At 40.3% G+C, this 1,153,433-nt stretch overlaps 2 protein-coding genes and 2 long non-coding RNA genes across 7 annotated transcripts; 2 read left to right on the top strand and 2 right to left on the bottom strand.

Moving 5' to 3' along the window:
• Positions 1-174,310: 174,310 nt before the first annotated feature.
• LOC135983627 (uncharacterized) lies at positions 174,311-217,285 on the bottom strand. Of its 3 annotated transcripts, none has more exons than XR_010601349.1 (3): positions 216,553-217,285; positions 216,060-216,246; positions 174,311-175,413 (listed from the first exon to the last, which is right to left on the bottom strand). It is a non-coding gene; the product is annotated as an uncharacterized LOC135983627 (long non-coding RNA). The 3 variants fall into 3 exon arrangements; XR_010601348.1 differs by lacking the exon at positions 174,311-175,413 and adding an exon at positions 209,009-210,970 and having other exon boundaries at positions 216,056-216,246; XR_010601347.1 differs by lacking the exon at positions 174,311-175,413 and adding an exon at positions 209,009-210,970 and having other exon boundaries at positions 216,553-217,283.
• A 382,250-nt stretch (positions 217,286-599,535) lies between these two features.
• On the bottom strand, positions 599,536-1,138,778 carry LOC122174670 (uncharacterized). 2 transcript variants are annotated; one of them, XR_010601346.1, is made up of 7 exons: positions 1,138,684-1,138,778; positions 849,864-850,178; positions 825,347-825,611; positions 637,983-638,114; positions 609,222-609,306; positions 606,557-606,631; positions 599,536-604,855 (listed from the first exon to the last, which is right to left on the bottom strand). It is a non-coding gene; the product is annotated as an uncharacterized LOC122174670 (long non-coding RNA). The 2 variants fall into 2 exon arrangements; XR_010601344.1 differs by lacking the exons at positions 825,347-825,611; positions 849,864-850,178; positions 1,138,684-1,138,778 and adding an exon at positions 655,318-655,393.
• LOC135983626 (uncharacterized) lies at positions 884,483-887,025 on the top strand. The gene is made up of 2 exons (XM_065596378.1): positions 884,483-885,461; positions 886,456-887,025. The coding sequence occupies exons 1-2, from the start codon at positions 884,885-884,887 to the stop codon at positions 886,929-886,931; spliced, it is 1,053 nt and encodes a 350-aa protein (XP_065452450.1). The 5' UTR covers positions 884,483-884,884; the 3' UTR covers positions 886,932-887,025.
• Positions 1,111,922-1,113,923, top strand: LOC135983625 (uncharacterized). Its single transcript, XM_065596377.1, has 2 exons — positions 1,111,922-1,112,820; positions 1,113,421-1,113,923. Exons 1-2 carry the CDS (start codon positions 1,112,280-1,112,282, stop codon positions 1,113,921-1,113,923), a joined length of 1,044 nt encoding a protein of 347 aa, XP_065452449.1. The 5' UTR covers positions 1,111,922-1,112,279.
• Positions 1,138,779-1,153,433: the final 14,655 nt, after the last annotated feature.

The raw sequence follows: 1,153,433 nt of genomic DNA, 5'->3' as shown, positions 1-1,153,433 counted from the left end.
CATGATGGAAGAAATACTGAAAGTGAGTTTGCCTGCCATTTAGAAAGCTTTATTAAAATTTTGCAAAAAGGAACACCACAAAGATCACCTATTGCTAGTTGCTGAAAGAGGATTTGAGTCTCCAAGGTAGCATATGTATGAAGAGGGGCTGCTGCTATTCTGGTAAATGCTGTTTTATAATTGAACTGCAAAGTAAATAGTCAAATAAAAGTCAGAATAGAAAACAGCTTCTGCCCCTGAACAATTTTAACTGAAACTTATTTGGAAATATTTGGATGTTTATTCTAAATCATTAACCAGTTTCAAACACTGTAGTTGCTGTGCTTTTCAGCGTCAGTAAAGCTTCTTTTTCATATTCCCTCCCCCTCAAAAACAAACAAACAAACAAACCTGTAAAGAGTGGGTATACATACTAGTAATTTAAGGATAAAAATAATTTTACCCTTATCACTTTACCTATTTATAATTAACCTAAAACTAGCATTAGAAACCCAAGAAATTCAAAATTAAGGTTACACTTCAAAGAACTCCAAACTCATTAAGGTATGGAAATGCACAATTGATACATCCTAACAATTTTAACTCTTCCCTGTAGTAACACCATGCAACAAGCATGCAATAATGATTAAGGCACCTGAGTGTTTGTGGCTCCAGATATGCTCTTTTATTTCAGTTTTTCACCTTCATGATGTCACTACAGTTTGGGTGTTTTGGGAGTCTAACTGTTCATTTCCATACCTTAGCATGTCTGAATTTGTTCTAAAGTGTATTTCTTTGGAGTCAATTTTCATTGACGTCAATTAGGATTGGATTGGACCATGAGTGCATAAAAGAAAAGTCACACTTTGCACACATTAGTAAAGCTTGTCTATGGATTACAAACTCAAACAAACTTATCCAGAAAACTATGAGCCAAATACTCCAATAAGCTATGGAAATAATTTACTAACCAAAATGAGAATAACAGTCCTTAGAAAACCTAGGTTTATTTTCATTTTCCCAAGTCTTCACTGCTTGTTACTTGCAGATGGTCTAATAGTAACAGTTAACTGGAAATTATACACCACTCTAAAACGAGTTACTTATTGAAAATCTTGTATATGTAATTGCTATGCAGAAAATAAATTTTCATAAAAGAATAGACTCGCTATATCATGAAATGTGGCAAATATAACAACAAATTTTTGTTCTTTTTTTCCAAGTTCCATAAATTTTTAGGCAAAATTCCATTAAAAGATTTCAGATTTTCAAAATTTTCCAGTTTACAGTTGAAACTGAAATTTTTGAAATTTGTTCTTCTCCTTTCCTCTTTCTTTTAATTTTTTTGCCACTGAATACACTACAATCAAGAATATCTTCAATTTATTTTTATATTTATTTTTCTCTTTTTTCCTATTTCCCAGTCAGTTACTATTCAAATCTGCAGCAACTTTGGAAAAGTTATAGAGTGGCTAATGGAAAAAAAATGAAACTTTGCAATTGTGTCATCCTGCAACTTAGCAAAAGGGGAAAATAAGTGTAACAATCAATTTAATTCATTTTATTGCACTCAGTGGCAAAATGGGAAAGTAGGGAGAAATATAGGGAGAATGAAATATTTAAATTACAAATATTCTAATTTCTTTGAAGTATTTCATGAAAAAAATACAATGAATGGAAAAAACTGTTCCATTTCAAACACTGCAAAACAGAAACAACTTTGAATTTTTTTTAAAATGTTGTGATTCTTCCCACTCTCCTTTCCCCTTCCTCATTTTTTTTTTAATTAGCTCTAATGGCAACTGTGAGGAGGTATGCTTCCCCACACTAACCCTGCAAGAGCTGAGTTAAGCTAGGTGGGCCCAATCAGCTACTTATGCTGCAAACAGGGGAGCTTTAGACTAAAGGCAGCTAACAAGAGAGAAGCACACCTGCCAGGGTCAAGGGGATTTCTACAAAAGACAGGAAACTGGAAGCAGCCAGGGGCTGCTGGTAAAGGCTAAAGTCCATCTCTGGGAAGAAGGAAGAGTGTTTGAGAGGCTGCAGAGAAGTTGCCTAAAGTCCCTCCCTGGGCAGATGGAGTGAAGAGACTGCCAAATCTATAGGAATAGGGAAGCCCAGGAGGTATGGAAGTGACTCAGGGAAAGGCACCAAGGTGCAAGGACTGGACCTTAGCTGCTGTGTAGAGGGTCTCTGAACCAGCACCTGGAGTAGAGGGTGGACCCAGGATCCCATGCCAGCTACTGCCCGAGTGGCACAGAGAGGCAATGAAATGGGGGACTGCTGGAACCTTGATGCACTTCCCCCTGAATGAGGAAGCCACAATAGTGACCTGGCCAGAGGGTGGAGTCACAGAGAGCACAGCTGCAGCTCCTGAGAGCAAGAGGAAAAACTGATGACCCTCTTGAGCGGTGAGTAGAGCAACCTCATCTCAGCAACCCATTTTGGAATATGCTAAGAGACCCTGAAGAGTTTAAAAAAACAAACAAACAGCCTAGCTTGTCTCATTTGCACTATGTAAAACTCCCTCTTTCTAATGTTCACTTTTGCCTTTCATGCTAACAATGTATTTTATATCTCTTATATTTCATTTTGTCTTGATAGCAAATGAGTGTATTGCAATGAAGGCATTTCTTATTTATCTATTTCAGTTAGAAATATAGATGTACTTAAACTGTTAATGGTAGATGTTTGCTGCACTCTTTATAGTGTTTTTTCTTTTGGGCTTGTTTTATTTGTGCCAAAGAGAGAATGATATTTTGTATGATTCAATTACTTATTTTATCATCTCTGATAGATACATATTTATAAGAACCTGACTACCATTGCTGTATTGGCCTGAAATAATTTCCTTGATTTCAATAGGCTTTGGGTCTGGGGCTGTTTGTGCTGTCCTTGGTTTCTGTTTTCCCTTAGCATAACCTGATGGCCAAATTCCACCACTCTTGCTCACATGTAGTTCCATTGATCTCCATTAGGCTTCTTGCAGAGTAACTTAGAACTCAGTGTGAACAAGGGTGGTAGAATCTGGCTCTAAACAACACACAGTTTGTTTGTTTTTTATAGACTAAACACAGTGCTTTCCTGCTTCCAAATTGTCCTGCCTGTGCATAAAAAGCTGAAAAGATGTAAGCTTTTGAAGGCAGGCATCTATATTATAATGATGCTCTCTGCGTTTTGTGGTTCAAAACATCTATGTAAATACTATTCAAATACCTGGTTAGCTTGAGGTGTGTTTCTGCTTCTCACTCAAGTGTGTGAAAGGGGAGCAGTCTTGGTGTTTCAGTCTAGGGATCATGTTGGAATGGTAGCATTGCTCCTTTACTGGAAAGCATTACCAGATTCACAGAGGTGTTCCTGTGCTAGCATGGTATTAACAATATCTGTGCAGATCTGTGTATGAGTTCAGCACTTGGCTAGAAAAACACGTTGCAAACTCAATATTGTCAAACATGGTGCTGCATGTCCCTCTCTCCCGTTTTTTAGGGTTTGTATGCACAGAGCAAGCTTTGAGCATAACACACCCACTTCTACACTGGCATTGTCCTGTTCCTTGACTACATGTGATGACTCATGAAGAAAAAACTCACCTTAATTTTGGCATATTTGGGATGGAGCATATCTCATCATAGATTCATTTTTAGCAAGTGTGTGGCACTAAAGCCAAAACTTGGCCTAGCACCTTCTGCGTCTATTTACCAAAGTAAACTGCAAGTCAAGACTGCAGAGAGTGATTAAATTATCCCTGAATCTGATACAGGAAATGATGTAATTGTCTAATTGCTATGGACACTTTCAAAAAGTCACCTGTTTCTTTCAAGATATTTGAAATGCTTTTTTGGTAATAAGGATGTTTAAAGAAAATATATATAAAGGTAACAGCACACACAGGTTTTGTATAGTGGGGATGCTGAGCCATTAAACCCTGTATATGATGGAAACAACTTCAAGCTAAGGGGTGAAGCAGCACCTGTAGTTCAAGCACTTATAACATCACATCCTGTGTTTAGGAAAAATGATGGTCAAAACAATCAGGTAGTCACTTGGTATTTTGAAAACAAATAATTTTGGACTTGGTTGTGACATTCTATGTGGTCCTGCAGGGTATTATTGAGTCATAAGCTCCCTAATACATGCACATTAGGTATCAGAGCTGATCTGGGTACAAGGAAAGGCAGTATACTATATCTGGCAATACAGAATCTTAGAATTATGTTTTGAGCCACAATTCCTCCTGGGATGGTGTAGCTAAATGCTGTCTCATATCCTGGGCTACAAGTAAAAACTTTATGTAGCCCTTTTTATTTTTAAAGCTGGTGTAGATTACTGCTGTAGAAAAATAAAGGTTTTAAAATACTTTTGAAAAGGGTAATTCTACTTTTGTAGAACAAAAGTAAGTATAAATATTACAAGAGAGCTTGAACAAAGGCAATAGAGGCTGAGAAAACATCACTTTGTATTTGCTCTGAATATCTTCACATTGTAATAAAGAACACTGGGCACAATTCTAATATAACTTTGTTTAAAGATAACCTCTGGCATTCCTTGTCTATCTTCTTTGTGACTTCAGTCTGGTGGTTGGAAATGCATCCACTTTTACCTCTAAGCACTGACTAATTTGGATACAGAAAGAATGTACATTTTATAATTACCCTCTTTATAACAATTATACCCTGGATAGCATCCACAGTGAAATGGAGGGTCATGACAAAATCTTCTGTGCTTCAAAGTAATCTTTGTTCAAAATAACAGGGTGGTGAATAAGGGCAATTTGGGATAAGTAGCTCTGGTAACAGAAAGCCAAGTCAAGGTAACTTACTTTAGACTCTTTATGTAAAACAATGCAAATCATGCACTCAGCTGTTTTGGCAAAACAGCAGCTAAAGCAGTGATCGCTCCAGAATTCACATTTCAATACAATGGTAAATGTAAACTTAATATTGACCAACTGGTAAGATGTTGCAGACTTCTTTGTTCAGCTCAATAACCAAAGGAAATGAAAAATCAGTGACTACATTCTATAAGTAAGCAACACACAAAGGAAATGCACATAATATATAAATATTAAATACATATTTTACTCATAAGTACAATATCTGTATAATTATGGTTATATGTTCAACCAACCAGAGCATGCAGTGTAATCCAAGGGGGCACAGTATGATGGACCTTGATTTGGTCTATTGTGTTTCATACAAATTGCACTCCAAAATGCTTTATATAATAATAATTTAATGATAGAGGAAGAGACAAATTAGAGGACAATGGAGAAAGGATATGGATATGTTTTCAGATGAGATTTGAAAAGAAATGGAGAGTTGATGAGGCAGAGATACAGGAAAGCTGTTCCAGATGGCAGAAGCAGCAGAGGAGAAAACTCTTACCCCAACAGCAGCCAGACAGTGCAGAGTGACAGCTATGCAACAGAATGTGGTCAAACAAAGTTTAAAATAAATCACAAACATTAATAAAGGCAATGGAAACCATGTGTACTCAATACATGTACTACACCTCAGATAACAGTGGTCTAGTATGTATATTACTTTTTATAAGAATTGGCAATTTGTTACTACAGATTTTTGAACAATAAGCATAGAAAAGCTTATTTTCCCAGCACAGAAAGAGTATATATTAAGCACACCATTGTGCATAATGAGTGGGAGACCAGTGCAAAACCATTTCTGTTTTACACTGAGGATTACTTTAGGCCTTATACCTCTAACAATTTTCAGTTCTAGGTAGTGCAATTTGTAGTTGTTGATCTCTTCCTTGGCATAGCTCAAGTAGGACTAGAGAGATTATTTTACATGTGTAGTTCATGAGACCACCGCTGGAATACCGTATCCAGTTCTGGTGTCAACAATTCAAGAAGGATGTTAATAAACTGCAGAAAGAGCCACAAAACGATTAACATGTCTTATAATGATAGACTCAAGGACCTCAATCTCTTTAGTTCAATAAAGAGAAGGTTACTGGGTAAGTTGATTAGTCTAAGTATCTGCATGGAAAACAAATATTAATGGCCTCTTCAATCGAGCAGAGAAAGGTATAACATGACTGAATAGCTGAAAGTGTAAGTGGGAACTGAATGAGCTCTCCCCAGACACCTAGTGATGAGCTGAGGGGAAAGGACTTCATGAGAAGACTGTAGTTGCATAAACACACCTACTCTGCCTAGGTGCTCAGCATGATGGAGATGCTTAACCAAAGTGATCAACTTTTGGCTGATGTTGGGTTACCAATCATTTTTAGCATTGAATGCAGGGGTAATGAAATGTTATCCTTATTATCTGAGTAAAGGGTAGCAGAAGAGTACTTAAACTGCCCTTAAACTGAACCTCACTTGTTAAGCAGGCAGGTGGTAGGGATGTCAAATCCCAGTGAAGGGAAGAGAAGGCAGAGACAGGTTTTCCTATCCCATGGTGTGGGCTCTGCCTAAGGAGTCCTAGATACCCCTCCCTTCTCCATTGTTTAAAGATAGAGCTGATTAGACTCAACTGAGTCCTTGTTTTGTTCAATGATCACTAGAATTGAAATCACTGATAACCAGGTACTGAACCTTAGACCTGGTGTGGGACTTCGTTGCAGTGAAAGAGACTGCACAGCCTGCACTACTAGTTAGATTCCCCCTGAAATCACTGAGAGCTGGGTTCAGTGGTGGATCCTGAGCCTGTGACATTGCAGCAGTGATGGTGGCCAGCAGCAGCAGAGGACCCGCAGAAGTGGCAGAGTGAATGGCAGCAACTGTGAGCCAGCAGTGCAGCCACAACAGCTGAGGTGTTGCTTGATGACTCCCACTTCACCCCTCAGGGTAGGAGGTGAACTTACATTAATGCACCTCTGAACTCTGGGACTCTGCTGACCTAAGGCAGCAAACTGTGAGTGGGGTGCAGTGGAGGGAGAGATGACTGGGTGGTTAAAGGAACATTTGTTTGAATTTTGCTTCTTTGTGGTGGGAAAGGACACTGCCTGACATACTCTGGGATGGGTTTTTGCTCAGGGTTATATGCTTTTGAATTGTGGCTGTGGTGTTTTCCCAGACAAATGCTGGATTTCTTTTTCCGTTTATTAAGAGTTGTTGTTTTTTTGTTTGGTTTTTTTTGCTATACACAAACTCCGTGCTTGTAAGAGGGGATTTCCTCTTTGAAGTGCCATGGGGTTGTTTAATTTCCCCAGATTAATGGGTACAGTCTTGAGCTAGTTCTGTTTTTTATTGTTGAGAGGAACCCCTAGCTATTGAACCAGATCCTTCTTGCTGCCAACTCCACCTGCAGAAGGGGTACAGAAGCTGAAGATAGACAAATTCAAACTGAAAACAAGGGGTATATATATATATATATATATATTTTTACTGAGTAATTAACCATTGAAATACTTTACTAAGGATTGTGGTGGAGTCTGAACATTTTAAAATCAAGATTGAACATTTTTTTTCTAAAATAAGCTTCAGGAATTGTTTTGGGGAAGTTCTATGGCCTGTATTATGCAAGAGGTCAGATTAGATTATCACAATGGTCCCTTCTGGCCTTGGAATCTATGATCACTCCAATCTGCACATTAAATTGAGCCCAGAAACCCACTTGTGGGTGTATTTCCCAATAGCTATGTCTACCTCAGGCAAGGGTTTATTCAGTAGGGAAGAGGGCAAACATTTTCCTTAGATATTATAGATATTCTGATAAGAAATGTTTTAGAAGATGATAATGTCCTTTTGAAGAAATAAGCAAAAGAATCAATGCTTGTTTAAAAAAAAATTCTAGAGTCCACATGTAAGAGAGGATTTTTGATAACCCAGAGTCCAGTAACATGCTCAGACCACTGCTCACAACTGGATTACCAATTGTTATGCTTGTAGCTGAAAGCATCTAAAATGAGGCCTTTCTGAAACTTTAGCACAACTAACAGAGCAGGCGGGGAGGGTGAAATGAGTGACCACAGAGTAAAGGTGACCCTCTGCCCTCCTGCTTAGAGTTGTTTTTTTCTGAAGCATGCAGGTTTGCAAGATGGAAAGTCTGGCTATAGTTAACTATTGCTATACAGGTGGTTAACTGATGGAAAATTCTGCACCTGACAAGCTGGAAATCTCCACACTTAACTTAGCTTCTGCTCAGCAGTTTTTTTATGAGCAAGATATGTAATGCTCACAAATGGGGTATAAAAAGAGGAAGACCTCTAAGCTCAATGGACGCTTGAACACCAAGTTCCCCTACAGATGGAAAGCTGGCCCCTGGAAGTCTAGTCTCAACCGCCTCAACGCCCTGGGTAAATATGAATCTGGGTGCTCTACTAACCTGTTGTGGATGCGTACAAGTGCTGAAGACTAAAGTAGAAGCTTTGAGTGAAAGCACTTTTGTTTGACTGCTTGCATCACCTATCTATTGGCCGGATGGCTGTGTCCCCATTGATTTATTTCCTGCCACCGCCTTGTAAAGAGTAAAGTTTACCAAGAGGTTTGGGTTCAGCAAAACCGCAGGTAACACATGCTCCCCCAACACCACCAGGAGGGAAAAAAGCCATTGGATGTCATTACTGTACTGTAATTGAAATCTTGAAAAACTAGGGTGGCTGTAAATGCCAAACAAAATAAAAACTGGCATCCGAACTTCAAGATGGCAAAGGCCAACTCCATAGGCCAGTAATGGTGCTCAGCTGCCACTACAGGATGCTCACATTACTTAGACCATAAATCCAGAGCTCCTGTCTCTTCTGTTCCATAGCGGATTCTGATCAGGATATTATTGCACGGGGTAGACAATCCTCCGGTAAATTCACAGATATTCCTATTACCATCACATTAAGGAGTTTGTCCTTTCTCTGCTTGGCTTGAGAAACAACACTACTACATATTCAAGCCTGTGTAAAGCTATTTGCCCTAATCTAACACTTAACTTTACTTAGTTCTTCCATATGTGTCTGAATAACAGCTCCCTTTGAATTCCTAAGTAGTCCCTGTCTGTATGTTGTCCAATATATGTGGAAGTTTTCAGTTCTCAGGTAGGTGTGTATGTGTAAAACACTTTAGAGCAGGGACCATTATTTTGTTCTGTTTTACAATGTTTTTAACTGCCTGATTTAATACTTATTTTGTTCTATTTCAACATCTGCCTCTTTTTTTTTTCTTTTTTAATGAATTGCAATCCTACTGAAGAGAGATCTTTTGGGTAAAAGGATAAAAACAGGCAAGGAAACTGTTCTAGACGTCTCGGTAATGCATTTGTTTTTCAAGCTAGTCTCAGCATGTTCCTTTTACACAAGAGAAAACCTTTTTTAATTATAAGATTAATCATTTTCCTTATGAAATTTCCTGAGTAAATTAATAATTACTTTGAGTAATCAGTTTTACAGATAATCATGGTTCTTTATTTAAACCATAAAAGCAGAGGATCTTAGGAGTAAAACAGGCAAAACCCCCTTTTGGTTTAAATAAATATAAAGTCAATGTGTCATGGGGTAGTTACACCCTATCACAGGGTGTCAGGTCATGTGTGGTCAATGAAAGGGCAAAGCAGTACCGCAGCTGGTTAGGTCACATACTGATGATGCTTACTATAAAATATGGTCCTACTGCCTAGTGACTGGAGTCAATAAAGTTGCCCTTCCACACAGGGCTGCATGGCCCAATGGCTAGAGACAATAGAGTGGCCCTTCTGTTCAGTGCAGCGTGGACTAATGGCTCATTGGGGGCGTGGGGTGCCACACAGGGATATGTGGTGCATAGGCTAGGGGGAGTCAGGCTCTCCCTGCTCCTCAGAGTCTCAGCCCAGGGCCCTGGCGGTGGTGGGGGCTCTTATCACAGAGTCAGCAGGGATCCTCCCAAAACACGCTGACTGGTTCAATCACCAGAGAAAGGTCTAAGTCCCCTGGCCTGCTTCCTACCCTTTCTCCCTCAGCAATGCTCCATGGTTCCTAGGGTTACCATACGTCCTCTTTTTCCCGGACATGTCCGGCTTTTCGGCAGTCAAACCCCCGTCCGGGGGGAATTGCCAAAAAGCCGAACATGTCCGGGAAAATGGCGGCTCTGCTCCTCCCCGACTCTTCGGCTCTGTTTAAGAGCCGGGCTGCCCGAGCGCTACTGGCTTCGGGCAGCCCCCCGTGCCTCCGGACCCTGTGCCGCCGGAGCCCGGGAGGGGAAGTGCCCGGCTGGGGGCGCAGGGTCCGGAGGCATAGGGGCTGCCCAAAGCCCGAGTGCTACCGGCTTCACGGTTTGCCGGACAGCCTCCAGACCCTGCGCCCCCGGCTGGGCGCTTCCCCTCCCGGGCTCCAGCTGCGCTGGGGAAGTGCCGGCCGGGGGCGCAGGGTCTGGGGGCTGCCTGGCAAACCGTGAAGCCGGTAGCGCTGGCGCAGCTCTTTCCCAGTGGCTGGGAGTGGGAGGGAGGAGGGGGCGGGGTTGGGGCGAGGAAGTGGCAGAGTTGGGGCGGGGCTAGGGGTGGGGAAATGGGCGGGGCCAGGGCCCATGGAGGGTCCTCTTTTTTTATTTATTAGATATGGTAACCCTAATGGTTCCCCCCTCTGGAGTCCTCAAGTGGCATAGCTCCTGCCAGTGCAGTCTCTTCTCTGGGCTCGTCAGGCAGCCTAGAGTCTGTCTCGAGCTCTGTAGTCAGGGCCTGTAGCTGCTCCCTGAAGAAAGTCTGCTGTCTGCATCCTCCCCCTTCAGCAGCCTGACCAGACTGAGTTGAGCTGGTTCCTTTTATACAGTCTCCAGCAGAGTCAGAGGGGCAGGGCTTCCTCAGCCTCCAAAGCACAGTTATGCTTTTGGGGCTGGTGCGTGGTAGGTACACCATGTCATACAATGTCAAACTATTTCTTCAAGCAGACAAGTCTAGTTAAAATCTTACATCTTCTCTTAGTAAATAATAATTTATGCAATTATTCTGTTTCTCATGGTCAATGTATGACACAACACAAGGTAAATAGCCCAATCCTGCAAATTGCAGAACACTCTCTTTGAGTATGAAACACCCTGAATCCAATGGAAAATGCCAAACAGAAGTGACTCAGCACCTTGGGGTGACAGGCCTCGAGTAAATGGCAGAAGATCCATTAGTGTTTGGGAGGCACTTGTATACTATGATCATGGCGAACTATATGAACACTTAGGTAGATGAGAAGATGGGATAAATGTTGGAAAGTCATGGGGCAATGTTGGGACCTTCCCAGCTACATAGTGTAAGATCCGTAACTGAACTGTCCCAAATCCTAAACAAGAGATGGATTTGGCTTGGAGTAGGAGTGCAGGATATTTTAACAGAACTACTGTGCACATAAGGTGGCTTGTTCAAAGTCTCTCTGAAACAATGGCAGAATTGAATCCAGATCTCCAGAGTCCCATTTAATTCACTTACCCTTTCCCTTCTAGATCATTAATGCTTTTCTATGGAGTCAGGTGGTGATCTTCATGTGAAGGAACAGTAGCAGAACATGAGAAAAACTGAACACTTTAAAAAATCTGTTTTAATGATTTAAAAAGTATAAACATTGAGGCTGTGGTATCTGGCAGAAAGGCTTTTAGTTGCATCTAACACCCCAAATTTCCTGTCCATCAAGTTAATTAGGAAACAATTCCATCTGAGGACAGCAGATCTTGTTGAGAAGCAGCAAAGAGAATTATTAGTCTTTGAAGTGTATGAAAATAGGAGAGGGAACATACAGAAAACGATGGGAGAGAAGCATAAGGAAATAATCAGGCGAAGGACTGAAGGACTTATCAAATTCCACTGAAACAAATGCTTTAATGGGTGTTTTATTCTGCCCCTAATGTAAGGAATGAGAGAGTCTACTAGGATTAAAAGTTATAAAAATGTTGTGTATACTATTTGCTACAACATGGGTCAAATTTAGCCATTGTATAAGCAGGCACATTTCTCCATTTCCTTGTATTCACTTATTCCACAGCTGAATTTGACTCTGTATATTTTCTTTGTATATGCTGTGTTTGTCCCTCAGCTACAACATTGTCAAAGATAATAAAAGCAGCATTACAAATTTATATCTATAAATAAACTTGGTTGATCAGGAAAGCTTGTTGTTAGCAGAGCATTATTGACTGAAACTAAATAGTCAGCTACATAAATCCTCTCCTTCTGACCCACTCGAATGCATTAGGGGTGCATAAGCTACTGATGATTCAGACCTATAATATTGCCTATGGAGCAGCATTATAGTTATTTCATAGTCAAAAGGATGGGCTCCAGTATATAACAAAGTATGTTGTCTGTATTCAGGAGGATTTGAGCCTCCAAACAATATCAGAAGCAAGACCATCTCCAAAGTTGTCATGTCAGGGTTAGCCAAAGCAGACAAGATAAGAACTGATTTAAAATCTTTGTTCCAAACACTCCAGTTTTCGTGAGATTGCATTTTTAAAAAAAAGTTTGTTTATCCTTTTTTTTTCCTCGCACCCGCTGCGCTTCCTGGGCCAGGACAATATGCAGAAGTACAAAAACACTGAAATACCATGAAGCCCCCTGCACTGCAGCACTGAATTCAATACTCATTCTAGTGTCCCACCATCTCTCAGGGCCTGCCTTCACTATGTTGCTAATTCTAGCTATAACTTGTTTTTTGCTCTGAACTTGACCACGTATAAAAATATCTAACTCACTTAAAGTAGTGCTTTAAGTTTGAGCTAGCTGCCCTGTCAGGATTGCAGTTTGAGAGATGATGTTCAAGCTAGGAAACAGTGGGGATGCTACAGCTCCAATTACAACAGCTCATCAGCTGCTAATCCAATCTGTGCTGCTCAGCTAACCTGTGTAGCTCAAGTGATGTTTTGCAGTATGGTCACTCAGTCCATGCTCACTCGAGCTAGGCTTTCAATTGGAGTTTGATGCCGAGGCACTTTTGAAAATTCCACTAGATGCTAGCTGTATCTTTAGATACCTAAATACCTTTGAAAACCTGGCTCTGACACTCTGGCTTCATTTCCACATGTGTAAAATGGGGATAATGCTTCCCTAGTTTACAAGAGTGTTGTACAGATAAATATATTAAAAATTGGAAGGTGCTCAGCTACTAAGGTACCATGGATTTTTTTGCCTGTATTATAGGGGAAGATCCCACTTGTTTTTCTTTTGCAGCAAAGGTACATAGAGGTGAGAATGTTATCAATAATTGTAGAAATGCCTAATTCTGGAATAGGCAGAAAATTGACCATTAATGAAATAACACTTTGAAACGTACTATAAGTCAATATTTCTTGACAGTTGTTATTCAGAATGGAATACTGATTACTGTTAAGAGCAATGGATCTATCAGATATTTAAACTTTAAATTCAGGAGAGGAAATGACAGTCCAATTTTAATGTTCTCCCAGCAAACAGACATGTTTTTTGTTCAACCCAGTGCTTCTGCAATACATTTTCATGTTTCTATAATATAGATCCAATAATTTAAATGGAGAAATAAATGAACAAAACAAGCAATTATTGTTTTGTATGCAGTTTTACATTTATTTGAAATCTACCTTAATTCCTAGTGAGTAAAATAATTCCAGATCATTAACATCAAAAGAAATTTGAGTGGGCACTATTTTATAAAGTTAGATGCCAAAACTTGTCAGATGTCAACAGTTGGGGGGTTTTTTTTTGTTTTGTGTTTTTTTTTTTTTCTACACACTTATAATTAATTATATCTTCAGAATAGCTTGGGGCCTTATTCATATCCATTTTATAAAGTATTATTAGGAAATTATGCTTTGTGCTTCCGTTTATTTAAAGAATATCACTGCTGAATTCACAATAAGCAAACTAGTTAAAGGAGAGCCTTTGGGGAAATGTAGTGCATTAAAACAAAAATGAATGGAATATGGAATTTACAACCAGAAAATCTCATGAAGGATTGTGCATTTCCACATTGATATAAATCATAAGTTCTGTAAATATGTATAGCATCATGAATAAATGATTGCTAAATGCAAAGCTAAGTAAGCCGTGTTACTATAGCTTGCACAGCTACTCTTTCTTGGTTATAGGAGATGCTCCTGCATAATAAGTGAGGGTTTTGGTAATTACTGCAATGAAATAAGTAGATTGTGAAAGGAATTAAGCATTACTTTTCTTTGTTGTCCAAGGGCCTGATCCAAAGCCATCAAAGTCAACGGCAGTCTTTTCATGAACTTCCATGGCCTTTGGATCAGATCCATATGCAAATTATGCACGATTGTTGACTAAATTCAGCCTTGCTATAAGTGTACACAATCGTATTGACTTAAATGAAGTTGCCCCCACTTCTGCTTGGGATAAATATGGTTCCAGAGTGAGTACTACAGGGTGAAAACCTGTATATTAAAAGCTGGACCAAACTGAAGCCAATGGGGTCATATCAGGGATCAGATCCAGTACCTCCTTTTTGAGCTCTGCATGGTCACCTGTGCTGATCAGTGCGCCACGTTGGCCAAAAGGGAAATGAAATTCAAAAGTTCGTGGGGCTTTTCCTGTCTACCTGGCCAGTGCAACGGAGTTGAGAATGCTGTCCAGAGTGGTCACAATGGCGTACTCTGGGATAGCTCCCGGAGGCCAATACCGTCTAATTGTATCCACACTACCCCAAATTCGACCCAGCATGGTCGATTTCAGTGCTAATCCCCTCGTTGGGGAGGAGTACTGAAATCGATTTTAAGAGCCCTTTAAGTCAACAAAAATGGCTTTGTTGTGTGGATGGGTGCAGGGTTACATCGAACTAACGCTGCTAAATTCGACCTAAACTCATAGTATAGACCAGGGCTCAGTGTTTAGAGGGGAACAAGGAGGAAAAGCTCACACAGATGGCGTTGAGAGAGACCAACATTCAGGGTACTATGACTGGCATTTGATGCACCATTTATAGATTTTATAATTTATAAATCCCTGTTTGTGCTGCATACATTGATAAATATGTTGTCTTATTCCCTTGAAGTTCTCTGCCTGAGATTTTCCCTTCCTGCCTTTTTTCTTGTGACTTCCCCTGACCGGGATCACAAAGTATTTCCTGTGCTGTTCCTGTGCTGCAGCCTTTGAGAAGTAGTATGAGAAAAATTCCTCCAGAATGAGAACAGTGCAAAGGATGAGTGGTCACAAGACCACCTGAACTTTCTAGTCAGATCCTGGATTGTACACGGAGGGGTCTCTCTGAGGTTTACTGCCCAGGATGGAGTAAGAGTCGGCAAGGAGCTGACTAAACTATGCACACCTTGTGGGCATAAGGAACTCTGTGGGAGACAGTGTGGAATGTTGGAGTGCAAGAGTATGGAAGCATGTCACAAAGAAACACCCCTTAAAATAAATGGAGGGGCTGTATGATAACTTATAACAGGACAATTACATCTCTTCATAGTCTGAGGAAAAAGCAAAGCATAACTGCAGGCATGCTTAGCCAGTCTGACTTGGTAGGGAAATCACAGTGTAGGCAGGGAACTGTGTACCCTGGAAAAAAGTCAGGTGGGAGATAGATACAACCTCCACCCAAGAGAGATGTTGGCTCAGGAGCAGGGAGCCTAGAGTGAGTGTCCTTAGTGGCCCACTGAGGGGAAATTCAAGTATAGCTACCCTGAACTGTGACAGTTGTTCCAGTTTTCAAGCAGCCTGAGATCCGAAAGGCACAGTAACACCAAAGCCACAACTTATTTCCCTAGTTTTATCTTCTTTACCAATGCCAGGGAGGTTGGCATGTGAGCCATTTAAGATGGCTCAATGCCACAAACAAATTCCCCTTCAGAGAGGCACAAAGCAGGACTCCCCATTACAGCAAGTCACTAAGAAGAATTTCTATTCTAGGGCGGTTTAAGACAGCCTTAACAAACCAAAGGATCTGGCCCATCAAGCATAATGCAACCTGAATGTGAAACTTGCTTTCCTTACTAAATGGAGTTAAAAATTCAGTATTTGCTGAATGGTGCTAAAGATTAACCCACAGGACATTTTAAGTGAGGGTTTTTTTGTTTTAAGAGTCAGACTAACTTTGTTTGGTAGTTGCAGCCAGTTCTGCACTGGTGACTATAAAACTCAGATCTTCATGTGTTCTGTATGCAAAATCATATTTTGTTTCCCAGAGCATCTATTTGGAGTGGGAGATATATTCCAGGATTCAGGTTGTTCCTTTCCCTGAGATATTCTTGACCCACACTTTGAGGATACTGACCATTCCTGAGACTGTGTTCCTTGAAAAGGAAATATATATATATTTTGACAGTTGCTGACTGTAGGGCAACTTTGATGCTGACTTATGCCCTTTATTTTTCTCTTTTTTGGACACTCTTCCTTCAGGATTGTTTCCCCCCCCGCCCCTTACTGTTCATAGATTCCTCTGTGGCTGCACACACTTGACCTTAAAGTCACTCTGTGAGTGCTTGGTTAGCTTGCCACCAGGCAGTCAAAAATTGACCATCTCTGTGCTAGCTGACAAAAGCATATCTCAAAATAGTCCAGGATTTGAAATGTCTTTTTGGCCTTTTCATTGTCAGACCAGAACCCAAGACAGCTTAAAGTGATTTACACAATCTGTTCCTTCTTTTATACTGAGGCAACTCCTGTTGACTTCAGTAGGAGTTTCAGGGGTTTGTGACAAACCTCTCTACATTTGACCCTCTGGTAACAACGGGTCCCACCTGATCCACAGCTCATCCTGTGTCAAAGCCATGTGGCAAACTATCAAGAAGAGAAATAGTATTCTTTTTCCATATATAACCAAGTTATCTTAATGAATTTTAGCAGATTCTCTCACTCTTGGTCTATTCCACTCAGCCTGTATATTGGATGTCAAAATACACTGTAGGCCAACCATGTGTTACTAGAAATACTGAAAGAATTACTGGGTGAAGTCCTATGGTCTGTGCTACACAGGAGGTCAGATTAGATTATCACAATGGTCTTTACTAGTCTTAACATTTATGAATCTATCAATTTCCTCACACTTCAGTCATTCCTAGGATTGTAGTTTGGCAGAGGGAAGGTTTCCAGCCTTCTTCCCCAAAGATGAATTCCTTCACCAAACATTATGCAGGTTTTGTACACTCTATCACACATTCTTTTACTTCCCTCACTCACAAAAGACTCTAGAATAAATAGCCCTTGTCTAGTCCCTTGTGGGTACCCAATTCAGTGTAAAATTATCATTTGGAGCCTAATCCTTCCCTCCCCTCCCCCACCCCCCATTTTTCTCAAGTGAAGGAAGCACCTGAAATATTAGACTGTCCCCTCTTTATTAATTTCTCTAGTACTGATGATTGGGTTGCCTATCTAAATAAACAGTTAAGCAAGTAAAGTAAAAGACAAGAAAATCACCACCCGACTCTTAATTTGGCAGGTACTTCAAGAATTTGGATGTGCTTACACTTTTTATATACTTCATCTTAGTGTCTTACACATCAAAAAGTTAGTGTTCAATAGTTGCCTTATTCCTGAATTGTTACCTGTACTCCCATCTTACAATGATAACTTACAAGATTTCAGTAGAGACTTCACATGATATCCTTCATGGATAAATAGCATGAAAGCCACGTATTAGGTGTAGTAAGTTTTTCAGGTGTGAGACAGAAATTGCTTGTAAAGAACAGTGAATCCTTTGCTCAGTAACATCAATGGGCCCATGTGTCACAGCTTACATGAGGAATTTTACGCTTTCTGCCATCTGCAAAAGTAGTTTGGAGCGTAGAAAATGGCCTGAGAACCAGGAAAAGGGAGAGTACATAGAACACACCCCTCCAGTCACAACCTTCTTCTACATGCATCCGAAGAAATGGGTATTCACCCACGAAAGCTCATGCTCCTATACGTCTGTTAGTCTATAAGGTGCCATAGGACTCTTTGCTGCTTTTACAGATCCAGACTAACACGGCTACTCCTTTGTCTATAAAATCATGACTGGTGTGGAGAAACTAAATAAGGAAGTGTTATTTATTCCTTCTCATAAGAACGAGGGGTCACCAAATGAAATTAATAGGCAGCAGGTTTAAAAAAAGAGAAGTATGTCTACATATAATGCAATCAACCTGTGGAACTCTTTGCCAGGAAATGTTGTGAAGGTCAATACTATAACAGGATTCAAAAAAGAACTAGATAAGTTCATGAAGTCCATCAATGGCTATTAGCCAGGATAGGCAGAGATGCAAAACTATGCTCAGAAGTGTCCCTAGCCTCCATTTGGCAGAAGCTGTGAATGGGTGACAGAGGATGGATCACTTGATGATTACCTCTTCTGTTCATCCCCTCTGAATTGCCTGGCATTGACCACCATCAGAGGAGAGGATACTGGGCTAGATGGACCAGTGGTCTGACCCTGTATGGCTGTTCTTAGGTTCATGATACAACAGGCTGAGATTAAATATCACCACTAATTTAAATCACCAGGGGGCAGTTCAATAAATCAATTAAATATAGTTTAGAGTAGTAAAAAACTTGCATTTACACTGTCACCATTTATCCCACCCCCTATTATACACTCTTCTGGATTTCAGAGTTCTAAACACTTGCTTGTGTGGGCACGCTCTAAGATCTTAAAGCTGGAGACAGCACTCTGGTGAATCAGTCCAGCCCAGGCAACAAGATGTACACCCTCTGAAGACTTGAGTTGATTTAACCAAATGTCAGCAGCCCTGAGTTCTGGTTAAATGAGAAGACCATCCTGCCTCTTCTTGGACACAGATTACCCCTTAAAGTCTCTTTGCTGTCCCCCCTTCCCTTGCAAATACTTTCCCAAACAAGGGTAGTGGTTACTCACGCTGCTGTCACTTCAGGCCCACCTCAGTCAGCTCTAGGCATGGCAACGGTCTCTGCTCTGGTTCCAGTGAAGTCACCAACCACCTCTGAGGCTCCATGCTTGATCAAATCCCCTGCAGGCTCTCAACAGCAGTTTCTGGCTTCCTAAGAACAGTTTAGCAACAGCTCCTGGTATGGACAGAGCTCCACAAAAGCAATCTCTTCTCCTTTCCAAAGTGGAGCCCAGCACTTTCTCTGAAGTCTCTCCTCCCCAAGTCATCATGGGAGTTGTCTCCAAGGTAAGATTTCAGCACTCAGGATCTTCCTACTTGGAACACTCCCAATTAAGTTCAGAGGCCCCTCTAATAAAGGGTGCCTGTACATTTAAAAAACATTGACTTCCTTAATTTTTGTAGTCAACAAATTAAAAGTGACATAGTCTCATTTTTTCAGGCCTCAAAAGTGGTATTACTGTATCTTTTTCTCCCTCTTCCCCCTTCCCCCCCGCAAGAAGTTGTGGAGACAATGTAATTCTGTTGATTCTCAAGTATTGGAACTAATTGGCAAAAAAAAAAAATATATTGGGAGAAGACATGGTTTAAAGTCACAAAGTAAAAAGTCTTCACCACCACACTGTTATATGTATATTCCTTTTCTCTGATCCTACCAAGCATCTCCTAGTCAAACAAGGCCCTGATGCCTAGGAGGTGAGATCTTAGGGCTCAGTCCTGCAATGTACTCACAACTCTATCCCTGGTCCAGCAAAGTATGTCAGCATGTCTAGCTTTCTATAAAAAAGACCATAGGGGTCAGTGACAGGACATGGGACAGTAACCTCGAAAAAAGAGACTGAAAAGAATGTAGGGGTCATGGGTGGCAATTAACTGAACATGAACTTTCAGGCAATCTCTACATGTGAACTGGGAAGTGAGATTCCCAGATTATGTAGCTGTAAGCATGCTAGTTCTGCTCAAGCTAGCATGCTTGAAATAGCAGTGTAGCTGGGATAACACAGGTGGTGGCTCAGGCTAGCCATGAGAACATACCCACCAAGGCCCCCTGGGTACCTACTCTGAAGATTAAATCAAGCCGCCACCTGTGCTACCCCAGCTACACTGATATTTTTAGTACACTAGCTTGAGCAGAGCAGCACAGATAAATCTACATGAACTCGAAATCATACCTTCCAGCTCAAATGTAGATGTAGTCCCTGTGTCTATGCCAGGCACCAGAAAGATGCAAGCATTGTCTTAAAGTGGGGAGGGGAAATACATTAGATAAACAAGAATTTGATGTACTTTTGTGGATGGTGAAGTTTTAGGGGACAGAATGCAGCCAAAGAAGGAAGTTACTAGGACATTATTTTAAGAACTATACTTCCTGACAAATAAGGCAAGTAACAGCCTCGAGCTTTAATCGACTCTTAACTAAATGACTTAAATCAAAGAGAACAATTTCTCCCTCTAATCTTCCTGTAAAATGTTAAGAAATTGTTTTCCTTAATTTGTTCATTGTAATTTGATTTAATTACTGATTATAGTAATTGGCAAGCCAGATAAATTTAACTATTGACTTATTGACATATAAGTCAATTGTAAACTTAATTTTATCATTGCATTCCACCATGGTAAATTAGGTTAGAAAAATTAATTAATTTAGATAATATTTCCATTTAAATTTCTATTTGTTTTATCACTATTTGCTTAATCTTTCAATAAATATATAAAAATTACACTGGATTGGTTTATTTCTCAACTTCAACACAAAGTAACCTATATAGGAGAAAAAAATCATTCCTGAGACTGTTGCCTGATCTGTTGATTATAAATTGATATTAGCTATATTGATTTCTTAAGAATCCCCAATTAACAAATTAAGCTTCTGAGGGTTGACAGGTTCTAGTCCCTCAATCAGGTACAAGAATATTAGAATTACTATTTGATTGGGAAACCTGACATGCATGCTTGCAGTGCTCATGCTTAGAAAAAAGTTTTTGAGTTTGCAATAGTTTTATTAACAAAGGTAGTACAAACACAAAGGTTCTGATCCAAACAAGAATGTAGCACTAGTGCAATATTAATTTGAATTCTGACATATTATATATACATACAATTTTTGTGGAGACCTATTTCCCTTTTTGTGGGAAAGCAGGTGGCAGTTGATGGGTGTTCTGTCCTGTCTCTGGTGTGCTAAGCAAATCCAATGGTAGAGGTCTCATATGCCTACATTCGGGTTGGACCTTTTATAGAGTTTGATGGCTGCCATAAATATTCATATGTGTGTTCAGCCTTCTTCACACTTAACTAACATCCTCACCCTAATAATATGTGGGGTGTCCTTGTGCTATAGATTAATATATTAATTATCTCACACATATTGGTGTATGTCAATTATTTACTATGGCAATCTTGCAGTTATGTATCTGCTGATGTTCCTATCCCCAAATACCCAAACTGGCATCAACTGTCTTCTTGTGGTTACCTGTCAGCATTTTATGCAAGATATCAGCAAAATTATATTTTGTAAAATATCTTATGCCATCTTGATTCTTAGGATCATTGCTGGTTTGCTTATTTATGCTAAGGCTTATAGGTCTAACTTCCTTAAACTAACTGTTTAATCTTACAGGCTTGGGCCTTTAGGCTCCTTGCATTATTGCCATATTATGTCTTCTCTGTTCCTAGATTTTTAACTCATAGGCCACAAGACCATTCTATATTTTTATTACTTAAAATAACACCCTATTATTCCCACAAGAGCTACAAGAATGATTTGAAGACTGGAAATCATCCCTTACAGTGAGGGGCTTAAGACGCTCAAAATCTATTTAGTTTATCCAAGAGAAGGTTAAGAGGTGACTTGATTACACTCTAGAAATACCTACACGGGGAGAAAATTTATAATAATGCTGACAAAGGCATAATATGATTCAATGGCTGGGCGCTGAAGCTGGACAAATTCAGACTAGAAAGAAGATGCAAATTTTTGACAATGACATTAATTAACCATTCTAACCATTTACCAAGTGCTGTGGTAGATTAGATTATCTGTCACTTCAAGTCTTTCTAAAAGAAATGCTCTAGCTCTACCATAACTTATGAGTTTGATGGAAGAATCACTGGGTGAAATTTTATGACCTGTGTTATACAAGAGGTCAGACTACATGATCAGAATGGTCCTTTCTGGCCTTTAAAAGTCTATACATCTAGGAATCATCTAGCCAAATATAATGCTAACAAGACACAAATGTATAATGTTCCATGCCAGGATGTCTCTCTTCCTTGCATAAGAACATAAGAATGGCCATACTGGGTAAGACCAAAGATCCATCCAGCCCACTATCCTGTCTACCAACAGTGGCCAATGCCAGGTGCCCCAGAGGGAATGAACCTAACAGGTAATGATCAAGTGATCTCTCTCCTGCCATCCATCTCCACCCTCTGACAAACAGGTGCTAGGGACACCATTCCTTACCCATCCTGGTTAATAGCCATTAATTTATCTAGTTCTCTTTTAAACCCTGTTATAGTCCTAGCCTTCAAACCTTCTCAGGCAAGGAGTTCCACAGGTTGACTGTGTGCTGTGTGAAGAACTTCCTTTTATTTGTTTTAAATCTGCTGTCCATTAATTTCATTTGGTGGCCCCTAGTTCTTATATTATGGGATCAAGTAAATAACTTTTCCTTATTCACTTTCTCCACACCACACATGATTTTATATACCTCTATCAGATCCTTCGTCTCCTCTTTTCCAAGCTGAAAAGTCCTAGCCTCTTTAATCTCTCCTCATATGGGACCCGTTCCAAACCCCTAATCATTTTAGTTGCCCTTCTCTGAACCTTTTCTAATGCCAGTATATCTTTTTTAAGATGAGGAGACCACATCTGTACGCAGCATTCAAGATGTGGGCGTACCATGGATTTATATAAGGGCCAGCCATAAGATATTCTCCGTCTTATTCTCTATCCCTTTTTTAATGACTCCTAACATTCTGTTTATTTTTTTGACTGCTGCTGCACACTGCGTGGATGTCTTCGGAGAACTATCCATGATGACTCCAAGATCTCTTTCCTGATTAGTTGTAGCTAAATTAGCCCCCATCATATTGTATGTGTAGTTGGGGTTATTATTTTTCCAATGTTCATTACTTTACATTTATCCACATTAAATTTCATTTGCCAGTTTGTTGCCCTTAGTTTTGTGAGATCTTTTTGAAGTTCTTCACAGTCTGCTTTGGTCTTAACTATCTTGAGCAGTTTAGTTTCATCGACAAACTTTGCCACCTCACTATATACCCCTTTCTCCAGATGATTTATGAATAAGTTGAATAGGATTGTTCCTAGGACTGATCCTTGGGGAACACCACTAGTTACCCCTCTCCATTCTAAAAATTTACCATTTATTCCTACCCTTTGTTCCCTGTCTTTTAACCAGTTCTCAATCCATGAAAGGATCTTCCCTCTTATCCCATGACAACTTAATTTACATAAGAGCCTTTGGTGAGGGACCTTGTCAAAGGCTTTCTGGAAATCTAAGTACATTATGTCCACTGGATCCCCCTTGTCCACGTGTTTGTTTGACCCCTTCAAAGCACTCTAATAGATTAGTAAGACATGATTTCCCTTTACAGAAACCATGTTGACTTTTGCCCAACAATTTATGTTCTTCTATGTGTCTGACAATTTTATTCTTTACTATTGTTTCAACTAATTTGCCCAGTACTGATGTTAGACTTACTGGTCTGTAATTGCTGGGATCACCTCTAAAGCCCTTTTAACGTTGGCGTTACATTACCTATCTTCCAGTCACTGGGTTCAGAAGCCGATTTAAAGGACAGGTTACAAACCATAATTAATAGTTCCGCAATTTCATATTTGAGTTCTTTCAGAACTCTTGGGTGAATGCCATCTGGTCCCGGTGACTTGTTACTGTTAAGGTTTATCAATTAATTCCAAAACCTCCTCTAGTGACACCTCAATCTGTGACAATTCCTCAGATTCATTACCTACAAAGAACGGCTCAGGTTTGGGAATCTCTCTAACATCCTCAGCCATGAAGACTGAAGCAAAAAATTAATTTACTTTATCCACAATGACTTTATTGTCTTTAAGTGCTCCTTTTGTATCTCAATCGTCCAGGGGCCCCACTGGTTGTTTAGCAGGCTTCCTGCTTCTGATGTACTTAAACATTTTGTTATTATCTTTTGAGTTGTTTGGCTAGCTGTTCTTCAAACTCCTTTTTGGCTTTTCTTATTACATGTTTACACTTAATTTGGCAGTGTTTATGCTCTGTTTATCTCACTAGGATTTGACTTCCACTTTTTAAAAGATGCCTTTTTATTTCTCACTGCTTCTTTTACATGGTTGTTAAGCCACAGTGGCTCTTTTTCAGTTCTTTCACTGTTTTTTTTTTTTTTTTAATTTGGGGTCTACATTGAAGTTGGGCCTCCATTATGGTATCTTTGAAAATTGTCCATGCAGTTTGCAGGGATTTCACTCTAGTCACTGTACCTTTTAATTTCTGTTTAACTAACTTCCTCATTTTTGCATAGTTCCCCTTTCTGAAATTAAATGCCACAGTGTTGAGCTGTTGAGATGTTCTTCCCACCATAGAAATCTTAAATATTGTTATGTTATGGTCACTATTTTCAAGCAGTCCTGTTATAGTTAGCTCTTGGACCAGATCCTGCCTCTCCCCTTCTGTGTTCCTGTACCAGCTGCTCCAAGAAGCAGTCATTTAAAGTATCGAGAAATTTTGTCTCTGCATTTCATCCTGAGGTGACATGTACCCAGTCAATATAGGGATAATTGAAATTGCCCACTATTACTGAGTTATTTATTTTGATAGCCTCTCTAATTTCCCTTAGCATTTCATCGTCACTATCACTGTCTTGGTCAGGTGGTCAATAACAGATCCCTTTTGTTATATTCTTATTGGAGCATGGAATTACTATCCATAGAGATTCTATAGAACACGTGGATTCATTTAAGATTTTTACTTCATTTGATTCTACATTTTCTTTCTCATATAGTGCCACTTCCCCCTTCCCCCTCCCGCCCCGCACGACCTATTCTATCCTTCCGATATATTTTGTACCCCGGAATGATTGTGTCCCATTGATTGTCCTCACTCTACCAAGTTTCTGTGATGTCTATTATATCAATATCCTCCTTTAATACGAGGCACTCTAGTTCACCCATCTTATTATTTAGACTTCTAGTAAATGTAACTCCCATTAGTGTCAGTGGGAGGTAAGTGCACATAGGAGCATAAGGACAGTCCACAAATGATAGGTAGAAAATAAAAATGCAATTGCAATTAAGTATTTTCTTGTCTTATTTTAGACTGTGAAACCACATCTTCAAGGATGGCCACTTAAAATGTGCCTATAAAAATTGTGTAAGCACACAGTCACTATGTACAGTGTGGATATAGATAAACAAAAAAGGCATTTTCGTGCAAAAACTTGAGATGTGTGCTTACCATTGTCTGTCAACAATTATTAGTTATGCATGCACAGATTCCTGTTTCCACAAGCAAATGTAGAATTTTCATGCACAACTCACAATGTGCAAATGTATAAAGGGTGCAATTTAGACATACTATTTCAAAAATGTGTCCGAGATTGTTCACACTATGTAGTCTTTTTATTAACTGGTCTTTCATCTGGTTGTCAAAAAGATGCTGTCTACATTTGCTTTATAGTTTAGTAATTGTTGTGTCTAATGGTTTCTCTATAATTCCGTCTCTTAACTGAGGTCCTAATAGGATATTAATTTATATGCAATGAACTGCTGATCATTTCTTTATTGCATAAATATATTCTTTTATTTGGTACTTTTGTTTTTGTTCTTGTTTAATTCATTCCATGCATAGTTTTGTTTTTTTTCCCTATCATATTAGCCATAGCATTTGGGGCTAATTTATACTTTAAAAAAAATGAGCAACACCAAAAAAGATGACAGCTTGCTTGAGTGTTGTATCCGTTTTCCTCACCCTTTTCCGTGTTTTGAATTTGCAGATTTCAAATTCTTCAGAGCAGGAACTTTCTTTTATATCTGTACAACACCTAGTATATTGTGGATGCTACTAATCCATAATAATATTGCTCATTATAAAGCTTATAATAGTTATTCATGAAGAAGCAGATATTTTTTCTTGTTTTTGTAGGAGTGTGTGAGAGAATATTTGGGTATGTGTTGTGTGATGCTCAGTCTTTGCTGGTGCAAGGTGCAGAGCATTTCCAGCTGGTAAGTGAGAGTGGTGGTCTGTGACAGGAAGGCTACAGAGGGCTCCATGCACTGCTGCAGGAGAAATTCAGCACTGAGTGGCCTCCCACACAGTGTGTGTGTGTGTGGGGGGGGGGGGGGGGTCATCCTCCTCCAAGGGTCTCTGCTCTGCTCCACCTGGACTGCAGCCTTTCACAGCTATTTGTGCTTGGAGGGATCAGGTGTCACTGGCTCTGAAGCAGCACAAGGAGCCCTCTGCTGCTCAGCTGTCACAGACCCATTCACTCCAATGAAGGGCTGCAGGGTCAGTGACACCTGATCCCTCCAGGCATGCTGAAGATTACTGATTGATATTTTCAGTGTCAGCCGAAATCGATGTTTATGGACCATTATCAATTAAAATTGAATCCTGCCAAGCCTAGTTATACAGGAGGTTAGGTAATCACAATGGTCCCTTCTGGCCTTATTATGTACTAATCTATGTATTTTCCTATTGGGTTACAGAATGCAAGTGCATATATTGTTGTATGCCAGGAAAATATATTGCCACCTTTTGACAAGTTTTTGGGGGTTCTACATGTAAATGTAAGAATGAATGAGTTAATTAGAATAAAAAGTCCCAAACATGCATATACATAGACAGATCCTTCATGTGTCTCAATATTTTCTTCCCCTCATCTGGTCACCCTAGTTTTTTCCCCCTGTGTTTTTTAAAAAAAAAAAAAAACACCTCTAGGAACTAATTACATGATGTTAGACACTTAAGCAATAAATAAATATCTATTGAAATGATCTCAATTTCAACAATATTAATGTACAGAACAAGAGAAAAATGAGTATTATAGAATTGATGTTGTATTCTCTAATTGCTTATATTGAAAATTACTGTGGCTTTGGTTAGTTTACAACAACAATAATTTTAACCTCAATAACTTATTTTATTACAAATGTTACATCTTTTTAAAATCATGATGAATGATTATTTTGATTAACCAAATATTAACAACTGATTATCTGTGGAGGACTTTGGGATCCTGTGGGATGAAAAGCACAACGTAAATGTAAGGTCTTGATAACATGAATTATATAATACATCTAAATATGGTAGTGGTGTGCAATCAAGCGTAGCTATTTCTTTAAGCAGTGAAGGGTGGGGGCGTCTAATTCCTCAATGTAACTGCATTTTCCCCTTGGACAGATACTGCATACTGTTGATTACAGCTAGAAATCAATGACACTCTAATAAATGAACTTTAAATACAAAATGTCTTCTTCCTGCATATGTCATTTCTTCTTAAGTACACAAATACTTTATGATAAATCACTAGTCAAAAGAATGCAATATCTGAAGTATTGCTAACATATTCTAGTTTTATGAAACATCATCAAATCATGTTTTGAGTAAAACCCCAAATATAAAAATGATTGTTTACTTTATTTTGAAGTGAAGGTATCCATTTAGATGTTTGTTGGTTTATATGAAATACATGTTGCCAAAGACAAAGGATGGGAAATAAAGGAGAGAGAGAAACTGGCTATTTATGTTACTTGGGGGACCAATGTATAATTAAAGTTTATATAGCCTTGTCAAGAAGGCATTCCAACATTTCATAGAGCAGGATGAGCCATCTGATTTATCAGAAGCATTCATCGACAAATCAGCTCCTTAACTTTTTACTTCTAGATATAATTACTGACATTTGGCCAATGCCAACACTAATAAGATCTGAAACATGATTTATTATGGTCACTATAGAATTCAGAAAAGTATGTGAGATGCTAAATCATTTAAATTACAGAGCAAAAATAAGTATTTATCATACATCACTGAAGCATCCCAAAGTTTGCCATTAGCTCTAAAATTGTTTAAAGTCTGAACTCTGTTTTGATTTGTGAAAAACACATTTGCTTTTACTGAGACTCAAACTGTTATGCAAAATCCATATGTCTGAATGGATTTTCTGCTAAGGTTGGGAATTTTAAATGAGGCTGATTCCCAGAGCTGATTATTATATATTTATTTCACTGTTGCATACATGCCATTATGTGACAAAATCTAGAGGCTTTACACTCTCATGAGACTATATGGAAATATGATATACTGATCTAAATACTAACTGTGGTATGTAGAAATGTTTGTATAATGTCCAACACAGAAATTTTTGTATTAACCCACACAGAAATTTATTCCTAAGTTATTAAAGAACATACACTCATGGTGGTATAGTGGTTCCCAAACACTGGTGTACAAACCTACACTGGTACTTTCGGCTTTTGTGATCTGTAATCACCCCCACTCCGCATCTACCTTCAGGTGAGATTGTTGTTCACTCTTTGTGCCAGCCAACGATAGTATGGGGTATAAGGCACTCATCTACTATGTAGGCTACTCATTGCCCAAGTAGAGGAACAGTCCTTGTGGGGCTCTCTCGCATGCAGATGAAAGAAGGAATAGAGAGGAAAGAAGGATTAGAAAAGAAGGGTTGCTCAGTGGTTAGGGTGATAACCTGGGAGTTGGGAGAGCCAAAATCAAATCTGATTCCCCTCCCTCTGACTTCCTGTGTGGCTTTGGGAAATAACTTAGTCTCTGTGCCTCAACTGCCCATCTGTAAAATGAAGATAATAGTATTTTCTTACTGCATCTGGGGGTAGTAAGAACAAAAACATTAAGGATTGTGGATACTCAGATACTTTGTAATGGGAGTCATACAAATAGGTAAGATAGATAATTGGTAAGGGGCAGACTGTGGAGTGACTGGGGCCTTGACTTTGTCCCCTCTTCCCATGTGTCATTGAGGGAGGGTAAGCAGGTGCTGCAGTGGAAGTAATCTGAGCCACTATAGGGTCCTTCGTCCGCTTCTCGGGCAGCACAGTCATTAGAATCATAGAGTTTAAGGCCAGCAGGAACCACTAGATCATCTAGTCTGGTCTCCTGCATATCACAGGTCACCAGCATCACCCAGAACCTGCACAGTAAACCCAACAATGGAAATAAAACCCTCAAGAGACTAGACTATTATGTGCCACTGACCGAGAATAGGACAGACCAAGGTTTATGTATTCTCTGACCCTTACTTGGGCAGATTGTTGGCTGACAATCTTGCCTTTAATGATGAGCTTCTGTTCCAGGCCCCAGTGGGCTGCTCCTGCTCACGTCACTTGTGAGTGCTCCCAATAATTGAATTTTAGTTATTCTCAGATAGTAGCTATTTTGTAGTGATTTTCTACTTTCCATTATTAATTTGTGAACTCATTTTTTTGCTGATACCTGCAATACTCATGCAAAAGGTGGTTAATTGTTTTTAAACCAGCAGAAGGGCACCTTGTGCCAGTTTCACTGAATGCTTTCTACACTGTTACAAATGAGACTTAGGTGTTGCCATGCTGAGCAGAGCAATGCCTGTTCCCGAGTGTTTTGCTGAAGTGTAATTTTTGGCTTGACATGGGTGAGGCCTCATTTATTGGGACACAGGATTAGAAAGAGAAATGGATCAGCAGTCTGGAGACAGAATGTCTGTACTAGCTAAGTTAAGGAGGAACAACCAGAGAACCACTTACAGCAGACAAGATAACAATGGATAAGATAAGTTGGGAACATAAGGATGAGGTAAAGAGTAAGTTGTACATGGAGTGTGTGTGGACAGAGCATGCTGTAGGGACTGGTTCCTACAAAGTAACCATGCCAATCTGAAAATATGTAATTCAGTGTATAGTAAATTCAATGTAATTTGAAAATATATATATGAGATTTGCTGTGAAACTTTGGAAGTGTGATATGCCCTATACCCACCCCCTACACTTGAGTCTGATCAAGGCAGCATAGCTCTGCAATATGCCAAATAAAAAATCCTAAGTAACAAAATTGCAGTAGACTGAGTGTGACATTGTGCAGTCTATATGGATTTATAAAAACATAATAAGAAGTGAATATAATGTAACTGGAATAGTTTTATGAAAATATGATAAGTGAATATAATGTAACTGGAATATGCTTCATGCAAAAGGTCTCTTGTAAGATATCATTACAAAGCTTATAATCTACTGAGTGTGATCATACCATTTGTATAAATGTACCACTCTTGTATCTAAAACTAGAAATATGAAATATAACTCTGAGGGCCTATTGTAATTATGTAAAGTGTGGGCCATTAATGATGGTTTGGAATCTTGATGACTCCCATTAACAAGGACCATTGTCTGCAGATGGCTGTGTTTACCTGTTAGTCTTCCTGTATATGTGTGTGCTGGCAAGTGGGCAATGAAGTCTTGCAGTGACATGTGATCATGTCACCTGAACTGGAATCCATCTTTAACCTGGTGCTTTTCCAGTAGGGGGGGTGGAAACCCAGAGGGACAAAGGGTTCCCACCTTATGCAAAAGATATATAAAGGGATGGAAAAGAACAGAGAAGGAGAGAAGCCATCATGAAGAATCCCCTAGCTATCACCTAAGCTGGAACAAGAGCTGTACCAGGGGAAAGAATTGTGCCCAGGCCTGGAAGGTGTCCAGTCTGAGAAAAACTTAATGAAACATCTCTGAGGGTGAGATTATCTGTATTTAGTTTGATTAGACATAGATTTGCGCATTTTATTTTACTTGGTGACTTACTTTGTTCTGTCTGTTACTACTTGGAATCACTTAAATCCTATTTTCTGTATTTAATAAAATCACTTTTCATTTAGTAATTTACTCAGAGTATGTATTAATACCTGGGGAAGCAAACAACTGTGCATATCTCTCTCAGTGTTATAGAGGGTGAACAATTTATGAGTTTACTCTGCATAAATCCGTTTTACCCTGTATAAAGCTTATCTGGGTTTAGACCCCATTGGGAGTTGGGCATCTGAGTGCTAAAGACAAGCACACTTCTGTGAGCTGTTTTCAGGTAAACTTGCAGCTTTGGGGCCTGGGTCTGTGTTGGAGCAGACCCTGGGTCTGTGTTGGAGCAGACAGAAGTGTCTGGCTCAGCAAGACAGGGTGCTGGAGTCCTGAGCTGGCAGGGAAAACAGAAGTAGGGGTAGTCTTTGCACATCTGGTGGCAGCTCCCAAGGGGGTTTCTGTGATCCAACCCGTTACACTAAGTTCTTGTGGAAGAGGTCTTGGGGAAACCCCAAATCTAAGATCACACAGGAAGACTGGGGGCGGGGGGGGGGGGGGGAGACAGGGAATTATATGCTGGTGTACTTGTGATCAGCTAGAACCCTAACCACTGGACCATCCTACCATCCTTCCTCTCTCCAGTCCTTATCTTCATTGTTTTTTTTTATGCTATTATAACAAATGATCTGATTCTAACAGATATAATGAGAAATAAAAAAAAAATCCCCCAATATGTGTCCACATGATGAAAATAAAGATTAATATGTTCTCCCTGTAGGGTCTATTGCTATTTACTGTATAAGTTACCAACGATATTCTATTTAACTATGAAGTAAGAACTCCAAGGCCAAGAATAAGGATTGGACCTTTGGAGGTTAGGTTAAACATGCTCCTAATGCAAATAGAGTTTAATAAGCTCATTTTAATTAATATATTTCTCTTTAATTATTCCCTACAGTCATAGGACAGACAATTCCACCTCAAATTGTCACACATTGCTATTACAATGAAGTCTTCTAACTGCATATATTAATTAGTTGCAATGTAGGCTATAGCCTATCTGAAGTAAATGACACAGGGTATAATTAAGAGTAAACAAAGCTTGTCCCTAAATTCTATGAGGCCATGTACTCTCAGATTATAACAACTCTGTTGGGCACTAACCTATTTGCCTACTAATTGTGCCTCATAAAAGCAATATACCTACACTGATTAATTTTACTTGGAGAAAATACAGCAGCTTAATTAAATGATCCATTCTAAATAAAGACAGCCTTTTTAAAGTAACCCTGCAGGAATAGAACTGTTCAGTCTAAAAGCATCAGCCAAACACAATATAAGTGAGGTTAAACCACACAAAATCCCTGTTGACCACACATGGAACAATTACAAGCACTGAGATGTACATACTTTAAAGTAAATCGAAATGTTCTTTATTAACAGGGAGACTACCCCCCCCCCCCAGCCTTTTAAGTATCAGAGTATTGCCACATGATTAGTGGTATAACTTCTAATCTTTATTCTGAAATTTATTGCTGTATTATTGCAGGCTGGCTACTGGTAGAATTGGGTAAAACAAGCAGCATTTCCTTATTTGGATATTTGTTACTAATATGAAACTCAACCTGATTTCTCAAAATGTTTGCCATGAGTACCACAGTTACCAAAGAGGAAGACCACCTATTCTATAACCACTTCACAAGGTTCACAATATTTCAAGTGAATCCAGGTTCATTTTCACATGAACTCAAGCTACTATGTAGAACTAAAATGTTAGATGAACTGAGAGCAAACTCTCTCTCCCCCCCCTCCCCCCCCCCCCCCCCAAATGGACATGCTCTGGAAAAGAGGAGTGATAGTCTGAACATTATTAGAGGATGATAACAATGTGTTATGCCCATGGGAGTTAGGGGAAGGGGCCAATAATATTGACCGCGCGCCCCTCTCAATTCTATTGAAAGTCTTGTGGTATTTGGTGTTTTTCCTAAAATCCCTGCTCCTGGAATCAGGTGACTACTGGAGAAATCTCCGATTTGGGGGTGGGGGGGGGGGGAGTGCGTAAGCAAATTTCTTTGCCTCATAGTCATAGAAAACCTTGGAAAAGTGAACCATAAAGACTTAAAAACCAAAAGAAACATAAAAAGAGCCCACACTTCATTACTTTTCAAATCTTATGACTTTGTGGGGTCCTGACTCATGATTTTTAAATGCTTCCAGTTTGCCATACTAATACAATCAGAACCTAAAATATGTACTCAAGGCATGAGTTTGTGCCAAAGCTAGATTATTAATTAAGGAATTCTGAGTTCCCAGATCATTCTGAAATTTTGCTATAAACATAACAAGATTCTGTAGGAGTTTGTCTGGCACACTGGTTATGTGTGTTACAGGAAATGGTTGCAAACAATTAAGACAAGAAATGTTGGTAGTATTTATAACTCTATATTTAAATGGCAGAGCACTTCACAATTTCATCTAATCACCAGAGCATCATGTTCTGTTGAAAATAATAGTTATGTGCTTCATTTCTTGTGCTGAAGGGAAATTGTTGTTCAATTTCTGTTATAAAAAGCATTAGGTTTGCCCTATAAACTCTCCCACAGATTAAAATAAGTCAGATAAATCAATTGTTGCTATTTTTAATTTGAATCTTAACTTCTTAAAAGGACACAATACAGAACTAATGCTAATTACACATAATTAATATTTCAAGTAAAGCATTGTAAATGTAGCACAACAGAACAAAACTGTTGAATTGTCTTACATTTATAGTCCATTCATTTTCAGCTAACTTGATGTCCCCTTTGCACTGCAGCATGGCACAACAGGGGTGTTAAGCTGCCCCAAGAACCCTACAGTGTCTGTACTCTAACCCCTTCCCCATCCCTCCTAGAATAGAGGTTTATTAGAATCATGATCTGAGTTCCTTGTAGTCCAACCAATCTGCAACTGTGTAACAGCCCCCATCAGGGTGTAACTATCTGGTATAAGTTAGAGGAGCCCTGAGACTTCTCTGACTCATCCTGGAGGCTAGCACTAGGAGATTGCAAAGGTGACTTTAAGTCACATCCCAATCCTGCTCCTGCTTAATATTTCATCTGTAGATTGTAGTTGGCTTTTAAAAAGGGAGGTAAGTATAATCTCTTTGTGTAGTTTAATTTATATATTTGTGGGGGTGAGGCTCAGTGTGGGCATCTGGAGAGGGACTTTGGGTGGGAGTGCTCATGGGGGTGGGTGTCTCGATGTTTCTGGAGGGTCCAGATGCTTGAGGGTTGGGCAGGCGGGGGGGGGGGGGGGGAGGTGCAGCTCCCCATACAGTGACCCTTCCCCCTTCAGCTGAGGAGTGATGTGGGCGGGAAGGGGGGTGGAGCTTCCTGCAGCTGGGGGGAGGTTCCTGGGAATGGGTCTGACTCAGTCCCTGCTGCTCTGTGCTCCCTCCCTCCCACCCTCCCACCCCCCAGCCAGGATTAGCAGCTGATCCAGGCACAGGATTCCCCCAAGAATAATTCACTCTGTCCCTCACCTGGGCTTGACACAGTCAATGCTGTATGCTGCACAGATGCTTTGGAAGAAGCTCAGCTGCCTGGATCTCCTCATTGAATATGGACCCACGCTAGAGCCCTGCTGTGAGGGTTGATACTCTGCTGCCCTCCCCTTACAGAGTCCACATGGGGAAACTGATCCGCAGGCACAGAGCACCTGGTATCACCCCTTGACCCCCTCAAAAATTCCCCCATGCCCCTCTGAGGGTTGAGGGGAGGAAATGGCAATACCAGGTGCTCTGTGAATGGGGGTCAGTTTCCCCACGTGGGCTGTGCTGTGAGTTTTCAGGAGCTGCTCTCCTACCCTCCCCTAACACAGACAATATGGGAGAAACTGCTGTGCACGTGCAGAGTTCCTAGCATCACCCCTGGCCTGGGCCCACTGAACATTTCTCTGTAGCACGAAGCAGGGCTAACTATGAGAGAAATTTGGATGCTTCCCCATGTGTTGCCTCTGTGACATATCCTGTTTGGGGGTGGGGGGAATTCCCCCACATACACCCGTCAGTCTCCACCAATGTACTAAAGTCCCCATCCTCAAAGGTATTGAGATCCATTGAAATAAATAGGAGTTCAGTGACTACATACCTTTTTACGGATATGGGGCTAAGTTACTTTTTAAAATGGGACTCAAGCACTTTTGAAAACAAAGTGACCTGTCCATGATCATTCAGATAATTACTGGCAGAGCTCAGAAAATAAACCTAGTCTTAGCCCAATAACACTGCTCTACAGCCAAAATGCTTCTGAAATAAATGTAGTCAAACTTTACTAATTCTGGGTCACTGAGAACGAAAATGATGCTTAAAATTGTTGATTGGCTCTAGTTTTCAAGATATGCTATTGGGTCAGTATATACAACCCTTGACTTGGGAATGGTGGAGGATAAGTGAGTTATAAAGGGAAGGGATCTCAATTTAATTCAGAAATGGCTAACATACATCTTTGACTGGATCTATGAATAAATCTATGACTGGGTTTGGACAGTACTTTCTTTTTAGGCAAAACAATGAATGATGCAATCTGAAGCTGGTATTGCGTCATACATGATATGAATTGCATCATGTTATTCCTAGAAGTCATGGATGATGCAATCATAATGAAGCTTACATCACTCTGATGAACAAATTGCCCTATATCCGCTCTAGAAATCATACAGTGTCGTGCTCTCTTATTAGTCAGTGTTTGATTTTGCAAAGGGACACATTTCTGTTTAGTCAAAGTGAGCAGAGATGCCTCGTACTTGTGTGAACAGTGCAGATAACTTCTGCTATGTTCGTGGTGAAGTGACTTTTGCATCACAAAAGCGCAGTATAACCACTATGGTTAAGAAAGCCTATCACCTTTATTTTGGCTGCAAAATTGGATATCAGGACAAGAGGTGGGCCCCACATATATGCTGCAATACTTGTGCAACAAATCTTCGACAGTGGTTGAACAGGAAAAGGAAATCTATGCCTTTTGCAGTGCCAATGATTTGGAGAGAGCCAACAGGTCATACCAGCAATTGTTACTTCTGCATGGTGCCTCCTGTTGGGAAAGGTGTGTTAAAGAAGAAGAAGGGGACCGTGCATTATCCAAACATTCCATCAGCTATACGCCCAGTACCCCACGGAGAAGGACTGCCGGTTCCTAATGCACCAGAATCATTCTCACTTGAGTCAGATAAGGAAGAGGAAGAGGATGAAACTTCTGGTCCTGAACCATCAATGTCACAGGACCCACATTTTTTCCCATCCTCCTCCTCTGAACCACACCTCATAACACAAGGTGAACTGAATGACCTTGTCAGGGATTTGGAACTACCCTAGAGTAAAGCAGAGCTGTTGGGCTCCAGACTACAGCAGTGGAATCTCCTGGCAGGTGATGTTAGGGTTTCCATGTTCCATGACCGTCAAAATGATCTTGTCCCATTCTTCTTCATGGAAGGTGATCTTGTAGCCTGCAACAACATCGATGGTGTGATGGCAGCCCTCAGCAGCGTTCACGATCCAGATGAGTGGAGACTGTTCATTGATTTATCAAAGACGAGTCTTAAAGCTGTTTTACTGCATATTGATGTTTTGCCATCAATTCTAGTTGGTCATGCAGTCCATATGAAGGAAACCTATGACAACATGAAACAACCTTTGAGGTGCATAAACTATGACCAACATCTGTGGCAGCTTTGTGGCGATTTGAAGGTTGTTGCTCTCTTGCTTGGTCTGCAGACTGGATACACAAAGTACTGCTGTTTTCTCTGCGAATGGGATAGTCGTGCAAGAGATTACCACTACATCAAGTAAGATTGGCCACTTCGACAGTCATTGAAGCCTGGGAGGAAAAGTGTTCAGCATCCACCACTTGTTGAATCAAAGAAGATTTTGTTACCACCCTTACACATCAAGCTGGGTCTGATGAAGAACTTTGTCAAGGCTGATGACAAAACACAAGCAGCTTTCAAGTACCTCCGTGGAAAATTTCCAAGGTTAAGTGAAGCTAAGATAAAGGAAGGTGTCTTTGTCGGTCCTCAGATTCGTGAACTTCTTCGAGATGATGCATTTGACCATGCACTGCGTGGCAAGGAAAAGATGGCATGGAAAGCCTTACAGTTAGTGGCAATACATTTTCTCGGAAACAACAAGGCAGACAACTACAGGTTGTTGGTGGAAAACCTCCTCAAGGCATACAAAAGCCTTGGTTGCAACATGTCACTAAAGATACATTTTTTGCACTCTCCTCTAGATTTTTTTTCCACCGAACAGCGGAACAGTGAGCGACGAGCAAGGCGAGCGATTTCACCAGGACATTGCAACAATGGAGAAACGCTATCAGGGCAAATGGAGCCCATCAATGCTTGCAGACTATTGCTGGACAGTGACAAGAGATGCTCCATTTAATGAATACAAGAGAGAAGCCAAGAAGCGCCGAGTAGACACTGAATAGGACTAAACTATGTACATAATAGTTTTTTGCCTTTTTGTTTCATAATAAATTTTATTTATATAACCCTTTTGCTGATTTTTAAAGTGTTACATAAACAGGACAGGTGAAATATTATCATGTAAAGCAACCGTAAACACATGAAAAGATCTAGGTTTACAATTTATGATTAAAACTCTACTATCCACACAATATACATAGACATAAAATGTAAAAACTTAAATATCTTAGAAACAGTAGCCAATCAGTTGTTTTAATTGTCATATTTGAATTCTGCACATCAAAATACATAATAAATAGCACATTTTATCTCTGAAGCAGACGACTTCTCAAAAATTGTAGACCAGTGTAATCAGTCCACAGCTGGGCTCTCAGTCACGCAAGTGGTCCTGAATTTAAGATATTACGGGACTAGAGTTTCAAAAGACAGCATTATACCACTTTGTTTCTCTCTTCATAGGTATTTCATGTACTGTGTGTTGGCTAATATAATGAGAGGACTCCACGTTTCTAAAATTAAACTGTTTCTATATAAAGAGAACTATTTACAGAGATGCTACAAGGGCAACTAGCCTTCTAACCATGACCCAACAGACTGACTTTATAGTGCTTCCTCCAAGTTCTTCTTTCCTCCAATTTTTGCTCTTTTGTCCAGGTTCCACGAAGGATGGTACAATTGGAAGCTCCCTGAATTGTTCACAGATCAGGATACTTAGTATAAATGTCACTATTGTAACTTTGTCACAAACATAGCAGACAGTCTGAGAAGGAGACATGAGCGTTCATGCCTACAAACTGCAAGTCAGCTGCTTCTCTAATTTTAGGCCTACAACCCTTGATAGTGTCCATTTTGTAAACAAATATTCTCTTAATGAATTGAAATCACATGCAAATGACTTTTGCACATCAATGCTACTATAAAAAACACTGGAATGACTTACAATGGATTAATCAATAACATAATTGTTCCATTGTTATGGATAAGAATATACTCTGGTGAGCAGTTTAGGCACCAAGCTGTGAAGTGAAGCTGAGATGCTTTGGTCCCTGAACTTATACCAAAGAAAATATGCACTACCTCTAAGATAAATGGATAACTCCTTGGAGAGATAATAACACTATTTCACTAGGAGGGTGGTGAAGCACTGGAATGGGTTACCTAGGGAGGTGGTGGAATCGCCATCCTTAGAGGTTTTTAAGGCCCGGCTTGACAAAACATTGGCTGGGATGATTTAGTTGGTGTTGGTCCTGCTTTGAGCAGGGAATTGGACTAGATGACCTCCTGCGGTCTCTTCCAATACCATGATTCTATGAAAAGCCCCTGGAGGGCCCTCTGCACCATCTAAATCTCTTAGTGGGGCTGTTAGGACAAGGGTCATGTCTTCTTCAGTATCCCTCAAGCACTGTGGCTTCACCATTGAGATTAGCATGAGGAATGATGACGAAGCCAGACCAGCCTAGGGGCCATGACATCTATATTCCGGTGTATGAAGAGTCCTAGCACCTGGTGGACAAGTGGCACAGAGAGGTTGTAGCTACTCCTCTATTGCATAGCATGGAACAACTGTCATAAGGCATCTGGGCTTCAGCTTCCCATCTAGGACTAGATGGGGGAGGGTGAAGGAATGTATTTCAGCTCCTCATCCTACCCACATTTCACCCATGTATAGCCTGATTGTTGGGACTTATGCAGGCAGAATAAATTTCACCCTTATTCAATAAAATCAAATTTTATTCAACTTGAAAGTCTCATCTCTTTCAGCTTCTCAGTGACAGCTGTCAGAACCCATCAACATTCAGCACAAGATTATAAAGCTAATAGTCCTCTTGTAATATCAAAACTAAATGGACTGGTGAAACTCAAAATGAAATACTATTACTGAAAATATTTTTATCTGGTGCTTTGTGCAGTGGGGGAAAATGATTTAAATCTTGACTCTTTTAAATGTTGTGTTATAAATGAATGCTGACAAGATTAAACAAATGTACTTTTGACATGAACCCCCCACTGGCAAGGTTTTCTTCATTTCTTTTTGATGTCTCAAATTTATATTATTCAATATTCTGCACAAAGATTCCTTGAGTGTAGGTTCATGACCCAAGGCTGGGTTGGTGAGCAGGAGAGGGATATGGTACCAGTGGGGTAGTAGCTAGAGTTCTGAGTTCAACCCTTGCTAATGCTGCTGAGTTTTAGCCTGCCGTCCTTTATCAACTGATATGCTGCCTGTATGCAAGCATGCCTGACCATCTCAATAACAAAATTGTCACAGTCCTGGGAATCAATGCACCTCTGTTCCCTTCATGGACTTCTCAAGGTTCCTTTAGGACTCAGGACTCTAATGGTCACCTTTCCAGAGTGAGAACCCACTTCATCTCTCTCCAGATCAGAGTTGGGGGCTGCAGGACCCTTGCAACTCACTGTGCTTATCCCAGTAGGTCTGATTTTTGTCTCATATGCTCGCCGAACAACGTAAAACCATGCAATGTTACTTCCCCACAAGAGGCAAACCTCCAGAACCAGCACAGGGAATATGCATTATTTATTCCTAACTCCCACCCCTGTTGACCCTAGATTTCACAGGAAACACACACAGAGATCCAGGAACACAAAGATACATGTACCACTTATTGTTACAATATGAATATCCCAGTTGTGCATAGCATTTGGCACATCTCAATATCTAAATACAATAGTCTTTGAATCTCACAACTGCCACAAATACCTAGGTCTTGTCTTCAGTAGATCTCAAAGAGCTTTGCAAAGGAGGCCCTATGCATGTACTCACACACATACACGCTCACCTGTGGGTGTAGCCAATAAAAAAAAGTTACTTTTATGGACATTTGCAGCCAGCCTGTGTTGGGCCAGAGTGCTCACTTCCACAGTAATTGGATCAGCAGGGAGGGATAGGAACTAATTTGTTGCAGCTGTCTCTGGCACATCACTGAGACTGCTGACCACCTGTGATTCTGTGCAAGCTAAAGTTAGGGAGCAGGTGAGGCTCCTCAGTAGACTGTAGAAGCAATGTTAGCATTTTACGGTGATTCTGTTAAACAATTACTTTACTCCTGCAAAAAGTAAAAGACTCCATTCTATGCATAGTGATCACACCACTTAACAAAGCAACAACTTGAAGACAATGGGGAGGGCTAGCAAGGTGGTTCTTTGGAATATTGCCCAGCTGTAATTTATATTCATTATATAGAAAGAGCATGTGAGTAGTAGTATCCTTAGGTCCTCCAGCACCACCTTCCTGTACAAACTCATCTGGGATCTTCCTTAAAGTGCAGGAATGTGTAGCTATGATTTCACATATCCCAGATCTTGGGTGGCTGACTTATGAACAATGAAATTTATGTTCAGCAAAAGTTGGTTTCAATTGGCTGCTTAATTGTGGGTAGGAAACATGGGATGCCTACTCAATGGGCTCTGGATTAAAAACATTTACATTGTACCAAACTGGGAATAATATGACATTAACGCTTGTTGTCATATGATCAGCCCATGAAATTTTATTTCTAAAAAATTAGCTTAATAATTATTATCTTTGGATTCTGATTATTCAGAGCAGCTGAGAGAGGCTTTAAAAGTTCTGGTAGATTTTTGCTTTAATATACTGTTCTGAAATATGAGTTTTGGCTTTAGATTACTTGAAAAATGAATTCATCTCATTGGGGAAGATTAAATCTCTTTCTAAGCAGCATTATGGCACATATAGATACTTTGTTCATTAAAACACGTATAATCTTTACAGAGTATTTTATTAAATAAAATTGATTTATGCAACACATTGAAAATATTTAATACAGTATTGCATACTTCAATAGTACAATCACACGTGTCTTATCTATAATTGAATATTAGTAATATTTTGAAGTATGAGACTGATTTTGTTATACCAGACTTATATTGGTATAACTGTACTGATTTTGAGTAAGGTGAATAGGCTCTGTTGTCAATTAAATTTAAAACATTCCCTTTCCTCCAAAATGTAAATAGAGCTTCAATCTCAACTGTCCCAACCTCCCTTTTATCATTTTATTCTCTAATAAGCTTTTTGGCATGCTCACAAAATGCCTCCTTGTAACAACTGTCTTAGAAGAAATTTTTAACTTCCTTCTTCCAGATCCCATTCCCAACTTATTTGTTGCTGAGACATCCACAAAATATCATCCTTTATCACAGGACATAGTGCAGTTGTGACTGGATGGTATAACTGATGTGGAGGTTTTCAATGAATGGAAAGAAGTGTTGTTAATTAAATTGTGTTTTAGGAAGGAATTTTTAAATTTTAGCATAGCTGTGATTTGATATTAGAGAATTATCTGTTTGTAGGACTCGATAGAATCATGAACTTAGAATCAGCGTCTAAATGTGACTGATCGCTTTTTATTTCAACTCCTTATGTACATAGACTTTAAGGCCAGAAGAAACCATTGTGATCATCTAGTCTGACCTGTTATTTTAATATTCTTAGATGACAATTATCTGGGGGGGCCCAGTTTGGCCCCATTAAGCTGTTTTAGTTTTATTTCCACCTTGGATGTGGTAATTTCTCCTTTCATATCCTTATTTCCAGTAGTCATCCTGCCACTACCCCTAAGCTCCTCGCTACCCTTATTAAAAACTGAGGCAAAGGATTTGTTTAGGTTTTGGGCCATACCCAGATTATCTCTAATCTTCACCCCATTGTCAGTGTTTAGCAATCCCACTTCTTTCTTTTTACTTATATGGCTATAGAACGTTTTACACTTCAATTTCCTTTGCAAGGTCCAACTTTGCTTGGCTTTGACAGTCCTCAATTTTTCCCTACATTTTTCTGACCTCCAAGATCCTTGGTGATCTTTTCCATCTTCCATTCCTTATCGGCTTTATGCTTTTTCTTAACCTGTTTTGAGATGTTTGCTCATCCAGTTTGGTCTGCAACTCTTCTCTTTAATTTCCCCTCCTTGCTTGGGATGCAGGCTTCAGACCGCTTCTACAACTTTGACTTAAAATAACTCCAGACCTCTTCCATATTCAGATCCTTGTTCTTCAGTCCAATCCACTTTCCTAACTAATTCCCTTAATTTTTTTTTAAAGTTTGCCCTTTTTGAAATCTATAACCCTAATTGTAGACCTATTTTTGTTTCTTTCCATTTAGTTTAAACTGAAATAGCTCATGATCACTCAAACCCAGGCTTTCCTCTACAACCATTTCTTCTGACGTACTCGCTACTTACCAATATTAAATCTAATATGGCATCACCTCTTGTTGGTTCGGCGACTATTTGGTGAATAAATCTGTTACTATCACATCCAGGAATATTTGGAATCTACATTGTTAGTAGTACTTGTCCCCAATCTATATCTGGAAAATTAAAGTCTCCTATAATCACACAATTTCCAGTAATATTCCCAGTAATATTTATTTAATTTAAATTATGAAGGAAGTCTCTATCCCTATCCAGGATCCACCCTGGGGTCGGTAGCAGACCCCTAGCATCACAGTGAGTCTTCTGTTTCCTTCCTTCCCACAGTGATTTTGAGGTAACAGATAGATAGTTTTTAGGTTTTTTTTATCTATTCCATCATTTCTTATTTCTTTAGTCTATGTCATCATTAATATTCAATGTTCTTCCACCACCTTTTTCTCTTTCTTTCTTTCCTGAAGAGCACATACCTCTACTCTAGTCATGACCACTGTTCCACCATCTTTCATTTATCCCTATAATATCTGGTTTCACTTCCTGCCCGAGTTGTTCTAGATCCTCCATTTTGTTACCCAGGGTCTTTGCATTTCTGTACAAACATCGTAGTTGTTTTTGCTTGGATTTACCCAGATCTCTCACTGATTTGGTAGAGTCATTCTACTACCAGTGTCGCCTACCTGTCTGTTAGTGTCATTTGTATTGGCACTATCTTTCCTTTTGATGTCCCATTCTCCTACCCTCTGTTCCTTTCTCAACTGTTGTTGTATACTCTTACTTGATTTTCCTCCTGCTCAGTGTTAGAATGAGGTGTAGAGATTACATGAGTATCTCTCAACCATGTCCCCTGAATTGCTAGTTAAAGCTCTTTTAATTAGTTGTACCAATCTCCATCCCTGAATTCTATTTCCCTCCCTGCTCAGGTGGAGTCCATCCCATAAGAACAGTCCTCTGTCCATAGATGTCTCTCAGTGATTGAGCATCCCAAAGCCCTCCTTATAGCTCCACTGCCTAAGTCATGTGTTGATCATCATCATTATCATCATCTTGCATCACCTATAATCTTGTCCAGTAGGGACAGATAACATCCCACTGAAGATAATTTCTTTAAGCATCTTCCCCAGCCTGGTATAGTCTCCCATGATGCGTTCCAGCGATAATCTATCTGTATCATTTGTTCCCACATGAAAGACAATCAGTGGACTCTTTCCACTTCCCATTAGGATCCTCTTCAGCCTAAAGTCCACATTCTATATATTAGCTTCTAGCTGACAGCACGCTCTTCTATTCTCTGAAGTCCACATTCTATATATTAGCTTCTAGCTGACAGCACACTCTTCTATTCTCTGATTTGTTCTGGTGACAGGCCTGTCTGTTCTTAGTAGGGAGTCCCCAATCAAGTAGACCAACCTCTTCCTGGTGTTGGTGCAATTCTCCAGCCTTCCATATTCTGCACTGTTCTTTCTGGCTGCAAGTCCTTTTGTTCTCACTTGAGTGAGAGTCATCCTCTATCCTTCCTGGGCTCTGACCTCTAGCTATCTCCATCTCCTCTTTTTGTGGAGGAGATAATTGGCTGCATTCTGTAATCTCATGTGTAGTTGTTAAAAGTACACATCCTCCTCTCCCACTTCTCACTATACTAATGCATTTGAATTCCAATGCCCTTTGATATTTCAGAGAGGTAGTGTACAGTTGATGACTGTGACATTGGCAGAATAGGTGCCAGCTCATGCCAAGGTTCTCCATGTCTTCACTGAACATTGACAAATTCATAGCTGGAACCAGTTTGTCACCTGTGTGTTAATATTGTTAAGATAGGTATTAAGTGTGTTTAGACTTAATGGAATGTTTGTAAATTGCTGCAAGCATTAATCTCACTTACATCATCTGTATGCCATATTATAAGATAATATTTGAGCATTTACATTGTAAACCTCAGTAACTGTGTAAATCACCTGCCAAGACAGAGACATTAATTAATGTGGAATGCTGGTTTCCAGCAGATGGTGTTCAGTCCTGCCCATCAAGGAAGGCCAATCAACCCCAGACAGGGTGTATGAAACATTAAAGACTTTGTTTACTCATCTTCATGGGGTAGGAGTGGTGGGAAGAGTCATGCAAGCTCAGAGCAGGAGGAAAGGGAATCTTTTTTCATACAGCAATAGTAGAACAGTGAAAACAACAGCATGACTACAGTTGGACCTTAAGATCTTTTATATCTTATCCAATCCAGAATAAAAGTAGACATGTGAATGGCTATGCCGCTTCCAGTATGTACATAAATTGGATGAACCATCTGTGATGTATCTGACAGTTTGCACCGTGCCACGATCCCAGTTTGGCGATTCCCTCACTTTCCATCTATGGAATAAGTATGCACATCTTCCACGTTGGGTGTCGATATGGTTTAGACCTGTCCACTCACACCATGGGGAGGAGAAGCCTGGCACTTGGACAGTTGTATTGTCTATTAGATTATTGTTTTGGTACATCGGCAGCCGCCCAGGCTTGAGACCATATTCTGTGAATATCCTTATCTTCCAGAAGCAGGGCTGTGGCATGAGATCAGAAGGGTTTTCTTGATTTTTAGCCAGGGGCCAAGGGGGTGTTCTAGGTCATGGTGGAGTGATAGTGTGCTATTTGCCATGATCTTTGTGTTCCCTGTCACAGCGTCTTGTTAGATATTTGCTGGTGCAATGTTAGACAATACCAATAGCCCTGGAAGTAGAATTGATATGAGAACGGGGCTAATTATGCACAGAGCAATGTTAATTTCAGTGTCTGCTAAAATGATGTGTGGGCTTCCACTTCAAACTGGGGCACAATATTTCACTGTGGAATGGATCAGGACTAGTGTTGATGTTTGGAAAGAGTGAGAGTCACTTCCCCAAGATGTTCCTGCAAGTTTCTGTATGATGATGACCCTTGCATTCATTTTCCTCTTGTTTTGCTCAAGATAGCGACAGAAGCTGAGCATGCAGTCCAGGGTTATCCCCAGATACTGAGGCTTATGTTCGTGCATCAAAGGTGACCCACATAAATTGATGTTTAATTTCTTCTTGGCCTGGGTATTATTCAAATGGAAAGTGGAGACCACTGTTTGTGAGGCATTTGGCTTTAAATACCATCCCTTAAAATGGGTTTCTAGTGTGTTTAGGTCCTGTTCCAGAGTCTTTTCTGAGGTTTCAAATGAGGAAGCCTGTGTAGCCAGCTCGATGCCATCTGTGTACATGAACTTGTATGAGGATGTTGGTGGAATTCCACCGATATGTAGGCTGAAAAGTGCTAGAGCTAGAACGGACCCTGTTAGGAGTCCATTGTTCAGTCTTCATGGGTTGCTGACATCACCACCAAGATACACCGTGAATCTATGGTTGGTCAGCATTCCTGTGATGAACCTAATTGTATGGCAATAGAGCCTGGCTATTGCAAATTTTAGTAGAAGTCTTTTCCACCACACTATATCATATGTTGAACTAAGATCAATAATGCTGTTGCTCTTTATAGTTTGTGTCGGTAGCATCTTCTATATAGCTGGTCCATGGAACAGTTTCTGACTGTACTGAAGCCAGCTTATTCTTTGGAGACTAGTTCCTCTAGAAATGACTTACTTCTGTAAAGTAGAAGCCACGCCAATAGCTTATAGCAGTTACTGCTATAGGTCTATAACTTTTCACACTAGTTGCAGCTTTTCCTGGTTTGAGAACGGCAATAATTTTTGTTGCTTTCCATTCTTTCAGTATTCTCCCTAAAGAATGGATGTTGGTAAAGAGAGCCGTTAGCCATTTTCTTGCTCTTGGGCCTAAATGCTTTAGGAATTCAGGGAACATGCCATCAAGCCCTGCTGCTTTCTCAGGCTTAATTTGGGTGATGTCACTATCGACCACCTCCACTGAGTAGGACACAGAAAATTGGGCAAATGGTTGGCATCATTTGAGGGCATTACAGAGTTCTTTATGGACTTTGTACTTGGTGCTTTTGTCAATGGGGATTTTTGAGTTGGCAATTAGTTGCTCAGCTATGGCATCTGGGCTCACCTGCAGGTGTTTATAGACTGCAGGCACCACTCCACCAAGGGTGTGGATGGAAGGGAATAAAAACCCCTAACAAGAAGGAAATGTATCTTTATACTGCTGGGAATCCTGGGGGTAATGTTTACTAGGCATAAGAAAAAGATCCCCAGTGCTTAGCCAGGGTTAGCCCTAAAGGACACACAAAACTTGCTTATTATAGAAGCTTCTATTATTTATGGAAACAATATTATAACTCATTTTTATCTCTCTAAAAATGTTTACCTGCTTTATCCTTGTAAATATATTTCTCGTTTCCTTTCCCTATAGATAATGTATAGGTTTGACAAAAGCATTGCTTTTTGGTGTGAGAGCTAAAGTGTATTTGACCTGGAGTAAGTGACGGGGTCCTTTGGATGTTGCTGTGATCTTTGGTTTAAGGCAGTGGTTCTCAAAGCCTGTCCACCGCTTGTTCAGGGAAAGCCCCTGGCGGGTCGGGCTGGTTTGTCTACCTGCCGCGTCCGCAGGTTCGGCCGATCGTGGCTCCCACTGACCGCGGTTTGCCGCTCCAGGCCAATGGGGGCTGTGGGAAGCAGCGCGGACCGAGGGATGTGCTGGCCACTCTTCCTACAGCCCCATTGGCCTGGAGCGGCGAACCGCGGCCAGTGGGAGCCACGATCGGCTGAACCTGCAGACGCGGCAGGTAAACAAACCGGCCCGGCCTGCCAGGGGCTTTCCCTGAACAAGCAGAGGACCGGCTTTGAGAACCACTGGTGTAAGGAACCATCTCTCACAAAGGTAGGCTTACCTGGGTGGCAAGATATATCAGAGTACCCACGACAGTTATAGTGACTGAAGAGTTTACACTTGATCATTGGTTGGTGAAATCTAAGTTCAGAACTCACACAACTAATCTTGTGTTTTGTTCTCTAGTTCTTAACAGTCATGGTTTTGAGTCACTGAAGGACAGCTTGACAGTGACTCCTACTGTGAACCCTTATATGTGGTATAAACCACCTTGTCATATCATTTTCACTTGAGATAGGTGAGAGAGACAGGAGAAGTGATGAGAACGAGAAGTAGTATTTAAAGTGGCAGTTTGCTATTATTGCAATTGAAATTTTTAGGTGAGTAGAGAAAGAAATTACATAAAATGAAATCATCTAAGTATAATAGCCATAGACATTTGAAAATAAATGGATATTGAATTTTCCCCTTTCATTTACATAAATATATTAGAGATTGGAATAAATGAGCAGCTTTACTTGCCAGAGGTGGCTGTCACAAGTCTCTGTATTAAGTGAAGTGGGGTTAGCAGCCTCTTGCTGTAAAATTCCCCATGGCATGTGTTTCACACAGAGGCATCAGATTTGGTACAGCCCATATTCTTATCCTGTAGGAAGGAAGAGGATCAACCTCATAATGGACACTTAAGGCAGGAAAGGAAGTTGTACCAAGATAGAAATATTGGCCTCTGTTTAGCTACCACTGCAACTACTTTCCTCTCTGCCCATTCTTGAAATAGAATATACTTAAAACTTCATTTGAACTTCAGTGTCCGCATTCTATATCCTTCTGATTGTTTCTTTAACATGCCCCCATGAATGATATAGTAATGTGCTACACAGCTTCAACTTGAATAAAATGGGAGTTGAGAACACTGCATTTGGCAGAAGGCTTTGGTATCTCATAGGATCAGGTTCAAAGAACACTCATACCACTCCTAAATTCAATTACTACTGTGACTCAGGCCATGTCTACACTACGAGAGTAGTTCAATTTTACTTAAATCGAATTTTTGATATCGATATTGCAAAGTCGAACGTGTGTGTCCACACTAAGGACAGTAATTCGACTTTGTGAGTCCACACTAACGGGGAAAGCGTCGACATTCGAAGCGGTGCACTGTGGGCAGCTATCCCACAGTTCCCGCAGTCCCCGCTGCCCATTGGAATTCTGGGTGTAGCCGCAAAAGCCTTCTGGGTAAAAAAAATGTGTCCAGGGTGCTTTTGGGTAACTGTCGTCATCCGTCCATCACTCCCGCCCTCCCTCCCTGAAAGCGCCGGCGGGAAATCAGTTCGCGCACTTTTCTAGTCAGTGACAGCGCGGACGCCACAGCACTGCAAGCATGGAGCACGCTGCGACCATCGCTGCAGTTGTGGCCTCTCTCAACGCCTCGCAGCTTATCATACACCTTTCCCTGAGGCAGATGCAGATAAGTCAGGCGAGGAGGCTACGGCACCACGGTGAGGGCCTGAAGTCTGAGAGTAGCACAGACCTCTCAGAAAGCCTGGGACCCAGCGCTGAGGACATCACGGTGGCAATGGGTCATGTTGATGCCGTGGAACGGCGATTCTGGGCACGGGAAACAAGCACTGAGTGGTGGGACCGCATAGTGCTGCAGGTCTGGGATGAATCCCAGTGGCTGCGAAACTTTCGCATGCGGAAGGGAACTTGCCTGGAACTTTGTGAGTTGCTGTCCCCTGCCCTGAAGCGCAATGACACCCGGATGCGAGTGTCTGACTGTCCAGAAGCAAGTGGCGATAGCCCTCTGGAAGCTTGCAACGCCAGACAGCTACCGGTCAGTCGTGAACCAGTTTGGGGTGGGCAAATCTACCGTGGGGGTTGTTGTGATGCAAGTAGCCAAGGCAATCGTTGATGTACTGCTGCCAAAGACAGTGACCCTGGGAAACGTGGAGGCGATCATAGATGGCTTCGCAGCGATGGGATTCCCAAACTGCGGTGGGGCCATAGATGGAACTCATATCCCTATCCTGGCACCGGACCACCAGGCCAGCCAGTACATTAACAGAAAGGGCTACTTTTCCATGGTGCTGCAAGCACTGGTGGACCACAGGGGACGTTTTACCAACATCTACGTTGGATGGCCGGGCAAGGTTCATGACGCTCGTGTTTTCAGGAACTCTGGTCTGTTTAGACGGCTGCAGCAAGGTATTTACTTCCCGGACCACAAAATAACTGTTGGGGATGTGGAGATGCCTATAGTCATCCTCGGGGACCCAGCCTACCCGCTAATGCCCTGGCTCATGAAGCCCTATACTGGCGGCCTGGACAGTGAAAAAGAACTCTTCAACTACCGGCTGAGCAAGTGCAGAATGGTGGAGTGTGCTTTTGGCCGTCTCAAGGGGAGATGGAGAAGCTTACTGACTCGCTGTGATCTCAGCGAAACCAATATCCCCATTGTTATAGCAGCTTGCTGTGTGCTCCACAATCTCTGTGAGAGCAAGGGGGAAACCTTTATGGCAGGGTGGGAGGTTGAAGCAAATAGCCTGGCTTCTGATTACGCACAGCCAGACAGCCGGGCGATTAGAAGAGACCAGCGGGACGCGCTGTGCATCCGGGAGGCTTTGAAAGCTAGGTTCCTGAGTGAGCAGGGTAACCTGTGACTTTTAAGTTTGTGTACAGAGAAGCTGAACCTGCCCCCGTGTCTTTACCCAGTTAATGTTGACTATCCTCTCCAGTTACATACCCCCTTCACCCCCTTCCAACACACGTTTCGAAATAAAATCAGTTCTACTTTGTTAATGAAAACCGTTTTCTTTACTACTGTTTTCGCGGGAATGTTTTAAAACTGGGACGCAGACTGTGTTGGGGAGGGGGTGTAGTGTAGTGACGCTAATGAAGCTTCTAAACTCAAGGATTGACAGGCTCCGCTGTGGTGGGCTGCTTGTTTCAACGGAGCCTGTCACCCCTCCTGATCGGGACTGTGTCTATGGGGGGGCTATGTGACTTTGTGGCAGGGGGAGGACGGTTACAGATCTCCTGCTGCGTGGCTCTGTGATCCTGCATAAGGTCCGCCGCTTACGATCTGTAACTGCCCTCCCCCGCCACAAAGTCACAGAGCAACCCACCCCCCACCACATAACACGAAAACCACCTCCCAGACTGACCAGGGTAACTAGTCACTGCACTGTGTATGTGCCCTGCTGCTGTACCTGCCCCCGCCTATGTACCCTGCCAAAGGTGACTGTCCTGTCCAATTACCAACCCCCTTTCCCCTCCTCCTCCAAAAGAACATGATGGAAACAGTAGTTAACAAAAACGTATTTTTTATTATCAACTACACATGGAACTGGGAGGTCAAACTTGGACGGGGGCTTGTGTCAGGCGGGAAGGAAAAAACTTTTCAAATTTTGGGGAATGAGAGCCTTCTGCTACTAGTGCTCTCTGCAGGGGTGTAGTGAGAGTTACCACGGACTCTGCCGCCCCTCCTTCTTTGGACTTTGGGTGAGGTGGGTATGGGACTTGGTGGCGGGGGAGGGCGGTTAGAGATAGACTGCAGCGGGGCTCTGTCCTCCTGCCTCCGTTCCTGCAGAACATCCACAAGGCGCCGGAGCGTGTCCCTCAGTAGTCCAAGCAGCGTTTGAGTCGCCTGCTGGTCTTCCTGCCGCCACCTCTCCTCCCGATCCATGTTTGCTTGGTGCATTTGGGACAAGTTCTCCCGCCACTGGGTCTGCTGTGCTGCCTGGGCTCGGGAGCAGGCCATAAGCTCCGAGAACATGTCCTCCCGTGTCCTCTTCTTCCTACGCCTAATCTGCGCTAGCCTCTGGGAGTGTGATGCCAGGCTAAGTTGTGAGACAGTCGCAGATGGGGCTGTGGGAATGGGAAAAAGGGAGTGAATTCCTCAGAAAGATAAATGTAGTTAGATAACAGACTCCAACGAGAAACTGCTGAGCTCGAATTGATATGCAAACTAGACACAATCAACTCCGGTTTGAATAAGGACTGGGAATGGCTGAGCCATTACAAACATTGAATCTATCTCCCCTTGTAAGTATTCTCACACTTGTTATCTAACTGTCTGTACTGGGCTAGCTTGATTATCACTTCAAAAGTTTTTTTTCTCTTAATTAATTGGCCTCTCAGAGGTGGTAAGACAACTCCCACCTGTTTATGCTCTCTGTATGTGTGTATATATATCTCCTCAATATATGTTCCATTCTATATGCATCCGAAGAAGTGGGCTGTAGTCCACGAAAGCTTATGCTCTAATAAATTTGTTAGTCTCTAAGGTGCCACAAGTCCTCCTGTTCTTCTTTTTGCGGATACAGACTAACACGGCTGCTACTCTGAAACCTTTCATAGTCTTTCTCTGTGAACAAGACCATGCACAGCACCTATCACATGCGCACTCAGCACAAGGTCGAATTCTCGGCCTTCGCATTCAGTGCCTGGGGTCTTGCACAGCACATTTGAGAAGCGGGGCAGCACAACGGAATTTCTGTTGCAGGCAGACACGGTAAGCCGTAGACTTGTGGCAGCTTAAAACTTTTATATTAGCACTGGCCTCATTTCACATTGAAAGCAATGTCAGTCCCTGCTGCCAGCAATTCGGCAAGCGGGAACTCTGCCCCTGTCCCACCCCCTCGCGGCTGTCCCCGGGAACGATCCCTGTAGGCTGCCCCTCTCCCGCCTCCACCGCGTGGCTGCAAACCAGCGGTTACAGTTCTGTTAAGGAAGGGAAAGCAGTCCCAACACTAACATTCCCCTACCTAATTCAAAGCAGGTCACCATGAGCGACATCACCCTGATGAGGATCTCTGACAGCGAGAAAGAGAGAATGCTCCGGGAAAGCCTCCAAAGACCAGGGCCGTATGCCGCCCTGCTGTGCAGAGCAATGATTCCCGAGTACTTGATTGTCTCGTGGCGCGGCAACGTGTCGTACTACGGAGGACCCAATAAGGCCGCTCTCCCCAGGAACCTGATGCAACGGCTTTCCAATTACCTCCAGGAGAGCTTCATCGAGATGTCCCAGGAGGATTTCTGCTCTATCCCCGGACATATAGACCGCATTTTACTGTAGCTGCAGTAGCAGGGACTAAACAGTAGAGCGGCTTGGGCAGGACAATCACGCAAAACCGGACATTGCTAGATTTTTTTTCAAAACTTGCACTGCCCATGACTGAACCGTTAAGCGCCTAGGGCAAAGTAATCATGATCAACCCATTCTTTTAATTGTTAATATTCCTGTTCTGTTAAAAATAAATGTTTATATGTTTACAACACTTACTGGCTGATCCTTCCCCAGATTCTGTGTCCGGGGTAATGGCTGGGGACGATTGGTAGGGGATCTCTGTAAGGGTGATGAAGAAATCCTGGCTGTCGGGGAAATCAGCGTTGTGAGCGCTGCCGACTGCCTCGTCCTCCTCATCTCCTTCCTTATCTTCCCCGTCCCCTAACATGTCCGAGGAACCGGCCGTGGACACTATCCCATCCTCAGAGTCCATGGTCAGTGGTGGGGTAGTGGTGGCGGCCGCACCGAGGATGGAATGAAGTGCCTCGTAGAAACGGGATGTCTGGGGATGGGATCCGGAGCGTCCGTTTGCCTCTTTGGTCTTCTGGTAGCCTTGTCTCAGCTCCTTGATTTTCACGCGGCACTGCGTTGCATCCCGGCTGTATCCTCTCTCTGACATGTCTTTAGAGATCTTCTCATAGATCTTTGCATTCCGTTTCTTGGAGCGCAGCTCGGAAAGCACGGACTCATCGCCCCACACAGCGATGAGATCCAAGACTTCCCGATCAGTCCATGCTGGGGCCCTCTTTCTATTCTGAGATTGCACGGCCATCACTGCTGGAGAACTCTGCATCGTTGCCAGTGCTGCTGAGCTCGCCACGATGTCCAGACAGGAAATGATATTCAAACTGGCCAGACAGGAAAAGGAATTCAAATTCAAATTTTCCCAGGGCTTTTCCTGTGTGGCTGGTCAGAGCATCCGAGCTCGTACTGCTGTCCAGAGCGTCAACAGAGTGGTGCACTGTGGGATAGCTCCCGGAGCTATTAGCATCGATTTCCATCCACACCTAGCCTAATTCGACATGGCCATGTCGAATTTAGCGCTACTCCCCTCGTCGTGGAGGAGTACAGAAGTCGAATTAAAGAGACCTCTATGTCGAACTAAATAGCATCGCAGTGTGGACGGGTGCAGGGTTAATTCGATGTAACGGCGCTAACTTTGACATAAACGCCTAGTGTAGACCAGGCCTCAGATAATTCCTTTAATAGGCCACAACTGCTGAAGCTACATGACTCTCCACACAAAAACACTGGGCTTGATTCACTGGTTTTAAATCCATGTAACTGCACTGACTTTATATGAAGTTACTCTTAATCTACAACAGTTAGGTAAAATTAAAATCAGGCCTGCTAGTGTGGTGGGGGTTCTTTATTTTCTACAAGGCAGTCTTAGGCTTCTCCAGTTATGTGCTGCACTCTCTGTGACCCATTGATGTATTATGAAAGTTGCTGAAATGACATACAGAGGCATTTTCCACCTTTGGGTAAAAATGTTGAGACAATTTGAAAGTAACCACAAAATCAGAACCATCCCTAATGAAATATGACAGTCGATTGCCAGTAAATGGTTGGTGACCCCTGCTGGTGACCCCTGCCATAGGGGTGTACAGTTCTTCTTTAGCAAAGGAGTCAATTATAAAAGGACTAAAACAAAGTAAGGAGAAATTTCTGACATGCACAGAGAGAGAGAGAGAATAATTTCAAATGTGCATATGTGTTTGTGTGTTATCTGTGTATATAATCGGTAAAGTCGCTTTGCCTAATTTTAACCTCATTTGAATTTAATGAATTGAAAATGTAACATTCTCAAATGTTACTGAGTTCTTCCTTTGCTATGGAGAGACGTGGGAGGGAGGGGGACAGCAGAGATGGGGGAAGGAGAGAGAGAGAAAAAAAGCCATTGAAAATGTAGAGTGAACAAAAAAGGAAAGTGTGGGCCGAGTAAAAACTAAATAAACAGAAACTGAAAAAAACAGGAAGAAAATTAGGTGCATAAAAAGGGGAACATGCTAATGAAAAGGGCCCATATACACGTGCCCAGCTTGAGCCAGTTTAGATTTTGTGTGAATACTTCTATCCCAAAACCATAATATTCCTGTTAACTGTAATAATATTTTTTGGATGCAGACATGGGGGGGAGGGGGGAGGGAAATGAGACCCAAACATCAAAATATGCTTAAATGCAGATGATACCTTTTTGTTTGTTTTTGTTTTTTGTTTTTTGTTTTTGTTTTTGTTTTGTGTTTTGTTTTGTTTCGTTTTTTTAAATTATTTAGCTGGGGTAACCACCCAAACTACCCAGCAGGGAGGGTCTAGTGGGATTCTCAAGTTGTACCAAGAGCCCTGGTGGATTATAAACTTGAAGGTGAATGAAGGCCATGTTCCCTGCCCAGGGAAACCAGAGTCCTGACCCACTCCTCTTCTCCATGCCAAAGGTAGGTGAGGTAAGATGAGGAGAACCACAAGTTGTGTGAAACTTCCAGGCCAACTTCCTCACCGCAAAGTTGGTTAAGTTTTAGGATTTCTGTCAAAACAAGTTACAGTTTTCTTTTTCATTCATTTTTTTCTTTTCTATCTGAAAGATTTACATTTACCTTTTCTATGGAGAAGGTCACAATATGATGGATTAAGCAGTAAGAAGAGTCAGAAAGGATAGTTTAAAGACCAAAAAAAATACTGGAAATGAATCTTTTTTTTGAAGATGTCTGAAGATAGTGAGTTTCTTAAAGAGCAAAATCATCTCATTACATGCGAAAGATAACAGAAAAAGAAAACCTGTGGTGCTTGAGTTTGAGGTAATGTACTAAGTTTCCAGAATTCTAGCTAAAATACATTTTAAAATATAAAAATTTATGTGTTTGTTAGTCTTAGGGTTTATCTACAGTTTGGAACATGTGGGAGTGAATAGCAGTGTTCAGCAAAGTGCTGTGCTGCAATTCCCCCAGATGGACACAGAGTGTGAACTAAAAGATTCTTAGTTTGTCTTCAGGACTACATTAATGAGGAAAAAAGAGCCTTTTGGTTCACACCCAGAGTGTCCACATGAAGAAATTACACTGCAGAACTTTTGATATGCACTACTATTCACTCCCCCATAGTCAGAACTGTGGTACAGTGTACACATAACGTTAACCTACCATCTAGTGCAGTGACTCTAATATTCTGGGTTATTTCTGAAGCTCAAGAACTATCACCTCCCTGCTCCTATTTGGAATCCCATAATTTTCCATTGGAAATTAGGCTGCTCAGTTATATGAAAACAATATTAGGATAACGGTGCATACTTCATACACCTTGATATTGTCTTCCGTATTGTCCCTTAAGCATGGAATACTCTCCTTGGACTAGTCCAACAGGCTACTACTGTCTGCTTTAAACTCCTCCACAAGACCAACATGCCTGCAAGAAAGTAATTATTCACAGTTAAATAGATGCTATCTGGGTATAGTTAATATTTTTTAAAAGTGACTAGGAATTTTTGGTTATCCAACTTAAAGGGGTCTGCTTTTCAGAGGGTGGATGTTCAATGCATTCTGAAAACCAGGTGTCCTTAAGAGTCCAAAGTCCAAATTACTGAGGCTTTTATAATCTCTCTCTCTCTTGCATATTTCACCCCTGACCCAGCTCTACATTTCTTATCTTCTGGGAAACTAATCAAATGTCCATTGAAATGAATTCGATCAGGACATTGTATCATCATCTCTTTGAGGCAGGGACTTTTTGTGCATAGGATCACAATGGATCAGTTAATTTCATCTGATAATGAAACCTCACAACACTTTGGAGATGTAGATATGTTATATTGTACTCATTTATTATTTTATATATGTAAGCTAATTGAAATTCAAGAATGCTAAATAAATGGTTTCACAGAGTTACACACGAATATTGAATCAAACATAACTTTTGCCAGCTGATCAGATTGAAAATGAGGTAGGATCAAAGGCTAAACAAGGGAAAAAACAAGTTAAAAATTACTTAGATAAGTTAGATGTCTTCAAGTCACCAGGACCTGGTGAAATGCATCCTAGAATAATCATGGAGATATCTGAGCCATTAGCGATTATCTTTGAAAAGTCATGGAAGATAGGAGAGATTCCAGAAGACAGGAAAGGGGGCAAATATAATGCCAATCTATAAAAAGAGAAATAAAGACAACCCGTGGAATTACATGCCAGTCAGTTTAACTTCTGTACCCAGAAATATAGTGGAGCAAATAATTAAGCAATCAATTTGCAAACATCTAGAAGATAATGTGATAAGTAATAGTCAGCATGGATTTGTCAAGAACAAATCATGAAAAACCTATCTGATAGCTTTCTTTGACAGGGTAACAAGCCTTGTGGATGGGGGGAAGTGGTAGATATAATATATCTTGACTTTAGTAAAGCTTTTGATACTGTCTCACATGACCTTCTCATTAACAAATGAGGGAAATGCAGCCTAGATGGAGCTACTATAAAGTGGGTGCAAAACTGGTTGGAAAACCAATCCCAGAGAGTAGTAATCAGTGGCTCACAGTCATGCTGGAAGGGCATAAAGAGTGGGGTCCCTCAGGGATCAGTTCTGGGTCCGGTTCTGTTCAATATCTTCATCAATTATTTAGATAATGGTATAGAGTACACTTATTAAGTTTGCGGATGATACCAAGCTGGGAGGGGTTGCAAGTGCTTTGGAGGATAGGATTAAAATTCAAAATGATCTGGACAAACTGGAGAAATGGTCTGAAATAAATAGGATGAAATTCAATAAGGACAAATGCAAAGTACTCTGCTTTGGAAGGAACAATCAGTTGCACACATACAAAATGGGAAATGACTGCCTAGGAAGGAGTACTGTGGAAAGGGATCTGAGGGTCATAGTGGACCACAAGCTAAATGAGTCAACAGTGTAACACTGTGGCAAAAAAAGTGAACATAATTCTGGGATGTATTAGCAGGAGTGTTGTAAGTAAGACACAAGAAGTAGTTCTGCTCTACTCAGCATTGACTAGGCCTCAACTGGAGCATTGTGTCCAGTTCTGGGCGCCACATTTCAGGAAAGATGTGGAGAAATTGGAGAAAGTCCAGAGAAGAGCAACAAAAATGATTTAAAGATCTAAAAAACATGACCTATGAGGGAAGATTGGGAAAAAAAAGGGAGGGGGGTTATTTAGTCTGGGAAAGAGAAGAGCCAGAGGGGACATAACCGTTTTCAAGTACATACAAAGTTGTTACAAGGAGAAGGGAGAGAAAAATGTTGTTCTTAACCTCTGAGGATAGGACAAGAAGCAATGAGCTTAAATTGCAGCAAGGGAGGTTTAGGTTGAACATTAAGAAAAACTTCCTAATTGTCATGGTGGTTAAGGTATGGAATAAATTGCCTAGGGAGGTTGTGGAATCTCCATCCTTGGCAATTTTTAAGAGCAGGTTAGACAACACCTGTCAGGGATGGTCTAGATAATACCTAGTCCTGCCATGAGTGCAGGGGACTGGACTAGATGACCTCTTGAGGTCCCTTCTAGTTCTATGATTCCTGCATCACCGGTGTTATTTTAGTTGACAACATTCTTGTTTGTTTTAACTTAATCTTATTAATGTTTGTTAAAAACCTGATCCTGTATTAATATTTTACTTTCTCATTGGCCAAAACATAAAGGAAGTTTACTCTTCAGAGTGTTGTGCCAACTTGCAAAGAATAAAATGTATGTGCCCCAGAAAATCAAATATGCAATCAATTGATATAACAAAATACAGCTATTGCAACAGACTGTCACAGGATCAGTCTCTTCTAGTTTGACTTAGGCTTAACATTTAATTATGAGAAATGCCAAGGTAAGGCAGAACAATGCCATTGTCCTATGACAACATTCTAGTTCTGATGTTCTCTTATATAAAAGAACATTTTTATTTACTTATCAGCTTACACAGAATACCATTCATATTTGCGGTATTGCAGCAGTAATAGCTAGGTGTCATGGACCTCTATTATTGGAACGTATGAAAAATTATTATAAGGAAGAAACTAAGTACAGCATGCCAGACATGGCACCTTGTCCATGCCCTTGCAAGTTACCACAGAGATGATCCTAAGTTTACTCAAAGATGGTTCAAGCTTCAGTCAGGAGCTAGATAATATGCAGGATAACTTCATTTCTCTGATCTGTTTGAGTCTGATGTTTGCAACATTGGACGCTGATACACATATAATTTAATACCTTAAGCAACCACCTTTTTTCCTCAGAAGGTTCTATATTTAGTTAATGCCATAGAGGAAATTTGAAATTGCATTAAACTTTCCTGAGATATAATTCCTTGTCAAAGTTAAAAACTTTAAGGGATATGTTTTTTTAATGTATCTCTACATTTAAAGGTCTAATATTGTGTGTCCATGTGTTTACCCAGGAACTCTAACTACCTACTTTTATACATGCACATGACAGTTATGGGTGAATATGCATGAGTTTAGATGTCTAAAACTGTGTGTGCAAAATTTTGAGCATACAATTCTGGTCTCAGAAATGTACAACTCAAGTTGAGTCCACATGCAAGGATTGTCTTACACAAACATCCTGTGGAATTTAGTAGGCATGAAACCAATAGGATTCTGAATATATTATTCTAAAAAAAAAACAAAATAACTCACTAAAGAAGTCATACCCATCACAGTTTTATTAGAATCTACAGAATTCTATGTAGGGGCATATTTACCTGTTATATTCTATGGGATGGTTCAAAACTCTATAAAATTATATTTTTCTATTAAATTCTTCAGAACTTGGCCTTAAATTTTACATTACATAATCCTAAAAAGTCCTACAACTAGGCAAAGCATTTTTTTTTCTTTTTTTAAGAATGATTTTTATTTTGCTACAAATAGTCCAGAATATAATTTATGCAATTCAGTCATCAGGGCCAAATCCTGTAGTTCTAATTCAGTCAAAATTCCTTTTAATTTAAGTGGGATCTTTGCCTGGTCAATGACGGTCAAATCCAACTTCCCTACCACATACAAGGGCCATCTCTCATGCACAAATCCTACCCATATGCTTTCAAAGGATTTATGAGTTCTGGGCAGGTTTCAGAAGTTTAAGTGACCTAGACTTACAAACTCAGACCTAAAGCCATCCAGGTCTTCTGTGATGAGCTGAAGAGTATCTGTGGAACCAAGCTCCATGCCTTTCAGGGTCACCACACTACCATCCCATTAATCTAAATTTAGGGTGGGATTTTCAAAAGCATTGGCCTGGCTTTTCTTCTGTTTAAACTGATGGGGAAAGTATCATGGACTTCAGTAATACTTCAGTGACAGCAGAATTAGATGCCAAATGCTTTGAAAATCCAACTCTTTGTGTCTAAACTAACTTGAAAGGACCTGATTAATCTTGTCAAAGAAAGCTGGCTCGTGAGTAGGAAAGTATATTTCTGAATTTTCTTTAAAGTGTGTGAGGGTATTGAAATTAACCATTAGAAATGCATTTGCTGTCATAAGCCTTGAATCATACCACTATAGTGTCACTTAACAAAACTGTACTGCATGCATCTGTTTATTTCTATGTATGCTTGTTGGTGAAGTTTTGTGTGTATATTGTTTTGCTCATGCATCCTCCGAAATAGCAAATAACCCATAAAAAATTAGGCTGTTTTCTTCTTCATTATTTCAGGACTTTCCCCAGAAAACTGACAGTACACATGCAGAGAGTCTATTACATTTACAAGCAGCACAACCACTTGCTGAGGCCTCAAAACTCTTATTGCTATGGAAATCTTTTTTAATTCAAAAAGCAAAACTTGACTTCCATGTAATGAGACTACAATACCAAATGATGAAAAGATTTAAAAAAACAACAACCCCTATTTATTTGTACTGCTTTGAAATGATCGAATACTTGAGTAATATATCCCGGAAAACAAATAGCATTGATACACTCTTCACCAGTGACTATGTGCTGTCTTTCTTCTGTGTTAAATTGCTTTCCTGGTGTCCCTGTCTCAGTGATTTGAATGGAAGTGGAGGGTGTTCAGCACTTTGCAGGATTTGTCCCTGAGTATATAGCAATTCAGGAGATATCTACAATCAGTATGCTTTGCCTAACACTGAATCAGGGGGACCTTGAGAAGAGGGAGGTTGTTTTATCTGAAGTGATCATCATATATTAGACAGAGTCATGTGGTTATGTCCTACTCCTTGTATGATTTCAGTAACCTAGAAATGGCAGAGATTCTAAGCAAGTTCAGCAGCCCACAGCACTTCTTTTTCTGTGAGGATCACAACTGTCAGTGTAAGTCAAAGTAATGCCAATATCACTTTAAAAAAAATCTGTCATTATCTGCATCTCATTAGATGTTTGTCTTTTAAATGATAAATTCCTCAAAGGATAATAATAATAAATGGAGATATCCCATCTCCTAGAACTGGAAGGGACCTTGAAAGGTCATTGAGTCCAACCCCCCTGCCTTCACTAGCGGGACCAAGTACTGATTTTGCCCCAGATCCCCAAGTGGCCCCCTCAAGGATTGAACTCACAACCCTGGGTTTAGCAGGCCAATGCTCAAATCACTGAGCTATCCTTCCCCACTGCTTAACAAATAATCAGTGAATCCAGTTTTCCAAAGTGGGCACCTAAATGCTGCTCCAGTTGCTTAGTCAGGCACTTACCTGTTTAAATATGGATTTAGATGCCCATGCTTGAAAATTTATCGCAAGAATAACACATAGTTATTTGCTATCACTTTTCTGACCCTCAGTAATTTGTAACTGCAAGAATTTAATTGAAATTATACAATAAATGTATATTTCAAGTGTTTGTTTTAGAGAACTGTTTTTTCTTTTTCAATGTGTTGTAGTGTCAACAGGTCTGTAGCGCATGTGATGGATGATTTTTTTTTTTACCAAAGTGAAATGTGATATGTGTCAGAATGCCTTGCTTATAGACTTTTGTAAGCAGTGTTGTTTTTCTGATGTCGACACATGTCAAGAGGAGAAAAGGCCAAGGAGGATGAGTAAAAATATATACGGCTGACATTGAAATTCCTCTGTTAGTAGAAACTAACTGAGGCTAAGATTTAAAAAATGCCACTGTACCACATTTGCCATTGCATTTCCAGTATCTAATCATTAAACCTCTTAAATAGAGATAATTATCACTTATATTTGTGTGTATATGATTATTAAACTTTGAGCATAAACCACTTCTACAAAATGCTGCTATAAAGCATGAAATCTTAGTTTAGCACCTAGATACTGCTAATTACAGTAACAATAAAATGAAAATCTATGGTACAGTTGAGGATTTTCTCATTAATCATATGGAAATGTTTTTCAATTTGTATTTAATTTGAAGCTTCAATCTCAAATTGAATTTTCAATTTGAATTTTCATTAAAATATCAATAACAACTCTGCAAAAGCAATTCTGATATAGATAGAGGTGGTAAAATCTGTGTCAAAAATAAATGTGTAACGAGATCCATGACAGATTTTCAGGGCTGTTGGAAAATCATCAGCAAAATAATATTGTAGATTCCATAGTATTCAGCAGGCTCCATGATTTTCTGGTTTTTAGCATTTCAATTATTAAACCTGCCATTATTATAATAAACCTGCCATTGTGCTGCAGTGCAAGGTGTTGAACAATGGAATTAGAAGCTGCTGCCATCTTCATGAATATTAGTTCCGATTTCAGTTTCTAGGAAATGTTAGGCTTTCCCAGCCCTGCATGATCGAAAAGCCCAACATATGTCATTGTTAGTTTTAACAGTAGAACAAAAATAGAAATGAGAAAAAGAGAAGTGAAGAAATAATGCAAGTAAAATGAAAAAATATCATTTTAAAAAGATCAATGGGATTAGGCAGAGAAAGGAGAACTACATTAAAACACCAGAAGATCAAAAAAGAAAATTGTAGAAGCGATCATCTAACAAGCTTACTTTTTAAAATTAATATGTCAATCCTCCTGATTTATTTACACCACAATCTAAGGGTTTTCCAGTGGTGCAAAAAGAAGTTGTGGTAGATATAGCAAAAAATAACCCCTATATATTTATGGTAAAAAAAGGGGAAAATACACCTCTACCTCGATATAATGCTACTCAATATAACACGAATTCGGATATAACGTGGTAAAGCAGTGTTCTGGGTGGGCGGGGCTGCGCACTCTGGTGGATCAAAGCAAGTTCAATATAACACGGTTTCACCTATAACGCGGTAAGATTTTTTTGGCTCCCAAGGACAGCGTTATATCGAGGTAGAGGTGTAGTACCAATAATGATGTAAATTAGTGAGAGACACTCTGGCATTCATCAATCCTCCTTCAGTCAATTGAGCAACACATTGATTGGGTCTTCTTGGTGCAAGTTACTTCATTTTAAATTCTGAAAGCTAATCCATTCTTGTTCTGAGTTTAAAGCTGGAATCCCATATTCCTCCACAGATGCTGTGCATGGAAGCTGAACTGGGACATTCTAATGTCCCCCTCAAGCAACACAAACATTCAAATTGTCTCTTAGCAACTAGCTTTTGTGGAAAAGTCACATAGAATATATGATTAAATCAGAAAAGATCTTTATAAATGCAAGACTTAAAATAATCTACAAAGTGTAAAGGAGGAATATACCCTTCAGGCTTTTTTTCTGAAATATATTTTAGAATGATATAGTTGGGATATAACAAGCAGGGTTGAAAAGAAAAACCTATAGAAAGATTAACATTTTCTATTAAGGGACGCTAACTTTAAATCACATGTGGGTCTTAAAATGTTGTCTTACCACTGTTACAAATCACACATAAGATTACTATTACAAAAAAAAGACATCAATAGCTTTACTTTAAAAATGAGTAAAGTTTAAGTAGCAAAAATGGACTTGTTTACAAAGTTGGGAAAAAAAAAAAAAGAGATCTAGGAAGAAGATGGCTGAATGCTTTAATTACTAAAATTTGGGGACTGAAGTCAAGTCAAATAGTATCCCAAGATGATTCCTCAGGAGGATATTAAACCCATTTCGGAGCTAGGAGATCTAAACACTCTGTGAATGGGGAGTCTATGAATATACACATTTTGAAAGCATGTTTCTCTAAGAATTTTCACAAGTAAATATCAGGCTATATCCTGATTCCAGGATATTTGTTGTACCATCTAGCCCAGGGGTCGGCAACGGTTGGCATGCGGCTCGCCAGGGTAAGCACCCTAGCGGGCCGGGCCAGTTTATTTACCTGCTGACGTGGCAGGTTCGGCCGATCGTGACCCCCACTGGCCGCGGTTCGCCGTCCTGGGCCAATGGGGGCAGCGGGAAGCGGCGCAGGCCGAGGGATGTGCTGGCCGCGGCTTCCCGCCGCCCCCATTGGCCCGGGACAGTGAACCGCGGCCAGTGGGGGCCATAATTGGCCAAACCTGCCGCATCAGCAGGTAAATAAACTGGCCCGGCCTGCTAGGGTGCTTACCCTGGCGAGCCGCATGCCGAACGTTGCCGACCCCTGATCTAGTCAATTCTAACCCCCCAATGATTCCCTTGCCAATAGGACATCACTGCTCACTTTTGAAAATGGGTTATTCTGAATTACTCAATTTGTGGGTATCTCCTTAAAAGCATCAATGGGATCCTCTTTAAATATCAGCACGTTGCAAGATAGAACCATATAAACCAAATCAGCTTGAATATCAATTAGCCAATGTGAGGCGAGAAAGTGAAATTTATTTAGAAAATTAAGGGGTCAGGTTAAACAGTAGACACTATTTACATATACTGAAGCCAGTATATCTTTGCATTAATCTTTGTGCTGCTGTCATACTTCATAGGAAGACACATATGCACTGAAATAATGTTGTTTCACATACTTCAAATATAGAAGGAAAAATCTTAGTCTATGCTAAATTCCTTTTAGTCCATTCTGGACATAAGAAAAACATCTTAAATACTGTCCCCAAAGTAAAGGGATCCTCAGCTAGTTTTAAAGCTGGCATAGCTAGCTCTGGGCCACGCCTTCTTACTGCACTCTGGTGTAGGGGTTGAGAGGAGGCGTTTGGGAGACTGGATGGGTTGGTCAGTTGTGTCAAGATTGCAATGCTCCATTTCTCACCAAATAATGGCACTTAGTGATTGTGGATGTGTTCAAAAATGGCCTTTATATATCCCCATCCTCCTCATTTGCTCCAAGTTCTGCTATAGATATAGCCAAAAGATTTTAGTACAAAATAAGAAGGGAGGGAAGAGTAATGGAAGGGAGGCTATAAACTTATTTGAAATAAAGTGTTAGTAAATGTGAGTGTGAGGCTATAGTTAGTAAAAGTGAAATTTGGTCAACCAAGGATCTATTGTGGTAGTTAGTGTTTGTAAGTTTTGAGTACAAGTGAAGATAAAATAGATAAGAAGTGCAGCCTGCACTCACTTTTTTGTGAAGATTATTCTGGGTTTGTGAAGTTTCTCAAACTAACTTCTTCCTTCCTCTGTTTTTTATACTTCTTTTTAAATGGGCTACTGATGCATATTAGAATTTAATTACACCAATTAGTACTGCCACATGAGACATATGATGTGCCTTCAATTAGGAAGTACCTAATGGATATTAGTACAATTTAGCTTTGTAATTAAAGTTCTAAGAGCAGTGCAAATTAAACATTATGATTACAAAACATTAAAACAACATGGATGGCATTAAAATTGCATATTTTTAGTGACCTTATAAGCTAATGCTTTATAAAAGAAGAAAAAGAATGGGATGTGTATTGTGCTCTGTGCTGTTGCACGGAAAAGATGATGTTGCTGTTCCCATTGTCAGAGTCCAATTTGTAAGCCTGAAAGCTTTTTTAAAAAATGTCCTATATATCTCTAATGCTAGACTGTGCTTTTATGGCACGGTTCATGCTAAAATATGGTGTGGAGCTCTGCTACCACATACCAGAGGCATTTTGCAAATTCAATTTTCTTCTGTTCAGCTCTTGGACAAATGGGGCCAAGTTTCTTTTCCTGTGTGGGGGGAGGAGAAGGGGCACCTCTCAAAAAACTAGGGCCAGATTTTTTAAGGTATTTAGGCAGCTAAAGATGCAGATAGCATTTTTGAAAAACCCATTAGGTATCTATGTCACCTAACTCCCATTTTGGCAATTAGGTTCCAAATGTGCATCACACCAGAAGTGCATCTTTAGATGCCTAAATACCTTTAAAAATCTGGTCCTTCATGCTGGCAGTGGCATTATATCCATATATTCTTTGTGCTCTCTGAGTGAAAAGGTTGTGATTAAAAGCTTCTCTCCTCTGGTGCATAAAGGGAGAAAGAATCTTTCCCCCTCTTCCCATTCCCAACAAAGCCCAGTCACTATCTAGCCCACAATTTAGTAATATTCAATTATATCTTAGAAGTTAGTCTTGATTGTTACCTTTACTCCAGAAAGTGGAGAAGAACCTGATCTGTCAAAGCTCTCTGTGGTGAAGAGATGGTATGTCACCTTACTGATATTGTGATTGCCTATCCACACTCTATGTGGGAATCCCCATCACCAAGGCTCTATGGAGTAAGAGCATCATGGGGTTTTGACAGTATGGCTAGGCTGGTGGGGTGTGCATGAGGCAGCAGTAGGAAGACCAGGACACCAGCTGACAAGAAGCAACAATGAAAACTGTAATTGATAGAAAAATAGAGGAAAAGTTGAAAGAGCATGATTCATTGTTCATCATATTCCTGTAGAGTAATATAGTAGTAGGAGTTTTGCACCAGACACTCCGTTCCAAAATAAAACTCTGCCCAGTAACTTTATCATAGAAAGGATTTCACAAAAAATGTTTAGTGAAACAATTAAAATTTTATAGTGGCAATAAAAAGATAAACATCATCCCTTTATAAAAAAAAAAACAAAAAAAACCCTGAAGATCTTCCGTTCCAAATTTGCTTCTTGGTGCTGCCTCAAAAGAGGCAAAGCACTAGGTAAGCTACTCTGAAAGAGCAGGTGAGGATTTCTGATAATACAGGGGACTCCTTAGCTGCTATAGAACTGGCCTAGACTAGTCCACATGCTTTCACCCTTACCTCCTCCCCCCCACACACCTTCCCAATTTCTGCTGTGGACAGGTTGGGTCAAGCAGTGACATGCCAGGGAGAAGGAGGGCATGGGGACAAATGTTTGTTCCTTAATCAAATCATCAGACAATACTATCAGAATTATTCAGCCCTTGGGCTGCTCAGTGTTATGTTGGGGACTATTTTGGCTCCCATCTTGTCCAGGAACTGGGAAGTAGAAAACTGTAAACTTGATGAAGCAGAGTTGAGCTCAGAGTTCATGTTAAAAGGTTAGATGCACCAAAAGGTAGTCCTACAGCACCTAATTTTGTGAGTGGTCTTTACTCATAAGCATGGTCCCATTTTCACATAAGAATAGACAGGATTCACTAGTAGCTTTTTGTTGTTGCAACATTTCATGGTGACATGGAGCCAGGATTCTCAAATAGCAGCCTGTTGCTTGAGATTGAATTTAAAGTTGTGCTTTGTAATTATGATATAATTTATACTTTTTTCAGTTTGGATGTGACATAAGCATATTAAATTACCTTGATGTACTGCAATTTATCATGCTCATTAAAACTGAGAAATCCAAAGTGCTGTTGGTCATTAATCATGGCCAGTAGTAAAACAAATAAATTGAGTGTGGTATATCTTGGACATCCATGAAACAGGATTAGTTTAAATTTTCAATGAAATCATAAAATAGATGAATGCTAATATACAAAGATGGAGAGTAGGCAGGCACCTGACATGTATCCTGTTCCATAAAATGTTGAATTTTCTAGGAGTGATATTTTCTATGTCAGCAGTTGTTTGGGGGAGGGGGATGTTTTTCATTAGAACTTATATTGATACTATGATTCCATATATAATTGTTTGTACTATGTTAATCATATTGTATGCAATGGCTTGTGTGACATTAGAGAGGAAGTGTGAAATACTTATTACAATATTCTGCTGGGTGTCAGGTTCTATTCCTGATTTTGCAATGGATTCAGTATGTGATCTTTGTCTGAAATCACTTAACATATCTGTGCTCTGTTTCTTCATCTGTAAAACGGGGACAATTATATTTACCTATCTCAAATTAATATTTATCAAGCACTTTGCCACCTTTTTCCTGACCATCTCAATGACATGGACATGAAAATAATGAGACACAGACACAGAAGTGTAGTTAAATTCAAAGGCTGCAACTTTATTAACTTAAACTACACCTTAACTGGAGTGAACAGAACCCCATACCTAGCTGGCGTGGTCATTCCAGTGAGGATGGTAGGAGGCAATAATGATGGCAACAGGAATTATAATTTTTGACCACGTGGCCTAAACTTTATGAAACCTTTGATTTAAAAAGATATCTCTTTGAGGCATCCAGTCCTGGCAGCAGTGAAAAAGCGGGAGACTTCTGCTGCCCTAAGCCTCCATGGGTCTTCCCCTTGTCTGTTGCTTAAATCCCAAGAATCCTAACATTTCCTCGGTCTACCTAGTGCACATTATGCCAGTGAGTACTGAGGCCTGTAGCCATTTCAAGGCCTGACCACTGTATGAAGTGACCATAATGCTTCAAACAAGTGCCCATGTCTCCCTGTGAATCCAACCCTACTCTCAAGTTTGCGTGGTCCGTTGCCCAACTTGCAGAGAAGGGCATTATCCCAATTCTTGAGCTTTGAGACTGGGAGCACCAATCACCACCACTTATGTATCCCTGCTCAGGGGAATCCAACCCATGTGGCCAGCACCAACCACCTCAGTTGTGATCAAATGCAAATGAATTGTACCAAATAGACACAATTAATTACCAGTAGTTGGTGCCTGTTCTAGCTGATGCTGCTGAATCACTTCAGGGTTGTGATGTGTTTGTGCAATTCTGAACTATTCAGTCACTTCATAGTCCAGTTGTGTCCATGCAATCCCATTTGTCCATAATAGAAAAACACAACAATTTAGTCATACATTTTTTTTTCTGAATTACTGAGTTATTGTTCAAGAGACAGCTGCTCCTTACAGAAAAGAAATAATGCAGTGCTAAAATATCAACTGCAAACACCAAATTTAATACACAAGGACTTTAAGTACTAAAACATTTTTGTTTTGTTTTGTTCTAAACCAAAGATTCTCATCTCTGGCTACAAGCAAACAAAGTGGTAGATATTATATAGCACAAACATCCTTTGGGTATTTTTGCAATACTTGAAGTATTGCTATGGTCTGTATCCCACTGACCAATTTAAGTGAAGACAGCTTTTGTTAGGAGCTGAAGGCTTGGTTTAAAGGATAACATGACAGTGGCTGAAAGTACAAGTTTGTATAAAGGGGTTTTGTTGCATTGTCCTTTCCCTTGAGGGGAGAGATTGCTATGGATGAGACATAGCACTGAAGCATATTTTTGTGCAGGTATTGTATAAACACAAAGAAGAGGTTGTTTTCTAAATGGTGAGATGTCATCTTTTCAAAGCACATGAAGTCATTTGTCTTTTTGAATTGTACCCAATGCAAAACTATGTCATGTAGAAATAAACAGAAGTAGCATCAGCCACATTTCAGACATGAATACATGATGTTCTAAAGTAACAGCTGTTACTTGATGAAAAGTTGATGGGGAAAATGGCCAGCAATTGCAAAGGAAAAAAAGAAAATGTTATCACCCCTTCAAGAATTGTTGGGGACCAGATGTTGAAATCTAGTATAGTCTGTTTATTTCAGTTGAGAGTGCTGTAAAAAATGTTAATCAAGTATTTTTATGAGCATTATGTTATATTACACTATTTTATAGACTGGTGTTCTTGGTTTTAAATCATTTTACACTGTAACTAAAATCACTGCACAACAAGATCAATGTAAAAGTAACAGTTATTATAAAAAAAATAAAAATATATATATACACACACACTATAACAAGCTATAATTATTAAATAAAGGATAAATATAGTAAGAAGATTTTTAAATCATTTTGTAGTGTTGTAAATATAAAATATATAATTGGGAATAAATATTAAATTGTCCACCCACATATTGACAGTAATGATTCTTTGACCAAGTTGACTGAAGCTAACAGGGTGGGAGGGAAATATCCTTGTGTCCTAACCTCCATACATAACATCTTAACAAAGTGGAGAAAAAAAGGTACTGTACAGTACAGTACCCAAATTCAGATCACAAAGTTGTACCAGTGTAAAGCCTGAGTAACTCCATTGAAATCCGTAGCACTGCTCTGGATATATACAATGTAACTGTGAACAGACCTTAGCCCCTGATTCTGTGGAGGGAAACTGGAAAATATATGAAATATGAAAGGAATCCCTTCTGGGGAAAAAGCCTCTCAGACAATTAGCTTAGGAAGCCTTCTTTTAAAACTTACTGTTTGGCAGAGTAATGCACAGGAGCCATTGTCTTAGCTGCACAGGAAGAAAAACAAAATGCAAGGAATGTGGTTTAATTAGCTCACAGCTTTATTAGTTTAACTCATCTGGGAAAGATCCAGCACTATCTTCTACAGAGCAGGTTATGAGTCCTTCCTTAATCACTTCCACCTGGTGGAGAGCTGCTGTCAGCCCTCCACAGCTGGTCGCAGACCATTGCTGGGGCCCCATTGTTCTCCCCCACATATGCATGTTAAGAAGCTGGAAAAGTGAGGTTGTCTCCTTGCTGTATCAGGCATTAGGAACTCCAGCCTTATTCTCCAGCTTCTTTAGGAGATGCCTTCCACTAAGTACACTTCCAGTTCTGGGTGTTAGTGAAACAGACCCCTATGACGCTTCCCTACCCAGGAATGCATTCAGATAATGTTATTGATAGGCATAACCTGTTGGGCTCCTATTTTAAACTGTGCTGCACATTACCTCTCCAATCCCAAATGAATGGGATTTCACTTTTCCAGGCAACCTCAACAATACACAGTCTTTGACATCACCATTAATTGAAATTTCCTTTTCTGAGGTAACTCTCTTCCCCACCAACAAAGAATGTCCTGGCATCCACATCCTCCACACTAGGCAAGTCTATACTCAGGGCTGGATTTAGGGGCAGGTGATCACCTGAGGTACCAGGGTTGTGGGGCACCAGGCTAGGAGTGCTGGTTTTTGTTGTTAGTGACAAACAGGAAAATAGAATGTCTGAAATAAAATGTTTCAGTTATGTACATTCATTTTTCACTACCCTTCTAGAATGTTCTGGATCTTTGTACAATCTTGTGGAACCTTCTAGGCTTTGAGAGCTATATTTTCCTCTTCTTGAATGTTGTCAGCCAGGCCTTCACAGGTATATAAGAGGCAGTGTGTTGCCAGTCAGTCAGTGAGATATAAGAACAAACTGAAGTGAAGTGGGATCCCATCTGCGATATTGTGCAGCTTGTTTTATTGTGTAATTATGAAAATGTACTTGTGTTTTAAGACTTGAAGAGTGTAAGTAGCAACTAATAAAGGACATATTTAATGAGATGTGAGAGAGATCTATCGAACCCTTATCTATGCAACAATATAAAAGAAATACTGTTACTACTTTTCCCATGTTTGATGACTTACTAAGATTGTGGAACATAGATTTTTTTTTTTTGCGCTCTCTAATACTGTCTGCTTTTCCCCCATAGGAAATAAACTATGCCCCCAAAAGGAGCTCAATATAGGAAGCAAAAAGCTCAATTGCAATCTAGTTTGCAGCAAGGAGCAAATTTGATTGGAAAATATCTGAAACAGAACAACCAGGATAATAGACCAGGTTTATTATCTCTTATGACAGGGATAAAACATGCATGCAAATCATGCATCAAAGTCGTGAAACAGGCTACAAATGCAATAAAAAGGTATTCAAAAGTTTAACAAATGGGTGGGAGTGCCGAAGATGCTCCTCACCTAGGCACCATTTGGTCTAAGGCCACCTCTGTTGATACTGGGTGGGCAAATACCAGCTTCCCCACATTATTGTATACCATCACTCACCTTGTAGACTCTCAAATTCATGGTGTTAGATTTCTCTCCACCAATTGCTGTTTCCTAAACTCCACACCCCATCTGAATACTTCCTTGCTGCCAATAACCCGATGGAAACGTTCCCTCCAATAGCGTAAGGCCTGGTACCAGGATTCTGATAATGTGCTATCCTTTTGCAAAGTGTGCTGCTCAATAAATAACCCAAATTAGCCAATGTGACAGCCCACAGTAACTCATTCTCTGCTCAAGTGGAGCTGAGTATATTTCTTCACACTCCTAATATTCACCTGCATATGCAAGGTGGTGGTCACTTTATACCTAAGGCAGAATTGGTCAAGAGATAAGACTGTAGTGGTTTAGCTGTACACAGATGGCCTCCTCACTGTTCCTGGCATCAGCTCTCAAAATCCACCCACTTCATTGGCTGAGTGACTTGGAGAACTGGTCATTACCAATATGGACCACTGCCTGGTTTGTACTTCAGAATCACCTCTCTTGCTCCTCCCAGATCTAAGGAGGGCCACTTGACCTGTTGGATAACCCAGGCATGATGCTCTCCAGTGGAGATGATTAAGCTTCCAGGTCCAACTCTGGCATCCAATCCTCCCTTAAACAACAATCCTCTTGCTCTGATTCAGGAACTGTCCTTCACTCAATAAATCCTCCATCTCTTAATTTGCCCTTAATAAATTAGGTCTAGTGATGACTGAGTAGGCAGTTGACTGCCAAGAGCAAAATATCCATCACAATGATGCTTGCTAGGGTGTGAAACTGAAGATGGCCAAGCCTGTACTTCATGCAAAGTAATCCTCTTGGATGCCCCAACCCTCCTACCTAAAGGGAGCAGGGGGAGCTCTGTTTCTTTTTCTGGCAATACTCCTTGCCTACCAGCCAACTTGCAATGAAGTCAACAGACTTGTATCCTCTCTCAAACCCACCCTTGAAGCAAATAAGGGTATGCATCTGAGGGGTATAGGGATTTAAGTGTCTCAGGTCCAGGTCCTCAAAGTTATTTAGGTACCTATCTTTCATTGAAATCTAATGCTTCCAATGACTAAATATCTTTAAAACTCTGGCCCTTAGTGACTTGCCCAATGCCTCAGTAAAACAGTGATGTTGTAAGGATTAAAGACTGGAAATCTGATTTTCAGTCAATTGCTCTAATCCCTGAACTACCCTACATGTAAGCATAAACTGTACTAAAAGTTCAGGGTAATGTCCTAAAACAGGTTCCTTGATGTGGTAATTTGAAGAAGCATGCGGCACTGCATTCCAGTTTTACTTGTTCTGTGGAGAAACAGAGGATTTAATGGCTGTCAAGCCAGTGCTCTTATACCAACCAGAGACATTAACAATAAATAAAGTAAAAGAATGTGGCATCTTCAACCTTTTCATGATTGTTACTTTAACATTGTCCCCGTGCTTTAAGCAGAAAAGAACTACTTTTAGAGATTCTGCTGACAGTTTTCATATCTCTAAACTTCCATAGAAGCCTTTGTTAATATATGCCATGATTCATATTGAAACCACAAGCAGACGTTAAGTGTTACCACTGAAAAAGAGAGTCGATAATTCATATGACTGTTTGTTTGTTTGTTTGTTTGTTTTTTAGCAACATTCACCCCATTCACCTTCTCTTGCACTTTGAGAGCTCTAAGATGCCGTGTAGAAGTCCAGTAGCAATAGTCCTTCACCAGCTTTTCAATGGCCATCCTCATGAACCCCAGATTAGATAAAGGGCAGCAACTAGGGAGATAAAGGGCAGCTTTTTCTGCATCAATCAGACTATTACATGGTTTGAGGTGAATGGGGTGACAATCTCTGTCAGCATATGACCTAGTATCTCTTCACTGTATTTTACCAGCTCTGCTTGGCAAAGATCAGAGTTGTATGTGGTGGTTCAAACATCCTTTAATGCTTTGAGAACTTTGACTTTGAACCAGTAGAATGGTGGTGTCTGTATGGAACTGTTGGCCTTCTCCTTGAACTCATAAATTTGTCTGAAAACAGATTTTTCTCCTTACAAGTTTTTTGCTATTAACATTGTGAAAATATAATGTTGGGAAATGAACAAAAAAGTTTGCAGCAGAATTAAATTATTATTTGTAAGACATTCTGAGATATTGATCTGCTTCACTTATAAGTAATTCATGGAGTTTAGAGTTGAACAAAAGGTACAATATCAAAATTGCTGTGGGGCATAACTTGTAGAATAATTAAAAACTTAAAATTACTTCTTTTGACTTAACACCTTCACTTTCACTTCAAAATAACTTTACATGACAACAGTATAATGGCAAGAGGCTTATGGAGGAAAATTAGGAACTGATTCCTATATCAAGGTTAGATTTTCTCTATATAATCTGATCAATACTTTTCCTTCTCCCTTTGACTTTCTCAAACTGTAGATAATTTGAAATTAGAAATTTAGAAGAAAGTACCATGAAAAGACCAGGACTTATAAATATTCAAAGTTACCATGATTGTAAAGTTTTGGATCAAGTATTGCCTTCATACCAAGTGAGAAACTACCCGATACATGTTTCCACCCCCCAGATTTAAACAAGAAGGAGTCACTAAAACACTCTCTCCTTTTGCTTAAAATATAGTTAATCCAAATTGTTCTGTTTGATTTTTAAATGCACTTTTGTTTGGGATAAATATGAGGGGCATAAATAAAAGGGGTGATTATGAGGAAAATAGAAAGAAATTACCGCAGGAGTGTTTTTTTTTTCAAATTATCCACCCTAAAGGAAAATAAACTAAAAGGTCAAATAGCCAATACAAATTATACCTAATTTGTGCTTTAAACCTGCGATTGACATTTAACTTAGTCACACCAATCGCGTAATCTTTTTGGCCTTGGAGCCAAAAGATCTTTTAATGAAAAAGATATAAATGTGCCCCCTTGGCCATCCCTTAAATCTCCAGTCTTCTTACATATGCTTTTAAAAATATAATCCCCTTAGTTCCTTAGAGAAAAATTCTGGCTTTGGTACATCATGGCACAGAGCTCAGGCTTAGCTGAACTTGGCACTGAGGGCCCCTGTATTTAATTTAGGGAGGTTGGGAAGGAATGCCCATCTTTACATCTGCCCATAAGCAAAGTCAGGGACCCTGCCTCAGATGGGTACGCACGTATGACATAAAGTTGGTAGTACACAGTGATTCCTCTATGACTGAGTAATAGGTAGTTAAGGAGGCGCTTAAAGAGGCCACATGTTAATATTTTTGACCATAATCAGTGTGAATTAGATGTGAAATCTTGACTCTATTGAAGTCAATGTTAAATTTCCTAGTGATTTCAACAGGGGCCAACATTTCATCTACATTTCCATAAACTTGAACAAAATTAGAATGCATCAGAGTATTTGTATAGTTTAAGAAATTGCTATACCTTCCCCTCACCCCCAACTTTATACCTGAGTGCTTATTAAACATCAGTAGGTGGAGCTCTGTCTGATGGAGAAGATGCAAAGGTAGATTGTCAGTGTGTCAAACAGTGCATCCCTTACTTCCAGCACCACCTTTTAAAGCACCTATCACTCCTGCCTGGTCCTTGTAAGGAACCACATGATAAAATTTTGGAGGAACTGAATCATTAGATTTTTCATTTCTACTCAGTAATTTATAACATTAATATATAAATAAAAACAAATCTGACAGCCTAAAGTTAGAGTTTACAGAAACAAAACAGAGAAAGAAAAAACTGTTGAATAATCCAGGTTAATCTGGGATTTCCTGAAAGCACTTTTTTGTTCTATCTTTGAAAGAAAAACATTTGCACTTAATAGACAAAAACAAGTTTGAATTTACTATGCCAAATAATTGTTCTGTCTCACAATTAAAAATCAATATTAAAAGCCAACAGATTTTCTCAAATATATGTTCCATACACCATATGTTCAGAGAGATTCAATTAATTATCTGGAAGAAATATATGTTCTTTAAATTCCATGTTTTCACTGAAGCAGACACAGTATATTTTCGTGAGGTCCATCGAGTCACACTAGACTGATGCCTTGGGTTTAAATTTTGATATATCTAATATCATAAAGGTATTAATAGGAAATAAATGGCATCATCCAGAAGTTCTAGTGCTTGAGGAAAAACAAACCTATCTATGAAGAGCAGCTACATCAATCTCAGTCTGTGTAGAAACAGTGATCACTATACAGAGTTGGCTAGAAAACTTCTAGACTCTGACGAAAGACTTCGATTAAGTTCAATGGGCTTTGGTCAAGATTCACTTTCTACAGTGTGCCTCTCAATCAAGGCCATAATAATCTGATATTAGATTTAGACCTCTTTATCCAAGTGTTCAGCACCAGTTTAAACTACTGTAACTCACTTTCTTGGGTCAGAACTTTAGTTTAAGTCTGTCTATCCACAGACTAAGAGAGGCAACACCATTACATTGTATTTGTAACGTTTTTTTCTCAACCATGGGGTCTAGAAATTACTATTTATTATTATTCCAGGAAATTTACAGATCTACAGAAATTGATAGCCCCACGAAACAAGAAATAGGTCAGTTCCTTTTGGCCCATGTCACTTGTAAGAGCAGTAAGAAGCAGATTTAGAAGAAGGTTGTAGAGATAAACATAAGGATAAGTCAGAAGAGAAGGAAAAGAAGACACAGGATAGAAAGAGATTAAAACAGGAAAAAGACACAAGCAAAAAAGCTAAAAGGGAAAGGAAAAGGACTTAAAGGGACAGACACAGGCATGGGTGATGTAAAGAAACTGAAAAGAAAAAGAAACCTGTAAGAAATGTAAAATGTGTAGAGGAAATGAAAGACAGACACCATAAAATGTTACCGTCCGTAGAAGGAAGGAAGAATGAGGATTCCTGGTTAGTAGTAGTTATGTTGAGATGATGGCAGTCTGGGGTGCTGAGAGCCTGTGAATTATGTATGTGCTGAGGTAACATCAAAGGTCTTCTTTTTGAGGTGTAGGGACACCATTTTTTTTTACATGTTTCATCTTGACTCACTTTAGCATTCTCTTTCTATATATTTCCATGACATTTTTCTTATTCTTTTGCAATATAAGAATATATGCTGTGTAGATTTGCTTTATGTTAGTCATAGTTGGACAGCATTGTCTGCTAATAAAATAAATATATAAAAGAAACCTATTAACCATTCCATATATGTTTCATCTGAGCAAGTCAATATATTGAATTCAGACATGGGCCTATGTTGATATTTGCTGAGGGAACAGCCCTTATTTTAACTATGCAACTGCCAAAAGTTACACAATATTGTGCCTTTATCAGTTTGTGTTTATAAACAGATAAAAGCCTCTGATTATATTTTTCTATGGCTAAATGGAAATATTATCTAAATTCCAGAAAAAACTCCCTTTCCTCTTCTTTTGTTTTACATATTGAGGATTTTAAAACCACTAAAGATCATTAAAGCTTAATGGTTTCTCTCTAGATTTTTGTTTCTCTTTAACAGAAGATCTTAACAAGAAAGTTAAATTGCAGTTTCTACTTATGATTCATATTCATTATGAATATTATCTATCCATCCACCTATCTATCTACCAGCCTATTTAGTTATACATGCAGTGGTGTTGTAGCCCTGTTGGTCCCAGGATATTAGAGAGACAAGGTGGGTGAGGTAATATCTTTTATTGGACCAACTTCTGTGGGTGAGAAACACAACCTTTCAAGCCTAGGCAGAGCTCTTCTCCAGACCCAAAGAAGAGCTCTGTGTAAGCTTGAAAGCTTGTCTCTGTCACCCACAGAAGTTGGTTCAATAAAAGATATTCCCTCACCTGCCTTGTCTGTTTAGTTATAACATCTGACTTTCATTATATTTCATATTTCTAGAAATAAAATATTTTACTACCTTAAAAAACTGGGGTTTGGAATGTCCTCAACATCACATCATATAACATTTCTATAGGATAAAATCATATCTGGACCTTTTAAAGATCCAGATAAGCAGCTAGTCATTCTTAAAAGTAAAGTAGCATTTGAGCCAATCGTAGATCATGGAACTAAAATAGTAAGCGATAGCATCATAGTGATTTTGTAAAGAGGCATGCTGAGAACTGTACAACTATGAAAGTAGGACCAATCCGGCAGTAAAGGGGAAGATCATGTTGATCATATTAAATACCAGTTAAAAGTGCCTATGGGCTCCTGCTACCCATGACAAGCCCCCTTCTACTTTGTGGTATTTAACATTAGAACAAATAACTGGTCAATGCTGGTCATTTCTAAGATAAATTCAATCTGGTCAGAGATCATGTGGTTTTATATGTCTGTATATGGCCCTGCACAAAGGGGCCCCACTCCTGTTTGGGGTTTCTAGGCATTACTAGAATGCTCAGTTAAAAAAAGAGGAGGGTTGGTGTCAGGCTGGTAGCTGTGCCAAAGAAATGATCCTTGTATCTGAGATAGGAAGACACAGTGGAAGAGACGCAGTGTCCATGTCTGAGTACTACTGTAACAGCTGCTGCATCATTCTGGATGGATGCGCTCAAAGAATAGAGTCCAGAAAATAAGATATAATACCAATATAGTACCAATCTTGCACTTAAAATGATTAAATCAATCCATCCTCCCTTTAGAGGTTAAAGAATGGGACATGTCGAGTGGACTTTCTAGCCATCATGGGGAATTCTTCGGTATCCATAATCCTTTGAGATGCATAGCTACACATACCGATTTTCCTTAGCACTAATTATACTTTTTGATTTCTGCTGGCCACCCTCAAATTCTGCTTCTCCTCAGCTTTCACAGTTCTTATAAAGCTCATGGCAGTTTTAGTAGCTCCCCACTGGGAGCAGAAAGTTTCAGTAATTTCCTCTCTGAATAACTGACTTACAGATTGAGGTTATGAACTGGTTCTGAACTTAGTGTAGCTAAAATAAAAAATAACAGCTTAAAATTATGAAGTAGAAGATCTAAATGAACTTGTGAGGCCACTATCATGGGACAATAGATGTAGACTATAAACTTCAGAGTTTTTAATGTCTTTCCATCTGAACAATTTCCTTCTTTTTTACTACCTTAGTAAATCACTTATTAAAGCAGTATTAGTACAAAATTCACTAAAAGCCCTAAAATATATGATCACATAATAGTACATCCCTTCAAATCTTTTTGTGCACATACTTTACTGATTATAATGGAACTGATATGTCACAACAAATTTAGGATTTCACCTATTTCTCTCACCATTGTGCAAAAGTGTTGAATCAGATACTGGACTGATCTTAAAATTTCAAGACAATACATTTTTTTTAATCTCTGGAGCCCCAATACTGCATAAGGAGCCACTGATCTAGACCCATGACATTATACCGAGTCTCACTTATTTCCTTGGGAATCTACAAGGGTACAGGGATCAATGCTAGATGATCCTCATACAGGATCAGAGGCTTCTCTTGTAAGCTGTTGGGGCAGGGACCATGGCTTCTTTTATGTATGGAAAGATCCTAGCATTTTGTGGGTGCTATGGGAAACAAATAGAAATTACAATAAGTAATGGTCTCAGGCAAAAGGATAAAAATTCCTTTAGGCTGATTAGAAATGTCCAGGAGATGCATGGTTAGAGCTAAAACAGTGGCAGAGCACCTGAGACCTCTTCAGCTTCTATAAATGAAAACAAATTAATGTCCAAGGCTCTATGAAACTTACATGACTGGGGTTGTGGTGCATTGGATAAATGAAATGATACAAGGATTAGGTAGGAGATGACAGCAGAAGAGAAAGCAAGAGAACTTAATTTATACAGCTTGGAGGAAAAGAGATTAAGGGGATATAAAACTGTATGAGTAACTTCAAGGATTCAAGGAAATAATATCAAGGAAGGGGATTTTGTATGGTATCTGAAAGTGGTAAGAAAGTAGTAGTATCCTAAATTTAAAAGTTGAAAATGCTGGTTAGATGCTAGCATAAACTTTCTTTGGTCAGAGAGTAAATAGAGTAGTCTAGCAAGGAAGGAAGGTGAAGTACATGGAGGAGGTTCAAGAATACAATAACTAATATGCTACCGCTGATAATGTAGTGACGTGCTCAGTACAGTGCAGGGAAGCAATGTCTGCACCCAGCTCTGATTCTACTGAGGGCAGTAGGCTCAAGGGCTTCATAACCAAAGAGAGCTTTTCTGGCCTTCTCATCAAAGTCTCTGACTTCTCCCATAGCAGAAGTATGTTATATTATTTTGTGTTGTGTTTAGTTGCTTTTCCAGGAAGTAGGATATTCATGCGATATTTGGACAAACCCAGACTCTTGAGATTTTATTACAAGTTTTGCAATATTTGCTGTTTATCATAAAGAGAGAACTCCTGCATTCATATGAATCTCAGAATTTCAGTTTTCATTTTAAAAATAGCAGATTCCAATTTCTCATGGTTGTCAGGAAGAGCTTGAAACATGGCCCAAGTGCACCTTAAAAGGCTCAGAAACAGGAAGCCAAATAAAATTAATCTCAAATTTACCACCATTTAAAAATCTCATGATTTTTTTTTAGGCCTGTCTCATGATTTTTAAACATCTGGAGATGGCAATGCTGCCAGCCCAAATAGAATAACTTTACCTAACTCTAGACATACTTTTATGCACCTTTAAATTCATGAAAGCAATAATTGTTAATGGAAAATAATAGTGATCTTAAAAATATGTGAGGAAGGGGTAATACAGCTGAATTTATTTTCCCTTTCTCTATTGTAGCAATTTGATTATATTGAAAAGTAAGCTATTTTTCACTTAATTTGCCTATGTGGTGGACCTTTTAGATAAATGCTGAGCATAGATTCTTTACACTAAATCCATCAAACTTACCTTAAGTGAGGGAAGAGGGGGGAAGGACCTTCAGTATATTGATCTTTCTGTTTAATTCCATGTTTTGAATAATACATTACATAAGTGACAATATTTTTATGTGTTGGTGTCAAACATCATAACTAGTACCACTGCTCCAATGATGTATTACCTACACAGTGGAATGAACCAGAAAGATAAATGCTGGCATATGAGCATACATGTAGTATCCATCTAGAAATATTTTAATTTCTACACAGTCTAAAACTTTATAAAAAAAAATAAACAAGTGTGTATCTGGTATAGACTGTATATGTTGGGTGGTGTGAGAATACATTTCTTTAGAAAAAGAGAAACTGGAAAGCCCTACATTTGTTTTAAAGTCACATTCTTTGAGTAAAACTTGATTCTCTGAACCAAAGAAATTCACTGAGGCAGGTAGATTATGCATCTTTTCCAAACCACTAGCAGACCCTGAATCAGCATGAATAATCCCGTACTTTACTCAACAACTTTACTTTCTATACAAGATGACAGTAGGCTTTGCTGTTAAAAATTGTTTTCAGTATCAGTACATTGGTGTCCATGAATAAACCATCTTTCACAACTCTCTCACATTTTCTATCCGTGATATTTTTAGCTTCTCTGAAACATAGTACCTATCCTATGCTTATTTTTTTTCCTGTTTCTCCAGAAGCATTAATAGAATTATATCATTTTCTCATTCAGATTATGAAGGTTAAAAGCCATTTTGTGCCTGCAAATATATTGAGTTTTTAAGTAGCAGATCTTGTCAGTTGAAACCCTAACATACTCTCACAAATCATGGGTTTGGTATAAGCATAACAGGCTACTTTTTAAATGGTACCCATCAGTGCTACAGTGTATCTATTTTATCACTTTTCCCCTTATGATCTGGACAGCTATGAATTCTGAGACAAATGTTAGATCAATGTTATCAGTTTTGTGACTTCAATTTCTCCAAAATCAAACATAGACAAAAGAGAAGACGAGATTTCATCTTTGAAGCAATATGTTAGGTGTTTATATGATAATTTCTCAGTTGTGTAAAATAAATGCTGTATGTTTTCTTTGCTAAAACATAATAAACTTTTTTTAACTAACATTATGTATGGTTGATCAACATACCAGTTTCTAGAGTATATAGATTCCAATCGTATAACAGGTGGATTACAACTGGCTTTGTAATTTGAAGCTTTCCCTGCACTTTATGAAAATAAATAAATACTTTCTTTATGTAAATAAATAAATTTTAAGAACTAAGGATGAGATGCACTAGATAATATTTAATTAACCCATAAACCACAACACTTATTCCAGACTTCTTGGCCTGACTTTAATCTATATCCGTACCTTACTTTTCTGAGGTTCAAAAGTTTGTTTTTAATATTTTTCCAAGTGCACTTATTATTTTGGATTTGAATCAGGTCTGGCCATGGAAATACTGCAAGAAATCTCATTCTTGTACTATTTCTAACTTAGTCAAATCTAAAAGTACAGGTAATAGGAAAAAAAACATTGGTTCTTCTGAGATTTACAGTCTGATTTTTGCTGCATTTGTGCATCAATCTTCCAATTCCAAGAGGGAAAGAGAGAGTTGTACTCTTCATTTTTTAGATGATCATTCTATTTTATTATCTCCAGAGTTACGTAGGCAGCCAAAATGGAGACTAACAACAGAAAAAAAAAAACGTTAAATGAAACATGGTCTGTCTAGAGAACTTTTGACAATTTGGAAAATCAGTGAATGTTTGAGTAGCATCAGTGATGCCAGCTGATTCATCAATCATCAGTGCACAGTACTGGGCACTAACAAGCTGGTCTGCCAAGTGTCTTGCCAACATTCAGTCAATCAGATGATATGAATGATAATGGAATTTTTCAAATTCATTATACCTTTCAGATTTTGTCTTGCTTTGTAGCACAATACCATTTCAAATGATTAAATACAGTACATTCGTTATCGCAGAATCTGCGAAAGATTTCTTAACTTGTTTATCACTTGACAAATGAGAAGAGAGGATGGCTTGGAACATTTCTGATCAATAAAACACAGCAAGAAATAGCCATGTTGATCTTTAGTACCAGGACTCCATAGTTTGTGGTTTTAACAGCGTACTGGTGATTCTGCTGGGTATTTTGCAGAAAACAGTCAGCATGCAGAATTTATAAAATCATATTTTCATGCTTAATTACAGCACTTGTAGCATCAGCACAGGTTAAACACAGTGGCTCTTGAGTTTCCAGCATTAATCAGAAGAAAACAATGATGTTCGGACCATTAGGCTTTCAATTCCCTTTCCTCATATTATACCATCATTTGCTTTTTCTGTAAAGATTTTATTCTGCTTTTGGCTTTTTATATCAAGCCCTATGAATGATTTGAAATAAAGTATGTGTATGATAACTTGTAACAAAACTGAAACTCTGTGTACATTATAGGTTCTATTGGAAAATTATATTATAAACATGGTGATGGTGGTTGTTAGGTTTTTTGTTTGCTTTTATCTATCTAATCTATTTATCTAATTAATTAATTTCATATTTCAGTCCCCAGAGGATAATAAAATGTTTTAATTAGGGATGCCCATTTCTGCCTGCGAAACTGAGGGGGTAATTACATCATTTATATGCTAAATGGGTAATTTTCTCCTTGCTCTTGAGCACTCTATCCTTTCTATTCATTTTCCTGTGTCTCAACCCTTCAGTGTTCTGCTATTCAGTTTTATTTTGGATAATCTGGAATAATTCTGCCCCCTCTGTCATTTAGCTTCAGCCGCAAAAGAGAGTTTTAGTTCAAAAATCAAATTACTCAAGTTCCACCCTTCCATCATGTACCCCTCACTCTTTTATTTCATACTATAGGAGATTTAAGTTGGAAAAAAGAAAAAGGAAATGACATTTGCATTCTTGCAGTAATAGTTGAGTGCTTAAAAAAAAAACATTCTATTTAGTGCAAGAAAGAGAGAGTTGAATTACAGTGAAAATATATACTGCTCAGGTGAGGAAGAAAAAAGAAAACTAAAAATGAAAAGGAGCAAAGGAAAGATTAATTTAAGGATCCCATAAAAACTAACATTAAAAAACAGTGGCCCAGGCAGACACAGCAAGATTGGTAACAACTTTTCATTCTTCTGAAGGAAAGAAATATGTCTGTATACTTCAAGGTCAATAGTAATTAGGGCTGTATGAGCTAGTGAATTAGAATAAGAACTGGCCTCTCTCTGCTCATTGGCAAAGCATTGTAAGGAAGCTTGAACTGCTGCTGCCTGTGCTGTATCTGTCCTGTGGATAAATAGATTTCATTTTCTAGAGCTGTCAATTGAACGTATTTCATACACACATACATTTATACGATAATTATTTTGGAGAAATAATTGGACTGAACCATCATTTATGACTCTAGTCAAAATAAAGCAGATTTGTTTGGTATAGGTTTGAATTTAGTTCAGCCAAAAGTTCCTTCCCTTCCCTACTTGTGGGCTCAGTCTTGAAAGGAGCTGAGAACCTTCAACCTTATAGGTAGAGGCAGTGAAAGAAATGCTATATTTTAGTAGCTCTTACAGTATCAAAACTAGAACTTGCACTGTTTACCACACTGGCCTTGCAGGACCAGGTCCTTTTTTTTTACTGGCAGAAGATCTTTCTCTCCCTCATACATTTGCAGTCATCTATGGGATTTTCCTGATATTAGTATCCAAAAGTGCACTTGGCACCTGGAAATTTCCAAATGCTGCCTGTTCTGAGGCATCATTAAAGAGGAAGCCTCAGGCCACATGAAATTTTAAAAAGGCAGGAGAGGCAGCAGATACCACAACTTGCTTCAGTTTCTTCTGTTTTCTAAGCCTTCTTTCAGAAATATCTACTGTTGCTGAACTAGAGGATGCCAATACGTAAAGAATTGTCCTGTCTGGAGGAAGTCCATTATTACTGCTAACAGGAGCAGGTTCCATGAAATCATTAACTAAAATTTCAAATTTGAATGAAAACTATGGGGGGGGTGGAGTTTGCCCCAGTTTTTAAACAGCTTTGTTTCTTTGGTTTGAGGTCAGCACTTACTTTTGGCTAGCATCAGGAGCTGTTTTATTGCTCCTGTCTTCAGAGGCTATTTTCCATTTAGGGTGTTCTATTGCTTCCATTACAATGGTATCTGAGACTGGAACCATGTGTGTTTCAAACTGGTCAATTATTTGTGCAAGTAGTACATTGCAAGCACAATCCTTGATCATGCAAATCAGGGCTGTGATTCAGCAAAGCACTTCAGCATGTGCTGAAGTGCTTTGCTGAATCAGGGCTCAGGTGTGGATAGTTAGCACACATTTGTGCATTCAGTGTTCTGAAAATCTGGCTCATTATATCAAATCAGGTGTTGTGAACATTTTCAGTGCGACTGCACCTAAATAGGTGCAAGGCACGCCAACTCTAAACTGAAATACGTAAAAAAATAAAGGGACCAAATAAAAGTGGGAAATTCAAAAACACCTTCTAAGCTTATTTCTAACAACTCAAATATTCAGCATTTAGTCAAAATATTTCATTTCTCATTCTTTGGTTTTAATGTATAAAAGTCAACCTGCCATTAAGAAAACCATCTTATAATCCCTGCCCCCGCCCCCCCAACTCAAAAATGTTGGAGTCTAAGTAATATTGTTTTTTCTTGATTTTATATACTCAACAGATGCAGTGTTGATTGGTCTAGCATGAAGTTACTGTCTCTCCAGTTTTTAGACAGAAAAGCTTCTTTGTATGTTATATACAGTTTGATTTACCTGAAATGAAATAATGTTTTCCCCCTTATCATTACAGCTAAACTGAAATATGACAATTTCAGAATTAAGGTTTTTGACAAGTTCACTTCATTTCCCTCTTTAAATTTGTCCTTGCCTTTATAGTTGTAGGTTATATGGCTGGTATGTCTAACACCTTTACTCTGAATAATGAGAAACTGGCCCGCTACTCAGCTCAGATTCTAATTATCCAGTCTCCAAGGTTAACTTCAATGTGGAGCTGTACACAGATTAATACATTGTGTTCAAATAAAGAAAACATTTACCGAAAAATCACCATATGGACCCTATTTAGACAGATGATCTAATTAACATAATGCCCAATGAACTGCTACAGGAAAGGTTTTTTTTGAGGAGGATGCTACTTTCTGGACTTTGCCCTCCAGTTTTGTGCTGCTGCAAAGTCAATGTTGCTCTTTAAAATCCTGTGACCAAAATTTTCTCATTTTACATGATGAAAATTGCCATTTGTAATATTGGAGACCTCCTTTAATTGCAAATGAGTTTCAAGTTCCAAGGAAAGTTGCATTAAATAATGAGAAAAATAAGATTGCTAATTATGACGGAAGTTGTAATTCTGTGAAACAAGCTGTTTTAAGAGTGAAAGGAGAATGATTATAACATTACAAGTGTCAGCCAGATGTGTGTGAATAATCCTAAACTGTTTGTGAGCTGATCTCCTTAAAATCTGTGTCAAAATTGTGTTCTCAATGACTCCCCCCACCCCTCCATTTTCATGCGTTCACTCATGGCATCATGCACAGTTCCCCTAAATAGGCAACAGAACAGATACTGTAGGTTACTAGTTATTTTTAGTGTTCATCAACTTGCTCATCAACTTGCTAAATTATATAGCTCTGTGTGAAACATTATTGTTTGTAACATTTGATGAGTCAAAAACTGTTTTCATGACCACAATCTGCCTTTTTCCACTGCTTAAAACTAGCAAAAACACTCTGTCCCTCCAACCTCATAAACCTGATACACAATAAATTCATAATATAAACATATCTATGGTGCTTTTGTTCCTCTTTGATATTTTTAGCCAATCCAGAGTCAAAAAGTATTTAAATGTGCCAAGGGCTAGTGAGTTCCTATGATGTTCTAGCACAGCGGGCTAGCTGACTACTAACATGTTGTCTTCATAGCAAATATCCTACTATTTTCATACATCTAAGGGCTTGTCTACACTTAAAACATTGCAGCACCACAGCTGTGCTGCTGTAACGCTTCCAGGAAAATGCTACCTATGCTGATTGGAGGGGTTCTCCCATGGGTTCATCCACCTTCCCGACAGGTGGTAGCTAGGTTGACACGCGAACTATACACCAGGGTAGGTTGATTTAATTGCGTTGCTCAGGGGTATGGATTTTTCACACCCTCAATTGATGTAGTTATACTAACCTAATTTTGTAGTGTATACCAAGCCCATGTGCCAGCAGCAGTTGTGATTATTGTAGGCTGAGATAGTAGGTGTGTCTATAGTTAAAGTTGCCTAAGGGCTTGTTACATGTAAAGTTGTCTTTCTATAGTAAAATCAGTACCCCCCACCCTAGTTTGAACACAGTTATGACAGAATAAAGGTGCTCACACTGGTGCAGCTTATTTCCATAATGGAAGTGGAATAAGCTGTAATAGTATAAGGCACCTAAATATATCAGTGTAACTGAGTCCATACTAGTGGGCTATTTAACTATTTTAGTAAAAAGTTACACCTCTATTGAAATAATTTTAAAACTATGTTTAGACAGGCCTAATGCCTTCCATAATAAGTCCTTGTTTTTCATTGCTAATAATGTTGCCAAGCTTTAACCGTACAGGTTGAAATTTTCCATATTAAGTGTTTGTCTCAAGTTGATTTTTTTGAAGTGACTCCATACTTTGGAACAGAGACTTGAAATTTTGCTGAGGGTTCATCTGGGGAGCAAGAGAGCCCTTTTTGCTGTCCCCATGAAAATCTGCCCAAATTTGACTAAGTTCAAACCTCTGAAAAATCATAGTTCACCTGTGTTCAGTTGAGGTTTGTTAGCGTTTGACAGAGAAATTATTCAAAGATTCTGTCTGCTCTGAGCATGCTCCATCCTCACAAATCTCCTATATGCTGACAGTACTGAGCAGGTACCCACCATCCCCACAAAGCAACTGAGCATGTTTCATCCTAGGGGTGCAGAGGCTGAACCAATCTATTCCTGCAGTTGCTCTTCCCAGATGCTGGGGGCTGCTGTGGTGCCAAACACTAGAATTGAGAGTGGAGAGACAGTGTCTCTGCTCTCAGTGCTTCTCCTGCTGTTGCACAGGCAGCAAGGAGGAAAAGAAAGAAGCATGCTAACTTGGATGCAGAGGAGTGAGGAGCAGGGGAGGCAAGAGCAGAAGCTAGTAGAAATGGGGGAATATGGGCAGGAGCTAGTGGGACCAGAGGCTTAGGGACTGGGGACAGGAATGTCGGGGAGGATGGAACAGAAGTAGTGAGTGAACTTTGATTGAACTCATCAACAGTTTTGTCATCGACTGTCTTCAATGGGAGTGGCTTTGACTCCTAAATGAATGTGAAGGATGGAAGGATTCATCATTATCTGAACTAGCAACTGAATTAGACAAATGTAGTGCAGGGGCAGCTAAATGAAATAGAATAGGACTTTCACATGACCCTGAGGTACACATAGGAATAGATATTTTCTTGTCATTTTAGCCAAGTCTTGAAAGAAGGAAAACCTTGGGGTAATTATAATTATTATTATTACCACTGAAGCTAGTATCAGAGAATTTGAGACAATAGATTTATAAAAACTGTGAATTTAAGTGCTGCTGTCAAGAGTTTGAAAAATGGAAAACACAGAACAATATTAGATAAAAATATTTAGTGAAAACATCTGTGTGGTAAAGATCAGCTGTAAAAGTGAGACTATCCCAACTTCTCAAGGTAAATTCCACATATGACCAGGAACCTAAGGGCCCAAACCAGTTTCCCTTGTAGTCAATGTTAATCTTTCCATTGACTTCAATGGGGAGTGGGAAGAGTGGATTCAAGTCTGTAGCTCTGACCCAGCAAGGCCCTTCAGCTCACTGATAGTACATAAGAACATAAGAATGGCCCTACTGGGTCAGACCAAAAGTCCATCTAGCCTAGTATCTTGTCTTCTGACAGTGGCCAGTGCCAGGTGTCCCAGAGGGAATGAACCAAATATGTAATCAAGTGATCCATCCCCTGTCACTCATTCCCAGCTTCTGGCAAACAGAGGCTAGGGACACCATTCCTGCCCATCCTGGCAAATAGCCATTGATGGACCTATCCTCCATAGAATCATAGAATATTAGGGTTGGAAGATACCTCAGAAGATCATCTAGTCCAACCCCCTGCTCAAAGCAGGACCTAATCCCCAATTAAATCATCCCAGCCAGGGCTTTGTCAAGCCTGACCTTAAAAACCTCTAAAGAAGGAGATTCCACCACCTCCCTAGGTAACCCATTCCAGTGCTTCACCACCCTCCTAGTGAAAAAGTTTTTCCTAATATCCAACCTAAACCTCCCACGCTGCAACTTGAGACCATTACTCCTTGTTCTTTCATCAGCTGCCACTGAGAACAGTCTAGATCCATCGTCTTTGGAACCCCCTTTCAGGTAGTTGAAAGCAGCTATCAAATCACCCCTCATTCTTCTCTTCTGCAGACTAAATAATCCCAGTTCCCTCATCCTCTCCTCATAAATCATTTGCCCTAGCCCCCTAATCATTTTTGTTGCCCTCTGCTGGACTCTCTCCAATTTGTCCACAACCCTTCTGTAGTGGGGGAACCAAAACTGGACACAATACTCCAGGTGTGGCTTCACCAGTGCCGAATAGAGAGGAGTAATCATTTCCCTCTACCTGCTGGCAATGCTCCTACTAATACAGCCCAATATGCCATTGGCCTTCTTGGCAACAAGGGCACACTGTTGACTCTCATCCAGCTTCTCATCCACTGTAATCCCCAGGTCCAGAATTGCTGCTTAGCCAGTTGGCCCCCAGCCTCTAGTGGCGCATGGGATTCTTCCTTCCTACGTGCAGGACTCTGCACTTGTCCTTGTTGAACCTCATCAGATTTCTTTTGGCCCAATCTTCCAATTTGTCTAGGTCACTCTGGACCCTATCCCTATCCTCCAGTGTATCTACCTCTCCCCCTAGCTTAGCGTCACCTGTGAACTTCCTGAGGGTGCAATTCATCCCATCATCAATAAAGATGTTGAACAAAACTGGCCCCAGGACCGACTCCTGGGGCGCTCTGCTTGATACCAGCTGCCAACTAGACATCGAGCTGTTGATCATTACCCGTTGAGCCCGACAATATAGCCAGCTTTCCATCAACCTTGTAGTCCATTAATCCAATCCGTAGTTCTTTAACTTGCTGGCAAGAATACTGTGGGAGACCGTATCAAGAGCTTTGCTAAAGTCAAGGTATATCACATCCACCACTTTCCCCATATCCACAGAGCCAGTTATCTCATCATAGAGGGCAATCAGGTTGGTCAGGCATGGCTTGCCCTTGGTGAATCCATGTTGACTATTCCTGATCACCTTCCTCTCGTCCAAGTGCTTCAAAATGGATTCCTTGAGGATCTGCTCCATGATTTTGCCGTGGACTGAAGTAAAGCTGACCGGTCTGTAGTTCCCTGGGTTCTCTTTCTTCCTTTTTTTAAATATGGGCACTATATTTCCCTTTTTCCAATAATCTGGGACCTCCCCCAATAGCCACAAATTTTCAAAGGTAATGGCTAATGGCTCTGCAACCACATCAGCCAACTCCTCAGCACCCTTGGATGCATTAGATCTGGACCCATGGACTTGTGGATGTCCAGCTTTTCTAAATAGTCCTTAACCTGTTATTTCACCACTGAGGGCTGCTCACCTCCTCCCCATACTGTGTTGCCCAGTTCAGAAGTCTGGGAGCTGACCTTATCTGTGAAGACGGAGGTAAAAAAAAGCATTAAGTACATGAATTTATCTAGTTCTTTTTTGAACCCTGTTATGGTCTTGGACTTCACAACATCTGCTGGCAAGGAGTTCCACAGGTTGACTGTATCTTGTGTGAAGAAATACTACCTTTTGTTTGTTTTAAACCTGCTGCCTATTAATTTCATTTGGTGACCCCTAGTTCTTGTGTAAACAACACTTCCTTATCTACTTTCTCTACACCAGTCATGATTTTATAGACCTCAATCATATCTCCCCTTAGCCATCTCTTTTCCAAGCTGAAAAGTCCCAGTCTTATTAATCTCTCCTCATACGGAAGCAGGTCCATACCCCTAATCATATTTGTTGCCCTTTTCTGAACCTTTTCCAATTCCAATGTATCTCTTTTGAAATGGGGTGACCACATCTGCACAAGTGTTCAAGATATGGGCATACCATGGATTTATATAGCGACAACATGATATATATTTATATAGAGTTCAATGGCACAAGTTGTTTGCTTTAAGGTAAGCACATGGTTAAATGCTTTGCTGAATCTGTGCCTACAAAAGTGGTTCAGCATGAGCTATAATACATAATTATGAAAAAATGAGCAAAAAAAGTAAAACAAAACAAATGGTGGAAAAAGGATAGGTTTCTGCTCTTCTGCATGAAAACCATTCCTCACACCAAGGCGAGATTCTCCATTTACTGGACATTCTAAATAGGTGCTAGTTTTCTATCATAGCTCAAAGAGAAGTAGTTGTAGTATGATGAGGATTTTGTTACTGAAGAGTGCATTTATCACTTCTTGGGGGATTTTATGAGTGGCCTTATTTTCAAAGGGCATTTTTGAAGGACCATGGGGAAAGTGCTGTTTTCCCCCATCTAAACAACTATGTTTACTCCATTATTTAAAGTCTCTTTCTGGAGTACCTGAGTGTAGAGGAAACATGTAGCATCTCAAGACTTGATTTTTTTTTTTAATTTTATAGATGTTGCTATCTTTTATAACACAGGAAATATTAATACTATAGTAAGAATAGCTATAGAGATCAGATCCTTGTTTCTGAAAATATTATAGAAATCCTGTTATAGTAATGTTTATATACATGTTCAATATACTAACTTCATCAACTCTATTAAACTTATATACAAGTATCTGAGATATTTGCAGGAGAAATAATTTGTTGACTGGACTAGTCATTTGTTTTTAAACTAGCTTCATGGAGATGCTCAAAGATGCTCAAGTTTTAAATGATCACTAAAAAAAGAATGAAATAATGGAGAAAAGCACTAAATGACTTTCTGTTTCAACATTTGCCAGCTTGCAATGCCCTTTACAGAGCTCATTGTACTAAAATGCTATTTCACAAGATAAGATGATTCACAGTAGGGAAGCACTTTTGTATATTATTTTCATCAAAGAGAGCTTATATTTCTTTTTTGCCCATCTGAATATTGCCATTAGACTACTAATTTACACTTTGGTAAAAGGGTCAGGAGTACTCAATTTTTTCATGACTTCATATTAACTGGAAAGGGAATTTTTAATAACTGCTGTAATTTGCCAATGTAATTCCATCATCTAGTGCCTTTTGAATTATATATGTTGTATAAGAAAAACTGCCACTAAATTGAGGTGTTAAATTCTTCAGCTTCTGAAGCATTCTTTTTTACTTCCATCAAAACTGAGGGTTATGGGGTTTTTGGGGGGATGTTCTTCACTGTTTTACTATATGATATCTCAATGATCAAAAGATTTTGTCCTTGAAAAATCAGCAGTCTGTTCAAGTAAGAATGGGGGGAAACAATGTCCCTTGTAAGAAGTGCACTTACTTATAATAGTGTTAATTGTAAACAAATCTTATATATTTCAATTCATTCCTCCTCATGACCAATTTCCAAAAATAGTTTTTAATTTATTTGAAACTTTTAATGGTCTGGGGAACAACAGGAGACAAGGTAGTAGTGGTGTTCCAAAAGGACTGCAGAAGATAAGTGGCTTGTGAACTGTCTCATTAGGATCATGTCTCAGAAGGACTCTATCTGATAGGAAACTCTATAGTGATAAACTTGGACCAAGCCACACATGATCCAGATAATTTCTCCTGACCCCAGAGACACTTTATCTTAAGAATGCTGGATATCTTAATGATGAATATAATGATGATGATAATATTAATGAGAACAATTATGTAAATTTTCAGTTTTGTACAAATATTGTGTCAGATCCTTAGCTTGTGTAAATAGACATAGTTCAACTGATGACAGTGGACATATGCCAATTTACAACAGCTGTAGATCTGGACCATTCATTAGTTAATCCTAAAGAATGGTGAGAGATACACATCCATTACACTTCAAATAGAAGCAAGCTCAGAATTTAGAATTCATGTGCCTCTGTTTTGAGAATTTGTTTGGATTAGAGAATATCAGCAGCAGGGATGCAAATTTGCCCTGCTAGTCATTTACAGTGATGCTCTTTTACCATCCAGTGGTATACAGTGTATAGTAGTTTTAAAGTCAAGGTAAATGTAAGTTACATTCACTTTAATGTTCCTTTACTTTGCCAGAATGATATAAAGGGCTCTTACGATTAATGAAAGTTCAAGTCTCCAGGTTCAAAATTAGCATGTCATAAAAGCCATTTTTTCCTGTGAGAAATTTCAAATGAAAAATCTGGATTCAAATATTTTGGTTGACAACACTTTGTTTTTTTTCCATAGAAATTTTTTAAAAACAATTTGAAATAAAAAATTTCATTTTGTCTCATCTTAGCATTCTTTCATTTAGGTATTTTGGTTTTAAAAAATTGAAATGAAACAATACTTTAGATTGAAATTAAATTAATGTTTTTTTTTTCTGTTTCTAAATTTTGATGCACAATTTTGTTTTGTAATTTTTCTTTGGGAAAACTGACATTTCTCATTAGAATTGCCATTTTCCTGCCAGATTTTTTTTTTAAACAAAATCATATTTTCCAGCTGGAAACATTTCTGAGCAAAAAAATGTGGACCACCTTTACTAGCAAGGTTTCAGAGTAGCAGCCGTGTTAGTCTGTATCCGCAAAAAGAAGAACAGGAGGACTTGTGGCACCTTAGAGACTAACAAATTTATTAGAGCATAAGCTTTCGTGGACTACAGCCCACTTCTTCGGATGCATATAGAATGGAACATATATTGAGGAGATATATATACACACATACAGAGAGCATAAACAGGTGGGAGTTGTCTTACCACCTCTGAGAGGCCAATTAATTAAGAGAAAAAAAACTTTTGAAGTGATAATCAAGCTAGCCCAGTACAGACAGACAGTTAGATAACAAGTGTGAGAATACTTACAAGGGGAGATAGATTCAATGTTTGTAATGGCTCAACCATTCAAGGACTGGGAACACTTGTTATCTAACTGTCTGTCTGTACTGGGCTAGCTTGATTATCACTTCAAAAGTTTTTTTTCTCTTAATTAATTGGCCTCTCAGAGGTGGTAAGACAACTCCCACCTATTTATGCTCTCTGTATGTGTGTATATATATCTCCTCAATATATGTTCCATTCTATATGCATCCGAAGAAGTGGGCTGTAGTCCACGAAAGCTTATGCTCTAATAAATTTGTTAGTCTCTAAGGTGCCACAAGTCCTCCTGTTCTTCTTTTTACTAGCAAGGTTTGATATGTGGGATTTAAATTAGATAGGAAAGAGAGAGAAGGAGAACTTTCATTTAACTAAAATAATTTGGTGTGTACCTTCAACAAAATTAAAGTAGAAGATGGACTTCTTTTGAAACAAAGATGAACAATAGGAGGAATGACCACACCGCACCTAAAGTGGGGGGAAGTAGGTGGGTGGCATTGTTCAGGCTTGCTGGAGGAAGGCAGTAGTGCTTTATGGTGTATGTGTGGGGGGGAACAAGTCAGAAACTGCTGTAAAAAGGTGGGTTGTTCAGCTTTGCAGCACTGACTCACCCCCTTGGAATGTAAGGGCAGAAGGCTTTAAAGGTGCAAGTGATGAGATAAATGGCCTGGTAAAGGACTTTAAAAGGAGTTGCTGGTTAAAGGTATGGAACGGTGTGGAGTCTGGGGCTCCGATTGTTGGAACAACAAGGAGCCAACCCCCCTTTCTTATAGCCCACCTTACCCCTCCTACGAGGGGGGATGATGGTAAGGCCTCAGCAATGGATTTTCTGGAGGGACCTGAATGGAAAAAGAGAGGGAGCTGGTATCCCCCACCCCCCTGTTATGGTGAGGTCCCAGCAATAGATGTGCTGGAGGGACATGAATGGAAAAGAGGGGGAGCTGGTGGAAGCCCCCTGGATAATTGCAGAATAAACCGGGATTACATGCACTGTACACTTTTATCTGCCGGGTAGTCCCAGACATCTAATAATAGAGTTGCAGCCTGATTAAATCTATATAAAGTATCTCCTGTCCTTCTTTTGGTATAGCTGGACAATATTAAGGTTCTCAAATTTTTGTACAACAGCAAGAGCCTTAGAGGAAATAAGCAATCAGAAGCATAACTGTTATTGAGTGATGGAGAAGAAGATCTAGCAAGCAAAACTGATATCTTATGGCCTAATTCTCATACCTGGAATGTGTATACGTATGGATATAATTGATAAAGGAGAGATAGAAAAGGAATTGGAGGTTGGGGAATATCTCTATAAGATAAGATATTTATAATGACAGCAAGCTACAATACAACGAGGAGTGTCATGGTGAATTCTTTTGAATAAGGATACAAGTCACTACAGTTATTTTCTCTTACAACCTGGATCGGGGAAAGTGGGAATGAAGTTAAATTCTTGCAATATTGAGTTGAAACACAGGATGCTATATTCATGGGTGGCTTTTTATTAGCTGAAAAATACCTATAAGGTGACAGGTACAGCCACACGCGCATGGTGAAGAGGCTTCTTATGAACCAGAAAAGTTATGAAACAGAAATAGAGACTTCAATCTCAAGAGGAGACCTCTACCCTTAAAAATGTCTAACGTGAATTCTGCTTCCCACCCAGCTAGTTTCCTTAGGTGGTGTGAAATAGGTGGGAATTCTTGCCCTGTCTACTCTGAGGCATTATGCCCTGAGGCATTATGTATCCCCGCTTTGCACAAGTTAGCTCTGACTCCCTTGTGACATGAAAAACTCTCACTTTCATTTGAAAGGGAGACTACACATCATTTTGAATCTTGCATTGAGCTAACAAGGGCCTCGCAAAGCAGTGTTCCTGGGCAACATTTCAAGTTCTCAGTATGGTGCTATTCACATTTGAGATTATACAGGGAATTTTACAGGGCTACAGAAAGGAAATTTCTCCCCAAATCCTAAATGTTTTTAAAACTGGATCAATTAAAATGCTTTTTGGCCTTGTATTCATTTTAGTAGAAACCTATACAATATACATCCAATTGGTTTTAAAACTGATTCAAATTTCGGGGGAAGGGAGAGAACTTTTCCCTATGTACACATGTCTAATATGATCGTTATTGCAGTGTCTCTGGTTCTTCTTTGGTTCACTTGGATAACTCTTCAATTCCACCTCAGTGAATCATTTCTTTCAGTCAGTGCTTCCCTTCCCTGATCCATCTGTCAATATCTACAACTCTTCTTTCCTCAGCCTTTGACCGGCTTGCTCTCTTCTGATATCATGCTTCTTCCTTTACCACCCACTCACCCTGATACACAGATTAAGTTTATAGGTACCATTTGGCTCTTAGACAAATGATGACAAAATTGTGCATGAGTGAATCTGTAACTTGAAGGCTTTCTCTGTAACTTGAAGTCTTTAAATCATGATTTATGGACTTCAGAGGTTGTGGGTCTATTACAGGAGTAGGTGGGCAAGGTTCTGCGGCCTGCAATGTGCAGGAGGTCAGACTAGATGATCATGATGGTACCTTCTGGACTTGAAATCTTTGAGTCTCTTCTTTGAATCTTGATATAAAATCTTTCTATGCTCTTTTGATTACTGAAACCCTTTGTGAGTCTCTATGTTAAAGACATTATATCCAATTAAAAAGGACACTGTTTCTGGATTTGCTAGACACTGGATTGGAGGTAGCTTGGTTTCTTTTACTGGAAACCTACTGACCGCTATACTTACCTACATACCTCCAGCTTTCATCCAGACCACATCATATGATCCATTGTCTACAGCCAAGCCCTAAGATACAACCGCATTTGCTCCAAAACCTCAGACAGAGACAAACACCTACAGGATCTCTATCAAGCATTCTTAAAATTACAATGCCCACCTGGGAAGTGAAGAAACAGATTGACAGAGCTAGAAGGGTACCCAGAAGTCACCTACTACAGGACGGGTCCAACAAAGAAAGTAACAGAACGCCACTAGCTATCACCTACAGCCCCAAACTAAAACCTCTCCAGCGCATCATCAAGGTTCTACAACCTATCCTGAAGGACAACCCCTCACTCTCACAGACCTTGGGAGACTGGCCAGTCCTCACTTATAGACAGCCCCCCAACCTGAAGCAAATACTCACCAGAAACTACACACCACACAACAAAAACACTAACCCAGGTACCAGTCCCTGAAACCCCGTTGCCAACTCTGTCCTCATATCTATTCAAGGGACACCATCATAGGACCTTACCACATCATCCACACCATCAGGGGCCCATTCACCTGCACATCTACCAATGTGATATATGCCATCATGGGTCAGCAATGCCCCTTTGCCATGTACATTGACCAAACTGGACAGTCTCTATGCAAAAGAATAAATGGACACAAATCAGGCATCAAGAATTGTAACATTCAAAAACCAGTAGGAGAGCACTTCAATCTCCCTGGCCACACAATAACAGACTTAAAAGCGGACATTGTTCAACGAAAAAACTCCAAAACCAGACTTCAATGAGAAACTGCAGAACTGGAATTAATTTGCAAACTTGACACCATCAAATTAGGCCCGAATAAAGTCTGGGAGTGGCTGGATCACTACAAAAAATAATTTTCCCTCTATTGGTACCCACACCTTCTTGTCAACTGCTGGGAATGGGCCACATCCACCCTAATTGAACTGGCCTTGTTAGCCCTGACCCCTGACTTGGTAAGGCCACTCCCATCTTTTCATGTGCTGTATATGTAAACCTTCTTAATGTATTTTTCACTCCATGAATCTGATGAAGTGGGTTATAGCCCACAAAAGCTTATGCACAAATAAATTTGTTAGTCTCTGAGGTTCCACAAGGACTCTTCATTGTTTTTACTGATACAGATTAACACGGCGACATCTCTGAAATCTTTGTACTACTGATACTGAAAGCCCCAGTGGAAAAAATTAACCAAAGAAAAAGTGTTCTTAAGCAGCTGGCCCATCGATAACATCAGAGTTCAAGAAGAAATCTTATTGGTGGTGATGATGGTATTTGAAAAGGATAAAGACTTTTAGAAAGGAGGGCTAGATTGTACCTGGTGTAAATGTACTGGAGCGATGTGTACAGCAGCCTTCCTCCCTTCCTCTATGTTGCTGCATAAAGCAAGTCATATTTGCATTCTCTACACTCAGGTAGTTCCCTCCATGTAACCCTTGGGGCATAAGGGGAGATATCTCTCTCTCTCTCTCTCTGCAAGCCCTGGGATGCAAGGCATCCATCCCAAATGAGGTGGATCACCCTCCTTGCATTGGCCTCATACAGCAGGCCAGGAATAAGGCTAAGATTTTGTCACAGTTATTTTTAGTAAAATTTAGGGATTGATCACAGGCAATAACCAAAGAAGTCATGGAAGCCCGTGACCTGTCCTGACTTTTATTAAAAATAACTATGACAAAATGGGGAACAAGGAGGGTCCAGCATTGATTGCTGCTGGGGCTCCAGGGTTCCTGCGATCCATGGTGGCTGAGAGTGCAGGGTCCCCCTGCCATCTGCTGTGGGACTGGGAGTCCCTCCATTGCCAGCAGTGGCTGCTTGAGGCTTCAGAGGTCCACCCATGGTGGCAGCTTGGGCATGTGGGGGTCCCCCTCCCCCATCCATGGCAGTGGCTCAGACCTGCTGACAGCTCCAGCCATGCTGCCCTGGGACTGAGGCAAAAATGTCATGGAGGTCTCTGGAAGTCATGGATTCCATGACTTCCATGACCTCTGTGACAAAATCATACCAGTGAGCTCAGTGACAGAGCAGTTGGAAAGGAGCTTTGAATATTCCATTGCTGTGATATGTATCATCCACAGAGTAATTCTCTCAGTTTCCTCATTGGCCTTCATTTTGCATAGTCATTGATACCAGTGCAAAGGGGGTGTAAAATGTTACCAAATCAGAATAATAGCATTTTATACCCACTTTCCATTCAGTAATGGTGTAAATGATAAGGACCATGACGAATCAGGCCTTATATGTTTAAAAATGTTAACACATTGCTCTTGATACCACAGTCACCTATCCAACTGACCATGGCTTTAAAATGTGAGAGCAGTACAATAGGTTCCAACACCTATACAATTTGCACCACTGAGTCTGTTGCATATGAATTGTAACTCATATGCTGCCATCATCAACAGGATCCCACTTATAGATAGTGCACAGTATATATAGGGTTTCTGATTTTTGGTTTTAACCAATAAACACTGATAAAATACCCCCAATGCAATAAATAAAAAAAATCAGTATTTATCTAATAAACATTGGGAAAACACTGTAAATGATTACTTGTATCAGAGCTTGTCTACATGGAGCAGTAATGTATTCTTTTTGCAATAAAGGTGCCAGTTATCAGCCACTGAGTAAATGTTTCAAATAGTTTAATAAGAAGTAAAAATATATTAATTCCTCTTTGGTGGTAGACATGTCAAAGAGAGAGACCAAACCCTTACTTGTTGAAATAAAAACATAGTTATTGTCAACCGGCTGGGAGAATTCTAAGAATGAAGATAGGCACAGACTATGAAAAAGAAGTTTCCATTCTATAAAGATTTAAAAGTATCTATTAATTGTGTAATTTAATGGATAGGTATTGCTATTTTAATGTGCATGTTAAAAATTTGACTCTGTATTTATCCCACATGGCTTGATTAAATTGTACAAAATAATTGTGCCTAGATAAAGGTTAATCTTAACTACTGATTCTTCCTTGAAGCAAAGTAAACTCATCTTTGTTTGACATATTGCAATTTGTCCTACCTCTGTATCCTTGGACCTTGGCACATGACTGTTATGAATAAAAATTAGCATTGCCTTGATCCAAGATACAGTTCAAACCTCTATCATCCCCATTAGTTTCCCCAATTGTGTGTCATGATTGTCTTTTCAGTGCGCATTTAGCAGGGGATAATCTTGTTATCCTGTAGACAATCCTATTTACTGGATATGCTCTCTGCAGTACAATCTTATCAATAAACCCTGTTAAAAATCACCTCACACTCACCTTTGGTCCATTTTGTTAAGTGGATCATATAAAATTTCTGTCTGCAGCTCCCCTTTCCTGAGAGTGATTATGGCTGTACTATTCAGCAGTTGAAATACCTCATTAACAGTTTTCAGATTGTTGGATCTCATCCCCAAAGAAACCATTGCTATAAAAACTGATTAAGTAGCATCTTTTGGGGGGTGGTGTGACTGGGGTGTTAGCAGCACAGGCATTGCCATTCACCAATGGTCACCAGTCCTGTTTGTACTAGGAGAATACCAGATGGTCCACAAAAAGAAATTAAAACTCCTAATTGTAAAGTGGGTGGAAGTTGCCCACTGACACAGTGGAACCTTGGTCCACCAAAGTCCCAAGCCCCCTCCTCCTGATCCAATAAAGCACCTAAGCAGGCCTGTTTTAGACAATAGGACTGCACACATATTTTGGGGCCAGAGGGCTTGCATCTAGCAGGATCAAGCCATACATGACCCTCTTGTGCCTGCTATTCTTGGGCATCTCTTGAGTAGGTATCATTATTGGTGCAACAATTTATTATATTTGTCATTAAGGACACATTTCTTGGTGTATTCTTTATGGACTAGGGGTCCAGTGCTCATGGGATTTTATGTGAAATAGGGTTAACATAAGTGGTGTTAGTGTTTAAGTAAGTGTTTCAGAACATATGTTCCCTAAAATGTTCCAACAACATAGCTTTAAATCCCAGTAAAAGACAAAGCCTAGGAATTTTGTCACTGACTTCAATGGCTACATGATCAAGCTTTAACTTTGATGGTTTCTCTGGATTATATATTTAGATTTCTAAAATAAATCTGCCAGATTCTCTTTAAAATTATTATTTTCAATAAATAGTTAATAAATTTGGATTATTAAAAGCTATAATTTATTATTTCAAAACTTTTTAAAAGTAGGGAAAATATGCACCTTTCCCTTCCTTTCATCTGGCTCCTACACAAATGTTAAGCAGTAAGTGTCAGTACTATATAGGGCCTCAGTAAATCCTGAAACTTTTTTTTGCAACTGTAAATACAATTATTTGAATTTCTAGTATATTTAATTATATCACATTAGACCAATTATTAAAATGTTAAGAAGCTGAATAATTGATTGAAACCAAAGCCAAACATTGTCTTAAAGTTATGCAACAATCCCTATGCAACCTCTAAGCTTATCTAGAATCAAGCTAATTATGTCTCATTTTAAGAAACTTTAACATTTTGTTCCTTAAATTTGAAATATTCATTCCCTTCAAGATGTTAGGCCCCTTTTTTGCTGTGAATGTGAGGTGGATTACAGAAGGAAGTGTCTGCCTATTTCTGAGTTAAAAATGTTTATTTGGCTGTAAGAAACCAAAGCAAAATACTACAGATATGTACAGAGCCTAGTTCAGGAAGCTAAGGTATTTAGAGAAGAGAAACAGAAAAGTAGATATTCTCTGTGCATAATGAATAAGTGAATACTATAGAGTAAAACTAAGAGAGAGTTCAGGAAAAGGAGTAGTGGACTGTTAATGGTAAGGTGGATCATTGCTGATATTCGTGCAAGGTCTGTTTCCTCATCAGTACTGCAGCCTTGTAGGAGTAGTGAAATATATGACCACCTATAAACTATTCAGCTTTTGAAACCTTTTTTGAAAAAGGTGACTTTTTTTAAACTACTCCACAAGGGTCCATAATCCACCTGCAAATTGTCAGTGAGGAATTCCCTTGTTGTTGGGAGCTCTCTATTGACCCATTCAGGTTTCTGTGTGGGGATGTGTCAGGTGTTGCAGTGTGTGTGGCAAAGTGCTGCTCATCTTTACCAGTTGACTTAATGGATCCTAAGCCAGTGGTGAAATTAAGAGCTGCTTGGAAGCAGCTTTAAGTGGTCTCAGGGCCAGAGCTGTCTCCATTATGTCTCTCTGATAGTCCCACCAGTGAACCAAGCTTCTCTAGCATGTTTAAAAGGAACAAATAGTATATGTGTTTAAGCAGAGTGCCTATTTTTCATATTCTGACATTTAAGAAAGGTTACAAACTTTATGCATGCTAATAATGTAGTAGAAATCAAACAGAAGACCAAAAAATGGTTTTAGGTTATTATTTATATGGCAATGAACAAATTCTGCTTTCATTATTATTTATTAATCTGTATGTCCACGATATCTAGGAACCCCAGTCACACACCAGGACCTCATTGTGCTAGGCACTGTACAAACACTGAACAGGAAGACAGTCCCTGCCCCAGAGAGTAAATGGAACAAATCCTGCATTCATATCTCAGGCAAATCTTCCACTGAAGTTCACTGACTGCACATGCAATATACAAAATGTTTACATTACACAGAGCCCAATCTGCACTCCATACCCAGGCAAAATCCCATTAATTATGTATAATGAACAACACAATCCTCCAAAATCAACCAAGAGTCAGAATAAATGTCTAATGGTCTCAGGCTTAGCTCCTCACTGACCACACATGATATTAAAACTTCTATTTTTATTTACACAAACATGCAGGGAAAACATCACGTTACTTCATCTGTGTTTAACTCTGTGTTATATAATGGAAAATAATCCACACTGATGTCAACATTGTGTGCTATTTTCCATTGATTATTTGCAATAATGTTGGGAGATGGTAAATAAAATAGCCTGAAGGTCCAGATTTTGGCCAACCCCTATATGGGTAAATAAGGTGCTTCCTTACCCTTCTAGTGCCTCATGTAGGGACAATCTACAACATGGCTGTGGAACAATGGCCTTGAACACACTCCTGAAGGTCCCAGTTGCTTGAAAGCAGATAGAATGGATGGTGGTGGTAGTGGTGTATTTGTCTGAATCCACGAGAAAAAAGAGTAATGGCTCCTTTAAGAGTCCTCCCCCTGGATGGCTGTGAGTGGGAAGGAAAGGTACCACCTGAGCTATTGGCCATGCCATTGCGGGCTTATGAGGAGTCCACTTAATCAGGCCACAGGGTCATATCCAAGACCTTTCCCTAGGGATGACTGACTGAAACTGGTCTGAAATGCTGCAGCAGAGGGTATGGCTGTTTTACAAAAGGACTGTTCAGTGCACCAGGCAGTGCAGTGCAGGCTTAGAACATGCTACTTTTGTTCAACTACATAAAGTGGAGGAAAGCACCCACTAACTAAACAGGAAGTAAAGGAGAAGGGGAGCATGAATCCAACTCATAACGCTGAGTAACTCATTTAACCCCTTGTTGATCATTTTACAACAGGCAGATACCTGCCAGACCTCCACAGATGGGCAAGGCCAGAAGATGTGTGAATCATCCGAAACAGAGAGGATTGATAATTATACACCAAATGTATTTGATATGAGTTATTCAGGGAATATGGGTACCTCTTTGACTGGGGAGCAGATATATTTTTGGCTGATGTTAAGGAGGAATTGTTAACTATCTGGAAACCTGGATAAGGGGAAGGGGGAGGCCTCTGTTCATAAATATTAACCCGTTCAGTCCTTTTCTTTTTGTATATTTGATTAATTTATAAGGCTCTACTTGAATTGTAAATGATTGGGATGATTGTAAAAAAATTGTGGCTGACTTGTGGACTCAGCTGTGGAAAATTGCAGAAAAGTAATAACGGACTGTGTATATGTGTGTGTGTGTGTGTGTGTATGTCGGGGGGTATATATCTTACATAAGCGTATATAAAACAAAGAGATTCATGAGGGATGATTATTCCAGCAGATATTTCCTAATGAGGAAGAAAGATTATGGAGGAAGAAGGACCCTTTGAAAGATATTAGCGTGAAGAACTGTTGGTCCTCTCACCTGTAAACAATTATGCCTTCACACATCAGTCAGGTCAACTGAGAGTGTATGTATATTAAAAGTAATATCAGAATATATGGTTGTGGGAGAGTATTTTTGGCAAAGAGGGGTCTAAAAGCCCTGAATAATGACAGAAGTTATGGAACTTAGTTGGGGAAGTAAAGAAGAGACACAGAGCCAGTTCTTTACCGTACATCAAGGGTGGGAAATGTATCTATTCTTTCTGTATAGTGCTTTCCTAATCTGATTGATAATCTTTGATTACATAATTCCAATTGAGCCTGTTATTCAAAAAGCTCGAATCGTCCTTAACTTCAGAAAGGCAACAGAGCCAAGTTAATTGCTTGTGCCTACTTGTGGCAGATGTCCTATGCAGGCCAGTTGGAGTCTGGTTCACTGATAAAATGGATTTGGAAGTGGATTTAGGGGAAGGCATCCCTTAAAGAAGCTGGAAAACAGGATTGTGGCTTCTAATCTTTGGTACAGAGAGGAAGCTACCCTTTCCCCTAAATCTTAACCTTCATGTAAGGAGACGGTGGTGGGATCCCAATAGTGGGCTAAGGCAGCCCTACACCAGGTGGAAATAAATAAGGAAGAAATGACAGCCTGCACTATTTTGAGTTATTGGTGGACAGTTCCAAGATGAATTAATAAAGTTGCAGCTCAATTACACCACATCGCTTACATAGGATAAGAATAAGGGAAGGGGGTAATCTGCTCCAGTTATAACAAGGCTTCCTACCAGTTCCATGAAGATCTAAATTAGACACCTGTTGGACACTCAGCTTCCTTTATTTTAATTAAGTGAATAAACTAATTAAGAGTGAATCAAATTCAACCATTTGATTGACAGAAATATTCACATTATTTGAGAAAGTCTTTCAAGGGGGAGGTTGTTTAGTCTTTTTGTTGGCCATCCTTACTATAGCAATATATACTACTCGTCTCGTCTTGTCAGTACCAATTTTATCACTTTCCCTTGGGTCTCCTATGGCATTATAGCAAACATGGACAGTAGAAAGGAGATAATAGAAAACAGCAGTTTTGTTGCTGGCCAAAGCAAAGACAATTTGACATCACACTCCAGTTCAGCTTGAGGAACTGCTGAATTATGACTCAACAATTTTGAGTTTATATGTTCTGAACTTTTGCAATGTGAATGGCAGGGAGCAATTTACACACTCTGTGAGAGGAAGCAAGTTATGATTATATGTCACAGGAAGAAAGAAAGATGGATAACAAATATAAAAATTAGAGAGGTGGGAAATCAGGCTAATTTTGAGAATAAAGCAAATGCCTGTAAATCCTGATGTCAGTTTTGATCGGGAAAGTAATTACTAGTTTGTGCTGATAGATGAACATAAATGGAGAAATGCCACTATACTCAAGTCCTATGACACCACTATTTTACTATACTGCCTTGATTGCCTGGGATACGGGCTCTTTTGTTTTAGCTTCCTTGTACCTCACACATACAGAAAGGTGCTATCACCTACCTTATTGTTTATCTCTTGTGGGTGATGTTATTTATTATATAACCTCTGGCTAAAATATGTTTTCATACTAGAGATTGGCTGAGCTCCACAGATACCTAATGCATGTTAGTTTTTCTCCAGTATTTACAACACACTCTCCTTTCACTACTAAAGTACACATTGTGAATCTCATATTTAATAAATAGAAGATGCAATTCTAACAGCTCCACTGAAGATGTAATTCTCATTACAGAAAAGTGTTTTGATAGCTATGTGCTCTAGTATTTGCATGTTTTACTAATTCCAACTATTTGCTGTCATAAATGTTGTGATAATTTTTTTGATGCCAGATTTTTTTCAGCTTGAATGCATTTGGATAACCTCTCAAGAATCAGATTTAACTAACCTATCAAGTCTCATTAAAATCCTTGTTGTGCCCAGTTTATATGCCAATAATGTGTCTATGGATCATATTTGCAATGGTCCATTAACTAAGCTTCTGATTACTTATGTCATATGTGTTGCTGTTAATCTGCTTTTATTTCTTTTTCATCTACTGTTGTTTTAATGAGGGAAAAGAAGACACATTGAAACCTATCCAAACTTGGTGGTTTCAGATATTTCAAATGACAGTCCAGCTTTCATGGGCATCACACTACTGAAAGATACTAGTGGCAGACCCACTGAGAAGGAATTTGGAGTAGTCAAGGTCTTATATGGAAAGAGCACTGTAGTTTGAGGGCAATTTGGATCAGTTTCAGAAGGAGCATGGCTAACTTCCAAATTTAGTATGTAGAAAGGAGAGAAACTTTGAATTTCTGCCATTGTGTCCATCTGAACATTGCTATATCTCTGGAAGTAGCCATAACTGTATTGTGAACATTCTCAAGCCCCAAAGCACTATATCTGGTACTGGGAGATGGGAAGAAGATCCTCTAGTGGATATGGTGATAGAAACAGGAGTCAGTCTTTTATTGGACTCCATACTCCATTCTGAACACTTGACGCCTGCACAATAAACACTGATCAGAAGGGGACTGAAGACTTACAAGTTATTGTTCTCCAGTAAGCCTGGACATACCTCACTTGCTGGGTTGAGATGGAGCCCAAAGCTTCCTTTTGTAGCTCTCCTTTCAGAACCCCTGGGAAAGGCCTTCAGAACCTCAAAGGAACTCAAAGATATGCTGAAGTTTGGGGTAATTCAGTCTGTGGGCATCACCCTTTGTGCTGGTACCTAATAAGGATGGGACTATCAGGATCTGTGTGAATTGTAGAAAGTTTAATGTCATCACAATGTCTCACCTGTATCTCATTCATAGGATTGATTGAAATACAAGACAAGTGTGTGTGCGGGTGCTCAATATCTTACCATTATTGGCTTCACAAACAGATATATGCAGGTGCCTTTGGGTAGTGATGCCAGGCTTAAATCCATCAACATTGGGCTGCATCACTGTAAGCACTTTAGTGTAACTGCTCTAAGCCAACGGAGAGAGTTCTCCTGTCGGCTAAGCTACTCTAGCCCCTGGGAGTGGCAGTAGATAGGTCAGTGGGCGAAGGTGTCCACTGACATAGCAAAGTCCACATTGGCGCTTATGTCGGTGTAGCTTATGTTGCTTGGGGGAGATTTATTCACCCCTCCCCTCCCCCCCGTGATTGCAACAAAAATTATGCTGACATAAGCTGTAGTATAGACATAGCCTAAGATTTTGTCCTCTGAAATATAGCTGCAGTCCACTAAAGTCTGCTAGACTGGTTGTTATATGGGATGAAATTTTTTGCCCTGGCATATATAGAGGATATCTGTCTCTTTAGTCAGATCTGGGTGGACCATGATTCCCATGTTGAAGAGTGCTCAACTGAATTCAGACTGCAGAACTGACTGTAAAGGTGGAGAATTGTAAAGGGGCAGACATGATCTACCTGGGCCATAGAGTATGAACTATCTGTATCAAGCCAGAATACGCAAAGGTGGAGGTTATTAGGAGTTGGCCGTCCCCCAAGACCAGAAAACAGGCACCATCCTTTATTGGAATGCCAGGTTATTACAGGAGATTTGTCACTCATGTTAGCTCCATAGCTGCTCCCCTCACTTAACTGCATAAAAAGGTTAAGCCTAAAAGAGTGGATTGGATTGAATAGTGTTAAAGGGACTGTTAGTCTTAAAGGTGTCACAGGACCCTCTGTTGCTTTTTACAGATTCAGACGATAAAGGGACTTGTGTAAACTAAAGGAAACACCTGAGTAAACAGCTAATTGTATTAAACCCACACTTTGACAGACCCTTCAACATTCTCACAGATGCCTCAGACACTGGGCTAGGTGTTGTACTGATACAAACTTATGCAAAGGGTGAGAGGCATCCAATATTGAGCAAGAAATTGCTCACCCAAGAAAAAAAAATAGGCACCTATTGAAAAGTAGTGTTTTGTCATTGTGTGGGTCCTTAAGAAACTGAAGCCAAATCTATCTGGGCAACATTTTACTGTTGGCATTGACCACTCATGTCTCACCTGGTTACATCAAATAAAAGAGTCAGTAGCAAAATGCAGTTTGGTGTTCCAAGATTGACATGCTGGTGATTCATGTTAAAGGGTGTGCCAATATAATGGCATTTGCTTTATCTAAGAAGCAGATGTAAGAACTTCCCTTGGGTAGTTAATGGGTACCCTGGCTTTGTATCAAATTATGATTTCCACTTGTGTATCTTGTCTTTCAGTGTGCTGACCACCATTCTGTATTTTGTGTAACCTTGAAAAGTTCAGTCTTTTATGTTCATGCTAGCTGTTTGATCCAGGAAAGGTGGTTGACACCTACTTGAATGTGCTGTGATGGCTTCTTTGTCATAGTCAATCAAGGGCCATCAAATTTGTCCCTTGACTGCTGGCCCAGCTCCATGGATCACAGAAGACTAAGGCCAGGTTACACTACAAACTTACATTGGTATAACTACATTGCTCAAGGGTGTGAAAAATCCATACCCCTGTGTGACACAGTTATACAGATCTAGTCCTCAGTGGGCGAGCTTCTCCCATCAACATAGCTTTTGCCTCTCCTGGACGTGGATTAACAATGCTCTCCCATTGGCATAGTAGCGTCTTCACTGAAACATGACAGTGGCGCAGCGCTACAGTGTTTTAAATGTACATCTGCCTTGACTGGAGGAAGGAGTAGAGATTTATGCCTGGGCATATAGCAAAAATAGCGAAAGGCTATATTTATAGGAATGCGCTCTGTGGAGGAGAGGTAAGTCTATCATCACATGCCAAAAGAAAGGGCTTGAAGAAGGGAAACTCTGCCAAACCTGAATAATGGATTAGACCTTGGAGTCATGGAAGGGATATGATCAGACTAAGGAGAGGTGGGGCAGAATGTGACTCAGAATATTTATTGTTCTCAAAGATGTCTACCTGTTTTGTGCTTTTTAAAAGTAAAGTGAGTGAAGTTAAAAATTTCCTTTGCTAATCCTGTTTGTTTTCCTGCCATGTTGTCCCTCAAAGCTGTTAAACTAAAGGCACAGTACCCACAGCCAGGTGGAGTTCTGTGGGTTCACAAAGATAAGGGTGGCTAGTTTTGAAGCCCCGTGACCCAAGGAAGGGCTCAGACAAGAGCCCTGTAGTGCACAGGCAGTGCACTGTACAAACCTAGAGTCAGAAACAGTTACTGGACTATATCCAGCCCCAGCAGACTTAGAAGCATGTGGGACCCAGGATTGGTTCCACTTACAACAGACTGGTGCCTGTCTAGAAGAGAGGAGTAGGCCAGACTGAAACACACTTAACTTCTTCAACTGCATTTTAAAATATGATCAGTTTGCAGATTTTCTGTGTGCTGCTGCTTTTAAACCATTTAGCACATCTCAAGCTGGTATCAACAAATGGGCAACTACATTAAAAGCAATAAAATGGCATTAACCTTATACTTCTTTAGAGATAATGATAATAAATGAACTGCAGCACTGTACTAAACAATTGGCTACCACAAGATTCTAGTCTAACAGAGACAAGATTTTGTTTCTGTGAAAATTCAATGCTACAGCTAAAGTTAGATTTTTTTTTTAAAAAGCTGTAGTGCATTTTTTTTATATTTTTAAAACTATGGGATTCTAGAAACAGTAAATTATCATTATACAAGCAATTCAATTAAAGTAATCTTTTGAGATTTAATAACTATCTTTGGTAATGATCATAATAGTCAGAGAAGATATAAAGTGTTCAGTTTTATTACAATCTTTTACACTCTGTTTCACTCCACTGCCCCACTAATTTATAAGCTATATATTTGGGACTCAATAAGGAAGGAAAATCAATTATAAACTATGCAGCACAAGGGATATGCTATTTTACATTTATTCTGGTTTGTGACTATAGGAAATGATGCATTTATAAAAACCCAAGCTGGTTATTTAGGGCCAAACTACGCTGCCTGTGTAAAGACCTAGGCGAGACTTTGTGCATTATGGTAAATGAACCTACATGTGAGGTGCAGGGGTCTACCCCCATGGAACCACTTGTCTAGAGAGAAAATGATTCAACAGTTCAGTGGTTACAGCACCTCACTTTGGAGATGGGAGACTCATGTTCTAGTCCTCCTTTGCCAATAAATATTTCAGTTATTTATACACAGTGGAAGAGCTTCAACAAGAGAGACCGAGAGAGCCTAGTTGTGAGGCACTCTTCTGGGAGATGAGGAATAAAATTCAACTCCTTGATCCAGAGCAGGCAGAGTTGGGGGTTTAAACCCAGGTTTCCCATGGCCTGGGTGAGTGCTTCTCTGATAGTGTATTTTGTGTGGGTTTAGGTGTGCTCTGAGGACACCTATTGGATTGGGCCCTAAAGGCAAGAGAACACCTAATTTGTGAATAGGTTGCTGAACGGTGTCAGGATTTAGGCAGCTGTGTGCATACACAGCCACTGAAATTTAGGTACATTAGGGTCTTTAACAGTGGACACTTAGGCACCTAAGGACTCTAAGTGTCTACAGAATAAAGCGGCAACTGAGTGTTGATTTTGTGGATGCCAGTAGCACCAAATGTTGGAGTTAACAGCCACTTTAAGCATCTAAGTGCCCAAGTCCTCCTTATGAATCTAAACCCAGGTGACCTTAAAGAAGAGAAGACATTGGATTTGTTTTCTCAAAATAGTCCAGATCCAACCCGTAGTAAAGGGAGCTTATTTTCTTATTTCTTCAGAAATGCAAATCCAGCAATGCAAATATACACACACACTCATAACAGGTATGCACTGTACAATAACTACATATGCCTCATCAGGAATATTAAAAAGAAACAGAAAATAAAGAATTAAAAATGAACAGAAAATCAAAAACAAACAAAAGCTAAATCAAATAAATGTGCTATGCTATGCTATGCACCTTGCTCTAGTGTTCACCAAATGCTGGTTTCAACACACCAGCAAGGTAATTTCAAAGACATGGAGTGAAATCCTGATCCCATTGAAGGTAATGTAAGTTTTGCCATTGTCTTCAGTGCGGCCAAGATTTCACCCATGAAAAAATCCTTGAGAGATTCTGAGTATCCACAACCTCTGTTGAAGTCATTGGAAGTTCCAGCACTTCTCAGGATTGGGCCCTAAATAATTTTGGTTTTCTTTAATGATTCAACTAAATAATGCATTTGGTAGTTAATATTTCATTTACTTTTGTGACCAAGTTACATAATGCATATTCCAAGTTGCACAGCTTGCTTATTTTTCATTGACTTATGTACATATTTTTCTAGTCAAATTGTTATGCATGCTGCTGATCAATTTACATATTTTAATAATCAGGATGCATAATTTACTACTTTATTTTGCATATTTTATTAATGAAGATCCATGTTTTGTTGATCCCTTTCTTCTTTTAAAGATTCAGTTGCCTGCACTTTCTAGATTGAGCTACTGTATACACATTAACTGTTGAATTTTACAATGCTTTCTTTAACAAGCTGCATATTTCAGAAATTGCATTGTCACATATATGCTAATTAAGCTGCATACTTCACTAGGTGAGTGTGCTTTGCCAACAGAAATGCCTATTAGCGGTTGAGGTTTCATGTACTTTGTTGCCCAAGTGTACATTTCAAACTAATTTTCACATTTTTTGTGAAGATGCCTATTTTATGGATCTAGATTGAATTAAATATTGGAGAGATGTCATGTATTTATCTTATATCAGTTTCCTCATTACTGCTTGTATTGTTTTTTATAATAAATTGAATTGATTTTGTATTGCTTCAGACTGTACAACTACTATACTATTGATATTTTTTTTATTTATACCTGAGTATTTTTCTGTAAAAACTACAATTATAACTATATTTTTTCTCTTAGGTTAAAAATTTCAAAATCCTGCGTCCCATGTTCAAAAGTTACTTGGGATTCTAAATCTCACTGAAAGTCATGTAGACTTTCATAATTTCAAAAGATTATTAATGCAATAACAAATCAAAAGATGTGATAGCTAAAGAATCCAATCAATTATAAATTAAATCAGTTTTCCACAAGAAATCTATTTACATAGCACACAGTGTATAATTGTGCAAGAGACCATAAGACATAACAAAATTCTACTACTAAACAAACCAGAATTAAATCATACACACATACACCTATCTGATAGTAAATACATTTGCAGAAAAACACACTCTGTTTATGAACAATTTCCATTCAAGCTAAGACGCTTAATTCAGCTTATAAATTTATGACGTTTTCCCCCTTTCTAAATGTAATACATTTCAGATTCTCATCTTTGCCAAATTATTAGTAAGTGACAATATGCAGCCTAAGCTGCAGTCAGTTAGTTAAACATCAAAGGAGTCTCTACAATAAGAAATTAGATTGTAAAAGTATATAGCTTAAGTCAACCGTTAATGCATATGCATTTTAAACATTGGTATATTCATTAATTAGCAAGGTCCATCCTAGATCAGTAAAATTATACACAAATTCCACAATAAATGGATGTATACTGTAAATTAGTGGGGCAATAATGTGAACTGATGTATAAGAGTTTGTACACTTCATATCTTCTTCTGTTAATATTATAATGATTAAAGATGGCACATTAGTAATTACATCCCAGAATATTACTTTCATTAAACAGTTTTTTAAAACTGATGATATAATTTTTCTAGCATGCTGTGGTTTCAAAAATTCGTAGTACAGTAGCCATTATACTCAGTTTTCAAAAAAAGAAACATATTGACATACAGGTGAGGGAACAGTTTTAAAATACTATTTTTGTAATATTGTACTGTCTCTTTAAAGACCAAAGCAAGCTGCAATGAAAACAGGGAGTTGTGAGACAAATTATTGTAAAAAGAGTGTTCATTTAAACATATTGATGTGGCCTGAGTCTTTACATGATAATATGAACAAGAGCTGGTCAAACCATAGAAAAACAGTGTTTCAACATTCATGTTCTATCCAAGAAGAGCAGGGTGAGACTCACAGAGTGGTGGTCCTGATTGCCAATAATGCTTCTATGATTTATTTTGATATGAATGTGCCAAATTCTAGAAAGGAAGTGGTTGTGTTTCTTGACTCTCATTTCTGGTATACTATGAGGCCTGAGTGATCTTTTCTTTGAAATAAGATGATTGTTTCTTGCAGCAGAGGGTGCTGTATCTGAAGCTGAATTGAGGAATTCTAGGCTTATGAAGTGGTTTAAAGTCCAAAATTTCTTTGGTAACTCTTTAGCAGAGGAGAGGTAGGCCTCTTTCAAGGAAATGACATAGGTTTGTAGAAATTCTGAGTCAGTCTGTACCAGAACATATTTCAATACCAACACTCATATTTTTTTACTTCCTGTTGTTGTTTTTTTAGCAGGTCATCCAAGAATTATGTATCAGAGGGGTAGCCGTGTTAGTCTGAATCTGCTCCCAATACTTTTGTTAGTCTTAAGGATGCCACAGGACCCTCTCAAGAATTATGATAATCTGTATGGGAAGTAGGGTGGGAGAGGAGAATTTGGTGTGAGACAGCATTATTGGCAGTAGTCAGGGAGTGGTTGTAGTGCCTCACTAATTCTTCTACTCCTTGGTTTCTTAGGTAGAGTCTTCTATATGAACATTTTGGGATTTGGAAGGATTCAAGAGTTTTTTGGTGGAGGGATCATGATGATGGATTCCTTTTGTCTCTGAAGGGAGAGCATTGGTCTCCTCCTGGAGGAGAATTGTTCTGATAAAAAGAGGGTGGGTGTTTCTTATGTATGTTCTGTCCACATCCAGCTCAAGAATGGTGAGCTCTTAGGGTGAAAGGGTCCAGAGATTATCAGTCAGGAACCTAAAATAGAGAGTTTCACAAGGATGTTTTGACTCATCAGAAGCATCATCCACATGAAGGCAGAAAGTCTCCCAAGTCTCATGAACTTCATCACAATTTCAGGTAGTGTTCTCTTGGAAGCCCTTGTCATCTGATGGTTTCTAAAGTAATAATGCAACTCACTTGAAAATGAAGGTTAAAAACACATGAAAATTACAGCTGGAATATCATGTATCAAAAACTTGGCATGAACACGTAACAGTGCCTTTTATCTACCACCATTTTCTCTGTGTTTGAATTGAATTAAAAAAAACCTCATATAATGTATAGTGTCTATTCAAATTCTTATTCCATACTTACCACCACGTTATCTGAGTGATTAAGGGCACTTAATGAGCTACTAGTAGGACTGCTCTATAGAGGCTGTTTACCTGTCTATAACTCAAGACATTGGACACTCTACTTGGACATTGCAGCTAAACATAGATATAATTTTAGGCATGGGAGACAGAGCATTCTTGATGACAGGACATGGCTGTCGTATAGCTCACTACCAGAGATCAAGCTGACTTAGAGAGTGCCCAAGTTCAGATCATACTGCAAGACTCCCCCTGTGATAAGTTTTTCTCCAGGAAAGCCATGGCCTCCACTGGAGCTCTGGAAGGAAAAAGAAAAGAAAATATGGGGGGAAAAATGCCTGGAATGTGGAGAAAGAGTAAGCTGAGATGCCTTTGGGCAGGATTATACCAATGCCCAATGCTGAATGTAGTTTCATACTTACAGTGCCTCTGACTGTTGTATTATCAATATAATAGGTAAAAGATGATTAACAGACAAACTATCCAGAGTTTATTTTAGCTGTTTCCACTTACTTGGAATGACTGGCTTTCCAGTAATGTGGCTAAATGAATAGCGAATGTCTCAGACATCACACTGCTCCATTAATTTTTGGAGAGAAGTGACACAGTTTTTCAACAATACACCCCCATCATCACTACCACCCAGAAGTATTTATTTAGCATGACCTTTTTTAAAAAAAAAAAAAGATGCTGTTTATTATTGTATGTTTTAGTCATATTCATTTTGAATGCCTAAAATATGCAACTTAGAAATTGGCAGGCACAAAGAACTGTGTGATCTAGTTACAAATGATTGTAGGAATAAAGTCATAGCAAGCCTCTGCAGCTGGCTTGGATGTTTTGTAGGTGGATAAAGGTTCAGATCCTCTCTTCCAGAACAAGAGCTTTGGGGGAAAATGAATGTGTTTTGAGTCTCAGCTCAAGTACTTTTTTCAAAGACTTTTCATGATCAGTCTTTGTTTGTAAGTATGGTATTGGGCTCTGTTGTCATGCCAAAATTTTAATGTAAATTAGAATGAATGTACTGCTTTATTATAATCATCCTATTCTTCCAAGAATTGTTAAATTATTGCACACACAGTAAAACAATTGAAGAAGTGCCAATATACATGAAAATAAGTTTTGGACTTTCAGCCAGTTGATCTCTAAAACATCTGTTGAAAATAACAAACAAATATTCTGACAGGAGCAAAATAACAGCATTAAAAAAACACACACAAAAAACCCAACAACAACAAGGATTCACAGTACCAAACTTGATGAAATGCTTTTAATTTATGTCTAACTCCTTTCCATGAGCAAAACTGAACATTATACGTGATGAAATGAAAATTGAAAACACTTATCCTCTCCAGTTTCATAGTCACTCCTACAATCAATTATGTAATATTTTCACAGTATTAGTTTAGGAGACATCATAGTCTAGTAGACTGATCAAAAACTGCAGGTCACAATCTAATACCATCTCAGCTTGTGTGACTTTCAGCAAGCAATTTGACTGTGCTGTGTTTTTATGTTCACATCTGCAAAACAAATAAGGGTGATAATATTTATCTACCACAAAGTAGTATTGTGATGATTAATTCATCAATTAATGCTTGTATGGCAATTAGAAGAAGTATGGTAAAGTAGAGTATGCAAAAATTATTACATACATTTACTAAGAGCTTTCCTCATACCTGGGCTGAACTTCATAACACATACTGTGGTTGTTTTCCAATGCTGAGAAGGATCAGTCAAAAAAGAAAATAAACAAAGTAACCTTCACATAAAAATTATTGAAAACAGTCTAGAAGTCCTTACATTAAGGTGTATTAAAACATGAACTACCAACATGTTACTATGATAAAGGCAGAAGGGCAAATTCGGAGGTAAAACTAAGGACATGTGTGTTATGCATTATAATTATGGGGCATGACTGCAGCTTGTGTAGACAGTTGTGAACTAATTTTAATCTAGCTAGCTCAGGAACCAGAGCAGTAAAGCCATGTCTGAAACTGGTGCTGCTGTGGCTTCACTGCTCTGGTACCAAGCTAGCTAAAGTAAAGCTGTCTTGGCTATGTCTGCATGAGCTGCAATCACACATAATGATTGCAGTACAGACATAACTGAAGTAAAGATGGAAGGAATTTAGCGGATATACTATTCCTTAGGAAGTAATGAACCTGTGAATACTGTCCAGTGAAACACGGGTTGGATGATACAGGGAAACAGTTGGAGGATTCAGTGCTTTGAGTGTGCCTATTGCTAACCTATATAAAGAGAACAGGGCCTGCGTATGCCTAGAGGGGAATGTTTGTGTTGCCTGTGTCTGGTGTAGTGGGAAGCTGACTCCAGGCAGGCACAGACAAGACTTCTTCGCTCTAAGAGAAGGCCACAACAAGGTGCCTCAGAACCCTGGGAAGCGTCACACCAGCATTCTGCACTGTATGTCATGGTTGGCCTAATCATGATCTTATACACTTTTCTCTTTCGTTTAGTTAGCATGTTCTTATTGCAGAGAACTCCCTCAGTTTGCACCAAATGCTCTTCATGCTACTTCTCACATCCACATTCACATTCCGATCATAGCTGAACACTGAGCTGAGGTATTTGAATTGTTGGGTGAGAGGGATAGCTCGGTGGTTTGAGCATTGGCCTTCTAAACCCAGGGTTGTGAGTTCAATCCTTGAGTAGGCAATTTGGGAACTAGGGTAAAAATCTGTCTGGGGATTGGTCCTGCTTTGAGCAGGGGGTTGGACTAGATGACCTCCTGAAGTCCCTTCCAACCCTGATACTCTATGACATTAAATCTATACCACTTATGATATGACCTTATAATATCACATGTGTCTTACTGTAATCATAATTTATACTGCCTCAACTTTGTTCCTGTGTAACTGATTCACTTTCTGGAGGTACTGTAATAAAGCCCTTTTTAAGAAGATAAAGTCAGATCCAAATTATCAAACTTGTCTTGTGAAAAATGTAAGTGAAGAGAAAAGAGAGATCTGAAACCAAGGTAGTGATTCACTTTAAAATTGGCTTTGCAGAGTCATCCTGGAGCTGTTTGCAAATTCAGGACTGCTGAATCTTTCATACATGTGCCAAAAGACAGAATGATTAATCTAGATATGGTAAAATGAAAGGGCAGAAAGGATGTGTTGGGCTTTGATTGGTAACGTTCAAGGACAGGGCATAAAATTACCTATCTTTGGGTGAAATCACAAAAGTTAATAAGGAAAGTTTAATATAGACTGGTTTTATAAAGAATTATTGGTGATATATTTTTAATTAAAGGTACAAAGAATTGTAGTCAGTACAAAACAGAAAACTTCTCACTCTTTGTGGATAAAACATCTGACCTCTAAGTACTGTAGCTGCTATTAGTATATTAAAGATACTTAGTATGTTTCATATATACATAGCAACAATAAATATGGGTCACTTATGTGCTCACTGCATACTACTTTTATTGGGATTAATACATTTGCCCTAATACCAAAGATATGACAGTCACAACTTGTATCTAACCCATGCAGGAAATTCACTTAAAAGTACTTTCAAGACACACTATATAAAACATGCAATATAAATGCAAATACAATATAATGGAAAAAATATGTGCTACTAGCTGAGCCCTTTGCAGTGATACTGTAATAGCTATTATTACAGATGAGTATACTTTCCCTAGGTAGCTATTGAGGTCCTTGACCTTGTTTCCATTACTTCAATTTTATATGCTAAAATATGGCACTGTAGAAAGTCTTATTGGGAGCATCTATTTTAACTTTTTTTTAAAAAGGTTTATAATGCCTTTTTGTAGGCTAAGGAGATTTGTTCACTCGCTACACAGGTTGACACTATTATTCGGCCTTAGAGGTACAACTGATGCTGAATTATATGAAAAAGAGTTCCCGAATGACTAAAAATGATCAAAAATTAGAGGAAATGAAGCTCTTGCAGTTTTTACAATATTTAAAGACATTCTGAATAAATACAAGAAAGTATGATAATCACATTTAGCACATCTTGCATGTATTATTTAATGGAGAAAATATGGAAAACTATAGAACTGATGGAAACAAATGGAAAGAGGAAAAGACTAGCAGATAGAATCGTCTAACAATTGAGGGTTTGATTCAGCAAAGCAGTTACACTCACCTTGAGTTAACTTTACTGGGAATTTACTTCCACTGGATCACACATGATTAAAGTGAGACATCCTTAAGTTCCATTATAGTAAATGAGCTTGAAGTTTGCTGAATAGAAGCCATAGTTTATTACCTTTTTTTGGAGATATATCACCCCATGAAAATTAGGAAAGCAGGCAGATCTGTGGCAGACTGGGACAATTGTTCACAACAGTGAAGGCTGCTTTAAACTTTGTTTTTCAGTTCATTATTTTATACACATGATTTTCTCAACTCTTCCATCGAAAACTTCTAACAAGCATTTAAGGAATGCTTAACTCATGACTCATTATGTTTTGGAATTATATGTATTCTGAATTTGTGTCACCTCATCCCACGAGTTTAAATATATTTATCTTCAATCTCTATTCCTTTGCCACCTTTTAGTTTTCATTTCTGATGGCCTTTTTTTCCCATTCTTAGATTATTGTTTTGTTTGTTAGTTTATTCTCAATTTTATTATGGGCCTTCCTTGCATTTTTCTCTTCAATAGTTTGTCTCGTTCATAATTAAAGCATGATTGTGATGCTCATTTGAGAGAGTCTAATTTTTTAAACTTTGCTTTTGTTACAGAACCATTAAATGCCTTTTGAATAAGACATACACTTCAAGAATAGATCTAAAGCTGGAAAAATAGCACAGGAATGATCTCATTTTAAGAGAAAATAACTCCTTTGCATGCTGTCTATTTTTTATATTTTCTGTCAGCCATCTCTTTGTCATAAAACTCCCAGTCCTGGGTGCAGTTCCTTTTGTGCCTTCACAAAATAGTCATCTTATAAACCTCCACCCCCCCCCCCCCCCCATTTTTTTTTAATCTTTTAAAACCTATTTCTTTTGATGAGGGATTATATTGCACTGAGAGTCACCGGCCTGCACTTTAAGCAAGGTAGGGGGGTTGTCTGGCTAGTCAGGAGAAGAGGGCAATGCTTTCTGGCTTGGGGAGAGGAGGGGAAATGTAAAACTGCTGGAAAAGCAGTCAGCGTGGTGGCTGACTCACCACCTAGGAATGAGGAGTTTGAAAAGGTCAGGGTGGGCCTGGCCTCTCCCCTCATCACTCGGAGCAGGCTAGGCAGCACCCTCCCTACTTAGGTCAGAAATATGCCCGGTGACTAGTTATGTCTTCTGTGGGCATTATGCTAGCCACCCAGTTAAGGGGGTCTGGGAAGGAATTTTTCCCTTACCACAATATTGGCCAAGTGCAGTTGGGATTTTTTCACCTTCCTTGCAGCAGGTTCAGGTGGGCTCTGTTCATGCACAGCATGAAGGCGGTATGCCATATGTCACAACTCTTTATTTAAGTGTATAGCGAATGTTCAGTGCAGGTACTTCATAAATGAAGGCACAAAACAATGGATAAATGGCTTGGAAAAGGAATTAAGGAGAGGTGCTTGGTAATTGAGTGAGCTGGGGGCAGTTGGGGACACCTCTGATTGGTATGGCAGGGAGCCAACACCTCATCATTATAGTCCACCTTAACCCCCTCCTACGAGGGGGGATGGTCAGTAAGGACCCAGCAAGAGAATTGCTGCAAGTATCTGGATGAAAAGAGGGGGAGCCTCCCCTCCCCTGGAATTGGAGGTTCCCGGCAGTGGATCTGCTGGAGGGACATGAACGGAAAGGTGGGGGAAGAGAGCTGGAAAAAACATTCACATCACCTCCCCTCCCCTCTGGTGAATTGTGCGGGTTTTCACTTGCACTGCACATTTTATCCACCGGGTTAGTCCCAGACATCTAATAATAAAGTTGCGGCCTGATTAAATCCATACCTAATGTCTCTCATCATTCTTTCGGCATAGCGAGACAATCTAATTTAGGGGAGAGTTAGGTGTACCAGTTCCAACATCTGTATTTTGAATTTTCATTTTTTTCATTGTCCTGTTCTCAGAAGGAATGTCTGAAGTTCATTGTCTTGATGGTGCTGGAAAGTGCAGGTTTTGCAGTGTGTGTGTGTGTGTGTGTGTGGATACACACACACACAATCCCCAATTCGATGCATTGTTCACATGATTGAATTTTTAAAAACTGAAAAATGCTGGGCTTGATTTAACTGCAGTAAATTAGGAATAACCCTATTGAAGTCAATTGAGATAGACTAATGTAAAACCCATGTAAGAGAAAATCCAGCCCTAAGCCCTTTATCCTTTTAAAATATTGAATCTACAGCGGGGGTGTGCAAACTATGGCCCGCGGGACCGTCCTGTCTGGCCCCCGAGCTCCTGGCCTAGGAGGCTAGCTCCGGCCCCTCCTCTGCTATCTCCATCTCCCCCGCAGCCTCAGCTTGCTCCGCTGCCGGCACAATGCTCTGGGCGGTGGGGCTTTGAGTTCCTGGGGCAGCGCAGCTGCAAAGCCCTGCCTGACCCGGTGCTTTGTGCTGGGTGTTGGTGGCGGTGGCGGCAGTGGCAGTGTGGTCTGGCTCCGGCCAGGCTGTGCGGTTGTAGCGCCACCAGCCACCGGTGCTCCAGGCAGCGCGGTAAGGGGGCAAGGAGCAGGGGGGGTTGGATAGAGGTCAGGGGAGTTCGGGGTGGTGGTCAGGGGGCGGGGGTGTGGATAGGGGTCAGGGCGGTCAGAGGGGGAAACGGGGGTTGAATGGGGGCAGGGAGTGGGGGTGTGTGGATGGGGCAGGGGTCCCAGAGGGGCCATCAGAGAATGGGGGGGTTGGATGGGGCAGGAGTCCCGGGGGGGACAGATAGGAGGTGGGGGGTTGGGCCACGATCTCCTCCCCTAACCGACCCTCCATACAATTTACGAAACCTGATGTGGCCTTCAGGCCAAAAAGTTTGCCCACCCTAATCTACAGTAAATGCTATAGTAATCTGTGGTTATCGCTCATCATCATCTGAGTTCTTATAAGGCAGCATTCATTTTCATAATCAATCTTTTATAATACCAATGTAGTTATATTTCCTACAAACAGTTGACTGTCACAGGGCCAGATCGAACTGCAATTTAAGTCAACGGGTTTTGTATCCGTGCACAAACAGAAAAGAATTGTTGATATTGTGAGCTGTGTATGGCCCAGACATAGGCCATAGTTGGAGAAGGAATCCCTCTGATGAACTAAATAATAAAAGTACCATATATACTCGTTCATAATTTTTTTAGTAAAAAAGGGAAGCACCAGAGAAGGGGGGTCGGCTTATGAACGGGTGTAGAGAGGGAGAGGTGGGACACGGCCCCTCCCCCCAACAGAGGGAGCAAGGAGAGGTAGCACAGCCAGCAGAGCCAGAAGGGAAGAGGCGGGGTCAGAGTCTCTCTGCTTCTGGCCACGCTGCTCTCCCCCCAGCCTCCGAAGCAGCTGCAGCTCCAGGGCTGGCAGGCTGCAGCCATGCCGCTTGGCCCCACCCTCCAGAGCAGGCTGTGGTTGCACCGTCTGGCCCACCGGAGCACACTGCAGACGTGCCGCCTGACCCAGCATGCTGAACATGCTGCGGCTGCGCCGCCCGGTCTGACCCGCTGGAGCAGGCTGCGGCCATGCTGCCCAGCCTGCTGGAGCAGCTCCAGCCAGGCCAGAGACATCCTCCCCTGGCCCTCCCCAGGTGGGAAGGGATGGGATGGAGAGAGTGTGGGGGTCCTGGGCTAGGAGTGGAGTCATGTGGGGGGGTGGTCACAGGGGTTACTCCCCTGATTCCCAGCTTCTCCCTCCAAAAAAATTTCCCACCAGTTGCTTTCCTGGCCTGTCAGGGTAAGCAGCTGGCGCGCCGAGACACTTTGTTTACTTAGGTTTACCTCTGTGCCTGCGGACGCTTGAGGTAAACAAACCATCTTGGCCCGCCAGCGGCTTATCCTGATGGCCCAGGAGCCAAAGTTTGCTGACCCCTGAATTATAGGGTCAGCTTATGAACGGGTCATAAAATTTTTCCATTTTTACTTATCCATCTTGGGAGGGTCGGCTTATAAATTAACCGGCTTATGATTGAGTATATACGGTATGTTCCTATATTCTACCCTCAATTTCACCTATAGAGTCTGGTTAGCAGCAATCAGGTAAAAACTGGGGCAAAAGTTCACTTATCATCTTTAAAAATACATACTCATTTTGTAAACACATTAAGCCATTTCAGACCATGAAAAACATTAACACTGATAAATGCACACCTTTGCCTTGTATTTGTAGCACAAGTAGATTAATTAGCACTCAACACAGACTATTCTCTGCAATTTCTTAGGTAACAAAGGGATTTGTCGTTTTGTTCTCCTCATTACCCTGCTTTGAATGCTGGGTTGCATAGTTAAAATAAGTTCTTTTGTATTGTGGGGTTGTTGGGTTTTTTTGTGATCATGAAGGTTGTTTTTACGTTTTTCCTTTTATTCACATTTATGCTTTGTTTAACAAAAAAGTAGTGTTACAGGTACTCAATCTGCTTGCTGTTTGGTAAATGTATTGCTCTCCAAACAAATATTAGCCATTTCTCTATATCTGACAATATATGTAACAGGTAACTGAACAAGCCACATCTCCAGCTCTGACTTGTATTAAATATGCACTACAAACAAAATAATTACTTAGATTAATATTTACTAATGTTTTATGGACATTAGTTTTTTAATTAACTCAAAATATTGTGATCTAAGAACTCTTCCACACTACTAAGTAACTTATAAAAAATCATAAAATAGAAAATTAATGTAAAGGTCACTGAGATCTCAGAAGAATAGATGACCTTTGATGCTGGAAATCATGAGAGGTTTCTTCAGCTTGTGCATAATGTATTATGCATATCTTTCCTCAAGAAGTTTTCATGCTAAAATAAGATTTTTAAATAATAAGGCATGGATAGAAGTAGTACCATTATACCATTTACAAGATTATTACTATTAAAAGTATAGTAGATGAACGGTACTGCATGCATAAGAAGATATTTTTCCACAATAAAAATGCCTTTAAAGTAATCATAGATGTTTTATTTGTTTGAATAAACTTGAATTGCTGTGTAACAAGATGGACACAAAGCAATGGAAACTGAACTCCTCTCTTTAGCCACAGAAGATGTACTTGTAAATAGGCAGCATCTGTGCAAGATCCTCTATATGGCTTTACCTCTGTACCTCAACGATGACCAGAAAAGGGTGAAAGCAGGATTGTTGTGATTTTTTCCCAAACCCTGAAAAAAAAAATATTTTAAGGGTGAAAACACAGGAGGAAAACCATGAGGACTTTGTTAAATAAAACATAATCCCTATGCGAGATGGTTCACTCCATAAGTATGTATTTATAAAAATCCCTTATACTCTTACAAGATTATTACTAAAAGAGCACACTTGTGCAAAAGGAAAACTTGAAATTTTTAAAGTACAAGAACACAATAATCAAATCCCCAATCTACTATCTAATTTGGATTACTACTCTTTTGGACCTTAACAATCAATACTCTTTTACAAACTTCTCATTGATTAATCAATCAGGGAAACAGAAGAAATACTATGTACTTTTTACCTCTTGACAACTCCTGGCTCAAAACTCAAGATGCCTATGAAAAACTGCATTGAAATGTCCATGGATATGCAATAGCGGCAAATTGTTATTCCAATTTCAAAGATTTTTTTGCTAACAAGAACAAATTTTGCATTCAAACTTTCACATTTAGTAAAGAAGCTAACAATTATGCAAATTTCAAATATTATTAATTTATTGTTTGAATATTTTAACCAGCTATAATGACAATTGGCCTGGAAGGATTTTTTTTGGTTACATTTCCAATCTTATATCAATAACTAGAGCATATCAAAATATTTGGGTTTACTGTAGTGAAATTGACTAATTTCATAAATCAATGTATCTTGTTTGAAATCATAAGACTCCTCAAAACAATACTTTCTAGACTATTTACTTGCAAATGCAGGCCTGCTTTAAATTATCTCTGCATGTCTCCATAGAGGAGGACTTGAAAATAAGATTTTTGCCATTAACTTCAATGGAGCAGGAGCAGGCCCTTAGTTGCTTGCTTCCAGATTTATAATTTTTTTTTTATGAGGAAAGGCTAAAGAAGTCACTTATTCTCACATGAGGAGGGCAGCTTCTAAATGACTGAATAGAAATATTCATACTTATGAATGAATATACATACTCTCCATACACCCTAGTGAAAGTTTAGGAAAACTGAACACAATATATAAAAGAGAAAATTTAAATAACTAATGGAATTTAAGCTAACCTATTTCATTTAGCACTGTAAACACATGGGATAAATGTGTCAAGTTAAGTAAGCAAAGAAATTATGAATGAAAGTAGAGGACAGCTAACCATTTTTTTGGAGACAAAGAATGAGAGAGACAGACTATAAGTGTGCAGTGATGCAGATATGTTCAATTGAATTGATTTGAGGAAAATGCCCAAGCCCTTCCATTCTCTGTCTTTCTTGTTACTTTAAAAAGTATCAGAGACCTTGTGAAAGAAGATGGAGAATGAATGAAAATCGTACAAATGAGGGAGATGAAGAAGAGGTATTTCCAGAGGAGCACATACCATTTATAGGACAAAGGAAGTCCTTTCCTGTTCTTTAGATCTTTACCTAAGATGGACCTGATCTAAGTCCATTGATATGATTAATTCATACATTCTCAAAGTCTTTACCTGAAAGTTAATTTTTTGTTAGAAATCACTTTGGTTTGTACAATCAAGTGAACTCAGCTATAAGGTAATTGAATTCTTTCAAAACTGCAAGCAACTTTTACTTTCTTTTACCAACATATTAGGTCTGCCTGTTCCTGTCAGACCTATATCAGAAAAGCTATCATCTTAGTGCATTTCTAACCTCCATTTCTTGGCTGAACTTATGTTTAAGGTTCAAAACAAAACCCATTCAACCAAAGCTGTGACAACAGTAGTAAGCAGCCTCAGGGTCAGAGGAACTATCTGGAGTTCATTGCATGCTTTCACTAAATATTTTTGCCTCACTGTCTCACTGAGTCTATTTGAGGTTGGACATATCACAAGGTCTGTTTATTTTGCTTGAATACCTTCTCTCTTTCCAGCTTTGCTCAGGCCTCTGCCATCTGTTTAGGGATCTGTTTCCTTAGATTGTATTGCTTGGTGAATGTGCATGTTTGTATATATGCACAAGCAACTTATTTTGTCCTTGCTTGTTCAAACTTATTGTTTTATTCCTAAAATCAATAGGGTGAATTAAAATATTGATCTATCTGATGTGCTACCTCTTGTTCCTGGACTGTGTAGCAAGCTGGGTTTCTCACTTTTGCTCAGTGTTTCTTTAAACTTTGAGTCACTGAGGCGGCACCTCTCTCCTGATTTTTCCTGGTTTTGTTTCAGCTCTTGGAGGTGGGGAGGAAATCCTGGCCTTATTCAAGTGAATGGGAATTTTGCCATTAACTTCACTGGTGCTGGGATTTCACCCTTGAGCTATGGATCACTTTAAGAATTATTGTGGTGGTTGGGCTTTTTTAGCCTCTTGTTGCACAATAACAACATGTGGCTCCCTCCACAGCTAAGATTCCAATTCTGTTGTTCTGCCTGTGGAACACCAGTTGAAGTCAAAGGTACTATTGAGGGCAGACTGATGGCAGGATCAGGCCCACAGCAAAAGAACATTCAATTGTATTTGTCTTTTCGTGTGACAGGTAAAGGTTTTAAGTTATACTATGTTTTCATTAAAAACTCCATTATCTTTTTCTTCTAATTAGAATATCTATAGATTTGCTGTAGTAGCAGATCAGAATTACCATGCATTTGACTGAGGATAAAGCCAATGCTGGTGCAGAGTTTAATGGGGTGTTTAATAGGGAAGGGGTGAAAACAACTACAAAACATAGATAAGATGTGCTAAGGGTTTGATTGTAAATGAACAATGTAGATGCTTAGCTTGTTAGTATGATATAATCACAAGTTAAAGTCGACTTCTGGGGTGCTTTATTTTTTACCATTACAATTAATTGTGATCAAATGTTTTTCTGAAGAAAGCAAACTACACTAGAAATAGCATGTTACATTTTTTGGCGATATATGGACAAAAAACAAAATGACTAATATAAAAATATCACCGTTGGCCCAGTGACTTATTAATCAAAATCAGCACTGCCAGGAGCTGTTGGTAACCTACTTTCCATTCTCAGGTAACTTATGCCAGAGGCTGATGAAAACTGGGAGTGGCACATAATTAATATATTCTATCACTGCTGGACAATGATGGTCAAGGGGAATGCCTTTTGTTGCTCAAAAATGATCCATATGGATGGTTAAAGAAGTAGCATTGCCACTTGTCTGAAATAGGTTATAAGCACAACGTTACAGGAACAACTCATGCAGCTGGCAATTTGCCAAACTCTCATAATTTGCTGTAATTAGTATATTAATAATGCTTGACACTTTTCATTTTCAAAATGCTTTACACATATTAATTAATTAATTCTTACAATGCCCCGGTGAGGTAGGGAAGCACCATTATTCCCAGTTTATAAAAGGGAAAACTGAGACATACATATTTTATATGGGGAACAGAAGTACAGAGAGACTACTTGATTTGCCCAAGGTCATACAAGAAGTATGAGGCAAAACTTGGAATTAAACCCAACACTGGCAACAAATAAGAGTCAGAGAAGGTTTAGATCTCAGAAATTCTTTACTCCCAGTTCTTTTCTAAGGCCATGGTTCATTTTGATTATGTATTTAGTTATTTCAACATAGGTAACCGATATTATGTAAAAGAATTAGTCGCAATAATTGTAGAGTGATGGAAAGCCTAGAAAAAGCATAAAAGAATGACTTTAAAAATAATCTGGAAAAAAGAGAAGAAAACAAAATTAGAAAGCTGGAATTATTTCAAGAAACCTGTTGCCCCAAATTGCTCTACTAATTTTGCTCAAGAATATCCAAATGTTCAGAAACTTATTCAAAATGAACTTAAACTTAAGGCTTGGAGTTTATCTCATCGCTACACCATATCTTTTTGTTCCTCTCCCAGCAGTAGTCTCCAAACCTATGTTTATTACAAGCTGTTATATTTTTTCATGTTAAACATCCTCCTATTTTTAACTGACCATGGCTATGTATGCAGTGTTGTCGTAGTTATGTCAGTTCCAGACTATTAGAGAGACAAGATAGGTGAGGTAGGTGGGTTATTGGACCAACTTCTGTTGGTGAGAGAGACAAGATTTTGAGTTTACACAGAGATCTTCTTAAGGTCTGGGAAACTTCAGGCAAGTGTACACTTAAAATGTTCCATTGGTGCAGATGCACAGTTTTAATGATGACTCTTTAAGCCAACAGGGAATAACTTTTCCATCAGCAAAGTTAATCTACCTCCCTGAGAGGCAGTAGCTATGTCAGCAGGAGAAGCTTTCCCACTAACATAATGCTGTCTATACAGGGGGTTAGATCAGTATAACTGTCACTCAGGGGTGTGAATTTTTCACACCCCTGAACGATGTCGTTATGCTGATATAGGTCTGTAGCATAGACTACACCAGGGATCGGCAACCTTTGGCCCCCAGCCTGGCAGGGTAAGTGCCCTGGCGGGCAGGCCGGTTTGTTTACTTGCCGCGTCCGCAGGTTCAGCCAATCGCCGCTCCCACTGGCTGCGGTTCGCCGTCCCAGGCCAATGGGGGCTGCAGGAAACATCAGCCAGCACATCCCTTGGCCCACACCGCTTCCCGCAGCCCCCATTGGCCTGGGACGGCGAACCGCGGCCAGTGGGAGCCGCGATCGGTCAGACTTGCGGACCCAGCAAGTAAACAAACCGGCCCGGCCCGCCAGGGTGCTTATCCTGGTGGGCCGCATGCCAAAGGTTGCCAAGCCCTGGACTAGACCTAACTTAGGCTATGTTTACACCACAGCCTATGTTAGCAAAACTTATGTCACTGAGGGGTGTGAATATTACATGCCCCTGAGTTACACTGACATAAACATTCGTGTGCACGGTGCTATGTTGGCAAGAGAGCTTCTCCTGTTGACATAGCTTATGCCACTCAGGGAGGTGGGTTATTTATGCCAACAGGAGAGCACTGCTGTTGGCATAGAGCGTCTTCACCACGAGCTGCAGCGATACTGCTGTACGGGTACAGCTGCGCCACTGCAGCCCTGTACATATAGACATGACCTTAGAATGCCACAGCTAAATACAAGATTTAACAGATTGTTTAGCATAAGTAGGTGAAGTGGCCCATTAACAACTCTTCAGTCACAGGAAGGAAAGGAAGGGGGAGTGGTAAGCAGCTGTGTGTGTGTGTGTGGGGGGGCATTACTAGTCGGTTATAGATTAGTGTAAATAAATCCAATGTCTCTCTTCAGTCCATGATTTTTAGTGTCTAGCAAAGTTATGTTAATCTTTTGAAAGTGTTGTTCATGTTTCCTTTGAGGGTCAGGACTGATAGGTCAGATATAGAGCAATTGCTTTGTGAAAAGTATTCACCCACAGGTAATAGGGTGTTTGTCTTTTATCATTTTCCAGTGTGAGTTCATTTGAGTGTAGCGATTGTCTGCTTTCACCCACAAAGTTGCAATTGGGACATTTAGTGAACTGGATGAAGTACACCACATGTAATGATAGGTATGTGTAAGATCCATGGATCTTGAAAGGTGTGTTGTGGAGGGTGTTGATCATTGTAGCAGTGGAGATATGTCTGCAGGTTTTGCGACTGTTCTTCTGGCAGAGTCTGGTGCCGCTTTGAGTTGGTGTGTCCTGATCTGTGGGGAGCTTGTTTCTGATGATGAACTTGGAGACATTGGGAGGTTGTTAGACTACATCTTCTGGAATTCAATCTTAAAATGTTCCAGAAATTGCCTTAAACAGATTGAAAGGAACCGTAATTAGAAAGACATCTTAAATATTAGCATAAATATTGAGGCTAATGTTCTCATGTTTATATTTGTAGTTCTGTAATGATAATGTGGGATATTACTCACTTGGGAGATAATGGTCCTTTAAGAAGAATATACAAGATGCAGACATTACTGTTCAGGAATGATTGAGAGAGGCCAAGAACAAAAATAAAAGTAAGAATTAGAGCTGGTTATGTAGTGTTCAGTGATCATTTATTCATTGAATTTTGTTGGAGTTTTTTAATACCTTATGTTCATTCTTCACCCAGTATTTAGAGCTGATAAATAATTTGTGTGTGTGTGTGTTAATATATAAGAATGTCATGATTTTTCACATATTCACTTATTATTATTATTTATTTGTCTAGCTCAGGGGTTGGCAACATTTGGCACGCGGCTTGCCAGGGTAAGCACCCTGGCGGGCCGGGCCAGTTTATTTACCTGCTGACGCGGCAGGTTCGGCCGATCGCAGTTTGCCGTTCTGGGCCAATGGGGGCGGCGGGAAGCCGGGGCCAGCACATTGCTCGCCCGCACCGCTTCTCGCTGCCCCCATTGGCCCGGGACGGCAAACTGCCGCCAGTGAGGGCCGCAATCGGCCGAACCTGCCGCGTCAGCAGGTAAATAAACTGACCCGTCCCGCAAGGGTGCTTACCCTGGCGAGCCGCGTGCCAAATGTTGCCGACCCCTGGTCTAGCTTTTGCAGGCCATACAGACTGCTGAATTACTCCAGTTTGGAACTATTTTTGAAGTGGGAGAAATATGGAAACAGTTTCAATTTTGCTGTGAAACTGTATGAAATGATGTTATGGGGGAGGGGAGTTAGTAATATATCTAAGAGCAACTAGGCAAGTTGTAATTTACTGAATGTGAGGTATAATTGTGAGATCAAGCTTATAAAGGAGAGAGAGTGGAAGTGAAGCACAATGCTGGCAGACAGCTGAGAGTGACACTTTTGTCTGGGCTGACCCTGAATACCTGTGGAGAGTGCAGGATAGAAAGTGGCAAAAAAGTAAGTGTGAGAGATGTAACACAATGCTTAAGTCACTGCTGAAAATGGGATTTAGGTGCCTAATTGACTTAGGCACCTTTGAAAATTTTACCCTCAGATCCCAATATAGGAAAGCACTTTAAAATTAAGCATAATTTTAAACACATGAGTAATCCCATCACTAATCAGCAAGGAACTGAATAATGTGATTAATACCCAAAAGTTCGTGCTGAATTGCGGACTAGAATTCTAATGAAAAAAAAAAGCACTTTGGGTGAAATACTGGCCCCATTAATGTCAATGAAAAAAAATCACAGTGATTTCAATAGTGCCAGAATTCCAACTGTTCGTTTGTTGTAGACATAACTGTTACAGTGAAAAGATTTGGAATTTATAAAATAACTTGGTTTAGTACCCTTCAGCATTGTGTCTAAAATGTGTAATGCAGCCTAGAAAATGTCATATTTTAATGATTTATTATTATTGTTGCCGTGTCCATAATTTGTTAGGCAATTTCAAAGTACTTATCATATTGCTGGGTACTGTATGCCTGGCAACTCAGTTTATGGGCATATCACCAACATCTTGCCTATTTTATTGCCCTCAGTCACAGAACTGATTGTAAATGTGCATATATTTCAACATTCCTCTATATAAAAACTTTTAAGTATTAATATGTAGTGGGTTTGATATGTTAGAAATAATCCATGTGGAAATGCATTAATGGGCAAAATGGAAGCAAATCAATCAAAAGTACATAATTATTTATATTTTATATGTCTGTATAATATACCCAATGTGTGTGTGTGTGTGTGTCTACACTATCAACTGGACATATGTTCATGTGTGGGCATGTGCCCCCATTGTCCACACTGAACCCACTGAAACACGTGCTTGAGCAGTGTGGGTAAGTATATCATTAGCTGTGTCACAGTCACATACCCATGCCAATTTGCAGTGTTAGTGGGAGTAAGGGGCAGGTGCCAGGTGTCCAGTTTCATTAGTGCTCTACCCCCATTCCCACAATGCACTGAACTCTTTTCTTCCTGACCTTTATACGATCTATATAGGTCCTGTCCCTCATTTTCACTGACCACATCAGTATAGCTTTCTGTGGCATTCCTTACAGATGAATATAGGTGACAATGGATACAGCTCCAAGAGCAGCTGCCTGTCACATCAAGAATACTTGGGTGCTGATCAACATCTGGGTGGAGCATGTTGTCCTCCATGATTTCAGCTGAATCAGCAAGAAAATTCACATGTACCAGGAAATGTGATGGAGGCTGGATCAGATGGGCATTCAGCAGGCTCTGTCCCAGTGCCAGAAACAGATGAAGAGCCTGAGGCTCCTCTACAGGAAGACGAAAGACTCAGTCAGACCAGGAGGGCCCATCACACATGCCTCTTCTACTAGGAGCTTGACTGGATGCTATCAAGAGTCCCCAGTGCTGAGCCTGAAGTGTCTTACACTGTCCTGATAAACGGGAGCTGGCCTCATTGTCCAACAGGAAGCAGCAGGGACCATGAAGAATCTCCTAGAAAACACAGAGGATGAGGAGCAATTTATTCTGCACCTTTACCCAGAGGTCCACTTTGCAGAAACCCCTGACAACGAACTCCAGGAGGACCTGGTGCTACAGCAGGAACCAGAACCCCAGTCTGGTAAGTTAAAATGCCCTTCCCTCCAGTATCCCCTCCTGTTGTGATGCTAAATTCCCAATTTTAAAATCCCTGGCATTTGAAGTAATGTGTGTATTTTTCCTGCCTGGATTACATGCCTTGCATTGCTCTGTGCCTCTGTGTGTGAAGTGCAGTGCTGAAGTCACCCCATTGTCATATCCTATCCCCTTACCAAATTCCTTGAACTCCTCACCCCCGGCCCACTTCATCCAGCCACTGCCTTCCTCCCCAATTAGGTCCTCAAGAGACAATTATTTTATTGATTCCTGATGAACCACAATTACAGGGCCTATGCCTTGGCTTCTAAAGCTATTTTTTGATACCTTTGAAATAAAAATTAGGGTGCCCCTGTTCTGTGTATTTCTCAGAGCACTGTCAAGTAGTGAGGGTTCCAGGACATGTTGCCCGGGAGGGGGAATAGGAGAGGGGTCCTGCTTGAAGAAGGGAGAAAAGTTGTAGCAAACTTACAATTGGATGTCTATGGCACAGTTACTTACAGCACTGTTTTCTCCCTTGGAAGTTTAAATGTTTCTGTCCGAGCTCTATGACCTGTTTTCACAGACAACCAAGCTGCATAAATTGGAGGAGACAGCGGGGGAAACAGGTCCAGTATCACAGTCATAAAAAAAGCAGTGCAGTATTCCTTTCCAGTTACCTGAGGTAAAGGCTTATGGTGCTGAGCTGGATTTTCAGGCAACCTAATAAAATTATGGTGTGTGTGTGTGTGTGTGTGTGTGTGTGTGTGTGTGTGTGTGTGTGTGTGTGTGTGTGTGTGTGTGTGTGTGTGTGTGTGTGTGTGTGTGTGTGTGTGTGTGTGTGTGTGTGTGTGTCTCCTTCCAATTGTTAGGCAGGCACAGGAGCAGGAGTTTCTGGTAAAGCTGGGGGCAGGATAAGGGGGAGGGGTTTCATGGTTCAGATCACGTTTTGCATGAAATTGCCTCACCTAGGCCTTGGCTACACTTGCAGCTGTACAGCGCTGTGAGTTAAACCTGACTTCGTTCAGCTGAGTAGGGAAAGCGCTGCAGTCTGTCCACACTGACAGCTGCCCAGCGCTATTGGGAGTGGTGCATTATGGGCAGCTATCCCACAGAGCACTTTTTCTCTTACTGGCGCTGTGGGTTGTGGGAAGGGGGCATGGGTGCGGGGCATTCTGGGTCCTGTCCCAAAGCCCCGGGATGCATCGCTTCACATCCCAGAGATCCCTTTGTTTCCGTTCACCTTTGGCGCCATCTTTCAACGGTTTCTGTGTGCGGGAAATGGAGCCCGAACTGCTGAAGCATATGCTGACTTATCTCGCCAGCACGTCACATTTGGTTGTCGAACTATTCCTTAAGATCCAAAGTGACAGTGAGAGTGAGGAGTCTGACGATGCTATCGAGCCGCGTAATGCGTATGACATGAAATTGCTTGTGGCATTCATGGACATGCTCAGCACCGTGGAATGCCGTTTTTGGGCTCGGGAAACAAGTACCGAGTGGTGGGATCACATCGTCATGGAAGTCTGGGATGACAAGCAGTGGCTGCAGAACTTTCAGATGAGAAAAGCCACTTTCATGGGATTGTGTGAGGAGCTTGCCCCCACCCTGTGGCTCAAGGACACAAGATTGAGAGCTGCCCTGCGAGTGGAGAAGCAGGTGGCTATTGCAATCTGGAAGCTGGCAACTCAAGACAGCTACCGGTCGGTCTTAAACCAGTTTGGAGTGGAAAGTCGACTGTTGGAATCGTGTTGATGCAAGTTTGCAAGGCCATTAATCGCATCCTACTCAGAAGAACCGTGACTCTGGGTAATGTGCAGGAGCTTTGCACAAATGGGGTTCCCTAACTGTGGAGGGGCGATAGATGGGACGCACATTCCTATTCTGGCACCACCCCACCTAGGATCCGAGTACGTTAATCAGAAGGGGTATTTCTCTATGGTTCTCCAGGCGCTCGTGGATCACCGTGGGCGTTTCATTGACATTAACACAAGCTGGCCTGGAAAGGTGCATGACGCACGCATCTTTCTGAACACTTGGCTGTTCAGGAAGATGCAGGCCGGGACTTTTTTCCCAGAGCGGAAGATCACGGTAGGGAAAGTTGAAATGCCCATTGTGATCCTTGGAGATCCCGTTAATGCCATGACTCATGAAACCCTACACAGGGAGCCTTGACAGCAGCAAGGAATGGTTCAACTATAGGCTGAGCCGGTGCCGAATGACTGGAGTGTGCCTTTGGCCATTTAAAGGGGCGCTGGCAATCTCTGTATGGGAAGCTGGACTTGGCCAAAAACAGCATCCCCGCGATTATATCCGTGTGCTGTGCCCTCCATAATATTTGTGAAGGGAAGGGTGAAAGCTTCACTCAGTCATGGACCTCCGAGGTTCAACACCTGGAGGCTGAATTTGCACAGCCAGAGAGCAGGGCTATTACAGAGGCCCAGCGCGGGGCTGCAAGGATTAGGGATGCCTAAGGATTGAGGCTGAAAACCAGCAGTGATATCTGGTGCCCTGCACGGGAGTGAAGTGCAGTAGTTCCAATCTTTAGGAATCAGTGTCTGCTAAGCAGACAAGCAGACTTGCAGTGCCTGTTTATTTCCTGGGCTAAGGAGTCTTTTACTTTATGCAATAATAAAGAATATTTTCAAAGCCAAAGAATCCATTTATTGAAAAGAAAAAAAATATATTTATTGAAAAGAAACAAGGGGGTGGAGTGGGGAACAGTACAGTCACAGATTCACGTATGTCCTGTCTGGTGTGCTGTGCAGTGAGTGCTGTACTTTAGGATAGCTATACTGCATGGTGATGGGGGTTGAGTGCAGAGGGTAAGGGTCGTGGTTTTCAGGGCTGGGTGGTGAAGATACTGGTGTTGGAGGCAGCGGGTGGCATGAAGAACACGGAAGTTGGGGAAAGTGGGTTGGAGGTGACAGTGGGGCACAACGGAAAGAGTTTTGGGACAAGGGTTGTGGGAGGGGTGGCATTTGCAGTACTGCGCCTCTTTCTGCATGGCTACGAGCTCCTGGATAGCATCTGCTTGGCGCTCCAGGATGCTTATGAGCCGATCCGTGCTTTGCTGCTGGTGCTCTGTGCTTTGCCGCTGGTGCGCTGCGTTTTCCTGGCGGATCCTGCTTTCTCTCTCCCTCCAGTTCTGTGCTTTCTCATTCTCTCTTTAATAGATTGCCGCATCACTTCTTGCAGCATGTCTTCTTTGCTTTATCGTGGTCTCTTCCTGAGTCTTTGCAGTCTCTGAGCAGGCAATAAGAGGGATGGCTGAGGTCTCAAGGTTGATGCTGCTGTATAGGCAAAATGCAACATTTAACAGAGGCAGCATTGTTTATACCAGACAGAGTAACGATCCCTCCCTCCCCCCCCCCCCCGGCACTTAAGGAGTAGGAAACACACAGGGTCTACACAATAGCATAATTTCCCCGTCCGAAACAGAGCACACATATTCCACGGGAGCCTCAAAATGGTCAGTAAGGGGGACTGATTGTTTCAAGGCTGCAATGTCTTCTGGGTTTCTGTGCCTTGGGGAGAGCCAACAGCTTCAGGGGGCACCTACACTGAACACTGTCCCAACATTTTCCACAGGAGTTCGTCATGGACGATATCTCGCTGCTGAGGGTGACCTGGGAAGCAAGGGAGGGTCTTCTACTGCAATGCGGCTTCCGCCCTGGCCCATATGCAGCTTGCCTGTGTGCAGCAATGGTCCCCCTGCCCCTCGCGGCACAGTGGCACGGACACGTTAGCCTGGCTGGGACAAGGACCACGGTGGCTCTCCAGATAAACCTGCGCAAGCGCATTGCACACATTCTGGATGAGGCATTCGAGGAGATTACTGAGGCCGATTACCGCGATGTGATAAACCACATCAATGCACTATTCCGCATCTAGGCATGCATGCCTAACCCTCCTCTCCCAAAGAGCCCGCACTGAAAAAATTCCTTCCCAAAGAAAAAAACCGCTTACCGGGAACCTGCTCTTCTGTTTGTCCTCCACCAAGTACCAGCCGCTCTGACTGGCTACCTTCCTCCTGGCTCAAGAAGAGCTCCTAGCTGCATGGCTCCAGGGATTCTGGGGTGTCTCCATCCAGCCCACCACCATCACTCCCGTTTTCCTCCTCCTCCCACCCCCCCCCACCGGCTCTGAAGTGTCCATGGTGGTGCTCGGAGTGGAGGTGGGGTTAACCCCAAGTATCGCATCCAGCTCTTTGTAGAATCGGCAGGTCGCGGGGGGAGCACCCGAGTGGCCGTTTGCGTCACAGGCTTTGTGGTAGGCACTCCGCAGCTCCTTCACTTTAATCCTGCGCTGCAGGGCGTCCCGGTCATGGCCCCTTTCCATCATGTCCTTTGATACCTTCCCAAAGGTATCGTAATTCCTATGGCTGGAGCGCAGCTGGGACTGGACAGCTTCCTCCCCCCAAACACTGATGAGGTCCAGCAACTCGCCATTGCTCCATGCTGGGGCTCGCTTGGCACGTGGAGGCATGGTCACCTGGAAAGATTCGCTGACAGCACTCCACCCCACACCGGGCTGAGCAAACAGGAAGGGGATTTTTAAAATTCCCGGGGAATGTAAAGGGTGGGTCACGTGGTTGGTTACCTGAGGCCAGGGCAGTAGAGTTTGAACTGATGACCAGAGTGGCTAGAACAGGCATTGTGGGATACTGCCGAATAATTCTGGAGGCCATTCACAGCGCATTGGGCGGCCACTGGTGCTGCAGCAGCAGCACAATACTCGCTATTCCTCTCAGGGAGGTGGAGTACATGCAGCGCTGCAACCACAGAGATACAGTGCTGCAAATGCCTTGCCAGTGTGGACGGGGAGTGAGTTACAGTGCTGGGGGCGGTTTTACAGCGGTGTAACTCGCAAGTGTAGCCAAGGCCCTAGATCAGAATGCTAATTGTAATTGCCTCCCAATTACCCTTTCAAGACAGATAAACATTTTAAATTGTTAAAAAAAACACTGCTAAATTTGTCTTGCTATTATGTGCCTTTGCTCCTTCCTCAAGGGCTGCAATGGGTTTCTGAAAAATGAGGCTGTTCAAAGAGTTAAATCCCTGAAATGATCAAAAACATCAAAATTGTGCCCTTCAAAAGCAAAGTTATATTATGTGGGGGCATTTCTCAGCTTGTTACAAAGGCACAAAATATAAGGCTCTCCTTCTTTTTGAATTGGCATAAGCTTCAGCTTGTGAGAGTGAAACCATGCCACCAAGAGGACAGAATCAACACCCCAGAGAGGGAAGGAATAGGAGAAAAGGGGCCCTACAGGACCTGTTTATAGTATAGTATAGGAGAAACCAGGAGCAATTTGAGTTCATCAGGGAAAGAGATGAGGGGTCTCTCCTCAGCAGGAGGAGAATATTGGACCAGTTCCTCAACAGGACATTGAGAACCTGAACATTCCCTAATGAAATGCTAATTGGATTGGTGACAGACAGAGTGCAGTGTCTGCCTGCTTCTGAGGTCCCAGATCCAGCCCATCAACTGCTTCCTCTTCTTCCTCTGGCTGCTTCTTTAGAGCCTGCAAATCCTCATCAAGTACCTCTCCAACCAGCCAGAGGAGGAACATTGGATCTGCATGTACTGTCCTCCAGAAACCCCTTGCACAAAACATTCTTAAGTTTCATTGAGAGCTATTTTCCCCTATTGTTCATCTCTTTTGATGGAGATGGGGAAGGAGATGGGAGCAAAGACATTAAAACATACTCTAAAGAAAAAATTCCAAAGTCAAGTTAACAATTTATTTTGTATATATCTTGCCTCAATTGTTCTTTGATTAATTGGTCATGTATTTCTAGGAAATAAACCTACCTCACAATTTTAGTAAATGTTATAATTTGTTTACCATACTTAGGAAGAAGGATACACAAACAGTTAAACTGAAAGTGTTTTGGTGTGGAAATAAGCCCCAAGCTTTGCACCTCATGTAATTGAGTGGTGTGTGAAATTTTGGTGCCATGACAGTAGAAATATCTGAAGTTCCTGTGGATACACTGGATGGATGAGAAAAGCAGAGTATATGTTGTCTGTGCTGTGAAAATCACCACTGCTTTTTAATATATCAGATGTCTTACACATAGGCAGTAAAGGATGGATCACTGTCTTTCTAAATGCCTTTATGAAACATGACAAACCAAAATAACAATATAAAATATACAGGTAATCACACAGTGTCTGCCAGAACATTATAATGAACCCCCCCCCCCCCCAAAAAAAACAACCCAAAAATAAAAAACCCAAACCTTTAAGCACTTTCAAGCAGACCTGAGATTAGTGGTCTCTAACAGCTGTGAATTGATTGTTATAAATCACTAAATTAACACAATTACTTCATATCCCCTGCAGCAATGCCTCAAACACATTAAAAACATAAGTACTCTAAACAACAAGGATTTTAAAACAGGTGTGAATTGTGTCAGACACTTAAGGCACTGAAAAATTATGCAGGTACACTAATGACAGCATTTGTTGCCTTGATGGGATGGGGATGTGAGGGGGAACATACCTTAAACAGTTCTTGAAAGGCTGAAATTACAGGTTTCATTCAGCCTTGAATTGTGTTATTCAGGTAAGTACTTTGAAAGTCAGTATTTCACAAAAGAAGTGCAAATGCATCCTTCACCCATTCAAAGCAAAACCAAAAACAATTCTGTAAAGTGGAGTTCCCCACAGAGTTGTAAATGGGGTTAAGAAAATGCAAAACAAGAAACAAGTTATATATAAAAACAATGCCTGAAACTGTTACCATCATCAGATCCACCCCACTCTTTTTAAAATGAATCTCAATAGATGAACTGGCTTACATTTAGGTGTTAACAGTGAAAAAGACAAACACATTGAACAATGTGTGCATAACATGGTCCCCACCTGCCACAGCAGAAACCCAACCCCAATCTGTTACCATAGTGTAGACACCGAGAAATAATTGGCTTTAATGCATACCATGTGATACACAGGAATGGATAACGAACTTCTGGGGAAATCTCAGAAACAGTGCACTCTTTAAGAAAGGCACTCAGTCACTCACCGTTCACCACAGCAGCTCTGAGTCCTGATCCAGGCTGTCCCCCCTCTGCCCTACGGAGATGGGGTACAAGGGTAGGGGGGAGGGGGACCCCCTGACATCAGCACCCTCCTCCCCTCCCCCACTCTGCACAGCCAGCAGGAGGGTCCCGGGGAGGAGCAGCTGCAGGTCTGAGCAATGTGGGGGAAGGGAACTGAACACATGCTGCTGGCTGTGTGCACTCTGCTAATCAGCTGGGCAGTATCTGAATCTCTCCCTGGCAGCCCCCCAAGTGTGCAGCTTACAGGGAATACAGATTACATCATGTGCATTTAAAGCAGCTTCACAGAAAGTGTTCTTCAGCATAAGTACAGGGCCGACATCATCCCTTGCCTCCCTGCTGTGCCAGGATATATGCATATATGACATCCCTAATTCCCCTTGCCTGCTGGGATCCAGGATCGCTATGCTTGTGTGCAGGACTTGGTGGTCTGTACAGAGTTTGCCAACCAGATGTGTCCTGAACCCACTTGGGATGAAAATACTTGACCCTACCTCACAAATGTTGTTCAGAGTACAGCAGGCCCCAATCATACAAACCCATCTGATTGCCAATCTAATGTGCATTCCATGACCATTCTGCAGCTGCATAGCTTGAAATTGAATTCTCTTTTTCTAAGGCCAGTGATGTCAGGGGCTATGGTTCTATGAGCCAAAAACGGACCAGATTTGTGGGGGAGGGAGTCACCCAAAATAACATGTGACCCAGACATGCTATAGAGAACAATTTTGTTTCTTCACACTTCAAGTATAATCCTGATTTCATCCACATGCTGGCATAACAAAACTTTTCAGTGTTCCCCATTGTTGACTGTGACATGCTCTTGGAAGGTTTAGCTTTTGGATTAAAATGTAAGATATGTGCTAAGAAATGCTGAAATTGCATTAACAGAGGGGAATAGACATTGTTAAAGCTGTAATGCAAGTAGAAAAGCAAACATAATGTCTATATTAGGATTGCTAGAAGACAAAGACCACTGTTCACCTCATGTTAAGTTAGCACGTGTGTTTGTCCTAAGGTCATGAAATGTAGTAATATATGCTAGACCTACAGCTGGCAGGGTAGCCAGCTTTCATGGTGCAATACCAACCTGCTTCTGAACCAGTATGGTTTTCTTGAATCAAGTGTTCTTGGGTTGGAGGGTTGAAGCGAGCATCTCACCCAGCTCCCTGAAGATCTGTTTCCTCATTTGCAAGTTCTAAAGTCATCTTGTCAGTCCATGTTTCCAAGATGATGTGATCTCCCCACATCTTGCTGATTCTTCTGCACCCAAATGAATGGTGAATCAAAGGGCATAATATGGGAATAGTGGCATTCAATGTATCTGTCCACTACGACATACATGAATTCTTATTGTGCCTCTGGGGGACTGCCATTTTCAATGAGTCAGAAAATGCACCCACAATGCTATGTAGTGTCTTTCATAGCACCTATTGCAATGCATGAAGATTGGCAAATCTGCTAGTGTATTACAACCCAATTTTCCAGAACTGCACGTGCCTTCAGCACATGTCTGAAGGCAGGGAACAGTACCAACAACACATAAAGTGGTTCCTAGATCATCTCCCTGGGAAGAACCCTAGGAAACCACCCATGAAATGGTAGCTCTAACCTCACATACCTAGGGTGACTGCATAGACAGCGCATGACTCTTGCTTTTAGAGAGGCTTAGCATGAGCATCAGAAGCTCCCTAGAAGTGGGATGGGCCACCAGCGGCCAGAATACAGCCCTGCCCCCACTCAGCTCCTTTCCCAAGACCCTGCCCATGCACCACCCATGCTCTGGCCTGAGACCCATCTCCCATTTGGCCCCTTCCCACAAGGCTATTCTGGCAGGTAGGGGAGCCTTGGAGGAGGGGGTTGAGATGTATGAGTGGCAGGAAGGGTGAGCCTCGGGGGAAGTGGCACAGTGCAGGGAGGGCCACTGTGGAGGAGGTGGAGCGTAGGCTGGGCTATGGTCTTGGCACTGGTGGCCCCCCCCCCCACTTCTCGAGAGCTTGCAGCAGTGACGCCCCCAAAGGCAGTGTGCCACATCTGGCATTTCTTGCCCCATTTGGAGAGGCTAAGCTTCCCCAAGTCTCTTATACCTGCCACCCATGAGTGGCTGTATAGATGGGACTAGACGTGTGTACACAGCATTATATCTGTGTCCAGCACAGGTATGGGGAGCACACACAAGCATGAAGTGATCCAGTAGTTTGGTATGCACACCAGTGTAGACATAGCTGCCTTCCCCCCCCCCCCCCCCCGTAAATAGAGACACTCAAATAGTCATGAACTCAAACCCTGCTTTTAAAGTACCACAGTGGGCAAAAATAGGGTTTTGACTGAAGAGTAACACTTTTTTTTTTTTTTTTTACACTAAATATATTTGTGTGTCATAGGAGATCATACAGCATTTTTAAATGAGGCTCTGGGTTTATTTACTGAGGCCTAGAATGTCATCAGCTTCCAAGGCTGTAATTAATAAGACACTTTTAGGCACTCGTGAGTTCTTAGAAAGAGCACCAAAGCACCAATATGAAAACAGAGAAACCACCTGGCACTTCTTATAAAATCTCAGTACAACACTATGTGCTGTATTAGTGTTTCATAATTCATGAAGGAACACAATCCCCTGCTGAGCACTATAACCAGTTGAGGTAACAGCAAGAACAATTGGTAAATCTGTTAGTGTGATTTCCTTCTCCTCAAGGGTAAAGACACTAAAGTACGAAACTGCTGGAACATATATTCAATATGTGATTGATACAGTGTCATGATAAAAATGTCAGTTACGTTAATGGTAAAATGGAAGCTTTACTTCACTTCTTGTCTCAATTACAACAAGTTTGGGATATAGATGGGAATAGTGAAAAAGTGAAGATAAATTTATCTCTGCCTATATATTTAGGGTTTTATAGACACAGAAGAAGGAAGGAAGATCTTTTAGTTGAGGCATCAAGAAATCTGTGGTTTGACTCCTGACTCTGGCACAGATTTCTTGGGTAACCTTGAGCAAATCAATTTACCACTCTGTGCTTCAGTTCATCATATATAAAATGGTGATAAACCTAGCAGACAGTGTGAGAAGGAAATGTTATTTATTGTTTGTATCACAGTCGCAGCTAGGAAACCCAGTCATGGAATGAGGCCCATTGTGCTAGGCCTGGTACAAACACAGAACAAAAAGGTGATCCCTGTCCCTTGATGATGAGCTTACATTTTAGATTGTAAATTCATCAGGGAAAGAACTATCTGTTACTAGGTGTATGTACTGTGCCTAGTAGAGCTGGGACCAGAAAACATTATTGTAATACAAATAAAAAATAATAAAATACCCGAAGAAAGAAGAAAACCCTATAAATAGAAAAATCCACGGTTAAATAAAGAACTTGTGTTCTCACTTGTGTGTGTCATAGAAGTGAGAGTTTGAGTATATATTTCTTTGTACAGTGTAGGATGTATTGTCCATTACATGAGCTGCTCCTACATAGAGGGGAGGAAACTACATTTGCCCTCCCTGAGTTTCCAATATATTCTTCCATTGAGCACAGAGATACATTGGCCTCTGGTCCTCCTAGCCTCAAACTCATTACTTTCCATACCATAGCATCCATTAGCAACCATAAAGAGACTTCCAAGTTTTCACAGGGATTAATGTTATGGAAGTAACACTGCCTCTTTAATGCTTTTACCTTCCAGTTTTTGTTTACCCTAAGAAATATCAACCTGTATATCAAAAATGACTGACATTTGGGAAAATTACCATAGCAGCTTATCAGTACTTTAAAATAATATATATATATATATTAAAAGAGGACAACAGGAACAAAATTCTTTTTAGATGTCACTTGTACCATGTGGGCTGAACACAATGGTCCTTTTTTTTTTTTTTTTTTTTTAAACAATTGTTCTATGGTTTTAGATCCAAGAAAGCCACTGTTTATTTTGGGCTACCTGTGTAGAGGCATTATATCATGGGTCAGGCAGATTAATAGTTTCTGTATACGTAGCATTGGCAAAACTACACATTTCTGTGCATCTCAACAGTAGAAAAATGTTACGAAATTGTAGAGAGTTCAGGGAAGGCCATCAAAATTAATTAATAGCCTGGAGAGGCTGATTTATCAAGAGTGATTAAAAATAATTAAATATGTATAGCTTAGAACAAGATATAGCCAGTATTTAAGCTATAATTGTGTGGAAACAGTTTGGTGGAAAAAAAACCAACATTTTAATAATGATCAATATACATAGCAACTATTTAGATAATCCACCATAATATTTAAAACCAACCATGAATGTATTGTTCGAAAACTAGAGGGGGTGGGGGTGGGGGAATACAACAGCACCCCCACCCCCCAAACAAACAACAACAAAACCCACCAGGAGCTGTTTGAAAAACAGTCATTAATTTTTGCAGAAAATTTTGAAATATTTCCATACTTTTTTAAACTTTACAGTTAAGCATGTGCTTAAGTGCAGTCCTGAACAGAGCTGGTCAAAATAATCACCAAGGTACCTTTTTTCAGTGAAAAATGCCATTTTGTCAAAAACAAAATGTTTTACCAAAATTTATTGGTTTTGACAAAAAAAAAATCACTGGGAAGAATTCTTAGGCACAAGGAGAATGAGAGAGAGCCTGACCCCAGGATAATCAACAGCCCAGTGGTTAGGGCACTGACTCTGACTCAGGCACTGACTCGGACTCAGGCAGTGCAGGGATTTTAACCTTGGTCTCCCACATCCCAAACAAGTCCCTAAGCACCAGGATTGGTTATTTTGGGGAGTGGTAATTCTCAGGCATTTTTTTCTTTGGAAAAAAAATCAAATTTTTTTCTCATACAGAACAAAACCAAATTTTGAAACCTTGACATTTTTTGCAAAATGGACATCTTGTTTTCTGGCTAACCATAGTCCTGAATAGTCATGCTTGAATTGAGCCACATACACGACTAAGCTACTGAAATTCCATTTGTTACGATTCACTACCCATGAATCTTTTTATGGCTGTTGTATTTATGAATATCTTTGTGAAATTTGAAAGTTTAATAAAACTCATGTTAGAAGAACACTCTGTGCTATTTACTGTTTGCTGTTCACTTTCTTGAAGTGAAAAGTTTCAAACAGCTAGGTGGTGATTTGGAACAATACCACATAAACAAACACACTCCAGCGATAAAGAACAACACAAATCAAAGAGAACTTCTCATGAACAGCCTATCGTATGAATAACATTCATTTGAGTAATTTGCTGAATACATAAGAATTCTGAGTACATTCACAGTTACCAGGATTGATTTGTGAACAGGGCGGGAAAATCATATTTGATGAATGCTATTTTACCATCTCTACTGATTTCTGTGGTTCTATGGACCAGACTGTGACCCACTAACTCTCACCAGTCAATAGATAATGGCATAGAGAGTACACTTACACGGTTTGTGGATGATACCAAGCTGGGAGAGGTTGCAAGTGCTTTGGAGGATAGGATTAAAATTCAAAATGATCTGGACAAACTGGAGAAATGGTCTGAAATAAATAGGATGAAATACAATAAGGACAAATGCAAAGTACTCTGCTTAGGAAGGAACAATCAGTTGTACAAATACAAAATGGGAAATGACTGCCTATGTAGGAGTACAGAGGAAAGGGATCTGGGGGTCATAGTGGACCACAAGCTAAATATGAGTCAACAATGTAACGCTACTGCAAAAAAAGCAAACATCATTCTGGGATGTATTAGGACTCGGAGGAGTATTGTAAGCAAGACATGAGAAGTAATTCTTCTGCTCTACTCTGCGCTGATTAGGCCACAACTGGAATATTGTGTCCAGTTATGGGCACCACATTTCATGAAAGATGTGGAGAAATTGGAGAAAGTCCAGAGAAGAGCAACAAAAATGATTAAAGGTCTAGAAAACATGACCTATGAGGGAAGATTGAAAAAACTGGGTTTGTTTAGTCTGGAGAAGAGAAGACTGATAGGGGACTGTAGTAGGTTTGGGCCGAGGTTCGGCCCTCAGCGGGGCTGTGGGGTGTCCCACTGCCTCACTCTGGTCCGGCGGTAGTCCAGGACAACAGGCACACAGTTAGGGGCTCAGGCCCATAAGCAGGGGCTGAGCCAAGAGGTCCGAAACCCAGGCCCTTAAGCAAGGGCTGAGGCAAAGTCTATAGCAGCCCAGGCCCTAAGTCAGGGCGGGCAGCAAGCAAACAGTCTATCAGAGGCCCAGGCCCTTAAGCAGGGGCTGGGTCAGTTTGTGATAGCCCAGGCCCTAGGTCCGGGCGGGGCAACAAGCAATTAGTCTGTTCGGTACCCAGGCCTTTAAGCAGGGTCTGGATCAGTTTGTGGCAGCCTCCAGCCTCTCTAGGCCAGGGAAAAAGGGGGGAGTCTGCCACCCAAGGAGTGGGTGGCAGGGGAGACGCAGGCCCTCCCACTCCACTGCATCCCAGCCCGGGGCCCTAGCAGCGACGGAAACTCGCTGCTGTCAGTGGGGATCCTGGCCGCAACACACTGACATCGGCTCCGTCAGTGCAGCAGCCAGACTGGGGTCGGCTGCCCCCGGGCTACTTTCACACTCCCCCTCGTATGGTACCTGGGTCATCTTGGTGTCGTCGCTCCTCTGGGCAGGTAGCGAAGGGCAGGCTCGGCTCGGCCTTGGGGTAGCTGGCATGGGGCAGGCTGGGCTCCTCCTCAGGGTAGCTGGCACGGGGCAGGCTCGGCCAGTCCTCCTCAGGGTACCGGGTGAGAGGTAGGCTCGACCAGCCCGGTGACTCAGCAGGCCGGTCGCGGCCTGCGGCTGTTTCCCAAGCGGGAGCTCGGCCACGGACGTCTGCTCTCTCCGCCAGCCTGGGCTCCACTGAGCTCTGCAGGCGAGCTTTTATACTTCCGGGTCGGGGCTGTGACCTCGGAGGGGCGGGCGCCAGACCCAGTGGCTCCGCCCACGTTGGGATTAGGGGAGGTTCGGCCCTCAGCGGGCTGTGGGGTGTCCCACCGCCTTGCTACAGGGACATGATAACAGTTTTCGAGGACATAAAAAGTTGTTACAAGGAGAAGGGAGAAACATTGTTGTTCTTAACCTCTGAGGATAGGACAAGAAGCAATGGGTTTAAATTGCAGCAAGGGCAGTTTAGGTTGGACTTTAGGAAAAACTTCCTGTCAGAGTGGTTAAGCACTGCAATAAATTGTGTAGGGAGGTTGTGGAATCTCCATCACTGGGGATTTATAAGAGCAGGTTGGACAAACACCTCTCAGGGATGGTCTAGATAATACTTAGTCCTGCCTTGAGTGCAGGGGACTGGACCAGATGATCTCTCGATGTCCCTTCCGGTTCTATGATTCTATATCCACATAGACAATCTGACTGAAGTCGCGTGACTCCTGATGGTTCATAATCCGGCTCTAAGCCATCTCCTGGAACCCTAAATATATTTACTCCTTCTAACAACTATAGGAAACTCTTGTATCAAAACAAAGAAAGATTCAAAGTTCACCTGATTTGGCATTACACTATGAAAGCAAACCTTTTTCAAGTTCTCACAAATCTTTGACTCTTTAAAATGTTCAGACCCCTCCTCAGGCTACCACTTGCCCCAAAAGACACTGGCTTGCAATTGATCCTGCTGATTTTGGCTAACATTTTAATTGGTGCCAATAGGTTTTTGGTTTTTTTTCCTCCCACGGTTTCACTTTCAATTCACAAAATATCGTTTTATGTTTAGGAGAAAAATGATATCTCTCGTCATTAATTTGTGTTTTACCTCAAAAGTATATGCATACAAGACAATATATACTATAAAGAGTATTAGCAAATACATTGTTATCCAATGCATTCAAATATTAAAAACGTAGATTAATATTTTTAGCATAAAATGGGGAGTCTCTCTCTAATATTATTGCTAAGATTTGATATGGTTAGAGAAAAACAAATTTCAGCTGTTTTATTCTTATATTTGGCACATTATTTCTGGAAGATAGCTGAAGTTTTAAATAAAAGCATGCATCTTATGTTTAGGTTTTGGTATCGTCACTAGATTTGACTGACTAATTTTTTAGATGTACAAGATAAATTTCCACTTCCTTGAAAATTTAAAAAGGAATCAAATATATTAGACCTACCTGGAGTACAATACCTCTGACTCAAACTTTCAACATTCAGTCCCTTACCCTTATACTTAATTCCTGGTTTTGGTCCATAATAATAAAACGTGTGGCTTTTTGTCCCTGAAAGAACTTAATATTTCTAATAAGTAGTGTATGGCATGAATTTCCCTTCTGCACCAGTTGTTCACTAGAAATCAAAGAATATACTGTGGGGAAGGAAAGAATCCACCTTAGAGTATTTTTCCACCATCTGTTGTTTCTTAGAGATGGCTGTCAGATTAGTTTCAACAGACTCACAGCAAAAACGCCATTCAATTTTTCATCTTTACCCAAGATTAGGATGGGGACATCACAGCAGGTTTAACTGTAGAAAACTCACCCCATGGGGTTCCTTCTATATTTTAAAGAATAATTCCTGAAATTTTATTGATGCTATTAAAAAGATTTAATAATGTAGTTGTCACAAAGAAAATGATTGGAAACAAATGCTTTATCCTCTAACACTGTGAATTCTTGGATAAAAGGGGAAATTAACTCCATTAATGTAAACGGCATTACACAAGAGATTACATTATTTTTATTTTTAACTATTATTTCTTAAAACACTTACAACATGGCCTTTGCCAAAGCATTGAAAAGTTGGTCCATTAGCACACAAATTGGCTCATGGTATGTCATTCTGTTTTGTTTTCTTTTTCACAAATATGAAGTACTAGAATGTTAGTGACTCTTGTACTAATACTAAGCTCTACTACTTTTTCAGTGTTTTGCACTGTGATTGGCATTCCTAATCCCTTTTATACCTTTGGCATCCTGTGAGAAAAGGTCTGGCCAGGTAATCATAATGCATAATATTGAAATGACTCACTAGTACAGCCAATTACTGTTTCTCAAACTGTATATGTATTAAAATTCTACTCTTATTTCTGTGACAGCGATTGTAACAAGAATAGGAAATGATAAACCATGAATCTGTTATCATGATGATGATTATAATGAGAAAGGGAAAGAGTGCAATTTTCACCTATTCTTGTTACATTTTTAACACTATAAAGACTGTATTCAGGCAGGGCTCCTCAAGTGCGGTACAAGGGAATCAGTTATGTGGGGAAGAAGTAGAAAAGTTCTGTGATTTAGAATTTATAAAGTTAGCAGAGCCTTGAAAATATATGCACATATATAATAAAACCATGATTTTTAATTACAATAATATCAGAGTTCATATCTATTGAAAGAGTGAGCAACATTAGGTTTTGCCAGCAGAAATCCAAAGTAATCCATCATACGTGAAACTGTCGCATTGGAGCAGAAACATTTTTTTCCGTGCAATTTTCTGCTTTAATAGACAAGCTCACATTACATACTGGCTCATAGGTTTCCAAGCTTCATGGGAATATCATGAGATTTATTGAATATGATGTGGTGTTTCATAAGCTTTTTGTTTCAGTTTTAATAGAAATTATTTTCCAGCAAACCTGTAGTTGTAAATTATGTCTATCTACCGAATTTCACTTTTGCTGTCTTAATTAGGAACCATGTTTTAACTGAAAACAACTTTCCAGACAAACAAAGAAGTAAGAGTGATAGACTGTTGTTGTTACAAGTGAAACAGGTCATGTAGCAATACATGTTACTTCTGCTTAATGAACATCAAATGGGCATTTTTCATTGTGTATGTTTGGTTTGCTTAGCTTTATTGCTTTCTTTTTTCAGTTGATAAAACGTTATATGTTGTTGCTTCCACCTGAAATACAGCAATGAATCAAGTCAAGGGTAACTGGGGTAAGTGTCTTCTTAGTTCAGTGACCAGATCAGAAGCATTTGAATTATTAGTGAACTTCAATCATCTATAGTAAAGTTATAATCATCCATTTTCCATTGGTCAATTAGTAGTACAAGTATCAGAGAAGTACCAGCTTTTATAACATTTTAAAATGTATCTACTTTTACTTGCTTTTACTACAGGATGTAATTCTGCTGCAATGCAACAGTTACAGAAACACCAACGTGAATGAACACTTTTTCATCAAACAACTCAACTCTAAGCACTTTGTCGTGTTTCTTATTATGTCTATCATCCAATAACCATTCAATTCAGTAATAAACATGTTTCCCATGTTTTCCTGTGATATGACCAATCCAGTCTGAACTGACTTCAGTGGAACTACTTAGACACTTAAAATTAGGCACATGCTTAAGTACTTTGCTAAGTGAGGACCTTACATTTTTCATAATCTTCAAAAAATCCTTCAGTTTGGTTTGCTCTCTTGTCCATTGTTTACTGTCTTTTTTTCCCTAAAAGCTAGCATATACTTTTTCATGCTTTTCTGTCCTACTTTTGGCTCTTGTATGACTCCCTTAATAAATGTTATACTTCAGTTCTGTGTAATTTGTATTTGCATTTCAAGAACTATAAGGCCAAATTGATGAGTGGGTAGTCTCATATAGTTCATTTGGATATTCAGACTAGCTTTTAAGGATATCACTTTGCATAACATTATTGCAGCAACTCTTTACTTCATTTTGTACAATAAAACTTTATTGTTTTGTTTAACATAACACACACAGTGATATCATATGTACTGTAGCCAAATCTTTAAATAGTAGGGCCCGTATCCATAAAGGTATTTGGGATTTTAACTTCCATTGAAATCAATGGCAATTAGGAGCCTAAATATCTTTGTGGATCTGGGCATAGGTGACTAAAGTTAGATTCCAAAGCTCATAGTTAAGAAGCTAAATAAGTGGCTTGATTTTCAAAAGTACTGAGCACCTGGTAGCTTCCATTGAAGTCAAATAAATCTGCAAATATTTATTTGAAGTGTTACGTGAGTTCATTTCAGCAGTATGCACATTTCTCTTGTGTTCATTTTCTGCAAACATTCCTGTGATTTAGTTTTATTCTTAAAATGAACTTTTCATGCAATACTTTCAATGTCCTTGCAAACTTAATTTTATATGTCCTTCTCATGAGCATTTGGACTAGAAACTCAATGATAATAGTTACGTATATGGAACAGACTATCAGACTAATCACAACTAAACAAACACAGCTTGAATTTGGTTATTTTAGCATCCTGGTCAATAAGCTTGAAGATATATCTTAGGATGTTACAAATTCCTCTCCTGACACAAAGGCCTTGTGGGTACTAGAATTTAAAGACCGAAATACAAAAATGTAATACTACTTCTACAGACTACCCAGCCCCAAATTCCCTTCCCTAAAGCTGACTCAGTGGGAACTCATTATTATTTTTGTCACACCTCATATTAAGGTTCCATTTCTAAACAGTTCCTAAAATGATTAATATATGTTTTAATAAATAGTTAATATATTGTTATAACAATGGCTTATAAAGTTCTACTAATATCTTATATCCAATTATAACCCATACTGCTTATGTATGTAACATGTCTCTAGTGTTTTTTAACGCCTATAAATTATTTATAAGTGGAAGTTAATATAGAGCATGACCAAGATTATTATGATTTATTACTTTGCATTACAGCAGCACCTAGAGCTGTGCTAGGTACTGTATAGACTCACATGACAAAGTCCCTATAAATAAATATCAAAATAAAATGGAATCGAGTACTTTTTGACAGTTTTTAGGTGACAGAATATCTGTAGTCATCAGATAGACTGCTTACAAATATGGAGATGCACTTGTTAGGAATGCAACAAGGCTACAATTGGAGTTGATCTCTCATAGAAAGAACTAATGAACTTGGACTAGTACCAGCAGTCTCAAAAGTGCAAAAGCCACATAACTATCTACTCAAAAACTGAATAAATCCAATGGCAAACCAAGCCCTAGAAACTACAGAAGGTGGTAGTGATTGCTATTCTTATTTAAAATAGCAAAACCATTTGCAATAGTTTTCTTGTTCCTAAATGAGACAGATCCTATTCCACATCGTGATCCTTTCCACTGCTCCAGTGGCAAAAAAGGGGTTTAAAGGTGCCCTAAGAGCCACCAGTATGACACTCAGTTGTTGGAAAGCTGGCATAGCTGAAGCCCTACCCAACACTCTTGACTTCCCCCAGCATAGAAGTTTGTGCTAGTTAAGACCTGTTGTAACCAGTGCCTCAGTGGTCTTTGGACAACGCAATGGAATCTTGTGGGCTATTACAACCAGGTGTAATTTGAGCAGCCTTGAGGCTATTCTAAATTATTCTGGGGATTGGTGACAACACATTAAAGCCACCTTTGCCACTGCTTTTTTCTCAGCTGCCCTGAGCAGAGCTTCATCACATCTGAAGATTTAATCCAACTTGTCTAGGCTGACTGAATACAAAATTTCATTCTAATGAATATCACAAACGTTTATATTTTATTCTGAAATGATATGTTGTGGAATGTCTCAGAGTAAATCCTGATGTATGGTGCTAATGTTAAAGCCTTAAAAGATATATTTTACCTCCCCTTAATCAGTGGTAAGCTGGAGCCAGTTCGCTGTGGTTCACGTGAACCAGTTGTTACATTTTGAAGCCATTTTAGAACCGGTTGTTAACCCACTTCCCTGCGAGGAGGCACTGCGGCTTTGATGGGCTCCGGCCGGGAAGTGATGTAATTTCTCCTCCGGCCGCCAGGGGCGCTGCGCTGTGGGGGCCATGTGGGCTGCCGCCTGGCCTTGGACACGGGCCCTGTTGCTGCTGCTGCTCCCCCAACCCCTGGCCCTGGAGCTCCCGCTGCTCTGCTAGGCCTGGGCTGCGTCCTGCTGCTTGGGCTGCTCCGAGCCACTCTCCCCGTGAGTACCCGCCAACCTGCCCGCAGCCAGCCCACCTCCAGCCAGCCCCGTGCCTCCTACCCGCAGCTAGCCTCTGCTGCACCCCCTGCCCTGCCCTCACCAGCCCTGCACCCCTTGCCCTGCCTGCAGCCAGCCCCTGATGCACCCCCTTGCCCGAAGCCAGCCAGCCCCGCACTCCTCTGTCTCCAGCCAACCCCTGTTGCACCCCCCTGCGGCCGTGCCCGAAGCCAGCCAGCCCCACACCTCCCGTCTTCAGCCAGCTCCACACCCCCTGCCTCCAGCTAGCCCTGCCCCATGCCCCTGTCTGCAGCCGGCCCCACATCCATTGGTGCCCTGCAGTTCCCAGGGCAGTAACCCTGCACACCTGCTTCAACAAGGGGGGCAGGGAGCAGCTGGGACCCACACATGTGCACACCCTAGGGTGACCAGACAGCAAGTGTGAAAAATCGGGATGGGGGTGGGGAGTAATAGGAGCCTATATAAGAAAAAGACCCAGAAATCGGGACTGTCACTATAAAATCGGGACATCTGGTCACCCTAGCACACCCCCAGGGACTGGCAGGGACCCACACATGTGAAACAGAGCTCATTTCTAGTTCAGGCCGCCCATCTTTTTAAAAAAGAACTTTAGGTAGGGTTAACATATATCCGTATTTTTCTGGACATGTCAGGCTTTTTGTTTTTTAAAATTTAAAAATTCCTCCCGGGAAAATATGGATGTATTTTTTATTGTTAAGTATGACTCCCAATGACTCAATACATTGCCACTTCTTATGGAGAAAAGTACAAAAATAAATACTGTGGCACATCCCTTAAATCAGAACTTTTTATAGGGAACCGGTTTTTAAGATTTTGGCAGCTCATCACTACCCTTAATGTATGGTACTTCTGTCAACATTAGTAGGAGTTATATTCTGTAACTTGATGCATACATATACCTCTTTAGAAGCTCCTGTAATTAGAATATTACACTATTCTGAAAGCTCAGAGATCTTATGGTTAAGTACTGTACATCTTTGCAAGTTTTATTACTTTCTTGGTTGAAAATGAAAAACACGTTTTTCAGCACTTCAAATGTATGTGAAAATGTTTTAACATTTTAGATAGCTTTAAAGTTGTATCACATAGAATATTTCAAGAATTTCTGGGGTGAACTTACTATGTAAATAACACGATAAATTATATTTACCTATTACATTTCACTCTTTAGTATTTGGAATATTTCCTGTGGCAAACAATTAAAGATAAGTATGTATATTTGTGAGTCTCAATCCTGCAAGGATTTACACTAATACTTTAAGCAGATGAGTGATCTCTGAGGATATCAATGGGATTACTCAGATGCTTAAAGTTAAGCACATGCATAAATCTTCAAAGGGCCAAAGAAATAATTTTTAATTCCCTCTTATTCTTGGTGTGTGATATACTGATATCATTTTATTGTAATAAGATAAAATGATTTGATTGAAATATCTACTATTATATTCTATTTTGAATATTTTTATTTCTGTTAAAAGTTCTAATATGGGACACTATGGCATATTCACAAATGTTAATATGAAAGTGTTAGCCTTTGCCTTTCAAAAAATACTAAAAAAGATGAGTTGTAACTATAAGGAAAAATGACAAAAAAAAAGTCAAATGAATTTCTGAAAGGAGACTGTCCCCTCCTTCACAATCAGTCTTTACAATGACTAATATTAGCGAGACTTCACATTGAATAAAAGATATTATAGACTGATAAGAAGGCATCACTAAATATAACAACTTTTATATGTTAGCAGATTTGCTAGTCTACCACAGACAAGTTATGAGCTTTGAGATTATTTAAATCTATAAAAGATATATGATGGACATTCACTGCCCCACTGAACAGAGATAAATAATTAAAATACTTTAGAGACCTGGATAGCTGTAGAAGTACTAATGTAAGTAGTGCTTTGGAGCTTTGAAGAACTGAGGCAGCTTGTTCACACAAACTGACAGGGTAATGAAGAGGACAGAATAATATAATACATATATTATCATGAAAGCTTGTCTCCAGGACAAGATACACTAAACTGGAATTTATTATTTATGCTATTTGTGTGGATTATGGGTCAGCACTTTCTGATTAATTACAAATAACTCAGAGATATGCATGAGACACTCTGAAAAAGAAATAAAACTGTCAGACCAATTATTTCTAAGCGTTTTTTGACCAATATCAAATATCAAGATTGCAAACACTGCTCCTGTAAATATCATTCTTTTTTTTATTATGCAGTACAAACTAAGCCAATTCAGCCTTTGTTCTTCTCTTCTCAAGAGGGTTAGAAATTTAAATCAATTGTCTTTCAGGTATACGTTGACATTTTAATAATCACTTCTTTATATCTTTAATATGTTACCACTGAAGGGGAATATTTCTCATTGACTGAGTCATTCCCTCTCTTATACCTTATGCACCTAGCCCTCGGAAATTCATTTTACAGATATATGCAGATGTATTTAATCTAGCCTATTGCTTCACTATGCTACAATAGATTATTAGGCATTTCTAATTTTATTAGAAAGATATTCTGTTTATTTCCCCATGATTTTGCAAGTCTTCCTCTAACCAAAACTCAGGGGCTAATTTAAATATTTCGAGTGCGTTTGGGGTTGGAGCATGTTAAAATTCATTTCCATTTAGGTAATTTTCTTATCAATTATTTCATTAAAAACATTTATTTATATACAACTATTATATTATTCTCACTGAGAATTGAACTAGAGAGAGGTGCATTCTCCTGTTGATGCACTTACAAATCAATAGTCAGATATCTGGGACCCCCAGTCCAGACTGATGTCTCTGGTTACTCCTGTAGTATAAATATTAACTAATAGTAATAGAAAGTACTGGGTTTGGTTACTGGTTCCCTAAATGAAGCTTATAGTTTTGCATCCTGGCTGGAATGTGCATCCTGTGTTTTAAGTTTATGATAATATTCACATCTTGTGCCAAACAATAAATGCATTTTAAAATGTTACAAGTTCAGTCAGACAAATCAGCCCAGAAGGAGAAAAACTCCACACAGAAAACCTGAGTTCTTCCACTGAGGGAGAAAGTGCATTGATCCCCTTCCAGCCACCTGGTAGTTTGGCTCAATTAGCTCTGTGGTGCCAGATCTTCCCTGACTGCTGGATGCCTCAAGAACCTTCTGTCATAAGCTAGTCTGCCAACCCATGTCTCTTCTTTGATCCTTAGTCTCCTTTTATGTAGGTCTGACTGCAGCCTCCTATTAAACACCTATTGGGTTTAACTATCCCCTCTTGACCATGGTCCTATATGGAGAGTAAGGCTCTACAAATGAGATCTCTTTCATGGTTGAGGGCTTTTGTTCTTTTTTGGTACAGCTTGCAAGTAATTATACAAGCAACCACCTACAGCTCATTTTAATAAAAAAGATTAATTAAAAATAAAGGAAAAAATGGTAGAAAGCACATATGTATTTGGACATCTCATAAACTAAACCTGATAAGGCACACGTGCTTAATTACAGAATAAAAAAAGAAAAATACATTACACTTCTGGAAGTCAAGGCCCATTCTCTGACAGAAACAGGCTGTCGACAATTCCTCTTCCTTCCTTCTCTCCCAGACTCTCTCTCCGCAACCAAGTCCGTTGTCAGACAAATCCCTTAGAGTTCTTTGATAGAAGGGACTTTCAAAAGGACTCAGTGTTAGCCTTACTCTGCTTGCATTGAAGTCTTGACCAGTCTCAATAGGATTGGTTTATCAGCCTAGATACCAATCACTATGTTGTTCCTGATAATTTCTATATCAGAGAGCCCCGATCTGTATCTTGTATATAATATCTATGGTCTTTAAACTGGTTTGGAGCTAATCAATTTTTTTTCCTCATGGAAAATTTCAACTTTGTCAATATTATTTAACGTAAAGTTTAAAAGAAAAAAAATCTATGGAAAGCACTTTTCAGGGGAAAAAAAAAGTTTTGTGGAAAACCCAATTTTTAGCCAAAAACTGTTCTCAGGACATTTTTTGATTGGCCTTGATAATTAGGTATAGGTTTTAATTCTCAGGGGAGAACAGTGTTGAAAATATAGTTTGACATGTTTAGTCCAAGAAGTTTTTAGTTATGGATAGACAAAAAATGCTGGAATAATTTTTAAAGGGTGGAAAACTACCCATTATTTTGAAAAAAAAAATAGATGGCTTATTGTTTGATTGATCTTAAAATTTCAACAACAATACCCATCTATATTGTTCTGATCATACATATTTTAGGCAATATTAAACTGTGTTCCCTGCAGGAGGTCTAGAGCATTGACACACTCTACATGTGAATAATATTACAAAATGAGAAGATTTATTATTGTGGAAGTAATGGTCATACTCCATAGTTAGGTTTATGTTTCATTTTGCATGTAAAGCAGGAATTCAACCTAACTTTAGTGTCGAAAATAGTGTTTCTCCCCAAATTTACAGCAGTAAGTTTGTGTAGAAAATAAATTCTCAGACTTTACAAGTAAATCCATTACTTTATAAGTTTTAAATAATTAAAAACTAGATTCTTTAAAAAACACAGGAACAAATCTGTACAGACACATGCCTAGAACCCCGACCAGGGGTATTCTATTTGCTACCCAAGATCCATAAACCTGGATATCCTGGACGCCCCATCATCTCAGGCATTGGCACCCTAACATCAGGCTTGTCTGGTTATGTAGACTCTCTCCTCAGACCCTACGCTACCAGCACTCCCAGCTATCTTCGAGACACCACTGACTTCCTGAGGAAACTACAATCCATCGGTGATCTTCCAGAAAACACCATCCTGGCCACTATGGACGTAGAAGCCCTCTACACCAATATTCCACACAAAGATGGACTACAAGCTATCAGGAACAGTATCCCTGATAATGTCACAGCTAACCTGGTGGCTGAACTTTGTGATTTTGTCCTCACCCACAACTATTTCACATTTGGGGACAATATATACCTTCAAGTCAGCGGCACTGCTATGGGTACCCGCATGGCCCCACAATATGCCAACATTTTTATGGCTGACTTAGAACAACGCTTCCTTAGCTCTCGTCCCCTAACGCCCCTACTCTACTTGCGCTACATTGATGACATCTTCATCATCTGGACCCATGGAAAAGAAGCCCTTGAGGAATTTCACCATGATTTCAATAATTTCCATCCCACCATCAACCTCAGCCTAGATCAATCCACACAAGCGGTCCATTTCCTGGACACTACTGTGCTAATAAGCGATGGTCACATAAATACCACCCTATATCGGAAACCTACTGACCGCTACACTTACCTACATGCCTCCAGCTTCCATCCAGGACACACCACACGATCCATTGTCTACAGCCAAGCCCTAAGATATAACCGCCTTTGCTCCAATCCCTCGGATAGAGACAAGCACCTACAAGATCTCTATCAAGCATTCTTAAAACTACAATACCCACCTGCTGAAGTGAAAAAACAGATTGACAGAGCCAGACGAGTACCCAGAAGTCACCTCCCAGAAGACAGGCCCAACAAAGAAAATAACAGAACACCACTAGCTGTCACCTTCAGCCCCCAACTAAAACCTCTCCAGCGCATCATCAGAGATCTACAACCTATCCTGAAAGATGATCCTTTACTCTCACAGATCTTGGGAGACAGACCTGTCCTCGCTTACAGACAACCCCCGAACCTAAAGCAAATACTCACCAGCAACCACACATCACTGAACAAAACCACTAACCCAGGAACCTATCCTTGTAACAAACCCCGATGCCAACTCTGTCCACATATCTATTCCAGTGACATCATCATAGGACCTAATCACATCAGCCATACCATCAGGGGCTCGTTCACCTGCACATCTACCAATGTGATATATGCCATCATGTGCCAGCAATGCCCCTCTGCCATGTACATTGGCCAAACCGGACAGTCTCTACGCAAAAGAATTAATGGACACAAATCTGACATCAGGAATCAAAATACTCAAAAACCAGTGGGAGAACACTTTAACCTGTCTGGTCATTCAGTGACAGACCTGCGGGTGGCTATATTACAACAGAAAAACTTCAAAAACAGACTCCAACGAGAAACTGCTGAGCTAGAATTGATATGCAAACTAGACACAATCAACTCCGGTTTGAATAAAGACTGGGAATGGCTGAGCCATTACAAACATTGAATCTATCTCGCCTTGTAAGTATTCTCACACTTGTTATCTAACTGTCTGTACTGAGCTAGCTTGATTATCACTTCAAAAGTTTGTTTTCTCTTAATTAATTGGCCTCTCAGAGGTGGTAAGACAACTCCCACCTGTTTATGCTCTCTGTCTGTGTGTATATATATCTCCTCAATATATGTTCCATTCTATATGCATCCGAAGAAGTGGGCTGTAGTCCACGAAAGCTTATGCTCTAATAAATTTGTTAGTCTCTAAGGTGCCACAAGTCCTCCTGTTCTTCTTTTTGCGGATACAGACTAACACGGCTGCTACTCTGAAACTTTAGATTCTTTAAGAAATTTAGAATCTGGCAGCCTTTTCTTTGACCAGAATAAACTTAACAACAGAACAATATAGAGACTTCAAAGTTTCAGTTAAAATTAATCAAAATCTTGTGTGCAGCATTCTATATTTGAAGAAATTAAGTTGCAATTTTTTTCTAAATTATTAGCAACATGTCAAGCGTTCTCAAGGTAGATGGTCTGGTTGGACTGTCATTGCTCCTTTAAGATTCTATGGCTGCATACTAGTTTTGGACATCAGTGTTTGAAAGGATCACCATGGCACTGCTGCCTTAACTTCACTGTACATTGAGGCAGCACTGCTGTGGAAACAGAGTCAGGAGTACAGTAGGTACCCTTATACCACAGCTATATAGAAACTCAGAGACTGGGCTCTCTCTGCCTCCCAGTCACATAGTGCCAGTTTCATTAACAGAACTATCTAAGCCAATAAGGCAAATGTAAATGTATTCGCTGCAACCTCAAAAGGTTTATATGGGAGGTTGTCTGATCAGCAGGAAGTGTTGGGGGGGTCCTTTAAGGGTTCCCCCCCCCCGGGTTGGGATGGAGGAGGCGAAGCATCACCTGATCTGGGGTGTGGCTGGAGGGTCCCAGGGAAACCACTAGCTTCTGCACACCTGGAGGAGAGTGTTTTATATGCCCTGTCCCTCCAGATGGAGCACTCTCTCAATCCTGGATCAGCAGCCCTGACCATCCCAGAACTGGATTTTGTGGCCTTCTCTGTGACATGATTTAATTTAATCACATTTTTGAGACCTGTAAGGAATTATTCCCTCACCATCAGATTGGCCAGAGTGGGGCAAGTTTTTTCACCTACCCCTTGTCAGATAAACTACTCAAGCTGGATAATTCAGAGATATCAGTTATCCAATGCAGGCACACATTCCATGAGGGTCTGGTTACCTGATACCAGGAGCAGGAAGAGGATTTAGAAGAAGCATTTCCTGAAGAAGCTGGAGAACAGGTTGAGGCTCCAAATGTCTAGTATTTTGAGGAGACAACCCCCTTTTTCCAGCCCCTAACCACTAAGAAGGGTGGTGTATTCCAGCAATGGGCTGGGACCAGGTTGGGGGGCGGAGCTTGGGGGCTATGTGTGGTAAGTGGAAATGAGTGAGGAAGGAATGATGACCTGCATATATGCCTAATTACCAGATAGGTCCCAAGTGAGTTCATAAAGTTGCAGCCTAATTAAATCACATTCCTCATATCTTGTCTTTCTTCCTGTGTGGCCAGGACAAGTAAGAAACAGCTTCATCAGTATGCGTCTGCTGTTTTATGCTCCTCTGGTGATGCCTAGCAAGTGTAAACCCACCTTAACATAAGAACGGCCATACTGGGTAAGACCAAAGGGCCATCTAGTCCAGCATCCTGTCTTCTGACAGTGGCCAATGCCAGGTGCCTCAGAGGGAACGAACAGCACAGGTAATCAAGTGATCCATTCCCTGTCGCTCATTCCCAGCTTCTGGCAAACAGAGGCTAGGGCCACCATCCCTGCTCATCCTAGCTAATAGCCATTGATGGACCTATCCTCCATGAATTTATCTAGTTCTTTTTTTGAACCCTGTTATAGTCTTGGCCTTCACAACATTCTCTGGCAAGGAATTCCACAGGTTGACTGTGCATTGTGTGAAGAAATACTTCCTTTTTTTTTTGCTTTAAACCTGCTGCCTATTAATTTCATTTGGTGACCCTAGTTCTTGTGTTATGAGAAGGAGTAAATAACACTTCCTTATTTACTTTCTCTACACCAGTCATGATTTTATAGACCTATATCATAATCCCCCTTTCCAAGATGAAAAGTCCCAATCTTATTAATCTCTCCTCATATGGAAGCTGTTTCATACCCCTCATCATTTTTGTTGCCCTTTTCTGAACCTTTCCCAATTCCAATATATTGTTTTTGAGATGGGGCAACCACATCTGCATGTAGTATTCAAGATGTGGGCATACCATGGATTTATATAGAGGCTATTTTCTGTCCTATTATCTATCCCTTTCTTAATGATTCCCAACATTCTGTTCTCTTAACTGATCAATGTGCTCTAACTGGTGAGCACTGCTTTACTGTACCAGTGAACCTGTCCTTAAAAATTATAATTAATAAAATAATAATAATAGTGATATCTTCCATTCATTAAAAATGCATTATAGAATTCTCCTTGGATGTTTGTTAAGTGTGCATGTAGGAGATTTAAGATGCAAATTAAAATGAAGGAAATTCCTAGACAAAAATCAGACCAAAAACTTATGCGGCGTTTCCAAGAGACTTGGAAATAAGTGTAGAATATGGAGCTTATATCTGATCCAGCAAAGCACTTACATGTGTGCTTAACTTTAAGATGAAGTCAATGAGATTACACATGTGCTAAAAGTTATGTATGTGCTAAAGAGCTTTGATAGACTGGAACCTTAGCAAGAAACACAAGGATTTAATCAATATATTTCATTCAAAAGACATTTAACATAGCAAATTTCCATCAGCAATGGAACAGTAATAGGCACTTAGTGTGTTCAAACATATTTATCAAAAGTTATTTCACTGTTTCTTTTTGGTATAGGAATTCTTCATTTTTTCATTGCAAACATGGCAAATGCATAACTAATAGGTGGCGATGTACTCTTTTCTTGTACTCAAACAATTCAAATTCCTTGCTGATGTAAAATTGGCATGTACCCATTGAAGACAATTGAGCTACACCAATTTCAAAGATAGAACTGAATGGTCTATTATTTAAACACATTATTCACTGAATTTCACACATTAATTAAATACAATTCAATTAAGAGTATTTACCAACTATATGTTTGAATAATAGAAAACAGTATTTGGTGAATATATTACAATACCAAGAATTCTCTATCTTTATCAGTGAGTATGCTCTTATAATTGGCTTCCATTCCATGGTGAGCAGTGCTGCTCAAAGAGATTTGTGTGGAAAGAAGGGGAGACAGTTATTGGTGTTGAAATTATTAATTTAATCCCTACAGAGAGAGAACACAATGTAAATGGAGTTCTCTTTGTTACACATTTGCCATTCAAGTTCTGAGCAATACTGTAGATCTAAGACTATCCCTGTGGAAGAGATGGCCCACTAATAATGACATCAGCCCATTGACACTATGCTTTATTTCACAATGTCCAAGATTTTTTCCTTTGTTTTGCCACTGTACTTATTCTTTGATTATACTATATTATTCAAAGACAGCTAAATACTATGTAGTACGAGTGCTGTCAGTACACTCTTTCAAATAGAATATATTCTCAGATGTGGAATTTAACATAGTAATATATAATAACGATGAAGTCAGTTCAGTCAAACACTATTTTCTTCTAACAACATATTAAGTAAATATATACATTATTCAAAACATACAGATATGTGTTATAGCTAGAGATTTGAACTTGAAAAGTCACGAAGAACCTCAGAACTTCTGAAATAGTTATTGCTTTAGCCATTCTTTGAAGGATGTTGGTTTAGTAGAAAATTTACCTGCAAGGTATTTTTAATGAGCCACTCAAAATATTTTTGGAAAAAAGTATTTAATAGCAAAGACAATTTGTCTCACTAATTTACATCTGTTTTCTATAGACTCAAGTTGGATGCACTTAAATATTTATGCAGCCTTTATGTTTCCTTTTGGCTACAAATAAAGTAGGTTAGACTTTTCTAAAAACAACTTTACCAAAAAGATCTGTGTAAATTTCTCATTCTCCCAAATAACTGTGCACAAATAGTTCCTTAACTTGCAGTTAAACACTTCAGGGGAGCACAGAAAAAATGAAGCAGCAAAATCAACCTAGAAAAAACATTTCTAGCTCCCGGGATAATGTTGAGCTGATTCTCAAAGAAAATGTTTGAATTTTTAATATAAATGCAGATCCACAGATTAGTCCAGCTGGAGTAAAAGTAATATGTTTATCAGCCCCCAGTTCAACTGCTTTTCACCATATGCAGTATGAAAACAATTAAACAAATCTCTCAGTGTGAACAACATTGTGTTTCAGTTATTTCTGTTTTCAATATAATCTAGACCATGTTTCAAATTTCATAAATGTGGTATTATCCCAAACCTACAGTCCATATAGTCAAAGTTCTCAGTGAAGTCAAATGGAGTGTTGCTTACCTAATGACTAGAAAAGCAGTATATTTTTCACGAATTCTGCATTACTACTTAGGATGTTTTGCAACAGCGTTTTAATAATAATCTACTTCTTTTCTTATGCACTTGTGAAGTAAATTCCTTATACAGTAACAGGAAATCTATCTGCAAAATGTAAGGATATGGCATTATCCCATATATTTTAATAAAACAGTAAATACTGCATTGTATTAACTGTACTCCTTGCAAGTAAAAGGTAAAGCAAGGTAAACATATTCAAAATGTTATCATTCATTTCTTATACTATAGTAAGGCTAAATCTACTATGAGAGGCCTACATCAAGATGTGAAATCCATTGTGCTATTCACTGTACAAAGGGGAAAAAAAGTCTCTTCTCTGTACTGCAACTTTTGTTCTTCAAGATATGAGTACAGATGTGTATTCCACTCAGGTGTGTTCGCACCCAGCACATTAAAGCTGAAGAGCTGCCATAGGGTCTGAGTTCACATCCTGTGACCTTTACCCTCTCCCCAGGCTATTTAAGGAAAGTACTGCCTCCACCTCCCCTGTTCCTTTGCACCTAATGTTGTGAGTAGAAACTCCTATGCAGAGGGGATGGAGGGTGGGTCGTGAATACACATCTGCACCCACATCTCAAAGAACAACAGTTATTTATCTGTACTCTGTTTTTCCCCCCTTTTTTGAAAGGTTGCAGATGTGTATTCCACTGAGGTGTCTTACATTGATATAGCTGCAACTACACTTGGGGCTAGGTCGGCATAGCTACGTTGGCTAGAGGTGTGTTTTTTTCACATCCCTGACCACTGTAGCTCTATCGACCTAACTTTTTAAGTATAGATCAAACTTTCCTCTCTTTGTTCTTAGGTGTGGAATTATATTTCCTTTGCTACAATCCCTCATTAGCTGCCATTGCAATGAGAGAATTAGGGGCTGGATGAGAATAGAACCACTCAAAACCTTGCACAGGAATATAAGGCTGCATGTCAGTATGCTTGCTGTAGGAGTCAAGGAAAGCTAGGATATGCTAAAAAGTTTTAGCAGATTCTACAGTGCTTCATTTATAGGGAGAGCCACTCTTCCCGGGGCTGAGGACAGAAGAATTTCCAGCAACTTATACATATTTTCCTGCACAAAAACTCTGCCTAAAAACCCCAGGCTGAAGCCATTCACCTTAGGAGATCCTGATGTGACTTAAAATCCTTAGCCACTGCAGAGAAAGAGTCTTGTACCACACAGTCATCTGGTAATGAGGCAAATGTAAGAAGCAGAGCCATTGGAATGTCTTGAACAGCACAGATCCCTGTACAAGCAGCTCAGGCTCACCTGCTCCGAGGAAGAAGCTTCCACTTGAGTCTGCAGCACAGTGGCTGAAGTGAGGGATACCACAGGCTGGCTGAGCCTTGTAAGTGCTGCTGAGTCTGAGGAGTCATCCCTCAGCCTGATTACCTGAGGGCTCCACATCAATCAACCAGGGCTCAGCCAATCCACAAGCAGAGGTCTATCCAGGTGATCCCAAGGCCAGCAATATAGGCTCCCCATGAGAGCAGCCATTCTAGTCTGCTCAATGTTGCTACCTCACTGGGAGGAAGGAGAACACTGTTTCTTCTTCCTGGGGGGAGACATCAGAGTTTGGCCAAGGAATATTGGTTTGTTCCAGCTCCAAATTTGTCTGAGGGGCCGAATGATCCAAGGAGGTACCCAGTGCTGAACTGGGCCTCGTGGCCTGCTTCACAAGTTCCTAGCCACCTGTGTTCTTTTCTTGAGAGATTTGCAGCTAGAACACCTGTCTTTAATGTTCTTGTCTCCCAGGCATAAGCATCATGTGTGGGGTTACTGTTGGGCTAGCTAGCCTACATGACAGACAAACTCTGGTGATTGCATCCCACCAGGATAATTATCTACCCTAAATAACCCTAAACTAAACTAAAACTAAGGTACCACTAAGCTAACTAATTATATACAACAAAATCCCAGAAAGACTGAGATAGAAAAGTGTGAGGTAAATACCACACAGAATGTTCTGATTCTAGCGGTAAGTGATGAAAATGAATGGTGAGTTACGACAATGCTGCCATTAAATAGCTGGGGCGGAAAGAGGAGGGGGAAGAGTGGAAAGCTAAGGGCCACAGGTCACGAGCACTACCTCTACAGGTCCTGCTTGGCAAAGTTCTCTGGCTTTGGTGCACTGATCACACACACACACACACACCTGAGTGGAATACACATCTGGAAATTACTTAAAGATGAACAGATAGATATATCCTTGTCTCCAAGACCTTACAGTCTAAAGAGATGTCTGCACTACAGTCATGGACTGTGACTGCAGTTAATGTAGACATACCCAAACTAGCTTTAATCTAGCTAGCTCAGGTATTGGCACAATGAATCTACTGTAGCGTGACTTCATCGTGGGCTGTACAAGCCTACCCAGAACCATGGGTAATCACTTTTGTGGCAAGTCTACATTGAATCCTGTGCTGTTGTGCCGCCACTATATTTAAACTAGCTAGATCAAAGCTAGTTCAGGCATGTCTACACAAATTGCAACCACATTCTTGATTGCAGTCTAGACATACCTGAAGACCCTGATCCTTCAGTGAGCTTTGTGCCTACATGGTGACCAGAGTCATTGCTCACTGCAAAACCATTGTTTAAGAAATGCAATGGAAATCAATACAATTTACTTTTAAATTTGTTTTAATCACATTTTAACAATAAAAGACTAAGTGCAACAGGTAAAGGAATGCATTCTATCTTTGCTTGAATAGAGGTATTAACAGACAAAAAACTAATAGCTAGAATGGAAGCTTTTTGTGAATTCATTTGGGTTTTTTACTATACTCAGAACTCAACAGGCTTGTGAAAAAACAATTACAAAATACCAGACTCATCATAGTGTGTATATTAATATTCACTTAGAGTACAGTTCATCTAAAAATCATTTTATTTACACTCTGATTATGTATTTCTATATTATATCAATGAGATAGAAAATCTATTGAAACGTCTGTAGAAATTCTCAATATTGTTTCCTAGGTATTTGTGTAAAATGCAAAAGTTTACAAATAACTAAATATGAAGAAAACTTCAAATATTTTATAGCAAAAACTAGACATTCTGTTTTTAAAATTGTGTCTGTAAAGTTAGCCTTCTAAGGGTATGTCTACACTATGAAATTAGGTCAATTTTATAGAAGTTGATTTTTAGAAATCAATTTTATGCAGTCGATTGCATATGTCCCCACTAAGCACATTAAGTCGGCGGAGTGCATCCTCTCTACCATAGCTAGCATCGACTTATGGAGCAGTGTACTGTGGGTAGCTATCCCACAGTTCCCACAGTCTACACTGCCCATTGGAATTCTGGGTTAAGCTCCCAATGCCTGATGGGGCAAAAACATTGTTGTGGGTAGTTTTGGGTACATGTCGTCAGTCGTCCTTCCCTCTGTTAAAGCAATGGCAGACAATCATTTTGCGCCTTTTTTCTTGGGTTACCCATGCAGACACCATACCACGGCAAGCATGGAGCCCGCTCAGCTCACCGTCACTGCTGCTGTTGTGGGCAAGTCTACTGTGGGGGCGGCTGTGATCCAAATAGACAATGCAATCATTGACATTCTGTTATCAAGGGTAATGACTCTGGGAAATGTGCGGGCCTTTTCAGATTTTAGGTGCATTATATTCCTGTCCTTTGTCACTGGTGAAGAAGTCTTGCAGCCGTACATTCCAGTCTGGTCGGTGCCGTAACACCCCACAGCACTTCTGTGGTTGACACATGTAACAGCTCTAGAGCTCTTGCTCTTTTGCCTTGGCTGAGGTACCTTGCCCTACAAGGACCTCCAAGCATTCGACACAGAAGCACCTACAGCAGCTGGCATTGCTACGCACCAACAGCTCCTTGTCTTCACAGCAGACGGTGCAGTAGGACTGGTACCCGTCCTCGTTGGACATGTAGAAGAGTTCCAGGAATAGATCCCTGCAAGTCTGGCAAAGGCCCCCCCTCAAACAGCGGGTGGAATGTGGCTGGTTTTTTTTCTCATTTAAAAGCTCTCTGGTGCTGTTTGCTGACTAGGTCAGACCTCAGCACAACCAACATTCCCATTGTTATTGCTGCTTGCTGTGTGCTCCATAATACCTGTGAGAGTAAGGGGAAGACGTTTGTGGTGGGGTGGGAGGTAGGTTGAGGCAAATTGCCTGGCATCTTATTTTGAGCAGCCAGACACCAGGGCGATTAGAAGAACACAGCAAGGTGTGCTGCACACCAGAGAGGCTTTGAAAACCAGTTTCATAACGGGCCAGGCTTCGGTGTGACAGTTGTGTGTGTTTCTCCTTGATGCAAACCCATCGCCTTTGTTGATTTTAATTCCCTATAAGCCAACCACCCTGCCTCCCTTTGAAATAAAGTAACTATTGTTTTGAAACCATGCATTCTTTCTTTATTAATTTTTTTTTAAAAGATAGAGGTAATGGACAAGGTGGTCCAAGTGGGGTGGGAGAGGAGGAAAGGACAAGGCCACATTGCTTATTGTAGCCACATTAAAAATCAGAGTGTTTGAATGACAGCCTTCTGTTGCTTGGGCCATCCTCTACAGTGTAGTGGCTGGGTGCCCGGAGCCTCCCCCTCCCTCCCCCCCGCGTTCTTGGGTGTCTTGGTGAGGAGGCCATGGAACATGGGGAGGAGGGTAGGTGATTATACAATGGATGCAGTGTGGGTCTGTGCTCTTGTTGGCTTTCCTGCAGCTCCAACAGATGCTTCATCATGTCCGTTTGTTCCCCCACCAGAAGCTTCATCATGTCTGCTGGCTCCCCCATTAGCCTCAGCATCGCATCCTGCCTCCGCTCTTCACGCTCACTTAATTCTTTCCTGGCCTCTGCCACTGAATGCCTCCATGCATTAAGCTGTGCCCTATCAGTGTGGGAGGACTGCATGAGCTCGGAAAACACGTCATCACGAGTGCACTTTTTTCACCTTCTAATCTGTGATAACCTCAGGGACGGAGATGATAGGAGGGACTGCATGGTCACCTGTGCTGCTGAGTGCTGCTGAGTTTGCCACACTGACCAAACAGGAAATGAATTCAGAAGTTCCTGGAGCTTTTCCTATGCACCTGGCTAGTGCATTGGAGTTCAAAGTGCTGTCCAGAGCCATCAGAATGGAGCACTCTGGGATAGCTCCCGGAGGCCAATACCGTCGATTTGCGTCTGCACTACCTCAAATTCAACCCAGCAAGGTCAATTTTAGCGCTACTCCCCTCGTCGGGGAGGAGTACAGAAGTTGATTTTAAGAGCCCTTTAGGTCGACGGAATGGGGTTGGTTGTGTGGAAGCAGTCATTTTTAAATCGACCTAACGCGGCTAAATTCGACCTAACCCCATAGTGTAGACCAGGACTAAGACTATAGTTAAGTACCTAAATAAGATGATTACACTGGTCTACAATTTTTGAGAAGTCGTCTGCTTCAGAGATAAAATGTACTATTTATTATGCATTTTGATGTGCTGAATTCAAATATGACAATTAAAACAACTGATTGGCTACAGTTTCTAAGATATTTAAGATTTTACATTTTATGTCTATGTATATTGTGTGGATAGTAGAGTTTTAATCATAAATTGTAAACCTAGGTCTTTTCATGTGTTTATGGCTGCTTTACATAATATTTCACCTGTCCTGTTTATGTAACACTTTAAAAATCAGCAAAAGGGTTATATAAATAAAATTTATTATGAAACAAAAGGCAAAAAACTATTATGTACATAGTTTAGTCCTATTCAGTGTCTACTCGGTGCTTCTTGGCTTCCCTCTTGTATTCATTAAATGGAGCATCTCTTGTCACTGTCCAGCATTGATGGGCTCCATTTGCCCTGATATCATTTCTCCATTGTTGCAATGTCCTGGTGAAATCGCTCGCCGTGCTCGTAGCTCACTGCTCCACAGTTCGCTGGAAAAACATCTAGATGAGAGTGCAAAACATGTATCTTTAGTGACATGTTGCAACCAAGGCTTTTGTATGCCTTGAGGAGGTTTTCCACCAACAACCTGTAGTTGTCTGCCTTGTTGTTTATGAGAAAATTTACTGCCACTAACTGGAAGACTTTCCATGCTGTCTTTTCCTTGCCAAGCAGTGCATGGTCAAATGCATCATCTCGAAGAAGATCACGAATCTGAGGACCAACAAAGACACCTTCTTTTATCTTAGTTTCACTTAACCTTGGAAATTTTCCATGGAGCTACTTGAAAACTGCTTGTGTTTTGTCAATGGCCTTGACAAAGTTCTTCATCAGACCCAGCTTGATGTGTAAGGGTGGTAACAAAATCTTCCTTGATTCAACAAGTGGTGGATGCTGAACACTTTTCCTCCCAGGCTCCAATGACTGTCGGAGTGGCCAATCTTTCTTGATGTAGTGGGAATCTCTTGCACGACTATCCCATTCGCAGAGAAAACAGCAGTACTTTATGTATCCAGTCTGCAGACCAAGCAAGAGAGCAACAACCTTCAAATCGCCACAAAGCTGCCAGTGATGTTGGTCATAGTTTATGCACCTCAAAAGTTGTTTCATGTTGTCATAGGTTTCCTTCATAGGACTGCATGACCAACTGGAATTGATGGCTAAACATTGCCATTATGCAGTAAAACAGCTTTAAGACTCGTCTTCGATGAATCTGTCTGAGACCAATACAGGTTCGAATGAGGATCAAGTGGAAGGGGGGAAATTGAGACAGAGGTAGATTGCAATTCAAAAACAGGTGGCCGTTTATTGATGGGGAAAAAATCACAACTTGGGCTGGGAAGGAGCACTTTTACCAACCAACAATACAAATTCAAACAAGTAACCAACCAGAAATATCACCAGAGCAGTAATATAAAACAAGCTATATACATTTAACAACAAGGAATCAGATAATCTACAATCAACTATTTACCAAAAACCAGAACAAACATGCAAAACTGAATAAACTGTAACAATTCGCCCTCTATACACTATACAAGAGATTTGGTACCAAGTAATAAAGAAAAACAACAGGATATCTACAAAATTAATATACGCATACCACAGTCCAGGCGCAGCTGACCAGCAGTACAGACACCAGGAACATGACGAGATGTAACCAGAAATTACACGACACGAGCTAGCTAAATCCGGAGGAGATCCTGGCTGAAAGGGTGATCAGGCCTTTCAGCTAACATGCGGACACTTCTGCTGATTTAGACCAGAGACACAGTTTTGTTTGAAGACCCTTGCACGTGCTAGCATCTAATTGGTTCCCCGCTCCTACACCAACCAGGCTCTGAGCTGGTGCCCTCTACGTAACAGGCACTGCACATGGCACACTAGGCTTATGCACACGGCCCACTGGAATTGTAGCACACGGTACCAATGTGACCTACAATTCACCAAGCGGAAGGTTCGAGAATGGTCACATGGCCCCAATGTGTTGCACACGACACCAAGGCGCTGCACACGGCACCAAGGTGCTGCACACGGCACCGACGTGACCTTCTGACCGACAATTGGCCATCCAGACGCCATGACAGAGCATAGGGCTGTGACAGAATCAATGAACAGTCTCCACTCATCTGGATTGTGAACGATGTTGAGGGCTGCCATCACACCATCGATGTTGTTGCAGGCTACAAGATCACCTTCCATGAAGAAGAATGGGACAAGATCCTTTTGACGGTCACAGAACATGGAAACCCTAACATCACCTGCCAGGAGATTCCACTGCTGTATGAAAAAGGCATAGATTTTCTTTTCCTGTTCAACCACTGGCGAAGATTTGTTGCACAAGTGTTGCAGCATATGTGTGGGGCCCACCTCTTGTCCTGATCTCCAATTTTGCAGCCAAAATAAAGGTGATAGGCTTTCTTAACCATAGTGGTTATACTGCGCTTTTGTGATGCAAAAGTCACTTCACCACAAACATAGCAGAAGTTATCTGCACTGTTCACACAAGTACGAGGCATCTCTGCTCACTTTGGCTAAACAGAAATGTGTCCCTTTGCAAAATCAAACACTGACAAATAAGAGAGCACGACACTGTATGATTTCTAGAGGTGATATAGGGCAATTTGTTCAGCAGAGTGATGTAAGCTTCATTATGATTGCATCATCCATGACTTCTAGGAATAACATGATGCAATTCATATCATGTATGATGCAATACCAGCTTCAGATTGCATCATTCATTGTTTTGCCTAAAAAGCAAGTACTGTCCAAACCCAGTCATAGATTTATTCATAGATCCAGTCAAAGATGTATTATAGTCATTTCTGGTTTAAATTGAGATCCCTTCCCTTTATAACTCACTTATCCTCCGCCATTCCCAAGTCAAGGGTCGTATATACTGACCCAATAGCATATCTTGAAAACTAGAGCCAATCAACAATTTTAAGCATCATTTTCATTCTCAGTGACCCAGAATTAGTAAAGTTTGACTACGTTTATTTCAGACGCATTTTGGCTGTAGAGCAGTGTTATCTCCTAGTGATTGTCACTAAGCACTTTTGGAGTCAGGCATCTTATTTAAGTGCCCAAATATGGGCTTAGAAGGCTAACATTAAGTATCTATTTTTTTTTTAATCTTATTTTACACTTCTAGAAGATTAAGGATGCTTGATTCAGTGCTTTGTAAACCACTAGATAAATTCTAAGCATTGAGAGATTGGTAACAATAGTCATGAAATTCCAAAATTATGATTGCACACAAAGCTTTGGTATATGCATTGTGATCAAGTTATGGAGGTTAAAAGGAATCATTTAAAAAAAAGAGTATCTCTTTCCCTTGCTCAAAATAAAATAAAAGATTTAATTAATTGCAATGTAAACAAGTGAATTACTATAAAACATTTTCAGAACACAACACTCCAAAATGAAAATGACTATAAAGACCATTTGCCAGCATCTTAGCATGTATACCACATTTATGATTTAAGGTCCAGCTGCACACAGCTTAAGGTCTGCCTAAGCAAATTTCTTGAGATTACACAGATCATAGAGAAGATAAAAAAATGTCTATGCTTGCACACATTACCATATTTTGTGATATAAAGGTGTTGGCTTTGATTTAAACTTTATCTTGTGTTGTTACTTTTAACTTTTGACTTTTAAATTGAAAAAAAAAAAAACACCCAACAAGTAATTCAATGATCTATAAACTACAATGGCCCAGTGTTTGTCATAGTTAGGTGGAAGTAGTTTCCAGTTCCTTTTTTAATTCAGCCTATAATCGTATTCTATCAACAGGATTATATTTACATTCAGTATTATCTTAGCAAACTAATAAGAACAATTAGCCTGTTTAAAATTTGTTTGATAGAAATGATGTTATTACTCAGAATAGTAAAGATGGATGGCACAATAAAGATCCAACAATAAGTTTATTTCTGTCTGTTTTTTTATCAAAGTACTTTATTTTAATGATAACTCTTTCTAAATTTTCCAAGCTGAGACCATTTGGATGTCAGGAAAAGAGGAAATAAAAATCAATCTTTATATGCAATACTTATTCAATCCAATGACAACTCTCGGAGTGATATGATGAAGGAGGTTATAATTTTATCTTAAATTCATTTCTAATAAAGTCATCAATATTTCCTTAAAAAAGAGAGTGTGTATATGTGTGAGTCATGGTATGGCATATAGTAATCTAAAACCACCTGCATCATTCTAAACAATAATTAGTTGGACTGAATTTGACATACAAAATTTTACACTTTTTTTTTTTTTTTTTTAACTGAAAGGTGGTGATTAGCAAGTTAATCACATATGCCAGTTTGGAGAAAACTAGCGAGAGGGGAAGTACCATTTGCGGTAAATAGAGGAACAGTGTGATCCGCATACATAAATATATTAGATTTCTGTTATTTGCTCAGTAGCTCAGAAATACTAAGAATGAAATTAAGTGACCCAAGCACTTTGATCTTTGAGGTACTCCAAATACATGATGGAAACATTTCTGGGAAGAAGAAATGTAATGAAATCCTTTGGAAAATGATGTATGCAAGAGACATAATTAGAGCCAGCAAAAAGAAACCGTGTTTGACCATTTGTTTGATTTTTAGATAGCAAGGCTAAAGGTTCAAAGAGCCAGAAGGGTTGGAGGTGTTTTGTTTTAATATTACTGGAAGACGACAAAGTCCATTTTTCTGAACATGGGAACTTTAATAAGATGCTAAAATCCCATATTGGCGCTTTGGACTATAAATGCTTGTATTGTGAGCATACATTTTGATCTGAAATTTGGGCCACAGTATCTAATGCTAAACAAACTTGAACAATACATTCCAGACATGTTTACCGAGCTAAAGAAAAAATAAAATCATATACTAAATAATGACTGATTATCCTAATTTTAATCTCCGAAGAGGTTAATGGATTTTTAAAAAATATATAATTTTCATTGGAGTCCAGTCCTTATATCTCAGGCAGTCACAGAGTCCCAACTTGTCTCTCAGCCCAGTACATTTCCATTTCCAGAGCTGCTCACAAGGCCTCTTTCAGGGATTTAGGACTGTGACACTGTGTCAAGACTGTATCCCCACTTTGAACTTTAGGGTACAAATGTAGGGGCCTGCATGAAAACTTCTAAGCTTAACTACCAGCTTAGCTCTGGTCCCGCTGCCACCATTTCCCAATTGGATTCCCTCCCTGGGAAGCCTGGAGAAACCTTTCCCCAATTCCCTGGTGAATACAGATCCAAACCCCTTGGATCTTAAAACAAGGAGAAATTAACCATCTCCCCTCCTTCCTTCCACCAACTCCGGGTGAATACAGATCCAACCCCCTTGGATCTAAAACAAGGAAAAATCAATCAGGTTCTTAAAAAGAAGGCTTTTAATTAAAGAAAAAGGTAAAAATCATCTCTGCAAAATCAGTATGGAAATTAACCTTACAGGGTAATCAAACTTAAAGAGCTCAGAGGACTCCCCTCTAGTCTTGGGTTCAAAGTACAGCAAACAAAGATAAACATTCTAGTAAAAGGTACATTTACAAGTTGAGAAAACAAAGGAAAACTAACACGCCTTGCCTGGCTATTTACTTACAAGTTTGAAATAGGAGAGACTTGTTTAGAAAGATGTGGAGAACCTGGATTGATGTCTGGTCCCTCTCAGTCCCGAGAGCGAACACACTCCCAAACAAAGAACACAAACAAAAGCCTTCCCCCCCCCCCAAGATTTGAAAGTATCTTGTCCCCTTATTGGTCCTTTAGGTCAGATACCAGCCAGGTTACCTGAGCTTCTTAACCCTTTACAGGGAAAAGGATTTTGGAGTCTCTGGCCAGGAGGGATTTTATAGTACTGTACACAGGACAGCTGTTACCCTTCCCTTTATAGTTATGACACACTGCATCCCAAATTCTTTATAGTTTATGATTATGATATGATCATGACAATTATGATGTATTTTGTACAAGCTATGTCTAGAGAGCTGGTTGTGAAGAGCCTATTCAAGGTAATGGGCCATTCAGGGAAACAATAGGAGAAGCTTATTCTCCACCTGGTGAACCTTCATGAGAACACTCCAGACAGCCTTTGGATAATGGTTGCTATGACTCAGCAAGGCATGCAAGGGCACATGACCAGACTGCATGACTCTGAACTCCATTTTTGTACCTGTATTTTTCCCCAAACTGGACTGGGAACTGAGTTTGGAACAAAGGGTTTATGCCATATGGAAAAGCTATATAAGGTGGGGAGTGGTATCATATCGGGGTCTCACTCCCCACACAAGAGAACACCTAAGGAACAAATACTGACCGGGGGGAAGAGCTGTAGGGGAAGAGCTGGTCCCAGGCTAAAGGGATTTCTACCCTGTATATGGGTAATTCAAATCCTATCTATGCTGTATATTAGGCTTAGTTTGCGTTTTGTTTGTTTGTTTGTTTATTTGCTAGATAATCTAATTTCATCTGTTTGCTATCACTTATAATAACTTAAAATCTATCTTTCTGTAGTTAAGAAAGTTGTTTTATGTGTTATCATAACCCGTGTGTTTTGTGTGAAGTATCTGGGAAAATCTCAGCTCTGTACAAAGGCTGTTCCAGATCTTTTCCGCATTGAGGGGGAAGCAAATATATTAATGAGCTTGCATTGTACAGATCTCTGTGCAGTGCAAGATGGCATAATTCTGGGTTTATACTCCAGCAAGGGTGCAAGGCTGGGGAGCTGGGAATTTGTCTATCTTTGAGTGGCTTAGGAAAAGCACTCAGGTAGCTCAGTTGGGAGTGTGGCACCACCTGCTTTTATGTTGGCTGATAACAGGCCTGGAGAGCCTGGATGAATCACCAGCAAAGGAATGTGAGAGAGACCTGCCCCACTGGGAGATTAGGGGGTGCTGTGGTTCCCACAGCTCCCAGATTGTACCTCAGGTTGATAACCCATCACAAGGACCCCACAAGTTTCACCTGTATCCACAGATATGAGTCATCAAGCCCATCACAAACTGTTCCAGCAACCTCAGCTCAATCATTTCCCAGAAGTGTTTGGATAAGCCACCTATAGGTCTATTCAGGCCTAATTTTTAAGCCCAACCTGAATCAGACCTGAGACCGACCAACCCAACCCAAGAGAGTTGTGTCATTTTCCAACCTGCCCCGATCCTTCCCCTGATACTGAATCATCACTGGCACCACCTCCTACTGAGGAGGAGAAGAGTTGGCTCTCCTCCTCCTGCCTGTGGGGTCATTGTGGTAGCATCCGCATGCCCTGTTCCTACCAGCCGCTGCCCCCTGCTGTACTGTGGAGTGAGAAGTGCTATGAGTCCTTGCTACACTAACTCTTCAGCACGAACAGTACAGTGAGGTGGTGGTGGTCAGCATGAGCAGGGCACACTATCACCACCATACCAACACCATGGATAAGAGAAGGAAGAGATTGAGCCAACCTGATTTGACTCTACTTCATGTCCAGAACTGAATGCAAGCAACTTCTGTCTTCTTCTCCACCTGAAACCAATAGCACAGGCCTGACACACTGCCTGGAAACTGCAACACTTAGCCAGGCTGATAAGCACAAGAACTGGCAGGGCTCCCCTCATCAGGTTTGTGGCCAAATATGCCTCCTCTTCTCTGACCAGCAGTTCAACTTACACTTTGAAATAGCAAGTATCAGGTAAGTCTCCCAGCTCAACTTCGCATCGAATGTGTGTGGCTTCTGCCTCATCTGGGCCACTGCTGACCTCCATTGTTTTTACTGTCACTGGAGTGGACTGTATCCCTTCTCCATTTCCTCTCTGACCCTCTCAATTGCTGGGTGACCCCCCCGGCCTCCCGCTGTTTCTTTCCTAACCTTTCAGAAGGGCTCCTGTCTCTGCCTCCTCCTGTTCTCTTTATAGCCTGGCTGTGCCCTGGCCTAGTCCCTCTTGGATCTTCCCAGTTGCAGCTGAGGCAGCTGCTCAGTATACTCTGCTTTTCTTTGCCAATGTGGGCTTATTCCATGACCGCCCTGCAATTCTGACACCAGCATAACATCAGAGGTATCTGAAAGAATGAGGCAAGACCACATTGTGCAAAAATCCAACAAACTTTTAATTCAGCTAGAGCCCTAACACAGCACTGGCCTTTCTCCCTTCATACCCAAGACTGCACCACCCACAAAAAGAACACTTTCCCCCCCAGTCCTATTCCTCCCACCTCTCTCTCAAACCACATTCATCCACAATTGGGCGAGAAAGCCAATACAATATACATGGGAATGGCTTGGAGGAGGGAAGTTAAAGAAATCATAAGGCTTCCAAAATTTAATGTGAATCATATTTCCATTCTTTTTCTGTGAATTATCATTGTTGGCTTGTAGTTTTCAGATTGGAGAAGTCGGCTGCTTCATGTGGTAACAGCCTAATAGTTATGTTTATTGCTTTTAATATTAATTCATAAAAAATAAAACAATATTTACTTTTAAGGCAGCTTTAATTTGCTATAAACAAGCAGTTCTTATCAACCAAATGCAATCAATGATCAGTATAGGCTTTGCATTTTGAAATTCTAGCCTGAATCCCTGTAGCTGATGGGCCACAAAAGTCACCAATTAATTTGTAAGCACATTGTTTCTTTACAACTAGAGCTGTATGCACTGGTTAACTTTAACTGTGAAAGTAGCCATGCTTTATGCAGAAGCTGCATCTGCCAACTAGAAGTGTTTTGCTCAAATTGTATTCATGTCCACAAAGCCTCCATAGAAGCATTTGGCTCCCTTTTGTGTTCTATATGGATAGCTCTATATTTTATCAGGTTGCTGTTTGCAGGGTTCAAGCCTGGGGATACATCATATGGAGTCAGTCATCTGGCTTTCTTATGTGTCCCTCACTGACTGAGCCCTTCATATGTGACTAACTCAGAAGCAGCTTTTTTCCACTTGATTCTTCACGGGAGACTGCAGTTTGACTAAACTATCTGAACCAGCAGGAAATGCAAGTTTATTTTTCTCCTAAATCTCATGTGATGGCATGCAGTGACCTAGTATATTAACACCATATGCAGTTCCCCCAGTTATTGAGAACTATGATTGTATATTTTTGTTCAAATAAATGCTACGACTTGGCTTTACAAGGTCGGTTTTTGTTTCCTTGAGATCAGAGTTTTGTTGTTGCAGAAATGAGGTCCATTGATGTGGACACAGCAGCAAACCTAGGACAGACATGCATGTAATTAAGCAGCAGGCCACAACTTTTATTAAACTTTAACACGGGTTGAGTGCTACCCACCCATCATCCACATTTTCCTATACCAGGCATTTAATTGGTTCCAGTGAGGAGGGTTCAAGGGCTCCTTACCATATAACCCATAACTGGCATCAGGGTTACCCATAATGTGTGATAGACTTTTCTCATTGCCCCAGGACTCAGTTCTTTTGAGTCCTTGGACCCTCCCGCCAATGAGGGAGACAGAGGGTGCAGCAGGATGATGACCATGGCCCGTGAGAGCCATAAGGTCTGACTTTGGCCTGCAAAGGCTGCAAAGTCTCACACTATCACATAAGCCCAAGGTCCAACATCAAAATCCTATGTCTTTAACCTCATTTAATTCTCTCAACTGCACTGAGAACTGGATGCAAGTTGTAACGAGTAAACTACTCCACCTTAGTACCTCAGTTAGGTACTAAGCACATTCCTACTAGGCACTGTGGCTTGAAGGTTCTGCAAGGAAGGCAAAAAGAAAAAATCTCCCTGATCTTCTGCCAATTGGCCTGTGGGAGAAAAAAAATCTTTCCTGACCACTAAACAGGCAACTGGCTAGACTCGCAGCATTTATCAGGATGGCTTTCCATTCCTAATTTGTATGGTTAGGGTGGGCTGCTGGAACGGAGCTGAAAGAGGTACATCGTAAATCCTGGGAACTAGCTTGTTCCTTGGTGAGTGTCTCCCTCCCTGGCTACTGACTGACTCCCTTTCACCACTGACCCCATCAAGTTCCCCCACCTGTTGATGGGTGGGAGAGTGGCATGTCCCATTTCTGATTCCAAGGTGAGTGTGTGTATGATAAATAGGCATGAAACCAAAGATCCTGAACTATGCCTACAGGTTCACTGTGATATTTGATCATTTAAATGCAAGCATTTTTAACCCCAGGGCCTGAAAACCCCTGAAAATAAACTTGGAAGGTTTTTTCATAGCTCTTCGTATCAGCTTTAAATCATATCACATTTTGCTTTCCCCATTTTTTTTTCTTTTCAGTGATTCATTGCTAAATGATGTAATCTTCTTAGCAATACAGTTTAATTATTTTTCTCTCTAAATGATTGCTAGTTCTGCCAAATTCACTTGGGAAAAAAATAGCAAGTTTCATAGACATTGGCAAAGGGAAAAACAAGAATACTATTTTGACCAAACTCATCTGTTACCTTGTAATCAGTATCCAGATATCTAACCGGGAAGGGGGAGAGAGGGGGGAAAACAGAATAAAGTTATCAAAAGAACTAAAACACCAAAATAATATATAGTTTTTCTGTAGAGAATTAATGCTTTTAAAATAGTATTGAGTCTTTTGGTGTTCTAGGGACTTTTTAAACACTAAAATGGAATATATGGTGTATGTTTCTGCATTCTTTGTATTTTCTCCAAGTATACAGGTCTAACTGTACAAGGTGCTGATTGCCATCAACTTTTACTAACATGAATAACCTGAAATGCCACTTAGAATATCCCAATTGGTGCCCAACATCTTGCCGGTGCAAGCCTTAAGTGAGAATTTTCCATTTCATAGATGAGATATAAAGTTGGTGGTCATATTTTGGAGCAACATAGATTCCATTATTTTGGGGATGCAATGGGCCCATTTTAAATTGCATATGTATATTATTAAACACACACGGAGCTGGGGGGAGGATAGATAGAGCCTTTTTATAAGTCTTCATTTTACCACATAAATATTAATTTATGATTAAAATGTAAAGAAAACAAAGCCAGAAGTGGAGGATTAACTACTAGGTATGGCAGCACAATTGGATATCCAAGTAGAAATGAAATGCACCCTAAAAGCCAACACCTGATCCATGTGCAAAGCTCTGCACAGGGGCATGTAATTCTTCCCCTGTTTTTTTAAAGGAACTGCTCAGTGCGCAAGAAACACACTCTACTTACAGTACTGCAGGCTGGGAATGTGTTCCTTTAGTCTACTATACAACAAATGGAGTGGAGGAAATAGTAACTAAACAGGAAGTAAGGGAGGGGCGGAGCATGGCTACAACCCCTAGTATTCTGAGTAATCCAGTTAATACCTAGATGACTATGTTTTCTATGCTTAAAGTTTACAGTGTGGTCTATTGGGGACTGTGTGTTTGGGGATCAGCGGCTTATTAATGGAGTCTGCAATAAGAAGGTTCTAGATTCCTGCCCATTGATGCTTTGATCCACGATCATCCTCAATCATCCTTGTGATCACCTTTCCCCTGTGTCTTAGCAAGAGGGTGGGGCTGACCTTATAGAGGAGGTCTTAAAAGCCAGAAGTTAAGCAATCAGGGGGAACTAGTGAATCAGCATGGTTTGGAAAGGCTCCATCGCCAATGACAACACTGCTTCTGGCTCCTCCACCAGTACCCATGTCCAGACAGAGAACCCAACCTTTACCCAGGTCCTGGTATAGATTTGCAGAGACTGTAGCCTGCATTTCCCCATCATAGAAAGCCAGCATGGGGAAACCATCCATGTGAGAAACCATCCAGTGTGAGAAACACCTACTTGTAGAATCTCTCAGGAAGGAGTGGTAGAGCCGCAGAAGGAGGAGGCTAGGATGAGAAGTATCTGTGCACATGAGAAATTCATTGAAAACATGTGTATGGAAACCTCAAAGGTTAAGAAAACAATCCAACTGGAGAGGAATGCAGTAGCATCACCAGGGGAGAAGGAAATGGCTTCTAGTTACTTCTGGCAGCAGGAAGTGCTTCACCCCTGCTCCCAAACCACAATCAATAGATATATATATATAAAAAAAAAAACAGTATGCTGCCCTGGCATCATGGGATGAAGAATATCCTCCAAAGGTAAAGGAGAAGCCACGTACCTCCACATCTGGGAGGATTGCGGCCACCACTTCCAAGAGTAACAAAGGATGGTTTTGGTCATTAACTCCCTTCAAAGTGGGATGGAGAAATCCATCTGCTGGCCTGGCATCCTGGGAGGTGTGCTTCCTACCAGGGCCCCATATCCAAGACATTACAGAAGGATTGCCAAGGATCATCCAGCCCTCTGCCTACTACCCCATACTATTCATCCACATAGACATTAATGATACTGTAAGGTATGACCCTGGGAAAAGTCAGAAGTGACTATAAGGCTCTGGGAATGATGGTGAAGGAGTTGGGGGTGCAGGTAATGTTATCATTGATCCTTCTGGCCTCAAAGGTAGGGGCTCAGGCAGAAACAGATGCATCCCGGAGGTGAATGCCTGGTTGTGTGGATGGTGTTGTCAGGATGGCTTCAGCTTCCTCGACTGTGGGATACTATTCTGAGAAGAAGTACTGCTGAGCAGAAAGGGGGTTCACTGGCCAACTTAGAGAGGTGGGCTTTACACTAGGTTTGACAGAGGCAGGAGACAAAAGCCCACATGTAAATCCAAAACATTGAGACCCGCATGAAGAGTCAGAATTTGTTGGGGAGGGGGCGGGAAGACATGGGCAATCATAGCAAGGACAAAGGAGAAACAATAGGAAGTATAAAGGGTAAAAATCTAAAGAACATCTTAGATATCTGTATACTAATGCAAGAAGTATGGGGAATAAACAGGAAGAGCTAGAAAAAGCTGCTGAATTATAATTATGACATAATTGGCATCATAGAAATTCATGACAAATATTGGCGTGATGCTGTGTATAAGAAAGATGACCATTTCCATCACTATTACTACCACTGTTATAGAATTGCAACAAATCTTGTACAAAGTATGTCATGTAAAATGTTAATGGAAACATGATTTGCCAAGTCTGATTATCCTGTGTATATGCCTGTATCATCTTTGTATCTGAAGTTATGAATATTGACTATGTACTTGTATCTTAAACATGTGTTGTATTCCTGTGTGGCACCCCTAGTTAAAATTTACACTAGGGCTAGACAGCTATGTGTTGATGGCCTATCAAGGCACTCCAATCTCATAACGGGCCATTGAAGAAACTCATCCGATCCAGATAGCTTTTCCTGAGGATGCCTCAGACAGCAAGAACCCAATGGCTACCCTCTTGTGATTTAGAAAAACATGTAAAGGCACGTGAAATGCTCATGTGACCCTGGACTCCATCTTGGGCTAGTAATTTTCCACATACAGAGGCTGCTGGCTTTGTTTGGGACAGTAAATGTCCATGCACATGCAAAGGATATAAAAGACTACAGAGAAACCTCAATTTTGCCTCTTTCCTGCTCTAGTTCTCTGAACTGTGGATTTACAACTAAAAGGAGCATCTTGAACTATGGACTGAGAACCTTCCAATCTTTCAGAAGTTATTAGAGAGACTTCACAAGGCAGCAGTCCATTCCATCACTGCTAAAAACTTGACATAAGGACTTTGCAATCATTTGTATGTATATGAGCGATTAACCATGTATAAGTCTTCCTTTTATTTTATTATTAAATCTTTAGTTAGTTAATGAATCGTTGACAGCATGATACTGGGATTAGATCTGAGATTCATATGGACTTGGGGATGTGTTTCTGATCCTTTCGGATTAGAAAGAACTTCACACATGGTGAAATGGGTTTTCATTAACCTCGCACTTTATTAGATTGGGTTGCCTGGATGGGAACCAAGGGTGGGAATGCGTAAAGGGGACTGTGTTTGGCTTCTGTTTAACCAGTATGGCATAGCAGAAGCTTTTTTATTGCTGGTTTGGTGAATCTAATTTTAGAGTAAACCACCAGTTTGGGGGATTGTCTGACATATTTCTTGCAGGCTGCCCTGAGTATGACATTTTCATTGTGATCTATGACATTCACCCGCTCACACAGTTTGGTCAGGAAGAAGGACAGACAAAGAAACAAAGGAGGAAGTGTTGCCTTGTATATCAAAATGTATACACTTGCACTGAGGTTGCTATAGAAGTGGGAGGAAGACCTGTTGAAAGTTTATCCCAAAGGATGAAAGTGGTCATAAAACAAAGGTGATGTCATGACAGAGGATTACTATAGACCTCTTAACCAGGAAGAAGTGGTGGATGAGGCTTTTTTAAAGAACCAATAAAATCATCCAATAAATTGTGCTCCTTAGTCATTGAGGACAGGATAAGAAGTAATTGGTATAAATTGAGCAAGGTTAGACATTAGGAAAAAAATCCTAACTGTAAGAATAATTAAGCATTGGAACAAATTACCTAAGGAGTTTGTGGAATCTCTGTCAATGGAGGTTTGAAAGAACAGATTAGACCAGGGGTCGACAACCAGCAGCACACATGCCAAAGGCGGCATGCGGGCTAATTTTTAATGGCATGCTGTTGCCAGCGGGGGTCCTGGACCCCGGACCAGCAGCAGGATGAGCCACTCTGGCACGCAAAATCTTTTACTGGCACGCAAAACCTTAAATTAATGAAGATTTGGCACACTTCTTCCTAAAGGTTGCCGACCCTTGGGTTAGACAAATATCTCTCAGGGATGGTCTAGGTGATATTTAGTCCTGCTTTAGTGTGGGAGACTGGACTAGATGACCTACTGAGGTCCCTTGCAGTCCTAATTTTCTATGACCATCTTACTATACCCTGCATGCGTGCCTGTAAAAACACACACGTGTACACACAGAGTAAAGCATTATCTTGGGGCTGCAGTACTGTTAATTTACTGTATCCTTTCCCTCCATCTGGGGTATTGGCCAGACAATCCATGTAGTTGTGGATCATTGACTTTCCCCTAGCATAGTGGCATGGGACCGCTTGCCACATGGAGCATTGTTGCATGGTGCACAAGGGGACCATAGTCCGTCTGCATGGAACAATGCAGTCTCCCACACTAAAGCCTTTACAGATGGGAATCTATCCAACGTAGATGCACCAGGTTTGGAATCTCTGGAGCATTACTTCAGGCCAGAGGATTTGGCCCAATCCCTATTAAAATGATTGTTTGAATATGTTGTCCCAATCAAACAGTGGAAAAAAATCCAAAAGGCTGGGTTTCAAAGCTCAGACAGGACCATTCATAATTTGGCTCTTTGTCCCATGGGACCTTAATAATTTGGACACATAAGACAATCATTTACAGCTTCATTATATAGCTATATCTCCATATATATACCTATATATATAAAATCCAGAATATTGAAGACATATTAGACATTTAGTACACTTTCATACAGTGCAAATGTACATAACTGGAATCAGGTGCTCATAGCATAAAATGCAAGTGTTCAGTGCATATGCATACATCATACTTTTTATATCCAGCAGTGCAAAAATTAGTCATAAAAGCAACAGTCATAACACAGCACAGTGATCAATGACTCTTATACAATCTGTGACTACTTGCTTTATTCATAAAGTTAATGTTGGCCAGAACCCTGGCACTATATTCTGCTCATTTGGAAACCATAATATGATCTTCAACTTCTAATTGTTACTGTTGACTTAACATGGAAGATACCTCAGTTTAATTTTTCTCCCCACAGACAGTTTCTGTAACAATATAACACTTCTGAGTGCAGTACTGCAAATAAACACTGGGAATGAGCCAGTGTCCTGTGGCTATATTCAGCTCTCATTTGCATGTGTGAAAGTATATTGGAGTTACTCAGGTAAACTGAAATCTAAGAGTTACACTGTGTTTAATGTAGGACAACTGAAGAAACAACTACTGTGGTAGTTGAATCCATGTGTGAAATTCCTGCCTCATAAGCAATACGGATACTTCATCAACAAAGTGCTACAGGCCATGCCAACATCCTTGGCTTCCTACCACTGCTTCAGTTAAGAAACAAGCACTCTAGTATTCAATTTCTGTTTTCATTCTTTTCAGAATTCTACTTCTTTTGGACTATATATTGCAAGTAGCTCCTATGTTGATGATATAGTACACAATATTTAGTTGTTAAAAATGGCAAAAACTTTTCACAAAAGATTCAAAAAAGAATGGCAAGAATTTTTGGCAAACTTGGAAAAAATATTGTCCAGCTCCAATATTTAGTCTATTGGGAGGCAGATCTTCTGCATTTTTGTTGTGTTTTGTTTTACTATCGATTTACATTTGTTCCAGATACTGTGTATGTAAAGCTGCACAATATTTACGGGAAATTGCAGAGATTGCTAAAGGAATAAAGAGCTAAAGCACCAGTCCAGTTTCATTTCAGTATAAATCACCAGTTCAGTTTCAGGTCCAAGTTAGTAGTGGCCAAAATAATCTCATGGGAGTTCTGATTCATGGCAGCTGAATAAGGCCAATGGATTTTTCATGTCTGTCAAATAAGTGTATTGTTCCATCCATTTCCATTTAAACAGATGTCTAGACAAGCAGCATTCTCACAACTAGCACACACTCTTTGGCAGTCTGAGCAGAAACCAAGAATTGATAGGGCATGTAGATTTTTTTTTCATTTTATAAGTAAATTAAGGCACACTGGTAATGCAACTGGATTGCATGGCTGCTGCTTGTGATATATTTTTTCCTGTGGCAAGAGAACTGGTATCTTCAGTTATATGAATTCAGCATCTTTCACAAGCACTACTTTGATTCAAAAATTAAAGAAAAGAGATATTCTATAGTAGTAACACTCAGGGAGCCATTACTGCAGCTATTTATTATGACACTGTCTTGTTTTGCTTTTTATTATTTCTACAACTGAAATGTTTAGCCTACAATTTATGCAAACTGTTACTGAAAAATTAATGACATGAGATTTAAGTGTTTTCTTTCTAGTTATCTTAATGTACAGTAGAGCAATCCCGAAAGGATACAAATAAACACTGCATGAGCTACAAAGAGCAAACAAAACACAGGATGAATGTAAATGGTAAAATAGTAGTAAAGCTTTATGGCATACAGAGTTGTTGTTGAACTAATATCTTCATTTTATCAAAGCTGCTATTTCAGTTCTTAAAACTAATTGTTGATTTACATTTCCCACTGTAATTTTTGAATACTGCCCATGAAACTCTATGACAAATGTGACAGAATAGGCATGTTCTGTACATTGGAATTCTGTATGCCATTATGTATGATGGCACTGGAAAACTACATATGAGTTTATAATAAAAATGTCAAAGTCTATCTGTGCATCTGAGAGTGCTGGGCTGAGTAAAAAACGAGCTACTTAAACCAGATCAATAACCCGATCTTCCATTATCTCAATGGCAAATATTTTAAAGCATAGCTAAGTTTCTTGTCCACACATAAGGGATAAAAAATTAAGCCCTGGGTTTCATTTACACTAAGTTCCCCTGTACAGGGCTAAAACTAATTTACATTCTCTTTCTGGCTCTTTTAAACTGGAAAGGAGCTGTAATGTTAACCAGGCCTTTAGTTCACAGCACATATCAAATTAAGCAACAACATCCCTTCCACCACAGCAGGAAAGGGGTTTATTCCAAAATATAGAGATTTTAAACTACTTTGTCAAGAGAGCTTGAAAGTGTCACGTGATTTGGTATACCTCTCCAGAGAAGGCATGGGGAAGGAGGTTGAGGAATTCTGTGGGTTTAAATAGGGACTACAATAAGACCATAAGACTAGCCATACTGGCTCAGATCAATTGTTTATCTAGCCCAGTGTCCTATATTCTGACAGATATTTCAGAAGGAATGAACAGAACAGGGCAATTTATTGAGTGATCTATCCCCTGTGAGCCAGCGTCAGCTTCTGACAGTCAGATTTAGGGACACCCAGAGCATGGGGTTGTACCCCTGACAATCTTGGCTAATAGCCATTGATAGACCTATCCTCCATAAACTTAACCCAATTATACTTTTGGCCTTTACAACATCCTCTGGCAATGAATTCTGCAGGTTGACTGTGTTGTGTGAAGAAGTACTTCCTTTTGTTTTAAACCAGTTGCCTATTAATTTCATTGCATGACCCCTGGTTCTTCAGTTATGTGAAGGGGCAAATAATACTTCCCAATACAATTTCTACACAGAATTCATGATTTTATTGACCTCTATTATATGGGCCCTTAGTCATCTCTTTCCCAAACTGAACAGTCATAGAATCATAGAAGTATAGGATTGGAAGGGACCTCAGTAGGTTATCTAATCCAGCCCTCTGCACTGAATGCTGGACTAAGTAATAACTACTATATCATTCTTGACAGGTGTTTGTCTAACCTGTTCTTAAACTCCAATGAAGGAGTTTCCACAACCTCTCTAGACAATTTGTTCCCACACTTAACTGCCCCGACAGTTAGGAAGTTTTTTCTAATGTCTAACATAAACCTCCCTGGCTGCAATTTAATCCCATTGCTTCTTGTCCTGTCCTCAGAGGCTAAGGAAAACAATTTTCCCAGTCCCAGTCTTTTTCATCTCTCCTTATATGGAAGCTGTTCCATACCCTTAATCATTTTTGTTGCCTTTCTCTCTACCTTTTCCAGGCCTAATGTATCTTTTTTGAGATGCGGCAACCAGAACTGCATGCAGTAGTCAAGGTATGGGTGTACCATGGATTTATATAGTGGCATTGTGATATTTACTGTATTATTATTTATTTGTTTCCGAATGGTTCTTAACATTTCATTAGCTTTTTTTGACTGCCACTGTACACTGAGCAGATGTTTTCATGGAACTATCCACAATGATTCCACAATCTTTGAGTGGTAAGAGCTAATTTAGACCCTATCATTTTGTATATATAATTTGGATGTTTTCCAATGTGCATAATTTTGCATTTATGAACATTGAATTTCAACTGCCATTTTATTGCCCAGATACAAAGAGATCTCATAAAACTGGGTAACTCTTTGCAGTCTCCTCTAAACTTAACTATCTTGAGTAATTTTCTATCATCTAGAAACTTTGCCACCTCATTATTTACCCTTTTCCAGATCACTTATGAATATGTTGAACAGCACAGGTCTCAGTACAGATCATTGGAGGGCACTGTTATTTACATCTCTCCATTAAGAAAACCATTTATTCTTACTCTTTGTTTCCTAGCTTATAAACAGTTATGGATCCTTCAGAGGATTTTCCCTCTTATCCCAGGACTGTCCACTTTGCTTAAGAGCCTTTGAGGAGGACATTGTCAAGGCTTTTGAAATTCCAAGTATACTATATCCACTGCATCACCTTTGTCCACATTTGTTGACCCTCTCAAAGAATTCTAATAGATTGGTGATACATGATTTTCCTTTATCTAGGCCATGTTGACTCTTCACTAACATATCATGTTCATCTATGTGTCCGATAATTTTTCTCTTTACTATAGTTTCAACCAATTCGCGTGGTACTGAAATTAGACTTACTGGTCTGTAATTGCCAGAATTGCATCTGGAGCCTTTTTTAAAAATTGGTATCAGATTAGCTATCCTCCAGTCATCTGGTACAGATGTTGATTTAAGAAGTAGGTTACATACTACTGTTAGTAGTTCTCAATTTCATATCTGAGTTCCTTCAGAACTATTGGGTGAATATCATCTGGTCCTGGTGACTTATTACTTTTTAATTTATCCAAAACCTCCTTTACTGACACCATAATCTGGAACAGTTCCTCAGATTTGTCATCTGAAAGGAATGGCTCAAGTATCTGAATCTCCCTCACATCATCTGCAGTGAAGAATGATGCAAAGAATTCTTTTAGCTTCTCTGCAATGGCCTTTCCTTTCCTGAGTGCTCCATTAGCAACTCCATTGTCCAGTGGCCCCACTGTTTAGCAGTCTTCCTACTTCAGATGCTGTCAGTTTGCGTCTCTTTTGTTAGTTGCTCCTCACAATTTTTTTGGCCTGCCTAATTATGCTCCTTCCATACACAAATGTCCTTCTTAGTCATCTAGGTGTATCTATTTGTCAGGACATTTATATTTAAACACATTAAGAACAGTGTTATATCAATTAGAAAAAAAATCATGTTAATGGAATTACCAAAAGTAAAGACCAACAGTGAATCAGTGATATAAGTGTATCTGTGAACCTGAGAATCTGTTACATAACATCTTCAAATTAATGTGACCAGTCCAGAATTATGCATATGTTGGTGAGGATATTATTAGAGAAATTTCAAATCCATATTGCATTCATCCTAGGATCATTTGTGCATCTCTGAAATGTTTATTTGTTTTCTCTATTTTATCCACCCAATCCATCTCAACATCAGCTTAGACTGTGAGCTCTCAGGAGTAGAGTCTGTCTTCTTGTTACTTGTCTGAACAGCACCTAGAACAGTGGGGTCCTGATCCTTGATTTGGGCCTATAGGCTCTAACATCATACTGCTATAAACTAGTGGCTATGGCACAGCAGTGGGAGACAGGAGATGTGGGTTCTGATCCTGCCACAGGCACCAACTTGATGTATGATCTTATGCAAGTCATTTCACATCTGGTATTCTGTCAGCCCTCCCCCTTTTTGCCTGTCTTGATTATTTAGATTACAAACTCTTCCAGAAAGGAACTGTGTTAGGTATTAGTACAATGTCAACTGCAAAAGATCCCTGATTGTGGTTGGAGATGTTAGGTAGTGCTATAATAAATAGTAACCATTAATTATGTATGAGATGAAGGACTGCCCAGTAGTTAGGGTAGCCCAGAAGCTAGGTGACAGGTTCAATTACCTGCTATTCTAGACTTCTTAGGTACTCTTGTAATTTTATCAGAAGCCCTGCATTTTACTTAGGAGCCCAAGTCCCATTTTTCAAAAGTAACTTGGGGACAGATTTTCAATGGTATTTAGATACACATAGGTGCTTTTGAAAATATATCTAGGCACCTAAGAAAGCCCTGATACCTATCTGCATATTAAAGTGCCTGAATACCTTTGAAAATGTGGCCCTAGTTTCCTAAGTTACTTAGGGTAATATGTTCAGAAGTTCTTAACTTTCATTGAAAGTCTGTGGTACTAAGTCACTTTTGAAATGGTCCTTAGCTATAGACTTAGGCCTTGCAATGCTTAGTGAAGTAACACCCACATATCTTTACAAATCTGATCTTCTGGAGAGTATACTACTTTTCTAGATCATAACACTGTTTTTAGGATAAACACATTAAAATCTGTGAAACACTCAGCAACTAGACGTGGAGGCATTTAAGTATCTCAAATAGAAATTACATGATGTATATATTTCCCAGCCCTTCAATGTTCTAAATAAAAATGTGCTGATCCAGCAGGATGGTTTTAAATCTCTAAATTGCACAAGAACACTAATCAGTTGTGTTTCCTAATTTGGGACTCGTGTTCTTCTTCCATGTTCACACAATGAATATGTTTCTACCGTGCAATTAAAAAAAAAGTAAAGATGTGTTAAGTGCCCTGCCAGTTGCCTGTTTTGATTAGATTTACTGACTGTGATTTCAGCTGCACATTGACTGTGAAATGGGGGTGACTTCTGCACCTCTGCCTCAAGGCACCTTTTATTAGCTGCACTGGCAGTCTACAGATGCATTGCCATGAGCTGTCCTTTTCTGTCTTAATTATGTTACTGGTTTACATACACTTTTCAACCCCCAGCCCAGCTCATGTTTCACTGTAAAGGTATAAAATAGCATTACAACTTGCAATCTCATGAAATCACAAAATGTTTGTAGGCGCAAAGGAATTAGATTTTTATCAGTAATGTCAATTTCACCACACACAAACCAACTGAAAAATATTTCCTCCCATAATAATAGAAATTTACTTGCTGGTAAAGTAAGACTTTATGGACATAATTCATTGAGTTAGATTTTTGATTAGGCTTGTTACAAATTGAATAGTGAATGAATAGTAAGAACATGTATTTGTTGATATAAGGATATTTACTTCTCAATTTTGAAAATGTGCGTTTTAGCAGTTTATAAAGCTTTAACTTTTTGAACCACAGTGTATCCCCCAGCCAAAAATGTTCATGGATTAAAAAAAAAGGCTTCAAATAATTGATATGTGGTAAAATTATAAAACAAACATACAACTAGGCTTAATTTTTGTCATGACTGGTTGACATTTAGTAGTGAAGTTGTAAAATTTACTAACAGATGGCAACTCTATGCATCTAAGAACTATTATTTTGTGAGAGTGGATTGGTAGTCAGGACCAATTGGTTCTAGTCCCTATTTGGCCACTGACTCACCATGTGGCATTTGGCAATTCACTTGAAACCAACATGCTAGGTGAGATGGAGAGATAGCAAAATAAACTATTTTAAGAAAGTGTTGTGAGGCTTAATTAATTGATGTTATGACATGCTTTGATAGCCACAGATGAAAAATGATATATCATTTAGTTCAAAGTACTCTATTATTGTGTGTTTGTATTCTAAGAGTTTTCAATGGAATTTATTGACACATTATGTGAGAATTTCTCAGTCTTTTCATTGTCAAGCATTGGCAATTAGATAATTATTTCAGAGCTGTTTATTTTTGGAAGTGGAGAATTATTTAGCAAATAGTTTAGATTTCATTTTTTTTTAATTAGTGGGGATATTCTATAATTATTATAGTTGGGAAGAAATGAGTCAATAGGACTAACAGAATGTACAAAAATAAACAAAATTTTAAATTCTATGAATAATGTAAGAAGAATGACACTTCTATTATGCTAGGAAATCCTATATCACTTCTTTCTTAGTAGATTTATGACTGACATTTGTTTGCCCTTTAGATGTTTCCTTTAATTGGCTACTGCCTTGTAGGAAGTAATTCTTCAGATACTCAGCCAGATGTTTTCTTGTAATATCTAAAGTATCTAGAAGTTAGCCCTACAGGTGCAAAACTAAGCAGTGAAATGGCCATTTGTCTGTCTATTTTATTATATTGCTGCTAGAGTGCGTTTTTTTTCTTTTAACACAGTATTATCAAAGTACCATCGATAACTATGGACAGGTAGGGAAAATAAATACTGTATTTCAGTGTTCCTAGGTAAAAGCATTCAAGTCTATTTATGTAATAAGAGCATTAGTTGTTATTCATATAAGCCTTAGTCCTGCAATATAATTGTCCCATTGAAATCAGTTTGTAGGATTGGTATCACAGATTAGGCTTCTTAAGTTTAGCTATTTATTATTATAATTGTTATTCTTTCATATAACACTGAAATTAGAACATTAGAAATATGTACTTTTATACTGTCATTTAAGCATAATAAACCACAGTAAAGAATCATAGTGTAGGACTGGAAAGGACCTCAAGGGGTCTTCTAGTGCAGTCCCCTGCACTCAAGGCAGGACTAAGTATTGTCTAGACCATCTCTGACAGGTGTTTGTCTAACCTGCTCTTAAAAATCTCCAATGATGGAGATTCCACAACCTCCCTAGGCAGTTTGTTCAAGTGCTTAACTACCCTGACAGTTAGGAAGTTTTTCCTAATGTCCAACCTTAGGGTTACCATATTTCAGCGAGCAAAAAAGAGGACGGGAGGAGCCCCGCCCTAGCCCCGCCCCTGCCCCTCCCACTTCCCGCCCCCCCTGACCTCCCAACCCTCCCCCCGTTCCTTGTCCCCTGAATACCCCCTCCTGGGACCCCTGCCCCTAACTGCCCCCCAGGACTATCTAAGCCTCCCTGCCTCTTGTCCCCTGACTGCTCCAACCTTTATCCACACCCCCACCCCCAGACAGACCCCTGGGACTCCCACGCCCCATCCAACCACTCCCCACCCCCTGACAGCCCCCCCCCAGAACTCCCAACCCATCTAAACCCCTCTGCTCCCTGTCCCCTGACTGCTCCGATCCCTCTCCGCACTCCTGCCCCCTGACAGCCCCCCCAGAACTCCCAACCCATCTAAACCCCTCTGCTCCCTGTCCCCTGACTGCTCCGATCCCTCTCCGCACTCCTGCCCCCGACAGCCCCCCCCAGAACTCCCAACCCATCTAAACCCCTCTGCTCCCTGTCCCCTGACTGCTCCGATCCCTCTCCCCACTCCTGCCCCCTGACAGCTCCCCCCCAGAACTCCCAGCCCCCTACCCCCCCCGCTCCTTGTCCCCTGACTGCCCCCTCCTGGGACCCCTGCTCCTAACTGCCCTCCAGAACCCCACCCCCTACCTAAGACTCCCTGTTCCTTGTCCCCTAACTGCCCCCTCCTAAGACCCCCCCCAACTGCCCACCAGGACCCTACCCCCTACCTGTACCCTGACTGCCCAAAACTTTCTCCAATCCCCCCCAAAAGCCCCCCCCCTTTCTTGACTGCCCCCTCCAGAACCTCCCTGCCCCTTCTCCTGCCCCCCCTTACCCTGCTGCTCAGAACAGGGTGTTGGGCTCTGTGCGAGCCGGATACGTGGCTGAGCTCCCCAGCACAACAAAACCCGGTCCCTGGTCCGGACCGGGTTGCAAGGGAGAGCTGCCCTTGTATCAGCACAAAGTGCTCTCGCTCCCGTTTTGCTACGCTGCATGGCAGAAACCGCTCCCAGTTGCAAAAGGGGAGGGCTGCACTTTGTGCTGAGACACTTGCTCAGAATGCAGGGCGGAGCTCCTCTCCAGCTGCTCCAGAGTCCAGCCCGGGACTTTCCTGCAGCCCTCCCAGCCGCTCGCTCTGCTGTGCCGGGGGAGGGGGAAATCCCGGACATTGTGAGTGCTTTACAAATTCCCCCCGGACGCTATTTTTAGCACAAAAAGGAGGACATGTCCGGGTAAATCTGGACGAATGGTAACCCTATCCAACTTAAACTGCCTTTGCTGTAATTTAAGTCCATTGTTTCTTGTCCTATCTTCAGAGGGTAAGGAGAACAATTTTTATCCTGCCTGCTTGTAACTACATTTTATGTACTTGAAAACTGTTATGTTCTGCCCCCCAAAAGGTTCTCTTATCCAGACTTAAAAAAAAACAACAACATTTTTTTTTTCAAATCTTCCCTCATAGGTCATTTTCTAGACCTTTAATAGTTTCCCATTTTGTATGTGTGCAACTGATTGGTCCTTCCTTAGCAGAGTAATTGGCATTTGTCCTTATTAAATTTCATCTTATTTACTTCAGACCATTTCTCCAGTTTGTCCAGATCATTTTGAATTTTAATCCTATCTTCCAAAGCCCTTGTGACACCTCCCAGCTTGGCATCATCCACAAACTTTGTAAGTGTAATCTCTATGCCATTATCTAAATCGTTGATGAAGATATTGAACAGAACCAGACCCAGAACTGATCCTTGCAGGTCCCAACTTGATATGCCCTTCCAGCTTGATTTGTACCACTGATACTCTCTGGGATCAGTTTTCCAACCAGTAATGCACCCACCTTATAACAGCTCCATCTAGGTTATATTTAACTTAGTTTGTTTATGAGGTTATAGGAGACAGTAACAAAAGCCTTACTAAAGTCAAGATATACCACATCTTCCACTTCTCCCCCATCCACCAGGCTTGTTACCCTGCCAAAGAAAACTTTTAGGTTGATTTGACATGATTTGTTCTGGATAAATCAATACTGATTGTTACTTATCACCTTATCTTGTAGGTGTATGCAAATTGATTGCTTAATTATGTGCTTTATTATCTTTCCAGGTACTGAAGTAAAGCTGACTGGTCTGTAATTCCCCAGGTTACCCTTATTCCCCTTTTTATAGATGGGCACTGTATTTGCCCTTTTCCAGTCTTCTGGAATCTCTCCCATCTTCCATGACTTTTCAAAGATAATAGCTAATGGCTCAGATATCTTCTCAGTTGGTGCCTTGAGTAGTCTAGGATGCATTTCATGGTGACTTGACATCTAACTTGTCTAAGTAATTTTGAACTTGTTCTTTCCCTATTTTAGCCTTGGATCCTACCTCATTTTCACTGGCATTCACAAAGATAGATGTCCAATTGCTACTAAAATTTTTGGTGAAGACTGAAACAAAAAAGAGTCATTTACCACTTCTGCCTTTTCCACATTTTTTGTTGTCTCCCCCTGTCCCCACTCATTGATTAATGGGCCTACCCTGTCCTTGGTCTTCCTCTTGCTTATAATGTATTTGTACAATGTTTTCTTGTTATCCTTTATGTCTCTAGCTAGTTTAATCTCATTTTATGCCTTGGCCTAATTTTCTAATAATCATATCCGGACAACAATTTAGCGAGGTATATCAAATCAATGCATACCACACTTAAAAAGACACTTTATAATTTATTTCTAAAGTTGTGACAAGCTTGTATTAGATATACAGTAGGGTGACTCACTTGGTATAACGTAGGTGTAAAAACAAATAGACCTTTGGTTGAAAAGAATTATTTTCAACATGCATTGTAACAAAACAAACACTTGGATAGAATACTTGAAGTGGAAAATTTTCTTTTTGCAAAGAGATTAATCATTTGAAGGAATAATGCCTTTACCCACCATATAATACATTTGTGTAGCTAATCACAATGTTCATTAATAAAGTGCACATTTAAAGCCACAGCATACCTTTGTGACAGTATATGCAATTTATTTATGGAACATTCTGCCTTCTGATTTTTATTTTTAAACAATGAAAATGCTATAAATGTTTAAAGTTTCATTTTCTAAAGCAGGTTTATACATTAACAGTTATTTAAACTATTGCGGGGGTGGGGGGAGTTCTTAACACAGCCTTCCTTTGTCATCATGTATCTGGGGAGGGGATTTAGATTAATCTGAGTAAAATAGAACTTTTAGAATATATATTGATTTTCTTCATTTATAATGCTCCCATAAATCATAATCATCATGTGCCATGCCTCTGTGCCCTTGATTCTGCTGGCTATAATCTAATCTTATAACTCAAACTCTCCAGAAAAACATTTTTCTTATTCTTTTCTTCTTATGCATTTTCCACTGCTTCCTCCATTTTATTTTTTATTTACCTACAATATTGCTAGCTGTACTCAGGATAACATCTCAAGGTCATCAATCTGAACTGATGAATAGCAGGATTTGTATGAACCTTGGCATTCCAACATTTATGGATAGAAGGCTTTAAAAAAAAATAAAAATAGGAAAAACTTGCTGGAAAAGTTTTCCAAAATGACTAGGATCCTTGCTTTTTGTTTTGATTTTTTTTTTAAATAATGCACATTAGGTCTTTGAATCACTTGGATTATATAAGCCAATTAATTCATATGCACTTCAGACCATAGTTGCACAAATATCTAATTTCCTGAGGCTTCAACTGAAACCTGACCTTGCATTATTCAACGTCTGATTGAGCTGAGAGATTTTACAAATTGTAATTTTAGTTCTCTTACACTGATTGCATTCAGAAACAGGGTTACTTCCCGATGTTCACATTCCTCTTTTTAGTACATATAAAAACAAAATGGCAGGCCCTCTGATATAGACTAACTCCAAATTATGGGTTAGATTGTAAGATTAAAAGCTTTCCTGATGTGGGTGGTGCAGAGATGCACCAAAACATCATGATTTGGTCCCTGGTTTCCCACTCTTTCTGGCTCAATTTGTGCCATCCCTACATCAGATGTAGCTTTCTGCCCCCTTTGCACTGGTTCACCTCTGTTGGCTGGCATGCTAAAGTTGCAGTAAAGGCTACTCCTATTCCTAGCCCCACCTAACATACACCATGTACATCCGTGGGGGGAGCTGGAGTAGCCTCCTGCTTCTCACACCACTTCATGGAAGGCTACCCTCACTCACTGCAACCTAAAATTTGCCTTACCCTCTGTGGGCAAGCACATTGGACAAATAACCTAGCCCTTGGATAGCACACCTCATATTCACTGACCTTGTTATACTGTCTGAGGAATTTGCAGAAGCAAAGGCTTATTGCTACTGTTCAATCTAAATAAATCTCAGCAGTTTGACACCTTTTGTCTCACAAACTTTGAATTATATAATAGAAATATCATGACATTATCCAAAAGTATTCACTAGCTGATCTGAATTCAATAGGCAGAAGCTGAAGACAGCACCCCCATGGGAATTTGAACAGCAAAAGAGCTTTTTAATTTATGCCCAGACTAAAGCATGATTTGCTGGCAAGTCAAATTGACCAAAACAATTAGGGTTTTATTTTATTCTGCAGAAGAATTGTTTGATGGAGCATTACTTTTTTTTTTCAATGTTACAATATTCATTCATATTTGATACCTGGAAAAGATTCATAGATCAAAACTCAAATCTGATAAGGTTTCTTTCATTTTATTGTGGTGTATTCAAAGATCTGAAATTATAGTGTATATTTTCAACCAGTTGACTACTAATGTAGGTCATAAGTACGTCATAATGGCAAAATTAGGTCAGACCAGTGATCCATCTAGCCCAGTATCCTGTTTTAGACTCATAGACTCTAAGGTCAGAAGGGACCATTATGATCATCTAGTCTGACCTCCCATATGATGCGGGCCACAAAAGCTGACCCACCCACTCCTGGAATAATTCTCTCCCTTGACTCAGCTGTTGAAGTCCCCAAATCATGATTTAAAGACTTCAAATCGCTGAGAATCCTCCAGCAAGCAACCCCTGCCCCATGCTGCAGAGGAACGCGAAAAACCTCCAGGACCTCTGCCAATCTACCCTGGAGGAAAATTCCTTCCCAACCCCAAATATGGTGATCAGCTGAACCCCGAGCATGTGGGCAAGATTCTCTAGCCAGACCCTCTGGAGAAAGTTCTCTGTAGTAACTTTTAATATCCTATCATTGACCATTGTTACTAATTACCAGCGATGGCACGTTATTGACCTATTGACTAAAATCACTTTTTCCCATCAAACCATTCCCTCCATAAACTTATCAAGCTTAATCTTAAAGCCAGAGAGGTCTTTCGCTCCCACTGTTTCCCTCGGAAGACTGTTCCAAAACTTCACCCCTCTGATGGTTAGAAACCTTTGTCTAATTTCAAGCCTAAACTTCCCGACGGCCAGTTTATATCCATTTGTTCTTGTGTCCACATTAGTACTGAGCTGAAATAATTCTTCTTCCTCCCTGGTATTTATCCCTCTGATATATTTAAAGAGAGCAATCATATCCCCCCTCAGCCTTCTTTTGGTTAAGGTAAACAAACCGAGCTCCTCGAGTCTCCTTTCATGCAACAGATTTTCCATTCCTCGGATCATCCTAGTGGCCCTTCTTTGTACCCGTTCCAGTTTGATATCATCCTTTTTAAACATTGGAGACCAGAACTGCACACAGTACTCCAAATGAGGTCTCACCAGTGCCTTGTATAACGGAACCAGCACCTCCTTATCCCTACTAGAAATACCTCGCCTAATGCATCCCAAGACCGCATTAGCTTTTTTCACGGCCACATCACATTGCCGACTCATAGTCATCCTGCGATCAACCAGGACTCCGAGGTCCTTCTCCTCTTCCGTTACTTCCAACTGATGCGTCCCCAGCTTATAACTAAAATTCTTGTTAGTCATCCCTAAATGCATGACCTTAGACTTCTCACTATTACATTTCATCCTATTACTATTACTCCAGTTTACAAGGTCATCCAAATCTCCCTGCAGGATATCCCGATCATTCTCCGAATTGGGAATACCTCCCAACTTTGTGTCATCCGCAAACTTTATCAGCCCACACCTACATTTGGTTCCGAGGTCAGTAATGAATAGATTAAATAAAATCGGACCCAAAACCGAACCTTGAGGAACTCCACTGGTAACCTCCCTCCAACCTGACAGTTCACCTTTCAGTACGACCCGCTGCAGTCTCCCCTTTAACCAGTTCTTTATCCACCTCTGGATTTTCATATCGATCCCCATCTTTTCCAATGTAACCAATAATTCCTCATGTGGTACCGTATCAAACACTTTACTGAAATCGAGGTATATTAGATCCACCGCATTTCCTTTACCTAAAAAATCTGTTACTTTCTCAAAGAAGGAGATCAGGTTGGTTTGGCATGATCTACCTTTCGTAAAACCGTGTTGTAATTTGTCCCAATTGGCATTGACCTCAAGGTCCTTAACTACTTTCTCCTTCAAAATTTTTTCCAAGACCTTGCATATTACAGATGTTAAACTAACAGGCCTGTAGTTACCCGGGTCACTTTTTTTCCCCTTCTTGAAAATAGGAACCACATTAGCTATTCTCCAATCAAATGGTACCACCCCCGAGTTTACAGATTCATTAAAAATTATCGCTAACGGGCTTGCAATTTCTCGCGCCAGTTCCTTTAATATTCTTGGATGAAGATCATCCGGTCCGCCCGATTTAGTCCCGTTAAGCTGTTCGAGTTTGGCTTCTACCTCGGATACGGTAATGTCAACCCCCACTCCTTTATTCCCATCCGTCTCGCTTCCACTATTCCTCAGCCCTTCATTAGCCTCATTAAATACCGATGCAAAATATTCATTTAGATATTGTGCCATGCCTAGATTATCCTTAATCTCCACTCCATCTACAGTCTTAAGCGGTCCCACTTCTTCTTTCTTTGTTTTCTTCCTATTTACATGGCTATAAAAGCTCTTACTATTGGTTTTAATTCCCCTTGCAAGGTCCAACTCTACACGGCTTTTGGCTTTTCTCACTCCACCTCTACATGCTCTGATCTCAATAAGGTAGGTTTCTTTGCTGATCCCTCCCATCTTCCACTCCCTGTACTCTTTCTGTTTTTTCTTAATCACCCCTCTGAGATGCTTGCTCATCCAGCTCGGTCTAAATCTCCTATCTATGAACCGTTTTCCCTTTCTCGGGATATAGGCCTCCGACAGCTCCTGCAACTTCAACTTGAAATAATCCCAGGTGCCTTCCGCCTTTAGATCCCTAAGTATGTTAGTCCAATCCACTTCACTAACTAGTCCCCTTAATTTATTAAAGTTAGCCCTTTTGAAATCGTAAACCTTAGTCTCCGATTTAATTCTGTTAATCTTTCCATTTAGTTTAAACAGAATTAGTTCATGATCACTCGAGCCAAGGTTGTCCCCTACAACCATTTCCTCAATAGGTCCTCACTACTCACCAAAACCAAATCTAAAATGGCATCCCCCCCCATCGGTTCAGCAACTACTTGATGAAGGAATTCATCAGCTATCACGTCTAGGAAAATCTGAGCCCTATTATTGTTACTAGCATTTGTTCCCCAATCTATATCCGGGAAGTTAAAGTCTCCCATGATTACACAGTTCCTATTAGTATTTACTTCCCTAAAAACATTAAAGAGTTCTCTGTCCATATCCAGGCTAGATCCCGGCGGTCTATAGCACACCCCAAGCACTATCCCAGGGGAGGCTCTAGTAGTGCTTTTATCCAATGTGAGTATTGCCCAGACAGACTCCGTCTTATCCATTCCATCACTTATTATTTCTTTACAGTTTACCTCATTATTGACATACAGTGCTACTCCCCCACCTTTACCTTTGATCCAGTCTTTCCTAAACAGCACATACCCTTCCATACCTGTACTCCAGTCATGACTACTGTTCCACCACATTTCAGTTATTCCTACGATATCCGGTTTCATTTCTCGGACCAGGAGCTCCAATTCCTCCATTTTGTTACCTATGCTTCTCGCATTGGTGTATAAACATCTTAATTTATGCCATTTGGCCTCTCTCACATTCATTATCCCATTTGGTATGGACACCGTACCGCTAGTATGACCTATTAGTCTAGTATCCATCCCCCCCCCTCCTTATGTCCAATCTCTTCCCCCCGGCTATATCTGTTATCATCTCATCGTCCTCCCTCTCAGTGTTATAATCTGGTGTGGAGATTAACTGGGCATCTCCCAACCGTCTCCCCCAAATTCCTAGTTTAAAGCTCTTTTGATGAGATGAGCCAGCCTCCCTCCCAGAAGTCTATTTCCTTCCCTACTTAGGTGAAGTCCGTCCCATGAGAACAGTTTTCTGTCCCTGAAAGCCTCCCAGTGGCCGTACATCCCAAAGCCCTCTTTATAGCACCACTCCCTTAGCCAACTATTTATCATCACAATCCTGTCACCCCTTTGCTGCCCTTCTCTAGGAACAGGCAGAATCCCACTGAAGATGATCTCGATTTCCTTAAGCGTCTTCCCCAGCCTGGCATAATCTCCCTTGATTCTCTCCAGCGAGAACCTAGCCGTGTCATTCGTTCCTACGTGAAGGATGATCAAGGGGTTCTTATCTGCTCCTTTTAGGATACTTTTCAGCCGCAGGTCCACATCCCGTATCTTAGCGCCCGGTAGACAGCACACCCTTCTGTTCTCTGGGTCCGCCCTGGTCACAGGCCTGTCTAACCTCCTCAGTAAGGAGTCCCCAATCACATAAACCTGCCTTTGCCTGGTGACAGTGTGATCTACTAATCTATCCCCTGTTCCCTCTGGTTGCAACCCCTGTCCATTCCTATTTTCCCTTATAATCCCCCTTATGCCATCCTGTATCCTCCCGGGGCCCAGATTTGGTGCTGTCTCCATCAACTCATCCCCTCTTTCTATGGGAATAGCCGCTCTTCTCTTTTTCCTCCCCCTCTCCCCTTCAGTTACCACCTGCTGCACCCCTTTTTCGTTTTCCAAACACCTAAACCTGTTCCTGAGCTCTATTTCTCCTTCACTGGCCCTCCCTTTCCTTGGCCTGCTTCTCAGGGTCACATGCTTCCACTGCCCTTGTTCTCCCCCCGGCATTCCCCCCTCACAGGTCTTTGCCCCTGCTTCCACCTGTACCCCTGAGCATTCCCCTTCAGCCACTCCTTGCCTTTGCTCCATCAGCTGCTCGAACTCCCTTCTAAACTCTACATGGGTATCTACCTGCATCTCCAAACCTCGGATCTTTTCTTCCAGCAGCTCTATTAGGCGGCACTTCATGCACACATACCTCTGTTCAGGCACCGCCGCTAGGACCATGTACATACCGCAGCTACAGTGGCCAATGCCAGATGCTTCAGAGGGAATGAACAGACCAGGGCAATTATCTTGTGATCCATCCCCTGGCCTCCTATCCCAGCATCTGGCAGTGAGAGGCTTAGGGATGCCCAGAGCATAGGGGTACATCCCTGACCATCCTGACCAGTAGACATTGATGAACCTAACGATATCCCCCTTCCAATTATTAAATGAAGGAGAAAAAGGAGGGAAAATATTTAGGGAGAAGAGAGAAATAAAACTGGGAGAAGTCAAGAGTGTAAAGGGGTGGGGGGGGGGAGAAATGTCCCCTCTATTCTTTCCCTATTTCCTCTATTCTTCTTATGCTCATTCCCTCCCCCCCAATCTACTTCTCCAAGACATAACCATTTCTTTCACTTCGTATAGCCTTTCTCCTGCTATTAATTCTCCTATACCCTACCTCTTTTTAGTCGGTGTGGGTGCCCTGGGCCTTTTCTGGATGCTTTGATCCTCAGTTCTAGTTGCTTTACTCCTGGTCTGTTGGAGACCGGAGGGGGTCTTTTCTCCTCACCTCCCAAATGCGAGAGAGAAGGGTGGCCACCAATGGCCATGAGTTTCATAGCTGTCAAGATTTTTGCAGCTCCATGTATGGTAATTCATGCAAGTTATTTAATGAGCTAGTTTGCATACATACAAATCATTTTCATGCCACTTTAGACTTCAGTTGATCATCCTACCCCAAGCAGTGGCAAGCAATAGGCCATGGAGATGCACAAACTTAGCAGCAAAGCGAAAGGTGTAAGTAGGTGGGATGGTGTCCAGAAAGGGGATGCTGGAGGGTAGTTGGGAGTTCTGGGATAGCTGGGCTGCCTGGAAGGGGATATGATCCCCCAGGTTCCTCCGGAGGGCAGGGTATGAGATCAGGGTGTCTCTGATGAACAGGGAGTCCAAAGTCTCTGAGGAAATAACTTGGGGCTGGGGGCTAATTGGGAAGCAAGGCCCCTGGAAGCCTGAGGTTTGGCTGGTGCAGGGTGTTTGGGGTCTCTCACTAAGGAGAACGGGTTATTGAGTGTTCTTGCTACAATCTCACTGCCTCTCTTCTCACTGTTGCTCCTCCCCCTCTCGGATTCAGCGGGAAGAGCATCCAGAGGAGAGGCAGAAAGGTGTCCTGAAGTCAGTCAGCACAGGGGCATCTAGAATATCAGAAGAAACTGCAGTTCCTGCCACCGTCCACCTAGATGTGTGATAGTCTTGCTAGGATTCAGGAATGACAAGGCTTTCATATGCATGACTGTCATGAGATACATGACTGGGCAACTCTAGGGTTGCCCAATGTCATCTCTGAACACTAGTGCTCCAAGCTGCTGTCAATCTGAACTCAAAAGGACAGACTGTCACTGAGCTCTGATGGGATGCAATTCTTCAGGAGGTGGATGATTGGGGGATTTCCCTTACACTAGGGTTTCCCCAGAGACCTCCAGGCAGGATTTGAAAGCCAGTCACCAATGTATTTAACAGTCTTGACTTTGTCCTAATGGATTTTTCTCATGTAAATTCTATATTTGGCATTTGCAAGTGATAGAAGCTATTATGTTTCAAAATGTGTGTGCAAATGGATTGTATTAATAATTTTTTGTTGGGCTGATGCCCCTTTGGAAATATTAAATATTGAAAATACATCTTACCATTTAGTTTCTCTCACAAAGCTGATATGTTCAGGTTGCAAATATTTAATTGCCTCAAAACTCTTTAGACACTAGTGATATAGACTTGGGCTTTTAATAATTTTAATCTGATTTAAAACAGCCTTTCCAGCAGCATAGTGCCCCCTACCACTCAGATGAAACAAACACCCACTGACTCACCAAAACATTTCTTTCCGCTCCTAAATAGTCTCCCATCCAAGTACTGAACCAGCCTAATGATACTTACTCTGTAAGCACATTATAGAAGCTATTTTAAGATCCCTTTAAAAGCTCACTCTTCACCACCCCCATGCAAACATCACAAATGTCAGTACATATGCAACTACCCACTGTTAACAGTGACTATCAGTCTTCTATAAGAATTGTATAATTCCAAGGATTCTAAAAAATTAGTCACTCTAATAAACTACATTTGTTGACCTTACCTTGTTAACATTTTCAGCTGCAGCAGAAGGGTTATTTTGCACTAATCAGTAGAAACCAAAACTGTTTTGACAAAAATTCATGTCAATGAGCTCTGGAAGAAGTCTTGATTTTGGTTTGAACAATGATAGCTGTGATGTGGGATTTTAAAATTGAAGATAAAATACTTAAATATAGAAGTGATCCTTAAAGATTCCATGACAGATGCCAAGCACATTTTTCCTCAAAATAAATAAATAAAGGCTTACAAATCAACAGGTCATTAACTTTCAATACAATATAGCAGGTGAATCCCAAGTTGGTATGACTATACTAAGAATGCATTAAATTTATACATTTCCCATATCTTTGTGCAATCTTAGTAATTTAAAATAGGCCCTGAGCTGCAATACCTAATACAGTTTATTGAAAGATAACAGTGTGCTTTATTACTTTGACCTTTAAATATTTTGTGTTTTGATTGGCTGTATATTTCACCTCACCTGGAGAAGGAGTGGAATGGACACAGTCAATCATAATACAGTAAAAAAACCTGAGAGCATGCATACTGTAATTCACACGGTATATGACACATCAACATTTTGACAACTCATTCTCATGACAGAGATTGTAACAAGAAGTGAAAATGGCAAAACATCAATCTACTTTCATGACAAAGACTACAACTGGAAGGAGAAAAATATGCATTTAACCTCTTTTGGGCAGCTTCTTCCATCTAGGGATGGAGAAAGTACTTCCATATTTCCAGATAAATTCCTTAAAAACATTCAGGAATCAGATGAGGGACAAATGGTTTGTGGGACGTGAATCTCATATGAAGCATAATGAATGAATGAATCTTCCAAAAAATAACAACATCCACTGCAAAATCTAATGCAATAATGATATTTAGGACTTGTATTGTCTTTTCCATCTAGAAATCTCAGTGTTTACAAAGATGGATAGGTATTATTCCTATTTTAGAAAATGAATACATGAGAAAGAGTTAAAGTGACTTGTTCAAGGTCACACAAAGTCAGTGGCAGTGCGGGTAACAGAGTCCTGGTCCCCTAATTCTAAATATGGCATTCAATCCATGGTCCCAACATTTCCTATCTGTACTATGATTACGTTGTTCATAACATTATTAAGTTTTAAACATGTGGGCGAAAGTTCTCCATGTTGCGTGTCTGTTTCATGTAACATTTTGGGGGAAAGTTTCAGCTAAAATAGTTCAATCATTTCCAAGAATAAGACTAGAGGAGTATGTTGTTACGAAAAAAATCTTTAACTGTTCCATTGAGAAGTTCTAGTGCCTACACATTTTGGAGCCGGGATTTGAAGTTCAGCAGGTGTTTGCTGTCCTTGCAAAAATCTGCCCAAACATGGCAAAGTAATAGGCCTTTTGAAAGATTTGAGTTTGCATATGCTTAGTAGAGACATGTTAGAGTTTGTAAGTTCTCTGAAGATCCCATCTGCACTGAGCATGCTCCAGCCCTTCACAACTCCTACATCTGATTTCCAAGAGCCTATGCATGACAGGTATGAGCATGCTGTAGTCTGGGCCTGCAGGGACTGAATAGAAATGTCACTGCAGTTGCTGTTCCTGACTATTGTGTTTGGCACACAGCACTGTAACTGACATCTGGTGCCCAGGCAATTTGGAGGTGAAGGAGCTAGTCACATTGGAATTCAAAGAGTTGAGAAATAGAGTGGTAGGCGGAGATTATAGGAATTAGAGGGTGAAGGAAAGCAGAAAGAAGCGGGGACAGGAGCTGGTGGATGCAGTAGGTAGGAGCAAATGAGGCTGGGAAGACATATAGGTGCAGAGGACAACAATAACCAGGGCAGATAGGATCAGAAGGGGAGGGGAAGAGGAAGGAAGGTGCAGTAGTTAGGGCACCAGCCTGGGACCCAGGGACCTGGATTCAAGTTCCTACTCTACAACAAACTTCCTCTGTGTTGTTGGACAGATCACTGTCTCTCTGTGCCTCAGTTCCCCGTCAGTAATAGGCAGACTATAGCACTTCCCTACCTCACAGGAGCATTGTGAGGAGAAATGAATTAATGACTGAGAGACCCTCAGTAATGGGGGACATCTAAGAACTTAACATAGCTAGATAGAGGGGGGCAGAAGCCAAGAGATGAGTGCAGGAGGTTTGGAAAGGGGAAGGTGAGCAGGCTGCAGGCACAAAGTCAGATTTATCTATAACCACTAGAGAACACTACCCTACAGAGCCTGGAATTGAGCACAGAGTCCATGGTCTCTATAGTCCACTCTGGTCAGAAATGGCTGCGAAACCCACTATCAAAATGTGTCCTAGCTAACACAGTAGATAACATCCTACTACTGCTACAAGTTACTTCATTAGTTTGAGTGGTAGTTGTCTCTGCTGTAATCTAAAGTTCCAAATCCTGCTGATCACCCAAACTGGGAGCCAATATGGTTCCACATGATGGAATCAGTTTTTTTCACTTTTTAAAGCATAAGAAGTTACATTAAAAGAATATTAAGTTTGCAAAGGTGAAAAATGGTATGTGATCATGTAATTAAAGACTATCATAATGCTATGCAGGAGGCGGCTGACTTTAGGTTATGCAGGCAACCTTAATTCTGGCATTTCCTAACTTTTAAGTGCTAGATTTTGCAACAACAATTGTGTAATGAATAAAGTTTTAACATTTTTTTAAAAGAAGCTAATAGTGTGTATGTATGTGTATATACACACCCCTCTCCCTTTGGAAAAATATAGTTTACAAAAGCTTATGTAAGGGTAAGTGAGAAGGGAGATTTGGTCGTCTTGACACATACTTATTTTGAATGATCATACTTAAAGCTTAAAATCCGTCAATCGTTTGACCCAAAAATGTAATGTTGAAGAGATGCTCTCTTATTATAGCAGGCCGTTTCCCACTGGCAATATACACGGTATTCTAGATCTGCTCATTATACACACACAGGCTGCTCTGTAAATGAGACCTTCATTTTTTCCTGCAGATTAGCACCTGCAATCCTAGTCAAAGCTCTGACCCCTGGCATGCTTCCTCCTCCCCAATTGCCTAAGGGTGGTGATGGAAGCTTTTAAGTGACAATCATCCAGCATATTGTGCCTGGTAACTCCTGCTGCTGCTAATTCTTCCCTTTACTGCAGCTGCACAGGTAAGTGCAGTTTAGAAGCAATGGTAATTCTGCTTTTGTGGCACCTGGGTTACTGCCTCACTAAAAAAAAAAATGACAAAGATCAGGATACAATACATTTACCTTCATCCCAATTCTGCCTGTCATTCACAGCTGTTTACTGAACATGTCACACTTTGTCATTCATATGAAGGATCTATGTACCTCAGATTGCATAGTGCTTATCTCAGAAAAGAGCTCCAAAACAGCAGCAGCTAATCAGGGGCCTACCCTTCATGCGACAACCAAAGAACTGAAGGATGTTCCATTGAGATCAATGGGATTTTTGCTATTATTTTGATAGGAGAAGGATCTGCCCTTCAGGGGTAACTAAAGAGGGCTAAAGCCTCACCTAAAGTTTTGACTTAGAGCTATTCCTGAGCAGAAGTTGAACAATAGCAGGTTTAAGAACAGGAGTGGGTTGGTCATTCTTAGACCACTGAGTTTAGAGTTGCGTCTGGCCTCTGTGTGCCAAAATCCCTAATTCAGATTGGTGAAAACTAGGAGTAATGAGAGTAAATTAATAAATGGAAGTATGACATGGTTTCAGATTAATACTATTTTACCCTCCTTTCTACTTCTTAGGGAGGGAAGGACTCTAAGGGAACTGCATGGTAAAGAACAGGACTTTGTTTCATGTAGGGATCTCTAACTGTGGAAATCCTGCAGGGAGAGGGTGCAAAAATCCAGTTCTTACTCCTTCATGATGCTGGGCCATTCCCGTTTAATTTTATAGACTCTCCCACCCTAAAAAAAAAACTTAGATACGTGAATGCATGTGATAAAGTATGAAAAATGTATACTTAACTAGCCTCTTTTCCTGATCTTTAAATTGCTGTCTTTTTAACACTTTCCTAGAGCAGAGAGGAAAGTGTCCTTTTACTTTTCCCTGTCTTAAGACTCAAAGGATGATTAAGCAGTGCAGCATGTCTGCAGTTCAGCTCAAATTGGGATGTGAGACTATTGTCTCCCAATGAAAAAGAGGGGGGTGGGGAGAGAGAGAAGAGATCTTAGGCCATTTTTCGTTGTTTTGTCTCACCATTGTCACAGAGATGGAAATGCTAGCTTAACAGGTGAGGAAACCTCACATCTTTACTATACTTATTACTGCTGCACTTGGCTGAGATTTCTCTATCTGCTGAGGATGTGTTACGGATACAAGGCAGGCTGCACCCTAGAGAACCTGGACTGGTGCAGGGACAATCTCACTAGGACTCAGTACCAAAAAGAACTGCCAGTCACTGATGTAGGAAAGTTCTCTGTGGCAAGGCTGGCTCTGTTGTGGATCTGTTGCTATGAGGGTGGTTGCTGTAAAGATAGGTGCTGGCAGCTGGTCCTAGAGTGTAAGGCCAGCAGGGACCACAAGATCATCAGTCTGACCACCTATATATCACTACCGCCTCCACCCAGAACTTGCACAGTAAATCATACAACATAAGACCAAAATATTACCGCCTACAGGAGACTAGATTATTATGTGTCACAGGCAGAAAATAGGAGGGACCAACATGCACCAGTGTGGCCTAATGACTGGAAAATAATACTCAGGTAATTCTGGCAATTTACCTGTACCCACATGCTGCAGAGGAAAGCAACCCCCCCACAAGATCACTGCCAACCTGACCTAGGGGAAAATTCCTTCCTGACTCCACATATGTCAGTGAGCAGTTAGACCCCGATCATGTAAGCAAGGAACAGGCAGCCAGACAACTCCAAGAGAGAAAGCTTGGTGACAGCTCAGAGCCCAGGTCCATTTGGCCCAATGTCTCACCTACAGCCATGGCCATCCCTGGTACTTCAGAGAAAGGAGATAAACTCTCCCAGAATACAATGGCGGCGGGGGGGGGAGGAAATATTCTCCTGACCCGGCCACTGGCTGGCTGAAATCCTGAAATTTGATATTTAGGCACTTAAGACATAAACCAGAAATGATCCCAAGGGCATTTGAGCCCTGCCCCATCCATCACAAGCAGCCATGTCATACAACTGCACTCATTTGTCTAGCTCTCTCTTCGAACTAATTAAGTCGTATGCCCTCACAACTCCTATTGGAAGGTTGTTCCAGAACCTCAACCTTCTGATGTTTAGAAACTTTTTTCTAATTTCCAGACTGAATTTGTTCCTGGCCAGCTAATATCCATTTATTCTTGTGCCAATATTGTCCTTTAGCCATTTACCACCCTAATGTATTTATAGAGAGGAAATCGTATCGCCTCTCAGCTTTCTTTTTGCTAGACTAAACCAGCCAACCTCATAAGAACAACAACATAAGAATGACCATACTGGGTCATATCAATAGTCCATCTAGCCCAGTGTCTTGTCTTCCAACTGTGGACAATTCCAGATGCTTCAGAGGGAATGAACAGAACAGGTTAATTATTGAGTGATGTCCCTGGCATCCACTCCCAGTCTCCTCTTATAAGATAGGTCCCTCCATTCCCTGGTCCTTCTAGTAGTTCTTGTCTGCACTTTTTCTAGTTTAAATTAATCTTTCTTGAACTTGGGAGACCAGAACTATACACAGTATTCCAAATAGGGTCTTACCAATGCCTTGTGCAATGGCATACTTCTGTCTCTACTGGAAATTCCTTACCTAATACATCCTAGAGTTGCATTTCCCTTTCTCTCAGCTGCATCCCATTGGTTGCTCATGGTCATTCTGTGATTGAGCCACCCATCTCTCCTCCTCTGTTGCTTCCAACTAATAAGACTCCAACATACAGCAGACATTCTTATTATTAGACCTTAAGTGTCTGACCTTGCACTTGCACTATTGAATTCCATCCCATTTCTGTCACTCCAGGCTCCAAGGTCATCTAGATCTTCCTGTATAATATTCTGATCCTCCTCTGTATTGTGATGCCTCCTAGCTTTGTGTCATCAGCAAATTTCATTAGCACACTCCTACTTTTTGTGCCAAAGACATTCATAAAATAATAATAAAGAAAAGTTTACTTTTATCCACTGTACTATGCTTGTATTGATCTTCTCTCATTTAATTAATAATTTCCCATATGGTACTGTGTCAAATATTTACTGAAGTCCAAGTATATTAGATCTACTGCACTGCCTTTATCCAAAACAAAGAAAAAGTTAGTTTCTCAAAGAAGGATATCAGTTTAGTCTGGCATGATCTCCCTTTGGTAAAGCCATGTTGCATTACATATACTTCATCTCTATAAATTAAATTATTCTTTCCATCACAAAAATTGTTCTAAAACCTTGCATACTACTGAAGTCAAATTAACAGTCCTGGAATTGCCCACATTACTTTTTCCCTTTTTTAAAATATAGGTACAACGATTAGCTATTCTCCAGTCATATAGTACTGCACCAAATATATAGATTTATTAAAATTCTTGCTACATGATTAGCAATCTCATATACCAGTTATTCAATATTCTTGGATTGAAATTATCCAGGCCCCCTGATTTGAGCTCATTCAACTCTTTACTACATCTGAGGTGGAAGAAATATGCAATTTCCATTTCTTGACACTCATTTGCATCAGCCATACTGGCTTCATTCACATGTTCCATATGATTGCCTCAGTTTTCAGTAATGACAAAGTATTTATTTAGTGTTTGGGCCATACTGTAGTCATTCAGATTTGTAATGCCGCTGCCAAAAAAAAGGCAAATGGCCACATGAAATAAAATATCCTTTGGTGGGCTCCTGCTGGAGGCCCTTTGTGATTGTGGGGAGACAGGATCTTGAAGGCTATACAGAATGGCAGGAGTATCAGGAGGAGGAAAGAAAAGAGATTTCACAGTAGTGAAAAAGGAGAATGAAGGCAAAAGGTTGCTGGTGCTTCACTTGAAGCAGGAAAAAGCATCTAACAATCCAAAGTAGAGCTCTGTGGGGCTTGAAAGCTTGTCTCACTCACCAAGAGAAGTTGGTTCAACAAAGAAGATAATACCTCACCTACTTTGTCTCTCTAATATCCTGGAACTAACACGGCTACAACTATACTTCATAGTATGAAATATTATGGAGTAATGCATGTGCACTAAGATCAAACCTGTCTCTAAGGGGAAAGTAGAGCAACCTACACAGTAGAGTCTCCAAACTGGGTGATGAATGCTTATGAAAATAGCACAAGTCTTTTGAAAAAAACATAAGTTATTTTGAAACCTTACAGTTGCACTTCTCTTTTATTCCCCACCAATAAAAGTCCAATGCTTCCCATATCACCCCTCTAAGCACAGCTCAGATTTCCCTTGTAGTCCTCTCCCCATACAGGGCTGCCTTGCAAAACCCCAGTTGCCCCATTCTCCCTCATATCCCCTCTGTCTACCATGATCTCCTCCCTAACAATTTCTATTTTAAAATATCAATACATCACTGTGGACACACATCAATATGTGAATGGTGTGGTAAGGTAGAACGGGCTTGCTGAGGACTGTGCATGTGAGGCAATATGTGGGGGAGATAAAGTTTGTGTGAGGAAGGTGACTGTAGGGGGCTCTGGGAGACAGGGAAAATAGGAGGGACTGTAGGTGGTAAGGGGGATGGTAGGCAAACAAAGCTTTGATGGAGCATATGGAAATATGAGTTGTGTGTGAGAATGGGGAAGTGTTAGACCTCAAGCTGGAGGATCTGGAGCAGGAAAGGAGGATGCGCCTGCAGTGTCTGAAGTAACTGAATGTATGGATGAAATTTCAGGTGGACCCAAAGAAATGTGGGGAAAGCAGCAAAAATTTCACAGGAGGCATTTTAATCACTTCCTCTGCAAAATATATATATAATTTTTTTCTGAAATATTACATCAAAAATTCAGTTGTGCTCTGAAGAGTTATTGTGCCAAGTTAACATATGTGAACAAGTATTTTAGTCCTGGTTGGAATGCAAATCTCAGCACAACCTTAACTATGAAATTATAGTACAACTCCAAAATCAACATTTGGTAAATCTAAAGCTTTAGCATACTGAAAGGGGTGCAGAATATCTTGCAAAACCAAAGCACGAAAGGGTCAAAGTTCTGCAACCTCCTCCACACCCAGTAGTTAAGTGGCTTTTAAACCCCTTTAATAAATATTCCTATTCTCTGCTAAGTAAACTTTTCCATCAGCAAAGGATTCTAATACAGCTATTTTAAATACAACCTGAAATCTAATTTATTAAAATTCATGCATACATTTCAAAATATATTCATTAGCTACCTGTGCAGCCCCATATTGCTCATGAAATTGCTCTCCACTTTATTCATACAGAAGATAGATAGCACTATCAGTGAGAGTGAAGTTGCAGCTCTCTCCTCATTTGAAATGAGACGGGATTTCTTCTGCTTTCAATAATTTTGAATATCTAAGTGGGGAGCTATTGATATACAGAAATATACTAAAATTAGTATCAAGATGATCTGAGTCACAATTTTTTTATGGGTCAGCTGAAAGCTTTACTTTGGGAAGATACCACTGCTGTCTGACCTGAATTAGCTCTGACTGGCTAAAGACCAATAGTCTCTAGGAAATATGCAAACAATCTTTAGCTCCGAAGTTAGTATTTGCAAAGAAGCATGGTCACATTACTCAAGGCTAGCACAAATCCACTGCTCACCATTCATTTTAAAATTACTCCCCTTGTTTCTATTATAATATTTTGACTTTTTCTAGCCCATGTCTTACACCTTTTCACTCTACTCTTCTTAGCATTGGAATCCTCTATATCTTTGTGATGGGGTGGATAAACCGTATGCTGGAGAGTTAAGAGTGCAGGAACAACTCTGGGCTCAAGAAGCCTCCCCGCAACAGGCCTGATGGGCATGCTCCAGTTGGTAGAAGGACTTAAAAAGGAATCTTTTCAGCATAGCAGGTTGATAGGTGGAGAGAGGCAGACCTACACTTACTACTGCAAAAGGACTATGTCAGGAAGGCGTTCCCTGGGGGAGGGCTGCTACACAGAGTGTGGCTCCCTACCCCTCCGAGACCTGCAGACCAGTTCATTATGGACAACCAACAGCCACGACATGCCCCAAAGGGAGGAACAAAGCAGAATGAAGAGACCGAGAGAAGAGCATTAGTCAGCCACATGTAGCTGACTTCTGCATTACAGTCCTCAAGAGGGCCCCTGGAATGGGAGGGGTTGGCTTCCCCCACCCCATAACCACTAGGTGTGGCTGCTGCCGGACTGCTACCGCTAGGCAGAAGCACTCCTGCTCACAGTTCTAGACGCAAGTAATTTCTGCTCTGCAAATTCTGTGATATGGATCAACTTTCCTATATCGCTCTACTTCATTAACTCCTCAGCTGTTTCAAATTTCACTCCAAAATGTATTTTATTCTTCTCCACCAAAACTACATTTCTTTCTACCTCTCCTTTTATTTGTTTATTAATTTACAGCCACAAAGATGGAGAATATGTGGAGTTCCCCCTTCTGTGCTTTTTAGCTTGGGAGAACTCAGCTCTCTTTAAGCCTCCTCCTCATACCTATGTCTGGCTGGTATAATAAAACGTATGAGGTAGGAGAATATGATGTCAGCGTATGAAAAGGAACTGGTTCCTGAACGAGGCATTTATTGGTCTCAGTTACAGTGTGCCCCCAAGCCTAGAGGAAGCAATGCAGGGGGTCTTCATTTCTGATGCCCTCAGCGACCACTTCTTTGGCCTTGTGATGGCCTTTCCAGTCTGTGTTTTCTCCCAAGTCTCCATCTCGGTGTCCTGTGGTGTGGTTACAAATTCCAAGCCTTCCCACCTGTAGTTGGGATAACATCGTCTGATAAGAAAAAAAGAATTGTCTAACCTAGAAATTGCCTATCAGTCCCCTTTTTCATTTTAATAAAAAAAAAAAAACCAATATCCTTGATGGCTGCACAATATGGCCACCATTGGTTGGCTGACTTCTTGTACATGTTATGGAAGACATGGGCTTCAAGGAGTATTTGGAGGAGAAAGTAGTAGAATTCCAGTTCAGATGTCAGCTGTTGCATGCTGAATCATGATTCCCTTATTAACGCTAAATGTGGAAAAATTCCCCTTTTCAAAACTTAATCTCCCTGCTTGGTTTCTAGCATCAGCCTCTGAGAGACAAGTGGGAAGGTTCATTTAAAGTCCTCCTTCACTCTGCCTTTCCTGCACTTGTTTTACTTATTGTCAAAATAATAAATTTTAGATGTCTTCTGGCCCTTTACAATTCACTTAGGTCCATAGATTCATGTAAGCATGTAATGTTTAGTGCATAGGCACTGACTCCATGGGTGCTCAGCACCCACTGGGGGTCCTGCCAATCAGCTCCACCCCTTTGCCCCCAGCACCTCCCACCCACCGTTGATCAGCTGTTCAGCGGAAGACAGGAGGCGCTGGGTGAAGAGGGGGTGGAGCGGAGGCAGGAAGATGCAGAGCGAGAGTGGGGCATGCTCAGAGGAGGGGGAAAAAAGAGGCAGAGCAAGTGTGGGAAGGAGTGGAGTGGGGGCGGGGCCTTGGGCAGAGCAGTGGTGGAACACCCCCAGTGGAAAATCAGAAAATCAGCACCAGAGCTTCAGTGGCTTTCCAAACTTCAAAAAATTTGTCCATCAAAACAGCAACCTTATAACACTATGAATGCATTTCAGCTCTACAGCGATCAGATATATATTAGTATCAGAGGGGTAGCCATGTTAGTCTGAATCTGTAAAAAGCAACAGAGGGTCCTGTGGCACCTTTGAGACTAACAGAAGTATTGGGAGCATAAGCTTTCGTGGGTAAGAACCTCACTTCTTCAGATGCAGAAGAAGTGCATCTGAAGAAGTGAGGTTCTTACCCACGAAAGCTTATGCTCCCAATACTTCTGTTAGTCTCAAAGGTGCCACAGGACCCTCTGTTGCTTTTTACAGATATATACTATGATACTACAATTGGACTATATGAAAGAAGAATTTGTTACATACTTGGAATTTAATATTTTGTAGGTGGTTCAATTAAAAAAAATAAGTGTCTACTTCACACAGTTTTTTGGCTCTTATAAAACATGAGGTTTAAAAACGTATTTTAACTACTTTAACAATTTCAGCAGATATTTACACCATGTATATTGCCATTTCATTTTCACTCTTCCATCCTTCACTCCTACACACTAGCAGTCAGCTAGTATTTTTCTCATTTTTCTATGGACTGGCACTTGGAAACACCCACTTCATTCCTTCACAGCTTCACTCACTGAATAGTTTTCAATTGCGTTGAGGCAAAGTCTAGTGCACAGATGAAAAAGTCATACAGTACCTAGCAACTGTGTGACTGCTTTTCAATTTTTTAAATCCATTTCTTAGGTTTCTGACAGACTCGAATTGAATGTTTTTAAAGGAAATGTGAAAACTGAACTTCTGTTTTTAATAAGATTCCAATATAGGCTGTAGTGTCAACATGCTTTGAATTATATTTCTCCTTTAAAATATATGGTGCCAAGACAAAAGTAATGGCTCTTTTCATTGTTTGAAATCACATTTAACTGTATGTAGCAACTCAAATGGTAATGTACAAATTATACCCCCTGTATGGCATGTTTAAAAGAATTGGCAAATAGAAAAATCATGTGTCTTTACAATACATACTTGTAAGTACCCTACTAGGAAATCAGAGGACACAGAATAATCAAATTTACATAGCTACCTACGCTCAGGATTTGGAGTGAATTTCTCAGGCCTTCAAAGATGTCTCCAAAATTCAAGGATTTTCTGGGGTTTCCTAGTTTGTGTGTCACAAATATGAAAGTGACACTGAAAAAAATACAGGGGGAAAAACAGACAGATCTTGTCTGCACAAGTTGCAAAGCTTCCAGTTTTTAAGCCTCATCATTGTCAAATTCACTTGTAGTAGATGATGTATCATTTATGTTTCGATGTATTTTTTAAAATATCAAATACTGAAGCTTGTGGTGTTTGCAAACAGAGATGTACAGGCTTTTAGGTCCTTATTCAAGGGAGAGAGAGGAATTAACCACATAGTTTTCTTTCTTTATAAAATGAACCTTCCATTTCTCTCATCAGGTAATTTCATATCCACTTTTTGATATTTGGTCATTAATAATATTTTTCTATAAAATACATGCTTAAATATCTGTAAAAATGCTCACAAAACAATACTTAAAACTAACAACAGATACATGGGAGAACCATAGGCATGAAAGTAGTATGCACCAACTCTCACGCACATCCCTCCCCCCCCCCCACATCCTTCATCCATGAAGTTCAACTATGTTGTGCCAATGAAGTTTGTGTTCAAAACTCTCAGCATTAAATTTTGCTGTTTATAATATGATTTTTGATTACACTATTTATATATACAAGTTTTGATTTATATATGCATCCAAATATTGATAAATCTGCTATTTTCTGTTAGGGGAATAGAAATGTTCCTGTTGCAGCATTATGAAAAGATGGCTCTTTAAGTCTTTAACCAGTGTCCATGCATGTTTTTTGCTGCAGCCTTATGTGCATCTGTTAAACTACCACAGCACAGAAAAGTAATAAAAAATGTTGAACATTTTACACATTTTTACAGTAGATTAACACAAATATTATTTAGCACTATATACCTATGATTCTCCCTAGCACTAGGCCAAGCAAGCAGATACTGTAGCCAAGTTCTTTAAAATATCATTAAAGCCCTACAATAAATATTTCAGTTCCATTTCCCTGGAAAATAAATACAAAGATTAAAGAAAAGTGATCTGATTATTCATTAGACACTTTCTTATCTTTGCCTGGGTGAAGGTAGCTACTGCATTTCATAAAATTGGAAAGATTCACATACAAATACATCTATTCATTCCCACACACACAAATATAAATGCAAATAATTATAACAGTGGTGTGACATAATTAACTTTCCCATTCACACTAGAACCCAGATTCTTGAGTTCATGGTTTGGTCTACAATTAAGTTATATCATCATAGCTGTGTCAGTCAGGAGTGTGAAAAAACCACACACAATCAACATAGCTATGCCAACAAACCCCCCATTGTAGATACATCTGTGTCAATGGATGAGTGCTTTTGTCAACCTAGCTCTGGTTGTTAGAGAGGTGGTGTTCAAAAAAACCTCATTTTGGTCTAGGCTGTGTCTAAACCAGGGGGCTATGCTGACGCAGGCTCTGTAGAGTAGACATACCCCCAATCCCTTGTCTTCACCACAAGATCATCCTACTTCCATGAGTAAGGACTACTCAAATGAATAAGGGTTTGCAAGATCAGCCCTTTGGAATATGGGGCAGTTTTGCAAAACCTTAGCAGAAAAACAGAAGGAAATTTAGGATATCTTAATTTACTGCCACTAGTACACTGAAGGTGAAGAAATTAGTAGCAATCTGACAATTAATAAATTTTAATTAAAAAAAAATTCTAGACATTTCAAAGTAAAAATACACTGTTCTTATATATGTACATGACTTGTGCAGTAAATGCTAGCTATGTAATATACACTACTACATCTTTCAAAGTGAAAAAATACACTGAAGCAAAAGCTACAATAATAAAATACACTGCTGAAAAAAAATTACCAATAGCACTCCTCTCTCCAATAATCTTTCACATTTCTCTCTTCCTTTATATTTCTCATCATTTCTGAAAGATTCTCAATTAAAACTAAAGGAAAAGTTTAATATGGTATGAAGACAATTGTGCTAATAGATTTGAAGTGAGTCTATTCTTTAAGAAGGCAAAATACTTCTGTGCACAAATTTGAGTTTAACAGGCACACAATCAATGATCCATCCAGGCTTATACATTTGTTTTCCTTTTCTAAGCCTACAACTTGTGTTAAAATGCACTTATTTGTTCCTCCTTTAGTGTAGGTGCAGCAGCCTACAATGTATTCATTTGTAAGGTCATACTCCTAGTAAGCCTTGTAACCTTCCACAGAGAAAACAAATCTTTAAGATGGAGACTCAGTGGATCTGTGCACCCTTGTTCAGAAGTTTCTATAAATCTACAGATTTCATGAAGTGGATTGAATGTCCTCTCTATTTGTTTTCCAAAATCATATCTAAAACTGTGTAATTAGTTAATGTGCTGGCATATGACACAAGAGAAAAATAAGTACTGTATTATTTTTTTTTTAATAAAACATTTTAATGTTGAGGCTACTGTAAACAGGGGCGGCTCTAGCTTTTTTGCCGCCCCAAGCACGGCAGTCAGGCTGCCTTCCGCAGCCTGCCTGTGGGAGGTCCCCGGTCCCACGGATTCGGCGTACCTGCCGCCTAATTGCCGCCGAATCTGCGTGACCGGCGGACCTCCTGTGGGCATGCCGCCAAAGGCAGCCTGACTGCCACCCTCACAGGGACCAGCAGGGTGCCCCCGGCACGCGCTTGGAGCGCTGGTTCCTGGAGCCGCCGCTGACTGTAAATGCATAGATATTCCCTGTGCTAAGAACATAATGGCCATACTGGGTCAGACCAAAGGTCCATCTAGCCCAGGATCCTGTCTTCTGACAGTGGCCAATGCCAGGTGCCCCAGAGGGAATGAACAGCTAACCAGGCATCAAACTTAACATACACATTGATAATAATTGCAATAGTCATTAAAATAAATATTAGGAAAAATTCTCTACACTCGATTCTATTAGATTTACTAAAAGAAACCACCAGAAGCTAACTGAAATGGTTACAACAAAATTAGAGCTACAACAGTTACTTTCTTTGTCTGATGGAAATTCTAGGGGAGCAAGGTGCATCAAGTGACAGCCTTTGTAAATGTTAGCCTCTTGAACTTTTTTGACCAACCCCTATTTTATATCCCACATTTTGTATGCAAATGGAAGCTCATCTGAAATCCTATGTTCTATGCCTCAAGAAAAAAAGTCTCCCACCTACTTGTTTTGTTCAGGCAGCAGTCTCAGTGGGGCCTCATTGGAATTTCCTTCATGCAGTGGGAAGAGGGGAGCTCCTGGAAATATTTTTTTCCCAGTGTGTGTTGACTTCCTTGGGTTCCTGAGTGGGCCCCCAGCAACATTCAAAATCATGATTATGTGTTGCTCTGGGTTTGATGGTTTGAGTCAGTCTGAAAGAGGAATGTAATAGATGGGCACTTTTCTGCAGAGCCCTCAGTCAGATACATTCTGTACAGCTCAATGACTTGTGTCAGCTCTAATTTAGTTTATTGCATTTGAAACCATTTTTTGATGGGGATCAGACATGAAGTTTCTTATTCTTGACCTTATGTGAGAAGTCAGGTGGACTTCTTCTAATGGCTATTTCACAGTCTGCCTGTAAGCTTCTCTTTAAGAGAGTGATTTCTGAAATCTCAGGCATTGCAGTAGGGGTAAAATTAATTATAATAAAATGAAAATGATGCCATAGGCTTTACCTTTGGAACACCCCTGTGTGGGGCGGCAGAAGAAGTATGAGCGCTTTTTTGTCCTGAGTGCCTTTCTCTTGCTGCTGGGCTTGCTATAGATTAGATCTTAAGAAGCTCTGTCCCACCAGCTACTAGTGTTGGGGTAGCAGTTCCTGCTCCCCATTCTGGGTGTTAACAATAGTCCCAAACCAAAAGGCAAAACAGAACAGTCCTACAGCCCACAAACAATCTGGGTTCATCTCTTTCCTTGCAAGACAACCAGGTCAGTAGTCTCTGAGTTGGATTGGCTTTCTAATCCCTTGTCAGTCTGAGGAGCCCCATCCAAGCTTCTTGAGCTCAAGGAAAAGAAGAAAAAACAAGGTAAAGATGATCCATTTAGTTATACAGAGCACCCAGGCATCAGAGGATCTTCAGCATTTCCCAAGCCCTGTTGGTTCAGGGAGCTCTGTGAATTAGCTCTACTTCCCTCTGAGTACCAGCCCTCATAGTGCTTTGATCCTCCATTTTAAGGAGTTGTCCTATTCCAGGTGCAGCAGACCTCATAAGAAATGGCTACATAGCCTGCAAAAGATTGTCAGGCTCAGGTTTGCAGGGCTCAAGCTAGAGTTCTAAAAATAGCTGTATAGACCGTGATTTGAAGTTATATCTTAGAGTGGGCTTCAGAGACTGAGCTCTAGCCCAATCCACACCTACACTGCAATTTTTATAGCAGAAGCCATAATCTGTTGATCTGGGCTGGGAGGATTGCTGCTGCAAGCTGTGTAGATGTACCCACAGGTGCACGGTGTTGGAGTTGATTGTGTCCTGAGGTTCTCATTAATCCCTTACTTACTGGGGTGGGACAGGTTCCCACTATGAGGAGGAACTGTGAACGTGCTTCTGGACCTGCTGCTCTTTTCTTGGGTATTGAAAGAACAGGAGGAAGGAGCTGATATCACTCAGGCCTTTGTGCAGCTGGTCATGGCACTGCCACTCTTTCTCTCCCCCACCCCTTATGTTTTCTATTTAAATGCTTACTTGGACACATGGTATTCAAAGTTTTCAGTCAGTTTCATTGTGATTTTTTTTTTTTCAATGCCTTAATCAGATTTGAAAACATTTGTCTAGTGCAAATCATAATTTCTATTTTATTATCAGATAAAAGTTAATCAGTGCTAAAGATCTGACTATAATTGTAATAGTTATACTGTGCACTCTATCTTTGCTAGATAGCTGGTCAAAATGTAGATTTATTGGACTATTTCTTTTGATTTTATTTGAATAAGATAGTAGCCCAAAAAGTATCACCATGTTCTCAGGGCCACAATCTGCTAATGGTACTAAAGGGATTGGTAGTAGCTGAGGAAATACACACAAATACAATTCTGTCCACACAACTGGCAACTCTGTATTTCTTCCTAGTAGACTCTTCTTTTACCCTGCTATGGAAAAAAAATTACTAGGAAATTCTTACCAATTGTCTTCTTTTCCCCATTCCTCCTGCCTCGTAGACAAAAGGTTGCAATCAAACCCCTCAAAAAAGAAAAATGCAGAAATGCACAAGAAGGGGCCCTTAATCAGAGAGAAACATATACTGTATTAATAACTGAAAATGAAGAGGTTAGAAATGACTTGGCAAATGTGAGCAAAGGAAGATAGCAAAATAGTCTTCTAAATACATGCATTCACAAAACATAAATTAGCTTATTGGGAAAATAAGGAGAGTATCCTTCTCCGTCTATACTGTACTTGTGAATTTCTACTGTCAGGATATGTTTGCCTGGACATGAGCAAAATACGGCCAACAGAATTTTTAATGATATAATTGTCAGCATATAAAATACATATCTTTAGTTTCACATACATCTGAGATACCTGCAGAAGAGACAGTCAGTATTGTTGAATTGCAGCAGGGGGTCTGAGAAGGAGCAGACTGGCTTGAGCATAGAATGCCTTTCTTGTAAGTGTGTGTTCACCATACTGTAACCTCAGAAGCTCAGTACCGCTGGATCTCCATGCTAATAACAAAGCTTAAGTCCCCTACTTGTGTGTGACTGAATTTACTTCCAGAAGATACTATGCTCATTACACACAATGAAGCAGGAGAAACCAGCACCAATATTGAAAGAATTTTCTCTTTTTCTTGCTGGATAGTGCCTTCTGGCATGTGCTGATCAGAATAGACAGACACAGGAAGGAGAGTAGTATGTACAGAATTTCACATGATAAAGCAGCTTGAACTGCTGAGTTGGACTCTCCCCCTCTTTCCTCCAAGCATGGGGCAAAAGAGAGCCAACTTCCTCTGCCTGTGGGGAATATGGGAGACAAGAACCTCCAGGTCATCCTGGCATTTAACAAAGGAGCTGTTTCCTTTCTCCAGCTACACCGTTCCTGTCCAACAAATGGCAGAGGGAATGATGAGACTTGCCAGCTCCCAGGGAGAAGATTACCAGTCCTCCAAGCCTACACTCCCCCAGCCTGGAGAAAAGAAAAAAAACCTATTGCCAGCCCTTTCTGGAAAAGAATCTCTTAGACTAAATGAGAGAGAAGGAGATGGCTGCTGGGGTGGGAGTGAGCGAGAAAGGGAACAGCCTGGGAGCAACAGTGAGTGATAGTTTACAGCTCCAGAATTCACCTCCAACTTTCTGCAGTCAACACCACTACAGTAAGTTTAACTTTATTTCCCCTTATGTGTGTATCTGGACAAAAAAGACAAGTTATCTTTTCAGAAGTACAAGAAAATAGCAAGCAATCTCCTTAATCAGTGGTGAGTTAATACAGTAACATTCATCTGTTAAATGCTGAACACATAATTTTTAGGCAGTTTTATTTTGCATATGAATTAAGAGGAATAAAGTAAATGGCTTCCTTGATGATAGCTTGTTACACAGTGGTAAATCTCATCGTGTTTGTGGTTATCAATTTAGATTGATAAGACTCCATTAATTATTAACAGGGCTGGAAAAGGCATGATGCTATAATATAGATGTCATTTGTAAGTCCCATGCAGTTTATTCTGCACTAGAATAGATCATGCTGGTAGAGTGAATGCCCTAGAGGCTGAGGTGCATTGCATCCACTTTGTGCTGCAGTGCTGGCAGTTTCTGAACCTAAACCCATGTAGCTGGGCACCAGGGTTCCCCCCAGTGTAGAGTCAGTATAACAGCTCATCTGTCACCCCACCTTTTCACTGCTGATGTAGGGTGCATGGCTCAGGCTTCCGTAAGTTCTGCTGAGCCCTGGCTACTGTATCTGTCCTTCGGAGTTGTTTGTAGCCATGATAACTTAGACCAGCCAGTCCATAGTCAGAGGAGTGAAAAGGCCATCTCTGCACACATATATGCAGAATCATGCTGAGCTGAGCTGTGTTGCACATCCCTTGGCCAATCCAGGTGTCATGGATTGGAAAGTGGTTGAAAACAACAAGCTAATAGTAAGTATGAGCAGTGTTGGAGCCCTAAAAAAAGAAGTACCAGAACACAGAGCAGTGGGAGGCCCCAGGAGGAAGCAGAAAATAGTGGGGGGAGCTGGGAGGAAGATAGGGGCAACTGGGGAGCTGGGGGTGGCCCAAGGGAGCAGAAGGTATCTCCTCACAAAGCCCATCTCATCCTCACCTCCCTTGTACCTATACGCACCTCCTACTCCCCCTATGGGACTCCATTTTCCAGAAGGCCCCACTGCCTGATTCCTGATATTGCCCAGCTCTGGTTTCACCCTGGGCTCCCAGAGGCTCTGGCCCCCACGCTGCCATGCCTGGTCTTGGTTGCAGTGGCCCCAGCTTTCCATACTAACCCATAGTTATGCACACCCTGCCCAGGCCCAGCCCTGACCTCTGCCAGCTTAAAAGACACTCTGCAGCCAGGGAGGGAAAAGAACCGGCTGGCCCAGAACCGGCACGTGCCAGTTCTGAGGATGTTCCACAGATGGGGAAGGCAAAGAGCTAAAAAAGCTGCCAGAATGCTGATTGGGAGCATTCTGGCACAACTTGACCATTAAGTGTGAGGGATATCCTGGCCCTGCTTGCAGGCTAGGAGGGAAGCCATGAGATCTGGAACATCTGAGTCAGTCAGTGGAAAGCTAGTCTGGAAAGATCCAGTTTAAAGCAAAGTGGAGTAGTGGAGTGAGTTGGACCTTGCTTTCTTAGGGAGCAGCTTGTTTTCTCTATCCATGTTTTGGGGTTCTTGTGTGTTGTCATTCTGAATTCCAAGGAATATGGCAGTGTTATATTTCAGCCTTCCAGAAAGAGTATTCATAGTTTTATGTAAGTTCTCTGTATGTATGCTGTGAACATAAAACAGGATCTAGTTCTATAGGGTTAGAACAATGCTAACCTTTTTATAATCATTTTGTTTTTCTGCTACATAAAGAACAGAATGTAATTAAAAGTAATAAACAGTGATCTTACCTTGAGATTTCATCTTTACTTAGTGACTATAATTCTTCAGAATTTTGTTAAATTTATAATATAGACTTTGAATCCAAATTCTACACTTCACATCCACTATGTTGCATGTCCTTTCTAATTTACATTACTGTACAATGGTTATACTTAGTCTTTCTGAAAATTTGAAATTGAGGATGTCATAGGCTCCATTTTAAACCAATTTTAAAAAAGGAATAGCTTAGATGTTCTGCAATGTTACTATGAACTTACATCTGAGTAAAACTTGTTTTTCAGTAATTTCATTGCAAATTGCATTATAGGCATTCAAATAAGGCCACGTGGACAAGACTTCAGATAAAATAGAAAGATATTTACAAAATCAAAATATGAACATCAAGCCGCTTCTAACCCTTGGATAAAATGATCATGAATTCATATGGGATATCAGCATGATGGCTTTATTCAGTGATTAAGCAAAATTCAGAGTTCAAATGCTATCTTAATTTGCAACTCTGTAATTGAAATTAAATGACAGCTACACACTAATGACTTCTTTCTTCCTTCATTCTACTTTTTCTATGATTGTAAACTGTTCCTGGAATGTTATGGTCAATTCCGCATTTTTGGTTCAAAATTACCTTTTTTTTTTCCTTCTGGAATCTGGAATTTTTCCTTTATTGTGAGGTCTAAAATACCTCTTCCTTTGATGAAGTTGCCTCTTATTTGGCTTAGGGCAAAATATTAAATTCAGCATTAGCGAAAAGGTCCTTTGATAAATTGTATTCTTATGCCATAACAAATCAAAAGAGAAATGTAATGAAGTTCATTATAGCAGACAAAGATAACAAAAATAAAATGTTGCTGGACTACTGCTTTGCTACCCTAAGTATTTTCTTCTTATTTATTTTGCCTTAACTAATTTATCTTTAAAACTGTGAGATAATATTATTATACTATCTTACAGTGAAGACTGATTTCTGTCATATCATCTGGAAAAGAAGAAGAATGGCGTTGAGACATAGGCATGAATTAGTAGAATACTAGCAGCTAGGACATACCTCGGAGGTCAGCTGACACAACCAGCAGTTGACAGTCAAATGTTAGTGCCAAAACACAAACATGTATAGAAACAATGCCTTGGGCCAAATTCATCCGTGTAACTTAAGTTCTTCCCCAGAAATTCTAAATTAAGCAAATAATGGTAATATATTTAGTTTGGTTCAGAGAGACCATTGATAGAGAAGCACTAAATACACCTATCATCCCATTCCACGACTACTTTGCTTAGTGTGGTCCCAGTTACTTCCAGTGATAAGCAAGATAAGTTGATTAGCACAATGAAGAGGTCAAATAAGTATCACAGCTACCTTTTTTACAACTGGGGGATATTTTTCACTGGATAATGGTGGTTTTCTGTGCTGCTCATGTAGATCTGAAGTGCAGTAGGTCAGAAAAATAAATACTTGGTCTAAGTTAGCCACCTCCTTACAATTAGGAAAAGTGAGACATTATAGGACCTGAAGGATTTTTACTACAGTGATGGTGAAAAACCTAAATAGACTAAGTAGTTGACCTAAATGGCTAAATTTAGAGTAGAACTGTAGCAGAAAAAGCATATTGGGTGAAATCCTAGCCTCTTTTTTAAGTCAGTGGCAAAGATCCCTCTGACCTCAGTTGGGCCAAGATTTTTCACATTGTTTTTGTCTGCATCCAAGGTAGTATAGCAAATTACATGGAGTCATGTCATATTATTGCAAATCACGCTGTATTGCATGATGTATGTAAATAATAAATTGATCCTGTGAGCTGAAAAGTCATTTCAAAAGCATTCAGAGCAAGAATATCACTGATGCTGATCTGCACTGTGCCCTTATGTCTAGTTGTTTATACATATTTTTCCAGATCATGTGTCTCATTAGAATTAACATCTACCAGAATTTAAAATGACTAATACTTTCAGCTAAAATCTCTACTATACTTAGGCTGGTGACACAGATGAACATTGTTTCACATAAGGTAAACCCCCTCCATCGATTTCACATGGCAATTTTCTTCTTTCAAAGTAGGAAGTGTATGCTGATATTTTATGGACTGTGTACACTAATTGAAATAGCCTAACTAGCACTTTTCATGTACCAGCTAATAGGTAACTATGGAAGAATTATATATATATATATATATATTCTATGAGGCATTCAGACATAAAATCTTGAAATGACAATCACAGTGTACATAACTCACGTTAGTTGTCCAAAATCACTCAAGTTCTCTGTTGTTCCATGTGCTGCACACTCTGGTGCCTCAGGGTCATAGATGTCCCCCCAGAGAGCTCTCAATTCAACTGGCAGCTGTGGACTCAGAGCTGTCTCAGTGGCAATTTTTCGTGTCAAGCAGAGGCTTACAAGATCTGTCCTCACCCCAGCACTACTACCAGTAAAGGAATGGTTTTAACCTGCTTGAAACATTTCTGTCACTGGAGTAAAGACGGCATGGAACCATCCCTTTATCAGTAAAAGTCCACTGTGGGTGAGCAGGGGATGAAGGGGGAAGGCAAAGCTTCTCAAACTATGCTCCTATCAAAACTAAAGGGGGTCTCACTGCAACTCACATTGCCACGCTCATCTGCCCTAATTTAGATAATATATATTTGAATGTTTGATCTTTTCAGAATCTCTTATCTAGCACCTCCACATCACCTTGCTTCTTGTTGAAATGCAAACCTGGGTTCAGATGTAAATGCCATGCTGGTCCCTCTCACCATCCTGAGTGAAATTTATAACACCGAAGGGAGATGAGGGAGGTTTAGGGTGACTAGACAGCAAGTGTGAAAAATCGGGACAGGGGTGGGGGAGGTAATAGGAGCCTATGTACGAAAAAGACCCCAAAATTGGGACTGTCCCTATAAAATGGGACATCTGGTCACCCTAGGGAGGTTGAAGGGCAGGGTTCAGAGTTTAGTTCTGTATCCACATCTGAGTTTTGTGGCTCTGGTACATCTCTTATCAAAACTAAACTGAATTTCTAAACCTTATGTTGTTATCCCATCTCTAATGCAAGTAAGTTGCCACATTACCAATAAGGTTACATAGCAATGTGACATCATCATGGTGAGCAAATATTACAATAGAGACAGAGGACCTGGAACCTTAGCTGAACCATGCTCCATTACTAACTGAAGTTGTAGGGTGAAATTCCTTATTTTGCAACATATATACATTCAGGAGAGCTTAAATTGGTGTGGGCATTTTAACAGTTGGTTTCAAATTCTCAACTTTAATATTACATTGAAAAAAGATTTGCTAATGTATGTGTGGTGAATAGGAAGATTAGATAAAATAAATTAGATAAATAATAGGATTTGATAGAAAATTGTCACATTTTTAGGTATTCTGCACCCAAGGGAGGACAACCATGAGACATATACTACTTGAAATTACTAAAGAAGTTTTCCATGCTTGTGGCAGGAAGTGGCACTGAAGAGACACTGCTTTCCATGGTTTCTGACCTGAAATGATGGCAAAAGAAAATAATGTGTCCTAAAGGACAGAGGGAAATAATTAGTCATCTGGTCTGGGATTGGGATTAACAATCAATATTGCGAATAGACAACAAAAAGCTATTGAAATGGCATTCATGGGAACAGAAAATTAGGTGGGATGGAGTAAAATTAAAGACATTACACCTGATTCTAAAATGTAGATTTGTATTTGAATATGTACTATGTGAAGGTAGTCAGCTTTTTACAAGATCTAAAGAGCTGATTCTGCAACTCTCACTGCAGTAGAGGACAATGAGATTGATTTCATGTTTAAGGATTACTCATGTGAGTAAGGGATACAGGATTGGATCCAAAATATTTTATCACTTGTACCAGGATGTGTCTTACAGTGGAAGAAATTATATCTGCATGAGCCTTTTGCATACATACAGCAGTGTTAATCGCAAGATATTTTCATGATCACTTCATGGCTATTTATGTGAAGAGTATGATTCTTATTATATTAGTTCTGTGTTTATTTATACTGCATTTTGTACGAATTGAATTTTTCCATGCAATACTATTTTAAGTGTTTTTATGTCTAATTTGTTCTTGTAATGTCATTGGGAAGATGTATTATGTAAACTTTAAGGCTTCTTCAGTGGAAACCATTTGACTAAATAAAGAAAGAATTCAGTCATGGAAAAAAAAAACCCTTTGTATCACTAAGTCATATGCTAGCAGAAAGAATACATTCATTTAATTCTTCCAGTCATAATAAGCCAACGACAACACTGTTATATTAAGATTTGCTTTAAAAAGCTATGAATGTGGAGTAAGGAATGAATGCAGGTTTTCATACCATCAAGAAATAAATAAAAACAATGGAAAGCTTTGGGGCACCATTCAGGAAAATAAAGTGTTCTGGCATGACATTTCAGTATTTAATTATGAATAATTAATTAATTTGCAGAAAATTCATGGTATACAATATTTCCATTAAATTATATGCCCTTTCATTACAGCTAGTGGTGGGCAACTCTTTTTTATAGGTTTTGATCCAGATTGTATTTTACCATGCACAAGAGTACAAGCTGGGGAAAAGGGTCCAAGTAACTGGGTCCTAGTTGAGGGCTTAAAATCATACTGGGGACCTCATACGCTACTCTGTGCTAGATGCTCGTAGTTGTGCTTAGACTAATTTCTTGTGATGTTGAAACTAATTCACAACTGTTTAGTACCTGAATAGTTTAATTTAGTTTTTCTGTTATATATTACTTGTGCTTGTTTTCATTGAATTTCATCTGCCATTATGCTAACTAGTTACAGTACCTCTTTCTGGAGTTCCACACAATGCTACTTAGCCTTGAATAAGCTAAAATTGGATCAACACCAAATCTTGTCACTTAACTATTCATCCTCAAATCCAGGTCATTAATAAACATTTTCAACAATGTTGGTAGAAATGTGATATCTAGAGATCCCTAGAATTCACTAAAATATATCAATTTCAGAGCCTCTTAAGTGCCTTTCCAAAAAACAAAATTCATTTGCACTTTTTTTTTCTCTTTTACGATTTCATTTAATGGAAGAAGCTTGGCAAGATTTAATACATCTGCTTCAAATTACTTTTTTTTTAAGTCAGTGCTTTCAGTTTTAGTGAATCATAGTTATGCTGCTGATGGGAGTATCCAGATTTACTGGACTAACATTTTTCTACAGTGAAATGAATTATTCTGTTGTTCAAATACATTATTTGAACTAAAGAAATATTCATTTTACTTTTACAACCAATGAAAACAGTCACGATTTATTTCCAGTGTGAAAGTAGCCCTTAAGTGATAGGAAAATATTAACAAAGATATATAAAAGCAATAATGAAATACGAGGATATAATTTATTCAGTGGGTCCTGGTTACATCATAAACCATGGGAGCACAACTTAAGTGGCCTGTCACCAGATCACAGAAAACAATATAAATTTTCTTTGTATTACACTGTCACATCTATTATATTTTAAAATGTAATTTCAGAGGTTATAAATACTATCTTGTAATCTCTTTTTCCTCTTTCACGTTCATACTTCAAAATACATATCACTAATGATGTGGCATATTGATTTTAGTATGACTTTGGACTCAGGCATTATATCATTTTCAGAATTCATTACAAATAATGCTTGTGCTTTATGATGGTTCAAATTTCTGGGACTTCCAGCTATTTCTTATTATCTTGCTTAGCCTGAAGATTTCTATCCTTTGGATTAGGTTAAAGACGTATTTTGCCCCTTTGAAGCCATTGATCCTGTAAATATTTTGATATTATTATTACAAGCATTATTACAAGGCACCCATTTTAGCACTGCCTGGGTCTACTTTACAAGGTTTAAAGTAAACAGAAAAAGCATTTCCAAAGTTTAGAAATTAAATACCAGATGACTTCCAGAAGTGTTGGTGTTACCCTTGGGGCAGTTATCCTAAACATTCCAGATGGTGTCATATGATGGATTAGAAAGAGAAAAGTTATCCTTAGGCCAGTCAGTTATCCTTAGGCCAGTCAGTAGATGTAAACCAGATTCTTCATTATAACCTGAATATTGAATGGCAGACATACAGACAGAAGAGCACAAGTGAAAGACTCTGGCCAGCTCATCTTGCTGATGGTGCATAATGTAGCTACCTGCATAATTGAGATTTAGACTGGCTTACATGGTTAGTCCTAGATAGAACACATTACTGTTGTTTAGCTTGCCTAACAAATCATAGATGACCATGGCAAGGTCTGCATATGAGAGGAATGAATACAATCTTCTGGCCAGCTGAAGGTGGGAAAAAATCTGCTTCCGGCCACTGTTGCTCCCCGTAAGTTTCCAAACACCGTGACAAAGGACAGGATACCCCCTGTACTGTAGGAAACTTTGCCACCTCGTCGTAATGCTTCCCTCTGCCAATCAGCTTAAATTCAATCCAGAAAAAAGAGAAGCTAAGATTGCAACTTGGTTGTAAAGAACAATCTCTTCCAGACACTGGGAAATCATAGAGACTACTGCTGGGTCTGGGTATGAAGAAAGACATTTGGAGTTGATTTAATCAGCATATCGATGAGACTAGCTGTAGCCTATACCACCTCACGATCCCCTTCAGTGACCTCACAAAGTTTGAATGAAAGAGATGACAAGAGTGAACCTTTTGAGATTCTGACAGCCCTTCAGAAATAAGAAGAGATGCCTGGCACCATCCACTGGGATCAAGCCAGAAGAAATAAGCAGAATCACGTTGCTGTTGTGTCAATGGCACCTCATGGTCAGTGGCAACAACACACACAAACAGCAGGTTGTCTGACCTACTACTGGCCTGGGAAGAGTGTTGATTATCAACACCTATATCCTTTCCAGATCATATCCAGATTTGAAGCCCAGCCGGTTGATGTCCAATGAAATGGGGATGCGATGCTTTTGAGGTTCATGCAATAGCTGGTAGAATTTTCTCAAAGATTTTCCCGAGAAAAGGTATGGTAGAGACCAAGGCAAGAACTTTAGTACCAAGAAATAGCTTGAGAAATGTTTGAGGGTTGTAGGCATTTTTAGTATTAGTGGTTACTAAGCACATTCAACAGAACTTAAGAAGTGGTAAAGGAAGCCACTGATATGGCAGAGGCATGATGTGGCAGCTCCACTATAAAAATACAGACTACATTTTGGCTTCTTTGGTCTTGTAAAACAGAGAGAAGAGACTTCCAGAAGAAAGTTAGATTAGCACAGGCTCATATTGTATCTTAATGAAATGTATAATCAGAAGTGTATATTTAATTACAGTACATATGCTACTATAGAACAAAATTTAGAAAGGAACTCACTATTTAGAGACTCTGGGTCTACCTTCAGAGTGAGGTAATAATGATGTAGATACAAGTTACTTTGTTAACTCTATAATGACAGGACTTACTTTAAAAGATGTTGAGAAATACTGAATTTCCAGAATGCTGCCATCAGTTTTCATTGTTCTTGTTTTGTGTAAGATTTTTTCCATTTCTGTTCTGAGTTATTGTACTACCTATAAAATGAAATGGAAGTAAAAGAAGGTTCTTTCCCAAATGTCAGTACTTCAGAACAGTTTAAGAGAGAACCAAAAGTCAGCTAAAACTACTAAATAAATAATTAAGGATCAGATCCTTATTCAGGCAAATCTTCCACTGACCTGGAGTATATAACTATCACTTCAGCTAATACACAAAACATGTTAAATGGAGGCTTGATTAAAATTAATCAAGGGAAAATCTTGAACAACAAGCTTGAACAACAAGCAGTCAAGAACTAAAAGATGAACTATCACAACAAGATTGTCACTAGGGGAGAAAGGGGAAGGATTTCTGGGAAAAGCCATTCCTCTGAATGGTGTTTTAAGAAAATAAGACATAATATTGGTAAAGAAACTGTAAAAATATTGAAGGCAGGAATACAGAAACAATAGAAACTATCTGACTACCTATTATTATCCAGCCATCTATCTGCATACCTTAGAGAAAGTAAGTCCAGATGAGGTGGCAGATACCAAGAACATTATTATTGTAGAAGAAAATATTGCCCTTAATGCAGTAAACTTAGCTTGGTATCATTGAAACTCACAAAACTATTTTATATTTGTATCAGTTTTCAGCCATATCTATTCAAGATGGACTTCCTTATCACCTCACCAGCATTCTGCTCACTAGTCCATCTCTGCTGAGTCTACTTCTGATATTCCAAGCTTTTCAGTCATCTAAAATAGTTGCCATATTTACAAAATTTGCCATATAAGTGTTTCCATCTTTCCTCCAAAATTTACTGTGGTTCAGGATGAATTAATTCATTCTTAGACTAGTGATCATATTAAGGTCCAATGTTTTATTACCAGAGTTGCGTGGAAACTGCTAAATGTCTGAGTAGTCACTCAAATTTAAAAATGAGTTCCCTTCTGTTGTGCTTGCTCTGCTTTTGTGCTCACTTTTCACATGCGTTTGAGTAACTGAGTTTCACTCACATAAAGAAAGCATTAAGCTTGCATGCTCAAGTACTCGTGGATAATAAATTTTAAGTCTAACTATTCACATCAGCCATGCTCAGACAGCTTTCTTTTAAAAATCACCTTGGGGATGTGGGAATGATCAGGGAAGAATGGAAAAACAAATCAAGATAAATGCCCTCAAATTGGAAGCTGATGCTGGGGGTTGTCTTGCAGCAATTGCATAAGCTTAAGCTTTCCCCATTTGGAACCATTTCCAACTTGTGGAAGAATCATGATGGTCATTCACTTGCTAAAAGCATGGATATGTGATTAGGAATATGTCCACTCTTGGTTTACCTCTGGCACCAGGATCTGCATATGGTCCTGTATGCTTTAAATCCCCTGCCTAGGTGGGAATCACAACCTTCTTTGATAAATTCTCTTTGATGTATACTGCTTACTAAAGAGTACCAGAAGATGCTGTGCATAGGTATCTAAGCATGTAGAAAAATAAGCAAATATGTTAGAGAGAGCAGGTGGTCATGTAATTAAAGTGATCTTATAAAAGTTGCTTGCTCAAGGCACCTAATATATTTTGTAAGTAAATAAAATATAAATTACTTGTCATTATTATCCCCTTCATGGCAAGGTTGTGTGGGTTGAACTAAAGGCTAAATTCTCTCCTGCATCAGAGCTCTGCCTGGGCAGTCATTAGGGAGGTGGTGATGGCACTGTGATTCTGAAGGTCTGCTAGGCATTTTATTGAGGCCACAACTGGTGATTAGCTCCTTTCAGGTCTGATGCTTGCTCACACCCCATCCCCCTTCACTCTCAAAGACTCACTGTCCCAGTTTGAAACTCAACCCTCTGACCATGTCACTGTATAGTCCTCCCCGCTCTGGCGTTTCAAAACCCTGGTAGATCAGACAGTTTTCTGGTCCAAGACAAGATCTGATCCACTTTCCCAGTGGCTAGTAGGGGAAAACAGGCCAGCCTACTGCCCGGGTGCCAGCCCACTGACCCTATATCCAAAAGCTATGGTCTGCTTGCTCCTAGAACCTGTTGCTGTTTCTCTGAGCTACTTCCTACCACACTTCTCCAGCTCTGTTCCACCTCTGGGTTTACCAGCCCAAGCTTCATCTTCTCCCACTACCTATTTCATCCTCTTCAACTTCTTGTCAGACTCAGTAACTCTAAACAAACCTCCCTTCTCCCAGGAGGTGACTGCAGTCTACTTGCCCTTCAGCCCCTGCCTTTTCTCAGTTTCAGTCCTTTATACAGGCCCAACCTGCTCCTTCCCAGCTGAACTTCAACTTCCATTAGGCTTTTTTGAGCCCTGGCTCTCCTCCAGGTGGAACATATAAGGTAATTTAACTTACTCTGCCTTGTGTGGGGTGGTCCATCACAGGGTCTGTCCTGCAAGTGCTAAGTTCAACCACTGGTATAGGGTCCTTAATAGGTAGGATCTTTAACAGATCCTACCCCAGTGAAGAAAAGGGATATCAAAACACTTCCATAAACCCCTGACATATCCCTATACAGGCGACATCGGCAAGGCCTACTTGTGGCACTCTTGCATCAGTAGGAGTTGCCCTCCAAAGAAGGAGGACTTCTCTTATGAGTTTTGGAGGCTAAATCACAACCTCTGTGTGTTATCTGTGTGGGACAAAGGACTTTAGAGAGAATCTGGCTTTGCATTTTATTGCTAATTTATGAAGCAGTTGGGGCCAGAGTTAATGTTGTATAGGCAATCTTAAAATTGGCATTTCCTGACTTTTGAATTTTTGCCCATGCGATCTTTGACCCCTTGATGCGTAATGTCTACCCTAGATCACTGTAGATAGCATTAAAGCCAGGGGGATGCTGGATGGTTGCAGGGACTGCGTTAGCAGATCCTGATGCAGGAAGACGACCTTAATGTTCTTTTAACAGGTTATTTGGTGGGTTATTTTTTGATTGAATATATAATTGCACTAAAGGGCAATGGAACTCACTTGATAAAGTAATAACTTAAATTAAGAAATATCATATGCTGGATATCCACTATCTTGCTTTGTAAAAGGCACTTGGCTTTCAGTCTCATTTATAACATTGCACTTCAGGCAAGTTGCTAACAGATGTAATTTAAAACTTTCTCATGCATTTTAGCCTTCATAGTCCAGTGCATATATGGGAGTATCTAGATAGGTATATTTTATCCACCCTAAAGTTATCCAGAAAAGCTAAGCAGATATTATCATTTGTACTACACTAGTGCTTCTAGGTCCCATCCACTATTGAAGCCCCATTATGCTGGCACTACACAAATATTAAGGACTGTCTTTCCCCTAGACCTTAGGAGTGTAACATTTCTCCACAAATCTACACATATATGAATGTTGGTTTAGTGTAGTATGTGCAAGCAAATGTTCCTCTCTAGACGTGTATACGTTAAATATAAGATTACATCGGTTCAGCTTACACTGCCTCCTTAGTTTTCCAACATTTCATTGTTTAGTATTCATTTCATATCTAACTTTTTCTGTAAACTATGTAACAGTGAATAGTTTCTTCTTCAAGTATAAAGAAGATTTTTGAGAACATCACACCTTGTAGTTTTTTGTTACCGGGTGGCTGTCCCAAGCAACATGGGGGAACATCTGACAACTGCATTTCTCACATATTTTCTTTGGGTTCCCAGTCATTGTGTTGTATTCAGAATGTTGGCAGCAGCGATTGAAGCTGGCTTTAAAGGCAGTGTTGGTGGAGAAATTAAAGTTACCACCACCAACAAAAGTGAAATAATTTGCCATGTTTTAGAGCTGCATTATAATGTGTAATAGACTTTTTAATAATATGAAATGAGACTGATGTATAAATCTTTGGAATGGCACCTGAAAAGGACCCAGATAGGCTGGTGAAAAACAAATGGCAACTAATGTATCTTTCACGTTAGCTGTGGCAGTGATTTACTATGTTGTCTGTGATGCTAAATATACATCATAAATCCCTCCAACAGAAGCCTTATTATATTCATCCATCTCTTCCCTATGAGCCTCCACTTTTTCCTTTTATAAGCCTTATTGTATAAAAAGGGAGCTATTATATGAAATAAAATGAAAGCTAAAGCCAGTGATCTTACATTAACCTAATGAGGACTTTGTCTAAAAAGTGTCTAGTGAAGATACCCAGTTGTTATGTTATTGTTAAGGACTATTTATTGAGTGACAATGGGCAAGCTCCTTTGTATAACATAAAATGATACGCAGCTCTTTATAAACCTACCTCAACTGACCAGTTTTCACCCTTTGTAGAATTTGTGAAGTCTATCGAGTAATACACATTGGGAAAGAGATAGGGATCTGAGAAACATAGGAAGAGTAAGGTGAGGTTGTAGGCAGTTTAATGAGATAGGGATTCAGGACAAGAAGCAGTACAGGGGGGAAATGAATCCTTATGGGGTAGTTAATGTTATTGTGGAGGGGGACTTCTTTGGATTACTTATCTGTGAAAAGCTGGACAACCTGAAATTCCACTTCTCCCTCTATTTGTTTTTTTTTTTTTTTTTTAATGCATTGATCACCATCACCCTGGTATCTAAGATACCACTATCTTGTGGGCAGTCCCTTCTCTGACAGTTATTTCCAAGTTCCCACCCCTTGCCTTGCTGAAATGCACCCTTCTACAACCTTTGGGGAGACAATAATTCACTCATATCATTCCATTACCACTATCAGTAAGAAATAATCACCTTTATCAGCAACAGTCACTTTTGCCTGCAAACAATCACCTTTAGCAATTATCCAGGTGCCCTTCCAGCATCAGTCCCTCAATCACCAATCAGGAAGCCAGCTTCCCTTTGGGCTCTGACTGATTCTTGCATATGGTACAGGCTTACAGTGGGCACACAGACAGGCCCTTCCCTTGACTTGTCCCCCAGCCCTGACTGAGACTTTCATCTTGCTATGTCCGTGTCTGCAGAGCACATGCCTTGTCCTACAACTTGCACATGTCCTTCTCAATAATATCCCCAATCCTTCAGTCAGAGGACAGCTGTCAACCGGAAGTTGGACTTGGATTTCATGCCAACCAGGGAGTTACTGGCCCTTTCACACTATTGCTATGTGGAGTGGGGGCTCTACAAGTGCAATATTTTCACCACCATCTGTGGTTGTGTTTGGGTGGGATAATTATTTTGTATTTCCTCTTTTTTCTTCCTACTGCCTTTTTTCCAATTTCCCCATATGTGGCTTGATCCTGTGAAGATGTCTTCTACTGGGCAAGTAGGGTTTTTCAAAGAGACATTTGGACCTGAAAAGATCAGTGTCAGGTTCAATCTGGGGTCCTCTGGCAAGTTGTTACACAACTGGGTCATTGCTGAAAATACTCTATCTGCAAAACCACACTCACATCAACCCTTGGTGAAGGTAAAATGGAGAATGTGGAGGGAAGACTGTCCTTTGGAAAACAGGTCCCCAAAATGGGATTGCTGGGGGAAGAAGGATGAAGAATAGAAAGGAGAGTCTTAAAATTGAAACATTAAAGAAATAAATGTTTGGAACTGTTTAAATATCTTAAACAGCAGTGAGGAGATGAGGGGGACCGGAAGGATGAATCTTACAGCAGAAGGAAGGTCCTCTTTTTGGAGACACTTTGCCAGTGTTCCAGCCCTAGAGCATGGACCAACATGTCTACAGTGGCAGGGTATCACTGCGCCAATCAACTGCCTTCTGGATCCACTTTTGTACAAGGCAGGGCGATATATGTAGTCCTGGGGCCAGATGGACAGTAACTGATACAATGTTGAATGGCCTGCTGGACTAGAAGATCATCAGTCTCACCACTATCAGTGAGAACATGAATTGGACTAGAAGACAGCACCAGTCGGGGGGAGGGTGGAAGGTGAGGGTGCAGTCCCAGATGCAGTAGCAAGAGAGTGGAGAGGTGTGTTTGACCACTAAGTGGCATATGTGAAATATGTGGCTTGCCTCGGAACAGCCATTTTCATAGAACGAGATTGTGGTTAGGAGCTTGAGGAGGCCCCAACCTCTTCCAGCTTTTTCTCTGTTGGACTAGGTGGCAGATGATACCCCGTGATCCTGGACTACACGTTGTCCTGTTCTGCCTGTTCCTCCTCCTCTGGCTAGTTGGGAAGCTTCTGCTACTGGTCAGCAGGATTCCTCTGATGATGATAAGGCTGCTCCTGGTCATGGTCAGCAGAATCCTAATTCTCTTGTGGCACCTTGTGCCTGCTTTGGCAAGGCAGAATTGGATGAACAGGAACTCAGAGTTATCTATTTTTATATAAGTTTTGTTAAATTTTTACTTGAAAATATTAAAAAGTTGTAAAAACACTACACATCTAGCCTTTCTAAAGTATTGTTTTCTTTGTTTGTGTTTATATTATTCCATGTCTCTTTTATATGGAGAACTCACATTTTTGAGTGAAGGAGTTTTTAAATGTACTTTTAATTATATATGCCCAGATGTTATTGGTAGGGAAGATTGCTAGCTGTACTGAGGAATGTTTTTGTTTGCTTTGTTAATGTGAGGGAACCAACAATGTTTTCAATAGTGAGAGTAAGAGAAATGCTGTATAAATTAAAATAATTTGTCATTTGTCAGTGAAAGCAGAATAAACATTGCAGTTATCCACGTTTATTTTTTGTTGCTTGGGGTCAGATTTAAAACAATTTAGAAAATACAAATTTGCAGGAATTCTTCTTAAAAAGAGAAAGACATCTGATTACTGGGGCTTTTACTATACATCTCCAGTTGATAGATGGAGATGATTAGAAGAAATTTCCTCGTCCTAAAGTGTGTCCGCACTTTTCCCTCTAAGTGATGAGACTGATTGTCCCACCAGGATTGCTTGTCGTTGTTTGTTGTGTGTGTGTTTATGCATGTGTGCAGTGGTTATCTTAGTCAAATTCCAGTAATTCCAGGGCATTTGATTGCTGCATTCCCCTATCTGGCAGCCTGTCCTCAGTGGACTTTTTCACAGGAGCCACTCTGTACAAAATACTTCTATTGCTTGGACGGAGAGGGATTAAGCATTTTCAGAGCTGCCACGTAGTTCTCCTTGTACTCCATCAATCTCATTTGAATGAAACTGTCCTCTGCAGTCTGGACAAATTTTTGGCAAAGAGTATAAAAGCCTATTTCCTTTCGCTCTTTTATAGCTCACCATTTCTACCCTTCTCTTCTCTGTTGTTTCTTTCGAGTAGAGGAGAAAAAGGGAAAACAAGACAACAGAAATTACATATGGGTTCTTAACTTGCTCTTATTTTACTTCCTCCTCTGAACACCAGCTTGTCTGTTATTGCTCTCTTTTCTCCACTTCCAAACTGACTGGTTTTAAGTAAGGACACATTAGTAATGGTGACTATTTTTATTTCTTTGGCACTTTGCTTCCTATGGATAAAGACATAACTTTTGCTGTTTTGCATTTTTCCTTGTTTATATTTTCTCTATTTAATTAATGAAGCTAGGCTGAGTGTGCACAGCCATCACTGCATATTTTCTATCATACATTATCAAATTCTCTGAGTTAAATTCTCCCCATACAGAGCATCTACTAAATCCTCTCCTGATTAAGCCCGTAACACAGGGTTTAAATAATGGATGCTTTGTCCGGGCTTTTTGCACTATTAGCATTATTCTAAAGCTAGAAAAGAATCACTATAGCCAACATTCAGTTGCTTTTCACTGCAAACCACCTACAGAACTTATTTGGAGACAATCTCAAATGCTTCATCTTTATATGCACATATAACATACAGACATACACACACACCCCACATACTACTATTTTGCAATCTACTACAGCATTTTTGGCTTTAAAACCAAAACAAATACAAAGACAAAACCACAAAGATTAGAAATACCCGACTAAGAGAGGCTGGGCTGATTTGGGTGCTATACTGCTACTTCCACAAATAGTTATACATTCAGAACACCAATGCCCCCCAAAGGATTTTATAAGAACAGCAAATTGTATCATACTTAACTGTATTAATAAAAGCTCCAAAGGGAAGGGGAGGACAATTTTAACATGTTAAGAGAGAAGGAGGAACGAGGGAGACGGTTGGAGGATAGGGTGGTCTGATTCACTAAACTCCATAAATTACAACACATGTACATATATACGATTAGAAATTGAATCATTTGTATGGAAATTCAGAAGTGTGTGCAATACTAATCTGTGCATCTTCACTGTCATCTGTCCCTCCAACCTTGACTGTTCATCCAAAGGTCTTATAAATCTAGCTTGTGAGTTTGCTGGGGCAGGGACAATTTATGTTTAAAACAGTTATAAAGCTATCATCACAGTGAGGTCCTGATTACAGTCGTCTACAATTGTTGAGAAGTCGTCTGCTTCAGAGATAAAATGTGCTATTTATTATGTATTTTGATGTGCTGAATTCTAATATGACCATTAAAACAACTGATTGGCTACTGTTTCTAAGATATTTAAGTTTTTACATTTTATGTTTATGTATATTGTGTAGATAGTAGAGTTTTAATCATAAATTGTAAACCTAGGTCTTTCCATGTGTTTATGGTTGCTTTACATGATAATATTTCACCTATCCTGTTTATGTAACACTTTAAAAATCAGCAAAAGGGTTATATAAATAAAATGTATTATGAAACAAAAGGCAAAAAACTATTATGTACATAGTTTAGTCCTATTGAGTGTCTACTCGGCGCTTCTTGGCTTGTCTCTTGTATTCATTAAATGGAGCATCTCTTGTCACTGTCCAGCAATAGTCTGCAAGCATTGATGGGCTCCATTTGCCCTGATAGCATTTCTCCATTGTTGCAATGTCCTGGTGAAATGGCTCGCCATGCTCGTTGCTCAGTGCTCCGCAGTTCGGTGGAAAAAAAATCTAGATGAGAGTGCAAAAAATGTATCTTTAGTGACATGTTGCAACCAAAGCTTTTGTATGCCTTGAGGAGGTTTTCCACCAACAACCTGTAGTTGTCTGCCTTGTTGTTTCCGAGAAAATTTATTGCCACCAACTGGAAGGCTTTCCATGCTGTCTTTTCCTTGCCACGCAGTGCATGGTCAAATGCATCATCTCGAAGAAGTTCATGAATCTGAGGATCAACAAAGACACCTTCTTTTATCTTAGCTTCACTTAACCTTGGAAATTTTCCATGGAGGTACTTGAAAGCTGCTTGTGTTTTGTCAATGGCCTTGACAAAGTTCTTCATCAGACCCAGCTTGATGTGTAAGGGTCGTAACAAAATCTTCCTTGATTCAACAAGTGGTGGATGCTGAACACTTTTCCTCCCAGGCTCCAATGATTGTTGTAGAGGCCAATCTTTCTTGATGTAGTGGGAATCTCTTGCACGACTATCTCATTCGCAGACAAAACAGCAATACTTTGTGTTTCCAGTCTGCAGACCAAGCAAGAGAGCAACAACCTTCAAATCACCACAAAGCTGCCACTGATGTTGGTCATAGTTTGTTTCAAAAGTTGTTTCATGTTGTCATAGGTTTCCTTCATATGGACTGCATGACCAACTGGAATTGATGGCAAAACATTGCCATTATGCAGTAAAACAGCTTTAAGACTCGTCTTCGATGAATCAATGAAGAGTCTCCACTCATCTGGATCGTGAACGATGTTGAGGGCTGCCATCACACCATCGATGTTGTTGCAGGCTACAAGATCACCTTCCATGAAGAATAATGGGACAAGATCCTTTTGACGGTCATGGAACATGGAAACCCTAACATCACCTGCCAGGAGATTCCACTGCTGTAGTCTGGAGCCCAACAGCTCTGCCTTACTCTTGGGTAGTTCCAAATCCCTGACAAGGTCATTCAGTTCACCTTCTGTTATGAGGTGTGGTTCCTCGTCTGACTCAAGTGAGAATGATTCTGGTGCATCAGGAACCGGCAGTCCTTCTCCGTGGGGTACTGGGCGTATAGCTGATGGAATGTTTGGATAATGCACAGTCCCCTTTTTCTTCTTTGACACACCTTTCCCAACTGGAAGCATCATACAGAAGTAACAATTGCTGGTATGATCTGTTGGCTCTCTCCAAATCATTGGCACTGCAAAAGGCATAGATTTCCTTTTCCTGTTCGACCACTGGCGAAGATTTGTTGCACAAGTGTTGCAGCATATGAGTGGGGCCCACCTCTTGTCCTGATCTCCAATTTTGCAGGCAAAATAAAGGTGATAGGCTTTCTTAACCATAGTGGTTATACTGCGCTTTTGTGATGCCAAAGTCACTTCACCACAAACATAGGAGAAGTTATCTGCACTGTTCACACAAGTACGAGGCATCTCTGCTCACTTTAGCTAAACAGAAATGTGTCCCTTTGCAAAATCAAGCACTGACAAATAAGAGAGCACGACACTGTATGATTTCTAGAGGTGATATAGGGCAATTTGTTCAGCAGAGTGATGTAAGCTTCGTTATGATTGCATCATCCTGACTTCTAGGAATAACATGATGCAATTCATATCATGTATGATGCAATACCAGCTTCAGATTGGATCACTCATTGTTTTGCCTAAAAAGCAAGTACTGTCCAAACCCAGTCATAGATTTATTCATAGATCCAGTCAAAGATGTATTTTAGTCATTTCTGGTTTAAACTGAGATCCCTTCCCTTTATAACTCACTTATCCTCCGCCATTCCCAAGTCAAGGGTCGTATATACTGACCCAATAGCATATCTTGAAAACTAGAGCCAATCAACAATTTTAAACATCATTTTCATTCTCAGTGACCCAGAATTAGTAAAGTTGGACTATATTTATTTCAGAAGCATTTTGGCTGTAGAGCAGTGTTACCGACTGCTGTCCTCTAGGTACTATCATTGTTATTAATAAAATAATAAATAATAAAACTAGTAGCAAATTCCAAAACCTTGTTTCAAAATTCTACTTTTCCATTATGCCCATAAAAAAACGAAAACAGTTAGGCTGCTGATGTTCAGAGATCATTGCTTATCATGCTGGCCAATATTGTCTCATCTCATCTGTATCCATCTGTTGTTTCTTGTCTTATACTTAAATTATAAGCTCTTTGGGGAAGAGACTGCCTTTTTGTTCTGTGTTTTTACAGTGCCTAGCACAGTGGGGGCTCCTAGGAACTATGTTAATGCAAATAATAAAATTTAAAATAATAAAATAAAACAGCAAACACATTTGTAGATAGTCTTGGAATTAAAACCTGCTGATTCACTTTGCTACTATTCTCAGCACTACTTATTTGAAAGCATACAGGTGAGGAATTTTTATTTAGTAAGAATGTTTGCAGGATGCAAAGAATACGAGTGCAAATAAAATATTTTGTAGGAGAATTCACACTGAAAATAGTCTCACAGCCATTTGGGTTGGTTCCCCACCTGACAAGAAGACTATCAAACACATTTGTAAAACTCCAGATCTATTTGTGGATAAGTTATGAACAGTAAAAGGGACTTCACTTATTTATAAGGCTGAGGATGTCATATAAAGTAGGAACATACACACAACCTCTTCATGTCTAATCATATGGGATAGTAGCAAATCATGTATAGTGAATTCTCACAGTGAAAATTTGGGAACAATCTATGAGTTTAAATATGTTTACCTATACCATTTGTCAAACATATACAACTTACAAACTGGTAAAAACCACAATGTGTTTGTGGATAATTCATATATTCATATAATACAAATAGGAAAAAGAACAAACATCAGAAAATATTTGCCAGGAATAATTGCTTTAGTCTATATAACTGCCCTCATCTGAGGGTGTTAAAACACTTTAAAAAAATTGTATTTAATACTGTTCCTGTGAAGAAGGGATTATGTCAATTTTACAGCTTGGTAAATTTAGGCTCAGAAATGTAAAGTGTGTTGCTCTTGGTTACGGAGCAAATTAGTGGCAAAGATAGGAATAGATCCAGAAATCTTGATTCTCTATCCTCTAACCATTATATAGCATTAACTGACTCCTCGAATTGTAGTTAAACATTTCCACTATTAAAAAAAAGCACCCAAAAGGCATAGTTTATATATTTATGTTCTTATATAATTGAATCATATGATTCAAACACCTCAGAATTTCATGCTTTAAACTCATCTCTGTATAGTATATATGAGATTACAAATTCTGTTCCCTTCCCAGCTTCACCAGTGATTATATACAAGATTTTTTTTCTGTCAAATCTTTAGCTGTGTGAACTCTTCAACTCAATCAGCAACAATATTCAAAGTCTGCCTATGTTCACATTTAAACTATTTCAAACAAGAAATTGTGTGCTTGGGTTTGGGTTCAAGATCTGTTCTTAGAAACTTTTTTGCATTTTTTTTCTTTGTTACCTGTATATTTGAACCAGGCTGCTATTCACAGTGTATTTAGAGTTCAATATTGATTAATTGGGGCAGGTTGCACTGGCAAAGCCAAACCCTCATAAACAGAGGAATCTGCTAGCAAAATTTCTCCATGGAGTTTCATTTTAGTAAAGATCCAGTTGGAAAAATCAGAAATAGTGGTTTTGCACTAGCCCCTGTGTCAATAGCCTGCCCTGTCAGATAGTGCAAAAGCATTAATTCTCATAGCTGTTGGAAACTGATTTTATTTTTGTTTCATAATTATTCCAATCTTAGAAAAAGATTTTTTTCCTGAAATCAGAGGTCTCATGTTGCTTTCAGGAATGAGCATTATCCTCAGTGTATTCCTTTCAGAGATCCACACACTGCATTTGAATCTGAAGAGTTGTAAGACCTCTGGGAAAAATTTACCAAGTAAGCTAACTGGCTTTGCTCACAAGCCTAAAAAGAGGCATTAATTGAAATCTATGGAGAATTCAAGAAATAAAAGTTAATAAAAAACTATCAGAAATTAATGCTGCCTTTGGAGGTAGCCAATGTGTCCTGCACACATTGCCTTCTATTTCTATTGAGATCACTTTGTACTTTTAAGATGTTAGTATAAGTACACACAACATCGATTTTTACTGATTTTCCTGTAATTTTTTTTCTCAGGTGTATAGAAGGTACAAAACTTGGATCTTTGTTATTTTTTAGAATTTTCAATTTTCTCCCTTTCATCAGTGTCTGACAGGAAAACAAAATGGTTATGAAAGAATGCAGTGTCCACTGAAGGTGCTATATAAATAATAAAATGCTAGAATCTTGTCTCAATGTATTTTTTTCTCTTCTCCAATATAAAAAATGGAAAATACTGGGTGAGATTTTCAACTGCTGTAAATCAGCGCAGTATTCAATGAAGCTACATCAATTTATACCAGCAAAAAATTTGGGCCAATATTGCCATTCACATGGCATAAAGAGATCATAATTCAGCTGCAAATGACTGCAGTGGACCCTCGCTCTCCTGCTTGGAGGGAGGCCACTCGTTCCAGTTGCCTTTGGGCTTGTCCAGCCAAGGCACGAAGCTGCAGACTAGTCTAGGGCCCTTGTCTACACCCGAGGTGGTTTCCAGCCCCACAATAGGGCTGGGCACCAGTCACAGCCAGGATTTAGCCTGGGCTTGGGGAGGCTTAAGCTGCCAGCAATTAAACAGTCTAAAAGCTGGCTTTAGCCTGGGCGAGGCTCAGCCAGCCAGCAAAGCAATAGTCTACAGGTGGGCTGGGCCTGGGCTTGAGGAGGCTCAGGCTTCCAGCAAGCAAACAGTCATAAGGCTGGCTTTAGCCTGGGCGGGGCTCAGGCAAGGAGCAAAGCAACAGTCTATAAGGGAGCTGGTAAAGGATGCTCCTTTTTCAGAACAGGAGCTTCCCTGCACAGTGTACGGAGTCGGCCACCCTGGGGTGGGGTCGCAGGGGGACGCAGGCCCACCCTACTCCACCATGTCCCAGCCCAGGACCCTGGCAGGGGCAGGATTGGCTGCCCCTGCATCAGCGGGGATCCAGCCGCAACATGCCACCTGAGTCACACTGCTCCGTGGCTGAGTCTGGGTCACTTCCTGCCTCCCCAGGGTTTGGTACCTCTCGCTTCTAGGGCTCCTCGGGGTACACCATGGCCGGTAGTCTGGGCCACTCCTCGTTGGAGTCTCCCACTTCTGCAGCTATTGGACGGCCGTGGTTCGGTTCTTCTTCTGGGCACGGCAGTATGGCCGGAGTGTCCTTCTCCTCCAGGGATTCTGCCCCAACTGGGCTGCAGGGCCTTCCTCTTACATTTCCGGCGAGGGGGGGGGGGTGGAGCAGGCTTGGCTCCGCCCACCAAGAGGAGTGTAGTGGACCCTTGCTCTCCCACTCGGAGAGAGGCCTCTCAGCCTCACTACATTCACCAACAGAGAAATCACCTGTATGAGGCACAGTGTGCTTGAACAAGTTGATACGACCTCTTTCTTAAGATCATTTTTAAGGAAAAGAAATGAAGCTACTGATTATGAACACCAAAGACTGATGCCAGTTTAGAATGAAGCATAAATTTCGCCTAATGATGGAGTACTGCATCCAATTTTGGTCACCAATTTATAGAAATGGTTTGGAGAAACCAGAAAGGATCCAGAGACTAGCGACAAAGATCATCAAAGGGATGGAATGCAAGACATACGAGCAAAGGCTGACGGAACTGGGTATGTTTAGTTTGAAAAAGAGGAGATTGAGGGGGGACGCGATAGAGGTCTTTAAATACTTGAAAGGCTGCCATAAAAAAGATGGAGAAAAGTTGTCCCCTCTTGCCACAGAGGGCAGAACAAGAGGCAATGGGTTCAAACTACAGGACAAGAGGCAATGGGTCACACTACAGCATAGCAGATTTAGATTAAATTTCAGGGAAAACTTCCTAACTGTAAGAACAGACTGCCTAGGGAGGTTGAGGAAGCTCTTTTGCTGGAGATTTTCAAGAGGAGTCTGAATAGCCATCTGTCCTGGATGGTTTAGACACAACAAATCCTGCATCTTGGCAGGGGGTTGGACCAGATGACCCTTGTACTCCCTTCTAACCCTATGATTCTATGATTTGTGCAGTTCCAAGGATTAAGTAGAGTTCAGGTAGGTGTCATGAATAAATGAATAAACCTAGTCCAATGGGATAAGCAAGGAATATTTGGGGAAGTTCTCCCATGTGCATGAACAAGAGTATTCACCATTTACTATTAGTGTTCATTATTCTTTTGTTTCAAAAGTTTTAGTCATGCAATCAGAAAACATGGAAAAAACCCAGCATCATGGGACTGATTCTCATTTTACATTAAGATGCCTTGACACTGCTCTGGGGCTCTGAAGTGTATGTAAATTATTTCTTTGAGAAGAAGAAGAATTAATATTTTTATTCAAGTAGTTTTATTCAGGGTATTGCCATGTTCTTTTTAGCCTCCCATGGCCTTTTTCTCTTCATGAATTTCATTTCAGTGCAAGAGCTTCAACTCAAAGTGTTCCACAAGACTTAAGTGGTGCAGGTAGCCTTGAGTGCACCTCCTGTACCAGAGTGAACTTCATCCCAAATCAGAACTACCAGTTAATTGGTATTTAGAAGGACATTCTAATTAGCAGATAAATAATTTTTTTAAAAAAATATCAAACAAAACCCATGAGGCATGGTTCTTGGGGTGGTTTGGGGGAGATTAGCAAGAGAGGAGCTGATGGGACAGGAAATAATTTGTTAGATCAGAAGCTGTTCAAGTTAAGGACTGTGTTTTTGTCTAGCACAATGGGGCCCTAAACCTGGTTAGATACTCCAGATACTACTGTATGCAAATATTAAATCATCCTCCTCCTCTGAAGCCATCCTCCTTTATTGTAGTGAATGATCAAAATAAAAATCTTACAGGAAAACTCACTTTTGTATTATTTTTGCCTAACACTCACATTTTTTAAAAATTGGGCCTGTAATATTCTGGTGGTTTAGGAATATAATTTTCAGTGGGATTAGTATGATCAGTATAAGTGTTTTTCAGGGATTTCAAGAGCAGCAGGAAAAGCTCCATGTTTCACTTCTCATTGCAAGATTTGCCAGGCATTTTTCCCAGTGGTGCAGGCAGTAATAAGAACCACAGATAGGTTAGTGCCGTCTCTGCCTCTCTCTTTAAAGTACTTAATGATTTAGGCACGGAATAATTTAAAGATCACATGAAGTGTTGAATAGAGGCCTCCTGTCAACTGTCAACAACTCCACTGCTTTTTTCTATCACAAGAGTAAAGTTAATTGGCCTGGAGCTTTCTTGGGGGCTTGTCCAAGACTCTTGAAAGAACTCACATAAAATCTAAGAACTGCCAGAAGCCTCACTATTTCTCATTCCAAGAAGCACTTCTTTGACCTTGTCTTCATTAATATACATAACACAGTGTACATATATTAAATACAGAAACAAACCTGTATGCAATTTTCTTCTCTGGGGAGAGGAAGGAAGGAAGGAAGGAAGAAAGAACCATATATAAAAGATGTTAATCGTGTCATTTAGTGCACTGTTGGAATGTACCCAAATACCATGGGTGTGATATAAGAATGTGAATAGAGTAGCAATGGAGACAATTGCTTTATTAGTAATAACATCTAAGTGGCACCAATAGTCAGCAATACTTCTGAGTGTAGTGAGACCAACATAAATCAACTTTTTAAGTATCATCAAGCACAAATAGGAGACACTTATAAGTTTGACTTTTTTGTTTGTTTGATTAAAGCTGGTCATCAAGGAAACAGCTCACTGAAATTAATATTTAAATGGAGGATAATGAGTGGAGAGGTGTGAAGTTTCACTGTGGATACCCTACTTTTGAATTTCTCTTTATTAAACTCTGTTTAATAAATTATGAAGCAGGACATGAACATTGCTAAGCAGACATCTCTTTTGCTTTAAAAAAGGTTTCTTCTGATGACAATCCCTGAGTATCAGCAGCAGTAACAGTCATGACGACACCAAGACTATAAATGTTGTGTCCTAAAGAACAAACCCTAACTCAATTTTACAACAAATAAGCTACAAAGGGCCTCAGAAACACCTATAATGCTGCAATATTGATGGGGAGAAAAGTATGTAACTGGCTCCCTTGAAAGCCTTATGAGATCACAAATATTAGCTCACATAAAATTGTCCAATTAGGAGGAAAGCAGGGAAAAGAATAATTTTCCCAACGGTTTTTGTAGTTAAATATTGTCAATACAATTAATACTCTCGACAATTATTACTGATGTAACTCATGATTTCTGTGATGAAAGCATCTTCCTGATGAACAAAAATGCAAGACTGCAGCATTGCTAACTATTTTTCTAGGATTTTCCATTTTTCACTGATGAGATTAAATTATTGCTGTACAGTACTTTCTCTTCCTAGAACAGCAATATAATGTGAATACTGGTGAAAACCTGAAAAATCTACAAACTTATTTCACAGGGGAAAATATGTATCCTTTGATTATGACTATTTGCATTGATTGAAATTCACCAGAGTGCAGGGGTGCCATAAAACTCTAAGGGCTTGATCCCCCTGCCCTACACTTTGGGAAGTCACTTATAGCCCTGCAAAATTTAAGAAAAATGAATAAGGCTTGGTCTTCAGACATAGGGCCAGATTTTCAAAAATATTTAGGTACCTAAAGATGCAGGGAGGCACCTCATGGGATTTTCTAAAGTGTCTAATTTGTTTAGGCACTTAACTTCCATTGAAATTAAAAATCCTACCTGCGTATTTAGGTGAGTAAATATCTTTGAAAATCTGGCCTAAAGTTCTTTGGTTTAATGAAAAGAGTGATTTTAAAGAGTTAGTGTTCCATTAGTGCATTTTTGAATGTCAACACTCTGAAAACAATTTAAACCTGACATATCAGTTTAGCTTCCCCCTCTAATTTACAGGTGCCTTTAACCCAATATAAACCAGGGTTAAAATGATATAAGTGTGCCCACACAGACTTCATACTTTGTATTTTAAAAGAGATTTAAGTTTAAATTAGAATGATATCAAAGCAACTTCCATTCTGGTTTATGATGATTTCATATCCACTTTGTGCTGGCATAAGTAATTATGGAAAGAATAGGTAAATGGTGAATTGGGCCCCCAAGGGTGGCTTAAGTGGTGCCTAGTGCCTTGTGGACCCTCTGTTCTTTCAAATAGGCTGCAAGTGGAGTCTCCATAATGCTGCTTCTGACAAATCTTTTCAAATAATCTCTTTATTGTACATTTGTTTACACTAGGTTATGTAATGGAGTATATCAACTTGCATTCAGTATTGACTTACCTACCATACAGTAGGTGGCTAGTAGTGCCCGCAGTAGGAACCCAGGAACTGCCATAATGGATCTGATTGTGTGCCATCTAGTTCCAGTATCTTGACTCCAACACCAATATGTATGAGATGCTTCAGAGGAATATGTAAGCAATCTGCAGTTGGCAGTTATAGGATAGCCTGCCCCCTGGGTTATTTCTCTTAGAGAGTTTTTGAGCCATGGCAATACCATGATTCTCACATTATGACTACTTAGTTTCTTTAGTAGCCTTTTGAAAGATACATTGTCAAAGGTCTTTTGAAAGTCTAAATAGGGATGTCAGCTGAGTCTCTGCTTAATACAATACAATGGTGGCCATTAAAAACTGTGCATTTTCCCTAAGGCATCTAGATATTACTCACTCTCTGCTGTATTCTGCTGTACTTAATGTTGGACTGCAATTCTGTAAAGGCCTGATCCAGCTTCCATTAAAGTCAATGGAAAGACTTCCATTGACCTTCCATCGGAGTTGGATAAGGTTGTAAGGTACACATTTTTAGGACTAGATTGTGGACTCCTTACTCACCTTGATGAACAGTTACTCACATAAACAGTCCCATTAACTTGGTGAGTAAAGTCAATCCGCCCCTTCATTGTGACAACTGGCAAATTTTTTAAGAGCCAAACATGTACAGATAAGGTTGCAGCAAGACCTTTGTTGCAGTATAAAACACCTTTTCTCATTTTCTCCAACCTTTCTAAAAAATTCACCTTTGGATGAATTTTTTCATAATTTTTTCACAGATGAATGATAAGTATGTATTTTTAAAGTCTGACCAAAATATGCCTGGCCATTTTTGAGTTAAGGGAACAATGTAATCCCATTTTAAGTTACATTTAGGACATGTTTTTGCTCAGCCTTGGAGAACTTATATAGGTTTGTTATTTTAAATAAAGGAAAGATCTATCTGAATTCTATATATTTAAAAAAATTGGTTTTATTCATGCAGAGTATTTTTTTTTAAACTTTGGGCACTACAATACTATTTAACATTTTAACTGGTTTGCATCATAGCTTATGTCAACACAGAAAGTTTTTAAGATAGAAAAGCTTTCACTTTATGCAAATTTTAGTGGAGAAAAATATTTGGCACTGAAATCTCTATCCTGCTGTTGTGTTTAGGAGCTCGTTTCCTGCAGGTCATCAGTATCTGATGACATTTTTGGTGGCTGATGTGAAATGAGTCATCATATTCATTTGACCAAGTAGACCTGGTCAAAAAAGGATTTTGCTAAAGATTTCAAACTTATATCAGTTTTGCAGGGTTCAAAAGTGACCAATTTACTGGGGGTGAGGGGGGGGGTTGGATAATTTTTAACCAATGTTTTTGTCATAATGTTAATAAAATTATCTTTGACATTTTAAATTTATTGAAAACCACTCTCTTATTGACTTTGATACAACATCAGTAAACAATTAAAACAAAACTGTGGAAAATTTAATAAAACAATTTTTTTGATAATGTCAACATTTTTTCCATGAAAGACACCTTTTAAAAAATATTTTTCAATGAAAAAAATTGTGAGTGAAATTTTTTGACCACTTCTTCATCCTACATGACAGGATTCACCATAAGAACATAAAAATGGCCATTCTCGGTAAGACCAAAGGTCCATCTAGCTCAGTATCCTGTTTTCTGACAGTTGCCAGTGCCAAGTGCTTCAGAGGGAATGAACAGAACAGGGCAATTATCAAATGATCCATCCCTTGTCATCCAGTCCCAGATTCTGTTAGTAAGAGTTTTGGGAACACCCAGAGAATGAGGTTGCATCCCTGACCATCTTGGCTAACAGCCATTGATGGACCTGTCTTCCATGAACTTATCTAATTTTTTTAACCCATATATACTTTTGGCCTTCACAAAATCCCCTGGCAATGAGTTCCACAGGTTGACTCATAAGTAGTAGTAGCTTTCATGCTAGTTTGAAGGCTTAGGAAAGAAGCTAAGAACAGGGAGGACTATGCAAAACAATGAACTACCCTCTAGCTCAACAGAGAATTTCAGCTTAGTCTCACTTCTTTCACACAAATTTAAGCAGACAATAATCTGGTGGTAGAACACTTCCACACAACAATATTTCCCAGTAAAAATATGTTTTCTATCACACACTCACTCTGTTCCACAATTTATTCCTTGTATTATGATTACAGGAGACTATCAAGCAATGTTACTCATCTCCTGTAAGTGCATTTAATCTATTTTTATTTTAAAGCATCAAGCTCAGATCAATCAGCTGATATAAACTGCTATAAGTTGGCATTTGTTTCAATGGAACTATGTTGATTTACACCACCTGAGGGTTTACAATATCCTTTTGGCAGAGCAAATATCCACTTCCCAGGGCTCAGTAGAGACTTGTTAACTTAATGTTACCACATCATTATGTATTTTTCTTGCTATACAAATAGTTGTTATGCATGATATGCTGAATTTTCTTATATGTATTTTCCTCTGAATCATGGTGGTGTATAGCTTAAGTATTAAACAGCATTTTATTTCTATATTAAAATATTGGCTTTGAATATATACAAAAGAAGTCACACATATTTTCTATCTCTGTCTTCTTGAATGGTGGAGGACCGGGAGATGTTTCACAGATTTCACATAAGCCTGTTGCATCATTCCTACTAGCATAGCTTCCACAAGCCATAGCTTGCTAACGGCAGCTTCAGAGCCTGCATTTCCTGCAATGGAGGCTATTTATTCAGGAATAATGATGCAGGGCAAAGGGACATGGTGAAGTGGGTCCGAAAATATCCCAGTGTTAAAGGTATTAACTGTTATATGAAATTCACCTTCAGCTATCACCTACTTTGCACCCACATGAGATGAAGAAAATCTAATGGCAAATTGTAACACTAAGATGTATGACATATGTACATGGATGCCACTATTGTGGATAATGTACCATATAGTTCCACCATACAGGCACTGAAGGAGTTAATCACTTCTGAGTTACACCTACTTCTCTAATTATTTTCAAAATGGTTTTCATTAATATTTCAGTCAATGCTAAAGTTTCTTTGAAGTTCATTGTTTCCCACGTCATCTATCTCTCTGGGGCTTTGTCAGTAATCTGTGAAGCAAGAGATTCTTTAACTCAGATGTGATAAAAAATGAATACAATGGAAGATGAGTTTATGTACAGCTCATTTTTATTTATTTATTTAGATACAAAGCTTGTACTATGCCCTATTACCTGTTTTTGCATTCTTCATCTCTTCATAAGATTCAGTTAAAAAAAACTATTTTAAGTATTGTTTTTGTTTTAGGGTACTTCCATTATAACATGAATTAAGCCATAGAAATTGCATGCTGTTTACTAGAAAGCATGGACATTGAGTTATTTCAGTTTTTAAAGAATCCATTTACATACCGCTAGTTATGGCAAATTATAAAAAAAAAAATATCCAGTAGAGTTACTATAGATTGATGCTGTTTTGGGTTCTTTTTTCCTCTCTCTCTTTGAGGATGCAGCATCAAAATTATCCAACCAATAGGAAGTAATTTGTCAGCCAAACCACATTAGACTAATTATACCCACCTGGTACATGGGAACTGTGCACATGTGCTAAGAGAGGTGAAATGAATGTGCTGTCTTTTTTAATGCAATCAACAATAATATGATTTTGCTTGCTGCTGTGTTGCACTAGTAGATTGGCAAAAACAAGGTTTTCAGTTAGAAGAAAAAAAACTAACAAAATTCACCACACCAGAGAGAGAGAGAGAAAGTCAATGTAACAGGCTAATTTAATTCAAATAAAACACATGATTTGTACATAGTTATGCCGAGTGCAGAACAGTTACAAACAAGAGGCTATGAACAATATTTTTCTGACCCATGAATGCACATACAGTCGCTCATTTAAATCAGGGAGAAAGGCTTCTAGTTCAAAACATTATTTACCAGATGATGGGGGCCAAGCTTTTTCACCAGAGCACTGGATGTCAATTCCAGTATTCACCTACCACATTATCTCACCTGAAAGCTGTTAAATGGCATGTAGACATCTGTGTTGTCCTGCAGGTATGGGAGTCCAAGAGGGCTGGCAGGTTTTCAAAATAATTCGCTACAGAAACATCATTTGGAAAAAAGAAACATGATCATTGTAACTATAGTTTTGTGGTCAAACTATCCTTCAGCATTCCAGACTGTAGGAAATAACAGGTTGTCATTAAATATTGTACGACTTGAAAGCATGAAATAGAAGTGTATTAAACTAACCATTCAAAATTTGGGTTCAGTGAACGGGCTTTAGTCACCAGAGCTGCTGTCAGCTGTTGGCTAGCTCTCAAGCTAGGCAAACAATCCCTTCTAAGTTTGTGAGGTAATGTCCGTGTCCTTCTCGCAGTAGGTTTCTTCTCTGCTAGACTGCAACTGTCTGCTAGGCTTACAGTGATGAGTGACCCTGAAAAATCTCTCACACTAAATAGTGCCACTAAGCTGCAGGGAAATTTCTATCATTTCAAGAGTCAGGTGTGAGGCACGGGTACAGTTAATCAAGTAACATCTATTGGGAATTCAAAACTTGCTGTCATTAAGGGGCCATATAGAATGGGAGAGATGTATGTGACCGGACGCATTGCACTGTCCGGTTGCATGTAGAGCATATGGTATAAAAGGGTTTGTATTAGTTCATTCTTTTATTTCACAGGCCAGGGTTTTTGTTTTAAATTGTGACCTGGGTTATTTTGAAAGATACATGTGCTACCTGAATCACAGAATAATTGTGGAAAAGAGCTATGTATAAAAGTGTGCTGTGCTCTTATGGATGCTTGAGTATCAAAGAGCTATTTCTTTAAAGGTTTAATGTGAGGCTAACTACATACATGGTATTCCAATCTATGCATTGCTTGTCAGAAAGGCACCTGCCTGTACTGTTGTGATGATGATGTGCTTTTACTGAGCCACAGAATGGTCAGCAAGAGCTGGAATGCTTCCACTAGGATTTCACAGCATGCTTGAAGCTTTTGTAGCTGGAATGGGGTTGATAGCCACTCTGTAAGCCTCTGATGTTCTGGGAAATGTATTTTAAGTGTTGGGTGACCATTTTGTTCCTGGTGTTTCTGTTCGTAATTGGTTAAATTAAAGCATGTAATTATCAGACTACATTTAGTATATTCTGTCAAATAAAGTTACCTGAATAGCTTGTATCAGCTATGAATAAATATATATTTTTAAATAAACAGGAAATTGTTAGCCTTTTTTTGGAAGAATGTGGGTAATTTTATCTTATAACATTGGATAATAGACAATCAGGTCTTTCTCTGGCACAGCTGGAAGGAAAGTAGGAGGAAGGAAAAACCTGGCTGTGGCCATGAACTTTGCACTACACAGTTTCGGATGAATAACTCTTTACACTGGATATTCCAAATGTATTTTGTTTTTATTTTGCCATTCTTCTTTTTAATCTTACATTTAAGTAAAGAGAAGCTTAATAAAAAATAAAATCTGGTTCTTCAGTGAGACATTCCAACCACCCACATCATATAGTGGATCATTAAAAAACTCTAAGCAGCTTCAAACTAGTTTACTGGATTGGGATTACTTCATATTACACATTAACCCTGCACTACCTAAAAAGCACCCCTGCCATAGGGATCCTGCCAAGGCTGTGGCTGTAACAGCACTTAAGCACCCAGCACTCATGTTGGTCACAGCCAGAACCAGGCTCTGCAAGAGGTCCAGGAAAGCACCACTCGTGCTGCCCTACACCAGCAGCTGCACCAGCTCCCTCATCTATCCCAGTAGGTGCTGCTCCAGCAGGTGGTGGATGGCTGGGCTACCAGAGGATGACGCCTGTATCATGGAGTGCACCAGACAGCGGTAGAGTTTTGACAGCTTGGGGTAACTGCCAAACAGCAGAATCTGTCCCCACTCAGACACCAGCTGGAAGGAGGGGAAGGGCAGGTGACCTGCAAAGGCTGTTCCCTGGAAGATGACTGCCCAAAGGAAGGTGCACTCCCCATTCAAGATCACTGTGGGCCAGCAGCTGGAACATGCCTCAGACTGTAAGACAAGAAAGGCCCATTATGATCATCTAATATAACCTTCTGCACAACACAGGCCACAGAACCTCCACTAGTTCAAACCAGCAAGTGATCTGTTCCCCTTCCTGAAGAAGAACCTCCCCCCCCAAAACAAACAAACAAGGTCCCTGTCAATCTGACTTGGAGGAAAAGTCCTTCCTACCCCCAAATATGGTGATCAGTTAGACCAAGGGTAATCAATAGGCGAACCACAAACCAAATCCAGACCTCCAGACACTTTTGAATGGAGCTCAAAATCTCTTTATTTACTTATTGTCATTATTGTTATTTTTTAAAATTGTTTTCTCTGGCATCTGCACCTTGACTATACCTTGACCAAGAAATTTGGACCTCAACAAAAAAATTGACTCCCCCCGAATTAGACCCTGAGCACATGGAGAAGACCCACCTGGAAAAGAATTCATGTAGTAACTCAGAGCCCTACCCATCTAGTGTCCCATAGGAGATATTTGCTACTAGCAGTCTCAGATGAGCCACATGCCATTGTAGGCAATCTCATTGTATCAGCCCATCCATAAATGTATCAGTCTCAGTCTTGAACCAGTTAGATTTTTAGACCCCACTGCTCCCTGTGCGGACTGTTCTAGAACTTCACTTCTCTAATAGTTAGAAACCTTTATCTAATTTCAATCCTAAACTTGTTGATGGCCAGTTTATATTCATTTGTTCTTGTGCCAGCATTGGCCATTAACGTAAATATCTCCTCTTCCTCCCTAGTGTTTGATCTCTACAAATACATCAGAGGGATAATCATATCTTGCCTCAGCCTTCATTTGGTTAGGCTAAACAAGCCAAACTTCTTAAGTCTCTTCTTGTAAGGTTGGCTCTCCATTCTGATCATCCCAGTTGCCCTTCTCTGCACCAGTTCCAGATTGAATTCATCTGTCTTAAACATGGGAGACCAGAATTGCCCACAGTATTCCAGATGAGGTCTGACCTGTGCCCTATATAATGGTAATAGCACTTCCCTATCTCTACTGGAAATACCTTGCTTGATGCATTTTAGGATTGCATTACCCTTTGTCATGGCCGCATCACATTGGTGCTCATAGTGATCTTGTAATTGACCAGCACATCTGGTCTTTCTTCTCCTTTGTCACCAGGTGAAGGTGCAGGTGCAGGGCAGGTGAAGGACTGGTGCAGGGCACTTCCCAGCTGAGCCACTTTGCTGATCAGTGACTATGAAAAAAAGCTCAGGGACTTCAGGAACTGCAGCTACTGCTGCCAGAGGATCTTCGTCAGGTGGGTGGGGACGAAGAGGAGGATCAGCAAGGAGATCTGTTGGAGGGACACCTAAGCAGTATATGGAGCCCCACTGAAAGTCCCCCCCCCCGCATTGAAATATGAAAGGGCATCCAGTCTGGGGCTTTGTCTATGTTGGAGTTTTAGCCATCAGTGTTGTCACATTGGTGTGATCCCCTTGCTTAGATATGGTGCATCAATGTACATTGTGACTTACATGGATGCAGCTGTTACTTCTTTGAAACAAAAACACCAATACATAAAAATATTATCTCTGCCCGAAAGTATTTATGTACAGTGCCTAGCAGACTGGGATTTTGATCATTGAGTGGTGGCCTCTAGGTATTATCACAACACAAACAATAAATTAACAACAGCAGCAGCAATTCTTAAACTATATTTCGCAGTACACCACAGGATTGGGGGTGGGGGTAGGGCTCACACTCACGTCCCAGGTATAATGGTTGCAGCCTTTGTGTGTATAGCCATGACAGTGAGCTCGTAGTGCAAGTGTTACAGCACTTTGATGACCTGCAACAGAGCACGTAATCAGTGTCCGCAACACCTCACACTACATAGTAGTCTCAGGTAATAAAATAATTACACTGGTCTACAATTTGAGAAGTCGTCTGCTTCAGAGATAAAATGTGCTATTTATTATGTATTTTGATGTGCTGAATTCTAATATGACCATTAAAACAACTGATTGGCTACTGTTTCTAAGATATTTAAGTTTTTACATTTTATGTCTATGTATATTGTGTAGATAGTACAGTTTTAATCATAAATTGTAAACCTAGGTCTTTTCAACTGTTTATGGTTGCTTTACATGATAATATTTCACCTGTCCTGTTTATGTAACACTTTAAAAATCAGTAAAAGGGTTATATAAATAAAATGTATTATGAAACAAAAGGCAAAAAACTATTATGTACATAGTTTAGTCCTATTCAGTGTCTACTCGGCGCTTCTTGGCTTCTCTCTTGTATTCATTAAATGGAGCATCTATTGTCACTGTCCAGCAATAGTCTGCAAGCATTGATGGGCTCCATTTGCCCTGATAGCGTTTCTCCATTGTTGCAATGTCCTGGTGAAATCGCTCACCGTGCTCGTCGCTCACTGCTCCGCAGTTCGGTGGAAAAAAATCTAGATGAGAGTGCAAAAAATGTATCTTTAGTGACATGTTGCAACCAAGGCTTTTGTATGCCTTGAGGAGGTTTTCCACCAACAACCTGTAGTTGTCTGCCTTGTTGTTTCCGAGAAAATTTATTGCCACTAACAGGAAGGCTTTCCATGCCGTCTTTTCCTTGCCAGGCAGTGCATGGTCAAATGCATCATCTCGAAGAAGTTCACGAATCTGAGGACCAACAAAGACACCTTCCTTCATCTTAGCTTCACTTAACCTTGGAAATTTTCCACGGAGGTACTTGAAAGCTCCTTGTGTTTTGTCAATGGCCTTGACAAAGTTCTTCATCAGACCCAGCTTGATGTATAAGAGTGGTAACAAAATCTTCCTTGATTCAACAAGTGGTGGATGCTGAACACTTTTCCTCCCAGGCTCCAATGACTGTCGGAGTGGCCAATCTTTCTTGATGTAGTGGGAATCTCTTGCACGACTATCCCATTCGCAGAGAAAACAGCAGTACTTTGTGTATCCAGTCTGCAGACCAAGCATGAGAGCAACAACCTTCAAATCGCCACAAAGCTGCCACTGATGTTGGTCATAGTTTATGCACCTCAAAAGTTGTTTCATGTTGTCGTCATAGGTTTCCTTCATATGGACTGCACGACCAGCTGGAATTGAGGCAAAACATTGCCATTATGCAGTAAAACAGCTTTAAGACTCGTCTTCGATGAATCAATGAAGAGTCTCCACTCATCTGGATCGTGAACAATGTTGAGGGCTGCCATCACACCATCGATGTTGTTGCAGGCTACAAGATCACCTTCCATGAAGAAGAATGGGACAAGATCCTTTTGACGGTCACGGAACATGGAAACCCTAACATCACCTGCCAGGAGATGAAAACGGTGGAAACGGTGGGGGCGAGGGACTTGTCTGGTTTTAAGATTAAGTTAGATAAGTTTATGGAGGGAATGGTTTAATGGTAAAACATAGTTGTCAAGGAAAACCAAGCAATGGTAGGTAAATAGCATAATGGCTAAAAGGGGTCAGGATGGAGACTCTTGCCTATATGCTCGGGGTCTTACTGATCGCCATATTTGGGGTCGGGAAGGAATTTTCCTCCAGGGCAGATTGGCTGAGCCTCTGGAGGTTTTTCGCCTTCCTCCGCAGCATGGGGCAGGGATCTCTAGCAGGTGGGTCTCTGCCGATTGAGGTCACTAATAACAGGATTGGGGACTTCAGCAGCAGAGTCCAGGGAAGGGGCGGGGACGGTTTTATGGCCTGCAGCGTGCAGGGGGTCAGACCAGATGATCATAATGGTCCCTTCTGACCTCAAAGTCTATGAGTCTATGAGTCTATGAGATTCCACTGCTGTAGTCTGGAGCCCAACAGCTCTGCCTTACTCTTGGGTAGTTCCAAATCCCTAACGAGGTCATTCAGTTCACCTTGTGTTATGAGGTGTGGTTCAGAGGAGGAGGATGGGAGAAAATGTGGGTCCTGTGACATTGATGGTTCAGGACCAGAAGTTTCATCCTCCTCCTCGTCTGACTCAAGTGAGAATGACTCTGGTGCATCAGGAACCGGCAGTCCTTCTCCGTGGGGTACTGGGTGTATAGCTGATGGAATGTTTGGATAATGCACAGTCCACTTTTTCTTCTTTGACACACCTTTCCCAACTGGAGGCACCCATGCAGAAGTAACAATTGCTGGTATGATCTGTTGGCTCTCTCCAAATCATTGGCACTGCAAAAGGCATAGATTTCCTTTTCCTGTTCGACCACTGGCGACGATTTATTGCACAAGTGTTGCAGCATATGTGTGAGGCTCACCTCTTGTCCTGATCTCCAATTTTGCAGCCAAAATAAACGTGATAGGCTTTCTTAACCAGAGTGGTTATACTGCACTTTTGTGATGCCAAAGTCACTTCACCACAAACATAGCAGACGTTATCTGCACTGTTCACACAAGCACGAGGCATCTCTGCTCACTTTAGCTAAACAGAAATGTGTCCCTTTGCAAAATCAAACACTGACAAATGAGAGCACGACACTGTATAATTTCTACAGCTGATATAGGGCAATTTGTTCAGCAGAGTGATGTAAGCTTCATTATTATTGCATCATCCCTGATTTCTAGGAATAACATGATGCAATTCATATCATGTATGATGCAATGCCAGCTTCAGATTGCAGCATTCATTGTTTTGCCTAAAAAGCAATTACTATCCAAATCCAGTCATAGATTTATTCATAGATCCAGTCAAAGATGTATTTTAGTCATTTCTGGTTTAAATTGAGTTATAAAGGGCAGGGATCTCACTTATCCTCCGCCATTCCCAAGTCAAGGGTCGTATATACTGACCCAATAGCATATCTTGAAAACTAGAGCCAATCAACAATTTTAAGCATCATTTTCATTCTCAGTGACCCAGAATTAGTAAAGTTTGACTACGTTTATTTCAGACGCATTTTTGGCTGTAGAGCAGTGTTATTAGTCTCCTAAATATTTACTTTTCAAAGTAATAACTGCTAGTGCTGAAATGGAACATGGAATGTGTGTTGACGTGGTTGCTTTAGAATAGTGGAGAGGTACTCACTGTTTTTTAAACCAGTGGGTGGCAAAAGAAAAAGATATGGCTCAGCTCTATTGCTGAACAGGAGTGTGGTCTGAAGAGGAGACAGCCTGACTTCTAATTCTCTTTTATTTATCTAATTATTACGTATCAGTGCCTAGAGTTGCATTGTTTCTATTGTCTCATTTTTTCCCTGCTCTTGGGATCAAGGGTGTTGTAAGCTTGTTTTAATATTAAGTTGAAGTGGGATGGCATAAGCATGATATGTTTAGATGGATTTAGAAGGTTGGCTAGACAGTAATATACAATTTCTGCCACTTTCGTATTTATGTATTGTATTACATGTTGTGCTTATGTATTTGGTGCTGTTGCCTGGGAACTTCCTTATATAGTTATTTTATTTTACTTTCTTCAGTAATTTATTGTGACACTTTTTCTTAAATAAAAAGAACGGTTTGAATGAAAGATTGCCTGCTTTTTTAGCTTAGAGGAATCTAAACAAAGTCAATAGCTATTTTAAAGATAAACAGAGATGCAATATATAAAATAAATTGTTAGTTGTATCTGAAATAAGTGTTAAAAGTACACTAGTCATTATTGATGCAAGTGTTGGGAAATACGTAGGACAGGGCATACTTTGTCTTTTTTTCCCCACTAGTATAAGAGCCTTGATATATCACCGTACATGGGATATACATATATAAATAAAACGATTGATGGTTGAAATAAAGATAGAGATCGAAAAGGTATCTATATAGATAGTTCTATATATGCATATCCATATTTCAGTATGTATATGAATGTACAACCATCTATACACACACACACTCACAGACACACAGTGTGTGTTTGTATATCCCCATCTTTACATATAGATAGATATATCAGAACAAACTCATTCAAGTGCTTATTGTGAGATTTTCCATTTCTTTTAGGCTCCTAAAACTATTTTGTTTTTGAGGAGTGGAATTTTCAGGAGAAAAATAATAATTAAAAGTGCTCTTTTATCATGTATAAATTTTTCATTTGTTATACCCCTCTTCCCCCCCCCCCGCTCAAAAAAACCCCCAAATATATTATGTGCTAGAGATCAAAATAATATTTAAAAAAAAATCTTATCTTCCTGGCTAGTCTTTGCCATCATAAAAGATACACACTAGGTCAAATTCAGATAGCTTTTAGGGGTTCATATATATATATCACTGAAATCAATGAAAATCTCCCATTATCTTTAATAGGAATAGGATTTCACCCATTGCGTATAAAACCATCCTTACCTCACATTAAAATGTACCATACACCAATAGGTTTGAAATATAAGGTTGTGCCAATAATCCTTAAGTGATTTTTTTATTATTGAACTTACTGTGGCTCTCTTGTTTTTCCTCAGATCACCCCCCCCCCCGATTTTATTCAACTTTCTTCCCTTGTCTGCTTGTTTCTTTTCCTCTGTTTTTCTCTACAGATAACTTTCTTTCCCCTCATTCCAAATCTTGCCCTTTCAGATATATTTATTTTGCTCATTCCAACTCTTACTTCCAGCCTGCTTGCCTCAACACTTCTATGTTTTATCACCTATTTCTCCTTCTGCTCTTTGGTCCGTGTTTTGTTCTCCCCTGTTTTCTTAACACAACAGGGTTCATTCTCTGCTACATTGCAATGGGCTCATGTCCCTTTCTCTCTTCCTGCTTCAACCACTCGCCATATCCTGGTTGCTCACTTGTAGCATCCCAAACCTTTTCATCTCCACACCTCTTTTTCCCATCTCTTTCATACCTCCATACAAACCACCTTCTGCCTCCACACCAAACCCTTTCATTTGATACTTTGCTTGGCCCAATTCACCAACCAAGTGATCATCTGTTTTCCAACATCCATTGGTTCTCTGGCACTATCCCATCCCCTTCAGCCAATTGATCATCTGCCTCCTCTGAGACCTCCAGAATAATAGATACTATGCCTCCTTTGCTCCCCACAAACTGATATGGTGTCTGCCCAATTTTTCTGAGGTCTTCCTCCCAGGCAGGGGGTGGAGGTGTATATCTGTAAAATACCCAGTTGAGTAAAGAATTAAGTTTAGTTTTGACAATTATAAAGGTTGTTCCTAGAAAACCATCCAGGCCAGCAAATATCCCCACAGGAAAATTGGAAATAATGTCAATAAATTCCTTCTGGTAATTTTTTAAACTGGGGAGGGGAGGGAAACCAAAATACACGCACCCTGTCAATTTTGGCACCTTAGATATTGCAAGTAAATTTTCTAACTCCTTGGTGTGTATTAAACAATACAGATTTTGATTTTATATACATACTTTTCACACTCAAAGTAATTGCTTTGCTTTGTTTTCTTCTTTTGGGATCCATGAATAGGAGAATCTTTAAATGTATCTACAGGCTTTTCTACAGATTGTGTTAGTCAGCACCAGTGGGGTGCAAAGAATAGTCTGTACCAGCATACTGCACAATAACTGGCCCATGTGGACCCTGCCAGTACTCACTAAAAGCATCGTTGTGCATCTTAATGTAGTCCAGTTTCAAACAATAGTCCATTAATGTGCATTAGGGAACTTTTAATGTGCCAGCATGGTCTATACCAGCCAGTCAGTGGCTGAGATGCTGGTGCAGACAAGAATTTACACCTCTCTGATGCAGATCAATGCGCCCTGCATATAAGCCCTAAATTGTTATTCTGATTTATTAAATTAAGAGGAGAAAATGCTCTTCTTAATTCAACAACTTAACTGCATCCATTTTATGTTTCATTTCAAGGCTTTTTTTCTGATTTGCTTATATAAAATAGTCAGTGAAATTATTTGCACATGCAAATACTATATTTCAACATCTAGCAGCCTGACTGGGTCTGCAAATCAGGTAGTTAGATACTGAGACCAACACCAGCATCCACTTAGTGCTTGCAGTGCATTAAGGACTAAGTGGTCACACTCCCGGGAATGCAATTTCTAAAAAAACAAGCCAGGTTACTGTGGGTCATACATTTTTAGTAGCACTTGGGGGGGTGGGGAATCACTCTGATTGGTTGCTTTCCCCTCTTGCCTACCTCCTAAGAAAGAGCAGCTAATCAGGGCTTCTGCAGGAAGCAGATAATTTCCCTCACAAGATGGGAGGGGGAAGAAGGGAGCAGAAAAAAGCTTGTCCCTCCTCTACCCTCCCCGTCTTGTGAGCAACAAGACGGCTCCTCTGCTCCTTCTTCATCTCTCCCTTCAACACTTGTCTTGGGAATGGGAAAGAGGGGACCCCACTGCAGTCTCCCTCTCTTAGAGAGGAGGCAACAACTCCAGGAACTGCAGAAGGAGTGTACGTGAGGCTGGAAGTAAAACTGGTGAGGGGATGGGGGGCAGAACAGATGTGGATACAGAATTGGTGGGCACTGGAGGATGAACAGATATGGGGACAGAATTGATGAGGAGTAAGGGGGCAGAACATGAGGGAAAGAATTGATGTGGGGATGATCGGCTCCTGGCAAGCAGGGCAGCCCGGGGGGGGGAGGGGGGGAGAAGAGGGGGGAGAGTCTTTATTTGTATATAATAAACAGTATTTATTTGGGGGTTGAGACAGAATTAATTGTTCGGCATAGAGATAGGCAGGCGCTCCTTTTGGGAAATGTCTGTGTGAAATTACCCATAAACAGTCATCTTAACAAAATAAGGTTTATTAAAAGCAAAGAGAAAATGAGACAGTTTAACATAATCTATGTTTACATGTCTAGTAAGCTAGATTTGTAAGGCATTCTTAACTGAGCTACAGAGAAAAAGAAAAGAAATAAATGAATAGCTTACATCCTTTGAAAGCAATCTACTCTCTGACTCTCTTCTGGTCAGACTGTCAGCATCACTTGCTGCCCAGTGACAAATTCTCTACTATATCCCAGAGATGCCTGTCTTTGCTGTTTCCAAGACCTGCTTATCAAACTCCCCTACAGCTAGGTAAATTTATGTACCCAGACTTGCCTCTCCTTGATTTCCATACATCTCTCATGTGTAAGAATTGAGGTGTCGTTAATATTTATATAAATGGATGTTGGATTAGAATACCATTTCGGAGAAAGACTGTATGATTATTGTCTCCATTACCATGGGAAGGTTCCCTCAGCCTTCTTGTCCTGAAGATTAGTGGATCAAAAGCCTCAACAATTTCCATTTCTTGATACTATATTTGCCAACTTTTGATCTGTTCCGTGCTATAGGACCTAGCTCACTCTCTCTGGGCTAAATATATTCAGTCTCCATCTCTGCTGAACAACAACAACAAAAATAGTTTGGATATGAGCCTTTTTAAAAATATTAATTTCAATTGCTATAAAAGAAGCTATTGACAGACCATATATCCTTTTTTCACAGATACCTAATTGCTATGTCTTTCCACCTGCAGTTAATTGTGCCTACCTTTCATCTCCCACCAAGTCACAATTGGACACATTTAAAAATATACCTTTATTTTAGTCCAGATTGTGAACCCTCAAGCTTAATAGTACCTTACTCTGCAATTAGTCTGTTGTATTGTTTTAGATGGCAAATATAGGCTCAAAGAGGCAAAGGTGTTAACATGACCCTGAGACTGTCCAGGATTAAACAGTGTTAAACAAGGTTTGGGTTGCAGTAACTTCAGCCTGCTTATTACTATGGCAAACATACCATTAAGAGCTTTTTAGCCTTTTATTAATCATATAGAAAAGGGAAGAAAAAAAGGCTAAATCATTTGAAATGTAAATATTAGATAAGGCTTTCATTCCAACACCACTTCTTGGTCCCTTTCTCTACCTGAAGAGAGCTGAAGGAAAAGCCTCTTTGTTTGACAGCCTTTTAGATCGTAATAATTGAACTTTTTGGGCAAAAAAGAAAAAGCTAGTTGAGATGGGCTGGTGCTGTTGTTATTAAAGTCCAATCTCCTTTTACTAGAAGAGAGAACAAGACAAACACACACAAGAAGGGAGAGAAAGAAGAGCAAAGATGAAGAGAAGAAGAGAAAATGCAGCTTGTGTTTCTGGTGGTGACTTTCACTTGCAACCACACTGCTGAAAAGAAAAAAAAAAGTCACAGGGCTTATCAGTCACTCCGCGACCCAGCATATTTGTATCAGCGTTGGTTGTTTAGGGCATTGTTTTTAGTTGTTCTCTGATCACAGGATTACAGCAATGTTGCTAAATACGTAGTCTTGGACAGCTAAACCAGACTCTTATTAGACAGAAGGAAAAAGAAGAGGGATAGGGAAGAGAAGAAATAAGGGGAGAAGAAAAAGGAGACCTGGGAAGGACTGACAAAGTCTCTCATCCCAGGTGGTATTTGGGAATAAGCTGGTACCAGTGGAAGTGGCAGTGTCACCTGGAGTCGCTTTCTTGGCTCAGTCTGGTCAGGACATCTCTCAGGATTAGGATGAAAAAGATCTGTGGTCCCAGGAGACAGTGGGGGTGGCAGCCATGATGGTGAAGCTCACTCCTTCTCCTATTTTTCAGTCAAACAATGTAGCTGTTTGTTTGCAATTTCACCTCAAACACATTTTCTTTTAAGGATCCCAAAAGGGAATGATGGCAGAATAGATTGTCCTTTCATTTTGTCTACCACTTAGGCCTAATTTCTGACATACCAATGGTGGGTCATTTATTTCCAGTCCTACACTTTTTTTTGTTCACGAGCCATGATCTTGAACACACTCCTTGATTGATATTAGTATGCCTTTCTTTTTGGATTAATTTCAGGCTTTCCAGGTTCTTTTCTAAGATGTTCAGTGCCTCCACCCAAAGTGACTCCTCACTGTGCCCATGAATATCATGGTGTGTGATTGGAACATTTTGTATACTTGTATCCACTTTCCCACAGTTGGGCTCCCAATTAGGGTAAATTTGTAGGTCCAATTATTAGAAGTCACAGGGAACCAGTGTTGAACAATGTACTAGTAGGACATCAGTAGGGTGCACTGTCACAAAATTGGCCCTTTATTTATTTATTGCAAATAAATTTTGGATACCATATGTACAATGTCTAGTACAATAGAGCTGATCCTAATTGGGGCCACTCTGTGCCAGCTACATAAAAATAAATTATAATTACATCAAAAATGCTCAAATATTCATCATTAAAAGTTCTCCAATGATACAAAAACTTATATCAGCGTTAAAAAAAATTACCCTGGCACTTTTACTGACATGCATATTTTAAACTGATTTTACTGGCAACTTTTGATTTTTTTTTCCTTTTGTCTGACAGTAATTGCACTGGTAGTTGGCAACCAAGTTCAAAGCTAGCCTGCCTTTTTATTTTTTGTGCGCTTTTTGGAATTGTTCTTGCACTTATGGAAGCATCACCACCATTTTTTAAAAAAAGCTATTGCACTCTATTTTAAAAAGTGTTAAATATCAATGTCTATAAATAGACATATTAAAAAGAAGAAAATGGAGGAGTAGAATATTTCAAGCACTACATTGCTACATGCTGTTTATTAAAACTCAGTCTATTAATACAGCAAGTAGCCCTACAACAGGGTGTACTTTAGAAGGGTATCACTTTTTTTCAATATGTGTTGTGAGGCACTGGCTTTTTATTAACATTCTTGAACTTTCCTTCCCTGCATGACTGCTTGCATCCATTTCATTGTGACTTTTGCAGGTATTAGATTGTTTCTATATGGAAGATACATGAATAAACATAATATACCTAAGCCTTCATGCATCTGGCATTCAGGGATGTCAGAGATCCTTTTATTGCCTTTCAAGTCATCTTAACATTATTCTTGTGTTTAAACCATTTCATGAATTAAATAAAATAAAGTGTAGTAAAACAATAATAAAACAAAAGAGGATATCCTTTATTACAGAAATAGAAACAGGGATGGACTCCAACTGCAAAATTTGAATCCAAATTGTACAAAAGCTCACACAGCTTTGAATCTGAGCTTTTAGGTGTGGCCCAGTATAGAGGCTGAGGCTAGAGATAAAAGTTCACATCTGAATCCAAGCTTTTTCAAAGTTTAAGAGTGTTGGATCCCGCGATTTGGCTGAGACCCATCTCCAGATTTATCTAGTAATCAGTACTTTAAGAACACTTTTTGAAAAGGAATGCAACAGACAACTGCAAAACCCCTGCCCTAATATATAAGGTCTGTGTAGTGTTGTCTGGTTTTGTATTGTCTGATATTGCAGCTTTGACAAGTTCTAAAATTGCATATTTGAATAATTCAATAGAGATCCCATAAAAATGTGGCATTTTGAAATATACATGTTGTAAGTCATTTACCTTTTTGTACTTTTCATTGTCTCTTTATGAAAATCAATAAAAATCAACCCCCCAAAATATACCCCACATTTGTGTGTGCAAATGGGCATTTGCACAGATATACTGTGTAATTGCATTTGCAAATCAATAGGTTTGGCAAACAAGTACTTGAGCTGAATATGCAAACATCTGTGTACACATACTCAGATACTATTTTTTGCAGGAGCAACTTCTTTGCAAATGTGAAGCGCTGGGAACTTTACAGAAAGGAAGTCTAAATTTGTCAGTAGTGATAGCACTGATTAGGCACTTTAATACTACATAGTGTATACAGCACCTTAGATGTGCATAGCACTTTATAGAAACATAAAGAAACAAAGTTCCTGTCCTAAAGAGTTTATAATCAGTTAAATCTATTCAAATTAAATAACACTGTATACACACAACGAAATGTTGTTTAGATGCAGTGTTGTAGGAGTTTATTCAGATCTGATTTACACCACAGACAGTATTTCCTTCAATCCCTAAACGAATTCTACATAATTTATTGCTGAAGCCAAAACACGCAATCGCATATTTTTTTATTTTATATATATTTGAAATGTGTATTTTCAATAAAAACACTAAACATTTTGCCTGTAAACTTCATGCATGATTGTTGGTGTTACACATTACCTAGGCACATGGAAGTTTTTTACTTGGGCTTAACTGAACCCAATAAATGCACCAGGAGAACAGAGGATGCAAGAAACATCCCTGTCTTTGCACCTCAGCAGAGCATTCTTTTATAATCACAATTCTTGTGCTCAGGTGAAGGCTAGCACCACCACTGACTCTAACCACTACAGAAATAGTGGACTTGGCTAGCTGTGGATGGGAGAATATGTTTCTCTCTCTTAAAGGTGTCTCAACACAGGGTAGATCCTAAAAAGCACAATCCATATGCTTAATCACAAGACACTCCTTCAAATCCTTTGTAGAAAAAGAAAACTGTCTTTTAGAAGGCAGATGTACCCTGTTGAAGAAAATATTAAATGCAGCCAGCATCACCAAGAGGTTTAACCACAGTGGTATTTCCCCTGGTTTGGGCAGATCTAAATTCAGCCTGTGTTCATCACATCATATTATTACTAAAAGTTTTGTCTAAAATAAACCTTATATCAACATGGTCTTCTTGAAAGTCTATTATCTGAACATGATTGTTTTAAGTAACTTCTTTTTATGTAATGCAGGAAACAAATAATTCCATAGCTCCCAGAAGGTATGCTATTTTCAGTATTAGTGCACTGCAAGAGTTTGGGGACCAAAGTTTCTCCATTTCATGAATAAAAGGCATGTAATGTCATTGATCTTGTATTGCAATTCATAAACTATTTCATTTGAAACTGAATATACATTTTATTGTAATTCCATTGGTCCACCACACTGCACTGATTGTGATGGGTTGATTTTCAATTGAACTCTCAAGCTGAATTCTTGTGGAAATCCTATTACATTTCCTAGTGCCATCATCATCAATCAATGCTGCTTTGCTTTATTGTATCTCATGTTTAAACCACAGTTGCCAACTTTCATGCGGTAAAATAAGCACCCCGACTTTCACAATAAGCCAAAACCAAGCTAATCTCATTTCAAAACAAGGCCAAAACAAGCCAATCCCTAAGAACCCCAACACTCTGACTAGATCGCCCAGGTGTGCAGTCTGGGACTGTGGTGGGCCCGCTGTGCATCTCTGCCTCGAGCCGATTAAAAAAAAAGGAGCAGCAACAAGCTACAACAAGAAACAAGCTACAAGCCAAACAAGCAGCTTACAAGCCAGGTAAGCCAAAAATAAGCACATTTTTTTCCATGGGTTTGGCATGTCTGGTTTAAACTATCAAGAAACAACAGCGCAAGTGCAATGAGGTCATGTGAATTTTCTAGGAAGTGTCCTTTGCAGCCTGATATATATTGCATTTTTGTTATTGGGATGAGTCAACATTGATGAAAACCAGGGCCTTCTTCTACTGTTGAGACTTGATTAAAGTACAAAATGCAAACAATAGAACAAATATCACAAAGTTTATTTGGGGAGGTGGACAACATAGTAACTAAGGAATGCCCAATCTTTTCCATGTATGAAACTATAGTGCAAGCAGAAGATGCATTCTCCTCTCACAGAAAAATCTGTTTTTTGCTGAAAGGGAAATGCTTCAAGATGTATATTGGTTATATGTAATTTAATATCATGACTTCCATCTGTGGGCTTCCAGATGTGAATGAATGAAGTCACAGTGTCACTTCAACCTCTTATAAAAGAGGCTCATTTAGTGTCTTTCTTTTGAAGTATGATAAAGTTTTGAGGTACTTTACTATAGATTGATACTGTAGAATGCGGGATTAATTCAATCTACTTAATGCATTAAACTTCCAGGAGGCAGAAGACAACTCTGTATAGTGCACTAGTTCAGTAAGTTACAAGACCGGGCAAAACAATGTAACAAATATTCACTTTAAGAAAAAGGGTCTGAATTTACTAAGTAGGTTTATTCATGAAAAGGCTGAGATTTTTAATGTATTTGCTCATTATTGGTAAATGTCCAACAAATCATTTGCACAACAAATTTCAACCTATAGCTTTTCAGGAACTGGCTGCTATGGGTTGTTGATGTATCAAATAACGTGACTGGTCACTTCAGTTGTTTCCTGAGTGGATGACCTAAGCTTTCTAAACTGGAGGTGGGCCTGGATCTCAATGGATCAGAGAGAGAGAGAGACAGAGAGAGAGAGAGAGAGAGAGAGAGAGACAGAGAGAGACAGAGAGAGAGAGAGAGAGAGGCAAAGACATAGCAGACCAAATAGATTTTTGAATATTGAACACCTTTTTCTGACCTTTTGCATACAAAATAGCTTGCTTTGTAAATGGCTTTTCTGTGTATTCCTACTTTCCAGATATGATATGTACTATTTCATATACCTGCCAAGTACATCCACTGTAGGATCTTTCTTTCATCAGTCACTAAACACTGTCACTGAGTGTGTACACATATGCAGATCTATTTGCAAAGGGTGTAGTCACCCATCTTTGTTTCAATTTTTTGACTGTTTGCCAGGTCTTTGGATAGGGAGGTCTGAGGAACTACCATTTATTGTTAAACTTTCTCTCCCTAGACCATATACTATACAACATATCACAGAGCTGCCTGCACTGCAATTATCATTGAACAAACAATTTGGGGAGGAGAGGCATGCATGCACTCAGTCCCAGGTGTCCAATCATCCCATATTCAGTGCTATTTCATATATCTGCTAAACTCATTAATTGAATGTACTGATCTCCAATTTCTGCCATTTAGCACCACTTACCTCACTCTGTCACAATAAGTTTAGTAACCTGATGTATGCCTGGGATTCTAGCTGGAAAAGTCATGGTCACACATTTCTTTCTCTCTCATTCAGTTAACTGAATCAGTGCAAGGCCTCTGACCAGGTATATTTGAGGAAACACTATTTTTAGTATACCTCTTCTATCTCATCCATAACATGTTTCACATATGTGCCAAGGACATTTTTTCAATATACTAGTCACCATTTCTATTCACTATCACTCTTTACCATGCAGTGTTATCAACCCTTGTGATTTTATCATGACTCTCATATGTGTTCCCCCCCCCCCCCCCAAATTCCAGCTCCTGTAGTTGTGTGGTTACATGAAAATCTCAGCTTCCATTTAAATAAATAAATAAATAAATAAATAAATAAAGCAGTGTCTAGTACCTCATGGTTGTGAAGAAAAGTATGAAAACGTGAACCCTAATGGCTTTTTTTCTTGTTTTTGAGCCAACACTTATTTTTTCTAAATCTCATGATTTTTAAGCCAAACTCATGACTTTTTGGTCCTGATTTTTAAATGTTTGGGGTTAGCCACACTGCCAGAGTCATTTCTCAAACATTTCAGCACCCTACTCTGCTGCCACAATCTTCTCCAGCTTTTTTTTGACAATCTTTGCAATGCCGTTATAAGAGTGTGAAATCAATACAAAAATCTGTGACAGAGAATGTGAGGTCAGCACAATATGAATGGAAAATAATATTAAGATAAATAACACAAGGAATACTATGCCAGTTGTAATATTTGTTAATATAGTAAGAACATCCTCTTTCATTTACATAAAGCTGCTACTGAATTTCTAGTTTGCTGCTGAATTCAACATTGTAGTGCTTCAGAAGCCAGGATAATTATCGGAGTATTCAGATGGGGCTTACTGTAAAGTACACAGGGCCTTGTCTATCACACCTGGAACATTATCAATAGAGTGGCTGTTATGGCAACAAACATGACTTTTGGTACATGTGGAATATATGTGATTCCAAAAGCAAAACTGTTTTTTGTTACATATAAATTCCATGAAAAAATACAATGCAAGAACAGCAGGTATCTCAGCTGAGGCCAAGATTTTCAAAAAGGCACAACTTAATTCAGTTACAAGTGGAAGTGCCCAAGCATGAATTTAGCTTTTTCCAAATCAGAGTTTTCATACCAGTCTAACTGTGTTGGTCAGGATGTGAATTTTTACTGATAAAACCTTGGTAACAACAAGGGCTGTGTCAAATAGTTAGGGGGTCCCTCTTAAAACTAACATAGGGTGACCAGATGGGATAAAGAAAATATCGAGACACAACGGGGGGGGGAGAGGGTCCCCACTGGCCGAGCAAAGAAGGGAAAAAAAAGTGGAGTCCCACCGGCAGAGGGGGGAGGAAAAAAAAATAAAATAAAAAAGGCGGAGTCCCGCCAGTGGAACAAAACAAACAAACAAAAAACAGGAGTGTGAAATATCGGGACAAATTGCATCCTGACCAAACATCGGTTGGGACGCGGGACAAACCCCTAAAAATCATGACAGTCCTGATTTTAATCGGTACATCTGGTCACCCTAAACTAACATCACTCCCTTAAAGCCCCCCAGAACGTCTGGGATCACTGAATACCTTTGATGGGCACCCTTCATAGTCAACAATTCCCTACTCACTATCACTGATTCTGTACAAAACAAGGACAACTTTATTTGCAGGAAAGGAAACAGCATTAATTTAGGGAAAATATGGCAAAAATATATCTATAAGTAAAACACTTCCCAATGGTAATTGAAGTAATTTGTTAAAATGGTTCCCCATCCACTATTGTGAATGTTCAATAGGCAAATGTCCCTTTATCACATCACTTTCCCCTTCCCCATTTGCTAAACCCCATTCACTGATTTGTGTAAATGGATAGCATTGTCCCAGCATCCTGAGGTACACTCAAGCAGACTTGTCTGCACTCCCTGTGGAAATGCTGCCCAGCCCTATCATGAGGCTCCACTACCTAACTCAGTTATGGTGATTTTAGCTGGATAGGTAAGAGAGGTGTCACTATAGTTCATTCATCTCTGTACCATCTCTCACTGTGAAGACCTCTATTAATTGCTCTTGCAGCAAAGTCCTCACTGCATTATCGCTCACCATAAAGTCCTCTCAACAGCAAAGAATTTTTAGTTTCATAGTGCTCTGTTAAGTCTGGAGAAATATGTTGAGTGAGACTGTTTAAAACTTTGTATTATACATAAATGAATGAAGCAAACTCCTGACAAATGGGACAAAAGATTCTCTTTGGCCTTGATTCAGCAACATGTGAATAATTTTAAATACATGAGTAGTTCCACTGACATCAATCGGACAATTCACTTGCTTAAATTTATGTATGTGTTTCTGTAGCTTGCTCATACCTTTTACTAAGGCTCAACAACCTCTTTCTTTCCACTGCACTCAAATTTCAGCCTCCTATGAAATTAATATGCTACTACTTGTCCAGATCTCCAAAGGATTTTCTTGAAAGTTGTAAGATTGGGACACTTGATATTTCTGATTTTAAGATTAAAAGACACCAGAAAAATAAATTGGAATAAATGTTGAAAATATTATTGTACCCTGTAAGGGAGCAGTAAAGGGCATGAGGAAACTCCCATCCCTTTTGCTATTCAACATTAAACATTCTGGTTATGCAGAATGCAATGAAATGGTAAGAGACAATTAAGATCCAATCTAAATAAGGTATTATATGTTACCAGTCAATAGTTTTACTTTTCAATAAATGAGTTCAGAAATATTGCTCCATCTCAACAACCGTTTCATTGATAAAGATGCCTGGGATATTCATAAGACATGCACAAGCCAAGTACTTGCTGGTCTCTTTTTAGGTCTAGGCATATACTCAGATTGTTACATCTACCCTTGTCAGTTGAACCCAAATCAACATTATATCAGAGAACATAGCCTGCAATTGTAAACCTGAAGTTCTACTTCAATGCATCAGTAAGTTTTCATCTACCTATAAAGTTGAATATCTTAAAGTATGACATATGTGCAAGCTAGACAGCAGATACAAAAATGCCATCCTATTCTTTCTAGCTTGCATGTACAATAAGTAATGAGTTAGGCCAGTCTGTAAGTTCTGTTCTTTTAGAGAGGATACTTTTATTTAAATTATTATCTAATTATTGCATGAAACAAAAAAATAGAGTGCAAACACTTTGACAAAATAAGTAACTGTTGGACCAAGAAGGAAAGACTAGTCTTCTGAGAATGGTCATACTCCCATTGAATGTTCGCATTTTCTGTTAAAATATGAATGTTTCATGTGCTCAAGTATACCTAATACTAGCCCCAATTCTATAAACTCAATCTTTAACTTGACTCCAGGTCTGAATGAAGACTTGTAGACAAGAGGAATGAAGAAATTATCAAGATATTCATTATGTATATATGTCACTGTTGTCACTTAAATTGTGCAAAGTGAATGTAAAACTGTATCACTAGTACAAGTGGAGAATTCTGATTTGATAATGATTTATATCCACTGTTCACAGGAATAAATGACAACACAGGGAGTACATCAGTGGAGATACAAGTACATTGACTGTGCACATGCACATATGCATGTGTGTGTGCGCATTATGGACGGATGATGGATGGATAGATGGACACAGAACGTGTGCATGGATTCTATAAACATTTTAATAAATTTCACATCCTTTCTATCAGGCTTCATTCAAATTCATTTGCAATCTCCATTTTGCAGCCTTTTATATAATATGTACTGTTCATGCTATGTTTTGCTCTCATGCTTTGACTCATGGCTATTTAATAGTTTTTAAGGACAGAACAGACCAGTGATCATCTAGAGTTATATTTGGCATCGTCAGAGTTGATGGGAGCTTTGCCATTGACTTCAATAGTGACACTATTCCACCCCTTGTTTTTAAGTTGATCTTTCCAGAAATTGAATATGGATTAAGTTCATATCTAACTGTAATGTAAATAGTATATTTACCTCAACTCCTGAACTCCTAATGCCTTTTCTATTGTATTTCTGGAAGGTCATCACTACTAGTGACCTTCACAAATCAAATCATCCCCACTGTCTCTCTTTTTATTGGGACACTTTTTCCAGAACAAGGTAACTTTTTCTTCAAATTACATTGATCCAGAGCATTTATGTATGTCCCCTTTTATTGCATTGACTGTCACATTTGTGCATTTTTTGATCTTTTAGATCAAAACCACACTTTTCTTCTCTGTATTGGCATATGCCCTATTTTTTTCACATGTACTTGACTGACAGCTTTCCCCCCCCCCCCCCCCCAAGTCCTTTGCTGCAACTTCCATTGATGTTGCTATACCAATGTCATATGCCAGTGTTAGTTCTCCAGATAACAGCCTTCCTTGAACAGAGTTACTGTGCATGCCTATTGGGAGCTATACCAACATACATTACGGTTTTCAGATGCTGCTTAATGTATGCTCCTCCTATATAATCTTTGAAATATAGTTCAAACTCATACCTGAAACATTTGCTCCATTATTCAACGTAATTTGTTGCCTAAGTGCACTAGGCTACCAGACGACTAAACAGTCAGGGTTCGCCTACTCAACAACTTGGAACATGCTTCCCAACATGGGTAGCCAGATACATGCTAGCTCATCACAAAGAGTGGTGTGGCCACAGCAGCACAGGCAGGGGCACTGGCTAGCAACACATTTATGTACCCAGAGAGTCAGGTGGGTTTGTACTCAGGTGGCTATGCCAAGCCACCACAGCCACACTGCTATTTTTAGTGCACTAGCTCAAGCACAGCTAGAGGGCATCTGTCTGCCTATGCTGGAAAACATGGTTCCAGCTGCTGTGTAGACATAACCTCAGAGAGGTGCTGAGTTTGGTTGCTTGTACCACAACATTATCATCATTTTAAATAGGTCTTGGTCTCAGAGGACAAACTGGAGAGCTTTGAAGGATCCCAGAGTTCTATGAAATTCTGGTTGCCATTGGATTTACCCTTTTCATAGCTGTTTAAAAGCCCTGTTTTCAGTGAAAGAGCCCATTTGTGCATATCTTGGGATAGCTTTAGCATAAATGGGCATTTTCAAGTGGAACCAAAGCACAAAAAACAAAGGGACAAATTCTCACTTGATTCTTTTTCAATACTTAGGAGGCACAAAGTAGATGGAAACTGGTTGCAAGTACTCAGCCGAGAATTCCTCTGGCATAGGAAAATTCCCTGCTAGTGCAAGTATGCCACATCTGTTCACCATCTCCTCACTCTCAGTCTAGGGGTCATGTTGGGGCTGGGAGAGAGTGTTCTGTGGCTAGGGAGAGGTAAGAGTGATGACAATGAGAAATCAGGAGTGTGTGTAGCCTGCACTGTAGCATAAGCTTCCTATGCCCATAGTGCAACATAAAGCTGCCTGCCTAGGGCTGGCCCTCAGAATCATGGAGCCTGAGAGGCTGACAGACACAGACACCTTCCTATGTTCAGAAGAGTAGCGGCGCAGGTCAGAATCTGGCCCAACATGTATAAAGACTCGAAAGTGGCTTATGTTTTGGGCTTCAGATTTTATGCAGATCATATCCAAGGCCAAGAATTTAGAGTTAATCAGTAAGATTTTATGTCAAGCAAATTCTTTGAATACTTAATAAACCCTTCAAAAACATACATCACTACTGTTAATTAGAATAATCTTGTCATTTGTTCAGTATTAAAATTCAAATGGGCAAGATGTCTGTTTTCTTACATCATTCACAATAAACTTCCTGTCTCCCATTATAACATTGATTTTACACTGCAAGGTGGCAGGACACTGCAGGAAACATTATTTTATATGCTTTGCAGAGCCCCTAATACAACTGGAAAATGGAGTCTTCCAAACACTGTGTGCGAATAGAACAGTTGAATATTTAGCTCTCATTGCTGAGAAAAAGAACAAGCATGGGGGAAGCTTAACCCATAAACCAGTTTTTGATTCATCTTCCAAGATATTCCTGCATTCTATGACCAGTAACTCTACCAGCTACCCAATTTTTCACTGACATCAACTGAGATGAGGCAATAAGGATGACACAGCCATATCCTACAGCAAAGTTATTTATGTTTTCTCTTTACTCACTACCTATATCTTTGAAATGACAGACACATGCATGGGAATAAGTGGCAGGCTGGAATTTTTTTTTTTTTTAAACTTTATCACAGAAGCACTACCTACTCATCACCCTCATTTTCCTATACCAGACATTTAATTGGTTTAGTGCAGAAATTAAAGGTCTCATTACCTTATAGCCTATTGGAGAAGGGTCTCCTCAGCCTGCCCCCAGGACTCGGCTCTCTCTGAGTCCTAGCAACATCCCACCTGCAAGTGAGGTGGGTCAAGGGGTAGGGGTGGAGGGGGAATTATTGTTTAAGGCACCAAAATACAAGTTCACCCAGGGTGCCATTTTTCCTAAAGCCAGACTTGAATCCATCACATGGACCTCCTGTATAAAGGGTTCAGGATCCCTTCCAGGAGGAATGCATTCCTCTAACTCTCCACAATCCTCATAGTGAACTGTCCTGGCCAAGGGCCTTGCAGCCTCCCAGCTATTCCCCTCATCTTGTGACTCTCCCTCTGCATCACTTGGAGACCAACCTCCATTTCTCTGAAGACCAAGCACATCCTTCCCCTAGGGCGGCAATCCCAGGCCCTCAATCCCCGAGCAAAGCTATCTAAAGTAACCTGCACCCATCTCTGAGGTCACCACTCTCAGCACCTCTATTAGGGCAGGGCTGGATCTCTCCAGTGCCTGTGGGAGGGCATCCCAACTACATATGCCCTGCTGCCTCACCCAAGGGAGGCAGGGAAGGGACTGGTCTTTCTTCCTAGCTCCCTCAGAGCGGGTTCAGGAGCAGGCATGTGCAGACCACTGACCCAAGCCCAGGAGTCCTTCCCTTACCTACCCTCCCAAAAGAAGCCAGAGCAGAGGGGAAGAGGGGGGAGGAGAATATCAGGACACAAAGAACAGTGAGTGCCCACAGCCTCTCCTCCCACATGGGGGCCATAGCAACAGACCCAGCTCTGTCAGGAATGCCTAGAAACATTGGGCCCCTTCCTGCTGTGGTAGTGACTTCCCATGACCCCCTTACCGATAACTGGCAAAAAAGCTCAGCCCCAGAGGGGCCACCCAGGGACCAAGCACCATTTCCAGCTGTCATACCGGCATTTTGTGACCTCTGACTTTCCCAAATGCAAGCAAGGGTGGGGCTGCAGGTTCTGACCTGAGCTGAACTGCTCTTGGAACCAGTGGCCCTCAGCAGTGTGGAGCCAGAATGCAATTCCTCCCTAAGGTAGATCCCCCATGCTGGAGCCTCTCCCAGGCTCTGGAATTCTTACTTGCTGTATTCCTTTAAATCTTGATGAGGGCTGCTGAAAGCCAGAAGTAACTCTTAACTGCTGTAACACAGCCAAAAAGAGATGCCATGTGGTGCCCACTCCCGGTTAAATCCTGGGAGCTGGGGAACGTTGGCCAATCAGCATCTCTTGCCCCCAGCTGTCCAATGGGTGCTAGAGATTCTAAGAGAGGGGAGGAGCTACCTAATGTCTCTCAATTACTTTTCTCTCCCTCACTGTTGACCCCATTAAGTTCCTCCTCTGGTTGAGGCAGATGGGGGTTTATATGGACTCTGGCCGATAGGCCGCGTTATCCCATTCATAAGGGAGGTTATATAGACTTCGGCCACTAGGTCACACTACTGTTCCAGACAGGGGGACAGTAGAGAGGAAGGCCTAGAGGCCATAACAGGCCGCCCGCAGAGGGGCGGCCACAAGGACTGTAGAGTGGTGAGGCACTGACACCCCATCCTACCCCTCCCACAAGGGGGCGCTGCAGTGCCAGGCCTGCCACAGGGGGCATTCTCTCACTTTTAATTATACATTGGATATGGAAAGTGATTTTAAAATAATCACCACCTCTAATTTCACAGGCATAATAATGCATATACAATTGCATTGTTGTGCCATTTTTGTGTTATTTGAATATATTAAAATATTTTATTTTCACCTCAGAAGTTTCAGATACTGGTTTTTCACTACAAAAAAACAAAACAAAACAAAACAAAAACACACCTTTTAAACATCTTTCTTTTAAACTTACTGCCTGGCATGGACACTGTCCCGAATGAGAACTAGTGACTTTGACATAGTCCAAAACTAAGTTTCTTTAACTAACACTGATGTGTGTTTAAAAATAGCACATAGAGCTTGTGAAGTATATCAAAGTATAATCTCTAAATATTCACAATGTTAGGTATTTAATGAGATTATTTGGAGAGGAGTACAGAAACTTTTCTAGACTTCAGACAAGAAACCTAAATTCAGTTTAAAGAGTTTCATTTTTACTCAGTGAGCAAAGGAAAAACTCTTTTGTAATGCACACAGTTAAGGTTGCCATAGGAACCTTAACTCTGAATTTTTTGAACTTGATGTTGCATTAATATTTTTGCATATAATTGTGTCTAAAACTTACTAGCATCTTTATTATTACTTAAAATTGTGATCTGTGCATGTACTCATTATATTTCTGCCAATTAATCTACTGTGAATTTATATGAATGCATATTTTGGTAACCTACACAAACTCACACATTGAATAGAGATCTATTCTCCCTTGATGCATGTGCTTAACTTCCATTAACGCTAATAGCACTTACAAACACAGCTTGAAGAATGTATTCTAAATTTTGTTAAAGACCATTGTGCAACATACTGTAAGCATTTAGAATCGAATTCTATTTCAGACTGAAAAGCCATATATTGTTCAGATTCTCTGATATGCAAGTAGAAAGAGCTGTGTATAATTCAGGAAGAAAGACACTAAAAATAAAATCAAATGTAATTTTCATTACAATCCATTGGCACAGCCACCCAAATATGCAAAGGTATTGTCTCACACATAGAAAACCAGACATGCAAGCAAATATATATCTATACATAAATTCTCAAATGCTTTCACTCAGATTCTCTGCTATACCATGGAGATTTAAACATCAGCTACATTAAAATGAAACTGTACTGATCAGAGGTGACACCTCTAAATTCAATTTCATTTAGGAATTCCACAAGAGTTGTGCTGGTGGTCCAATGAAAAAAGCAGCCCTTATAGGTGATAAATTCATTTAGACATAAAATATCTTTTTCAAACAGAATATGTAGTTCAAAATGACACAAAATACTTTATAAAGAGTACAACAAAAATAGGCAACTTGATATGCATTTATAAAAAGAAGGAGTGGGTGGAGGCTCTAACATTTTTGTTCTGCAAGTAAATAAGTAGTATTACTTCAGAAAAATACTCGGGCAACAACATACACACACACACACACACCAACCACTGATTGAAAATCATGCATGACAGTTTAAAGAATGTTGCTAATAGAGAATGATGCTAAGCATGAAGGGGTGAAAAGATTTTCAAAAGGCACAAATTACAGTTAAATATCTAACCACTATTTGTACTTTAGAAAATTTCCCTCATGGTAAATATTACTAATAGTACTAAGAAACAGTGATTTCTGTAGAATTTTGCCTATGTGAATAGTGCCTGAATGGACTTGGGAGATACATTTATTGATATGTATAAGTATCATTACTTGTACATTCATGTACAAGTAATGAACACATTTCAAATGGGTCAAGGATTCATATATGCCCCTAAAGTCTGACTGCTTATCTAATCCTTAGAAGAACTTTTTTAGCTGTCTTCTCTCCCCCTCCTCCAGCTTTTTCTATATCCCATAATTTTCTTCTCACTGCCCTGATAAAGGAGGAGATCTTAATAAAGACCTTGGGACTGACCCAACTCTTCTATAAGTTAATAGGAACTATGTCATTTTTGATGGCAGTTGGATGAGCCCTCTTTAAGACGTTCTATACAATCCAATCTGGTATGGTGTTGAATGCCCCATCTAGGGTACTGAGAACAGTTGTTCAGAACATCTTTGACAAACTGAAATTTTGTATTGCATACAAATACATTTATTTATTGGAATATCTGAGGGGGGAAATTTCTAGATCTGCCCCTCCCCCCCACTCCCCCAACAGAATATCCAATAATTTTCAAAGCTAGCCAGTGGAAGTGAGGAACTCTGGCTGTATTATATACTGTTTATACTACAATAGATCAAACAAGATTGGGATGCATTATCCTAGGTGTGATATGTAGACTTGATTAAAAAATAGTCCATGTCCCATATAAATTACCTTACAAAAGGGGACCTGAAAGGGAGAAGTTCTGGATTCTGACACATCCCTGCTCTGATCTCTGGGTCCAGGATGAAAAATGTCCTTCTTCAAGTGAAGGATGTATTGTGAAGAGGCAGAAGCAAGCCATGAAATATGGTCAACTGATTTGGAGGGAGAGAGATGTGGTAGAAGACAGGTAGGTAACAGATTCAGGATAAGATTGCATATTTTGTAGGTAATTCTGCAGAATTGAGTTTTGGGGAGTAATCTGAATGACACAAGGGTCAAGGCTTGACAAATACGGTGGATTTTGGAAGGGCATTGCCACCATAAGTGCCACCATGGAAGAAGGCACAGAAATTTGAGAGAGGTGACAAATGGCGTACCCATCGTCAGTGAAGTGCAAAAAGACAGTGAGTTGAATATACCAGGGGACCAAGCCAGTAGAGGCCCTGCTCAGATACAAAATTTATATCCACAGATATAAATCAGTATCCATGGAACTGCAGGGCTCTACTAGGAACTGCAGCAAAAGCAGCAGCATTTCAGGCCGCTGCTTGATGGAGCCAGCGCCCCACACCGGCAGCTGCTCTGCCATGGCTATTCTGCCCTCAGCCCCACTCACAGAGACATGTACCAGCCTCTCCAGCAGCTGTCCCTGGTCACGCTAGTGGGTGCAAGCAGTTCACACGCTCCTGGACAGGCAACACAGACCACTGTAAGGAAGGGTCTGGGAGCACGCGAGCCACTTGCACACATTAGCACAACTAGGGACAGCTGCAGGTGAGCCTGGTACATGCCCCAGTGTGCGGGGCTGGGGGCAGCACAGTCATGCCGGAGGAGCTGCCAGTGCAGGGCCCTGGCTCCTGCGAGCGGTGGCCCAACATACTGCTGCTTTCACCGCTGCGGTTCCTGGTAGAGCCCTGCAGCTCCGCAGACACAGGTATATAGCCACGGATATCCTTATCCATGGATATAAATTTTGTATCTGTGCAGGGCTCTACAAGTCAAGGATGTAAGATCTTGTGAACAATGACTGGAAGTTTGAACATGACAGGAAGCACAATAGGATTAAAACTTTCTCTTAGACATGAAAGTTCACTGCTTGCTCCCTCTCCTCACCTGATATGATTTAAAAGCCCAGATGATAATGTATCTGTAAAGGATAATGTGTCTTTATAACTCTCACAGGCAAGGCAAGGTGATCACAATACCTCTTAACTCTAAATCTCACTGTTGCTGTTGCATTCATACCTATACCTCAGTGTTTTCTGCTCTGTGAAAACTTGCTTACTGCTCTTTTTCCTCCTAGCTAATAAAGCATCCATTTGCAGGTTCCTGTTTCTGAGCAAATAGTGCCATCTATATTCTCAGGATGTTTTCACAGTCACTGCCTGAAAACAATCACTCTGACTATCCTAAAAGTTGGCCACATTATAAAGCTGTTCTTTGTAGGACCAAACAGAGCCTGAGCTCAGTGGAGGGAAATGGATACAGGTTGTGGACTGAATGTGTGGTCCCAAAAGAAAGTATGTGCCTTAATCTTGGACCAAGGTACCGTAGTTGGAAGGCAGTCAAGACTATTTGTTTCTGAGGGAATTAGAACTCCTTTAAGCATCTTGGATTTGTGTTAGTGATACAAAGGTTCTGGTCCTGCTAATAAAGGTTTGGAGATAGATCTGTGAATTGGAGGAATTACTGGATAAATTTCTGCCTCCTGAAAAGTGGTAGGAGTTTGGAACAATCTAGTAGAGAGGGGAGTCCCCAAAACAGTAGTTGAGATACTCTGTGCGCCTTTTGGACAAGTCTGTACTTAACCATTACACAGATGCAAAAGGGGCAGTGCACAAGGAGCCTTTTCCTCTTGCAAAGTTCACATAAAGGCCAGGTACAACTGCAGTCCCTGTGTTCAGAGGAGTGCAATGACTGTCCAGCACCAGGTCACACAAGCAGGGCAGATAAACTGGACCTCTGAATTCAAAATTCCTTCTAGTGTTTCCTCTGGGATGAAAGACTTGTTCCATGTTCCAGTAATAGAAATAGTATGAATCAAATTCAGATTAAGTATAAATCTTCTTTGCAATTCTGTTTTCAGTTTTCCAGCCCACCAGATTAAAGCAATGGTAAAAAGAAGAGGTAAAAAAATGTATTAGGTCACGTTGAATGTGTCCAGGCCATTACAAAATCACTCCCTGCAGTAAACATTTGAGTGTTATTTGTTGTTTTTTTAATGACTTCCCTACAAACATCATTAAAATTGTTTCTTTATATTTAGTCATTTTTTTTCTCAATTTAATCCTATTCTTCATTGCTCTATCTCCTTGGACATTCTACACCCATTAAACGCCAGTCACAGAGTGGAGTTTATCTCATTCCAATATTTTTACATCATCTCCTCTTAATGGAGCAAATTATGGAGTAATTGAGTATATCCAACAGAATCCTCCAGATTCACCTGGACCCATAGTAATTGCTTCAGCTCACTTCCTAAACTCCAAAAGGGTTTTTATTGACAGGGCATTCACAGAGTTAAAGGTCCACCAGCGATGCCCTGCTCCCTCTATGGCCAGCACCAGTCCCACTTCAAATGCTTTACACCGCACTGGGGAGCACAGTCCCCTTTGCAGAGTACTCCTTTCTATGGCCTGTGGCAGTTTGGCTACATTAAAGGCCTGAATATCTCCTGAGAAAGATCCAAAGTTTCACAACATGAAGCTAATTCCCCATGAACAGCACTAAAGTGTAATCCTCCAATGGTCCAGTTCTGCTCTGTTTGATTTTGTACGTGTGCAGATTGAGCTGGTAAATGATGTTACGCTGCTAAACCAGCATTTCTCATGCAGGTCAATAAGTTAGGGCAGAACTTTAACTTGCATTAAAAAATCCAAGTCCTTGTAGTTGCACAGTAACAGTGGAGTCCTATTTGCCTTTACCTGTGGATAGAAGTAAATGTTCTGACAGAAGTGTGAAGTGCATCCATTCTCCTCAATTTGCTGTTAACTCTGAAACCTAATAGTGATCATTTTAATGTTAACATAATTAACTATTTCTTCCACATTTGAACAGTTTTCCTTGTTTCCCTCATCTGCTCAAAAATCTTGTTTGCTTATGCTTAGAAAGACTATCAATACATAAAACAATTTCATGGCTGATGTTCTTTTTTTCTCTAAATTGGCTTTTTATGTCATCTGTGATTATAAATGCAATATAAGGTTATTATCTTTAATATAATAGTTACTTTGTGCACATGTTATTTCCATTTAAATTTCTACAGGTCACAAACCATTTGCTAAAATCTTAGTTTCACGTAACAATGAACAAATATAGTACCCAAAGCTTATTACTCATCTTGCTTGTCCCACTTAGAAGTCTGCTGAAAGAACAGGCTGTATTTCCTCAGACCAGCACTATTTTTAACATGAACATTTGGTTTGAGAAACTCCATGTCTAAAAGATTAATATACTTTTTAAAAAGTACCATTAGCTGTGACTATCTAAAAATCATTGTTGTGAATGATTTCTTCTTTGGATCTTCAAAAGAAGATGGATTTCATCTACCGCCTCTGGATTAACTCACCCATAAGTTTGTGACAATGATCCCACTAATGATGCTCCATCAAAAATCATCTAATCACTGTGGGGTGGGTGATTTAAACACAGTTCTCCAAGTGGGGTGCTTATAATCTCTTGCTAAGAGTTGCTTGCTCTATCTGGTCTCCAGGAATTTTGAAGTTGCTCAAAGCTACAGACTTTATATTGTACATACCTTTTACCTGTCCTTCATTAAAGGGCTTGCCATTAGCCTTAGATCTAAACACCACACACATTTTTTCTTCTTCTCTGTAATGTCTAACGAATATTATAGAAGTGAAAAGCTTGTATAGCAGAGAAAGAATAAAGCTAAGAGTGAACCTGCAAAACAGAATATATCTACAGTCTGATGATACACAGCACAAGCTATAAGAAAAATATTATACTGTGTGTAAAATTATGCATAAGGATGGATCACCTATACCACACAGCCAGATGAATAAACTACAGTTCAGAGGATAAACAGAGGCTGAACAAATGGGCCATGCTGTACTCTATGCACTAATGAGGCAATTTATACACAAGGTACATTCTTGTTTAATGAAAAATACTCTAAATTTTAATGACCTGAATTAAGTCTGACATCTCTCTCTATAGTCAACTGGATCCACAGGTCATTGGCTAGTAGTTGAGTTAGTCAGTTCAGTAATACTATACTCTTTCATTCATTCAACTAAAATGAGAAGGTTGTTTTGCAGCAGTTCATTTATTTGGGCCACTATTCCCCTATCCCCATGCCCATTTTCTGATGCCATCAAGCAAATTGCCTTTGCCACAAATGAATATTTTGCAAAATTTTGCTTTGTTCCACTTCTCAGCACTTTAAAAAAGGGACAATGTATGCAACTGGTTGGAATGTTTTCTTTTCTGAGGACAAACAGCATTCTCCTCTTCTCTATTATTATTATAATTAAAATTTAATTAGAATTTTCATTTTTTAAACATTTATGAAATAATATACAATTCTTTCAAGAATTAAAGCTCTACAAAAGGCCTGTCTGCATACATGACCACTCATAGAATTGGGGTTGTGGCCAGAGCATCTGAATTGTTTCTAGTGAAATGATCAGTAATGAAATACTTGACATCATAAACTGGAATAGTTAGGCTGCAGAACTAACATCCCAGGGGGATGAATGGGGCTTAGTTCTGTCTTTCTTAGAGATATTCATTCTGTTTTCTTATTTAATCCTTAGATACCATGATGAGAGTGCCCTAGAAATAAAAGAGAAACATTTGCAGATTCTGGAAGACAGTGCATTCACACTGAAGATTTTGTTTGAAACTATACAATTTTAAAATGAAAGTTTAATTTTTGCAGTAATTTATGGAGTCACCAGATGAGTGCTAGGAAAACATGCCACTAGATACCAGATTAATTTAACCCTTTCCCAGCAGGCCCCTCAACACACACCTTCCCAGACACAGCATCATCCACTACATCACACATATATATGTAACAGTGATTTCCATGTGGTAAAACAATGCATTTGGAATGCTCATGCAGCATCTTTGCCTCCTCTGTACAGTAGCTATCTCATCTGAAACTCCTGATATTCCAAACTCTTGAGCCACTTTAGTCACCATTCAAAATATAAAAATAAAACAAACCGAAATCTGATAGGTTCTCTTTTTTTCTTCAAATGTGGAATCTTCTTCCCATAATTGGAACCTTTCCAAGGCCTAGTATAGACTACTTTCAGTCCTTCACCTATATAATTATATTATGACACCGCAGGAATAGAAACAGGAGTTTTATACCATTGAAAGAGAAAATGTCTATCTTTGCAATGGATCAACAAATTCAACCGGAACCAGTAAAACAACCTGTCTAAATGATGCAGTCCCACAACAAAACATTAATTTGCGATAACTTGCTTAAGTCATGAACACCCTCAATACTCAGGAGTAATCTGAAAAATCATGCATAGTGTTGTCAACTCTCACAATTTTAATCACAAGTTTCATGATGTTTGGTGTTTCTCTTAAATCTCCAGCTCCTGAAGTTACATGACAAACATGAACAGGTTTTGTTGGTTGGTTTGTTTTACCTTCTGCACAACACAGACTATACTACTTTCCTGAATTAATTTCTGTTTCAAGTTGAGCACATCTTTTAGGAAAACATCCAATTTTAATTTAAAAATTCCCAGAGATGGAGAATCCAACAAAGCCTGATTGCAGAGAAAATCTTGAAAATGTGAGGTGAATACCCTAAAGGCTCAGAAACAATAAAAGCAAATAAAAAGAAAAAAAATGGCTTAAAACAAGAAGATTTTTCAAAATAATCAATCAAGATTTTAGGGAGGTTGACTCAATGTTTGAATGCTTGGTGTTGGCACTATTATACTGATAAACATTTATACTACACCACCTCAAAACACATTTCCAAATAGGATAGCCTCTTTATATTAGCTATTATCATTAAAATACAGTCAAGATGGCACTGGAGAGATAATGTTTTCTTATAGTCATGCTGACAGATGGTTACCTTTCTGCTTTTATGAATTATCATGTTGGTTGACATGGTATTATCAGGATATTAGTAGCTTACTATTTAAAGTATTGCCAGTGATTTGCAACAGACCTAAAGACATTTAGAACAGTGTCTCTGGTCTTTCCTTATTCAAATCCAACTGATTATCATAATGAAGCAGACTACACATATTGACAGTTTATAGACATGTGTGGCAACAGATTTAAATGTAACTGGCAATGTTCAGAAACCCCCAGGCAACAACCTAGGGTTTTATATAATATAGTTTTCAATTAAAAAATTGAAGACATCTTATTAATTAGGAACAGTTTTTCTGCAAGCATAAATCGTGATGTTATAAAGTTTAGCAGGCTGTGGTTTTGGTGTAGCGAGGGGGAAAAAAAAAATTAATGGATTATCATTTCTAGTGGTCAGCACACAATGGAACATCCAGCCTGATAGCTACTGTGGACGAAATTTTGGCATGAATTTCTATTAGTCAATACTGTTTTAAAAAATAGTATTTTGCCTTTATTCAGTGCATTTCATCTGAGACTGTCATAATGTTTTAAAATGCAAATTAAATCTTACCACAGTGAACAGCCTTCAAATGTTTCTGCCAGTTGCAGAGATATTGCTAGTTTTTAAAGAATTCCCTATTTTAAGCATAGGGAACCTCTTTCAAATATCTGTTTCTGAAGAAACTTAAGTATGACCATTGCATCCCTTTGAGTCCCTGATTCAGAAAACCACTTAAACATGTGCTTAAGTACAATGGATTTACAGAATTATGTAACGAGTCAGTGTCAAAGCCAGGAATAGACTCCAGAACTCCTACCTCCTTGACTCCTTTGTTTTAAGCATTAGAACATACACCAGACCCTTGCTAGAATGTGGGATTTGGGATCCATGCGCGGTACTGCATTAACGCGGGGACCGCGTTAAAATGAATTGCAATTAAAGTAATTAAATTTGGGATCCATGGCCACAACCACGTTATATGCGAATTCGCGCTATATAGACACGCATTCTAGCGAAGGTCCAGTGTACCATCCCCATCCATAGACAGGCTGATTTGAAGCCGAGTTTCATTCAATGTGGGTAAAATTCTGGCCCTACTATGAATTTCACCATTTGTATAAGGTGCCGGATTCCCTTGTTCAGAAAAATCCATGTTTCTCAGAATTAGAGTTGTGCTCAGCAATCCACAGGCAATAAATGTATTTTGGTACCTGTGCTTCTTGTTGGCCACATATCCATTTCTGAGGCCTCAGTGATGCTTAACTGAATCTAATCCCAGTATGCTAGGCATTGCCAGATTCCATTATTTTCATCACCAATACACTAGACACATAAAATGGACTTGGTGGGAAAAATCATCTAGAAGTGAATATACTCTATCCTTTTTATTGCTTATAGCCTTTGATTCAAAAAGGAATGGCACAAAAGTTTGATGGTAAAAGCATGCCTGGGGTATAGGTTGCAAATATCACACTAGTGTATTTGCTCTGTCCCTGTAGCAGCAGACACTGGTGCCAAACAGTCTAGACTGCAGAATAGAAACACACACATACCCCTGTGTTTCTTACCATAAACCTGCAAATACTTTCTTCGTTATCTTTTGAAGATGGTGCAAAAAATTTGAGGGAAACATCAATATTTCTCTTTCTTGAATAGCACGAGACTATCAGTTTAGGGTACCTAAGCAACCAGTTATTAGATAGTAAAGATTTTATACACAGGGCTTGATCCAGAACCCATTAAAGTCAATGTGAATCTTTCAAATGACATCAATGTAGATTGGATCAGGCCCTTATGATCTGTTATTAATCCAAATGATCATGATAGTACCTAGTGGTCAACTGAGAAGGAAGCCCCATTGTGTTAGGCCCTGACAGGCAATGCCTACGCTTCAATCTAGAGTGTAAATTCCACATGAACTCTGCTTGTGTGCTAAAATAAAGTGTAGCCACAGTAGCATGAGGAATGTGAGGGGCTACCTAACCTAGTACATACTTAGTGCCTTAGTATTTTTTGTGTCTAGTACATACTTAGTGCATATAGTATGTATTTTGAATGGCTAGCCCCTCCTGCCATTCATGTTGCCACGGCTATACTATTTTTAGTGCATTATTTCAAGCAGAGCCTATGCTGATACGGCTTCTTGAGCTGTAATTTCCACTTTCTAGACTTAAATTGTAGAAATACAAACACAGCACTTACTCTGAAGAGCTTACAATCTAAACAGATGAAACAGACAGAGTAGGGAAAAGGAATAGAACATGGAAGCAATATGATGGCTGCAAACCCCATGTTAGGATAAAGTTGGGGGGGGGGGGGGGGGGATTGGCTTTGTTTTGTTATTTAGATCCTTCCAGCGGGATTACATTAGGAGGATATTAGCTAGATGGAAAGACAAAGAAGGGCTGGGGAGGAACGTTGGAGGTGGGAGGGTTGAAAAAAAGAAGCCATTAAACACAGGAAAACATTCAGCATGAAAACTGCAAAAAGCAGGCGGATGATATCATCAGTGTCTGTTTTTCCATGTTAGAACTGTTTTGTGCAGATTTCTACAGCTTCATGTAAATTACATGACCAATATATGGAGATATACCTATCTCACAGAACTGGAAGGGACCCTGAAAGGTCATTGAGTCCAGCCCCCTGCCTTCACTAGCAGGACCAAGTACTGATTTTGCCCCAGATCCCTAATTGGTCCCCTCAAAGATTGAGCTCTCAATCCTGGGTTTAACAGGCCAATGCTCAAACCACTGAGCTATCCCTTCCTCCTCAGATTAGCCAGTCCATCAATGATTTGATTTTTTTTAAAAGAAAAACGTATGTAATGTCCCATCACATGGTATGTCAAAGAACCATAGCACATATTTATTTATACCTTTGATTTATTTTTCTCACCTGTGTCTGTTTCATCTGATAAATAATGATGGTCCACAATGCATAATGAATTTGGGTGGAAGTGACCCCATGAGAATCTACATTGTAAATGCAGTAGGCTGGCTAACTATCAGAAGGCCCATGAAGGACCAGAGGTTGAGAGCAGCAGCTACTATGATTTGTTCTTTAAACCTTTATAATATAATCCTTCTCCAGATTTCAAGAGTTTCATTTGATAGTGAGATTTTTCCCAGGGAAAAATGTTAGGCGGGGTTGCGCACACCTTCTGTTTGATAACAGCATGTGTGTGCAGTCTTCCCACTCACATCTGTGAAGATCTATCCCTTCACACCTAAAAAAAGAAAACCGTCTAGTGGGAGGAATCCATAAAATGCTAAACTAAGCATTAATCATTGAATATAAATAGCCTTCCAGGACAGGCTGCTGGCACAGCGGCTGCTACTCACCCCTTGGCGGCACCTCCTCATGACTTATCTGGGGAATTAGCTCATCACTGCCCAAGCCCCATCTGATGGTCACTCAGCCCTTTGCTCCAGTTGCTGTGCAGCTGCTCTCTTGCTAGTGTGGAGTTGCAACGCCTCTACTTCGTGGTTTAGCCCTGACCAAGTCACCATCATCCTCCCCTTCCAGAGTATTATCAGGGTCTCCTTCCTCAAAGTATGAGGAGGTCTCCATCTCCACTGTGCTAACTATACCACTCTCACAGTGCCTGGTAGGAAAATCTGGGCCCACCCTCTACATGGGGTCTTTCCCTCTCAAACCTGCTCCTTCCCAGGACTGCTTCCTACCCTGCCTTTTCCATACACTTACTCTCCATCTGACTCCTTGTATCAGGAAGTGTGACTGCAGCTCATCTCACTGCAGCCCCCTCTAGCCTCAGATCCTAGGTTTTATAGAAGCCCCACCTGTTCCTGCCCAGGTGAGCTTCATTCTCAATCAGTCTGATTGCCCCTTAGTTCCCTAGCAGGTGAAATTAGTCTTTCTTGCCAACTTAACATCATACATGCTGGGGTGGGGTGTGTGGCCCATCACAACTGCACAGATCCTTCAGTTATAACATCCCTTTAATTTTAATGTAATAATGAAAGCTCTTTACTGCAAATATGATTTCAAGCTTATCAGTAAAAGCGCCTGGAATTTTCATAAACATCTCAACAGTCATTGTAGACTTACTTTTGGGCACAATTTTCCATTTTATTATTCACCCACAACTTCTATAGATAACAAGAGATTTGGAACTGAAGAACTGCAGTCCTAAGTACAGTACCTAGTAATCCATTTTTCATGCAAGCACAGCAAAAAAAGGGGGAGGGATAGCTCAGTGGTTTGAGCATTGGCCTGCTAACCCCAGCGTTATGAGTTCAATCCTTGAGGGGGCCACTTGGGGATCTGGGGCAAAAATCAGTACTTGGTCCTGCTAGTGAAGGCAGGGGGCTGGACTCAATGACCTTTCAAGGTCCCTTCCAGTTCTAGGAGATGGGATATCTCCATTAATTATTTTTTATTATTATTATAATTCTGTAATGTATTCTGGTAATATTGAATGTTCTTCCTCACAATAGTAAAATATACACAGCTAGTGATGGTCCCTTATATATGGGAATTCTGCTCTAGTTAAACTTAAAGAGACATTTTCAGTGGTGGTAGATAGAAAATATTACCTATGGCTTTTTGTCCTTAAATGTGTTCCCACAGTGCAGGAAAACAGTCCTGTCAACCCACCTGACTTATTTTTAAAAGAAGGACAAGGCTTGAAGAACAGTGAGTCCTATTCTTAATACCTGATCCAATTTATCACATGGATATCACTTCTACACAGACACAGAGAGAGAGAGAGTTATGAGCTGGATGAAACCTTGTTATGGATTGATTTAAAACCTTGTTAAAACTGATGTGCAACATAAGATAGTTGTAAGAGACAGTTAAGGGGCCACACCTAAAACAAGGGGTGAGTCTGCCCAGCAACTAGTACCATATGGGCAGAGAGTTCCTCTGGCTACTGTGACCACGGTTTGTGTGCACAAGGGGACACAGAAAGTGGGATAGACCCTCAGACAGATACAGAGCTGGAAGGAGCAGCTGAAAGCCCGCTGTCTGACTGTAATAAACCAAGGGAGAGGTTTTTGGGTCGGGGTGCAGGCTGAAAAGCATATTCTTGGTGCTATACACAAAATAAGTTGTTTTCGCCTATTTGATTCCTTCTGCATTCAGAAACACAACACTTGGTACATTCTTTGTAAATAAAATGACATCAAATACCTGACTACTGCCAATTTCTTCTCCCACCTGGAACATCTCCAACACCCCAAATTTTGACTAGCAACTCAGGTTGAAAAGAGGCAGCAATATATATGCATTTGTGTGCATGTGCGCGCGCGCACACGTACAGTCCTGGAACTCCTAAATTGTATTCCCACCTCTGTCACTGGCTCATGGTTTAACTGCCAGTAAGTATGACCAGGCACAAGTTATATAGGATCCACCTAACCAAAAATATACACATTCCTTTTCAAGAATTAGAAGGCCACATTTTTGAAGCTTCATTCTGACCTCTTTGAGCCATTCAGCTGATGTAAAACATTCTAATCCAGCCTCATTTCACCATCAGAAAATTCCCTGGCTGTGGGAGAACTCCTTGCTCATGCATCTGTGCAGTTGCCAATGCATGCAATTTTGTCCCCTCTTCTCAGCCTAGGGATTGTGTGTGTGTGAGTACCCAGATGCTCCATTCCTGCTGTGGAGCTCTGTTACAGTAAAGAACTGGCCCTAGAACGTGTATATAGCTTTATTTGTAGTTTTTGGAAGCATCTGCATAATCTTTGTCCATTTTACTTATAATCTATTTTTATTCTCATGAAACAACATAATTTTAGAAGAAGAAAACATTTTCCTTGAAGCTCTTTCTTAGACTGTTAATTAGATTTGTGCTGCTATTTTCTTCTTTTTAACATAATTCTATATAACATAATTAATACACACTTGGGACAAAATTCTCCTCTGCAATCCACAGACTGGATCAAAGTGGAGAATTTTGCCTTGTGCACTGAAACTTGAAAATGCTTTAATTCATATACATTCTAACAAACATTCGGTATGCTAGAGAAAAGGTGAACACGTGTTATAGATGATTTTTTTTCCACTCTGCTTTCTAGCAAAGAGGCTTAAAGCAAACAACAAATGCTTATTTGAAGAACTGTGCAACTGAGTCAGACAAAAATCATTCTGAAGTACATTGCAAATTATTCCTTTCCTGGGGACTGCACCTTAATGCACTGGGAAGGCTTGTGTGTTCCAGTGACCCTGAGAACTATGCCAGTGGAAGTTTTAACTCTTGGTAGGGCCACCCAAGCCAGATAGATCAAAAGGAGAGGAAAAGAATCCACTGCTTCTCCAGATTTGGGGTTGAACAACAGGCCAACAATGTATCCTCATAATAAAATAATAATAATAAATAATAAAAAAGTTATAGAACCACAACAAGGTAACCATTTGTTCAGGGATTGCTCTAGCAACATTGCACAGGATGGGAAGGATTCACATGCAGACTGCAAATTATTATATTAGAGATATGGACATAATGTGTGTATATGCTTGTAAAAGACCAGTTTCTGATTCCCTTATTCACCCCAAAGATTGCAAAACCCCTCAAACATCAGGAAAAATAATGCAGAATAAAGGGTGTCTGGAACTTGATTCTCATCTGAGGTTTTGGTCAAAGAGCACAAGTCAAAGGGGTCCAATCTCAGATGATATGTCATGCGCAGGACAGATCAGAACAACTGATGGGGGAATGTTTAAGGACCAACGAGGAGCTGAATGTTTTAAGGGACGTACAATAGATTGCACTGCAGTCATCTAGGCTCTGTGTAACAAGAAAGCAGTATTACGATTGTCAGATCATCATGTGAGATATGTCCAAGTTTGGTGACCTTTTTCAATTAATGATCATGTGAGGAAACAAAAGAAAGTTCAATATAACTTGTTACTTTCACTAAGACTTTCTTATCACAACAGTTTTTTTTTTCTTCAAGACAATAACTTTTCTAGAACTAAGTTTTTTTAGAATGAGATTTCAAGATAAAGCACCTCCCAACTTTAAGATGTATTGCTGCACAGATTTGTTGCAAAAAATGGTTATTACTTAATACAGCTTTCTCGAGTTGTTAAATGCAGTTTCACCTAAGTAAAAACAAATCCTCCTGATATGCCTTTCAGCATCCTAAGCTTTAATGATGCCTAGCACAGCAGTGTAATTAACAGTATCAGTGATATATAACAATTCTGTGCTTTCCAGTGGTAGAAACAGAAGGCTAATGCCAGATTGCTTGTTAAAGGTACACCTGGTTGCAAAGTACACCAGATGAGACAATCCCCAGTAACCACATAATGAGGTAAAGGCATCTGTAAGATTATTTTAGAACTTTGAAAGTGAAGATTTAAAGTCTTTGGTGATGCTGCAGATGGAATTATTGTCATCCCCACAGACATTGTCACTGGAAATAGATCAGCCCACCAATCAAACTAGACTGCTAATAGTTCCAACCATGTTTTTCTTTAACAGAGTTAGCACATAGCTATCCCCAAGTTACCCAATGCAACTCTGCCTAAAGTTAATAGAACCATTCAAAAATTTCTATCCTGCAATGTATAGTTTATTTTGAAATTGTTGCATAAGCCAAGCTATGCCAATTTATGATTTAGGAATATAAAACAAATAAGAAACAATAAAAAGTGTGAATTCTGCTCAAAACTAACGTAACTCAGGATACATTTGCAAAAGGAATACTAGCTCATGTAAAACTAACACGTGCACTGAATGGAATGCAAGCTGGATGGCTATTATAATATTTGTGGAGAATCAACTAACATAACATTTAAATAAAGTTATAATATGTTTTCCTTCACACATGATGAGAGAAGCAACAAAGGTAAAATAAGCAACAGAGTCCTGTGGCACCTTTAAGACTAACAGATGTATTGGAGCATAAGCTTTTGTGGGTGAATGCCTACTTCGTCAGAGGCATGGATATTCACCCACGAAAGCTTGTGCTCCAATACATCTGATAGTCTTAAAGGTGCCACAGGACTCTCTGTTGCTTTTTACAGATCCAGACTAACACAGCTACCCCTCTGATACTTGAAAGGTAAAATAAGTTATCTGCCAACATCTGAAAATATTTTGTGCGATTACAAAGCAATATTTTAGACATAAAAATATCCCTGAAATAAGTTTGTTATTGTTGTGTTTTCACATGATGGTAGTTTCACTACACCCAGGGAAGTAATGATCACACACACATGTTGGGCCTGAATTTCGTTTACTCTAATGCCACTTTGCATTGCTTCAAAGTGGTTGTAAATGTAATTTACATTCACTTAAAGGCCTCTTTATGCTGCCAATATGATGTAAAATAACCTTAGTACAAATGAGAATTAGGCCCTTCATATAGAACAAATTAAACCTACCAGTAACAGTTTCACAAAAATAAACAGAAATCCAAATACCAATTGACAAGGAGATGAATCCTCTGAAGTATAAGTCCAGCAATGTTCTCATTTCTGTCTAATAGTGGTAAGGAAGGTTCCAGTTAACTGTAATGATGACCCTTTTTTAATGCCATAATGAAACTCAAGGAACAAGATCTTTTTCCTTCTGAAACTACTTTCTGCCACATATATCACAAGTTCATTCTGGAAAAAAAGTATTTTATTGATGTAAAGGACTGAAAATGACAAGTGGATTCACCTGTCTAGTAGTAAAATTAGTTCTCAGTAGTATGTACTATATCTGAATTCAAATTACCTTAATGTGGGATATTTGTAGGGTAATTCAATAACATGGGGGCTTGGATTCAATGGTACTGTATACGCATATACATTGCAGAATTAGGGTCTGAATAGACATTTTCATCTAGAAAAATATTTGAATTATTCATTGGATTTGGATCACAATATTATGTACAGAGCTGTGGTAATGACCCCCGTAGTTAAGACTGTGACTAGAGCGGAACGAATATTTATAATGACTAAATTATTCAACACATTTCCCCCCTTTTTATATCTGCATATTATCCATGGGGGAAAAAAAAGTTATTTTCTCAAATTTGCTAATTACTTGAAAGGACTCCATGAGTAATGTACCTGATTCTCCAGTGCCTTGCACTTAGTGTAGGCATTTATACCTCCATAAATTGATTCTGATTTGGTAGTATTTTACCTTCACATTGCACTCATTTTGGAACAAGACAGTGAAGAATTAGGTTTCAGGAAATATTTGAAAATAATTCTTCTTTTGTAAATTGCTCAGAAGAAGTTATTTGAGCATTCTATATTTGAAATATGAGCTGTTTTGCCTGGACTCATAGTTCAAATCCTCTGCTTTTGTTCAATGACTGGATTAACATATTTCTGTTTCCAGTCCAAATATTCATGATTGCAAATTTAAAAATCACTTATTGTATATAGAGAATTCATTCTTAAAAGTCTGAGAATTGTGTTAGATAATGCCTTAGATAAAAACAGATAAGGTTACCTCAGTATTTATGGTAGTCAAGGTATTTTCTATAGTATGTATAGAAGAGTTTAGGAAATATTTTAAGTAAAAATGTAATTATATATTTTATAAAAGATAAAATAGGCAATTTTTTGATGGCAAACTGGTTGGAACACTTTAGCTGAAATCAGACTCTATAGCTTGGTGATCAGAGTCTTTGTCCGGGATGTGGGAGACCCAGACTCAAGTCCCCAATCTGCCTGAGTCTAAGGGCTGGTCTACATTACTGCTTAAGTCTATGTAACTTATATTGCTCAGGGGGGTGAAAAAGACACCACCCCCAGAGTGATGTAAGTTACATCAACCTAAGCACTGTCCACACCAGACCAGATGCTCTCCCACCAACATAGCTTCCACCTTTCAGCATTATCATCATTAAATGATAAAGTAGAAAGAGTGTTGACATTTTTTCTGGATTTTTATCTTGAAATCATCATGTTACCACAAAACATTTCAACAAAACTAAATTTTCTGATAGAAAACTATTGAAAATTTTCAACCAGTTCTATTCAAATAGCAAGAAAATGAGCCCAAAATTTCTAATGGCCCATTAAGTGTTGAACAAGGAGAAGCACAAAAATAGAACTGGCAGAAAAAGGTACCTGGAATAATAAATCCCCAAATCACAACTATTCCATGTTCATGTCTTTGGTGCTTGCAGTTTCAACTGTTTTCTCTAACAGATTATTTCATATTCTAGTGATATTTTGAATGAACAAGCAATCCCTAGTAACTAGTCCAAATATGTCTTACCCTATTTCTCATTCAGAATCACCAATTTATTACTGTTATCCACCCTATAATGAAAAGAAGAATTCACTGGTGGCCATATTATATACATTTATAAGTATATCCAACATTATTTTGGATTATTTTCCTAAGTATATGTTTTTTCATGAGGGGTTGGAATGGAAGGGAACATAAAGACTCACTTGTATGTTCCATAAGGTCTTCAGAAAAATCCTGTAGCTGAACTGCATTTCAAATACAAATGTTTTTCATTTAAGTTCTGACTTGAGGGCAAAAATGTGTATATTCATTTAGATGAAGCAAGCTATTATAATAACTATCAATCGGTGAAAATCTAGTTTCCCTGTTACAATTTCATATATATATGAACACAACCTTCTACAAAGGGATGTAATAAGACTAGACTCTCATGAACCTTGTTTTCTTTTACAATGTTCTGAAAGAAAATAGATACTCCTCCCCATGTGATCTTTTTCTGAAGGTCTAAGGATCATTTTATAGCAAAGTTTTGTAAGAAGTTTTATACAAACCATTTTTGACATTTTCCTTTTCTGTTTTTGTAACAGATTTTTCTTAATAAAAAGAAAAACCTACATCACAGTGAATCATAGAATTAGAAAAAAAAACATGAACATTCCACATAAAAAAGTAATAATGAAAACTATCTTGCAAGTCAGAAAACATTTATGGGAGAATGTTGACTTCAGTGGAGCTTTTTGATTTACACCAACTGAGGATTTGACTCTCGCATATTCTTTGAAAATCTTCATCATAAAAGGTAACAGAGTTCAAAAGCTGATAGACATTACAATTCTAAAGAAAATACATGTTCAAAGTTAAATGCTATAAAAAAGGATAACAGGGAATGGTTTAGTTTGAATAATAGAGTTTATTCTATGGGTTGAATCCTGTTCTTGGTGTAAAGGGGCCTGAATCTACCCCTTAATGCTTATGGCAGAGTACTCATTGACAGCATTGGAGACAGAAGCAGACTATTTATCCACTCAAGAGTGCACAATATAATATTGGTAGTGCAAAAGTTCCCCACTAATGCACATGTGTACCATGTGTCTGAATTTTATTATCTAATTTAGGACCCAATCCTGCAAGCTGCCCAATACTTGGAAATCCCGCTGACTTCAGCAGACGTTCCAGAAGGCTTGCAAGATCAGATACTTACAGAAGGAGAAAGAAAGATTCCCATTGACTTAAATGTGTGCTGAATTAGTCTATAACCTTGCAAAGAATAATACATGTGCTTAGCTTTACGCACCTTGCTTTCAATGGGACTACTGTGTGCATAATATTAAGCACATGGGTTATTCTTTCTAGGGTTGAGGCGTTAGACAGTAAGCTCTTTGGCAAAAGGCTGTCAGTACTAAACAAGTAACATACACACAAAAATAAAACACATGAAATCATTTTGAACATTATAATTCTAAATGAGTGAAAGGCATGCAATATAAAAATAGAGAACATTTATAAACAGCAAGTACAGCTGGACCGAACATGGTTTTCCTGTCCAGTGAATATTTTCAGAATTTCCAAAAAAATTCTCATTCTGTGTCAGGATCAACCCGTGTCATTTTTCATTAAAAAAAAAACAAACAAAAAAAAAAAAACCTTAAGAGAGAGCACAAATAGCCAGGGCACTCACCTGGAATGTAGAAAACTTAGGTTTGAATCCATGCTCTGCCTGTTTTAGAGAAGAAACTTGAACTCAGGTTTCCTACTTTCCACATGAATGCCCCAAACACTATTTTGCCCCAGGCTATTTTGTGAGTCTCTCTTTTGATCTCTACTTTCTGTAAAAGAACATTAGACCAAGGATTTGAGCCCAGACTTCTTACATCCCGAGCAAATACTCTAACCACTGGGCTAGGCACCAGTTTCTCTATTTCTGGCCCAATAGCCACCAGACTATTTGGCGTGCATGTGTGTGTAATTTAATCTGACCCTTTCCTGTGAAAATATTCACTTTCCACAAATCAGCATTTTTCCCACATAAAACACTTTGTCAAAAAATTCCCAGCCAGCTCGAATTACAAATGATCTAATGCACATTGTTTGAGGGAAAGAGCAACTATTCATAAAAGTCTTTTAGTGAACTATTAAGCTTTAGAGTGGTTTAGGGTTATATTTTAGACATGATGCATGGGGCTCAACTCCTTGTAATGTATATTGGGCTAAGAACATAGTACATTCCTTAATCTGAGAAAAGAATTAATTAATAGCTATGGTGGTAATGAAGAAGAGGGTTGAGATACAGACAAATTGAGCCTGCACAGACTCTTCAGGTGACTAATTATCAGAACAGAGTGTTAGCAAAAGAAACATAGCGGCATATCCACCATTTCTTCACTGGAGATCTTTTAATAGGAATTATAGAATTGGGAATAGGGCTCATTAAGAGGCTAAGAAGTAAAAGTCTCTGATGTTGTTTGCCTTAGATATTTCATTAAAGTAGGACTACTGCACTCTAAAAGTAACAGCAAGAAACATCATTTACCGAATATAAGTGGAACACTTGCGACCCTGTTTTACAAGCTGCCGTGTGTTATGTAAACTGCTATATGTATGTATCTATCTTAGTCAGGCAACATTCAAGAGGATAGTCTGTGCCAAATTTTGCGTCAGGATATTATTTTCTATTTATTAATTGGATATTTGCTCTGATCTCCTCTAGGCACTCTGCTTTCAGCTTCCCTCTGCCTGGTGTCCATGCTCCTTGCCAGTCTTCTCTTCCTTTCTCCCTATTTTCAATGTTCTTCCCTTTCCCTGATCCTTCCCATTCTCTTGCTTCTATTAACTCATCCTTTTCTCTTGAAAAAGATAAGAAACAAACAAAAAACAAAGTAGAACTAAAATGCCATATGCCAAATATAACTCTGCCTTTATGTTGAATCTCTTTCTCCCACCCTTTGTCTGGCTTGTCTATTTAAACTCAAGTTCACCTAATTAAGTCAGACTACTCCACATGCCTATAACTAAGCATATTCTTAAGAAGGTGATTTTCAAAGGCTAATGAGCTTTCTTATCTTCAGAATCTCACACATGCATTGCTGAATCAGAGCAATAGACAGTAAATAATGAAGGGACTGCCTCTTATGTATTTGCACAGTGCCTACCACAAGGTCTCAATCCCCTTTCGAGCTTCTGAGTGTTACTATAATACAAACAGAAAATAAATGAAATTAATAGTTACACTGCACTAAAGTCAGAGTTACTTTAGATTTACACCAGTGTGAGAGCAGAATTTGGGCTATAATGTCTTATAAATTATACCACCTGTGTCTGAAGATTAATATATTTGCTTTCAAACTAAGTTCCCTCTTGCCTTTAAAACTGTGCTTATAATTAGCAGGGGCATAATACTTTAATATACAACAAAAGGCAGTTTTCTCATTTCCTTTTTCTGCTTATAATATTATTTTCCCTCCTCCTCCTCATCTCTTCCACCATTTGCTTGGCAACATTCAAAAACTCAGCAAAGAAATCAATCCTTCCATGTTTTTAGAATCCTTCCTGTTTACTTGTGACATTTGGCATGATATTATTCTCATGTGAAAATTCCATGACCAAATATGTTTCCCAGAATGTTCAAAGTAAAAGAATGTTTTGAAATACTGGAGATTACCTGCATTTAGACCAATTCCTAGTTCCCTTTTTGAAGAGTGAAATTTTGGGGAGTGTATCTCAAAATTTGCATCTACAAAATGAACATCGGACTATAGGCAACATGTCTCATAGAATCAGACAATTAGGGTTGGAAGAAAACTCAGGAGGTCATCTAGTTCACCCCCTTCCCAAAGCAGGATCAACCCCAACTAAATCATCTCAGCCAGGGCTTTGTCAAGCCAGGCCTTAAAAACCTCTAAGGATAGAGATTCCACCATCTCCCTAGGTAACCCATTCCAGTGCTTCACCACCCTCCTAGTGAAATAGTTTTTCCTAATATCCAACCTAGACCTCCACTGCAACTTGAGACCATTGCTCCTTGTTCTGTCATTTGCCACCACTGAGAACAGCCTAGCTCAATCCTCTTGGGAACCCCCTTCAGGTAGTTGAAGGCTGCTAGCAAATCCCCCCTCACTCTTCTCTACTGCAGACTAAATAAGCCCAGTTCCCTCAGTCTCTCCTCATACGTCACGTATCCCCAGCCTCCACTGGACTCTCTTCTATTTGTTCACATCCTTTCAGTGGTGGAGGGCCCAAAACTGGACGCAGTACTCCAGATGTGGTCTCACCAGTGCCAAATAGGGGGAATGATCTCTTCCCTCTCCTGGCAATGTTCCTATTAATGCAGCCCAATATGCCATTAGTCTTCTTGGCAACAAGGGCACATTGCTGACTCATATCCAGATTCTCATCCACTGTAATCCCCAGGTCCTTTTCTGCAGAACTGCTGCTTAGCCAGTTGGTCCCCAGCCTGTAGCATTGCGTGGGATTCTTCCATCCTAAATGCAAGACTCTGCATTTGTCCTTGTTGAACCTTAGATTTCTTTTGGCCCAATCATCCAATTTTTCTAGGTCACTCTGGACCCTATCCCTACCTTCCAGTGTACCTACCTCTCCCCCCAGCTTAGTGTCAACTGTGGACTTGCTGAGAGTGCAATCCATCCCATCATCCAGCTTATTAATGAAGATGTTGAACAAAAACATCCCAAGGACCAACCCCTTTGGTACTCCACTCCAGCTGCCAACTAGACATCGAGCCATTGATCACTACCCATTGAGCCCGATGATCTATCCAGCTTTCTATCCACTTTATAGTCCATTCATTCAATCCATACTACTTTAACTTGCTGGCAAGAATACTGTGGGAGACCGTATCAAAAGCTTTGCTAAGGTCAAGGTATACCATGTCCACTGCTTTCCCCATATCCACAGAGCCAGTTATCTCATCATAGAAGGTAATCAGGTTGGTCAGGCATGACTTGCCCTGGATGAATCCATTTTGACTATTCCTGATCACCTTCCTCTCCTCCAGGTACTTCAAAATGGATTCCTTGAGGACCTGCTTCATGATTTTTCCAGGGATTGAGACACTTTTCTTCAGGTACTGGTGCTAGAGGATCAAGCACCTGCAGTATCCCCCTCATCTCCTGACTAATGTTCACAATAAAAAAATTATTAATCATGTAGAAAATCACTTGTTTTCTTACCTGTCTTCCAAGCTCCTATAACTCTTATTCCAAAACCCACAAAGAGAATCTAAGGTCTTGTCTACATGGCAAGTTACTGTCCAGCAAGCCAGGGTGTGAATCTATAGTGCTCCAGCTTTCTGGGCAGTAACATCCTATGTGGATGCTGCTACAGAACAGTGAAAGTTCCAGACTGTGGTGTAGTACGATAAGCCATGCTCCATGTAGACAAGCCCTAAAATAGTTACATCACACTTTTAACAGGAGTACATTTTTTTCACATGAATAAGAACATCTCACAAATATTTATACAAGCAAAATCTTGCTTGCATGAGTGGTCACAAAATGAGAATTAAAAAGGATGCAATGAACAGTGCAGAATTCAATAGAACTGGTCAAAAAAATGAATAATTTTTTTCACAAAACATTTTCAAAATATTTCTCAAAACAATCAAATTTTCATTTTTTTGAAAAATATTTAGCACTCAATAAACTGATTGAAAACAAATTTTTGAAAATTAAAAAAAATATATTGGTTGACATTTTGAAAATTTCAAAAAAATTATGCTGTAGAATTCAGCATAATATTGTCTGATTCCCCCAGCCTTCCTCCGCCCAACCCATTCCCTATTACTTCATTGCCATTTATGTTCACACTCCTGGAGTATGTCTACACAACAGCCACAGAGCTGCAACACCACAGCTATGCCACTGAAGAACCAGTGTAGACGCTTCTTACATCATCTGAAGGAGTTTAATGTCAATGTAGGTAATCCACCTCTCCAAGGCAATATCTAGGTTGACCGACTTAGACTAGGGGTTCGGTTAACTTAATTACAGTGGTAAGGGTGCAAAATTCATCACAGCCCTGAGTGACGTAGCTAAGCTGACCTACGTTTTAGGTGGAGACCAGGCCATTGTAACCTTTGGGAAAAGAACCTTCTCCTTTACAGTCTTCCTTTATACTCCATTTTATTTCAGCTCTCAGCTGAAAAAAAATCCTTTCTTGTCATCCCTGTGCTGCTATTTAATATTAAGTTCTGCAATTTATTAGATACAGTAACTTATGTATTTTGTGAAACAGCCTATACTAAAAAGCTATGTACAATGAAATTATCTCATAACATGCTTCTATATGTACACATGGGAGTAGCTTTCTAATGCATAAATCAACATCAGAATCATACAGTACCTCTTATATACAGAGTACTTTTGAACAGAACAAGCACAGCCATGTATGAAGTCCTTGCCCCAGTGAAGACAACGGGAATTTTGCCATTGACCAGTGTGGCCATGATTTCCCCCCTTCCCCCACCTCCAGATTTGTTACTGTTTTCTAGAACTGGTAAAACTCGGAATTACTGTTTTGTGGGACACTCGACATTTCAAAATTTCCATTCATCCTGAATCCAAACAAAATCTCCTGCTAAATGAAATTTCTGAACAATTTAATATAATCTAATAGTCAAAATCAAGCACTTTATCTTTATCAAAATGAAGAATTTTGATAATTCTCTGTCAAAATTTTTGAAAAATGTCAATATGTTCCCATGAAATATTTGATTTAGCATTTCTGATGGAAAACTGTTCTGTCAGAAAAATTTTGACCAGGTCTATCATTCTCTTTATATACTTTATAGGATTGCAAAATACTTTCAAGAGAAAAACAGAATTAAAAGGAGGAGAAAACATGTTTGGCAAAGGAGTAATGTGATGCTCTGCGATTACACCCAGAGCAATAAGGGGTTCTGTCACTGCCTGCCCTGTAACCCTGTGTGCTTCTCTGCTATGCAGCTTTCACTCAGAGCCATGACACCAGCCTATTAGTTTAATACAGAGCCTGTTAGTTTACCTGAGGATCTAAACTTTCAGTTTAATACACAGCACTGAGATGGTTTTGTAATAAAACAAGAATAAGTTTATTAACAAAGAACAGATATTTTTGTGTAAGATGTATGAATAAAAGTCACAGATATGGTTACAAGTAAAACAAAGTGTAAGAGAAGGAAAGCTGCTGGATCTGACTTGAGTGATCAAATATATTGTTTCATTGATTTAGTTGGGGATTGGTCCTGCTTTGAGCGGGGGGTTGGACTAGATGACCTCCTGAGGTCCCTTCCAACCCTGATATTCTATGATTCTATGATTGTCCAATGCTTCTCCGGGGAAAAGAAGAACACCTGCATTGCACTTTTTTTTTTTAATCAATGAGCGTCCTTGGCATTAAGTCCTACATGGAGAAGAGATTTATCAACCCATCGAGGCCCATTACATGTTTTGATTTATCATCAGTTTTCATGAATATTCCCATCTGCTTTATAGCCTGGCCTGCACTATTAGTTCCATTCAGAATTAACATTAAGGTATCAAAGACATGCCAGGCAAGCTGCTTGGAGATACAGTCCTGTATACAAAAGGGGTCCAGATGTTTTTATGGATTTCCTTTTAGTAATTTCTGTCTTTCTAAAATAAATGCTCCAGCTCAACCAGAAGTTATGAGCTTGATGCACGAATTGCTGGATGGAATTCTATATCTTGTTCTATAGACGACGGCAGTTTAGCTGATAAACTAGTCCTTTCTGACCTTGCTGAAATCCTGGCCCCACTGGAATCAGTAGGTCTTTTGCATTAACTTCAATGGAGCCAGAATTTCATCCTATAAATCTTTTTTTCTTTTTGGTCGTAAGTTTGAAATGTTTACAAAATGGGACAAAATTGGTTGTCCTCCCAACCCCAGATCGCCCAAGATGCACTGTGCCTGTATTTCATAATATACTATATTTTACGCTAAAAAAGTTGAAGATTCTATTTTTAAAAATCTGCACTTTTTACTTTTTTATATTCCATTTTTATTTTGATGACTGCTCCTCTGAATTTCACACATCCATTTATTTTATCTCTCCTGAATCTCCACTTATTTATTTTTTTCCCACTTGTTATGTATTGTCTTTCAGACTGTAAGCTTTTTGCAGCAAGGGCTGTCATGTTTTATATATTTCTACGGTATCAAGCACAATGAGACCCTTCCCTCATTAGCTCCTTGGCAACATTGCAATAAAGTTGTTTAATAAATAAACAAATAAATAAACAAATAATTAAAAACAATAATAATATAAGTATGGTATTTGATACCACAGAATTCCATTCATTGAGAAACTGCTGTGACAAAAAGGGGGAAGTCTCTGTTAACTAGACAACTCCGATAACAGGGAAAAGCTTCAAGAAATATGGTATAAGCAGAAAATAAAATTACATTTAATAAGATACAGATTTATAAAGGGTTGGCTTCTAAAGTACTTAAATTCTACTAGCTCTTTACTTGGACTGTGATTGAACTTTTATTGCATGAACTTTTATTTAAAATAATTAAAGCTGTGCTGCATGGAACAAATGTATTCATGCAGAAATTTCTGAAAGTGAATGAAAAGAACCATTTTAGAGCCTCTATGAAGAATACACTTTAAAATTGCCTTTGCACTTTAATTCCACCTCAGTTGTACATAGAAATTTAAAAAAAAAATGCATTCCAGTTATTTTTCACAAGGTCCCAGAGGTTTGTCAATGAAACTCATTTTAAAGCTTATTAAATTCATTGCAGGAATAGTATTCCCAGACACACATCACAGTTAAGGACTATATTCTGCGTTCAGGTCACACCCACACAACCCAAATTAGGACAACAAGATTTCATGGAAAAAACTGAAGGCAGAATTCAGATCACACTTTGTGGCTTGTCATAGCATAAACACAAAAGTTACTTTTAAGAAGTTCATTCCATTTTAAAAGATTCTAGTAGTTGGAGAGAGATGCTTTATACTTAAAATGGGAAATACTGATGGAACTCATAAAATCTCTAAGAAAAAGAATTGCTTTTGTTATTGCCGCCACTGTGAACAGATAAATTAGACGAGTTACCTCCAGACCCTTCAGGGTATCTATAGGTACAGTGCCTTTCTCAGAGGTATTTTCTAAGTTACCTGTGACTGCACAATATTATCTAGGAGTTCAATAGAGTATCTTAGCATAGCTAGGGGAGATTCTTGTATGCTTTTTCCCCCCTGCTAGTGCACAGTAGACAACCAGTTAACTATATTCCCTGTTAAATGGTGCTGATTGCTTTGAAGTTTAGCCATCTGTGAGGAAACAAATGTTTAATTCCCTCCAGTGCAGTTTCTGGTCTGTTGAAAGCAATGAATTCAGTTTTCAAACCACCTTTTTAAAGTTAGATTTATAAATATAACCCAAAGTGGCCTGGTGGCTAAAGCACAGCACTTAGACTAAGAAGGAAACATGGGTTCTGAGACCTGGCTCTGTCACTAACCTGCTGGGCAACCTGGGGAAAGACACTTCCCTGCATGTGCCCTAGTTTCCCCACTGATGAAATCCAGATAGTGATCTCTTTTGTAAAGCATTTTTAAGATCTATGGATGAAAAGGCTGTATAAGAGCTAGGTATTATTATTGTTATTACGTGCTCCTTCATCAATTTCATCAGAAACAAAGCAACTCACCATTATGCAAAGTCATAGCGCCAAGAAAACATTTTGAAATAAGGGCATATGCAAATCTCCTTCTCTCATTTGAAATGAGTGGCAAACCTTCTTAGACACCAGGTAGGTTAACTGTTAATAGGAGTTTGTAACAATTTATGTAGGTGCTGCAGAGGTAGTTTCTGGACACACGCTTACAGAGGCAGGGGTTTTGCACAGAGTGGCAGATAAACGGAGTTAAAATACTACAGTTGCTGACTTGTAGAGTTTGGTGAATAATTTACTGTGAACAAGTTATTTGATGAATTAAGCCATTTGTCTGTTAATTATTTTTACAAATTTGTTTGTTACAGTTATCTGATGAACAGACTTACAGTTAAGTGAGCAAGCGAGGCTCTGGTTACTAATCAAATGAATCAATACCTTTTAGTCATAAGAATGTTCATGGCTACGTTATTGTTTATTATCCAATCTCTAGTTACAAGCAAGAAAGATAGTTTACTCAAGATTGCAATCTACTTTAGACTGAACTAAGAGTTACAAAGGGATCTCAAAAAAACGGGCAACAAAATTGCAGATGAAATCCAATGATGGTAATGCGAAGTAATGCACATTGGAAAACATAATCCCAACTACACATACAAAATGATTTGTAAATTAGCTGTTACCACTCAAGAAAGAGATCTTGAAGTCATTGTGGATAGTTCTCTGAAAACATTTGCTCAATGTGCAGTGGCAGTCAAAAAAGCTAACAGAATGTTAGGAACCAATAGATAAGGGATCGATAATAACATAGCACATAATAATGCCACTATATACATCCATGGTATTCCCACACCTTAAATAGTGTGCGGAATTGTGGTCACCCAATCTCAAAAAAAGATACATTAGAAATGGAAAAGGTACAGAGAAAGGCAATGAAAATGATTAGGGATATGAAACAGCTTCTATATGAAGAAAGATTAAAAAAAGACTGGGACTGTTCATCTTGGAAAACAGATGACCAAGGGGTAAGATATGATAGAGATCTATAAAATCATGAATGGTGTGGAGAAAGTGAAGGATGTGTTATTTGCCCCGTCACATAATTGAAAACCAGTGGTTACCCAATGAAATTAACAGGCAGCAGGTTTAAGACAAACAAAAGGAAGAACTTCATACGATTCACAGTCAGCCTGTGGAACTTATTGCCAGCAGATGTTGCAAAGACCAAAACTAGAACTGGGTTAAAAAAAGAATTAGATAAGTTCATGGGGGATAGGTCCATCAATGGCTATTAGCCAAGATTGCCAGGGATGCAATGTTCTGGCCATGTTCTGGGTGTACCTAAGTCTCTGGCTTCCAGAAGCTGTGGGGCTAACAGGGGATGGATCACAAGATAATTGCCCTGTTTTGTTCATTCCCTCTGAAGCATCTGGCATTGGCCACTGTCAGAAGACAGGATACAGGGCTACATGGAGCATTGGTCTGACCCAGTATGGCCATTCTTGTGTTCTTAGATGTATTTAGCTAGAGTGGTGTGAAAGACAATGAAATTTGAAAACCTCAGAAATTAAGAGCATATCTTCCTTAGTTTTATCATCTGTGGAAAATGGTGCAAATAATACTTACTATTAGAGCTTAGTGAATACTTGATCTTACAGTTTGATTGCCAAACTGGGGATGGGATGGGAGACAGAGTTAGTTTCAAACCAAAACTGATTTTTTTGAGTTCTCACCAAAATAAACTGAAAGAAATTCAAAATGAAATGTCACTTTGAAATAATGTGTCAAAACAGGTTGTTTCAAAAATGTTAAACCAACCATTTCAGATTTTTAAGGCCAAAACTATTTGCTAAATTTGACCAGAATTCATGAATTTCAGTTCCCCCAAAATGTATTTTTTCAGGTGAATTTACTATTCACCGAAAAAAATATTGCCCAACTCTACTTATTACATTACGAAGCCTGTGTGAGGTTTTGTTAGTATTTGGAAAGAACTACACAAGTTTTGCAGTAGGTATTATTTGCAGATGAGCAGTAACAGCATTGGAAATCTCACTAGTAAATCTATTCTTGAAAGAGTTTCAGCTTAATTTCTAGACCAAAGAAGTTTGAACAGCAATGAATAAGCAATTATAGGCACTATTTATATGTGTGTGTTTCTGAAAACAAAAGTTGTCTTCCAGCCTTATGTTTATACACTCACATTGGCAGATGGTGCATTTGGATATCAAATGAACCTTCTTAGAACTAAATTGCCAAACTCTGATATTTATGGATACTTTAAACAATACTGTACATTTAAAATAATCTCTTTATTAGTTAAGTCATTTTTTAAAAGTACATTACAGTCCATCTTGGAGGCTCACTGACTTTCAAAGAAGAGCCACATCTCAGTTTGAACAGTAAGGAATAGATTCTGATAAATGTAGTCCTATTGAACGGCACCTTACTATATGAGTAGATCCATTGACTACAAAGGGACCAATTATGAAGTAAAACACTAATCAATAGGAATAAGGATATCAGAATCTGACCCTTTATATAAGCAGTATGTACTTGGTCTTTTTTCATCGTATATCTACAACATTCCAGTGCATGACCACAGATTTCAGCAATGGCTCTTTAAAAATAATGAAGTTCCATGTAAAAAGTTTGGTAGCTGATATTTCCTAATTCTAAGCGAAGCATCACACATACAAATTGTCTGGCTATACCGAAAGAAGGAGAGAAGACATTTGATTTGGGTTCAATCAGGCCATAACTTTACTATTAGATGTCTGGTGCTACCTGGCAGATAAAAGTGTATAGTGCAGGTAACCCCATGTTTATAACATAATTAGCCGGGAGGCTTTGAACAGCTCCCCCTCTTTTTCCATTCAGGTTCCTCCAGGAAATCATTTGCCGGGACCTTCCCATCCACCCCCCTCATAGGGAGGGTAAGGTGGGCTATATGGGGGTTGGCTCCCTGAGGTCCCAATCATAGGAGTCCCCAACCACCCCCCATTCCTTTACTGAACACCTCTTTTTAAGTCCCTTTCCAAGCCATTTATCCGGTCACTGTATACCTTTCCTATGAAGTACCTGCACTGGACATCCGCCCTACACTTAATGTGTTGTGACATACAGCCTAACGCCCTTCATGCGTGAACAGAGCCCTTCCTGAACCCACTGTGGGTAAGGCGAAAAAAACTCAACTCCACCTAGGCCAACATGGTGGCAAGGGAAAAATTCCATTCCCAGGACCTCTCAATAAAGGGGCGGCTAGCATAATATTTTACCACCTAAAGGGGAGGGAGGGTGGGTGCCGCCTCAACCTGCTCTGTGAAAAAGGGAGGGTTAAGGCACAGGGTTTCCCCTTTTAAACTCTGCATTCCCAGGGGATGAGTCAGTGACTACACTGACCCTTTTACAGTGGTTTTCATCTCCTCCCCCCAAGCCATAAAGCACAGTATCCTTCATTTGACCAGCCAGCCAAATACACCCCTTTCCCCCCCCCCCCCCGCTTAAAGGTGCAGAGCAGTCAGTAGCAAACCCAGAAAGCTGTAGTTTGGCAAATCTCTTACACTTGGACAGCTTGAAGGGAATCTTTATCTAATAAAGATGTGCTTGGACTGGAATATGCAGTGTCCACTTCTGCCAATTGATAGTGGAAAAGTTCTGAAATGTTTTTTTTTTAGTGTGCTTGACATCTAAATAGGAAAGCTCTGTCTTTGAATTGTTTCCCATTTGTGATCAGATAATGACCGGGGCACAACAATTGGTTAAGGAGAAAAACTAAATTAGAGAAGGTTTTTGTGTTTGTTTTTTTCTGGTAACTACCTTTTAATGTGATTTAGCACATTCCAGCACTATATGCAACTTGTAATCACACTCCAAGCCATGTTCTGACCAAAGTTATACAGGTACAACCACACTAACTTTAACAAAACTGTGCTGAGACTTAGCTATGTTTTCACTTTGTCTGAGATGTAATGTTATGTTTTGCCCAGCTCTGGCTCAGGCTATCAAATACAGGTTAATGGGGCTTATTCTCACCATAAAGTGAGCGTGACGGGTGCTCAGGTTGGGAAGGTCAAGAGGTCAGAACTATGCATGTATTCCCTCCAGATCATGAAAGGAGTGAGCGAGCAAACAGGCGAATGCTGTCTCCTAGAGATACACTTTAAGCCTGAGCTATTCTCAGGCACCGTCAGTCAGCCAAAAATTTTTGAAGCTACTGTGGCTGCTAAGGTATTTATTTATAGATCATCAATCCCAATATAAGCATTGACCTCATTTAAACCAACTGCTGGCAGACACTCCTTGTGAGAGACTAAGGGCAGGGAAGTGTGATTATTTGATGTTTGGGGGGGAGTGTCCTGCCTTCTTACTTGCTTTATTGCCAGCTATCCCCACTTCAAGTCACATCTCAAGGGCTACCAACTATTGCTGTTTGCTGCCCTCTCTGGCTGGAGCTAAAGCTCCAGAATGCCTAGATACTGCCACTACCTCATCTTCACCTGGGCTGCTTCTCATCCACTCCCGTCCCATGCAGAGCCAGTGCTAGGCATGAGCAGACTAAACTGCTTAGGACCCCAAGCAGCAAAATGGGACACCTATTCTCTTTTTAGTATGTGTTTGTAAAGGTCCGGTGCGGGGGTTGGGCCCTCTCAGGGGCTATCGGGAGCCAGTCCGCCTCACTACTCCGTCCACCCGCTGGCTCAGGGAGGGCGGCCCACAAGGATCCCGGGGGGCCCAGAACCGTCCTGGAGGCTGAGCCCTCACAAAGTCAGTCGGCCCAGACCCTCGGTCAGGGCAGGGCAACAAATAATAGTTCAGGGGCTCAGGACCTTCCTGTAGGCTGAGCCCAAACAGAGTTAGTAGGCCCTGGCCCTCGGTCAGGGCGGGGCAACAAATAATAGTTCAGGGCTCAGGACCTTCCTGCAGGCTGAGCCCAAACAGAGTTAGCAGGCCCAGGCCCTCAGTCAGGGCGGGGCAACAAATAATAGTTCAGGGGCTCAGAACCTTCCTGCAGGCTGAGCCCAAACAGAGTTAGTAGGCCCTGGCCCTCGGTCAGGGCGGGGCAACGAACAATAGTTCAGGAGGGTGGGCTCAGGTCGGGGTATCAGGAGCTGAGCACGGACAAACTCAGGACGCCCCAGACCCTCAGTCAGGGTGGAGCAACAAGCAATAGTCCAGGGCAGCAAACAATAGCTCAGTTGCGGTGCCAGAACGCTGGCTGGAGGGGGAGGCTGCCACCCGTTAAGTGGGGTGGCAGGGGGGGGACAGGCCCACCCACTCCACTGTGTCCCAGCCCGGGGCCCTAAGAGCGGCAGTCAGTCTGCCGCTGTGTTGGTGGGGTCCTGACCGCAACACACCAACATTGGTTCGCTCTCTGTTGTAGCTAGACTGGGGTCAGCTACCCCCGGGCTGCTTTCCATTTCCCCCTCCATTTGTACCTGCTCCCCGCTGGGCTCTGCAGCGGGGTCCCACACCATGGGTTCCTCAGTTCGCAGAGGGTCGTCTGGGTCGGGTTGCTCCTCCGGTCTCCGGTAAGGGGGGCGGTCGGGCCCCTCCTCGGGGTACCGTGCTCGGGGCAAGTGCGGCCAGGCTACTTCGGGGTACCTTGCTTGGGGAAGGCTTGGCCAATCCGCGTCGGGATACCTGGCTCTGGGGAGGTCCGGTCGGTCGGTGTCCGGGTATCTGGCTCTGGGGAGGCTCGGTCCGTCCGCGTCCGGGTACCTGGCTCTGGGAAGGCTTGGTCTAGCCGGAGCTCGCACCGGCACGTCTGGCCTCTCCGGCCGCTGGGCTCCAACTGAGAGCTGGGGCCTGGCTCTTATACTTCCTGTCCCGCCCCTTGACTTCCGGGGGGCGGGAACCGGTGGCGGTGGCTCCGCCCACTTGGGCGCCAATTCAGGCTCCTCTCCCTCAGGGGCTATCGGGGGCCAGTCCGCTTCACTACAGTGTTGTATGTGTGTATGGGGGGTGAGGGGATATTCCTGCTTAGACCCCCAATGAGCTAACACTGCCTCTGTTCCCAAGTTTGCCTCTACAGCGAGTGAGTGTGTGCCGGGATGGTATTGGGGGTAGAACTGAATGGCTACATTGGTGGGGTCCATAGAAGGCCTGGGACCTGAACTCTCCCTGCACCACAGCATAATGCCTGTAGGAACTATTAATTAATAAAATTAAAAAAATTAATGCAACAAAGTAAATAGATATCTTCAGAAAGTTTTTGGCCCTCCACCAAAGACTAGAGAAACTTTAATGAATTTAAGAGCATGTGGGGAGAACAGACGATTCAAAAGTCATCATGGAAAAATATACTTGGAAGCATATACTTTTTTTTCTTTTATCTTTAAGTGTAATCACGTATCAGAAGAGACCTAGCATCACAATAAAACAAGTGGTTTTTATGTTTTTAAATTACACTCCATTAAATAATCATCCATTATTAGAAAACAGCTTTCATAACTTTGTTATGTTTATTTTTTGTTAATAAACATTTTCCTGTCAACAAATAAACAGCTGTAAATACAACAGTTCTGATTTACCATCTGCTAAATGGGCCCATGAATCAGTACACTGCAATATAAGGAAATTTGCACACCATTGTTTAAATGTTCTGTTGCAGTGATGATACACTCCATATGAGGTGTGCAGGCTGCTTTGCACAGGGTGTTGTAACACAAAGCGATAATTCACTGCGACATGCAGAAAGACACTTGAATGATCTCCATCACTAGCTTGGAGGATAACATTCCTTGCCATTACTAATACACTGTAAGTAAACAACATGTTTAGTCTTGTTCTGAGGACAAGAGTTCTACACTGAATCACTGAAACAAAAAACTTTATACTGAATAATTAGCAAAGCTCCCAGAAACATTGAAATGACAAGTAAATGTCATTGTCTTGCCCAAAGTGTAAAACAGATGTGATCTTAAGATCACATGAAGCAGAACAGGGGACGCATATAATAGAGCTAAAGTGTATAGTTGATATGCTCGTTGCAAAAATTTAAAACAGAAAAGACCAAAAATATAGCATCAATGTGGAAGCCACTATAGAGAGCAAACCGGAAAATTAAAATCCATTAAAGTTAACTATTATATTAATTAGGCTCTTTGTTTAGTTCTATCTATCTATGTTTGTATAACCAAGCCTAATGCTGTGGTACCTCTTTTAAAATAAAATAAAAGCAAGTCAAACTAATTTCTTCACAGGTAGATTCCCATTCAGTGGGTTTTTTGTTGTTGTTCTTTTTTTCTCCTTCTCTCTCCTCACCACCCTTCTTCCTTTTCTTTTCTCTTCATCTCCTTTTTTGATGGTTTATTTGGCTATGGGAAAGGTAAGTCAAACAAGAGATTTTGCACTTTCCTCTGAAGGCAGAGACACCTTTGGTCATTCTAATCTCCTCTGCTGTGAGTTCCAAAACCCAGGACTGATTGCAGAGAAAACATTCTCTCCTGAGTTGATAGTTTCATAATTTCTCAGAAATACAGTAGTCTAGGAAAGTCATAATCATGAAAAAAAAAACTCTTATTTTAGGTCACTTCCATGAAGAACATGCAGATATTAAAACCCACAACATCAAACTACAAATTCATCACCATAATCAAATAGACTATCCCTGATTCAACTAATTAGGGTCCCATAACTAGCCCTATATCACTCCATAACCCACATTAATACCAGTCGGAGTTTTTGTTCTATTGTAGCTAATCCATGTAAATAATGTTATAAGTCTGCTACTGATGTCAAATCTAAAGCCATGTGTCTCTACTGCTGGAGGTAACAGATGTGATCATTTAGCTCAAGCAATAAGAGCTCACCTATTTCCCCAAACAACACACACAGGGGGCCAACACACAAATGGACCATTTGTGCTAGTAGTAAACTATCTATTAGAGTAATTAGTCAAAAGTTCTCTAAATTTCTATGTAATCTAGCAATGAAAGGAAGACAAAGAGCCACACTGATGTGGAACCTCCCCCCACCTTATCCCCAGATGTCTGGGAAAAGAACTAAACTTTGCACAAGACGGGTAGAAAGCATTAGCAGCATTGCCATGGAAGAACTTACTCTTAAACTTACAGTAGACAGTGACTGATCCCAGTACTGCTCAGTAGTATACAATTAGTAAATATTGTTCCAAGACACTAACCTGAATGATGATTATTACTGCATCACTTCTATCAAAGGTATCAAAGGAGAGTGACTAAATAAGAAGGAAAAGAAGGAACTAATGAAATGTTAAATTGTAGTTATTTGTGGGGGTGCTGGGAGATTAATAATTGGTTATATTGGTTAACAGACAGAAGTTACTAAATCATACAAGTCATTTCTAATTTTTTTTGCATATTTATTTTCACAATTCCCCATTAATTGTAAAATCTCTATCCACTGTCATTTTATTGCCTTTTTGCACTCCTAACCCATTTTTAATTGAAGCACTACACTCAGATTTTTTTTTACTTTAAAACTGTTCATAACCCTATTCCCCTGATTGCTTCTAAGCTATTCCCTGTGGTGTCTTTTTGTTGCTTTTCTGGGTTTGTCTGAAAGATATGCTAAAATTTCTGTGTACTTTTGCAGCCCCATTTCAGAGAAAATAAGTGAAACAATCTATAACTGGATCAATTAGACTTTTTGACTTTTCCAATGGAAAAAAAAATCAGGCAGACATTTTTGTACCATTTTTTTTCTGGAGGGAGAATGTACAGCTCTGCTAAAGTTGAAAAGGTATGCAAGGTCTTTGAAAGTTTCCTTGCATACTATGAGGAAGTGCTATACCACACTTTGAATAAATAGCTTGAACTTTTCTGTAAGATACTTCAAACAGTATGGATTATATTTTCAGGATACAACAAATTTTCTGCTCAAAGTAGACGGGGAAGAGTATGTATAGAAACAATGTGAACTGTGGTTTTTTTACCTATATTACTGATAGATGTGTAACATACCTATTTGTTATAAATCCTACCATACTCTGTGGACTGCTTTGCCTTGATAGCTGACATGAAATGAAAGCAAACACAGAAGTGAGGCAGGACTTATATTGAATACTTTTTATAGATAGAAAACAGTATTGAGCAAGCCCATTGTATTCCTCTGGATACTTATGAGAGATTTTACAAATTATTTCTCATAAATAGTCAGTTGGCTGAAAATGAGGTACCATTTCACTCGCACATAGGATTTTACGCATTCACATGAGCAAAGTTGCACAGCATTCATCACTACAGACATAAAGAATACTTATGTCTCATTTACCTAGCACCACCAGAGTGATAGGGACTTTAAAGTTAAAAATAAAAGTAGCTTCCTGCCTCAAGAAAGCAATATTCTAAATTGACAATGATATTTATCACTAAACACTTTTTTGCGATGTTCAAAGTGTTTAAGAAACCCCTGCAGTGCATATGTAAATCTGAAGGGGGGTTCCTAACAAAAATATAGGGGCTTGGGCAGGATCTATAGCTCCACCGGACATCAGGGAATGGGATGACCTGCTTCCTATGAGCTTGTGGGGAAGGCTCAGATAGCTATTATGTGCCAAAATATTCCCATTGGACCCAGGGGACTGCCATTAGACATGGCAGGCTGGTGTGAAGAAAGAGTGAGTGTGCGGAAGACCCAGCCAGGCACCTCACTAAAGAGCCTGGGAGGGGTTAGAAATCCGCAGGACCTCCAGTGAGAAGGAAGGTTTAGAAAGGCAGGGCCTCAATTTGGGAGGCAGGTTGTGCATAATTTCTATTTGCAAAATTCAGAAATGACCCCAACTGGACACAAATCACAGAAGACCTGATCTAGACTCAGTGTTCTGGATCTCAATACCAACAAAATTCAGGCTTATTCAGACCCCGACTTCCAAATTCAACACGTGGTTCCGCTTTTGTTAAGTCTCAAGAAAAACAAATAAAGAGACAGCTATTTTTTTCATATCATATTTTCATATCGTTGCATCTCACTTGGTCAAGATGAGAGCCTGACCAGGGAGGTCATGCTCCCATTTTGAGAATTATTGTGTGATCTGTTTTATACTAGAGAGTGCAACTGCCCCTTCAAACTGGCAGACATCGTGTACTCTAATGATGTGTGTTAAATTCAGTACAAAAGTTAAAAATTGCCTCAAACCCTGATCGGTGTTCTTGAATTAAAAGGTGATAAAAAAAGGGGTTACTTTTATTAGGACAGAAAGACTTATACCATATCCTTTTTTCAGAGGGATAGCCATGTTAGTCTGTATCCACAAAAACAATGAGGAGTCTGGCGGCACCTTAAAGACTAACAGATTTATTTGGGCATAAGCTTTCGTGGGTAAAAAATCCACTTTTTCAGATGCATATTCTTGGTTTCCCCTACCATCCACAAACAATTTTTCAGTTACTATATGGCTATTACATATCTAAAGGCTTCTTCCTTTTGCACTATTACCCATTTACATAAAAATATGTCTCCACTATTTTGCCCCATATGTTGTCAACCCATACATCTCTCTCCACATATATATATATCACACACACACAAGTGTGCCCATACAGTTAATATGCTTTGTTATTTCCTTAACACAGCACTCTACGTTGATATGTAATCTGCTGTCTCTCATCTGCTTTGTCAGTCTCAACAACTAGCATTTGCATTTTCTAAAACACAATCATTTGTCTGCAGAATGGAAGATTTCTTACCAGTTATCTCCATTCTGAGTCTCCCACAGTTCTGAGACATCCAGCCTCAACCTCTCCACACTATAGCTCACTTAGGCAGTCCGAAGTTCCAGCGCTACATGTGCCGGCTGTGCCTCCTTGCTCCTGCTTGCAGCCAGCTTGCATTCCAAATCTGTGTAGAACTCCTAGAAAGACATTAGTAACTTCAATGGGAACACAACAACTATGTGTAATTGGCATATGGCCTGCATCATAATGATCCCACAAAAATCAAATTTCTGACTCTTAGGCAAAATGCCATCCAGGCTGGGTAGAATTGTGGGAGATGCTGTTAGGAGAAAGGAGATAATTAGTAAGAAATCTTCCATAGCCTCTGTGAATTGGAGTGGGAAGCCACCTAGATATCTCAGAATTGTGGAAGATGCTGGGGGTGCAGAAAGACCAACATCACAATGGATAAGCTAGCACACTGTATTACTCCATTATGGATCATCAAATTTATAACTGATAGTAGATAGTTCTTAAATCTAGCAGACAGCAAGATACGATGGTTTGAAGTTGAAATCAGCTCACTTAAAACTGGAAGTAAGATGAAAATTTGCCAAGAGGATAATTACCATTGGATGAGATTACCAAGTGATGCAATATATTTTTCATCGCTTGAACTCTTTAATAAAGACTGGGATGAAATCCTGGCCCCATTGACTTCAATGGGACCAGGATTTCACTTCAGATTTTGTTTTGTTTTGTTCTGAAGTTATGTTTAGTTCAACCACAAGTTATTTGGCTAGAAATAAGAATCACTGGGCAGAATTGTATGGCTTGTATCATGTGGACCTCAGACTAGAAGATCACAAGGGTATCTTATTGGCTTTAAAAGCAATGAATTTAAGATAAACAGTATACCCAAAGTATCACATAGCATAATAATGCCAAATTAGAGAGACAAAGTGGGTGAGATAATATCTTATATTGGAACAACTTCTGTTGGTGAAAGAGACAAGCTTCTGAGCTTACACAGATAAAAGATATTATTCACTCACTTTGTCTCTCTAATATCCTGGGACCAACACAGCTGCAACAATACTGCAAACAATAATACCACATCATTTAAAATTTTGATAGACCTGCTTTTACCAAGAGTTTTGTGTGGTATCTATTCAAGCAATATTAAATGTTGAGCAAAGTTACAGAAACATATAAATATATTGATGTATGTAAACTTATTTTCCGTGCCCAGACAAAGTGATCTGTATTGTAGATCACCAAGATGATCAGAAGCTACCTACTTGAATAAAATGCTAAATCTTTGAATGCGGAGGTGGTGAATTAGCATTTCTGACAACCATTTTCTCCAGGATAGGAGGATACAAAGGTTTACAAATATCTATTGTGCATAGCTCGCTTCAAAGGACTACTCGAGGAAAAAGTTGGGACATAGAAATGGGCGTGTCTGGTCTAAAAGCAAACTCTAGAAAACCCCTAAACATCAAAGGCCATGAGACCTGAAAAACTCATTGCAGATGGGGCTGGGGAGAGAGAGAGAAAAGTTAGATGCAGACGGGAGAAGGTGTCTCTGAATGTCATGACAATATGAGAAAGACAATGTCAGTGAGACAATATCTTCTATTGGACCAACTTCTGTTGGTGAGACAGAAAAGCTTCCGAGCTTACACTGTGCTCTTCTTGAGGTCAAGAATGGATTTATTTCAGTGATGAAATATTTTCTTTTCTTCGTTTCTATAATTAAGTTTAGAGTGCCTTATTCAGTTCAACTCATGAGAAGTTTCAATATAGGTAAATTCTGCAAATCAAGTCTCTGGTTCTACTACCATTTTTTCTCTTTATTTTTATTAATCTTGTTTTTAAAACAAATATTTGATTTGCAGAGTAATTTTATGCAGACTGCCCCTAAGACAGCAAGTCTCCTCCTCATCAAGGAGAACTAGTGAAGGATAACAGGGGTCTGGAGCCTTTATCACCACTCAAGATCTCACTCTTGGACAAAAGTCTGTCACAGAGAGCTAGGGGCGGGTATAAACGAGGGGAGAACCTCAAGGATTAAGAAGGAGGAAGACATGTTGGAAAGGGTAAATTACAGTTAAGATCCAAACAGGGAAGTAGAATGGGTTGCAGCAATTTCTGTCAGAGAGCTTTGCATCTTCTTGAAGGGAAATATGCTACAGCTACATCGCCATGACTTCTCTTAAGAAAAATAACATCAAAATATACATTTTGATGTATATTTTCAATGAATTTGCATCTCTAAGCACAAGTTGTATTTCTCCTATACATGGTGTTACAAAACAGTTAGATAAAAGGAAGAAAACTGTACTTTATTTGGATTATACTTTGGTTATTTGTTAAATGAAATATATTATCCATATTGCATTACAGATGAAGAAAAAAAAAGAAAAAATGGTTTATGGATTGGTTTATGGACACAAAGTCTTCCAGTCTATTAGTGTGTGACACAAATCCATGTGATATTTCTAGTGCTAGATTTTGCATTTGGATCTCTACATTAAAGCTACATAAAATCCCATATTTCACATATCTGAAAACTCATCTATTATATTTATTAAAATATGTATCTAGAATAATTTACATTTGAGATATATGAAGTGCTGATTAAAACAAAACTAGAGTTAAGTTATTCATAGTTGGTCATTTCTAAAGAATCATTATTAGATGATCATTTCCCCCAGTTTAGATCTTAGTTGACTTTACTGAGATATTTATTAGTTTTACATAAAACTATACCACTAAACCAATTTAAGTCTCCACACAGAAGTTGGCACTGTTTTAACTGTGCATGTTTGTGCATAGATCAATCCTGATACTGTATCTGTGACTAAATGTAGGCACTGTTCTAATAACACAGTGTTACTTGCAGTAGCAACTATTACCTCAAGACTTTCTCCAGCATTGACATTTTAATGATGTTACCAGTACCCACATATTATAGTGATAGACATCTTATAAATTCATTAAATAATTATCATCATTATCATACTGAATTGTGCCAGATCATATCATGTTTTTTAGGCAAACAAATATCCAATTAGAGATTTAGTTAGGGCCGCTAAAGTCCATTTCCCAAAATAAACAAACCTGACAAAAGCCTGACAAAAACATATTTAAAAGATGAGTCCTTTAACCACAGGAAAAAAATAATTAATTACTGTACATGATGTTCTCTTTCTTACTCTGTGCTCAGAGTGCCACTAATTAAACAATTCATTGCTTGGCACTTTTAATATTTGGTTCTGCTAGTTTATAAACAGCATTAAGGCAGCTCACATTCTTTTTTTTTTTAGATGGGAAAGAGGGTGTCTCAGAGATCGTGAAATAGCAACACTTGATATTTCAGCTTCCAAGCCAGAGGCTGGCACAATTAGTGCTAGGCATGCTCTGCATCTAACTTTTGAAACAAAACAATTCAAATGTATGGCGGAAAAGATCTAAAAATACAAAATAGATTTTATCAGAAAAAACCCTGGCAAGAAAATCTTGTCTATCTCCCCCAAAAGAAGAATGGAAGAAATCCAGTTTAAAAAAAAAAAAAAAAAAAACCCTCTTCCCTACACCCAATAAAACAAAACAAAACCAAACACAAACAAAAACAGAGCATCAAAAACAATGAAAGCAAAAATATTCAGTGACTTTGTTAAACGTTCACATCATATTGTGACAGAAAAATCACCGAGGGCCCAATCAGCAACATACTTTAGTTCATTTTTAACTTTGATGGGAACTTCAATGACAGTTGACTTCAATGGGAATTATGCATGTGCTTAAGTATTTTGTTGAATTGGGGTCTGAATAAAAATACCAGAGAGAAGCACATCACCTTATACTTTGACTGACCCAAATTACCATAATAAGAATTACATTTAAACAAGTCTATACAAGTCTAGATGTTTCATAGGAACCTGAGTGCATTTATGCACGGAACCACGTTTGTGTGACTAGGGGGCACAATGCTTTTTTGAAGATACCAGTTCAGCGGTATTCCTCATGAAAAGCCTAGTTCTGTAATCCTTATCCAGGTCTAATTTGCACTGATAAAGCTAGTAAATATTTCTATCCCTATTGAAGTCAATGGGAGTTTTGCCAGATAAGGACTCAATCTTCCCACATGTCACCATCAGATTTGTATGGTGTCCTCAAAGGTTAGTTATATTCCTCCTGTTATGTGATTTTTTTTCTTACAAAAACAATATTTCCTCTTGTGGATGCCATAGGCTTACATGACCAACCTTTATAAATCATATCCCACATTTTGACTAGAAGGATAATATAGAAACAAGGCTCTGGACATTTAAAATCAAGTTTGGAGGAATTCCATGGAGCATTGTTAACTGAAGTAGGACTTGGGCCTAAGGTAAGGAGTATAATATATTTAATAAAGGGCTGGTACATCACACTACCACCCAGTAGAAAAAGAGAGCTCTGTAAGGGTGTCTTTAGGGCACAATTTCTTTTTGGTTAACCTCTTGGGATTGTGCAGCAGCGTGTCACCCCATACTCAGGGATGTGCCTACAGACCAGTGGCGCAATTAAGTCGGTACAGTTAGGTACGCCATACCATTAAGACATTTATTGCCGGTACGCTGTACTGGAAAGACACATTTTCAAGAATGAATTGCAGAGCCCTGCGTGGATACAAATTTTTACCTGTGGATGTGGATATCTGTGGATAGAAATCGGTATCCACAGAACCACAAGGCTCTCCCGGGAACTGCAGCGGTGAAAGGAACCAAACGTGAGGGTGCCACACCCAGGAGCCAGTGCCCTACGCCGGCAGCTCCTCTGATGCAGCTGTACTGCCCCCATCCCTGTCCTCCAGAGGGGTTCTACAGACCCCAAACAGGAGACTCAGCTGGGTGGAAGGGCTGGCAGCAGTACAGCTGTGCTGGAGGAGGTGCCAGCACGGGGCACTGGCTCCTGGGAGCGCCGCTCCCACATTCTGCTCCTTTCGCCGCTGCGGTACCCAAGAGAGCCCTGGGGTTCAGCGGATATAAATTTCTATCTGTGGACATCTGCATCCACAGGTATAAATTTGTATCCGTGCAGGGCTCTAGTCACGGAACATTTTTTGAGAGGGGGAGGTGGGGTCGAGGGGTCAGTACCGTACCAGAAAGAGTTAAAATCTACTTGCACTGCTGCTAAAGACACTGTCTAGTCCTGAGGAAGCAGGCAAGAAAATATTTTGCTTACTTCCCAATTATAACAGGAATACCATACAGTAATAATATATAAACTATTTAATATTGTTGTATGTAAATAGGATTTACGTATTTGCATAGTGATCTACTTTGAAACTTCTGCCCCACAAACTTTTTGTCTTGTTCTGCCCCTTAAGAATATTTACCTTTCTGAAAACACATTCAATACATTTTCTTTAGATCATTAGATCATATTATACAGTTTGATTTCACTCTGTTTAAAATTCTGGTTTCCATATTACTAAACCAGAGGTGGGCAAACTTCAGCCCACAGGACCCTCATGCCCGGCCACTGAGCTCCTCGCCTGGGAGGCTCTTCCTCCTGCCCCCCTCCCCATTGTTCCTCTTCCCCTGCAGCCTCAGCTAGTCCTGCCGCCGGTGCAATGCTCTGAGCGGCAGGGCTGAGAGCTCCTGGGGCAGCAGCTGTAGTGCCAGGCAGGCGGCGCAGCGCTCCAGGCAGTGCGGTAAAAGGGAAGGGAGCGGGAGGGTTTGGATAGAGGGCAGGGGGAGTTCGGGGAGGTGGGCAGGGGTGTGGATAGGGGTCTGGGTGGTCACAGGGCGTGGAACAGGGGGGTGGATGGGGCAGTGGTCTAGGCAGGGCCGGCTCCAGGCACCAGCTTACCAAGCAGGTGCTTGGGGCGGCCACTTCGGAGAGGGGCGGCATGTCCAGCTGTTCGGCAGCAATTCGGCGGACAGTCCCTCACTCCTGCTCGGAGTGAAGGATCTCCCGCCGAATTGCCGCCGCAGATCACAATCGCGATCACGGCTTTTTTTTTGTTTGGCTGCTTGGGGCGGCTAAAACCCTGGAGCGGGCCCTGGGTCCAGGGAGGCAGTCAGGAATGAGGAGGGGTTGGATGAAGCGACAGGGGGTAGTCATGGGCAGGAGTTCCGGGGGCAGTCAGGGGACAGGGAGCGGGGGTGGTGGATGGGGCAGAGGTTCCAAGGGGTCCGTCAGGGAACTATAGAAGTGTCCCAACTCTGCTTAAAGTTAAGCACTTGTGTAAGTGTTATCAGGATTAGAGCCTGCAGTGCTAGGAAATTATGTAAAATTAAAATTTAAAAAAAAACCTTTCCTTATATTAATATTAAAACTTTGCTTAATAGCTAATTTTGTGGGTAGAATTATGTGTGTTGCAAAATGTATCTGTAGGTTTCCTAGGCATGAGATGTAAACAACAGATGCTAAGAATAGAATTTGGGTCATGAAAGTAGAGGACAGAATTCAGGTGTTTATGTGTCTCAGCCATCTAGTTCCCATATCTCTAGTCCTCTTGGCCTTATTTGTTAAAAAGAGTGCCATTTGCATGAAGCAGGGGGAAATTGTTCCCTATGGACATAGGTTTTCTCTTCTATGTTTGGACCAGGTTAACATTTCCTTCAGGCCAAGTATTTTGTTGAATTTCCACAAAAATCTAAAAGAACACTGATAAGAAAATATGTCATAGTGGTTCACATCTTGTTCTTAAACAAATACAGACTTGTCCGTGGTGGATGTAGAGACTCCAGTTACAATAAAAATTTGGTAGTGGTATTACTACTTAAATTCAAAGTGCAATTCAGATTGAGAATGGCCTAGAAGAGGCCTGATAGTTATTGATGAATTCTTTATCTCTAATATATAACCTGGATTTCAAAGAGAAATTAAATCCAAGCTGTCATGGGAAGCTAATGCCCCTGTTCTATGTACAAATACTATAAATTATCCTTTCCTGGTGAATATGCAGCTTGCCACTAGTTATGAATTGCAGCACTTACTGTTCAAATTAGTTTTTACTGTTTGCTAAAGAGCACCTTTGAAAACAGTTGTCACCAGAGGTATTAAAACGCCTTATAAATAGGAATTTTAATATAAATTCTACAGTGCAGTATGGTTACCAGAATCTTAAAAACCTAAGGGAATGTTAGCAGAGGATGGGAAAAAATGAGATATTGCATGGCAGAGTACTGAAAGACTTCATAGCTCAAGGATTGTTAAATTATAGAGTATTTCACCTCCAGGACACGGGTTCAAATCCATCCCAGGTTGGTAATAAGCAATAGTTACTGCCATCTGTTGGCTGTTCTTAATTGTGGCCTATATGAAAGAAGACTGTTCATTTTGGTCTAATTCCTAGTGGACACGTATCCAAAGCCCTAAAACTAACACAACCACAGCTGTCACTGATTCACAACCTTTCCAGCACTCTTAATGGAGAGCCATGGAAGCTGACCTACCCTCTCTCGCTTTTGGGTCAGGTTGAAGGCCATTGACATTGTAAATTTGCACATCCATGGAGGGAGATATCACAATCTGGTTTATAGATTCATAGGCCAGAAGGAAACATTGTGATAATCTATTCTAACATCCTGTATAACACAGGCCAGAGAATTTCCCCAACATAATTCCTAGAGCATATCTTTTAGAAAAACATCCAATCTTGGTTTAAAAATTCTCAGTGATAGAAAATCCACCACAACCCTTGGTAAATTGTCCCAATGGTTAATTACTTTCACCATTAAAATTGCATGCCTTATTTCTGATCTAATTTTGTCTAGCTTCAATTTCCAGCCATTGGATCATAGTATACCTTTCTCTTATAGAGTGAATAGTCCATGATTAAATATTTGTTCCCCATGTAAGTACTTACAGAGTGTAACCAAGTCACCTCTTACTTTTCTCTTTGTTAAGATAGATATAGTGAGCTCCATTAGTCTATCACTATCAGGCATATTTTCTAATCCTTTAATTCTCGTGGCTCTTCTCAGAACCCTCTCTAATTTATCAACATCCTTGTTGAATTGTAGAAACCAGAACTGAGCTCAGTATTCCAGCAGCAGTCACACCAGAGCCAAATATAGACATAAAATAACCTCTCCACTTCTACTCCTGATTCACCTGTTTATGCATCCCAGGATTGCATTAGCTCTTTTGGCACAAGGTCACACTGGGAACTCATGTTCCACTGATTATCCACAATGCCCCAAAATCTTTTTCAGTCACTGCTTCCCCAACCTATAAGATGCATACATTTATAAGATACATACATTTATGTTTACCCATCTTCAAAAGCATACTGCTTGCTTGTGCCCAGTTTATCAAGCGACCCAGATCGCTTTGAATCAGTGACCTGTTTTCTTCATTATTTATCACTCGCTCATTTTGTGTCACCTCCAGACTTGATCAGTGATGATTTTAGGTTTTCTGCAAATCATTTATAAAAATGTTAAACAATGAAAGGCCAAGAACCAATCCCTGTAGGACCCTACTGGAAATATACCCACTTGATGAGGATTCCCTGTTTACAATTACATTTTGAAACCTATAAGTTAGCCAGTTTTTAATCCATTTAATGTGTACCATATTAATTATATATTGTTTTAATTTTGTAACCAAAATGTCATGAGGTACCACCCCAAACGCCTTACAGAAGTCTAAGCATATTATATCAGCAATATTACCTTTATCAACCAAACTTATGGTCTCATTAAAAAAAATAAAGTTAGTCTGACTTGATCTGTTTTCCATAAATCCACATTGATTGGCATTAATTACATTATCCTCCTTTAATTTTTTATTAATCAAGTCCCTTATCAGCAACTCCTTTATCTTCCAAGGATCAATGTGAAGCCAACAGGCCTCTTATTACCTGGGTAATCCCGTTTTAATAATTGGCACAAAATTAGCTTTCTTCAAGTCTTTTGCAACTTTCCCAGTGCTTGACAATGTACTGAAAATCAACATTAATGGTGCAAGGAGCTCCTCAGCCACCTCTTTTAAAACTCTTGGATGCAAATTATCTGAACCAGCCAATTTTATAATGTGTAACTTAAATAGCTTCTGTTTAACATCCTCCTGAGATAGAAATGGAATGGAAAGACTATTATCATATGATGAGACCACATCATATTTTTTCCTCAAATACAAAACAGAAATATTTATTGAACACCTCTGCTTTTTCTGCATTAATATTGATAATTCTATCATTTCCATCTAGTAAAAAACTTTTACTGTCCTCAACTCTGCTGGCCATAATGGATTTCTCATTGTGTTCCTTTCCTACCTTTATTTACTGGGATTGTCTCTCTTTTTTTTAAAGGGCAGTCCTTTGGAAATCAGGATTTTTGTCAATTTTTGTCTCCATAGAACTCGCTGATAGGAAGTCTGGCCAGTGATCTCTCTATATTAAATGTTGACAGCAGGTGATGCCCCTTCTTCATACGATGGATCCATTTGCCAGCTGACTGCTTCCTTATTGAATTACCTATGAAACCCTCTATTTTAGATATAACAGTATTGCAATTTTCAGCAGTGAATCTCAGAAAATTCAATCCCTAGCACAGCCACAAGGCTGGGGAAAATCAAAAAGATATGTATTATTATATTTGAAAATTAAACCACCAGATAAAATGCTGAACATTGTCCTTCTCCTTCTGAGCCCTAACTGCAATCACTGGAACCACTGAGGTTCAGTTCCACAGAAAAGAAGTACTCCCCTGCATCAAACTCTGCTCTGTGGTACTCTGCATTGATGCAACGAGAGGCAAGTAGCCTACTGATACACCAGTATGCAGATCTACAGGCCTAAAACATTCAAACACACCCACCCATAAGCTGTGCTGGGACACCAGAGGCCACTATCAAAGGTGTGTAAGGAGTAGAGCTGACTGGAAAACATGGGAGTGTCCGGGAACCACAAACATGTTCAGAATTTTTTTCTTTTTTTGTCTAAATTCAGAACGTTAACAATTAAAATTTCAAAATGTGAAAAATTCCACCCACCCATATTAACAACAGAAAGGAGTCCCAGGTATCCCCATGGTTTGGGGATAGAAATCCCTTCCTGTAAGAAGACATGGGTCCAGAACAGGAAATGCAGGATTTGAGGCAGGCAACACTTCCTCATTGTCACCGAGATATACTGAGAGGCTAAGCCTTCCAGGAAGTCTAGCCTTTAGGGGCATTAGCGATAGCCACCCATGATTCCCAGATCAGCTGGCACTCTCCATATAAACCAGGAAGTCATTTCTGGGAGTTGTCTGAGCAAAGCAGATCATCAATGTGCTTCTGACTCAGACATTGCTCACCATTTCTTGCTGTTACTACCCTGGATCCATCAGACTCAGCCCTGCTCCTGACCCTGATCTGGTTTTACTATTTTCGGCTTTGGACCATTGCTGACCCCTGGTGCAAGACACTGGCCTAACCTGAACCCAATTTTTGGGACACTGACTCTGTTGTTTTGACCGGGCCTAGCACTGGACTGATCTTCAACTCTACACCCCTATACCGAGCAACTAGCCAAAGGCTGCCCACCAACCATTCTTAGTTCATATTTACTCAGGCTTTACACAGGGACAGGGGCAATATTTATCCTAAAGAAGATGTACAATAAATGACAGTAACTCAAAGGAGGGAACTATATACAATTATTACTAACAGCACACTTTTTATATTCTGGAAAAAAACATTAAAATATGGATCTATAAATACTGAGTGCTCCTTATCTAACCCTCTACAATAAATATATATTAGAGAAATTCAAACAGTCTTGCTGATAACCTTAAATAGCTTCCTTCTGGTCTTAGATTACATGGATCTACTCCCATTAATCACCTTTCTTTCCATCAAATAATGTTGGGGGAAAGCTGTGCACCAGTTCCTATCAAAAGGATGATTTACTTTTGTATTGTAAATTGAGGCTTCACATCCACCTAGATCATTTCCTCCCTGAAAGTGTCATTCACATTTCCTTGGGGAAATATCACAAAACAACAAATTCAATTAGCATTTCACTACTTCTGTAGGCCCGAACCCTTGAATGCGGGAACTTCTTGGGACAATGTGTAACTTCCTAGAAAAAAATTGTATCTGTTAGCTTCCTCCAAACAACACTTTTGAATCCCATTTTCACTCCAGGTGACAGGACTCATTGTCATAACCACTTGAACCTGTTCTGTTATTTCTGTCAAATTTAATAGTGAACATATAAAAACTGGTGTTGAATTTGAAATGTATTTAACCTTTGTCTCATGAGGCTATTAATTACTGACTCAAGGTCCTTGTGCAAGATTTATCACCGGCAACATTGGTAAAGGCTACTTTAAAAACATAGCTTGGATAGATAGTTTGAATAGTCACAGCAAGACATGTAAACACCTCGTGCTTCACTTACCTGTTCTTAATGTTTATAGTAGCACCAAGCAAGATGGTGGGCAACACTGTGCCAAATAAAATACAGAGACATAGTAACAGAGTGACTGCTCAAAGAATGTATACTCTATATAACGGCAGACAAAAAGTACTGTTATCTCTATTTTGCTGATGAGAAACTGAGGCGCACAGATATTAAGTGAATTACTTAAAGTTACATAGAAAGTCTAGAACTGAGCCAGGAATTAACCTTAGCTCTCCCAGGTCCTCATCCATGGCTTTAACCATGGACTTCACACATATATTTATAACCTCTAATTGTTTGCCTCTCTTTTATAAATTTCTAATATTTATCATTATTCAGCACAAAATTACAACATTAGCAAAGGACTGGGAAGCAAATTACTATTTGTAAATGCTTGGTAATTATACTTTCTTATTGTTAAAGATACCCTTACCTGCATGTGCTTCTTTGATTGTAATTATATAAGTATACAGAGCTAGTACAAGAGTTTTTGATGAAAAAAAATTGAAAATGACATTTTGTTGAAAATTTGATTTTTTTCCTGAAAAATGTTTTCAACAATATTTGGTTTGGGATTGTTTTTTTTATTTTGTGTTTGAGTGTTTTGAAATTGTGGAAAAATGCCACCTACTTTCAGTTTACTAGACCCCCATGCAGCAGAGAAATCTATTCCCCCCACACACTAGAAAGGGGGAGGGGGAAGAGAAAGTAACATGTTTCTCTCATTTAAAGAGCGTTAAAAGATGACAGAATCTAAACAAAGTGGACATTTCCCAATGCCACATATTTTTTTCTTATTACTGTTTATTAAAATTTCCCCTTCCTTCGCGTTTCTTAGTGAGGAAAAAAAAGGTGACTACATTTAGAGAGAGAGAGAAAGAGGGAGTCCATTTCAAAAATGTTAATCAAAAATTAAAATGTTACAAGCTTTGAACAGAGAAAGACCAGTTTAGGGCTGGGTGGTGATGAAGGCCTGAGATATACAGGAGGTCATACTAGATGATCTAGTGTTCCCTTCTAGCCTTGTACTCTATGACTAACTTTTGTGAGAGAGATTGGGTGCACCATTTCGGAGCCCCTACTGAAAGCAGGGAAAGGGTGCAGAAGAATCAGATTGATTACAAAATGCATGCTGTTTTTACCAGGTAGTGGCTGTCACTGCAGCATGGCACCTCCCAGAAAGAATTGTGGCAGCATCGGACAAGTCATAATTTCTCCAAAGAGGCTCCCTGTATCTCCAAACCTTTTCTAACATGGGTCATGGCTTAAAAGTCACAATATAGCCCTTTATGACTTCAGGAATCATGGCTGTATCTTCGGTGCCATAAGGACCCTCTATTATACAGGAGTTGGTACCTCTTTTCGCTAATTCCCTTTTATCTCTGCATAAACATTCTTTTACTTAGCATGACCTTTCTTTGGACTTAATCATTGCTCTTCTTTGGCTTTCTGGGTTGATCTCTGGCAGGGAGAGCATCAACACATTTTTCTGATCTGAATGCATTTCATTCCAGCTCTGTTGCATCCAAAGCCTGGATGAAGTGAGCTATGGAATATGATTTTTTTTTAACCTACAGAACTGAATTTGTTGTGTTCTAATGTGTAGCAAATATTGCACTGCTGCTCTAATGATATGCATAACAGAATACATGGAAATGACTAATGTGTAGAACAGGGATCAGCAACCTTTGGCATGGGGCCTGTCAGGGAAATCCGCTGGCGGGCCGGGACATTTTGTTTACCTGCAGTGTCCACAGGTTCGGCCGATCGCAGCTCCCGCTGGCCACAGTTCGCCGTTCCAGGCCAAAGGGGGTTGCAGGAAGCAGCAGCCAGCACATCCCTCAGCCCACGCCGCTTCCCACAGCCCCCATTGCCCTGGAACCAGGCCGCGTGCCAAAGGTTGCCGATCCCTGGTGTAGAACAACCCAATTTTAAATTAGTTTATAAATCAGGGAATAAAATCACATTGCTTTTCAAATATGCATAATCACCTTTCCTTTTATATCTTCTCAGTTGTGCAGAAGGTAAGTCCAAAGAAACATCTAGAAACCCATATTGTTAGGGTTTTTCTCTAGGGTGGCTGTGATTTTTCCTCAACAAGAAAAAAATACTGATTTTCTTCTTCCTTCAAAAATAAACCTGGAAAAAAACTTTATTTTTAAAATATATTTCATTCACAAACTGAAATCAGAGTCCAGTGTTGGTATACCGCCCCCCAAAAAAACCAGACACACAATCCCTCTGAAACATGTTATGTGAACATAAATATTTCAGAAACATGAAGTAAAAAACAAACACACACCAAAACACACCATTTTCCTTCACACTATAGTTTTCACAAAACTACTTATTTTCCCCTCTTATTTGATATCTTCACTTTATGTCTGATGTATTGGGCGCATTGAAGCATGTTTCAACAGCAGATGTGTTTCATGGCAGATATTCATATAAAAGACAAAAAACCTGCATTCTAAAGATTATTTTGTCTTTGACCCTGACTTCACATCCATGGACCTCTGATAATGGGATGGATTCTAAGACCTTGTCTAGATGGCCTCTACCTCACCAGATATCTGTCTAGGTATAGCACTCCAATGGCTCCTGTCTGTGATAGGAGACCTTCACCTACTGGGGTAGTAACCAAAGTATCACAAGACGGTCTTCCTTTTTCCTTCTTGGAAAGATTTGATTCTCATGAGGGCTTTGTTGCTCATGGCACTTCACCCTTCTGCTCTAACATTACATAATGAAACAAGCGATTAACAATGTAATCGTGCATATGTATGATAAAGAAAGAGCATCCCTCTCTAGAAAACCGAGAGAGAGGAGGAGAGTAAAAGGACCAAGTTGAACTGAAAAGGGGTTTTAAGAATTTATGGTTAATTTAAACTCCAGATTTCTTAAAACCTGCACATCTAACTGAAATTACACTCCTTTAAGCTTCTAAGTTATTACCTTGTAAGCACAGCCCTTAAAACTGTCTAAATGAAATTCATCATAAACCTGACATTTTCTGACTTGAGAAATATACTTCTTGTGGTGATAAACTCACTGCTAAGAAATATCAACTGTCACAAAAATATCCCTTAATGATCCTGAAAGGTCAACTATCTTGCTTTTTTACCCAACAATTCTTCTATGGTCTTCTTAGTTCACCGTGGTTCTTTAAAAAATGTACATCTGTCAAGTTTTCCAGTTTAAGCATTTACTTTGACTCTCTTCAGGTGATCCTCATTGGAGCTTATGTTAAAGACAATACCAGAAGAAGTAGCTGAAGTATCTTTCATAAAACAAGCCAAAAATGTCCAATCTGGTTAGTTTCTTTTCAAGCCTTCTGAGTGGGAGTTTTATTTGTTTTTGTCTATTGGCAGTAGAGGTAAACTGACAGCATGCACCATCAGATCTACAGAGTAGAGTCCATTTTATGTTCTAAATACTGGGCCTGATCCAAAGCTCGCTGCAGTCAGTGGGAATTTTATATTGTCTTCTGCTTTTTTTTTCCGCCCAAGCAAACCTCCCATTCTGTTCAGAGCTCTGCCAAGATATTCAATGCAGAACATGCAAGAGACTACATATAGAAAATTAGCACAGTGCAGCACATTGCAGAGGGGTAGGATAAAGGAATGTATATCCAGAATACTGCCTTCAAGGTACAAAAGCCCTTTCTTTAAGGGAATTCTTAAAGTGTAATGACTTAGTAGAGGAAAAAATCCACTGGGTCAAATCCTCTATAATCTGACCCAGCCACAACTCCATTTGTTCAGCCACACCCCATATGTCAGAGGCCAAGAGGGGCATGATATCGAAGCAGCTTTACATCACCTGTGGATTTCCCAAAGCAGGAGGAATCCCTCCACTTGCGGTGTATGGCAGCTTTATTCTACTTTGTGTAATCAAAGCAAAATAGGCAGATCAGACCAGAGGATAGAGGGTGTCACTGATTTCAAAGGCCTTATCTACATAGGAAAAGATTTTTTTCCCCCCTGGAATAACCTAAGGTTTGAATTTAAAGTGCTATAGCTATATACATATAACTTCCTCTATAAGAGGGCCTATTTTAGTTTAGTTTCTCACACTTTGGAAGGGGTTTAAGCTAAACTAAAAAAAGCCACTCACGTACAAATGAGACTGTCCACATGTGTCATACCGGTACAACTGGTAAAACTTTCAAATGCAAACAAGACCTAAGGGTCAAGGGAAACTCCCTACATAATTTAAACAAACAAATATAAAAAATACACACAAGAAGAAACCTGATTCTCTAACTTAATGAGGTGAATTTTCTGCTTGAGTGTTTGTTCTTCAGATATCCTTTTTTACCTAACTGGTCAGAGACAGTATGTATCTCTTATTTAAGGTAACCAAAAAGGTTGCTAATCTGTTTAGTGAATATCACCTGTGTAATTAATGGTATTTAATATATATTTAATTTATTCATTTATAAATGTTCAGGGAAAATGGGCCTGTTTATCATCTCAACCATCCTGTAAACTCAGGCTATGTCTATACTTGGAGCTGGGGGTAGGATTCCCAGCTGAAGTAGACACATTTGTGCTTGTTCTCAATGAGCCAGCACAGTACAAACAACAGTGTAGTTGTGGTAGTGCAGGCAGCGGTGGCATGCCCTAACAGTCCCCGGTACAAGCCCACCAAGATCTTGAGGGTGTACTGTCAGGGTTCACCGCTGCCTGTGCTACCATGGCTACTATCTTTAGCTCAATAAACTCGAGCTCAGAATCACACCCCCAGCTCCAAGTATAAATGTATCCTTAGTATCATCTTTTTGCTTTGAGAGTTTTAGGAGCCACAGTATTTTTCCAATACATTTGTAATTGGAATGGAATCTGTTCCATTAATGCTGTGTCTGGCTGCACAATTATTTTCTTTGACTGAGTATAACATCTCCTTTGCCCCACCAGAGTGCAGTTCTTTAAAAAAAGACCTGATATCTCACCACAACATGATCTAAAGAAAGTGTGACCCTTACAACTTTAACTAACATGACATGAAGCTGGAACAAACACACTTTACATTCTTGGGCCTTTCATCAGGAGCATAACCATTTACATTTTAGTTGTGTGTGTGTCAAAGGTTATTTATTTACTTATTAAGTTACCTTCAATTCCAGTTTGATTTTGAATATCTAATTTAAGGAGAGATGTCTTGATCAGAGGAGACAATTCTCCCAAAGTCACTTTGAAAACACCAAAACCCCCACCTTCAACAAATACTAATTTAATAGAGAAGGATGTTTGCTACTCAGTCTCAGCCACTAAAGTTCTTAGGGACATTTATATTCTTTATGTTTGCTCTATAATTATTCATTTGGAGTTTTCTATCACAAAAACCCATTTATTTATATTTTCCATACTCCGGCCAGTGTATTATGTCAACATCTACAGTGATTCCCAAAAACAACAAGGAGTCCGGTGGCACCTTAAAGACTAACAGATTTATTTGGGCATAAGCTTTTGTGGGTAAAAAACTTCACTTCTTCAGATGCATGGAGTGAAAATTACAGATGCAGGCATTATACCATGACTCCTAATAAGAAAAACATTCAGCAGGATCCACTCTAAAGCCTTTGGTTATTTTTTGGTTTGTTTTTATCGGTAGAGGAAGTCTGTGACTACTTTCAGAGGGGAAAGACTTATAAAATAGTCTTGAACATTTTTCATGGGTGAACATATCCTTTTCCCAAGGTCACCCTATCTATGAAATCTTTCAGATGAACTTGTATATTCCAAAGTTTTAAGAGTTTCATAACAAAAAAATCTCTGGAGAAATCTCTTTACACATATATTAAAAACATGGTCATTTGTAATCTGTGATCCATCATTTAGCAGCATCATTATGAGTTATCAAAGAAATGAAATATACCTAGGGGACCTGGAGTTAAAAAACTTTCTATTAGCAGGTATAGAGGGGAAATATAATATATATATATATACACATATACACACACACACACACACACACACATATATACACACACACATACACAAGGTTAAGTAGGTTAGCAGATTCACCACCTACCAGCAAATATTTAGAACAGGAAGCAAACCAACATTTTCACATTTTGGTGCTTAACATTAGATACCTATCCTTAGTTAGATATCTATCCACAATTCACATATTTAGACTATCTAAAATACATACATATATGGGAACACTGCTCAGAAGCACTCAAGGGCCCTAAGATACATTAACCCATCACATGCCAACGCAAATATCTGTTGCAACCTATGTGCAGAGGGGGGAAGCAGCAAGTTCAAGTGATTCTGAGTTGTTTTGACTTGCTTCCTTTGTATATAGGCAGATAGAGACAGATGATATTGATACACCTACATTGTTTTAGCTGAGAGATAAACTGAATAAGGGATTCAGTCACGCCTTTTTTCCCTCTAATAGTGAGAAAATAGTGAGCAAATGTTGCAGTAAACACCTCTTCCTTCCCCTACTTTTACTCTTGATAGGATCCTAGGGTACTGCAGCCAATTAGCTGTTTATATACAAAAAGCTAAACATAGTATGAGTGCCCGATTAATTGGTATTAAGGAGACACATGTACTGGGGAGGACATCAGTTTTATCGACCAGGAAATCCTTGGACTGGGTTCTTGTGAGAGTCCTTCCCTAGGAGTAGGAGATAGATTTACTGTAGCAACTCCCAGACTAGGATGCTATGGAATGTGTAATGACTTATGGCTTCTTTTAACCTGAACTCCAGCAGGTGGGGCAGGGTTAGATGGTTTCTTCCACCAATGGACTGCTTTAGAGCCATCCTACATTAGGAAGACATTATGAAAGCCTTTTCTTAAGGCATCACATAAACAAGGTTTTTTAATCTTACAAGAGAACATTTGTGGTCCCCAACAGGCTTTGATGGCTAATGGATTGGGGTGAAAGAAGTGGAAATATAGGAGCCTACAAATTACTTGGGGATTTTATTCGTAGACTTTACTAGTCCTGCGAGGAGTTAAAGAAGTCACTCATTTGTACGTAGGATGTTCTGCAATAGATTTGATAAGTATGTATTGACCTGTCTCTGTCTTTCATCTTTCTTATATTTTTTAAGGACACCTTTGCAGGAAAGAATATCTTGACTTTCTACTGGTTTGCTGAGCTACTACTACAAAAAATGGGAACAGGTAGCAAGGTAGTATCTGACTTGGTAGAAACTTTTAGAGAGGGTTGAATGTACAAAGCAGACAGAATGACTAGACTCACATAAGGAGAATTGCCAAGAAGAGCCACACTAGAACTGGATAAAATTATTCCAGCCAATTTTTTTTAACAATAAACAAAAATAAATATGAAGATTTGGGTTGACTGAAAATTCAAAGATTATTGTTAGTTTTGACAAAGTGTTTCAGTTGACAAAAAGATTTTTTTTTAAATATTGAAGTTAAACATTTCAACTTTTCATTTCAGAAAGACATTTTGTTTCCAATTTTTAAACAGTTTAAAACCCACTCAAAATCATAACAAAATGTTTCATTTTGGGTCAGCCAATGTAACATTTTTCAAAATTTTGCTTCATCAAAATGTTTGTCTTTTGGATTGATCTGAAAAATCAGCTCTTTGCACAGCTCTAAACCAGCTGTGGTAGATGTATATAGACAAATTCATTAATACTCTTTAAAATGCTCTGTGTCAGCAAATTTAGCTCTCCGTACTGTATCAGATTCTTTGAAGAATACGGTCACTGAAATGTATGCTCAGTGTCTCCACTCCAATACATCAATATTAAGTTACTTAGTTCTTGGTATTGCTGCATTACTTTCCATTCTGCCCGTCTAGGAAGAAAATAATGATATTAATATGGTAATTGGTTAATACAGTACATGAAGATTTTTATATGGTTAATGACTCTTGAATGTCCAAGGAATTTCTTTCAAGCTGTCAAGTGGCTGTTAGAATACTAAGGGGGGAAACAAGTCTTGGATTTTTTACTTTTATACATTCTTGTTCTGACAAGGAGTTTCAAAGTAAGCTTTCCAATTTTGAAGATGATATTCACTTTGTATCTAGGGAGCTAGTTGCCCATTTATAATCAGATAGGAAAGACTATAGGACTAATTACAAAAGACAAAACTAGACAATGCCAAATAAAAGTAGAATGAAAAAGAATGCGAAGAAACAACTACAAGTGGAAATAAATTAGGAAAAGGAAAGCTGAGGCACACAGTAAAATGATTTGCATTATATTCTAGAAGAAAAGATCCCCAAAGCCTTCCCAATGAAGTGCTGCTCTGAGCTAGAAGCCCAGCACTATGTTAATCCTTTTTTAAGTGAATAGCATTGTATGACTACAACAAAATGTTAACTTCTTTCCAAAACTACAATTCCACCAACAATACATTTTTTCCCAATTTTCTTATCTTTCTAAACAAAATTGACAAATGCGCTGAAGAAAACTTCCCAAATTCACAGTAATAGAAAAAGAGTGACTAAAATTATGCTTTTCCATATTTTGCCTATTAAGTTCTCAGTCCAGTTCACATTAAGATACGAGTAGAAAATATAAACAGAGAGATGGAGTATCCAAAGGGACAAAATTGCCATTATTTTAATGACAAGTAAATACAACTTGGAAAAAGGGAGTCTAGACAAAGGACCAAATCTCTCCCCCACCCTGTAGTAAAAGGAGCCTGTAGGGAAGGGTACGGGGCAACAATTAGGTTTCCCTCATGATGTTTCTTTCTAATCTTTCTGTTGTGTCCTTGTGACAGGGTCGGTAGCTCACCGCTGTGGCGCCTCCTCCTGGCCGCTTCGGGGAATTAGTTTTGCGCCAGTAGAGCGCCCTCTTTGGGTGGCGTTCCGCCTGTCGTCTCACCTCTGTGGGGTGCACGGACTTGTGTTGCTCCCGACGTCGGCGTCCTCTTCCGGAGCACTGCCCTCCGACAGTGTCCCTTTGTCCAATCACACCCCCTTTCGGGGGGGGGGGGTTACACAACAGCCCCACACCCTCGAGTCCGATCCTCACAGTCCAGGACCCGGTGTGGTTCGGACCGGCCACTCCCTGCGGCCCGTGGCTGTGCGTGGGGCAGCACAGCAAACAAAGGGGGGAAAAGGGGGGGCCCACTACTCTGAGTCCCGGTCCAGAGGCCCTCGGGTGACAGTCTCACTGTCTTCCTTCTCCTTCCTCCTCTGACTATCCCTCTGGACCGCTTCCCCCAACAGCCCTTCGCTACGCTAGGCCTCCTCCTCCCAGGCCTGCCGCCTAGCAGGCTATGGAGTAGGGCCTTCTCCCACTCTCTCAGGATGGCCTGCACTGCGCTGTCCGTGGTGCTGGCCTCCCAGCTCTGGAGACAGACCTTCCCCTCTGAAGGCCTGGGACAGACTGACTGCTCCTGCTCTGGGCAGCCTTTTATATGGCTAAGCCGGGCCCTGATTGGCTGGTTACAATCTGCCTTCTGATTGGCTCCCAGTAAGCCCTTCCCTGATTGGCTATGCGTCTGCGCAGGCGCCTAGGCCTGCTGCAGCCCACCCTCTCTGGGTGTGGGGCAATCGCCCCACCACAGTCCTCAAGGAAAAAGCAGAAGGTCCTGTCCCCAAACGCAGCAGACCTCAGGGAATCCAGCAAAGGCCAATGTTACTCCTGCCAGCTTTCTCATACACCTGCAGTCCTGGAGGATACACGTGGAGGGAGATTCCACTGTGTGGGCAAGGAGATGATAGCACTAAAGTCTTTGTCTCTAAATAGAGAGATGGAACATCCAAACAATGAACTTAGACTTGGTAAAGGCACCTTATCACCATTTGGGGTATGCTGAAAGTGCCTGCCATCCTCCATGTAGGAGGCAGGAGAAAATGTGTGCACAGACAGTCCTCATCCATGTGAAGATCTAGAGGAAATAATCCTTCCCAAGTAATTACAGGTTACACCATGACAACATCCTCATAAACATGAGCATTTATTCTTATATGCATGAGAATACATATTTTATCTACCCAGTGATTTCATATATTTAAAATTAATGAAACACTAAAAACACAGAATAATTTAATTTCTTGTTAAACACTTCCCTCCACCAGATGCTTTTTACCTATATCCCTCCTTCCCTCACTTCCCACTTACATTTAGATGGGGGGGGGGAGGAATCCTGCTGCTTGACTTCATTAGTGCTGTGTACTGTTTTGTTCCTCCATGTTATTTACTTTTTACTAAATGTCAGACATTAAAGGCCACCAATATCTATTAATTAACAGTTTAATTGAAACTAGAAAGGAATTAGATAACTGGATTCCTGGCCCCAGCTTTTCATAGACATACTGAAAAGTAGATGACAAAAGTATAACATAGACCAAACAGATGTAGCGTTCTGTTCTTCAATGAGTCCAATAGATGTATTAATAAAAAACATACAGGGTGGGGCACTGTCCCCATTCTATAAATGGCAAAAATACCCATAGTTTCAGTGGGGCCAAGATTTTACCCCATGGATGGGGGCTGTTCATTACCTAAAGAGATCTGCAGTCAGATCATCTCAAACTCTTATGTACTCATATGTCATGTAAACAAGGTTTAGCTGGACTATTTCTTGAATGAGACGTTAGACCAGTGATTCTCTACCTTTTTCCATGTTGAGAACCACTTCTTATGATAGAAGTCCTCACATCCCCTTCCCAGGCCTCCAAATGTTTAATCAAATAGTAATACAGTATTAAGAAGATAAAGTACAATTATTTCTCTCCAGTTGCTTTCATGTGGTGCATTACCAGGAAGCTGACACTATTGAATCTCTTCTGATCACTTGGAAGTTATGTTTTGTCTTGCATGTTTTCTACCATTCCAGTTTAGTGTTTTCCAAAAATGCGATCAAAATTAAATGTACGTCAAAGACACACCCAAAGAAGCATCTATGCAGAGTATGTAGAAGAGAGAATGAGACTGTGTGTTTATTTAGTCCAAAGGACCTCTAAAATCCCCAAGAATTCTAGATCGGGTTAGCAGGAATCATCACTGATTGCTAACTGTTCATAATCATTGTGACAAAAGCAGCTCTGCAGAAGACATGAAGAGCACCAGATTATTAGATAGGCCCAGGACCTCCATGGAGAAAAGGATTTTGGAGTTCTCTATAGTCCCCAGAATAAATTGATGTATTGGGAGGCCTATTCCACTGAAAATGGTGCCATTATCATTGGTCACAGCTGTAAAATAGCAACTATATCTCTGAAGAAAGGTAAAATATCTACCTCTACAAATAAATAGAACTGGTTGGACTATTCTTTACAGTACTAATTTAAGCCTTGCTACTGGAAAGGGATAAACACTCTCAGAGTCCCACTGAAGTCAGGCTTAAATATTCACATTGGATAGATCCCTTTTCAGAATTGGGGTTTTAGCCCCATCTTTGGATAGCAAATAATTCACAAACAAATCCTGATTTTTTTCAGATAGATTCAATATTTTTAAGCATTTGCAAAAAAGTTGCAAATACTTTTTATATCATAAGTTGTTCATGAACTATTCGCTTACCATTTGCTATTTGCTATCTATATTTTGTGGTCAGTCCCAGAAGTCATGAGATTTCTTTCTGCCCTTTGATTGGATAAACATGACTTTAAAAACAGAAGAACAGCAGCGATCACATTGTCTTTTCAAACCAATATTCATCCATGCCAAAATGTGTGAACATGTTTGGAATTCATGAAGTTTTTTACAAATACACAGTAGTTTTCCAACTATGCATGAATAATGTGACACAATCACATCCAAATGTGATTATTTTATTCCAGCAAATATTTGCAATATTTGTTTTCGATCTCTTTACTTTACTGTTGACCAGATTTACAAATAAAATGGAACCAGAAGAAAACTTTATTCCTAAACACTTTAGTCCCTGAATGGAGCTATGAAAGATCTGACCAGAAGGTAAGAAACTTCTTCAGAAGTTTGAGGAAGAATCTCTGCCTTTGAAAAAGAGGAGGAGGAGAGTAAAAGAGAGTCAGATTTCCAGGTAGTTTAGGGAAGAGTAGATAAATTGATACAAAGTTGTCTATTTAGATAGACATTACAGTAGGGATAAAAAACAAACTAAAAATACTAACTTTTGCAAAAAGGAAAGTTAGTTGAAAAGTTCATTACATTTAAAGAAGGAAAGGATAAAAAATAAATTCTTATAATGTAAGCGAAGTTCAATTTCAAACAAAGTCTCAAAAAGCAGCACAACTGACATCTTACTACCACATAATCAGAGAAAGCTCTAAGCCGTGCAGAACATAACGCCATCCACAGCTTCAGGATCAACTCTGACATCATCATCAAAAAGGCTGACAAAGGAGGTGCTGTCGTCATCATGAATAGGTTGGAATATGAACAAGAGGCTTCTGGGCAGCTCTCTAACACCACATTCTACAGGCCGTTACCCTCTGATCCCACTGAGGGTCACCAAAAGAAACTACACCATTTGCTCAAGAAACTCCCCGAAAAAGTACAGGAACAAATCTGCACAGACACACCCCTAGAGCCCTGCCCAGGGGTATTGTATCTGTTACCCAAGATCCATAAACCTGGAAATCCTGGATGCCCCATCATCTCAGGCATTGGCACACTGACAGCAGGATTGTCTGCTATGTAGACTCTCTCCTCAGGCCCTACGCTACCAGCACTCCTAGCTATCTTCGAGACACCACTGACTTCCTGAGGAAACTACAATCTGGCCAAACCAGACAGTCTCTACGCAAAAGAATAAATGGACACAAATTAGACATCAAGAATTACAACATTCAAAAACCAGTCAGAGAACACTTCAGCCTCCCTGATCACTCAATTACAGACCTAAAAGACACAATTCTCCAACAAAAAAACTTCAAAAACAGACTCCAATGAGAAATTGCAGAATTGGAATTAATTTGCAAACTGGACACCATTAAATTAGGCTTGAATAAAGACTGGGAATGGATGGGTCATTACACAAAGTAAAAACTATTTCCCCATGCTAATTTTCCCCCTACTGTTACTCACACCTTTTTGTCAACTATTGGAAATGGGCCATCCTGATTATCACTACAAAAGTTTTTTTTCCCCCCTCCTGCTGATAATAGCCCTCCTTAATTGATTAGTCTCATAGTTGGTATGGCAACACCCATTTTTTCATGTTCTCTGTATGTATAAATATATCTTCCTACTGTATTTTCCACTGCATGTATCTGATGAAGGGAGTTTTAGCCCACAAAAGCTTATGCCCAAATAAATTTGTTAGTCTCTAAGCTGCCACAAGTACTCCTCGTTCTTTTTGCTGATATATGGCTGCAACTCTGAAACTTGTCATTCTCTGATTCCCATTCTCAGGGAAACAGCAGATTTCAACCAAATGGAGTTCAGTATTTGTTCTCTCATGCTAGGAGGCAGAACAAGTATTTTGGGGGCAAGACTGATAGTAGTCAAAAATCTTAATTCTGGCTATAGAAATTCTAGGATTTTTATCCAGAAATACTGTTTGGAGGGAATGCACAAAAAAGTTCTTTATATCAGTAAAGCTGAATACTAAATATCATATAGTATGGGCCTGACAAGGCCTGTTTCAGTCTGTACGAAAGGGTGCAATAAAAGTACCAGAAGCATTTCCTTCAGCTCACTGTGCAGCAGCCAGGTACAATGACTGTCCTATGCTCCCCAAAGCACAGAGGCTTCCCCTGGGCTAGAACCCCTGGAGCTGTGAGACATGCTTAAAGGAGGACACAAGGATGGGACGATGTCCCAATGCTGACCTGGGCAAATGCCGAGAAAGCAGTACACTGCACCATACTAATGAATTCCGCAGTAGGCATGATCCCACTGCATGCTTGAAAACTCTGGGGTGAAGAGGCATATGAAAGACTGCTCAGATTAGTGGCTAAAAACTTCAGGTGTGTGCTTAATAGTCACATCCAATATTGAAATAGGGAATAAATAGCTTTAAAATGGAATTAAAGCTGAATTTCATGGCTTATATTTTGCTGCTGGTCTAATTAAGGTGTGAAAACTACTGAATTGAAAAAAAAATATATATATGGAGATATCATATCTCCTAGAACTGGAAGGGACCCTGAAAGGTCATTGAGTCCAGCCCCCTGCCTTCACTATCAGGACCAAGTACTGATTTTGCCCCAGATCCCTAAATGGCCCCCTCAAGAATTGAACTCACAACCCTAGATTTAGCAGGCCAATGCTCAAACCACTGAGCTATACCTATCCCTATAACTTTACCAGTGTGTCATTGCTGGAATTGTGACCACATTATCTACCACTCTACTCTGGGTCTGAATAGCTGACAATCCAAATCTCAGTGTTCAGTTTGGTGGACATGCAATGGATGGACACATCTCACTATAATTTACAATGACTATTGAATTATATACATGGAATTGACACTCAACTAATGTCAATGCCAAAATCCCATTATTATAGTAGAATTTTCTCTTGTATTTAAAATGTAATTCTACGTGTTCATTCTGCAAATATTGCTTTACAAACTTATAATTATACCATTACAAAGTTTACCCTGAATTAGTATATTCCTATGTCATAAGTAGCACAGTTGTACTGGAAATTTAATTTTGCCTCTATCAAGATTTTGAAAAAGAGCTAGCTAGAAAGATGCTAATTTGTAAATAATAAAATGCAATGCACTCAGGAGGGAAAAAATGAATGATTTATGAGTCAGAATTAACAGATTAACAAATTTCACTATCTCTCCCCACCCCTTCGCCCGAGTTTATAAATATCAGCCATTACAATCAAGTTCTGTTTTGCTCATTAGGATGATCTTTACTGATGCTGACTCAGCTGATGCTAATGAGTTTTAAACATTAAAGTTTGTTGATTAGCTCACAGCATTAGGTCCTATTATTCTTGCTGGCAGACCAGCAAATTTTGGTGATTTTTTTCATATTCATATTTTTCATATTCAGAGGCAGCAAGCTAATCTCTAGAGTCATCATAGAATCATAGAAGATTACCGTTGGAAGAGACCTCAGGAGGTCATCTAGTCCAATCCCCTGCTCAAAACAGGACCAACCCCAGCTAAATCATCCCAGCCAGGGCTTTGTCAAGCTGGGCCTTAAAAACCTCTAAGGATGGAGATTCCACCACCACCCTAGATAACCCATTCCAGTGCATCACCACCATTCTAGTGAATTAGTTTTTCCTAATATCCAACCTAGATTTCCCCCACTGCAACTTGAGACCACTGCTCCTTGTTCTGTCATCTGCCACCGAGAACAGCCGAGCTCCATCCTCTTTGGAACCCCCCTTCAGGTTACTTGAAGGCTGCTATCAAATCCCCCCTCACTCTTCTCAAAACTAAATAAGCCCAGTTCCCTCAGGCTCTCTTCATAAGTCATGTGCCCCAGCCCCTAATCATTTTTGTTGCCCTCTGCTGGACTCTCTCCAATTTTTCCACATCCTTTCTGTAGTTGGGGTCCCAAAACACTCCAGATGTGGCCTCACCAGTGCCTAATAGAGGGGAATAATCACTTCCCTCGATCTGCTGGCAATGCTTCTACTAATGCAGCCCAATATGTCATTAGCCTTCTTGGCAACAAGGGCCCACTGTTGATGCATATCCATCTTCTCATCCACTGTAATCCCCAGGTCCTTTTCTGCAGCACTGTTTCTTAGCAAGTCAGTTCCCAGCCTATAGCAGTGCATGGAATTCTTTCATCTTAAGTGCAGGACTCTGCACTTGTCCTTGTTGAACCTCATCCAATTTCTTTTGGCCCAATCCTCCAATTTGTCTTGGTCACTCTGGACCCTATCCCTACCCTCCAGCATATCTACCGATTTATCCAGCTTAGTGTCATCCGTGAACTTGCTGAGGGTGCAAGCCATCCCATCATCCAGATAATTAATGAAGATGTTCAACAAAATTGGCCCCAGGACCGACCCCGGGGGCACTCTGCTTGATACCGACTGCAAACTAGACATCGAGCCATTGTTTACTACCCAATGAGGCCAACGATCTAGCCAGTTTTCTATCCATTTTATAGTCCATTAATCCAATCCATACTTCTTTAACTTGCTAGCAAGAGTACTGTGGGAGACCGTATCAAAAGCTTTCTAAAATCAAGGTATATCACATCCACCACTTTCCCCATATTCACAGAGCCAGTTATCTCATCGTAGAAGCCAATCAGGTTGGTCAGGCATGACTTACCCTTGTGAATCCATGTTGACTGTTCCTGATCACTTTCCCCTCCTCTAAGTGCTTCAAAATGGATTCCTTGAGGACCTGCTCCATGATTTTTCCAGGGACTGAGGTGAGGCTGTAGTTCCCCGGCTTAACCTTCTTCCCTTTTTAAAAGATAGGCACTATATGAGATGAATACCTCCTTTCAGGTTCTCAGAGAAATCCCAAACATCAAACATAAAAACAGGCTGTAGAGGTCTAAGTAAAAAGGAAAGATACATGATTTCTCTCAGTATCATAATGCAATTTTTGGACTAAAGAAATCCAATATAAACAAAATTTTCCCGATCATTGCATCACAACATTGGATGAACCCCCAAAGGTTCAGAGGTTTGGTTCTGATAAACAATTGAATGTTAGGATGCTCATCTGAAGCTCAATAAAACCTCTGAACACCTGTTATGATGGTACATTCTCTTTCATAGCCAATCTGTGCAAACCTTACAGCTCTGTTCTTTGTAGTGAGGCCCACAAACTCTCTTTCATCTAGGACAATGGGATTTCTCAATATCCTCTACACCTTCCTTCCTTCCCAATGTCCCTACTAGCTGTGCAACTGCAGACCAGAATCTCCAGGGCTCTCAGCAATAGAGAGTTGTGTGTGCATTGGCTCAGTTTTAAGACATAAATATAGCACTTTAAGTAGTTAAGGTTTGTAAAGAGTTTTGTTTTGGTTTGGTTTTAATTTACAAACACCAATGTGTATGGTAGTTAGGTGTCAATATCCACTTTTTACAGGACTTAAAAGGTACCTACATAAAATGTCCAGTGTCTCCACTGCTTCTATTCACCTGCCTCAAATTGTCAGCCATCTACATGCATCATGCTGGCTGCTCAGCGGAAACCTGATTTTGCACGATTGAAGTCAATGGGAGTTTAGCCCCAAATGTGCTAGTTCAGCCCCAGACAATGAGCTTGTAGTAAGATTGCAGTGGTCCAAATGCTATTACCAGTAGCCTGCATGGCACTGCTTGCAACATCTGTGAAATGATGTGTCTTTCCAAAAATCAGAAAACAAATTGCTATTTTCCAGACCCCAAGGATTTGAAGGGACAGTGATGATCTTTGGGGCTGAAAGTGTGGCTTCAGCTTTGGGTTTGTTTTTTCCTAGTGATCTATTTGCATCAATTTACATTTTTGAGAAAAAGAATTAAACATTTGCTATAAAAAAAGGGCCAGCCACAGTCTCAATGCTGGTGCTTTCCTGAGTGCAGTTATTGACCTGTCTAGAATTAAAAGGTGTGAGCAAGGTGGATGCAAGTAATAGCTTAACTGGTCACCCAAAGAGACAGAGGAACACTTCCTTAAGATTCACCTCTCAGTTAAATCAGTTTAAATGAAGAGTAACTCCACTGACACCACTATAAACATACAAGAAGAGAATATTACTGATCATATTGAAAAGGCACAGTCTCCCCCAACTTGCCTAACAGATGAATTAGGTCCAGCTAATAACAGAAATGTATTATACAGCCAGGGCCGGCTCTGGCTTTTTTGCCACCCCAGGCAAAAAAGCCTCCGGCCGCCCGCCGCCCCGCCCCCCCCCCCGCACGCGGCAGGGGAGGGCGCGGGTGGGAGGGCGGCCGGAGCCCCGGGGGGAGGGCGGTGAGCCCCAGCCGGGGCTCTGCTCTCCCTGGCGGCCGGGAGGGAGGGTGCCAGGGGGGGGGGAGGGCAGCCAGAGCCCTGGGAGGAGGGTAGAGTGCCCGGCCGGGCCTCCGCTCTCCCCGGAGCCGGAGCGCCGCACCGTGCCGCCCCCCTCCAGGTGCCGCCCCAACCACAAGCTTGGTGGGCTGGTGCCTGGAGCCGGCCCTGTATACAGCCTGGTCGTTCAATGAGACAGGTTTGTGAAAAGAAAAGTTACTATAATGACATTAATTGATTTTTAACTATGCTGATGCCAATTGATACAATAAGGGAAAATTATATATCAAGCAATTCCTAGATTTAGGAGAAGATACAGGGTCATTTCTTAATTGGGAATGTAGAAAAAAATCTTAATACCAATTTAGAGTGCTCTAAACCACTAGAGACTTCTGACAATGGGAAAGTGTAAGAGGTGTCATTATTTAGATTTGAAATGAAGAAGAGAAAATAGAGAATTGAAAGGGAGAAATTAAATTAGATATGAAAATGTGACTAGTTTTTTGGAAACTAGTAAGGAAGGGGTGTACATTCATACAGTAGACTCTGGTTTTGCATGCCATCTAGCAATACGACTGGCGGTGGGGATTGGATTCCCAGCATAGATGAAAAAGACTTGCATAATGCAATCAAGGACAAGAAAGTAGCATATATGTGACACAATATGAAATGGACAGAACCAGAGATGAGAACTGGAAAGATAACAGGATGGTATTAAGTGAAAATAAAACCAAATATGGAGAATGTAAATAAATTGTCCTGCCGGTTGAGATAATTAAGACATTTCCCCCTCATGTACATAAGAAATAAGAGATTAGTGAAGGAGACAGTTCATCCTTGGAGAGTTGGCAAAAATAGCTTGTGCCAGTACAGACACTAACACCAGTAAAATAAATAAACTCATTATTTCAGTATTCATCGGGGCAGATAGGGGACAATCATCAACAATAGGCAAAAGTTCTCCTATGAGGAGACAGAAAAATACTTAAAAGAGATGGCTATTATATAAAGTAGGTGTTAAAGAAGCCTTGTGTATGGAAAACGAATACTACAAGGGAGACAGCTGAGAATTCAAAAACATTAATATGGCAATAAATCTTGACACTATACAGAGGCTTATTCAATTAGATGTTTATAATAACACGAAATAGCCTTGGAAATCCAATCTCCAGTTTGTGTGTAAATCAAGTGTGAACATGTAGATCTTACTTTAGCTAACATTTTGCTAAAAATGTGTCTTGATAGCTCAATGGAAGAACTTGAGAAAATGTTACAAAATATACAAAAATGAAAGCTATTATTAAACAATACTTCTTCTGGAGTGTAAAAATATACACACAGGAAATTGACACTGCCTAGTTTCACTTCTTATCCACAATCAACCTTTATGTAAATTTATTTAACCAGTGTCTTCTCTGCTTCCATTCACCTGCCTCAAATGGTCAGCTTCCTCCATGCTATACATGCATCAATACATTTCCAAACTTCACGAAGATTCACTTCAACATAAAGACAAAGGGATTACAGGACTCCTTCACTTCTGTACTGGGCATAGAAGGTAAGTATATAGAAAGAGAGAGCCACTGTAAATATGAGGCAAGTTCTTCAAAGTGATAAAATGGTCCGTATCTGGAAATATATCTTGAATTAGAAAACACTGTCCACCAGAGCAAGGACATTATGAGTTAAGGCCCAAATTACATAGAAACATTCAAGTCTCCTATTTTACATAGTGCCTAAAAATTGCCTATTATATACAGGGATTTCCAACTATTTCAGGATGTAGGACTGGATAACTCAAGGGGATGGTAAATGGACTATAAGGCACCGTGTATCTTTTGCTTATTACTTGAATCAGGATCATGTCCATTAGTAACCAAATGTAAAACCTCAATAGAAGTTTGCCTATGGGTTAGTTTGGAATGAGTTCATGGGTCATAGATTTTAATGCCAGAAGGGAACAAAATATCATTTAGCATGACCTCCTGTATAACAGACCAAAGAACCTCATGCTGTTCTCTGCATCAAGACCACAACTTCTGTCTGAGTGACAGCATAACTCTGAGAAAGATATCCAGTCTTGATTTAAAGACTTGACATTATGGATAATTCACCAGATGCCTATGTAAACTGTTCCAGCTTCAACTTTAAAAATCTGCACTTATTTCCCATCTGAATTTGACTAGCTTCAATTTCCAACCGCACGATCTTGTCTTTCTGCTAGACTGAAGTACTGTCTGCTATAAGAAATCTCCACTACACATAGGTACTAGCGGATTGATCAAGTCAGCTCTTAACTAAGTAGGTAGAGCTTCTTAAGTCTCTTACTGAAATGCAGTTTTTCCCCCCCCAGACCGCGATTCATTCTTGCAGCTCTTTTCAGAATCCTTTCTAATTTCCTTTTTTAATTGTGGACCCCTGAATTGGACGCAGTATTCCAGCATTGGTCTCGCTAATGATGTATAGAGATGATACCATCTCCCTATGCCTACTAAATATACCCCTGTTTATACTTCCCAGGATTAGGTTCACCCTTTTTTAGCTGTGAGTTTACGTTTAATTGGTTATCTGCCATAGCCCCTTAGTCCTCAGGGACTAACGTTTTGGCACCTGTGGCAGGGAGCTCAAATGACGCCCCCATGCTCCCTCACTTGGGCCAAAACTTTGAAAGGTCTCAATTCTGCCTTCTTCCTGTTCTACTCCTCTCATGGTACTGCTCTGCTACTTACCCCCAATAAAGGAGAACTAACAACTTAAAATGCCTTGTTCAAAACTTAACTTTCAAACACCTGAACAGCAAATGTAACTTTTCTTGTCTGCAAAGTAAACACTGGCATTTTTATCCATTTGAATAATCAAAGTGGTGCTTTCTGTGCCTTCTTGGGTACAAAGATTTGAACTGCTTGCTGAAGGTCCATAGTCTGGGCCAGCTCATGCTCTATTGAGATGGTTGCAAGGTCAACCAGCCTCTCCTGTGTCATTGTGGAGCGTAGATATGTTTTTATTAACCTCAGCTTGGAGAAGCTGCGTTCTCCACTGGCAACTGTTACAGGAAGTGTTAGAGGTATGCGCAGAGCAACAAAAGCATTTGGAAAGAGGGTGGTCATCTTATTTGTGCACATATATTCCAGCCTTTGGAGTTGATCCTGCTGAAATATATCTTGATGGCTTTCAGTTCATCACCTAAATCACTCGCATCAATATCGCACGTCATCATGTCTCAACACTGTCTCTAGTGCCCTGCATTGCTGGTGCAGGTCTTCTTCAGGTATAGTGAGGAGTTTTGGAATATCATACAACATCCCAAATATACTGCTGTGTTCCTTGAGCTACATGAAACGTTCTTCAACTGACTGTATTGCACTATCTAGCACCTGGTTAAAGAATTCAACTTTGAATTGTTGTTTGGGGTCTCTTGTGGAATTATCCTTGCCTCATAATCAAAAGGTCTTCTTCGGTGACTCTTGTATTCTTGAATGGGTGGGAAAATAGCTTCAGTGTGAAGTTCCTCTGCCAACTTCTGTGCACTCTTCAGAACATTTTGAAATCCCTCATCTGACTGGTAAGACTGTGGGTATGACTTTGCTTTGTCCAGTTGTTCCATTGCTCCAGATATATCAAGGTCAACACCTTGGAGTCTCTTGCTTACAACATTTATTTCAAACAGTATGTCATGCCACAACACTAAGCCACACAGAAAATTGAAGTTATGTATATTTCTGGTGACTTCATTTCCCTCTGCCACTATTCTCCCACAAACAGTTCCTGTCATAGCATTATCCTCCATAATGGCAACTATGGCATCATCTATCTTCCCAATTTAGTGTTTGATAGGCTTTATCACCTCCACTCGACTTTCCCATCGAGCGGCACTCAGTGGTTTCAGTATCAGAGAGGATGTTCCCAGATGTTGCTTCAAAATTTGCCATGAATGAGTTGATGCAGAGAAAAATACATTGATGCTTTGAATTATATTTAAAAATTCAGCAGCCTCACTAGAAGCTGATGCTGCATCACTGACCACCAAATTCAATGAATGAGAACTGCGTGGGACAAAAAAAGCTTGAGGGTTTAACTCTCAGATCCATGTCTGCACACCTCTCTTCTTTCCTCTCATGTTCGCACCATTATCATAGCCCTGACCTCTTATGTCAGCTTTCACAATTCCCGTATCTTCCAGCTTTTTAAGAAGCACATTTGTCATACCAGCTCCTGTAGTATCATCAATGTCAATAAATTCTAGAAAAAGCTCTGACAGTCACCATTGCAGAGACATTTTCACTAGGTTCTGTTGTTGTTACAAAATGCACCATTAAAGTCATTTGTTCCGTATGGCTGATGTGAGGTGTGCAGTCCAGAATAACAGAGTAATATCTTGCTGACTTCAGATCTGCCACGATCTTCTGTTTGACTTTTGTTGCAGTAACTGTATGATCTCATTTTGAATTGTTTTTCCAAGGTAGTGGTGTGTGTACATTTTTTGGGTGGTGACTCTTCTGGAGTACAGCATCAAACTCAGCCATCAGCTCCACAATTTTAAGGATGTTTCCATTGTTTGGCATATACAGCTGATCTGAAGTGCCATGCAGTGCTAAGTTTTGGGTAGCAAGCATTCTCACAGTGGCAATGAACCTTTTCAGAACATTTTGCCAGTAAAGAGACTCTGATGCAATCTTCTCTTGATGCTGATCATCTATGGTTGCCTTTAATCTTAGTCTCATCTCAAGCTCTTTCCACCTATGGAATTCTCTTTGGTGATTTGCTGCCTTCTCATGGCATGCTAGATTTCTAGCCAGATTTTTCCAGTCCTTTGTTCTTGTAGAATCCAATGTGGCTGGAACATTAGACTGGAAGAGTTTGCAACAAAAACAGTATGCAGCATTATGGATTTTTGAGTACATAAGCCATAGCCTCTACTTTGTCACCATTGGGGATTTCACGCCAGTAATGTGTTGGATGGAAACTTCTATTTTTATTGTCTTTGGGGAACATGCAGTTTTTCATTTGCTATGGTCCATGCAGTACAAGGAAGTCCCTCAAGCTACTGCTCAAGTGGGTCCAGAGTCCAGGATCATCTAGACTTAAGGAACTAAACTCAGCAGCAGCTGTTTCTTGTGTCGCCACCACACTCTTCTCTGATCTACACTTTTCTTCAGGAATGTGCATGGTTACATCCATTTGTGATGGAGAAATAGATGCTGCAGTAGCTGCCAGGTCACCTGCACTCTGACTAACTGGAAGATCAGGTATCTCCTCACCACTCACATCCTCACTGGGGCCGGAAAACTCACCGTGAACATTTGTGTCTATGCATCTCAGGAGAGCTCCTTCTTGCTTAGATAGAAAACAAAGGAAGCTTTTCTTTCTTTTTCTGAATTCTGCCCCAGAGGGGCGTTTTCTTCTTTCACTCACAACTGCTGTTCTGTGCCAGCTATAGTGGCTCTCAACACTCAATTGAAGGGGACAAATAAGCAGGCTGGTAGCAGGGCCTGAGTGAAGGAAGATATCAGCGTCTTAAGGGCCTAACTGGCTCCTGACTACTTCAGTTGACCTCCTGTTCTCCTCAAGTGGGTTCAGGGAAGCAGCAGGAAACAGGAAGCCATCCTGAGAAGCTGGTGTTAATCAATCCAGGCTCCAGGGGATGCTAGAGAGGTACATAAAAGGCTCCTCCTCCTCTCTCCCTGCAGCTCCTGCTGCTTTCTGTTATTCCCGCTCAGCTTTTCTTCTGCCTGCCTGTTATGTCTCTTGTGCCCTCCTTTCTCCAGCACAGCACTCCACCATCTCTGTGCATCTAGATCAGAGAGAATATACATGCACCAGCAGCAGACAAAAATTTCTACACTTTGGGTCCTAGTGGCACCCCCTCCTCCCCCCGCTCCAGTCTGGCACCTGAGGCAGCCTCCTCAGTTTGCCTCATGGTAAGGCCAGCCCTGTTAGTCCTTTTCATTATCATGTCATTCCAGGATACAGCCTCCCATCTTGGAAGTCATGCATCTACAAACAAAGAATGTAGAACACACTTACATTTGGTTGTATTAAAACTCACATTATTCAAATCAACCCACCTTACTAAGCGATCCTGATTGTCTGTATTGACCTGTATTCCTCATTATTTACCCCAGCATCTACAAACTTCATTACTAATTATTTTATATTGTCTTCCAGATCATTGAAAAAAATATTGAATACGATTGGGCCAAGAGCCAATCCCTGTGGAGCCCCACTAAAAATACCTCCATTAAATAATGATCCCCCAGTTACACTTACTTTTTGAGAGCTATCAGTTAATCTGTTTTTAATCCATTTTAAATTAGCTGCATTGATTTTACATTGATTTTATAAAGTGCGATTTTTTTTTTGTCGTTAGGGTCTAATGTGAACATTTCAAACACCACTCAATTACTTCCAAGCAAGTTCAAGATGAAGCAGTTGAAATCAATACAATTTTGACCATTTAGTGTTAAATGTGACTCGTGCACAGGTTCTAGATACTTTATTTCATGAGGAAGGAAGGGACTCAGTTTTCCCATATTAGTCAGTGCAAAGCTTTGTGATTATTACTAGAAGAGTTAAATGATGACTGAACATTCTTCTGACCCTTGGGGGAGGTCCCTCTGAAACAGGTATATTGACGGAGTAATGTTGAAGAGAGGGAAGATTACACTGCCACTGCTAAGGCTGAATCTGTTAGGGGAGTAAATAAGAGATTTTAATCTCCAGAAACGACAATTCAGCCTCTTTCACAAGCACTAACTTCACTTGAAATAAAGGTTAAAAATCAGAAAATGGACTAATGAATTGCAAATGTAATCACACGCAAGAAAGCATAAAGGTTACGATCTGAAGGTGAAATTCACCCATCCCTCGACTAAGCTGAAGGCTAAGTGTAGGGCATTAAGTGGTCATTGTTGGAATGGAAGCCAGCCTCCCAAACTACACTTCAAATGTCCCTTCACTTCTGCTAATCCAGCCTCTCAGCTGGTATGGAAGCAGTAGTCTACCTCACTAGTTTGCTAAAGTGATTAGCAATACAGGATCTGTGTAATCATGGAATCAGTGGCCCCTTCCCCCACCCACGCCAAACCTTCCCATTGTGGGGTTTACGTGGAATGAAGAGCCATGTGCCAATGCACCACAATTGAATTTCATCCTCAGACAATGACATGTGTCCAAATACAAACAGGTTAGATCTTCAGTCATTCCCAGAAGTAGAATAAAATAACAAGTAGGGCCATTTGTTTCAAGTAACGACCCTCTATAAACCTTTTTTAGAATTTTTTTCTCTCCTCTTTCACTCACTGTGTCTCCTTGAGTGATTCAAACTGACTGCAGTTCAGCTAAGGACCAAATACTTAAAACTATACTTTCAAACATCAGGCATTAGACGTGCTTATTAATATTTTTCAGATAATTTCTTTCTTTGCTGCTAAAAAGTTCTCTCTAAAGCTTTCTTTGGTGGGGAAAAAATCCAGATACAGTACATTAGCAAGTAACCACTATGAAATATTTGAAGATAATTGTATGCTAGGATGCCCTTGAGAACCAAGTATTTGTGAACAATCTACATTCAAATAGTTTAGTGCTGTGCCTTCAGCAGCCATCATTAAGTGCATGGTTGGTGGTCTACCACATATTAAATAAAGTAGTGGTTTCATTCTAGTTCCTAGCAAACACTGTCCACATCATAATAAACAGCACTGCACCATGCAAGAGACTTGTGACTTGCAGAACTGCCCTCTCAATCCTAGAAGTGTTCCTTCTGAGGTTGAGTTAGGAGACTGTGACAGTCTGTACCCTTATGTTCACTCTTTTTAGAAGACTATGATAAATTTGGTACAAAGTATACCTTGTGAGGTATCATTTGAAAACTCATAATTGCTGATTATTATTGTCCTGGTAAAATGCATGGCACCATTGTATGCAAAGTTATACAATTCTGCTGTATAACATTGTTGAGACGTGGTCCAGTTTAGAAATGCAGGGACAAGCCAATTCCTCAGACACAAAAGGCAAACTGATGCCTGAGTCACGTGTCAATGAATCAAATGGACCATCGCCTGGTTAAGCGGAGGCAGGAAAAAGGGTATGAGAGAAAAATTTACATCTGGGTAACGAACAGCTGAAGGTTCCTGTTTCCACAAACTGGCTGTCTCCTGAACCTCAGCTGGAGATGATTTTCAAAGAAAAAGAGCCATCAGAAAGGAGAACATGGACCCCCAAATCTCTCTCTTTCTCTCTTCATCTCTATTCACAACATCAATACCTGAGGCACAAGGTAATTAACACTGAACTGGAGGAGTTGAGAGGAGTTCAGCCAGTAAGACTGCTACACCATGTGGTGAGAGAGACTCTTTGCTTTGAATTCACTTAGCTTGTTAAGTCAGTGTTGGTTGTGTTTTACCTTTTATTTTGTAACCAATTCTGACTTTTATGCCTCATTTCTTGTCATCACTTAAAATCTTTCTGTAGTTAATAAACTTGTTTTAGCTAAACTTGTGTGTGTTTAAATTGAAATGTTTGGGGGACTCTATTTGAGATGAGATAAGTTTTGTGCATATCATTTTTTATTAATGAAACAACATACTTTATATGAGCTTGTATTGTCCAGGAGAGTTCTGGGCTGTAAAAGATGCACATTTCTGGGGGAAAGTCTGGGACTGGGAGTTTGCTGGTATTGGCTGCAATGTAATTCATGAGTGTCTGGCTATAACACTTATGCAGTATATCTGGAAGTGATTTACATACTGGAAACCGGGTAAGCAGATCAGGAATGGTTGCTCTCACAGCGAAACAGTGTAAGAGGCACCCCAGGTTGGTGAATTAAGGAAATGCAGCTGTGCATCAGTCCAGATTGTACACCGGGAAAGGTCACAGAGACAGTGACACATTATGTGGGAAATGCACAGTTAAACATATCACTGTTTCTGGTTTGTGGCTTAAGAGAGGACTTCTGTCTCTAGTAGTGTAATGGTGTTCACTCTATCTTGTGCCACTAACTCCTTCACTCTCTTCATTCAAAACCCTGTTCAAAGTTTACACCCTCTAGAACACATGGCAGACTTACTCTGTAGAGCCTTGTCTGTGTTTAGTAACCACGGTGATGGACTTGGTACAATAACCTAAAAAGACAGATTTGCAGACACTATTTTTTTCAGTTTTTAAACAGCTCTGCTGTCTCAACCATTTAATGATCCTCTTGCCTACAGAAGTTGGGCCTAGATATTTTTCTTGGACTGCTCTGAGTAAAACATGGGATCAGAATAAAAATAAAAATATCAGAGCACTGTCTCACTCAAATATCTCAAAAATGTATTTTTCAGAGGCCAGCACCCTTCTCCTCTCAGACCCAGCTTTATTCTTGCTGGGTCATTTTACTCCCTGGGATTAATTCCATCTGGGCTTTCTACAAGGAACCCAGAAAAGCTGTTTTCAACAAGGGGAGTTGCATTATTTAAGGCCTCTCAACAAAAGAATCAAATCCTTTCAGACTTTTCACTCAAAGTCTGTGCAAACAAAGTAGTCCCTTTCCTAAGTCTCTCTCACACCAGTAAATCCAGTAACTGGCTTTCACCTCAAATTCTCAGTACTAATGGGCTCCAAACAGTCTACCCTCCTGTCCGTTGGGTTTTTCTAGAGTAATTCCTTGTCTGCAGTAGCGCCAGTAGCCATCCACTGGAAACAATACCCCTAGCCCCTGAGCTAATTAAGTTCCAGATCTTTCTCGGGTGCAGCAGGTAGGGCTAAACAGACAGATAGTTAGCCCCAGGTCTTTGACCTCAGAGGACTCATGTCCCTTATACCATTACAAGGATCAAAAAAACTGAATAAGTAACTATTTAAAAATAAGTAATAAACTCTTCTCCTCTCTCTCTCTTTTTTTATTACTTTTTATTAATTACTACACCATCAATCATCAGAAGTGGTAGAGACATGAACCTCAAGGCCACTGAGGCAGTACCAAGAGGGGCACATTGATGTTGTGGTGTACGAGTAGAAAGGGCAACTCACTGCCATACTGAATTGTGCCTCAGTTCCATGTGTATGTATTTGGAAATTTCATACTAATAATTCTTCAGTGTCTGTGAGGCTCAAAATATGTGCATATCCTAAACCTTCAAAAACTACACACCCCTTCATTTGAATGTAACCTAATTACCACATATAGCTCTTGAACTGAACATTGCAAAGCATTAATCATTTATATAAATAAAATTAATAATTCAATGTTTAGGAGAAGTAAATACAAATAAAATCACAATAAAAACAATGAGCAATGATTGGGCATCATTTGCTTATTTCCATGAACCATGAGATTGTGCTACATTGTGTGTGCAGGTGCTAAGCATTTAAATACTAACTTCTTGTTGTAAACTGAAGGTGACACACAGTTTCAGTAAGAAAAGCTGCTGTCAGTTCTTATAATGGCTTTTCTTATCTGAAATAGTACAGCAGACCAGAACTGTAGAGAAAAATGAATAACATTTTGAATTAAAGTAGCAAGTATTATTAATCATAATGAATGATTAATAAGAATTGCTCTTTTAAATGAATGATTACACAATGTGTTGGGATGTGTTGTAGAGAGGCAAGTGTAAATAACTATGTTCTCCAATATACAAGTGTTTTATAAAAGGAGCTATAACATCAACTATTGCATGCAGTATTTTGAAATCATGTCTAACATCATTATAGGCCATACTTATTTTAAAAGGCCATTTCTATTAATAATTTAGTCCTTAATATTAAAACAGACTTTCATGTTAATTGCTGCTGAAGAATATGTAAGTATGTGAAGGCCATGGAGGTGCCAACAGTGAACATTTTGCAAGTGTGACAACTGGTTTAGATGGGATGGTAGCTTTTGTTAACATCAGCGAGATGGGGAACAAAAGATGGAAGGCATTGAAAACCACACAAAATTTAATCTAAACCACTAGAAATTCAGCTTCACTCAGACTCAGAGTAGAGACAGTTACAACACTGTTGTCGCAATTATTAGAAAGGCGACTACCAGAAAGTAAAATTAACAAGCGTATCTGAACTGCAGAATGAACACAAAGTATTTAAGTGTGCCATTTAGGCATAGCCCTTCATTGGGAGAGGGCAGAACTGTACTGTCCCTATGGGGAGCACTGAGAAACAATCTGCCTACCAGTTCTTGCTGGAAGCATGCCTGCAGCTACACGCTTCTTATTCTTAGGATTATTATTTACCATTTATATTGTGGTAGAACCTAGAGGCCTCAACCAGCTTGTGCCACATCATTCTGGGTGCTGTACAAATACAGAAAATGACAGAGTTTACAGTCTAAAAGACAAGCCATACTGGTAGATGAGGCAAACAAAGAGGGTCAGGGTAAGGGCAGTAGAAGATGGGGTAACAAAAAAAATAGGGTGTGCACTACTTTTAGCCAGTCAGAAGCAGAATTCATAGCTTGCTACTTGCCTACTCATGATCAGGTTGCAATTCACTTCATGTATTACAAAAGAGGTGAATTTTGAGAAGGAAACTGAAGGATAAGATAGTGATTTTACAGACAATGGTTGGGAGCTTTTCTCATGAACAAGGACTACCCCTTGATGGGAGAAAATGCAAAAGTGCCACTGAGCTGATATTGTTATTGGACTGGAAAGAGGAGTTGATGTGACTTGCCCATTCCTCTATGTGTAGCTGGGCAGTTCTGCTGGCTGATACCTGAGTGTGTGCACTATGACCCAATCCTCTCCCTGACCCTGTTATAGTGCTAAGTTTTCTTCAGAGCAGAAGGGCTGAAATTCTGCCTGATCTTTATGCAGCTTCACAGGCCCTTTTTAGGAGGTAAATACTGTACCAGTTGCAAACCACCAGTAATGCCTTTTCTTGAACTTCAGGAAAAGCACTAGATCATTACCTCTGCTGATGTAACTTGGTATAGCTCAATTTCTGCAATGAACCATGAAAATTTACATTAGCTGGGAATCTGGCCCATCGACTATAACCCAATTTGATTTGCCAAAACTTCATAAACGATTCCTGAGTCCTATTTCTTTTGGTCTCAAACTTAAAACTAGTGCAGTTTTGGAATTTTTCTTTCAGAATTTTGAATATGTTTCAAATGTCAATGATTTTGGGGTCAAAATTTCACATTTTGGGGTGGGAGGGAGAAGGAGACTGTTACAAAAATAGGAAAATATGGGATTTTTTGTGTGACAAACTATGTTGCATAGCAACAGAGAAGGTTCAATGGGAGATTTTTTGAGCTGTCAGAATGATGCAGCCCAACTCCCAAATGCACTGGCTCTCTCAGTCTTGGTCAGCCCCAGCATATAATTTCTAGGCTCTACAGGCCAGCTCCAGTCGTCAAAGAGAAGCAGAAATTGCAGGAAGCTTGAACTACATAATACTGCCCCTTTTGACAGATGTTCTGCCATCAGCAGCTTAGATTCCAGGAGCTGAATGAATCAAGCTCCATTTCCGAGTTTTGTTTTGGAGAATAGATTTGTACATGTGATACAAATATAGTATTTGTGATTAAAGCTGAGTACAACAAAAGTAAAAATCTTATTTTTATTCATTTTCATATATATCCTCCCCAGGAAAGAAAAAAAATAAATTCTAATATGCTAAATTATAGCTTCTTCGGCTTATTCATTCATTTGATAGCATGAGATAAGCAGCTTTTTTTTACCTCTGTGTGTCGTGCAATAGCTGTAGGCTGCACACAAGTTTAAGTGGTTTCAACTCTGAGTCCAAAATTCTTATACTACTCTAATTTTGCTTTAGGAGGCTTTGTCACATAGGCAATTCCTTTGCTATAAGGTAAGTCTACACTGCACACCACTGTCAGTGGTGTGTGGGGTATGCGTAATTACATGCTACAGTGAAAGCAGGGTGCAACCATACTGAAGTGTGAAGCTACTGGAGTCTTTCACCACAGCCAGATCTTTTCCCTGCAATGGGAAAATATTCCCGCGGTGGGGAGGCCTCAGGACACTACACTGCTAAAAATAGCAATGTAGATGGGGGAGGCCCAGCTTGTGCATATAGAGAGCTGTGTAGGGTACATACCCTAAGTGTTCAGGGATGTCTTTCCTCTATTCACCTAAACAGTGCCTCACTGTCTACATTACTATTTATACCCGTGCTAGGAAGGCGTGCAGTTTATGCACTCTGCAAGCTGCCATAAGGAATGTGCATTGTAGACATACCCATAGTATATGGAGAATAATAGAGGAAAATGTTAATAATCTGACTATTTTCTGAGTATTTCATGAGATGCTTTCATTGTAAAATATAGAGAATTGTGGGGAAAGGAATTTCAGTGTAACTGAAAACTGAAGAAACGGTGTCTTCTTGTAGATTTCATTTTGCTGATAAAAATTTCTCAGAATGTAAGGCAAATTACTCTTATTCAGATAGTAAACACTTACTCTGACTTGGTGAGTAGTTATACAAACAAGTATTCTTCCTAATTCCATGGGACTAGACATTTGACAAGGACTTTCCCTTTCCACTTTCAAATTCTTCTGAAATCAACTTTCCCCAAAACGAGTTTGTTCTTTACACTGCACTTACAACTCTTCTGACTGACTGCAAGCTAGAGCAGATCAAAATTTAATTTCCATTCTGTAGAAAAGTCAACATTTTGAAATGTGTTGTTGTTCTGAATAAGAATGAAAATTGTAAGTTTCCTATCAAATTAATTTTCTGAACATTTTTTTTGTTTTAGGTCAGTTGAAATATTTAGATTTAATTTAGACTTTTATATATTTTTATTTTTTATATTTAATTTTATATTACTTCAATGTTTTTAAATTATAATGTATCAACATAATTGGTAAATTGATATTCTAAATAATAATTGGTATCACAATAACTATTCTAACTGGTCATTGGTAACTGGTATTCTGTTGGCTGGGAGGAAGGATATAATCTAAAGAATGTGAATGATAATTAGGAATAATTTAAAAACACTACTAGATGCCTAAAAAGGCACAATACCACAACTGAGGAAGGCTGAGGAAGAATGATTAAAAAAACAACCTGTCTTAGAGGGGTTGTTATAAAAAAATAAAAATTAATATGTAACATATGGAAGAAATGGAAAGTTGCTAATGCTGAATATAAATCAGAAGTTGAAAATTGTAGAAAATTGATGAGGGAAGCCAAGGAACATAAGGAGAAATAGATGGTCAGTGGAATTAAGGACAATAAAGGTGGGAGGGAAGAACCCTGACAATGGTACTGGTCCATTAAAAGTGGAAATGGTAGAATTATCAATAATAATGCAGAAAAGGCAGAAATATTCAATAAATATTTCTGTTCTATATGGGGAGGGGGAAGGAACACAAATGAAGAAGTCTCATTATTTGGTGAAGACAACACACTTTCCATTCCACTTGCATCTCTGGAGGATGTTAGAGAGAAGCTTGGTTGATAATGGTAATAGTGTTGATGTAATATACTTAGATTTCTGTAAGGCATTTGACTTGGTACCTCACATTTTCATTAAAAAACTAGAACCATATAAAATTAACACGGCATACATTAAATGAACTAAAAATTGGCTATCACATAGGTCTCAAAATGTAACTGTAACCGGGGAATTGTCATCAAGTGGGCGTGTTTCTAGTGGGGTCCGGCAAGGATCGGTTGTTGGCCCTATGCTATTTAACATCTTTGTTAATGACCTGGAAGAAAACCTAAAATCATCACCGATAAAGTCTGCAGACAGCAGAAAAATGGAATAATTATTCTTTTGTTTCTGATATCACTGGGAGCTTCATCTAAGATTCAAAGGGAGTATTTGGCCCTGTATAATAGTCCCTAGTATTTCCTAAGAATTGGTAATGTTCCTGTATTCTTTACTCTGGCAAAACTCACATTGACTTCTCTAAATAAGGAAGACTATGGAAGACTATAAATGGGAAGATTTCATGTGTATGAAGAAATGGTTTTAAACATTATGATGTGTTGTTTGATAAACATTTCTGAAGCTTATATTATGGCATGCAAGGCAATAGGAGTTTTGGTTGAATAAGAATTTCAGGGATCTTTTGCTCTTAATGCTTCACAAAGCTCTCATTGTCAGAAATGGGAATTGTGTGTGTTAGACCAAGTGCAGTATATGGCCTACTGAGCTTAAAGAAATCATTAACCTTCCCCAGTGTTCTGCAAAGTATCAAAATATACGGACCAGCAATACCTCTGACTAAGAATGTGGCATCAAGACATGCTGATTAAAAAAAAAGGGTCTTTTGCTGATTAAAAAATAATAATTCTAATGTAAAAGGGCATACTATTTTGTTTGTAGGTTGCACTTTAATGTGAGCTTCAAAAGTGTTTATGAAACAACGTATCACACAGTTAAAAACCAATTCTTCATGCATATGAAAATCTGCCTTATTTATAGTCTTTGAAGTGAACCCTAAGGGAATATTCTCATATGCACCCCTAATGTCGATTATTTTATCAGCCACAGGAGCAAAAAGTGCTTTATCACAAAGACATTAATTAATACAAAAACAAAAAGCCCTTCACTTTTATGTCTGATGTTGAAAGAAACTCAGTTACAAAATAATTAATGGAAAATGTAGCTTCTGTGATTCACATTGTGGGTATACACTCCCTGATGTTTTGTAAAGAAGTGGTCTATTAGGATTACAAAGAAAATATGTATTTTGTTTTTTCTTCTACTAAGTATTGTATGCATATTATTATCCTTTTCCATACAATCCACAGCTGCACAACAACATTTGAGGAAATACATGGAGACTATGGTTTAACAATGATAATAGTGATTCAAATACTGCTAGCATGAAGCAAGTAATGTTTTTTTTTTAAAATGCTGTTTTAACACTGTGCACATTGTTCAAGGTTCTCTCAGATAATATAGTATATAAATACAAAATTTGAATATGAGTAATTCTTTACCTTAAAGAGGATTTCCAATCTGGGGAAATATAAAAGCTTCTGAGAGGTAAATGCAGTGTGTACTTTTACTTACTACAGCCAAGATTTTCAAAAATGGGTACCTAAAGTTGGGCTCCTACAACTCATAATTAGGCAAACTTCAATAAAATGATTTTCAAAGATTCTGAGCACAGAGGAGTTCTGACTGAAATCAGTGTCAGCTGAAAGGTGTTCAACACTTTGGACAAATCAGAAAACAAACCAAATTCAAAATTTATATGAACATAATTGAGCTAATTCAGATCCTAGCAATACTTTAAGGTAGTATTGTGTTATTCCAGTTGGACAGGCTCAGAGGAAAGGGGAGACAGATATACCCACAGTCTTTCGCATTTCGGCCCCAAGGGAACTTGAAGGACTCTGTGACAGTTTACGCCCCTCGTCACAGGGCAGCACGGCCTAATGGCCAGAGTCCAGGGAATTAGCCCTTGGTTGCAGGGCCACACGGCCTAGTGGCCAGAGACCATATAACCACCCCTGGTTGCAGGGCAGCAGGACCTTACTGCTGGCTCAGCAGGGGGGCGGGGGGGGGGGGGCAGGTTCCAGTCTGTCACCCCCCAGGTCGGTTCCTACCGGTCTGGGAGTCGGGGTCATCCACAAATCCCAGGGTCCTCCACGGGTCTCTGGGGCCATCGCCTCCTCTGGTTCCTCCCCCGGTAGGGGTTCGTGCCAGTCAGAAGAAGCCTCCACTCCGAGCGGCTCTGAGAGCGTCGGCTGGTCCTCTGCAGGAGCTGCCCGGTTAGGTCCTTCTCCTTTGGCCGCCAGCCCAGACTGAGCTGAGTTCCCTCCTTTTATACTCACGGAGCATTTGGAGCATGCCCAGTATGGGCGGGGCGGGACTTCCGCTGACAGAGCTGCCTGTCTGTCACTTCCGGGGCTAGTGCGGGGCGGAGCTGCCCTGTCACAGACTCACAAAGATCATGTCCAGTCCTAACTATTGAAACAGTTCAAGGCACTCCACTTTGAATGTGGGGAACCAAACTCACCTGGTTTTAAGAATCATGGTGGTGGTAGCAGCTTCTTTTTCATATCATCATGTTGTTATTAAATATATATATATACACCATGTCAGCACCTAGAGACCAACCAGGTTGAAATTGATTGTGCTAGGTATTCAACACACATATAGGTTGTTGCAGTCCCACTCCCAAAGAGCTTATAGTCCAAAACCTTATATCATGGTTGTCCATATTTACACTTCTGTTTTGCCTTGGGTTGTGCAGTCAGCCTTGCTGGGATTGCCAGAACAGCAAAACATTTTAAAAACTGTTCCATTCTAGAAATCAGCCTGGGATAGGAAACAAGTGACCATGTGACCCAATGATATGGGCTAGAGGGAGCCAGCCCCACATACTACCACTTTACTCTTTAGTGAGTGAAAGGAGGATCCTGTTGCACTTCCCAATAGTAATGAGTAGCTTCCTCTTCTTGACTCTCTTGTTCTCTATACCTCGGTATTTAGAAGAGGAAGAAGGAGCACGCCCTGACTCCCAGATCATCTTTTTATATTTTTGTTTTAAACACACAGACCTTAGACTAGAGCTGCCTGTTACCCCATTGCCTCCTGATCAGGGAATTTACTCCCATGGGCAGCACAGCTCCAACTAGAGGGAGGGACAATCCATAGAATTGGGCATTGGAGTGCAACAGAATGGAAACTACTTTGCCTGACTTCTCCATCTTCAGCAACTCTGGCTCTTGCCCTTGCAAAGCTGATTTGTTTTGGTATCAGGTGTAGACTGACCTTTCTCCCTGAGTGCGGTGGGATAGCCTGCTTTCCTTAAGGTGATTGGAAAGCCACTGATATATTCTCTCTCTCTCTCTCCCCCCTTCTCCCTCACCCCCCAAAATTTTAATTTAAAATTCAAATTTGAAATAGAGAGCACTCACTACTAATCTACTCATATTCAAGCTGGATAAACCCTGCTCTCCAAACCAGCATGCCTTTTGCTGATTTACAAATACGCTTGCAAGGCTGGTGAAGTTAATTAAAGTTAATGGAGAATTTTAAAGTGAAAAGGAAAAAAATAGGGCAGTAAGAAAAATTAATTAAAAAATGATCTATCAGCTGAAAGCAGCAGAAGGGGCTGTGTTCTCACAGGGGATACAAATAACTGCCATTTTATAATATAACTTCTTCCAGACAGTACAGAACAACAGGCTCATCAGCTGTGCCTGTGTAATATCTGCAGACTGATTGAGTTTATGTTACCAACTAGGGATTTCCACATTCATTACCCTCAAAATACCTACTGAGGCTCAAAGCACTGTATGCCTTTTTTTCTCTCCTCATCTTCTGCAATCTATCAGAGAGGAAGGATGGATACAGCACTGGGAGTCAGGAGATCTCAACCCTTTTCCTGCCTCTGTTATATACTTCGTCTGTGATCTTGAGCAAATCACCAATACTCTCTGTGCCTTATTTACCCATCTGTATAATGGAGATATCTCTCACACAGAGATCTGAATAATAATTCATTCGTATGTTTAAAGTGCTTTGTGATCCCCAGAAGGAAGGTACTACAGACATTTAAAGTCTTATAATCATGTTATTGTAGTTTGTGCAGTTACAGAAAAGTAAATGAAAAGAATCATTCTATACCTAATGTAAACATAGAATGCAACTGCAAAACACTGATGATAAATTTGCAGAATTTTGTTTCTTAACTTTTTTTCAATTTATAACTGTATATTAAGTAGCTGGTGATTTTTATACAAAAAATTAAATAAGATACTACAACTGAAATTCCTCTGGTTGAAGTATAGGACTGGGAATCAGTAAATCTGTGATTTATCACCTGCTATACCATCAATTTCCTCTAAGCCTTGGACAAATCACTTAACTTCATTGTGCCTCCGTTCAACCATCTGTAAAAGGGAAGTAATACTAATCTTGCATAAGTGATATGAGGCCCAATTCATTAATATGCTTTGAGAGCATGTTCAATGTACTATTATACTAATACCATAGGTTCACACAATCCTATCATGGAACTTTACCTGTAATTAACTAACTTTGGATGGGACCTACAGCTAGTAAGCATCTCTGAAAATAAAGCTACATCTATTTAACAGCCTAATATGGATTTACATAATGGGGATTTAGAAACCTTACTTTAGGCACCTAGTTTTCAAAAAATTGGGCCCATTTTTAAAATATATATATATTCTTTATTTCATTGAAGTGAAAAATGAAATCTAAGAAGCTGTGATGCTGAGAATCCCACTAGTTAACTTCTGCTGAATATTGAATACTGCTTAAATTCCATTTCAGCTCAAAGCTTACAGATTTTTAAAAGATTTAAGGAGAGTGTCTTCTCACCCATACTGAAGAATTATTCTCCCTGGGCCAAACTCATCTCTAGTGTAAATCAGGGCTGAACTTGGCTCACTATCTCCACCATGTCGAGAAAGAGGAACCATTCAACCACTTTTTCTTCACCAGAAAGATAAATATTTTTTCTCCTAGAACTCTCAGCCTGTTTGCCCCTTGAGTTTCTCCTCTTCTCTCTTTCCACCCTACCTTCCTGAATGGAAAGTAGCTCTTTGTGGAGATTCATGGACAGATATGGCTTGAGATCACACAGCAAATCAGTGGGTCAGGCATCATTATAAGCCAGAAACTTTCCAATTCCAATCTTTTGCTGCTAGCTCATCATCACTTTGCTTCAAAAATATTTAAGATGGATTCTATTTATAATTAACATTTCTAATAGTTTAAGCATAGAAATTCATTCTCTGGCTTTTTAACTTTTTTTTTTTTTTGGTAGATTTCACTATGTCTTCTACAGCCATTTTGTGAACAAAAGGTGCTCCCACAGTCAAAGTGAATTAGTTAACATAAGTAGATGACTAATTATGGGAAGTTTTTGCAGTATTTCCCTGCTCTAATTAAACAAAAAATCTTCAATACTGACCTGATTATTTTAAGAAGGTTCAGAGAAATTATTGCTATAAAAAGAAAAGTGAAATTCCGTAATTCAGAGAACAGAATCTCACATTCACAACACTGAACAGAAAAATCACATAAATAAATCACATTGAATATCTACGAAAAATAATGCCAGACAAATGCTTGATGCATACTAGGAAAAGCATGGACGATTTCAGGTCACTTATTTTTCAATTTCTATTTGCAGTGTCAACGTGCATCAATCACGTGTCTCTGGGCACATGGATAAAATTTACTGAAAATAAATATACAACATTTAGTTGATAAACACATAAATATGAAGAGATTCAACTCTGTGTTTTACATTTCAGCACAAATATACCCTATAGTTTGCCTTTTCAGGCAAAATCACAGATGGGCTATGTACCATGATCTGAGGATAAACAAAATTGAACAAACAGGGGAGTAAATACTAGAGGTGAAAGTCCTATGAGGAAAACATACTGGAATGGAATCACTCAAATGCTATCTGTTCTTCTTTGCCAGTGTCCTCAGTCAGGTGAATAAAACCTCATGGTCAACATTATCAAAGGTTGAAAGAATGACTATAGATATTCTGTACTTTGTCCATCACTAGGAAAGGAGCTTTGTTTTCCCTTTTGATTCCAATGATTTTTATATGTAGTTGTTTTCTTTCTTGAACTAGGAACAGTCTTCCTTTAAATTCAAAAGCTGATTTTTTTCTGAGCAATTTGTATATCAGATAGACAGATTTTCCCACCTAACAGCAACCTTTCAGCAACATGAAAAATCTCAACTGAAAACACTTGACGTGGAGTAGTAATATCCAGTTCTCTCTAACGGAAAAGATGGACTCTGAAGCCTTAGAATTAGGGCTCAGCTCAGGTACAAAAGTTATGGATAGTGATCTAGAGATTTGTCAGCCATATTAACTTTAGCCAGTAATGTTTTGAATACTCTGAGGGACTTTGGCAAGATCTAAGGAACAAGCTTTCTGCCAACAAGGCTGACACAAAAAGTTATTGGAACTACTAGAGGACATATCTCCCAGGGTATTCCTTTCATAACAAGAAACTCTTTTCCTTAGTATAATTAAATGTTAGTATTGAAAGCAAACAAAATGTAATGGATTTCTGTATGCATGTGTGGTGATACCTTACAAACAAGTCTCATTTACCATGTCCTCAACCACCATTCATCACATCCACATTCTCAGCATCCAAGAAAGGCTGTTTTCTCTAAACAAACTCATGCTGGAGCATCATTGTTTTCAATTTCCATTTGCTCACCTTTATCCTTCTACTTTCCAGCTTCTTCTACCCAGCATCTATCATCCCACTCTTCAAAGCTTGTCCCTGCTATTTTGAAACTGGAAAGAGAAGTCTCTGTTCTGCTGTATAAAGCACATGTTTCTTCTTTCAGATGTTGCTTGGATTTCTTCCTCAACATATCTAACCCCTGCTAGCCTGAAAAGTTAGATACTGAGTTCAAAAAAGAAAGTTGGATCATCCACACAGCTGTGCAGTGCACTACCTCAAGGTTGGCCTAGCTTTCTCTTCTACTCTCCTTATTACTTATTTATCCTTTGCCATTTTTCCAATATCTTCTCCTCAACACACACAATTTTCTAGGTAATCTGGTCTCTTTGCTACCTCCTGGTTCCTACTTTTGTGTGTGTGCAAGCAGCCAATCCTGTCTGTGACTGGTGAGACACTGTTTCAGTCATGATTACTTTTGTCTGTCTTTCTTTGTTTTTTCCTGTTGATCTGAACATGAAATATAATCTCCACACTAAAAATCAGAGTCATTTCTCTAAACCACACAAAGTAATGTGTCTAGTTTACATTTTTCATAGTTTGTGATAAATAAAAATAGCATTAGTCATCACTGCAGACCAATGACATGAAAAAGTTTAACCGCTATTGGTTAGAAAGAGATATTAACATTTGTACAGAAAAGTAAAAAACTATGTTTATATAGAATTGCATGTTTCAGCCAAAACTAGATTTGAGATCCAAATGATAAGTCCCGAAGAAGGACTTTATTATAGATATGTTTAATGTCACCATAATAGAATGGGACAGACAGATTATCAATGAGAAATTAATTTTTTCAGATACCTATAGCAGCACTTACTTCATCTGCCACTAAGAATTAATCATTTTCAAGTCCTAGTACTGTATTTATTTTAGTTAGTAAAGTTGCAGTATTTTGATCAGAGTGGCAAAGTGTTGCAGAGCAAATTAAATTACCTCTATGTCTGTTACTGTTAGGTAGTTATTCCTGTGGTAATGTTATTTAATAAAATATTTTTACAAAAATGAATATTAGGATTTAGTTGAAAAAATATTATGTTTATACAAATGGAAAGATCATCAGAAATATTAATCAGTTAATTTGATGTAAGTGTGTGTTTGTAAAGGAAAACTAAAATATTGTGACATTTTTTTGCAGTTATAGGCTTGATATAGTGATAGTGCTCTGATTCCAGTTGAGGTGCCCTTAGAGTTTCAGGTGCATGAGAACCTAAAACTCCAATATGGGATTCACAAGGGGGACTTAGTTAACTAATTGCCAGTTTTAGGCAACTGAGCAAAATGTAGATTCTCAACACCCCTGCTCAGATACCATGTAATCCTGTAGTTGTCTACATTTCCATGGGTAAATTTTCTTTTTCCTGTCACTGGACACACAAACAGCTGCATTTGCTCTGACACCACCGATCAGCATGATGCCTAACTCACTTCTAAACCCCAACGGGATTCACAAACTAAGTGTTCCCTCACCTCTCTCTCCTGCAGGGCCCAATCCAGGATACATTCACAGACACTGCTTAGAGCATGCCTACTGGATCATGCCGCATGCAAAACAAGGAGGAGGTGATGATGAGGGAGAGGAATTATTCCAGCTTAGTACTAATGTGGACATGAGAACGAATGGATATAAACTGGCAGTGGGGAAGTTTAGGCTTGAAATTAGACGAAGGTTTCTGACCATCAGAGGGGTGAAATATTGGAACGGCCTTCCGAGGGAAACGGTGGGGGCGAGGGACCTGTCTGGTTTTAAGATTAAATTAGATAAGTTTATGGAGGGAATGGTTTAATGGTAAAACATATTAGCTGAGGAATACCGAGCAATAGCAGGTAAATAGTATAATGGCTAACAAGGGTCAGGCTGGAGACTCTTGCCTACATGCTCGGGGTCTTACTGATCGCCATATTTGGGGTCGGGAAGGAATTTTCCTCCAGGGTAGATTGGCTGAGGCCCTGGAGGTTTTTCGCCTTCCTCCGCAGCATGGGGCAGGGATTGCTAGCAGGAGGGTTCTCTGCCAATTGAAGTCACCAAGACACAGGATTTGGGGACTTCATCAGCAGAGTCAAGGGAAGGGTAGGGACGGTTTTGTGGCCTGCAGCATGCAGGGGGGTCAGACCAGATGATCATAATGGTCCCTTCTGACCTTAAAGTCTATGAGTCTATGTTAGTGGTTTCCTCCACACCCAATAGCACAGTGGTGAGAACACTGGGATGTAGGAATCCTGGTTTCAAAGCTCCACTTTGCCTGAGAGAAATAGGAACTTGATCCCAGTTTATAGAAACTGTCTCTGGTCCAAAAGAAAAGTGAGAGAGATGCCCCATAGTCCAGTAGTTAGGCCACTCACCTCAGAGATAGCAGGCCTGAATTCAAGTCCCTGCTTCTCTCAAGCAGAGTTGGGATTTGAACCTAGGTCTCCTATATTGTGGGAGAGTGATCTAATAAGAGGAGGCAGGGGTAATCACTGTCTATTTGCTTTTTTCTTGAAAAAGGGTTGACCTGGCTTACACGCCTAACTCCAGGGCTCCTGGCTGTGATCCTGAATGGAGGGAGGTGTCTCCCTCCAACCGCTAGTTAGCACCTAACTCCCTTTTAGAGTCAGGGCTTAAGCCATAGTCCTCTTCTCAGCATTTCCTAATGGCTAACCTAGGCAAATCCCCACTCAGCATGTTGGCTTCTATGAACACCTTTTTAGGCCCCTAATTCTCACCATGTATTATGTAGGGAAACCTAGGTTGTGTGGGGAAGAGGGAGATCCATGGCTGCCATCATTCAAATCTTCTGATGTTCTTAAGAAGTCTTTCAGATTTGCAAACAGCTTTAAAGAGGTTTGGTCTCTAAGAGGTTTTTGTATCATAACTCCACAGTAGACAAGTTTCATCTAAGTTCCAGTTTCAGTACAAATTGTCCTCAGGGAGCAACATGTGATTTGCTCATTTAAAAAAAATGGATACAAAAATATATGAATGAATTAAAAGAACATGATGGGCATGCAGATCATACCAGTCACCTTACTGATTTAAATGTGTACCTATTAGATATACACTGTACAGACACAAGACTTTCCACTTACTGATATCCAGGCTGGGGTGGGGGGGGGGAGGCATCCAATGTGAAAGGTGCCTGCTGGTGGAATCTCTCAGGCAGCAGGCGGGAGAGCTACAGGAGGAGGTGGCTAGGTTGAGGAGCATCCGAATCCACAAGCAATTCCTGGACAGCGTCCATGTGGAGACAGCTGAGGTACCTGTCCTAGTACACAGGACTGCTGACACACCACTGGTGGAGGAGGAGATGGCTCAGGGTGGACACTGGCAGCTGGTTACTTCTGCCAGCAGGCAGTGCTCCACCCCTGCTCCGAACCCTCCCGCCATGGTAATAGGTAACCATTATGCTTTTCTTGATACAGGAGAGAAGGAATCACCCCCTACAGTAAAGGAAGAGAAGCCTCGTACCCCTAAGGCTGGGAGGTCTGCTGCCACCACTGCGAATAGGAAACGTAAGGTAGTGGTGGTCGGAGACTCTCTGCTGAAGGGGGCGGAGGCGCCCATCTGTCGCCCTGACATTTCATCTTCGGAGGTATGCTGCCTGCCGGGGGCCTGTAGCCGAAATGTTATGGAGGCATTGTTGAGGATTATCCAGCCCTCTGACTACTACCCCATGCTACTCATCCATGAGGGCACAAATGATACTGCGAGGTGTGACACTGAGCGGATCAAGAGTGACTACAGGGCACTGGGAGTACGGGTGAAGGAGTTTGGAGCACAGGTGGTATTCTCTTCGATTCTTCCTGTCAAAGGTAGGGGCCCCGGCAGAGACAGATGCATTATGGAGGTGAATGCCTGGCTGCGAAGATGGTATCGCCAGGAGGGCTTTGGCTTCCTCAACCATGGGATGCTATTCAAGGAAGGACTGCTAGGCAGAGATGGCGTTCACCTTTCGAGGAGGGGAAAAACCCTATTTGGACACAGACTGGCTAACCTAGTGAGGAGGGCTTTAAACTAGGTTCGACGGGGACAGGTGAGCAAAGCCCACAGGTAAGTGGGGAACATGGAGACCTGGGAGATGGGTCGGAAACAAGAGGGAGCATGGGCTATAATGGCGGAGAGAAATAGGGTGACCAGACAGCAAGTGTGAAAAATTGGGACAGGAGGTGGGGGGTAATAGGAGCCTATATAAGAAAAAGCCCCAAATATCGGGACTGTCCCTATAAAATCGGGACATCTGGTCACCCTAGAGAGAAAGGAGGGTCAGGGAAAAACTGGGAGGGAAGATCAAACCAGTATCTTAGATGCCTATATACACATGCGAGAAGTATGGGTAATAAGCAGGAAGAACTGGAAGTGCTAATAAATAATACAACTATGACATTGTTGGCATCCCTGAAACTTGGTGGGATAATACATGTGATTGGAATGTTGGTGTGGATGGGTACAGCTTGCTCAGGAACGATAGACGGGGGGAAAGGGAGGAGGTGTTGCCTTATATATTAAAATGTACACACTTGGACTGAGGTGGAGATGGACGTAGGAGACAGAAGTGTTGAGAGTCTCTGGGTTAGGCTAAAAGAGGTAAAAAACAAGGGTGATGTCATGCTAGGAGTCTACTACAGGCCACCTAACCAGGTGGAAGAGGTTTAAAAAAAGCTTCATCCACAACTAACAAAATCATCCAAAGCCCAAGATTTGGTGGTGATGGGGGACTTCAACTATCCAGATATATGTTGGGAAAATAACACAGCAGGGCACAGACTATCCAATATGTTCTTGGACTGCATTGCAGACAACTTTTTATTTCAAAAGGTTGAAAAAGCTACTAGGGGGGAAGCTGTTCTAGACTTGATTTTAACAAATAGGGAGAAACTCTGAGAATTTGAAAGTAGAAGGCAGCTTGGGTGAAAGTGATCATAAAATCATAGAGTTTGCAATTCTAAGTAAGGGTAGAAGGGAGTACAGCAAAATAGAGACAATGGATTTCAGGAAGGCAGATTTTGGTAAGCTCAGAGAGCTGATAGGCAAGATCCCATGGGAATTAAGACTGAGGGGAAAAACAACTGAGGAGAGTTGGCAGTTTTTTAAAGGGACACTATTAAGGGCCCAAAAGCAAGCTATTCCAATGGTTAGGAAAGATAGAAAATGTGGCAAAAGACCACCTTGGCTTAACCATGAGATCTTGCATGATCTAAAAAATAAAAAGGAGTCATATAAAAAATAGAAACTAGGACAGATTACAGAGGATGAATATAGGCAAACAACACAGGAATGCAGGGGCAAGATTAGAAAGGCAAAGGCACAAAATGAGCTCAAATTAGCTACAGGAATAAAGGGAAACAAGAAGACTTTTTATCAATACATTAGAAGCAAGAGGAAGACCAAGGACAGGGTAGGCCCACTGCTCAGTGAGGAGGGAGATACAGTAACAGGAAACTTGGAAATGGCAGAGATGCTTAATGACTTCTTTGTTTCGGTCTTCACCGAGAAGTCTGAAGGAATGCCTAACATAGTGAATGCTAATGGGAAGGGGGTAGGTTTATCAGATAAAATAAAAAAAGAACAAGTTAAAAATCACTTAGAAAAGTTACATGCCTGCAAGTCACGAGGGCCTGATGAAATGCATCCTAGAATACTCAAGGAGCTAATAGAGAAGGTATCTGAGCCTCTAGCTATTATCTTTGGAAAATCATGGGAGATGGGAGAGATTCCAGAAGACTGGAAAAGGGCAAATATAGTGCCCATCTATAAAAAGGGAAATAAAAACAACCCAGAAAACTACAGACCAGTTAGTTTAACTTCTGTGCCAGGGAAGATAATGGAGCAAGTAATTAAGGAAATCATCTGCAAACACTTGGAAGGCGGTAAGGTGATAGAGAATAGCCAACGTGGATTTGTAAAGAACAGGTTGTGTCAAACCAATCTGATAGCTTTCTTTGATAGGATAACAAGTCTTGTGGATAAGGGAGAAGCGGTGGATGTGGTATACCTAAACTTTAGTAAGGCATTTGATAAGGTCTTGCATGATATTTTTATAGATAAACTAGGCAAATACAATTTAGATGGGGCTACTATAAGGTGGGTGCATAATTGGCTGCATAACCGTACTCAGAGAGTAGTTATTAATGGTTCCCAATCCTGCTGGAAAGGTATAACAAGTGGGGTTCTGCAGGGGTCTGTTTTGGGGCCTGCTCTGTTCAATATCTTCATCAACGACTTAGATATTGGCATAGACAGTACGCTTATCAAGTTTGCAGATGATAAATTTCAGATAAATTACCATTAATTTGAAAGCATAAGAGATTTAAATTGCATGAAAGAGGCTATAGGTCAAAATTATATATGTATTGGCCTATTTCTGTTGTTTCTATTTTACTCAAATTTCTCAAGTATACATATTTAAAAATAATCTGGGCAAAAGGATCAATAAAATAATTAAAGTTAAAAGAGAGTACAGATATAACATAAATTGAATATATTTCAATTTTCTTTTTGAATGCCATAAACTAAAATGAGGATGAGAGATTTTTGTGAGGGGTTGAATAATACTGCATGGTAATTCCAAGGATAAATTTTATCAGGATGACTTAATGTTGTTTCCATAAAGGTGATGTAAAGCTTTCCTTTGCTTTTATGTTATAATATTAAAAGTAAGCTATTGTAATTAGTTCTGCCCCGTCTTCATTAAAATCAGATGATGTTAAAATCTGAGTCATTTCATTTTCTTAACATAAGCAAACATAGGTTTTATAGCCAATTTCTCATAAAGCTGTGTGCCTAAACATTATAAAGATTATTTAAAGGATGGAATGTTCTAAATAAAACAAGTTATATCATTTCTAAAAATGTCAGTTAATAGCATCCACATAATCAAATTAGTCTATCTAATGTATTCCCAGGGATCTTATGAATTGGGTTTAGCACTTCTGGAACTATAATGCAAAAATGTGAAAGTGTCAACTAATTGAGTCAAGTCAAGTTTTAACATGAATTTTCAACACTTGCTTATGTGTAGCATGCATAAACAAGAAAATTTCAAATTTACATACAGAAGAAAATATCTGTGATAAAAAGCTGAGTTATGTGTTGACAGGCTATTAAAAACTGTCCAGATGCTTTGGAAAAACACATATTTTCATAAACTCTATTACAGTTATTTTAACTGGAAATCTTCAATGTCAATATATCGCTGTGCAGTAAGCCCATTCAAAGCCCACTTGAAGTCAATGGAAGTCTTTCCAGTGCCTTCAGTGAGCTTTGGCTCAGCCCTAGTAAAAGCAACACAATTTATACCATGTCCTGCTCCAGTCATGTTTTGCAGACTATAGCTGTAGCTTTCGGCAGTTTCCATATTCGTGCCTATGTCAACTGTGTTCAGTATCTACCCATACCTACTGTCTAAGCCTGTACAGGTCTGTATTACAGCTGAATAGACCTTGCAAGGTTCAGTTCATGTGAGCTGTACACACTATATTCTGCGGGGTCTTTTTCCTCTTGATACCAATGAGTCCTTTGCTTTCTTCCTCAAAGTACTTTAATACACTAGTCCTTCCCAGACAGGTAAGGTACGACTTGGCTGATATGGTAGCATTGGAAGCCAATATAAGAACCCAGGTAGATAAATTGTTCAACTAGTACAAAACTTGAATTTGGTAAGATTCTGGATACATTGTTCACATAGTCCTAGTATCTATCTAGTACTAAAAAAAGAATTTAAAAAATCCATAGATAATTCCATGCTTTGCAGTGTTTCTATTATTCCCACTTTATGGATGAGGAACTAAGGCTTAGAGTAGATTAAGAAACTTTCCCATAGTTACACAAAAAATTTAAGGCTGAGCCAAGAATTGAACCTCTTCTTAGTTCTAGTCCAGTGTCATGTCCCCCTCACCATCCACACCTACTGAAGTGGGACCCTGGATGGGGAATACAGGTTCAGTTGGCCTGAATTGTGACATCTTCATCTTTGGTAATGTCACAAATCTATACAAAATATGTATTTAGTTTGTCTTTTTGTTTAATGTAATTTTGTTTGAAAGACTGAGGCTGTAAAATAGAAGTAATTTCCATAAATATACTCTCAGTTCTCTGGAGAATAAACAAAGCAATAGTTTTGGTCCTTGTTAGATATGATTTTCTCAATGGCTATCTAATTTAATTTATGTGACTATTTCTGTCAGTTCTTCTCTTCATATTGTAATACAATGAAAAATATATTGTTTTGCTGCAGAACCTCTTTTAAAAGCTTTTATTGTTGTGTTAAATCAATTGTCATTGAGCCAAATTTGTGTAAGTGGATTTTCTCTCAAACTCCTGTTCTCTCTCTTTCTCTGTTACAGCTCACTGATTAACTTCATGATGAGAAAAGTAAACTGCAAGAAGAATGCATTCGTGTCCACAAAATGTCCCAAGGGTTCTTTCAGATTTCACACAATCACTATGCAGAAATAGATCAAGGAACATGCAGTTGATACTAATAAATAAATCTTTTCTAGTTCAAGGTCATAATATGCTTACTTCAAAGATGCTCTGGGACAGCAAATGTCCCTGCTACAGCCTACAAGATCTCTCACATAAAAGAAGCTCTTAGAAGACTGGATGTTTCAGAGGATTGGTAGGGAAACAGTTATGGAATATTTTAGCTCTGAAAGTGACACAAATGCAGTCCATGTTGGCTAAACCTCCATCTTTATCACCATCCTCTTTTCTCTGTACATCCTCTCCCACTATAGGTGGGAATACTCACACAGTTTCAGCTACCAACTATATATAGATGACTCACAAGTCTGCCTCTTGACTCTCACATCACAGACTGGTTCTGACATCCTCTGTAGGTCTCACTATCAACTTAAACTTATGTTCAGAACGTAAGTTGTGGGTTATATTTTCTGGACTAGCTGATGATCACTTGACATGAATCTGGAGAGAGCTATGAGACCTTTGTCTCTCACTGAACTTGAGGATTTCCAGGCATTGGTCCAGGTTTTGGTTTAAATCAGAGACGCCTTAAACTTGAGCTAATCTATGGTGGCTGTCACAATGGGAGTCCCAGCAAGGCATACAGGGGCACTTCAGACATGCTTCCTGCACTGGTGGTCTGGAGAGGGAATGGTATGGGAATTGCTACAGCAGCTCTATGCAATATGAATATTCACCTCATGACTAGATTTTCCTAGCAACACACTGGAAAATTGAGACTTGCATCTTTCTTGCAAAACTCTCTCTGCTGCCCAGTAGTCTGCCATTGCTGATAATACCACCATCATAGCTGTGAATTAGATTCAGCTGCAAGCCTTCAATGTCTCTCACTAGGCATATGCAAGATTGCACCAAATTTTCCACTTCTTTCTCCATAATATTTCTAAATCTGTTCTTTCTTTCTGTCCGGGAAACTAGAACTCTGCCCAGGCCTCCCTCATCTTAAAACTCCTCTTCTCTGACCTCCCAGATACTCACATTGCCCCACACTAGTCTACAGCTAGTCAAAAGTTTTGAAAATTTCGATGAATTTTGAAAATTTTACACAAAAATCTTGTACACAGTTATTACAAGTGTTGTGCATCAGTGTCAAAGAAGAAATATGGAGTGCCAGCTGAAATGACTGATTTTCCCTCTTCACTAGCTTTTTTAAAAAATGAAGATTTGTGTTGATTTAAATATATATCTAATTGTCATACAGTTACAGAGGGTCCTGTGGCACCTTTAAGACTAACAGAAGTATTAGGAGCATAAGCTTTCGTGGGTAAGAACCTCACTTATTCACATGCAAGACATACAGTTGTCATACAGTTCGCTCTACTGACTCACTCATCACTTATCAGATTTCAGAGTAGCAGCCGTGTTAGTCTGTATCCGCAAAAAGAAGAACAGGAGTACTTGTGGCACCTTAGAGACTAACAAATTTATTAGAGCATAAGCTTTCGTGGACTACAGCCCACTTCTTCGGATGCATTAACCCCCATTATCTCCATCACCTCCAAAATGGGCTGTGTTACATGTTTCTTCCTAATTTCTTACTAACATTTTACACAATTTTCAAAATGACAGTTGATTAGAAAATGTTAATTTGGCAAAAATATATCTTGGGGATATAATTTGGGACAAATTCTTCAGTTCTGCTGCAAAATCTTCTAGATAGTTCACTCTGCTTTTCTCTCCATATCAGAACCCCATGGACTCTTTTGTCATTCTTTTTATGCAAGAATTGACATTTCTATTTTGCTGATATAAAACACTGAAATATTTTAAGGATTTGAGATTATGTTTCTCAAAAATTAAAATACCAGTCTTTTTCCTATAAAAGAAGAAGAATCCGGGGATGAAAGAAAAGGAGCTTTAATTTAGACATAGTTATTCTAAAGAACAAAAACAATATACGAAACAATTGAAAATGTCCCACGAATTATGAATCACCAATATCATACACTGCCATAGCTAGCATAGAGAGATCTGGTTTAATCCCTAGGGTTTTTGTTTCTTTGAATGAATTTGGTAATTGGCAATGTGAGCTGTGACTTTGTTTTAGAAAACATAAGTAATGGATCCAACATGGTAATTAATCACATGTGTAACTTTAAGAACATGAGTAATTCAACTGAAGTAAATAGGAATACTTTAATGTGTTCAAAGTTACACACATTTCAGTAGCTGGCAGGGGCGTACACCAGGAGAGGCAAGCAGGGGCACAGAGCTTTTGTGGGTCTGGGGCCATGGCTGGGAGAGTGAGCTCCTCTGGCCATGGGAGGGGCAGAGAATGTTCACCCTCCAAAAGTGGTCAAAATTACATTCCTGCACATGGCCCTGGTAGCTGGCTTAATCAGGGCTTTAATCATAAATTCTAACATTTTTCAGAGCCCAACACTGATCTTGGGATATTCATCTGTGTACATCATAATTCTAATTCATGAGATTTTTCAAAATATATTAATTCAGAAAAATGACCCAAATCTGCTCTCAATGTAGTCAATGAAAATTTTGTCATTTATTCTGATAGGAGCAGTCCCCTAATTTTGATACAGAATTTCCAGAAAATAATCTATACAGAGCTGATTTGAAATCCATTGAAGTCAATAGGCCCTACATTAACTTTATGTCACCACTGAATGCCAATTACCAGCATATTATACAGTAAATATTTTGCTATGAAATACAATTAATCCAAGTGAATGTTGAGTGACCTAGTATTTTAACATAAAACAACAAAAATACTTTTAATCTTTCATAGAAATTTTTAGCAAAATGTAATTAGAAGGATGAGATGTACTTTGTGGTGGTAGGGATTGTGTTATTTATTTATAGAGCAATTTTCAGTGTAATTCGTCTAATCAGTTCCATCACAGTATTGAAATAGCTTAAGTTACAGAGGGGTAGCCGTGTTAGTCTGAATCTGTAAAAAGCAACAGAGGGTCCTGTGGCACCCTTAAGACTAACAGAAGTATTGGGAGCATAAGCTTGCATCTGAAGAAGTGAGGTTCTTACCCACGAAAGCTTATGCTCCCAATACTTCTGTTAGTCTTAAAGGTGCCACAGGACCCTCTGTTAAGTTACAAATGTCATTAATACTATATTCCATAATAAAGAGACTTAATTAAAATGATTAAAAGCATAACTATTGAGCAGATTGATAGCAGTGAAGGAGAAATAGAAATAATATGATATAGATAAGTACCGTATATACTTCTGTGTAGCAAAGAACCCCGGGATAATTTATATTTTTAGCTGATTAAACTCTATTCAGGGATCTAAATATTTATGATTGCTCCAGGAATGATACTGCCATTAATAACACACAAATTCATATAGAATTACTGAAGGGTGTTCTTTAATGCAATATGCTTATTAAGCTATCTCAGAAATTCAAATAATGAAGCTTGCCAAATGAAGATCTTTTTTTTCTGAATTTTACAACCTCTGATTGCTAGATAGAAGTAGCCATGTTTGTGCACAGAGAGAAAGAATACATCTACAGTAAGTGATGTATACACTTTATTTCTTACTTTCTTCTGTTTTTTCCCTTTTCTAAGCACATTTATTAGTTTTACTTAACTGTTCTCATAATTTTGATAATTTTAAGGGACTGTAATATTTTGAAGTTTATTTTTAAATTTTTATTTTTAAATTTCTGCTACTGGAATATATGAAATTCCAGGAAAACTAAAAAAGCCCCTATTACTCATCATTCCTCCTCCTCCTTTTTGTTTTTATTATACACATAATGTGATGTGTGGTGTTATGAGACTATTCTCAACTCATATACCACCCTTCAGACATTATAGTCTTGTTTTATAAACTCACTGAAATACTTTTTTTTTTTTAAATGCTTATTTCACAGCCTGGTCCATATAGCATTGGAGGCTTTTTTCCTTTGTGTTAATGATAAATGATTAGGATACTGAATATTGCTGCTGTTGACTTTCAAAAGAAATCATCATAGATTAAGGGCCCAGTCCTGTTATTTAAATACAGGCAAAGCTCCCAGTATATTGAATGAGAATGTTGCCTCTTTAGAGACTGTATAATCAAGCAAATACATCAAGAATCCACTCATTAGTACACTATCGGTGTACACCTCCAATGCTTGAATGGGCTATAAATGATCCTCAGGTGGATTATTGCTATTAAGTTATGGATGCTTAATTTACATTCCATTTCAACAGTTTAAAAACATTTTTGAAAAGTTTAAAATACAGTATGGACCTGACTGAAAGCCCACTGAAGCAATGGAAAGACTGCCCTGGAAATGAATTCAATGTGCTTTGGATCAGATCCTAAATCCTACGTTATAGAAGAAGAAGGGAGAAATAATATGGAAAGGATTATAAAATATTTCCTGTATTATTTTGAATATATTAATAGTACATAATTTAAGAACCCTCTTCACCTTTTCTTCTCGAAGATCCCTGGCCTTAGGGTCCCCTTCTCTGACCTCAAGCCCCACAGCTGCCCTTTCAATAGATTGTGGTCTAACCACCACTTTCATCTCAGTTCTATTGAGAATCTACACAGCTTCTAATTTTGTTTTATTTTTTAAAAGTAGTGAGTGATGAAGAGACTGAAATTTCATACCCTGCTGACCTTTCTCTTGGAGGACACTGTGCACCATATAACTAGGTCACTGATAGTCTGTGGCTTCTAAAAATGCACAGGTGAGTTAGGTTTGAGTGATCCCTTCCTTACTCCTGGAAGGGTGTTTTCTTTGGTGGTTGGGGGGCTGCTTGGGAGCAGTAAGGCTATGGAGCTCAAAATATCTATCTAGAATAGCAAAAGAAAGAAGAAAAAAGTATGGCTGTAATAAGATTACAGATTAATCAGGGAAGACTGGTGAATGAGACTAGGACATATCCCATCACTGAATCCTCTTGTCCTTCCCTACCAAGGCAGAATAAGGGTACCTTTGAGGGGGACTTCAATCTTTGAAGATTTAAGGACCTAAACTGTTTCCACTAATATTCATATAAACCATTATAAAAGTATCTGTTGCTTATGTAAGACTTTCAAAAGAGGTCATGGATTTTGCTTGGTATCATAAAAATGACTTATAATCATATTTACATAGCAATTGTTGAAAGTTCTCTGTTTGATGTCACTATGTAGCCACTAAATGTCTATTTTCTTCTCATAAAAAGAAAGGCATCTTCATTCTTCTGACAGATGATCCCCCAAATGTTCAGATGTTCAATTCTGATAAGCATCTGATTACCTGAATCTTTGAGTACTCTCACCAGGACCTGCAACCTTAATATTCCACTCAACCTTCCTCCCACCAAACACTCCTGTTCCCTCTGATGCACCTGTGTTGCCTTCTTGAGGGATGTCTAGCAAAATCCTCCACACACCACCCACCACTGCTAGGCCTACTTCTGCAGCTAGCAGGCACACTCCTCAAATAATTTAGTATGGAGCCTCACTCATTTTCAGGAGCAACCAGTCAGCCCTCACTTCCTTATAGCATTGATATCGTTCATCTATGAGGATTGGTCAGAGGGCTGAATTATCATGATAGTGCAGGACTCAATAACCCCACACGTAGGTCTTACTGAAATCATTATATTGATATTTAATAATCCCTCTGGAGTAATATATCTCAAAGCACCATGGCAGTGTGAAACCTTGGACAGTGTGACTTCCTTCCCTCTCTTTTTCCCAGGGAGATTAGCTCCTACTGGCGGGAGCGAACAGTTTAGTTTCTCCTGAAGAGGCAAATGAGAACACAGCAATGTTTAGGAATAGGGGAGGCCGGCTGAACACGCATTCTCCAAAAAGGAGTCAAAAGACATCTACTTGCAAAGTGGATCCACTGTGAGAACTATCCTAAGCGGACTTGCTCCTGCAGAGGCAAGGAATGGTCACTGGGATAAGAGGCACCCACAATAGTCAAAGTACTTCCCAAAATTCTCCTCTATTGCTGTTTCTAAGCTAAGTTTTCCTTTCTCTATTTTACTGATAGGACTATCAAAGAAGAGCTCTGTGTAGCTCGAAAGCTTATGTCTCTCACCAGCGGAAGTCGGTCCAATAAAAGATATTACATCACTGACCCTGGACTATTTTCTAGGACTATTGAACAGTCTATTCATTTCACAGAGGTTTAATGGAGTGTATAAAAAGAAATGAACTATTTTTTCACTAGAAAAAGGAAGAGAATTTTTCCTACCAAGGAAAATGAGGAAAAGCTGCATTTCTATTTGTCTTTCCTTAGTTTACAAAGCAAATTACAAGTATTTTAGAATTCATCACCCCTTCTACTTTTAAAAATAATTTGGAACACATAAAACTGATTTCTGTATAGCATGAACATTACATGTTTATTCTGTAGCTACAAATACTAATATTTTTCTTAAATTTTGAAATGTAGAAATGTAGATGATTGTTTCTTTCACACAAAGATATAGGGCTTGCAATGTGAACCATTTTTTTTCTCCAATGCAGGCTGCAATTTTCCAAACTCTTAAAACTAAACCCAAGATATTACATTAGGCCATGTATTTCTGGCAATGTGCAAATGATGTATCCCTGCCATTAATTCTTAGTGAAGCATTCTAGAGAGCACAGGTGGCCAATATGTATTAGTGCTTATCATAGCAAGACTGACTCCACCACAGGAAATATATTATATAACTCATTAGAGCTACAAGGCCATATTGTATGAGAATTTGCAAAAAAAACAGTAAGCTTCTATATACAAAAAATAAAGGAAATGTTCATTAGAGACATGCCAGCATGCTGAGGAACAGCCATTATTGCCATTCGCAATGCCAAGTGGCAGTGATGAACTAGATGAGTTGAAACAGACCACAAAATGTTTGTAATAAGCCTAATATATAAGACCCATAACCAAGATATATGTGTTTTGTGGGATAAGTACAAAATTGTGTTTTGGCACAGGACTATTTACACAAATCTTCCTAAAAACTTGCGCTATTTGAAAAATTAGATGAATTTTTGGTGAAAATTTTCATGATTTTTTTGTCAAAAATTTCTAAAATTGAAAATTTTCAACTAGCTCCACTAAAAACATTATTGGGAGGATCCATTTCTAATCTCAGCTGAAAACAGTGTCATTGCACTGGTATAAATGAAAGCAGAAATGGGCCCAGAACAGTTTAATATACTATTTTACAGATGTTTAGGCTGAGCAGTATAATATATTGAGATAGGAAGTAGTGAGATAGACAGTTTTGTACAGTGTGTTGAGGACAACATTTGGTCAGACTCTGAGCTGTGTTACATTGGCATAAATCTTCACTGTGACTTCAGATGAGTTACTCCAAATTTATACTGGTACTGTATTACTGAAATCAGAATCTGGCCCAGTATGTTTTGACCAAGATACAAGTTTGCCTCGTTTTACATATAAGAAAAACGACACCAGCCTATTATAGCTATTGTTCTAGCACATCACCTCTAATATAAGAAAGTTAGATTAAGATTTATAAAACTACTAACTGGAGGACCAATAGTCCATCTGTAAAGCTGGTGGATATGTTGTTGCAATGCTCTGGTAGATCGTAGAACTCTGACACCATTGTCACTCCTACCTTTAGTCAGATTACTAAAGGATTATTAAAAAGAAGTTGTGTTAAAATTCCATGTATTTACATGAACAATAGTCTTCAGATTCTTCTAATGAATGAACTAAAATGTGTTTTTATTCATATTGATTCTAAAATTATTCTACCAGTGAGTACTGTGAAAATATTAAAAAATAAAGCAATAGTTCAACAGATCCTAATCATTTTAAAGGTGATGTGCTAATTACACTGAAACAATGTTTTGTTATGTGATCATCCATAGATAATAGAAAATCATCATTTTTTAAAAGACCCACATATCATCACTACTAGTTTTAAGTGAACAATTTCCCACATTTAGACAAATCCATGAGGCAAGACACAGGTGACAATTATCAGGGTGATAGGGATCTTCATTAAAAAGTCCTTATTGTTTTTCTACATATACACCTCTTTCCTATTCTAAATAATGTTGGCACTATAATACAAATAGTTGATGTATTTGACTCCAGTTAAAATGCACCATCTTCTATATTCCCTTCCTTCCATGCAGGTGGCATCTTTCTCCGAACTAGAGAAATATTCACTTTCCTTCACTGCTGAGGAGCCCAAGAATAAAAACCTTATCAAATATACCCTCAAGTCAGATCAGACACAAATTTGATGTCCTATTGGCTAAAATATCATTCTGAGAGCCAATCAGTGCAAAACGATTGTGAGAGAGGCTAACTAAGGGCTCTTTACAAAGCAACACACTGTCACTGATCTGACTAATTACCCACAAAAGAAAAAAAAAATCTCTTCCCACTACTTTACATATAAAAAGGTTGAGTGCATCTCAAGAAGCAAGGTCCTTCCAACTCAAATCTGATTCTTTTAACTTTCCTCCAATGTTTTTTCTATTAAATGTATCACCTCACAGTGGTCCTGTAAAATATATGGTCTGCTAGATATCAAACTCCCCTTTTTGTATATCTCCTGATCTCTTCTTCTGAATTGCTGCTTACACTGCACACACACAAGCACTTTCCTGAAATTAACCCAAAAGATGCCAAAATTGCAGTCAGATGAATTACACCATAGCATACTGTGACATAGAGGCCCACTGGCGCCAATTGGCAAAGACTTCACTGTTCTTTACAAGCAAATTCTGTCTCAGACCTGATGAACTCACTAAGCCTAATATATCACTTTCATGGTATTTATTCATATAGGGTAGCACATGAGGTCTCTACTGAAAGCTTGCAACTTATTGATAATCATAGTGAGATGTGTATATGGGTAATATTTAAGGAATAATGTTAATGTTTTGAAAATTATGTCCTTATGATCTTGGAGTGAAAGTCAGTCACCAGCGTGAAAGTTGTCACCCTTCCCTAATTAGCTGGTGATGTAATTCAAGGCTCAATTGTCCACTGTTGCAAGAACCCAGAAAAGTAAATGGAGAACTATCAAAGACAAACAATGAACATCAAAGCTACTTGGCCGCGGAAGGAATGATAGGACAGAGAGGGGATGGCCCTGTCTGTGCATAATGATAACAGACTGATTCAGTATATCACAGGGTGGAGAAAGACACTCTCCCTTCATTCACTGAGGAGGCAACTTGATGAGGGTGGGGTCCTTCATGAAAGATTGGGTTTTAGCTCCTTAGGGCTAGCAAATGCTGCAAAAATGCTTGGGCTGGCGGTGAGAATCTACTTTATTAGCTAGGAAAGGTAATTCATTATAACTGTAGGGTCTAGTTTGGATGTTATGATTTTGTTTGGTATGTAACCATTTGTTTCCCTCAAACACACTTGTTTCTATTTGTATCTCTATTTTTTTCTAAAATAAATTTCCTTTTTTTTTTTTTTTTTTTACTGTAACTGAACTCAAGTGTAATACACTTTTACAAAGTAAAACTGGTAAACTGGAGTATGTTGTTCCTTTGGGAATGGAGGATCTGGGATTTCTATGGATATCCAGTGATCAGGAGCTGGATATCACAGGGATACACTCTAAAGGGACGCAAGGTCTGGGGTGCATCTGTTGTCTATGGGCAGTGCTGATATAAGTCACAGGAGTGGCTGACACTTTGGTTTGTGTTAGGGAGCTAACACCCAGTTGGCACAGGAAATGCTCCCTCATGCTCGAGGCAGGTGGCAATAAGGTGACTCCGCCCTGGGTGCCCTGAGAAGCATCACACATTTCCTAAATATTGTCTTTTAGCATTTCCCAGTGCTACAGTTCCTAATACTATCATAGTGGGATCAATCAGTAGTGATATAAACACTGGTGTATTTTGAGCAATCCGGTGACACCATCCTTTACCTAATGATATCCACATTCAAATAAAATTGATAAATACCTACCCAACTAGGAACCAGTAGAATTTTAACAAATGTTGATGCAAGGCCCTCACTACAGCTGTGGTGTTTGCTAGTTACCATCTATAAGAGAATGCATGGAGGAATAAAGTTCTCTGAATGTATTTTACTGCCCTTAGTAAGATTTTTATTTGAATAACAAGACCAGCTTTTGAAAAGCCTGGGGTATCCTGATACATTCGTGAAGGTTGCATGTAAGCTTGATTATGGAATGTTTGGCAGAGGACATCTAGGTGTCTGGACACTTCCCATCAGGAGGGAAATCAGAGATTTGCCCTTACATCAATTCTCTTTCAATTCTGACTAATTTAAAAATAGCAGCGTATTAAATCAGAGTATTTTTACTGCTGATTTTATATCGATAATATTTTAGATAGAGATGGTTGCAAATGGAAATGGATTATGGAAAATGTGTTACAGAAATGGCCCATAAAATCTGTGTCACCTATACCAATTATTGAAAAAGCTAGAAAAATCCTGAAATTTGGCAAGAAAACTTTCTATGGTTACTTGAAGTTATAGATTCCAGCTTCCTGGGAATCTAGAGTGCTTACAAACTTGAACTCCTAGATCACCCAAAACAAAAGTTGTGCGTGATTACCAAAGCAAGAAACAGGTAGACAAATGGATATTGCCCTGACACCCAATCATTGGGATCCTAGTCCCAGCTTCATTACCCTACCATTGGGGAGAAGTTAGTACAACTGGTGCAACTTTAACACTGAAGACTGCGTTTATCATCTACCTTTCTCTTCTGCTTCAATAATTTTGAAACATGCAATATGAAGTGTTTTTCAAAAATAAACAAAATTTGCAGTAATACTGTAAAACCATACACCAGAACCAAGAGAACTGTTTGATTCAGGAAAAAATGTGGACCATAATGCAAGATCTTTATTTAAACAGGAAAAAATGTGGACCATAATGCAAGATCTTTATTTAAATAGGAAAAAGTATAATACACTTTCATGAAAAAGTAGACATATAGGAAACCTCTCTTTGTAAATAAGGGAAGGAAATGCAGACTAATAGAGCTTTGAAGCTACTATCGTTGATGTTTTGCATGTGTGTGTATGAAAATGAATTTTATTTTCCATGTAAATAAGCCTGACTGGAAACTGAAGTAAAACTGTTTAATTTTCATGAAACATGGGAAAATAAGATTTTATGACTGATTTCAGAGCAATAAGAATTTTTTTTCTCCTCACAGTTTTACAGGCTATTCTATTCTATTTCTTTCAGGTCCTTTTTTATATTTAGACAACGATCACTGCATCTCAGAAAATATAGACTTCTAAATCAGAATTTCCTGAGGTGCTTGAAAACACACAGCTCAAAAAAGCAACTAAGGACTCAGCGACAGCTACACAAACTACAAAATATCCCAGTGCTCCCTCTTGAGAGGCAGCATAACATATGGTTAGCATGGGGCTTTTCTCATCAGCCCAGATTGACGTAAAATTATCCAGTTAGGGTCAATCTTCGTGCACAATATTGGAACCAGGTCTCGTATGACTATATATTTATAGGCTGGAAGAAAAATCATTTAGAACTTTGGGAAATGAACAGTTGGCATAGTAGACAGCTTTAGCTGTACTTAAGTCCCATACAGCTTCTAGCTTATTCTCAATAAGGCATGCAGGGAATTAAATATGGAATTCCAATTATTATCAAAGAGAGCTGTCGGCATGATTCTCTATACACCATGCTGAAAAATCTACCCTCTAGTAGCTAATAGCATATATTCAGTGCTGCAGGTGAAATGCTGATTACTGAATTTACATCCAAGCAATTTTGAAAACCTCCTACTGTACATATTTTGCATATCTTGCTTCTCTTCCTCTTTAGATGAAGACCACTGGAAAATCCTCTTGGCTACAACAGGGCAAGTGACACAACATATCAGCATCACACTATGTTTAGTATAATACACTACAGTGAACTTCACAATAGTCTGTTCAAACACTGAAAGCCAAATTCTGCCAGTGGATATGTATATGAAACTCCCATTGACCACCATGGAAATGGTATGTGCATACCCAAGGGCAATTCAGCCTTAGATTCTTTCATTTATCTTATTATTTGTGGATTAAAGAGAAGTCAGTGGCACTAATTGGAAAGTTTTACATAAAAGAGTAGAGGGAGAAGAATTGCTGCAACACATTGAGATTGACACATTCTCTTGAATAAGGCCACGTCCTCTATGATACATGTATCCTCAGACAGGACAATCAATATTTTCAAATAAAAGTAAAGTTCATGACCTCCTGATAGTTGGTTGCCTATTCTCTTGTCAATGTTTAGGTGTAGTTAATGTGTCTATCAGGTATCTAGACACAATTTGAATTTGTGCAGGCAATTAAGAGGCCTGGTTGCAATTTAAAAGGGTTACTATGATATATGGGGGTGAGGGAAACAGTTGCTGTTCTCAGTTTGATGTTGTCTTTTCCATAATTTGGTCATTAACTTAAGTTTGACTCCTGTAAGGCTAAACAAAAGAAAACAAAGCCAAGAGATTTTTAAACTCAAAATGACAGATTGCTGAGACACCCACTGAATTTTTCTCTCTATAGTCTTTCATAGTGTCCATTGCCATAGTATTTAACGTTCCCAGGTAAACTAGTCCCGCAAGGCAAGATCTCTAGAGAACTTCATGTAGTCTTTGGCCTTTCTTTCTTCCCTGATTATAAAAAAGCTAAATAAAATGAGTTATGGCTTTGGCAGTCCTTCCCATAGAAGGATTTCCCTTTCTATTAGAGTTTCATTTTTCATGTGTGTCTACAATGATGTTTTCAATTTCCCAATCAGCAATCTCAATGCTGATTATCTGGAACAAATGCACTAAGTCGTAAGTGATGAGGTATGGTCAGGATTCAGCAAAGTCATTGACTCCTTTTCTTCCTTCCTACTGGTTCCCCCCCCCCCCATCTCTTGCTTTTAAAACAGGAAAAACTCCGTTTATATACAGGTAGTTAGTAACTAGCCAGATGCTATGAAAAGTAATTGGTTAGCAGACTACTAAGTTACATTACTTATTCTCCACACGGTTGAAGACTCAACTTCTTTGGCTTTACTAAGCAGTGCAGGAATCACGTAAAGAAAGTATGATCAAATTAATACCTTTCAGGGACCATTTGCCACCACCACAACTTATTTTATAATTCATCTGCTTTCAATGATATCTGTAGTGATACTATTTCTGTAAAGTATTACAGTAATTTCAGTCCACTACTCATATTTAAATGTTATTAGAGTGAAATAGCTCACATCCATATTTTAACGGGTTTAAGTATGTGCAGTTCACCTACTTTTGGAAAGAAAGGTTTCTCAAGATGTGAAAAACAAAGTCAACCAAATTCAACTGAAAAATTAAATATGAACAAACTATACATGAACAGCTATTTAAAGTGTTATTTTCTCACCCTATATGTACCCCAGGGAGTTAAATATTTGGGAATGTTAACCCACTTCTAACCCTTAGCAGGCTCCTGCTTCCCCCCCATTCCCCTTCCCCACTGCCTCCTCTTTTTCCACTACCCCCCTCCCCTCACTCCTACATACCCCATCCCCCTGCCCTATCCCCCTCATTCTTTCCTCATTGGCTCTTCCCCCTGCCCCCTTTGCCTTGCCCACCGCGGGCACTCACTATTGAACAGAAACCAGAATGGTGGCTATGAAGGGTGCCCAGCACACACAGAAGGTGAGGATGATCAGCCCTAGGACCCACTGGTGTCTAGGACACTGGTGTCCAGCTGCTGAGTCAGCGAGCTGCAGAGGGCAGCTCAAGAAAAGGGGGGGTTCTGTTTCAGAGGGCAATGTTTCCCTATTCCCTCAAGTACATTCATGGGTGTCCCCAGCCCTGCCCCACCGCAAGCTGGGACTTGAAGTCAGATCAAATAAACTCATGATAGTGATACTGACCTTTATCTTAAAGTTATTATTTGATTATTGTTGAACACAATAACCAACACAAGAGACAAAAATGTGTCAAGTGGATTACACCAGGTTCTACAGGAATAACTTAAAATGTCAATGTTTTTCTTCATATTATAGAGTGCAAGAGTAGGTCTGGATATTGTTTGTCTTTGAGCGTATCCATGCTTGTGGCCATCTGAAGTGATATGCCAAAAGATTTAATTAGGCAATATCTAACCATTTCTTGTAAGAGCAATATCCAATAGTTCTAAATACATTTTAAGCAATACAAACAAAGACACAGTACTTTTCTACATGCTTAGACTGTTGCCCCCCTCATTTTATACTCAAATAGTAAACCTATTGATCTCAGAGGAAAGTAGGATTTCTGTACCAAACATGGAGGATCTCTCAAGTTTAACTGGATGTTGTGATTATGAATCAGATCCTATATATTTTCCTGCAATGGATGGATGGAGGATTGGCATTTCTGACTTTTTTTTTTAAAGTAATTCCACAAACTCCCTCTCTCTGCTATAGTCTTCATCACCATCGGAAACTGTTGTGTGTGCAGCAGACCGCATAGCCTGCTTTTAACTTTTGGCTGGTGTATTCTGCCTTCAGAATGTTAATTTTATTCTACTACTATAGACAATTCAAAACATGCCAGGGCTATTGTATACAAACTTTACACACTTGTCTCTAGCCTACCTACCTCACTTTTTTAAGGCTATTTTTTTTTTTTCGTTTTTGTTCTTTTTTGCCTTCTCCAGCTCGTTGCTTGCATATTGCCATTACTTTTAGTTGTATTCTGTTGAAATTGGACTGAAGGACATCATTGTATGATTTTCTGCCTGTTGTTTGCTAAATATAAATGTTTGTTGCCCAGTAAAGGGTCAATATTCAAACAGTTTACTACTTTACTGGAGTTACCAACAGTTCTGTTTAAACAAATATTGGATTGGTTTAGATCAAAAATAAAGCAAGTTTATTAAGAAAATAAAATAGGATTTTAAGTAAATTCAAGTATCATGTATTAAAGAAAAATAAAGACAAAATGCTTTTTAGTAGCAAAAACATAACAAGCTAGACTTGGTTCAAGGTTAAATCCTTACCACATGTTCCCACCAATTAAACTTTGAAATGCATGCTTCACAGAGGTGGATAGGGCAGGGCTAGAATGGATTTTTTCCACCTTTCATAGATTTGTAAGGCCAGAAGGAATTATTGTGATCCTGTAGTCTGATCTGCCAAGACCAGGCCCATACAACTTCAGAAATTCCTTCATTAAGCCCCATAACACCTGTTTGAGTGGCTATAGCAAATCTTTTGGAAAGCCATAAAATTTTAAGATTTCAAGTTAAACAGTGAATTATCCTCACCTGTTATAATTTGTATCTTGTTTCCAGTTTAAATTTGTCAACTAACAGTCTCTGGATCATGTTATATTTTGTCTGCTAGAATGAAAAGGCTTCTATTATCAGGTATATTCTTTCTTTGTAGGACTTCAGACTAATTTACACTAACCTGTGGTTATTTGGTTGAAACCCTTTGAATACATGTTTCTATATGCTTTCATACTAGGAGGCATAATCAGCTGGTAACTTTATCTTTTCCATTTTAATCCATAAGGTACATACAAGAGTGTAAATCATATGGGGATAAATCTTTCAGCTTTTTGTCCAGGATCCCTGGCAGTGGAATCAGTAAAATGAGGAGATTTTGGAGTCCATGAGTCCACTATTAGACTAATTATAAGCATATCATCTAATCATCCTGCTGCCTTGGGATGCGCTACATAAGGCAAGGTGAAGTCTTTTCCACCATTTAAGCTTTAGTAATCTTTATGGAGCAGTTCAGCTACATCAGAGGTGTATTCCATTCTCCGTCATTCCCTGACCGCATGCATTTGCCAAGAGCTTAACCTTGGGCTAAGTACTGGACTCAGGAGTTTCTCCATGAAGAACTAAAGAACCTATCCTTTTGCAGCTTCATGCATTAAACTTCCAATGAAGCCAAAAAGAGTTCCAGATGTAAAGCTGTGGCAAGTTCAAGCTTCCTATAAGTTTTTTTTTTATTGTTGTTTTAAATTATTCCAGTTGGGATCCAGAATTTGACAAAGACCATCCAGAGCTATGTAAACTGATGGCTACTAGCCACTATTATGTATTACATTACAGCTTAATGAATTTACCCAAATTTTAGTCCTCATTTATTTTAAAAGGTTTAATCATGGCTTGTAACTTGTAGAAGAAGATTCAATGTCTTATAAACTTGAAATAGATAAAAAATATTCTTTTCCTTTGGGGTAGACATTACATTATATTATATAACAACTAGATTTCATTACTTTTCTTTGTTTTAAATTCTACTGTTTCTATGAACCACTAATGCTTTGAAAAAAATAAAGCTAAATGAAAAAAAAATCCACCAAAGGTCTTTAATCTATATGAAGGACCAAAACCTGGCAGGTGCTAAGCAGGAACAATTGAGTATATGCATTTCCGCTAAACAGCGCTGAATTGATAAGGTAAACAACAGATTGTGAAAGCAAGATCTTTTTCAAGGAAAATAAACAGGTGCAAGCTTTCTAACATCAGAAAGATATCATCATTTCAGATTAGATGGATCAATTCTGTGGTATATCCTCTTTGTGAAACAGTGTGGACATCAATCAGCTTTTGCTAACAAACCTTTAAGAAAAAAGATCAGTACCTCTTCTCATCTTGTCTTATGGACAATATAATAGTGAGACAAATGGACAAAAAGCATATTTACATTTTTTAAATAAGCTCAAACAAAAGAGAAATGCATTAATGAATGTCCTCATGTTTTCATCAAGGGCCCAATCCTCATAAATATCTCCAACTTTCATTGAATGTTTGTTGAAGACACTTAGTACATCAAAGGATTGACCTCAAAAGGCTGTCCAGTTAAACCCTTTTCCTACTGAATATATTTACTGACAAATTTAAATTAAATAAATAAAATCCATCATACATTTAGACTACAGCACAGTCCTCTGCACGTAAAAGTGTCCTTGAAAGAAATCTGATTAGCCATTAATTATCTTTACAGTAGCTACTGTACTCCAGCCAACAAATAGCAAAATGAACAAGAACTAGCAGAATGTTGCTTTAAGTAACAAGCAGGATGAGTGTTAAAATAGGATTCGCACACATGAGAATAACAAAACTGAGCAAGAACAGTAACAAAGGAAATCACCACACAACAAAACAAAGAAAGATATTTTTAACCTTTAAGTTAGGATTCAACACTGCAAAATATGAGAAATATGGTGGGTAGGTAATATCTTTCATTGAACCAGCTTCTGTTGGTGAGAGATACAAGCCTTCCAGCTTACACAGAGCTCCTCTTCATGTCTGTGAAACATACAGTACTTAGAGCTTGTCTATGCTAAAAAGTGTTGCAGCTGGTGTACTGTAGCACCTCAGTGAAAATGCCATATACAGGAACCTGTCTCCTGTCGGCATAGGTAATCCACCTCCCCAGGAATCAGTAGCTATTTCGACAGGAGAAGCCCTCCCATTGCTGTAACGCTGTCTACACTGGGAGTTAGGCAGGAAAATCCATACCCCTGAGCGACGTAGTTATACCAACATAAGGTGCTAGTACAGACCTAAGCTTCAGAGTTTCACAGCTAAATACAAGGTGGAACAGATTGTTTAGCATAAGTAAACACATTTCAAGGGACATTCAAGTGACAAGTGACATAAGGTGAAATCACAGGGAGAAAGGGAAGGGAGAGAGATAGACAGAAGAAAGGTAGCTGGTGAAGGGCAGCGTGTGTGTGTGTGTGTGTGTGTGTGTGTGTGTGTGTGTGTGTGTGTGTGTGTGTAATAAGCCATAAATCCAGTGTCTGTTCAGTCCATGATTTAGTGTCTAGAAAAGTTATGAATTTAAGCTCCCTGGTTTGTCTTTGAAGATATTATGCAGCAGGTTTTCTTTGAGAATAAGGACAGATATAGAGTGATCGCTTTGCGAAAGTGTTCACCCACAATTTTCCTGGGTGAGTTCATTCAAGAGTGTAGTGATTTCACCCACATAGTTATTGGGAAATTTAGTGCACTGGGTAAGGTTCATCACATATTGTGATAAACATACATAGGACCCATGGATCTTGAAAGGTGTGTTGATCATTGTTGCAGTGGAGGTATGTCTTGAGGTTTTGCATCTGTTGTTCCGGCAGGGACTGGTGTGCTTTGAATTGGTGTGTCCATACTCGATGGGAACCACATCTTGAAATAAATCTTTCCCAAACCCCCGCTTCTGGCCTCCAAACAATCCCCCAACTTCTCCAAGCACATCATCAGAATCAAGATCCCCACAGATCAGGACACACCAACTCAAAGTGGCACCAGACCCTGCCAGAACAACAGATACAAAATCTGAAGAAGAGCTCTGTGAAAGCTCAAAAGCTTGTCTTTCTCACCAAGGGACGTTGGTCCAATAAAAGCTATTACCTCACCCACCTTATCTAATATCCTGGGACCAACACAGCTACAACATTTCAAAATGTACAAGTCTTAACACTAATGGCTAAACTCCCACAAACCTGTAGGTAAAAAAAATTATGCAAGACACTCTAGTTTTGCAAGTATATAACTCCCACTGACAAGTGTGTCAGAGTGGAGAGAGAAGGTGGTTGGAGTAGTCTGAGCTCCAGTTATTCTCAGCTTTCTATGTTCCGTGCTTGGGTCAGGTAGGGTTACCATACGTCCGGTTTTTCCCGGACATGTCCGGCTTTTCGGCAATCAAACCCCCATCCGGGGGGAATTGCCAAAAAGCCGAACATGTCCGGAAAAATGCCGGCCGGGCACTTCCCCTCCCGCGGCAGCTCTGCTCCTCCCCTGACTCTTCGGCTCTGTTTAAGAGCTGAGCTGCCCGAGCGCTACGGGCTTCAGGCAGCCCCCTTGCCTCCGGACCCCAGCTGCCGGCTGGGCACTTCCCCTCCCGGGCTCCGGCGGCGCAGGGTCCGGAGGCATGGGGGCTGCCCGAAGCCGGTAGCGCTCGGGCAGCTCGGCTCTTAAACAGAGCCGAAGAGTCAGGGGAGGAGCAGAGCCTCCGGCCGCGGCGGCTCTGCTCCTCCCCTGACTCTTCGGCTCTGTTTAAGAGCCGAGCGCTACGGGCTTTGGGCAGCCCCCCATGCCTCTGGACCCTGCGCCGCCAGAGCCCAGGAGGGGAAGTGCCCGGCCGGGGGTGCAGGGTCTGGAGGCATAGGGGCTGCCCAAAGCCCAAGTGCTACCGGCTTCACGGTTTGCCGGGCAGCCTCCAGACCCTGCGCCCCCGGCTGGGCGCTTCCCCTCCCGGGCTCCAGCTGCGCTGGGGAAGCGCCGGCCGGGGGCGCAGGGTCTGGGGGCTGCCCGGCAAACCGTGAAGCCGGTAGCGCTCGGGCAGCCCTTTTCGCGTGGCTGGGAGTGGGAGGGAGGAGGGGGCGGAGTTAGGGCAGGGTTGGGGTGGAGAAGGGGCAGAGTTGGGGCGGGGCTGGAGGTGGGAAATGTGCGGGGCCAGGGCCCTGTGGAGGGTCCTCTTTTTTTATTTGTTAAATATGGTAACCCTAGGGTCAGGGAGTATCAGGGAGTCTTAATTGGTTATTTCTTCTCAACTTCTCATGTTCCTCTCTTCTGAAGTGATTAGGTGGCTGTGTGTGGGATGGGTGTAATCTTTTGCGAAGCATTCCCTGAACTGGAGCAGAGCCAGTCAAGCACCTACCTTGTTCTCTCTGGGGTTCCCCGGGGACAGCGGAGCCGCGGCGGGCTCGCCGCCCTCCCCCCGGCGCTCTGGCCGGCGGGGAGAGCGGAGCCGTGGCAGGCTCGCCGCCCTCCCCCCGGCGCTCTGGCCGCTGGGGAGAGCAGAGCCCCGGCCGGGGCTCGCCGCCCTCCCCTGCCATGCTGGGGGGGGGGGCACGGCCGGAGGCTTTTTTGCCTGGGGTGGCAAAAAAGCCAGAGCCAGCCCTGCTTAGTGACCCATAAGTGGAAACTGTTAAGCACTGTTACAAAGGGCCTTCTTCTTGCCCTGGGTAGGTAGGCTCTGCTGCACAGATAGACACCCTAGGCTGAACTTACCTGCTTTCATATATCATACAGAAACACTAGGCTAGTGGCTGATCCAGATAGAGTATTAATAATTATTAAAGAGCACCCATACATTTGTCAGTATTCAACATGTCTGGGCAAGGCAAGAAAAAAATTGGTTTTCTATTCTGAGTCACTACTCATGACACATTATTTTGAGATGCGGCTATCTGGTGTCAACGAAGTAATAGTATAATGAAATGGAATAAGTGCCAAACATTCCTAGTACATGTGATCAAACATAACATTAGGCCCCAGTCCTGCAATTTATTGAAAATGGGTGGCCTGCTATCTCATAAAGCCAATGGAGCTCCACCCAAGGAGAGAAATCTGCCCACATGCAACAAATGGCATGATCAGGACCTACACTCATCCCACATAAAACCATTTAGCTTAGGCCTTAAAGCAACAACTCTTCCTCATTCAGGAAACTTGTTTCCCTCCCCCTCAACAAAAATCATACAAAATTAAATAAAACAATGATAACTGTTACTAACAGGGTCTTAAAGGTTCCCTATTCAGCCCTCTGACCCCCCCCACCCCACACACACACTTCACTGAACAGAAAAGTCTCAAAATTATTCACAAAATAATCACAACTTCTTTAGAATTTCACAGAGATATCACCGTCACAAAAGATGCTGCTTTCTGTAGCCAGTGAAAAGCCATTATACAGCAGTGTTCTCTTCTGCCATGTTCTTTCAATGTTGTGCTAGGTAGGGTGACCCGATGTCCCAATAAAATCAGGATCGTCCCAATATTTCGGTGTCTGTCCCGCGTCCCGACCGATCTTTTTGTCCTGATATCCACCGGCAGCACTGTGTTTTTTGTTTTTTGTTTTTTTTGCTCAGCCGGCAGGACTCGGCCTTTTTTTTTTTTTTTTTTCCCCCTCTGCTGTCGGGCATCCCCACCCCCCCAATGTGTCCCGATATTTTCTTCCCCTCATCTGGTCACCCTATGCTTAGGTAGGTGTGATATACCTGTTCTATTGGGGTGGGAACTTGACCTGTGAGTATTAAAATAAATACTTTATCTGTGCTCTGTATTGTGCAGAGATTTTGATCTGTAAAGGGACAAAAAAATGAAACTCTTTCATAAGATCATTTTATAACATCAGTGATTAAATATGAAATGGAAAGAATTTAATGAATATACAATCAAAAATGTGCAAGTGGAAAGAATTAAGACTGTTAGGGAAGATTTGGGATCGAGTGTAGAAGAAGTCAAAGATTATTCATATTTCTCCAATCTCCCAAAAAAATCAGTTTTATTTTGTATACTTTTGCACCATTTAAAAAAATCTCTCTCTCTCTCTCTCTCTCTCAAAAAAAAAAAGCATTAAGAACACTATCTTACCTGAATTTAAAGAAGTCCCCCAAAATACTGCATGCAAATAACTTTGATTCAGTTCTATTTTCTACACCACTAGTAAATGGACTAGTGTGTTGTTACCTGCCTCATAAAAGGTACTATGAGGCCTACTTAGTTCCTGTAAAACACTTTAAAATCCTCAGATTAAAAGGCACTGAAATGGGTCGATTTTTATTACAAATTGAATAATCCATGCTGGAAGGATGAACCAGTGGTTAGAGCACAAGGCTAGGCCCTGCGAGACCCGGGCTCTAGTCCCTGCTTTGCCACAGTCTACCTTGGTAATCTTGCACAAATCACTTAGGCACTCTGCACCTCAGTTGCCCATCTGTAAAATGGGGACAATGCCACTTCCCATAGTGGAGCATTATGAGAAGTGCATTAAAGTTTTGATGCACTCAGATGTTATGATAAAAGAGATCATCAGTACATCACAGAAAGAAAACTTATATTAGTTTCCCAGTATTCTCAACCAAGTACCTCAAGAGAATTAATAGGATCTTAGATTCTTCAAATACATCAGAGAAAACTTTATGAAATTCTATTGCTGATTTTCAAATTATGTGCTCTTTTAAATTAGAATACCAGTTTTATATATATTACCCATATAATTCTACATTAGAAGTGAAAAATAATGGTGGACTAAATCCTGAAATCTTTACTCAGTAAAATTCCTTCTTTCTTCAGTAAGAATTGTATTCAAATCCAGAAAGTGTAAGGGCTTCAGAGTTTAGTCCAGTGTTATTAAAAGTTTCACTTTTCTTAAAGTAACACTGTTAGTTGGGGCATATCATTCAGAATAGTATGAAAAGCAATAATCTACAAACCTTCACTGTCTTGTTTCTCCCTAAATTGTCTTCTACAAAGTTAAAATATTTGCACTAGAAATTTTAAATATTGGTGCATATTTGTATTTATGAAGAATAGAGAACATGCATTTTGGCATAAGTTAAAACATTTATCTATAAGGTCAATTACAGGCAACGGACACCCCTAGTACTAGCCTATAGCTCTACATATGCCTTTGTGTCTGCTCTTCTGCCCAGTTTTATTAATAATGACTTTCATTTTAGTGAAGTCAGGGGAACTGGGGAGGGGAATATTCATTTAAAATAGAGATCCAGGTTAATGAATATTTCATATCACTTAATACGGCATGATTCCTGTTTACCACCAAAGAATTAACCTGAGGATACAACTTCTAAATTTACATATGAAATGACTTTTCCTTACAAATTCTCATTTAACCTGAACAGATTTATTACTTTATTGAAATGAAAAGAAGAAGAAGGATATTTTCAATTTTTAGGTATTAAAAGATTTGTAAAGATTTGCTGGACAGATTCCCTCCACCCCAAGGGGCTGGAACACAACTGAATCAGCCCATGCCATGTAAAGTCAAAGTCACCCAATCTCTGAAAAAGAATATAGAGGAAATAAAGGACATTTCAGAGATGGGCCAGGAAAATTAGAGCAATTTTTGTCAACTGGTGGGTCGTGATTAGAGCTGAGTGAATAACAGATATTTCAGTTTGCTGGCAAGTCTGAAAAATTGGGGAAAAAATAGTTTTAGGCCAAAACTAAAAACAATTTTTTATCAAAATGTCAAAAATTACACTGAATGAAACATTTTATCTGACCCAACATGAAACACTGTTTTGTTTTTAGCATTTTTAATGTCTTTAAATTAAAAATAAATAAATGAGAATATTTTTGAAATGAAGTCATTTAGAATAAAAAAAAATCAAAAGATTGTTTCAAAAGTATTGAAACAAAACATTTTGATTTTTTTCAGATGTTGAAATTGAAATTTTTGAAATTGAAATTGTTTTGGCAAAATCAATGCAAATTTATTAAATATTTCAGTGTTGTCAAATGTGCATATTTCACTGAAAAAAGATTTTTGGTCAAAACATTTCACTCAGCTCTAGTCACAATTCACAAAATATTGTGGAAGGTAATCAGGAGCATCACAAGACATTAAAAGTTTTATTATGAATTAACGTGAAGGAAATCTGACTCCTCCATGCCCCACACCCTCTTATCCTTAAATGTCAGGTATTTGCAGTCCACTTCTTGAAACACACACACAAATAAAGGTATAGGTTTATAATTGTTATCGATGATATATTTTTTTACTCTTAATTTTATAGTAAATGTAAAAGATAATGAAAATTTGGCTTTGAATAAGGGGTTGCCAACCTGAAAATTTTGAGACACACTGAATAAGACACATTGAAAGACTTTTGAGAGACGCTGAAATGAATGGAATGGTTTAGTTTAGAGAGAGGACAATGAGAGGAAATATAGTAAAAACATACAAAATAATGAATTGTATAGAGAAGGTAAATTGGACAGTCTCAATTTGCCTTTACTAATAATACAAGAACAAGGGGACATGCAATTTAGCTGAAAGGCAGCAAATTTGAAGCTGACACTGTATTGCTGACTCCAAACATAAGTCATGTCTCCAGAATTCTGTGATGGGCTTAAAAACCATATGATTTTAACAAATGAATGTTAGGTTCTTTTTATTGGCCTTTTCATCTTTGATGCTAAAGGGTTCATATTTTCAAGTCTTTCCACATAACCATGAGAGTTAGGAACTTACTTAAAAAAAATAAAGCTGAGAATCTCATGTAATTATTGGAATCCTGGAGTTGGGCCTTAAGGGATATGGTTCAAATGTTCGAAAGTGTCTATGGGACTTAGGCTGATAATAGACCTGGACAGAGATTGGTACGTCTGTTTTGCAGAGAATTTAGAGATGTCAACGTTTGGTTTCATTCTGATTTTGAACAAAACCTCAAAAATTTTGAAATATCTACAAAATGAAGTTATCATTCTCTGCCCAACTCTAGCAGAAGCCCTTGCCAGGGACCCTGAGCTGTCAAGAAGGCAGGAGTCTGGAAGCTGGGGCTCCCAGGGCATCTAGGCTCTCAAGATTCGCATTACTCCACCAACTGAGGAGCTAGGTGGGCAAGATGGCAGGAAAACCTGCCTTGTTTCCAGATTTTCATCAGAATTGACATGTTCCCATAGAACATTTGGACAACATAGTAAATTCCAAAGAAAAATTGTTTGCCAATATTTTTCCGACCAACTCTAGTTGCTAAGTCACTTAGGCATTTTTGAAAATTTTACCCTACACCAAATATTGCAACCTCAAAATAAAATCACAAGAGTAGGCAACACTGTAAGAGAATGCTTTTTTCCCCCCACAATGCATAAATAATTCAGTGACACAGGGTATCACTGAGACCAATAACTTAGTAGGATTCAAAACAGGATTAGATGTTTAGGTGGAAAATAGGTTTAAAAATGAAGAGAGATAAATTCTCATGCTTCATGGTATAAATCAAATTAATTTTACAGAGATTAGGAAGAAACTTCTGTATGGGGCATGTTACACAACAGTTGTTCCCCACCAGGTTTTTTCCTGAAGCATCTGGTAATGGGTCATGGTCAGATACAGGAAATGTGACTAGATGGACCACTGGTCTGATACAGTATAGAAATTCCTATCTATAAGAAGTCATTTGATGCTACTTCTAGATCCTTCTGTTAGTCTTTAGATACAAAACATCACTGACAATTTCACAACGTCCTCTCCCCCTTTTAATAAGCAGTTGAGGTGATGTCTTTTCCAGTTAAACACCCAGCAGTAATTGGAGATTGTAAATTAGTCAGAAGCCTGAGTCAAACTAAGTATAATCCCCACTGGGGATTAAACAGCCGCAGAACCGGTAGGTTTTAATCACAAAACAAAGCACATCAGAGCAAGTGACTCACTCATAAGTGTTGATTGGCAGAGTTGAAACAGTAATACACAGAGCATGACCAAAGTAGAAGACAAAAAACAGTCAAATAATCTAGTAATTTCATTATATAAACACCAAACCTCCTTGTAGATAGGATATGTTTAGAATTTGCACAAACAAATGCCCATTTAAAAAAAAATAGAAATTTTAGGGTGGTAAACCCATATATTATGAACAAGTGGCAACATATTAAAGCTTGGTTGCCTAAAGTTAGAAAATGTCTGGAATCAGAGTCTGCTGCTTTTTCTTGCCCTGCCCTGCCCAAGTGTCCTACAGGGGCTAGGGTGAACTTTCAAGGGTTACAATTGTCAAATCAGAGGTTACAAATGCATAGATCACTGTGGCCAGGCTAAGCCCAGAGAATAGGACTGACTTCTAGCCAAATATGGATGGCAAGGCAGTGGTTTTCTGCAGCCACATCTATATGGGCATTCTGTAGCAGGACCCCAAGATTACAATTTAATCTGATGGCAGAAGATCTCAACAGAGAGTGATGTTATGAATGCAGTAAGAGCTTTAAAATACTTTCACCTTAAAAACCAGTAGAATCTCCATTTTTCCTGGCTTCAACTTCAGCCAAGTGTTAACCTTGGCTAGGCACTGAGAAAATAAAGTCAATAGGGTGTAATAATGGAGGGACAAGGAGAACTGTAACATAAGTCACTGCCTCATGTGTGACATCACCATTAAGCAACAGAGGGTCCTGTGGCACCTTTAAGACTAACAGAAGTATTGGGAGCATAAGCTTTCGTGGGTAAGAAGCTCACTTCTTCAGATGCAAGTAATGGAAATTTCCAGAGGCAGGTATAAATCAATATGGAGATAACAAGGTTAATTCAATCAGGGAGGGTGAGATTCTCTGCTAGCAGTTGAGGTGTGAACACCAAGGGAGGAGAAACTGCTTCTGTAGTTGGATAGCCATTCACAGTCTTTGTTTAATCCTGATCTGATGGTGTCAAATTTGCAAATGAACCGGAGCTCAGCAGTTTCTCTTTGGAGTCTGGTCCTGAAGTTTTTTTGCTGTAAGATGGCTACCTTTACATCTGCTATTGTGTGGCCAGGGAGGTTGAAGTGTTCTCCTACGGGTATTTGTATATTGCCATTCCTGATATCTGACTTGTGTCCATTTATCCTCTTGCGTAGTGACTGTCCAGTTTGGCCAATGTACATAGCAGAGGGGCATTGCTGCCACATGATGGCATATATAACATTGGTGGACGTGCAAGTGAATGAGCCGGTGATGTTGTAGCTGATCTGGTTAGGTCTTGTGATGGTGTTGCTGGTGTAGATATGTGGGCAGAGTTGCCATCGAGGTTTGTTGCATGGGTTGGTTCCTGAGTTAGAGTTGTTATGGTGCAGTGCGCGGTTGCTGGTGAGAATATGCTTACGGTTGGCGGGTTGTCTGTGGGCGAGGACTGGCCTGCCTCCCAAGGTCTGTGAAAGTGAGGGATCATTGTCCAGGATGGGTTGTAGATCACTGATGATGCATTGGAGAGGTTTAAACTGAGGACTGTAGGTGATGGCCAGTGGAGTTCTGTTGGTTTCTTTTTTGGGCCTGTCTTGTAGCAGGAGGCTTCTGGGTACACGTCTGGCTCTGTTGATTTGTTTCTCTATTTCGTTGTGTGGGTATCGTAGTTTTGAGAATGCTTGGTGAAGATCTTGTAGGTGTTGGTCTCAGTCTGAGGGATTGGAGCAGTTGCGGTTTTGAAATTTGAAATAATTGTGCATGAGGATAAAGTCACAGAGCTCAGCAACAAGCTGTGCTGTGTCATCATCAGGGATACAGTGTTATCTTGAAAGTATTCTTTGAGTCAGAGGCGGCAAAAGTAGGCTTCCAGATCACTGCAGAACAGTATCATGTTCGTGGGGGTGCTGGGGCAAAAAGAGAGTCCCCAAGATAGGACAGACTTCTGCTGGGTTGAGTCTGTAGCTGGATAAATTGACGATATTGCTGGGTGAGTTGGGATACCCCTGTTGTGGCCCCATGTGGCAGGTAGGATTTTAGACAGCTTACAGTCCTTTTTCCTTTGTAGAGAGGTGAAATGTGTAATGTAGATCTCCTGTCTTATTTTAGTAAAGTCCATTTGTGTGGAGGGTTGGTTATTTATGAAAGTCTCCAGAAACATCAAGAAAGAGCTCTCCAACCTGATGAACCAGATGAAATACAAGCGGTCAGGAACAGTATCCCTGATGATGACACAACACAGCTTGTTGCTGAGCTCTGTGACATTATCCTCATGCACAATTATTTCAAATTTGGTGACAATATATACCTCCAGACCAGTGGCACCGCTATGGGCACCAGCATGGCCCCACAATATGCCAACATTTTTATGGCTGACCTGGAACAACGCTTCCTCAGCTCTCATCCACTCACGCCCCTTCTCTACCTGTGCTACATTGATGACATCTTCATCATCTGGACCCATGGGAAGGAGACCCTGGAAGAATTCCACCATGATTTCAACAGCTTCCACCCCACCATCAACCTCTGCCTGGACCAATCTACACGGGAGGTCCACTTCCTAGACACCACAGGACAAATAAGCGATGGCCACATTAACACCACCCTATACCGAAAACCCACCGACCGCTATGCCTACCTTCATGCCTCCAGCTTCCACCCCGGACACACCACACGATCCATCGTCTACAGCCAAGCGCTGAGGTACAACTGCATCTGCTCCAACCCCTCAGACAGAGGCCAAACACCTACAAGATCTTCACCAAGCATTCTCAAAACTATGATACCCACACAAGGAAATAGAGAAACAAATCAACAGAGCCAGACATGTACCCAGAAGCCTCCTGCTACAAGACAGGCCCAAAAAAGAAACCAACAGAACTCCACTGGCCATCACCTACAGTCCTCAGCTTAAACCTCTCCAATGCATCATCAGTGATCTACAACCCATCCTGGACAATGATCCCTCACTTTCACAGACCTTGGGAGGCAGGCCAGTCCTCGCCCACAGACAACCCGCCAACCGTAAGCATATTCTCACCAGCAACCGCGCACTGCACCATAACAACTCTAACTCAGGAACCAACCCATGCAACAAACCTCGATCCCAACTCTGCCTACATATCTACACCAGCAACACCATCACAAGACCTAACCAGATCAGCTACAACATCACCGGCTCATTCACCTGCACGTCCACAAATGTTATATATGCCATCATGTGCCAGCAATGCCCCTCTGCTACGTACATTGGCCAAACTGGACAGTCACTACGCAAGAGGATAAATGGACACACGTCAGATATCAGGAATGGCAATATACAAATACCTGTAGGAGAACAGTTCAACCTCCCTGGCCACACAATAGCAGATGTAAAGGTAGCCATCTTACAGCAAAAAGACTTCAGGACCAGACTCCAAAGAGAAACTGCTGAGCTCCGGTTCATTTGCAAATTTGACACCATCAGATCAGGATTAAACAAAGACTGTGAATGGCTATCCAACTACAGAAGCAGTTTCTCCTCTCTTGGTGTTCACACCTCAACTGCTAGCAGAGAACCTCACCCTCCCTGATTGAATTAACCTCGTTATCTCCATACTGATTTATACCTGCTTCTGGAAATTTCCATTACTTGCATCTGAAGAAGTGAGCTTCTTATTATTTTAGAAACCGTTGTTTCTACTCTGTTAATGTATTTATAACATACCCATTACTATGGCATTATTAAGTAACATAGGAATCAGCATAAGGCAGAAACATCATTTTTGTTTATTGTACTGGTCACCTTTGAAAAAATGGCACCAGTTGGCTCATCTTTTTGCAACAAGTGACTCTGAAATATCAGTGGCAGCATGGGCAGGGGTAGGAAACAGCTGTTGTGTGCTTATTATTTCCTGAAGAGCCTTCTCCTGATGTACCAGATCCTGATTTGAAATAGAACTTTAAAGAGTGCTGTTGTTGCCAGGAGATTTTCATTTCTTAGGTGAAACATCAGCTAGACCAATAATTAAAGAGAATATAAGCAAGTCTGTCCAGTGAGAAAATGAAAGTTTAATTCTGATCACAATTCAATGGGAAAAATCTGTCTATGGCTGAAAGCAACCAATGGTTTAAAATGTTGTATGCAGCAATCTAGCAGCCTCAGTCAGCAAATCCTCCAACTTGGCATGACCGTAGAAAAACCCAATCAATAAAAGTTCTCTCTATTTCTGAGTATCGCCACTCTATCAACTCTGGGTATTATGAATGTAATGTCATATCAGCTACAAACCAGCCACTGAGACTGAATGCCAAATGTTTGTCTATTCAGAGTCAGTTCTTAATTCAAATATCAAAAACTAACCTCGGAAAATTAAAAAAAAAAAAAAAAAAAGATAAAATCCCTCTCTCTTACAAGATAAAATCTACCATCCTGACTGCCATAAGTTACTTCAACCATTACCAGAATTCAGGACTCACCTTCCCCATCACCACACACAACAAAAAAACCCCATGCTGTTACAACCATGATCAAAGCATGACTATGACCAATCCATGTTATTCATAGACCATGAAGCTAAAAGATCAAATAGTCTGACCTAGTGCACAACAGTGGCCCATGGACTTCCCTCAATTAATTTGTTTGAACAAGAGCATCTCTTTTAGAAAAAACATCCCTGAAACTAGTCTTTGAAGGTTTATTTTTGTCTGTATGGCAGAAAAACAGAATATGTTATAATCATGTCAAAGGGCCATGTCGAAACTCTGGTAAATAACTAGACTAAAACATGACAGGAGAGGTCCCAGAAGACTGGAGAAGGGCTAACATAGTGCCCATCTTTAAAAAGAGGGAAAAGGATGAGCTGGGAAACTATAGATCAGTCAACCTGACTTCGATATAATGAATTGTATAAAACATTCAATTTGTGAATACTTGGAGGATGAAGGAGTAATCACTAGTGGCCAACATGGATTCACAAAGAACAAATCATGCCAAGCCAGCTTGATTTCCTTCTTTGACAGGGTAACTGATTTGGTGGATTGTACATAATGTACCTGGACTTTGACAGAGCTTTTGATACAGTCCCATATGACATTCTGATAAGTAAGCTGGAGAAATGTGGGATTGACAGAACAATCATTAAATGGATACATAATTGGTGAAACAACCACAAAGAGTAACTATTAATGGAATGATGCCGAATTGGACAGAGGTCTCAAGTGGGGTTTCGCAGGGTTTTATTGAGTCTGGTGTTGTTAAGTATCTTTATTAATGACCTGAATGTAAGTAGAGTTGAAGGGTCCAGATCCAATGCATCCAAGGGTGCTGAGGGAGTTGGCTGATGTGATTGTAGAGCCATTGGCCACTATCTCTAAAAATTCGTGGAGATTGTGGGAGGTCCCGTACGATTGGAAAAAGGCAAACATCATGCCTATATTTTAAAAAAGGGACAAAAGAGAACATGGGAAACTACAGACCGGTCAGCCTCACTTCAGTCCTCGGAAAAATCATGGAGCAAGTCCTCAAGGAATCCATTTTGAAACACTTGGAGGAGAGGAAGGTGATCAGGAACAGTCAACATGGATTCACCAGGGGCAAGGCATGCCTGACCAACCTGATTGCCTTCTGTGATGAGATGACTGGCTCTGTGGATGAGGGGAAAGCAGTGGATATGATATATCTTGACTTTAGCAAAGCTTTTGATACAGTCTCCCACAGTATTCTTGCCAGCAAGTTAAAGAAGTATGGATTGGATGAATGGACTATAAGGTGGATAGAAAGCTGGCTAGATTGTTGTTCTCAATGGGTAGTGATCAACCGCTCGATGTCTAGTTGGAAGCCTGTATCAAGCGGAGTGCCCCAAGGGTCCGTCCTGGGGCCAGTTTCGTTCAACATCTTTATTAATTATCTGGATGATCGGATGAATTGCACCCTTAGCAAGTTTGCAGATGATACTAAGCTGGGGGGAGAGGGAAACACACTGGAGGGTAGAGATAGAGTGCAGAGTACACCTAGACAAATTGGAGGATTGGGCCAAAATAAATCTGATGAGGTTCAACAAGGACAAGTGCAGAGTCTTGCACTTAGGAAGGAAGATTCCCATGCACCGCTACAGGCTGGGGACCAACTGGCTAAGCAGCAGTTCTGCAGAAAAGGACCTGGGGACTACAGTGGATAAGAAGCTGGATATGAGTCAGCAGTTCTCCCTTGTTGCCAAGAAGGCCAACGGCACATTGGGCTGTATTAGTAGGAGCATCGCCAGCAGATCGCAGGGAGTGATTATTCCCCTCTATTCGGCACTGGTGAGGCCACGCCTGGAGTTTTGTGTCCAGTTTTGGTCCCCCCGCTACAGAAAGGATGTGGACAAATTGGAGAGAGTCCAGTGGAGGGCAATGAAAATTATTAGGGGCTGGGGCACATGACTTATGAGGAGAAGCTGAGGGAACTGGGGTTATTTAGTCTGCAGAAGAGAAGAGTGAGGGGGGATTTGATAGCAGCCTTCAACCATAAATGCTGACTCTGTGGGTGCTCCTGGGCTGGAGCACCCATGGCGAAAAATTAGTGGGTGCCCTGAGCGAAGCCACGTCCCCGCTTCTCCTCCTCCCTCTCAGCGCTTTCCCCCCCCCGCCACCTAACAGCTGTTTGGCGGTGCTTAGGTCTTTTTCTGGAGGGAGGGGGAGGAGCGGGATGCAGCGTGCTCAGAGGAGGCAGCGGAGCAGGGGAGGGGACTTGAGGGAAGGGCGTGGAATGGGGGCAGGGACTTCAGGGAAGGGGTGGAATGGGGGCAGGGCGAGGGCGGGGCAGGAGCAGGGGTAGGGGAGGATCGAGCACCCACCGAGCAGAGGGGAAGTCAGTGTCTATGTCTTCAACTACCTGAAGGGGGGTTCCAAAGAGGACGGCGCAGATTGCCTCAGGAAGTTGTGGGAGTATTTTCACTGGAGGGAGGTTTTCAAAAAGAGCTGGATAGTCATCTGTTCAGGACAGTTTGGACTCAACCAATCCTGCATCTTGGCAGGGGGTTAGACTCAATGACCCTTGAGGTCCCTTCTAACTCTATGATTCTATTCTATAATTATATGATTCTCCAACATGTTCTTTTTTCCTCCTCCTATTCTCACAGGCAAAAGTAAACCATATTATAACATGGCTTACCACCTCCTTTATTTCACAGCCATATTTAACCATTAATTATGGTTATTTTTATATTGCAGACAGGTCCATTACAAAGAAACAAAGATGGGCAGCCCCAATAAGTCACTCTTTCTTTGCAAACCATATAAGAAAATGAAAGAGAATATGATGACACTCTATTTGGCTTTATACAAATGATGACATTTTCATTTGGGGAGTGTTTTTACACACAGTCAGAAGGAAGTTGTTTTCCAGTGATGATTACAGAAGACACCACACTCACACACACACACACACACACACACACACACACACACACAGTTAAACATAGGATTTCTTGTGTGACCCTGGGCAAGTCTTTTAGCCTCTCAGTCCCCCATCTGTAAAACGGAGATAAAAATGCTTGCCTACCTCACAGGAGAATAAACAGATTAATAAACAGATTATGAAGCATTTTGATATCTACTGCTGAAAAGTGCTATATAATAAATAGGCATTATTATTTTTATAACAACACTAACAAATACCAACTACTTCATGTGGTCACCATTATTAACATTGAAAGAATTAAGTAGAGCATTTGGTGCCAGTATGTATTAATCACACACATTTAAATAGTAGATAAAAACAAACTATTTATGGTGTTTGAACTTTTAATGCTTTTCTTAAATCATTTCTTATTATCCTATTGACAGATTTTCCAAGGCCAATCAGTGGTAAGTACTCAATTCACATAGCAGCAGGACTCTTATTTGTATTTTCTAGCACATAATTAATGGGTCAGTTACCCATAGAAAGCAGGTTGTGTTTGTATTATCTAAAGACTGTTCAGAATAGCAGGTGTTTTACTACGACCTTACAGCTATAATCATCTTTGGCTTGATGCTTTAACGGTTGAAACTACATTTAATGTCAGTTCTTGTTGTGAAAATACAAAGGACACAAAGCAAAAGAAGATGTTTGAAAGATGAAAAGTATAATTTCACAATATTTATAGAGCAAAATGGGAACACTTAAAAATAAGGATAAAGAAACTTTTGAACCAGCAGCTACGTTTTGGGTAACAAAGATGAAAATAAATATGATGAAAACAAGACATTGTCCAAAAGTTCTCAACTCTAGAAACCCCACGCCTGGAATTGACTGGGCTAGCCTACCTAAAAAATGTCATTCACTAATGGTTATTTATTTCTTCCTTTTTTCCCCCCTCACTGCTTTCCAAGCCTCTCTCTTTTTTCTATGAGCCATAGGTCATATCTTCTCAATCTCTTTCTAAAACACCATCCCATTATCTCTGCTTCTAGAACTCCAACTATTTGTCTGCTTAAGGCAGATGTGGATGAGCCATACAGTCCAAAAGATTATTTCATTTCCATGGAACCTACGGTAACATTGTTCTGGTCTTCTCATAGGTCTCCTTCTCGGAACCAACCTTCTCATAGTATGTTCCCAGGAGTGAGAGAACTGAGGAACATGATAGAAAAATTAGAAACATTTAAATAATGGAAGTAAAATGGGTTTTTTCTTCAGTTCTTAATGGTTTCTCTCCACTCTAATCCTTCCAGGGTGATAGCATGATGCTTTTCATATGATTATAACATGATAATAAGTCTATACATATAAAACCAAAAAGTTTGATATAACACAGTTAGGTTAGAACCATGTTGTTACTGGGTTCCCTAATATGGTTGTAATTGTAGTGTGTGAACAAGTTCTCTATCTGATTCTGGACTTCTTATACCTTTCTCTTCTGCATCCATTCTTTCTGATTCTTGACTTCTTCCAAACACTACCAATCCCAAAGTCACCCTCATATATGATATTAATATCTGCCCATGTTACCTTCCTCTTAACAAGGCCTTACTCTCACATCACAGAATCCAAGAGAGACACTTGAATCCTGTGGTAGAAGAATAAGACACCAAGTAGTACTTCCCATTCCATAAGAACAGCAAAAGGGTATGGTATTGCTACTTGAAATAATTGTCACTCTTTCTTAATGGGTTTTTTGTAGCATTTCCCATCAATGGCAATCTTATCATAAAGATAATACTTGGAAGTCTTCAAAAAGCTTAGTTTCATGAGTACAACCTACTACTTCCTAGCCTAACCAGTTGTGCAGTATGTGTTGCTAAAAAGTTACTCAGTTCAACCCCAGAGGTAGGTGCATTTTAATAGTGCGTGAAGAGGTTCCTTCATATAAAATTATTGCATAGTAATAATATAGAATTGTTTAGGATCCAGTATGATAAAGGGTAAAAATTTAAGTTACTAAAGTGAGAAAAATTCAGAACCCATGGAATCCCACACATCTCCCCCTTCTCACTTGTGTGTATTTCAAGGGAAAATATGTCTAATGTGTAGAATGACACCATAAACGTTAGCAATATTATCAAATGCTGTGCTTGTTAGAGTCTTAGGAATTTGCAGTGTATTAAGTTAAGGACCCATGTCACTGTCAACAAAAATAGCCTTTATTAACATGTAAGTACATGGTCAAAAGTATTGATTCAAGCAGTAATAAAGGTCTATAGCTTCAGGTGTGCCTTAGATGTTAAACTTTACTGAAGGAATAACTCCCCTTTGGTTTCTCGCTTGGTTGCCCAAGACACTAATTCTCAGCTCAAAAGATTATCTCACACTTCACTAGCGTTGGTACCTTAGTATAATCATCTGCTGTGAACTTTTTCTGCACTTCACAGATACACTGCAGGGAACAGAGCAGTCATAAAAGATAAAGAAAGCTATAAAAGGCCACAGCCAGTTTCATCATAATAGCTACTGTTTTCTTTAGATTTCAGACATACTTTCACAATTTTTATTTTAAGCATTATTCAAGGTGAATATAGATAAGAAGTCTAAGGAATAGATCATTTTTGCCTACTCTCTTGAGGCAATTCCACAAGTCCTTGCAAGGTCAGATACCATGCATAAAAATGATAAAGTCTCTTCTCTAATTGTGATTAATGCAGCTCAATCATCATGCAATAAAACTTACTTTAAACATTCATAGTAGGAGATGCATATTATATAGCAATTTAAACATGCACACACACCATAAAACAGTACAGTCATTCAATTTAATCACGGTTTAAACTTTAGATTATTTATATGATTATTTTCAGAGATTACTGAAAATATATCATTATTCATTTGCACCAGTGGTCAATTGTTTTAATTACTTTTCCTTTTAATAAAGATGCTGTTTAATACCATAAGCATGTATGTAGTATGCAGGGCAAAATTTTACGCATGTTATATAACCACTTTAGTAGAGAAGAGGCTCAAAGTAGCCTCTTGCGCCTTAGTACAGACACACAGCTTTAGAGCAGGAAATGGGTCCCTGCAATAGAGATCAGCAGGTGAGGGTTTGACTATCAGCCTCCCTGATACTCATAGGCACCACAGCAAAAAGTCAGGTATTCAGTCCCTTTGTGTCTATGTTGTGGAGTGCCATCAGTGTGTAGGATTGCCAATTTTGGTTGAACGTATTCCTAGACCTTTAATCACATGACAATCGTTCCTGGAGACTCAAGGCCAATTCTGGAGGGTTGGCAACTCTACCAGTGTGTAACCTATTAAGTATTCCCCTTACCTGCTGTCAGCCATCTTGCTCCAAATCAGCAGGATGGCTCTGAACTTGCCACACAATTGACACTAACTTCTCTCCTGCCTTATAAAATAAAGTTTTAAGGACACAATTTTAATGTTGAGTGCTCATGATTACAGGCAGAGATTGCCCATGTGTATGTACTCTATGTGCACACACCAGTCAAGAAATTGGCCAGTTATGCACCAAATTAACTATGCATACATGCAAATACATTCAGTGTGGGCACATTATCAAGTCCATGCACACATAAGTGAATCCATGGCAGTCTATACATGAAATTATTCACACTTTTACGTTTAAACTATGGCCTTTAAAGTACTACAGTTTACTATGTTATGGCATTAGCGTGACCAAATAGCAGGTGTGAAAAATCGGGATGGGGTGGGAAGTAATAGGCACCTATATAAGACAAAGCCCTAAATATTGGGACTCTCCCTATAAAATCAGGACATCTGGTCACCCTATATTGCATGGACAATAGTTATATGACACCAGTGGAATATATATAGTCACACATACTGTAAAACTCTCAAGATACAATATAGCATATAAATATACATGTCTTCTGCACTCCAAAAATCAGACAGTCTTTGCTGAATTAGGCCTTTAATGTTGAACATTTGCACTAATAGGAGGTTGGATTTGATGGACTAATCTTCAACTGCTATAATTCTGTTTTTATTATCACACTGAAAATTCCCCCCTCCCAAAAAAGAGAACCCAGATTTCATATCTTGAAAAGCATACATGTGTCCTAGACAATCAGAATAACACTACACTAGAGAAGCAATCATCTAAATTGCTCAATATAATGTTGCCTCGTTACCACATACTGTACCTTTGTGTTTTGTTATATATTTGCTTTTGTAGTTCTAAAGTGTTATATGAAACAAACACACAAGATTAGATAGACAGAATTTCAAAGCCTAAGGAAAAGGCAGCACATAACCGCATTGTACCAGAAGCAGAGTTTGTGTACAGGCCCCATTGACATCAACAGAGTGGTAGTGTATGTATGTATGTAATTGTTATGATTTTGGTTTCTAGGTACTGCACTTTACGTTTCATGGAGTCAGCTGATCGAAGATGTCAAGTTGTGTTCAGTTCACATAAAGCCTGCTAGAAAGCAGACACACACTGTACTCTCACAGAAGCCTTACTTTTGTTCTGTACCTGTCTTGCTATTGACAGGTTGCAATCCAGCATGAGTAAGGGCAGCACATAGTTGCACTGTACCAGAGGCAAAGAAGGGACTGAATTGTCTCAAAGTAACAATTTGGTCCTTGCTTCCCCCTTGCTCTATGGAGAAAATAAGGTGCACCAGCCCCTTTTCTGGTGAGGCTAAGCTTTGCCAGCTCAACATTGGAGGAGTGAAAGCAATGTCCCACCCAATCCACACACCTGCTTAGACACTCCCCACCTCCTGTATGAACAGGAAGTATCAACCCAGTGGCAACTGTTTTCCCTGGTGTGCTGTTACCTGTGATATGGGTTGCCTTCACAGAGAGGTAAAGGTAATATCTGGGGAAGTAAATTCCTTTCACCCCTTTAGCTCTGACTTAAAGAGTAGGCAGGTCATAATCTTGTCTTAATATAAAATAAAGCTAATTCTTATTGAAAAATATGTGGTTGCTCTGGGCAAATGGAAAAACCCCAGTCATGCATGTTCAATGTGGAAAGAAATTTCGTCCCACATACTGCAAAGGTTAGAGTTCTGGTAAAATATACAAACCAATTAAGATTTGCTCTTGTGGCTAACTTTGTCATTAGAACAATGCCTTAAATAAATAAATAACCACCACCAAATAATCCAGCCCTGTTTTACACAGATGCGCCTATATTTTCTCCCTTTTTTGTTCTATCACATACATAGCTCTTATTCATTCTAATTAATATATCCAGGACAGAATAGCTGCGCGAACATAAATACCATGATTCATTAAATGTACAAATACTGCACAGGGGGAAAAAAAATCAAAAGTTAAAAGTATCTAATTTTACTGATCCTACTAATAGTGTGTGAAAATGAATAGTAAAAGCAGCTTTGTAATCTAGTCTAAAAATTCCTTGCTATGGCAGGGGTTTCAGAAGAGATGCTTCACATAATTTATCAGAGCAACATCCCTAGTGCGCACACTTCATTTTCTCTGATTATCATAATATCTGCATGCTTAATTCACTAGTCGCAACAGCAGATTAGTTTCAGAAAGCAAGAAAATAACAGCATACAAAGTGAATGCTTTCAAATCCCTTGCCATTAAAATCAATAAACTGACCAATTTTAAAGCTGAGCTGTTTTATTATGCAGTAATGGCTTTACTTAGAATTTTGGCAACCACATTATGGCTCTGGGATTTACCAAAGACTCAGAGGCAAAGACTTTTTGTAGCTCTTTACTAACTAACGATTCTGCAAATAGGGGTATTCACTTTTTTTATTTCTGAAATACATAGGTTCCTTAACCCTGAATGGGCTCCCTTTCATCTGACAGGGTGAAAAAAAAAATAGATGCCATTTCCTTGTTCTTAGTTTTTGGAGAATTACTGCATGGAAAGTTACCCTCAATGTCTTGTCTGCAATCACTTTCAGGGCAAACATCATTTTTTTTTAGGCTTGATTCTTTAATTCCGGGTCAAGTCAATTCTCCCTTATTAGCATCACAGGCACAAATTATCTGAGGAGTGCCAAGTATAGAAGCAGTATGGATACACCATTTCTTTGAACAAGTAAGAGGAACTCCGGTGCCTGATAACTTCACTAATGGGAACATTCTGAATTCAGAGGATCCAGCTCTCATCCAGATATAAAGATATTAGATAATCTTGAGACAGCTGAAATCAGAATTACACCATTTTGATATGAGTGTCTCAAAACATAAAAATGCACACATGGTATAGTATTTTTCAGTGCATTACTTTAGGAACGTCTGTCTGTTGCCTCATGTCTTCTACTTAAATTGCAAGCTCTCTGGGGCAGGGACTGTCTCTTTGTTCTGTGTTTGTACAGTGCCTAGCACAATGGGGTCCTGGTCCATGACTGGGCTCCTAGGTGCTAAATAAAGAAAGAAATAATATCACATCAGAATGGCAAAGCCCAAATAACTGCCAATAAAACCAAAAACATCACTTATTTTGACACAGAGGGGCAGGGGGAGGAACAACCTACTTTAGAAATATTTTAGACTATCTAGGTATCACTCTGGCTGTAAAAAAAAGGTTCTTTTCTATCACAATTCCAGCTACATTGACCTCTGTGTAGGGTGAAAAAGTAACTATTTAAAAAACTTTGAAACACATGCACGCAACGTATGTCTGTAAGAGATTATTTTAAAATTCAGAGTGTTTTGGGATCTTCCAGGACTAATAGCAGGTGTTCCCCACTGGAAAGTCAGGACTCTCCCTTCTTAAAGATATATAGCTTTCATTTCTCATCTTTAAGGGTCCCAAGATAGCTGTCTTTGGTCCAGAACTGGTGAGCTCACCTGGATCCAAAGCTAAGTTAATATCTGGGGAGGAAATTCCAAATTTGGGAAGAACTATTTCTGTAGCAGCTAGATGGAAAGGGGTATCTGTTTACAAGCTCATAATGTGGCAACAATCCCTAGGGAGTGGGAAATTTATCTCTGTGTTGGGGTGGGGACTGAGTACCATAACACTGCCCTTCCATGTCCCCTTTGGAGCACTGTTCACTACAGGGGCACATCAAGTGAGCAGTCTACAGTTCCCTGAGCTCATGGTCTGCAAACTTGATGAGCCCTTGCAGTGGTCAGTCTCTGGTGGAAGGGTTTCTCCAAGACTACCTTTCATAATCTGTCCCAGTGGTAATATAGCCAAATAGCAGAGTTTTGGAACAGCAGTAGGGCAACATGGTATTACAGAGAAATCATTTGTTTTACAAAACAAAATCTGTTAATACAAAGCTCTGTAGTTGTTTGTTTGTTTCTCTTCAATTGTATATAACACTAGCGGCCCTTTCAGTTTTGTTTTGAACTTTGATGATTATTTGGATGCATAACTATAATAGCCCCTTTGTTTACATCTGTACATACATAGTCATATCATATAAAAAAGGGTGAGTAGTCGTTTTCCAGAGCACTCTAGTTCTTCCTGTATTTGCTTGCTGCTTATTGCACTGCTTGCCTTCCTTTGCCTCATTAATTCCTTGCTGCAATGCTTAGCGAACAATGACATATGGTCTGTAATCAGCCACTCTCCCCTGCAACCTTTCCAGGTACACCTAACAGACAGAAAGAAAACTAATTTGTTTGTAGGTTACCTTTGGTAGATTTATATTCTCTTCTGCAGACATGCAAATTATGTTTGTGAAATATAATATATTTCAGTTTCATCACAGAATATTTGGTCTAGGATATACTCACTGCAATACAGTAGAACCTCAGAGTTATGAACACTTCGGGAATGGAGTTTTTTTGTAATTCTGAACAAAATGTTATGGTTATTCTTTCAAAAGTTTACAATTGAACACTGACAATACAGCTTTGAAACTTTACTTTGCAGAAGAAAAGTGCTGCCTTTAACCATCTTAATTTAAATGAAACAAGCACAGAAAGTTTCCCCACTTTGTCAAATCTTTTCTTTTAAACGTTCCCTTTATTTTATTAGTAGTTGACATTTAACACACTACTGCACTATATTCGCTTTTTTTGGAAGGGAGGCAGAGTCTCTGCTGCTACCTGATTGTGTACTTCCAGTTCCAAATGAGGTGTATGGTTGACTGTCCAGTTCGTAACTCTGAGGTTCTACTATATCTGCATAGCAAATATGGTTAAGGTACTCACACCTCATCAGCAACATTGTATATAGTATGTATTCAATATGAAAGCTTTTTTCAATTCTTCTTGTGCAATCAAAGACATTCTGGTTCTGATTCTCTGTTCCAGCTCAGATGGGAGGTACAGGGTGCTTTTAAAAATCTGCCCACTTCATTTAGGTGCCTAAATGGGAGCTGAGTTCTTTTGATCAACTGGCTCCCATTGCAGCTGCTGAGCCCTTTTGAAAAATCTGGCCCAAAACTGTTAACAGAATTATATGTTCTGGGAAATACACAAATATACTGCGATTTTACCCTGCTTTGAGCCTTCTGGGGTGCCTATATTCCAAATGGGGTGTCAGTATATAATGCCTGCATCTGTAACTTTCACTCTATGCATCCGAAGAAGTGAGGTTTTTACTCACGAAAGCTTATGCCCAAATAAATCTGTTAGTCTTTAAGGTGCCACCAGACTCTTTGTTGTTTTTGTAGATACAGACTAACACGGCTACCCCCTGATACTATATTCCAAAAGCTTGTTCTTTTGCAAAGTTCCTTATTTTATCAATTTTAGCTGACAAAAGGAGATTTTCCTTTAATGTGCTTGTTTCTTTTAAGCACGGTGTTCTCAAATTTTAAGTGCTCAATTCTGTCCTTTCCATGCAATATTTGAGTGAAAGCTCCATATAGATTTGAGAGACAATAAATCTGTTCTCATTTCTATTTGATTTGAAAGTCCATTTGCTTGTTTTATTTCCTTAAACTCTTTTTTAAAAGTTAAATGCCTCTCAAGAAAGACTTTCATCTCCTTTTTTGGCATCTTGCTCTCCCTAGCAGAAATAACCCTCATATTGTAGAATTTTCATGGCCTTTTAGGTATCCCATTACAAACTACTGTTTCATTCCATGTATAGCAGTTAAAATTATTTTGTCACTTCTTACTACAGGTCCAATTCCACAGCTTCTGTGCATGCAGAACTCCCCGATGAGTTCAATGACAATTTCGGGAAAGGAGCTGCTGCAGAACTGGATCCTAAATGTCAGCTTTCATCAACCATGCATATTTTAAAGACATGCCTGTTGCTTATATAGAAGCCAGATCCTCAGGAATAGTCAATTGACACCTGTATGTCTGATCCTTGGGTTGCCAGATATATGCATACCAAAGGGGAAGGGAGAAACAAATATAGGGTAACTATGGGAAGGGACAGGCACAGAGAGAATGGAGAAAATATGAGGGGGATGCCAAGGTGGATGAAAAGACCTGTCAGGGGAGGGTAACCATGGGACTTAGGGAACATGCCAGGAGACATCAGTAGAGGAGACACACGAAATGCGTGTCCCTTAGAGTGGGCAGTAAAGGAGGAGACCACTAGAGGAAAGTGACATTGGCTCAAGGATAGGGACAATGAGAAGTGATGCCATGAGGAAGAGACAGGGGATCCTGGGAGTAGGGGGAAATAAAGAATGATGGATGAAAGACAAGGCATTTGGAGTTGTGAGAGAAGTCACTGTTAAAGAGTCTTGAGATATTCGGGTAAGGAAGGAGAGAGTTGGACAGAGGGAGGATCTTGGAGAAGGTGAGAGAGGGATTATGAATGAGGAGAGATTGCAGGCTGGAGAAGGATGTTGAATTTAGAGAGGCATGAATTGGAGAGAAAAAAGAGATTGGGGAATGGGATCTGAGTAGAAAGAGGAGAAATAAGAAGATCAGGCGTGTGACAGATTAGAGCAGGTCTGCACAACATGCAGCCCAGGGGCCGCATGCAGCCCACATGGGCTCATTGTGCAGTCCGTGGGGGGTGAGTAGGTGGGCTCACTGTGTGGCCCACAGGGGAAGGAGGGTTTATTTCTGTGGGGTAGGTGGCGCTGGGGGGGAGGGGTTGTTTCAGGAGGGCTGGGTGGCACTGGGGGGAGTGTTTCTGTGGGGTGGGGGGTGTTGTGTTTTGGGGGGCTGTGCGGTGCTTGGGGGGGGAGTTCAGTGGGGCTGGGGGGTTTCGGCCCTCAGCTGTTTTCTTTGGAGTAATATGGCCCTCACCACTTTACGAGTTGTGCAGGCCCTGGATTAGAGAGAGACTAACGGATATGGGATCATGGAGAAGAAAGTAAAGAATTTGAAGAGAAGAATAACATACTGAGGGTTTGAGGGGTGGAAAAGGGGAATGAAATAAGCTATAAAAACTGAAGTGTCCAGTCCACAAGAGGATGCTACAGCCCCCCCACCCAAATACAAGGTTCATAATGTAATGTAGTGACTCATACATTTAGTGCTGCGGGTCTCCCAGCAGCTTGACCAAGCTGGCAGCTTTCACATTTGAAAGGAAGAAAAGGAGCAAAAAAGATGGGATTTTGAGAGAGAGAAATATAAGAGGGAAGGTAGCGGGGAGAGACAAGAAAATAACACTGGTCTACAATTTTTGAGACGTCATCTGCTTCAGAGATAAAATGTGCTATTTATTATGTATTTTGATGTGCTGAATTCAAATATGACAATTAAAACAACTGATTGGCTACTGTTTCTAAGATATTTAAGTTTTACATTTTATGTCTATATCTATTGTGTAGATAGTAGAGTTTTAATCATAAATTGTAAACCTAGGTCTTTTCATGTGTTTATGGTTGCTTTACATGAAAATATTTCACCTGTCCTGTTTATGGAACACTTTAAAAATCAGCAAAAGTGTTATATAAATAAAATTTATTATGAAACAGAAGGCAAAAAAAACTATTATGTACATAGTTTAGTCCTATTCAGTGTCTACTCAGTGCTTCTTGGCTTCTCTCTTGTATTCATTAAATGGAGCATCTCTTGTCACTGTCCAGCAATAGTCTGCAAGCATTGATGGGCTCCATTTGCCCTGATAGCGTTTCTCCATTGTTGCATTGTCCTGGTGAAATCGCTCGCCGTGCTCGTCGCTCACTGCTCCGCAGTTCGGTGGAAAAAAATCTAGATAAGAGTGCAAAAAACGTATCTTTAGTGACATGTTGGAACCAAGGCTTTTGTATGCCTTGAGGAGGTTTTCCACCAGCAACCTGTAGTTGTCTGCCTTGTTGTTTCCGAGAAAATTTATTGCCACTAACTGGAAGGCTTTCCATGCCGTCTTTTCCTTGCCATGCGTGCATGGTCAAATGCATCATCTCGAAGAAGGTCACGAATCTGAGGACCAACAAAGACACCTTCCTTTATCTTAGCTTCAACTAACCTTAGAAATTTTCCACTGAGGTACTTGAAAGCTGTTTGTGTTTTGTCATTGGCCTTGACAAAGTTCTTCATCAGACCCAGCTTGATGTGTAAGGGTGGTAACAAAATCTTCCTTGATTCAACAAGTGGTGGATGCTGAACACTTTTCCTCCCAGGCTCCAATGACTGTCGGAGTGGTCAATCTTTCTTGATGTAGTGGGAATCTCTTGCACGACTATCCCATTGGCAGACAAAACAGCAATACTTTGTGTTTCCAGTCTGCAGACCAAGCAAGAGAGCAACAACCTTCAAATAGCCACAAAGCTGCCATTGATGTTGGTCATAGTTTATGCACCTCAAAAGTTGTTTCATGTTGCCATAGGTTTCCTTCATATGGACTGCATGACCAACTGGAATTGATGTCAAAACATTGCCATTATGTAGTAAAACAGCTTTAAGACTTGTCTTCGATGAATCAATGAAGAGTCTTCACTCATCTGGATCGTGAACGATGTTGAGGGCTGCCAATCACACCATCAATGTTGTTGCAGGCTACAAGATCACCTTCCATGAAGAAGAATGGGACAAGATCCTTTTGATGGTCATGGAACATGGAAACCCTAACATCACCTGCCAGGAGATTCCACTGCTGTAGTCTGGAGCCCAACAGCTCTGCCTTACTCTTGGGTAGTTCCAAATCCCTGACAAGGTCATTCAGTTCACCTTGTGTTATGAAGTGTGGTTCAGAAGAGGAGGATGGGAGAAAATGTGGGTCCTGTGACATTGATGGTTCAGGACCAGAAGTTTCATCCTCTTCCTCATCTGACTCAAGTGAGAATGATTCTGGTGCATCAGGAACTGGCAGTCCTTCTCCTTGGATAATGCACAGGCCACTTTTTCTTCTTTGACACCTTTCCCAACTGGAGGCACCATGCAGAAGTAACAATTGCTGGTATGATCTGTTGGCTCTCTCCAAATCATTGGCACTGCAAAAGGCATAGATTTCCTTTTCCTGTTCAACCACTGGTGAAGATTTGTTGCACAAGTGTTGCAGCATATGTGTGGTGCCCACCTCTTGTCCTGATCTCCAATTTTGCAGCCAAAATAAAGGTGATAGGCTTTCTTAACCATAGTGGTTATACTGCGCTTTTGTGTTGCAAAAGTCACTTCACCACAAACATAGCAGAAGTTATCTGCACTGTTCACACAAGTACAAGGCATCTCTGCTCACTTTGGCTAAACAGAAATGTGTCCCTTTGCAAATAAGAGAGCACGACACTGTATGATTTCTAGAGCTGATATAGGGCAATTTGTTCAGCAGAGTGATGTAAGCTTCGTTATGATTGCGTCATCCATGACTTCTAGGAATAACATGATGCAATTCATATCATGTATGACGCAATACCAGCTTCAGATTGCATCATTCATTGTATTGCCTAAAAAGCAAGTACTGTCCAAACCCAGTCATAGATTTATTCATAGATCCAGTCAAAGATGTATTTTAGTCATTTCTGGTTTAAATTGAGATCCCTTCCCTTTATAACTCACTTATCCTCCGCCATTCCCAAGTCAAGGGTCGTATATACTGACCCAATAGCATATCTTGAAAACTAGAGCCAATCAACAATTTTAAGCATCATTTTCGTTCTCAGTGACCCAGAATTAGTAAAGTCTGACTACATTTATTTCAGAAGCATTTTGGCTGTAGCGCAGTGTAATGTGAGGTTTGGGGGATTGAAGAAACCAGGGAAACTGGGGAGACATTTGAAAGTGGTAGGAATCACTAGAGTTAAGAGGGAAGGAATGAGGAGTTAGAAAGAGAGGAAGGAGAGACTGGAGAATTTGCCAGAAAGTAAGAATGTTACAATGAGTACACTATAAGAGTCTAAGTAAAACAGAGGAAGGAGGTGGTTTGGGGGGAACAGTGAGGAATGTCTGATAAAAGGAAAAGAAGATGGAGGATTTTAGAGAGGAGAAAAATCTGTGGAGTGTGAGGTAGTTTGGACAGGAGATTACAAATCCCCCACAAAGGTATATGACAAAATGAGGGATTTAGAGGCAAGAAAAAGAACGAGGTTAGATTAGAAAGACAGAGGGAGGTTCTGACAGGGAAGAGTTGAGAGGAGGGGAGACTGGAGGAAGTAGGATAACCTGGGGGCCTATCATACGGAAAGTAGTAAGGAAGGAAAAAAGTGAACAAAATAAAAGCATTGATGGGAGGGCTGAAACTTGGCATACTGTAGGCTACTGCAGCATTGAATTAGATCCAGTTCAAAGATGACACTACAGGATAAGAAATAGAGTAGGAGAGACTTATTAAGGGAGTGGGGAGAAAGTAACAAGTACATTTATTTCTGGTGGCAGGGGAACATGTCTGATTCTTCCCACATATGCACACACCCATTGGGGCAATTTACATCACCGCCATCAGACACTATGTAGCAACATAGAGCAACCTCTGGACTGCTCTACACTGCATCAGCAGCAATTAAAACTGTCTGTTACAAAAACTGGGGATTGCCATAGTGCATGGATGCTTCCTCAGTAGCACTACCTACAAAAAGGCAGTGTAGAGCCAGTTACACGTGCTGTGGGAGGAATCCTTTAGGAAAGTGGGACCCCCAGCACCAATTACAATTTTTTCCTGGTCTAAGAATAGGAGAAAACAATCATCCCTGAAGAAACACTGTGGTAACTGTTGGCAACTGGCAAGTACTGTCTATTTTAATGGTTCCCACTGTCATCACTAATTATGCATGCCAGGGATGCTCCCACTCTTCATTTTCTCAGAGGAGCAATTCAATAAAAGAATATATTTGAGATGGTTAAAGTGTGGTAAGTTTCCTAAATTTTGACCATTTTAACAATTCAAAAGGCTGCTGATGTTAAGCATCAGAAATATTCTGAACTTTAAGTTAGAAAAAAGTGTCATGGCATGAATTTTATTCCATAATACGACTAATTTTCTATAAGCACGTTCACCTTTGTGTGACTGAAGGAACAGATTGACAAAGCCCTTGACCTAACACTTCAGTGCCGATTTTGTTAGCAAATTCTTTCCCCTTAGCTTTCCTATGACAGTTACAAATAAATCACAGACTGGATTCCTGCACACACAAGTCTAAAAAGCTATTGGGAAAGGCAGATAAGCCCTATACTACTAAAATGCAATAAAATCAAAGCAGTAAAGGGGCATTATTCAGGCAGTGCCACTGTGGCACCAGACATTTTACTAAGGAAATTCCCATCAACAGCGTGAAAGATTTTTCGCACTTCTAAAAGCAGTGGCTGTGCTATTTACACTCTCTGCCTCAGGACTTTCAGTCAAAAGGATGAATACTGTATAGGAAGATTTTGGTTTCCAGTTAATAGACATGTTTTAAAATGTGGTTACAGCCAGAGAACTGACTGTAGAAATGGCACTTTAGTACTGTACTTACATGATCCCCATGAGTCAAGGAAAGACAGAAAAATAATGTTAACTATTTCAGTGTAAATTAGATCAGGCTTCAAAACTGATGAGTTGTATCAACTTCACACACACACACACCTGCAATACTAATAGAATTTCAACAAGCAAGCGGAATCTGGGTCTGTCTAATGCATTAAAGTTGCCAGCTCGTTTCGGATTCTAAAATCTTCATTGCTGAATCACAAAACTCAACACATCTTGAATTTTGGGTAACTGGTTGAGCGTGCAGTCAGAAAATCTTGATTTGGCTTGTAATTTAAGCACATTTGATACAGAAATAAGAACTGAAAATAAGATTATATTTTACTGTCACTTTACTGAACAGAACTATGCATTAAATTTGAAAATTGAAAACTTCTGCTTACAGATATTCAGTAGAATAGAAAATAACCAAATGGCATTTTATCCAGAGGGCTCTTGTATCATCTCTCCTAAAGAAGCCCCTTTTTTCCAATCCCTAACTTTCCACTATTTTTTTCATTTCTTTGTACCCTCCACTTTCTGGCTAACATAGGCTGACTGGAACTCCCTCTGGAGCCTAATTAGTGCCACTCAATCAGCTAAATGGACCACTACTCATTTTATTTTTATTTTCAGCTCAACAGGCTACCCTTCCACAGCCTTCCAATCCAGGGAGTGAAACATTAGGAAGGTAAAGTCAAACCTGGGTTTCTTGCACTGAAGTGACAAACACACACAAACACACACACAACTTCCAAGAGTAACTAGTGTTTTAAGCGTACAAGTCCACTGAAAGTCAATAGGAGTTGTGCTCCCAAATCTCTTAGTCCCTACTTACCCCCTGTACTCCTCATACTTTTATAACATTTCACAAATAAATACTTCGAGTGTGTGTGACTGGAGGGAAGAATTGACTTGGCAAGTTCACCTCATTCAATTTGTGTGTTTGTAATAGCCACTGTAATAATTTCATTCTTGTTGCTCAATGCACGGACAGTGAAGTCAATATTAGTCTTTCCGCTAACTTCAGTGGGCCTTGAATCAGACCCAAGATTGACCAGTAGAAAGTTCCCTACTGGCCTAATACGTCTCCTCCATGACAAATCTGGTCACCTAACGTCAGTCCACAATGCTTACCAGGTTTTCTGTTGACCAGCCTGATGTGGTATTACTATATACAACCACACTGAAAAATATTGTTATAAAAAGTGGTAATGAAATAACAATTTACACTATTTTTAAAGGTACAACATATCTTGTGCCATCTCTTTCCTGCCCATCCCCCAAACCACAACACAAATGTTAGTGTTCAACTAAATTAGTGGTATTCTCTTTCTTGGTCACACAATACTTTACCCTTGTACTGGGTCACAGTGTGGAAGCTCAAGGGAGCTGAGTTGAAAAAAAAATATTAGGCTCTTTGTGCAGACTGAAAATCACTTTTGTGTTAACTATGGTTAATTTAAATATTTCTCATATTTCCCAGTAATGAAGCTGTATTTAGACCCCTTAAGCTATTCTGATTCTGTAGCAGCATGTTCTTTTGGGATATTATGAGAGATTTTTTCTGCAGGATTCCTCAAAATGTTCCAACGGACAAAACTTCTGACAGAACCCTGGCATCTTTCTGATGGGAAACTGTTGGGTTTCCTGACAACTCACCAGCACAGTTACCAGGCTCCCAGAAGGCCCAACTGGCCAGGAGATTGGCAGCCAGGACTCCCAGTCATGATGACTCCTTGGCAGCTCACCTGGCAGGCTACCACAGAGCTTCCAGGCTCCTGAAAAGCCTGGCATCATGGGGCACTTATTTCATTTTGGAAACAGCAAAACGCTACTGCCACTGGAACATTTAGGTGTTTCTGAAACTAAATATGTAAAATTTCAAGGTTTGGGCTTTTTATCCCAAATTGGGATAAAGAAATTCCAAAACCTCAAAATTCTTCACAGAAGTGAAATTCAGTTTCCCGGCCCGCTTTAGATAGAACCGTTGCTCTCTTTTGTGAATGGCAATATATCAGAGTGTTATCCAGAAAAGGCCAAGTTACCCAATTCTATTAGCAGCAATGGGCCCAGATACAAACTCCAGAACAAAACATTTGTGAAGTTTCAGAAGTTTGGATCCAACTCCAAAAAAAATAAGCCTGGATGCCAACATTTGGGAACAGATCCAATTCCAAAATTTTCCATTCAGGTTTAATCTCTTAATCTGTATAATTTGTACACAGGTTACCTGTGGGATTTATGAAGCTCAAAAAAGGATGTATGTTTGCTCCAGGCTTGATGTGGCAGGATATCTGTTTCTAGGGAAAAATTGTCACTTCAAGCAATTGTGATGGTGTAGCCCTGTTTTTCTTATGCTATTACAAATGGCAATCAGGACTAAAAAAAAGTGTAGGAAGGTTACTCTTTGCTGTTTTATAATGAAGTTTATTAAAGCTCTTATGTTTCAGAAAGCAGACTTTTATGTGCTGATTCCCAACAGTTCCTTTTAGTGGATTAAAATCAGTGCTAGCACACACAGTCTTTGTCTATTTTTTTTTTAAATATTATAGGACTAATGTGGTATAACTAGTGAATGAATCCACATACAGCTCTCACTTTCTGATGCTAACAAGAGAACAGGTTAATTTGCCCTGTTTGGGGTAAAATAAAATAAAATAAAAAAACAAGCATTGAGCGATAACTCAATTTCAGGTGAGATGTGTTTTTGAAAACACTAGTTATGGAGTATGTCTGCAAAAAACACACAATAGCAGCAAGAGAGGTAGGAAGGTTTACAGTGAAGGAACTAGATTTGTACTCAGAAGGCGGATGCTAAATTTCTAGCTCTGCCACAGATTTCCTATGTGACCTCACTTAGGCATGGCATACACTTAAAAATAGATTGAAATAGCTATGTGACTCAGCGCTGTGAAAAATTTCATGTGCTGAGCACCATAGTTAGGTCCACTTAACCACCCGTGTAGATTTGGCTAGGTAGATAGTTATTCTTCATGACCTGGCTATCACCACTTGGAGATGTGGATAATTACATTGATGGAAAAACCACTTTCCACTGATGTAGGAAACACTTGTACTACGGTGCTATTGTGGCACAGCTGCAACAACAAAGCTGTGCTGCTGTAGTGTAGACATACCTTTAATCTCTTTGGGCCTCAATTCCTCTTCAGAAAAATGGAGTTACTACTTTTTGCCTGTCTTGTCTATTTAGATTGTAAAAGTTCTGGAACAGAGATTACCTTTTAAAAAACAAATATGTTTACATGCTCCCTGGAATGATAGGGCCATGATCTCAGTGTAGCACTGATGTACTGTTGTAATAGTAATATAAATAATAAAGGCACATATCTGAGATTACAATCTAGCTATAAGAGGCCAAGCAATTTTTTTTAAATCTTACTTTAACTGATTCACTCAGGTTTAATCTTTTAATAAAATAAAATTATTTATGAATACCTCTTTAAAAATAAAAGCCAGCAAAATATTCTGGTTAGTATATCAAGGAGTCACTCAGATTCTTAGAGCTGCCTAAGGTAAATGGAATAGAAGAGTGCTCATTTTGTAGTTCATATGCAAAATTTTGACCTTAGTGCTATTTAAATTTTAGATTATGCAGGAAGACTGCAAATCTTATCTTTTTCAACATGATCTGTATACCTGCAGGCTAGACTGATTTTTTAAAGTACTTTATCTGAGACAAAAATGATCTAACAATCTCTGAACGACTTCCTAACTCTCTTTGAAAAGGTGGACTAAAAAGCAAAGGGGTAACAGACTGAGACCTCATTGCAAAGCACTGAGTGATTCATGTATGATGAGGAGGCTCTTATGTGTGCAGATTCTACTTTGGGGAAATATATATGCAAGATTTGTAACTGTGCACAAAGCATTTACTGCATCTTCTAGACAGGGTACTTAGAAACATACAAGTCTTGTCACATTTATAATAGTGATCAGAGAATCTTCAGAAGTTAATTTCAGGTAATCATCTCAATGGTAAGAAGCTTTATCAGAATTTTTTGATAGTCTCTTCTGTTGCCCACTTTTCCTGTTCCTCCACTTGCTGTGGTGATTCTCCTCCCCCCTTTCCTCATCCCTCCTCCTCCTTCAGTAATCTTCTGAGAAACAGGGGACATCTTCAAGTGGATACTGTCACCCTCTTACCCATCCCACATACAAACCTTAACATCTTAGAGTGACCAAATGTCCCGATTTTATAGGGACAGTCCCAATATTCAGAACTTTGTCGTATGTTGGCACTTATTACCCCCTCACCCCCATCCCAATTTTTTACACTTGCTGCCTGGTCACCCTGTAACATTCAGATAACTCCTCACCTTCCATTTCCCCTCTCTCACACACCTGTAGTTTGAATTTTCCTGGGCTCTAACACATAGAATATGCCACATTCTGGAATGTACTAAATCATCTTATTTACCTTTAAAGAGATTGGATGACTCAAAGTATTAGTAAGGGGTATTAGAGCCTTTTGCTTATAGACTGAGTTTTCAAATCTGAATCAGGTCAGGAGTAGCCTTAAGTCACTCTTATCTTATGGTTCTGTCATGGCATTAACAAAGTGAGTTAGTGGGCTTGTTCCTACAATATAAAATAATCAGTTAGCTTTTTTTTTTTTTTTTTTTTTTTGCAAACACAGCAGAAAAATCTAAGAACTGACCAGTCATCAAGATTATGCTGCACAGACACCCCTACAGTGGTCAGAACAGGGCTGAGGAATATTGGTGGAGAACTGCAAAGGGGCATGCACAAGGAGGTGCAAGCAGGGGCACAGAAGTCTTTTGGCCCTAGGGGGAAGAGGGGAAGAGCCAGCTCCTCCAGCTGCAGGGCTGGGAGCGGGGGAGGAGGGAGGGAGGCAGGACATAGAAAGTGCCCTTCCAAAAGCAGCCAAATTTTTATTCCCATGCCCCTGACTGTGAAAAAGTTTTCACTAATTCTTCATGTTCTTTATCTGTGCTGCGATAGAGGACTTTTGACTCCAGTGCTGTCCATCAGAAGCACTTAATTTGCTTAAACTAGAACAACATTTTTTCTTGGATAAATAAAATAAATTGCATATCTGGAAGGAAAACATGAGCAAAGAAAATATCCACAATTCTTCATTGTATCATCCCCAATAAGGCCCTCAGTTGTCAGTTTACTTATTAATATTTTATTAGAGAGCAACACTGGTTTCTATCCTACATCTCAATGGATGTTGCTCTCTGCACACAGAGGCACTTCTCAGAGTTTAACAGGCCCAGTAAACTGATGGGAAGTCTGAATAAAAAACAAAACACAGTCATAGGAAGAAACTACTTCAAGCAGGAGAAAATGGTTCTAACTAGAAATCACTACAAGGTACCATTAGCATAAAGAAAAACACTACTTTTCAGATATGCTTTGCCTACAGAGCCTGGGAAGGAGTCTTTATCTTCCCCCACACATTTCTCCCCTTTTGCCTCTACAGGAGCCCTTCTCACATTCTTTCTTCTGAACTCCTGGAGAAGGGAAAAGAGAATGAGAAGGGAAGCTGGAGTTAACCACTTGTGTGCTGAGGAACAAAACCATATTTTTTTTCTGATGCTAACTAAAAGCAGACACATTATTTAAATTAGAGAAAATGCCAGAACTCTCCTGAGGAAAGAATATGAATAACTCAACTGCCTCAAACCAGACTGAGAAGTGAAAAAGATACATTTTTATTAGATCTGGATTATACTAGCAGTTATCCAGGAGGTTCAATTGCCTAACCACTGGAGACAATCAGAAGCATGCAAAGATCTCCACATAATGAACACAAATATCCCTTCAAACAGAAAATCATAACCTACTCTGCTGTAATCAACTCTGTATTGTTGCATAAAGAATTTTAAGCAGTTTAGGAATAGGTACTATAGGAGAAAGAGGAACAAAAGAAACCTCTTTTTGACTATTTCTTCAAAAGCATACTATGTTAATACTTCATTATTTGGTTAAAAGTGATTAGATGTGATAATTTGTCTCTAGGTCAGTTCACTTTGTTCTCATAAATAAAATTCCAACAGTAGTCTTTTTTTTATTAACACATATCTAAACTAAACACTTTAATAATTTGACAGTGGCTCTAGGATTCAAGATGATAATTTTTGTGGATTCCCTCATACTGTACATAATAAACTGACTTTATATGAGGGCTCTGCACACAGTTTCTATGGAACTTAGAACTCACCCCAAATCAGGGACAGTTTGACTTCCACTGCCCAACTCAGATGCCCAGGTGAAGGATGTGATCACCAAAGCTGGTTGGAAGTTTTTGTAAAGCTCTCCATTCCCACTCCACAGCACTCCCCTATATCTACTCCCTTGAAGCAGTTTAACTAAGCCTCAACTAAAGTCATTTGAATGAGAGCTGAATCTTTAGGGTTTTATTTAAGAGTTAGGTTTTTTTTTACATCTAGCTATAGTACTGTCTAATGAACCCCCAACTCTCACTGCCACTCCCCGTGTACAGACCATGCAGAGACCCCACAGCTCTCATGAAAAGTTGTACAGAAGGAAGTCAATGGAATCATGTCCTCTGACTTCAATGGGTATTGAATTACAGCCTTAACACACTATTATTGGGCCATGTGAAAATCATGTGACTATATCTCAAGTAGCATTGACAGCCTCACTGAGATAGCTCCGCATATTTTAGTATTATTTTACACTTAGTTGAAATAGAATGTCAGGCAATTTCAGTGATCAAGTCTACCATTGATCTCCCAGACTTTTGGCAAAGCATATTATGAACCAGCCAACGCCACAGAGAAACCAAAAACAATGACCATCAATTCAGCAATGCTTTTAACTGAATGGCACAGGAAAAAAAAATGTACATTAAGTTCTCTCATTTTGTGTATGCCAGAATCATAAACTATTTGCATTTAGCCCTTGGTTTCATAGGAAATAATGGTCAGTGCCAGAAGAGAACAATTTAACCCTACATTTTCAAAAATGTCTAGTGATTTTGGGTACTTCAATTTTTGGTTGTTTGATATGAGACATCTTAAAGGGGCTTGATTTTGAGATAGAGCACTCACCTCCTGAAAACATTTCTGAAGTGTCTCAGGCTGGTCACCCAAAAATTCTATTTGCATCACATATCAGTTGCATTGTCATAATTTTTGTTTTGCTTTGTTGGTATCATATGACTACACAGGAAACTCGTGGAGCTGCTGGGTCCCATAAGGACAACATTTTCCAAAGGTAAAGGAAGGTCCAGTGGAAAGCTAGGAGCAAGGGTTCTTCTATGTAGGGATCAGTGAATTTTTTTTTCTATAAATCAATTATTCACCAAGAAATGTAATTAGGTGAACTTGAAACTATTTGTGAATGAGACATAAATTCACCAAAATAGTCTGGGACAAATAAATATCTATCTATATCTATATCTTTTTTTGGCTAGATTTACAAGGCAATTTTGATGCAATTTCCCTCTCTGCCTGACATGGAGCAGGGACTTGAACTTGGGTGTGACTCCGGGTCAGTGTCCTAATCCCTGGGCTATAAAGTCATTTTAACTCTGTCCCGATGACTATTCAAGTATATTATGCAAAGTGGAACAATTGCAACAGTTAAGCCTAGATGCTGGAACTGCTGCACCCCCTGGTTTGAAGTGGTTTCCATTATAAACAGAGTTTAAAGTTTGTTTCAATGGCTCTCAGCACCCACACTATAAAAATTGTTCCAGCACCCCGGCAAGTAGGATTTTTCTACCATCCCTGTAAGGTGTTTGAATTTTGCTCGGTATCTTTGCTATGTGCATGTAAACTAGGACCATCCTATAGACTGAGAAGCAACCTGACAATACTGTCTGTTTGTTGGGTTCTGTTTGCCATTGAATTCAGGCTTTGACCCTGCTGAGGTCTGCATCTAGTCTGGAGCACATTGGCTCAGAACAGATGACTTCTTAGTTTGTTAGCAGCCAAATCCTTTAACACTGTTTTCTTTGCAAGGATCTCAATAGGAGCACATAGTAATAATTATGCCATATTAAGTTACTTATTGAACCTTTATCTCCTATGCACATGTATGCATATGTGCAACTCATCTCAAATTAATATTAATTATCATCTAGGGAGAATTACACTATTTTTTTTTAAATTGTCCACTACCTTTTAGACCAACACAAACCAAAATGCAAAAATACTTTTGGGGCTTGGATATAGTTAACTATAACTAGAATTTTGTACAGTGAATACAGAGGAGATGAACTACCAGAAATTACTACATTTTATTATAGATGGTAAGAATGCCTGATGATTTATACAAAATCTGCCTGCCTGTTTTAAGGATTTGAACCCTGGAAATAATCTTTGCTGTGGACTTATGGCTATAGGAAATTTTCAAAACAATTTAAAAGAAGAAATATTTAATAAGGACAGAAGACTAACTATACACCAATTGTGACATTCCTCTGGTGTTATCTGGACCGGTGATCTGTTAGGTCACTCCAATCTGACTCTGGGAGCCAGCCTTACCCTACTCTGCTGTGAGAACCCCCATTCTCAGGTTGTTCATGCACCAGCTACGTGAATGAGCACTTTTGGACAGCCGCTGCTTGGATTGTGCAACCAAATGACACTAGCTAATATCTCTGGTCCCAGACACAACCCTAGGAACCTCCGTCTTGCAGTGTCCAGTTATGCCCACTGGACACGCCAAGCTCATATAAGTTTGTCAATTTAACAAATAAATTGATATGTACCAGGCTTGTTATCCCAAGGGGAGTCTCTGACACGCTTCAAACCAAACACACTGCTTTAGGTAGAATAAACAAACACATTTATTAACTACAACAGATTTATAATCACTTAAATCAGTCAAAGCAGAAAAAGTCAGATTTGGTCAAATGAAATAAAAACAAAAACACATTCTAAACTGATCTTAACACTTTCAGTGCCCTTACAAACTTAGATGCTTCTTACCACTGGCTGGCTGGTTTCTCTTCAGCCAGGCTCTCCTCTTTGATCAGCGCTTCAGTCGCTTGGTGTGGTGTCTGTAGATAGAGGTGGCAGAGAGAAAGCATGGCAAGTATCTCTCCCTTTTATCATGTTCTTTCTTCTCTCTTGGCTTCCCCCCCTTCAGAGTCAGGTAAGCTCTGCCTCATTGTAGACCCAAACTGACCAAGGGAAGGGGGGTGACTCAATCAAGAATCCAACAGATCCTTTGTTGCTGCCTAAGCCAGTGTCCTTTGTTCCTGTGAGGCTGGGCTGGATTTGTCCAATACATGCCCTGATGAGGTGTGAACTCTCACTCTGATCCTGGAGAGTTTCGCCTGGGCTTGTTTTAAGCCAAGAGGACACATTTTCAGACTCAACTATATACATGAAATTACAACCTAACATTATGCACTGAGTTGTTATAGTAATGAGCTTTCCGAAGACACCCAGCATGACAAACTTTGCATTGGATACCCCACAATCATATTATAAGGATGAACATGGGGGTGCAGGGTGTTCCCCCGAGGTACAGTGTCTCTCACCAACATTTTCAAAAGTTGGAGCTTCAAGTCAGGCTTCTAAGTCACTTATTTTACATATGTGAGTGAGTAACCTCATAAGTTATGAATACATTGCAGATCCCACTGGAGTTAGTCTCATTGATAACTTTGGTATCTTGCTAATAAATTCAAACCCCAATAATGCGTTTTGACTCTACACAGTATATGGACTTTGAAAGTACTTTGGAAAAGGTGCTTCTCTCACAAGGAGTTTCAAGAAGGTGTATCTAGAAATAAAGGGATCAAAAAAAGAAAAAGAGGAATTTTGTCTGAACACAACGACAAATGCTCTAATAATGAGAGCTATCATACTCTGGAATAGTTTCCCAAGGAAAATGATGGAAGTCCCATCACTTTAGTGATTTAAAAACAGAACTAGGGAAAGCATTGAGAAAGATATACCATAAAGAGCAATACTGCACTGCTAGGGGTGAACTAAACGACCTCATAAGTATTTTCCAATTCTAATTCTGATGACTATGAAAATGTGGCATTTTAAATGGAAAATGCATTGCAAATAGTACATAAGCAGCTTAATAATTCACTATCTGTTTGTATGTTGCTTAAACAACTTAGCATAGCATTTCATTGTTATATGCAGATTCCAAGAGAGACCAGCAAACACACAAAATCACTTTGCACTTCATGAATATAATAGCTATTTAAAGCTATAAGACACAAATGCAGAGTAATAAACAGCAGTGGATTATCTATCCTTCACAGCATAGACAGAGCTCAGCTTTCAGGAGGAAAAGATGTACACCAACACTTTTCCTTTTAAAGCCACATAAGTGATATTTTAGAATATGTGAAGAATACTAAGAGGAGAGAAAGGGAAAAAAAAGAGAAAGAGGAACAGATTCAGATATTTGGAAACTCAGCTGATATAATTTGGTTTATTGTCTACGAAGTCTTATGGAACACCGACTCTGACCACTGTAACTGGAATATTGTACTGCATAGGCAGTGAATAGAATCTAATTAATAGTGTTTTAACCCATCTGGAGCAGATATTGAATTCTTTATCATAGGCAGCATGCAGGCAACTCAGTATTTCACACAGCTCCATGAAAAAGGCAAATAGTTAATGGTGATCAAATACTTAACACAATAAACATTAACAAGGGGAATGCTTGCGAAGACAACACGGAAAAAACAGTTTAAAGACTATTTAGATAAGTTACATGTATTGAAGTCAGCGAGGCCTTATGAAATTCATCGGAGGGTACTTAAGGAACTAGCTGAAGCAGTATCGAAACCATTAGCAATTATCTTCAATAACTCATGGAGGATGCATGAGGTCCCAGAGGGCTCAAGAAGGGCAAGCATAATACGTATCTTTTAAAAGGGGAATTTAGACAAATCAGCCTAACTTTGATACCTGAAAAGGTACTGGAACAAATTATTAAACAATCAATTTGTAAGTACTTAGAGGATGATAGGATTATAAGGAATAGCCAGCATGGATTTGTCAAGAACAAATCACACCAAGTCAAACTTATTTCCTTCTTTGACAGGATTACTGACCTAGTGGATACGGGGGAAGCAGGAGATCTGATACATCTTGGTTTCAGTAAGACTTTAACAGACCCACGGGACATTTTTATAAGGAAAGTAGGGAAATGTGGTCCAGATGAAATTACTAGAAGGTGGGTGCACAACTGTTTAAAAGACCATACTCAATAGTTTGCTGTCAAACTGGGAAGGAGTATCTAGTGGAGTCTGCAGGAGTCAGTCCTGGTGCCAGTACTATACAATGTTTTCATTAATTACTTGGATCATGGAGTGGCATGTATCTGTATAAATTTGTGGATGATACCAAGCTGGGAGGGGTTGCAATCACTTTGGAAAACAGGACTAAAATTCAAAATGATCTTCACAAACTGGAGAACTGGTCTGAAATCAACAAGATGATATTCAATAAAGACAAATGCAAATTACCACACTTAGGAAGGAAAAATCAAATGCACAACTACAGAAAGGGGAATAACTGGCTAGGTGGTGTACTCCTGAAAAGACTGGGGGGTTATAGTAGATTACAAGTTGAATCTGTCAACAATGTGATATAGTTGCAAAAAAAAGTTAATATCTTTCTGGGGTGCATGAACAGGAGTATTGTATGTAAGACATAGGAAGTGAATTGTTCTGCTCTACTCAGCACTGGTAAGGCCTCAGCTGGAGTACTGTGTCTAATTCTGAGCACCTCACTTTAGGAAAGATGTGAACAAATGAAAAGTGTGTTCTAAATTATAAAAACCTGACCTATCCTCCCTTTCTACTCCCTTTTACCTGGGGTAGCTTTAATGTAAATTAGATCAGCTTTCAGGCTGCTCTAAACACCACCAGGTTGTATTGGCCTCCTAGGTGCCATTATGCTTGTTAGGGATAGCCATGTGTCAGTGTGTTCTGCCCATGGTTCATCTGACCTTCAGCATACCTCTGGGAGACATAGGCAGTGGCACAAATCCAGGGGAATCCTTAGCTTATCATTTACATTGGGCTATCTAGTATACCTCACCGAGTGACTCCCTTCCTCACTTCCGGGGCTGTCCCCCTTTGCCTCAGACACCATCAAGTTCATCAATCCATTGAAGTGAGTGGGTAGATTTTAAGGCAGCTTCATGGTCCCTTTGTGTTGCCAGAGCGACACAAAAGGGATTATACTGTGAGCCATAATCTGCCCATATTATTCCTGCCTTAATTTTAACATCTTTTGTTACTCGAGATTTTATGTGTAAAGCTTTACCATCTTTAAATTAAATATAAAACATCAAAAAGCTCAATATGACATACGCACAGGTATTTTTTAGGATGAATAAACTGTGTGAATCACAGAAAGAGAGCTGGCACAATTTCAAGGGTGTCATTCCAGACACCCCTCCCCCCTTTTTTGGGGGGGGGCACTTCCGTAGTTGCGCTCCCGGAGGTTTTTAGAGCCAGCCCTGCACAGAAGTCAGGGTTTATAACTTTCCATGTCTGTAGCAACATGAGCATACAATTCAGGAAGGAGAAAAGAGGCATCAATGAGTTACCCCTAAACATTAAGTAATACTTAAGGGGAATATATAAAAGGTAAGGCCAAGAGTCATTCCTATACCCTAAGTCTTCATACAAATGATTTGTGGAGATCATAGAATCCAACTGAACCTTTTGATTTATATAGTTATCAGGGAATACAGAAAAAAAGATTCTTGTTGTAAACTGTTAACAAAATCTCATTACACTAACAAAAGTGTATAGATCATTTACTTTTTAAACAAAATCTTTCTACTGAGCCACCTTTGAGCACAAATTTTAGGGGTACAGATTTACAAAAATCAATTCAACCACTCCATGCATATCACACAAAGAAACACAATGCAGCCTAAGGGCATTCCTCTCTTTGTAAAAAGAATTTCTTTTTTGAAAATAAATATATATTTTAAAGGTAGTCCCCATTGGCCATAAGGATCCTCAGAGAACATCACTGCTCATATGTACTCATACACTCACTCTCCAGATGCAGAGTGCTTAGATAAAATGGGCACTATGCTGCATCTCCAATTTTCAAACCAAAACTGTGCCACCCTGAGCTAGCCAACCTGGCAGAATGCAGTTTTGACAAATAGCAATTTCATGTAGAGACTACCTCCTATTCCTTGGATCTCTAATAGTTCCTTCTTACAAGAATACAGATTAGATATAGATATTTTTGGTGGCAGTGGCACTGGAAGATCTGATGTGGAATGTCTACTCTACAGCCAGCAACTTCACAAGCTAACACAACCTTCTGTAGCCCCTAGGTACTGGGTTTGGGATAGTCTCCTTATAGAAATCAGTCCTTCCCCCATACATACTTTCTCCACCACTCCCCACCAACATACATTGCTTTAGAGACAAGAGGGCAAGGGCTAAACCCCTAAATGTGCATTACATTAACTTGCTTTAAATTTAGAGATGCATGAACATAACAAGCATATAAGACTTGGTCTCTGGGGGAACATTTTATACTGACACAATGTTCTACTTTCACTGTGGTACATCTCTGAAGGGAAAGCCAGTAATTTTGCTTAGCTCTAACTTGATAGCATACACTTATAATTAAAGGGAAATATTTAAAATAGGACTCAGAAGAATAGAATAAATTAAAAAACCTGTTCATGAAATAAGCCTATACTGAGATACATGCTATTATGTAATTGTAGATCTATCAAGACATTTAACAGAAAAACTTTTAAATACTTTTTAAAGTCAGCATTTAACTTTACATACAGTTAACTGTATTGTATTTAGTTGAAGGGTATGCAGAGGTTGAATGCCATTGAATAAAGTGAGAGAAGCTCACAGGCTCAAACGGTCAAACAAATTTATATTTTGGTTTAAGGCTAAAATTTCCACTGGGCTTGCGTTACCATCACATTATTGGAAATCCAGCAAGTGGCTCGACTAGATATTTAACAGGGAGGAAAAAGATAACCCTCTGGCTCACTTGGAGAAAGTTTTTGAGCTTGCTGTATTTTATATTTTTTTAAGTGAATCCACTAGGCATGGCATAAAAAGTAATCTTGGAAACTGCTAATTATAATGTCACAGTTCTCACAACATTATAGTTAAGGCTGACATGGTGCTTCCGTCTCTGTTTTTCAGTTGCTTATAACTTTGTCAGAAAACAACCTTTTGGGCTGAAACTTCTCATGCTTGTCTCATCCCAGCTGATTTCTTTTTTATTTATTTTAAGAAAAGAGGAATTTGAGGAAGTAGAGAAATAATAAACTTCATATTGATTTTCATCCATTAGAAAACATGTTCAGACATTTCCTTATGCTTAGACACCTTAACAATGGGATTGGGTCAAATTCTGTCTTATTGTTAGCTATACAAACTTCCTGGCTTCATAGGAAGGCAGAATTTGGCCATTTGTTTTTAAACTTGGCATGTCTCTAAGTGCTTTATTTTTTGGCTTTAAAAATGATTATGACATTTTAAAAATACTGGGCATTTAAAACCAGTGAATTCAGTATGTGCATTACATGACATTCCATATATCTGAAGTATGCCCTTCTCTTTCTCTGCCCTTCTCTGGCTTACCAAGGTGAGACCTACCCAAATTTTGGGTCCATCTCTGACATGGAGTATAGCCCTAGATCTCCAGAGCAAGAATGTGTGAAAGGGGCTAAGGGAGACATGAGTGGTATCCTTGTCTGGGGCACTGAATATATACTCAGGGCAACAAAATGATGGCCTTTCTAATCCAAAAACTCTAATCCTGTCTAATTTTAAATGTTAAATAGAATTGGTTAGTATTTGTATAGGTGACCACATAGTTGACCATATGAGAAATGATTACTCTTATGCCACAGTTATACACCTGAAGTCAATAGAAGTTTTATGATTGACTTCAGTGGAACCATGATTGAGTCCTTAATGAATTAAAAATCAATATTGAGCCTTGTGCCATAGAAAGAATGCTATTTAGTATTATGCAGGTTAGTTGGGTTTGATATCTCCCTCTCAAGACATAAGCAAATGCAACAGAAAATGACCAGCCTACAACACTACTTCCGAGACACTGCTATATTGCATATCTCATAAACTAGAGTTCAGGGCAATGGAACTTGTACATGGCCAGGGACCCCTATCTCAGCTGCTACTTAAAAAAAAAAAATAAATAAATAAAATTGTAGCCCTTAGGATCACAGCCCTGAAACTAGAAACCAATACAAACAAATCACTAGGGACTGAACAATGCAATCCTGGTGCTGGCACAAATTCCTTGACCTTAGTCAATGAGCTTAATATTTCAGCCTTCACGTCCACTTCAGTAAAATGGAGATATTAATACTAATTTGTCTCCGACATGTTGTAATGTTTAATTAGATAATAGTTATACACTGCCACTGCAAGTGCAAAAATTCACCATGACAGAAACTAACCCACCACACTGGCTTGAAGTCTAGACACCCCAGGTTATTTAAAGAATCATCCACCGAGGGTGGGGGGGGGGGGGGGAGAGATTTTTTGTAAAAGCTGGCAACTGTGCTTAGTTCCCAGTTCAAGCCCAAAAGGTCAAAAAAATTAAAGCAGATAGATAAGGGTGATTATAGTATATAAAGGAAATTCAGAACCATTTCCTGCCATAGAATGTTGACATTGCAATGAGTATTTTACAGTTATTTTTATTTGCACTGCTAATGTATTTCTTACCTTTACTGCAGAATAAGTAGAGGTTTGTTTTCTATCAATTATCCTTTTTAAAGTAGCTTCAGATATACAGTATTTTATATTAATGCATTCATGTTGTGATATTGTGAAATACAGTCCCTCACTGCAATGCATGCACTCCAGTGGAGAAGGGACAATCAACTGAATTTCCTGACTTTTGTATAATTAAATTATCAATTTCAATGCTCTCAATATCCATAAATTTGATACTGCTATTGTTTTATGTGAGTGAGAGACCAATTAGTGAGGAAGAAAGTGTTTGTTAGCCACCATAAAAAATAATGCACATAATTGCGTAGCTATATTTCAGCAAAATGTCCGTACTGTTTTTTATTGAACTTTCCACTTTATTTAAAAAGGTATGGTGTTGTTTTAAGAAAGGGGTTTTGTTTGTTTGTTTTTTGCATTTGTTGTGTTTTAATGAGTTTTCCTCTCTTACCAAGAACTTTTTCAACTTAAAATGTCCTTGACTTGAACGATGTTCAGGGTTTGGAGGTTTTAATCAAATTCTATTTTCTTACAGGTGGATGTGAAATTTAAAAGTAACATTATAAAAGTAACCATTGTCCATGTTTCTCAGCACCGGAAAGATATTTTGAAGTTTACCTCCCCCTCCCCCGATGTACATTATTTTTTGTAAAAATAAAGTTGGCTATAACAAAAGCATTAGAAGCACAAGATCAATGTACAATTTGAATACATCTTCAATAGTCTGATTGGTATAGGATATATGGATATAGCCTCAGTAAAAAGCTATAGGACTAACAAGAAGAAAGCAGATCACAGGGTTTTTTTAAAGATGCTTTTATGCATTATTCCTTTAGTCTCCCTCCCCTTCTACATTCACTAACTACACATTTCCACGGTCACCAGATTCTTGCAGGACAAAAAGAATCCAGCCACACTTCATTTTGTCTCCAGCTGTGGGAAAAGCAGGGAGGAAACACCCACACTCCACCAGAGATGAAGCTCTACCTACCACACAAGGCTCTAGCGGAGAGTGGGAGCAGATCTCAAATTTACTAGGACACCAGAGTTAACATTACTATAACCCTCGAAAGGATCCTTCCTAATGAAAAACAATCTCCAAGTGGGGTATGTGGATATTATGAATGATCCATAATGCATTAAAATGGGGAAAGAGCAGGAGAGCACATAGAACAGCTATTTTATTTCAAAGTTGCATAGAGAGGATGAGTTATTTCTTGAGGATGTAATTTAAGAACTTTGAACCCAAAGATATCTACACCATGTTAAACTGCATAATTTCCAGTGAGTGGTTATGTTATTGCTTGCTTAAGAGAAGCATTAATTAGTGACAGAAATTACACATATACACAGGTGGCATGTTAAATTATTCACAGAGCCAGTCTGGTGCTAAAACTTGCTTGTATCATTACCTATGACCTTATACTGCTTTGACCTCATCCCTATCCATTTGCTTGTTTCATCCACCTATAGTGATTTGTCATGGACCATGAATGTAAGGTCTCTGAAGCATGGAATTTTGCTAAGCATGCACTATTGTTATGTAAGGATGTTGGGTATGGCTACACAGACCAAAGGGCAACCTCTGTTTCTGGAGGTGGGGGAAGAGTAGTCATTGTTCTGTTATGTAATGTTTTAAAAAATAACTTAAGTGTAAAACACCAGCTCTTTGTGCCTTAAAAAGAACACAGGAGTGCCTTTTTTACAACATATATGTAAAGCACAATAGGGTCCCAATTTCTGACAGTAAGATAACCAGCAGCATGCAACCAGTGTTTATTATTAATTTTATATTTTAAAGTGATTCCTTTCAATGCCTAATTTATAAAAGACTGTAGGGGAAAGTATTTAGAGGGATGATTTTGTATAGGTTGGATTATTTTGTTATTTAAATATACGTTTAGGAACTATATTTATTGGAATCCTGAATTATTTGTTGCTGGTTTGGTGCAGGCATTTCGGGGGAGACCAGAATAGAGAACTTGGGAGGTGCAGGGGACTATAGTTCTGAGTCAGGAACTGAAGTCACACTACTGATCCTACTAAAAATGTCATGGGATCTTAATGATCACAAACGGTCATGCCCTTGACTTTAACTCTTCTCTGAAAGTACCCAACATTATGCCTCTCGCCCTCTCCCCCCCCCCAAAAAAAATACAGTACGGTTGTTCAATTGTAATTCAGAAGGAAGGCTACTACTTACAGAATGACATGACCACATTTCGCAACCACTTGGGTTTTCCTTTAAAGTTTTTGATCCAAGAACTGAATAGGTACAACACTGCTTTGCTTGTGAGATCTGACAAAGTCACTGTGTGAGGTAGTAATGCATGACATTAAAAGAACACTTTAATGCATATTGACTAAGAGCAAAATGTCCCTCAACTTATTGGGGTCCTCTATAATAAATAAATAGCTTGAAGAACCAATTGAAGAAAAGGATGACTTGATAATGTGATAATAATACACAATGCATCAAAGTCTGTTAATTAAAGGTTTGCCATGACCAGTTAATAATGCTCATTGTAAACCTCTCCAGAAAAATAATACCCTGCTACAAGCAGAAAGTGATCATGTGGAAGAAATTGTAAAGAAATGGAAATTAGCGGACTTTGCACTACACATCACTAAAATATAATGGTGGTTCTCAGAGACTAGGATGACAGACTAATTTTCCAAATTAGACTGGTTATTTAATTGCACACTTGAATATGCTGAACATTTTTGAAATAATGCTAAAAATGATCAGAAGTTTTATATGGAATAAAAATCATCCCAGAATCTGTTAGCTTGAAGAGAGATATGCACAACACTGAAAGAAGCTAAAAGTGGGCTACAAAACATAAATGCTTTCCTGTGTAGCATACTGAATGGTTCAAATGATTTTTTCATTAAAAACAATATTTAATAGTGCACCTGCCCTAATCCAGACAAATTTAATTTCAACTACCGAAACTAGATTGACCAGTTCTAGTATGAAGAATTGTGCAAACAGTAACAAATCGGGGGAAATATCATTATCTGGGGTCTTAGATACTTAGGAAGTATAAGGACTCTGTGCTGTAAACACTGAAGAACTTGTACAACTTTCACTTGAACTCAGTGGGGACTATTTGCATAGGTAGAGTTACACACATGCATATGTTTATGCAGGACTGGAGCCTTAGATACTCTCTTATCTCAGTGTTAATGAATGCAAATATAAAAAGATGCAAATCCACTGTCTTTGCCATTGCTTCTATCAGTCTCTCAGAGATGGAGAGGTATCATCACTCTTGTAGTTAAGGAGAGTATTTGGAAATGTTAATGTGGTTTCTCACAACCATTTTATATATAAAATTAATGACTTGAATCATCTGAATTCAGTTTGATTTTTGGAAGAAGCAACAATTGCACATTGAAAGGACTGTTTTAAATTAACTAATAACTCAAGAAAGAGATTTGGACATCACCATGGACAGCTGAACAAAGAGCTGGAGTCGTCAAAAAAGCAAACAGTTACTATACATATGGAATGGGATGAGGAATGATACTGAAAATACTAAGATGCCATTTTATGAATCAATAATGTATCCTCCCTTGGAGACAATAACCAGATCTAAAATGGAGGTAGCAGAAATAGAAAGGGTTCAGAAATGAATGAGGAGAAGAAGGGGAGACTTTGGAAAAATATCCATATGATGAGAGATTGAAAAGCTTGAGGCAGTTCACATTACAGAGACAAACAGAGAAGACATGGTAAAAGATATACAAAATAATCAACAGTAAAGAGAATGTAGTTTTGACACTTCTGTTCACCATCTCATAATACAAGAGGATGGGGACATTCAGTGAAACTATAAAAAGAAAAGACTTATTCACACAATGCACAATTAGCTCATGAAAATTTTTCCCACAAAGTATAATTGAGACCAAGAGCTTAAGAGGATTAAAAAAATGAAAGCAAATGTGTATGGACAATGAAAAGATCCAGAGTTACAATAGCAACTTAGAAAGCATCAGGATTAAACCAAACAAGAAAACTGTTTTGGAAAGAACAGAAATCCTCAAACTTCAGGGCATAGGCCAATCTCTAACTAATGGGAGCGAGGAGGAAACTTTCCATATGAGCAATTTATTCTGTAACTGACAACTATAACATACCTTGCATCTTCCTCAGAAGCTAATGGTGTTGTCCACTGTTGGAGAGATAATACTGCACCCTTTGGACTGATACAGGTATGATTATTCCTATGTTTCAGTGAAGGGGTGGTGGCTTAAGATGTGTAGACAATCCATGCCTAGGAGTTGGAGTAGAGTTGTGGGAGAAATGGATGAATGGAGATCAACAACCAAGGCTGCTATATGCATACATCTGACAATCTGATCAAGAAATTAGTGGGTTGATGTATTTTGCCCTTACCAAAAGCTCTTAAGCAAACTAAACAGTCATGGGATAAGAAGGAAGGTCCTCTCATGGATCAATAATTGGTTAAATGACAGGAAACAAAGGGTAGGAATGAAAGGTCAGTTTTCAAATTGGAGAGAGATAAATAGTGGGGTCCCCCACTGGGATCAGTTCTGTTCAACATAATCATAAGTGATCTGGAAAAATGAGTAAACAGTGAGGTAGCAAAGTTTGCAGATGATACAAAATTACTCTTATTAGTTAAGTCCAAAGCTGACTGTGAAGGGTTACAAAGGGATCTTACAAGATTGGGTGACTCGGCAACAAAATGGCAGATGAAATTCAAAGTAATGTATATTGGAAACCATAATCCCAACTGTTCATAAAAATGATGGGGTTTAAATTAGCTATTACCATTCACAAAAGGGTTCTTGGAGTAATTGTGGATAGTTCTCTGAAAGCATCCACTCAATGTGATCCACAGCAACAGTCAAAAAAGCAAACAGAATGTTACGAACTATCAGGAAAGGCAGTGGCACTGACTTTCTAATGTGCTGGGGGGTGCTCAACCCCCCCGGCTCTGCCCCAGGCCCCACTTCACACACACCCCAAGCCCCACCCCCTTCTTCCCATCCCTGCTCCACCCCCGCCTCTTCCCCCAAATCCCCACTCACTCCTCCCTGCCCTCTCCCTCCAATAGCCCCCCATTATAGCCTGTAAAAAGTGATGGGGCCATGGCCCACTGGCCACCCCTATTCCAGCATCCTTGCTCCTTGACAATTACGCTCTTTAAATACTGGTGCTCCCCCTCATCCACCAGTACAACTCCCTACTAGTCATCACTTTGTCAAACTGTTATTTTTACATTAAGCTCTTTCCCAAGTATTAAAGTGCAAGTTTTAAAGTGCAAAATATAGAGTATCATTCAGGGAGCTGCCTCCTATTACATTTGATGGGCATGATGATATGGTAGGGAGCCTCCGAAGTCTAATAGTGATAATAGCAAGTATAGGATGGCTGGGTAGATATTTTGAATACATGACATCAAATTAAAGTTTAGGCTGATGTATGAGGCCAAAGCCTTTTACCATCTATTGTCTTTCCCTGTTTTCATTTTGGAACTGTGAGGTGGGATGAAGGATAGAAAAAAATGCTCAGGGATTGGCAATTTTGGGTAATATTTATGGAAAGTGATTCTTTTTTTTTCTTTCTAGACATTTTTAAATGGTAAAAATAGCCTTTAATTTGAGTCCAGACACAGACCAAACCAGGAGGCCAAATTGGTTACATTTTTATGGGGGTTATATAACAGTTTTGGGTACCATGATAAAGGAAGAGTCTGTATATCTGTAACTAAAATTATACCTAATATCATGCATTTTATAAAAAATTTCTTCAAATAGATAAATTTACACATTACTCACTGTAGCCTTCTTAAATGTTGTCTTTACATCTAGTAAAAACTGTGTGTTTTATTAAGATAAGTAAATTAATCCTCTCTCACCTATTCTGGCTTCATTATGTTAACTGTGTGTACGACAGGTATAATTTCATATAAGAAATTGTGAGCTAGACTGAATAAAAATTGAATTTCTCCCTCCTACCACTAGCATTTATAGCATCCCCTATTTAACACTTGAAACTTGACAGGATGAGAGGCATGCTGGAATATTGCCATGACAGACTCTGTTCTTCATGCAAGAAACACCTGACTGAATAGCATACATGATATTCTGGAACAATGAAGGGTGGAGTATATGCATAGGGAAAATGCTCAGGAATGGCACTTTTGGCTATGTTTATTAATGCTGTTTTCTTTTTTGTTGACGATTTCTCTATGCATAATCAAAATCTGGACAACCATGTTACAGTTCAAAAAGGTATTCAACAGACAAGCCTTTCCCATGGTACCTGCTGACCCAGATAACTGTTCTTCCACTGAAATCATCCCATGGCACAATCTGCTGTGTCACTATCACAGTTCAAGTTGTGAGGAACTGTCTAAGATAACAGAAAAACAGCCACAAGAAAACAAATTCCAGATATCTAACACCTATACACTGCCCAGGAATACTACTTCAGCATGGGCCAAAAAGAGACAACACAAAGTGATGCAAACTAAAATTGATGCTAATCAACTCCACTAACAAAAACAAAACAATCATACAAGACATGAACTCATCAGCAACGAAGCATCCATTATAGTCTGAATCACTTAGACCTGCCTGGCTGACATTTTGAACCCCGTGCTAGCCCATTTCATCCCCGAAGGATACTCAATACTTCACAGACCCAAACAGGATAAGAAGGAAGGAAGGAAGCATCACATTCATCTTTTCTGCAAACATCAAATCCAAGACAGGTGCCTCAGATGAGATGGCAAATTCATTATTTGCCAATAGAAAATACAGCCAAAGCCAACTATATTTTATGCTTATTTCCAGATCACAACAGACTACAGAATTTATAAAGTAGCTCACTGATACCTTCTCTGCAATGGGAGTTAAATATTGCAGAATTGTCATAGGAGATTTTAACACACATATCGACAAGCTACAGATGCGAATATCCCATCTCCTCATTTGCCTCCCTGGGAATTTCACAAGATATCTCTAGTCCAAACCACACAACCAGTCACACCCCAGACCCGGTCTTTGGCCGACATGTCAAGATTGAGGAACCTGCATCCACTGCACTGTCTTGGACATTAAGGCAGTGGCCAGACACATTCCAGTGCCTAACCAATACGACACACCAATGATCCTGAATTGACCATGAAGACTCAGACTCCAGCACATTCCAAAGCCTACTAAAGAAACACACTCCACTACAGGACAAGGTGCCAAGGAACTGGTCGATCATTATCATTGTACGATAATCTTGATCATCAATATGCTAGCCTCCAAATGGCTCCTTCCTCCCCATTGCCCAAACAGATCTCCTTGGTTTTCTGACACCTGGTGCTGGGTGGAGAGATAGGGGCATAAACTTGAGCACATAAAACAAAGGCTGATATGGACAGCACATAAGTGAATTCCTCAAAGCCTATGCAGAGACCATACTGTAGACCAAGAAAACCTTATCGGATTCCACTGAAGCTGCCAAATCCCACCCCAAGTCGCTATCCAGAATGGTAAATTAATTCATCAATCCTGTACACTACAACCTGCATCAAAACCCAGCACCAAATGCAACAAAGAACTCTCATCCTACTTCACTGAAAAACTCATGCACATTTGGGAAGCCTTCTCAACATCATGGATCCAATCTGTCTATACCCACCAACCAACAGCCCATCTACATTCCCAAAGTTCAATACATTTGCTCATCGAGTAGTTCTGGACACCCAACACAATCTCAACCCAAGACTTGTTAATCTGACCCAGGCCCTTCCTGGCTTGTGAAAGAATCATGAACAATTAGTACCACTCCTAACTGAAATAGCTAACTCCTCATTCAGAGAAGGAATCTCCCCTTCCTCCTTTAAATATGCAATAGTCTAACCAGCACTGACAAAACTTACTTTGGGTATATCCATTTTAGCCAATTACTGCCCAATGACAAACCTCCCATTCCCAAGCAAGTCCATAAAGAAGGTAGCCAAAGGTCAACTCTAAGTCTATCTAATTTAAGCTAATATTCTGGTTTAAATCCAGGATATGGAATGGAAACTGCTTTAGTGGCACTGATGGTGATCTGCTATTAGTGGATAGAGTACAGATATCTATTCTCATTCTCCTGGACTTCTCAAAAACATTCAGTGCTGTTGACCCATGAGATACTGTTATATCACCTGAGAGTGGTGGCAGGGGTCCAGGGCAACACACTAAGATAGTTTGAGTCCTTCATGGCAGGATGCACCCAATAAGTAGTGAAAAGAACCTGTATCTTTACCACCAGAGCCCTCACTTGTGGAGTCCACAAGGATCAATCCTCTCTCTGGTCCTTTTCAAAATTCACATGCAAACCTAGGTGAAATTGTCAGACAACACTAACACAAGTGTCAGCAATATTCAGACAACATACAATTCTACCTATCCTTCACCACATACGACCACACTCAGACCACTAAGATGACCAAAATCATCTCATGGATGAAGAACAGCTGGCTGAAACTGAACAAGACAAAAGTGATACTGGTGGGCTGGGGAAAGTATTTTGAAGAGTTTTCAAGCATGGTGTTGTCTCCTTTGGTTGAAGATATACACTCACAGTTGGTCAATTTGGTCTTTAAATGTAAGAGTACTCTTGGGTTCCTCGCTGATGCTAAGTATTCACATAGCAGTATCTGTGCAGAATGCTTATGATCATCTCTGGTTGGCTAGGAGACGCCTGAGGGACAATGATTTGGCTTCTGTTACTCATGCCTTTGTCACCTCTTGGCTGGGCTACTGCAATAAAATATACCTGGGCACAAAGCCTTCAACACTTAGGAGTCTCCAACTAGTACAGAACGCTGTAACATGCCTCTCCAGCAACACAGGCTACTGCAAACATATCATACCTATCCTCCACTCTCTATTCTGGTTTTCCATTGAATATCAAATCAAGTTCAAGATCTCATTCCTTATCTTCAAAGGTGCTCCATAGCCTGGACCCATGGTATCTAAAAGACTGTCTAAGACCAAAACTGGTCAATAACTTTGCTGCTTGGGCACAATTGAACTCTCTTTAATAGGAGTAAAACTTATCTGGGCAGGCAACAGAAGGGGGCTCGTCTGAGACTGTGGAATGATCTCTCTCAGGAACTAAGGACTATTACACACTTCACTAGCTTCCATCCCAAGTGCAAAGCATGTTACTTTGACTTTCCTTTCTCTCTCAAACACATATCACTATGTATATTTAAAAAAAAAAATCCTACCAAAAACAAAACACTATTTCATACACTTCTCTCCCTGGGGAAAGGATGAGAAAACAAACAACACGTGACAGATGTTAGTCATATCACTTACTGCACTGCTGGAAAGTGCACAGATACTATGGTGATGAGCATAGTATATAAGAATCTACATTAAACAGAAAATGTTGATCATAAATTGTTTCTCTGGAAATACCCTTAAATCCTTCATAAATTGTTTTTAGGCAAATGTAATTACAAAAGAAAAAAAAACAATGCAAATCAGATTTTAAAAACAAAAAGCAGCCTGAGCTTTTACTTTAATTTTGTAACTATTACATACAGTGGTTTAACTAACTTTGGCTCTTTTTCTTTCAAGTTTCCTTGCTTTTCTGGAACACAGTTTCTCTTGTTTGGCTCCCTATTCTTGGTTCTCTCTTTTCAACTGTCCCACTACCTGGCACATCTCTCGTAGCTAACAAATATTTTTCCACTTTAAAATATCAATTTTGTAATTTGACAATTCCTTTACATGCTACAAGCAAAGACTGAAACACTATACTACAATTTTTGGCTGTAGTGCCTTCTGCAGGATAGTGTGTTTAATACAGGAATATCTTCTGAATCAGAGAAATAATAATAAAAAAACCACACCACTCTAGTGTCATCTAATTTTTTCCTCTGCCAGAGGATTCTTATCTTACACAATATGATTCTGATCCTGCACCAAGTGAAGTCAATGGAGATAGAGCAGGTTGGGAATTTTTCCAACAGAGCATTTTTTCCATCAGAAAATGCCAATTTGTCAAAATTGGTTTCTCACGTCCTGGACAGAATTTCATTTCAAAAATAAAGAGAATGAGTATGAGACCCAACCCTACAAAAGCCAGGTGATTCAGGCATTCACCTTGGAGGTGGAAGACCCAGCTTCAAGTGCTGCGTGATTAAGAGCAAGAAATTAAAAAAAAAAAAAAAAAAAGCTCTCTTTTCCCCCCACAAAATCTCTTTTCCAGCCAGCCCTGAATGGAAAGGCTGCTAAGACTGGATACTGAACCACTGAAGTTAACGGGAGATTTTCCATTACTTCAACGGGCACAGGATCATACCTGTAGTCACTCAACCAGGGGTCCAGGGCCCCCGTGGGGGGGGGGGGAGCACAAGCAGGTTTCAGTGGGGGCGCCAAGCATGGCAGGCCTTAGACTCTCTAGGGCCCAAGTCAGAAAGCCAAAGCCCCACTGCAAGGGACTGCAGCCCAGGACCCTGAGCCCCACCACCCAAGGTGGAAGCTGAAGCCTGAGCATTTAGCTTTGCAGTGCCCCGTGATGTGAGGCCGAGCAACTGCACTGCTTCCTACCCCTTAACTTCGGCCCTGGCTTTCATATGCAGAAAAATAGTTGTTGTGACACAGGTGGGCCGTAGAGATTGTATTGCATGTTGGGAGGGCCTCAGAAAGAAAAAGGTTGAGAACTCCTGAGTCTAGTGCAATGTCCAGTCAAGCAATGGGCTTGCTTAACACAAAATGCTATTCAACTATCTCAACTGATAACAATCTGGAGGATGAGGACACACTTCCTAGAATGTATTGATTAATTAGAGCTGTAGGTGGCATTCTAAAGAACCATCGTTAAAAAAAGTGGATTCATGGTACAAAAAAGGTCTAAGTGCTCCAAGCCTCTAGATAGGGGATTTGTCAATGTTTTTAACGTACTTATTGAAATAATCAAAACAGTAGATATTTGACAATTTATCACTTTTTGTATTGAATAATAGTCACAAATATATATTTATCCAGCCACAGGGACAAAACAGAAGTGTGTTTGTGGAGGACAGGGCAATCTTGATGATGGAAGTAGGTAGCAGCATTTGATGGGGAGATCTGTTTTACCAACTTCTGTTGCCCTATGCCCCAAAGCAGCCCCCCCAAAAAATCAAGAATGGAAAAACTTATTGGCTGGCTTCTAGCTGTGCTTGTGCTGATCTGATTGCCTACTTGTCTAACACAGTCTGCATCTCAGTAGAGAGCCCCCAGCAACTGCCAACCTTAAGTGCCATTCAAGGATGTTTTTTTTCAAGAAGTCTCTGCATGCTATCTCACAGTGTGAAAGATATCTCAGTAAAGCTCAGACCTAGAGAAGATACTATGCAAAATGCACATACCCATTTTATCATGTATGAATTTAGCAGTTTGCTAATCTAATCCCAAATTACCAGGCCATAATTAATATTCAATTTTTACTGATTCATTTAGTTTTCTTTAAAGAATATGACAGGATTCAACAATACCAGAACTGTAGTTTTGGGACTGTACATTTTTGACATAAATAACAAAGTAGGAGCTTCACCGAGGTTACATGTGACAGACATCTCTGTTTGGCATGCAGTCTCACATACTGTACCATACATGCAGTGATCTCTAGGTTGAACAAAGGGCAAGTTCAGATAAAGTACTCTATCAACTTTTACTTTACATTTCCTTGTTTTTATCAATTTGTGTTACTCTCACAAGCAAACTGTTATTCTTTTCAATTTAAATATTTATGAATATGGTACAAGGTTTACCAAATGGCATGTTTCAAGATTATAGCTCATAAATCAGTATATTGGGACTGGACAATATACTTCTGTATAGACAAGATAAAAATAAGTTTATCATAGTACTATATGTCTAAATATACAGCAACCTTATATCCCCTGCCCCATCCCCATCCTTTTCTAAGTATATAGCAGTAAAATAATGATAGAACTCCGGAAAATGTAGCAGAACAACATTTACTCAGAAATAACTTATATCACGATAATTACATTAATGCTAAATCAGTAAGTAGCTGATAGTATCTCCTGAAGGGTTATGCTGCCATCTATTGGCAATGCAAATGTGTGCTAACTATTTGAGTTTAGAAAAGATAATTCCTCATGGAAAAGGCTCTCTCTATAGTACAGATTATTCAAAACAAAAATATAACGTTCATCTCTGTCTGATGGTAAACATATGAAAGTACCCAATTTGGACAGAATAATGTTGACAGTATAGCGTAGTAAAATAGTATTGCAACTTTTAATTCATGTAGAAAGCTGTTCACTCGTCAGTGTATACAAAATCATACCAAATCTTTTTATTTGTTGTGCATTTGATTCACTATATTTTCAGAGCATGTTATGTCAGCAGTCTTGTTGCACTGCATGCACAATATCCAACAAAATAGGCATCGTGGATCATTTGGACAACAACAGTAATTTGATATAACAGACAAATGTATAAAAAGGTGCATGCATTATAACACAAGGGAGGCATCTAACTGGTTTCAGCTAAAAGTCATAACTGGGCAATTAGCTGGTGACCAGGGAAACTACAAAGGTTGTGACTTCACCCTTCTTGCAGTAATTGCACAGAGAACCTTTAGTTGAATACAAATATTAGGCAGGGAGGCTAACTTCTCAAACTAGTCCTGCTATTGGCTGCCATTTCTCTCATGGCAATGGGTATCTGATGGACAAAAGTGGCATAGGATGTTTTACGTTAATTACTCCTAAAAAAAGAAAACAGTAAGCATAGTCATATAAGTAATTTATTTGAAAGCTCCTGGTACTGATTTTGGTGATCCATGTTCATTTCAATAAGAACAGGAACAACAGCTGGCAGCAGAGTAAATGCCAGAAAATTCGCAAATTGCAGAGACTATGTGCTGAAAATGTGATTATTATCCAAGTCAACTAAGTCTACAGATGTCAACAGGTTCTTAAAATCTTATTATGGAAGAAAAAATGAAAATCAAGTATAATTTCAAAATCAATTTTAAAAATTGCACTCTTATACTAAAAACTATTTTAAAATACTTTTCCCATTTTAAATATTTGATATAGGCGGTCACACTTTTATATAATCATACAGTTTGCTAATGAAGGATCAAACATGCCCCAACCTTTTGGAATAAATTGGAGCTGAATTAGTGGCTCAATAATATAATATGTTTTTATTTTATTGATTTATAATTACAATTGGAAAAAACATTTGGGTCTTCATTTTTGTTCATCACCTCTTCCTGACAAGGCTGAAATAGGTAAATATTGTGTTTACTCTTGTGTAGTCATTCAGCAGTAGCCCTTCCATGCACACACACTGGGGTTAAATAAATGCATCATAAGTAAACGAGTTTAGATGATTTTTACCTATATTTAAAGTGCATGTATTTTCAAAAGAACCGTCATTCTGCATGGGAGCTGCCTGACACTGAGCTCCTTTGAAAACCTAGCCACTTCATTTAGGTGCCCAAATGATAGTTGAGCTCTTTTGAAAATGTAGTTCTAGTAGAGGGTGCTGAATACTTGAAACTCTGGCTGATACATGCAACTGAAGGGGCATGTGGAAAGGGGAATCTTACCAGTTAGCAAAAAACTCTACAAAACAACATTTCACCAAAACACCACATAAACTCTCATATACTTGTATATTTCTCTCCACATTATAGCTGATTGCTTATATAAACACAAAAGCGTTCACTAGTGCAATCCTACTCAGCCATCTTCTGCCTAACTGGTTTTAGTGAGGTCACAGTCCAGAGACATGTGTATGGTAATAATTAGAAGAGAAAGGAAATATGTAAAAAAGATACAGGAGACTTAAGAGATTTGGTAAAATAATATTTTCCTCAACCTTGTGAGGCAAGGGCTCTTTAAAGCCATTTTTTGTCCTCTGAATGTGCACATTGCAATTCATTATTATAAAGCATGACAGGGAATCGTATTTGATACACTTCATTGTATTTTATATTAAAATTCAGTAATTCTAAGTCTTTTTAATGCATAGAAATGTGAAAGAATTTGCATCTTCTACTTTAGTAATCAGCCATGTTATTGTCTGTTACCCTTAGCTGATTCTAATGTCAGAAACAATACTCTTATCAATCTAGCATGGGGACTAAACCAGCAGTCCTTACTCAGGCAAAACTCCCATTGACTTCAATGCCTCGAGACTACTGCACATGTGGTATGAAAGTTTGATATGAGATCTCTGTCATCATTCACTCAGTATGGCACAACCTTGCTTTTATATTTGTTATAATCTCAGTATTATTTAAATAAGTTTTTGATGTATGAAAATCCTCTGTTATTGACTTCAGTGGGAGTTTTGCTTGAGTAAGAATTGCAAGAGCAGGCCCTTTGTTTTCATGATGACTTTTTGATCTGATTTAGGTTTCAGTTGAAATGATCCTAGTGTTATTCAGTCTTTTCATTGACATCACAACAACATCTGGCATAATGTAGCATGATTTCTTCAAGAAAACTTCTTTTAAAATTGGACCAAGTCCGGATCAGAAGGTTGCTGCGGGTCAGAACTAGAGAAATAGTCAAGATAGTTAAGACCAAAGCAGACTGTGATGAACTTCAAAAAGATCTCACAAAACTAAGTGATTGAGCAACAAAATGGCAAATGAAATTTAATGTGGATAAATGTAAAGTAATGCACATTGGAAAAAATAACCCCAACTATACATACAATATGATAGGGGGGCTAATTTAGTTACAACAAGTCAGGAAAAAGATCTTGGAGTCATCGTCGATAGTTCTCTGAAGATGTCTATGATGTGTGCAGAGGCGGTCAAAAAAGCAAACAGGATGTTAGGAATCATTAAAAAGGGGATAGAGAATAAGACTATATTATTGTCCTTATATAAAATCGATGGTACGCCGACATCTCAAATACTGCATACAGATGTGGTCTCCTCATTGAAAAGAGATATACTGGCACTAGAAAAGGTTCAGAAAAGGGCAACTAAAATGATTAGGGGTCCCATATGAGGAGAGATTAAAGAGGCTAGGACTCTTCAGCTTGGAAAAGAGGAGACTAAGCGGGGATATGATAGAGGTATATAAAATCATGAGTGATGTGGAGAAAGTGGATAAGGAAAAGTTATGTACTTATTCCCATAATACAAGAACTAGGGGTCACCAAATGAAATTAATAGGCAGCAGGTTTAAAACAAATACAAGGAAGTTCTTCACGCAGCACACAGTCAACTTGTGGAACTCCTTACCTGAGGAGGTTGTGAAGGCTAGGAGTATAACAGTGTTTAAAAGAGAACTGGATAAATTCATGGTGGTTAAGTCCATTAATGACTATTAGCCAGGATGGGTAAGGAACGGTGTCCCTTGCCTCTGTTTGTCAGAGGATGGAGATGGATGGCAGGAGAGAGATCACTTGATCATTGCCTGTTAGTCCACTCCCTCTGGGGCACCTGGCATTGGCCACTGTCGGTAGACAGGATACTGGGCTAGATGGACCTTTGGTCTGACCCAGTACGGCCATTCTTATGTAAATATACAGTGTCTTTCTCTGCTGTGCCTAATTCTGAGAAGTGTTATCAGTCCTTTGTTGTCATGGACACTAAAATCCTTTTAAAAAAAAAAAAGTAATTGGCAATCCTTAGATAAAAGGCACAAGGCAAATATTAGAGATGGGTCGAGGAAGTTTGACATTACATTCTGCAATCTCCAAACATTTAGAGAAGAGGTCAGAGGATAAGTCCCAACATGTGAAAGATGAAATACTGGTCACTGCAAATGTTGCCAATGTGTGCTTCATAGGGAAGTCAAGTGGTATTTTATTCTTAAATCTTAAGAGAACAGATCAAACAGGTATACTTTCAAAGCAATATATGGGATGAATCTTAGAAAATACTGCTCTGTCTGGCAGATTCTCATACATTGTATTTTATTTTTGTCCTTACCCAGTTTGATGCCTTTCTTCTCTTTGGTGCCCCACCACATTCCTTATTTGGAGTCTCTCTTCTCTCCCTAGCCAACACTTTAGAGTTACTCTTCTCCCTGTTCTCTCTCTCTTCTCTTTCCTTCCTTTCATTTACCTATTGGTAGCAATGCTCTACTTCCATACATGACATCAAGACATACTGTGTTTCAGAGTGGTAGCCATGTTAGTCTGTATCAGCAAAAAGCAATGAGGAGTACTTGTGGCACCTTAGAGACTAAAATGTATTTGGCCATAAGCTTTCGTGGGCTAAAACCCACTTCATCGGATGCATGCAATGGAAAATACAGTAGGAAGATGTGTGTGTGTGTGTGTGTATATATATATATATATACACACACACACACACACACACACACACATACATACACACACAACATGAAACAATGTGTGTTGCCATACCAACTATAACAAGACTAATCAATTAAGGTAGGTTATCAGCAGGAGAAAAAACAAAACTTTTGTAGTGATAATCAGGATGGCCCATTTCCAACAGTTGACAAGAAGGTGTGAGTAACAGTAGGGGGGGAAATTAGCATGGGGAAATAGTTTGACTTTGTGTAATGACCCATCCACTCCCAGTCTTTATTCAAGCCTACTTTAATGGTGTCCAGTTTGCAAATTAATTCCATTTCTGCAGTTTCTCATTGGAGTCTGTTGAAGTTTTTTTGTTGGAGTATTGTGACTTTTAGGTCTGTAATTGAGTGACCAGGGAGGTTGAAGTGTTCTCCGACTGGTTTTTGAATGTTATAATTTTTGACATCTGATTTGTGTCCATTTATTCTTTTGCGTGGAGACTGTCCAGTTTGGCCAATGTACATGGCAGAGGGGCAGTGCTGGCACATATCACATTGGTAGATGTGCAGGTGAATGAGCCTCTGATGGTGTGGCTGATGTGATTAGGTCCTATGATGGTGACCCTTGAATAGATATGTGGACAGAGTTGGCAATGGGCTTTGTTGCCAGGATAGGTTCCTGTGTTAGTGTTTTTGTTGTGTAGTGTGTGGTTGCTGGTGAGTATTTGCTTCAGGTTGGGGGCTGTCTGTAAGCGAGGACTGGCATGTCTCCCAAGATCTGTGAGAGGGAGGGATTGGCCTTCAGGATAGGTTGTAGATCCTTGATGATGCACTGGAGAGGTTTTAGCTGGGGGCTAAAAGTGACAGCTAGTGGCGTTCTGTTACTTTCTTTGTTGGGCCTGTCCTGGAGTAGGTGACTTCTGGGCATTCTTCTAGCTCTGTCAATCTGTTTCTTCACTTCAGCAGGCGGATAGTGTAGTTTTAAGAATGCTTGATTTCAGGGTTTAACTCCCCCGCAAGATTAATGTTTTGAACTCTAGGTCCAGTGCTTGGAGCCATCAGGAAATCCCTCTGAGAAGGCTGTGTATTTCAAACCAAGCCCATTTCTCGAGACTTCAATATAATGTGTGATGGCACCAGCTTCCTGTTGCATTACAAGTTGCTAATGCATTCCTTTGAAAAAACATTAGGATAATAGCATACTATATACCACCACTTCCCACTGAGATAAAAATAATACTTCATGATCAAATTTTAGCATCTTTTTAGAGCCTTACCCCAGGCAGCCTTTATGCTTACTTGACTTCCTCAATAGGACTAAACTTTCAATTGAAGATTCAGTTATTACACATACTTATTCAAAATGTTATAGAATCATAGAATATGAGGATTGGAAGAGACCTCAGGAGGTCATCTAATCCAATCCCCTGCTCAAAGCAGGACCAACACCAACTAAATCATCCCAGCCAGGTCTTTGTCAAGCCGGGCCTTAAAAACTTGTAAGGATGGAGATTCTACCACCTCCCTAGGTAACCTATTCCAGTGCTTCACCACCATCCTAGTGAAATAGTGTTTCCTAATATCCAACCTAGACCTCCCCAGGAGTCTACAACAATTTCTACAATTTCTTCTTGTTTCAGAGTATCAGCTGTGTTAGTCTGTATCTGCAAAAAGAACAGGAGTACTTGTGGCACCTTAGAGACTAACAAATTTATTTGAGCATAAGCTTTCGTGGACTACATCCCACTTCTTCGGATGCATAGAATGGAACACACACACACACACACACACACACACACACACACACACACACACAGAGAGAGAGAGAGAGAGAGAGAGAGAGCATGAACAGGTGGGAGTTGTCTTACCAACTCGGAGAGACCAATTAAGTGAGAGGAAAAAAAAAAAAAAAAAAAAAAAACTTTTGCAGTTATAATCAAGCTAGCCCAGTACAGACAGGTTGATAAGAAGTATGAGAGTACTTACATGGGGAGATAGATTCAATGTTTGTAATGGCTCAGCCATTCCCAGTCTTTATTCAAACCTAAATTGATTGTGTCTAATTTGCATATCAATTCAAGTTCAGCAGTTTCTCATTGGAGTCTGTTTTTGAAGCTTTTCTGTTGTAAAATAGCCACCCGCAGGTCTGTCATTGAATGACCAGACAGGTTAAAGTATTCTCCCACTGGTTTTTAGGTATTATGATTCCTGATGGCAGATTTGTGGTCTATTAATTTTTTTGCATAGAGACTATCCGGTTTGACCAATGTACATGGCAGAGGGACATTGCTGGCACATGATGGCATATATCACATTGGTAGATGTGCAGGTGAACGAGCCCCTGATGTGATTAGGTTTTATGATGACGTGGACAGAGTTGACATCGGGCTTTGTTGCAAGGATAGGTTCCTGGGTTAGTGTTTTTGTTGTGTAGTGTGGGGTTGCTGGTGAGTATTTGCTTCAGGTTGGGGGGTTGTCTGTAAGCGAGGACAGGTCTGTCTCCCAAGATCTGTGAGAGTGAGGGATCCAGTAGTATTCTGTTATTTTCTTTGTTGGGCCTGTCTTGTAGGAGGTGACTTCTGGGTACTCGTCTAGCTCTGTCAATCTGTTTTTTCACTTCAGCAGGTGGGTATTGTAGTTTTAAGAATGCTTGATAGAGATCTTGTAGATGTTTGTCTCTGTCAGCTGGACACGATACTGGTGGTGTGGCCTCAGCAGTGCCGAACAGAGGAGAATAATCACTTTCCTTGATCTGCTGGCAATGCTCCAAGTAATACAGCCCAATATGCCATTGGCCTTATTGGCAACTAGCGCACACTGCTAACTCATATCCAGCTTCTCATCCACTGTATTTCCCAGGTCTTTTTCTGCAGAACTGCTGCTTAGCCAGTTGGTCCCCAGCCTGTAGCGGTGCATGGGATTCTTCCTTCCTAAGTGCAAGTCTCTGCACTTGTCCTTGTTGAACCTCAGATTTCTTTTGGCCCAATCCTCCAATTTGTCTAGGTCATTTTTGACCCTAGCCCTACCCTCCAGCATATCTACCTCTCCCCCTAGTTTAGTGTCATCTGCGAATTTGCTGAAGGTGCAATTGGCTGCCTTTTTATAAGGCTGCTGGCTCAAAGCAAGTGGTCTGGCTCAAAGCCTTCCCTCCAATCAACCACTCAAGGCCCACCTGGAACAAAGCACTCCCAATTCACACTTTTCAATCAAATACCCACATGGTCAAACAGTCACACTATTCAAACAAACAAGCACACAGTCAAACAAATGGTCACAGCAGACAGACACTTGTTCATAAAAGTAGTATTTTTTTCCATAATTTGTTTAGTCCTGAATATTTTTTTAAATTTTAAATTACCACTTTTGGTAATTAAATACTATAAAAGCATCAGAAATGGAATCTCACTTATAGCAAAGACCATGGATAGATGTAGGGCTGGTCATACATTTCCCATTGAACATAACAGCCATACTGGATTAGACCAAGGGTCCATCTAGCCCAGTCTTCATACAGTGGCCAATGCCTGGTGCAGGGAATGAACAGAACAAATAATCATCAAATGATCCATTCCCTGTTGCTCATTCCCAGCTTCTGGCAAACAACTGAAATTGGTTTTTTTTTTTTTTTTTTTTTAATATATACACAAAAAGTGATTTCTGTTTAAAATTTAGATCTTTTGTCCAAAAATCAAAATATTTTGGCTGGAAATTGAAAATTTCTCTTTGGATATGTTTCCACTGAGCTTCATGGGATTTTTTGTTCCTTTGTATCAGGTCTCAGTTCTCCTCTATGGGCCAGGCTCCCCAACTTGGACTAACTCAACTGGGATGGACTGCGGTCATGTAACTTCCATGGTACAATTCAGAGAGAGGGGAAACTGTGGTGCATCAAAGAGAAATGTACTGTGAACAGGAAGCCTGGCCTACAGAGGAGAATGGGCGCATGAGGCACTCAAACTAAAATTTCCATGAGGCCCTGCAGCATTTTGCAAATGAAATATTTCAATTTCTGATATTTCCTTAAAAAGTCAAAATTTTCAATGGGGAAAAAACATTTTTCAACCAGCTCTAGGAAGAATACATTGTCATACTAAAATATTACAGAACTAAATATCTCTCTCTCTATTTAGAGATACTCTGTTGGGATGAGGAACACCTATTATTGAGAACAGTGTGATGTAATGTAATAATAATAATAATAATAATAATGTATTTCTTGTAGCTCCCAATTTTCTTTCACCTTTACTATAAACAGAAATAGAACAAATGGGGAATTTACTTGTCTTTGGATCTAGTCCTTCAATGGAATCCACATAAGTACACTTACACCTGGAGTGGCGGTGTCCCCACAGGGCACAGTCAGGCTCCACAAAGGGGCAGGAATCTGATTCCACAGATCCCATGCAGGATTAGGGCCTTTGGTAATAATTTTGAACGTGCCGTTTAAAAAAAAATAGGGAAGAATGATGCAGCTTGGATATTAAGCTTTCACCTCCATTAATGGCTGTCTAATTTTCAGGTGTATAATCGATACCTCCTGTTTTACAACGTGGCCCATGGTGGCACCACATGTTAGCAATGTTATTTTTTTCTGCTTTTATTGCTTCTGTTTTACACATTGTACTTGATTAGAAGTTTGTTTAAAATACGGGAGAGGACTATAAAGGCATTTTCATTTATTTATGCAAACTCCCCCCTACAACAATAATATTACTACTGTAAAATGTAGCTCTGTTAAGGGTCCTGCCAAGAGGCATTTTTTAATCACAGCTACAGAGTTTCATTTTTGGAGGTAAAACCTTGGGATAAAATGTTTTTCTTGTAGAGTTCTCTTCCACACTAGAAACACAGGAGTATATGTTGTAATATATTTGTCTAAAAGCATCTATTTCCCTTTGTGTATTTTCTTCCAACACTAATATAAATGTGCTTTTTTAAAAAATATAATTGTCTATTGTTTTTATGGACGGGGAAATGTAAATGACCTCAAACCTTGTGGAAGGTGACTGGAGATTGTAGCCAGCTCTTTTGTCCACATAACAGGAAGAGCATAGCTTGGCCAACAGTGGTCCCTATTTCCCTTCATCATCCTCAACCAGAAGGCCCAACCTTTAAATCATGAGAGTGTAATTCAGTCTCCATGGCCTCTCTGTCCTTTGCCTCTGTGCAGAGACTGCTAATTATCATCATCATTGTATTTATAAGAGTACAGTTTTATAATGTATTATTGTTGAGCACTGCCACTGTACAGAACCCAAATGAAGACAGCCCCTACTCTTGAGAAGTTTATAATCTAAGAGCGATCCATTAGTGCTTAATCTGATGTTGACATCTGGCCATTTCAGCTTCACTAATGCTATCAGTTCATTTCATGTAGGCCAATAACACAGCCTGCAGATGGTAAAGAGTTTTGGCTGCTACAAACTAGTTATTTTTAGAACACTGACCCGGGGTGAAAGGCTTTGTATCTAATTTCCAATCCCTTAGGACTGTTGGGTTCCCCTCCCACCATTTGGTTACTGTAGACATATGAAAGGTCATACATCAAGAATTACTGGACTGAACTGTCACCTTTTCGACTTCTGTGATTCCCCACACATAGCAGTACTCTTGTAAGGAATTTAATGTGCTATGTGTCCTTGTGGACATCAGCTGTATAGCCTCATCTGATAACTGTTAGACATTTTTATATTGTTCTATGTAAATCAAGGGTGCTATAAATTAAAACAGATTGGCCCCGGAGTATAAATGTTAAAGTTCAGCACTGATGGAACTAATCCAAGTAATGTTAAAAAGCTGCAGGCTTTTAGGAAACAATTAAACCCATCACTCCATTTTAACACTTACTTCTACACAGAGAAGAAAATAGGAGCATGCAGCGGGACACAACTGTGATGGGTTGGATCACAGAAACCCCCTTGGGAGCTGCCACCCGATGTGCAAAGACTTCTGTTTTCCCTGCCAGCTCAGGACTCCAGCACCCTGTCTTGCTGAGCCAGACACAGACCCAGGGTCTGAATCACTTGCCCCAAAGCTGCAAGTTTACCTGAAAACAGCTCACAGAAGTGTGCTTGTCTTTAGCACTCAGATGCTCAACTCCCAATGGGGTCTAAACCCGGATAAATCCGTTTTACCCTGCATAAACCCATAGATAAAGCTTATGCAGGGCAAACTCAAATTGTTCGCCCTCTATAACACTGAGAGATATGCACAGTTGTTTGCTCCCCCAGGTATTAATACATACTCCGAGTAAATTACTAAATAAAAAGTGATTTTATTAAATACAGGCAGTAGGATTTAAGTGGTTCCAAGTAGAAGCAGACAGAACAAAGTAAGTCACCAAGCAAAATAAAATGCGCAAAACTATGTCTAATCAAACTAGATACAGGTAAGTTCCTCACCGGTTCCAGAATGCTCCCTTTTACAGGCTAATCTCCTTTTAGCCTGGGTCCAGCAATCACTCACAGCCTCTGTAGTTACTGTCCTTTGTTTCAGTTTCCTTCAAGTATCCTGGGGGGGATGGAGAGGCTCCTTCTTTAGCCAGCTGAAGACAAAATGAAGCGGTCTCTCACAGGTTTAAATAGACTCTCTTGTGGGTGGAGACCCCCCTCTTCCCTCCTATGCAAAGTCCAGCTCCAAGATGGAGTTCTGGAGTCACCTGGGCAAGTCACATGTCCCTGCATGACTCAGCCTTTACAGGCCGAAGCCATTGTCCACATGGTATCTTGCATGTCTCCAGGAAGACTTCTTATGTGGATTGGAGCATTCCAAGATGCATTGTTCCCCAAGTATTTCCTGATCAGGTACTTAACCTGGTGAATTCCTTCCTAAAGAAGCTAACTAAATGCCTCACAAAGCTTACTTAGAAACCAAACCAGTGTACAGCCCATATTCTTAACCTCAAGTAGAAAATGATATACATGTACAAATAGGATGAATAGATATAGAAGACCATACCTTTTATGGAGATATATTACATGGCACAGGCAGCACAAAACATATTCCAGTTATGTCATACATACATTTATAAGCACCCCACCCCCCATAAAGCCTTATGGGGTACACTGTCACACCCTCCCCCTGAATTTACTGCCAGAGACTTGGACACTGTCCATGGCAGAGGCAGTACCTGTAGAATTTCTGTTTGTCTTTGGTCACACTCCTTTTTAGTACTTTGAAACTATGTCATGTCACTCCTAGGAGTTCTAGCCTGTTTTGGGGTTCCTGGTCCCCAGATGCTTGCAAACAGGTTGGGATGTAGTGAAGGCAGACAGCAATATCCGTTAAAGTAGAGGTGTCTTGGCATTTAGCCACCAATGCCATGAGGTGGTGTGCCTCAGTTTCCCCTTCTACACAGCAGCATGGGCCGGTTATGCTTTTGCTGCTTTTTACAGGTATGGGCTGTAAAGTAGCATGCTGGTGGGGCTGTCTTGTCACCGTCCCCAGCATGTACAACAGCTTCTTCCACAAATTAGGTATGTCCCATATCTTTAAAGGGTTAACCACTAGTGTGAATTCTTTTGTTTTATCCCATAGGTGAATTAGCAAAAGACACAAAATTAACAGCAAAACTACGGTGGATAGGCTTTGTTCACTTAATTTGTCTTGTTTAGCATCTATTACATTTTCCCGGTTCTCTGTGCCCTCTGGTAGACACTCTGATGCAGATTCTTCTGCCTCTTTGGGGAAGACTTCTAGTTTGGGCATGTGCTTGGGTCTTTGGCCAGGAAAGGGTGTACTACAACCATGCTTGCCCTCGGCCCCTCCCTCTGGAGTTTCTCTGGGCTGGACCCCACTCCCTTGTGAAGTTCCACCCATGCAGAGATTTCCCACCCCCACCCCCCATCTTGGAGAGAAAGATTTATCTCTTGCAAGTGTAGCAAGAACAGCATCTTTCCATGGGGTGCTCTGGACCCCTTTGGGCACCCCACTTTCTGTTCTCAACAGGTCAGCTGGATGGACCCACCCCTCCAGGAGGCCTGACTTCCAGGTCTTCCTTAAAACCTGATCCACAGGAGAGGGGGCTGGCATTTTGAATGCAGACTTTTCACCCTCCTCCTGGGAAAGCCCCTCCCTACAAAAGGTGGGCGGACTCTCTGGCCCCCCCGACTTTTCATCTGGGCTTTCCTCTTAGGGCTCCCCTTTGTGTCCCCCAAAAGGGAAGGAGATCCTGCCCCAGCTGTGGACTCACAGCTACCAGCTACGACAGACCTCTCACTGGCCAGCAAAATCCCCGCCCCCCTTTCACTCGGGTTGGGCTGGCACCCAGCTACAGAGTCCTTGGGGCCTGTTCCCACCGCAGTGGTCCCCAGGACCCCAACTTCCACCTTTGGGACACACACCTCTGTGCACCCCAGGGCAGGCCCGGCCCCCTGCTGACCTGCAACTTTCTGGCAGTCAGCAGCTGTGGTGGCCTCCTTGCTACATGTAAGGTGGTACATCCCCCTCCCCCGGGGAGATGATTATGGGACAGGAGCTGGCTTCATCCAGCTCCTCCCTCTGGAACTTCCCTTGAGCCCCGGGGCTATAGGAACCGGCTACAACCAGCCCTGCCCCCGAAGCTGCATCCTTTACTGCTGCAGTGGAATCTAAGAGACACTCTCCTATTCCCCCAGCAGTCCATGTGACTTCACCCCCCCCCCCCCCCCACCAGGGCTTTTAGCACAAGATTCCTTCTCACTGCTAACCAACCCTGGGACAGATTCTGCCACACTAAAGAAGTCATTCCCTAGTAGAAACGGTGCAAAATGGTGTGCCACCGTTGCAACAGTCAGCTCAGCCTGCAAATCCCGAGTTTGCATGTGTACTTTAGCTAAAGGTGCAAGGACTTTGTAACCCCCTACCAGCTCTAATGCTGCCATTTTACTCGGCAACAAATCCTTTTCCTAGATCAGGTCCCTCCTGACCACAGAAATCTCAGCACCCGTGTCCCCTAATCCAAGAAGCATTTGACCATTCCATTTAACAGCATGCATATGCTCATTGCTTGGTTGTGTGGAAGCAAGCTTTACAAATCCTGTGTGGAAAGAGGCCACAGCCTGGCTCTGAGAAGCCGCAGCTTCACTCAGCAAGGGACACTTATTCCTCAGGTGCTCAGTGGACTTACAATGATAGCACCTCTTGGGCTCCTCTGCTTGCACAGAAAATTTGGGATGAGTACCAGGGGAATGGGGAGGTGACCGCCCAGCCTCTTTTTTCCCAGACCCAGGGGTAAAACGGTGATTCTGCTTTCCCCCAACCTTATACCCCTCTGCCAGTGGTTTGTGTTTGATTGCAGCTTGTGCTTGCTCATAAGAATCTGCATACCCAGCTAATTCACCCACTGCATTTACCTTTTTGTCCCACAAATACTGTTTTACCTCATCACTGCACATATTCAGGAAGTGTTCCTGAGTAACCAGGTCACACATACCTTCAAAGCTTGTAATGCCTTTCCCCCGCATCCATTTATCTACCAAATCTCTCATTTCATTGGCATAAGCCACATTACTTAATCCAGGTCCCCTCTTAAGGCTCCTGAATTTAACCCTGTAGGTTTCAGGTGTAACCTGAAACAGTTTCAAAACCAGCTCCTTAAATTTACCATAGTTTGAAGCATCATCAATAGGCATCTTATTGAATATGTCCAGAGCTCTGCCAGTCAATTTTGCTATCAATGTGGTCATTTTTTGATCTTCAGGGATGGCATGGAGGGTGCACAGTCTCTCAAAGGTGATGAAATATTCGGCGATATCGCTGGACTCGTCATACTGTGGACATAGTCGCTCCCATTTGTGGATTTTTGGGGAAGTGAAGCCAGCAGGGGGAGGGTTTTGTCTCCTCAACTCCATAACAGCCAGTTCGTGTTTCTGGGCCTCCCTAGCCCTCTCATGGGCAGTTGTCTCTGCCTCCGCCCTCACTGCCTCTGCTCACTCCCTTGCTGCCTCCGCCTCCATAGCCCTCTCGTGGGCAGCTGTCTCTGCCTCCATAGCTCTCTTGTGGGCAGCCTCTTCCCTTGCATTTTGTGCCATCACAGCACTAATTTCTAATTGTCTAAGTTCCAGCCGTCTCTTATGTTCATTTTCTCTCTTTTGCTTCCAGTTTGGCCAGCTTTAGTTTATTAGCAGCGTCACTAGTACTCATTTTCCTGCTTTCTTGTGCTGGGCTACAACCCCTCTGCAGTTCACTGAAACTGAGATGCACTCAGCTCAGGGGATTCTTAGTGAACAGAGACTTTCACAGTGCCCAGCGTTCAGCTTTTCTGGGCAATTTGTACCCTGTGCAGTTTTAGTTTCTTCTGATCTTCCGTCTTATTTTGCTTCCTTTTCTGTCCCTACTTCCCTTGTCCAACATAAGTAAGCAGAAAATAAACCAGTAACCACTTTGTCTGTTCTCCAGTCACCACACTTAAAACTCACTTAAAATCACTACCAGTATCTCAAAGCAATCAGCTGTGCACAGACCCTGCTCGACTACGCCACAACTTGCTCTCCTCTACTAAAATATCATTCTCTTTCTCTGGTTTGGGGGAGCCCATCTCCTCACCTTTAATCTGGATGATTAAATGAGGTTGCACCAAACAGGTGAATGTGGAGTAGGAGCAGCAGAAGCAGCTGGCGGATGGCTGAGGATTTTCTTTTCTTGTCTTTTTTTTTGGGGGGGGGGGGACTCCTGTGTCTTTCCTATAAGAAGATGGCTGACACAGTTGCTCTACAAGTCCATTAGCCACTGCCTATCCTCAGAAAATAAGGTCTGTCCCACTTGCTAGCTTTCCCTTTACCCTCCAAGGGCAGAGAAACATCCCTCTGGATCTTCTTCCCTTTTTTGCATCAGGTACTTCAGTGTTTCTGAGGAATTAGCCAGATCAGACCTCTAGTTTTACCTTAATATAGTTTCTCCATTCTGGTCAAATTTGACCAATGGTTTTGATAGGAATGATATTGGGGAGCCCCATGGGTGTGTCCCTATCCAGCTCCATGCACTGTACACACACAAGCCTTTGGCTAGCTGGCTGTAGGCCTGTTTAGGAACATCAAAATATTTCATATCAATTTATTTTCATGCTCCTTCTCTTCCCCTCACTGCATCCCATCACCATAAGATGATGGAATGCTGCATTACTACATAGTATTGAGACCCATGAAAACAGCCACCAAAATTGGTGAGCTCTAGGCATTTCATCTACTTTTACCAATGCTTTTAAGTAGCTATTGTTGTAACAAATCTTAACTTCAGATTTGATTTAAGTATGAATTCAACCTATAAAAGACATTTTATTTTATTTTCTCTAGATACATATGTATAGTGCACCACTCACTGATTGTGTCATCAAACACAGGTATTTGCAACCTGCAGTATGGTCCTGATTGTGACAGCCACAAGGGTAGCGATTGGTCTGTTAGCATTCAGTTAAGCCAATCATGTGACATTTGGTGAGATGTCTTTTGATTGTGAAGAAAAAAGAGCAATAAAAGGAGCAGCCATGTATCCAGGAGCCTTTATCATCCATGTGACTAATCAATTTATCATTGAGTGCAAAATGTGCTAATGTAACACCAACAGACACTGGTTGTTGGCAGGTGGGATCAAACCTGGGACCTAGAAAGCTTAGTGTATGAGCCTCTACTGCATGAGCTAGAAGCCATATGGCTCTTAACTATAGAGCAAACTCATTAATCTCTCTTTCTAAGTGGTCGCTGTGCCTCTGGAGAGGACAGAACACCATACCCAGGAAGTGTGTGGGTTACAGTAGCACACAGCTTCTGGTTATGTAACCCTATCCATGGTGAAACATGGGTAAATCAAGCACACAAATATAAAGAGATGTCAACAAGCCGATTAACAGGGTCATCCACACTTTAGAATTCAATTCAAAAAGTACAGCCAACTATGGATGAAAGAAGCCATGAAGTTTGGAGAATCAGAAAAAGCCATAGCCTAGCAAATGAAACTTAGCTGTGTCTATAAGATAGTCCTTGTAGTGAGTTGGGCAAAACATCATTAAAACTGATGGATGTAAGTACCATTAACCTAGCTGTAAGAAACAGTTAGGCTGGTTTATGAAATAATTGCAGTCTTCCATCCAAACACTGGTACATATCACTGCCCAAAACAAGAATACAGGCGAGTCTCCTCAGAAATTAGAACTATGTAGGCAGGGGGGTTTCAACTGGGTATTGTTTTGTGGGGACACATATGTTTGTGTGTGAGAGAGAAAGGTGTGGGAGATACACACAAAAGCAGACAGAAGGCCAAACTAACAGTAATTGAGAGAAAGCTTTTTGGGAACAGAGTACTGGCTTTAAAGTCAGATATGGTAAAGTGAGCAAATAAACTGTCTCCTGATGTTTGATTCCTACTGCATTCAGGGAAACAACTTTATATATGACCTTTGTTAAAAAAAAAAAATACATAAGAAAATACCTGGCTCTATCATCTATTTCTCCTCCTACCAAAAAAACAACCCACAGGGCCTCAAAATTTGGTTTACTGCTTGAGTCAAAGGAGTAACATTATATTTTAAATCTCAGATAACTATAACACCAATGTTATCAGACATTTTACATTCTTTTTCACACTACTACATCTGATTTTCTGTATTCACATTTGATACCCAAGAATATGAGCAAGTACAAGATGATGGCTTAAACACCAAACCAGTGTATTTATCATATCCTTGTAGAAACCAAGTCACCAGATCCTGTGTCACTTCCCTGTGGCTCATAGTGGAGCATGGGACCACCCACTACTCTGGGTTCCAGCCCAGCAACCGTATAACTTTTAATCCATGTCTGCTTAGCCTCCTACCCTTTTGCTGTTTCCCCATGCTCCTTCCTACCCCACCTATACCCTTGACTATCTCTGGTTTACCTCCAAAGATTCATCTGTTCCCTGTGACTATTCACCCTTTTTAGCCTCTTGCTGGACTTCCCAGTCTAGGACAGGATCCCAGGGTTTACTGTCATCCTGGATCTTCTCCTTGTCTCTGGCCAACTCCATTTCTCTCTAGGAAGTGACTACTAACCTCTTCCCTGCAAAGTCTTCCTGCTCTCACTAATTACCTTATAATCCTAGCCCAGCTCCTCCCCCAGCTGGGCTTCATCTGCCATTAGGCCTTATTAGTCCCTGGTTATAAAGCATATAAAATTAATTGGCCCCTTCTGGCCTACAGGAACCTGCTCAGGGCTTCTGTGGGGGTAGACACCCCATTGCAGCATCATAATAGAAAAGTAATTCAACAAACTCCCAGTGCACTGCTGTGTCATGTGTTATACAAAAGGTTAGACTAGATTAAATGTTTTTTTCAGGCTTTAAATATGTTCATAGAGTGTGTTTCTTCCTAAAAGGCCCCCAAATATGTCAGCAAATCTTTCTGAGCAGCTAAAAACATAGTCTAAAATGATAATACAGAGCCAATGCTACCACTGCCCTTTCAGAACCAGAACTGAGTTTACATCAAGAATACAATCACATTTGGATTACTTACATTATATATATATATATATATACACACACACACACAATATATATATATACACACCTCAAATTTCAAAGGATGATGTAAGTATGTGTTTCAGTGAAAGATTCAGCACTGTTGCCTTCCATAGGATAGATTTAAAATAATTAACAACAAATCAGTCTTTCTTAATCAGAGAATTTTTTAAAGGATTTCAGACCCTGAGTGAGATTGAATTGAGTGTCATGCTGATTAGATGAAGTACTAGAGAATTCCATCTCGGCTGAATTATTGGAAATGGAACTTTGTTTTCCTAAAGTAATTTGCTTCGTATTCTGCTGATTTGGGGCCTGATTCAGCCACCCTGACTTGTGCTAAATAGTATATTTCTGCACAAGTTTTTTGAGTTATTTCAGTGGGATTATTCATTAACATACTACTTAATGTAAGGGTGGTAGAATGAGGCCCTGGCACAGTTAAAAGAAATACTCTAGAAACCCACTTTTGCCACAGTTTAGAATCAGTGCTACAGATGTGAAACATGTTTTCCAATAGACATTAATGAAGCTGAAAAACAGAATGTGAATCACAAGAGATAAAACGTGGCAGTCTTGTTTAATATTAAAGGGAACTGATATTAGCAAATAGAGTCATACATAACTACTGAGGTATTTTTCCGTCCAGGCCAGCTAGTGAAACTTAAACCAGGTCAGCAATGACTGAGGGTCATATTTTCAAATACTCTTGTGTGTACATGTATGTCTAGATTCAAAGTTTTATAAGCACACACAGGCAAACTGAAAGTTAGACTAGAACTATGTACTGCCAATACATTTTTAAAAGGGACTTCCATCTGTCTTTTAGCTTTCAACTTAGCTTCATCTGAGACAGTGATATAAGGGTAAAAACCCTTACTATCTAATTACCAGTGTTATAAAGAAGATGAGATTTTTTTCAATGACTTTTTTGGGCAAAAAAGTAACAACAAAACATTTGCAAATGTGTGTCAATTTCAATTGTTTTGGTCAAAAAAAAAAAACCAAAACTACTTTGAAAAAATTGAAACATTTTCTTTCAACATTTTGGAAATATTTTGATTTTTCAATTAAAAATGATTTTTGCTTTAATATTTTAAAAATAAAATTAAACATTTCAAAAGTGTGAAAAAGTAAATAAAATCAAAACAAGCCACTTTGTTCAACCTGATTTTTCTTTTTTTTTACTTTTCTATTCACAAAAAAAAAATGTTTTTGACTACACTTGATTTTTTTTTTTTAAATTTTTCAGACTAGCCAATGAACCAATAAGTCCATTATGCACCCAGCTCTACTTATAACAGGCAGATTTTTTTTTTCTATTCAATTACTTCACTCAGTGAATTGCCATCTGCCAAATGACTGGACAGAACTGTGATCTTTTGAATCTGCATGGTTAAGAGATTTTAATATGCAGGCCTCCTCTCCCCTTTAATTGTTTACTTTTTTGGACCAGTGGCTAAAAAAGCAGCTAGTGGGGGGCCTCCTCCATCTGTACTTTCTGGATTTCCCCTGCCTGACCTAGGACTATCACATATATGAGCCTTGGTGACCCCTATACATTTCTGAAAATAAGTATTGCAAGTCTGCCCCCAAGGCTATGCCCATAATCCACCCAATTTGTGCAAATCCATTCATCAGCATGCACCCATCCTGCGCATGAGTTGCCCAGACATTCCATATGAACATCCTATGTTTTCATATCTCCTGCTTATCTACAGAGTTAAGTGTTCGTATGAAGATTTGAACCTTAGCAAACTTTTGAAAGTGTTGCCCTAAACATCTTTTATTGTTACCCTCTCATAGCTATTTGGTAGTCTCTGTACACTGAGCAGGTGCTTTCAAAACAATGTGTAGTGGACAAACGCCCACATTACAGAAACTACCATCCCAATTGGAACACTTGTTAGAAGTCCCAGCAAGAGACTGAAAAAAAAAAAAAGGGAATAGGCAAGGGTAATAATAAAAGGTATATATTGAAAGGGTATAGGAAAAGGTTTGTTCCTGGGGGCGGGGGTGCTGGAACATTTTCTATAAAAATTTTATAGTGCTGAAAGTTATTGAACCAAACGGTAAACCCAGTATATGATGGAAACCACTTCAAGCCAGGTGGTGCAGCAGAAATCCTAGCACCAACAATTCCAGCACCTATGCCTGGGGGTAATAATCTGCTCCTTGACCTTACCAGTAACAGACAGCTAGCCCTTCCCATGCCAGTTTAGCTGCAAAAGCTAGTACACTATGGGAGATGTAGCCTAAGGTCCACCTATTCTCCATCCCTCTCTGTCCACTCCACACCCAACTGCTTGCAGAGTGGAAGTACAGAGCAGAAGCCTCTGCCTACTTCCCCCCCACACAGGAAAAAATCAGGGATGCTATGTGGAAGATTTAGTGTGGTTTTACTCTCCTTTTTACTCCTGTATGGCCACACAGGCCAAGCCACAATGTATCCCTATGTGGTCACAAAATGATTATAACAGTAGTTCCCCAATTCAAGTTGTTTGTTTTTTGGCATTCCTATAATATAAATAATAATGAAAACCACATAAGATGGAACTGGAAAGGAAACTGCAAGTTGGTTCTTGCACTGCCGCCGTCTATTCTATATCTATTGTATAGATAAAGAGAGGACTTCAATCTCTTCTCCTGTCAATCTGGTACCTTTCATAAGCATTAAAATTCACTTTAAACTTTGAAAGAGCTAGGATTGCTGACCCCTCCATACGGATAAAAATAAATAAATGTCAGTCACTAGTTTATTCACACAAGTATAGCAAACTTTAAAAAAAATGCATTGAACAAATCTATTCTCCAAGCAAATCAGAATTCAAATGGTACAGAAAGCAAATGTCACTCTGCTACACTAACATCCATCAGACAGAATGATTACATCTACATCAATCATTTGGTATAATAGCTGTAAAGTCATTATAACAGAACATTGTCAAAAGATCTTGAATCAGTCTCCTATTTAGCATTCTGTCGTATAATATCTACAAGATTATTTTAGAGGCAGCATCTCTTGCTTTGAAAATAAAAGACATCTCCCTTCAGCATTTACCTAGCAGCAGGAGACCGTTATTATAGGGAAGTGGCATTATTTCTTTGAGATATAGTTTTACGTAAGGGAGCCATTACAGTTTTTCTGCCTTTAAACTAGAATTATTTAAAATTAAACAATTACATTCTATTTAAAATTTTGAAACTCTCTCATTGCATCAGAATGTGCCATTCCAGTTTACAGATCACACTAGAGTTCAGACGAGTCACACTGTATTGCATCATGGATAGAAGACAGCAGAATATGAAGAGTCCTGAAAAAAGATAGTTCACCCACCCTGCAAAGTTGTGTTTATTTTTGAGGGAAGATCATGTGCAAGAGAGATCCCAAGACCCATATAGGGTCTCCCCCTTGGGATTCAGGTCTGGGCATGGATGGTGTCATGGAGATGGGTGACAGATCCTAATGTTGAGGGCGCTTTCCTAAATTGGAAAAGGAAGGCAATGAGGAAAAAAAAGGAAGGAGGGAGGAAGAAAGAGAAGGTATTCCCTTTACTCCTAAGAGGCTTACGGGATAGGGAGAATTTCAGCATCCCATTACCTCAATCATTTCATTTCAGTTTTCTTCCTCTCGCTCTCTTTGCTGCTTTCCAAAATTTTTTGCTCAGACTTAGAGCTGGGCAAAATTTTTGACCAAAACTTTTTTTTCAGTGAAAAATGCAGTTTGAACAACACCGAAGTGACGTTGGTGCAAAACGAGTTTTTGTTTATAAATGTCCTTTGATTTTATTAAAAATAAAAAACAAAAAATGCTAGAAATAAAAAAAAAGGTTTTGTTTCAGGTTGTATTAAATGTTTTCTTCAACCCAATTTTTTAAACTGTTAAATTTGCTGAACATTTTTGAAAATGTCCATATGAAACAATTGTTTTTCAACTTTTCAAATTGCCAATGAGTCAGAAAGTCTGTCCCTCGAAGGAGGGGAGCTCCTGGTCCATGTGGCTTAGTAGGGAGAGCATGCTGAGGGCTATTAAATAATAACACTACAATTTTGGGACAAGTGTGATAAATAAGATCAACTTGTAAAGTCCTGTATCTGACATAGGGCCAACCATTTTTGCAAATAATAATTATTGTGTATTCATTTTTTCTGGTTGCAAATAGCTCATGCATCAATCCAGCTTTACACTGAACATGTTTTTTATTTTGAAGTATTCCCCAAATTGCTTCTGAGATCATGTCAACAACTGGCTTGCTCATAAATTATTTATCTGTTCATCGTTCCTGATTAGAGACTAATCTCCTGAGTTGTGATCCTCCAGGCAGACCCACTGAATTCTATGCACCCATAACAATCAGCCTGTATGACTGGGGTTTAAACAACAGTATTGTTGCTTTTTTTGACTGAAGCCCTGACTCCAGATTTCAGTGGGACTTACGCAGGCATTTAACTTTAAGCACATGCTTATGTGTTTTGCTGAACTGGGGCTTGAATGACTAACAACAGTTTTAAAAAAGCAAATGGGGCTAGCATGAATGTTCAAACAAATAATTTATGATAAAACTGGGCAAACTTTCAAGATTTGCCAACATTTTTGTAAACACTGAATGCTCAGGAACAATATGACCCCATAGAGAGTGAACCAAACTCAACCCGGATATTTGAAAAAGTACACATGAATTATCTATGTGAATTATCCATGTACATTTAATCCTAATTGTCTCAGAAGTCATTGCCTCTTCACCTTGAACTCATGCTGCAGCAAGTACTATCACATAGGTAAGACAATCTCAAAAATAAAAAGCCCTTAAACTCTAACTTTCATCTCCTTTCTAAAATGTTAGTTTAAAAAAATCCCCAAACTCCCTGTTACTCTTAAGAAATCTGTGGCCATCACAGAGAAAAACAATTTTAACATTTTTTTAATAATATATTCATTAGTCAGTATTTAAACCTTTGCAAACACTTTTGAACATATTTAACGCTACATCAGCAGTTGAACAGTTTTCTCTACAAAGTGTAAGAATACCATGACAATGTTATCTACTTGCAGAGGTAAAACTGTTTGTCAAGGTTTGAATGGTGAACACTGTATATTGATTTCACGTTTTGGTGAACATCAAGGTTTATAGTTCTTTGAGGCAAAAAATTGACTTTGGCTTTACCTCAGTCAATATTACTTCTCCATTAACTATATATTGATGCTTGCCTCTAGAAAAGTCAATGTCCTGTTAAGGTACATTACTAGAATAAAATTTTAGGGATTTCTAAAGAAACCAAAGTCAGAGAATTACACATATTCTATTAAACTTCTGACATTAGCAGAATTAACGCTACATCATTCCCAGTAACATCTTGCCCAATCTCTTCTTTAATCATTGCAGGGATGGTTCCTCAAACAATTCCTTTGGTAGTGTGTTCTACTGCCTAAATGTTTACTGTTAATGATTTATCCCATATCCAACTACTGCTCTTTGCCCTAACGACTGTATATAGTTCCTTCCTTGAAATACATTGTTATTTCAAAGGTACTTTAGATTACAATCTTGCGTTCTCTTTGTTTTCTCTCTTTATTTCTAGGTCCTTCAGCCTTGCCTCCTTTTGTTAGACCAAGATTTCCAAAATGAACCATGGGAGTTAGGTACCAAAATCTCATCAACTTTCAAATGCAAAAGAATATTCCAGGTATGGTTGTAGTAGCACTACTTTTTGGTATCTAAGATTACCACAGTTTTTCCCTACTGTAAGAAAAGGTGATATAGATTCATAGACTTCAAGGTCAGAAGGGACCATTATGATCATCTAGTCTGACCTCCTGCACAACGCAGGCCACTGAATCTCACCCACCCACTCCTGTAACAAACCCCTAACCTATGCCTGAGTTTTTGAAGACCTCAAATCGTGGTTTAAAGACCTTAAATCTGCCCTCGAGGAAAATTCCTTCCCGACCCCAAATATGGTAATCAGTTAAACCCTGAGCATGTGGACAAGACTCACCAGCCAAAAGAATTCTCTGTAGTAACTCAGATCCCACCCCATCTAATATCCCATCACAGACCATTGGGCATATTTACCTGCTAATAATCAAAGATCAATTAATGGCCAAAATTAGGCTATCCCATCATACCATCCCCTCCATAAACTTATCAAGTTTAGTCTTGAAGCCAGATATGTCTTTTGCGCCCACTACTCCCCTTGGAAGGCTGTTCCACAACTTTACTCCTCTAATGATTAGCAACCTTCGTTTAATTTCAAGTCTAAACTTCCTAATGTCCATCCATTTGTTCTTGTGTCCCCATTGGTACTAAGTTTAAATAATTCCTCTCCCTCTCTGATATTTATCCCTCTGATATATTTATAGAGAGCAATCATATCTCCCCTCAGCCTTCTTTTGGTTAGGCTAAACAAGCCAAGCTCTTTGAGTCACCTTTCATAAGACAGGTTTTCCATTCCTCGTATCATCCTAGTAGCCCTTCTCTGCACCTCTTCCAGTTTGAATTCATCCTTCTTAAACATGGGAGACCAGAACTGCACACAATATTCCAGATGAGGTCTCACCAGTGCCTTGTATAAGGGTACTAACACCTCCTTATCTTTACTGGAAATACCTCGCCTGATGCATCCCAAGACCGCATTAGCTTTTTTAACAGCCATATCACATTGGCAGCTCATAGTCATCCTGTGATCAACTAATACTCCAAGGTCCTTCTCCTCCTCTGTTACTTCCAACTGATGTGTCCCCAATTTATAACCGAAATTCTTGTTATTAATCCCTAAATGTATGACCTTGCACTTTTCACTATTAAATATCATTCTATTACTATTACTCCAGTTTACAAGTCATCCAGAACTTCCTGTATGATATCCCGGTCCTTCTCTTTATTGGCAATACCTCCCAGCTTTGTGTCATCCGCAAACTTTATTAGCACATTCCCACTTTTTGTGCCAAGGTCAGTAATAAAAAGATTAAATAAGATTGGTCCCAAAACCAATCCATTAGGTTGGATTGGTTTTGGGACCAGTATGATCCGTTGTAGTCTCCCCTTTAACCAGTTCCTTATCCACCTTTCAATTTTCATATTGATCCCCATCTTGTCCAATTTAGCTAATAATTCCCCATGTGGAACCATATCAAATTCCTTACTGAAATCGAGGTAAATTAGATCCACTGTGTTTCCTTTGTCTAAAAAATCTGTTGCCTTCTCAAAGAAGGAGATCAGGTTGGTTTGGCACGATCTAACTTTTGTAAAACCATGTTGTATTTTGTCCCAATTACCATAGACCTCAATGTCCTGAACTACTTTCTCCTTCAAAATTTTTTTCCAAGACCTTGCATACTACAGATGTCAAACTAACAGGCCTATAGTTACTCGGATCACTTTTTTTTCCTTTCTTCAAAATAGGGACTATGTTAGCAATTCTCCAGTTGTACGGTACAACCCCCGAGTTTACTGATTCATTAAAAATTCTTGCAATTTCATGTGCCAGTTCCTTTAATATTCTAGGATGAAGATTATCTGGGGCCCCCGATTTAGTCCCATTAAGCTGTTCAAGTTTGGCTTCTAACTCTGATGTGGTAATATCTACCTCCATATCCTTATTCCCATTTGTCATCCTACCATTATCCCTAAGCTCCTCATTAGCCTCATTAAAGACTGAGGCAAAGTATTTGTTTAGATTTTGGGCGATGCCTAGATTATCCTTAACCTCCACTCCATCCTCAGTGTTTAGCGGTTCCACTTCTTCTTTCTTTGTTTTCTTCTTATTTATATGGCTATAGAACCTTTTACTGTTGTATGATAAAGACCGACAGACATTGAACTTTTAATAGCTTCTGATGTAAACTATCTGCTACCAATCCTAAGTCTGTCAAACTTGTTGCATTGCAGATAGTTGTGTCATTAACCTTGAGCTTCTATTTTTTGCTGAAAGGAGATATTACACATTTTTGCATCATGAATTGCTTCAAAAAGGTGATGCTTGCCAACATTCAGATATAATTATTCTAATTCTGAGTGGGCAAAGCAAAACCAGAACTTTGATCTATCTCTAACCTTATGTTCTTGTTAGTGGGATGAGACTAATGTGTACGTGAAGATCATACAGATTCATTATTTAAAGGTGGCTTAATAATATGTTAATTAGCAGGCCAAATCCTGAGATCTTTGCCTGAGGCAAAACTTTCATTTGAAGTAGTTATTTAACACGGCATCAAAAGTTTTCTTTTAAAAAAAAATTCTTGTATATATTCCTTCTTATCTAAAATATTGCTGATCATGCTTTTTGTCATGGTCTTGTGTATTAAATATGGACACACCAGAGGTGTTTGTTATAAGATCCTTTCATGCCTTTCATTCTGACTAGGACAGAGATGGAATTTAAGCCCACTGTAAATTACCCCTTAGAATGTTTCAAGTAAAAAATTATGATTATGTGAGCCAGATCTTAGAAGTTTTAGTTCTTGTCGTGCCCCTTTCAGTCTTAGCAGGAGCGGGGTCTTCCCTTCAGAGGAATGGCCACTCCTCTGGTTGCAGAAAAAATATACCTTTAGCATCAGGAACCTTCTCCATCCCGCTTCCTCTGCCCAGAGTGCACATGGGACCCAGATGGGGGTGTTGCGTGTACAAAGTGGAGCAAAGCTCCATCTACTGTAGCCACTAATTGGCTACAGTGAACTCCAGCCTCCATCTTTGTGTCTTTAAGCATTCTTAGGCACACAGCAGCCTGTTGAAAGCTGCCCTTCCCACCCTGCTCTATTGGCAGTGTACTTATCAGAGGTGACTTTCTAAGCTTGCTGTGGATCTAACCCACTGAAAGATTTTTTTCCATCTAGATAAGATTGGCAGAACATCTGGTAATTTTTTCCCTTCAAAAGCATCCTGGGACCTGATAGGTGGGGATAATAAGGAGAAAATACAGTACCCTTTAAAATAATGAGGAGAGAGGAATAAATGTCAAATGTTGTCACGTGTCTGCTGTCTAGTGAAGGCAAGAGGCTTCAAGGAGCCAACTGTTGGGTGTAAATCTGAATACAAGACCTGGGAGGGACTGCTGGACTCTGTTAACTATGAGGCAAAAGGAAATTGTGAGTCTTTGCAGACTAAGCTACCCCTCATCTGTATCCTCACATGTGGAGATGGAAGTCAGATGTGGTCTGAATTATGAATCAAGTGGAAAGGTTTTGGGGGCTAGGGGGCAAGCTCCTTCCCCCATTTAATATTTAAGGTAACAAAGTTTCAGGCTGCTCATTCATATGTCTACATAGGCATTCTCTCACAAGTCCTGATCAGATTACATCTAGTTTTTCAATGACTCTCTCTACAACAATAAGCATCAATTGCTATCTTTTGCTTCAATTCCTCATGCTCCTGCTTTTCATATTAGTAATTTCTCCCTCAAATTCGCTACCACAGGTAGATGCCAAGCATTATGCTGTCAACATATTTTTCCCCTTCTGACATTTAATTTAATTTAACCTATTATCTGTGTCACATTAATGATGTTGCTCATATGTAGAGCACTCAACTCCGAAGGGACTCGATCTTTTATACTTACTAACTCACTGGTATGAATTGAAACAAATGAAGTCTTCTCATATCTTCTACACTGTTTTTCTCTCATTATTCTCTGATTCACTGAACATTTCCCTTAATCATTTTGAGTGAAATTTTGACTTCAGTGGAGTCAATGGGAAATTTTGGTATTCAATGGGGCCACCCTTTATTCTTTGAAAAAAGTCTTCACACACTGTTTACAGTGTCTCCCCTTTTTCTAATGACTGCAGTGTAGTTGATTTGGCGTTAATATTTCTATGGTGCCACACAACAACTTTATAAGTCTTACAATGTGTATCAGTAAAGAACAATCACTAATTATTTTGAACAGTTTACACTGGATACACACTGAAAAGAGAATAATAGAGAAAATAGGGAAAAAAAATCACTCTTTAAGGCTGAATTCTGAATACACTAGTGAACCTAGTGCTTACTAACCATTAATTGTGCCACAAAATTATTACAATGATTAGCAATCATAATTTCTGAACACCACCAGAATGTTGTCAGAGTTATATATCTCAGTACTAATTTTTTAGCTAAAAGTAACTCCTGGGTTAAAGTGAGCAGTGTCTTGTACCCTATAAAAAACTAGGTCAGCAGCAGGAAGGCTACAACATGGCATGAAATCCTGGCAAAAATAAATGACTTCAACGTAGGCATTTTATCCTCACAACAGTCTTGTGAAGTAGTACTGTTATCCCCATTTTACAGATTACGAACTGAGAAACAGAGAGCATCTATGTCTGTGTTGGCTAATTAGTTATCATGGCTTTACAAGGAAAAAGTTCATGATCATGTCACCAAAAATCTTCCCAGGCTCAAACTTATCTAGCTTTTAAAAGATGTTGATCCCTATATCTGTGTATTAATTTATGGGGGACAAATTATCTTAGTTACACTTTCCACTCTTGAAACTAAGTCAAACATGCAACTGTTGCATATATGCTTACAATATTGGAGTATCCTATTTTGATTTAAGAAAATATTAGAAATTAAACATTTTTTCTGTTCTGTGAAGCTAAGGGAGAAGTTTCTTCATTTTGCTGGAGATTTCAGCCTCATGAGAAATAAGTGCCACTAGGCTTTAGCTACTCTATTATACTTTCATTTGCCATGAAGACATAAGCCCTGGGAAACAGTAGTTAAAGGTCATTTTATTAAGAGCAAGATTATCATAAACAAGTTGTGTTATGTTTATTGAAGTTTTGCTCTTTCAGAAAGGTAATAATGGGAAGAGAAATATATTTATAAATAAGAGTCATACACTTGATGAATTACCCTTCAAACTCAATTTTATTAACTTTCTTAAGCAACTCTTAGAGTGAAAGTGCCCATTTTCCAGCACCATACTTATATTAGAATGAAAGATATGGAAGTGGGCCAATCACTTAGAAATAAACACTTTTCTGGAACAAGGTGTGCGGTTGGGATTTTGTTTTGTTTTTGTTTTTAAGATGGATATTAAGAGAGCAGAGAACCAGAATATTCACATTCACATCTGGGACAGATTTTTAGGAAATCAAATGGAGTGGATGTTGTCAACCAGACAGCTTTCTGAGGGGCTAGCGAGTGAAGTTGGCTCAGATTGATAGTGAACTAAAGTAGTTATCAGTTGATGGCACTGGAATGGCCTATTTGAAATTACTTGGTGGCCTCAGAATCCAGTTTCGAGCAGGCAAATGTCTTTAAACAGCTACTGCTGCCATTGACAGTAGTATATTTAGCACCCCTGAAATTTCAGCAAAGATGCCAACACTAACTGGGAAATGGGAATACAAATGTATAGCTACAAATGGTCTTTCCAGATTAGGGGTGATGCATAATGGTAAGGCTATGTAAAGGAGCTCAAACTTGGACTGTCTGCACTTCATGTGGTTCTGTGAATAAAGAATGTCAATTTCCCAGACTGTCAATCCACAAGAGCTAAACCTTTCACAGTCAACCTTTTACCTAATCTTTCACCTTTCAACCTTTTACAAATGCTAAATTCACTTTTTAAGTACCTTAGGAATGAAAATTATCCTCTATTCAAATAAGCAGAAACTGCCAATTAAATCCATAAAGTATGGACTTTTTTTCCCTATGTGCCCTTTTTATGCAAAACAACATTGTAGGTTGCATGCAATACCAACATGTTGATCATTTTAATTATTTCCGTGTATTTCTCCACAGTACATTAAATTAATACAGTCTGAACAAATGGATATTCAGTCATTTGTAAATTGCATTTTGCTGTATTCAAGGTTTGTTGGTATTCAAAAACAAACAAAAATGCAATATAAATGGGTAGATGAGGTTTCTCTCCACAAAAAGATGCTGTGATTTATTTTCATAAAGCTGAAAAGTTCATGGAGAAACAGAGTTAAATATAAGTTAGAAAAAAATAAATCCAGTTTATTCTACATTTGTATGCATATATTTTACGCAAGAGGGGTTTTTTTGAGAGAGAGAGAGAGAGAGAGAGAGAGAGAGAGAGTGGGTGAAGACGTTCCAAACCAGGAAACTTTTATAGTGGGTCTTTTTTTTTTAATTTAATTTTATCTACCTTTGGTACCTATATGGCCCCTGTAGTATGTGAGCAACATTCAGTCTTTAATGAGTTAATCTTCACAACATGTTAGTGACATGGGAAATATTGTTATCCCCACTTTATACATAATGAACTGAGGCACAAAGAGATTAATGGCTAGATCCATGAAAGAGACAGACTTAATATTGCAGCACCTAATTTTAGGTGCCCTGCTCCTCAGTGGAATGGACAACTCCATTTTAGATTCACAGGCTCCCTATTTAATGCATGGGGAGAATTAGGCACACAAGAATGGGATTTACAGAGGCTTACAAGCAGAGTAGGAAATGCTGTGGAGAAGGATGTGGCCTAAGACCTGTCCTTCACAGGGAGTTGGGCCCCAGAGTCCCAGCCAGAGGGGGTGCCTATCTCCACTTGAGATTCAAAGCAGTGAACACTTTCCTGGAATTAGGTGCCTAAGCTATGTCAGGCCTTTCTTGGGGGAAAAAATGGTTAGGAGCAGGGATTTAAACCCAAGTCCTCCACCTGCCAGCTGAGTGCCCTAACCATGGAATATTCTGAGATGGAGGACTCTCAGTTTCTCCTTTTGAAGCTCTTCCCCTTCGTATAATTACTTAAATATTCATTGGAGGAGTGACTGGAAGCTGGGTCTCCAAAAGTGAGTGCATTAAAATTTCATTCATACACATTCTCACTCTGTCTGGTCCAATGAATATACAAAGTTGAAACTGGTCTATAATTCCCAGAGTCATTTTCTTTTCCCTTTTAAAGATACGTACTACATTTGCCCATCTCCCGTACTCTTGGACCTCATCTGTCCTCCATGAATTCTCAAAGGTAATTGCTAATGGTTCCAATATTGCTTCAGCTAGTACTCTAAGATAATTAATATTAAATGTGTTAAATATCTGGTCACCATTAACTTTTGTTTGTGTTCTTTGTTTGGGAGTGTGTTCGCTCTCGGGACTGAGAGGGACCAGACATCAATCCAGGTTCTCCACATCTTTCTAAACAAGTCTCTCCTATTTCAAACTTGTAAGTAAATAGCCAGGCAAGGCATGTTAGTTTTCCTTTGTTTTCTCAACTTGTAAATGTACCTTTTACTAGAGTGTTTATCTTTGTTTGCTGTACTTTGAACCTGAGACTAGAGGGGAGTCCTCTGAGCTCTTTAAGTTTGATTACCCTGTAAGGTTAATTTCCATACTGATTTTACAGAGATGATTTTTACTTTTTTTCTTTAATTAAAAGCTTTCTTTTTAGAACCTGATTGATTTTTCCTTGTTTTAAGATCCAAGGGGTTTGGATCTTGATTCACCAGGAGTTGGTGGGAGGAAGGAGGGGGGATGGTTAATTTCTCCTTGTTTTAGATCCCAAGGGGATTAGATCTGTGTTCACCAGGAGTTGGTGGGAGGAAGGACGGGGGATGGTTAATTTCTCCTTGTTTTAAGATCCAAGGGGTTTGGATCTGTACTCACCAGGGAATTGGTGAAAGGTTTCTCAGGGCTTCCCAGGGAGGGAAAAATTGGGAAATGGTGGCAGCGGAACCAGAGCTAAGCTGGTAGTTAAGCTTAGAAGTTTTCATGCAGGCCCCTACATTTGTACCCTAAAGTTCAAAGTGGGGATCCAGCCTTGACACCATTGAACTCTGTTATAGGAGCTACATTAGCCCAACAATTAGGACCCCATAAACAACTCCACCATTGTGTCTTCTACTCCAGAAAGCCAAGCCTGGCTAAGTGGAACAATGACATTTGCAACACAGTGGTGTTTGCAATTAAGGATTTTTTTCAGGAACAGCCTCAATTCCTAGTTCAGCTCTTTTTGGACCACAAAAACCTGGAGTACCTATGTACACCCAGAAACATAAACCACGCCAGATCTGTTTGTCCCTTTTTGGGGGGCCAATTTTATTTTATTGTGACACATCTTCCAAGTGCAAGGAACAGGAAGGCAAAATGACCTGTCCCTCAAAGATGAGCTTGCCAGGCGTCTTATCCAAAAATCCTTTCTTTGTCTGATGGTCCCTGGAGAATCCAATTTGAACTATTATATGTGAATCTCTCCAGGAGCTAGCTTCAAAAGGCTCATAACTGGAGGAATTATATGAGCATACTCAAAGTGACATACAATTTCACAATAAAACAAACTGCATTTTTCATACAATGGCCCCCAAAATATTTAACTTAATTCAGTAATGCCTTTCTTAAATCCATAAGCTTTGTTCAGGATACTGCAGGATATGTCACACACAGCACCCCCAAAACTGCCCGACTCTTTCTGAACACATCTTCTGGATCCACAGACTACTAACTGGAATTGTGTTGGACCGATTGGGTAGAACTCCTCCACACATCATCCACAAACCAATGGCAGATGGATCAGGCAAACCAGATTCTCACACAGTACCTCTGGTGCTTCTTGAATTACCACCAGAAAGACTGGTATCCCTGCTCCCATATGCCAAATTTGTTTATAACATGATTCATGCCCTATTCAGTGGAGCCCATTTTATGCCAATTATGATTTCTACCCTCGCTTACACCAGTGCTGCCTATGAGCCCAGCAGTCCCTACAGCACCTGGTCACCCACCTGCAACATGTACAAGAGCTCATAGAACATCTAAAAGTGACTAAAAAGCTCTATAAGCAGGATTAGGATAAGACCATTAAGCCACACTATCAGGGACAAGGTCTGAATGTCTATTTGAAACCTCCAGTTTCCCCAGCCTTTCTTGCAACATGTTGACAATGATCCATTAAAAATATTCTTTCCCAATTTTATTTTTCTCCTTTAATAAATGTCAGTGTCTCATTAATCTTAATAACATACACAGCTAAACACATTTAAGACAATTTGATACGTTAAAGTGCTACCCCTGAGAACTCTGCAGATGAATACAGCTGCAAGAGCAATGCTACTACTGTCTTTGTAGACTCTGTATTCCTTTCGTTCATAGTTCATTAATTTTTAGAAGTTGCTATCACTGATTACAGTAGTACCAGATGATAGCTATTAGCTACTTTGATGGCAAAATAAAGGAATTCCAACAAGATACTATGTGTTCTACAAAGTGAAACTATTGAAAAATATTAGAATGATCATCTTTAACATTTATTTAATAATTTCCCCAAATATTACACATATGCTAAAGAACCATAACAATAAATGCTATTTGCTTACTGAGTTGCTGAAAAGTACCAGTATGAGATGATGTTTTTCCCATATAGTGGCCTTGAAAATGAAAACCGTTAAAGGTGTCTATTGTGCTGTACATCCCAGTTAAATCATCCATCCATTCCCAGTTATTGCTACTAGTTTTATGATGCTGTGATGGCAACTAGGAATTGTTCATGTTGTTTTAACACAAACTTCTACCAATATGCCACACTTCGGCTTTGTGATATTCAGAAACTTCTATGTATCATATTAATGTCTGGGTACTATTCAGTTTGCTTTCCTCCCCATGTGTCCACAATAGTCCTCATCAGCCCTCTTGAGACAGTGTTTGGAGAGTAAGACCACAGCCTTTTCCATGCTCTTGTTCCCACCCAGTTGCCTTCTCATTTCTCTGTCTCATCTGGGATGCCAAAGTACTGTAATTTGTACTGTCTACAATTGTACCAGCTAGGAACTCTCTCATAAAAGTTTCCAGATCTAATTTCAGTTACCAAACTATAACATTTATTTGATACTCTACATAAAAAGAAAGATAAAATATAAGCCTGCTTATTTTTAAGCTAACCATCACTCTGAAAAGCATCGTTTGACAGGCACTAAACTTAGTTACAGAATACTGAAATATCTGGAACCTCACAGAAGTCCTCTTCTCACTCATATCTTTCTAGATACTTAGAGTCTATAGAGAGGGGAGCCTTCTTAGTGCCAGTCCCTTTTCATGTCAGCTTCTGTTTCCCAATGCCTTCCAGAGTACAGGGATAAGCCCTCAATGTCAATTATAAAGACTCTTTTTTTCATATGGAAATGCTCTGCTTTTCTTCCATGAGAGAAGCCTGCTCATTAAGAACAAGAAAAAAAAATGTCTCTTGCTGAATATCAGTTCGAGCTAGTTAACATTTTTCTCTGACCAAAACATGCATTAAATATAGGCAATATTGTCTAGAGTTATTTCCCCCATTCAACTCTAACACTAGATTCCCTTCTTTCCTTTGTATCTCATTAATCCATCATCCACTCTAAATGATTCCAAAACAATCACCTTAACATTCCTTAACTGATTTCACCAACTCTAAGAGTAAAACATTTTACAGATTACTTAGGGTGTCAAGTAGAAATTATGTAACACATATCATGCAGTTCATAACTGTCCAAATTAGACCTGCTTGTCACAGGCTGATAGATTCAACCCTTATGCCAACATCATTTGTCCAGACCTGTTCTGCTTTGAAATTCATTCATAAATGTAATATGCAGTTTAACTAAAAATAAAATAAATTATAGGAGATACCCTATCTCCTAGAACTGGAAGGTACCCTGAAAGGTCATCAAGTCTAGCCCCCTACCTTCACTAGCAGGACCAAGTACTGATTTTGCCCCAGATTCCTAAGTGGTCCCCTCAAGGATTGAACTCACAATGCTGGGTTTAGCAGGCCAATGCTCAAGCCACTGAGCTATCCCTCCCCCCAAACAAATCCAGGGTACTAGCAAACTCGTCATTCAGGTCTCGATTCCAAGGCTGGTGGCCAGAGCCGTAACTAGCTATTTTTGCGCTCGAGGCAAGAATATAAAATTACGCCCCCCCCAGCGCTACCCAGTCTCCTCCCCCCAAAACACACACACCCAGTGCCACCCGGCCCCATGGAAACAATCCACCCCCAGCGCCGCCCGCCGCACGGAAACAAACCCATCTTCCACTATCCTTGCCTTCCCAAACCACTGACTAGATAAAGCCATCAGCTCACAAGGCTGCCTAGGCTCATCCAGACTTTCCTTACCAGGCACATTGCCACTCCCAACAGATAAACTGCTGCTCTTCTCACTACACTGAGCTACTTCCAGCAAATCACAGTTACCCTTTTCAGGTTCACTTTTACAAGCTGTACTAGCCAACAATCCATCACCCATCCAAAATCTACCCTTTCCTTCCTCAGTTAGGGCATTCACCTGACCATCCACTTTAATCTGCTCCTGAGAAACATTTTCCTGACTAATGAGATCTTTCTGCTCTTGATCTAACTTCAGATTTACTTCTGAGACATTAGACAGACATTCAGAAACTTCATTTACAGACAAACAGCTCTTCTCCTCAGACAAACCTTTGGAGAAACCCTCTCCAGGCAAATCATTGCCCACAATAGATACAGGTTTAAGATCATTCCTGTCCTGTGACTGGCTACCTGGACTGAACAAAGCTTTAACATTTTCCCCAATCAAAAGATCCTTAGGCAATAACTTCTTTACACCAGCTATAACTTCATGTTGAGTACCATTCCATTCAAGGTGGATTCTGGCTAAAGATACACTTACAGTAAACTCATAGAGGACTACAACATTCACACTCTGATTTGGTAAGTAATCTTCCTTTTTGTATATCTGATGGTCCTTAATAGGCTATCAAGCAGGCTAGGCAGAGCTGACACCAGCTTGTCTGGGATGTCACCCAGAAGCATAGCATAAGTTTGAAATACAGACAGTATAGAGACAACCTTCATAACTTCAACTACAAAAATGACACACAGATAAAGAGAGCATAATCATAACCAGCAAACCATAACCTTGTTTTAGATACCTCATTTGACCACCTTTATAAAGGTGCCACCTTTACAAGATTTGGTGCCACTACAGGACTTTGGTTGCACCCATGTTCTATACTGTCCCAGATTATGTCAATAACGTCATAGCCGAAAAGGAAAGTTTTGGGGGGGGGGGGAGAAACAGCAGGCATAGGGTGACCAGATCACAGCAGTAAAATAGGACCCACCCCCTCCCCGCTCGGCCCCACCATCACACCCCTCGTCACCCACTAGCCCCCCGCTGGCTTGCTGTGTCCCTCCTAGTCAGTCCCCCACCCACCACTTGCCTCCTTTCACCTTCTCCCTCCCCTGCCAGAAACCCCCCATGGCCGCCCCTAGAACCTCTACCGTCTCACTGCTCACCTCTTTGCCCACCCACCGCTTGCCCCCGACTCGCCGCTCGGCCCCTCCCCCCCCACCCCCAGTATAAAGCCTCATTCAAAGACCCAGGGGTCACTATATTACTGCACACAGCAGTCACTCAATGCAGTTGTAGATAAATCTCTGCATTATGCATTTTTGTATAACTTTTATATGACTTTGTATGGAACCTTGGTAATATGTTATAGCAGGCCCCTAAGGTAGTATAATTAAGGTAAAAGAAAAATGTCTTTTTGCTAGAAGTAGAATAAGATCTTCCCCCTACTTTGTAATCAAGTGCCCAGTTGAATGAATGAGATGTGAATGAGGAAGGCGTGGAAGGCAGGCACCTCCAGAAAGCTGCAACCCTTGGAAAGGGGATGGGAGCCAGACCAAGGCCAATCAAACTTGTCAAGTGGGCTGACTAGAGGGCCTCCGGGGTTAGAAGCAAGCACCTTCCTTTGGGAACACCCTCTTTGCAGCATTGAGACAACCCCCAGCCCAGAGAAAAGCAGCAAAAAGGACCAACGAACACAGTCCCAGATTTTGAATCTGGGAGATTTGCCCCACTCCAGCCACCAACTCGCCGCTTGCCTCGTCACCCCCGACCAAGTATAGAGCCTCATTCAAAGACCCAGGGGATCACTATATTAATGCACACAGCAGTCAATCAATGCAGTACCAAAAATTAAAATACTGAAAATGGATGCCTCCCTCCATCCACTGACTTGCGTCCTCACCCCCCCTCCAAATATCAAGGGCAGCAGGTTTGTAGAAATTTTGGTGGTGCCCAGAACACTCAGAGCCTGCCCCCCCCCAACTCTGTCCCCCACCTGCCTAAGGCTCAGCGAAGGAGTTTGGGTGGGGGGAGGAGGTCTGGGGTGCAGGACCTGGGTTGGGACAGGGGATTGGGGTATAGGACAGTTGAGAACTTGGGCTCTGGGATGGAGTCTGGGGTGCAGTCTCTGGGACAGAGTTTGGGGGCTGGAGAGGGGGTGTGGGATCTGGGAGTGGTGGGTGCTGGGTGGGAGGGAACTGCCATCACATGTGGCTTCCTTCCTCCTCTGCTGCCCCTTGCCATAGCCTCACTGGGGGTGGTGGATGGGGCTGCCCCTTGCCCAGTTTGCAAGAGTGATGGCTGGGGGTGTGTGTGCGTGAATCACAGTGTCAAACAGTCACCGAAGCCCCAGCAGCTGCTCAGGTGATGAGCGAGGTCCACTGCCAATGATCCTGTCTCCCACCGGCAGCCCCGGCAGCGTCTCCTCCAAGTGAGTGCCGGGGGAGGGGAAGGCTACGTCTCAGAAGCATGTGTGTGCCTCTGTCCTACCCCACCCCTTCCTGACTTGCAGCAGCCAGCTGCTCGCTCACCCTCAGGCTCAGCTCTTGAAGATTCAGAAAGTTCTAAATCTACGTACAGTATAAATCAACTATTTAATTTGTGTCAGGAATCAGAGCCTACAGCACAAGCAGTCTCTGTGCAACCTAACAAGCACAGGTGGTCTATAGCAAGCTGTCTGTCTGGCTTCACTGCCATATTGGTAGGAAGTCTGGAAACCAGCTCTTAAGCCCAGCAGCAGTAGAAGTTCAGCAGCTGCTCAAAGTATTCACCCATGGCTGTTGTAGCCCTTGCCTTGTTCCCAGCCTTGCTAAACTCCAGGTAACCTAGGTCTGACCCTCAGCTCCAGTTCCTAAGTTCTGACTCCGATTCTGATCCTTGGCCCTCATCCCTGACATCTGACTCTGGCTCTAACCACTAGACCTGATTCCAGCTCTAATCATTAGCCCTGACCACCCACATTCCAGTCTTTGACAGTTTATACATTAAATGATTGGACACTATTATATTATTTTTGATCAAAGACGATAAGACATTTGATTCTTTTACCACAAGAAAGGAGAAAAATATTGTGATGTAAGAGAAAATAATTTTCCTGTTTTGAAACAAGTAGAATTATATAGAATGATGTGTCAAAAATTTCTGTACACATTTTTCATCCAGTATTTTCCATTCACCCCTTTCGGTTTGCCTGAAAAAAATGGTATTCAAATGTGTGAATTTATAATAGGTATCTATTTTTTGAAAGTACGTTTCTGACATGTCAGATTGTGTTATGCTTTTTACATATACTTACTTTGTATCATGTCATCAGCCAACAAGATGTGATCTAATCTAACACTTCAGAAATACAATTTCATTTGAACAAAAAAGAAGTACTTGCAAGGGAATACCTTTCTTTTGCCTCCACAGCAAGACATTTAAGCTAGGTTTTATATATATATATAAAGTGTTAAATGAGAACATGTAATAGTTCAACAAAACAGGGCACTGCAGAATATTATATCCCACTCTTGCAAAATATCACACTACATTCTGTAATCTACTCTGATAAAAAGCTAACAAGGAGATAAAATTTTCACTTTGTTTCAGAAGCAATGAAAACAAAATTACACAAGCAATTTGTATAATAATTGTGATTTAGGTGGAATTCCAATGTATACACTGAATACACCTTTACCTGCTGTTTTTATTTTATTTATTATTCTCTTTATTTGTATGTAAAATATAGTATTTCAGGTTAGAAATCAAACAATAACAAGCTCTATTCATATATATTTGGCTAACATTTATCATTACTATTTTAGATCATCAACACTTGTGCATTAATATATCTTCATCCATATTGGTTATTGCTACCTCTTAATGTACAGCATAAATGCACCTGCTTAGAATAACTGCTAGAGAAGCTTACAATAATTTACAGCTACAACCTTAATTTAATGCTTTATTTGCCATCTGTCATGCAGATAAATAGATAAGGTTGCCAACTTTCTAATCTCACAAAACCAAACAACCCTGGCCCGCCCCCTATTCCCAAGCGGTCCAGCTATATTCACCTCTTGGACCAGATCCTGTCCTCTACTTAGGATTAAATCAAGAATTGCCTCTCCTCTGGTGGGTTCTAGGACTAGCTGCTCCAAGAAGCAGTCATTTAAGGTGTCAAGAAACTTTCTCTCTGAATCCCATCCTGAGGTGACATGTACCAAGTCAATATGGGGATAGTTGAAGTTTCCCATTATTATTGAGTTTTTCATTTTAATAGCCTCTCTAATCTCCCTGAGCATTTCACAGTCATTATCATCATACTGGTCAGGTGGTTGGTAATATATGACTACTGCTATAGTCTTAGTATTAGAGCATGGAATTACTATCCATAGAGATTCTATGGTACAGGTTGATTCAGTTAACATTTTTACTTCATTTGATTCTATACTTTCTTTCACATATAGTGCCACTCCCCCACCAGCATGAACTGTTGTGTCCTTCCGATATATTTTGTACCCTGGTATTACTGTGTCCCATTGATTATCCTCATTCCACCAAGTTTCTGTGATGCCTATTATATCAATATCCTCATTTAATACGAGGCCCTCTAAGTCACCCATCTTATTATTTAGACTTCTAGCATTGGTACATAAGCACTGTAAAAACTTGTCACTTTTTAGGTGTCTGCCATTACATGACGTAATTGAATGGAATTTTTTTTTAATTGACTGTTTCTCATCAGATCCTACCTGTATTTTATCATCTTCCATCTTCTTATCCTTACTAGGACATAAAGAATCTCCATTAATAGATTCTCCCCTAAGGGATGTCTCTGTCCGAACCACGTGGTCCTCCGTACTTGTCAGCTTTCCCCCAGCCCTTAGTTTAAAAATTGCTCTATGACTTTTTAATTTTAAGTGCCAGCAATCGGGTTCCATTTTGATTTAGGTGGAGCCCATCCTTCCTGTATAGGCTCCCCCTTTCCCAAAAGTTTCCCCAGTTCCTAATAAATCTAAACCCCTTCTCCCTACACCATCATCTCATCCACACATTGAGACACTGCAATTCTGCCAGTCTAACTGGCCCTGCACATGGAAATGGAAGCATTTCAGAGAATGCTACCATAGAGATCCTGGAAGTAATTTGGTTGACAAATTTACAATAACTTTTTGTTATACTTAATGGAAATGTTTCTCCTATCCTTGCACTGCTTTGTTTGATCATGAATTGGAATTTATTAAACTTAGGTGAAAGGAGATGAGCATCAATTCCAATTATCTGCAAGTTAGTGTATTTTAAATTTTATCATGGCTGTGCACATTTTCCCCCTTTTTCCAGTTTGCTAAATTGCATCTACATAAAACATATGAACAAATATAGTTAAGTGCAGAGAAATATCCCCCATTAGTTTAACTTTGGTCTATTTCTTAACTTTATTGTGTTTATTAAACTTTATTGCTTAACTTGACTGTTGATAAAAAAAAAAAAAAACTATTTTCTTCCCCTGTAGTTTAACTTTAATTGTGTTTACTGACTGTGACAGATATGTGCTATGTTAACTCAATATGCTTTCCCCGGCATTTTAATTGTTGACTTTTACTAGAGTATATTTTTACATTTTCTTGCAACTTCAATATTCCTAATGTCCACTTGCACAAAGCATTTCAGAAGGTAATCACATTAGGCTGATCCTTGGCTACTGGCTCTACAAAATTAAATTTTCAAGATTAATGGGTTTATTTACTACTCACAATGCTTTGTGGTCACATTTTTGTCAATTTAAAGTCTGTGGTGTCTTTATTGAAAGAAAGATACCAGTGGATTGTTGTTTGATTTTACTCACATGTCTGCAAAGACATACTTCTCTCTATATAAAGTACTTTAAGCATAAGGCCCTGGCTATGCATCCTATGGGAAAACCAAGTTTGCTCCTTTCCCAAATTCACTGTCACACTGGTCTCTCTCTGACAAATTGTAAACCCTATATGTTTTAGCAATAACTGGGTAAAAATGCCATCTCCAGAATAACTCATGCCTGTATCAGAAAACGTAAAAAAAAAAATGTTTCAAGATCAAATCCACCCACCACTGAGTAATTTCAATTGGAGAAAATGCAAAACAAAGCCTTACAAACAGAAAGTTGTTACAGATAATTAATTGAATATTTATATATTGATTAAATTGTGATCTACAATATCAGCTCCAGAAGGCTGAAAGTTGTAGCTACACCCCTTACAAATAAAATCTGCCTTTCCCCAACGGAGGTGCCTTTGGATCTTTTCTTTAGTTCAATATATTCTTTGCTGCTGAATGATGTAGTCTCTTTATGTAATAGATACTCTAACCTGGCCTGGATCATTCTGATGCTATCATAACCCATGAACATGAGTAAACATTTATATCCTCTGTCCCCATTACATACACCCAATCCTCTGCCACAGTGAGGTTCTCTGGGGTTGGGGAGAAAGAGCTACTGCCCTTGCCTGCTAGCAGAAGACTAGGTCCATGAAAGGGAACTGGGTCTCCTCTGTGGAACAGATGCCTATTTTTGTGACCTACAGTACAGAAGGATAGTTTGTGGATGGGGCGTTGCGTTAGGATATCTGGATTTGATTCCCAGCCCTGCCACAGGCTTCTTGTGACACTTTGGGTAAATCACAATCTCTCAGTGAGGATAATACTGCCTTTCTCTCACCATTTCTGTGTTTTGTATCCTTAGATTGTTTGAGTAATTCAATGCAGAGACTGCCTTTTACCATCTATCTGTGTACCATACCTAGCACAATGGACCCCCGATGTCAGCTATAGTTTATTGGTGATACTGTAATGCACATAATAATGGCATATTTCAAAAACAAAGTAAGCAAAAGCCACTTATATGTCTGATTAGACATGCAACTGATGTTTCCACATAGATAAGAGAAGAGTGTTTTCAAAAGATATGTATGCAATCTGCATAATTGTCTGACAAGGATTTAAACAGCTGGGATCCATACAATATAAGGGCAGAAGCTCTACTGCTTGGACTTTAGAGCAATAGAATCTGTGCTAAGGATTTGTCAGCTGGAAGTAACTTCAACTCCACAGACTTCCACTAAAGTCAAAATATTGGACCAGTGCATACAAATATTAGATAAGTTGATTTAGGAGAACGTATGTTAAATGGGAAGGTACAATAGACTGCTTAGAGGGATTGTTTCTATTTCTAGATATAATAGATTGCTGGAAATCAATGAAGAATAATGGACATGAAAAGAAAAGGAACATGCTGTGAGAGCGCTTACTGCTCCTCTCTTTGACCTACACTCTTTTTCCTCCTAGTATTTATGATACTAAGTAGTTAAGGAGAGGGTTTGTAGCCAATCATTGTGATTAACTGACATCTTAACTCTTATTGCATGGGTAATGCCTGGAAGATGAGGCCTCTGGGAGTTGTAATACACATCATAAAACACTGTAAAGCCAAACCATCACTTTTTGTTATCTTTACACTGAATATCAATAAGCCTGGCACTAGGATTGAACTTACTTGGTCACTTACAAGATTTAGATCTTGACTGTGAAAATCTCTCTGAAATTTGTGCTATCCTGTTTTTATTGAAATTATAGTTTTCAGAAAAAAATGTAATAAAGGCAATAAAACAAATATTTCTGAAAATAAAAGCTATTAAGTAACAGACAACAGTATACATATCATGTTGATTACAGCTTCTTGAACATATAAATAGCATTGCTTCACAGGAGAATATTCTGTTCTCCTTTACTAAGAATAAAGCATACATTAAAATTGGAAGGTCAGAGAGAATTAGAAGCCATAGTATTTAGAGAGTGGTTACTCAAATTAGGTAAGGCTGGTTTACATAGTATTTTTTCTGAGCATAAGTCTTCTTAAATCTGTATTCAGTATTTATTGGATTTACCTAGTGATCTGCATTTAATTAAGGCTGCATCCTTCCCATGTGTCATAACTGCTTTCAGCTCAGTGGTTAAACAAAAGCATATTCAGTAGCTTTCTCATTCAAGAGTCCCTATTAGCTGTTAACATGTGGATTTTAAGTATTGATAATGAGAGTAGCACAGAGAGGTTAGTTATATCATTAATCCTGTCAAATACTTTGCACCAAAAGTCATGAGTTATTGGACAATTAAATAGCATGCAGACTGAAATGCCAGATTCAGCTTTACATGAGAAGCAAATATAAGATTCTACACTGGGATATAGGTGTGAGAACAGAGAGACAGGAGTGTGCAATTTTTTGCATTGATTTTGAAAGTGGTATTTTACTACAACATTCTGTGTACCAAATTTTGTATAAAATTAAATGCAACTGATGTTAATGATATTAACGTTCAAAAATCAAACATCCAAAAGCCAGAAAATCCCAATGTATCACAATGTTAACTTGCCAGTGTTTCACATCTTCTATTTTATAGCATACTGTACATTTATCTACATAAACAGTAATATAGTAAAGCAGGAATGAGCAAATCTCCTGGAGTGTGAGGTTTTGCAAACTACTATAAGAGTTTCAGATGTGCAAGGAATGAAGGATCAGGATAGTCTATTTAAGCAAAACCCAGCAAGGGCAGACTTGGTCTTTATTTCTCTGTGTGTATCTTTATTAAAGATATTGCTTAGTTATCCCTAATTATGAATCAAATTGACCTTTTACTAACATGGCTGTTCTTAAACAGATATCACATCCATATATGGATAACTTATTATTTATTTAATATGACTATTAGAAAAGAAGTGTTTAGGATCAGATAATTATTGTCTAGTAGAGGGTATTTTAGTAGTTAGCTGATTTTTTAAAAACTACAAAATATTGTTTTGCTTCTCTTTTCTGATTCCTTCCACTAATCTATATCATCTTCTAAATAAGTAGCCTTGAGCATATTTTCTTTGTTCACTGCTTTCTGATTCAGTGTTCAATACTGATACCTGGTGTTATTGTCCTCACGTACTCCATCATATTATTAGAAATAAGTATGATTGGTTTTTAAGAAGATAAATAAGTAAAGAAATACAATAGAAAGGCTAGCTGATGAAATGGGCATATCTAAAATTTCTTGCTGAGGTGTTTGTCCACTAATAGAAAATAGAAATCTCCATTCCAGGCTTCTGTGGTGAGGATAATTTATAATCCATTCCGTTTTGACAAGATATACATACACAGACACTACATTTTAATAATAAGACTAACACTCTCTGCATTTCTAATATATAGTAGGGTACAATATTCTACCAAAAAGCTTTGCTGAGCAAGAATTGGATAAAGGACTTTGTGAACAGACCCATAGTGCAGAAGGCTGTCATTTGAACTTTCAGTTTGTAGCAGGGTGTTTGTGAACAATGAGCATAAAGGTCATATTTTATTTCAACTCACCACATTGCTTTTTAATCTCTACCTTCATTACGAATCTGTTTTCCATATATCTCTATGTTCTAGTTCAGTTGTGTTTAACTCTATCACTTTTAACACTTCCTAATTTTTTTCCACTAAATATCTTTCTGGTAGTATGCATGTAGCCGTCCAAAATCTTGACTGATGAAAGGAGACGTGAGAAAGTCAGTCCGTCAGTGGTGTTTAGCAATAATATGGGGAAAGAGCCCGATGCACGAGCAGCAACCCTGCCCACAGTGGCTACAGGTCCACTCAGCAGATGGAAGTTGAAGCATACTCTTGCTTCCTGGCTCACCTGCGGGCCTCAGCCTGGGCTCTCTGGTGGCTCTGATCCATGTTGTTATTTAACATTTAGAAAGGCCAGACTGCATCCCTTGTGCTAATCAACAAGGCAAAAAAGCCTCCTGCCGCCCCCCCTAGCCCCCGGTGGGGAGCGTGGCAGGGGAGGGCACCGAGCCCGGCCGCGGTCCTGCTCCCCCCGATCGGCCAGAGCGCCGGGAGGAGGGCAGAGAGCCCGGCCGGGGCTCCGCTCTCCCCAGCGGCCAGAGCACCGGGGGGAAGGCGGAGAGCCTGCTGCGGCTCCGCTCTCCCCGACTGGCCAGAGCGCCAGGGGGAGGGTGACAAGCCGGCCGGGGCTCCGCTCTCCCCGGTGGCCAGAGCGCCGGGGGAGGGCGGCGAGCCCACTGTGGCTCCGCTCTCCCCAGCGGCGGGAGCGCCGCGGGGAGGGCAGCGAGCCCAGTTGCGGTCCCACTCTCGGGCCGGAGCGCCGCGCCGCCCCCCTCCAGGCGCTGCCCCAAGCACATGCTTGGTGGGCTGGTGCCTGGAGCTGGCCCTGCTAATCACTGTACAAACACACTATTAAGGACCTGGCATTTTGGACTAAGCAGGAGAGAGCCCCCAACCCCAGGTAGACAGACTTGGGCTAGTGGGACTCATGCTAGTGCCCTAAAATTAGCTGTAAAGAGAGGATTTTGAAGTTGTGGCTCGGGCTCTGAAGCCTAGGGGGCGGGGGAATGTGCAGTTTGTGTGTGGGAACAGACACAACGAGCTATCTTGTGCAAAGGCCAGGCAGAATGCAGTCCCACACAGTAGATCACAGAAGGATTTGGAAGAAGAGAGGAGGCATTATCAGGACTCTGCCCCTCCTTTGCACCAACAGAAGAGCACTCATGTATGCTTGGAGAAAGTTGCAGTGCTCTCCCTGCGTGACAGGGATCCCTCTTGGGTTGGGGTGACTCACCACCACCACTTATTTTGAGCAGCGCCCTAATTTAGTTCTAACAAGTACATTTACTTAAACTATATGGCTTGGTTCATTGACGTATTATAGTACAATCACCCAGTCATAACTGATCTTTACAGTACCCTCCCCCATCCATGGTATTACTGCACATTATTCATCACTCCTGCAGTCCTTACCATTAAAACTCCTATTGACTTCCCTGGATATATGTACAGAATGACTATAGGATTGAGCCTAAATAAGTCATGTCTCCTTAATAAACATTTAAACCCAAAATTACCTACCTATGGTGTCTGAGAAACTCCAGTCATTTTGTGTTCTAAGGACAGAGAATTGCTGCAATATCTCTAAAATCACTTTGGGTAAATATAGATGCTTTAATGTTGGCCACTGTACATGAGAACTTTTTTCCCATAAGAATGTTCTGAACCAGAAGAAATACATATTCATCCTTTTTGTCCATCAGATAGCCACTTTTTATGTCTGAACATATGCTACTACTGTTAAGTAGCACAACTTACTTCAGTTTGGCATTTTATCTGGATACATTTCCTCTCAGAATAATGTTTTTTCCAAAAACATTGAAAGATGCCTACTTCATTACAAATTTTTCCTTAAAATAAAAGTTTTAGGAATATGAAATCTGTTCGATAACACCAGAGCACCATAAATAGTGACGTTCCAAGAGTTTATGTTGCCGCTTTCAGAACAGGACCAGGTGAAAAGACCTGTATTACCATTTTTTGGATTTCACTACACTTTGAAAACCCTGGTGATTGTCTAATACTTTGTTCAACTTAAAGCACTCAGGAGAACTGCATTCAGCATAACATAATGCCAGTATTTTATATATTAAATGTAGGTGTCCAGAGGGAGAAACAAAATGAATTGAGGACAGGCTTACTTATAATAAGATCATTTCACTTGTACCGCAGATTAGTACCACACTGTCTGTATATAAAGCAAAACCTGACAAGTTTCCCCTTTTGACTGTTCCATGATATAGTCAAAATTGTAATAGAAAACCATGTGAAAGGTTTGCCTTGTGGCCAAATAACTACATGAAATACATAAAAACTGTGCATCACAGTGACCCAGATCATGACTCCTAGATTCACACATGAAGGAGAAACAATGACATGCATATCTGCCTACTACCACACAGAAGGGCCACCTCTCCAGTGCCTTTCTGCCTCCCCTGCTAGGCCCTCAATCTCTCTTTGGAGGGAGTGTGTTGAGTCTGGTAGGCCAGGGTGGAGTGAATGATGAAAATTCCTGGTCAGTATCTCTCAAGACCAAACCTTCTCAAATAGAATTTTTTACCATGGCCATTAAGTAAAACATTGGGTTTTTATTTGTAGTAAATATAAATTAGCATTCTGAGCAAGTGTGTGATATCCTCTCTCTGAAAGTGATTAACTGCTGCTAAAACCCCCTGAATACAGGGCTTTAAATAAAATAGGCCTCAATTTGAGTGTGTTTAATGCTTTCTGAAAAGTCCTAAAAAACATAGGACTGTGGCTTATGCGGCAGCAAAGAGTGAAGGTGAGGCACAAGAAAAGGGAGTGCCATAGTAGTTACACAAGTTGTCCAGTGTTGCCAATTCTTGTGATTATATCACAATTCTCAAAATATTTGGTGTTTTTGTGAAAGACTCAGCTTCTAAAATCAAGTGAGATGCTCAAGCTTTCATTTAAAAAAACAAAACAGAGTAAGCTTGTAGAGGAAGGGGGGGAGGGATAGCTCAGTGGTTTGAGCATTGGCCTACTAAACCTAGGCTTGTGAGTTCAATCCTTGGGGGCATTTAGGGATCTGGGGCAAAAAACAAAAAAAATCTGTCAGGGATAGTACTTAGTCCTGCTGTGAAGGCAGGGGACTGGACTCCATGGCCTTTCAAGGTCCTTTCCAACTCTATGAGATAAGTATATCTCCATATTAAATTAAAGGAAATGTCTTGGGGAGAAAAGCTGATAAATATGACCTGAGTGTACACTCAAAAGGTTCCAAAACCAGGCAGGACAGACAAAGAATCCAAAATCTATTAACACAGTTTTTTTTTAGGCTGGACTTGTGATTTCTGAATGCCTAGGGTTGGCAGTACTGCATCACAACAACAGGTGAATGAGCATGTTAAGCTCAGAAAAGCCATTTGTTACAGGCCTATATATTCTTGTGCCCAGGAAAAGTTTGAATTAGTTGAATCTTTCTTTTTTAAATCTACGCTTTTCCGGAAACACTCACCTATAATTTTAACAATAGAAATATTTCCTCTTATGAAACAACTGTATGTGTGACACTGTTGTATAGCTGCAGTATAGATGCTGACTAGGGTGACCAGATGTCCCGATTTTATAGGGACAGTCCTGATATTTGGGGCTTTTTCTTATATAGGCTCCTATTACCCCCCAACCCTGTCCTGATTTTTCACACTTGCTGTCTGGTCACCCTAATGCTGACTGAAAGTCATTTAATTTGAAGTGTCACATATAACCTGCCCTCCAACCCTTTGCTTTGCACTCCTTCAACTCCTCACTTTTCTGTCCTAATTTCAAACTCCATTTTCTGAATCTGTATATTAAGTCTCTTTTAGATCAATGTACATATTGTAACTGATAGAAAAATAACTGAAGCATAAAGGTGGACCCTGCAGAGGCTGGAGTGATTTGGGACTCTATTCTGCAATTTTTTTTTTCTTTTTGCAGCAACACATGCACATTTTCTCATCCCTGCTGTGACAAAGACTGGTTCTACATGGTAAAATTAGGACTCATGCTGTGAAGGACAGTTAGGAAGGCAGGCTGTGGAAGATACAGGAGAATCAGCTAGGATGTTTTCTAGGAAACTAGCCACTATCAGAACTGCTAATTTCATTTTGAACTAAGTGTAGTCACATTACATGACTGCAGCTTCAAACCCAAAGAACAATTGTCAAAACCCCCATGTTCTGTCCAGTACTTTAGACCTAAATTATGTGGCAGAGACCACAAAGTGATGTAGTACTGTCCTCCCACAGATCCTCTCCCTGTCTTTTCCCCCCAATCTGGTATTTTTTGTGTAATTTATTTTAATGTTAAAGGCAATTTATTTTATACACCAAATATTGCTGTAGATTTTTGTATTGACCATGACCATTGAACATTGCATAAGTTGTCAGAGGAAAGCTGGAGGTTGTGACGACTGGGTAAAAGACAGCTGAGGCTTTCAGCACTTAGGAAAATGTGGGAGGTGATTTTGATTTCTAGTATTCAGGAAGCAGTTGAGGCTTTTGGTTCTGGGAGGGAATGCATCTCAATTTTCCCCTCTTCCCTTTGGGCAGGAGCTGAGGACATTTTAATTTTGGAAGGGTTCAATTTTTCATTTCCCCATTCTTCGAATGCTTGACAGTACCTAGCTACCCTTCTCTTCCCATCTCAGTGTCTGCCTGAACATTGATAAATGAGAACAATTGCTCAAAGCTTCTGCTTAAATGCTAAGCGAGGTTAATACTGACATTTAAATTCTCATTAGGCACTAAAGCAGAGCTAGTTGGAAAATTTTCAGCTAAATAGATTTGCATCACAATATGCTGTTTTGTCAAAGCCAAAATCTTTCATGGAGATGCAGCGATTTTTGACTACGTTTTCACCAGGAAGGTTTCTGAGGTCCAGGCAGACCATCCAGTCACTTACAGAGAGAGACTATCCCCTCTTTCCCCCCTGGCCCCTCCTCCCAAATTGAAGACCTGACCGATGCTAGTGTCTGAAACAATCAATGTGCATTTGGGGAGGGGGGGAGAAGAGGGAGGCAAGGAAATGTAACTGTTTCATGTACTAGCTATGCTGCAAGTGGATGTATCAGGCTGCAATTCTTTCAGGCTCAGGTTGCTGCTCAAGTGCCTGTACCTTTGCTTAAAAGGGGACAAGCAGAGGCAGCAGTGGCAGCGCAGGGCAGTCCCAATGGAGCCCAAGGGCTGGAAGGGGATCCAAGGCAGACAGTATTGCACCAGGGGCAAAGGGGAGCTCACAAGTACGGTGCCTGGTAATGCCCAGGGTGGTGTGTTTAATAACCCAAGGCATAACCCAGGGCAGCCTCACGGACTGAGGAAGGGAAATGATTGAAAGGAAGTGTCCACGCATGCAGGTGGGCAGGCTCAGGCTGTGTGCATTAATGGGACAGTCAGCAGAGCTGTGCAGCAAATGGTGTCAGTGAAATGGTTTCTGAGGTTTTCTCCACAGCATTACAGCGCTTTCAAAGGGCACAAAGTCACCCATAACCAGGATGTTCTCTTCCACCGAACACAAGGGATGGCAATAATGCTAATCCCAGGGGTGAGTGTGATCTGAACCACACAGAGGTTGGGGGCATGGGTGGCAGAGATGGTATCCGGCCTTCTAGCCTGGCAAGGGGTGGCAGTGGCAGGTGCAGGGACGATGCTCAACCAGTCACTGAGTGACTTCACCTGAGGGGGACAGGAGTCAGCCTATCTGGGCCCAAGAGTGGGAGGTCCAGAAGTCGCACCTTCACTGGGGCCACTGATGGTATTACACAGCTGCTGCATGCTAATTTGCATTTACTACAGCAGCTTCAGGCAGCTAGGTGTTCGGGGTCTCCACGGGGTGACACCCCCGGCCAGGGTAGCAAAGGCCGTGTTGGAAATGAAGCCCCTTGGCACATGGGGACTCATCGGCCATGTAACCTCCTGGGACATGGCGCCTCCTGCTGATTGTCCTGGGAATTAGCTCGATTCAAGCTTGGAGCACCCTCTGCTGGCCAATGGCTCACCTGCCTCAGGCCCCCGGGTCCCTCCAGGACCCCAGTGCCCTTTACCTCGGGGTTCTGCCCCAGCAGTACCCCCACACTCTGGGTCTCCCCTCCCAGGGAACCCCCAACCCTCTAAACCCACCTTCCCTCAGTGGCTACTGCCAGTCATCATCCAGCCCCCATTCACTGGGGCAAACTGTAGTCTATACTGGCCACTCATCATTGGCAAGGTGGTAGAACCTGCTGCCTTTGCCTTTGCAGCCCCAGTACCTTTCGTAGGCCTTCGCCAAGGCCTGCAGCCTGGGGGTATACCAGGCTGGAGTTCCCCAGTTCCTTTGCCCTTCCCCAGCACTGCTCCACCTCAGGTACCTTGCTCCCAGGCAGCTCGCCCTTCCCACTCCAGGGCTAGAGTGAGAGTTCCCCAGCTCCAGGCCCACAGCCCTCTTATCAGGGCCAGCTGGGCCTTGATTGAGCTGGTCACACCTGTGGTCAGCTATTCACTCAGCTGATTTCACTCTTTTCCCAGCCGCAGCCCTCTCCAGGGCTGCTTTTAACCCTTGTTTACTGGAGTGGGGCAGCTGCCCCACTACAGGGCCCCAGGCACGTAATAGTATTTGCTGGGCATTTAATGATGGTGGTTGTTTTCGCAACCCCTGTGGATACAGGCATGTTTGCAAGACGACTACTGGTGGCAATTATATTTGGACAAGGCTATGCCCATGGGCTGTTCAGTATCCTATGCAGCTTTTCAGAAATTCAGTACAATGTTGCACTGGGCAGTAGTGCGGTCAGAGGGACTAAACCAAGTAGTGCACTATTTGGATAATTTTTTGGTTTGCAGATGGACACATTTCAGGCCCTGGCTAAATAGTTGGGGGAACCCCTAGCGGAGGAGAAAACATAAGGCACTTCCACTACATTGACTTACCTGGGCATTCAGCTGGACACCAGGGAGAGCGTATTTCAGCTCCCTCAAGATAAACTTCAGGAGCTATCAGGGTTGCTCCAGAGAGCTGTGGGGACTTAAAAAAACCCCTCAGGCTTCAAGAACTGCAGTCTATTCTGGGGCACCTGAACTTTGCTTCCAGGGTTGTTGCCCCATTTTATTCCTGGCAGACAACAGCAACAGCCAGCATAGCCAGGCCACACCATTACATACTAGACGTATGAAGGAACACTTGCGGGTGTGGGAAAATGTTCTGAGTCGATTTAATGGGGTATCATTGTGGAAGGACCAATGGTTATTACAAAGGGGGTTAAAAATCCTCTCACATGCGGCATGGGGTGCAGGTTTTGGGGTGTTTTATCAAGGCAAATGGTATACACAAATGGCCCACCACCTGGACAGAAAATGGGGTTGGGCGTGACATGACCTTCTTGGATTTTTTTTCCCATTTTAGTTGCGGTGGTCATTTCTGGATCGGAGCTGGCTAATATAAAGGTGCGCTTCTGGTGCGACAACATGGCAGTGGTACAGGTTATCAATCGCCAAACTCCCAGATCGCACAGGGTTATGAAGTTGGTAAGGGCATTTGTTCTACAGTGCTTAACCTGCAACATCTGTTTTTCTTCCAAGCATGTGCCGGACATAGCAGATGCCTTGTCTCGTTTCCAGTTTGACAGATTTCGTGAGCTTGCAACAGGGACTAGCAGTGAACCTGAGCACATGCCGCGGGCTCTCTGGAACCTCAGAATGTGATGTGGTCAGCGGAATGGAGATTATTGGCTCCAGCTTACAAGTTGTTTATTTTGTTTTCTTTTGAGGAGTCTTGTCAATTCAAGGATCCAGAGAATGGGTTGCCTATGCGGTCCTTCGTGGAGGGCGGTTGTTGCAGTACCAGCTCAAGGACAATGCAGCTGCTGGTACCCCTTAATGATCACACATGGGACAATGGGTCCTTTATCACCAGTAGGGCTGCTAGGCAAAAGGCCATTTAGAGATGTCTGGAAACCTGGCTGGGTGTGGGGAGGAGGCAGCCAAGCTAATGGCTGGCGACTCCTTGTGGCGGATGTTCAGTGCAGGAACTCTATAAATTAAGGCACAAAAAATGGAAAAATGTGTTGGAATAGGAATTAAGGAGAGGTGCTTGGTAATTGAGCAAGCCAGGGGCAGTTGGGGACTCCTATGATTGGTACAGCAAGGAGCCAACCCCCCCATCATTATAGTCCACCTTAACCCCTCCTATGAGAGGTGGGGGGTTGGTAAGGTCCCGGCAAGGGAATTGCTGGAGGGACCTGGATAAATAGGGGGGAGCTGTGGAAGCCCCCTTACCCTCCCCCTCCCCCCCAAAATGTCTGGAATTGGTAAGGTCCCGGCAGTGAATCTGCTGGAGGGACATACAGTACACCTGCACTGTACACATTTTATCCGCTGGGTTAGTCTCAGACATCTGTCTAATAATAAAATTGCAACCTGATTAAACCCATATCTAATGACTCCTGTCATTCTTTTGGCATAGCCAGATAACCACATATTGCAATTCCTTTGAGTTTATTAAAAAAAAGGTGTTTGAAAGAGAGAAACTGGGTTAGGAAAGGCAATGAGCTTAAGGAATCAAAAACAGATTCAGTCTTCCTTTTGGAATGTATTGTGGATTTTAATTTTTGTTGGTTTTCAGAGCACTTGCCCACAACATTACACATTATTGGATTATTCAGTACATATTTGCATTAACGCACTAAGATCCATGCACAAAATTGAAAACATCTGTGTATGGAATTAATATTACTGTGCATGCAAATCAGGCAATTGTATGCATGTATTTACATATACATTTTTGTTCACAGACCTCTGGCTTACCTTAAAGAAAATGTGGAGTGTAAACATCTGCAGTTATCTTCAAAATATGCAGTTAAATTAAAATAAAATGCAATATGCTCACATTTCAAGGGGAAAAAACTTTGTCTCATCCTTCCCTTTGTTAAATGACATCATGAGTCATATATGTAAGAGCTATGCACACTGTTTTGGACATTTTGCATAATTGATATTAGCAAGATAAGGAGAGTGCACTGAACTAAGGTATTAGCTTAATTACCCACAGCTATTCTTTAATGACAATTTTTGTCATAAACCAAAAGTAACAACATTTTGGAAAGTCAACAACAGAAACCTGGTAATTATGCAAATCTTGCAGTTCAAAATCATTGGATTTGATCTCCATAGAATAGATTAAGGGCTGAGTTCTACCACCCTGACTCACATTGAGTGATAACTTACTGGTCACATAGTCCCATTAAATTCAGTTGGACTATGCACTGAGGAAGAAAGCACTCAGCATGAATAAGAGTGGTAACTCTTTATGAATAATTTGCTCTCCTATTCCCTGTGATTTGACTGCAAAATATTAGAATGAGTAATCAAGTTATATCAGTTATTCAATATGTAATAATTAGTGTAACTTGACAGGTCATTTTAATATTTTGCAGCCAAGCCACAGTGCCCATCCTGGTTGTATAATTATCTATCTCTATCTATATGTAACTTTTAAAAACAGTTTAATAGACAAGTTTAAATCTTATACTACTCCAGGCAGCCTTTACATGCCTCACTGGCTGTTACATGACCACTAACCTAAGCTAACACTGGCCCTGGCAGCATTCCAGGTGAAACAGTTACAAAAGGAAGACAATTCACTCCAATGTATTTAAGGCACAGATGGATTTTTCCAATATCAGCTAGAAATATCTTCTTGTTCTGACCATTTATTTTGTTGTTATTGTTTCTGAATACCTTGTAAAATGGTCCATTTGGTAGCTCTTCCTCTGAGTGCAGTGCAGTTAAGCCGCTCATTCTGAAGCACAAACTCTCTGTGGAGACAAAAGACAGTGCAAACATTTGAGTCCTTAAGTAGAAATTCTAGTATTATTAAATTACCATCTCAGAAACACTGTGGCCCACCAGCAAAATGACAGGAGTACAGGAAGAAAGAAACTGCATTTCAACCACACTCAGGAGTTGAAGCACAGCAAGTATGGCTGGCCAAAATGTCATCTTCCCCTTTCCATTATTTTATTATTTGTATTACAATAGTGCCCATAAGCTCAAATTAAAACCAGTGCTCTATTGTTCTAGGCCCTGTATATAAGCAACAGTCCATGCCTCAGTGTGCTTATAGTCTAAACAAGTAAAACTGATGTGATGACGGAAGAACAGAAGTACGATTATGTTCATTTTACAGCTGGAAAATGAGGCACAGAGATATACAATTTACTAAAGATTGCACAGGGATTCTGTGAAAGAATCAAGTACAGAACTCAGATCTGCATCCCAATCCATTGGGGTAATTACAAGACTAGCCTTCCTATCAATTAATCAATTAACTTGCCTCAAAGGTACTATATTAATCCCCTTGGAAGCATCAACATCTAAACTTAATTAATATATATAGGGTGAGATTTTCAAAAGCATTTAACACATGACTGCAATAGGAGATTTAACACCGACTTCAATAAGAGGAGAGTTAGGTCAACAATGAGCACTTTTGAATGTCCCCCCACCCAGATCTCAACTTTTACGTCAGCTTTGGTTCACACAATTAAAGTGTTTGCATTAACTGCAAGGTATTGGTAAGTTTCACTTCCCTAATAAAAAGCCAAAGCTGAAAGGCCATTTATCACACACACACACACACACACACACACACACACACACACACACACACACACAGGACCCCACCGCCACCCTTATCGGTTATAATATATTTAACAAAAGTCATATTAGTGTGTTTGGTAAAGTACAGATATCATTATCATTCTCCTTGTATATAAATGATATCAAAGATAATAATCAGTCAAAAGTTAGGAAACCCACATTAATATATAACTATTATGTACTGTAAACTACTAAGACACATTTGAAAATGAAGTGCCATATCCTAAATGTTGTTTATCGCCAGGAAAGGAGGAATCATGCTGTGTATTTATGTCAGAAAGGCGAATGAAGGCTGCACTGATTATAAATCTTTAGTTCCAAACATGAAGTACTCAAAGCCATAGTCCCCAACCACATCAAACACAAGAACAGTTCACGAAGGGCCACACTAACCCTGGCTGGACCCAGTAGGAATTCATTAATCTGCAGAGCATGTCTTCAGATAGAGTGAAACGAAGAGAAATCAGTAAAGAAAACAAGCCATTTATAATACACTATGAAAAATCACTAAAACAATAGCTTTTGGAAACCTTGCATTGCAGAAAACCTTCTGGGCTTGAATCCAATACAAACCTGTCAGAAAATATTGATGAAAAATGTGCATTTACTATTGTAAATAAAACATGAATATGGAACCTGCTCCTAAATTCAATTTTTCCAGAAGGAAAGTAAGGCTTTCTTCACACTATGTTATTTAGTCAAAATGATTTAATTAAGACACTGTTGTTGGCAAACAAAATTACCTTTGAGCTAAACCACTGAAATAATTATTGACAAATAACTTGGACATCAAAAGTCCATTACTATACTTATGTACTTTGCTCTTATAGATGTTTTCAATAAATTACTGTATGATAGTGTTATGAAAACCACTTCTCAGAATAGAAATGTGATCAAAGCAAATGTCAAATGGCATAAGTCCAGCCTTTTATATGCAGTACAATGTATTCTTTCAACTTTGTCCTGAAGGACTCTTTGATGCACCACTGCATGTTCCCATCCAGGACTGAAGGTGAAAGGTTAGAATCAGCACTTAGTGCATGGACATAACTCTACATGCTAAAAATGATGAAAGATACATCTATTTTTCATTTACACACTATCATCTTCTTTAACCTGCTGCAATAACAGCGAGCACATAATGGAATAGATTCTGAAGCCTTTACAAAGATGCTACCAAATCAAAGTTATAGACACTAGCAGCACTTCAGTACTATGGTGATCTTGCAGGAAATTTTCAGATTAGACACATCAGTCAGCTCCTCAGATGGTGTAAATTGTCTGGTGTAAAGTGAAATCAATAGAGCTACACCATTTTACACCAGCTGAGAATCTGGCACAGCAGTGAGTAAAGTAAGATAACTCGGTAACATCGGGGGGAAAAAAGCATGTGAGCATTAGCTAAATGTGCGCGCGCACACACACACACACACACACAGTGGACTGATCTCCATTTCTAATTCTAAAATTCAGCCCACTATCCAATAATATAGTGGAGTGGTACTGAAGAAATAATCCCTAAGTAAATTATTTACAATGCTACTTAAAATACTTTACTTTATTTGAAGTGCTACATTTCTTGCTAGCCATTCTTTGAAATAGTTCATGGAATCATTCATACTCTCAAAATACATGATCAATGTAGGTATTCACTATGCATTCATGCAGTTAAAATTGCTAGACCCATTTCAGTCTAAATAGCAGTGGAGAGAGAGATGATTTTTGACAAATATTCATGGCGCGATTAAAGTAATCTTTGATAGACAAGAAATATTTATCTGGATAGGATTTCGGTGATCATGTTACGACTTTTAGAAAGGATTGTATTAGTCCATGCTACACTAAGTTTTAAGGTAAACGTGTATGACTAAGTCTGATACTGAAGACAAGAAAATGCACTTAAAAAAAAAAAAACCTACCGATCCATAACATGATCCTGTTATAAATGTGCCTGTTATAAATGACTGGAAAAAGACACAAAATCAGATTCCAGGGTCATTCAGGGACTACACAAAAATAAAGTAAGACCACTGCCTATCATGCTGACCAATATTGTTTCATTGTTTCCTTGTGCTCCCACAGAGGTCTGTCTGAATCCATCTGTTTTGTCTTGTCTTACACTTAAACTGTAAACTCTTTGGGGCAGAAATTGTCTTTTTGTTCTGTTTCCACATCACATAACACACTAGGGTCCTGGTCCATAATTAGGATTCCTAGGCACTGCATAAATACAAATGATAATACGAAAAAAGATAGCCAGTTCCAAGCCGGAATAAGATAGTATAATTCCATTGAAGTCTACTGATTTACACCAGCTTACAGTCTGGCCCAAGTTTGTGGCATGACCAAATTAAGCTGAAAAGGGGAGAATTCTCCATCCCAAACCACTTTAGAAATGTACATGGACATCACATGACTGAGTCAATAGTAATCAGATTTACCATGAGCAGCACTGGGAAGCAAGACAAGTCATTTGAATGGATGAATATATGATTATGGCTGCACCGTATGGAATCCACACTATAAAAGAGAAAACACAGTTTCCTTGTTAGCATATATCCATTGATTTAGACATGGAAACAATGAGATGTAGATATACAAAAATTGCCTGAATGCAGAGGGCACAACTTCATTCAATTTGACCAGTAAATTAATTTGGGATAAAACATACCCACAACAAAATACCCAACAGGAAAGTTCCAGTGCAGATTTCAGTTGATCCAATGCCCAAGGAAGTGTAAGAAAGTGGTTTTTGAGGTTGGGAAGAGAAGTCTATCCATTGCATGTACAGGGGTTTAACATCTTTTCTCATGTGAGGTAGGAGAACCTCAAGCTTCACAAGAGACTAAATCTTACTCCCCCAGTTTCCCATATGAATGCCTAAAAATTTCCTAGGTTAAGCTAAGGCCCACCAAATAGAGCCATCTTGATCTGCAATCCACATTGGAAATCAGCCACAGAGGGTGATCATGTGATTAAGTCAATACTAATCAGATTCTCAAGACCAGCGATGGAAGCAGGACAAGCCATTGGAATGGGTACTTGTCTGAAGATGGAATCCATACTATAAGAAATATACATCTTTGAAGTTTCTTTTTCAGTACATATTCATTTCTTATGACTAACTGTTTTAAAATAAGAGGATGCACTTTGTGAAACTGTTACTGGGAAGCTCCACAAGGAGAAAAATTAACTTCTTCAGCAATTAAATATCCAGAGTTTAGAAAGGGGCATAGTAGGATAATTTTTGAAGTCTATGAAATGATTGTTTCTCTCACTAGGAGATAAATGAGAAACAAGTTAGAATTAAGATATTAAAAAATTATATCATAAGGAAATTTTAGAAGCTGTATTGGAAACATTAGAAACACAAACACATTTCTTTTTAGGCAAGTGCAAGTAATATTTTGTCCACGAGGATTTTTGTTCAGTTTAAAAATCTTTTAATGCCCATTTCCCTTGCCACCCTACAGTAAAATAAAAATGAAGTTAAAAAGCTGTAAAATAAAATACTACTGGGGCCATGGAAACAAGCACAGTATTTTATAGGCTTTTTAAAGGTTAAAGAGCTTTTTTAACTTCCACTGGGGCAGCTTTTAGAGTCATTTTTGTTCCTCTTGATACTTTATATAAAGGTCAAGCCAAAGTGCTTCTTCATCAAGTCACAACCATAGCAAATCTGAATCACTGTTAGAAAAGGTCTATTTCTTTGGGTAACTGTTAGTTAGGTTCCTCTGTCTACTGGTTCATCTCCCTTGCCAGAAGAATAGAGACTTAACAGCATCAGTACCTATATAATCTTTCTGTTCACTATTGCACCAAATCACCTTTACTGAAGTTAAGACAGTAAAGTGCAGCGTGTTCATTTGCCATGGCAAAACAAAATACTCCATTTGGGTGAGTCACCATTTTGTTTGGTTTAATTTAGTGAATGCCAGGCATTTAGGTAACTAGTTATGTATTTTTTTTTTTTTTAGTTTCCCTTTTGTTATAGTAATTTGGCTATTAAATGGCAATTTTTTTTTTTGTATTATTGGCTTCTGTTATTTCATTAAAAGTAAAAATCCCAGTGCAAGAATCACATAGTAGTTCTGCACCACAGCAACAATTTTTCTGTTAATAGGCTTAAAAATATCTATGCCTGTTTTGAGGCCTGCAGCTGTCAAGAGAAAGAAATTACCAAACTGGAGGATGAGGCAGAACTATGGTAGAGGAGGAGTGCCAATCAGCTACATTTCTCTGTGCCTGGAAACTGAGTTGGCAGGCCATTTGTCCCCCCTTCTAAGCTCATGCAGGAGCAAGGGAGAAACAAGAAACCCCCCCATCAATTTTCCTTTCCTGGGAGAGTGAAGAGTCTGTCCCCTCCCTCACTCTGTCCTTCTTGAATGAAGGATAGTGATGATATCCCCATCAATCCTGCATCTCACCCTCCTTCAATAAGACTGAGATCATCCCTGAGCTGCATTCTAGTGGCTTTTCACTAAACCCATCTAACATCTTTAGGGTGAATCTGGCTAGCTCATTTCTCCAAATGTGGAGGAGGTCATTTTCCTATCAGCCTAACGCATTTGAGGTGTCTATACCTTAGGGCCAGTTCTAGGGGCAAGCGAGGAGGGTATTTATTTTGGGTGCCAACTTCCAGGGGGTGTCACACTGCTAAACCGCTTGTTGTTGTTTGGGAGGGTTTCATCTCTGTTTGTTTCCACTTCTCCCAACTGGCCGGCCTCAGAATGGCTAGGGCTGCTTCTATCTGGACCTCAGAGTATAAAAGGCCCAGTCAAGTAGCACAGTGAGGAGTTTTCCTGGGCCTACTGCTGGGGAATATAGGAGCAAAGCACCAACACTCTCAAGATACTAATTTGGATTCTTCCTCATAGACTTTAAGGTCAGAAGGGACCATTATGATCATCTAGTCTGACCTCCTGCACAACGCAGGCCACAGAATCTCACCCACCCACTCCTGCAACAAACCCCTAACCTATGCCTGAGTTATTGAAGTCCTCAAATAGTGGTTTAAAGACCTCAAGATGCAAAGAAACCTCCAGCAAGTGACCCATGCCCCACGCTGCAGAGAAAGGCGAAAAACCTCCAGGGCCTCTGCCAATCTGCCCTCGAGGAAAATTCCTTCCCAACCCCAAATATGGCAATCAGCTAAACCCTGAGCATGTGGACAAGACTAACCAGCCAGCACCCAGGAAAGAATTCTCTGTAGTAACTCAGATCCCACCCCATCTAATATCCCATCACAGACCATTGGGCATATTTACCTGCTAATAATCAAAGATCAATTAATTGCCAAAATTAGGCTATCCCATCATACCATCCCCTCCATAAACTTATCAAGCTTAGTCTTGAAGCCAGATATGTCTTTTGCCCCCCACTACTCCCCTTGGAAGGCTGTTCCACAACTTCACTCCTCTAATGGTTAGAAACCTTCATCTAATTTCAAGTCTAAACTTCCTAATGTCCAGTTTATATCCATTTGTTCTTGTGTCCACATTGGTAGTAAGCTTAAATAATTCCTCTCCCTCCTTGATATTTATCCCTCTGATATATTTATAAAGAGCAATTATATCTCCCCTCAGCCTTCATTTGGTTAGGCTAAACAAGCCAAGCTCTTTGAGTCACCTTTCATAAGACAGGTTTTCCATTCCTCGTATCATCCTAGTAGCCCTTCTCTGTACCTGTTCCAGTTTGAATTCATCCTTCTTAAACATGGGAGACCAGAACTGCACACAATATTCCAGATGAGGTCTCACCAGTGCCTTGTATAAGGGTACTAACACCTCCTTATCTTTACTGCAAATACCTCGCCTGATGCATTCCAAGACCGCATTAGCTTTTTTAACGGCCATATCACATTGGCGGCTCATAGTCATCCTGTGATCAACCAATACTCTGAGGTCCTTCTCCTCCTCTGTTACTTCCAACTGATGTGTCCCCAATTTATAACCGAAATTCTTGTTATTAATCCCTAAATGTATGACCTTGCAATTTTCACTATTAAATTTCATTCTATTACTATTACTCCAGTTTACAAGTCATCCAGATCTTCCTCTATGATATCCCAGTCATTCTCTGTATTAGCAATACCTCCCAGCTTTGTGTCATCCGCAAACTTTATTAGCACATTCCCACTTTTTGGTGCCAAGGTCAGTAATAAAAAGATTAAATAAGATTGGTCCCAAAACCAATCCATGAGGAACTCCACTAGTAACCTCCTCCCAGCCTGACAGTTCACCTTTCAGTATGACCCGCTGTAGTCTCCTCTTTAACCAGTTCCTTATCCACCTTTCAATTTTCATATTGATCCCCATCTTTTCCAATTTAGCTAATAATTCCCCATGTGGAACCATATCAAATGCCTTACTGAAATCGAGGTAAATTAGATCCACTGTGTTTCCTTTGTCTAAAAAATCTGAAGGAGATCAGGTTGGTTTGGCACGATCTAACTTTTGTAAAACCATGTTGTATTTTGTCCCAATTACCATAGACCTCAATGTCCTGAACTACTTTCTCCTTCATAATTTTTTCCAAGACCTTGCATACTACAGATGTCAAACTAACAGGCCTATAGTTACTCGGATCACTTTTTTTTCCTTTCTTCAAAATAGGGACTATGTTAGCAATTCTCCAGTTGTACGGTACAACTCCTGAGTTTACTGATTCATTAAAAATTCTTGCTAATGGGCTTGCAATTTCATGTGCCAGTTCCTTTAATATTCTTGGATGAAGATTATCTGGGGCCCCCAATTTAGTCCCATTAAGCTGTTCGAGTTTGGCTTCTACCTCAGATGTGGTAATATCTATCTCCATATCCTTATTCCCATTTGTCATCCTACCATTATCCCTAAGCTTCTCATTAGCCTCATTAAAGACTGAGGCAAAGTATTTGTTTAGATATTGGGCCATGCCTAGATTATCCTTAACCTCCACTCCATCCGCAGTGTTTAGCGGTCCCACTTCTTCTTTCTTTGTTTTCTTCTTATTTATATGGCTATAGAACCTTTTACTATTGGTTTTAATTCCCTTTGCAAGGTCCAACTCTACGTGGCTTTTGGCCTTTCTCACTTTATCCCTACATGTTCTGAGCTCAATAAGGTAGCTTTTCTTGCTAATCCCTCCCATCTTCCACTCCTTGTAGGCTTTCTGCTTTTTCTTAATCACCTCTCTGAGATGCTTGCTCATCCAGCTTGGTCTACAACTCCTGCCTATGATTTTTTTTCCCTTTTTTGGGCTGCAGGCTTCTGATAGTTTCTGCAACTTTGACTTGAAGTAATTCCAGGCCTCCTCTGCCTTTAGATCCACAAATTCGTCAGTCCAATCCACTTCCCTAACTAATTTCCTTAATTCTTTAAAGTTTGCCCCTTTCAAATCAAAAACCCTAGTCCCAGATCTACTTTTGTTTATCCTTCCATCTAGTTTGAACTAAATTAGCTCATGATCACTCGAACCAAGGTTGTCCCATACAACCATTTCTTCTATGAGGTTCTCACTACTCACCAAAACCAAATCTAAAATGGCATCCCCTCTTGTTAGTTCTTCAACTACTTGGTGAAGGAATCCATCAGCTATCGCATCCAGGAAAATTTTAGCCCTATTATTATTACTAGCACTTGTCCTCCAGTCTATATCTGAGAAGTTAAAGTCTTCCATGATCACACAATTCCCATTAGTGTTTATGTCATTAAAAAGATTCTCTATCCATATCCAAATCGGATCCCGGCGGTCTGTAGCACACCCCAAGCACTATCCCATGGGAGGCTCTAGTAGCTTTCTTTCCCAATGTGAGTTTTGCCCAGAGAGACTCTGTCTTACCCATTCCATCACTTCTTGTTTCTTTACAGTCTACCTCATCATTGATATACCACCTTTGCCTTTATTTCTCTCTTTCCTAAACAGCACATAGCCTTCAATACCTACTTACAGTATGTCAAACTGACTTGTATATTAACTACTTATTGTTATGTTCCCTCCCTTAACCTCATCAACTTTTCTATCTGTCTTTAGACTCTGAGCTTCTTGGAGCAAGTACCATCCCTTCCTGAGTGTTCAGACAGCTCCTACAACAAATACATACAAACTGTTCTGGACAGAGGCCCAGAATAAATACCAGCTCCCAACACCCCTTAAGGGACTTCCTTTTTGCTCAGTGGTTGCACAGCCCTTAGCACAATGGTGTCCTGGTCTATGGCCTGGGCTCTTAGGCAGTATGATAATATAAATAATAAATAACAATATTACATAATATTAAAGTCTCAAGTTAGTCTATTTTTTCATATCTCCTTTAAAACAGCTATAATCCTTCAAATGGCTGTTTCAACAGTGATACAAGGCTAGAAACAGCCTCAAACCAAAAGTGAATTGCATTGATGCAGAGAGCAAAGTAACAATACTTAATGGCAATACTTCCAGCAAATCATTACAATGGACACATTACAGTACTAATATAGCAGTATACTGCAACATTTGCTAAAACAGAGAACTCCTCACTCAAACTTAAAAGGGTGGTCAGATATCAATACAATTTTAAATCTACAGATGACAACATGCCTACTGTATATTGCATGACAAAATAATATTTGCTTTTTTACTTTGTGAATTTTCTAAGAGAATTTCAATGATTAGTGGAGAAAAAGAATTATCAAAAGACGTGGAGCTTTTATGCAACCAAACCTAATCTCTCACTGTTTCTAATAAACATTCAAATCAGTTCTCAGATCTCAAAGATAATACAGAAATCTATATAGAATTTGTAAACAAAAATATAATATTTAATCATTGTAGGACAAGTTTATGAAAACAAACAAAATCTGTATATTCTTCACACAAAGAAGGGATAAATTGTGACCAATTTTGTAAGTACTACTAAATCAGTAATATACTTTCAACTTCTTAATTATTCAGAGAGTCATATGGAAGAGGATGATAGGATTCTTGATTATTATCAAGAAATTCAAATACCATGCACATCAGAGCCAGATTTTGAATCAAACCCAAACTTCCTCAAAGTTCAGGGATGTTTGGATTTGATGTTCCAGCTTTTGTCCAAGCCATGAATTGCTTTGAGATCCTCAAATGCAAAATGCTATCTTATTAAACTTTCCCAAAGATTTAGGGGCTTGCACTTGGCATGCTTGACTTATTGTGAAATATTAACATTTGCATAAATCCTATTTGCTGAAATCAGAAGAATCTAAGAAACAAATGTCCATAACATTCATTTAATCCAAATTTCTGCACCCACTCACACAGGCCTAAAAACAACGGAGGAATAAAAACATTCCATAAATTAATTTACCTATATCTTACTACAGTATAAGGGAGAAATTTCTTCCTGATCTAATCTGATGATGACATAATACACCTCTACCTCAATATAACGCTGTCCTCGGGAGCCAAAAAAATCTTACCGAATTATAGGTGAAACCGTGTTATATCGAACTTGCTTTGATCCACCAGAGTGCGCACCCCCCCTCCCCCCGGAGCACTGCTTTACTGCGTTATATCCGAATTCATGTTATATCGGGTTGCGTTATATCGGGGTAGAGGTGTATATTGAAGCATGACGACTGATAGCCATTCTAATCTAAGTACCTAATGATATTTCACATCCTATTCTTATTCATATAATTGTATCTGTTTGTAAAATTTATTAAGCTGTTTGCCTTAGTAGTATCACCTGGAAGTGAGTTCCATAGGTTAATGTATTGCACAAAACATCTTTCCATTCATTCTCAGATAGATGGTGTATAATTTAAATTGAGTGCTCAATGACAATTCACCCTCCCTTCCTCTTTCTCTCTTCCCCCCACAAAAATAAACCATATGCAAATACCCAACTATAGCCAAAGAGAATAATAACCTGTTGTCTTTTTTATCTTACAACCATGAAACATCTCTATCAAGAAAGGGAGCAATATGTCCTTGCTGCTGCAAATTCAATCTGAACTGTACTACAGCACTTGTAAACCTCTGCACACATTTCTTCGGATGGTTTAAAAAAAAGAAAGAATTGTGGAAGAAAAGTGAGTAAAACATTGGTAATTCATTTAGCTGGTGATGCAGGCTGTTCTTCGATCAAATTTTGTTTCCCAAAGGAAGGTATCCGTTTTAAATTACCTAGCAAGCAGGCCAAAGAAAGGAAACAAATAATCAAAACCTTCCCAGGAGGGGAAAGAATAAGGCAAGAGCTCCAGACATCCTATTTAATAAATAAACACCTTCATTTCTGTAAGTTAATTTCACCACAGGAAATAAGTTTAGTTTAATTATATTGCCTTATGTCATGTTTTATAAAAGGTACATGAGGCTCATTGACTCTCTCTTATTAAAGCTTTTACATGCTGCAGAAATGTTGCATGTAGATTAAGTCTCAGTAGAGCACTATCAAAGTGTACAATTATGTAAGGTGCAATATTTTTATTGTTATTGCACACCTGTGCCAAATAGAAAGATTAAAAACAACATGTTGCATTTAATTTTTCCAAGAAACAAATCAGACATCAGCAAAATATACACAATACATTATGCAACAGCAAGGTAGACAAAATGATTTGATTTCTTTGCTGGCTTAAATGTGGAATATGATGGTGCACAATAATTAGGGAAACAACCCAGCCATCAGCTTAAAAGTTCATCTAGGACTCTCAAAAATATGTCTTTAAAAATTCATTTTCCAAAAGAGAAAATTCAGAGTCTGAATATAAACTGAGCTTTCAAAGTTTAGTCACATCCACTGGATATGTATTTTAAGAGCTTTGTGAATGCTGGCATGGACTTCCTTAAGCCTCTGGAGAAATTTTCTGTAATAAACCTCCCAGTTAGTGAATATAGCTATGGAATGGAAACTCTGGGCACTCTATGTTGAGTGTCTTAGGACAGGAGCTAAGAAAATAAACTTTAATATCACTGCTTTTCTTTACAGTGGGCAAACTAGTGTTATGATACCATCAATTATTTTGCTGCCTGACACAGCTAATCTCATCCACATCTTGTTTTGTCAGTCTTTGGAACCTAACAGTCGAGGGCCAAAAATATACTTGCAGCTAGTGATGGAAGAACATCAAATATTTCGAAACACTGAGAAGTATTTGCTAACCTCCTTCTGGATTGACCGCGTAGTTTGTGCTGCAACCTGCTGAAGGGAAAGGACAGAGTCATATGACCACCCAGAGGTTAGTGCAGGTTTCTCCATACTCCCACTCCACAGGGCTGCTGTGGAGAAGATAGCCCCTGGCAGTAATTTCTGTGGCTTTTACGGAAGGAAAGAGGGATAAAGTGGAAAGTGAATGGGAATCTGATTTACATACTATCCCACTCTTTCCTCGGTCAGCTCTATGGAACCAGACAACGGAGAGAGGATGTACTCCCCTGGCCATGGACCTAACAGTTCTCAGGATCATATGGACAGTGCAGAAAGGAGCTAACCTCCTGACAATTTTAAGCACTTATAGTGTATATTTTTCACACTCCTCTCTCTGCCCCATCCAGGTATCGTTAACATCCTCAGAAATAAATTTTAAAATGTTTGCCAAAATCCCTAGCAGCCATTCTCCAACAATCTGCTCCCAGTTGTCCATCCGTATCTAATTTCCACATATAATTTCCACAATTGAAAATACATGAATTAAACAAATAAATAAAATCTCTCTTTGCCAAACATCCTAACACCCACTCCAGTAGATTTTCAGCCCTGCTCCAATTCAAAAAGTCAGGGCTGTGATTCAATTTTTATAGGAAAACATTAAAAAATTATTTTTTGTCCCTCTTGCTCACCTCTAAATAATCAACAAGTTACTGTGTAGCCCCGAGCAACAACAGGATCCAACAGTGAAGCAATATTTTAAAGAGAGTTTGACAGATGCTTATAAAATGTGGATTGATCAACCTGTAATCACATCATATTTCAGAAATGTAAAGGAAGTCCTGTTTTATTAGTACCAGAGAGGAAAATAAAGAGTAAGACACACAAGATAAGCTTTCTGTTACTGTGCTGTCCAAGCAGAAATTTCAATGTACTTTTTTTGTGGTAGTGAGTGCTATTGCTCTTTTGTATCTTTCAAATTTTAGACATACTTCAAAATCCTATGTTCTTCTGATCTCCTCCACAAATGCTCAAATCCCAACCAGTCCTTCTTTTTTGTTCCATGCTGAAATTAAGGGGGCAGCAATCAGCCTGCACAGAGTCACTTACAGGAACAGGGACAATGCCGGTAAAAAGGGTAATTAAAGTCATTTTCTTTCTTATTTTGTGAATTCTGAGCACTGTGATCCAGGTGACTGGACAGATGAGATAGTGGGCCAGATCCTATATTCCTTGTGCACTCAAAATTCTCTGTCAATGAGAGTTTAGGTGTTTCAAAGAATGCAGGATTAGAGCAACTGCAGGTAGCTCTTGGCAGTTTTGCCTAAGTAAGTGTTTCAGGACCAGGCCCCAAGTGACACTGACCATTTCTTAAAAGTAGACATTTTTCCCATCTGCTGCCTTTATAAAGTGATTGTTCTTCTGCTGATTCACTTAATTCAGTTACCTGGAGACTGTAATTCTTCTCATATTGACTATATGAATTCTCTCACCACTGACTATCCCTTCAACTAAAACCTAGCATGAGTATTTGAATAACACATTTTTGCTTGCATTCAGTATTTAATATTTAGACAATACTCCCCTGAAGCTCGCTAGAGGGTTTATATTACTTTATCAATACAGATTTCCAGGATGGAGGATGTACTGTTACTAGAGAACAATATAATAAATGGAAGTGAGTCACTGTAGTCACTATCTGCAGTTTACTGTGAAATAACTTTAAGGTTGCAACATTTTGAATACTTCCTTTCCTTCCCTTTTAGCATCTGCCCCAAATGCTTCCAATACACTCTGAAATGTAGTAGATTAATATTTAGTTAGCAGTTATGCAGCCAAAATACACTGACAGAGGTAATATGTAGTCTGGGACAAGAGACTGAATGTGAACAAATGTAATAAATTGTTTTGTTTTTAAGGGCTAGATTGTGTCCCTAGGAAAAGCCCATAGTAAGGAGTGACATTTGTTATACCACCCTAGGAGCAGTGCAGTTAGAGAATTGTGGCTCAGAGAGAGAATTCTCGGTCTTCCTCCCCACCCATATCTTGGGGGATAATAATTTACTAGTGGCCATTGCTAGCAGCAAATACTACTCCCTGTGCACTGGCTCAGCTATGCTGGCTGCATGACATGTTGCATGGGATGGGTGGGGTCCAAGGCTCCATTCATCCCTGTCCCCATCCCCTTCCTTTTCCTACCCACCTACCTAGGGGGTGTGCAGTCCCCAATAGTCCTGCACACAAGATTCAAGGTTTGGGCAGCCTAGGCAGACAAGTGGGAGGAGTCTTACTAGGATTTATTCTCCATGGGCACACAGTTCAGTTGAAAAATCTATCCTTAATTCTCGTCTTCACTAGGCAATATGTCAATGTCATAACTTGTGTAACTTCACAAGCCACAAAGTGACAGATGTTAAAATCAGTTGGGTCAGCAAGGAGTATCCTGAGGTGGGTTATCTGGGCTACTTCCTTGCCCTCCACACTGTGGCAGGATTAATTCAATTATTCCTAAATTGTATCTAATAGACACTGTCCAGTCTAGGCTTGAAAGTGATTACACAAACTCCCCTGGCTGCTTAATCCATTGATATCTGTTCTGATAACTAGAACCTTTTTTTCATAGCATTTAATCTACATTTCTTCTGTTATGCAGAAAGAATGAGTGCTTTCTGTTAACTTGACTCCTTTTTTTAAACAGAGAATAACTTTTCATATTACTGCACTGGGCATGATTTTAGAAGTGGCTTTTGTGAAAAAGAAAACTACTGCAATTGTAATCTGTGGTATACTAATAAAGAACAATGGAATAAAGGCAATTTGAGAATCCAGGAGCAGTTTCCTAGATGGCAAGTCTTAATTATAACCTGCCTATATCTTAATTCAGGAATAAATATCACTGGAAAGGTCATCAAGTCAGATATTTTCTTACATATTTGCGAATTGAGAAAAGAATTTTTTTAAAGTGACATTATACAACAGTTACATGCCTCAAGGGTAGGAGCTAATAGCAATGTCAATATTAACATTGTTTTCAAAATAACTAAGATACCATCATCTATTTTATGTTAAAAAAAATAAGACTGTTCCCCAGGCATCTGGTTTGTTGATTTTCCATGTATGAAATGACCAAGAAAATACAAGATTTACAATGTCATGACCAGTCAACTGTTCTAAGAGAAAATAGACCTGGTAAAAAGATAAAATATTGCTATAGTGCAGAATTAAAAATCTAAATTAATACAGCCTGTTTTATTTTAAATAGCAAAAGTATACAGACGTCCCCCTCAGCCCCTTCTGATAAGATTGCTAGGTAACACGCTAGCAAACAAACAAAATAAAGACATTAGGGGGCCCAGTGGCATAATGTCATTACACAACTCTCCCAAAGGGAAATTTCAGCCTCACAAACAAAATCAGGAGCAGTGGGCAGTGGAAAGTCTCCTGGTCACAGATTGCATTATTGTGCTCTGGCTAATGGCAGAGTGGAAGATACTGAAAACTCATTCTTAGTATCCCCATAGATTATAATTTTAGGCTCCAAAGTGATTCATTTAAATTCAACTGGATGGATAGCACTGTATATGCAATCCAAATTGCTAGGAGGGGTAGGATGGAGCAGCTTGTTTGAAATAGTTATTAAGGATAAGTTCAGGCAATGTTTGCACATCATTTTAATATCCAATAAAACAAATTGATATCCATAGTGAAATGATTGAGCTTTCTCTATGGTATGGTGCTCAAAACCCATCTTATTCTCATTTAGCAATGTATGTTGCAAAAAGACACTATGCCATGCTTCATTAGTTTAATCACTGCTTCATTGTACAATTGTTTAGCAATCTGTATATGTCTTTTTGCTCTTATTAGAGACAGCATGGTCTAGTGAATGGAGCTTAGGATAAATTTCCTTGAGTGGTAATCCTAGTTCTGCCACTGAATTGTTAGGTAGTTTTGATATATCACATAAACTTTCAGTTTCCACAACCAAAAGGTGAGGATATTTGTTTACCAACCTCAACAAAACCTTCTGACGATCAAATAGAAAGTGTACAACACCCCCATATTATTCATGTGTAACAGGCATTTCTGCCTGAACCAATCTCTGCACACATTGGGCCTGATTCTGTTCTTATATCCACCACTGCAAATGAGGCATAAATCTAATGAAGTCCACAGAGTCACTCTAGTGCAAAACTGATACAAGACCAGATCAGATCCATTTTCTACACACCAACTCTAACTCCTTCTTTGCCACACAATGTAACATAATACTAAATTTTCAGTTTCATCTTATATCATTCTGTTCCATATTAGCCTAAAGCAATACAAATTTAATAATTTTAAAATACAGCTCCTTCATGATACCTGATTAGCCTTTTATCATATGCAATGTATAAAATATAATAATAGCAACAGAGTGAAAAGTTTTGCTGACAGAGTGAATTTTTCACTTTATATTAGCATTTAGCATTTCCAGTCTCAATAATAGCTGTAATAGTCAAGGGACTATCCACATTTCTTCTCTTTTAAATGCCATAACTACTATATTAGTAGTAGCAGAATTTATGTGTCTTTTATTTCAGACAAAAAAAAATGAGGCACTTCCTATAGAAAGTGAAATATCTAAAGTGTTTACAATGATTTGCAACCAAAGCTGTCCAAAAAGCTTTGTAGGTAATGTAAAACCAATGACTTAGCTCTTCCCAATTTTTACAAAAAGATTAAATGAAGTCACCCAAAGAGTGGTTCAGTAGTTAGGGCACTGGACTGAGAGATTGGAGATCTGGGATATATCCCTGATTTTGCCACTGACTTGCTGTCTGACCTTGAGCAAATCATTGTGCCTCTCCTTTCCCCTCTCACCTTTTGTCTATGTAGACCAGGGGTGTCAAACTCAATTGCACAGGGGGCCAAAACTCAAAACTCGCGGGCCGAACAGTATAACCATTTATTTAACAGACTAAATATTTATGTTTTTTAACCATTAATATGAACCAAAATACAGGATATCATTCCAAAATAAATACATTTCAACTTAAAATATTTTGCTCTTCATAAAATAATATCCTGTCAATACAATACATTCAAAATCTGTACATGCTGGAATATTAAAAAATCTGAAAATATAAATAAAAAATTGAATTTAAAGCAAAAGTATAATCATAACAAATCATAACATTCCATTTTCTTGTCCTATTTAGTCAGAGCCTGATACTTGGAGTCTTTTCTTTGCAACAAGTTCGTTTATGTTTGGGGTTAGGTTCTGTGTTGTGAAGATTCTCAGGATCGATTGCAGGTGTTCATCAGTGAGGCGACTCCTGTGTGACGTTTTGTTAATTTTCATCACAGAGAACAGCTGCTCGCAAAGATATGTGCTGCCAAACATGGACAGGATTCGAGCCGCATGTTGGCGGAGCTGCGGCATCGCTTCAGGAATGAAGCGAGTGAACTGTGCTGGCCCCGCAGTGTCGTACTTTGCCTTCAGTGTCCCGTTACATTGCAGTTCTATCAGCTCCATCTGCATTTCTACAGGTGCGGTTTCCACATCGACTGCAAATGGGTTGCGAAGCAGCTCGAAGTTACTTTTCTGTGCCTCAAAGTCACTGAAGCGCCGTGCGAACTCAGTGCGCAGCGCGCTGAGTTTTTCAGCAAAGGTGGCATTTGGGAAAACTGTGGCACTTTCTTGGTTCCGTATTACTTGGCAACAGGGAAAGTGAGACAAGTTGCATTGGTGCATTTGTGTCTCCCATAAGCGCAGCTTCACTTGAAATGCCTTCACTGCATCATGCATATCAGTTATTATGTGCTCCCGTCCCTGGAGTTGAAGGTTTAAAGCGCTAAGATGCGACGTTATGTCAGCCAGGAACGCCAACTCACATTTCCACTTTTCATCCCGCAGAACTGTGCAGTCTTTCCCCTTACTGTCCATGAACTGGCAGATTTCCTCTCGCAGCTCAAAGTGTCTTTTGAGAACTTTTCCCCGACTTAGCCACCGGACCTCCGTATGATATGGCATATCGCCAAACTCGCTATCTATTTCCCGCAGAAAAGACTGGAATTGGCGGTGATTTAAACCGTGGGCTCTGATAAAGTTGACGGTTTGTGTTACAGTGTTCATCACATGATCCATTTTTAGGACTTTAGCACTCAGCGATTCCTGGTGTATGATGCAGTGATACACTGTCAACTCACCGGCACAGTTCTCCTCCCGCATCTTTGAGCGCATCCTTCCCACCAGTCCATTTTTTTCACCACACATAGCAGGTGCGCCATCTGTTGTAAGTCCAACGAGTTTTTCCCACGGCAGTTTCATGTCGGTTACACTTTGAAATACATTTCCAAAGATGTCTTCTCCTTTCGTTGTCCCGTGCATCGATTTAATGTCCAGTATTTCCTCTGTTACGCACAAATTGGAATCCACACCACGGATAAATATCGCCAGCTGTGCAGTGTCAGTCGCGTCAGTAGTTTCATCCACGGCAAGGGAGTATGCAACAAAATCTTTTGCTCTTTCAGTCAACTGTGTTTTCAAATCAGTCGCCATCTCACAAACCCGATTAGCAACAGTGTTTCTGCTGAGGCTTACATTTGCAAACGCTCGCGTTTTATCTGGACAAAGGACGTCGCACACTTTCATCATACAATTCTTTACGAATTCCCCCTCGGTAAACGGCCGTCCTGATTTGGCGATCTCTTCGGCCACAATGAAACTTGCTTTCACAGCAGCTTCACTTTGTGATTTTGCTTTGGTGAAAAACGTCTGCTGGGATGTCAAATTCTTCTTCAACTCCTCTACCTTTTGTAGCTTCTGTCCTGCGCTCAGGTTTTTGAATTTGTTCTCATGTTTCGTCTCGTAGTGCCGTCTTAGGTTATACTCCTTCATTACAGCGATATTACTCCCGCAAAGGAGACACACTGGTTTACCTGCAATTTCAGTAAACATATACTCATTCTCCCACCGGCTTTGAAAGCCTCGGTTTTCAGAATCAATTTTTCTCTTGGCCATTGTTGGGGTCTAGCTTTGATTTGATATTAGCGTTGTATACATCAACAGACCGCGAACTTGAACCGCGGCTTGCCGTTGGTGGCAATTGCACTGCATCATGGGATTTGTAGTGTGTGTTATTGGGGCGTCATATCACAGGGCCATTAAAAACAGATATATAAAACGATTTCGCGGGCCGGATATAATTGTATGGCGGGCCGGATGTGGCCCGCGGGCCTTGAGTTTGACACATGTGATGTAGACTGTCAGCTCTGTAGAGTAGGGACTGAGTACTACTAGTAATATACTAAGTACTAAATATTTGTAAAGTGCCTAGGAAATAAAACCCTGTTCTCATTATAGACATTATGAAAATATAAAATAATATCGTGTGTTATTTTTTTCTGTATTTACCATAAAAATATGATTTTGGCCAAGGAAATTGATTCGTTGACTTCAGAGAAAATATTGCTATCAAAGCAGAGAAACCAGGTTTGCAATTTAAAGGGTAAATTACACCAGGTGGGTCATGTTTTCATGGGCTAAATCTTGACCCAGTACTTGAACTCTGAGATCAGAGAGGGAAGTATTGTATGAATATGCTCATGTGCCACAGGGATAATATAGATGTTTATTCTTGTAAGGGACCTCCCTACACTACAGAAACAATTGTTTTCTCAAACTTTCCCCCCAAGAAATAGTTTAACTGATATAATTGAGTCAATAGTGAAGATTGGGCATAACTTTGTTAAAATGGTTTTGTCAATCTGACTTTGAAATGACTGCTTTTCTCATGAATGGTGAAGCAACAGTTTGAGTTATGCCCAGCTAAAATGTTTGCCAATACAACTTTTAAACCATGGTTTTAAATCTTCATGGTTTCTGTACATGCCTTATATTTATTTTAGTGCAGCTATAACTGTTTTGTTGGTGCTATCTGTGGTATCTTTTTGCCCATAACATGAAATGGACTTCATACCCTGAGCCCAATTGTTTGTGAACTGAGCCAGATTCCCATTTCTAATGATTCACAAGATCCTGGACATCACTACACCACCATGTATTTTCTCTTTGTCACATTTGAAGGACTTTTCACTATTGTGAAAAATTCTGATCCTTTCCTAGGCAGGGCTGGCATTAGGCCTATGCAACCTATTTAGACACACAGGACCCCATGCTATTATGGGGCCCTGAAGTGTATACTCAGCACTGTGGCAGCCGCTGCCTGGATTTCTGCTCCAAAAGGCTCTTGCCTTCAGGGACTAGTCGGCTGAGAATGCTGGTGCCTGATGTCCCTCTCCCTGCCTCAGTCCTTCCCTCTGTTGTTTAAGATGCAGCAAAAAAAAGGGAATACAGTACTCAACAAGTGTCTCCTAGCTGCTCAGCACAGTGGCAATGATAGTAGCTGACTCCTTACCATCAATATAGAGCTAAAGTATGGTGTGTTGGGGAGGAGAGGAGGGTATGTTATAAAAATTGAGACGCAGACAAGGTGAGGTAATTTTTTTACGCTATCCACCTTGTCTCTCTAATATTGTGGGACCAACACTACTATAACCAACACTGCATATAACAATTTCTGAATACTGCAGCCTACTTTATCCCATCAAGTGGACGTGTCCACATTCCTCTTCCCCCTGCCCCCAATCTTTAGCCCCAGGCAGAGTCACTAAGAGCTGTCCATCCTGGGAGTGATAAAACAGATTACATCCAGGAAGTGGAGAAACAGCTTCCTGCCAGAGGTGCCAAAAGGACTTCTCATGACCGTGGATCTCTGGTGACCTGATTCTCCACTGCCTTGCACCTCATGTGGTCATCCAAATCTGGCACTGTGAGTGAAAAGGATGTGGATAGCACTTCAAAATCAGAATGGTAGCCTTTTACTCTTTGCACAGGTGTAAACGTCTTCACCTGGTGCAAGCTTGTAGAGAATCAAGCCCTGGGTAGCTTAGCACTGGCAACCCACCAACAATCCCAAGAGTTCACACTACAGTGACAATGGAAGAGCAGATGCCCTCCAGGAAGATCATCAATATTTTGAATTGCAAAGTGTTTCTCTCTTCCCACCATTATTACCAGCAATTCCAAATCTCTCAGTCTCCAACCAAATAGTTATTAGAAGAATTATAACTAAAAGCACTGATTCTGGAGGTGTGCAATGATAAAAGTAGGAGAAGCAGTTGCATCACATAGACTTTACTATAGTGTTTACTAGCCATTTGTAAAAGTAGCAGTTTTACAGACACCTCATTGACCAGTGTTTGCTGTAGCACTAAGCAAACTGATTTCCAGGGTCTTCATTGCTAAGAGGTACTTGAATAACATCTTAAGGCATCTCTGCACTGCACTTGGGAGCAAGCCTCCCAGCTCAACTGCACAACTTTGTGCTAGCAGGACTCATGGTAGCACACTAAAAACAGTAGAGTGGGTGTTGCACTTGAGCTAGCTTGGACATGGGAGATCAGATAGACTTGAGAGCCTGAGCTACCACCTGAGCTAGACCATCCATACAGCTATTTTTAGCATACTAGCTGGAGTTGAGCTAGTGTGAGTCTGCCTATCCCAGCTGGGAGAATCCCTCCCAATGCACTATAGACATATCCTTAGGTGTCAGCATCCAAGTTATTATCAATTATTCCTCAGCTATTATTCCCAAATGCTGCATACATCCTATTCATTAAATTCTGAGAGAAAGAGGAAAGGGCCTTTTTAAAAATGTATGTTTGCTTCCTATGCAGTCAGTTGATGCTCCCGGTGGAAATCTACTAAATGTCTTTCTCTCAGGGGCCATACTGAGAAATAGTGTAGTCCAGGGGTCGGCAGCCTTTCAAAGTGGTGTGCCGAGTCTTCATTTATTCACTCTAATTTAAGGTTTCGCGTGCCAGTAATACATTTTAATGTTTTTAGAAGGTCTCTTTTTATAAGTCTATAACATATAACTAAACTATTGTTGTATGTAAAGTAAATAAGGTTTTTAAAATGTTTAAGAAGCTTCATTTAAAATTAAATTAAAATGCAGAGCCCCCGGACCGGTGGCCAGGACCCGGGCAGTGTGAGTTCCAGTGAAAATCATCTTGTGTGCCGCCTTTGGCATCCGTGCCATAGGTTGCCTACCCCTGGTGTAGTCTAATAACAATAGCTCTAGCCTAGGACTCAGGAGACCTGAGTTCTATTCCTATTTCTACTACTTGTGTACCACATGAGAATGGGTCACTTGGTTTCCCCGCCTGTGGAATGGGGATAATTATATATATATATATATATATATATATATATATATATATATATATATATATATATATATATATATATATATATAGTAGTGGAAAATTAGAACTTCCATCCTGCAGAAAATTCTGATATTTTTAAATTTGTGTTTGACCTAAATCTGAATTTAGAGTCAAACTACTGAATATGTTCATGGAACAAAAAGTGCCAAAAAATGTATTCAGAAATCTTGAAAAGTCTCAAGATTTTCAACCAAGATTGAAACTTTCTGACATTCCCAAACAAATGTTTTCTTTCAGTCTGGTTCAGCACTGAACTGTGTGCCTCTGAGCTGTGATGTTGCTTCATGGGCCTGTTTGGGCTGGGCTCCCAGGATGGCTATAACTCTCATGATGACCATGGACATGGGACTTCCATAATGCAGCACAGGCAGCAAGGTAGCTCAGGCAGAGGCAGGTCAATGAAAAAATCACTTGAGACAAAAAAAATTGGTTGGTTTGGTTTGGTTTGGTTTGGAAAACCCAAATGTTTCAATCTGGATCTAACCCAACCCAAAATGAAATATTTCATTTCAATTTCCCCATTAGAAAAATTAAAACATTCAGCAAAATCAAAAATAGAAATTAGAAAAAAATCTCAATTCTATAGAAACTGCATTTTGCATCCAAATAAAATATTAACAGTAAATGTGACCAACTAATATTTTCTTTCTTTGTATAGCTCTATAAGAACTGCTTTATAAGAGCTAGCTATTATTATAATAATGTCCCTAATGTCAAAATTCTGCTGAGGTGAATCTTGCAAATGCAGTATGTGTAGGTTTCCATGACACAACATGGGAAAAGAGTGAGATACATAGACACTGAGAAACAGTTCACAAAGATACTTGGATGTTGGTTTTTTTTTTTCCCCTTGCAAATTATATTATGGATATGGCAAAAACTAAGAATCATTTTATTAATCATTTGAGAAAGTGAAACACATTCAGCTAAATTGTAACTAAATCACCACTGATAATTATTTCTAGGGATTATAGACCTTTTAAAACAGCACGGTCACCCCCAAACCATCAGAAGTTATAAAGAGATTCAAATGTAATGGCAGGGTTCAGCATTAAGGTGAATCTGTTTTTGCATTTGTTGCAAATGTAAAGCTAATAAATGAATGCTGTGATTTTGGGAGCAGTGAGAGATACCATGTTAAGTGACAGATTAACATGTGAAGTAAATGAATCTGTCATACAGCAATGACTGCTAACTGAGCCAAATTTAGATTTAAATCAACCCCGGAAATATCTCTTGCAAAAGCCTTAACACCTAAGAACTCATAACCTTTTTAGAGGGCAAGAGATCATGTATTACAGTAAACCAATCAGCTGTGCCCCTCTGCCGAAGTACAAGAAATGAAGAGCTAAAAGTAAAAAGAACTTAAGAGAAAGGGCAAGATTTTATATCTAGGAGCATGGGTCATGTCATTTAAAGATAGTGGCAGCACTATTCCTGATGAGTGTACAAAAACAAGCTCAAGGTGATCCATTACTGTCAGAAGACTCAGAACTTAGTGGCACACCACACCTGTGTGTATATAAATGTATTTGTTAAATCTTCTATGGGTAATCATTTCATTTTTCCCCCAAAAGAAAATCAATCTATTGATCTATCTCAGGTGTCTCTTTGGCTTACCAGGATGCTAAGATAATGTGTGGTGTCCAACTGTATGAAAAATTCTAAACAAAATATGAAATGTTTGAAAACTGGATTTCAATTTTGATTTTGAATATTTAAATGTGATTCAGCATACCTTCCATCCCCCCAAAATCACACATTTCACTTGAAAATAAGATGAGTTGAATGGAACTGAATATTTTGAAATTTTCATTTGTGCAAAAATCAATTTGCATAAAACATATGAGAAACTTTGAAAATTAAATGTGTTTTTGATGTGAATGTGATAGTTTGAGGAACTTTTTTAATAAACTTGCATTTGGATCATGCAATGATGAGTAACTGAAGTTTTGCAAAATATGTCATGAAATTTGAGTAGCTCGGGTTCTTGCTGCCAATGCAGATCTTAGAAACTATTTACATTTATATTGTGATAGCTTCTCTAACTGCAATATTTACCAAAATATAAATTATTATCTGGGCCTCAGTCCTGCACTGTGATGCACAATGGTGGACTACTGCACTTCCATGGGTCCTCCTGGAGACAATGATCCTCTGTGCAGACACTGCTGTCCACCTGCACAAACCACAGTGTAGGATCAGAGACTAGGTTTAATGAAAAATTGGAGTCACATTCTGCCAATGCTTATCTACATGCTTAGCTTTACTCCTGAGAATAGTCCTTTGAAGTTAAGCAAATCCAGGAACCAATCCTAATTTGTAACAGGTCACTGACTCAAAGTGATCTGGATTACTTAGTAAACTGGACTCAAGCAAAAAATGTGTGTTTTAATCAGGGCCAGCTCCAGGCACTAGCTAAAGAAGCAGGTGCATGGGGTGGCCAATACCAAGGGGCGGCACTCCGGTCGCTATTGGGGCGGCACGTCCGCGTTTTCAGTGGCAATTCAGCAGCAGGTCCCTCAGTCCCTCTCAGAGTGAAGGACCTGCCGCCGAATTGCTGCGAAAGAGTGGAGCGGCGCAATCGTGCTGCCGCGTCTTTTTTTTTTTTTTTTTTTTTTTGCCGCTTGGGGCGGCAGAAAACCTGGAGCCGGCCCTGGTTTTAATACAGCTAAATGCAACTGTATGCATCTAAGAACCAAGAATGTAGACCATGATAGGGGACTCTATCCTGGGAAGCAGAGACTCTGAAAAAGAGCTCAAGGTTGTGGGGAATAATCAGCTGAACATGATCTCCAAATGTGATGCTGTGGCCAAAAAAGCTAATGCGATCCTGGGATGTATAAAAAGAGGAATCTCAAGTAGGAGTAGAGAGCTATTTTAACTCTATATTTGGCACTGGTGTGACTGCTGCTAGATTATGTTGTTCAATTCTTGTCCCCACAGTCAAGATAGATGTTGATAATCTGGCAATGGTTCAGAAAAGACACTAATGAAGGATTAGAAAACCTGCCTTATAGTTTTAGACTCAAAAAGCTAAATTTATTTAGCTTAACAAAGTGAAGGTTAAGGGGGGGACAGGATTACAACTGTAAGTATGTACATGGGGAAAAATACTTAATAATGGACATTCAATCTGACAGAGAAAGATATAACACAATCCAGTGACTGGAAGTTGAAGACAGACAAAGTCAGACTGGAAATAAGGCATAACTTTTTTAAAAGTGAGAGTAATTAACCAATGGAAGACTTTAACATAGGGTTGTCATGGATTCTCCATCACTGACAATTTTTAAATCAAGATAGGATGTTTTTCTAAAAGATCTGCTTTAGGATTTTGGGGGAGGAAGTTCTATGGCCTGAGTTACACAGGTGGCCAGAGTGGTTGATTACAGTGATCCCTTCTGGCCTTGGAATCTGAGAGTCCCAGGGAAGTTTCTGCTGTGCATCACAAATGCTTATAGAACTCTTCCATAAAGTATTTCATTCAAGCATCTATTCTATGCAGCTGTAGAGGAAAAAATGGATTCCTTTCACTGAACACTCTATTACTCATAAAATTGGACTGGGAGGCTTAAGACTTGTTCACAATAAAATCAGACAACTTAAGGCCCGGACCTTGCTTTGGGGTGTTTTAGAGTTGATTGCTGTGCCCAGACAGAATCCAATTGATTTCATTACAACTTTGCATGGGTGGAGACATCCATACTGTCAGATCCTAATGTTTGAGTCTTTTGCTGTATTTGATAAACTATTGTATGTGTGATGTTTGGTATTGTTAAAACATAAATAAAAACACTTTTAAAAATAAATCAGCTAGATTCCTGAGTGGAGAGGTCATTAAAACATCTGCTCCATTTTGTATCAACAGCAAGATAAATGGAAACGTCAGTTTTTAACTCTTTCACTCCCTCATTTACTACATCTACAATCAGAGAGGTTAAGCCAAATGCAGTTTGCACTCACATGGAGTCTTACTAACTAATATACTGCTGAGACTATGGATTTTTCAATCCCAAGGAGACCTTGACAAAAAACAAACTCTGAGCTATTTACATGTACAGCCTACAAACAAAGCACCCATGAATTTGTACTGTTGTGTTCTGTTCCCCACTAGATTTTTTAGATTTGTATTTTAAGGGATTTGATTTGTACCTAATTAGAAAAGTTTAGGAAGATATTGCAATATTTGACATAAAACAGGAGGTAAAAATGGAATGCAATTAACGATAAGCATATGTGGAGCAATCTAATAAAAATATAATTAGGACCTGGACAGGTCCTCATTCCTTTGTGCTACTCCAAAAGTGAAAAGGGGATTGTAAAGCTGCTTTATGAGAGCAATTGAGTATTTTCCCAGTTTGTGGGAGTCCTCAAGCAGAGTAAACCTGGACAGCTTCACATCACCTCTAACCTAAGGGTATGGCAAGAACAGGAGGGAAAGTGGCAGGAGCATGTTACATTCTGGCAATGCACAATTGCTTTAATGGTCCCTGGGCCATTATAAGTCAATGCAATTTACAGCAGCTCTAAAAGACCAGGTGCCAAATTATCCTGCAGCCTAGGTACTGGGGTAGTGGTAGAAAGTCCTCTCTCTCCTCCATGACACACAAGAGGATCAAGCCTATGAGTGTATCTCTTATTCTGAAAACAAAATAGGAATGTGAGATTTCCCCTGAGAGTAGGAAGAGCAGAGCAGAGCAGAGCAGGGCAGAGGGAGGGAGGGAGGGCGGGACTGGAAACATGATATTCCCTAGAAATTATTTTGGGGAAGTCCTTTGGCTTGTTTTATACAGAAGGTCAGATTGGATTATCACAATGGTCTGTTCTTGTCTTGGAACTCATGAAACTATAAAAATACTATTTTCACTGTTGTTGGTTGAGATGTCAACTAGAACATTACTTTAACCAATGATTTCTCCATTTGCTTTCCAGTTTTACAGTGTATTAAATAATAGCAAAATTATTTAATTCTATTTTCCATACATTGAAAAATCAAAAGCAGTATTACTTTGGTCCCTGAAAGTCATGCATAAGTGATCATGATTAACTTAAAATTATCCCTTCATTGATCACAGGCTGCTGTTTTTGATTAAATTAATGAAACTAATAATTCCACTGAACGTGAGTTACACAACACAAACTAACAGAGGCAGAAGCTTAAATTCATGAAAATGTTATTTGTTTTTCATGTGTAATATTTTCTATACATTCATTTTCCCGATTCACATTTATGATAACCACTTACAATGACAAACATGATGATAAGTTTGTGATAGAGGTAAATTTGGGTCAAAAATGAGTAATACCATTTAAAATCAGTTGCAATTAAGAGGTTTGACAGAAGTATTATTTAATATTCCATAGTCAATACAAATATGCTAAAATTCCATTCTATGCAGGAGGAGAAAACATTACATTTTAATTCTGAGGTCTTAAAAGGATAAGTTTAAACAAAGCAGGTTGTACATACTTCTCACTTGTAAAATTCTTGTTCTTGTGATTTCACTATTGAATTATTTCATTTGCTTAAGATGAATTATCATCCATTAAATAAGGTAATTTTAACAAAGTGTTTTAAAGAGAAAAATCTTTCCACTGAATTGCAGTTTCTCTCTTCTATATAAATTCCTTCCTGTCCTCTGTAAATATCATCTTGTAATTAAATATGGCTGTAAGAAATGGCATTAGAGTTATTGACAATCTGTTTTAGTTTGTCTCTCTCTACAGGGCCTCTTGTTATGTGAGCAGATTGTCTCGATGAATAAGGGGCTAAGGGCACTGAGCAGACTGTGTGAACAGATAATCACTCTTAATTTAAAAAAAAAAAGATATGCTGAGCACAGCTTGTGAATGGTGGACATGTTCTAGGGTAAGCAGGCAGGCCATGTGATTCATTATTTGATATCACTGAGAAGTGGTAGCCACTGTCTTCCTGACTTCTCTCATATATCCTATAGGGTACATTTAATTGAATTATAGGATCTCTCACAATCATACTGCCTGGAATGCATAACAGAAAGAGAATGTTTTGTTCAGTTGCACAGCCAGGATCCTCCAGGAATCATATAATTATATTACACTACAATATTTCACAAAAAGAAAGTTAAATTTTTCTGTGGAGTTGATATAATTTTTTAATGTATATAAATACCATTAATTTAGCCTACCTCCACCCCATGACTCAAACACTTAACAAAAACTGAAGTGGAAGGTTTCAGCGTGCTTTCCACATAGTGATTGGTTTTCTGATACACGTGAGTTATCCTATAAATTGAAATAAAGGTATTATAATGTCCAGCTAACGTGGAACTCAGATTTGATTAACATCTTTATTTCTTTGGAAGGAACAACATAGCTCCCACAACTGTACTTTTGAGAAGTAGTAATTAAAAAGAAATCTGTATTGTATTTAAAAATGTTGCATTGCATACTGTGCCTTTAGGCAGTTTGGTTTAAGATGTAAAAGACAAGGCTCCTAAACATGATGCATACCCTGCTGCAATAAATAAGGCAACTATCATAACTCTCAGTTCCCTATTTTTTTTTTAAGACACACTAGCCATTCTTTATAGGCAGTAAGGAAGAGTTAAAATTACCATAAACAAACAGATTTTCTCATAAAGAAACCTAAATTAAACCATCAGTATTCCAGTACATCTACTCTAAAATGCATTCCTCAGATTCTCCTGGAAAGGAGTACTATTCCACTGGAGGTTTGTCCTGTGCAGAAAGACAGCTAAGGCTGTGTATCTTGCACAAAGCACAGTGGCTAAAAGGCTTCACATTTGTCAGTTGACCTCTTTCCTCAGTCTACACTTCTGGAGATTCACTTTTCTGGTCAGCAGAGAATTAACAAGTGTTTCAATTGGTGATATCTGCTACCTTTGTCACTAAAGCAATTTAGCAAAGCTGCAGTCTGTAGTAGGCCTACTGTCTTTCCAATGCTTATTTCTCCATACAACAAACTTTGTTTGTCACAAACAGCCCCACCTGACCTCAGGTGCAGAAGAAGGAACATAATGCTGTGAAAGCCCCTATCATTTCTATATTTACCAATTCCAGGAAGTCTAGGCACAGATGCCTCAAAGACAAGAAGGAGAAGCTCCTTCAGATTCCAGGATGTGAGTTAGAGACCAATATGTATTTAAAAAAAGATCAGAGCAGAAGACCAACCTGGCTATAAAATTCTCAATATTATGCCAGAGCAGCAAGTACTCTTTATGGCCCCAAATCAGAATAGCATGCCTATTCAGGCACATGCAATGGGATTGTGCACTTATGGAAAACTTCACTGGTTTCCCATCCTTCAGATTTACAGAACTCTGAAATTCTTCATGAGATTCTCCTACAAGGCTGCAATAAAGAAGGATGCATTCTTAATCCAATGAGCAGCATTCTAATTTATTACCTATTCCACCACACTCCCTCCTAATGTGTATATTACACTCAGGCGATGGACTGGCCAGAACCTTTTAATTGATCTTACCACACTAGGAATTTAGAACATGGTTTCACTTAATTCAATTTCTGTTTGACTTCCCTGTAATTCTAAAGAATCTGGATAGAGTGATCCAATATGCAGGGAGAGTGGAGGGCCAATGCTGTAGTCAGGGATCTCTGATGATCATTTGTTTCCTGTCAAGGAGTCTTTGCCAAATACACAATTTCAGTAAAAGACAGGCAAGCTTCTGCTTTCTGGATGGAAAAGTATAATAAATAAATCACACAACAGAGGTTGTAGAGACTTTATATAGAGAACAAAGTCAACAACATTGGGAATTAAAAGCATCTTTCAAGAGTGAAGCATCTATACCTGGATTACTTGGCCAGAAATGTGACAGATGGTAAATCTACTGCCCCTATTACGACCAATAGTTCTGCAATCACATCCATTTTCCCTGGGTTCAGTGCAAGCAAGGAATTTTGCATGCTAGTCAGGGTTTCCTCCCAAGCCAAACTAATAGGACTCCTAATGGAATATTAATATTTAGTTAAATCATTTAGCTACAATTAACAACTTTTCTTTCAGCATCAAGAATTTGGCTGCTAAATAGGTGTCTATCCTATTCTATAGAGGTTCTTATACTGCCTTCATCACTGTGGTATCTGAGCATTAGAGTGGAAAACTTTGATTCATACAAAAACCCAATTCTCCAAAGGGAAAATGTTTCATTCAAAACATTTCAACTAGTCCAACTGAGCACCTTTCATTAATGCTCTAAGCAACATGACCAACATCTGTCATGTGTGGGTTACTTTCTCTCTTATCTACGCTATAGGGGGAGAACTGTGTGTTGTCTTTTCTTTTGGCAAGTTTTTTTTTTTAAATAATATGTACATGCTGCTATGTGTTTATATTAGAGAAGTGTGTCTTACACTTGGAGCAGAAAGTGATGAGGTTTGTGATGTTCCTTAAATCCTATGAGTTTGTCCCATAGTCTAGGAATGGCCTCAGAGAAAGCACTGTCTCCTGCACAGGTTTATCTCTTAGTCCTATATATGTTATCCCAATCAATATATCTGAACTGGCTTTCCCAAATCCCAGTGAAGCTTGGATGGTAAATCAAAATTTATGTGTGTCTGAAATCCTCCCTTCATGGATTTGCCTGTACTGTACACTTTTATCTGCTGGGTAGTCCCAGATATCTAATAACACTGGTCTACAATTTTTGAGAAGTCGTCTGCTTCAGAGATAAAATGTGCTATTTATTATGTATTTTGATGTGCTGACAATGACAATTTAAACAACTGATTGGCTACTGTTTCTAAGATATTTAAGTTTTTACATTTTATGTCTATGTCTATTATGTAGATAGTAGAGTTTTAATCATAAATTGTAAACCTAGGTCTTTTCATGTGTTTATGTTTGCTTTACATGATAATATTTCACCTGTCCTGTTTATGTAACACTTTAAAAATCAGCAAAAGGGTTATATAAATAACATTTATTATGAAACAAAAGGCAAAAAACTATTATGTACATAGTTTAGTCCTATTCAGTGTCTACTCTGCGCTTCTTGGCTTGTCTCTTGTATTCATTAAATGGAGCATCTCTTGTCACTTTCCAGCAATAGTCTGCAAGCATTGATGGGCTCCATTTGCCCTGATAGCGTTTCTCTATTGTTGCAATGTCCTGGTGAAATCGCTCACCGTGCTCGTCGCTCACTGCTCCACAGTTCGGTGGAAAAAAATCTAGATGAGAGTGCAAAAAATGTATCTTTAGTGACATGTTGCAACCAAGGCTTTTGTATGCCTTGAGGAGGTTTTCCACCAACAACCTGTAGTTGACTGCCTTGTTATTTCTGAGAAAAATTATTGCCACTAACTGGAAGGCTTTCCATGCCGTCTTTTCCTTGCCATGCAGTGCCTGGTCAAATGCATCATCTCGAAGAAGTTCACGAATCTGAGGACCAACAAAGACACCTTCCTTTATCTTAGCTTCACTTAACTTTGGAAATTTTCCATGGAGGTACTTGAAAGCTTCTTGTGTTTTGTCAATAGCCTTGACAAAGTTCTTCATCAGAACCAGCTTGATGTGTAAGGGTGGTAACAAAATCTTCCTTGATTCAACAAGTGGTGGATGCTGAACACTTTTCCTCCCAGGCTCCAATGACTGTTGGAGTGGCCAATCTTTCTTGATGTAGTGGGACTCTCTTGCACGACTATCCCATTCGCAGAGAAAACAGCAGTACTTTGTGTATCCAGTCTGCAGACCAAGCAAGAGAGCAACAACCTCCAAATGGCCACAAAGCTGCCACTGATGTTGGTCATAGTTTATGCACCTCAAAAGTTGTTTCATGTTGTCATAAGTTTCCTTCATATGGACTGCATGACCAACTGGAATTGATGGCAAAACGTTGCCATTATGCAGTAAAACAGCTTTAAGACTCGTCTTCGATGAATCAATGAACAGTCTCCACTCATCTGGATCGTGAACGATGTCGAGGGCTGCCATCACACCATTGCTGTTGTTGCAGGCTACAAGATCACCTTCCATGAAGAAGAATGGGACAAGATCCTTTTGACGGTCACAGAACATGGAAACCCTAACATCACCTGCCAGGAGATTCCACTGCTGTAGTCTGGAGCCCAACAGCTCTGCCTTACTCTTGGGTAGTTCCAAATCCCTGACAAGGTCATTCAGTTCACCTTGTGTTATGAGGTGTGGTTCAGAGGAGGAGGATGGGAGAAAATGTGGGTCCCGTGCCATTGATGGTTCAGGACCAGAAGTTTCATCCTCTTCCTCGTCTGACTCAAGTGGGATGATTCTGGTGCATCAGGAACCGGCAGTCCTTCTCCATGGGGTACTGGGCGTATAGCTGATAGAATGTTTGGATAATGCACAGTCCACTTTTTCTTCTTTGACACACCTTTCCCAACTGGAGGCACCATGCAGAAGTAACAATTGCTGGTATGAGCTGTTGGCTCTCTCCAAATCATTGGCACTGCAAAAGGCATAGATTTCCTTTTCCTGTTCAACCACTGTCGAAGATTTGTTGCACAAGTGTTGCAGCATATATGTGGGACCCACCTTTTGTCCTGATCTCCAATTTTGCAGCCAAAATAAAGGTGATAGGCTTTCTTAACCAGAGTGGTTATACGGCACTTTTGTGATGCAAAAGTCACTTCACCACAAACAAAGCAGAAGTTATCTGCACTATTCACACAAGTACGAGGCATCTCTGCTCACTTTGGCTAAACAGAAATGTATCCCTTTGCAAAATCAAACACTGACAAATAAGAGAGCACGACACTGTATGATTTCTAGAGCTGATATAGGGCAATTTGTTCAGCAGAGTGATGTAAGCTTCGTTATGATTGCATCATCCATGACTTCTAGGAATAACATGATGCAATTCATATCATGTATGATGCAATACCAGCTTCAGATTGCATCATTCATTATTTTGCCTAAAAAGCAAGTACTGTCCAAACACAGTCATAGATTTATTCATAGATCCAGTCAAAGATATATTTTAGTCATTTCTGGTTTAAATTAAGATCCCTTCCCTTTATAAATCACTTATCCTCCGCCATTCCCAAGTCAAGGGTCGTATATACTGACCCAATAGCATATCTTGAAAACTAGAGCCAATCAACAATTTTAAGCATCATTTTCGTTCTCAGTGACCCAGAATTACTAAAGTTTGACTACATTTATTTCAGAAGCATTTTGGCTGTAGAGCAGTGTAATAAAGTTGCAGCCCCATTAAATCCATATCAAATGTCTCCTATCCTTCTTTAGGTATAGCTGGACAATATTACTGTGCAGATAAGATGGGGGAAGACACTTCCACACACTAAAGCCATGAGTGAAATCTTTGTCCCATTGAAGTCAGTGGGAGTTTTGCCATAGGCTTCAATGGGACCAGAATTCCACCTTATATGCTCATAAGTACATCAGCACATTAAAAAACTAAAACTAATAGTAACAGTCTCTGGGGAATATATCCATACATATAAAATGTCATTGGTTAAACAATACAGCCTTTGAAAATACGTAATTTCTCCCTATGGCTTTGGATCTTATACTTACACTAGTATAGATTTTGTTTCTATTTCTCTCCTAGCCGGTCACTGTTTATATAATATACATATTTTATGTGTCATGTGTTTGGCATGAGTGCATTACTCACAAGTGGCATGTTTTCCCAAAGAAATATGAATAAAATTTTATAGCATTTCTCACTATCATATATTTTGTTTATGCCACCTATTTTGTTAGTTTTTAGTCTAATCTGCTCTTCCCCTTTGAAATACATTAGTTACTAAGGAAACGGTTGTATGAGCAAAGCTTAGTGGAATCCACCAGTGTCAGATAAAATCAGGTGATGGAGCGGTTTGAAATGCATTGTTCAGTTCATCTGTTGGTTATAACCAAATATGTGGTATAAATATTGAAATGTCATAAAGAGCGTACAGTACCAGTATTAATAATCTAAGTTCATCTTGAGTGTGCCAAGCCATATGTAAACAGTACATTGTCTATGTTACAGAACTAATTTAAAAGTCGGAAGTCTTAATTTTAATTGCTAAAGAGGCTCAAAAGATTCACCTTTTATTGCATATACTCATATCACTTGTAACCCCAGTAATTCCTGCTCATTTTCACCCTAGGGCCAATGCAGGCTTAGCCGCATTAATATATATTACAGAAATGTTTCTGAAGTCTTAGAATTCTTTTCTGGGTTTGGCCCAAGCCTAAATAATCAATGTCAGGATGTTTGTAAGTTTTCATTTGCTAATATATACACCGCTACCTCGATATAACATGAATTTGGATATAACGCGGTAAAACAGTGCTCCAGGGGGGCTGGACCGCGCACTCCGGTGGATCAAAGCAAGTTCAATATAACGTGGTTTCACCTATAACGCGGTAAGATTTTTGGCTCCTCAGGACAGTGTTATATCGAGGTAGAGGTGTATATAAAACAAAAGCCAGATAAATTGGTCGGTTTGATGTAGTGCAGCTTTTTTTAAAATCTTACAGTAATAAGTTATCTTTATTCAGGATAAGGGCACTTTATGCTATTACAGACTTTATGGAATTCTATAAATGTGTATAAGCCACCCCTCTTTCTTTCAGAACTGCAGAGACCCATGTTGAATTTGACCACTCAGTCTTCATGCTGCTTCTTTAAAGTGCCAGGAGTGACTCCAACAATAGCTTTTCACATCTGTGATTTCAGCTGATTTCATTCTATAAGATCTAATTAGAAGGTTAGTAAGAAATGTACCTGAGAAAGATGCACCCTGAAACTCTCAATGCTTATGTTGGTTTTGCAGATGATGGAAGTCCTTCATGTGCAGAAATCAGAGCTGACCGCTCACATGCCTGTAAAAACAAGGCGAAAGATCCTTTGATGTCACATCATTGTGCATCACACAACATATTCCCAAAACTGCTGCACTAATGGCCTATCCCCTTTAGACAATTAATGACTGACATCCTACTGATATGTATCACTTTAAACATTTTTTCTTTCTCCCTAGATCCATCTGGGTTATATTTCTATACTGTTCTATTATTTGTTTCACCCTGGAAATACTTTGCGTAAGATTACTAATTATTATTTGTACTGAACAAAAATAAATTATCCCATTGACTTCAAAGGGCTTTGAAGCAGGACAATTGGGCTTAAGTAGGATTTAATTTATACCTAGGCCCCTTGTACTGGCCCTCTGAACATGGATGAATTTCACCTATGCTGAATAAACCATGATACAAATTAAATAGGCCAAGGGTAAAGAAAAGACATTAATTTATTTTCAGTTTGAAAATATAAATGACGCATGAATTTGGAGGTTACATTAATCATTCAAATCCATTTTTACTTAAAACATTTCTTAGGTTAACAGTTAAAAAAAATCAAAGAAATACTTTCTATATAGGCAAGTTATTTTTGAAGTGGTAGAGAACATTAAATATAACACTCTGATTAAAGAAATTACATTCATTGTCACATAAGTGACCTACTTAATGTAAGTTTTAAGAGTAGGCAAATCAATAAAAATAGAAGGGCATAAGTCAGAAAACAATTATCCACCTTAGCTGAGGGAGTTTTACAGACTTAATTAAAAAAAGTACAGAATGCATTACTGTCAATTAGAGCACACCCTCTGCAATTCATTAAAGCCCTATCCCCTGTGAAGAAGTGACAAACACTCTGTTATGCCCTAGAGAAATGAGGAAGCACACAAAGGGGCAATGTCAGACTAAACAGGGATTGACCTGTTCATAGCACAAAATTATGTTATTCAAAAATGGAGGAATCTGGATGAAAGGGACGGAACTGTAAGAAAAACCTGACCAGGGAGAGCTCTGGTTTGTTTACCGAATAGTGAGGATGGGGATTTGCTATGTTAATTAAGCTATTATTCAATGACAAAAAAAAGCAATTACTAAAGAAACCCCACTGACACTTGCCCTGAAAAGATACATGCCTTGTTGGAAAAAATAATGAAATAAACAGCAAAACCAAGGATTTGTTTAAAACTGTTGCTTAATACAGAATTAAAAGCACATTGATCAGAAAGAAGAATGTGACAAAGGGTTTATTAAAAAGAAAAAGGCAGCAAATTTATTAAATAAATCTCTACAAACTATGATTCACTAAGTCAGGTCTGTTAATCCATCTGCTTCAGTCATGCCACTTTCCTCTCATCATCTCCTTATCTTTTTCTTACTAGATGGGAGTACCTACTGCAGCTACCATATCTATGGCAACAAGAGACAATATTTTATATACTGGGGAAGCAAATGCTGCCCCCTCTCTTTGGCCAGAGTGGAACCAGTGTGTTCTGCCACATGCTGAGTGAGAAGAGACAAGAGTGTAAGAGGTTGGACCTGTTCTTTGATTCAGGCCCATCTCTAGCAGAATTTTTTAAAGTGGCAGGCTCTTCAAGGTATGTGTAAATGTAATTGATATGATTCCAACTCTTATGTGCAAAGTTTGATTTAATGAACATTCTTTAAAATGTTAAAAAATGAAGATAGAGACAGAATAATAAAGATCACATCATTTAAACAGCAATAGAAAAAAACTAAGAACAATTACTAATCTTGATTATTCTCGTTTTGCTGTCAGATACTGGGCCAGATTCTGGGCCCTACTAAAGTTACTTTGACATCCAGCATGTATAAAGGGACCTTATAATTGTTCTAAAGGAGTAACTGAGAATTCTCTCACCATAGGGGAAGGTTCAGCTGCCATAACACCAGAGTGCAGATTCTGTGCTAGATCCTAGTTCCCCCTATTGCACAGGAGGCATCATGAAGGTTAGTGGGGCAGAATGCACAGCAGTCTAGCAATCTTCACTGATGTAATTGCACCTGTGACCAACTGGAAATAGCCTGTATAGCTGAACAAACTTTATGCATTTAAGTTAAACTGTTGAATTAGGTTAAACCTTATTGATTTAGGTTAATACCTTTGGAGTATATTGTATTAACATGCAATTGTGTATGTGTTATTGAAGAATTGTACATACCTTCTCTAGTAGGGAAGGGGATGCTAATGTAATTCCTCAGTTATCAGCCCTTGAAAGCCATGCCTTGGAGATGTACTCAGATACTAATTCAAACTGGATTCTCCAGGGACCAACAGACAAAGAAAGGGGATTTGAATAAAGAGCCTGGTGTAAATTGGCTCAGGGCTTTCTTCCTATTCTAGCAAATGAACAGGACATCTGGTCCCTGGGGGGCCCGATTATTGGGGGAGGGTTGAAAGGACTGGGCCTATGAAACCATGTAAGATGGGGTGCTTGTTCTAAGCTGAAGCTGTAAAAAACTTGTAACCACAAGGAATCCCCTTGGGTGAAGGGGATTCTACTCCTGCTAGAATCCATGCTAGGCTAACTCTGGTAAGCTTGTTAGCATGTGTGTAGGTTCCTTTATTGTTTTTAATACATTTTCTTTGTAATGCTTTTCACCTTAAGAATAAAGTAGGACTTTAATAGTAAGTGCTCTGTGGTACCATAATAAGTGCTCTGGGGCAGCCTATCTCTGCTGTGGATAACACAGTGTGGGCAGGGAACTAACTGTTCAGCCTGAAAATACCCCAGTCAAAAGGGAGAAGAACACGTCTCCATACAGGAAAGGCAACAACGGGAGAGCTGGAAGCCTGAGAATGGGTGCCCACTCAGTTAACTAAGTTCCATTTGAAGGGCCAGGTTCTCTCATCAGAAATCACATTGCACAGTAGTGTCCAAATGCTAATTTTAAGATAAAAAGCTTGATTCTCCTTTCAACAGTGTAAATTAGGATAACTCAAATAAATGAAGTGGATTTATGCTGATGTAAACCTGGTGAGCATTCAGAAACAGACCAAGTGAGTTTGCATAGGTGAAGAGAGGGCAAAATTTGGTTGGCCTATACAATTGCGGATTCAGATTGTGCCTCTGCCAATTTATTATTTATTATTACTGCCTATGGTGGATTCTCTCAATGGTCGTATGTTTTCACAAAGTCAGGGATGAGCACATAGGGAGGGAGCAGGGATTGTGGGGGAAGTGCTTTTTCTTTTCTTTTCTTTTAGCAGAAATCAAAGAGATTTTTGTTCAAACACATGCACATAACATAAAGCAGGCACAGCAAAGCAAGTGTATAATATTATCATTTACATATTTTTCTACAACCAGATGATAGCCTAGGGTTGTCTTCCACCACCAATATAATAATCAGATCCACAGATACAGTTGCTGACATCTGAGAACAGGTCTTAGTCTGCAAAAATCAAATTCAAAGCTTCTATATTTAACTTCCTCAATCCTATTCCATACATAAAAGAATCAAGGGATAACAAAAAGCTACAAGTATACATGTTCAGGGAGCCAATGCATTAGAATTCTTGGCCAACATTTTCAAGCTTCCTTGCTCAAAGTTATTCACATAAATATAAGTAGCCTCAGTTTCAGAGGTGCTGAACATTCTCAAATCCCATTGATTACCTCCCACCCTGACCCCCAAAAACATATGTTTGTGATCTGTTGGGAGTATATTTAAAACACCGGCATCTAAGAAGACACATTGTGCTGGGATCATGCGATTTTTGTACATTCATTGCACCATCCTCCCACCCCTTCCAGCTCTAACATCCTGGTGGCTGCCATTTTTCAGCATGTCCAAGTGAGAGTCAACATCTGTAGTAAAATCTTAGGCATCTGTCTAGAATTCCACTGACCAATGTCTTAATCCAGTACATTCAGTCATATAGGATTTTTCTGTAAAGTTCAAAAAAGCTTGTTCCATCTTTCTAACAATCTTCCTTAAGCCTACTAACATTCAGGTCAATTTCATGTCCACTTCAAATTCCTCATAAACCATTACCTACATTTGATGACATTTTTAAAAGCTCCAAAGTGACTCATTTCTGCTTAACTCTTCTCAGAACAATTGCATGGCAAATAAATAAATAATAAATAAATAAATAAAATCAGGCTTTGAAGGTTTTGTTCAAACACTGTTTGGTCATTTATTACAAAAAAACTAAAAAAACAAAACAAAACTATTTTTTTACATCAGCTATTTCCTATGCACCATGAAATACTCCAGCTAGATGCAAGCTAAGAAGTGTTATTTTAGCCTCTTCAGAATACCTGTGCTTCCAATTAATGCAATCTAAATTTATGGAGAACACCTGAAAGATGTGGTAGAAAAACGAGTCCTCATTATGAGTTTGGAGCAACAAGCTAGAGGCAGGTTTATTTGAGCAATTGCAATATGCATGGGAGAGTACACATAGCAGGTCTCCGTTAAGTAAACAATTAGGCAAGCTTCTATACCTTTCATTACATACAATAATGAGCAACAGCTGCATTTTGTTATACATTTCTCTTCCTGATAGCTCACTTTTCTCATTAATTTCTGCCACAGTCTACATTCCATTCTTATCTAACACAAGGTCAAAACAGTATCTCTTACAGTCTGTTCTCATTCGCTTTCTACTTGCCTAGGCCTTCAAGTCTCGCGTTATTAGAGTCAGTGTCAGCCTGACTTTGTTAGCCTGACTCTTGCTCTATTCCTAGAAACTAAGTTCTCTATGTTCAAATTCCCTTTATTCCTTTCTCCACTTCCACAAAGATTATTAAAAAAATAGTATTAGGGATATAAAATTCATATTGAATTCCCTAATTCATACCATAATCTCTGTTTATGTAAAATGCCATGTAACTGGGCAACTAGAGTTATCCCGTAACCATGTCTAGCTCAAATCAAACACTGAACAGGTTCTTTGGACACTAGCAAGATTAAAGGTTGCAAACTCCAAAGCCTGCTGGAGAACCAGCTAGTCCCTTGATTTAGGAACCAAAGAATTCCCACGGTGGATCAGACTCAGCAGTAAACAGAGAAATAATCTGCCATCCACATTAGGTCTCATCCTTATTTAATCTTCAGGTTTTGGTGGCAATTATTTCCACAGTTTAATTACACACAGTGTGAAAAAATAATTTCCTTTTCTTTGTTTTGAATTTGCCAACTTCTCATTTTATTGAATGTCCCCGACTCTTGTGTTGGTAGATTGGGAGTTCATTCTCCCCATCTCATTTCTCTGTATCGTTCATTGTTTTCTATACTTGCATCACATATCCTCTTATTTATCTTCTTTATAAGGTAAACAATCTTTTCTTCATCCAAGAGTTTTTCCAGACACTTGATCATTCTCATTACCCTTTTCTGAACCCCCTCTATCTCTGCAATATCAGTTTGGAGACGGATTAACCAGCACTGCACATAGTACTTCAGGTGTGCCTGCATCAATTTATATACAAAGACATACCATGTTTTATATATATTTCACCATCACATTTCTTGTGCATGTTAACATTTTATCTTTTTTTAACCACAGCTACAAATGTCCCATTCTTGAGCTGATGCAGCTCATTTCAAACCCCATGAAGTGTATGAATTAACAAATAGGGAGGAACTCGTTGAGAATGTGAAAGTAGAAGGCAGCCTGGGTGAAAGTGATCATGAAATCATAGAGTTTGCAATTCTAAGGAAGGGTAGAAGGGAGAACAGCAAAATAGAGACAATGGATTTCAGGAAGGCAGATTTTGGGGAGCTCTGAGAGCTGATAGGTAAGGTCCCATGGGAATCAAGACTGAGGGGAAAAACAACTGAGGAGAGTTGGCAGTTTTTCAAAGGGACACTATTAAGGGCCCAAAAGCAAGCTATTCCGCTGGTTAGGAAAGATAGAAAATGTGGCAAAAGACCACCTTGGCTTAACCACGAGATCTTGCACGATCTAAAAAATAAAAAGGAGTCATATAAAAAATGGAAACTAGGACAGATTACAAAGGATGAATATAGGCAAACAACACAGGAATGCAGGGGCAAGATTAGAAAGGCAAAGGCACAAAATGAGCTCAAACTAGCTACGGGAATAAAAGGAAACAAGAAGACTTTTTATCAATACATTAGAAGCAAGAGGAAGACCAAAGACAGGGTAGGCCCACTGCTTAGTGAAAAGGGAGAAACAGTAACAGGAAACTTGGAAATGGCAGAGATGCTTAATGACTTCTTTGTTTCGGTCTTCACCGAGAAGTCTGAAGGAATGCCTAACATAGTGAATACTAATGGGAAGGGGGTAGGTTTAGCGGATAAAATAAAAAAAGAACAAGTTAAAAATCACTTAGAAAAGTTAGATGCCTGCAAGTCACCCGGGCCTGATGAAATGCATCCTAGAATACTCAAGGAGCTAATAGAGGAGGTATCTGAGCCTCTAGCTATTATCTTTGGAAAGTCATGGGAGACGGGAGAGATTCCAGAAGCCTGGAAAAGGGCAAATATAGTGCCCATCTATAAAAAGGGAAATAAAAACAACCCAGGAAACTACAGACCAGTTAGTTTAACTTCTGTGCCAGGGAAGATAATGGAGCAAGTAATTAAGGAAATCATCTGCAAACACTTGGAAGGTGGTAAGGTGATAGGGAACAGCCAGCATGGATTTGTGAAGAACAAATCGTGTCAAACCAATCTGATAGCTTTCTTTGATAGGATAACGAGCCTTGTGGATAAGGGTGAAGCGGTGGATGTGGTATACCTAGACTTTAGTAAGGCATTTGATACGGTCTCTCATGATATTCTTATTGATAAACTAGGCAAATACAATTTAGATGGGGCTACTATAAGGTGGGTGCATAACTGGCTGGATAACCGTACTCAGAGAGTTGTTATTAATGGTTCCCAATCCTGCTGGAAAGGCGTAACGAGTGGGGTACCGCAGGAGTCTGTTTTGGGACCGGCTCTGTTCAATATCTTCATCAACGACTTAGATATTGGCATAGAAAGTACGCTTATTAAGTTTGCGGATGATACCAAACTGGGAGGGATTGCAACTACTTTGGAGGACAGGGTCATAATTCAAAATGATCTGGACAAATTGGAGAAATGGTCTGAGTTAAACAGGATGAAGTTTAACAAAGACAAATGCAAAGTGCTCCACTTAGGAAGAAAAAATCAATTTCACACATACAGAATGGGAAAAGACTGTCTAGGTAGGAGTACGGCAGAAAGGGATCTAGGGGTTATAGTGGACCACAAGCTAAATATGAGTCAACAGTGTGATGCTGTTGCAAAAAAAGCAAACATGATTCTGGGATGTATTAACAGGTGTGTTGTGAGCCAGACACGAGAAGTCATTCTTCCGCTCTACTCTGCTCTGGTTAGGCCTCAGCTGGAGTATTGTGTCCAGTTCTGGGCGCCGCATTTTAAAAAAGATGTGGAGAAATTGGAAAGGGTCCAAAGAAGAGCAACCAAGAATGATTAAAGGTCTTGAGAACATGACCTATGAAGGAAGGCTGAAATAATTGGGTTTGTTTAGTTTAGAAAAGAGAAGACTGAGAGGGGACATGATAGCAGTTTACAGGTATCTAAAAGGGTGTCATAAGGAGGAGGGAGAGAACTTGTTCACCTTAGCCTCTAAGGATAGAACCAGAAACAATGGGTTTAAACTGCAGCAAGGGAGGTCTAGGTTGGACATTAGGAAAAAGTTCCTAACTGTCAGGGTGGTTAAACACTGGAACAAATTGCCTAGGGAGGTTGTGGAATCTCCGTCTCTGGAGATATTTAAGAGTAGGTTAGATAAATGTCTATCAGGGATGGTCTAGACAGTATTTGGTCCTGCCATGCGGGCAGGGGACTGGACTCGATGACCTCTCGAGGTCCCTTCCAGTCCTATAATCTATGAATCTATGAATCTATGAATTATTTCAATTTTTTCCTCCAACACACATTACTTTGCCTTTATCGACTTTGGATTTCGTTTGCCATCATGTTGCCCATTTACTTAGCTCATTTTGGTCTCTCTGATATTCATCAGTCTTCTCTGGTTCATAATAATCTAACGAACTTTATGCCTTCTGCAACTTCTGCTATCTCCCTTCTCAATCCCCTTTTCAGATTTTTAATAAGTATATTAAACATGGGATGTGGTATGGAACCTTCAGGCTCCTCACTGTTAACCTTTTGACATGGTAAAAATTGACTGCTTAGTCTTACTCTGTTTTCAGTCACCTAGCCAGCTTTTGATCTATGACAATACTCTGCCTCTCACCCCAGGACTACAATACTTCTTTAGTAGCATCTTGTATAGGACCTTGTCCAAAGCCTTTTGAAAGTCTAAATAAATTATGTCAAGTGGTTCTTATTTATACACTATTTTGACATGTTCAAAGAATTCTAAGACTCTGTTTTCCTTTGCAGAAATCATGCTGGCTAGCCCTCATCAGATCATGATTTTCCAGCTGTTGTTATGCTATTTAATTTCAATTTCCATCAATTTGCCAGTTGCAGAGGAAGGCCCATTTGGTCTATTATTCTCTGGATCACTCCTCAATTATTTTTAAAATATAATACAACATTTGCTACCCTCCAGTCCTCTGCAACAATACCTTTTTAAATGTGAGATTGCTTATTTTTGGTAGCAAATCAGCTCATACCTCAGCTCCTTCAGAACTCTTGGTAGTATGACATCTGGGCCAGGTTCCAATTGCATTTTAAAAAATTAAGTTGCTCCTGCACCTCTTCTTCTGGCATCTTCTAAATATCTTAGAGTACCTCAACTTTATTACCAGAGAAGAGAAAGGCCGGGTAGAATCTCCCTAACAATTTCAGTGGTGAAGACTGATGCAAAGAAATCATATAGCTTCCCAGCAATGTCCTTATCTTTTCCTTAATATGTCTCTCTAACCCTGGTGAACCAGTAGACCTACCAGTGCTTTCAAAGCCTTCCTGCTTCTGATATTTAAAGTGTCTTGGACTTCTTCTTTTTTAACATCTTTAGCTATTTGCTCTTCAAAATCCATTTTGGCCTTTCTAATTTTCCCTCTTACTTTAATGCCTGATGTGATTTATGCTCCCATGTATTAGCTTTCCTAGCATGAGATTTCCAGATTTTGAAGGATTTCTGTTTGGCTCAAATACCTTCTCAAACCCTGCCATATAGCTATATTGGTTTACTTCTTGCCTCCCTTATTCCCTTTTTGTTCTGTGGTAGTAGACTCAGTTTTCTTCTAAGACACTTTTTTTAAAAATAACATCCATGCCATATGTAAGTGGCAATATACTTAGGTTCAATGTCCGAAGGGCAGGCTGATTACCAAGAAAGGAGCTGAGCCACTAGTAACAGTCCGATAAAAGATATTACCCACCTTGTCTCTCTGTGTCACTTCATGGTACTGTACCTGTCCCTTGGATGTTGAACCCAAGTATTTTGTGCTATTACTTAGTGACTCAGCCGATGTCACTTCTTGAATTAGCTCGTGTGTGTTGCTTAAGACTAAAAACTGCCTCTCCTCTTGTGTGCCCTAGAACTGTTCCAAGAAGTGATCAGTTCAAGGGTTGAGGAATTGTTTATCTAGACTTTGTCCAATTGTGCCATTTGACCAGTTTATGTATGGGTAATTGAAGCCCCTAATTATCATTTTGTTCATTTTTGTTACCTCTGATCTCTCTGAGCTTTGTACACTCAATTCTCTTTCCCTTTTCCAGAGGCTGATAACATAGCCCTATTAATATATTTACATTATTACATATTGGGAATTGTACCCATATAGATTCAACAGTGTGGTCTTCTCCATTCAATTTTTATATTGATAGATTCTATGGAAACCTTTAGCTACAGTGCTATTCCTGTACCTCTATGGCTCAATTTGTCTTTCCTGTATAGTTTGTAACCAGATATTACAGTATCCCACTGGTTTTTGTCAGTCAACAATGTTTCCATAATGCCCCTGAAGTCCTCTTCAACTGCAAGGCATTCTAATTCACCTATTTTTACTTTTAAACTTCTTGCATTTGTTTAGAGATATTTATAGTTTTGCATTCTTAACTAGGTATCTTTTTATTTAACTAGTTAATTTGACTCTACTGATATTTCAGAATTTAACTCTGTATTCTTATCCTGCCACTGTTCCATTTCAGTTTTGATTTGCATCCTACTCTGTACTGGATACACATGTACAATTGCATTACTTACATCTGACATGGGTCTTTTTCAATCTCACTTGCTGAACTTGTTCCAACGGTAGAAATAATTAAAAAGTCATTGGGCCAGAGGGAAAGAATAATTGTATAACTCAGTAGTTAGGGCACTCACCTGGGAGGTGGGAAAAGCATGTTCATATCCCTGTTCCAATGACTAGTTATTTATACACAATAGAGCAACTTCAACCAGAGCGACTGAGAGTGGGCTACATCAGAAGATCTCATAGCACACTGGCTAAGGCACTGTACTGCTGTGTAAGAGACCCAGTGTCAAATCCCTTCTCCAAATCAGCCAAAGTGGGGAATTAAATCTAGGTCTCCCATATACCAGGTGAGTGCCCTAACTTCTGGGCAAAAGCTTATAAGGGAGGCACTGGCACTGATACTGCCCTCAGCCCATTATGTAAATCTTGCCCTTTAAACACACCCAGAAATAAAAGAAACAAACAAAAAATAGTTATTTGCCCTGCTCTACCAATGAGGCCCCGGCCCATAGCCTTCTAACTAGTGATCTAAATTTGGCTTCCAGGACCTTTCTCCTACATTTTTCTACATCACTGCTCTCTCTAGGTACAAGGTTTTATTATTATAAGGGGTTTAATTACATAGTTTTCCAGGCTGCAATAGTTAAATTTAGTGCCTACTTCCCCTCAGTGCCAAGCTCCAACTCCATCCTAACTTAGCTATGCTGACTTCTCAATTTTTTGGGACCCTTTTCTCTCTCAAGGGTGACCTCTTGCTGACTAGCTGTGTATGTATAGAACCATGGAACCAAACCCAAAGGAATTCTTTCCTTCCACCCGCTTAATCACTGGTAAATTAATCTCCTGAAGTCTGACGCCAAAGAGTCTAGTACAATGTCTAGCTCAAAGAGTAACTGTAAAGATATTAAAGTCCTTTAATATTAAACTTAAACCAATTTTATAATTGGAGTTTGACTGCCTGATTGACTGCTGTTATTTAACTGCTCGTATAATAGTTGTGGCCCTGGCAAATAGTTATTGCCTCTAAACCAGAATCTAGCTTTTATCCTCCAAAATAAACTCTCATCTTGAGTGTAAGCTTCCAGCCAAAGTAAGGACAACTTACCTGAAGGAACTCCAACTCCATCCAAACTCCCCTATGATCACTCCCTCTGTTGCTTCTCCCCACTCTCTTAACAAAAAAATATCTCTTATCTGATTTCAATCTTCAAAAACACTAAACTCTCCTACAATCTTTCTCTGTATAACTTATACTCTCCTTAGCTTTGACGGGAATATTTTTATACCAATGTACCTCAGCAAATAGGTTTGCAGCCCTACTCAAACAAACAAAAAGTATCCTAAGGAAGATGAAATACCCTGGCTTTCCCCCACTCATAGAATGAAAAATAAAACTTGCATCTACACTTTAATGGAAGAAATCACATTATCAAGAAAGGGTAACTGAGGCCTACTCACCAAGGACTTGATCCAAAGCCAATTAAATTCACTGGGTCATCTTCCCATTGACCTCTATAAGATGTAGGGCTTGTGTATACAGGGAAGTTAGTGCACAGTAATTTAACTCCCTGTGTGGACACACCTACTTTGCACCAAAAGTGCCTTGAAGCAGTTTAGCTTAGTACACCCCCAAAATGCATTAGTCTAATATGCACAAAAGCACTCAGTGCACAGTAATGGTGTCCACATGGGGAGTTAGCACGAAGTAGCTAGGGTGCACTAACTAGCGCAAGTTTTTTCCCCCACGTACACAAGCCCTTAGATCAGGCCCTAGATCTCAGAAGATGGTTCAAGGATGTCCACTTAAGCATCACTTGATGAAATAAGCCCAGGATCTTTATTCCACTGGATCCACATTTGGTAGTCATCACCCTTACCCCTCCTTTACATCTGATCCTTCCACTACCATGTTCTTCAACCCCTCTGCCCAGCTCTATCACTATTCTTTACTTTATTTCTACTTCTTTACTCTCATGAAGAACAGGATACATTATATTTACATGCTCAAAAGGTGAAATCTATGCATCTCTTGAAACAACAAAATTGGGTTTGGAAGACTTTCTTTATTTTCATGGGGTGCTCAGAGTTATGAACATTTCACAGTTACGAACATCCTCCATTCCTAAGGTGTTCATAACTCTCAGGTTCTACTATCATTCTTGTGTGAACTGTCAAGGAAGAAAGGTCTTCTGTTTCTTTATATACAAAATATTATCTTCTTCATCCAAATTATCTAGTAAATCTCAAAAAGTGTTTATGATCTTGCTCTAACATGCCACTGAACTTAGTTAGCTGAAAAATATAAGCAGCAAAGCTCAGTATGCTAAATTTGTATCATCATCAGTGTGTGGCTAACAAAGCATGTAATTTTTACCTTCATTAGAAAGAAAAGAAAAGCAGTGGCTAAGATGCAATTTAATCACTAAAGCATGTTAAAATAATAAGCTGCCAGTAATGCATGTATTTCATTCTACAAAGTATACAATTATTTAATACTAATGTAAAAGACTACAGTTTGATCAGTAAACTATGTATCTTGCTCTATTAATTGTATACAATCTCTGCCAGCAAAATATATTAGGCAGTTTGGTTAACAATATTTATTTTAATTCATATAATGATACAATTCGATCCTGTTAAATGCTGATATCAGTAAGTAAAATATGCAATTTCCTCTCATACTCATATATAGTGCAATCTACAGCATATAACTTGGGTCCCAATACTGAAATCCTTGAGTTTAGGAATCATGGGTTCAATAAGGAATAGAGAGTAGGGCCCTAAATCAGTACAATATGTAACATTCTTCTAAAGAAAGAACAATGTGCATGTATCAGCAAAGTATCCATCATAATGGCAACAAATAGATCTCCCCTACTAGAGTACAGAATTTCTGGAGGGGATTGGTGGGAGTTGGGGTGGGGGAATGTTGTGAATACATTAACTGAACACAAATTTGCCCTTTACTTGTTGACTCTTAATTTTTAAAATGCCAGGTATGCATTAATTAATGAAAGTGATCCATACTTTTCACCTTTAGATTTAATGACTGATACCATATCTTTTTTACTTGGTGCAGGGAATCAAATATATAGATAGGGACTGCCTCATGAACACTTCTGATAAAAGTATTTATGGTAAGTTAAAATTAATGGGAAAGGGCATGGTGGCACAATTTCATGTTTCATGATTAACCCGACTCTTTATTCTTTTCTAAAGTTTGAATTTAATGGGAACATTTCTATATCTCCTTCAGTTCAGTTCATTTCCATATATTTCCCATAAATTAGGTTAAACAAGTCTTATTTCATTTTGGTATGTAGAAGGCATTACATTCATGTTACAAAAGATACACTTATGTAGACCTGTATTATAAACTGTCTGTGATTCCATGGAAAGTTTATTCCTGCCAGAGGCAGAAGTAATCTGCATGAGATATAGGAACTATCATGTCCAGGAGCATCTATATTGAAGTGCATTGACCATGCTGATCTGGTTAACATTTCCATTGGATACCAGGGGTCTCCCCCTCAGTTCCTATTTACATATTCTCAAAACCATACAATTATTAGTTTCTATGCTGCCTGAATGACATTCCCAGTTTGCTATTTCAGCATATGTGCCAAAGCCATTGAAATAAAGTGTGCAGTAATTTTTTACTATTTGGATAGTAAATTGACCTGTGTTCATATCTGCTGGATTTAATTCAGCCCCACAGAAGCAGGGATGATGTGCTACGAGGGGTGTTCACAAGGTAGTGTCAGAGCATGAGTGTTCTGAGCTATGTCTCTTCTTCCCAGGTGCTTCTAGGCCACACCCTCGCATCAATCTGTGTCACTCAATTTGAGTCTATTCTGGGCAGCTGAAAGACCCTTGGTGAAGCAGGGATTGTAGTGCAAGGTGTCCACAACTACTGGAATTTCTGCTGCTGGGAGACATTTTCCCTGGTTCACACCACTGGCATAACTAAGGGTAAATCAATCCCTGTGGGTTTTTTTAAGAGCTCAGTTCATTGGGTATTAATCACTGGCTTCTGGCAGGAAGTCACAAACTAGCTGTTGTTTCTCAGCCAAGCTATTTACTCCAAATCTCAGCTAGATATTTTAAACATACTCCTGTCAATAAGGCTGAAAAGCCTTCCCTCTGCAGTGAGAGAATAAAGACTCACTGAGAAATAAATATCTATCCTGAAGGTTACTTAAAAACCTAATGCACTTCAAAATCAGAGCATGAGAAATCTCACTCTAGGCTCCTCCTCCAGCACCAGTATTTCAGCCTTCAGTTCCATTCCCCAACTTTGAAATAGTCCTCACACCCTCCTCAGTTCCTCCTGCAGTCAACTACTATCATCTTACTTCTACATCCTACTAACTTCCTAACCCTCATCTTCCACTCCCCGTTGGCCAATATTTTTCTTCGCATATAATTTGCTTTTTTCACATGGCGATGAGCACAGAGCACCCGGTGATCCTTCATTCCCCTGTTCTAGTTCTGTATCTAGACAAAGAAGCCAGATTGAATATTAGTTGCAACAAGGGATCGCGTTCTGTATGTTCTGGCCCTTCTGGCCAACAGAAACAGTACAATTCTTTTGGACTCCAGCTTAGTACAGATGTATAAACTATCTCCTTTTTTAAATTGGGCTAAAATAGAACATTGTGAAAGGACATACCTAACAATATCTAATTTCTCTCTGTAGAAGATGAGAAGTTTAATACTTCAACCACATTTTTAGGTGTAGAAAACTTCACTGTGACTTTTAATTATTTCTTGCAGGCAAAGGCAGATCATAAATTTGAAGCTAGTTGTGAGAACTTCTGTCATCCTCAGTCACTTATTATTTATAGAAATGGCATCTTATGGCTTAGAGGTTCTTTTGCAGTGCATAGTATAAAATGGCTGCTTTGCTGGGGTAGACTTCACAGTGATGTAATCTACATTACTGTTTCTCACTACCCTTGAATAATGACCATTATCTCAATTAGCTCCAGGAAAAACAGTCACAAACCTTATTAAACCATCGTGGACTGGATTTAGAAGTCTTTTGGCAAACTTTCAGTCTCTGTAGAGCTTTGTCTGCCTGAATTTGAGTGATTTGCATATTGCTAATCATTACATTCAGCACTGGAGTTTTCTTTGTAATTAGTTCTTTTAAGTGCATCAAAGCTTTAGCGAACATATATTCATTTGACAGTTTGTTAATTGCTTTTTATGTTGTCATCTTTATGGCAAAGCAGCTTTATGATCTTAAACCTCTGAAACATTTTAATTTCCCCTAGAACTTGATATTAAAGGACTAAGAACTATGGTCAGATTAAACGAGTTGCACTAATTTGAAGATACATGAGGTCTTTTTGACGCATCAGTTCAGGCAGTGTTAGACAGTTTTAACCCTTCTTATGAATTTTAAAATCTAGAGAAAGAAAAGTCCTATATGATTATCCAATCCAGCCCCCTCATAGTAAAGGATTGCTCCCCATTTATTACTGTTTTGTTGCACAGGCTTCCATTGGGAATTTATTTCACAGATTAGTAAATTGTCAAACAGATTTTCCCAATATTCAGGAGACATTACCTTTTTCATTTTTAGTTTAGTCCCATATTCTGCTACGATTGTCCCCTCTATTCTTGGTGTTTGTTCTCAAATATTCATGGGTCATTTTAATGTATCCCCTTAGTTGTTACTTGGCCAAGAGTAGACCATACCTGACAGGAGTTCATCTACTCTGTTTTTTTTTTAAAAACTCCAGTGACAGTGATTCCACAACCTCCCTTGGTAATCTATTCCGGTGTTTACCTATCCTTATAGTTAGAAAGTTTTTCATTATTTCTACTCTAAATCTCCCTTGCTACACATTAAGTCCACTACTTCTTGACCTATCTTCAGAGAACAATTGATCACTGCTCCCTTTATAACAGCCCTTTACATATTTGAAGGCTATCAGGTCCCCCTTGAGTCTTCTTTTTCAACACTAAACATGCCCAGTTTTTTTGGTTTTTTACACCTTTCTTTATAGGTCAGGTTTTTAAACCTTTTTATAATTTTTGTCACTCTCCTCCAGTATCTCTCCAATTTGTCCAGATCTTTCTGAAAGAGTAGAGCCCCAAACTGAACACAATACTCCAGCTGAGGCCTCATGAGTGGAGTGGAACAATTACCTCTTGTGTCTTACTTAGGACATTTCTGTTGCTATACACCAGAAAGATGTTAGCCTTTTTTACAGCTGCATCCCATTGTTAACTCAAATACAATTTGTGATCCACTACACAACTTTTAAATCTTTCTCTGTAGTACTACTACATAGCCAGTAAACCCCCATATAATATTTTTGCATTTGATTTTTTCCTACTAAATATAGTAGTTTGCACTTGTCTTTATTAAACTGCATCTTGTTGAATAGATATCCTGAATTCTAATCCTGTCCTCCAAAGTGCTTGCAATCCCTCCCAGGTTGGGGTCATCTGCAAATTTTATAGTTATGCTCTCCACTCCATTATCCAAATAATTAATGAAAATATTGAATAGTACTGGACCCAGGACAGATCCCTGCAGAACCCCACTAGGTATGCCCTCCCAGTTCAAAAGCTAACCACTGATAACTATCTTTGCAGTATGTTTTTTTCAATCAGTTGTGCACCCACCTTCTAGTAATTTCATCTAAACCACATTTCCCAAGTTTGCTTTTGAGAATGTCATGTGGGACTGTGTCAAAACCTTTATTAAAATCAAGATACATCATGTCTACTACTTTCCCCCTCCACCCCACACACACACCCATACACTAGTCAAGTAATCCTGTCGAAGAAGGAAATTCGGTTGGTTTGACATGATTTGTTCTTGACAAATCCATGTTGGCTATTCGTCATAACCATATTATCCCCTCAATGTTTACAAATTGAGTGTTTAATAATTTGTTACAATATATTTCCAGGTATCAAAGTTAAGCTGACTGATCTATAATTCCAGTGGCTCTCTTAAAAAAAAAGTTAGGTACTATGTTCCCTTCTCCTGTTCTCTGGGACCTCACCTCTTGTCCATGAGTTCTCAAAAATAATCACCAACTTTATCCTCAATTTCATTGTGGTGTTGATAGTTAACATTTGTGAAGAGAAGGTTCTGTTTAGAGATGGACCTAAACTGGGACCCTAGATCTGAGCCACCTCTCTGCTCTGCAAAATCTGGGATATTCCAGAACCTAATTTCATGGTTCAGGTCCATAGCTGGTTCATAGAGGCTTTTTTTATTCCTTTAATTGGTTAAAGGATTATATGAACTCAAATAGTCTTTATCCAAAAATTACAGCAACACATTTGTGTATTCAGTGGAAAATAACATATGAATATGAGTACAGATCAAATCCTGCAAGATGTCGAGAAACTGCAACTGACTTTCTCAGTACCCTGAGAATTTAGACATAGGGGCATGTTGTTTAATAAATATTGTATTTTTGACATATCTGTGGAATTTGCCACAGACTCTAGCCTGGCCATAGAATTGTGCTGTTATCAGAAAAGAGACATGGTTTTTTGTGTTCATTTTGCTTTATGAAATTAAAATAGTTGTGTATCTAGGGTACAGTTCTGCTTCCATTCAAGTCAATGGAAAAGTGAGAGACAAGATGGGTGAGGTAATATCTTTTATTGTGCAAACTTCATCTGAAGAAGAGCTCTGTGTAAGCTCAAAAGCTTGTCTCTCTCACTAACAGAAGTTGGTCCAGTAACATCTATTACCTCACCCACCTTGTCTCTCTAGTATCCTGGGTCCAACATTGTTACAACAACAATGGCGATTCAGCTGTTTACTGGATACAAAGACTGAGCCCTTGTGCAAAAGTACATCCAAACTAACTTTGCCCATTTAAAAACTTTTTCACGGCATTATCAATTCTTTATTATTATTTTATTGGCATAACCCTGTAGTGAACCTCAATATGCACCTGAACAGTGTGTGTCATTGATGTCTGTTGTTTCATTTTATGCAGGCTACAGCAGTTGTTTGTTGATGCTTCCATTTTGTTGTTTCTCATTTCCAATTGTACAGCACAAATTTAACTGATACATGAACTACTCGATGCAAAAAACTACTCACAACAGTTCTATTTCTTTAATATATTTATGCCACATATGAAATCATTATGTATTTAGAAACAATGAGATTGTGAATAATTGGTTGTGATACCTTGGATCCATTATTTATGACCTGACTATACTGATCACTAATACATAAATCCAATTACATGGATGGGACTGAATAATTTGTCTTTTATCTTTGTGATGAATAGTGTTGCAATAATGATATCCATTCTTCAGTACCAATATTCTCGAAAATCTAACACCTTTTGTAGAACATAGATTTTGATATACAGTAGTTATGCATGCAAACTACATAAACATCTCCAATCTTCTGAAAGCTGTTTCCAAGAGCCATTGTGCACTTTCATAACCATCAAGATAGCAGCCTTTCTGAGAGAAACTATGCAATACATTCATATTGACTGGGAGATATCTACAAATGTGTTTCTCACATGTCAAACTTTCTTGACTGTTTAAATTTTAGTCTTTACATTGACAACTGAATTACAACTAGACTTAACTAATTCTTTGCATTCTGGTTGACTCATTTTTTGTTTCCAGGCAAAATGGAAAATTGAAGATAACTAGTGGTCACTAAATTATCACACTGCAGTAATTTTATTACTGAAGTAATATCATGCCTCATCACATGACAGTACTGAATTGCCCCAAATTTCCACAAAGGAATTTACTCTATATTGAATTCTCTTGAAAATATCCAACATTATCCACAACATACTCACAAGACTGCACATAAAGAAAAAGCAAGTTTTATGTATTTATGAACAAAACCATTGTATTTGCATACTCAAAAATCACAAATAATAAATTACTCTATCACATAAGCTATTGCTGGAATAAGTATTGTATGTTTTTCCTAAAATACAATTTAAAAAAAAAAAGGTCCAGCCCTTCAGCATGGAGCTACACAAATTTACACCACCTGAGGATCTGGCACCAAATGTAATGCTCTCATTCATAACAAAGCAGGAAAATGGTTTTACAAAATTAACAGTAAGGGAGCAGAAAATGATGGATGGATGAACAGAAAGCAATCCAGCATTCATAACTGAACAAATGCTAAATTACTTTGAAACACGTTATGGTCATAAATGTTAGTTGTACATGAATCCCAAATGAGTGTATTACAATCAGAGCTACTGGAATGATTAAAGTAAAGTGTTACTAATATGCTCAATGACTGTGATTGCAGTTACATAGAATTGATGTTTAGAATCCACTAGAGATAAGGTTTTTAACATAATAATGTGTCTAAAGCCTTTCATATTATGACTTTTACAATATTGCTAATTAATATTCTTAGAGAAACAAATTGAATACCATAGGTAAAACAGCAATAGTACCAAAAGGCATGATCTACTTCAGTGGTAAAATCCAACCCCACCTGTTTTAACATATAATGAAAAAAAAATGTATCAACAGTAAGATAATTGACATTTGGCTATTTTCACTCAATAAAAATTCTGTAAAGGAAACTTGAAAATGTCAGTAAATTAGCTAATTTCACATTTTTTTCAGTAAAATATTTGGCTTAATTTCTACAGTACTCAAGAAATCAAATGCACCAGTTTCAGAATTTTACTTGTCCTACATATGAGCTTGTAGTAGTTCCGGGGTGGGGCTCGTCCCTTCCTGGGGCGCCTGAAAGTCAGGCCGCCCCGCTACAAAGCGAATAACAGTTAGGGCCCCGACCTTTGGGTAGGGGCTAAGCACACAATTGACAGTTCAGGGCTCAGGCCCTTATGCAGGGACTGAGCACACAATTAACAGTTCAGAGCTCAGGCCCTTATGCAGGGACTGAGCACACAATTAACAGTTCAGAGCTCAGGCCCTTATGCAGGGACTGAGCACACAATTGGCAGTTCAGAGCTCAGGCCCTTATGCAGGGACTGAGCACACAATTGGCAGTTCAGAGCTCAGGCCCTTATGCAGGGACTGAGCACACAATTGGCAGTTCAGAGCTCAGGCCCTTATGCAGGGACTGAGCACACAATTGGCAGTTCAGAGCTCAGGCCCTGGGCCAGGGCGGGGCAGCACACCAATAGTCAGTCAGTGGCCCAGGCCTTGTAGCAGGGGCTGGGTCAGTTTGGGTTAGCCCAGGCCCTAGGTCAGGGGGGGGCAGCCAACAGATAGTCTGTCAGGGGCCCAGGCCCCTTGGACAAGGAGGAGGAGGAGAGACTGCCACCCGGCGTGGGGTGGCAGGGGGGGGAACACAGGCCCACCCACTCCACTGTGTTCCAGCCCGGGGCCCTATCCGCAGCAGTCCGTCTGCCGCGCAGTCAGTGGGGATCCTGACCGCAACACACTGACATGGGTTCGGGGTCTGCTATCCCCGGGCCACTTCCCATCTCCTCCTCCATGGGTACCTGCTCCTCCTGAGTTCCGTCTGCTGGGTCGCAGATCATAGGCTCCTCCGGGCCCCGAGCACCAGGTAGGTCTGTCGCTCCCTCTGCGCCCTCGGCGGGGGGAAGCTCAGACCGCTCCTCAGGATACCGGGCTCTCGGCAGGCTCGGCCAGTCCTCCTCAGGATACCGGGCTCTCGGCAGGCTCGGCCAGTCCTCCTCAGGATACCGGGCTCTCGGCAGGCTCGGGTCCGCGGGAGCTCGGGCACCAGCGTCTGTCCTCTCCCGCTGCCGGCCAGCTACTGAGCGCTGGGGCCTGGCCTTTATACTTCCTGTCCCGCCCCTTGACTTCCGGGGGGCGGGGACAGGCCGTGGTGGCTCCGCCCACTCTGGCGGCTTTTCTGGCTCATCGCTTCCTGGGGCGCCTGGAAGCCAGGCCGCCCCGCTACAGAGCTATAAAAAATAAAAGTGCACAGACACATCCACACCCAACCATTCACACCCACCAACCCTTGCAGGCATACCAGTTAAAGATTAATAGTATAGTTTAATGGAAAAAACATTAAATTTGTAAGATGAAAAAAATTATATAATTCCATAGGAACTTCTGCCTGAGGAACAAGGCTTTTTAGTTACAGTGTAATGTGCAATTTTTAATGTAAATTGTGAGACAGATGTTGCAATCCCAAGCAATATCTTTGGGGACCATATGATATTAAGTTTATGTATCAGTATGGGCCACGGATTGTATGCAACTCCAGGGGCTTTTGGCATAAAAAGGCTACATTTAAACTGACTCAGGACTTTCTTTCTGATTCAGCAAACAGACAAGAACTTGTATCCAAGGGGAGCCCCATCCCTTTCAGAAGGGCTGGAAGAATACTGGCCAATGGGGCCCTATAACACTGATGGGTGACCACTGGTAAGCTTTTCGCATATAGGATTTTTTAATATTTTCTCTGCCGTGCTTTTACCTTAAGAATAAATGTGCTTGCTTAGAAAGGTGGTAATTTCTAACTGCTAGCACTGCACTGGTCTAGCCTTTGAAAAGAAAGCAAAACAAGGTGGGCTGGACTTTAGGCAGATTGGCTTGCTGGAGATATTATAGCATGAGGCAGTAAGCTGTTTAGCCTTAACTCCACCATGGTCAGAAGGGAGTGGGACAAGGACCTCGGACCAGAGAAGGGTGACAGCTGGATACCTGAGACTGACTGAGCACTGCTGGAGTGGACCATGGATAAACAGATAAAGGGAGCTGGGGCAGAATACAATTTAAAGATATTTAAAGATACAATGATTATAGACAATTTTTTTTTAAACTGGAAGTTATCCTGAAAGAGAACCACCATGCTGGAACTATGTGTAATGGATATAGCCAGCAACCAACTTTTCTGTTTCATCTAGAGTTTTTGCATCAACTTCATGTAGTGTTAAATGCCATAAGCATTTCAACAGATAAATTTATAAACAAAAATCATCATACACTAGTTAGGGGTATCACCTTTTGTGTGTCTGGCTATGCTACTACCCACCAATGCATCAGGCAGGCCATTTCTCGAGTTCAGAAGTTCAATTATCACTTGTTCTGACTCTCTTCCCCTCACTTCTTTGTAATGCTTGTGTTGGAAGAAATCTTCCCATCAACCCATTAGAAGTACATCGACCTTTCGTATAGGCCCTTTACAAATACTAATGCACCTTACAGCCCAATACATAGCCTCTAGAGTTCAGCCAGATCACCCACATACTTGCCAACTCACTGGACATGCCCCTGATCTGCTCCCAAGATCTTCCCTTCCCAAGATTGCAGAAAAAAAGGAAGAGACCGTTCACAGAAGTTTCCCTGCTTGGTCTCCGCTTGCCCTGCCCTTCTCCATGCAGTGGGATTGTATTGCCTCATTGATTTTGGAGTCTCCCAATGCCTTAATGTGTGCAGAAATATTTGCCTCAAATTGTCCAGGCCAGTTAATTGCATTGCCTGGGATGTACTGTGATCTAGTGGCTTTGGTAGAATACTGGGGGACAGGAGAATTGGGTTCTAATGCTGGTATGATTTTGAGCACATCACAACTTCTCAAAGCCTCTGCTTCCCCATGGTTGAAATGGGATAAAGATTCTACTGAATAATGTGTATGCAGTGCAATGACAGTTCAAGTACTAGTATGATCAATAGTAGTTTCCTAGAGATATTCACAAATTTCAGAATTCTGCTTCATTTTCATAGCTGTTACATAAAGTCCAAGGGTATATGAATACTGCCACTGGGGGCGAGCATGCTTCCCAGCTCAGATAGATAAACACATGCTATCTCTGCTCAAGCTAATGAACAAAAAAATAGCAATGTAGCCAGGGCTAGCATGGACGACAGCTTGAGCTAGCCACCTGAGTACAAACCCACCAGGATGCCCTTCATACATAGCTAGCCCGAGCCACTGCCCATGCTACCAAGGCAACACTACCTTTTTTTGCACTAGCTCAAGTGGAGCTAGTGTGTCGGTCCTCCTGAGCTGGGACACATGCTCCTATTTGCAATGTAGACATACCCTAAAAGAGCCAAATTTCAGCAAGCTAACTTACTTTTCCTAGGAATATTTTGTTCAATCTATTTTTATTGAGGGTTGACAGTAAAATGATAGGCTTATACCACACAGTTGCATTCATAAATGCAATATATAGCTGATCACTACTGTGGTTTTCTTCATAAGGGATAAAGGAAGTTATATCTTTTGACAAGTGAAAGTGATACCTGATTCATGACCAGAAGCAGAAGGGTGATGTTGTCCACAACTCTTCTGGCCTCTTTAAGAAGCAACAGAGACACTATTCCACGGGTCCTCTGCACAGGGCCGGCTCCAGGTATTTTGCCGCCCAAAGCAAAAAAAAAAAAAAAAAAAAAGCCAGAGTGCTGCAGCCGAAGCAAAGTGCCGCCCCTTGAAAGGTGCCACCCCAAGCACATGCTTGGAATGCTGGTGCCTAGAGCCAGCCCTGCCTCTGCAACAGAGCCACGGAGGGATTTCGGGATGTGGTTTACACATTTATTTACACATTCCTTTTTCTGTCAATGGCCTCCACATCTTTCATGTACAGATGTTTTCTGCTCTTAGTGGGAGTAGTCTGTGCAAAGGGTGTGTGCATAGGACTGAGTAAGCTAGGATACGTGGGCATCTTAGCACTGTTGTTACAGGATGTTTGTGTGTATATGTCTGGGAAGCCATTATTTCTGTTTCCAGGCAGTAGTCAGAAATTTAGCCAATACAGTATGCTGAGCACATGCAATGCATATTTTTTCCTCTCAGTGCTCTTAGGTTTCAAATTGCTTTAGATGACAAATGTGAAATGCTGAAAGTGCTTGCAAATTGCAGGAACAGATTTTGAGTATGCTTAAAGAGCTGCTTACATTTATGGAAAACTTTGAAAAATATTTTGTTTAGACTTCTACTCCTATTCCTTTCCCCTCACACTTCATTAATGATCTTTCTTCTCTCTAAAAAACTTTTCCTACATATGCCCCATCTAAAGTCAGAATTAAAGCTGTGCAGGGGACAGAAACTCCATTTTGTCAAGGATTTTGACATTTCAAAATCTGGCTTCATTCCAAATTGGAACAATATCCCAAAATTACAAAGTCTCCACCAAAGAAAATGCTGAAAAAATATAGTTTTGGATCAAAACATTTAATTTCAATTTAAACTTTGTTTTTATTTCATATTATAATTTAAATATACAATAAAACATTTGGAAATGAAGTCAATACAAAACAAAAAATAGAAACATTTAATTGCACAAATGTCAAAATGGGACATTTCAGCATTCTTGGAATTGTTCAGTGTGTTTTTTTTCTTGATTGTTCTCCAAAATGAAATTTTGGCAAGCTTGACACCATTTTTCCAAGTGTTTCAATTATGATGGAAAATTGTCCTATCAAAGTTTTTCTTAGTAGGTCTAGTTATAATCCTGTCACTTTGTTACCATTTCCACAGTAAAACAGTATGATGTCAAAATAAGGATTATGAATTCATAGGGTTAGTGGGTGAAATGAGCATACAATCTCTAAAAAAAAATACTATTTTTCTGAAAATGTGTGCACATGAGAGAAGTGTGAGAGAGAGAATTGTTTATTATTATTTAGAGAGACTGACAAATGAGTACGTAAATCTGTATCAACAACCCGGCATTTATGAACAACCCTACAATAACAAGTCAGTATTCTATGTGAAAGAGAAAACATATCTGTAAAGAAAGATTTCAGCACCAACTTTGCAAGAGAGTTATTAAAAAGAGTTCCTCTTTAAAAAATTACATATGGCAAACATGTCAATTAAGTACTTGTAATAACTTCTGAATTGTTATGGTGGATTAATGAGATGACAATACATATATCCCAGGGAAAATAGCACATGGAAATATCTCCACGCAGATTGTACGTGCACATAAAATATATTTATATTTCCTCAGTACTATAGAATATTTGTGAAATAAAGTGACAGGTACAAAATAATTGTATATAATTATAATAATTTTATCTGCTGTGGAAACAGCATGGTTCCCAGCAGTAAATGGAAGTACAAATAATTATTTCTTGCCAAAACAAATTCAGCTTTACATTTTATCATTCCAACAGTTTTATTAACAAGATAACAGCATTTTGTCCCTACAGCTTTGAAAGCAGAACCATGTGAATTAATAGCTAATTCAGATTTAAAATTAATGAGCTTTCCTTCGTTGATTTCCCCCCCAATTTTCTTGAACAGTATTTCCTTTAAATAGTCTTTCACATAATGCACAATCTTAAGTCCCAATTGAGTAACAATGAAGTCTCGTTAGTCTTTGTCACCTCATAATCATTCATGCTGCATTTTAAACACGCAACATAAATTGCTGCCTTGGGAAATTATTTTGGAGTTATGGAAGAAATATGTGCCAGCTTAACTCTAGTGTGTTTCTGTAAAACATTTTATACTGGAGAAATTTTACGGGCCGTACAAAAGTCTTTTCTCATTAAATTACTTTTTTTTCCCTGATAAATGTAGGTTACTTTTCACATTTGTTAAATGCTAAATTGCCTAACTATATTATAAGAGCTCCGTGTGCAAGAGTGTGTTTCTTCCACAAAGGTCATTATGTTAGACATTCTTTTAAAGGGAACAACTAATGTGGTATGAAATTGTTCACAGAAAATCAAGAAGTAATAAATCTGATGGAGAAATAATTGCATAACTTTTTTGTTGGTTTGTTTGTGGCTGGTATTAATTTCTCCACTTCATGGAGACAGAATCTGAACCTGCACCACGTAAACCAAATGGCATTTAGACAATGGGATGGGAGCAAGATTGGGCCTGAGGCTACTGAGCTACCAATTAAGCCAAGTTAACACCTAAGTGGGAATTCCAGAAGAAATCTCATGCACCATTTAAATCCCTCTTAAGCCTTACTTTGAAAGTTTAAGTGGGATTTATGTGGCACATATGCCTTTGCACAATTTAACTTTTTATGGATACCAGTTTAATTTTACTTTGAGACCTCATTTTCTGCTTCTGTAATATGCCTTCACTCCTTTGTTGTATACAACATACTCCTACTGGGGTTGATTTTAATGTTATAGGGACAGATTATTCTCCTCCATGTGTAGATCTCAATCCTCATCTACAGAAGAAGAAGAAGAAGAAGAAGAAGAAAAGGGGAATTATCAACATTTGTCACACCATTACCCCCTGCCCACAGTCGTATGGGAAGGCATTTTCCAGAAAAAGCATCTAGAAGGTGGGAGGAGACTTTGTAGAGTCCTGGACTCGGTGGGAGCAGGGGATGCACATAACATCTCACCCACTCCATACAGATACTCCAAGAAAAGCAATAGAGTTAGGTTATATTTCCCCCTCAAAGTGGAGATTGCCATCTGGATTAGTACAAAACCATACTGCCAAGAAGAAGCAAGGGGAAAGTTGATGAAGATAACAGGCACAGAAGCAAAAGACCTTCATTCAAATAACCAGTTTCCTGCAGACCCCCTGATACACTTACATCCCTGAAGGTTGTACAGTTTAAGGGACAGATACTACAACTTATTCCAAGGAAGAACAAACTCTCTGGAGAAAGGATTGGGGTAGAATGGCACAAGAAGGTTATTACATAAATTTCCTTTCTCTAGGTCATGTCAGTGTGTTTTACCAAAGAAGGTGTGAACTGGCCCTTAACTCTTTAAGTATTGGGGATTTAGTTCTCAAAGAATAACTCTATTTTCTGTCTTTTATTTGTTTTAGTTCTTAATATCTTTCAGTTAATTAATTAATGTTTGTACAGGTCTTTGAACAGGTAAAGTCCTATATAAGTACCAGATATTATTGCTGAATTAGTATATTGATTCAGTCTCAGTTTAGTGAGGCAATATTTGTAATGGTTTTGGATCCATGATTCCTTGCCATTAGCTTTTGGGTTTGAATCACATAATCCTGGGTCACATTTATTATTTATATTACAGTAGCAACAAAGTGCCCCAAATGAGAGGGAGTCCCATTGTGCCAAGTGCTGTGCAAACATACAGTAAAAGAGCTCACAGTTTTAGGGTCCATTTCCACAATGTGCCGTGCATAAGCATATCTTTGCCCAAGTTGTGCTGACTTCAATGACGGTTGTGGGATTAGGGCCTTTGTATGTTTCAACCACCTGTTACTTCTTGTCTTAAACTAACAGGGTAGTGGGAGGAGAGAAAGTAGACCAACAGTAATACAAGCATATTTTTCTATGGACTAGCTAAGTGTGCAATATGGAGGTTTAGAATTTCCTCCAATTCACTTTATTCCTTTTTTGGGGAAAAACATGTATCATAAATTTGACAGAACTAAAGCTGCTGAACTCCCCGTTATAAACTGGAAAAGATAGGAAACTGAGCCTTCTATGCAGAGAACATGTGACTTTGGGATGGTCTTCATCTCAGCATTTAGAGTATTTCCAAGGTACCCTTCCAACCAAGACTCAAAACTTTCCTCTCTATTATGATATATACTGTGGGTTTGTTACTTTGATGTTTAGTCTGTGGTTTTCTAGCTTTCTTGTGTCATAACATAGGTCTGTCCACTAACATGCTGACAAGAATTCAAGTAATAGTTTGTGACCACCATGAAGTTCTGACACTGCATGCAATAGACATAAATCTCATACACTAAATAATTATTATAATTAAATTCTTCCAGAAATTAAATTATATGAACTATCCCAAAACATATGCTTATGTCCTCACCAGCATGTATTGACTTCCCTTAGACTCAACTGATTCACTTCAGGTGACGTTCAAAATATAAAATACCTACTCCACTGGGCAACATAACTCAGATGCAAAAAAATTATGAAGGCAAATCCTGAGTTATAAAAATTTAAAAGTATGATTTGTTATTACCAAGTTTTCTGTTTCTTCAAAAGATTTCAAGCATTTCTGCCCCCTTACCCAAGCCAAAATCCAAGAGTAAATGGGACAATAACTAATGAAGTGAAAAGAAAATGTCAAAAAAGCTAATGTAATAGTAATAATCCAAAACCTTGTAATAACTTGATTGTAAACTGTTGGTATATGTTTGAACCATTTTAAAGATGAATAGAGCACAGGAATCAGTGTTTAAAACTCTCAGAAATGTAAATAGGAAATTGGGCAAATCTTGGGATCTACTTCATCAATAGTTTTTTAAGGGAGGCAGAAAATGTGTCTTTTAAAGTCCTAATAATGAATCAGTATATTCACCTATCAGATGAACAGTGATTGATGTCCATTGATCCAATAGGAACAGCTGCCACCTTTCTTCCCACCTCCCCCCTTAAAAAGCAAGAGGCAACAACTGGTCATTAATGAAGGGTTACAGATGTCTGATTGTATGGTAGCTTGATTTAGTAATATATATGCTTTACATTAGTTTTTATGTTTAGTAACTTCATAATAATGATTAGTTTAAAATTTGTGTTCAAATGATGGCCAATTTGTTTTTATTTTTTGTTGTTGTTTGTAAATAATATATGGTATTTGATAACAAGGACTAGATACCAATCCTAATGCAACCCAATTAATATATCCATAGATTCCAAGGCCAGAATGAACCTTTGTGATCATCTAATGTGCCTCCTGCATAGCACTGACCATAGAACTTCCTCAAATTAATTCCTATAAAATATATTTTAGAAAAACACCCAATGCACCTTCTAGAATCTCAAAGGGAGGAGGCTTGTAGGGGGGCTTTGTCTGAACCAAAGGGAAAAAATGTAGTGGCTCCTTTAAAGGTTCCCACCTTTTCTCCAATGTTGGGAAAGGAGGGTGGCCTCACTTGAGCTGGAAGGCAGACCGGTGAGGTTCAGGTAAACCTATGCACCCAATGGACTGTGTAAAAACCCCTGTCCCTCCACCCTGAGCCAAGATAATTGTTGGTGCCTCTCTGTGACAGGTGTCCAGTAGCAGTTCTCATTTTATGGAGGGTCTGATTCTTTGAAAAAACAGAGTTGGACAAGGATTCCGGAGAAAGGCATCCCCTAAAGTGAGACAACCCACTTTCCCCAGTCCCTTAACCCTCATATGGGAGCACAATGGGACAGGATGGGACAAGGAGTGGGGGTATTGGGTTTGATGGCAGCCATTCACCGGGTGGAAATGATTAAGGAAGGAACAATGGCCTGCACTGTATGAATTATTGCTGGGGAGCTCCCAGATGAGTTAATAAAGTTGCAGCCTAATTAAACCACATCCCTTGCCTCTTCTCTTTCTTTCGGTGAGTCCAGGACAATGACCATGAGTAGGCTAAACCTTGATATATAACAGTAAAGAGGTACCAAAGTACTTCTTTGCTCAGGGAGCTGGGAGGACACTTCCCTGGAAGGAGATTACTCTATCTCAACCTACTGTAGGTCTTCTTACTCTTTTCTCTGAAGCATCTGGCGCCGACTACTCTGAAAGAGAAACTAGTTGAGGACCTTGAGGTTAATAGCAATTGCGATAAATTACAACATGGTTTTACGAAGGGCAGATCGTGCCAAACAAATCTGATTTCCTTCTTCGAGAAAGTAACGGACTTATTAGATAAGGGAAATGCGGTGGACCTAATATACCTGGATTTCAGTAAAGCGTTTGATACTGTACACCATGAGGAAATAATGGTTAAACTGGAAAAGATGGGGATCGATATGAAAATCCAGAGGTGGATAAGGAATTGGTTAAGGGGGAGAATGCAGCGGGTCGTATTGAAGGGTGAACTGTCAGGTTGGAGGGAGGTTACCAGTGGAGTTCCTCAAGGTTCGGTTTTGGGACCCATTTTATTTAATCTATTTATAACTGACCTCGGAACGGATTGCAGGAGTGGACTGATAAACTTTGCGGATGATACGAAGGTGGGAGGCGTTGCCAATTCGGAGGAGGATAGGGATATTCTGCAGGGAGACTTGAATGAGCTTGTGAATTGGAGTATCAGAAATAGGATGAAATTTAACAGTGAAAAGTGTAAAGTGATGCATTTAGGGATGACTAACAACAATTTTAGTTACAAGCTGGGGACGCATTGGTTAGAAGTAATGGAAGAGGAGAAGGACCTAGGGGTCCTTGTAGACCGCAGGATGACTATGAGTCGACAATGTGACGTGGCGGTGAAAAAAGCCAATGCGGTCTTGGGATGCATTAGGCGAGGTATATCTAGTAGGGATAAGGAGGTGCTGCTTCCATTGTATAAGGCGCTGGTGAGACCTCATTTGTAGTACTGTGTGCAGTTCTGGTTTCCCATGTTTAAAAAAGATGAACTCAAACTGGAACGGGTGCAGAGAAGGGCCACTAGGATGATCAGAGGAATGGAAAACCTGTCGTATGAAAGGAGACTAGAGGAGCTCGGGTTGTTTAGTCTGACAAAACGAAGGCTGAGGGGGGATATGATTGCTCTCTTTAAATATATCAGAGGGATAAATACAAGGGAGGGAGAGGAATTATTCAAGCTTAGTACTAATGTGGACACGAGAACGAATGGATATAAACTGGCCGTGGCTTGAAATTAGACGAAGGTTTCTGACCGTCAGAGGGGTGAAATATTGGAACGGCCTTCCAAGGGAAACGGTGGGGGCGAGGGACCTGTCTGGTTTTAAGATTAAGTTAGATAAGTTTATGGAGGGAATGGTTTAATAGTAAAACATATTAGCAAAGGAATACCAAGCAATGGCAGGTAAATAGTATAATGGCTAACAGGGGTCAGGCTGGAGACTCTTGCCTACATGCTCGGGGTCTTACTGATCACCATATTTGGGGTCGGGAAGGAATTTTCCTCCAGGGTAGATTGGCTGAGGCCCTGGAGGTTTTTCGCCTTCCTCCGCAGCATGGGGCAGGGATCGCTAGCAGGAGGGTTCTCTGCCAATTGAAGTCACTAAAACACAGGATTTGGGGACTTCAACAGCAGAGTCAAGGGAAGGGGTAGGGACGGTTTTGTGGCCTGCAGCATGCAGGGGGTCAGACCAGATGATCATAATGGTCCCTTCTGACCTTAAAGTCTATGAGTCTATGAGTGACAGGATACTGATACTGATGGACCCCTGGTGTGATCTAGTATAGCAATTGCTAAGTTCCTAAGCACTTTCAGAGGAAAACTTTCAAGACTTCTTATTAAAATGTCTTTGTGAAAGAGAAATACAGTATCTTTACATAAGACTTTGCAATTTTAATTGGCTTCATTTTTAATTAGTTAATGATCCAATTCAGCTGTGATCAAAGCACAACAGCTAGATAATTCAGGATAGAAAATTGAGTTAATTTACTTAGATATGATACTACTTGCCTAATGACTTTGTATTTCAATGATGTTTCAATTAGTTATTAGGTTATTTTACTCATTAGAGCAGCATAATGTCTTCAGGCAATTAATATGTCACTCCTGGTGAAAACAGCATATACTTTTTTCATGGTGATATCTTTAAGATTTATATTACTTAGATTACGAAAGATCTTTATGGACACAGTAATTAAATGCTAAACTCCAATGAAATGGGCCTTTATATTTATTTGGAGGGGTTTTATTTAAAAACAATGCTCTCAGGAAAGCTATTCTCTGATACAGCATCTCACTTTCCGTGTGAGATACCATTTGGAAGCCAGTTTATCAGAGAGATTAACAAAGAGATCTATTGGCTGGTGAAAGGTTCAAAATCCTCAGTTTGGACCAGACTGGAAATCAAAAAACTTAATTTTCCATGATTATCAAGGCATTTTCTCAGATAACTAGGCCACAAGGCCACCTCCTCAAGCAGCTAAGAATCATCAGCAATAGTTAAAGAACTCATGTTAACATGGTGGTGACTTAGTCGGAGTCTGATCTGAAACCAGGGGGAATTTTGGCATTAATTCATTGAGAACAGGAGGAGGCCATTAATGGGTAGGGACTCCATAGCTAAGCTTGCACTACCCCCTTCCCCCCCCCCCACCCATTTTAAGTCTATTTTCATGCCTATTAACCTTCTAAACAAATACTTTTGACAATTTCTCAATTTGTTTGAATCGAGGATTTTTGTGGTTTAGTTCAGCTAAATGGACCCTTTCATGATACACTGCTGTTATAAACTTGAATAATTTCAGCAGCGGCAATGTGGATATTTGCTACCATTTCCAGGAGACAGTCTACACTAGACAGCTTCCAGAACATAATTACATGAATGTTCAAGAGCAAACTCTCTTTCCCACTTCCCCAAGTATCCAAAGTTGGATGATTATATTCCCTGTGTATGGGCAAAAGGGAAGAATTATAGAGCACTGGTGAATAGAGTATATTTTTCTGACTCTGTCCTCAACTCATCTTCAAAGTACTAAAAGACAAAAGGCCTATTCACTTTTGTCTGGCCCTGATCCAGTGCCCATTGAAGTCATAAGAACGGCCATACTGGGTCAGATCGAAGGTTCATCTAGCCCCGTATCTTGTCTTCTGACAGTGCCAAATGCCAGGTGCTTCAGAAGGAATGAACAGAACAGGTAATTATCAAGTGATCCTCTGTTGCCCATTTCCAGCTTCTGGCAAAATCCTGGAAAGACTCCCACTGAATTCAATGCGAATTGGATTAGGGCCTCTATGACCAAATTCTGGACTTATGCAAATAAAAGTAAGCCCTTAGATAGACCACGGATCTTCTGATTCAGTCAAAATGTAGGGGCTGACACTTTTACTCTTTTGTTTATTTCTGCTTTTCTGTATTCTTTACTGGTGTGCATTTGAAGGGCTTAGGAGAACAAAAAATAAAATAGTAAATCAGCTTCATCTGACAACAAAACAATGCAACTTTTTCCTCTTTGCAGTGTCTGTTAACTGAACAGATTTGGACTTCAATTTGTTTCAAACAGACAACAAGCCTTTTGCACATCAAAAATCAATGACCTTCCTAATGATAGTTTAGAAGTACTTAACTGGGAAACATTTCCATTTAATACATGTCTTTAAACAGCTTATGAGTATTTCTGGGCTGAACCAATTTGTAAAATTTACATATCTTTTTTACCTCCTTATGTAATAACTGGTGTAAACTTTTTGCTATTTGATTATTATATAACAACCCTAGACCCTCTTGGGACTGCCACCTGATGTGTTGGGACTACCTCTGAGCCCATTTTCCCTGGCATCTTGGGACTTCAGTACCTTGTCTGGTTGTGCCAGACACGCTAGCCTGCTACAAACACAGACGCAGGTCTGAACCACATCCCTCAAAAGCTGCAGGCTTAACTGAAAACAGCTTAAGAAGTGCTCTTGTCTCCAACACCCAGATACCCAGTTCCCAATGGGATCCAAACCCCAAATAAATCAGTTTTACTCTGTATAAAACTTATACAGAGTAAACTCATAAATTGGTCACCCTCTATAACACTGATAGAGAGATATGCACAGCTCCCCCAGGAATTAATATTGGCTCTGGGTTAATTAATAAGTAAAAAGTGATTTTATTAACTATAAAAAGTAGGATTTAAGTGGTTCAAAGTAGTGACAGAAAGAACAAAGTCAATTACCAAGCAAAATAAAACACAACAAGCAAGTCTAAGCCTAATACAGTAGGAAACTAAATGAAGGTAAATCTCACCCTCAGAGATGTTCCAATAAGCTTATTTTACAGACTAGACTTCCTCCTAGTCTGGGTCCAGCAATCACTCACAACCCTGTAGTTACTGTCCTTTGTTCCTGTTTCTTTCAGGCATCTCTTTGGGGTGGAGAGGCTCTCTCTTGAGCCAGCTGAAGACCAAATGGAGGGGTTTCCAGGAGCTTATATAGTCTCTTTCTTGTGGGTGGAAAACCCTCTCTCCCCCTGTGTAGAATCATAGCTACAAGAGGGAGTTTTGGAGTCGCATGGGCAAGTCACATGTCCATGCATGACTCAGTTCTTTACAGGCCGACACCATTGCCCACATGTTAGCCCAAATGTTCCCAGGAAATCTCAGATGTGGATTGGCGTCTATCAAGGTCCATTGTTAGCCAAGTACTCCCAATTACTTCAATAAACCCTTCACACTATGCTGACCAAATCTGCCTTTGGTGCTTTCTACAGCAAACACTTTAAATACAAGCATAGAGCCAACGTTCATAACTTCTGATATAAAAATGATACATGCATACAAATAGGATGAATACATTCAGTAGAACATAACCTTTGCAAAGATATGTTACATGGCATATGTAGCATAAAACATATTCCAGTATGTCATATTTACATTCAGAAGCATATTTCTATAAAGCATTTTGAGGTGCATCACACATAGTCCACTAGAGGATTGTTTCTCTGGGCCCAGATTTTTAGAATCTCAGCTCCCGTTTAGGTTCTAAAATAAGTGGCTAGATTTTCAGAAAAGCTGAGCATTTTGGGTGCACATTAGATGCATCTTATCTGATAATTTGGCCCCTAGCACACAAAGCATTCAAGACTGCTGTAATTCTCTCCAATTGTTGTACTTGGATGTTGCAATGTGAAGATATTAAATATTTTCCAGCATATGCTTGCATGGTAGTGTTTGCAAGACTGGAAATTGTCTCTCCATACATCACTTAAGTATCTGGGCATTACATACAGAATTATGATAAACAAATTTGTCTACTAGGACCATTTATCTCCTTGATATAGCTGCTACTGGTTTGTTTCCAGGTTGGAAGAACACAACACACAACACAAAACTACTTATCCTTGGTTATGTTGATACTATTATTAGCTCTGGTCTAGCCACACCCATTTTTACAGAATTAATTGTTTGGACTACTCAGCTAAATTGGCCCTGGAAGAGTTGGACCTAACAGGGACTGGAAAAGTGCAGAGTAAATAGTCGTAAGAGAAGTAGAGAGAGTTTATTGTGTCCATAGGGAGCATGAGAGATGAGATCACATAGTAAAAGTCCACAGAAGTGGGCCAAAGAAACTCAGAGGAAAAGTAACAGGACTGACTACCAATTTCACTGGGAAAGGCACATGGTCAGCAGGAACCTGGTTAAAGGTTTCCTGCTTCCAGCCATCACCTCTCTTGGGCAGAGACCCATGTCTCTCTTTCTCACTGGGGGTTCTTTAAGGCTGCACAGTTCCCTGCATATTTTGTGATATCCCCAGCAAGCCAGATTGCCTAAAAGGCAGCTGCTACACTTTACTTTCTCTACAGAGATTATGAATAGTGTATTTGCCAGCAGTTCTAAGTTACCACACAACCCTTTTTAGCAAACACATTTACTCTTAAGGTGAAAGCATTACAGAAAAAAAAACATATTAAACAATGAAAAGAACCTGCACATATGCTAAAAAGCTGACCAGAGGTCATCCCCAGCTCCAACTTTGGGTTCTGGTAGGTATCACTCCTTCAAACCTCACAAATGAGTTTCCCCTGTAGTTACAAGTTCATAACTATCTCAGATTCAGAACCAGAACCCGAACCCAGCTTAGGCAGTTCAGCCATTTCACTATAGTGCTCACGCCTTTGATCACCAGTCTCTGGGAACAGGTGATAAACAGACAATGACCCACTCCTCAGGGACCTAACTTCATAAAGCTGGGTTTTTATATAACTGGAGACAGAGAATTTTCATTAACTTCTCCCTAAGTATTCCCTAGGAAATCCACTTAACACTTATTGTCACAGAAGTCCCATTCTTTTTTAGCACATTTTCAATACAGTCCTTTGAACTCCAAGGCGTCACATTGCATTTCCTCCATGGAGAGGTTACCATACAATCCCATCCCACAATAATACATAAACTTGAGATAGTATGGTATTTCAAGGATACTGCAGGAATTGCCCTATCTGTCACAACACCACCCCTTTGTTATTTAGGGTGAGGCAGGGGGTCAGTTCAGAGAGGTTTTAATCAGTGAAGCCACAGGGAGGATTGCATAATTCTCAAAGGCAGGCAAGTATTTATGTCTCAAAAGAAAATTAATCCACATATCTTTCTGTAGGATTATCCATTATCCAATAATTCTGTTTTACAGTCGGTTTTAAATAGACAATTCTTTTTCCATTAACTCAGAGCACTTGACATTTTTTGTTTTAATAACTTTAGATTTTGAAAGAAACCACTGCTTTTGGGCCAAACTGACAATACAGTACATTCTGCGATTGGACTATTCTTAGCTCTATTACTCTTGTACTTCCCCCTCTGCCACTCAAAGAGAAGCAGAAACCTGGAATATTGCAAACAAACTAATTCAACTTTTTGATTTGTTTATTTTGCTGATATTAGATACTATGGAATTAAACTTGCTTGTATTTTTCTAAGGAGTCTTGCTGGGGGAGGGATTTAGTTATAGCTGTCAGATGACTAAAGCGGAGGAGCTGACAAGAGGTTTGGGGGAAAAAATGAATATCATTTAATTCCTTCAGAAGCACTGGCCTGGAATTAGATTGGCCTTTCCATCTGAAGTGCCTAATGAGCCAATTTATTTGGCCTTGTAATCAACTGCATTTTAAAAATATCCCTGCCCTGAATTTTAAAAGTTTCAATTAAGTCTTAAGTACTTATCACATTCATTTTACCAGCATTTAGCATTTGGATAGGACTGACATTTTACCCTTTGGGACCCAAAACAAACAAAAGTAGCTATCTATAAAACTGTTTGAAAAATAGAAAGGAATAAAATGACTGCACACATAGCTCATAAGTGAACTAGAACTAAAGAACTAGAGCAGAAACAGGGTCCAGTGGCTAGGGCCCTAAACTGGGATATGGGAAACCTGGGTTCAGTTTCCTGTTCCATCACATACCTCCAATATGACCTTGAACAAATTGCTTAGTTTCCCTATCTGTAAAAATAGGACTAATACCTCCCTATCTCACAGGGGTATTGTGAAGATAAATACACTAATTATATGCTGAAATACTAATTTAATGAGGGCCAAATAAGGATCTTATCTAGATAGAACTGAACAAGTTAATTTAGACAGAGAGAAAATTAAAAGTTATAGACTACACAAGAAATAAAATCAATGAAAACATAAACAGGACATTAAGAATTGCACTTTAGAAAGCACACACACACACACACACACCTTTGTGCATGTGCATTTCCAGCATGCATATGTGAATGGCTATTTTAAACAAGAATTCATGGGCATGGACTTTTTAAAATATAATTCCTAAGTAGTGAAGGCCTTGAATTGAGCAAATAGGGTACCATACAGTACAATCTTTTCCTATAGTTTTTTTCTTATAGGAAATCACAAGATGATTTAGGTGCATTACAAATAAATAAAAGGAAAATATTTCTGGTGAAATTCCTGAGAGAGTGAATCAATGACTTGGATGAAGGGGGAAAAAAATCCATTTGTATGGGATGGAATTTTTGAAAGCACTTCGCCTTGGCCTAATCCTTCTCAGATTGAAATCAGCAGTAAAACTGTCATTGGCTTTAATCAGAGCAGAGTAAGGCCAGTGCTGAACACTTTTGAAAATCTCAGACACGGGGCAGTGCAATTTCAGATGGACCAAAACCAGAAACATTTATCTAACCCAACTATGACCTGAAAACATTGATGAGGCTCTCATAGTTTGGGTTTTACTTCAACTAAAACCTTACCAACAAAGATCTGTAAAGCCAAAACCAGCCTGTAGCCTTTTTACCCATCTCTGTTTACAATATAGAAAGGCCACACTGGAACCAGTTTTACCATCCTCATCTCAAACTCTGACCCCCTGAAGTTTCAAGTTCCGAATAAGTATCCAAATTATTGGGGATTTCCACTTGAAGCTTTTCAAATATGTCATTACATGTCATTATGAAGGTGTCAGACTGGGTTGGATATGGAAACTGCTTCAATGCCATGCACTGGATATTCAGTGGCACACCAATAGCTTTGTAGGAAGAGGAACATTCCATGCTTCTGTAACACTGACAGACCCCAGTTGTCATTGGGGGGACTGAACCTGGGACCTCTGGAACTTAGTGTATGAGCCTCTACTGCATGATCTAAAAGCCACATAGATCTTAGCTAAAGCTGTAGCAGACTCATTAATCGCCAAGTGGTCTCGGTGCCACTAGAGGGGGACAGAGCACCACAACCAGATGGTATGTGGTTTACACTTCTCAGCCTCAATAACCCATTATTTTTATTCAGATAACATTAATATTCTACAGTCTTAGTGTTAGGTCCATTTTTGGCCCAAAAATAAAAATAGCAATTGAAAATGAACAACCACCTTCCGATCCACAGTACTTCATTCCACCCTCCCCATTGTCCTCCCCTACAAACCATTATGTTTAGTTGTCTTGAGGGTAACTTGATGTCCTTTTATTCACCCCCTTCCCTGTCAGCTAATTCCTTCCTGGAACTTTAGGAGGCAGTTTGCTCATCCCATTCATTTGGGAAAGAGGACACTAAACCCACGCCCTCTCTAATGCCACATTTTATCATCTTCTTGGGGGATACAACCTGCCCACTCATGCCATCGTGAAACAGCATTAGAAACACCTTTGAGTCTCAGCAGCTGCTCTTTCCTGTCCTTTAAAGCATTGTAGGGATGAGAAATACCTGAAAATTCACCATTTATGTGGAAACCCTGCTCTCAATAGCAGGGTATGAGACATTCTTGCTCTGATGGTTCAGGAGGCATCAACAGGTACCATAATTTCCCCCTCCATTCTGAGTCCAAGAGACTCGGGTGTTTCATCTCTCCCACACATTCAGACACCCAGGTTGGGAAAAGGGAGGGCATGCCCAGACCATCCCAGGTTGATCTAAGAGCCCTGATGAAAAGCTTCTTGCCCAATACTACTGCTGCTGATAAAAAGACATTCCAGTCACTATCTGCATTACAGGAATGGAAAAAGAACATTCCCCAGTCAAACATTGCCTGGATAGCTTGAGAAATATTCAGATCACCAGAATGCAAGATATTCATGCTATTTAGTGAATCAATTGTTTGTTTCACCTGTGACTTGCAGACCCTAAAAAAACCACAAGCTACATTTGGGACAAACAAGATAATTATCTATTAGAGATTAAATATGGGGCAAAAGTTTGCTTGAGGTCTTACATGAAGTGCTGAAAAACAACTTGATGAATTCCTGGGAGAAAGAATACACGAGAAGTCAAACACAAAGCTTTAAAGTACACACACAATTGTGGCTTCATTAAAAAGTAAACAATCGTCCTGATTACAGACACAAAGGTGGTTCAAGAAGCTGAAACCATATAGGCTGATTATGACCCAATCAGAGCAATAGTCTCATTAGTTTATCATGCAAACTAGGGTTTATGGTTTCATTTTCAAATCAGATCTTAGTTAATTAGAAGTGATTAATTATTCCCTGCAAGTGAAAGATCATCATCATCTTGATGCTTCTTCCTTAATATGGATATTCTGTGTCTCAGTGGTGGTGAAAGCTGGCTCTTTTAAACATATATTTTATGAGCAGATTGAAAAAAATAAATTAAAAACATTGTATTGAATTGCTGATCAATAGGAACTATACTGGATGGATAAAAAAACATCTAGTTCTTACTCGGTACAGATGTATAGCATATAAAATGCAGATTCAGTTATTTGGAGAAGAAGAGGAGGTGTGTTTTGAAAGTAGATTTGGGTTACAAACACAACGGAAGCAGAGCTGAAAGTTGTAGATGATGGTTGCATTTCCTTGTTTTAATTAAGGAAGTTCTAATCCGCACAACAATCCTGGTTGGGGCTCAGTTGTTTAGTTGGTTTTAGATAAATTGGATCAAAATTCCTGAGAAATCTCTGATTCAACGTTCTTCAGTGTGAACTGAATTTTAGGAAACAAACAATCTCTGTCAGAGACGTGCTGCTGGAGGTGGCATAGTTATGATTAATGCTTAAAGGGTAACATTTACCTCCATGCAGTGGGCCAGAGTCCAAGACATATGCAAAACTTTCATCTATAAAGCTCTTTTGACCTTTACTTTAAGAACTCCCTATGAAGTAGGTAAATAAGCATCACCAACCCCAACTTTACAGATAGGAAATAGTGGCAAAAAGGCTGAGTAACTTACCTAAGGCCACAAAGGGAGTCAGTTGTCACTGTCAGGAGTTCCTGATTGTCAGACCTCTTACAGAGTACATCTCATTCTCTGTGAAAATCATATCCATGCAACACGAGGCCTATGCACTACCTAAATCCTGCTTAAATCTAGTTAGCCTCCACTACCAAGTCCTTCAAGTGTGGAGTCTAATTCTAGAGTCCTTACCCCGTTAAATCACACATTGTGTCTTCAGCCACATTTCAGTATATTTCCAAAATACAAGTAATAAAATGACACTTTTCAATAATCACCACTTTATCTCATCAATTACTCTTCATTCATGCTTCTAAGCTTTGTAATTTTTAAATCTTGCAGGAAATATTCTTAATTATGAGAATACCTAAAACATCCTTTGCTATGATAAGACTGAAGATTGGAAGTGGGAAAAAACAGATGTAGGCCCCATTTCCTGCAATTGGGCTGAGAGGAGCAGGTACTTCACTGGAGAGCTCCACAGGCACAACAGTCCACCCACTCTGAACCCACTGCAGTATTAATGCCTCAGTTCTTATAACCAAATTCTCATGAATAAAAATGAAGTTGAGACTCTGCTTTTCACATCTTGTACAAAGAGGATTATCCTCTACAAAGATGGGGCTCTTCTGTACTGTTCAGACAAAGGTATGCTCAGGGCACTTGGCTAATAGCTCCAAACCAAACACAGTTCAATAATAAAAGATAAAACCCAGTAACATTAAAATAAAGAACTCTCAAGTTTTCAAAGGGAAAAACCAGGCACTTAAGGTTGTTGGTACAAAAAAAAAAAAAAAAAAAATTATTTGACAAATATTAAGCATAAAAAGTTTACTTTTCAACAAGAACTTCTTCTAAACATAGGCCCCCCAGCTTAGTTCCCCTAAGTATATGGAGTAATGCAAATATAAAGGCAACATTATCTAGACGAAAACAGGCAGGTGTTTAAGGTAAACCACTGTTATGTTTTATTGTATTATGGAAACTAAGGAGAAATATAAAAATACAATTGGAGTTCAGGTTTGCAGGGGGCTGGGGGAAATAATGGACAGAAGAGATAGGGCAGTATAACATAGTAGCCTAACCTTACCTCTTTCTGGCTGCACCCTGTAGAGGAAGATAGCTGTCTGTTTGAAAAAAAGAATTCAAAATGGCAGACAGTGTACTTATTTAATAAGCCCCCCCCCCGAAAAGTATGTTAATTAGGGGTGGGGCAGAGCAAGGATTTTAGATATATACCTCTGCCTTTGGAAGCAAGCTGCTTGGATAAACTATGGGGGATGATAAAGCTGAAAAGGCTTAACATTTCTATCTTAAGTTGATTATTAAAACTGTGTATCTTTTTATATATCTTTTGTATATACAGCTCTATTTCTTGTTTTAATCACTCTCCCTTTGCAATCTGCAGCCACGTGTTTGTAATAAATTTTAACAGATTCTGTTCTTTGCTACAGAAGAGGTTTGTTCCACTATTAATACAGAGAAAGAACTTATGAGCTTTTTTCAATGGTATTAATAAAGCTAAATAAGAAACTAGACCTTGCTCTAACCATGGGTGTGTTTGTGAGTTTCACTTCAGCAATGTCTTTGAATATATTGACCAGAATAAGGCTGGTCAGCATGATCAGCAAGAATTTTTATATGGAGATTTCTGATTGCATTGAAAGGATTATGGTATAAATTTTTTAGAGTTACTCTGAAAGCCCTGGACTCTCTGGTGCATTATGTTAGGCCTGGTCTACACTGCGGGGTGGGAATCGATTTAAGTTATGCAACATCAGCTACGTGAATAATGTAGTTGAAGTGGACGTACTTAGACCTACTCACTGCAGTGTCTTCGCTGCAGTGAGTCGACTGCTGCTGCTCCCCCGTCGACTCTGCCTGCGCCTCTCACGGCAGTGGAGTACAGGAGTGGACGGAAAAGCACCCGGGGGTCAATTTATCACGTCTAGACTAGATGCGATAAATCGATCCCCACTGGATCGATCGCTGTCTGCCGATCTGGCGGGTAGTGTAGACATACCCTTACTTCCTATGCCACCCAACTCCTACTTCCCCAATCATGTGGTTGACATGGGCAAAGTAGCCAGCGTGTTGGGTGACCATACGTCCTGTTTTGGCCAGGACAGTCCCCTTTTTAAAACCTGTTCCGTCCGTCCCAACTTTTTTGGCAAATCTGGGCATTTGTCCCGTTTGCTCTTGCCAACTGAACAAATGCACAGTTTTGCCAAAAAAGTGGGGTGCAACCCTAGCAGGGTGCAGAGGAATGTGTGGGGAGGAGGGAGGTTCAAGCGGCAGTGCCAGTCCCACACGGGAGGGAGGGCTCGGGATAATGGCTTGGGCTCAGGCCGGCCCCTGCGCACGGACGGCCAGCCCCATGCAGTGTTCCAGTTTTCCTTTGGAAAAATATGGTCACTCCACCAGGGTGTCCCTGTGTCCCTTCAATCCTCAGCTGCTGTAATCCCCCTCTGGAGCCACTGGTAGCAGGGGCAAATTAGAGCAACTTCCAAAATGTTCTAACTAGCACTGGGTCACTGGACAGGCACAGAACAGCTCCAGGCTTTCGGGAGTGTAAAGCTGATTTAAATAGGGTGTCCAAATAGGAAGTGTGAAAAATTGGGACAGGGGGTGGAGGATAATAGCTGGCTATATAAGAAAAAGCCCCCAAAATTGGGACTGTCCCTATAAAATCGGGACATCTGGTCCCCCTAGATTTAAAGCCATCTTTGCACTTCTCTCTTTCATTGAAACAAGCACTTCTCAACTAAACCTCAAGATCTAGTCCAAATTCTCCTAAGAATCTTTGCATGCAATATGAACTAAAAGAGAACATAAGAATAAGATGGAAGTTGGGGAATGCAGAATAGAGCTGAGAAAGGTGTTAGACTTGAACCACAAGAGTACCAAACCAGCCTTTGGTTTTAGTTCACACTGTGTCCACAAAAAAGCAAATTGTATTAGTGCTGATGAACTAGCCATAGATACATTTAAGCTTTTGGAGCCTCTTCTTTCCCCCACTCTACTTTTGTAAGAGGTTCATGTTCCCTGCATATTTTGAGTTCAATTCTACCTAGCTCTAGGTCATGAGGCAAGTCACATGGTGAAAGTCACATCATATTTCTCCTGTGTCCCTGCCCACTTCTCAGGTGAACAAGGTCAGGTCAGCAGAAGAGAGAAATCATATTTTTAAATAGGCATACATCCTTATAAAATGTGAAGGGGACAGGTTTTGAACCAGAAACTAAATGTAACTGTGGTGGTCTTTTTTATTAACTAGATTTTTAGTTAACAGTGTTTATTTAACTGGACATGGCCAGAAGTCCAGGCATGCTGCACTCAGACTTGTGTGGGTGAGACCCTGTGCCTCTCTGGTTCTGAGTGTAAAATATAGGCCTTTGCCTTTAGATTCCCCAGCAATTTGTGAGAGAGGAAGGTCTATGACTGAAGTTAGTCCCCTCAAGAGCTGGGAGAAGCCAATTACTCATGGCAATATAAACTTGCATACAGAAAGGGTGACAAATTCAATATAACCCCCCACAGGTTTGCCAGGGGAGTTAAAACTGACTTTCAGCTCATTCTCTCAAGCAGAAAGAGGGATTTAGACTGAGATAAAAAATTAAGAACAAAATGTAGCCATGCAATTCCTTTCAGGTCTCCGTTACACTATCAGATCCACAGTCATCTTTGTTTTGCATTTTATTTTCCGTTTCTGTTTTTTGATCTATTTTTGTTCCTGTATTTTAAACAACAATATCTCCTTCAACTTATTCCCCTAAATAGTTTATATACTTTATTAATTACAGCCATCATATGGTGTCTGGGCACACAGCATGTGTCTTAAATTAAGACAACAGATACTCTTATGTTGTCACAGGTTAACAAGTGGTAGGGCCCATTCAGGCATCATTCATGTAAAAAGGTACTTTGTGTTTTATTATGTACACCTCTATTACACATCCTTTTCCTGTACCTCAGCTTAACTGCTTGTTGAAGCATAGGCTAGAGTTCTGCATTTTCAGAAAGCATTACACAGCTTTAAACCTCAGGGCTATTGTTTGCATAACCATGAATGTAGGTGATAGCTCCCAGTCAGTTTCAAAGACAGAGTTCTACCCAATTCATAGTAAACAAACATTTATGCACAAACATTTTAAACCGTATTTGGAATATTTATTAAATAACTTTTAAACAAAAGCTATTAGGTCATAAATCTACCAGTGTTTTCTTATACACACTTCTACCACTTTGATATATATCAATGTTAGGTTTCAACATAAAATTTACACTTTAGCACACACTTATAAACACTTCTGATCTTCCTTCAGAGATGATTTCTCAGAGCAGGTCTACATTTAAAATGCTGCGTCAGTACCGCTGTAGCGCATAAGTGAAGATGCTCCTATGCTGTTGGGAGAGCTTTTCCCATAAGCATAGTTAATCCACCTCCCCGAGAGGTGATAGCTATGTTGCCAGGAGAAGCTCTCCCTTTGACATAATGCTGTCTACATGGGAGATTAGGTAGGTATGACCAGGATCCCAGGGGAGCATACTGAGATTACTTAATTAGGGCAAACTGAAAACAATGGGGCAGACAATCCCCAAAGCTGGTGGTCATTCCAGTACTTAGATCCATGAAGCTAGCCTCAAACAGCTTCTATAATACCTTACTGGTTACCCAGAAGCCAACAATACAGTTCCCCAGCCTTAGGCCTCCACCCAGACACCCAAGTCCACTCTACTCGGCTCTGATTAGGCTTCAACTGGAGTATTGTGTCCAGTTCTGGGCGCCACCTTTCAGGAAGGATGTGGACAAATTGGAGAGAGTCCAGAGAAGAGCAACAAAAATGATTAAAGGTCTAGAAAACATGACCTATGAGGGAAGATTGAAAAAATTGGGTTTGTTTAATCTGGAAAAGAGAAGACTGAGAGGGGACATGATAACAGTTTTCAAGTACATAAAAGGTTGTTACAAGGAGGAGGAAGAAAAAATGTTTTTTTTAACCTCGGAGGATAGGACAAGAAGCAATGGGCTTAAATTGCAGCAAGGGAGGTTGTGGAATCTTCCTGTCAGGGTGGTTAAGCATTGGAATAAATTGTCCAGGGAGATTGTGGAATCTCCATCATTGGAGATTTTTAAGAGCAGGTTAGACAAACACCTGTCAGGAATGGTCTAAATAATTAGCCCTGACACGAGTGCAGGGGACTGGACTAGATGACCTCTCGAGGTCCCTTCCGGTTCTATGATGATGATTACTGAAAATCTTATTCATTATAGAAGAAAGTTCTACCAATCCCAAAGGATCAGATACATTACCTCCCAGGTTAATGAATATTTCAGATCTTACCCAAATACACACAGCCAATTCTTATTAACTAAATTAAAATTTATTTAAAAAGAAAAGAGAGTATTGGTTAAAAGATCAATATACATACAGACATGAGTACAGTTCTGAGATCAGATTCATAGTAGAGATGGTGAGCTTTGTAGTTGCAAAGAGTTCTTTCAGAATTAGTCCATAGACTATAGTCCAATGTTCATATTCAGGGTGATCCAGAGGGGACTGGAGATCTCAGTCTTAAGACTTAAGTCTCCCCTGCATGAAGCATCAAGTAGATCTGACATGAAAGAATCAGGTCCCAAGAGTCTTTTATAAAGTTTTCTAGCAGCCTCTTGAACATACAGTCCTGGGTGAACAATAGGCTTTGAAGTAACCTTCTATTTCCCAAACATCACTTTTCAGTTTACCATAAATTTTAAAAGAGACATATAGACAATGACATTATTTTGCCCAAGATTCATTTAAATGTTAATATTCCCTTTTGATGTCTGAATCAATAGCTATAGTAATAGACAGGAACTGTCTGTTTACATGGCTAACCTCTAACAATATATAAATAAACACATATTATTAGTATCACCTCTAATTCTCTAACAATACAAGTTTGCATTTCAAAGTTCTAGCCCATCTAACATGGGATGGCCCTAATTACCATTTACATACTTTTCTAACATGTCTCTAAAGGTTGACTCTTGGTCATTTAGCCTGTGAGCTGTTTAACCTTTTCTGGCCCTGTGTCACAGTAGATAGAACTGCAATGCTCAGGGGTATGGCTTTTTCCCACCCCTGAGTGAGGTAATCATACCGATATAGGTCTGTAGTGTAGACCTGGTCTCAGTCTCTCTAGTGGGGCCTTAAAACATACTAGATTCTTCAGAACTTATAAAGAAGGGTAGTAGCTCCATTCTTTTTTTTAACCTCCTCAGACACTTCAGTCTTGTCAGCAAATCAAAGTCTGAGGATCCGTACAGCTAGCAGCATTCTAATCCTTGAGCTAATAATTGACTAGTTTCCCCACTTTCCTGGAGAAACAGCAAATCTGCAGCCTGTTTCCAAGTATTACAGGTATTGAAACCCAATTCTTAGAGCAAAAACAGTTCTTGGTCCTGTATCTGTCAACCATAGAATCCATAGGATTGTCTTTAATGTCTATATTTATAACCTTTCTCCTCTTGAGCTCTAATTAGTTCAGTTACCAGATAATGAATAGATATGGGGCTTCCAACACTGCTTGCCCTTAATGGAAACTTTCTATATAGCTTCAGAAACCACTACTGAGCATGTCTAGTAATTGCCACACCCTCCTTCTGGATGTTTCTGGGCTCTTTTAGCCAAATTGCCTGCTCTACTCTATGCACTTGTGATTCAAACAAAAATCCATGTCCCCTCTCCACTGTTTCTCTCCCTTTCTTTGGGCTTAAAAATCAAATGCTGCAGTATAAAGCATGTAGTTTACCACAGCATGGTGTCTTCCAGGCTATTTCACTAGCCCTTCTTAATTCTCCTCTTCAGAACACATATGTTTCTTCTTTTCTGGAGTACAAGCATAGCCTCAAAAAGTAAACAGATGTTGTGCACACAGCTTCTGATACACCTCTACCCCGATATAACGCTGTCCCCAGGAGCCAAAAAATCTTACTGCGTTATAGGTGAAACCGTGTTATATCTAACTTGCTTTGATCCACCGGAGTGCGCAGCCCCGTCTCCCTCCCTCCCCCGGAGCATTGCTTTATCGCATTATATCCGAATTCGTGTTATATTGGGTCATGTTATATCGGGGTAGAGGTGTACATAATCTGCTTCTCCTAGTATCAGGGCAGCCTCCTCCCAACTCTAGCCCCTGGTTTCTTTTTCCTCTTCGGTATATAAATCATTCAGATGAGGCTGCCTGATGAGCTCCAACTATCTTAATATCTCAGACTTACCCCTTTCTTGCCTGGTCCATAAATCCTAGCAACAGCACGAAAGGAAAGATTTTTGAGTCTGACTCTTCTCACCTAGCCCAGCTCTGGGGTCATCTCAAGACCCAGAAAGGTTGTATATCCTATCACAGATGGGAATAGACTTTTTACTAAAAAAATCAGTTCCAATGTTGGAAGACAAAAGAAATGCTCAGGGAGATGCATTTAAAATGCATTTCTCTACTAACAGACAGTGTTTCTGTAAGAAGTTTCCTGTCTTTTGTATAAAGATGTGTTTAAAGATGACAGAAGATCTATAAAACCATGTAATTTAGGCAAGAACAACAAGTTCATCAAAACAATAAATACTAGCCAGTTACTATGTTTTACCTTCCCAGACTTTTGTATGTATTTTATTGTTTTGGTATTGCTAAATGCTTTAAAACTATTATTGACTGATTAATTATATGATCACAAGCACACCAACAAGTTTGCATTTGAAAATGAAATATTTTATCTCATAATTTCATGTTTTTGTACGTTTAAAAAACAACTGAGTTTTTTACTTTTACCCATGACAAAAGCATGACCTCAGGTATCTGCCATGACTAACAAGGGTAGGAAAAAATGAGTCAGCATTTAAGAAAAGGCCTGATCAAACAGGTGTCAGAGTTTAAAGACAGAGGGTCCACCAAATCATATAGGTGTATTGAATAGCATTTTTGAGGGCAGCAAAGCTGGGACTTCTGTGAATTCTGGTGGAAACAAGTCCAGAGGCAGTGACTTACCACCATGAGTTGCAACAAGTTTTGTCTTTGGGAAAATTAGCTGAAGTGCACCAGTTCAGTACAGTTTGTGGGGCAGGGCAGAGATAGAGTACAGTTACTGCTCTAAGCCATGTAGGACTTTGTACATAGATTTAGATTTTAAAGGCATTTAGGCATTCCTGAGCTCAGCATTGCAACACCTAACTGAGCCCAAGTCTCATTTTCAAAAGATATCCTATCCATAGGATTTTGGCTTTTAAGTAAGCCAATTAAAATGACTTGAGACTGAGATTTAGGCTCCTAAATCAGTTAGGCGTTGCAGCACTGAGTGCAGCAATACCTAAATACCTTTAAAAATCTGAGAGACAAGGTAGGCAAGGTAATATCTTTCATTGGACCAGCTTCCAAGAATTGTTTCTTGCAATTGCTCAGGAAGTAGATAGTGCTGCTAAGTTTTGCTTCCTGTTTCTTCATGTTGTGGAGTTTTCACTTCCGATAGCAAAATTCAATATCTTCCACTGTTGTTTGCAATGTTGTTATAGGCCAGGTTGGTCCCAGGATATTAGAGAAACATAGTGGGTGAAGTAATTAGTCTAGTAAAAGATATTACCTCATCCACCTTGTCTCTGTAATATCCTGGGACAAGCATGGCTACAACAACATTTAAAATCTGGATCATATTGACTAACACTTGGTATTTTACCCAATAGCTACTGGCACCACATGAAGAATCATAGTACCTGTGTGATGTGCTCTTATCAGCCATTCAGGAGGTATACAGCTGCATTCAGTACTTACTGAATCCATGTGACTTATACAGTGAATCACAGGTAAAGTACAGTTTAGAGAGATGAATAAAGGAAGGCATGATACAAATATAATGTAATGATGGTATAAAGAAGGTCAAATGAGTGCTCTTATTTACCCTCTCATATCTTAATGGCTATGAAGGGCATTCATTCTGCTTTGTAGCCAAAATCTGAATTGGTCTTGTTCAAAGGTAATTATACTTTGATGGCATTTGGACCAATTTCCAGAACAGAAGCTTTCCCCAAACCAGTCACTATAGAAGTTCTGAGGAATGTCCAGTTCATCACCTATGAAAAAACTCCCACCTCTCAGAGGCCCTGATTCAGAAAAGCACTTAAGTACATGCTTAAAGTTAAGCATATCTTGAAGTCCATCCCTATCCCCAAACACTTAAGTGAAAAAGAATTCAGTTTGGGTCAAACCAAATAAAAAAGAATCCTAACAGTATCAGCAAATTATAAAGTCTGTTTTGGATTGAATTTAGTGTGTCACATGACTTCAAACATGTGTTTCACAGCCGGTTTAGAAAGAGCTCGATTTAGATCCCACATGGGTGCTGTATCTACTGGGCTAAAAGTTGTAAGGTGGATGGTGGTGACACCACCTCCTCCCCTCTGACTGTTTCGCAAATCTAGCCCCCAAATGATTATTCTATTTATTTATTTATTTTCTGGTCAAAACTATTCAGCAAATTTGTGTCAAATTCACAAATAGTTTGGGGTTGATCAAAACTGCATTTTGAGGCAAATTTGCCTTTTTTTTTTCTGAAAAATTTTGCCCAGCCCTAACTGTATGCTCTTTAGAGAAGGGCTGTATACTTGCACAATACAGCTTCATTCTATTGGGTGGTCTGTGGACATTATTGTAAAGTGAAAATTAAATAATAATAAATGTTGAAGCATTGAAGGGAGAATATGTTTGTAATTCTAGCATGCTATTTGTTGGCAACTTATTCATTAAGTAAACATAATGCCTTTTTTTCAGAATCTAATTTTTTCACTTCTTCAACAACATAAATAATGGAAACAGAATGGAATTTCATATTTTAAATGTAGTTGTAAAAAAATGGCAAATGTGAACAAAAATTTTAGGGCAAATTATGTAGATTACAATGATGATTTAAACACATTGAACACTTTTGTTCGATTGGTATTGAAGTCACTGGAGATATGGCAATTTTACACCAGCTAAGGATCTGCCCCATGTATTATAGCAGTGCCTGGAATAAGATTAAAAGAAACTGAAGAACTATTAGGATTTTAAATAGTGGCGGGGGATTGTTATAATATTCTTGGAATTGAGCAAACAACTGCCCCCAGTGCAGACCAATTTATAGTTTTTAAAATGTATGCATTATATGCAGATAAATATTACCAGAAAGACTTTGTATTACCGGATACTACTGTAACAAAAGATATTAGAATTTGGAAGGAGACATTCATCTAGTTTCTTCTCTGAATTAGATAATAGAAATTCTTTTAATGTAACATTGAATATAGAAAGGACTACACTTTTACATTTGCATTATTGGTACTTTACTCAGAATGTGTTGCAGGCAAGGTACTGTTTCTCTTTATAATTGTTTCTCTTCATTAATATTGCTAATATCAATTTATAGCATTTTAACAGAAGGTCTCCTTGACCAATGTTAAAAGCAGTAATAAAGAAGCAGGCTAAAAATTAGCTATAAAGAATAGCTATAATTTAAAACTGAAATAACAGGTTTTTGCTGACCTTGTTCTCCTTGTGGTGGATAGTCACTTTAGGGTGAACACATTTGGGCCCAGTTCTGCCAGCTTTAGATTGGGTGATACTTATCTACACAATTAATTACACTGAAGTCACTGGGACTTTGCACACACAGAAAAAGGTACTAATGAAAGGGTGGGAGAATCAAGCCCCTAGTGAGCTTTAGTGTGGCAAAGCCCCAGTTCAGGAAAGCTTTCCTACTCAGGAAAACCCTTAAGCCTGTGCTTAAGGCCCATTAAAGTCAATGGGAGTTAAGCATATATTTATAGTTAAGTGCATGCTTAAGAGCTTTCCTTAATCAAGAGGCAAAATCCTAGCTTTTCCTTTTCCTTGTGAACCCATGAAACTATGGGATATAGTTTTTATCGGCAGTACTGGCAATGAGAAATGTTTTTTTCATAGCTCTAGTGGGAACAATAGCGGACAATTGATCTGTAATTGCAGATATTTTATACTTAAATCTTGACTGTGAGCTTGGACAAACTTTTTTATAGTAAGATATAGGGCCAAACAGCCACATTTCCAGCAATCTCATAATTAACATACAAAAGCTTGAGATCAAAACAAAAGGCTCCAAACCTGAAAACAGTTACACACATGACTTCTCTGGTGTATATCAAATGAAGTATGTGCATACAAGCAAGCAGATATCAAGGGGGCTCCATGTGGACCTATGGATTCACTTGTGCAGATCCAACTGAAGGGTTGAGTCATAGGGCATCATTTTTTCCTTTTAATGTTGTTTCTTAAGAACATACCAGCTTTGTGTTTTATGAGTTGGACAAAATTTAAAAATACTGAAGAACATGTTAGGCTTCAAGCCATGAGGAGGAAAGCAGAGTTAGAACATTTTATGCCTACGCTTTTTGTTATTTATTATAACAATAATAATTCTTGCTAAAAATCCATAATCAGTTAACTTGTCATGTCCTTTTATCCAGACACATTATTTTAATCACACTTTTCTTTTCAAGGTATCATGGCAGTGCAGAAATAAACAGAAAATAAGCACAAGAAATAAAAACACCCTTGTGATATTCAGACTGAACACATGGTTCAGCTTTACTTTATGTGAACCCCAACATTTTGGGAGAGATGTGACACTGGCAGACCAGGTGCCAGCTCATGCCAAGGCCCTTAGGACCCAACTGAATGCTGACAAATACATAGCTGGAACCAGTCTGGCTCACCGCTGTGATAGGATTCTTAAAATGGGTATTAGACTTATAAGAATGTGTTTAGACTTTATGGAATGTTTATAAGGTACTGCATAAATTAGTTTCACTTGTAATATCTGTATCCCATGTTATGAGGTAATTTTTATATGTTTGCTCTGGAATTGTAAATCACCGCACAGCAGAGAAACATTAATGAGGGTGAAATACTAGTTTCCACCAGGAGGTGTTATCTCCTTCCCAAACAAAGGAAGCCCATCAACATCAGATGAACTATTGTGGAACATCAGATTACAAATGACTGTTGATTGTTCGTCCCACTCTTGCCCCCTGAAGAAGAGACATGCAAGTGAATTCCTCCCAACAGCTGAATTTGCAACTCAAAGCAGAAACAGGGAAGGAATAAAAAAGCCCTAACAAGGAGGAACTGTTTCTCTTTGCTGCTTGGAATCTAGGGGAGCAAGATTTCTAGGCATAAGCAAGAGATCCTCACTGCTTAGACTGGCTTAGCCTGAAAGGATGTATAGAGTTTACTTATTATAAAAGCCTTTATTACTTTTTGAAACTTAAGACCGGAACTCACTTGTGTATATACATTTCCCTGCTTTAACCTTGTAAATAAATCTCATATCCTTTTCCTAGTTAATAAACCTTTTGATAGTTTTATTGTAGGATTGGCTATAAGCAGTGTCTTGGATATCAGATCTAAGGTGCAATTGACCTGGGGTAAGCGACTTTCCTTTGGGACTGGGATTAACTTGAATATTGCTGTGATCTTTGATGTAAGGGATCATCTATCACAAAGCAAGATAGATTGGAGTACCCAAGGGGATGGTTGTTGACTATGTTAAGGCTGTTATTGTGCTTGAGTAGTTTTCATTTAATAAATGGTTGGGTAGAACTAACAACCAATTTGTGGTTTGTGCCCTGCTTCTTAACAGTCTTTCCTGAGGTTGGTATTCATGCTCTTGGGTCACTGCAAAACAGCTTGGCAGAAGAGAACTAAATCAGGCAAATCTCCCATTCAAATCAGTGGACATTATGCCCAATTAAGAACTACACGATGAAAGTCATACACACTTCCACATGCATACAGCATTGATTTATATTACTGACACCACAGATATTTCCAGCTTGCCATTTAATCATTCACTTTATATAGTTTATAAGAGTTGCTGTAGAGTAATGTCAACCACAAAGTCAAAGTCATTCAATTGTTCCTTCTCAGTCCAATTAACTCAGAAGTTCTTACCATCTGCTATATTGCTCATTATCTGAACAAAATCAAAGAATGCAAGTTATATCCATGGTGGACTCCCACATTAATTTCAAACAAATCCAATTTCCATACATTACTTCTAGCATATTATTCTAAGTCACCATGGCATGTCAAGTAGCTGTGCAGTTAATCAACATCAAAGGGAAGTTGGATAGTACAGGATGATGGGCACTGCAAATTGTTGAACATCAATTGTCATCAAAGATGATGGAATACTGAGCACAGGCACCTTTTCCTTTAAAAATTATCCCTTTGTATTATTAAAATAGTGTTAGTACATTATCATTAATTCCTTGCAATGCATATCTATTTTTGCTACCAAAATTTGAATGCTTTATAAAGTAAGATGGCGATGAATTCAGTAGTCACTGAGGTCAATGGCAAAACATTTGTTCATTTCAGTGGTAGCAGGATCAAGCCCTATAGCTCATTAACTTTAACAGTAATAACTAGTTTTCATGTTGTATATTAATTAATACAGAAAACTATAGCAAAAGAACATTAAGGTCGCAAAATCAAGTACTTCAAATGTTGGGAAATACCAGAAATAAGATTGTATCTGCAACATTAAATTTAACCCCCCAACACTTATGCATTATAATACAGTCTTTAATTAGATGATCACACTATTTTTTTTTTCTTTAGGACACCAGCCCTATTCAGTGCACAGCATGGATGGTGTTCAGGGAGTGAAACAGAGCTGTGTAGTTAATGAAGCTGTTGTCTCTCTGTTGAATCTTTTTTATAGACTCATAGACTTTAAGGACAGAAGGGACCATTATGATCATCTGGTCTGACCCCCTGCATGCTGCAGGCCACAAAACCGTCCCTACCCCTTCCCTTGACTCTGCTGTTGAAGTCCCCAAATCCTGTGTTTTAGTGACTTCAATTGGCAGAGAACCCTCCTGCTAGCGATCCCTGCCCCATGCTGCGGAGGAAGGCGAAAAACCTCCAGGGCCTCAGCCAATCTACCCTGGAGGAAAATTCCTTCCCGACCCCAAATATGGCGATCAGTAAGACCCCGAGCATGTAGGCAAGAGTCTCCAGCCTGACCCCTGTTAGCCATTATACTATTTACCTGCCATTGCTTGGTATTCCTTGGCTAATATGTTTTACCATTAAACCATTCCCTCCATAAACTTATCTAACTTAATCTTAAAACCAAACAGGTCCCTCACCCCCAATTGAGATCTTTAATTCTTTCTTTTTGATTAAAAATGACTAGGGTCATAGGATTTGTAATAAAACCTAACCACTTATTCACCTAGTGTAATATCCTGCTTTCAGAAACCAAAAATTCTTGATTCTTCAGAGGAATGTGGCCACACCCCTTAGTACACCCAGGCCAAGATTTTTAAAAATTGGCACCTAAAGTCAGACTCCTAAGTCAACCCTTGGGCACCTAAATATGTCACATGATTTTAATGAGTGCTGAGCATTTTACAGCTCCCACTGGCTTCAGTTATGGGGAATAAATTCCTACCTGACTGCTGTAAATGATCAGTTTACTCCTTGAAGTCTGACCTTTGATTATCCTTATTATTTTAGCTGGCATAGCTATAAATATTATTAAAGATCTATTTTCCTAAAATTGCATCTTTCTAAGAATATCTGTCTCCCCTAAATTACAGGCATCCATGGGAGCACTTTGTGTTACATTCCTGTACAAAGTTGTTCTTTCATTGTCCCAGTGAGCTGAAACAAAGTGACATCCTAAAAAAACCCACCCTTTGTTCAACAAGTTCCTTCTAAAGGAGAGAAAGAAATCAGATGTCTTTGTGTTTTTTCCTAAATGTCAAACTGTTAAAAGTTTATTACCGTGTATGGAACCAAGAGAATCCAACCAATGTCAAGTTAAAAAGACTATGTTAATAAAACAAACCTGCCCCCAATTAATGTTATTTTTTTCTTATGTTTTCATTTTCTTTTGAGAATTTCCTGATACTTTCGCATAAACAACAAGGAACTGAAACATTCATAGATAAAAAGTTATTGCTTACATAAAAACAATTCTCCTCCCCCCTCTACTACTTGAGTCCACTTCTTCTGCTGGCCCTTCAATCTACTCAATTCTTCTGAAGTGGTGTGAAGTACAAGCTGTAGCAATGATCTGCCATAGAGTCCATTGTTCCATGCTCTTCTTACCATTTTCTATGCATGTCCTCTGGATGCTATCCTCTGCTGAGGCACTTTGGATAGCTACCCAGATTTTCACAGAAGGTACATATATAAGTACAGTTATGCGGCATGCTAGTTGTGGGCCCACAAATATGGGTGACACATGGTTGTATTAGGCAAGCTAGCAAGGGCCATGATAGAGCCAGAACCATCCTAGTTCCTTGATGGTACTATCCTCACCACAGAACTCTTTCTGAACAAACTAGCTCATTCTCTGTAACGTGGCTTTAGACCATGAACAGTAGAAACAACATTAGCATTGATGATGCACTTATGATCTGTGGACCCTCTTACAACTGCAGATACATCAGCAGGTGTATCTGAATTGGCCCTGAATTTAAGTGTGCCTGACTTCAGGCATACTGTTTGAAAAGTTTGTCCTTAATGTCTATGTCGCCAGTTAAACAATCTAAATTGTTTGTTTCTTCTTTCTGATACACTACAGAGTTTACAAGAGAAAAAAAGAGTTAAAGGATAGAGTGCACTAAGATAAAAGAGCAGATTACCCTCTACAGTTTACGGTAATCATCTAGTAAAAGTGGAGCCTACGCTTTCCACAGATAGTGCTTTACAACCAGGAAGCTACTTGCCATAATTACCCGAGGGAAGTAAAAAAGAGCATCAGAAATTTGCATTCTTCTACCACAGTACCAGTCCTAATGAATGGTGCTGATATTTTCTTCTCACCACTTAGTGTGTCTGAGTGGCCTGCACCAACCAATTAAAAATGACAGGCTTGTGAATTCTACCGCATATTGCAAAAAAAGCTTTGGTAGCTGAGTCTAAAGTTTCAATGCTCTTTGATTCCTGCTGTGAGAATCATTTACACGCATAAGTTATAAAAAGTAGCAAGAGCTACTTCTCCTGCCCCAGTTAAAAGAGCACTGTTTTATCTTATAAAACTGATATCTCCCAGTCTACCATGTAAACTAAAATATATACAATGATCATAAAATATCATATACAAATGATCCAGTTTAAAATTCTCCTGTCTTGCAAAGTCATAGATAGTGGGGCTGGGGTGGATGTCTAGAGCAGGTCAGCATCTTCACTTCAGCAAACTATTCCCCAGAGATTTGATATGAAGTTGTAGGGATAAACAAAAGGCCTCCAGATTACACATTTATAAGCTCACAATGTAGAATTCAGCTTGGCAGTCTAATGGCTACATATATCTGTTAAAAGAAAAATAAATAGGCTTCTCGTTCATTTTGATTTTTCAGAGGTCATCGTAGCTACCTGCTACATCACAGCCCACCCCTCTATATCTCTGCTCTGGTAGGACCACAGCCAGGAGCTTTCTAATTGTAACTTTACTGAGTCCAAAGACAAACCTTATGAAGGGTTGTTTAAATGGTGGTAAAACTGTTGGAGAAACTACCACCTGATCTTGCCAAGAAATGGGAAAGTTAAAATAATTCTTTCAGCAAAATAAAATAATAAATAATAACAACAACAACAATTATGAACCTCTTGAATGGGGGGAGGGAAAATGAAACTGAAACTTTCAAGATGACTTGGGAAAATCTTTTAATGTTTTCCTGCTTAGTTCATGTGGATATGAGCAAACATTAAGTTGCAGAAGAAATTTTGTGGATTCACTATTAATTGGAACCCTGAATTGTGTAGATCAGATTAAGTAAAAAGGAAAGGACTTTATTAAAGAGATTCAATTCATATTGGCTTCTGATCATGAAACCTAGTTCTTACATGGACCTTCTAAGTATTCCCTGTAACAGAATGACAATATCCTCAACAAAATCTATGGAATTAAGATAAACTTTATTGAATTAGGTTAATGCCTTTGGGGCAAATTGTATTAAAAAGCAATTGTGTGTGTGTTGTTCTGGCACCCTATGTACCTTCTCTAAAAGGTGGTGGTAGGGATGCTTATGGACTTTCTCTGTTATCGGCCTTTGACACATCCCCTCTGGGGAAGATATGCCTATCTAGTTCAAACTGGATTCTCCAGAGACCAACAAAGAAAACACTTCTCGATAAAAATCCTGGCTTTAAGTTGACTCAGGGCTTTCTTCCTGATCCAGCAAATAGACAGGACCCCTAGTCCCAGAGGGCCTCAATCCTTAGGGGATGATTGGAAAGATTTAGCCTACTGCAGTACCATAAGACTGTGCACTTGTTCTGAGCTGAAGCACTAATAAACTTAAACCAGGAACCAATCCCTGCAACAAACCCCATTGCCAACTCTATCTGCATATCTATTCAAGGGACACCATCATAGGAACTAACCACATCAGCCACACCATCAGGGGCTCGTTCACCTGCACATCTAACAATGTAATATGTGCCATCATGTGCCAGCAATGCTCCTCTGCCATGTACATTGGCCAAACCGGACAGTCTCTACGCAAAAGAATAAATGGACACAACTCAGACATCAAGAATTGTAAGATTCAAAAACCAGTAGGAGAGCACTTCAATAACGGACTTAAAAGTGGCAATTCTTCAACAAAAAAACTTCAAAAACAGACTTCTATGAGAAACTGCAGAACTGGAATTAATTTGCAAACTGGACACCATTAAATTAGGCCTGAATAAAGACTGGAGTGGCTGAGTCACTATAAAAAGTAATTTTCCCTCTGCTGATAATCACACCTTCTTGTCAACTGTTGGAAATGGGTGACGTTCACCTTGATTGCATTGGCCTCGTTAGCACTACAAAAGTAATTTTCCCTCTCTTGACTTTCACCCCTTCTTGTCAACTTTTGCGAATAGGCTACTTCCACCTTAATTGAATTGGCCTTGTTAGCACTGACCCCCCCACTTGGTAAGGCAACTGCCATCTTTTCAGGTGCTGTAATATATATACACTGCTTACTGTATTTTTCACTCCATGCACCTGATGAAATGGGTTTTAGCCCATGAAAGCTTATGCCCAAATAAATGTGTTAGTCTCTAAGGTGCCACAAGGACTCCTCGTTGTTTTTGCTGATTCAGACTAACACGGCTACCACTTTGAAATCTAATAAACTTGTAACTGCAAAGAAATCCCTCGGGTGGGGGTGATACCCTGGTAAATTTATTAACATGCATATATGGCTTTTTTATTGCTTTTTTTTAAAAAAAAGCTTTTTCTCTGTAATATTTTGTACCATAAGAATAAAGCCGGCTTGGTTAGAAAGAACTGTGTGGTAATATATCTGTAGCAATCATTCTGTTATCAATCTCTGATGAAAAAGCAAGCAGACCTATGTAGACAGACTGCCTTTGCTGGGAAATAGAGTAAAGGCAGAGAACAATGCAGCCTGATAATACCCTGTCAGAAGGGAGAGAGATGTGGGTCTCCACCCAGAAAGATAACAGCTTGGGGCAGCTGGAAGCTCAGAGTGCATGTCTTTGCTGAACCACTAAGGGGAGATACAGGTGAAGTAGTCCTGAATTATAAACATTCCTTCCCATATGTTCGGGGGTAAGCAACTAGTCAGCTCTGCCTCCCTCTTCATTAAGTACAAGCTGGTGGGCCTAATCTCCCAAATCCACCAGCACAAGCACCTCCCTTGGGCTAGATGTTGTCCAGCCCCATCTCATGGGAATTTGTGAATAGCCCAGAGAACTCTGGAGCATTTCCAGGTTTCATCAAAGAAAAATGGAGAGTTGTGGGAAGGCGAAAAGGTGGAAAAGAGGAATTGTGAGGCAATGGGATATCATCTGGCCCCTGAAACAAGTAGGAAAGGGAACAATACAGCTAATCTTCCCCTGAAGATCTTGGAACAGGTGGAAGACTACTAGATTCCCCCCCACACACACACCTCAGTTCCCATGCTGCAAGGTACCAGCAATAGGAAGATCTTGTCTTTTGATGGAGGGGATTACAGGAAGAGGATCATGTAGATAGTGGCGAATGGGTCAAAAGATATGGAGAGAATGGGGCTGCAGAGGTTTGAATAAGAGATTAGCATCCAAAGTTGTAGATGTTTGTGGAATCTGAACCGAAGCTGAATTCTCAAACTCTGTACGGGATTCAATACCTATCATCCCAGGCAGCCCCCACTGTGATAAAACTCCAGATGGATTTACAATTGGTCTCTACTGCCTGCCCATCTCGTGGGTGACAACACTCTCTGCAAAACTGCACCACCTACATTTGTTCCCTCAGGGAGGGAATCTGGCCCAGGATTCTCAGAATTCTTATTTCATTTCTGAACACTATGCTGGTCTGGAAAGCATTTGATTGTTCTGTAATCTGATTGCTCAATTGGTATGAGTGAGTAGGAAGGCTTATTTAACTTGGCCCTTTGGGAATGCTGTACTGATTTTACAGAGGGCAGGTTTCAGAACTCAGCAATGCATATATACATAGAGAGGCGGAAGGGAGAGGGTATTTTTTTCCCCATGTCTGCAACAAAATAACTTTATTAGAAATAGTTAACAGCTCCTCAAAAAATAATCTGAAAATAATAGTTTCTAGCCATAGAAGTCATTCATTTTCTGCTAAAGTGAGTAGTAGGGCAGAAAGTCTGACACTTTATTACATTTGTTCAGCATTGTGGTTTTCATCATTTCTTTGAAATCCACAGCTTTCACGTACAGTTCATTAACACTGATCAGAGAGCACATCTTTCCAATAAGTCAATTTTTGCCATGTAATCTTTAGTAGATGTTTTACTTCATGTAATTTGTTGAATAATCTTTATCTTGAAATCACATATTAATGTGTGGTTATGGTCATTTATACATTACCACTTCTCTGACATCTTGGTGTTCTATATTTATTCTATCCCATTGACATCCATAGTAGCGTTCTCACTTTACAAGTCAAAACAAGATTTTTATAACTGCCAACATTGTACTCTTAACCTGGCGTCTGAAAAATAAGCTGTCTTTCTGCACTGTCTGTCTCAGTTTTAATGCAGTGTTTCTTAATAGCGTAGAGGCCTAATTTTCAAAATGATCTTCTAAATTTGCACTCACAACATTCCATGTGCAAATTTACTAATGGCCATTTATTTGTACATGTTCAGGGTTAGCTGGATGCACAGTTTCTGATTTCCATGTCATAATTAAGGTTTTGCACACAAAAATTGCAGCTGTACATTTGTCTCTATATGTAGCCCTGAGTCAGCACTGCTTCCCTGTTCAGGGCAGCACTTAAACACATTCTTAAGTTTAAGCATATGATTTCAGTCAAGCTTAAGGATTTTCTTATGTGCTATCCTGAACTGAGGTCCTTGTTAATTCAAATAAAAAAAATATGTAGGTCAGTTGAGATAGGGATAAATATGACATGCTGGCATCTGGGTAGCAGATGATAAAAGAAAATAGTGAGACACACAAAATAAAACTGAACTGATGTTTCTTGTCTTGCCATAACTTCAGTGTGCATGGCCAAGTTCCATTCCTTGCTTTCAATAGGCCAAATTCTGATACACGTACTCCACAAATACTTCCACTGAAAACAACAGGACTATATGGGCAATATATGGGGGGGAGGGATAGCTCAGTGGTTTGAGCATTGGCCTGCTAAAATCCAGGGTTGTGAGTTCAATCCTTGAGAAGACCACTTAGGGATCTGGAGAACAGTATTATACATCAACATAAGCAAGGACATTGGAATCTGGCCCATATTGTCTGGAAACATCCCTGGGATGGATTCTCTTCTCACTTACACCATTTATATACCAGTGTCACTCCATTGACACCAGTGGGTGAGGGAAAGCAGACCCCATGGATAGAACATCGAGGCAAAAGGAATGTATGAAGTATGTGCAAAATTCAAGAATTATTAGAGAACAGAAAAATCACCCATTTTTAAGTGGCAGCATTTGTTGATAGAACGGACTCCGTGTGTATGCACATGAAAGAGAGAGACACAAAGAGACACACACACACACACACACACACACTTGCTGGAAAATCTATTTTGATTTTTCCCTGATGGCTTTTGTTTTGTTTTTTCATAAATTAGCTACAGCCTTAGTAGTAAGGAATCAACAGTTTTATGTTTTCTAATAAACATACCAGTTGCAGATTACATGATATATATTTTAACAGTATAATAATCAAAAGAGGTTACAAGGGCTTCACAATTACAATTTTAAAATGTAGTTACAAATAATGGTGTTTATGTGCCAATTTAGGACGAAGCTTCAATTCTCTGTTTTGTCAATGGTAGAAACATATGCATTTTTGAAAGGTTGCCTAACATTAATATTTCTACCTGATTCATGTGAATTTGTGCATCTGTAAAAAATATATGATAAAAAGACTGACTATAGACTTACTTTAGAACCAGTAAAGTCTATCAGCTCCTCTAACTGCTTGCATTGTTTAAAAAAATTTGGTATTTTTTTTCTTGGCATTCAGACTTGTAGTTATGTCTAATAGCCCTATATACAAGAAGAAATACAGGGAAAGGATAGTACAGCGATTGCTCAGTAGCACCTGTTATAGTTAAGGTTACAAAACACCTTTAGTCATAATCCCATTTTCCCATGCTTGTAACATTCTGAAATATTCACCTTTTAAGCTGAAAATTTCCATGCTTGGTCTCTGCCTCAAGGTGATTTTTTTAAGTTTGAGCAAAATATTTCCAGTTATTTTTGAGCTTGGAGAGGATGAAAAAACAACAACAACCACCTTCTTCACAAAAATGGCTTAAGTCTGAAACTTTAAAGTTGTCATGGACATATTATATATATATATATATATATATATATATATATATATTATTGGAGATGAGGAGAAACCTATTAGATGAACCAATTGTCTCTCTGAAAATGCAGTGTTGTTCTTATGAGTACAATTTGTAGATCTAGGTGCCAGCAGCCCCTGTTTGGATGGGACAGGCCTGAGTTTTAAATATTGGTCCCAGAGACTGGAGTCCCAGCCAATAGCTCAACTAGGGTGGCTTCCTCACTCCTTTTTTCCCCTTTTCCAGAGGAAGTCCTAGTCCACCAGCCATGCAGCCGGGAACCTCATATAAAGAATTAGTTTCTCTTCTTTCCAGCAACACTGACTCTTTAAATCAAGGGGAAAGAGAGAGAACAGAGCAGCCCAATAATTGGTGCTGCTAGGCATTTAGGTGGGAGCTGAGCTCCTTTGAAAATCTGCATCTTAATGTTTTAGTCATTCCCTGGGCTAGCAGATGGTTGAGTGCTTCAGTTCCTTGTGGAGAGGGCAATGTTTTCTTTCATTCTTCAATGCTTCTCTTGCTGGTCAAGGAACAACAATGCTAAGATGTGACAGAAGTCCATTTCAGTCCTCCTGGGACCAAGAGAAGGTTTCCCACATAGATCTTGAAGGAAAGAAGTGAAAAGTAGGAGCATGGAAAACAGAGTGATCTCCACTGTCCTTGATTGAAGACCCTGCAATAATATCACCACCAAGAAAATAATACATGTTGATTTTAAAAAAACATTAGGTCAATATGTCCTCTGTTTATAATGTATTCCTACATTGTAACAAGGCAAAATATAAATCCACTATATAGTAGAATTGTTTTCCTTGAAAACCTTCTTTTGGGAACAGGGTTGATTTTCGTTGGCCACCTATCTTTGCATCAGCTGGAAGTGGTATTGCAGCAGCTCTGCCTCAGTTTCACCAGTGCCTTTTCTGGCCATAGGATTGACCTGACCCTGCAGCCAAGCCACATAACACAGATCAGCTGCTTTCAGGGCCGCAGAGTAATGTCCAAGAGAAAATATCAAAACAACCAAATGTTCAGTCCAGCTGGACTCAGCTGTTAACCTCCTTCTTTTCAGGCCAGATCCTGCTGCAAAAACTGAACAAAAAGCCAACCCAAGGGCCTGGGTTCAACTTCACTGCTCAGTGGTACACTTCTCCCCTACACAGAGTTTCAGGAAGGCTGAAGTCCCTGATTATCTCTTGTCTCCAGCTAGGCTCCTTACCCCCCATAAGACAGCCTACCTGCTCTGCTTCCCTAACCAATCTTCAACTGCTGGGCTTCTCCCTTTCTAAACTCTCATTTCAAGCTTATCAGCCAACCCAAAAGTAATAGTGTGTGGCTAATTAAGCCTCAGGCTGCTGGTTAATCCTTTCCAGTCGGGGATGGGGGTTGCATGCCTCATCACAGATGTCATTATCCTTAAGGCTTGAAAAGTGGTGCTTCTATTGAAACCTAAGCTGGAGGGTGGTAGCATGATCCAGTGGACAGGGCAATAGGCCGGGTGTTAGGATAACTTATCTGCCACTGATCTGCTGGGTGACTGTAAATTGGGGGAAACCATTATAGAAGAGCTAGGTGTTATTAAAGCTGAGGTGCATTTACTCTCTTGTGAATCTCTGATAACTGCACTGACCTCAGTAGAGTTATCCTGAATTCAAACAAGTATTAATGAACTAAATGAAAGTCTGTTATTTTTTATTTGGGAAACATTGGGAGGAACAAGCAATCAAACTGTTTGCACAAGATATGTAAAAAGAAATATGAAAATAAAGATTTAAATCACCACCCAGATTTTCTTCAAATAGAGAAACTTGCATTAGATATGTAATTATATTTTTGTTAGACTCCTTATGATTCAACAGTTACATGTTGCTTTTATACACATGAAATTTACAAGAAATATTTCTTTACAAGATCCATTATGATCAATTCTTCCTAAACATATTGGAAATATTTATATCTTAGAAACTCCTTGGCTATTGAGAAAACACTTTTTATTACAGTTTTTCAGCTTGCTCAAGAGGTTGGAGCCTCCTCAAATGTGTAACCGTATTATAAATAAAATAGAGTAGTGGCATGTTCTAGCTATCTAGCATTGAGAGACTGGGGAAAATACTGGAGAAAAGATGTACAGAGATTTGTGTTTGTCATAAATGTTGGGACCAGTTTTGAATTCCAGTCTTAACACTCTAGTACTTGTAAATCAATCTGAAACAACAACCAAAAAACCCTCAACCCTGAAAGAAGCAAACCAGCTGGAAAAGGGACTCTGGGATGTGAAGACCAGACCTTTTCTATTATTCAGAGAATAAAGATGAGGAAGAAAAAAAAATACTGCAAATGTTTATCAGAAAAAGAGAAAACCCAGGAGTGACAATAGTTCTTTTCTTGTTCTTTCTTTGGAGGAGACAAGTAAGAATAAATAAATATAGTGCAGAATCTAACTAAAACGTCCATTTATTTTTTATGGCAAAATACCACTTTAAAAGTTAACTTTTAGTATGTTTGTCAGTCTCAATATAACCATGTCAATAGGCTCTGTAAGAAATACAGCCCAGACTAGACAAGAATTTTTAAGGAAGACATGGATATTTTAAAGAGTTTCTCCTTCAAATAAAATACAAGTCTCCTATATTTTGGCCTGGTGGTTCTCAGCTTGTAAGCTAGTTTATAAACAAAAAAACTAAATAGCTGGCTCCAAAACCTACTAGCCAGCCCATTATATTTGTCCTTGAGCCTATGATAGCTTTCCCAGTAAGGGAAAAATGGCTTTGGTTGATGTATTACCAGTTCATTAACAAACTAGGAGGAAAGAGGTAGAGTCTCTTGTCAAATATTATTCAACCAGCACAAGTACTATTAACAATTACTTTATTTGATGAATGTTGTGATTTTTTCAGACTAATTATTCAACATTCTTTGTCTTGTCTGGCTCTGAAGAATACTAAAGGGACAGGTCTGGAACAAACTTAACGTGACCATGTAGGAGATTAAAGCCCCCCCCCCCCCCCCAATCTATTTCTGTTAAAAATGCTGTTTCATCAAAATCATAATGTTCTGAGGAGACGGGTCAGCTTCAATGAAAGCTTAATCATGTTTCTCATGTCCAGGATGGAATTTCTGGTCAAAATTGATCCCCAATTCAAGAATAATCAAGTGGTTAGGGCATTCATCTGGGATGTGAGATATCCAGGTTCAAGTCCCTTCTCCAAATCCGGCAGTTGAGTGAGTGCCCCAACCCAGGGCCGGCGCAACCCATTAGGCGACCTAGATGGTCACCTAGGGCGCTACAATTTGGGGGGTGGCAACCACCGCAGTATTTCGGCGGCGGGACCTTCCGCTGCCTCTGTGGGGGGTGCTTTTTGGGGTGGGACCATCCGCCGCCTAGGGCAGCGGAAAAGCTGGCAGTGCTCCTGCCCCGACCATCACGATATTGGCTATTCCGGGGCAGATGGGCTGGTCTCTCACATTTTTCACAAAATGAATTTCAAAAGGTCTTGCTCTTGTTCTGATGCATAAAGAAAACAAATGGAGTTCTTGTTTTCTGGCCATCCCCAATTATGATTGCTCATGTTACAGGTACAAGTTCTGTTGGGAGCACAGCCTCAGAACAGCTACTGCTGCCTCACCATGAGCAAATGGGTAAAGAAAAGGTCTGTGGAGCAGTGAGGGATTACATCCATTCCCTCTCCAATGCACCATCCAACAGAGCTGGCTGGAAGCAAGAAAGGGAAGTAAGATGTACCATTTGTGGCTGCAGTAAATTTCTTCCCCCTTGGAGCAGGAGACAAGCAGAAAAGAAATTGTGACTCACCAAGTCACAACTCCTTGCTCCTGGGGTGGCACACCTGCATCCCCCGACTTATTGACAACTGAACCTAATCACCCATAGGTCTTTTCATCCTAGGATCTTAAAAAGCTTGACATTCAACACTCATGGGAAGTAAAACACTGATTACTGACCCCAAGATAAAGCCAGTAACAGATGTGTTCATGCTCAGATCCTCAGCTGCAGCCACGGATCACTTAGCTGTGGAGGTGCACAGAGCAGCCCCTACTAGTGGATTGATGCCCAGGTCTCCTAGCCAAAACTGCTGTGCTCTCAGCATTAGATCACACTCTCGGGGGGCACAAAACTGGGTCTCTATATGAAGCGGGCTGAAAATGAAATTTTGCTGGGGTGCCTTCTTACTGCTATGCTATTATTATTTGTACTGTAGCAGAGCCTAGAGGCCCCAGTCTGTACTATGCACTGCCCACAACACACGCACCTTGTTATCATAATATTTATTTGTACTATGAGTTAGGAATTAAAACACATGAGCTTCATTTACTTACTAATTTCATTAGACTTGCAAAGAATTCATGAAATAAGACACCCGACTTTAGTAAATCCACAGACATATACAGGGGCATGCTGGAAAATAAAATAAAGATACTGGGATTTATTTTCAGTCTTTCTATTCAATATATTGTGTGCCATCAGGCATTAGCTTTTATTGCACACAGAAGTCTCTTTAGAACATTGCCTATATATTTCTTGCAAATGGGAGACAGCTCCTCCTTGGTTATTATTTTATTGCTATAGTGCCAGAAATATACACCGTATACAGCAGCACATGCTGCTTCAATAGCTTTGTTGCTTTTAGTTTTCTCACAATTTCTTCAATTCACTCTCAAGAGAATTCACCCTTCTATTTGCTTCTGATCACAAAAAGTCTTTGATAGTCAAGGTGCTAAACACCTGATCATTTTTTCAATGAAGCAACTTTTTGCATGTTTTCACTTGTCCTTGCCACCATTTAATTCATATTGAAAATTAAATCCTGTATCAAGCTGCTTTCCAGAAGGGATTTCTTTTTCTTTCTTTCCTACTTTATTGTTTATCAGGGCCTGATCCAAAAACCACTGAACTCAATGTGAATCTTTCTGGTGACTTCAGTTGACTTTGGACCATGTGATTGAAAGGGCAAATCCTCCAGGACACGATGTAAGGAGTGACAGATGCCCCACTCTCAACAGAACCAATTCAGTTCTACTACAATAGAAGGGAAAAACACAGAGAAGCTCTGCAGGAGGACAACATATCTTCTGTGTGAGTACAGCTCAACAGTCCGATCCACAGCAAGCCTAAGCTATTTAGAAGATAGTTTTATACAGTGGCTCCATAACATGCAGATCTACTGACTTGAAGCCAAACACAGGCCTTATCAAAGGGCCTCAGACACCACTGCTGTGATGAAGCTGCAGTAATGGTAGCAGAGGGGTTGCACTGCGGTTTCTCAGCCTGTCCCCAAGTTGAAGGATTTCATCCCCCAAACTCTTGCATAGTTCCCACGAGCAGAACCCATTTACTTAGGCTGTAGGCAGAGAACAGAAGTTAGCTCAAAACACACAGAGCATCAATGCAAGAAAGAACACACACAAATAAAGAACCAAATTTAAACTATGCATCTGTAATTTCAATAGACCCTTGTCGTCGGCAGGCGGGATTGAACCTGGGACCTCAGTGCATGAACCTCTATTGCACAAGCTAAAAGCCGTGAGACTCTTACCTAAAGCTGTAGAGCAAACTCATTTTAACTCTCTCTTTAAGTGGTCTCAGTGCCACTAGATGGGACCGAACACCACACCTCAGGAAGTGTGTGGGTTACACATGGAAATATTAACTCATACAACATTAGTATACAGCATGCATATTCATAATGCTGAACAGGAAAATTAAAGAACTATACAAAACTATAACCATTCTACAATGAAACTAAGAATAAGTAATTAAATATACCATATACTCCAACAGTAAAAGGCTGTGGTGTGGATTTGCAATACACTGTTATGAGCTGGGTGAAACCTTGTCATGGATTGGGTTTGTGAACTCACCCTTAACTTAACATAACTGTCAGCATTAGCCCCACTTAAGACAAAGGATGCATGTCTGAACCCACCCCTGAGTTTTTGACTGAGTATTGTTTTGGGTAGATATGGAGGTAGTGTGTGTGCGGGGGGAGATAAGAACATAAGAATGACCATACTGGGTCAGACCAATGGTCCATGTACCCCAGTATCCTGTCTTCTGACAGTAGCCAATGTCAGATGTTTCTGAAGGAATAAACAGACAATCATCTGAAGAAGTGAGGTTTTTACCCACGAAAGCTTATGCCCAAATTAATCTGTTAGTCTTTAAGGTGCCACCAGACTCCTTGTTGTTTTTGATCCATACCCTGTCATCCACTCCCAGCTTCTGGCAAATAGAGGCTAGGGACACCCAGAGCCTGGAATTGCATCCCTGACCTACCCTCCATGAACTTATCTCATTCTTTTTTTAACCCTGTTATAGTTTTGGCCTTCAGAACATCCCCTGGCAACGAGTTCCACACAAACATTGAGAACAAGTAAGAACACAGAGAGAGAGTGAGAGGCAAGAAAGCCAAGCAGGAGTCTATAGGTACAGTGGGACCCTGGAAAAAGCTAGCGAGAGAGAGAACGCTTTTGGCTCTGACATTAGTTAAGAGGCTGGGGGTGGTAAGCTAAGAAACTGATCCTTTTGTTCTTGGTTCCTTCTGCATTCAGAGACAGGCCTTCTCACATTCCTTGTAAATAAACAAGATTGCACCAAAGAAAATACCAGACTCAATCAATTCTACTTTGAACAGGAACATCCCTGGGGTCTCAAACTTTGACTAGCTTCTCAGTTCGAAAAGGGGCAACAATACTTGGTGGATGGGACTGTTTCTGAATCTACTTCCCCTTTGAACACTGCACTGCCTTATCTGTCTAGTCAGAAAAGCACAGTTTGCCAATATCCTTGAAAGAAACACAGTTGACAGGGACATAATTTAATATTCATGAAGTACATAGTTTCAATTTCTATAATTAGTGACGTTCAGAAAATACCCCTGGTCACTTTTCGCCAGTCCCCTACAGTTTCGCCTTCCCCATTCCTCCAAATGGTCTCAGTCAATAACATGGAAGCACTGCTTGGGGAATGGCTGCCCTTCTGTCCCAGGTCTTTGAATGTTCCAAGCTGTGTAACTTTAATCCCATTCCCTTTTGCCTCTCACCTACAGCCAGAAGTTTATTTTCCTTTTCTTGAGCAACTTGTTGTCGTCCTCCATAAGCCCCAACGTCTTGACAATCTTTAAAACATATTTTATTAGGGGAAAAAAGAAGAAAAAAATCAAATAAATGTAAAGTTAGACTTCAGATTTTCAAAGACATCTAACTTCCATTAAAAAAATCAATGGAAATTAGGGCCAATTTAACATAACTAATTTCAAGACTATGCTGTTTCTTAAGTATGATGCTTCATATAGTTACAAAAGGATAAAGCTTAAAGTAGTTTGTATGAATATTTCTATCCCACTGCTGACAAGTCCCTCCTGAGTGCCGGAATCATATCTTGTGTCAGTACAGCTCCTCCCATTTTGTCTATGTCAATACAGCTTCTCCCATTTTGTCTTATGGTTGCTTTTTATTTGGACATTGTTAGGTGTGGTAAAAAACATTATCCTTTTGACTACTATGTCTTATATAAATACACACAATTAACATTTATATGTTTTTTCTTCTCCCAGAATGAAGTGTTAATATGGACTTAAAAAAACATATAATCATATTAAACCACCTCTCCATCTACCCTTCAGAACATTTAGCTTTTCCCCTTTTTAATCTGTGTGTGACATCTCCACATTCATATACATATTTGTCAATTTTGATTTCTCTTGTATGGTACTCAGTTTATCACAACTGATGAAATGTTTTCCCTTTCAAACTTTTTTTTTTAAAATATATAACTGGAAGGGACCCTGAAAGGTCATTGAGGCCAGCCCCCTGCCTTCATTAGGCAGGACCAAGTACTGATTTTGCCCCAGATCCCTAAGTGGCCCCCTCCAGGATTGAACTGACAACCCTGGGTTTAGCAAGCCAATGCTCAAACCACTGAGCTATCCCTCCTCCTCCTTACCTGGACTGTGAATTCTACATGTGTTTCTTACCAGCCACCTAATCATGTATCATTCAGTGGGGTGTATAACTAAAAACAAATTTCTGTCCTGTGTCATAGCTAGTCATGGTTGAAATTTTTCATTTTATGTGGAAAATGTTGAATTTTGTTTAAAAAAGTAAAAATGGAAAAACAAACAAACAGAAATTGACATTCTTGTTTTTCCGCCTGAAAACAAAATAATTTCATCTGAATAAAAATGGAAGTTTTAGTTCAATTGTCTCACCCTCACTTTTCTCCTCTCTGAGCCAGGCTCCTTGGCTGGACTACATCTCCTATGATGCACCATTACCAAGGATTCCCATGATGCACCACAACTACACAGCAGGAAGAGAATCTACAGCTCATTCAAAGCAAGGGAATTTTGCACACAGAAGAGAATGGAGTCATGAGGCAACCAAACTACCACTCCCATGAGGCACCACACTGGCATTTTCAAATTAAAAAAGGGGTTTTCAGGTAAAAGTTTTCTGGTTTTGATTTTTTTGCTGAAAAGTCAACATTTTCCATGGGAAAAACCCAAACATTTTCTGAACAGATCTAGCTAAGCCAATGTAATGCCAGTTAAGTCAGCGAGGTTGTAACAGAGACCAGAACACAGCTATACTTTACTCAAAGACCATTTCACGATTGTTTTTTGCTTGCATCTAGTGCAGCAGCAATAGCATGTGGCAAAGACAATACATTTAAATAGTATACATATCCATGCACAGTTTGAGCATCCTGCTTCTTTATCAAGGCAGCGTATCTGGGTGTCCTAAATGGTGCTCCAGATGTCAGGTTGGGCACTCTGCCATCACACGAATTATTGTCTGTGGCCCTCTCCCACAATCACAGCGTGGGGAGGAAATCAGGCCAAGCCAGTGGATGGCTGCAGCATTTCTGGTCAAGCCAAAGAGTAACTAGCTGTGCATGGTCTATGATCACAAGGGCCAGAAATTTACCACAGAAAGCTTGGTAGACATCATAGAGGTTGTTTTCAATTTCTGATTCTTAGTCTTTACCCACAAAATACTCCAACTTAGTTTGGATCAGATCCTACTTTGCTTTCCAGAAATTCCATGGAGGTTTCTGGAGGCCGCATGTAACTAGAATTTCTATATCTGTTGTAAGGCTTCATTGATGCTGGGATAAGGGAAAAATATCAAGTACTTTATGCTGTATTACTAGTGAAGGATGCCGTTGAGTTGTTGAAAAGGCGAGGTCAGGCAAATAAGCCAAAGGTCCATCTGCTGCTATGGAAAGTGGGTGGCTGTTTGACACCCGCTCCTCTAGCCTTACTCCATCCACATCATCACCAAATTATCCAACGGTAATTATGTGAATTAAATATCAGAGGGGTAGCCATGTTAGTCTGGTTCTGTAAAAAGTGACATACAGTCCTGTGGCACCTTATAGACTAACAGACGTATTGGAGCATAAGCTTTCGTGGGTGAATACCCACTTCGTAAGACGCATGCTCCAATACGTCTGTTAGTCTATAAGGTACCACAGGACTCTTTGTCGCTTTTTATGTGAATTAAGTAATTACAGTAGTCTGAAGGTTCTTAGGTGGGTAAGACAGAAGTTGTCCAGTAGAGAAAAGTGAAGCTTAAGTAGACAAAATGCAAAGTCAGAGCTTGTGTTCTCTTTGTAAAAATGATGAAAAAAACCCCACAAAAGACAAATACAGCCCAAAGAAGTTGTCCTCGAATGAGGTTCTCTCCAGGGCCAGTGTCACAAACCTTGTGTTGAGGTCAGCTCTCAAGATGGTGCACTTCAATATTGAGGGAATCTCAGCAGCCAAGAGGGACATCCTCCTCCAGTTCACTGTAGAACATGAAGAATACATCATTTTACTTCAGGACACACATTCTATCACTGATGCTTAACTATCAACTCCAAGCTGTGTTGTTGTGTCTCACCTCCATCACAGGCAATACAGGCTGTCATCCTAAGGCAGAGAGGGTATTCCAGCAACTCTAGTCTAATCATTAGGTCTGTGATGGGGTGTACTCCCCCCACTGGCCCTGAGAGGGTAAATTAGGCCCAATTAATTGCCCAGTTGCACCTGCAGGAGGAGCGAAGGAGCAAGGAATGATTCATTAGACACAAGGCTCAACTGGGCAGGGACAGGTGGGGACTATGGAAGCCAGGAAGCTGGCAACAGAAGGGCTGTAGGCTGCAGTTGCTCCCTGGGAAGAGAAAGGAATGTTAGGACTATAGAGTGTTGCTCCATGGGAGGAGGGAGTTGGGAGGCTGGCAAATCCAAAAGGGGGGGGGGGGAAATCAGGAAGGTAGGAGGAGGCTCAGGGGAATAGCAGCAAAAAGGAGTGCAGGCCTTGGCTGTTAACAGGAGGGTCCCGGAGCTGGAACCCAGAGTACAGGGCGGGTCAGAGTTCCCCTACCAGCCACTGGGGACATGGCATCTACCAGGCAGAGGACATTGGAGTGCCTGGGATGATTTGTTCTGGGAAAGACTGTTACACACACCCTTCCCCAGAAGGGGGAACCATGGAGTGACCTGCCCAGAGGGCTGAATCACGAAGAAGAGGCTGCAGTTGCTGGTGCAAGAGGGGCTGAAGGATGAGAGGATGATGGGAGAGACACCGTCAGAGGAGGGCACTGCACCTGGCAGAACTAATTCCCAGTACAGCCAGAAGGAGGTGCAATCTGTGATGAGTGAACCCCCTTGACAAGGTCCAAATGATGTTACTGAATTTCAGCCTATAAAAGTGAAGGATCTGATTCTGATCAACGTCTACAAACCTCCCCACTGCAGTATCTTCAGTGGACTCTACAACATTCCAAAGGAGGCACACACTTACCCAGGCTGGTGAAGAACCTGTTCTATTGCATCTTCCTCACCTCTGAGTTGGCCAGCTTCATTAGCAGGGATTCACTTTGGGTTCTGCCTATCTATTACCACTGTTGTGAGCTGCCTCCTCCTGCTGCTACTTGGCATTAGATAAGATGCGATGGGAGACAGGTAAGTGATTCATGCATGCTAAGAAAGAAAAGTGGTTCCCAGGTTGCAGAGGGTGGGAATAGCAGGATAAGCCTGGTCAGTTACTGAAAAACTGGCTAGCCATGATGAGGTAAGGAGTTATTCTTCTTGCATTCTTTAAGAAAGACTCACCCATATAGCAAAAATACAGTTTACATTGTTTTTCTCAATTTGTTTTAATGTAAATTGTAAGGGTCAAATATTGACCTCAAACATGGGCTCTCATTGACTTCAAAGGGAAAGGAACCTGAGCATCTCAGACACTACCATTTTATGCTTGGTGACTTACAGGATTGCACATACTACATAAGCTATGTTACCAAAGCTCTTTAGAAAAGGCTATTCCATTGATCACAAGAGAGAAATGATAGAAATGGTAAAGCAGGGAATGGTAGTGCACATTTACCACTTTAAAAGGTTGCAGGCCATGTGCTTAATTCAAGAAGCTAGACAGTAAATAAAATAATCTGCATATTAAAATAAAGTTTATTTGGCAGTAAACTGATGAACTTAAAGAGTACAGTGAACCATGTGCCTTGTAAACATATTAAACCAAAAATCTCTGTTGATCATGGTGTGTCGTAGGAACACACAAGCAAAAAAAATGCAGAGGCAAGGATAAAATTTATCATGCATGCAGAACACAGAACCTATTGTTTCAAGACATGTTCAGTACTAGTAGTGTGAGGTAAAGACTTTGATAATAGCTTGTCTTCATAGACAGACCTTATATACAATTTAAAATTTATATTTTAAATGGAAGAACAGGAGGACTTGTGGCACCTTAGAGACTAACAAATTTATTAGAGCATAAGCTTTCGTGGACTACAGCCCACTTCTTCGATATGCATCCGAAGAAGTGGGCTGTAGTCCACGAAAGCTTATGCTCTAATAAATTTGTTAGTCTCTAAGGTGCCACAAGTCCTCCTGTTCTTCTTTTTGCGGACACAGACTAACACGGCTGCTACTCTGAAACCTTATTTTAAATGGGTTTCATCTTCATTATTGTTAAAGTAACTTTTGTCAGTTTAGCTATCTGAGGATCAGCTGACCTATATCCCTGTTCCAAAATAGGAAAATTACTGTAATTGCCTTATTTGAAAGAAGAATGAGAACATTTATCTGGTTTTAGATTAGCAGATGAGAAAGTGGAGATGAAGAAATTTATCATAAGTCTGACTTAATTTTTGTTGTGCTGATGGATGAATGTCAAGCAACTTTTTTTTGTCCTAGAGTTCTTCCCATTAGTTATTTTTATAGAGGTTTTATATTGCATTTTCTGTAAATTGGTGACAGTGTCTTTAAGACATTTGACCCAGATAAAACCATACCTCAATAGTGGTCTTGTGTGTCTGGGTTTTTCATATTTGAGTATGTATGTGTGTGGAACCATATACCAAAAACACTTTGATAGGGAATATACCTAATTTTAAAGTTGCTGGCTTAAATGGGACTTTTCCAAGTTTACTTTCTAACAATGAACTAATTCAAACTTTATTGGCCCAAGTTCCATGGTTCCAAGGTAGGTTTCACACCTGATTTGTATGAAGACATTGTAAAGAGGTACTGGAAGATGGAGAAAGCTTAATTCATTAGCCATTAGAATCAAGGGAAAAACAGAGAAGTCTCGCCTTTCAGGTCAGCAAGAAAACAGAGAAGACTAATATTCCAGAATCTCTGGGACTTGTGACGTCATGACACCAACAAACAGGCAAATCCAGCCTTCGATCAGTCTCTCCCTGCAGCTGTAGTTGCTCTGCCAGCAGAACATCATATTCTGTCTCTTTATCTGAATTTCCTGCTCTGTGAGCTGTTAAACTTTTGCATAAGAAGGTGGTGTTAAAGCTAGTAGTATAATATTTTAGGGGAGGAGGGAGTTTGTTAACACGTAGCAACTGAAATCTAAGAAAATTTCTTTTTTAGTGGCTCTAAGATTGCTGAGGTAGACATTAGGTAATAATTAGTTAACACTTTAAGCACTAAGCTATTTGACCAGATTCAAATTATAGATTTGATTGACTTTTGATTATAAATCCCAGCTAAAGAATATTACTAATGGCCAGCCACCTTCTTAGACTCCTTCTTAGAACTGATAAAAGGATTTATTATTTTGGGTACTAATTTGATGATTTAATTCAAGCCAAATACTGAGACAGATTTGTTGATTGGATCACAATTTGATTCTGATTTGACAGTTTTATTTTAATTCTGGTGATAGGTTTCCTTGATTTTATTTTAGTTTGTTTAAGAGTTTTAATAATATGTACAAAATAAAAATGATACTGAGTCATAGTTCTTTCAATAAACAGAGTCTTTTAGGCCCTGGGGTGGAAACCAGTCAGACAATCTAAATGCCTGGCCAGCTCCTAATTCTCTGGTTCTTAGAATTGGGTTTCAGTTTTAAGTCTGAATTTCCTTTGCTTTGAGGGGATATTTTATCCTTTTTCCAGCTGAATAAAATTATAGGCTTGAAAATTAAACCTAGAGTTCTAGGGGAAATATATATGTTTTATGCTTAAAACGATTCCATCTCGAAGCAAAAAGGTACAGAATGCAATTAAGTAGGATTTCCCACCCTGAATTGATTGGCTCCTGGAATCATTTGATCTTCTGGCACTGTAGAAGGATATATTCTCTGTAAGGAGAATCTTCTGATATTCTTCTAGAAAAGTCAATCTCAGCCAATTTCCAAAAGATTCTTTTGATACACTTTAATAGATTTGCCCAGCATTGTGGTAACTGAAATTCAGTGAAGTTTATTACAGGTGATATTTCCAGGACACCACAGATATGCATATCTTTACCTGGAAGTATGTGCATTTTTTGGCACATGCAAAATTATAGCAAAATTCTACACTCTCATCTGCAAAATAGATTTCCTCATCTTCCTCCTCCTCACCGGGCAGTTCTCCTGTTTGCAATGCAGATTGCTGCTACATATTCTGCACTTGTCCTATGTGCAGCACTTCCATTGACCTCATGTAGAATAAGCACACAAAATATAGAAATGGATCAGAGATCTGTAGCATAGACTAGGGAGGAGAATTTTCCCCTCAGGACTTGGGCATTTGCCCTCCACTTGTCAGCAAATTAACGGTGTATAACAAAATGCTTTTTACAAAGTGTTTAGTTCTTAAATTATAGCACATAATTTGTGGCATGAAAAAAATGACTAACCACACAATACATAAAATTACTCACAAAAATATGTTAAAAGAACATTATTAAGGTTGCAAAGTCAAGCACTCAAAAGTAGAAAACACCAGAATTAAGGTGGCCCATGCAATCTTAATTCACCTCTTGTGCATATGCATTATGATATAGTCTTCAGTTATATCCCAGTCTCCTTGCCCAGACATTCCTAGTCTCCCCCTCTGGTCTGGCTGTCCGAGTCCCTATCTCCTCCTGTACTTCCAGTTTCCTTCCCCTCTCCACGACCAGCCTCACTCAGCCCCTGGGCAAAACAATGCATTTTGTTCTAGTCTCATTCTCTGAAACAGTTGAACAGTTTTGGCTGAAATTAAAAAAAAAAAATCATCAACCTGAAGCAGACACACAGAATGGAAAATGTCAACCTGAAACATTTAGGAAAGTTATAAACCACTGAATAAGGCTCTTATAATGGGAAGTACCAGTCAATCTTAATAATAGGTGGCACTACCAGCCCTGCCTATAATAAGCATAAAATTTCAGCTGTATCCTACAATTGCTGGTATTATATTAAAAAGGAAACACTCATTACTAACTGTCTGATTCTGATGTCATGTAAACCAGATTACATTTGTGTAACTCCACTGATTTACTTACCTTGGAGTTACTCACGATTTGCACCAGCATACGTAAAGTCAGAAACAGGTCCCGATATCTCTTTCTAACCCAAATTGTCTCCAGACCTGAAGAGGTTCCACAAGCCCCATGGTTTCTACAATCATGGCAACTTCTCTCTGTTTTGGAGCTGATTTTATTTTTATAACCCACTTGCTTTTGCTCCTCTCCTTGTTGAAGTCAGTGACTCTGTCCCAACTCATTGCCATATATGGAAATAAAGCTGTAGTCAATTCTATTGAAGAAGGCATTGAGTTCATTTGCATAGGTATTATGTGCCCATTGGACTGAAAATTCTCTCTCCCATTGGTGACTGAAGCAGAAGATAAAGAGGGAGCTTCCCAACTGACTGGTTCAGTGTTGGGGGTAAGGGTTTTCCCCACAATTACTTAAGGGCAGGCACACCAATCATGGGTAATGTGGCCCTGTTTACTTAAAGAAAGGAATTTGATTTTAAAGAAAACAAAATATTCTAACATATGGAGACCCAAAACGGATTTGAACTGAAAAAAAAAAATAGATTTTTTATGCTGATACAGGTTCACATAGACAACTAGTCAGCCTCTATCTTGGAAAATTTCATCACACATACACTCTGCAGCATAATCAGTTCAGTCTTAGGGCTTCTAACAGTAAATAGCTACTCTCACATTGGCTACCAGGTGATATAAGCATAACAAAAATACCTACAACTTTACAAATGCCATAATACAAAACTCTCTCAGGTGCCCTCCTCTCCCCACTGCTGCAATTACACAAGTGGCTTAACACAACTTGTATGAACCCTAAAGGGAGTAAAGCCATAGAAAACTGCTTTTTATGCATCCCCCAAATCCTTAAGTATCTCTGCTACTTATGACCATGGAGCAGGGTTTCCTTACTTACTTACCTCTCCTTTAAATAGTTTTGTCTGGAAAGAAAGCAAAATGTGGCCTTCTGCAATGTATAGATCTTAGGAGACTATTGTATCTTTGAACTAAATGCCCCTGGTAAAGGAAGGCTCTTAAACCTTCTAGGTACTGGTTTCCAACTTTCTCACTCCAGTTTTGTGCCAGTGAATCAGTGGCGTAGCCAGGTTCTAAGAGCAGGGGGAGCAAACATAAAAAAGGCACCCCCCTTGGCTCCTCCTCTGGTCACACCCCTTGGCTCCTCCTCTGGCCACGCTGCCCACTCCCCCCCTCCTTGGCTAGCTCCTCCGGCCACACTGCGGCCATGCTGTGCCCCGTCCCCATGGCTGGAGAGGGAGGCTGGCAGAGGACAGGGGGGTTGAGGGGAGGTTGAGGGGAGGGATGTAGAGGGAGGGTAGCAGGGGACAGGGGGGTTGAGGGGAGGTGAAGGAGAGGATGTGGAGGGAGGGGGACAGGGGGCTGACTTGAGGGGAGGTGGAGAGGAGGTTTTAGGGAGGGTGGCAGAGGACAGGGGTACGAAGGGAGGTGAAGGGGAGGGAAAGGCAGGGGCACGGGGTACATGGGAGGGGGGCATGGGGTATGGAGCTTGGGGAGGGGTTACCGGGGATGGGAGTGGGCTGGGATCCCCGGGGCTCTCTGTGCAGAGGGGGTTGGAGATGCCCCCAGGACCGGGAGAGACTGGGAGTCTGCTGCCTGCCCTTCCGCTGCTTCTTTCTGGGGCCCAGCCGCTAGGCCCGGCCCAGCCAGCAGCAGAGAACAAACCCCACTGTCATTGCCTCGGAGGGGCTCGCCGCGTGCAGTGCCAGCCCAGGCTCAGCCCTGGTGCTACCCCTTGGGGTGTGGGGGCAGAAGGCAGCGAGCCCCGCCAGGTGCAGTCCGAGCGAGCTGCAGCCCGTCTCGCCCACTCAGCCCGGGGGCACTGCCCTACCTGGGGCTGCTGGCGGAGCCTGGCTGTGGGCGGGTAGCGCTGACATGGCCACGGTGGGATGGGGGGGGGGAAGTCCCCCCCCCCATGGCTGCCGGCCACCAGCCTGCGCCCCCCCCCCCCCCGCTCCTCCTGACACGGCTGCCAGCTGCACTTCGGGCCGCATGCCGCGACCCTCGCTCCCTTGGCCGGAGCCCCGGCAGGAATGGAGCGAAACCCTCGGACCCACTCTCCTGGCCGCAGCGCCGGACCCCGCTCCCCGCCCTGGTTGCAGCGCTGGCCGAAGCACCGCGAGACCCCTGGACCCGGTCCCCTACCCAGAACCCCAGGCGGAGTGCAGCGAAACCCCCTGGACCCACTCTCCCAGCCGGAGTGCCGAATCCTGCTCTCCTGGCCAGAGCCCCGGGCGGAGCGCAGAGAAACCCCTGGATCCGCTCCCCCAGCCGGAGCGTGGCCAGACCCCCGGACCCTCTCCCTGGCCAAAGCCTGCGCCCCCACCTCACTCCTCCAGCCGCTTTTGGAAAGGCGCGGCTTTGGGGAAAATGTGCTGAGGGGAAGCAGCTGCTTCTTCTGCACCCCGCTAACTACGCTACTGCAGTGAATCAGGAATCAAAGGAATGGAATTAAACTGTTGAGATCTCCCAAATTCTGACTTCTGGCTTTTAGCCCTTTTTTAAAAGCAGATTGTCCTTCATCTAAATTTTTGTATCTGCTGTAAATTTCTTTCAGATAATGCACTGAAAGAGATGTTTTCAAAATTAAAGGTTAGCAGCTAGGTCCTGGGAGGACACAGAATGGAGCTACTATACAAAGCCTCTTAAATGAAGTTGTATCCTGCCCTCCAAGCTTTCCTCCAGAAAGATGCTTTCTCAGTCTATTTTCTATCTCCATTAGAATAATATAAACACCCAGGAATGTTTTCCTCTGAAAGTCTATTGTATACCTGGTAAGCTGTCCCTTTCTATTTAAAATTTTAGAAGATATTTACTCCTGGGGGATGTCTGTGTGTGCAAAAGTACTTAACTATTAGAATTGTGATAGAATAATTTATATCATTTCATGGGTAGTGATGCATGTGGGTGAGCATTTGCCTATAAGATCATGTCAACTAAAACACAAATATCTTCAGTGGCAACAATCTGTCCAAAAGTATTTACAATTAATTGCTTCTCCCTGATACTTGTTGCACTTGCCGCAAAAATTTCTAGATTAGATATCTGTTAACTGAGCTTTAGGTAGGAATTTTAATGTGATATTCAGGATACTGATGTGCTGGGCAGTAATTTGAACAGCCGCAAAGTTGGGAGCGGACAGTGGTTCATAAGGATATGTCTAATTATACACGGCTATGAAGTTATATAAAGAAAACTTCCTTTCTGATTAATTCATTTTCTCCTATCTTTAGTGTATAACTGTTCTATTATGAGGTTTTTTACCCATTTCAAGGCTTGAAGGAAATCAGATCTGCTGTCATCACTAGAGCTCGTCAGAAGAGTCTGTTGAGAGTTTCTTGACAGAAAATTGGGTTTTCAAACAAAATGAATTTTGGGGGGAAAATTGACTTTTCACAAAACAAGTTTTCAGTCAACCCTTTTTTCCCCCCTTTTCCTTTTTGCCAAAATCCATCTCCCTCCCCCCTCCCACCGCCCCAAAAGAAGATTTAGAAATATCACCATGAGGTCTAAATTTGAGTTGTAGTTTGGTTACCTCATGCCCCTACTTGCCTTATGGACTACACTTGCCCTTGATGCACCATGATCACAAACTCCAAAGATGCACTGTAGACACTCAGCAAGAAGAAGACTATAATGCTTTATATGAGAAGATGTAGTCTGGCTGAGGAATACAGCCCAGAGGGGAAAATGAGTATAGGAGGCACCCAAACAACTTCCACCTCATAATTTTCAGTTTCCAGCATTTTCAATTTTTCATTGAAAAATCAACTTTTTCTGGCCAGCTCTAGTCACCACCTAGCTAAGGTGTTCCAAAGAAGAAGTTAGCAGACTCCAAACTGTATGGTCCCAGGTGTCAGTGTGTCCTGACAATATCAAGTCTGGTTTATTTCCAAATCATGAGCTGCCTTCAAGTTTACTTTTCCCAGGCTCTCTTTGCAAGGAAAATGGCTAGAAATTTATCTTACAAAGAAAGGGGAAAAAGTTACCATGCGCCTTCATCTATTTTAGTTCTTCTGGACCAGAAGGACCAAAGAACACAAGCTTCATTATCCTAAAGGTCAGCTCTAACTACAAGACTCTATCCATCCTTTTATCAATTTAAGAGTCCAAACTTTAAATTTTCTCCTTGTGAAACTTATTTTGTAATCATAGTGAATTCTGTATGCAAGAAAAAATAAACCACCACCCACACCCTGCAACACAAGGCCCTGCTTTCAGATACTGGGTCAGCCTCAATTTAGCATCATTTTGTACTATATATCAGGGGTTCTCAATCTTTTTCTTTTGAGCCCCACCCTCCCCCCCAATATGTTATAAAAACTCCACTGCCCACCTGTGCCACAACAACATTTTTTTTTTAATATAAAAACCAGGGCTGGTATTAGGGAGTAGCAAACATGGCAGTTGCCTGGGGCCCCATGCCATAGGGGGGCCTGCAAAGCTAAGTTGCTCAGGCTTCAGCACATGTGTCAAACTCAAGGCCCGCGGGCCACATCCGGCCCGCCATACAATTATATCCGGCCCGCGAAATCGTTTTATATATCTGTTTTTAATGGCCCTGTGATATGACGCCCCAATAACACACACTACAAATCCCATGATGCAGTGCAATTGCCGCCAACGGCAAGCCGCGGTTCAAGTTCGCGGTCTGTTGATGTATACAACGCTAATATCAAATCAAAGCTAGACCCCAACAATGGCCAAGAGAAAAATTGATTCTGAAAACCGAGGCTTTCAAAGCCGGTGGGAGAATGAGTATATGTTTACTGAAATTGCAGGTAAACCAGTGTGTCTCCTTTGCGGGAGTAATATCGCTGTAATGAAGGAGTATAACCTAAGACGGCACTACGAGACGAAACATGAGAACAAATTCAAAAACCTGAGCGCAGGACAGAAGCTACAAAAGGTAGAGGAGTTGAAGAAGAATTTGACATCCCAGCAGACGTTTTTCACCAAAGCAAAATCACAAAGTGAAGCTGCTGTGAAAGCAAGTTTCATTGTGGCCGAAGAGATCGCCAAATCAGGACGGCCGTTTACCGAGGGGGAATTCGTAAAGAATTGTATGATGAAAGTGTGCGACGTCCTTTGTCCAGATAAAACGCGAGCGTTTGCAAATGTAAGCCTCAGCAGAAACACTGTTGCTAATCGGGTTTGTGAGATGGCGACTGATTTGAAAACACAGTTGACTGAAAGAGCAAAAGATTTTGTTGCATACTCCCTTGCCGTGGATGAAACTACTGACGCGACTGACACTGCACAGCTGGCGATATTTATCCGTGGTGTGGATTCCAATTTGTGCGTAACAGAGGAAATACTGGACATTAAATCGATGCACGGGACAACGAAAGGAGAAGACATCTTTGGAAATGTATTTCAAAGTGTAACCGACATGAAACTGCCGTGGGAAAAACTCGTTGGACTTACAACAGATGGCGCACCTGCTATGTGTGGTGAAAAAAATGGACTGGTGGGAAGGATGCGCTCAAAGATGCGGGAGGAGAACTGTGCCGGTGAGTTGACAGTGTATCACTGCATCATACACCAGGAATCGCTGAGTGCTAAAGTCCTAAAAATGGATCATGTGATGAACACTGTAACACAAACCGTCAACTTTATCAGAGCCCACGGTTTAAATCACCGCCAATTCCAGTCTTTTCTGCGGGAAATAGATAGCGAGTTTGGCGATATGCCATATCATACGGAGGTCCGGTGGCTAAGTCGGGGAAAAGTTCTCAAAAGACACTTTGAGCTGCGAGAGGAAATCTGCCAGTTCATGGACAGTAAGGGGAAAGACTGCACAGTTCTGCGGGATGAAAAGTGGAAATGTGAGTTGGCGTTCCTGGCTGACATAACGTCGCATCTTAGCGCTTTAAACCTTCAACTCCAGGGACGGGAGCACATAATAACCGATATGCATGATGCAGTGAAGGCATTTCAAGTGAAGCTGCGCTTATGGGAGACACAAATGCACCAATGCAACTTGTCTCACTTTCCCTGTTGCCAAGTAATACGGAACCAAGAAAGTGCCACAGTTTTCCCAAATGCCACCTTTGCTGAAAAACTCAGCGCGCTGCGCACTGAGTTCGCACGGCGCTTCAGTGACTTTGAGGCACAGAAAAGTAACTTCGAGCTGCTTCGCAACCCATTTGCAGTCGATGTGGAAACCGCACCTGTAGAAATGCAGATGGAGCTGATAGAACTGCAATGTAACGGGACACTGAAGGCAAAGTACGACACTGCGGGGCCAGCACAGTTCACTCGCTTCATTCCTGAAGCGATGCCGCAGCTCCGCCAACATGCGGCTCAAATCCTGTCCATGTTTGGCAGCACATATCTGTGCGAGTAGCTGTTCTCTGTGATGAAAATTAACAAAACGTCACACAGGAGTCGCCTCACTGATGAACACCTGCAATCGATCCTGAGAATCTTCACAACACAGAACCTAACCCCAAACATAAACGAACTTGTTGCAAAGAAAAGACTCCAAGTATCAGGCTCTGACTAAATAGGACAAGAAAATGGAATGTTATGATTTGTTATGATTATACTTTTGCTTTAAATTCAATTTTTTATTTATATTTTCAGATTTTTTAATATTCCAGCATGTACAGATTTTGAATGTATTGTATTGACAGGATATTTTTTTATGAAGAGCAAAATATTTTAAGTTGAAATGTATTTATTTTGGAATGATATCCTGTATTTTGGTTCATATTAATGGTTAAAAAACATAAATATTTAGTCTGTTAAATAAATGGTTATACTGTTCGGCCCGCGAGTTTTGAGTTTTGGCCCCCTGTGCAATTGAGTTTGACACCCCTGGGCTTCAGCTTCAGTTCCAGGTGGCAGGAGTCAGGGTCCTGGGCGTCAGTCGCACATGGTGGGGCTTCAGCTTTCTGCCCTGGGCCCCAGTGAGTATAATACTAGTCGTGCTTGGTGGACCCTCTGAAACCTGCTCACAGCCCCCTCGGGAGCCCCAGACCTCTGGTTGAGAACTACTGCTATATATACACAATTGTAGTCATACAACTTTCCTGAATTCTTTCCTGCTTTAGAAGCAGGCCAGTGCAAAATTCAGAACTTTTAATAAATTGAGAACTAATTTGGGTAAAAAGTTGTTTAATTTAAAATACCTCCACCACCAAGTTATACAAAGGAAAATATCTCTTTTATCTCTCGCTTTGATAAATCTGGCCTGTGATCTCGTGTGCTTCTGAAGATGATCAAATTGAGCACAGAACCAGTGAATCCAAACACAATGCTCTGAGTGGTTTCCCTAATGAACACAGTATGAGATATTTAGACCATCTTGAGGGTGACTGCTTCAGTCTAGCTACGGATATCTTCAAATAGCTATTTAGGCATCAGATGCCATGGGTCACTAATTGGTGCACTCATCTGGTAACACCTCCTCCTTATGAATTAGCATTGACCTCCGATATTTTATGGTGCCTGGCAATGTGCTTGTCATCAAATACTGTAACTATTTTATTTCATTAAAACTTATATTGTGATAATATTGCAGTGAAGCAAAGAAAGAAAAATAAATACCATACATAGTGACCTAAGGAAGTGTTCTGTGAAGACTGAAAGCTTGTCCCTTCCACCAACAGAAGTTGGTCCAATAAAAGATATTACCTCACCCACCTTGCATCTCTCTCATCCTGGGACCAACAAGGCTACAACATTGCCAAATACCATAGAGTAATAGTATTTATAGTATGTTTTAATATTTCTATTCTCTGATTATATATGCTTATTTACTCATAGTATCAAGTTATAAACCTTAACAAATAAAATGGCTGCAATAATTGACAAAGACAAAGTGCCACATACCAGAAAACATAGGAGTTCAATATTAATGCTCTCACCCTGCACAAAGCCTAAATAAATAGCCTTTCCAAATGAGAGGTGTGTGGGGATTGGTGGGGGCGCCCAATTTTGACTAGTGGTTTTACATTCATGGACCCGCTGGGCAAGCCTTTACTCCAACTTCCACCTATGTGATGATGCCAATTGAACCCTTGAAGAGGAGTGCTCTGCTGTGCAGGAAGTGAAGAAGTCCACTTGCTTGGGCTCTCTGTGTCTGGGAACCTGGGCAGCAGAACTGTACTTATTCTATGTCTTTCTGGCCTTACATACCTGTGAAAGGTGAATCAGGGGTCAGATCACTGAAATCAATGGAAAGATTTAAATGAGATTTGGAGGAGACCTTTGGATTTCAGTTCTTACTTAAGTACAATTCCCATAGTCTTCAATGGGAGCTTTGACCGACTAAGGACTGAGTGATGGAGCAGGATTTGTCCCATAGGAGTCATAGGCAGCAACCTCTGTCTTTAGGTTGCCTAACACTTTCCCTTACAAAGGAAACTTGTGACCATTCCCTTGCAAAGTTCTTCCACCTTCATTGTTCGTTTGCAACAGACTTTTGATATTTGGCAGAGGTATGTGCTTGGGCTTGCGGGGCATCTTTGTTTGTTTGTTTGTTTGTTTCATTAAATTCCTTTAAAGTTTTACTGATATGTAAACTGTTCAAGAAATGGCATTTCCCTTCTCCGACTTGCGTTCCCCAAGAAAATGTTGATAGTGTTTAAATATAACAACTGATCACCCAAACATTTTAAGGCCAGGCTTATACTGGTACCAAAGCAGCATCAGCATCTGCCACCACTGTACTGGGAACACCTGGGATCTTCCAGAGCAGCTGTAGTTGTTGGAAGGAGAGGTGAGAGCCACATTGGTATCCCCTTGCCATGGTGCATTGACCCATGGGGTCTGTGGCCCTCTTTGGGCACCACATGGGGACAAGAACCAGGACAAGTTTCTTCATTCTCCCAACCCAATAGCTGGCCTTGCCTCATCAGCACATTAACACTCCATCGCATGGGGCACCGCACAGGCCGGAGTTCCCCAATACCCTGTCTTGGGGAGAGAAAGACAACTGGGCCAGGATGAGTTGGGCTCCCCTACACCAACCATCTTCAGGACCCAGCACTGAGCACTGGAAGTCCATCTCCCCTTTTCTCATAACAGCCTTTTCATGCTAACAGCTCTCATCTGTAGCTTAAGCTGTGCTGAAGGGTCAATCTCTGCTAATGATCCATAAAGGGTGGCGAGGTTCTACTGCTGTACATGATAGAATTTGTTTCCACCTTTTTCCTATAACACCTAACCCCCAGAATATTACATACAAAAATTATGTTAAAAGAAAGTCACTCAAATGTTCAGTAATGAGATTTATAGCTGGTTGTGCAACCTTCATTCAGACCCTTGTGTGCCTGCATTATGATAGAATTTTTAATTACATGATCACATAATACTTTTTTCCGCAGGACTGTGCTCAGGATGGATACAAAAGGGGGCAGAATTAAGGCTGCATGGTTAAGTGTATATTTGGCATTTTCTGATTTTTAATTGCTTGACTTGGCAACATGACATTTTTGTATGCAATAAAACAACATTTAGAAAGCATTAGTGAAACATCAAAATTCGAGAGGACCTGGATCTATTAGGTATGCTTTCCATCCGCGGAAGTTCCCTCAAGTACTTGTGTGGTCCAGTTTTAAATGATTAAAGCAATTGGGCTTCCCCCCTTTCCTTTCACTGCTCTACAGCCAAAATGCTTCTGAAATAAATGTAGTCAAACTTTACTAATTCTGGGTCACTGAGAACGAAAATGATGCTTAAAATTGTTGATTGGCTCTAGTTTTCAAGATATGCTATTGGGTCAGTATATACGACCCTTGACTTGGGAATGGCGGAGGATAAGTGAGTTCTAAAGGGAAGGGATCTCAATTTAAACCAGAAATGACTAAAATACATCTTTGACTGGATCTATGAATAAATCTATGACTGGGTTTGGATAGTACTTGCTTTTTAGGCAATAAATGAATGATGCAATCTGAAGCTGGTATTGCGTCATACATGATATGAATTGCATCATGTTATTCCTAGAAGTCATGGATGATGCAATCATAACAAAGCTTACATCACTCTGCTGAACAAATTGCCCTATATCAGCTCTAGAAATCATACAGTGCCATGCTCTCTTATTTGTCAGTGTTTGATTTTGCAAAGGGACATTTCTGTTTAGCCAAAGTGAGCAGAGATGCCTTGTACTTGTGTGAACAGTGCAGATAACTTCTGCTATGTTTGTGGTGAAGTGACTTTTGCATCACAAAAGCGCAGTATAACCACTATGGTTAAGAAAGTCTATCACCTTTATTTTAGCTACAAAATTGGAGATCAGGACAAGAGGTGTGCCCCACACATATGCTGCAACACTTGTGCAACAAATCTTCGACAGTGGTTGAACAGGAAAAGGAAATCTATGCCTTTTGCAGTGCCAATGATTTGGAGAGATCCAACAGATCATACCAGCAATTGTTACTTCTGCATGGTGCCTCCAGTTGGGAAAGGTATGTCAAAGAAGAAAAAGTGGACTGTGCATTATCCAAACATTCCATCAGCTATACGCCCAGTACCCCACGGAGAAGGACTGCTGGTTCCTGATGCACCAGAATCATCCCACTTGAGTCAGAGGAGGAAGAGGATGAATCTTCTGGTCCTGAACCATCAATGTCACAGGACCCACATTTTCTCCCATCCTCTTCCTCTGAACCACACCTCATAACACAAGGTGAACTGAATGACCTTGTCAGGGATTTGGAACTACCCAAGAGTAAGGCAGAGCTGTTGGGCTCCAGACTACAGCAGTGGAATCTCCTGGCAGGTGATGTTAGGGTTCCATGTTCCGTGACCATCAAAAGGATCTTCTCCCATTCTTCTTCATGGAAGCTGATCTTGTAGCCTGCAACAACATCGATGGTGTGATGGCAGCCCTCAACATCGTTCACGATCCAGATGAGTGGAGAGACTTCACTGATTCATCAAAGACGAGTCTTAAAGCTGTTTTACTGCATAATGGCAATGTTTTGCCATCAATTCCAGTTGGTCATGCAGTCCATATGAAGGAAACCTATGACAACATGAAACAACTTTTGAGGTGCATAAACTATGACCAACATCAGTGGCAGCTTTGTGGCCATTTGAAGGTTGTTGCTCTCTTGCTTGGTCTGCAGACTGGATACACAAAGTACTGCTGTTTTGTCTGCGAATGGGATAGTTGTGCAAGAGATTCCCACTACATCAAGAAAGACTGGCCACTCCGACAGTCATTGGAGCCTGGGAGGAAAAGTGTTCAGCATCCACCACTTGTTGAATCAAGGAAGATTTTGTTACCACTCTTATACATCAAGCTGGGTCTGATGAAGAACTTTGTCAAGGCCATTGACAAAACACAAGCAGCTTTCAAGTACCTCCGTGGAAAATTTCCAAGGTTAAGTGAAGCTAAGATAAAGGAAGGTGTCTTTGTTGGTCCTCAGATTCGTGAACTTCTTCGAGATGATGTATTTGACCGTGCACTGCGTGGCAAGGAAAAGACGGCATGGAAAGCCTTCCAGTTAGTGGCAATACATTTTCTCGGAAACAACAAGGCAGACAACTACAGGTTGTTGGTGGAAAACCTCCTCAAGGCATACAAAAGCCTTGGTTGCAACATGTCACTAAAGATACATTTTTTGCACTCTCATCTAGATTTTTTTCCACCGAACTGCGGAGCAGTGAGCGACGAGCATGGCGAGTGATTTCACCAGGACATTGCAACAATGGAGAAATGCTATCAGGGCAAATGGAGCCCATCAATGCTTGCAGACTATTGCTGGAAAGTGACAAGAGATGCTCCACTTAATGAATACAAGAGACAAGCCAAGAAGCGCCGAGTAGACACTGAATAGGACTAAACTATGTACATAATAGTTTTTTGCCTTTTGTTTCATAATACATTTTATTTATATAACCCTTTTGCTGATTTTTAAAGTGTTACATAAACAGGACAGGTGAAATATTATCATGTAAAGCAACCATAAACACATGAAAAGATCTAGGTTTACAATTTATGATTAAAACTCTATCTACACAATATACATAGACACAAAATGTAAAAACTTAAATATCTTAGAAACAGTAGCCAATCAGTTGTTTTAATTGTCATATTTGAATTCAGCACATCAAAATACATAATAAATAGCACATTTTATCTCTGAAGCAGACGGCTTCTCAAAAATTGTAGACCAGTGTTATCAGACATTAATATATTGATAGACCATATAAGTGGAGTATTGCAATGAGATGCAGCTCACTAATATATTATAGTATGTTTTATGTTGACAAAGAACTTCCATTGAGATAGCTGATTCTCCGTTCTTGGAAAGCTATCATGGCACATTACAGGTAATCAATATTTAACTCAACATGTTCAATAAAATATCCCATCTCTTTTTTTTCTTTGTGAAGTTTCCTTCTTTTTTTGTAATGCAGCTTTTACATAATTTATGACCATACAAAAATATCCAGCCTTGCTTATCGTGAGCCCTGAGAGTGAACGCCAGTTATTCAGTTAGTTAGTTTATCTATGTAAATGGTCTGATATTTTGCTTTCCTACTCCCCCTCTTTTTTTTTTTTAAATCGTTTGTGAGCTGGAACCTTTACATTAAACTATGAAGGGAGATACTGCAACAAGTTAAGTTACACTCCCTATGAACATACTTCTTTAAATATTGGGTACTGAGACAACACGTTAGTATACAATCTGAACTGATGAGACTGGACCTGGGCCATCTAACATGTACCCACATTAGTACTTAAACAATGAATTAGGAAGAATAGGTAGTGAGCAGGATGAAGCCTGCCTGCAGCTGCTGTGGGCAGAACAAACAGACAGGGTCTTCAGGGGTGTGGTCACTCCCAGCTTGCCTTGACTGACAAATCTGGTTCTCCCTCCAGGCAGAGTGGGGAGACCTGTCATAATGACTCTGCAAACTTTCCCTTAGAAGAAGGATGGCAATATATAACAGCAGAATAAATCCTTTGGCAGGGAATGTGTGATATTTGTTTGTAAAATGAAGCACATGTTTGCAGCAATCAACAAATAATACAGTGTAAAAATATGGTATTGCATATACCTACCCAAATAATTTCCCCATTATTATATCTAATTCTACTGATAATTCTTTGCCAGTGTATTAGTCATTATTCATTTACAGTAATAATTGATAAATTAGACTTTTCTTGCTTTTTCGGGTCTTGCAAACGTTTCTTAAATGTGAGAATTAATGGTACTGAAGTGCTCTTTGAGAAAATATTAAAGAAATATTTTAATTGTAAGTAGTTATAAAGGTAGCTTGGAGTCAGATTATATTTTCGCTAGGATTTCAAATGCTGCTAGATCATCTGCTATGATTTCATGTAAGTGGGGTATATCATAGTTAATAGTTTGGAGAATTCCACTTTACTTTGTATTCAAGTTTCTTAACACTTATGAGGAATTTTATTTTGCCAAAAATGTTTATCATTTATTAGATGAATTAATAAACTGCTTATATAAGGTTGATTCTACTGGATAACAATTAGGGCCAAATGATGCCACCTTTCCTCATGTTAAGTAGTATTCATTTACTTGAATGGTATTACTTGTGGAGTAAAGAATACTCTACTTGAGAAAGAGTGGAAAAAAATCTAGCTCTTAATATGAAATTTATCTGGGAAGCAATCATTTAATGGATGCCAGTTTATGCCACTGGGAGACATTCAAAAGGGAAATCAGTCTGCAGATGTTCATTAGTATTTTGAATCAGTTTCTCCTGATTGAATATGGCAGTTGCATTAGGATCATATAAATAATCTACTCTGAGGTATTCTTGGTTTTGATGCTTTTTGCAAATGGAAGGTTTTTGACTAGTTCTTGCTGTGAATAAGTGTTCATTGGTATCAGCTCATATTTTTGAACAGCTGATCTTATAGTTGGAGAGTAGTGCCGATAGATCTATAGGTTTAAGCAAGTATTAAATAGACATATGAATAGGTGACAAAATCAGCCATTTGCATTTACAGTGAAATTCATGTGTAGCAGAAAACGTCACTGCCACATCCTTCCAAACATTTAAGTCCTGCATTGAGATTATGGGAGGAGTTGCAGCGCAGAACAGCTGCTGCATCCCTTTGTGGGAGAAAGGAGTCTCTACACCATCCCCCTGAGAGCAAGCATAAAAGGCAGCAATGGGAACAGGCCTGGGAATGGCCGAGACAGGACCACAGTGTCCGTGCTTACACATTGACTTTGTACCAACACACCACACAAGTGGCACAGGAGCTATGACCTTCTACGCAATCTAATAAGCTGGAATCATGGCTATGAGGGTGCTCTCCTGCAGCTTACCCCATGTCCCATGTTCACTTGTCTAGCCCCTTTGCACTTCACTAGCAAGCAAAGCAAACTAATTTCACCCAAAATGGGGTTTGAGCAGCATAGAGGACATTGTATGGCCTCCCTTTCACCCATGAAGTGATATTTTCCTGCATTTGACGGAGTGAAAAAAACTCCAACAATCCCAACACTATGATAAAACCAGAAAGAACTGGGTAGGGAATGAAGAAATGGAGATGAGGATAGATTAAAAAAAAAAATCACAGGCCTTTCTTTCTAAATAATATAGACCTGATTCTCCACTGCCTTGTATTATGTACAGTCATTTTCATTTGTACAAAGGTGGTGGTATAAAAGGATACCAAAACAGAATGCTGGCATCCTACATCCACATTGCACATTTGTAAAAAAATTACACAAAGTGGAAGGTAGTGAAATGTCAGGCCCTATCTATTCAAAGAGAATAGGTTCTGATACATCTAAATATACATCTAAACTTGTATGTTAATAGAACATAACCCATCCTAAAATACAGAAAAAGCGGTCAGTCACCCATCACCGTCCTTTGCATACACAGTATCTACAATTTTTCAGTATCATATGAAATTGCAGCATCTACTAAATATAATTTGTGGTGTTAAGGGCAATACTGAAACATATTTCTTGTTAAATAGGGTTAGATCTAATTGGAAGGACTAAGGGGAAGCTCTTCAGCTGCTGTGAATGAGCAAGCAGCATGAATGCCTATGGCAATATATCAGCTGAGCATCTGACCCAAATTGTTCACGGGTCACCTAGAGTGGTCTACTTCCATAGCACCATGGGAATATGGAAGTGAAGGCCCCATTCCCATGCACCCCAAGAGGAGGTGCACAAAATGCCTTCGCCAGCTGCAGAGTACCCTATTGGGACCCTTCCTCATTCTGAGAATCATAGAATATCAGGGTTGGAAGGGACCTCAGGAGGTCATCTAATCCAACCCCCTGTTCAAAGCAGGACCAATCCCCAACTAAATCATCCCAGTCAGGGCTTTGTCAAGCCTGACCTTAGAAACCTCTAAGGAAGGAGATTCCATCACCTCCCTAGGTAACCCATTCCAGTTCTTCACCATTCTCCTAGTGAAAAGGTTTTTCCTAATATCCAACCTAAACCTCCCTCACTGCAACTTGAGACCACTACTCCTTGTTCTGTCATCTGGTACCACTGAGAACAGTCTAGATCCAACCTCTTTGGAACCCCCTCATTCTTCTCTTCTGCAGACTAAACAATCCCAGTTCCCTCAGCCTCTCCTAAAAGTCATAAGTCATGTGCTACAGACCCCTAATAATTTTTGTTGCCCTCCGCTGGACTCTTTCCAATTTTTCCACATCCTTCTTGTAGTGTGGGGCCCAAAACTGGACACAGTACTCCACATGAGGCCTCTCCAATGCCGAATAGAGAGGAATGATCATGTGCCTCGCTCTGCTGGCAATGCTTCTACTTATACAGCCCAAAATGCCGTTAGCCTTCTTGGCAACAAGGGCACACTGACTCATAACTAGTTTCTCATCCACTGTAACCCCTAGGTCCTTTTCTGCAGAACTGCTGCCTAGCAACTTGGTCCCTAGTCTGTAGCAGTGCATGGGATTCTTCTGTCCTAAGTGCAGGACTCTGCACTTGTCCTTGTTGAACCTCATCAGATTTCTTTTGGCCCAATGCTCTAATTTGTCTGGTTCCTAAATTATAAATTTATGGAGATATCCCATCTCCTAGAACTGGAAGGAACCTTGAAAGGTCATTGAGTCCAGCCCCCTGCCTTCACTAGCAGGACCAAGTACTGATTTTGCCCCAGATCCCTAAGTGGCCCCCTCAAGGATTGAACTCATAACCCTGGGTTTAGCAGGCCAATGCTCAAACCACTGAGCTATCCCTCCCCCTCCTCTATATCCTATCCCTACCCTCCTCCCAGTTTTGTGTCATCTGCAAACTTGCTGAGGGTGCAATCTATGGCATCCTCCAGATCATGAATGAAGATATTGAACAAAACCAGCCCTAGGACTGACCCTTGGGGCACTCTGCTTGATACCAGCTGCCAACTAGACATGGAGCCATTGATCCCTATCTAAAACGTTTGCAGGAGCCCATAACACTGCCTGAGGGGACTCTACCAATCTTCTTCCTGACCATCTAACTTGGGAATAGCTGAACTCTTTTTGCTTAAGCATTTAAAAAAGAAAATAAAATCAGAACAAAATTCAGACCAATCCTGGAAAGTTTGATCGTAAAGGATTTTTTATCGTAAGAGATGAGTGAAAGAAATGGAGAGGATTACAATGGAAGGTGAGCTATAACATTCGCTCACACCTTAATTTCACATAATTGTGTTATGGAAATAAAGTTAGTTTACTTTGCAAAATAACTACATTGTTTTCTTCTATAAAACTTGGCTTGGAATTGGGCTCAGGGGCCCAGAGGATTAATTAACAGCCTTTTATATTTTAGGAGAAAAAAATTGAAAAAGGAAAATCCTATAAGATATTGGGAAACCAAGATGATTTGTGCACTAGTAATAAGAAAAAAATAAAGGTGTACATCAGTGCCAATCCATCTTGCAGTAATGTCATTTGCTTTATGTAGAGTGGCTGGGAGGAGAACATCTTTCATTAAAAAGAAAATCTACAGCAAAGTTAAGAACTAAAGTCTGAACTGCCTTATATCCCACCTAAGGATTCAGACTTGTATTTTGATAAACAAGACCATCATTGTCTTCACTCACTTATCTGCTTCAACACTTTCTATATTACATATACTTTGAGTCTGCCAACACTGAACATCACTACTTGGATTCTAAGTGGGCCTGTCCCAGAGACACATGGTTGGAGTGGGGGGAAGCCAGAAACTTTCCCCAACTCTTGTGCAGCTGAGGTCCCTTCCAACCCTGATATTCTATGATTCTATGCTTTGAGCTGGTCAGGAATTTTCTGACTACAGGGTTTTTCCATCAGAAAATGTCAGTTCATTGGAACTGAGAAGTTTCACAAAAATGTTATGGTTCTGGCAAATTTCCACCAAAAAAACAGACAAGGTTCTGATGAAACCCTAACTGGTTTCTTGCACAGCCTCACCATGTGGACTGGCTCATAGCCAGACCCTGGTATTCCTGGAAGCCCCGGGAGGAGACAGGTTCTCAGGGCTTCTAGGCTCCGCAATGTGGTCCCAGGCTTCAAGGGACCACCTGAGCTGCTCTTGACTCAGGGAGACTCCTTGGGCTACTCCTGGAGCAACCCACGGAATAAGTCCTTGGTAGTTGTGACAGTTCAAAGAGACTCCAGGAATTGGGGCAACCTGCTGCTCTAATTTGTTTCTTACATATTTTCTCTTAAAAAAAAATTCCCCAGAATTTCCTTTCCATGGGAAATTATGACATTTTAAAATTGTTCTAAATTTTGTGCAAAATGCCAGAATTTTTTGCGGAACAGAAATTTTGAGTTTTGACCAGCTCTACTTATGATAACCATCCCTGCACTCTATGCAGCACATATACTGTTCGCTGCTTGGAGCTGGATGATGAAAAGGGTGTAGAGAATGAGAAGAAGGAGGCAGGATTATGTTTTCCCTTGCCCTGCCTGCGTGCACTTGGGCAATCCTCATGTCTTGTGCAAAATGAATACCTCCCTGCACTGTGAGCAGCACCAAGAGAGACTGATCATCTGGCTGAAGCAGTCTCTACAGTGCTCCTTGAGTTGCAGCAGCTCTATACCACTCCTTAGTCAGAGGCTGAAACCAATATGCCAAAATTTAGCACTTATAGAGAGAGTGTATTCATTCAGTGGTGTTATTATGAGAAGGCTACTCTGAAGAAGATTTGGCAATTTGCTCTGAAGATGCTGAGGATTCCAGTCAACTGCACAGTGAAGTGGAAGTAGTAGTTGTCATATAAGCAATGCTGTGCAATTTAACCCACATGATTTTTCCTAGGGAACATCATTTCAAGTTGAAGTTGATAAGCAAACTGGAGCTTCAATTTTTTCAGGAATATTCAAAGTGAATCAGACATTTGCAAAAGGTTTTGATGGAATGTTCAGAGTCACACACAAAAATTATTGGGAAATCACTACCATTTTGTGAGCTAAGGCTGATTTTAATTTGTCTTGCATTTTTACTTGAATATTTTACATATTTCTACAGTATTTAAAGTTTCTGTCTTACTGATGGGACCTAGTATTAATAATTGTTGAAAACCACCTACGTTTTATATTTTTACGTGTAATAAAAGATGAGACAGGAAAAGTATTTTTATTATAATTTTATTTGCTGTTCATCTTTATTTTAGTTTTATGACAATTATATTATCAAACAGATGTGCTCATCATCAAACATTAATTATAAAAAAAATTAAATAGAAACCAGATTAAAAATGTCCTGCCCATAGGTGAAATTATTATTATTGTAGAGGCAGCATGGTCAAAGGACTGGGAGTCAGGAGAGCTGGATTTTACTCTTTGCTGTAATATAGTCTTGTGGTGGTAGGGGAGAATAGAAAGAGGAAGAGAAAGTATTCTTCCCACCAAAAATGATTTATCTTCCTAGAAGTGGTGCCCCACTGACTTCCATGGGGCTGCACATGCTTAGCACCTCAGAAAAAAGTGCCACTTCACCTAAATTCAGATTTCAATGACTAACTTAAAATACTCAAGTTTGCAAATGTTGGAAAAAATCTTTAACAAAGTTATAATATGATGTAGAATTTGCCTATTCACCTGTCAGCACCATAGCCAGTCGTCTGTGTTAGCCTAATATGCAAGTGTAGCCACTAAGGGTCTGTCTACACCGCAAAGAAAAACCCACGGTTGGTCCATGCTAGCTAGTGTGACCAGATGTCCTGTTTTTAAAGGGACAGTCCCAGTTTTGGGGACTTTTTCTTATATAGACGTCTATTGCCCCCTGTCCCGTTTTTTCACAGTTGCTATCTAGTCACCCTAATGCTAGCGGACTCTGGCTCGCAGAGCTCAAGCTGCTGGATTGTTTCATTGCTATATAGACTTCTGGGCTCAGGCTGGAGCTTGGGTTCAAGGACACTGCAAGGTGGGTGGCAATTATAGCCCAGGCTCCAGCCCAAGCCCAGAAGTCTACACAGCAATGGAACAGCCCTGCAGCCCAAGACCTGCAAGCCCGAGTCGGTTGGCATGGGCCAGCTACAGGTTTTTCTTTGCTGTGTAGACATTCTCTAAGGGCAGGTCTTCACTACGGGGGGGGGGGGTCGATTTAAGATACGCAAATTCAGCTATGCGAATAGCGTAGCTGAATTCGATGTATCGGAGCCGACTTACCCCGCTGTGAGGACGGCGGCAAAATCGACCTCCACGGCTCCCCGTCGACGGCGCATACTCCTACCTCCGCTGGTGGAGTAAACGCATCGATTCGGGGATCGATTGTCGCGTCCTGACGAGACACGATAATTCGATCCCCGAGAGATCGATTTCTACCCGCCGATTCAGGCGGGTAGTGTAGACCTAGCCTAAGTCTCTCGCTCTAGGAATGTATGTCTCCAGTATATGTGTGTATATATCTATATAAAATAAATAAAATAATGGCTTTTATATTATGCAAGGATTTGTGCTGCCAAGAGCGGTGTGTGCTTATTTTGTGTGTATTAAATTGCACTGTATTTGTCGCCGACCAACAGATGAACAGTAATGAAATATACAAGAATATATGTAGAGAGTGAAGTCCTGGCCCCAGTGAAATCAATGGGAATTTTGCCATTGACTGTAAATGGGGCCAGGATTTCTACCATGCTCTTTTGATGAGCAAAGTCATAAAAGATATTTTATAAATGTCTAGCTTCATGCTATTGTCTCTTTTCCTTCTGAGTTTGAACAAGTTCTTCTTTATCAATATTATTTGTATTGTGTGTATATAATGTCATAGCTGTGTAAGTCATTCTACAGAAAGTAAAAAAGTGATCGCTTACTGCCCTAATGCAGGGCTGGCTCCAGGCACCAGCTTGTCAAGCAGGTGCTTGGGGCGGCCACTCTGGAGAGGGTGGCATGTCCAGGTATTTGGCGGCAATTCGGCGGACGGTCCCTCACTCCGCCTCAGAGCGAAGGATCTCCCGCCGAATTGCTGCCGCAGATTGCGACTTTTTTTTTTTGGGGGGGCTGCTTGGGGCAGCCAAAATCCTGGAGCCAGGCCTGCCCTAATGCACCTCCCACTAAAGAGAATGGGAAAATGTCAAGGAGAGTTGGACTGAGCTCTAAGAGAAAAAATAAATGACCTAACTGAGGGAGAGATGTCATGGAGGAAGGAGGAGAGACATTCTCACTAATAAGAGTTTGGCTCAGTTATCTAACACACATCACATTAGTTCCTTTTTTATATTACATGAGTAATTTGAGGAAAGGTTATTCCTGGAGAGATTGTGGGAAGCTTTATTAGCACCTGGAAGGGATTTTCAGACTGGGATCATGTATCTCCTAAGTCTTCTCTTGTCTACACCGTATAATTTTAGCTACTTGCTTCTCCAGATATATTTATCCCCATCTTATTCCTTTTATCACCTTTGCTATAGTTTCTATAGCTTTCATGAAGGGAAAAACTGCTTACAATATTCTTGTTCTGGTTGCACCAAGTCTTTCTAAAGCAGCCCTTTTATCTCAGAAATTTTACATATGATCCTCTTCTAGAGGGCCACATCCAAAGCCTATTGAAGTCCACTGAAAGATTCTCATTGACTTCAATGTGTTTTGAATCACGCCAATAGTGTTTACACCAGAGAATAGCATTTGCTTTTCACACAGTAGCCTTAAACTACAAACTCCTCTTTGGAGGCCCAGTTCAGACATTCTGTTCTTAAATCCAATTTACCCCATTTATTGACTAGTGCTAATTCCCTAGTCAGTTTCCTCTGGAGACCAATTAGGGAAATTAACAAACTGGAAAGGGTTTAGAAAAAGCCTCAAGAATGACCCTAGGTCTGGAAACCTACTTTACAGTAAAGAACTTCAATCTATTAATCTTAACAAATAAAAGGTTTAGAGGTGACTTGCTCATGGCCTATAAGTACTTATATGGGGAAGAGATTTCTAATGACGGAGGTCTCTTTAATTGAGGAAACAAAGACATAAGATCTAATGGCTTGAAGTTAGACCAATTCAGACCTAAGACTGTGGAGGACACCTTTTACCATGCACTACAGCAGCAATGCTTGATTTTTCTTCTTTTTAAAATTATCTTTTTTTCTTAATTCATGTATGTTAATCAAGCTATACAGCTATTTATCTTTATTAACTTTAATGAATTCACACAATATTTTAACCTATAGATTTTGTGGCTTCCTCATAAAAGTCTGATTCTGCCTGCCTTACAGTTCCTTCTCTGCAAGCCATCCCACAGAGCCCAACCTTATACCACCTCCATCCCCGCCATTGACTTCAGTGGAGCTAGTCTTAAAGTAAAGCACTATTCCACGTAAGAAAGGCAGAAGAATAAACTCGCTATGTACAAGTTAAACTAAACTTTGGCCCGTGATCTCCTCTCCCACATAACATTCTCTTTCTTCATTTTTCCTTTACATTTAAAATTATGCAAAAATTAGTTTAATATTTTTCAGCCATTTAGGAGGCCTCACTTGCATGTTCTTTTTTCTTGTTTTTTTGTAGTGGTCTCGTATTTCCTATTCTCTCTGTATTTCTAGAACTCTTTCATATTTCTTTTAAGTCCCCTAGATAGTATTGCATTTTGCTTTTGCTTTTTTATTCCCTCCCTTGCTTTATGTCTGCATTCTTTGTCCGTTAGGTCCATCTATTCCTTTCAAACTATTCATGAATATTTTTTTTCTAAAGTGCAATGAATAATGTAAATGACTTTGCTGCTGCCTAATAGAAAGAACTCTATCCTTTAGGTCTAGTTTCTTCTCTGCTTAACTTGCCCCCCTGCAGTGAGTGGTGTCTTTTGATCGACTTTCAGCAGTCTTTACTTTCCCTTCTTTAGAAACTGAATTTAATTGACTACGGTATTTTATTAAAATAGCTCTTGACTTCATAGCTCTAGTAGCAAACTATAGTGTCTAGCAATCACATGGTTTGTGTTTTCTCATGGAAATTGCTTACATAATTTAGAGCAAGAGAAAAGAAATATTAATACAGATACAGAAATAAGCAATTCAAATCCTTATATGATCTAGCATTTCCTTTTTTCAAATAATGTAGCTTTAGCCAAGTAAAATATACCGAGCAGCAAATGTAGTGTTATACTTTAAATAAAATAAACACAAAATTGTAGTTCATGTATTGTACTATACATCTACTATGATTGCCTTATTTGAAAGTGGTAGCTCACCTGATTACATCTATACTTTGACACATTATACTAACAATACTCTCCACTGTTCTAGTCTCTTTCATCCAAGCATCTCAAAGTGCTTTACAAACTTCAATGGAAAGTAGGAATTGCCTTTAAGAATTATTGCTATTTTATAAATTAATGAACTCAGGCAACCATATGGTAAAGTGACTTGCCCAACACCATACATCAAGTCAGTAGCAGAGCCAAGAATAGAATGAAGAATATTTAACTCTAACCCCATGTGCTTTCCTTATATTAATCCTTCTACTCTGTCTTTGACAAGACCTCCATAATGTTTTAACACGCATTCTTGGACCTGTATTTGGGCCATTTGATTTATGACCCACTTCTGTCCCTTCTCCTTAATCCCTCACCCATCATATCTCCTTATGTTCTTCTCTTGTCAACTATCTGTTGGTTCATAAAAATATTCAAGTGTTTTATTTACACAATTTTCCAATTAAGGCACCTGAAGTTTTGAATGATGGATACTTAGAAAAACCTTATTGAGTGCCTAAATATGGATTTAAGTGCTGAACCTGAGGCACCCATATTTGAAAATGTTGACCTTGATACAATTTGAAAAATAGTTTATTAAAGAAGAAGAAATGAAAAGATTATTATTCCTCACTTCAAAAATAAACAATAGATCTCTAAAAATTACTGGTAGGTGAACACATTGTAATGATATTTGAGTCAATGCATCACAACGCAATTTGTTCAAGAAGCTTTGTGTTTGTTTGTATTTTAATGAAACCTCTTCCTGTATGCTCTGTAGCATTTTAATTCTGTTTTGAAGTGATTCACTGTGAGCTCTGTGATTTTATGTTATAGAAAGGAATGTATGTAATTTCATTCTTTTATAGTTCTGTTGTGCTGCAGCACGCAACTGGGGCATATTTGTGAACACACAGCATATCACATATAGCCTCGAACATTAATTACAGAATGAAATTATTTGCAAGAAATGGAAATGTTAGTATTGAACCATGATCATCCTCAGCATTAAGAGAAGCCCTCACAGACTTGGCTCATTGTGTTCCGTATATCACACACAGGAATGAATGCAGAACTCACCTGTCCATGCAGGGTTATACATTTCAGGAATCAATATTTGATTATCATCTCAGTTGAATCTTAACTTTCCATTTAAAAATCCATGTGGGACAAGCTTCATTTATGTTTTTAATGGGAAGATTTTCTGAAAGCCTGTATAATAAATGAAAGTAAAAGAGATGTCTTACATATACAGGTAGGATGCCAAGGAAAGACAAATAAGCTAAAGGAAAATGAAACAGCCATCTTACAGGCAGATACATCAGACAAGTCAAAAGCTTCTTGGTTCAGCAAAAGCTTTTTGGCAACATCATTTAACACATTTCAAAAACATTATAGAAAAAATGTTTTAGTGTACTTTGTAGAAGCTGCTGAATAGTGATATATTAGATCTCATTTGATTGATTTCTGTTAACATTAAGGGCATATTGGGTTGCAAAGGGAAAACTAGAATAAGTGCTAAAATAATTTATACTGTCTGTATATTGCAAGTAGTTTTATTCATTGTAGGAATAAATCTACTACTCTGTCTGAAACTATCAATTAAAATGGTGGCCATTATTCATGAAAATAAATATATAGTGTGTTATTCATGACAGGAGAATGTATCATGTATAAGTGGTCAATAAATCATTTTAGGGGTAGAAGTAATATGGGAAACGATGGCACTTAAGCTTTCAATTTTCATTAAAATTATAACTGCAGCAAGCTGTTCACCAGAGACTCAGTCTCCGCTGCACAAGCCCCCATTCAGTCTACTCAAAAGCCAGGCAGAAGTCTCTCTCTGTTCAATGTTGGGCTCAGAAATAGAAGTCACACCTTGAACCCTCCCTTTCTAATACCTGTACTTCTTGAATTCTAAGCCTGGAGAAGACACAGAAAAGAAGAGAATGCAGGGGGACTTTCCATTACACCACCCCATCTCCCCGGGTTTAGTTTTGGAACATTTATAACTGTGTGTTTGAATCTAGTGTTTATGTTTTCTCTAACTAGTGAGAGGAATAGTGGAGGCAGCCACTGTGCAAAGTGAATAACCCACAAAACTTTGCTTTGTTACTTAACCTCAGTTTGAAGATAGGCGCTCAAGCTGAAATATGAACAATGCCACATTAAATTCAATATCAATGTGTTATCAAACTGCTGTCCCCTGCTGATCCTAAAGTCAAGGCCTCTCTCTCCCAGCATGAACTTTCATCTCTTAAGGGATTGGAAAGAAAAGGACTGTAACCGCTCTCAGGTTTTCAAGAGACTTTGACGCTACTGGGTTGGTGATCTTTGTTTGTGATTCTCCTTCCTTTATTCTCTGGTGGACACTCAGCATTTGTTCCCTCAATATTAATGGTCAACTCCAAATTCTAGATGCATTTCAATCAGATACTGTTCATTAAAAAGTCAGAGAAGAAACACATGAAGCCAAAAGAAAAAAGCTGCATTGCCCTTACGGGACAGAACTGCAGATTTGACATTTCATCTTTGCTTATCTTTTGTTATAGATAAATATGTCTTTAGTATGTCACCAACAACCTAATCCCTCTCTCACTGGAGTCAATGGTAAAGCTAGCCCACCTAACCTCCTAGTACCCTCTACATGCTACTCTGATCTTTGGAAACCTCTGGGCCCTTTGCTTCACAATAACCAAGGGAGCATAAAGCTCACTTGATTTACCAGCTGAAGATTCCTCCAGCATCAGGTAATATCAGCTAACCTGACTCTACACCACATCCGTAATGTATTGGGTAATAGCATGAAAAGATTCCATGCTTGTAAAACAAAACAGTCTTTTTATTAAGAAAACTATTTACAGACATGCTGCAACTGCAGCTAGCATTCTAGCCATGTGCACACAGACTGACCTTCACCACACACTTCCTTCCTGTAACCTGTGATCCTCCTTCCAAGTTACATGCAGGTTGCTACACAGGGCATGGCCAGAACCCTATTATGCTCCAGCTATCCCCAGTTGCCAAAACAGTCCCATAGGTAGTGGGGAACAAATAGACCATCTCTGAATCTTCTCTAAGTTGCGTCAGGAGCTGAACTATCCTTGTCCACTGGAGAGGTGTAAATGTCCCACAAAGACATCTTTTTCCTACCATCGAATGCTGCACTAAGCAATGCTCAGCCTGACTTGGGAATTACCCCAATAATTGAAGACAGAAGGAGAAAGGGGAAACAAACACTTTGTAGATCTTAAAGTGAAGTGAAGGACCCTATTTGGTTCCCATTCAGTCAGTTAGTTTCATCAGTGTTCTCAATGGGGTCAGGGTTGGGCCCTGAATTTTTTGTTTAAAACGTTTGTGGTGTGGGGTATTTTTTGCAGTTTGCTTCTTGGCCAGCTAATGTGATCTAATTATTTCTTCAAACAGAGTTTAAAATTTTTTTCTTGCTCTTCTAATCTTTTTTCTCATGTTTAATTTCTCTGTTGCAATTAATTGCTCCCTAGATTTCCTTTAAAAAAAAAAAAAAAAAAAAAAAAAGAGAAGGCTTTCTTGTTTGGTGGTGTTTACCTCTTACAGCTACTGTTAAAGTGCTGATGATAAGGAGAATGTTAGCAGGTTTTTACATGATAGTTTGGCAACAGAGCACCATAGAACACCCCACTGCAGTTTACATATCTTGAAAGTTATGGTGTTTTTATTTACAATAAACTCATAATACATCATCATAAACCTGCTCTATACTAAACGGGTACATTCTCACTCAGTGAAGAGAGCTTGTTGGAAGAAATTAGACTACCACTTATAGTAATACACATTTGATCTATCTGATATTTGTTCAGCTGCTACAGAGGTAGATAAAGCTTTAGGGAAATTTGATTTGTGAAGGCTGTATCTAGCTCACACCTGCCTCCTGACCAACAATATGGACTTCTGTAGCATTTATATCACCCATCATTCCCAAGAAGTTTCAAAACACTGGGCCAGACTAGCCCCTCTCAGGGGGAACCCTGCAAAAAGAGGTAAGGTGGAACAGGTCTCTCTGAAGAGTTTCTTCACAATCATTCTGTCTGGGAAGTATTTGCCCCCACCACACAGAATGTGCCTCCACAAATCTGGAGCATCCTCCAGGACCAGAGGAGTTTCCCTATTGTGTCAGGTGAGCAGTGCCACCCAAGAGAGTTTAAAAATTCTAACTTCCTGAATCTCTGCATTTTTTAACCAATGACATATATGCATTTTTGGATAAACAAAGTTGTAATTTTATTTATGAATCCTCAGTTATGGGTTTTTTTCCCCAGTGTTTTTTTTTTAATTCCTCCCTCTCTCCTCATCCCTAGCCTTACGTCCTTTATAAAGTGTCCTGCCTTGTACTCATCTTAGATTGTGAGCTCCTACAGGAAGGTACTGTGTCTTTCCTATCTATGTAAATCCCCAGGCACAGCTATTTCATAAGAATAATGTGACAAAGGTAAAGGAACTCCAGCACATAAAGGGTTACTTGCTGATCTGGATGATATGAATACCTGCTGAAATTTAAAATTGAATTAATCCCAGTCATTCTTGGACTCCTTTTGTACTCACTTGCTCTTTGTAAACAGTCAAGCAAGCAATCATTACTTGCCTGAATGCTAGTCAAAAGTGAATTTTAACTCACAAAAGTTTGGTATTCATGTCAGAAGACTGGATTTTATATGGGACGGTCAACTACTCGATAGTAGGGTACCAAGTTTGCTAAAAACTCCTTGTCAGAGCCCTGGTACAGGGGCCATTAAAACATGCCAAACAAGGATTGTGTCCTTCACATAAGGAATGCATGTGCATAAACACTTCATTTGTGTGAAATCAAGGAGAAAAAATTAAGTGTGCAGTCTTCACCCATCCAATAAGTCTTACAGTTGTTTAAAAGTGACCTGCAAAATACTTTGTTGGACTTGTGCCCTTTTTTACTTCTTTATGATGCATAAAGAAGACCTGAAACCGATCTTGGATTCGCAGCAACCTGGTAGACAAAGAAGCCAGGATTAGGACTAAATACCATTGTATGTGAGGAAAACTGCCAACATGAGTGTGAAAGGCTCATGGTGAAAGAAAATAAAAAGCAGTAGAAGAATAAGACCAAAAAACAGAATAGGATCATTTCCACATATTCTTCCCTATAAGAATACAACATATCATTCTACAGAGCTGGCTCTGAACAAGACTGTATACTATAGTGATATTATAGAATTTTGGGTTACTACTATTGAACAAATATTTAGCTCCCTAATTCTTGCACATTGTTCACTCCTGTTAGGCACCTACTGTTACCTGGGGTTCTTAATCTCCCCATACACTACCTCCCTTTGAGAGGCGGAGCTGAGAACCCACTCGTCTCCTCAGCATTTCCCAATTGACTAGCTTAGGCAGCTCCTCACTCAGAATCCTAGCTTTTATGAATCCAATTCTTAGGTATCTAACTCTCCCCATTATATGGGCATCTAACTCATGGCTGTGGATTCTACCAGGAACTAAAGTTAAGCATTGCAATGATAAATCTATGTCCCCTTTATGGATCTAGCCTGAACTGCCAAGTCACTTTTGAAATAGGACTTTCTGCAGTAGCAAGGTCCACCCAGGCAGTTAGCATGCAGCAGGCCAGTAAGAGACAGTTACTCCCAGCTTCCTGCACACTGTCTGTGTGACCCTGCTGCCATACACTACAAGTTCTCTAGTGTGTTTTTATCTAGAGGGATAGCTCAAGTGTGCACTAAATGTTTATATAAAGAAGCTCTAAGCCATCCACGTCACTTAGGCCTTGCAAAACTGAATAAAGTTATGACTAAATAGCTTTAAAAATCTAGGCCTTAGGCTCCAACTACTCTAGAAAAAAAATTAATAACCACATCATAGCAACTTCCAACAAGAGTCCAGTTGTACCAGCAGTAGCAGTGGTGTAAATACTAGTATAGATAAGTCTCAAGTGTTTTTTTGCCACCAGGCCATGGAAAATACCTGAGCCCTGTCTACATTAGCACGTTACTGGTGGTGCAGCTTTCGTGCTTCTGGCTGTTACTGCAGTATGGGTACAATCTTCTCTAGTGAAGATGTACTCAGCACACACAGCAAGCCTGAATGGTCAGACTTGGGGTGAGGGAATTGTGGGAGAAAACATCCCCTCCCCAAGCCATCCCGTACCCAATCTGAATCCTTAGGACTACAGCAACCCTCCACAGGAAATAATTGCAGTGGGTTAGTGTAGCAGATGATCCTCCACATTGGGGACCCCCATTACCATGGAGGAAGGAGCAAGTTTTGGCTATTATTGGTCTGTTCCTGTGAGGTACTGAGCATCTTCAACTCCCAATGTCTCCAATGGGGGTTAAAGATGCTCAGTACCTCATAAGAAATGTTTGCAGGGTCAAGCCCTTGGTTTACACTAAATCAAATTCCACCTTTTAGTGAAACATTTATTCCCATGCAAACACAGACGTGATTTTCAAACTTGGGATTTTCCAAATATAGATGAGTTACTATAATCACATACCACTAAAGCTATGACAAAATGCTGCTTTCCTAGTGATGAAGTAAAAGCCTACAAGCAGAAAAAGGTTTCCCACTGTCCAAGAATGATTCACACTTGCACCAATGCTCCCTAGACTCAGACACACTCTGATGCATCCTGTGTGGTCTGTATTCATGACTACCAAAAGAAGATTAAACATTTTAGATACCCAATCAAACCTTCCTTCAAGGAAGTAAATTGCTACACTGAGAACTTCATTTCTCTTTAACAAGGATAACCTGATGAAGGCTGTTATCAAGACTCAAGACAAATTGGCAAGCAGGCTGCAGCCATATACCGTATAAGCTATGTTCTTTTATATTAATTAGTAAAACTGGAATAGCTTGTAAACTTTAATGCTAGTTAAAATAACTGTTGCAGTGGTGGGGATAAGGAGAAGAAAATTCATGCTTTCTCTACATAAAAATATAATAAATGGAAAAACAAATGTAAGACTGCCTGGGGATTTGAGAGCACATTTGTTGGGGAAAAGAATTTGATAAAGATAGAAAACATGGTGGGGCTTTTCTCCAAATTCCCTCACTGATAAATGAATACTAATGCTTAACACTGTCTAATGAAGACCAGTTTACCATGCAATAAAGTCATCAATGATGAGCAGAAAATGGAGCATTTATAAATACAATGTAACACAGAATGATAAAGCACATCTAATTTATGCAAAGATGTGCTTGCAGCAGCACGATAAATAATATCCGCATAATCAATTACCAGAAGAAAGACGGATTGAATAAATGGTTTTCTGGCAATTTATGGAAAACAAGCCTAGCACAAAAAGGACAATTTGACTTTAGTTTTAGTGCTCATCAGACAATCTTGTTAAAAGACTAAAGATATTAATGATTCAATGGCACAATATTTATAACTGTCTGTTTTCATTAGTGATGGCACAAACTTCCTACTTTTAATTTGAGAAGCAGGGAATAGAATGTAATGCTGGGGACATAAAATGTTTGCTACCCACTTTAGCTAGGGCATGCTATTTAGGTTTTTAAAATACCAAGAATTGCTATAAGGATTTGAATAAACTGCAGATTCATGCATGCATTTATGATCTGATCCTTCACTCATTGAAGTTAGTGGCAAAGTTTCCACTGATTTGAATAGCTCAGGATCAAACCCTTGAGGAAATTCATGAACCTAATCCATTAGGCAAAACATGGCATAAACTGTTCTTTTTTGACCTTTTTCAGTGTTCTATTATTTGATTGGATGGCTATTCTTCCTCACGGCTTACAGCATCAGTATGCTAGAATGAAAAGGTAGGAAGTGGCTAGATAACCAACTTACAATTAAATAATTTTGTATGACCTTCCAGGCTATGCAGGATATTTTGAAGTCAACTTTATTTTAATATGTTTTATTACAAAATGTTTCAAGGATGCCTTGAGCCTTACTTGTTCTGAGGTTTAATGAAATAATATGCTCTTCCTTGTTATCAATCCAACATCATTGGAATCTGTTACTCTTTATTTAACTACTGAACAGACACAGCACAAGTTCCAGCAAGCCAAACGTCTCCCATCTTTTCCACAATTATATGCCACAATCCTAACTTTTACAAGATTAGAGACTACAGGTTAGAGGAAGTGTGGGAGGCAGCATGGCCCAGTGGATAGTGTGATTCAGAAGACCTGAGATGAAATCTGGCCTTACTGAGATCAAATAGGAGTTTTGCTATTGACTGTAATGAGGGTCAGGATTTCACTCCTGGATTCTACACCTGGCTTTTTTATTGGCCTGCTGGGAACTTTGGACAGGTCACTTCACCTCTCTTCATCTCAGAGTACATCTACATAGTAGGAGCTAGGAGTGTATGATTCCCAGCTCACTAAACAATCACGCTGAAAATATTCACACAGCCATGGCAGCATGGCCAGCTTCTGCAGCAGCCCAGGTGAGCTGCCCTGAGTAAGTGCCCATGGGGTTCAGGTGGGTTTGTACTCAGAGCAGGTAGCCCATGCTGTTGCTGCAGCTGCCTGTGTTAGCGTGGCTACACTAATACTTTTAGCAGACTAGCTCAGAGGAGAGCTCGCACAAATATGTCTAATGTGCTGTGGAATCATATCCCTAGCTCCTACCGAGAGATGTAGACTTAGTTTCACTATCTATAAAAAAGGGATAACAATACTTTTTTTTAAATGAGCTTTGAGATTTACAGCACTTTAATCTATGTAAGAGCTAGATATTAATTATTATTTCAGTCTCCATGACCATTCATTGTTTGGCCTCTAGCAAGTCCAGTAGCTAATAACATTCCTGATCCTGGAGTCCATCTGCAGACTAAATCCGCATTTTGTCAACAGAACCGTAGAATTGACTAACAAAGTGCCAATTTGAATAATGGTCCTATTTATAGGTATTGCGGTGCACAGGCACAGCACTGAAATAACAAAGACTCATGTGATAAAGACCACACTGAACAGCTATTGGATAGTAACTTTGGCCACAACTAATCTGGGCTATAGTAGAAACCATCATCCAAGAATGAATAGCTGTGTTATTTTTTATTCCCTGCTATACAGTCTGTGTTATGATATAGTTAGGAGTAACTTATATTTTCAAATCTAAAGCATACTTTGAATGACTAATTTTCTAGAGCTACATACATTTTTCAGACCACGGTTTGGCCAGGTGTTTTCACCTGAGCATGTAGCTACATCACACTTTTAGCATGAGCCTTGTGAGGTTTGATTAAGTTGTTGGACAGCTTACATGCGTCTATGTAGAGAAAACCTTGATTACCCACATCCCGAATAATTGAAACAGTTGGTTGTCCAAAGGTCTAATATTTCCCCAGAGTTTTGACATCAGTACATAACTCTTTATGCACTAGTCTGGTTTCACTGCTTAAGTGCATACAGAGTTATATACTGAGGCCTTTTTGCCTGATTCAGGACATTAAAACTTCACTGCTCAAAGATTTATATGCTTAAGTCTGGCCATCACATAAAGATGTATGAACTGAAATCCTGGAGAGCAGCTGCTGCTATCTCATACTGAGCCAAGCAGCCATGAGGAAGCCAGCTATCCATCTATAAACGGAGTGAGTCTAAAGTTCTAAGTGCCAAGTTTAAAGCTGTCTGAGTCAGCTCTACCATTATCAAAACCCCTAGTTTTCTGGTAGTTTCCAGTGTCACCTGAGATCTTTGGCTAACTCGGCTTCAACTGTAGCTGGTTTTCTTCAGTTTTGAACCAATATGATCTAACTGCCATTCTTGAAATGTGTGGAAATGGAGGTGAAAGTGGGTAGGTCTTGGAAGTTAATTACAATCAGGAAATGGCCATGAGGAGTCTAAATATACTACCCTTATGCCAGACACTCAATAGTCAAACCTCAAAACCTTTGGAGCTTCCCCCATCTCTGTTGAAAACTTATGACTAAAATGAGCTAGTAATAAACTGTAAGCATTCAAATTATGAGTGGCATTAAATAAAAAACACCATATTCATTATCTTCTGAAACTACATACTGAGATAAAGCTCAGTTTAGCACAAGAAAGGCTAAATGTAGGGCTTGTTTTTGCACAATTAAAGTAAATGAGAGTTTCACCCTTGACTTCAATGGAAACAACAGTGCCTCATTTTTCTTGTGTAAACAGACATAGCTCCATTGACATCAGTGGAGCAACACCAATTAGCACCAGCTAAAGCACTGACCCTTAGTGAATAGGTAGCAAGATTTCTAGCAATAGTATTATATTTCTCAACTGGACAAGAATTGGACAGGGCGAGCAGCGGCACCGGAGGCAGCAAACAGGGCGGCTAACAGGGGAGTTTGAGAGGGAGTTCTCATTGGAGGAGAAGGTACCTGTATTTGTGTCTGTCCTTGTTGTTCTTGTGTGTTCTTGTGTGTTTGTAGGGGCCTGCAGGGGCTGGGTGCTGGGAAGGACGCCGAGCCCTGAGTAGGGGGCAGGGCTTGGCTGATTAGGGGGCCCATAAAAGCGGCCGCCCAGCCAGGCAGCGGCACAGCTGCGAGCAGCGGCACCGGAGGCAGCACACAGGGCGGCTAACAGGGGAGTTTGAGAGGGAGTTGTTAGGGGGAGGCAGGAGGGCGCGGTGTGGTGTGTGCTCTGAGTCCACAGGTGCGGTGGGCAGAGATTGCTGCAGCCATGAGCCAAGCAGCAGCAGCAGACAGAATGCAGATGGCTGCATGTGGAAGCTGTGGTATGTATATGGTCCTGGCAGGGGAGCTGGAACACAGGTATGTGTGTATGAAGTGTCGCCTGATAGTGTTACTGGAGGAAAAGATTAAGGGGCTGGAGATGCAGGTAGATACCCTGGTGGAGTTTAGGCGGGGGTTTGAGAAGCTGATGGAGGACAGGCAAGGGGGGGCTGAAGGAGAATGCCCTGTGGTGCAGGTAGAGGCAGAGGTAGAGGACGGTGAGAGGGGAATGGAAGGGAGAGAACATGGGAGGTGGAAGCATGTAACTGTGAGAAGCAGGCCAAGGAAAAGAAGGGCCAGTGAGGGGGGAATAGAACTCAGGAATAGGTTCGAGTGTTTGGATAGCGAGGTGGAGGGGCAGCAGGTGGCGACTGAAGGTGGGAGGGTGAGAAAGAAGAGAAGAGCAGCTAGTCCAAGAGAGAGAGGGGAGGAGTTGATGGAGACAGCACCAATTCTGGGCCCCGGGAGGATTCAGGAAGGCATAAGGGGGAGCATAAGGGAAGATAGGAACAGGCACAGGTCAGGACTAGAGGGATCAGAGACTAGATTACTAGATCGCACTGTTGCCAGGCGACGGCAGGTGTATGTAATTGGAGACTCTTTACTGAGGAGATTGGACAGGCCTGTGACCAGGGCGGACCCGGAGAACAGAAGGATGTGCTGTCTACCGGGCGCAAAGATACGCGATGTGGACCTGCGGTTGAAAAGGATCCTAAAAGGAGCAGGTAAGAACCCCTTGATAATCCTTCATGTAGGAACGAATGACACGGCTAGGTTCTCGTTAGAGAGGATCAAGGGAGATTATGCCAGGCTGGGGAAGACGCTCAAGGAGATAGAGGCTCAGATTATCTTTAGTGGGATTCTGCCCGTTCCGAGGGAAGGGCAGCAAAGGGCTGATAGAATTGTGAGAATAAATAGTTGGCTAAGGGAGTGGTGCTGTAAAGAGGGCTTTGGGATGTATGGCCACTGGGAGGCTTTCGGGGACAGACACCTGTTCTCGCGGGATGGGCTTCACCTGAGTAGGGAAGGAAATAGACTTCTGGGAGGGAGGCTGGCTCATCTTATCAAAAGAGCTTTAAACTAGGAAGTTTGGGGAGACGGTTGGGAGATGCACAGTTAATCTCCACGCCAGATTCCAGTATGGAAAAGGTGAGTAAAATGAGAGGAGACATAGCCGGGGAGATGAGATTGGACATAGGAAGGACAGGGGGGACGGACACAAGGAGGCCCACAACATATAGTGCTACTAATGGGAGACAGGCTAAACAACATACATTAGGGTGTTTATACACCAATGCCAGAAGCCTAGGTAATAAAATGGAGGAATTGGAGCTCTTGGTCCAAGAGCTGAAACCAGATATCGTAGGAATAACAGAAACGTGGTGGAATGGCAGTCACGACTGGAACACAGGTATGGAGGGGTATGCGCTGTTTAGGAAAGACCGGAACAAAGGTAAAGGTGGGGGGGTGGCATTGTATGTCAATAGTGAAATAAGCTGTAAAGAAATAATAGTTGATGGATTAGATAACACAGAGTCCATCTGGGCAATACTCACACTGGGTAATAGGACTACTAGATCCTCTCCGGGGATAGTGCTTGGAGTGTGCTATAGACCGCCGGGATCGACCCAGGATATGGATAAGGAACTATTTAATATGGTTAGAGAAGTAATTACTAATAGAAACTGTGTAATTATGGGGGACTTTAACTTCCCGGATATAGATTGGGGAACAAACGCTAGTAGCAATAATAGGGCTCAGGTGTTCCTAGATGTGCTTGCTGATCAATTCCTCCATCAAGTGGTAGCTGAACCGATGAGGGGGGAAGGCCATTTTAGATTTGATTCTGGTAAGTAGTGAGGACCTCGTTGAGGAAGTGGTAGTAGGGGACAATTTGGGCTCCAGTGATCATGAGCTAATTCGGTTTAAAATACATGGAAGGAGTAACAGAATTAAGTCAAAGACTAGGGTTTATCATTTTAAAAAGGCCAATTTTAACAAATTAAGGGGACTGATAAGGGAAGTGGATTGGGCAAACATATTAATGGATTTAAAGGCAGAAGAAGCCTGGGATTACTTTAAGTTAAAGATGCATGAGCTGTCGGAGGCCTGTATTCCAAAAAAGGGAAAAAGATTACTAAGCAAGAGATTTAGACCGAGCTGGATGAGCGACCGACTCAAAGGGGCGATTAGGAAAAAACAGAAAGCGTACAAAGAGAGGAAGAGGGGAGGGATCAGTAAGGAAATGTACCTAAGTGAAGTCAGAGAATGTAGAGATAGAGTGAGAAAGGCCAAAGGCCGTGTAGAGTTGGACCTAGCGAGGGGAATTAAAAGCAATAGTAAGAGGTTTTACAGCCACATAAATAGGAAGAAAGCAAAGAAAGAAGAAGTGGGACCGCTGAAGACTATTGCCGGAGAGGAGATTAAAGACAATCTAGGCATGGCGCAATATCTCAATGAATATTTTGCATCGGTGTTTAATGAGGCCAATGAAGGTATTAGGGATACTAGCACCACTATAGAGGGGCATTCAGGATGGGGGATTACCGTATCTGAGGTAGAAACAAAACTTGAACACCTTAATGGGGCTAAGTTGGGAGGACCGGACGATCTTCATCCGAGAATATTGAAGGAACTGGCGCGGGAAATAGCAGGCCCGTTAGCTATAATATTTAATGAATCTGTAAACTCGGGGGTGGTCCCGTTAGACTGGAGAATAGCTAATGTGGTTCCTATTTTCAAGAAAGGGAAAAAAAGTGATCCGGGTAACTACAGGCCTGTTAGTTTAACATCTGTAGTGTGCAAGGTGTTAGAGAAAATTCTGAAAGAGAAACTAGTTGAGGACCTGGAGATTAGTGGCAATTGCGATAAATTACAACATGGTTTTACGAAGGGCAGATCGTGCCAAACGAATCTGATCTCCTTCTTTGAGAAAGTAACGGATTTATTAGATAAGGGAAATGCGGTGGACCTAATATACCTGGATTTCAGTAAAGCGTTTGATACTGTACCCCATGAGGAATTATTGGTTAAACTGAAAAACATGGGGATCGATATGAAAATCCAGAGGTGGATAAGGAATTGGTTAATGGGGAGAATGCAGCGGGTCGTATTAAAGGGTGAACTGTCAGGTTGGAGGGAGGTTACTAGTGGAGTGCCTCAAGGTTCGGTTTTGGGACCCATTTTATTTAATCTATTTATAACTGACCTCGGAACCGATTGCAGGAGTGGGCTGATAAAGTTTGCGGATGATACGAAGGTGGGAGGCGTTGTAAATTCGGAAGAGGATAGGGATATCCTGCAGGGAGACTTGAATGAGCTTGTGAATTGGAGTATCAGAAATAGGATGAAATTTAATAGTGCAAAGTGTAAGGTGATGCATTTGGGGATGACTAATAACAATTTTAGTTACAAGATGGGGACGCATTGGTTAGAAGTAACGGAAGAGGAGAAGGACCTAGGGGTCCTTGTAGACCGCAGGATGACTATGAGTCGACAATGTGACATGGCGGTGAAAAAAGCCAATGCTGTCTTGGGATGCATTAGGCGAGGTATATCTAGTAGGGATAAGGAGGTCCTGCTTCCGTTGTACAAGGCGCTGGTGAGACCTCATTTGGAGTACTGTGTGCAGTTCTGGTCTCCCATGTTTAAAAAAGATGAACTCAAACTGGAACGGGTGCAGAGAAGGGCCACTAGGATGATCAGAGGAATGGAAAACCTGTCGTATGAAAGGAGACTAGAGGAGCTTGGGTTGTTTAGTCTGACAAAGCGAAGGCTGAGAGGGGATATGATTGCTATCTTTAAATATATTAGAGGGATTAATACAAGGGAGGGAGAAGAATTATTCCAGCTTAGTACTAACGTGGATACAAGAGCAAATGGATATAAACTGGCCGTGGGGAAGTTCAGGCTTGAAATTAGACGAAGGTTTCTGACCGTCAGAGGGGTGAAATATTGGAACGGCCTTCCGAGGGAAACGGTGGGGGCGAGGGACCTGTCTGGTTTTAAGATTAAGTTAGATAAGTTTATGGAGGGAATGGTTTAATGGTAAAACATAGTAGTCAAGGAAAGCCAAGCAATGGTAGGTAAATAGTATAATGGCTAACAGGGGTCAGGATGGAGACTCTTGCCTATATGCTCGGGGTCTTACTGATCGCCATATTTGGGGTCGGGAAGGAATTTTCCCCCAGGGCAGATTGGCTGAGCCTCTGGAGGTTTTTCGCCTTCCTCCGCAGCATGGGGCAGGGATCTCTAGCAGGAGGGTCTCTGCCGATTGAAGTCACTAATAACAGGATTGGGGACCTCAGCAGCAGAGTCCAGGGAAGGGGTAGGGACGGTTTTATGGCCTGCAGCATGCAGGGGGTCAGACCAGATGATCATAATGGTCCCTTCTGACCTTAAAGTCTATGAGAAGTTCTATTTCTTAAACCACAGATTTGTATATTTGAGACTATAAGACTCTCCGCTCAGAGATGTTATACAGGACACTATAGATTTTTGTTCTAATAACTGACTGGATACAGTTAACAAATAAGGTTACACTTTTGGTGATCATGAACATTCAAGCCTTTATTCCAGTATTCACTACAGTAAATGAGTAAAGGCAGTAAAAATAGAAAATACCCGATAAATAGATGTTGGTCCAGCACCTGAATATTCAACATTGCTGAGGGTATTCACACTTCATATTATTTATTGTTGTAAACTAAACCATGCTCCCTAGATGGGCACAACAAGAATCCTCCATACATATATCTTCCCTGAGATGGAAAGGAAGGCTCAGCCATCTCCATGGCACCATCCCCCACTTCCCTGTCTGGCCCAATGGAGAGTCCTCCATTGGGCTGGGGACCTGTGAACGGGGAGGGGACAGGACCATGGGAGAAGCATAGGCCACGGAAAATGCACTTTGACCTCATCAGCCATCCTGGGAATCGGCTCAGAAGTGAATACAGCTTGAGGCTTTAACAACTTCTATTACAGTATTGACTTCTGAGCAGAAACCTCCTGTGCTGTGGAATCACCTTTTAATGGGGACCTCTTGCAGCTAGCAGGATAAAGCCCTTGCAGCCAGGCACCATCCTAGCCATTCTTATGAGTGCTGATGGAGCAATTCAGGGATCTGGAAGCTACCTCTATGTGGATAAAGCTCCAGAAGACAAAACAGATCTCATGGGATCCATGGGGTTTAAACCTACTATTTGGTCTGTGGGAGGGTCAGAAACAAAATCTTTCTTCCCTTAATGGGAAAATCTACTTAAAAAAAAAAACATACATAGGAACTTTGTAAGTTTTCATTCCTCCCACCCTAAGCATTTTCCAAAGAGTTTTTTTCTGTGAAAGAGACAATCTGACCCAAAGTGTTTAGAAGCAGATTACACTTACAGGTAGGGGGTCTAATGTGGTCCAGTATTGTGCTGGTTTCATTAAAGGGACAATGGGAAGAACAAGCTGACTATTAACCAAAGTGTTTGACCATTAAATAAATTTTGGCAGATGCCTCCAATAGCTATGGACAAGGAGGAACTAGAAAACTATGTAGTGAATTAAACCATACACATATCTCTGTCAAGCTGATAGCAAATTCCACTAAGACTATAGTATTTGGATGTCAGGGTATGAAGGATGGAAAAAGTGCTAAAAACTTCAATTTTATTCAACTGTAAAAAATGGATTACCTTTTTTCTAGACTTCATCCTATTCCTCTTGAAAAGGTCTACCACACAATTATTTAGGAGGAAGAAAATAGTGAAGAAGGAAAAGGGATATTTTGTGAAGATGGATAAGAGGGCTTTAAAATTTGAGCAGATTTATAACACGAAGGTGATGTGGAAAGCTAACAGAATCCTAAAAATGTAAGGACCATTAATGTTGAAAGAAAATAATAGGAGTCTGAAATTTCTTATGTAGTATTCAGATATCTTGGCATTATACTTGTTTAAGTATCTTTTTAATAAAGAAACATGGGGCCCAATTGCTCATAGTGTTATGGTCTCTTTTACAGCAAGCACTCTGGCTGTAAAGCCAGCAGATCTGGTCATATGGGAATGCCTTTAATGTAAGGGGATTCCAGAGCTAGTGCACAACCAGTGTGATGGTTCCCTGTGCATATAGCACACTGGATGTGGCCAGGACACTATGGTGCTCTGACTATTTTCCCTTGCTAAAATGGCCCCTTGGGGTGATAGGCAGCACAGTGTAACACAGTAGCTGTGAAGCTACTATTACTTATGACAGGAGCTTGTCAGCCCCCAAACTGAGCCCAGAATACAGGAGGGGAAAAAGGTAGCAGTAAGACATGAAATCACTTTCATCCCTCAATTCCTACATGAAGAATAGCTCTAGGACCACAAAATATGATACTTGGACACTGGATTATACTGTATATTGATGAAAAGATTAATAAAGTATTTTAATTTCTGCCCTTTGCGTAGAAGAGACACACATTTAGGAGGTATATGCTAGTTGGTGTAGTTCAAAGACCACCAGAAAAAGCACTTATTGCAAAATATATAAAAAAGGAGCAGTCCCTGTTCAAACTGTTACAACAGGAATAGAGGAATTTTCTCTCTTTTTATAGGAGATAACAAATACAACAACATATACTTCTCTAATACCTGTACTGTATATTTAATTAAGTGTTCATATAGTAAATTAAATGTTGATAACAGAATAAAGTATATGGATATTGCATGTCCAAAGCAGACTAAGTTTTCCCAAGAGGATAAAGATCAATTCTTTACATGCGTAAACCTGGAAAAAAATTCTGCATTATTTTTAGGAATACATTTAGTGTCACTGTTCAGATTTATATTTCTGCCTGACTGAATGCACAAGTTAAATCAAAGGCGGCTGTAAAGGGAGGTTAAGGAACCCAGAAAAGGTAAAACAATGACACAGATAAGACAGCCCGTCAGGTACCCACTTCAAAAGGAGTTAGGACAAGAGTTTGTACCATCCAAATTGGAGTTTTTTAAGTTTCCCAAAACTAGGGCTGAAATCAAAAGACACTCAGAGGTTAAAAAGATGTTCCCCTCCTGGTATAAAAGGAAGTGAGAAGTGGTCAGCTTAGCTGGAAGCTGACAGAGGGACACAGTCAGCATGCAGTTAGGCTGACCAACTGAGCTGAGAGGCTGTAGCAAGCTAGCTATAACTGGATGCCAAGAAAGGACAGGGCACACCAAACCATATCTACTTAAGTGCTTGGGGGGAATGCCAAGCTTAGGTAAGACAGTTACAGATGCATATAGTTATTTTTAAACCTACTTCTCTCAGCTCTGGGCAAATAAATCATACTTTGTTCTATAGAAACTACTTCTTTATCATGTAACTCTTCCACAGACTTCCAAAAGAGAACTTTTCCCAGTTGGGCATGCTAAATAACATAGCTGACACCCAGGGAGGTGTAACCCAGAGACCCAGTTAGAAGAGTAGTGGGACTGCAGTATCTTACCCCAAAAGAAGTTAAAGCATAGGCCTGCAACTTGGAAGTGGTGCACTCTAAGGACTGGAAAAGCATTTCAGAAGGGGAAGCCTGCCCAGGGACCTTGACAACCTGCTAAACATTTTCTCTTCAGTACAAGTGTATGGAAAAGGTAATAGAATGGATAGGAAAATTAAAGACAGAGTAAAGGAAAGAGATAGGTCTACACTTCAAAAACAGATTGAGAATATCAACTGATTTTTACCTTACACATTTTGTCCTCGGTTTCTTACTTCAGGGATTCACTACAGGGGTTAGCGCCGCTCCTCTCAGGAAAGGACTTTATAGAACCAGGTGTAAGCCAATCCTCTTTGATTGGCTTCAATGACCACAGCTGTTCTAAAACAGCGGCACTGGACCCAACTCTGCTTGCAGGGTCAGCTACCCTGAGACAGGACCTGTTTTTTTTTTGTTTGTTTGGGGTTTTTTGGGGGGAAGGGGGATTAAGCCATGAAAACATATTAGGATTTTCATTGAAAATCTAAACTTGAAAACCAAAGATTTATTTTGGGGGGAGGAAGTTTCTGCCCCAGGTTTTCACTTTTTTTAAATGAACTCCCCCCCCCAAACTAATGATGAAAACAAACAAACAAAGCGTTCCATGATAATTACTTGTAGTTCAAAAGGCATTTTCAATTAAAAAGAATTTCAATGAAAAATTTTCATTAGAACTACAAATACAGATGTTGGCTATTTGCAATTATATACATCCTAATAAAGATTACTTCTATACGGTGCATGCTCACAATGAAACAAAATATATTTCTTGCTAGCTAGCTAAACATAAATACACAGATACATTGGCTCAAATTCTCCCCTGCATTCATGCTGCTGTGTGCCATGCTACCAATCCAAATTTGTCTTAAACCAAGTGTACCCTGTGCTGGGACTAAAACACCTCAGAATAGGTAAATCCTGAAATGACTAAGAGCCAGCATAACTATTCCTATGCCCAAACTATCACAGTATGGCTGTGGCTTCTTTGTGCCCCATCAGTCCCCAAACACCGTAATAGCAATTTTCAGAGGAACAGCTGTATAGCTACTCTATATTGGGGGATCAGCCTGGCACAACCAGTCCCAAGATCAAGGGAGTGCTGGAAACCCTTTTGCATTCCCTTCACCAGAGCTGCACTGCATGATCATCATCAGGAGCCAAGGAGCTGGGACATTATGTTCAAAAGATATAAACTATTCAAACTTGAACGTTCCATGTAGTGTTAATTTAGAATTGTATTCTTATCCTTATTAGGATCTAAAACTGCATTGAAGTTGCTGGGTTTAAATCTTTCATTAATGTAATATGCCTTTTTAATTTAAAAAGAAAAAATATTCAGGAATCTAACATTCAGGAATGTAAAGGGCGGTCCTGATCTCCAAAAGCTCCAAACTAGTGAGAGTAAACAACAGTGATTTCAATGGGATTATTCATTTACTTCAAGTTAAACACATGCTTAGGTTCCTTGCTGGACTAGGGCCTAAGAGAACTGACAAGAACTAAGCATATTGTGTAGTGCAAGCAAGCCCTATGCAAGCTTGCCTACACAACCTTTGTCAGTATATTCCATTTTTGACATATAGGTAAAACATCCCTGCTAATCTAATTTGCATACTTTGTTCAGTAGAGATTTTGTGGAGGTGTTTCTGATTTGGTCAAATGTCCACCCACTGTAAAATACATAAGGAAAAGAGTAAACACATTTGTATCTGCAACTCATGTCTCTGGAGTAAAAGGTTAATTCATTAACACAGAGTATCATCCAGGCCCTGCAATTTGCATATTGTTAAAAAAGTTGATATTTTAAATTAAATGGAAAAGACAAGGGTTACTCTAACAACTAACAAGATATGGCAATTTTAAAGAAATAGTTTTGAAAACATAAAATTGCTGGCACTAGAAAGCAGGAATGTTTTCCATCAGAAAGGATTTCATAATGTAAGCTGAATTCTAAAGGGATGCCGCAGTTCTGTGCCTAGTGGATTAGCATTTTAAGTACAGCCTTTAAGAATTTCCAATGTCCTTACACCAGGGAATGATGCTATTAGCGATTCAGTTTTTGCCAAATCTTAACAATTTTCATTACTTTATAACTTAGAAAGGCATACCAGTTATACAATCTCAGTATCCTGTGACTAAGTGTGGTTTTATCAGTGAAACAAACTTGACCTCATGAAATTTCACCTGCTGCTTGGCTGATTTGCATTTACATAGAATCAAGCTCTGGGACATTTTGCTTGTATATGGAATAACGGTAACATATTTTCTGAAGAATCACTACTGTAAGAGAGTCTCACTATTCCTCAACAAGAGAAAGAAGTCAAAGAACACATTGGTGCAGCCTGCACTTCACAGATCCACACAGGAAGGTTCTCTAGCTACCTCCAAGTGCACTATCTCCTTATTCCCATGACTTCACAGCAGCCTTTTCATTGGCATGGGGATTCATGCAGGGAAGGGGCAAAGAATGAGTGGAGGGTGGGGCAAAGGGCAGGTATGGGGCCAGGGGACACAAACTTCTTTCCCCATTCCCTCCTCAATATCCCACAACTATTTCCAAGGAAAGGTAACATAGCCTGAAATTGTTTTACCTTTCCCATGGAGCCCTTACCCTCTGTAATGATGCTTCCCCCATTAAAGGACAATCCCTGCAGCAGCCAAGACAAGGGTAACAGAGCAAAACCTGAGCCTTTTCAAAACAAGGTGTGAAAACGATGAATATTCAATTTCCTTCCCTCTGAACAGCTGCCATTGTCTTTTCCTGCAGCATTCACACAAACAATGGAGTGTGCTCTCAATAATACTTTCACAAAGCAAATGCAAGTGGGACACAGACACTGTTGAAGTCAATTAGTTGAGGTATGCAAACAACTGTTAAGAGAAAATGTTATAATATTCACACAGCTGCCTAAGAACAAGTCATTCCTTCTCTTTTCCACCTGTTGTCTCCTATCTTATACTTAGATTGTAAAATCTTTGGGGAAGGGATTGTCTTTTTTGTGCTTTGTTTGTATGGCAACTAGCACAATAGGGTCCATGACTGGGGCTCCTAGGTGCTAAGGTGATACAAATAAATAATATGTCTTATTACTAAAAAAAACAGGAGTACTTGTGGCATCTTAGAGACTAACAAATTTATTAGAGCATAAGCTTTCGTGGGCTACTGCCCACTTCTTCGGATGCATATAGAGTGGAACATATATCGAGGAGATATATATACACACATACAGAGAGCATGAACCGGTGGGAGTTGTCTTACCAACTCTGAGAGGCCAATTAAGTAAGAGAAAATTTTTTTTGAAGTGATAATCAAGATAGCCCAGTACAGACAGTTTGTTAAGAAGTGTGAGAATACTTACAAGGGGAGATAGATTCAATGTTTGTAATGGCTCAGCCATTCCCAGTCCTTATTTAATCCTGAGTTGATTGTATCTAGTTTGCATATCAATTCCAGCTCAGCAGTCTCTCGTTGGAGTCTGTTTTTGAAGTTTTTCTGTTGTAAGATAGCCACCCGCAGGTCTGTCATTGAATGGCCAGACAGGTTAAAGTGTTCTCCCACTGGTTTTTGAGTATTATGATTCCTGATGTCAGATTTGTGTCCATTAATTCTTTTGCATAGGGACTGTCCGGTTTGGCCAATGTACATGGCAGAGGGGCATTGCTGGCACATGATGGCATATATCACATTGGTAGATATCACACCTGCACACTTGTACTGCTTTTTGACCAGCTCTTGTATTCATTTCTGCACGTGTGCTTCCAAAACCTCTCTGAAAATTCTTTGAAGTCTGTCTGAAAAGCTTTTCCTCAATTCACAACACACAGGGTCTGACTTTGCACTTTGTACTTATGTAAAACTCTCATTGGGCTGCTTCTGTAGCTCTGGAGTTCACAGCTTGCCTGGGTTCTGCAGCTGTGAATGCTTCTCCATATCTCCTGGGGAAAGTGCTAGGTGTACATATATATATATATATCTCCTCGATATATGTTCCACTCTATATGCATCCGAAGAAGTGGGCAGTAGCCCACGAAAGCTTATGCTCTAATAAATTTGTTAGTCTCTAAGGTGCCACAAGGACTCCTGTTCTTTTTGCGGATACAGACTAACATGGCTGCTACTCTGAAACATGTCTTATTACTGTAAGCATACACATTTTTGGCAATATACTAAAAGTTTAAATAATAAGATGGGTGAACTAGATTCAGGGCCAGCTCCAGGCACCAGGCAACCAAGCACATGCTTGGGGCGGCACGTGATAAGGGGCGGCCAATCTTGGGGTGGCAGGGGGCAGCGCGGCGCGGCATTCCACAGGGGGGGGGCGCTCCGGCAGCGCAGCGCTCGGCGGGGGGCGTTCCGGCGGCGTGGCGCACGGCGCTCGGGGGGAGGGTTCCGGCAGCGTGGCGCTCGGCGGGGGGGCGAGCTCTGGCGGCGCGGCGCTTGGCGGGGGGGCAGCGCGAGGCGCGGCGCTCGGGGGGGGTTCCGGCGGCTCAGCGCGAGGCGGGGGGGGGGGAGGAGGCTCAGTGGGGCGGCGCTTTTTTTTGCTGCTTGGGGCAGCAAAAAAGTTAGAGCCGGCCCTGACTAGAGTGCCTTGTATTAAATGAGGCTATTGATATAATAGGCGTCACAGAAAGTTGGTGGAATGAGGATAATCCTGGTATTACTGTGTCCCATTGTACAAAATATATTGGAAGGACAGAACAGATCATGCTGGTGGGGGAGTGGCACTATATGTGAAAGAAAGCGTAGAATCAAATGAAGTAAAAATCTTAAATGAACCAAATTGTACCATAGAATCTCTATGGATAGTAATTCCATACTCAAATAATAATATAGCAGTAGGGATATATTACTGAACGCCTGACCAGGACGGTGATAGTGACTGTGAAATGCTCAGGAAGATTAGAGAGGCTATTAAAATAAAAAAAAACCCTCAATAATAATGGGGAATTTCAACTATCCCCATATTGACTGGATATATATCACCACAGGACGGGATGCAGAGATAAAGGTTCTTGACACCTTAAATGACTGTGTGACAGGTTCGGTCACAGAGACCCTCTTGGGACTGTCACCTAACATGCTGAGACTACCTCTTGAGCCCATTTTCTCTGCCAGTTTGGGCCTTCAGAACCCTGCCTTGTTGAGCCAGACACACAAGCCTGCTGCAACACAGACCCAGCTGCAGACTTAACTGAAAACAATTGTGCTTCTGTCTCCAGCACCCAGACACCCAGCTCCCAATGGGATCCAACCCCCAAATAAATCTATTTTATTCTGTATAACGTTTATACAGGGTAAACTCAGAAATTGTCCGCCCTCTATAACACTGATGGAGAGAGATGCACAGCTGTTTGTTCCCCCAGGTATTAATTACTTACTCTGGGTTAATTAATAAACACAAGTAGGATTTAAGTGGTTTCAAGTAATAACTGAGAGAACAAGGTAAGTTATTAAGTAAAACAAAATCAAAGCACACAAGGCTAACTTAATACACTAAGAATCTAGTTACAAATACTAACATCACACCCTAGATGTTATCTCAGGTACAATCCTTTTCAGACCAACGTTGTAGTTTATGGGCTGGGTCCAGCAATCACTCACACCCCTGTAGTTACTGTCCTTTGTTCCAGTTTCTTTCAGGCATCTCTTTGGGGTGGAGAGGCCTTCTCTTGAGCCATCTGAAGACAAAAATTGAGAGACTTCCAGGGCCTTTTATATTCGCTTTCTTGTGGGTAGAAACCCCTTTGTTCTTCTGTGCAAAATCACAGCAACAAGATGGGGTTTGTAGACAACAGGGCAAGTCACATGTCCATGAATGATTCAGCTTTTTGCAGGCCGACGCCATTGTTTACATGTTAGTTTGAATTTTCCCAGGAAGCTCAGATGTGGATTGGCGTCTCCCAAAGATCATTGTAGTTAAGTACTCCCAATTACTTGAATAGCCCCTTCACAATATGTTGGCCAAATCTCTCTTATGTGTTTCCTACAGCAAACTCTTCAAATACAAACAGAGCCAATGCTCATAACTTCAGATATAAAAACGATACATGCATACAAATAGGATGAATACATTCAGTAGAACATAACATTTGCAAAGATAGCTTACATGGCATATGTAGCATAAAACATTCCAGTTATGTCATATTTATGTTCATAAGCATATTTCTATAAACATATAGATTGCAACATCACAGACTGCTTCTTGGAGCAGCTAGTTCTGGAATCCACAAGAGGAGAAGCAATTCTTTATTTAATCCTAAATGGAGCACAGGATCAGGTCCAAGAGATGAATATAGCTTCACCACTTGGTAATAGTGACTGTAATATGATTAAATTTAACATCCCTGTGGCAGGGAAAACACCACAGTGACCCAACACTGTAGCAGTACTGGACAAACTGGTTGAAACTATAGTAAAGAAAAAGATTGTCAGGCACATAGATGAACATAATTTGTTAGGGAATAGTCAACACGTTTTTTGTAAAGGGAAATCATGCCTCACCAAACTACTAGAATTCTTTCAGGGGGTCAACAAGCATGTGGACGAGGAGGATCTAGTGGATATAGTGCATTTAGATTTTCAGATATTAAGCAAGGTAAGCAGTCATGGGATAAGAGGGAAGATCCTCTCATGGATTGGTAACTGGTTAAAAGATAGGAAACAAAGGGTAGGAATAAATGGTCAGTTTTCAGAATGGAGAGTGTAAATAGTGGTGTCCCCTGGGGGTCTGTACTGGGCCCAGTCCTATTCAACATATTCATAAATGATCTGGAAAAAGGGGTAAACAGTGAGGTGGCCAAATTTGCAAATGATACAGAACTACTCAAGATAGTTAAGTCCCAGACAGACTGCAAAGAGCTACAAAAGGATCTCTCAAAACTGGGTGACTGGGCAACAAAATGGCAGGTGAAATTAAATGTTGATAAATGCAGAGTAGTGTACATTGGAAAACATAATCCCAACTATACATATAAAATGATGGGGTCTAAATTAGCTGTTACCACTCAAGAAAGAGATCTTGGAGTCATTGTGGATAGTTCTCTGAAAACATCCACTCAATGTGTAGCAGCAGTCAAAAAAGCAAACAGAATGTTGGGAATCATTAAGAAAGGGATAGATAATAAGACAGAAAATATCATATTGCCTCTATATAAATCCATTGTATGCCCACATCTTGAATACTGTGTACAGATGTGGAAGCCCCATCTCTCTCTATATATATATATATTGGAATTGGAAAAGATACAGAAAAGGGCAACAAAAATGATTAGGGGTATGGAACAGGTGCTGTATGAGGAGAGATTAATAAGACTTGGACTTTTCAACTTGGAAAAGAGACAACTAAGCGGGGGATATGCTAGAGGTCTATAAAATTACAACTGGTGTGGAGAAAGTAAATAAAGACGTGTCATTTACTCCTCATAACACAAGAACTAGGGGTCACCAAATGAATATAATAGGCAGCAGGTTTAAAACAAACAAAATGAAGTATTTATTCACACAACGCACAGTCAACCTGTGGAACTCCTTGCCAGAGAATGTTGTGAAGGCCAAGACTATAACAGGGCTCAAAAAAAGAGCTAGATAAATTCATGGAGGATAGGTCCATCAATGGCTATTATCCAGGATGGGCAGGGATGGTTTCCCTAGCCTTTGTCTGTTAGAAGCTGGTCGTGGGCGACAGAGGATGGATCACTTGATGATTACCTTTTCTGTTTTAAAGAGATCATAGAATGTCAGGGTTGGAAGGGGCCTTAGGAGGTCATCTAGTCCAACCCCCTGCTCAAAGCAGGACTAATCTCCAGACAGATTTTTGCCCCAGATTCCCTAAATGGCCCCCTCAAGGATTTAACTGACAATCCTGGGTTTAGCAGGCCAATGTTCAAACCACTGAGCTATCCCTCCCCCTGGGGCACCTGGCATTGGCCACTGTCGGAAGACAAAATACTGGGCTAGATGGACCTTTGGTCTGACCCAGTATGGCTGTTCTTATGTAATATCCTGAGCTGGTGTTTAATTGACATAGCTCTATGTACTTCAGTGAAGCTATGCTGATGTATGTTAGCCAAGGAGTCAACCCAGTCTGCTTTTAATATGCAAATAAAATATTTTCTCAAAAGAACTTATTTATAGGTTGAATGAAATAGATGAAATGAAAGTGTATCCATTCTTAATACGTTTCTAAAACAATAAGGCAAAACTTTAGTAGTTAAGAAAACCTAGATGAGTCCTATTTTTCTCTTTTTTATTGTAATAATTGTGGTGGAAAGCTATAAATACTTTTTCCTTGATTACCCACTTCTAATTCTTGGGAAATATTTTACTTTAAAGAAGTGATGTGATTTTTGAAATAACAATTACAATGTGATAATGGATAAAAGGCAATGGGAAGGAAATGACTTGGTCACTGATCCTGTAATGAGCTGCATGTGGATGGAGCCTTTCTCCTGCACAGAGCTCATTGCAGGACTGGGACCTTGGTCTTTTACCCACTATGGCCCTGATCTTGCAAGCACTTATAAAATTAAGCACATGCATACCATGTGTAATCTAACTGATATCATTGGGTCTTCTGGTGGTTAGAAAGATAAATACACATACAAGTATTTGTGGGGTCGGGGTTTAACGCCCTCTCACTCCCCTCCTTTCAGCATGCACATGATCCTGCAGTCAGATCTGCACAAGCAGCCCTTCTGTCTGTGGGAATCAGATTGCTTTACGCTGAGCCCAGATTTTCTTCCACTCCATCAAGGATAGTTTTGCCACAGGATTTTTCTTGCAATCATTTTTTTTTGTTTTGTTTTGTGGTAGAATCAAACCCTTTATACCTAACCCCTGTAGCCTCCATGGGAATTATAAGTTATAGCTGTGGATGAGATATCAATATATTTAAACTTCAAATCTTTCATAATGTCACAAGTAAAATAACAAATGTGTCCCATGATTTTCAATGGTCGTTTATAACCTTCCCCCTCCCCTTCTATTTTTCCTTTCCTATTAAGGCTCACAGGATTTTTTACTGTTTGATGCTGAGAAGTGTGGACATGTAAAGAAAAGATCAAAGTGTACTCCTGGTAAATAAAACTCGCCAAAAATTACTGCACAAATGCTGGTAAAAATCAGACTTCATTCAAGAATAATGGACTAGTAAGGATCAAAAGAAAACATTAAAAATCAGCCAGAAATTAAAAAAAAAAGAAGTTGTGAAATTTGGTTAGAGAAGAGCAAGGGGGAAGATGCTGCACATCATCATCTAATTTAATTTGATCATTTTCACACTTGCTTTATGATAAAGTGATCGACAAGAGATTAGAAATTCAAAAGTTCAATAGCATGCAGAGAGGTCAGTGAGCATGTCTGCTGAACATAAAACCATGTTTATATTAAATATGGTAATATTTCACATCTAGATTAGATATTAAAATATGGGAAAAGCAGGATTTTACCTTGAGGGACAACTGTTTTAATGGCCTCTGCTTAAGAAGGCTGTCACTTGTAAACACAGTCACTCTAATTTTTTTTTTTAATTTAGAGAGAGCTTAAAGAGGCTCTTTTTGTATGAGTGTATTAGATGTAGGTTATGTGTGAGAGAGAAAATGTACACATAGGAACTAAGCCAAGCCACATCAGACCAGTGCAACATTTAGCCCAGTATCCACTCTCTAACAGGGGTCAGTACCAGACCAGCAACGTCAGAGGAAAGGGAACAAACACCCGTACTAAACAATTCTGGAGCAACCTGCCCATGTGGGAAGTTTTTCTTGTGGTCAGATGTTTGTCTGCGTGTGTTCTCTTTCAACGTACTGTCCCAGCTCTGTGCAGATAGCGGAGATAGCAACTCTGATCAAGCGCCCCAATAAATCCACAGACATGGTTCGTAGTGAAGGAACTTGATCAGGTTCATTGTCAACAAAGCACGGTCCTAATGCCTGGCTCAATGATTACAGGTACACTAACACATGTATGCCTGTTGCAATGGCTTAGCCCCTTGGCCAGCCAAAGACACTGCCTCTGAGATATATCATTATACACAGTTACAAACAAACAAGTTACCCATTATTCCTGACATATCTAGGTGCCACCCTCTGACATATTTGGGTGGCACCCAGTACCTTGGTTCGATCAAAACATCTCATGCTGTCCTCCTGACTTCATCTTTAGGATGGGTCAGTGTGTTCCTGTTATCTTTGGAGAATGTGTTTGGTATCAAGGTGTTCTGGTACCACCTTTCTGGAATGTGTTTGTGTATATATTCTTAGTCCTATGTAGTGTTTGGCATGTGTGTTTCTGCAATAGCAGCCCTGTTCTTGCCAGAGTCAGAGAGAGCAGAGCCTGCCTTTTGCTCACAACTTAAAACTTTGCTCATATAAAGCAAAGTTTTAACTACTTTAGTCCAGGCCTCAGGCTTCTGACACATGGCCTTATATTTCAGGGCCTCTTCCTACTACACTTCTGAACCAGCAGCTGCTACAGTTGGTTTAAGCCCTGAAATATAAGGGTGTGTATTCATTATTATATTTATACAAACATATTATCTAAATTACTGTCAATGTGCTTATTCCTAAAATATATAATCCTAGGGCTCAGTGATATCTTGTGACACTGAGCCCTGGTCTACACTGGGGGGTTGGGGGGGGGGGGTCGACCTAAGATACACCAACTTCAGCTATGCGAATAGCGTAGCTGAAGTTGGCGTATCTTAGGTCGACTTACCTGGCCGTGAGGACGGTGGCGAGTCGACCGCTGCCGCTCCCCCGTCGACTCTGCTTCCGCCTCTTGCAAGCTGGAGTTCCGGAGTCAACGGGGAGCATTTTCGGGTATCGATTTATCCGCGTCTAGATGAGACGCAATAAATCGATCGTCAATAGATCGATCCCTACCTGCCGATCTGGTGGGTAGTGAAGACCTGCCCTGAGTTCCACAGGTTAATTGTGTGTTGTGTAAATAGTATTTCCTTTTTTCAGCCTTAAATTGTTGGTTGTCAACTACAATTAAGGTATATTTTAACCCTTCTTCATAATACTAGAAAAAATAAAGTGCCTGGTTTACCTTATCTGTACTATTCATAATTCTGGATCTCTCTCTATCACTCCTCTAAACTAAATATTCTCAATCTTCTCAGTCAGTAATACAGAACATCTCTAATCATTTGTCACCCATTTTTGGATACCTTCGGTTTTCTTCTTGTGAGACAGGGTAACAAAGACAGAACACAGTATTCCAGGTGAGGACATAAATAAAGATTCTAGTATATTATTTTCTATTCCAGTCTTCTGCAGTATAGAAGTTTGCAGATTTGACTATTACTGCACATTGAGCAGATGCTTACTTGCAGGTGGTCTTGATCTGTACATGAAGGAAACAAGGCACAGGCAACAAGACTGGGTTTAGTGTGGCAGGTTGTAACTTTATTAAATAATGCCAAAACAGCAGGGCAGCAGCGTGAAACTTCCCAACCTCTCCTTTAACTGTAGAGGCAGTTATTTAAATGGTTGCAGTAAGAATACACCATTTAATCAAGAGGTTAAGGTGATGACACTTGGATCCTTGGATTCAGCCAATGTTGCAATCCCTTGCTCTCTCCCCACATGTGGGGGATGAGCGTGCACATGAGACTGGCTCTGTCTGCACAAGATTTCAAAACACCCTCATCCCAAACCAATCCGGGTCAGTCCCAGTCCCTCCTAGGTCCTGTGCTTGGGCTTACTCCAGTATCTCATAACTCATTCACTCCATCTCTTCATACTAGACACCTGCTGCAATTTGCAGTAACATTTTGAGATTTTTTTCTGTAATTTAGTTTCCCGTTTCTCTCTCCTAACAGAGCAGCCAGATCTCCAGGATGCAGTGGGTCAAACTTGTCAAGTGGGAAAATCCCTTCCTGAACCCTGAGAAAGCTGTCTTGGTAGATTCACAGTATTCCCAGAGATTCAGCCAGAGACCTGCACACATCAAGGGTGGGATAGAGTCTGTGGGGGCTGAATGGCCTCCCATTCTCAGGAGGGGACTTTTATTTCAAGAGGGGACTGGATCCTGTTACCCCACCCCTCCCCACCCCCTGAAACTGGCCAATCAGAGACTTGCACACTACTCCCTTCCTCCAAACATATTCATTCTTCCTGCCTAGAACGGAAGGGAAGGAGGAGTTATGACCCCCACACGCACACATACACTCACATAAGCTGGTGGAAGGAAAAGGCTTAGGCATCTACCTGTAATATCCATTTTATTTTAAAACTATTTAAAAACCCTAAAAACAAATCAAAGTGTTTCATTTTGGACTGAACAAACTGTATTGCCCAACCTAAAACTTTTTTTAAATTATGTTTTTGGTTCTGCCACTGAACTGAAAGTCAGTTATTGACTGTTCCACTTATCACCCATTTGTATTCAATTAGGAGGAGAAGGAATCATGTTCAGTTCAGATTTGGCTATATGAATTCTGATAAGCCTTTTCATCCCTACCATGTTTCCGAGTGAGTTTTTTAAAAAAAAAATTAGTTTTTCTACATTAAAAATGGTAATTAATAATATATTTTGATTTTTCTAACACTTTGCATTTTGTGCATTTAATCCATTTACATGTTGATGGCTTAGACATCATTAGAAGAGATTCTTCATACATCAGCAAATGTGTTGTTTTTCCTTCATATGAGTCTATGGTTCATTTTCTGGGAATTTCAGCTTCTGTACTTCCCCTTATCAATTTCTCTTCCCCACCCCCTCCTTTTTTCCTTCTCTGTCTACTTTTCTCTCATTTTATTTCCTCCAATTTTTTCTTTTCCACCTCATTTTTCACCCCATCAATCTCATGCAACACTTTGAAAGCATTCTCTGAAGATTGTCCCACTACTACTAGCCCATATGTTTATGAGGCATATTCATTTTCAATCCATTAAATTGTCATATGGACTACCTAAATGACTAGTGTGCAGTGACATATCCCATCTTGCTGCTCAAAGATTTTACTTGGCCAGCTAGCCCCAAACCTTACTATACCACGGTAATATGCATAAAAATTGCACTCCACTTTGCACTGCTCAAATTAGAGTTGGATGCCAGATTGCTTGAAAAAAATATACAGGAAAGTACACAGCTGTGGCCGTCTCTAACTAAATGAATAATGCAATATCAACATCTGTAGGATTTTTGAAATGCTAAATGCTAAGACATGAAGTCTCTGCTGAGGACACAGATGGTAATGATGTTGTTCTTGCAGTGGTTCCCACCAGAAACAGATTGAGTCCCGTAATCAGATTGGACTACTAATGGCTGAAACAATACACTCCTTTAACAGCACTAGCACTCAACGTATCTCAAAATGATAAATGCTTGCTTTGTGGGTTGCATTTAATTCCAAGCTTTGTTAAGCTAAAGAAATCCAGTAATGAATATGGACATCTTCAAGCACGAATACAGATGCCAACATCAATTGGACTCAACAGGTGAATTTAATCTGAAAATCCAAGTCAAGATAGAATAATTAAAATAAATTTTCCATTCAATTAAAAAAAAAAAGTCTTATGTTTATCTCAGCAAAATAAAATTAGGCAAACTCTTCCTATGTGCAAATAATACATTTTTATATAAGGTAACTTTTTTTCCTTTTACAGTATACACCATGTCACCATGTCTATGCAAACAAAAAGGAAAACAAACAATAGCCTTTGAAAACAGTTAACTAAAAAGGTCCATCCATCGGTAGATGTTCTAGGATATCTATGGAAGACAGCACAGTGTCTGCCAGTCTGCTCTCTGCCCACTACCCATCCCCCCCCTTTTTTTAAACAAAAACACAAACCACCCTTGTGCTCATAGTTTATCAAGCAACAACAAAAAAGTTATTTTGCTCAAGTGATCTGATGTCCTTGGAATCAGAAGAAAAGGTAAATAAAACTACCAGAAAAGGCAGCATGGAAAATTAAGAGGGGCTCGGAATTGGCGGTATATTACAAGAGGCTGAGGGGGGAAGTGATGGCAGTGCCAAACAGACCTATGGGGAAAAAGCATAAAGTGCACAGTTCAGCTTGTCTGGGAAGCTGTAGTTGAAACAGTTGATCCCAAATGCAACCAGTCTTTTTGGCTGCGGGTAGGCTCTTCAATAAAGAATGAGAGTTATTTATTTTGTGAATTGAGGCAGCTGAGACACATATCACTGTACCCACACTGAGCAAGAACATTTGGGAAAGCTAAAAGTCCATATATAAAAAGACAAGATGCTGAAACAGGAAGTGCAGGATCTTTGTAGAAGTGGAGGTGCTGTGTGTTAAATAATCACAATCACCAATTTTTTTGGATTAACCCAAATCAAGCACCTATTACTACATTTATAAGACCGTTCTGTTCTCCCTTTGGTTCTTGCACCAGTCTAACTGCTAAGAAAGGTTCAGCACTCTGACAACAAGAGATCTGCCCTATACAATAGTTTAGTTTTGTATTTTTTAACTTTAGGAAATGTGTCTGGAGAGAGAGGAACTTACCTCCTGTTGGTCTTGGAGTTCACATCTAGTGGCTGTTGCAGATGTGTTCAGACTGTTATACACATGGATAAATACTTGATTTGGGCACAACTTCCCTGCTTTCCTCTCACTGTATTCTTCTGGACAGGAATTGGGCGAAGCTAGTGACTCCCTTGGTCTTGTCTTGCCAAGCATTCCATTTGATTCACATGGACCTGTGGAGCATGAGGGCGATGTGGTCCTGGGACCTGCTGGCAGAGGGGCCCAAAATAGGCTTGATTTCCTTTGGGATCAATCTCTTCAGAATTTGACTTTATCTTAAATGGCTACCCAGCAAAGGAGGGGGAGGGCCCTGTCGCTGTCGTTATGAGAGCCAATTAAATTCAATATGTAGATGGCCTTGAATTTATTCCTTCAGCAAAGCATTACATTTTGCCAGAAAGCCCATTTTTGAGGAGAACCCACTATTAAACATCCAGCAACAAAACAGAAGAGCAGTTTAAATGTTATTCTCTCTTCCTAAAGAGAAGAAATTCTGAAGAGCAGTTGGTGGAAAATCCTAGTGCCATGGGCAGGAGTGAGCTTTGACTGCCACAAAATCCCCTAAGGGATCCACTCATATGTAGAGAATTGCCAAATATACTTTTAAGAGATAAAGTTTACTATAAAACTGAGCTTCCTAGATCATGGCATCCTCTCATGGGAAAAAAACTTGGTAACACTTTCCCCAGGAGATATGGAGAAGCATTCACAGCTGCAGAACCCAGGCAAGCTGTGAACTCCAGAGCCACAGAAGCAGCTGTAGTCAGGATTAGGGTCCAATGAGAGTTTTACATAAGTACAAAGTGCAAAGTCAGACCCTGTGTGTTGTGAATTGAGGAAAAGCTTTTCAGACAGACTTCAAAGAATTTTCAGAGAGGTTTTGGAAGCACACGTGCAGAAATGAATAGAAGAGCTGGTCAAAAAGCAGTACAAGTGATTTTTTTCCCCTGTGAAGTTTTTCATTTTTTTCTGAATACTGAAATTACAAAATTCAAATTTTGAAATATTTCAGCCAGCTCTAGTGTGTATCTGCTTTTGCATAAGCACACATTTGATACACATACACCCTTGGGCACACACATCTAGCATTTTGTTCATGAAGCTTGTTCATTAGTGTGTGTTGAATGCACATGAGTAAGGACTGCAGGATTGGGCCCTTTATGCCTGACTCCCATTAGAGAAATGGAGATAGGGCATCTAGTGAAAAAAATCTCTCATGACTCTAAATCAGGGGCGGGCAAATTTTTTGGCCTGAGGGCCACATTGGGTTTCGGAAATTGTATGGAGGGCCAGTTTGAGGAGGCTGTGTCCACCCCCTGCGCCCTATTTCCCCCCCGTTTCTCACCCTTCTCGCCCCCTGATGACTCCACCCCAGGACCCCTGCCCCATCCACCCCCTCACAAACACACTCCCTGTCCCCAGAACCCACCCCTGACCCACCCCTGACTGCCCCCCACCACCCTATCCAACCCCCCTCCTTCCCGACTGCCCCCCAGGACCTCTGCCCCCATTCAACCCCTGTTTCCTGCCCTCTGACCACCCTGACCCCATCCACACCCCAAAATCCCCTGCCCTCTAGCCAACCCCCCTGCTCCCTACCCCCTTACCATGCTGCCTGGAGCGCCGGTGACTGGCGGCACTACAGCCGTGCCACCCGGCTGGAGCCGGCCATGCCACCGCAAAGCACAGAGCACCAGGTCAGGCTGAGCTCTGCAGCTGCACTGCCCGGCTGCCTACAGCATGGCGGCGGCGGCAGCATGGCGCACTGAGGCTGCAGGGGAGGAGGGACAGCGGGGAAGGGGCCGGGGCCTAGCCTCCCAGGCCAGGAGCTCAGGGGCCAGGCAGGAGGATCCCGTGGGCCGTCGTAGTCTGCCCGCCTCTGCTTTAAATTACATGTCCATATTAATTAGTTTTAAATCTTTCATAAACGAAATGCTTGTGAACAAACAGCAGCCCTGGCTCAAGCCATTCATAGTGCATGCAAAAGCTGTATAAGCTTCCTGAACACATCTGTTAGCGCCCCTCAGTCTTGCTCTGCAACACATCTCCTATTCCAGTTCTGGAGTTTTGGGCCTCTCCTCCAACAAGACCTCTAATCATTACAAATTATTTCAAAATATGTGGTGGCTATGTGATGCAAACAAGTATCTACTGGGAATAGATTTTTTTAAAAATTATATGAATAGCAAATGAGTTAAATGAGCTCTTGTATGACAAAGTATCAGTTCCCAAAGCATATGTTTCAATATATTAGAAAGCAAATCACAACCAAAGAGTTTTACGATGGTTATATATTTTGACATCTGGCAAGTCTGTCACATGTTATGCTGTAACAAAAAGTATAAGGCATTACCCAGCATAGAACTCTGACACATGCCCAACAGGAGTACTACAATTAAAGTAGTGGGGAACTACTCGTGCTGAAAATTAAGCATGTTGTGCTATTATGGATCAGGGTCAGAATACACGGCACCGTGTTGGATCACACCTTATGTTATGCTGTAACAAAAAGTGAATACATTTAATTTATGGTTCCTATTTTCCAAAAGGCAGAGTCAGAGAATGTTCTATTCGACACACAGTGGAACAGATTCTACCTTCAATTATATCTTTGCAATCCCAATTAAAGGGGTTGAGGCTGTTTATGTTTATTATGGGTGTGCCTAAAGGCCAACAAGAACTGGACTCCATTTTGTATACAAACACAGATTACTAGCATATTCTCTCTGCCCTGAAAAGAATAGAGATCCATTTATGGAAATCAGTTTATAGGACTGGAGTTCCAAGAGAGCTTCAAAATATTGAAGAACCTCACTTAGAGTTAACAAAATGTTTTCTGAAACCTTAAACTATGTAAAAATCTGAGCTGTATCATATGAAACACTGGAAATAAGGATAGAATAAAGGCCAAATATTTCTGAACTGTCTCAGGAAAACGAATCCTTCTTAATTCATGCACCATTACTGGGCTCTGATATTAAAATGCCTCTTGCCTTTAGGCTGATGTATTCAGAATTACTCACTTGTTTTAATTCATATTTTATTTATAGGCTGTATGTATTTTTATGCAGCACTTACTGTGGTAGCACCCAACAATTAAAACAAGCATAAATTAATCTCTCGTTCACGGACAACCACTTTAAATTAATGAACTATAGGGCCTGCCATGAAATTTAATTAGAGGCTTTAGAAAGTAAATATGACTTGCATTGTGCTCTAAAGTTCACAACATATGGCCTTTGGTAGAGTAGCCCCTGGGATCAGCGGCTATTGACCTCTGTTATATGACCGAAGAATTAAACTTTTGTGAACCTTACCCATGTTAGGTGACTGGGAACAGGAAATAATCATTACTCTCTCACCAGTCATCCCTCATTAGAGGAAGGATGGTCCTAGTGGTCAGGGTGGTAGGCAGAGACCTGGGATCAATTTCTTGCTTTACTTTCAGCTTTCTGTGTGATCTTGGGCAAGAAAATTTGCCTTTCTGTGCCCAAATCCCCCCCATGTGTAAAATGGGAACAGCAGCACTTTCCTTCCTCACAGGTATGTTGTGAGGATAACTATGTTAGAGGTACTCACATACAACAATAAGGGTCATATAAGTACCTTAAGAGGATTGGAGTGGAAACATTCCTGTATGCCCCACCTTTATAATCTCCAGAGGGAGTGAATTTCCAGCCAGAGATAACCCTCAACCACAACTCCCTGAACTTGGGAGCTATGCTGGGCACTACGCCCGCAGCAAAAACTGGAAAGTACTATGTGGAGCAAGAGCTCCAGTTTCCTCTTTCTGCTGCAGGGGGCCAGGGCCTTGGCATGCACTAGAATGGATGAAGGGGCGGCCAACACAGGAGCTTTCACAAGCCTCTGACATCACTGCAGCCCACCCAGTTTGTGCTTCTCCTCTTGCCTCAGAAAATGTTTAGTGAGAAGGGATAAGGGAGAGGATATAGCCTCAAAGCTATGTGACTTCACTACTGTCCTTTAATGAAATTTTCCTGCAGGGGAGCTTTTTTTTTTTATTTTAATCCTGGGGAGAGGAGAAAAAACGCTCAGCTATCATGGAAGTGTTGAGGTAGAGGGTCATGCTGCGGGTGATTGGTGCTTCCCACGCCCCCACCCCGCCGACTCTACCTTAAAATCACATCCAAGAAGATATCTGATTTAACACAATTTCACTAGAGTTTAGTATAGTGCATCCATTTAAATAGGCGGCTACATCTGCCCATTAGCCTTATGCCTTAGTTCCCCCTGTGCCACTCACATCAGGCAATCCAGTTCCTCCACTGATTATGGTTGCTCACTAGTTATGGTACTTCTTTCCCAGATGATGTCAGTGCATATAACATGTCTTCTGCCAGTTCTTCCTTGGCCTTCCTCACTCTTTTTCCTCCTCAAGTGCCCAATTCAATGTTTGCTTACCATGTATACGATATGGAAGATAGGAGACACGTCCCAACCACCTGAGCTGCCTTCTTTAACTTAACTCTTAATTCTTCTACTGCTACCAGCAGTAACTGCCACTGTTACCAACAGTCCCAGTCCCAAGCCGGGATAAGAGAGAAGGGTTCTGATTTGGGTTTGAGAGCCACTCAAGTAACAGAAACAGTTCTGTTGCAGTAAACCAAAACTTGAGGACAGCAGGTGCAGATGGAGCTCAAAAATGTACGTCTGACTCATCTCAGTGAAAGGAAGCTGAGATCTTGAGACACTGAATCCCAACAACCAAATCTGTAAAAAGAGCAGGCACCTGGAATGTACATGTTTCATGTAGTATGGAGAAGCTGGCACAGGTTGCATGAGAAATGAAAGAAATATAATTTGTATATATTTGGCATCAGTAACATAAGATGGGCAGGAAGTGGCAAGATAGTATCTGATGGTGCTATAATCAGATACTCAGGAAGAGGAAGAAGAAGAAAGAAAGACTATTGTAATACAAAGAAATAATTATTCTGTGTTCTGGACAGTGAAATTACTGGAACGGATACCATGAGCAGCCAACTCAGTTTTATAGTACACTATCAGGTTAAAAATATTCCTATAAATCAGATTTCCTTATCTATGTCAGATCATTTTTAAAATGAAAGTATTCTTGAAATGAGATTTGTTTTGTTTGTTGCATTTTTCTCAGATTGGGTATTTCAGTAGACCAATAAGTGTAATTTTTTACATATAATCTACTTCTTGTAAATTTCACTTTCATGTTCAACGCTGCAGTGGATGTGACATAACCACTTCGTGCTCCAGGCAAATGGATTCACTCCAAACAGGTGTTTGAAAAAAAGTACAGTTGCGGCCAAACACAAACGAACTAGGACTCCTGGCCTGTAGGCAACTCATCTTAAACCATCAGATTCTTAGTATCTGAACAAAACACAAACATGCATCCTCACAAACTAGCCATAAGCATGACAGTCATTCTCCTAATAGCTGCTTCCAAAAGAGTGGCAGGGACGATGAAAAATCCAAATCAGCCAGAATAATTTGTCATGATATAACAAATTCTTTCCCAATTCCAGATACTATGATCAGTGCTATAACCAGTGTCTCTTGGAGCAAGGGTCATAAGAGTATTAATATTACTAAGCCCAATATCTGTCCAAATACAAATGTAGCCCTTGCACTCCTCTGAAGGGAGGGAGAAGTATGGAAATAATCTCAAAGTCATTAGTGTGGTGTTCTGGAAATGCAACTAGCAATCAATAAGCCTTTTATTCTTTCCCACCACCAACAACTTGGTTCCAGGGAATCACAGCAACTGGAGATTATGAATTTGTCAGTCATGCTCCCAGCTGTAGGGCAGCCAGCCGTGCTCCCAGATGTAGCCCATTCCATAGAGGTTGAAAAATAAGTGAAAGGGGGATAAGCCAGACATATAGAAGGGGGTTGCATGGCAAACATACCCTCAGGAAAGTAGAAAAGATTGGAATTTTAAAAATAAACACATAAAAATAAGGTGTTTACATAATCTAAATCCATTAGAAATTTGTCTATAACCTAAATGTGGGACCATATTTGACCGGACATGGTCCTTTTACGTAATATGATAGCTCAGTGAAAGAGGCAAGCTCTCAAGTACTTAGATCCTAGAGAGTCTAGAGCTTTAAAACGCATAAACAACATCACTGTTAAGAGACCATCAATTACTAGTTGTCATGCCTAATTAGCATGCACCTGGAGAGCTTAGTACACACCATACAATTGAGTAGCCAATCTTTCTATTAATATTTGATTCCAGTTATTGTACTGAATGCCCAGTTTTCAGTTTAAAGCTATTTTTTAAAAGAATAAGTCCCTTCACATAATGCAATTTATATTACATATAGAAATTCTGGAATGCATTCATAATTTAATTGTGATTGGAGACTGATAAAAATATGAGGTTACATATTGAACAGATAAGATTGAAGTATTCATTGAAAGTCTATTGAAAAACAAACTCATTACTTGGAATGGCTTTCCCAAAGGCCACTTATACTTTACTTTGACAATCTGTTATTTATAAGAATAAAAAATATTTGTATTAGGTTTCATAAGGGGAAATATTTATGTTAAAACAGCACAAGAATGCAAATCATTCTTCAACATTTGGTTCTGAAAGATATAAGAAGGAAATTGTAACCTGAAGAAAAAAAAAGTGTTTTCTTTAAGATTATAGCAATTCACTTCAAAAATTTTACAGATGAAGCTAATATTTAATGAACTAAACAATTTATTCTATAGGTCCTTGAAGTAAGTGAAATGTTTGCCTGCTCCTTTTTCTGATTTATAGAATTTCTAAACAGTGATTTACCATCCTACTGGGGATATCCTTAATTTGGTTATTTTTGAATTATTAATTGTACCATAAAATTGTTTAATTATGCCTCTAAAATATCAAAAGAAGTCTTCATAAAGGTCACAGTTTCCATACAGAAAGAGGAACCATACAGTTTCAGTCAGAATGGCCTTTTAAGTTGAGAGAACAACAAACCAAAAGTAAATTGTTCAGTAGACAGCTCAGTGTCTCTCTCTCCTGTTGCAGTCAGTATCACTCTGCTTAATCAAAAGGCAGCTGTCATGTGCAGACAGGAGGCTCTTAGTAATTAAATTGTACCGTACACAGGAAATAAAATCAAACAGGTAAATAGCACACCACTATATAAAGATTCATAGACAAATCTTCATTGGATTTACACCAGGCTCAAATTTGGCCCACTGTCATTTCCTTACCACTGCTGAAATATTTGATATACTATACTTTAGAAATACACTTCTCTATAAAAATTACAGAAAGATCTTAAATAATTTCCTATTGTAAAATTAAGTTTTAATTACACACAAACACCATTAAAAGAACATTAACAACGTGCAACCTTATTTCAGCCCTCTTGTTCATATGCTTTTTGATCCAGTCTGGAATTACATGATTACAGACTATTTACACTGTTATTCAATGCACAAGATGGCTGGTGTTCACTTAATGAGCGGCTGGCTATTCAGTATTTTGTTTTATCTTTGTTGTTGAATGTGCAGCCCTATGCCTTATTTACCAAACACTATTTGAATTCCAATCCCCCTGCCCACATTCCTGGTCCCCATTGGGTCATAGTCACAGTCTCCATCTCCAGAGTCCTCAACAATCTCAAAATTCTTTAGTCTCTTTGCTAAACCAGTTCCACTTCTCCCCATTATCCTTCATCACCTCAGTGCTTTTCAGTCAGTCTCCTTGCCCAGCTCTTCATCTGATCTCACTTCCCTCCCAAACCTGCTGGCTCCCAGTCCCCACGCCCATTTCCCTCCCTAGCTCCCAGTCTCAGTCTCCTTTCCCTCTCCTCCAATCCCAGTCTTTGCCCTCGGCTCCCAGGCCCAGTCTCTTTGCAAGGACAGTCAGAATAGGGTTGCCAACTGTCTAATCACACAAACCCAATCACCTTTGCCCCCACCCTTTCTCCAACGCCCCTCTCCCTCTGTCGGTTGCTCTCCCCCACCCTCACTCACTTTCACCGGGCTGGGGCAGGGGGTTGGGGTGCAGGATGGGGTCTGGGCATTGGGGTCGGAGTGTGGGAGGGGGCTCAGAGCTGGGGCAGAGGGTTGGGATGCGGGGGGGGGGCTCAGGATGCATGCTCTAGGAGGGTGTTTGGGTGCAGGAGGGGGCTGGGGCAGAGGGTTGGGCTGCAGGAGGGGGGCTCAGGGTGCAGGCTGTGGCCAGGCGGCACTTACCTCAGGTGGCTCCCGGAAGCGGCAGCATGTCCGGCTGCAGCTCCTAGGCTCACAGATGGCCAGGCAGCTCTGCGCGCTGCCCCTGCCTGCAAGCACTACCCCCACAGCTCTCACTGGCCACAGTTCCCCATTCCCAGCCAATGGGAGCTGTATAGTTGGCACTCAGAGAGCGGGCAGCACACAGAGACCCCCTGGCCATGCCTCCACCTAGGCGCCACTGTCGGACATGTCACCACTTCCAGGAGTGGTGTGGAGCCAGGCAGGTAGGATGCCTGCTTTAGCCCCACTGTGCTGCTGGACTTTTAGCAGCCTAAAATATTTGGGATTGGCTTCAGTAGCCTCTGGGAAATAGAGCCTGATTCCAGGAGACTCCTGGCCAAAGTGGGAGGGTTGGCAACCCTAAGTCAGTAAGTCTTCTTCCAACCCCAATTTCTCCTCCTTCCTGCCAGCCTCCAAGTCCCTGTTTCTACCCCACTGGGCTCTTATCCAAATCAACTCCCTCCTCACTACCATGCCAGTCAGGCTCTTGTTCCCTTTGCATTTGAATCAGGCAGCTTCCTCCTCCAAGCTCTGAGTGCACAGGAAACAGTCTCCCAGATCTCATGTCAAGGGCCTGGACCTGGAATGGCCTGCAGCAGGCTACAGCTGCAATTGCAGGGAAAGTACTGCTCAGTTCTGAGATACAGCATGCTCAGTGTAGATAGAATTTTCTGGGAATTTAGCTGCTAAAATGTAAATCTCTCCTGAGATTATGTGAACTGTGATTTTTTTCAAAGGCTTACATTTTAGCCAGATTTGGGCAATTTTTCATGGGGATGGCAAAAAGCGAATTCTCAGAAATGGCTAAACCATTTTGGTTGAAATTTTCCAGAACAATTTAGCCTGAGAAAAACAACCAGCACAGGAAATTTCAGCCCAAACAGTTAAAGTTTGGCAAAGTTATAAGCAACTGAAAAAGGCCTTATTATGATAGGTCTTGGGCAACCTTAATAATAGACAGTGCTACCAGTCCCATCATTAATAGGATATGACTCTCAGATCTTTCTTACCTCAATAAAACTCGCATTCATGTCCAGAGGAGGTTTGCCAGAGTAAGGCCTGCTGGATCAGGCATATAGTTTCAGGCATACTGTAATGCACGCTGCTCCCGTCACTACATAGTTCTCACACAGTGCACGAGGAAATAATAATGATCAGTCAAGAGAGGCAAAAGAGATGCTATACCAACAATTTAAACTGTCCTTTTCAATATTTATCATAATTAATCAAGTCTAATTTTTTCATAGAAAAAATAGCCCAATACAACCGAGCTGGCAAATGAAGATAAGGGTATGTGCTTTTTGGAACTGCTGCAGTTTTTAAGTTGTGTGAGAAATGAAAAACCATTACCCATTGCAGAGAGTAAACAAAATACTGGCTGTAGCATGCTGTGTAGATCTCTGAAAAGTGCTGTTTGCTGTATACTTCAAATACTTCGACCAAAGAGAAACAGAACAGACCTCAATGCCCCAGTTGTCTCATTATAACAGTAGCAACAGTTCTGAAAATGTGATTGTTCTATTTGTCTTTATTTTATTCCCATTCTCTCAGACAGCTGGATTTTATATGTGCAGTTCTTGAGGACAAGTAAACACAGGCAGCAGTAATGGAAGTTTCCTGAAGCACAATCACCAGGCAATATTTGGAATGATAAATATTGACTGCCTGTTGGAACAGAAGGGGAGTGCACTTACCAAGTCTATTCCTTAATCTCTCTCAAGCAAGGTAGAGCCGGTTGTGATGATGGTGTTTGTGGTGTGGATATTCATCCACCAGGAAATGGACCTAGGAAACCAACCTGTCACTAGGATTGTGCAAATAATTCTCACAGAAAATAATACTGGGGGGAGGTGGACTTTTTTTTTTTAATTGAATAATTTTTGCTTCAAATCTTTTGCCATTTTTCATTACATTAAAGGTAGTCTCTACAAGAGAAGAAAAGCCATTTTGAGTGCCATCTGACTGAAAATGCTGACATTTCTCCATGAACTTTCCTGACTTTGTCCATGGTAAAGTATAGTCTTGCTTGCAGCAAAAATTTATGCCTACTAATATAAACAGTAAAATTCTACTCTGGGATCAAATCTGTAAATTCATCTGATGAGTCACTCCTATGCTAGGCTCCAGAAAATTCACAAGCCAGGAATTGGTCTGGTGACTCTCAGGGCAGGTATATAAGCTTCACAGGAGGAACAGAAGCTCAGTCCACTCAATGTCATTCCAGGGCTTGGAATTCTCACCTAACCTGATAATGGCAATAGACTCCCTAAGCCTTACACTGCTCCAGGCTTTCTCTTGCTCCAGCCCTGTTCCTAGTCCCACACCAGCCTCACTCCAACCCGACTCTAGCTCTAGCCTGACCCTGACTCCAACCACTTGCACTGACTTCCGTGCTTCTCACCACTAGGAATGACCATCCCCACCCCATCACAATTTCTGACCAGCTAGGTAAGGAATGGTTTTCCCATCCCACAACAGTTTGAGATTTCACCCACCCCTGTCCCAAAATGGAATGAAAAGTTAAAGATTCCGTCCCGCCTCCTTGGCTTTATGTGCCTTTGTCACATCTTGTTGGGACTACAGCAATGCAATCTACATGGGCATGAAACTATCAATCCGTAGGAAACCCCAAATAGTACAGAACACTGCAGAGTATCTCATTGCTAATATGGGCTACCAGACCTGTCTCCCACTCTCTACATAGTTTCCCATAGGACAAGTAGTCAAATTCAAGGTCTATATGATTATCTTCTAGGCATCCAGAATGGCAGGGCCCAGAATACCTAAGATTGCCTAAAGCTCTGAGATGAAGACCACCATTGATCACTGAACCAAATTACCAAGGGTTGTAGTGAATTCTCCATCACGGATAATTTTAAAAATCAAGATTGGATGTTTTTCTTAAATATATACTCTAGTTCAAACAGTAATTCAACTGGTAAGTCCTATGAACTCTGTTATATAAGAGATCAGACTAGATCACCACAGTGGTCCCTTCTAGCCTTATAATCTGTGCTCCTCTGGCACAATTGTATTCTTTACAATAAGGGAGAAGCTCATCTTTGTGAGAGACAGAGCTTTCTTGGGGCCATGCCCAAGGCTGTAGAATTAATTCTCACAGGAACTAACAACAGTCTCAAAACTCCCCACTTTCCACTCCAAATGCAAGACGTACTTTTCCAGTTTTGCCTTTTCTAATAAATTCAGAGCAACATGTACATAAACACACACAAAACAAAGAAACCATACCAAATTAAACACTCAACTCTTCCCCTTGGGGAGAGGATGAGAGACTAAACCACATGTGACAGATGTTAGTCATCTTATTTAATGCATTAATGGAAGGCACTCAGATACTATGGTGATGATAATCTATACAGAATAGGCTAGAACTGGTGTGCACTGCAAAGAAAGTTGGAGTGTAATAGCTCTGTACCGTGTTCCAATCCCACAAGGCTGTGGTAGTATGGGGGAAGGGATAGCTCAGTGGTTTGCGCATTGGCCTGCTAAACCCAGCGTTGTGAGTTCAGCCCTTGAGGGGGCCAATTAGGCATCTAGGGTGCAAAAGAAAAAAAAACACACACACACACACCACAAACCTGTCAGGGACAGTAGCTGATCCTGCTATCAAAGGCAGGGGACTGGACTTGATGAACTTTCAAGGTCCCTTCCAGTTCTATGAGATAGGTATATCTCCATATATTAATTTTTTACCTACATTAGTCTATTCCATAGGTCAGATTCATAATAATCACTGATTCATTTTTTAAATATATTTTAAAAAAATCTGAGATCAATAGGGGTCAGGATTGTATTTTAATAAAATAATGCATTACTCTACAAAAGTCTTCTATGTGGTTTTTATTTAGCCACACGTTTCATATGAACTTTAACTGTCACAAATGCTCATTGAATCTTACATTAAGGTCCTAATGCAATATAAAAAGCTTTCAAACGGGGTCATGTGGTACCTATGAGGAAGATGGCTGCCTACTCCCAGACCTCCTCATCTCCACATAACAATTCATCTCTATTAATACTTTCCTAGAAAACTATCAATACTTTTTGTCATAAAAGTTTGAAGTTTATGCAGGGGATTAATTTTAAGTGTTGAATATAGATTCCAGTGAAAAAAGAATTAAAGGCACCAAAAGACCTGAATCACCTAAGCAATCACCTAAACCTGAATCACCTAAGCAACTGAAGCAGGAGACTGCAAGGCCACAGCAGAACCTAACCCAGGATATCACAGCACTGACATAATTCCTCAGAGACCAACTGGATTCAATCTCAAAAGATATTTGTGGCCCCTCTAAAGACAAATGTGATGTAAAATCCCAAATGGCTCACTTGGAAAATGAGCTACAAGAGAGACTGTCATTGAAATTAGTGAAATTAAAGAAGAAGAAACTGCCTCCTTAAAGCTTAGGCTAGACAAGCTGTATTTGGATTGTAACTTTTTGTGATGATTTCAGAGAGACCTTTGAAAGCCAGCAGACTCATTCATCACTGCTACAAATCTGATAAAAGGACCTTGCGGGCATTTATAATTTTAACCAGTCAATAACTCTTTTCTTGTATTAATAAATCTTTATGTAGTTTACTAAAGATTGCCTGACAGCATGATATTTGGGTAAGATCTGAAATACATATTGACCTGCGGTAGGTGTCTGATCCTCTGAGGTTAGTAGAGCCTCACAAATGGTGAATTGGGTTCAGAGTAGCCTCTTACTATATTGGACCTGTTTCCCTAGGTAGGAGCCAAGTGCTGTAATGTCAGTTGGTTGACCATTGTGAGTACTACAGTGTGCCCATTAGACACAGGAAGATCGACTAAAAAGTCCAGGGTAATGGTTGCCTGGATGGGTCTCAAAAGACAGTAGGGTGCTAAGGGGACTGTGTTTGGTTTTTTGTTAACCAGTGTGGTACTATAGAAGAGCTTTTGTTACTGGCTTGGTGACTAATTATAGAATAGACCACCAGTTTGGGGGGATTGTCTGCCCTGTTTCTTGCAGTCTGCCCTGAGTGTGGCACTCTCAGTGTGGCCCATCCTAGGCACTAATCACACCGTGTTCCAAAAAGGGGAACATTCTTGCCAGCCAAGAGCCCATCCACACTGAGTCCCCATGCATTCTTACGGTCCAGAACTACCTGGATACTGTAATTTCCTAAGACCTCATGTCATTGATCCATGCAATAGCAGGGAAGAAGCCCCCTCCCAAGGAATTTGAGGCAGCAACCGAGGGGCAAAACCAGGTCCAGGATAACTTGCTGTATGTCAAGGACTGCTTGCATGTTTAACCAGGATCTCATCAGTTAGTGTACTACAACTTTGTCACAACTTGCTGTTAAGCAGGCCATCTTGGTTGCCTCAAGACCCCTGCTTTGGCTGCCCGCTCCTTTTGGTGACCCTGAATATGCATGATGATCCACTCATATTTTGATTCCTATGAGACATATGCCTGCACAGAGAAACTGCGCTTGAAACCTCTTAGCACCCTACTGCCTTCTGAAACCCTGTCCAGGCAGCCATAACCTGTACTTTTTAGTCGATCTCCCCATGTCTAACAGGCACACTGTAATCACAATGGTCAACCAACTGACAAAAATAGCCCACTTAATCCTCATTGTGTGCCTGCCCACCACAGAAGAAAAGGTCCAGCTCTTGGTAACTCACTTCATCCAGGACAAGTTACAACCCCCCAGATGGGTCTGCAGTTAGGGTTTCAAACCAATCCCACAACACTACGATTGCTCGGGATCTGTGCTTACACATCCCTGCATATTGTCCACAAACCGATAGTCATGCCAAGCCTGTGAATCAAGTTCAGAATTAGAACAATACTTGTGCCGATTCCCGAATTTCCACCTGGATAACCGGTTGAGCCTCCTACCCCAAGCAGAGTTTGTGTTCAACAACGCCAATCATCTCTCTGCTGGGCAGAGGCTGTTCTATGCAAACTGTGGCTTCCATCAATTTCCATCTGACTATACCTGTCACCTTCTCCAATCCTGACAATGACAACTGGTTATGCCAGATACAACAAGAGCTCAAGGCACATCTGGACAAGGCCAAGGAAAATTACAAGCCAGTAATTACTTACCACAAGTGCCAGCAAAGTCTGACATTCACCATAGGGCAAAATGTGTGGCACTCAGCCCAACATCACCACACCAACCAGACATATCATAAACTGGATCACCAATACTTTGGGCCATATTCCATCAGCTAGTTAATCAACCCAGTGACCATTAAATGTAATTTACCAAGATCTCTCAAAATACACCCAGTCTTCCAGGTATCCTTGCTAACACCCTACATCAGCAGCCCCTTCACTGACCAGGCCCAACCACTGCCTCCTCTGGTGTGGATCCAAGGACACAACAAGATACTGGACTCAAAAATCAAATGCAGCTCCCTCAGGTAACTCAGACTGTGAGGGCTATGGCTCAGAAAAGCAATCCTGAGAGCCTGCATCTCAAGTCCATTCCCCTGACCTTGAGGTAGCCTTCTACATGGCCCATCCAAACAAACCTAGGCTACTGGAGGACAGGTAACTTAAGACCCACCAGATCTCAGACCTGGCCCTACAGAGTTGTCAGGCAGCAAACATCTCCACACCTAGGTTCGCTGTAAGCTGTGTGGCCATGCAGTAGGCTATTCAGGGCCACGCAGGTCCCCCGGCACAGCCCAGCCCAGCCCAACTGGAGCTGCCACGGGCAAGGAAAACAATCCCCTCCCCCTCAGACCAGGTGCTGCTGCGGGGAGAGAGAGCCCCTCCCTTCCCTAGCCCCAGGGCAGCCTGCACCCCAAACCCCTCCTCCCTAACCCTACCCCAGAGCCTGTACCCCTACAGCCAGAGCCCTCACCTCCACACACCCCAACCCTCTGGCCTAGCCCTGAACTCAGAGCCCACATCCCCAGCCCCACCCCAGAGCCCACCCTCCCTGCACCCCAATCCTCCACCCCAGCGCTGAGCACCCTCCCGCACCTCAATCCCCTCATCCCTAGCCCCACCCCAGAGCCTGCACCATCAGCCAGAGCCCTCACCCCCTGCACCTCAACCCTGAGCCCCCTAGCCCCCTCCCACACCCCGCCAGATAAATTTTGTTATGTGCACCTATATGGTGGTGATGGAAGCCACAGTTTGCATAGAACAGCCTCTGCCCAGCAGAGACATGATTGGCATTGTTGAACACAAACTCTGCTTGGAGTAGGAGGCTCAACTGGTTATCCTGGTGGAAATTCGTGAATCAGCACAAGTATTGTTCTAATACTTGATTCACTTGCTTGGCGTGACTATCGGTTTGTGGACAATAGGCAGGGATGTGTCACACATCACCTCCACATTGGTGCATAAAACAAAATTCATTATGCACATGGGTGGGAAAAATTAGAGGGAACACTGCCACCCAGTGGGAGATGTAACTAGTTTGCGGTCCATTACCCACAGTCTACTACAGAGAGAGACCATGTGAAGTCCCGCCTCCAGGGGTCTGAAAAGCAGCAGCCTCGTGGCTCTTGGCTGACCCCCTACCCTATATAGGTATTTCCAGGAATTATCCAGGCAACAGTATAGATCACCTGCAGCTGCCATAACTATTCCTACTTTTGAACACCTGGCTTTAAACCTTGGCTTGATTTGGACCTTGCCTCCTGACTTGGATCCTTGATATCAACCCTGGCCTGGAAATTGACTATGAACTTCTCCACTACTCTCATCCTCAGGTTACCCTTGTAAGGATCCTGACACTGCGTAACCTTGGGCAAGTCACTCTGCCTCAGTTCCATATCTGTTAACTGGAGATAGCACTTCCATATTGCATAAGAGGAATCTGAGACTCTAAGATTACCGAGGCAGAGTAAGTAGATAGATTTATTATTGGTGAATATGTAGTTTGTATAATCCATTCTCATTTATACTATTCTCCTAGTATATCTGAACTGCTTTCTTGTTTTGTGTGTTATAACTCACCACCACTTTTTAACCTGTTAATATTAGAGTTTGGCCTAAGGTATAAAATGACGAAGTTTGGGATCCAAATTTTGGTGGCATTTTGATGGGGATCTTGGGTTGGGCTCATATTTGTTTAATATGTAAAGGGAAAAAATAACCCCTTGTGCTGTTTTAAAGTATTTTTATTTTAGTTATGTGAAAAAACACTTCTAGTGGAAATACGATTGTTTATCTATGGTAAAATAGGCTTCATTTGCTGGCACTTGTTACAAAACCTTGACGAAGTGCAACAAATCTAGGTGACTATCCCATTTCTGTACCCACAAGGTTTATGTTCACATTTAAATCTGTTCCTTGCCTCACTCTTGTATTCCTGAAAGTCCTTCCCTTAATTATTTTATTGAATTTAGTGCTGTGTAAAGTCCCAGATAAAGCTATGGAGACTAAATTGTTCTATATAACCTCACAGACAGTACAGCATAGGTAATGCAGTGAAGATTTCCCCACCAGTATTCCACAACCCTGACCTGAAGGGATTACTTGAGTAGATTTCACCCTCCACACCCATTCAATCCTCAGTTTCTTTGCTTATGTAAGGGGACTGTTGTCCCCTTACTCAGGCCTTGGCTACACTGGCGCTGTACAGCGCTGCAACTTGCTGCGCTCAGGGGTGTGAAAACGCCCCCCCCCCCGAGCGCAGCGAGTGCAGTGCTGTAAGGCACCAGTGTAATCAGCACCTGCAGTGCTGCAAGCTACTCCCCTCGGAGAGGTGGAGTATTTACAGTGCTGCGAGAGAGCTCTCGCAGCGCTGGCGGAGCAACTACACTCACGCTTCACAGCACTGCCACTGCAGTGCTGTGAATTGCCAAGTGTAGCCAAGGCCTAAGACTCAGTGGGGGTGTTTTGGTTGGGCTAGCTCCCAGTACCAAAAGAAAGGGAAAGAGTCAATGGGAAATCAGGACCCTGAGACTGACAGTACCCAGGAACAATGGGGAGAGGCCAATGCTCTGTGTGGAATTGCCTGGGTCAGACAGAGTGGGGCCAAGCTAAGGAGAGAGCAGGGGGCCACGCTGAGCTAGGGAGCAGAGTTGCAGCCACAGAGCCAGAGACACGGCCCAGGGAAAGCAGATCCTGTGCTGGGAACAGAGCTGCAGCCACAGAGCCAGAGGGGCTAGAGAAGCAGCCAGGGGGCTGGAGGCAGAGCAGTAGCATCAGTGCTGAGGCAGAGTGGAGCTGGGGCTGGAGCCGGAGCCAGGTGTGGTGAGCAACTGGGGCCAACCAAGCGGGGACCCTGGGCAAAGGGCCCAGCGCAGAAAGACACCCCCAGCGAAGGGTCCTTGCAGACCAGAGTGGGAGGGGGATCTTAACCCGACAGGGGGCTGATGCTGGGAAGAAGGATCCCACCACCCAAAGCCCGGAGGTGTGTGGCCACCACCAGAGCAAGTGTCCAACCAGCAGCATCCCTGCAGCACAGTCAGGGCCTGAGAAGGATGCCTGGGACTTATAAGGAACAGATTGTGAACTGCCCTGACATTCCAGAGACACTGTTTGTAACATTCCCTGCCACAGAGCAGGGTGATGTGTTTTCCTTTAACTTTCCCATTTTTTCCTTATTCTTTTTTTAATTAATTGTTTATTAAATAACTTGCATTTGATTTAAATTGTATGTAATGATCAGTGAGTCAGGGAAGTGCCCAGTGCAGAGAGAGTACCCTGCAGTGGGGACATCCTACACCTGTCCTAGGTGACTGCAGCAGGGTTGGATCGAACACCCCAGGAATCCTGGGCCCAGCCTTGTTGGGGTTACAAGGACTTTACCAGGCAGGAGAGCGTAAGGGGAGTCCTCAAGGGCAGGGAGGCCTCTGGGTAAAGGAAGTGGGAGTGAGGACTCATCTTTTTGCCAGCCCACCTCACTGGGGTAGTGCAGAAGCCAGGAAAGTTCTCCACAACAGCAGGACCATTCCCCGCTTACACTTAGACTGAGGAAGTGTTCTGATGATTCATTCTATTTTATTTAGAAAATGCCCCAAAAACAACAAATCTGGACACATGCTGATATCTGACAAAATAATCAACATAACATATGACTATTATTTTTATAAGAGTAGTGCCTCAAGCCCCCTCCCCCCCGCCCATGAGATCAGTACCCTATTGTGCTACTTGCTGTCTAGACACATAGTAACAGTCCTTTCTCTGCAAAGATTACAATCTAATTGAAAAAAAAAGAACTAATTACCCTGAATATCAACCAACAGCCCCCAGGTAAGAGGTAGAGAGAGGAAATGGGCTTGTTACCACATGCTAAAGAGGGCTATCTCAAGCACTTTATTTGCAGTCTCCATTTCTATTTTTCCTTTGAAAGATAAGAATAAAGTGCTGGAAGGTTGTTGCTTTTTAATGATCCATTTAGCTCTTTCAGATGAGAACTTTGCATACACTTTTGAGCTATTTATCCTCAATCCAGTGGTATATCAGTATGCCTCAGTATGGTTGGGACCGGTCTTATGCTTTAAATCAACAGCACCTTGAATTGTAACAGTGCCAGTTGGTCACATGTCCAGACATGTTCAACATCACACATGGAATCTGTATATAGAAACCTAAATAAAGTACAATGGGATCAACAAGTTATAATGGACCCAATCATGCTGAATGCATCTGATTCTCAGAAGTAATGTGCTATATTCTACCCCTACCACCCAGCCATGCATGAAATTGCCAATGCTGTTAATGAGAGTTTTGCCAAAACCACTTTTGTATATGGACCATTGGGAAAAGCAATAACTTGTAAAGCCTTTTTGACTTCTTAAATCCTCAGTAAGTAGTACACACTCAGTACTTCCCTGTGTTGATTCAATGATAGAAACTATTTCTTGAGCCAACACAAGTCACCAGACAATATTTCACTTTAACTACTGCATGTGGAAGTGCCCTCATTAAAGACCTGATTTAATCCTCATGAGTGTAAGTAGGAGTATTTCCACTGACTTCCTTGGAATTTGGATCAGGCTCTAAACCACCACTGGAAACACTAGTAGTACTGCAAAATACAGTTGTTTCCAGTAAGGTCCTTGTGGTGTTACTATATAAAATATTTATAACAAAATATTGCATTTCACAGTGACTCAGTAAATAACTCATGCCTTACCCATTGCTTTTGGCCAGTAATTAAATATTTAAGGCTTTCAACAAAAAAATGCCATTACTTAATTAAAGCCAATACAGTTTTTTCACATTCAAATATTTGTTTGCTGTCACTCAGCCTCTCTTCTAGGTGCACTAGAGGATTTTTCTGGCTAATATTACTTAAAGCAAGCAATAAGGTATTTTTCTTCTGGACGAAAACTGAAAAAATCATATTGCCTTAATCCTCACACTCAAGAATTGTAATGTGTATTTATTCTTGAAATGTATAGTCCCATAAGTATTATCTAATTACATTAGAGATCATGGGCAAATTGATACACACCTCACTTTCACAATGCTTGTGTTTCTGCATTGGGATTGTGGCAATATGATCAGGTTAATATCAGATACATTAGGAAAGCATGCGTCATCTTCGGAGACTGTCTCTCACACCCTTCTCTCCAGTAGTTCTTTGCTCTATACAACGTGTGCTTATTGTTAGCACTACTGAAATTTCAAAAAGGGAACATGGCTTACCACATAGCACCAGTTATCTAATGATCCCTACAAAAGATCCAATTCTGCCAGGTTCTGAGCACACCCCTTCCCCTGCCCCCCAGTAGAGTCAGTTAAATAGGACATCACAAATGAGATTAACCCAAAGTTCAAACAATACAGCAACAACTTAAAACACTTGCATCTATGTGGATTCAGAGTACAAAAGGGCTCGCTGGTATCTGTGATATCCCAGAATGATGCATTCTGGGTTGTTGTAGTGGAGAGGGACTCAGATGTCTGGTGTTATGGAACCCGATAAAAAGGTGAAGTTCAACTTCATGCATGTATGTATATGAATGTCTCTTAGCTTGACTTTTGAAATTCTGGAGCATTAAACACCCTTATTTAAAATCACATAACACATTGTGACTAGGAAAGCTGTTTTACAATTCAATTAAGAGTATAGACATACACTTCAATCTTTTTATCAGGGCTCCAGTGCTTCTGCCTATTTTGAGGTAAGAAGTGGCAAGGGAAAGTGACAGTTTTACAAATAAAATTTTCTAAAAATCACTTCAGTGAACCAATAAACTTTCACAGAACAGATGGACTGGTAATGTATTTTATCATGGGTGTCATTTTTCAAACACTCACTAGTTTCAAAGCTTCTACAGTTTTAAAAATAGTCACATTCAACAGCCAGTCTTTCCATTTTTCCCCTTTTTAAACAAATGGCAGCAAAATGATAAGTCTATAAGAACATTCCCTTTTCCTTAAATGGGAAAACAATCTATATCAGGGGTGGGCAAACATTTTGGCCCGAGGGCCACATCTGGGTATGGAAATTGTATGGCGGGCCATGAATGCTCACGAAATTGGGGGTTGGGGTATGGGAGGGGGTGAGGGCTCAAGCTGGGGATGGGGGCTTTAGGGTGAGGCCAGAAATAAGGAGTTCAGGGTGTGGAAGGGGGATCCAGACTGGGACAGGGGTTGGAGTGTGTGTGTAGGGGGTGAGAACTCTGGTTGGGGGTTTGGGTTCTGGGGGGGGGGGGGCTGGGAATGAAGGGTTGGGGGTGCAGGAGGGTGCTCCAGGCTGGGACCAAGGAGTTTGGAGGGTGGGAGAAGGATCAGGGCTCAGGCAGGGGGTTGAAGTGCAGGAGGGTCCAGGCAGCTCCCAGAAGCAGCAGCATGTCCTCCCTCCAGCTCCTATGCGGAGGTGCAGCCAGGTGGCTCAGCACATGGCATCACCCCTGCAGCTCCCATTGTCCATGATTCCCGGCCAATGGGAGCTGTGGGAGCAGTGCTGGGGCAGGGGCAGCATGCAGAGCCCACTGGCTGCCTCTACACATAGGAGACATGCCTATGGAGGGGGGACATGCCGCTGCTTCCGGGAGCCACAGCACGCTTAGAGCGGGGCAAGCCCAGCAAGAGCTAGAGGACAGGATTAAAATATCTGGAGGGCCGGATGCGGCCCCCAGGCCATAGTTTGCCCACCCCGATCTATATCCTCATGGCTACTTGTAGCCATTTTATGCATGGAAGCACGTGTTAGGTACTACAGTTCTGATAGCTAATTAAACTCTTTGTAAGACAAAGGCAAAAAAAATCCTCAATAGAATAGAAAAGGGAAAATGTGCTATTTTGTCAAATGTGCAGCTGTCTTTTATTCTTTGATTTACAAATTGCTACTCTTTCCCCTAAGGGACATAGCAAAAAAATGCATCCATATCAGACTCTCAATGCGGAGGCAACTAGAATGGCTTTGAGAATCTGGTGATGATAGGTAGGTATTCTGTACCCCTCCACCATGGACTGTGGTTTTAAGAATCACAACAGAATTCTATTTGTAATTTAGAAGAAAAAAAAATGCATAGCTATTTGTAAAAGCCTCTGTCTTGGGCCATTGGAGGGATCCACAAATAGGCATAGGATATAGCCCCATTCAACTCTACATCACTGGTTTGAAGACTGACTGGTTAATAGTGACTTAGGAGTGACTGAAAGTGGTGAGACAGACTTCCCTGGATCTAGGAATTTAGCAATATAGGAATTGTCAAACTGGATCAGACCTGAGTTCCATCTAGTCCAGTTTTGTTTCCCAGATGGTGGCCAGTACAAGATGCTACAGGGGAACAATGTTTTCAGTCTTCTAGTCAGTTTCAGATCCATGACAATACTTTTCCTCTCACCCCATGATTACTTAGCTTCTTTAGTAGCCTCTTGCACAGGAACTTGTCAAAGGCCTTTTGGAAGTCTAAATTATGTAAACAAGTTCTCCTTTATCCACTACTTAAAATGTTGATATTTCAATTAAGAGGTTAGATACTATTTTCTGTAGAGAAATTGTGCTGTTAGATCCTAACGTATGATATTCCACTTTTTTTCTCCTTTTAATTATTGTTTCAACCAATTTACCATATACAGATGTAAGATTTGCTGGTTTAGAATTCCCTACGTCACTCCTAAGGCCTCTTTAAAATATTGGTACATTATCTACCTTCCAATCCTTCATGACAGTAGCTATTTTTAACTAGACACTGCATATTTGTTAACCACGCAGCTCCTTCATATTTAAGTTCCTTCAGAACTCTTGATGTAGGACATCTGGGCCTGGTGACTTTCTGCTATTCCTGTGCAGTTTGTATTATTTAAATTGGATGATATTACAGTATCCCACTTTTTTTGGAGGGGGGGCATTCTACTACCTTTCAGTAATGCCTAGTCTATCAAGGTCTCCATCCAGTCACCTATTTTTGCTTTTAACTTCTTGCATTTGCATACAGGCATTTATAACTCTTATGATTGACTAGGTACCTGTTTTTATTTTCCTATTATTATCCCTATTAATTTTACCCAGTTTACCTGTGTGTTCCTATCCAGTTCCTGTTCTAGTTTAGTTGTAATTTTCACCCTTCCCTTGGTAAGATACAGATACCATTTTATTAACAATGTCTGTCCAATTTACATGCTTCTCAGCTCCTGCATGTGGAACATGAAACACTTCAGTGAAAGCTACAACTGAGGCCCTGGGCCTGAGACTTCTACCTAGTAGTCTGAAGTTAACCATATTCTAGTTCAGTTATACATTACATCCTTCACTTCATTGGATACATAGATAGTACCATTCTACACCAGCCATGGATTCCTCTACCAAGGGACTTGCCAGCTGCTCTTTTAAAATAGCCTTAAATTCCCATTGTGCTACCACCACAGTACAAGAGGGTCTTAGTACACCCCAGGATTTGTACCTACATATCCACAGTACAAAAACACCAACACCATTGTTAGTGAAAGTCTCTATACATTCTTGTTATATTTGATATTTTCCTTAAAGCCCCATGTGACAGGGCTATCTCTATAGCACCCTTAGTCACTGAGGTTCCTGCAGCATGAGTAAGACTGCAGGCTTAATTTAAGTCAATTAAGCAGTCTCTGCTGGTGATTACTGACACTTGGGTGGCAATTGTCAGGCTAATAAGACAATGGGCTCAGTAACTGAGTGACTATATTTGGGAGGAAGAGGAAGTCCCAGGGCGTTTAGAAGAAGAGCCTGGGATAGGAAAGAAAGCTGCATAGAAGTCTCCTCCTGCCATATATTTGTGGTATATTCTGAAAGTGAAGATTAATTTTAAACATGATTAAATGGAAACAGCCTATGCATGTTTGTAGATATGACACCACAAGAACAGAGTAGATAGTGGGTACATAAAGGGCTACGCTAACACTACTACTCCAAGAGTCAAGCAATTACATGAGAACCTCAGCTTTCCTCTTTAAAAAAAAAAAAGTTTCTAGCCCTCATGTTTGGAAATAAAAGGTGGAAAATGTGGACCTGTGAAGGGGTGCTTAACTCACTGATAGGATGGCACCTTCTCCTGGTCATACTGGGGATTAGCTTTGTGAGGTCAACACCTCTTCCCACAGTTGCACACCATCTTTCCACCTCTTTCCCTGGGTCTGCAGCCCCTCTCTTCCTCCATGAGCTGCTACTGCCTCTTCATGACTCAGACCCCCAGCATTTTCCCCTTTTAGGTTTCCAAAGTCTTTTTTCAGCAATCTTTGGCATCATGGGATGGTGAGTGAGAAGACTGCCTCTTCCTCAGCAGCTAGCAGGGGATTCTAGGCCCACTCTGTAGTCTGGATTCTAGCTCAGGGACCCTCCAGTCAGCAGTCAAGGTCTGTTCCTTTTAGACCTTACCACCTTTACCTGGGCCCTTTCCTTACTATCTGGCACTCCTGTTCTAGGTTTGCTAGCATTTTAACTCTCTCCTACTAGTGAATAACTTTAGGCTACCTCTCTCTGCAACCTCCAAACACTTCTCCTGGGCAATGACTACAGACTTTCACAGTCCCCCATCTGCTGCCAATTTCCTGTCTTTATAAGTACAGCCCAGCTCCTTCCTCCTGAGCAAGGCTCCCTCCTTCAGTCAGGACATTACTTTGCCACTTGATTCCCCACATATGTGGCCTGTTAGGTTAATTAGCCCCATCTCAATCTCCATTAATCCTTTCAGGGCAAGCATGGGATGAAACCTGAAGGCTCAAAACCAGGACAGCCTATACTAAAAAAAATTAAATGCATTTTTAGCCATTCATATCTTGAGAACCCTTGAAGTTGGCAATATTGATTATTGATAAAGGCTATGTGGACTCAGAGTATACGACTGTATCACAATGACAATCAGACTCCAGATACCTCAAAGGGAGAATAGGTTATCTTCCCCCCTCTCCTCCCAAAAAAGCAGTTAAGCCAACTGTTTACATACTATATTATTTTACTGAAGAGTATATAAAGATCTTTTATGAAAGCTTGAAATGCACTGAACTTAGTCATTATGATATGTATAAAGTTATGAACGTATGTATATATGTAGAAAATTGTAATTGTAACTTCATCATTTTGTCAACAAAGCAGTGAAGTAATCAGGCAAGGAGGGACTACCTCCCCAACCAGACAAGACTGGCTTCAAGCACCTAGCCCTTGTCTAGCCAAGGAGAAAATGGGGAACCATCAAAGCAAATTGGAACAGCTTGGAACTAAAAAGAAAACTCCAGAAAAGGAGGACATTTTCCTCACTTTAATAGCTATAGTTACTGAAGGGGGGGAAAAAATGCAAACCCTTTTAAAATAGAAGGGATTTGAACTGAGAATCATCCAGAACTTGGAGGAACAGTCTCTAGGTGGGAGGCTATCTGTGAACACTGGATCCTTCCTATAGCTGGGTGTACACCAGGAAACTTTTATTAAATAAAATCCTTTTACTAATATGAAAGTGTAAAGCCTGAGGATGGATCTTTATTTTCTGCCTAACTTGTGTTTGTTTTCCCTATTTTATCTTTGAAACTGTGATTTTTTCCTATTAAATAAACCTTTTGTTTAGTTTTATCTCAAATATGTGTCTAGTGTGAAAAGTGTATTTAGGGTTTGTGCCAAAGTCAGCTGGTAACTGGGGGATTGCTTTCACGCCTTTGTGGGTGATGACCCAAACAGGAATAGTCTGTCTGGTAATTAAGAACTCAGGGAGGACATATCTAGGGAGACCCAAGATTGGAAGAACTGTTGGTGTCACCCTACAAGGTAACTAGGCAGATGAGAGCCAGGGTAAGACCATATGCTTATAGGCAGGCTACTGGTGTCAGGGACTTGAATCATAACTGCACAGCACAAAGGCCCCCAAAGTTTCATGGCAGGTGGTGTTGGAATCCCTTACTGGTCTAGGTGGACTTCAAAATGTGCCACTGACCTTTAGAAGTGGTTCTTTCAGGTCAGGGTTGAGGTATATTGGTGCTACAGTTGGTGTAGAAGACTGCTCTATCACTGTGCCAATTTGGTATAAAAAGATAGAACTCTAGTACTCATTTTAGCATGCCTTAAAGGAGTGCTAAATTTACTTCAAAAATCCTCATTCTCATTGAGTAATGCTTGTATCACAGAGAAGTGCACAAAAATGACATTTGGAGAACTTTGTACCTTGTTGAAAAAAGTGAAATATAAATGCTTTAACAGTTTCCAATGTGTGCCTTCTTCTTTCCATATAAAAAGAATGTTCTTGTGTACTTGATGTAGCCAACCCTCATCTATGATTTTACGTTCTTTATTGCCATTGCAAAAGAGATCTTTGAAATAAAGTGTGGCCGAAGCGGTGCTGATCTTTTGCCAAAGTGGGTATGAGGAAGTTTTATTCTTTATACAGCTGTATCTCAAAATTATCTTCTTAATTTAAACTAAGCAAAGGTTCACAACCATACTATGAATGATGTTTAGAAAAACATGGCTTGGAGAAGCTGAAGTGACAGGAGTAACTTGGAGCCAAATCTGCATTACCAACAAAATAAATTATGAAGTAAGCCCCATAGACACTGTAATGTCATTTATTGTTAACGGTTGTGTTATTAGAACTTTGCACAAAAATATACATTGATGGTTAACCTGCCATCAAGCTTTAATCAAACATCATTGTATAACAACTATATACTTAATTTTGCACAGCCAAAATAACTATAGATTGAGTTTACTGTCTCAACTGAAAAACAGCTTATGTACTGTAAAATTAAATATCTTTTTAGGCTGAAAATTATACTCTGAAAATTTTCTGATCTCTCACAGGGACTGATTTAGTCTCAGATACACTGCAGGAACTACAGCTGGCCGGGATTTCTTATATCCACGATTTCAGGTATCTAGAATTCGTAAGGTGAAATACTGAACCAACAACCAAGTGTCTTGTGGACTGGTAATAGTTTTGAATAGAAGTTGGCTGGATGGTGTCTCTGTTGGTCCCCTTCCTTTGTTCTTTACCAAAAAATACTTAAGAATTCAGATTACAAACCAGAAACTAGCTCAGCACACTAGTTTTCTGCACTATACACTAGAGGGATCATCAACCTTTACAGACATGAGAGTTCTACTGGTAATTTGCCAAGAGACTTCTCATTTACATATAATTGTACATAAAGTTGACTTAACACACAACCATACTTGTTTGTACTTGTATCTTTGCACATTATGTCAATGAAAATGAATTTGTTATTTGAGTTCATTAGCAATACCAACCTGCAGTTCATCTGCTTTGTCCTCACCATTCAGTAACAGGAAGAGGGAAGTTGGAGCCCACAATATATAACTCAGCAGGCTGCATTTGACCCTTGGGCTGCACATTACATATCCCTGCTCTACTGAGCAATGCATGATTTCCAAGAGGGGATGTAATCTGATAATGAGATTACTTCAGTGTTCTAAATCTCAAAGGCATTATCGCAGGGGTCATTTTCTTGCCTTGGCAGATGCCCCAAAGGGAGAGGAAAATGAAATGTAGAGTTGGAAACAGAATTGTTGTATATTTCAAGGCTAATGCAAAACTGCTGATTCAGGAGTAAGAGTAAGTTAATTGCACTCAAATGGGAATTTCAGGTTATTCTAGTACTTGCCACACTGGATATTACTTATTTAAAAGTTTATTCAATGGGACAGCCTCATGAAATGCTGCATCTCAATTCTATGAAGGTCTCAAGGACAACAGGTGAACACTTTAGACACACTGCATACATACAAGTACAATTGTTTTACAGGCAATCATTGTATGGTAATAGATTTAGAGCACAGCACCAGCAAAATAAAGGATCTTTTAAATGTTTCAACAAATATTTTTTTAAAAGAGATTCAATAATGTTAATGATCCATGGGAGCTTGGGAACGCCTTTCCAGCAATCACATGTGCTAAAAAAGTAAACACTCACTTACCCATTTCCCACCTAAGCTTTGCAGGTTTTAGAAATTATAGAATAGAAGTTGGAAATGGAAGACACCTGTTAGGGCATTAGTCTATCCTCCTGTCAAGTCTTTGTCCAATTTTGTTTTCAATGTTTTAAGCAAAGGGCTTTCCACCACTTCCAGGAAGACTATTCCACGGACTACCAGATCAATAAAGTGAGCAAAGGGCATAGAACTTATTAAATGAAATAAAACAACAAGGAACATTACCTTGTGTACGTGTAAAGAGGAAAGAGCGTCAATGAAAATGTCTCTGCAAGAAAATGCTCAAACAATTAAGTGAATTATATAACTCAGACTGATGTGTGGTATAGTCACATGAGAGAATAAAAACATATGCAACTGATGAAAAACAACAAAAATATGAAGCACAATCACAAAGGTTGAACAATTAAATTCCTCTTATGTACACATAGGGACAAATTCTGCTCCCAACCTCTGTAGGCAGCGGGTCCTTGATGCAGTGTAAAAGTGCTGTTCCACTGCATGTGTGGGAGGGATTTATTTGGCGAGTGTGCTTCGGTAGTATGCATTCTTCAGTCAAGAGAGCATAATTTTGCAGAAACTTTCTGGGCCCGAGCCTGTAGGAGAGATTCGGTATTGGATTTTGGTATTTCCAGTCTAAACACTAGTGGACTTTTCTCCCAAATATAAACCCACCAAATAATGGTACAATGTGGTCTATATGTAGGTGTAAAACTGGCCAATAAGCAGAGACAATCCTAGGGAAGCCAGTTATATCAAACACGCAAAAAGTTTTTGTAAGGCTAAATATTAGGAAGCTACTCACATTTTTAATCCTCTTCATATTAGAGTATTACATGCCTGGGGACAATTAACGAGAAACAAAGTTTTATGCTGGGGCTTAGCTTTGTTTAGGCAGCTTTCTGGCCATTTAGCACTGCCTGAGCAGGGATGGGAGGGGGCAGTAATCTGGCCTGTAGATTTTAAGGTTCTAAAGTCTCCCAATCACAGATCAAATACAACATTCACAAATAGCAATCTGCCAAAAAGAGACAGCTGAGCAGAAAACACACTATCTAATTCAACTGCTACTTGTGTAGTTTAATGTAATGAGCTTAATGTGATAGGATCAGACAAAAGAGCAGCAGAGCCAGGTTTTGCAACCAAGGGGTGATGATGGGTCATGGGTGATAAGCTGCTGATTGATCCTGCCCCACACTCACTCAGCAGCAGCTCTCCACTTCAGGTGTTGCATCTTGGTGCACGGAGTCATAACACCATTCAATCCAGGGTCCCCCCCCCTCCATCAGGATGGAGAGGCAACCAGGCCAAATTTCAGTGAGTGGCTCTGCAACAGGGCCACTGACCCAACTGGGGAAGCTGGGCTCATCCCTTTGGGACAGGAGCTGCCAATGCTTGATAGCTGGGAAGTGGGGGGCGAGGAGGTGTTTGCTTGCTCTCCAGCACCAGGAGATAATGGGACACACATAAACCTAATGCCCCCCCTACTGGTTGCACCACAAAGAAAAAACAAACAAGCTGTTAAACCATGACTGTCCTTTGAAAGTAAAATGAATTTCTGATTGCATTAGGACTGCCATCAAATTGTTACACCATAGGAAAACCTATTTTACCCCAGGGAATTTTGTTATGGTGATCTAATTTTACTTCCAAATCTATCTAATCTGTCATAGTAGTATTTATACGGTGATAGAAGAGCACCTAAAAATCTAAACCCCTATACCATCGGGTTAGCTCTTAACTGTACATTTTCCAGGAATTTTTCCATGTCTTCTTCAACTCTACAACTCATATTTATTCAGGTGGAATTTGATTAAACTGAACAAATTAAAACTGACTACTGATTCATTTCAAAGCATTGGAGCAGAGAGGAAGGCAGTGACACTGGAACAATTTGTAACCATCTAGGAGGTTGTCAGTACTCAGTGGCCCTTGATTAGCCATTAATAATTTTGTGAATTTTAAATTTGATCTGCATTGTGTAACAACTGAGTTGAGAGTAAGAGTGTTAAATTGTCTATTGCAACAAGTCTCTCAACCCACTTAGACATCATAGTACTCACTATTTTTACCCACAATGAGCAAGCCTTACCCTTGTTACAATACATCACCTCTACTTTTTCTTGTAGACATTTTCCTTCATTCAGTCAGGTGATGATTAAAATAAAACATGATCATCTGTCTTTTAGGGACAGATTTCATAAACTGGGGCCACAGCTCTACAGACCTTGTGCATGCACATTTTCCTGATTACTTGTAATTATATTAACTGCAGACATAAAATGGGTATACAGATTCTCTCTCTCTCTCACAGGGCCAATAGGAGAGAGAGAGTAAACAGGATGTAATCCACCCCAAAATGTGCAAGGATGGGTACAGAAAGGGTAACACATAGCCCACCCACTGCACAATGGCTTGCCAACTGGGACTGACTTACATGGGGGTGAGGGGAGTGTTTCTCCTCCTGAAGGGATGAAGCAGTGGACACTGAACCCCCAAGCAATGGGGAGGAATTCCTCCCTGAGCTCCCCCCAAGAGTGGGGCAGTTCTGCCTCCTACTTTGGACTTTTTGCAATTTGCACAATTTAACCCATACGTAGTAAACAAATGATTCTGAAAATTGACTCCAGCTCTCAGGTGCCCAGCAAATTTGATTTGGAAAAGTGAGAGGCAAATCATCTAGCACAGTGGAGCCGTGATCCATGACTGGGGTTTCTAGATGCTACAATACAAATCAGTTATTGAAGAATAGTTATGGGTCAAAAATCTACAATTTTTCCTTTAAAATGTAAAGTGTATGCTCACAGAAATGTGAGTATGTACCAATGTTAACAACAAAGAATCCGGAAAGCAGAAGGAATGAGTGAATTATCCCAAAACTACGACAAGTAGAAAATAATTAGAAAGAACCACAATGAAAATTGATCAAATAGCATAAGCCATCTCAACAAGTGCAGTGGAGCGAAGGGTATGAATACAGTTTACAAATTGCCTAGGAAAAGGTTGGATCTCACTGAAGAATTTTTGTATAGATATAGACACAAGAGAGAGAAAAAAACCTACTACTAAACAATTTTCCAAACAAAATAAAAATGTTGCAAATATGTTATATATTTGTATTTAAGGATTAGGAGCATTCAAACGGATTAAGGCACAAGCAATATACAAATTATACTTAAGCATTCTAGGAGAAATAGTAAAATAAATGAGTTTTGCTCGTGCACCAACAGAGCTATCTTCGGCATGGCTTTACAATCCCATGGTGCAAAAATATGAGTCCCAATGACTGCCCCTATAATTAAACAAGCAATTCTCAGGACCTTTGTGTTTTTCACAGTGGTATCATGGAACTATTCCATGAATGTTGCTATAATTCAAGGAGCCAAAAAATATCCATTAAATGAGAAAAGGCCTAAGGCTAAATGACAAAATTATAGACCAGGTTGTTTAATTCTTATATAACAGAAGTTAAACTACTTTGAAAAGTCAAATGAGGATAGGGTTAGAAGAGCAAACTTTGACATAGAATGTTCTACATAGTTTCAGGACAGAATGCTAATGGAGCTATCAGTCTGCTTTGTATGAATAATTATCAAGGCTGATTCCCCACTCTGGCACTTTGCATGCAGAATGTGGGGGTCCGCAAGGATTCTAAAAAATAATACTGGCAACTCTAGGCTTGTATTAAACTCCCAATCTTCTCTTTGACCTTGGATGGGTAGATGTTGCCACCACCCAAATGCAAAAGAACCCTTTTGAAAACCCAGAAAGACACACTTGGGAATTCCTTCCTGTGGGGTACCCTCAAGCCTTTTTATGCCCCCTCCAGGGAAGAGCTAAGAAAGGAAAACAAAGGAAATCAGCTGTTGCCACTAGCTAATTAAACAACATATGCACAAACCTCGTAGGACACAAAAAACCCAATCCTGTTCTTAAAAAAGGTAAATTTTATTAAAAACAAAAAGAAAGAAGCCCAAGTTCCAGATGTATTTTTTTTCCAGATCGTAAAAAAAACAATTACAAAAATTAAGCATCAAGATAGCTCTCTTGAGGGTCAGCTTAAAATTACAAGTAAAACAAAAGCATTTGGGGGTTAGCACAAAGGAGTCCACAAGCCAATAATAAATAAAAGATATAACCTAATTGCATCTTCCTAGACATTCCCTGATTTACTTACATATCTGGGGTGTCAGATAAGCAATTCCTAAGTACAATTTGATGGTTTCTCATACCTGGCTTAAAGCTTCCTACAGCATAGTTCAGCCCTATTCATGTGCTGCGTCTTCTCTCTCCAGAGAACAGACAGAAAAAGGGAAAGTTCCCCACCCATTTAAAAAAGTTCTAGCCCTCCCATTGGCTCTTTTGGTCAGGTGCCTACTCACTTCCTTTTACCTATGCATGCAGTCAGACTTTTTAACCCTTTACAGGTAAAGCAAGTAGAGAACAGCTTTCCATAAAAGGAAGCTACCCCCCTTCATTTGTCACAATAATATTTGTTATAAACTTAGTTCCATTTTTGGTTTGCAAATTGTTCCTGAACAGATCCTCATTGACTTTATTTGTATTTCTCGAGTAGTTTCGACAAAGAATTTTCAGTCTGAGGATTGTTTGTGGATTGTTTGTTTCAGCAATCTACTACTCCTCATGGGTTAAGGGTGGCTACTGCTACCATTCACTTATTAGTGAACAACCTTTTCAAAACAAAATAGTTAATAAATAAAATGTGTCCAATAGGAACATTTAGCTAAATTAAGCTTCCGAAAATATTTTAGGCTTTTGAGTCTTGTGAACACTGGTATGAATAGCCAATAGGTGTCAGAAGGCTCACGAATAAATGACTAAAACAACAAGGAGTCTGGTGGCACCTTAAAGACTAACAGATTTATTTGGGCATAAGCTTTCGTGAGTAAAAACCTCACTTCTTCGGATGCATATGATGCGAATAAATGACTAGTTACTAGTATGAGCCCCCAGATCACAACAAACCAAACTTGACACTTGCATTTGTAAAAATGGTTGCATTTTTGTTTATTGCCTTGAAATGTGTTGAATACTTATGCTAAACAATCTTTTCCACCTTGTATTTAGCTATGCCACGATCTGCAGCGGCAATTCGGCAGGAGGTCCTTCGCTCCGAGCCGGAGTGAGGGTCCGTCCGTCGAATTGCCGCCGAATAGCTGGATGTGCCGCCCCTCTCCAGAGTGGCAGGCCCAAGCACCTGCTTGGCAAGCTGGTGCCTGGAGCTGGCCCTGCACGCTGAGTACATTTCCCAGACCCAAAGAAGAGCTCTGTGTAAACTCAAAAGTTTGACTTTCACCAACAGAAGTTGGTCCAATAAAAGATATTACCTCACCCACCTTGTCTCTCTAATATCCTGGGACCAACACACCTACAACAACACTGTTTATTTACTATTCAATCATCTCTGGAAGCTAAATGGGTAACACATGTTTAAGGACTTTTATGTCAGTGTAGACAAATGATAAGGTGGATGCTATGGGCCAGGTTCTCAGCTAGTCTATACTGACACAGCTCCATTTAAACCAATAGAGCTGACTATATATGAGCAAAGATTCTAGCCTCGTGTAGAAAGGCGAGAGTGTGACCCATACTTCATCAGTGCAGAAACTTGGCCAAACACATCAGATAGAAAATAAGTGGTTCTTTTTGAGACTATAAAGAAGTTAATTAGGCAAGCTCCCTTATTTATATTAATGACTCAGATGATACTAAAAACAGTGTTTCAAAATTTGCAAATTAAAACAAAATAGGCAAATAAAAGAATGATGAAATGTACAATTAGATATGGAACGAGTTAATATATTACATTATTTGGTTTGAAGACTGGGTCGGAGTTCAGTGTACTTAAGACTTTGTGAACAAAGCATAAAGAATGGAATTATTAGCTAATAGAAAAATAAATCAATGCATTAAGCAGGGAAAAGACTTGGGTTAACCAGCATTTGTCAAATATTCAGTTCTAGAGAAGAAAGTAAAGATTATGAAAATATTTGTGTTAGAAATAGATAATGGCAGAATGCTTTTTGCAAGATCCTGAAAAATGTTTACCTTTCAACTGTATTCTCAGTCTCTGAAATCTAATAATAATAATAAGTCTATGGATTTACATAGCACTTTACTAGGGTTACCATATTTAACAAATAAAAAAAGAGGACCCTCCACGGGGCCCTGGCCCCGCCCATTTCCCACCCCAGCCCCGCCCAAACTCCACCCTTCCCCACCCGACCCCGCCCAAACTCCGCCCCCTCCTCACTCCCATGCGAAAAGGGCTGCCCGAGCGCTACCGGCTTCACGGTTTGCCGGGCAGCCCCCAGACCCTGCGCCCCCGGCCAACGCTTCCCCAGTGCAGCTGGAGCCCGGGAGGGGAAGTGCCCAGCCGGGGGCGCAGGGTCTGGAGGCTGCCCGGCAAACCGTGAAGCCGGTAGCGCTTGGGCTTCGGGCAGCCCCTATGCCTCCGGACCCTGCACCCCCAGCTGGGCACTTCACCTGCCCAAAGCCCGTAGCGCTCGGCTCTTAAACAGAGCCGAAGAGTCAGGGGAGGAGCAGAGCCGCCGAGGCCGGAGGCTCTGCTCCTCCCCTGACTCTTCGGCTCTGTTTAAGAGCCGAGCTGCCCGAGCGCTACCGGCTTTGGGCAGCCCCCATGCCTCCGGACCCTGCGCCGCCGGAGCCTGGGAAGGGAAGTGCCCGGCCGGCGGCTGGGGTCCGGAGGCAAGGGGGCTGCCTGAAGCCCATAGCTCTTGGGCAGCTCGGCTCTTAAACAGAGCCGAAGAGTCAGGGGAGGAGCAGAGCAGCCGCGGGAGGGGAAGTGCCCGGCCGGCATTTTCCCGGACATGTTCGGCTTTTTGGCAATTCCCCCCGGACGGGGGTTTGATTGCCGAAAAGCCGGACATGTCTGGGAAAAACCGGACGTATGGTAACCCTAACTTTACTATTTCTCTGCTCTGAAGAGCTTAAATCCTAAAGTTCCAATTTTGCAAACATTTTCTACTATGCACAGTACTTACTATTGAGAATAGTCCCGTTGTACTCAGGGGACTCTTTAAACTGAGTAAAAAGTGTTTGTAGAATCATAAGATAGATAAAACAGGACTTTTGGAACTTCTGGTTAATATCACATAGTCGAACATTGAGAAAGCATGATAACAAATCATTTGAAACTGAAAACGAGGTATAGGATAACCAGATGAAACATTTAAAGTTAAACTATGCAGCAAACAAACTAAAAATAAAATAGAGGTTTAACCTATCCAGGTTTGGTGTAAGTAAGTGATAAAAAGAGCCATTGCTGAGCAGGCATTTAAGAGTCAAACAAAGGTGAGGAAAATCAAAAGCAGAGGATATGACTCTGATATGGGCTATATTGCTACTTGCCTAGCACAAGATCTCCAGTGTTTTCTCTGCTAAATGTCATCTGTCCCCCATTCAGCATCCTAATGGATTTTTATTGTTTTTTTCCACTCCTACTATGGCTCAGAAGTGTCATTTCAGCAGGAGATAGTGAAGGTCTAGATGTCTCTCTGTCTACACTTTCTGTAGACCAGATTAAGAATTCTCTGATGGTATTGCATACATTACTATCCTGTGAAGATGGATAGCTTTTGTCAAAGTGTCCTTAGAAGGTGATTCAGTTTAGTTTAATGAGTTATTCCCCATATCATATACATTACAAAAGACATAAAACTGATGATTGGTAATAACTTTACTTATACAGTCAGTGGTGGATTCACATTTATCTACCTCCTTCCTATATCTACTGTCCTAACTTTCCTTTCTTTTCAAGAAATGCTTTTCAATAGATTTTTCAAAATAGATTTTAAAGTGACACAGTCAACTTAAAAAACAAACAAAAAAAGAACAAAATAAAAAAACACACCTATTTTTGAAAGAAATACTTTTGATTTTTTTATGATACAAAATTAGTAAGAAACTATATTCAGTGTTGTTGAGGCTGTGTTGGTTCAAGGATATTAATATTGTCTCTACATTTTTAAATGGTTGTTTGCTTTGTGCATTTAACACTTTCACTGTTTCTCCTGAATAATTGGTTTGTTTCCCCTTTTGTTTGTGTGGGTCCTTCATAGCAAGAGGAAAAACAACATTTTTTCAAAAAATAGGAAAATGTGACTAGCTGCACAAAATTTGGCTGAGAGCACCTAGTAGCAAGTAATTAATTATTTTTTAGATTGACTAGATTAAAAGTTGATGTCCTTTCAATGTTTGTAAAAGCCGTCAGTCTGACAGCCTGGGAAATTGAAATCTATTTCTCTACAGCTACTGCACAGAAAGTGTGGCAGGAACACAAGCTTCCCCGCCATTGCGCCAATAAACTTCTTTTTTTTTCAAAGGATTACCGCCAAGGGTGAAACAGGAATTCAGTCCCTGCGCCCAGTCATTCCTTGGCCTCCATGCTGAGACCTAATTAGCATCAGGTTTCCTTGTCCGTGTCACAAAAAAACCAAACACACACTATTAACAGCCACCATCCAGTAATGATCCTCAAAGACAGATTATCTGCCCATCTCCACTCCATTTGTGGCTCTCAGGAGGTCAGAAAGGAGTGAACACACACAGGTCTTGTCTATACAGTTAATTAGTGTGTGGTGAGTCCTGCTGTGAATGTACACCCCGTTAGCCTACTAACTTGCTGTATGGAGCCTTCTACCACATGCTAAAAGTTCCACAGTGCACATTGTGTACACTATATAAATAAGCCATCACAAGTCTCTACTGCGGATTCTCCTGGCATGGAAGAGACCACAGCAAATGTATGGCTTGGCACTCATAGAGGCTCTTATTTCTCCCTCCTACAGCCCCTGTGCAGGGAGCATGTCAGGGGTGGAAAGAGGCAAGGGAAGAGAGTATCTTGAATATGAGGTGTTCCAACTATCTTGTCTGCTGTATGGAGCCATAAACAGCTGGTGTTAAAGCTTTCCTCAGGTAGCTCTAACCTGCATTGCGGCGGGAGTTGAGAATCAAGGAGCCATAACTGTTGTATCAGCTCCCTAGAGAGACAAGGCAGGTGAGGTAATATTTTTTATTGGACCAACTTCTGTTTGTGAGAGAGACAAGCTTTCAAGCCACACAGGTCTTCTTCAACTTTGATGAGAAAGACAAGCTTTGGAGTCACACAGAGTCAATCCAATAAAAGATATTACCTCACCCACCTTGTCTCTCTAATATTCTGGGACCAACATGGCTACAACTACACAACATACTGACAGGTCACAGTCAATCTGCAACAAAATTTTGAAACTGACCTGAAATCAAATCTGTAACTTAGAGGCAACTGGAAGTCTCAGAGCCTAACTGGAAGATATTTTCTCAGAAAATGATCAGCAAAAGTGTCTGTTTTGCCAATATATCCTTATTCCCTCCATCAGCCTTCATGAGGATTACAATACTTTTTTTGGTCCATTTTATTTACTGATAAGATAAAGCTTGCTTGTTTTGGTTAATTGTTCAATAGGAGCAATGCCTCTTTAATTTAATTAATGCTGATTTTAACACCAATTTATTTAATATTATTTATTTTACGGTTATGGGTTTCTAGTGCAGAAAAAAAAAAGAATCAATGCTATACATTTGAAACAATCTCTAACTAGTTACGGATCCACTTCCTGAGTCTAGCTCTTTCTCTTTAAGATAAAATGGTTTCTCATTTTTATAGCAATGAATTTATAATGAAAGGCTTTTTGACCAAGTATTTTATAATCTCAGTACAATATCAGAATAAACCTGTAAAAGATGGAATAGTCATTAGAAGAAGAAACTGGTAATTAGTACTCCTGGTTTTCATTGTCATCTCTGCGACCGACTCTTGGTGTCACCAAGGGCAATTTATGTAACCTCTCTTTCTGTTTTCCCATCTGCAAAATGAGCATTATAACACTTACCTATAGTGCCGCCAAAGGTTATTGTGGGGTTTTATTAATTAATGCTTGCAAAGAGTTGTGTGCTCCTCAGATGAAACATGATGTGTAGGTGTGAACTATTACTTTGTCTCTCTAATAATGTACTATGCTTCGTTAAAAAAAAAGATGACATTTAGTAGGTGAAGGAAAAATTATGAAATTTCAGCTTTCCATCTTTTCAAAATCTTATTTTGGCAGGTTCTTTAAAATCGTTATTTTTAGGTCATAAAATGGTTGCTTACTTTTCACAATTCTCCATTTGTCAACTTAGAACTGTTATTTATTATTTACTAACTTTTTATCCTCTGTTACTGGACCCAAAGAGAGAAAGGGTCAAATTTACAAATGCATTTGGATCCCTGGACATGCAGGAAGCACGTATGGTACTTACAAAGAGCACCTAAGTGAGTTAAGTATACGTCTTAACCTTTTTGATTCCCCCATAGGGAACATTATGAATTATTATGAACAATAATTGCTTCTGATTGATTCAGGGCTGAGAAGGTTGTAGGGTGCCATCATTTTTTGCCATCTTAATAAATAGTCAATGGGTCAATACACCAGGGTCATCAGGCTCTGGTTCTGTCCTGCAAGGGACAGAATTATTGATTAGCTTGGAGGGAATCCTTTAGGAAATCAGGATGCCACCTTGTCTAAGATATCAGATTCCAGGAGTGTTGGGGGGAGACTTAGCCATGTTAACAGGCATTCTAAACAACATGCTTTAACGTATCAATGTGCAGATTAAATAAATTAAATAGCATTCCCTTCAGAAAACAGTTATATGTGATCTTAATTATTGAGTGGCTGAGAGCTTACATATGCCTCCCAATATGGCATTTTGGTATCACTATATTATCTAGGTGTAATGGGGACATTGAGCAACCATTTAGTTTCACAAGATACCAATATACAAGTGGTGTCCCTAATTCACAAATATCTGAAAGGATCACATATTTAATGATACAACATTGTGATAAAGTGACATAGGTCTCAAAAAATCAATGTGGGCCTTTTTAATGTAGGCTAAAAATATGTGGGTTAAATCCAAGCAACTCAAAGATGATTTATATATTTGTAAACTGTCTCTAACCTACGTGGTACTGGCATAAAAGGGTATTCTTACCATGGGGAAAAAAAGCTGTGAATAATGCAGGAGGTAAACAAGTGAACTAATGTTTGTAACTCCTTTCTCCTCCTCCTCCTCACAACCTACAATATAAACCATAATGCTAATGAGTGCAGGGGCGGAGAGTCACAACAAGACAAAAGTTCACTTATGATCTCCACCATCTAAATCTTTTCAGATATACCTGCAACATCTCTGTAATAGACAAATTCAAATAAGTTGAGGGAAAGCATAGTAAAAGCCCAAACCCTATGCACTTGTACACACGTCTTAGCAGGCAGAAATATTTTCAAATTCTGCCCTAAAATAAATAGAGCATGTCTCCAAGTGAATTTGACAAGAGCAGAGCCAGAAGATCAACACAACCTCAAACAATGTTATCTATTAACCTATAAACATCCTCACTGCTGTGGTACTGATGTTAAGAATATCCATAACATGGAATAGGTTTTCCAGCAAATGCTTTACAAAGCAGAATTGTTAGGGCAAGCACACTTGGAAGCAGGTTCAATGTACTGCAAAAGCTGACAGTAACTGTGCCAGATACATAGACCCCCCCTGAAAATTTTTATCTGCACCCGAGCTGCAGATATGGTCCGCAGATCTCCATGGATATCCACAGATTTGCGGAGCTTTACAGATACAGACAACACCAAAATGCACAGCAGATCCAAGGCAGTTAGGGATTATAGCCCTAAGCAATATAGCTGAGGCCCCTCACGGTGTCACAATCATTGCTTTTAGTGGATAGCACCAAGTTACCTGGAATAATTTGTGCTCCTTATCCCAAACTATTTACTAGTTTTTTCCTGATTGCACCCTTCATATCAAGTTACCTGGGGGGAGGAGGGGGGGGGAGTCTCTAAACCCTTACCTACATAGAATAGCCATATTTTCTTCTTTTATAAAGTACCCTAAGGAACTCACTTGTCAAAAAAGTGGAGTGAATTTAGACAGCCACAACAAATGCTTAATTTACAGTGCATTCTATACTCCCCCACCTCTAGATCTTCAGCACAATTGCATAGCACACTTAATTCTGTCATTTCTGATGAGATTTACTACATTTTGATTTTCTCCTAACTCCGTCAGGATTCTCTCATGGAGGCATCACACTATAAAAGAAAAATGTGATATAATTTATAAGTAACTTTATGACAAAGGGACTGTGACATAAAAATCTTAAAAAGCAGTCATTGAAATACTGAATTACATTTTTATAAGAAAAAAGTTTCAGTACATTACCAAGTAATTTACCCCTCTCATTGAATGGTAAGCAGTGACTTGCAATTATTCAGATTTATGTATTTTTGCTGATTTTTACTATAGGCAAATGTAAGTGAGCCCAGTCTGGGCTCAATAGATCTTTTCTCTTTCCCTAGGCATCCACCATTCCTCTTGTGAGGTGGTGGTAGGGTAACCCAGACCCACCCTCTCCTCTGAGTTCCAGCCCAAGGTCCTTGAGACAAGCAGCTAGGGTCTGTTTCCTATAATCCCTCAGTGGTTCACTGGGTTGCTTCCTACCTTTGCCTACTTGCAGGCATCTGTCATAGAGCTGCACTCTCCAGCTTTTGCTTCCTGGAACTTCATGTCTCCATGCACCTTTATCCAGGCTGTTGCGAAGGTTTGTCAGACTCCCTGTTAATCCTTTATTTGCCAGTATGGGGCATATAACCCATCACAGGGAAATTCACCACAACCATCTAGAACCCAAGTGTTCAGGCTCTGCACAGATTAACTGTGGGGAAACTGGGAAAGTGAGATTTGCTCTCCCTTCCCTTTGTTCCCTCCCACACCTTCCAACCCAGGGCCAAAGTGCAGGGCTGTCAAACTGCTCCATGTAACTGCTGCATGCAACTGCTACTCAGCCTAAGATGTGGAAGAGCAGATTTTCAATGCCAGTTGCATGAGGCACTGGGGTACATAAACATGGATCAATGTCAGTGATCTATGCTGCTCTTCATAGACCAATGTAAAGACCAAGCTGTGGAACTCAATGGTGGTGCAGACACATGGGCATGTCCACTCAGCTGGCTAATCCCAGAGCAGCCACTCTGTGGTGTCCTCCACCTTGCACTGGTTCTCTGCACAAGTGACAAATTCCACCTCCCACGCCTTTCCTTGTATTGATTGATCTTTCTATGTGTTGGAAATATAAAATACACAAAATGGTAATTTTCATACTCATGAGTTCTTGCACATCTCTCCTCTTCATTTGGCTCTTCTCTCTACTGTCAGGTCCTTTCCCACTATACTACAACCTGAAAAAGAGCTCAGTGCAAGCTCAAAAGTTTGTCTCTCTCACCAACATAAGTTCGTTGAATAAAAGATATTACCTCACCCACCTTGCCTCTCTGTTTGTATACGGTTACTTAATATGTCTGGGTGCCATTCTGCAATTGTAACTAATGGCTAAGACTGCTAGAACTTCTTGTTCAGACATTTTTATTGCTATTTAAACTTAAGTAAATAAGAATAAATAAAAATAAATACTCATTGACAAGAAAAGAAACAGAGATTAACTTGATTGGGAAAATTTGGCACATGAGCCTAAATATCTAATAGACCATCGTGTTCAGATCCCAGGTTGTGTTTAGACCCGTTATACTGGGCCCTGCAACATTTAGATCTGGATCCAAGTTTGGTTGGGAACAACCCTAGCTGGATTTGAACACTCCATCCCTCCCATCGTTTAGGGAGGTTCACATCTATAGTTTTAGCTTGGACCCATTCTAAATAAAGCAAATTCAAATGAGAAGCTACCCAGAAATAACATGGCATATCAATTTTGTATATCAATGTATAAAGCAATGGACGCAGATGGTACATTCAAGCACTGCTAGAGAATTTTTTTTTGTGTGAATATTCCCCCTTTTTTAAAATGGTATATTTAGTCTATATTCCATGGTATATTTAGTCTATTTTAAACACTTAAATAAAGTTTTCAGTATAAGTGAGAATTGTGTAAGCTGATCCTTGGAAGCATATGCAGCTTTAGGGAATGAATATTTTTCAATGATTAGCTCTTGGATCCCAGTCCTTTCTGTGTTGGGAGGGGAGAGGTAGGGGAGGAATAAGTACTTAGTTCCAAAACACAGACAAGTTTTATAGTTATTTGTAAAAAGCATATCTTAAATTCAAGATGGAGCTCACATTCCAGTTAATGATTTTACTGAATTACCTATAAACCAAAATATCTATACTATTATATACAAAATTCCAGTAACAGGATCTTGATCTAGCATGAATGACCTAGAATACAGAACCCTGAAGACCAAAATTCCTTTAAAGGGGATTTATGGCAACTCATCACCATCACTGGAAACAGGCCCTCAAATACCTAGCTGAGCCTCAGAAAATAATTCGGACAATTCTGGCTGGGGTGACAGTATAGCCAGGGCAACTCGCATATGTATTGATACATCACAGTCCCATGGCAGTTTCTAGTAGTGGGACTCCATCTGTATTAAATATCCAAACAAAAAACATTATAAAAACAATTTTCCTGTATCCATCAGAGCAGGAACAATGAAATGTAAATAGGTGTGTGAACTAGGTCTATTGTGAAGTATGTCGCAAAAATTCATATATTTCAAGTATGTAAATATTTCAAAAACTAGATACAGGGTTGTAAATTTGGAAATCACTGCTTTTTCTTGTAGCTAAGGCCCTAAATTAAGCCTCAAAAGATCTGGGTTTAACTGCTTGTTCTACAGTTATTCTATGTGACATTGGATGAATTACTTAATTCCCGTCTGCCTTAGTTTTCCCTTCTGAAAAATGAGGAAAATGATACTTTTTTCTCCTACTCTTTGTTTCGTCTACTTAGATCATGAGCTCTCCAAGGCAGGTTTCTACAGAGCATAATATTACTGGGCCCATTTTTCAGTTACGGACCCTAATTGCTAATAAATAAATTAACAGTAATAATAGACTTGGGAGGGGAGGTAGATATGGCCTTTCTGAATTTGTACCATTTGTAAAACCACTAACCATGCCTTCTCCACTTGTAGTGTTGTGTGTGTGGTAAACTCCAGAGGCCTCCTCAATAGTAGATACAAATGTATGGAGTTTTCACTGTGTGTGCTGTCCACAGATCCACTGCTTGGCCCTCCAGTGCAGCAGAATATGATGGGGTGAACCAGGCCTTCTTAGGGTTCTACTGAAAATGCCAATGTTCTGCTGCACTACACCCCATGAAACAATTCTCTGTAAAAGCCAAGAGTAGCCATTTTGGAAACTAGGTGAGAACTGGTCCCCCAGCAGCCAGAAAGGCTGGGGACTAACAACAGCCAAACAAGAACCAGTGGGCCAAAATACGAGGAGCTGCCTGCAGTCAGCAACTCAGTTCCTATCTGGATCCAGAAGAGTAGAGAGGGATGCTTCCTAGGCTGTAGCCAGAGGCACCAGGCCAACCCAGAGTTTAGTAATGGTCACAATGAGTGGCAGGGGTTAAGAAGGAGCCCTGCTCATTCAATTTCAAAGAGGGATGTGATGGGGTGCAACTCACCACTGTGGCACCTCCAGCTGGCTGTCCAGGGAAATAGCACTGTACACTCTTCTGGTGGTGTCTCACCTGGACCCACTTCACTCCCAGGACCATGGCATCCTCTTCAGTGACACTGCCCTCTGGCTGTACCACACTCTATGTTCCCTGACTTCCAGGGGGACCTGCAGTCCACTGTCCTGCCACTTCCTTCAGTGGCAAACTACCATCCACAGTCTAGTCACTCCCTTCAGTGTCTCCAGCACTCTCTTTGCCCTTGCATCAGGGCCCCAGTCTATAGATCCCTGCAGCCTGCCAGGGGCTGCCTTTAGCTCTCTGCCTGCAGCACTTCCCTGTCCAGGGTGCTTGCTGCCCTCTACCTGCAAGGGAGCCAGTCCTCCTCCCTTCTTAAGCTCCAGGGAGTGACTAACTCTGTTCTGTTCTGCAGCCCTTCTTATATGGACCAGCTTGGCTCTGATTGGCTGCTCCTATAAGCCCTTCTGTGATTGGCTGCCTCCTGCACAGCCTCCCTAGGGCTGTTGTTAACCTCTTTTCTGCCAGTGTGGGGCAGACACCCTATCACAAGGGAATTTAACTGAGAAATGATAAGAAGCTATTTGTGTTTAGAATTGGCCCTGAAGGAGAAGGAACTGTTTCTATCTTTGTTATACCCCGGAAAGGATTTTGGACTGTGTGACCTCGCCAGAGGACTGAGTAACAGAAGACCCACAAAGGCTGACTGACAGCCTGCAGTGGGTGCTGTTTGTGACAACACGGGGGCACTCAAGAGTTGGTATCAGTAGTAGTATTTTAAAATGAGCCCCCACTTATTACCAGGGACCAATGGAGGAGTTATTAAGACTTTTGGCCCAGAAGCTCCAGGACTCAGTCAAAATCCAGTAGCTACTAGTTGAGGGGCAACAAGAAGCCCAGTAGATGGCTGTCATAAATATACACAGGGCAGCTGTACTGAATTGCTTTACCTGTGAGGGGTTAATCAGTTCAATTAACCTAGTTGGCACCTGACCAGAAGGACCAATGGGAAAAGAAGATACTTTCAAATCTGGGGAGGGAAAGTTTTGTTTGTGCTCTCTTTGGTTGTTCCCTCTCTGGACGGAGAGAAGGTCCAGGCAGGAAAAAAACATCTCCTAAAAACATACCGGAAATGAGCATCTAAGATTACAAAAATTGTAAGTAAAGCAAGGAAATGTGTTAGATTATCTTTTCTTTTAGTTTGTGAATTTTCCCTATGCTAAGAGAGAGTTTTATTCCTGGTTTTTGTAATCGTGAAGTTGAGTCCAGAGAGGAGTCCTCTATGTTTTAAATCTTTTATTACCCTGTAAAGTTACCGTCCATCCTGATTTTGCAGGTGTGACTCTTTTATATTTTTCTTTATAATAAAGTTCTTCTTTTAAGAACCTAATTGATTTTTAGTGTCCTAAAAACCAAAGGGTTTGGTCTATGCTCACTTTGTTAACCTATTGGTTGTTATATTATTCTCAAGCCTCCCCAGGAAAGGGGGTGAAGAGGTTTGGGGGGATATTTTGGGGGGATAGGGATCCAAGTGGATTGCTAATTTTTGCTAAATCACTTGGTGGTGGCAGCAATACTGTCCAAGGACAAGGAAAAGATTTGTGCCTTGGGGAAGTTTTTAACTTAAGCTGGTAGAAATAAGCTTAGGGGGTCTTTTATGTGGGTCCCCACATCTGTACCCCAGAGTTCAGAGTGGGGAGGAAACCCTGACAATGGCACAGCAAGAAGTGATACTCCTTGAGGTGCTCCAACTGGAACAACAGCAGCAACAACAGAAGGGACAGTTCTAGGAAACGCTGATCCAGTGACTGGCTGTCCCAGCTTCCCCAAATACTCTGATGCTGGGACTTGGTATGTCACCTGCCAAGCTGGGGCCCAGTGATGATTCTAAGGCCTATTTGGTCACTATTGAATTGGTACTGAAGCATAGACTAAAGAAACCTGGACTGCTTGCCTAGCACCCTTCCTCTCTGGGGAAGCCCAGCCTGCATATTGAGCCCTGGATGATTAAATGGCTTGAGACTATGATGCCATGAAATCTGCCATAGTGGACCACTTGGGGGTATCCCCAGAGGGCTTCTGTTGTCTATTGTGGTCAGAGCCTCTTCCCCGCAAGTCATGACCTCTGGATTGGGCTACTCGATAGCTACACATGCTATGGCAGATATTATAGACTCAGTACTGCTAGAACAATTCTTAGATATATTGCCAGTGGACTCAATCAAGCAATCTGAAACCCACTTATAATGGAGCAATTACAACAGATGCACTGAGGAAGTTGAGTCAGACAGGGCCACTTAATAACCCCATTATATGTTTTGCTGTGGGAAACCAGGACACATCAGCCACTCATGTCCGATTATGGAGTGCAATTTCCTAGACTGTGGGATTACAAAGCTATGTAGCAACTCCGATCTTAGCATTAACAAAAACTCAGGGCCTATGTTGTCCAAGTTGAACATGAGAAAAGCAATGTGTCCAGTTTGGTCAGTTCAGGATGTTTGCAGACGCTAGTCTGGGAGGTTTTGATCAACCCCAAAACACTCCACTATGATCATTCCATGTAGGTGGTCTGTGTACATAGGAATGTGCACTCAGACCCCACTGCTTGGATACAAATAAAAGTGGGCAAATGAGAAGGGAAAATCCAGGTCATTGTGGTAAAACACCTACTCTGAAGATTGGGAGAGATGGGTCACATTTTCCCTCCTTGCTCTCCACTTGGCTGGACCTGCTTTCTTCTGAGGATGTAATCAAACAACTGGGCAATATCTTCCCAATAGTGAAATCTGAGCTCTGTGAGGGGACCACCCACTCTAGGAAGTCTTTGGCACAATTCCAGAATTATAGGAAGGCCTGGCTGCAGGCCAATCTTACTGGAGAGATGTAACCACCTCAAAAGAACCATCTACCCAAACTCGACCTGGAACAATTGATAGGTTCTTACAACCTGATACGTGGGCAGAAAGAAGATCCTACCTTGTGGGAATCATATATGAAGATAGTGGTAATTAATGGGGTTGTTACTCAAGAAGCTCAAGCAGCTCAGTTTCCCCACTTCAAATTGAGGAATGACTTGCTCTATCGGTTTGCACTGGATCCAAAATTGGGAGAACTACACTACCAGCTCCTAATTACAAGGGAAGCATGGTGAGAAAACAAGCACCTCGCACATTCTATATCTTCTTTAGGTCACCTAGGCAGGGAGAAGACTCTGGACTGGTTACTACCCCAGTTCTTTTAGCTGGGGATTTATAAGGAGACAGCTAACTTTTGTGTTTCCTGTCCTGATTGGTTGAACCAAAGATGTCAGCACGTGCACCTGTAGTTCCCCTACCTTTAGCAGATACACCCTTCAAATGGGTAGGTATTGGTATTTTAGGCCCCTTGGAGAAAAGTGTGAGGGGACATCAGCACATACAAGCAGTGGTCAATTACACCACATGGTATCCAGAGGCAATCCCCCTGTGCTCAATGATGGCTGAAACATCAATGAGGGAACTATTACAGCTCTGCTTTCATATGGGCTTATCCACAGAGGTCCTTACAGACCAAGGAACAAACTTTATGACCTGTTTACTGCACCAGAATTGGACCCTAAAGGTTAAACCCCCTTAAAATCTTGGTACGCTATCTACAAATAGTTTAGTAGAAAGTTTTAACCAAACCTTAAAGGGTATATTTTAAAAAAATAGTAAAAATGGACCTCTGAAACAGGACCAACTACTGCCATACCTGTTTGCTGTACTAGAAGTGCCATAAGTTTCAACTGGATTTTCTCCCTTAGATTTATGATATAGCCAGCAGCCCCGGGAAAGCCTCAATTTACTTAAACATGAGAAGAACATCCTTGCCACCCTAACATCAGGCTTGTCTGGTTATGTAGACTCTGTCCTCAGACCCTACGCTACCAGCACTCCCAGCTATCTTCGAGACACCACTGACTTCCTGAGGAAACTACAATCCATCGGTGATCTTCCAGAAAACACCATCCTGGCCACTATGGACGTAGAAGCCCTCTACACCAATATTCCACACAAAGATGGACTACAAGCTATCAGGAACAGTATCCCTGATAATGTCACAGCTAACCTGGTGGCTGAACTTTGTGATTTTGTCCTCACCCACAACTATTTCACATTTGGGGACAATATATACCTTCAAGTCAGCGGCACTGCTATGGGTACCCGCATGGCCCCACAATATGCCAACATTTTTATGGCTGACTTAGAACAACGCTTCCTTAGCTCTCGTCCCCTAACGCCCCTACTCTACTTGCGCTACATTGATGACATCTTAATCATCTGGACCCATGGAAAAGAAGCCCTTGAGGAATTTCACCATGATTTCAATAATTTCCATCCCACCATCAACCTCAGCCTAGATCAATCCACACAAGCGGTCCATTTCCTGGACACTACTGTGCTAATAAGCGATGGTCACATCAATACCACCCTATACCGGAAACCTACTGACCGCTACACTTACCTACATGCCTCCAGCTTCCATCCAGGACACACCACACGATCCATTGTCTACAGCCAAGCTCTAAGATATAACCGCATTTGCTCCAATCCCTCGGATAGAGACAAGCACCTACAAGAACTCTATCAAGCATTCTTAAAACTACAATACCCACCTGCTGAAGTGAAAAAACAGATTGACAGAGCCAGACGAGTACCCAGAAGTCACCTCCTACAAGACAGGCCCAACAAAGAAAATAACAGAACACCACTAGCTGTCACCTTCAGCCCCCAACAAAAAACCTCTCCAGCGCATCATCAGAGATCTACAACCTATCCTGAAAGATGATCCTTTACTCTCACAGATCTTGGGAGACAGACCTGTCCTCGCTTACAGACAACGCCCCAACCTAAAGCAAATACTCACCAGCAACCACACATCACTGAACAAAACCACTAACCCAGGAACCTATCCTTGTAACAAACCCCGATGCCAACTCTGTCCACATATCTATTCAAGTGACATCATCATAGGACCTAATCACATCAGCCATACCATCAGGGGCTCGTTCACCTGCACATCTACCAATGTGATATATGCCATCATGTGCCAGCAATGCCCCTCTGCCATGTACATTGGCCAAACTGGACAGTCTCTACGCAAAAGAATTAATGGATACAAATCTGACATCAGGAATCAAAATACTCAAAAACCAGTGGGAGAACACTTTAACCTGTCTGGTCATTCAGTGACAGACCTGCTGGTGGCTATATTACAACAGAAAAACTTCAAAAACAGACTCCAAAGAGAGACTGCTGAGCTAGAATTGATATGCAAACTAGACACAATCAACTCCGGTTTGAATAAGGACTGGGAATGGCTGAGCCATTACAAACATTGACTCTATCTCCCCTTGTAAGTACTCTCACACTTATTATCAAACTGTCTGTACTGGGCTAGCTTGATTATCACTTCAAAAGTTTTTTTTCTCTTAATTAATTGGCCTCTCAGAGTTGGTAAGACAACTCCCACCTGTTTATGCTCTCTGTATGTGTGTATATATATCTCCTCAATATATGTTCCATTCTATATGCATCCGAAGAAGTGGGCTGTAGTCCACGAAAGCTTATGCTCTAATAAATTTGTTAGTCTCTAAGGTGCCACAAGTACTCCTGTTCTTCTTTTTGCGGATACAGACTAACACGGCTGTTACTCTGAAACTTGCCACATATGTTATGCAGATGCACAACTCCTAGACTGCATGTCACAGCTTGCTCAAGAGAACCTGGAATGGGCTCAACAAACTCAGGCCTGATATTATAATAGAGAGGCCCAGGAAAGGATTTTCCAGGGAGATTAGGTCCTACTTTTACAGCCCAATATTGAGAGTAAGCTTTTGGCCAGACAGCAGGGCCCTTATGAGTTTGTACAAAGGGCTGAGGAAGTGGACTACAAAAAACAAAAACAAAACAAACAAATGTATCATATAATCTATTGAAGCCATGGAGAACTCACCAGATGACATGAGGCCTCAAGTGCAGTCTACCACAAGCCCTGTGGATGAACCTATAGAAAGAATTCCCCAACACACACACTTGCAATGGCAGGCCAGAAAACTGTTGGAGTATTTTAGCACTATGTTTTCCTCAGAGTTGGATTGGACTCACCTCTTGGCCCATAACATCCAAACAAACTCAGGGGCAATGCTTGAATATAAAACTGAATGGATTCCAGAGAAGCTCCAAGGGGCTGTGTACCAAGATATCAAGCAACGTTAGAATATGGGGTCATTGAGAAATCCAAAAGTCCTTGGTGAGTTCCAATCATGCTGGTGCCTAAGCCAGATGGCACGACCCAATTTCATGTTGATTTTTGAAGGCTGAATGCAGGTTCACGATTTGATGCCAACCCCATGACCTGAATCCACTAGCTACTGGACCAACTTGGGAAAGCTAAATACATTACAACACTAGACTTGACAAAAGTGCATTAGCAAATACTTCTTATCCCAGATTTGAGAGAAAAGACAGCATTCACCACCACTCTAGGGCTGTCCCAGTTTACATCCATGCCCTTCAGTTTGCACCTTTCAGCACCTCATGGACGATATACTTCATCTCCACTGACAGGTTGCAGCAATCTATCTTGATGATGAGGTGATCTTAAGCCCAGATTGGCAATCACATTTTATCCAGGTAACTTTTGTACTGCAGCCATCAAGGGAAGCTGGGCTCATGGCAAATCCAAAGAAATACCAATTTAGATTCAGAAAACCAAATATTTGGGAAATCTCATAGGAAATGGGAAAATAAAATCTCTTCAGGATGAAAGAGAGGCCCTGAGGAGAACCCCAATTCCAGGGTCCAAAAGCAAACTTGGGTCCTTTTAGGCCTAGTGAGTTATAACTGTCACTTCATATCCTATTTGGCTACCTCATTCATGGACCTCATGAAGACACTTGAGACGAAAACAGCCTGGTGGACTCCAGAGTTTCAAAAAGCATTTCAAAAGATAGATGACATCTTCTATATCCAGACTTTTCATTATTCTTTGTTTTACACACAGATGCACACGAAGTAGGCTTAGGGGCCATACTTTCACAAAACCTCCAGGGAGTAGAACATCCAGTACTCTATTTAAGCAGGAAACTCCAGCAATGAGAGACCAAGTACTCTACCACAGAGAGAGTGCCTAGCCATATGGAAGACAGTAGTGGCCCTGCAATATTACTTGTTAGGTGCTTTATTTGAGTTTTTCACAGACCCTTCTCCCTTGAAGTTGATGGAGGCAATGAAAGATAGTGCAACCTTTCATTATACAGTGGTACCTAGAGTTACAGCCTTATGCTTTCATGATACAACACTGACTAGGAACTCAAGATGATAATGCAGACTTTTTCTCCCAACTAGGAAGAGCCATTACCCCTGAATAAGACCCACACCCAGATTCTATATAATAGCGTGTACCAGGCCTTTGTGACTCCCGGATGGAGGCCCCACTGCTCTGCTGCACCCCAACCCAGGAAACAGTTATCTTATAAAGAAAAGAGCAGCCGTTTTGGAAACTAGTGAAATTTGGTCTTTCAGCAGCCTGAAGGGGCGGGGACTAACAGCCAATCAAGGGCCAGAAGGTTGAAATAAAAGGACCAAGTCTTTTCCTAGCTGGAACCAAAGGAGTGAGAAGGGATGCTCACTAGGCTACAGCCAGAGGAACCAGGCTGGGCCAGGGCTTAGTACTGGTCAAAATCTGAAGCAAGAGCTATGGAGGACCACTGCTAATCCAATCCCAAAGAGGGAATTTAACCCAGAAAGGGTAAGAAGCAATTTTTGTTTATAATTGGCCCTGAAGGACAAGGAACTGTTTCTATATTTCTTATTCCCTGGAAGGGGTTTTGGACTATGTGACATGGTCGGAGGGCTGTCACAGAAGACCCACAGAGGCAGGTGACAGCCTGCAGGGGGAGTTGGTAGCTGAAGGGAGTGTCAGCACTGCAACCACATGACCAGTGAGTGCAACCCACCACACAGAACCAGGGTGCTTTTGCTGCCTTTGAGCTTCATGCAGACACCTGTGGGATTTGCCCCTTGGTGAATGAAGGTAACTTTGGGTTAAAATCAGACTTACATTAACAAGCAAAATAAACAGATTATATTGTTTACATACATCAGGAAACTGATGATTGTAAAATCTTTGTTTATATACCTCACTGTATTTACATAGCATTTATAAATAAAGTAGACACAGCTCAGGTATAAATAAATGTAAATCACATGTTTATGTTCACAGATTGAACCTCATTTTTCCCTGAGTCTGCTGATAGCCTGTTATTCCAGTAATCTGAAGCAGGAACAATTTCCCCAAAAAGATTGAATTATTTTTACATTTACAATGCAAAATAGAGACAAACTGTATTTTCCATTACCAATTAAATGCCTGTCTGTTCCTCAACCAGGTAAATTGCTATTAACAGCCTGCTACGTTATTTTTGGGACTATTTTGAACAGAACTATTCCGGTTGCTCTAATTACAACTTCTAAAATTAATATTTAAATTTTATAATTGCTGGACTGTGGCATTCTGTGAAATAATAATTACCTGTCTGATTGCAAAGTTGAAGTGAGCTGTTACATGCATATGCTTCTTTTTAATCTTGCTGCCTGTATCCCTATCCGCTTGAACAATGTTATTAAGTTCTGAAGTTGATTATATGGGTTGGTTTGTGAGTCAGCCAGCCAGCACTTCAGGCACCTCAAAATAATGTTCTTTTATTTTGTTAAGAAAAGAAATGCCTGCACCAGTTTGAGCAATGGGAGCTGGATTTTAGAATGAATATTAAGACTGATCCAATCAGTTCAGAAATCTCACATTAAACCAAACATCGTTTGAGCTGGGTGTAAGGAGAGAGGGAAAATATTTTGATAAATATTAATTCTCTCTTCTTGATACCATACCAGCTTCACACCTTACCTGAGGGTATCATCAAATCTGGCACTCTCAGTTACACCACTGGCTGTCTTGAAGTCTGAGACACTTTAAAGTGCAGGGCAGAGCAGTGCATTCTAAACTGGAATACAAGGTTTGATTAAATTAGCCAGTCAGAACCTAGTAGAGATTGTCTTGGATTTTTTACAGTTTGTAATAGATTATCATCAGAGGTAGAGACATCTTAAGGGGTTTGGGAAAGGGAGTTCAGTATGAGAATGTGAACGAGGATGGCATCACATTCCAAGAACAGAGATGAGCATGGGTGAATTTATGAAACGCTCAATGGAAGAAAAAATTCTCAGGAGGCATAGTTTGAGATAGGCAGTTACTACTTTACTACTTTTTGTGCCTCAGTTAAAGGGTCCTCAAAAAAAGTTGCATACTTTTTCAGATATACATCAGGAGTCACTCTAAGGGTCTGATGTGCCAGTTTACTTTCTTTTCTAGCTCTGATGTACAGGCAGAAGCTAGAGAGGGTGGTGCACTCATTCAAATGACTTAACATGTCTCTAAACCTTGTTCTATTGAAAAATAAGGCATAGCTTCTTGCAGGAGAGACTTGAAATTAGAGCTGGACAAAAAATTTTCAATAAATTGTTTTTTCCCCAAAAATGCATTTTTCGGGGCCCAAAGCTGTTTGCCAAATTCAGGTTTCATTCAATGAATAGCTTTGATTGGGGGTGGGGGGGAATTGAAAGAGTTGAAACATTTTGTTTCATCTGTTTCAACTGTTTCATTTCTAAGCATTTTGTTTTGATTTGATTCAAAACAGCATTTCAACTTTGGCCTATTTAAAAATAATATGTGAAAAACACCCCAAACAGCCAAACTGAAATAAAACACTTGGGGCGAAAAATGTTTTGTGTCAACTGAAACATTTTCTCTGATTCAAAAGTAACTGAAAAAACAGGGTTAAAAATGAGTTTTGTTTTTTGGTTCAATGAAAAAAAAAAAGTTTTCCTTTCAGATTAGACTTTCTGTGTGCCTCCCCCTCTCAGATTTTTCAATTTTGCCCCCAAACTGAAACTCCACTATTTGCTCAGCTCTACATGCAGTACTCACTAACCTCTGGACTACCATACAGTAATTTCCACTACCCAGATAACCTTCCATGACAGACAAGTAATAGGGGTAGTCCTCAATATAAAATTCAACCTTTTCCTCTTCAGTGAAGAAAGTATGCCACACAGCTCGCCATGAACACCAGTGGGGTTTCTGCCTCTTTTCCAACTGGAACGCCCAATATTTTCATATTCTTGGTTCTCAATAGCTACAGAGGCACATATTTCCTGATCACCACATCTTTCTACAGTGCAGGGCTGGAGAAACTCCTGCTTGTTCATATAACAGTGGCTAGTATTCTCTTAACTTGATAATTCAAGGTTTAGTCCTATGGTGACATCATCAGGAATAGGAAAGTTTCAAATTCCATTGCTGCAAAACAGTGAGTTAGGAAGCCCACTAATTCACCAAAAACTTCTGAGCAGGCAGGCCTGTCTTCCTGCCCCTCCCACTTGAAGAGATGGGGGGAAATGGTTAGTTGTCTATTCCCTAAACAGATTGGGAAGAGAAATGAGCCACTTGAAGACCCTGATTTTCGAAGCTAGATACAAAGCAGTACATACTCCTAAGTAGTTAGTACAAACTGAGGGTTACATTCTGTAATGTGTTTCCTAAGAGTCTCAGCTCAGAAGGTGCAGTCCAGGGACTGACTGACAAAACTGGCTTTACTTCATCTTTGTGCTCTCCAGATTCAGGGAGGACTGAAATGGCTTCCACTGTAAGTTAGACCCCACATACCTCCCAGGGCCATGCAGTAGCACAGAATCTCCCATAATGCTAAGTGGTACGAGCACACTCTTCCCACCCAGGATTCAACCCACAGCAGTTTCCCTGTACAAGAGCTTACAAGCGAGTACAGCAGATGGCCATTTTTGCTGGCCCTATGCAGCTCTCCTGCTGCAGGAATTCTCCCCCAGGCCCTTTGAACACCTGCAATGCCCCTATAACACTGCCACAATGACAACTGAGGCCAGAGTGGTGATGCTGAATCAACCCCTCGGTGTTCCAAACAATCAGGTGATTTTATATTTAGCCACTGGTACACACAAATGCCCACTTTGCAATCATGGCAACTTCAGGGGCAAATTATACTTCTGTCCACTTTTTGCTTTCTTCTCGAAACAAAATAGTAGTTTCAGCTTCTCTTCACATAGAAGTCTTTTTATGCTTCCAATAATTTTCATTGCTCATCTATATTTCTGCTGTAACCTTTTTGAGTGAGGTGACTTCAAGGTCCATGCTACTCATGTATATAATAGTATGCGTTTCTTTGTATTCATTTTAATTCTTACAGCCAATTTTTCATGTACTTCATTTAGTTTTTACTTCTACAATATATTGCACATGCTATTAGTTTACTTGATTATACTGATATTTCTTGCTAATTCCATTGTTGTCTAATTATCATCAAGTGGAACTATATTTTGTAAAATTCTTTAGAGAACATTTTAAAGAAGAAAACAATAGAAAACATCATTTGGATAAGTCAGCAAACTGTTGCTTGATTTATGTGTTATTTAGCTTGTCAATAAGAAGTTATATTTTCATCTTAATTACCACCCTTTGAAAAGTGCTTCCCTAATTCAAATCAGAACTGTACTGCAGAATGTATTTCATGGTTTTAATTGTATCAAAATCATGCACTGTTTTCAGTAATTAACAAGTCTCCATAATTATGGGTGCATGGGGCTTTCTGTGTTTTACTGCAAAGTGCAAATGTTGAAAGTCAAGATATTTCAGTGGGAGAAGGACATAAAAATCTTAAAATATATGCTTAAATGATGTTTTTCTTCTTCTGGTGGCGAGTTTATATAAATTTCAAACTAAAGTTTTCTTTCATTCACTGACTTTGAGAATTGCTTGCTTAACCTTGAACCCATAAATAACTAGTTCTTTAAGCATGATATACTCAATACAGTAATTGACATATTGCAAAACAGCTCTGCCACATTCCAATATAAAGGATAGGCTATGTCCTGAGACTATGCACCTTGGTTTTGATCTGGTCGTGGGGTCTTAGTCAATCTCACTTTGCTTATTTTCAAGCCTGCATGAAGTACACATGGGAGCAGATGGAGGGAACTCTCAGACTCCTGACCTTCTTTAAAATTTTGCTGTACATAAGCTGTGAAAAAACAGCCCCATAAAGGCATTCTAAATTTTGAAGAGATAAGGTCAACAGGACTACTATAAAGATAGGTCAGCCTGCATTAAAGTGAGGGAGAATTGTTGTAAGGCTGGTCAAAAATTTTCTGTCAAATGTTTTTGATGGAAAAATTGGTTATTGACAAAACATTTTTTTTTGAAAATGTGTCTGTTTTCCATAGAAAATTTAGATTTTTTGGGGGGGAGGGGGTCAAAAGAAATGCCTAACCTGGGAAATATTTTGGATGAAACGCTTGATGTACCTCAACTACAATTCCCAGGAAGCACTGTGATGGCACTTCTGCATTGAATTATTTTGGTTTATGGATTAATTTTTTATATATATATATATATATATATATATATCATCCAAAAGACACAAAATTCTTTTAATTTTTGGAAATATTTTAATTTTTGTCAGAATTTTCAATGGGAAAAAAACATTTTCCTAACGATTCTAAGGAAAAATTGATGGAGGGCAAGCTTGTTTGGTTTTGTGGGAGTTGACTGAGTTTGATGGCATCAGAATTGGTTCACTGGAGAAGTAAAGATGTGACAATAGAAATTAAATATACGTGGATCTGGAGGCATGTGATGGTGGGGGGGGTTGATATGGTGGTACAGGTATTTCTCATGCTCGACAGCTAGTTTAACCCTTAGTTAAGTAGGTGTAGGAGAAGATTTTTTTTTTAAGCCATGTTATACATCTTATAGGGAGAGAATGAGTAACCTGTGCCTTATGATAGTGGAGAGTTCTACCTTAGACTTCACCTCAGGCCTATTCTGAATATGTTGGTGCTGTCTGCTGTCCCACATTCCATAACATGAGGTCAGGGGAGAAGGGGATCTTTTATGTTTGAGTGGGTTAAATTTCTCTTCTCCATACCCTCCTAACACAAATGCTGCTGCTATGCCTGAGGCTATTTCAGAGCCTGTTGGTTATTGCCTTCTTGAATGTTGCTGTCTTTTCTGGCCTCTGATAACACTGCTTTACAGCCAAAATGCTTCTGAAATAAATGTAGTCAAACTTTACTAATTCTGGGTCACTGAGAACGAAAATGATGCTTAAAATTGTTGATTGGCTCTAGTTTTCAAGATATGCTATTGGGTCAGTATATACGACCCTTGACTTGGGAATGGTGGAGGATAAGTGAGTTATAAAGGGAAGGGATCTCAATTTAAACCAGAAATGACTAAAATACATCTTTGACTGGATCTATGAATAAATCTATGACTGGGTTTGGACAGTACTTGCTTTTTAGGCAATAAATGAATGATGCAACCTGAAGCTGGTATTGCGTCATACATGATATGAATTGCATCATGTTATTCCTAGAAGTCATGGATGATGCAATTATAACAAAGCTTACATCACTCTGCTGAACAAATTGCCCTATATCAGCTCTAGAAATCATACAGTGCCGTGCTCTCTTATTTGTCAGTGTTTGATTTTGCAAAGGGACACATTTCTGTTTAGCCAAAGTGAGCAGAGATGCCTCGTACTTGTGTGAACAGTGCAGATAACTTCTGCTATGTTTGTGGTGAAGTGACTTTTGCATCACAAAAGCGCAGTATAACCACTATGGTTAAGAAAGCCTATCACCTTTGTTTTGGCTGCAAAATTGGAGATCAGGACAAGAGGTGGGCCCCACACATATGCTGCAACACTTGTGCAACAAATCTTCGACAGTGGTTGAACAGGAAAAGGAAATCTATGCCTTTTGCAGTGCCAATGATTTGGAGAGAGCCAACAGCTCATACCAGCAATTGTTACTTCTGCATGGTGCCTCCAGTTGGGAAAGGTGTGTCAAAGAAGAAAAAGTGGACTGTGCATTATCCAAACATTCCATCAGCTATACACCCAGTACCCCACGGAGAAGGACTGCCGGTTCCTGATGCACCAGAATCATTCTCACTTGAGTCAGAGGAGGAAGAGGAAGAGGATGAAACTTCTGGTCCTGAACCATCAATGTCACAGGACCCACATTTTCTCCCATCCTCCTCCTCTGAACCACACCTCATAACACAAGGTGAACTGAATGACCTTGTCAGGGATTTGGAACTATCCAAGAGTAAGGCAGAGCTGTTGGGCTCCAGACTACAGCAGTGGAATCTCCTGGCAGGTGATGTTAGGGTTTCCATGTTCCGTGACCAACAAAAGGATCTTGTCCCATTCTTCTTCATGGAAGGTGATCGTGTAGCCTGCAACAACATCGATGGTGTGATGGCAGCCCTCAACATCGTTCACGATCCAGATGAGTGGAGACTGTTGATTGATTCATCGAAGACGAGTCTTAAAGCTGTTTTACTGCATAATGGCAATGTTTTGCCATCAATCCCAGTTGGTCATGCAGTCCATATGAAGGAAACCTATGACAACATGAAACAACTTTTGAGGTGCATAAACTATGACCAACATCAGTGGCAGCTTTGTGGTGATTTGAAGGTTGTTGCTCTCTTGCTTGGTCTGCAGACTGGATACACAAAGTACTGCTGTTTTCTCTGCGAATGGGATAGTTGTGCAAGAGATTCCCACTACATCAAGAAAGATTGGCCACTCCGACAGTCATTGGAGCCTGGGAGGAAAAGTGTTCAGCATCCACCACTTGTTGAATCAAGGAACAGTTTGTTACCACCCTTACACATCAAGCTGGATCTGATGAAGAACTTTGTCAAGGCCATTGACAAAACACAAGCAGCTTTCAAGTACCTCCGTGGAAAATTTCCAAGGTTAAGTGAAGCTAAGATTAAGGAAGGTGTCTTTGTTGATCCTCAGATTCGTGAACTTCTTCGAGATGATGCATTTGACCATGCACTGCGTGGCAAGGAAAGGACAGCATGGAAAACCTTCCAGTTAGTGGCAATAATTTTTCTCGGAAACAACAAGGCAGACAACTACAGGTTGTTGGTGGAAAACCTCCTCAAGGCATACAAAAACCTTGGTTGCAACATGTCACTAAAGATAAATTTTTTTGCACTCTCATCTAGATGTTTTTCCAGCGAACTGCAGAGCAGTGAGCAACGAGCACGGCGAGCCATTTCACCAGGACATTGCAACAATGGAGAAACGCTATCAGGGCAAATGGAGCCCATCAGTGCTTGCAGACTATTGCTGGACAGTGACAAGAGATGCTCCATTTAATGAATACAAGAGACAAGCCAAGAAGCGCCGAGTAGACACTGAATAGGACTAAACTATGTACATAATAGTTTTTTGCCTTTTGTTTTATAATACATTTTATTTATATAACTCTTTTGCTGATTTTTAAAGTGTTACATAAACAGGACAGGTGAAATATTACCATGTAAAGCAACCATAAACACATGAAAAGACCTAGGTTTACAATTTATGATTAAAACTCTACTATCTACACAATATACATAGACATAAAATGTAAAAACCTAAATATCTTAGAAACAGTAGCCAATCAGTTGTTTTAATTGTCCTATTTGAACTCAGCACATCAAAATACATAATAAATAGCACATTTTATCTCTGAAGCAGACGACTTCTCAAAAATTGTTGACAAGTGCAATGTCTGTCTTCTTCCCCTTCCTCCCACCTTTCTATGTCCCTGCCTCTGCACCCCCTTTTCATTATCCTAAGTATAAGAATGGGTTGGGAAAAATTGAATAATTTACATAGGAAAGTGAGGTCCCCAACCAAATGGGTTTGGTGTTTATACAATCCCCACCACTGGGTATAGATCGAAGATGATCTGCAAACACAAATGAAGGTCAGGAAACGGGTATTGGGACATCTCCCCTCTCTTTTAAAGGGTGTGTGTGTGAAGGGGGGAGACTGAGAGAGTCTCCTGTCCTGACATGAATTTTCCCCAAAGTAAACATTTTGATTTTGAGAGAACTGGTATTTTCTCTCCCAACTGTAAAGTTAGTAAGGATGAATCTGGAGCTAAAGGGGTTGTAGAGGGCTGGAGATCAGAGTTTGTGCAGCTTACAAAGTAAAATTCCTTAACTACAGAAATCGAAGACAAGTCATATAATATTCATTTTCCAAAATGTATTAAAAATAAATACTCCAATCACTAGTTTTGTTATCAGAGATTTAAAATTGTTGAGATATAGAGTTGATCTAGCATCTTTAATAGTTCATATTTCTAGTGGCCTTCTTTGATTCAAGTCAAGAGTTAAAGAGTATTGCAGATTTATCTTTGTTTTTAAAATAGCTTCTGTCAGAGATTCAGTTTTCATCTGCAGATCTGTCTATCGTCATTCATAAAAGTACATGAAGGCAACAATGGTACATTTAGAACCAACTTTCCCTATAAAAGTAATGGTCTTTTCTTTTTCTCAGAAAATGAATTATTTATAGCTGTACATTAGCTTCAATAGTGTATATTTCTAACTCTAAGTTTTTTAAACTGTAGAGATTTGCACTTTCTACTCTTTGGTTCAATAAACGGAAATAAAGTCTTATATAGTCAAAAATCAATGATCATTTGGAACCGTTCAAGCTGTACATTTTAAGCCTGATTAGTGAGAATAACAACAGTTCCAAGGAACAAAACTGTGATTGTATTAAGTAGAAGTGACAAAAGTCCCATTAGGAAATGACTCACTCTTCTATGTTTTCCTATAATGCCACTTTTTAAAACAAAAAGTCACATTTTTTCAAGCAGCTGACAGACAGAAACTGAAATTCACCTGAATTGTTTCTGTATTTACTGAAAAAGAGTTTTATAATAAAGATTATACTGCCATCTATTGGATGACACTATTCTACAGATAAACCATCTCATTTCTCTTTCTGGATTTATAAGGCCAAATAAATTAATTTGAGTGGTTCACAAGATTTCCTTTGAAAATTTACTGATAATTACATAGCCATTCTTTTTTTAGCAATATGTGTATTTCAGGTAAACAGATTTGTGTCCAGTTTGCTACCACCAGCAAATGATCTGAAGAGAGAGATTCCACCCTGGTGTCAAATGAAAGATTAATGGAAAATCACTGAAACAAAAATACCTTGGAAATACTACCTTCTGTTTTACAGAGATCATGTGGAGATGTTTTTATGCATGATCTCAGTCAGTAGAATGGCATCACTTGTTGTGTGGAAGAAAAGGTCGCATAGCCAGCAATACTTTGTATTACAAAGAATCTTCTGACATAAAAAGACTTCATGAAAAGTAATCCAATGAAGCTTAGGGAAAATGTTTTGCCCATGTGAAACTGATTTTAGTTTCTGACAGAATTTTAATTGAAAGTTCTGGCACTGCATGTTGTTTTTATCTGTCACCTAGAGCATCAATCGATATCTTAGACATGAAATGTGCTTATCTCTGTACTATCTAGATGTCAGTTTGTATAGGCACCCGGTCAATAAATTTGTTTGAGTGTTATTATAGTAGTTTAGTGCATTAGGACCTCATAGAAGTAACTGGGTGAACTAAACTGAAGGAACCTCAAAGCTTAACTGCTGAGAGTAAATTGAGAAAAAAGTTTTCTACTGCTGCTGCTCCCATTGATATTCTAGAGGTTGGGAGGCTTTAAAGCACAGTTCCATTCTCAAAAGCATGATGTAAAAATGACACTCTCATTGAATAGATCTATACTTTTTGTGTATTTTATGTCACACCTGCTTATTTTGACTAAAGGTGTTACTAGTTTATATTTTTTAGCACCACAGCTGTGGGAGAGTGAGATAGTCTTTTGATCATATGTAAGCCAGAGGCCATGTCTATACTACCACTTATGTTGGCAAAACATATGTTGCTCAGCGGTGTGAAACAAACACCCTTCTGAGCGACATACGTTTCACCAACATAAGTGGTAGTGTGCACAGTGCTATGTCAGTGGGCGAGCTTCTCCTGCCAACAAAGCTACTGCCGCTCGTTGGGGGTGGTTTAATTATGTCAACAGGAGAGCTCGCTCCTGTCGGCATACAGTGGCTACACAAGACATCTTATAGCAGTTCAGCTGCATTGGCACAGCTGTGCCATAGTAAGGTCTCTACTGTAGACAGAACCATATATAATCTTGTTAATTTATGATGCTCTTATTGTTCATGTATGACCTAGAAAAGAACCCAGATTGACTTTCTGGTTCTAAGTTGAATTTTAAGGCTGCTAGTTAGATTTTTTTTTCTTTACCTATAAACTGATCAGATTTGATCTGGAATCACTGAGACAAAATAAAGATAGAACCCCACAATGCCATTTTTACAGACACTTTGCAGGATAGAATTTCACTTTAAAACTTCATTGAAAAAACTATTATTGTTGAAACTGAGAAGTTTAGATAACTTTGTACTGGAGGAAAAAAGAGCTAGTACAGGGTCTGCACTATGCCTTGTAGAAGCTACTGAATCTCTCTGTGCCTCAGGTCACCATATGTAAAATGTAGATAACAATACTCCCCTCTTTCATAAGAATGTTTCGAGGATAAATTTACTACCAGCTGAGTATTAAGATTTGTTCTCAGACCCTGCAATGATCATAGTCATAGTAAAGCCTATATCTAAAAATATTAGAAAAGATTTTGCATTTATTTTTAAATGCTTAGAATCAAAGGACTAGAAGGGACCTCGAGAGGTCTTCTAGTTCAGTCCCCTGCACTCAAGTCGGGACTAAGTATTATCTAGAGCATTCGTGACAGGTGTTTGTCCAACCTACTCTTAAAAATCTCCAATGATGAAGATTCCACAATCTCCCTAGGCAATTTAGTCCAGTGCTTAACCACCCTGACAGGATTTTTTTCCTAATGTCCAACCTAAACTGCCCTTGCTGCAATTTAAGCCCATTGCTTCTTGTCCTATCCTCTGAGACTAACAATTTCTCTTCCCTGCTTCTCTCCCTCTTAAAAAAAAGAGCTTAAAAAGAGAATGAGTTCTTGGAAACAGACTTTTCAAATAATCAATTATGGAGAATAGGCTAGGATTTTTAGACTATTATACACAGAAGCATGCTGGGACAAATGCAGTGAAAACTGCAGAAAAAGGCAAACACAAGATACACCCTTCGGCCTATGGAAAATACATAGGAGCTGATGAGCAGAAGCCATTGTATTATGTCAACAAGAATTTCACCATTCCTAAATAGGGAGAAAGAATGGTTAATCTCAGTCATGTAAAGTCACACTCACTCCCAGCTCCAGATGGCACCAGAGTCATCAACTATGACACAGAATAACAATCCACTCCAGTCACAGATATGCATTGTGACTGAAAGGGCTGTCCTTGCAGAAATGGAAATGCAATTAACTACATACCCCACTGAAAATAGTAGATTGGTCTGCAAATCCCTGTTTTAGGGAACTAATGACACAGATGTCCTTCAGCCTCATGAACAATGTTGGATAAAGACAAGATCCATCCTAAGTAAAGGGTGACTCTGAATTTGAGATTAAGAAGCCTACTCCAAAGATCATGGAAGTCAATAGAAAGATTTTTTGTATCAGGCTCATGGAGCACTGAATTCTTAGACAATAACAATATGGGAGCAACTGCATCCTCACACAGCACTTGTGAATTAGGGAGTGCACCGCATATCCCTCAGTGGGAGTTGGATAGTGCTCCTGCTCTGATACTCTTTGCATTGTTTTTAAGTCTGCTTGGTAGAACTCACTCTATTTTCTCCATCCCACTCACATGGGATAATCAACCAAAAAAATAAATAAATAGATAAAAGGCAAGTTTCTATCAGGGTAGGTAAAGAGACAGAGAGAGAGAGAGAGAGAGAACAGGAGCCCCCCTCTCCACAACCATCCCACCCAGTCAGGATTGGAACTTTTCTATCTTAACCAATGTTTCAGTTGTTTAAAAGAAAACAGAAGTTCCTGTAACAATGATGAACCAAACAGCAAGAGACCTGCCCCTTTTCTCCTCTTTAATTCCAAGAAAGGCACAACATGAGAGACCACTGAACAGCCAGATTTGTGATTTATTTCTGTAGGAACCAATGCAAATCTTTTCTTTGAAATTAAATTTGTTCAGGTCAGACATAGCTCGGATGTAGTGGACAAAGTCACTTTAACTTTCAATAAACTCTGAGAGTGTAGGATTGTCTGTTTCAAGGGAGATACAAGCATTATAGGCAGCGATGTGCAAAAACTAATATTTTCCTTATTATTTCCTGATGATATTTAACCAGAAGATACCTTGTCAACATAATATTGTATGTAAAAATAATCCTAGAGGTAAGAAAAATGATTTGTGCATTTGGTTTTATTATTATGAGACCTATTCTGGTGGCAGGAGGGAAGAATGGGGACCTATGCATGCAGTTTGATTTCACCAGCATCTCAATCGGTGTGACACCATGAGCGGAGAGGAGCTCTATTTTCCCTGTGGCTGTGAGTCTATTTATTTATTTTGGTAATGTCTACTGGGCTAAAAGACTGTATTTATTTAAATGGTGTATTTCAATGAATGACAAGTATTGTGTTAGCAGCACTGAGGACTGGAATCATTTTCTTATTCACAGAACAGGCAGCAGCTTTGTAAGCTTCCCTACTCAGCCCCACCATTATGCCTCCATCCTAACCTAGAATGACAGCAGCTAAAAAGGACAGGAAAGTTTGTGCAGAGTGTGTAAATAAGTCATGGGTGTGAGTATGTGACTGGGTACCTGAATTCTGAAGTGGGCTAATCCATTTCATGAGCCACCCACACCATTCAAGATCATGACATACCATACTCCACAATTGTGGATTAAAATCACAATGATAATTATCAGATCAGATGAAGTCCCAGATAAACACACTAGTGATCTCACTCCTGGAGAATAGGGCTGGATTAATAGAAACTACCAAGTGTACGTTCCAGTTCAGTAGACCTAGAAAGTCCTAGCATCTATGTTTGGAACAAGGAAAGTGTTAATTTAGCCAATGATTTTCATTTAATCAATACCTGTAGACAGTAACAAAAATATTTCAAGAATGGATATTTTCAATAAGCAAAAATAATCTACAATAGAATATGACAAACTGCATGTCTACTAGATATCAGGACAAAAAGGATTATAAGATAAACTGTTGCTTTGCCACATCTCCTGAATAAGGAGCAATGCCCAGGAACAAACTGGGAATCAGATTGGGACACTGAGCTATAGATTGCTTCCAGAGTCCCGTCCTGCTCACTGGGAGGATGGAGGATAAGTAATCTGCTTAAGTCTGTACCTGGGATAGGTTACTTTCCCCTACAGCACAGCTGTGCTGGTTGGTTTGGTGAGTGGGCACTTCCTGATCCCCAACCCACAACACCTATATACATACGCACTGCAGGAGGGAGAATGGCAGACCTTCAGATGCTCTCACCAGATAGCTGGTACAGGGAAGTAAGGAGGAGACTTATGTCCATACTCTGTTTCCAACCTACCCTCCAAAATGTCCCTTCATGCACCTGTTACATTCCCTATGTCAGAAGAAAGGTGTCTGAGGGGGAGGGCCAAGAGCTGATGCACTTGTACTATGGGTACAGACTGGAGGCAATGAGAGAATGGGTGGGGGGAAGGGATAGGCTGTTGGGGAATATAAGCACAGGACAGAGGGGAGAAGGTAGGGAGGGACATGCTAGGGATAGAGGCAGAAAATGGTAGACTGTGGGAAATGGGGAAGAAGAGTCTGTAACCACTAAAGAGAACACTCCCCTTCCAAAACTGGAATTGAACCCCAGATTCTTAAATCCCATGTTTCCTCTAGTGTCAGCAGATAGCTGTGAAGCCAACTGGCAAAATGTGTCTTAATAAGATAGTATTAACAGCCCACTACTGCTACAGCTTACCTCATTATCTCAAGTAGCAGAGGACTGTGGATTTAAAGGTTTCAACCCTGCTGGTAAAGATCAATATGGCTCCACCTGGTAGAATTTCAGTTTTTCAGTTTTGTTTTGTTTTTTGTTTTGTTTAATTAGGAACTATAAGCAAAAACATTACACTAAAAGAGCATTAAGACAGAAACAATCAAGTACTCAAATATTAGGAAATGCCAGAATTAAGCTTGCCTGTGCAAACTTAATTTAGCCTGCTGTGCATATACATTGTGACACTGCCTTTAATTACATGATCACATTCTATTTTTTCCACTGGAGCCCTGCCTCATTCATTGCAATGGATTTGTGATGCTTAAGGAATCAATCAGGGTTGTGTAACGAATAAGGCTTCTATCTTTATTTGTTGCAAAAGTTGGAAGGGGTGGAGTGAATCAGGTTGGTGACTGCAGGAAAAGAAAGGTGATGTCTTGGTTATAAGGTAGTTGAATACTTCCCTGGGAAATTAGATTTTATCACTACCTCTGCCAACTATGGGATGCTGGGCAAGTCACTTAAACCAAACTTTTCACAGATAGCCACCTTGTGTTTCCTCATTTTGTGGCTGTCCAATTTGAGAGACCTGGGGCCTGATTTGCAGAAGTGCTGATTACTCACAAGTGTAACCGAAGTCAATGGGAGTTGCACACTAAATGCATGAAAGTGTTATAAAATGCTAAGTATATCAAGATGGGCATCCAGAATTAGTGGGTACTTGACAATTGTATCATTCTGTCTCAGATTCTCATCCATACAATGGGGATAATACTATCTTACCTCACATATGTTGTGAAGATAAATTCATTGATGTTTATGAAGCACCCAGAAGCTACAGTTATGAGTGTCATAAAAAAGTTTTGAGGAAGTTCATAATACTGTTTGACTTTCAATTTCACAAGAGTCTTCCAAGTGAATAGTTGGGGAGACATCATCTCAATTTTCCCAATGGAAAACTGAAATTTTTCAGTAAAACATAAATTTTTGCCATTGAAAATTTAGGTTTCAAGAAAAGGGTATTTTTCATTGGAAAATCATTCATATGAAACATTTCTGACCAGCCCTAGTATGCACTGAATAAAGCCTGGAATCACACACTAAATGAAGGGGATAATACAATATTGAACAGGTAGCCAGTTAGTGAGCTTCATCCTATCCTGCGCACAAAATGAGGTAGCGGTCTTGCAGAAAAAATAGTATATAATTATATAATAAAGACTGTATCGTAATGCATACACACAAGGAGGGTGAATTGAGGTTCCCCAAGCAATCTTAATTTCCTAACTTTTGAGTGCTCAACTTTGCAAACTTAATGTTCTTTTTACATAGGGTTTGATAGTTTTTCACATAATTATATATATAGAGATATATATAGATATATATATATACATACACACACACACACACACACAATAGTAGAGACTTCTATTAGTCTCATCTATCTCTTGCTCCCCCCCAACTCTTATCTTCATTAGCCCTCCTTTCTCTTTCTTCCCAGTACTTCTCCATATTCTTCCCTGGTTTCCACTATCAGTCCCAACAATCTTTACTGAACGTCACTAAAACAAAATTGAATAACTTTTAAAGTAAATAACTCCTTGGCATTTCTTCTCGAGAAAACACAAGTGAAACAGAGATTGAGAGAGTTCATCCAATGGCACCGGCTTTTTTTATCTACTTTTTTTTGTTATTCTATAAAATAGCACAATGGACAGAAGGAGAGAGATAACAAAAATGACAGAGTCCCTGATATAAAGTTTTTTTCTTCCTTTTGTAGTAACCCCCCAGAGAAACCATAAAAGAAGCAGAGAGATAGAGATACTGTACCACAAAAGACAAAGTCCCTAAAGTTCAACTTACAAAAAATACTTGTTAAGGTTTTGTAGTACAGCACTTCCCCAGAGAAAGCAGAAGCAATACAAGAGACAGATTCCAGTTTACAATAGTGACACTAAGAATAGAATTTACTTTGTAACTTTTAGGTTTCATGGGCCTTATCCAAATGCCACTGAAATCATTGGCAGTCTTTCCATTCACTTTAAATGGATTGAAACAGCACAGTTTATCTTACATTTGGGGATCTGAAAAACCTTTGCAAATGTTAGTTAATTTTGTCCCACAGAACCTATAAAGATATACATTGTATTTCTCCATTTTACAGATGAAGAGAGGGTGCACAGAAAGATTAAAAAACTCAAGCTGGCATGCTCATAGAAAAGCACTTCATCCCTTATCCCCTAACCATGGATACTTTATACCCTATGGGCAAGATTCTCTAATGTGTTAGGGAGGAGTTAGACTGGTGGAGAAGAGAGAGCATGGCAGAGTAGAGCTAAGTATAGCAATCCTCACTCAACTCCAACTTAGAGCAGCCCAACAGATGGAGTTGTTCTATCTATGAAGCTCTATCTACAGCCATTACCCCAATTTTATAGAAATTGCAGCAGTCCTAAAGCCTCAGATAAGTGCTTATCAAATATAAATTATTCCTGATTCTTCCTCTCCATAACCGCAAGACTTTTGATGATTTTCTATGTCAAATGATTATGTCGAGACACTGTAATGAGAAATCCATATAACATATATAAAATAGCACTACATTTGTAATTAATCGTAAGAATATAAAAAAAAATTCACAGTGGACTTCGCTGACCCATCAAAACCTGGGGTAGAAACAACAAGCTTGAAAAATAGGCAGTCACATGTACATTTGTAATATAGTATTATTTATATTAATCTTTTTGGGCTCTGGTATAAAAATGAGAAATGAAATAAGATAGGAAACAAGTTAAAAGTCATTCTTGAAAGGAAAGAAAAAGTCACCATAAATGAAATATAAACTATATTAATCTCAGATTTAACATAAATTGTGGTTAGAGCACTGGCACTTAAAGGCAGAAGTATAGTAACAAAGGGAAACTATCTGATGTATTGTAACTGAAGCACCAAGAGCACCAGGACTTATTTTATACCGTAATTAATTGTGGATTAATTCCATGAATTCAGGCAAATAACTAGTCCTATTTAATAGGCCAGATCCTGAGATGTGCTAAGCACTTGCCAGCACCTTTAACTTCAGTGAAGTAGCAGGTGTTCAGTATCTAGATTTGGCTAGATGTCTCTCTTTTGGCCTCAATTCCCACTAAAAGCAATCAGAGTTGATTAATATATTGTGTTTTCGGTGCTTATATGTTTAACAGATGATTTCATGATCAAGGCACAATTTCCACATACTGTATTAATGGAATTCCTAGTATGTAGAAAATTCAGCACAGTACCTAATACTGGTGTTTAAAGGGTAATGACAAAAGCAATGTGAACTGAATAAATGGAACTCAAAATGTGAAAATTACAGTTAAGACATTTGCTATTTGTATTGTATTTAGTTTCAATCAGTTTTTTAATACTAACACTGAATTAATACAGCATAGTCTATCGTATAACTATAAAGGTGGATTGCTCTGTAATTATAATTGTCTATAGTTTCATATGTTGTTTAGCTACAGCAACTACTCTCTGCCATTCTTTGGCCCATATCATTCAATTAGCCCTAATGAGTGAAAGTTTTAATGCTTAACCCAACACCTCTCCGAGCATATTCTTGTAAGGAAGTGTAATAAATAGCTGGTAATACATAGCGACATCTGATTAGGACAAATTATTTTCAAAATAGATCTGCCATGAAAACTAAAATGGAAGGTAAAGTGACAGAACAACTGCTGTTAAATTCTATTTTCAGCATTATAATTGAGATAATATACCGTAATTTATTTTAATGAGTTACAATTAAGAAATGGTTTCAAGAGTTGCATGTAATTTCTTTCAATTATTAGTTATTAGTTGTTCATGCATAAATGTGTTTTAATATTGGATTATTTGAACTGTTGTAGATGATTAAAGCTTCTCAGTATATAAATTCTTTGCTTGTAGTTCAGCAGAATTGTGCATGGCATGGTCAATTCTTGCACAAGACATAAGAAGGAGATCATAATGACACTTGGGAGAAATATTTCTTAAGTATTAGGAAGAGAACTTGTAAAGTAATATGGGAATAGTGTCAGAGAAATCCTGATATAGTTAACATTGAATTTTGTTTTATCTAACTACAGCTACAGTTTAATGGCCCCTGTCTTAATAAAATATTAAGTTAACCTGGTTGCTGAGTGACTTATTATGCTACATATTCTTTCACTTTATCAAGATAAAGAAATATTATCATGGGAGTCTATGCTAACAAGACTCGGCACAGCTTGTATTGTTAAAGAACAGGTTCACCTCAGAGGAATATGAAGACCTACAGAAACTGGTGCCCCTTTAGCTGAAAAGGAACTCTACTTATCTTAAACAGTCTATTTTGTATTAAGAATGGCTTATAAAAACAAGCATCCTCCCTATTCCCAGTTCTTCTCATAGAACTCAATACTTACTATGTTTGTTATCCAAGCGCAAAAAATAAAAACATCTGAACAATTTTATAAATAGCTGAAAAACACTGAAGATTAACCTGACATGAGAGTAGGCCTGATTTAATATGAGTACTTGGAAATGGGTGAGGCCTCATTTCTTGGGAGACAGGATTAGGGAGGCAAATGGATCAGCAGGCTGGAAGCAGAATGTCCGTACTAGCAAAAATAAAGGGAAACATCCTGGAAACCATTTATAATGGACAAGATAACATTGGATAAAATAGGCCTGAAACATAGGATGAGGTAAAGAGTAAATTGTGCAAGGACTGTGTGTACTGTATAGGGATTGGTTCCTACAAAATGACCAGACCAATCCCAAAATGTGTAATGTAATGTATAGTAAGTGCAATTTAATGTGTAAGTGTATATAAAGGAGGAGGTTTACTGTGTAACTTTGGATGTGTGGTACACCCTTAACCCACCCCCTATGATTGAGTCTAAATGACTCAGTATAGCTTTGCTGTATGCCAAATAAAGGAACCTGAGTGATGAGACTGGAGTTCAACAGCGTTCTTGGGGAGTGGAAGAGATCTCAAAGGAATCCCAACAATGAGCCAGTCCTCATATCACATTACCTCTTGACCTTGGCCTGATTCTTATTTATGCTAAGGCCCCCTTACACTGCTTTGACAATGTGAAGGGCCCATAACATTGGTGGAAATAAAGGGGTCTTAGTACAAATAATAATCAGTCTTTTTTTGACAGAATATGCTCTCTTGGAGGCCGTGTATACATTCTACTTTCTTCCATTCATACAGAAACCTATAGTCACTGTTATGTATTTGTATTTTATTATTTTTATTGTGGTTCAACTGTAAGTCTTATTAAAATTAGGTTAAATTGTTACAAGAAACAGAGGTCTTAATGATTCATAAGCACACACTGCAGTTATATTTTAAAAATATGTCTTTTTGCAATTATACTTAGTCAACACAACAATAGCATCTTACTATAATTAATAATTATCTCCTGCAACCATCTTTCAGTAACTTAAAAAGGAGTTATAATGTATAATACACTCCAAATTTTAAATAGATTTCATGCCAGTTCAGAATTAAACAAATATCAGTCTTAAATCTCTTGAAAACTTTGATTTATTTTATTTGTTGGGGTTGGACAAACAATTCAGAAAAGCAAAACAAAACTCACATACCTATTCCAATATAACTGGCTAAACTCAACCCTGTAACAAGAGGGTGTAACTCTACTAAACACAATGGACTAAATTTGAGCCCATGAATTTTAATATTAGGAGCTGAATCCCCCAAAAAACATATTAATTTCAGAGATAATGGGGGCTTTTAAATTATACACGTAGTATCTGACAGTGCCATTTTATTTTCTTAATTTCCATGATCTGATAAGTAAAGCACCTTGGGCTTTAGCATAGTAGCTGACTAGCGTAGGCTGCGCAACTTATGTGCGCAGAATTACGTGAAACAAGTATGAAGTCACCTGCTTTTGTTGCCCTTACATGTGAACTCAAGAAGAAAAAGTTACATGAATTTCATTCACTAGAGTACATGAACTTTTTCCCATGCAAAAATGGGGTTAGATTCCAGTGAAAACAGGAGTTTTCAAGCAAAGATTAACCTTTTTTTCCAGATGAAAATGTGTATCATTTTCAAGCAGAGATGGCTTTTGAATCAAAAACATGTAAAAATGTATATTTTCTTGCTAAATTGTATTCTTAGTCATTCCACCAAAGTTGTAAATAAAGTGAAATTTGGGGTGGGGAAAAGGCAGGGAGTGAGACAAGCTGTGAAACAAAAGGAGTGCAATTTTTCCTGTGTAATTCTATAAATTATGAATTTTGCTCATCTCTATTTTAAACACATTTATACAAAAGAAATATCCTAATTTTCCTTGACCACTGGATAATAATATTTAGAATATATGGTAAAAGGTACACATCCGTGGCTCTGCAACAGCTTTCAGTTTTAGCGTCTGAAACTGAGGTTATGGCAGCCCCTTTATGAAAACTGTTTCAGACAAGATGGAGAGATCAGTCAGTCAGCTGGTAAAGATTCTGTAGACCATAGAGCAATTTCAATTGTTCACCAATAAGAACAATCTGGGGAGATGGACTTGTCTGACATTGCTGATGAGTTAAAGGAACAGAATAACAGGATGTTTGATTGAGGAAAGCTTTAGCAGCGGTTTCATATGCAGGTAAATTGGGATTGATATTCTGTGTTACCTAGATGTAGATTACACGATATCATGATATGTCACATGCAGTCAGGGCCGGCTCCAGGCACCAACTTGCCAAGCAGGTGCTTGGGGCGGCCACTCCGGAAAGGAGCAGCACGTCCAGCTATTGGCGGCAATTCGGCGGATGGTCCCTCACTCCTGCTCGCAGCGAAGGACCTCCCGCCAAATTGCCGCCGCAGATTGCGATCGCGGCTTTTTTTTTTTTTTTTTTGCCCCGCTTGGGGCGGCAAAAACCCTGGAGCCGGACCTGCATGCAGTTAAATGTCTGCTTCAAGATATTAATTTAAGATGCTAGTTTGATTTGAGATAGCTCTTTATGAAGAAAGTTGGGTGCCCAACTTCCAATGAATTTCAATGGAAGATGAATACTAACTCCTTTAGACTCGAAAACCCAAGTCTATTTGAATTTTAGGTGTTTAATTTTAGATCTAGATTTTTATTTTCCCATGTTTGTTAGTTGGGGAAAAAAGAAGTTAAGGAATATTTTATTTTACTGTTTTTAAACAACTTAAATGTCATCTGGAAAAGACTGTGGAGATCACTACAATGGTTTTACACATTCAATTTCTTAGTATAACAAGGCTGGGTTTCCATGAGTAGTTGCTACTGGTTTTTTTCTTGCAAACAGTCTATTCTGTACAGATGCAAGGTTGGCTAAATCCCACTTAGACACTAACATACAGTATATCAGCAACACTGTGTAAGCAGAGTCACAGTCTGCATGATACATTTATTTGAGGCCTTTATTTTCCTGTACATTTTAAAGCTTTCTTTTCCTGCTTGAAGATTATATTCATCCTGAAACATTACCCTTCAAGTGTTAAAATGACAAGTGCTGATGAGGGTAAAGCTGATCAGCTCCAAGACTCCCACTGCTGAACATTATAAAGTTTCTGTTGTTCAAACAGCTCAGTTAATTATCCAAGTGTGAAGGATATTAGGAGGGGACCCGCTGAGCTTTACAGATGACTTCCAGGGAATTATCCTAATGGAGCCATTATAAGGAAATTATGACAGATACAGCATACAGGGTCTTCTCCTTACTTCTCATGAGGATTTGTGCAGGACCTTATAATCTTACAGAGAGTTAGGAAATTCCTCAGAATCAAAGGGAAATTATATTTTAAGGGAGACGAGTAGTTCAATCAGCCTCATAGTGCTTTATCACATAAACCCAGAGAGGATTCCAGAGTCACACATGTTAATTGCCTGCTGCAAAGATAGTTGCTATTGCTTCTGGTGCAAAAGACTATTTTCTCAGATTTAAGTTATTCAAATGACTAGTATGCCTTATCTGCAAATCAAAGTGCAGTCACTCCTACTTCCTTGTAAAATTTTGAAAACCACATTTTTCTCTTAAATGAGACTTCACAATGGACATGCATTTGTCTTTTTTTTTTGTATTGGTATAATCAGCAGCTTGTGTACATATAAATTCAATTCAACAGTAAAGCTGCAGGAAGAGTGAGGTACACTGGCAGAATCTGATGAGGGATATGAAAGCTACTGCACCCTTAATTCCCATTGAAGTCAGTGGGATTTGGAATCCACTGGAGTCAGCCCTAGAAAAATCAGCCCTTAAACTGATACAACAACTGTTTGTACAATTACTGTGCTTCATAGTCTTTCATGTTCATGATCATCCAATGGCTTAGAACTGTTCTCAGAAGAGTGAAGACGTTCTGAATGAGGAGTTGTTACTTGAAAACTAACAGTTAATTTTCTAAGTCCAACAGGGAAATAATCGTACTGGAAAGGTTCTACAGCAAAGTTCACTGACTATTATTATAATTATATAATCATTTATAAGGGGTCTATCATGATAGCATCTAGTAACCATAAATTCATAATTTCCAGGCATTTGTAATATTTCCAGACATTCAGTATCTCTTTCTTTGAAATATTGTATAACTTTAATGACAAATACTTATAAATTGCGAGTATCTGTGTCTAACAGCTTCTATAAAATAGCGGGATGAGCAATTTTGGGTGCGATAATATCACTGGAAGTTATGCCCTGCACTTATTACCATAAAGTCATAAGTGGAATGGTATAATAATGGAACAGTAATGGAAGCCACATTTCCATAATTGAGCTAATCCATATTCTGTAGTACCACCGGTTAATTTGTATGTGATAAATGGTTATAAAGTTGTCATGCAACTATTCAGCGCTGAACCCACTGAGAGGTTTCTCTTCTATAAGCATTTGAGTTATTTTCCTTCCTTCTAATTTCCTGCCTTTCTTTTTTTTGCCGATTTGGAGCTTAAAACCAATGGAAGTTTTGCAACTGAATTTATCAAGCCCTTTGAATTTGTCAGTTCCAGAAGTGATGTTTAATTTAGAAAGGGGGGTAGCAGGAGCCAGTCTTGCAGTCCTTACTCACACAAGTAGCCATGTGGCTTCAAATGAACTAACGGTGAGAGAAAGGCTGTGGGAAGGTACAAATAAGATAATATAGATAAAATAAGAACTGGCATGATAGTTTTCTGAGGTTTTTAACAGTTTAATTGTTCCTAACCTGCCTCCACTTCCTATCATCATGTGTTTCTGATTGTCCTGATTACATCCAAGACCAGAAATGACAAAAACCCTCAAGAAAGGCTGGTATCAGGTTACCTCCAGAACACGTAGAGGCAAGTAGGCCCAAAATATTAATGCGAAACTTCATTATTTCCAGTGCAATGATGTAGTCCTAAATTGCACCAATATGATCTTCAATGTAACTACAAGTATTGCCCCTGGGATAGAGTGCAAGTATTTCTCTCTGGAAAAGGTAAGCCAGCACTCTGATCACTTAGATGCTAATTAATTCACCAGAGGAAGATGATTGGAGTATTTATCTAATCAGGCTGGCAAGCTAGGTAAGATAAAGATCCAATTACCTGATTAGCCCAAATCTGACAAAGAGGCACCGGAAGGAAGTGCCATGGGGTGAGGGAGGGAGGAAAGCAGAAACAGGCCTAGCTGAGCTCAATCACACAGAGGCCTCAGAGAAGGGAGACGTTTGTTCCCCTCAGGTTCTGATGAGAGGGCTAAAGCACTGTAGATATTGTAAATAGACTGTTGCAAGGGGACAATAGTAGGATTGGTGGAGGGAACTTGAAATAAAAGATCACTGAGTGCACACCTAGTGGAGTCTCTGTAGTTTCTGCAGGGAAGAAGACAGGAGCTAAGCTGTGCCATGTTACATCCCCACTCCTTCAAGATGGTCAGTTTGGACAGAGACCAGTGCCCACACAAATCCCCACTGAAGTGCCTGGGGGCTCCTGTCAGCTACAGGGTTCGGCCTGAACAGAGCTTGTGTCAAGGCTGGATCCCCACTTTGAACTTTAGGGTACAAATGTAGGGGCCTGCATGAAAACTTCTAAGCTTAACTACCAGCTTAGCTCTGGTTCCGCTGCCACCATTTCCCAATTAGATTCCCTTTCTGGGAAGCCCTGAGAAACCTTTCACCAATTCCCTGGTGAATACAGATCCAAACCCCTTGGATCTTAAAACAAGGAGAAATTAACCATCCCCCCTCCTTCCTCCCACCAACTCCTGGTGAACACAGATCCAATCCCCTTGGATCTAAAACAAGGAGAAATTAACCTTTCCCCCTCCTTCCTTTCACCAACTCCTGGTGAATACAGATCCAACCCCCTTGGATCTTAAAACAAGGAAAAATCAATCAGGTTCTAAAAAGAAAGCTTTTAATTAAAGAAAAAAAGGTAAAAATCATCTCTGTAAAATCAGTATGGAAATTAACCTTACAGGGTAATCAAACTTAAAGAGCTCAGAGGACTCCCCTCTAGTCTCAGGTTCAAAGTACAGCAAACAAAGATAAACACTCTAGTAAAAGGTACATTTACAAGTTGAGAAAACAAAGGAAAACTAACACGCCTTGCCTGGCTATTTACTTACAAGTTTGAAATAGGAGAGACTTGTTTAGAAAGATGTGGAGAACCTGGATTGATGTCTGGTCCCTCTCAGTCCCGAGAACGAACACACTCCCAAACAAAGAACACAAACAAAAGCCTTCCCCCCCCCCCAAGATTTGAAAGTATCTTGTCCCCTTATTGGTCCTTTAGGTCAGATGCCAGCCAGGTTACCTGAGCTTCTTAACCCTTTACAGGAAAAAGGATTTTGGAGTCTCTGGCCAGGAGGGATTTTATAGTACTGTACACAGGACAGCTGTTACCCTTCCCTTTATAGTTATGACAGCTTGTTACAGGATTGGTGCCTTTTTGTGGTTCATCCCTTGCTAATTGGGGAAGCAGACCTCATGTTAAGAGATTCACCTGAAATAGTACAGCACAGTGACTGATTTGTTAAGTTCTTGGGGGTATAAATTTTTGAAATGTGGTATTTTCTGCGTGTAACAGATTATTATTGCTTACTATTATTACTATGTTTGAGTGATCATGGCCTTGAACCCAGGCCCCAGACCACAGTTGTCACCCAGCAGCTCACTCATTCCATTAGAGGAGGGGGCTAGCAAACATCTAGCTCACAAAGGGCCCGGCCCACAAATGCCTGATTGAGGGAGATGTCAAGCCCTGTGGCTGGTTGGAATGCACTACTTAAACCAGAAAGAGGGTCAGGAAGTTGTTCAAGCAAGTAGGTGAATTGCTGGCTGACTGTTTGGTTCTAGGGGGTCTGTCTACTTGCCTGAGTTCTGCCTCCCAGACTGTTCCTATCTTCCTTATCCTAGACCCTCAGGTGTTCCACTTTCCTGCTTTGCTTCAGGTCCTTGTTCTGATGCCCTACCCCTGATGATGACTCCAGTGGTGACCCCTGGTTTGACTTCTGGCTCTGACCTTTGGCTTGGCACCTGACTATGTCTCCAGCTCTGTGCTCTGACTGGACTCCTGACTCTGATACTAGCTCCTGTTTCAGGTTCCTGACTAACCATTAGGCAAGACCACCCGCACGGCAGTCCCTACACTATGCATCAATCCAATGACTAGCACCATGGGCCCTTAATTAGGACCACTGAGTCCAGATTAACAAAGGGATTTAGGAGTTTCAATGCCTAACTTTTAGGTGCCTCTAAAATCACTAGAACAACAATGGGACCCACAAAGCCTGAGTTAGTCTCTCGGGTACCCTATGCAGCTAATGCAATCTTCATAAGCCTTTGAGCTAGGTGTGGAATGCAGTAGAGTCTTATAGAGTAATTCTCACTCTTTTTCTGGCCCAATTAATATTCAATTATTTAAATAAAGTGGAACAGCTTCAACAAGAGAGATTGATTGAGAGCCATATCAGAAATTCCCACAGTCCAGGTGCTAAGGCACCCTGTTCAAACCCAGTCTCATCAGGCAGAGAGGGCCATTAAACCAGTGTCTCCCATATCCTGGGTGAGTACCCTAACTACTAGGCTAAAGGTTATAAGGGAGGCCATCTTCTCCACCTCACCAGGCCATTTTGCATGGAGTTAGTTGTGCTCAGAGATCACCTACTGGATTGGGACCTGCAGGTAAGACAGGCAGTCCTCTACCTATCTTCTCAAAGGTTGTGGATCATGCAGGGCTTGGGCTGGAGATAGGCATCCAGATGCCTAGAGGGAGGCAGCTTTGTGCGTGCCCAGAGGCAGAAACGTAGGCGCCTAGGAGAGTTTTATAGCAGGAATTTAGGCACCAAGTTAGCTTAGGTGCCTATAGGTTTAGGCAGCAACCAAGTGGGGAATTTTTTAATCAAAGTGATGCCTACAACTGGGATGTAGGCACCACTTTGATCCATGGGAGATCTGGCCCATTGGCCCTACCATAATACAAAAATTAGAATATGAAAGTTATGCACAAATTTACAAAATAGATACTATGCATTTTTATTTATTGATATTTGTGACATTATCTGATTAGCATATGCTCATTGTTGCAACCACCGTTATATATTTGCTGCAAGTATCGTACAAAGGTTGTTGAGTGAAGTGTCTATAAAAAGGTTATGTTTTGCTGGTTATGATTATGCTATCTGTGTGCATGTCATAATTTATCAGATATAATAATCCTGTTTATATGTTTGTATCACCTTTATATTACGAGTTACAGGTCTGTATTTCAAACTTGTGCTATGCTTCTGGGTGACACCCTCAGACAGTTTGGCATCAGCATTGCCTAGCCTGCTTCATGGCCCATTAAGGACCATCAGCTATACAACTGACCCATTGAGAGAAGGCAGATACACCGTATGACTCAGCAAGGCATGCAGGGACATGCCTATGGAGAGAACTCTCAGGCTTCCAAGCCATGTGTTGGGCAGCTTGTGTTTGAAACAAAGGAAGCACAGGCCGCATGGCAAGAGACTATAAAAGGCAGCTGCATCTTCTCCGTTTTGTCTTCAATCCTGCTTCTTACCTCTGAAGGAACCTTGCTACAAACGGAAGCTTTGAACAATGGACAATGACCCATCCACACTGTGGATGTACTCCAGAGACTTGATTTAAGCCATCAGTTTATCTCATCACCGCTACAAGCCTGAACCAAGAACTTTGCCATTACTGTATGTAATTGATTCCTTTAACCAGTTTTAACTCTCACCTTTCTTTCTTTTTATAAACAAACTTTTAAATTTTAAATACTAAAGAATTGGCATCAGCATGATTTTTGGGAAAGATCTAAGTTATATATTGACCTGGGTGTGTGGCTGGTCCTTTGGGATCAGAAGATTATTTGATGAGACCAGTTGTAAAGAACCACTCATCTCTGAATCCAGTGTTTTTGGTGGTGATATAAGAACTGGAATGCCTGAAGAAACTGCCTTTATGTTTTCTTGTTAGCCAGCGTGGTGAAACAGGAGTTTATTGTTGTGGCTGGTTTGGTATATCTTATAAAAGAATAACCACCAGTTTTGGGTTGTGTTTGCCCTATTTCTCAGCAGTTTGTCCTGAATTTGGCATTCTCAGTTGTGACCCACTAAGGCACGGTTACGATATTAAAGAAATTTTATTTAAAAACTATACTAAAGCATATAAAACAAACTGCAGTAAGGAAGAACTCCAGCTCCATCCTCTGTGGTCACAGAGGACTTCTGTATAGTGAATCTAGGGAGGTTCACCTGCATGACAGGGGGCTGCATGTGGAGAAGCCACATGTGGTATCTGCACCTTTGTTGCCAGCACATCACTAACCAAGCACAGCTCTAACCATTACCATGGCATCTATTCACAAAAAGACAAGCCCAAAATATTTATCTTTTCCTCATAACTTAATTTGTAGCCAGCAAGCTTAACTCCCTCTACCTTGAGCCTCAGTGTCAGTCTTATTGAATGAAAATTCAATTCTCATGCAAGGCTCTCAAGAGTAATTATAATGATAGGGAGAATAGTTCTGTACAAAGAACTCTAAATGAAATTCAACAGCAGCTTTTGTAGTAATAACAATACCCATTTCCCTGCATTTATAATCTATTCCTCTAGAAATGCAACCTAATGGTTTGTTTACCTTGCTTATAGCTGTGCAACGGACTCAGGGCTTCAGAGTCTTTCTGCAGTTGCCTGTATCTCTCCCTCCCTGGTCAAATGCATTTCCATTTTGTAACCATACTCCTCACACATGTGCGATTCTATAGTATTACATTTACACATTCTTGCACGTGATAGCTACTGAAAACAGTCAAGGGTTGCTTCTGGGGGGTGCTGAGTATCCTGTAGTGCACATAGCAACTTGCAGGATCAGGCCAATTGTCAGTCCAATTTGCTTAATTAGAAAGTGAGCAGCTCTTTTTGAGAAATATCATTCAGAAGTCACCTTTCTGGGAAACTCAGACAAAACCCCATTATTAATTTTGAAATAAGTTCAGGGAATAGGAAAACCATTCTGAAAATGCAAAATCAGGTTCAGATTCTGTGACACACACTCCAGACAATATTTTTGAGATACTGCTCAGGAGACACTAAACCTAAAATATTCCTGGTATCATTTAGCAGAATCCTAGGTCATTTGCTAAATTCTAATAATAAATGCTAACCTCTTAAACTTGGGTCTAGGCAAATTAAATTTGATTAATTTAATCACATAGTCATCCAGTTATAAAGGTAGCAAGGAAACATCAGGAGGTGATTGGGAAATAAGTAGAACATACACTGTGAAGATGTTTGTATTGCTCAATTTTACTTTCTTAAATTTTGGAAGGATAACTGATGTTTTCTCTAGAATTTATCATATACAAGTCCAGCAAATTAGCCATACATTTCTAAAAAATGTATTGTGGCAGCAAACCGCAGGAGAAATGTGTATATTAAAATGCGCTCTACCACAGGATCTCAATTTCTTTTATTTTGAAACAAGATACCTTCAAACTAAAATGGTGATGGAGATAGGTTTAAAGCTCACAGTTTGTGTTGGGGCCAGCATAAAACAATAAAAGCACCAGTATCAGGGATTCCTATTATAGAAAAAAAGCACAATCAAATTGCACTTTTAACAAGTTGGCTGAAAATTGTCAAATTGGGAAAACAAGTAAAACTCATGTTGGGCTAACCTCACAGGATTTGGATACGCACCAAAAATCCTTGATCCATATACACAGTTGAACACACTAACTTCTTTCCACCCTGCTGCAAAGCCTACCAGGCCCTGGCTTCCCACTTCCTCCTTCCCATTGAATAGCCCTCAAGAAAGACTTCCAGCACTCTATAACCTTAACTACTCAAAATAATTGCTGTCTCCTGATAGGTTCCATGTTACCAAATCTCCCACCCTGGATGTTTCTACCACAGCCAAAGAGGCCTTGGTCCATACATGAATTTATACCAAAAAACAAACAAACAAACAAAAACCCTATCATAGGTTTCACCCCCACTCTGAACTTTAAAGTACAGATGTGGGGATCTGCATGAGAATCCCTAAGCTTAATTACCAGCTTAGATCAGTATGCTGCCACCACCCAAATATTTGAGTCATTTGGGAAACTCTGTCTTCTCCCCCAAAATCTTTCCCTCCAAAGTACTATACCCCTTCCCTGGGTAGCCTTGAGAGACTCCTCCACCAATTCCCTGGTGAGTCCAGAACCAACCCCCTGGGATCTTAAACCAAGGAAAAATCAATCCGGTTCTTAAAAAGAAGGCTTTTAATTAAAGAAAAGAAAGGTGTAAAAAAAAAAAAAAAAAAACCTCTGGGAGAGAGCATACAAGCTTCTCTCACAGACAACAGATTCAAAACACAGAGGATGTTCTCCTGGGCAAAACCTTTAGTTACACAAAAGAATACCCAATTTGATTATTCCCCTAATACACAAGACAAGTTACAAAAGAAAATAAACATAAACCTATTTATTCCTTTTCTAATACTCACTACTCTGATAAGAGGCTGATTCCTTGATCTTTTCCACTTCGGCCAAAACTTAAACTGACTGAGGCAAAGGAAAACTTCCCTCCTTCCTCTTGAAAAATCTTGTCCCCCCATTGGTTCCTCTGGTCAGGTGTCAGCTAGGCTAGGTGAACTTCTTAACCCTTTACAGGTAGAAGAGGCATTAACCCTTAACTCTCTTTTTATGACAATACCCCTAACAAGTTATGGCTAAATTAAAAGAAAGGAGGTGGCAACGCCTCAAGTAACACCCTTTTATGGACTGGGGTGTGATCAACTTCCAGAGTCTTGAAGTATGAAAAATATTAGTCAACAAGGAATGGAAGACCAAATACAACTCCAAAATGTATAGATAATAGGCCGAGATGCTACAGTACTATTCCAGACCCATTTCCTCAGACAGGCATTTGGGGACACTGGCTCAGAGCACTGTCCCTTTTTGCACCTTCATCACTGCTAGTGCATTTGCTTCTTGTGATGGGTGAATTTCATCTTTACTGAATATCTTCAGTACAGTTCATTCAGGGAGTTATGGAAAATACATGGTTAAAATGATAGAGACAAAGTGTGTGAGATAATATATTTTATTGGCCCAACTTCTGTTGGTGAAAGACAAGCTTTTGAGCTACACAGAGCTGTTCTTCAGATTACCTTTTGAAGGAAGAGCTCTGTGTAGCTCGAAAGCTTGTCTCTCTCACCAACAAAAGTTAGTTCACTAAAAGATATTACATTAGTCCACCTTGTTTCTGTAATATCCTGGGACCAACAGGGCTACAACTACACTGCATAGTTAAAATCATGTCCATTTTATTTTGAAAACTTTACTATACTTTAAATTTCTATGTAAATAAATAGAAGAATCAAATATAGGGAGAAAGCACTGAGGTATTAATATTTTTCCCAGCATAATTTGATTTTATATGCCCAAACCAAACACTATTTTTACCCAGTCATCATGAGATTTTTACCAGGGCCTACCCACGAGTTTCTGAAACAAATGTACCTCTCCCCACACCATCTCAGTGCAGGTGCAGATGCTTGATCAGACTAGGAGAAAGACAAACCATGGGATCCTCAGAGAAAGGAGGAAGGGAGGGCAGGCTTGGATGTTATGAAGCCTTCTCTGCACCCCGTCCCCTGGCCCAGAGTGCACATGGAGATAAGGCTTGGGCAGAGAGAGTGGCAAGGGAGAAGGAGGAGATTCTCTGCCTCTTCCTGCTGCCATTGGCTAGACTGTGCAGGGATGGGAGAGTTAGTTGATTGTTTCTTACATCTTCCCGCCTCCTGTATCTGAAGGACCCAGGACATGGAGCAGCAGTTCTGCTGCAGTTGCTGCCTTGTCCTCCTGGTCCTAAAATAGAGATATAGTTAGAACTTTGTTTCCAAGATGCTGTAAGTCTGACCGATCACCAATTTTTGGAATTGGAGAGGGGTTTTTTTCCTTTGGTGTAGTATTCACAAGGTGCCTAGTGGGTTTTTTCACCTGCCTCACTGCATCCCAGAGGCCTAATTTTAGGCTAATAAGGAGTTAGGACAGGATTTAAAAGTTGTGAGCTTATAAGTGAGTTTGTTAATTTTTGCTGCAACTTGCATCCAGTATCTAGTCAGGCGACAGCCTCAAAGGGGCCAGTTCCCAGAAGTAAACATGAGTAAGAGACCTGGGAAAGGACTGGTGGATCCTATTAGCCTGTAGGAAGAAGTAATTCCCCAGCAAGTGTAGAGAAGACATCAGCTCCAGTGCTGACACGCTGAAAAACATAAAACTCTCCAGAGATACCTTGAAAGAAAGACTGGAAGAAGTACTATTACTGTTTTGTGGAACTGATTAGTGGCTAATCTCATATGTGTCTAGAACTCTCATAGATGCAGAGACTATGTATGCACAAAAGGGACACTGGGTTGGGTATATGGATGTAAAAGATTTCATGATTTACTCTATGGTCATAGCTTCTAAGCAGAAACTGATCACAAACAACTGATTGCAATACACAAAAAGGGACTTGGAGAAGCACCACCAAGGATACAGTGACTACTTTTGAATGTACAGAAGTATGATGTAACCCTGGAGTTCCAACTTGGATGCCACTTAGTAATGGCAGACAAACTCTCAAGAGCATATGCTCCATCTAGTATTACATAGCCTGGAACAAATAGTACACATATATGTGAACTTGATAAAAAATGTCACATGTTGTATCTGCAGGCATAGGGGATGAACTGGAGACAGCTAAAGACATAATTCTGCAAGCAGTGATACAAGTCATAAGTAAAGGAGAAAAAAATCAGCATGTGCCACCTGCCTACTCATGCTATAAAAATGGAGTGTTCTTGAAGGAGACACAGATCACAGTTCCCACAGTGATGAGAAGGAAATTATTAGAATGAACACACGAAGGGCACCAGGAAATGACAATGAAGAAATGGTGAGCAGGTGTGGAAAGTGTCAGAAGTATGAAGATTCTCATCAGAAAAAAACAGTGATACCACACAAAGAATTTGCAATTGCATGGCACAATAACACCTTCACGTGCAGCATAGACATCCCCTTTGAGAGTGATATTAATTTTTGTGTTTTTTACAGTGGAACAAATTTAGTACTCATTTACTTCCATGCAGTCCAGTGGAGTTACACCAAAATTGAATTTGTCCCAATTAGTTAAATGAGTTTATTTATTTGTTTGATAATTTTCACACCATTTTACATTTCTTTATTTGAAAAAAAATTCTGTATGAATTTTTCTAAAATAAAATATGGGTGAGACAGAGAGAGAGGACATTACAGTGGGTAAAAGGAAAGGGACAGTTTGATAATCTGAGGCCTTTTATCTCTTTAGTTTAAACAAAATTTGTAGTGAGATTTGAATTGACATTGGCAGACAGGTTTATATACAGAGGTCATAAGGCAATATTCCAAAGACATATGGAGCTGCAGCTTTACAGCCAGGAGCCTTATCGTCAGAATCTCCCACTGGCTCACAACTTCACACACATACAGGACAGCAAAAATAAAAACATAAATACATACATAAATAAAAAATAAATTAAAAAAGCACAAACCAAAACAACAAATGAAAAGTAAATATATTAACATATTAAAGCTTAATAGTGTAGATGGGATCATGTCATGATAGAAGAATAAGCAATTATTTTCAGCAATTATGACATTTGAGCATTTAGCAACTGAAAAATACCGATAGAACTAATTAATATTATTATTGTATTTTGGTAGCTTCTAGGAGCCCCAGTTATGGACCAGAATCTCACTGTGCCATGAAGTGTATAAACATAGAACAAAAGCTTCTGCTAACATGTATTCCTTCTTGATCCTATTTTAAATTGATTATCATAATCTGCTTTTTCCACACCTTCTGCCCACTTAGAGCTATTATTGAAATATCTGATTTTCAGGCATTAGAGTAAGCAAACAGCATCTTTTGAAGCTATGGACACAATATCCAGCAGGATTTTTCCTGGGCAGGAGTCGTGTGGCTGGCATATTTCCCAAGAGACCAAGCAAATGATTTCTAAAATACACCCAGTCTTCACTATCTGGGAGAGCAAAAATCTTGTACTTGCTCTTGAAGCAAGGTCTCAAGGGCCAGCACTCTGGGCTGCCATTGTGCCATCAGACTGGCTTTTCATAGTAAATTTTCTGAAACAGAAATTGATTTTAATCAACCTTTCTTTCCCCAACTCATTCTACATTTGCTCAAAGTCCATTTTTATTTATTATATTTTAAAGTCCAGTGATTTCTGAGATATTACCCTTCACACATATAACCCCAAGGGCATTTGAAGTTCTGATGACATTGTGATCACTAAACTTTAGTTGACTCTCAAATTCTCTCTTATTTATCATCCTTTGTCTTATTTCCCAGCAACATTAGGACTAAGTGTATAATAGTCTGTGCCTCTACTGGTAACTCCACAAAATGTGTCAGGAAAGAGCCCTGTATTACCTCCAGGAAGAAGCACCCTTTCTTATCAATTCCATAATTGCCAGCCCACTCAATATTAGCTAATTGAAATCCCAATGATTAATGATCCATTCTTTTTTACAGGCTTTCCTTATCTTCTTCTCCTTTCTAAACACTGTCTAGGAGGGCTATACCAATTTCCACTGATTTTTTTTTCTTTTAATTTGCCTATCTTTCATCTTCATCTAAACTGTCCCTATTCAGGTGTCTAAACTACATATGCCATTTATTTCTTTTGTCAAATATCATTACTCATTCATATTGCCATATGTCTTTTTGTCCTGCCATGTCTATCCCTTTTACAATATGTATTTATCATGACATTTCTGCCTATATTCTGTCTCTCACCAGCTATATTTGTAAAATGGGCACTGTGAAAGGGCAATTCTGCATGTCTACCTAAACTTCAAACTGCACAAATATCTGACATTACCACCCACTCTGGGACTCACAGCCAATTGTTACAAAAATGAATTTTCTAAAGAAACAGCATACTTCAAGAATTGCAGGTAGGCTGGCTGTGCCTGCTTCTTTGGTCGACTGGAAGCAAGTGGCCTTTGTCTTCTCAATGGAAGCTGTGGGTCCTCAGCAGCTTTGAAAATCTGACCATTACGGTGCCCAACAGTAGGCATCCACATTTGAAGATACTGGCCTTCTTAGTTCAGTGCTTCAATTTCCTCATATGAAAAATGGTAATAATAATTCTCTCCTACTTCACCGGAGATTGTGAGGGTAAATTTGTTATTGTTTTAATAGTCCTTTGATATTCTGGGATGGAATGTGCTATAGAGGTATTATTTATTTTCTAATAGTTGAAATCAGAGCATCTAAGAAAGCAATGCATATATTGTGTTATAACCAGCCATGGGTCATGTCTGAAATACTTGACCACTGCTAGAGTATCATCAAAATACAGTATCTGCTGTTAATTTTACCCTAAATGTGTCAAGCAGAGTATTGAATACCTGAATACAAACAGAAAGATTTCATCACTATCAATAGTGCCATTTCATCTGAAAAACGTATTTCGAAAGTCATGTTTTGTTGATATCAAAGTCAGTGAACACTCTCTGCAGTCAATCTCAAGCATTGTAGCTTCTGCTTTACTGTTGTGTCAATGATACTTTCAGCAGTGCATGGAAACATTTTCACCTATAAGACTCTACCAAGAAATGATACAGCACTGCTAAAGCAGGAACTTGAATCGTTGAGAATACAGACTTAGCTACGATACAGACCTTTTGAATAGCTCAAAGAGATCTAGTGAAAACAAGACTCTTACATAACAATTGCACAAGAGTAACTTCATTTATCAAGTATCAGGGGTAGCCGTGTTAGTCTGTATCTACAAAAACAACAAGGAGTCTGGTGGCACCTTAAAGACTAACAGATTTATTTGGGCATAAGCTTTCGTGGGTAAAAACCTCACTTCTTCGGATGCATAGAGTGAAAGTTACAGATGCAGGCATTATATACTGACACATGGAGAGCAGGGAGTTACTTCGCAAGTGGAGAACCAGTGTTGACGGGGCCAATTCAATCAGGGTGGATGTAGTCCACTCCCAATAATAGATGAGGGGGTGTCAATTCCAGGAGAGGAAAAGCTCCTCCTCATCTATTATTGGGAGTGGACTACATCCACCCTGATTGAATTGGCCCCGTCAACACTGGTTCTCCACTTGCGAAGTAACTCCCTGCTCTCCATGTGTCAGTATATAATGCCTGCATCTGTAACTTTCACTCTATGCATCCGAAGAAGTGAGGTTTTTACCCACGAAAGCTTATGCCCAAATAAATCTGTTAGTCTTTAAGGTGCCACCAGACTCCTCGTTCATTTATCGAGCTGAACTTCTTTGCTTCTATGTGTACACCTGGGAAACAAAATGTGATTTGGTGGTTGTTTCTTTAAAATTATATTAAAGGTGCTGTTCCTTGGAGATTGAAGTCCTCTTTACATTCACAACACTGGAAAATTTGTGCTTCCCTATACTTTCATGCCAAAATTCCTCGCTTCTCTGCTGGAAAAAACTACCATTGGTGTTTCCTAGTTCACTCTCCTCATTCCAATCAATCCTAAACCAGTGCTCAGATGGTTAGCAAGGATGCCAACTGTGATGGTGGTGATATTTATGATGTGGACACCATTCTTTAGGACCTGAGATGAAACCACTAATTTATATTTAGTGTAGAGCACTAAAAAGTCATTCTCTTTCCATCACTAGATTAAGGCTGACAGCCTGAAGGGAAGAGCCACTTCCCATCACCAATCTCCAGAGCATATAGTTGTCCCAAAAAATAGGATCTTATGTTCTACTGAAATAATTGTAACAATCATCAACAACAAAAAAGAGGGTGATTAAGAATACATTTTTGCAAGATTTACTTCTGCACTCCTGTACTAATTTCATGTAGACAGATAGACTGACCAATGACTACACACATCCATAGAAAGGAGAGAGATCATTCAGTGTACTGTGACTATTATGTGCTGTGCCATCATGACATTCTGGCTTTAGTGCTGGTTTTATGGACAAAGGAGCATCACCTCAGTGTAAAACACAGAGCTGACGTAGGGACTCTTTTGCCTCTCTCCCTCCTTGTTCAGGGAGTAGCAGGGGAACTGAGACATGACCAAGATGCCCTTATGTCACATGGATCCTTGGATGCATTTCCAGCCCTCTGTAGCCAGGGCCGGTGCTACCATTAAGGCAAACTAGGCGGTTGCCTAGGGCGCCAAGATTTGGGGGCGCCAAAAAGCGGTGCCCCCAATTTTTTTTTTACAGTGTTCCTGAGCTGGGCTGCCGGTGGCGCGCTGACACGTGCGTCTCAGACTCCCTCTCCCAGCGCAGCGGCCACTCCACTTCTCCCGCCTCCCAGGCTTGCAGCGCCAATCAGCTGTTTGGTGCTGCAAGCCTGGGAGGGGAGGAGAATTAGAGTGGGGACAGCGTGCTCGGGGAGGAGGCAGAGCAGAGGTGAGCTGGGGTGGGGAGCTGCCGCACGGCTCCCGGGGTGGGGGAGCTGCCACAGGGCTGGGGGGGGCCGCAAGGTGGAAGTTTTGCCTAGGGCGCGAAACTTCCTTGCACCAGCCCTGCCTGTAGTAAATGCAGCCCATGGTAAGTTGCAGCAGCCTCAAGAGACTTGCCTTCACAGAGCAGAAGAAAGCTCAGGGGACTGCAAACCTGAGCTTTAGAACACCTTTGTATATAGCCCCCTGCTTTGTCCTTTGTGAAGTTTGGCCATACCAAAGGATCTACCCTATTATAAATATTTAAAAGCTAATAAAAGTGACTATCAAATCCTAGATATTTTAACTGTGTCACAGATACTGACTATAATATAAGTTACAAAAAAGTCATCATACATAAAAGTGTTACAAATTGCTAGTCATCTTAATGCGCACACATATCTTCCATTAATTTTATATGTGTATGTCACTCCCATTCAAGAGGTGAATATACACATAATAAGGTACAGCAAGGATATTGCTTTATGGGTAAGTATCTATCATAATAGGGCCCAACCTGGTGGTGGCCTTTAGGCACTTCCACAATATAAATGTTAAGTAGTAATAATAAAATGGTATTTGTGGCTCCTTGAGTATGAGTGCAATTAATTTATGTAATATTGTACATCCTGGACAACTGTACTAGGCATTTTCCAATGTGGAATGTTTACTGCAAGGTAAGAATTTTTTACAGATACAGGGTATTGCTGACTGATGGAAATGATCAGTGCTCTAATAATCTGGTTGCCTGGGGCTGAAAAAGGGGATACCCAGTAAGTAGAATAGCTATAGGCCAAAATGTTAGAAATAACATTGAAGTTAAAAAAAATCCATAACAGAATGAAAACCATCCTATGTGCCAAGTATCACTAACTATGGCTTACACATACATTAGGCTCCTATTGTAGCATCCAGCTTCAAAGTCCTTTTTCCAATGGTAAAACATGTTTGTTCTGAAACCTACAAAAATAACTCCAACAATAAAATGCATGCAAAAGTACTTGCTATTATACACTTATATATACAGACAGCAATCAGTACAGTTCTGGAGGCCTAGCAGCAAGTTAATGAGGTTTCAGTATTCAATAACTGAGATAAAGCTGACTCAGAGAAACAACACTGTCAGATTGTCATTTCTAACAGGCAACATAATAAACCTATACCAGAGGGCAGTTAAGAATAAATGCACAATAATCATCTGATAGGAGATAACAATCTAACAATCTTTTTCCTTATTTAAGAATGGTCCTGCCTAACTCATCTTATTGAACTGCTTGTTTATGTATTTACTTACTTGATGGATGTCTAAAAGGCTGGTAGTAGCCTGGTGTGCATGTGTGACATGGATATTTAAGGTTTCAGAGTAGCAGCCGTGTTAGTCTGTATCCGCAAAAAGAAGAACAGGAGTACTTGTGGCACCTTAGAGACTAACAAATTTATTAGAGCATAAGCTTTCGTGGACTACAGCCCACTTCTTCGGATGCATATAGAATGGAACATATATTGAGGAGATATATATACACACATACAGAGAGCATAAACAGGTGGGAGTTGTCTTACCAACTCTGAGGGGCCAATTAATTAAGAGAGAAAAAAAACTTTTGAAGTGATAATCAAGATAGCCCAGTACAGACAGTTTGATAAGAAGTGTGAGCATACTTACAAGGGGAGATAGAATCAATGTTTGTAATGGCTCAGCCATTCCCAGTCCTTATTCAAACCGGAGTTTATTGTGTCTAGTCTGCATATCAATTCTAGCTCAGCAGTCTCTCGTTGGAGTCTGTTTTTGAAGTTTTTCTGTTGTAATATAGCCACCCGCAGGTCTGTCACTGAATGACCAGACAGGTTAAAGTGTTCTCCCACTGGTTTTTGAGTATTTTGATTCCTGATGTCAGATTTGTGTCCATTAATTCTTTTGCGTAGAGACTGTCCGGTTTGGCCAATGTACATGGCAGAGGGGCATTGCTGGCACATGATGGCATATTGGATATTTAACATTTTTCACAGGACAGTGCTCCACTGTATAGAAACACGGTCCAGGAGAATGGGTAAATTACTTCTTAAAAACTCTAAATACCTCAGGACTATGAGAACATTAACTCCCATGAGACTGATCAATATTTAAATATCTATTATTTGAATACAGTCATCAGTATTGGCATTAGAGATGGGACAACTACCTAATGTAGGTAGATAATAGTTGAATATGGAAGCTTTTGTGTGGGTATTAGCTGAATACTAAATAAGAAAAGTGGGGGTTAATAGTAAATTATCCACATCCCTCTTATCTCCCTCGGAGATGGTATGAATTAAGTGAAGGGCCAGCTCTTTGTGGAGGGGGAGGAGGAAAGCCCTGCCATAGTTTCCAAAATGCCCACCCCCGTACTCCCTTTGGGGAAGGAGAGTGATATCTCCCACTTGTGTTCCCCTCCAAACACCATTCACCGGAGGGGAATGAAATTAACCACCACCAAATGAAGAACATAGACATAATCTCTCATGGGTGGCAGCAGTAGCCAGTAGCCCTCTATTGGGTCCTATTGCAGTAGCGCCATTCAAACTTCTCGGCATTCTGAGGTCCTACTGGACATATGTTCCAAACTGCATCATACATCTCAAAAGCTCGCAGCTTCCATTTTTTGGCTCAAAGGTTTTAGAAATGCTATGCACTCTGGGATACAAGATACTGTCTAAACTTCAGAGCAGAGGGAATTTGAATGTAGCTGCAACAGACCGAAGTGGCTACTTCAGTGCAATGGCAGTTATTTTAGGTATTCAGAGTTTAAAGTTTATTTGGTGGCAGCTTTGGGGTTGCTCTCTTTTGTTCTCTTGTTTTTTCGCTTTTCCAGTATCCATTCAAAAACTGCAGTTATTCAGATATGAAATTAATACAATTAGAGTATCTGTCACACCATTGATTGTTTCTTATTGCAAATAGCTCAATTCTCTCACCACAGGACACGAGTAACTTACATCAGTGGCATGGACCTTTTATAATAATAAAATAACAATATAATTATTATATAAACAAAGACTTTGGCTTTATACAACTCAAGTCCCAAGACACAAATAAACCAGGAGATTGCAACATTAAACATAGTAGAAGTTATTCAAGTACATTGTAATTGTGCTGGCACGAAGCATGTGAAAATTTATCTTCATATTTTCAAAGTGGCACATGAGGTTTTAGCCTCACAGCTTCTGTTAAAATCACTGGAAGTCACATGGGTAAACCCCTGTGCACTGTAGTTTTGAATATGCACAAGGTTATACTCTGAAATTCTATAGTTGCATTATATGGGGGTTCAAGTCCTTCAGGGTATTTAACCAACATAAGGGAGCGTAATCAGTGATCAATGAGAAGGCATTGTCCAGGAGGTAGTACTTGAGAGAGTCTATGGCCCATTTAATTGCCAGTGCTTCTTTCTCAATAACTGAGGAAGCTCCATCTCTGGGGAATAATTTTCTACTTAAATACAGGACTGGGTGCTTTTCTTTGCAAAGTCCTGTGAAAACACAGCACCAAGTCTGACATCCGAGGCATCCGTAAGTAATAAAAATTCTTGGGGAAAGTCAGGATTAAAAAGGATGGGTGATTGACAAAGGCTTGTCTTTCAGGTGTTAAAAGCCCTCTCAGAGTTTTTATCCCATTTGATTTTCTGGGGACTACTGCCTTTTATAAGGTCTCTTAGGGGAGCCGCAATCAAAGCAAAGATAGCCAGGCCCAAGAAGCAACTCACTTGCCTTTTTGTCTGGGTATGTAATTAACACAAGCACTTCATCAGTTACTGTTTTCAAGAGCCTACCTCCCACACAGTATCCAAGGTGGGTCACCTCTGTGGTTGCTAACTTACATTTAGTTGGTGAGACTGGCTTATTGGAAAGATCCTAATACTCCTCTCATGTGCTGCAGATGATACTCCCAAGTGACGCTTTCATGAAGTTATGGATAATGATATCGTCTAGGTAGGCAGTGAAATATTGGTAGTAGGGACTGAGAACTTCATGAGGCGTTGAAAGGTTGCCACAGCCCCCATGCTGTCCAAATGGTATTGTTTTGAAATGAAAGTGCCCACAGGTGGTTGAAAAAGTGTCTTCCCTCACAAGGAAGGGGATAAGGGGACTTGTCAATATCCCTTTGTGAGATTGATGGTACTAAGGTATCTCGTGGCACCTAACCCATAAAAATAGGACTCTGTCTCCCAGATGGAAAGAATGCAGGTATGCCCCTTGATTACAGCATTGTTCTTGTATCTATTGTTCCTTCATTGAGTTTCTCTAGCAAATATACTCAGCCTTTTAAGACACGCCCTTAGGTGGATAATATACAGGGCTGAGTTGACAATACTCACATCCTGTTACTCCTAACCTTTATGCAGCAATTTAAGATCCTCTGAGACTGATGGCCATACAATAGTTCAAAGGGAGATAAGCCTGTAGAGGCCTGCAGGATCTCCCTTATAGAGAATAAAGAGTGGTGAAAGCAGTTGATCCCAATGACTGGGGTCAGATCTGACAAAGCACTTCAGCATTTCTTTTAGGATTTTGTTAAATCTTTCTAGGAGACCATATGTCTATGGATGATATACAGAAGTTCTCCAGGAATGAACGTCAAAAGGAAGCACAGCTCTTGCATCACCTGCACGGTGAAGTTGGTCCCTTGGTTGGTTAATATTTCATGAAGGAACCCCTCATGTGACAAAAGTTTCATAGTCCCCAGGCCAGTTGAAGCAGGACAGTACTCATCACAGCACCTTCTCTTGCCCCAATGGGCAGCACAAGAGATGCCATTGGCAAGCTGCATCACTAGTCAGCAGTATTTGTGTGGCACTAGTAATTGTGTCCTCGTTTCCAGATTGATGGTCTTGCTTAATGTGATATATGTGTTCCTTCTCAAGCACAAAATGGGGTATTTCTCCAGCCACTGAGGTTCCATCTCTCCTCCATTTTGGAGGCCTGTTGCTCATAGGCATGGCTTAATGTGGGATCATCTTTTTGTTCCTGAACAAAGTTTCTTGCTTGTACTGGGGCTCCCAACACCAGGATGGATATCTTCTCCTCTACTCTGACTGAAGTCAGGGTGTTCTCAAGATCCCTTTCCATAGGTCTGCTTTTTCCCCAAGTCCTGCTAGTCCCATGTGTTCTGTGCGAAAGGAACAGTCCCAATCAATAACCATTGACCTGACCATTCATGACCTGCCTAAAAACATCCAGTCTCATTCTATTATTATCTGGTATGCCAACTCTCCGGCCAGAGCCACTCTGAGGGCTTCAGTGTGTGCTCCCACAATCAATCATAAGTATTGGCAGGGGGAGACTTTTACATCACCACGTATGCACTGTTTACAGGTTGTCTCTCTTAAGGCTTCATCTTCCATAGTGAGGGAGGCCTGAACTACTATCTGGCTGCACTAGGAGTGCTTACATTGTCTTCTTTTATACCCAGACCAGTACTCTCAGTTTGTGAGAGTTTGTGAGCATGCATCTCTATGGTCCAGACCCGGGTGTATTCACATTCCATAAGGGGGCATTCCTTCCTCACATGACCTTGTTACTCCTGGAGGGAGCAACAAGTTATTGGTCTGGCTGCAGGGATGTATTTCTTTGTTGGAAGTAGATTTTTGGTCATGAGATGGCACTAGCATTTCCATCTGAGAACCCTGTCTCAGCCAACTAAGGTATAGGGTGGACTTTTGGGTGGGGCCTCGCCCTAACTCTACCCCATTGTTCTCCCAGGCCTATCCCTGATCAAGCAGGTAGCTGGGCCTTCCTTTAGAGAAATTCTAAACAAGTCCACCCACAAGCAGGGGTTAAGGGCTCAGTGTCTGTGTCTTGTTTTTCCCTTTCATCAGTCCTGTGGGCCACTGAGCGTCGGGGGGGCATTGATAGTCAGGAAAATTTTGTGTAGAGGGATCCCTCAGCCACTATGAAATTTTCCATCAGTGCACAGTGCCTGACAAAAAGCAACAAAGAGTCCTGTGGCACCTTATAGACTAACAGATGTATTGGAGCATAAGCTTTTGTGGGTGAATACCCACTTCGTCAGACGCATACACATGCACTGCCAACAGTGTTCCTTCAAGAATTGGGCTTTTACATGAGGTCTGGCAACTTTGAGGTAAGTTTCTGACCTAAATTGCTGACTGTGTCTCTCTTCATTGCTATCTAAATAGTCTAGACCCCTTTTCTACTAGAAAAATGTGTGTGCGGGGGGAGAGTAAGACTGTGTAATAATCCTTTTTGACTCATGTAAATTTAGTTTTTTTTCATTGAAGATTCAATTAAAAATATTTTTTGTAGCTTAAGTCTGTGCTATTAATATTTAGCAGGGACAGGAGAACCATTCAAACTAGATCAGCACATGTTAGTGCTCTGCACATGTTAATTATATTTTTTATTAGATTTTTCTCTCTCCCCTTCTTAATGCTCCTTTTCATTATCCTCCTGTCTCTGTATTTATTTATTTTTCTGCTCCATTTTCACACCAATTTTTCATTATTTTTTTCCCCTCTACTACATTTTGCATCAATTTCTTTCCTAAACAAAATGTAAACTAACTTTGAGTACCAGTTAAAGTTTTCCACTAAAATGTTCAGGTGGATTTGGAATCAGGCAAAATAAATTTGCCTGCCCCTAGTAAATACAGCATGATGGCACAAAAGGAGGCTGTTATAGCACCATTTTTGTCTGTCAGAGAGTACTTGAATGAAAGCTGGATCTCTCAAGATTTCCAACCCAAAGGAGTTTAGCTTTTGAGGGATCCAAACTTTTCAATCTTTATTCAGATTTTGAGGCCTTTTGAGATTATTTTGTCATTTATTGTCTTACCTGTATAAAATTCCACCTGCTACACAGTGAAGACTCTTGCCCAGCCAAAGTTTGGGAAGGGGTAAAATGCTATTTGATGTTGTCTCTTGAATCACCCACTTTTCTCCCATTATTGTTACAAGAAAGGGTGAGTGACCATTCTGTTACAGGCACTTTACTAAGTCTTAATAAGTTCCTGCTTAGATCATTGTGGTCAATTCTAAGCACACATTTAAAAATTGTATCATACTGCTTGGAAAGGTAAGGAGAAAAAGTAATTACATTGATCTCAGTGCTGAAAATATGAGTGAGCTATGAATGACAGGCTGAGAAATCCTAATCAATATAAAAAAAGAGCTTTAAAGATCATTTAATTGAAGTAGAGTAAGTAGAATCTTACACGGTTTAAATAATGTCAACAGAAAAGTTACTGTTTTCAGCTCAGTACACATGATAAGACTTTGAGAGTCATAAGCACCTAATACCATCTCAGGAATTTAGTAGTGGGTAAAGATTAAAGCTTACTGTCTCAACAGGGTGCTGAGCTCTTGATTTACGTTTTTTATAACATCAAGTCTGGATTATTGTAATACCCTGTTTGTAGGCCTCTTTGATACAGTGGTTTTCTGGGCAAAAGGCTTCAAAATGCACAGATTATAGGAACTAGAATTCTCAGTGGAACTGAACTGTAACAACATCCTGCTAGTGCTGATTGGCTTATGTCAGGTATTAAACTGATTTCAAAAATGTGCATGCTACTTTAGTTTAGTATGAAGCCTTAAATTACCTTTTTTCCCCCCACTTTTTTAAAAAACATTTCTCATTTGCTCAGTACATGACATATTATTGTGACTCCTGATGGTACTATCAGCTTGAATCTCTATGTGACCTCAAAATACATTGATTTCAGTGGGTGTTGACAACAGTCAGTACCTCATGGGCTTAGGCTCAAATAAATGGGATATGCTACCTGCTCTAAAAGACCTTTAGGACTCTGTCTCTCTCTATTCCAGGATCCACCTTGTTAAATTTAAATTGAAAATTTGAAACTGGTGGAGATTCTTGAGCTGGTTTTTAACTATATCTTTTACATTTGAAAAATTACTATGATTAATAGTCTGACAAAGTTCCTCCTCTATCTTAGTGGGTCCTGCGCTTATTGGCGGATTTTCTTGCCTCAGACATTCACCATGTGGGTTGGGGAACAGCCCAGAGACCTTCCCCTCTGGAAGAACCCACAGTCCAGGTCAACTGGGAGGTTTGGGGGGAACCCAGGCCCGCCCTCTACTCCGGGTTCCAGCCCAGGGCCCTGTGGACTGCAGCTGTCTATAGTGCCTCCTGTAACAGCTGTATGACAGCTACATCTCCCTGAGCTACTTCCCCCTGGCCTCCTACAAACACCTTCCTTAGTCTCACCACAGGACCTTCCTCCTGGTGTCTGATAACACTTGTGCTCCTCAGTCCTCCAACAGCACACTCTCAGGTCCTTGTGCCTCTTGCTCCCAGCTCCTCACACTCATACCACAAACTGAAGTGAGCTCCTTTTTAAAACCCAGGTGCCCTGATTAGCCTGCCTTAATTGATTCTAGCAGCTTCTTAATTGACTCCAGGTGTCCTAATTAGCCTGCCTGCCTTAACTGGTTCTAGCAGGTTCCTGATTACTCTAGTGCAGACTCTGCTCTGGTCACTCAGGGAACAGAAAACTACTCATCCAGTGACCAGTATATTTGCCCTCTACCAGACTCCTGTTCCCCACTGGTCTGGGTCTGTCACAATAGCTATGATTAAAGAACAAGGAAATAATATTTGAAAAATATGAACATATAAATCAGCTAGTTCAGTTATGTATCCTAGAATATTAAGAGAATCAGCTAATACCATTGACAATTTCCAAAAAGTCATAGAAAACTAGGGAGTAATAAATGATTGGAGAAAAATAATATATGCCAGTAATTCTGCTTTTTTTAAAATATGGAAAGGAATAATCTTAACAATTGCCATCCAGTAAGTCTAACTTCTATGCTCAATGAATAGTATGGAACAAATATGAAGAGGAAAAAAATCACTAAACATTTAGACTTGATTTTCAAGAGAGTTCTTCATCCAGAATGAGGGCCAGATTGCAACAAGCTTATCACATTGGGTTCTCAGCTCTTGTGAGAATCTGGCCCAAGTGTTACAATGGGTGCTGATGGCCACTAAGCACTTCTGAAAAACTGTGACTTATTTAGGTGCCTTAATTGAAGCTGAGATCTTTTGAAAACCTAGATGTGATTGGGGGTGTTAAGCCACTTGGAGGGCTTGGTCCCTCACTGGAGCAAGTGCAGATGTGCAATGAAGTAGGCACAATGCCTCCTGCTGCACCACCAAGGAAGAAGCAGCAGAATTCAGATTCTTCTGTCTGCCAGTTCTTGTAGATGGTGTGGAGGATGCTCAAGTCAGAGCCCCACCCACTTCCCTCCCACCCCCATTCAAGAGGTTAGTGCCAATAGCAGAATGAGACCTGTGGCCTATTTGAACTCTGTAAGTGGGACCCAACTGAAATAAGTAGTTTTGCCATTGACCTCAGATGAGACCAGGATTAGACTCTGAATTCAAGGACTGTCTCTGGGATTGGTCCCTGTGAAAAGAATGCCAAAGGTCCTTAGGTCCTCAGCCTCCCTTATATACTTGTGTAGATTTCTCCAAACACAAACTGGCACCTCTGGAAGTTAATGGCATAATCAGCAGCAATAAGCAGCATGGTTTTATAAAGCATAAATCTTACTTGGCACATTTGTTCTCTTTTTCTTTCTTGATAGAATTATATTGTGTGTGGAAGGACACAGAGTGTGAGTTTTATGTTTAGCGTTTAGTAAAGCACTGGATGCTGTGTTTCATGAAACCTTGTTTTAAAACAATTCTTATTGGCTTGGTCAGGAACATTGGCTAAATGTTTTTTAAAAGGTAATGGTAAAAATCAATGTATTGAATTTGGGGGTAGCACACAGACTGTTGTGATAGATAGGGCAATTTCCTGCAATAGCCTTGAAAGACCTTATTGTATTAAGTTTACATATTATTCTGAGCCAGGATTGTATGTAATCTCTTTAAGGGGGAGATATGACAGATATTGCGACCCCCTGGAGTATCTTTGGGGTCCACTGTTTTAAGTGTATGATTTATGTATTATTGTGCTCCACTCCTTGGGAAGGGCTACCATAGCTCCTCCAGGAACTAAAAGGAGTGGTGATGAGTAAGGCAAAATCATCCAGTTTGTAACTCCCTCAGAAAGTTACGACCTCCTTTGGAGGTTCACATATACTTGTTCAAACTAGATTATCCAGAAACCAACAAACAAAGAGAGGACTTTTGGATAAATAGCCCCTAAATTTAAACTGACTCAAGACCTTCTTTCTGATCCAGCAAACAGACAGGGATCTTCTGTCCAAGAGGTGGGAAGGAGGGGTAATCCTTGTAGAAGGATTGGAAGGCCTGGACCTAGTAAGGCCCCATAATACTAATGGCTGACCTCTGGTCAGCTTTTAGCAGGCATAGAGGAACTTTTATTGTTTTAATGTGTTATCTGTATTGCTTGTATCTTAAGAATAAATATGCTTGCTTAGAAGGAGCTGTGTGATAACTTATAACTATGAGCAATACACTGCTCATAGCCATCTGACAGAAAGCAAAGTGCAGGCACTGGCCTATTAAGGCAATTTGGGTTGCTGGGTATATTGCAGTGTAAACCAGGGACCTGTGCAGCCTTAAAACTCCAGTCAGGAGGGACTGGTATCTGCCCAAGAGAGGTGATGCCTGGAAGCCTAAAGTGGGCACCCTTGGTGGACTGCAGAAGGGAAATACAAGTGCAGTTATCCTGAAACTGTGAAAGTTGTTACTTCTGGTCTTACTTCATATCTTCATTAGTAATGGAGGAGGCAGTAAACAGTAAGTTAGAGTCGGCTGCGATTTTTTCCCATGTACAATTTTCCCACTGGAAAATGTAGTTTCAATTAAATTGATACGACCCACTGGAAAATGTTGATTTCAACTACATTTTACCATTTTCACTTTTTCATTTCAACATGTAAGTTTGAAAACATTTTTCATTTTGATATTTCCAACTGAAATCTTTTCAGAAATTTTTGTTCCACAACATGTTTGGATATTTTGACTTTCTGTTCCAATTCAGAACAGAGACTAATTTTAAAATGTTGAAATTTCCTGCAGGACAAATCTTTCATTTCCCTATTAGCTCCACTGCACACTAATCAAATATATACACCAATTAAATATACAGATAGTACTAATTTGGAAGGGACTGAAATTCCCATTCTGGACAGAAATTGATTTTAAGAAGTATAGATATTAGATATGTGGGCAGAAACTAACAAAATGAGATTCATTTTGGAAACAATGTATATTAATTAGTTGTTTGGATCACTCCCATGAGTAAATACTAATAAGCATACAGATAGGTTGTACAATCAGGTACTGAGATACCAAGGTGATAAATACTTTTGATATACTGTTAGGTAGGGAGGTAAGATTAGATAAATAAATAAAGTGCAAAGTATGTAAGAAAAGACATGGATATAATGTTTTGGGGGAACATAATGTCAACAATCCATAAATATTTGAAGGCTGGAAACAGCAATGATGCTGATGAATTATTCAGTCTGGTGTATGTGGTATAATTAAGAATTCTGTTTTGAAACAGGAGGAAAAGCATCTTTGAGCATGGGACGTTTTAGGATGGAATAGTGTCATCAGAGAAGTGATGAAGTCACCAACTTTTGGGAATGGACAAAACACTAGAAAATCTAGTTTCAGGAACAATCTTCCATCATCATGGAAATTGACTGGATGACCAAATATATCATAACATCTCTAATGTCTACAATTCTATTGTATCTCTACATTTTCCCAATAAAGCTGTGAAGTCCTCGAATGCTATTTGACAATTACTTGGTCCATGTATTGAAATATTCAGTAGTTGCTTGATGTATGTACTGCAGCTGATGTGTATGTAAAACACTCTAGTATACACCTAATCCAAGGGCTTGCTAGAATATATAATTAAATGTAAAGGAAGTAAAACATGTTTTAAAATCCTTCAGAAACACTGAATTCAGAAAATGAAATGTTTATAGCTACCAACAAAACACCAGTTATGAAAGCCTTTTCCTTAGTATGGAATTTTCTAACTACAATACTAGAAATGCCCTCGAGGCAAGGACATTTTTAGCTGTAGTGATCATCATCTACTTTTCTCTTGCCCTGAGAGAAATACTTCATAATGGTTCTTTATGTTCTGTGTTGAGAATGTATGATACTAGTTAAATGTGATTCTGCTTTTGTGGAGAAAGTTAAGGCATCACATTCCTGATTTTTCATTGCTAATAGTTAAAATGTAGGCATATTTCCAAGAGCTTATGTACTACAAAGCCCATTAAACCTAAATTATGTGGCAAGGCCCATGTGCGTTTGTGTAGTCTAGGTGTAATGAATTCTGTGGAAAACTGGGAATTATGCAGTAATATTAATGGATTACAGAATCCTTTGATGACCTTTAAATTTACTGAAATAAATTCTAAAAACACACCACAGTGTAAAAATATATAACTGGAACATATTATTTACCTGTTCTGTAATGCAGGATTATCACTCCCCTAGGGCTTAGTAGCTCTGCAGAAGGAAAACCTTAGGTCTTTCAAGGCCGCGTTATATTGGGGTAGAGGTGTAGTATTTCTTTATAGATAGCAAAGAAAGCTTAAAAAAAGATGAATATATTCAAACTAAACTGCACAGTAAGTGGAAAAAACCCAAGCCAGAAAAGCATCACATAAAGTAATGCAATATTGTTAGTGTGTACAAGGTAAGATAATTTGATAAGTTTGAATCTGCAGCCAATAAAATGCCTCCCCACACCGACATGGAATCTGTTGCTACTCTTGGGAATTGCTGGCTAAAGAAAGACTACTAACAGATATTTTGAAAATCAAAACATATCAAATACATGAAATACAGAAATTATAACAATACATTTTACACAGTTCTTCAAAAGAACATTGGTACCTTGCATATTGCTGGGAAAAAGAGCAAGTCGAAAGAAATTGCTGGAAAATGTGACATTAATGCATGTGCGGCAAATAAAACTCTTAAAGTCGCATTATTTATTAATGTTTTGCTGATTTGTTTTAATTACAATTTTCAATAAACTGGGCTGACACCTATATGTCACATCAGTTTATACAGATTCATGTTTTTGAGAAAAATAAATTCACACATATGCTAGAGTATCTTTCAGGTGCCAGATATCTACCCCATTCAAAAATCTCCATTAGGTGCTAGTGTAGTTCATCAGGGTTTTACAATCAAAAACTTTGTTGAACATCAAAGTAGTAAAATACTGTAGTGCTAAAGGGAATGGTCAAGAAATACTCCTGTAGAATATTTTGATACAGAGCTCTGGTTTACATTAGGGCCCATTTTATAGCAAGCTCAACTAATATGCTGAGGGATATCTGGTTACACAGAATAGCCCAAAAGTAGAATGTGCTATGGACATTTTTGTCTTTCATCTTCTTTTCAAAGAGCTTACCTGAAGCCCAAACTCATCATCAAAATTATTGGCACTGATGCTACTCAAGTAACTGATAACAAAAACCCCTAATGTCAAAAGTCATTTAATTTTTCTATCAAGAAAAATGAGTTCATCTCTAAACATATTAAAATATTATTCACTTTGACAACAGAACTAGTTCTAACACATGAACTATTTCTATATTAGCGAAGAGAGGCAATCAGCATTTTTCATCTTCTAAGAATCTCTATAATACAAAAAATCCATCATGTCTAATGGAACTGGTAAGTACCTAGAAGGCAAATGTCTTTTTTTTTTTTTAGTTCTAGTGTGAAATCTGGTTTGAAATGAGCAGTAGCAGTTAACTCACATCTCTAATACCCAGAAAAGTTTGACCAATAATGAATAAGTATTGTTCACATTTTTTTAATGCCATGAAATTTTCATTACTGTTCTATGGCACATTGTACTATTAATGAGTGATTTCTAAAACAATGTATAATCTGTGGGCTGTTCTTAATATTTAAAATGATCACAAATTGCAATATTTCTAAAGGTTTCTATTTAAAATAGATTGGCAGTTTTTTTTAAAGGAGGTATCAGTTGTCATTATTCCATTGTAGTTAAATACATTGTAGCTTTGTTCATTTTAATACTGTTCACCAAAAAATGCAGTTATTATACCCTCTCCTATAAACGACAACATCTGTGATGGATGAATAGATTACATTATATGGTAACATTTTAAGTGTGCATAGTATCAGATAACAAATTATGCCATGTTAGTGTTGAGAATACAAATAATTCCAGGCATTTCATTATGGAAATCTTAGTTCTGAATGGGTACTAAGCATCATGAATGAATTTTAAAAACATATGCAGTTATTTTTTAAAAATAAAATGCAAAACATGTAAATTGATGTGTTCAATAAATTTTAAAATTATTTACACGTTTTCAAATCAAGCAAATGCAATCAGTCAGGAATTACAGAGTACTGTAATTCTTTCTGGTGTGGCAAGTTGTGTAGGCCACCCCTTAATTCTCAATATCAGTTGTTATTGCAGTATTGCAGTATTAGCAGTTCAGTGACAATCACAGAAATCATTATAGTTATGTAATTGATATGGCAAAACTAATCCTTCCCAAGCAGCTGGACTGTTCACTGAGGATTTCTTTGAGTCTGGGAAAAACAAACAAGGTATTGATTGAGCCCTGGTTTACACTATGAGTTTAGGTCGAATTTAGCAGCGTTAGATCAATTTAACACTGCACCCGTCCACACGACAAAGCCATTTTTGTCGACTTAAAGGGCTCTTAAAATTGATTTCTGTACTCCTCCCCGACGAGGGGATTAGGGCTGAAATTGACCTTGCTGGGTCGAATTTGGGGTAGTGTGGACGCAATTCGATGGTATTGCCTCCGGGAGCTATCTCAGGGTGCTTCATTGTGATCGCTCTGGACAGCACTCTCAACTCAGATGCACTGGCCAGGTAGACAGGAAAAGCCCCGCAAACTTTTGAATTTCATTTCCTGTTTGGTCAGCGTGGCAAGCTGATCAGCACAGGTGACTATGCAGAGCTCATCAGCAAAGGTGACCAGCCAGAATCCCAAAAGAGCTCCAGCATGGACCGAACGGGAGGTACTGGATCTGATCACTGTATGGGGAGAGGAATCTGTGCTATCAGAACTCCATTCCAAAAGACAAAATGTCCAAATATTTAAAAAATCTCCAAGGGCATGAAGGACAGAGGCTATAAAAGGGACCTGCAGCAGTGCTGCGTGAAACTTAAGGAGCTCAGGCAAGCCTACTAAAGAACCAAAGAGGCAAACGGCCGCTCCAGGTCAGAGCCCCAGACATGCTGCTTCTATGATGAGCTGCATGCCATTCTTGGGGGTGCCCCTCCAACTACCCCACCCCTGTGCATGGACTCCATCAATGGACTCTCATGCAACAGGGATGCGGATTTTGGGGACGAGGAAGATGAGGAGGAGGAGCAAGCAAGCGGAGAAACTGTTTTCCCCGACAGGAAGACTTGGGATGCATTCGCGGCCAGTATAGCTATTGGAAAAATCTGTTAACGTGTATGGGGATGGAGCAGAAATCCTCCAGGGACGTCTCAATGAAGCTCTCCTGTACTCCCAAAGCCTTTGCAAAAGGTTTCTGGGAAGGGCAGCCTTCTTCTGTCCTCCATGGAAGGACACTTTACCACGCCAGGCCAGTAGCATGTAGTCTGGAATCATTACATAACAAAGCATGGCAGCGTATGGTCCCGGTGGTTGCTGGCATTCAAGCAACATCCGTTTTTTAACTCTCTGTGTTATCATCAGAAGAGTGATATCATTCATGGTCACCTGGTTGAAATAGGGGAATTTTATTAAGGGGACATTCAGAGGTTGCCGTTCCTGATAGGCTGTTTGCCTGTGGTGGAACAGAAATCATCCCTGCTGTTAGCCACGTGGTGGGGGGATCATCCCAGAGAATTGGGTTTGTGGTGGTGGGGGGGTGTTAGTTGGGTTTGTGCTGCATGTTAACCCGAAAACTGCAGCACCTCCTTTTAAATGGTCAACCCATTTTAAATAGCCAACCCAAAGGGTGGTTGGTATGGGAAATGAGGGCATTGCTGTTTGAAACCATTCCCACATGTTATGAAGGTTAAAGAAGCCAAAAGACTGTGGCTTACCATGTCTGCCTGCAAGCCGAATTATGTTGCCCACCAGCCCTGCGTGTGTGATCTCTCACACCAAACCGTCAGACCCTCAATATAAGAGGCAAAATGCGACCTTGTAAAGAAAGCACATGTGCTATGTAATGTTAACAGCTTGGTTCACCGTGAAAGAGTTTACCCATTGTTCTCTAAAATGTGTCTTTTTAAATACTACTCTCCCTTTTTTTCCTCCCGCAGCTGCAAATGTTTCAACGCTCCCCGTATCATCTCTGTCCCAGAGGCTAGCGAAGATTAGAAGGCGAAAAAAAAACGCACTCGCGATGAAATGTTCTCTGAGCTCATGCAGTCCTCCCACACTGAAAGAGCCCAGCAGAATGTGTGGAGGCAGACACTGTCAGAGTGCAGGAAAGCACAAAATGAACGTGAGGACAGGTGGTGGGATCAAGATGATAGGTGGCATCAGCGTGATGAAAGGAGGCAGGAAGCAATGCTCAGGCTACTGGAGGATCAAACTGATATTCTCTGGCATGTTGTTTAGGTGCAGGAAAGGCAGCAGGAGCACAGACTGCCACTGTAGCTCCTGTGTAACCAAACACCCTCCTCCCCAAGTTCCATATCCTCCTCACCCCGACACCCAAGAACGCGCTGGGGGTGCCACCGGGCACCCAACCACTCCACCCCAGAGGACTGCCCAAGCAACAGAAAGCTGGCATTCAATAAGTTTTGAAGTGCAGTGTGGCCTTGTCCTTCCCTCCTCCCCTCATCCACCACCGCACCCGGTGCTTCCCTCCTCCCGCACGCCTCCAGGACTACTTTTGCAGTTATCCCCCCATTTGTGTGACGAATTAATAAAGAATGCATGAATTTGAAGCAACAATGACTTTATTGCCTCTGCAAGTGGTGATCAAAGGGGGGAAGAGGAGGGCGGTTGGCTTACGGGGAAGTAGAGTGAACCAAGGGGGTGGGTTTTCATCAAGGAAAAACAAACAGAACTTTTGTCTGGCCAGTCATGAAACTGTTTTTCAAAGCTTCTCTGATGCACAGCATGCCCTGCTGTGCTCTTGTTACCGCCCTGGTGTCTGGCTGCACGTAATCAGCGGCCAGGCGATTTGTCTCAACCTCCCACCCCGCCATAAACTTCTCCCCCTTACTCTCACAGATATTGTGGTGCAGACAGCAAGCAATAATAACTATGGGAATATTAGTTTCGCTGAGGTTTAACTGAGTCAATGAACTGCACCAGCGCGTTTTTAAATGTCCAAAAGCACATTCTACCACCATTCTGCACTTGCTCAGCATATAGTTGAACAGCTCCTGACTACTGTCCAGGGTGCTTGTATATGGCTTCATGAGCCATGGCCTTAAGGGGTAGTCTGGGTCCCCAGGGATAACTATAGGCATTTCAACATCCCCAATGATTATTTTCTGGTCTGGAAAGTAAGTTCCTTGCTGCAGCCATTCACACAGACCAGAGTTCCTAAAGATGTGAGCGTCATGTACCTTTCCCGGCCATCCCACATTGATGTTGGTGAAACGTCCCTTGTGATGCACCAGTGCTTGCAGCACCATTGAAATGTACCCCTTTCAGTTTATGTACTGGCTGCCTTGGTGCTCCGATCCCAAGATAGGGATATGCGTTCCGTCTATCGCCCCACCACAGTTAGGGAATCGCATTGCGACAAAGCCATCCACTATGACCTGCACATTTCCCAGAATCACTACCCTCGATAGCAGCAGCTCAGAGATCACGTTAGCTACTTGGATCACAGCAGCCCCCACAGTAGATTTGCCCACTCCAAATTGATTCCTGACTGACCGGTAACTGTCTGGCGTTGCAAGCTTGCAGAGGGCTATCGCCACTCGCTTGTGAACTGTGAGGGCGGCTCTTCTTCTTGGTATTCTTGCGCTTCAGGGCAGGGGAAAGCAAGTCACAAAGTTCCATGAAAGTGCCCTTACGTGTGCAAAAGTTTCGCAGCCACTGGGAATCATCCCAGACCTGCAATACTATGCAGTCCCACCAGTCTGTGCTTGTTTCCCGGGCCCAGAATCGGCGTTCCATGGCATGAACCTGTCCCATTACCACCAGGATGTCCAAATTGCCAGGGCCTGTGCTTTGAGAGAAGTCTGTGTCCATGTCCTCATCACTCTCGTCACCACATTGCCGTCGCCTCCTCGCCTGCTGTTGAAGTTTCTGGTGCTGCATATACTGCAGGATAATGCGCGTGGTGTTTACAGTGCTCATAACTGCTGCAGTGATCTGATCAGGCTCCATGCTTGCCTTGGTATGGCATCTGTGCAGAATAAAGGCATGAAACGATTGTCTCCCGTTGCTCTCACGGAGACAGGGGCGACTGACGACATGGCTTACAGGGAATTAAAATCAACAAAGGGGGCGGGTTTTCATCAAGGAGAAACAAACACAACTGTCACACCGAAGCCTGGCCAGTCATGAAACCGATTTTCAAAGCCTCTGTGATGCGCAACGCGCCCTGCTGTGCTCTTCTAATCGCAAACAGCTGAGTCAGCAAACAGCACCAAAGAGCTTTTAAACATCCAAAGGCACATTCTACCACCATTCTCCACTTGCTCAGCCTATAGTTGAACTGCTCTTTACTACTGTCCAGGCTTCACGAGCCATGGGAGCAAGGGGTAGTCTGGGGTAGATGCGACTGCATGGTTCTGCCGGCTGGGAGAGCAGTCTGAGGCAAAAGCCTCCAGCTCGCATGATATTCCAGGCAGGACTGAATCTCCATTAGACGAAACTTAAAGAAGAGAATGACCTGGAGTCACACCCATTTATGTCCAGGCATCCCCAACCGACCTCACCGAGGTGGTCAGGAGCACCCATGTCTCCCCATGAGACGATGGTTAACAGTCGTACTGCACCGTCTGCCGCTGGCAAGGCAAGGCAAGGCGATGCTGCTGTGTAGCAATGCAGTACCGCGTCTGCCAGCAGCACCCAGGAGACGTACGGTGACAGTGAGCTGAGCGGGCTCCATGCTTGCCATGGTATGCCGTCTGCATGGGTAACCCAGGAAAAAAGGCGAGAAACGATTGCTGTTGCTTTCACGGAGGGAGGGGGGCCTGACAACATGTACCCAGAACCACCCGTGACAATGTTTTTGCCCCATCGGGCATTGGGAGCTCAACCCAGAATTCCAATGGGTGGCGGAGACTGCGGGAACTGTGGGATAGCTACCCACAGTGCAACGCTCCTAAAGTCGACACTCGCCTTGGTACTGTGGACGCACTCTGCTGACTTAATGCGCTTAGTGGGGACACACACAATCGACTGTATAAAATCGATTTCTAAAAAATTGACTTCTATTAAATTGACCTAATTTCATAGTGTAGACATACCCTGAGTCGATGATCCCATGTAAGTTATTTCAGACAATGCTGGAACAGCCTCCACAACGCTCTTTCCTAGGTTGAGGAACAGCCAGTGGATATATTGGCTTCATTCTTCCCTTGTCCCCAAATAGCCATTGATGACACGAGCTTCCTAGTGGACCTGAACTCTGTGGCATGTAGGGCACACACAAGCCCCACAAAGTTCTCTATATAGGGGCTACCTTGTATATAAAAAATTGCAGAAGAACTGCACTGATTCTGTTCCAAGACAGCTTTCTGGACTGGCATAAAAAAGGGCAGAATTTGTTACTAATTTATTTTACAGGTATTTTAATATATTTCATGTTAATGGCTTGAGGTACAACTGACAATAATTACTGTAGTCATCACAGTTGTTAGACCAGTACATCAATACTGTAATCTGGGTGTGTTTGGCAAATTTAAAGGGAATTAGGATTTATTAAAAGTATCAGAATGCCATGACTGAAGAACAAAAAAGTCTTTACTATTCTACAAAAATGGTAGTGCAGATGAAGCAGCACTATCTTCCACACACTGGCCTGCCAACATGCCCTTTCATGACCCAGAGGAACCACTTCTAGAAGCAAGTAATTCATTTAGTCCTTACAACCAATACCCAATACTTTCATTTCAGATGTCCAACAAGAGTGTCAGTGCCAAATGCCGTGGTGGGTTTGTGATATGTTGATATGAACTAACATTTAGTTGGTGAATAGGAACTTCCATGAGATCACCAACTCATTTCACATAGGCAACTGAACTAACATCATGAACATGGCTTCTTTTTACCACTGATCAGGACTACCTTGAACTGGCTACCTAGAGGTGAGAGTTTCATTATCCCATTACAAATCCTCTGTGCTACCTAGTCCCCCTACTTAAAGATTATCTAATATAGTTTTTGAAAATGGACTTCAATGTTCACTTTTTTTGGTGTACAGAATCAAGTGTTTCATTCACTTAAAATAACCACTTTGTTTAATGTGTATCCTTTTGCAAATATGGGCACTGGGTTACAACATGTATAAATGGGAATTACAAAGTGCAGGATTAATGATCAGTTAGTTTATTGAAAGACTAGTAACTACTTCCCTTTTTGGTTGAAAATATAAGCACACTCTGCACTGAGACTGAGCTCTTAGTTACTATGGTAATAGAGCCGTGGTAGTTAATTTCCCCCTCCCCCCAACACATTTTCTATTGAAATAGTTAGAACAAAGTATTCTCCAGTATATTTAGTTAACAGCAGATCAATTGCTTTTTTTCCTCTCCTGCCAGGCAAACTACAGGCAAAGAGGAGTCATATCGCTTAACAATATTGCTAGTGGGAGCCTGGATTAAAATAATCAATGTGGCTTTTAACAGTGGCTTTTCATGTTAAATGAAACTCTAAAATTCCAATTCTTGGATTGTCTCCTGCCACCGTACTGGATTACATTATAACTATTATTCCCTGTAGCATCTGAATATAGAACAAAGGAATAAATATATCCTATAAAGTATATCTGCTCTTCTTCTCCTCTTCATATGTGTCTACCCTTTTTAGTTTTCTACTAAGCATTTGTCCAATTAGACGCTTCTTTGTGGGGAAAAATATTTCTTTTGAATCGCTTTTAAATTAGCTGCCTTTCAATCAATTATACAGACCTCCCTCATCCCCAGAAGAACTCCCCTCCAAAAAAACAACAACCCAAAAGATTATTTTTCTTTTAAAAACAAAGTTCATGTTGCAAAAATCACCAAACCGCACTCATCAAATACATTCATTGGTACCATATTCCATACCATCCTCAGCAGCCTTTGCAGACAAGTAAAAGTAGGAACAGGCTCAAGACTGATACATTTCAATGTGATCCACAACTGTGAGGAAACCTGCATTTCCAATAGTTGTGCTGTACTTGTCCTGTGGATAAAAGGAATAAACATAAGAACGGCCATACTGGGTCAGACAAATGGTCCATCTAGCCCAGTATCCTGTCTTCTCACAGTGGCCAATGCCAGGTGCTTCAGAGCGAATGCATAGAATGTGTCAGTCCCTGGTACAGTCATAGAAATGTATGACTGGAAGGGACCTTGATAGTTCATTTAGTGCAGTCCCTTGCCCTGAGACAGGACATGATCAATCTTAAACTTTAATAAGCTCTTTAAAAGCATATTTTAAAATTTATGTTTTAAAACTGAATTAATGGGGGAAAAGATTTTATCAAAAGCAATCTCATTGGTATTCTATTAAAGTGGTGTGCAAATATCTAGCCACATGTCAACCATTAATGTTAATAGGAATCAGGTAGATAAATCCTGCTATAAATTTATCTCAAAATATTCAACATTCCAATGAAATTACTCCCCTAATTTTAATTTCATTTCATTTCCATGAAATAGTGCACAATTTATCCTGGGAAAGTACTGGGAAAAGTCATCAGATAAAGTATCCTAAATATTTTGGAAGGCACAGGGGCTTTGCACTCTCTCCCACTAATGGAATATATTGGCCAGATTCCCAGCTGGTGTAAACCAGTGTAGCTCCACTAAAGTCAATGAAAATATTCTGATTGAGACCATCTGAAGATCTGGCCTTTATAATTCTATCAAAATCTGCAAGTTCAGCAGATTTTTTATTAAGATTATTTTACATGATGATGGAAATCACCTCCTAATCTTGCAGTACCTGACTTTTGATGCATGTGCGAGTAAATAACCCAGAGTTTAAACAAACATTTGCTATTAATCATTCTAAGAAATAGGGGCATTGATTTATAAATGTATTCATGAGTCAGACTTGCAATAGTCATAGATGAGTAAATTAAACAGGTATTTATTCTCACTTTATTAAAGACTGCAGGAGTTATATATTCTATTCCCATGGTTTTTTTTTTAAATATATACTATAAATCAGACAAATAATTACAAATAATGGATGACTATATAACATAAATTCCTATTATCCAGAAGGCCAAGTTAAAAGGAAAACTTCATAAAGAGATTTGAAAACACAGCATTAAGGATAGCCTCCTTAAAATAAAGATGTTAAAATAAAAAATCCCAAAAGACACCTAATATTTCAACATATCAGCAATCCACTATCTTCATATGTTCCATGTTTTATTATGTCTTGGTCTACCAGATAGGGTTGCCAATAGTGCCTTATTACAAGGGATGTCCCTTAATTTTTTCATCTCTGTACAAGATTGGGAGTTGTTGAGTGCTGCACAAAGCAGCAAGTAATATCCCTGGTGAATACTGCTTATTTATTGTTAATAATAAGTAATAATAATAATAATAATAATAGAAGGGGCATGTTGTTAAGAAAACCATCCCTTATTTTTGAAATACAATGTTGGCAACGCTAACACTGTGGTCTCTGTGACAGTAGGGTTACCAAATTTCAATACTGCAAAAAGAGGACACTCCACGGGGCCCTGCCCCAACTCCGCCTCTGGCCCTGGCCCAACTCCGCCCCGTCCCCAAAGTCCCCGCCCCAACCCCGCCCCCTATGGGGACCAGAGCACCCGGGTCAAATATTGGGACGGGGGGGAGGGGCAGAGCAAAAAACAAACAAACAAACAAAAAAAACGGTGGCAGAGCAAAAAAAACCAACAATCCCCCCCCCACCACCATTCCTCCTCCCTCCACAAGTGCAGTAGGGAGGCCCGGGAGATGCAGGGGGAGCGTGGGACCGGGGTGAGTGAGTCCTGGCCCCGAGCGCAGGAAGGACTCGGGCGGTACCTGGAGGGAGAGTAGGGGGGCGGCCCGCGGGGCCAGACAGCGGCTGTTCATTCTCTCCACCTGGGCAGCCGGTCTCGGGAGCAGCTGCTGCTGCAGCTCCCACTGCCACGGGGGGAGGAAGCGGCCAAGCACATGGCACTTGGCAGCTGTGGCTCTGGCGCCCGGGCCTGAAACCTCCAAGCCCGGGCCTGCTGTGGGGACAGGACCCAGCAGCGCGCACGCTGCGCCCAGCCCCTGGCCAGTCGCGTCTGGGCTGGCTGCCCAGCTGGTCCAATGCCACGGGCGGCCCCGGGGTGGAGGCATCGGCAGCCCCGTTCGTTCCCCTGCGGGAACCGAGCAGGACATGGGGGGCCGGGGCCTGCTGCCCCCACTCCGGGGCCGCCTGCAGGATTGCACCAGCTGGGTCCCTGCAGCAGGCTCGGGCTCAGGGGGTTCACGCCCCGGGCGCAAGAGCCACAGCCGCCGAGCGCCACATGCTTGGCCGCTTCCCCCCGCGGCAGTGGGAGCTGCAGCAGCGGCTGCTCCCGAGTCCAGCTGCCCAGGTGGGGAGAACAAACAGCTGCTGCCTGGCCCTGGAAAGTTGGAGCCCAGGGAGGAGGTGGTCCCCTTACAATGCCTCCCTATTTTCCCGGACATGTCCTGCGTTTTGGAAATTCTTCCCGGATGGGGATTTGAGGACCAAAAAGCCGGACATGTCCGGGAAAATCCGGACGTATGGTAACCCTATGTGACAGGGATCTTGGAGTGATACAGCAAGTTTCTCATTCAGACAGGGGTTTGAGGCCTGCTGTTTTGGAAGGACTCTTTTCCTCTCCACTTCTATACATGCCATTAGATATAAAGGCCAAGATTTTCACAACTAATTAGTGCTTTTGGGTGCCTCCCAAAGGGTGCCACTTTGTAAGGAGTCACAAGTTGCCCCTCCTCTGCCTACCCCCAATTTGAGGCATCCCAAATCACTAGTTCAGAAGGGGAAGCTTTATATGAGTACATGAACCCTGCACCCTCCCTCTGCAGACGAAGAGGGGTAGTAATTGCAATACTTTAAATGCCTTCTCTAGATATTACCCAGAGATGATGTACAGATAATTATTTTTAATTTCTGCTTGTAATTCATATTTGATAAAACTAATGTTTTGGGCCAACTATACTTAGGCCTGATCTCAGAACGCTTATTCATCTGGAGTTTGATCCTGCAAACTACTCAGCACTCCAGCTTTGATCCACATCACAGGCTTAACTTTAAATATGTGAGAAGTCTCACTGACTTCAATGGCACTACAGATATATTTAAAGTCAAGAACACGCTTAAGTGCTTTGCTGGATCGGGACCAAAAGGACTCAGCAACTTGCAGGACTGACTCCATAAGTATTCCCTGCTGCGGTCAATAAAAATGTAAATGAATAAGTGTTTCTGCATCAGGACTTTTGATCGTACAAGAATATATTAATTATTTTACTTAACTGCATTTTGAACTTTTCTATTTTTATTTTTGTTGTTAGAAATAAGACAATGAATTTTGAATGGATTCAAAATACTTATTACATAAAGTTGAAATCTGAACTAAAGTCTGCCAAAGTTTCAGACTGTGAACTTGTTAAACAAAAAGATAAATATACTAAAATTATGAGACAAGCTGTTATCTTTTGCAACAATATTTGGAATGCTCTGCTGGTTTGCATTAATATCTTATGATGTTATTAAAAAAACCTTGCAGTGAGCTGGTTGGCAGAGATTCAGGCTCTAACCAACCAGTCCTCCCAGGCTTGCTTGGGAAAGCTGGGGAACTCACTACTTTTCGCCATAGGCTGAAGATAAAAATTAAGGGTGAAAGCTGCCAATGTTCATATATTTGACTCCACTGTTTTACTTGAGTGCAAGACCAGCCATAGGAAAGAAAGACTAATAGCCTAGCCCTAGAACAAAATCAACACAATTAAGTATTTTTCTCTAGTTTTTCCATTTGATTGTAATTTAAACTTTCTTAATAGCCACTGTTTTAGCTTTTAACATCTGTGAATAACTTTTAATAAAAAAGAGAGCATAATTTGCAATTTTTGGGGTGGTAGGAGGACGGTCTTCAGGCACTAACTGTTTTTATGTTTGTTTGTTTTTTTAATTTGTACTCTTTGACAAGCTGAAAAGTACATTATAATAATAAAAAAGGGGAAAATTAACAAACACCAACATAAAAGAAAAAAACAAATCAATCACACACATTTTCCAAAGCAGACGCTATTATTGTGCCAGTATTTTTGACCATTTGCATTTCTTTTCACATCTAAGTTTTTGCATACGCAAAAACTTGTGTGAGCATAGAGACCATATTTGTATGCAAATTAGTTACATGGCTTATTCTACTTGATATTTGTGCCAAATGCAAATTTTCACACACACACACATCTAGATTTTTGTTCATGTAAACACTTGAGACATGAAAAAAAACCATGGATTTCTGGTATATGTTGAAAATGGGCCAAGTCTTATAGATTAATCTGAGGCCCTTTTGAAAATTTGGTACACAATATTTATACTTGCATTACATTACTGAGTGTATTCACAACACTTATTTCAGGACAAAGGGGTGAAATGGAAGACACAGACACTTATCTCTTTTTTTGCACTCATGGACTGATAGCCAATGGAATTCACTCATCATAAAATCCATGTATAGTAGTTAAATCTGTAATTTTAAGAAGAGGTTGCTCTGCTATTCCATAGTATTCCTGACCTAGCTAAGGCACCACCCTAGAAAGAAAAACGATCATATGGACCCTTATGCCCAATGGGGTACCACTGAAGTCAACAAGCTTCAACTCAAATAGACCCCTTTGCAGTATCTGAGCCAAAATAAGATTTTCTGAGATCTGGATGGAGTCAGGCTAACTTGGGAAATTCAGTATTCACGGTGATTGGCTCTTTTGTCCCGGCTTCCACTAAAGCAGTGGCAACAACATAACTGTTTAGTTGAATAGGTCCATGAACTGATCTGACTTCCCATCTAATTTCTAATTCCAGGTGCAGATCATTGCAGAAATCAAGATAGAATGTTGTTGAACAGTTTTGCACATTTAGCCATATACCGGTATATATTATTGGGCTTTTCACATTCCTCGAAACCATCAAGAATTACCCACAGTCAGGACAGGCTATGAGACTTGAAAGATGAGTGACCCGATCCAGTATGGCAATCCTATATTCTCAGCCTTAATCATTCAGAGCTTTTATATAGCTGATATTCATTTGAATTATTGCTATTTATTAAGAGCTAATACTATACTCAAGCTTGTATAAGACATAAGGATTGCATGGTCCCTGCCCAGAGAATCCTTCTACCTAAACAGAATGACAACAAAAAACTTTGGGAACATCTGAGGAAAGTTCTCTTTGAGTGGTTTTCCATTTGTTTTCATATAATGAGTGGGCCAGAGCATTTTCAGTGAATGGGTATAAAAAGGCTAATGGCCTAGTGCACTGAGATAAGGGAGGAATTCCAGGCATAGGAGCAGCATGGGAGAAGGCAGGAAGAGAATGAAAGGACACAAAGGGAGAGGTGAGATGACAAAGTAAAGGAGGCAAGTCATTATAAATGTCACAGATATAGACAAGTACACTGTCCCATAGCATACATCATTACTAAACATTGCTATGAAGGAAAACAGGATTATGTAGTAGGTTCCAACTGATATTTTACTATCTTTGTTTTTTCTTCAATTCTGTAATTAAAAGTTAGTATTCTAAGAGAGAATTTACACTAGAATTTGATACAACTGCTCTTACTGCTGCATCATGCTGCTCTTTCTGTTGAATCAGAGTGAAGAAGCTTTACTTGTCTTTTTGCAGAGAATCATTATATGTAGATAAAACCTGATCTATTATTTGGCTGCACTTATTTTATGTTGTACTGATTCAGACTATACCACTAATTGATCTTATGCAATAAATAGAAAATTTCACTTAGTTGTACTATACTATGTCCTACTGGATACTTTTCTAAGCACTTTTAAAAATTGTTTGTTCCACTAAAACAAAACTCCCTTTTCTTCTATGAATTATCTCATGCATCACTTATAAAAGACCTTGCTAGCACTGGAAATCAGCTCCGATGAAGCAGGTTATAGCTGATTTCTCGAGCCAAACAATTTAAATTCTAAACATTTTCCATCAGACATAAAGGTCAAATATGTATGAGAGTCTCTAGGCACTTAGATGCATTATCTCCTTCTCTGAAGGGACAGAGTAGAACTATTAGAGAGAGATGGCAGATGAGAAGTAGAAATTAGATGCAGGCACTTCTGACTAGCAATTGATAAGACTGTGGGATGATGTCCTCCTGAGTTCAAGTCCTAAAAGATCTGCTATTTAGTGGGGTGTGATTGAAGTAAGCCTCTTGTTTAAACATCCTTCTTTCCTTAAAATGCCAATTACCTGAACTGCTTGGGTGATACCAAATATTTTGGGATAATTGGGAGCTTGGGTAATAGTGAGTCAGTAGTCAGAGAGTCAATACAATAGGGAGTAATAATGCTGACAGTTCATTAGAAAGAGTGGTTTAGGTACTAGAGGGTTGGATAATTGGGATTCAACTGTATTTTCATTTTTCAAAATAACCAAAATGCTATGTTAGTTTGAAATAATGAAGAACCAATGAAGGGTACACAGCTCATTTGGTTTATTTAAGTCTTTTTCCTCAGCTTTGTTTCCCCAATCTGTTTTGCTCCTGCTATTGGTTTGTACTGATCTCATTCCTAAATGAACCTTTTTGGAAGGCTAAATATATTTCTAAATGGAAAACAAATCAAGCAGGCAGGCAGAGCAGTGTCTGTGTGATTGCTGAGCTGTAGCATGATTTCTACCTAGGGGAGAGGAAAGAACTCAGACAGGCTAGAGTTCTTAGCACTGCTGTCAGACTGGGAAAAGTATGGGCACTAATCCAGTCCCAATTTTAGCTAGGCCTTGGCAGAGACTGGCAAAAGCATACAAGCAGGAGTGTTATCACTACCAGAGGAAAATGGCAAAAGCTCACAGTTAGCTGTTGGTGAGATAACTACACCATTTTCTTCAGCAATGATACAGGATCCTGATTCCAGTTTCAATTCCTGTCTGATTCAGCCATTTGGTGACATGATGAGAATCATGATTGTTGTGAGGAAGGACTGAAAAAAACAGCAATGAAGAAGGAGAATTGTGATGGGGAAAATAGCAAAAGGGAGAGTTTAAATAGTGGATGAAACTATCTACCTTTTGTTTCAGGGTCCTGTAAATGTTCGTTTTGGCGCAAATATAGAGGTGGAGATGGGGCCCTCTAAATACTAGACATGGGCCCAAACAAAAGCACAGGATTGACCCCTTTGCACTCCTGAACTTTAGGAATATTCAGACCTGGATCTTGTCTGGGATCCCTTTCTGTAAGTGGCTTCATTAGTACACTGAATTTGAATACCCCCAAGATTTTAGACTGGCATCCAATTCCAGCTCCCAGTTTTGCAAATTGGGCACATCACTAATAAATACAAATCACCTTCTTCAAGGCCTCAATCTCTTATAGATTCTCTGTGAAAAGATCAGGAGTGTTTTAAACTAGTTGACCAGATCATTGTGATTCTGTGGAGGGGAATGATATTTTAAAATATCCTTTCATCTGTTTTTCAGTTGAATCATGAATACAGTTATACATATTTATTCTTGTAGCAACAATTGTGTCCCTGCTGCCCCAAAGCCTCAAATACAAACTAGAAAATTTCTTTTACCAAAAAAACATTACACCAGTTGTTTTAAAACTTGACAGTTTTGCCTTAGATAAATAGATATGGTTGCTTCAGTAATTAAAATCTTTCTGATTGTTAATGTAGGGGACACATAGACAGAAGCCACTGAGAAGTCTATAGGGGTGACCTCTGTACCTTTACTAAAAATATCCTTAATAATCCCTGTGGTCCAGCCACAACAGGAATTTTAATAAATATAGGAAAAATAATGAGGAGTCTTTGTGGCACCTTAGAGACTAACAAATTTATTTGGGCATAAGCTTTCATGGGCTAAAAATCAACCTCATTAGCCCATGAAAGCTTATGCCCAAATAAATTTGTTAGTCTCTAAGGTGGTTAAAGGAATCCTCCTTGTTTTTGCTGATACAGACTAACACGGCTACCGCTCTGAAATAAATATACGGTTAAGAACGGCTTTAAACAAAGGTCAGTAAATGCCAACACTTATCACACAATGGTGACTGCAGTATTGCTGATGCCACAGTATGGTAACCATTAACCGTTGCTATCAAGAGTCACTATCTACCAACAGTTACTGGTATCAGTGGTATGGCTGCAATGTAAAAATTCATAGTATATGATCATATAATTAAAGGCTATAATAATGGATACACATCAGGGAGCTAAATTTAGAATTTACAGACAACCTTAATTCTAGGATTTCCTAACTCTTGAGTGCTTGACTTTGCAATAGGGATATCCTTGACACAAAAGCCAACGCCCCCTGCCAAATTTCAAATCCCATCTCCAAAGCATGGGGGACCTAGAGCTTTTCAAGTATAAAGTCATCAGGATTTTTTAACATGGACAAAACATATTTGTCCCTACCCTTGTTTTTGGAAATGGCTGGAGTGTTTTGGCTGAAATATTTCTCAAAACATTCAGCCTGAGGAAGACACCTGCCATGGAAAAATTTAGCTTCAATGGTTAAAGTTTAGCATAGTTATTCATAACTGAAAACAAGGTCTTATTATACTGGGAAGTGTAGAGCAACTTAATAACAGCTGGTGCTAACAGCCCCTTCTACAGTACATATGGCTACCTATACATTCTGAATAAGGCAGAAATCACATGATAATTATTTAAAACGATAACATATAGGAACAAATAATTAAAATGCAGTGTCTGGTGCCTAAGAATTTGGACTTTGGTTAAAAGTTCTATTACCTCTCAGGGTCTGTTTTTCATCATGAAAAAACCTACTGTAGGGTATGGAGAAGGGCTGAACTATCTCTTGCTGACTGAGAAACTGACAGTTATCCTATGGGGAAAAGAGCCATGAAGAGATACTTATACATACCTTAAGCAATCCAAAGAGATTTCCATTCATATTTCAAAATGTGACTGTTCTTGTAGTCCAGTAAGAGAGTTGCTGCATAAAAACCAGTGGGTAAGCAGATACAGGGTCAGATAAGGAAACATGTTGCAAAAATAGAAAGGTTCAAAGAAGAGACGTAGTAAGACTTCCAAAGAAGGAGAAATTGAAGTTGTTTGGTTTAGAGGAAAAATAAATAAGAAATATAATAAAATATAATACAGAGGAAATAATGAATGGTGTAGAGAAAGTAAATGATACGCTTATGCTTACTGTTTCTCCTAATACAAGAACAAGGAACATTCAATGAAATTTTAAAAGGAAGAAAATTAAAAACTGCTAACTAAAAGAAATATCAGAGAGGTAGCTGTGTTAGTCTGGATCTGTAAAAAGCAACAAAGAGTCCTGTGGCACCTTATAGACTAACAGATGTATTGGAGCATAAGCTTCCGTGGTTGAATACACACTTTGTCAGACATTCACCCATGAAAGCTTATGCTCCAATACATCTGTTAGTCTATAAGGTGCCACAGGACTCTTTGTTGCTTTTTAAAAGAAATATGTCTTTAATAACATCTAATTAACCTCTGAAATCTCTGTCACAGATATCAGAGAAGATATGCATTTAGTAGGATTTTTAAAAGGAGTAGACATATATGTGGGTAATGAGACCACATTTACGTTAGACAGGAAACATTATTTTAAGAGCTATAAAACGTCAAGCTTCTAGGCATAAGCCAGCTGCAGTAAGAAACTTTCCCTTATATGCTGATTATTCCATAATAGTCCACTGTGGCGTTTTGTACCTTCATCTGAAGCTTCTGGTATTGGCCACTGTCAGATACAGAGTACTTGATTATATGGACCATTGGTCCTATGTTTTTGCTGTCTGGAAGCATCCCACAGTTCAGCTCCATTTACAATGCCTGTCATTTAAAAAGGCAACTTTAACTATTACTACACACTGGTATCTGAACAACTGCAGTAAATTCCAACTCTAAGTACATGGAAACATTGCAATACCTCAAATATCACTGCCACTAAATACTGACTTTTTAATGGCATATACCGTATTCATAGTTGATTTGCTCACCTAAAAAGTATTACAAACACACCAAAAGACATTTTGTTGATTCTTGCTGGGTTTTGCACTATTCCCTCTCATAATCTCAAAGGCATGGCAGAGCTGTGAACAGTGCAAATACAGTACTTACTTTAGAAAGAAACTGTAAAAGGAATAGACCCTGTTCCCTGTAACAAAGCTGTGTCAAGTGTTTTCCCAGCATACATATTAGTGTATGAGCCTTATTGAGCCTTACTGATAATTTCAAGATCAGACAATAATAATAGAGAAGACTAATAGTACCACAAATACGCAAGATTGAAAACAGATTGAGGCAAGAAGTAATAAAAAAAAAGTAGCATAATAAATAAATAAAATAATAATAATAATAATGGAGGAGGAAGCATTCAGCTAGTTAAAATACAATTATTTTCAGATGCTTTTTCAGGAAACCAATGACTGCTGTTCTTTATAAAATTACTGTTCTGCAGGAGGGAACCTGCCCCCCCACATTACATTCCCATATCATCAGAGATTCCATCTTCCCCAATACACTGCCACATCATTCTCCAAAGTATTGTACCGATTTAAACGAAAATAGCTTTTCACTTCCTCAATTAAGAGCCCCAGCTATATATTTTATACTAGAAGTTTTATTGGTAAATACAAAACTTATTTTTTTTCACCCTTCTTCACCCCACCTCCCTTTTAAATCTCCACCTATACCTACTTCAACAATTGCTCCATGGACATGATCCAATGCCCACTGGAGTCAATGCAGCCTCCTACTGACTTCAGTGGGTGTTGGATCTGACCCTATGCATGGAACTCCTATGGGGATGAATGTTAATACTACCTGAAGAACAAAGATATATAAGGAACTACAGACAAATGTCACACTCCATTGTTCATTCACATTCATGTTGCCTCCCTCCTCCTTCTTTGCATCTGTAGGTGACATGCCTAGGCTGTAACTTCACAGCAACAGAGATAACAAGGTGAAAGCCGGGCCCCAATGATGTCTCAAGAGAAAAACTTTCATCTTTTTTACACATCTTTAAAGTACCTAGAACATTGTGTTAGCTGAGAAAGAAATAAGAAGTAAAGACTCTAAGTTTTAGCAATATTAAAGTTTCCCTCCATCCCTTTCCAGTACAGAAACAACATCCTTCCAGTGAATATACATGCAACCCCTCTTTCTCATCCTGGTCTATGAAAAAATTAAATATTTTGAATTTTTGTCCCTAATCAAAGTGAAAAAGTCAAAATATCAGAATTTCCAATGGGATGAAAATTCCAATATTTGATCATCTCTAGTTATTACAGGCAGGGCTGGTAACACTCCCTATTAATGTTTTTGGAAAATTTCAGCCAAATAATTTAGCCATTTCTGAGACTGAAAAAATACATAGTTTTACTCATGTTAAGACATTTTGGTGACTCTTTTCCTTTGAAAAGCTGTAGTGCACCAATGATTTAGAGCAGGGATTTGAAATCTGGCACTGGGAAATGGCTTTTCTGTCATGGATGTGCTTTTGCTGTCCCTATGAAAATCTGCCCAAAATCTGGCCAATTTATAAGCCTTTGAAAAAGATCACAATTTGCACAAGCTCAGTAGAGACTTCCTAGAGTTTCACAGGGAAATTCCTCTAAGATTCATCCACACTGAGCATGTGTCAACTCAGGTTATAGGGGGGCTGACCAGGACCTTCCCTACAATTGCAGCTCTGGGCTGCTGCAGCCCAGGCCCAAATACCAGAACTGAAATCCTGGAGATTGTCTGTCCTGTGCCATTGTTGCTCCACTAGGCAATATGGAGGAGGAAGCTGCCTCACTCCATTCTGTGCACTGAATGAGGTAGGAGTCCAATCGAAAAACAATATGTGATCATGCAGTTAGAACCGCATCATAATGTGTCTGCACAAGGTAACTGAACTAAAGTTGCACAGGCAATCTTAATTCTGGCATTTCCAGCTTTGAAATGTTTAACTTTGCAACCTTAATAATATATATAATGAATGTAGTTTTGGGTGTGTAATTTGTAACAAGAATAGGTGAGACATACTAAGTCAGTAGTATGATTTTTAAATTGATTGTGACCCTTCAATGTTGGAGCAACATTACCTTTGGGAAATCTTAATTTTTTGAATGTGATATTGGCAATCTGTATTTCACGTTGTCAGTATATTGGTGTTTTTAATGTTAATTTAATTGCCTTGGTTTTAAAGAAAAAAAAACTTTGAGCTATTCATCTGGTGGACCATGCTATCTCTGTTAGCATGTTAATTTCTTGAATCTGAACTATCATGGATGGGAGTTTATAATTTATATGAACTGAAGCTTCATGCCTTTCGGAGCAAGCCATCCAAAAGAGAGGCCCTCTAGACCCTGCTGACCTTAAAAAGAGTTGTTGTTGACTCCGTCATTCTTAAGTGACCTATCTGAAAGCATAAGTGAAATTCAAGGTAAAATCATCCTTTCCCTAAAGTAGCCTGCCTTAGGTAAGGCATTTTAAATGTGGCATCCCTTAACAAATGGAGCCTTTATTAGGAGGTTCTTAATTTTTTCTTTAAAATATGCTTGAAAAGAAAAAATGTATAAATAGAAATTAAAATCTTTATGCATATGTTAGAAGATTATCAAATTTAAACATTTATCTTTAAAACTATGAACCTGCTTTCTTCATACTTGGTTTAAGTTTGAAAGCTCAGTAAAATCTACCAGACACCAAGTTTGACTTTTCCAGGCATCTATTTCTGAGTTATCAGAATATATATGGTAATGTGTACATTTTCACATCTATATAATTCAAAAGTGACAACCAATTTTATTCAACAATTTTAATCCCCTCTGGACTGAGATGAAGAAAGGGAAATTTCAGTCCAAAAGGAAAATGTCAGAAAATTATGAGCAAATGAAAAAAAAAAAAAAGTCTGTAGAATGAAAATTCAAATCATCCTAACTATAGCATAGACAGTAAGGGTTTGTACACAACAATATGACCAATAAAATTATGTGTCACTTTGTGGGCCTGTCCAACAAGGTCCCAAGCAAGATTCAGTTCTTGTATCAATGCTATTCATTCATCTGGAAGAAAATATAAAATCACTGTTGTCAGAGCTTGCAGGTGACAGAAAAACTGGTGGAGTGTTAAATAATAAGGACAAGTCACTTATATAGTATGATCTCAGTTGCTTGGAAAAGTTGGCTTATTGGAAAAAATTAGCAAGGGATCTTTAAATCAAAATTGCATTTGTCTCTAAAAGTTATGATCTAGTTCAGCTAGGAGTTATGGCTTGTGCTATACAGGAGGTCAAACTAGATGACTATAGTGAACCCTACTGGCCTTAACATCTATATATCTACGAACACATCCTTTAAACCGCTGAACATCAGTAACTCCCAGGGTAATTAGTGGGAGTTGAGGATGCTCCGCACTTTGCAGAAGATGCTGAGCATCTTCCAGTTCGGGACCTTTCATTGCAATTAAGTATAAAATTATTATTCTAATTTTTAATAGCTTTGACAACAAATGAAGTTGTTTCACTTACCACTTATAATCTTTTTGAAAAGTGCTGGCTGCTTCTTTAGTTCTAGGAACACACCAATTTTTTTTTTAAAGGAACAAATGTTTCATCCAATCCAGCATGCCCTTTCCAACTATAGCCACTTATGGATGCTAAGAAGGTGCAAACCCTTTATATATAAAGCTGTTAATTGTTTAATACTATCTTTTGAGGTGAAAATTATTTCTAAACTCAACTGGTGCAGGGTTTAAGTGGGACTTAAGTGGTGCATCGGCCTTGTGCTGGCCTTCTACATAGGGTAAATTTCACCTTCAGTGAATATAGAAAGTGATTAAAGCACAGCATCCCATAAAAGCAAAGATCCAGATCTTCAAATGAAGTAAATGGGCACAATTCCACTGAAGAGTATTAAAATGTCTGGAGCCAAGCATCACAGTGGCATACTGCATAGATGTGAAAAATGTTTCATAGGACTGTGTGCTGAGAAATAGCAGAGAGATGGGACTTCATCAAAACATCTCTCTATATGAAGTTATCTTCAAGCTTAGTCACACAATCTAGAATAGCATTTTTCACAGTTCGGGTCACGACCCAGTACTGGGTTGTGGCATGTAAGGCACTGGGTCGCTCTGGTCAGCACCACCGACTGGGAGGTTAAAAGTCCCATCAGTGCTGCTGCCCAGCTAAGGCAGGCTAGTGCCTACCTGTTCTGACACCATGCTGCGCCCCGGAAGTGGCCAGCAGCAGGTCTGACTTCTAGGCAGGGGGGCCACGGGGCTCCACGTGCTGCCCCCGCCCTGAGCACCGGCTCTGCACTCCCATTGGCTGGTTTTGGGGGGGGGGCGGTGCCTGCAGACGAAAGCCACGCGGAGCCGCTTGTGCACCTCCACCTAGGAGCCGGATCTACTGCTGGACGCTTCAGGCACAGAACGGTCGGCAATGCCAGGACAGACGGTAAGCCTGCTTCTGCATCCCGGCTGCATCGCTGACTGGGAGCTGTAGCAGGTAAGTCCATGGCCCAACCCCGTGTCCCAATCCCCTGCCCCCAAACCCTTTCCTCCACCCCCAAATCCCTCACCCCCAGCCCAGAGCCCTGACCCCCTCCCATACCCCAACCCGCTGCTTCAGCCCTGAGCACCCCCCAAACCCAGAGCCCGCCTGCACCCCAACCCTCTGCCCCAGCCCTGAGCCCCTCTCATTCCCCAAACCCCTCATCTTCAGCTCCGTTGGGTCACGGGCATCAACAATTTTCTTCAATTGGGTCCCCAGAAAAAAAAGTTTGAAAACCACTGATCTAGAAAGTAAAATCTGAACACACCGAGTTAGAGATTGTTTTGCTTTTCTTCATTTTTTCCCCCTATTAGCAGATATTGGCCTTGAATCTGCAAGGTCTGATAGTTTAATTTTTAAAAGCTTTTCGTATTTAATTGTACCATTTATGTGTTTTCTGCACTTCTCAGTGCTGCTCAGGAAAAAAACTACTTTCTTTCTGAAAAGTTTGGTTCAAGGAGGGAGAGAGATAAAGACAGAGTACGTGTGTTTTTGTAGCAAAAGTGACAAAGATGGTGAAAATACTGTTTGGTATTTCATACCAGTAAAAACAATCCTTTTAAGTAACTGCTGGTGCTATCCCAGTACTAGTCTATTAGTGAAGAAAATTAGGAAATAAATCAACAAAATACACAAGAAGTATTCATGTCAGGGGATATGGCCCTTTACTTCCCCCCTGCCCTCCTCAGTCTTTTTCAGTCTACAACAAAGGGGCAAAAAAACTGACATATAAACTTTGTGAGAGGACCTGACTGATTTCTTTTTCACTTTTGTTGAGTTCTACCATCTGACTTAAAATAAATTGACTCATGGTTATTTTTCAGCCCCATAGACCAGTTCCTGCAACTGGCTAATGTAATTATACAAACAGAGTTCTATTTTCTGCTGTGCCTGGGGACTTCTCCAAAGTATGGTGCTGGCAAAGGGCCCTTACAGGGCTATCTGCTTGAAGAGAATCATAGGACTGGATGGGACCTTGAGAGGTCATCTAGTCCAGTCCCCTGCACTTATGGCAAGACTAAGTATTATCTAGACCATTCCTGACAAATGTTTGTCTAACCTGCTCATAAAAATCTTCAATGATGGAGCTTCTACAACCTCCCTAGGCAATTTATTCCAGTGCTTAACCACCATGACAGTTAGGACATTTTTCCTAATGTCCAACCTAAACTGCCCTTGCTGCAATTTAAGCCCATTGCTTCTTGTCTTATTGTCAGAGGTTAAGAAAAAAAAATTCTCCCTCCTCTTTGTAACAACCCTTTACATACTATCGTGTCCCCCTCAGTCTTCTCTTTTCCAGAATAAACAAACCCATCTTTTTCAATCTTCCTTCATAGGCCATGTTTTCTAGAAGTGTAATCAATTTTGTTGCTCTTCTCTGGACTTTCTTCAGTGTGTCCACATCCTTCCTGAAATGTGATGCCCAGAACTGGACACAATACTCCAGTTGAGGCCTAATCAGCGCAGAGTAGAGTGGAGAATTATTTCTTGTGTCTTGCTTACTACACTCCTGCTAATACATCACAGAATGATATTCGCTTTTTTTGCAACAGCTTTACACTGTTGACTCATATTTAGCTTGTGATCCACTATGACCCCCAGATCCCTTTCCGCAGTACTCCTTTTAGGTAGTAATTTCCCATTTTGTATGTGTGCAACTGATTGTGCCTTGCTAAATGGAGTACTTTGCATTTGTCCTTATTGAATTTTATCCTATTTACTTCTGACCACTTCTCAACTTTGTCCAGTTTGAATTTTAATCCTATCCTTCAAAGCACATGCAACCCCTCCCAGCTTGGTATCATCTGCAAACTTTATAAGTGTACTCTCTATGCCATTATCTAAATCATTGATGAAGATATTGAACAGAACCAGACCCAGAACTGATTCCTGCGGGACCCCACTTGTTATGTCCTTCTGAATAGTCAGAGTGCAGGAGCCGTGTTCCAGCATTACCCTCGGTCACCGCTGACATGCTTCCAACCTAAAAGGCTGTCAGAGGTGATATGGAGGAGGTGATTGTGGCAGCTCTGTGCCGGCTAGGGACTTCCTCATGTCTGGGAATCCCAAGCTAGAGTGATATAGTGGTTTTCTGGCCAATGAGGACTGAAGGCACTCAGTATCCTGAAGAATTAAATCTTTACTGATAAAGTTCTTAATGAAGAAATATTCAGCTCCAGGAAGCACATACACGACACAATCAAAACCATTAGATGTGAGCATTCAAAAATTGTAATAGAATATAATTAATTTATTTTGATAGTCAATAGATTTCACTGGGATTTTCTTCCATTATGTTGTTGCCAGTGCCAGAACCATTATTTAAGAATAGTTAAGCTGAAAGTGTATAATTAAATCCTCTCCTACACACCAAAAATAGCTTGGGCTTTACTTCCAAGTTATAGGATTATTGCCAGTTTTTTTCTTTTAATTAAGCATTGTATGTTAATTCTGCTTTCTTCTCTTAGAATCATTAGCATATAAATACAACCACTGACTACATCTATAATTCTCCATAAAAGATTAAGTTTTAGACTATCCATTGGACTAATGATTTATTAAAAATAAACATGCTTCATGAAATTACTATTGCCCTAAGGTTCTACTAATAAATGCACAGCTAGAATAGAAATTATTCAAATTTGGAGGAGACGGACAAACAAAATTTAAAATAATTAAATGGATATTTCCAATAGTAAATTCTACAACAGTAATGCAATGCTTGGTTTAAAATTTATTATCTATTTTCTTTTCCATTTCAGTCCATAAGAGAAAAACAATGTTAAGTGTGCCTTAATTTACATTCATCTATTTCCATAACAAAATCAAGCTGTTAAACTATATATTATTGTTCATATTAACAGGAAGATTGTGGATACATTTGGAATCCCAGAAGCCAGCTGGAATGGAAGAAGTCTAAAAAATTATTGTCATATTGTCTGTTTAGTGATTTCATCATCCAAAATAAGTAGAAGTCACAACTTCAACTGCCAGATTTTTCTGAAGCAGGGGAATAGAATATATTCCTTTGTCCAATCCCGCCCCAGTCAGACTTCTGCATTCTTCTTGCAGCCCTGAGGTTAAACTACACCTCTCCATTTTCCTCACCATAATGCTAACCAAGAATCAGCATGACTCCTTTCAAAGCCATCTGTACTACACCTTAAAAATCAATGAGAGAGATCATTTTTGAGAAAAGAAAAAGAGCCTGTTGAACTAAGTGCTCTCCAGAGGGTTGCCTCCATCACTAACCGGTACCCAGCCAGGTCCCTTAAGCTCCAATCCCATACAATATGACAAATCAGAGACTTAATCTAATGTGCTTTGCAAGGAAATAGACACAATACAACCTCCTCCCTCCCCCAGACTGTTTTGCATTAGCTGTTGTGGGGACCAGAGGCTGTAATGCATTATCTTATAGCAGTTTGCATGTGACCATGCCCCAATTTTGAAAGGCCTAGGGTCCAATTTAGAAGTGAGAGTGGCCCAGTGTTCATTGGTATGCTTCTGCCTTCTCATCCAGCCCAGGTGGTCTCTGTCTTTGGGTGCTTTATGGCATGAATTGGTGGACTTCTAGTTTGTTTTGATGTGTGGGGCCTAGTGATGTCTACTAATCAGCACTGAGTCTTAACTTCTTCCTTGGTTTTCCATTCTTAGTCTTTGCCAGTAGTCACATTGTATGATCAGGCTGTAGCTACTGCCCCTTTTCACTGATTGTGACACTACAGGGAAGCATCATCAATTAGAGAATCTCGCCACTGTGATTTTTGCTGCAAGCAATCTACAGTGCACACTTCCTCGGCAGAGGCATGCACAGCCACTATCTTCAGACTCATTTGGTGTGCTACTTTGGTCTGAACGTACACAACAGCCTCTTGCTATGCAGATACAGTTGCTCTATCTATTCAGGTAGCTTACCTTTGTGGGACCTGAGGGTCTTCCTATACAGCCTTTGCTATAGGTAGTACATGCACAGCAACAACTTCTATGGATTGTCTAGCACTGTCTGAACCCATTCCCTGCCACTTTCCATTGTCTGCAGCAGGCCCTGTGTTGGTCTGACAAATGGCGAGGAAAGGGTGGTGCAGCGCGCAAAGAAGGCTTTACACATGTGCATATCCTGTGTGCACATCCAACTTAAACCTTCACCACCATGAAACAACCTTTTCTCCCGAATATCTACATGGTATAATAGGTTTCATAAAACACCTTGTAAGCAGAAAGACACAGAATGCATTTTTATTTTATTATTGTTTTAAAATAAAAGTGCTCTCTCTTTCCTTCTTAAGGAAAGGGGCTTTGTAGAAATAGACAACAGACAGTAAACACCCCCAGACAACTCAGAAATAGGCCAAAATCATGAAGTTCAGATCTGGATTCAAACTCCTCCAAAGTTCGGGGTGTTGAGAAGTGTTGTTTGGGCTGTTCCAAGATAAAGCCACAAAGGCTGGACCCACTTAGGGTGAGCAGATGTCCTGATTTTATAGGGACAGTCCTGATATTTGGGGCTTTGTCTTATATAGGCACCTATTACGCTCCGTCCCGATTTTTCACACTTGCTGTCTGGTCATCCTAACTGACATCTAAATTTCATCAAGTTTCAGATTGTTTGGATCCAGAGTTTCAGATCAGGCCCCTCTCTATTGCAAACTAGTAAGGATTGCTAAAAGAAAATGAAATGAAAGTGCTGTAGTGGCTGTCCTATCTTATTAGAGACTCCATTCTTTTCCCATTTAATATATGGTCATACTGTCTGAATGCTGGCCATCTGGACATGAAACAAATGTAAAAACCAATGAGAAAATATAAACAGTTTTCTAAGAAGGAATAGTAGTTGAGCAACAAGTGTTGGCAGAAAGGCTCACTGTGTTAAAATAAAGAGATTCTGCAGATCCCAATTTGTGCATACCTTCACAGTACCAGGTGATGACTGCCACTTAACAGCAATGATAGAGGAGCTGAAAGCATCTGGTTGTGACAAATGAGCTGAAGCTTCTCACCTCCACTGGACAAGCATAGCAGAGGACAAAAGTCACACTGGAAAGGGGGTTAAACAGTAAAGTAGCAAAGTTTGCAGATGATACAAAATTACTCAATATAGTTGAGCCCAAAACTGACTGCAGAGAGCTACAAAGGGATCTTACTAAACTGGATGATTGGACAATGAAGTGGCATATGAAATTCAATGCTGATCAATGCAAAGTAATGCACATTGGAAAGCATACAAAACAATGTGGTCCAAATTAGCTGTTACCACTCAAGAGAAAGATCTTGAAATCATCCTGGATAGTTCTCTGAAAACATCTGCTCAATGTGAAGCAGGAGTCAAAAAAGCCAACAGAATGTTAGAAACCATTAGGAAAGGGATAGATAATAAGATGGAAAATATCAAAATGCCATTATATAAATCCATGGTATGCCAATACTTCGTATACTGTGTGCATGTATGGTCACCTCCTTTCAAATAAGGAATAGAGAAGGGCAACAAAAATGATTAGAGGTATGGGACAGCTTCCATAGGAGAAATAGTTAAAAAGACTGGGTCTTTTCGGATAAGAAAAGAGATGACTAAGCAGGGATATGATAGAGGTCTGTAAAATCATGAATGGTGTGAAGAAAGTGAACAGGGAAGTGTTATTTACCCCTTCACATAACACAAGAACCAGGGTTCCCCAATGAAATTAATAGGCAACGGGTTTAAAATAAACATAAGTAAGTACTTCTTCACACATCACAGCCAATCTTTGGAACTCATTGCCAAGGAATGTTGTGCAGACCATAAGTATAACTGGGTTCAAACAGAATTAGATAAATTCATGGAGAATATATCTATCAATGGCCATTATCCAAGATGGTCATGAACGCAAACCCATGCTCCGGTGTCCCTAAACTTCTCATTGCCAGAAGCTGGGACTGGATGACAAGGGATAGATCACTTGATAATTACCCTGTTCTGTTCATTCCCTCTGAAGCATCTGACACCAGCCATTGATAGAAGACAGGATGCTGGGCTGTGTGCACCATTGGTCTGATCCCCTATAGCCATTCTTATGTTCTTATGGAAGGCCATCTGCCTTTCTTAATAATGATATGCAAGGAATTCACTTATTTTTATGGTACAACACATTGATTCTCCAACCCTAGACTGTAGTTAACCACAGTGTCACCTAAAGTAGGCTGATTTCTTCGTGCATTATTTTTAACGTATTTGCTTTATTAATTATTTTAAATTCATTACTATACTTCCAAGTTCAATGGTGTCTGGAAAAGCCAGAGGAAATGCACACAAGACTAGGAAGTTTTTAAGGTTTCATAAACTTCAGGAGGCACTGTGACTTTAGATTAGCATATTTCTATCTGATGTAACCATCCTGGGATTTTCATCAGCTAGTCTTCCTTGGAAGGAAAAAAGGTAATTTTTTTTCCATTTACCCAAAGATTTACAGTAAAAATTGATAGGCTTTATAAATAATACAGCATTTTCTTCACAATAGAGTATTATAATATGCTGATGACAACATTTGAGAATATATATGGTAATATTAAAGAGGTAAAACTGAAACATTCAAATGATGTTTCAGAGAGTTGTGTGGGTTTCATTAACAAAACGCGTGCAATATGTAAAACTGAACTCATAAAGTGAAATTCTGGTTCCATTGAAGATAATGGATATTTTGCCATTGATTTCAGTGAGGCCAGGATTTCACCTGTGGAAACTGTAAAGAAAAACCAATGCAATGCTGTGATGGTCTTTGTTCATGGGGGGCCTTACCCAGTGGTCAAGGTTTAGTCCTTTTCACCTACAGAGGGAGTTTTGGTAGGGGAACCTGGGCCTTCCCAAACCACCAGGTTCTGGCCCAGGGTTCTGTGAGAGTGACAAAAGGGTCTGACACCCTGGAGTGCCTTAAGGCTGTCCCCCCGGACTACTTCCTACCACTTCTCTATTCGCAGTCTGTACAGGAAACATGAAGGGGGACAGCTCAGTGCTTGGCACCTCTATGTACCGGGCGTGGCATGGTAACTCTCTCTGGGAGCAACGGCTGCCTCCTTTCATGCCTTGGCCTTCCAGCCAGGTTAGTTCCGAGTCTCTCAGGGGTAGTCCACAAACCAAGCGCAGGGAATCGAGACAAATAAACTGGATCAGTATGTGACAGTGGGAAATGCCTCTATGTACCGGGTGTGGCATGGTAACTCTCTCTGGGAGCAGTGGCTGCCTCCTCTCATGCCTTGGCCTTCCAGCCAGGTTAGTTCTGAGTCTCTCAGGGGTAGTCCACAAACCAAGTGCAGGGAATCAAGACAAGTAAACTGGATCAGTATGTGACAGCGGGAAATGCCTCCCTCTCAGGTTCTATCAGAAGCTGGTCCTCCCTTCCTTAGGGAGGGATGTTCAGGGAGCTGTGGATAGTAGAGATCCTGCCTTCCCTCAGTCCTTTCTCTCAGGAGTTTCAAGGTTAAGATTCTTTATTTTCCCTGGCCTGCCTCCAAGTTAGTTATGCTCCCTTTTTACATCTCCTCCAGTCTATGCACCTCTTGCTGGTGTGGCAGAGCAGGGCTGGCTGAACCCCTTAACTTCTTATTCCCCAATGTGCGGTTTGTATACCCATCACAAACCCATTTGCAAAAGTAATTTTTGAATATAAAACACAGCTTTGTATTAATCTTGTTATGAAACCTACATACAAACAAATATGAAGGACAGAGCCCGACAAACTTGATATGTCACAGTAGCTAGCAGTGTTGCTGGCAAAAGATGCTGTACTCCAAAGCCTCTGCAATTGTCTTTTCATCTGACCCAGCAACATAGCATGCCTTATGATACAAGAGGACTCAGATGTTGAATATTCACTTTGAAAAACTAGGAAACAAATGTGTGGGGTAAAATAGTAAAAAAATAATAATAAAGCAAAGTCAGTTCCCATTTATTGGTAGAAGTACAGAAAGAGTGAAATGATAGGCTTCTGTCCAGGAACAATACAATATAGACCTCAATCTGACCACAAGAGAACTCATCTCAATATAACTGAAAACTTCCCTCTGTAAAATTGTGAGATACTCATCTCAGGGCAAATATCTATATCTCTATATAAAAAACAGTTCACAAAGATATTACAGAAGGTAATAAATATAGTCGGACCACTGGCTGCTAGAGTAGACAGACACAGTGGACTATTCTTAGGAGAAAATGTTTGTTTTGTTTCTCCAGATTTGTTCAGCTGAATCATACCGCTCAACTGAAATGGAGCCTCTCAAATGATAAACCAACATAAAATAACTTCTACGGATCTGGGCTGACTATTGAGGTTTTTACATTAGTGCTCATCTCCAAAGTATCTGAGTACATCCCAAGAATAAGAACTACAACAAAGGTATTTCTCTCTTCGTTCCCTGCTGGCAAGAGGAAAGCTTAGTATCTACTATTTTAATATAAAAGTGTGCTAGTGTTGGTATTTAAAGGCATTATTAAGTGAAAGTTTTGGCTAGAAGATGGATCATGCATTTAGCTGTGGTGCGGATAATCATTATTTTTATTTCATCTGACAATGGGTTCCATTGTCTTGGTTTAGCTCCTTTGAAAATCCCATGAAGGCTGTCAGAAGTCTCCCACTATTCATCAACAAAGTCATTATTCCAATAGAATATAATTTTGTGGAAACCATGGAAAGATAACTATGTCAATCCCATAGAGGGCCTTCAGGTCATATGGGACAGGCTCAGCCAATCAGCAGATCACAAGGAGAAATAATATGGAATCACCACCATTTTCCCATGTGACCTATCTTGGTTAACCAGGTTTGAGCTCTAATGAATCAGGCTGACAAAGTTTGCAGACACAGAAAAGCAAAGAAAGAATAATAATAATAAAAAAAACACTTCTAGAGAGTTTGCAGAGGCAAAATAACTTTTGAGCAAACCAAATTCCGGTTACACAGTTCGAATGCAGACACTGCTTTTGAGATTCAGGTCAAAAAGTTCACACAACTCTACTCCAGAGTCACAAGTACAAACTTTCATGTAAAAAGTTTAGAGGAAAAACAAATGTATAATTTTATTATATTTCAACGTATAGGTAACATTTTGTTTATGCCCATATACAAAAAATGAACGTGTGAACCAAAAGTGTAACTAAACTTTCTGTTTCATTCAAACATTGGAGAGAGAGCTGTAGATGAAATATTTTTCATACAGTTGTCAAAGCCAGAAACTAAAAGAGTTTTCTAGTTTAAAGAATACTATTAATTCTTCAATTTTTAAAAGATCAAAAGCAGATTTTAAAAACGATATTTTTCCGTAAGAAGTAGTCTTCTGAAGCAATGTCATTTGCTTTTAGCCGTGACGTGATTTCTTTGGGATATAAATGTGCAGAACCTCAGTCAGGATGCAGAGCAGCCAGTTAAAGAAAAACTTCAAAAAGAACCCGAGAAAGGAAAACTGCGTCGAAGTTCACAGTAATTTCTGCATAAAGTTCTGAAAAGGAAAGGAGCTTTGTAATGTGAGTTCTCAATTTGCAATTTCAGGTGCACTGTTCATCTAAGATGCTTTTCTTAAGACTGCTTTTTGCTTTAAGATCCAGACAGTCAAAAATTAGCCTTCTGAAGTTTTCTTTTTTTTTTAATTCTGTTTCTTCTCACATTTCAGAAGACTAGGTCTGGGGAAATGGGTCCTTCTTTACTTAGCTTTTCAGACAAAAAGAACAGCATTTACCTGTGTCACCCTTTCACACTTTTAATATTAAAAGCAATTCATGGATCACTGAAAAAGAATGAATAATCCTTAAAAAATATGGCTAAAGAAAATGTAGAATTGTATATAGAAACAGCTTTTTTAAATAATACCCTAGCTCATTTTAATGAAATTTAGAAAGCATTTGCTAATTATTAAGAGAAAAATAAAAATAAAGGCCATATGAACTCCATGTGATGAAATTACACACCTAAAAACTGGACTTAACACTGAAGTTCCTGAAAACAAAGGCTTTTGAATTTGGTATTCCAGTTTGGAACTCTGTAGACATACAAATGAATCATAAAGGTTGGATCGAGATCTGAATCTAGGTTTGGGAGATGTGAGGATATATGTAGTTTCTTTAAAAGTGCAGCAAGAAGCCAGGAGGGAGGGAACTGGGGAGAATATATTCTATGGTGGTTCAGAGACACACACAGACAGCAACATAAAAGATAATATGGATTTCACAAAGGCTCTTGTTTAGAATTAAAAGTTTTGTTTTACCTTTGTCACATGACATGGTGTTAAAAATTGATTAATTTTGAGCCAACGTAAGAGAACAAGAACATGCAAAGTTCTACAAGACTTTCATTTTGATAAGCCCCCAAAATGGTCTGACAAGTGAACATGTCACATGGCTCTGAACCACAAGGAAACTTAATGCAAAGACTAGTGAGATAGAAGTCAGCTTGTTATTATAGTCACTGGGGAGTAAAGCTGAAGGGTGAAGGTGAAGGCATATTCTTCTCCTATTGAAGCCAATGGCCAAACTCCCCAAAATATTTATTGATAAGTTGGTTTCGGATAAGAAAGCAGATAAGAATAACTACAACAGTGTTCTTTAAAAGATTAATGAGCATTTCTTTCTGAAAAAGAATGTAATATATGTACATGCTTTTACCAAAAGTGCAGAATCCCAAAGAAAGTGTAGAATGGCCCAATGTAAATACGGTGTTGTGACTTTGGTATCAATAAGGAAGAATAAATAAAATATTATCTAGTAGCTGGAATTTGAAAGAAGAAACATTATGAAAAATTATGAAAAATGACAGTTTATATCAGCTAAATCATACACAAATGGGGCAATTTGGCATAGCAGAAAGAACTAGTAAAAATGCAACTCGTACAGCAACAAAACAGAAGTATGCAGCAAGAAGCAGCAAATAAAAAAAATTGCAAGGGGGAAAGAAAGCATCATAGAAAATGTCTCTTAAGAGCAATAAGTTCCCTTGGCAGAACTTCAGCAGATGTGACAAAGGAGGACCTTTAAAGAAGAATTAATAAGAAACAGAATAGTCATAGGACTAAGGGATAGCAAGTTTTCAGTCTCTTCAGTTAGACCCAAATGTTATGCTTGTAAAAACTATAACTCAATTAATAGTGCAAGCAATCTGCTGTGTAATTTATATGCTAGCTCCAGCATAAGATCACATTAATCATAGAATCATAGATTATAGGACTGGAAGGGACCTCGAGAGGTCATCGAGTCCAGTCCCCTGCCCGCATGGCAGGACCAAATACTGTCTAGACCATCCCTGATAGACATTTATCTAACCTACTCTTAAATATCTCCAGAGACGGAGATTCCACAACCTCCCTAGGCAATTTATTCCAGTGTTTAACCACCCTGACAGTTAGGAACTTTTTCCTAATGTCCAACCTAGACCTCCCTTGCTGCAGTTTAAACCCATTGTTTCTGGTTCTATCCTTAGAGGCTAAGGTGAACAAGTTCTCTCCCTCCTCCTCATGACACCCTTTTAGATACCTGTAAACTGCTATCATGTCCCCTCTCAGTCTTCTCTTCTGCAAACTAAACAAACCCAGTTCTTTCAGCCTTCCTTCATAGGTCATGTTCTCAAGACCTTTAATCATTCTTGTTGCTCTTCTTTGGACCCTTTCCAATTTCTCCACATCTTTTTTAAAATGCGGCGCCCAGAACTGGACACAATACTCCAGCTGAGGCCTAACCAGAGCAGAGTAGAGCGGAAGAATGACTTCTCGTGTCTTGCTCACAACACACCTGTTAATGCATCCCAGAATCATGTTTGCTTTTTTTGCAACAGCATCACACTGTTGACTCATATTTAGCTTGTGGTCCACTATAACCCCTAGATCCCTTTCTGCCGTACTCCTTCCTAGACAGTCTTTTCCCATTCTGTATGTGTGAAATTGATTTTTCCTTCCTAAGTGGAGCACTTTGCATTTGTCTTTGTTAAACTTCATCCTGTTTAACTCAGACCATTTCTCCAATTTGTCCAGATCATTTTGAATTATGACCCTGTCCTCCAAAGTAGTTGCAATCCCTCCCAGTTTGGTATCATCCGCAAACTTAATAAGCGTACTTTCTATGCCAATATCTAAGTCGTTGATGAAGATATTGAACAGAGCCGGTCCCAAAACAGACCCCTGCGGAACCCCACTCGTTACGCCTTTCCAGCAGGATTGGGAACCATTAATAACAACTCTCTGAGTACGGTTATCCAGCCAGTTATGCACCCACCTTATAGTAGCCCCATCTAATTTGTATTTGCCTAGTTTATCGATAAGAATATCATGCGAGACCGTATCAAATGCCTTATTAAATTCTAGGTATACCACATCCACCGCTTCACCTTTATCCACAAGGCTCGTTATTCTATCAAAGAAAGCTATCAGATTGGTTTGACATGATTTGTTCTTCACAAATCCATGCTGGCTGTTCCCTATCACCTTACCACCTTCCAAGTGTTTGCAGATGATTTCCTTAATTACTTGCTCCATTATCTTCCCTGGCACAGAAGTTAAACTAACTGGTCTGTAGTTACCTGGGTTGTTTTTATTTCCCTTTTTATAGATGGGCACTATATTTGCCCTTTTGCAGTCTTCTGGAATCTCTCCCGTCTCCCATGACTTTCCAAAGATAATAGCTAGAGGCTCAGATACCTCCTCTATTAGCTCCTTGAGTATTCTAGGATGCATTTCATCAGGCCCGGGTGACTTGCAGGCATCTAACTTTTCTAAGTGATTTTTAACTTGTTCTTTTTTTATTTTATCCGCTAAACCTACCCCCTTCCCATTAGCATTCACTATGTTAGGCATTGCTTCAGACTTCTCGGTGAAGACCGAAACAAAGAAGTCATTAAGCATCTCTGCCATTTCCAAGTTTCCTGTTACTGTTTCTCCCTCTTCACTAAGCAGTGGGCCAACCCTGTCTTTGGTCTTCCTCTTGTTTCTAATGTAGTGATAAAAAGTCTTCTTGTTTCCTTTTATTCCTGTAGCTAGTTTGAGCTCATTTTGGGCCTTTGCCTTTCTAATCTTGCCCCTGCATTCCTGTGTTGTTTGCCTATATTCCTCCTTTGTAATCTGTCCTAGTTTCCATTTTTTATATGACTCCTTTTTATTTTTTAGATCGTGCAAGTTCTCATGGTTAAGCCAAGGTGGTCTTTTGCCACATTTTCTATCTTTCCTAACCAGCGGAATAGCTTGCTTTTGGGCCCTTAATAGTGTCCCTTTGAAAAACTGCCAACTCTCCTCAGTTGTTTTTCCCCTCAGTCTTGATTCCCATGGGACCTTACCTATCAGCTCTCTGAGCTTACCAAAATCTGCCTTCCTGAAATCCATTGTCTCTATTTTGCTGTTCTCCCTTCTACCCTTCGTTAGAATTGCAAACTCTATGATTTCATGATCACTTTCACCCAGGCTGCCTTCTACTTTCACATTCTCAACGAGTTCCTCCCTATTTGTTAAAATCAAGTCTAGAACAGCTTCCCCCCCTAGTAGCTTTTTCAACCTTCTGAAATAAAAAGTTGTCTCCAATGCAGTCCAAGAATTTGTTGGATAGTCTGTGCCCCGCTGTGTTATTTTCCCAACATATATCCGGATAGTTGAAGTCCCCCATCACCACCAAATCTTGGGCTTTGGATGATTTTGTTAGTTGCTTGAAAAAAGCCTCATCCACCTCTTCCCCTGGTTAGGTGGCCTGTAATAGACTCCTAGCATGACATCTCCCTTGTTTTTTGCCCCTTTAAGCCTAACCCAGAGACTCTCAACACTTCCGTCTCCTATGTCCATCTCTACCTCAGTCCAAGTGTGTACATTTTTAATATATAAGGCAACACCTCCTCCCTTTTTCCCCTGTCTATCCTTCCTGAGCAAGCTGTACCCATCCACACCAACATTCCAATCATGTGTATTATCCCACCAAGTTTCAGTGATGCCAACAATGTCATAGTTGTATTTATTTATTAGCACTTCCAGTTCTTCCTGCTTATTACCCATACTTCTCGCATTTGTATATAGGCATCTAAGATACTGGTTTGATCTTTCCTCCCAGTTTTGTCCTGACTCTCCTTTCTCTCTGCCAATATAGCCCACACTCCCTCTTGTTTCCGACCCATCTCCCCGGTCTCCATATTCCCCACTTACCTGTGGGCTTTGCTCACCTGTCCCCGTCAAACCTAGTTTAAAGCCCTCCTCACTAGGTTAGCCAGTCTGTGGCCGAATAGGGTCTTTCCTCTCCTCGAAAGGTGAACGCCATCTCTGCCTAGCAGTCCTTCCTCAAATAGCATCCCGTGGTCTAGGAAGCCAAAGCCCTCCTGGCGACACCATCTTCGCAGCCAGGCATTCACCTCCATGATGCATCTGTCTCTGCCCGGGCCCCTACCTTTGACAGGAAGAATTGAAGAGAATACCACCTGCGCTCCAAACTCCTTCACCCGTACTCCCAGAGCCCTGTAGTCACTCTTGATCCGCTCAGTGTCACACCGCGCAGTATCATTTGTGCCCACATGGATGAGTAGCATGGGGTAGTAGTCAGAGGGCTGGATAATCCTCGACAATGCCTCCGTAACGTCTCTGATACGGGCCCCCGGCAGGCAGCATACCTCCCGAGATGAAATGTCAGGGCGACAGATGGGCGCCTCCGTCCCCCTCAGCAGAGAGTCTCCGACCACCACTACCCTACGTTTCCTATTCGCAGTGGTGGCAGCAGACTTTCCAGCCTTAGGGGTACGAGGCTTCTCCTCCTTTACTGTAGGGAGTGATTCCTTCTTTCCTGTATCAAGAAGAGCATAACGGTTACCTATAACCACGGCAGGAGGGTTCGGAGCAAGGGTGGAGCACTGCCCGCTGCCAGAAGTAACCAGCTGCTGTTTCAAGCTTATAGCACAAAACTCTGTTTACCTTCTGTGCCTATATATTCCTACCAGCCCTCTGTCATGTTCAGAGTGTATTATATTTTACGAGAAACTGAAATACAGTTCTTAGGGCATGTGAATGATAAAGAGGGGATAAAGGCCGTTCCAGTAGAAGTCAAAGCTTTCATTGAAATACCATCACCTAAAATGTCTGAGAACTGAGTCAATTCCCTCAGTATAACAGATGCATGGAACAGATTTGCACTTAACCAGTCCTGTGAAGGCCAAGCTCTATATGAACCACATAAAGAACACTCTGAGTAGTTTCAAAAGCACAAGAGTGTGATTTTGCAGAGTTGCCAACTCATGATGTTATTGCAAGTTGCATAATATTTCATGTCTTTTTTTTTTTTAGGTTTGAGGTTGATGTCACATTCTGGGGTGCAAGCCAGATGAGTGAGGAGTTGTGTCATTCCTTTCCTTGTAACCATGAGTCCTTAAAATGCTTTCCTGCAGTAGGTCCTTTGTCTGGATGCTCCCAGCCTAGCATACATGGATGCACTGCATGACTGTGATCAGCAGCTCTAACTCCAGCAGCCTGCTTACACTGCTCTACAGCCAAAATGCTTCTGAAATAAATGTAGTCAAACTTTACTAATTCTGGGTCCCTGAGAACGAAAATGATGCTTAAAATTGTTGATTGGCTCTAGTTTTCAAGATATGCTATTGGGTCAGTATATACGACCCTTGACTTGGGAACGGTGGAGGATAAGTGAGTTATAAAGAGAAGGGATCTCAATTTAAACCAGAAATGACTAAAATACATCTTTGACTGGATCTATGAATAAATCTATGACTGGGTTTGGACAGTACTTGCTTTTTAGGCAAAACAATGAATGATGCAATCTGAAGCTGGTATTGCGGCATACATGATATGAATTGCATCATGTTATTCCTAGAAGTCATGGATGATGCAATCATAACGAAGCTTACATCACTCTGCTGAACAAATTGCCCTATATCAGCTCTAGAAATCATACAATGTCGTGCGCTCTTATTTGTCAGTGTTTGATTTTGCAAAGGGACACATTTCTGTTTAGCCAAAGTGAGCATAGATGCCTTGTACTTGTGTGAACAGTGCAGATAACTTCTGCTATGTTTGTGGTGAAGTGACTTTTTCATCACAAAAGCACAGTATAACCACTATGGTTAAGAAAGCCTATCACCTTTATTTTGGCTGCAAAATTGGAGATCAGGACAAGAGTTGGGCCCCACACATATGCTGCAACACTTGTGCAACAAATCTTCGACAGTGGTTGAACAGGAAAAGGAAATCTATGCCTTTTGCAGTGCCAATGATTTGGAGAGAGCCAACAGATCATACCAACAATTGTTATTTCTGCATGGTGCCTCCAGTTGGGAAAGGTGTGTCAAAGAAGAAAAAGCGGACTGTGCATTATCCAAACATTCCATCAGCTATACACCCAGTACCCCACAGAGAAGGACTGCCGGGTCCTGATGCACCAAAATCATTCTCACTTGAGTCAGACGAGGAAGAGGAAGAGGATGAAACTTCCGGTCCTGAAACATCAATGTCACAGGATCCACATTTTCTCCCATCCTCCTCCTCTGAACCACATCTCATAACACAAGGTGAACTGAATGACCTTGTCAGGGATTTGGAACTATCCTAGAGTAAAGCAGAGCTGTTGGGCTCCAGACTACAGCAGTGGAATCTCCTGGCAGGTGATGTTAGGGTTTCCATGTTCCGTGACCGTCAAAAGGATCTTGTCCCATTCTTCTTCATGGAAGGTGATCTTGTAGCCTGCAACAACATCGATGGTGTGATGGCAGCCCTCAACATCGTTCACGATCCAGATGAGTGGAGACTGTTCATTGATTCATCGAAGACTAGTCTTAAAGCTGTTTTACTGCATAATGGCAATGTTTTGCCATCAATTCCAGTTGGTCATGCAGTCCATATGAAGGAAACCTATGACAACATGAAACAACTTGTGAGGTGCATAAACTATGACCAACATCAGTGGCAGCTTTGTGGCGATTTGAAGGTTGTTGCTCTCTTGCTTGGTCTGCAGACTGGATACACAAAGTATTGCTGTTTTCTCTGAGAATGGGATAGTTGTGCAAGAGATTCCCACTTTCTTCCCATCAAGAAAGACTGGCCACTCCGACAGTCATTGGAACCTGGGAGGAAAAGTGTTCAGCATCCACCACTTGTTGAATCAAGGAAGATTTTGTTACCACCCTTACACATCAAGCTGGGTCTGATGAAGAACTTTGTCAAGGCCATTGACAAAACACAAGCAGCTTTCAAGTACCTCCGTGGAAAATTTCCAAGGTTAAGTGAAGCTAAGATAAAGGAAGGTGTCTTTGTTGGTCCTCAGATTCCTGAACTTCTTCGAGATGATGCATTTGACCATTCACTGCGTGGCAAGGAAAAGACGGCATGGAAAGCCTTCCAGTTAGTGGCAATACATTTTCTCGGAAACAACAAGGCAGATAACTACAGGTTGTTGGTGGAAAACCTCTTCAAGGCATGCAAAAGCCTTGGTTGCAACATGTCACTGAAGATACATTTTTCCACTCTCATCTAGATTTTTTTCCACCTAACTGCGGAGCAGTGAGCGACGAGCATGGCGAGCCATTTCACCAGGACATTGCAACAATGGAGAAACGCTATCAGGGCAAATGGAGCCCATCAATGCTTGCAGACTATTGCTGGACAATGACAAGAGATGCTCCATTTAATGAATATAAGAGACAAGCCAAGAAGCGCTGAGTAGACACTGAATAGGACTAAACTATGTACATAATAGTTTTTTGCCTTTTGTTTCATAATAAATGTTATTTATATAACCCTTTTGCTGATTTTTAAAGTGTTACATAAACAGGACAGGTGAAATATTATCATGTAAAGCAATCATAAACACATGAAAAGACCTAGGTTTACAATTTATGATTAAAACTCTACTATCTACACAATATACATAGACATAAAATGTAAAAACCTAAATATCTTAGAAACAGTAGCCAATCAGTTGTTTTAATTGTCATATTTGAATTCAGCACAACAAAATACATAATAAATAGCACATTTTATGTCTGAAGCATCCGACTTCTCAAAAATTGTAGACCAGTGTAATTGCACCGCAACCACACTCTGGCCTCCACCAGCCTCGTTGGCAATGCCCCTCAGCCCTAAATGTTCTCAAAACTGTGTGCTCTGCAATGTCCAGCCCTTCCCTAGACCATTCACAGGAATAAGAAGGAGCGTTTGCTCCTCTAAAGAGAAAACCTGCACAGCTTATTGCTTTAACTGGAGTTAACTTTCAATTTTAATTCAAACTCAGCTCAGGGTTTGTTTTAGATTAAAAATAACACATTTATTAACAAAAGGAGATAGGTTTTTAAATGAGTTCAACTATAAAGGACAGAGTTAGAAATGGTTACAGGCAAGTGAAAGTGAGAAATGCTTTCTATAGACTAAAAACTTAACAAAACTACAGTCCTGATTCAAGGTAAGATTCTTACCACTCTTTTTTCCAGAAAGATGGCTGCTCACCCCCTTGGTGGACCCACAAAGTTCAAAGAGCTTGTTTCCTTAGTCTTCTTAAGTGAAAGATAATTTGGGGTCTTTGGCCTTCTCTTTTATAGTCCAGTGGATCTTTGAAATGGATTCTTTAGAAAGTTACCCCCCAAAGTAAACTTCTTTCAAGCTGTAAGGAAGGAGACATGGAATTTGCTGATGAAGAAATTCCATGCTGTTTTTTCCCCCCTACTGGAGTTTGCTACATTGAAATCAGTGGTTACTGCTACTCAACTCTTATGGCACCTGGTGGAGGTGTTGACCTGCTCTTTGTCTATGAGAAACCTCATTATCCACTCCTGAGATTTCTCTGGTAAACATATTATAGTTCCATATTTCCTTTATATTTGTATGGTCCCTTCGGCATTTACCATATATACACCATAGCAGAATATTAATGATCAGTGTGTTATTAGTTTTCCAATTATGCTTACATGATATATCAGATTCAGTTTATATTAAGGATTTGGGATACACTGATACAGTGATTTGAGAATTGGTCAAGCCAACTGAAACTCATTGCCAGATACAAGTGATCCCCTTGCTCTTGTGCAAGGATGCTAGTTGTGTAATATGTAGTGTCTTTTTTTTTAGGTTTGGGTTTTTCTTTTTCTTTTTTAAGGCTACTCATGATTTCCTGATTTCTGGGCTTTCTTCTGATTGCTGTCTCCAGGTCTCTGGGGGAGGTTATTCCTTAATACGGTGAACACCTTAGTTAGCATTAACTCACACTCAAACTCCCTGCAGGGTTTAAAGAGGGACAATACTGTTGAAAATGGTTGTTCCACAACCACAGCCCTCTTCCGTGTCCCCTCTCCTAACCCTGGGTCACAATTCCAATGGAGCACATGGGGAGGGGTTTCTGTAGGATCAGAGAGGGGGGAATGCATACTGTGGAGCCACCATTCCCCTCTCTCATTGACCCTACATCCATTAGTTGCTAGATTTCACTACCTATACTCTGCTCACATAAGGCCCTGTAGCAGGGTGCTGGTACAAAAGCACTTAATTAGCCCCTGCCCAGTCAGCTCCAATCAGGGGAAACAGATTGGGGCTGATGGAAAAGGCCTGATGCCGGCCTGAGGATTGGCAACACCTGCTGGCCTGACAAGCTAAGGGCTATAAAGGCTGGGAGGGAGCCGGGAGGCAGGGGGCAGCCAAGGAGAAGTCAGTCAGAGAGGGAACTGGAGGTCTCCTAACTGAAGGCTGTCTCTACTTGTAAAGGATGTGACTAATCCTGTAAAGCTTGTATATAGATAGACACTGGTGGTGGGACAACCTTGAGTAAATAAAGACACTGGTGTTGCACAACCCTGAAGCCTCTCTGAGCCTTACTGGGGGCAGCAAGCAGTCCCCAGGAAGAGGGATGGGTCATGGAACCTGTTACAGGCCCTTTAAAAAACATGTAAAAGTCAGAAGAGAAAACTATAGCATTTTGCATAACTGCTTAGCTGATTAAATATATACATTTATCTCAGATGATCTGCTAATACCATGTCTCTTTCTCAATAAAGAGGGCAGACCAAATTCAAGTAAATTTTTGTGCCAACACAAATACTCCTGATTTTCCTAAACCCTTTTATCCAAATCGCTGCATTATCCAAATCCCTTCTTTGCCCCCCAGAAGGGATTCAGATAATGTAGAGGGGTGGATAATAAAGCAGAGGACCACTGCTCCCCCTCATCGTCCATGGGAGAGGCCAAAGTGATGCTGAATGGCTCCTGCAGCAGCGCAGGGAGCCTCTGCAGCCCTATTGTCATGGGACCAGCTGAGCAGGGCTGTGATAGCAGAGCTGCAGAGGGCTCCCTGCCCTGCCACTGCTGCCTTTTGGATTACTTGAACCTCCCCATAATCCAAATTAATTCCATGTCCCCCATGCTATTCGGACTATAGTTAGGAGTATACCCGTAGAGAGAGGTTTATGAAAGATTGTGATTTGGAGATGTAATCAAAGGGATCTATGAGTAATCCCAGAAAGTTCCAACACATTGACAGTAGATGTGGACTCTGGCATTTCCCATCTGACTGATCTTTCATCATCAATGCACAAAGGAGAAACTGACAAGGAACAAGAGAACAATACAGACTCTAATGAAAGGCTGATACTGAGAAAATCAGAGAAGGAGACTGAATGTCCTGAAAGACTCATAGAGACTTAATAACCTGCCTGGAAAAGGGGTGTTTGAGGAAAGTGAGTGGTAAAGACTCATTTGAGAGTGATGAGGTGGTAACCTCTCCTCTCTAAGTAGTTGACATACTGGGTTTATGGAAATGTACTAGATGGGTTGAGAATTTAATATATGTGTTATTAGATAGTTGTTAACCTTTATGTATATGTATATGCGATTTGATTTGTTTTTCTTTAAGAGGGAAGACGTAGAGATATGTTTATAAAAGACTGTGATTTGAAGATGCTCCTTCATAAGGAACACTGTTGGGAGTATGGGAATTTGGAGATGTGCCCTGAAGGCAGGAACTGGAAACACCACATGGCTGTGTGCAGCAGTTCACTGCAGAAGCTCTCCAGTTTGTTTTATTAACGTTTTATTCCTTTCTCATTCACTGGTTTGTTATTTAATGAACTCCAAGATCATTACAATACCATATGGCTAGAATTGCTCTTTAGCCTAAACCATTTGACTGGAATCCATTATTAATGCATTGCAATGCCTATATATTTTATTGTTGTTTCTCCCCATAACACTGTAGTGTTTAAATACTATGTTTGTGAATTATATTAAATTCAAAGAGCATAAATGCATTTTTTTAAAAGGTGAGAAGAAGTAGGAAGATGATGGAGGATGGTGCACAAATTTGGTTATTGTACAATTTATCTCTAAAATCTTGTTTGTTTTCCCTGGATCCATAACCACATAATGAAGGGACTCTATTTATCTAATTGCCTGGATCTATACTCCATAATTTTACTCATGAGGAAACTAGAATCTGATTCAACACTGGAGATACTAAAATTTTCCAGAAAGTGGTTGCATATTTGCAACCTCCATTTCATCAGTGAAACAAAATATATTGATGAGTTTTCAATTGTTTATGTGCTACGGGTTTTTGAGTCAGGAAAAAAAGAAAACTGGATAGCCCTGAAGCGTAATATTCATGGGGTCATTCTTACAAAGGGTTTTCAAAGTTTAATGGAACATTTTTAGGAAGGCCATTTACAGAAGGAAATTATTCTGAATGTCCATGTTTTGTATTTTTTCCAAAGACACTTTGTAAGCAACTGATACAATTATTACTGGCTTATGAATGGCTGGCCTATGTATATTTAAAAATTGGACACCAATGTATGACAAAGTCTTCCAATATCAACTTTCTCTGGTTTAAAATGTATATGGTAAGTCTCTCTTCCAGGTACTTGTGGGTAATTTTATTTTTAGAGGCGCTTGCTGTACACCACAATAAAATCAATTTTAAACACATTAGAACAACCACTTCATAGAAGGCAACCATCTAACTGTTCAAGAAATAAAACCAAAGGAACCAGGATGAGTAAAAGCAAGCACAGTGGAGAGGAAAAGATAAAAAATATAAGACCAGTCACAAAACACCCTTGGAATAAAAACATTTCATGATTTTTTAAAAAGTGGTAATATGTTGGCAGATGAATTTCAAAGATGAGGGAATAATTCCATATCCTAGGACAGTGGTCTCCAAAGTGGGGTGACAAAGAGGATCCTTGGGGGTGCACCTGCTTTGTCAGGTGGAAGTCCGAGCGGCTTTTTTTTTGCTTCAGCGCGGCAGGGGGTGCGTGCTCCAAAATTTTTTATTGATAGGGGTGCGCGATCAAAAAAGTTTGGAGACCACTGTCCTAGCACAGCAAACAACCAGTTGCTTACTGATCTAAGATGCTATGGTGAGACCCTTAAGCCATAAGTAGTGTCTGACTGCAGACACAATCAGATCAAGGCTCAAGATATGAGTCTAAAGTTTTGCCTAGTCCTATACCAGTACAGGCTTTCAAGATCAATGGTGCCAGCTGACACTGAATCTACCAGCATAATATAATAAGTATGATATAGCTGAAGCTAGTGAATAAACTTGCTGCCACATTCTGAACAAGTGGCAATTGATGCAGAAACCCTGCTGTGATGGAAATTATAGTAATCGAAGTTCATCATCACAATGCCTATGTTTCTGATGCAAAGCATCATGGCATAAACAACAACATAGCTTGGTCTTATTGTGCAACTGAAGAAAACAATTCCATACCATAGTCTCTCTTCTTTATATTGAAAGGGTGTGGTCAAAAGTGATGCCAGATTCTTGTTATTTCCTGTCTCTGAGCTGCCTTCCTGTTTGTTCACCCTTAGACCATGAGCTCCTTTCTTGTATGTCTGCAAAGTGCTTAGCACATTGTGCATGCTACCACAAAATATAAAATAATACTGATTAAATAATTAATTCTGGGTATTTTATAGGACTTATCTCTGACTGAGGAGATGTGGATCAATCAAGAAATGACCTCAACCTTCCATCAACATTCAAACCAAATCCAAACTTAATGCTCTCTCACCTTTGAAAAAAAACTTTTTCATGTCTTTACCTCTTCACGTCCTGGTTCTGTCCAGGACTGGAATCTGAAGTGCAGTTTTACAGCAGGAAAAGTCATCCTTTCGTTTGTTCCTGCCTGACTGTGAAACGGGAAATTGCAAAAATCTGCTCTTGTCAGCTTTCTCAGCAGAATTTTGCAGGTCCAAATACAGTTGGGGCAAGCAGCTTAATTTATGGGTGCCCATTGACCTAATCAAATGTAACTTCCAAAACCTTCATGAAGTGCTGAGAGATGGTTGTTGCTAACACAATCTTACACACAGCAAAACAATTTTAATGCCGAGATTATTAAATGTGCCTTTACTGTGAGCCTGAAAAATCCTGTAACTATAATGAGATGCATGACTTCTTTTTACACACCAGCCGTGATTTGTGATGAATGCAGCCTGGGTGATGATAACTGTACTGACACCTGAATAGCTTAATAAGTAAAGGCAATTTTATATTGCCACGGTACTATGTATTGACAGATGAATTATAGATTTTGAATTACTGTAATTTTTTGGGGGAAGTTAAAGTCTAGACATTTGGGGGGGGATTTTAATAAAGAGAAAAGTGTTGGTTTTAGGAGCAGTATAAAGGAGAAATGAAAATAGAGCATAACGTGGGACGCTGACACAAAACATATGGTAGCAGTTGCAACAAAGCAATACTAGGTAATACTATCATCTACATACACTTCTCTGTAACACAGAGGCAGAGAAAGGGAGAAGTGCTAATTTATTCTCTCTCTGTTCAGCATATTCATTGCCATTTGTCAGGATGTGACATATATTTCTCTTCTATCTGGGTTAAGGCATTATGCTGTTGAATACAGAATTGAGGCATGGCAGCAGTTTACTGCTATCTGGCTGACTATGCTGCTGAAAGAAAATACTTGAGCAGAAAAAAAAATATGTCTACTGTGTTCCAAGGCAGCAATATGCACTATTATAATAATTACTGAGGTGTTCAATAGGGAACAATAACGATTAAAAAATTTTGTATCACTGAGGGTATTGTGCAATATACTGGGGTCTTCGTTGTAATTAGCATGTTACCCAAAACTGTGATTTTAGTGTATCTGTTTTCACTGGAAATAAATTAACAAACAAGGAGTGGGAGAAGAGAGAGAATAAGCAACTTCCCTTCTAAACATATTTAAGTAAATAAATGAGTGTAATAAATCATTTTGAACTCTGCCTTTAACTCTGATCCTTTTGCAAATATATGCATTTGTGGAACTCTGACGGTGTGAAGGAAAGCTGCATTTTGCAACAGAGAAAGACCATCAAATGCTCCTTCCCTTGCTCACCTGAAGATTCTCATTGGGAATGGAGTCCTCTAGATCAAACTGTGGTCTGCAGACCCCTGGGGCTCCGCAAGGGTACTCCAGGGGGTCTGTGGGCCCCACTGATCAACTTCTCCCATTCCTGCTCCCTCCCTCCCAGTGCCTCCTGCATGCCGGGGAACAGCTGTTCCCCCACAGGCAGGAGGCACTGGGAGGGCGGGGAGGAGCAGGGACGGGGTGCGCTTGGAGGAGGGGGCAGAATCATGTCCTGGGCCACCAGCCCTGCTGATCAACTCCTCCCTTTCCCTCCCTCCCAGTGCCTCCTGCACACTGGGGATCAGCTGTTCAGCAGTGTGCAGGAGGCGCTGGGAGGGAGGTGAAGAAGCGGGGATGGGGCACGCTTGGGGAGGGGGCAGAAAGAGGGGGCAGGGGTGAAGTTGGGGTGGGAAAGGGTGGAGTGGGGGGTAAAGCCTGGGGCTGAGCAGTGTTGGGGGGGCTGCACATTTTTTAAAATCAAAATGGGGGTCCTTGGGTTGCTAAAGTTTGAGAACCACTGCTCTAGATTAATAAATCTGGGATACTTAAATGGGCATGGAGCGGACAGCTCTGAATCATGAGCACAAGACCTGCTGGTCCTCAAATCACGCACAGGCCTATAACAGTAATAGGCAGGGATGAAAAGGAAAACACCGGGACAGATATTTTGGAACAGGACCAACTCCTGCCATCCCTAGTCCCTTTCAATCATCTAGTCAGCCTTCAGACTGAGTCATGAATAGAAACTGGAGTAACTGTGGTAGTTGATGGTCTCCACTGGACAGCTGATACTATTCAGTTTTCAGAGCCCTTCAGTGCGGCCAGTCACAAGGTAACAAATGCATGCCCCAGCAGGACTGGACAGAATCACCTTAAAATGGTTCAGCTCATTCCTTTCAGACCTAGAGCTGGAATAGTACAGAGCTTTAGGGGCACATTTGAACCAGGATTACAAAATATTGCCAGTAGCATGGTAGACAAAATCATCTCCTTTCTATTTAGGCCTTTAAACCTTGCTCACTACCATAGCAGCGTCTTCCCAGCTCTCTGCATTACAGACACATGCCCCAGAAAGATGTGTCTCAGTGTAACATAGGAATCTATATATAGTCCATGAGTTCTGGCAATAGAAATGTCAATTGGCATTTGCAACGACTTCCAGCCCAGACTAAGATGTTTATTTCTTTTCTGTTGATGAGTGGAATTAATAATAAGACCTAACACATTCCTTTTCAAAACACAGTTTCTGTTAACTAATATTTCTTCCAGATTAAAGTCACAGAGGCATTTTGCTGCCCTAGGCAGACTACAGTATTTGAATCTCCTCTTCCCAGTTCTTCTGTTCTATCCCATTCCATGCCAACATTTAAAAATAGATTTATTTTAACATCTTGGCCTCAAGTTTTAATTAAGAAGGCATTTTTAAACTCTCAGATCTCCTTTGTAGTTGTCCTTTCTTCATTTTCCTGCCGTTCCTCTTTTTTAGTTAGCAGTTATGTCTTGGTGTATCTTCAAGTCCCTCTGTTTCCCCCTCAAATTTATATTACTATAGCATTTATTATTTCATCTTTCCTTCTTTCTTCACCACCCCACTGCTTTCTCTTCCTCATTTCCTGTGTTGTTGCTTTCACTCTCTTCTCTCCCATCTCCAGTCTTTCCCATCAATCACCCTTCCTCCTCTATTTTTCCCTTTCCCTCAGACACCCCCATCACTTACATACATAACCCTGCACACACACATATATCAATTAATCACTCAAACACTCTTCTGTCCCTCTCTCTCACACACACACACACCCACAGTCATTGGCCTCCTTTCAGGCAGAGAACAACAAAATCACCAGCCTAACCCCCACACACACACAGTAACTCACATTTGTTGCCCCCTCCAAACATACAAACAAACTTGCTGTGCATACATGTTCCTTCTTTTGCGTCTCCGAAATTGAGAGAACTATGGGACAAAGTATGTATATGTGAGGGGGGGAATACAGATATGACACCCTGGCACCCCTTTATTCACCACGGTCATATAATTAGGATATGTTGTGCACAAAGTATGCCTTCTGAGGTATCATTCTAAAAGTCTTGATCTGCTAGACATTAATATTTTGTTGGATTGTAGGTGCTATCATCGTATGTGAAGTTATGAAGTTTGGCTATGTATGTGTTACTGAAGCATGTTGTGAGGTTGAAAACATCCACAAGTAGCCTTTCAGGTACAACAATAAAAAGGCCAAACAATGTTAATGGCTTATTGAGGAAATGCACACAAACACAAAGATTACTCCATGAGCTGTGTACAATAGAAACCTCAGAGAGATAGGACTACACAATGGGAACTGTTTGACCCAGGTCACAGGAAAAGAGCTTTCCAGCAAGTGGGAAGAAGATATAAAAGGGAGAAATGACATCATGATGGGACTCTCCCTACAACAACACACCTGAAAAACAAATGAGGAACAAAGACTGAACTGGGGAAAGTGATGGTCCGAGGCTAAAGGGATTTCTAACCTGTGTATGAAAACCTGGGAAACCCAAGCTGCAAAGCACAGGCAGCTTGTACCTTAAAAATCTGCCAGCCTATTTAGCACTCAGGGTGAGAATTTGCTAATTCATATCCTATCTATCTAGTAGCTTAAGCTCAGTTTGAGTTTTTCTTTATTTACTAGGTTATCTGCTTTGATCCGTTTGCTATGATTTATAATCACTTAAAATCTATCTTTTTGACTTAATAAATTTATTTTATGTTTTAATCCGAACCAGTGTGTGTTAGTCTCTGTGGAAAATCTCAGATTGGTTACCAAGTGTGCATGGTCCTCTTCACATCGAGGGAGTGGCGGACCGGGTATTAAACCCATATACTGGCCAGATTTGACCAGGGCAGGATGGTACTGCTCTGGGGTCCTAGGCTGGTGATTAGAGAGCCTGCATGTTACTGCAGCTGGGTGTGTCCCTATCTGTGGGAATGCTGGTGAAAGTGCAAGCTTAGAGGACTTTGCAGCTTGTCACAGCAGCCCGGTCTATGGGGAAGCCTAGGCTAGTAGGTCAGAGGGCTCAGTAGTACCCAAGTTCCAGGTGGCACCCCAGGAGAAACTCATCATAACAGGGTTCTTTCTTTTCCTTCTGGATGGAGTAAAAGACATTCACTTGGCTTTTCAGGCTCAGTGCACTGATCAGACCTCAGCAGCATACTCTGATTGGTTTAGTTGTGGATAAGAGAGATGCTTCAGTTCCAATTAGAAATTCAGCAATATCTCTGTAGGGGAAGTGTGTAGGGGAGAGGGAACTAATAAGGGCAGTAGTACTGGCCTACTCAGGGGGCAGGTGTACAGAGAGAAAAGTGTTAGAGGGCACTAGGACCCCATGAAGGAGATGGAAACAGCCATAGCAGTAAAAGGTTTTGCCTATTTTTCATTCCTAGTTTACGTTTATGTTGCCCCTCTATCCTGCCATCACATGTTCTGCCTATATGTTAGGGTCTGTCCCTTTCCTGTCCCTATATGGATATTAGTCAATAGTTCCTTAAAGTGCCCATTCAAAGTGGGTCCTCCAAACTATAGGCTGTGTCTGCACTAGGTTTTTTCTTCAAATGTGCCACTGTTTCACTGGTGCTATGCTAGCATAGATTGTCCGCTAGTATTTTGACCCGGTGCAGTCTCTAACCCTTGCTCAGTGTAGATTTAAAAGACATGATACAGTAGTTAAAATACTACTGCCCACTGCCAGTTTCTCTATTCTATCACTTCCATTGCTAGTGGAACTGCATTAATGACAGTGCAATGGTGGGAAATCTGAAGAAAATTGCTAGTGCAGACAAGTCCACAGTAGCTTCCTCTCCTGTTGTAAGGGTAATTTCTTCTCCTCAATGCCATTTGCTAGTATCTTTAATTTTCAAATGATACTTTTGATGAACATGTTAACTGGGCATTTCCTCCAAGCTCAGTTTCCCAGACTAGCCATAAGCAGTAATACATAATTTCATGCATCCATAACAGGGTAATTTATTCTGACAAAGTGCAATAGAAAAGAAGTTATTCAGATAAAAAAGAGCAAACAGAATTAAAACCGGACAAGCTGGCCTTACTTCTGACAGGCTTCAACTTGCTATGCGGAGAGAAAAAAAAAGTAATTGGAAGTAGAAACAAATCTATTTTTTCCCCTCCAAACTTTGGAAATACCTGATTGATCTTCTGGCACACACATAGAAGAAAAGTAAACTGTTGATCATGTTGTCCTGCATTGTCAATTGTAAACATGTCATGCACTGCTACAGTATTTTACAGTCACTTCATCCAGGATTCATAGGCCAGTTAAGGAACCTTGTAGACAGATGACTTTTTTTCTTATAATAAAACATACCTCACTTATTTCAGTTTTCAAAAATCTGTGTGTGTGTGTTTTGAAGGATGAGAGGGAGATAGTATATTTCCATCTCCAGTATTAAACAGCCTTTTTCCATTGGTATCTTTAGCTGTAATTAAATGTGCACTTATGAATAAACCTCCAGATAGCAGTTTCCTAACAGCAGGTCACTCACTGTCCATAAGGTAAATTCTGCAGCAGGCAAGGCAGAAACTATTTTAGTTTGTCCATCACATAAAAAGAATGGGCAATTATGTCTTCAGTTACACACTGTGGCTTAAGTTTTGGCTTCTATGTGTGCAAGTCAGTGCAGAATTTGGCTCCATCTCTCTCCTGGCCCAATTATCAAAAGGGAATCATGAGTTTTGGGAGCCTCAGTTTTTTTCATGCTTAACTAAGACACTTTAAAAGGGACCTGATTTTGAGAAATTGCTGAGCATCTGCCTTCTAAAAATCAGTCCTGTTTAAAGTATCTGAAAAGTTGGGCATCCAAAAATGGGAGGCACCCAAAATCACTAGTCATTTAAAAAAAATTGGCACTCTATTTGCAATTTTTCTTTAGATAACCAAAAACAAAATCCACAGAACCAAACAGAAAGGGGTTTAAGGATTGAAATATCCATGAAAGTGATGGGCTCAGTCTTTGTCTGGTAACAAGTAGAAACAAATTTCAACCCATACAAGTCTGCGTTTCCCTCAGACTCAGAGAATGCTTTGGAGGATGTTTATATAACTATCCCTATAATGCCTTCCCACATAAATATACACAAGTAATAATCCTCTCACTGATAAAAAGAGCCTAAGGATTTTGGTCTGTCACTTTTAATACAGTTTATCTCTGATACTGCTAAATAATTCCTGTTTGGCTCATTCATCCTGTCTAAAAGGAAAAAAATAAAAAAGACAGTTAACACATTTAACATGTAGAGAGGTGATTAAAAGTACCCTGCATATTCAGAAACCAGATTGTGTAGACCAATAATGTAGAATATAAGAGAAAATGAAACAAGGTAACAGCATTTGTGTTTCTTAACTCACTAGAGATTTTTAATCAAAGTGAAATTATTGCCAATTAACTCCAGTACTAGTACTGGTTCACACTAGTCTGGATACTTCACTAACACTTTACTAACCTTTGGTTCAGGACACGCACATTTGTGCTTAACCCCACGCCAAATACATCCATGGTTTACTTCAGACTCAGCCTGGAGTAAACCCATTGTTTATGACATAAAACCAACATGAGTGGAGTGTACGGACATGTTAATTAACTTTAATTAACTCAAGTGTAGACATATCCTAACTGTGCAGAGATGGTTCTATTTTTATTTTTTAGTTCTGCAATGTCAGCTTTACTGTAATGTTTTGCATTTGATACTCTGCCTGTGCTCTAACTTTTTTGCTGCCCCAAGCAAAAAAAAAAAAAGCGCTGCCCCGCCGTAACAACCCCCTCCCCCACCCCAGCACCGCAACAACAAAAAAAAAACCCGGAGCGCCGCCCCGCCGTAACAAACCCCCACCCCCAGCACCGCCCCGCCGAAACAAAACCAACCCCCCCGAGCGCTGCCCTGCCGAAACAAAACCAACCCCCCAGCACCACCCTGCCGAAACAAAAACAACCCCCCCAAGCGCCGCCCTGCTGAAACAAAAACAACCCCCCCGAGCACCACCCCGCCAAACCAAAAAAAAAAAAAAAAAACCTGAGCGCTGCCCTGCCGAAACAAAACAAACAAACCAAAAATAACCCAGAGCGCCGCCCCGCCACCCCAAGATTGGCCACCCCTTACAAGGGGTCGCCCCAAGCACGTGCTTGGTTGCCTGGTGCCTGACGCCAGCCCTGTTTTAGATGGCTGTAGAGGAAATTTGGAGAAAGGTGTAGGAAGAAGGAAATTGCAACAGCTGAGACTAAATGTGACCAATAAAATAATGGGAAAAAATTGCCTATTTCTTTCCTTTATTCTTTGATGGGATTGATCTTTGCATGCTGTTTAGTTTTGTATAATAACAGCTTTAGGCCATATGAATAATTAGGGTTTTTTTATTTTGTTTTGTTGAAGCTTTTCTTACAGCTTCTACTGTGGCAAAGATAGAAGTAGGTTTTATCTGTTTAACTCTCACTCGTGTGTGTGTGTGCACACACACATGCACACACTAACTATAGACCTCCTTTTCAGAGATACACATTGTGTCATCGATGCTCGGCACCTCTTCAAAGCAGGCCACATATTAATGTGCAGTCAGATATTTAAATGAAGTTAATCTCTTACTGCCACTTGCTTCATCGACTATTTGAAATCACACAGCTTAGAAAATAGACATTTCAAAATGTCTGGCACATTTTGTATTGGTCTTGCAGATAATATATTGCAAGTAGTCATGATGTTTGCTTTCATGGAAGCGTCTCTTGCTTTTAAAAAAATAAAATTTACTCTCAACATTTTGTTGCTTATTATCCCGTGCTAAACTACTTCCTTTCCAAAGGTTTACAAATAGTTCTATGTATTCCATAAAGGTTTATTTCTGTCTGTCAGTGCTATAATACTGAGTCTATACTAAGTCGTTAATTTAAAGGAACAGTTGTATCTTATGGCAAAATATAACCAGAACCAAATGCTGCTGAACTTGGATAACCAAACAGATTCAGTATAATTGCTGCATTTCTTAATAAGTTAAACTGCTGTATACTTTATTCTGGGTAGGGGCAGAGAGGAACTGCATCTATTGAATAGGTAGGATTCCTATCAGTTTATGATGCTGTCAGTAAATATAAAACAGATGGTTCACCAGTTTGGCCATGAAAGAATACAAGTACCTCATAAAGCCTTTGACAGAGGAAGCTGGAATTTATGGGGGAGGCGCTGTACGTACACGCATATGTGTGTGTTCGGGGGGGGGGGGAAGCAATTAACTGACCATTATTCTGTAAAATCCCCTTTGATATATTGTAAGAGAGGAGACTGACATTTAAACTGTCTGAATTTGCGCTGGACTTAAATTATTTTAACAAACACAAACTAGCAGGTTTGTTTCCACTGAGTTTCGTAATCCAAGTTTTTCTTGGAGTTTTCTGAACCCATGACCCCTCTTGCCTTTTCCACCCTCTGAAAAAAAAATCCCATGCCCAACAGTCCCATTACCCCTTTTTACCTTGTCATCTTGGGGACCCAGTGACAATCAGCCTCTCTCTCAGCATCTTCAGGAAGCATCTGACTAACCCTCTGTCCCATGCAGAGTCTTTGAGGGGTGGGTAGTAGCCAAGCTGTCCCCCAATCTATCATTCGTACCTTCAAGGAGCAGGATATCCAGTTGTGTTTCTTCTTGTGTCCAGTTCCACAGCAGCAGGACTGGGAAATGTTCTTTTTTTACAGCCTGTTAACCTCACTCTAGGACTTTCTGTATCCCAGAATTCACCCTGCAGTAACAGAGAATGATTAAACATGCAAATAGTATGCTAGGGAGCAGTCAATTTAGAGTCCAGACTCACTACAGAGATCCTCTGTAGCGGGAGTTGGTCAGATGGCACCCACTGAAGACATTAGGAAAAAATGGGATTACAGGCCACTGCCATCTTCCATTATAACAATTTAAGAGAAGGTTGTCCCATTGCTTGTTCTGTTATAGGGTCTGTGTGAAGGAACAGAGATGCTCAAGCAGCCCAAGTCCTCACTGGAATATGTAATCAGGCAAATTTCAGTTTTAGCATTCACATAGCCCTAACTTTGACCAATGCATACATGTAGCTTCCCCTTAGTTGTCTTCCTTGTAGCAACCTGTGCAAATGAATAATGTCTCTGGAGTAATTTGTTTCAGTTAGGAAGCACTCTAATTCCCTTCCATGTCAAGAGGTTATAATTCCAAAAGAACTAGAGAGAAGATGTGATTTGCAACTTCACTTATCCGTTAGGCAAGCAACAAGCCCACCCATGATGATAAAAACACACGAGCTAGCAATCAGAATGAAAAAAACATGATGAGATGAGTAACTTCAGGAACAACAGCAAAAATATTGCAGTGAAGCTTCTAATTAGCTAGCAGACTGGAGAGAATTCTATGAAAAACAAGGGGTAGGAAATAAATTATTGGACCTTAAAATATATACTATTAAATTAAAGGGGGTGGGGTATTACACAAGATAAGTCAAACAAGCAAATGTTTGTATTTAGAATTCCACACAATCTTTTTAAAATAAGAATTGTAGGATTTCCTAAAAAAGTTAGTTAATAAATGTTCAACCAGTTAAAATCTTTACAATTAAACAAAAATCCAGTTGATTTAAAATTTTAAAGAAAAAAGCACTTGACAAAGAAGGCAAAATCACTTTATTTGTAATCACTGAAATTATTTCAATCATAGTCTGTCTTTTCTTTAGTGGCACTTTCTAGACATAAATGTGGCATATCTTTAATGAAAAATGTATGGTTTTATCAGAAGAGCTCATTAAAAGTAATTTGAGTTTATGTCTAATCTAAGTGAAAAATATCTGTGAGAAAATGACAGATTTGCTTCAATTCCTTGGTGTTCCAGCACTGCTGAGGCCTTTGTTTTCTCAGTCAAGGCATACAAGGATGAAGTCTGATGAATCTGAGTAAAGTCACTGGAAATGATTTCTAAAGTACTCTTCCGTTTGGAACAGCCTATATGAATACATTTAGCATCTCAGGATAACAAGGAAAGGAGACAGTAAGTCTGTTCCTAGTGACCAATCTGGCTTTACTAAAGAGCCTGTAATAGAAGCACACTAGTATCAGTATTATTGCAAAAAAAACAACAACGTATTACAATAATGAAAAACAAAGTTTTAAAATGGTAATTGTGCTGTATAACCTTTTAAGAGCTGAGCAGCACTGTGCGAGAAAGTCAATTCAGACCACTTTTCTTGTCCTTTATAATGTCTTTCTCTCCCCATGCCCCACAGATGCCCAAGGAGGGTTCTTCAAGCAAACAAAAGAAAAGCCCTCTCCCCACTTCCTTAGGGAACATTGTAGGAAAACAAAGAGAGGGAAGGGTGACCTGGATATCAGGAAGTCTTCCTGGGTCAGCCCTTTGGGTTTAATCTAAAATGGGGTCTATCTCCACCCCCTTCTATTGGGGAATTCTACTTTGAGGCTGGATCATGCAGCTTTGGGAGCAGTGGGGGCTTGCCACTGTCTCCCTCTCAACAGGCCTGGCTCAGCTGTCTGAGGAAGGGCAGCCTTCACCACCTCCCCATTCACCACCTCTTTCTATGGCAGGTTTTCCCTTTTAAGTCCCCCCCACAAACACACACACACCATTTCAGGCAGGACAAGCCTTGCAGGTGTGCCTCATTGGTGCTGAACCCACACAGAAGACCTTGTTATGTCCTCTCCTCCAGAGCAAGGGGGTGTCTCTTCACAAGCATTTATCATATTAAAACTGTAACTTTGCTAAAAAAAAAAAAAACTTCAAGCTATATTGGGAAAAATAACCCTTTAATGTGACAGTATTCTGTAGAAAGATCTGCAATGTCTTTTATCATCTATACCTAGCAAACAGGCAAAGTCTCCAAAAAACGAGCATTACATTCATGCTCATGCAGGTGTATATTTTAAAATAATGTTACTGTAAAAAATATAGCTTACTACTATAAAAATATGTTCACATAGAATGAACCATAATTTAACAACATATGGTGAAGTTCACAGGTCAAGGCTGGTTCAAGCACATTTAGGTTCCCCTGTAAAGCTATCTGATTGAATACAAGGTCCAATATTTAGCATGAGTTCACTTCCTCTTACTCCTTTCTCCTATTGTCCTACCAAACTTACCTTGGCCAGTCCCACCAAGCAGAATAGTGAAGGAAAGGAGAGCTTAATCAGACTTGCTGGAAGATGATTAGAAAATATGTGCATGGAAACTTAATATTTAAAAGGAGGAGGGACTAACCAGGCAGGGTTGTGATTAGAGCTGAGTGAATTATTGAAAATGAACAATTCATTCAATTAATTATTCTTTTTTTCTGTTTGAAAATAATCCATGAACAGATCTCAATTTTTATGAATTTGTTTATGTCAACATATTTCAGCCTCTGGATTGCCGCTCCATGGCTATTCCTAAAAATCATCACTATTCATAATTTGTCATTTGCACTGACTGATTATTCCTTTAAGTCACTTTCATATTGATTCTGCTCCTTGATTGGATGGCTTCTAAACCAGAGAACTTTCAAGATGGTTGTGCAAATACTTTCTGCCTGAATATTCAGGCAAATATTTGCATTACTATTTGCAACAGTTTCTGCTTCTAAGGAACAAAAGTTTGCTCATAAGAACATTTACAGTAAGTCAACACCAGAGGTTGTGAACACCGCCACAGTGAATTAGCTTCTTTTTTTTTAATCAGATGAATGTTTGCAAGTTATTCATGCAGTATTTGCTCATCTCTAGTTGCAATAACAGCAGTGCCTCCCCTCTTCCCCTGGCAGCTTCAAAACTGTGAAGATTTTGTCTCTGCCAGCTGGGGAAAGAAAACCCATTGGCCCCTTTAAGGATTGCACTTCCCTTCCTTGTGGACTTAAAGAGGGAAGGAGTGAGAGGACTATCGCTGATTGGTTGGCCAGAAGGGTACAACATACTCCTATTGGTTCCTGCACATCCAAGGAGAGGGCTTCCCCTTCCCTGCTTGCAATTAAAATAAGACCATGTTTGGGGTTGAGAGTGTTGCAGTGGGCATCATGCTAGATGCCTTATGGGGGCTGCAAAACAATTATCCTGACAGAGTTTGGGCGGGTGGTTTTTTCACCTTTGTCTCAGCAGTCCTGGGACCCTGTAGGTAAACTAAGTTCTAAAATTCATGTTGTCACAGCTGAGCAGGTACTCAGCGCATGTAAATGTTCACTAAAGGTCAAGTTCCGTAATAAATCAGAGCAAGTGGAAGTGTATTCCGAGAAACATCTCCTAAAGAGAGAAGGGCATGGGATTAGATCTTCATGTCTGATACAGTGATAAGACATGCGGGGAGGGCAGTAGGGTCCCAGAAATGGTGCTGGGACAAGGTTAATGGGATGGAGGTGTTCAGGGCAGCTCTCCCCAACCCCTGTGGTATGGATTAAAAAGAAAGGATGACCTGCACCGTACAGATAGTTCCCAGATGTTTGTTTAATAAAGTTATGGCCTAGTTAAACCAAATTCCTGGTGACTTGTCTGTCTTCCTGCAGTGCCGAGGACAACACCACCTTGATACTTTAGGGGTTTCATTTTACCACCATAGCCACAGAGTTCTTTGTCATCATGAAAATGAGACTGTGACTTCAAGGAGAATTCACATTGGTGCAGTCCTCCGGGGGCCTACACTATATGAGATGTAAAAATGAATAACACCACAGTCTATTGGGGAAATGATATTATGAGAACTGACTATATATTTATTATAGCTGGTCAGGAATTTTCTGATTAAATATTTTGTCTTGTTAGAAAAATGCCAACTCATGAAAATCAAAACATTTTCCAGGAATACATCAGTTTTGATTAAACTTTTACTGGGGAGTTCTGGATATTGTGGGGTAGAGGGGGAGGAACAGGGGAAGAGGTAAAGAGTGACAGAGACTTACCCACACTAGTCAATTTCCTAGGGGTTAGGACATACAGCTAATGCTCTGCTCTAACTCAGTGCAGAATGGAAACTTTTCCAAACTCTTGAAAATTTTCATAGCATGAGAAAATAATTTCCCACCAAGGGTTCTAATATTTTTGTCATTCAGACTTGGAAAATTAGCTATTAAAACTTATGCCTACTTTAGCCTCTTTCATAAACATTACAGTGAAAAAGAAAAGATAGTTATTGGATGGACTTTCTCTAACACTCCAATTCTATAAGCTGTTCTATGTGGGCAGACTACCATGTAAGCCAATGGGGCTCTACATGAGTGCCTACGTCTGTCTGTGGGGAGAACACTACAGGATCAGTGCCTATATCCATTATTGTGTGATCACTGCTAAATTTTGAACTATAAATTAAAATGCCACTTACTATAATTTAGCAAGAGGGGGTAATTATAAAACATACAGTAAATTCTCAATATTGTATTCTTTATAGGGCACATTCAGGTTCCAGATTCAGATTTGTTAGCTATGCCTGCTTTACAAACATGAAAATTTCTCCCCTTGTAAATACTGTGCTACCTGCTCAGTAGTATTTTTCAAAACATACACATCTTCTTTTGCATAGCAAATTGAAAAAAAATTAAACGTCAATGTCCAGATTTATCCTACGCTTTTTGGCTTCTGGTGACATGGAATGAATCAAAGCTGCTCCTCCAGAGGAGGATCATATAGGGCAACAGTTCACTAGATATTCCATGGTTTGGATATCTTCTCCACATTCACATATCAGGCTGGCCTTCATTTTCATTTTATGTAATAGGTATTTGCAATACCCACATGAGCTTCTGATTTTGTTCACTGTTATTCATATCTTATGTAATTGGGTCTTAATTCTTGACCCCATTGTTTTCCCATGCCCTCCTGCATTTGTGTTTTGGTGACAGTCCTGAGGTTTTGGGAGTTTTGGCTGCTAAGCAGAGGGGGTTCTTGGACTTAAGGTGGCATCTTTGGGGGGTTATGGAGATCTCCATAGATGGGCAAGTCTGGATTCATTATTGTGTGATCATATTCTCATATTATTGCTGCTTCTCTTTGGAGAGATGGATATGATATGCATTAGGATGGGAAGCTAGACTGTTAGTGTTGACTTCAGCACTCCTGTGACATTTCTTACAGCAGGGTTCAATTGCAGGTCAATAAGTTTCATATTTACACTACCTGTACATACTGTCACACAGTATTCAACTGCTCAGTAGACAAGAGCCAAGGTGGCTGTCCATAGGTGTGAATGTCTTCTCTCTAATTGGTCCCAGCTAGTTTGTGGATTATATTGTTCCTAGCCTTTATCTTGGCAGTGGTCTGTCAGATGTTTGTTGGTATGTGAGGCTACAATCCAGAACCACTCCAAAATATTTCAGTAAATACTCATGCCTGAATTTTGTGTCACAGAAGGTGGCATTCAGGTGCTTCTTTGCACGTTGGCTTCTTCATTTCATCCAGCCCATGTCAGGTCTCCGTGCTGCAGGCTGGAAGCCCTGAGCCACAGGGCTGGAGCTGCGCGTGTCAGCTCACCCCACTGCAGGGGGAAGCCGTTAAAAGTCGGTTTAGCTCCGTGCAGCTTCCAGAAGCGACTGTCATGTCCCTGCGGCCCCTAGGAACAAGGGCGCTCAAGGAAGCTGTGTGTGTTGCCCCCACCCCCAGTGCTGACTCCACAGCTAATGGGAGCTGAAGGGGTGGTGCCTGCAGGCACAAGCAGTGTGCACCATGCAGAGACCCCCTGGTCCCTCTGCCTTGGGCAGCTTCCAGGAGCAGCGCGGAGCCAGGGCAGACAGGGAGCCTGCCTTAGCCCACTACGCCGCTGACTAGGAGCCGCATGAGGTAAGCGCCTCCCCATTGGAGACCGCACCCCGTATCCCCTGCCCCTGGTCGGAACCCCCTCCACACCCTAATTCCCTCCCAGACCCCGCACCCCCATCCCCAGCCCTGAGCCCGCTCCTACAGTCCAAATCCCTTCGCCCAGCCCAGATCCCTCTCCTGAACCCCAAATCCCTCATCCCCAGCCCCACCCCAGAGCCCGCACCCCCAGCCGGAGCCGGAGCCCCCTCCCTCACCCGAACCCTCTGCCCTGAATCCCCCATTTATGGCCACACCCCAGAGCCTAGGGGAAGCCCTGAGCCTCCATGCCTGCTCCCCAGCGGGGCTGGAACCTTGAGCGCCAGCTCGCCCTGCTGCGGGGGGAAGTCCTGAGACTCTTTAAGCCCCCACGGGGCTGTGTGTGGCCCATGATAGATTTTTTTATGTGGGTCAATGGCCCCTGATTGAAAAAAGGTTCCTCATCCCTATTCTATAGGATATCTGCTCCGATGTACAGTGGCAGCCTTAGGCCTTATGCACAGCCTGATGGGACCACCTCCTCTTCCAGGGGCCATAAATCATAAGTATAAACCTGACCCAGCAGCTAAAAAGCTATTACCATTTCCCTCTCACTGGGATGCATTGTGGCACTTAGCCAAAAATCCTAAATAAGGGGAAGTTTAGAGCTGTACTAGGGAGAATGTGCCTGCCTGAGAAATAATCTCACTGGTGCTGCTCCCTGAACAAGGCAGAGTATGAATTTGAACCACCTATTAGGCTAGTGCAGAATACTCCACTGGTGCACCAAAGCAGACGGGCCACAGACTAGTGCAGAAGGAGATGGGGCTATGGCCCTGCCTCCCCCATTCTCTATCCCCTTTCAGCTAATTTGCTTTACCCACCGTGGAAGGGTGGCCTCACCACTAGACTGGGTGTGATGTAGCAGACTCTCTCTTCTCTAGAGCTCCCTGCTGATGGTTGTGCCAGGCACGTGGTGGTCTGCCTCTTCTCATGACTGGGCCTTCCAGCCAGGTCACACTTTAGTCCACCCCCTCAGAAGTAATAGCAAGTCCAACAGAAAACAATTCAATATCCTTACAGAAGTCTCAACTCTGGGCTCCATAGTCGTAGCATCCCTCGCTCAGGGCTCAATCATCTTTATCACCTTCTCAGGGGCTTCAGACTGCCTTACCAGTTGGCTGGTAGGGGACCCAGCCATCCTCTCCCCCCACCCCCATAAAGGACAGTCAGTCAAGGTTCACTGTGCCAGACTCCTTGCTACCACCTTCCTATACTTCTTCTTACCAAGTCTTTCAGCAGGTCTTTCCCACAGCCTAAATTCACCCTTTTCTCAGATCTGGGATTTGCAGGACCCTTCCCTAGAATCCCGCAGTAAATCCCAAACCAAAAGTATAAACCTATACCAACATCTGCCCACCTTGGACTTAAACTTTCATGACTCTTAACTTTCCTCAGCTCAGACTTCTGTACTTAGGAGAGGATCCAAGGGCCAACTTTCTCCTGGGCTTCCCCCTAGTCTCTCCAGTCTCTAGTCCCAGAGAGTGACTGCAGGTTCTCCCTACAGCCCTCTTCTGCTTCATACTTCTGTCTTTTATAGTATCCACCCAGCTCCTTCCCCATCTAGGTTTCTTTAATTGGGCTTAGCCCATCTTTCAGGTGTGACCAGGTGGGTTGTTTGGCCTCTCCAACTGCTGTTGACTCCTTCATCACCTATGTGGGATATAAACCCCATCACACCAACATAGAAAGATTCACTACAGTGTCTCCTCATGCCTTACTGATTCATGTGTGTGTTTGGGGTGGTGTCTGGTCAACAGAACCTCAAAAACAGATGTGGGTGCCACAGGCAGGCAGCAAAAATGAATTATTTTGTGGGCACACAAAGATGATGAATTTGGTTATAGATGGAGGAGCTAGTTGAGGTTCTGCACATGTTAATTCAGACAAGGCTCCACAAAATAGCCTAGAGTAAACCGCAAAGGTAGGAAATACAGTCATATATCATGTACAAGAATCAGCAGCAGATATCAAAGGTGAATTGAATTTAAATGTTATGACTGAGTTCAGCAAGTCAACTAGGCTTTGAGTGACAGGGGTTGTCATTTTCAGCCGATTAGACAGGGATGGTGTCTGGTTACAGTGTGCAAGGAAGACTGATTCTAGTAAGGTACAAAAGCCGACTCATAGAGCTTTATCTACATTTTTGTCTATATTATGTATAGTAATAATATTCAGTCTATCCAGAGAAGTCCTAGGTAAGGAAATATACCATATGTCTTCTTCTTTCACTGGAATTAGTAGAATACTAAAGAAAAAAAAGTCAAATCAGTGTAGAGCTGATTGAGTACTTCAAAAATTATGTGAAAAATATTCCTGCAATAATGTAATCGGAGAATAGTAGTCAGGTAGATCTATTTCTTATAATACAATACAACTTTTTTCTGTCTACTGATTGTTGTAAGTGTTGGTTGGATATACTGCACTAAATTCTGCTTTATATAGTTAGGAGTAGCCAGAATTTGCCTCACTGTATCTATAATTAAAGTAAAATATCTTAGAGCTGAATCTTTAGCATATTATACAATAAACATGATGAAGATTAAGTCCCCATTCCTACAATTCTGTGTGTGTGGGTGCACCCTCATAGAGCCCTTTGTCTTCAGCTGGGCTCCTCACAGGCACAGTGACGCCACTGCATGCAGCAAATTGCATGAGTGGGGGCTTAATTTACAGTATATGCTGGACTATTGTCTCTTGAGTAGAAAATATGACTCTCAGTAGGCAATAACAGCATAATCTGCAGTTTTGGGCATGGTATACCAATCTTGGTCACTTTTTATTTTTCAAAACTGCATTTTTCATGATTAACTTTACCTCCAGTCACTAGGCTAAATTATGATCTCAGTTACCTCAGTGCAATTGGATTCATGGGGTAGAATTTGTTCCTATGTATTTTACAGAACACAGGACTAGTCCCCCAAAGGAACCATGTCTCTCAACCACCAATAAATACTGAATAAAAACTGATAGCAACAAAAACACCATTGTCCGTTTAAGTGGAACAATTTTATAAATTTTAGTTACAGACGTTTCACTTGTTTGTTTGTTTGTTTTTGATAATTTGCTGTTGGGAAATCTTTACGACATTCCCAAGATAAAAAGGTAAAGTACCATTTTAAAAGTGTCTAGAGCTATTTCTGAATTAAAGTAAATACTAATACAAATAAAGTATTTTTTCCATTCTTTCTTAAACCACTCTTTGTATTACTCTAAAACCATAAACCTATACAGTTCTTTCAACTGCAGAAGTTTATAGCTGTCTGAAGCACATTTTTTGTTTTACTTTCAAGTAAAGGCTTGTTTTTGTTTGTTTTTTAATCATGACGATTCATATTTTTCCAAACTGCATTAATGAGTTGTTTTATGATCCATAAAGGACATCTGCTAATAGCAAATGATGCTCAGGATTCCATTTCAGAGACTCCAGGCTTCAAAAATGTTACTAACTAACCAGCTTAGCCCCTAATTCTTTTTACTTCAGTGATATAGGACATGCAGAACTACACAAAATGTGTCTGACAGAAACAAAAACAACAAGGAGTCTGGTGGCACCTTAAAGACTAACAGATTTATTTGGGCATAAGCTTTCGTGAGTAAAAACGTCACTTCTTCGGATGCAACATCCGAAGAAGTGAAGTTTTTACTCACGAAAGCTTATGCCCAAATAAATCTGTTAGTCTTTAAGGTGCCACCAGACTCCTTGTTGTTTTTGTAGATACAGACTAACACGGCTACCCCCTGATATCTGACAGAAACAGTTTCTCTCCAGGAATTAAGAGGTTTATAGACCATGGCATGCATGACCATGACATTGATAAAAAGAAGCTCTTTCTGCCAATGAACCCAGTGCACGGCCTTGGAAAAGTTTAATGATCACTTCACCTTATGCAGCTATTAAACATTGTACACGTAATTTTTATTATGACCAATAAAACCTATTTCAGTCCATTGCAGATTGGCTCTATTTAATGGTCAGTTTCCTAATGTCATCATCTTTGGTTCTACTGTGTAAAATGTAATGATAATTCTATTGCAGAGAAGAGTACAGCATCGCTGCATGAGGATCAGATTATCCAGGTCAATTGAAATGTTATTACTGGGTCGATTAAATTAGCTTAAGTCACCACTGATTTAAAATAAATCTACATATTGTTTTATTATACTGTAGAATATATATCAATTTTAGTAAAGACTAAAGCAGAAACTCCATTTAAGCCATATGTGGAGGATTACTCAGAGGTCTATGAAGTTGACATAAAGTCACAGAAATGTAGGTCTGGAAAGCCTTTGAAAGGTCATTAAGTCCAGCCCCCTGTGCTGAGGCAGGACAAGTAAACCGCGACCATCCCAGGCAAGTGTTTGTCCAACCTGTTCTTAAAAACCTCCAATTACAGAAGTTCCACAATCCTTATGGGACATAGTATAGGAAGAGTAGCAAATGAAAGAATGTTATAAATATGAAATATGAAAGTATTACATATTGTATAATTCAATCAGCAACTGGGTTAGTTTTTAATTAGGATGCAAACCATGAGGGTATAGCATAGTAAGGTGTTTTGTTCATTTAGTTTCTTAAAGGGACTGTCACATTTCAAAGATAATATTGCATGTTGTATGTGGAAAAATGTAAACTATGATTTTGTTCTGACAGTTCATTGTCCCTCTCTACTCTTGCATGCCAGCAGCATGTGTCTTTTAATTATATGCTTGAGGGATAGGGTTAAAGTTGAGTGGACAAGAAGCACAGACCTCTACAGAAATGTATTCAGCTAAAGATGGCTGTTTGCTATAAAGTGTAAGTTTTTACATTAAATCAGAAAACCAAAACTCAACATAGTTTGCAAAGGGAAATTCCAGAAGGTCAATATGTCAGTGGGTCATACACCTGTTTTCCCTGGAGACGTTTATTATCTGCACCATCTCCACTTTAAATTTATCATTGCTATAGTAAGCAAGAAAAATAAAACAGACATCTAGATTATATTTGTAGACAATTCATTTTTACATTGGTATGTGCAGAGCATTTTTGGAAAATTAATCCTCTGTTCATTAGCCAGAGTTCTTGAATAATCTCTCAACTTTGCATATAGTTTACAATGTGTAAATCATTTTGTAATTCAGCAGTCTTGTAAATATGTCATGCAATGCACATATGCTACCTAAATCAAAGAGAAATGAATTCACCTCACATTAAGGAGTGGGGGCAATAGTCTGGCTTGTTAAAAAAGGAGTGTGCTCATTTAAGGGCTAAAGAGACAAGGAGTGACTTTCTGCTGCAGCTGCAGACCAGTCAGCATGGGGACGGAAGAGAGGGGAAAATATATAGGTCCATGCCAGTGCAGGAAAAGCCCTCTTTTACAATGGAAATACAGCATGAGCTGAGGGAGACAGGCGATAGTCAGGTGGCAGACCCCTCGCCAGGAGGTAGGAACCTTTAATGGAGAGTGAATTCTGGACACCTTACAACTCACCATTGACACGGAATGTAAATTCATGGGATAGAATTGCTGCCCCAGGTGTAGATGGGGGGCAACAGGAGGGGAATCGGTGTTAATTTTCCATTGTGTTTTCATTCCAGATGATGGTAGACAGTGGTGTAGATCTAAGTGCACAGTATTGTTTACTGGGTGCATAGGCAGGCTTCCAGGTTGTCTGGAGATTCGCAGCTGGGAATCAGTAGTGACACGGTCCTGAGCTGGCATGGTGCCAGAGGCATGTTATGGGGTAAGCTAATGCCCCTTCTTCATACTGTGGGTACCTGTGAGCAGTGGCATAGCCAGGTGAAGAGAACGGGGGGTGGGGGCAATCTCAAAAAAAGGCGCCACCTGCTGCGGCGTTTTTACTTACCCGGCAGTGCTTTTACTGACGGGGCGGCACTCCGGGTCTTCTGCAGCATGACCTTCACTCGCTCTGCGGGTCTTCGGCGGCGGGTCCTTCACTGCCACTGAAGACACCCGGAGCTAGTGAAGGGCCCGCCGCCAAAGTGCCGCCAAAGACCGAGATCGCCGTCGGGTGAGTAAAAATTAAAAAGGTGCCAAGAAATTTAAAAGGCGCCACTTGTGCTCAGTGGGAGAGCAGCCGCTGCCCCGCTCCCCCGCACCTAAGCTACTGCATGTGAGTGGGCACCGGATACAATTGTAGTTCACATTGGGGAAAATGGTTTGGGGGTGTGTAAAGTTTGGGAATGCTCAGAGTTAAGAGGGAATTAGGACAGATCCTGGAACTTTTTCCCAGGAGTAAAAATTGTGTAGTGAGATATGCTGCAACATAGGGTGTGTCAGGGAGCTGTGACGTCCCCGCAGGTTGACAAGGCTGGGAAGGATGTGAAGAGGGAGGTGAACACATTTATGGGTGTAATTGGGAGGTTTGCAATTTCACATTTGGACATAGCATATGGAGCATCTAGAATTATTCAGGGTGGATGGATTATTCAGGGTCCACCTGTTAGAGTTGGGAATAGAAACATTTTTGTCCGATATTAAGGGGACTATTAGGAGATGTCCAGGAACTCAGATGGGTATGGGAAGGGAGACAAGCTAATTGCTGGTGTTCTTTTTGTGGTGGATGTCCAGTGCAGATACTCAATAAGGAAGGGATATTGTGATCAGATAAAGTGGTTTGGTAAAGGCTTTAAAGGAGCGAGAACAGAGGGAATTCAAAGCTCCTATGAGTGGTACATCAGGGAGCCAATCCCCTCCTCCTTTATAAGCCCTCCCGTAATCCCCATTAAGATGAAATCCCATCAGAGATTGACTGGGGACCAGGATGGGTAAGGGGGAGGACTGACAGAAGCCCTGGGTATACACTGAAATGATTATGGAATTATCAGTAAGGCTGCATGTTTGTCAGGCAATCACAGATTCCGTGACTTTCCGTGACCCTCTGTGACTTCTGCATCGGCTGGTGCGACTGGCTCCAGGACTGCCCGACTGCTCGGGCAGCACCTGGGCCAGCCTCACCGGCTGCTGCTGGGGCAGTCTCGGGCCATCACATCCCCACCACGACAGCTATAGTTTGGATGTGGGAGCAGACTCAGGGCTGGGGCTGGGACAGGGAGCTGGGATGCGGGGCAGCGCTTACCTCGGGGGGACTCCCCGGAAGTGTCCAGCATGTCCCTGCAGCTCCTAGGCAGAGAGGCCAGGAGGCTCTGCATGCTGCCCCTGCCTGCAGGCACCGCCCCCAGCTCCCATTGATGCGGTTCCCAGCCAATGGGAGCTGCGGAGCCTCTCATGCCTCCCCTCCCCCTAGGAGCTGCAGGAACATGCCATCTGCTTCCGGGGAACCGCGCGGAACTGGATAGGCAGCCTGCCAGCCCTGCCAATCCTCCTCCCCGCAGCACCAGTGGGGATCCCAATCCATGCACTGCTGCCTGCTTCCGCCAGCACCAGCAGGGGTCCTGGGCCGCCCCCCTAGCACCCGCAGCTCCCGCGGGCCACCCCCTCTCCAGCACTTCCGGCGCCCCCCGGCCCAAGTTTTAGATAGGCATATATAGTACAAGTCATACACAGGTCACGGGCCATGAATTTTTGTTTACTGCCCGTGACCTGTCCATGACTTTTACTAAAAATACCCCTGATTAAAATGTAGCCTTAATTATCAGCACTGTACACTTTTATCTGCCGGGTGCTCCCAGACATTTAAGAATAAAGTTGCAGCCTCATTAAACCACATCTAGCGTCTTCTGTCCTTCTTCCAGCATAGCCGAACAATGAATTAGTTTAGGATCTGATACCTGCTAGCTACAGAACGTGGGGTAGATAATTAATAGGTCCGTTAAATTATACATGGGTAGTTTAAGTTTATAGATGATTTATTTCATTACCTCCATTTCTCTGGCACTGATGTGCTATTCTATCATCCCAAGTCACTTCTGAAAACTCTAAATCATATTTTAGTTTGTGATCAATTAAAAATATGGATCTACAAGTAAAATATTATCTACATGCAAAGTCATCAATAATATTCTAGTAAACTAATCCACAAGAGCAAGAAAGAACTTAGTGTGCCAGATTTAGAGTTGACCATACAACCTTAATTGCACCCACTTGTGCATTCATGCCATGCCATGAATGAAGCAGAGAGTCTGGGGAAAAAACAGCATGTGATCACTTAATAAAAGACGGTATCATAATGTATACACAAGAGGCTGAATTAAGGTTGCACTGGGCAACATTAACTCTCATATTTCCTAACTTTTGGATGTTTGATTCTTACAATGTCAAAAACGTTCTTTTTTTAAATGTAATTTCCTAGGATTTGGATTTTTTTTTCAAAGATTAAAAATTCTATTATGTGCAACTGTAACTATGCCCACCATTATAAACCATCATGATAGTTTGACTTCAGAATCTTTAGCACTACAACACCAACTGCTATCAATTGAACTACAGGATTAAATAGATTAGGGAGCAGCAGGACAATGTTGTTTTCCTAGAAAAAAAAAGTAAATAGGATTTAGCCTTTTAAGTGATTTAGACACTTTTGAATATTTTATCCAAACTGACTATACACAAACTACTGTCAAATGCATATACTAAACGGAAAATACTTTTTTTCCTTAATGTCTTTTAGACATGATGTTCTTTATAACAAAAGCAGACACAAAAATTCAGACACAAGTGTAATCTTTAAACTGATGTTGGTGTAATTTGGGGCCTAACAACCATGACGTATGCCCCTTTAAATTTTGGCAAAATTCAACTGCAGTATTGCTGCTATGTGTTTTATTTCTCTACTGAATCTGCCTGTGGATTATGAAATAGTCATGGGCTTCATCTATGGATTCATTATTCCCCATGTGTAATCTTTCCACACCAGTGACTTTAAGTATTATTAAATATTTAACAATAATTAATGGATCTCTCAAACTATCTTTCAATAGAAGGCACATGCTAATTACATTCCTGCCTGAACTGAAGCAGAGGCATATAGCATGTTGATGAGAAATCTAGAAGATCTCACTTAATATTTTGAACATCTAATAAAAAAATCCTTCAAAATGAAATATTTCAAATGCTTGATTTCAGTATTAATTTTCTTTTCAATAATATTTTGTTTTCTCTTCATAGGCAGTAATGAAATCATACACTATATATCTTGAGATTAAGATAGCAATTAGATTGTCACGTTGAGACACTATCAATGAGGGTTTCTTGATATGTGATTACTAGCTGAAGATTTTCTAATCTGTCTTAAAAACAATTTATTAACATCAAACTTTAAAGATTTTATCTTGATGTAAGTAAGAGAAATGTATCTTTCTGTTAATATTTTTTCCCCTCAAGTCACAACCTTACTTTGGAAATATATATATGTATCAGACCCTTATATGCTGTGTAGAGAGTCAACAAATCACCAGTGGAACAGACTGTTTATAGCTGCTCAAAAATCAATTACAAATGTTAACCTGAACATTTGGTAGTGATGTGGTATCACCCAAGGATGTTTCGCATAAAATAATATTCCCCTTTCCTTGATCAAATGCTCCTAAATGAATTATACAAATCAATATTTACAGTAGAACAGGGAATCATCATATATGGCAATATTTCAGAGAGTGACATAATATCGGTCAGTTTCATTGTCAACAAAAAATAATATCTCAATAAAATGCTGGAGGAAGCAAATATTCAGGGGTTCTCTCCAAGTTATTGATATTCACAATTAAAATCTGATGATTCTTTTGTACCTGTGAAACACAGACATATACAGAGGTGTGGATATAATGTATTGGCAATCACACGTTTCAGTGTATAATTTGAGCTGAATTGTGGTGCAAATATTTGTTAATAGTTTCATGAACAAGATTACAGAATTCTGAAAAAGATCTCCAAAAGAACACGTGGAGTTCAACCTGCTTTTTCAAATCACTGTAATTGAAGCCATCGTTTCTCTAAGTGTTCTACAAGAAGATGTTCTTGTGCAAAGAGTAATTTGAAATACATTTCTGCATTCCCTCACCAGTCAGTCATCTCAAAAGCATGACAGACACTGGCCTACTGAAATTGTAATTGTATTTTTTTCACAGTTCTGCAAGAGCCAGATACTCAGGTGGTGTAAATCGGTGTAGTTCCATTGACTCCCAAAGAGTCATGCCAACTTACATGAGTCTAAGATATGTCCCTGTAGGTTGTAAGCTATACCAATTCTCTTTTAGGTGGAAACCAATCAGTAAGTTTTTTGCCCCCTCTATGGCACACAACTGCAATTTACCAACGTCACAAATAGTTGGTCCTATCTAAGATCACAGCTGAGGTAACATATTGAAGTTATGCATTCAGGTTTTCATAGTTCTGAAATCAGATCTCTAACTGTTGTGCCAATAGTTGTGCTAGTGTAATGCAACTCTGTATGCCAGCATGGTCAAACTTGGCAGAAGTGTAATTGAAATGACACATTAAAGTTAGATAGTTTGTGTCAGATTGTAGCTTTTAAGTGTGGACTACTGTGTGCACTGCAGGGAGGAGGCGGGGCTTTTAGGAAATGGCAGCAGTTCATCAGGAGACCTAGGATGAATTCTCAGCAACAAAGAGAATGAATAGTAGGGTTCCAGACAAACACATATAAGAGTGACAAATTACTGTTCACTGCCTGATTGCCCCTGACTGGAAAGGAGAATGGTCCATTCATTAAAGATGGCAGAAGCATTAGAGGCAACCTGTCCTTAACTGCAAGCAGAAATCATAATGTTATATTGGAGGGGAATTGTTGAGGGACAGACGGCCATGTGACTCTGTGGGTCACCCCTACGTTCAGATATTTGATCGAACTTTCCAAAATATGATTTTTCACAGCCTACTCACCTTTTTTAGTTCCCATCCTTCGATCACTGTACCGTTTGCTCTTTTACTTTTTTCTAAATCCTGGGGTTTGCATGTTTGCTTAGTTTACTTCTAATATTGTACAGGTCACAAAAATCCATGACGTATGGAAGGCTGACTGGGAAACAGGCTGGCTTCCCTGCTGTCAAAACTATAGCACTAATAAATAAAGAAGAATAGCCATGATGGCCTTAGCTTCAAACTTGCTTTCCTTGCTCCAGCTGGTTTGAAGTCACTTGCATCCTCAACTGAATCTCTTACTGGGAACCTGCCTCATCCTTTGGAGTCCAAAGATGGAAGAGAAATTGAAATTGCTATGACAGAACCAATAGAACTGCCACATACCAATCTCAAGTGAAATTTAACATGGCCAGAATTAAGCTCCTTATCTTTCTCTTCCCAAACCATAGCTTCCCACTTCTTTCTCTATTTCCACCCTCCCTGTCACTCAGACACACAATCTAAGCTTCATCTTTGACTTGGCCCTCTCTATTTACTTTGCACAAAGGTCACATCCAAAGGTTGCCACTTCTTCCTGAGCAACATCGCCAAGATACAGCTTTCTCTCTGTCTACACTGCCATAACTTGCATCGACTACTGCAGTCTCCACCTTTCTGACTTCAACTACTGCCCACCTTGGTCCTTCAAGTCCATTCAATATGCTGCTGCTGCAGTTAAGATCATTTTCTCACTCATCATGCTGATGAGGTCATCCCATCACGCACTCCATTCAGGTACCTCCCTGGGCTCCCTGTCTTCCACTATATCAAACTTTCTGTCCTCACCTTCAGTGTCCCTCACAATCTACCCCCCCCCCCACACACACACACCTATCCATCATACCATCTTATTACAAGATTGTCTCCCACCTTTGTTCTGTCAACTATCCTCTGTTGCCCCTTATGTGTGGGGAAATGTGCATTAAAATCTACAGCGCTACCATATTACCCTTCTCCAAGTCCCTCCTTAAAAGCCACCTTTGTTGCAACGCAGACAGAAACTTGCCACATGATAACAGATAGAGAGATGTAATTCCTGCTACTGATTGTCTTACATCATGTGTAAATTGTACACACAATTAATCTGTACTCAAATATCCCACTAGCACTGCTACTTAATCCTCTGTCCCCTCTTCCTGCTTATTTAACTCACCCGCCTGTTGTCTCATCATTTCTTTGGGGCAGCGGCTGTCAATTACTTGATGTTTGTACAAGACCCTGACATGTTGATGCCTCAAGACATTACCACAATACAACTAATAAATAATACAGCAGGGGAGATGCCTGCTTTGAGCATAGTTACAGTTAGTGCAGTAACTTCCCTGCTGACTCCAATGGGAGCACTACTGAACTCCTTAGATATGAATGTCCCAAGTGTCAAACATTTGGTGTAAAGTCCTAGTCCCAATGAAATCATTGGCAAAACTCCCATTGACTTCAATGGGGCCAGAATGTCAACCTTGGTTTCTGATAATTTTCTACACAACAATACTTTAATTTAAAGTTAACTCAACAGAATGTTGGGGTTTGTGGTTATATTTTGTTGTCCACAGTTCTGCAGTCAGATTCATGATATTATTATATTTAAAATAAACCCACATGGCATGGTTTAGAATTTTCTTCTTTGGTTTCATTAAAGGGTCATTTCCTTTTTTACCTATTTTATGAATCTTACAGAAGTGTTCTGATTTCATGAGCTAGATAGATGTGTTCACTTAAAGGAGGGGATCAACTGAAAAGCTTTGGGGCCTGAAAGTCTCTCACTATGACAGGGAGAATTGGATCATGAAGTGCTTTGCTGAAACTTGTTACTTACTTTCAATACTCTTCTCTAGCTTTTAATTCTTTTATGTCTATAAGCCTAAAAATTGTAAGTGTTGAAACTTATTTGCTTTGGTTTTCTATGGAATTTTGTGAACCTTGTTACGTGTTCATATCTGTTAATAACAGAACAGAGTGAGATTGATTAAACTTTATGTTTTTTATAGTTAATGGAAAGAATATTAACTATCCCTAAATTGTGTAGGCTAATTTTTCAAATGGGCCTTTAAAACTGCTCCCAAACATGTGTGGGTGTATTTGTTTGTGTATGGAAAACCCAAGTGCCTCCCTGTGAGTATATACATATGCCTATAAACTTTTGTGCATACAATTTCCTATTATGAATGCACAATACCTAATAAATGTGCAATCAAGGAGTAAAATCCTGGATCCATTGAAGTCAATGAGAGTTTTGCCATTGACTTCAAAGGAGCCAGGATGTCAACCATAAGCTTTTTCTGCTCTAATAGGTTCACCTCCATATGCTGTGGGTATATTTTTAGAGGCACATGTGTAAATATGTCACCATCTCCCTTGGAAGTTCAGCTGAAATGAAAACAATAACACAAATCCTTGTATGTCCCAAATCAGTTTCAGAAGGCCCGGAGAGATGGGAGCATAGAGAAAAGGACAATGGCTCTTTCCTTGTTCTTTTACCTAGGGTAATGCAGTGCCTTTTCTATTCATTTATTTTATTCACGCGCTGAGTGTTTGTCAGTCAAATTTTCTCAGTCATTAACCATCCATTTGCTATTCTGTAATTTATTATGTTATTCGTTTTACAAGACAGCGTGCAAGGTTTCTTGCTTGTCTGTTCAAGTCAGGCATAATGCTTTATACTAACCTTCACAAGTCTTACTTAACTTGTCAAGAACATTTATCATCTGACTCTCAGAGGTTATCTGCACATTTTTCTGATATTGTTCATTAGATTTCCTCCCCTACATTTTTCACACTGTAGTAAATATGGGATTTGGAGTGCATGTCTAGTGATCCATACTGTATACACTTTACAGTTGCATAGGCCAACATATGATATCAGTAGGAGCTGCTCACACATTTCCATTAACTTATCAAGTCTACTGAAATCATATTGAGTAAAAAATTGCTAAGGACATTATATAATTATGTTGAAACAATTAAAGACTTGCCACAATAACTTACAGTTATACAGAAAGCACTAATTTTATCTGATTTACAATTTGGAAAATATAAAATAATATGTACCAGGGATGATTTTGGTTTTAGTAAAACTAAAATACAACCACTTAGTTTGGGACAAAACCAAACCCAAGACTAAGAAAAATAGGAGCCTAAGTCCCATTTTCAAAAGTAAGTTAGCTACTTAGGGTCCCAAGTCACACTGACTTTCAGTGGAACTTAGGCTCCCAAGTCTTTTGGCATGTTTGAAAATTTTGCCACTTTGGCCTTCTCTTTAATAAGCCAAACTTGTTCTTTAATGTTTTCTTTCTAAAATAAACACCAGATATTTATGTACATTGACAATAATGTACTAGCTTGGGTGCCTAAAGTTGGAGTCCTACAACATCAGTTTTTAAACTCTGATTTTCCGAGGTATGGATTATCTGCAGCTCTCATAGACTTCAGCAACTCTGAAAATCTACCTTTTATTTAGCCTAAATCTTGTTCCTAAATAAGTTTAGGATTTAGGAGCATAATTTTAGACATCTACACTTGACAATGTTGATCTTACTTGCTATTACTACTAAATGGTATAGAAAAGTTATACAACAGTTCTTTGAACTCATCTTGACCAATAAACGTTTGGCACTGAAAATAGAATAGAACATAAATAAAACACGAAAAAACAAACTTCAACATCTGATTGGCTAATGAACCAGATAGAAATGACAATACAGGAAAAACTTCAGATATTTTTGTGAATATACCTGCTAATTTGTCTCTCTGTTATCCAGGACCCCGTTATTTGCTCATGCAGGTGAGCAAGTTTTATTAGCCAGAAATTTCATGTAAACAAAAGAGCCACAAATACAGGCATAAGAAACATTTGAGAGAACATTTGCAATGAAATTGCTCCCTCAGACAATCTCTATTATTCACACAATAGATTCAAACTATTGCAAATACTCATGGATAATTTGCACACACAAAAAAATACTCTTCCTGTTTATAAAGCCAGTTGTAGAACATGAATAATAAATAACATATATTAAGAAACCAGCCACTGTTAGCAGGCTGCTTCACTTCGTATGGTCTCTTACAGTATGTGCTAACTACTTATGCTAAACAATCAGTTCCACTTGTGTTTAGCTGAGACAATCTGAGTACCTTTCCCAGACCTGAGGAAGAGCTCTGTGCGGCTCGAAAACTTGTCTCTTTAACCAACAGAAGTTGGTCCAATAAAGATATTACCTCACCCACCTTGTCTCACATATTAAGAGAGACCTCTTTGAGGATGGAGATGATTAAAATTTGTCTGTACTACATATTTGAGCAACTGAGGACAACAAACAATTTCCTAAAAATCACACCATGTTTGTGAATAATTTGTAAACAGATTGGATACATTACTCAAGTCCAGAATTAGATATTGCCTAGAAATGCATAGTACAGCCAAACACAGTGTCCCAATGGTGGTGTTATACACATTAATTCATTAATGTCACATGCACAAAATTAGAAAGAAAAACAGCAGCATCTAAAACAATACAAAAAAAAAACCCTCCTAGAAACTAAAGGTACTTTTTGAATGTTGAAAGAACAAAAGGAAAATAATAGCATTAATGAGCGTGGTGTGATCATGAGCATATCAGGGGTATTACTGGTAGTAGAAGCCTCTGCATACCTGAGTATCACCTACTCCACCTAGGCAGTCATTTATTACAAGGAAGTGCCCTGCACATTTAATTGATAATGCCTAAATCTGCTACTCCAATCTCTTCTCTGTAATGTATAAAAACATGCTTTAAATAACTAACATAACTTGTGCTTGATGGGCAGTTTTAAAAATGATTTATGGCTGCTGACTTATTTAGTTCCGAGAGCCCAAAGTATGCCAAATATAGATATCATGCCATTCTTCATTTCAATAGCTTTTTTCTTGAAGAAACAAATAAGGAAAACATTTTAAAAAACTGTTGGAAATATAACAACCTTTTTATTCATGCCAACTTCGTTGTCATCAGTATTTTGGGATGTTAAAACATTGTGTGATGAAAGAAGAGAGGTGAGGTGGTGAGGACTGGAGTCATGTGATTTTCTTTTTCATATTCATATACACCTCTATCCTGATATAACGCGACCCAATATAACACAAATTCGGATATAACGCGGTAAAGCAGTTCTCTCGGGGGGCAGGGCTGTGCACTCCGGTGGATCAAAGCAAGTTTGCTATAACGCAGTTTCACCTATAACGTGGTAAGGGTTTTTTTGGCTCTCGAGGACAGTGTTATATCGAGGTAGAGGTGTAGCTGATCAAAGTGTAAGGGATATATTGTAGTAGTCGCCAGTCCCACAAACCTATGCAGGGAAAGCGCTCACTGAATTTTATGGGGCTCTATGTTGTTCCACTGAAGACAATGGGAGCTTTGCCCGTGTAGGAACTACAGAACAGAATTTTTCACTATCTAATTCAACCGTGGTCTACACTAGAAAATTAAATCAACTTAACTACGTCATCCAGGAGTGTGAAAAATCCACATCCCTGAGTGGCATAGTTAAGATGACTTAACCCCCAGTATAGACAGCACTAGGTCAATGGAAGAATTCTTCGATTTACCTAGCTACTACCTCTCAGGCAAGTGGATTACCTACGCCAATAGGAGAACCCTTCCTATCAGTGTAGATATTATCTACACTGAAGCACTACAACTGTAGCAGATTAAATCATTGCTCAACAAAAGCAATCCAGCCAGATTAAAAAAACCTACAGAACAATCCAAAACTGTATTTTTACTGGGAAAGAACTAATTCTAAAAAGTTACTATCCTCAACAATTCTCTGTATTTCTCAGAGAGTCCTAAAACCCAATAGAACCTTGCCTCTGGTGATGAATTCTAATGCAAAAGGAGGTTTTCAGGTAAGGTGCCCTATAAATAAAAAATGTGTTTCTCTTCAACTTGGTATTAATTATGATTGACAATAGGAGTTGGGCACAGAAGAGAATCTGGCCAATATGTTTAAAATGTATATGTAATTTCAAAATTACTGCCCTCTGACCCCTTGATATTAAGGGCTTAGTGTTAAGTGAGTTAAATGTGAGTCACTGCTGTGTTGCAAGTAAGAGCAACACCTCTGAAAACCACACTTCTTATCAGAGTGACAAAATACGGATCGAAATGCTCAACTTTAGGCACTCAAGGCACTGAAAAATTTGGTCAATTATTTTTTATTATACAATTAATTAAAATGTACTACACAGAACATATTTTTTTATACTTTTTAATCCACAGCTGATTCATGGCTATTTTAAATGTTTTAAACAAAAATAAATATGTAAATACATAAATAAACTCTGTTTTGAGGGCTAAATGGGACTTAAGTGGAACATAAATATTCTAAGGGCCTTGTGTTCATGGCATAATTTTACCCATAATGCTAGATTCTGACCACTTATACGCAAACAAACCCATTTACTTCAACAAGGCAGAATTTGGCCCACACATTAACAAACAGTAATACTATATTACTGTACCTTCTATTAAATCAAACAAAACTGAATTTCCTTATGGCCAGGAAATGAGCAGATCTCATTAATGTAATAAAAATAATATATGTGAAAGTTAAATGGGGGTGACAGATAATTATAGATATAACTATCATACTGCACCTGGACCATTATTCTTTAAATATCTATTTTGTTAGCACACTGGCAGTAACTGTAATCTATCTAGTTTAAGCAATAAGTTCTTAAGCAATAAACTTCCAAGTACAGCTAGTTGGAAAACTGGAGTTTTTCCCATTAGAATTTTTGAATTAAGTTTGTATTCAAAATGTTTCAGTCCAAAAATATATCATTTTCCCACTGGACGCTTCAAATTTATTTGAAATGAAAATTTTCATTTTAAATGGAAATTTCAAATCAAAATGAAAATGTTTGTTTAAAAATTTCCCAGGGAACAACTTAAAAAATTAAGTTATGAATTAACATTTTCCACATGAAAATTTTCAGTTCCAGCAATAACACATTTTTCAGTGATAAAATTTTCCATATGAAAAATTTCATCCAGCTCTACTGCTGAGGTTATCACTGGTAATGAAACAGATAAAAAAGGACAAGTGTTGGACAAGAAAATAATAATAATAATCACTATGTCAATACTATAGGTTTAATTTTAAAGATGCAACAAAGACAATCCTTAAGCAAAGAATTAATGATGCCTGTGATTTGAAGTGACAATTCTGTTAGTTCCTTTTGGTCACTTTGTAAAGTATCACTTCACCAAAGTCAATAAGAAATATTAAAAAAGTAAGATCAAGTATAAAAGATAATTAAAACAATGCGTTTATCTCAGATGTTTCACTATTGATCTCAAATGGTCAACATACCTGGGAATTTTAGCCATATAGTCCAGGTCAGCCCCCTCTATTTTCAGTTCTTTGCAACGTACATATTCTCCCAGTGTGATGAAAAGGAATTTTTGCAACATGCATGGGGCCCTCCTTTCAGTGTGAACTCCGATCTCTTACAGTCAATGCAGTAGCTGAGACTCATTATTTTAATCTGTGCACTACATTTTCAGTTTAGGAAATGGTTGATTTCATTGACTCCGTCTGGCAAGTTGCTTGTCATTTTAATAGTTACTAGTTCCAAATTTCCCCAAGCCTGGAGCATGTTTGAATTCATCTGCCTCAATGGCATACCTAACAAGAGAAATTTAAAAAAATATGTAGTTTAATGAACTACCTAGTTATATCTCCATGGTTAGTATAATGTATATATAAAACAGAATGCCTAGAAAACAGTCTCCTTAAGGTTATTAACCTTTTGTTTGGAATTGTTTTTTTCCATTAGTTATTCCTCTGTAATCATCTGTAATGTTTTTTTCCAGTAAACTACAAAAATGTTAGATTTAGGTGAGGCCTGAATTCTCCCATTCCAAGAACCAAAAATGCAAGACATTCTCAAAGTGCAGAGCTTCCTGATGGAAGTAGGGTTCGGCTGTGGCACCATCCTCCCCTCCTCTGAACCTCATGGAAGGCATTCCCCAGATTCTGAGTATATGCTGAGGGAGAGGCTGGAGACTGACTGGAGCATCCCATTGCCCAGCCTGCACAGATAGCACAGTCCCAGTGCAGTTCCCCCTCCCTGGGTGCTCTAGGGACAGCTACGGAAGCATTTATTAGTACTATTATTACAATTAACAATAACTATAATGATATTATTATTATTTGAGGTAAACAGTTTTTAATTGCCATTTTAAACTATTTTTAGATCAGCTCTAGTGCTTACAGTTGCCTCTCAGATACCCCACTCACTGTTACAACTGCACATTCTAATAGATTAAGCAGAAAAAACAGACTTTGAAATGTACCAATATAGGGAAAATTCCATCTTTGTGTAGGTGTATTTCTCCTACTGATTTTCAAGAGAAGAAATGGACCGTTATTCATTCTGTGTGCATATTAGCATTGATTTAGAGCAAAGAAATATTATTTTTAACCGGCAAATACACAAGGAAAAAATACAGAAACAGAAAAAAGTAATAGAAAGAGATACAGTTTTCATGAACAACTTTTGTAAAACTACATCATGTCCCAGGTACACTATTTTACAGAACAGTAATTTGTTTCTGTAACCTGCACGCTTTATTGGCAAGCTGTTGATCTATGCAGTTGTAAATATGACAGCATCCTACAATGATATGTGCCTCAGAACCTAAAAATCAGGTCTTGCCTTCACACTGCAAACGTTTAACCCCTCTTCCTCTCGCCCCATCCAAGAGTAGCTTAAACAAATCAGTCACACAAATATTTAGGGTGAAATGGAGCTTCATAAAACAAATGTTTGCAAGAATGTAAATGGCGTATTAACTTTTTTTTATCCCATATTTCATTGTTTTTGTTTTACAAATATTCTCTGTATCAGTTTACCTAAGATTAATATATTTGGGAAATTGCAGTGTGTGTCTGTAATTAACTTACATACAAATTGCACATATTTCACTGCCTTCATTAACTTCACAGCCATATGTGTCTTTGAGATTACTAATTAGGGGAGTTAATGGGCAGTTTATTGCAATTTACGATCTGCCTTTTAAATTTTTTTAGTCATCCCCACCATATTCTATGCCAAAGAAGCAGCTTTTGTTTCGTGTGCATTGACACAGTCTCCTCCTCCAGAATGGAGAAATCAGTGATGTTTCAGATATCAGAAAAGCTCTAGAATTGTTTTTCTCCCAAAGATTTGGTGATATAAAACATAATTCAATTTTGTAAAGTAGTCCTCACTTTATTTAAAACTACTGGCAGCTTCACTAACAAATATTTAATTTCAAAACAAATACTTGTCTCATAAAGTTGTGTGTTATGAAGAAAACTATGCAAGATAATTTCCCTTAAGCCAGTTTTGCTTACAATATTCGGCCACTAACAATGAAAGAAGCAAGAGTGTTTTCATTTTCTGCAGTAACAACATAAAAGGACTCCACATTTTAGTGAACCTTCAGGGTAAAAATGCATATCAGAGGTTCTGCAAACTTATGGTTAGATTGTGGATTTACCACTAGCCCTGAGTAAGGGGTAATATATATATTTGTACTGCCCCAGGAGCAGACGAGAGACCAAATTGCAAATCCCTTCTATACAGAGTCATTCTCACTCTCTCTGGCCCAATTAATATTTAACTATTTAATGAAAGTGGAACAGCTTCAACAAAAAAGATTGAATGAGTCCCACATCAAAGTATCCTATAACAGACTCACTTGAGAGGTGGGGAATCCATGTTCAAATAGGTTCTCTTAGTGAAGCAGAGGGGTGGAACTGAACTGGCTGAGTATCCTAACCACTGGGCTAAATATTGTAAGAGAAGCTAATGCCTCTTCCTTCCCCACCATTCTGTGTGCAGGCCTTTCAGTCAAGATAAGTTGGGGAAGACTTGGTTTGAGGATTACTTGCTTGAGGCAGCAGCACATATACCCAGTGGCAGAAACTTAGCCAGCTAGAGAACTTTTACAATGAAAATGTAGGAGCTGAGTGAGTTTAGGTGCCTACAGGGTTATTTGGCAGCTGAAAAGGGGTTTTATGGATGGCAATGGCACCTAAATCTGAGACTTGGGCACCTAATTCCCTGTGTGTGGACCTGAGCCTACAGGAATAAACACTTAGATACAGAAACTGGTGGCTGCCTAAGGACTGAGGACTTGTAACATGAGGACCCTTTTGTTTCCTGGTCATTAGGTTAAATGCAGCCAAGATCAGCAATGACTTAACTTTGCTGCAGGATGAGTCTGGTCAATGGCCAAAGTGGTGGTCTTAGTCTATTTCCCAGTGGATGGGTGTTCACAGCACAAAACCAGCCCCCCCCAAAAGGACAAATTGCCACCCTTGTTGGCAGTCTCAACAAATAAGCCATGGACTGACTGGACCTGGAAACTCTACTTTGCCACTTCTAGAGGTGATCCTTCCAGCTCAGGACTGAGGAACACTAGTAATGTGGCATAAAAATAATGCCTTCCTTGCCCTACCTGGACAATCCATAAGTAGTGGACTTTGGTCAAATATATCACTTTAGAATACAGGGATGTCAAGCCAGTACCTTCAATCCTTTTTGTTAAAAAAAAAAAAAATTCAACATCACAAAACACCAGATATTCTCTCTCCATGCACACAAAGAGAATAAGAGATATACAACATTGTAGAACATTGTAAACCTCCTGAACACACTTATGCTCATGATCTCTAGCTGGCTATCAGTGATGTTGGTAGATCAATACAAGATATAAGCAGTTTTTTTAAGAGGGATTTTTGGCACTCATGCTCCAAAAGAGATAGAGCTGTTGCAGCTTTAGGCTTTCATTAAACGTAAATTGTAAGCTTTGGTACACAGAAGGTTAATGTTCTACAGCTTAGCCCTGGAGCAATGTATGAAAATATATAATCAGAGACTTCAGGAAACCCATCAGAGCCCTGCATGTACATTTTTCACTTCACCAACTACTCTGGTGGTAGCCAGTAGATCTAATTTCAGCAAGTTTGTGTTCCTGACAGCAGTCACATCAAATTACAGAATCTTCCAGACTTAGTTGGCACCTTCATCTCGGCCTTTCTATCAAATAATATGCCTATTGCCTTCATCATGCAATCCTTAATTATCTGAAAATCAGCAGACTGTTGCTTGTGCCAGCAAAGGAAATGAGGAAAGAACAGTATTCTTTCCAATGCACATGGCTGGACACCCTTCAGAAACATCTGATTTGATTGCCAGTAACAATATTCCATTGATGCTCATTTTTACATCTATGGCTTCAGGCTCTTTTCCTAAAGAATTAACTTATGCATGCACATATTAAAATCTGGATGATTTTTTTCTGTAACAGAGGTGCTGTGATTTTTATTTCCAGTTTTCAGATTGATGATGCTTGGTGGATGAGTATTATGTATCTCTAGTGGCAGTCTACGGTGCATAGGAAAGGTGAAGAGGAGAGGGTGAAGGTTGCTTACCAAAGAAGGATTTTGTGCATAAATCTCATGGAGGTTCACACAATATTTTATTCCAATCCAAGACAAAGGTGTTCTAATTCTCTGAATCAAATGTAAGCGCCAAAGGAGATCAAGGTCAATGTAGCAAACTAGGCAATCCATCAACAACCTAATTACATTCTATTGACCCAGAGGGAATTTTAGAAGCAGCACTGCTATCTGTGGATGTTGGAACAGCATCTATCAATCTCTGGCCTCTGGATCTTGTCATTACCTGACATCCCCACTGCTAAAACCACTCCATGGGAACCTTCACCTCATTTTGGTTAACTAGAATTATTCAGACTGAATGTCAGTATCTAACCTGAACTGCTCTGGGCTAAATTTTAGCTGGTTGTATTATATAGGGGAGTTTAATACTCTACCTTCACTTAAAAATAAAAAAAAAGGTTTCCTTTGAAATAGGTCTGTAGCACTTGCCCATTCATTGTACTGCCTTGCAGGAAAGCTCGACAGAGGAAAGACCTGAGGACTCCTCTCTGTCCTGGTATTACAAAACAAAATAAGCAAGTAGTCAAGGGAGTAAAAATAAAAAGAATAAAAATGGAAAAATATTAATAAAAACTTTTCTGTTGCTATATAGGATATCTGTTCTCTGGCACTCCAGGGGTATTTTTTATCAGTTTGTTGGCCATTCAGATTGTAAGTTCTTTGGGGCAGGGACCTCGCTTATGACTTTCTGTAAAGCACATAGAATACTTTTAGGTGCTATATGAATAATAAATAAGTAACCACATTTATATTCATGGTTTGTCTTGTGAGAGATGTGTTTTGGGAATGCCCCCCACTCCCAGGTCAGTTCTTAAAGGCTACATACCTATATGGCTAGGACAGCACAAGAGGGGAAAACTCAGAAATATATTGGTGTGGGGGAAAGAACTGTCAATACCAGAATTGTCTTTAGCTCACAGTCTGATTCTGCAGTGGTGAAGGAAGCAGGGAATGAAAATAAATTACTATTAAAATATAAAATAAATGGCACATTAGTTCAAGTCTGAGATCTGTGATGCACTATTGCTGTGAACTTTAAAAAGCACTCAGCTGCTACACCTGTACTGAACTGTACATGATGCGTTTCTTTTTTGTTTATTGGCTAATGCCACAAATAGTCCTTCATTCCAAATCTCAGCCACATGTAGGAAAACTTATTTGTGCTGCAATTTAAATGGACTACTAAGAACAACATTCAACCATTTGGAACTGAAATATTCATGAGGTACTCAAGGAACAATGAAACTGAACTGTTTCAGCTGCCCTAAAGGAGCAAGCATCAGGGAAACACAAGTTATAACTAGAAACTATTCTACTGTGTATTAAACTTTTGTTCTTTATTTCCTCCTTCTTCTTTCACGCCTATTACTTCGTGCTAAGCACCTTAATTCTCATTTAGCAGGTAATGGATCTGTCTAGTCCAGTAGCTCACCTCTGCTAATTTAAATGAGAAGTTAGTGGAATTAAACTGGAGTGAGAGTGAAACAGGGAACTTTTCTGTGTACCTGAGTGAACTTCCTGGTACGATGGCCTGATGACATACGTATGACCAAAATTTACATGAGTGTGTTTGTCTACACCTTGAGACCGAACAATTGCTGAAATGAATACTAGAAGTGTTCTAATATCTGACACTTGTTATCTCAGGCGAACCGGTACCATTTGAATCATTGAGACCTGATATGACCATGTAGTAACTTAAAGAGGAATGCCTCCTTTTTTGCTCAGATCCACTGTTCTTTGTCTTGAATGTTTACAAATGGACAGGCCTTGAGAAACATAGGTACATTCCCCACTTTTCACAGTCTCCTAAAATATTGTGTCTCAGGAGTAAACATGGATAACATTCACTCTGCTTCTGTCAGGTCTCAAATCCCATTCAAAAGGGTTCTTAGGTCCAGTATGTTCTGCCCTGCCATCGGTGACCTGTTAACAGATACTAGAACTACAAGCTCAACACTGAGAGGACTCTAGTTCTGAGATCTGACTGGTGGAACTCCAGAGGGTCTTGATTGGTTCCCTGCTTCTACTCAGAGCAAGCAGAGGAACAGGAAGTTGTCCCTGAAGTTGGGTTTCCCTGCTTAGGATTGCCTCTCTGCACTACTTGCTCCTACTGCCTGACTCTGATCTCCTGGTAACCTGACCCTGCCTGCCTCTTGACCTCTGACTCTTAGTCTGTCCTATGGCCTATCTCAGACTCTGATCTCCTGGTATCCAACCCTGCCTAGCTCCTGATACATATTGCGACCAGTAGGTCAGAGTTCCGGTCATGTCCCAGTCATGACAGCATCTTTTTGAAGTCTCCAAGGTCATTTGCACAATCCTGTTGTTGATTCCTATGTGCTGCAAGTTTCATCTTGCACCATGTTCCCAGGAACTAGAAAGCCAACACCTACTTAGCTCTGCTCTTCAGTGTCTTTGTAGCAGTAGTACTTACGTTAGATAAGTGCTCTGTACTACTTAATCACTGACTAAAGTGTTAAAAGGACAACCGATTTAGAGATTATATTTGCCTTTTTTTACCTACTGTTGTTACAACTAAGACCTTAAATTACTATTATTGAAAGATATTAGAGGGAAATATATATTTCAGTTTGATTACTCTATGTATATGAGAACAGTTTATATACAGTCAATTTCCTTGTTTCACAATAGCCATCTTTCCTATTTTTGTCTTTCACATAAAACGGAGGACTAAAACTTGGTTGAAAATGCAGTTGAAAATGATAAAAGGGGGGTGGGGGGAATTCAGAGGCAGATGCATTACTTGAAACTATTTAAGGTTTGAAACTGATGGGACTTCAAGTTGATTGTTTCCATCTGTTATCTCACAGTGAACACAACTGGACCAAATTGGGGCCCATGCAAGTTACTCTGCTCCTATTTGATGAAAGTACTTGGGAAAAATAAAAAGTGATATATTATTGCAGCTCATATTTTGGATTGCACCTGTATTTTTAATCTAAAGATTATGCTTGAGTCAAAGAGCAGTCTGAGAGCTGCTAATGTAAAATAGATTTGGGTAAAATCTTATTTTCCATATGCATTCCCTTAAATAAAAAATTGAATCTGCTTCAAAGGAGTGTCTGCTCTTTTGAGGTCATTTGTAAACACAAGTATTTACATCAGAAATCTGATTCTAAGAGATACATTCATCCAATCAAGGAACTGAAACATACTATGTAACCTCTGAGTCCAATCAACACAGCTCTGATTTAAAATATCAGATATTTACAAAGTATTGTATACCAAAATCTACAGGTCAAGAATTATTAGTGGAAATATAGGGTGTAACTTCAAAAAATAAATTTGAGAAAAACATAAAAAATGAAAATATTTTCTTGATACTTTAAATATTTTGGTAATGGCAATTCAAATCAGTAATTTCTGATTCTTCAACACACATCTTTCAACTTTCCTTAAACTACTGATGCTTCAGAACTTTTTTGTTTATTTATTTATTTTTACTTCATCCAAACCTTCTCTGCTATAACAAAGGGTGCAAATTCAATAAAAGCCTGATGAATCCAACGATTCTTGGGCAGAGTGGGACAAATTTGTTCTTGATGCAACTCCACAGAAGGCAGCAGAGTTAAACCAGGGATGAATTTTGCCTCCTGTGTTTGTCCCTAATCCAAGCATCACTATTGCCAGAAATTTCTGGAGAGCAGGAGTTATAGTAAATAATCTTCTGAAGTCCTGGAGCCTTACAATTCCAACAGTAGCACAGGTGGCTTTTTTTCCCCCCTGGGTGATTTCCACTGAATTCGATTGATTTCCTGAAACAAGAGACAGTCTTTTCCTGCAGCCCAGCTGGAATTCAAAGACACTAGGATTGCCTGCTAGAAGATGGATATTGTTTCTATATCTCATATTAAACTGCTTCATATTACATCATGACTGATGTTTGGCTCATTAGAACCTGCATTATTTGACTCTAAAGACTGAAAGCATAGTAATAGAGATAAGGGACACTGTAAAACTTTAGAACTCAATACAATTTGTTGTGATCTGCACTACATATGGATTCAAACACACATTTTATATCCTAGACTAGACTTCCCCAAAGTTTGGAGGTATTCAGATTTAGAGTTTAGGTCCATCCCTCCGTACGCTCAGTCAAATCTTTTCCAGTAAATTATAAGATTTACAAATGGCTAAGCCTGTGATTCAGAGGTTTAAGTCTTTCCTTTAAAAGTATAATAATCTGAGTTCTAAATTTTGTCCCATACTAATCGGGGAAAGGGTAGATACACAATGGTGGTCATTATTATTATTTGTATTGCGGTAGGGTCTCTGGACTCCTATCATTGATCAGAGCCCCACTGAGCTAGGCACTGTACAAACACTTTGCAAAAGATAGCCTCTGCCCCAACGAGCTTACAATGTAAGAAAAGGGTTTCCTTCTCCCTCTTGATAGATGCTACTTAGTAACTCACACTGACATGTGAAGGATGGACATGGAGGCCTATTGCACTAAATTTTCAAAAACCAACTGTGCCTGCCATTCGTTTCCTGTCCACAATCATTTGGGGTGCAATATTGTATGTGTAAATGATAAAATATAGGACCCAAATCCTCTGATCTATTCAGCGCAGCTGCAGAAGGGATTGGCAAAGAGGTGGCTATAAATAGATAACACTAGTGAGGAGAAAATAAGGGTAATGGATATAAATTCCTTCAATTCATAATAGTTATAGCAAAGCTTGACTAAACCACAAATATTCTAATTAGTATTGTTTAGAATATATATAACTTGCATCCATTCTTTGATTTAAGCCCAAGATCTGAATACATATTGTACATATGATTAAAGTTGGTCACTTAAATCAGTTCTGTACTACATGAAGCACAATACTTGGCATGTATGCTGCATATGGTACTTGCCTCTCAAAATGTAACTGTGTTGTCCTGTTGTATATAATATCTTTAAGCTACCCTTGGGCAAAATCCAATTATAAACAAGTTGGAAAATTTAGGTGGCATGGTGAACAAAACATATAAATATATGATTCCACAATGGATAACAAAACACACAGTGCTTCCTCATAGCTGTTACTTTTGCAGACACCTATAAGTTGGCTATACCTTTCCAAGTACTTCAGATGACTGTTAAATAAACTTCTTTGTTGATTTCTTAATGTAAGTATTTCAAGAGGTTTAATATTAATTTAATTTAGATCTCAGCTATACTGGCCATGTGCAAGTGAGAGATTTGCAGAAAAGGTTAAACCCCTATTATGGGGATGTCGTGGCTTATTGAACTTTTCTAGCATATTGTGGAGAGGGGAGAAGGTTTGTCAAATATTAATGGCCAAAAATTTTATATTAAAGATATGTAAAAGGGTCTGGCTGTAAGGAAAGGAAAGCAGTAATTTTTTTAGTACATCTAGGTCTATGACAGGGGGTCCAGTGCTCGGACATGCATAGAGATTTGTAATTACTGCTGTTGACTCATTTGACGAGCTAAGTCCTATTAACAGCAAGCTACAAGCATACAAAGGATTTTGGAGTCAAAGAGAGAGAATAAACTAAGGGCAGAGGCAGACATTAGGAACAAGCAAAGCCCAGGCAAAAGTTGAAGCTGAGACTTGTATCTGTTATTTTTGCAGCTGGCAGTAAAGTCAAACCCCAGGTAAGGGTGTACCCAAGGTTTTGCTGAATCTAAAGCTCTTGGTAACTTTACTCTTTGCATGGCAGTGGTAGGAAATAAATCAATGGGGACGCGGCATACCGGCCAATATATAGTTCATGCAAGCAGGCAAACAGAAGTGCTTTCACTCAAAGCTTCTACTTTATTTAGTCTCCAGCATTTACACACATCTGCAAGAGGTTAGTAGAGCACCCCAAATAAGTTAAAGCGTGCAGTTTTCCAGCCTGTAGTTTTCCATTGGTTAACCAGCTGTAGTTCACATAGTTTACTCCTTGTGGTCACTCACTGCCCCCTCCCCTCCTGGTCTGTTAGTTGTGCTAAGGTTTCAGAAAGGCCTCCTTTTAGCTGCTTTCAGCAATAAACATAACAATTGGTATTCCAGCTGTGGGCAGTGGTCTCAGCATGGGTTAACAAAATTGCCTCCTTACAAGGGTGCAAAAGTGTGTGTATGTGTGCGCGCGTGTGTGTGTTTGTGTGTATAGTGAGAACAAAGTAAGGACTCAACTCATTCACAGGTTCCAAGACAGATTACTGGACGTAATGAATAAAAGATATATTTGACCTTGAACCAAAAGGAAAAAACACATAGGCTATATCCTCCCTCATTATGTAACATTGTTGTTTCTTTTGGGTGCTTTCTGTTGGAATCAGATGAGGAGGAACTTAGATTTATTTTATGTCTTTTCATTTGTAATTATTCTACATGCATTTAGTATTTCCAATTACTGAGTTTGTATTACTCATTGAAGATGACTGTTTAGATGTTAATTTTCTGTCTTCTGTCTATAGAAACAGCAAATGCCATTCCGGTGAATACAAGCAAAGTAGAGAGTAATGGGTGTAACAGTCAAAAGCCCACAAAAGCCTAACTCTGCTTCCATTGAAGCCAATGGGAGTTTTAATATTGATTTCAATGGGAACTAGGGTGACCAGCTGTCCCGGTTTTATAGGGACAGTCCCGATATTTGGGGCTTTGTCTTATATAGGTGCCTAATATCCTCCACCCCCATCCCGATTTTTCACACTTGCTATCTGGTCACCCTAATAGGAACAGTTAGGTCAACACTGAGCACTTTTGAAAATCCTACCATGTAGGTACAGGCCCAAATCTTGCTCACCCTGAAGTCAATAGGAACTTTGTTAATTAATCAATTGACAGCAGGATTTGGTTCATAGTAACTACAATAGAGCTGTAAAGAAGCTGAAGGGTACAGAATGTAGCTTAAAGGCTCATTGCTGCTGTTAACAGATGCTATAGCTATATGAGATAACCAGATACCCATTGTGGTTCTGATTCTGCTCTCATTGTAGTCAATGGTAAAATTCTCAGAGCCAGGGTGATTCTCCAAGTGGTTGTATTAGTTGTGCGTGTGGGCATGCACACACATGCATGTTCACACGTGTGTGAGTGCATATGTATGTTTCGAATGTTTAGTGAAGGTAAATTATTGATGTATTACTAACTTGTTTGACTAATATATGCAATGAACTGTTTCTAGTAATTCTTTTAAAAATGATAAATGCCCTATTGCTTTTTTTGAAAAGCAAGTAGTAATGATACTTTTTCATCAGTAAATCTCAAAGCACTTTACAAAGGAGATCAGAAACATTATTCCCATTTTACAGATGGGGAAACTGAGGCACGGGAAGGAAGTGACTTGTCCAAGGTCACACAGCAAGGGAACAGAATCCAGATCTCCTGAATCCCAGTCCAATGCCACTAGGCTGTGCAAATGTTTTGCAGTCTCCACATCCCCAGGTCTGGTTATTAATTTAGGCTGTAACCCTCAACCCCAATGAAGTAAAACTAACCGATGTAGAATACAGAGTACAAAATGTGGCTTTGTGTCTTTCAAGCAAAATATCTGCCCTTCACATGCTCATTTATACTGAAGAAAAAAAATCTAACTCTTAAAAACAAGAGATTTAAATGTGAACACGTATTTAATTCTGTATCTTGTTCTGCACATATATACCATCATATTTCATAATATCTTCTACTTTAGTGCAGCTATGACATTTTCTCATTGGAATCATCTCTCAAAGTAAAAGATAATCAGCCCAGTATTATCACATCTCATTATTTCTAGACATGTCTGACACTCAAGTTATAACAAGGAATTTTCCTCCATTCATCTTTCTGTCATTTCTGATATATTTATTTTGAAATATCATTGGCTTTCTTTTTATTTAAAATCTAATGGTGTATCAAACTCAATTCCAGCCACACTAGTTACTATAAAGAACAACAGAGCTATGTTAATGCTTACTTTGGCTACAATGCAGTCTTACCAGTGTCTTACTAGGAGACACTGAAGTCTTTAGCTATGGAATGCTATTCATGTCCTAAATTTTCATACACCTCTTTTGAACTCCTCCCCCCACCCCAAATCTGCTGACATCCTTATGCCCTGAATATAGTTATAGTACTAGTAATGTTCAGGACATGATTTATCTTGCTAAAGGAGACCCGCTAACATTATTTTATTGTCCCAGGAATAGCTTAAACCGATTGGCAACCAGTCACTTTCTCTTCAGTCATGACAGAAATTTAGACTCTTTATATCTTCCAAGAAAGAGTGTAGGAGGGCACAAGGATCCATCACCCATGCGCTGTCATGATATTTCTTTCTACTCAGGGAATGTGCAAGAATACTTTATCTGCAATATCCTGATTTGGCTGCCCATATAACATCTACCTAAGAGACTTTGGGTGAAATCCCATCCCCATTAAAAAGTCAATGGGATCAGGATTTTATACTTCAAGATTACTTTTCTGCTATTTGGCCTTGCCATCTTGTCAATTTAAATAAAGAGATATGCTTAAAAAAATCAGAGGCACAATATGGTCCATTCATTTGAGTAAGCTGAGAATGATTTGGGCCTTAATGTAGTACACTTAGTTGCCATGAGGCATCTCATTTAAATGACATTTATAAGAAGTTCAGGTGTACATTTGTATTATAAAAGTCATATACACATAACTATATTTAAAATAAGATAAACATGAATTATTTGTATTATTCATGCCGATAGTGTGCTCAGTGCTATACCATACGTAAGAAGATAATCCTTGGCCTGAAGAGCTTACATTCTAAAGATAGAGGATGGGAGAAAAGGGGCACAAATGAGCGTAGGTAGATGAGATGTACAGTTTTAAGGGCAGATATTTGTTCTCAAATGTATTTACTCATTTTTCTATAACTATACAACTATGGTATTTCCTTGGCAGAAAGGGGGAGCTAAAAGAAGGTGACAAAAGTCTATTTTAAGGTAGTAGAGTGGGGAATACTTGAGCTGACTGCGCTGCAGAGATTGCTGCATCTTTAGACTCAGGAAGATGTAGTAGGACCAATTTTTATTTTCCCAGTTTAAGTACTGGAGATATTAAACAATACAAAATGGAATGAAAGGAAAAGTTAGCTTAAAATGAAAGTCATATATGGAAACAGGCAAGGTTTTGCTAACATCCTAGATCAGCAGTTCTCAAACTGTCTTTCAGGACCCCAAAGTGTGTCGTGACCCTGTTTTAATGGGGTCACCAGGATGGCATTAGACTTGCTGGGGCAGAAGCCGAAGCCTGAGCCCCACCGCCCGGAGCCAAAGGACTTCAGCCCTGGCTGGTGGGGCTCAGGTTACAGGCCCTCTCACCTGGGACTGAAGCCCTTGGGGTTTGGCTTTGGTCCCCCTGCCCGAGGTTGTGGGGCTCGGGCTTTGGTGGGCTCAGGCTTTGGACCCCCCTCCTGGGGTTGTGTAGTATTTTTTGTTGTCAGAAGGGCATCGCGGTGCAATGAAGTTTGAGAACCCCTATCCTAGATTATAAACATTTTTCTTTTTTTCTGCTAACTAGTTTTCATTTCACTGTTTGGGCCACTTGTTTACTTCTTCAGTTTCACTAAAGCAGGTAGACCTACTTTAGGCAAATCTGAGATCCCCTGCAAATCCATTCAATTGGATTTACAGCCATTTACATGAAATCAGAATTTGTCCTTAACATCACAGCTATACTTGTCAATGCCTACTAGAGCCTACAGGGTTGTGTATGGCCTGATGTGAAATACATTTAGACTGTTTCAATGCTCAATCTCATAGCCAAAATGCCATTGTGCATTAAACAGGCAAAGTTGGATGCAGCTGTGGAGAACAGGGGAGCAGTACAGAGACTTACAATTAAGGAACCACAGGAAAGACTATACTACCAGCCATGAACATATCATACGAGTGCCTGTATTCTGGACCAGTGGTCCAGAAATGAAACTAGACTAGAGGTAAGCTGTTTAACTGAGGCTCATTTTTTCAGTCATTTGAGAAGTGTTATAGAATTCAGAGGGAATAAAAACCTTCAGAACTTGCTTTCAGGATACCTTAGAATTATTCTTTTCCATTCTCCCACAGATCTAATTATAAATATATTGTAATGAGCAAAAAATCCTAGTCAGATTAAAAAACATTTTCATAAATACCTTGGCATCATTGAAAATTTCTAACATATGGCATTCATTTATATGAGGTGCTGCTGGCAGAGAACGTTTAAATACCTAAACCTGAAAGAGAAAAATAAGACAAACAATGTTCCCCACAAGATGATTAATACCATTGTGGACATCTGTGATGGATTGCTCAAGCTATGTTCTTCAGTCAAATTTCTTGAGGTAAAAGCCTAGCTAAAATTAAACTTTTAGTCATTTGGAATTTTTTTAATGGCTCCATATTCTCAGGTAAAGTTATTAGCCAATTCTGATTAGCATATATCCGTGGGTGGACAATCATGGAAGAAAAAATGAAGACTACTTTCAGACTATAGAACTTTTGGAAAAAAAACCCACAACCAATCTTCAGTTTTAAATTATATATTTTGCTTCTAAATCACAAAGAAAAATGTCTAGACACATACAGAATTTGTAAAACTAGGAAAGCTGCACTGTACAAATCCCCAAATAAAAATGTATTGTGTGTATACACAGTCCAGCAGAGTAAGGTATTATTCCATACTGTATTCCTATGAAAATCTCTATAGTGGTAATATTACCATGCATCTAAAAACCCAAAGCTATTGGTAACTATTACTCTTGGTGAGGCGATTGCAGGAAATAAATTAATGGAGACGTGAAGTGGCTGGCACAAACAGTATAACACAAGAGTGCTTTCACTTAAAGCTGCATTTTATTTTAGTCTCAAACACTTACACACATCCGCAACAGGTTAGTAAAACACCCCAAAAATCACTAATTACTGAAGTCTGGAGCAGTCTTCGATTGGTACGACAGCCATTCGATTGGCCAGTCTTTTCAGCTGCCTTAACTGTCCCTAAAGTATCTCTGCAGAGTTCACCTACCCCATACTTTCTCTCCTTATTTATTTGGGTTAGTGAACAATAACATGTCAAACAATTTTAAAGTTTAAGCAAGAGGTTTCCTCAAGGCATTAATTAGACAGGTATGTTTCTGCAGAGCCCGCAAGTTTTGAGGACCCTGACAAACACATCCCAAAGGGCAGATATAGATAAACTTCCTGTTTTTCTAAAACACATACATCAGCAATTTCAACAGAGATCTTATCAGGAAGGACACAGGGTGGGCTCCCCCCACAACCTCCTGCCTTCTTGCTTAGATATGCTAAGGCCATTTTAGTCATATATTAACCTTTTCATTAACCATGCCACAGCCAGACAGCAGAGATTTTGTTATTTTGTTAATGCAGCAGCAATATTCCTGCTATATTAGCTAGGCAAAATAGTCTGCTATATATTAAATGTAGCCATTCTATACCACATTGCCAACAACTTTCCATAATGTATCTGTAAACCTGTCTAAAATGATAAGAACATAACATACAAATGGCCAATCTGGAACAGACCAAATGTCCCTCTAGCCCAATAGCTTGTCTTCCCTCATTGGCCAGTGCCAGATGCTTCAGAAGGAACAAACAGAATAGGGCAATTTATCAAGTGATCCGCCCCCTATCATCCAGTCCCAGCTTCTGACAGTCAAACGTTTTGGGCACCCAGAGCATGGTGTTGTGTTCCTGACCATCTTGGCTAATAGCCATTGATGGACTTATCCTCCATGAATTTATCCAACACTTTTTTAGACCCCAGTTATATTTTTGGCTTTCATAGTACCCAATCAGTTCTACAGGATGACTGTGCATTGTGTGAAGTATTTTCTTTTGTTTGTTTTAAACCTGCTACCTATTAATTAAGTAACCCCTAGTTCTTGTGTTATGTGAAGGGGCTAATAACATTTACCTATTGACATTTTCAACACCATTAATTATTTTATTGACTTATATTATATCCCCCCATAGTCATCTCTTTTCTAAGCTGAACAGTCCCACTCTTTAATCTCTCCTTATATGGAAGCTCTTCCATACTCCTAACTGTACCTCTTAGCCAATGACTGCCTATTTTGCTTAAGAGCATTTGGTGAGGTACCTTGTAAGATGGTTTCTGAAAGTCCAAGTACACTTTACCCCAGGGGTGGGCAAACTACAGCCCACGGGACGCATCCAGCCCATCAGACCTTTTAATCCAGCCCTCAAACTCCTGCTGGAGAGTGGGGTTGGGGGCTTGCCCCGCTCCATTCGTGCCATGGCTCCGCATGGCTTGTGGAAGCAGCAGCATGTCCGTCCCCCCCCACGGCTCCTATGCATAGGGGCAGCCAGGGGGCTCTGCATGCTGCCCCCGCCCCAACCACTGGCCCTACAACTCCCATTGGCCGGAACCACGGCCAATGGGAGCTGCAGGGGGGGCGCCTGTGGATAGGGCAGCGCGAGTGCCGCCTGGCCCAGGCCAGTGCCACGCCTCCGCATAGGAGCCGGAGGGGGGACATACTGCTACTTCCGGGAGTGGTGCCTGCAGACAGAGCAGCGCGCAGAGCTGCATGGCCACACCTCCGCGTAGGAGCCAGAGAGGGGACATGCCGCTGCTTCCAGGAGCTGCTTGAGGTAAGCACTGCCTGGAGCCTGCACACCTGATCTCCTCCCCTGCCCCAACCTCCTGCCCCAACCCTGATCCCCTTCCTGCCCTTTGAACCCCTCAGTCCCAGCCCGGAGCACCCTCCTGCACCCCAAACCCCTCATCCCCAGCCCAGAGCCCGTACCCCCTCCCACACCCCAACCCCCTGCCTCAGCCCAGAGCACCCTCCCATACTCTGAATCCCTCTGCTCCACTCCCAGCCCATAGCCCTCTCCTGCACCCCAAACCCCTCAAACCTGGCCCCACTCCAGAGCCCGCACCTCCAGCCAGAGCCCTCACCCCCTTCCACATCGCAACCCCCTGCCCCAGCCCCCTCCTGCACCCTGAACTCCTAATTTCTGGCCCCAGCCAGAGCCCGCAACCCCTCATGCAACCCAGCCTCCAATTTTGTGAGCAGTTATGGCTTGCCATACGATTTCCTTATCCAGAAGTGGCCCTCAGGCCAAAAAGTTTGCCCATCCCTGCTGGATCCCCCTGTCCATATATTTGTTGACACCCCCCCCCCAAAGATTTCTAATAGATTGGTGAGACATGATTTCCCTTTCCAAAATCCATGTTAACTCTTCCACAACATACCACGTTCATTTATGTTTAATATTTCTGTTCTTTATTATAGTTTCAACCAATGTGCCTGGTGTTGAAGTTAGGCCTACCCTTACCAGCCTCTAGTTGCCAGGATCACCTCTGGAGTCTTCTTTTTTTATAAAATAGGTGTTACATTATCTATCTGCTAGTCATTTGGACCAGATGGTATTCAACCAAGAGTTCTGAAGGAACTAAAATATGAAATTGCAGAACTACTAACTGTATGTAACCTATCATTTAAATCAGCTTCTGTACCAGATGACAGGTTATATACCACAGTTAGTAGTTCTGCAATTTCATATTTCAGTTCCTTCAGAACGCTTGGGTAAATACCATCTGCTCCTGGTGACTTATTACAGTTTACTTTATCAATTTCTTCCAAAATCTCCTCTAAGGACACCTCAACCTTGGACAGTTTATCAGATTTGTCACCTAAAAAGAATGGCTCCTTCACATCCTCTCCAGTGAACACAGATACACAAAATTCATTTAGCTTCCCCTCAATGGCTTTCTTCCTGGAGTGATCCTGTAGCATCTTGATCATCCAGTGGTCCCACTGATTGTTTGGCAGGCTTCCTGCTTCTGATATACTTAAAAATTGTTGTTAAGTTTTTGTGTCTTTTGCTAGTTGTTCTTCAACATTGTATAATTACACAGTCCAGAAAACTTTTACCTTTGACTTGCCAAAGTTTATGTTTCTTTCTGTTTTCCTCAATTGGATTTGACTTGCAATTTTTAAAAGATTTTTTTTTCTCTAACTGCCTTTTTTACTCTGTTGTTTAGACATGGTGGCATTTTTTGGTCCTCTTGCTGGTTTTAAGTATATATATAGTTTGAACTTCTAGTAGGTTGGGGGGGGTTTAAGTTTCCATGCAGCTTGCGGACATTTCACTCATATGACTATTCCTTTTAATTTCAGTTTAACTGACTTTCTCATTTTGTTTAGTTCCCCTTATTGAAATTAAATGCTATTACTATGGTGGTTTTCTGTGGTATTTTCTCCTTTAAAAGGATGTTACATTTAATTACATTATGGTCTCTATTACAGAGTGGTTCAGTTATATTCAACTCTTGGACCAGATCCTGTGTGACAGTTAGGACTAAATCAAGATTTGCCTCTCCCCTTGTGGGTTCCAGGACTAGCTGCTCCAAGAACCAGTCATTAGTGGTGTCTATAAATTTTGTCTCTGCATCCCGTCCTGAAGTGACATATTCCCAGTCAATATGGGGATAGTTGAAATCCACCTTATTGTTGGATTTTCTGTTTTTGTAGCCTCTCTAATCTCCTTGAGCATTTCAAAACCACCACCATCATCCTAGTCAAGTGGTTAATAGTATACTCTTACTATTCAAGTAGGTCATTTCAATCCATAGAGATTCTATGGTACAGTTTGATTCATTTAAGATTTTTACTATATTTGACTCTGCTTACTTTCACATATAGTTCCACTCCCTACTCCTATATATATTGTACCCTGCTACTATCATGTCCCATTGATTATCCTCATTTCACCTAGTTTCTGGGATGCCTACTATATCAATATCATCATTTCATACCAGACATCCAAGTTCACTCATCTTAATATTTAGACTTTTTGCATTTATATACAAACACTTATACAATGTCTCAATATTTAATTGGCTGCCTTCATGTGATGTAACCGAATGGAACCTACTAACTGCTATACTTACCTACATGCCTCCAGCTTCCATCCAGGACACACCACACGATCCATTGTCTACAGCCAAGCTCTAAGATACAACCTCATTTGCTCCAATCCCTCATAGATTCAAGGACAGGAAGGGACCTCGAGAGGTCATCGAGTCCAGTCCCCTGCCCTCATGGCAGGACCAAATACTGTCTAGACCATCCCTGATAGACATTTATCTAACCTACTCTTAAATATCTCCAGAGATGGAGATTCCACAACCTCCCTAGGCAATTTATTCCAGTGTTTAACCACCCTGACAGTTAGGAACTTTTTCCTAAAGTCCAACCTAAACCTCCCTTGCTGCAGTTTAAGCCCATTGCTTCTTGTTCTATCCTTAGAGACTAAGGTGAACAAGTTTTCTCCCTCCTCCTTATGACACCCTTTTAGATACCTGAAAACTGCTATCATGTCCCCTCTGTCTTCTCTTTTCCAAACTAAACAAACCCAATTCTTTTAGCCTTCCTTCATAGGTCATGTTCTCAAGACCTTTAATTATTCTTGTTGCTCTTCTCTGGACCCGCTCCAATTTCTCCACATCTTTCTTGAAATGCGGTGCCCAGAACTGGAAACAATACTCCAGTTGAGGCCTAACCAGAGTAGAGTGGAAGAATGACTTCTCGTGTCTTGCTCACAACACACCTGTTAATACATCCCAGAATCATGTTTGCTTTTTTTGCAACAGCATCACATTGTTGACTCATATTTAGCTTGTGGTCCACTATAACCCCTAGATCCCTTTCTGCCGTACTCCTTCCTAGACAGTCTCTTCTCATTCTGTATGTGTGAAACTGATTGTTCCTTCCTAAGTGGAGCACTTTGCATTTGTCTTTGTTAAACTTCATCCTGTTTACCTCAGACCATTTCTCCAATTTGTCCACATCATTTTGAATTATGACCCTGTCCTCCAAAGCAGTTGCAATCCCTCCCAGTTTGGTATCATCTGCAAACTTAATAAGCGTACTTTCTATGCCAATATCTAAGTCGTTAATGAAGATATTGAACAGAGGCGGTCCCAAATCAGACCCCTGCGCAACCCCACTTGTTATGCCTTTCCAGCAGGATTGGGAACCAATAATAACAACTCTCTGAGTACGGTTATCCAGCCAGTTATGCACCCACCTTATAGTAGCCAGACAGATAGAGACAAGCACCTACAAGATCTCTATCAAGCATTCTTAAAACTACAATACCCACCTGCTGAAGTGAAAAAACAGATTGACAGAGCCAGAAGAGTACCCAAAAGTCACCTACTACAGGACAGGCCCAGCAAAGAAAATAACAGAATGCCACTAGCTGTCACCTTCAGCCCCCAACTAAAACCTCTCCAGCGCATCATCAAAGATCTACAACCTATCCTGAAAGATGATCCCTCACTCTCACAGACCTTGGGAGACAGACCAGTCCTCACTTACAGACAGCCCCCCAACCTGAAGCAAATACTCACCAGCAATGGCACACCATACAACACAAACACTAACCCAGGAACCTATCCTTGCAACAAAGCCCAATGCCAACTCTGTCCACATATCTATTCAAGGGACATCATCATAGGACCTAATCACATCAGCCACGCCATCAGGGGCTCATTCACCTGCACATCTACCAACGTGATATATGCCATCATGTGCCAGCAATGCCCCTCTGCCACATACATTGGCCAAACCGGACAGTCTCTACGCAAAAGAATAAATGGACACAAATCTGACATCAGGAATCATAACATTCAAAAACCAGTGGGAGAACACTTCAGTCTCTCTAACCACTCAGTGACAAACCTGAAGGTGGCAATTTTGCAACAAAAAACCTTCAAAAACAGACTCCAAAGAGAGACTGCTGAACTTGAATTAATATTCAAATTAGATACAATTAACTTAGGTTTGGACAGAGACTGGGAATGGTTGGGTCATTACACTAATTGAATCTATTTCCTCATGTTAAAATATCCTCAGACCTTCTATGGGTCATCTTGATTATCACTTCAAAGGTTTTTTTTCTCTCTCCTGCTGATGATAGCTCACCTCAATTGATGGCCTCTTACAGTTGGTATGGCTACTCCCCCCTTTTCATGTTCTCTGTACGTATAAATATCTTCTGTGTGTTCCATTCTATGCATCCGAAGAAGTGGGCTGTAGTCCACGAAAGCTTATGCTCAAATAAATTTGTTAGTCTCTAAGGTGCCACAAGTACTCCTGTTCTCTTTCCTTTGACTGTCTCTTCTGTTCCTACCTATACTTTATCAACTTCTATCCTCTCCTCTTTACTATGATATAGAGCATCCCCTTTAATAAATCCTCCCCCAAAAGATGTGTCCTTCCAAACTGTGTGCTCTTCTGCACCTGTTGTATTTCCCCAAGAGCTTAGTTTAAAAACTCGTCTACAACCTTTTTAAGCGTACATGCCAGCAAGCTGGTTCTGTTTTGCTTTAAATGGAACCCATACATCCTGCAGAGGCTCCTCTTTTTCCAAAAGATTCCCCAGTTCCTAAAAACCTAAATCCTTCCTCTGAACACCATCATCTCATCCATGCATTGAGAACCTGCATTTCTGCCTAATTAGCCCGGCACATGGAACTGCAAGCATTTCAGAGAATGCTATCATGGAGGTCCTAGACTTTGATCTCTTACCAAACAGCCTAAATTTGGCTTCCAGGACCTCTCTCCTACCTTTCCCTGTGTAACTGGTACCTACATGTACCACGACCTCCGACACCTCCTCAGCACTGCACATAAGTTTATTTAGAAGTCTCAAAAAGTCTGCAACCTTCGCACCCAGCAGGCCATTCACCATGCATTTCTCTTGGTCACCATAAACCCAGCGATCTATATTTCTAATAATTGAATTCCCCTTTACTATTACCTGTCTCTTCCTAATAACAGGGGTCCCTCCTCCAGAGAGCTATCCTCAGTGCAAGAGGATACCATGCTACATTTGGAAGGAGCGGCCCAAATATGGGATCGTTTCCTTCCACTCCAGCTTCCTTGAGACTTTCATCCTCCTTAACAGCACAGAAGCTGTCAAACAGGGGGTAAGAATGCTCTACTGTGTCCCAGAAATTTTTGTCTATGTACCTTTGTCTCCTGTCGTGCAGCTATTCACACATTTGTAATTTATAAACAGATAAATATCATGACTGGGAAGTGAGTGACCTGCTATGTGTGTTGCCATATGGGCCCAGCGTCCCAAACAATTACATCAAGAGAATCAGAAGGTATATTTGGCTTTGAGCTTATTATACTTATGTAGGAGGTGCCCTAAAAGAAAAGGCACCTCCTGCAGTATTTTGTGTCTAAGGCATGACTTATTTTCACAGTTGTTTAAGGCTGTTTCTGTGCTTGCGATTGGCTCTGACTACTTGAATAATAAGTTATGAACTTATAACCAAAACCACAAGAAAGAAAGAAGTCTCACAGATGCATATGGTGTTCCAATTGCAAAGGGCAAAATGAAATGATTGGTTAAAAAATGTTAAGCAGCTTACCACCCAACCTAGTATTGTATTTGTTGTTAATCAGGCCAAAATGTTAAGTATGTCTGGTTTGAAACTAGGAACCTATGCAGTCTAGATCAGACTGAGGCTTGAGAGCCACAAGTGGCTCTTTAATTCAGCTCTTTGCAGCACATGATATTAAAACACTGTGTGATGTAATTATTAACCAATCTAAGTTATTAACCGGGATTCTTTTACTATGTTATTAACCAATTGTAGAATACTTGGTCACTCATTGTGCTGTGAGAATTTTATATATATATATATATATATATATATATATATATATATATAGTGTAAATGAAACAATTAAGTCACACTACTATGGCTCTTTGGGGTAATGTTGATCGCTAATTTGGCTCCTGAAACACTAGGTCTGAGTATCACTGGTCTAGATCATTGATAATTGTGACATATGATAGCGAGTGGTGATACTAGGTGCATAGCTAACCACAAATAATAGAAAAAAAAAAAACAAGTAGTCTGTAAAACTATAGAATTGTAAACCAATTTGGACCAGTAGGAGCTGCAGATTCTGAACCCTGGACTGGTATTACTTTTCTGTATTGTACTGATCTGTCTTTAGTTACAGCAATATCACTTAATAAACCAATTGAACTATTTGGTTCTTGGTTATTTGATGTCTCGTTGACTAATGGTGTAAAATAAACCCATCTAACACCTGCTCCTTGAATGTGTCTTTCAGGGCCAATAAAAACAGTCCTAAATTGTTTTAAGCAGGAATCACTACAGATGCCACTGAAACATGGCCACATCTAGGAGAACATTACCCAGAACACAGCTCCATAGTGGAGAAAAGTAGCAACTTTTACCAAGGACAATTGAGCAAACTCTTATTCTCAGAACTGCTATGTGATCTTTACAGCAAAAATTTCAGTGACGGCAAGCCAGCTTCCAAATTCCAACTGCACTCACTGACAGTCTAAGGGTATGTCTACACTTACCGGAGGGTCCGGCGGCAGGCAATCGATGTTCTGGGATCGATTTATCGCGTCTGGTTTAGACGCGATAAATCGATCCCGGAAGTGCTCGCCGTCGACACCGGTACTCCAGCTCGGCGAGAGGAGTACGCGGCATCGACGGGGGAGCCTCCCTGCCGCGTCTGGACCCGCGGTAAGTTTGGACTAAGGTACTTCGAATTCAGCTACGTTATTAACGTAGCTGAATTTGCGTACCTTAGTCCGAAGTGGGGGGTTAGTGGGGACCAGGCCTAATTTAGCTCATAAATGGCATTTGCACACCTTGATCAGGCAGCTAGTTATCCAATTTAGTTATCCAATTTATGTGCACAAATTTACTGCTCAAATTTAGACCACTTGGCCCTTACCAACAAAGACATTGCAAAGTTTTTTAAAAGCAACTGGAGATTTTGGGGTCTAATCTGAGATACCATCTATTACATTATTGCAAAGAATCAAAGAAAGTAACACTGAGACTTTCATTGGGGTGAAAGTGTCACTGGCAAGAACACTAGAGGGCTGTAGGCCAGAATTATAAAATATGGTATTATCTCCTACCAGAAGCTTTGTGACACACATTAGGTAAAAAAGTTTGCATTTGCTTTTTCTTGTCAATTCCCCCTTATGCCTGTGAGGCCCAGACTAAAGAAATTTTAATAAATTTGCTCTAAGGGACCTTGGACTACCCATCAGATCCTACCATGTGATTTAAAAAGTCCCTTTCAGATTCTTCACGTGTGAGCCTTGTATAATTTTTTTCCCTTCACTTGGGTGTGTATGTTGGGGAGGGAGATGTTCACAGCTGAGAGTGGGGGAAGGGGAATCAGTTTTCAATAACAAATTGTTTGTTTTGTTTTATGGCAAAAGGCAAACAAAACAGGTCAAAACCATGTTTTGTTTTCAGTAGAGATAACCCTCTACTGATTTTGCCATCAATGCAAAACAAAACAAAACAAAAATGCACTTCAACCTCTCGATTAGTATTTCATGAAATATTGGCTGCCAACTACTTTATATAATAAGGCTCAGATTAAGCAAAGGACTTAAACATGTACCCAAGTTTGTTCCAATTCAGTGAAACACTTTAAGCATATGTTTTTTTTTAACTCAAAGTACTGAGTCTTCTTACATTTTTATTATTGTACTGAAATTTAATTCAGCTTCTCTGAGTACGGAGTTAAATGGGATCTTTGGCCAAAACCAGACCCTGAAACAGAGCAATATATTCTCTGCCTCTCTTCCCGCATGACCAATTATCAGGCTTCAAACTGCTTCTAAGAGGAGTCAGCAACAAGAAAGACAGCTTCATGAATGACTGATTAACATGGAAAAGATCATTTTGTGAAGATTATATTGTATTCCTAACAAGATCAAAATCTGCACTAAATTACTGTTATGGTAATTATCCTTGGCAGAATTTGTCTTAGTGTTAGAAAGTAATAATAAAGAACCTGAAGAGGTAGAGTAATTACACTTAACTGCTGTAATTAATAAGTTAATTTTGGGGCAAAAAATTATTCATATCAGAAGAATTATATAACTGCTGGCATTTAAATTCCTTCACTGATCCTTTTATACATTTTTAAAATCAATTATAAAATCTTTATTTCAGTGAGAAATCATCACACAGTCCAGTTCATTTCAGTGCCATAGGAACAGTCTATTTACAAGAGACACTGAGGATATATAGTATAGACCAAAACACATTTAATAAAGAAAGCAAAATGGTCAACGTTTGCAGATGCAGCTTTTGTGACCTGGTGGGATTTTTTCCCCCCAGTGCTTACTATTTTGTGATATTTCATTGTAAACGAAAAGGAGTTTTGTCAGCAAACAACAGTCTTGCATGTAGGTGCATGATGAAACAGAAATTACATTGTGATTTCTTCTTTCATTTTACTCAAAGATATCCCACAATGTACTTGATGACATTGTATGCCCAGTGGGTTTCATTAATTGCAATAAGATTGATGTTTTCAGTGATGTCCTACAATGATGTTTGAGTGATCTTCAGCAGAAAATGCCAAGACAATTTCAGAGATTTTTTTTTAAAGTTTAGTTGAAACTTACTTCTGAGCTGAACCCAAGGAGCAATTTGGCTAGTGGGATCATTCAGCACATATTTTATTTTCTGGATTAATTGTGGGGTTTTTTCAAGATCTGTAGCTGATCTTTAATAAACACACTAGTTCGAACCGCTGTATGTCTCTTACCTGAATGACAGCAGACCATATTCTGTTCTCAGTTACAATGATGTAAATCCAGAATAACTCCACTGATTTTAGTACTCTGGACGTACACTGGCATATCAGATCAGAATCTGGCCCATTATCTTTGCTAACACTGTGGATTCAGTGACACTAAGTGTGGGGTTTCATGCGGAGCAGATAAAGCACACGACCACTGTGGTTGCAGGCTGAATTCGAATTTTGTTTATTGCAAGCTTTCTTTTATAGTTTTTTCTTTACATTACATAACACAATTAGGCTATAATAACACATCCACGGATTGGACAAGAAGGAGAATCATGTGTTTATCACATGTATAGCCCCACACCGATTGGTTCAACCGTTCCTTACATAAGGCCATGATTTGTTTACCTCATCTTATATAATACTAGACCACCAGGGGGCCTTACATAAGGCCATGATCATCTTATATAATCCTAGACCACCAGGGGGTCTTACATAAGGCCATGATCATCTTATATAATCCTAGACCACCAGGGGGTCTTACATAAGGCCATGATCATCTTATATAATCCTAGACCACCAGGGGGCCTTACATAAGGCCATGATTTGTTTACCTGGCAAGTGTCCATCGTGACCCTTACCTCCTCATGGAACTTTTCATTAGGTTGGTGTAGGGATGATACATCCCCACACCTCCCCCCTTTTTCTTAAATAAGGCCTATAGGAGGGTCCAACTAACATTAGGACAATTACTAGCCACCTGACTACTTTTTTTGAACCTATAAAACTGACGACAGGTGACATTTAACAACTGGGAACTATTAAAAAACATAACATTACATAAATACCCACGAAAACCATTGGGGATCCGATGGGGTGGCCATGAACAAGCAAAAAGGGCTTTTTGGCCAGTTTGGTTTGCCCAGGTGATCCAAACATTTTGTCGTGGGTTAACAAAAGGTACAGAGTTTGGACATACAAAGACCCCTGCTCCTATAATAAGGAGTCCGAACAAACAGAAGCACAGCATTATCAGGTGTTTAGGTTGTAGCAAACAACAAGTGCAAGTCCGGTGCCGCGGGGTCGTCGTTTGGCTTCTGCGTGGCGGCGTCCAGTGGCCGGTGCGTGGACACGTTATTCCATTCAGTGCACCCAATTGCGCAGCCCCACAAACCACAACGAGGACAGGGGGTAGCTACATCATTCGCCGGAGGGATCTTATCCGGTGGTTTTTTTTTATATGTCCTTTTAAAGTTAGATAAGCCTGGCTCCGCCATTTTTTTTAACCTATTCTGCAACTGCTTACCCTGCCCCGGGAACTCCGCCCGGAACTTTGGGGTACAAACATTATTGGTGACAGGAAAGCCGGGCTGGTTTAGGGCTTGCAATGTGTGGGACTGCGGGGGATGGCTCTCACCGGCCAAATGGGACAACTGATTTAGCATGTCCTGTAGCTGAAGGCCCTGTTTGTACATTTCCGCGTTTCTGCCCCCATTTCAACAAACGGGACAACGCGTCAGAGGGAAGCTTTTCTCCCCGCTTTTCAGCGATGCGTAATAAAAAATCATGCACCGTCTCTTCCTCTGCAGACAAAGCAGAGCCCATTTTATCAAATGCAGCCGCTCACCTGTGAGCTCACGAACGTCTCTCTTGGACGACCAGGAGCCGGTATCCTCCGGTACCTCCTGCCGCGGCTGCCACCTCCGCCTTTTCTCACCGAACGCTTCAGTCGGCTGTGAGCTCACGAACGTCTCTCTCGGACGACCAGGAGCCGGTATCTTCCGGTACCTCCTGGCGCGGCTGCCACCTCCGCCTTTTCTTACCGAACGCTTCAGTTGGCTGTGAGCTCACGAACGTCTCTCTCGGACGACCAGGAGCCGGTATCTTCCGGTACCTCCTGCCACGGCTGCCACGTCCGCCTTTTCTCATCGAACGCTTCAGTCGGCTGTGAGCTCCCGAACGTCTCTCTCGGACGACCAGGAGCCGGTATCCTCCGGTACCTCCTGCTGCGGCTGCCACCTCCGCCTTTTCTTACTGAACGCTTTAGTCGGCTGTGAGCTCCCGAACGTCTCTCTCGGACGACCAGGAGCCGGTATCCTCCGGTACCTCCTGCCGCGGCTGCCACCTCCGCCTTTTCTCACCGAACGCTTCAGTCGGCTGTGAGCTCACGAACGTCTCTCTCGGACGACCAGGAGCCGGTATCCTCCGGTACCTCCTGCTACGGCTGCCACCTCCGCCTTTTCTCACCGAACGCTTCAGTCGGTTGTGAGCTCACGAACGTCTCTCTCGGACGACCAGGAGCCGGTATCCTCCGGTACCTCCTGCCGCGGCTGCCACCTCCGCCTTTTCTCATCGAACGCTTCAGTCGGCTGTGAGCTCACGAACGTCTCTCTCGGACGACCAGGAGCCGGTATCCTCCGGTACCTCCTGCCGTGGCTGCCACCTCCGCCTTTTCTCACCGAACGCTTCAGTCGGCTGTGAGCTCACGAACGTCTCTCTCGGACGACCAGGAGCCGGTATCCTCTGGTACCTCCTGCCGCGGCTGCCACCTCCGCCTTTTCTCACCGAACGCTTCAGTCGGCTGTGAGCTCACGAACGTCTCTCTCGGACGACCAGGAGCCGGTATCCTCCGGTACCTCCTGCCGCGGCTGCCACCTCCGCCTTTTCTCAGCGAACGCTTCAGTCGGCTGTGAGCTCACGAACGTCTCTCTCGGACGACCAGGAGCCGGTATCCTCCGGTACCTCCTGCCGCGGCTGCCGCCTCCGCCTTTTCTTAAACCATGTTTAGTTTTTGGTCGTGCTCCAGTTGACACTGAGCTTGGCAAACCATCTAAATTTTGGTAGCCTGCCCTCTTATTTCCACAGATTCCCTTTCTCTGATGATCTCTGTGAAGAAGGCCTGTCTCCACCTTAACAGAGCACGGCTGTTTGCGCTTTTTGGTAGAAGGAGTGCTGGAAGGAGAAGAGCCAGCACTGAGAGCCTCTTCAATATCTAAATTCAATTGTTCCAGTTTCTTCATGAGAGATGACATAGAGTCTGACCACTCAGATCATTTTTCTGGTTGGATCTGCTTTCTCTTTGCTCAGCTTTTGAGACAACACCTGTTGGGTCTACTGTCTGAGAACATTGATCCCTGCTCCACTGGCGGCTGTGTCTAGTATGATCTCTGCTAGCTCACTCTGGGCAAAGTCCTGGCTGCCTTGATGTCCAAGCCGAATCACGTCGGGGTCACCATTTGTGGGGTTCCATGCGGAGCAGATAAAGCACACGACCACTGTGGTTGCAGGCTGAATCCGAATTCTGTTTATTGCAAGCTTTCTTTTATAGTTTTTTCTTTACATTACATAACACAATTAGGCTATAATAACACATCCACGGATTGGACAAGAAGGAGAATCATGTGTTTATCACATGTATAGCCCCACACCGATTGGTTCAACCGTTCCTTACATAAGGCCATGATTTGTTTACCTCATCTTATATAATACTAGACCACCAGGGGGCCTTACATAAGGCCATGATCATCTTATATAATCCTAGACCACCAGGGGTCTTACATAAGGCCATGATCATCTTATATAATCCTAGACCACCAGGGGGCCTTACATAAGGCCATGATCATCTTATATAATCCTAGACCACCAGGGGGTCTTACATAAGGCCATGATCATCTTATATAATCCTAGACCACCAGGGGGCCTTACATAAGGCCATGATTTGTTTACCTGGCAAGTGTCCCATCGTGACCCTTACCTCCTCATGGAACTTTTCATTAGGTTGGTGTAGGGATGATACATCCCCACAACTAAGCACCTTTTTGGGGGAATTAATTCAGTACCAACTCAGAGTGAAGAGTGCCATCTGCACGGAGTACCACAGTATGCATCAGTTTCCAGAGTGGATCTTTGTTTGACCACCCCTGATTCTAGGTTGTGTCTAAATGACACAATTGAGCCCTCAGTGTACTTTCTATCTAGGAAGTCATGTAAGTTATCTCCTTTCCGATGGTGATATGCACAAAGAACTTTACTATGCCACATCATTACATCTAAAAGATTTATTGCAAATAAAAAACATTTAGCCTGTTAGCATCCTGGTTTCAGTGGCTTTTAAAATGTCTCCTCAAAAACTGAATATGGAAACATTTCTCCCATCTTGTTAGCGCTTCAGAGCAAGGAGTCAGACTTTTGCAGTATATGTAAACAGGAAGTAAATTAAATAGTAAATTAAGTAACAAATTAATTAAAAAAAAATACTGAAGGAAATTACTTCCCAAAGATTCTGCGACAACCTTTGAATGGGAAGGACCTTCTTGATATCTCCAGTATCTCCAGCAAAAAGAAGAGTCTGTCTCAGACCAGGATGCAGTATTGCTTGAATAAGTACAATATAAAATTATTAATTTAAATTGCATACTACTGATACATATTAACAGAGTTGTACAAAACCAAATAAAATTAGGTATCCAATTAACAACTGAAGAATTGCCACTATCCAGTGAGTGAGGGTCTGTCGCACCCATCCTCAGTTTATGAAGGCTGTTGAATTTTGAAATGGCATTTGGGTCAAAATTAAAATGCCGTTTTAATTAATGTAGTTACACTATAGGCCCAAAACTTTTAATGTGTTCATAGTGTTGAACTCATCAACACTGCCTCCTTGTACATTTTAGTGTTTTTAAAATGCTTGACACAAGAGACATGTAATCTAATAAGTATGATATAATGATATTCCACAAAAGAAAGGAAATATTTCAAATTTTCTACTGGATTCCTTTGATATGCTTTCTGTAAAAGGTTTGATAATTATTCATGGTTACTATATTCCCTGGTGTCATTGCAGGCCAAATACAGGATTTTAAAATGTTTTTGTGAGTTAATATGGAGAGAGCGCACATGCAGCTCAGGTTAGAGAAGCTGATAAAGGAAATTATATTATGATTACCAGGATCATTTTATTTAAAGAAATAGTACTATTCACATAACTGGAGTTCAAATGTTTTAAGTCTTTTATTCAGCCAAGCATAGGTACTCCACTCTGCATTGGACTCCATTGTGTTTATACAATCTGCCCTCGTAAAGGGAAGGACAATGCTTCAGAGAGGCCAAATTTTCTTTTCTGCTCCTCCTGTCAAGGTGAGTAACCTGCTATGGGCCCTTACCAGTTGCAAATTACTACTCCTTGGTTGTGTTGGGCAACACACTGGAGGGATCAGAGTCAAGACTCTGCCTGCTTTTAACCCCTCTTGATCCACTCACTAGGGTAGGCAAAGGGATGTAGGAGCTACACACTACCTGCTTCCCCCTATACATTCAAACCCAAGGAGGCCATGCAGTGGCATTAGAGCATTCTTACACCTCCTTATATCCCTCCACAGCTGTGCGGACTGAGCCACAAAATTGCTTTTTGTAACCTCCAGTATCATTCAGATTTAAATCCCAGCCATTTAGTATATCATAGTATACCTGTGAGACTATTACTAAAATCCTGTAGGTCTCCAAATGTCTGGAAAAAAAATCAGACTTCTTTCTACTGAAATAATTAATGAAATAAAAATCATTTGAAATTTTAAGTCTATATTTACTGATCCCATCATCATAGCAACATAAATCATCAGACTATTTTTTTGTACACAAGACAGCATATCTGATGGAAGCCCTAGAACTATTAATTTTAAAATTATAGTGGTTTTACAAGAAAGGGGGATATTTGATAGTTGTGTTGGAGGCATTTCTCCTCTTCAGGTTTCAAAGACTTGTTTTTTCCACAGAGTTTCCATTTGCAATAATTCAGTTATGCTAATCATTCTTTCATTCTTAACTTAGGCCATAATAATTTTACGATATAAAAAGTTCAATTTAACATAGGTGTTCTAACTTTATCTTTCCCCCAAAACTTACAAAACCCTCCGGTTTACTAGTTGAAAATGACTGTTGTAAAACTGCAAAAGCAACTAAGTCAACAACAAAAAAGAATATTAATTATATGCAAGAATCTAAACTCAGATAAGTGATAATTTCCATTGTAATTACAGGAATGCACAGGCCACTGATTATCAAGAAAAGCTATTAAGAATGTCCTCCAACACCACGGAATCTGGGGATCATGACAAAGCTTTCAGGTCATGCATGTCATGCAGTGACTCTCCCAATGGCCCACTAGAGGTGCGGTGGGGATATGGAGGCTGCCGTGTCTATGTTTAAACAAAAACTTAAGGACTAAGAGTAACTCAATCTGAGGTAATAGCTAAAACTGAAACACTTTGCATTCCAATTGTAAGATTAATTTGGTTATTCAAGGATCCAAGGAAAAACTAAAAGCAGTTTTGTTTTAAAAAATATTTTAGAACAGTGTACAATCATTGTATTCACTCTTCTAATGTTTGAACTCTTTTCAATCTATAAGGGCCAATTTTATACCAGCACTCTACTTAGGGGTGAAAGTAACTTAAAGAACTTACCGGTATACCGGAGTCCTGAGCGGGGACGTGGCCTCAACAGGAAGAAGCGTGGCCTCAACCGGAGCTCTGGCAGCGCTTTAAAGGGCCCGGGCTCCCCGCAGTGGCCGGACCACCGGGCCCTTTAAATCCCCACCTGAGCCTGGTTGCAGGAGCCCCGGGGCTCCGGCAGCGATTTAAAGGACCAGCGGTTCCAGCCACTGCGGGGAGCCCCAGCCCCTTTAAAGCGCCGCCAGAGCTCCGGCAGCGGGGCTCGGGCAGTGCTTTAAAGGGCCCAGAGCTCCCCGCAGGGGCTGGAGCTTCAGGTCCTTTAAATCCCCACCCGAGCCCAGCTGCCGACGGTGATTTAAAGGGCCCGGGGCTCCCCACAGCGGCTGGAGTCCTGGGCCCTTTAAATCATCGTCAGAGAAGCCGGTCCAATCCAGCACAGCGTACTGGCTCTTGCCGGTACGCCGTACCATACTGGCTTACTTTCACCTCTGACTCTACTTATATCTTATACCAGAAAGGATTTTGGAAACTGTTCTTAGAACCCTACAAGCCATTCTATAGGGCAAGTAACAATCAAACTATTTTATCTAATAAATATCCATAAACAAACAGTATAGAAATATTAGAGACTTAAAAATGAAATATTTATCAGTTTAATATCAAGGAGACAGGAGTTTCCACTGTCACACCGATCACCCCAAAACTGTCTGGCCAAGTTGCCCAAGTGATGGAACTTACCATACTCTGCAACAACACTAACACCAGCAACAGGTCTGGGCCCTCTCAGAACAGTTCTAGTCTGCTCCAGCTTCTTTTTCCTCATCTGAGGCCTGATTTTGCTGCTATTGAAGTCAATGGCAAAGTTCCCATTGAGTTCCGTAAGGATTCTAAAAATTTATACTGGCCACTCCAGGCAGGAATTTAACTCCCAAGGTTACAGCTTCTCTCTGACCTTGGATGGGCAGATGCTGCCACCACCCAAATGCAAAAAACACCTTTGAACCCAAGAAGGCGCACTTGGGAATTCCTCCCTGTGGGGTACCCTCAAGCCCTTTCAGCCCCATCCGGGGAAGAGCTGAGAAAGAAAATAAAGGAAATCAGCTGCTGCCACCAGCTAATTAAACACATATGCACAAACCTCTTAGGACAAAAACCCAATCCTGTTCTTAAAAAAGGTAAATTGTATGAAAAAAACAAAAAGAAAGAAAATATATCTGGAACGTAGGCTACTGCTAGGCTTAAAAAAGAGCAAATATAATAATTAAGCATCAAGAATAATGTTCTTGAAGTCCAGCTTAAAGGTTACAAGCAAAACAAAAGCACCTGGGGTTAGCACAGAGGAGTCCACAAGCCATAAAGAAATAAAAGAGACAAACCTAATCGCGTCTTCCTAGACATTCCCTAATCTGCTTACATATCTGGGGTTTCAGATAAGTAGTTTTGAGGTATGATTTGATGATTTGTCATACCTGGTTTAAAGCTTCTTACAGCATTGCTGCTCCATCTCCTCTCTCCGAGAACAACAGACAGACAAAGTGAACGTTTTTTCCCCCAATTTTAAAAAGTTCTAGCCTTCCCATTGGCTCTTTTGGTCAGGTGCCCACTCCCTTCCTTTTACCTATGGGCTTTTTTTAACCCCTTACAGGTAAATCAAGTAGAGAACAGCTACTAACAGGGATTTTGTAGCTAACTGGCTGGCTGGGTGTCCATAAAAGGGAGCTATCCCACGCCCCCACCCCTTCATTTATCACAAATGCTTTCTACTGGAAGGACCTTATCGTGCATTCCTTGTCAGTTATAGAGTAATTGGAATTACAATAAATCTTTTCCAGCACCCACACTACAAGTGAAATTAAACAAAATAGCTTTACTACAAATGTTTTCATTAGAAATAACAAAACTACGATGTAAACAACAGCAGGCATTTCATCACTTTGCCTGTGCATATTAGTAAACCATTCCATTCAGTTCTTCTTATTTTCTGTACAAACAATTCTTCTTTTGAGACTATGTGGAAAGAGTCCTAAACCCCTTGCAAGCCTAGCTGAATTTAAATTGAATAGGCATGGCAAACTATTTCAAGATTAACTTTTTGGGGAAGCAATTTTTGTGCTTTTTTGGCCATACTGAAGTCAGTATTTTGTCACCGAAAGCCTTCACTCTCTGAGTTACATGCAAGTACTCTGATTAAGTTGTGATGTCACCACTGACCCTAGACACAAGATTTTTCAGAGTAAAGAATGAAATGTCACTGAGCTACAACACTCATTAGTTAGTTCATGGAAAGGGGATAATATTAAAAAAAAAAAAAAAAAAAACTTTTTTCCTCCCTGTAAATGTCTTTTTTTTGGTAGAAGTAATACAAAGTCCTCTTTTATGTTCATTCAGGTCTATTAAACTTATTGCCCTAATTGTTATAATGCTTGCTGCGGTGTCTGTCTAGTCTAAGGCCTGGTCTACACTAGGCGTTTATGTCGAAGTTAGCGCCGTTAAATCGAATTAACCCTGCACCCGTCCACACTGCGATGCTATTTAGTTCGACATAGAGGTCTCTTTAATTCGACTTCTGTACTCCTCCCCGACGAGGGGAGTAGCGCTAAATTCGACATGGCCATGTCGAATTAGGCTAGGTGTGGATGGAAATCGACGCTAATAGCTCCGGGAGCTATCCCACAGTGCACCACTCTGTTGACGCTCTGGACAGCAGTGCGAGCTCGGATGCTCTGACCAGCCACACAGGAAAAGCCCCGGGAAAATTTGAATTTGAATTCCTTTTCCTGTCTGGCCAGTTTGAATCTCATTTCCTGTCTGGACATCGTGGCGAGCACAGCAGCACTGGCAACGATGCAGAGCTCTCCAGCAGTGATGGCCATGCAGTCTGTGAATAGAAAGAGAGCCCCAGCATGGACTGATCGTGAAGTCTTGGATCTCATCGCTGTGTGGGGCGATGAGTCCGTGCTTTCCGAGCTGCGATCCAAAAGAAGGAATGCAAAGATCTACGAGAAGATCTCTAAAGACATGGCAGAGAGAGGATACAGCCGGGATGCAACGCAGTGCCGCGTGAAAATCAAGGAGCTGAGACAAGGCTACCAGAAGACCAAAGAGGCAAACGGACGCTCCGGATCCCATCCCCAGACATCCCGTTTCTACGAGGCACTGCATTCCATCCTCGGTGCTGCCGCCACCACTACCCCACCAGTGACCGTGGACTCTGAGGATGGGATACTGTCCACGGCCGGTTCCTCAGACATGTTAGGGGACGGGGAAGATGAGGAAGGAGATGAGGAGGGCGAGGCAGTTGGCAGCTCTCACAACGCTGATTTCCCCGACAGCCAGGATCTCTTCATCACCCTTACAGAGATCCCCTACGAAGCGTCCCCAGCCATTACCCCGGACACAGAATCTGGTGAAGGATCAGCCAGTAAGTGTTGTAAACATCTAAACATTTATTTTTAACAAAACAGGAATATTAACAATTAAAAGAATGGGTTGTTCATGATTAGTGTGCCCTAGGCGCTTAACGGTTTAGTAAGGGGCAGTGCAAGTTTTGAAAAGAAATCTAGCAATGTCCGGTTTTCAGTGATTGTCCTGCACAAGCCGCTCTACTGTGTATTCCCTGCTACTGCAGCTACAGTAAAATGCGGTCTATATGTGCGGGGATAGAGCAGTAATCCTCCTGGGACATCTCGATGAAGCTCTCCTGGAGGTAACTTGAAAGCCGTTGCATGAGGTTCTTGGGGAGAGCGGCCTTATTGGGTCCTCCGAAGTACGACACGTTGCCGCGCCACGAGATTATCAGGTACTCGGGGATCATTGCTCTGCACAGCAGGGCGGCATACGGCCCTGGTCTTTGGAGGCTTTCCCGGAGCATTCTCTCTTTGTCGCTCTCGGAGATCCTCATCAGGGTGATGTCGGCCATGGTGACCTGCTTTTAATTAGGTAGGGGAATGTTAGTGTTGGGACTGCTTTCCCGTTCCTTTACAGAACTGTCACCGCTGGTTTGCAGCCACGCGGTGGAGGCGGGAGAGGGGCAGCCGAAAGGGATCGTTCCCGGGGACAGCCGCGAGGGGGTGGGACAGGGGCAGAGTTCCCGCTTGCCGGATTGCTGGCAGCAGGGACTGACATTGATTTAAATGTGAAATGAGGCCAGTGGTAATATAAAAGTTTTAAACTGCCACAAGTGTACGGCTTACCATGTCTGCCTGCAACAGAAATTCCGTTGTGCTGCCTCGCTTCTCAAATGTGCTGTTCAAGACCCCAGGCACAGAATGCGAAGGCCGAGAATTCGACCTTGTGCTGAGTGCGCATGTGAAAGGTGCTGTGCATGGTCTTGTTCACAGAGAAAGACTATGTTCTTTGTTCACAACTACATTTATCTTTCAGAGGAATTCACTCCCTTTTTCCCATTTCCACAGCCCCGTCTGCGACTGTCTCACAACCTAGCCTGGAATCACACTCCCAGAGGCTAGCGCGGATTAGGCGTAGGAAGAAGAGGACACGGGAGGACATGTTCTCTGAGCTTATGGCCTCTTCCCAAGCCCAGGCAGCACAGCAGACCCAGTGGCGGGAGAACTTGACCCGAATGCACCAAGCCAACATGGATCGGGAGGAGAGGTGGCGGCAGGAAGACCAGCAGGCGACTCTAACGCTGCTTGGACTACTGAGGGAGCAAACGGACACACTCCGGCGCCTTGTGGATGTTCTGCAGGAACGGAGGCAGGAGGACAGAGCCCCGCTGCAGTCCATCTCTAACCGCCCTCCCCCGCCACCAAGTCCCATACCCACCTCACCCAAAGTGCAAAGAAGGAGAGGCGGCAGAGTCCCTGCTAACTCTCACTCCACCCCTGCAGAGAGCTCTAGTAGCAGAAGGCTCTCATTTCCCAAAATTTGAAAAGTTCTTTCCTTCCCGCCTGACACAAGCCCACGTCCAAGTTTCACCTCCCAATGCCATGTGTAGTTGATAATAAAAAATTCGTTTCTGTTAACTACTGTTTCAATCATGTTCTTTTGGAGGAGGAGGGGAAAGGGGGTTGGAAATTGGACAGGACAGTCTCCTTTGGCAGGGTACATAGTCGGGGGCAGGCACAGCAGCAGGGCACATACACAGTGCAGTGATGCAGTGACTAGTTGCCCCGGTTAGTCTGGGAGGTTGTTTTGATGTAATGTTGGGGGGGGTGGGTTGCTCTGTGACTTTGTGGCGGGGGAGGGCAGTTACAGATCTTAAGCGCCGGTCCTTAGACAGGATCACAGAGCCACACAGCATGGGATCTGTAACCGTCCTCCCCCTGCCACAAAGTCAAATAGACCTCCCATACACACAGTCCCGATCAGGAGGGGTGACAGGCTCCGTTGAAACAAGCATCCCACCGCAGCGGAGCCTGTCAATCCTTGAGTTTAGAAGCTGCATTCGCATCACAACACTAGACCCGCCCCGCACCACAGTCTGCGTCCCAGTTTTAAAAAATTCCCGCTAAAACAGTATTAAAGAAAACGGTGTGCTTTAACAAAGTAGAACTATTTTTATTTCGACACGTGTGTTGGAGGGGGGGTGAAGGGGGTATGTAACTGGATAGGATAGTCAACATTACCTGGGTAAAGAAACGGGGGCAGGTTTAGCTTCTCAGTACACAAACTATAAAATCACAGGTTACCCTGCTCACTCAGGAACTTTGCTTTCAAAGCCTCCCGGATGCACAGCGCTTCCCGCTGGTCTCTTCTAATCGCCCGGCTGTCTGGCTGTGAGTAATCACCAGCCAGGCTATTTTCCTCAACCTCCCACCCCGCCATAAAGGTCTCCCCCTTGCTCTCACAGAGATTGTGGAGCACACAGCAAGCTGCTATAACAATGGGGATATTGGTTTCGCTGAGATCACAGCGAGTCAGTAAGCTTCTCCATCTCCCCTTGAGACGGCCAAAAGCACACTCCACCACCATTCTGCACTTGCTCAGCCGGTAGTTGAAGAGTTCTTTTTCAGTGTCCAGGGCGCCAGTATAGGGCTTCATGAGCCAGGGCATTAGCGGGTAGGCTGGGTCCCCGAGGATGACTATAGGCATCTCCACATCCCCAACAGTTATTTTGTGGTCCGGGAAGTAAATACCTTGTTGCAGCCGTCTAAACAGACCAGAGTTCCTGAAAACACGAGCGTCATGAACCTTGCCCGGCCATCCCACGTAGATGTTGGTAAAACGTCCCCTGTGGTCCACCAGTGCTTGCAGCACCATGGAAAAGTATCCCTTTCGGTTAATGTACTGGGTGGCCTGGTGGTCCGGTGCCAGGATAGGGATGTGAGTTCCATCTATGGCCCCACCGCAGTTTGGGAATCCCATCGCTGCGAAGCCATCTATGATCGCCTCCACGTTTCCCAGGGTCACTACCTTTGGCAGCAGTACATCAACGATTGCCTTCGCTACTTGCATCACAACAACCCCCACGGTAGATTTGCCCACCCCAAACTGGTTCGCGACTGACCGGTAGCTGTCTGGCGTTGCAAGCTTCCACAGGGCTATGGCCACTCGCTTCTGTACACTCAGTGCAGCTCGCAACCGGGTGTCACTGCGCTTCAGGGCAGGGGACAGCAACTCACAAAGTTCCAGGAAAGTTCCCTTCCGCATGCGAAAGTTTCGCAGCCACTGGGATTCATCCCAGACCTGCAGCACTATGCGGTCCCACCACTCAGTGCTTGTCTCCCGTGCCCAGAATCGCCGTTCCACGGCATCAACATGACCCATTGCCACTGTGATGTCCTCGGCGCTGGGTCGCCTGCTTTCTGACAGGTCTGTGCTACTCTCAGACTTCAGGACATCACCGCGGTGCCGTAGCCTCCTTGCCTGACTTTTCTGCATCTGCCTCAGGGAAACCTTTATGATAAGCTGCGAGACGTTGAGAGCGGCCACAACTGCAGCGATGGTCGCAGCGGGCTCCATGCTCGGAGTACAGTGGCGTCCGCGCTGTCAATGACTGGAAAAGCGCGCGAACTGTTTTCCCGCCGGCGCTTTCAGGGAGGGAGGGCGGGAGTGATGGACGGATGACGACAGTTTCCCAAAAGCACCCTCGACTCATTTTGTTACCCAGAAGGCATTGCCGGCTACACCCAGAATTCCAATGGGCAGAGGGGACTGCGGGAACTGTGGGATAGCTGACCACAGTGCACCGCTTCGAATGTCGACGCTATCACCGTTAGTGTGGACGCACAAAGTCGAATTACTGTCCTTAGTGTGGACACACACGTTCGACTTTGCAATATCGATTACAAAAATTCGATGCAAGTAAAATCGAACTACTCTCGTAGTGTAGACAAGGCCTAAGACTAATTATAGGTTTGATTCTTATTACTGTTATTGGGAATCAACAGATCTCAGAATTAACAGAATATAGAATGCAGAGCAGATGGCAAAAACCTGTGTGAACCTTTGATAGAACTTGGTTATTATCAGGGTAGCTTTTGAGGTGCAGTTTCTACCTACTGTACATATATGGACTCAGCTGTAGGCTGATTTTAACAGGATCCTGTTGTTGTCTTTCTCTGAGAGCCATCGTTTGCTTTTTGTTTTCCTACGATCTATTGCCACTCTACAATCTAATCCCCCAATAAGTGGGTGACTCTTTCCATGAACAAATTGGATGTCACCCATGAACTAGCAGTAGGTGTTTTATATAAAATACAATTTCCATTGACTTCAACAGGAGTTGGATTGGGGTCAGAGTATAGTCATCACCCTTCCAGTCCAAAAGCTATCATTTTACCTCTCAAGTCACAAGATCCAACTTTCAGATCTGGTTGCCACACTGAATGTGCCATTTCTGAATAACATTGTCAATATGATCGATCTAATGTTTTCAATATATTGCTTGTTTTCTCATTAAAAACCAAGAATGAATAGTTAATGCATTTGATGGTACAAATAAAGCAGCTGTTACATGATACATGAAGTAGGTTATTACTTATATAATAAAAGGTAAGAAATAATAAAGGGTTCTCTACAGGTGCTAATTTTATTGCTTGAATTAAATTAATAAGACTCTCCATAAAACAGCAGGAGATCCTTAGATTACATGAGTAATCAGCACGAAAATTTATTGTGGTTTCACAAAGCATGAAATGTTTGTGTAATGTATGCAAAAGTGGTACTTTATTCTCTGCAGTGAACAATTCTGAGTCCTTATAATAGAAAAATATTTAATAGTTTGAAAACTCTTGAGGCATAGTTTTTAAAAGTTGTTTGAGTGTGATTAATTTGATTCAATACAAACTAACATTGAAAGAAGGGCCAACTTATTTAAATGTACAGGAGGAGCCTATTCATTAAAATAATTATATAAGGTTAAACAAAGGATATGAAGACAATTGGAAAACCAAGTTGTACTCTGGGGAATTAAAATTTAGTAGTAGCAGCATTTACAAACTGAGTTTTTTTAAAGATACAGTAATTTGTAACCAAAATTTTTCTTCATTGCCTGATATCCCCAAAGCAGCATCCATGCAAGCAGCACATTTAACATTTGAATATAAAATATATTAAATTATATCTTCCATTTCATATACATGTAGCCATGCTAATTCCTATGGGATTGTTTCCCTTTAAGTTAAAATGTGATTAGATTGTGCAGTTTTGATGGCATATTTGGTGTGGATAGTTATTCGTGGACTTTTATCCTACACACTTTTCTTAGCCCTGGTCTACACTATGAGTATAGGTCGAATTTAGCAACATTAAATCGATTTAACCCTGCACCCATACACACAACGAAGCCACTTTTGTCTACTTAAAGGGCTCTTAAAATCGATTTCTGTACTCCTCCCCTACAAAGGGATTAGTGCTGAAATCGACATCACCAGGTCAAATTTGGAGTAGTGTGGACGCAATTTGATGGTATTGGCCTCCGGGAGCGATCCCAGAGTGTTCCAATGTGACCGCTTTGGACAGCGGTCTCAACTCAGATGCACTGGCCAGGTAGACAGGAAAAGCCCCACGAACTTTTGAATTTTATTTCCTGTTTGGCCAGCATGGCGAGCTGATCAGCACAGGTGACTGTGCAGAGCTCATCAGCAGAAGTGACCATGGAGTCCCAGAATCGCAAAAGAGCTCCAGCATGGACTGAGGAAGCCAAAAGAAGCCAAGTGATATCATTCATGGACCAAATGGGAGGTACTGGATCTGATCACTGTATGGGGAGATGAATCCGTGCTATCAGAACTCCGTTCCAAAAGACAAAATGCCAAAATATTTGAAAAAAAATCTCCAAGGGCATGAAGGACAGAGGCTATAACAGGGACCCACAGCAGTGCCACGTGAAACTTAAGGAGCTCAGGCAAGCCTACCAAAAAACCAAAGAGGCAAACGGCTGCCCCACCACTACCCGACTCCTGTTTGTGGACTTCTGCAAGGGGGGAGTCTCACACAACAGAGATGAGGATTTTGGGGATGAGGAAGATGAGGAGGAGGAGAAGGAGGAGAGTAGCGCCCAGCAGGCAAGCGGAGAAACGGTTCTCCCCGACAGCCAGGAACTGTTTATCACAATGGAGACAATACCCTCCCAACCCGGGCTCCCAGACATTGAAGGCGGAGAAGGCACCTCTGGTGAGTGTACCTTTGTAAATATAATACATGGTTTAAAAGCAAGCGTGTTTAATGATTAATTTGCCCTGAAGACTTGGGATGCATTCACGGCCAGTACAGCTACTGGAATGCATTCAAGCAACATCCGTTCTTTATCTCTCTCTGTTATCCTCAGGAGAGTGATATCATTCATGGTCACCTGGTTGAAATAGGGGAATTTGATTAAGGGGACATTCATTCCCACATGTAATGAAGGTTAAAGAAGCCAAAAGACTGTGGCTTACCATGGCTGCCTGAAGCCGAATTCTGTTGCCCGCCAACCATGTCTGTGTGATCTTTCACACCAAACCGGCAGGCCCTCAATATAAGAGGCAAAATGCGACCTTGTACCAAAAGTACATATGCTATGTAATGTAACAGCTTGGTTCACCGTGAAAGAGTCTACCCATTGTTCTCTAAAATGTGTCTTTTTAACTACAACTCTCCCTTTTTTTCCCCTCCCGCAGCTGCAAATGTTTCAACGCTCCCCCTAGCATCTCGGTCCCAGAGGCTAGCGTAGATAAGGCAGTGAAAAAAATGCACTCACAATTAAATGTTCTCTGAGCTCATGCAGTCCTCCCGCACTGAAAGAGCTCAGCAAAATGCGTGGAGGCAGGCAATGTCAAAGTTCAGGAAAGCACAAAATGAATGCGAGGACAGGAGGGTCGCGTGAGAGGACAGGTGACGAGAGCAAGATGATAGGTGGCGGCAGTGTGATGAGAGGAGGCAGGATGCAATGCTGAGGCTACTGGAGGATCAAACTGATATGCTCTGGCGTATGGTTGAGCTGCAGGAAAGGCAGCAGGAGCACAGACTGCCGCTGGAGCCCCTGTGTAACTGACCACCTTCCTCCCCAAGTTCCAGAGCCTCCTCACCCAGATGCCCAAGAACATGGAGGAAGGGGCTCTGGGCACCCAACCACTCCACCCCAGAGGACTGCCCAAGCAACAGAAGGCTGGCATTCAATACGTTTTGAAGTGCAGTGTGGCCTTGTCCTTCCCTCCTCCCTTCATCCACCACCCCACCCGGTGCTTCCCTCCTCCCCCACCCCTCCCAGGCTACCTTGGCCGTTATCCCCCAATTTGTGTGATGAATTCATAAAGAATGCATGAATTTGAAACAACAATGACTTTTTTGCCTCTGCAAGCAGTGATCAAAGGAGGGAGAGGAGGGTGGTTGGCTTACAGGGAAGTACAGTGAACCAAGGGGATGGGTTTTCATCAAGGAGAAACAAACAGAACTTTCACACCTTAGCCTGGCCAGTCATGAAACTGGTTTTTAAAGCTTCTCTGATACGCAGCGCGTCCTGCTGTGCTCTTCTAATCGCCCTGGTGTCTAGCTGCATGTAATCAGCAGCAAACTATTTGCCTCAACCTCCCACCCCGCCATAAAAGTCTCCACCTTAGTCTCACAGATATTGTGCAGCACACAGCAAGCAGTAATAACAATGAGAATATTGGTTTAGCTGAGGTCTAACCGAGTCAGTAAACTGTGCCACGCTTTTAAACGTCCAAATGCACATTCTACTACCATTCTGCACTTGCTCAGCCTATAATTGAACAGCTCCTGACTACTGTCCAGGCTGCCTGTGTATGGCTTCATGAGCCATGGCATTAAGGGGTAGGCTGGGTCCCCAAGGATAACTATAGGCATTTCAACATCCCCAATGGTTATTTTCTGGTCTGGAAAGTAAGTCCCTTGCTGCAGCTGTTCAGACAGACCAGAGTTCCTGAAGATGCGAGTGTCATGTACCTTTCCCGGCCATCCCACATTGATGTTGGTGAAATGTCCCTTGTGATCCACCAGTGCTTGCAGCACCATTGAAAAGTACCCCTTTCGGTTTATGTACTGGCTGCCTTGGTGGTCCGGTCCCAGGACAGGAATATGCGTTCCGTCTATTGCCCCACCACAGTTAGGGAATCCCATTGCAGCAAAGCCATCCACTATGACTGCACATTTCCCAGAATCACTACCCTTGATAGCAGCATCTCAGTGATTGCGTTGGCTACATGGATCACAGCAGCTCGCATAGAAGATTTGCCCACTCCAAATTGATTCCTGACTGACCGGTAGCTGTCTGGCGTTGCAAGCTTGCAGAGGGCTATCGCCACTCACTTGTGAACTGTGAGGGCTGCTCTCATCTTGGTATTCTTGCACGTCAGGGCAGGGAAAAGCAAGTCACAAAGTTCCATGAAAGTGCCCTTACGCATGCGAAAGTTTCGCAGCCACTGGGAATCATCCCAGACCTGCAACACTATGTGGTCCCACCAGTCTGTGCTTGTTTCCCAGGCCCAGAATTGGCGTTCCACGGCAAGAGCCTGCCCCATTGCCACCAGGATGTCCACATTGCTGGGGCCCATACTTTGAGAGAAGTCTGCGTCTCATCACTCTCGTCACCGTGCTGCCGTCGCCTCCTCGCCTGCTTTTGCAGGTTCTGCTTCTGAACATACTGCAGGATAACGTGCAAGGTGTTTACAATGCTCATAACTGCTGTGGTGATCTGAGCGGGCTCCATGCTTGCCGTGATATGGCATCCGCAGGAGAGCAGAGCTGCAGCAGAAGCGGTGGCTGACGACGGATGCCACGAGAATAGATATTTATAGAGAACAATGAGAGGACCTGCGAGGTGGATTCACGAGAGCAGGAGAGCAGAGTTGCAGCGGAAGCAGGAGCCTATGACAGCCCACATGGAGAAATTCGCTATCATAAGAGCAGCAGAGCAGAGTGGCAGCGCAAGCAGTGGTTGGAAGACCAGTTTTGCAGACCTATTGCATCGTCTGCTGCCAGCAGCACCGGGACACAACAGCAGCAGTGTCCGTTAGCTGAGCTGAGCGGGCTGCACGCTTGCCGTGGTATGGCGAGACAAGAGCAGGAGACCAGAGTTGCAGTGGAAGCGGTGGATGATGACGGTCATATAGAGGACCTGCGAGGTGGACTCATGGCACCAGGAGAGCAGAGTTGCAGCAGAAGCGGTCGTTCGATGACAACGGTTAGCAGTCCTACTGCACCGTCTGCTGAAAGCAGTATGGCATCCGAACAGAAAAAAAGGCGCAAAGCCATTGTCTACCATTGCTTTCACGGAGGGAGGGGCGACTGACGACATATACCCAAAACCACCCGCGACAATGTTTTTGCCCCATCAGGCATTGGGAGCTTAACCCAGAATTCCAACGGGCGGCGGAGACTGTGGGATAGCTACCCACAGTACAATGCTCCGAAAGTTGATGCTAGCCATGGTACTGTGCATGCACTCTGCCGACTTAATGCACTTAGTGGGGACACACACAATCGACTGTATAAAATTGCTTCCTAAAAAATCAACTTCTATAAATTCGACCTAATTTCGTAGTGTAGATATACCCTTAGTTACCAATTGAATATATTGCCTTTTTATTTTTAACATCTATTTGTTTTATTTATTATACTGAGTCAGGAACCAAGTGTATTGGGGATATGGGAGACTTTATAAATATAAGGCCCGTGTAGAAATCAGTCACATTTCACAGTTTAGGCTCTAATCCTGCAAATGATAAAATAAGTTGTGTGTGTGAATAGTCACACTAGAGCCAACAGGAGTACTCATATGAGGAAAGCTATGCACCTGCTTAGGGGCTTCCAGGATTGGAGTCTCAGCTGGGTACTGTGATGGGATGTTCAGGCTAGTAGTTCTGTAAGGTGACAATTTACTATATCACAAAGTAGAGTTACTCAGTGTCCAGTTTTCAACCAGAACGCCCGGTCAAAAAGGGACCCTGGCGGCTTCGGTCAGCACCACTGACTGGGCCATTAAAAGTCCGGTCAGTAGCACAGCAAGGTTAAGGCAGGCTCCATGCCTGCTGCGACTCCCAAAAGCAGAGCAGCATATCCCTCCTCCAGCTCCTACATATAGGGACAGCCAGGGGGCTCCACACACTGCCCCCACCCCAAGCGCTGGCTCCACAGCTTCCATTGGCCAGGAACTGTGGCCACTGGGAGCTGTGGGGGTGGCGCCTGTGGACGGAGAAGTGCACAGAGCCACCTGGCCATGTCTCCTCATAGGAGCCGGAAGGGGGACATGTTGCTACTAGGATCTGCTTGACGCAGGCGCTGCCCAGGGCCTGCACCCATGACCCCCTCCCGTACCTCGACCCCCTGCCCTAGCGCTGATCCCCCTCCCACCCTCCAAACCCTTCAGTCCCAGCCTGGAGCACCCTACTACACCTCAAACTCCTCATCCCCTGCCCCACCCCCAGAGTCTGCACCCCCAGCCAGAGCCCTCACCCCCCTGCACCCTAACCCCCTGCCCCAGTCCGGAGCTCCCTCCCGCACTCTGAACCCCTCAGCCACAGCCTGGAGCACCCTACTACACCCCAAACTCCTCATCCCCTGCCCCACACCAGAGCCCGCACCCCCATCTGGAGCCCCACCCCCCCAACCCCCTCCTGCACCCCAAATCCCACATCGCTGGCACCACCCCAAAGCCCACACCCCAAGCCAGAGCCCTCACCCCCTCCTGCATCCCAACCCATTGCTTCAGCCCAGAGCCCCCTCCCACATCCTGAACTCCTCATTTCTGGACTCACCATGGAACACACAACCCCAGCTGGAGTCCTTACCCCCCTCCTACACCCCAACCCCCTGAGCCAGCCCAGTGAAAATGAGCGAGTGAGGGTGGGGAGAGCGAGTGACAGAGGGAGGGGTGATGGATTGAGCACAGGCGGGGCCTCGGAGGAGTGTCAGGGCAGGGTAAGGGTGATCGGTTTTGTGCGAGTATAAAGTTGGTAATGCTATCACAAAGGCATACAAAATATTTGGAACCAAACATAAAAACTACTAAAAACTGAATGTTTTTCCATAAAAATTGCCCGTTTTTTGTTTTAAAATAATTATATTATGCAATGTTTTCAGAAAAAGTAGTCCAGTTTCCAAGAAAAAGTCAGTGAGAATGACTTGAGGTAAGCCAGACAAAACGGACGTTTACCATTAAATTCAGTGGGAACAGGATGGGGCTTTAGAGCCCTGATTCAGCCAGGCATTTCAGGACATGTTTAGGATTAAACACATGCTTTGCTGAAAAGGAATGAGATTACTTATATGCTTAAAGTTAATCATGTATTTACATGCTTTGTTGAATCGGGACCTACATGGGCAAAATAAGTGTGCTCCATAAGATGAGAAGGCAAGTAAATCATTTAATAAAGGGTGTAAGATCAGACCCACAAATGTTAACTTGTGCCACCTATTTCATGTGCTTGGCCTAGGTTAAAATAGGCAAAACTGCCTCTGAGTTGCTCTCACTTATGCCAGCATCTGATTTGGCCTCTGTAGTGTATCAAATTAGTAGAGTTACATTAATTTTCTATAGCTACTAAATGCCAAAGTTATAATACTTTCCTACTTACTGTTCATCTGCTTCTAAGTTTACACCTAATGTGAAATTTACATCACCATTTATCAAATTGTTTTTGTTTAAAAATATTTTCAGATTAAGGACTCAAAATCTTCATTTATAATGGAGAGCTGACTGACAGAGTTGGATACATAACTTGCTGCTGTGTCAAGACAGGACAATTAAAAACTAATATGATGTCACATTCTGCAAGTCCTCTGTAAATTCAGCATGAGTCCCTAGAATGGAAGAGTTTCATATTCTTAGCATGTGATATACTTAAAAACTTGTTTAAAATTGTAGTTTCCATTAATCTTTTTTTTTAAAGTGTCTATGTCAACATTTTCAGAATCACTTAAGATGTTGGATACTTTGATTTTTGGATGCACAATTGGACATCTTATCAGGCCTAATGTTCAGAAAGTATTGAGTACCCACCCTCTGAAAATCAGGCTTCTTTAAGGTGTCTCAAATTAGGCGCCCACAAATTGAAACTCCCCAACTCCCTAATTCTGAAAATCTTGGCCCCAAACAGAAAATTCTTCCCCCACATACACTCAGGAGGCTCTTGAATGAGAATTCCACCCACATGTGTATTTGAAGACAGAATTCATCACTAATGTTTATTCCAATATCCACAAGTCACATGCGCTACATACATAGTATTTCAATGTCCCCACAGCTCTTGCCAAAATTGATTTTATTAGGATGTTATGGAAATCTAAGTATTATGTTCAATGTTTTACATATTGATTTGTGTAATTAATGGTATGTGTTTTGTATTTTGGAGCTTAATTAAGTGGACTAAAAGTGTCAATATCCTGCAGTTGTTCAACTGTCCCACAAATGGATCCAGATGATACTTTAACTTGATTGTTATTAATATTCCATTGATTACACAACCACAGCGACTGAATGGGTCAAAGAATTAGTGGTAGTAGAATACAGAAGCCTTTCATTTTTAGATTACCAATTCAAATTCTGAATTGAGTGACTTAACAGCCTGAGTTAAGAGTGACTGTAAATTATCATCTACATGGCTGTGCAAGGTCTGATGTCACAAAGGCTGGGTCAAATGAGGTTGGTAGTCACTGTCCAGTTCCCTATGAATAGGTCCCCACACCGCTAAAACCATCCCCACATGGCACCCTTGTTGGAAGTCTCAGCAAATCCATGGACTGGGTAACCATGGAGACTGAATCACTCTTTAAGCACCCTCCCCATCACAGGGCTGAGGCACACTAAGGTAAATAGTGTCAAGTATCAGGGGATAGCCCTGTTAGTCTGTATCCACAAAAACAACAAGGAGTCTGGTGGCACTTTAAAGACTAACAGATTTATTTGGGCATAAGCTTTCGTGGGTAAATCTGAAGAAGTGGTTTTTTACCCACGAAAGCTTATGCCCAAATAAATCTGTTAGTCTTTAAGGTGCCAAAGGACTCCTTGTTGTTTTTGAGGTAAATGGGTGCATTGTGTTCAGAAGATAAACTTGTTCAGAAGATAAACATCAGGACTTTTATCTCCATGGCTGTCAATCTGGCACCTTTTAGGAGTATTGGAAAAAATAACTCCAACTATAATTTAGCTAATTTAGCTACAAGTAATCAGGAAAGAGATCTTAGAGTCATTGTGGATAGTTCTCTGAAGACATCCACGCAGTGTGCAGGAGCAGTCAAAAAAGCAAACAGGATGGTAGGAATCATTAAAAAAGGGATAGAGAATAAGACGGAGAATATCTTATATAAATCCATGGTACGTCCACATCCTGAATACTGGGTACAGATGTGGTCTCCTCATCTCAAAAAAGATATACTGGCATTAGAAAAGGTTCAGAGAAGGGCAACTAAAATGATTAGGGGTTTGGAACGGGTCCCATATGAGGAGAGATTAAAGAGGCTAGGACTTTTCAGCTTAGAAAAGAGGAGACTAAGGGGGGATATGATAGAGGTATATAAAATCATGAATGGTGTGGAGAAAGTGCATAAGGAAAAGTTATTTACTTGTTCCCATAATATAAGAAGTAGGGGCCACCAAATGTAATTAACGGGCAGCAAGTTTAAAACAAATAAAAGGAAGTTCTTCTTTACACAGTGCACAGTCAACCTGTGGAACTCCTTGCCTGAGGAGGTTGTGAAGGCTAGGACTATAACAGGGTTTAAAAGAGAACTAGATAAATTCTTGGAGGTTAAGTCCATCAATGACTATTAGCCAGGATGGGTAAGGAATGGTGTCCCTAGCCTCTGTTTGTCAGAGGGTGGAGATGGATGGCAGGAGAGAGATCACTTGATCATTACCTGTTAGGTTCACTCCCTCTGGGGCATTGGCCACTGTCAGTAGACAGTATACTGGGCTGGATGGACCCAGTATGGCCATTCTTATGTTCTTATTATATTCATACGCACATACAGCACAAAACCTTTGCTGATGTAAACTGGTGCAGCTTCACTGATGTTAATGGAAGTGTGACAGTTTACGCCAGCAGATAATTGGGCCCAAAAGATACATATTTAAATATTTAACTTAGTATTATTTACAGAAGTGAGCTGATGCTGCTAAATAAAAGATTATGTTAATTCTAAAGTAAGCATATGATCCCATTGTGAAAGATTGTTTCCATTCTATTCTATTCCATATAGGTTCTTATGCTGCACTCTCACCACAATGATGATCTGAGATCCTCGTGTTTCTCACATTTAATTCGTTACTCCACCATGAAGTAACATGATTCCAACAGATCACTTGTCACTGACAGGCAGGCTTTAGGGGCTAGAAGAATTTAGGCAAGGCAATCCTCAGCATCACTACACATAACTTTAGGTGCTTAGAAAATCACTGGAATTCACAAAGTCTGAGTTAGGTCCCTACAGTGCAATGAGTGGGAGAAAGACAGGCCCCTCAGAATAGGATTCACAAAAGCCAGCACTGAAGGTAGCTCTCTGCCTAAACTAGCCACTGAGAGATAACAAGGAAATGGGGTATGTTCTAAACCCTGCTCCTCTCAAGTTCAGCGCCTAAATCCAAGCTGCAGAAAGGTGCCTGCCTGGCTTGGGATTCTCAGCTGCATAGCCTCTCGTGGGGTTAGGCACTGCCACCACCACAGCAACTGTTCCCTCATAACTTTTAGTTCAGTGGTCAGGTTCATCAGTAGGGATCTGAGAGAGACCCTCCTTTCAAGTGTCCCCTCTGCCTGAGGGGGAAAAGGGATTTGAACAGAGATCTGCCACCTCCCAGCAGAGGGCTTCAATCACTGGGCTATAGGCTATTCTGCTATGGACATGAGCGAGCGTGCATGTGTGCATGGGAGGGGGGATGGCTGGGAGGAGCTCAGTTTCGCCTGCTGAAGCTGTTCCACTGTGGGAAAATAATTTTTAAGAAGTCATGGGAGCAGGGATCCTGGGTCTCCTGTCTCTCAGGTAAGTGCTCTAGCCACCAGGCTACAGCTCACTCATTTGCTCTCTAGCTCTCTCTCTTCGACTCAATGACTCTTTTTTTAACCCTACAGTGGAATACTTCAGTAGAAACTGAGGGACAAACTCCCACTCCCACCAGATGTTAGAATATCCCATAGCTCAGTAGTTTGGGAATGCACCTAAGAGATGGCAGATCTCTGTTCAAATCCCTTCTCCCCCTCAGGGAGAGGGGGGACTTGAACCAGCAGCCTCCCACATCTCAGGTATGTACCCTAACTACTGGGTTAGAAGTTATGAGGAAGGTAATCTTCTGCTTCCTCCCCCTCTCAGCGACTTTGTGTGAGCTCAGCTACAAGGGCCTGATCCAGGAGACACACTCTGATCCTGCTTACCAGATCTGGCCCTGCAAGTGAGCTGGACGAGGAATGCTTATCTTTCCCCACTTTGTGCATTACACTGAGGCTTAGGCTTTCAGATGGCTAATGTGAGGTTGCAGTCCACATGTACAGAGATACAAACCTAGGGAGCTTTTACTGCAAAAATTTAGACACCAAATAAGTTTAGGCAGTGGGACCGGATTCTGGACTTAGGTGCCTAAAGTGGCCTAACGTTACCAATGAAAATGGGACCTCTGTAGTCCCACTTATTTTGAAGAGCACATTCATCTTCATTGCATAGCACATTCAAAACATGTATATATCATAAAGATAAAGTCATTAATAGAGCCATAAAGTCTAAAGGCTAGAAGGGACCACCATCCCTCCAGTATATCATTTCCTGACCTCCTGTATATCACTGGTAGCTACCACAGCCTAGCCATCCACATGCTAAAACCAACAAACAGAATGAATTCATTTCCAATCGTTTTCATTTTGTAAATATTTTTGTGTTTTCACATTAGAAAGACATTACACTGTGAAAATACAAATACTAGGCATGAATCATGCCTTCTAAATGTGTTTTCTTGTGTCTTCTGTGACTGTCAGATTTCACATTTCACCATGATGCATTCCTAGAATTATGCAAAACAAAAATAAACATGAATAGATGCATTTTAAATATAATCTGCTAAAGCACTACAAAGACCTCAACATTGACATGTTTGCTCAGATTCTTCTACTAAAAGGTAGATTTCATATCCTTTCCCCAGTAAAGTATTCTACAACAAAGGTGAAGCTAAAATTTTTGTCCAAGAGTCTCAGGTCAACACAAGTTAATTATTTTTATCCAGAACCATTTCATCTCATTAAAGTTTAGCCTAATTCAGTCCAGGGCCAGACTACTTATTTTCTTTCATATGTTGAGTAATCTAGATATGGATTAAAGAGAAACTGTAACTGTCCAAATTGCAAGCAATTACCATGTACTCTTTCAAATCTCTTCTAAAAAATGACATCTTCTTTTAATCCTATCAGTGTTAGTCCAACATCTTCAAAAATGATACTACTTTCTACCATAACACTGCTGCAGTGATAGTTCCATCTTTTAATCATGTAATACAGTAGGATTTCCTTTTGCCCTTTACCTTTAGGTTCCTTTGGCCATAGCTTCCTCTATATTCTGTAGAGTGCCAAGCAAATAGTGCTTAACAAATAAATAATCATATTCAAGGTCATGAAGCCAAGTGTACAGTATGCTATGTAATGCAACTAAATACCATATGATAAAAAAGTAGTAAAAGATTAGTAGATCAGACTGGTAATAGGTATCTGTTGTAGGGGAGCAGTCATTAAAAACAAACAAACAAAGCCAAGTGAGGAAGTTAAATCCACAGTTAGGCTATTTAACATGGTGTGCAGGCCCTTTACAGCAAGTTATGTCAACACTACCCGCCGGATCGGCGGGCAGCGATTGATCCAGCAGGGATCGATTTATTGTATCTAGTCTAGACACGATAAATCGACCCCCGAGGTCTCTCCCGTCAACTCCTGTACTCCACTGCCATGAGAGGTGCAGAAAGAGTCGACGGGGGAGCAGCAGCAGTCGACTCACCGTGGTGAAGACACCACGGTAAGTCGATCTAAGTACGTTGACTTTAGCTACATTACTCACGTAGCTGAAGTTGCGTAACTTATATTGATCCCTCCCCGCCCCCCCGCCAGTGTAGACCAAGCCTGAGAGTTATTGTTCCCAGGGCTAAGGGGAGCTGTAAGCCTCACACAGAAATCATCCTGGGAAGGGAAGGAGGAGGTTTTGTGGTGAGTCTCCCAGTTAGAGTCAGGGAAGTCTCAGAAAGAGACTGAGCAGGGAATATAAAGAGACAGCCAAATGGTGGGTAAAGTGATTTTACTAAAGTCCCACTGAGAAAGAACAAGACTTTTTTAGTACACCAAAATTGAATGATGACTAAAAGGTGGGGATTTGTACTTACTTATACATTTGCAGTTTTGCAACCATAACTTGCCAACACATATCAGGTTTTTTTCATATATATAAGCAGGGCGACTGCAAAAGTACACATGTACTGTGAAAAAAAAATGCTGGCCCAAGGCTAAGGATTTTCAGAGCAGCCCAAGAACTGGGCCTCCAAATCCCCATGTCTTCTATGAAAATCTCTGCCTAAATGTTTAGCTTTCAAATTACTATGTTGTTTTCTATCAAACTGCAAATCCTAATTGCTCTCTGGATTTTCCTTACTTAGCCAAGTGAAGTAAACTGTTATGCTAAAATCTTTGCTTTAGGTTCCTCCCACAGATACAAATGGTTTGTCAAAATATACTGTAGCATTGTTATCATTCAAATATTATAGCATGCAGGAACCATGTATTTAACAATTCAAGAAGCATCACACAACAGATTTTAAGTGCTATTTCAACAAACTGTAACATAAAAAGCATTGTTGGTCTATTTAATGTGCCATTCATATAGATGTAAAAGAATGTGAGGCAGTTAGAAATACAAGGCATTGTGGAAAGGAAGCAAGCACTCTAGATAAAAGTACTTAAGATTAATTTAACATGCAAAGGATTTCCCAATTAAAACTTTCACATTAGCACTGCATTTTAAACAGTTAATCTCCTAATGAGACATCCCCAGCAATGAGAAGTACATTGCAGGACTGACTATGGCCCTGAGGCCTGCATCTGGAAATGGCAGTGGTTTTGTAAATGCTGGGTTTATGCTATTTTGTAAGTTCTGGAAAGAAAGAGCTATACTGCCACCTACTGGCAATGTGTTTTCTTGTGCCATGAAGAGCTGCCTTTACACCTGATGAAATCCCATTTTCTCCCATACAAAATACTGTTATTGAAATAAGCATAAATTAAAGAAACGGTAACACTTAATTCTTCATGTACACAAAAGTTATTTTGATTTTTAACTCTGATAGCTTTAAAATGGAAATCTTTTTCTCTCTCTCTCTTCCTCAAAGAATCAGAAAAATAATATCATGCAAAATAATGTGGAATAATATATACTGGAGCCACTGGGTCCCCTCCTCCCCCCACTCTCAGTTCTCCACCTTTGAATTTTGGCTGAGAAAGAGCAACCCTTGCAGTCATCTCAGCTAATGATAATCTATGACTGACTTATCCAAAAAAGGTATGTTACAGTTGACTTCTCCCCTTCTTACCCTAGGGGGCGAAAGGTATTACCTCTGTGATTTGCCCGCTCTTCCTGAGTCTAGAAAAGGAGTCTCTTTCACAGCTACCCAGAGCACTGCCATAGAGACACAAGTCTAACTGAAAACAGAGTTTTAATGTCGTTCACTCTGAGGGTATTTTTTGACAGCTGAGTTTGCAAATTAATTAACATTGAAAACAAGTACTTCCTCTCCTAGCAGAAGTATTCATCCTCACTGCTCATGAAATTTTTCATCAATAGGAAGAAAATATAGAGAATTAATGTTTTGGATGAAAAGAAAGTAACAACTTACCTATTCGGTGGAAGAGGTAAGAGAGATGCTTTAGAAAGTTGCCAGGAAGGATAAAAGAAATACGTGTCACCTGTATTTATCTACAAATTCTAGTTAACTTGCATCACTATTTATCTAGAATTTCAGATACTATAACAGACAGACAATTGGATGATTACCATACTTACTGTGGGTCCTTTCCTAAATTATGTATGTAAAAACTCTTAAGATGTACAGATAACAGAAACCCTATCCTCACATTTTGGAGTTGCTCAGTAATGTTAAAGTACAAACCGATTCAAGCTACTGTCAGGAAAAATCACAAAGTGACATATCATCTGAAAGCACCCTGGGAAAAAAGCATTTTTTCCAATTCAGTGTGTGTCAAAAGGTGTCTCAGAAGAATGAGGCTGTGAGCAGGCGCTCAAAGAAACACCTACCTTACCCATACCACCATCAAAATAAATAAAAAAAAACAAGATATATTAATTGTATTTTCTAAAAGCAAAAATTGTGTGTCATATTTTTAAAAGACAGGACTTGTTATCTACAAAAGAGTTGGAGGTTCACTTGCTTAATAACAGAAAAAAATTGTTTTGTTTTTCCAGGAAGCATAAAGCTAGGTCAGGGGTCGGCAATGTTCGGCACGCGACTCGCCAGGGTAAGCACCCTAGCGGGCCGGGCCAGTTTATTTACCTGCTGACGCAGCAGGTTTGGCCGATCGCGGCCTCCACTTGCCGCGGTTCGCCATCCCGGGCCAATGGGGGCGGCGGGAAGCCACGGCCAGCACATCCCTCGGCCCGCGCTGCTTCCCGCCGCCCCCATTGGCCCGGGACGGCGAACCGCGGCAAGTGGGGGCCGCGATTGGCCGAACCTGCCACGTCAGCAGGTAAATAAACTGGCCCGGTCCGCTAGGGTGCTTACCCTGGCGAGCCGCGTGCCGAACGTTGCCGACCCCTGAGCTAGGTTATCCCCTCTGCCTGTGGGCCTAACTGTACTCCACATTTCAAGTACAGTACAAGACTACTAAAATTGTATATCTCCATTATGTGTCTTTTTAGAGACAGGTGCTGATCTAATATTGTCACAGCACCAAAGAATTTATCTATTTGGACCCAATAAGTGGTTTATTTCTTTTAGGAGAAAAAAATAAGTGGCTAGCAGTATACTTTGAGAGAGAGAGAGTGAGACTGTGGGATAGGGGCAGGATGAACTAGGGAAGAGGGGAATACAAGCTACAAGGAGACACAGTTGAGGCTTGCACTTGGGGCACAGCAGCAAAACAAGGGTTTGTATTGTATTTGGATTTTTAACAAATACCTCTTCAAGCATAGTGTGGGTGACTTTTTTTTCTATATTTATTTGTCATCTGCAAATATGAAGAGCCTATTTGACAGCACCCTCCAGCTCTTGGAACAATCATCATTGACAGCCCCAAAATAAGCAGGTTGATCTCCCATTAAAATCCTTGAAATCAATGGGAATTGAACCCGATTATGTCAAGTCTGAAAATTGGTCCAGAATGCCTACACTGCTCTACAGCCAAAATGCTTCTGAAATAAATGTAGTCAAATTTTACTAATTCTGGGTCACTGAGAATGAAAATGATGCTTAAAATTGTTGATTGGCTCTAGTTTTCAAGATATGCTATTGGATCAGTATATACGACCCTTGACTTGGGAATGGCGGAGGATAAGTGAGTTATAAAGGGAAGGGATCTCAATTTAAACCAGAAATGACTAAAATACATCTGACTGGATCTATGAATAAATCTATGACTGGGTTTGGACAGTACTTGCTTTTTAGGCAAAACAATGAATGATGCAATCTGAAGCTGGTATTGCGGCATACATGATATGAATTGCATCATGTTATTCCTAGAAGTCATGGATGATGCAATCATAACGAAGCTTACATCACTCTGCTGAACAAATTGCCCTATATCAGCTCTAGAAATCATACCGTGTCGTGCTCTCTGATTTGTCAGTGTTTGATTTTGCGAAGGGACACATTTCTGTTTAGCCAAAGTGAGCAGAGATGCCTCTTACTTGTGTGAACAGTGCAGATAACTTCTGCTATGTTTGTGGTGAAGTGACTTTTGCATCACAAAAGCGCAGTATAACCACTATGGTTAAGAAAACCTATCACCTTTATTTTGGCTGCAAAATTGGAGATCAGGACAAGAGGTGGGCCCCACACATATGCTGCAACACTTGTGCAACAAATCGTCGCCAGTGGTTGAACAGGAAAAGGAAATTTATGCCTTTTGTAGTGCCAATGATTTGGAGAGAGCCAACAGATCATACCAACAATTGTTACTTCTGCATGGTGCCTCCAGTTGGGAAAGGTGTGTCAAAGAAGAAAAAGTGGACTGTGCATTATCCAAACATTCCATCAGCTATACGCCCAGTACCCCACGGAGAAGGACTGCCGGTTCCTGATGCACCAGAATCATTCTCACTTGAGTCAGACAAGGAAGAGGAAGAGGATGAAACTTCTGGTCCTGAACCATCAATGTCACAGGACCCACATTGCCTCCTATCCTCCTCCTCTGAACCACACCTCATAACACAAGGTGAACTGAATGACCTTGTCAGGGATTTGGAACTACCCTAGAGTAAAGCAGAGCTGTTGGGCTCCAGACTACAGCAGTGGAATCTCCTGGCAGGTGATGTTAGGGTTTCCATGTTCCGTGACCGTCAAAATGATCTTGTCCCATTCTTCTTCATGGAAGGTGATCTTGTAGCCTGCAACAACATCGATGATGTGATGGCAGCCCTCAACATCGTTCACAATCCAGATGAGTGGAGACTCTTCATTGATTCATCGAAGACTAGTCTTAAAGCTGTTTTACTGCATAATGGCAATGTTTTGCCATCAATTCCAGTTGGTCATGCAGTCCATATGATGGAAACCTATGACAACATGAAACAACTTTTGAGGTGCATAAACTATGACCAACATCAGTGGCAGCTTTGTGGCCATTTGAAGGTTGTTGCTCTCTTGCTTGGTCTGCAGACTGGATACACAAAGTATTGCTGTTTTCTCTGCGAATGGGATAGTCGTGCAAGAGATTCCCGCTACATCAAGAAAGACTGGCCACTCCGACAATCATTGGAGCCTGGGAGGAAAAGTGTTCAGCATCCACCACTTGTTGAATCAAGGGAAGCTTTTGTTACCACCCTTACACATCAAGCTGGGTCTGATGAAGAACTTTGTCAAGGCCATTGACAAAACACAAGCAACTTTCAAGTACCTCTGTGGAAAATTTCCAAGGTTAAGTGAAGCTAAGATAAAGGAAGGTGTCTTTGTTGGTCCTCAGATTCCTGAACTTCTTCGAGATGATGCATTTGACCATGCACTGCGTGGCAAGGCAAAGACGGCATGGAAAGCTTTCCAGTTAGTGGCAATAAATTTTCTCGGAAACAATAAGGCAGACAACTACAGGTTGTTGGTGGAAAACCTCCTTAAGGCATACAAAAGCCTTGGTTGCAACATGTCACTAAAAGATACATTTTTTGCCCTCTCATCTAGATTTTTTTCCACCGAACTGCGAAGCAGTGAGCGACGAGCACGGCGAGCGATTTCACCAGGACATTGCAACAATGGAGAAACGCTATCAGGGCAAATGGAGCCCATCAATGCTTGCAGACTATTGCTGGACAGTGACAAGAGATGCTCCATTTAATGAATACAAGAGACAAGCCAAGAAGCGCCGAGTAGACACTGAATAGGACTAAACTGTGTACATAATAGTTTTTTGCCTTTTGTTTCATAATAAAGTTTATTTATATAACCCCTTTGCTGATTTTTAAAGTGTTCCATAAACAGGACAGGTGAAATATTATCATGTAAAGCAACCATAAACACATGAAAAGACCTAGGTTTACAATTTATGATTTAAACTCTACTATCTACACAATATACATAGACATAAAATGTAAAAACTTAAATATCTTAGAAACAGTAGCCAGTTGTTTTAATTGTCATATTTTAATTCAGCACAAAAAAATACATAATAAATAGCACATTTTATCTCTGAAGCAGACGACTTCTCAAAAATTGTAGACCAGTGTTATCACTGCGTACATATAAAAGGAAACCATTCAAAAAATCAATAACCCACCTATTATCCCTTCATTCCCTCCCTTAATTTCCCCGTGTGTGACCCATCATTCTAAAGATTATGTAACACTGAGTTCTTCAAAACAGTATTTGTTGAGCACTAACAATGTGCTCAATATTAAATTTAAACAAAAAACCAACCAACCAAACAAAAAAACACACACTTTTACTTTTGGCACAATATGATTGATCCCCAAAAAACGACCATGTATGTTTTCTGGTAGTGAAATTATTTTCTATCCTTTACAAAAATAAGAAAAAAAAAACTTTGCAGATAAGTTATAAAACTTGATATTTAGCTGTATAGAAACTTTTTACTGATATTAAAGTAATATCATTCTGTTCTCTAGTTTTATGGTATACTACTTCTTGAGGTAGTGTTTAGAATTCTCCATATATTTATACACAAGATGTTTATATCAGTTTCATCTCTCATTTACCAGGAGAATATATCTAGAACTCATTTTCTTTGGAAATTCAATTCCATCTCTTGACTTAAAATTGGAAACTTCATATTTATGACTTTATACAATCATCCACTCTATGGGCCTTTACTCCAAACGAAGTCAGGAGGAGTTTTGCCACTGGATGTAAAAAGAGCAAAAGTAGGCCAAAGGGGCAGTATTTTTTTAAATATAGAAATGCGGTAAGAGAGCTGACCAAAAAAATGAAAAAAATTGTTCACCAAAATGTTTGTGAAAAACATCTCCCCTCTCCCCATTGGAAAATAGTGAAATTCAATATGTTTCTACCAGCTCCAGTCATAGTCATCACTTGAAATAATCCTTTGCATTCAGACAAAGGCGGAACTCATATTCTGAGTTTAAAAGCAAAGTAAGTCTGTTCATTATGTCCACTGAGTCTATCCCAAAATTTACATTCAGTCAAATATTAGATGACTTTAATGAGGGGTAGTAAATATTCTGTGCACCCCTGGGAAAATCCTTCAGGCTATAAGGACCTAAAATTGTTCTAACTGACCATGTGGTGTTATCCTTCACCTAAAAAACACCCATCTGACAAGACTTTTAGCCTATAACAAAGGAACACTGGAAGCAAGTTTTAGCAGTTCACAACTATTGAACCAGCATTAAATAGTTTGCAGCAGTAATATCATACAACAATTATTGGTAATGCCAAGACACATCCAATTCCTTTAACGTATAATAAAGATTAAAAAAAAAAAACCTAGAGATGAAGGAGATATGCTGCCTTCATTCAAACATGGAACTCCTACTGATGCCCAGAAGAGATTTGTTCAAAGTTCAAGGGCAGAGTATGGCCTTGTGTGAACGGTACCAATGACTAAACAAGACTTTTACAAAGGCAGAGACAGAAAATCTATTATACCACTTTTTGAATAATAAAAACTGGGAAAGAACAGGCAGAAAGATAAACGTCTTTTGTACTATTTTTCTTTTATCTGCCTCACAGCTGATGACACACCTGAGTACCAACAGTGTTGCCTCAATTAGTCATCACTGACAACAGTCAAGATGGAAATAATTTCCAGAAAAGTCCATAGTCAAGTTTTCTTCACATCTGGGTCAATTACGGGCATATCCTCATTTCAGCACCCAGAACAAGTAGCCAGGCCAGCCACTCGTCAAAAGGGCAAGAGGACAGGAATTCTCCTCCCTGGGCCATATAGCAGCTCTGGAATTAACCACACCCTTTATGCATCTCTTTTTTGCCCCTTCCCACCACTGTGAGATGGGTGAAGGACAGGTGGATGTGTGTAGCAACACATCTTCTAGCCCTCCTCTCCCCAGCTATCTGAACCCTGCCATTCACTACAGCTGAGAAACTTCCAGCAAGCCCTTGTGGATCGGTACTGCATTATTTCCACAACAGAGGGGTTCACACAGCCATAAAAGCGGGGAAGGGCTGGATTTCCCTTTTAGAAGGTAATATCAGTTAAATTCCTCTGTAACTGTAATGTTTTCCTGGTGGCTTGGTCATAAAGACCAAGTTTAGAGAGGAAGAGGGGTAATAAAAGGAATGAATGGCCTATTTTGGTGAAGAAGATACGAAGGTGGAGTTAGCAAAGATTATTATCCCTCACTTTCAGCAAGATGTTCTGTGTAATTTCCACATTTATGCTTCTGACTGAATTCTACTGAAATCTTGGGCAGAAAAGGGGAATACCTTTAGTCTTTGAGAAAAAATATTAACTAGCAGTATAAAAATGCAGCTCTATACCCCTGAATGCTTCACAAGCAAACCAGTTCAGCTCTAATATCTTTGATGATTAGAAAGAAAATAAGATCTTTCAGGAACTGAAAAAAATCCTGATATAGAAGAACTTTCAAAAGGAGCCTCCAGTGCAGTTCTAGTCACAAAACAAACAGCTTTGTTAAAATAACGTCAGTAAGTAAGCATGGCTAAGTATAAAACATCACAGTTTTAGGAAATGGGTTTCCTCTTTTTGCCCACAGGTCCAATGGGTTTGATGGTACTATAGAGATGGAAAACTTAACATTTCTTTCGAGTTGATTCAATGTCTGGTATATCAGAAGGTCTTGCCTATAATCCCCACATTTTTCACTCTCACTTTTTTTTTCTTTTTTGGATAAAATTAACTACTATTTTTCTGCCATCTGGTTTGATGCACACCAGAAATAAAATTTTGAACTACTTAGATAAGGCTAGAACTGACAGGCAGTGAGCTATTTCAGTTTTTGTGTCTTTATCTGCCCAGTGGGAGGGTAACCAGCTTGCCACCTTCCCCAACACATCACACCACACCCAAACACCCTCTAACCTGTGGTATAAAATTCACAAAATAAGCACACTTTGGTCTTTAGCCAGCACTTTGGCTTCTCTTTCTCTTCCCATCTCTTCTTGAACACCCCAGTATATAATTCCCTTCAAAATCCTCCCATTTTTACCTTTAACTATTGTAGAAATTTCACATTTTTCAATGGGATGAAAGAATTCTTTTGTCTCATGTGACACTGGACTCACTACTTAAAGGTATGATGAGTAGACAAAGTTACAGGGAAATGCCAGGGTGTAAGTTAATGCTTCCTCACTTTTAAGAGAACAAAGAAAATCAGGAACATTCTGTGCCTTCCATGACTCAGGAATATTGGCACAAAGTATATTTTCTGTAGGCATGCTGTGAATGCTCTCATCAGTATTGCTGAATTAAGGTCCAAGGTTGTATTATTTAATCTTTGTTAAGCACTGACAGTGTGCTTGGGGCTGTACCAAAATGAAGACAGACCCTGCTCTAGAGGATTTCCAGTCTAAAAGACAATACAGGGAAGATGAGATATACTAGGAACCTTAGAGGGCAAACAAAATAGGTAGGAGACCAATTCAGAGAATTAGGCTGGAGAGGAGTTGAGAAGGCCTCAAAAGTGAGACAAAGTAAAAAATGTGATCAGTTGTCTACCGTATAAAAATGCCATATACTGAATATGCTTTTCAAGTCATGTTTGCTTGCTTTACAGTATATAGCAATAGTTCTCAATCAGTGTTGAAAAATTCCCAGTCGTCCATAGAGCTACCTCAGTCACAATTCTTGAACTGAGTAGAAAGACAAGATTTGTGGCTAGGGAGCGGGGGGAGAAGCCAGGTATGAAGATTATTCCATCTATCCTATCCATCCTCCCCTTTCCCCCCCCCGCCTCCCAAACTAAGATAGAAGTTTCAAAATTCCTATCACAATGATGATATGGGATGGAAGCTCCCCACCCAAGTTTACTCAGCAATGAAGGGGGCTGAGAAGCGCCATTCCTACTATCACAGGTAGAGGTTATTTTTTTTTTTTGTTAGGGATGGTTAGGCTGGTATGAGCCATCTCTCTTTTTAGGCATACCTACTGCTTATGACTGTGGGTGTAATGCCCTAGTATTTGGTAGGAGCCAGATGAATTAAGAATAGGGATTAAAAGTGAGAGAGACAGGGAGATCATAGGCTCTTCTCCCCGTCCTCAACTCTAAGGCCTGGTCTACCGTGGTAAATCGATCTAAGCTACGCTAGTTCAGTTATGTGAATGACATAACTGAAGTCAACATAGCTACATCCACTTACTGCAGGGTCTACACCATGCTGTGTCAATGGGAGATGCTCTCCTGCCAACTTACCATATGCTTCTCAGGGAGGTGGAGTACAGAAATCCATGAGAGAGCACTCTCCCATCAATTTAGCATGTCTTCATCAGACCCACTAAATTGATGCCGCTGCATCAATTGCAGCAGCACCGATTTAGCTCTGTAGTGAAGATGTGCCCTTAGATCATTTTGCTTTTGTCCCTTTTGTGGAGGACCTGCATTTACTCTAGACAGATCAACTAATCGTGGAGAACAAATCTGTCGCTTTCGTTGCTCATGTGGCCTTGAAGGCCATACATATTTTCTACTGGATAATGGCTATTAACGAGGGTTAAGGTGTCCACTCTGTATTTTCAGGATACACTAAACAAGCTTTCCATAGGAGTTCTCAGTGTTGCATTCTGCCTTTCTTCAAAATAACCGTCCAAAAAAAAAATGATGAGAGATCTGTTGTCACTTACAACACATAAGAAACCTTGCTGTATGTACCTGTCATTTTATACTTGAAAAATAGAAAACTTAGAGCTGAAGCTGCAGTGAAAAGCCACATATTGTCAAAATTACCTTTCCTTCATCTATTGCAGGAAAATGTCCTCAGTGCTCTACTGAGTGAAAGACAACTGGAAAAATATGTTCTATTATGGTTGAGACCATCAATGACATTTCTGAAGGATGTGTTTTGGCACTCTAAACTACCTTCTCCAATCTTCCGGAAGGAGTGTTTCCTACAGTATAACCACCACATATTATATGGGGCCAATGTTAATGCTAGATGTTCCCAGTGGTGGAAGAGTCAGCAGAGAGGAGCCCACAGTGGGGCAAGTCAGCCTAAACTTCAGTGATACCAAGAGGGCTACTGAGGTTAGCACAGCCCAGGATCCTCCTCAGTAGTGCTGGCTGAAAAGTAGGCCAGATCTTCTGCAGAGCATGATGACTCAGTCCCTGCTCTCAGTGCCCTCTATAGAGCTCCAATGGATTTCAAACTGCTCCCTGAGAAAAGACAGTGATAGTACCACCTGCTGTCCTCTGCTAGGATGAATTCCTGTTCCAGCATGCAGGTCTTAGCTAGTGCAGGGCAGTGACACTTCTTACACCAGCTTTTCTGAATTTAGCCCATGGTCTGCATTCCATCATTATAAAGCTAACTGTTATATCTAGGCTGCTCTGCATATTACTATTATGTATCCATATGTTTATCCCCAGGTTATCACCTGATAGCGCCAATCTCCTTATTTGAAGGGCAACTCAATGTTTGATCTCCAAGTAGTAAGAAAACTGCCAAAGCTCTTTTTTAAAATTACTAGTCCTAATCCATGTGTCCATCATCACTGCTTATATGGACACAATTTCTAAATATTTCTGTAGAGAAAATGTTTAGCAGAGCTGCAGACAGAAGCTTTAAATCCTCTAGACTATTTCTAAAATTGCTTTCTTTAGGCTTAGCCTTTTTATTTAAAAAATGTGGGAAAGAGCATGATATTGAAAAGTCATTATATTGTGTCAGTTCATTCAATTTATTAGGCTCCACTATACTGCACTTTACTAAAACAAAAGGACAACGAAGAGTTTATAGATGGATGAAATATTTCTGATTCATTAAGAATCCTCCCATTACTACCCATGAAGTTTAACCACAATTCACACCAATCACAAACCAAGCTGCAAGAAAGTACTTTCTCAGCTTCACCCAGTTATTTTTATTTTCATGCACATCTGTTCTGTCCAGCCAGGACTGAGAGCAAAAGTGCCAAAATACCTCAGAAAAAGACATGACTAGAATTAGGAAGTACTGGAAACCTTGTGAGAAAATCCATCCCAATTCTGCAGATTCTGACAGTTAAAATAAACATCTGGACTTTTGGTTGCTGTGACAACTGTGGATGCTCATTAGTAAGTATTAATATCATATATGGATCTGTCACTAGCATGGTGTTTCGGTATCACATGTGGGGGTGGACATTTCACCTGAGCAGTCTGTCAGAGGCCTTGTCTACACTTAAAGGGTTCACCAGTATAGATATAACTGTAGAATTACACTAGCAATCTCCATAGTGGAGACGCAGCTATTACTGGCAAAAAAATAACTTAGCTCCCTTAAACCAATTCCCCATATGGAATTAGCAATATTTGCCAAAGGACATTTTTCTTGGTATAATTGCATCTCACTAGCAATTTTGCTGACACAGCTACGCCAGTTAGGGAGTGATTTTTCACACTCCTAACTGACATAATTAATCCAGCAAAACTTTGTAAACCAGGACTGAGTAGTAGAGCCCATCCCCTAAAGAAAGAGGGAGAAAGCCCTTTTTAATAGTCACCTAACCGCTCACATTTACGGTTTGTTGAGACAATGCCGGAGCCAATAGCCTTAACGACTCTGGCCAATCTCCTAAACAGCTCCCAAACTGTTGCAAATAGGGGGCGCAGGACCTCCATAAACTTGGGAAATAAACCAGGAGAACAAGTGGAGTGGGTAGTTGATAAAAGGGCAGACTATTTCCTGGAATACATATAATAGCAGTTTTGGACAGGCAATGGAGCATCTCTTATTCAATTTAAATCACTAGTGGAAACTTCAGCTAGACGGAAAATAATTATAATTTGGCTAGGATTCTGCAACTATCACTTTTTTTACCTCCCTTTTCTAATGTAGAACATACTGTAGCTAAACACTTCTGTTGCTTCACCTTGTTGCTCTTATTGGTTTGGGAGGGCTGGGGGAGCATAGGGAGGTGCATATATCTTGCTCTTTTAAAATCATAGGGCTGGAAGGTACCTTGAGAGGTCCATCCCCCTTTGCTGAGGCAGGACGAAGTATACTTAGACCATCCCTGACAAGTGTTTGTCTGACCTGTTCTTGAAAACCTCTAAGAGGGATTCTACAACCTCCTTTGGTAACTTATATCCATATAGTTACAAAGTTTTTTCCTAATATCTAACCTAAATCTCCCTTGCTGCAGATTAAGCCCATTACTTCTTGTCCTACTTTCAGGGACATAGAGAACAACTGATCACCATACTCTTTATAACAGCTCTTAACATATTTGAAGACTGTTATTTGGTCCTTAGCCTTCTTTCTCAAGACTAAACATACACATTTTTGTTAACCTTTCCTCATAGATCATATTTTTCTAAATCTTTTACCATTTTTGTTGCTTTCCTCTGTGTTGGGGTAGCCTCTGAGATCTTATTCATTTAGGAGTATGTTGGGGTGGCTTCTGCACTCAGTTCCCAACAACTCAGCTCAACTCCAAACGCATCGCTGAGAATTCTGTATTGGCATACAATTAAACTACATTTCAGTTGGGGTGGGTACAGGGCATAACACAAATCTTAAGTTACACAGAAAACCCCTTCCTTTATATACATTTACCCATCACATTACATCACATGCTTTGGAATTGGCATGGTTATTTTGCAGGAACCAATCCATGTATAGCATGCTCTGTCCACACACTGTCCATGTTCAACTTTACTCTTTACCTCATTATTATGCTCCAGACTTCTGTTGTCCATTGTTATCTTGTTATTAGTAAATGGTTCCCTGATGTTCCCCGTCTTAACTTAGCTTACTGACCCATTTTTTTCTCTTAGCACAAACATTCAATTTTCAGTCTGCTGATGTAGTTTCCTCCCTAATCCTGTCTTCCATGAAATGAGGCCTTCCTCATGTTTAATTACTCCTGTCAAGCCATGCTTACACTCTGGACTCTCCTGACTTGTCCACATCCTTCTTAAAGTGTGATACCCAAAAGTGGACACAGTATTCCAGCTGAGGCCTCGCTAGTGCTGAGTAGAGGAAAACAATTATCTCCCATGTCTTACATACTCCTGTTAGTATACCTCCAAATGATATTGGCTTTTTTTCGCACCTGCATCACATTGTTGGCTCATATTCAATTTGTGATGCACTATAGCCCCCAGATCTGTTAACAGATCCCACATCATTCTTTTCTGAAGGTCACATTTTGTAAACCTTTTATCATTTTTGTTGCTCTCCTCTGGACTCTCCATTTTGTCCACATATTTTTTTCCTAAAGTTAGATGCCCAGAACTGGACACAGTATTCCAGCTGACGCCTCAACAGCGCTGAATAGAGTGAGACAGTTATTTCTCAGGTCTTACGTACTACACATCTCTTAATACACCCTAGAATATTAGGGTTTTTTGCAACTTCACATTGTTAATTTGTATTCAATTTGTGATCCACTATAAACCCCAGACCCTTTTCAGCAGTACGACCATCTACCTATTTATTTCCCATTTTGTAGTTGTGCTGCATTTGATTTTTACTTCTTAGTTGTAATACTTTACACTTGCCTTTATTGGATTTTGTGTTGTTGATTTCAGATTAATTCTCCAATTGTCAAGGTTATTTTGAATTATAATCCTTCCTTCCAAAGTGTTTGCAACCCCTCCCAGCTTGGTGTCTTCAACAAATTTTATAAGCATACTCTTCAGTCCATTACCCAAATTAATAATGAAAATGTTGAACAGTATCAGACTCAGGACTGACCCTGTGGGACCCCACTGGATACATCTTCCCAGTTTCACAGGGAAATGCTTATAACTATGCTCTTTCAACTAGTTATGTATCCACCTTATAGAAATTTCATCTAGACCACATGTCCCTAGTTTGTTTATGAGAACATCATGTTGGACTGTGTCAAAAGCCTTACTAAAATCAATATCTATGAAGTCTACTGCTTTTCCCCAGTAACCCAGTCCAAGAAGGAAATTAGGTTGGTGTGGCATGGTTTGTTCTTAACAAATCCATGTTGGCTACTACTTATCACCCTAATATGCTCTAGGTCAGGGATCGGCAACCTTTGGCCTGCGGCCCACCAGGGTAAGCCCCCGGCGGGCGGGGCCAGTTTGTTTACTTGCCATGTCAGCAGGTTCGGTCGATCGCGGCTCCCACTGGCCACGGTTCACCACTCCAGGCCAATGGGGCCTGCGGGAAGCAGCAGCCAGCACATTCCATGGCCCTCACTGCTTCCCGCAGCTCCCATTGGCCTTGGATGGCGAACCGTGACCAGTGGGAGCTGAAATAGCTGAACCTGCAGATGCAGCAAGTAAACAAACCGGCCCGGCCCGCCAGGGGCCTATCCTGGCAGGCCGTGGGCCAAACGTTGCAGATCCCTGCTCTAAGTGCTTACAAATTGATTGTTTCATAATTTGTTCCAATATCTTTCCAAGTATCAAAACCAATCTAATTTCTTATCCCCCGGGTCCTCTTCCCTCTTTTTTTTTTTTTTTTAAAGAAGGGTACTGTGTGCGCCCTTCTCCAGTCCTCTGTGACCTCACCCATTCTCCATGAGTTCTCACAGATAATCACTAATGCTTTCAAGATTGTTTCAGTTAGTTCCTTACATACACTACAGTGAATTTCAACAGGCCCTGCTGACTTGAATACATTAGTTTAACCAAATATTCTTTAATCTGTTTTTTCCCTATTCTGGCTAGTGTTCCTTCCCCGTTGTTGATATTAACTGTATTAAGCATCTGGTCACAATTAATTTCTTTAGTGAAAACTGAAGCAAAATAGGCATTAAACAAATCAGTCTTTTTGATGTCATCCATTATTAGCTCTCCTTCCCTGCCAAGTAGTGGACCTACATCTTTTTAGTCTCTCTCTTGCTCCTCATGTATTTATAGAGCATCTTTTTATTGCCCTTTAAATCCCTTGCTTGGTGTAACTCATTGTATGCCTTAGTCTTTTCTGCTATTCTTTTATACCCCTTGTTAGCAATTTGCCAGTGTTTCCACTTTTTGTAGGATTTCTTTCAGGCAATTTAAGAGCTCCTGATAAAACCATATTCTTCATATCTTTCCTTCATAATGGGATAGTTTGCTGTTGTACCTTATATTGTCTCTTTTACCCTTAGATCGTCTTCCAACGGGACCTTACCTAATACAGGTAGTTCTCTGAATTTGTTAAAGTCTGGGGTTTTTTTAAGTCCATTGTCCTTATTCTGCTGCTCTCACTCCTTCCTTTTGTTAGAATCCTGAAGCCTATCATCTCACATTCACTTTCATCCAAGTTGCCTTCCACCTTCAGATCTGCAACCAATTCCTTTCTTAGTCTATAATTATACTATCTATTGACTAGGTATTTCAAATATGACCCTCACCCTGGTCTCTGAGCTCCAATAAAAGACTAGTAAATATATTTTATACAGATTGTACCTGAAGAATGCTTAAACTGTTAATGCTCTCTAAAAATACATATAGTTAACTCAGGTATGCAGGTTGACAACTTTAAGATTAATGAGGCATGTAATTCCTATCAAAACTATTAAATAACCACTTATGAGTTCAAATTAATTAATCCTGTTCAACCTTTCATTAACAGTGTGGCAAATCTATACGGTATAATAGACTAATGGATTTTATTCAATTTTGTTTTGATTTTTTTAGTACTAACCTCACATTGCCTAACAGTATTTTGGACCAATAATTAATGTAAAATAAAATGAAATAAGATGTACAATTAGGCCCTGATTCAACAAAGCCTTTCAGCACATGCATATCGTTAAGCATGTGAGTATTTTCACTGAAGTCAATCTGAATACTCATGTTTAAAATTAAGCATGTGGTTAAGTGCTTTGCTGGATCAGGACCAAAAGGATTAATGTAAAATCATCCCTTCGAAAGTCAGGAAATTTTGAGTAGTGAAAGGAAGGGCTTTGGCTTACCAAGATTTAGGAGACCTGTCAAAAATGATTAACTGGAATCACTTTGCACATATTGTATGCACTGTATTTAGATCACTCACAAATTATTTTTTATTACCAAATCCATACTTACATTTGTTATGGGCTCTATGACTGATTATCCCCTGTGTCTTTGGAAGAAACAAGCCAAAGGGATCAATCAGGACTGAGTCACCACAGTAACGCCACTAGTGTAAGTGGACATAACTCCATTGAGTTCAATGCAGTTGTGCCCACTCACATGGGTGAAGAATTTGGCCTATTATGTTTGAACAAATATATCACAATTAAAGCACCTGGTGCTTTGTTTGAAAATAACCAAAAAAAAATCTGTGTTATTTTGTGTAGAAACCTATTATTTTATTGAGGAATGTTCCATATAGTACCTTACCCCATAAAAACCCAGTCCAATTGGCAACACTGCTTATTATAAATAGAGCAAGTTATTCATATTTTAACCTACTTTCCCCCCAGGAATAATCAACCAAAGGATTTAAAAAAAATGCATTTTTTTAAATCTGCTCTCTAGCCAAGTTTTTTTGGTACATATAAACTCCCCCAAAATGGGACAGGCAGCATCGTCTAATGGAGAGGGCAGTGGACTGGGATTCAGGAAATCTGGGTTCTTATCCCTTATCACTTGAACTCTTGTGTGACCTTGATCAAGTCACTTCACCACTCCCTCTCCTCCCTTTTTTTGTCTCTCATCACTTTAGTCTATAAGATCTTCAGGGCAGAGTCTATTTCTCACTATATGATTGTGCAATACAGCCCCAATCTCAGCTGGGATTTCTAGGTACTACCTAGTAAACTGGGGTAAGATAATGGGAAGTGTCAACAGAGTCTTAACTATAGCAGCACAACTGTAATGTACTGTACCGTATGTCTTATGCTATTCTTCAAGAAGGTCTTTGCTCTGTGTGTGGGTTTGTTCCACTGCAATAATAAATGTATTCATGATGCATCTTAGAGCATTACCCAGCACTAAAAATGAATCACAGCAATGTTACCCTTCACTTCTCCCCAACCAGGAGATAATACTTTTGGTATGTGATGTCATTCCCTATAGGTTTTGACAAACCTGAAATAATTTAATGAAGCAATAATACCACACAAGGAGTGTAAGTAGCATGAAATAATTCATCTTGAGGTACCAGTATATAAAAAAGAGTGGGCAAAAAAAAAAATCAGAGGCACTTCAGTGTATATTTATATAGCTGTACTTGTTTGTATTGTTATTCTTAGCTGTTCTAGATCCCAGGGGGCATCACCTGTGCTCTTTCAGCTCTCCAAATGATCTACAGTTTTCAGGAGATTCATTGAGATGATGCAGACATACAGTAGATGCAGGCAGGAAGCAGGAGTAAACATCAGAAATGCATAGATGGACTGAATATTTCATGTAGTCCATCCATGGTGTACAATTTTTAATTCCCCAGGAGCAATGCTTCTCCAAAATTGGAGAATCATTTTGATTGTCCTCTATTACCCCTATCACAGCACCCTTTCTAAAGTATGGTTGATTGCATCCATGAACATAATAGTCAAAGAGCATATACCAATCTTATTACCCCTTTCCACTCTGCACCACTCCTTTTTACAGAATATTTGCTGAACGCACACCAATCTTTAATCTGTTTCAACATCTTGTATGATATTTTCTGACTTTGTAAATCTATCCAAATATCAGATGATTTCCTGAAACCCCAATCAATTGTATCTATTTGCTGCTCCATGCTTGTCTACTAATTTAGTAAGGTTCAGATCCCAGCATATTTGTCAGGTATGATGTCTTCTATATGAATGAATGCCACCAGCCTCTTACTAAATTATATGCCACGTGTCTAAATATCCTGTAATCTTGTCCTTTATCAGTGTTTCCCATATCTGACAAAACTAATTTTACTGGTTTTTAATCCCTTGGTATCTCCCTTAACCCTGCCTTAAATAACTGAACTATTGTACACAAGCCGCCTATTTTGGTCCCCTAGTATTGACTCCATCTAGCAACTCTTTGTGCAAAAGACTTTATTTTCCCCTTTGCTACTTACTTCTGAATTCTGATATATGATTCTTCTGGGCCTGGCTCTCTCTGCTTTTGATAGTTCTAATTGCCTTATTATCATCTGCTCTCATGCAATGATAAAACCTTTTAATGTTTTATGCTCTGGGAAAGAATGTGAGTGAAATCGCTCTCACCTCCTGAAATATTACCACCTCCATTTTTTATAATCACTAGGATAAAGAATTCATTTTGGCCCTCAATTGTGTCAGAATTTTATTCTTTCAACTGCCCTGCTGGCTCTTTGCTATTCTGTTCACTTCAGCTGCGAAATATATTCATCTTTGCTGCTCCTTTGCAATCTTTCATTTCATGTGTTACTTTAATATCCTGAGTAATCATTTCTTTTTAGTTCTTTAATTTTTCCTCCTATCTGTATGTCACATTTGTGTACATATATGTATTTTAAATCAAGCCATTTTGGGATTGTTTGTATTCATGTAAGTGATAGTGTAATAATAAAACACTTCTCCATTATATTTCTTCAGTGTCCATGACTTATAATCTCAATTTTAATGCATCTTTCTTGATTACAAGAACAGGTTTTACACTAGAAAGATACAAAAACATTAATAAACCTCTGCAGATTTGCTCACTGGTTTGAATTCTGCCCTATGAGAAATTAGAAATAGTTGGAAATTATACAGGCTCCATCACCCTTGGCATACTCCACTTTTGGTTCAATGTTAAAATTCAGAAGTACTTAAGAGGAAAGTTCCGCTGAGTACCACAATCCTGACACAAAATATATTCAAATTTTATAGTGCTGAGTCATTGACTCTATGGGTCAGTTAATTAAAAACAAATATTTTAACCTTTCAAAATAAGATTTTTTATGACTATTCTCTCATTACATTTGTTTTCTTTTAAGCTACTCAGATAATAAGTGCACTGTTATGACAAAACTACTATATGCCTATGGATTTAAGGCTTAAATCTGCAAGTTGTAGTGGTCCTGATCCAGCAAAGACCTTAAACACATACTTAGTTTCCAACATGTGAGTAGTTCCACTTTGTTGTATCGGCACCACAGTTTTTACACCACAGAAGATCAAGTATTTAGCCCATTACACAAAATACAAAAAAAAATGTCTGCCATTACATGACTTTTAGCATTAAATTTATTATAGTTTTGAACTGCCATTATGCACCATATGGTATTGGATCAGATAAAATCTGAGTAGCCCTGCTCTTAGATTTATCCATTGTCATCTCAAAAGGTGGGAAACAAAAGCGAATGCTTGGGTGTTTCACAAATACCTAGACAGGCAAATATGCAACATTAATTAGATGAATAAGCCCAGTTAAATAGGAATGGTATAAATACAGCCAAAAGGACATACTTAAACTATGGTAGGCCCACTCAGTAAAGGCGAGAAGAGAGTGACTAACAAAGAGGGCAAGTGTCCATTCTGTAGATGGTGGAAAGGGTCTCCCTTCTGAAAACCTCCAATTTTGAGACTGAATAAAATACTTACAGGGAAGGAAGTGTATTTGTGCCTTGTGTTTTCCCACAGCTTGGATGGAGTTGGAGACACTCCACTGAATACAATAATTATTTTTTATCTGTAAAATAGGATGAAACCCCTTGACAATGAAAAGTATTCCACTCTGGAACTTGTCACAGTTAGGTTAATCACATACCAAGGAAGCAAATCAATTGTGCTGGTTGAGAATTTGAAAAGTTATAGCAGAGAAAAAAAATGCATGCTATTCCTCACAAATGCCACATCACAAGACCATAAAAACTCTATGTGCCAATCAGATTCTTAGCCAGATTCATTCACCTTTTTCCCATCAAAGATCTGCTCTCCTCCCCTCCTACTTAATCTCTTTCAGATCATTGAGAGTGTGCCTACACTGCAATTAAACATCCGTGGCTGGCTCATGTCAACTGACTCAAGCTACTGGGGTGCGGGCTGCATGACTGTAAAGCAGGAGTCGGCAACCTCTGGCACGCGGTTCGCCAGGGTAAGCACCCTGGCAGGTTAGGCCAGTTTATTTACCTGCCGTGTCGGAAGGTTCGGCGTCCCAGGCAGGAAGCCGCAGCCAGCTCATCCCTCACCCGCGCCACTTCCCGCAGCCCCCATTGGCCTGGGACGGTGAATCCTGGCCAGTGGGAGCCGCAATCGGCCGAACCTGCCGATGCAGCAAGTAAACAAACTGGCCCGGCCCGCCAGGGTGCTTACCCTGCTGAGCCGCTAGCCAGAGTTTGCCGACCCCTGCTGTAAAGCTATAGGTGCCGACTTCCCCTCTTTCCCATGGGTGCTCAAACCCCCTCCGTCCCTGGCCCCACCCCCACTCCACCCCTTCCATGAGGCCCCAGCCCTGCCCGCCTCTTCCCACCTCTGCCCCACCCCCATTCCAACCCCTTCCCCAAGGTCTCTGCCCTCTCCCTGCCCCATTCCAACTCCTTCTCCAAATCCTTGCCTCGACCCCGCCTCCTCTCCTGAGCAAGCCATGGGTTCCCACTACTCCCCCACCCTCCCAGAGCGTGCTAACACTGCCAAACAGCTGTTTGGTGGCGGCCGGGCGGGTAGCGCTGGGAGGTAGACGGAGGAGTGGGGACATGGAACACTCAGGGGAGGATGGGGGGGGTGAGGGGAGCTTGGCTGCCAATGGGTGCAGTGCACCCACTAATTTTTCCCTGTGGGTGATCCAGCCCCAGAGCACCCACAGAGTCAGCGCCTATGTGTAAAACTGCAGTATAGATATTTGGGCTCAGGCTACAGCCTAGGCTCTGGGATTATGCAAGGGGGGAGGGTCTCAAAGCCCAGGCTCCAGCCCCTGCCAGAACACCTCTGTGCCCATGGCTTTACAGCCCTGCAGCCCGAGCCCCATGAGTCCAAGCCAACTGGCATGGGACAGACACAGGTATTAAACTGCAGAGTTGACATACCCTGATAAGCTATGGTGACCTGTTAGAATAATAAGGAATATACTAACTAGATGCTGCTTTACTGATAATGGAAGCTGGGGCTTCCATTTTCGATAGAACAAAATTCAAGGATGTATATTTGCTTAAGATGGAATGTAGATGGAATTTTACTCAATTGTGCAATCATGGAAATTGCCTACAGCCTAAAAAGCATGACTGTGTTTTGAAATAATGTCCCTTTTTTAGTCTCTTTTTGTTTTGCTACCTGAAAGAAACAGCTTTCGTCATTTCTAATTTTCCAGGTGCCCCTTTGGTACAAAAGCTGTAAGCTGAATGCATTTGGTCTCAAGGCGGTTTCCTTTTCTGCAGCCTGTGAACTAAGTGGAACTGGACTCAGCAGTCTATAACCTCTGTGCCCAATCATCCTCTGTGGTGAAAAAAATTACATAGACAGAGACAATACTGTTGGCCTTTTGTGTTTAAAAAAAAGGGTTTGGTTCTCTTTGCTCTACAAAGTGAAGAGTCTTTGAAATGTAAAACACTTGTTAGAAGAGAGCCCATTATATTTAGTCTATTACTAAAAATGGGAGTTCCACTGGTAGTGCTGCATACACGGCAGAAAATTGTTGCTATTTGCTTCCTAGTGAAAAGAAAAAAATGCTGCAGTTTTTCTTCATGAATGTAGGGATTTTACCATGTCTTTTAGGTTATTGTGACATTTATAGTTCTTTTGCTTTTTGAACATTTCTTTTGAGAACTTTAAAAGATATCCATTAAGAGATGTATATCCTTTTAGTTTCTCTGTAGTACTGTGAGATTGATTTTGTGGACACTTATTTGTATAGCATTGTTGAACCCTAGGCTTTGAGAGTATAAGCAGAGAAGAACCGGGACCTGCAGTTCCCATGCAAAGAGACATGAAAAGGGAATGACAATTTTAATGGCCTCTTCCAAACTTCTCCCACATAAGACCTCTGTGGATACATGATCTGAATGCTGGAAAGGATCTGCCTGCTGTCTGCAGCACTGTCTCACTACAAACATGCAGGTTCTTTCCCAGGTGAGCCTATCACCAATATCTTACGAAGTGACCAACACCACTAAATTAACATGTGTTCTTCCTGTATTGCTGGTGTGTATTATAATCAGACTATCACATAGTGGTGATTTAGAGCATTATATTAATGAGGGGTGTGTTTGTTTTTCAATGGGCAACTGTTTCTGATGATTAGCTGTTTCAGTATATGACTTGATGTTCTATACACAAAAAAGGTAAAGGACTAGAAGTGATGAGGTTAAATATCATCAGGGATGTTGGGGAAGAGTGTAAGGGACTAGAAATATGTGGGATGTAGTTTATTGCAATGCTATACAAAATTCTGTGTGTGAAAGGTAAGTAAACAGGTTAAATCTGGCAATTGCTTCAGACTGGTCTAAACACAAAAGTTGCACTGGTTTGATGAAAATTGGTTTTCAGATCAATTTAGTTAAATAGTGCAAACCCATGTAAACTCTCACACTGGTTTACAATGGGCTTATTTTGATTTAGCTTAAGTCATTAAGAAATCTACTTAAAGTAAACCAATATATGCCTTTTGCAAAATAGTTTATGAGTGTCCATATAAGTGCTTGCAGGAGTGTAACTAAATTGACTTTTAAAAATGATTTTAGTTAAACTGCTGCAACTTTACACGTGGACCAGGCCTTAGTGTGTTGCCACCTTAACTGAAGCAAGTGCTGTTGGCTGTATAGACACCACTGCCATTTATATTGGACTTTCTTATAATTAAATAGATAATGTCTCCTTTAGAGATGGCAAGTTGCCAGCAACATTTAAACTTTTTAGACCCCAGATTAATTGGGCTTCTGACCTGAATATGACACAGATGGTGGATTTCCTCCTGGCTATGGACAGAAAGCAAACATACATGTTATTACTGTTAGGTCTATTGATGAGTTTTGACAGTATTGATTATTAATGTTGTTCATTCATCTCCAGGATTGAGTGAGATTGATTTTAAATGGCTGCATTGATTCCTCTCACAAAGATCTTCTCAGACAACAGCTCTTCTTATCTAAAGAAGAGTCTTGTTGAGTCCCACAGAGCTCAATCTTATCAAAATGCACATGAAAATCATTGTGGGAGATTTTTGAGTTGCTATAGTATATTCAATATGTTGATTGACCTCAGAATCTCAGGATGATCTTCCCTTAACAAGGGAAATATGTAAGACACTGGCTAAGCATTTGTGATTATGTCTTCCACTAGGGACTGACCCACAAGCAGAATAAGTGCCTATTATGACCAGCTAATGTGCTGAAATGATCATTAACTTCAAGTAGTGGAAGTTTGTATTTCGAGTGTTGAAGATCCAAAATTCTATCCTCTAAGACAATACAATACTTAATTGTGAGTACTAAATCATTCCCCAATTAGCTTCTAATCCAAGGAAAAATCACCTTTACATTAGCAGTATTACAGTAGGGGAGGATGGAGAGGAGTGTATCAATCTAAATTTTGAAAACTATTCAATTGTATAAAGGGTGTCTAGCTACCAAAATTATAGGCACATTATCTTATACATTTACTCTGAGTAATTCATCCTTTTCTCTGTTTTTTCTGTCAAAAATATATTCAGGTTTTACGCTGAAAGTGGTACAAAATCTGAATGTCTTGACAGCAATGCTACCTTTTTCTTTACCTTTTAGGAATACAGCCATTTACTGTGATCCAGTGACCTTGAGAACACTCATATCTCAAATTTGTTGCATTAGCTAATCCTGACAAACTTTACCTGAATCGAACTAAAGACTGCCAAATACATTTGCTTGAAATGAAATAACTCAGTCTTGTCATATAAGCAGATTTATTAGGAGATTGTTGTTCCATTTCCAAGTGCATTGTCACTATCATCACATCACACTGTGCAACAGCATGAAGAATAAACTTTCATCTGGCGCTAGGTTAAAGTCAGAGGTTGTATCCACGAAAGGATAAGAATAAGAATATATTCTTAATAGGACTACAGCGGTGTTGTGAGAAAGATAGACCAAGCAGTTTCCTCTTATAAAATGGTTGATAGCCATGGAGCCAGGTTATTATTACGCATGCTTTAAAAAAAAAAAGAGTAGGACACATTCCCTTATCTGAACTGCTTACAACCTAGCAATTTTAACTATTTTAATCAGACTTTTATATCAATCCTACCATTGTGTCATTGGAGTGCCTTCCATTAGTGCATTAAGCACCATGACTAGCATATGCTGTGTGTGATTCTCTCTTTTATTCTCCCTTCCTCTCCCCAGGTGGAAAATTGTATGTATTTAAAAACACATTTTATTTCTCTATGAGGTGCATGCCCTTTTATTAGTGGAGGCAGCCAGAACAATATACAATCACATTTGTATTGTGTTGTAGTAACAGTAGTAGCCAAGACCTCTATATTAAAATAGATATATTTATCTGCTAAAGTAGAGAAGTCAACAACTGGAAATGTCCTAATGAAATGTTGAGGAAAATACTTTGTACATTTAGCAGCAAATTGACTTGATTGCACACATTCCAAAAGCAGCAGAAGATAAACAAGCCAGGTGGGATTTTCATAAGAACTCAGCATTAGCCTAAACTCTGCTCCAACAGATGTCAGTAGAAAAATTTATATTGATTTTAATGGGAGCAGAGTTAGGCAAATATTCAGCACTTTTGAAAATCTCAGTCTCTGAACACAATATGAATGCTCCAGAAAGCTGGAGAACTCAGGAATGCTGATTAACTGCTGTGGGATTAGAGACTGATGTCCAAATTAATGTTCCCTAGCTCATATCCAGTCTTACAGTGGTCCCAGTAAAAGTTTTCCATCTACCATTTGCTGTTACAATTACCTTTATCATAGCATTCCCAGCATTCTCTTTTTTTCAACATTCTCGGAATATAGTTAATTGCAAACACAGTGGTAATAAACTACAGAAGTCACTGTATTGTCAAGTTTTCAGGGCAGGTGGGTTGCTATTCATTTATTTTTCATCACATTGATACCCTGTATGACCATCAGTTTTCCCAAAAATGTCTATTTGAAAAGCTATCATCTTATATCATTTTATATGAAGCCAAGCAATCTAGTCTCAGCTTACAAACATCCTATAACTTTCAGATATATATTGTATTAAACGCTAACAGGAAATATAAGGTGCATGTACAATACAAGTGTTTTTATTTGGGTTCTGATCCAAAAGACACTGAAATTGATGGAGTCTACAGACTTCAGTGCAAAGGATACAATGCAACGTGTTCTCATCATGTACCCTGTGATTACCCTTCAGAGGAAACCAAAATTGCAACCAGCAAACCAAATCTACTGGATTTCAGTTACTGTGGACTGAGACAAGGATTGCTTAGGTATAACTAGCAAGAAGCAGAATTTCCCTAATTGTTTGTTGAAACAAAACAAATATTTTTATGCATTCCCAAAATTAAATTCCATTGTCAATTACTGTTACACAAGAAAATATACAGAAACTGTACCGTGGGAAATGTATGCTATCATCAATCGAAATGCAATATGAAATTTAAATGAAAAATAAAGCAATCCAGTGTTGTTAAATCATTTTATAATTGGATTAAATATTTTTTCTTCCTATTTTTGGCCTTGTGCAATTAAGAGACAATTAAATCAGTTCAAACACTCCAACCATATGATTAGCATCAATCTAATTGGCATTTGGTGCAAGTGGAGTTAATTATAATGATAAATCAAGTGGAGTGGTGACTTGAGGTAGTCTGATAAAACCTAAACTTTCATACCCAAACATTTATGAACATACTGGATTTGAGCTTATTTAGGACAGAGTGGAAATATACAATTTTAGATTTGGGTTCAAATTCACAGGTCTAATTAAAATAATATCAGCAAAAAGCAAAAATAAATAAATACATTCCTTCAACAATTATATCAAAAGTTTGTTTTCAGACTACCAATTCCATGTAAGCAATTAAAAATATTGATTAAACTTCAGAATATTACTATATTTTGCACATATAATGCACATGTTGCTACCAACACAGGAAATTCACAAATCAATATTAATAAAACTCCTGGGAACCTCTCATTTAAGTTTTTGTTTCATTTTAAAGTGTTGTGGTTTAGTAGTTGTCTTTATAGCACATTTGGACTGAAGGAACTATTTTTGTTTTTTAAAGAAAAAGAATGAAGCAGATCTGTAGATTTCAATTCTAATGAAACATTTGTGTATTTTGGAATTATACTGCAGAACCTACAATAATTAAAACCATATGTAGAGCAGAAATGTCTTATTTTTTATGTTACATTAGTTCTTCAGAATTATTATAAACCTGCCTGATGTAATTCTAATTTTCTACTCAGTCTTAGACAGAGTCCCACTGGGATAGTGAGATATTGTGATTATTCAGAAAAGCAATGAAATAAGAGATTAAGACTCCCTGCTAATGAGTACAAGAGAAAGGAGAGAAATGTGCCAATCTATAGTGTAGTGCCTACACATTGAACTGCCAGACAACAGGAAATAAATTATTCTTCATCACAGAAATACTTAGAGTCTCATGGCTACAAATATCCTGGAATGATCAAATTAAATATTGGTAGAGAGGCAAACACTAAAATATTTCAGATAAACTGTGCTATTAAAATTGGTATCTATAATGTTTTGATTACCTCCATTAAACTTTTGGGAGGGCAACCTAATATTTAAAAGGAGTATTACGCATCTATAGTACATTAAAAAAACGATGGTGAATCTCAGTAAAATGCCTACTGTTGTTGGTATGTTTCCACCATGAGTGTGTTTATACGGAAGCTGATCACCTGTGACAATCTAGTGAATTGTCCTTGAAGTTGAAACAGCCATGAGTTTCTCTGCTGCTGAAGCAAAAATGACCAATGAAACCTTGCGAAAGGGCCATTCCAGTATCCTATACGTTGGCAGGAAATGTAAAGTTGATGCCTGGAATGTTACTACCTAGCTAGAGATCATCCAGGTGGCATCAACCTGCAAGGCTACATCCTTTTGGAATTTGCCGTGATGATGCTAAGTAAGATTCTGCCAGTTTTATTAATCCTATACCTACTTGTTTCAGCTTATAAATAAAGAATAAAATTTGCCCATGCTAAAAGCAAACACAGCTCTCTTAGGAAACAGCAAATACTTACAAAAGGACTGAACTGGCCCAAACAATCTAAAATTCAGGCCATAGGACTTCCCTGAATGAATTAATAATTCCCTGAATTATAATATGAACAATATTGTTCCAATAATAGATTATCCCTATTCAAATTTTGTTCCTTATTTGTAGCCAATTAGTCTAGCTACAACCTCTAACCATTGGATCTCATACTTTTGTTGGCTAGACTGAAAAGTCCTCCATCATCAAATTTCTGTCACCCATTGAGGTACTTATAGAGTGTATTCAAGTCATCCCTTAACCATCTCTTTGATAAACTAAATTAAGCTCTTTGAATCTTTCACTATAAGGCATATATTTTAATCATTTTAATATTTTAACCATTCTTGTGGCTCTTCTCTAAAACCTCTCCAATTTTTCAACATCATTCTTGAGTCATGGACACCAGAACATGGCATAGTATTCCAGCAGCAATTACACCAGTGCCAAATACAGAGGTAATATCTTTCTACTCCTACTTCATATACACAGTTTACACATCCATGGATTGCATAACCCCTCTTGGCCACAGCATCACACAGAGAACTTATGTTCAGCAGACTATGTAACATGACCCTTGAGCCTTTTTCAGAGTCATTGGTTCCTACGATAAAATCCTCTATCGTATAAGTATGGCCTACATACTTTGGTCATATTGTAATACATATTGTAAAGGGAAATTGTGTCTTACTAATCTATTAGAGTTCTTTGAAGGGGTAAACAAAACATGTGGACAAGGGGGATCCAGTGGACATAGTGTACTTAGATTTCCAGAAAGCCTTTGACAAGGTCCCTCACCAAAGGCTCTTACATAAATTAAGCTGTCATGGGATAAAAGGGAAGGTCCTTTCATTTATTGAGAACTGGTTAAAAACAGGGAACAAAGGGTAGGAATTAACGGTAAATTCTCAGAATGGAGAGGGGTAACTAGTGGTGTTCCCCAAGGGCCAGTCCTTGGACCAATCCTATTCAACTTGTTCATAAATTATCTAGAGAAAGGGGTAAACAGTGAAGTGGCAAAGTTTGCAGATGATACTAAACTGCTCAAGATAGTTAAGACCAAAGCAGACTGTGACGAATTTCAAAGAGATCTCACAAAACTAAGTGATTGGGCAACAAAATGGCAAATTAAATTTAATGTGGATAAATGTAAAGTAATGCACATTGGAAAAAATAACCACAACTATACATACAATATGATGGGGGCTAATTTAGCTACAACAAGTCAGGAAAAAGATCTTGGAGTCATCGTGGATAGTTCTCTGAAGATGTCCATGCAGTGTGCAAAGGCGGTCAAAAAAGCAAACAGGATGTTAGGAATCATTAAAAAAGGGATAGAGAATAAGACGGAGAATATCTTATATAAATCCATGGTACACCCACATCTCGAATACTGCGTACAGGTGTGCTCTCCTCATCTCAAAAAAGATATATTGGCACTAGAAAAGGTTCAGAAAAGGGCAACTAAAATGATTAGGGGTTCGGAACGGGTCCCATATGAGGAGAGATTAAAGAGGCTAGGACTTTTCAGCTTAGAAAAGAGGAGACTAAGGGGGGATATGATAGAGGTATATAAAATCATGAGTGGTGTGGAGAAAGTGCATAAGGAAAAGTTATTTACTTGATCCCATAATATAAGAACTAGGGGCCACCAAATGTAATTAATGGGCAGCAAGTTTAAAACAAATAAAAGGAAATTCTTCTTCACACAGCGCACAGTCAAACTGTGGAACTCCTTGCCTGAGGAGGTTGTGAAGGCTAGGACTATAACAGGGTTTAAAAGAGAACTAGATAAATTCTTGGAGGTTAAGTCCATTAATGGCTATTAGCCACGATGGGTAAGGAACAGTGTCCCTAGCCTCTGTTTGTCATAGGATGGAGATGGATGGCAGGAGAGAGATCACTTGATCATTGCCTGTTCGGTCCACTCCCTCTGGGGCACTTGGCATTGGGCACTGTCGGTAGACAGGATACTGGGCTAGATGGACCTTTGGTCTGACCCGGTATGGCCGTTCTTATAGATTCATAGATTCTAGGACTGGAAGGGACCACGAGAGGTCATCGAGTCCAGTCCCCTACCCGCATGGCAGGACCAAATACTGTCTAGACCATCCCTGATAGATATTTATCTAACCTACTCTTAAATATCTCCATAGATGGAGATTCCACAACCTCCCTAGGCAATTTATTCCAGTGTTTAACCACCCTGACAGTTAGGAACTTTTTCCTAATGTCCAACCTAGACCTCCCTTGATGCAGTTTAAGGCCATTGCTTCTTGTTCTATCCTTAGAGGCTAAGGTGAACAAGTTTTCTCCCTCCTCCTTATGACACCCTTTTAGATACCTGAAAACTGCTATCACGTCCCCTCTCAGTCTTCTCTTTTCCAAACTAAACAAACCCAATTCTTTCAGCCTTCCTTCAGAGGTCATGTTCTCAAGACCTTTAATCATTCTTGTTGCTCTTCTCTGGACCCTTTCCAATTTCTCCACATCTTTCTTGAAATGCGGTGCCCAGAAATGGACACAATACTCCAGCTGAGGCCTAACCAGAGCAGAGTAGAGCGGAAGAATGACTTCTCGTGTCTTGCTCACAACACACCTGTTAATACATCCCAGAATCATGTTTGCTTTTTTTGCAACAGCATCACACTGTTGACTCATATTTAGCTTGTGGTCCACTATAACCCCTAGATCCCTTTCTGCCGTACTCCTTCCTAGACAGTCTCTTCCCATTCTGTATGTGTGAAACTGATTTTTTTTTCCTAAGTGGAGCACTTTGCATTCGTCTTTGTTAAACTTCATCCTGTTTAACTCGGACCATTTCTCCAATTTGTCCAGATCATTTTGAATTATGACCCTGTCCTCCAAAGCAGTTGCAATCCCTCCCAGTTTGGTATCATCCGCAAACTTAATAAGCGTACTTTCTATGCCAATATCTAAGTCATTAATGAAGATATTGAACAGATCCAGTCCCCAAACAGACCCCTGCAGAACCCCACTCGTTATGCCTTTCCAGCAGGATTGGGAACCATTAATAACAACTCTCTAAGTACGGTTATCCAGCCAGTTATGCACCCACTTTATAGTAGCCCCATCTAAATTGTATTTGCCTAGTTTATCGATAAGAATATCATGTGAGACCGTATCAAATGCCTTACTAAAGTCTAGGTATACCACATCCACAGCTTCTCCCTTATCCACAAGGCTCGTTATCCTATCGAAGAAAGCTATCAGATTGGTTTGACATGATTTGTTCTTTACAAATCCATGCTGGCTGTTCCCTATCACCTTACCACCTTCCAAGTGTTTGCAGATGATTTCCTTAATTACTTGCTCCATTATCTTCCCTGGCACAGAAGTTAAACTAACTGGTCTGTAGTTTCCCGGGTTGTTTTTATTTCCCTTTTTATAGATGGGCACTATATTTGCCCTTTTCCAGTCTTCTGGAATCTCTCCCGTCTCCCATGATTTTCCAAAGATAATAGCTAGAGGCTCAGATACCTCATCTATTAGCTCCTTGAGTATTCTAGGATGCATTTCATCAGGCCCTGGTGACTAGCAGGCATCTAACTTTTCTAAGTGATTTTTAACTTGTTCTTTTTTTATTTTATCTGCTAAACCTACCCCCTTCCCATTAGCATTCACTGTGTTAGGCATTCCTTCAGACCTCTCGGTGAAGACCGAAACAAAAGAAGTCATTAAGCATCTCTACCATTTCCAAGTTTCCTGTTACTGTTTCTCCCTCTTCACTAAGCAGTGGGCCAACCCTGTCTTTGGTCTTCCTCTTGTTTCTAATGTAGTGATAAAAAGTCTTCTTGTTTCCCTTTATTCCCGTAGCTAGTTTGAGCTCATTTTGTGCCTTTGCCTTTCTAATCTTGCCCCTGCATTCCTGTGTTGTTTGCCTATATTCATCCTTTGTAATCTGTCCTAGTTTCCATTTTTTATATGACTCCTTTTTATTTTTTAGATCATGCAAGATCTCGTGATTAAGCCAAGATGGTCTTTTGCCACATTTTCTATCTTTCCCAACCAGCGGAATAGCTTGCTTTTGGGCCCTTAATAGTGTCCCTTTGAACAACTGCCAACTCTCCTAAGTTGTTTTTCCCCTCAGTCTTGATTCCCATGGGACCTTACCTATCAGCTCTCTGAGCTTACCAAAATCTGCCTTCCTGAAATCCATTGTCTCTATTTTGCTGTTCTCCCTTCTACCCTTCCTTAGAATTGCAAACTCTATGATTTCATGATCACTTTCACCCAAGCTGCCTTCTACTTTCAAATTCTCAGCGAGTTCCTCCCTATTTGTTAATATCAAGTCTAGAACAGCTTCCCCCCAGTAGCTTTTTCAACCTTCTGAAATAAAAAGTTGTCTGCAATGCAGTCCAAGAATTTGTTGGATAGTCTGTGCCCTGCTGTGTTATTTTTCCAACATATATCCGGATAGTTGAAGTCCCCCATCACCACCAAATCTTGGGCTTTGGATGATTTTGTTATTTGTTTAAAAAAAGCTTCATCCACCTCTTCCACCTGGTTAGGTGGCCTGTAGTAGACTCCTAGCATGACATCACCCTTGGTTTTTACCCCTTTTAGCCTAACCCAGAGACTCTCAACACTTCCATCTTCTATGTCCATCTCTACCTCAGTCCAAGTGTGCACATTTTTAATATATAAGGCAACACCTCCTCCCTTTTTCCCCTGTCTCTCCTTCCTGAGCAAGCTGTATCCATCCACACCAACATTCCAATCATGTGTATTATCCCACCAAGTTTCAGTGATGCCAACAATGTCATAGTTGTAGTTATTTATTAGCACTTCCAGTTCTTCCTGCTTATTACCCATACTTCTCGCATTTGTAAATAGGCATCTAAGATACTGGTTTGATCTTTCCTCCCAGTTTTGTCCTAACCCTCCTTTCTCTCTTCCAATATAGCCCACACTCCCTCTCGTTTCTGACCCATCTCCCAGGTCTCCATGTTCCCCACTTATCTGCGGGCTTTGCTCACCTGTCCCCATCAAACCTAGTTTAAAGCCCTCCTCACTAGGTTAGCCAATCTGTGTCCAAATAGGGTCTTTCCCCTCCTCGAAAGGTGAACGCCATCTCTACCTAGCAGTCCTTCCTCAAATAGCATCCCGTGGTCTAGGAAGCCAAAGCCCTTCTGGCGACACCATCTTCGCAGCCAGGCATTCACCTCCATGGTGCATCTGTCTCTGCCCGGGCCCCTACCTTTGACAGGAAGAATCGAAGAGAATATCACCTGCACTCCAAACTCCTTCACCCGTACTCCCAGAGCCCTGTAGTCACTCTTGATCCACTCAGTGTCACACCGCACAGTATCATTTGTGCCCACATGGATGAGTAGCATGGGGTAGTAGTCAGAGGGCTGGATAATCCTCGACAATGCCTCCGTAACATCTCGGATACGGGCTCCCAGCAGGCAGCATACCTCCCAAGATGAAATGTCAGGGCGACAGATGGGCGCCTCCGTCCCCCTCAGCAGAGAGTCTCCGATCACCACTACCCTACGTTTCCTATTTGCAGTGGTGGCAGCAGACCTCCCAGCCTTAGGGGTACAAGGCTTCTCCTCCTTTACTGTAGGGGGTGATCCCTTCTTTCCTGTATCAAGAAGAGCATAACAGTTACCTATTACCACGGCGGGAGGGTTCGGAGCAGGGGTGGAGCACTGCCTGCTGCCAGAAGTAATCAGCTGCCAGTGTCCACCCTGAGCCATCTCCTCCTCCACCAGTGGTGTATCAGCAGTCCTGTGTACTGGGACAGCTACCTCAGCTGTCTCCACATGGACACTGTCCAGGAATTGCTCGTGGATTCAGATGCTCCTCAACCGAACCACCTCCTCCTGTAGCTCCCCCACCTGCTGCCTGAGAGATTCCACCAGCAGGCACCTTTCACATTGGATGGTCCCCCCAGCCTGGATATCAGTAAGTGGAAATTGCAAGTTACAGTCTCTGCAAAACCACATCAGAATCTGGGTAGAAGCATCCATGCTCAGGCGCTCTGTCTGGCTACAGGCGCAGGTGGAGGAGACAGAAGCAGTGCTGGCACAGGTGTTGCGGGTCTTCCTAACCATCATAAGCCTCCCTCTGTCAAACTCCTGTCTGCAGCCCCCTGCCCGCTGAAAGGGTTGTTTAAGCAAGAAGTTTTAGGTTTTAAGGGGAATAAAGGGAAAACAGATAGAACTGGGAACCCTTGCCCCTTCCCACTCCCCTTCCCAACTCCCCTGCGAAACTCCCTGTTAGCAGCCCCTGTTCGCAAAAGCTCCCTGGTCGCTGGTGCGCTGCTTTATAAAGCCCTGGCCTGTATGAATGCCCCGTCCACTGATTAAGGCTCAGCCACTTACCAGAGGCTTCTAGCTTTCAAACCTTCCTTTGAAGCTCACAGCTTCCAACTGCCAGCCACAACACACGGTCCTTTAACCAACCAACCAACCAAACAGACTGAGGGTACGTCTATACCCAGCCGCTAGTTCGGCGGCTGGCAATCGAACTTCTGGGTTCAACTTATCGCGTCTTGTCTGCACGCGATAAGTCGAACCCGGAAGTGCTCGCCGTCGACTGCGGTACTCCAGCTAGACGAGAGGAGTACCGCGGAGTCGACGGGGGAGCCTGCCTGCCGCGTGTGGACCGAGGTAAGATCGAACTAAGGTACTTCGAACTTCAGCTACGTTATTCACGTAGCTGAAGTTGCGTACCTTAGTTCGATTTGGAGGGTTAGTGTAGACCAAGCCTGACAAACACAAGCTCAGTACACAGCAAGTAACCCCCAAACACAAACAAACACACACTACAGACAGTAGTGTTTGCTTACACACTGTATCAATGATCTTTCCTTTTCATTACTTACCATCACCCCAATCTTTGTGTCATCTACAAACTTGATCAATGATGGTTTGTGGTTTTCTTCCAGGACATTGATAAAAATGTTAACTCCCACAGGGCCAAGAAGCAAACCTTCTGGGATCCCACTAGAAATACACCCTCTTGATGATGATTTCCCTTTTACAATTATATCTTCAGAGCTATCAGATAACCAGTTTTTGATTAAATTAATCTGTGCCACATTGATTTGGTATCATTCTGTTTCTTAATCAAAATATCATGTGGTACCAAGTAAAATGTCTTCATGAAGTTAAAGTGTATTACAACACTATTACCTTTATAAGCCAATTTTTTAATCTCATCAAAAAGATATCAAGTTAGTTTGACCAGATGATTTTCCATAAACCCATGTTGATCATCATTAATTATATTACATTCCTTTAATTCTTTATTAATCAAGTCCTGTATCAGCCATTCCATTATTTTGTCAAGGATCCACTGATTATCCAGGCCTATAACTACCTCAGTCATTCCATTTATCCCTTTTAAATATGGATATATTTAAACATTAGCTGTTTTCTAGTCCTGTAAACCTTATCCATTGTTCCAAAATTTATTTAAAATTAACATTAACAGTCCAGAGAACTCCTCAGCCAGGTCTTTTAAAATCCTTGGAAGCAAGGTATCCAGAGCTGCTGATTTTAAAATTGCTAACTTCAGTAGCTGCTGTTTAACATCTTCCTTAGTTACTCTTGGAATGGAAAGTATTTCATCATCATATGATATAAACACGTTATCTGGCTTTTCCTCCAAATACAGAACATTAATATTTATTGAACATTTCTGCCTTTTCAGAATTATTGCCAGTTCTAACATTTCCATTTAGTAATGGATCAATACTACTGTTTAGGATTTTTTTGTTATATTATATATTTGGGGAGTGGTATTTTTATGGCTTCTTTCACTTTCCCTTTGAGCCAGACTGGTTTTTAGGCAGTGTAGACTTCTTTCTAAATTGTAGCTTTTTAGCCATCTAGTAAAGTGTTCTTACAAAAATTCCCAATTATCATTCATATTTCTCTGTTTAAATTCTCCCAGCTGATCTGTCTCAGAGTTGTGTTCAACTTTGACTCTTTTAAAGCAGCAAGTACTTATTACTGATTTGGACTTCATTCTCTTTGTATATAAGAAATGTAACCAAGTCATGATCACTTCCTCCTAAGCAACCACAAATTTTAGTTCTGTAATCATTTTCTCTTTATTTGACTAGATGAGGACTACTGTAGAATTCCTGTATTGCATGCAACACTTTTTGAGTTAGGAAATTGTCTTTCAAAATGCTCCTTATCCCCGGTTGCTCTTTCAAAATCTCTTCAATTTGTTGTCTTCCTTGTTGCATTTGTGAAAGGACAGGGACAGTATATTCTATTTTTCTGTAAAGCACTTACTACTAAACTTTGATTGGCTTATTGAAAAATAAATTAAAAAGTATTCTGTTTGTATGACCTATGGCCAGGCTGTTATAGCAGTTGAACTTTAAGAGCTTCTTTGGTTTTACGTATAGAGGATCTCTCTCAACCTGGTAAAACCTTTTAAAACACAAGAGATATTTAAATTTGGCTTTCTAAAACTACAGTGGTGTGAACTAAGCAATTGTTTCCAAGCCCTAACATGTGATGCCCATGTGATGGGTGCATACATACAATAAATCTTGGTTGATTTAACTCCAAAATGTTATATACTTTTAAAAAAATATATATTAATTTAGCTCATGCATTCCATGGTCACCCCATTGCAATGTCTCAGCAAGCGACGGGTGCCTATCAGGATTGCAATTACTGACAGGGGCTGTGCAGTCACAAAAAAGCCAGGGAAAGGAGTGCCTCCACCCAATTTATAACTTTTAGCTCAGTGGTGAGGGCATTCAGCTTGTATGTGGGAAACCCAGGTTTGAATCACTACTCTGCAGCAGGGATTTGAACCCAGGTCTTGCCCCACCTACCTGACTGCCCTACCCATCAGGCTATAAACTAGTCTGGGTTATGGGAGAAAGGTGTCTCAATCTCTTCTGTTGAAGTTGTCCCACTCTGTATAAACACTTAAATAGTCATTGGAGCAGGGAGTTAAACTTCAGTCTCTCACCTGCCAGAGAAGAGTCCTAACCACCAGGCTATATAGTAATTCTCACTCTCCCTTTAAGGCCCAATGGCTATACTCAAGTATTTTATACAAAACAGAACAGCTTCCACAGGACAGAAACATGCACCCTGAATACTCTGAAGCCCAGTAGTTAAGGCTCTCTTCTGGGAGGTAGAAGACCCAACTTCAACTCTCTACTCCAATGAATACTTAATTATTTATACAACATAGAACAACTTCAACAGTAGTTACCAAGATACCCCATCAACCCAGAATGGCTTCACAAAGGTGTTGTGAGGGTACATACATTAAAGACTGAGAAGAAGTTTGAGCTGTACTGATAAAAAGTATTGTATAAGCAATAACTGTTATTGTGTGTTCTATTGCTGATGGTTATGAATTAGTTTCCTTATCCTCTACTGCCTTATGAGATCTACGGGGAGGTTTCTGAAAAATCTGAATGGGTGCTGACAGTTGTGCAATTACTCTTGTGCCTGTCCACTGAGGATGAAGCCTAGTCTTCAAACATTTTTATTCCCTTGTGTATGTGTTTTTCTGTCACGGGCACATGTGCACAGATTATCTAGGCTCTGTGTACAAAATGGCAACCATCACTTTGCACATTTGAAAATTCACCCTGTATATCAATTATTCACTCAAGGTTGTGGCTAATTTGTGAAAAAAAGAGCAGGGACTGGTCACCAGCCTTCTCCAGTGGTAGATAACAAGAAATAAGTGCTAACTGTCATTTTGTGAAAGACAGTGAACCCAAGCACTGCCACTTAAGCGCAGCTCTCATTATTTATTCTCTTTACACTATACAGCCTGCTATCAAAATCAACTTTCTTTCAAATTTCAGTTTTTAAATGTTTAAAACCAGAGATATTTTCCAGGCATTTTTTGCCTAATTAGACTTCTAGAAAAAGACATTTAAATATAAAATAAAATATTTTGCCATACTGGATCACATTGCTTCAGTAAAATGTTAGCTACTGTGTTTTTAAAGTGCCATGGCAAGGCCTGATTCTACAATTTACTGGGAGTTCTTTATAGAGAGGAATACAGTATAGGGCCCAGAGTTAATATTCCCTCTTGTTCCTTTATGGTGGCCCTTCAAAGAGTGCTTAAATCAAGTACAGTAACTACTATGGAGCAGCAAGGTAGAAGAGGCACTCAGAGATACCAATATGAGGTTGGAAATGGGAAACAATTGGACCTGTTTGCTGCTCAGCTCTCTTGAAAACCTGACTCTCATTGTTTATCAAGAGTCAAAGTGTACTCAGCGCTGAACAAACAGATCAAGAGACATGCCTCTTCCTAGCCCAGAGAACTTGCAATCCAGTACAAACAGGCAAAACCATTCAGACTTATGGTACATAGCACATGAGGTGCTATAAGGACTCAGAGTATTATGAAGATTCATGAGATTTAACATTTGTAAAGGGCTTTGAGATCCTTGGATGACAAAGTTAATGTACCTGTAATCACAAAAGTCAGTGTTCTTGAATCAATGTGATGATGGGAGAGAAGACTACATGTGTGCGCAGATTTTATAGTTTTACATGCTATAGGTCTGAATTATCTTCTCTCCAAATAAACAGATGCGAAATTAGAGAGGGTTTTATGCCATTTTTTATATGAGGAGAGTTACACGTATTCTCTGTCATTAAATTGTCTTTCTTTTGTTTTTATTAAACCAGTTGTGTTCTTTGTATTATCCAAGAGGCCTAGAATTTTAAATAGATGCAGTTATACATTTGAATAAATAAATAATGTTAATTCCACTGGACATTTTTGCTAACTATCTTTTTAGCTTTCTTCAAGTAAGTCAGACCCGGATTTTACACATCTCGATTAAATTACTCTTAAGCATGCAGAGGTCATTTTCTTCATCACTGAGTCAGGGTTTCTAGCATCACAGTCATACACTTTAATTTCAAAAGTAATGCTCAAATTTTCAACCCTACATGAAATTCTCTTGTATAACTCAGATTTTATGTATTGCAAGTTTCAATTTAAAGAATATTGCTACCTCAGTTATTTAGTTGATTTTGTCTTGTATAAAATTTTAATTTAGCTAATGTGAAACAAAAATATATTGAAATATTTATTTTTATTACAAATAGAACAAAGCATTCTTTGTATTTGTATTTGCTTTCCTCCATAATTTTAGGCAGGCAGATTCTTTCATGGAGAAATCATTCAAATTACCATTGACTTACATACTTTGTTTATAGCTATAAATTAAATATCAAGTACAAGTGAACTGCATTTTAAACATTAATTAAAAATTATATACTTACTGTACAGCAGATGGGAAAGGGCACCATGTTAATCTGACTGGTTTAATTCAATCTGACTGGTTTAATTACCCCAGACTTATTAAAACGTAATTATTTTTCTTTTGTCGTCAGATTTTAAATATTTTAAAATTCGTCCTTCTTTCATGAAGGGAAGAATATCATTATAAGTTACACTGAATTTAGGAAGGTATTATATTAGCATTCCACAAAGTACAAGCCATAATTAGTCAACACCTTTTCCACAGCTGACAAACTATTTCAAGGTCATTTTAGTCCAAAATGAAATTCAGCATTCATGGTCCTTTTAGGGGCTTCTATACTTAAAGAAAACAGAGTTATTTAAATGGGTTCCTAGAAGTTCAAATAAAATAGATTGGAGTTAAATCCCAAATTCCTAAAATATAGTACCTAATAGACATACGTATATAAGCCTCTGAGTATTCAGCTGGGACAGACAGCTTTTATACCACCACACTCCCCTGTAGCCCACAGCATGGGGGTATATAGAGGGCATGGGTGGAGAATGCTTTACTCCAACTATCCTCAGAGGCCAGATGACCCTTGAAGATCATTGCCAGCTGGTGCAGGTTAGAGCTGACCACGTGACCAGGCAGAGAATTGGGGAGTTGTAATTAGTTCCATAATGGAACCCCTTGCTGTGACAAGCAGAAACTCAGGGTATGTCTACACTGGAATAAAAAACCCACGGCATGGCCATAACTGTCCCAGGTCATCTGACTCAAGCTCGCCGGACTCGGCCTGTGGGGCTAAAAATCACTGTGTGGACATTCAGGCTCGGACAGGAGCCTGGGATCTGGGACCCTCCCATCCCGTGGGGTTCCACAGCTTGTGTTCCAGCCCAAGCCTGAACATCTACACAGCAATTTTACTGCAGGTGTTTAATTGCGGTGTAGATGTACCCTCAGCATGACAGAGGACCTTGCCCAATAAACCCTGCTGCCAAGTTTGGCTGGTTAGTGTACATTATATAATTCACACCCCCCCCCATTTGGAAATTCTTTGAAATTTAAGAAAGATAGGTTTATGCAACTCCGGCAAAGAAAGCATTTTTAAAAATTAAAGAACCTACAGATCTACTAGAAAGGTTAAGACAGTTCCTTTCTTTGTTTGAGAACCCTGGCACTTGTTGATGTTTATTTTTGTACCTTTTTCGACAGAAAGTCTTGTTAGCTTTAGACAGACTTGGTGCATGACACTGGTGTCAGAACATTTTCACACAGCCTGTGACTCCACACAGATTGTTGACATTTGGAAAACTATTGGTTCTTTTAATCAGATTTTATCAAAGAAGTTGAGTCCTTCACTCTAACATGAGTGACTATAATTAGATGGCTCCCTAACCAAGTCCTCCTCCCCTTCCAGCTTTTGACACAACCGTAAGTTATTTACTCATAGAATAAGCCTTGCAACGAAGTCAATGAGATGCACAATAAATGCATCATTAATTTATGCTAGATAGTCCTCTGTTCCCTTCATATCCATTGTCATTATCCTCCCACAGCGCTCATGCTAATTCTAATTGATGGTTTCCATCAGCAAATTAAAAAACAATACTCTCCAGACTCTAGTGATGAAAAACATACAGAATAAAACAATACGTTCTATGAGAATGCTGTACTTTGTTATCTTTATGGTGCAGAATGAAAGACAAATTAGGGAAAGAATGCTGTGCAAGCCTTTTTATTGCTTTTATGATAATAAGAAGATAGGGACTATTTGTTTTGATTGGATGGTACAAATTCATTGTTCTGTTACAAATTATTGATTTAGTTGAAAATCAGTAGTTGCCTGATTTAACACTTACAGGTGTTTCTTTCTGATAGTTTACATTTGCAATTTAAATTGCATTTACAAAGCTTAAATGACTAATCCCCAACTACTAGGCACGCTCCTCCTTGGAAGAAGATAAATCCAGTGTCAAGTATGTTTTTTGCTAAATGCATTATTGGGGAAAAAGTCATTTCTTGTTCTGCTAAATGGAGAAAGTTTTGGTGCGGAAAAAAGGAGACTTTTATAAGTTGCATGTTAGAGAAAAAGCACAGACATTACAAATTAATTGCATTTTAGTTTACATGCAGAAAATGCACCTGCTTGTGTATGTTGCATACACTCAGTTCCTTACAGAGGATTTTCAGTTTGAGTTCATTTCTACAGGGCTGACTTTTTGGCCTAGAAAAAAGTGGAAAGCAAGACTTAAACACCATTGCAGAAATGGTGCTGGAGATGGTGTAACAGCAAGTGTAGAAGGGGACAAACCATGTATAGCTGAAATGTTACTCAATTTACTGCTGCCATCCATTATCAACAAATAATTTTCCTGTTATAGACCAAGCCTCAGATACACAGAATGAGGATTTCTCATCTATAAAAAACAAAGAAGCATGCGAACAACAAGACATTGGGTTCACTGGAACTGCAAACAAATCTTGAAAAGGAGGTACATGATTTTTTACTATCTGCCTCTCTCCTTTCCCATAAGTCCTCAATACAGACACAATACAGATAATTTCTATCAGTTCTTTTTCTTCTCCCTTTGCTATCGACTGGACACACACTGGACTCAGGTTCTCTTCATCACCCAAGACCAGTTGCAGGATCCAGTTCCCTCTCTGCTTGATTCCACACACTCTGAATCTGGCCTTTCTGGGGTGGTTTGAAATATTCCAGACTACAAGTAGATGAGATTTAGAGTGAAGTTCCCTCAAGCCAGGATGAAAGCCAGGCTGAGCCCCACAGATAATGTAAAATTTAGTGGAGCATGTTGGGGATCAGGTAGCAGGGAAAGGTGCCTAGAACCTTTTGCAGGGTCAAGCTGGAGTTGGCAGTACGTTGGGAGGAAGGATTTTTTTTTTTTAAATACAGGGCACACACACTGATGCTTATTTTTGAACACACTTCTGTTGTGACTCCTACAGCTAAGTCTACACCGATGCCTAGGTTGTGCAGCAGTTAGAGTAGCTGATTTTATTTATTTTTTAAAAAAACCTTTCACAGATTATTTGGAAGCGCCAAATTGTGCAATAGCTTTCTATGTAACAGAGCAATCTTATCTTCATTACTCTTGGCCAGCCTTCCTCCTGCTTCCTTTCTTTTCTTTGTCACACTCACTTGCTTCAATCTAAATTGTAAGATCTCCAGGGCCAGGATTATGTCTTCTTCTGTATTTGTGCAACGCCTAGTACAATGGGGACTTGACACTGATTGAGGCCTTTCAGCGCTATTGAAAAACAAATAATATTTAATATTCTCACAGTGTGGAAGCTCCACTGATATAGGGTTACCATCCGTCCGGGTTTCCCCGGACATGTCCGGCTTTTTCAGTGTTAAATGGCCGTCCGGGGGGAGATTTCTAATCAAGTAGAAATGTCCGGGATTTCCCCCTTCCCCTCATGCGGAGTGTGGCGCGGCTGATTGGACGCCTGGCCTGATTGAAAGCTGCTCGCAGCCACTAGGGCCTCTAGCAGCCAGAGTCCCTGTCCCTCCCCCGCTCCCTCCTCCTCCACAGAGGAACGGCAGTGTTTGATTCCACGTGGAGCCTGCATTTCTCCCTCTGCCGGGTGAGCGGGGGGAGCAGGGCAGGCGGCGGGGTGGGGGGTGTAGAGTCTGCAGGGGCAGGGCAGGGAGGGGATGCAGAGGCTGCAGGGGCGGGGGGGTGCAGAGGCTGCAGGGCGAGTGGGGAGCAGGGGGCACAGAGGCTGAAGGGGCGGGGGGGTGCAGAGGCTGCAGGGGCAGGGCAGGCAGGGGACGCAGAGGCTGCAGGGCAAGTGGGAAGCAGGGGGCACAGAGGCTGCAGGGGGGCGCAGAGGCTGCAGGGGCAGGGCAGGCACGGGGTGCAGAGGCTGCAGGGCAAGGAGCAGCAGGGCAGGCAGGGGGTGCAGAGACTGCAGGGCGAGTGGGGAGCAGGGGGCACAGAGGCTGCAGGGGTGGGGGGGCACAGAGGCTGCAGGGGCAGGGCAGGCAGGGGGCGCAGAGCGAGTGGGGAGCAGGGGGCACAGAGGCTGCAGGGGCGGGGGGGCGCAGAGGCTGCAGGGGCAGGGCAGGCAGGGGGCGCAGAGGCTGCAGGGCGAGTGGGGAGCAGGGGGCACAGAGGCTGCAGGGGCGGGGGGGTGCAGAGGCTGCAGGGTGAGGAGGAGTAGGGCAGGCAAGGGCATAGAGGCTGCAGGGCGAGTGGGGAGCAGGGAAGCACTTAGCAACCCCCAACCAAGATCAGAGCGGGAGGGAGGAAGGGGAATGCAGGGTGCTCAGAGGAGGGGGCAGAGTTGGGGCAGGGACTTTGGGGAAGGGGTTGGAATGGGGGCGGGAAAGGGGCGGAGTTGGGGCAGGGCTGGGGGCGGGACCGGGGCCCAGTGGAGTGTCCTCTTTTTTAAATGTTTGAATATGGTAACCCTACACTGATATCTTGTGATAATTTAAAAAAAATGGAGTAACTGAGCTTTGCCAATTTCATGCCTTCAGTCTGATGTTCAGAGGTTATAATTGCAACCTGTTTCTTCTCTGGCTATTATGAAGGGTTATATTGTGAACAGTCCTGTTGAAATCCCTGCAACTATTTGCACAAGTAAGTGCTCATAAATGGGCAGTAATCTGGCACAATCTAGCCCAGTGGCTCTCAACCTTTCCAGACTACTGTACCCCTTTCACGAGTCTGATTTGTCTTGTGTACTTCCACGTATCACCTCACTTGAAAAGTACTTGCTTACACAATCAGACATAAAAACACAAACGTCACAGCATACTATTACTGAAAAATGGCTTACTTTCTCATTTTTACCATGGAATATAAATATTGTACTTACATTTCAATGTATAGTATATAGACCAGTATAAACAAGTCATCGTCTACATCAGGGGTCAACAACCTTTCAGAAGTGGTGTGCCAAGTCTTCATTTATTCACTCTAATTTAAGGTTTCGCGTGCCAGTAATACATTTTAACATTTTTAGAAGGTCTCTTTCTATAAGTCTATAATAAACTATTGTTGCATGTAAAGTAAATAAGGTTTTTAAAATGTTTAAGAAGCTTCATTTAAAATTAAATTAAAATGCAGAGCCCCCCGGACCGGTGGCCAGGGCCCAGGCAGTGTGAGTGCCACTGAAAATCATAGGTTGCCTACCCCTGGTCTACATGAAATTTTAGTTTGTACGGACTTCGCCAGTACTTTTCAGGTAGCCCGTTGTAAAAGTAGGCAAATATCTAGATGAGTTGATATACCCCCTGGAAGACATCTGCATACTCCCAGGGGTACATGTACTCCCGGTGGAGAACCAGTGATCTAGCCCATATTCAGCAACCAAACAAAAAATGTGTTTTACCACTCATTCCTTGCCAACTAACATTTGCAGAATTTTGCAGCTTCTATAATGAGCGGAGTCTGGTGATTTTTTTGCTCATAGTGGCCTGCGGGATGTCATAATTTGCAAAATTCCCAGAAGTCTCTTGTATCCAGAAGCCTGTGTTCATTAAGTATGCAACTAATTCCCTTCCTATAGCTAGCCTTTTGGAATTAGCCAAAATCACTATTCTGGAAGCCTAAATCCTGAAGTCCTTGTCAGTCTTTATGCAGGACCTCAGTGGGAGTTTTGTCTAAGTAACAATTTCAGGAGTAGACTCATGTACTGTGCTGTGTACTAAAATCCCATTTTCTCTTTAACCACAAGCATTACTTTATGATTATCAGTCCCAGAGAGTTAAGTAAACAGCTTTTGCTCACTTAGACTTCCATCCTGCAGCTGCGCTTGGATGGAATCCGTATGACTTCAGAGGTTCATTTCTTTTTCCCTCCAGCTCTGCAACTTTATTTTAGCATCAGCTATCCTGTGAGGCTTGTACGTCTCTATTATCACTCAGGGATATAGCATTGTTTCTTTCTTTCCCAGTGGTTCTGTGACCTCACTTTACCATGAAACAGATATTTTATATAACATTCAACCTGTTGGAACTGGAAAAGAATCATATTAGAATTCCATACAGTAATGCACGCAAGCTGATTTTCTGACCTTTCTCCAATATGGATTCAATGGCATATGGCTATAACCTGCTGAGTGACATTATAACCAGGTTTTATTGTTCTGTACAAAAAAGTATAACCCTAAAAATGGAATGCAAATCAAAAGGAAGTTGAAGCACAGCTATTACCAATCTGATTCTGCACTAAGCCAATAGGACAGGTCTAGACTTAGAGACTAACCAGCAGCCATCCAAGAGCTTTGAGAAAACACCCCAGCAGGGTGCCATTCAGAGGAATAAATGCCATTTCTTAACAAATAGATCACAGGCTTGAGGGGACTCTACAGCTACCAAACCACACTGTGAGTAGCCACAGGCACTGAGCACATCAAAGGGAACAAAAAGGTAAAGGGAAAGTGCTCTGAAGACTGGCAGTGACAGAAGGTGGTTGTTTCAGTTTACTGCTATGGAGAGTAAGTACTGTACACAAGCCAGTCACTTTTAATACCCTATTAATATTTTAAAGATACTCTCAATAACTTTTTCTAATTTTATTACTTTTCACTCTCCTTTGTTTTAATGCCGCCTTGAACCAATGCCTTCCCCTATTCATTTTGTCCTTCTCTATTTGGCACACACACATTTGTCTGTGTTTCTAAGCAAAGTTCAACTTAACATTACTGTGTTTTGTTTGGAAAGTCTGGTTTGTTTCACATGCAGATCTTAAAGTAATATACAGAACAAACTAAAGGCTTCACATCCTGGGAAGTGCCCAGCACCCTCAACCCCCACTGACCTCAGCATAGGTGCTCAGCACCCCTATAGGATCAACCCCCCCAAATAGGTATGTTTGTAGTAGTGGCCATGAAAAATAAGATAAGAAAACAGAAATAGATTATTAGGGTATCTGAACCAAATCATCAATAAGCAAAGTGTACTAAATTAGTACCCATTTCATATATTAGACCACATCGTGCTTACCACCATGAATAATGCCACTGTATTCACAGCGGTAGTAATCACAGCAAGCAATAAGAAGTTTTGCAGGATCGAGCTGTAAAAGGGTTGAAACTTCCATAAGCACATAGAAATTGGCTAAGCAGGATCATGAGTTGGGATTCAAGACTGGTGAGTTACACAGAGCAGACACTTTACTCTTTGGGTCAAGAGGAATGTGGAAGGGGATGAGCGTACCCACATCATCAGGAGAAATAGCAGAAAAAAAAAATCACTCGTAATCACAGTGGCTACATTGTGTTCTCTAAGTGCATGTGTGATGGAACAATCAGCCTCTGAGAAAAAGGGAACACCAGGGAGAAGGCCACTGAAAGATTACACTGAAATAGCATCCTATAATATCAATCCCCTTCCTTGAAGCATAAGACAGCCCAGGGAAGTGACAGAGAAGACACCAAATTCATGGTGCAATTTGCAAAGCCTGCGCCCCTCCATTCAGATATGGAGTCTCTTTTTCTTGAGTTGGAATTTCCTTAGTGTTTTCTCTGGCTCTTGGGCCCCAAGAAAAGCTGATAGTACTTAAATCACTGCTGAAACCAGCCCTCTTGGAATCAGGTGAGTGGGCTTGAGATTCTGGGAGTGGTAGAAATGCAGTACTGCAGTTTCATAAGAAAATGGCAACATGCTTGTTTTTTGAGTGCTTTTCTATTTTTTCATGCAGCATAAAGTTGGCGTCCTCTTTCTTCTGTGATGGCTAGCAGAAGGCTGAAATTTTTAGTACTTCATACACGTGGCAGTTTTAGAGTCAGAAATCCTCACACACACTCATCCCAGCAGAACCATTCTTCTCTCTTTCAAAACCTAACATGGGGCTGTTCCCAAACTGTCATTCTAAAGTCACTCAGTTCCACTCATGAAGTCATCACATGATTCTGTTGCTATAACAACCTAACATTGTTACTAAAGCAAACGTCTCCCACAAGGATTTTAGAGATGTGCCACCATCTTGGAGTTAATCTTACAATGATTATTTTAAAATGTGTTTCCTCTCCAATACCTTTTTACACATAAAACACTATTTTTTCAAACAAGCTGTGTACAAAAGCCAACTTAACAAACTAAACTTCAGTAAGATGTTTCTTTGCAAAGGGACTAATATTTTTCACTGTGAAAAGCCTTTTCCCTAACTTCTAAAAAATATTTAAAGTGGATAGTTTTTGAACAGGGCTATTTTTTTAAACATAGGCTACATGAAGAAAAGCTATTCTGTCCCTATGTGTGACGTGAAAATGGAGCTGTAACACCTAGTATCACAGGGACTGGTCTTTGTGCATTGGATTGTTTAGAACCCCACTCATGTCCCTAACCATTCTCTGCACATTGGCATGTAGAGAACTGCTATGGAAATGAGTTCTGTTCCATGGAGGGAGCGAACACCCTTTGCACATGGGGATGCACACCAAGCTATGGTGAATTAATTAGAAAGGCGGAGAGGTGTATAGACTGAAGCCAAAAGCTGGTGGGAATCATAGGCTCATAAATTTGAGATGTCAGGTCTCTTCAGGCCAGATCTTTCCAGCAAAATTTGTTTTTTATATGGGGCTACTGTTACTTAAACTGGTGTTACCTAATTTTATGTGATTTTTTAAAAAGAATTTTAAATAAAACTCAGAATGCTTGTACTGTATACAACAACCATCTTGGCTGGCCTCCATCTTTCTTTGTCTCATTACCCCAAGTGGGGCTAATGTGCTATTCCACTAAGGGTATGTCTACATTACGGGATTAATCCGAATTTATATAATTCGAATTTGGGAAACAGATTGTATAAAGTCAAATGTATGCGGCCACACTAAGCACATTAATTCGGCGGTGTGCGTCCATGTACCGGGGCTAGCATCGATTTCTGGAGCGTTGCACTGTGGGTAGCTATCCCATAGCTATCCCATAGTTCCCACAGTCTCCCCTGCCCATTGGAATTCTGGGTTGAGATCCCAGTGCCTGATGGGACAAAAAACATTGTCGCAGGTGGTTCTGGGTACAGCCTCACCCCTCCCTCCCTCCCTCCCTGCATGAAAGCAACGGACAGCAGACAACCATTTCGCGCCTTTTTTCCTGGGTGAACACTGCAGACTCCATACCACGGCAAGCATGGAGCCCGCTCAGCTCAAGACAGCAGTCATGAACATTGTAAACACCTCGCGCGTTCTCGTGGAGTTTATGCTGAGCCAGGACCAGAAAAACAAGGCGAGGAGGCGGCAGCAGCGCAGTGACAAGCATGATGAGGACATGGACACGGACACAAATCTCTCAAACCGCGGGCCCCGGTGCTTTGGAGATCATGTTGTTAATGCGGCAGGGTCTATCCATGGAACGCCGATTCTGGGCAAGGGAAACAAGCACAGACTGATGGGACCGCATAGTGTTGCAGGTGTGGGATGATTCCCAGTGGCTGCGGAACTTTTGCATGCGTAAAGGCACTTTCATGGAACTTTGTGACTTGCTGTCCCCTGCCCTGAAACGCCAGAATACCAAGATGAGAGCAGCCCTCACAGTTGAGAAGTGAGTGGTGATAGCCCTGTGGAAGCTTGCAACGCCAGACAGCTACCGGTCAGTTGGGAATCAATTTGGAGTGGGCAAATCTACTGTGGGGGCTGCTGTGATGCAAGTAGCCAAAGCAATCACTCAGGTGTTGCTAGGAAAGGTAGTGACTCTGGGAAATGTGCAGGTCATAGAGGATGGCTTTGCTGCAATGGGATTCCCTAATTGTGATGGGGCGATAGATGGAACCCATATCCCTATCTTGGCACCAGAGCACCAGGGTACCCAGTACATAAACCGCAAGGGGTACTTTTCAGTGGTGCTGCAAGCACTTGTGGATCACAAGGGACGTTTCACTAACATCAACGTTAGTGGGGTTATACAGGGGCTGTAGCGGCACTCTTATCCTGCTGCTGTTCCTGAAGCTCCACCAGACGCTGGAGCACGTCTGTTTGCTCACGCAGCAGCCCCAGCATTGCATCCTGCCTCCTCTGATATTCGAGCGTCTCTCGTCTCCTCACATTGGTCCCTCCTGTCCTCACATTCACTGGCTTCTTTCCTATACTTTGAAACCATGTCCTTCCACTCATTCAGATGAGCTCTGTCACTGCGGGTGGATTCCATGATTTCTGTGAACATATCGTCGCGCGTCTTCTTTTTCCGACGCCTTTGCCTTCGGGACGGAGGAGGGAGGCTTGAAGAATTTGCAGCTGCTGGAGGGAGGGAAAAAGAGAATTTTTTAAAAAGATACATTTTGCAGAACAATGCTTATACTCTTTCACGGTGACCAACACTATTCACATTACATAGCACGTGATTTCTGTGCAAGGTCGCATTTTGCCTCTTAATATTGAGTGCCTGTGGCTTTGCTGCTAGAGACCACAGACGCAGGTCCGGGCAACAGAATTCGGCTTGCATGCGGCCATGGTAAGCCATTGTCTTTCGGCTTCTGCATCCTCTTTTCCCACATACCAAGCAAAGCCCGTTGAGTGCTGCGGTTTTCCTGTTAACCTTCAGCAGCAGAAAACAAACTAACCACCCCCCCATCCAATTATCTGGATGATCGCTTTATCCCTCCCCACACCGCATGGCTGGTATCAGGGAAGATCCCTGCAGGAACCAAACTAACGCCCCCCACCCCACCATGAATTCTCTGGGATGATCGCTTTACCCCCACCCCACACCGCGTGGCTGGTATCAGGGAAGATCCTTGCTAGCCAAACGCGAAAAGCTCTGGGCCAATTCCTCCCATCCCCCCCCCCCCCCCCGCTGCGCTTGGCTAACTGCAGGGAAGGATTTCTTTTCAGCCACAGGCAAACAGCCCAGTAGGAATAGCCACCTCTGTCCCCTTAATTAAATTCCCGTATTTCAACCAGGTTATCATGAGCGATATCACTCTCCTGAGGATTACATAGCAAGATAAAGAACGGATGTTGCATGAATGCCAGCAAACACCGGGATCATACGCTGCCAGGCTTTGTCATGCAATGATATCAGATTACTTGCTGCAAGCATGGCGTGGTCAAGTGTCCTACCATGGAGGACGGAATAAGGCTGCACTGCCCAGAAACCTTGTGGCAAGGCTTTTGGAGTACCTCCAGGAGAGCTTCATGGAGATGTCTCTGGAGGATTTCCGCTCCATCCTCAGACATGTTAACAGACTTTTCCAGTAGCTGTACTGGCTGCGAATGCATCCCAAGTCCTCAGGGCAAAGTAATCATTAAAAACCCTTGCTTTTAAACCAAGTTTTATATTTTTAAAAGGTAAACTCACCTGAGGTCCCTTCCATGGGGTCATGGTCTTGGATACTGGGTTGGGAGGGTACTTCAGTCAGGCTGAGAAAAAGATCCTGGCTGTTGGGGAGAACGGAGTGCTGGGTGCTCTCTGCAAGCTCGTCCTCGTCCTCCTCCTCTTCCCCATCCGCAGAATCCTCAGGTGTAGCTGATGAGATTATCCCCGCCTCGGAATCCACGGTCAGAGGTGGGGTAGTGGTGGTGGCCCCCCCTAGAACTGCATGCAGCTCGGCGTAGAAGCGGCATGTCCGCGGCTCTGACCCGGAGCGACCGTTTGACTCCTTTGTTTTTTGATAGGCTTGTCTGAGCTCCTTGACTTTCACGCGGCACTGATCTGAGTCCCTCTTGTGGCCTCTCTCCATCATGCCCTTGGAGATTTTTTCAAAAGTTTTGGCATTTCATCTTTTTGAACGAACTTCTGCTAGCACTGAATCCTCTCCCCATATAGCAATCAGATCCAGTACCTCCCATACGGTCCATGCTGGTGCTCTTTTTTGATTATCGGCCTGCATGGTTACCTGTGCTGATGAGCTATCTGTTGTCACCTGTGCTCTCCACGCTGGGCAAACAGGAAACTAAATTCAAATGTTCGCGGGGCTTTTCCTGTCTACCTGGCCAGTACATCCGAGTTCAGATTGCTGTCCAGAGCGGTCACAATGGTGCGCTGTGGGATAGCTCCCGGAGGCCAATACCATCGAATTGCGACCACACTAACCCTAATTTGAAATGACAAAATCAATTTTGGTGCTACTCCGCTCGTCGGGGTGGAGTACAGAAATCGATTTTAAGAGCCCTTTATTTTGAAATAAATGGCTTCGTTATGTGGACGGGTGCAGGGTTAATTCGATTTAACGCTGCTAAATCCAAATTAAAGTCATAGTGTAGACCAGGCCTGAGTCACTGTACACTGCTCTAATGGTGCAAGGGGGTATTAAAACAGGTAGAAATGACCTCTCGGAGTACCTCAACATAAGAGGGTATTGTCAGGGTAGACTGGTAGGCGAGAGGATGAATACAAGTCACAGACAAGGACGGTGCGTGGACTCCAGCTATTCTGTGCTTCTCCTGGGCCATAGAGTTGTATTCCATTAACTGAAATATTCAGGTTACCTATCTGACTTGAAACTCAAACTAGGTGAATAGTTAGACTGGGAGGAAATCAGTGTTGCCAACTCTCACAGTTTTATCACAAGTCTCACAATAAATGGAGTTTTTCTCCAAGTCTAAACTCCTGGACTTATGTGAATCCTTGAAAATCTCAATGTGACAGTGCTGAAAACCAGAAGCTGTACCAGCACTCGAGTCAATTAGTTCCCCAGGAGCAGGCCTCACTGAAGGAAGAAATGTCTAATTACTAGACCATTAATTAAAAGAATTGAAAAGGAGGTCAGGAAGGAAGTGCAGAGGGAGGAGAAAAAAAGAATTAGAGAGAGAGCGCGCACGCGCACACATGTACACACTGGCTGACCAGGGTAAAGGGAAGTGTCTGCATGGAGAGATTTCTTCTTATGATTGGATGACACTGTAAATAGAATTGCAGCATGGTATTGTAAGGTGGTGGGGGTTGATAAAACACAAAGCACATAGCGGTGGTTACAAACCAGAGATGTCAAAGCCATTTATACAAAAAGACAGGAGTGGAGGGCTGTGCCCTGTCACACACAGTTTTCATTAAAAGAGGGGGGGAAAGCTTCTAGTTCTCATGGTTATGAACAACAAGCTTGAAAATGTGACCTAAGTGCGTCGTAAAGGCTCAAAAACCAAAAGGCAATTAAGGATGAGGGATTTTTTTTTATTAAGCCTCTCAAATGATCTGGGTGGAGGGCTGGCTCATGACTTTTGAATTCTTAGGGATAGCAATAGTGGATATTACTTATGACCATATTTGTTATATATGACTCACAATTTGATAGGACAGGAACAAGCAACTTTTACTTTGGCCGTGAAAAAGAAATGGAGGCTAGCACACTGCAAAGACAGTCAGGAAGGAAGGGGTCCGATACAGCAATGATATGGTATTAATAGGACTATTGAAAATTAAATGGAAGTCTGCTTGACAGCCAATAAATCTGGTTTATATCTGCCTCACTTTGTAAGAAAGGAACTTAAATATTTTTAAATATACACTCCACCTATGTAACTAAATCTGTTGTTTTGGTGCAAAAGAAGACAGGAAAAGATTTTAAATGTCCTAAAATTCCCTAGGGTTGTTCTTCTCCTACTCTCTCTCTCTCCCCACCACTGCCTTCAGAGCTACAAAGATCCAATGAATTTATCAGGCACTGTTGTTATTTACAGATACTAGGTCATCCAATAAGGGAGTAGAAACCATGTCACATGACATAGGTAATCAATTAGAACAACAAATTCTGAAAAGTGAATACTCAAAAGGAGTACTCTCAAAAGCCCAAATGTGATTTGGGGAGTATTTGCTGAACTACATAAAACAAACATTTATAAAAATCATTAACAGATCATGGATAATTCATAGACTGATCCAGTCCCAGGACACCTATTTGCAATGAAGAGGTTGGCCTGCTCTACTCAGCACATGCATATTGTGGAAGTGGAATGAACTGACTTCTGAACTGCATATATTTTTGCATATATTATTCCAGTAATTCCTTAGCTTTGAGTTGGAGGGGGGAAAAAAACAAAAAAGTAAGTTATCATGGAACTGCTAAAAAAATTCCAGTGATTACTGTGATTCCCAACTCTACCATGAGAACACTTTCTAGGGTCTATTATATGTTTAACATATCTTCCTAGAAAAAGCTATAGGATAGGAAACCAGAGGTGTTCTACCTTTTTTACTGTGAAGATGCCTTCTCCCTTTCCATATACTAGCTTGCAGTTGCTCATTTGAATCTCTAGCTAAATAAATTATCAGCAAGTTATGCACAGTCCTGTTCCAACAGAATGTTCCAAATATTTGGAACTCCCATTAATTGCAATGGGACTTGTGCCACCACGTCTGCCACAACATCCTATTTATTTAGAATTTAAAATAGTTAGTGCTGACATTGTTAGTTTCATTATATTGTTGAAAAACTTTGTCAAATTAAAGGGACCAGACACACAGAGCAATTCTTCAAAATAGAAAGTAAAAAAATCAGAATATCAATTAAAAAACAGGGTCACTTGCAGAGAAAAAGCTCCTACTTGTTTTCTTTGAAAATTATGTATAAAGTAACCTAATCAGTAATTGGCATTTACTTTTTCTTTTTAACTCTAATGCACTGTATAATCTTATTTGTATCTAGTGTTTCTATGGAAACTTCTCTCCCATGTAAACTTCATTCTATTTAATAATTAAAAGTACTTAAAAGCAAAATTGAATACTTACCGGTACAAGTACTGATTATGTTAATTTAAATTATAAATGCTTTCTCCTCAGTGTGATCATGTATTTTTAAGTCCTTTAGACAATCATGCTTCAAGCACATTTGGGATGGAGTATGTGCACTGATAACTTTCATATGGTAATAGGTTTCAAATTTCATGTAAATCTTTTTTTTTAAACCAGGAGCATTTATCTTTTATTCATTACATAATCCTCTTTACATACAATGGCTATATGAAATATCAGTAATAATCAGTTTCACCCTTTTGATTGCTTAAGAATGTTATGTAGTTCAGAATTTGATTTTCATGTCTTCTGGCTGCAAGGCCTCTGCATATTCTCCCTGGTTCATTTGCTGCACAGAGCCCAATCCTGAATTCCTGATGCAAACACACTCAGGCCCTGATTCAGTAAACCACTTAAAGCACAAGCTTAACTTTAACTGTGGCATTGATGGGACTATTCATGTGCTTAAAGTTAGGTAGGTGCTTATATGCTTTTCTGCATCAGGGCCATAAGGCTGCTTGATTTAACACTTCTTCTTAGTGTTTGCACAATGTGTCTTAGATTCATCACCAAATTTGGTCCACTGGATGGATCACTAGCTTCCCCAGCCTTGCCCCGATGGGAAGCATAACATGAACGTTGATCCATAACCCCCAATTTTACACTAATGGTGTTATACTGACTCATGAATATGCCAAAAATTAACATTAAGCTTGGCATATTAGTCAGCCAGGCTCCTTGCAGATGTAAGGTTAGTCCATGCAAAACTCATGAGAGCATCAGGGCCTTGGATGATGTAGCATCCACAGACCATTTACAATCCATTAAAAAAAAGTCATACAATAAAAGTAAGAGGCTTGGTTCTCACTTTATAGATAATCCTGTTCTAGATAACTAATGGTTAGAAGACTGGACTCAGGAGGCCCAGTTCTGCAATTAGTTGATGCAGGTGGACCCTGGTATCCATATGGAGCCCCATCAACAAGGCTTTTCAGGCCCACAGGGCCCCCCTGAATTCATCTGTATATAGGATCAGGGCTGTGTTTCACTTTCCCTTCTAAAGCTGTTCCTGAATTTCTCCCTCTTGCTTATTTTGTTATATTCCCTTTTTGTCAAAACAGTAAACAGAATTTTTTGTATTTTTCTATAACAAGCACAAAGAAATGATACACACAAAGAACTGACTCCTCTGTAGCAATGCTAAATGAATCCATCTTACGATATATTTTCCATTTTACAATAGCAAGAAAAAAACAAAACTGAAATTCCATCAAACAATTGTCTTCTGAGAGTTACTGTCGCTGCAGGATAAGGGAAAGAAGTTTCCTACATATATACAGTTTCTTTTGTGTTGCATAATACACTATTGTTTATTAAACAATACCAATAGAGCGGTTTGTAAGGGGGAAAAAAGAGGTGGTTATGTTGGATAACAGTGCAAAAGCATACTTTATAACCTGTTGTTACTAAAGTCTCTTATTTTATAAGTGTGGAGCACTTGGCAAAGCCTGATGGTAAACCAAGTACAATTATATTCTCAATAACTAACATTTCCCCCTTTTATTTATATATGGCCAGAATCTGCTACACTTACTCATTCTGTTTAGTACCTTACAAAATGATTGGTCCCATTGAAATTAATGAGGCCACTCACTGAGTAAGGTACTAGTACTCTTGTAAAGTGCATCAGATTAAGCCTTCATTTATTACAATTCTTGTCAGTCTAGTTATAGTAGTAAAATGATCTAGATGGGAAACTGGAAAATTCTTATAAAGGAAAGAAAGTAGGAGAAGTCAGATGGCTAAATAAAGTTATGCAGGAAAGGAAGAGTGCCAACTGTGAGCTAAAGGTAGGACCTCTGTTATTGCTTGGGTTCGTTAGGTTAGGATTGTATATCATACAGAAGTAATATCAGGATTTTGGCAGATATAGCTGGGCTTACCATCAAGATTAATGAAAACTTGAATGATATTTTAGAAGGCTTCAACTAGCTTTTTCTGGCATTTCTTCACCCCTGAATATTTTTGATGGAAAAACATTACAATTGTTGAGAAGCCTGGAAGAGATTTTCCTTTTGCCAAATGGATGGTAACACGACACAATAAACTTAGTGCCCTTTATGCACACCAAAGACAGGTAGGGCTATAAATAATAAAAAATAAATAATGACAAAATCCAGTTTCTAGGCCAAATTGATGGGATATAGGTCAGAACAGATCAAAAGGGCAAAAAGCAATGACAAGATGAATGAGCCAATACCAGCAAGGTACACTGTATGAACATGTCAAACCACATGTGGAAATTCAGGTCACCTGGAAAAAAAACCTTTAGGTAAAAACATAATGGGAGCTCCAGAGCAATCCAAATTTCTGGTACTCTAGAAAAAAAAAGTCCAATAAATTGACCGATCTGTGTAATTATAAGTCCAAATGCTGCGACCCACACCTGATTCATCTTCTTGTAATCTCAGAGCAGTTCTCCTTCAAAAAAACACACAATCTCCAGCTGAGTGGTATCCTGTAATATGTGCGTTGTTAAAAGGAACAGAACAACATTGTATACAAATTGAACAGAGTTTCTAGACATGCATGCAAATGTGTCAGACTTTGCAACTATTTGTGAGATGGCAATTTGTCTGACCTTTTTGGTTCTAAAAGAGTAACCAGATGCTTTGTAGTCTGTTTTGAGTCATCAGACAGATTGCTATCTAGCAAACAATGTTTCCAAATGAGACTAGTGTGATTTTGGTTTTGATTTTTCTATTGTTCACATTCCTGGGGAAAGCACTGTGTGGCTACTCCAGGCCCAGCACTGCCAGAATTCAGCAAGAGAAGCAACTCTCAGAAGGTGTGTTCATCTTCTGTTCATAGATTCAGGCCTGGCTTGACAGAGTAATTTGATATGGATGAGTCCTCATGTTTTGGGAGACAGGATTACGGAGATAAATGGGTCAGCTGGCTGGAAACAGAATGTCTTATACTAACTAAAATAAGGGGGAACAGCAAGGGAATCATTTACAATGGACAAGAGAACAACGGACAAGCCTGGAAACTGAGAGGAGGTAAAGAGTAAGTTGTGCATGGATAGTGTGTGGACAGAGCATGCTGTACTAAGTCAACTCCAAAACACGTAATGCAATGAATAGTAAATGCAATGTGATGTATAAATGTACAAAAGAAGAAGTTTGCTGTGTAACTTTGGATGTGTGGTATGCCCTATACCCACCCCCTAGGTTTAGGCTGATTAACTCAGTGTAGCTTTACTGTATGCCAAATAAAGGAACCTGAGTGAAGAAACCAGTGAGTTCTTCGGGAACTAAGTGGAAGGGGTCTCAGAAGCTACACCAACATAGTGGGGCCATGACTTGGATTGGATCTATGTGTCCGGAGCAGGTAACATATAGTCTATTTATACACATAGACTTACTGTTAAGGATTGCAACCCAGAAGTTTAGCAATAGCAATGGAAGCATTTAAATGTAAGGAGGTTGCCAGGGCACTGGAGGAGTAGGTTAAAATCTCAGGTTAAATCCCCTCTGGGTTCCCCAGAGATGTAGTAGTGGGAGATTGGGACTGGGTGGAAAAGAAACTCCAACAAGTAGTGCTGAATAAAAATGCAGGAAAAAGAAGCAAAAAACTGTCCCTTTGAAAAACTTTGATTATCCAAGACAATGCCCAATGGGAGAAAGATATAAGGCCAGAAGGGACCACCAGATCATCTAGTCTGACCTTCTGTAAAGGTCATCAACCCAGCATCCACACAACTGAACAGAACCCTATAGCTATTTGTTTAATAGAGAAGTATTTAGCTGAAGGTTCCGGCAGTCTAGTCTGGCCTCACTGGTTTGTGTACCTGTTCATAATTTTTTATGTTTTTTAAAAGGCATGAAAAAATGGTTATCACCTTCCTTTTTTAGAAAGTGACAATGTGGTGCTAGTGTGGCTATTTAGAGCCGGTGTCTTAAAAAGACCTCAAAGATTCTTTTGTAACCCAATGTAAAAGCTAATTTTGAAAGAACTACACTAAATGACTAGATAGTCATAATGCTCCCTTAAAAATCTATGAATAGGCCTGGTTTGGCAGAGAAATTATTTTTTCTTACCTCATGCTGGTATCCCAAATCTATCAACTCAACACTGAAGAACTCAAAAAAGGTTGGTTTTTATTTTCATGTTTGGCATTGACATTAGTCTCTCATGCACATTTAATTTTGCTCACACAATTAAATTAAACAGATTACAGAAGGATGAGTCTGGTATGATATACACCTTGAACTTTGGTCAAAAATCCTTCTTGCCCATCATCATCTTCAAAATGTGATCATTAGGTATATCAGAGCCTTCTGTCAGGAACATGGGAACGATTGCCATATGGGTTCCTCTTCAAATCATCTGATTTCATTATCTATGTATGTACTTAATCTTCTCCCATCACCCATAGTAGCTAAAGAGCTCACTATCATTAATGAATATTTAGCCTCACAAAACCTCTGTGAAGTAGGATCCCCATTTTACAGATGGGAAACTGAGGCACATGACTTGCTTGAGATCACACAGGAAGTCTTCAGCTGCATTAGGAATTAAAACCAGGTCTCCTGAGTCTGGACTAATGCCCTATTCATTAAATCATCCTTCCAAATATAATGTGAGGACGCACATATAATTGTTTAACAAGAACTGTTAGGCATACAAGTCTCCATTGTGCTTCTTGGTCAGATGAAATAAGTAGATTAAAAATATCACGTCACCCAAATCTTCAAGGTAAAGGAATTGTAATATATTACATTATCACACATGCAGAGATGTTTAAAGTTTCATTTTAGAAAGGCTACAGCTAATGAGAGGGGGAAATGTTAAAATTGTAACTGCCTTTTCTGATAGTCTAAAAACATGAGCAGATGATCTGGCTCAGTATATTCAATGTGAAATTAAGTTTCCTTGACTAAAAAGTGACTAATTAAAAATAACTTTTCTTTTATAGTTTATATTTTTGTAATTTAAGCAATTAATAATTTGACAGCAATTACATTACAATAAAGCTATCCATGTAGTGATTAGTTAATTTAATTATTTCTAAGGTAATTAAAATATCTATTTTAAAATATAGCTTAAAATATTTAGTGTTTAGCTTCTATTCTCCCTTCCTTTCCCAGATCTTTCCTAACACCAATGGCCAGGCTAGTCACTGCATGACTAACGCACACGGAATTTGAATGAATGTACTAAACCTCATGAGAGGAGGGCTGAAGTCACTAAAGGCCAATCAAGAACAGGGCACCATTGTGCTAGGCACTGTACAAACACAGTCCCTTCCCTGAAGGGGGGGGGGGAAGGATAGAACACACAAGCAGAGTGAACAATGTGATGGCAGCAAAGCTCCATATTTATTTATTTATTTGGTGGGGGCAGGAGTTAGAAGGGGATCCACTAAATGGAAAGAAAAGTGAAGAAAGTGTGCCAAAGAGGACAAGACAGGGGAAGAAAAGGGGGAAGTGTGGAGTGGAGCTGAGGTGGAGAGACTGTTAGGAAGGGCGAGAAGGGAGAGGAAACAACTAATCAGCACAGCCAGGCAAAACTGTATGTCCAGAGGTCCTTGTTTTGGTTGCTTTTCTACTATCAGCTGGAGTCTCTGGATGACTCTTCTCTGCAGTTTGCCCACAATGCCACATGGTGGCGGGAGAAAGCACCATCTGGGTCCTAGTACCCTCAGAGTAGGGCGGGGTCTGTCCTGCACAGTTCTAGGTCCAGGGATGTGAGGCGGGAAGGGGTTGCACCAGCTGGGCCCCATTTTACTCTCTCTCCCCCCCAGTGCAGCAGCCCCTGGTTTGGCTTCTTCTACTCCTACCAGCTGGAGCCTCTGCCAAGGAAGGACTATTACTATTATAGACACACTCACCCATACCATGATACCCTTTGAAAAGTAGACAGGTAGTAAACTCTGGCATACTCTGTTTAAATATATTAAAACAAACTTGTTTGAAAAAAGGATATCATCATTTAGGGACACCTTTTCAAGTGCTGTTTATCTGCCCTATAATGTTAGGGTACTAATTCTTGGGGGCACTTAAGAACTTTCAGTTAAGGAAGAACTGGAGTATCAAAATCTGTTGCCTTTTGAATTATGGAGGTGTGACAGCTCCAACAGAACCTCCAGGGTTCAGTCAAGTTTGATTCAAACACCAAGGACTACTTTCACTGGATGGATTAAACAGTGTTTTCCTGAAACCATTCTCACTGCAAAACATGCCTGTTTCTCCAGAGAACACTACAATTGCCATTTAATTCCACATCAGAGTGCTCTCAGCCTGGGCTCCAGCAATCTAAGCATATTCTTCCCTGGAAGCAATAACCTTTCCCATGGCCAAGCTCTCTTTTCTAACAGCTGACCTCTTGGTAAGGCTCAGGTTTCAGCTCCTCCTTCCCTTCCCATGAACCTTAACTCTTCCCTCCTCTTACTGTTTCCCAGGCAGGATGGGATCATATTTCAGTCCCTCCCACCCTCCTGGCAACAAAGGCAGTCCTTCAAAATGCCATGATAAATTAATTAGGGGTTCATAAATCAAAGTTAACACCTTCAATTGCACCCAGGGCAAATTGGGTGCCAATGAACTTGCTGAAAAATTACTCTAAATTGTAACCAATAGCTAACATGGCAAAGAAGGCAAGCAGATGTGGTGGCTATTTATTATTTATGCTGTATGTAGATAAGTGCTAGTTCCCTTCCAGAGCAGAGTTAGACAAGGTACCTGCCCTGAAGAGTTTGCATTGTAGAATTTCTACATGGCACCACAGTTGAGGGTGAGAACAAACAAGAGGTGCTCACAAAAAATTGTTAAACTATTAACAGACTTAGGATATCGTTCAGGCAAATCAGGGCCCAGTTCTTTGGTCCATCTTGAGCTCTTCCAAGCACAGCTCCCAGCATGAAAAGTAAAAGGGGCACTACATTCTTTCTGTAGTTCCTCAATGCTGGAGCTGTCCACATAGCAATTCAGAGCAGTGCTCTTCATTACATCTGATTGGCTGTCTGTGGCCCTATTTGCCTATTCAGGGTGACAGGGACTGCAGAGTGCAGCAGCGCTTCAGCTATGCCCTGTTGAGCCTAGCCATTCCCTCTATGCTAGAGGAATCCTCAACTGGCTTAGTTAAGCCAGTTTTACAGTCCCCACTGAAATAGCACAAAGAAGCTATAGTGCACAGAGAATCTGTGCCCCCTGGTGCAAAGACTTATAAGGAAAGCTACATGTTGGGTTCTCGTTGAACCTCTAAATTTTCAAATGAGTGCATGAGTATTTAACAAAGCAATTCCCATGAAAAAATAAATAGAAACATTACAGTTAAACCCTCATATACAGCTACGCAGCTTTAAAATTTTAGAGGAAGTAATGAAGCTTATTAAAGTTGCATTGATTTGGAATTTCTGGGGGCAGATGGGGTGCATGGGTTTGTTGTTGTTTTTTTAAGTCCTGGTGTTTTACATTAAAACTAAATGAATTCTAACAGCAATTACTGTATAAATGTAGATACAGTTCATGCTATGTAAAAATGTTAGTTACTTGAAAATGACAAATGGCAAGAGAAATATTGAATCCCAGCTGGGATTCTATTTCCTTGTTTTCTGAAGAAGATGCAGAAGTGGTTTTTGCCCTAGTTACATTCAGTTTTTAATCTATCTGTAAAATACTATAACTGATAATTGGAGGGAAAACAAATGCTATTTCCTAACCAAAAGTAAACTCACTTAGAGTAATTGTATTGAACTTCCATCCCGTCTTACAAACATGTATCTTCAGCATAATTTATGAAGGCTTCATTTTGAAATATTTATTGCAATTTTTAAAGGGAGATTGGTAAAGATCAGTTCAGCTCTCTGCATAACTTCTCTAATGCCCAAGCTTTAATTGCATTTATCCATCAATGTCACATGCGGTTTGGAGAATGGATGTGAGGCCAGAACTGTTAGCACTGACTAGGAATAGGCCTTTGATTTAATTAACAATAGTATCTCTGTAGAGACGTTAAAGGTTATATTCATCTTGCTTTAATAAATTGGATTCAGCCTCTTTATTTGGGTAGAGATCAGTGAGTGATGTTCAAGTCTACTTCTTAGAAGTGGCAGAACATAAAGCATGATACACTGTAGCATGGTGGTAAGCTTGACCCAATTTTTTAAAAATGATTAATTACCTCACATTATTAAAATATATCAGTATGTTGATCATAGTACTATGCTAAGGTACGCTTCAGCGAGATAAATGACAGAGTTTTGACTGTCCCCTTGATTCTGTTTTGATATGACCTGCCAAGTAAAATATAAGGAATGGTTTTCTATCTTGAAATCTATGACATGTTCCTTCATTCTTTTTGCCTTGATGGTCAAGTCACTAAAAACTCTGAGCTAATTAAATTACTCATGTGAAGCTCACATGCCGAAAAGACTAAAGAACATCAAGCATGCATTGCTAGTGCCACATGATCCTCATTCAATTTGTCTGTCTTCAATCCATCTTAATTTGTTTTGCATTTTATGTATTTCATATGCAACACTGAACACCTTTAAAATTATCACCATAGAAATGTTGTTAAATATAAATTCTAACTAATGCATGAAGCACAGGAGCTGAACTTGTGATCAGACAACTAAGAGAACATAATGCTAACTTCAGCTCCCCCATAATGCAGTTAAGACTCGGCATAGGCAGCACTGTTTTCTAGTATTTCATTAAAATACAGAATGTGCTATAGAACTGGGTGCATGATGAAATGTGTCCTCTGGGTATTGCAGTAGTTCCTAACCTGGTGCATCAGAGAGCTTTATTTTGTGCATAAATGTCATATAGTTGTTTGAATATTGTTGGGTTACAATTTATGCGTCCTACAGTTCACATTTTCCATTAAATTAGCTATATGAAAGATGTTATTTCGGAAGTGGTAGAAATATGCGTAGCATGCACTGAAATGCAGCTAGAAATCAGATTGCATAGGCACTCTAATTAGGGCCAAATCCTCATATGATTTACTCCAGCTGTGGATCTGGCCCTCAAAATCCTGAATAAGATTTTCTGATACCATTTATATAATCTTAGAGTGAAACCTATGCATCAGGATTTTTGTTCTCACAACTTCATGTCCAGTCATATTTGAAAACAAATCACATTGAAACGGATGAGAAAGGTGTCTATTCAGGACAGTCTTAAAACAGTCTGTCAGAAAACAGTATACGCCAAAGACTACAGAAGCAAAATAGAGAAAATACAATATTTTGTACTTGGGTATTTATTAACAGTAATAGTACTACTGAGTTGAGTCTATGAAGTCTAACTTTTAATGCCAAATACCATTAGAATTAAAGCTGGCTGGGAATCTTCCAACAAAATAAAGGTTGGTCAGAAAATGCCAATTAACCCCAAAACTTTTGATGAAAATGTTTCTGCTTCAATTACTTTTCAACAAACCACAGGCAGAATTCTCTCAGAAACCTGGCAGGTTTCCAGCCAGTTCACCTGTTGGGCTGCTGGGGAGCCTGGCCTTCCACAGTCTGTGGCACAATGTCAGTGCCACAGTACAGACTCCCCTGGCCCAGAAATCTAAAGACTTCAACATTCAGCTGGTTTCTTGAGATGCTCAACTCCCACAGTCTGGTGAGCCAGCTGCCCTGAGATTCGGACAGTTCAGGGGGCCAGCTAGACCAGAAGTGTGGAAGTCCTGAGTTTTCCAGCCCCAGGGCAGTCCAAATGCCAGGGCTGACATAAAGCTGCACACCCTGGAAGCCTTGGCAATTGCTGATTGAAATTGACATGATTCTTGTCAGTTTTTTGGCTGCTATTTAGTGGGAGGCAGCTGTGAAATTGCCAAGAATCATGTAATTTTAGTCAGCTTTTGCCAGGGTCTCTGGGGAGCATATTTCATTTAGTAAACACCATGTGTCAGTATTTTGAAAAAAATTACACCATTTCCAGTTCATGGGAAATTTTTCAAAAAAATTTTTTGTTCTGAATCAGAATGAAACTAAATTTTGCAATGTCAAAATTTCCTGACAACTAGAAATTCTGAGTTTTGGCCAGCTATAATTAAAGGAACACCAGAGGAAAACCTTGTCAGAAAATAAATGAATATTCTTTTTTTCAAATCACAAGTAAAGGCTAACCATCTATCAAAGACAGGTTCCATGAAGTTACATGGATCTTACAGATGGTGAGAAGAGCAACTCCTAATGAGGTCTTCAGCAAATAGCTGATAAAAGATCATGAACTACAGATTATATCTTTTGTAGAAGAAGTATCTATGAAGCATGCAAATAAACAGGATTAAAAACAAAAAAAAGTAAACAATTGTAAAATCTTTGTCCTCCCTTTTTAAAGAATTTTTGAAGGCAATTTATCATTCTGTCTCCTATTGATAAATATAGCTAACTGACAGCATGTTATGAACCCAATGCAGAGTAATTCACTAAAACAAGTGAGAAAGTCACACCTTGTGTTTCAGTTGGGCAACAAATATGCATAATCTGGGCAACTAACAACATACTCTCATAAGTATAAATAAAGAAAAACTATACTGGTGTGCTATATTGGTGGGAGACAGGGGAAGGCTCAGGCTATTTGTTGCTATTTCCAGATCTTGCTGAAGTATGTCAGGTACAACCTTCTTTGTTTATTGTAATAGAAATAATAGGTCATCATCAAAGACCATATAACTAATTAACAGTGTCTTTGTTTACTAAATGTTAAAACATTGATTTAGTACAAATATATAGTGTGAATTCAACAGTCACAGATAAACTCAGAGACCCGTCATAGGTCTGGCTGAGTTGTGCTTGGCATCAGACCTCAGGAGTTGAGCAATGGTGGCTTTATGCCACATGTGTTCTCCTAACCCTAAGGCCAGCTGAAGCCAGTTCAGCTCTCAGAGCAAATTAGAGTAGTCTCCAGACTGTGCCTGACTGCCATCAAGGCTACAGCAGGTCTGAAGATCTGGCCTTGAGTGTCTTCCTCAAGACATCTTTTCTGTGTACTCTCCCGTGCTTCTATAGGCTCGTTTTTATACATGGAAGTCATATTTATAAAGCACAAAATCTACTAAACGGCACAATCTAAATCATTTCTCTCAAAGAAGGTATAACACCAACTGATCATGAGAATTACACAGGCATCCAGGAAATGTTCTGTATAGCCGAATTTCATTAAAGGATATAGAAGCCTAGATGATAAAACTATTAAACCTGGTTTACAATCAGAGCTCAGTGAAATTTTTTAGCCAAAACCTTTTTCAGCTACAAATGCAGATTTGGTGATACTAAAATGTTTTGTCATTTCATGTCAGTTTTGCTGAATTGTTTGTGTTAAAAAAAGATGAAAAAAAGTCAAAAGATTTTGCTTTGACATTTTCTAAATTGAAGAGTCTGATTTTGTTAGTCACAACAACTTTTCAATTGGAATTTTTATCAATTTTATTTAATTATTTTTTTTAAAATGCTGAAAATCAAAATGAAACATTTCATTTTGGGTAGAACAAAATGTTTTGTTTGATGTGAAATTAATTTTTTACTTTGAGTCACTGAAAATTTGCAAAAAGTTTGTTTTCAGTTTGACCCCACTTTCTTTTTTTCTTTCTTTTTTTTTTTAAATTGACAGCAAGCTGAACAGTCTTATTTGTACAGCTCTAATTATGACGACTGTCACAAGGTTAAAAAAAGAGAAACTAAGTCTTCACATTTTGGGTAAATTATACATCATTCATCCTCAAGATGACCTAGAAATCCTCATATTTTAAATCTTCAGAGCTGAGTGCTATGAGAGAGCTAAATTCCGCAGTTGTTAAACCTGGGTGATAGCTCAAAGATTTTGTCTTATAATGGACGCTTACATTTTGATAGTCCTGCTGGATCAGCAGAGGGACTGGGTTCACAAGTTCAGAGAAAACATTTTCAAAGTTATAAAGCAAAACTTACATATTTTCTTATAGCATGGGATACAGACATTACAAGTGAGATTAATGCATGCAGCAATTTACAAGCATTGTAGAGTCTAAATACTAAATAAATTCTTATCAGACTAATATCTATTTTGAGCAAAACTAAAATGCAGGTGAACTCGTCTGGTCTCCAGCTATGATTTTTCAGTTCTTAGCTACTGCCTGCAAATATGAGCAAGAGTTGGCATCTGGTCTGCCAGCATTACAATTCCTACTGACACTGAGTAGCACCTTATTCCAAGTATAGTCCCAATAAAGCAAATGGTACATCTTGTCAAGTTAAATGCTACCCAACGTGCTAGGGCTATTACAGTCTGTGCCTCTGTACGTACATTGTCATAACTGCATTTTAGCTAAAAAGATCATCTCTTTTTTACATCTGCCCTGGCCATAGAAGTTTCGTTTTTGCCCTGGCTGGTGTCAAAAGTAACCCAGGTCTACCTTGTGGAGAAAGCAGGGTAGTTATTAAGAAAGAAAAGGAAGTCCCTTCCATCTGGAAAATGCTTGTTATTATTCCTAATAATCAATGTTTAAGAACATATTTTTTAAAAATTACCACTGGCAAAATGTTATTAATCCATCAACACATTTTTATATATGGCTGTGGACATGCTTTGGTTCACTTATGGGAAAGCACTTTCTATGTAAATGAATTGCTTCTTCTTGAGCTGTCATACATATAAAGCATACGAAGCAGCTAGAAACCAGCCATATTATCTCATAGACCCAACCTTCATTAGGAACAATGCAGAAAAGCATTACAATGTGTGAAGAGTAATTTAAATTATGACTTTTTCGATAGAATAATAGGGGTTTGTCATTTATAACAAGCACAGAGTAGGTAACAGGAAAAAAAAAGCTTTCAATCCTAAAACGTTCCATAGGTAATTTAAATGCATATGATTTTTTTCAGTAATAAATTAGAGCTTGGAGACTTTGAGAATAAATCCTGCCTGAAGAGCAAGTTTGTTTAAATGTATTTTGGGGGGAGGGGCGGGGGGGAAGAGGGATTCTGTGTTCAGTGCGGGAACAGAGAAGTGGGATGCAAAGGCAGCTTGAACCCACCTTTACATTCTCTGGGTTCTACGGCTGGCCAGGGGGCAGTTTGGGATCCCTACCTAGGCTGCTCTAACTTATGGTCTGCTATGGCCAAGAATAGCTGAAAAGTAGCTCACAAACCCACACCAGGGGTTGTGGGGAAATGGTGCCAGGACTGTTTGGTCAGCTTTTCACCATATAGGGAGCCCTCTTATGCCAGAGGTATTCTTGGGGGGATATTTCTTCCCCCTTTACTCCATTGGAGCAGCATCAAGAGGCTGGTGCAAAATATACAATCAGCTCCCAAGTGTTGCTTAGGGGTAGAGCTTAGAAAAATCAGGTTCCTTTCCCTTGTTCTACAACTGAAGGCTCGTAGGAGTCTGATCCTGCTCCCATTGAAATCAGAGACAAAACTGCTATTGTCTTAAATGAGGAGCGAGATTGAGCCCTGAATTTATATTTTTCTCCATTTGGCAAGACTCCATTGGTCTTGTACTGGAACTCAGGAACTCTGTACTGTATTCCTGGCTTTGCCAGAGACTTCTTTGTGTCCTCAGACAATCGATATAACCTTTTAAGCCTCAGTTCTCCATGTGGAAAACGGGGAAAATACTTCCCTATCTCATAAGGGTGTCGTGAGGATAAATGCATTAATTTGTGAGGTGTTCAGATGCTATGGTAATATGTACTCTAGGACAGACTATAAATAATAAAAAGTACTGCACACAGGCATTTTGAAGTTTAATTAATATTTATGATAGGTGAAACAATACAAGTGGTTGTGTATTTAACTAGATTCATATAGAATCACATCATGCTTGAGTGCATATATGGTTGTGACAGCCACATGGAAGATAGTCTTTACCATGCACCATTATTTGCCTTGATTGTACTCTAGGAACACAACTGCCCTGCTGAATCAGACCACTGATTTCTCAAAGCCACTATCCCATATTTGACAGTGACTGGTACCAGAGGAAGATGCAAGAAACCCACTAGTCGACAGTTATATCCACCTCATTTGATCTTATACTAACATCCCAAAGAGCTTCAAAGAACAGCCATTTAAAAATATTAGACAACCTCCAAGAAACAGGTTTTATTTTTTTACCCCCAGCTTGAAATTTCACCCAACAAATTATACTGGCCTCATCCCCACTGTGGTGATTACAGTGGACGAGAAGCTGGATATGAGTCAACAATGTGTCCTTGTTGCCAAGAAGGCTAATGGCATATTGGGCTGCATTAGTAGGAGCATTGCCAGCAGATCGAGGGAAGTGATTATTCCCCTCTATTCGGTACTGGTGAGGCCACATCTGGAGTATTGCATCCAGTTTTGGACCCCCCACTCCAGAAAGGATGTTGACAAATTGGAGAGAGTCCAGCAGAGGGCAATGAAAATGATTAGGGGGCTGGGGCACATGACTTATGAGGAGAGGTTGAGGGAACTGGGCTTAGTCAGTCTGCAGAAGAGAAGAATGGGGGGGGGGGGGATTTGATAGAAGCCTTCAACTACCTGAATGGGGATTCCAAAGAGGATGGAGCTAGACTGTTCTCAGTGGTGGCAGATGACAGAACAAGGAGCAATGGTCTCAAGTTGCTGTGGGTGGGGTCTAGCTTGGATATTAGGAAACACTATTTCACTAGGAGGGTGGTGAAGCACAAGAATGGGTTACCTAGGGAGGTGGTGGAATCTCCATCTTTAGAAGTTTTTAAGACCCAGCTTGACAAAGCCCTGGCTGGGATGATTTAGTTGGGGTTGGTCGTGTTTTGAGCAGGGGGTTGGACTAGATGACATCCTGAGGTCTCCTTCAACCCTAATTTTCTATGATTCTATCGTGTATGACATTGCGATGCTTATAAAATTTGGGATGGATTGTGAGCACTTTGGGGGACAGGGTTAGAATTCAACTGGTCTGAAATCAGCAAGATGAAATTCACTAAAGACAAATGCAAAGTACTACACTTAGAAAAGAAAAATCAAACTCACAGCTATAAAATGGGGAATAACTGGCCAGGTGGTAGTACTGCTGGAAAGGATCTGGGGTTATAGTGGATCACAAATTGAATATGAGCCAACAATGTGATGCAGCTATGAAAAGCACTACTGTTCTTGGGTGTATTAACAGGAGGTAATTATCCTGCTCTACTCAGCACTGGAGAGGACTCAGCTGGAATACTATGCCCAGTTCTGGAAAATGCACTTTGAGAAAGATGTGGACACACTGGGAGGGATAGCTCAGTGGCTAGAGCATTGGCCTCCTAAACCCAGGGTTGAGAGTTCAATCCTTGAGGGGGCCACTTAGGGATCTGGGGCAAAATCAGTACTTGGTCCTGCTAGTAAAGGCAGGGGGCTGGTCTTGATGACCTTTCAAGGTCCCTTCCAGTTCTAGGAGATAGGATATCTCCATTATTTAACAAAAATGATAAAAGGTTTAGAAAACATGACTTATGAGGAAAGGTTAAAATAGCTGGGCATGCTTAGCCTTGAAAAAAGAAGACTGAGGGGGGACTAGATACTCTTCAAATATGTTCAGAGCTGTAATAAAGAGGACTACAATTGTTTTGCATATCCACTGAAGATAGGACAAGAAGTAATAGGATTCATCTGCAGCAAGGGAGATTTAGGTTAGTTATTAGGAAATTTTTCTAACGATAAGGATAGTCAAGCACTGGAATAGGCTTCAAAGGAAGGGTGGGGAATCCCTGTTTTTAGAATGGGTTAGACAAATACCTGTCAGGGATGGTCTAGGTGTACTTGATCCTGCCTCAGTGCAGAGGGCTGGGTTAGATGACCTCTTGAGATCCCTTCCAGCCCTACATTTCCATGTTTCTATGATTCTCTTTTTCATCAGTGCATCTTTAAATGCAAAGGGACAGGGATGTGAGGGAATTGAAGATAAAATATCTTAGAAAGAGAGCGCGCGCACCTCTCTGCGTGTTATCTCATGCAGATTTGATATCTTTGTTATGTTTCTTCAATGGTTTTCCTTAATCTAAGATTAAAAAAGTCATAAGATTAAAGTGCATGTTTTTCTCTCTGTATATGGAAAACATAATATTCAGGATGAGCAATATTTCACCCCTAGGCAAGTAATAGGTTTAAGGTCTAATATCTGTAACCCAGTAGGTGTTTTATTTCAGAGGAAAGCCTAGATTTCTCAGATTCTATTGAGACACAGTGGACTGACTTCTAGCTATGGAAGGCCCCAAGATAAAAGGCCTTATAATCATGACATTGTTATTCATAGAAAATATTTTAAGGTCAATTTTAGCAGCTCTTCAAATGTATTGAATTATATTTTTCTCTTCCTCTGAGGTTTATGTATTTGAACTTACATTACTTAGGAAATCTGGAAACAATAGGATAAGGAAATGAAATCTAAAGTTTCTAAAATATTGATAATAGGGCTTTTTCCCCTGTCAAATTTGTGGCATATACCAAAAGCATAATAGTAGGGTTATAAAAGTTTTACTGGCTCTCGCTTTGGATGATCTGCATAACTCATGGCTTTGCCACTTCTGAGTAGTACATCTATCTGAAACTCATGCCAATAAAACATTTACACAACACTATGCCATCAGGTATTCTTTATTTATAATGCAGGTTGAATCTTAAAGTCAGCAGAATTTCAACATGGGAGCTTTTCATCACTGAACAAAATAAGCACTACTATCTTTTAAAAGTGAACTGAACACAGTTTTAAAAATAATGCTGGGTGAGATCCCAAAACAGGAATATCATGTGTATGTCAAATCTTACACATTCCTTCGGCAAATGTATAAGGATGTAATATGATCGAAACATATGTTCAATCCCCTGTGCTGTGGAGAGGATGGTATGAGGAGACTGCCTACAATGGCATGTAGCTGATCTGCAACTGCTAGCAGCAAATATCTCCAATGGCTGGTTATGGGACACTAGATGGGAGGGCTTTCAGTTACTACAGAGAATTCTTTCCCAGGTGTCTGGCTGGTGGGTCTTGCCCACACGCTCAGTGTCTAACTGATCACCGTGTTTGAGGTTGGAAAGGACTTTTCCCTTGGGTCAGATTGGCAAAACCTGGGAGCATGGGGCATGGGTCACTTGCAAGTTTAAACTAGTCTATATAGTGGAGTCTAACTCGAAGTCCTTAAATCATAATTTGAGGACTTCAGTAACTCAGCCAGAGGTTATGGGTCTATTACAGAAGAGGGTTGGTTAGGTTCTGTGGCCTGCAATGTGCAGAAGGTCAGACTAAATGATCATGATGGTCCCTTCTGATCTTGAAGTCTATGAGTCTAAGAAGAAAATACATCTTACTCAAAATTTCTAAAATCAGTGGCCGATATCATCCTACCTGTGTAAATGTCCATCTACTAACTAGAAGGTAGAAATGACAAATTTGAATTCACGTCCTTTTGGACTACAGATCAAATAATGCTGAGCATACAGTGTTTTCACTATGCTAGACCCATATCTAGGCACACACCTGTAAATATGTGCATCTGGAAGACTCCTAGAATACAGTCTGTTCATCAAGAATGTACTAAAATACCTGTATCTAAAGAAATGGAGGATAAAAATGTCATATATGGACATGTGAAATTGGCCAAGCATCATGTGTTTGTATATATTATGCACAGTATCTATCTAGGAGTTAGCAGGGGATTTGTCCCACCATGGTAGGGGGATTTCTCTAGGTACACAGTACCCCAGCTGAACCTAGTGATGAAAGGATCTGAGTCCCTGCCCCTATTCACTTCACCCCTATACCTGCCCACCTTTACTTCCCTCCCCAATAGGAGCCAGCCTCATGCCACACAGGAATGACTGATGCTTCAATCTTTCTGTGAGTAACTCATGTCCAGGCCACTTTTGACTCACTTGTTACTCTTTTAATTGATAATCACTGCAGTTCATTTAAACATGTATACAATTTATTAATACCAAAACAGTCTATTGGGGGATTAAAGAACACTTCACAGTGCAAGCACTGTGAAGAAATGTCATAGGTAAGGGTCAATGCAGCAGTCCACTGAAGTGCAATAAACATTATAGCTACAACAATTGTACAAGTCCGGTGTCTTCTTCCTGGGCCTGGATATGCTGCTGATGTGGCATTGCCTCAGGATGTTTTTTGACTATGTGATGGCACCCATTTCCCACTTTTAGGTCCCACCCTCCTGTCAGGTGACATCCCCATCTGAGTCTGGCACTTAGTGCCCTCTTGATTGGTTCCAACTGTTGCACCTGCTACCTTGCTCCCTGACTGCTGCTCCTCTTTCAGTGTACCCTCGGCCCTGCTTACAGTTGGCTACCTTCTGACTTCTCCTTGATTCCACTGCAGCTCTAAAAAAATTGGTGACCACACCTTCTCCTTCCCACGGGATCCCTTGCTCATGACGCCCTGCCCCCCTGTCACCAATCATAAGAATGGGTGGGGAAGGTACCATCTTATCCATCATCCTCCCCAGCCAGCCTGAAGCTCTTCTGTGGTCCTGAGGGACCTGGCACCATGGCCCGGGAAATGTCTTTAAGGGGACATTTGCTCCCCTTATATAGGCAGCTATCCCACAGGCACCACTGTACAACAAACCTTCAGTCCCTCATTCAGTTACATGACTAAAGAAAGAATCCTGAATTTGAAATATTATGAATAATGCTTTCTTAAATACAGACTGTATCATGTACCAAGCTACGTGGAACTATCAGACAAACTCCAAACAATGAAAATCCAAATAAGATGCTTTATACAAATACATCCTAACAGCTAAAAGAGCACAGGTAAATGTTAGTGAGGCGTATTTATCACCTAAAACTAAAAAAAAAAAAAATGAACTCAGGTTTTTGCAGGTAAAAATACTTTCAGTGCACTTTTGAAGAGACGTGCCAAAAGAGAATCTCTAATACAAATATGAGAAAGGTAAGGTAACATGCAAGCTACTGTATAACAGTGAACAGAATTTTAAAGTTTATATCGAACTTGCAAGTCATTCTGAGGTAAAATGCTTGTGGGCATTAATATGCAAATGATTTAGTGATGCAAAAGGGAGAAGGAAGTCAGTAAATAGATTTGAAAAAAGTAGTGACATGGCTGAAGGAATGATAGGGGAAATACATTTTCTCAGTATAATTTTGGGTGGGTTGAAGGGAGAGTAAACTAAGCAAAAGACATGCTAGAGAGAAAGTCATCAAGGCAAGAGACGAACTGAGCATAGACAAGAGTTTTAACCACAGGGATGGAGAAGAATGGTCAAATTTTAGATAGATTATAGAAGAAAACACCGCAAGTGCCTGGATGTTGGGAGACAAGCAGGGCCGGCTCTAACTTTTTTGCCACCCCAAACAAAAAACAAACAAACAAACAAAAACGAGTGCTCCCCACCGTAACAACCTCGTCCCCCCTCCCCCAAGCACCGCCTCGCCAAAACAAAACTAAAAACCCGGAGCGCTGCCCCACCACCCCAAGACTGGCCGCCCTTTAGAAGGTGCCGCCCCAAGCACATGCTTGGTCGGCTGGTGCCTGGAGCTGGCCCTGAAGACAAGAGTAAGGAATGCAATTTGACACAAATATGAGAGCCTGAGTGATTGGGAAGATGGTTGAAGGGGTTCATTTGAATGCTGTGCTCCTTGGCACATAACTTGTAAGCAGACACATTAGGGATACTTACAAATCTAAAATCAGAATAAAAGTTTGATTAAAAAGTAGGATGCCTTGCATTAGGCTATCTCACAGTGTGTCATATCTACAACCTTTATGGGTAACCTGATGCAACAAGATGCATGCATTGTCTTTTATTGAATGAAATGATGCATTCTCTCTTAAGTTAGAATTAATCACAGCAAATTTATGTACACTTTCTCTAAACTGGTATGCAGAAATGTGCAGCCAGCAAAACCATGAAAATGCCTGATTCACTTGTCTTCAGTGCAGTACATTTAGAAGAGGTATCCTCTATTCAAATTGAAAAAAGATATCTGATCCAAGAGCAAATGATACTTTAAGAAAACAATTTGTGAAGCTCTTTCAGACCATATTGAGTAATGCTCTTTTATGTTATAAATTAAGGCGATACAAATTCCATCTCACTCAAAGACATTCTCTTTTTGATCTACACTATGAAATACAAGATTGTTTGAGTGCCAAGACTGGTAATCAGTGTTATGATTGTCCACATTTATTTTTGATTAAAATTCTTATCAGTGGCAAGGATAAGAATCATGTATTCAGTGGGGGATTATTAGTATAGTGTATATGTAGTATATTAAAATTCTTGGAATATTCCTTGTACCCTACTGCTGTACATCTGAATTCCAAAAAGCATACCCTGTTGGAAATGTCATAGTGAACAGTTCAGAATATGGCCTTGTGTAATTAAGAATATTCTTGGAATGCAGTGTCATTGAAACATATCTGCAAACGTATAGTCAATGCGACCCGAATTCCACAAGATACTTAAGCACATACCTACCTTGAAGCATGGGGGAAGCCCCATTGAAGTCAATGGGACTATCCCTTGCGGAACTGGGACCAAAGTTTGTTGATTTAAAGAGACAGTGTTGAGTCAAATGTGTCTCAGAATTTAGGTTTTGCAAAATTAATATTATACAGAACTTATGTCAATGAAAATGTTATTTTAACATTTACAATGGACTTTTTTTTTGGTAATGCAAATCAACAACTTTCTATGTGTTCAAAACTCAAGTATTGAAACACTAGTGGTTTGTAAGAACCCGAAATTGACTAGAAACAAAATGAATGCCTTTGTCCACGTTGAAAGAAATACAAAAAAGTAAACCCACAGCATAAACAATGAAGAAAGGTTTGAACAAGTTCTGAGAAAGAACTTAAATATTTGGCCCATTTTTAATCGGAAAGTATCCTTTAACTATCAAGTAAAAAGAATAAAATATTCTCATAAATAGTATAACCTTTAACTATGATTTATTAATTTTCTGCAGTAAATTTAACACTTTTAATGTGGGGACTTTTGTATAAATGTAGTTCTTTTCAATAGTCATTTTTAGACAGCAGGCTAGGTACAGTGAAATTAAGTTTGCAGTCTGAAATATTGTCATAGTTATTCAGTATGTGCCTGGGCAGACTCAAAAACACGTACAATCAATGCAAGCTGTAGCAAGTTAAAACAATTTGGAAAAATATAAATATTAATTAGAACACATGTTAAAAAAAGGGACACAACTACTTGCATAGCACACAAACCGGTCTTGTGGTACAATGGACTGGAAAATCCAAATCATATCTTTAAGAGAGGTTTGTTTGTTTTTTTTATGTGCCAGGATGGAAACAGGGGTTCTATCAAAAAATCACCACAGTGTTGTATATTCAACAACCAGTGTCCAATTATAGCAAAGTCAATTATAGTTCTGTGTTACGGTATAACATGTTCAGGTTTAGCTTACATCATACTGTCATTAAGTATATCTTCAAAATATTTTTCAGCTCCATGGCACTAGTATTGCATAGAGATGTTTACAAGCACTAAGTAAATTCATATTCATATCACTGGAAATATGGGATTTAGATTGGTGTCATGTACAAGTTTTTCATTGCTGGTAATAATCTCTCTCTTCCTGTTTACAAACAGCTTAGTCTGATGTGTTCTCCTAAACTTTGGACAAAATAGAGCAGCTGGTGAACTTGTCTGACAGTAATAGGGACACAGCACAGGGAGTTTGTGCTCCCCCCACCATTCGTGTGGCAGGGTTTCTTTCTAGAGTGAAGGTGAGCCAGCTGCCACACCACTGCCTTAAGGAAACATTCCAGTACCCATACAGTTAAACCCTGATCCAGCAGAGCACTTAAGCACATGAGGAGTCCCACTGACTTCAAACATAGAATCATAGAACCATAGAGTTAGAAGGGACCATAAGGGCCATCTAGTCTAACCCCCTGCCAACATGCAAGATTTGTCGTGTCTAAAAAGGAGACTACTCACAGCACATACAATTAAGATTATGTCTTTCTTAAATTTCTGCAGGTGCTTGCTTATGCTGTGGTCAACAGCATGTTTCAACCGGTGAAGCATGTTGCTCCCCTTCAAAGCAGCAGCAAGGTGGCCCTGACAGGTAATCTTTTGTTGCTCCCTAAACCATCCTGCCCAGCACCTGAAGGAAATTTCTTGTTCTGGATATGCAGCTGGGACATTCCATTGCATGCCTTCCGCCATGCAGGGCAGGATTTTGCTCTCATAGCACCATGCATAAGACTCCCAGATAAATACCCATGAGTTTGTTGACATCCTGGACCTGGAGTAATTTATTCAAACAGACTTTTGATTGAGGGAATAACTGATTATTTTGATTTTGTTAAACTATTAATTGACTTCATTTGGTGTATTTTCACTTAAGACTTCTCAAATATGGTCATTTTTAAAGTGAAAAATGAATATTATGCCCTTTTGTTTTAAAAAAAATAAACACTCTTAAGTGTAAAGTTTTGGAGGGCATCAGAAATTCTACCAAATCATGCCCTTCAAAAAAATGGATTTGTATTTGCACATCTGGCTGTAGTCCTGGGTTCCAAATTCAGCACATCTGAATGGGCATCTATCAAGTAATTTACATGTCATTGTAGATCTGCAGTTCAACATTCTAGTTAATAAAACTTTGGCTCCTTCAGAGCTTTGCAGATCTGACTGTCATCCCATATGTCCTGAAATGACTGAAGGAGCCCTTTAATATAGGAAAATTGGAAGAGTTGCAGATATATTGTAAACCTAGAACTGTCAATTCAGAATTTTTGTTTCTGACTTATTCAATTTAAGATAAAAGCTAGATTTCTCCCTGGCTGTCTCAACAACATCATAATCAACAACATATACCTGAAGACAGTGACAACACAGGGCATCATCCTTGACAATTCAACAGATTGTTTACTGATTTCACACTGGGATAACTTCTGTATAAGTGAATTTATCAAGGACAGTGGTATTTATAATCTGAATAAAACTTCATTCGTGATTGAAATTTTTATGCTTTCAATTACATTTTGGACAAGATCCCCACCTCATATCAACTGGTATAGCTCCTTTGAGTTCAATAGAACTATGTTGATTTATGTCAGCTAAGCATATGGCCCATTAATCTTAGAAGCAATGTAACATGCTTTTACCTGCAGTTCAGGAGTCAGACTGAGTTGGTACTTACAGCTATGCTGACACTTTTATGGTGGCTCTGGTGGGTTTTTATTTTTTTATATTTTTGCAGACTTTAAGCTTTCATTTAAAAAAGAAGTTTTTAGCCCTTATAATTAACAATCTATTGAATATGAACTGATGCATATGAATAAATTTGTGGGTAGCCAAAGAGAAATAATAGTTTCCAGTGAAGTATGAATAGAAGAATGTCCATACTAGGCCAGACCAATGGTCCACATAGCCCAGTATACTGTCTTCTTACAGTGCCAGATGCTTCGGAAGGAATGAATGGAACAGAACAATTATTGAGTGATCCATCGGCTGTCATCCAGTCCCAGATTTTGGTAGTCAGAGGTTTAGGGACACTCACAGCATGGGGTTTCATCCCTGACCAGGGCCAGCTCCAGGGTTTTGGCCGCCCCAAGCAGCCAATAAATAAATAAATAAAAGCCGCAATCGCGATCTGTGGCGGCAATTCGGCAGGAGGTCCTTCGCTTTCAGCCGGAGTGAGGGACCTTCCCCTGAATTGCCTCCAAATAGCTGGACGTGCCACCCCTCTCCGGAGTGGCCGCCCCAAGCACCTGCTTGACAAGCTGGTGCCTGGAGCTGGCCCTGTCCCTGACCACCCTGGCTAATAGCCACAGATGGACCTATACTGCATGAACTTATCTAGTACTTTTTTGAACCCAGTTATATTTCATCCCCTGGCAATGAGTTCCACAGGTGACTGCGTTATATGAAGAGTATTTCCTTATATTTGTTTTAAACTTGCTGCCTGTTAATTTAATTGAGTGGCCCTTGGTTCTGGTGTTATATGAAGAGGTAAATAACACTTCCTTATTCACTTTCTCCACACCATTCATTATTTCATAGACCTCTATCATATCCCTCCTTAGTCATCTCTTTTCTAAGCTGAACAGTCAGTCTTTTTAATCTCTCATCATATGGAATTTGTTGCATACCCCTAATAATTTTTGTTGCCCTTCTCTGTACTTTTTCCAATTCTAGTATATCTTTTTTGACATGGGGTGACGAGAACTGCACACAGTATTCAATATGTGGGCATACCATGGATTTATATAATGGCATTATCACATTTACGGTCTTATCTCCCCTTTTCCAAATGGTTCCTAACATAGTTAGCTTTTTTGATTGCTGCTGCACAATGAGTGGATGTTTTCAAAGAACAATTCACAATGTTTCCGAGATCTCTTTCTTGAGTGGTAACAGCTAATTTAGACCCCATCATTTTGTATATATAGTTGAGATGTGTTCCAATGTGCATTACTTTGCATTCATCATCATTGAATTTCATCTGTCATTTTGTTGCCCAATCACCAGTTTAGTGAGCTCCTTTTGTAGCTCTTTGCAGTCAACTTTGGACTTAAGTATCTTGTGTAACTTTGTACTGTCTGCAAACCTTGCCACCTCACTGTTTACCCCTCTTTTCCAGATCATTTATAAACATGTTGAACAGCACTAGTCCCAATACAGATCTCTGGATGACCCCACTATTTACATGTCTCCACTGCAAATACTGACCATTTATTCCCTATCTTTTAATCAGTTACTGATCAATGGGAAGACCTTCCCTCTGATCCCATGACTGTCTACTTTGCTTAAGAACCTTTGGAGAGGGACTTTGTCAAAGGCTTTCTGAAAGTCCAAGTACACTATATCTACTGCATCAGGGCCGCCCAGAGGATTCAGGGGGCTTTGGGTCTTCGGCGGCAGGGGGGTCCTGCCGCCGAAGACCCAACACTTCAGCGGTGGGTCCCAGAGCGGAAGGACCCCCTGGCACCAATTGCAGCCGAAGACCTGGAGCGGAAGAAGCTCCGGGGGTCCCGGGCCCCCGGAGCGAGTGAAGGACCCTGCTCCAGGAGCCCCGAAAAACTCTCGAAGGGGCCCCTGTGGGGCCCGGGGCAAATTGCACCTCCCCTCTGGGCGGCCTTGTATTGCATCATCCTTGTCCACGTTTGTTGACCCCCCTCAAAGAATTCTAATAGATTGGTGAGGTATGATTTTGCTTTACAAAAGCCACATTCACTCTTCCACAATAAATCGTGTAAATCTGTTTGATAATTCTGTTCTTTATTGTAGTTTCAAGCAGTTTGTCTGGTACTGAAGTTAGGTATAGTGGCCTGTAGTTGTCAGGATCACCTCTGGAGATTTTTTTTTAAATGTGTGTGATATTGGCTATCTGCTAGTCCTCTGGTACAGAAGCTTGTTTAAATAATAGCTTATATACCACAGTTAGTAGTTCTGCAGTTTCATATTTGAGTTCCTTCAAAACTCTTGGTCCTGGTGACTTATTACCGTTTAATTTATCAGTATGTTCCAAAACATCTTCTACAGACAGACCCTTCAATCGGGGATAGTTCCTCCGATTTGTCACTTTTCCACACCTGAGTCAGTTTTTTAATCTCCCTCACATCCTCTGCCGTGAGGACCAGTGCAAATAATTCATTTAGCTTCTCTACAATGGCCTTTTCTTCCTAGAGTGCTGCTTTCGCACCTCAACCATCCAGTAACCGCACTGATTGTTTAGAAGGCTTCCTGATTTGTATATACTTTAAAAAAGTTGCTGGTAGTTTGTGTCTTTTGCTAGTTGCTCTTCAAATTCTTGTTTGGCTTTCCTTATTTTACTTTTACACTTGATTTGACAAAGTTTATGTTCCTTTGTATTTTCCTCACTAGGATTTGACTTCCAATATTTAAATTATGGCTTTTTGTCTCGAATCGCATTTTACTCTGTTTAGCCTTTTTTTTTGGTCCTCAGACCGTTATCTTCAATTTAGGGTATACATTTAGTTTGAGTCTCTATTTTGGTGTTTTTAAAAAATTTCCATGTATCTTGCAGGCATTTCAGTCTTGTGACTTATCCTTTTAATTTCCGTTTAACAAGCCTCCTCATTTTTAGTTCCCCTTATTGAAGTTAAATAACACTTATTTAATAATACTGTGGTTTCCTTGGTATCCCTCCCGCCCCCCACGCGCGCACACACACACACACACACACACACACAATGCAAAGAGTTACATTTAATTACATTATAGCCACAATTACCAAGCAGTTCAGCTATATTCACCTCTTGGACCAGCTCCTGTGTGTCATGTAGGACTAAATGAAGACTTGCCTCTCCTCTTATGGGTTACAGTATTTGCTGCTCCAAGAACCAGTCATTAATGGTGTCTAGAAATATTATCTCTGCATTCTGCCCTGAGGTGACATGTACCCAATCAATATAGGAATAATTTAAATCCCCATTATTATTGGGTTTTCTGTTTTTGTAGTTTCTCTAATCTGAGCATTTCGCAGTCACCATCACCATCCTTGTCAGATAGTCAGTAGAATATTCCTACTGCTATCCTCATGATTCAAGCATGGAATTTCTATCCATAGAGATTCTTTGGTACAGTTTGATTAATTTAAATATTTTACTCTATTTGGCTCTATACTTTCTTTCACATATAGTGCCACTCTCCCACCAGCACAGTTTACTCTGTCATTCCTGTATATTTTGTACCCTGCTATTATCATGTCCCATTGATAATCCTCATTTAACTTAGTTTGTGATGCTTATATCAATATGCTCATTTCATACCAGACACTCAAGTTCACCCATCTTAATATTTAGACTTCTTGCATTTGTGTACAAACACTTATAAAATGTATCTGTATTTAGTTGTCTGCCTTCATGTGATATAACTGAATAGAACTCTCTTTTGTTTGACTGTTTCTCTTCAGTTCCTATCTGTACTTTATCAACTTCTATCCTCTCCTCTTTATTAGGATATAGAGCATACCCTTTAATAAATCCTCCACTAAGGGATTTCTGTCTGAATTTTGTGTTCCTCTAGACTTTTTGGTTTTCTCAGAGACCTTAGTTTAAAAACTCCTCTACAATCTTTTTAATTTTACATTCCAGCAATCTCGTTCCATTTTGATTTAGGTGGAGCCCATTCTTCCTGTATAGGTTCCTCCTCTCCCAAATGGTTCCCTACTTCATAATAAATCTGAATCCCTCCTCTGAACACCATCACCTCCACGGATTGAGACATTGCAGTACTGCCTGGCTAACTGGCCATGTGCGTGGAACTGGAAGAATCTCAGAGAATGCTACCATGGAGATCCTAGACTTTAATCTCTTACCTAGCAGCCTAAATTTGGCCTACAGGACCTCTCTCATACATTTCCCTATGTTTTTGGTACCTACATGTACCATGACCACTGGCTCCTCTCCAACACTGCACATAAGTCTACCTATATGTCTTGAGAGGTCCACAACCTTTGTACCCAGCAGGCAATTCACCATGCAGTTCTCTCGGACATCACAAACCCATCTATATTTACATAAATCAAATCCCCTATTGCTATTACTTGTCTCTTTCTAATAACAGAGGTCCTGTCCCCCAGAGAGGTATGCTCAGTGCAAGAGGACACCATATCATCATCTGGAAGGCGGGCCCAACTATGGGATCATTTCACCTTCACTCCAGCTTGATGTTCTCCTTTCCCAAAACTTTCATCCCCCTTAACAGCACAGAGGACATCAGACTAGAGGTACAGCACCAGAAAGTCTCATCTATGTACCTCTGTCTCCTTTAGCTCCTCCAGTTCAGCCACTCTGGTCTCAAGAGCCCAGGTAACCATACATGCTACATTCAGGACAGCGAACTGGATAGTTCCCACTCTGCTGATGGACTTCTTCCTGCATTATTTTTACTCTTGCAGGGAGAGGGAGTTGTTTGTGTGTTCTCTGGTGGGGAAGGGGTTTATTGGCCTAAATTTAAAGAATGTTTATTAGGTGTATCTGGCTCACATGTTCTCTCTCAAAATCCCCCTATTTACTGCTCCTGTTCACTGTCTCCTCTGATTACTTAGGAGCTGGCTTTTTAAACCCTTGTGTCAGCTACTTCTAGGATTTTCTCAAGAAAAACCTTCACATTTACTTACTATTTTATAAAATATTTTCCCATGTAAATAACTGCTTTTGGAAATGTTTTCAGGCAGTTGAGCTCCACTGAACATTTGGCAGGCTCTAAAAATCATAGCAAAACAGCAAGAAAAGCCTAAGTAAATAATCAGTAAAACCTGCTCCTTAAAAGGAAAGGTCATTGTCCCTCTAAATCTCTGCAGACATCTCTGAGCAACAGCATCTGACTATGGGACATTTTATGGCATGAATTTCATTGCTGACATTTGGTGGTAGACATCTCAGATAATATTTATACCGCTGCAAGACAGCACAAATCCAACCAACTCAATGGAGTTTCACCCTGTTATACTTGTAGTGAACTTTGCCCTCCTTCCAACAACATGCAGACACCATCTAGGAATTGTGGTTTCTATTTGTGGGCACTGCTGTCTCTGTTATTATTCTGTAGTTGTCTAGCCCTCAGGTTTAAGCTCACCATGGCCAAAATGGAGTCCATAATCTTTCCCACCCAAGCCCTCTCCAACTGCTTTCTTTGTCACTGCAGACACAACCACCATCGTCCCTGCTACTCAGGGCCATAACCTTGCTGTTCATTTCAACTGGGACCTCTTGCTTGGCCCTCCTACCCTTGTCATCTTTTAATGTTGCTGCTGCTTCTCACATAACAGCTCTATGTTCTAGCCTTTTCTTTCTGCCCACACACCTAAAATTCTCATCCTAAAATCTTCTCATGTCTCACAGAATCATAGAATTGTAGGACTGGAAGAGACCTTGAGAGGTCCTTTAGTCCAGTCCCCTGCACTCATGGCAGGATTAAGTATTACCTAGACCATCTCTGATAAGTGTTTGTCTAACCTGCTCTTAAAAATCTCCAACGAGATTCCACAACCTCCGTAGGGAATTTATTCCAGTGCTTAACCATCTTAGGAAGTTTTTTTCCTAATATTCAACCTAAACCTCCCTTGCTGCAATTTAATCCCATTGCTTCTTGTCTTATCATCAGAGGTTAAGAGAACAATTTTTCTCCCTCCTCCTTGTAACCTTTTTTGTACCTGAAAACTGTTATGTCTAACTCCCCCTCCACCTCCCTCCAGTCTTCTCTTCTCCAGACTAAACAAACTCAATGTTTCCAATCTTCCCTCATAGGTCAGGTTTTCTAGATCTTTAATCATTTTTGTTGCTCTTCTCTGGACTTTCACCAGTTTATCCACATATTTCCTGGAATGTGGTGCCAAGAACTGTACACAGTATTCCAGTTAAGGGCTAATCAGTGTGGAGTACAGCAGAAGAATTACTTCTTCTTACAACACTCCTGCTAATACTGCTATCATCTAGTGCTATCTTTTCCAATTGGCCTTGGCAAATCCCATCTTGCCCTACTTATTTCCACTCAAAATTGAGCTGCAAAGACCATTTTCCTCGCTCATCACTTTGACCATGTCAGCCCCTCTCTTTGCTTCAATATACAGGCTCCCTCTTTTCCATCACATCAACCACAAACTACTTGTCTTCATTTTTAAGGCCCTTCATGGCCTATCCAAATATGCTATAGCGATATCATCTCCTACCTTCACTCTGTCAGTGATCCCTCCATCTGCCACCCATTTGTTGAGTTTTCAAATAAGCTCCTTTGCACTGCCCCATGCCAGATGATCTCCCTGTAAATATCTATTAGGACAGATCATTCTTCCCCTTAAAACTGCCCTCAACTCTGGTGCCTACAAATATTCAACAATGGTAGGTAATTGATGTGCTGTGACTGCTGCTTATCATGCTGACCAGTAATGTCTCATTACCACCTTTTGCTCCCCTCATGTTTATTGTATCCATTTGTCATTTCTTGTCTTATACATACATTGTAATCTCTTTGGGACAGGGACCATCTTTTAATTCTGGATTTGTGCAGTACCTCACACACAATGAGAGTTTTGATCCATGATTGGGTTCCTAGTTGCTACAGCTATACAAACAACATTGTTGTAATTGTGTGTTATACGATGAAAAGTTGTATAATATGTCACTTCTATCACACACTGCTGCTGAAAAGTTGCACAATGATAAGTGTGTAGTGGAATGGCATTATTCCACTTCCTTTGTCATGTTTTTCCCCCCTCCAAAGAACACTAAATGCAGCTTGAACTAAACTCATACATGGATTTAAATAGGGACTTATCTCACTATTTTAAAAAAATACTGAACAAATCTCAAACCCTGGACCCAAATAGTGCCTAAATCAGAGATGATCAAGTGCAACTATAAAGGCACAAACTGAAGCCATGTGATGTTCTACAGCTTTAAAATTCCACACTCCCTAAATTGATTTGTCATCATGCAGGATGAATTCCGTTGAATAACTCTGAGTTTCTGTTTAAAAAAAAATAAAAATAAAAAAAAGATACCCTTGCTTCTTACCTGACACATGGAATTTTCAGGCTGCATGATGGCATATTCAGTACTGTGGGATGTAGGAGAAATATGCCAGAAGTAATATCCATGCTGCTAACAGCTTTCTACTCCAACAGGCCTTTGCACACAGTAGATTCCCATTGGAATATCCACTTTGAACCATTCATTTCCAAATCTCAAATCATTCCAGTTTTATGAATTCTCATCTTCCCATTTATTTATTTAATTCAAAACAAAACAAAAGTTTGTCATTTTCAATCAAAAACTAATTATAAAGGAGAGCATGAGTTTCAACTTTTTGGGTGGCTTAATAGAAAAGAACAATAGTCCACTACCAACTCCAATTATGTTTTAAAAAACTATTAAAATCTGCTATAATTAAATTCCCTTCTCAAAAATCTTTTGCATCTCACTGTGAGGGGTTGGTTGGGGAACAGGGCTATGGATTGTTTAAATTTCTAATTAATTGAGGCATTGTGCTTTCTGTAATCAGTAATTATTGCTCCATATCTCCCATCATTCACAGCCATGAACAACAACATTTACAACTTTCCATTTTTATTAAGCAAAGCTAGCCCAAAGGTTTTTATTTTATTTTTTAAACAAGAAATTTCCTAGTAGTTGACTTAATCAAAGGGCTTCCTCAAAAAATGTCTCCCTCATTCAGTAATACATGTGATGTTCCCTAGATAAAATAATCTTCTCTCCAACTCTAACCCCCTTGTAACTCCTTAAAAATCCAAGAGTTACTCATTTTCTTCTTCCACACAAAATCCATCAGTCCTTTCAATCTTTCCAACAAAACCCATTAGCCCCTTCTATTCCCTGCACACAGGTCCATTAGATCCCAAGCAACCATATTTCCCCTCTTCAGTCCCTCATGGTGGCTCACCCATGTAGTTTTCTTATCTGACAACATGGAACTCCTGGATATTATGCAAGCTGGAAGGACTAGAAAATGTACCCTATGGTGTATGTGCAATCTAGATGTCCCAGTATCCAGGACTATTGCATTTGCTATCACAGATTAATGCCTAATTAGAGCCAGCTGGTCCATTGATACCATAATCATAATTACTTTGATTATATAAGCACTTATTATTTAAGACTGCAGAGTTACCATGAGTAAAACTTTTCATGATCCGAAAGCTAATGTTTTGACTGCTCCTTTTGAAAATGCCTCTATACTTTCCCTTCCCTCATCAGATCTCCATTACAGCTTTTATATGACTCCACTGTGTGGGAATATATAATAGGCCAGAATTTGAAAGGTCCCACCAGTTACTTGGAGCACAGTGTAAGTTTCTGAATGAAAACCGAAGCTCATTTAAACATTTAAACTGCATTAGTTAAATATAATGAATCTCAGTCACAAAACTAACAGAGTTGTTGGAAATCCAAAGGAGCTTTAAACAACCAATGAACAATGTAAAGCCAGAAATGAAAATATTTAAAGAGAAGTAAAGAGGATTTCAAATCCATTTTACACAGCTGCATCTGCTGTGACAGTTTATTAAGCTTTAAGGCAGGGGATTTTTTTTTCTGAAATATTTACCATATGCTAAACAGAATTGTCAGTGTGTCTCAACTAACTGCCATATAAAGCTGAACATTAGCATTTCAAAATGAGAACATTACTTGATTGATTCATTGAGTGAAATGTTGAGCAAAATCAAATCAAACTGTAGACCAATGCACAGAATGCAAAGGGGTCTGAAGGTGGTGTGGTGAGGTGGCGATATGATTTATATAGTGGTGGGTGTAAGGAAAGTGAGAACATGACGTTCTGCACATCTTTACCCAACTCTGCTTTTATGGTTACTGAAGCAGGGAACATCCATATCTGAAGCTTCCTGTGTCTAATTTTAGGGGTGGAGCCCAACATTTCCAGGGTGGTTCTGGGGGAAGGACAGCTGGCCATCCTGCCTTATTGATGTAGACATATTAATTTAAGACTCTAAACTTCCACAGTTTTTTTCCTGCCATTATCATAAAGACCAACAATATTAAGCAGACCATTAACAAATATTAGTAAGGATTGAACTATTACAGCATTCGTTAAAAATACACAGGCACAGAATCCTGCACTTCTCAGAAAGGTTCCCACCTCTAGCTGGCGCACAGGCTTCACCTATCTCAAGACCACTGTCTGCCAAAGAAATCTGCTACCCTAAGCCAAGAGAGAAGTTAACGTCCTAATTTCAGTTGAAGTCTTCACTAAATACTTACACAGTTCATCAGCCAGGTGATGTAAGAGCCCTCAGTTTGAGAAAAACACTAGTTGAATAGGGAGTTAATAAGCAAGGTTTGGGCTCTCAAATACTGAACATTTTCTTAAATAGATTAGTTTCAACACATTACTGAAATTGTCTACAAAATGCCCATGCTTAACTCTTGCTTATGTAAACTATTGCACTATAGATCTGTCTGCTTACTACAGCCTTTTTGAAAGGGGAAGGTAAGAAAGGGTTGGGGGAAAGACACAGAAGCAAGGGTCAAATCCTGCTTGTCTGACTTATGCAAACAGTTCCATTAGAATCAATAAAATGGCTCTTGTGAGTCAGGTAAGCAGGGTTTGACCCTCACTCTATGGTTTTAATAAGCCTTGATATTTAGACTGAAATCATTGCACCATATGTGTGCCACACAGCTAGAGCCTAGAATAAAAGATATTGACCTTTAAGCACTGGTTTCTAATTAAAGTTATCCATTTGAAATCACACCAATAGCTCTGACACCTTTAGCCACTCAGAGTCTAACTGTTATCTGAAAAGCACCAAGACCTCAGAAGTTGAAATTAAATGTTCTTTAAAGTTTGTTTGTTTTTTAAAAAAGGCTTCAAATCTAAATACACATTCCTATGGGCTTTCTTTCAGCAGTACCCCTCTGATAGTTAAGTAATTTATTTTTGTATAATAAATACAAAAATTATAGAAATAAAGCATTATATTATTGCTAGGAAAAACTGGACACTCGATTTGGGCATGATCCTCAGATCTTACTGTACCGCTAAAAATCAGTGTTTGAAGCATAAGGCCTCTCATCTTTAAACACTCTTAAAATATACAATTATTCCAGCAAAATGATAACGAGGATAAATCTGGCCATGAATTTCCCAGAAACATTGGTCTTATGTCCTCCTTGTATGAAAAAGTAGTATATGGAGCATATTTTACTATCAGTAGTAAAATCATTAGCACTGTTTGAGAAACAGGTTTTCTGATCCTACGAAACTCTTAGAGATTTCAATTTATTCCCCATTCTGCCTCTGGATGAAACAGAGACATTTCTAATTTTTTAATGAAAAATCAGAGAGAGAAACCTCAGAATAGCCAATTACCTGGTGATTAAGGCAGCCAGGTGAGGGCCCTACCCATCAGCTTCTTTGCTAATCTAGTGTGGGTTTCTCTTAGTCTTTTCCATGGAGCTGTTCCCCCTGGCGTAAACAAACATTTATTGGACCTGAGAAAGAGAGAGAGAGAGCACGTGCAGAGCCAAGGGACAGCAGGGATTTGAACCTGATATAGTAGGAAGAGGGCCTAAAACATAAGCCCTTGTAACAGAGGCCTTGTATGAGACCCGAGCTAAAATAGTGGTCCAAGCTTTGCGGATACAAAGCAAATGCAGTCTGTGAGCTAGAGGCAGAATTTGGCAAGAACAGGACTGATATTGCAAAAACACACATTCCTAAGAGGTTCTAGGCACAGAGCACTCACACAAATGCATTCCAGAAGGGTGGCACTACAACACCTCGATACCAGCACATTCCCTAAAGATAACAGGAACACGCTGAGCCATCCTAAAGATAAGGTCAGAATGACAGTGTGATGGATAGAGATGTACAAGGTGATGGGTGGTAACCCGTTACATCAGAGGGGGTCAATTAACTGTGTCAGAGGAACAGGACATAATTTGTTTGTATTGATGTATAAAATGGAGTCTCAGGCCTGGTCTACACTACGACTTTAATTCGGTTTTATCAGCGTTAATTCGAATTTACCCTGCAACCGTCCACACAACGCCACCATTTATTTCGAAATAAAGGGCCCTTTAAATCGATTTCTGTACTCCACCCCGACGAGCGGAGTAGCGCCAAAATTGATTTTAACATTTCGAATTAGGGATAGTGTGGCCGCAATTCGATGGTATTGGCCTCCGGGAGCTATCCCACAGCGCATCATTGTGACCGCTCTGGACAGCAATCTAAACTCGGATGCACTGGCCAGGAAGACAGGAAAAGCCCCGCGAACATTTGAATTTCATTTCCTGTTTGCCCAGCGTGGAGAGCACAGGTGACCACAGATAGCTCATCAGCACAGTTGTAACCATGTAGGCCGATAATTGAAAAAGAGCACCAGCATGGACCGTGAGGGAGGTACTGGATCTGATCGCTATATGGGGAGAGGATTCAGTGCTAGCAGAACTTCGTTCTAAAAGACGAAATGCCAAAACTTTTGAAAAAATCTCCAAGGGCATGATGGAGAGAGGCCACAATAGGGACTCAGATCAGTGCCGCGTGAAAGTCAAGGAGCTCAGACAAGCCTATCAAAAAACAAAGGAGGCAAACGGTCGCTCCGGGTCAGAGCCGCGGACATGCCGCTTCTACGCCGAGCTGCAGGCAATTCTAGGGGGGGCCGCCACCACTACCCCACCTGTGATCGTGGATTCCAGGTCGGGGATAGTCTCATCAGCTACACCTGAGGATTCTGCCGATGGGGGAGAGGAGGAGGAGGAGGATGAGCTTGCAGAGAGCACACAGCACTCCGTTCTCCCCAACAGCCAGGATCTTTTTCTCAGCCTGACTGAAGTACCCTCCCAACCCTCCCAAGCCAGTATCCAAGACCCTGACCCCATGGAAGGGACCTCAGGTGAGTTTACCTTTTAAAATATAAAACTTGTTTTAAAAGCAAACGGTTTTTAATGATTACTTTGCCCTGAGGACTTGGGATGCATTCGCGGTCAGTTCAGCTACTGGAAAAGTCTGTTAACGTGTCTGGGGATGGAGCGGAAATCCTCCAGGGACATCTCCATGAAGCTCTCCTGTAGGTACTCCAAAAGCCTTGCCACAAGGTTTCTGGGCAGTGCAGCCTTATTCCGTCCTCCATGGTAGGACACTTGACCACGCCATGCTTGCAGCAAGTAATCTGGTATCATTGCCTGACAAAGCCTGGCAGCGTATGGTCCCGGTGTTTGCTGGCATTCAAGCAACATCCGTTCTTTATCTTGTTGTGTAATCCTCAGAAGAGTGATATCACTCATGGTAACCTGGTTGAAATACAGGAACTTAATTAAGGGGACAGAGGTGGCCGTTCCTACTGGGCTGTTTGCCTGTGGCTGAAAATAAATCCTTCCCTGCAGTTAGCCAAGCGCAGTTGGGAAATTGGCCCTGAGCTTTTCGCGTTTGGCTAGCAGGGATCTTCCCTGTTACCAGCCACGCGGTGGGGGGAGGGGTACCATGATCATCCCAGAGAATTTATGGCGAGAGGGGGGCGGCGGAGGGGGGGGGGAGGGTTAGTTTGGTTCCTGCAGGGATCTTCCCTGATACCAGCCACACGGTGGGGGGAGGGGTACAGCGATCATCCCAGAGAATTCATGGCGGGGTGGGGGTGGGGTGGTTAGTTTGTTTTCTGCTGCTGCTGAATGTTAACAGAAAAACCGCAGCACTCTACGGGCTTTGCTTGGTATGTGGGAAAGGAAGGCGCAGAAGCCGTAAGACAATGGCTTACCATGGCCGCATGCAAGCCAAATTATGTTGCCCGGACCTGTGATCTCTAGCAGCAAAGCCACAGGCACTCAGTATTAAAAGGCAAAATGCGACCTTGCACAGAAATCACATGTGCTACGTAATGTGAATAGTGTTGGTCACCGTGAAAGAGTATAAGCATTGTTCTGCAAAATGTATCTTTTTAAAAAATTCTCTTTTTCCCTCCCTCCAGCAGCTGCAAATTCTTCAAGCCTCCCTCCTCCGTCCCGAAGGCTAAGGCGTCGGAAAAAGAAGACGCGCAACGATATGTTCACAGAAATCATGGAATCCACCCGCAGTGACAGAGCTCATCTGAATGAGTGGAAGGACATGGTTTCAAAGTATAGGAAAGAAGCCAGTGAATGTGAGGACAGGAGGGACCAATGTGAGGAGACGAGAGACGCTCGAGATGAGAGGTAGCAGCAGGAATATCAGAGGAGGCAGGATGCAATGCTGGGGCTGCTGCGTGAGCAAACAGACGTGCTCAAGCGTCTGGTGGAGCTTCAGGAACAGCAGCAGGATAAGAGTGCCGCTACAGCCCCTGTATAACCCCACTAACGTTGATGTTAGTGAAACGTCCCTTGTGATCCACAAGTGCTTGCAGCACCACTGAAAAGTACCCCTTGCGGTTTATGTACTGGGTACCCTGGTGCTCTGGTGCCAAGATAGGGATATGGGTTCCATCTATCGCCCCATCACAATTAGGGAATCCCATTGCAGCAAAGCCATCCTCTATGACCTGCACATTTCCCAGAGTCACTACCTTTCCTAGCAACACCTGAGTGATTGCTTTGGCTACTTGCATCACAGCAGCCCCCACAGTAGATTTGCCCACTCCAAATTGATTCCCAACTGACCGGTAGCTGTCTGGCGTTGCAAGCTTCCACAGGGCTATCACCACTCACTTCTCAACTGTGAGGGCTGCTCTCATCTTGGTATTCTGGCGTTTCAGGGCAGGGGACAGCAAGTCACAAAGTTCCATGAAAGTGCCTTTACGCATGCAAAAGTTCCACAGCCACTGGGAATCATCCCACACCTGCAACACTATGCGGTCCCACCAGTCTGTGCTTGTTTCCCTTGCCCAGAATCGGCGTTCCATGGATAGAACCTGCCCCATTAACAACATGATCTCCAAAGCACCGGGGCCCGTGGTTTCACAGAATTCTGTGTCCGTGTCCATGTCCATGTCCTCATCATGCTTGTCGCTGCCACCGCCGCTGCCTCCTCGCCTTGTTTTTCTGGTCCTGGCTCAGCATAAACTCCACGAGAATGCGCGAGGTGTTTACAATGTTCATGACTGCTGTCTTGAGCTGAGCGGGCTCCATGCTTGCCGTGGTATGGAGTCTGCAGTGTTCACCCAGGAAAAAAGGCGCGAAATGGTTGTCTGCCGTCCGTTGCTTTTATGCAGGGAGGGAGGGAGGAGGTGAGGCTGTACCCAGAACCACCTGCGACGATGTTTTGTGTCCCATCAGGCACTGGGATCTCAACCCAGAATTCCAATGGGCGCGGGAGACTGCGGGAACTATGGGATAGCTATGGGATAGCTACCCACAGTGCAACGCTGCAGAAATCGACGCTAGCCCCGGTACTTGGACGCACACCGCCGAATTAATGTGCTTAGTGTGGCCGCATACATTTCGACTTTATACAATGTTTCCCAAATTCGAATTATATAAATTCGGATTAATCCCGTAGTGTAGACATACCCTCAGAGGGAGTGTTTCTGTCAGGCCGAGAGGAGAATAGAAAGTCCCGCCATTCACTGAGCCACTCCATTGTCACAGGCATACACGTCTTAGTGTACCTGTAACCATTGTGCCAGGCATTAGCACCCTGTCTGCAATAAGCACCCTGCCGGCAATAAACTTGACCAAGTTCCTTCGCTACGAACCAAGTCTGTGGATTTATTAGGCAGTTTAATCGGAGCCTGCTGTACGGGCTACCTGGCCAGAGTCAGTACAGCATCCAGAAAGAACACACGCATGCAGCCAAACATCTGACCACACCTTAGTCTTTCACATCATCAGTGAATGCTCTAGCCCAGGGGTCTCAAACATGCGGCCCGCGGAGTTACTTCCTGCGGTCCACCATAGGCGCCGACTCCACCGGCAGTCAAGCTCCCCTCACCCACCATCCCTGATTATGCCACATCCCTGCTCCTCCACCTACTTCCCAGTGCTTCCCGCCACCAAAACAGCTGTTTGGTGGAGCTTAGCACTTTCCAGAAGAGGGGGGAGCAGCTGGGACGCGGCACTCATGGGAGGAGGCAGAGACGAGGTGGAGCCGGGGTGGGGATTTGGGGAAGGTATTGGAATTGGGGTGGGGTGGGGACTTTCGGGAAGGGGTTAGAATGGGGGCGGGGAAGGGGTGGGAAGAGGCGGGGCCTCATGGACTAGAGGAGCAGTCTGAGGTATGAAGTTCAGCATGTATGGTTCTTTGTGAGTAGTTGGGAAGAATGTTTGTTAAAAGTGGCAATGTATTTTGTATGAATTATGAGTTACTTTAAAATGTTCCGTGCCATTACAGCTATGTCGATAGACTGTTAGTGTAGATCATCATCAGTGTTATTGACCACATAAGGAATAGTTACAGGTGTTTATATTTTATTAAATCCCCTCTTTGCATTACAGTTTAAAAAAAAGTTAATACATTGACTTTTAATAGCATACTAGAATACTCTTCATTTTTTACTATACTTTTGTATCGTTGTATGAAAAGGTTTCAGTGATGTGGCCCTTAGCCCAATGTACTAGTCCTCATGTGGCCCTCGTGGTGATTTGAGTTTGAGATACCTGCTCTAGCCACCTGCTATTGACTGTTCTGCAGTGGGTGGGTCTCATTCTCTTATTTTGACCAGAAATTCATCCAGGGTATGAGAAACCTTCTCGCTGAATTGGCATTTTCCAACAGAATGAAAAAAAAAAAAAACTTTTGTCAAAAAAAATCCCAACTAACTCTAAAAATCATTACTAAAATGACTGAGGAATTATGTCTTCTAGAAGGAAGATCAGCATACTGTACCTAAACTAATATTCAGCCAAGGTGAAGAAGTGTGATCAAGGAGATTTGCTCCTTTGCCCAGAGGCACTCCACCTGTGTATCCTTTTGCTCAGAGAATGCATGGACTATGGGTCCAATCTATTACCCAATGAAATCACTGGAAGGCTTCCCATTGCATTAGATCCAAGCCAATTCCCACTGAAGTCAAGTTTAGAGATTTGGATGGAGATGTCCTATCTCCTAGAACTGGAAGGGACCCTGAAAGGTCATTGAGTCCAGCTCCCTGGCTTCACTAGCAGAACCAAGTACTGATTTTGCCCCAGATCCCTAAGTGGCCCCCTCAAGGATTGAACTCACAACCCTGGGTTTAGCAGGCCAATGCGCAAACCACTGAGCTATCCCTCCCCCCATGCTAGTTTCCTCAAAGTGGGAAGAGAGGGACCGGACCAATCTTGGCTCCATTTGTGAAAAGCAAAGGAGATGCCACTTTAAAGGGTATTGCAATACCTGCTGTCTACCTGTTTGGCAGGAGCCATTGGGCAATGGTGCAACAACATCTTTTAAAAAGTTGAAAGAAATAAAGTTTATGTCTACACTGCACCTGGGATCATGGATAGACAAACATTTGCTAGCGCTGTTCAAGCTATCATGCTGAAAATAGCAGTGTAGCTGCGGTAGCACAGGCAGCAAATTTGCCCCAGTCCTCTAGGTATGTAGTTGGGTTGCTAGCTTGTGCTACCTCTGGCTGCCCTGCTGTTTTTAGCACCCTAGCTCAAGCATAGCTAGCTCTCTAGCCAGCTGGGAAGCATGATCCCAGCTACAGTGTAGATGTATCATAAGAGTGAGAATACAGGGATCCTGCAGTTATAGGATAGCAAAAAGATGATAGGGAATAAGGAGTGTCTCCCCCCACTTAAATTCCCACAATAGGTTCACTTATGATGCTGTGCTTAACAGAAGAACAATGTCCCCAGGAGAGTGGTTTGCTCTCACTGGGGCAGTTTTTGTCTCTCAACACAGCCAGTAGCTGAGAAGCCCCTATCTGTCCCATATTCATTGACTATTCCATAGATGTATTTTTTAAATTTATATAGCATTAAAAAGGATGGCCATTGGTCACAAGAGGAAGAACTACAAAAATTACAATCATTGAGAGTGGAATAATTACCTAATTAAGTCATAACTACAGTAAAGTAGGAAAATTCATGAAATATGCATGTGTAATAGATGGGTTTTTTTGTTCTTTTGCATGCACGTGCAAATGAAAATAGCAGAAGGGAAGCTTGTAAAATAAACCAAAAACATACTTGCCCTCAAAGCTGCTAGGGCTGCCTTGAAATCTACAATACACGATTAGATTTTTAAAATTTGCTCTGATTTTTTAATGGCAAAGAAACCAATAAGACAAATCGATATTTTCATTATATGTTTTCTGATTTATAAAATTAATAGGCGTATTTTCTTATACATAGATACATAAATTAATGAAAAAAATATGGGTCCCACACCTGGTGTAACACCATTGGCTTAAATTGTATTACATCCTAGTTACATTTGACTCATGCCATTTACATATAGTAAACCTAATTCTCCATTACTCCATTCTTGTGTTTGAGGCAGGAATGAAGGCTGTGAGGGAAAAGGTGGCTGTAAACCAGCCACCTTCATGCTCTCCATATTCTGGGGCTATTTGAGGCCTTGCCTGACCCCAGGTATATCCCTCTGTCACTTCAACTTATTCTTTGCTTCTCTTGGTGCCCTCTGGGCCCCAGTAGCTTATGTAATTGAAAATAAGACCTAAAGCTAAGGCTTCATATTAACTAAAGTTAATTTTGTTAGTATAAGTGAAAAAGAGATATTAATAGAAGTGACTCAAGGTATAACCATGGGTCAGTGTAATAAATATTTTTGTCTTAACTGGTTGTAGCAAGTGATGTAAGGGAATTTTTGATGTTTTGGAATATTGGTAACTGCAGAATTTTCATTGATACAAATAATTAGAATGATATTTGATATTAATAGCCAATAGAGAAGTAAAAGACATTTGGGTTTAGGGGTACAGAAGATTAAATATGGTAGCAGAAGAATAGATATGGTAAAAAAAGGTGGATTAAATGTTAATTAGCTTTTTATAATTTACTATAAATAGGGTAGCCTCTAATTTATGGGCTAACTCCATAAAGCACCATACACTGCTTAAAGGAAGGAAGGACCCTACCACTATTCCTTCATCAAAGGACTGATCACCCCTTGGTGTTACTTCATTTTAGGTATGCGAGTATAAATGTTGAGTTAAGTTGTTATATTGTAATACTTTTATGCATGCTTGCTTTAGTTTTATTATATAATAAAATGTTGAACAACATCACTCATTGTGTCATTCAAGGTTCTTAAACTGAATTAAATAAATTACCTGTAACCAAATCAAGGAGTGAATCTTGGGCTGATTTTTTAAATTTTGCATCGAAACATATTCTCTAAATCAAAGGTTACACTAGGAAGCAGATACTTGCTGTAAAGCAGTACAATCTGGCTACACCTAGAGACTGGTGGAATGACCAAATGAGAGCCTGTACAACTCTACACCAAGTGAAGAGGCTCCCTGTACTGTAAAGGGAGGCCATTTTTAGGTGGCCATTTTTGTCCCTTTAAAGTCCCTTTTTCCTGTCAGAGTGACATAAATGAGCCTTAATGTACCTGAGAATCAAGCCCAGTATGTTTAAGACAACACCCACAATTAAGGATGGATTAATCAAATATTATATTTTATGAAAAGAATACACCTCTACCCTGATATAACGCAACCCGATATAACATGAATTCGGCTAGAACGCGGTAAAGCAGCGCTCCAGTGGGGCGGGGCTGCGCACTCCGGCAGATCAAAGCAAGTTCGATATAACGCGGTTTCACCTAAAACGCGGTGAGTTTTTTTTTTGGCTCCCGAAGACAGTGTTATATCGGGGTAGATGTGTATCAATACTCTACTTCAGATGACTATCCCTGAATACTGCTGACACAGGTATTGAGGGACGTAGGAAGTAAAGAACCCCTGCCCTACAGTCCTCCCCATGTTCTGTTTCTCCCCAAGACCCAGGCAAAGTGCATTTTCATATAGTTATAAATAGGGAATACCATCGGTACTGCTAATACTAAGGTTAGCATACAGCAAAATGACTGTAGTTGTCTAAGGCAATCAGGAAATGTTGGTTCATCTCTCTATCTACAACATACAGACATTGGGGGCAAGGGAGGGTGGTTAGGATAGAAATTGGGCTTGGCAGTGTCTTCCTCACCTCTCCTTCCCTCACAGCACAGCACCCTTTCAGGTTGGATAGGCAGAGAGTAGTGAGAATCCATGGCTTCACTGACAGAAGTCATTTTCTCTATCTATAGTCCACTAAACCTTCATCAAGAACCACAGATGTTTAGCACAACCATGGGTTTCTGTCAAGGACTCAATTTTCTTCATCTCAAATCAGAAGTGTTTATTTTTTTAATTTCTCTTCCATGCCACATGCCTATTGAAATGAATGACCAAGTAGCAGTGTAGACTGTAAGTTAAATATGCCAGTAGGCTCCTCTTTGTTAGGTTTATCTTATAGGAATGCAGGCACTGAAGTGGTTATTAACAGTGAAAAGGTTTATTATGTGATTTTATGCATGAAGTTACCACAGAAAATATTTTTAGCCTTTTGAAGTGTTTCCCCCCTCTCGCTGTTAATTATCAAGTAGCTGACTGATTGCTCATGATTGATGACTGATGGGGAGAAGGTTCAGCAGGTATTAATAGTTTGGTTAACTTAAGTGGCACAGAGGAAGGAAGCGGCCCATCATTCAGGCAAACCAGGTCTGTTACTATTGTCTGTAAAAGATTCTCTCTGTGGTAGTAAATTTTTTTGTGAATTTGTATTTTAAAATGAAAATAGAAGGTTCTGTACACTTAAAGGATTTCTGATCTTTGCTTATGGAAATTGTTGTTTACTTAAACTTTCAAGTGACAAAAGCACAGTCAAGTGAAAAAGAACTTCAAGTGGAATAATTAAACAATACTACAAACTGAATTCAATATCAGAATTTTTTGCAATGTGATATAAAATATATTCTAATCACCTCATATAATTACAAAGGAGCAATTCACTACAAAAATGTAAAGCCTTACATTTAGTGAAGGGCTAATAATCAAACAGGAAGTCATCTTAACAGTATGATGACATAGCTTCAGACACAGGAAACACAGGTAAGCATTTAAATGCAAACAACAGCTTTGAAAACATTTTGCCTTTCTAATGACCCCTAAAGTTGGGCTGCATTTCTGGCATCTTCCTAGGCTGGACCTCCTATGGAGAGCAATCCTGAATATTTTTATACTATTCTACTATGAAACAATGTTCATAATTGTTATTTCATGGGATGTACTGAGGATATCATTTTAACCCCATATTCTGAAAAGGAGCTCTGAGTAGACTGACCCTTGTAGCCATGTGGAGCCTGAATGGAGTCAATGGAAGGTGCCAAATAAACAGCTCCTGGTAGGAACTGGTGTCAGTGATGCTTATGTGACCCTGCAATGGCGCATCCTTGTGTTGGGGTGTGGGGTTGCAGGGGATTGTCACTAACAAGCCATCTGTCTCTGTACATGACTCAGCCCTCCAACTAAGAAGTGGCTAGTTCAAGCCCCTTCCAGGGTAACAAATTGTCCAAGTGTAGTCCAGTGTCCCAAACAATCAGCCTATCTTGTGGGGCCTTGTGCTCAACCCTTTCCTGGCGTTTCACTGCCTTTCCACAGCTCTGACAGCAAGCATGAAGTCTCCATAAGTCCTGTAACCTCCAACAGTCTTTGGTGCTTTGCTCCTTCACAGGCAGCAGCAGCTCCTACTTCTCCACCACTCCCTTTGATTGGGCTCTCAGCTTATTTATAAGGCTCGGGTGTCTGAGCTATCACCTGATCCTTTTTTAGTCCCACCCTGTCTAGTTGCCACATAACTACCTAATTACCACCCAGGTAAAATGAATGGGACTATCTGAGCCTTTAAACCTCTCTCACCTGTGATGGGGTTTCACCCCATTACAGACCCTTTACGTGATTGGGATGTATAAAATTAGAATGGCAAATACACTGGAAATACTGTAGGGTACAATCTTGAAATGGCAGAGGGATGGATGAGGTGACCTAGTAGGGCTTATCCAACTTTAATGCTTATGATTCTATACTAATTAAGCAATGATATTTTTCCATTATAATAATCAAAGAGCAATAACAATACATGTTTCCATGACACTCAATAGGCTAATCAAATATTGTAAATATTACATATATGATATGTGAGACAATAATATACGTTAGACAATAATATATTGTAATAGACTATCCTGATTTTCCTATATAATGAAAACCTCAGAACAGAAAACCCAAAAGACCATATTAGAGCCTTAGTTCAGTGAAATAATGCAGGTACCTAAGTCTCTCATATTCTGTTAAGGTGAATGAGAATACATCATTGGTCTTATTTAATGCAGAAGCATAAATCTTTAGCATTAAATGGTCCACAGATTGTTGCTAAAATGTGGAGAACTATTCCAACTCACAGTTTTAATTTGTAGGAACCTCTTTGATAGCAAAACATTTGATAAGTAATGAAATCAAATCTTCCTAAATGTATTTAGCACTGAATCCTTTTTCCATTGTAAAAACAGACTTTTTCTTCCTTCGAGATATTTGCTGGTTATATAGTAAGTCTTGAATATTATCTAAAAATCACTGAGTAGCTCTGAAAATAACACTGGATATTAGATTTTAGGCACTTGCTTTACTACACTTTTACACTCAGATTTCATGTTCCTCTCTATTTTCCTCACTAGGATTTGACTTTCAATTTTTAAAGGATGCCTTTTTGCTGTTAACTGCCTCTTTTACTTTGCTGTTTAGCCATGGTGTCTTTTTTTTTTTTTAAGGTCCTCTTACTATTTATTATTATCATAGTCATCATCAGACTGTGCGCCACTTAGGACTAAATCAAGAATTGCCTCTCCTCTTGTGGGTTCCAGGTAGGGTTGCCAACCATCCAGGATTGGCCTGGAGTCTCCAGGAATTAAAGATTAATCTGTAATTAAAGATTACATCATGTGCTATAGGGTCAGCACAACTTCTGTATGAGGAGAGATTAATAAGACTGGGACTTTTCAGCTTGGAAAAGAGACGTCTAACGGGGGTTATGATTGAGGTCTGTAAAATCATGTGGAGAATATAAATAAGGAAGTGCTATTTACTCCTTCTCATAACAGAAGAACTAGGGGTCACCAAATGAAAATAATAGGCAGCGGGTTTAAAACAAACAAAAGGAAGTATTTCTTCACACGATGCACAGTCAACCTATGGAACTCTTTGCCAGAGGATGTTGTGAAGGCCAAGACTATAACAGGATTCAAAAAAAGAACTAGATAAATTCATGGAGGAAAAGTCCATCAATGGCTATTAGCCAAGATGGGCAGGGATGGTGTCCCTAGCCTCTGTTTGCCAGAAGCTGGGAATGAGCAACAGGGAAAGGATCACTTGATGATTACCTGTTCTGTTCACTCCCTCTGGGGCACCTGGCAAATGGCCACTGTCAGAAGACAGGATACTGGGCTAGCTGGACCTTTGGTCTGACCCACTATAGCCATTCTTATGTTCTTCTGTGATTAAATCTCCAGGAATACATCCAACCAAAATTGGCAACCCTAGTTCTAGGACAAGCTGCTCCACGAAGCAGTCATTAACGATATCTAAAAATTTTATCTTTGCATTCTGTTCTGAGGTGACACGTTCCCAGTTAAAATGGGGATAGTTGAAATCCCCCATTATTGTTACATTTTCTGCCTTTGTAACCTCTGTAATGTCCCTGAGCATGTCACAGACGCCATCATGGTCGGGTAGTCAGTAATATATTTCTACTGCTATACTCTTACTGTTCAAGGATGGAATTTCCATCCATAGAGATTCTAATGGTACAATTCCATTCATTTAAGATTTTTACCGTATTTGATTCTGGGCCCTTTCAAATATAATGCCACTCCACCACCAGCATGATCTACTCTGTCATTCAGATATATTTTGTACCCTAGTATTACTGTGTCCCATTGATTAGCCACATTCTGCAGAATTTAACATTTTCCCACAGGATTTCTACTCACAAATAAGAAAAGAGTTCCTATGAGCTTGTTTTGTGAAGCAATTTTGTTACAGTCCTTTGGTTAAGCTATTTTGTTGTCTAATTTGTGAAATAAGAGGTAAAATCTAGAAAACATTCAAAATGATTGTACATTTTGAAATGCAAAATTTTAGTCTAATGTTTTATATTAGAAAACTGGAAATGTTTTGGCAATAATATTTGATTTTTGCAGCCACTGGATAATTAAGCATCCACCACCACCACAAACTAGCACCGACTGCACTGTGCAGCATGCCAATAATATATTGGCTTTTTAAGGACATGCTGGGGACAACAATATATTGTAGTCAGGAGCAAATGTGTTGCTCCCAGGAGGTAAAATGAGTTATATGTACATATCTTAAAAGAACAAGACAAAGTCTTATTAAAAAGTGTCACAATGTCGTCAGATGAAAGAGGTAATGGCATTAGATTTAAAGGGAGGAAATACATGAGCAATAAATTACGGGTAAACTGGGCTGATAAAGTTTCTTAAAACTGTAACTCTCCACTATTAAGTGAAAATGTTTCAGTGACAGTTTCTTTATAGATTTATCAGCAATATGTTTAAATACATCAGAAGCATGTGTTCATTTCATGCATTGATTCTTGAAGCCCAGATTTCCAAGGTAATGCAAATATAGGACACTAGAGTGTTATCTCTCTCCCGACTCTGTGTCCTTTATATCATCTTCATGTCTTTTGGTTTGTTGTGGAATTAATAGTCCGTAGATAACATTTAAATCTTTTAAACGAATTGGAGAATTGTTAGTTCAACCAGAAAAGTGGAAAATTGATTAACAATGCCTACATATCAACTTCAGATTGTCGTCATTATCACCTCTGATGACTCCAACAGGCCTGCTATTAGATAGGGTCCTTAAAGCATCTGTTTGTTTGGTCTGCCTAAGATTTAGGATTTAAGTTAATGACCTATTAAGGATGAGATTTTGGATTTCAGCTAGTCTGTTTTTAGGGATGTTTCTGCCTATCCCCATGAGTTGGTCTATGACTTGAAGCATGAGGAGATATAGCCTAATTAATTTTATCCCATCTAATGTAACTGTGGGCGTTTTCATTATCCATATAAATGGTCTAATACTTTTAAAAAATCCTAATAAGCTCTTTGCCTCAAGGATATCTTTTGGCAATAATTTCCATAAGCCAATTATGTATCGGGCAGAAAAATATTTCTTTTTTGCTTCCTCTTAATTTCTATCCCCTCCCCCACTCAATACATTTTCTGTCCTTTAGGGTGCATCTACACTGCAATAAAAAAAACAACACATGGCACTGCATCTCAGAGCGCAGATCAGTTGGCTCGGGCTCACTGGGCTTGGGCTGCAGAGTTAAACATTGAAGTTTAGATTATCCAGGCTCATGTTGGAGCCCAAGTTCTAAGACCCTCCCTCTTGCAGGTTTTCAGAGCCCAGGACCAAGCCCAAACGTCTACACTACAATTTTTAGCCCCACCACCTGGGCCCTGTGAGCCCAAGTTAGCTGACCTGGGTTAGCCACAGCCATGCTGAGGGTCTTTTATTGCAGTGTAGACTAAACTCTTAAGCACCCACAATAAAATAACTGATATTGTGCCCTCCAGAAATACACTTTTGTCAGTAAACATTACAAGAATTCCATCTACTGCCTCCAGAAAAATCAATCCTCTCTCTCTCTCTGCTACTCCCTCCAGTCAACTGATCTCTCTTGCCTCTGTAAATTTATCCATTGCCTCTCCTCATAATTTCCCCCAAAACTAATTCACCCTCACCTTCCTACAACTGCCCAAGCCAACCAGCCTTCTGTATTCCACCAGGTGATCAATCTTTGAGTCTCTACTCTCCTCAGCAAATTCCAGTTCACCATCCTTTTTTCCCCAGAACCAATTATTCCTTCATCCTTGTTTCCAGACATTTTGCTCCCATCCAAGTGATCCTTTGGTCTTTTCCTTGTCCTTTTAGATGACCTTTCAGTGATAACTTGATTTGAAAGGTAGGGCAGAACTCAATGCTGAGCAATGGAGTGGGGAAAAGAAGTAACCAGTAAGCAGCTACACTGCATAGAGAACTGTTATTGCTTTCAGTAAGACAGTTTAGATTACTGGTTAATGCTAGATGGGTCCCCAAGTTAGGCTAAATCTCCACCTGGGATGGCAGCAATGGTTCTAATTAGGTGTGAGAAAGGATGGGAAGAGGAAAGAACTGTCCACATTCATCCATGCCACCAAACTAAACCTGATACTTTCCAGCTTCAGATTACTTTGGATAAATTCTGTCTCTGTATGTACCTTATTAAATTCCAATCCCCAATCCTGAAACTATATCCTCATCTGAAGTTTAGAAATCCCTCCTACTCAGAGTAACAATTATAGCTTGTCATCTTCAAGAACTCTCCTGATTTCTCCCATCACACCTCTACCCCATGCACTCTCATCCTCACCCTGCCCAAATACCCAAACTAACCTCATCAAAAATGCACCATCCCCTTCAAGGCATAAATACCAGGAAAGTGTTACAGTATGCGGCAACCTAGAACACAACAGGAAGGCCATCACGATTTGGCATAAATTGTATGAGGGAGAAAGACAGATTACTGGAACAGCAGATGAGAAAAGGATCTTTGGAAATGTATTGTCACCAAATACAAAGAATCTTATGTAGGCATAAAGAATGCATGTTACAACAGACAATGTTTGGCAGGTAGAAATCAATACCTCAAATGCAAATACTGCTTATCCCTGTTACAAGCTTTACCGGTGATATTTTTAACCTGAGAAGTCTGCAGTTTATCTTTTTAAATTATAAAGGTTTTGTTTTGTCCTTAGGACACATGAGCAAATGAGAATCATATTTAACAAATAAAGTGTATAATTTACCTTAGTTAATTTAGGGAAATCTTGAAAGGCCTAATGTTCCGTATCACCAGCAGGTAAATCTGCTTTGAGCCATGGTAGTATATTCTGCATCAACAAAGCTTGGCTGCATAATCAAAGAATGGATTAACTGAGGTACACTTAAAACTTTCCTTAGGTGCAAATTATTATTAGCTATGTGTGATCCTTGCTGAGCATAGTGTGATTTCATATGACCTTGTCTGGCAATCGTAGGTCCAATAATTTACTCTGCTTTAATTCTTCACATTTTCTCTGTGTCATTTATAGGATTCAATTATATCTGAATAGCCTAGGAAATATTTTTACTGAAACTGTAAATTTTTAATGTTTTAAAAACACTTATGAGCTGAGTAGAAGATATGCTTTAGAACCACAAATCTGAGAGTTTTCATTTTCGCTCCCCATCATAACAAATGTGGTTTAGTAATAGCCAGGATAAGATCAAATCCTCCTTAAACATCAGAGGACAGTTAAAGGTATAGTACTTCACAGGCCACATGGTGATAAGTAAATTGTACATTGTGATTGCTATCAGAATTATATTAAACAGACCACTCAGCATGGCTGATTATGTCCAGTGCTGACTTTCCATTTTACCCAATTCCAGACTGAAAGTTCAACCTTAATAGCCCTCCTTTCCTGTTGACTGCAATGTAACTGACCTTCAAGAAAAGTTAAACAAAAGAAGAGAAGTAATTCACTCATTTACAGCCCACGAAAAAAAAAAAAAAAAAAAAACACGAGCCTTATCCTCCACTCAATTGACACTGATATCCTTAGCAATACTATAGAACAATTTGTCTAAATGCAGATCCTAAATTATGGCCACAAAAAATGTGCATGCAAACTAATTCTGTACCTGTTGGAAGAAATCAAACAGCTATTTCACATGTTAGCATGTGCAATCATCTTCTTTCTGTTCAGTCTCAGGTTGTGGGCATGACCGTGTTCACGTGCACCTTTTGTGGGTGTAACTTTGAGCCAAATCTAAACATTTTTATATCTGCCAGATTATACAGAGTTCTCCTTTCTGTGCAGGCCTCTGCCCCAATGATTCACTTGTGAACCTGCTCTCCAAATTTTTTTTCCACAACCCCAAAGTGGCATTAATAGCAAGAAACAAACCAAAACAATAGCAGCCCAAATATTAACCATTTTTTAATTACCAATTTCACATATACGGCTTTTCTCAAAACATTCTATCCATTACAAAGTTAAAATTCTCGACCATATTCCCCTTAAAGGGACCTAAAGATTAAAATCTTCTAGTTTTAATCATGAACTGTAGGTGCACAATCCCAGCAAATTATAAATATATCAGGAAGAAGGATGTAATTTCCATATACACGAATGGTATATCTGCATTGAATCAGCACCTCCAGACCCACTGCATTAATCATTTCCTCAGAGGAGAGGCTACCTGTGACAGAGAGTCTGGGCCTCTGTCCATAACGCATAGTTCTTTGGGAAGGGGTCATGGGGTGGTAGGGGGAGAAGAGAGCCTACTTACAAGATGATCTGTGAAATGTGGTAAATGAGCTAGGTCATTAAGCCTTTGAGAAGTGGCTATTAATCATTATTAAAGAATTATCCTCTCTTCATTTGGTTATCTCCTACAAGATGAGTTTTACATCTGTTCCTCTAACCCTATTGTGTCTATATGGAGCTGGAGAAAACTGGTCAGGAAAATGGGGAGATAATAATGGGATGCAGTGTAAAACTTTCTAGACTGTAGTGGGGTGCTAACTGGCTATCCAGGAAGGTAAGCATGGGGATTGTTTTCAAGAGATGTAAGCTATTCGCTTTTCTTCTCTCTCTTTAATTAGTGGAGAATACCTTGTCTAGTTTACTTCTGAGACGACTAAATCTACTTCTACTAAGCAAACCATGATTTTTTAAATTCCATTTTCTCTGTCTTTAACAATTTTTATTAAGTTTACTGTTTATGGGCAATTTCATGCAGACATTCCCAAAGAGAAGACAACCCTATATGTTCTATGGAGAGGCGCTGAAGAATAAAGAGTTTCTGGAATCTCTACCCTCCCCCTCCCAATCCCAGGTCAGTCCTGGTCATGAATTAGGTGCAGAGGTGTCCATTCCCAGTGGATTGTGTTGCCATTGGGCTGTCACAGACAAACACGAGGGGAGAAGGCAAAGCAGGAGACTTGAGCTGGAGAATGTTCTGTTTGGGTAGTGACTTGCACAATCACCTATTCTGGTGATTCACAGTAACTTTTAGAAACGGAGATGACATGAAGGACATCTTGATACATATAGGATATGTAAAAGGAGCCTATGCTCATAGATTTGTGTAGATCTTGGCTAAGGAAATGCATTTATAGGTGATCTAGGAGATATTTAAAAGTTCAGATGAGTATAATCCAATTACCTACTGGCACAGATCCTAGTGAGTGCCCGCTGCCAACCACTCACTAGGACTGCTGAGAGAGGAATCCCAGCATCTGTGCTCTGGATCCCGGGGTATTTCAAGGTCCTGGAACTTGAATGGAGTCCAGACTGTCCCAATATCAAGGTCTCTAGACATATTCTCAAGGTGCAGACCTTCCTTCTGGCACCCCCTCCTAGTGTTGGAATCCCTGTCCCAGAACTCCACCCAACAGGTGTGAACCTTCTGATTTACAGTTTAACTCAGTGGCACACAGCAACTGAGAAGCAGTCAGTACACACATACTTTGTACAGTCTAACATCTTTATACTTTTTTCTCCTTAAACATATAAAAGAGATTACATATCATACAAAACAATAAATATCTGAAACTGCAATGTCCCTCTCTTCCTACCTCATCCTGGAGCAACATTATGAAACTATGTTAACGACTGTATTGATTTTCTAAGGATGCCCAGCATGCTTCCCAAAGACTGAGCTAAGTATTCATGTAGTTACTAAAAGTCCTGTGTCTTCTCTTGGGTCAAAGCTTGACTCAGGTGCTCATTAAACATTCCCATTTCTTTTTATGCATTTATTTTTACAACTTTTACTTTAAGCAGCAATTTAAATGTTACCTTACTAGCTCTGTTCTAAAATTGCACACTTTCCTATTCACTATATATCACCATCATTCTTAGTGTAATAGTCTTCCAACAGGTTATATCGATCAAACCTTTTTAAACCTCTCAGAACATCAGCACTACAGATACTAGTATGAGTAATTACAAAGGTACTGTATTCTTACTCTCCTACCTACATGTAATATACTACCAAATAAACTATCACAAAAGTATTGAAAAGATCAAATGTACAGCATTCTGTACAAATATTTTTAGTATGGATTTCAACCAAGCTGCTCCCTTATGAACAAATGCTATAGAATTTAACAGTAATATATTTCCCTGATAGAGTTCTACAGAATGATCACACACGCACACTGTAGAAACGGTGCCATGTCTTATTCAGTTCTACAATTTCGGTGGGATTAGACATGGAGTAAGGTACTACTCAATGTGCTACTCAAGGTACACTGTCAATAACAGTGGAAGAATTTAGGGCCACAGGTTTTTGAGTACAGTAGTTTCTGTGAAACCCTATTAAAGTTCCATAGAACCATATTGGTTTTATTCAAATAAATTCTGTTCTATTTTTTCATAAGGCTGGTCAATCACCTGGTTTTAACATAAATATTGTTAAACTGACAGATTAGGATTAGGGTCCACTTTTTAAAATCAATAAAGTAATCTTTAATGTAGAGATTAAAGCAATGTAAACATGGATCATTTATAGTAATGAGTAACAAAACGCTAGGCTACCTGCCACATTAAATCATCAACAGCACTCATCTATGCCTTCCTCTTGGCAAAATCATTTCCTCTCAAAACTGTTCAGCTTCAGCCAGGCCTAATTCACAGTCCTCTTCAAGAGTGGTCCTTCTCTAAATAGCTGAGCATCATTAGCTGGCTCACTCACTGAATCACTATCAGTGGGTTTAATGACACGTTCCCTATGTGTAGCCCAATTAGAGAATTTCACTGAAGTTTTTATTAGTTTCCTAATCAAGCAGCTGACTTCCATCTGTAAAAAGTATCCAATTGTCCTACCTACCAATGCAGGCATGCCCTAAACCTAGTACAGAACATGTCTCTCCATGATAAATAAATGAATACCACTGATAATCCTTTGTACACTGAGTTGCCAACCACCTCCTCCTAACACATATAGTATTCCAATTAAACCACCCAAAATCATACATACTGCAACAAAGTTCCTCCTCTATCTTGGTGGGTCCTGCGCTTATTGGCGGATTTTCTTGCTTCAGAGATTCACCATGTGGGTTGGGGAACAGCCCAGAGACCTTCCCTTCTGGGACAACCCACAGTCCAGGTCAACTGGGAGGTTTGGGGGGAACCCAGGCCCACCCTCTACTCCGGGTTCCAGCCCAGGGCCCTGTGGACTGCAGCTGTCTATAGTACCCCCTGTAACAGCTGCATGACAGCTACAACTCCCTGGGCTACTTCCCCATGGCCTCCTCCAAACACCTTCCTTAGTCTCACCACAGGACCTTCCTCCTGGTGTCTGATAACGCTTGTGCTCCTCAGTCCTCCAGCAGCACACCCTCTCACTCTCAGCTTCTTGCTCCCAGCTCCTCGCACCACAAACTGAAGTGAGCTCCTTTTTAAAACCCAGGTGCCCTGATTAGCCTGCCTTAATTGATTCTAGCAGCTTCTTAATTGGCTCCAGGTGTCCTAATTAGCCTGCCTTCCTTAACTGGTTCTAGCAGGTTCCTGATTACTCTAGTGCAGCCCCTGCTCTGGTCACTCAGGGAACAGAAAACTACTCATCCAGTGACCAGTATATTTGTTCTCTACCAGACTCCTGTACCCCACTGGTCTGGGTCTGTAACAATACTCTAGCAAACCTTTCTTTGGTGGAAAAACTTAACAACATATACAAGTTCCTGACCCTCTGAGCCTAAGTGATACCCATTATTGTTACTTAAGTACACACACAACCAAGATCACTTTATGATGATAAAGAGAGGTCATTCCCATTAGCACTTCACTGAAGACACAATAAGAAATGGACATGGTCAAAACAGATTTTGTGAAAAAGTTACAAAAAAGTATTTTTGTTTCACTTGATATTTTTCAATAAAAATGTTTTTCAGCCAAAAATGTCAAAATGAACTTTTGGTATCATTTGAGGGAGGAAAATCTTGCTAATTTAACAAATGTTCTCCTCTTTTTTCAGAGGAAAGAGAGAATCAGTTAATAAGAGAAAGTAGGATTTTTTCCTCAAAATGAAAAAAAATGAACATTTAGAAAAATATTGAACCTTAGTTGAAATATTTTGTTTCAACAATTCATTGAAAAACAAAAACAAAAACAAAAGTGTTGTCTTAGGGGAATTCAAATAGCTATATAGGGAGATGAAGTGTCATTAATATGGAAGTTACTATAGCATTATGATGTAACTAGTTTGGGAGTGGGGAGTGACTGCTGATTTCCCTCCTCCCTTTATAACACATAATAGACCATCTTCCTGCACAGTATTCTTTTCCTCCTGATAATTCCAGTTCCATATTTCAAACAGACAGTGATAGATGTGTCTGGTAAGTCAAAGAAAAGTATACTTGACAACATGTTCTACTTCCAGCTCAATTTCTAATCTGTTTCTGCATTGGATCTTTTGCTCCAGTTAACAAAAAAATGATGCATCTCAGTTCAAATCAATTTTAATATTTACAGCCTGTCAAAAATGATTCACACTCCTCACCAAAGTCTTAGCTCAGGTGTTGCATTGATCAGGTCCCAATCCCTTTCTGTAATATGAATCTTAAATCAACCAGGTCAGCAACATCTCTTGCACAGGGTAACAAAGACATTCGTAGTACAGATAAAAGTGAAAGCAAAAATCCTCCGGATCCCGCATGTTTTAATACCTTGCCCACAGCTGATCAATGACCAAGCTTTCGTAAAATTCAAAAGGCCTTTTTTGATGACCATTTTGAAGTAACCAACTTGATTTAGAGGCAAAGTGTGAAAAGTTCTGTGTCTTTCACTGTATGGGTAAGATTCTTTTCTGCTTGTTTGCTGAAGAAGGTGTGGATGAGATACATTGCAGCTAGAGACCTCAAGTAGGAAATTCCACCTCACTAACTTAGCTAGAATTTGTCTTGAAGGCTCCCACGATGTGGTTGCTGCCCCATCCTTCAAGAGAATGCAGCATATTTCCTCCTCTATGCCTCAGCAGCTCCACTTGCTGATGTAAGCATAGGGTACTTGAGGCCATCGTTCTGCTTTCATTGTACCACTCCCACCCCTTTTCAGACAGCTAGCACTTGCAGGGAAGCTTCAGCTGGTGCAGAATGCTGATACCTAAAATGGACAAGCTGCCATGTTCGAATAACACCTGTGCCTCATGGCTAGGGTTACCAACTTTCTACTTGCACAAAACCAAACACCAATGACCTATACTGCCCCTCCTCCAAGGCCCCGCCCATGCCCTGCCTCTTCTCCAAGGCCCCACCTTCACTCACTCCATCCCCCCTCTGTCACACACTCATTTTCACTGGGCTGGCAAGGGGGGCTAGGGTGTGAGGGCTCAGGCTGGGGGTGTGGGCTCCAGGGTGGGTCCAGAAATGAGGGGTTCAGGGTGCGGGAGGGGGCTACAAGCTGGGGTGGGGCTAGGGATCAGAGGCTTGGGGTGCATGACGGTGCTCTGGGGTGGGATCGAGGGGTTTGGAGGACGGGAGGGGGATCAGGGCTCATGCCAGGGCATGGGAGGGGGCGAGGGGTGCGGGCTCCGGGCAGTGCTTACATCAACCAGCTCTTGGAAGCAGCTGCATGTCCCCACTCCGGCTCCTATGTGGAGGCGCAGCCAGGTGGCTCTGCGCACTGCCCCATCTGCAGGCGCCCCCCCCCCCGCAGCTCCCACTGGCCCCAGGCCTGCCCCTTCAGCAAGGCCAACCCAGGCCCCTGACATTTCTCTGAGGCCCTGCCCCCGCTCACTCCATCCCCGCTCCCTCTGGTGCTTGCTCTCCCCACCGTCACTCAGTCACTCATTTTCACTGGGCTGGCTCAGGGGGCTGGGGTGCAAGAGGGGCTGAGGACTCTGGCCAGGGGTGCGGGCTCTGGGGTGAGGCCAGGGATGAGGGGTTTTGGGTGCAGGAGGGGGCTTTGGGCTCGGGGGTGGAGCCAAGGGGTTCAGAGTATGGGAGGAGGCTCTGGGCTGAGGCGGGGGTTGGGATGTGGGAGGAGGTACGGACTCTGGACTGGGGGTGTGGATTCCAGGGTGGGGCCATAAATGAGGGGTTCAGGGTGCAGGAGGGGGCTCCGGGCAGGGGCAAAGGGTTGGGGGGATGAGGGCTCCAGCTGGGGGTGCAGGCTGTGGGTTGGGGCTGCGTCAGGGAGTTTGGGTGTGGTAGGGATGAGGGCTGTGGGTGTGGGCTCTGGGGTGGGGCTGGGGATGAGGGGTTTGGGGTGCAGAGGGTGCTCCAGGATGGGATGGAGGGGTTTGGAGGGTGGGAGGGATATCAGGGCTGGGACCAGTGGCTGGGGCCCAGGAGGGGGTCAGAGGTGCAGGCTCCGGGCAGCACTTACCTCAACCAGCTCCCGGAAGCAGCCATATGTCCCCACTCCGGCTCGTACGCAGAGGCACAGCAAGGTGGCTCTGTACACTGCCCTGTCTGCAGGTGCCACCTCCACAGCTCCCATTGGGCGCAGTTCCCAGCCAATTGGAACTGCAGGGGCGGCACCGCCAAACGGACAGTCAACAGGTTGGTGAGCAGTGCTCACTGGAGCCGCCAGGATCCCTTTTCAACCAGATGTTCTGGTCGAAAACCAGACACCTGATCCTAGTGTGGAGCCCCGTGGCTGCCCCAATGAGTAGGAGCGGAGGGGGGAACATGCAGCTGTTTCCCGGGAGCCGTGCGGCACGGAAGCTAGCAAGGAGCCTGCCAACCCCTCTGCGCAGCGCTGCCAACTGGCAGTTAACAGCCTGGTCAGTGGTGCTGACCAGAGTCACCAGGATTCTTTTCAACTGGGTGTTCCTGTCGAAAACCGGACACCTGGTCACCCTACTCATGGCTGCCCATGTGTCTCAGGTACAAATCAAGATGTTGGTAACATTCTGTAAAGCCCAGAATATCAGTTTGAGCTGCCTGTCCCTACTTTGTTCCCTCGTGACAATTAAGTCAGCTGGTGCATTTTTGGTTCCTGAAGTAAAACTCTCTGGGACTGGCAGAAAGATATTTTAATTTCAAGTCCTCACCTTTGGAACTTGATGCCTCAGATTAGTCTAGAGATTGGAGGGCTTCAGGACACAGTACAAAGATATTATTTTGTTATTTAAAAAAAAATTATAATGTACCTGCCTGGTACAATACTGGAAAGTGAATATAAATAAGAAAAAAAATGAATAAATACACACGCTGAGGTACTCAATCAACTTGCTCCCTACAATCAACGTTATTTTATGAATATATACAAATACACATACACACATATACCCATGTGTAGGATAAATTCAGAAGGTTGAGCCATGAGGGTCTTGTGGGAGTGTGTGTGTGTGGGGGGGGGGGGGGGATGATCTACCTATGTAGGGGGTCTACTATATTCAGATGATGCCAGAGTGTATGGGGCCTTGTAGATCACACCTCTAGCATTAAACATTCTCAAACTCTTAAATTGTATCCTTCAGACAATATTGTTAGATTGATTTCACATTTAATTTCTGACTCTTGTGAAATTTCACTCTTTTCACCTTAGTATTCCTTAAAAATTTAAGACATTTCTTTGCAATAATAAAATAACTTTTTACAAGGATAAGTGACATAATTTGATGATCATTCTTTAAAGCCCTAGATTAAACCTTTTTACTGTGGAGTTGATGCCATAAATTATACTGGTGTATAAATGCTCTACAGCAACTCTAATATAATTTTCTAGCACTGACTTTTCCCAGTTGGTCAGGCATTATGATGAGGTAAATCTCAAGGTCAAGACTTTGATAAGAACATCTGTCTCTTCTTTCAGTCATTACCTCAGAAGAACCTTCAAATTGATTTTTACAATAGTCATTTAAGGGCAAAAGCTTAGTTGAGGCTGTAACTAGCAACATGTTGGGGGAAGGAGATTGTAGGGTTTTTTGTTTCAGGAAATTGTATTTTTGAAATAGTATTACAAATAATAACCACTCCTAATTCCAGAGCTCAATAGATTAGGATTCATTTGTATCTAACATTTTATTATTGTACAATATACATCTATGCCAGTGGTTTCATCATTGCTTTCAATAAAAGAAAGTCATACCAACTATTTTCTTATTTGAAATGTATGTGAAACATGCAAGAACCGGAAAAGTTATAAGGTTTGCTATAGCAAACACTTGTGCATATGAGTACCTTTACTCCCATGTGTAGTCCTATCGACTTCAGATGTACTAGTGGTGTGAACAAGTTACTCGTATGTTTGCAAGAGTAAATTGAGTGAGTTGTTACATCCGTGAAAACAAGACTTCAGCTAAATTAAAAAACTTCACAATTTCAGCCAACTTTATTTTGTCACTTCACCATCAGTTTTGGTTAAATATAGATAATCAAAATTATAATTCTATATCTTATCACTGTTATTTTTTCCCAAACCCTTGCACCAAACATTTCCATAGTAGGGATGGTTGTATGTTGCAAGGATACATAAAAGTGTCTGAAATTTGAAAATTTCTTTTTAAAAAACTTTCCTCTAACTGAAAAATATTAGAGCTTTGTTTCCAAACTTAGAATAAAAACTTCTTCCCTTAATGTGACTTTTTATGGCATGCTTCAACCCAGAGTAAATACTGCATTCCTAGAAGGAGGAGATTATAATGGATATAGTAACAGACCTCTAAATTGAAATGGTGCTATCAGGCATGGTTATAATCCCTTTAAGTTAGAAATAGGAGCTACCACCTCAATCTATCAATAAACTATGGAGGTGGTGTCATGTTTAAACAGATAGTGGAAAGATAAGTGGAAGCTGCAGTAGTAAATGAGTGGGGAACAGGACAGGTGCTAGCCTTAAAGAACCAGACAGAAGCAATACATCAAAACATGGTGTTAAACGGCACCAATGACTATTAAACTAAAGCTGATCAAAAAGCACTGGACCAGGATTATAAAGTTTGTGTCTTTCCTAAGGTGCCACAAGTGTTCAGCAATTGCAACAGGTCATAAACCAAGATGTATTTGTGAATAAATATAGCTTTTAACAAAAAGGATGCCGGACAAATTTTGTTTCTCAGCATTAGGATATTTATATTGACCCAGTCATAAATATAAAGGGAAGAGTATCATAAAATCCCTCCTTGGTGGCTGTACTGAATCCCCTACCTGTAAGGGGTTAAGCAGTTCAAATAACCTACTTGGCACCTGACCAGAAGGACCAATGAGGAAAGAAGATACTTTCAAATCTGTGGGGGGAGGATTTGTTGTTGTTCTCTTTTTGTTATTCCCTCTCCGGACGGAGGGAGAAGCCAAGCAGATACAATATCTCCTGAAAATATAGCTGGAATAATCCATCTAAAACCACAGAAATTGTAAGTAGGGCAAGGAAATGCGTTAGGTTATCTTTTGTTGTGGCTTGTGAATTTTTCTATGCTACAGAGGTAGTTTTATTCCTGCTTCTGTAATTGTAAAGCTGAGCCCAGAGGGGAATCCTCTGTGTTTTAAATCTTTTTATTACCCTGTAAAGTTACCTTCCATCCTGATTTTGCAAGTGTGATTCATTTACATTTTTCTTTATAATAAAGTTCTTCTTTTAAGAACCTGATTGATTTCAGTGTCCTGAAGAAAAAGGGTCTGGTCTGTGCTCACATTGCTAAGGCAATTGATTGGTATATTATTCTCAAGCCTCCCCAGGAAAGGGGGTAAAGCGGCTTGGGGGGATATTTTGGGGGGATAGGGATTCCAAATGACCCTTCCCAGAATTTTTGTGTAAATCAGTTGGTGGGGGCAGCAATACCATCCAAGGACAAGGAAAGGAATTTGTGCTTTGGGGAAGTTTTAACCTAAGCTGGTAGGATATAAAATTAGGGGGTCTTTCATGAGGGTCCCCACATCTGTACCCCAGAGTTCAGATTGCAGGAACCCTGACAAAACCCAATAAATAATGGGGTACATTCCAGTGTTAACATCAGGTATATTGTAAGGGCAATATTGTTTTCTTGATTAAGATTAGCATGTTTTCTAAAAAAGCAACAGAGGGTCCTGTGGCACCTTTAAGACTAACAGAAGTATTGGGAGCATAAGCTTTAGTGGATAAGAACCTCACTTCTTCAGATGCAAGTAATGGAAATCTCCAGAGGCAGGTATAAATCAGTATGGAGATAACGAAGTTAGTTCAATCAGGGAGGGTGAGGTGCTCTGCTAGCAGTTGAGGTGTGAACACCAAGGGAGGAGAAACTGCTTCTGTAGTTGGATAGCCATTCACAGTCTTTGTTTAATCCTGAGCTGATGGTGTCAAAATTCCAGACCAAAGTGATCTGGAAGCCTACTTTCGCTGCCTCCAACTCAAAGAATACTTTCAAGATAACACTGAACAGCGCACTGATACACAGATACCCTCCCACCAACAACACAGGAAGAAGAACTCCACATGGACTCCTCCTGAGGGTCGAAATGAGAGTCTGGACCTATAAATAGAATGCTTCCGCCGACGTGCACAGGCAGAAATTGTGGAAAAACGACATCGCTTGCCTCATAACCTAAGTCGTGCAGAACGCAATGCCATCCACAGCCTCAGAAACCACCCTGACATTATCATCAAAGAGGCTGATAAAGGAGGGGCTGTTGTCATCATGAACAGGTCTGACTACCAGAAGGAGGCTGCCAGACAACTCTCCAATACCAAATTCTACAGGCCACTTTCCTCAAATCCCACTGAGGAATGCACTAAGAAACTGCACCATCTACTCAGGACACTCCCTACACTAACACAGGAACAAATCAACATACCCTTAGAGCCCCGACCGGGGTTATTCTATCTACTACCTAAGATCCACAAACCTGGAAATCCTGGACGCCCCATCATCTCGGGCATTGGCACTCTCACTGAAGGACTGTCTGGATATGTGGACTCCCTACTCAGACCCTACACCACCAGCAGTCCCAGCTATCTCCGTGACCCCACAGATTTCCTGAGAAAACTACAATGCATTGGTGACCTCCCACAAAACACCATCCTAGCCACCATGGATGTAGAGGCTCTCTACACAAACATCCCACACACAGATGGAATACAAGCTGTCAGGAACAGTATCCCTGATGATGACATAGCACAACTTATTGCTGAGCTCTGTGACTTTATCCTCACGCACAATTATTTCAAATTTGGTGACAATATATACCTCCAGACCAGTGGCACCTCTATGGGCACCTGCATGGCCCCACAATATGCCAACATTTTTATGGCTGACCTGGAACAACGCTTCCTCAGCTCTCGTCCACTCATGCCCCTTCTCTACCTATGCTATACTGATGACATCTTCATCATCTGGACCCATGGGAAGGAGACCCTGGAAGAATTCCACCATGATTTCAACAGCTTCCACCCCACCATCAACCTCAGCCTGGACCAATCTACACGGGAGGTCCACTTCTTAGACACCACCATACAAATAAGCGATGGCCACATTAACACCACCCTATACCGAAAACCCACCGATCGCTATGCCTACCTTCATGCCTCCAGCTTCCACCCCGGTCACACCACACGATCCATCGTCTACAGCCAAGCACTGAGGTACAATCACATCTGCTCCAACCCCTCAGACAGAGACCAACACCTACAAGATCTTCACCAAGCATTCTCAAAACTACGATACCCACACAAGGAAATAAAGAAACAAATCAACAGAGCCAGACGTGTACCCAGAAGCCTCCTGCTACAAGACAGGCTCCAAAAAGTAACCAACAGAACTCCACTGGCCATCACCGACAGTCCTCAGCTTAAATCTCTCCAACGCATCATCAGTGATCTCCAACCCATCCTGGACAATGATCCCTCACTTTCACAGACCTTGGGAGACAGGCCAGTCCTCGTCCACAGACAACCTGCCAACCTTAAGCATATTCTCACCAGCAACCACGCACCGCACCATAACAATTCTAACGCAGGAACCAACCCATGCAACAAACCTCGATGCCAACTCTGCCCACATATCTACACCAGCAACACCATCACAGGACCTAACCAGATCAGCTACAACATCACCGGCTCATTCACCTGCACCTCCACCAATGTTGTATACGCCATCATATGCCAGCAATGCCCCTCTGCTGTGTACATTGGCCAAACTGGACAGTCACTACGCAAGAGGATAAATGGACACAAGTCAGATATCAGGAATGGCAATATACAAAAACCTGTAGGAGAACACTTCAACCTCCCTGGCCACACAATAGCAGATGTAAAGGTAGCCATCTTACAGCAAAAAAACTTCAGGACCAAACTCCAAAGAGAAACTGCTGAGCTCCAGTTCATTTGCAAATTTGACACCATCAGATCAGGATTAAACAAAGACTGTGAATGGCTTTCCAACTACAGAAGCAGTTTCTCCTCCCTTGGTGTTCACACCTCAACTGCTAGCAGAGCACCTCACCCTCCCTGATTGAACTAACCTCGTTATCTCCATACTGATTTATGGACCCTCTGTTGCTTTTTACAGATTCAGATTAACACAGCTACCCCTCTGATACATGTTTTCTAAAGTTCAAATTAGTATGGAGTAACAGTATATACACAATATATAGTTGGTAGAGCAAAACACTCCATAATATCTCAACCTTTTCCTTTGCTAGCACACTCTCCACACCAGATGATTCGATATGACAGTACACTGCAGTAAGGAAACCTAAATTAGCTAAAGAAAAGATGAAATTTCTTCATAAACTACTAATATGCAGGGTGAACATCCACTGATTGAAGCAGAGGCCAGACTTTCACCCAAAGCATTGTACAGGGCCTGATCTAAAGTTTAGTGAATGACATAAATGCTGAAGGCACTGTGAGATCAGGCCCATAGAGCACTTTACCTCTTCAAAGCACTTAACATCTGTGAAACTATAATAATAATTTAGTCTCTTAAGAACTGAGTTATCAGTAAGTAAAATATTTCAAGTATTTTCTCTTTTAATCCTAACTTTTATTGATGTTTTGGGGGGAGGGATAGCTCAGTGGTTTGAGCATTGGCCTGCTAAACCCAGGGTTGTGAGTTCAATCCTTGAGGGGGCCACTTAGGGATCTGGGGCAAAATCAGTACTTGGTCCTGCTAGTGAAGGCAGGGGGCTGGACTTGATGACCTTTCAAGGTCCCTTCCAGTTCTAGGAGATAGGATATCTCCATTAATTAATTTATTTATTTATTTTATTTATTTATAAAATGCATAGATTACCGTGAAAATACAGCTCTCTCTTCATTCAAATCTATCCCTAAAACCCACCTCTTCTGTACACTCACAAATGTTAATCCACATTAGCAAAAACACATCCCCCAACCATTGTAATAATTCTTTTTTAAAAGTAAAAAATAATTTTAATACACCACTTAAGAATCCAGTCCCTGAGAGTTGTTGGCACCTTCTTTTAGGCGTGCAGCATCTGTCATCTGTATATACATTACACTTACACACATGCAGACAGAACGAATATGCAGCTCAACAGATAATAATGTTGGAATTTGAAACCTTTTTAAAACCATTTAAATCTCAAAGGAAACATCTACTGGTTTGATGATGAGCAGCTTTTATGTTGTTGCTACAGAGCCAAGCATATGAATAGCTAGTACTGTTTAATCAGCTATAATTTGCACCACTTGCAAATACCAGAAATGTCATTAGCAGCAAAAGCTGCAGTCTGTGTTAAAGTGTCTGAAAATAATATGAGTAGTAAACAACTATGAATTTACATATGGGTGTGCATATACATACACTCAAACCTACTACCGCAATTATTTACTTCTTCCTTCTCTTTAATCCCATAATTCTGGAAATGTTCATCACAGTGAACCTGTTCAAATTTAAACCATAAGTGCCTTACAAGACGAATTTATAATCTCAAGTGTTTTCAGAATTCTTCCACTAAATAGTCTTCACTGTACTAGTTGGAGAAATGCAAGAGAATGTTATTTGTTCTGTTCAGGAACTAGCCAATTATTTCATTCTTCTATTAGGAAAGGTTCCTTGTAACAGGGTTGGCTGCCACCTAAGGGCCCCCTCATGGTCATGGTCTTCTTAAACAAAAATCCACATAGTCTTGCTCATCCAATAACAGCCCTTGGGTCTGGTTTCTTTATTAATATACGTTCCAAACACAAATATAAAAACAAAATCTTCCACCCAGTCTTAAGATGGGTAGAGCCACTCCTCCCTTCCTGCTGTCTGAGCAGCTGAATAAGATGCAAAGCCTGGCCTGCTTCTCCAAAAGGAAAAACAATATTCCAAGTAGGTTAAAATTCTGCTATCAATTTGAAAGGAAGATTGTGGAGATTTCCCTTCTCTAACAGAGCCATCCCCTTCCTGCCCCCATCACATCACTGCTAAAAATTACCTGTCCCTGGGACTTACAAAAGTGCTCCTGAAAAGCAAATATTTTTGCCTTTTGAATGAATCAGCTTTGAATGGACACCAAATGTCAGGTATCTTGCAAAATTTTCCCAGTGAAGGAGACCTCCAGGTTGCCCTACAAAGTCTTCACACTCCATCCCCTACTTCAAATTATGCTTTACTATCCATCTATACACAGCACAGTTTTCAGGAATGCATAGTATGAACAGTTCCAGGAAAAACACTAACTTAGTTTGACGAGCAGTGTTGTCTCCCTCTTCATTTATAGTTAAAAGAAAGTGATTGTGTTTATAGGAGAAAGCAAATGAATGGATTCCACCAGTCTCTCACCTCTGAAGCCAACTTACCACATGCCTAGTATGCAGAGTTCGTCTCAAGCTAGATGCAAATTTTTATGAGAGCTCCCATTGTAATGTTGGCAGCACGTCACTGCTTCTAAAGGATTCTAGTCAATATCCTTGGTAGGATGCATGGTGGCTACAGTATAAATCCCCAAAAATGGAAGAGAGAAATTGAGGAAAAATATGTGCATAGATAGTGGGGCCCTCAGGACCTTTGCCCCTCTTTTCCCAACTTAAAGAGAGAAATTCTTTTGTATTGTTTCAGTAAATCACTTTTATTTCTTCTGCCTGTCTCTGCAGGAACTCTCATAAGATCCTATTTTAGGGCATTGTCTTCTGTACTTTACTTTTAATAAGGTTTTCAACTGTCCCACTATAACAGGGAACAAGTCCCTGATGTGCCTATTCAAGGTTAGAATTTCATAATCTTCATTAAAAATTTTGCTGTTGTACCAAGATGATTCATGCTACACTGCCTTTACTAATTAAATTAAATAGCTACACTTGCTTACTAAAGAGATTAACTTCTGCATTGCCCTCACTAGATGGTGTAGTTGCTAGGCAGCCCTCACTAGAGGTTTGGCACTATTCTCCTTATCTCTAAGGACAACGGCTGCTGTGCATCTTTCACTAAAAGAATGAATGCTACACTGCTCTCGCTAAAACATTTCTGTTTTTATATCTCAATTGCTCTACTTTAATTATTTTAATCACTAGGTGCATTCTAATGCTGTAAATCTATTTAATCTGGAATATATATTGACTCATATGTTATGGAGGGGCTTCAGTTTTTCTCCCTTGTCAGTTTACAAGTTTAAAAATGTATTCTAAGTCACATGTGCATTGCTTGCACACTGGAGCATGCCTCCACCACAATGGTAATATTCAGCGTGAGGATATTTAAGATCATCTCAATAGTTTTCTGAACTGTCCATGGTCAAATATTTACTTCACTCATTTCATGCCACACTTCAATCCACCTTTAGGAGGTCACACCTTTTATTAACAGGTTCTTTGGGCCAAATCACTAGTTGGTGTAAACTGGCATAGCTCCATTGACTTCACTGGAGCTGTTCTGATTTACATCACCTAAATTCTGGTCTCCCCTTTTCATTAGGGCAGATGACCCTATAAAATACAGGCATCCGCACATGGCTGTTTTTAGCTCCTTGCACTGTTGATACAGGTTAATGCTGCTGAAAGAATGTGGTGCCAGCATTATTTTTGTCATAGCATATCTAGCTATAGACTTAAACCTAGCAGTCACCTCTTCTTCCCAGCAAACAAAATCTGGAACCTAGTCTGGAACCTTCGGCCAGATCTACAGCTAGGATATGTCAACATAACTCCATTAATTTCAATGGAGTTATGCTAACTTACACCATCTGAGGACATAGCCCTCAAACTCGAAAGCTAGAAGCAGACCTGGGCATGAATACAATCTTAGCATTTCATTTGTTACTAGTTTCATTCATGACCAAATGTATTAGTAGCTTACCTTTAATGAACCAAGGAAAAAAAGCTCTAGATACAGACTGACATGGTGTTTATTGGAACTGGGTGGAGCAATTTGAAGCAAACGATATCTGAAAAATGTAGTCCTTTTTTTCTATTTCAATTTATCTGTGATATATTCACCTAAAGTCACATATTGTTTCTGCTCCTTGACTGGTTGATCAAATTGTTAGAGAAATTAAGCACTTCCAACCTAAAAAAATAAATAGTAAATAATACCTTCATATGTACTCAGATAGCCTTATTCACATGAAAATACAGTCACCAACATTCAGAAGAATATGAGGAACACATGAACATGGCCAAGTTGGAAAGAGATTCAGAATCTACAAATGTTTTCATTAATACTTTTTTCCCTATTTGACAAGTTCTACCTGGCAATGACATGATGCAATGGGATGCATTGAGTCAAAATCCATTAACAAAACTGGAGTTTTCTAGGACAACCAAGTTATCCCACCCTAACCATGGTTAATGTAAGTAGAGATAAAGATACTCTGGAGAGAGACAGACATCCCTTCTCTCCCAAGAGATAGGGTTATTGCAACATGGAAACCTTAAGGATGGGAAGAAATAAAAAGAAAAATGGGAATACCTTTTAAGCTTCAAGAGAAGACAGCTTGTTTAATACGGAAAATCATGCTGATGTTGACTTTATAAGAACAATATATCATGCTTTGTTTTTAAACAAAGGTTAGGTCAAGGTATTATATTTCATCATAACTTTTTTTTTCTAGCTCTGGAAATGATGAATCAACAAATTGAAAATGTCACGTGTAATTGTTGCTGCAAATATCTAACTGATTTATATTCTGAAAAATATGCCAGGTTACCCCCTTGCTCGAATGAATCCTTATGCCTCTTGAATTGTCAGCTCTGCTTGACATTTCATGAAAAATATTGAATATTCAAGAGTTTACTTGAAAACTTCTTACTTATTCTGGAAAGTGAGTTTGAAGCAATTTGTGCTAATTATGCATTATTTACTGGCAAATGCTTGAGATCAACATAGATAATTAATACTGTAGCATTGCATATACAACATTTGAAAAAAAAATACTAGTTAGACACCACTCTGCATATTAGTTCTGTTAAATGTGCTGCATACTGACTTGTAGATGCTTTCACTGCATAGCTGCATAGACCAGAATAGTATAATTATATGAAAACGTTTTCCAGGAAAGTTTTTTCAGCCTCAGAAAAGAAGAATTTCACTAGGATTCCAGGGATAGACATTCTGGAAATGATGCTCAAAATAGCAAGTGCTATACCGTACTTCCAAAGTAATAAATTTAGTGGTCAAAGCCAAGGACTGCCACTATCTACACATGCTGGATCTGATTTTGACTGGATTTAGCATGCCCTTCCTTCATGCCAGTCCTCACCCTTTTAGTGTCTCTCTCTCTCTCTCTCTCACATTCACACACACCCATCCCGGAAGAGGTGTGTGTGTGTGTGTGTGTGTGTGTGTGTGTGTGTGTGTGTCTGAATTTATTCACAGCTAAATTAAGACATCACAAAGTGAAATTCAATCAAAACTGTGGAGTTTCAGCCCAGTTTTGCACTGAAACCACGCAGAGAAAATGGATATATCTGCCTATCTACCTGGAATGATCTTGTCAATTTCAGTTTCCCCCAGTGAAATTAACAAAAGCTTGCCTGTTTGACTTCAGCCTCTTTGCTTCTCCCCACAGGTCTAGGATGCAGACATAGCCCTGGTCTACACTGGGGAAGGTGGGTCGACCTAAGATATGCAACTTCAGCTGAAGTCGGCATACCTTAAGTCGACTTACCTGGCTGTGAGGACGGCGGCGAATCGACTGCTGCTGTTCCCCCATCGACTCCGCTTCTGCCTCTCACAAGCTGGAGTTCCGGAGTCGATGGGGAGCGCGTTCGGGGATCAATTTAGCCATGTCTAGATGAGATGTGATAAATCAATCCCTGATAGATCGATCTCTACCCGCTGATCTGGCCCCGAGGCTGGGGACTTCTAGGATCCTCAGAAGCCCCACTACACCAGAGCATCCAGGCTCCCTGCTCTGGAGACAGAGGATATGTTTACACCTCAGTTAGGCACCTGCAGCTGGCCCATGCCAGCTGACTCAGGCTTACAGGGCTCGGGCTAAGAGGCTGTTTAATTGGAGTGTAAAGATGGGGTGCCAGGCTCCAGATGCAGCCCAAATCCCACAAGCCCGAGTCACCTGGCACAGGCCAGCTGTGGGTCTCCAATTGCAGTGTAGATACACCCTGAAAGCCCTGCGAGTTCTGGCTTTAACCAGGGCTCCGTTCCTGTCTCTGCAGATTTCATTTAAAAAAACACCATGTGTTGGTGTTTCCAAAACAAATTTTCAGGGGGATTTTCTTTTCAAGGGAAATTTTAGATATTTTGATTTGTTCCAATTTGTAACTGAACCAAATTTCAAAAACATGAAATTTCCACAAAGAGAAATCCCACATTTTAGCCAGCTTTAATGTTCACTGCATAGGTTAAAATAGGCTTCTGTGACATAAGTCAGAGTTTTAACTTTGTAACAAAACCCCAAACCAGGGAAGTTTCAGGCCTGTCACAGACTTTCCACCCGGTTTTAGTTAAAGACCCTTGAGAATCTCTCCCTTTTCTCAAAAAACTTTCACAGGAACTGAGTGGGAGAGTTTGGTCACAGTGGCAGAGCTTCGAATCTTACAGGAGCTACAGTAGTAAGAGTCTCAGGTTATGTCTATGCATCCTGCTGGGGGTGCGATTCCCAGCTGAAGGAGACATCCCCCCCTCTAATCTATCTAGCATGCTAAAAATAGAACATAGGAGCTGTAGTACCTAGCACAGGGGTCAGCAACCTTTCAGAAGTGGTGTGCCGAGTCTTCATTTAGTCACTCTAATTTAAGGTTTCGCGTACCAGTAATATATTTTAACGTTTTTAGAAGATCTCTTTCTCTAAGTCTGTAATATATAACTAAACTATTGTTGTATGTAAAGTAAATAAGGTTTTTAAAATGTTTACAAAGCTTCTTTTAAAATTAAATTAAAATGCAGCACCTCCCGGACCGGTGGCCAGGAGCCGGGCAGTGTGAGGGCCACCGAAAATCAGCTCACGTGCCACCTTCGGCACACGTGCCAGAGGTTGCCTACCCCTGCTGGCATCTGATGGGCATTCCCCAAGGGTCGCTAGCTCTTCCACTATTGGAAGTTGGTGGGAGTGTTGACATACCCTCAAAGGATCATTGAAGAGTTTCTTCTTCACCTGATTAGAGCAATGTACTTAAGCAGCTGGTCTGTAACTCAGTCAGAAGGTAAAGTCAGTGTCAAACAAATGCCCTTATTCCAAATTGCTTTGGGAGTGGAGTAAACAGGAGAGTGGAGGTGGGTGCTTTAAAATATTTGCACTGCAGTTTAAGGCAGACTACTGCTTGCTGTGGCCCAATAATCTCTCTCTGTATTGCATTCAGCCTCAGGAAATCAGAATCTGTATTATTAAAAAATTGACTTGTTAATTTCCAGTCATAACAATAACATTTCTATTCAGCTATCTGTAAGCCAAAAACTGAAATTATGCCTGATACAACAGCAAGAGCAAACAACATCCCCTTATGCAAAGGCAGAAAGTTTAATTACTATCTAAATATACAAAAATATATGCAAGCAAAGCAAAACAAAAATCAAATCATCTTACAATAAGCCAATTGACATCTAAAGCATATGTGACTTCAGTGGAAGGGAATGACTTAGAGAATTGGTAATGGGGAGGTGTTCAATAATCACTCCTGGTGCTGAAAGCACTTGCAAGAGCTCTGCTTTATTCTGTGTCTGGTACTTATTGGCTTTGCATATCAGCAAGAGCTTCACAGCACCCTGGCCAGACCCTGTCTGGGAAGCTCAGGCCTTAAATATAGTCCCCAATTCCACATCTTCCCTTCCAAGCCAAAGCTTATCAATAATACTCAAAACATCAACATTAATAGAACACAATTACAAATACTCGTAACCAACCTAATAACTAAACTTATTAACAATGTTCAATTAGTCTTTGAGGTGCCCTGTGCTGTCATTTGAACCCTCAGGCCCCTTGAACCATGAGCATTACCGGTGTCAGGAGTTGACAAGTCCACTTAGTTGTTCTGGTTGCTCCAGGTGCTGGGCTTCCATTGTCAGTTTCGCCCCCCCACACACACACACACACACACACGCCCTTCATACCACGTGATAGCCCTACCAACCTAAATGGCACCCCTGCATGACACCAGCCACAGGAACTCATTGCAACTGTAGCAGCACCCAAAACACAGGGCACTCACCACGTTGGCCATTGATACCTCCAGGCTCTGCAGTGGGTCCACAAAAGTGTGCCCTCATTGCCCCACAACAGCCGCCTTACCAGCACCCACGCCTCACCCAATAGGTGCTGCTCCAGCAGGCAGCAGATGGCCAGACTGCTGGAGCAGGTGCAGGGAGAAGGTGCAGGCTCCACAGCTTGGAAAACTGCCAAATGCCAGGGTCCAGCTCCTGGACACCAGCTGGAAGGAGGGGAAAGGTGGGTGATCTATGAAGGAGGCTTCTTGGCAGATGAGCACCTGGTGGATGATTCACTCCCCATTCAGTATCACCACAGGCCAGCTGCCCAGGCACAGCTCAAACATGTCACCATAGCTGTGGGCCAGGCTGGCAAAGAAAGATGTGGGGCACTTCCCAGTTGAGCTGTGTTACTGATCGGGGCAGGGAAAAGGCTCTGGGGACTCCAAGAGCTGCCACTGCTTCTTCAGGAGGAACTTCCCCAGGGGGATGTAGTGAGCAGGGAGAAGAGCAACAGCAGGGAGCTCTGCAGGGTGGCATGCCTAAGCAGCCTCTGGATCCCCACTGAAAGTTGACCTTCCAATGAAATCTGAAATGGTATCCCTCCTCGGTGTCCCTTATCTCCCTCCCTTGTAGGATCTGGAGAAGGTGTCTATTCTTCAATAGATGTGCCCATCTGGGGTGACAATCTCATACGACCAGAGAGCTATTTCTTTGGATATCACTGCTGTTCGCGACCATCGTTTCCCATCATAAACACAGCATCTTTTTCATGAAGTGGTGGAAGTTTGCATGATCCCAAATCATATTGATTTCCTTGTTTTGTTTTGCTTTGTCTTTCTATATATCTGCAAGTCCTCAGAAATTCTATCAGCAGTTTCTAACAGTGCAAACATTCCTGTTTTCATTTTTTCATCGAACAAAGTATCAGCAGGTGACAACCCATGTTTCATTGGCGTCATTCTGTAATTTAATAGTGCTAATTACAGATCAGAGTCTGACTCAGCAATCTTTTTCAGTAGGCACTTTATTATTTGGACACCATTTTTCCACCAACACATTGGATTGAGGCTAACAGGGACTAGCAATTACATACCTAAAACAGTACTGCAAACTGTTTAAACTCACGCCCACTAAACTATGATCTAATGCCAGACATTCCTATGTCAGGTATACCATGTCTAGCAAAAATAGATCTGATATGCATAATCACCTGTTTTCCTATAGTATGTCCTAGTAAGTGGAAATGAGAATGATTCTCTAGGACCAGGACATAGTTTCTGCACGCCACCATGCCGACTTTGCTCCAGGGTGCCAGTTTACCACTGCCATCAGCATGGGTTCTTTCACTTGACCTGGCCTGTATTTTTGGCATATACAAGAAGTCTTAAGAGCTTCATCAATGTGGCTATTCATTTGAGGCCTGCATGAAATGTATCTGGCCATTCTTAGATTTTTCAATCCCTAAATGACCTTCACATATGATTTTTGATATATTTTTCTGTAGCACTTTAGGAATCATCATATTGGTGCCTTTAATCAAAATCCCCTCTAGTACTGAAAGCTCCCCCTTAAACTGATAATGTGGACTGGGAACATGATGTGCTAGGCACCCTGTGCTAATAACTCTAATTAATTTCTGCAGCGTCTCATCTCAGTAGCACTGACTATCACAATCTACATTTAATCTGAGAGAGGACAGATTGTTTACACTTGGGTCAAATTCTCTATGGAATGTGTCTGCAATCACCAAATCTCTCCCAGGTGTGTATACAAATTGAAAATCATACATTTGTAACTGAAAAAATTATCTCTATTTTGGTGGGGAGGAGTTGCCAGACCCCTTTTGGCAATGGCAATGAGTGGTATATGGTCAGTTTCATCTAACACAGGCCTCCCATAAGTAACGTCATGGAACATTTTACACCCACAGACTAAGGACAAAGTCCTCTTATCTATTTGAGATGACACTCAGTTTTTATTGTTTGTCGCCATCTCCAAAGGTATGTAAACCTTACTACCCTGTATATTAGCAAACATTTATTGTATTTTCCAGTAAAATACCTCGGGATGCCAAACACAACACAACCGGCATTCTGGGGGAACGGTGTCTCCCAAACAGGGTGTCGAATGTGCCGGAACGTGCACTCTTTTTCTAAAGCCACCTGCCAGCACCCTGCTGACACATGGAGCATAGAAAAATATTTGGCATTAGCCAACTCCCCCAAATTTCTCCCCTTGTAGGTGGTGCAAAATGTTCCCTTTTTGCCTGTCTATTTAGTTCTTTTTGGTCTATCATAAGTGAAAGATTCCATCTTTTTTCTACAGTGACCAATATGACACACTTGACCAGTGTCTCTCTCCTTCTCTGTCTATCCTTCCCCAGTAACACAGAGCTATGCACCAACATTACTAGCTCACCCTCTCTTCCCATCTTATTAGGACATAAAAAGTTGCTCCTGGCTGTCTGAGGGCTGTGCTGCTGCACCACACATTGACATCTGTCTGGAAAGCACCTAGTGCATTGTGGTTGTTAGCATGAACAAATGATCACCAATATGAACATGCTATAGAGAATCATGGCATGAATTGGAAAGGACAATTACATCAGAAGAGTAAAATTAAATGGTTGGCAGATAAGAATGGCTTTTATAAATACCCTACATTTAGCCACTGCAAAAATATGAATTGTAGTATTTATACAGTTTCTTGAAGAAGATTCAATTGCTAAACAGTGAATATCTCCAAACATTCATTTTGTTGATTAATTCTAAACCTGCACACTCTCCAATACTGTGAAGCCCATCTAAACCTGTACCTTTCACTTCATTTATACATGTCAGGAGACATAGCCAATTCCAGTTTCACTTATAGAATATTTATGCTAGTGTAAATCTACTGACTTCAATAGAATTGCTCCTGATTTGCACCAACATTAGTTCAGAACTAGGTACAAAGAGTGAAATCCTGGACCAATTTAAGTCAAGCGAAGTTTTGCCATTGACTTCAGTGGGACCAGGATTTCAGCTAAAGACACATTACTCAACATTCCCTCTCTGCTTGCCAGCTGTTGCTTATCTCTACCCAAAGTTGTGGGATCTCTCTCATGACCTTAAGCTGCTAAATGTCATTTAGAACTCATAATAGTTAAAGACTTAGGAATCAATATATTAGACCTTAAAACCTGTATTATAAAGGTTAGATGATTATGTACTTGAACATGCATTATTGCAAGGAAAACTAGATACTGCTAATGTTTTGGTGAACTATGTTTTATGCTACTTCCTGAAAGATTGTACATGTGCTGTCTATTTCAGACTATGTATAGCATTCCATATATCAAATGTCTGAGTGAAACATTCTTTATTCTTAGCAGGATACATGAGGATATTTTTCTAACAATATTTTACCAAATGTACCTATACACGTTGCTGACACAGTATTTCAAGGGATTCCAGGGAGGCAAATGATGTGACAATAAAAAGAATGTGTAATATATGTCAGTGTAAAGAACCAATGTGGCAGATAATAAAACCTAATTCAAATACAGCTTTTAGCAAGGAAAAAACATGATAATGCTGAGATCTTAAATATTAATATGCAACCAAAAGTATGTATAGTAGCTGCAATATGCAAATCTTAACACATAATGTGGCTTGGTAATGCACTGTGATATACAGTTATTTATTAGAATCATAAGGGTTGTTTGGAGCACATCTAACTTTATGCACTGGCATACTGTCACTGTGAAATGTCTCTGAATTAGAAACCTCTTTAGCATTATCAAGCTTGCAAAATTACAAAAGGACAGAGCTTGCTCTCATCAGCTATCTTTTGTTTAAACCTTAATCATGCAAAATTACTAGTAGAGGGCTTTTGTTATGTGCACTCAGACTAATTCATATTGCATATAATTTTGGAAAAGCTTTCTCCATCTTCATTATTGATGTTCGGAATCAAAATCACATTTGGATCCATTATTTTCATTTTGTTGTCACAATGATTAATCATGCAGAACATTTGTCCAACTCACAGCTCAGACCCCAGAACTCCTCAAGCATTTTTAGAATTACAGGAAGTAAAAACTGTCAGAAACTCACATATAAAAGACTTTGCATTTGTTCCCCTGACACATCTCTGCCACTTTGGAAGCCACCAATTTGCTATGAAACCCAGAAAATTTATCTAATGAATGCATCTACATCAAGTAGATACTTTTACCATGTAGTGTTTATGGAGAATCCATTCTGTGATGTGTGCTAGTCTTTTAGAATATTGAGAATAGCAGCCAGGTCACATAAGTCCATTCCAGGTTTTGGCTGGAGAGATGAGTTAGCTACACGGGGAGAAGGTGCATTATGTGTTCTGTGAGCTGCAGGATTAAACCAGTAGTCTGTGGAATCTTACTTTAAAACTGTATACTGTGTCTGCATGAGCCATTCCAGAAGCTCCTAATCTGTTAGGACACAACACTGGTGATGAGTATCAACAAGAACCAGAAACCAAACCAATTAAACAAAAAAGGAGAGACCACAACAACAGGGAAAAAAGTATTAGCTCTTTCTAGCTATTGAATTTTTAGATTGCACAGCGTTTTCCTGCCATGCTATATTCAGCACTTTGCAGTGATTGTGCAACATGCTCTGCTTTGCCTTGTTGCCAGTGCCTTGCTCTGTCAACCAAGAAGTATTACAGCAGCCATTTTGAGTGTGACATGCCATTTGGGTTGCATTAGAAAGCCTGAATATGTATGTCTTAAGTTACAACAAAAAACTCACAATGGTATACACAGAACATTGCTAAACCAAAGTTTTGTGACAACCAATCTATCAATGTTCTATACTGCTTCACTATACCGCAGTCTTAACTTAGAAAAAATATATATTCCCAAATGTCCCTCAGTTTTCTGTCCATGAATCTTACTCCAATCTGAGACCCAGATGGGAACACTGGCGTGAAAGTGTAGAAAAACTATTTCTTGCAATGAAGGAAAATTACTCTACTGCAAAACATGCTATGCTCCTGAATTTTGCAGGAAGTAAGGTGCACCATATTTTTAAAATGTTGCCTGACACTGGAGATAGGACTATGAGAAAGCAAAAGCGCTGACTATGAACAATATATATTCCGGTAAGCCCATCAGTGAGAAGGGGTAACATGGGTGAGTATCATGCCTGCCACATCACCTTGCAAGTTCAGGTGAGTTCACAAATGCGAATCACGAGATAAAAGGGCAGATAATTCAAGGATGTTTGTCAGCTAAGCTGAGAAGACAAATTCTCCAAGACCCACAAATGCTGGACACTGCTTGAGCAAACAAGAAGTTGGAAACATATGCTCAACAAATTGAGCAAGGAAACCTGTCAACAAGTACAGAGACAGCATATGCACTCCACACTAAGAGCTCAATCAGGAATCAAACGTGGCTTTCTGAAGATGGTAACTAACCCTGGAACACTCTAGGTCCAGCCAGAAAGATGAGAAATGTAAAATGCTATAAATGTGGAGGCTCATACCCAGACTAAGGTGATTGCCCAGCAAAAGGGTTCTCTGTTGTTACTCTGCAAAAGGAAACCACAGTGCAAAAGTCTGTAGATCTACTGTTTCCCACAGATAAAGACACATTTCCAACAAAGACTTCCAGATCGAGTGAATGTGTTTCAAGCTGACACCTCAGAAGATGAGAGGTCTTTCTTATGTTTTCACGCTATTTCCCATAAGAACAAAGTCTTCTGAGCACATTGTCAACCATGATGCCACATCATCATACAAGGATACAAGACTGAAGTTTTAAGTGACACGGGTGCATCAGTGAATACAATGGATCAACCTGTGTATGATGCCATGCCACAAAGTGCTTTTACAACCAATGCAGTAAAAGTATATAACTGGAAATCCAGACCCACTGACAACGTGTGGTGTCTTCTCAGCTCAGATTGTATTTAAGGAGAGGTCTGTTACCAGTTTAATGTACGTGGTGACTAATTGCACAGATACACTATTACTTTTGCCACAGGAAGTGCACTAGGACCGATTTTTAGATGATCCAACAGGTACAGCCTAGCAGGCTAAATCAAATTCTTCTAGTTTCATGAGGACATGTTCAAAGGAATAGGAAAATTGAAGGGACAGCAAATAAAATTGAACATCGATGACATGGGTCAGCCTGTAGCTATACTACACAGAAACATTTTTTTCCATGTCAGAAAGCTGATGGAAGAAGAATTAGCATACCTAGAAGAGCTCAACATAATTGAGCAAATGGAAGGCCCCATACCAGGGTTCTTCCCTACAGTAGTGGCCCAGAAACCAAAGCAACCAGGCAAAATCCAGGGCTCCAGGGAGCTTTCTGCCAAAGTCCATGCCATCTTCACTTCAGTGAACTCACTGCTCAAACACCATGTGTCATTAGCAAAGAGTGAAGCTGAATGCAGGTTAAATTAAACAAGTGAAACTTTATTAAACACTGTGGACAGCTGCATCCATGTGGCTGAGTTACTTCCAGCCAAACCCTTATATTCCCGGTTTTCCTGGTGTCTCTTCCCTGCTGTCCCACCAGGGGACATGGGCTCTCTGACTCCACTTCCACAAAACACGGGAAGGAGATAGTGACACCATTATATATAGACCATTATCAGCTCATTCAGCTCTAATCCCCTGTCAAAACCAAACCAAACCAGACACTATCCAGCTGTGACAAGCCTGCATTTGCCATGGTGATCATGATATTGTGAACTATAAATTTTGAAGTAACTGAGGACAGCGTTGCCAGAGGGGACACAAGCTCCATCAGTTCAACCAGGAATTCCAAGTTGCAGCCAAATATACTGTATCTCAATAACATTCCCATTTAAACTAGGGATGGTAAAAAAAATTCTTTCCAACCTGTTTTTTGAAGAAAAATTGGATTTTTTGATTAAACCAATTTTTAGGGAGCTTTTTGTGAAAAGTGTCTGCTTTCTGCCAAAAATTACAGTGTTTTATAAAAAGCCCCAAACTCCTGAAAAACAAAATAATTCTATTCTGAAATGCCACCACAATGCCGTCTGTGAGTTGTAGTTTGGGTGCCTCATGCCACTGTTCTCCTCTCTGGGTCACACTCCATTGCTATGGAACTCCACTGATGCATTATAGCAGCACAGCAAGAAGGGAGACCAAGCTGCATCTTGTGATCCAGCTAGGGAACTGGAACCTTAGAGGAAAATGGGCACCCAAACTACAACTCCCATGAGGCACCATAGCAGCATTTTTAATCAAAATTTCAGGTTTCAATTTTTCACTGAAAAGCCAAAATATTCCTAAGGGAAAAAAGCTCAATTTTCTGATTAGCTCGAATTTTAATCCTAGCCAGGGGCTCATAACTGTTACCCAAGGTGGATGTATTCATATGAATCCAGTCTTATTGTAGAAAAACTATTTTTATTATTACGAATCATTATTATTTACATTGCAGCAGCATCGAACAGCCTTAGCCCGAGCTGAAGACCCACTGTAATGGGCACTGTACAGACACAGAGGAAGTCACAGTCCCTGTCTGGAAGACATCACAAGCTAAAATAAAACATGATGCAATGAGTGTGTGTAAAAGAACTGGATCGGAAAGGAGAAGGGAGGATGAGTGTAACACTAATACGACTGTCATATGGTTATATAGGCTAAGAGATCCCAAATGAGACAAGTGGGACTGATACTAAGCACTTCACTCTTGGTTTGTGCCTATCTCCTTTTGCAACAATAAGGCTTTGCAAGGAATGCATGACTCTGGAACTCCAGATCCCTAGTTTATGGCAGAATTTCTCAATCTTATTAGCTATTGAGTGGCAGCATTCTGATGGTTTCCAAAGGGAGAAAAGATCATCTTTAAAATTAACATTCCAGTGAACTATTCCCCACAAACTGGTCACCTCTGACTCAGGTAGTCACAAGGCTTGGGGCAAAATCCTGCACACTTTGATCACAAAATCACCAATTTAACTCAGTGGGAATTGTATGAGTAAAGCAAGTAGGATTTGGTGCTGGTCTTCATTGCGAGCCTAAAGTTCCAAAATGCTTCAATTTTTTTCTTTTCCCCTCCATTTCTTTTAAATGGTGACTTGTGCTACCCATAATTATGAACTAAACTAACATCTTTTTATGCAAAACTATTCAAAATACTTGATGTTTTTCATCGATTTCTAGTTTCACATCAATATGCTGTCAAACCAAATTTTGAATTCTTTTAGGCCTGGTCCACACTAACCCCCCACTTCGAACTAAGGTAAGCAAATTCAGCTACGTTAATAACGTAGCTGAATTCGAAGTACCTTAGTTTGAACTTACCGCGGGTCCAGATGCGGCAGGCAGGCTCCCCTGTCGATGCCGCGTACTCCTCTCACTGAGCTGGAGTACCGGCGTTGACGGTGAGCACTTCCGAGATTGATCCGGGATCAATTTATCGCGTCTAGACAAGACGCGATAAATCGATCCCAGAAGATAGATTGCTTACCGCCAGACCCGGAGGTAAGTGTAGACCTACCCTTAGTAGAGAGTTTTTTAGACATCACATTTCCTTTCTTATGAACATGGTAGTAGAAAGAATAGTCTCCTTTTCTTTCTGCAAATGTGTCTATCCTTTCCAATCCCCAGGATTCAAAAATGAGATCAGCAAAGAATCTTATAATAGCCACAGGGTAATGACATATTGGTAAGTATGCGAGAGTTAATTATGCTAATAATTAGAGGTTAATTTTTTCTTCACTCATAAAATTGATCTGTGTTTATTACATTTTAGGTTGCAATTCAGAAATCTGACTTTATTTTCTTATGGCTTGGCTGCATCATGAGTTTATTTTAAAAACTAGGAAAAGCAGTTTAAAATAATCATAAACCCTGTATGCATTTTATTGTTAATTTTATGCCTTCTGTTTAACTGCAACAAATAGAAAAGTTCGAGATTTTCTTAACAAGTGAATATATCTCACGACTGCTTAGAAACAGTCATTCATGTCTTTGCAAACTGTATTGTCTCTGCACTTTGTGAAACCATTAAGAAGATCTAATTTATGAACTGCAAAGTGCTGGTATTCAGAAAGTTCAGTCCCTGTGCTATTTACAGTGACAGAATACGTAAAGTCAACTAGTGACTGAAATTTCATAGTAACAATTGACATTTCATTTAAACTTTTTAGCTAAATTAGCACATACAGTTTATCTCTGTGAATCGCTCATGCCATGTTGAGGCAAATCTTTGCCTTGATACTGAAGCCTGAGCATACAAAATGACATATCAGGCACTTTATGAATGATAACATTAAACAGCATGATCCATGGGGCATATCAAGCATGCGGCATTAATTCACAACTGGTATGCTTAGCCTTGTGATAAAGATAACTAACTGTAAGAGACATTACTTTTTTATTAATATGTATTAATGTGCTAGACCTTGATGTTGAGAGGTAAGGAGGAATCACTCTGGAAAAGTATTTGTTCTTTATAGACAGGTTTAAGCAAAGATGGTTAGTACAGCAATCTCCTCACTATCCATAAAGCTGAGACCATATTATAATCTGGCTCTGAACATGCAGACAGTATCAAATACTGAGAGAGAGAGAGAGAGAGAGAGAGAGAGAATGTTTGTACGTGAGAGAGCGGATGTGGGGCTGGACAAGTTTGGACTACCTCTGAGGATCACATTTGCTTTGTTTTAATTAAAGAATACTTTCCCCAAATTCCCCAGACTAGCACAAGTCTAGAAATGCCAATATGCTGCCATATATACAATCTAAATCCAAGTCCCATCTTAGATGGCTGATAATGCAACATATACCATATTGAAGTTGGAAAGGGAAGGGAGCACCTCACATTGCCTTGAGTTGACCCTGCTTGTCTATGGCCAAAAAATGGAACAACACTGACTGATTGTGTGGAAAACTCAATCATAGCTAAAAAGAGGGCAGCATCACAGGAACTGGCCAGTCAAGGTGTCTGCTGTGTGCTCTCCTGAAAGAGCTGCTCCATATAGAGTGGAAACCCTCCATTTTGCTTCTTCATGCCCTGTCCCTGCAGCAATTCTTCTGCAGTTTTGCTCTGGGTCTCCCCTTAGTGGAGATGAGGGTGGGCACCTTTATGTAACACCTCTTAGCTGAGGATCACAAACACCAAGCTTGCCTATTTCTCTGCCTAGAGATTGCAAATAAAATAAAATAGTGAACAACAGACACTAATAAATTTACCAGGGAATATATTTAAAAGTTCCAAAACATCTCTACATTTCAGGGAAGGAAGCTGCATGTGAGAAAGGGAAAGGAATATTAAGATCCAGTCATGTAGAAATTACTAACCTAAATAGCAAAAATATAGTCCAGTAAACACAGTGACTGCTTATTCAAGAAGTGCTTTAAAAGGTTTCAAGAAGGCAGCATTTGGAATGTGATAAAGATATAAATCTGTGTCAGTTTCAAAGTGTCAACACTAGAATCTAATTCAAATTTAAATAGTAGTTTAAACGTTAAAGGAGATTGCCATCATCAGTCCTCCATAGTCTTAACCTTTGGAACTTTCTTCAGAATAGACAGTGAATTGAATTAATTAGTAGCCTTTCACCTTGGAGACCTGGGTAACAAATTGGTAGCTCAGAAGGCAGTTAATGAGATTGTAGTCTCATTTCAGTCCCAGGTGGGCTCTAATCCCCATCACCCAGTCATGTGACTCTCCTATTTTGTTTCTACTTTATTTATTTCATTTTAGAGTAAAAATTCAAGAAGTCAGGAATGTCTGACATCTAAAAATCCTCTTTGAATCTGATGTTAGTGGTTGTCAGCAAGGTTGGAGTAATGTCAGGAGCTGAAAACAAATCTACTGACTAGAGATGGCCTCAAACCCAATCACTGATCTGAACATTCCTAAATCTCAGTGTTGGAATCTGAATTGGAATCCAGATTAGAAACTTGTATCTAGCAATTATTTTAATAATAGATCAAATCAAAACCCCAAATCTGAATGGAAGGGGGGCTTTGGCTTTGGTTTGAAGAGGGTGTTTCAAACTAATAATCTGAGTTTTATGGCTCAAATCCAACCCAAACAGCATCCAGCAACACACTGAATACTATAGAAAATTATTCATGATTTTTTTTCCAAATAAAATTGGCAGAGATGGGGCCAGCCACACCTGTGCCATAATAAATTAGCTGCTTCTCAGCCTGAAGGGACGGAACTAAGGAGGGTCAGGTAATAGATTAATGGTCACCTGGGTTATATAAAAAGATGGAGAGAGAGAGAGAGCAGTCTGACAGGTGGAGCCACAGAGAATGAGTAGGTTCCTATGGAAGGCCCTGAGCCAGGGTCTGCAGTGTACTCCACAGGAACCAGAATGGGGAGCCCACTGCTCTATAGCAGAGCAAGGAAGGAGGCAAGGAACAGAGTTCAGCAGGGGCTGAGAAGAGTGATAAATGAAGCCGGGGTGTACCTCCCTTTTATGGGCACCCAGCTAGCCAGTAGCTATCAAATCCCTCTTAGTAGCTGTTCTCTAATTGCTCTATCTGTAAAGGGTTAAAAAGTCTCACTGTGATGCATAGGTAAAGGGAAGTGAGTGGGCACCTGGCCAAAAGCGCCAATGAAAAGGCTAGAACTTTTTAAAATTGAAACTAGACTCCCCTTTTGTCTGTCTGTGTTGTTCTCCCAGGGAGAGGCAGACAGGACAGCAGTTTTCTGTAAGAAGCTTGGGCCAGGTATGAAAAAATCATCAGTATCATAGCTAGAAACTACTCTTTTAAAACCCCAGATATGTAAGTAGATCAAGAAAAAGACACAATTAGGTTTATCCCTTTTATTTTGTTATGGCTTGTGGATTCCTCTGTACTAACCCCAGGTGCTTTTGTTTTGCTTGTAACCTTTAAGCTGGACCTCAAGAAAGCTATTCTTGGTGCTAAATTCTTGTAGTTGCTCTTTTAAAATCAAGCAATAGCCTGAGTTCCCAGATATATTTTCTTTCTTTTTTTTATTAATAAAATTTAACTTTAAGAACAAAATTGGATTTGTTTGTCTTAAGAGGATTGTGCACATGTTTTATTAGCTGATTTCCCTTTCTTTTTTTCCTTCTTCTTTCTCAGATCTTCCCCAGAGGTGGGGACGAAGAGGTTTGGGGGTACCCCAGAGGAAGGAATTCCCAAGTGCACCTTCCTGGGCTCTCAAAGGGGTTCTGCACTTGGGTGGTGGTAGCATCTACCAATCCAAGGTCAGAGAGAAGCTGTAACCTTGGGAGTTTAATACAAGCCTGGAGTGGCTAGTATTACATTTTTAGAATCCTTGCGGGCCCCCACCTTCTGCACTCGAAGTGCCAGAGTGGGGAATCAGCCTTGACAGCTATTATCATTTGTCACAAGGTGACTAGCTCCTTTAAGGAGAGATAGGGCCAGCCACACCTCTGCCATAATAAATTAGCTGCTTCCCACCCTGAAACTAAGGAGGGTCAGATTAATGGTCACCTGGGTTACATAAAATGATGGAGAGAGAGAGCAGTCTGACGGGGGAGACAGCCTGGGAACCAAGTGTTCTATTCCAGCATAATAAAGACTCTCACAGGTAGTTCAGAGGGGCTGGGAACAGGGCCCCAAGGGGCCGGCTGAAGAGAGGCCCCAAAGGGAAGAGGAGACTTTTTGTTTGTCTGCTTTAGTTAGACTTTTGCATCCCTAAAAGCAGTTGTTTGTTTAAACTTGGATACAGGGCTAAGGCACATCACCACCAGACTGGTGTGCGGAAAGCTGAGGAGACCCATCTCAGGGAAGGAAACTGGGGCAAGGAATGCCCATATTGCTGCACTTGACCAGTAGTGGGCACTCTGGGGAAGCCTGCCCAATGGAATTGCTTTCTGAGGTTTGTACAACTATCTTATTTAATGTAATGTTCGCACATTCAGATGTCTCGTGAAAATTTTCACGATTCCTAAAAGTGTCATGCAAATATATATACACTTTCCAAAAATGGAGAGGGGGTCATCATTTGCCAACAGGTACCATACAATTACCACATTTTTTTTTTCTAAATACAATGCTAAGAGAAAAATTTGGTGTCTGAGATTTTACTACCTAGTAGGTATTGCCAAATGTTGATTTTTTTTTAAATGTTTTTAATTTATTTTTACAGTAACATCCACTGTCCTTGGATTGATTCTTATGGGGCGTCCTGTATCATCTTGCTCTGCGTTTGCTCTATTAGGATTCCTGGGTGTGTAGCACATGCAAGATAGGGTCCTTGGAGTTTCTAATAGGTCACTGAATATTCCCTCTCAAGTGGATCCAAATTACTAAAACAGAATCCCTGTGACTACTATCAATAAATATGTTTCATGACAGATAAGAGTGGTATTCCCCAAATCATGTAATTTTGCCCACAGTCTTGAGAGAAAGTTATTGCATATGTGCAGTCATTTTTTGCTCAATCTGTTCTACAGCCTGTGTTGATATACTTGTGAGTGCAGATCATGGGATAGTGCCAAATACACAATTAAGTTGGTAGATTCAGCCTGAAGTGCAAACCTAATCTTAAAATTGAAAGAAAAGAAAAAAAAAAGCTACCCATTATGTCACTCATAAGTACTGGGAAATTTGCATGAGAAAATCTAGTTGCTCTACTAATTATAAACATCTATCCTTCACAGGCAAGCAACTGGCATGAACTGAATAGTGTTTACAATAATAAGTGATACTGTATTTAAACAAACACATGCCATCTGCAGATTTAACACATTTTAAAGATAGAGCAGCTTACAGTCTTTGTTGCACTTGCTAAATGCGCAAAGCCAATGTACACATTTTTAAAAGGATTTATTTGTATCATCTGATCAAAATCTTCACCTACTCTCTGTGGAGTTTTTCCCAAGCATTTGAAATCCCTCAGCTCTTCCTAGGGATCTTTACTCAAGACTGCTTAGGCCACCACCTATGTTTTCACTCCCAAGAGACCCATTCCCACCTACCTCACATCCAGGTAGGAGAATGGTCAAACAGGATGAAAGATGGCCCTCCCATCTTTGCAAAATGTCAAAATGAATTTTAGAAAATAGATACGATGCCATACAAAGGCTGTGAATCAGAGGAACTCAGACGCTGATGTGGTAAATTGTTCAGCACCTTGAGGGGCTGAGGATACTTAGCACTCTGCCGGATCCAGACCTCAATCTTTTCAGTGCTAGAATAACTATGTGCCATTAGTAATCTAAAAATACTTGGGGAACAAATACATATAATATATCAGCCTTTTGTCGGAGATAACCGCCTGCAGTGCTTTAAAATGAATACCATGGTGCCTGACTCAGCTGTGAAGAATATTAAACAGCTGAATTTAGCAAAAGCATCTTCTATTAGGATATTTTTATTATTTTTTCTTCCACTTCAAGCCAGAAAAAACAACGGTAGCGGAGAACAGCCATTCAAAATGCAAACTCAAACATATGGGTGTCAAACATCTGCTATATATGGATATTCAGTATTGGTATAGATGCATGAAATCAGTATTAGTCGGGAGTGGCATTGGGCAGTATTTCAGCCTCAAATAAGTTTGCTGAGTAGCTCCAGTGTTATATTCCCTTGTACTCAGATGGTTTGCACAAAGACAACAAACTTGAAAAATCAAGATTCTGTGCAGACAATTAGTTGAAGATTCTTTAGTAAGAGTAAAAGCATGAAATGGAATTAAACAGAGAAATCAGAAAGGTACAGTATTTTGTGATAATTTTGCTAGATATTTGGTCATGAAAGATTCAGTTTGGGAAGTGAAGATGTTCGGTTTGGAAATACAAGTTAGAAAAAAAATCTTATCACAGTTGAATTTGAAGCTGAGCTGTTTATTCCAGCTCATTAGTAATATACAATGAAGTAACAGCTGAAATTCACTGTAATATAACTACCTAAAAACTCTCATTAGATGATCAACTTTAAAAATAAAGCCAAAAAATTAGTGACAGGCAAACCTCTAAAAGTTTGGATTGGATAACCACCCAAAAGTTTGGGTTGCAAACTTAGGTTAAATCATCACCAGGGGTAAGCAAAGGATTCAGTTGTAAAATACTTACTTTAGCCATAATTAGCAAGAAGGGATAAGGTGAATCATCCTGCAAGAACACACACACACACACACACACACACACACACACGTGTAACTTTATTCACATGCATCACCTACATCCATAGTTTGCTATTAATGGGACTACTTATAAGCTTGAAACAGGTTTTAATTGTTTGCAGGATCAGGACTTAAGACCCAACGTGATCCAACAGCCCAATATGGAAGTGAATCCATATCTGAACTATTTTCATCATTCAGAGTGAATTTCTTTTTCCTTCTTAATTCCTGGGTGTCACTGATCTGGTATGTCTGTACAGGTCCAAACCAGAAGGACTAGAAATATGATGAGATTTGTTTTCCAGCCTAATTTCCAGACCAAAATAGATCAGATAAACTTCCAGCCAGCCTCCAAACCTTTGTAGTCTTATCCAACTCCATTAGAACCTTATAGCCATTTGAGGTTTGCCAATCATTTGTTGACAACAACTCTACATTTGAACAGCACCCAATTGATCTTGAGCCAATTCCTACAATATCACTACCCTAACTCTAATGGAAATTTTACATCTTTGGTGAGGGATTGTCATAACAATAAATATGGAAACAAATATTTCTCTAAATATTGTCAGCAAGGGTTAACGGTATTGGTGAGACAAATTTTCTCTATGTGCAACTTGGGTTTGAAGTTTCCATTGTAAACAACTGAAATCCCACCACACAGAGATACTGAGCATTCCAAATACATGATATTGGGAGTGATGAACTAAAAAGTATGTCAAAAGTAACACTTCTCCATTTTCGTAAAGCCATGTCTCTGGATGTGCCTGGATCTACCCAGTAGCTCTATGAAATGGCCACCCACAGTAATCTATTGAGGACAAAACTCATTCAAATATACATACTGTATTAACAAAAGCTATCTCATAGGACAGGTCATGGAATCCACAGACTCTTTCACCTCCATTAAAAGTTTAAGAGAGAAAGAAAACAAAAGACATCAAAGTCTTTGTATTTAGTATATAGCCCTTTTTACCAGTTCAAGTAGACCTTTTTAAAAATGCACTGTCAGCAGTATAGCTTTTATGGGTAAAATGAGGCCTTTAAAGTAGGTATCCCACTGTGCATTCTACCACTGTGCTGCCTGTGGAGAGTAAAAAACAAGGGCAAAGATGGGACTGAAAGACTCAAACACTCCCATACAATGGCTTTCATCTGCTTTTCCAAATCTCAAACCTTTGAAGACAGAAGGAAACACCGTTAATGCGTTTACAAATAGGCTGGAAACTGCAATGTTTGAAAAGAGATGCACAAAGGGCATGAAGGTCCCTGGGATTCTCATTACATTCCTTAAAGGGGCATGCTCACCTTGGCAGCACCCAAATTTGACCTGTCTTTTTAATCGTATCTGTTAGCAAAGTTCATGCACCTTTTTTAATGCTTCAACACTCTTATCTTTAAAAATGAAAACAAAGAAAAATGTGGCAGGTACATCATAAAACCATAAAGAAACCTGTCAGGTGCCATTACAAAATCCATCCTCATCCCTCAGATGGTGCAGGATGGAGTTTGGAAATACAGCTGACAAAAGGGCTTTAGGACTTTAGGATATATCTGTCTCTTTGCTCATTTATCAATGCAGTCTTTTATAAAAATATATAACGCAAACAACAAAAAGCCAGCAGCCCAGAACTCATGAGTAAACCTGAAACAAACCAGTATGAACAAATGGTAGAAGAACACACATTTTGTTCAGACAATTATTTTAGTTTTAAGCCATCAGGAACATACTCTTTAAAAAGGTATAAATAGAAACTCACTATAGACACTGTGTAACATGCAGTCTGTCTATAAGTTTCTTTTAAAATGCCCTAGAGAAATAAAGAGAAATAATAGAATTATTCAGAAAAAGTCTCAGACACTTACAGGATTATAAACCATTGCACATCACATTTCACACCAACATTTGTGACACCAGCACTATTGCTAATGAGTAAAAGAAATGACAGCTGTGTAGGAAGTGATTTTCACTCCATGTTTTAAATAATTACTTTGTCTGTTTGGGGATGTTTAGTCTTTTCACCTGATTCTGGCAAACTGCTATCCTTTTTTTTTTTTTTTTTTTTTTTTAGATCCACGTTGCTTTCTTCATTTTCCATAATGAATGTTCATTTAATTCTGGGTTAAACTAAAGTCAGCACAAGGTCTTCCCCAAAGAGTATACACCAATGCTGGACTAGCAACTTTTGAATATTAGTGTGATGTGATTCCAACAGTGGAAGCTGCAGGGTGGGATTCTTGTAAATGGACCCAGCTTTACTTTCTGGAGGATATTTGGGTGAAACTAAGGTAACAACTTGTTGCAATAATTCTAACTTCAGGGGAACAAAGCCTAGATCACCGTGAAAAGTACTCTGAAAGATTAGCCTGGAGGTAAGATCTTTATTTATGAGACATGTGTTATGTATAAGCTTGTGTTTACAGAGTCTTTGCTTTAAGTATACAAGGGACTTTACAATCTAAAAACTGAAGTATACCCTGTCAAAAATGATCCTGTGATATTGTGGGTGATCTGAAAGCAGGGTCATAGCATATGCAGCCAGTGAAAAGCTACCAGAGTTTGATTAAAGATGGTAATAGAGCTTTAAGAGCCAGAGAAAATGATATCTAGAGAAAATTAGGTTCTCTCATTGGCAGTCAGGGAGGTACTGCTAAAGAATCCAACCAATGCCCACTAATTTAGAGCTACTTTTGGAGCTTTGTCAGGTTGATTCAATGCAGGTTGCAGAACAACTATTTCTCTTCACTAACATTCCTGCTTCTTGCATGGCAGTGGCAGGACATCATCAAGGGCCTGATCCAAAGCCCTTTCAATGAAAGTCCAAATTCCCTAAGTGAGTTTGAAATCCCACATATTAACTTTAAACAACATATCAGTAGATGTGTGCTCAAAATCATGTACTGTAGCAAATATTTGTATTTCTAGTGTAATAGAGATCCCAAGAGTTTGGAAATGGCTGGAACTTACACAATGAAAGACAAAATTATTTACTAAATATATTATTCAAAATATTTCACAAAATTCTTTGACTAAATTATTTAACAAATAGCCAGCCAGCTCCATAGACAAGCCAAATAATGAAAAAAAAAATTGTCAGAAATATATGTAAAAGAGATTCCTAAAATCCCTAAAATGATTCAAACTATTTACATAAAACAAATATTTTTGGACAGCCCTAGTAATTATTACAAAACATTTAATCTTAAATTCATTAATTGTCATCCATGCCTAAATAAAAGTGAATGGAAGCTGTTATCTGGCAGGTTATCTGGCAGCTGCTTGGAAGAGACCTGTTTGAAAGACAAGATGGTCTCAATCTAATCCCCGATAGGCTGGTGTCCAGAACACAATTACTACTATTTTGCACCATTGTTGACACTCAGAGTTTACAAGGACAGACTTGAATAAGCACAGACAACAATATGCAGCCCTGGCATACGAATTCAACTGAAGTCAAAGCTGAAGTCCAGAGACTACTTTAGAAGAAAACCTTCAAATTCTGTGTCGAGATATATTGAAGAGGCAGAATGGAGTTGCTCACACCTCTGTACCTGCTATACACAAGAAGCATGACCAGAAAGGGTTAAGCATCCTGCAGGAAAAAGGACGCAAATTCAACCCTTAAAGACATATTGGTAGAGGTCAACAATGTAATCAAACAGTCCCTGTCTATGCTGTATTCTGTTAATTCGGGGATCAAAACAACATCTTAACATTTAAATAAACTGTAAACATGGGATACCACTGTATTCATCTCTCTTTAAACTGTATAGCAAATCATCTGTGAATGGGGGAAAAACAAGCAATTGCCTTATGTTCATCTGTGTGGATAATTACAAGGGATGCTTAGGAAACGGGTCCACTTGAAAGTCCCCAGGAGTGCCTATTGTTCACCTAAGGACTCCAAGCTGTCACAAGAGGGCCTGAAACTGTATAAAAGACACGTGGGTCATCTCAGATCTGCTTGAGGCTTCATGCAGGGGAAGCCTAAGCCATAAGGACTGAGATCCCAGTCCTGACCAGACCACCCTGAATATACACTTTGGACTATAACAGGGGTGGGCAAACTATGGCCCGTGAGCTCCCACTGGGGTGCAGGGTCAGGGCCGTACCACACAGCTCATCCCCCTACGGCCAGGGCGCAGAGTCGGGGCCGCACCATGCGGCTCGGTCCCGCTCCGGCCAGGGCATATTTCGGGGGCTGCCCCACACAGCTCGGCCCCGGTCCGGCTCCTAAGCACCCCAATGGGAGCTGCAGGGGTGGTGCCTGTGGATGGGGCAGCATGCAGAGCCACCTGGCCGTGCCTCCGCATAGGAGCTGGAAAAGGGACATGCCACTGCTTCCAGGAGCCGCTTAAGGTAAGCGCCACTCGGAGCCTGCACCACTGAGCCTCTCCCCCTGCCCCAGCCCTGATCTCCCTCCCACTCTCCAAATCCCTTGATCCCAGCCCAGAGCACCCTCCTACACCCCAAACGCCTCATCCCCAGCCCCACCCCAGAGCCCACACCCCCTAGAGCCCTCACCCCTCCCTGCACCCCAACCCCAATTTTGTGAGCATTCATGGCCCGCCATACAATTTCTATTCCCTGATGAAGCCCTCAGGCCAAAAAGTTTGCCCACCCCTGGACTATAACCTATTAACTAAATCTGAAAGAACTCTTTGCAACTACAAAGCTCACCATCTCTGCTATGAATTTGAATCTCAAGATTGTACTCCTGTCTGTATGTATACTGATCTTTTAACCAGTACTCTCTCTTCTTTTTAAATAAATTTTAGTTTAGTTAATAAGAATTGGCTGTAAGCATGTATTTGGGTAAGATCTGAAATATTCATTAACCCAGGAGGTAATATGTCCAATCCTTTGGGATTGGTAAAACTTTTTTACATGATGAATAAGATTTTCAGTAATCCTCATCATATATGACTTGGATGGAGGCCTGAGGCTGAATTGTTTTAAGGGAATTGTGTTGTTGGCTTCTGGGTAACCAGTGAGGTGTTATAGAAGCTGTTTTGTCCTGGTAGAGGACAAATCTAAGTATTAGGATATCCGCCAGCTTTGGGGATTGTCTGCCGCATTCTTTGCAGTTCACCCTAATTGAGTGAACTCAGTTGGCTCCCCTGGGATTCCGGTCACAGCCACTAAAAAGTAACATTTGCCTATTATCAGCACAAGGGTGATCCAGTGGATATAGTGTACTTGGACTTTCAAAAAACCTCTAACAAGGTCCCTCCCCAAAGGCTCTTAAACAAAGTAAGCAGTCATGGGATGAGATGGGAGGTCCTTTTATGGATCAGTAACTGGTTAAAAGACAGAAAACAAAGTGTGAATAAATGGTCAGTTTTCAGAATGGAGAGAGGTAAATAGCAGGGTTTCCCCATGTGATCTATACTGGGCCCAGTACTGTTCAATATATTCATAAATGATCTGGAAAAGAGATAAACAATGAGGTGGCAAAGTGTGCAGATGCTACAAAATCACTTAGGGTTGCAGTCTGCTTTGGACTGAACTATGTGTTACAAAGGGATCTCACAAAACTGGGTGACAGGGCAACAAAATGGCAGATGAAAATCAATATTGATAAATGCAAACACATTGGAAACCATAATCTCAACTATACATACAAAATGATGGGGTCTAAATTAGCTTTGAAAGAGATCTTGGAGTCATTGTAAATAGTTCTCTGAAAACATCTGCTCAGTGTGCAGCACTACCATGGCTTATGAAAAAATTCAACATTGCCTGACAGACTCAGGTAAAATCCTATAGTAAGTTTTCAACTGGGTAAAAGGAAAAACAGAATGCATAGCAAAGCGATACTATTTATCTAAAACAGCAGAGACACTTCCCCTACTACATTGATCTTCATTGTATCTTGAAAAGTACAAAAGCATTAAGAATCACTTTTTTTCAAAAAGGAAAAACCCCACCTGACATCCTTGAGCTAGGGTTCCTCCCCCCATCATCCTGGAATTTTTTATAAAGTTTTCCTGTATTGCAAGTTTATGTATTTCTCTCTGCAGCACAACCAACTAATCTCACAATTCACAAAAGCACTGAAATTCTCCCAGAAATATCATTCTTTCCCTTGATGAACATCACTCAGAACAACAGCTTTTCAAAAAATTGTTGCACTGACATCAACTGAAATGAATATTCTTAAAATGACTGGAATCAATCAGTATAATGGAAATCATAATGTTTAACATCTGTGCAAAGATTTAGATGTAAAAGAAAGCAAAAAGCCTGCATAAATTGACTGTGGGCACACTTCAGCTAAGGCATACTTTTTTCTTTACTCTATTGTTAATTAGAAGTAAGAGTACTGACAAATACAGGGACCTTCTCTGTTGACCTTGGCAGACCATGGAAATTTCACACCTCAATACAACCTTTTCCACAAAAGGTTTGGAAGTTAGGTATATTGGCAGTACTTCAACTATACACAAGGGATATGCTTGAGAGATCACTTATATCATCTTAACAGAGCATAACTCCTGCTGAGTTACTCCTGATTTACACTGGAGTAAGTGATCGGAGAGCTAACCATTGAGATAAAGCAAACAAACAAGTTGAATTAAAAAAAAAACAAAAAAAAACAATCCTTGCACCACTTCTCGCTCTCTGTCTCTCATTCCATGTTGCTCCTTGTTTACTATTATTCCAGGTTTTGACCCATAATACCCAAAGATAAACATAGCACAATGTAATGATAATACTGCACCAATAATACACTTTTCATCCACAGATCTCAAAGAACCCTACCAAATAATCAAAGATTAAATCACAATGAGTCAATGACAAATTCTGGAATAAAACTCAGGTCTCCTCACTTTCATTTAGAGCAGTGTAACTAAGATGAGGATTGGATTGGTCCCTACCTATCTGTATCTAAGGTATTTCTAGAAAACTACTTCAATGTAAGTAGATTCTGGCCAAATGTGTAATATCTGTTTACACTGGGAAACAGTGCCTATGCTTAAGACTAACTAAAGAAAAGCTTAACTGAAGGCCAAATCAGGCTAGTTCTTTATCCATAAGCTCTCAAATATTTGACTTTTCAATTTTGCCTCTAGGGCTAAAATGCTAGCCCATGTGTGGTTGTTTCCCGCCTTTACCATTGCAATTTCCTGCCTTTGGCTCTGCTCATCTTGCTCACCTCTGTGCATCAGAGCATCAGAGCTGAAACTCTCTCTCCCTTTCCCACTGCTTGGACTTTGTCACCCCTCTGAATCTTTTTGTTGGCTTCCTTTTGTCTTCTGCATCTAGTTCAAATGTCTAATCCTTAACTTAAAGGTTCTGTGAAAGTCTGACTCAGCCTGTATGTCTGCTCTCATTTCTTCTTATTTCTCTTCTTCACCTCATCCCATATTCCTGCCTCATAACTTTTCCATATTGACAGTTAGACTCCCTCCACCCCCTCTGAACAAAGCAACTTCCATCTTTCCATTCAAATCCTGCCTTAAAATTTACTTTTTCCACAGAATCTACCAACGTTAACCCACAAACCAAGAAATGCTGACACAGAGCTATCCTACATTTAAAAAAACAGAACACACATGTTTTTGCAAGATTATAAACTGGGGCCAGCTCCTCACCTAGTGTAAATTGTAATTGTTATCAACAGAGCTTGGGCAAAGCTTGGGCAATTTACACCAGCTGAGGTGCTACTTCTGTAAATGCTGGTGATCATCTAAGCATTCGTCTATTTCAATTGTAAACACATTGGAGCAGGCCACTGTGGTTTGCTCAGTGCTAAGAACACTGACAGTGCTTACCAAAGTATAAGTCTGATATTGAAGTGAATCTTTGTTAATTGCTCTAAATATTACAAATCCAAAAACGAGTCAGAATATTGAATGCATCTTACAATAATCGTAAAACGATTCATGATTTTACTCTAGTAATCCCTTTATTACAGGTATATATTTTTCTCATTTGTCATGCCACATGTCTTATACACCAGCTACTGGAGTTAAAGTAGACAATCTGACAATCAAGACAAGAGAAAGTAAACACAAACATACTGTACAAAACAAGATACTAGTCCATAGTCAACAAAACACCACTTAGACTAAGAGCCCTTCATATAGGCCTTAATCCAGGAAAGCTATGAATTTAACTAATATATTTTACATTAAACAGTATGTAGGGTTATTTATTTAGTATTTCACTTAGTACACTTTTAGTAGTGCCTCTTTTCATGTAAGGATAAAGTTAATGAGAAAGGTACTCCACTGTCTCTTTAATCTGTGTATGTAACTTATTAGTGAAGCTGTGTGCACCAATCACTGAGAAAATAGACCAAGTCCAAAAGTAAATTGACATCTTTCCTGTAAATTAACACCACAAACAAAGCAAGTAAAGTATGTCTCAGTGTTGAAACAAATAAAATGTAATTTACCTTATATTGAAGATAACACGAATCAAGTACGAAAATATGAAATACATGCACTTTAATATATACTGTAATCACATTTGTGTGCATGCTTCACACTTTCAGATTCAATATCTTATTTCATGAGTTGCTGAGTACTATTAATAATACCTGCAGTGGTGCACTGTGCAATAGTTATTTTATTCCTATTTTGTTTATCCTCATTATTCGACCATAGAATTCTTTATTATTTTTCCATAGCAGCAGACTTACTTTTGACTACTACTAAACAAAAATGCAAGTCTTTCTGTTTAAGAAATAGATTGTAAAGAACAATTATGGTAGTCACTCAAAGCACTTGGGTCCATGGTTGGCTCATATAATATTAAGATGACAAATTGGAATGTTGGTGAAATAAATGTAGTGGTAAATAACATTTAAAAAAACATATTGATCATTACACTGGAATTATGTTGCCTTGGGATTTGTAATGGAAATTCAGAGTGTAAATCCAAAATGGCACAATATTGTCATTAGGTATATTCTAAAGCACCTTTTGAAACACAAGGTAAAGAACTGTATTATCTCTGCTTATTATACTGGGTTCTCTACATCTGTTTTCAAAGTCAACAGCAGAGTTCTTGGAATATTATTCTCTCTTCTTCTTGAAATTGACATGAGCCCTTTAAAGCACCTGGCATTAGGAATTATTCCATATGTGTAAGATATTTGCAATAAAGTGAATGTGTGACTCATTTGTCCACCTTCCTATTATGCTACAGTACTGGAATAATGCTGTGATGCTCCCCCATTTATAGTATCAGAGGGGTAGCCGTGTTAGTCTGAATCTGTAAAAAGCAACAGAGGGTCCTGTGGCACCTTTGAGTCTCAAAGGTGCCACAGGACCCTCTGTTCCTTCCCCCATTTATAGTTACTGCATGCTTTAAGGCTGTCTGGTGCAAAACATAAATCTGTGCAATCATGCATTTTGTAATGATTTGTCTTCATTCCCAATTACATTTTGGAGAGCCTTGAGTACAGCATTTCCAGCAGCTCCTTCAACCAACAACATAATTTTTTTTAAGCTGCAAAGTGCTGTATAAGATTTATTTACTTAGCAGCTAATTTTGGTTATATTGTCAAAACCAGGAAGTGAAATTCCATCAGATGCCACTGGTAGTGGCGAATTTATTATGTTGAGCTGGGCTATTAGGGCCCAAAGCTCAGAAAAGGGTTAAATTCATTTCTCTCCAGTTCAGAAGCAATGTTGCTTTAAACATTCATGAGGTGGGGGCCAATAGGCAGAACAGTCATGCAAGGCAGCCTCAATATGCCTTTTGTACTATAAAGGCTATTAAGCTTCTAAAGAGGGAGGCTTGGAGGATGGGCTGAGGAATAGACTGCTGTTGGGTGTGTGATTAGTGGATTCAGTGGTCTGAAACTACCATCTACAGGCTGGAAAAAAGACCATAGACAGGGGTTACATTCCAAACACTTAACTCCATTTTAATCCCTCTACACAAAACCCAATTGCTTGGGTTGTCAAAAACTTGGTCTTTAATCTGGCATGTATTTTTCTGCAAAAACAGAAACATATTTTGAGCATTCACGGATTTGATCCAAGGTAAATGTTTATCGTTTCCACCTGCAAACAGCTCTGTTTCTTGCTTTTCAGAACTCTCGGTTTCTCTTTTTCAGAGAGAAACAATGTTGTGCTTGTAAATACTGTCGTCTTTGTTAAAAAAATAAAAAGAAAGAAAAGAAAGTAAAAATAAAACTCCCAACTGCAGAAACAGATTGTGTGAAAACACTCTTTAACAGTCTGCCCCTGCTTTAGCTCAGTGGTTCTCAACCAGGAATCTGTGGGGCTGCGAACAGGCTTCAAGGTGGTCTGCCAAGCAGGGCCAGCATTAGACTTGCTGGGACCCAAGGTGGAAAGCAGAAGCCCCACCACATGGATCTGAAGCGTGGGGCCCTGAGCCCCCTCACCCGGGGCTGAAGCCAAAGCCTGAGCAATGTAGCTTCATAGGGGCCCCCTGCGGCATGGGGCTCAGGCAATTGTCCTGTTTGCTACCCCCTAATGTCAGCCCTGGTTTTTATATGCAGAAAAACAGTTGTTGTGGTACACATGGGCCTTGGAGTTTTTATAGCATATTGAGGGGGCCTCAGAAAGAAAAAGGTTGAGAATGCCTGCTTTAGCTGGTTCACTGCCTCTGTCTAAGATGGCCTAAAGAGAGTCAGACCCGGCAACCATAACCTTGGAAGAGCCTGTTCTGATTCACTCCAGTCTAGAGATTATGAGCAAGCTTAAGGAGGGGAATAACAACATTTTAGAAATGATTAAAAGGCTAGATGGATCACACACACTGAAAACTTATCCCATTAAAGAAATATGTAAGGTTCATGGCACCCAGGATGAGACAGATTCAAACAGATAATCACATACATACCCTGGAATTTTTATAAAACAGAGCAAAGTAGGGGGGGGAGGAATCAGACAGACCCTCTAACGTTGACTTGTGTGAAAACTTCTTAAATATCCAATATCCTGCCTTAGGACCAGTTCACTAAATGGATCGTTATAGGAGAGATCACTAGCTGCCCTTACAAAAAAATACTCCACAATGGATTGTCTAGGTCAGGGATCGGAAACCTTTGGCACGTGACTAACCAGGGTAAGCACCCTGGCGGGCCGGGCCAGTTTGTTTACCTGCCGTGTCGGCAGGTTCGGCTGATTGCGGCTCCCACTGGCCGCAGTTCGCCGCTCCAGACCAATGGGGTTGGCGGGAAGCTGCAGCCAGCACATCCCTCGTCCCGCGCCACTTCCCGCAGCCCCCATTGGCCTGGAGCGGCGAACCGCAGCCAGTGGGAGCCGTGATCGGCCGAACCGGAGGACACGGCAGGTAAACAAACTGGCCCGGCCCGCCAGGGTGCTTACCTGATCCTGCAAGAAGTCCATAGGTTGGCCAAACCAAGTTCCATGCAGGCTTAGGGCCTAAATTACATAGACAAAGAATGAACTGTGAGATTTTTTCCAAGGAAAAAGTCTATAACTGCTTCTCTGGAGTAGGTATCTTCTTCTACCTAGACCTTTGCACTGAGATCCAAAGGTGCTCAGAACCCAACATTTTAATTTGAATGTGATCTCAGAGTACTCATCTCTGAAAATCAGTGTAAGGAGTCTCAAGTTAGGTACCCAGAATCAAAAATTACTTTTGAAAATTTGACCTTAATCTTTCTGTGCCTCAGTTGCCTATCTGTAAATGGAGGATAAAAGTACTTCTCTACCTCACAGGAGCATTGGTAGGATAAATGCATTAATGGCTGAAGAACTTGGATGATCCACTCCATCATTCACTTTGATTCTTCCCTGCCTTACCTTTAAAAGTATAACTCAAATTTAAATTCACTTTCTGACAACTGTTTCTCAACTCCACCTACACTTTTACTTATGCGGTGCATTTCATTGCTTGTAAACTATCTTATCCTGTGGAGGATTGTTTACTTACAGCACACAGAATATTGGCCTGTCTAGTAAGGAATCCTTCTGTAAGGTAGTTGCAATTCTCCTCGGCTTGCAGGAATCTTGGATCTTCTAATATGAAGCCAATACAAGTTATTATTTCAGCACAGGACTTAAGTGATCTTATTTATAAAGTTACTGAACCTGAAGACATACTGTCCTCAGAGCATGTCCTGGACTACAAGAACAGAACATCTTCTAGATTGTGCTAAATTATCCCTTCCAGAAGCAGCAGTTCATGTCAGAGATTAAGCTTCTTCAGATACATCCCAGTTGGAGGCCTGCAAACTACAAGATGCAATGGAAACTGCAGTAAGTGAATTAAACTCAGGTACAGGATAAACTTCTAAAATACTGAAATTCCTCTACAGTTTGGATTATTTTTTGTTTTCCTATGAGAAGCTATCAGTCGGCTAGTAGTTAGTAGCAGGTGACAGATTAATTCTTCATTTCCTTGTGTGTGACCATTTCCACTAGGAAGCCCCAGGAGACTTACAGAAGGATCATTTGGTAAAAATATCCAACTGTTTGTGATACTGGTTACAAATTGCATCCCAATACTCTCCAAGTGGACATGTTCACTGTTTATGCATAAACTCTCCTCTTTCACAACAATTACTCCAACATTTATCTTCATTCAATCTATCTACATATCTATGGCAACTCACACCAGTCATAACCTGACGACTGCTGTGAGTTACCAATGAAACCGTACCTTAAAATTGTTTCTTTTATCATGCTACAGGTTGCTGGTCCTCTTTTCCCCTGGGGTAATTTGTCTATCTAGATCCTTTTCTCACCATGTCATGTGTGGACATTTTTTGGTTAGAAAAGTTCCCTGCAGTGATTCATATAAAATAATTATACTCTTCGTTTTCTAACTGACCAGTTACCATTACATCTATTAAAGTTAGCTTTCTGTATAAAGCAGCTTTTCTACAAAGCTGACACACATAATGCCTAACTTGAATGTACTGGTACCATAGACCAGTTAAAGTTAGTTTTGATCTCTAAGTTAGAAAAGATTCTTTACTAAATAGCTGGCCAACCAGTTGTATTCCATGGCCGTCCCAGTCTTTAAAGTTCTCTGGTTTATGATTTGGGTTAAAATATACATTATTGGCAAGGGAAAAGAACTTATCTCTAGTTCTACCCCAGACCCATAGAGTAGCTTTTACTAAAGAATGTGTATAAATTTCTGAAAGGTGTGATTTTTTTTTGATTGATCCATGGTAGCCTAGTGATGTTTCCAATGCAACCATCTTCTTTTTCAATAAAGACCCAATGTTTGGCCAGGTTAGACTGCCCCCATCCACTACTGCTTTGAGTTGGCTGGCTTGATTGTACCACAGAATATTTGGAACACCTAGTCCACCCTGTTTAATGTGTCTGAAGTATCTGCACACACTCTTGGTCTTTTCTTATTTTATATGATTTTTAACAACATTGGCTGTATTCCTGCTAGGGTTTTTTCTGGGATGGTTACACCAAGAGTTTGAAACAAGCAAGATATCCTTGGCAAAATGTTCATTTTGAATTACTATTCTTCCCAACCAAGAAATTCATATTTCCACAGCACTCAACATGGTTTTTTCTCCATTTGCTGAAGTAATTGTTTGACATTTAACTCCTAGAACTCTTTTACATTGTTTGAGATGTGAATTCCTGGATATCTTATAGAATTTTTTGCCCATTTGAACCCAAATGTTTTCTGGAGGAATGACTTCTCAGAGTCTGGCAAAATCATAGCTAGCATTTCTGATTTAGTGTAATTTACTTTAACACCAGATGTTTTCTCAAAGTCATGGATTTCTTTAGATATTAATTTTAGGGAAATCATTTTTTTAGATAAATATTACATCATCTGCATATAATAAAAAGTGTTCCCGTGAGTTCTAGTATCATGATAGATTCATTGTTCCTTATCCTCTGTGCAAAAGGCTCCACGGCGAATGCAAAACGTGAAGGAGACGATGCCTAGTCCCTCTGTGTAATTCAAACAGGCGAGATTGACTTTTTATCAATACATTAGAAGCAAGAGGAAGACCAAAGACAGGGTAGGCCCACTGCTTAGTGAAGAGGGAGAAACAGTAACAGGAAACTTGGAAATAGCAGAGATGCTTAATGACTTCTTTGTTTCGGTCTTCACCGAGAAGTCTGAAGGAATGCCTAACATAGTGAATACTAATGGGAAGGGGGTAGGTTTAGCGGATAAAATAAAAAAAGAACAAGTTAAAAATCACTTAGAAAAGTTAGATGCCTGCAAGTCACCCGGGCCTGATGAAATGCATCCTAGAATACTCAAGGAGCTAATAGAGGAGGTATCTGAGCCTCTAGCTATTATCTTTGGAAAGTCATGGGAGACGGGAGAGATTCCAGAAGACTGGAAAAGGGCAAATATAGTGCCCATCTATAAAAAGGGAAATAAAAACAACCCAGGTAACTACAGACCAGTTAGTTTAACTTCTGTGCCAGGGAAGATAATGGAGCAAGTAATTAAGGAAATCATCTGCAAACACTTGGAAGGTGGTAAGGTGATAGGGAACAGCCAGCATGGATTTGTGAAGAACAAATCATGTCAAACCAATCTGATAGCTTTCTTTGATAGGATAACGAGCCTTGTGGATAAGGGTGAAGCGGTGGATGTGGTATACCTAGACTTTAGTAAGGCATTTGATACGGTCTCGCATTATATTCTTATCGATAAACTAGGCAAATACAAATTAGATGGGGCTACTATAAGGTGGGTGCATAACTGGCTGGATAACCGTACTCAGAGAGTTGTTGTTAATGGTTCCCAATCCTGCTGGAAAGGCGTAACGAGTGGGGTACCGCAGGGGTCTGTTTTGGGACCGGCTCTGTTCAATATCTTCATCAACGACTTAGATATTGGCATAGAAAGTACGCTTATTAAGTTTGCGGATGATACCAAACTGGGAGGGATTGCAACTGCTTTGGAGGACAGGGTCATAATTCAAAATGATCTGGACAAATTGGAGAAATGGTCTGAGTTAAACAGGATGAAGTTTAACAAAGACAAATGCAAAGTGCTCCACTTAGGAAGGAAAAATCAATTTCACACATACAGAATGGGAAAAGACTGTCTAGGAAGGAGTACGGCAGAAAGGGATCTAGGGGTTATAGTGGACCACAAGCTAAATATGAGTCAACAGTGTGATGCTGTTGCAAAAAAAACAAACATGATTCTGGGATGCATTAACAGGTGTGTTGTGAGCAAGACACGAGAAGTCATTCTTCCGCTCTACTCTGCTCTGGTTAGGCCTCAGCTGGAGTATTGTGTCCAGTTCTGGGCGCCGCATTTTAAAAAAGATGTGGAGAAATTGGAAAGGGTCCAAAGAAGAGCAACAAGAATGATTAAAGGTCTTGAGAACATGACCTATGAAGGAAGGCTGAAAGAACTGGGTTTGTTTAGTTTGGAAAAGAGAAGACTGAGAGGGGACATGATAGCAGTTTTCAGGTATCTAAAAGGGTGTCATAAGGAGGAGGGAGAGAACTTATTCACCTTATCCTCTAAGGATAGAACCAGAAACAATGGGTTTAAACTGCAGCAAGGGAGGTCTAGGTTGGACATTAGGAAAAAGTTCCTAACTGTCAGGGTGGTTAAACACTGGAACAAATTGCCTAGGGAGGTGGTGGAATCTCCATCTCTGGAGATATTTAAGAGTAGGTTAGATAAATGTCTATCAGGGATGGTCTAGACAGTATTTGGTCCTGCCATGCGGGCAGGAGACTGGACTCGATGACCTCTCGAGGTCCCTTCCAGTCCTATAATCTATGAATCTATGAATCTATGAGATGTAACCACATTAACTTGCACAGCTGCTTTTGGGCTGGTGGAAAGAGCAGTTCTCTATTTAAGGAACTGGGTCCAATGTCCACGTGGGCAGGACCTGAGGCTCTGCTTGTCAACTAGCTCCTAAATGCTATTTTACCTGCCTCCCAGAGAATGTCTTTCTCACTAACAGAAGCTGATGAAGGGGGTATCATTTTAATATTGGATGTTTTGTTATGTGACTTTGCTTGTTATATTTCAGAGGGAGGTGACATTTAATATTTGTTTGCTGGTTATAAACATTAACATCTCCTAATGGCGTTGTGTATGAAACAGTGACATATGCTCTCACAGGAAGTATTAAATGCTCCTTCAACTGATACATTTAAAACTAACTTGATCACAGCATTGGAGAGTGGACAGTAGAGAGCAATCTGCACTGGCAATGTTTGCATGAACAGGACTGCATGATTATATTTTGATTTATTTTTGTTTATAAGCATACCTAAAAGATACTGTACAAAACTGGCACTCTGCCATTACTTAAAACCAGATTGATTATGTAATACCCAGCCACCCCCTTTACAATCACTAGCAGTTATGGATTTACCAGGGGAATGGAGGGTGTTCATTTGTTTTTTTTTAAGTAGTACATTATGTCAGGTATCCATTACAAACTATTTCAAAGTCAATTTGCAATGAACTGGGAAATTGGAATCCATAGTACAACCTGCCCCATCTTAAGCAGACTTTGCCTAATGGAGGTGATTGCCCAAATTAATTAATGCAGAACATCATGGAGTATTTTATGGTCACGTAAGACAGAGGGCTGCCTACTGGAGTAAAGATCTTAACTGCAGTTTTCATTGCCTTGTAGGCATCTCTGCTCCTCTAGCATAAAGCAGTATTCACCATTGCCAAAACAATGAGCCAAATTTTGCCCTCGGAAATCAAAAGGTTAAATGTCTGTCTACTGATGCTCTTTGGGACAGGGACTGTCGTATGTTTGCACAGAACCTAGCATGATGGGCCCACTATCCGGTTTGGTGTTTAGGTGTCACGACAACAGAAATATAAAATAATGAGACTTGAATAAACCACACTCCTCCCCATCTATACCCACTCGTTCCCCTCAAAAGAACTAAAGATGCAGATGGGTCTTTTCCATCACTAATTTCTGTGATAGAAATATCATGACCTTATTTGAGAGACTAATTAAAATTGTTATATTTTTTCCAGTACCAGAAGTTTCTTGGTCCCTGTTAATTATGTATCTCAAATGCTCTTTTTTAAAAATTACATGATTTCAAAACAATATCTAAATCATCCACCGACTATTTAATTTGAGATTGTAATTGGACTGTCATCACAGAAAAAGGAGACCAAACTGATCTCTGTTTTTAAAAAGCTGGCTGATAAATGTATTTTCTTGGTGATGCCCACCACAATTTACCAGGTTCAGTGCAGAATAAAATTTTACATTTGCATTGGAATCCCTTGAAAATCAGGGATTATAATGGAAATACTGACAGCCCCTTAATTATGGAGGCACAAGCAGGCACCATTCTAATGATATTCTGGTTTCAGTTCAATGAGCAAGTCACTTTCTGTGGCATATGATGATTTTACACCATGCTTGCAAATTTCAAAAACTGCAGGAGCACCCCCAAATCACAGACCATACCCAGCTGATTATCACCGTTCTGATCTCAACAGCCACTTTGGAGAATGGCAGCAACTGAAAAGAGTGAGATCCATATATCTTAGAACTATAGTAGTCATCTTTTATTGCTTGGGTTTATGCGCACCACTGCCAGATATAATAAATCCACATGAAAAAAAAGTCTGAGATAATCCACATAAAGAACTGTTCATTGAACTCATATAATCTATAGTGCAACCAATGAGCATGCAAGCAGGCTATTAGGCACGAACTCTACAATTTCCTTGTGAAGTGTCTGCAACCTCTCGGATGAATGGAAGTAGGATTCAGTTTTTGTGCAAAAGTTTTACATAGTGCTGCCTGATACTGGATTCTGAATGTTTTGGACTCTTATCTTGATGCATTTTATAACTGTTAATATGCATGTACTATGAGATTGTACATTAACTGAAAAACCAGAGTAATTTAACAAAGAATGGGACATACTGACAGTTTTCTTATGCTCAGTTAAACTAAAATACCTAGCTAGCCTTGCTCACCCACTGCATACACAAATCTCTTTGCCCATCAAAATTACAAGCTTTTGCCATCAGGACCAGGTCCATTTCTGACTATTTCCTTCCCGCTTTATATTCGTGTTCTATCAGTGCAATACACTGCTGCACTAAGAGAAAGCAAAGATAATAAGGTTCATCTAACACTGCTTCACTCAACAGCCAGTTGCCAAATGACAGATATAAGAATAAAAAGAAAGGAACAGAAAAGGCCTAAAGGTGTTGGACAAAGTTAACATTTGTTTTGTTTCATAAAGGCATAACTATCTTTTCTGTTCTCCCTACACACTTTTTTATCCACTGTGCAGCACATTTCTCTCTCTTCATCTGTTCAAACTTGTACTTTTCTGTTACTGAGACTGGACAAATGCATTTTTCCTAATTAAAAAAAATCCCCACAGACACACAAGTTATAGGGTTTGTGTCCTCTCAAGAGAGACTGTGGAAGAAAGAGCAGATAGAAAAATATCTAAAAGGTAAGAATAGGATAAAAAAGGAGAAAATGATGAATGGAGTGAAAGTTGACTGCAGAGCCAATGAACAAGTATCAGAAAGGAAAAACCACCCACATTTCATCCTTCTGGTATAGTCTCTCCATCTTACTGTTGAATAAAAAAAGGATATTGCTAAACGCTGCAGGTTGTACTCCAGTGCAAATTGTGCTTCATGCTCTGCTCACCTAAGATCCCACCAAATCTGCACGTATGGTGGTACTATCTGGTCCACGTAGCCAGGGTAGTCACAGAGCAGATGCACAAGGGGAAAAGGAGGTGGAGAAGAACCCCCCTCCACAGTCCATGGAACAGCTATGCAGCCACTCTGCGGAGACTACTGCAACCAAATGGCTGAAGCAAATTCCGCAGACCCTTATGTATCTCCTTTCCCCAAGTGTGAGAGGATGGGTTTCTGCAGAGCAGTGGCTCCCCTATCCCAGCCATGCTATCCCCTGGTCTGCCTGTCCTTCTGCACAGTGCAATGCAGGAAACTCTCAATGTGCGGTGCTCAACGCAGAGGCAGGACACTGACACCGTACACTGGAAACATAGATTCCACTATCATTGCATTGTAATAAAAAATGTCACCCTCACAAGATTCCTTTTCCCATTGGGATGCCCCCTCTGCTCAGGAGCTGATGGGCACATTGAAATGTCTCTCCCTTTCTTTGGAATCTTCTCAGTCTCTTTATTAACTTCTCATCCTTCCCTTTCTCCCTCCCTGAGGTTTGGGGAAAGGTATCTGCTTAATACCACCTCAACAACTTATTTGAAAATCCACCTTACTCTGGGCATACACATCCTTAGATGAAAGAGCATAATTTAGATGAATTAGTACAGAGCCATGTGCTCTTGGGTAATGCCATCATATTGCCCGCAGGAAGGACTGCATTTGGATATTGCTCCCTAGACTTTGAGGATCTGCTCCTCCTACAACACTTATGGGGAGAGTTAGTCATTTGCTACCTGATCCTCTGTTATACCTTTCTTGAATCCTTTACAGTTATTTCATACAATGGTGACCCCAGTCTTCAATCAACAGGGTCAGGGCCTTCGTCCAGCCTACTCCTTGGGCTGGAAATAAAGTGATATGCGACAGGAAGAGGGATACTATAATCCAACATTTCTCTCTCTCTCTCTCTCTCTCTCTCTCTTTTGGCAGCTTCCTCCTGCTTCTCTTTACCAAATGGCAGCAACGAGAAGGGATGGTCTGGCATAACCACCTAGAAACCCTCTTCTCCAATTTGCACTCTGTTGACAGAGCCAAGAGAGAGAAAGATAAAGCTGATGAGGATATTTGAGTCACTGACCCATCTGGTCAGGAGTAATTTTCCAATCTCCATCCAAATAAATTATATATTTTCCCCTGGCTCACAGAAACCCAAATGGATTGTTATTTCAGCTCTCATTAAAATTAAAATTACAGTAAAATTGCCTAAGAATGACATATCGTGTCACAAGTAGTCAGAGTCAATACTAGTGGCATAATCTCTAAAGGCACAGCTATCCCCATAAACAAAAGATTCCATGATTCTTGTGTCTGATAACCTCTCTTTCCCCTTCTCAATTGCTTCTCCCCACTTTTTTACCACCATTCACGGTTCATGAAATGGATTCAGTATTCAGAATATTCTGCTCTCACATATTCCAGGCGCATTTCCATCTACAGCAGTCCTGAAACACTGAGTGAAAAAGTAAAATTACATACATTGTGGTATATGCATGTATAGTAATGTACAGATGGCAGCGATACATAAATCACAAGTACTTTAAAAGCCTTATATACTTGGGTGACAAATGACTAGATCCTCATAATTTGCAGGAGTACAGACTTGCCAGACTCCCTTGCTCAGATCACTATGCTTATCTTGTGCAGAGCCTGAGCTATTATTCCTGTAATTCCATATAGTAGGGGGAAAGGAAGGGGGATGTGGCAAGGTTTACAACATTGCAAGAAACATACTTTTTTATATATATACACTGCAGCTTCAAGGGACACCGTGAATTGAAATTTCTGAGTGTAGTTGTAGTTGAGTAAGAAGCTAATTTTGCATGGTTACATAGATTGAAGATGAATCACTATAGCCCAGAGGAGATTGCAACCGGTACCAGACTAAAGAAATCTAGAAGAGTAGCAGGGAACTCCATTTTTATTGTGGCATTAATGTATTAGATACATTAATACTCTTTGTTACTACAGATTGAGGATTCGAAGTAGCCTACATTTTCCTATTAAAATGTCAAATGAAAACAGCAGAAGCCATTAAAAAGTCAACACTTCCAAATGTTATCACTTCAGCTCCACATACAGAAGACAATTCTAGTAGATACCAATATATGGAGGCTAATGGCAAATACCATGGTCACCATGGTAACTTAAAGATGAAAAACAGAAAATCATTCTTACTAGATATTTCCAACAGAGGGACAGCAAAATAAATTTGCAAAAGTAGACTACACCAAAACTGAACACCATTTTCTGCACGTTACAATGATTCCCAATACCAATAGACTCCTGTGTGCCCTGCTTTGGAGCATATGGCTTTACACGAGTAATGCATTGGCAGTTTTCTCTTAGTTATTCTGGTCTGTGTCTTTGAAAGTGCAAGAGTGGCATTTTTTGACTGATATATCTTCTGATGCTGACACTCTGAACCAAATCATTCTTCTTTTTCAGGCTTCTTGCATGCCATCTGACCTTAGTGAGAACTCGTTTTAAAAAATGATGAGCATTATGTTGTGCTTCTCATTAGAAGCATGGATGCAAACAGCATTACAACAGATGAAAAATGTAAAATACATGTCATGATCTTTGAGCCCCACTTAAAAACATTACCTTTTACTGGAGATGGTACAAAATGTAAGAAGCAGTTACACTGCAGTCAGGGGAGCTTATGGTATTGATGATATTTTGTACTCTTATTTTTGCATTAAACAAAACCACAATGCTGTTTGTTTCCAGGCGAAGAAGTTCTGATCTTATTTCATTACTTTTTAACATGAATATATATATATATATACACACACACACACACACACGTTTCTTTTTTTAATAGGTCAACAGGTATGAAGAATATTCAAATTTCCCAGAGTCCGAAAGTTATAATTGAAAAGTGATACCTGTCTTTGGTACTGGTATTTAATCAAAACAGAGAACCATGTGAATTTCAAAAGTGCTCAGGGTTCAAAAAGCTCATTTTGAAGTCAATTGAAGTTGCTGAGTGCTCAGCACATTTGAAAACAGGTCCCTTATTTGGGTATCTAAGTATAGATTTCAGTGCCTAGCTTTAAGCTTCTATCTTTAAAAATATTGGCTATGTTTTTATTTAAAGACAGTAATTCTCATTGCAAGTATGCCTCCCCCAACACTTGGACAACCCTAATGTTTCCAAGTGAGCTGGTCTCTTTCCTTCAATTCTTCCAAAGGTTAAAGCAGGGTTTGTACTCCCCCTGCCCCCTTACACCAAAAATGTTTCCTTTGAAAATTGCTTATGGTCAGGATATTCCATGGCTTATCTGTGTTTCCTTCATTTGAATTATTTTTGCTGGCTGTTGACCCCATTTGATGTCACTTTCAAGGCTGGTCTTCATTATGGGGAGATCATCCATGCTGCAGTCGATGCAGCAGGGATTGATTTAGCGGGTCTAGTAAAGACCCACTAAATCGATGGCAAAGCACTCTCCGGTCGACCCCGGTACTCCAGCTCCCTGAGAAGGTTAAGGGAAATCGATGGGAGAGTGTCTCCCAACAACACAGCGCTATGAAGACACCGCGGTAAGTTGACCTGAGCTATGTTGACTCCAGCAACATTATTCACGTAGCTGCAGTAGCTTAACTTAGCTACTTACCCACATAGTGAAGACAATTCCCAAGTTAGCTCCAATGACTGAATCCACTTTCATCCCCATAGGTTGCTTCAGAAGAGAATTAGTTTGCTTTTTCTTCTGTTCTTCTTTCCCATTGGTAATATTGAGAAATCAGCCCCGTTGTCCAATTAAGAGTCTTTCACCCATCCCCAGCTGGCCTCTAGGAAATATATTCTCAGTTACCTGTACCAGAATTCTCTCAACATATTTAATACTATGTTCTGGAACAATTTTTGCTCTGCAGATCTCCAAAATTAAAATAGGAAACAAAATACGTTGACTAATCGCATTCTCATGACTATTAAAAGCCTGTCTTTTTTTTATAAACCAGCTCAATTTTTGTGTATGCTATTTTAATGCAATATTATTTATCAAACTATGGTTATACAGTATTTGTCTGTGTTCCCTTTGTTAAAGGGGCTTGGGAATGTATCTATTTTTTTCTTTTAATTATGGCTAAAATTTTCAGCCATCATTTATCTTCTCTGTCTGAACTTTCCTTTTAAGAAAAGTGATTGTATAAAAAACACAACAATATAATCCCACAGGCTTGAATTTTACTTGCATATAATTATTGATAAGAACAGTGTAACATGCTTCCTTCTGATGAAACATGGTTTTTTTAATATGCTTATTCATTCATTAGTAATGATAAAAACTGCCAGAAGCTGTACTACTTATACATCTGTGTAAATAATGAACTGCCTCAAGGCTAAACATTTCCTACAAAATGTCTACTTCTCTGGAAAGTGGCAGCTTCTTGATATTAATGATTAAAAATAGTCTCCGAATGTTTTCTTCTTTGCAGAAAGAGTACACACTACCTCTTTTCTTTGGACATTACCACACTTCATTTATGTATTGTGCTAAATTTTCCTGTCAGTCACTCCAATGTAAATTGAGTTACTCCAGATTTACACTAAAGTAACAGATGGCAAAATTTCAGTGTGCTGTGGCTGGGGCTGAAACAGGCGGAAAATCAGGGAGTCATAAACTGCTCCCTGACCATCCTGCCCTCTCTGCTGCTTTGAGCAGATCTCAGACACAGCAGAAAATCTGGCCTTAGCCTAGTTGTCCAAATAGTGTATTGGAAGACAAGGACTCCTCATATCCCATCCTAATAACTAAGTGCCCAGTGATCTAATATAAGTCACTTAATCTCTCTACTTCAATTTCCCCATCTGAAGGATACTTATCATACAGAGTAGTTGGGGGAATGAAAGCTTGTAAGACTGTACATGAAAACCACCATCTTCTATTATTTCTACATCTCCTTGTCTTGGTAACACCTCCTACTTGGGAATCATCTTCCATGTTAATTAACACACTATTTATTTCTTCTCTTAGATATTTAATGAAGACGATGTCAAGTAAACATGAATATCAAATAGGTCACTAGCCCAGGGGCGAGCAAACTTTTTGGCCTGAGGGCCGCATCGGGTTTCATAAATTGTATGGAGGGCTGGTTAGGGGAGGGGGTCGTGGCCCGGCCCCCACCTCCTATCTGCTCCCCTCCCCGGAACTCCTGCCCCATCCACACACCCTTGCTCCCTGTCTCCTGACTGCCCTAGGACACCCACTGCCCCGTTCAACCCCTCCTCTCATTCCTGATGGCTCCCCCGGGACCCCTGCCCCATCCAACCACCCCTTTTCCTTGTCCCCTGACTGCCACCGGAACCCCTGCCTCTGACTGCCCCCTGCCGCCCCATCCAATCCCCCCCTCCTTCCTGACTGCCCCCCCAGAGCCCGTGCCCCCATTCAACCTCCTGTTTCCCCCCGACCACCACCCTGAACTCTCCTGCCCTCTATCCAACCCCCTCTGCTCCCTGCCCCCTTACCGCGCTGCCTGGAGCACCGGTGGCTGGCGGCGCTACAGCCGCACCACTCAGCTAGAGCTGGGCCACGCTGCTGCTGCCGCCGCCGCCACCATGCAGCACTGAGCACCGGGTCAGGCCGAGCTCTGCAGCTGCGCTGCCCCAGGAGCTCACAGCCCCACTGCCCAGAGCATTGCGCCGGCAGCGGAGCAAGCAAGCTGAGGCTGCGGGGAAGGGGGGACAGCAGGGAGGGGACAGAGGCTAGCATCCCAGGCCAGGAGCTCAGGGACAGGGCAGGACAGTCCTGCTGGCCATAGTTTGTCCACCTCTGCACTAGCCACTTCCCTATAGCTTGATTCTTTACCATTTATCCTTTGTAAATCACTTTGAGATGTATTGCTGAAAAGCAGAAAGGCTAGATATAATCATCATCATCACTACATAGCTATTAACATCCTTCAGCTAGTTTTGAATCCATATAACTGTCCTCAGATCAAAGCCAATGTGACTTTATTTTCAAGCAAGATTTCATGAGACACTATATCAAATGCTTTATTAAATTCATCATGTAGTGTACTCTCAGAGAGGAGAGTCAGCTACTGAATCACTAACACCATTTCCTGCACTACCCTACTATGGTATCCATGACATTTTATTAAATGGAACAGAATGTTATCTAAAATGCATGGCTAAAAGAATCTGCTTTCTCACTAAAATAGGAGATGACCGATATTGCAAACCCGGGGAAGAACAATCAATATGTAAGATAAGGGCATTGTCGAAACATCACTGAAATCATTGGAAAGATTCTTCTGTACATTAAGAACACATGTACACAACTAGTGTTGCACACCATAAAATATAAATAGGTCTATTGCTGTTATCAAAGCTCATTAGACAAGAAAATATGGAATTTGGTTGTGGATAAATTAAATTATGGCCAACATTTTCAGTAATAGGAACCTAAAGTTAGGCTCCTAATTCCACATTTTGGCACTGATAGCTTCATATTCCAGAGGCAGTGTTGTCTAGTGAATAGAGCACAAGCTACTCAGGGAATCAGAAGACCTAGCTCCTGACTCTGCCACTGATCTGCGGGGTGACACTGGGCAACTCACTTAGTCTCTCTATACCTTCACTTCCCCAAATGTACAATAAGGATTATGATCAGAGATGACCTGAAAGGGAATTTCTCACCCAGGACAAATTTTGAATTTTTGAAAATAGAATATCCTGAATTGGGAGGAAACATCAAATATGTAAAGATTTTTGCAGGGGGAATATTACATTTTGGGAGAAATAAAACTGAATGTTTCTGCTTCCTTCCCTGGCAGCTGTCTCCCTGGGCTGCCCAAAAAAGTAGGGAATCTGGGAGGCCAACTGCTTGGGGAGTTTCACAGAGTCAGTTGCCCAGGAGGCAGCTGAAAATTTTCAACCGACTCTAATTATGATAGGTATCTCCTTTGCAAACCCCTTTGAGATTTACAGATGAAAAGCACTATATAAGAACTGCCAATTACTATTATTTAATACTATAGGCCTTTCCCAGAAGGTTTGTGGGAGAGGAAAAAAGGAAAAAAGATTTGTTATTAAGAATGCAATATATTCAAATCTGTTGGGAGAAACTGAGTACAGTATTTTCTGCTACTAGAATCTTCACAGCAGTAAGAAGTTGAGCAGTTTAGATCATAGTTTCATGTGAGAACAGGCAGTAATCAAGCTAACAACGGTTCTGAACACATACATATTACCCCATCTGAATGGGTTTTTAGCAGGGATTCTTGAATCTCTCAGCAGCTGCCCCTCACAAGTCGCTCTTAATTTTACCTTTAAATAGGATAGGGTCCATTTCCGTAATTTGCAATAGTCACTTAATAGTTTTAAAAGTCAAGCATACAGTGCAGTTATAAGGCCTGATCCAGTGAAAACTTATGTATGAGTAACTTATTCACACAAGAAAGTGTCTACAGAATTGGGCTCCCAGTGAGTCTTCTCAGAAATAACTGATTCTCTAGTCTAGGCAGTGCATTTCTCCTGCTCTGTATGTCTTATATGCAAATGACTAAATGTATTTAATTGTTTACCCACTTAGTCTAAAGATATCTCTCAAACATTAGAGCTATAATATTTGTTGCTCATTCACCTAGTTTTTCCCTTTAGGACACACATGTTTGTAATTTTGTAACTAAGTAAACATATCTATTAAGTAATATTTTATTCCCCAAGCAGTCTCATACCACTCAACATAAGTAAGAGAGTAGCATCCGCTCCATAGAGATCAGATCCCCATTGCCAAGATGCACCTCCCTCTGGAGTGGAACATAGTAGCTGTTTAACAGCACATAGCACAACTATGCAACATTTTTTCCAGGAGATATAACCACATTTGCTCTAATCCCTCAGATAGAGACAAGCACCTACAAGATCTCTATCAAGCATTCTTAAAACTACAATACCCACCTGCTGAAGTGAAAAAACAGATTGACAGAGCCAGACGAGTACCCAGAAGTCACCTCCTACAAGACAGGGCCAACAAAGAAAATAACAGAACACCACTAGCTGTCACCTTCAGCCCCCAACTAAAACCTCTCCAGCGCATCATCAGAGATCTACAACCTATCCTGAAAGATGATCCTTTACTCTCACAGATTTTGGGAGACAGACCTGTCCTCACTTACAGACAACCCCCCAACCTAAAGCAAATACTCACCAGTAACCACACATCACTGAACAAAAACACTGACCCAGGAACCTATCCTTGTAACAAAGCCCGATGCCAACTCTGTCCACATATCTATTCAAGTGACATCATAGGGCCTAATCACATCAGCCATACCATCAGGGGCTCGTTCACATGCACATCTACCAATGTGATATATGCCATCATGTGCCAGCAATGCCCCTCTGCCAGGTACATTGGCCAAACCGGACAGTCTCTACGCAAAAGAATTAATGGACACAGCTGACATCAGGAATCATAATACTCAAAAACCAGTGGGAGAACACTTTAACCTGTCTGGCCATTCTATGACAGACCTGCGGGTGGCTATCTTAAAACAGAAAAACTTCAAAAACAGACTCCAATGAGAGACTGCTGAGCTGGAATTGATGTGCAAACTAGACACAATCAACTCAGGATTAAATAAGGACTGGGAATGGCTGAGCCATTACAAACATTGAATCTATCTCCCCTTGTAAGTATTCTCACACTTGCTTCTTATCAAACTGTCTGTACTGAGCTATCTTGATTATCACTTCAAAAGTTTTTTTTCCTCCTACTTAATTGGCCTCTCAGAGTTGGTAAGACAACTCCCACCTGTTCATGCTCTCTGTATGTGTGTATATATATATATATATATCCTCAATATATGTTTCACTCTATATGCATCCGAAGAAGTGGGTTGTAGCCCACGAAAGCTTATGCTCTAATAAATTTGTTAGTCTCTAAGGTGCCACAAGTACTCCTGTTCTTTTTCCAGGAGAGAAACTGAATAACTCCTAATAATTTAATATTATTGCATAATGTAAAGCTACCAAGAATAATTTATTATTGCTGCATAATTTAAAGCTACCAAGAATCCAAGTAGTCAGAATATATTTACCAAAGGTAAAATGACTATAGTACATAGTACCCTTTCAGAAGAGGCTACATTCAAGAGTATTGACTCAATCCAGACATTCAGTCATGGGGCAGGCACTATTCAAGTTTCCTCCACACAGCTCAGGCAATGCACTTCAATCCTTGAGCAAAGACTGAATTTCTGGTTTAAGTAAGTGTGGCAGCCTTGTGATGTTGTGAAATGAGAAAAACTAAACAGATTATTAAGCTCACTTATTTCTCTTGCGACCTGACCCAGAATTTGAACTTGTTCTCCAGAGGTCAGTATTATTCTATTTCCTATTCTCCTCTGAACAGTCTGCAGCATGTAAGGACTTTGGAGACGAGAAAAAGCTTAGTCCTGCTAGTAGCTTGGCCAGTGCAATGCTTCCATGGAGATTACTTGATGGAACTGCTCCCTGCAGCTCATAATGACCATGTCTTTGACTTTCAGCTATAGTTTTCAGATCGGACACACACACCCCAATTCCAGGCAGAAAACAGGAAAACTCTGTTGCTAGACCATCACTTTCAACTGTCTGGCTACCAGTAACTAGATACAACAATCAATACAGAATCTTAAGGTAAAGAATGTTAAAAAATAAACTGGAAGCAAATGAAGAAACATTTTATCAGAGGGCTGTTTAAAACAAAAAGTACCCACACATCACACCATGAAATCTATGAGGCTGCTGTCTTAAATATTGATGTTGTATTCATTGTCATTGTAAGAAGCAATTCTGTTTTTGCTGAATGTAATAAGTATGGATTTAAACAGAATAAGACCCTTTTAGCAAGAAATTTTATATCTGTTTATAAGCCTGAAATTAAAACCACTAGAATTGAAAGAAAGAAAGAAAAATAACCAAAGGGGTTTTCAAAAATTTAAAACTCCATCATGCATAAATGAAGCCCATCAGAGAAAGTAATTTCCCTGCAGAAAACACTCCATCTTTTGTTTTATGTAAGTTATCAACATGAATATTTTATTCTCAGTGAAACTGCCCATACCCCTTTACATTTTGTCACTGTTGCTTGGTGTTTCAGAAAACAAGCTTTTCTCTCTCCACTACTCAAGCCTTTTGCAATTACAGAGCTTGCCATCATTCAAGGGATATTAGGGTTTAGGGTTTCTCATTATCAGTAGTTTTATCCTTTTACCCCTTTATGATATCAAGGCAACTGCAGATTCAAGACAACATGCACTCCACGCACAAAGCTCTGTAGAGGGTAATCCCAAGATATCTATCATCATTCGGAATGTATATTTCCTGTCATTCTCCCCAGATAACCTATCACTCTCCACACAAAGTGGCCTTCACCTAAACAAAATTTTACTGCTTCAGGGAATAAAGTAAAGTATGTATGTAAAGTACTGCCCACAATGTACCCCTAGCATGTATTTCAAGTCCAAGATGAGGATAATCACAAGGACCAACAGTTTGGGCTAAGTAGCAGGATTATTACAGAGAGCCCTTGCACAAGACTGTGGGAGAAATAGCCTATATGATAATATGGACCCTTTATAAAATTGGAAGTTGTATATTTTAATTGAGTTTTATCTTATCTTGAGAGGCTTTGAAATAACTTCATTCTATCAAGGTAAAAAATTTGGAAAGATAAGTTGTTTGACAAATAGGCTGGTTTCAATATCATTATAAATTGTATTACTTGAAAGCTAATTTTATTTTTAAATTTGCTGCTGGGCAAGCAATTGGTTCAGTGACTGGTTATGTTGCTAGGCAATTTTTCCCCCAATCAGTCATTTTTAGACAATTTTTTGTATTAAACTTTCCATCAACTGGTAACATGACGTCATCATAGGACCTTGCACTCTGACAAGTCTATGCCCATTTACTCAAAAACTAGTTGTGTGGCTTGGTTTTGATGTTTTTGGGTAAATGCAGACTTTCATTCTCTGAGGTATGTAAAACCCCAAATATTTTAAGAACTACTGATTTAAACGGGACTTTTCCCAAACTGATGCTAGCTAAGGATGACCTAATTGGATCAAGTTGGATGGCTCCACCTGATAGAAAGGCCACACTTGATTTTCTGAAGACCTTGGAGGGAGGTGTTGCAAGGCTGAGTAAGCTAAATTTGCAAACTACAAAAAATAAAGGCTGGGAAGCTTTGTTTTTTGGGTCAACAAGCCGTTCAAGGGAAGCACAATGTTCTAGAGCACCTGTGACTGATCACTTCAGGGAGAGGAAGTGGCCTTTGACCAGTCTATCCTGCACCCTAAGGAGGGCCATAAACAAAATGTACTGTACCAAAAGACAACCACTGTCTAGCTTCTTGACCATGTTCACTCACAGCTCCTACTCTGCTGGAGTCCAGAAGACTGTGAGAGCTGAAGAGTTTGTGAACCCCTTGTTATCTCATGTATCTTACTTTTCGTTTTTCTTCCTTTTGTCTTTTTATTAGATGGGAGACATCCCAGCCTTTTTATATGCTTTAATTTTAGTGTGTGAAAGTGTGGCTGTGTGCATGAGCACCCATAATGTCCACACGGGGAAGGCACCAGCAGGAAGGCTTCCCAAGTTTCAACTAACCTAAAAACTGTCTCAAAGTTATTAATTAAAAGTCCTAAGAGACAAGAAACTTGTCATCTATAGTTTCTGGTAGGCAAGAGTTGTCAAGCTTTGTTAACAAAAGTGTTTTGTTAAAGTCTGTATCGTACTATCTCTGATGGGGTGAGGAGAAAAGAATTAGCGACCACATAAAGATAGAATTCTAAGAAGGAAGCTTAATGCCTCTAAGCGTGTGGTTCAGAAGTTAGATCATTTGATTTCAGTATTAAGATCTAAACCAGCTCTGAGTAGTAGATTTGGGAAAAAAAAATTAGTTGCAGTTTATAATCAAATGGACAGCCATCTTCTTAGACTCCTCTTTAGAATTATAGGACTTCATTAATTCTAGAACTGATATGATGATTTAACTAATTTTGATTCAATTCCAATACAGTGTTGAGATTAATATGTTGATTTGATATTGATTTGGTAGTTCTATTGCTTTACTTTTAATTTAGTTTAATATTTATTAATATCTTAGCTTTGGTGATATGTTATTTTTTCATTCAATAGGTAATATGGATCCAGAACCTTTGAGTACCTGAGTGCATATTTGTGGGTCAACCTAAAAGCATCACTAACTCTCCTGACTTAGTGTTTGGTTCTCATAAGAACCTAAACACTACATAAACTCTGCCCTGATGATATGTATTTCACCTATACACAGAAACAGTACTAAATAAATGCCAGGCAGTCCTCTCCCATTTGAAATGGGAGAGAATTTTAAAATTTCTAACAGAAAGGGGCTGGCAAATTACCAATATAACCAGGGCCGGCTCCAGGCACCAGCCAACCAAGCATGTGCTCAAGGGTTGTTGATTTTTTTTTTTTGTTTCGGTGGCGTGGCACTGGGGGGGGGCGGGGCTTCGGCGGTGCGGCGCTGGGTGGGGGGGTTTGGCGGCGTGGCTTGGCGCCGCACTCCGGGGGTTTGAGCAGCCCGGTGCTCCAGGGGTTTGGGCGGCCTAGCCCGGTGCTGGGAGCGGGGGCGCGGGGGTTTGGCCGGTGCAGCGCTCCGGGAGTTTGGGCGGCCCGGCCCGGCATTCGGGGGGGGGGGGGGGGAGGTTTGGCCGTCCTGGCCCTGCGCTCCAGGGGTTTGGCTGGCCCGGCCCGGCGTGGCACTTGGGGGGAGAGGTTGGGCGGCCCGGCGCTCTGGGGGTTTGGGTGGCCCAGCGAGGCGCTCGGGGGGGTGGGGGTTTGGGCGGCCCGGCGAGGCGCTCGGGGGGGGAGGGGGGCAGTGGTTCGGGTGGCCCGGCAAGGCGCTCGGGGGGGGGGGGAACACCACGGGGGTTTCGGCGGCCCGGCACTCGGGGGGGGGGGGGGGGAGGGCGGGAGTTTGGGCGGCCCAGCACAGCAATCGGTGGGGGCGGGGGGGGGTTCGGCAGCCCAGCGCGGTGCTGGGCGGGGGGGGCTCGGCCGCACGGCACTCGGGGGGGGGGGGTGTTATGGCAGGGTGGTGCTCTTTTTTGCCTCCAGTGGCAAAAAAGTTAGAGCCGGCCCTGAATAAAACAACTCTTCCCATCCACATCACATGAAATAGCCATCACTGAGGGTCAGTCTACAGAAGCAGAAGACATTCCAAACAGAACCCAAGAGGCTGTGTTTTTTTGATGACATTCAAAATGCTACCGCCAGAAGTAAAATGGGATGCCAAAACAACACATGGCCATGGTAGCGTGTAGGAATTAGTAACCCCTTTACACAATTTGTGAACCCTCTGGCAGTCCTCATTTCGTCTGTTTCACAATCCACCAGAACCCTGCCAGAGCTACAATGTATACTTACTTTGCACTTTTATATAGTTAGTAAACATGGTTATTTGGACCGCACTGTGCCCATGCAGTTCCTTCATGGGACATTTGTTGTGCTAAAAGCAGATGGCAATGATTAGTGATGAGGATGGTATCCTAATCCAAGAACATAGTGAAAAAGAGTGTGGGTGCAGAGGCCAAATTAAAGTAAAATTGAAACTCCAGCCAGCATTGCCTGGAACTGAAAGTTAACTGCTAATTTAGATAAAAATAATAAAAGGGTTAGGCTCTTTGGGGAAAAATGGTGAGACAGTTTGTTTACATTGAACAGCCCACTACTGACAGTTAATGTGGAAATACTCCTTTAGATTAACTGGCAAAGGTTTGTGCATTGGTACAGAAAGTCCTGGCATCCAAATCTTGTTGATGTTTTACTTAGGCACTAATAAAGTTCATTTGCTAGAATAATAGTAGAATGTGAAAAATAGTAGAAAGAAAAAAAATCAGCACAGTCATTTTAAATTTAGAGGACTACTGATGCATGTTTTTGCAATATACACTCTGATTTAGTGATACTAAGGAACAGAACTGGCAGTCACTGGTACCAAAGGAATGCCTCTATCACCTAAAGGTCCCACCCCTATTGTTCTGCCTCTACAGTGACAATCACACATGATCCTGAAATGAAAAGGATTTAGAGTCAGACAGAGCTGGATACTGACATGAAAATAGCCAGGTTTCTTAGTTAGGAGCAATTATCTCCCTGATGTAGGAGTAACTTGAATTGGGAAGGGCGGAGGGGGAGAATATTTTCTTTAATTATAGGGACAAAGTGAAAAAAGCAGAATCCTATGTTCCCTTTTTTAAATTATAGAAGGCACCTCTTTTTCAACTTATGATCCAAGGCAGAGAAACAGCGAAACATCATTCATGTTTGAAGTTCCTGTATTAGCTTGCTTTTAAAGACACCCCTATAAATACAGCAAATTGACAGTGATCATAAACTACAGCAGACTCTGATTTCTGTATAGTGTTGCCCTTTAAAAATACAGCAATAAATCAGTGCTATTGCCTACATTGTAGTGTAAAAAAATGACAAAAGAATGACATAATTCATATAAATAGAATGTTATGCTAATACTCAAATCTCTCACTCAAGGCATAAGAGTTTAACTTTGAAACAAGGCTCTTACTCGTCTTTTCCATTAAACCATATTTCAAGCAAAACAGTAATATTGTATTGTCAGGCCCACACTACTTTATTCTCATGACCTTTTATGACATTACATTTAACAACAAATAATTCATACAACTTCTTAACGGCACCATTCAGAATATAAATATGGGAGAGACAGAAGCTAATGCAAGGAAATATTTTTATGAGAAGTTGGAGTATTTCCTAATTGTTTATTATATATGCATTCTTTTGCCATAAATCAAGACCTTAATATTCCACCTTCTTTGAGGCTTTAATGTTATTTGGATCTCTGAAACATTTTGATTTAATTTTGCAGCATTGTCACATATCAAGTGGTACACGTCTACAGCAGTCAACTGTTGATTTATTTTCTTTCAGACAAAATGCAAATAGTCTGTTAAGAGGTTTACAACAGTTGTGTTTCAGTCAATATATATGCACTGAATAAATTAAAAGAAGCCCCAGCTAAGCTTTGCTAAGGTTCTCATGAATGTAGAATTCTATAGACAATAAAAAAAAAATCCCATAAATTATCCTACAAAAAGAACAAATTAATAACTCCTGGGTAACCCCTGCATAGGAGCATACCAGAAGAATGGCTGAGTGCAGGAAAGGAAGTGGCTAGTTTGGGGTGGGTGGAGTAGCAACTGGAGTGCACTGCACTCTAGTTATATTGGGCTACCTAGCAGCCCATTGTTGGCTGTGGAGAAGCCACTGTAAGTTAGCTGCTGTAGCATAAGCTGGTGGTTTACTGGTCCACATAGCAGTCCAAAATCCTTGAGCTGCAAAGATGCCACCTTTGCATGTGCATTCTCTCTCTCATGCTGCATTTCAGATCTGGTCTACAAAATCTGCACATTTGCCCTTCCATTCAGAGACCTGCAGGAATGGTCAGAGGCTGGAACATGAAACATGAAAGCTTGGGACCCCAGTTCCCAGCCTCATGGCTTTTGGTCAGCTGCAGAGAGGGACTATTTCTAGACACTGTCTTATTATAGAGGGACTGTCCCTCCCCTAGCTTAGTGCTACCTGCAGCACCCTTACAGCCTTAGGCATTATCAGTTGCCCATAATTTCTTCCACAGATTGGAACCAGTTTGCAAAGTAGTGAGAGCATGTAGCCTATAGGTACAGGTATTTGCTAGGTAATTCTTAGGTATAAGTGAAGGAAGTAATGCAATGAGACTACAAGCTTCAGGCCTGTAAACCAATAGCTTAGCTAAATTAATCAAAGCATAAGGCCCAAAAAGCCTTAGCATGAATGGTTAGCCAGGGGTAACCCTAGATCATAAGATATCACAAGATAGACTTCTATAACGACTAAACTGCTGACTGGTAATCACAAGATGTTTATACCGTCCTGGGATATTTTAAAGTTAGGAACATGAGCAGGTGACTGACCACAAGAATACCATGGTAACTGACATATATCCTATGGGAAAAGGGTAGCCCAATATTAGTAGGGTGAGGAAATACAAATAAGGAAAAGGGGATGAAACCCCTATTGAGTATGCATTAGGCATAATGGCATCAACATAACCAATGATAAAAGCTGCATCCTGGCCTGTGTGCCAGGGGAGATGTAGCTCTTTGGAGACACCAGGATGACATCCACTGGTGGTGATGGAGACAAGGAGGATGAGAAGGAAGAAGAGGATAATGACTAACACTTCAGGTTGTTCTGCAAGGGACGGTATGAGTACATGGATGCTCAGATGCACATTCTGTATTATCTCTATCTACCTTGCTGGGTTGAAGTGTTTGTAACTTTGTTAACTGTAGACATAAAAGTATTACAAATATAGAAGGCTTTTCCTAAGTGTGAGTGTTGCAACCATTCACATTGAGGTTCTAATACTGGGCCTGATCTTGGGACAAGAACCTGCCGAACCTGTTAACTGGGAATTCTTAAGTAATCAATAAAATTAATACACAATGCTGCTTAGTTTGGCTCCTCTCTCACACTTCTTCTTCTGACTAATTCAGTACCATCCAGGAGAGGCGTGGATATTTTACAGAGAGGGAAGGTGACAAAGCAGAAGGGATGCTGAGAGAGTTGTTAGCAAGGAGAGGAAGCAAAACACTTGCCACTTCCCACTCCAAAAGCCTTTTCCAGGACTCCCCTTTAACTTTAGATACTTAGGGCTGGTCTACACTATCACGGTAAGTTGACCTAAGTTACGCTACTGCAGTTACGTGAATAACATAACTGAAGTCGACATAGCTCAGGTCAACTTACCACGGTGTCTGAACCGCGCTGTGTCGATGGGAAATACTTCCCTCACTCTTCTTGTGGAGCTAGAGTACCGGAGTCGACCGATTTAGCGGGCCTTCACTAGAACCACTAAATCGATACCGCTGCATTGATCACAGCAGTGCCGATCTAACGGTAAGTGTAGACATGGCCTTAGATATTCTGCCCTCCACTATACAGAATTAAAAGGGTATGAGAGTCCCAGGGGGTACGACAGCAGTTCACCTACAGGGACAAATGGCGATGAAATGCAGAACTAAATTTCCACGTGGCACAGAAGCAGCTAAGAAGGGCACAAAAATTATCATCTACCTGACCCTAAATGAAACACTTCATAGATTGTCATGATAGAAAATTGGACCAAAAAAAAAATCAATATTTTCCCTCAGTAAGCTTCAACACCACCCTTTTCAAACAGGAAATTGTTTCATTCTAACTTTTTTCAATCAGCCCTAATGATTTATTGAGTGTTCCAGGATTAGTTTGTAGGAAGAATGGTAAAGCAGAGGAGAGGGAATTAGTAGATTTGAGTTCTGTCCCAGCACTGCCATGGATTCATTAAGCCGCATTGGGCAAATCTCCCCATTTTTAAAATGGTTATTTTATGAGTACTTTGTCACCTTGCACTGGTCTTAGAAGGTAACTGAGTTCATCCTTGTGTGGAAAGCTTTATAGAAGCCCATTTTAAAAAAAACAGCAGTGCCAGTTCTTCTTATAATTTATTATTTATATTGCAGACAAATATTTGACAGTTACATGTTTTGGAGCTGTAAAGAGGACTTTGAGCCTTATCCTGCTCTCATTGTAGTCAAATGAAACTATGTCAATGACTTCAATATGAGCAAGATTGGATCCTTGATGTAAAAATGGTGCAAAGAGCCATAAGATATTGCCAAGATAAACAGTTGCTGAATTCTTTATCAGCTACAATCAAATTAATCCCTAGTAAATTCTTTTCTCCCCATCTAAGGCATCTGCTAAATCTGTCTGACTAAAACTGGTCTTTGGATCTACACATACCTAATTAGTTTTATTTTTAGAACCAATTAACTCCCTTTATGAAAAATGAAATGTTAGTGTTTTTACACTGCATCTTTCATCCAAGAGGACATTGTATTTTATACAAGATGTCTGTTTAGAAATATAATTATCCTTATAAAAAGACAGATTAAATGTGAAAACCCAGATTGATTAAATGTTACCTATTAGAGAAAAGATTATTAGAACTCTGAAAATAATTTGTTGGAAATAATTTATTCAGTGATTTTAGCCTCTGTTACTGCCCTAACTTATCATAGAATCATAGAATATCAGGGTTGGAAGGGACCTCAGGAGGTCATCTAGTCCAACCCCCTACTCAAAGCAGAACCAATTCCCAACTAAATCATCCCATCCAGGGCTTTTGTCAAGCCTGACCTTAAAATCTCTAAGGAAGGAGATTCCACCACCTCCCTACGTAACCCATTCCAGTGCTTCACCACCCTCCTAGTGAAAAACTTTTTCCTAATATCCAACCTAAACCTCCCTCACTGCAACTTGAGACCATTACTCCTTGTTCTGTCATCTGGTACCACTGAGAACAGTCTAGATCCATCCTCTTTGGAACTGCCTTTCAGGTAGTTGAAAGCAGCTAGCAAATCCCCCCTCATTCATCTCTTCTGCAGACTAAACAATCCCAGTTCCTTCAGCCTCTCCTCATAAGTCATGTGCTCCAGCCCCCTAATCATTTTTGTTGCCCTCCGCTGGACTCTTTCCAATTTTTCCACATCCTTGTAGTGTGGGGCCCAAAACTGGACACAGTTAGGGTTACCATATTTCCACAATCAAAAAAGAGGGCATGGGGGGGGTGGAGCCCCACCCTAGCCCTGCCCCGCCCCATCCACTCCCTTCCACTTCCCACCCCCTGACTGCCCCACTCAGAACCCCAACCTCCCCTGTGTCTTGTCCCCTGACTGCCCCCTGCTGAGAAACCCCCACCCTAACTGTCCCCCTAGGACCCTACCTGTCCCCTAACTGCCACCAACCCTTATCCACACGAATGGGTGGCAGAGTTGCAGAAATTTTGGTGGTGCCCAGAACCCACCCCCCACCTGCCTAAGGCTCTGGGTTGGGGGAGGAGGTCTGGGGTGCAGGTCCTGGGCTGGGGATTAGGGTGCAGGAGGGGTGCAGGCTCTGGGATAGAGTTTGGGTGCTGGGTGCAGGCTCCGGGCTGGGGCAGGGGGTGGATGTACAGGAGGGGGTGAGGGGTGCAGGCTCTGGGATGGAGTTTGGGGGTGGGCGGCAGCGCAAAGGGAGGGGGTGCAGGCTTTGGGAGGGAGTTTGAGGGCAGGAGGGTGTGTGTGGGACGGAGGTGGGGGTTTGGGGGGGAGTTTGGGGATAGGAGGGGATGCAGGGGTGAGGGCTGTGGGTCTGAGGATGAGTGGTTCATGATGCAGGAGAGGGATGGAGCAGAGGATTAGGGTGTGGGGGGATGAGGGCTCTGGCTGGGGCTGGGGATTCATGGTGCAGGAGGCGGCTCAGGGCTGGGGCAAAGGATTAGGCTGCGGGGGGATGGGGCTGAGGGGTTTGGAGCATTGGAGAGGCTCAGGGCTAGGGTGGAAGGGCAGGGTAAGGGCAGCCTGTCTTCTCATTAGTGGATGGGGGACTCTAGGACCTGGGGGCAGCAGACAGCAGTTGCTGCTGGCTCTGGCAGTACAAGCAGGCAAGGGAGAGGCAGGCAGGGAGGGGGGCCCACGGGGGGGATGCGCGGAGGGGGGGTGGCAGGTGGAGGCCGGGGACCCATCTGGGGAAATATGGACGGATGGTAACCCTAGACACAGTACTCCAGATGAGGCCTCACCAATGTCAAATAGAGGGGAATGATCACGTCCCTCGATCTGCTGGCAATGCCCCTACTTATACAGCCCAAAATGCCTTTAGCCTTCTTGGCAACAAGGGCACACTGTCAACTCATATGCAGCTTCTCGTCCACTGTAACCCCTAGGTCCTTTTCTGCAGAACTGCTGCCTAGCCATTCGGTCCCTAGTCTGTAGCAGTGCATGGGATTCTTCCGTCCTAAGTGCAGGACTCTGCACTTGTCCTTGTTGAACCTCATCAGGTTTCTTTTGGCCCAATCCTCTAATTTGTCTAGGTCCCTCTATCCTACCCCTACCCTCCAGCGTATCTACCACTCCTCCCAGTGTCATCTGCAAACTTGCTGAGAGTGTAGTCCACGCCATCCTCCAGATCATTAATGAATATATTGAACAAAACCAGCCCCAGGACCGACCCTTGAGGCACTCCGCTTCATACCGGCTGCCAACTAGACATGGAGCCATTGATCAGTACCCATTGAGCCCGACAATCTAGCCAGCTTTATATCCACCTTATAGTCCATTCATCCAGCCCATACTTCTTTAACTTGCCAGCAAGAATACTGTGGGACACCGTATCAAAAGCTTTGCTAAAGTCAAGGAATAACACATCCACTGCTTTCCCCCCATCCACAGACCCAGTTATCTCCTCATAGAAGGCAATTAGGTTAGTCAGGCATGACTTGCCCTTGGTGAAGCCATGTGGACTGTTCCTGATCACTTTCCTCTCCTCTAAGTGCTTCAGAATTGATTCCTTGAGGACCTGCTCCATGATTTTTCCAGGGACTGAGGTGAGGCTGACTGGCCTGTAGTTCCCCGGATCCTCCTTCTTCCCTTTTTTAAAGATGAGCACTACACTAGCCTTTTTCCAGTCATCTGGGACCTCCCCCGATCACCATGAGTTTTCAAAGATAATGGCCAATGGCTCTGCAATCACATCCGCCAACTCCTTTAGACACCTCGGATGCAGCACATCCGGCCTCATGGATTCGTGCTCATCCAGCTTTTCTAAATAGTCCCGAACCACTTCTTTCTCCACAGAGGGCTGGTCCATCCTCCCCATGCTGTGCTGCCCAGTGCAGCAGTCTGGGAGCTGACCTTGTTCATGAAGACAGAGGCAAAAAAAGCATTGAGTACATTAGCTTTTTCCACATCCTCTGTCACTAGGTTGCCCCGCTCGTTCAGTAAGGTGCCCACTTTCCTTGACTTTCTTCTTGTTGCTAACATGTTATTTCCAAACAGATTTATTTTCTACAATGTATTTGTTTTTAAATGAAGTCAATATGTATTTTTTCAATAATATATTCTGAATCATCTGTGAACATTATTCATTTAACGTTTCGTTTCTTTGAAGTGCTACTCTGAAAAAAATCAAAATATGATTCTGAAATTCACTGGCCAGAAGTATCTGTACCAGTAAAAGACAATCTTGTGAATGTTTGCATAAAGAGAACTCAGGAATGGTATAAGCATGACCAAAGCTAACTTATTTACCAATTGAAATGAGTAGTCACAGTTAAAAAACCACACGAACAATAAAAAAAAAAAAACACATTGTCTGGCCAACTCTTGTACTCACTTAATAAAGAATTGTACTAATCACTACTTAATCTCATACAATAAAACCTTAATCCTCCAAACCTTGGTGACGTGAAACTCCCTGCTGTCTAAAACAGCAAAGACTTCTAGTTATATTGAAAAAAACCCTCTTAATTTTCCAATACTTCCATTATCTGAACATATTTCCTATGTCCCATGGCTCAGATAAAGTTGTAGTGCATACAGTTAATAAATGCATGTTCAAAGTGATGAAGAGAAAGTCAGTTTTGTTCTCTTATGCTCTGCTTTCCTCTTTGATAGAGGCAGACATTTAAATAAGTTCTCCATTTCCTCATACCAGGAAGTGTTAATTTTTTTCAGGAAAATATACTATATATGCCCAGGAAATGGAATGTTCTAATGCTGCATGGCATACACTATAGCATTTGGTACTGTACATTCTTATCTTACCCAAGCTCGTGGTGAATTCTCCATCACTAACAATTTTGTAATCAAGATTGGATGTTTTTCTAAAAGATATGCTGTAAGAATTATTTTGGAGACATTCTCTATGGCAGTCGTGGGCAAATTGCGGCCTGTCAGGGTCATCCATTGGTGAGACAGTTTGTTTCCATTGAACGTCCGCAGGCACGGCTGCCCACAACTCCGAGTGGCTACTGTTCGCCATTCTCAACCAAAGGGAGCTGCAGGGAGCAGTGGCCAGCACATCCCTGCGGCCCACGCTGCTTCCCGCAGCTCCCATTGGGCAGGAACGGTGAACCGCAGCCACTGGGAGCTGTGGGCGGCCGTCCCTGCAGACATTCAATGGAAACTAATTGTCTCGTGGCCCGCCAGCGGATTACCCTGACGGGCCACAGGTTGCTCACCACTGCTCTATGGCCTGTTTTATACAGGAGGTCTGACTAGAGGATCACAGTGTTCCCCTTCTGGCCTTGATATCTATGAGTCTTCCAAGTGGATTAATGTTTCTATTGACACATGCAATTTCAGCAGCTCTGAAGAGGTTAATTGTATAGAGCTCCTGATCCTTTCTGTCCTCACCACTCCCAAGATACAGGCAATTTTTCCTTGTATTATTCTATTTTATATGGCTTTAACTAAATAGTAAAGCACATGAGTACTTAGGTTTTACATCAGAAGAAGAATCACACAAACATTGACTATATTCTGATTTTTTAAAGGAAAATGTCTTCATCTGATTGTTAAACCAGTGTTAAAGCAGCATGAAAACTTGTTGACTATCTTTATATCAAACAAAAACTATGTTTTGTGACAGTTTAGCTCATGGCAGGACAAACTCCATGCATTCAAAACCTTAAAAGAATGGAAACAAGAAGCTGAGGGGAAAGACTTGTGCATTTTTCCTATATTCACGTAACCCACACACCTCCTGGGTGTGGTGTTCTGTCCCATCTAGTGGCACTGAGACCACTTAGAGAGAGAAAAAATGAGTCTGTTCTACAGCCTTAGCTAAAAGCTAGTTGGCTTTTAACTCATGTGTTAGAGGTGTGTGGGTTACATTCATATTGCCTACAACAGAGTTGATAACACATTCCAACACTTCATAAAGGCTTTCACTTCCATCTCCAACATACACCCCAAAGCCCCAATTTAATCTAACACACAACATTCATAGTGACCTCAAATGCTTTTATATTGATTATATCAACATATCAGCACATCAGACTATGACACATTGCATGCATTCAGGAAGTTATTTTGCCTTACCACTGCTGAGATCATTGTATTACCTCACCTACCTTGTCTCTTTAATGTGTATGAATGAATATTTTTAGCCTCCCAGAAGGGACAACATTTGCAAGAATGCCAATTTGTCATCAAAGTAAAATTCAGCAGGCTTGCCTTGGTGCACATATTTTGCATTATGGCTAAAAATGTATTAAATACTGACACATGACCCTTTATAGACAAACACTACTGATGTATTACTGGTATTCTAGCAATCAGCACAAAAGGAACAATAATGTGGCCAAAGGTCAGACCCCAGAGTGTTTTTGATTTCTTGCATAATGGGTACAAAGAAAAAAGTGAAACAACACAATGAGGAAAAATTATCATCAAAAGGGGAGATTATGAACTCTTACTATTCTTTCACTATCAATTCAATTTTCATCGAATCACCAAGAAAAATTCAAATAGTGCTCAAAGTCAGTATTCTATGTTTTGGTTTCTTTGTCAAAATAAAGATTTAAAGCGGCTGTTAAAACTGAACTCTGTGACACAATGTCAGCAGTTGTACTCCCCACCTTAGCACTTCCTGGTGTTGGGGATTAACACAGCAGGAGCCTTCGTGTCTAGTGCCCCTGATGACCTTTACTTTGATTCTGCAATAACCTGATTCTGCCTGTGGCTCAATGCTCCAGCTAAACCCCATCTAGTTTAGACCCTTTCCTGGATAAATAAATAAAGTCCAAATAAAGACTCCAGATAAACATCCAAACAAAATGATCCTTCTGCCCACCCATGTTGAAGTTCATGCTCTACACCTCTATTGCCAGGCACTGCAGAGTTCCTTCTTTGCTCTTTAGGCTGAGCATCCTCCCACCCCAGGGCTTTTTCTCTAGAGGCCTTTCTTCACAGGATTCCCCACTGTCCCCCCTTCATGAGGATTTTTGGCAGCTTCTCTGAGGGACCTCCTTGTTCCTTACAGACCCTATCTCGGGCCTCCCACAGGAACCTAACCTGCTTCCTGTGGTTCTCTCCAGCCTGTTTCCCCAGAAAGCTAGAACTCTCCTTCCTCCTCTCTCCTGGCTTTCCTCCACTGCAGGAGTTCTCCTGTCCCTTTATGGAGTCCTATCTGACCCTGTCACAGCTGGATCACTAATGGTAATTAAGCCACCAGATCAGGATCTGGGGAATAACAGTTATGTCTCAGGCAAGGATGAGCCTGACTCCCCCTAAAGGACCAGCCAGACTGCAAGTGACACATGATCCTAATGCTACTGCTGCAATATAATCCCCAAACCATGCCATTTATTTCTTCAGCTATAAATAACCTCTCTTTTCAGCAAGATGGCGGCCTCCTGCTGGAAGATCAGGATTACCAATTTGAATTTAAAAGGTTGGGGGTCGATGCTTGTGCTTTATATAATCATTTGCATCTGTGCACAGAAGGTGCACAATGGTATCATTCTGAGGGACAATTCTGAAAACACTATGCTAGGTCCAACCACCCTACCTCTCCCATTCCGCAAGTCCATTTGCTGACTGGGCCCTTATCAATAAATCTCCCCTGAAGTCCCATAGGGTACGCCTATACAGGGATAACAGACCCACGACATGGCTGTGGCTGACCTGGGTCAGCTGACTCAGGCTAATTGGGCTCAGGCTGCAGGGCTAAAAGTTGCTGTGTAGATACTCAGGCTCCAGTCTGAGCTCACAGGCTCCTAGCTTGGGCCCCAGCCTGAGCCCAAATGTCTACACAGTGATTTTTCAGGCTCAGAGCCCAAGCCCAGGTCAGCTTACCCGGGCCAGCCATGTGGTTTTTTTTAATCCCTGTGAGACATACCCATATTGTCCTGTCTTGAGCTGTTATGGCTCTTTGTGTCTGCTTATTCTGTCTCAGTGCACCATATCCACTGTGGTTAATGACTGATAAAGCATAAAGACAAATGAAGTAGTAACATACCATTCTGGAAAAAATGGAAATATTAGCAAAATTATTGAGACTTATTAAAATACTGAGAATTATTGTGAAATGTCTCCAAACCCCACAACTATTTGTCTGCCAATGCGGGCCATATCTGTGCATCTCACAAGTACCTAAAAATAGAAACAATAATAAATCTCTGTCTTTCTTCCTTCCTGTTTAGAATGGTTTGTCGTTTGATTTGTACAGAATTCACTGAAGGAGAGTTTAGTTGAAGAGAAGCCTTTTGCATTTAGTTCTGAACATGGTAAAATTAAGCATCTTCCCCTACTCTTACTTCCTACCTTTTTCCCCTTTCACAGATGAATTGATGACAGGAACTCTCTCTTTTCTGTGTTAGTATAGCACAAAACGCATATGGCCTCGATCCCAACTGGGGCCTTTGTCTGCCACTAGACTTCTGGCACTCTCCCAACCGCTTCCTCCAAACTCCCCAGGTTCTTGTTACTGTTGCCGCTGTCTCTCTCTGCCCAAACTCCTTACCACCAAAGCTTTCCGACTACTCCAGAAATTCTCACACTGACGCTGAAGTTGCTTTTTGTGCCAGTTGATTGGGCAGCAGTGAATGGCTGAATCACAATTTCCCCCATGAATTATAGCTTTAAAAAAAAGTCACTTAAGGTTGCAATTGTGTTTAAAGTGGAAATTTTTTAGTTAAACTCTTTTTAACCTAAACTCTAACCATGTTGCTCCCTTTTTGACATTACCCCAATATTTATGACAGAATGATATCACATCGATAGTAATTACATTTAAGTGGAAGGGCACACTCCAGCTCTTTGTAACCAGAGATAAGCAAGATCAATACTTTGCTGAATAGATAGAACACATGGTGGTGTGCATAGGACCACAAACACCTGCAATTTCTTTTTGATAATCACCTTGATAATTGGATGGTTCTCTTTGTAGAATTGCATTGACATCCCTTCGTTTCATTTTTACATTGTAAAACGTACTCCACAGACTCCTACTGACATTATTTGCTAACATCTTGACATAATATAATCCCCCTTGGGTTTGCATCATTGATCTCTCCATAGACTAGGAAGATCATTTCATTTGACATTGTAACATCATGTCTGTGGATTCACATTGATGTGCTTAGGAGATTGTTATGACGACATAAAATCTATTACAGTGAATACAAAATTAGCACTGTTGCAAAAAATATGAAGGAATATTATAGGAAAGCATTTTCCATAGCTTCTTTTAACTTAAATATCTCAGTTTCAAAACCTTTCAAAGTTGAAAAGATCTTATTCCATTTTAAGGACTAACTGCCTATAAATACATAACTATTTTTTTAAAATTCCATATTTTTTCCTAGAACAGAATGAAATAAATATGGCATATTAATTTTTTAAGCTCCAGGATTAATAAATAGCATATTTATTAAGCCATTTTTGTAAAATAATCCATATCTGAGCTCACACCTTGCACATGGAGATCCAGCCCAATGTGTTAGAAATGGCACCATGTAAGCAATCCAAACTTAAATTTTATTATAAGGAAGGCATCTGAGCCAGAAGGTAGCAGCAGCACACCCACCCACTGCATTCATCTGCTTTCACAAGTACTAGGAGAAGTTATACGTGATGTCCTCAGTTCAGCTAATAGTACTGTGTATGCCCTGGGAAACTGGACAACTTGTATTTTGCTAGTTACCTTGCTAGTCTCTACAGGATAGCCAAGAAAATTACCTCGCTGATACATGCCTATTTTACTGTGCCTGTATGCTAAATAATCCAGTTTGAAAGGTGTTTTACCAGGAGAAGTGGTGCATCAATAGCTGCCAGTCCCCACTTTGAATTTACAGAATTAGGGAAGATCACAGTAATAATTTATTGTTCTGTGACTGAGAGTCCATCATGTATCAGAGCTCATCCATTTTGTGATTTAAAACATGAGTGCTTTAATGCTATTCCTGAGATTCCCTAAACTGTTTTAGTCACAAAATATGTGAATCAGGAAGGCAGTGAGATTTATAAAGTTATAACATTCTTAAATCTTTTCATGTCTAGAACAAGAGACATTCTGGCATGGGCTTTTCTGGTGTCAGGGAGGGGAGCACAGCTGAATAATTTAAGACTGGAATCTTAGTATCCAACCTCCATTAACCCCTTGAGATCCACTCATTAGTGTAAGATGTGTCTTTTTTTGACATTTATTTTAGTGCAACACAAGGCTGTGTAAAGTATCTTCAAAGAGCCAACAGGACTACTAATGTTGTTGAAAGAACATTGTGGGCCAAATCCTTGGCTCTATCAGAAATTTATTTTGCCCTTCTGCTTCCTTGTAAGCATGCTAAAATGTCTTTTGGCCACCTTTATGGTCTCCAAGCCCAATCCTGGGGTTGTGCAACCATTGAGACATTTCCCGGCATAAAATAAAGTAGCCTCAGACACCAGAGAGGGTTGGTGTCAGAAGCACTCCAGCAGCCAAATATGACTGAAGGATTCCTCTGGGTAAAGGGAAATCTCCATTGGCAAGATCTGTTCATTTAGTGTGACCAAGAACCTGGTCCTGGAAGCCCAATAGGACTGAAGGGATTACCACTAAATACAAAATAATTTTTGTGACAACTTAATTAACTGCCTCCCCACATCTAATATACCCTGTTGTTCCTGGGTATTGTAGGATATTTAGAAGTGTATTCTATTAAATGTATGATTTCATTTCCTATTATAATCAATAGGAGTTGTGTGTCCATTTGAGAGACCAAGACAGTCTGTGTATTCAGAGGCTGTGGGAGAGGAGATCAAAAGAGGATGTCAATCTTTGCATGCATCCTCTACTTATATTAAACATTATGATTCATGTGTTGATCATGTGAGTTAAATAAATTGTAAGAAACAGATCATTTACTTATAGAATTTATGATACTATGAAAGAAGAAACACATGTACTGGAGTGGCTTAAAAAGAAGAATCTGTGATAGAATTGTGCCCTAAAGCTGTTGTGCCAGGGGGAACCAGGCAGGTGACAATGCTGAAGAGGATCATTAGGCATCAGAAATGTTACTCAGCAGCAGTGGCGGATTAATAATTTTGCCGCCACAGGCTGGGAAATAATTGCCGCCCTGGCCCCGCCCCGACTCCGCCCTTTTCCCGTCCCCATTCCAACCCCCTCCCCAAAGTCCCCGCCCCAACTCCGCCCCCTCACTTCCCCTATTGGATCCCTTCCCCAAATCCCCGCCCCGCCTCTCCCCCCAGCATGCGGCATTCCTCCTCCTCCCCTCCTGCCCTGCTAAACAGCTATTTCGCGGCTCAAGTGCTGGGAGGGGAGAGAAACAGGACGCGGTGGCGCGCTTGCAGAAGAGGCGGAGGCAAGCTGGAGCAGAGGGGCGGGGCGTGGAGGGGAGCTTCCGCCCCTGCAAATTTGCCGGCCTAGGCCTAGGCCTTGGCGGCCTAGGCAATAATACAGTGCTGCTCAGCAGGCGGTTTTTGTTTGTGTAAGTAGTGATTCTAGGGGTCCTCCAATAAACAAATAAATAAAAGGTTTGTAGAATTTTTTTCTGGACTCTGCCCTCTCTCATAATCTTAACAGCAGTTCATGCAGCTGATTAGACAAGACTAGATCCCACCTACAGAACATGCCTCGGGAAAACGTGCTTGTTAAAGTTTATGCAGAGAGAATGGCATGTAGTGCATAATGTGGAGTTTTCTTGATTCAAGACTTGCATGATTAGTTCTTTAAGTGAACATCCCAAACCTGGTAGATTCTGCTTTTATGGCACCTGGGGCAGTGGGAAAATAAAATCAAAGTAAAATAAATGCACTCCATTGCTGTGGGCCACTCACAGCTGTCAACTTAACAGCATATCTGTTCTATCTCTTCCCAGAGAATGATCCATGGAAGGATGGGAGCAGCCACTGCTGGGCCCCAGACTGTAAAGTGCACATTCCAGTAGGGTGCTCTGTATCAGCAGCTTTAAGAGGACATTTGGGCAAGCACTTGCTTTTCATTGAACAGCATGGCAATGACAGTGAAGAAGCAAAGGGCACTTTCAGAAATGCTTTTAATTAACGATTATATGCAGCTGAGGAACTGCTAAATTTTTTATCTTGATCCTCCATTGCTTGCCTAAAATCTAAGTGGAGTCAGATTTACAAGATGACATACAAATCAGCCTCAAATGGACCTGTAAACTTGTGCATGAATGTTCTGTGTGCTCACCTATTTGCACATGCAAAGCCTACATTTAGAGTGAGCGTATGTTCGCACTCAAAGAAGGCAGACATACAGTTACCTAACCTGGATACACAAGTATGGAGGGTTGCAGATTCAATTTTGTAAGTGCAAATTTAGAGGCACTTTTAAAAATATGGCCTACATTATTGACATTGTTACTAGAGAAGGACCAAATTATTTGAATGTATTTGTTGAGCACTTGCAAGTTATCTGGCACAGTGCAGAACAGAGGAAGGGCCCCAAAGAGTTTATGATCTATATTAACAACGTAAATCAGACAGAAAATGCCTGGGTGGCCAAAGGAAGTTTTAACATGAAGCAAGATTATATCTGTTTACTTCAATGAAAAAGTTGGTCCAGGATTTGATAAAGTTTCCAATGTGGAATTTTTGTTTCAATATATTCTTTGGGATAAATTTTTGGGCCACAAAAAGATTTAAGTACCTGATTCCTAGAAAAAAAAATAGAAGCAGAAGACATTTCTAAAGGTCAATCTGAATGCCTAATTTGAAATACCTTGAGCCTGATTTTCAGAACCACCAAGTGGAATGCTCTCCAGGGGTACCCAAGGTTGTGAGGCATCTTACTATTACCTTGTGTACTCTGGGGAGAGTCACAGAGATATAGTCATGGCAGGATTTACACCCAGCTTTCTGGTTAGCCAAGGATCAGACTCCAAGCACTGGTAAATTAGAATCTGAGAGATTCACAAGTGAGAAGGTCAGGAACAGATAAAGGAAAGATTACAGGTTTTTTTTCTGCATCTTTATTTTGGGTAAAGGAAATAGAACAAAAGAAAGTATAAGATGAATAAAGCAGCAGAAAAGGCAGGATGAGCAAAGAAACATACGCTACATTTACCAAAGAGGAGTTAGAAGAGCTGTGTGCACAGCATAGTCTGTCAGCTGCTGAGCAGAAGAAATCGAAGCTTGTGTGCCATGAGGTAGGATGGGGCTCTAGCTCCAAACTGGGAGCCAGAAGAGTTTTTTTTTTCTCCGACAGGGCATGCAGAAGACCAAGCCGACAGTTCCCCAGGTGATCAAGCAGAGGCGGTGGCGATGGTGAGGTCCAGAGCTGAAGAAGCTGAAGTGGAAAAGGCTGCTAGTGGAGAAGAGATCGATAAAGCTGGAGGCCAGCTATCAGAGTGCGGAGGCAGAGCTGGAGCTAACCAGGACAAACACCGGCAGCTCAAACAGAAGAGGGTCAAGTAACACCGCTGGGATCCAGGAGGAAGAACATAAAGATGTGCCTGATCAGGGGCTAGCAGACAAACAGGTGGGGGGTATGATGGATCCCATCACTCTGCCTGTTACCTGAGGACACTAAAGGTTGTTCTAGGATTCTGACTGTGTAAAGGAGGAAAGTTATTTTTCTTGATATGTTATTTTCTGTAATAATGAAACAGGGTTAAACCCCTAGGGTTCAGGTACAAGCCCACCATAGACAGACTCAGGGGTTGAGAGAGCGAATTCACTGTCAGCCCTCACCAGGGAAACGGAGTAAGTGCTGAGTGTGTCTGTGGCACAGCTAACAGGCGCTGTAGCCCAAGAATCTGCTGTGACCAGTGACTCACTGGGATACTAGGAAGTGTTTGTGTATTAGAACTCCACTCGGAGAAACACTGGTGGAAGTGATGAGGTGACTCTCAAACCTGGATACCCCTGAGGAGCATCACACCAATCATACACAAATCCTCCTGAAGTCACCTCTGTAAGGTGTATGAAACTGGGAACCCAAAACTAGTGCCCATTTCCCCAAATTTTGGTTGTAGGTTCTCTAGCAAAGGAACTGAAACAATACTGTGCGTATCAGGAGCTCAATCAGAGTTCAGTCAGTATTGATTAAAGGAATGATCATAGCAAGCAGTCGATAAGCAATTCATAGGCTGAAATTTGTTCATGCAAATTTATGGAACAATTTAAAATAGCAAAAAATAATTGCAAATATCATCCGCTCTTTAATGATTCACAAACATGAAAAGGGCTAAGTTCACCAGATAAATTGCTCTTTCAAATTGATCATGCAACTCTAATAAAGAGCTGTTCTTCTCCACCAGTCACTCAGAGTTCAGCTGTGAGCTACTATGCTGGCAGAGGTCCTATTGCAAGCACCACCATGAAAACAATTACTTTCTGTTATCCCTGTAATCATACCATCGAATTTGAGAATTTAAAAAAAAAATCAATAAATCATTACTATGAATTTAGTCTCTCTCTTACAGAAATACATATGTGCAACCTGCCTACACTGCTCCAACTGGAATGCAAGAACCAAGCCTGCAGTACAAATGCTGTGTGATTTGAATTCTTATATTTCTTTAAAGGTTAGATTTAGACAAAATATTAATGTGACAAGCAACTATAAGGTAAGAGGTAGCTAAGCATAATAATGCATTAATGTGCTGATTTTATTTCAGTAAAGTAATATGACACTTCTGGGCAACTCAGGTGGCTGACTGCAACTTGGAATGAAAGTAAAATGTTCACTGAAACCATACTTTGCTAGTTCATGTCACAGGAGTCATAGCAGACATTAATAAATCAAGAGCTGTATTCACATGCTTGTCGTTGTCTCTTTGTCAAAATTTCAGTGAAGGGGAAATGCAAAACAAATAATCTAAATGGGGGAACTTAAAGCAACACTGAACGAAGTTGGCAGATCGTAAATTTGTCCTGCTTTGCATTTTTTATTATATCTCTAGGAGAAGGCCATTTCATTGTCTGTGTTATGTTTTAAAATACTTTAAATATGAAAAATCTTCACCAAAAGCCTAAAATTTAGCTCAATAACAAACCACTATGGGCATGCATGATGTTATAAGCTTAAGAATAAATATCCATATTTTGTATTACTAGAGTGCCCCTAATTAGACGTTCTCAAGCACTGTACAAAATTTAGGTTAGCCCCCCACAACCTTGAGAGTGCAGTAAGTTGTAAGGATGTTATAAGGATCACAGTGCTGCCAGCCTTAGTGATTTTATTGCAGCTCTGACAATATTAGTGATTTTCTGGAACCCCCAGCCACCACTGAAATCAAGTAATTAGTTGAGAATCTCAGCTTTCATTAAAAAAGGAAGTTTCTTAGCACTCATGATTGCACAGAAAAACTTGAAAATGTGACCCACGTGTATCTTAAAGTTTCAAAACCCAGAAGACGTATAAAAAGAATGCAAAAATTATACTACTTAAAAAAATCTCATCAAGCCAATTTCATGGTTTATTGAATGGCCTGACTAATATTTTTTGAATAGTTGGGGTAGGCAACACTTGGATCCTTCAACTACCCCCATGTAATTGAGCCACCCCAGGGTGGAATATACAGGTGGCTTAATGACACAGAGAAACACTGCACAAAAGTTTAAGACAGAAAGTGAAGAAAAGTACACTAGACCTGATTCTCCCACCACACTGATTTCACGTTGCTGTAACTCTATTGATTTCAATGGAGTGCCTCTTGATTTGTACTAGCGTATCTGATATGACAATCAGATTCCTTATCCAACTGATAGAATTTAATTACATAAAGTGAGATTGGGGCAGGATGCATTGGGCAGGATATTCCAACTGTTAAAAGTGTGCTATTGGATCCTGTTCTACGCATCACCTGAAAGCTGGCACCTCCAGCAGCATAGTGCCCCTAATACCAAGTTAGAGCACTGATTAAGTACAAGACTGTCTCCTCTAAAAAATAAATCGTCACAAGATGGATGTATTATCAATTTCAATCTTCAAAGTGGTTCTCATAAAGAAATATATTTTAAATTATAAATCCCTGATAAGATTACTATAATGTCTTTAATTACAGGATTTTTCTTCTTTTAAACTATGAAAAGAGGATCTCTATGAGTTTCTTTTTTAAAATCTCTTAGAATATTCCCATTTCCTGGAATAAAAAAATCAAACTGCTTAAACAAATGTCCCAGCAGGTCAACTGGCGTAATTCATCCCACAGGCCCAAGCAAAAATAATCCAAGTGGGAAAACAGACCTCAAATGCATATAGCTTCACCTGCCACTCTATGTTCTGATGACCTCCTTCCCTTAACTGGCTGCTCTGGACTACTGCAATCTTTCTTTCCTAACCATCCCTACCGTCTCTTAGATCCTTCCCAGGCAATCTGGGTCCCTTCATTGCCTCTTTTCCTGCCCAGATCTGTCCAATTATAATGGACATACACTATACTACAGCATTTGGTGCTGTATGTTCTTATCTTACCAAGCATTGTACTGGATTGTCCATCACTGACCATTTTCAAGATTGGATTTAGTTTCTAAAAGATATGCTCTAGTTCAAATAGAAATTAATTCAGGAAATTGATTTGGCCTATGGCTTGTGTTCTGCAGGAGGTCAGACTGTATGATCACCATGGTTCCTTCTGGCTTTATAATCTATGAATCTATAACCTTTTTTTTTTTTTTTTTTTGAGATTCAAAAAGTTTGGTTAAATTATTTTGTGACTCAATTCTATCTAGTTTTGACTGAAACACTGAACTACTGCATGCAAGATTATTCTGAAGGTATTTCCAATCTGGTCAAAACCTGAAAATATTGGAAATTTCATAAGAAAGAAAAGCCGTTCCCTTGAGAATTCCAGCCTGATTTCCACAACTGGAAGATTCCAGCTAAATTGAGATTCTCTTTTCAATGTTTGGATGCTTACCTGATGTCACTGGACCCTTTTGAAGTTCAGACCATTACTGATTAAAGTATGAATTCTGGACAGAAGTACAGGAGGACATTCCAATGGTCTGTAAGTAGGACTAAGCAATCTTAATGTATCTCAGAAAGACCAAAGGGCTGTAGCCGTTTAGTTAAAGTCCAAGATGTCACACAAATTCAGGTACTAAAATATTATGGCCTTGTCTACACTAGGGGGGTAAGTCAACCTAAGTTACGCAACTCCAGCTACGTGAATAATATAGCTGGAGTCTACATAGCTTAGGTCGACTTACTGCAGTATCTACAACACGCTGTGTCGACAGGAGATGCTCTCCCATTGACTTCCCTTACTCTTCTCGTTCTGGTGGAGTACCAGAGTTGATGGGAGAGTGATCTGTGGTTGATTTAGCAGGTCTTCTCTAGACCAGTGCATCAATCGCCGCAACATCCATCCCCAGTAAACGTAGACATGCCTTATGGCAAATTAGCAAAGAGAAAGACAGACAAAGGGGCTTGAGGCATAAAGAAAACCTTCTGGAAAAAGCTTGACAGAACCTAGTAGGTGAAGAAAAGGTGCAATAAGAAATAGATCAAATCTATTTTCAATCACCAATGGATTCAATTGAAGATTGCAGCACTTGAATTAGGGAGAAAAACAAGTAAAAAAAAAAAAAAGCTAGAAATGCACACGAAAATTATTTGCATAACAAGACAATATACTTTGATATTTACATAACAAAAGGCTAAACATTTTGTACAGCTTAGCTCCTGAAATGTTGAAACAACTTTTAAAGCCTAGTTTTCAGCCTCCTTTTAATGAAGTCTTCCTATTGTGCCCACAAAACTGCAGCAGCAATAGTTGTAATATTTTGTGCCCGCAGTTATTTGTGCCCTCAGTTTGTTCATAAAGTGAGACCATGTGTTGACAATCTGGCCCATACACACTAAAACACTGCACAAAGGTTTGAAAGTATGGAAGACTGACTGTTAAGTGTATTTTAAGTCAACAGAATTCAATTTTAGCACAGGCTAAAATATGGGCTGATCCATATTTATACTACCGTATAAAGAAATCTGTCTCAAGATGCTAGTAAGTAGGAAAATTAGGCTTTTCCTCCCCAGGAAAAAAAAAACAAATTTTGGCAAAAAAAGTGAAAACCTAAAACCATTGGTCCAAACTTGAAAATTCAATTTGGAAATGCCAGTATTGTGCTCATAGGAGTTGTTCACGTTCCTTATGCCTCCGTTCTCTTCTGCATGCCAGGTTCCTTAGTACGACCACAACCCCTATAAGCCACAATGGCAACCATTTCCAAATCAAAGGTTTTCAATCAAAAGCTGAACCCTTCTATTTTCAAGTATTCTGGGGGGTTTTTTTGTTTGTTTGTTTTTGACAAAAAGTCAAAAACTTCTGTGGAAAGCAGAAACGCTTCATGAAAATATTCATTAGTCATAAATCCACTTTTCCTTTGAAAAACAGTTTTGCCAGAAAACTTTTGAACCAGCTCTAATCAAGATGAATTAATAACAGATTGCCTTTTGCAATCTTAGGGCCTCATACTTCCGCTTCTGGGCACCTCTAGTGAAAAGTGGCACCCTCAAGTCTTATTGATTTTAATAGCAGACGGTACCTGCCACCTCCCAGGATTAAGTCTTCAAGGTATCAATTTAAATCACTACACTAAAAAATGCATGAGATTTTTTTTTCTTCGTGACTCCTCCATTCTTTTGGATGCTTTTGCATTTGCAAAAAATCTGTTACACCTCGGCTGCCTCAGAATCTCAAACAGATCCATGCTATCTCTTTCATATGTTTCCCTTGTGCTTTTACCTCAATATCTAATACGCTGTCAGAATCACAGAATCCATCCATAAGTATTAGGTGATGAGTAACTGCTGTATATGCAAACACATAAGAGAAATGGGCTTTCATTTTTGCATTGCAGTCATTTACATAGTGAATATGATCCTATATAAATTACTTTGTGTCATCTCTTTACATTTGATGGATCCCTTTAACAAAACTGGGAAAGAAAGAAAAAAGAAAACTACTGGCAATTTGACACCCCTTTATACTTGGAGTTTGAAGGTTTATACATTTTTATATTCAAACTGCTATACTTTCTGATGGCTCCTTCTTTAAAAAAATATTCTTTTTGATAGTCAGGCATCGTCTATCTTATTCCTCCAGGCTAAGATCTCTATTTTCACTACTTTCTTTAGAAAATTAGAATTTCTATCTTCCACAATATTAAGCAGAGGGGTGATAGGTCTTTTTATTTTTTTTAATTGGGTAAGACTTGACAAAAATGCATTAGCAGTGAAAACTGACAAGAATTTGTGCTTGTGGAGACTATAAAAACCAGCAAATCCGCTATTACTAACATACTGCTTTTTATTATAAAATATTTCTTCCATTAATATTGGTCTATAGCCAAGTCTCTCCTCGCAATTTAACAGTTACCTTGACAAGGTTCAGTTTAAATCACAGCTTTGTCTACATTTATTAACAGAAAAGAACCCACTCCACATGAAAGTGACAAAAAGAGTGTGATTTAAACTCTTAATGCAAGGAAATTCAGAGTTAAAGAAACTGCAGAGCATAGCTTATCTTTTTTTGCATAAGTTTTACAGGGTCTGAAATCAATGAGTGATATTAAGTACACACTGTAGCGTATATCTATTGCACTATTTTTCAAGGTGCTGAAATAAGTGGTTTTATAAAGATTTGCCAGTACATCTTTTATGGGGGGGGGGCAATTAATCATATTTGTCCTGACAAGTTCACTGCCCTAATAATGTAAATAAAAATAATGCAGCAGTTTTTGCCTTTTCATGAAAGGCACTCAAAAGGATCACAAGTGTAGAAATTCTATGACAATGGGGTAAATCCAGTTCACTTTACATCCCCATATAGTCGCATTCAGATATGCAACTAGTCATAGGAGTGAGATGAGAAGCATTAAGTCACATCATTAAGCATATGGTCATTTTGACACGTGAGGAAATAAATCAATTAAAAATAAAGTGTTAATTTGTTCTTTAAAAAAGTAGTTCTGAGCTGTTATCTATTAGACTATCAGATTGCACTTCCAGCAGGCTAGTGTTTACTCTGGGTTAAACTGGAATTTGGTGATGTGTTCTAAGGAGAAGTGTGTAGCTGTGCTTCCACAAGACCAGAGTAGGGACCAGATTGTCACTCAGGAAGTCACAATTCAGTCTCTGCTCTCTTTAGCCGAGCAAGTTTCACCAGCCCTTTTCACAAAACAGCTTATTTCCCCTCGGAGCTGGCTAGTGGATAAGGATAGCAAATCCAAGTCGCTGTCCATTCCCCACGCCTGCCCACCCTCCTGAATGGGAGCAGAAGTAATCCCATGGCAACTGTTCTCTCCCATGCATTGTAACCAATGATAGGGAGGTAAGGGGCAGACTTAAGAATTAAGGCATGAATTCACAAAAGTACTTAGGTGCCTAAGCCTGGGTGAAAGTGACTAAGTTCTAGGTTTAGGTGCCAGTACGACTGACAAAACTCCTGCTGAACCCTATAGGTGCCTAAACTCACTTGGTGCCTCAGTTTTCGCAGTCAAAATTCCCTAGGCACCTTTCCTATGTTTCTGCCTATGGGCATGTGCACTGTTGCCTCCTTCCAGATGCCTATCTCCTACCTAAACCCCAGAGCAATTCACAAACCAGGGCCCCCTAAGTCTCATGTGTGAGCTAGTCCAGTAGGTGATTCATAGCAAAACAGTCCATTAGCACCCAATAGGCTAGTACTATTCATAGTTGCAGGGAATGTTGCTTAAAAAATTCCATAGACAGTAGATTTAAGTACTGTCCTAACAACTGCATTTTAAATATTGAGGCAGGTACCAGAAAATGAAAAATAATCTAGGAGGATGTGAAGTGTTCTAGGCTAGCAGATTAATTCATTTGAGCTCCTTTGCCTCCATAGACTGCACAAAGCTCCCTCTTATGTCATATTGATGCTATGACATCCCCAAGTGCATATCCCAGGTTCCTTTGTAATGCATAGGAGGGGCAGTTAGGTATAATGGATGTGCTTTTATGTAACAACAAAATGCATATGATATGTAAATTGTACATATATGAGCAAAGATTTTCAAAAGTGACTAGTGGTTTTAGGTGTCCCAACTTGATGCATCTTGGAGAGACCAAACTTTCAGAGATTGGGTGGCTAGCACTTTCTGAAAATCAGGCTATTTTAGGGTGTCTCAGATTAGAGACCAGAAAATCATAAATCACTTTTGAAAATCTTGACCATTTTTCAGTTGTCTCTCTCTTTCCTGTCTTTGTGCATTGCCTAACTTCATAAACTGTAAGCATTTCAGAGCTGGAACAATGTACTTCTGTACTTGTGGCTAATACCCAGCACATCATGGTTGTTACTGGAATACAAATAAACAGTAATATTAATTAGCACAAATATTTTTAATAAAATGTATGCCCTATTTTAATTTTAAAGGAATATTTTCATTAAGGTGTCAGCATTACCTGGCAGTTATACACAGCTATAGTGACCCTGTTGGCTGCATGAAAATGAATCTGATTGGTTGTTTTATTCAATTATTTAAAAGTATTTGCTATCTCATACAGGAATTAAAACTTTAAAAAGTGAACCAAATGCAACTAATGCACTGTTTTTTCCTGAGTCTGCAAACTGTTTTTTCCTGAACAATTGCTTAGAGGTGTGAGCTACCTTGTTCATCTCAATAGGCTGTTAATTCTAATATCTGAAGACAACATTTTAAATATCAACATTCATAGCTATTACATACTGATCGTTTTAATAGAAGCATTCATGAATATACTTAGCCCATACATCCAATTTTAATTTTTCTCCAGCTTTCGCCAACTGGCATATGGTCTCTCAGGAGCTAGAATCATCTGGCGCAAATTAGAACATCCCCCAAGCCACAATAACCTTTGCCAAGGCCAGGTTGGAGCAAAGCAGAGACTCAGAGTGGTATAGGTGGCTTCCTGAAACCCTCCCTTCTCTGCTGCACCAGTGAAAACAGGATCCAGCAGAGAATCTGCTTCTTATTCTTTATCAGCCTATGATGCTTCTTATTTTCTAATATTTGTTTAATTGTTTTGCCAAGCATAACATTTACAATTTATGGGACAATAATTGCCGGGATCATACCTTTTCTAGAAATTGGTGTGTGTGTGTGTGTGTGTGTGTGTGTGTGTGTGTGTGTGTGTGTGTGTGTGTGTGTGTGTGTGTGTGTGTGTGTGTGTGAGAGAGAGAGAGAGAGAGAGAGAGAGAAATAGTCTTTGGTATCTCTCCTATTGTCAAAATAAATTACAATGGTACCGAATATGCACTAGCAAATCTCCTTAGGTTGCATATCATCTGGAAATACTGAGCCACATATTTAAAATTTTCAAGTATTCGCTTAGCCTCTTAGCCAAATATCTTACACAGTGCAAGACTTAATCTCTATCCAGCTTTCTGCTAAAAAGCATTTTTACCCGAGGACAGGCCAGTAAGGTTTGAGATTTGTTAGCCAAACTTTTGATTATTTAATTTTAATTTTATTTATTTATTTATTTTGTGAAGTCTGACAACAGGGGCTCTCAAGTGTTTTCATAATGGTTTTGTTCTTATTCAGAACAAGACAGCAAAATTTCAAAACCCTCCATGAAAAGTAATGGAGCCCTGGCTCTGGGGCAATCTGCCTGGTGGACTGTCCCAGAGCCACAGCACCTATAAGCCTTGTAAGCAGTCCATCTGACAGGCTGCTGGGGACCCTCGAAGTGTTGGGATCCCACCTCTGAAGTAATCTTCCTGATGGCTTGCCCTGAAACTGCAGTTCCTGAAAGCCCTGGGGTCCCCAACTCCTGGGCAGTCTGTCAAGTGGGCTGCCGAGGAGCCGGGCAAGTGAGCTTGCAGGAAGCGAGGCAGGTTGCTGTCAGAAACCTGTCTGGAAGGCAGGGTTCCATCAGGCACCTGCCTGGGTTCCAACAGAACTTAGTCTATATTGAACCTTCTTTGCTGTAGCAATCTGCATGGAACCTAGAGGGAGGAGCACAGGTTGCAGAAGGGAAAAGTCTGGAGGCATCAGGAAGCTGTCTATGTGTACAGTACTTGAATGTGAGCTGCAGTGTCAGCATCTCTTTAAATAGTCCCCTTAATAAAGAGCCGGTTTAGTTTTAGAAACATGGAATCCAAACATCATATTACCCAGCAGGGAGTAAAGGAAACATCTATAGAATGTTTATATTTTGATTAATAGTCCAATGAAGAAATGTTTCATTAGTATTTTTGTGACCATCTCTAATTAAATATTTTGTGGGTTACAACCTCTTCCCTTCCTGATCACATGGACCAGTGGGCTACCAGTTTCCCACATACCCTGGCGAGGTCCCTATGCTATTAGTTACTCTGAGCTATTCTCTCCCTCTTACTCTCATTTTTTCATGAAAGTGTTTGAAAGGTCTCATTTCTGTTTCACATCAGAAAGAAACAAAATTTCAGAACCTTGAATTTTGTTATGAAATGGAATGGTTTTCTGGCCAGCCCCAATTTTTAGCTTCTTTTAATGCAATTTGGCAGATGTAGAAAAGGAGGAGCCAGTTGATGCCTTGCCAGCTCTCTATGGAACACCAGTGATCCACAGACCAAAGTTTGAGAACTGTCATTCTGCAGAATATAGATCTCTAAAGTCACCCTTTGAAATCTGAACACTATGGAGAATATTCCAAGCTCCTCCAAGCAATGAGAGGTCTATATTAGCTGTTTACTCACTGGGGTGATTTACTGAAGTATCAGCTTGCTTGCTGTCAAACACTAATAAAAATGAAGTTCTCCCACTCCTCCTTTAAGCACATCTTTAGATGTTATATATCACTTCTCTGCCCATTAAGTGATAGATCTAAAGACTAAAAAGCAACTGGAGAAATGGCAAGATCTAACGCCTATTGGACTAAATATGTAAATTATGAAATCAAGTCTCAGAACTGGAAGACCTTAAGTCAGAATACTAGTAAATCAAGAAACTGATGAAAGCAGTTCCTACTATTAGGAAGGTTGCTGATTTTATCTGTGACATTTTTAGCCTTCAGAAGTCTACAATATTTTTCATATAAGATCAAAGAAAATGCATTTAGATTTGCATATGGTTTCACAGTGTAGTTCTTTCCTTTTCCACTCTCTACATTTGCATCTCCCTCACTCGATAACTTCAAACGCTGCAAAATACTGAAATCTTTAACTAGAAAGAAACAAAAAAACCCTTCCTCTTCAGATAGTTAAAATGTATATTGGAATTAATGGGAATCGTTTGATTTTTACCTGTGACAAAATAAAAATCAGACATTTTCTGGAAAAGAAAGATCTTTAATCTCCCAACTCAAACATGAGAGTGAAGAAGTGTGATTTCCTAATGAAAGCTTTTTTGGTTTTTCTTACATTTTTCTGCATGCAATTTCTGCAGTGTTTGTTTGCATTATTATACATTGGCTTATTTTCTGAATTTCTTGGCCAGGCAGTTTGCTTTTATTATAATACAATTTTATGATAAAGAGAACTTGTCATATTTAAATATTTCCCGCATGATTGGTATTAAAACGTTTAATGTGGGGATTTACTGAGAGTATTGGATTACATATGTCAAATACATCTTCTAATTAAAAAATCCCAAATATTATAAGAACACAATGTACAGGAACTGATTATATCTGAATAAATGATATTCAAATGCCTAAGGCTGTCTAATCATAAGTTAAAACCTGAGACAAACTAGGACTCTTATCACTTATAGTATCTTGCCCCCATGATGTACCCAAATCTTCTCCTACTAATGACTCAAGTGGGACCACTATGTTGAAATTTTAGTATTATTTAAGAATGGAACACTGGCCCTTGTCCTGAAAACACTTATGCATGTAATAACTTTATGCATGTGAACTCAATGGGACTACTCAGATATTTAGAGTTTCCGATGGGCAATGTTTACAGTATCAGGACCATAAACTGGTTCCTTAGGGCTTGTCTAAATTAGTAGTTAGGGCACAGCAAGCTGGGGTGTAAATCTACAGTGTTCCAGAATGTCATGCACTAACTGTTCATGTAGACCCTGCTGCTGCGCAATAAAACTTTCCTAGCATATGTTAAGGCACTATTGTTTCAAATTGCGGAACTTCAATGGGCAATAGTGAACTTTCACTGTGGAGCAGCAGCAGATCCATATAATTAGTGCACAGCACTCTGGAGCACTGTGGATTTACACCTCAGCCTCATATCCTTAAAAAATGCTTTATTTCCATTACTTACTGTCTCCCAAATATATAGTTAGTCCAACATTAACATTGCAGTCTCCTACAGTGCCTCCAGAATAACCACATGCCTGGGTTGTTGTTTTTTGGGTTTTTTTTTCCCCATAAATGGGCATCATTCCCAGAGGAAAAAGTCTCAAATTCAGTGTGTTCCCCATTTTATTATATCTATTCTACCTAGGACAGAATAAAATCAGTCAGTCTGGGAAGTCAGTCAGATTCATTTCAGAAGGTGGGGGGAGGGCTGCAAAGAATAAATTATTTGATTTTGATCCAGAAGTATTAGTACCTTCTGAGTTTCAGATTCAAAACCCTTTCAAAAGTGGTGAAGACTTATGTCTGGTTTTATGTAAACGTCAACTTGAGAAGCTGTACATTTTACTTTTGTTGCAAACCACAAATCATCCCAGATTCATAATTCTTGACAGACTCTTCATTCACCTCCTCTGACTGATGAATTTGTAAAAAAAGATAAATAAAACCACAGAGAACCAGATGAATTTCCCAATGTTTGGATTTTCATCGCGAACAATTTCAGATAGATTTGTCATTCCAAATGTCAGAGTATCTTCCCCATTGTGCATCTTTCTAATCAGTGGGCCTAACTCAGTGTGAAACATTTTAAATCATTATTTTAAGGAAATATAGCTACCTGAATGTCTTGTACCTTGACATTATGCAGAAGTTGGAAGTAGCTTCACACAGGGCTGATAACCAGCTAAAGAGATGGCATCACATTTTGGAGGTGTGGATTTTATTAGTGACTGCAGAGTGAGATTTGTTTAAGAAATAAGTTTATACATGCAATGATATAAGAACTGCAAATGAACTACACATTTAAGCAGCATAATGAAAGTATTAGGATTATTCCATTAATAAAATGACCTATTAGAAAAACCAGCCACCATCTTTAGTTCACTTAAATGAATCCTCAGAAAAAAACAGTCAGGTTTTCAAGGTCTACATTCTTCCTGCCAACTGTTGCAAAGAAAGTGATGTCCAATTCTCTGACCTGAAGGCACCTATGAAGCCTGTTTTACATGAGGAAAATAGTAACTATCCATACCAGGGCATTTCCTTTTCTTTGCAATTTATCTTGCTTCTGAGGGAGACACTTTCTAAAATACAATCTCAAGTTTTAACCACTGCGGCCTCTTAGGCAGCCAGTAAACCAACTCACTCCTTTCTTCATCATAATACTTTCATATGTACTCCACTTACTAGAGGAGTGCCTCATTGGGGAATAGGTATTCCAATCGAAGTTAAATGTCAGTAAAGCTGTTCTATCTTGCACCAAAAGCTAGGGTTGGTACCAATCAGCTTGGTGATCAAGGAGTCAAAGTTTGGGTAAAACCACCTTTGCCCATGCCCCTGTATTTTTGCTGAGCAGTTTGGCCGTTTTGGAGCATCTGGGTCAATGATTATACAAAATGTGTGTGAATGGGTGACAGGGAACAGATGTACATTTTTCCATTGCTAAGCTTGTCAGTGGAATTTTTGAGAATGAATAAGCAGTGGTGTACCTGTTCCTCAGTTGTAATTAGAGGTCCAGGTAAGTTCAAGGTAAAATGAGCCTTTCCTTTCAAACCTTTAGGGGTTTTATAACGGTGTCTCACCTGAAATCCAGAAAATAATTAATGCTGTATGACTAAGTGTAAAAGTTAAATCAGAAATCCTACTGCAAATCTAAGGAAAATTAGCTCTGTATAATATATGACACAACCTTCAACTGCTAGTAATCTAGGAGAAGTTCACAGCCAACTCTTCAGACATCCCGAATTATAGATGATACTGTTAAACTAATTTCCCCCAGAAGGAAGGAATGTATGCTTTACGATTGCTCTCATGAGACCATTTACGGAAGTGGGGTCAATGGGGACCTTTTATATGTTACTAAAGGGACATTTATAGAAAAATAAAACAGCATGCATGATTCACTATGGAGAACTATAATGGGGACAAATGAAATGCCACATTTTAATGTTCCTGTCCTAAATTTGCTAAGCAAAACAAGAAACTTATTGTATTGCCTTTGTATATATGTATTGCCTTTATATCGAGTGATTGGACACAGGATTAAAGAATAATTAAGTAAGTATTTTTTAGGACAGGATTTCTCAGTCACATCTGTAAGTGACACTGGTAGATGGAGATGCTGTATGTCAATAAAGATATAGCTTAAGGGCCATAACCAAGGGTTTCTGGTGCAAAGGGTTTTTTATTAAAAAACAAACAAAAAACCACAATAGATTTCAAAATTTCCAACCTTATTTTAGAATGTTCTAGAATACAATCTTTTCCTCTAGGTTTTCAGAATTTGGCAATTAAAGATTCAAAGTTATTGAAATTGTTAACCAAAAATATGACACTTAAGATACGCCCACAACTTTTAGCCAGACTTTCTCCTATTCAAAGGCCTCTTAATCCTACCCTGTGACCAGCAAGCCAGAACAATGAGGATTCACAGAGATGCTGCTAGATATATTCACTGCACAAGGACTCAATGCTGCATGACAAGCTTCCATGTAGCATGCTGCTGCAACACACTAAAGCATGTCTTTGATATATAAGCTATCACAGAGTTCATAAGTTTTTGGACGTGCTAACCACCTTTTCTGCAGGCTAAATGGAAGAAGCAATTAAGCTCCTTGATGGAGTAACAAACAATAGAAGCTACTGCCCAAGGCACATGGAAAGGCCTAAGCAAGAACTAATTGATGGAGAATAAAAGGGGTTGGTTGTTTCCCTGAGGACCGACTGTAAACGCAGTCACTGGGGCAGAAAGCAACTAGAAAGCAATCAGAAAACCAGAGAGCCAATCACGAATGTGCCCTGTGAGAGAGCAAAGACAGAGCTCCTTGGGGCACAGGACTTGCTATAGGGGAAGGCTTGAAACAGTGACAAAGGAACAGGACTTTATACACATTATTTGTAACTAAACATTGCACCAAAGAAATATCTGACTCATAAAATCAATTTGTCCTCCTACCACAACAACCCAGCCAGGCCACGAATATCAGCTAACCACATGGGCCAAGGGGAAACCATGCTATGGTACACACTGTTCTACGCCTATAAGAACTAAGATGCACTGCTTTAGGAATTTTCACTGCATTTTGTCTGTCCTTCCCAGGCCCCTGTGCAGAAGTGCTGTTAGCCTGCCAACTGAGTAAAGCAATCCACTTCCAGCACAGCATGCTCTAGGTTTCTGTCTGCAGCCTCTGTTCCAACTGATGGCAAGGCCTAGATCCAACTCTAGGCAATTGCATTAATGCCAACAGGTGCAAAAGGTAACTCATTTCAGAACCAGGAGGTAGAAGCGGGGCATGGGACATGATGGAAGACATTTTAGCAGTGGCTTTTCACCCTGAGAAGGAGATCATGCAGGCTGCATGAAGTTGTGGTGAAGTGTAGATAGCTGATGCAGGTGTTAATAGGTGTAGAATCCTTCTATGCTCACCAGTGCGTCGAGAATGGGACCACAAGCACAGAGTGATGGTGCTACACTGTCATGCAAACCTGTGATGCCAGCAGTGGGTCCAGAACTTGTGTGTGAGGAAGACCATCCACCTGGAGCTGTGTGAAGAAATTGCCCCAGCCCTCCAGTGTTAGGACACACAAATGAGGGAGGCCATACCAGTGCAGATGCAGGGTGCTATTGTCATCTGGAACCTGGCCACCCCAGACTGTTACAGGTCAGTGGCTAATCAGTTTGGTTTGGGCAAGTCAACTGTCAGTGTTATGGTAATGGTATTTAATACTGCAATGTAATCCTGCCCTCCAAAGCACTTACAACCCCTCCCAGTTTGCTACTGACCACACATTTTATAAGTCTACTCTTTATGCTATTATCCAAATCATTTATGAAGATATTGTCTAGAACCAGATCCAGGACAGATCCCCGCAGGGCCCCACTTGAAATGACCTTCCAGCTCGATTGTGAACTATTGATAACTGCTCTTTGAGTATGGTTTTCCAGTCAGTTCTGTATGTGTGACTATTTCATAGAATATCAGGGTTGGAAGGGACCTCAGGAGGTCATCTAGTCCAACCCCCTGCTCAAAGCAGGACCAATCACCAACTAAATCATCCCAGCCAGGGCTTTGTCAAGCCTGACCTTAAAAACCTCTAAGGAAGGAGATTCCACCACCTCCCTAGGTAACCCATTCCAGTGCTTCACCACCCTCCTAGTGAAAAGGTTTTTCCTAATATCCAACCTAAATCTCCCCCACTGCAAGTTGAGTCCATTACTCCTTGTTCTGTCATCTGGTACCACTGAGAACAGTCAAGATCCATCCTCTTTGGAACCGCCTTTCAGGTAGTTGAAAGCAGCTATCTAATCACGCCTCATTCTTCTCTTCTGCAGACTAAATAATCCCAGTTCCCTCAGCCTCTCCTCATAAATCATGTGCTCCAGCCCCCTAATCATTTTTGTTGCCCTCTGCTGGATTCTCTCCAATTTTTCCTCATCCTTCATGAGGTGTAGGGCCCAAAACTGGACACAGTACTCCAGATGAGGCCTCACCAATGTTGAATAGAGGGGAATGATCACGTCCCTTGATCTGCTGGCAATGCCTCTACCTATACAGCCCAAAAGGCCATTAGCCTTCTTGGCAACAAGGACACACTGTTGACTCATATCCAGCTTCTCATCCACTGTAACCCCTAGGTTCTTTTCTGAAGAACTGCTGTCTAGCCATTTGGTCCCTAGTCTGTAGCAGTGCAAGAATGAAATTTAAAGGGGAGGCCTCCAATTTACCATCCAATATCAAATTGGTCCTTTGACCCACCTCATACCAGAAAATCTTGATATTGGGCACTCCCAAAATATATGTGCTTATGTAATACCAAGGGAATTGAATTTCTAGTAGCAGTCAGCATTTCTGAGGCCCATTACCATTAGGCAATGTGGGCACCACTATATTCGAAAATATATCTTTTGGCGAATAAGCCATAGTTTCAGGACTATAGTTCCTTTTCTAACATTAGATACAATTGTATTCACTTGGGTCATAGATAGTTGTGTAAAAAATGTATTTTAAAATATAAAAGATCAAAAGAAAATCTTAGGAGAATTCACATACATTAGACAACTGCTAAACTTGTGCATTCATCAATGTTCTTGCAAAACTGCGTCCTTTTAATGGGTGTGTTTCTTGAACAGCTACTTTTCAGAAGGTTCTGCTGAAGGATAGCTTAATTCTCTATATGGAAATATGTGCATGGAATGCGTGTAAATTCAGCCTTTTACATGCCTTTTCCTGTAACAGGTGTTTAACTGGCTTCACTATACTGAGCAAACTGCCAACTGCATAAAACCCTTTAATAAAAAATCTTAAAGTCCTGCAAATGGATCCACCTAGGTGCCTCTCAATGCTGTGCTGAGTCCCACTGAAGTCAACAGGGCTTCCTGTGAGTGCAGCAGATTCATTTGCAAGGTTGTAGTGCTTCCTTGTGAAAAGGTTGTGGTCATCTGAATGTGTCACTGGCCTACACAGACACCCAAGGCCTGCAGTGGAGAATTAAATTGAGTTCCTCCAAGCAAGAGGCATATTGCCCATTAACAAGTTACTAATGTTAAGTAAAAGATAATTAGATCTTGTTTAGCACCTAATATACACAAAATGTTTCACAAAGCAACTAGTTAGAAACTCTACTGATAGTACAGGCAAACTGTAGCAGCCACATTTACAGAGAGTGTTGGACAATAGAATAGAAAGATGGAAAGTTAGGTCATGATGCTTGTTCTTCAACGTTTTGCAAAAATACTCAGGAATCTAGACTTTCACAAGAGACAAGTTAAAGAAATTTGGTTGAATATCAACCATATAGAATGGCATCTCTAACATGCCTCTTTCCAGTCCTAAAACCGATATTTAGGTCTTATGAGTGCAGGTCCTAATACTGAATGTGACTAGATTTGACCCAACAGCCTTTTGACTCATAGATGTGAATGCTATGAGCAGAGACATGCTGTGCTTAACATCAAAAAAATGATTTATAAATGAGAACTTTGTAATGAGGATGGAGTGCACTTAAAGTGAGTGTTTTTGGCAGCAATGATCCAGGGTGAAATTTTCAAAATAGACTTAGGCTCTTAGGACCAAATTTTCAATGTTATTTTTTCTTATGTGTCATTTCCATTACTGGAGGTTTCCAAGTTCCATAGTTGTCCATTCTGTTCGATCCTCTGCTAATCTTTTTGTGGATGAATAGTCCTTTTATCCACATTATCCATCCATGATCGTCTTTTTCTGCCCTGTGTTCTTCTGCCATCAGCTTTCCTTTTCAGAACCCATAAACATGCAATCTAACAAAGTATTTAGGTGACTTAAAATGCAGATAGGCATCTAGAGGGATTTACAAAATCAAATAGCTTAGGTGCCAAACTCCCATTGAAAGAGTTAGGGAATGGGAATTAGGTACCTAACCCGCTTAGCCACTTTTGTAAATCCCAGTAGATACCTATCTGCATTTTATAAAGACCTTTGTGAATCTTGTCCTAACTCTTGGGACTTTGGAGCCTAGTCACTTATGCACATCTGAAAATGTTATTGCACTTCTTCAGAATTCTTTATATAGCACCTAACACACTGGGGCTCTCTGCATTACTGTAATATAAAATATTAAAACCAACAGACTATACAATTCAATGTTATGTGTATGTAGATAGATAGATAGATAACAACTATGTTTTATTATATATATATATATATATATATACACACACACAATTAGATAGAGAGTTGTACATTGTTGTTTTTAATCTCTTTTATTACAGTAGTACAGTATATAGCTCCAGATGATGAGCTTTGTGTTCCCATTCTATTTAGTGCCACAGAGAAGAGCCCTACTGAAGTATGGATATGAGAAGAAGTTATTGAGAGGCCTTGTGCTGGTCATATTGTGGACAACAAGAAAATATATTTATTTATTATTCCATCTGCTGCTCATTATAAATATCAAACTTTCAGACAAGTTCTGCCAAAAGCATCTACTTGGGTAAAAACTTGGATTTACTAAACTTTCTGCAGCATAAGATACCAGCCCAATAATCCCCTGCTAATTTATGGCACCATATGTGACATTTTTATTCAATCTTGATCAGTAAAAAATTAAAACTTTGATCACTTTTGGAGATTCTGGGCTAAGATTTCCATTTGTAACTATCAATTATTTAAATAATAGTTTAAAAGGGCTCTACGCTTTAAAAAAAATAAAAGTAATTTAATCAGCAAAGGCAAATGATTGCAAGTCTTTAGCTACATATGGAATGAAAATTCTGCATAAAATAGTCACATTGCCATCTACTGACAGCTCTTTATAAAAAAGCTAGCTTTTTTTCCATTAACCTAACTGTCTGACTATGCACTTAATGATCTCTCTTTTGACATACAGTAGTACAAAGAATGAGGGACATGCAATATATGTTGTTCAATACACCCATTGCAATAATCCTACTTCTGATGGAATCCATTTCAAGCCATTCAGGCTTTCGCAGTTATATACTGCAATTAGATACGTTTATTAATGACATTATTGCACAGTATTTCATAGGAGGTAAAACTGTTTTCAAGAAAGTAACTACAGAAGAGTATGTTAATAAATCTGTGCTGCATGTACAGTACATGGAGACTTGCTAATAGGATTTCCATAATAACAGCATTTATCTCACCATACATTTTATAATACCAATCACTATGCAACTCCCATATTGTTATTACATTATGTGAAAAATAGGATTTCATATTAAGGATACATATTATGGACTAAAACAGCAATGTAACTGATGCACCTGTGTATTAAAGGTTTTCATCACTTATTTATACTGAAATATATTTTGGCCTGAGTCTTGGTTAATACAACAGCAGCATGTAATACTGCTTTAAACAAAATCTAGGCCTTTGTCAGTTTCACCTTACTATATATGGGTCAGTAAATCCTAAAGGGGGTCTGTAGATGAACTGAAGCAGCCCTCTCTCACCAAAGCAAACAAATCAAGTTCACATTCGCTCGCTCTGTTACACAACCAATAGTATTAATCTCCAAAATTAAGGCCATCTCCGGCTTCTCACTACTGAATCCAGCTGAATGATTTTTTAACTCTGTTCCATAGCATGAGGTGATTTTTCCTCACCCTGGCCTCCAACAACTTCATACACTATTTTCAAAAATCAACAGAGTAGCAGGTGCTGTATAACCTTTAATATCTGTGTCCAATTTTGCAGACAGCCAAATCTGCCCTTAAAAATATAATTCTAAATGAAAGTTGTAAGAGCTATATATCTTGAACACTTGGAATGCTGGCATTCTCCAGACTTGCTTTTACATACTCTAACATTTCACCTTGCAGGGGAATAGATCTCAGCATACAGAACAGTTAAAAATAATCTTGTCCTATAAAGTGGCCAGATTCTGTCTTCACTCACAGAAGCTTGACACCAGTATAACTCCATTGCTTTCATTAGACTTAGACCCAGTCTACACTACAAAATTAGGTTGGCATAACTATGTCACTCAGGGATGGGAAAACTTCCACACTGGGATGTGGATTTAAGCTGACCTAAGCCCCATGTAGAGAGCGCTAAGTCGACAGAAGAATTCTTCCATCGACCTAGCTACCACTCTTGTGGGAGTGGATCACCTACACTAATAAGAGAACCCTTCCCATCAGCCTAGGTAGTGTCTACACTGAAGTGCTACAGCAGTGCAGCTGTGCCACTATAGTGCTTTACGTGTAGACAAGCCTTTACTCCTTAACCAAACTGGCAGAACAGAGGAATCTGACCTAGGATTCTTTTTAGAAATTTGAGGTCAGGTGGACATTCACAAAACAGAATATGTCTACCCAAGAAAATAAAGAACAAAACCTGGCATGCTTGTTTCAAAGGCAGTTAATTTTCTTAGCTTAGGCCTGGTCTACACTACGGGTTTAGGTCCACTTTAGCAGCGTTAAACTGAATTAAGCCTGGACACGTCCACACAACGAAGCCCTTTCTTTCGACTTAAAGGGTCCTTTAAACCGGTTTCTTTACACCACCTCTGACGAGGGGATTAGCGATAAAACCGGTCTTTGCGGGTCGGAATTGGGGTAGTGTGGACGGAATTCGACGTTATTGGCCTCCGGGAGCTATCCCACAGTGCTTCATTGTGACCGCTCTGGACAGCACTCTCAACTCAGATGCACTGACCAGGTAGACAGGAAAAGACCCGCGAACGTTTGAATTTCATTTCCTGTTTGCCCAGCGTGGAGAGCACAGGTGACCCCGCAGAGCTCATCAGCACAGGTAACCGTGATGGAGTCCTCCCAGGATCGCAAAAGAGCTCCAGCATGGACCGAACGGGAGGTACGAGATCTGCTCACCATATGGGGAGATGAAGCAGTGATAGCTGAACTCCGTAGCAGTAAAAGAAATGGAAAAGTATTAGAAAAGATCTCCAAGGCCATGAAAGACCGAGGCCATAACAGGGACACACAGCAGTGCCGCGTGAAAATTAAGGAGCTACGGCAAGCTTACCACAAAGCCAGAGAAGCAAACGGAAGGTCCGGGGCAGAGCCGCAAACTTGCCGCTACTACGCGGAGCTGCATGCGATCCTAGGGGGTGCAGCCACCACTACCCCAACCGTGTGCTATGACTCTCTCACTGGAGAAACACACAGGGAAGACGGTTCGGGGAACGAGGAAGATGACGATGGAGGTACTGTAGGTAGCTCACAGCAGCAAGTAAGCGGAGAAACCGGTTTCCCCAACAGCCAGGATATGTTTGTGACCCTGGACCTGGAACCAGTAACCCCCGAACTCACCCAAGACCCTCAGGGCACACAGGAGACCTCTGGTGAGTGTAACTTTGTAACTATTTGTAAACATTACAAAAAAAAAAGCAAGCGTGTTTAATGATTACTTTGCCCTGGCAATCGCGGCCAGTACATCTACTGGAAAAGTCTGTTAACGTGTATGGGGATGGAGCGGAAATCCTCCAGGGACATCTCCAGAAAGCTCTCCTGGTTGAAATGGGGTGATTTTATTAAGGGGACATTCAGAGGCGCCCGTTCCTGCTCTTCTGACCAGAAATGTTCCCCGCTGTTAACCACGCGGTGGGGGGAGGGGTGAAGTGATCATCCCAGAGAATCGTTGGGGGGGTGGGGTGGGGGGGGTGGTTTACTTGTGTTTGTGCCGCATGTTAACCGGGAAACCGCAGCCCCCTCCTTTTACATTGAAACCCCATTTTAAATGGACAACCCAATTCATCCTTGATATGGGAAATGCGCTGCTGTTTGCAACCTTTCCCGCATGTTAAGAAGGTTAAAAAAGCCAAAACACTGTGGCCTACGCTGGCTGCCTGCAAGCCGAAATATGCGACCTTGTAATGAAAGAGTGTACCCATTGTTCTCTAAAATGTGTCTTTTTTAACCACCTCTCCCTTCTCCTCCGCCAGCTGCAAATGTTTCTCCTTCGCAGAGGCTCGTGAACATTAGAAAGAGAAAACGTAGGACGAGGGACGAGATGTTCACGGAGCTGCAGATGTCCGCCCAGGCTGATAGAGCACAGCAGAATGCTTGGAGGCAGTCAATGTCGGAGATGAGAAAAGCCCAATATGAACGAGAGGAGAGGTGGCGGGCTGAATCGCGGGAAGAACAGAGCAAGTGGCGGGCTGAAGACGATAGGTGGCGTCAGCTTGCAGACAGACGGCAAGAGGCAATGCTCCATCTGCTGGAGCATCAAACTGATATGCTCGAGCGTATGGTTGAGTTGCAGGAAAGGCAGCAGGAGCAGAGACCGCCGCTACAGCCCCTGTGTAACCAACAGCCCTCCTCCCCAAGTTCCATAGCCTCCTCACCCAGACGCCCAAGAACACGGTGGGGGGGCCTCCGTCCACCCAGTCACTCCACCCCAGATGATCGCCCAAGCATCAGAAGGCTGGCCTTCAATAAGACTTAAAGTTTTAAAATGCAGTGTGTCCTTTTCCATCCCTCCTCCCCCACCCATCCCAGGCTACCTTGGCAATTATCCCCCTACCTCTGTAAGGAACTAATAAAGAATGCATGAATGTTAAAAAAAAATGACTTTATTGCCTCTGCAAGCGGGAGGGGAGGGTGGGGTGGGGTGGTTGGTTTACAGGGAAGTAGAGTGAACCGGGTCGGGGGGGGGAGGGGTTGGAGGGTTCATCAAGGAGAAACAAACAGAAGTTTCACACAGTAGCCTGGCCAGTCACAAAACTCGTTTTCAAAGCTTCTCTGATGCGCACCGCGCCCTGCTGTGCTCCTCTAACCGCCCTGGTGTCTGGCTGCGCGTAATCAGCGGCCAGGCGAGTTGCCTCAACCTCCCACCCCGCCATAAAGGTTTCCCCCTTACTCTCACAGATATTGTGGAGCGCACAGCAAGTAGCAATAACAATGGGGATATTCTTTTCGCTGAGGTCTGAGCGAGTCAGTAAGCTGCGCCAGCACGCTTTTAAACGTCCAAATGCACATTCCACCACCATTCGGCACTTGCTCAGCCTGTAGTTGAACAGGTCCTGACTCCTGTCCAGGCTGCCTGTGTACGGCTTCATGAGCCATGGCATTAAGGGGTAGGCTGGGTCCCCAAGGATCACGATAGGCATTTCAACATCCCCAATGGTCACTTTCTGGTCCGGGAAGAAAGTCCCTTCCTCCAGCTTTCGAAACAGAGCAGAGTTCCTGAAGACGCGAGCATCATGTACCTTTCCCGGCCATCCCACATTGATGTTGGTGAAACGTCCCTTGTGATCCACCAGGGCTTGCAGCAGCATTGAAAAGTACCCCTTGCGGTTTACGTAGTCGGTGGCTTGGTGCTCCGGTGACAAGATAGGGATATGGGTTCCGTCTATGGCCCCGCCACAGTTTGGGAATCCCATTTCAGCAAAACCATCCACTATTGACTGCACGTTGCCCAGAGTCACTACCCTTGCTATCACCAGGTCTTTCATTGCCCTGGCAAATTGGATCACAGCAGCCCCCACCGTAGATTTGCCCACTCCAAATTGATTCCCGACTGACCGGTAGCTGTCTGGCGTTGCAAGCTTCCACAGGGCTATCGCCACTCGCTTCTCAACTGTGAGGGCTGCTCTCATCTTAGTATCCTGGCGTTTCAGGGCAGGGGAAAGCAAGTCACAAAGTTCCATGAAAGTGCCCTTACGCATGCGAAAGTTTCGCAGCCACTGGGAATCGTCCCATACCTGCAGCACGATGCGGTCCCACCAGTCTGTGCTTGTTTCCCGGGCCCAGAATCGGCGTTCCACGGCATCAACCTGCCCCAGTGACACCATGATTTCCACATTGCTGGTGCCTGTGCCTTGTGAGAGGTCTATGTCCATGTCAATTTCCTCATCACTCTCGTCGCCGCGCTGCAATCGCCTCCTCGCCTGGTCCGGGTTTCGCCTTGGCATGTCCTGGCTCTGCATATACTCCAGGACAATGCGCGTGGTGTTCATAGTGCTCATAATTGCCGCGGTGATCTGAGCAGGCTCCATGATCCCAGTGCTAGCTATGGCGCCTGGTCAGAAAAAAGGCGCGAAAGTAGTATCTGATGGACCAGGAGAAGGAGGGAGGGCGGGAGGGAGGGAGGGCCGAGTGACGACATGGCGTACAGGTACAGGAACAGGGAGAAACACAAACAACTGTCACACAGAATGGTCCCCCCAAAGATTAAACTGAAAACCCTGGGCTTAGCAGGCCATTGATTTCACGGAGGAAGGGGAAGCAAATGAATACAGAACAAATCTATTTTTTACATCTTAAGCTGGCAGCCGACGGTGCAGCATGAGTGATAGCCTCTCCAGTACGACGATGATGGTTACCAATCATAAAATACCATCATCTGCCAAAAGGCAAGGGGCTGCTGCTGTGTAGCAATGCAGCCCCACGTCTGCCAGCCCCACGTCCGCCAGCACCCAGCATCGCCCTCGGCCTCTTCTGGGTGCTTAGCAGACAATACTGGGCAATTGGCAGAAAATAGTATATTACGACTGGTAGCCAACATCATCGAAACAGTAGCATGTCTGCCCAGGTGGCCATGATTGACAGCCACACCAATACGATGACGACGGGTACCAGTCATAATATACCATCGCCTGGCAAGGGGCTGGTGCAATGCAGCCCTACGGCTGCCAGCCCCATGGCTATCACTCATGCTACACCGTCTACCGCCAAAAGGCAGTTAGCAGCTGCTGCTGTGTAGCAATGCAGTCCCACGTCTGCCGGCACCCAGAGGACATATGGTGACGGTGAGCTCAGCTGAGCTGAGCGGGCTCCATGCTTGCCGTGGTATGTTGTCTGCACAGGTAACCCAGGTAAAAAGGCGCGAATCTATTGTCTGCGTTGCTGTGACGAGGGGGGAGGGGCCTGACGACATGTACCCAGAACCGCCCGCGACACTGTTTTGCATCATCCGGGCATTGGAATCTCAACCCAGAATTCAAAGAAAAGGCGCGAACCGCTTCTCGGCTCTCTGAGCTGTGGCGCAAACGTAGTATCTGACGGACTAGGGGAAGGAGGGAGGGCGGGCTGAGTGACGACATGGCGTACAGGCACAGGGAATTAAAATCAAGAACGGTGGCTGTGCATCAGGGAGAAACACAAACAACTGTCACACAGAATGTTCCCCCCAAAGATTAAACTGAAAACCCTGGGCTTAGCAGGCCGTTGATTTGACGGAGGGAGGGGGAAGCAAATGAATACAGAGCAAATCTATTTTTTACATCTTAAGACGACGGTGCAGCGTGACTGATAGCCCTCGGCATCTTTCTGGGTGCTTGGCAGCAAATACGGGGCGGCGTATGACGATGGTCTTCAGGCCTATTGCACAATCGGCTGCTCGGGGAAGACTCTGCTAACGTGCGATGACCCGACTTGTAATAGGACGGCTAATAGTCGTAATACACCATTTACTGCCAAAAGGCAAGCCCCAGGGCTGCCAGCACCCAGATCGCCGATGAAGGCTACCAGTCTACTGCACCGTCTACCGCCAAAAGGCAGTTAGCAGCTGCTGCTGTGTAGCAATGCAGTCCCATGTCTGCCGGCACCCAGAGGACATATGGTGACGGTGAGCTCAGCTGAGCGGGCTCCATGTTGTCTGCACAGGTAACCCAAGTAACCCAGGTAAAGAGGCGCGAATCTATTGTCTGCCGTTGCTGTGACGGGGGGAGGGAGGGGCCTGACGACATGTACCCAGAACCGCCCGCGACACTGTTTTGCATCATCCGGGCATTGGGATCTCAACCCAGAATTCAAAGGGGCGGCGGAGACTGCGGGAACTGTGGGATAGCTGTGGGATAGCTACCCATAGTGCAATGCTCCGGAAGTCTACGCTAGCCTTGTACTGTGGACGCGGTCCGCCGACTAGAGCACCTAGAGCATTTTATTGTGTGGACACACACAATCGGCTGTATACAACCGATTTCAAGAAAACCGGCTTCTATAAATTCGAACTAATTTCGTAGTGTAGACGTACCCTTAGATTACTATTATTTATATATGTTATGCTTACTTCATCCCAGCATCTCAAGGCATTTTCCAAACATTAATTAAACCTCACAAACTGAGCTGGGCAAATAGCTGATTTTTCTGTTCACTGGCTGTTCTGAAAAATTAAATATATATATATATATCAGTTTGGGTGAACTAAAACTGAAATTTTTCAAAATTCTCACTGAATCAAAAAAAGTCAGAAAAAATGCATTATGTGTATTTTTAATAAAAGCAAAGGAAGTGAAGGACTTGAGTCACAAAACACGGTGGGAGAAAGAAGAGGTGGTGCCCTTATAACCTGTAGCCCAGTGGTTAGGGCACTCAACTGGGATATGGGAGAGACAGGTTTGAATACCCGCTCTGAAGCAGAGACTTGAACCCAAGTAAGTACCTTAATCAGCAGGCTGTCAGCTATTCTGCAATGGGTCTCAGTCTCTCTTATTGAAGTTGTCCCACTTACTACAAAATATATGAATACACTTTGGGCCAGAGACAGAAAATGACTCTATAGCCTGGTGGCTAGGGCACTCACCTGGAGTTGGTAGGGGGACACATGCCCTAACCACTGGACAAGAAGTTGTAAGGAAGGCGGCACCTTCTCCTTCTGTGGTGTGTGAACCCTAGCTGGAAAAATCTAAATAAGACATTTCCTTAATGTTAAAATGGTATGTCTAAACATTCCAACTTTTTTCCAAACTGAAACAATTTGCCGAAATCAACACCAATTCCCAAAATGTTTTGTTTGACCTCAGTATGCATTTTTCAGTAAAAAAAAGTTTCAGACAAAAACTTGCACCCATTTCTTCTCAGAACAGTGCTATCCAACAGAGAAATGGGCAAACTGAGGCAGAGAGAGATTAAGCAACCTATTGCCACATCACATAGTAAAAAACTACACCATTTGCTAAAAAAACTCCCTGACAAAGCACAGGAACAAATCTGTACAGACACATGCCTAGAACCCCGACCAGGGGTATTCTATTTGCTACCCAAGATCCATAAACCTGGATATCCTGGACGCCCCATCATCTCAGGCATTGGCACCCTAACATCAGGCTTGTCTGGTTATGTAGACTCTCTCCTCAGACCCTACGCTACCAGCACTCCCAGCTATCTTCGAGACACCACTGACTTCCTGAGGAAACTACAATCCATCGGTGATCTTCCAGAAAACACCATCCTGGCCACTATGGACGTAGAAGCCCTCTACACCAATATTCCACACAAAGATGGACTACAAGCTATCAGGAACAGTATCCCTGATAATGTCACAGCTAACCTGGTGGCTGAACTTTGTGATTTTGTCCTCACCCACAACTATTTCACATTTGGGGACAATATATACCTTCAAGTCAGCGGCACTGCTATGGGTACCCGCATGGCCCCACAATATGCCAACATTTTTATGGCTGACTTAGAACAACGCTTCCTTAGCTCTCGTCCCCTAACGCCCCTACTCTACTTGCGCTACATTGATGACATCTTCATCATCTGGACCCATGGAAAAGAAGCCCTTGAGGAATTTCACCATGATTTCAATAATTTCCATCCCACCATCAACCTCAGCCTAGATCAATCCACACAAGCGGTCCATTTCCTGGACACTACTGTGCTAATAAGCGATGGTCACATAAATACCACCCTATATCGGAAACCTACTGACCGCTACACTTACCTACATGCCTCCAGCTTCCATCCAGGACACACCACACGATCCATTGTCTACAGCCAAGCTCTAAGATATAACCGCATTTGCTCCAATCCCTCGGATAGAGACAAGCACCTACAAGATCTCTATCAAGCATTCTTAAAACTACAATACCCACCTGCTGAAGTGAAAAAACAGATTGACAGAGCCAGACGAGTACCCAGAAGTCACCTCCTACAAGACAGGCCCAACAAAGAAAATAACAGAACACCACTAGCTGTCACCTTCAGCCCCCAACTAAAACCTCTCCAGCGCATCATCAGAGATCTACAACCTATCCTGAAAGATGATCCTTTACTCTCACAGATCTTGGGAGACAGACCTGTCCTCGCTTACAGACAACCCCCGAATCTAAAGCAAATACTCACCAGCAACCACACATCACTGAACAAAACCACTAACCCAGGAACCTATCCTTGTAACAAACCCCGATGCCAACTCTGTCCACATATCTATTCCAGTGACATCATCATAGGACCTAATCACATCAGCCATACCATCAGGGGCTCGTTCACCTGCACATCTACCAATGTGATATATGCCATCATGTGCCAGCAATGCCCCTCTGCCATGTACATTGGCCAAACCGGACAGTCTCTACGCAAAAGAATTAATGGACACAAATCTGACATCAGGAATCAAAATACTCAAAAACCAGTGGGAGAACACTTTAACCTGTCTGGTCATTCAGTGACAGACCTGCGGGTGGCTATATTACAACAGAAAAACTTCAAAAACAGACTCCAACGAGAAACTGCTGAGCTAGAATTGATATGCAAACTAGACACAATCAACTCCGGTTTGAATAAAGACTGGGAATGGCTGAGCCATTACAAACATTGAATCTATCTCCCCTTGTAAGTATTCTCACACTTGTTATCTAACTGTCTGTACTGAGCTAGCTTGATTATCACTTCAAAAGTTTGTTTTCTCTTAATTAATTGGCCTCTCAGAGGTGGTAAGACAACTCCCACCTGTTTATGCTCTCTGTCTGTGTGTATATATATCTCCTCAATATATGTTCCATTCTATATGCATCCGAAGAAGTGGGCTGTAGTCCACGAAAGCTTATGCTCTAATAAATTTGTTAGTCTCTAAGGTGCCACAAATCCTCCTGTTCTTCTTTTTGCGGATACAGACTAACACGGCTGCTACTCTGAAACATCACATAGTAAGAGTCAGTGGAGATGGAAACAGAATCCAGGAGCACCAATGATCCTCAGGGTCATGCTATTTCACAATCTCTTGACACTACCGTGTGCACAGTTTGGCAAGGAAGCAAAATTGTCAGAGAAGCAGCAGATTTTAAAATATTAAATAAAGTAATTAGAGGACTGCCTTGAATATTTCCTGTTTAAGTGTTTTAATTTCATGCTATCCTGGAGTACTTTCTTGCTGGTGGTATGTGATCATGGGTGTTTTTGTTTTTTAGAATTGGTATATATTTTATGCTTGCAGTCTCAAGCATCAGAGTATTTTATTTTATCTCCTTTATCTCTTTTTCTGGATTTACACAACTGTTTAAATCTTTTTAGCAGTATTGAGCCATGTCTAATTATTCCTTGCTCACTGGTACATGTCTAATAACTAGTATGGTTAAATGTCAAGACAGAATGGTTAGTATGCACACAGTATGAAGATGAAGGCGGGCCATCTTGAGGTAATATAGTGTTTAGTTAAAATTCATTTTGTCTACAGATAGATAAAACAACTGCCAGATTTAACAATCTGCAACTTGCTGTTTTGTCTTCTTATCCAATGGCTGTCGGCAACATCATCCCAAAACTGAGCCCTCTGGCAATTCAAATGAGTGCAAAATAAAATATGAAGATGAGATTTGCCTTTCATTGAAAAATCAATGTAAAAAGTCATGATTTTTCTAAGAAACTAACATATAAAAAGGGAAAATAGAAATGTATTATACAAAGTTTCTAAAATTACCCACCATTTTAAATACTGCCTTGATGAAACTTGAATGGAGATACTTTGCCCTTGAGAGATTGATAAATTAATTTATTTAAAGGACAAAGACAAAACCAAGGGCCAGATTTTCAGATGTGTAAGTAGATACCACTACTCCAGTTAAAGTTAATGTGTGTTGCTGGTGATCAGCAACTCTGAAATCTGGCCCCAAATGCCACCACATACTTAACATATCTTCTTAAAGAAGAATTACCAGCATTAGGAAGTACTGCCTATCATCAACAGGAACTTTCCAAAAGCAACTTTCAAGTTTAAATTTATCACTGGTACATTTTTAGCAGATTTTTTTTTAACAGTAGTGGAAAACTTTGAAATTTCCCTTTTGTCAGGTTGGTAAATAAGGATAGAAACAAAAAATAGAAAACTATAACATACACACCACAGTTCCTGACATAAGATGCTCAGCCATGTAATCTCCATACCGTAGGAGGTCTGCAGAAACGAACAAGAAAGCATGCTAGGAAGTGAGCAAGAGCAAATACAACTAGAACAAACAGTTCATAATCTCCAGCAGGGAAATTACAATGAATGAGGATGTGAAAGATTATTACTTTGATATTTTAATGGCATCAATTACACACGTAACCTGCTGGGCTAAGATTTGGCCTATAAAACATACCTCCTGCACTAAATAGAAGAAAGAAACGTAGATAACTTCAAGGACATTGACGTGTTTTAATCGGAATCAGTGCATGAAGAAAATACCACTCCCTACAAAACTGCTGCACCATGCAGGATTTTCTTTACCTTGCTTCCAAAAAGTGGAAGAGAGAATCTGAATGAAAAAAATCAATCACAGAGAAAGTTACTGAACTGACATACTGGTGTGTTTCAGTGTTTTCTTTGGCAAATAAATGAAAAAAAAAATACATACTGGTAGCATCAGAATCTGTTTAAACTTTAAGTGGCTCAATGAGGTAATGGAACAGGAAGGGCTAATGCTTCAGACATTAGCTACAGCCAAGGTTTTATCCTCACTTGACACTTCCAGTAGGTTTTGGCAGATACTGCTACACAGGGACTGTGCCAGTTTCACCTCTACAATAGTAACAGTGCCAAAGTCCCAAAGAGCTATATCCTCAGTGGGAGTAAATTGATGTGATTTGATTGAAACATCAATATAGCTACACCATTTCGCACCAGTTGAGGATCTGGACCAAGGAGCTAGGAATTTTCAGTTAATTTCATTTGGAATCACCTCTGCATCTAGAAGAAAGTGCCTAAGCCCTTGGAGAGACAAAAGTGCAGTACCAATAGTGCATAATGTTGTCATATATTAGACAACAGGGGTAAAACAGAATGTATGATTGCATTCATTACTAAATTCTGAGATATTTCAGATTAAAGCTACTGAATACAGAACATTTGCCTCTGTCTTCATGAACAATGTCAGCTTCTAGACTACTGGCTGGTCACCTCCTCCCCATGCAGTGCTGTCCAGTGCCTCTATGGAGAAAGAAGTGGTTCAGGACTATTTAGAAAAGCTGGACAAGCACAAGTCCATGGGGCCGGATGTGCAGCATCCGAGGGTGCTAAAGGAGTTGGTGGATGTGATTGCACAGCCATTGGCCATTATCTTTGGAAACCCATGGCAATCGGGGGAGGTCCCGAATGACTGGAAAAAGGCTAATGTAGTGCCCATCTTTAAAAAAGGGAAGGAGGAGGATCTGGGGAACTACAGACCAGTCAGCTTCACCTCAGTCCCTGGAAAAATCACGGAGCAGGTCCTCAAGGAATCAATTCTGAAGCACTTAGAGGAGAGGAAAGTGATCAGGAACAGTCCACATGGCTTCACCAAGGGCAAGTCATGCCTGACTAACCTAATTGCCTTCTATGAGGAGATAACTGTGCCCTTGTTGCCAAGAAGGCTAATGGCATTTTGGGCTGTATAAGTAGGGGCATTGCCAGCAGATGGAGGGACATGATCATTCCCCTCTATTTGATATTGGTGAGGCCTCATCTGGAGTACTGTGTCCAGTTTTGGGACTCACACCACATGAAGGATGTGGAAAAATTGGAGAGAGTCCAACTGGGATTGTTTAGTCTGCAGAAGCGAAGAATGAGGGGAAATTTGATAACTTCTTTCAACTACCTGAAAGGGGAGTCCAAAGAGGATGGATCTAGACTGTTCTCAGTAGTACCAGATGACAGAACAAGGAGTAATGGTCTCAAGTTGCAGTGGGGGAGGTTTAGGTTGGATATTAGGGGGGGAAAATTCACTAGGAGGGTAGTGAAGCACTGGAATGGGTTACCTAGGGAGGTGGTGGAGTCTCCTTCCTTGGAGGTTTTTAAGGTCAGGCTTGACAAAGCCCTGGCTGGGATGATTTAGTTGGAGATTGGTCCTGCTTTGAGCAGGGGGTTGAACTAGATGACTTCCTGAGGTCCCTTCCAACCCTGATATTCTATGATTCTCTGATTTCCCAATTAGGAGAGAAATAGTAATTTGGACATATTGGGTAAAACTTTCAAAAGCACCTAAGTCCCATCTTCAAAAATGAATTAGGGTGAGATTTTTAAAATATATTTAATAGACACCTAAAGATGAAGAGTTTCAGAGTAGCAGCCGTGTTAGTCTGTATCTGAAGAAGTGGGCTGTAGTCCATGAAAGCTTATGCTCTAATAAATTTGTTAGTCTCTAAGGTGCCACAAGTACTCCTGTTCTTTCTAAAGATGAAGACAGATCCTTAGCAAGATTTTCTAATATACCTAAAATCAATAGGAATTAGCTGCCTAGGTGCTTGAGAAAATCCTAAGTGCCTATCTTCATCTTTAAGCACCTAAATACCTCTCAAATCTTGCCTTAGGCACTTTAGGAGCCTATATCTCACTGAAAGTCAATTTGAGGCTATGTCTACATACCTGCAGCTACACCACTGTAGCGTAGACACTTGCTACAGAGACTGAAGGGAATTTTTCACACCTTTGAGCAACATAGCTAGGTTGACTTAAGTTTTTGGTGTAGCCCAGGACTGAGTATCACAAGAGTTCAAAGCCCCAGGCACTGGGAAATGTTGGGAGTTTGGGGAGCATCTGGGCTTGGTAGGACCTAAGGGGACCGTTTTTTCTAATTTTTAGGCAGCATTTGATCTAGAAGAGTATTTTTTCTCAGTTTCAGTGAAGATTTTTATAATATACCAACACCTAAGAGGGAGCCATATCTGATGGATCTGAACAAACATAAGGATCAATCTATCAGAGGGGAATAAAAAATGGCACTTACCTATCAGACTTGAAAAACGTTTATTTAGCAATTGATTAAGGGCTCAAGTGACAGCATCCTGAACAATAACTACCTGACTGAACATACAAATCAGGTACCTTAGAGGTCTAAATGCTATCCCCAATATCATCTAGCTGGCTGTTAACACACACACACACACACACACACACACAAAGTGATGTCCACAGCAGGTGCCTAAATGCTAGAGCAATCTTTTCCATTAATGGAACCTCCCAAACCAAACCAAACCATAATGTAGGGTCACATTTATATTTGGTGTGTGATCACCCTATTAACTACTATAGCCAAGATTCAAAATGAAACCCTCATAAATGCACATGACAGCTCTACCAGGTGAGATAAAGGAGATTTTTCCCTTCAGGCTGAGCTAGTACAAATCTCTGCAGGAATTCTTTCTTCCATGTATGAAAAGAAGATTGGAGATTTTAAAAAATGCTTTGACTATTTTATACATATTTGGTGAGTAAATTAAATATACATGCCTGACAAACATACATGTCAGGTCAAATGACTTGTATTTTATTAAGGATTCTTTAGGTTTGATTTGCATCATCTCTTGCAAACTTATTTTCCTATTTTAAATTTTATTGCAGGTGGGAGAAATACTGTAGCTAAATTCAAACTGGATGTTTAATTGCTAAATTTCTATTAAAGAAATAGAACTCTTGACAATATAAATTATTTCCTTGCATCACTGTTATGAAACAGATGATATCCTATAGAAAAGACAAGAGAACACAGCAGAGTTGTGGTTAGGAGTTACAATAGGTATACATATTTTATAGGTGTTATATCAATGATTTTTTAAATCAGTTTATCCCTGTCACAGGGTGCGTCACTTTCTGCCAGTCCAGTGCCTCCTCCTAGTCACTCTGGGGATTAGCTTGAGGCCAACTCCCTCCCGTCTGCAGTTTGCACTCCGTTACTCTGTCTCTGTTGACCACCTGCAGCCCGTTGCAGCCTCAGGAATTCAGTGTCCTCTTTTTGTCTCAACCCTCTGGCTGTGTCACCATCTGTGTTTCCCCCTTCCGGGGGCAGTTAGTATTGCAATCCACTAGTCAGGCCATTTTCCCAGTGGCTAATGTGGTGGTGGAGAACCCAAACCTGCCCACTACTCCGGGTCCCAGGCCAGGGACCCCGTAGATGGCAGCCACGTGCTGCATCCCCTCCAACTGCTCAGTACATTTCCCTGAGCCACTTCCCCACAGCCCTAGCACCTTCTTTGCCCTTACCTCAGGGCCTCAAAATATCAGTCCTAGCAGTCAGCCAGGAGCTCCCTCTCACTCCCTTGGTCCCTGCCAGCAACTGCTCTGTCTATGGTGCTAGCTTTCATCCACATGCTAGGAACCCAGTCCTCCCTCCTTGAGTTCCAGGCAGTGACTGACTGCTCTACCCTTTTATATGAGCCTGCCAGGTCCAGATTGGTTGCTCCCTGCAACTCCTACCTGATTGGTTGCACCTCACACAGCCTCTCTGGGCCATTCAGAGGATTCACCTCCACTGCTCCCTGCTGAGGTTAACCCTTTCTACTCCTGTTTGGGGCGGACACCCCACCACAATCCCCTTTGGCCCATTTTTACACCAATAGGCCCCATTCAGCAGAGCACTTAAACATGTGGGTAACTTTAAGCATGTGCTTAAGTGCTTTGAAATTAGGCATATGCTTAAGTATTTTGCTGAATTGGAGCTATAGTTCAGTAGTTAAACTAATACAGACAGGTTTCAGGGGTTCTAGCCCACGAAAGCTTATGCCCAAATAAATTGGTTAGTCTCTAAGGTGCCACAAGGACACCTCATCTTTTTTGCTAATACAGACAGTAAGTCAATTTTTAGTAATTTGTATGTCTGTAAAGGTAACAGTGAAACTGCATAGGTTTTAAATTGCAAAGATTTGTAATACTTTTTCTTACTATCCCTCATGTCTCCAATACTCTGGATGTGAAGTGCCACTTACAATGAGCAATCAACATACAGAAATGGAACATACATATTGCTTTTTGTTTTATTGAGAATAAGTAGATTGTACAAATAAGCTTGATTGGTCTATGATGAAAATCTGACCATCTGTAACAACTCATATTGTGAAGCTATTGCATAGTTAATTATTGTGATTAGTGTTACAATTCTGCAATCAGAAATCTGTACCAGATCCAAAGAACACAACAGGATCATACTCCACATATATAGGCTTAGATAAGAACCCCTGCTGAAATTGCCACACTGCACTAGCTGGTTGATCAACCGGAAATGTGGTGAAGCTCTCTCCTCACATTTTGTTACACAGAAGCCAGATGAATGCATGACTTATGATGGAATGGAAAAATACAATCTCCAGAGGCAAAAATATAGAGGGAAAAATGGATCACATGACCAGAGAGCCTATATAAATTAACTTACTAGTCGGGCTCTTCGAAAAATGCTCCAAAGCAGGTAAAATAACTTCAACACAGGGAACAAAATTCACAGTGGCATGTGAGACAAAATACACATTGTTAAGTCAGTATATGCTATCACATTAACTTGTGTTGGCCAGGGGGAAATTTGTGACCAAATGGTTGTACAGCTAACAAAGACAAGATCTGGGCTTTTTTTATTTGATTTTTTCAAGTACCCCTCCACTAAGGAGACTTATAGGTTTTCAGGAAATGTATGCACTTTTGCCATGATGCCTACAGAAGACTTGACAATGATTAGGATGTTGGTGTGCTCAGACCGTTGCCTATCATACTGATAAATATGGTCTTATTGATTCCTTGTATTTGCCTGTGCGTCTGCCTGTATCCATGTGTTGTCTCTTGTACGCTTCTGTTCTGTGTTTGTACAGGGCCTAGAACAATAGAGGCCTGATCCATGACTAGGGCTCCTCGGTGCTACAATACAAATACTAATAAAGTCTTTTTTATTATATTTTGTCTTTGTTGGACATTTATAGCTTTTTTGTTTTTTTTTTCCTTTTGTCGCAGCAGTTTATTGTGTTTGTAGGATTTTTTCCTGAGGAAAGAATGAACCAGATTTGTGGTTTTATGTTTCTGGTGTGCATAACAAAATAAAGATATAAGAGGTCAAATATTAAAACTGGCATCTAAGGACCTGACCCTATTGAAGGAAATGAGGCTATGGGAGTTTGGATAGTGACCTTAAGGAAACTGGAACAGGTCCCAAATGATCTTCTATTTTTATGTTAGAGAAACTTCCTCACCACTGGTTTTCATCACTCCCTTTCCACTAAAACCATGAATTGAGTTTGGAGTGGAAAGGAAGAACTCCATATGATGCTGAGAAAGCCATGATTTCACTAGGATTTTGTAGCTACTGGTTCTAGAGGAAAGGAAGTGATGAAGAACGGTGCTGCATAGAAACCAGAAGCTCTTAGTGAAGCCATGGCTAAATGGGGGATGGAAAGCACACCAGGGTTTCAGTAGAAACTTTTGGTTTCTGTTATTTATTTAAGGAACTGGTAGTGACCTTTATATTTAGGTTCCCCAACTTTTTCCATTATAAAGTATTCTTGTGAGCTTTTCTTTTAGATGCATTAACATTTCCATTGTTTGTAACAGGCCTTTGATATTCAGCTGGGTGAATGCTCTCAAGCTAGGGACGAGCCTTTTCATCCACCTATGAGATTTCATTCCTATTTTGCTGATAGTCTGTTCAAAACTCCCATTTCCCTTTTGTTGCTTATGATCCTCAGGATAATGTTGACAATTATAATTGAGCACAGAAACATTCTAAGGCTGGGCTCATGCTGCCACCAAAGCAGCAGCAGCAGACTTTGTATTGGGAACATCTGGGAGCTTTGGAGCAACTGTACAGGAGTTGGGGAAAGAGGGAGAAAGAGAGCTGGGCTAGGTTCTTCCCCTGCCAGACCTGGCACATGACCCCATTGCCCTCACCCCATTAAGGAGCACCACATGTGGTAGAACCCGGCTGGGCTCCACCCTCCATAAGTCACCCCAGACCCAGCAACTGGCCAAGTGTCCCATTTTCCTCCGCCCTCTAGGAAATTACATTTGTCTGGAGCTCCCCCAGCTCCCAGGCTAAGGATCAAGGAAGCCAGGATGGACTGGACTCTTCCTTCTCCCCCTCCCCCAACCACTCCTGAGATCTTGTACCTAGACTCAAAATCCATCCTCCTCTATGGAATAACAATTTTCTCTTAGTGCCAGCTAGCTTAGTTAGCTCTCCACCTCAAGTGATAAATAAATAAAATAAATAAATAAATTAATGGAGATATCCCATCTCCTAGAACTGGAAGGGACCTTGAAAGGTCATCGAGTCCAGCCCCCTGCCTTCACTAGCAGGACCAAGTACTGATTTTTGCCCCAGATCCCTAAGTGGCCCCCTCAAGGATTGAACTCACAACCCTGGGTTTAGCAGGCCAATGCTCAAACCACTGAGCTATCCCTCCCCCCGCTGATGATAGCCTGTGCTGAAGGTTCAGGGTTCAAACCTTGTTGAGGATGCACTGGGGCAGAGAGGGAGGTAGAAGAGGTTGTTAATGTTGCACATAATGCAATTTATTTTTACCATTTTTTTAAAATCTAGTATATTACATACAAAAATAAATTATATTAAAAATGCTATTTAGGTTGCAAAGTCAAACAGAAGTTGGGAAATGATAGATGTATGATTTAAAGTTTAGGTACACACACACACGCAGATATTTTGGAACCTGGAATAGTGAAAATATGTAATATATATTCATAAAAACTCACTACTCCGGGTTGCAAAATATCTGTGTATCAAACCAGAAACCCAACTCCTCACAAATGAAGTTTTAACACCTCAGTAGTCACAAACAAACAAAGATTTTCATAAACACCTACTCCAGCATACTGTGTTTCTGACTCATCTTTGGTACACAGTCAGTACCTATTGCAATTCACTTCAGAAAGATGAAGATATTCTACATTATAAAAACAAGTCTTTTATGGTACAGACATGGCCATGATCACAAATGTGTTCTGTAAAAATCTACGAACTGATTTTAGAGACACCTAATACCTTAATACACATCCATCTTATGACAGGTTTTGCATTATAAACCAGGCGCCAAATCTGCAACCTGTCTGCCAAGCACAGAAACCATGCCTTTCACAGCTCAAGTGCTTATAAGCACTGATAGTCCTTATGACATATGTTGTTAATGACATAATACTTTGCTTGTCAGTGGGACTGCAAAAGCATAGGTTAGATTGACAAGTACCTAATTTGCCTGCAATACCTTGCATCTTGGAACTGGAGAAACAGAGTCTTAAAAGTACATCAATGTAATGTACTCATTTAGGAGCTGATCCTGGAAGTTATTGGAGTCAATGGGAGATAATGTTGCTCAGCACCAATTTTGGGCTCTAGAGTAATAAGGGATGATGGGCTCTACATAAGTTCATTCAGAGGCTACCCCCAAGTGACAGCAGCCAGGGCCAGTTCTACAAGTGGGTGAGGCTCCTTGTCCAAATCTATCCCACCCCTGGACCAACTCTTGCCCTCCTGTATTTATATCAGTCAGCTTTCTTCTTCATCAGCCTGAGTCTAACAGGGAGGTCATTTTGAGCACAGGCAAGACAATTTACCTGCTCTTAATTCAGATGCCTGCCTGTACCCAGACCTGGAACTGACACAGCCTGCAGCAACCCATAGGTGTGACTTCAAGTAAAGTCCTGCTGAGCCCCATGCAGGAGCATGCCCAGCGCAGATAGAATCTTCAAGGAATTTAGTTGTTAAAATCTAAAAAGCCTCTATTGAGCATGGGCGAACTGCTATATTTCAAAGGTTCATAACTTAGCCAAATTTGGGCAGATTTTTATGTGGCCAGCAAAAGATGAAAGCCACCCACCACTGCCAAAGTTTGAGTTCCTGCCCCAAAGCACAAGGGTGCTAGAGCTCTTTAAAGAAAAGGTCACCAGAATTTAACATGAGCACAACAAACATTTTTGCCTAATCTTATTCTCAGAAACAGCTGAAATTTTCCAAAAAAAAAAAAAAAAAAAAAATCAGCCCGAGGCAGACATCAGCATGAAAAATTTTAGCCTGATGGTAAAAGTTTTGCAAAGTAACAGGAAGAGTAAACTGTTCTAAAAAAAATAATGTACTTTTTAAGGAAAAAATGATTCAGGTTCTAACTCAAAGTAGATGCAAGAGCTCTGGCCTTCATATACTCTGAAGTAGCCAATGTTCTTAAGTAATAACATATTGTGCTGAAATGCTTACAGTGAAGTGAATGAAAGTGGATGCTATTTTAATAGGCTCTCTCACATCACAAAGCGTGGGTGTTCTAGTGGTTAGAGAAGGAGACTAGAAACCAGGTCTCTTGAAATCTCTGCAATGAACTTGCTGTGCAACCTTAAACAAGTCTGTTAGGCTGGGAATTGAAATTCAATGGGAGTAGGGCGCCTAACTCCCCAAGGCTCCTTTGAAAATCCTAGCCGTAGCCTTTCCAGGCCTCAATTTGCCCATAATAGTTCTCTATTTCAAAAGGGTGCTGCAAGACTCTGTGTGTTTGTAAAGCACTTGCAGATCATCATCACTAAATGCAAAACATTACAGAAAATCATTTTTTCCATTGAATATGGAAAATAATTTTCATTTTATAGATTGTATGTCACTTAGTTTCTCTTAAAAGATATTTATCAGAGATTTTTATTCTGAAAGTCAGAAGAAAGATTTAATAGCAGGATATTGGCTAGAACTTTAAAAACAATTAACCAAATACAGACATATAATAAAACTTAAAAATGATAAATATGTATTCCTATTACTGTATATGCTTTTCTATTTCATTAACTGCTTTAAATAGTATTTTTGTTAAAAATTCCATTTTAAAAGCCCATAATAATTTATAAGTCACACTTAACTGACACCTTCACTACTGTGACTGGTTACCAGTTTTATTGTAAATTAGTTCAGAACTTATAGTCCTCACAGAATAGCAATGAATCTAATTCACTTAAGAATTCAACCAAGAAATATATTTCACTGTCTTAAAGTATCTTAATAAACTCAGGGAAATATTGTGTGAAATGACCTGTATGTTTTAGAATCTAACTCTTTTCACACACATACATTTTACTTTTTAGAAAGGTGATGTAAGATGTCTTAGGTTTAGAAGGTCCACAGTACAATCAATTAACCGTGGTGGGAAAATGATGTAACAAAGGAGAATCAGGCCCACATTTATCTGTAAGTCACTTTCGCCTCAGAACTTCAGACTAAAAACAGAAAGAAAGAAAGAAAAAAACACATACACATGAAAGGCATCTCTCATTTCAACTGCAAAAACTACCCTTCTGATCAACAGATTCAGTAATGATCCCCAGCTTTAAGTTAAGAGGTAAACTTATTATCGGTTGTAGATTCTGTAGTTCCTTTAATATTTTCAGCATTTTGATCTTTTATTCTTTTTTTACATAAAAAAGTAATGCATTTTTTCCATTCTGAAAGCCAACTATATTCATCATGATGGGCACATATGAACACCAATTTAAAATTTTGACTTGCCTGTGTAATGAAGTCATGAAGATAATGTTTGTAATCTTACTTTGAACTCTTGGCAAAAAATAAAGTTATTTAAATGGCATTTGACGGTTTTGATGTATACCCCTGATACTTTGATCCCTTCTTACTTTGAAGATGATTCCAAAAGGAAATTTCAGGCATATACTCAGGTAACATTATTTGCATAGGAGATCTAGAACCACCTATTGAAAATTTGTCACTCTAACACAGACAGAGACAAATGTTTTAAACCAATTCATGCTTTCACAGAAAATGATGGCAATCAAAAGTTTTACAGTCCCTCAGGATGCACTGTTATATAATCCATTATGTCTGACAATTCATTAGATTTCCAAAAAAAAATATTTTAAGAAATGAATAGAGGCAATAGTGATACAGAAGCAAACGCTTTAAGTTCTCCATACTAATAACTTCATTTTGAGGTTTTTTGCATACCAACTAAGAACATAGATTTTTATGTTCTCAATTCAAATTTTCCCTTGAGTCTAAATCCAGCAAAAAAAGAGCTTACTTGCATATTTTTGTTGCTTTTTCAAAAGCATCACAGCTCACCAGGCTGTGTCCTTTGAATCTCAAAGACCAGTTCTGAAGAGCTGACAAACATGTATAGCCTTTCAACTGCAACCACAACTTGACAGATTGAAATGCACAAGTTGATTAAATAATTATCAAGGTTTTGATCTATTGGGCCTGACTCTCCAATGCTCTGCACCTTGTTTGGCATTTACACCCAGGCAGAGTGTGTGCAGAGTATGAAAAGCAACCGTGCTTATAATTATATGTATATTGTATATGATTATACAAGGTGCATGGAGCTGATGAAACAAGGCCTATTATATTTGTACACTTGTCGTATGAAAAGTACTTAACATGCTCAACTAAAGTAAAAAAAAAAACATCAATTCAGCTATATAAAGGTATGGAAGCTAAAATCATTGTGGTGAAAAGAGGTACAACTCCTATTGATTTCAATTACTATTTTCCCCTTTGTACCAGCTTAAAGTCAGCCCTGTTTTAAAAGCATTACTCTTTTATATAACAAAATTAAGCCACAACTTCCCCTTGCATTTCCCACATAAGAACCTATGGCCAAAACGTTCAGACCTAAGTGCCCACATTTGCTATGTCAATCCCTATTTAGGCAACTAAATTAGTGGTGACCTGACTTTTCAGAGATGCAAGAGGGACAAAATGCCCACTGAAATCAATTTGGGTGTTTCACAGATGTAAATAAGAGTGAGATCAGAATCAGGCTCACAGTAACAAAAACCGAGCCCACACGCCACCTTCCCTAGCTACTTCCTCTAGGTAGAAAAATAAAACTGAAGCAAATTTGCTTAATTCCTGGAAATGGAAAAAGAGTGAAAAACAAAGAGCAGTGGTATCTGATTTTACTACTGAATTCCATTTCCCCCTGCCCCCCCCCTCCCCCCCGATCTTCAGCTGGTGTGAATCAGTATGGCTGTATTGGAGCAGCTACGCTGTTTAACATCAGCAAAAAATCTGGCTCTCCACTTCTATCTGTGTTCAGACACTTAATGTATTCTTCCCCCTCTACATTTGGCATCTAAGCTAATGCAAGTCTGAATGTAGTTATCACACAGATGAGAAACATCAAGCCATTGATCTCCAGCTCCTTCTAGGGTGAAACACTCAGTAAGCAATGGAAACAAGGAAACAAACCTCAAGTATGACACCCTAGACTGAACACAAGTAAGCAAGGTGTATTTTCCCTGGAGAAAAAAGTCAAGCCAAACTTTTGCATGGAAAGAATCTTTCCAGCAGCACATGGACACAAAATGAAGAAATTTTATTCAGAGTTTGGTTCCCTACATACATAGAACTACAGAACAGAAGTACAGACCCGCTAGTTGGGCCATCATTTCACTTCACTGTCCCTTCACAAAGGCAGTGGCAGTCCTGGTACAGAATAGTGACAGGCATGTCCAGTTACTCTAGTCAGTCAAGATCTGTAAGAAAAGCACAAGCTCCTGTAGACCGTGGTCCATCTGTGTTTGCCCAGGCCCTCTGCAGCACAGATTATTTTGTTATTGTCCTGGCCCCTCCTTGCTATTTAACACCTCTGTGGCAGCTGCTTGGTGCAGCAATAATTAATATCAATACTTTCCTACCTCACAGTCTTGTTGTGAAGATAAATTCAAATTTCTCATTCTAATGCAATGGGGGCCATACAAATAGCTAGAAAGAGCTTTGTGAAAATGGAGTCTATCTCTCATAGATATTTCATTCAAGATTAATTATTGGAACCCATCCTGCATTTGAAGCCACTTTCAAATTAAACCTTCAAACAGTCAGGTGACTCAGTGACTATGCATTATTTCTTAATGTTTACCCTCAATCACTGAAAAAACAATGGCACATATCCTTTGAATAGTTCATAGATAAAACTGAAATTTTCTTATCTACTGATGTGAGCTGATTTTGAAAGCTCTCCATCAGCTCAACCTAATACATAATACAGTCATAGGTTTAGATCAGAAGTTCTCAAAGTGTGGGGCACCCCCCGGGTGGGCATGGATGAATGTCTGGGGGGGCGGGGCACAGTGGACTCAGGTCAGCCCCCAGGGGGGGCATGGAGGGAGCGCCACCCAGCCCCTCCCCACCCCCAGCTCTGCTCCAGTCCCTCAGCAGCCATGTCCCCGGCTCCTGGCCCCGGGGCTGGCTCTACCCCCACTCCTCAGCCTCTGCACAGCTCCGCTCCCAGCCTCGGAGCCCCAACATCATGAAAGTGATTTTGTCTTTTTTTATGGTTACTTGAATTATAAATCCTATGGGTACATTTAAAGTCTGTCAAATTTTGTAGACTAAAATAGGACTGGATCAATAAGTGGTTGCAAAACCTCCAACAACTGCATAGATATTATAGGAAAAGGTAAGTAGGTAAGACCCTTCCTTCTGATACTATACTAAACTAATACAATCTAGTTAAAACAGAGGTCTTCTGTGAGATGCCTAGCACACATTGGGTGCTATAATATAGTAATAATAAATAATTCCTTAACATGGTGCAAGGGAGCATGACAGTGCTGTCCATTGTATGAGATGTTGGGGTAATTAAAAATTGTTACTTTTTAAGAACAGAGATGTAATTCTCAGTTTCTGACCACACCCCAACACGTAAATATATTCTGCTTACTGCAATTATTATAGTTTTAATAAGTTTTAGATACTCCTTTTCTTCCTCTTGTATAAAAGAGACTAATGTTATATTGTGTGTGGTGTTCCACAGCCATATTTCACCTCAGAAGTAGCTGCATTTGAGAGGGGAGTGAAACTATCCCTTTATGAGTTTGTGTATCAGTTTAAGTGTGCTTTGGGAAGAAAAATGTACTTATTATGGAGGCATCAGCAGTGACTCCACATTTAAGATTGCAAATATAAACTAAAAAGTTAAGTCCTTTGACCCAATTCATGCCTGTGCCGGAGCTGAGCTTTCTGCCACTTCAATGCTTTCCCTATAATGGACAAGCCAAGAGCTGCTTCTATACCTGATGCAAGTAAGAAGAACCTGAGAGCTGCTCCAACTTGCACCTACCTATGGGCCTGTTGCACCATCCAGGAATAGACTGTATACAGTAGCCCTTCAGCCACTTCCCCATGCTTCAGGGAACACCTTCAATAAGCCTCCTGTAGTGGGATGATATAGAGCCATTGCATGGTTCTCCACCATGAGGTCCCCCTAGACTGGAGAATTCCCTAAGAGCCAGACCTAGCATAAAGGGGACACAATGTAGTGATGTTTCACACTTTAACAACTGAATTTAGTCTTTGATTTGGCACAATAAACCTTTAGAGGAAAATGAAATTCTTCATGTATGTTTTCACAATAAGAGCTTTACTGACTTTTGCTGGGGTAATGTTTGAAAAATTTCCCTTGTCCTCACATTTGGGTTCCTCCAGTTAAACCAGGGGTTCTCAAACTGGGGGTCAGGACCCGTCAGGGGGTCACGAGATTATTACATGGGGGGTCAACGAGCTGTTAGCCTCCACCTCAAACCCTGCTTTGTCTCCAGCATTTATAATGGTATTAAATATATTTTAAAAGTGTTTTTACTGTGTAAGGGGGGGTCGCACTCAGAGGCTTGATATGTGAATGGGGTCACCAATACAAAAGTTTGAGAACCACTGAGTTAAACCAACACACTCCCCGCAAACTTCAAACACACGTTCTGATAACATCTCAGACACAGGCCACTTTTGAACCTGTAAAATTAAACATATATAAAAAAGTTCTTCTCCTCATTCAGGGTTGACTATTAAGAGGAAATATAAGAAGATGAGGCAGATGTGCTTTCTGTGGGCATATGAACAAAGTGTTCTGAGGACAGTATTGAATCATAGTACAGAGATTTGGATTCTTTACAGCCACTGAAAACTATCATGTAGTTCTGAGTTAGTAACTGTACAGCATCCCTGCATTATGAGCAGCTAAGCCCATTTCATTTCAGTCTTACCTATACTATGAAACATGTAATTGCTTATGCCTTTTGCATATCTTTTCCAATTTAGCAAGGATTTGCATTGTAAACAAATCAATTTGCCACTTTAATTGTTTAGCTCTGAGTGAACTTACAGGGCTCAGAGGGCAGAGAGAAAAATATAATAAATAGTTCTGCATCCAGATTTTATCACAAGAAGCAGAACTAAATAACTTATGAACCCAGTCAGTTCTACTGAGTTATGAACTAGTTCTTCCTCCAGTGTAAATTAAAATTCCTATTGCATACAAAAAGCCTAGTGAACACATTTTATTACTGTTGGAAGGAAGTGCAGAAATAATGGAAATAGGTTTAAAGTAAATACACAGCCTTATGTCTCTCTGGCTGATTGTTTGCTAAACCCAGTAATTTTGTGCCCTACTGTTTGAATGTTGTATTTTGTACTGGTATATTCAAGAGAAGAAGTGGAAGAATATAAGTTGCTGGGATGTGGTGAAATGAGAACTTTGTGATGAGAGCACAATCTACACCAAACACTAAAAAGGAAAAATGTCCAATCAAGTATTTTTTTTTTTTTGCTGTGTTTTGCACTAGGTAACCTCAACCCTATTTCAGGAAGAATTTATATTTTGGTTACTATTTGGAAAAAAATCAGAACTAATAAAGTAAAATAAATGGGAGAACTGAAAAATTAGAGAGTTTAGACAAAGTGGAATCTGGTATTTAATCTACAGTATATCTTAGATGCTTAAAGCTAATTATGACAGGATAGCTGTACAGTAAGCTGGGAGAGCATAGGTTTGACATCATTACCACACTGGAGTGCAGTGACATATGTCCTGGGTGCTTCAGCAAGGCAGCTGTCAAGGAGATAAGCAAGTAAGTACAGCAGTGAAACACAAGAAATGTCATTAATGTAACATGTGAAAGTAACCAGAAGAGTTTTGGAGACATATAATGGGGAGATAAAGTGTGAAATCTTGACCCCGCTAAAGTCAATGGCAAAATTGCAATGAACTTCAATGGGACCAACATTTCACCCAAGATCTATAGGGGAGACAATGACTAACATTTTTAAAACATTATTATTTAACATATGTCAACTCAAATGAAAACTTCACTCTGAAAATAGTAAGATTTGCCTTATTCTGGCACTCATCTCAGACAAAAGCCTAAGCAAATTGATGGGCTTTGCATATGATGAGGCAGAAGGATAACAACTTCTGTTGGTCAGAAATGTGGACCTTTAACTGAGAATACCCTGCTTCTAGAGTTTAAATCTGGGTTTTGGTAGAGTGGCCCCGCTGTTTTAAAAGTGTATAGAAAGAAAAACAATTTTCAAAGGCGGACAGGAATCATCTGGCTCTAGATCAATAGCTCAAAGGCAACACCATGAAGTGCACACAGAAACAAGCCAGGCCAGTCACAGAACACAGGAGTAATATGTTCAGCATGGCAAGCTCTACTAAGTAATTGGGCAGAAAGCACTGAGTGGTCTTCAAAAGTAGCTCATGTAAAACACAATACATTAATGTTATATATGGGACACTTATATACAACTACAACATGATTTTAGATGCACACTGAACACAGAAAACAAGCCAATCTGCAGACTGCTTCACAATAACTAAGCTGACAAAGAAGAATGCATATGAAAGGGAAAAACCAGAACTTTCTGTATGTCCAACCAAAATATACGGGACAAAATGTAGAATACTTTGAAACCAACACTTGTAAATTGAATAAACTTGTTTAGAGGCAAACTTTGTAAAGAAATATAATTTAACAAGATTTTCCTGTATTAAAATGAAAGAAAGTATTTTGTAGAAAACATGACATTGGGATAACACCTAGCATCTTTACCGGTGTAAATCCTCTAATTTCATACTGCTGTTAATGATATCTCTTACATGCTTACATCACTCATGACATGCAAATTGTGTGGTGTTTGTTCATTGCCCCTGTGCTGCTGCACAACTGACACTATGTTATCTTGTGTTTTGACATTCCCCCATTTAGGAAAATATATATGATAGATGGGAAAGCCCATACTGATTACAGAGTCCACACCCATGCAAGTGTAGAATACAATCCTCAGCGAGAGAGCTGTGATAAAGCTTCCCACCACTGAGAATAAGAGAAAGAGAAACTAAAAGAGCTATGAAAGAGGTAACAGAGAACAGAATCCCAATTTCATTAAAAACTTTCACTGAAAGCTGTTTTTAACCTATAAGGCAATGACATACAAGGAGAAACCAATTGCTTCCTCCCTCTTAAGCTATGAAAGAAACCCCAGCACTCTTACCTTATAGGAGATTTTTTGTTTGGTTTTTATCTGTTGTGAGTTTCTGTTGGATTCAAGAGGAGCTGTTAGTACTTTATTAGTAGACACCATCTTTGAGTCATGTGAATGAGGGTCAGCTTGCTGCTAATTTATAGCCTCACAGAGCACCACTTGGTGGCAATAATTCAGCATTGCAGCTTCCCATTGAGGAGAATAGGGAAACTGCTAAGCTACTGGTTTGTTGTTTTTAGTGTAAATATCCTTTCCACCTCTAGTTCAGTCTTTTCTGTCCTCATGGAAGGCTGGCATTGATAGCCTCACTTTCCACTGGTGAGAGGCGGCTAAGGTAGCAAACCATTTTAATGGTTAAACAAATACAAGAAACAACAACTGAAGAGTAGAGAAGAGCAGGGAAAGATAGAAAAGGGCTGGTTTGCTGACACCAAAGGAAGATGAAGATCAGGACACATAAAGCTGGTCCCCAAGGACTAGGTCTTCTCTGAAAGAAAGAAGGCTCTGGAAGGAAAGCGGATGGTCTTATGATCAAATCAATAGCTGGGACTGCCAAAAATCTGGATTAATTTCCTATTTCTTTTACAAACTTCCTATGTAACTTTTGGTAACTCACTTAGATGCCATTTCACAAAAGGTCTTAGGGGCCTAACCAGTGAGTGTCTCAAACCTCCTGTTTGACATACTGACCATTTCCTGCAATATCCTGAATTAACTTTATTGAATTATGTTAATACCATTGGGGTTCATTGTATTAAAAATGCAGTTGTGTAGGTGTTGTTGTGAAATTGTATGTATTTCTATGGGAAGAGTAAATAGGAGAACAGCAGGTGATGATTAGGCAAATTCATTCAGGTTGTTACATCCCACCCCATTGGAAAGGTATGTATATATTAGTTAAAACTGAATTCTCCAGGGACCAACAGATAAAGCAAGGATTTTTTTAGATAAACAGCCTGCGTTTAAACTGGCTCAGGCTCTTCTTCCTCATCCAGCAAATGGACACGCTCTCCGGCCCATGGAAGGACATAATCCTTAGGGTTTGATTGGAAGGACTGGACCTACCAGAATCCACGTTAGGGTTGGGGTTAATTCTGGTAAGCTTATTAACCTGTGTGTAAGAGGGGGGTTGTTTTGCTTTTAATGTTTTTTCTGTAATTCTTTTTACCTTAAGAATAAAGTAGGCTTGCATAGGAAGTCTATGTGATACTTATATAACTGTAGCAATTATATTCATCTCTGAAGAGAATCCAAGTACGTGTCCTTGAGCAACATGTCTGTGTTAGGAAGTCCATAGTGAAGGCAGGAAACTGTGCAGACTGGAATTACCCCCCATCACAAGGAAAAGAGACGTATCTCACCCAAGGGAGGCGACAGGGGAGGTGGATGCCTGAGAGTAGGTGCTTTTGCTGGATCACTGATGGGAAATACAGGTGCATTTGCCCTGAACTGTAACACCCTGCTCAGCTGCCACCTAATCCTGTAGGTGCTTAAAATACCTTAGTGCTTAAATTTTCACTGTAAAAGTTTCTGCCTCTAGGCATGAGCACTACTGCCTTAGGCAGGCATTCAGACACCTCTGTCTTCCTTAAGACCTTGCAGGATTCATAAATTCCAAGGCCTGAAGGAACCATTGTGATCATCTAGTCTGACCTCCTGTATAACACCAGCCATAGAACTTCCACAAAATAATTCCTAGAGCATATTTGTTAGAAAAACATCCACTCTTGACTTAAAAATGGTCAGCGATGGAGAATGCACCATGACCTTTGGTAAATTGTTCCAATGGTTAATTACCCTTACCATCAAAACTCCACACCTTATTTCCAGTCTGAATTTGTCTAGCTTCAAATTCCAGCCATTGGATCATGTTATACCTTTCTCTGATACACTGAAGAGCCTTTTATTAAATATTTGTTTCCCATGTAGATACTTATAGACTGTAATCAAGTCATTCTATAACCTTCTCTTTGGTAAGCTAAATAGATTGAGCGCTTTGAGTCCATCACTGTAAGGCAGGGGTTCCCAAACTTGTTTTGCGGCTTGTTTAGGGTAAGTCCCTGGCAGGCCGCAAGATGCTTTGTTTACCTGAGCGTCCGCAGGTACGGCTGCTCGCAGCTCCCAGTGGCCGTGGTTCGCCATTCCCGGCCAATGAGAGCTGCGGGAAGTGGTGGCCTGTTTATGCATCACAGGATCACATTAGTTCTTTTGGCCATAGTGTCACACTGGAAGATCATGTTCAGCTAATTACCAACCACAACCCACAAATCTTTTTTCAGAGTCGCTGCTTCTGAGGATAGAGCCCCCCATCGTGTAAGTATGACCTATATTCTTTGTTCCTAGATGTATACTTTTATATTCAGACATACTAAAACTCACATTGTTTGCCTAGTTTACCAAACAATTCAGATGACAGTGTACTAGTGACCTGTCCTTTTCATTATTTACCACTCCCCCGATTTTTGTGTCATCTGCAAACTTTATCAGTGAAGATTTTATATTTTCTTCCAGGTTATTGTTACAAATGTTAAATAGCATAGGGCCAAGAACTGATCCTGGCGTGACACCGTTGGAAACAGACTCTGTCAATAATGATTCGCCATTTACAATGACCTTTTGATACCAATCAGTTAGCCAGTTTTTAATCCATTTAATATGTGCCATGTTAATTTTATGTTGTTCTAGTTTTTAAATCAAAAATGTGTTCTGGTACCAAGTCATCTGCCTTACAGAAGTCTATTATGTCCACACTAACCAGGTGGAGATAGGTGTTGCCACACCTATGTCACCTACAGGGCCAACCTGGTATGTGCTCTCAGAGTCCTCACAATGTGGCTGGGGGGAGGATCTCCCTTCTAACTTTTAACCCAGTGGTTAAGGCACTCACCAGGGTTGTGGGAGACCCTGGTTTAATTCATCCCTCTGCCCCCGATGAGGAAAAGGGAGTTGAATATTAAATCACCACCGCTCAGTTAAATATCTTCACCACTGGTCTAAAGAATATTCTGATGGGGGGTTTTGCAGTCTCTCCTGTTGAAGCCATTCTACTTTGTATAAATAAATTAAATATGTATTGGGCCATACAGAGAGTAGGAATGACATTGTAGTCTACTGGTTAGGACATTCACCACAGAGATGGGAAACACCTGTCTAAATACATCATCATCAGGCTGAGGGGCAAACTGAACCAAGGTCTCCGACCTCCCAGGAGAGTACTTTAAGTACTGGAGTAAAGGTTACAAGGAAGCTCCTCTGCCCACTCCCCACCATCAGTCATTCCCTTACTGAACAAAATGAGGTTATAGCTTGCATTCCCCACACAACAGGCAGACAGTAATGAGTATATCACTCATTTCTTTTCTTATCCAACCAATGTCAACACATTTTCTACCCAGCGGTAATTTATACATTGAATGGGCCAAATCCTGGTAGTCTTTTCACTATTTTAATTATTTTCAACTCTGTCCTTGCTCAGGAAAACTCACACTTAAGTAAATACTGAGGAGTGCTAAGTTGCTATAATATCCATATAAGGGCTATAGTTCTTCACAAGATGTTGTGCACTTCTCAAGAGTTGGCCTGTAATGCTTCTCCAGGCATCCAGCGCTGAGAGTCACCTTGTTGCATCTGCCACCAGCACGAGGGAGTCTCGCCTGTGTCAACTGGGTGTTAACTCCCTAACACAACCAGCCTGTCAACCACTCAGGCACTCTCTTCTGAGGTATACCAGCCCTGCTTTTGCCCGCAGGGTGACAATAGCTAGACCCACCGTTGAGCCTCTTCAAAGTTTCCCCCCAGGGTGTCCAGCCCCTGATCACTGAATACCAACAGAAATCCCAGATCCTCCATTCCCAAAGGAACAGTGTACCCCAGTTTTATGTCTCCTGTATCACATGCAGAATTTGAGTTCAATTATGTAAAACAAAAGGAAATTTATTTAAGAAAGAATAGAGATTGAAATAGAAACTAGTGTAAGTGATGGAAACAAAAGTTTACATACAAAAAATCATAGAATGCAGACTGGGGCTTACACTTATTAATAGTTACCTTTCCTATCTACTAAAGTAGATTCTCACCCCACAGTTCAATTTTTAGCAGCGCTTACCTACACTAAGGAGTTAGGACCCATTCTTTCATGAAGAATCCCCTGCTCATCAAGGTACTTCCTCAGTGAATGGAAGCAGAGTGTCTTTCTCCAACCTGAATATACTGAATCAGGCCTGGTCTACACTGGGTGGGGGGGTCGATCTAAGATACGCAATTTCAGCTACGAGAATAGCGTAGCTGAAGTCGACGTATCTTGGATCGACTTAGAATCACTTACTTTGCGTCCTCGCGGCGCGGGATCAACGGCCGCCACTCCCACGTCGACTCCGCTTCCACCTCTTGCCGTGGTAGAGTTCCGAAGTCAACGGCAGAACGATCGGGGATCGATCACTGCCCGCCAATCCGGCGGGTAGGGTTGACGTACCCTCAGCCTTTCTCTATTCACAGATAGGGCTATCTCTTCACTGTCCTACCATTCCTTTTCATTTCCAAGTGGTTTCGATGTTTATAATTTGTCTTTGATGGCTCTCCATTAACTTTTCTGGGTTGGTGCAAAGATAGACAATTGAGCAATACATTACATCAGTGTTTCCCAAACTTGGGGTGCCACTTGTGTAGGGAAAGCCCCTGGCGGGCCAGGCCGGTTTGTTTACCTGCCCCGTCCGCAGGTTCGGCCAATCGCAGCTCCCACTGGCCGCGGTTCGCTGCTCCAGGCCAATGGGAACTACTGGAAGCGGCGGCCAGTATTTCCCTCGGCCCGCGCCACTTCCAGCAGCTCCCATTGGCCTGGAGTGGCGAATTGCAGCCAGTGGGAGCCACGATCAGCCAAACCTGCAGACAGGACAGGTAAACAAACCGGCCCGGCCCAACAGGGGCTTTCCCTACACAAGCGGCGTCCCAAGTTTGGGAAACACTGCATTACATAATTGGCTAGCCCGGGAAGGGTGACAACTCCCTCCCTGAATGGGCTAGCACCAGGCCATATGATTCATTGGTAACTCTCTTTCACTCCAAGACCATAAGGGCATAATTTTCAATAGGGTAACATTAGTCCTAAAATATTACCTTTACATACACCTTGCAATGACTATTTATGCTACCTTTTATTGATCAATACCATGAAAGCAGCATATTAGGTGTAGTGAACTTGTCAGGTCTGGGACAGAAGTTGTTTGTAAAAACAGTGAATTCTTTGCCAGTTGGCATCAATAGGCCTCTGTGTCATGGTCCAATAGGAGTTTTGCCTGAGTTAGTATTTAAGGATTTGGCCCTAAAAAGTGTTTTGGATACAATAAATGAGAATTAATAATCAAATAGGAAATTGCCATCTTGAGAGTCCTTTGTGTGTATAAGTTAGAGCCATTGTATTATTAAATATTGTTATACTGGGCCAAATTCAAATCGGTGGTAAAGTGAGTGCCACTTCACCTCTTATACCAAATTACGGTGAGACATCTGGGTTGTTTGGGGGGGAGTGGGTTGTTTGTTTGTTTTTCTTCTTTATTATTTTGCATAGCTACAGGTAGGAGGAGGGGTCTGACTGATCAGACACCTTCCAAGTGCTGTCCCTTAATGGCTCTGTGCACATTACTTTCATAGACTATATATCAATCAAACATGCTAGCAATCACTGTTGTTCCTGAAGGAGAGTCAAAAAAGCTATTTGTATAGTCCAGCCAGCAGCAAGATGATTTTACTAATTGGTAACAAATTGCCACTCTGATTGGAGCCAGCTGCCCAGCAAAAAAACTGGAATTGTGTGATGATGCTTCAGTATGTTTGCTTCATGAAACTTTGGCTAGATGCACCACTATTTATATCCAGCTCTTCCTATGTGCTGCATTTTAGATGAAACGATGGCTACAGCACCTCCAGTTTACAGCAGCTGCACGGTTATCTCTGCTACCCAACTATACCAGCTGGGATTTTTGAAATAGAGGGTTTAGGTCTTGGAAAACACCCATAGTCCAAGATGAGCAGGTGGGCCAGCCCATCTGCTATTACTGATATTAAGAGAGATTGGACCAAATTCTGCTCTCAGTACCACCCAAGTGGATATTGAGTAATTTTACTTAGTTCAGTGGAATTACTCCAGATTTTCACAAATGTGGGAGTAGAATCTGCCCCTTCTGAGGCTCTCTGCAACTGATGATTTGTTGGATGTATTTTCAACAGTTAACATTAGGGTAAAGGATGAGAAGCTGCTGTTGAAACCTGTCTTCTGATAATAGGCTGAGATAAATGTGTACATCTCTATCTAGCAGCAGACAAAGAGGGAGGGCAACAGAACAAGAGCCAGCAGCAGCACCATTGATCCTTCACGGTTTCCCTTTAGTGCTCTCTACTTAGAGCTCGTATATCAATGCCTCATGCCAATCATTCTGTTGGTCAGTTGTGAAATCTATTTATTTGTAAGCATTCAGTGTAACCTGCATTATACATCATTTTCTGAATAATTAAAAATGAAAAGAAACAAAACTCAAGATTATTCATAGTGAAAACACATAATTCTAAGCAAGCTTCTTTCAGCTGGTGATAAAACCAAGAACAGCATAATCGATCTGGTCATATTATTTAGCTAATGGTGCAAGGCCAAAGAACTTTTTGAGCCAGAAAGGAAATTATGTTACGATGAAACATATACATAGTCTCTAATCCACAGCTAAACATCTATCCTGCTAAAAAACACTTTATTTTGAATGACATGATATTTAGACATATGTCAGTGACATTATAGACTTAATCAAAATGAAAGGTTAAGATTGCCTGAAGGAACTACACTGGCTTAGTAACTGGTGAGGGTACTGTGGGTTACAGATGTGCTGCTGGGTTTCTACTTCTATGACTCATGTTTGCCAGAGGAAGACAACTCCTGGCAAATCATTCACATTTAATGAACTTCATTTAAGAAAACAACAGTTCTCCAAAAATGTTGTAAAAAATGTTGTCCATTAACATTATTATTGTAGCATCCACAGATAAATCCTCTGGGTCTCTTTATGGTCTAGCACAGAGGGTGACAAAAGAAAAAAAGCAAGGCCAATCCTGAATTTCTTGCACATCTAACTATCCCACTAAAGCCTATAAGCTTCATTCTGATATCTGTGATTTTCTGTATAAAACAAGAGTAACTTTCTGAACTCTATCTATCCTATCTAAGCATCTTACAAACTTTTAATGTATTTATCATCACAATAACCCTGGGAGATAGGAAGATGCTATTTTCCCCATTTTACACAGGAGGACCTGAGGCACAGAGGGTCTTGAACACCTGGTAAATCACAGGAACAACACTGCAATTCACAAAGCCTGAGTTAGGCACCTAGGATCCCTATACAAAGAAAGGAGAAAAATAGTGCCTAAGAATGTAATCCATAAATGCCAGCATTCTAGGTGAGGAACCAACTAAACAAGTCAATGGAAGATGTCAACCAGAGGGGTGTGATCTAAGCCCTGCCCCTCTCACAGAGTTAGGTGCCTATCTTTGCTAGCCCTCCCCTCTTTTGGAGTGAGGTGGCTGAGGGTATGTCTACACTGCAATTAAAAACCCATGGCGGGCCCATGCCAGCTGACTCGGGCTCAAGCCTCTTTGATTGTGGTGTAGACAATTGGGCTTGAGCTGCAGCCCAAGCTCGTGGACCTTCCCACCTCACAAGGTCCTAGAGCAGTGGTGGGCAACCTGCGGCCCGCACGCAGCCCATCGGGGTAATCCGCTGGTGGGTCGCCAGACAGTTTGTTACATTTGTACGGCTGCCCACAGCTTCCAGTGGCCACAGTTTGTCATTCCCGGCCGATAGGAGCTGCGGGAAATGGTGCAGGCCACAGGAACGTGCTGGTTGCCACTTCCCGCAGCTCCCATTGGCCTGGAATGGTGAACCGTGGCCACTGGGAGCTGCGGGCAACCGTGCAAATGTAACAAACTGTCTGGCAGCCCACCAGCGGATTACCCTGACGGACCCCAGGTTGCCCATCACTGTCCTAGAGCCTGTGCTCCAGCCCAAGGCCAAACAGATACACCAAATTAAACAGCTCCTTAACCCAAGCCCCGTGAGCCCGGGTCAGCTGGCACAGGCCAGCCATGGGTTTTTAATTGCAGTGTAGACATACACTTAGGAACTTAAGTCATTTCTTGTGAGTATGAGTTAGGTGCCTGCCTCACTCCACACAAAATGGTGATTGGAGTACTGATGCCCTTATAATTTTGAGTCCAGTCATTAGAACACTCAGCTGGGATGTGGGAGACCCTTATTCAAATCCTGTGAATTGAACCTGGCTCTCCCACATCCCAACTGAGTGCGCCAGCCAGGGGGCTAAAAGTTATAAGCTGCATGCTACTACTTCCATACTTTGAATGGGACCCAATCCAGTAGGCAGCCTCTGAGCACACCTACCAGACCTGTCTCCACAGGTAAGATAGGCATTCTTCTGTCTATCTTCCCTCAGTTTATTGATCACACTGGGGGTTAGGTGGGAGATAGGCATCCAGATGCCTAGAGTGAGGAGCAGTGTACATGCCCAGAAACAGAGATTTAGGTGCCTAGGAACTTTTATAGCAAATATTTAAGTGCTGAGGGAGTTTAGGCACCTATGGGATTAGGCAGCAGCCAAGTAGGAGTTTTGTGGATCAAAGTGGTGCCTAAAACTGGGACTTCAGCACCTAAGTCTGGGGTTTTGATTCCTAAGTACCATTGTGCATGTGGGCCAAAGAGGCTGTGTGACTTGCTCAAGGTCACACAGAAGTTAATGGAGTTAAGCTTGTGTACAATTGATGTATGAAAGATAAGAATGAAGCCTTGTGAGTTTGAGTGGATAAGCAATGCAGGAAAAAAAAGACAATAAATCATAAAATATGAAAACAGCAGTTTAAGGGAAAATCACTCCTAAGGAAAATGTGTAGTTTGGGTTATTTTTTTTTTTTAATTCTCAGATTTGGGAATGAATGGCCTTCTTTTATTATGTTGGAAGACTAAAAAAAACCATATTCTTTTACATAAATATGTTATTGATAATGGGAAAGAAAATGCCATTGAATTCCATAATAGTTCAGTGGAACTCTGGTAAAATGCTGCAAAATATTATTTAAAGCTGACTGAAATGTGATAGTCATTCTTTAAACCCCTGCATGACTGAGTTGTAGATTAATGTGAGGGGTAGAAAAGTCATCCTTAGAGCTTTACCATGAATAATCTTTAAGGGAAAAAAACACAATGAAGGAAGTTTGGTGAAAGCAGCCGTCATCATTAGCGATCCATTTTCCCCTCAGTGTGCTTTAATACGTTTAATAGAAACATATATATTTTATATACACAAACGCATGTGATAATATTTGTGATATACAGTGTGACAGAATGCAAGCTATGTGATAAAACGCATCCATTTTGGACCTTTGACAGTCTTACCTGCATTCTGTCCACTAATCCATTTTCAGCAGGACTTATTCTAATACTGTCACAGTTAGGGTATTTGTATTTATCCCATCTCTACAGCTTATGAGACTTTTTTGTAGCATGGGGGGATCCTGTGTTTATAAAAGGAAACACTGAATTGTTCATACACATGTTGGTCATTTAAGCTGAATAAGTGTCACAAGAGCTACTTGGGGCTGAGATGACTGACGGTTATTTAATACTCTACAGAAAAAATGAAAAGTGAATTTTCAACCTTGATTGTTCTGTGACTAGTTAACAAGCTGGACAAGTGAAAGCAATTTAAGAAAGAAGATTCCAAGAGATAATTGGAAAATGTCACCATTTTCCTGAGCTTCTGAAAATTAAACACAAGGAACAACTCCTTTTTCTTGTACTTAGGCAAGGTAAAACATAGAAATAAGTGAGTTTCCATAGCAAGCTAGATGAGCTAGCAAAGATATTAATTGAAAGAAAAAAAACAGACCTTTTTATATAGGATATTCCAGGGTTTCTTAAGAATTCTTCCTGCCCACCATGGAAGGAGGGATTCGCTTTCTAAAATCAATGCATCCCCATCCCCTAGAATTTAGGTTCTACCCCTTCCCAAAGTGCAGAAACATCCCCTAGAATTTAGGTTCTACCCCTTCCCAAAGTGCAGAAACTTACACCTGTAGAACCTCCTCAGAAAGGTTTCCAATGGGCTTGGGGAAGGAGGTCATGGAAGAGTCACCCATCCTTCTACATACACCCTTCACATCTGGTGGGTCTTCATTGCTCTCTGCTGGAAGGGGAGCAAAAGGGCTTGTAATCACTGAATAGAACAGTTACTGAGCCTCACGACAACTCTTTAAAATAAATAAGTACCCTCAAGTTAGATATACAGTAGCAAACATATCCTTCATGAATAATAAATTACTATAAATTGTGCAATTTAATAAATAATTTCAGATCATACACATTTAGCACACAATGAAAAACACCCCTCTGTGCTTTATTTTAGTAATGAGATTTGTACCCTTCCCTGCGGGAAATTGAGCCAAGTTTTATTTGATACACACTATCTCCATATAAAAATAAATTAAAAGCATTTTACTCATTCAAATTTTATATAGTAAAATAAAACTTAAAAAGTTTATAATACATAGTACACTATAATACATGAGTAGTCTGCAAAGAAATGATTGTTGTTTTTCTGCCTTAAGGGTATTTAACACTGCTTTTAATTTCATCTCTGTCTTTTCATATTATTGTCTACAGAAGCTCATGGCCAAGAGTTTGCCCTGGTAATAGCTGACTGTTCTCTTTGATATCATCACTCCTTGCTCTTTATGGACAGGCCAATATTCATTGTGATTAGCAAGGGACAGTCCTGTCTATCCAGATTAGTCATGAATACTTAGCAATTCACTACATGCATCATCACTAATTGCTGCAAAAGAAAAGATCTGCATTGTTTGACAAAGATGGCACATACTTTTGTCTCTCCAAGGAAAACAACAGTGTTGCACTTAAATTTGTAGCATTTGCTGGGGAATTATTTTCAATCATTATCTAAATAAAGGAGTAGCTTATTGGGCAGCTTTCTGATTCTTGTCATAAGAATTAGGTCTCAGAGTCTCCACAGGCCATGTGTTCTGTAATTAAAAACTTGTGTTCCAAGAAAGAAGTTTGGAGAAAGACAAAGTGGTATAAATAAATTAATAGTCATTCCAGTCTTTAAGCTATACAAGTGTATGGTCTTCCATAGATCCTAAAACCAGCCTAATGACAAGGAGTTCAGACTTACCATGGGAAAGGAGTGAAGGAGCGTTTATAATAGAGGTGCTGGTGTTAGCTTTATTGTTAAGATTATGTTCTGAAACAGGGTTAAAATGAGGTACACAATTTTCTTTTTCTCTACATGTAGATGGTCTTTCAGTGTGAAACTGGAAACGGTTACTTTGTATGCCTGTTGAATTTTCAAAATATTTTTTATTAACTTTCTTTTTTTATAGATATTTAGAAAGAGGTGTTCAGAATTGGTCTGTTGTTCAAATTCATGACTTTTTTGTTGAGATGCCTTTTTAAAAAATGTTGTCTATTTGCACAAAAAATGTTAGAGGTATCCTGAGTAGATATGATACACTGGATAGGTTTTTTTTTAAAAGAATCTTTTCAGGCTATGGATCATTTTTCACCATTATTCAGTAAATTGAGACTTCTCTGCAATGCATAGCTAATTACATATCATCTTAGAAAAAAATTATCTTACAATCAGTAACTATACTTTTCCATCCAATTTTATCCTGCAATGAAGAAAGTTTTGTGGGTAACTGCTGACATAGAGGGTTTTGTCTGTCAGAGAAGTACTACTGTTGACAGATATCTTCTCCATCATTAGTTGCAGTTCTGTGGCACAGTTCCAGGAACTATCTCCCACAAGTCCACCCCTTCCACATATAATCCCCTTTTTAAGCATTTAAAAACATAGGAAATTCATACACAAAAAGGTGTCGTCATGAAACAATGAAGGTGTTACACACCCAATGTACCTTACACAGAGTCACAAAAGCAAGGAAATGAAGAGATAAGCTGTACAGAGGCTCTACTCCTCCATCCTCAAACACACACCACAACGGCCGAACAATCACGGCTCTTCATCCCTCCACTGATGGCAACCTTCTATCTCTTCTCCTTTACCAAACTACCTCCTCCCAACACATCATTCTTAACTAATTTTGTTGGGACAAGGTAGTTGTTTAAAGTAGTGTGTGCAGAGTTAAGGTTATGTTGTGCTCTCTGTTATGAACAGTAGTTGTGGTCAGACTTTCAGATGCAGATTTCTCCCCACAAGCTGTTCTGCCCAACAAAGTTTGTTTTATTATTATATATTGTTGTTTATTATTCTTGAATATTACATGTTAGTGCCCAGAGACCCCAGTTAGGACTGGTGCTCCATTTGCAGTGTAAATGTATGGTAAAAGTCAGCCCTTGGCCCAAAGAGTATACATGCTAAATAGTCTTTTCATTAGCTGCTTCACTGACCACACTAAACAAAACCTTTTAGATATATTTCATTTCTATGAAAAAGAAGAAAGTCCCTTTACACACAACATAACATAGTTCAAGCCAAAGACAAATATTTTAAGATTAAATATAAACACCAATGATTAAAATCATCAAGATATATATAGCAGGTGAAACTTGTATGGTGCAGTCAGGATGCCTTCAGTTACAAGATTCCTCAGTGGCAGCAGGACTGCAAAGAAGTAACTTGCTGTTTGCTGACCAGCTGGCAGGCACAACAGAGGACTAAGGGGCACTTTTAAAAATGTCCTTAATTAATTAGTACATGTGCAGGTAAAGAGCAGCTAAGGCAATTTCTGTGCCCTATCTAAAATTTTGACCTGTAGCTGTCAACATCTAGGTTTCACCATAATCCCCACAATTATTGTCAAACTTTCCAGTTACAAAGGTTATATCTGCCATACAGTCTTCATGATCTTTTCTGTAGCTTTTCAGCAAACCTGGTAGCGCAATCAATCTGTTAACTATTATTAATCCTTTCTGTACCCTCTGCTGTCCTGCTGCCACCCTATCACACAGATACTAAATCAGTTTGGTGGCATAGTTTGTAATTTCATTCCACATTTTTTCAGCACAGACACATAACTGACATTTAATATTATGGAGGCATCTACTGCATTATAAGTGTTTACATGGTAATAATAACATGCAAGCAATCTATGCCTAATTCTTTTTAAGGAAATTGGAAAGTTAATGGAAAAATTGGAGAATTCATGTTTCCCCTATCAATAGCATTGACCAGAAGTGGCAGACAACATGATTTACCATATGTTCATCTAGGTCCCTTTCTATTGTTTATTCTAGAGGTGATATGTGAAATACTAATAGCTCTTTCTATACAAGTGATATACCAGCACCTTATCCTGCAAGTTGACCACAACAGAACATCAGAATGGCCATACTGGGTCAAACCAATGGTCCAGGTAGCCCAGCATCCTGTCTTCTAACAGTGGCCAATACCAAATGCTTCAGAGGGAATGAACAGAGCAGGGCAATTATCGAGTGATCCATCCCCTGTCTTCCACTCCCAGCTTCTGGCAGCCAGAGGCTTAGGGCTACCTAGAGCTTGGGATTGCATCCCTGACCATCTTGGCTACAGCCATTGATGGACTTATCCTCCATGAATTTATCTAATTCCTTTTTGAACCCAGTTATACTTTTGGCCTTCACAACATCCCCAGGCAATGAGTTCCACAGGTTGACTGTGCATTGTGTGAACAAGTATTTCATTTTGTTTGTTTTAAGCCTGCTGCCTATTAATTTCATTGAGTGGCCCCTGATTCTTGTGTTACGTGAAGGGATAAATAACACTTCCCTATTCACTTTTTCCACACCATTTATGATTTTATAGACGTCTATCATATGGCTCTTAGTCATCTTCTTTCCAAGCTGAACAGTCCCCATCTTTTTAATCTCTCCATATGGAAGCTCTTCCATATTCTTAATCATTTTTGTTGCTGTTCTCTGTACCTTTTCCATTTCTAATATATTTTTTTTAGATGAGGTGACCAGAACTTTAAGGAATGGACATACCATGCTTTTATATAGTGGCATTATGATATTTACTGTGTATCTATCCTTTTCCTAATGGTTTCTAACATTGTTAGTTTTTTTGACTGCCGCCACACATTGAGCAGATGTTTTCAGAGAACTATCCACAATGACTTCAATATCTCTTTCTGGAGTGGTAATAACTAATTTAGACTCCATCATTTTATAAGTGTAGTTGGGAATATGTTTTCCAAAATGCACTACTTTGCATTTATCAACACTGAATTTCATCAGACATTTTGTTGCCCAGTCACCCAGTTTTTAGATATCCCATTGTAACTCTTCACAGTCAGCTTTGGACTTAACTATCTTGAGTAATTGTATCATCTGCAAATTTTGACACCTCGCTGTTTACCCCATTTTACAGAACCTTGTATCTCTGCAGAACCTTATTAACTTCAATGGGACATAAAATTCCATTCATCTGGATAACCTTGCCTTACGCTGTTTTAAATAAAACATGCCACTTCTGCAATTATTATTTATGGGCCTGCAGCCATTATGCATGCACGTAATCCCATTAAAGACATAATTTTCTATCTAATCAAATCTATTTTATCTCTCTCATTTCTGACATTCCTAAATCACTCAACACCAGCTGAAAACTGAGGATTAAAAGAGGTTTAACTGTTAATTTGAGAAACATTCTATTAATTCTGAATATCTCAATGATAAACATTTTATCTT

Source organism: Chrysemys picta, chromosome 5 (assembly GCF_011386835.1).
Source record: "Chrysemys picta bellii isolate R12L10 chromosome 5, ASM1138683v2, whole genome shotgun sequence".
NCBI classification, from domain to species: Eukaryota; Metazoa; Chordata; order Testudines; family Emydidae; genus Chrysemys; species Chrysemys picta.
The sequence above is the reverse complement of the archived record's forward strand: the minus strand, read 5'-3'. Positions and strand labels throughout refer to the sequence as shown.

Coding starts and splice junctions, on each gene's coding strand:
- LOC135983625 (XM_065596377.1), top strand. CDS start 1,112,280: ATGGAGTCCTCCCAGGATCGCAAAAGAGCTCCAGCATGGACCGAACGG. Junction 1,112,821..1,113,420: donor GGGCACACAGGAGACCTCTG/GTGAGTGTAACT, acceptor CTCCTCCGCCAG/CTGCAAATGTTTCTCCTTCG.
- LOC135983626 (XM_065596378.1), top strand. CDS start 884,885: ATGCAGAGCTCTCCAGCAGTGATGGCCATGCAGTCTGTGAATAGAAAG. Junction 885,462..886,455: donor ATCTGGTGAAGGATCAGCCA/GTAAGTGTTGTA, acceptor CCATTTCCACAG/CCCCGTCTGCGACTGTCTCA.